General features: G+C 35.8%; 51 protein-coding genes and 3 long non-coding RNA genes across 110 annotated transcripts; 22 read left to right on the forward strand and 32 right to left on the reverse strand.

Annotated features, from left to right (window-relative positions):
* Window positions 1-277: 277 nt before the first annotated feature.
* Window positions 278-29,810, reverse strand: LOC126856436 (homeobox protein prospero-like). 4 transcript variants are annotated; one of them, XM_050604915.1, is made up of 5 exons: window positions 26,740-29,810; window positions 25,815-26,285; window positions 23,473-23,627; window positions 2,938-3,082; window positions 278-2,161 (listed from the first exon to the last, which is right to left on the reverse strand). In XM_050604915.1, exons 1-5 carry the CDS (start codon window positions 29,329-29,331, stop codon window positions 1,982-1,984), a joined length of 3,543 nt encoding a protein of 1,180 aa, XP_050460872.1. In that variant the 5' UTR covers window positions 29,332-29,810; the 3' UTR covers window positions 278-1,981. The 4 variants fall into 4 exon arrangements, with proteins under 4 accessions (XP_050460872.1, XP_050460869.1, XP_050460870.1 ...); XM_050604912.1 differs by having other exon boundaries at window positions 2,923-3,082; XM_050604913.1 differs by having other exon boundaries at window positions 25,815-26,297.
* Window positions 29,811-29,893: 83 nt separating this feature from the next.
* On the reverse strand, window positions 29,894-112,533 carry LOC126856422 (uncharacterized). Its single transcript, XM_050604891.1, has 5 exons — window positions 112,389-112,533; window positions 105,594-105,705; window positions 90,474-90,532; window positions 72,446-72,483; window positions 29,894-30,216 (listed from the first exon to the last, which is right to left on the reverse strand). The coding sequence occupies exons 1-5, from the start codon at window positions 112,531-112,533 to the stop codon at window positions 30,034-30,036; spliced, it is 537 nt and encodes a 178-aa protein (XP_050460848.1). The 3' UTR covers window positions 29,894-30,033.
* Window positions 112,534-127,477: 14,944 nt separating this feature from the next.
* LOC126856456 (omega-conotoxin-like protein 1) lies at window positions 127,478-129,621 on the reverse strand. The gene is made up of 3 exons (XM_050604976.1): window positions 129,458-129,621; window positions 128,266-128,382; window positions 127,478-128,036 (listed from the first exon to the last, which is right to left on the reverse strand). Exons 2-3 carry the CDS (start codon window positions 128,356-128,358, stop codon window positions 127,902-127,904), a joined length of 228 nt encoding a protein of 75 aa, XP_050460933.1. The 5' UTR covers window positions 128,359-128,382; window positions 129,458-129,621; the 3' UTR covers window positions 127,478-127,901.
* Window positions 129,622-132,179: 2,558 nt separating this feature from the next.
* LOC126856454 (uncharacterized) lies at window positions 132,180-133,589 on the reverse strand. Its single transcript, XM_050604974.1, has 3 exons — window positions 133,367-133,589; window positions 132,987-133,085; window positions 132,180-132,665 (listed from the first exon to the last, which is right to left on the reverse strand). The coding sequence occupies exons 1-3, from the start codon at window positions 133,535-133,537 to the stop codon at window positions 132,519-132,521; spliced, it is 417 nt and encodes a 138-aa protein (XP_050460931.1). The 5' UTR covers window positions 133,538-133,589; the 3' UTR covers window positions 132,180-132,518.
* An 859-nt stretch (window positions 133,590-134,448) lies between these two features.
* On the reverse strand, window positions 134,449-135,995 carry LOC126856457 (uncharacterized). The gene is made up of 3 exons (XM_050604977.1): window positions 135,161-135,995; window positions 134,965-135,073; window positions 134,449-134,710 (listed from the first exon to the last, which is right to left on the reverse strand). Exons 2-3 carry the CDS (start codon window positions 135,043-135,045, stop codon window positions 134,603-134,605), a joined length of 189 nt encoding a protein of 62 aa, XP_050460934.1. The 5' UTR covers window positions 135,046-135,073; window positions 135,161-135,995; the 3' UTR covers window positions 134,449-134,602.
* A 278-nt stretch (window positions 135,996-136,273) lies between these two features.
* Window positions 136,274-137,050, reverse strand: LOC126856458 (conotoxin Cal6.33-like). The gene is made up of 3 exons (XM_050604978.1): window positions 136,971-137,050; window positions 136,781-136,892; window positions 136,274-136,540 (listed from the first exon to the last, which is right to left on the reverse strand). Exons 2-3 carry the CDS (start codon window positions 136,859-136,861, stop codon window positions 136,421-136,423), a joined length of 201 nt encoding a protein of 66 aa, XP_050460935.1. The 5' UTR covers window positions 136,862-136,892; window positions 136,971-137,050; the 3' UTR covers window positions 136,274-136,420.
* Window positions 137,051-158,348: 21,298 nt separating this feature from the next.
* LOC126856450 (inactive pancreatic lipase-related protein 1-like) lies at window positions 158,349-333,048 on the reverse strand. Of its 5 annotated transcripts, XM_050604967.1 has the most exons (8): window positions 332,912-333,048; window positions 332,639-332,759; window positions 332,394-332,499; window positions 290,667-290,766; window positions 289,325-289,548; window positions 160,690-161,034; window positions 160,298-160,540; window positions 158,349-159,859 (listed from the first exon to the last, which is right to left on the reverse strand). In XM_050604967.1, exons 6-8 carry the CDS (start codon window positions 160,985-160,987, stop codon window positions 159,444-159,446), a joined length of 957 nt encoding a protein of 318 aa, XP_050460924.1. In that variant the 5' UTR covers window positions 160,988-161,034; window positions 289,325-289,548; window positions 290,667-290,766; window positions 332,394-332,499; window positions 332,639-332,759; window positions 332,912-333,048; the 3' UTR covers window positions 158,349-159,443. The 5 variants fall into 5 exon arrangements, with proteins under 5 accessions (XP_050460924.1, XP_050460925.1, XP_050460923.1 ...); XM_050604968.1 differs by lacking the exons at window positions 332,394-332,499; window positions 332,639-332,759; XM_050604966.1 differs by lacking the exon at window positions 289,325-289,548 and having other exon boundaries at window positions 332,394-332,759.
* Window positions 333,049-335,432: 2,384 nt separating this feature from the next.
* On the forward strand, window positions 335,433-345,778 carry LOC126856439 (C-1-tetrahydrofolate synthase, cytoplasmic). 3 transcript variants are annotated; one of them, XM_050604922.1, is made up of 13 exons: window positions 335,433-335,467; window positions 336,983-337,048; window positions 338,092-338,427; window positions 339,201-339,293; window positions 339,431-339,572; window positions 339,651-339,762; window positions 342,295-342,860; window positions 343,072-343,375; window positions 343,468-343,685; window positions 344,002-344,465; window positions 344,844-345,096; window positions 345,276-345,461; window positions 345,574-345,778. In XM_050604922.1, the coding sequence occupies exons 1-13, from the start codon at window positions 335,448-335,450 to the stop codon at window positions 345,661-345,663; spliced, it is 2,850 nt and encodes a 949-aa protein (XP_050460879.1). In that variant the 5' UTR covers window positions 335,433-335,447; the 3' UTR covers window positions 345,664-345,778. The 3 variants fall into 3 exon arrangements, with proteins under 3 accessions (XP_050460879.1, XP_050460880.1, XP_050460882.1); XM_050604923.1 differs by lacking the exon at window positions 335,433-335,467 and adding an exon at window positions 336,778-336,864; XM_050604925.1 differs by lacking the exon at window positions 335,433-335,467 and adding an exon at window positions 336,797-336,864 and having other exon boundaries at window positions 336,974-337,048.
* Window positions 345,764-347,104, reverse strand: LOC126856448 (probable methyltransferase-like protein 15 homolog). The gene has a single exon (XM_050604951.1). It carries the CDS (start codon window positions 347,102-347,104, stop codon window positions 345,983-345,985), a length of 1,122 nt encoding a protein of 373 aa, XP_050460908.1. The 3' UTR covers window positions 345,764-345,982.
* LOC126856455 (ubiquinol-cytochrome-c reductase complex assembly factor 2) lies at window positions 347,097-347,938 on the reverse strand. Its single transcript, XM_050604975.1, has 2 exons — window positions 347,659-347,938; window positions 347,097-347,388 (listed from the first exon to the last, which is right to left on the reverse strand). Exons 1-2 carry the CDS (start codon window positions 347,727-347,729, stop codon window positions 347,097-347,099), a joined length of 363 nt encoding a protein of 120 aa, XP_050460932.1. The 5' UTR covers window positions 347,730-347,938.
* Window positions 347,939-349,428: 1,490 nt separating this feature from the next.
* LOC126856443 (zinc finger protein 271-like) lies at window positions 349,429-353,784 on the forward strand. Of its 4 annotated transcripts, XM_050604937.1 has the most exons (4): window positions 349,861-349,950; window positions 350,201-350,455; window positions 350,544-350,649; window positions 350,839-353,784. In XM_050604937.1, exons 2-4 carry the CDS (start codon window positions 350,333-350,335, stop codon window positions 352,986-352,988), a joined length of 2,379 nt encoding a protein of 792 aa, XP_050460894.1. In that variant the 5' UTR covers window positions 349,861-349,950; window positions 350,201-350,332; the 3' UTR covers window positions 352,989-353,784. The 4 variants fall into 4 exon arrangements, with proteins under 4 accessions (XP_050460893.1, XP_050460894.1, XP_050460892.1 ...); XM_050604936.1 differs by lacking the exon at window positions 349,861-349,950 and adding an exon at window positions 349,429-349,570 and having other exon boundaries at window positions 350,544-353,784; XM_050604935.1 differs by having other exon boundaries at window positions 350,544-353,784.
* A 1,542-nt stretch (window positions 353,785-355,326) lies between these two features.
* On the forward strand, window positions 355,327-364,252 carry LOC126856444 (enolase-phosphatase E1). Its single transcript, XM_050604939.1, has 6 exons — window positions 355,327-355,608; window positions 356,204-356,305; window positions 357,273-357,463; window positions 358,126-358,258; window positions 358,368-358,491; window positions 358,646-364,252. The coding sequence occupies exons 1-6, from the start codon at window positions 355,513-355,515 to the stop codon at window positions 360,172-360,174; spliced, it is 2,175 nt and encodes a 724-aa protein (XP_050460896.1). The 5' UTR covers window positions 355,327-355,512; the 3' UTR covers window positions 360,175-364,252.
* A 10,601-nt stretch (window positions 364,253-374,853) lies between these two features.
* Window positions 374,854-458,290, forward strand: LOC126856445 (basic-leucine zipper transcription factor A-like). Of its 7 annotated transcripts, none has more exons than XM_050604944.1 (5): window positions 374,854-375,034; window positions 375,392-375,681; window positions 376,159-376,202; window positions 431,261-431,299; window positions 449,369-458,290. In XM_050604944.1, the coding sequence occupies exon 5, from the start codon at window positions 449,378-449,380 to the stop codon at window positions 450,710-450,712; it is 1,335 nt and encodes a 444-aa protein (XP_050460901.1). In that variant the 5' UTR covers window positions 374,854-375,034; window positions 375,392-375,681; window positions 376,159-376,202; window positions 431,261-431,299; window positions 449,369-449,377; the 3' UTR covers window positions 450,713-458,290. The 7 variants fall into 7 exon arrangements, with proteins under 7 accessions (XP_050460901.1, XP_050460902.1, XP_050460898.1 ...); XM_050604945.1 differs by having other exon boundaries at window positions 375,614-375,681; XM_050604941.1 differs by lacking the exons at window positions 374,854-375,034; window positions 375,392-375,681; window positions 376,159-376,202 and adding an exon at window positions 405,815-406,381.
* On the reverse strand, window positions 387,624-389,121 carry LOC126856459 (uncharacterized). The gene is made up of 3 exons (XR_007688361.1): window positions 388,873-389,121; window positions 388,732-388,791; window positions 387,624-388,128 (listed from the first exon to the last, which is right to left on the reverse strand). It is a non-coding gene; the product is annotated as an uncharacterized LOC126856459 (long non-coding RNA).
* Window positions 458,079-462,878, reverse strand: LOC126856441 (zinc finger protein ZFP2-like). 5 transcript variants are annotated; one of them, XM_050604930.1, is made up of 7 exons: window positions 462,350-462,878; window positions 461,589-462,156; window positions 460,987-461,454; window positions 460,505-460,857; window positions 460,161-460,383; window positions 459,077-460,027; window positions 458,079-458,752 (listed from the first exon to the last, which is right to left on the reverse strand). In XM_050604930.1, the coding sequence occupies exons 1-6, from the start codon at window positions 462,442-462,444 to the stop codon at window positions 459,236-459,238; spliced, it is 2,499 nt and encodes an 832-aa protein (XP_050460887.1). In that variant the 5' UTR covers window positions 462,445-462,878; the 3' UTR covers window positions 458,079-458,752; window positions 459,077-459,235. The 5 variants fall into 5 exon arrangements, with proteins under 5 accessions (XP_050460887.1, XP_050460886.1, XP_050460885.1 ...); XM_050604929.1 differs by having other exon boundaries at window positions 460,505-460,860; XM_050604928.1 differs by having other exon boundaries at window positions 460,505-461,454.
* A 189-nt stretch (window positions 462,879-463,067) lies between these two features.
* LOC126856336 (tubulin--tyrosine ligase-like protein 12) lies at window positions 463,068-472,073 on the reverse strand. 3 transcript variants are annotated; one of them, XM_050604750.1, is made up of 3 exons: window positions 470,399-472,073; window positions 468,771-468,928; window positions 463,068-465,385 (listed from the first exon to the last, which is right to left on the reverse strand). In XM_050604750.1, the coding sequence occupies exon 3, from the start codon at window positions 465,360-465,362 to the stop codon at window positions 463,515-463,517; it is 1,848 nt and encodes a 615-aa protein (XP_050460707.1). In that variant the 5' UTR covers window positions 465,363-465,385; window positions 468,771-468,928; window positions 470,399-472,073; the 3' UTR covers window positions 463,068-463,514. The 3 variants fall into 3 exon arrangements, with proteins under 3 accessions (XP_050460707.1, XP_050460708.1, XP_050460705.1); XM_050604751.1 differs by lacking the exons at window positions 468,771-468,928; window positions 470,399-472,073 and adding an exon at window positions 465,618-465,692; XM_050604748.1 differs by lacking the exons at window positions 468,771-468,928; window positions 470,399-472,073 and adding an exon at window positions 465,475-465,670.
* On the forward strand, window positions 465,858-468,472 carry LOC126856339 (phosphoacetylglucosamine mutase). 2 transcript variants are annotated; one of them, XM_050604756.1, is made up of 4 exons: window positions 465,858-465,928; window positions 466,228-466,298; window positions 466,371-467,697; window positions 467,851-468,472. In XM_050604756.1, the coding sequence occupies exons 2-4, from the start codon at window positions 466,259-466,261 to the stop codon at window positions 467,987-467,989; spliced, it is 1,506 nt and encodes a 501-aa protein (XP_050460713.1). In that variant the 5' UTR covers window positions 465,858-465,928; window positions 466,228-466,258; the 3' UTR covers window positions 467,990-468,472. The 2 variants fall into 2 exon arrangements, with proteins under 2 accessions (XP_050460713.1, XP_050460712.1); XM_050604755.1 differs by having other exon boundaries at window positions 465,873-466,087.
* On the reverse strand, window positions 471,383-479,050 carry LOC126856340 (RNA-binding protein 4-like). 9 transcript variants are annotated; one of them, XM_050604757.1, is made up of 9 exons: window positions 478,936-479,050; window positions 478,753-478,835; window positions 477,291-477,314; window positions 476,415-476,754; window positions 475,752-476,066; window positions 475,334-475,553; window positions 474,191-474,325; window positions 474,052-474,108; window positions 471,383-472,112 (listed from the first exon to the last, which is right to left on the reverse strand). In XM_050604757.1, the coding sequence occupies exons 2-9, from the start codon at window positions 478,804-478,806 to the stop codon at window positions 472,073-472,075; spliced, it is 1,185 nt and encodes a 394-aa protein (XP_050460714.1). In that variant the 5' UTR covers window positions 478,807-478,835; window positions 478,936-479,050; the 3' UTR covers window positions 471,383-472,072. The 9 variants fall into 9 exon arrangements, with proteins under 9 accessions (XP_050460714.1, XP_050460716.1, XP_050460718.1 ...); XM_050604759.1 differs by having other exon boundaries at window positions 478,753-478,863; window positions 478,936-479,009; XM_050604761.1 differs by having other exon boundaries at window positions 477,291-477,311; window positions 478,936-478,997.
* A 1,178-nt stretch (window positions 479,051-480,228) lies between these two features.
* LOC126856341 (GATA zinc finger domain-containing protein 15-like) lies at window positions 480,229-482,158 on the forward strand. The gene is made up of 2 exons (XM_050604767.1): window positions 480,229-480,734; window positions 480,873-482,158. Exons 1-2 carry the CDS (start codon window positions 480,351-480,353, stop codon window positions 481,341-481,343), a joined length of 855 nt encoding a protein of 284 aa, XP_050460724.1. The 5' UTR covers window positions 480,229-480,350; the 3' UTR covers window positions 481,344-482,158.
* A 70-nt stretch (window positions 482,159-482,228) lies between these two features.
* On the reverse strand, window positions 482,229-487,919 carry LOC126856338 (gephyrin-like). Its single transcript, XM_050604754.1, has 12 exons — window positions 487,780-487,919; window positions 487,367-487,491; window positions 487,096-487,271; window positions 486,831-486,987; window positions 486,413-486,628; window positions 486,268-486,325; window positions 486,144-486,185; window positions 485,977-486,067; window positions 485,610-485,885; window positions 485,228-485,361; window positions 484,964-485,151; window positions 482,229-484,884 (listed from the first exon to the last, which is right to left on the reverse strand). Exons 1-12 carry the CDS (start codon window positions 487,805-487,807, stop codon window positions 484,654-484,656), a joined length of 1,722 nt encoding a protein of 573 aa, XP_050460711.1. The 5' UTR covers window positions 487,808-487,919; the 3' UTR covers window positions 482,229-484,653.
* Window positions 487,920-488,317: 398 nt separating this feature from the next.
* LOC126856337 (gephyrin-like) lies at window positions 488,318-492,266 on the reverse strand. 2 transcript variants are annotated; one of them, XM_050604753.1, is made up of 11 exons: window positions 491,480-492,266; window positions 491,089-491,207; window positions 490,796-490,995; window positions 490,600-490,723; window positions 490,161-490,454; window positions 490,043-490,097; window positions 489,830-489,962; window positions 489,445-489,720; window positions 489,164-489,297; window positions 488,889-489,076; window positions 488,318-488,811 (listed from the first exon to the last, which is right to left on the reverse strand). In XM_050604753.1, exons 1-11 carry the CDS (start codon window positions 491,514-491,516, stop codon window positions 488,599-488,601), a joined length of 1,773 nt encoding a protein of 590 aa, XP_050460710.1. In that variant the 5' UTR covers window positions 491,517-492,266; the 3' UTR covers window positions 488,318-488,598. The 2 variants fall into 2 exon arrangements, with proteins under 2 accessions (XP_050460710.1, XP_050460709.1); XM_050604752.1 differs by having other exon boundaries at window positions 488,319-488,811; window positions 490,543-490,723.
* A 139-nt stretch (window positions 492,267-492,405) lies between these two features.
* On the reverse strand, window positions 492,406-555,497 carry LOC126856334 (spectrin beta chain, non-erythrocytic 5). Of its 4 annotated transcripts, none has more exons than XM_050604747.1 (30): window positions 555,087-555,497; window positions 531,712-531,956; window positions 531,340-531,507; window positions 512,119-512,344; window positions 511,561-511,838; window positions 508,557-511,160; window positions 508,157-508,473; window positions 507,669-508,046; window positions 506,830-507,495; window positions 506,377-506,662; window positions 505,172-505,390; window positions 504,552-504,994; window positions 504,185-504,238; window positions 503,378-503,783; window positions 503,107-503,307; window positions 502,402-503,002; window positions 501,967-502,310; window positions 501,557-501,841; window positions 499,390-501,123; window positions 498,794-499,162; window positions 497,581-498,663; window positions 497,252-497,478; window positions 497,055-497,155; window positions 496,735-496,965; window positions 496,368-496,645; window positions 495,717-496,200; window positions 495,369-495,515; window positions 495,199-495,273; window positions 494,685-494,716; window positions 492,406-494,379 (listed from the first exon to the last, which is right to left on the reverse strand). In XM_050604747.1, exons 2-30 carry the CDS (start codon window positions 531,829-531,831, stop codon window positions 494,137-494,139), a joined length of 12,600 nt encoding a protein of 4,199 aa, XP_050460704.1. In that variant the 5' UTR covers window positions 531,832-531,956; window positions 555,087-555,497; the 3' UTR covers window positions 492,406-494,136. The 4 variants fall into 4 exon arrangements, with proteins under 4 accessions (XP_050460704.1, XP_050460701.1, XP_050460702.1 ...); XM_050604744.1 differs by lacking the exon at window positions 555,087-555,497 and adding an exon at window positions 537,039-537,192; XM_050604745.1 differs by lacking the exons at window positions 504,185-504,238; window positions 555,087-555,497 and adding an exon at window positions 537,039-537,192.
* Window positions 555,498-556,793: 1,296 nt separating this feature from the next.
* LOC126856370 (U3 small nucleolar ribonucleoprotein protein MPP10) lies at window positions 556,794-559,440 on the forward strand. The gene is made up of 4 exons (XM_050604820.1): window positions 556,794-556,984; window positions 557,230-558,592; window positions 558,817-558,925; window positions 559,008-559,440. The coding sequence occupies exons 1-4, from the start codon at window positions 556,911-556,913 to the stop codon at window positions 559,373-559,375; spliced, it is 1,914 nt and encodes a 637-aa protein (XP_050460777.1). The 5' UTR covers window positions 556,794-556,910; the 3' UTR covers window positions 559,376-559,440.
* A 200-nt stretch (window positions 559,441-559,640) lies between these two features.
* On the reverse strand, window positions 559,641-595,375 carry LOC126856367 (aryl hydrocarbon receptor nuclear translocator homolog). Of its 8 annotated transcripts, none has more exons than XM_050604815.1 (13): window positions 595,153-595,375; window positions 594,220-594,268; window positions 577,738-577,818; window positions 568,961-569,118; window positions 564,511-564,828; window positions 564,142-564,345; window positions 562,870-563,061; window positions 562,625-562,783; window positions 562,403-562,553; window positions 562,108-562,265; window positions 561,845-562,023; window positions 561,625-561,769; window positions 559,641-561,538 (listed from the first exon to the last, which is right to left on the reverse strand). In XM_050604815.1, exons 1-13 carry the CDS (start codon window positions 595,187-595,189, stop codon window positions 561,321-561,323), a joined length of 2,049 nt encoding a protein of 682 aa, XP_050460772.1. In that variant the 5' UTR covers window positions 595,190-595,375; the 3' UTR covers window positions 559,641-561,320. The 8 variants fall into 8 exon arrangements, with proteins under 8 accessions (XP_050460772.1, XP_050460771.1, XP_050460768.1 ...); XM_050604814.1 differs by having other exon boundaries at window positions 568,961-569,121; window positions 595,153-595,374; XM_050604811.1 differs by lacking the exons at window positions 594,220-594,268; window positions 595,153-595,375 and adding an exon at window positions 589,195-592,429 and having other exon boundaries at window positions 559,641-561,535.
* Window positions 594,059-611,392, forward strand: LOC126856360 (nipped-B-like protein B). 2 transcript variants are annotated; one of them, XM_050604797.1, is made up of 3 exons: window positions 596,649-596,758; window positions 597,561-597,743; window positions 597,966-611,392. In XM_050604797.1, exon 3 carries the CDS (start codon window positions 597,972-597,974, stop codon window positions 604,653-604,655), a length of 6,684 nt encoding a protein of 2,227 aa, XP_050460754.1. In that variant the 5' UTR covers window positions 596,649-596,758; window positions 597,561-597,743; window positions 597,966-597,971; the 3' UTR covers window positions 604,656-611,392. The 2 variants fall into 2 exon arrangements, with proteins under 2 accessions (XP_050460755.1, XP_050460754.1); XM_050604798.1 differs by lacking the exons at window positions 596,649-596,758; window positions 597,561-597,743 and adding an exon at window positions 594,059-594,062.
* Window positions 611,386-613,779, reverse strand: LOC126856384 (coiled-coil domain-containing protein 112-like). The gene is given in 7 exon segments (XM_050604844.1): window positions 611,386-611,492; window positions 611,495-611,522; window positions 611,599-611,823; window positions 612,016-612,643; window positions 612,948-613,205; window positions 613,473-613,576; window positions 613,685-613,779. Coding segments are annotated over 7 exon segments (1,350 nt in total). The 5' UTR covers window positions 613,762-613,779; the 3' UTR covers window positions 611,386-611,462.
* A 1,168-nt stretch (window positions 613,780-614,947) lies between these two features.
* LOC126856364 (GAS2-like protein pickled eggs) lies at window positions 614,948-680,450 on the forward strand. Its single transcript, XM_050604804.1, has 8 exons — window positions 614,948-615,545; window positions 626,699-626,888; window positions 638,540-639,037; window positions 664,107-664,308; window positions 664,412-664,496; window positions 665,257-665,671; window positions 665,974-666,343; window positions 675,705-680,450. The coding sequence occupies exons 2-8, from the start codon at window positions 626,718-626,720 to the stop codon at window positions 676,649-676,651; spliced, it is 2,688 nt and encodes an 895-aa protein (XP_050460761.1). The 5' UTR covers window positions 614,948-615,545; window positions 626,699-626,717; the 3' UTR covers window positions 676,652-680,450.
* A 26,951-nt stretch (window positions 680,451-707,401) lies between these two features.
* Window positions 707,402-712,017, reverse strand: LOC126856405 (protein takeout). The gene is made up of 6 exons (XM_050604871.1): window positions 711,867-712,017; window positions 710,853-710,945; window positions 709,033-709,183; window positions 708,481-708,614; window positions 708,210-708,359; window positions 707,402-707,698 (listed from the first exon to the last, which is right to left on the reverse strand). Exons 1-6 carry the CDS (start codon window positions 711,925-711,927, stop codon window positions 707,550-707,552), a joined length of 738 nt encoding a protein of 245 aa, XP_050460828.1. The 5' UTR covers window positions 711,928-712,017; the 3' UTR covers window positions 707,402-707,549.
* Window positions 712,018-713,204: 1,187 nt separating this feature from the next.
* Window positions 713,205-716,271, reverse strand: LOC126856378 (uncharacterized). 4 transcript variants are annotated; one of them, XM_050604833.1, is made up of 3 exons: window positions 715,980-716,271; window positions 715,420-715,565; window positions 713,206-715,350 (listed from the first exon to the last, which is right to left on the reverse strand). In XM_050604833.1, the coding sequence occupies exons 1-3, from the start codon at window positions 716,040-716,042 to the stop codon at window positions 713,979-713,981; spliced, it is 1,581 nt and encodes a 526-aa protein (XP_050460790.1). In that variant the 5' UTR covers window positions 716,043-716,271; the 3' UTR covers window positions 713,206-713,978. The 4 variants fall into 4 exon arrangements, with proteins under 4 accessions (XP_050460793.1, XP_050460790.1, XP_050460791.1 ...); XM_050604834.1 differs by having other exon boundaries at window positions 713,207-715,350; window positions 716,011-716,271; XM_050604836.1 differs by lacking the exon at window positions 715,420-715,565 and having other exon boundaries at window positions 713,205-715,350; window positions 715,980-716,124.
* Window positions 716,272-716,653: 382 nt separating this feature from the next.
* LOC126856383 (zinc finger protein 809-like) lies at window positions 716,654-719,766 on the forward strand. The gene is made up of 4 exons (XM_050604843.1): window positions 716,654-717,244; window positions 717,362-717,604; window positions 717,700-718,191; window positions 718,309-719,766. The coding sequence occupies exons 1-4, from the start codon at window positions 717,047-717,049 to the stop codon at window positions 718,750-718,752; spliced, it is 1,377 nt and encodes a 458-aa protein (XP_050460800.1). The 5' UTR covers window positions 716,654-717,046; the 3' UTR covers window positions 718,753-719,766.
* Window positions 719,767-722,720: 2,954 nt separating this feature from the next.
* On the reverse strand, window positions 722,721-725,224 carry LOC126856407 (uncharacterized). Its single transcript, XM_050604874.1, has 2 exons — window positions 725,139-725,224; window positions 722,721-723,976 (listed from the first exon to the last, which is right to left on the reverse strand). Exons 1-2 carry the CDS (start codon window positions 725,166-725,168, stop codon window positions 723,290-723,292), a joined length of 717 nt encoding a protein of 238 aa, XP_050460831.1. The 5' UTR covers window positions 725,169-725,224; the 3' UTR covers window positions 722,721-723,289.
* Window positions 725,225-725,720: 496 nt separating this feature from the next.
* On the reverse strand, window positions 725,721-798,853 carry LOC126856366 (calcium/calmodulin-dependent protein kinase kinase 1). Its single transcript, XM_050604807.1, has 10 exons — window positions 798,363-798,853; window positions 787,013-787,431; window positions 774,544-774,610; window positions 751,101-751,672; window positions 750,338-750,768; window positions 746,374-746,734; window positions 745,125-745,321; window positions 734,993-735,355; window positions 732,499-732,689; window positions 725,721-731,947 (listed from the first exon to the last, which is right to left on the reverse strand). Exons 2-10 carry the CDS (start codon window positions 787,041-787,043, stop codon window positions 731,890-731,892), a joined length of 2,271 nt encoding a protein of 756 aa, XP_050460764.1. The 5' UTR covers window positions 787,044-787,431; window positions 798,363-798,853; the 3' UTR covers window positions 725,721-731,889.
* On the forward strand, window positions 737,255-895,835 carry LOC126856416 (uncharacterized). The gene is made up of 3 exons (XR_007688358.1): window positions 737,255-737,646; window positions 869,278-869,392; window positions 895,693-895,835. It is a non-coding gene; the product is annotated as an uncharacterized LOC126856416 (long non-coding RNA).
* Window positions 803,618-805,792, reverse strand: LOC126856410 (uncharacterized). Its single transcript, XM_050604877.1, has 3 exons — window positions 805,640-805,792; window positions 804,799-805,011; window positions 803,618-804,375 (listed from the first exon to the last, which is right to left on the reverse strand). Exons 1-3 carry the CDS (start codon window positions 805,679-805,681, stop codon window positions 804,007-804,009), a joined length of 624 nt encoding a protein of 207 aa, XP_050460834.1. The 5' UTR covers window positions 805,682-805,792; the 3' UTR covers window positions 803,618-804,006.
* On the forward strand, window positions 807,410-810,418 carry LOC126856385 (uncharacterized). Its single transcript, XM_050604845.1, has 4 exons — window positions 807,410-807,782; window positions 808,139-808,219; window positions 808,678-809,372; window positions 809,720-810,418. Exons 1-4 carry the CDS (start codon window positions 807,738-807,740, stop codon window positions 810,099-810,101), a joined length of 1,203 nt encoding a protein of 400 aa, XP_050460802.1. The 5' UTR covers window positions 807,410-807,737; the 3' UTR covers window positions 810,102-810,418.
* Window positions 810,735-817,027, reverse strand: LOC126856365 (alpha-N-acetylglucosaminidase). Its single transcript, XM_050604805.1, has 15 exons — window positions 816,979-817,027; window positions 816,777-816,887; window positions 815,689-815,852; window positions 815,403-815,581; window positions 815,092-815,310; window positions 814,777-815,004; window positions 814,447-814,510; window positions 814,241-814,386; window positions 814,001-814,085; window positions 813,469-813,618; window positions 812,806-812,948; window positions 812,437-812,596; window positions 811,962-812,152; window positions 811,412-811,797; window positions 810,735-810,997 (listed from the first exon to the last, which is right to left on the reverse strand). The coding sequence occupies exons 1-15, from the start codon at window positions 817,010-817,012 to the stop codon at window positions 810,900-810,902; spliced, it is 2,358 nt and encodes a 785-aa protein (XP_050460762.1). The 5' UTR covers window positions 817,013-817,027; the 3' UTR covers window positions 810,735-810,899.
* On the reverse strand, window positions 817,410-821,880 carry LOC126856393 (chronophin-like). Its single transcript, XM_050604855.1, has 6 exons — window positions 821,581-821,880; window positions 819,606-819,766; window positions 818,873-819,007; window positions 818,466-818,682; window positions 818,038-818,182; window positions 817,410-817,785 (listed from the first exon to the last, which is right to left on the reverse strand). The coding sequence occupies exons 1-6, from the start codon at window positions 821,669-821,671 to the stop codon at window positions 817,590-817,592; spliced, it is 945 nt and encodes a 314-aa protein (XP_050460812.1). The 5' UTR covers window positions 821,672-821,880; the 3' UTR covers window positions 817,410-817,589.
* Window positions 834,408-899,273, reverse strand: LOC126856362 (protein kinase C-binding protein NELL1-like). 3 transcript variants are annotated; one of them, XM_050604801.1, is made up of 13 exons: window positions 895,744-899,273; window positions 856,081-856,293; window positions 849,870-850,020; window positions 848,414-848,696; window positions 847,978-848,133; window positions 847,471-847,693; window positions 846,839-847,030; window positions 845,773-845,892; window positions 844,775-845,035; window positions 843,616-843,996; window positions 843,224-843,483; window positions 842,741-842,983; window positions 834,408-836,825 (listed from the first exon to the last, which is right to left on the reverse strand). In XM_050604801.1, exons 1-13 carry the CDS (start codon window positions 896,132-896,134, stop codon window positions 836,076-836,078), a joined length of 3,624 nt encoding a protein of 1,207 aa, XP_050460758.1. In that variant the 5' UTR covers window positions 896,135-899,273; the 3' UTR covers window positions 834,408-836,075. The 3 variants fall into 3 exon arrangements, with proteins under 3 accessions (XP_050460758.1, XP_050460759.1, XP_050460760.1); XM_050604803.1 differs by lacking the exon at window positions 834,408-836,825 and adding an exon at window positions 838,810-839,336; XM_050604802.1 differs by lacking the exon at window positions 845,773-845,892.
* A 549-nt stretch (window positions 899,274-899,822) lies between these two features.
* Window positions 899,823-907,198, reverse strand: LOC126856390 (uncharacterized). Of its 2 annotated transcripts, XM_050604851.1 has the most exons (7): window positions 906,806-907,198; window positions 906,558-906,723; window positions 906,256-906,473; window positions 906,011-906,178; window positions 905,754-905,932; window positions 905,475-905,645; window positions 899,823-900,057 (listed from the first exon to the last, which is right to left on the reverse strand). In XM_050604851.1, exons 1-6 carry the CDS (start codon window positions 906,913-906,915, stop codon window positions 905,506-905,508), a joined length of 981 nt encoding a protein of 326 aa, XP_050460808.1. In that variant the 5' UTR covers window positions 906,916-907,198; the 3' UTR covers window positions 899,823-900,057; window positions 905,475-905,505. The 2 variants fall into 2 exon arrangements, with proteins under 2 accessions (XP_050460808.1, XP_050460807.1); XM_050604850.1 differs by lacking the exon at window positions 899,823-900,057 and having other exon boundaries at window positions 901,583-905,645; window positions 906,806-907,197.
* Window positions 907,199-909,937: 2,739 nt separating this feature from the next.
* Window positions 909,938-913,636, reverse strand: LOC126856373 (protein CREBRF homolog). 3 transcript variants are annotated; one of them, XM_050604824.1, is made up of 6 exons: window positions 913,048-913,635; window positions 911,915-912,536; window positions 911,373-911,780; window positions 910,679-911,170; window positions 910,462-910,584; window positions 909,938-910,313 (listed from the first exon to the last, which is right to left on the reverse strand). In XM_050604824.1, exons 2-6 carry the CDS (start codon window positions 912,522-912,524, stop codon window positions 910,219-910,221), a joined length of 1,728 nt encoding a protein of 575 aa, XP_050460781.1. In that variant the 5' UTR covers window positions 912,525-912,536; window positions 913,048-913,635; the 3' UTR covers window positions 909,938-910,218. The 3 variants fall into 3 exon arrangements, with proteins under 3 accessions (XP_050460781.1, XP_050460780.1, XP_050460782.1); XM_050604823.1 differs by having other exon boundaries at window positions 911,915-912,954; window positions 912,989-913,635; XM_050604825.1 differs by having other exon boundaries at window positions 911,373-911,738; window positions 911,915-913,636.
* Window positions 913,637-914,320: 684 nt separating this feature from the next.
* On the forward strand, window positions 914,321-923,036 carry LOC126856361 (uncharacterized). 2 transcript variants are annotated; one of them, XM_050604799.1, is made up of 17 exons: window positions 914,321-914,580; window positions 915,104-915,170; window positions 915,437-915,491; window positions 915,739-916,031; window positions 916,399-916,560; window positions 916,645-916,777; window positions 916,963-917,129; window positions 917,460-918,923; window positions 919,064-919,271; window positions 919,567-919,743; window positions 920,006-920,120; window positions 920,209-920,396; window positions 920,487-920,721; window positions 921,126-921,298; window positions 921,389-921,629; window positions 921,717-921,884; window positions 922,939-923,036. In XM_050604799.1, the coding sequence occupies exons 2-17, from the start codon at window positions 915,106-915,108 to the stop codon at window positions 922,977-922,979; spliced, it is 3,885 nt and encodes a 1,294-aa protein (XP_050460756.1). In that variant the 5' UTR covers window positions 914,321-914,580; window positions 915,104-915,105; the 3' UTR covers window positions 922,980-923,036. The 2 variants fall into 2 exon arrangements, with proteins under 2 accessions (XP_050460756.1, XP_050460757.1); XM_050604800.1 differs by lacking the exon at window positions 922,939-923,036 and having other exon boundaries at window positions 921,717-922,259.
* LOC126856413 (oxysterol-binding protein-related protein 11) lies at window positions 923,016-923,799 on the forward strand. Its single transcript, XM_050604882.1, has 2 exons — window positions 923,016-923,247; window positions 923,381-923,799. The coding sequence occupies exons 1-2, from the start codon at window positions 923,016-923,018 to the stop codon at window positions 923,731-923,733; spliced, it is 585 nt and encodes a 194-aa protein (XP_050460839.1). The 3' UTR covers window positions 923,734-923,799.
* Window positions 923,800-924,689: 890 nt separating this feature from the next.
* On the forward strand, window positions 924,690-927,962 carry LOC126856379 (uncharacterized). The gene is made up of 4 exons (XM_050604837.1): window positions 924,690-925,451; window positions 925,647-925,860; window positions 926,082-926,930; window positions 927,677-927,962. Exons 1-4 carry the CDS (start codon window positions 925,204-925,206, stop codon window positions 927,929-927,931), a joined length of 1,566 nt encoding a protein of 521 aa, XP_050460794.1. The 5' UTR covers window positions 924,690-925,203; the 3' UTR covers window positions 927,932-927,962.
* A 533-nt stretch (window positions 927,963-928,495) lies between these two features.
* Window positions 928,496-930,703, reverse strand: LOC126856388 (cellular tumor antigen p53). The gene is made up of 3 exons (XM_050604847.1): window positions 930,473-930,703; window positions 929,997-930,249; window positions 928,496-929,242 (listed from the first exon to the last, which is right to left on the reverse strand). The coding sequence occupies exons 1-3, from the start codon at window positions 930,553-930,555 to the stop codon at window positions 928,508-928,510; spliced, it is 1,071 nt and encodes a 356-aa protein (XP_050460804.1). The 5' UTR covers window positions 930,556-930,703; the 3' UTR covers window positions 928,496-928,507.
* A 1,271-nt stretch (window positions 930,704-931,974) lies between these two features.
* On the forward strand, window positions 931,975-935,197 carry LOC126856376 (negative elongation factor A). The gene is made up of 6 exons (XM_050604829.1): window positions 931,975-932,274; window positions 932,749-933,181; window positions 933,262-933,678; window positions 933,753-933,943; window positions 934,083-934,182; window positions 934,264-935,197. The coding sequence occupies exons 1-6, from the start codon at window positions 932,065-932,067 to the stop codon at window positions 934,494-934,496; spliced, it is 1,584 nt and encodes a 527-aa protein (XP_050460786.1). The 5' UTR covers window positions 931,975-932,064; the 3' UTR covers window positions 934,497-935,197.
* A 347-nt stretch (window positions 935,198-935,544) lies between these two features.
* Window positions 935,545-937,536, forward strand: LOC126856406 (peroxiredoxin-like). The gene is made up of 3 exons (XM_050604872.1): window positions 935,545-935,793; window positions 936,192-936,415; window positions 936,493-937,536. The coding sequence occupies exons 1-3, from the start codon at window positions 935,749-935,751 to the stop codon at window positions 936,950-936,952; spliced, it is 729 nt and encodes a 242-aa protein (XP_050460829.1). The 5' UTR covers window positions 935,545-935,748; the 3' UTR covers window positions 936,953-937,536.
* A 14,766-nt stretch (window positions 937,537-952,302) lies between these two features.
* On the reverse strand, window positions 952,303-966,689 carry LOC126856371 (homeobox protein Hmx). Its single transcript, XM_050604821.1, has 3 exons — window positions 965,167-966,689; window positions 955,143-955,477; window positions 952,303-953,171 (listed from the first exon to the last, which is right to left on the reverse strand). The coding sequence occupies exons 1-3, from the start codon at window positions 965,772-965,774 to the stop codon at window positions 952,303-952,305; spliced, it is 1,812 nt and encodes a 603-aa protein (XP_050460778.1). The 5' UTR covers window positions 965,775-966,689.
* Window positions 966,690-984,594: 17,905 nt separating this feature from the next.
* LOC126856417 (uncharacterized) lies at window positions 984,595-989,596 on the forward strand. Its single transcript, XR_007688359.1, has 3 exons — window positions 984,595-985,611; window positions 988,057-988,386; window positions 989,013-989,596. It is a non-coding gene; the product is annotated as an uncharacterized LOC126856417 (long non-coding RNA).
* Window positions 989,597-1,001,178: 11,582 nt separating this feature from the next.
* Window positions 1,001,179-1,009,321, reverse strand: LOC126856372 (pituitary homeobox homolog Ptx1-like). The gene is made up of 2 exons (XM_050604822.1): window positions 1,008,132-1,009,321; window positions 1,001,179-1,003,430 (listed from the first exon to the last, which is right to left on the reverse strand). The coding sequence occupies exons 1-2, from the start codon at window positions 1,009,030-1,009,032 to the stop codon at window positions 1,002,547-1,002,549; spliced, it is 1,785 nt and encodes a 594-aa protein (XP_050460779.1). The 5' UTR covers window positions 1,009,033-1,009,321; the 3' UTR covers window positions 1,001,179-1,002,546.
* A 28,288-nt stretch (window positions 1,009,322-1,037,609) lies between these two features.
* Window positions 1,037,610-1,039,373, forward strand: LOC126856395 (39S ribosomal protein L2, mitochondrial). The gene is made up of 2 exons (XM_050604858.1): window positions 1,037,610-1,037,868; window positions 1,038,623-1,039,373. Exons 1-2 carry the CDS (start codon window positions 1,037,640-1,037,642, stop codon window positions 1,039,300-1,039,302), a joined length of 909 nt encoding a protein of 302 aa, XP_050460815.1. The 5' UTR covers window positions 1,037,610-1,037,639; the 3' UTR covers window positions 1,039,303-1,039,373.
* Window positions 1,039,352-1,042,506, reverse strand: LOC126856389 (sideroflexin-1). Its single transcript, XM_050604849.1, has 4 exons — window positions 1,042,022-1,042,506; window positions 1,041,418-1,041,594; window positions 1,040,654-1,041,042; window positions 1,039,352-1,040,311 (listed from the first exon to the last, which is right to left on the reverse strand). The coding sequence occupies exons 1-4, from the start codon at window positions 1,042,204-1,042,206 to the stop codon at window positions 1,040,067-1,040,069; spliced, it is 996 nt and encodes a 331-aa protein (XP_050460806.1). The 5' UTR covers window positions 1,042,207-1,042,506; the 3' UTR covers window positions 1,039,352-1,040,066.
* A 10,974-nt stretch (window positions 1,042,507-1,053,480) lies between these two features.
* On the forward strand, window positions 1,053,481-1,057,275 carry LOC126856391 (uncharacterized). Its single transcript, XM_050604852.1, has 4 exons — window positions 1,053,481-1,054,206; window positions 1,054,751-1,055,018; window positions 1,055,597-1,055,872; window positions 1,056,598-1,057,275. Exons 1-4 carry the CDS (start codon window positions 1,053,886-1,053,888, stop codon window positions 1,056,684-1,056,686), a joined length of 954 nt encoding a protein of 317 aa, XP_050460809.1. The 5' UTR covers window positions 1,053,481-1,053,885; the 3' UTR covers window positions 1,056,687-1,057,275.
* Window positions 1,057,276-1,061,250: 3,975 nt separating this feature from the next.
* On the forward strand, window positions 1,061,251-1,068,284 carry LOC126856382 (uncharacterized). Of its 2 annotated transcripts, none has more exons than XM_050604840.1 (5): window positions 1,061,251-1,061,395; window positions 1,062,605-1,063,333; window positions 1,064,103-1,064,276; window positions 1,065,415-1,065,710; window positions 1,066,211-1,068,284. In XM_050604840.1, exons 2-5 carry the CDS (start codon window positions 1,062,700-1,062,702, stop codon window positions 1,066,631-1,066,633), a joined length of 1,527 nt encoding a protein of 508 aa, XP_050460797.1. In that variant the 5' UTR covers window positions 1,061,251-1,061,395; window positions 1,062,605-1,062,699; the 3' UTR covers window positions 1,066,634-1,068,284. The 2 variants fall into 2 exon arrangements, with proteins under 2 accessions (XP_050460797.1, XP_050460799.1); XM_050604842.1 differs by having other exon boundaries at window positions 1,064,157-1,064,276.
* Window positions 1,068,285-1,069,579: 1,295 nt separating this feature from the next.
* On the forward strand, window positions 1,069,580-1,073,284 carry LOC126856392 (uncharacterized). 2 transcript variants are annotated; one of them, XM_050604854.1, is made up of 5 exons: window positions 1,069,580-1,069,627; window positions 1,070,557-1,070,708; window positions 1,071,243-1,071,546; window positions 1,071,782-1,071,975; window positions 1,072,570-1,073,284. In XM_050604854.1, the coding sequence occupies exons 2-5, from the start codon at window positions 1,070,582-1,070,584 to the stop codon at window positions 1,072,893-1,072,895; spliced, it is 951 nt and encodes a 316-aa protein (XP_050460811.1). In that variant the 5' UTR covers window positions 1,069,580-1,069,627; window positions 1,070,557-1,070,581; the 3' UTR covers window positions 1,072,896-1,073,284. The 2 variants fall into 2 exon arrangements, with proteins under 2 accessions (XP_050460811.1, XP_050460810.1); XM_050604853.1 differs by lacking the exon at window positions 1,069,580-1,069,627 and adding an exon at window positions 1,070,092-1,070,167.
* Window positions 1,073,285-1,077,399: the final 4,115 nt, after the last annotated feature.

Raw genomic sequence — 1,077,399 nt, forward strand, 5'->3', positions numbered from 1 at the left:
GTGCAAGTGGCCGCTACATGCGTGTTGCGTGTCCGTGTCTTGTAAGTCTGTACGGGGTGATAATATAGCGGAGAAAATAGGGGTGGGAGAGGACGCGCGGTTGTGTGCGACTCTGTGACACGCGTCCTCTTTACGCTACTTTAATCACACGCCAAGACATCCGTCTCTCGTTTTCTTTTCTTTTTTTTTTCGCTTTAAAAGTCTAATATTTATTTATAATTACAAACTGCGGCACGCGCGATTATATAGCGTCTTAATCTCTTTTTATTCGCCACAGTTGGAATGCTGCCGGCGCACAATCCTCGTGTAGCAGAGAATCTGTTACACCCGGTCTGTGCATCTTTGTCGCCCGTATTATTCCTAATCTCGTCTCATTGCGATTAACCTAATCTCTCGTTTATACAATCAACCATTAATAAAAACAGCTATGTATATTGACCCGTGCACTGTTTCTCTCAATGCAACGTATTTACTTTTTACGATTCTTTATCGGCCCAATAAATATAGTACTCGGCGAGTGAAAGAAGAAAAATATGGGGAAACGAAAAGGACGGAGGAATCTCTTCCTCGGCAGATAGGAACAGGTTCTTCGTGCGGAAATTGCTATAAACGGATCGCTTGATTATCTATGCGATCGATATTTCGGTTTGGTTCTCATGAAGTTGATTCATTTCTTTGGTATCGATATAAGCGCGTGCACGATTGTTTTTTTACGCCGTTTTTTTATCAGATTCAAATCACGCGCATTGTAATTTAATAGCCAAGCATTTTCACGTCGATTTCGAAACTTGTGTCGATTAATTGTACGCGATAAAAAAAATTACGTACGCAATATATATATATAATAAAAATTGATATTTCTTTGAAATCGAAAAGCATCGAGGCAAACCTCATATTTTTAATTAAACGTATTTACGTATTTATAACGAGGATTAAATTTCTTTTGAAAAAAGAAGAAGCATGCTACACAAATTGCAGTAAAAGTATCTTCTTATCGAAATATGAACTGCCATTATTCATTCATTCATCGATAGAAAGTTCTTTCCAGGGTTTTATCAGAGAGCATCGATTTTTACAAAATCGAAGCCACTTGCAGAGCTTAAGATAGAATTATCCGGAATAGTTTTAGTGCAAGGTTTTTTTTACAAACGTATCGTTTTTATATAGAACGGTGCAGGACGAGAAAAATTGCTGCCTGTCCTGCATCGTTCTTGATCGACGAAGGTTCCACTTCCGGTTCTCGTTGGAATCAGAAGAAGAACCGCCGTGAGATTCTCTGAATTTGACTTAGTTAATTTTTGGATATACTCGCAAACGTTCCGAACGTCTCTGTCTCTCTCTCTGTAAGTGCAACCCCAGCAGTGTCATCGTCCTTAAGTCCCTATCGTGTGATGTAAAATTAGGCGGTAACAAAACAATTATCCTACGTTACAAACAGATCAACGGACAAAATCGACGCTAAAAGCTATCTATCCTCGCCGTTCGTTGATCACGCATTCGTCGATGCTTCTTCGTCTAGTCCCAGGTTCACCTTCTCATGCTCGTTCGGTTGAAACAAGAGGAACGTCGATGAGCGTTCGACATTTTATGGCTTTCGAATTTCATCGGCCGTAGATTCGCCATAGATAATGTTTTTTTTTTTTTTGTGTATATGTATGTATGTGTGTGTCTCTTCCATTTCTCCCTTTTGATTCAGTCACAGCCTGATCCTTCGTTGGCATCTTGACGTCGCTCTTGGACGTCGACGGTGCCTCCGTTTCTTGGCTTTGTCCGTATCTCATCTCCCTTCCTAGCCTTTGTTCTCTCTCACGTTCGTTTCTGCGATATGTTATTTAAGGATACCTGAACACGCACTACGCGAAGGACATGTACCTCCTAGCGGATGCGATCCTTCCTCGTTGGTCGTTCCTGATTATCGGGAGCCGACGAGCGCAGGCGAGCCCGCGCACCACGAAGAGCAAGAGCCACGCGACCTCCTGATTCATTCGAGTTGTTCCAGGAAGTTGGGACTCTTGAAGTACTCCGGCACTGGATCATCCAACCTCGAGATCACCTTATAGATGGACTTCTTCCAGCTTTGCTCGGAGTCCTTGCCGCCCTGAATCGCTTTGAAGAACTCTTTCAGCGTTTGCTCCACAACGTACCTAAAGTTGCTGGGTACCTGAAAGTTCCGCGTTGCTGTTAGTAGTTGCAGATTGCACGATGATAAAGCCACGGACACATATCGGCTTTCAACGTCTTTGCGATAAGAAATATCATTACGTGAATGCCGCAGCATGCAATATTTTTAAATAATGTAAAAACGTTGTAAAAAAAAGAAAACATAATTTTTTTTTTTTTTTAAGTTTTCTAAATCTACTACTTATACGTTCAATTCCATTAATTATTCATCTTCATATAAGTAGTCACAAAAATAACATTAAATTGTGAATTTTTATTATACTAACTAACAGCGATATATAACTAACACTTTGATAATTCGAAGAACTTAATATATAAATTTATCTTTCTTCCAACACACTCTTTTAAAATTAATTTGTTTAAGTCTTCAAAAAGATGATTTATAAATATTTGATATTTATGTGTGCAATGAACCTTTTAATTAACAATGTCGTAAATAAAATCTTTGAATTGCAATACAGGCAATAAATGTCTTATACGAATCTTTCTTTTATCATACAAAACATGCAGACACAATTACATTTGTAGTGAACCACAAAGACGCACGTGAAATATTTTATAAAACGTACGATAAATATAGTACTAACACAGAAAGCTTAATTTTGTAGAATTAATCAACCGACAATTTATATCGAAATCTGTGGCAAAGAAATACATGCTTGTCTTTTTTTTTCGATTCGCGAATTAATATTGGAAGAAAAATAAAATAAAATGCAGCGTGTGCGTGTTCGTGTTGCGCACCTGGGGACCCCATACCTCAATGTGGTTATTACGGTTGTAGTGAAGGTTAAGAACCCGGTAGATTTCGGAGTCACCACCGACTCGTAGATCCTCGACGTTCTTCACACCTTCCGAAACCGCTTGTCTCGCGTATTTCTCCATTTGGATGTAGTAGAACTCTCTGAAACGATAGAATAATGCCATCGATTAGACAATACGATAATTTTGTAAAAATTTGCGCAAGGGCACGGTATATTTAATAATTTTCATGATTCAACTTAAAACGGTTAATATGAGCTTTCATAGGTAAATACGACGGCTTGTGATATGCATATCGAGGTGTTAATTAAGAATAAATCTTTCTACGTCATCGCGGTTGATTCTTGTCTCGCTGGTTTTCCCGCGACAGACAACGACAACGCTAATGCGTCATCGATAATTAATTAAAGATCGATGCAGTAGACTGACGTAAGCGGAAGGAGATGAAAAAAGAAGGAAGGGGAGACGACGTACATGGAGAGCTCTATGGGAGCTCTCCTCGACGTTAAGCGAACAGACGCAAAGAGACGATGAAAAAGCTATCGTGTCGAAAGACTCGATGCTCCTCGCAACATACGATCGACGTGAAATTACGCATTCCTATTCGTAGAACGACCTGCAAAATCGGTTGTTACTTTTACGCTCGTTAATTAATGCAGAAAAATAAACACGACTCGTTAATTGGCGGACAATTGATATAGGAATATAATGGATCAGAGGAAACAGATGCGAGATCTCTTTTGCGGATGACGCATATGGAAAGAGAAGAAAAATATGAAGAATATGAACATATTCTGTGCAAGAAGAAAATTATTAATAGAAGGTTTAAACATATTTTTATATGTGCCTTTCATTTTCACTTGCTTCATTTTCGCAAAGCGTTTTGTTTTTAATTTTGAAATTTTATTTGCATTATTTTTATATCTTCTAGTATATCTTATTACAAATATTGTTAGAAAAATGGATAAAGATGCGATTTCTACGTTCAAGATTTTTTATTCTTTTATCGATCTTCTATGCGACTCCTAGAATGAAAGCCCATCTTGAGGTGCATGTTAGCATCAAGCGAGTATCTTCGTAGAATCATTACAACACAGTGGTTGATCTTGCATTTTGAATTCCTCGGGGATGTAAAGAAGTACGATTCAACGAGAATGCGGTATATCTCGACTCATCATTGCTGAATACTCGACAATATAAAGCAACTGCCTACAACTCTGGCTTAGTGTCGTTGAGAGCAATTTTTAAGATTGCTTCCGCTTGACGAATCGGAACCTCATTTGCGAGTGAAAACGGAAAACAGACAATGGAATGTTTAGCGACCTAAATTAGTAGGACATTTTTCAACTGTTTTAAATCATTCAATAAATTACTATATTTGCGATTGTAAAATCGCCGCTAATATATTTTTACAGTTTCGCATCAAGGTAAAAACATTAATTTTTTATCAACATTATTATGCTTGTATATTGGGAAAGGTCGGAGAAATTTCACTTGCCTCTCTTGTCGAAGAAAACAACGCGATCTTCCGCAACGTTCACCCTATTCAAAATCGCTGAAAGAAAGAAAGACGGAAACAGAGAAGCGGGGACGGTAGATTCTTCTCGTTCGATCATTTCGAATTGGCTTTACTGCCAATTAAGATAATTTCGCGTGCTCTTATCAGCAGTCAGTCGGAGAAAGTTACGCACGCGGGAAGAATCGAAAGAGAAGTTCCTCCATCATCCCTTCGAATACCGTCCCTCTTCATCTCCTCGAAACGTCACCACCCATCCATCGGCGAGCCGTATGCATGTATTACCTGCGCCTATAATCCTTACTCAACCATCCATCGACCGCATTCAAGCTCGTCGGATCGCCGAGTATAGACGGTATATTGGCGAGGTAGTGGTGGAGGTACTGTGTGTCGCGCTTACGTACCTATATTAACGTATCTCGTACGTCCTGGCGCACACTAGGCGCGCCTACACATATGTATGCCCGCGCACACCTATATGCGCGTATCTACGAAGTGCCTAATTAAAACAGACACCCGTAGACAGAGAGAAAGCGGCACGAGAGACGAGACTGGCCGTATAATGGGGCGCAAGGACGCGAGGGAGATGCCGCTAGTTCCGTAGTCTGTTTGACAAAAAGCCCGAGTGCTAGAATTGCCACTCTTCGACCACCAAGTGCAGAGGATAAGAGCAACGATGAGCGAGAGAAAAATCATTGGCGAGAGAGAAAAAGAGAAAGAGAGAAGCATAAGTGATGCGAGAAGTGAAAGACGAGCGGACAAGCAAGTGAGTAAGCGAGATCGAGTGCTAGAGGGTCGCGGGATCATTCATTATAGTATTGTATAATTAGGATAATAATAAGCTCTTCAGGGCTTCTCCGCTTTTCTTGCGCTCCGTTGCAGCGGGCTCATATTGAGAGAAAAAAATGAGAGAAGAAAAGAAGAAAAGCTTAATAAAAGACAAAGAGAGAAAGAGAGAAGAAGAAGGCTTCGTGTAAAGGTACTAATTATTAGTATCTAATTACGACACACTTTGTCAACGGAAAAGAATGAGGCACATGTGGAGATTGCCTCTGCATCATTCCCGATTTTTTCGAAGTCAACTCTTTTGCCTTCTGCTTCATCTGTTATTATCTTATTCTTTCAACTTTTCAATCGTCGAAGTAATTTAAAAAGCGCGAGTTGTAGTCTTTTTACAATATATTGATTTTTATTATAAATCTTTTTTATTATTTTCTGCAGTTTAAAGTCTGGGATATGATATTCGATTCGATGCATCACACCTCACTCTTACGTTTTATAATAAATGTACTTTATCTTATATAGTATGTGTAAACGCGTGAGATAGAGAGAAAAGAGACAGATAAAGCGGACTAGAAGTGTCGCACATTGAAGCAGTTAATGGTAAGCGTGTTTGCCGACGCGATGCCTCCTTCAACCGCGATCTTCATCGTTGTCAGTCGCTTTTTCAACGCGCCGCTTTTGTGACGTGTGCCGTATATGCGAGAGCACCAATTAAAAGGGGAATTCCCGGCCACTCAAAAGTTTTTTTTACATCCGCGTCATTCTGTAGTTATTCGGTCCATTCGCGATAAACAGTGCGTATGTGTCGACATATTGATGAAAGAAATTGAATTGGAAATAATTGACATAATTTTCGCGATATTCAAAGATAGACGACATGGAAGATATATATATTTCTTTCTTTTACTTCTCAAGAATTATTTAGAATTAAATTGTAGAGCCTCGTTAAAACTAAGATCAAATTTTTGATACCATCGCATGAAATATATTATTTAATCTATCAATAAAAAGACAAAAAAAAAAAAATAAAAACAAGAGACGTATTTTTCTTTAATATAAAGTAGGAACAAAATTTGCATTGTGACTTTAAGAAACTGGGCGGGCAAAAGCATGTAAAGACGTGGCGAAAAGTCCGTAAGTTTGCAATACAGATCGCAGCGTGCGTCTTCTCGCCTTACGATATCCCCCTTTCCGATCTCTATTCAAGAAACGTACTTCTTAAGCCACCGAACCAGCCAGCCAAGCCCCTTTTAACGGTTATGCCAAGTCGGTCGACCTCCGACAATAGCAAACACCGCAGCCCTCCAAGACGCGACTTGACCCTGGAACGTTTCAATCCCTAACCATCAGGGTTTTCTTGGCGAAACTTTCCCACGGTATCTCTTTTATAAAGGTCGTAAGAAACTTCCGAATTGATTTGCCTTTCGCAAAAAAAGAAAGAAAAATTACAATTTTTTTTTAATTTTACGAAATTCATTTTATAGCTTTTTGCCTTGAAATTTTCTCATATCATCAATTTAACAATCCATAATTTTTGTATAACATTTCCGTATAAAAATTTTCTTACTTAAAATTATATTAAAAATTGATGATATTACATTAATAACTATATTACATATATACAACTACAATATACTCTTTGTATAATTGGCATTGTCGACAGAGACTCAGTTGAGAGTATCGCCGGTCGCAACCGCAGAATTGTTGGCTCGAGAGGGCGGTTAAGGAATTGGAGAGGAACGCCGTCGTCTACCGTCGTCACGCTCTATTTTACCTACGCCGCGACGCCGAGACGGGAGGTCACGAGGCGTGAAAGTGCGTGTAACGAGAGAGCATTAAGCGTCCGCGCGTTAGAATTCGCGCGCGAGCGCGTCCGTGCGCGGGTGGCCGCGCGTGGTAGATGTGCGTGTCGCGTCTTCTCGCACGTCGTGCGTCGATGAGCGCGACGCGGATGGATGAGCGACTACGCGCGTTTGCCCGCTGGGGTGTAAGCGTCTATTCAGAGGGCGCGTTCAAAAAGGTGTCGCGCAGGGTCTTGATGTTGCGCTGCGCGCGCGCGCATGCACCCTTCTTAATTGGTAATTAACACTTTAATGCTGTCTGCACTCTCAGACTTGCGCTCGCGGCAACGCTCGATTTTAAACCCTCTTGTTGGGCACATGGCATGTTTCGCGAGAGGCACGTCGCGGAAAATGATATATAACTAATTGTAAAGGACACAATGTTTAATAAAAATTGCAACAGCGTCGTTTCTCGATGATACTCGACGCGACAGTTTAAAGATAATTAGATTTATAAAGTCGGAAAATTTGACAAAATGCAACATTGTTTTTGATAAAATGATTGTAATACCGTTCAGTATTACGGATCGTTAATTACCGATAAATTAATTGCCAGGACAATGATTCAAACTGTCAATTAATAGTGCGATATAACATATTACATATTTTATTGTCTCAAGAACTTTATGTCCAGATTTTAATGCGCCACATAAGTTAGCTGTTATATTTCCAGAATATGTTGCTTTCCGCTGCTTGATTTCGACGCTATTTCGCAATTGCCAAGTAGCGCCGCTACTTTTGGAAAGATCTTCCCCATTCTCTTTTCGGCGGACACGCGCGTCCACGTCCCGCGCACCACGTGCGACGTCACCCCGTCAGCTAAGCCGCCTTTTTTTCACGAGCAAGTTTCCTAAGCCTGCGAGACAATCGGCCGGCGATCGCACGGCAGATGTGCCCCCGACAATGAGCTTCTGGGCCCTCGCCCTTCATAAAAGAGGGAACCCGAAGAACGATGGCGCGGAGATGGGATAGAGAGAGAGAAGGGGGGGAGGAAGGGGGGTAGAACGGGAATAAGCACGGGGGTTCCAGGCACGATTGCATAGCACGACGGTATCGAAGGTTCCGCGTGCCGCACGCGCCGATCTTACAATGCACACTTCTCGTGTGCCCCTTGCTTTTCGACTTCCCCTTCTCGTCCCTTCTCGTCCCCTTGCATCTGGCTTGCCTTAGACCCGTTCCCTCTTTCATCCCTCGGCAACTTCTGTCCTTTTTCTTCCCCAGCTGGTCCGCGTTCTTTCCCCTCACCCCTAGGAAGGATGCAAAGCATCGGCAGACAGATAGACGGATAATTTTGTCAGCTACGTCACGGACTTCACGACGTAAATCCGTCGCGTATAGGAACTAAATTTATTATGCGAAGACCGCGCGAATAATAACAAGGATTAGAATTGGCCGTAGGGCGGTTTCACGTTTCAAGCAGACGAATTTTATTTCACGAGAAATAATAAAAGAATCGAGAACTAAATAAAAAAAAAAAAAAAGAAAAAAATCAATGTCAACTCTTTAAATCGCCTCTAATCAAAAACATGAAAAGTTTAAAACAATAGTCGATCTTGTATCGTGCATCCGACTGGTATAAAAGTTACCGTTAAGCTCCTCTTAACGAAGAAGATACGCACGGTGGAAAAATGAGGGGAACGTAACTACATTTCTTGCACTTATGGCAACGAGCGAACCCCTTGACGCAAAGTTTAGACCGACCACCCCCTTCGAAGTGGAAGAGAAACAAAGAAGAGAAAGAGTAGGAGCTACGGGGCTTTGCAGGAGTGTACCGTCGGACCGAGGCTGAGGTAGGGGTGGTTTTTCAAAGCTACACGAGGAGTAAGAGAGAGGCGAGCTCCTAGGGTCGGCGCACAGACCGAAGCGGACGAGGACGGGAAAGGGGGTGGATGCTTGGACGCGAGGAAGGGCGGGCGGGGAGGCGGGGGGCAGCTGCTTTGAGCGGTTTCACTCTTCAATGGTCCCGGACTATCCCTCCTTCTGCTACCGTGCCATGCACCCCTGTCCCCTTCTTCGCCTCGTCCGTTCATCGCCCGCGATTCGCGTCCTCGTCGCGCTTCGGCATCGGCCAAGCATTTTTTTATTCGATCGATTCTCCCTGCCGGCCCCGTGCCGGCGCTGCACCACCCATTCGCTGCACTATGCATGTGCATCCTCGCGTGCATAAGGTGCGAAGGCTGGCCTCGACTGGACCGAACTATTCGGGTACACGATAAGCCCAAAGAGATCGGGCTCTAACGTGCCGTGGTCTAACGTGTTGCAATGTAATGGGAAGCGGCGTTGGATACTTCGTGACCAATCTCGTGTGTTAAATTTCATCTCGATTGCTCGCTCGAACGCTCCGGAGAGATTCTGAATTCGAGAGAGATCTTGTATGATCCGATAGATATAAAGTGACTTGAAAGAATAATGATATAAATGAATAAAACGAAGAGTTATCGTTTTCCAATTTAATATGTATCTCTCTTACGTTTATCATTGTTTATTATATAAAAATTTTATACAAATTATCATACAAAATTTATTATGCGCAATATTCTGATAAATGAGCCCATCGTGTGTAAGAAGCACAATTAAGGAGATCATGAGTCAACGATAACTTTTCCAGTTCTAGTCTTAAATTTTGCACATCTGTCCCGAAGCTCCGATTCCTACTGGGATGACAATGAGGCAGTTAAGTCCTCACCATCGGCTGAGTACACACGGACAGCGAGACGCGAGAGAAGGGAGACGAAGGAAGGATCGCGAGAGAAAGGGAGATAGAACCGGGGCAGCCCCGGTCGCATACAGAGAGAGACGAATACACCCACGGAACTGAGGCAACACACGGCAGACACATGCGGGACGTGGAGCGTAGGAGAAGGGTTGCCTAGGTTAGGGACTCGGAAAACATCCTTTGTCGAATACCCTACCGGGACCGCTCAACCGCCCAGCAACTCGTTCAACCCGCTGAGAAAAAATCAATAATTCTTTGTTGCCAAGTTTACCTCCTGCCATACCACGCTAAACTACATTACGAGTGCAGCGCGTCACACCGGGACGGGGTGCAAAAGGGAAGACGGAGGGAAGGTGATTCGAAGACATAAAGTCAACGATCAAAGTCTCGATCCCGCGGTGCTTTACTTTATTTCGACGAAACAGGCGAAGAATCACCAAAAGAGGCTACTATTTATTATAACGCTTCACGATGTATCTACTTTTATAAATCTGACAGAATCTGAATTTTCAAAAAATTATTCATTCACCAAATATTGACAATTGATTGCATCTTATATTCGATAGAGTAACATGACGTTGCGAAATCATTTATCCCTTTTTCAGAAAATCACGAGTCCGATCGAAACTTATACTAGCTATTTATACCAGCATGCGTGGACTTTATGAACTCAGGGAGAACAAAGGGAAAAAAAAAGAACGTCGGCGGTGCGGTGAAACAAATTAGCCTGGCGCTTGCATATCACCTACAGGGAAAGGGATCGATAGTTCTTATTTGTTACCGACGTATTGGAAACGGTTACAAAGAGAGAAGGAGAGAGAAAGAGATGGTTAGAGAAAAAGAGAGAGAAAGCGAAGAGTAGACAAGGAAGTATTGCACATTTTCATCGCCGATATTTCAATATTCATCCTAAAAATCTTGTAAAATGTACGCGGCAATAGACGAGGAATATCGTGAGATCATCGCGTGATTTCAACCACGAAGAACCGTTATGTACGCTATGAAAGATGGCGCAATAGCATAGGGGAGAGGGATATGAGGTAAGGCAAAAGGATAAGAATCGGAGTGCGACGAACAGATCGAGACAGCGAAGGAGAGAGAGAGAGAGAGAGAGAGAGAGAGAGAGAGAGAGAGAGAGAGAGAGAGAGAGAGAGAGAGAGAGACCGCGGTGCTTTTAGGGGTGAGACTCATAGCAGTAGGGCAGTAGGTTAGCTAGGGGCGATAGGCACCCTCCCAGCATCTCTAGTGCGTATAGTTCGCGTTGGGTAACAGTAAATAGGATTTGTTAGACAACTGTCGACCACCGCATTGGGGATGGGTAGAGAGGCCACTGTAAATATTCCGTAGGATTACGTTTATGGCTCTTAAACGATCCCGGTTTGTCGAGTCCAGGTAAATGTAAGCGGAATCCCTTTGGACGCCGTATGAAAAGTACGTGTGCCAATTTCAAGAAAGCGTGCGCGAAATCGCGTCATCGATATTACACGTATATGTTATCGAAATCGCCATAAATGTTTATCGGTAAATCGTCCCCGCGTCTTTTAATCATCCGGCCTGTGTCTCGCGCGCGCGAGTTTCATCATCAGGTACTTTCATCCGTTCGGCTGTGCTCGAAAAGATTCCGGTAAAACATCGGCATCGTATGTATGTACACCATGCATGCACCACAGATCGATAATCGAAAGTATGGCTTGCGTTTTTTTTCCTCACGGCTTATTTCAATCGAGGTCGCTCTTTCTTTAGCAGCGTAGTATATTTGCCGCCCGTATGTCACGCCGTAAGATAGTCGTGCTTGCTTACTTCGCTAGCCCGCATGCTTATGATGCACTCAGAAGGTGACTTGGTATATGGGCGATTTGCATATGATGCCAATAAGAGTACCGTTCGTCGAGTGACGCGCTCGCACGGGTCCTTCGAAAACTCTGTCTGGCCCGTATCGATCTCCACTGGCACCAAAATTTACGTCATTTACAATTCAAGACGCGTCATTACTCTGCTTGACGCGACATCCGTAAGTAAACGGAAACCACATTCGATGTAAAATAAATGATGATCGGCGTGAATTAAATTGACCAAATAAATGACGATTGTGTAGATAGCTCCGAGAAAGACAGATTCTTTTTCTCTTTTGTGCGCATGCGATGTTATCGCGTGCGTACTCTCGATTTAGAAAGTATCTCGATCGTCGGCGACTGCCAGATAGAAACGAGAGAGTGGTGCCGGGAACCGACAATATCAAGGGAAGAGTAATATCCAGGGCCGAATACTGTTTGATCTGGCTCGGCGCCACGGTGTAAAGGACAGATGCAATTTGCCTGATATCGTTTTACTGACAAAAATATCGAATGACGTGGCGCCGAGAACCCGTGACACCGACCCTTTCTCCCGTCTTCGAGATCACGACGGATATTATCGGTCGATTTAACGAAATTTTCAAATTCTTTTTTTGTGCAAGACTTTTCCATTAATCCCGCAATTCTCTTTTCGCGAATTGATTCTAATGCGTATTCGACGATCTTTTTCTACCTTCCGTCATTCCCTCCACGTCATTGGTTTTCAACGCGCCCTCTTCAATAAATACATTTCTTCATTACATCGATTCAATTCTATTTTTATTTTGCGCGTTAAATAATTCATCCCGAGATCGAATATTCGATTGTATCATAAGATACTTACTATACCGTTCGTTCACGTATTTATGTGTAACGAAGATCATATTAAAAAAAAAAGGAGAAAAACACAAATACTAATTTTTATAGCATAATCGTTTTATAGAATTATCGTCAACATATCGTTCAACATGTAAATCGCTTTTTACATAAAATTGACACCCTCCAGTTTTCGTTTCGTTCGCCCGCACACGTGACGCGCTCTCTTTTCGCGCATTTCCGATCGAACCGTCCGGCAATTAATTTTTCGAACGTTCGCAGGCGGACGGTAAAAAATAGCGAAGGGGGAAATACATTTGGCGCAGCGTCTGTAGCGAGGCGTCGCGGATGAGATTCCAAAAAAAGATGGAGACGGCGAACCATGGCGGGAACAGGAGAGGAGTATGGAAAAGGAACGAGGATCGAAAATGGAAGGACGAAAGCGTCGGAGGCAGAGGAAGGATGAAAGCGCGTGAAAGAGGAGAAAGCTGGGGGTGGCGAAACGGCATCGATGGAAGGGAACGAGAGACTCGTGGAGGAGGCGAGCGGGGAAAGGGAGGCCTTTCGGCGAGGGGTAGGGGTTTCAAACGAAATCAATTCAGAGTCGCTGTCCAGTCGAACGTTACCCCCGCGGCTGTGCCGGGGTAAATGTTGGCCGAAACAGTAATTTTACGCCCGGTCCCCGGTGATCGCAAACCCGCCGCGCTGCGCTACGAAACATCACGATGGATATCGGACCACCATCCGATGAAATTCATGCGTATTTCATAACCACTGTATATGAGTCCCGCGTATCTCGATCAGTTAGATATTTTATAAACGCGTCTTCTCATCAGCCAATGATAATTTTGTCGCAAAAGAGAGAAAGAGAGAAAGCGCAATTGTTTACGTTTCCATCTATCCCTGGACTTTTCTCCGAAATTAGAATACAGCGACAATTAAACTGATAATTGAATGCATCGCATTTTGCAGTTTAAATGACATTAGCATTATTATCCGTTGCGGATTTCGTCTATATGGGAATCGAAAGAATTCGTTTAACGAGAGACGTAATTAATTCGGCTTTCTTTCGAGCAAACTATAATAGAAGCGCTGCGGAGTTGTCAAATGTAATTGGCAGATACACGTTTAATACAAAAACGATTTAAGAATTTCTTTTATAACCGATTATATTTTAAGTACCTTTTTGGGGACATCGAATAAGCGTTGCATCGGGCTTCAAATATAGAAGAATGGACGTGTAGAGATGCAAAAAGAGAGACAGAGAGAAAGAGAGATAAAGGAAGAGAGAGAAAAAGAGGATTGTGGGGAGGAGGGGGAGAGCACTAATGCGAGGGCATAACGAAGTCGGCGGTAATCCATGCACGGACAATTTCATTTCTGCCGTCGTGTAACCCTCTTTCTTCCGTTCCCTCGCGTCCTGCCTTTCTCTCTCCTTCTCTCTCTCTCTCTCATTCCTTTTCTCTCTCTCTCTCGCACATTCGTTCTACGGCTCGAGTCTGCGCGGTAACTTTTTTGATAAACTGTTTTCCGCGTTTTTCGCCGGTGGATGTAAATTAAATCCTTCATGGAGGCTGGCACAGACTCGCCTCTCTTGACTGCCCCCAGGATCCCGACCATGTATCCTCCGCTCCCCGTCCCGTCTCTCCAGTCGCCCGTTTAGTACTTCCGATATCACGCCGCAACCCCTTCGCCCACGAGCCGTCACAGGCGGATACAAAGCCGATTAGAGCGAAACGCTGGCAACATTATCATATCGCATTTTTCGCGAAGATTCGCCCGATGAGAGCGCACGCCGCTGTCGTGTGTCTAGGATTTCACGCGCGGATGTGTGCGTGCGCTCACGCGCATGCACGTCCGCGCGGAGATCTTTCGAACACGGGGATGAAAAACGGCGGCAGCCGTCTGGATGACTGGCATGGGGTCGTTGCTGACTACCGAGGGGCGAGCGGGTGGCATTTGCGATGGACGTGACGTAATGGATTACCGGTTGCAGTTTCCCGGCTAACTCATTTTTTTTAATCTTTACCTACGATGATTTTTTCGGTCGGCCATCGCGATTGTTCAAATTGCAGGAAACTCGAATCTCGATGAAATTTGGAAATTACTTTCGCGTTATGTATCAGCATCATTGAAATCTTTTATTACGTCTATAATTAAGATGTTTTATTGAATAAAATTGTGATATTGATCGGTAAATTGCTTAAATTTTTGTGTTTTTAAATCTTTTTTATCTAAATACATTCCAATGAGCGTGCATTGAAAAAGTAATCAATAAGAAAATAAGCAACATACCAAGCAGTTTCTTCTAATATTAAATATTCAATATTATTAAAAATTATAATTCTAATATTTCTTAGAGATACTGTGAAACTGTATAGTATTATTAGGCGCAAAAAAGATGTTTGGATGTAATTTAATACAAAAGAATACGTTTTGCAAAAAAATAAAAAACTATGTCTCTTGATATTTTTTGTAGAGGTGTATAAAAAACAAATTAAAAAATTATATATGTATTTGATTAAAACATAATTTATTTTTAGACTATTCCTTGCATGTGCAATGAAAATGTAATGTTATATTAATATTTAATAGAGTAATATTAAATATTAATATTTAATAGAGTAATATTAAATATTAATATTATATAATAAAACATTCTAAGATAAAGAAAGAAGGAAAGAGAAAGAGAAAAGAGAGAAAAAAAGAGAGAGAAAGCGTGTGTAATATTTTTAACATAATTTTTAAGATTTCAAGGTTTCTTGTACGAAGAGTACTTTTTTTCTATTGTTATTCTCTGAAATTTTAGTGAGATTGATTTCTATATCGCGTCAAATAAATAAACTACTATTAATTTAGAAACGCAAGCGTTTTGATTCACGATTTCGGGACTATTTTTATTCGCACACGAGTTCAATGAACTCTTTTAATTGTCCGGCAACAACCGGAAAAAAGATTCGCTTTGGCAAAATCTTTGACGGGGAGTGTACTGTACTTATGCTGCAAGTAGCAGCTCATAGCGGCGGATTAGCCTTGCAGTAGCGATGCTTACATCCCCTATAAAGCCTCCGCTGCCATCACCCTCCTCCTCGCCCACTCGCTGCTCCTGCTCCTTTTTCCCTTCCCGCATGTCACCTCAACCATTCTACCGCCCCCGCGAAACCACCCCCCTCGGCATCCAACCCCCGCCTCCTTCGTTGTTCCTCCCGCGATAGCCCTGCGGCCACAGCATTGTCTGCCGCTCAGCCAATACTCCGTCGTGTTTCTCGTACTTGTGTTCATTATCAAAAAATTCGAGAAGAACCGACGCTGCTATCGGCTGCCTGCTGCAACACCAGCAGGAACCCCTTATGTTACGTTACTGACGTTTCACGAGGGTGGCCCCGTAAGCCCGTTCTTCCGCGTTCATCCGTGCTGATCCGAACTTTTATTCTTCCTGTTTGCTCGCATGTTAAATCATATGTGAATATTTGATACGAGAAATTTTAGTTAATTATTCCTGCGACTAATTTATGTTTATCAAAACAGAGAGAGAGAGAGAGAGAGAGAGAGAGAGAGAGAGAGAGAGAGAGAGAGAGAGAGAGAGAGCAGTAATCATAATGTTTAATTTGATAATCTTCGATATTAATAGTCGATGTTAGTCGCTATGTTTTAGTTAAATATTGGAAAACAAAAAATTTGTTTGCGAGTAAAATAGTTCCCGTAAGGTTGAATCGCGAAAATAGTCAACGATGGAGATTGATTTGATTGGCCACGATTGGCGGCGCTTGAAAAGTTGCCGATGAATCTACCAGTGGTTCAAGAAGGGTAAGGTTCAACGTTAATTTTCGGAATTTCACAGTATGTATGCGTCACTGGGAAGTTAGCTTGTCAGTGATTCGATATTCGTCTAGAAGAGAAGAGAGAGCGAGAGAGAGAGAGAGAGAGAGAGAGAGAGAGAGAGAGAGAGAGAGAGAGTCAGAGATGGTGAGAGACGAGGTCAGTTAAAAGGCGATAGCGATAGAAGGGTGAGAGAGTAGGAGCGAGAGATGGGCAGAGAGCGGGTGAGAAGGAGGTAGCTGTGGCGAGGTAGTCGTGGCGCACGGCTAAGAGAGAACCAAGCGTACCTAATTAGTGCCAAGAACGTAATTAAGTAATTTTTAATTAAGTGACTGCCGTTTACGCGCACAACCACCACGTATGTGGTAGCTTGCTCGGTGCAAGGGCGTTTCTTTTACATCTACAGTAACGAACCGGGTTATTGTTCTTCGGAAAATCGACTCTCTCATAAAGTTTTTCGCAATCGCGATTCTCTATCGTCGCTTGACAAAACTTTATTAATAATATTAACAAAAAATATAGAGCCGGGCAACAATTTAAGAAAATATTTACATAAGATAATAAATATATTCGTACACATAGAAAACTTTTTAGAATTTTTTTATCTATAATACTGTATTTATATCGAAAAATTTATATATATATATATATATATATATATATAAATAAAAAAAAATAATTATATAAATATAATAAATTATATTGACAAATATTTTTAAGCAATTATGAATGTAATATTTAAATGTAATATTTAAATTTGCTTCAAAAGTCTTATATGCTTTTTTCTATATATATCTACATTCAATGTTACATATGAGAAATTTTATTATTTTATTTTATAACGCATGTTATGTATAATAAATCAGATTAAAATGGAAAATATAAATATTTTTTTCTTATATCAATAATATACGGTTTCATATGAATGATACATTTAATGATACATTTAATGATATATAATTTCTTTGAAACATAATTTTCAGCGTGCAACATTCATTGATACGCTGATGAAAGCTGATATATATAATATTGTCATATTATACGGACAATCAGAAACATGTTTTCGACTGAAATAAATTTTTGACCTACAAATGAGTCATAGAAAAATAAAAATAGTGATTTGATAATGATAGTTTATCAAAGTATTTTGAGACACAATGACTGAACAGATGACAGAAATGTTCGATAAAAGAAATGTATGTCAAAGCTTCAATTTAGCCAAAAATTATTATAACGATTTGTTTGTAATTTAAACGAAAACGAAACATTTTACAAAATAATAAAAGAAAGTGAAAACCTTTAATTTCCGATAATTTTCAAACATTCCTTTTTAATGTATGTGCATTATATGCATTTAAATTTATTTGTATATAAACGTTAATTGAAAGGGTAAACGTACACATATTTTTAACACATCCCCTTATAAATATTCTTATAAATATTCTTTTGTAAATAACGAGAGATGCAGCTTCCATTTTTTTTTTTTGCGAAAGTCTGACTGCAACGCTCTCAGCAAAACTACTGGCCGACAGTCAAAGACCAAAGTTTCCTTCTGTTCATTAACGGCGTACGGAACAGCCAAGATACAACTCACTGTCTACCCCTTTTCTCTATCCTTTCCTCTCACATTTTCCTTCTCGACTTCTTCATTTCGATGCGTTTCTTCTGGTCCTACCACCTCGCGGCAACTTTTATCTCAAAGGATTTTTACTTGCTCATTTTTCTCGGAATCTCTTGTTTCTTTCGAGGATTGCTCTCGCGCGATTAGCTTTTTCCTTTCCCTTCTCAACGACTGCACAAGGAATATATCTAAAAATATTTATATAGCTGTGCGTCCACTGCAGCCAAAGAGAAAATTGCGCTTTTCGATTCATTTCAGATCATCTTTTAGTCGATGAAGATGATAAAATATCTCATGGAAAAAATCACAGCGAAGACATTAATATCTAATATCGAGACATTTGGTAAAAGAGATGACAAAAAATCGGCCACAAATGGTTCGAGATGAAGGTAATTACGAGGAAGGTATTAATGTTTTCCCGTTTTTACGGAGTTAAGCTGCAGTGAATGGCTCGCAGGAGAGGATGCTGAGAATCGTCCCTGCCTCCGCACGCGAGTGTACACGCATATATGCACTTAGGAAAGCACATATGTTTCCATCTCTGCTTCAAGGCACGGATATTCTATACTCGTTAGCGCTCTTTCCCTTGGCTCGTAACCGCGACCGGCTTATTTCTCGCGGTAAGAGAGAACCGGTGTTCATCATGCATGTATGTATATACGCGTGTCGTATGAGTCTAGGCTTTCTCGCTAAATGGCACGCCAACCGGTCGCCCACGCATACGCCAATCCTCCGTCAAGCAACTGGGTGAGTTCTTGAATAAGCCACCACTCTCCCAGTTGTAATCTTGTGGAGTTAAAACGCGAGCCACTGTCAGAAGTAGAGAATATAAGCAGTTTTTTATTCCAAGTTGCCCTATGTTCTCCCGTTTTCTAAATAAATAGACTTAATGTCTAAGAGATAGTAAAGACACAAATATATCTACCATCTAAATCTTTTCTATATATTCCATCGCGTATTAAAAATAAATGTTAATAAAACAATTTTATAGATTTTATCATTAACGACCATAGTAGTAAAATATGTTTATCCTTGACTAGAAGTTTATCATTTTTATCCTGTCGCTTATAATCGCTACTTGGATCGTAAATGCCAGTATATAAGTATGTACCAGAAATTCTCACTGCGACGGCCTCTCGATAATAGCATGTCACTAGGTGAAAAGATCATGCTCGATACAAGCAAGGTGCGCTTTACTCGGAAGCGTGGGAGAGGTGCGTGTCGTGGCAGCGCCGGTAGTTACTAAGAACGCGTGGACAGACCGCACGAAGGAGGAGAGTGAACGCTAACGACCGGTCACGTGTCCGACGGAAGCTAGATAAGGGTTGAAAAAGGAAATTTGTGTTTAGAAAATTACCGCGTCATTACCCCGACTCCACGTCGCCTATATGGACGAGCAGCGAGACGGTAATGTTCGCCCACAAAACGATCGTCGATTGATAAGAATGAGGCGAAGAAGAAATTAGTATGAGAAAACGTCGCCGGGATCGTCCCCTTTCGCAGAGAATTATCGAATATTTCGCGGCGATAAGCAGCCCCTTGAAAGCGTGACTAGGTAAATTCATCGTGGACTTCATTATTCGACTACTTAAGAGAGCTTTCGATTCTTCATTTATATCGTATATTTTCTCCCTCTCACAACTCTGTCTCCTCTTTTTCCTCTTCCCGCGACATTATATTATTCCGCTCGTGGCCGAGCCATTAGCTCGTGTTTTCTCGTCAACCGCCACTTGAAGGTCTCTCTTTATCAAAGATATCGCTGTCCTCCACTTTGCAGTTTCCGGAGATGCTCTTTATATATTTAACCGGATTAAATCCTACTCCGTTTATAAATCCGTTCTCGATCCATCGCTAAATAATGCGAAGGCAATATTTTAATCTTTACTAAATTGAATATACTTATCGGCAAATGCTCGGCGGATCAGTGACATGTTTGCACTTATCTATCAGAATTGCAAAAATAAAATCGTATCGTAACAAAAAATAATTATTTTTTAAACAAATATTCAAATTTCTTACACGAATCAATATATTCTTAATCTGATCATACCCTAGATTAAAAATGGCCATTAAAAAGAAGGAAGAAGAAGGATATATTCTTTATATTATGGAGATAAAATTAAATATGAAGCCCGCACAAAAATTTATGGAGTATTAAGCGTCAAAAAAAAAAAAGATATAATATTTAAAAACGGAAAATCATAGCTCGATTCTCATTCCGAGGCGACTCAGGGTTTTTCGTGCGAAAATGAAGTCCGGTTAGAACCGTGTGGTGTGCGCGCTATCCCTTGTCCATTATACGACATAAAATTTCTTCCATCCTGCAGAGATAGGATCTATCGCTACCTCAGTCGCGTGTCCTACCGTGGGATCTGATAACGAACGCGAACCCGAGTCCGCCCGCGCATCTCTTTCTCGCGTTCTCCTTTCTCTTTTTCGCGTTCACGCGGGGGTGAAACGACCGACCGATCGGACGGCCGACAGACAGACGGACAGACGGGGTGAGATGCGCGGAGATAGAGACGAGTACGGGCGCGCGCACATACACATACATCGCTCAGATATGAGCACGCACACACGTCATACCCTGGATCGCAGACGACCCCAATCATCCCCCACGGCGTGCTTCATCGAACGAAGGCTGTCAATATCGTCGGTATAAGCAGGCCCGATGATGTACGCGCGACGTCAACGAGTCTCCGTAAGATATCGGACGTGCTTTCGATTCGACGCGAGCGTGAGCGTGAGAAAATAGGGTGCGAACGATCGCTTTGTGTGCATGGCCGCCTCGCTCTCTTTCTCTCTCTTTTTCTCTCGTTGTCGTTCTCTTTCTCTGTAACTCTGTACTTCTCATTCTATTCCTCTTTTCTTTTCTTTCTGTTTTTTTTCTCGAATCCGACTTTCTCCGGCATCTGTTGTGCCAGGGGATGTATACAATAATAAATGACGTCATTGGATAAACGACTACGAATTACGAAAATTGTAGTTGGATGAGTTGTCAATATATAAGATTTTCTCTCTTTCTCTCTCTTTCTCTTTTTCTCATATCTGATGTTTATAAAAATTTGTTATAATGTAAATAATAACTAGTAAATCTTTTCAGCATTCTCTGATGAATATTACATTACAATCTCTTACATTTTTAGTTAAATATCAAAACGCTGATAAAATAATTCTAATTTTGTTACCTCTTCTTTTTTTCAACATCTTGCAGCCGTAAAGTAAATCTATAATAATTGCAACTTGGGGAAAGTATTTTAAATATTCTTGTTACATTATTCATTTAGAAAAGAAATAAAATTTTTGTCCATTCTATGTCATATCCCTTTAATAACCATGCATTGATAGTTGGAGAAAGATTGATCAATCAGTAAGAATTTAGGTTTCTGATCGACGGTTTATATATGTTTATTTTATATGGAAAACAAGACAACATATAATAATCGACGTAGCAGGTGACGGCGATGGTGGTCTCGGCCCATTCTCGTGACGAAAGTACAACGATGATCTAGGGTGGGAAAAGGATGGAGGGTTGATCGTGCACGTAGTAGCGTAGAATAATGTAGCGAGGCATTTCCGCATAGGAAGCCGTGCATTAGGCTATCAGATCGAGCACGCGCGACAATGTCTGGTAAAGAAAAAGAAGGAAAAAGTCCGGGCAAACCCCTTACGTGATTAGTAGTAAAAAAAAAAATTCCGAGTGAAATCTTCGAATTTTCTTTCTTTAGTTAACTTTCATTATAAAATGAGAATATAATTTTTATGTCTGAATCAGAAGCAAATAATATTAAATTATGCGAATTGAATTATTTTAAAATCTTCATAAAAAAAATATAAATTTTATATATCAAATATTGATATATACATGCAGACAGATTCGTCTCTCTCAAAAAAAATAAATGGAAATTTCTGATTATATCACGGTACGTATACCATGATTAATACGTTCTACATTTAAAAAACATATTCACGGTTATAATATATCAAACAAGACGCGTGTATCACGTAATAATAATATCATATGAAATATTCGAATTTATAATTAAAAAAAATAGATTAATAGACAGTATTTTAAAGTAGCAATGCACAATTCAAAGTGAATCTGATTAAGAAAAATTTTGGAAGGGTAGAAATAAAATGATGAAAAAGACGAAGAAACCCTCGGGCCAAATGTACTGAAATATACCGAAGCGGTAATTAGCTTTGTACGTACTGTCGAATACGAGCGTGCAATTTTCGCTGGACGTTTGAAAGTTTCGCAAACATACCGCGTGCTTGCTCTTTTATCTTCGATTCCACTCTTTTGAATAGTCCCAATGAATAAAGTTACCCAGAAGACTGATAATTAACAGCGCGCCTCGTTGCCAAAATAGACAGGATCTTTTTGTTTTTTTGCTTTTTGCGATTCTACGTGTATAACATCTCGTTCATCTTGATATAAACGTGTGATACTCGTGTGGTCTGCATTAATTGGAAATCGTTCGACATTACAGTACAATGAAAGATATTGGAGAAGCTTTGCAAGTCAAATAGTTGGATAAGATGCAACGATTAAGTATCGTAATTAACTCGATCATTATCTTGTGTTTTATTTATCGTTTATTATGCGCATGCAATTTTTATATAAGGTATATCTGAAAGACGTGGTGGAGTTTTCTCCATGCAATAATCGTGGGAGAGATGCCGGCATACACGGAGGTAAGCGCGCGAGGACTTATGATTTTCATGAGGATGGACATCTCGCGATAAGAAAGTGGTAATAATGTAACGGCGCGGCCACGTGCGATCCACCTTCGACCGCCTTGTATCTTGGATCTGTACTGTACTCAGCCTAATTATAATCAGGCTAATGCCTGCCGGACAGTATGTGTCGGTACCTAGGGCCTTGTACGCGCTTCTATACCTGCCGCTATGTAGGTAGCGTTACTTATCCCCAGCTGCTACGAGAGAGGGTAATTAAGATTCGGACACACCCATCGTGACTCTCGTCTCTTGGGCTCTGACCGCTTCTGCAAAGGGAGTGGTCGATCCCTCGAAAACCTCGTTCTCGTTTGCATACACGAAACGCACCTCTGTTATCAGAAACGTCTTCTACGATTCCATTCTTTCGAGGGAACAGTGAATGAGATCGAAAATGTCCGAGATTATGTAGGGGAGTGGCGAGTAGATTGTCGGCCGAATTCTCGAGATTTTCTACACGACTATCTACTCCGTTTTCATAGATTTAGTTATCCATTCCGTACAAGATAGAGATTGCGTACCGAAAATAATTCAATCTCAATTAATTTCCGATTTAAATGAGATCGAAAATTGGCACGAATTAATTACACACGTCCGAGAAAATTTAAATTTTAAGAGTTCCACTAAAGCGTTTTAATACATTTATTTGTTCAAATATTAAAATTTTTTTAAATTCGCGTCTCTTATCCACGGGCATATTTTGGTTTTGACAAAATAACATCTATCTATCTATTTTTTTCGGGGAATATTATACGAGAAACTAGCTACGCTCGCGTTGCATAATATCTTAATTTGAAAAGATTATTTGCTGCATTACTGCTATAAATTCACAATTGTATATTACTCACCGGAAGTTGGAGAACCACTTGACCAGCTGCGCTGTATTGTTTTTGTTGAACTTGATGTCGGGGAAGTACATCTTAAGGACGGCCGAGGACGGGTACCTGACCCAGAAGAACATCAGCTTCGCCTTCCTCAGATGCATCGGCGTCAGCGTCGACGAGTTCACCGCGGTTAAGGAAATAGTCATTTTGCAATGTACATATATATATATATATATATATATATATATATAATATGAAAAATTTCTTATTTTATTATAAAAGAAGAGATTAAGTTAAAAAAAAAAAAAAAAATGCGATATAAAGATAGCTGTCGGCTCGCTTCTTGGGCATCTGAGTATCTCAAACATAATCGTGTTTTCTTTCGTATCGAATCGGATTAGAAATCGTATAAATTGCGGCTATCGTGAGGGTTTGACGGTAGAAGGGTTCTTTCTGTAAAGTTTTGATCTACGATTGGCCGTATCCTCAGCAGAAGCCTTACCGACTCCTTATTGGTAATATGATCTCTACATGTGGTTTCAATCTTATTCAATCTTATTCAATTAATTCGCGCTCTACTATGGCACTTTCCGCGCCAAGTTAATTTGTTTATAACACGTGTATGTATATTGACTGTCGACGCGTAAACAATTACGTTACGCACAAACGGTTGGTCTCGGGCTCAAGATAAATTTTTTAAGAAAAAGAAAAAAAAAAGTGCGTGGAATCGACAAAATGTATTCGAATGCATCAAATACTAGGATAAATCGCGAGACTAGGATGCGTCCAGAAAAGCGCGGAGCAGCAGATCGTGTCACGGCGATGCTCGGCGCGCTTAATCTGCCCCTAGAGAGAGGAGGGAGTGAAAAAATGCGCCATTGATTTTACATCAAAGGCCGACTAAAAAGGCGGCAAAGAACGGCACATGCTACCCGATCGAGCGACCCGGTCCAACATGCCGATGCAGTTCCGACATTGCATCGGACGGTCGCCGTTCACACAAGCCCGCGACACTCGCCTTTTTTTCCTCGCTGCACCGAGGCGAGCTCCCGTTCCGCAAGCCATCGGATCTCTGCACGTTCTTTAGGCAACTCAGAAACAAATCGCGACGCGATCGATGGATCGCGATGCACGATAATCGAGCTGATGAATATCGTTTGCTGTTTCTAAAGGCCCTAAGAGTCTGTAGATGTAAAAATGCGGCTATTTTAATCATTTTGAAAGTCGTGAATGATTTTATTGAGTTCTTAAATAAACTTAAAAGACTTTTTATCTGTATCTAATTCCGTAAATTCTTGTACATTTTTACCATAACGAATTGTTTGGTAAAAGCTAAATTACTATCTTCCAATAATCTGCTAATCAATAAAGTTTTAATTAATCGTTGTCACATGTATGAAAAATATCATATAAAATTATTTATAATTATTTCTAGACATTTAGAACTTACGATGAATTATTAAAGAATATATGATTTATCAAATAATGTAAATTCGTTTCTAATAAAATCAATAAAAAGTTCCTTTCTAAAAATAAATTCATTCTATCATATGACACATTTCTATATCAAAATATAACCGATGCGTAAGTATAGTGAGAATCAAAAAATATATTTTTTTTTATACGTGAAAGGCGAGAGATACGTAAATGTAAATAAAATACAATGCATAGGAATTTAACACTACGAAGACTCGTATTACCGAAACCAGCTAAAGTAGCTTATCTACGATAAGTCGAGGAGACGCTCGAGATGGGAAGTTTGCGAAATGCTCACGCTGAATTGCGAAATTGCGGGACAGATTATTGGCTTGCGAAGTTGGGTGAGACTGCAGGCCGAGGGTGGGCCGGCTAGGCAAAGAACTTTTGGCTCGATGCGTTGTTGCCGGACAAACTCTACTCGTAGGTGCAGCCAACATTAGCCTAACTCCGTAGCAAACTAATCTAACATTCATCCGAGCTTCCTCGCTCCAACTGCCTTCTAGAGAACGAATGAGCCATTCTCCCCAGCTTTTTCTCTCTCTCTTTCTCTCCCTCTCTCTCTCCCTCTCTTTCTTTTTCTCTCTCTCAAAAACTCACTGCTACATCCACAACTTTCCGCTCTTCTTCTAAAATAAAAAAAAAATAAAAAAAATGCTTCTAAACATCTTGCTCGTTTTTCTCGCTATTTCTATATGCATATATTCTTTTTAATTAATCAAATAATTTAATGAAATAATCTTTAGATAATGTAACACTTTTCATTTTAATAATCTAAATCTTTTATAATAAGAGAAGCAATTAATATTCATTTTACCTTGAATGTTAATTATTATTTTAATAATATTACCAATTTTGCTTCTTAGCATATAAGTATTAGTAAAGGATATTGTAGGCTGAATTCCATCGTAAGTGATGTCACCGGAGTTGCAGTCGCTAGCTCGGTCGTTGCTGTCCATCCTGAGGTGTCCGTAATCCGGACTGCCGTGCTGAGCTGCCGCCAGTAGTGCTGGATGCAACATAGCCGGCGGATGGGGCAGTGGAGGAGAATCCCTGAGTTCTACACCGCCACCCGGAGGACTCGCAGGTAAATGATGTGGCCCCGGAGGTGGTACTTGACCAGGATGACTCGCGTGAGGATTGAAAAACGGCGAATAGGGCGAGAATACTTGACTCTCGTGGAGGCTTGGATTTGGTATCGCTACACTGGTTGGCAGGGACACCGGCAGCATCGGTGGTGGCGCGTGGTAGGGTCTCGGTGGTGGAGGAGGCGGGGGACTATCACTACCTCCTTGCGATCCGTTTCCCTCTTGCGCTAGGATTCTGGACACCGTCCTCGGAGTAATTCTCGTATCCGTCACCTGTAAAGCGTACTAATTAGTATTTCTTTTTAGGCAGACTTATCAAGTTTTCATTTTCATATTAATTATTTAATTCAATTTTTATAGCTGTATAAATTAAATCTATTAAATTTATATAAAAAATAAAAATCTATATAAAATAAAATCTATAAAAAATCTATATAAAAAAAATAATTAAATAAAATCGAGAAATTATATTTTCTCGCCATAATTTTGTAGATTTTAATTTATATAGTATATCTTTAAAATAATATTCTAGATGACTTGTGAAATTAATATCTTTAATGTATGCATATTAAAAAATTATATATTTTATATCTACATATATATATATATATATATTAATAAATCAATTTACATTTACTTTATTTATATTTATAATTTATATAATTATATTAAATTAATATATTTAATTTATAAAAATTTATTAAATTTGAAATATTATAATGCTTACCTTATGACGTTTTTTCTTCGGCGTCATGACAAGTGACAGGGCCTCGTTTTGCTCCGAGTCCCTATTTTCTCTCTCGTCGTTTCTCATATTGCAATATTGGTCGCGTTGTTGTTGCTCTCTTTGTTGTTGTTCGCGCTGTTGTTGATGCTGCTGTTGATGTTGTTGTTGCTGCTGCGCCTGCATGGAAGCCATGGCGTATATCGTTGGTGGTTTTGGCGTCTGAAACATTCCAACGCTCGGTCTTGCATGCGAGGGCAGTTGATTCATCTGATTAAGGTTGTTTTCTGTGGGGCCAGCATGATGACCATGGGGCACACCACCTATGGACCCGATTTGCGAGAACCCCGTGGACTGTGGAGGAGGGGGCCCACCGTTGAGGGGCCCCCGTGGCCCGTTTGGGCCACCGGGTGGTTGCGGCGCTCCTCTATCAACTACTTTCGTCCTGGGTGATTTTCTCTCGAGCATTTGACTCGCCAAAAGGAGGTCCTTGTTCAGCTGCTCGGCGGCAGCCTGCGCTGCCTCGGTCTGCTTACCGATAAACCTCCTCTGTTGCACAAACCTCGCAATTATACTGTCAATCAAATTGGTTAATGAAGAGGTTATTTCCGTCTTCAAGATATCCGCTAAGCCTTCTAAATCGGCTCCGGTGATATGAGGACCAGACGAACTGGCTGCCGCAGCGGCACCCCTGAAGACGTTTAACCTTTCCTGGAAGTCTTTATGTTGAATAGGCGTGTTGGCTGATTGCATCTGCGGCGTCTGCGGCGTCGGGGGTCCAGTGTTGTTCTGACTTTGTTGCTGAGATTGACTCGGTGGCGGTGGCGAATTTTGCCGTTGGTGTTGCTGCTGCTGCTGCTGCTGCTGCTGCTGCTGCTGCTGCTGTTGCTGCTGCTGCTGCTGTTGCTGCTGTTGCCTCGCGGCCACTTCTTGATGTTGTTTCATTCTCTCGAGAGCGGCGTGTTGTTGCTCAAAATAGAGTTTGTGTCCCATGTGATACATAGCGGCAGCTGCTGCGTGAGGATGATCAGGTGGAAGAGCTGGGAGGCCGTTATACGGCGGTGGATGAGGTCGTGGCGGTCTAGGTGGTGGTTGTGGTTGAGGCTGAGGCGGAGGACTGGGTGGTGCGTCGCCGCCGCTTTCGCTTGTATCTGGCTCCATTCTACTGGAGAGCTCCATATACTTTTGTTGCATCTCCGCCAATTGTTCGTGCAACATTTTTAGCTGAATCTTCAAATTATCTTTCTCCTCACGTTTCTGTCTGATCGTCGTCGGGTCTTCTTCCTCCTCACTCTCGTCCTCATCGTCTATCATGGTATCATTGACACTATGCTGAAGAACGTGATGCACCGTCTGTTGTTGAGGTTGATAAAGCTTGCGCTTTTTACAACCGTTTACCGTTGCCGGCTGAAGCGCCGGGCTACTGCGCATCGTGCTGACAATATTTTCCACGCGGGCGCGCTTAATCTCCGTTGTCGGAGAACTTGTCTCGGTCTTTGGCACGATCGGACAAGGAGAGTGACTAGGGCTACGTTTGATATTTAGCGACTCTTGTATTTCTTCCTTGACGGAGACAGAGCCCGATCTTGGCGCGGTTGGGCTAGGAGGTAGGCTCTGTTCGCAATCCGATCCGTCCAAGTTTGCCCCTGGTTCCATACCGGCTTCAGCAAAAGCCTCCTCCATCGCGCGTGCCGCGGAGGCAGCATCCTCAGCGCTGTCTTCAGCATCACCTGGCATCACGGTATCACGGTCACTGTGATTCGTGCTATTTACGACATTATTGCCATCACCACTCTCTTCCCCGCCACTCTGCACTGTTCCACTGCGCGCACTATCACTATTTTGTTGTTGATGCTGCTGGGGACTCTGCTGATGCTGCGATTTAAGTAATTCCGCGGTAGTGTTATTATTGTTGTTACTATGTATACTGTTGTTATTGTTGGGCTGCTCTTGCACGCCGAGAGCGGAAAGCTTACGGCCCTGCAATAGCATATCGCGGAGCATGTGCTGCGTCAGATCAGCCGTGGCGGGATCCTCGCAATTAACCACGGCGCCCGGTTGTAGATTCGAAGCAGAATCCATGCCGGCACCGGTCATCCCGTGACCGCCCTCTGGCGGTGATCCGCCAGCGTCACTGGCCTGTTTGACTTGCCGTCCTAATAATTCGTTCAGCATCTTGGCGGGGCCGAAGCCCGGAGCCCCGAAGAAGCCGAAGGCCGCGTGGGCGGAATGCTGCTGGGTTGTAGGACCCGTCGTAGCTGTACCTAAATGACTTTGACTGCCAGTCGCTCCAGCCTGCTGCTGGAGCTGTTGTTGTTGTTGTTGCGATTGCGACTGATGATGCTGCTGTTGCTGTTGCTGCTGCTGTTGGTGCGAGGGTGGCCCGCTACCACTAAAGATCGAGCCGTATAGACCACCACCGAGGAAGGATGGCCGGGAGCTAAAGTTCGGTATACTCGAGTAGCTGTTGCGCGGCTCGCCGGCGTCCACGCGCTGTCTGGTGCGCTTCTGCTTCTTCAGAAGTTGCTGTTGCTTGCTTTCCGTGGTTGCTCCGTAGAGGGCGAAACACTCGGTCTCCTCCTCCGATGACATCATCGGCCGTCTGGTTGGTCGGCCCCCCAAAGGCCTCCGCGTCCCCTCCCCGCCAGGGCTTCTTGTCACCCCTCCCCTTCTCGCTCGAATAGCCCCTCGTGGCTCAGCGCACTGCTTCGTCTTCTGCACTGTGTAGTCTCTCCGGCTCCCCTACTACAGCTGCCTCTTTCTGCGTTCCTTCTAGCTAATACTCCCTACTTTATTTGCCACCGACCACCCCTCTCCACTTCCTTTGGCTACGCCGTCTCCTTCTCGATCTTCTTCTCCTCCTTCTCTTCGTTTTCCGTTTCCTCCGCCGTTGCTGCCTCCTCCTCCTCCGCTTCCTCCTCCGCCTTCTCCGCCGCCGCCGCCGACGACGACGACGACGTCGGCACCCTTCTCTTTTCCTGCAAACTCCTGCTTCCTCCTCTTCTCCTTCTTCTCCTTCTCGCGCCTCCTCTTCTTCTTCTTCCGTCGTTCCTCGCTTTTTCTGCGTTTCACTATTCCTCGTCCCGCACCTTCCGCCGTGGAGCTGACGCCAACGACTGAAGTTGCTGCTCGGTGACTCGATGTCGGCCGTTCGCCCTCGTCTCGGGGTGGCGGATCTTTTTCGGAAGGGTCGATTCGTTATCGGATCTGTATCCGCTGCTGTCGTACTTCTTACTTTTACTACGGTGATTGTTGTAACCGGGACCGCTGCTTCTGCTGCTCTTGTTATTGATGCGTTTACGCCCGGTGATCGTTGCGATGTTGTTGCCGATGTTGATGATATCCAGAACGGAAGCCGGTGCTCTCGCGGGTGGAATTCTCGTGCTCCCGCCTGGGAGCTGCATCCTTCGAGCTCGCCAAAGGGCTAAGTGCCCCTCGCTCCCTCGTCTCGATTTTCGTCGCCGTAATTCTCCAATACGTCTGTAACAACAAAACAACCATCCATCTTAGCGATCTGCACAGACTAAACGAATCGAATGTCGCTCGTCTATATATATAATAAGAGAATCGATTCATACACGGGAACAGTAATAGCATGCCGTACATTATTTTAAGCTCTGTATATAGACTTTTGCTTCCGTAGATAGAAAATACTCGACAGTGTGTACACTTGTCATTTCCCTTCTTATTACTAGCTTATCTTATTTTAACCGAATGGAATATACGGAAAGAATGTGAAAAATAGGCTACTAGAGAAGATGTATGTCTTATAATTAATTTTCCTAATAGTGATTTACCGCTAATTATTTTTCAGATATTTTTCATTGAAGATACGATCGTGTATTTATCTTATTTCTTTTTAATATTCCATCGGTCACTTGTCTATGCACATATTACGAGTTTCTTAAAAAATAAAAAAATATAAAAAGAAATATATTTCTTACTTTCTCAAATACGGATATATTATAAAAAAGTATACGAGTTCATTGAAAGATGACGTCATGTTCAAACACAAACGCAAGAAAGAAAATGCATATATAAAGTGCTATCGGTTAAAAATACAATGGTCGACTACGGCGACGACGGTGACAAAGAAGAAATACGGATCGCGGTTGACAGTTGCAAGCAATGTGTTTCACCCTCGTCCGAACACTCTGCGGCCGCTAGAAGCGAAAAGTAAGTTACGAAGGGGGTTAGCGAAGAAGGGGGTGGCAGGATTCGCCTGAGAAGCGGCCATAAGAAAATTACTTGCGTTGAATATCTTATTCGATACATAAGCAGTTCCGCCTAGAGTAGTCTCTTCATCGAGGGATGCATACCGTTGTCGGTCGATACCCGGCGAAAGAAAGGGGCACAAAAAGTAATTGATAGTCCGCTCATTGCGCTCTCGATCATAGACCAAGCCCATCTGGCTTGCTCGAATGAGAAGAACAGTTTGCGTATCTCTGTTCATGTAATTAATCTTTCATTTTCTTTTTAAATTTTCTGCTTTTAAATATTCTATATAATGCTCTACTCTTATTTATATTATAAAGTTATAAAATAACAACAACATTTTGTCATTATCATTACAATTATTTATTCTGTACGAAATGTTGTAGAATTTTATTGCAATTTACGCGCTCATAATCGCTTTGTATTTATTAATGATATAATCGGTTAGAATCTTCGATCGTCATGCGGTTCAATTGATTTGCTGCGTATAAGTGCGTAAGTGAGACGATTGTGTATCTATACGTATGTATTACGGAACAGGGCTTGAATACAGTACTTGAGCACGTGTTCGTGCACACGTACGCGAGATTTGAAGCAACAGCTGAGCAGTTTAAAGCACCTGCGCTCAATAAGCCGACAATATTCCATAGTTCGCCTACGCATAAACTCCCTTGAGAATACCTCGATATTCATTTTAAAACAGAAAAAAAAAATCGAAAAAAATTTACAGTGAACAATACTTAAGACACAAAATTTTTTCATGCTGCTAAAATCAATGCTTTAGTAAAAAAAAAATATTCCTGTAAAGATAACGTATTAAAGAAGTGTGTCGAATAAAGCTACAATAAAAATGTTGCAAAGAGATCTTTTTTTCTTATTAGCAGAAAATTGCAAATTGCTCAACAGAAAGGCAAATTGCTGCAAGGCGAGCAAACACGCGCGTGTATTTGAAGTACCATCGACGTTCTTATTGCGCACTTGAATCACTATTACGTAAACGTTCAATTACGACAAGTTAACGCGTTCTCGAGCGCTTCCTCGAAGAGGAGCGATCCGTTCCGAGAAATTACAAGGCAGTTCCGTTGGCAATTACTTTAGAGGGGCGCAGCGCTTGCTATGGGGCTCGTTATTCCAGAAGTGACATATGGTGTCGACCTCGATAAGGTCTACGGGACGACGATCGTACCTGGATAGAAGGGACGCTTCGAGGGGGGTCGGACGAACTTCTGTCTTTCCTATTTTTGATCGGTACTTCCCCGTGTGCTGCCATGCGTGGGATGAGAAGGGGAAAACAGAAAGGTGCCGGTGCCCTGCCGGAAATGGCTTCAGAAACTCTCCCACTGTTGCGTCGATTCGGAAGTAAATACGACGAGCTAATTACACGCGAGCAGCATGTTCAGAAAGGCGAGTGCAGGGGGCATGAACAAGATCTTACTGCTACTATTACATGAGCGATTTTTGGCAGCTACTCTCAAATTCAAATATAAATTTGTTTTCTCCGTTTAAAATTAAAAATTTAAATTTTATCATATAATATAAAAATTTTAAAAACGTATTAAAACGTAAAAATCTTAAAACGTATACAAAATATATTTTATTATTGCGCGAAAATCGAAAGAAAATGTACAAAAGTATGTATTAATTAATGCAAGCGTAAAGTTATCTCTCATTCTTTCAATCTATCGTAAAATCAGCGATTATTAGAGCGCAAGAAATACACATCGACACGTCGCCAATGACCATTTCCTGTGCGTCATACGATATTTATCGTTTAAGCAGGTGGGTAGATTTCAAAGCATCATTATAGTGCATAGTGATAGGGTCCGCAAGTAATACATAGGATAGTTAACGCATGGGGAGCCCTCGATAGAACTTCAAGGTGATAGTCAATATTACAAGTAATCGTTTTCCTAAGTAGATGACGATACATAAAGAACCGTGATTCGAGTAACGATTCAGAGATAACATAGAGCTACGACTTACGATATACGATTAAATATCACAAGAAAAAAAAATTCGAATAAAAAAAGTTTTGCGATATTCTCATATAGGCGGGCTAATTTTTAGCGAACCCCTGGAAAACAACATTGAGGAAATGGAAGGAGAGAGTCGCCGCGTGAGCATCACATGGTGTACGTACCCCACATGGCGTCGTAGAGGTAACATAGTAATGGCATGTGCATCGGAATTCCGCCCCCTGTAAGTGTCATGTGGTGAGAATGCTCGCAGGGGGTTGCTGCATGGGAACTCGATTGTGGTCATCAGTCCGTGTCCATCGCATATACACGCATCGCTTAGAGGTATACGCGGTGTATACATGATTTTACTCTCCCGATATAAATATAAAATTATTGTAACAATTCGTTTCGTCATTATGCCTATGACGGATGGGGGGATAGGCATACCACCCTCGCCCGCTAACACGCATCCCACGACCGCACAAACACGTCGATGCGCGCGCGGTCTTGGCTAAGCGCAAACGTGTACAGGCGCACACGTGCAAGCGAATTGTAGGCGCTGAGGCTGAGGTACTCACACGCGTCGTCGAGGTACGCACACGGTAGCGCACTGTGTGTACATATACACACGATTCACACGCGTTCAGCATATTATCGGCCTGCTCTGATGCAACAAGTTGACCGGGTGTCAATTGATGTGTTATTAATTGGAGGTTAATTGCGTTAATGCGCTGCCGACCCCGCCTCTCTGTCGTCTACCCGCTCTCTCCCATCCCCGACGTCCACCGCACCCACCTTCAACGAGCCCCACTGTTTTATTATTATTTTGCATTCGAATCGTTTCGATTCAACACACACTGGCACGCGCCCAAACCAAACTGGTGTGAGATAGAGTGAGAGGGCGAGAGAGAAAGAACGAGAGGCGAGCTGGGAGGTCGCGAGGCAGAAAGAGCGCGAGAGAGCATTTAAAAGCGGCGGCCTGTCACCGATTTTCATAATTCACAGCTCGTTAAATTTGTTTCGCTTTTTGCCCCGCTTTTCGCGGTTACGCGCCCCGGCGCCATTAATCTACCTTCGGTCGTTTTCAATGAGTTTAATCGCGTTTCAAAAACAATGTGGGTCAACGCCACGCTTGTGTTATTCCTGACACGTGAGCATGACCTTCTCGCCGTTTTCATTTCGATTTCGGTTCCCATTCATGCTGTTATAGATACTACGCGATAATGAGCGCCCGATATTTTTTAAATGTTTGCCATTGCTGCATTCTAAGTGTCCCGCATTTTGCGTTACAACAAGGTACAAGGAAAAAGAATGGGAGAAATTTTATAAAGATACAATTTGAGATATATAAAAATTAAATTTCGCGGTCTATCTTCAATGTAAGTTAAATTATAGACACTAAATTTTTATTATCTGTTTGTGACAAGTAATAAAAACATATTGGTTCTTTGGCATATTTAGTAGAGATAATAACATTCTATACAAATTTTCTTGTTGACAGACAGATGAATAAATCTTGAAAAGTTAAAGGAATATGAAAAATTCCGTGATATTTCACGTGAAATCGCCAGAAAATTTCCCAAGATGCGATTGCAAATCTCTAAGATTTTTCACGAGACGTCTGCACGATCTTTCTTCGATATATTCCCATGACTTCTCGCGGTGGGAAACACTAATGTCTGAAAGCTACAAAAATTTCTGTGACGCCCTTCGTTCTCCCTCAGAAAAGGAAGTAGGAACAACGGTCCTTGCTCTCAATGGCGTGGACGACGAGTTGTGGCATCAAAATCGAAAACTGCGAGAATTTATGTTATTTTAAATAATCACACTTTTGTTTAATGATTTATCATATTAATTTAATGGTTTACAGGATCAATTACGCTGGCCAATTTCACTTCTGTATTTATATTTATCTACGAGTATCGTATAAAACTAAAATCAATAAAGCTTGTTAAAGCCGCTTATCAGTTAAATTTCATTAATTTAGACATCGTTAAAAATGCATCATTTATGCCTGATTTAACAGCGTTTGTAAATAATAAAATAATTATCTAATAATGTTGTTTTACAAATGATTTAATTTTAAATGTATTAAAAAAAATAGTTTTTTTATAGAAGGATTATATTAAAAAAACAAATATAATAAAATTAAAGAAAAAATAAAATATCTTTTACGAAGGAGAATCTCTTAGCAAAATTACATAATTGAAACATTCAAAGCCAAGAAACTCCACCGTTACCGACGACACTGTAAGATCAAGAAGGCCCCCTCGGTAGCATTCAGGTGGTTCGCCGGGTGGCGTCCCCGATTTAAATGTCCAGGTATCCCTTGACTGCATACACGATCGAGGTAACTTCTCGAGACTCGGTTCCCCCTTGGGAGCTCTCCCTATCGAGGAAAGACGAAGGAGAAGGGCGAAGAAGGTAAAATGCCTCCTTATGATAGAGAGCGCGTGCCAGCTGCCGTTTCGAAGCATAACCGACGTTTCGGCTTCTTGTTGTCATTGTTGTACCCCACTAAGATCCCCCTAACATCTTGGGGTCAAACGAACTTCGTCTTTCTAACGTCTTAAGAAACGCACGAACACATACGGGGCGGTCTGTATCGCAGAGAAGTAACGGTTTTCGCTTGCTTCGACATTTTATTATCCGTTTATTTATTTCTGTTTATGATTTCACGTAATTTGTGTCTCACAGTACGATTTTGTAATTTTTGATAAAACGTGAAAAATAATAAATAATTAATAAGAAAAAAATCTATGTAATATTTGCATTGGCACACATTTTCAATGTTAAAAATATGCATATTAATATTTTCTTGTTTTTCTTTTCTCGATATAATTCTTACGAGAACATTTCGTTCTCTAATAAAATATTTGTTAAATATAATGGAGAAAAATACTGAATTGTTAAATATAATGGAGAAAAATACTGAAAGTCTGAATTGCCGAGAAGAAGAAGCAGATTTAATGATTCTGGTCTATTTTTCTCTCCGTCTTTTATTGGCTACGGGCTACTTTTGGCTCGAAACAATTATGGAGATACGTTCGCGACATATTGGCAACCAAGAGCATCCAGGATTACCAGCGTTATTGTCGTCGCCATTTGAAGGTGCAGTCTTCTTATGGCAGTTAGCCAATATGTTTTCCAGTTTTTGCGACGAATGGCAGTCGTGTTACAGACATTATCGGTTATCCAAAATTCCTTAATTATATTCAATTGCCAAAGTTTTGTATGTTTGCGCGATGTATAACGGAGTCTCCACGAAAGTGTCTGGGAATTACTATTTCTAAAAGCATTCTAGAATAAACAGGAACATCGTTCTGTCAGAAAAGTCTGTAAATCGCGTATTATTCAGTACGTTTTATTAGACGTAAAAGTAGAGTGTAGTCGTTATAGAAAATCCATTACATATTTTCTCGTACATTCTATTAACATATAGACAGAAATATACTAATTAAAATTAAGATCTGATAAAGATTTTACATATATATTATATAAATAAAAAAATTAAAATGGCACATCTGGAGTATAATTCAACAGAAGATGTAAAGTCATCTTCTAAATCTAAGAGAATAAATAGATACGTGCACATTCCACATTATGTTATGAGACATTGTGATGCAGCTGAACCTTGATCTACATTCAGGAGCCTGCAAACAGCATCGATACACCTTTGATCACCCTTAAGGCTGGAAACACCTGGTTGCCATTAGCTATCGATCGAATACCGTTAGCAAATGACAGATCAAATGCTTATTGGTAATCAAGAAGTCACAAAGGTAACTCGTGATATCATATGATTAAGAATCGTGTACAAATATTTTTTTTTTTTTATATAATTTTGATATTTATTTTTTGACAATTAAAACGTATGCAAAGAATTTTTTGCATTTCAAAAATATTATATCATATTTTTTCTATATAAAATAAGATAAAACTTATTTATAAGATTTTATTACGAGATATAATTATTTACTTATATTAATTTATTATTAATAATCTACATACATGAATAGATATCGTCAATAAAAATCTTAGAAATCATAAAAAGATGGACGGAAAAACAAAATCCTTGTATAGATGCGACGTGGCATGTCCGCGCAAATCTCCGCGGAACGACATGCGGCGAGCGGTGGTCTGATCGTTTGAGCCAATCATGCCGTGATTGAGTATAATGGACTTGCGTCTTGTCCCCCAGGCCAGTGGCTCTCGAGCCAACTCGTACGAATCGCGATCGGCTGTTTCGAGTGACTGATCATGGACCAGGCCGCTCTTGGGTTGGTCACCCGCGAGCCGTAAGTGACTAGGGCACAGGATGAAGGCTGTGTCCGAGTGAGTGAGCGGCCTGTTGGTATGATAATGAGGAAGGTGACTTCCGACGATCCATATATCGCGGAGAGCGGCCAAGAGGAAAGAAGACAGAGCAAAAGCTCTGAAATGCACCGATGACGAAGATGGAGAGCCTCATGGAAGAGACGGAAGAGGGGAGAGATAGACGAAGGGAAGGGAAAAAAAAGAGGTATATCGAGGCTGATGGAGGAGGAGGAACCCCCGACGATACGCAGGGTCGAGGGACGGCCAAGAAGCGGACACTCCAATCCACAACATCCCTTCCGATTCTCTACGTTCATACGTAAGCCCCGCGTGTAAGCTCTTCTCCGCGCTTGTTCCTATCTCTCGTCTCTTCCTTCCGCGGCCCCCACCGTAAATTGACATGAGAGACAGGTCACGAGAGGGGCGACGTACGTCAGCGGGTCACGCGTATACATGGACCTACTCGAGGAGCGGAAGACTCTTCGTGATCCACGACGGCGCGGTGAGGGAGGAAGAGGAGGTAGCGGTCGCCGCGTGCACCGCTCGGAAGACACTTGGCCACGATTGATTGTGTGCGCGTGTCTCCTCGTTGTAGAAAGAGCGAGCAGGATGGTGAAGAACAGGCCTCCTACAGAGCGAGCGATCCGGTGACGTTGCTGCGACCCGATGAGGATACGAGCCAATTTTCCCAAACGCCGTCAATTCAGCTAACCAGCTAAATTCGCGAACGCGAGGCGAAGGCGAGGGAGGGCCGAAGCGTGTGAGAAAAAGGGATCACTCCGGCGAGAAGCGAAACGACGGGACTAAAGTGCTGGAAATAGCGCGATGCGTTATTTGCATGAGAAGCAAAAGACTGGCTCACTCGCGGATACGCCCGGCGTACGATGACGCCGGTACGATGAGCCGGTTCCCAAGTGAGCTATGACTCGGTTAATCCAATTGAGTTAATTTAGGTTAACTTAAAGTTGTCTAAACAGCTTGTTTAGATGTCCCGCGATGTGTTGGTAAAAACACGTATCCGGCCTTCTTCCTTTCTATTTAAACAAGAGTCTTCTAGAAGCGTTTGTCTCCCCGATATATTGACAGATAAACAGATTGATTAACGATCATGTTAATCTCGAGCTATTTTACGGTTGTCATTCCAATTCTTATAATCGATCAATATATATCAATATATTCATCTTACATTAATTAATTAATTAATTTTTTTATCATAATTTTTTCATATATAATTTAATTATATCTACAATTTTCTAAAAATTATTTAAAAATTTATCAATTATAGCGACATTATTATAAAAATAATGTCATTTCTTAAATAGAAAATTGCTTTATTATAGTATCTTTCGATCCAGCTCGTAAATAGCGAGGCTAATAAACGGAGCTTCATTTTAGATATTCTTTAACTAAATTTTCTCTCCATTTTAATAGCGTTATTTCTACTAGTAGGATATCATTGGAATATCGATCGAAATGCTCCCGATTTTATTCAAAAATCTTTTTATCCTCGTATAGTTCTTTTACGAAATTTCGCGATATTTTCGCCCTCACAATTTTTTCTATAAATATCTTTAACAATTAAAAAGTGTGTGCAGTGAATTTTTTAGATTTTTAGTTGTTGAATAAAATTTAAATCGTTAGATTAAATTAAAATTGTCACTCGCGATTTTGTACCACAGCATCATTTTGCTTATGTCATCGAAAAAAATCGATATCGATGATCGTCCGTCGAAAAAAAGAGGGAGATAGAGAGAGAGAGAGAGAGAGAGTAAAGACGAATCTAGCTTAACCGCTACCTCAACGATGATGTAGTCATCAAGCTCTATGCTGCTCTAGTGCGGCGGGGTACATGCGAGTATTTGCTCAGGGTACATACTAGACTCGCCTCCCCAGCTGACGTTGATTGAAGGAATAAGGGAAACGGCGAGGTCTCTCAAGTACCCACCACCACACTATCGCCGCCGCCACGATCACTACCAATGTTTCGCCTCCGCAGTCCCTAACAGACCGATCTCTATGTACGTCATCGTCTCGATCGCCTCTATCACGATCGTATGATTATCATCGTGATGTCCTGTGCACCGGTATGACGCGTCAAATACATCGAAAATTCCTTCTCTTTCCGTCTGCGGATTAATTAAACGGGATTTACACGGTTACATCGAAGCTTCGTAATGAGATGCGAAGGAATATACGATGTTTTATCATAAAGCCGACTCATCCAATAGATAGAAAGCATATCGTTTAAAATTTACATCATATCATTAAACTGAAAAACTTAGACATTTGAAGAGTATTAAAAGTTTTATTACTCAATAAAATGTATGATTAATTAAATTCAAATTTCATTTACATATTAAACAACTAAAAAGATATGTGAAAAAACAAAACGATTGCGATGAAAAGAAGGAATCGAGAAACTTAGAGAGAAAGAAAAAAGGAGCAACTAGATTTTAATTGAGAAATGAAATGAGTTCATTCTCGTATGTGGGCGCCCGATAAAAAAAAAAAAAGAAAGGATTGATTGCTGCCGGTCACAGCGCGGAGAGAGGCTAAATAAAAATGTCGAGATAGGCGGGTATCTCAGGATCCGGAACTTGTTGACAATGCTGCGGAAGGCGATACACCTGGACGGTCACGAGGAACGTGCAAGTATTGACCCGACGCGTGCTACAGGCGGACAGTGAGCGACCGCGACTAAATTTTCTCGCGCGTCTCACGTGGTCAGTGGACCTCGTCTCCTGAAAAGAGAGCCCTCAGCTATTCGTGTTGCTATTGATATTGCGTTCGTGCGATGGCGCGATTATTTACATTACTTCCGAATTGGTAAATAAGAGACGCGATGCGCGCTCGGACGCGGAAGCGTGTCGCAACCGCCTCTTTCCGCGCCCAAGCCTCTTTCCCCCCGTTCGCCAAATTCCTTTTCCGCAGTTTGCGTGATACGTAAACGCGCGCTCATTGAGAGTTCATTGTAATATAAAAAAAAAAGAGAGAGTTTGAAATAATAAATATTACTAATAAGCTGAATTATTTAGTTTCATATGTTGAAAGTAAAATAAAAATTCTTTTTAAACACGTCCTTCCTGAATAAACTTTTCAATCTTGATAACGCATAAAAAATGCATAATCACAAACAGTATTTATCTTTTTTATATCTCTTTTTTATCTGTGTGTAGTATGTAACTCTATGATCAATGCGTTATTACGTGCTCTCTTCTATTATCTCTTTACATTTAAGTCTATAGATACTAAGTACAACACAACAATTTAGCATAATTGTCATATAGTTACCGTTTTGTTATTATTAACGTGCGTGTAAAGTTTGTTTATCGTTCTTTCAAAGAAGTGACGTTGTGATAGTATTATTCGCGAGGTACTTAACCATCTTTCGAAAGTTGTCTCTGTCGTCAGGATATTGGCTCAAAACGGTCGTTTAAATCTCAGGCGTCTAATGACACCCGCGCGATAATAGGGCAACTGATTTGACAAGTAAAGTGGTTACGAAGACAAATGAGTACTTTAGTCGCGCTCGAAACCATCGATCGTTCTACGAGCTCAGCCAGATCTCTTCATCATCTCTCTCGTTCTTTTCTTTCCCTCTTTCTCCTTTTCTAATGTCATTAAGAGCAGAAACTTCTCCGTGTAATATTCATTAAATAACATAAAAATATAAAAACAGATGACATTTTATTTCATATATATTAAAATATTTTATATAGTTATATATATATATATATATATATATATATATATATATATATATATCATAATTTAAGGTAAATGTTAAATCTGCCTGATAATGTTTAATTATTATACAATAATTATTAATATTTGTTCAAGCATTAATCAATATTATTTAACTATATTGTGTATTTTTATTAAGCTAATAATTTCAGCAAATATAAATTATATATAGTTCAAGTGAATATGGATTATAAATTTTGTAGAATTCTGTTTATTGTAACGATTTGTGTATATATATTTTCTTATTCGGATGGCTCTCTTGCGAGCTAAGGCAATTATCCGACATCAGCAAGGTCTGAAATAGATGTAGCTGGCACATTATGTCATCCTTTTCCGGGGGTTCCGCAGATCTTATGTTTATGTATTGTGCATCCGACGGTTTTCTCTGAATCTCGTAACAATTTTCGAGTTAATCAATGAATAACAAGTAATTTGTCCCGACAAATTCGTTGCGAGACAATGCGCGGCACACAATGAGATAATTATATGATTTGAGTAGATGACATCTGCCACGCGAAAACATTCTTATCCACGTTCCAATAGAAATCAAAGTAGAGAGCAAAAACTATTACTTATACAAAGCAAACCGACGGTACGTCGTTACGTGTAACTGATCGAGCAAGCGCGTGATCGCTACGCGTCAGCCCGTCGCGGATCTCCGATTTATGAAATAAGCCATTATCATAGATCCCGGCCGGCCGAGCAGAGATGTTATGACACATCGGACACGCACGCGTGTCTGTGTCCCCACATATATGCGCAACACATATCCGGGGGTCGGGTCAGTTCTCAGGGCTATCATTGCCTGCCGGCCGGAAGACTCACTTAGACCCGTCTTGAGTTACCCCTCTTCGTCCCTGGCCAACTCTCCTCGACAAACTCACGACTATAATCCCTCCTTCCCTTTTCGTCCCACCGATTCGCTCTCTCGTTCTAGCTCCCGCTTCTCCCGTCCTTATCATTTTTCTCTCCAAGGGGAGAATCTACTTGTCGGATTCTTTTCTCCTTTGGCTTTTCTTCTCTCGCTCGTCGGGGACACTTGCCTTACCGGCAGGCAGCGTCACGGTATTGTTTACGGATCAATCTTATGAGTAAGCGATTCTTTCTGCGGTTAGCTCGAAGATTTTCTTAATGTATTTCTTGAAACGTTAGACGCTATTATAATTAGTACATTGTTCTCTCTCAATCTTTTTCTTTTTTTGTAATGATTATTGGATTATGGATTACAATGCGATAAAATATAATCTAATAAGATTTACAAAAATTAACAAATAATATAAAAAGCCTGATAAGAAACCTATGACACTTGTACGTGTGTGTATAGCGTAAATGCTTTTCAAAATTAAAATAAAAAGAACCTTAATTAAAAAATATTATTGTTTCATCAATGATATTGATAATTTATTTTTTTAAACAATTATGTAGCTTTATCTGAAAATCCTTCGATTTGGAATTATTTACGATAAACACAGGTGGATTTAATTACCGCCACCGCTATAATAAATAATGTTTTCGATTTGTATATATATATATATATCCATAATAGGATGTATTTATAAAATGCATGCACACGCGTCATCATCGCTCGCGAACTTGTTGCGAACTTGCGACGAGAGAGTGACGATACGCGAATGCGTATACGCGCACGCACGAGTGTCGCATCGTCGAGTGTCGACGCACACGCGTGTGCGATGCAGCAGTGTACGGGGAGGGGGAGGGGGGGGACGTAATAGCACGGGCAGAGCAAATGTGTGTGTATGGGCCCATTGTGCGTTTCCGTAGCGGATACGACTCCTTTTAGCCTTTAGGGAATGTCTATGTGTATTTACAGTAAATACCGAGGTCTTTTACATATCAAAACCACGCGTCGTGATAGTGCAGTTGTAATTGATTATAATTGATTATAAATGTTTATTTTTATTGCTCATTTTTTTCTTGTACGTGCGCGTGATTGATTCGTACCAAAAATTATGATCATCGTCCGCGATTATGTTTTCTTATAATGATTATTATTATCGTGCAAGTAATAATTTCTTATATATTGATAATTTATATTTTCCCCAGGAAATGAAATTCTCGCGACAATTATATGCTCACATTTAGGAAAGAGAAATAATTGAAAATTAATCGACGTAGTAAGATTCGAGAATAAAATTGTTATCAACGAAAAAAAACACAACATTTATCTATTAATATGTTTATTTGATAAGTTTCACACGTGAAAAAAAAGGCTGTACGCTGGAAATGTTAAAACTTGAACGATACGAATAGATCGAATACCACGACATGTCCAAGATACTTTTTTCTCGAGAGAAACACTACTGTCACGTTGGAAAGAAACGCGTAACGCGCAGTGTCAAGCGTACTCGCGCGAGCGCGATGCCTCGGCGCGTTCTACCGCGGACAATAAAATGCTTTTATAATACTTTGTTATATAGTCGAGCAGCTCGTTAAGCCGTCCCGCGTATATTATGACCTTTCTTTACTGCCTTAAGTTCGTTCTGGCTAGTTTACGGCCCTCAACTCCTCGCGACGACGATGAGGTGCGCCGGGTGTCGATATACACCCTTCCCTCACTTGCTATTTCGTTTACTCATAAAAATATTCGACGATGGTCTCTGGGCCGTAAAACTACACTTTGTGAAGGAAGGTGAGAGTTTTACATGAAAAATTAAAGAGAGCGAGTTTTCTGTCTTTAGATTGCAACCGTCCCCCTACTTTCCCCGATAGCAAATAACAAATAAAAAAATTTAATTATTTAGTTTGTGTGTGTCTTGTTACGTCGATCGAGAAATATCGTATACATCGCTGACGTCGCGGGACCTCGCTCGGCCGGGCAGTCTCCCAGGCTGACAGAAGAGCGGCGGATCAATTAAGACATCATTTCCGTTGCGGGTAACAATGATACGCCCGCCAAGGCCGGAACAACGCGTCCGCACCTTTCGGCAGCGCGCTTCTGCGTCCACTCGAGCCCAACCCTGGTTACGAGGCTTACATCCTGGATCGGTTCACGGTGTTAGTCCGTATAAGCGCGACGTGCCGATATATACGCGCCCGCGTAAACGCACAGATACGTGATTGTAACAAAACAACGGACGTCCGGACGACGGACAGTCGCACAGGTATCGCTCCACCGTTCCCCTTAGCACCGGCACTCCTCTTACGCATTCTTCCTCTCGCTCTCTCTTTCTCTCTCTCTCACTCTATCTCTCTCTCTTTTCTTCTATACGCATCTCTCTCGTTCCTCGACCATTTCTCCCACCATGCTACGTAGTCCTTTTACCAGTCGCCAATCTCGCTCTTCACTTCTCTCTTTCCCCCTTTAACCCTTTCTCCTTCTATCCCGGCAAGAGAACGGAACGAGACCCCCGCTTCCTCTGGAAAATTGGAAGCTTCCAGGCGAGACTAGCTGGTCCAGCACACACGCGCTTCCGGTTACGTTCCGCATGCGGTCATGCGAGAATCTTCTCAGTGCGATTTCTCTGATATCATTGTCGACGCAATATGCGACATAAATAAGTAAAATATGAATAAAAAATGATAATTGACATTTTTTTCTAATAATTTTAAAATCTTGATTTCTCTTCGAAATTAGGAAATTTTTTGAAACTCTAAAACATATTATTAATTAAAAATATACTTTAATCCGATTAAAAAAAAATAAAAATATAAAAATATGTGAATTTTAAACATAATAGAATTCTAGAGTTAATCGATCGTAAAGGAGTGATAACGATACGACAAATAATATGTAATTTTTTTGTGCGAGTATATACGTCTGTACTTCATCACATGTACTTTTGCGGAACGGTTACACGTCGGAGCCGTATCGAAACATTTTTACGTGCACACATTTTCCTCCATGTTCTCTTCGATTTTCAATATCATTTTTCGTCGCTTCGATGTCGGCACAGAGGACAGTATAAACATTACATTGTTTTTTTTTCTGTCGAATACTCGGAATGTATACTTTTGAAACACGATAGGCATATGTGTTATTTTAAAGTCGATCATCTGTCGCTATATCCAGTGCAACGAAGAAATATGATATAATGAAGCATGATAAAAAAAAAAGTCAAATTACGTTAATAAACGTGGTTTTTGTTGCGCGGATCGTTAGATGTGTATCGTCGTCCGTCATCGGTGCTTTTCTCTCGAGAACGGAAGAAGCGAGGGCCCATTTCCTCCGTGAAAGTGGAAGCTTCCACTAAGGATACTTGGTCCAGTGGACACGCACTTCCTGTCACTATTTGTCGCGCATCAAGTACTTTGCGCACCGCAGAAAATTATATTGTCGTTCGGCCATTTATGACGGACATTGTGTCGGCGACACGCCCCATAATGTATCAAGAAACATATGAATGTCAAGTGTCACAAGATCAGATGAATGAGCAGAAAGCATTATGGTAATCGCATCTTTTTCTTTTATCAAGTGTAATTAATTCTTGCTCTCTCGTGATTAATAAAGTACCGCATTAATCATCCGCTTCACGATATTGTGGTTAAATTTGAAAAATTGTTGAGTTATAAATATAATTTATAATTGCATTAATTAAATAATAAGAATTACTTCAACAAGATATACACAAGTTATGTCGGCGCAATTGCTTTAAAAGTGGACGTGTCTCGCGTTTTGAATAGTAAGAAATTGTTAGCGAGAGAAAACGGGATAGCTAATAAAGCTCTGGAGCGTGGTAGATGACACGGCATCGCGAAAGAGACAATCCTCGCGCTACTCCAGCGCATTACGCTTTCCTTCGCGTTCCCTTACCCGTTTCCTTTTCCTCGGTTCTGTCGGTGCCGTCGCTCGAGCCCTCGAGCGCGAGAAAAAGGCCGAGATCAGAAAGAGATGTTAAAAAGCATGCCTCCTCGACGCATTCAGCGGTGTTCGCTTTCTTGGATTCCTGAAGGCGCCTCTCGGTTTTCTTTCAATTCGTGACGAACGCGCGCGAGCGGGGGTGAGGACTTGTACGTCGCGACTGCACTGGAGGCTACTTTTGTCCGTATCTTCGCGCCTTTCGTCTCACCCTGCCCCTTTTTCCCGGGTCCAACGAGAAAAACGAGAACGGTGATTCAGAAAGAAAAGCGGAGGGAAAACATTGAGAAGACTCGGTCTCTTCGCTCTCGTCGCTACCTCTCGCAGCTTCTCACGAAGAGCAGCGTGTACGTAGAATGCAAGACAGTGTATATAAGTTGCAGAAAGGCATGAAGAGAGTAGGTACGGTTAGTACGAGAGTGTTTTCTCGCCATTGTCCAACGCGCGCATCAAGAACAAGAAAAGCTCTTCCGATGACAAGCAAGCATGCTCTCGGCATTACCGCGGGAGTTGCCTCCAACGAGGCACTGCGCCTCCTTCCACTGTGCGCTTCTTGTATCGTCGTTCTCTCCATTTATGACATAAGTAGCACACTGTGCACTGTGATTTCTCTAAGTAGCACTCCGTCCGATGGAGAACAGCGTGAGAGAACGGACTGACTTCTTTTTGTGCCGCTCATTCAGTGGGGGGGGAGGGGGGAGGGGGGGTTTTCTTTTCTATCGAGAGGCGAAGGACGAGAGGATCGTTGTCGGAAATTGTTCGATACGCGAATTGCAGCTTCTGTCTCCGCTTACATCTCGTCGCTTTGCGCGACGGGATGGAGTTTTCTTCGTCGAAAGAGCGCGTACATCCTTTCCGCCGTGATTCGTGACGATTACGATCGTGGCAAGAGGTATTAACGAGGGATTTTTGTTGCGGTGACAAAGGAAAAAAATGTATAAATGAATTATAATCGATACAACAAACGCAATATGTACGGATAAAGCTGCGCGGGTAAGGTAAAGAGGGAACGCGTAATTTATCGATTTATCGCCAATTACGGAAGATTGTGCTTCAAACGTCTTACATTGCGCTTCACTACAAGTTATTTGATTAATACATCGAGCTATTATTTCAATATACGTCATCATATCTCAAAGTTAACCAAACGAAAATACCTGCTCACATAAATCATACGATCTAGTATAGTTTAAAAAATATTTCTTGCTGAGTGAGCATTTCCGATTCGGCGGAAATAGCCGTAATAGATTAGATTTTAGATGCGTGAACTTTTATCGCGCGATAAGTTTCTGTCAAAAAGATCGTCAAGTTTTGATATATTCACTCGGCGGCAAGAAAACGTGGCCGGATTGAAGATGTAGAAGCGACACAGTAAGAGTGCGTATATCAGAGAGGGAGAAGACGGGAGGAGACATAAGATGAAACATAAGGGAACGAGATGTTGGCCGAAGAAGTGGGATCAAGCTCTCGAAAACTCGTTAGCGTTAGCGGTTAAGAGATTATCTCGACCTGCATATGACGAAAAGTACGTCCTTCCGTGACTAACATCTTGTGATAAAGTGGCGTAAGAATAAAGTTTGTATCGCTCTCGTCGTGGACGTCGCCAAGATTTCTTTTCCTCGAATGCGAGAACAAAGTTGAAGAAATAAAGCCAAGGCAAAGATGACGTTAAGCTCTTAAGTACTCTCGCAAATGATGACTCTACTTGAGCCTCAACCGTCCGCGCACAAAAAGGAATGCTGGAGTGTTGGCGGTGTATTCTTGCAAAGAAAATGCTCAGGTTTCTTTTGTAGAGATATATGCTTTGATGGAAGGTCGGAGAAAATTGAGATGTGAATTAATATTGCTTACAACAAGATTCATATAACAATCATACTTATTCATATCGTTATTATCGTTGTCTCAAGATGTTTTGCGTGCTATTTTACAAGGAGCATGCTAACGCGGACGTAATTACAGGATTTTTTCACGATGACCTAGGTTAGACCGGCAAAGGAAAATGGAACGTCGATAGTACACGAGCAAGTTTCGTCTCTCTGCAACGCTGCTCCTTTCTAGTCCTATTAAACGCAATTACGTGTCGTCTCTAACGATGTTCGATCGGGCCAGCTAACCGTTAGTGCAGAGAAGGAAAGATGAAAATAGAGAGAAAGAGGAAGAGAGGCCAAAACAGGCTGTAATAAAAAATGCAGAAAGAAAGACAAGCACGGAAGGCAAACTGTAAAACGAACGAAGGGAACGGAGGAAAGAAAATATGAGGGTGAACTGTAGGGGCGGGGAGGAGAAGATGGGGTGAGAAGACGTAATATGCATGTATTGAGCGCACGGTCGAATTTTCGGAATCTTCCCTTCGTATCCTTTATCCCTTCACGGGTATTGCTTGAGGAGCCTCGAGTGCGCCGAGGGTGCGTGCATTGTATGTCGTCCATCTTATATGCATCACCCACCCATCGCCATCCTCCTCAGAATCAACCCCGTCCACCTTATACTTGCACTCTTTGTTCTGCGTGAACCCTTTCGTCCTGGCCCTCGTCTTCCTTCAATTCCTGCTTCGTATATACGCTCGTACGACTTCGCACCCCTTCGTATATCGGTGTAGCACCAGAGGGATCGACTGTTGATGGAGGGAGAGAAGGAGACGGAGATGCGGAGAGAACACGGAGAAAAGAAGCAAAGGAGGAAGGGGACAAGGAAAGCACAAAATCTCGAGGACGAAGGGAGTCACTGCAGTATGCACTTGGAGAGACTAGGGGATATTTTAAGGAAAGTCGATTCAAGAAGTGAATCATTATTTCCTCAGCGCTAATATTGAATTTGAATTGGTGATGATATATTAAAAATCGTCGTATTTCTCGAATATTTTTCTCAATTATATATTATTATTTATTTCTTTAATATGTTTAATTGTTCATTATTTTGCCTATGAAAATTCAAAAATCATCTACTACGTTGGAATTTTTTATTCAATTTTTTTCCATTTCTCATTTTTCACAATGCTTTCCAATTTTGCATTTCATATATTAGAAGCTAAACTCGGAATGATGGAGTCAGCGGAGCGGATTGTGATTAAGAGTCGTAATGAAAGAAATCTGCAATGCAAGAAGTGTTCCTCTACCGCGCAGTTTCGGAGAGACCACCATCTTGGTTTCTGGCGCCAATAAAAAATGAAATCTTTGTTCCGCCGATCCAAGCGTGCAGGTTGGTAGGTGAAAGAGAGCGGGGATAAAACTCAGGCCGAGTCTGACGCTAGGCCCGAGTCCACCGGGGTAGGAGGTCGAGGGGATATGCGGGAGGAGGAGCGGTAATCGGAATAGATAGAGACTTTCCTAGAGACAAGCCAAGGAGAATGGGCCATTCATGCATGGGAGCCACGAGTGACTTCGTGGTTGGAGGACTGCGGGATTGTAATACGTCTCCAGCTCCGTCGTGGAGATTACGTCCCCGTGTGTCCCGCGGGGCTGCAATATCTTGCATTCCCTTCCCTCGGGGTCCATCCGCCTCTCCTCCGTCCTCCCAGGCCCCTCTACCATCATTATTTCTCGCCACTTCTGCTCCTCTTCCACCCCCGTCGCCCGTCCATCTATCCGCGATCGTTCACTTCGTTCTCGTCGTCATCGTCGTCGTCGTCGTCGTCGTCACAATTCTCGAAAGAAGAAAGAAGAAAATTCGAAATGACTGCCCGATGTTGGGATGGTGGTAGTGAGATCACGACAGAGTCTAGGATCGAAGGGAAGCGAGGGGTAAGAGGCGGGAAAAACTGCATCCGTTCGAATCACATCTGCGAACGCCATCGGGCCTTAAGAAATCAATTAAACGAAGAGAAGCTCGCGGAGGGGGATAACTCGGGTCGAAGGATGGAAAGGGTTAAAGAAAGAGAGAAAGCGAACGGTTAGTTCGAGGAGAGGGGGTTGGAAGGAATACCGAGAGCATACTGTTCCGTCAAGTGGATGAAGCGGGGAAAGACGAAAAGACAGACGGCGAAAGACGGAACTTGCAGTAATCAGGGGATCTGCAACTATACATATATATTTTTCTTACAACTCATCTTCCATCTTTTCTCCTCATCTATTTTGTCGCCTGAGATCTTATTTCTTCCCCCGCCATCATCGTTTCTTTTCTTTCTTTTTCTTTTTTTTTTTTTAATAAAAAATTCATCAAGCATAGATTTGATACAAAAGATGCAAGGTTTTAAATTACACAAGAATGCAATACGAGAAAAGTATTAAAAATAAATATGATATAGTCATTATAATAAAAAAATAAAATCTTAAATTTTCAAAATAAACTAAAAGAACATTTGTATATAATGTTTCAATTTTTGAACAATATTCTTTATTAAAAACAAAACACGTTAATAAAAATCCTAAATTGATCACCATCGAACGATTGGTGAGAACAATTTTGCATACCGATACTTGAAGAACATTCGCGAAGGAACGACAGCGAGATTGCAAGATGCGGTGAAAGGAGTAAGGCAAAAAAAAAAAAAATAACTGAATAAAATATCAGGAGAAGAACGGCGATGGGTTTGGTAGGTCTAGAAGAAGGATGAGAATCGTGGTGGTGCGGAGAGCATGCAGGGAAGCGAGGCGGACGAAAAGGGATAAAAAGTAAGGGGTTGCCCACCCTAACCAACCGCGTCTAGTAAGAAGCATTGGAATCGATATCATTGCAACGTGGGCTCCTCCATCCAGTCTACTTTACCTCCCGACTTCCCCGCAACCTCCTTCGCTGCGCCTCTCGTCATCAAGCCGACTCTTAACTCTTTCCTTCTCCTTTCCCCTTACGCGAATTCTCATTGCCAGTGGAGGTCGTCGAGTCGGTGGCCGACTCCTCAGACCCTCTCATTTCTCTCTCTCTCTCTCTCTTTTCATCTTATACGTTTCTCCACTCGGCCCGTCTCCCCTTCTTGCTTTCTCGTCGTTTTTTTCTTCCTTTTCTATCCTACACCAGCTCGTCTTGCTACGAATCAAAGCTCGTTTTCGCTATTAAGAAGATTCCACGTCGTGAAACCGTTTAATACTCTGCTAAATTATCGGACTGAAACGCTCGCAGTATTACGTGTAGGTGACATTTGCGACGAGTAAAGTTCTGTTTCTGCTCGATCTCGGTAAGATTTTTTACTAAATTTTAATAATATTTACATATAAAGTTACATTGTGCCGATGGAAAATTTTTAATTTTATTTGACATTTCAATTTTACTTATACGTTCACATCATCTATGTTTACATACATAGTTATTTCATAATTATATCGTAAGTGAGTCCAATATTGTGCTGCAATCATAAACAAAAACAACTTTTAGCAAGCGCTTACTAAGCGATACCGATTGGCGATACTTTAAAATATTCAAGCAACCCGATAAATCCGGTAGTTTAACGAGCTAAAGCGTGCAGAGTCTCGAGACGAAGTTAGAGGCTCGCAAGTTGTCGACGAACGAATCGTCGAATACACCCCCATCGAAACCCCCGTTCGATTGAAGGACGGCGAGTTTTAAGTCGTATTCGCAAGAAGGGTACTAGAGGATGTCGAAAGGATGCGGTCGGAAAAGAAGAAAAGGGACGAGAACGTTCAATTCCCGTTTGCCGGAGTGAAATGAACGACGGAGGTAGAATAAAACGAAGTATACGGGAGAAGAAAAAAGTCACAATTAAGAATGCCGTTCGGCAAACTTCATAAATGAGAGGCGAAATCAAAATCGAAACGAGAAGACATTGACCTGCTATTTGTAAATGTCACGAACTGCCTTGGATAAATGGCGTGATCATAACGATTGACGGTGAAGAACAATCAAGTTTCTATCCACAAGTACATCGTGAAAATTATTAAAATTATTTTATAATCACACGCATACACACACGAATGTATAACATTTTTAACATCTATTAACATATTCAATTTTGACTTTTGTAAATTGCACTTTTTTGGACTAGAGTCGAATATGAGACTTCTTTTCTGTGAGGGAGATACTTCTTGAGTTAAATACAAAAGCATTTCCGTAAGTGAAACCGCATCATCGATCGATAAAGTTAACTCCATGTGCGGCGAAAGGTCAGGGGGTTCGACAAAACTGCTGTGCACGTGCATTCCTGTTTAAGCTAGCATTCGGCAGGCATTGTGTTCGCACATACGTTTTCCACATTTCGAAGCACAGGTTGCTGCTAACTACCCTCTGGCTGAGTGGAAATGAATAAAATCGCTCGTGCAACAAAACTTTTCCTACACAACAATTTAGTAAAGCTAAGCGCTTATCGATGTCGATTTTGAGGACCTTTGAAACTTATATCTGCAATCGTTTTTTTTTTTCTAATGCTCTCGATACAGTTACAAAACGTAATGTAAGTACGTTAAATAATTTATCGATGGTTAATGCGCGCCTTTCCGTCTTCGAGGAGGCTTCTTTCTCCAAAAGGCAATTCTTATTTTCGTGCACTGCCACGAGGAAGCGGACCAAGCTCCGTAACGACGGAACAAGATAATAAAATTCAAATGAAGAAATAAATAAGCAGTAGGGACAATCCTTGGAGCAAGCTCTCACTGCAGGGCGTAGGCATTAGACTTGGTTGGGGTGGTTTTCTGCCCTCTTACGTGCTCGATGCAACCCTCGCGTTTTGACGGAAACCAACTCTATAATATTACGCTGAAAAGCACGGCGATATAGCAAGATTTTAAAGGGAAAACCGATAAAAACAGCTCAAGAAAACAATTTGGCTTCTCTAACGTTTATATCTTATGTTAGAAAGCTAAATATATTGCAAAGCAATATTTTGTATGCCAGAAAAAAGGGCATAGAAAATTTGCATATTTTTTTATAGATTTTTTTTTTAATTAAAATATAGTTATATATACATATATATATAAAATTATATTTTAATTTAAAAAGAAAAAACTAGTTATATATATCTAGAGTATTTCAAAACTAAAACTGTATCTAAATGAAATATTATTTCCATATCTATTAGTTATTTTTAATGTAATATTAAAAGTATCATTTTGATGATATTAGCTAAAGAATAATTATTTTATATCATTCATTAATTATGTGATATATAATTCCAAATATTTTATTATTTGTTGTATTTTGGAGGATCTACTTCAGCAACTTTTTTATTCCCTCTTCGTATGTTCTCCTGATCGCGTGCTTTGTTCCCAGCATCTGTTAGTTTCTCTTTTTCTATATAAAGACAGATTCGTTTTAAATAAGCTTAAGTATTTTAACATTCTATGTGATTATCAAAATCATTCACGTTAATCTCCATTTCTATTGCTTATTATTGAGTATTTTTTCCATTGTTATTAATTTTCACAGATTACATATATGTATAATACAAAGAACGGTTGCAAATATATAATGATGAATGGCACATTATGTAATATTGTGCGAATCGTGAAGCCCCGAGGTTCGAATGGCTCATCATCATGTACATGTGTTCCGAAAGCTTATCAAAGCTTGCATGTGTTCCGTTCGGGGATTCGCACGCACGGCACTCACCCCCTTCGACCCACGTGAGCCGTCGGTTGGTATATCTTCCAAAGCCCTCACCTTCTCTCCCGGCCCTCCTTTCCCTTCTCCCGTCCTCGCGCTATGTCCCTCCTGCTCCTCGGTTCAATTTAAACTTTGCCCCTGCCAAGCCAAAAGCCGCATTAAGATTTTTTAAGGTTACACGAGGAGCTATATCGCGCGGTGATTTGGCACATCTACTCGAGAGGTTTCGTGCACGTTATATCTACCGTATTCGTCATACTTCTAGAATAACGTTATTTCCTTTGTGAATATATTTTCGGATCTTCTTATACCGATACGTTTCTCATGATAAATATTACTTTTTATTAAGAATTTCTTTTTTTTATGCTTATACAGGATATTTGAATAAATAGATTAACAAAATTTGTAAATGAGAGAATATAGGATTTGTTATCTTATTTTTATTGAAATGCCCTTATACTTGATTAAGATACTTTCTTAAGATACTTTCTTTATTAAGAATCTTTTTTTTGCAATTTATTAAAATATTTATTTTCCTGTTTTGCGATATTGATAGAAAATTTTTTCTTTCTCCTCTCTCTCTCTCTCTCTCTCTCTCTCTCTCTCTCTCTGCCATTTTTTTAAAATACTTTATAACTGATTGTGAGCACATATCGTACATGTGGATTCTCGCGGAGACGAAACCCGATTAACGAGAACTCTCTCGCCCTCGGATAGTGTGTTTTCCGTGGGAGAACCATGTCCCCCTCTGCCTGCGCCGCCGTCACGCCTTAACCCAACCTACCCCAAATCCGTACGAGGGAAGTTTCAACTCCAATTTGCCATTTCGTGACTGCAGCGAATCTTGCATTTTTCTTTCCCGAACAAACGTCTATCATTCTATCACGAACCGCAAAACTTTTGTTCCCGTGTCTCGTCCCACCTTCCGCCTTCCACCTTGCGTGGATTGGCCCGTATCATCCGATATTTCCTTCGACCGAGATATATTCTTGCCGTGCGAGAAACTACGAGCTATAATTAAAGCTGCGTTACGTTGTGATCGACCTGCGCGAAACATCTTGTCATCTCTATTACTTCTTTCATAAATAACGCATCGTATGCCAAGCTATTATGTAAATAATTTAATCGTACGTGTCCGAATATATTATATGATGCTTTTATTATAAAATCTGAAAGGGAACGAATCAAAAACTCAAAAGATTTTTTTATTTTTTGCTTTTATCTATGTGTTTCTTTTTGTTTTTTTTTTTTAATAATTTAGAACTTCTAAAGTAAAGTACATCAAAATTCTAAAAATGTGAGGATTAACTTTTATAGAAATTATAAATGCGACTACTATGTCTTAAGATGATAAACAGGACAAGAAATTCAAAAATAAGAAAGATGAAGAAAAAGAACCGGATTTTCATGACTAGAGGCGAATGGAAACGAGAGATAGAGACGAAAGAGCTGTAGTGAGGGCGCGTAGACGGAGAAGGAGAGAAGCTGCTATTTGCTCGTTAGCCAGTTGGCTAATTTCCAGTAGAAATCATGAAAGCCTATACGAGGGCAACCGGCAGTAACCAAGGGTGACTCTGGTCATTCGATGATGCACTCTGCCAACGTTCATCCGCCGACAATGATTTCGCTTCCCCTTTCGGTCCATTCAATGACCGCGCATCAGTAGCTTGTTCACCGTGTACGAACTCGGCATAGTGCGCTGGACCTTTTCGATGATTCTCTTGCCAGCTACGCTATCGTGCAAACTTTCAAGCGTAGGCCCTTGATTGGGATAGGTTAGGCCGGGTTAAAACTCACTCGCTTGCAACCTCCTTCTTTCACCTGCCATTTCGCCCTCCTTCTTGGCTTGCGCTCGAAGCGTCCTTATATTTTTACATTTGCGCAAAATTTTATTGATTATTGTATTGAATTCTGTGATAAATGTGATTAAATATTTTCATATCTCAAGTGATTATTTAATTAGAAGTTACTGAGGCAAATAGACTTGTAAATGTAGAGAAACTCGTTTCATTGTCAACTCGAACAAAAGAAAGTACATAATACACAAAGATTTATTTGTCGCTTTTCTCGACGATATGACTCGCAATGTCAATCGTATCGCGTGAAAAAGAAAGACGCGTGTGGAAAATGTTCGTCCGGAAGAAGAAGTGGAGCGGCGGTCGCGAGAGGCAAGAAGAAGCAGTCGAGCGGAGAGACGACACAAGGAACCGGGATATCTGGAGCGTAAAGTGCGAAGAGTTTCCACGAGTCTCGCGCGCGCGCTTCCCGTTACTTCAATAGACATGACGAGTATATATACCATCGCTGAGGGAGGTTTGGCTCGACTGGGAACTGTGGGCACTGAAATTTCGCGAGAGATGCCGCCGCGACCGGCGGAAGTTTTGTCGCGACACGACGACGTCGACGACGTCGTCATCCGCGGCGACACTTGTCCGCTCGCGCTTAGATACCCGTACACATTGTAAGGCTTTCTTAATGACGGAAGAAATTCTATCATACACACATCCGTTTAGAACGCCTCGATGGAGGGAGGGCGTTTTGTCTCCCTGGGGTGTGCAAGCTAAGGATCGCACGAGGAAACGCGAACGGGGGCATCATTAACGATCGTGACGGCGTGTCATTGGCGTTGAACTCCTCCGGTTTGTATGAGGAAAGCTTCGGGTGAAAAGAGAGACGCGTGGAGATATTCCGATGGGACGACGCGGATCTTGGATCGACTTTAGAATTCGCGCATATCAGTCAATAGCTTTTACACATTTTAAACAAATGTAAATTTTTTTGCAGAAAAATTTCTTAGTCTCTGAAATCTAATATAATAGAAAGAATAAATAATATTTATGAGATTTGAATCTCATGTAAAAAGATTAAAAGAACAGTATTATGACAATAATACGTCAATTAAAATTTATCAATATATATATAGAAATATGTATGTATATAGATATAATATTTAAATATTTATATATATTTTTTTACTTACAAAGAATAACAAAAGATCAACACACATTTTTATCGCTGAATAAATTAAAGACGATATATAAATATAAATTTTATAACAATATTAATTGTACGAGAAATACATTCGTGTAATAATCTAAATAGTGTGCATTTAAGTAAGTATGAGATAATATATAAAAGTAGAGAGAGAGAGAGAGAGAGAGAGAGAGGGAGAGAAAGAGAGAGAAAGTTGAGTTAAAGAGTTGCGATATTATCGCGGATTTAATGGTAATGCATCATCGGTGCATATTGCGTTTTATTACAGATAAAAGCGGAATTTCCGCGCGATAAACAATTTACATGCACACGTTTTATACGAAATGAAACAAAACATGACTGGTCAACAAAATTATTTACATAATCTACATTACGCGCTTTGTTAAATAAAATTATTTCGCACGCTTCTCTCGTAGCGTATTAAAACTGACCAATTATTTGTATTTATTTCGGGTTTAACGCACGTGACATTATAAACGTTTTGTCTATACGCGATACCACATTACCCGATGTTTACACGTTATCGCCGCGTTATTTTAATTACCCCTGAATCACGATGTTTCAAAAGTCAGAGATTTTATATCGAATAATCCTTAAAGAGCGTAATATAAATATATAGATATTAGTAAAAAAAAAAAAAAAGTATAAAAATAGAGAAGAGAGTAAAGAGTTTTTACCTATACATTGGCTCTGATTTTCCCACGTCGATTTGGGAACCGCCGTCTACATCGGCACGACTCTTCTCAAAAGACACGTGGCGAAAAATCAAAAAGAACAGAGTGAAAGGAAAGGAAGAAACAGGCGCGACAATGCCGACAATGCCGCGTACGTTCGGCGTCTACCAATCGCGAGGCTGCCGAATCCGCGAAAAGAGGGCAGAGCTGACCGTTGAGCGAGTGTACGTAAAATCATCCACCGTCATCGATTCCCTCCCGTCGTCCACCCTTTTGCGGGTGGACCACGAGGGGCGGCGGGCGGGGTGGTACGCGAGGGTGGTATGGGATCGTAAAGGGGGTGGCGGAGGAGGGGAGGGCGGGCTGCTGGTTTTCCGGCCGTCGGCCCTCGGTACACCGGCCGTCCCTCGGCGCACCCTGCCTCGTAGTTTTGCACCCTTCACCTCCCGGGTCTCTCTAGCCGCCCCGAGGTCATCAAACACCCGACGTCAGCCTGGCCGGAGGTGGATGGGCTTGGAACCGGCCATTTTTTGTCTGGCCAGTCAGTGAGTCCCAGGGATCAGTGAATGCGCGCGGGGGTAGTTGTCGGAGGCGCGGGCAAGGGGACGAGAGCAGTAGATGTAGGGGTGAGTGCAGCAACCATCGATCAGCCTCGAGGCTGGACCGCGCAATGATTTTTACCCCTTTGTCCCACCGTTCCCTCTTCCTCCCCTTGGTTGCCCCACAGGCCATGTTCACTATAGTTGAGCTCATATAGGAGGAGAACCGGCGTGTCTGCGTGCACACACGCGGTGCAGATACGCGTCGCGTATACAACGCACAATCACACGAGCACCTAAGCGACACACACACGTGCATCAGTGCATCTATAACTTTTTCTCGTCATCCCTCTCTTTCTTTTCTCTTTCTCCCTCGCGTCCTCTCTCATTCTCTCTTTCGTCGTCATTCTGTCTCTTCCTTTCTCTCTCTCTCTCTCTTTTTCTTTCCCTTTCTCTCTTCCTCTCTCTTTCTCTTTCTCTCTACGCCTTTTTTTCCTTCTCTCTCTCTTTTTTTTCCTCTCGCCTGCTCGCTCTCGCTGATTCTGATATCACGGAAACACGGTTCCTCTCTTTCTCTTTCTCGTTTGAAACCTGCCAGAGGCCGCCTGGCCACGCCCTCCACCCTCAACGGCCCCCAGCCTCCTCCTGCTGCCCTCGTCCGTCACGAACCATCCTCGTCCATCCACCCCTTTTTCACCTCCCGCCTTCTGCCACGCAACATCCGTACGAACCTGGACCGGCCAGCGCGCTTTTTTGCATTATCTCGTTTTTGCAAAAATATGCGGACGCTAATCCACAGGGCTAATTCGTTCTCCTGCGTCGACCAGCGCACAGCCTACCCCTTCCTACCCTTTCTAACGGCGGCGTTGCTTGTCCGCCACTCGTCGGACGCGTTGCGACTCTCGTTAGGATGTCTGCTGAGGATAATTCATGGCGAATTATGGAACTCTGAGCACGATTCGGCGCAGAGCCGCGATGTTTCTCGTCATTTTCAATTTTCTAGTTTCTACAGGTCTGCCTCGAATTTTTGGAACGTTGCTTAGTGCCGTAAATTAGACAAAGCAAGACGCGTCATACAGATCATAAGAAAAAAAGTCAATCGCTATCAAATGCTATGGGATTGCTTGCATTTGAAGTATATAATTTCAAATTTTTTAAAGTCCAATAAAATATTAACATTTACATTTTTATATATAATAGAGCTTCTTTTTTAATTTGTAATTGTCAGAAATATTTGATACATAATATTTACAAGAAAAATGATATAATGTTCCATGTAACATAAAATGTATAAAATTTGTTAAGAAACTGCACGTAACTCTATATACGCTACATATCAGCTTGATTAAAAAAGTAATACTGCGGAAACACTTGGGAGGGTGAGGTGGTATTAAACACATCGCAGTCTATTACCTCTTTTCGAATCGTCATACATATCAAGCCTCGCGCATATTCGGCTAATTACGCGCATTAGTCGGCCGCTATAAAGGATGGCGGGTGGTACGTTAAATCCTCCTTGAATCCGTTAATATCGCCATCCTGCGCCGATGCTGTTAAACACGAGCTGACGAGGCTTACATCGGGAAGTTGCTTCTACCGGATAATAATAATAAGTGCCGTCCGGCAGAGTTCCGGCTCTCTGTGCTCTGCGCGAAATGATTTTTCATCGCTACTCTCGAATTCTCTCTTTATTCTCTCCGTAATCCGAGAGTCTCGCGTACATCACATACACACACACACACACACACACACACACACACACACACACGTCTACTGACGAGCTCCGCCGCTCTCCTCTCTTCGTTCCGCACCGCGCGCGCTCTTTTTCCGCCACCCCCTATCTGCTATCTTCCCTGCGCTCTTTCCCTTTTTCTCTTTTTCTACGAGGAAAGAGAAACGGCGGGTAGAGAAGCGAGGAGAGCGAGGGACGCTGGTAGACCAGAAAGTGGAGCTAAAAAAATAAGCGGTAACATGACATCTGTTCTTTCGTTCGTTCGGCTGGCGCGGCGAGTCGCGATCGCGAAAAGCGATTATTTCATATGCAGTCAGCCAGACGGATTGTGCATTATGCAGAAAAGCGAAACGCGACGCGCTAGATTCATCGAGGGAAAGAGAGAGAGAAGGAGAAAAGACGAGGAGAAATTCCGTGTGCGACGCGTGTACGCGCCGTTCGCGCGCGCGAAATTTGCCGGACACGCATCGTCGCATGCGAAACGATGAGAAGCACGGGAATGTCTCGCGTGGAAAATGCCTCGAGCGTCGAACTGTCCAAGTATTCTTGGGCGCGAGAAATGCGACATGACGTACCTACATAGCATAGCTATCGGCCTTAATACCTTATAGCTTCTCAGAAGTGTTCTTTAACTGATCTTTGACATATAGGAAGTCGTAAGCTATATATATAATAATGATTACGTGAATAGGTCTTTGTCTTGACGCTTTACGCGAAAATGATCTGCCTCGCGCGTTTTCTCAAGTGTGACTTTTTGAAAACGTCCACAAATCGATTATCAATCGATGTAACGGATAATTAAAGAATTAATTTCTAGGATAAGACAATATAATGTTTTCATTTTTGCAGCATTATTTTTTCAAAATATTGTTCATCCCTATACAAAACGATAAAGATTAATGAAAGAGTAGAAATAAATTGGATTTGTGGACGTGACGAAAACTCATCGCGATTGTGAAGAGACCAATTTCTCGCGGGCATCCCTTGGCATGTAAAATTCACGACGGAATTCCGGATTTGTCTGCGAGGACGCAGGCTAGTGTGAGTAATCGACGTTCGATCGAAACGAATGGAAAGAGTCTGGCCGGTTAGTCTGCAGCGCAACTGCAGCGGCTGAAACGAATCCGGTAAAAATTAGGCTGTAACGAGAGGGAGAATGCATTACCAACGTTTTGAATCATTTAGGATCGTGCAGGGCTCACATGTAGGAATGCGAACATATTAAGCAACGCAAATCTTCCGTGATACAGATATCGTGTGAATACTCCGGTATATATATATATATAGGAGTTTTCAGATAATTCTCAAATAACTGCAATTGTACATCTCTCTTTTATGTAACATCATATCGCGAAGTATATATTGTTTCGCGAGAACAAACGCGTAAACAAAATATCATTCTCATGTGGATCGTATATAAAACATATTTAAATATTAATTATATTTGAATAATTACGTAGGGAAAAGAGCGAGAAGAAGCGACATGCCAAAAATATTAATGTGAAAATGCTGGAAATTTTTCTTTTTTGTTTAACTATTTTTTTATACATATTTAAACAACTAATGGTAAAAAGATTGCTTTGCTCAGATAAAAATCAGGTCAATGAGACTATACTTATAGATAATTCACGATCACACGTAGATGATGCATAAACGGACACTATAATTATTTTGAGCGCTACCTGTCATTATGATTCCTGGAGGAAAGAAAGTGGCTAGACCCTAACAGTGCTTTCCTGTAGGGTGTACCGGAGTAGGGTTTGACGGAAACCTCGCGTGGCAGCCACGTGTCGAATGGTCCAATTTGCCAGGCAGCAATTATGTTACCCAATTAAAAAGCTAACTGTTTTCGTTTCTTCCTTCCCTCAATACAATTAAAACGAAAGTTTTTGCTTCTACTAGAAAAGGATTAGTTCTCGTACAACATTCTCTTTTGATTTTGACAGTTAAGAAATCCGCTTTTTCATCTTGAGAAAAATAAGTTTTTTTTAAATATCCGCTTTTTACGCACAACAGGCGGTAAGCGGGAGCTGTCAGCTGAATATAGAGCAATTTTTTCGAGTGGCACACAGTAGTCGAATGTTAATTGGTAACGATTTGGTCACGCTTAATGACAGGATCGTGTCTTTACAAGAGAGTTTTACTTCTCCAAAATAATTTCATCAAATTATTAATTCAAGTTATGTATTTTTCTTCATAATAATGTTACATTATGTTACGCTACAGATTTCTTTTCTCATAAATCCGTATATTCCAAACGCTCTTAAAGATTATTTTGCGAATAATTTAATAGGATTTCGCGTATTTTCTGTCCGCTCTTCCGTTCGGTTGTTGCTTTCTACCGCTGCAATTACTGAAAATTGCATTCGCGTTGAATTATATCGAAAAAGAGAGAGAATTCAGGGCTAATCGAGTTATATGATGAAAACCACTGGCGGTCAGCTAGCTTATCGTCGGGGTTTGCATTCTACATCCCGAAGCCGAAGTCCGCGGAAGGGTTGAAATAAATCGCGACGGTATGTTCGCGCTAACTTCTCGCGGCCGTTCCGTATTTTATATCCTCGCGTTGCGAGCTGTTGAAAATTCGACTAAATAAAAATACAGCCGTACTCAAACCAATATGTTTCCCTCTTCGATCCGTGGCTACAACGTGTTGCGCATTAATTGAATTATCGTAAGTATTTTTTGGCATCAATGGAAAACATTTGTAAAACGATACTTTATCGCATCGCAGTAAATATGTCGTACGAAATTACCCCATGTCTCGAAATATAATAAATCAGAGTACTTCTCTCTCTTTCATTATTCACAATTTAACTTCCTCTTGCAATATATATATATATATATATATATATATATATATATATATATTTTTTGTTGTTGTCGTATGTATTTGAATTATATGTACAATACCTTCGTTGTATGTATTTCAATTTTCGCATCATCATACTCAATCCTTGCGATCGTGTCGATCAAACTTCCGTTCCAAACGATTACAACGGGAGGGCGCTTTTTCACTGACGAAACTACATGGTGACTGATTAGAGAGACGAATTTACGATGACGATACGTGGTTGCCTTCCCGTTCGACGAATTCGCGCCTACAACTCGATCGATATCGATTGTGCTCGATACGGAAACAAACGCGTGTCGCGAGACCGGAAGTTAGCTTGCAGCTACTAAAGCTCTGTACAAAAGTTTATGAGTTGTATACAGGATGGGGTTGAGTGGGTGGCAGTCGGAAGGGCGGCAAAAGGGGGTAGTTGGGCAATGTGGTGGTTCACGGTGAGCAGTGGGGGATTGAAATGGTGGACTCTGAGGAGGGTGAGACAGAGGGTGAGGAGGGAAGGGCAGCGGCAGCAGCATTCGAGGAGGAAGATAGGCGCGGGCGAGCTTTGATGTACGAGCTTACGCCGCGGAAAGAGAAAAAGAGGGCGAGAGAAAGAGGACGAGTGAGCGAGAGAGGAAGGGACAAAATTTTCGCCGGCAAAGAGATGAAATACGATTTTATTTGCCGCTAGGGCGCGCAGCCATCCTCGATGGGGTTGGCAGTTCAACTGTCCGGTCCGGCACTGTCCGCTACTGCTGCTATAATGAATAAACTTGCGACTTTCCGCCAAGAGAGAGAAAAATCGACCGTGCATTTTCTAAAAGAAGCCTGTAATTATTCCTCCACATACACGTAGACCCGGCATGTCTGCCTCAGTCAATCAATGACGATGCGACCATACGATACACATCGAGAGAAAAGACAAACAGATTAGTTTTATCAAATATATTTTATAATAAACTATTTCCCTAACTTATATCCTTCAATTTACTTAGAGATAGAATTAAGTATCTTCTATATCATTGATATAAGAGCAACTATATTTTAATATTTTAATAAAAAATGTATATTTGATATTTGTCAAATTGCGTTACGAATATTGATAATCTCAGATGGATTGCTACATATCTAATATGTCCTATCTTATTGATTTTTTAATCTTGCGCAAAAAGATTTGATATTTGGACTCTCACAAATTAACATTACACGAAATAGTGATAAAAGTATTGAATTGGTTCGCGCGACCAACTCCATCTCCGACAAATTTTCACGATGAGCCAACGATATTAAAAATGCAACCGGCAGGCGAGCCGCATCCATTTCCGGCGGTACATCCCCATCGCATATCCTCCGCCGTTGCGAGCTAGCGACGCCGATGCATCGCCTCGCGATGTAATTCGGCGGCTCGGCCGTCACTTTACGAGGAAATTTGCATTAGCCCAGGGCCCTTTTGAAATAAAAGGCCAACGAAAAAGGTGGAAAGGGTGAAACAGCGGGAGGGATGGCAGCAAGAGAGAGAGAGAGAGAGAGAGAAAGATAGATAGATAGAGAGAAAAAAATGGAACGAGAGTGTCGGATGCGAGAGAAAAGAAGATAGAAACGCGCGTATGTGTAACGAAAGGTGCTCGTCTAACTCGAGCGCATGCGCTTCTACTATGCACCCATCCACCTCTTGCTTCAACACCCCCTCTCGTGCTTTCTCTCTTTCTCTCTCTTTTTCCCTTTTTTTCCTCTTTCCATCTACCACACGTAAGCGCCAGCGAGATTTATCTGCCGATGCGAGAACGCGAAACGCGGAATCTGCATGCGTGCAGGTGCATGTGAGATGCATATATGCGGCCGCGTGTGCGTGCATGAGAACCCAACGGAAAGCCGGAGAGGCTTGGATGTCCAGTCTGCGTTGGAAAGAGGGAAACAGAGAGAGAAAGAGAGAGAAGGAGAGGGCAATAGCAGGGTCAGATAGGCCGAAGGCAGAGGAGACGGAGGAACGCAGGGTGGAAAAGTGTGCGAGAAGGACAACTTCAGTTCGCTTCTCGACCGTGGAATGGCGAGTTGGACGAGGAACGAAAAGGACGAGAATCGCAGGAGGTGGAGGAGGTAGGCGGAGGAGAACGATAACGGGTGAGGTGAAGGTGGAGGGAAAGGGGAGAGAATGAGATATGCAGATAGAGAGGTCCGAGTGCGCGGAGAACGGCGGGAAGAGTGGAACGGACGCATGGACAAGACGAGGAAACGCACTATGCGAGGGAGAAAGAGACAAAGGTGAGAAGATGAGAACGCGGATATGCCGAGGGGCACGAGGGGTGGTGCAAAGGTGACGGCGAAGCAGGCGGCAGTGCGTCGAACGAAGAGAGCCAGAGGCTGACCAAAAAAAAAGGACGGACGCTTCAATTCATTGATCGCCCAGCGGTCCGAGCGGCGACGCGCGGGGTAAAATAAAAAAAAAAAAAGCGCCGGATACGAGAGACGAGGAAGGAGGGTCGGACATCGGGTCGTCGGAGGTGGTGAACGGGGACAGGGGGCGTTGCGAAAAATCTCCGCGCAAAAAGTGCGCACGAGATGAAGCGAAACAGCGAGAGGGGTTGGCGAGGGTTCGGGGGTGGCGAGGAATTTACGAACGACGGAAAATCGCCGGAGACCAACCCGGCTCTCTTTCTCTCTTTTTAAGACCATCAGACTACAGGTGTGTCTATCGCTTCTTTTTTCTTCCGCGATATCAACGCGGAGAACGAGCGACGCAAGAATTTCACGCAACGTCGACGAGCGGGTCGGGAGCGAGGAAATTCGCGTACCTCCGAGCGGATCTCCTCGGGGTTTGAAGAGACTGCGCGTACATTTTTCAGGATATTGGCAATATTTTACGCGACGTCGCACGCCCCGTACGGATTGTGCAAATAGACATAAATACGGCTTACGCGTGATTGAGTGAGTTCCCGGCGAGATCCGCGTGTTGAAGTAACTGACAGTTAAAAATTACGTTTTTATCGTGCTTAAATTCTTTTCGCATGACGATTCTTCGCGCTATCGCGTTAATGTACATACGCGCGCCTATTATACCCGCATTAATACTCAGGACAATTAATTTTAACTATATATTGAGAGAGAGAGAGAGAGACAGAGTATTGAATAATTTCTGTCAATAACTTACACAATATATGGCACATAATATATAATTCCTGCTTTTGGCGAAGAAACTCGACCCAGAAGAAAGCAGATGATTTCGAGACGCACCTGGCAAGACTTGGAATTTAAGGATCCCTTTAGGAACGAAAATAATGTCTTGGAAAAAACGGTTCGAAAACTCGCGATATATCCTATTTTCCTTCCACTCGAGCAGCCGTTTCTTGCGCTTTCCAGAAACATCTGTATTCCGGGACACCCCTTTTTGCATTTCGGAGACAGATGCAAATCAAAAGGGTTTCTCTTGGATGTGAGAAGATCTAAGGAGCAGCGCGTCGCCGTACCCTTTCCCGAATTTCTTTCATTCTACGGCTCTTCTATATACGATGCATCTGTCTCACCCACAATGTCTCTACGATTTCGCTTTCATATTTAGTCGTAAATTCGATATACAGTCATTGTGCTTTTGCATTTGACGGAAACGCAGCTTGTGGAATCGAGTGCAGAGAAACATTTGCAAGGGCCACAAAAAGAACGTCGGATGAAATCAAAAATATCTACATAAAACTCGTCATGTGACGTAACAATAAATTACGTGCATTTGCGTTGCATCATCCTTCTCGCAATTAAAATTAAGATAAACGATAATGAGAAAAGGTCGAATGGTGCTTTTAAACCAATTCTTGCCCCCTTTGAATTCACAATTGTTTCCTTTTACTATTCTTAGCTCATGAAATCAAGTAAGTACTGCGATATAATTTACGTATGAATTAATGTCATGTTAGAAAAACGTTCTCTTCTCACAAGAATGGTTTTTATGCGTTTCCATTAATTACTTTTTCCGATCTCGAAAGATCTTGCAATCTCGCTGAGCAAGACGTGCACGCTCGTTGACGCATGAAACAAAGAGATCCGGTTTCATTAAAGAGCAAATAAAAACGTTCGCTATTGGGCATGTAAAAACTGGGAAAAGACAGTGGCGGGCAGGCTTTCAACGGAGCGTGTACTTGGGAGATTAGTGCGCTTTACTGCGCGCTACTTTTTTCCTCTCTTTTCCTCTTCCATTTTTCTCTTGAGAAGAAAAACGTGCGGTGGCCGGCGGATTGCTTTGAGGATGGACACCCGCATTTTACATCTCCTCTCTCTTGAACGAAAGAGCGAAGATACGAGAAAACATGTCGGAGATGAGGAGCCTTCGCGAAAGGAACGACAGCGGAGATCTCTGACCAGATAGCATTTTCGCGCACTACTACCACATTGCAATATATTTTACTCATTTCATTGCTTTTCCTTTCGCATTTATGCATATCATATTTCGATCATAAAAAATTATAATTTGAAATAATTATATTAATATGTAAATACAGAATTTTACGCGTTGTTTATTCAATTCACGTGAAAAAAAAAATTGGTAATAAAAATTTTCGGGAGAAATAAATTTTTCCGCGCTTCGCAGAAAAGAAAACTCGAATATAGTGTGATATAAGAACGGCCTGTAATTTGCACCGCACAGTTGCGGCAACATATATGCGGACGCGCACGCGATCACGAGCGATAAATCTTCGATTTTCGACGCGGGGTCTCACCTTGGGTGATCGTAAGTCCCGAGAAGCATTGGGAGGGACGAGGAAGGCCCTACGTCACCATCACACGGCAGCTGCCGGTACGTCATACTTTTTTCTTTGTCTCAAAGGACCCCTCCTCTTCAGTCGGTGGTGCTCTTTGGGGTACGAAAACCGAGGGCCACGCGCCCGTGGCAGATGTTCCGTGACGCATGCCCCTTTGCTTCTGCATATTACGTACTTATACTTGGAATTCGCACGTACAAGGCGCGTAACACGCGACCGATTCCCAATGTGCACGCGCGTGATCGTCAACGATGGATCGAAAGAAAGCGCGGGGTGACAAACGCGTTCTATGAAATGACCGACGCACAATACGCACGAAAGGGGTTGCATCTAAATTTCATAACAAAAACTTACGCCATCTTTGAACTTGTTGAATTGAAGCTATAATTTACGGACGAAGTGACATAGAATCCTTAAGCAATTCAAAAACACTATTTTAAGTAGAATAAATTTATAAAGAAAGAATTTCATTTCTCTCAAGAAAATAACATTTAATCATATCATTAATGAGGTCTCGTTTATCTACTTTGTTACAAATATTTAAACAGAAATTAAATAATTTTATTTAATGACTAGAATATATATAATTCATTTATCGAAGCGAAGAAAAGAGATAAATTTGGAAAACACGTTGAGATTTTAGCTACGTTGATAAATTTTGCAGAAAAGCTCCCTTTCTCTTTAATTTGCATTCCATTTCTTCAAATCTAATATTCTTGCAATAGAAGAAGCATTCGTATATCTACATATACACAACGTAACGCGTATATGTATATATCTTTAGAAGCCGCCCCGCGCGATAACAGCGAGCCTCGTGATAAAGAACAATATAACGGTCTTGTTAAAGATACGAAATACGCCTACTACGATAAAAGTGAGTTGCAACGCACAGTGTGATGAAGTAAACACTACTAGGAATATATCCCAATCAAATATCTCTTTATATTTTTCTTTTAGCATCCGCGAATAAATAATTTTTAATGCTTTTAATATATGTTTCAAGAATCTAATGAAGAGCAATTTCCGTAAATACGTTATCAAAAGTTTACAAATTTAGTTATAAAAATCACAAATTACATTCTCTTTTGTGTTGTGGAGCAAAAAATTAAATTTTTTTTTTTTTTTATATTTTAGAGATAGAAAATTCCAGTATAATATTTGTAAAGCAAAATTATACATCTCATTCGAGTTTTATACAATCATATTATAATATGTAGACTATTTTTGGTCGCAATTAAAACATTTTGATGCGCATTCGGAAAAAAGAATAAGAGCACGATACACATAAGAGACGGACGCTCCTTTTCAATTCAGCACACGTCGTCACACCTGACGTCACACACTCGTTAGGGGGCAGATGGCCCCCCTCTCAAGCGTGACGTTGGATCTACGGGGTACCTGGCGGTGTCTATCTACAGGGCCTTCCCCTCATTTTTTCGTTTCCTTCTCTCTTGCTCTCTTTGATATCCCATAAGGCGAGGCAAAATAAAATAAAACTCCCGCGAAGGGAGTTCCCTTCTCCTCGCGCACACATGCCCAGCTGCTCAGGTAGCACGAGCTACTTCCACATTAGAGGACGGAACTGCCATGGGGTACCCCGTCGGTGCCCTATAGAAATTCCGTCTGGCCACAGACGTCCATCAGCTCCCTCGGCGCGTACGCCATCGAGGGGGAGCGGGCAAGAAAAAAGAAAGAGGTTATCAAGGTGACGGCGGAGCTACGGATCGATTTGTAAGGGTATTAGTATACGGAAATGATTCGCGCACACATACACATATACATGCATGCAGACGCACACACGCAGGGAATGCGATTCTCGCACGGAAGGGAACTAATACTTCCGAATACCACTATGTACGCGCATTTGTCACGTATCGGCAAGCATACGCGCAATAGCTAAAACGAATAAAAATATATTTTCCCGTTAGAAAATATATTTAAATATATTAATAGATATCTGTATATAGATTTTGTGTGTACTTGAGATTTTTATTATTCTTCGGCCTAATTTACATAGAAGTTTCAAAAAAAGGTTCACTAATATAATGAAATTTATATCGTTAACTTTTGATTATCGATAAAATAAATTTTCTTTAATATTTAAATGAATAATAGAACTTGAATCTATTTTCATTTAAATTTCTTAGCTTTTTATTTTTAAATTTTATTTAAAAATATATAACATTATGTTTCATTCATTTTAATATTATCTCAAAATTTTTTTACAAAGAATAATAATTTTTGACATACTTTGTATATTATATATATATTAAGCTATTTCTATAATTCAATTTTTATATATGTTATATAGTTGATTTTTTTCTTTGCACACAATATCGAGATATACGAATAATTGGCGTAGGCGGATCAATGCACCATCGATGTATCGATAAAGATTTCCGTACAATCGTAGGCAGGCATTATGCTCCGATTTTGCCTAAAGCTGTCTTGTTAACGTGACAAAGTGGCTGTAGAAATAGTGAAAGAAACTTTTCTGTTTCCGTGCCCTCAACTGACCATCTCAACGGACTGTGAAGGGCCAACGGCAGCCTAATTGCAGCGAGCAAGAGATTTACAAAGTGGTAAACGAGCACCTACTACGCGGCTACTCGCATTGTACGATATATCTCCAAAGTGGTCCCGCTCTAAACGATTTCTAAACGTCGCCAATAATGACGCCTCGATCGGCTGATCCTTTTCACGCCTCGGTTAAAAGAGAAGGCAAGCAGCGCCGGCGATTTGTCGCCGCTCGTAAATCTTGCTAATTCTCAGCACGAGACATCCGGTTTTGCGGTGAGGCGTTGCGGGGGCGTTTCGTGTGGTAAACATAATGTCGAGCCTGTAAAACCTGCCCCGTCTCTTTTGCACGCAGCATCCCTTCTTCTCGTCTCTCCGCAGCGCGTGCCAGCCGTGGCTCAGCGAATCGCAGCTTTCCCGACCGACAACACCTGGAGATATCTTTCCCTCTTCGTACCTTCTTTAGACGTTTCTCCTACGCGTTTCATTCTCATTACATTATTCCGCGGTATTTTGTGTCACTTTCTTTGCTTAAGTCATCGAAATAAATTTTCACATACGTGAAATTTTCGCCCTTATTAAAATGCTTAATTGGTACATTTAAAAGTAATTTTTAATTAATTTTTAATTTTTGTTTTTATATATAAGAGAAAATAATTGTGTGATTCAAAATTGATTAAAAAAAAGAGCTGTTTTCTTTTTCCGATGCAATTGTAATAATATCACTAATATTAACTAAAAATACGTATCTGATAAAAACAGTTTTGATGAAGAACTTTTTAATGGCAAAGGCACAGGAATATCGTGGTGATCAAAATAACCAATTTACTCGTTTCAGCGATAAATATTTCAGCGTCCGCGACGCGATAGAATTCTATGAAAAATATGGAAAATTGAGTCAGGAGCGAAGCAGAATTTTTGTGTCTTCTCAGAGTATACTGCATAAATACGTTATTCCTTTATGTACTGTTATCCACCCACTCGAGTCACCGCTCGCGCGCGCTTAAACCGTTGCGTCTCGGCACGAGGCACGATAAAAGAGAGAAAAAAAAAAGATAGCTAGACGAACGAATAAAGTATTAGAGAACGATCAGAGGGGAAAAAAACACGTAACTGTTGTCGGTGCCTGCGCGCTTCCCCTGGCGTAGTTAAGTGCGGAATTCTGTTCGCAGCAGATTGGTCGATCCTCTCAACAGTATCCGGCACCAATTTCGAGGCTCTCATCTATAACGGGAGATTAAAAGTACTAATAACGAACGGGCGAGAGAGCGCGGTGAGAGAGAAACCGTTCACGGGGCCAGCAAACTACCGCTACACATCGTCTTTCGCCGCATGACGCACAATGACTTCCGAAACATATGTCGAACGACGGCGCTCTTCTCTCTCTCTCTCAACGCCGGCCCGCATCGAGATGCGTTATTAACGTGCGTGAGGGGGCGGGAGCGAAAGAAGTTTTGTCGGCCGAACGACCGCGCTCGAAGAAGGAAGGGAAACGGCGGAGGGAGGGGTGAGAAAATCCATTTTCACGTTTCAGACGACCGCGTCGTTTTATAAGACACGTAGGTGGAAGAAGGAGCGATTAAGTGGGGGTTCGAGCCATCTGGTTCCAGGTTGTGTGGCCAGGTCCTACCGTTCGAAGATATGCCCCGCCGTGAGGGTCTTTTAAATCCACCAGAGACACGCACCTTGAGACCTGTCCCGGCCAAGGACCCTCGACCGCCTTTTCGGCCCTTTAAACATCGACACTGCTGCGAAGACACCGAGGCGCCCTTACGTCTTTCCCTTGTGCCTTCCGTCGACGACCTCGAGGGTCGAATCGCTGCCGAATGAATAGTATGGTTCTTTTCACTCCCGACTACGCTAGCGTGTATTCTTTCATACGGTCGACCTCAATTAAGCTCAGACTGGACGATCGCGTTTTTAATTTGTATCGCGCTTAATAGCCTTTAATGTTCCTTTATCGGGAAAGCCTTGCTCACCGGCGAGATGCAAGTAAGCCATTCAACATTGAACCAAATAATATAATGAATAGTTTCTAACTCTTTTTTGCGTCATATTATATAAAATCGATATAAATATGTAATGATATAATTCTACACGAGATTGGACATATATGCAATTTCAAAAACAATCAATGCGATCGTAACGAGACAATGCCAGACAACACTCCTCTGAGTATCTATCGATATTACGTAAACGCGTGCGTCGTGTTTGCGCTGTTTGCGTGGAAGATCAACGTACTGTTGACAATCAACCGACAAAGCTAAATTAATTTGCAAATCGCTGTTCGAGCGAATCGTTACTCAACGTTACGCTATCGCGCCACATAATCGTGGAGAAGCGTTATTGTATTATCAGACGAAGATGCTGCGTGCGCGCGAGAAGGAAAGCGCGGAAACGCGCTTTGTGCCCTCGAGTACGCGTCGAGAGATTGGAAAAAATTGCAGCTCCAGATGCTGCTACGGCAATCATTTCTAACCCGTATCCGGTTCCGTAACTCTCGTTGCACCTATCCCACTCTATCCCTCCCCCGCACCCTTTTGTTTCCTTATACAACGACTCTTTTCCGATCCATCCCGGATCTCCGTTACGTATCCACGGAAGCAGATACGAGCGAAGAATGCATCGCAGAATCTTCTCTGTTAGTTGCACATGCACTTTTGTCTATGTGATGCGTATGTGTATCGTTGTCGTGCGAGCGCAATAATATGACGGACGAGGGGCACGCGCGGGGGGTCGATCCGGACAAACTGACAGTGAGACTTTTATTAGGGAAGGAGTCAGCAAGCGTGATTATGTACCTTAAAGCGTCTCCGTCTCTTCCCCTCTGAGTTCCTCCCTTTTTCTTTCTACTCCCCATTGACATCCTTCTTCCACCGCCTCGACGCTCAGCATCATCAGTGACGTCGTACGACAACGACGAAGCGACCACAACTCAGAGATACATTGTCAACCCCCCCAACTCGACATATATGCATGCATTGGCGTAGAACTTGGCGAGAAATTGTCATTACTATATGCCGATCGTTTGTCTCGGTTTGTCTCGTTTTGTCTCGCGTCAACAAAAGTCAATTTTCTAAAAAAAAAAAGAACCTCTCTCTTAAAACTTTAATGCGTCAATTTGATAATGTACTTACGTTGTTCGTTGCCGTGGCGATGCGAAAGGTGCCGTCCCCTGAAACAAAAAAAATATAATTTTGTTAGTTATTTTTAAATATTAAATTAAAAGTACACATCATTTGCAACTTTGAATTGAATTATTGTATGATACTTTTAACGAATAATTAATTCATGTACTTCAAATTTTTTAATCTTTGAAAAAATTTATAAAGAATAAAAATATTTTTTCTTTTTTTTTTTGCTATTACTTTTGCTTATTTTAATGATCTTTTACTGTTAATTGGACATTTCTCGTAACTGTAACAATTTTATGAAAAAAAAAAAGAAAATTATTACAGTAAACTTTTAAAAATCATGATCAAACATTAACGAATGTATAAAAGTGAAATTGCAGAGAGCTAAGCCGTACTTCTCGAAATTTGCATATCTACGTCGCCAATGCCGCCCAAGGCGATATTGTCGTCACAATGAAACCCTCTCCAAAGCTCGCCACTATCCACAACACAGTCGCACGGACGATGCGACGCGCGCGTGTCGCCGACGAGCTTTTGCTTCGCGTCACACGTGCCAAAGTTCACGAATTTCGATCGCGCATAAATATCGAGACGATATAAATATAGCGCCGCATTCTACCGAGAGATTCCTCGCAATATACTCTACGGTTAAAAATAAAAGCATTTTCCTGCAACGGATCATTTTATTGGAAATGTACATAAAATAGAGAGTTGTGTGAAAAAGAGCATCTCGTACATTTATAATAAATTTGTTTTTTTTTTAAACCGTTTTCTTTTATATATATTCTTAATATGTATGTTTATTTATTTATATATTTAATGTGCGCGATACTTAGCCTACTATATGCATAAATAATATCTGCTGGTAAAAAGTTGGCACAATATCGCGCATCTCAACATCGATGACTTGACTTTATTATTTGAGGCTTTGGATATGACGGTGTACTTTCGCATACACTGCATTGTTTCGACTGGAATGCACAGGGAAGGATCGAGGAAGTAGAAGTCAGGAGGAGGACGAGAGTTTAGGAGGTCGTAGGTGTGAGGTACTGTTCGATGCCAGTATCTGAGACAGTTTCGGCCGGCAAGATTTAACAAATAGGTAAAGTTTCGTCGCGAGGATGCCGGAGTTTGTGGATACTCCGGCGCAGTCTCGACACATCCTCTCTTCTCTTTGTTCCTAAGTTTATGATGTATTAGCTGCTCTCCCTGTGCCGTGCCCTCTCTCTTTCCCGTTCTTTCCCTATCCATCTTCCAACGTTCCTTTCCTCCGTCACTACACTCTAGAGTTAACCAATTTATACAGCTCCGAGATTTAAGTTACAATGTGAATTTAACCAACAGCGTTATACAAGGAGATAATGGGATTGTTTATTTAATTTAAAAAAGATTGTAAATTTTTATCAATTAATTATTTTGATTTTTACGAAGAATCTGTAAAAATCTTTCCGAGATATCGATATTACAATTGACGTAACACGATATTCTCGACAATTGCTTTCATCCAAGACGAAGGCGATAATTTTGTCGAATAATCCAGGTTCTGAAAAACGATCAAAATCTTTGCGTGCAAAATCTTACCGTGGCAAATGCGTTCGATGAGATTAATAAAATTCGTTGCGTTTCGGCTTAATCCGTGGCGCGTAACACTCCGCGCGGAGAAAATCAATACTCAATACACGTCCCAAAGGTCCGCTTATACTTGTCGCGCTATCTCGCTTTTATCTCGATCGTATCTCACATATTGGCGTACGGCTACACGTACATGTCCACACGTACATGCGTCCACACATAAACACGGAAAACACGGAGATACGCGTAACGGGTGCTACGGCGAGCACATATATCGGCGCCGCCGCCCACACATCGTTCCCACACCCTCACACGGGCACTTCGGGGTGACAGATGGCTTTGTAGACAAAGAACTTAGCCGACTGGTTTTCGTGGACGTTGCGTAACCCGATAAAAGCAAACCCAAGAGTCGATCGTTCTCTGACATGGCGGAGTCGTCGCGCACCACCCCCGACTCATCTTCTCTCTACGACGCGATGGGGGCGAAACGATGGGGTTGAAAATCAAATTCAAATGTCTCGATGAAAATCTTTGTCCGGTCAAGATTACTCCCTAACTCTTGCGCTCGTCCTGTCCATCGCCCCTTAATCATCAATCAGATATTCCCCCTCGCGACGAGACGGCATATCCCGTGTTGTGTGCGATCGCGATTGAAGCGCACTTCGGTGCCGTTCTACGGCGATTAGACGATCACGAGAGTACTTAACTGGAAAGCGCGTTACGATCGCGGCTGTCGAGTGATAGAATTAGCCGCGGCCATTGTGCGCGAATGCTCTCCACGCTCTTGCGTGCTCGCGTTAAACTCTTTTCCGTCATCGCGCCTTATCGGCGTATATGGCGTCTTGTATGTGTATATGTGTAATAGACTTAAAAATAGTTTCTAATGTATCGCAGACAAGAGGAGTGCGCACGTCGATGTATGAACGCGCTACGCGCAGTTATAACGCACGGCGCGTTGTTGGAAACAGATTTATAATTAGTTTCCTGTTACGCGCGCGCTCTGCGATCGCGTAAAGCGTACGCGCTCGTTAGATAGAACCAGCTTTGACAATTTAGCCTCGATACGCTTGTTCGAGCATTGACATGATATTTCTGGATATGGATTATATATTATACGCGTCATTCATTGTGCACGTCGCATTTTGCGTTTCGCTCGTGTTGTACGAAAAATTATCTAAAACATTCATTTGTAAAATATAAAATAATATAATCATTGACTATCAGTTGCTTGACATTTTAAATTTAAAAAACAATTTATCAAGTTAATTTTTGCAAATTTTTCATATTTTATTATTATAATGTAAAAGCATTTCGAGAATTTTCAAGTTTTCAAATAGCGTTTAGAGTCATCCCGTTTAGAGATAGCAAATAATTTTATAGTGTACGCTAACAATAAGTAATACTGCGTTTTTTGCAATAAATATTATATTTTTCTTTTCTGAAAATAATAATGCAACTACTAAACTGTTTTATCGATTTTACGCCGCAATAAAAGCTTATAAAGACTAGATTTAGTCGAGCAAAGTATCCTCGATGAGATTAGTTTTTAGGTTCTCGTCTTACATTCTACGCGTGATTAAGGCATGCGTGCCATGCGCGTGCATCCAAAAAAGGGGCGTCGCATTGATGAATGATACAATAGACACGTGGCAGAATCTAATCATCGCGAAAGACTCAGGGCGAGCCTATGTTTTTTTTTTAAGTTTCCTATTCAACGTGTTAACTCTCTGGAAATTTATTAATTCGCGTTAGCACCAAATCGATACAGATTATGCTGCAACTATCTCTCTCTTCCGTATGTCTGTCCAATACAAAGTAAATAAATAGCAATCTCGATATATAAATAAACATATTTTTTGCGCCAACAAAAATAGAAAACAAAAATTCTAAATTTTAATTCTTTTCTTCTCAAACGATGTGAGATTTACCGCAAACTAAAGTACTAATTAATAAAAATGTGATAAACATGATATAATAATAAATAAAAAAATATTATGTTTGTACAGACTAAGAACTAAGACTGAAATATATGATTTGATAAGAATAAATAAATATGTCTCTAAGGTTTATACAAATATAACTTTTACAATTAAACATGTGTTCCACATGCCATACGTCAAACGTATCTCTGTCGCGCATTGTCGCCCCTTGAGAGCAAAGTCGTATTTCCATATCTAAAGTTAGCATTTGATAACTAGCTTCATATTCGATTAAAACCTCTATCATGCACGAGAGATTCGGTTGTATCTAAAAGCAAGCTAGGAACATGTGGCCCCTACTTTGGAGACGCCCCCTTCGTATAATCGTCAAAGCAATAATAGAATATTTCGATTATGACAGGAAGGGAAAAAAGGAAAATAAATTTATTATAAGAGAGACTTTCTTTATATAAGTCACAGAGGGAAAAATTTCCATTTAAATATATCATATAATATATTAAAGAATAATTTGTAATATAATTTTTAAAATTTTATCATATTTTAATGACATAAAACATATGAAGAGTATTTTGCTTGTAACTCCCGATAGTTTGCAGAAGTTTCATAGAAATTCTGCGATTATCAGTATTAAGTATTCTGATACGGGACCCAGGTTTCCTTCCCAGGAAGGACGAAGCAACAAGTGGCTTCTTAGCTCGGACAATCTTAGCTCAGTACTCAACAAGTGTTTCCAAGTAAACACGCATCTCGAGAACGATCCATAAGAAACCATGGATACAAATCTTCGCGTAACGATCCTCTCTTAATCACCAGTCATTGTCCCGTGCATGCATAATGTAGCGCCATAAATTTTGTGTGTGTTTCACGATCTAGAGATTCTAACTATTTTCGATTTATAGAAATCACATTTAAATATAAAGGAAGTTAGCAAAACTAAAAATTTCTGTGATAAATAACGTTTCTTATGAAAAATATTATCAATCTCAATAACAGATTGTCTCTCAATTATATTATATAATCAATTTACATAGAAATTAAAATTGTAACATTAAATATCTGTATTTAATATGTATTTAAATCGTATTATAATTAGCCACATCAAATATTTACCGATTAAATATTGTGCTATTCAATATGATTGAGATTTAACTGATCTAAACTGATCAAATTACTGAAAGAGAGCGACTTTTTCAAACATTGTGTGACACGTGCAGTTGCATAAATCGGTTTATAAAAATAATATAATAAAGATTGTATTCGAGCGAGAGAAAAAATATATTCTTTTATGATGTGGTTTGATTTATCGCATTTCTTGTTGCCGCTTCAAGGGAGCAGTAGCAGTTCGTAATATATTAAGTCAGAACAAAGCGCGGCTAATTCCGAGACGAAGGAGAACACAGAAGAGAAAGAGGATAGCCCCGGTCTCGCGTGCCGTGTCTAAATAATAAAATAAAACCAACCCTCCACAGAGCCTTGGCCCACGCTCAATACCGACAGCAACAAGTTGATATCTTGTTCCCTAGACGATTATGGTAGAGATGGAGAAGGAAGCTCGACCAGGGGTAAGAGACATCGTCGTAAGAAAACGTTTGTCCTTTCTTCCGAGTTTCGCCAGCGGGACGTTTCTTTACATCAACAGGTTCCTCCGTAGCCCACGGCCCGGAAAATCTTCGAGGGACGGATCTCTTTGGCCGCGAGTAGGGACTGAGAAAACTTGCGCTTCAAGAACAGCGATGGGATGGGGTGGAAACTTCCTTAGGGTTTGAGAAAGCTGGAAAGGGACGGGACTTTCCTTAAGGGTAAACGGAGCGAAGACGTTCGAATCGCGGCGTCTTGTAACCTGTTGAAACGTCGTCCCTCGGCAGATAAAGCTTCTTTTTAAGAGAAGAAGAAATAGCAGCGCGAATAAAAATGCCGTGAATAAAAAGAACAAAAGCGCTCGAATAACACAATTGCGTAATTAGTATTTATTAATTACGCAAACAATTCAATCAGATTTTTAATTAAATTGGCATCACTCTAATAACTTAATGACAAAATTAATGATAAATTAGTTATGCTAAGTCAAGTTGTTCTCTTGAGAAATGAATCGGCAAAACGACGAAAAAGAGACAATTAAGAGAGAATTAAAAATTTTCAGACACCCGGAACAAAATCTGCATATGGAGAGATAGCTAGAGAGAGTCTTTAAACAGCAAGACGGTCAAGAGAGAAAAAAAGAGAAAAAGATAGAGGAAAAGAAAGACTGAACAGTACAAAGAAAAGGAGAGCTGAAGAACAAGAGCTCTTTGAAGAAGTGACACCTTTGTTTTTTCAGAGGGCGCTCGAACGTACCATGAAGGGTTAGTAATCTCCAGGAAAATTGACGTTAGGAGGAAATTACTCGGAAGTGCAGACAAAACCCTCCTCGTTGATGATGTGCACTTGCACGATACCATGCATGTACACACATATAAAGTCGCCAGTTTGCTTAAATAACGTATCAAGCTGTAATTAATTAAATATTTGAAAACAAATGTATGATAATGTTGTCATAACATTATTAAATAATATTAATTTGTAAAATAGAGCATACATGCAATTACATTTCTTTGATAATTATTTACCAAGTATTGTGCAATTATATTTACATTTATTCATATGATTTTAAAAGTCGATCCCCGAGCCTTATTTTGTGAAAACTGTTTAGCTCAAGCTTCGCATTATTCAATTTAACCGGAAGGATCGATCGTCGCATTTTGCATTCTCCAGAAAATAGATCGCTCTCAATTGGATACCCACCAGTCCCTAAGAGATGATCAACCTTGCCTGACTTTTTAATAGCATGTGCGCTTTTTGTAGACTCGGCTCTCTTCATAAGACGACGGAAGAAAGTATTGTGTCAGTGCACCCCGCCGGAATAAATATTTAACAGCATCAGCGCACCGCTACGTCAATATCCCGGAGGTAACCGACGTTCTTCCGGTGGCTGCCAGGAACTCATATGCCACTCGATCATCCGGCCTGATCTTTCCGGCCTCTACTTTCCGGCAACAATCGCGGCGCGGAAAAGAGCGAGCGATCTTACGCAGATTCAAAATATGCAGAACGCGGTTGCGACGCTCGAGCGCACATTGACAAAAGGATCGACGTGGGAGTCGAGGGGGTGGTTCGGAAGAAGAATGCGTAACCTATCCACGAGCGAAATGAAAAGGAGATCGCCGATTTTGTTTGTCCACAAAATGCCGCGAACACAGAGGTGGTTTGGCATTATACGCCCATCGTAAATAGACAGCAGTGAGCCACCTACAAGCAGATGATGATGAGCCTTTTTGGGATTCCTCGGGATTATCGACAGGCGGGTAGTGCGCACGAGCCGAACGTTAAAGGAGAGAGGGAGGAGAGGGAGGTACGAAACAGAGAAACCAAATGATGAGAATCGTGCGGGAGTAATTTGAGATGCTCTTCTTCTTCTTCAGCTGCCATTGGGCAGATGCCGAAATTGGTACGACGGAGACAATGCTTCAGGGATAATGGACTTCTTAATTCGAGAACGTCTAGTTGACGTATTTCTACCACGGACTGCATCTTCTGAGGGAATGCTCGCACAATCGTAATTTTTTTCATACGTTGAAATGCAAATAAAAGATGAATAAAAATATACCAGATATTATTTTAAAACATATTTAAAAAAAAAGTATAATGCCTTTGATGCTTGATACAAAAAAAAAGATTAAATTAATTCAAAAATATAGTCAAATGAATCAGATAATTCTTGCAAACGTTAACATATATATGAGGTTCCTGAAATCTTTGCAATGTCATCCGTATTTTTTTGTGGCCAGAATGATCAAACAAGAAGATATAAAACAGGCGCTCTCTCTTCTCATCTTTACCCTCGATATGGAAATTAAAAATTTCCTTAATGTTACGAAAATCTTTGAAGGGTATGTACAGGTGAACCCTTCTTCTCATCTTCGATGTTGTACCGATGACGAGCGTATATTGCACGCAGAGTCGTGAGGACGTGCATGCGACTCATTGTCAGCTGACACCTGTAGACCTACGTACTTACCTACCTACGTGGAACATATACGTGGCCACTTCTTTACGGATGATGAGTAAATGAAAAGCTCTCAAGCCTTCTTTTCACCGCATTTTCCTACAAGTATATGCTGCTTTATGTATGTCTGCACGACGCATCAATTTTGCTAATATATATATATATATATATATATATATATATATATATATATATATATATATATTCTTTCCTTATTAAATCGTTCTTAAGTCTTTAGTCATTCTAAAGTCTTCTATCGTCGTTTTTCATCTCATGATAATTGATAAAGCCTTAGGTTGCTTATATTTCTCGTGCCTTTGTAAAGGACGTTTCTCAGATAAGGCAAGAAGCATCGCGGTTTTACTTTTATATCAAGAGATCTGCCATATTAAGAGAGTATTTCAGAGAAGTAAATTTCCCGAGAGAATTTCCCTTAATTAAAAGACAGTTTTTATTATTCTTGAAAGAGACGGACGCGAGGCTGCTGGTTATTTATCTCGGTGAATGTTTGATGACCGAGTTACTTGCGGCTAGAATATTTTCTAACGAGAACGCGCAACTCGAGAGTATTCTTGTGCTTACGAAAGTCCGACGATGTTGAGTAAATCAAATCTCTGCATTATTTCAAAACTTTCTGTGTTTACGGGATTTATCTTACCACATTAAACCGACATCGTTATTTCTACGAATTCCATTTAATATTTTTGCTGTCAATACGAACGCACAGCATAAAATACAGCATAAGCTTCGGATTAATTTTAAAATGACAAATTTAAAATTATCTCAATTAAAAAAAAAAAAATAACTAAGCTATAAAAAATAAATATCGCTATAACGATAAAAAATATTATCAACTAACCAATAAACAATTTTTCATTTAAATATACTTAAATTTTCATAAGATCACACGTATAGTTTTTAAGAATTGGTGTTATATATAATAAACACAATAATTAAATGTTTTGTTTAATAATCAAAAAAATATTGTTATAAACATATATAATTTTTTTTGGTAAGATTTATTCTATCCAAGTGACATAATTTTTATAGCGCAATCAATTACTTATATTGTGTGCATTTTTCAATGGGCCGATTCGCGTTGCCTCTTAAGGGTGGGCGCCGCAAGTAAAACCGCGCGTTATTACGGTGGGGTAGTTACCATCTGCCTTTCGTTACCTGTAAATTTGTGCACCTGGACACATTGGCGCAACACCGCGCGATTCTCGACCTATCCTCATATTGGAGTCGGATGTTTATATGTATGTACGTTTATCGATTCGCACGAAATTGGCGGTTACGACAATGATTTGTCAAAAATTGTGCTCGATTAATTCCGCACGCGGCACAAAGTGGAGAGGAAAGTTCCGTTTTACTTTTGCTAAAATTAGCGCTGAAAAATAATTTGCTCAATTAGAGCCATCTCAGACAGGCTAAGCATTTAATTGTACGCGGTTAATATAATGCATCGTATCTCGTGGAGATCTCATCGATTAGATAAATTTCGCAAACGGATTCGCGAGATGACAGATAAAAGAAAGACAGGCAATTCCGCTTGCGTTCTATTCGCATAACTCGACGAATTCGCAATAAAAACCTTTCAACGATGAGCGAATGATTGTTTGAACTGAAGCATCTCATAGTATCGGCGAGTGCATTCGATTTATGCACTCGATTAAACGCAAAAATCCATTGCTTAATTATCCGTAATATCCGTGGCAATCCGTGGAATATCATGGACCGCCAGGCCGGACCAGTTTGAAGAGCGACGAGTAGTAAAAAAAAAAAAAAGATTCACCTACGCACGTACACGCGTGCAGTCGATCGGCCGCGCTGGTTGGTCTGGGAGTAAAAACAAAAATCGAGGCCGAGCCCGCAGATACGCGGTTTTTGCGAAATTACGGGTCCCGCCTCGAACCTTCGCACACTCCCGTAAATCAATCGGCGCTTCGACATTCGTATATATTCTCCGTTAATTATTTTTATTCACGGCCCAGCGTATAGGAACGCCCAGTTCGCCGGCCTGGGAGTTCGTATTTTGTACGCATACGCACGAGTTCCTAGTCCACCCCGACCACACGTTCCCGTTTTACACACACACACACACACACAAACACGTACGCGCTCATACGCGAACAACGTCGACAACGTACACGCTGGCACGTACCACGCACACACGCAAACGCTGGTCTAAGTACGCTCGATGCACCGAGATGTGCATCCGTGCACGTGTCGCCACGTTCGGCGCGCATATGTGTATGTGTGTGTGTGTGTGTGTGTAACGCGACGCGACGTACGTGTTGGTCACTCGTGCGCAGCATACGTCCGCGTGTACTGGCGCACGCGTGTGCGTTACGTATTTTCGAATAGCGAGAGCCCGGCTGGTTCGTCAAATTTGCACATTTATTCGTTTACCGTCATACAATCGAGCTTAAAACTCGCGCGGACGTGTGTGAGTGCGCGGCCGTCTGGTCGGTGCACGTCACGCACACACGCCGCGAGCTCATCCCTTATTCATAACTCTTCGAAGGGCTTGATGGAGCTCCAAAGCTCACGACACAGCCCAACGATTTTTTTTTTTTTTTGCCCTTCTCTTTCCTGTTTTTCGCCGGACGGGAGTCTGTTCCTTCCTCACAAAACACTTTGACGAACCTCATTCTATAATAGATTTCGATAATATATCGCGTATTCAGGGAGATACCGTTGCTTCCAAACCTCTATGCCGCTGAATTAATCTACGTTAAGGCATGAAAAAACGTACACGATTTTTTACAGCGAGATTCTTGTGATAGCCACGTAATATTTCGACATTTTCAGTTGACGCCCGAGTAAATGCATGCCTAGTCGGGTGTAATAATTTGCAGGATTTGCGAACGCGCGGGGCAGCTGCTAATTAACGGTTCAATTGCACACTCGGTCGCTTCGATAGTTTAATTGATTCGGAAATAGTTGCCTCGCGCACAAGAGCTGTCGGGACGCTCGGGAATGAAGCTCCGCGCTACCCTTGTCAGACATCCTGTGGTCAGGAGCCGCACGGAGATCCGGCAAGAAATAAATTACCGAACGCGCTCCACACGAGTCCCAAGAATGTCCACCCTTCCACCTTCTTCCCTACTCGATGCTCAGCCTTCAGCCCCGTCCAACAATTCGCGAAACAATCCTGAAGCAAATCGAACGCTCTGCCCGTTTCCCTCATTCCCGTTCAGATAGGGTAACGGACTCTACTTCTCGTTCAAAAAAGAATAGCTTGTTTTGCTGATAAAAAACAAGTCGCGAATGAAATTTGCAAAGTGCAAAAAAATTAAGATTAATGAGTGTATTAAAAAAACCTTCACGTATCCTCTCTATCTCTCTCTTCAGTTTCTAAATATGAAGAAATATGTCGTGGTAAGAATATTTATTAAGTTAAATAGACTTTAATATTATTTCAAGATATGTACCACAAAACGCGTGACACAATCTTTGTCACGATATAAATGTTAGTAGCTGCGTAAAGAAAATGGAGAAACGTGCCTCATGCCCTTCTCGCAGTTTCGAAATCTCGAACTTTCAACATGCATGTAAGTACGTACATCGCCTTCATTTTCTCGCCTTCTGTTGATATATTCGCAAAGTCTCGAGAAGCGCGAAATAATCGTGAACCGGAAAATTTTCCTCATTCTGCGTACTTTCAGGATATCCGGCCGGCACATGAGTCCAAAAGTATCATAGTTATTGTGTAACTACATGATACTTGGATGCAGTCTCTCGGATCCATGCGAGTAATTTAAATTGTTTCACGCCGAAAAGCTTTTCAGTAGGCTTGCCAAAGATTGAGTTGTGTGCCCATGATATTAATATTGATTTATTTAAGTATTTAATATTAATTGTCTATTTTTTTATTTCTAATTTTTGAAATCTAAATTATACTGTGTCATAAAATTTCGGAAATTTGACCTTATTCTCTCCAAGGATTTATGTTTTAATTATCTCGAACTGATCTAATCCTAAACCGTGAAAGAGAAAAATGTCATGGATCAAAGCTGCGCGTAGAGTGAATAAGACGCCGCCACTTCGGCCATTAACAGGAGTCTGCGAACGACAGAGAGGGACGTATCAAGAATAAAGGTATAAATGCAACGCACGCACACATCTTGCACGAGGAGGATAGCAGCGCGTGTCGGCGACAGCTAGGCACTACACGGTCGCGCATCGACGGCTGGATGCCCGCGGAACGGCTCGTAAAGCTCGCAGCTTTTAAGCTTGACGTGGCCATTGGAAAGAAGCGAGAAATCGAAGGAAGAGAGAGAGGCTGACTGCAATAATTATCGGACGTGGGAGGGGGAGGACAGATAGACGAGGAGAGGACAGGACGAAGGGACAGAGAGGACGGCTGAGAGCGAACGGAGAGAAGGGCGAGCGATCGCGCGCGCGCGCGCGCGCTCGAACGCGCGGAAGGGGGTGAGGGACGATGAAAAGTTTGACCGGACGCACAGCGAGCACAATGCATCGTGGTCCACCCTCCACCCCCGGGAGCGACCCACCCCATAATCCACCCGCATTGTACGACCAATCAATATTGTTTTATATCGTGAGACGAACCGGCTTCGTTCGGTTCGACGCTACGCTCTCTTCCATGGTACATAACTGCAGTCCGTCGAGTTCTCCGGCTTCCGGAAATTCTTTCGTATCCATCTAAAAGGCTTGATGATGGCCTATCCTTTCACGATTCTGAGACATTCGCGATTCTGAGAATTCTCAATGCGATCTTCGTATTCGCGATTTCATTCTCATCTCGTCATTATTTATAATCCATGAACAATGCAGTCTCTTTAAATTACTCAACTTTATTATCTGAAAATTCTTAATCGGGTTCTCTCGTCACGAGAAAGAATTGACGCGCTGCGCGATGTGAGATTGAATCTAAGCGAATGTATTTATGGAGAGTAGCAATGCATTTCAGACGTGTGAGCTGCAAACATGAGCTCCGACGTTTGCAAAAGTAAATATAAAATTCCACGTGTTACGATTAATACCCTTTATCCAAAGAGCGCAAAACACAGGCGTTTATTCAGTGCACACGATAAATGCAAGTTCATTGATTAAACATGAGAGCGATGCGCGTATAATTAATTAATGAATGGCTTCCGTGTGTAGTGTATGAAAAACGGTGATTCCTCATTTTTTGGTATTGCGCGATACACTGTCATTATACGCGATTTTCATTCATTTAATTCGACCGAATCGATACGCGTACGCGCTTAATTAGTTGTTGCGTATGTGTCGAAATTACTCGTATACTTTATGCTCCATTTCAACAACAACGATAACAGTGGAAAATTTAAGGTTGATTATTCGATATATTTATAAACTGTGAGTTTCAAGAAGTGCATGTCGGAACGCGTGCCTCATACGTACATTATTATCGACTCCATAAAATCACCTCGCTCTCCCTCCGATATGAAAAAACTTAGAGAGATTAAAATCGAAATCTAAAGAAATGATTGATTTTAAGCGAAAACTTTGTCCTTTAATTTTATGATTAAAAGACAAAAATTTCTTATAGCAATACATATGTAAAAAAAATCAATACCTTTTCTTCTACAAGATACTATAAATTTTGAGTTAATTAGATATATTCATACAATAGTAAATTCTGCGATGATCGATAATCAAAAAGTATTTTAAGTATATTTGTTAATCCGTTAATAATGATTATCGGACTATCAACATTTTTTTCTCGACAGATATTCTCTATTAGTTCCATATCGAAATTGCGAACACATTTGTCGATCATATTTCAGCGCATTTGAAATTTACCAGAGAGAGATAATTCGAGCAGCCTTATCTGGAAGATTAAGACACGATGATATTTAGACTGATTTTTCTTCGCTAACGCGCACGGGACGAGCGAGATATTTCTTGCACGACACCAGAATAAGGATGACGCGCAAAGAACGGCGCACAATGTGCATCCGGTTGGCTCGCTCGACGAGGATACGTTTCGCTTGCACGATGACGCTGATTCAGGATTATTCTCCCTCTTTAATTATCCTGCCTCCTCTCCCTCCTCCTTCACCGCGACGCCCTGGCATAAATGCCACCGTCGTCATCGTCTTCTCTTTCGCTCGCGGGAAGGACAGAAAGTCCGGCGCGCGGCGCGATAACGAATTATCTTCGAGAACACGCTTCTTGGGGCAGGAACCGGAAATATTGCCGGACGATAATGAGACGATATCTCGCAAGAACCGTCGCGTTCTCTACGATGTTTTGTTTTTTTTTTTTATACACCTACGTCAATCTAGAGTAGATATATGTTTCTTTTCTTATTTTCTATGTTTGAAAAATGAAAAATTTCAAAGATTTTAATCTTTATATATTCTCCGTTAAACGAAAGTCCGTGAAAGCCGTATTTATGAATCTAAATTTATCGAATATAGTTTGTGAAATTTTTCTAAAAATTACTACACATGTGTCGTACGATAACGTAACGACAAGGCATTCGAAGATGGCAGGAATCGAGGACCGATCGGAGTCATCCTCGCATGTAATGTAGCGACGACTCATAAGCCCGCACGACATATGCACACATCTATTTGCGTAATTACCCGTATGCTTGTATTCGCGTGCGAGATTATACATGTCTACATAAACGTGACACATTTGCACGTTCTCCTTCGCATAGAATTCACCATCGCCTTCCGCTCACCCCACACGCTCAAATACCTACGCGAAACAAGTATGCCGACCGTGAACGTAATCTTTGAGCTGCCATTAGCTCCATCAAAGGTATTTTATTTAATGTCATCCGCCATTTCGATCGCGTGCGGATCCGTGACACGATTTCGACATAATTCTTTATTTTTTTTTTTTTTTTCCTCAATCTTGATCGGCCGAGAACACCGATCGGCAGAATGCGGCGGCACGATAAGCGAGAATGATAGAGCGCTTACGAAGAGTTTCCCCACCCTTCGCTCTTGTCGCATATTGCGACACAAATGCGAGGACGTTATTCTTGTCACAATTATTTTATATGGAATATGTGTCACATTCTACAATCGTGAGGCGGAATTACAGACGAGCCCGACATTTTGCGTCACGCACAAGATTGCGAATCTTTTTATCTCGTTCGAAGTTGTCATTAATCGTAATTATGCGACAGCTCAATTTAATCAAGTCGACAATGTCGGAATTTTTGCGTAAGTGACAGATACGCTTGGTCTATCGCGACAAAAGTATACTTTATTCGCGCGGCTATACTTATCGGCCGTATCGCGTGCAGAGACCGCGCTCGTAATTGTTACGCGGTTCTTTATACCTTCGTTACACCGTGATTGGCCGAGGTGGATAATCGGCTGCGGGGTCCAATCGCGTTGCGGGGACCCAGTCACCGAAGATCCGGCCCCATTCGTCGCGACAAAACGATGTGGAAGCGTTCGTTCCGGAGGAACAAGCCGATGTACCCCATTGTCTCCGTACTCCACGGCTATTTAATAAACGCACGCCTCTATCCCCATCTCTCTTCGTCGACAACGAAGCGATCACACTGATAAGCCTTCGTGCACACTTACGTGTACTTATGTGTCCACTTATGTGGGATATGACGTAAACGCCTCATCTATCCATTCTCAGCGACATTTCTGCGTATCGCGCATGTTGGAGCAGCAAAGAAACTGCTCTTCCTCCCTTTACATACACATATGAATTATTGCGAGAATAGATAGACATTTCTCCTAATCATCTCAGTCTCGATAAAGTTTATCGTTGATTCCCGATACCGATGTACATTCAGCGTCTCTTTGACGACGGGCTGCAATGTCCGACGACGCGTAAAATCAGGGGCGATTAGTCGGAATGCACACAATTAGCGCTGCAACCGCTCGATGCGGTATTACATTCCACGCGACACGCACAGACGTGCAGTCAGATAATAGTTTTTGCCGTACATCTAATATCCGCTATTGTCAACTAAGAAATTCACATTTAATTATGCGCGATAGATACGCCGAATCGCGAGCGATTTCCTGAATCGATTTATAGATTGATAGATTTTTTTGTTGCCGAGAGATTATGTGCGATGTATGCTTTACTCAACAATTAATATTTATATTTGATTAACAAAATATTAGATGATCAAATTTTATTAATAAATATTATGTAACATTATCAATAAATTATATGTTATTTTCATGAAAATATAAATAATTTGAAGAAAAATCAATCGTGATTATTGAAATGAAATTTTGAGTAATGTATCCAGCAAACAGATCCTTAACGAGAGTTTGAGAAATGCTTCGCTCGTCGGAGGTTAATTGAGGGTGAACCGCCTCATCTTAGACAGATGTCGAAAACCGACCACAAAGTTCATAAGGCCGTTATCCCTTTATTACGACTAATCTCAAATTTCTCTAAGTCGTCGTAGAACGTGGTCGTTTTACAACGTTTAACCAAACTAAATAGTCACAAACGCTCTAACGATAATTTTGAAATATCCACGTACAATATAAGTGTCATTATCGAATTTGATTATTTTACACAAATTTACGCGCATTTACATGAATATCTCCTCAGATAATCTATACAAAATTTACAATTATAAAAAAAATCGACGCTTTGATATACCGTTTCCAGATCACCAGAGGTCCTTGTTAAAGGTGCGTGCGGCAATCGCGAAATCGAGCGTGTGCGAAAACAAAAAGCGCCGCTTGTCGCCGATGCTAGTGATGTCTGCGGCCCCGAATTCACCGAACCACAGAAAAAAAGATATTTTCCGCCCGTAGACACCAATAAGAGAGCGCGTTCCCTTCCCTCGTTTCGTACTCACAGCCATCAGCGCGCGAAATGTCCTCCCCGCCATCATCGGGCCTTTGATGTCGAGCATTACAGAATACGAAGGATCCCGTCCGGATAGTAGAGAGAAATTTTCGACGCCCCCCTACCACCCCGGTGACCACTCGTAAATTGTCGCGCTTTCTTTTCACCCCCTATTGCCTCTCGCGCTTTCGAAACTCGCGTGCAAAGAGAGGAAACACTCTTCGGTGTCGTTCTCGCACTTCAGCGGACGATCGTCGGCAAGAACGTGCCGACAGGGTGGCCGCCCTTGTCCTCTCCCCTCCCCGCCCCTCTTTCGCGAGACTGGGAAAACAATTAAGGGAAGGCGAGGCGCCGTGTCGCCTTGTATGATAATGCGTTGTAACCTCCGGCACAAGAGATACGATACTGTAAAGGAAGAGGAGGATTACACGCGATGGGGGGTGAGCAGGAGGAATGTATGAAACGGGGTTGTTCAGGTACGTGATGAGGGAGGAGGATGGAGGGGAGAGTGCGGCTAGAAGAGAATACGGAGTGGTTGGTCGGAGAGGAGGTTGGCGGAGGTCGTGGTTCTTACTTTGCATTCTTTTGTGTATCCTCCTGAAGCCCTCTGCCACCCACCGCCCGCTGCTACCCCCAGTCGTCCTCCTCTCCCTTGAAGCTTGAACTAACGCCCGAGGTTTTAAATGCACTTGTCTACTCCACATACCGTTCATAAAGACACATATGCCGTCTGTTGAACGAGTGGGCACGAGAGCCCCGAGGTCTTGGAAAGCGAGATAGGGCCGCACGCGCGGGACTGAGATAGAGAAGGACGAAAGAAGAATCGAGAGGAAGTGGAAGAGAATGCGGTATGCGTAACGATATGAAATGCATTTTAAATTCTAAGCATCGACCGCATTACGGGAGAAGATCTCGTCGACTCTTCGTCTACATGATCCCACGGGTGGAAAGATGAGAGCCGCGCGGAAGTTGAAAGAGGAAGCGGCGAGAACAGTGAGCTCTCACGTGATTTTTCTATAAACACACAAGAACAATCTACCTATCCGCGGTACCTGGTTTTTATATAGACATCATCTAATATTCCCTACTCTCTGTTGTCACACATATTAAATGTATTATACATATATTCATATAATCTTTCATGCATTATATATATATTCACGAAAGAGCCAAAAACTTTTATATTACTTATATTTTTAGTCATACGTAAGGGTTTTGCATTCGTAATGAATATACACACACACATAGATGTCGAAAACTTGTAAAATTAATTTCGCAAAATATAGATCGTACTTGGAAAATCTCGATAGAGAGATAAAATAATAAAATCACATATAAAAGCAATCGTGCTATAGAGAATATATGACATTGAATAAATTATAAATTATTAATATTTTAATTTGATATTAAACTTTCTATTACAAGACGTTATTCGAAACGTTTATAATATAATGTAATATTCGAAATATTCCCATATGCTTTTAATATCGATTTGTGCAGCAGCCAATAAATTGTAGCCGAAATATAATAATGATATGCGTTGAACATCCGGCTCCATCGTGAAAATATTTAAGCCAGTATACATTATTCAACTAATGACTTAAATGTTCGAAATTGTGCGATCGCGACAAGATTTCGAATATCAATCGATCGATCGCACAATTTATGGTAATTAATTTCAATTTACCTCTTGTGTCCCGGTATCCGCGCACCAACCAGCTCTCTGCTACGGCGTCATTCGTCAATCTAGACAGAGGAAACGTACTTTTAAAAATCCGAATACACGGAGTCTCTAACGAACGGTAATGCCCTCAATTCGTCTTTCTCCCCGATACAATAATAATTATGCTATGAGTGCGATATCACGGATAATACGTTCGTAGGAAGCGCGCGCGTCGCACATTCATCAAATACACGGAGTCTCCGCGGCGGAAACGAATGGGCAATTTTGCCAGACCGTTCTTTCGCGCGGGCACGTATAATGCAACGTAGGGGTACGTCGAAGGTGTACCCCAAGAGTGGCGTCGATTCAAGGCAACGATGAGCTCGTGGGAGGACGCCGTGGTGGTCCTTTCAAACCGGGAAGAAAGAAAGCCAGGCGCGAGATTCGCGCTTCATTCACTCGCGGGTCCACCGGGGTAAAGGCACGGCGCAAAAGGCTCTCCTTCGAGATGTAATTAGCACATCTTTTCGCGACGACGCGCGACAATACGGCTTTTAATTAGTATGCGTCCACCGATTCTTCCCGCTACAGCGCCTCCGTGTTCTCTCCTCTTCTCCTACCGCCCCTTCGTACGCGTAAACGATAACGACACGAACACACGTGGTCGATTTCATATATATGCACGCATGACATACACACACACACACACACACACACACACACACACACATGGAGGCGCAGCAACGAACCGTGCGCGTTTATGTCGGCGCATCACACGCTGCTGCACCGCACAAGTGTCAATACGTGGGTGCGTGTACGCGCGCGGCCAACGAGCTCGCGTGCACATACCAGTTTGCATTACGGCGGATATACTCGAGCGCGTAAGGCGTTCCTACGGTATAAAGAGCCGCGACGAGCGTCCACTTAACGACATGTTGTAATTCGATGCGTCGCGCTCGTTTTCCGCTCGTAAATCGCTCGCCATCGCCACGGATACTCGCGCAATTTCGAAATCATTGGCAAAACACCGGCAAAGTTAAACTTGGAAGAAGCACAAGAATAATTGTCGATATAGTAAAGCGCGATTTTCCTAGTAATTTCTTTTATAATAAAAATCCGATATACACACACACACACACACGCAAATATACAGAGAGAGAGAGAGAAATATATACATATATATGATTTATTGAGCGTAATTTAAGTATCGTATATCTTAACCGAAATAAACGTGTCGGAATGAAACTATTGAGTTTGCCGGTATCGAAGAACAGATCGAACGCTTAAATTTGCTAATAATTTTCTTATAGACTTTCACAGAGCAATGCTGCGTGTATGCATTGATTTTGATGGTAGAGACGGTTCTATTTATTGCCGACTTTAAAAACTTTGTCGTCTGTCACCGATAGCCCATCGTGACAATTGTCGATAACATGTATAACTCAGGGACACACGATGACGAAATAATCCCTTTCTTCCTATACACGAGGCGTAAAATAAATTATGCCATTATTTCTGCGACTAGCGTATGATGACGTGCGAAAATAATGACACGACAGTGTGCAACAACGTCTTTACATTATTCAATTAAGTGCGAGCGATATTTTTTGCAAGTGCGCGAATTCATGCACGCTTCATCGTATCGATATCGGCGAAGGTCACATGTTCAGATGCACATGTTCCCACATCTTAAAGACTGCGCTTTATCGTCAAACGCAACCACGTTGATATAACGCGGGAGAGACATTAACGCGATACGTCGATCCGCAATTACCGTGCGAGCCTCCACTCGCATCCTCGAGACAATTGTAGGGGGATGACGAAGGACACCAATTGCTGCTGAGTTAGCGACAGAAAGCTGCACGATTTCCGGGATGTATGTTAATATCTGATATTAGATGGAGCGTCATTCAGTAATGCGCGTGATTACGCAAAATGAGAGAAACAAATACAAGGATGTACGCTGAATTGCGACGAAAAACTTTTCCATGTCACGAAAGACAAACGCATTATGATTTATGGCAAACCAATATACATATGCCGTGTAATGTGTGACTATTTTCTTAGGTAATAATTATTTTGCAAGTTTCAAGTAAAGTCAATTTGAATATTTTTAGACTTCTTGAATAAATCGTAACGTAATGATCGAAGAAAATATCAAAAATATCGGCGATCTGAGTGAAATAAAAAACTATTATGATTTTAAACACAAAATGAAGCTGTAATAACAATTTTCAACGCGTCCAATATGTCTTCTATTAAACACGAAATTGTTATGATATAAATTTATAATTGTACATATCATTCTCTTCATTGGTATGTTTAAACATGTTATAATTCCATTTATTTTAATATGAGAAAATAAAGAGTATATTAAATATGCATATGAAACGTTTTACATTTATTATGTTTTATCGAGACACTATTTTAATTACGATAACATGCGATACGCGTCGATCTCGACGGCGGTTTAAAATGTCGCGAAAAGTCAAGTTATATCCGATTTCGAAGCGCGCAATCTGTGTCAATGCCACGATTTACAGTTGCGAGCCTTTCGGGAATTGAACGAATATTGAAATTGCGGGAAACGCACAAAACTTTTGCATAATGAGCTGGCGGCTCACGCCGTCACACCGACACGCTCACGCACACCAATCGCAGCGTCGGCGCGTACATGAATATTTTCATTTGATTGCGTTAATTAAACTCGCGCTACCAGGCAATGACCTTTGAAGTTCAGCGGCATGCGGTACGCATACACCAATTACCGATATTATTAATTGCAATGTGCTCCCTGTTTTCGGCAGTCATGGCGTGGCTGGTGAGATATTCGCGATCTTATGCCCTGAGAAAAGTATTTTCTCCTCAAGCGTTCTATACTTTATATTAATGATAATTGTATTCTATAATTGCGATTTAATCGTGCCAAGAATAGATATACATATTTCATCACGAGTTATTGTAAAATGTTTGTGATAAGGCGGCATGTATTGTCTTTAAAATTGTTCGCGGTTTTGCGATTAGATTTTAAACTGATGTCGCAAGAAATTAGAAAGATTTAACAGGGAATTCCATGGTTTTGATAAGTCCGACCACAAGATGACGGAAATTATTGTGTACGTATATGCTGAGATAAGCCACGGAATGTGTTATCATACGTGCGGAATTTGTTGTCATGCTCGTTGCGATATAACATATCATTCAATTGCAATATACAATAAATAAAACAATGTAAGTACAAATTAATTCATCAATAAACGGCAATTTACAAGTGATATGATTAAAACAAAGTAATATGATTAAAAAATTCAATGTTAATGTAAAAAAATATGTAACAAAAAGAGTTATTGTTAATTCAGATCGTTATGAAAAATAATAATATATTGTAATTTTATATTCTCGCAGCTTGTCGGTAATGACCGACAAGTTTTGAGAATTTAAAAGCAGACAAGTCTACATGTGTTTTCGTAGCTATTTCGCTGATAAGATGTAAACAAATAAGGCAACATAAAAAGTAAACAAAAGCCATGAAAATTATATTTCAAAATCCAAACTAGAAACATTATCGACCAACAAATAATAGATACAATTTAATAATTCCAGTCTCATTATTTAATTTAAGATATATATATATATATATATATATATATATATATATATATATATATGCTAGCTATTTGTATAGTCGTAAATTTTCTTCTATTAATACAAACAAAAAATTCCAACGATTAAAGATAATCAATGATCAAAATGTTCCGGACAAAATTAATTGTTTAATAAAAAAATTATCCGCGCATACAAACACAATGGCATTTTAGTCTGCATTGACCATGGCGGTATTCACATTGATTTTAAATCAATTGAGACGAGTTATATATTTTATTTCTTAAATAAAATATTTTGTTTTATATCACACATTAGTCTCTATCTAAATTAGAAAAATGATAAAAGACTTTTGTACTACAAATAGAAGAACGAAAACAATTTTTCAAAATAACAAAATAGAATTTTTAAAAGGAGAAAAGGAAAATTTATAATGCAACTTAATTTCACGTATAATTTTCGGGCGACGCTTCCTTGCTTGGTGCTAACAATTTTCATCATGCTTTCGAGACCTCGCACCATCCCGTTTTGCTATGAGATCTACCAAGCACCGCCGTTAGGGTGAAGCACTTACAGCACAATGAGTATGCAAATAGGCCGGTATTCGGCTACATTTGTTTCAACGAGCTTAGGAACGCCGTCTCGCGCGAAGGAGCAGTTCCTTCGCGCAAAGGCCATAAAAGTCTGTCCCGTATTTCCAAATCTTTACAAAGCAAAGGGAGTTACTTTCCGCACGTTTTTATTGCTCGTTACTCTACCCGCATCGCTCGCTCGACATTGTTTCTATCGCCGGCGTTCCTTTCACGACGAGTGACGCTACTTTTCTGCTCAAATATATCGATCGCGAAAGTTTCCCTCATGTTTCATTCCGCAAACGGCACAGTCCGATTAGATCAAGGTTTCTTCTTCCAAGTCTCTGTACGCTTGTGCGAAAGCTTCTCCTCCGCAAAGTTAAAACTTTCTCAACTTTATTCGCATGCAGCCTACTTCGTTACTTCTCCCCGTGTGTCTTCTCCTGAGAGATTAGGGGCCCGACAATTCACGGATCTGACGAAAGTTTTGTCTCGCGTCGCATAAAGCTAACGACGACGACGACGATGACGACGCGTTAAGACGCGTCACAACGTCGCAGCAGTCCGAAACTTGGCGAATTTCTGACAACGACGGCCGTTTGGGAGGGCGTTATTCCCAACACTTGCCGGGACATGATCCATATGATAATAACAGAGACTCCTAAAGCCCGATGTATGCCGACTACTCGTTTGGAGCCCGGCCTAAATCGCTCGATCCGCGAGCAGCTAGCTCGATTCTCGAACGATCCTCCAATGATCCTCGAGTATCGCGCTCCAGTATGGGGAACGCTATGTAATCGGAGCTCTTCGTCTACATGCGAGGCTCGCTAATGAGTGATTAAGCTCGCGCAATGACAATTCATTTCCGATTCAAAAAGCAAGCATCATTTTTTTTTACGCGGATGGAAAAAAATGTGCGCTGACAAAGTGCGTAATGGAATTCGTTGCTCGAGGTAATCTTACTTGTTTTCTTTTTCTATTAATATTATTTCTGTAGTAATACTTCTGCACGCACAAAGAGATAATTGAACTGTTCGAGGCGCTGCTGCCTGGCCAGTAGCCGTAATTACGCTTATCCGTTATATGCTTATTAAACGGTTAAATTATCTTTCTTAATCTCTCGGATAGTTTTTCGTATCAATTACATTATTTATATATGTTCTGATATCTGTATCGTTTCGAATACAATTATAAATTTATATTCAACACCCTTACACATTGCGTGTACATATTACAGATTTTATATTGTCGTAAGATTTTTCAAAATACACATCTCAACTGCATTCGAGGTCCCGATGAAATAAATAATTTCCCTAGACGTACTATATAATCTTATATATAAACGAAAGTGCCAGCAAGTATTGTTTGACGCATGACGGCTCAACGATGTATCTCAAGGCGAAGTGGAAACTCTCTCTCCCACCGAAAACCCCGAGACGTGCCGCAAGTTTCACGAGCAAGGACGGATGTAAACTTTGAAACCCGGTAGGCCCCACTGAATTCGTAATCGCGTAATCCCGAGATTTCATTAAACCAAATATCCGAGCTTTCTGTCGTCGGGGCTTAAGTACGCTCCCTAACCGAGAAAAAGTTACGCGATTCGGTACATCGGAAATCTGCTTTTATCCTTGCCGCAAATTAGCTTTAGCAAAATTAATTAAGAACCGGAGTACCGCGATTGAGTAATGCTAAGATCGTCCGTAATGTAGACGCGAACTTTAATCCCGTTCGATCAATTCGCTGTCAAGCAAGTGTAAGCTAATCAAGCAAGTTACCTGCGGCCTTTCGCGTGTATGTAAAGTTGATTTCCCGTGTGACAGACGATAAGTTTTACTTTCAACTATAGACACAGTAGTTATAATTACGTACACATATTGCGATTATGTATAAAAATGTTTCGGTGGCAGCAATGGCCGTATTGTGCCTTATCCCGAGCAGCTTCGGTAACGTATCGAGATACATGTACATATGTAACTCCTGCTGTCAAAATTGTCGACGCGCGTGAGTTGTGCAAAAGTGTCAACGCCGCGTGCATATTTTATCGGACATTAACGAATCCGAACATGAAGGACGTTAAGGAGCGCATCGTGTGGGAAAGCGACGTCCATTCTTTCCACGACAATACAGCCATTTGATAAAAGTCACTCGATTCCCCTTTCGCCGCGAACAAATATTGGAAGGAGAGTCTCGCGAGCGATAAGCGTGAAACTCTGAATTCGAAGCTGTGTAGATTACGGACGCGTTCATACGCGCGTGTGCGTATATACGTGCACCTATTGGAGTGTCGTTACACTTACTGCGCTGCTCTACGAGGCAGATGTTGATAACGAACGACAGTGACAGAGACAGAGACAGTGACAGCTGCCCCGTATTGTTTGACACATTCGTTGATTATAGGTCAAAGGCCTCTTACGAAGGATCAAAGAATTGTACGATCGAAATATTTTATGCCAAACGATAATTTAAAACCAAATCTCCTTACATTCTACGAAATATGTGGATATTTTCTCAAAATGCGATTGCAGAATCTGGCAAGTTTGCACTGGAAATCTATTGCTATGCCTCTAATTGCGCAGTTTCTTCTCTCGACATAAAAACAACTTTACTTCGTCTTATTGATCCGTTTATGTAGATGTACATACTTATGACATATGTACATTTATTTAACTTTTCTCTTACATAAATGAAATAGATGTGTAAGATTTTTATTTCTCATCGAATCTTTATCAATAGACTCGTAATTATCTATTTCGGGAAAACACTCGAATTTTTAACTGCAATAATGAATCATAAAAGAGATTTAATAGCGTTTTTATTTGTACGCTCTCTTTTGGTCAAGAAATAAACAAAACATTATTAATATAATTCAAAGTGACGTATGAGTGACATATTCTGAGTTCCAAGATTTTCCCAAAATGTGTGATATAAAAACTGATCAAATTTAATTAAAGAAATACGAAATATATTATTTGACAGATAAAATAGTAATATGGTAATATTACAAAAAAAAACATTGAAATTTATAAATGAAACTTGATACAATTTTCAGATATCGCAAAAAATATTTCGTGAATGGAAAATGTTAATAATTCTCAAGCATTAATCGAAAATTTGAAAAGACAATTAATAATTCATTCTAAATTACAGCTCAATAATAATCGTCGAATTTTATCGCGAATTTGTCTTTTTTCAAAAATTGTAATATTAAAAATTTTGTAATACTATGTGCTTAATAAGAAACGGATTCAATTTCGATATCCGTATCCGTTTTCGTCGGATTACTAAGTACCTTTGCGCGAATATCGTGAAAAACGATTTTTATTTATCTCTTTTATTGTGTAAAATAAAAAAGAAACGACTTCATATCGTGACTTATCTCTGACAAGTCAACGGAAACACTGATTAAGACATTTTTCAGCAGCACATTTGCAAAATGTGCGTTCTTTAGTTTTACATATTGGCCCGTGCCGCATTTGTACCATAGAATTCCGAGGTGCATGAACCTTAAATTAATTCTTTAAAAAATTCAGATGTAAATGGTACCGATATCGAGCCAACGGTTTAAGATTGCTGAAAATAAAGGTCGGAAAATATTGATTTTATTAGTTGAGCAAATTCGATGCATTATCGAATGACCAGCGGGATGTTCTTGGCGAGAGAAAATAAAGTGGATATAAACGCGATATCGAGAATCGCAATAGCAAAGGATTTCCGACGGAGACGACGCGCGATAGAGATCACTAAAGACTCGCGAATGCTTATCATACGTGAAACGTTATTTACGCACAATCCGACTTCCAAAAATAATTACGGAGCGCCTTACGTAAACGAAGTCACCGTCGCTCCCATACTCACTGCGCCTTATGAGATACAAACTGTATAAAATAAAATAAAACACAAAGATTCTTGGGATGGATAAAGGATCGCGCAAGCTTTCGTCAAAAACTTCGTAAATTTGCATATGTGATTTCACAATTAATTGTACCGTCATTGTGACGAAAGCTTGCAGCATCGATTAGGCGAGACACAGGGTACACATATAATACATGGGGAAAATATAAATAAAATGCAACAAAAAGCAAAAAGCATAAAATGTATTTCGTAACAATGATATGAACGAACGAAAGGGAAACACACTGGTAACACACACCGCATAAACCACGCATTGACAATCGCGATGAATAATGGAGGGGTCAATTAAATCTCAATTAAACACCACCGGATAATACAAATCGCGGCTCTTTTCAGTGTCACCTCACCAGAGAGCTAGGTTTTTTAAACATCGCCGGCGCGTTCACCCGCTTCGAAAAATCAGCATGCCATCTATAGCGCACGGACACATACAGCTCGATCATTTTATACACCTCGTGAAGAATGGCGCATTAAAATTACGCTGATGGGCTTCGAAAATATGATTTCCACTCTGCGCCCATCGATAACCTCGCTATTCGACCGAATCAAATTCTATCCCGACACTTGGCGATACCGATACCGCGCATATTATATTCTGTATCAAATTATCCGTTAATTTAATAGCACGTTGTGTCGTCCTAATTTAAAGCCGTGTCCATCATTAATCACGAATGGCCACGACTCGAAACTAAATCAAGTGTCCTCGCTTATAATGGGAAACGCATTACGAATATGTTGTACGTCACAAGAGCACGCAACGCTAGACGATCTTCTTCATACGAAGGGAGAAGAGGTACACGAAAGAAAGTCGATTTTTGAGAATTAATTTCTTTTTTCTTTATCTCTGTAACTTTTTATATTTCTTTGCGTCGCTTTCTCCATCTGTCTTCGTCTCCCAACGTATAATCAGTATTGCCAAGTATCGTTGATATATAATGTGCTTTTGCTATCGAAATATCCGAGGCAATGCCTCGAATCGAAAATAAACTCGATTGTCTCGTCGATATACGGAGCAGCACGGAAACACTGTATAAATTATTTAATATGCGAACACAATAAGTGATGCACCGGCCACGTAACTTTACCTTGTCTACGATGCGATCACGTTATCCCCGAGATAAATACACGTGTCACACTGAGTCACAAACGGCGCGCCGGAGGAGTAACACGGTGATCACAGACTGATAAAAAGAAAACGCGGATTCGCGTTTACGTAGACACAAATGTTCTTTTTAAGATCGACAGAGTGTCGTGGACCGACGCTCGAACACGATCGCCACCACTGTAATCTACCTACAGTTCACTCGGCCGACCAGTCATTTTCGTCGACATGGCGAGAAATCGGCGCGGTATCACATTGTCTTCCGCGAAAGTTTTCTTCGTCGTCATCGCAAATCACGTCGATTCAATCCACGATCAACACTAATCAGCAACCACTGTCTGTCCGTTGGCTGTCTGTAGGCTGCTAGCGACTGCCAGCGACTCAAGATTCCGCGCGATCTTCCGTTCACCGCGTCGTGCACCACGTTCGCGGACGCGCAGCTCCACGGCGTTTGGTCCTTCGTGTCCTTAGAGCGTACGTATATATCCGCGAGCGGGTGTGCGCGTTCCTTGGACGTGTACGCACGTGCATGTAAGCTGGATGTCTATAGCCGTATTCGTGGATCAGTGTTTCCTCCGGTGTACGTGTGTCTGGCGCGTTTATTACGTGTTGCGCGCGCGCAAGTAGTCTCGTGTGTGTGCGTGTGTGTGTGTGTGTGTGTTTTGTGGGCGCGTGTATGTGTTGGTCAGTGCATGCGGTGTATATGTACGTGTGTACGTGTATGTGTGTATGTGTAGGTGAGCTAACGGTGCGCGCGCGCGCGCGTATCTGTACCGGTGGATATATTACAAGGTGTACGCGTCTTAAGTGATTTCGGCCTCGCTGGTCAGGCAGCCCCGGCAGCTCCGTATGATGAGGCCGCCGCTTTGCTACTGACAGACCTAAAGACCACCCTAACCCTGCAGTCGGGGACGAGGGGTTCCCCACCCCCGTCGTGAGCGGACGAGAGAGAGACCACCCTCCCCCGCCAGGGACCAGGGCGAATAAGCAACCCTTAGCACCCGATGCCACCTCCACGGCGGCGGCGCAAACGCACTCCTGCCTCCGAGGGTAGTCTTATCCCCACCGACTCTTTCGTAGGAGCGAGACTACCACCCCCACCCACCTCCCAGTCGATTTCAGTCCTGCCACCACTATCACCCCTTCCTGCACCCCCTCGCGACGCACGCTACCGACGCCGCCGCCGACGCCACCGCCGCTGTCGTATCTGCCCCTCCGACGGCGGATTCGACAGCGAGGAGAATCCCTTCCAGAGAGAGAGACGAGAAACCCCTTCTTCTCGTCTCCTACGGCATCTACGGAGGAGAGTCGTCTTAAGATAAAAACACGGACGATCGGGTTTTGCAGTTAACCCACTCACCCTCGACTCGCATCCCCTCTACACGCGTGTCCTTTCCGTCCCCCCATACTACCCCCTATGTATCCCCCTACTCCGTGCCACACGGAGCTCTTGCAAGCAAGCAGCCTCGAGTCGCCCCAACCCTTTCTCCTTCACCTCTCCGTCCACCTCGTCACGCTGCTCTCCGCGGATCTCGACTCGATGAAACTTTCGATTCTTTCGGGGGCAACCTTCACAATCCCCCACTCCCTCTCCTCTATTTTTTTCCTCTCTTCACCGATACATCGCGTGTGTCGACCCGTTCGACGTTATCATATCGTTCACCCTCGGAGCACACATATTCCCCACCCCTCGCCCGGCCTTCCCACTGCGAGAGACAACAACGGGACCGACCTCGTGGTTTTTTACAGAACGGAGGGGGAAAAGGGTGACAGTATATATTGTTGTCATTTTTTTGAACGGTTTCAGGCGCATCGATCTTCGACGATTACACGTCCCGTCCTGGTCACGCGCCGATGTGACGCGCCGACAAGATCACTTTCGCCGCCGTTTCTTTCCGAGATGAACTCTATGACCCCGCGCATTACTTTCATCGATATTTTCTCTTAATGGAGAAAATTCTCATCTGAAAGATGGCGGATTATACCGGCGTGTCCTTTACAAGAATAAAAATTCTGACAAAAAGAAAGATCCGTTATGCCTTTTCGAAGCAAATACGAGCATATTTTTCACTCACACATTCCTGTTTTTCTCTGTTTTATTTTTTGTAGCAAGAAATAAAGTCCTATCTGTGCACATACGATTTTATCGAAACGACTCAGTTTTCAAAAAGTGCAAGAATATTTTTATATTTATACAAAAAAGTAAATATAGAAAATTAGTTAGATACATCAATGGGGATAAAGATACAAAATATTATATGACACAATGACGGATACAACGTCAAAATCAAACGTATGTGTATATATATTTATATATATTTTTTGACACTGAATTAAATTAAAATTATATAAAAACGCGAAACATCGCTCACTATTAATTTGTGAACGATTTTTCTAATTATGTAAACGATTTCTTTTTAAATTTCTTGAAAAAAAGTTCTAACTGTATTTTGCAAATCTTTTATCCTCGAGTTATATGTAAAATTTGTAAATGCATGTGATGAAATGTAAGATATTTTTTATAAAAAACATATTTACAAAATTATTTGTAAATTCTTAAAAACTTTTATACTTTGTCATCGTATTTGAGAACGTGATTTTGCACTGAATACATTGATTCTTATATTGAATTGATGATATCCAAATACAAATAAATAAATTTTGAAATAAATGTAATTTGAAAAATTGCACGTAAAATTACAATTTGTAATATTGTTTTAAAATACATGTATCAAATAAACAAAATAATGCTATTTTGAGACATTTGTATTTGTTTTTATTAGTAAGAAAAGCTTGATAAGTCAAAAAATTAAGTTGCATGTAAAAAAGAAAACATAATAATTTAGATAGATAGTAATATATTTAACACATACATTCAATATATTGCGAAAATATTGCGAAACCATTACGTAATTGGAAACTGTATAAAGCAGTTTAAAATTCAAGAAACAATAAGATTAATAACTCTTCTATAAACTTGATTACGAACAATTACAGATATGCACAAAAATATCTAAAAACCTGTCAAAAAAATGCAATTATACATCAAGAGCACGTAGTTTAATAGACACAAAAACAAACTTTGATTTACGATTCAGTATCACGAAAGTTCTTTTATGCCCTGGCCCTTTGACCACGAGATTGTATCCATTTAAATGCTTGAACGAGACCGTAATCGTCTACATTTTCTCAAAGTTTGAAAAAACTAATATCAATTTTAACTTGACGTATAACTTTTAGGTGTCGCGTGTAGCATAACACATAGTCGAAATTCAAAAATCAAAGAATTTTAGTTGAAAATAGCGACAATGCTCGAGAGATTTACGGAATCTGATATTAAACGATCTGTCTAAATATTTGTATGTATTGTGAATACCATAAAAGAGATTCTCTCTAAAGCCTACGGCGAAGAAAGGTCTCGTCTACCTAAAACAATCCGCCGTAAAAAGAGCCGCGGGGGTGGCGGATGTATCGAAACAAATTTTTATGCAGGTCAAGCTTTTCTGCGCTTTTCGAAGCCGCCACCCCCACCCCTGGTTATACACCCCACTACCAATCGACACTCATTTATACTTTTACCACCACCCCACCGCCCCCACCGCGGGGATTGTTTATGACACGATTCGTTTGATTATTAGCTGTTTATACGCGACCATCGATCGAACCGCTAACTGCACGCTGCATTCCGACAGCAAAAACAGTTCCGCCGCGTGCTTTACTGCAACCCTTTCGCTCCAAAACCGGATTTTTTTTTTTTTTTCTTTTTGGACGTGTATCTAAACCGGCGAAACTCGTTTCACTGGACTCTCCATTGGAATCGGTTATTCCTTTTCGTGATCTTAGTTCTGTACAGACGACTGTTCGAACGACATCTCAAAAGTGCTCTATGGATACGTCTCTCATCGTTCATCAATGCAACCATTTTGTGTACGATAGAAATAAGATTTTCTAAATTTTCTGGTTCAAAGTAAAAATGTTTACGAATCTGTTGCATAATAATTAATAAAAAAAAAAAAGGGATAAAGCGTTAGGTTCTACAACACCAATCGCGAATTATTCTCACTCATATCTATTTGTCTTTCCGAGTTTTATTTCAATTTCCGCTTGTCCTGTTCTTTTATCGCGGAAAATCAAAAAATATGATTAACGATTGTACTTGACATAATAGTATTTTTTGAATTATTATAAAAATATTTGATGTAAAGCAATTATGTGGATTTTCAAATCTATCATTAATTGAGTTTTATTATTTGAGTTTATAAAACGGTATTTCGGTTATTTATACATTTCACTTTACGTCGCATTTGAAAATGGCTTCGATGAGGTTTATGTTATTGATTTAAAAACGAATCGGCGTAGCGTCTGTCTCGGCCTGTCGCGGGTTAAACGGCTGCCGTCGGAACAATGTTTGACATCTCCGCTTTTCCGGCTGACAGGAGCCAACCGTACCTACTATCACGAAGATGCTTTCGATAAGTTTTGCCGGATTATCACACGTTCAAAATTTTCTTCCAGTTAACAATACTTTATGTTTTGTTATCAAAATACAACTTAATGTATTATATACGTTACACAAAAATTATTATCAATCAATCATTATATACCTTTTCTTCTTACAATTTATATATTATTCCATTTTTATTCATTGATAAATATTCATGTTTGTACTTTTATCACATAACACGACTTTTATGTAAAATTTTAAGTTATTTAAAAATCTGACGCGGCACGATATTTTTGCAAGGAAAATGTTTATACTGCAAATGATATGTATGTTCTGCCATTTATTTTAAGTATATTAAATGATTAATTTTTTTTATATAAATATTATAATATGACATGATATGTTATATTTTACTATTTACGTTTTTTTCTAATAGAATATTATACAGCACAAACTTTAATAACGTTAATATGTAATAATTTTTTTCGCAATACAAATTTCAAATACAATTAAACATATGATTTAGATATTCGATATTAAAATATGTGATAAATATTTTAACACATCTATTTTAGCAAGACGCTTCACAATTATTTATATAGCAAAATTGCACGCGATATTTTTTATAATAATCGATTGTTTTACTTTATTTCATTAGAGAGTTATATGTGTGCACTATTCACTCATTATATTTTACACCTTGCAAGATTTCTTACACGATTTTATTATCACCCTAATATCATAAATTTTTGCCTTTACGCGAGATTATTTTGTTATTATTTCTTGACGTGAGCACAGTTAGCACCAACACATTACACCTGTCACCGTTGACATCACCACACGACCAAGAATTTTTCCTTCGCACGAAGCGCAACTAATCTAAGGGGAAACAGTCCGTGCATTACGGACATCGTGAGAGATGTGAGAGGTAACTGATTCGATCACTAGCAAAAGATATATCGTATATTCTCGAACTCACAACATACCTATCTACTGAAAGAAAGTAAGTGTTATCGTAAAATTGCTCAATTGTATATGAAACGTCCTTGCATGTATTTTCTGTTAATCTAAAAAAAAAGCTTTCGCCAAATTTTATTTTATTAAAATGTGAATGTAAAAATTAATATGCATTTCTGGTAATCTTTGTGTTGCAGAATTGTTTCTCTCTCTCTCTCTCTCTCTCTCTCTCTCTCTCTCTCTCTCTCTTCTTCGCTTACATATATTTTTTTTTTCGAATATCGTAATTTATTTTATAAAAGAAAATAGTTTGAAAAATATTGTAAAACAGAAAAATGCGTTTGTGCGACAAAATGTATGTATATAGTGTCGAATCGCGTTTGTCTTCTGAAAAATAATTCACATAATCGCCGATTGCTTCGCGTGCCATTAAGGGAAGAAGATCGTTGCGCGCGAACCACGCTCGCGAGTTAGCAACAAGATGCAGGACGAAAAAAACTGAAAAGTTGGAAAATTTCGATGCTTCCCTTTTTGTTCGTCGACTATCAACTCACCTGTTTGTCGCGCCGATCCCGAGGAGACAAGTTCGGAGGACGAGGACGGGTAAGAAGACGTTCACAACATCGGCGCACTCGAAGCCGGCAGGATGATCCTCTTCGATTCTCTCTCACTGCAAGCTCTCGCGCGAGCTTTTAACATCACAGTATCTACAACGTCGCGTTAAGAAGTCCTCCTCCCCCCCCGAGCACCTTTCTTTCCGTCGTGAGAATTTCCTTCCGTGTTATTAAAAAAAAAAAAAAATTTTTCTTTCTTTTTTTTTCTAAATATACTTTAAACAAATTATTCCTTTTATCTCGTCCTTTTTCTCGGCTCGCGCGCGCGGCCCCGGTGCCTCTTTTTGCGTTCGGGGCTCCCGGCCTGACGAACGTGGCCGATCAGCGCGCGGGTAGAGAGAGCTTGGGCTGCGTGGCGGAGCGCGAACTTTCGGGCTTGCGGGCGCACTGGCGCACACGGCACACTCGCATCGCGTAGGCGGAGAGAGGAGAAGCTCCGGCGGATGCTGTAAGCCGAAGGGAGAGAACTACGCGCGCCGGCCAGCGGCGGAGCAAGCCGGTGGGGCCCCTCTTGATCACTCGCCCCGTACAGTGGCGCCCCAGCCGCGCGCAATCGCAAGCTCACCGATGCTTCTCCTAGGCGCGTTACACGAGCGACGAGGACCGAGAGATTGAGAGATCGAGAGGAGGCGGTGGGAAACGAACGAGAAAGAAGATCCGCGCGCCGCGCCGCGCCACGCCGCGCCGCGCCGGCCGAAGAGAAGGACCATCGGACGAGCGGGCGAACGAGGCGGTGGACCGACGAAAGGAGTCGACCGGGGAAAAGGGGGATTAGAGGGGGGAGGGAGGGAGGGAGGCGGGAGGGGGTGGTGAGGGTGAGGGCGAGGGTTGGTGCGCGCGAGATACGGCACCCCGTACCAGGAGAGGGATAGAGAAAAGTGCTACGGGGTAGCAGGACCGCCCCTTGGCGCTGGGCTCTAACGCGGGAACCAACTGCCCGGAGCGGTAAAATTGAAGATTTATGCGAGACGCCGTTTACGTCGATTAACGTTACGCTATATACTGCCCACCGTGCTCGCCTGTAACTTATTTAAGAATCGCGATCGCGCGTTTTTCACCGGGGACCCCGATTGTATTAAACGCGATTGTACCGGATATACGAGAGAGCGAGAGCCTGAATCATCAATTTCCCATGTTCCATATATACTTGCGAGATTCGTCATCGATCTATTCTAGTTAATGAGATTTATTTGATACCAATGAGAAATACTAACGTGCGTTTCGCATGATACATTTAAAACATTATTTGTTTTTTGAATTTATTAAATGTTTATTTTGATATAAATTTAAAATAAAAATGCGACATTATTTGTTGCTAAAGGAGCGATAAAAATCTACAATATGAAAAGAAAAAAGTACGTACATGAAGCACAATACAAAGTTTAGCTAAAGTGGAATTTCAAAAATTAAAAGATATTTAAATAAAACATCTTATCCCCGGGGCGACAATGGCCTCGCCAGCGTTCCTGAACGAGTCCATCCCGAGAAAGACGATAGCAACGGGCGAATCGGCGGTGCGACGAAGAAGATCCCGATCGTATAAGCTCGCGACGGAATCGTTGGTGGATGTACAGAACGGACAAGGGTCGGAAGGGGTGAGTCGTACTCGCGAAGGAGAGAGACGACGCGCCGCTTTTCCGATCTGAGCACGACGAGGACACGTTGACGGACGATACGAGCGCCACCGAACTCATTCGAGACAGCGCCGGACAGCGATCAGGAGAGAAAGACGGAGCTTGCGAAGGCCGCGATAAGGGTGAAAGAGAGAAAAGCTTGCACGGCCGGAGGGATAGCGCGACGCAGACGGAAGCAGATGAGACAGCAGGCGCTAGACAAGGGAGATAGAGGGAGAGAGAAGAAGCCTCCCGCTGCAGGCTGACCATTGCGCTCTTACCCTTTATGAAGGTCTACATGAAGAAGGAGAGACGGACACGATCGGGAACAGGTGCGAGAGAGCGACCACGTTTTATCACATCCACGACTCCTTATATATGTGTGAGTCACGCGGATATTTCAACGTGTAATATCGGTATTTCCGAAGCGAAATAGTGTGCGCTCGATATATATCAGCCAGATACTTTGAACGCTCACCTTCGACCCGAAGATTCGAATAAACACGTGAAAAATTCGTGAAAAAAAAACCTCGATCTTAAAGTTTCTTTCTTTCTTTCCCTTCTATTGTTTAGTTTAGTTGAACGAAAAATCGAGCTCGGGAATTGAATGTTTTTCAGCGCGCAAAAGAACGTAACTTTTACCGCGCGATTATCAAAGCACGCTCGACATCACATCGATCGCAGTCCTTCTTTTTTTTTATTTTAAAGTCACGACACGCATCCGGATCATTACAAAGTTTTCGCGTAATTAAGCGTGAATAAACAAGCGGACGGACCTATAATTTAGTCGGTCACTCGCCGGTAGGACGAAAGCGGTGCGACGAGGACGGTGAGCGTGCTCGGTCATGCGCGATCGCCGGCAAAAGAGAGGCTCCACTACCCCTTTCGATACGCGAAACGAGGACACGCGCAACCTCTCACCGCTCGCGCGATGGGGTGTCCGGATCTGTAGTGGTGAAGCGCCGGGTTGGGTTGTGTTGGTGCAACCCGAAGAAAAATCGCCGCGAGTCTGTAGACTCCTGTACGTGCGTACTAAGGGGTTGAGAACGGTCTGTAGTAGTGAAAGGGTTGCTGGACAGTGGCGAGCTCTTGCTTAGGCGGCCGCCGACGGAACTAACGAGAAAAGGGGTTGAAATCTACCACCTTTGCTCTCTAATAATGCATCATGCTCCGCTTCTCCCCTTCATGCAGCTAAGATATATAATATCAACGCGATCAACTATTGTTTGAAGGTGTGTGATATCATTCTTATTTTTTTTTTTCGAAGAACTTTATATGTCTTTGAATACGAAATACGAAATGTAAAAAAAAAAGTTAATTATGATACTACGGTAATTGTAGGCATAACGATTCTACGTTATATAAAAGCATAATTTATTATAAAACATAATTAGTTTAATACAAAATAATTTAAATAATGAAAAATGTGGAATAATATTCCTAATTAAAAGCCGAAAGCTTTTTCTTGTATCTTCGAATTATAGAAAATAATCCATATGCAGTTTATTTAAATCTCTCGTTGCATGTTATGATGCATATCAAATATCAAAATTAATGTTAAAAATGAATAGCTTGAGAAATAATACGGCAAATGTAATAGTCTTGGCACAATGTTTCAGTTTTATTCAACTTTATTAATATTATATATTATAGAAAATTAAATGTTATTTAAGTTCGAGAATTAATTGCAAATGACAAATTTTTCTCGATGATTTGATATTCACAAAGTCTTTCAGTAGCACAGAGAGGAGTTCTCATCGCGATAAGTGACGGGAACAAAAGAGCAAAACTACGGAACGGTGTACTCGATTTAGACCGGCGTCTCAGTGTTATACCACTTTTTGCACTCCCTCTCCCACTCCGTGTAACTCCAACCCCGAAAAGCCCACTTACCCAATCATACCCCAATCTACCGCTGGCTCAGCGGCGGCGTGCAAAACTCTCGATCAACCGCCAGTATTTTTATCCCAGCAGTTTTTAAGGTCACTTGTTGCTTCTTACTATGCGCTAGAACCGCGAAAGGAATCTCGCCCCTCTTTGCGAAGACTAGACTTTTTTTTTTTCCTAACGCAGTTGCTAATTAATAATTGCAATTATGCGAATGGAAAAAAATTATGATATTGAATTATATAAAAAATGTTTAGTAAATAAAATTATAAAATCGCAGTGATTAGATTTATTATTTAATACAGATTTCTCTATAAACTCTGATTCCTGAGCCACTACATTGATTGACAAGTTCTTTCATCCATTTCAGATAATTCTCTTATTCCAATTATATATATATATACTATTATACTTCTAATGCAGAAAAATTATTCGTATTACAATACGCTTTCCGGATCAATTAGAATAACAACAAATTCTTATGAGGAAAAGTTGAGGTGCGTTAGGAGGCTTTACCGCATGTAGCATTTAGCGCGTATTAACGAGGAAATCGAGCCGGGAAGCGCGCGCTCGTTAACCTGCTCTAATAATCGCGTCTATATTTGGCAAAAGAAGAGAACACAAGTACGGAACACGCGAACCGGTTATAATCCGGCGCAACCAGCCCCGTGTGTGCATTTTCAATCGACGAAACTTCCCTTTTGCGATGCCTCCGCCTCGGCGCTCTATGTTCTCTCCGTTGTTTTTCTCAAACGCGATCGCGATGTTTGCATTCCGGCCTGCGCGATTGCTGGAGCTTTCTTGACGCGGTGGCGATAACGCACCCCTTCACCTAGTTTTTTCATCCCTTACGCTCTCCTCCGTTGCAGCTGCGCACGATATCCGATCAGTGGCCGGTATTTTTATTCGTAGATTTTAAGGTCACTTGTTGCTTGTTTAGTTATGTCGGCGTACATACGCGCCGTCAACACACGGGCACATGGATCGGCTGTGTACGTGTGTATGCGTGCTCACATGTATGCTCACCGAACGTCCGCTCTCGTGTATCGTAATGCACGTGGACAAAGCAATCCGCCGACATGTGTTGAGGATGCTACATGCACGCGTTGGATTGTGTACGTGGCATCGGACCGATAGGTGGACGCCCTGTCAATTTCATTTCCCCATCGAACCGTTGGGTGGCGAGGGACGCGCCGGCGGGGTTGAGCGTTCCACTATTTTTTTCTGGCTTTTTGCCCCTTTTTTCCGGGGCGTCCGGATTTCGCGTTGCGGTTTTTTTGCGCAGCTTTCGCTACTCGCGCGCGGTGCTTCTATTCCCTCGCACTCTCTCTCTCTCTCTCTCTCACTTTGCTACGCGTTTTGTCTGTCTCTATCAATCTATCTATCTATCTCTGTCTCTCTTTGCCGCTCGCTACGTCTATCGAAATATCCTTGTCTCTCTTACCGCTTCTTTTCACACTAGTTTTCTCTCTTTTACAAAACCCCAATTCTCTTCCCCTCTCGCTCTATTTTTTCTGGCTTTTGCTTTTGTTTTTTGTCAACCACCGTTTGCCGCGTTGCGCGTTCGTTTTGTTTAGTGAGTTATGTCACGGCCACCAAAATCGATCTTCGATGTCTGAATGCGTGAGATTGGGATTACGCTTGTAGAGCAATGAAAATTATTACGACGAAAATTAAAAATATAGAACGCAGCTTCTTGAGAGGAAATGCACATAATTATTCTAAACTAATGGCAATCAATTGGCGAGTATGCAGTTAACAAATTTTATCGATGTCAGAAAGAAACGTAAAATTTTATTTTTTATAAAAATATAGATCTGTAAATTTTATATAAAACCTACCACTTTGAAAAATCTCGAAAGAAAATTTATTCGATATCGATTTACTTCTTGATTCGCATTCGCATTTATATCGAAGCAATAGTTTAATGGCAAGAAGTGGCAGTGTAGAGTCATGTATGCAAAACAGAATACTCACATACACGTGAATGTAGTGGTTGATTTGCGAGCGTCCAGCTTCCATAGATCGAGCAGATCAATGGCATCGACTCCCTAGAGTCAGTCTTTTCTCCCATCCTACTCCATCAAGTTGTAATGTACATGTGCGTGATCCGCTAGAACCGAGCGACTGACATATTCGATTCCGATTATCGAATGCGTGTTGTCGTAAACAGGTGCAATCGGGAAACCTTAAACACGGCTTAACGGTTTAACAGTCATTCACACTGTCGATTCAATGATAAATGATCTTTGAGTCTCAATCTCTCTCTCCTCCTCCTCCTCCTCCTCCTCCTTCTCCTCTTCTCTCTCTCTCTCTCTCTCTCTCTCTCTCTTAATTAAATACAAAAAAATTTTTTGTACATTATAATAATATGTGCGATATATATAATTGCAATTTATTATATATTTATTATATACTTATTATATATCTATTGGAATTGCTTCTTTATTTTAATTTTAATACAAAATTTTTAAAGGAAATTTCAAACACGGCGGTGCAGTTCAGTAGACTTCTCCTTGAAAATACATCGTATTCGCTCGAGAAATTTAACGCGTCGTTGAAAAAGATCTGTGGTCGATGAAACTCAAAATACTCCATCATGCATTGAATTGCTATTAAAACATAAGGGAAATGAAAAATGCCTCGCGTATTCTTGGACAATAGTGCTTGTACTCGCGTACGCTAAATGAACGGTTTATAATCGCAATTTGCATCGCGCTGATGAATTCCTTACTCCTTACTCGACGCACTTATTCGGCACTTCTAAGCCATCGCGCGGAAAAGTCTAAATTCAAATGCGGGTCGGACAAACGGACGGACGGATTGGTGAGCCCCATTGGGGCTGGCGGTGACAGCCACGGTATTAGCATTCCTACTCCGACCAGTAACTTCATACTCAATGATATGCCACAACGAGAAACACGTATGCGCGAGTGTATACATATACTTATCTCTACCTGCGTATGCAAACGCGCTCACATATACATATATACGAGATGGATTCGTAACCGCGCCGCCGACGGAGGATATTGGGGTGCTTTCGTACTCGTTTCACCATAATAATTCGCCGGCATACAAGTACATGCGTACCTAACGTTTGCACGGAGATCGTCGAGCTACGTCGGCTGAAAGGTACCGGTTCAACTTGCCGCTCCCCTTCGCTCCGACCACAACCCTCTTTTTCTCTTGCCCTGGCCGAGCCATCGTCCCCCTTCCTCCCCCACCCTCCTCTTACTAGCCGCTTCTGCTTCTCGCTTTCCCTCGGCCTGGACTGCAGTCAAACAGAGTCCTCCACCTTTGACCATTCGAATTAAACCTTTTAACTGTCGCATTGTTTTTGATGGCTCATTTTCTCCCGCGAAATTGTTATTTAAACTCATTTCGGATTACGTGCGTATGTCGGGCGACCAGCTCGACTTCCGCTCGTTTCGCCTTGCTCAATCACTTTCACTCGAATGTAAAGTTTTTTACTCGTTTCAGCAGTCTCTTTTTACTTATTTCTTTTTTATGTTCTAGCAATTATTTATGAATTAAATAGGATGAAAATTGTTAAGATTTTCAAAATAAAACTGTGGACGTAATTTTAAGCAAAGTGCAACTGTTTAGGATAAAATTATCTATGAAACATATTTACGCAATAATATAATAATTGCATTTAAACATATAATGCGTATGCTATCTGCGATCATATTGTAAAATGCACACAATTAAAACTAGAAAAGAATGATTTGCATATGAAAGCGAATGTCATCCGTAACCGTTGTATGGATTCACATGGAAACTTCGCCGTCTTCATTCCGATTCCATCATCGTTGGCGAATCCGTGGGAATTTCGGCAACGAATTACGCTTTGTCCCCGCTACTTGCGGCCTAAACCGAAGCGAATTGCGGCCGGGTATGAAAGCTTTCAGAATAGGCCCGGGTTTGCTATATTAGCCCGTAGTTAGATTTTAGTTTAATGATTTCCGCCGGACAATGTCCGCGGTAATGGCGTCCGAATCCTGTTCGCCTCGTTCTACCCGAGCACATTCTCCGAATGGTTCCGCGGCGTGAACCCGCAACACGTTCCTCCGCGTACTCAGGCACGCGCGCGCCTCAGCACGCTTGCCCGCGCGTGTACGCGCCCATATACACGCGTTCACCGTTGCAAAATGCATCCGTAAGTGGCGGCACTTATTGACGTTCGCGCGTCCGCGATCTTAACAATGCAGATTAAAGGTACGCTCTCTAGAGCATCGCAAGAACGAACAAATAACTATGACGACCGATTGTCATCCCTGGAAATTTGCTCACGTTACGTTTGTTTAGAAATGCTTCAAACTGCCTTCAACCTCCATCGTCGCGGAAGCATTAAGCTTCGATCGCTTCTTTCTGAATAAAGCGTGACGAAAATGGTCGAGCGGCGCAAGCCTCTCTGAAAGGAACATCCTTCTTCTTTTTTACGCGATCAAATAATTTTTAACTCTTTTAAAAAATTTTAAGAAACTTCTAATGCTTTATAACACGTAAAAAAAGTAAAAAGATATTTCTATGGAAAATTCATCATTCATCATTCATAATTTATCATCCATATGTCATGCTACATTATATTTATTTAAATCTAATGATTTTCCGCTGCAAAATGTACTGCAGAACAGTTACGTAATAATTTCCTAATTACGTAATAAAATAACCGTTGAAACTATTAAAGGGCAAGTGTCTCGAAAGGATATCCGGCTCTTTAAAACGACACGTAAATTTCGCCAACGTCTTCGTTACAGTGAATGAATATCTCACACATATGAGATCCCGCTTCCTCGTGGGGCCCCCAACAGGTGCCCCACGCCAAGATAGACACGCATCGTGCTTACCCCCTCGTGGGGTGCACCTTTAACGCATGGAAGATTTTTAACCGATTTTACATGCACGATCTTGAGTCGGTTATTTCTTATCTTGTCTTAAAATGACCCAACTGTCTTTTCGTTATATGTAACGGTTTTACCGATCGCCTTTTAGCTTGTATCTACGGGTAACATTAAAATAATATTGATAAGAAACTGTCACAACTTATTTTTAGAGTCGCGATTATAATATACTACTCTCTTATAAACGTCCATATAAAATAAGATTTTTATAAAAGTATCTCAATCGGGAAATGCACGCCGCGTTTATGTCCGCTTCATTGAGCAGATAAAATTTACATCATATTTTAAATACAATAAACACTGGTAAAAACAGTGTGACGAACTGATATATCCGCATAGCGATTGGTTTAAAGTGGTTTAAAGGGAGGCCGATAGTATCGAATTCTCTTTTTGATGCACAGCCAAGAATATTTTTCCTCATAATAACCAAGCGTATGCACAGATAACAGATTAATATTCAAACAAATAAATATTTATTTTGCAATCAGGCAGCAACAGGTAGCAACGTAATTAAAGCGTGCAGTTTAAACATTATTTTAACAACGTTTCCGGACACTGACAGGTATGCGATAATTATTGATGGCAATTAGAGGTGTGCGGTAATATGGGATTATGCGGATTTATAATTTAATCGATATCATAAAGTGATATTTAGTTTTTCTGTTTTATACAACGACATCAGCGGCCACAGAAAATTTAACTAAAGCATCAGGCTTTTATTGGAAATTATAAATCGCGCACGGCCTGTTGCACATTCTGTTTAATTACTCGTATAATGTTAAGTTTGACTTTTGCGTAGTAGAATAGTAGCTCGATTTGCTGTTTCAATAGATCATTAAAAATATTTATTCTCGTACTTGAATAAATTCTCGAAGAGTGACAAATTAATGTTTACACATATATATATATATATATATATATATATATATATATATATATATATATGTATACATCCAGAAAAGTGATAACTTCTATCGAAATTTGCTCTTTTGACATAATTCGCGCAGTCCTTTTTAATTTGCATCACAGACATCTTCACCCTTCCACATAAATTCTCATCATTTCGAAGGCTATTCGCTTCGTAAAAATGTAAAATAACAGTGTTCACGTTACATATTCTGCAAATGTCTTTTATGTTCTCATTACCCGGCCGAAATAAATGACTTTATGGCACAAAGCAGATAGAACCGTTTGGCGAGCAAGTCTCTTTTGCACAATTGCGCAGTTTTTACAATGAAGGAAAAAGGGCTGGTTTATAGATATTGTCGATTTGCGACCAGATAGATATATAATTATATAATACATACATACACGCACACACAATATATATATATATATATATATATATATATATATATATATATATTTGCACTAATGTTCAAACGTTTTATCGTGTAACAATTTTAACTGTAGATGCAAGTAATCGAGTTTTACATGCGAATCCACATCTAGTATGCTTACTACTAGGTAACCGTAAGGGACAGAGATTCCAATCAAGATATGCTACTTGCTTTGAAACAACAGTATCTTAGTACGGCGTTATCGTCAGGGGACTATCTTTATGCGCTATAAGCTTCGAGATTCGCCGTATTCATGGCCTAAGGAACGATTCGAGGAATAATAAGCCTAGTGGTTGGACAAGAGTTATAGCTGTGCTGCTAAGATTTCGTAATAATTATCTGAAGGCTTTTAATTACAATTTTTAATCTTTTAAAGCTATATCGATTATGAATTATAAATTTTCAATTTATGCAAATATTTCAAGCTTATTAAAATATTAAACATTAAAATATTATAGTAATAAAATTGCATAGAATTAAAATCGTAAATATATTATTACTAGAAGACTATATGGCGTCATGCCTCATCAATTGATGCAGAATCGAAAATAATTACAACAGGGAAGGATTAATTTAGATTAAGCTAATGCGTATCGTTTATTACATGGAAATCAAAAATACAAACGAATGCCATTGATAGAGTGCTTTTTAATTAAGCTGTCTTGTAAATTGCTCTCTGTCGAGTTGGCACAGTGGATCACTTCACGCTAATTTTTCGCTGTTAATTACAAGTATTTGTTTGATTATCGACACCGTGGCGAGTCAATAATAAAATCACGAACCGCGTATAATTGTTTTTGTGATCATGAACATTTTGTCAATTTCAAACACTGCCACTGTGATTCGATGCGCGCGGTTTCGCGAGTACTCACTTTAATCGGCGAGAAAAATGGTGGGAGGGGATATAAATCGATGGAAAAGCCCAGCGTGAGCGGGAAAAGTGTCGGCGACACGCGAGCGTACAATGAGATATTAATACTCCCATTTGGTTTCGATTTCCTGGAAAAACGTTTGATGGAGATAAAATTACCGGCAACAACGGTACAGCGCCACAATAAATCAACCGCATATCCACCGTCATTTCCATTGTATAAAATCCGGCCAATTATGCGGACTCGATGAGGATCGTATCGATCATTATCTTTGATTTTATTAATGATAAAATTTAGAATGAAAATACCTCATGACATATTTTTAAACGTTACACCGTTAATGATCAACGCATGTGTTTATCCTCTCAGAACTGTTAAACAGATTCTTCATATTTTAAACGCTGTTCTCTGAATAATGAATTTAACTGGCGTAAAAATTTTTAAACTAAATTAGTTCTAAAAATAAAAGTTATATATTCAAGAAATAATTTTATAAAAATTCAAAATATATTTTATAATTAAAAGAATATCTTGAAATGTACAGTAGAATAGAAAAGAAGGTCGCAAAAAATTATAAATGTTTTATAACGACGCTTCAATTACAACTTCAGCTTCTCATTCGAGTATTAGATGCCTCCTTACGATATATGTTATACACACGCGTCTCATTCCGGGCGCGTCTATGAAAAATCCAAGAGGCATGATTTTGCCGAACTCGCAACGCGCAAGTTATCACATTAAAAATGATCATATGCTGGGAGCCTAACCGTAGCTCATCCTGCACACTCAATAGGGTCACCGTATCAGTGGGTCGTGCTACCCATGGTACAGGGACATGATGGTTCACCCCCGTGTTGCACCCTCTGATAATAGCATTATGATTCGCCTGATTGTGGAAATAAACACGGGATCTGCTCGGGGTGCGACGCGTACGAGCGCCTGTATACATATATGTATGTACGCCTATATATTGTATATATACTATACATGTACACATGCGTTTATACACATGCACATATGCAATGACTCGGACAGTTCACGCCGCCGGTTAAATACGATATGACAATAAATTTCGTTCCGTCGATCGGCTGGTCGATCGCATCATCGATAATTACGATCGTGCGATTATCTCGTCTGTGGGCGATAACGATGCCGCGGTATAATTCGCAGGTGATTATTCGAGCAGTATGTATTTCATCGAGGATCACATTGCTGCACTGACAGAAGACATTTATCATCTCTTCGAGTGACTTTATTTATGCGCCTTTAATTGAAATCTTCAATATTTTATGAAATTTGATTGTATTGTAATTCCGCATATATGATTTATTTTACCTTGTCAATTTATTTCTGAATTTAAACTGCGTAATTATTAATATATGTGATATTTTAAAAAACAGCAAAAAATTCATAAATTATAGCAAATATTCAATACACATTTAATTATTATTCAGTAAAAAAAGATTTCTTTCGTTTGTCTAGAAATCATTAATTATGAGAAGATGCGCGATTTTAATATACTTGTATAATAATAATTAACAATGTTTTTATTCTTCTCCTAAGAAAAATAGATTGCTACATACGTGTATTTTGGCGTGAAGTACGACAGGCGTAAAATCTTTAACTCTAGAGTCAAGTACATATAAGAATATACAGATAGAAAATATGTAAATAAAGAAAAGATGTAAATAAAGGAAAAAAAAAGTACAGGCTGCTATTTCAGAATACATTGTGATTATCAATATCATCGCTTGTATGAAACACGTCTGTCAACGCGACATCAGGATTCCGTCGATGACCGGCGCTCGCGCGGAGCGTCGAAGGCGCAAAGTCCGCGAATATTTCGTAGGGCGACATCACGTGCAACAGGCGTCTCGGTGCGAGGGGCACGTGCGTTCGGGCTGCCTCAGAATCTTCGGTATTTGATCGGTATCGATGGCGACCAATACGAGCGCATTCGGTGTACATAGCCGGCGCGCGCCAACGTGTGACCGCGTACGTGTGAGCTTGTGTTTGTACGAGAATGTGCCGGCTAGCGTATAACTAACAGGGTCACTGTGCCAGCAGGACACGAAGGGGTCGTGCACCCCCTCGTCCCCGATTGTCCGAATACGTAACAGACTATCAGTACTATACCGATGTATGTAGCATTGATTGTAGATCAATCGATCGGTTCCATTGATTCGCGTTGCGTGCTCGCTCATACTGCGTCGCTTTACTATCTATAAACACTATACGCGGATTTACTATCGCTTTAGGTATACGTCGGCTATTAATTATCACGACAGATAACATCGGCTGCCAATGTTCAACCGGCGTAGCTGTTATAACGTGTAAAAAGTCTAGAGATGATCAAAACCGCTCGATTTTTTTTTTCCAAAATATCAATTGTGTACATTTTTCCTAGTATAATTATCGATTTCGAGAACAGAGAGTGTAGAACATGACAAAATAACTATGTTAAATAATCTATTGCGTAATAGATACGTTTTTAATCTCCGTATTAATATAAAAGTATCCGTTAATTGTCGCTTATTGAGTTAAGATTGACTCAAAATTTTTTAATTTCAAGATGTTCTGACTGTCAAAACATTCGCATTATCAACTTTTGATGCTGTTAATTATTCCCGTCCTCGCAAAGTCGTCTGTCGCGTGACTAGAAAAGGGTGTGACTGTCATCTGGATAGTGACCGAATATATTAAGACGTCCCTCACGATGTCCTATAAAAGTAACATTGGTCACATTTGCTTATGAAAAAGCCAAGTAAAATAGATTTTACTTTCATTTTATTTTTCGTCATATTAGTTAATTATTAAGAAGATACGTGCTTATATATGTATATATATATATATATATATATATATATATATATATATATTATTAATTATTAAATAACCTGCGTTCTCTACGCACGCGAGATATGTGCAGAGCGCGCGGCGCACTGTATATCTATTTTTCATTACCTCCCAGTGTAATTAGAGTACATTTCGGTATCCTTGCACAAGGCAATTGTATTACATTTCCCGTAGCGACCAAATGTAATTATTTTTACAGTGAACTAGCCTGAATTGAATGGTGAACACGGCCGCTAATGATCCCGCGGCATATCAGCACGATATGAGAATAACGGGCTTGCCAAAAAATGCAGACGCGCGTAATTCGCCATTGTATTGACGAAGCGTAACATCTTGTTCGTTCGGCGTACGATAGAAGAATGCGTAGGCGAACGATCGGACGCGGAGAGTGAATCGATGGTCGAAACTCGACGCGGAGAAGACAATTCACGGGCTTAGCTGCGTAATAAGGGACCTGTGTTTTTGGCTTGGTATGGGACGATGTTGTCCGGCCGCCGGATCACCGTGCATGGGGATAGAACGTAGGTGAAATGAGGGGTGAAGGGTGTCCAGTGACGATAGGTCGCCATGGCAACCGACTGCACCGCTTCACCACCCCGTGCATCCCCCATGGCTGCAGTCCGAGTTTGCGAACGGAACTGCATCCTGGCGGAATGAGCAGGAGGGGCGAACGGATGGAGGCACCCTGAATTTCGGTGGATAAGTGCGGAGGCACGGAGACGGGGGTTGAAACGGGGGAGGGAACGGACAGTCACCCCTGCGAATCTATGTCTAATGATTATCGCGTATCCTCGGTACGTCGAGATCCCCATGGAATTTAGCCTCGCGCGTTCATTAAAAATATCAAAGCCACGTGAAATCCGGGAATATTTCTCGCAAGGCTTATGCAAAAGGGCTCAAATGAAAGATGCATATTTGTAGACGTATTCGTAGACGTGATACTATTGATGATAAAAATTATTATCACATTAGTTGTTTTTTTTATTATTCACTATCGAAAATTAACGTCGGCTTCGTAAGGCAAATTGCATGCACGCATCAAAGTGCAAATGCACATCAATGGGGTTAATGGCACGAAAGAAATTGATAGAGTAACGCTTGGCGCACAGGCACGCGATCGGAGATAGTCAAATAACGACTTTTACTCCGCGTAGCACAAGCAGCATAATGGTCACTCCCGGCGAATCTCCTTGAACGAGGCCAATCGTAATCATTCTGCGCGAAGCACGACATTAAGGCTCGCCGCTGATGGACGTGCACGCGACTTTGAAAGTTTTTCGCGGGAAGGGGTCGCCGGGTACGGAAGGCGCATTACATTATTTATCTTATTTATCGGAGTTTGCGCCATTTTCTGATCTGATTCGGCGATAACGGTCACGTACGATCGTCGTGTGTGCGTCGGAGACAGCACACACAAGATGGCGTGTCAGAAAATTATTATATGCCTTACTTTGCTATCTGTGTGTCTCTGCCGAGTGAATATTTTATTAATTCCATAAAGCGCCCGCCTCGGCTTATTCGTGCGTCCCGGAGGCTTCCATCGCGTTGACGAACGCACGTCAAAAATGCCAAATGCCCTTTATTCGAAGCAGCGTACTGCCTCCGCGAGCTATAATTGCCCTAAAGGGAAGCTTTCGCGTTAGTAAAAGCGGATGATAGCTAACACTCGTCAGCGAATCAATCGTTCGTATAGCAATTAGAAATATAGAGATACATCGCAATATTTTAATAAATTTCAATAATATTCACGCATTATTTATGACCGGAAAACTGCACGGGAAAGCTGAACTAACTACTAATATATATATATATATATATATATATATATATATATATATATATATATATATATATAGAAAGTAGACAAATTACACATTATATGTGTAAATAATTTTATTCCAATAAATAATATTATTTTAAACAAATAAAATTCTCTCTCTCTCTCTCTCTCTCAAAATACGGTCACGCACCGATTGTGAATAAGACAATTAAGGAACTGAAAGTTTGATTACGCGGAATGAGGTATGCCCAGTGTCCTTAGCTCGAAGGGCCTAAGCCGCAAGCTATGAATTTATGCAAATCGAGATAAGACTGGCACGTCTCCATGACCTCGGCCGAACCCCATGGCCGCCGGGGGTTACGTAGTGGCTTACAGTTCGGACTTCATGCCCTTCGTACCAGCCGGACTAGCCAAACGGTCCGAACTATCCGCGGACTTAACCGACTGTTAAGTTCGACTTGAGTTACTCGCAAGACCGACCCCGTATAATCCAAAGGATCTCGGCGAAATGCCCCGGTATGATTGTGCAAGCGTTACGTTCAAGTTGCAAAAGGAATCTCGACCCTACCGGCGGTATCGTTTGATCAGGATGGAGACCGGCAAATATAATAATAAGCAGCGCTTGAGAAGTTGTACCGTAGTCTGCGATGATGGAAGTTAAAGGACGATCGTGATTCTCGATTAATTTGAGCACCAAACGCCAACATTCAGATCAGGCATGTATCAATACATCTCGATAAACTAGGTCAACGCAATACAATATCTTTCCCGTGTCATTGGCATGCAGTCAATAAAATTTTTAAATGTAACACTGTACTCTCTCTCTCTACACACAAGCTTATCATTTTTTTTTTTTATATATTTTTTGTGTAACTATTATCGCGTAAATTGGTTCTGTGGTGTAATCGCGATAAATAGAAAATATTTTTCTATAAAAAGTAAAAAAAGAACAATGTTAATCAGGCAAAATACATCATTTATTTATTTTCTTTACTGTCACGCTTATTGATTTAGTAATAAAATTTTATTGATCCAAGGGAGTTTAACTGTAAAAGGATAACGCGACTCAAATGAATCTCGCGCGTGCGGTAACGTCGTCTTGGTTTCAAGTACATTTTTCTCGACGCGTGTATCTACAGATAGTATCTTCGTGAATATTTCAACGCGCGTTTAATCGTCACGATTCGGAATAAAAAAAATTACCAAGCCGGTCGAGTTCCAAGGAAATAACGAATGCAAGAAATCAATTCCGCGACAAGATAACCGGAGCGGCCTCCAACTCGTGCATGTGGCCTGTCACATGTACATGTGACGTCCGAGCCGAGACCCAGGCTGAGCCGGCGATAAGATCGGTCGCGTGAGCCAACCTAGGGGTAGTTTGCCCCAAATGGCTAGTCTCATTTCCCTCGTCTCTAAGTAGCCGGGCATTTGTATCGTCGTACGTGTCTGTGCGCCGACGCCTCGCGTTCTCTTCAACGCCCGCCTGTCCTCGTCACCGTCACCGTCACACTTTTACTCCCACTCGTTGGATCAGCCCGATAACGGAAAATCACTACACCGTCGTCCTTCCCCGCGGTCATTGATAAAGCGTATATTTAAAAATGCTCCTTTTTTTATCTGCGCGCCGGAAAATGTCAAGAACAATGATAATTGTCGATTACGGTGCTTCGTTGAACGTTATCGAAACCGCGAGATTATGCTTCGATTAAACTCTTTCGGATCGGAGACGCGCACATATTCGTACGTCGAATAAGACGAGACGAGTCCTCGATCTCGTACTCGAAGCGCCGTTAGAGAGTAACAGTCGGTGAATAATCTGGCGACAGTTTTATTAACGCTTTTTTTCCCGTCGAATCCGTCATGGATTTGGTACCGAGTGCAGGCTGGATACGCTGCGGCCTATCTCCTACCCTCATTCCTTTCGTAAATCGGCTCCGGCGCGTCCCTTTCTCCGTGCCCGGGATCGCTTTTGGGCCATGCGAATCCGGCGAACACAAGTACCTACCTGAAATCCTGACGTCCTGACGTGGCAATGCACCGCGCGGCAACGAGAGATCGCGTTGCAAGTGCCGGGGCTGCAGCTAAGCTCAGCACATTGCTGTGTGCCTTCCGGCTTAAGGCTGATAATGTTTTCATATTGTGGCGTGCTACCGGCATTACGTCGCTCCTTGTGACTAGCGAGTAGATCTTGCCCGAGAATAGGAGGATATCCTACATTTCTCTCGCTCTCTTTCTCTTTCTTTTTTTTTTTGTACCGCATATGTCTTCGACCATCGCCCTCTCGTTCGCCGCTTTTATATTCCGTTTGCCGAGATCTTTTAACATCCGACGCGATCCGCCGCGGAAACGAGCTTAAAAGCTGCTTGAAGGACCCACGCGACATGCCTCGCGGATGAGAACTTAAAAGGAACCACGAAGAGACACTTGAGTCGAGTCGAGGACTTGCCTCGGTTCGCCGTTTGTCTCCGGTGTTCTCTTCGTATATCCTTCTTCGCTCTTTCTTCTCTCTTTCTCTCTTTTTTTTTTCACTTTCTGGAGTATCGCGGCTTTCGACGCTGGAATTTCCCGCAACTTCTATTAGCCCGTCCTTGTGGCGCGGCCTTGACACTACTTCGAACGATACTCATCAGTACGCTTTCTCTTTTCGAGAGTCAAATATCGCGAAACCGGATTCAGCATGCAAAAGAATTCTAGACGATTACAACTCGTTCGAATCTCGAAAAATAAATGCGTATTGAAAGTAATCGAAAATATTTTGATGCGCTTTCAATCAATCAATAGTTGCAAAATTATACTAGAATCTTTCTTTGATTAATAAAAATGTCAATTGTCATAGAAAAAGAAAAAATATTTTTAAATGTTATAATGTTATATGTGATACGAATATATCCCAAGACAAAAAAATGTGTACATGAAATATGACTATGTGCCATATGGCAATTAAGCTAGAGAACGATAAGAGACAGCAAACAAATATTTGCAGAATGACGTCTTTACTAACGCGACCGATATATATATAAATCTCTTTTGTTTTATCGATATCGCAACAGGAGCGCAGATTTACAAAAATTAAATTGTGAAGTATGAATTATTTGCTTATCATAAGCTGAGATAAATTTATGAAATATAAGTTATTGATTGTGTATCGATTGTAATATAAAATATTATTGCTAAAGAAAAAAGAATAATTCATATTATTTAAAATAGTAGATAAACACAAGTAAAAAGCAGAAGTAACAAATTATCGAGCAATAAAAAGAAATTTGGACACATTTCAGTAAAAACAACCGTCATGCACGCTTTTTTTACAGAATGATTATTTGATATGTTTCTTTTTTGTTGAAAAATATGTACGTTTGTCTTTAATTTGTCAAGAAGGTTAGATTTCTGTTGAAACACACCGCGATGGTCAAAGAGTACGTGCGGTCCGATGCAAAAGAGTCGGGGCGCTTAACTTTAAGCCGGCGCTAATGAGATTGGAACACGGCGGAAATTTTGTATAACGAACCGAAGAAGCTTTTGGTCTTTGAATCAAAGTCTACCTACTTTTCAAATTTACAAAGGCCTCGGACCGTCGATGAAATAAATTCACGGTAGAATATTATGGAGAGAAACTTCTCAAAAAATTTCGCGAGACCTCTTATTAGAACAGATCGTACTAAGCACTCGCGACAAGTTGTCTCATACAATATTCAATTTTCTGAGGCACAATTGCGCCATTTTATAAGCGGCATTATTCCGCCTAATGGCAAAGATGTATGCAAGATATCGAAGTGAGTATATGTACGGATTTAGGGCGTGATACGGCAACCATGACAATACTTTTATGTGTCATTAACTTATCCGTTGTAATCTGGAGACGTGGAAAGAAATCGTTCACGAGCGATTTCGAATCGGCCATATGGCGGGTTTCTGGTACGGGCTTATCGAAAGATAAGTCGATGCTATTAAACCACCCCAGCGAACCCCCCGCGCACCTGTCCTTCGCACGCCACGTAACATGTCGAGTTCGGTGGGATTTTTACTCCGTTCTGCGGATATACCGACAAAGTCTTTTTATCGAACAAAGGTTCGCCTTTTAACGAGTGTAGGGTGAACCGAGATAGGAGATAGTGAATTTAAATGTCCTCGAATATAACAGACGGGATGTAGAGAGGCGCACAAGGTAGACAAAGCCGGATCGTCGCGACGGATCTATCCGTTCGAAATTTTCGTCACTCGACAATCTCGGAATGTCCTTTTTCATCAATCTATGTCAATGAGTTTAAAGCATGTATTATAGGTTATTTTGTTTAGCTAAGAAACTCAATACAAGTAATTAATATGCGGAACATTAAAAAGATTTTTGGAATTGCTAATAAAGATCATTCCTAAATAGCGTCATAACCGAGTAAATACTTCGATTAAAATTGCGAGAGTTTTCCGAATAAAATTTCTAAATTAATAAATATTAAGTAGGTCTATAAAAATAAATACATATAGTTAGAACATAATTTAAGGCTTACTCTACAGTTCAAACACTTAAATCAAAATTTAAATTTTTAATCGCATATACGCATTCACAAATGAAAAGATTTTGATTGGGAGTTTTTTAAAATGTGGAATCAGTAAATTATTATTTTCTATTATAACTAATTTTGAAAATTGTCATAGTATTTGTACATTCTTTTTAAATTAAAAAAATATATTAAATTGATTGTTTTAAGGAAAATATTAACATCTAACTGTTTTCTTAATATTTTTCTGTAAATTTTGCGCTAATTAACTCCCAGTTTATAAAATATATACGTTATTCTTATTCAAAAATAACATTAAGCATTTATATGACAATTTCAAAAGTATAAATATAAAAATTGTTTTTATGTAAAATTTGTTACGTATTACATTTTTGGTTACACAACTCTCAAGAGTAGAGTATATATAATACTTGTTATACAAGTATACACATACTTATATTTTACCTCGAGATTAAAATAAAATATAATTTAGGACTCACCGGAACGATGCGCACCAACGAAATTCTAATAGACAACACATTAATCTGTAAAATTCACAAAAAAATTTATTCAAATTTGTATGTAAAAAAGTATGTAAAATAATTATTATCTAAAAAAAATAATTGTTAAGCTCATTTAAATTTTTTCAGACAATGGCATCGGACAATGGCGGAGCAATTGTGGAATGAGTATAATTTTTAATTAATTTAATATTTTACTTGTAAAAATAGCTCATTTAACTCAGCAATTCTTATTATAATTATAATTAACTTATTAATACTTAGACATACCTTTGTTAATACTTCAATGAGATGCTTAAAACTTTATTTGGCTTGTGCACGCGGGTTTGCTTGAATTGTCGTATGTTTGCATTATCGACGCGATATATTGTACATCTGCGAATAATACGACACTCGTCCGATATCTCAGCACTCCCGATAATATATACACTTATTTCCGAATGATATTTATTCTCTAACCTGAAATCATAATTTTGATGAGACAAGTGATTTTTGTGTGGCATGACATAATATCCTATCATAATATAATTATGATCTCATACCTCGTGCAGCATTAATCGAAGTACTTCGACACGATTGAATTTCTTCGACATTTGTAATATTTTCGATCTCGATTATATCTGCACCATAAGCGTCCTGACACAATGATCGCTCAATATATTGCAAACGAGCGCGAAAACCGTTAAACAATTCCAATTTCCGATTCCGTTAGTCTTGGTCCGATTCGGTCGTTCCGAGATATAATACTACGTGAGTCAAATATGACTGTCACGACGCGACATGACGTTGCGCGCGTATTTCTAGTGAAATCGGAAGTTGCGCGCGGAATCGGAACGTTCCGTCTAGAATGCATTACGTGCGGTTATGTGTGGCATCGGGACGCTTGTGGTATAAATATAATTGCAATCGAGCATCGAAGGAACGCAATCGAGCATCGGAGGAACGCAATCGTGTCGAAGAATTAACGCTACGATCGCAGAGTCATAATTATATTATGGTATATTAATCATAAGAATCATTTGTCTCATTGCATCAGAATTACGGTTAGAGAAGCATACACACACACATACAAAGTTAATTCAAATAAATATCATGCACAAAAGTAAATATGCAGTGTGTATGTGTGTATGCTAAATATATATATATATATAATATCGGGTGATTGCCATAGTATGTCTAGATATAATATATCGCATCATTAATGCAAATGTGCGATAATTCAAACAAACACAAGCTCAGAATATTATTATTAGTAAATATTATTAATACAATAGTAAGTTATGAGAACAAAAATTTCGTGAAGTAAGGTTACAATATCGAGAATATTAAGAAAAATGTCGAGCGCGGCGACTTTATATTATCTATAAATAAAATATATTGCATCGGTAATATATTTAATATTTTATTTAATATATATAATATTTTATTTAATATTTTTTTACAAAAATTTATATCTAGTAAAAAATTTTTTTAAAGTAATTAAGAATAAAAAGTGTCTGATTCTGAACAAATAAAAAATATAATTAAATTTAAAATATTAATTACTTTGAACATTATTTTAATTTTAATTTATTTATATTTTACAGATCAACATACATATTACAATTCCGCTGTTGCGCATCCTGTCAGTGAGTAATGAATTATTTTTTTTTTACGCAAAAAGATATTAACATAATATGATGGCAAATATCTTATGCAAAATTAAAAGTAAAAATATTTTTCTAAGTGTAGATAAATATGTATTTTATGTATTTTTACAAATCTCTTGATATATAAGACATTTCCAATTTATGCTTTTTTTTTGCATTTGTTGTCGAAAAATATTGCATTATTTATATTTATATTAAATATATATACGTCATATAATAATTTTTTGATTATTATACAAATCTTATATATTACTGCCCAATTTCTTGAAATACAGTCTTCAGATTAAACTCACGACTTAACGAAACATTAACACATTATTGTTACATCTTCTAATAATCTTTGCCTTTTCGACCCAAGATTTTTTCACGTTGACGCATCAGTTCGTCTTCAGTAATTATAACTTGACATCTATTTGCGTAAATGTGACATCTCATATTGGCACAGCATTCTGAACTAGAAACGCACTGAAATTTAATAAACAAAACATTATTCATCCATTCTACTTATTCAAAGAATATTAAATTAATATCAACTCTATAAATTTGAACATTAATAAGATAATTGAACATTTCCTTATCACAATAATATTGCGTTTAGAAGTGAGAGTGAAGGAATATAGAAGAGAAGTCTGTATAAGAAATAGCGACTTTATCAGCAAGTAAAATAAATAAAAACATATATGTATATACTAACGGGGTCACCATGTCGACGACAGTTTGACTTATCGGCCATGATAAGAGACGTAGCTAGCAACGCTATGAAGACGTATAAGATTAATTTTGCCATCTTTTCGCAGTAACTTTTCTTATTCTGCAATCAAATAATTTTAGTAGATTAGAATTAACGCAAATAATACAGAATATTTCAAAATGCGATAATTTTACATAAATTAAAAAATTTAAATAAAATAATATATAATTGCAAATAAAATAAAAAAACAATATGTTTTATTTTAATTAAAATAAAACATATTGTTTTTTTATTTCATTCTCATACATATCATTACATTAATGCCTATTACTATCCGCCCATTTATATCAAACATGTAAATTTAGCTTACGTAATACGATAAGTCGACCATGAATTTTATCTTAATAAACACAGCTGGTTACAGGTATATGTGAATGAATCATCAAGGACTCAGAGTCTGATTCTATTAATTCTCTGATGCATTATAAAAAGATACTATAGAATTACATAAACTATAAAACTACATAATAAAACTACATAATAAATAATTAACATGTATAACATTACACTTATTTAAATAAACTAATAATATCATTATGTCATTAAGTATTATTAAATAAACTAGTAATTACACTTATTGTTCATGTAATCTTATATACTTTGTACAATGTAGACAAAATAACTGCTGAATCTCACTTGGCAAATTTATATTATTTGATTATAAAAACGTCTAATATGCTGTCGAAATAAATTATAGGCAATATTTTGTCGTATATATGAGAAAATGTAACAATTTTTCTGAAACTATTCATCATCAGACGTATCATTACATAGTAAATATTAAAAAATTGATAAATTATAAGTGTAAAAATATATCGGATTTTTTTTAAGAAATAAATGAATTCTAATTCTCATCATTTTTTCTTTTAAATTTTTTTTAATTAAAATAAAACAAGAATAATACTACTGATAAGATATTAATTAAATTGATTATGGTAATAATTATCTAATAAATCAAATTTTTTGTTATATCAATGATTTTATAACTACTTTTTAATCGAAATAATCAACGGTTTTTATACATAGTTTTATCGAAATTTTATTGTGTGTAAACAAATTACATATACACAACGTATACCTAAAATAACACAAATTTCAAATAGACAATTAATAATTCAAGTTGCTAAATACTCACGAGATACTTTAGCGAACGTTCCTTCTTGGCTCCGACCGTCTAGAAAGCTTGACCTCGACTGATTTCTTCAGTTACAACGTCAAAGCATTTATACAACTACGACACTCACACATAAATAAATTTGTACGTATCATGTTATTGTACGTGTTCGACGCAGAGAAATGATTATAGTCGTTACATTTTCTTATGCGCACAGATATTTTTTTTCCTTTTTCTTTGTCTGTGATGTTTTATCTAAAGTCACCGACATTGTTTATGTCACGCATTTATATTAACAATTCAATTTATATATATATATATATATATATATATATATATATATATATTTATATATTAGTCATTATATAAAATATTTTCTGTATCTATTAAAAATACATTTTTAAAGACAATTTCTTTGAAAGTATTGATATCATACTTTTGTCAAGAAAAGAAATATTTTATATAGTTTTGAATATCTATTCTGAGAAAGCACTTTGTTATGTTGCATTAAATTATTTTTTCGAGGCAATAATAACACATTTCAATTCATCGATAACAATTTTTTATATATAAGAAAATGATGTATAAGCATATAAGTTGTAAAATTCACGGAATTATATTATATATTAATTTATTAATATATTAATATATTATATATATTAATATATTATATATTAATATATTATATATTAATTATATATTCATTTTTATATATGAAATTAGTTGAAAAATTTTTTATAATATTTAATTTTTTGTGATACTTTCATTAATTTTATTTTAAAAATAATCGATTTTTAGGACATATATTTATTTATTGTACAAGACAATATGATAATTTTAGGCAAAAAAGCTGAATAATCTTTTTATGTCTATATCAGTTCATTATTTTTGTACTTTTTTTCAATATAATATATTCAGATAAGATTAGATAATGTTCTCTTTGCATTTAAAGTATGTATATATTTGTTAATTTTATGCCTCGAAAAATTCAAAATTTATTTATTTAACAAATAAAAAGTCACTTATATTCTAAAATTAATACAAGCAACTCCGACGCAACTTAAGTGCCAATAAAAGGTAATAAGCGCTATATTGCGGAAGAATAAATCATACTATAGAGCCATCCGTTACATCAATCTTAAACTCACGTTTGCGAGAGAAATCGTTTTGCAGTTATTGCAGATTTCGGTTATTACAGTTCATCTTATGCACATAAAACGAGAATATGAGAATGCAAAAAGGCGCCTTCCGCTGATATTCTCTTTCCATTTCAACAGTATCGAATGCACAAGTGCTTTTTGCCCTTTGCGCCGGCATTCTATCGAGTGCATATTGCGCGCCTCGTGCATTCCATTGATTCCCCGACAAAGCGCTCTTGTTCTTTAATTCGGTTGACAGGAAACAACAGGAAAGGAAACTGAATCATCCGGTAGCATTGTCCTTTTGTTCGCCCATAGTGACTGAATAGGAATATAGTCGGGGTTTTTTTCCTGTCATCGGCGAAGCTTCGACACATCATGAGCCGAATTAACCTTTTTAGTATATCCGCAACAGTGGCAGACACGCTTGACGCTTTTAAGCGACATTCACGTTTCACGGCGGTAAATATCGCCGTCTATTCGACTCAAGTGCTATCGCCGTTTTAAGCTTTTCAATGTCAATTGACGTATATGAAATATTCAAGAAATTTACAAAATGAATATTTATATACGTTTTGTTTGTTTAAGTGTTAAAAGTCATATAAAATTTGTATATCTAAATATAAAATGTACTCATATTTTTTTTCTGATAATTTTAGATACTGATAATCGATGGCAGACAATTTATAAGTAGAGGGAAAAAAAAGCAGCAAGTGATAAATAGCAAATAGTATATTTAAACAGCTTTTACTTTGCCAATACAAAATGCATTACCGATTTTGATTGTATACATATTGTTGAAAATTAATATGAAACAATATAAATACCCGAGAATTTATATTTAATTGGTGAAAATATAAACATATAAAGAGTGCGGGCGTATGTCAGATCTCCAGTTTAACAAAATGCAACATAATACCAATTATTTCAATATTATTAAATATCATGCTCATTTATATCGCATTTATATTGTCCATGAGCACACATATTTTACACAACATTTATAGTGTTTTACAGAGTTATGTATTATACTTTTATCAATAAAATATAATAGTTACGTAATTGCTTTATAATCAAGTAATATTTATGATCCTATTTTAGGGCTAATTAAGTAATAATATACGCAATTAGGATTATGACCAAGAAATGTAAACACACTTAATCAAATTACTGAATAATCACTTGATAAAGTACTTGTCATTTATTATTTGTTTTATAAAAGTAAAATAAAAATCAATTTAGATTTTTTAATTCTAATCGATTAGTAAACTCAAACTGATTAATTATTTATGCAATTTTAAACATATTTGTTAATTCATATACATTGATAGAGATACATTCTGTAAAAAATAGATGTTTTATTTAGTATTCAATTCTTATATGATTTCAATTATAAATTTATAAAGTGTTAATAATAACACACGTTCGATCTTTTTACATACTCATCAATCTCGTTGATTAATTAATATATATTTAATTATGCATCTAACACACAGCTAAACATAGCGCGTTCATGATAGGAGCTATAGCGTGTAATAATAGATATTAAATTTCAAGCACATCCGATTATATATACCCGCAGATGTATTTACGATAATCTCTCCAAATAATAATGGGCGCGGTCGTCTAATTCGTTTTAATCATTACCGAAGAATTAATGATTGTGTGTAAGTACAATTTCAATACGCATATAGTAATTTCACAAACATTTTATTTCATTCAATCTATTTCAAATATTATTTGAAGATTACGTAGTTTACATTTGTCCATTAATTATTTATTTATTTAAAAATATATATTGGTGTATGATATATATTGGTATAAAATTTTTAAATGTATCTTTTATTAAAAATCTTACATATAATATATAATGACTTTGTCTTTTTAAGAACAGAGTCTTTATTTAAAGAAAAAATGGCATTATAGTCAGGTGTAAAAGAGTATCAGGCAAGTGGTACGTTTGGTGGGTATGGCCCCGGACCAAGAGGTCTGTTATCTTGTCCAGGCACAATCACACCTGATTTTGCTACACACGATGCAGCATAGACCAAACATTCCAGATAACGACAGCAATCGTTATATTGTTGACACTGGAATATTTAAAATATATATATATTTTATATACTTAAACGTTATATATTTAAATGTTATATATTAATAACATTTAATATGTTATTAATTAATGTTAATTATTATTGCAAATACCAAGACACGTCCAAATTTTAATATATCTTAACATTATTATGTGTGAAATATATAAAACATAAATTTTATAATATTTTAATATTAATAGTTCTATTTCTCTCTCCTTCTCTTTCCCTTTCTTTCTTTTTCTTAATCTAATAATAACTTCTTTTATACAATATATACAATATATTACACAAAAATATAAGTGCAGTCAAAATACTTACACGTCCTCCTATAGGACTGCACGTAGCTTCTTTATCTCCTTGAGGAGCTGCGAGTGCCGTAGCGATCATGATGAGAATAGTGAAAATAACGCACTTCATCTTTCAAATATTTATTTTTTATTAATAATAATAATAATAAAATTATTTTTGTAATTATTACATTTATTTATAAAAATTTGCATTATATTTACATCCAATAAAATAATTTAATAATAATTATATTATTTAAAAAATGTTAAAATAAATTTACATTAATTTGTTATTTAATGTGATTTGTTATTTAATTATGATAAACACAATATTAGAAATCTAAAAAAAGTTTATTATAATTTAAAACAATTTAACTAATAAATATAAATGAATAAATGAATAAATATTACTTTTCTTGAGTAGCTGTTGCACAGGTCGCAATTGATGATCGCAACTGATCGATATTTGATTTTCAGAGAGTATTTATAATTTGTGTCACACTTGTGCAAATAAAGATACCTAATATTATTTGCATTATTTATCACATATATAAAAAGGAACATTTGCGCTGTAATACTCATGACAAAACAAAGACAATAGCTTTATCTCTCTTTTTAATTATTTTATATATAATTATAAAAAATTCATATTTTGATGCAGTTTTTTACAACATTTTACATTTAATTAACATTGAAAAGTCTTATAATATTTAATGTATGTTACAAATTAAATTGCATAATATAATAATCAGATTATATTAATTATAACTACATAAAATGTAAAAAATTATATCTAACTATATCATGAAACACAAATTGTATAAATATTTCATTATTGTTGTGATTTTATTTAATAATTAAATAACTCTATCATGTATTATGAATCATGTGGAAAGAACTAAAAAATTTTTTATACATTATTTATAAAAATAAAGAATAATGAGAATATAAAAAGCTAGTAGCTAATGTATTTTTTTATAGTCTTAAAAAGTACATTATTACTTGTTTATTTCAGTATGATTTATAATAATAAATTTTTAATAATATGTTTATATGTTATTTAACATGTTTCTTTAATAATTTCAATTTCGACTTCAATATTATTTTTAGCGCAGTTACTCAAGATAAGATGATTTATCATTGAATGCTTTAAATAAACGTTCACCGTATATTCAGTTAATATTTTTTAACACAAAAAATAAAAAAAAATTGATTGTAATAAATTACGGTAACTACATTATAATATAATAAGATTTAAATAACTTATTTTAAATAAAAAAAATTGATTTTTAATTTTATATAATTTTTAATTATATCACAAAATATCGAACAATTATCATCTTGTTATAGTTTACGTTAACGAAATGTGTACTCTCTAATATAAGAACATTTACGCAATACATTCTTGTAATTATCTTCACAATTATAAAAATTTTAATTAATTTAATAATGTAAAAAAGGTTCTTAGAAGAATAGAAAGAAATTTCACCGCATAATGAATAAGCAAACATATATTTTTAATTATAACGTAAATGTGAATTACATTATGATTTTAATGAATTATAGCAAAAGATTAAATCGTGGGCCAATAGAACGTAATGCAAGTCAATCACTCATTTCCTTGTTAATTGGTAACTTAAGGTCCTCTTAGCCCTCCACCGGGACCGATTCCTGTGGGAAGTTGCCTTCGGCAATGCAACGTCCTATGAATCTATTACATTTGTAAAGATGGCAACACTGATCGTCAGTTGAACACTGTAAGATCACGTGAAATTATATGTACGATTTTATGTGATGTCATTTTTGAAAATTGTTTAATTTAATAACATTATATATATTTTATCATATACAATAAATTGATATGATAATTATTGTGGAGCGAAATGTAATATTAAATTACATGATTAATATTAATGGTTTTGATGATTAGTGTACATTTTGTTACATTAATAAAAGATTTAGACATATACATATTGCAATTTTGAATAATAATGCAGCGTGGTACTTACCATGTTGCCAGGTGGACCACAAGCTATGGTCAAAGTCACTGCGAGAAGCGCAAAGCAAAGAAGTAAGATGAGTTTTCCCATTTTATAATAGTTTTTACTGATTTCGTTTCTATAAAAAAAAAATTAAAAGATTGAAGATAGAGAATAGAAAAAAATACTTTTAAATTAGAAACAATGGAAAATCACGTATTCTCACCTGTTAGCCCTCTTCAAAATGTTCTGTGAACCTTTCCGTAGTTTCTCAGCTTATATATAAGCCAATATGTAAAAATAGAAAGTTAAAAATAGAATTATATAATTTAAAAATGTAATTTAAAAATAGAATTATGAAACAATCATTTTTTTTAAATATGTGTGTGCGTATGTGTAAAGAATGCACCTTGAAAGTCTCATATACTCTATGTTGTTTAAACATTACTCATGATATTGTCATTATTATCAAGTTTTATCTATTGTGATAAAAATTAAACATTACTTATGATATTGTCATTATTGTCAAATTTTATCTATTGTGATAAATAGCAACTGAAAATGTGAATCAAACAGATAAACATAAAGATATAAGCATTCTCGAGAATTATTTTATAGAATTTTGGAAAAATTAAAAACCCCCCGCGAAATAATATCGTGATAACAAAAGCCTTTTCGCGTGGCTTGCGATAATGGTGCAATCGCGTCATTTCTGTTTATTTGATTTTACGTTAGCTATTCAATATATTCATTGGGATCAAAATAATTGATATCTTGAGTAATGGATTTCAGTATCTGTAAGACACACATTTACGCACTCTTTCCTATTTTGCGTATACTTTACAACGCGAAACAAGGTTCACCTCACAATTGTTATGTAGATGGGAAATTAATACAGCTTTATTATTGCACTTATTTCGAAATTTTATCGAAATTGAACAAATGTACGATTCTAAAGCATACATAAAACATAACGAAAAGACAAGTAAATGTGAAAATTATGATATTTCAAAATCGCGTATTTTTTTGGAATCAGAAGAGAGTATCATAAAATTCAAAACGTGCGTTATTTAAGAATATAGCTTCTATAATATACAATATATAAAAATGAAAATGATCCGTGAAATGTAAATTAATCCAAACATTCAGCACTAATTTAAATCTATATATAAAAATTGATATTATTATATTGTTTTTAATTATATTATAATATATCAAACAATTATCATCTTGTTACATTCTTATAATTATCTTCATAATCTTCACAATTATAATGATTGTAATTAGTTTAATAATGTAAAAAGAATTCTTAGGAAAATATGAAAAAAATTTTGCTGTATAACGAATAAGCAAATATATATTTTGAATCATAATGTAAGTGTAAATTACATTTAATGAATTATATTCTTTTCTAAATTAAGCAAAAAATTAAATTGTTGGCCTCTGAAACATAATCCAAGTAAATCATTCAGTCCTTGTTAGTTGGTTATACTGGAGGGCCTTTTGGTGAACACGGTCCGATTGGGATTCCGGGGGGAGGTCCTCCGGTGCAACGGCCTGCACATGGGTGACATATGCCCACGCAACAGTCAGCGTCACTTGTACACTGTAAGATCACGCAAAATTATATGTACAATTTTATATATCATTTTTGAAAATTGTTCAACTTAACAACATTATATATATTTTGCCTTATAAATTGATATTATAATTATTATGGAGCGGAATCTAATATCACATTACATGATTAATATTAATGATTTTGATAATTAGTGTACATTTTGTTACATTAATAAAAGATTTAGACATATTGCAATTTTGAATGATAATGCAGCGGGATACTTACTATTTGGCCAAGATGGAAACAAGCCGTGGTCAAAGTCACTGCGAGAATCGCGAAGCAAAGAAGTAAAATGAGTTTTCCCATTTTAATAATTTTTTTTTCACTGATTTCTTTTCTATAAAAAAAAAGTTAAAAAATTGAAGATAGAGAAATACTTTTAAGTTAGAGACAGTGGAAAATCACGTATTCTCACCTACAGTTTGCTCTCTTCAAAATGTTCTGTGAATCTTTTCGTAGTTTCTGGGCTTATATACAGGCCATTATGTACATAGAACTATGAAACAATAATCTTCTTTTCAAATATGTATGTGTGTAGAATGCACCTTGAGAATTTTAATACATACGTTGATTAAACACAATTCACTGATATTGTCATGCTTATCAGATTTCATCTATTGTGTAAATAGCGAGAGAATCAAACAGATAAACACGTTACATAAAGATGTACGTATTTTCGAGGATCTTTTTATGGAACTCCGGAAAAATTATGAACCCCCCGCAGAACAATATCACGATAACGAAAGCCTTTTCGCGTGGCTTGCGATAATGGTGCAATCATGTCATTTCTGTTTACTTGATTTTGCGTCAGCCACCCAATATATTCATTGCAATCAAAATAACTGATATCTTGAAAAATGTATTTCAGTATCTGTAAGACACGTATAATAGATTTAATTTTATTAACTTTAATATACATACTTATTATTTATATAAAGATTTGTACGCGCAAGGGAAAAAATTTTTTATTATATAAATTTTTGGCAATAATTAAAGTGCAATTAAAACATATAAAAAAGTGTTATTAAAAATTAAATTAAAAATAATTAGATTATAAAATATCAAATAAATCACCTGATATATATTTAAATCTTTCTCTGTTCTTTTTGTTTAACGTAAATTATTTTTAAGTTATTTTTAATTTTATTAAAACAAGAACAAATGTTTTTGTTAACAAAAACTAGAATACGCGCACGCCATTTATTATATATATATATATATATATATATATATATATATATATATATGTATATAATTATTTACATATTAATTCTAGCTTCCTACTTTTTCCAAAATAAATCAAATAAAAATTATACACCTACTTAATATTTAAACTATCAAATGTGTCGCACAATTATGACAAGCTTTTATTGATATAAAATAATGTTCAGTACATCGTCGAGATAATCAATCAGCATCGTGAAAAAAGGTAACAATATTGCCATTATCGATTTAATATGCCTTTTTAAAAGTAGATATCTCAATGAGAGCAGCACATTATTAGAATATTATACGCGTGTGTGTATGTGTGTGTTATATAAAATATTACAAAATTTAGTTTTTATAAATAATAATAGACAAAAATAATAAAAAAATTATGATATCTTTTGCAATATTGGTTTGATAAAAATGTTAAAGTTTCTTTTATATCGTAGTGTACTATCCAGATCGTTAAACACGATCACGACAGATCGGAAAATAATTTTATATAATTAATAATTAATTCTCTCTCTCTCTCTCTCTCTCTCTCTCTCTCTCTCTCTCTATCTCTCTATCTATCTATCTATCTATCTATCTATCTATCTATCTATCTATCTATCTCCTCCCTCTTTCTTCACCCTCTCCCTCTAAATAACATCTTTCAAAATATTTAAAATTAAATATATTTTGTTCGATGCTTTATCGTTCGACTTTTCGATAATTTGAACATAATTTGAATTGAGAACGCGTAATAAAATAATCGAAACGCAGATCCGAATAATTAATGCGCTCCCTGATATCAATCGTTAATTTAATAATTGATCTATAATTTAAAATTTTTGTATAATTTAATATACCGTTTGCATATACATTACAATATGAAAAATATTTCGGCAGCGAATTAACAATAACGTGATATTTGGCTTTGGCAATGTAAACATTCGCTATTGTTTACGTTTTATTGTTTATTGTAATAGTGGGAGAAACGTTCTTTTGAATTCCTTTCCCACTTATCATTCGCACGGCGACACTTAAACAGTGAACAGAAATAATTATTTCGAGATGCTCTGTCAAATTCTTTTTTTAAATGCGATCGCGACAAGGATCGGAAGATAATATGATATAATTAATACTCTCTCCTATCTTCCTCCCTCTTTTCCCCCTTTCCCTCATCTGTATTTCTCTTTAAGTAACAATTATTTCTTTAAAAATATTTAAAATTAAAATATATTTTATCCAATGCTTTATCGTTCGACTTTTCGACGGTTTAAATATGATTCGAATCGCGCAATAAAATAGTTGAATCGCAGGTCCGAATAATTAAACGATAAACTCTAATATATTAATTGTTAATCTAATAATTGATTTATAATTTAAAATACATGTATAATTTAATATTCCGGTTATATATACGTTATAGTAGGGAAAATATTTCGGCAACGAATTATCAAAACATAACATAGTGTACGGCCTTGACGACGTAAACATTGGCGCGCTATGTTAACATATACGGCTTTATTATTCTCATGGCGACACTCGAACCGTAAGGAAGTAGAACGCGAGATACTCCATCAAATTTTTCTACTCAACGCGATCGCGACAAATATCGGGAAATAATTTGATATGATAAATAATTATCTTTCACACACTAAATTTTGAATAATACGTAATCATATCATAATGGATAAATTTCGAAACGCGTATTTTGCGTGACATTTTAAACAAAAATTGAAATGATTAGAATCAAAATTGTAAACTATTGTTTTATCGTGATCTTCTCTCTCTCTCTCTCTCTCTCTCTCTCTCTCTCTCTCTCTCTCTCTCTCTCTCTCTCTCTTTATAAACAATAATTATTTCTTAAAAAATACTTGATGTTTAATTATATTTCATCCGATACTTTATCGTTCGATTTTTCGACAATTTAAATATGATTCGGCTAAAGAACGCGTAATAAAATAATCAAGTCGCAGGTTCGAATAAACATAATAATAAACTCCATGATGTATTCGTTTATTAAATAATTAATCTATAATTTAAAACTTGTCGATTCGCAGTACGATTCACGTGTGTAATGGGATTCGATCGTGCCAAAGTTTGAAAGTGCGGGAGTGTCTTTCAAAGTATCGCGCGTACAAGTGCGGAAGTATCTTTTAATAAAAGTGCGGGAGTGCCGTTTAAAGTATCGCGCGTGTGAATCAATCTGAGAGGAGGAGGAGGCCTAGGAGAGGCATCCTGCACCGGCGGAGCAACCCAAGGGTGAGTATTATTATTTTTATATTAATTATTATAAATCCCGTACATGCATTAATTCGATTTGATCATTGTTTGAATAGTTTAAACAAGAGAGACTCATACTATAAAAGTTTTTATTTATAAAAATAGTTTTCTTTCTTAAAATTTATAAAATTATTTCATATATTTTATGTACCTTCTTATTATTATACGCATCGGATATAAAATTCGATGCGTACAATAATAATTTTTTAAAATATTAATTATTTTAAACGTTGCTATAATTTGGATTTTATATTTATGTGTTGCAGACAACGTAGCCTCAAGACCAAAACTCCGCTGTTGCGCATCAGTGCCGGTGAGTGATAAATTTTATTTTAATTTGAGGTGACGGATCTGTAGATATTGTAGATGCAAATGTAGATTGTAGATTGTAAATAGATCCGTTGCCTCAAAATGGATGGGCTAGAATAGATGAAATCAAATAAGTTTCAATAGACTTTTTAAATGTACATTAAAACATATTAGAAATATAATTTAAAATATAAATTAAAACAGAAAGTTGAAAAAATATAAAATATTTTTCATAGCCCATCCATCTTTACTATCATATCAATAAAAGCTTTGACAATTTTGTCATGCATCGTTTTACTATAATAATATGTAATTTATATTAAAATAAATTATAAATAATATATATAATAATAAATATAAAAATAATATAAATTAATAAAAACATTTATGTGCCATATGGATAATTTGACGATTTAATTGATTGAAGTAACAATGTTTCAATTTCAATAAAATAAAATTAAATAAAATTATAAAAATATATAAAATAAAATTAATAAATAATATAACATAATAATATTTACATAACATATAATATAGGATACGCGTAGAGTATTATATATTATCTCTTATTATATTATATTATTTATTAATTTTATTTTATATATTTTTATAATTTTATTTTATTAAAATTAAATATTATTACTTTAATCAATTAAATATTATCGTCAAATCGTCCTATATTTAATATAAATTACATTATTTATTAATTTTATTTTATATTATTTTTATAATTTTATTTAATTTTACTTTATTAAATTTAAACATTATTACTTCAATCAATTATTAAATTTAATTGATAACTTGGAACATTAGATTGGTTAAAATAAAGTTATATTAAAATGATGCATGACAAACTGTCATGTCATAAACGAGCATAAAATTATGCTTATGCACCGACGACAGTAGTAACAGCCCGCAACGGAAAGAATTTTTTCCTTCATCGACCTCTGATAAGGGTCGAAGCTACATCTCTGGCTAGATGTAGTCAGAATGAATATGGCCAGGATCAACAAAAGGTAGGTCCAACTGGTCCAACGGTAGCAACATAAGATGCAATCTATTAGGGTAATCTATTAGGGCACTTGTAGAGTACGCGAATAGGACACGCGGTTTGAGAACGCGATTAAGGCATGCGATTAGGGATATGTTCTTCAAATTTCGGATTTCTGCTGATATGGTCAGCAAGTAGGATTGTTAGGACTATAGGGATTGTTAGATATTAAAGAAAAAATTAGAAATAAAATTACAATACATAATGATATCTAATTTAAATTTATTGTCAAGAAAATTTAAAAAAACAAATTACAATAACATTAAATAATATTTATCATAAATCTGATATTATTGTAGATTTAATACACAATTATAAAGATTTTAAAGAAAAGTAAACTAAAATACTTAAATATAGCAGTGGTTTAATAAATATAATGGTAGAGAATCAAATTTTTATTTGAATCAAAAATTTAAATACATTAATATAACATGTTTTACAATAATATATGTAATATATGCTAATAACATTATTAAATGTACGTACATAAGACAGCTTACTAAAAGCAAGTTATTCTAAAAAAAAAAAGTACCGTTAGTTGAAATTATTATTTGATGTGTTTGTCAAATTCAAAATTGATTTAACGTTAATGCAGCTTCAGTTTGCAATCTTTGACCATTATTCGTTTCCTCGCTATAATATATCTAACGCGAGGTCATTATTTTGACATTTCGTCGTGATTTCGCGAATGATGTGACAAAATATAATCACGTTTTGTCAGCAGTACCATCGTCACGGGCGTGCAGAGCGGTTTGCACATTCCCAACTTTTTATTGTCCGAAAGTGTCACGATTTGATGTTAGTTGTAATCGTCCATTACGTTTTTCGCGCGCTGTCGGCGATAATTGGCGACACAACCGGCGTAATATTTCAGAACACGCGCCGTGTAACACGCTCACGTGTCATTCGGCCTATCAAAACTCCTCTCTAAATTGATTCAATTGATTGTCATTCCTCCCTCCCCTTTCCTCCCGTGAGAGAAATCTTTTCGGACATTTTCTAAAAATTGATGACAGTTATCATACTTTTTTCTCTCAAACCCATTATTTATTAACTTAAAATTCAAATCTATTATTTGAATCAACCTCAATATAATGGAAATCTTATTACTATCAATTCTGACAATTTTTGTGCGTACATAATTACAATTAACAAACACTTGTGTATTATAATGTTTTTTTTTTTTTTAATCTGATAGTATAATACTTTATAAAACCAATTATAATTTATTTATAATATACATATATATGAAGATATATAAAACATCAAGATAAGATATGAAAAATAAGTGGAATAAATATTATCATGTTGCTTTATATATTGTTCTATTGTGAAAATAAATATGAAATGTTAGCCGATTTTTTTATATCGCTTAGCTTTAATCAAAATTTTCTTTTTAACTTTCTCTGAATCCCCATGAATTTCAAATATTTTCATCTAGCTAAATTAATGATATCAATAGTACATGGATATTATAATGAATTGGATATTATATAATGGATATTATATAATTTGTATAATTTGTACATATAGTATTAATTACATACATTAATAACAAACAGCATCGATGCAGCATATTGCCAAAAATATATAAACGCCTAATTCCCACTGTCACTCAATCTGCGCGCGACCAACTCTTCCCCTCCCTTCCTCTGCAGCTACTATAAATAATATTTTCTCTCTATACGTAAAGTTCGCTTAATTGAGTGCGCCATTACCTGTAATTTAATGCAATGTAAACGATTAAAACGTTTATCAAATTCGGTCTTGATTCTAGACTAACTGATGTATCAGTAAATCATTTCATTATGACGATAATTATGCAATTATAAAACGTAAATATGTAATTGGACGAAAAATCGAAAGAAAAATTTTCCGACTCGTGCTACGGAAGCAAAACATTAAGTGGAGGAATTCGATAAGATGGGAAATTCCGATACGAAATGGCAGAAATTGCATTTTTTTTTTTTTACGCGAGATGCATTCGACGAAGCGTGCGTCTCTGATAAAATTACTGGAAATGCGGGGTTATCTCAGTGCTATTCAAGCATCTGAAATTATTGATGTATGTATATATGTATGTACGTCAGAGCGCATAATCACATGTGTCGCGCAATCATTAAAGTGACATGAATCATGCTCAAGAATCAGAGTCTCTTTCGAAGAAACGATAATAACTACACACAACTCTTATCTCTTCCCCGTATTTTCCAACGAGTTCTACTTTATAAAATTTATCATTTGTATGTCGCCTATAAATTGCAATTATTCTGAAACAAATTTCTCTTTAATAATGCATGAGAAAAAGCACATTAAATGTTTCTTGCTTTTTAATTACATTAATCATAAAATTCTGTATTAATTTTAAATCAGGAAATGCACACAATAAATCAGCACATTTCTCTTATGATCTCTTTTGATGATGTCTTATTTCACAAAGCGATCATAATAGAATTGTCGTGTTTTGAACGTGGCAAATGAATTACCTCTGCCTCCGCAGGCTGACGTTTGAATTAGACTTGCGTGCAGAGAATGTGTACATTTGTATCCCTTTCCTTAACACAGTGCAACATCTACACGCACTTCCGACTTACATTTCCGAGCTAACCACTCCTTTCCGTTACACGCGACGGCTCAACCCCTAAGAAACCATTAAGCTCGTTATAAAATTAGCATAAATGTCCAAGATAAAAACAACACCTGCCAACTGTGTTTAATACCGAAAAATATTAATTGCGGAATTTTTGATAAAAATTAAATTATTTATAAAAAAGAGAATATAGATCATATTTTTTATTTATATTATCTTTATAAAACCTTGAGCAAAAAATCAATAATTTAACAAAGTATGTATTGTAAGATGCAAGAAATTTTTATGAATGTGATTATTATATGATTAAACCAATTCAAATTTTATTAAGATAATATTTTCATTATGCATATTTTCATTAATCTAAAAAACTGTCAAATTAGAACTTCAAAACCAAGATAAAATATTTATATATATTAATTAATAATTTTTTAATAACAATCGATTATTTTATATACATTTTATATCTCTCTATGTAATAATATTACAAGTAAAATTAGAAAGTGTGCGATTTAGCATTTTTAATTAAAAGATCAGTTCCAATAAAAAAAGAAGTGCTCAGCACAAGCAATTTCCGTCATTTATCTCGGGCGATATCAAAATAATTATTAAGTTTATCAAAATTTTCCAGCTATGTTGTTTTGACCATTCCGGAGTGATAACGAGAAGGAAATTGATATTCTTTCGTATTGGAAACTATAGATTTACTCGTTATCAAGTATATAGGTGAAACGCACAAATGTTCAACGTAAATAGAAGGCTCTCGCGTCTGAGTTAGGCAAGTCGTTAGATAAGTATCTATATAATGGAGAAAGTGTATCTTTCTTGTTTCCTGTTTCTCGTATTCGGGTGCGATGTGCACTTAGATTTCGCCTCGATAGAGTCACTTAAGCCATAAATCTTGGCCGACGTCGTCGTCCCGTCTTTCGCGGTTTTGTCCTGTAGGATCTATCGCTCCCTTAGTTAGCGGACTCGGCGGACCCCGTCATCTCGCTCGCGTTCTTCGGCGCGTAAACGTCGCTTCGTATCGTTCTCTTCTCCCCACCGAAACGAGAGAGTCTCTCTAGGCTGAAGTGCCGGACAATTTGATAATTGGATCTGCGGCAGTGCTGTGATTTACGCGCAGGAGGGTCCAGGGTTGACCGTCCGGGAGGTTACCGCTATACGCGGAACCGCTCCGGAAGTAAAGTGGAGGTGATTTCGTCAGATAAAGAGAGAGAGAGAGAGAGAGAGAGAGTCTTCTCGCAAATTAGCTAAAACTATGTCTCTACTATGGCTAGACGCTGTTTTACAACCTTCCCCAATTCTCGTTACAGTGCGAGCATTACCTCAATACTCTCGCTATTACGTGATATATCGATTGCGCGTAGATGGTTCTAGTGAGAGAGACATTGAAATGCGAAATTATTAATCAATAAAAATCGTCTATTTTCGTGCGACAAAAACATTACAATTGTAATATTTTCATTACGATTTCTAATTACACCACTGCAAATAACGTAGATTGCATTTATTTTTATATTAGATTTATAATTATTTTAAATAAGAATATTAGAGAATTAGGGCAGAATTAACATAGCAAAAATTAGCTAAAGGTTCACATTTTTTTTTTTTTATTTAGAATGTATATAAGCATATACATTTCATCATCTAATAAATCGAGCGTAACAACGATGATCTCAAGAATTTAAAATGATTCCGGTTATATTCTAGAACGCAAGTATAAAAAAATCTTGTAAGAATTGCGAAAATTTGCCTACAATTCACGTATAGAGGTTCTACGAGTTGAATCAAATCTGCGACACTGAAAGAAAACGATGATCCGTAAAACGAAACGATGAAAAGACGTTGTGAGAAGAATATCGTAAAGTCTCCCTTCGCTTAGCGAAATGCTTCAACCTGCTCTTCGTCCGCACTTGGCTTGGCTTTTCAGCTTCGCCACGCACGTCGCAACGCGTTAACCATAAAATACCAAGGCGAGAGATTGCCGTGAAATAAACTCCGGGCAGTAGCTTCTTTATATCGAAAAAACGCGTAAACGCGTGGCAAATTTCTTTTGTCGTCGTCCGCGAGGAAGCATTCTAGGAAGAGCAAAATTGCTCATCTTCTTTATATAAAGCATTAAATGTTTCTCATTGGATAGTATTTTTATTATACAATCTTCATATGAAATTAGTAAAACTCAAAAATTCATTAGACAAATTTAAATAAAAAAATAAACAAATAATAAATTTTGTAATAAAAGTTTTGTAATAAAAATTTTGTAATAAATAAGATATTAAATAAAATTAATAAATAATTATTAAATAATATTAAATAGAAGATATTAAATAAAAATGTAATTATGAATCAGTTTTACATTACGTTATTAGATCCTCCATCTCATAAAACGTTACAATTTATATGTCACAAAATACACACACATATACAATATTTAGGAATATATATAAAAAAAATTAAAATTAATCGATCATAATTTATAATAAAAAAATAAATGTTAAATTACATTTTGTCTAATCGATTTTTGAGTCTCCGATAAAGACAGTTGTCACTGTCGCGCTTGCGCTATTTATTTATTGTCGCGTGTGTATATCAACAAACAATACAACAGTGGCGTTCGCACATCGCACTTAAATTGTAAATTGACATATGTTATTTTTTTAGTTAGTGCACTTTTTTTTTTTTTTGAAACCTGACAATATAGGTAGAAAAGAAATACGAAATATATCGCAAAAATTTATTCATATAAAATTAGGATGATGGATAATGTCTTCTTGCTATTAGGCATTCTACTGTAAACTCGTGTCTTTAGTTCTTTATGTCTTTAGAATATACTCGCGTTGACAAAAGCCACTTAAAGTCATCCGGAAATTCGCGAGGCGATATTATCGAAGCAATCGTAACAAGTTTCTGTGATAGAACGCCCATGGTTTACGCGACATTTTATATTTTGTGTAAGAGGGTTCCTCGGTTGTAAAATGCTGAAATCGAGGGCATGACGTCGCGGTATTCTCGCGGTCTGTTCGCGCGGTATATGTATGTGAATCTTTTCGCAGCGAGAAGAGAAGTGCTGGGATGCCGCTTGTGGCCGGCGCGAAAAGTTTAAGTGGAGAAAGTATGCTCGAGCTGGCCACCACACCGAGAGAAAGAACGTCGGAAAGTTTGCGAAAGGGAGTGGGAAAGAGCGGAGGAAGTCTTTCCTGGCACTCGTATTATTTCCGCCAGGCGCGCGTTTCCGCGCGTTATCCTCGCTTTCCCACCTCGTCTCCGTCATCCCGAAGGCGACGACGTAGTGGTTTCACGACATACGCGTTTTACTGTTGATTGATATCTCGTCGTTCTTCTCTCTTCTCTTTTTCTCTTTCTCCCTCTGGCAAGAAAATAAGACGGGATAACTAACTAAAGAATAATGCACTAGCGATAAAATGATCAAAGGAATTCAACGTTATTTTATTTTCTTTCTTGATACTTACTGTTTCTTCATGAAATAAATGGAAATTCAGGAAAGACAGAGAGAAATAATTAACATTTTTCTTTTCACATTTTTCACAAGATAAATATTTATTTTATAAAACTTTACTCGTGATATAATTTTATCTTCGTGCAAAGAATATTTCTTATTCTTCAATTTTGCAACGTCTGAAAAACAAACTCAGAATTGCAAACAGGATTTAACTTTGAATACGATGTCGTAAATCGTAGAATGTGTAAATAAAAAAAAAAAAAAAACAAATGTTCGAAGGCAAAGCCATAAGCTGGATCTCTTCGTGGGTGCGATGCTAGAAAGGTAATAACCTTTATCTGCGATAAAAGAAATTGATCTTACGATGAAACGGTCAAAGTAAACTTGGCGAGCTACATCTCGTCTTGTGCAATGTAATCTCAGCTTTACTGTCTTAAGTAAATAGTATCGCTTGAATTCTCTCTCCTTGCACAGCATAACGGATTCATGTAGATTTTGGCTTTTTGAGGTTTATGTAATGAATAAAATTAGATGATTCAAATTGATTGATTTCTCAACATTTTCATTCCGACATAAATAAAATTATATAAAATTAAATTTAATTAAATTAAAATAAGATGCAATTTTTAGGTAGTCTCTTGATATATAAAATTTTTTAAAATATTATGTCATATATTATAACAGCAATAGTTTTATGAGAAATTAAAGTATTATTAAAAGAAATTATAATTATCAAACAAATATTTTACTTTGTTTTTCTCTGCCTTTTTTTTCTTTTTTTTTCTTTCTCTCTTAATAATAATTTATTCATATGATAATCGATACCGCGAGAAAAGGAAGAGGCGAATTGCTACTCTTAATCGTATTTAGTTAAATACAATATTTAACAAAGAGAATTGATCTCATGAAATATATTAGTAAACAATGAATTCGTCTGAAAAACGTTATAAATAAGATACACTTTGTTGTTCACACTTGTTCCTTTAATTATAAATAATCGCATGTATATTCGCGAGACTGCGCGGATGTGTACGAAAATTCAAGTAATAAGCGATAACAAAAATGTTCGAAAGAGCAAAATATCTATGCGGGAGAAAAGTCTTAATTTCCTCTCTGCAACGCTACCCCGCTCACTGCCAGAGACCCGCGGTCCGTTTTTTAAGTCTGACGCGTGTTTGCCTTTTAAAGGCTTTTCTTCCAGCTGTTTAGGTTATTATAAGGACCGAAGGACGAGAGCATCGAAAGGGTGACCATCCGCTCTCGGCCATTTCCTAGCAATTTCCTGACGCTGTTTTTCACGTGAACTTTTGAACTCGTTTCACCGCAGGCTACCTTTTCACTATAAAATATCTGCTAAGTAGCCACGGCAGGACTAGCCAGTTATAAATGGTCGCGTGCAAATACCACGGGTTTTGTGTCCAGATGCGTCCGGTATATTTAATGCCCCCATGGACGTCGGTCATCGCCAATAACTACGACGAAAGTGTCCTTTGTAGAATTAATGGTCTGTCGTGATATCGATGACGGAAGGTCGAAGGAGAAGGCTCGTGAATTTTCTTCTCATTTTTGTCAGTACACAATATTTAACGCTGATATGTGTATTCCACTGTATAACTTAATTGTTTTTATAAATAATTTATTGTATCGGATGTACAAATATTCCTTGCTCGAAATATATAGACACTTTGCATTGAAAACTACAATTGTTCTAAAAGATGTAAAATCGAACGGTCTGATAAGAATTCCACATACATATATAAATCTAACAATAAATAATGGAGCTATCTCACGTTTAAACGTCCGACGAGAAAAGAATCGGATGAACTTAATTAAACTAAACGTCGACCTTTCGTTTTCGTCAGAAATATTAATAACAAACTCTCGAAAATTTATAAAACAATCTAATAGTACATACATTGATGAACAAACATATAATATTTAAACGTGCATTTTTAGAAAAAAAAAATATATAAATTCTGAAGTTTTGTGTCTGTGCGATACATTTCAATATTAATTTTGATATAACGCGGTAGTTATATCGAAGTTCTTCAAGAATTTCTCTTCAGAGATAAATTTATATACTTTATTTGTGATGTGGTAATAATTATTAGTTAATAACATATTTTATTATAAAATAGAAGTTAATGGTAACTGATTGATTCAATTACCACATAATTACAATTTAACTGGCTCGGATGATAAATAAATAATAAATAATTTAAATTTAATTTCAATAAATTCGCGTTATACAGTTGACGTGCAAATAATGATTATTTGTCGTCTCTCTGCAGAGAGACATATAACTCTGTGCGCATGATTCTGTATGCTACCATTTACACGATGGTTCAGTCTCCCTTGTGCAATTTTGCATTTTGAGCGTAAATATCGCGTTATAAATAGATTTTTCTCGATAAAAAATTCACAGCGATAACAAGTAAGAAAAAAAAAGTAGTCTTGTATAACATATGCAAATACGATTTGCAAATATAATTTGCAAAAATAAGTTATTAACATATAAACAGAGAGAAAAAAATGATATTACCTAATATATAAAAACAATTTTTATGAGCGTGATACAATAGTATTTTTAGATATTTGCAAAATATAAGCAAAAATATTTTTTTACTTCTAACTTAACATTAATTATTTATTCATTACTATTTATTGGCAAGTTTTAACTAGAAAAGCAAAAAATAGATTTATTATTCCAAAGAATTTAATCTTGTAAGGCGTTATATAGTTTAACGTATTAGTTAACGTAGCATTGTAGAATTCTTTCTTTAATAAACCTAAATGAACAGGATCTTTGTACATTTTAATATAAGTCATGAGATAGCATTAGAAGGATATCTATTTTGGTAGAATTCAGAAACGTTTCGTACAGTTACTAGGATGCTGTGTCATTCAGCATGAGAGTGAGTAATGCCGTGAATAATCCACAGTATTCGAAGAGAAATACATTCCGAAAGTTCGACACCGTTGGCTTCGTTTGGAAATAATTGATTGAAATGATCGCGAGAGCAATGACGATGTTGTCGAAATGTTCAGAAAGGTTTCCGATAGAACGAGACCAGCTAATCTTAGCCGTATTAGTAGGTTCACGTATACGGACACGCGCGACTGTCAGGGCGCGGGATTTATTGGCCCCCGAGAAGGACAGGAGTAGACTATTCATATCAATGCACCCTTGTCGAAGGGTTGCGAAACTTCGTACTTGCATCCCCTGTATCCGTCCCGCATTGTCAGGGAAAACGTTGCGACCTTCTCAAGAACTCGATCGAATGATCGATTTTATTTCAAGGATGAGCTACTGAGTAGTTCATTTTCATGTGCAATATTATTGACATCTTTAGTGTTACATTTAACGAGCTTATATTTATAAGTTACGTATTACGTATTTTTATACGATATCATTTTTGAACTCATTATCTCAGCGTCTTTTGATAAAATATTTTTATGACATTATTGCTCTTTGTTTCATCAATATGCAAAAGTATTTTTTTTTTTATGTATTACACAAATTGTATTACATTGAAACCAGTATTTAGATATATTAAAAAATATTTTTTCTATTAAAATAATATAATTTTTACATGATATCAAAAAAAATATAATAAAATAATATCTTAATGTTGCAGTATCATGTAAAAGAAGCTTTATATTTTATATCTATTCTACTCCGTGGAAAATCGAGAATCAGTCAATAGATTTTCGGCAACGTTACACCCTCGTGGACAATACTTTGACCCCCTTTTAAGCAGGTCGATGGTGCCATCTATCAGTAGATGCATCAACTAATCAATATTCACGCATGTGCATTATGCTTCTATAAGTAGTCTTTAGTAGGAGAAGTCGGCAATAAGGATTCCTAATCGGATCGATAGTATAATGAAACGACGAGTGTGCCTCGAACTCATTTCGTGTAAAATAAAAATATGTAAAAATACTTAAAAAAAAAAAAAACATAAAAAATATTTAAAAAATTACATTAAAAAATGTAAAAAAATACGAATTTATATATAATTCATCGGAAACGGAAGATATGAAATACAATAAAAGTGCCCGGAGAATGATCTTTCTTGACGCTACTTTGTACCACAGGTTGCACTCTGCAGGCGCATTTTTAATCTCTTAATCTCAGATTTAATAAAAATGAATTATATGGGCGTTATAAAAATAAAAAGGGTTTAATTGAGAAAATATGATAATATATATTATATGTTACAACATAATCATATTATTTTAGTTATATTTTTATCAAACAAACTGTATGAAACTTCGTATATTTATATTATGAGCAGACCACTTCTGTTTCGATAATGATAAGATTCATCATATTACATTAATGAGGCGAAATTGCCACGAACAAAATCTTCAATCTTAATTCAAACAATAATGAATAGAGCGGTTGAATCGGGAAGAGCAATAATTTCGGGGTAATGTATCGTTTTCCGCAAAAGTATCGACGAGCAAGCCGCCGCCGCAGTCGTTTACATTCGAAAACATACGTAGATCCATTACGAAACGATATAATGGCGCAGTCTATTATCTAAACAACGAGAAGCCCAGCAACGGAATCGTTGGGCGGCGCGGCGGGGTTTTGCCGCGAACGTTATTGATATTCCCGGCGGCCGTCTCGCTTTACGTTGAAATTAGCCAACGGAGGAAACTGCTGCATAACGCTGTCGCGGTACAAATGAGAGGCAAAGCCGTTTGCACCATCAAGTATCGATCATCCATTCGACGAGAGTAGCTCGAACATCGTGAAATGATACGCGTCTCCTCCGAACGTCGCGGCTCGTTTAATATCATCGTCGAGATTCGCGAAATGCTTCCAAATTACTGTCGCCGATTCATAAAAGCTCGATTTTGATCCAGTTAGCGCGAGACACGTGTTTCCTCAGAAACTGACATAGAAGGAGAGAGAAAAAAAAGATATTGTTGAAAAGACATAGTATATTCTTTGAGAAATCCTTGCAGAAGTAAATAAAAATTTTCCTGCAACTGTTTGTTGTAAGATTATTATAAATAAGCTGTAGTTTGAATATCTTTGGCCGCTACATAATTTTAAATTGGATAGAATAGAAGCAAGAGTAAATAAAAGATATTTTTTCCGACTTATTCGTAAAATGATTGAATTGTGTTCTTTCCCGCGATGTGATCGATTTAAATATAGAAATAAGAAAAAGAGAGTCACAGAGCGAAAGGCGGAAATGGCTGTGTAAAGTGTGCACACTGCGAATGATCATTGCCAAAGCGCGAACCGACCGATCGGGCCTTCCCCGTTTATCCAATCGATCGGGCTAAAGATTTTCAACTCTTAATTAAGATCGCGAGGGCACTCGAGTTTTCAATTAAAAGGGTAGCGACGCTCCCTCTCTTGTTGTCTCTGCTTCTCGTTGCTGCTTCTCTCTCCCTCTCTTCGCTAACTCGTATCTTTATCACTTCCGCTCTTTCGCTTCGTATCCTCGTCTCTTTCTCGCTTGTCCTATTGTACATTCGTTCTCTCTTGCCACGTGTTCTTTTTGCCTCGCTCGCCTGATGCGCTGGCAACATTAAATGCAATTTTGCGCAACGCATCCTCCAAGGGTACTCGGATCCCGATGGTGTCTCCCGATCCACTTTTTCCGTTTTGGCCACTTTTGTGGAGTACGCGTGCACGCGGTCGTGTCATTTTTGTTTCCGATAACGTTTCCGATTCTTTGTCGGGCGATATCAAAAAATATTTGTTGCCTCGTTACCTCGATGCTCGAGATCGCGTGCAATATTCTAGTAGCGGAGCGATGCTTGGAGGATTTTCCATTGGCTTCTCTGCCCATGACCATTGAAATATTCAAACAACCACTCCATGCTATTTCTAAATTCTTGAATACCGGGAAGCAGCGTTCTTTTTTAATTCCAAAGCTATATTTGTAATCTAATGGATTTGGCAAGGTGCAATAAAAAAAAGTCACACACCACACCCTTTTAATCGAAATAAATCTGCATGATAAGAAGCATGAGATTCCTTCATGCTTTATCATGCCGTTCCGATCGCAGGAGGGGATGGAAAAAGAGAAAGCGTGTGCGTGTAATCGGGATGGGACCGATAGGCGGTGGTATTTTTGGCGGTCGTCCCCATCGGCATCGATGCGAGTTGCGAACTGGTAACCCTCACGCAATGGCAATTTTTGCCGCATACAAAAGCGCGGAGAGAGCGTGCCGCGGCGCTTCCCACCCACGCATACACGCACGCACACGGGCGCCCGATAATGCTGTACGATGACCATGGGACACCGGGCTGATTGGGGTGTGCAGGCGACCTATGCAGTTTAATTTATGTTGCATCACCAGCCAGTCGTACGTGCATCAATCCGTTCGCGATCGTTTTGCTCGTGCTCCGATTTTCTTGGCAATTCTTCCGTGACGGCGATGGGCGATGGGCGATATTTTATCTTCCCAATGGCGTCTCCGTGTCTCACGTATGTACGTGTATGTATATAGGTGTGCTCGTGCGCAAGTGAATATACACTCGCAGACATAAAACTGGGCTACGCGTTTGTAGTCAGCCATCTTTGTTAAACGTGCGTCATTACAGATGATAGATAAAAAAATATGTTTGTTTTTGGAAGCTTCCAGCAAATTTCCAATAAGTCTCATTATGCCAAGTATCGCGATGACCAAAGATACTAATTAGATGGACGGTGTTGGCAAATTTCATCAAATTTACTTTGTTACAAGAAAAGATATCTTATATCTTGAAATTGCAAAGATCATGTATTGAAAGAATGCGTGCGAAATCAATATTAAAACCCAAATTAGATTTTCGAAGTTATAGAATACAAAAACGGATTAATGAGCTTTATAAGAAAAGCAACTTTACGATTTGAAAATGATTATTTTACATATAATATTATTTATTTATTTTTATTTATATTAAATAAAGGAGCACCTGCGTAAAAAATTTATTTAATTTTCTCAGTATACAAGGTTATTTCCATTACATAATACCTTGCTATGTAAATATATATTTTTTAACAATTGTGTTCATACGCAAAATTATTATTAATTCTAAAAAAGTGCAATCAAGTGTATCGACGCAAAAATCCTATTGAAAGATGCAACATGGTTTTCCCTAAGATAACTCAATTCTTCCTGACTCTTACAATAAAAATAATGTCAATGAGGCAATATGCTCGGCCAACGTGTGATTTAGTAGACGGCGACGAGTCGTATTCGTGATATGAACCGGTTGTTTATCAACGCATCCAAGATCAAAAAGAGAGCAATAAATAAGGGAGCGTTATATGCGCGAATGGTCGCGCGCTACGCAGGAACGGAATCCGAGACGTGGCGCAGGAAGAAAGCTAATTAGCGCCGATCGAACCTTTGGCGCTTGATAAATGGACAGTCAATATTTGGACTAAAGGTACCCTCTCTCCTTCCTCGGTACCGTCCCTCCATTCAGCTCTTTCTCGCTTTTTATCGCCGAGTTCTTTACATTGATCGCCGTAGTCGAAGACGCGTGATGACGTACGAGGGGGTTGAAAGCGGAGAGATGACGACGCGCGTACGCACAACTTACGCGCGTTTGGGTAAATATCTCCGTGGGTATTTACACGAGCAAGCTCGACTCCGAGATAGCCCGTGATTAATGGCCCTTCTTCAAGCTTTATTAACGACCTGTCCACCCAGCCCCACCTTGACCACTTTTGGAAAACCTTGTGTAGCCGGATTCAGGCGTTCGTCATGTATGATTTTATTCATCGCTTTCTGAAAATGCGAGAATAATTTCGCGAGTTCTTACGATTTTTTAGAAACTCAAAATTATATCCTATATCGTATACATGCATCAAAAAATATTGCGAAATTGATCATTCAAAAAACTCTTTTCTTTGTCGGTAATAAACATAATTTTTATCAAACAAATAATTTATATATCGCACGCATATATACGCATTATATTACGAATAATTAAATAGATTCTGATATTCTTCGAAGAGAACGAAAGATCCTTTCTACAATCGACGTTGAGTCACACGGCGAAGACCATAAGGCACCGTATAAATACACGGTAATCCTATCCGATAATAGTCGCTCGGTCAATTAAGATGACCGTCATAAGAACCAATTAAACGTAAGTGCATGACCATCCTAGCTCGGGTTACGTATTTACGATCTAAAATTATGCGTTTTCGTCGCCCGCTCTCCCATTACTCGCCCTACGATTTCTTTCTCCTATACCTCCTCCCTTCTCGCGATTATGAAATTTTATCTACGCATCTGATTTGATACGTGCCTATCATGTATGCTCGACGCTTTATCGGAAAAACATTTCCAGAATTTTCCAGAGTCTCGTATAATTAGTTAACAAAAGTCACCCATAATTGGCGCAATTATGTGTATAATGTAATATTATCAGTTCATTTTCTCGGCATACGATGGATACTCTTTGGAAATGCGTAAATAATATATTTGCGTAAACGTGACGACCGGATGTGTGATCTACGTGATTAATCGCCGCGTTAATTAAAATATTCGTTTAATAAGTTCGCTTAAACGGCGGGAAAAACAGCGGGGCGATTCATTTAGCAATTATTTTATGTAGTTTGTGTACACATATACGGCGTTAAAGAGCACCTCGCGATGCACACTCTCATGATTAGTGTATGCGTGCGCATATGATAATAAACGGAGGCTCGAAAATGCACCGCGACAATAACAATTCCGGGTGAATTAACTGGCAGATCGAATCGCGTGAATCGCTTTCGAAGATATCCGACAAGAACGATAATTTCTTTTCTAAGAGATTGCACGCGACTACATAAAAAAAATATCTCACGGACGTGAAACACGCGCACGTTTCTCGAAAATAGTGACCCTTTTTTTTTTTTTAAACCCTTCGTCGTCCCGGTTTCTTCTCACATTCATAACTGGTCACCATACGAGTCGCCGCAAAGGCACAAAAAATAAAGTGCGGCGATTATTAAATATACCTATCTACCTCGAAGGGTGACCAGCGGAAACGTGTCCGCTGGTTATACGCTCGCCGTGTTATTCCGCCTCTCTAATTGGAAGCTTCGATATAAGAAGATTGCTTCCGGCTAAAGATAGAATAATATTATGACGACGATCACGTTATTGTACATTCTGTACTCTTAGATTTGCATTGCTCTTAGATTCCGTAATAAGACTATCCATGATAATCATCGTCGACTTTGCGATAATACTCGTGTAATAATAGTTTCTTTTATTTAATACATGGTTTCTTGACATTCTGTAATATGTCATTTGAAACTATATTCGATCACAAATAATAATAAATATCACTGTGTAATTTTTTGGCTCGTAAACAAAATATATATAACAAAAATATATGTTTTCTTTTTCATGCTTGCAGTTGCTGCAGTTTAATTATTTGATATATCCTTTTTTTTAATTCTGTGATGAAAAAAAGGATCAGAAATATTATAATATTAATAATATATATTTTTAATATATTATTAAAATTATAAATATTATTATGTATATTGTTCTCTCTTTGTTTTGAAATATTTCAATCAAAGCATATCAGCTTTGTGCAAATGTACATGTACACATATACAATGGTTTTCTTGAACGACACATCAACTATAAAAGGAGCAAATAAATTCTCGTTCGATGTCGATACTTTGAAAAAATGAACGCCAAGGGGATTGTTTCGTAGCGGGGAAAAAATAGTCCCCGACAAACTTATAATTTGAACGCGACAGGAAGGACAACACTTCCACGGTTGAGGCACAGGCAACGAACGCTGGTGTGCTGATATATGGACCCGTCTCGTGTTGATAGATACCAGAAACTTTACAACTTTAATTTTTCCCTCGACGTCAATTTTGGGTTTTAATCTTGACCTACACCTCGGACAAGGCGTGTCAAACAAGGAAAGAATTATTACCGCTACAATTGAATAACGTGCTTCTCTACGTGCCAATTGTATTTGAATTTTAGAACTGTGTAAATCTCATTTAAAGGTTTGCACTTTTAAAGCACAGAACGGGGAGTGAATAGGTGATGTTGTATGTAACTTTTTTCTTATGAAAAATAAATGAAACGTCAAATACATATAATCTATTTAAAACAGGATAAGAGAATGTAAGATAAAACAAAATTTAAAAGAGATATTAACAAATATTTAACTATATATTAAATGAATTGCACACATTACGTAATACTCTCATAAATTTCGGCATTGATAGCAAAGCATTTATACTATCAATAAGTTTGACCGATAATTCGGTCGCGTGCGCACGTATTGGAATAAAAATCAGCACGTGACGTAAGCCGGTAGAAACATAATAATATACATGATGTGATAAGATTGTATTTACATGCTTGAGTCAAAAAATGATGTATTACATCGCGTGGTACTTGTGATAAGCAGAGGAAAATTGATGTGATTTGATAGGATTATCTTGATAGATAATACGAAGAAACTTCTTTTTGATGAAGAAGAATTATTCCTATCTGGGACGTCCTGCATCAGGATTTTTTCGGTCTGTCTATCCCAGCTCGGGACCCTTATTCATCTCAGGTAGCTGGCTTGCATCCGGCAAACCTATTGTTCACTAGTTAATGAAACTCGCCTGGCTACGCCAACTTTTATCGCAGATATTTCAATTGCGTACGCGAACAATTGATACACACAGCCTATAGATACATCCACAATGAAAACATTCGGCGCCTTATCGCTTGTAGATATCACGTCATAATTTAGCGATGAGAAAATCAATTGTTTTAAATTGAATATTCTATATCAATTACGTAACATTTTAAAAGTTACTTAATATCTTTTGAACGCGTATATGCATCTGTTTTACAGTTGTATCAAACAATGCACTTTAGTATGGACCTTAGTTATATTAATAAAACACACACATATTTAATATTTTGTAAAAATATGTAATTTTATTTGTACATTAGTGCTCTGTTGTATAAATCTTATCACATTTCTTTGTATTGAATACCATGTAAATGATTACGACGATCAAGCATTATAGATTTGGAATGCGAAATATTTAACTGCTATTTGATTTGCTGTGATCAACATTTCATCTACGCTAAAATCATTTGACGAAAAAGACTCTCGTTACGAGTTAGCGAGTCTCTCTCTTACTTTGCTCATATTTTTCTTTTTCAACTTCATCCTGTACATTATATCAAAATGATAAATATCTACGTCTGCTTACTTCAAATAGCCCGGAGCCTAAAATTCAACGCGCGATTTAATCCGACTGTTTTCCATATCGCCTTATTATCTTTGTTGCTATGTACAATACACACGAGATATATTACGATAAAATTTAATGCGACTAAGTCCGCAGTTGGTCCGAGCAATTTGCGCTTCGAGAGGCCGTGTATCACGGCGGATGTTTGCACGTGTATACGCAACCGAAGCGTTCGAGTCTTATGTGAGAAAACGGACAAGGGAAGAGAAATTGATATGTATATTTAACGCCGACCTGGCTTGCATTTAGAACACGGAGCATTGTCCGAGTATTTTGCATTTCCAATAAAATGTTACGATGCATTTTTGCGTATGAGACATATTTCGCAAAATATACAGCTCTTTTCCTGCTCGCGCTTATATTGGCAATTGAGATAAGCGATGATAAAGCAAAATCATCGTGCGGTACGACGATGATGTTTTGTTCTTTCAATAAATGATACCGATGAGTACCAGTAGTCGTCGATTTCCCGACTCAGACGAAGATTATAAGAATAGCGCGCGCGTGCGAGATACGATGGGAGCTTGCAATACTCGCGCTTGAAGCAGCCGCTGCGGACGGAAACGAAATTACGCACCGTGAATGCGTCCGATCGATTGCTGAGAGAAACGAGTTTAGCCCAGCGCGGATCTCCTTCCTGTTCCGCAATAAATTTCCAAATCCAGAAATTCTCGCTCTGACGGCCGTAATCAGACTGAGTTTTCCACCTCATACCTCTGTCTTTGTCCCTCCGTCCTTTTCTTAACGAACAATTATGCCAAGATCGGGCCGTTCGCGTACGGGGAATTTGAATTGGTCAATAGATAATAATTACCGCGCGCATGCAATTGCGACTTATGACCCATGAGGGATGTATGCTGGTCGTTGCATAAGCCCATTTTAAATCGAGCGAAATCACTGCAATTTCTTCCGTGGAAACCTAACGGACTGCTAATGGATTCGGCAAAGAATCTGTACGAACGGGCGTGAGAGCACGCACCGCCGGGATCCATTAGACAGCCAGCCTGTCTTTCTCCTCCGTTAGGATAAAAGTCGGAATGGCCGATCGCTGTCAAAAAGCCGAGGAGACCGCCATTCGTATGAATGATCTCCACGTACTCCGCGTCGTCGCTCGATATCCTGGATCCTGGACCGGCTAGACTAAAACCGGGGAAAGCTGGATCTAGTCCTGAAACGGCATAGAGATTCGTCTTACGTTATTGGATGTTTATAATTAATTGATTATCGACACAATTAACGTAATTCTACCTAATTCAACAAAGAATATAATAATTGCTCGCATTATAACATATTTATATTAAATATATATATATATATATATATATATATATATATATATATATATATCATAAAAAGTATCATATTTTTGTGCAAAAAAAGAAATATAAAATTCTAGTACTTAAATCAAAATCTATGAAATTTAATGATACTCGACAAGAAAGTGATTTTCATGCTTACATGCATGACTTAATGGATTAAGATATAAAAAGTACAATTTATATATATATATATATATATATATATATATATATATATATATATATATATTATAAAATATCTTTAATCGAATATCATATCAAATTTATGTAACTCATCAAAAACTTACCTACAACGAAGTTGACTTTGTTCTGAGCATTGCGAGCTGCCAATCCAACTACATGAGCACCAAGAGAGTGACCGATCAGTATGGTTTTCGACAAATCCATCCCTTGCTCCTCGAGGAAATCAATCATAGTGGAGACGAATTGACCGACCATGACAACACGGTTGCTAGCCCAAATATAAGGCCTACGGCTTATGCTGCCCCAATCAACGACGATAACATTAGAATCTTCGTTCTTCAAATAAGCTGCAGCACAAAAAGCAGCAATAAACATTGACAATTTAATGTCAATCAAAAAAATTTTAATACTATCTTATAATGTAATCAAATTTTATAATTATTTGTGTAAAGAAATCGCATTCTGTATTTTTCGTTAATAATTCCTCATTACGTACCGTCGCGAATTAGAAGACACGCTAAACTACTCCGAGAATTCATCCATCCGTGAGTTATGAAACGCGTTGGTTTGCTAGGATCAAAGTTGCTAGACTTTAGAGAATTCTTGTCATTGACATAAAGCGTTCTTGGTATAATAGAATTTTTTTTGGTATATAGAAAGAAGAAGACACGATTTGCGATATTCATCTGGGTTTCGTCTAGACTTTCTATGTCGTCATCCAATGTTAGTTCCACCAAATTCTCATTATCGTCGTACATGTACGCTGTCGTGTTTTCAAGTAATGCGTAATCCATTGGAGTGAAGATATCATTATTATAAGATTTCTTTTCCACTGGAAGCCCTGTACAATCAAGACATAAAATTCTTAATTTATGATGTTATATAAAATGAAAAAGACTTCATGTTGGGTGTCATTGAATTTTTAAGATTTTTAGTGCAAGAATTTTATTTTTCTCTCATTTTTTGCAGAAAAAATATCATAAAATATTTTTAATATAAACGTGTCATTACGCTCGAGATATTTACATTTCGAAAATATCAAGTTTCTAAAATATATTCTATTACATAAAATTTTGCTATCGGTTTTCTTTAAAAATACTATTTGCCTCCAAGAAATAATAGAATGTAAGAAAAAGAGAGATGTATATATCATATAAATAAAATAGAAATATATCTATACAGTACATAAAACAAACATCTATTTAGATTTTAATAAATTAATGTGCATATGTAAATTAACGTAAGAATTTGTTTTTTTCTTAGAGATAATAGGCAAATATTATTTTTACCAGCCGCGGTGCAGATGAGCAGGAGACTAATCAAAAGATGTGTTTCCATGTTTGTCGTTATTCTGCCACTAACATTGCTCGTACGGCCATTTATAAAGCGATTATATTCAGCTATCTTAATATACTACAGTTATCTTAATATATAATTTTAATGATAAGATAAATGGCTATCTCTCTTTTTTGCAATTGTATCGCAACTATGTGATTGTCCGATAATATCTGAAATGTCACAACATTTGACATTTATATTTATACATTTTCTAAATTCTAAAATTTGAGTTATCTTTTAATTTTTTACCACGTATCATTCTGAATTTTATTTAAATTAGAAAGTAAAAAAAGTGATGAAATCATGTATCTTACTGAATTAATTTATTCATTGAAATAATTTATTCATATTTTACGTATATAAATTTAACTAAGTCAAAAAAAGATACTATCAATTTATAAAGTAAGCGCCAGATCTGCATATCTTTAAGAACATCAATGAAAGGAGGAGTTATTTATCTCAATAATAATATCGATTTTGATAAGATATTATTTATTTTTTCAATGTCAATTATCCGATTTGCACCGCATGATTTTCCTATCATGTTAAGATTTGTCATTTTTAGACATCTGTTTTGTGCCATAAATTTGTTTCAATCCTTATAGATTATTTGATGCAATTAATAATTTGACAAAGATCTCTGTTAAGATCTAAAAAATAAAAGACTTAAAAAAGAGTCAATCAAAAGTAATGCAGAAATATTTATGGATATTTTATCAAGCAGAAAGTGAGAGAGAAAGAGAGAGAGAGAGAGAGAGAGAGAGAGAGAAGGATCGCACGCAAAACACTAAAAATATGAAAATGCAAATTAATACAGCGTAACAATTCGATAAATCATTTAAATTTAAATAATAAATGTATTTAAAATATAATATATGATCGGTCAGTTCACACATATATTCTCTACAAACACCTCAATATATCCCTTGAAAGAGTTTAACATTTTAAGTAAATTTATTATTCTCTATATTATTATATTAATTATCGAGTTAATATCGGGTTAATGATATAATTAAGCCATCAAGCAAATGGAGTTTTTATGCAATTCACGCTTTAATTGTAACTTTATTTTGGACAATCAATCATTTGTATATCAATCTTGTTATCCGCATTATTAATCATTCTTATAAAACATCAATAAGCATTAAATATTCATATAGTAATATATATATATATATATATATATATATATATATATATATACATAGACTTTTTGATTGCATTTTAAAATATCATTTGCATTAAACATACATTTATATGATAACATGGTACACATTAATAAGAACAAATACGTTCGCTTTCAAAGGATATATAATGTATTACAAGTTCACGATCTAAGAAAAAATAGAGATAAGCAAAGCAGAAATATATTTGTTTTGTTATCATAGTAAGCCTAATCTAATAAATAATAGTTAATAACAAAAATAATATATATAAAAATGTTGAAAAAGATATATATATATATATATATATATATATATATATATATATATTTAAAAAATAATACTATTTATATATTTTATGTTTTAATAAGTCAATGCGAATTACAAAGATATTAGTATGTGAGTTTGTCAAATCGATATATATGTTCAATTTATAGCAATAATTTCTTTTATTGATGTTGATTTAAAAAGTCAGGACATTGGAAAAAGTGGAGTTTACAGTATGAGTACATGATGCCTATCTACGGTATAATCAAAACACATTTCGCGACGTGCATAAATCTCAGACGGGCATCAATGTCAAACATCTGACGAGGATTTCCGATAATAGACGATATCGGAGCATCTGATTGATCAATCGGTATTTCGCTCCGCATGTGTCTTCGACTCTGCAATGTAGAGAGTGACATGAGAGAGAAACAACTTACATGTGTGTTAAATGGCTAGGAAAGCGTCCTTCTAAGCACGTGTTTTCCCACCGAGACATTTAATTCGCTCGTGCTCGCGGGTTTTATTCGTAATTGAGTCCTACCCGGTGTGGCCCCCGTGTCGCGCGTTTACGTAAATTTTAAAATATTCTAATTAGTATAATGAAATTAGCGCACTTATGAAAATTTCGTAGCATTAGCCGGTACGAGGAAGGCGACGTTAACGCGTCTATGAAAATTTTCATTTGCACATTGACGCGAGAGACTGTTAAACGAGCGCAGGAGGATTAAGAGACGGAAACCTGTTGTGGCGCGTGTTCTTTTTAAAAGCTGCGGCGGGTTCTCACCCTCGGCGGTTACATTTCTCAGACAGAGAATCAAACAGGTTCGCTTGCACAGTGCGCGGGATAAAAAGCAGTTTTAACGATCCGCTTGAAATTTTTATTGTACACAGTCCGTGGTTCGCGGGATGCATCCGATACAAATACTAACCGATCTGTAGCGGCTATTCGCCTTTGTTCCGGTGCGTTTACGGATGTTGAATATTAAAATGAGGTAGGTTTATCGGAAAAATCATATTGAAATGCGATCGGCTTGCATTTTCCCGCAAACTTTTCGTTTACTTTCGACTATCACGTTATTCGCAGACTCGTGTATTTTAATATAATTATCGGCAAGTTTGTATTAGCATATATATAAATATTGTTATATTTCTGGTACACTTGTCGCGTAGAAATTTCTCAAGAATAAAAGGAAAGAGAAAAGAAAAATTAATATTAGGTCAGATTTGCATTTCTTTTTTTCAAGTCCTCTGAAAAATTGATTTTTTTTCGTGAACAAAAAAAGGTAAAAAATATTTTTTTATATTTTTCAGTAAAGTGCAGGTTACTATGCTAGACGCGTACAAAATTATGCTTAGATGACCGAAGACTCGACGTTCACGGTACGAGCGCTTGCGTGAAGCTCGAAAATGAGGGGGAGGACGGGGGGAGGGGGGAGAAGCAAAGTGGGTGGTGGTCTGGGGGTTGAAACGGGGAGAAAGGGGGGAGGGGGGGCTCGGAGCTGTGAAAGCGAGGGCGCCTGCAGTGACTAGCCTCCATCGATTTACCGTGCGACGCCATCTTGCCACCCTACGCCACGGGGGTTGACCACCCCTCTGCCACCCCCTCTGTCCCCCTCGCCGCCGCCGCCCGTCGGGGTCACCCCCCTCGAGGCAGAGGCAGACATTTTGAAAAATGATTCCGAAAGTCATCGTGGCTCGCACTGGCGTTTTTTAGCGGGCTCGACCCGGCCCGCCCCGACATTCCTCTCTCTTTTTCGCGCTCGGTCTTTCGCACTCGAAGGGCAAGGGAAGAAAAAGCGGACGCGCGACAAAAAGAGGGAAAACTATCGCGGCAAAAGACGCGGAAATAAATGAGCGCGTTCTCGTTGGAATCTGCGTGTCCTGGTTATTAAGCCTTAAGTGATGAGATTTTCGCGACACGCGCGCTAGCCATAACAAAACGCACCAACGTTTTTATCACATTCAGTCGTTTCCTCGCAAATAGCAGGATTAATCATCGTCGCGTTTATATTTAAAATTATTATTATTATTAATTAAAATATGTTTACGCAACAACGCTATACATCTTTAATTTTATCTTTTATTAGAAACTTTAAAAATGCATAATTTTAACATACAACCGTAATGTGTAAAAATAACTAAAATAGTTTTATATTATATGTCCATTTGTGTGTGATTTCTTGCTGAAATATCGAACTGTCAGGGGAAACGTGTTATTTTATTCTACTTTAATCTGTAACGATATCGTCGTTGCATCCAGAATTTATGATTGCCGCTATACAGCGCTGTGTCGAGATATCTGCAATTATGCACATGAGTAGTTCTATTTGTGTTTAAATATTAAACAGTTGACTTTCTGGAATTACTTATTTTCACTGAAGCTTTAATTTCCGTAATTTGCAGCTTCAATATTATGCAGAATGATTCAAAATTCTATCTATATAAAATGTAATAGTAACATCATCTGCATAAATATCGATATCGAAAAATATTAAATTGAAATTTTCAAAAAATAATTTTCGAATAAACATAATTTTTCTCACCAGTAATTTAACGATTACAGAGCATTTAAGAATATCTCAACAATTTACGGAAAGGACGTAATATTTTAAATGGACGGTTGCAGCCTGTGGCTGGACATTCTGAATCAAAAGAGGCGAAAGACAAAGGTCGACAGGAGAGAAAGATTTCAATCGCGTCTACCAATCGTGGAATAAACAATACGGGCTTTCGAGAATGCACAGTGCGGTCGATCGACTCTCGATTAATCAGAAAAAAAATTCTTGTTTTTGCAAAAAAGAATCGCTATTCGAGGTGATGACGTAGAAACGAGGGATTCTAAAGTCTCGCGTGGAAAGAAAAGAAACATGCAACGTGTAGAAACGAAAAATTTTGTAAATATATAAAATCTAAATATAAATAAATCTTTTCCAAAATCAATTATCATATAATTAATTTATCAAATGATATTTTTTTGCAGCACCGTTATTATTATAATAGAAATCCAATAAAAACTTTTTTAAATAACGTTCTATTTATTCCACTCGTGTGGTATGCAATTTGTATTGCGATAAAAGTAATGTCAAATTAAATTTGTAATACATACCTTTCTTAATTTATCACGACAATGCAACGTAAAAATGATAAGAATATGTATAATGCGGAATAAATAAGAATGAAAAGAGAAACAAAATATTTCAGTGAACTTCATAAATGATAAAGCATTCAATATTAATGTGATAAAGAGCAAACAAAGATAAAAGAAGATGCAAATAAATAATATAAAATAAGTTTCATCTGGAAACAACTCTCAATTCATGCGGAGGTTATCACAAAAACAGGCTTCACGAGCGCGTCCGCAATTGAATTTCGACGAGAATAATGGGCGATCGACAAATTTACAGAGTGGCAGTACATCGTCCTCGTTGCGCAATTATATTTTTATATCATACGTTTTACATATGCTTTACATTTAATTAATGAATGGCTACATGCAACGATAACAAGCTACGCGTGGCCTTTTTCCCGTATGCGGTGTGCAGCGAAAATGAAAGAAAAAGCGTTCGCGACACTTTGAACTTGATTGAGAAGAACACAGTAGAATATAATTACGTTTTAATCATATATCACATTCTGAGAAATATTATGTAATTACAACATCGAAATATTGCAAGATAAAAAGACGCACGTACGTTCAGTAGGTATCGATCACGACATTGAGATCGATGTTTGCGCGCAAAAAATTGAAGAGCTTCTCCATATAATTGTAGAAAAAAAATTCGGGAGATCAACGAAGAATAATATTCAGAAGAGAGAACGATGAGACACAAGTAAAACCGATCGTATCATTCTTTTTCTACTATTGACAAGCTCAATAAAAAAAAAAGTAATATAAATAACAAATATTGCAGAAAGAAACTAAGATTTACTTGTTTGATCAATATAATGGAAAAAAAGAACGCGCTGCACGCCCGTTCTAAGATGACGCAAGAAGTGACGCTCGTTGGATCTTCGTGTAAAAATAGATTTTGCTCTCGTACCGGTAATTGAATTTCGTGGAGGATAATGGGCGGCCGACAAATACGCGCGGTCGCGTTAGATCGCTTTCGATGTGTGGCGCGCGGGCATTCAGCCAGGCCAGGATGGATCCTTGATGGCTAGATTTAAAAAACCGTCCCCGTTTGCCACCCCCTTGCCTCCCGCCGTTCCTGCCATCCCGTTCTCCGCAGTATATAGCCGTCGCCATGTGTTACGGGGGTGGCGGCTCTTCGTAATGGTGGTATTTGTGATAGTAGTGGTGGCGGTCCAGTCGGCGGCCTCTATATAACTGATGGTGCTTCTGAGTGTCAGGGCCAGGCTGTCCACTTCTTTGCGTGCACGTGTGTACGTACGTGTACGCGCGTCCAGGCGATTTGCACGTTGGCCGGTTTCTAAGTATAGCTAGCGTACGAATTATATACAGGGTGTCATAGCTTCCTCGCACTTTTCTTTCATATGTGTATTGTTGAGCCAATTTGAAACGAATTTGCCTTGATAAGCGTGTTGAGATACTAAAAATTCTTGAGTTGTAGACGATTATAGCAAGCTTCAAGAACGAAAACAAATAAAACTTAATTCTTTTTTTAATTCAACAGAATTTTGAGATTTTTATTAAAAAGTATTGAAAGTGCATGTACTATTTATTTTGTTACAAAGAATTCGAGAACTAGATTAAATTTATATCGAATCGAATTTCTGCTACAAAAAAATCTTGATATTACAGTTATCTAAAGATTCATTAATAAAAGAAAGTATAAAGAATTAAGTACATTTTATATATATACAGGAAGATAAGAATTGAATCTACATCAATAACAGGAAACAATTTCAGATTGATAATTAAATATTTCGTGAATAATAAAATGTTCTGGAGTGCGATTAAGAAAAGCTTTTCTGATAAGATTGCATCGTGCTTAAGATAAGTACCATACGTGAAAGATACGACGGTGTTTTACATTTTCAAGAAGAATATAATCTCGCTAAAAAAAAATAAAAAGTATTTGTTTGACGCAATAAATATAATCTTTAAGATACATGTCATTTTAAGCGTATACATTGTGTCAATTATGTAATTAATAATCGATAATTAGTTGATAATATTCAGAAAGTAATAGGTCTTTTATATTAGAGTTATCTTTTCTTAGCAAGAACATTTATCCAATATTGTCTTATTAAATTTTTATTCTTTGAGAGATCTTTCTCTTGCGGTGGAATTAAATTAACTGTCTTATTTAATAGGGCTCTCTTTCTGATATTTCAATCTTCATAATTCCAAGCATATCAATTACGAATCGTTAATTACTGTCCAAAGACCGATCATCAGTTTCCAAGCAAGAACTTAATCCGCTCGACGAATGTCTCTGTCTTATCGAGATTATTTTCACTCGAAGCTCTTGCCGTCGCGTGTTTCCATGGGATTACCCGTTAAGCGGCGCAAGTAGAACTCCGGCTTCATCGGTGATATTGAAAAGAAAGGTGGGAAACGTAGTGGGCGCGCGGTGTAGGGGGCAAAAATAAAAGAAAATGCAGTTGGTGCGACGAGTCAATTAAGGTCGATCGAGAAATCGTCCTCCGCCTCCCACGCCCATAAATGTGTAGATACACACACATATGTACATATATACATACATATATATATGTGTGTGTGTATGTGTGCATATATATATATATATATATATATATATATACACATGTGTATATATATATGACGGATCTATTGAACAGCGAACGAGAGCGAAGCCGCCAAGCGTGCAAACCGAGCGAGTGCAAAGGGTGGCCAGAAGGCTGCGGGGTAGGAGGGTGCAATGTGGGGATATCCGGGGTCAAACGTTAATACACAGGAACGAGTGAAGGAACGATGCCAGGTCCAATCCTCCTGACAATAATCGGATTGATTAAAAGTCGCCGTCGTCCACCACTATCACATCGCCACTGCCACTGTACTGGATCGCAGGCAAATGCAACTCGATTGTGCAGGTATGCGGATACACAAGCGCGATTTATAGGCGCGTTTTATATAACGCATGTGCGTTATTCACGTCGCGCTATGGACGCATCTACGTAAAATCGAAGCGTCCGATAAAAAGCGATATTGTTGCGTTTGCCGTTAATAAAGTCATAATTGCGTGCGGCCAGATTGTACTTTATGATACGATATTGATGTGAAAATTCTTAGGCACGATCGTATGTAGAAAAATATGTATTCTGATGCGAGCTGCGATGGACTCGTCGACTACAAAAATTTAATAGCTTACACAACCAAAGAAAGATCTGATGATCACATAGTCAGCTTAAACCTATCTTACTGTTATCTCTCCCTGTGTATAGGAGGAAACAGCTGAGGAAGAGAGAGAAAAGGACTGTTCGTTGGTTGTTAGGCAATCTCGTAATTATTCACTGGGAGACGCGACTGTATCAAAGCGACGCTCTAATTCCATTAGGACCGAGTAAGATAACCATGATTACGGTGGGTTTGAAAGGTGACCGAGGGACGAAGAGCGAGACAAAGTCGCTCGAAGTATATAGGAATACGGCGAAGATAGAAACTCGAGTCAAGGCAGTGGATCGATATTTTTGACTGCAATTTAGTCTGCATTTAATCAACATTTAATCACCTCATCAACGGGCCAAGTTAATCCGAGCGTGCTACCTACCGTTGCAGTCGCCTTTATATATGCCCTAGCACGACGACGCCATGTTTAAACTCATCATTATTCGGCGCACTAATAGAGCCGCGCCGAGGAAAATTCTCTCGGGATCCTGACTCGTGTAAAAAGGTAAGCGTGCCGCGCTGAATAGTGATCGAAGCCTAAAAGGTTGTCCAAATCGGCGCACGTAGAATCAAGGAGAATGATTTATAAAGTTTTATTTGCGGTAATTTGTGAAATAGAGAAGAGCGCTGCGGAATAAAAACGTGTTTTCTTCAAAATAGATATTTTAAGAAATATTATTGTATATTTAAATCGTATCCAGCAAATGCTCTAAAATTGTGAAAACCTATAAGAAAAGATATTCACGATTTCAAAATATAAGTGTCTACAATAGAATAAATGAAAATTTTATTCTCCTCTTAAGATTATAATTATAAGTCTGAAAATATGAATATTTCGTCAAATATTACGAGCAACTATGCAATTTATAATAGATTGCAACCAAATTCGAAATTTTGTTATATCTTTATAGCTATATCTTAAATTCTAAATAAAAAACAAGAGTTCTCTTCTCAAAAATAATAGTAAAACTGGTAGACCGTCCTTTTAATTGTGTAAAGAAATTAACGCAGTAAAGTCTGCTTCGCATTTAGCCCTTCTATGGGCCACAGAGTCGTTTCGAAGGTCTAAATTACCAAGGGCCGGTCCTTCGAGTTTAGGACCGACCCTGTCTCAAACCGGGGTTCTCCATTCCCTTCGGTCCCTTAACGCCTGGCGCGGCTGCCGACCTCTATAAATTCCCTCAGGATTTTTCTTTTCTCTACTTGCCTTAATTAAAGCTCTCCCTTGCTAGCCGGCACGACTACGCCTATGAACCTGCCTTTTCGCGTCACGTTTATTCCAGCTATGACATTTCCACTCCCGACAGATACACGACTAAATGTCAGACAGAACGAAGGATGTCGAGCCATTTAAAATTACGTAACGATCTACCATTACACCAAAAATACTTGCGTTGCATTTTATCTTGTCGTTTACAACAAGTATAAAAATTATCAAATATTTCACAAAATATCATTTGTGCAAGAAAGTGGAGACAATTGTAGTAGTTATGTAAAAAATAATTAAATAAATCACATTTAATTTATACGCATAGATTTTATTTAATAATGATCAAAATTTAAATAAAGAAATTGAATAAGAGTGTGCATTCTTTTTGGAAAGAGTGGCATATTAATTATTAAATTTAATAGCTTTAAATATTTAAAATGTTTCGTTTGCATTTACTTAAACATCTAAAAAACTTTGCATAAGTTTGAACGGCCATTTTGCAGACACCCGGTAGCTTCGTTATTTATTTGTAAAAAGTCCTCTCTCATAGCGAAAATGCCATTTTCCGTCGTAACCGGGAAAGTTTTGCGAGTCGAGAGCGTAAGGAATTCCTTAAGCTAAAAGCATACGTGTCCCCATCCCCCGATTTAAAAACTTTTATCCCTTCTACGCGAGCGTGCTGGCGGGTGGTTGTGAAGTAGTTCGAAAAGTTTTCGCGCGCAAAAAGCCGAGCTTTTCTCACTTTTCTTCGTCGTCTGCGCGAAAGGATGCGCGCGATAGTACGAAGGAGGGTGAAGTCATAGGGGATGGTTGAGGTGGAGGTGGCCGTGCGATGTTAGTGGCAACGGTGATGTTGGGGGTGGCATCTGAGGGTTCGAAGAAGTAGCTTCGAGAGTGGGGAGATCGACAGATAAGAGAAAATGAGAATGAGGGAGATAGCGAAGAGTGGGGATATCAGACCCTTCGCAGAATAGGATATTAGAATTCTTAGGTGAATAGCGGTGGAATACTTCAACAATTAATTTTAGTGTTTTAAACGCAGGTAGAGGTTTTTCTTTCGATTCAGTATATAAAAGGAGAGAAAAGGAGAGCGCAAGTTGTATCTAATTTTATATTTTTTACAAAAATTATTCTCGCTCAAATTTTTTAACAAAAAAATTAAGTATCGAAAAGAATCTCATAATTATCTGATTTTATATTACATTGTATATTATATATGTAAACATCAAATTTTAATACACATTTGTATAATTATCAAATGTTATGCAAATCTTTGCAAAATCTCACTTTAAGCTTTAAATCTTTATTCTAATTCTTCTCTTAAAGACGCATCGAGTATTTTATACGATTTGCATATTATTGCTAAAATTATATTTTTTTCTATATGATCTTTTTTCCGCTTTAGTAAATATCTAATTTAATATATAATTGCCAAGATTTCTCTCTCTCTCTCTCTCTCTCTCTCTCTCTCTCTCTCTCTTTCTCTAAATATATACTATACATTTACAAAAAACTTCCTTAGATACATCTTTCGTTAATAAAAAATATTTGCCATTATTTATAAAATGTTTATATAAAATTAAATATATGCTCTCTGATTTTCGATAAATTATCTATTGCTGGAACAAAAAAAAAAGAAATTAATAAGAAATAAAAAATTTCCATTTGATAAAGAAACACAAGGTAAAGGCTGCTTTTTTTGGCTGGGTGTTTTAAGTTTTTTAACGAGACCAAAAAATGAGTCATACTTTTGGAAAATATATTGAATGGAACCAAGTTCGGATCCACCTTCGTTTTGGAGGAAACGGTTTCAGGATTCTAGAGCGAATTCTACGAAATCGCACCTTCCAGATAAGTGTGCGCGTTTACATAGGGCACACTGCAGGTGCAAACGGGGTTCTATTGGTAAACCGTGGTAGGTGATAGGGAGACACACGGACAGGGAGGCATCACGGAGTACCTATGTACAGGACACGTAGTGAAAGAGGATCGGCGAGCTAGAGCGAGCGACGGGTAGCCGCGCGGTGAACTAGCTGCTATCCTCGAGAAGCTTTTGCAAACCGAGTCGAACTTGTCGCTTGCGTTGTGTGCGGTGCTGATGGTGGGGAAACTGGTCGGTCGATGCGCTCGGTCGCTGCCGGAGCTGCAGGGGGCTGTTTTTGCGGGTGTGGCTTAACGCACCCCCTGTCGTCCCACTGACCCTCGCCTCCTTGCCCCAGGAACTACCAACCCTTCTCACCGCGCTCAACTACCTAACCACCCTCCCCCTCCCCCTTCTCCCCCTCGCCGCTCCCTCGCAGTCCTTGTATTCGCCTTCCTTCCCCCTTACCTATTCTCACCCTCTCTCCCCTCCGCCGACTAGTGCCCGATTCTAGCCCCCGAGGGCGACCATGAGCGCGAAAACTAGAGTTTGCCCAATCGCGTCTACGTGATCAGCAAAGTATACTTTTCGGGAAATGCGCGTGAAATATGGGGAACGACTTTCCGCGACTTTTACGTGCCCGCCATACCAGTCCAACTACACCGTCCGATGAATTTGCGTTGTTTGTATGTAGTCTCGATAGCGCGCGCTACATTCCGACTATTACCGGAGTTTCGCACATGCATTCGCGAGATTAACTTTATGCTCAGTTTGATAGGCGAAAGAAATTGTAATCCTCCCTGAATGCCGTGAATAATATATTCCACTTTTAGCTTTCCTATATTTTTAATATTTTTAACTTTCCTATATTTTTCTACACAAACCAATAATGGGATTAAAATAAATAAATGTATACATGTAATAAAGAAATTGTGTCTGATTTTAAAAAATTTATAAAATAATAAATTTTGCATATAACGTAATCTTTGTTTTCAGGTTGTTTAACGATTTTTAATAATTTCCTCCGGTATGTCGACTTATGAGGTGCACACTTAAGGCAACATTTCATTTGATAAAATCAAGCATGTTTATATGATTGAACAGATACGATTAGATTGCGTCAAAGAATTTATCTCACATTGATAAATTAATCATGTATTAAAATCTATCATCAATATGTAATATATATAGCTCGATGTTTCTGTTAAACATTCTTTTATTAATATAAAATCTAATTTCTATAAATCTAATTTATATAAATTTTTTGCACAAAGTGTATAATTAAGATATTAATAATATAAAAAGAAAGAGAAAGAGAGAAAAATGAAAAGAGAAAAAATAAAGATTTTTTTTTTTTTTTTGATATTTGCTAAATATTAAAAATGTTCTGTCACGTCACATTTAAATTGATAGATATGCATCTCTTTGAGTAATACTTTAGATAGAATCTTTATGTGTACTTTAGGTAATATTTTATTTTGTTGCAAATTTTTGAAATAAAAAAGGAATGTGTTCATGCTTATCCATTAAAAGTTCTTAAATCTGATATAAGCAGGTAAGCTTATTTCGTAACACGACGAGAGAAGAAAGAATGAAATTAAAGTAGATCTCGTAGATTTCAAAATTCAAAAAGAGTCGGCTAGAGGTTTTACGCATTAAAACGTGTCTACTTTTGCATTCGCGAGATACCCTAATTGTCATAATTTTCTCTAATTAGAGCTTTTAGTCAGACAATAAGCTTTCACTCTCGCGATTTCACGTCTCGCTCGCGCGTTGTCCATTATAAGACGTGTCGCAGATGGAAATAAAATAAAAAGAAACTGCGGGAAATATATATTCGTGACATTGAAACAACGTCGATTTTTATTGTCGACTGCTACGCGGGCCACGGCCGTTGCCCGACACGGTTTCGATTGTTGCTTTTCTCTCTCCTCATTCCCTTTCCCTCTTTCCACTCTCTTTTTTTTCGCTCCTCTGCGTCGCGTCGCGACACACGAAAACAGCTGTTACTTTACCGCTGGTGGACGCGCGGCGCGTCGTCGCACCGCGGCGGCGCAAACGCGAATTCGAATTCGCTCTTTTTCAATGCGCGTGCCGCACGCATACAGAGCGACGGTACTTCGACCCCCTATGTGGTAGGTGCATCGACCAAATACTGCACCGACGCGCCTGTAACGCGACTGCATCACCTCTCGCACGGCCCTGACCGCGCGCATTGTATTTTTCGTGCGCGGAATCGGCGCGCCTCTCGAAAAACCATAACACCGTGCGAACGTGTCTATAAATGTTCACGCGTGTTACAAATTTCACTCACGCGTTTACGTAGAAAATAGGGTCGCGTCATAGATTTTTTTTATTATTAAAATGTACGTTACGAGCACCATAATGAAATCAACGTTTTCGCTTTTACGCGAAAAAATGTAAGGTTAACGAAATGATGAAGATGATAAAAATTAATTTTTTTCGCCCAGTTATTTCTTATTGCAACAAAGTTTGAGGTACATCTCGAATATAAAAAAAAAATTGAATTTTCCAATTAATTTTCAAAAATGATTATTGTTCCAATCTATCGCAGTAAATATTATATGAATAGATAACGCATGGTTGCGCAAGTAATATCGTGAATAAATTACATATATCCTGATCAAATTAAAACAGCTGGCTTTTCTTAACAAACAAGGCCAAACGGGGCATGTGCTGCTGGATGATGATTAACCGTGTGACTAATTAGAAGAAAAAAGTGAGTCTGTACTCAGAAACGCAAACATAATTAGGGCCAATCGGGGAGGAGGGGGGAGGGCGGGGGGAAATAAAGAAGAAAGGGTAACTGTTTGAGGACACACGATCCGCCTTCCTCGGGAGTCTACGATGACCGAGTGGTCATCGTTAATGGCGTCGGTAAAAAGTGTTTGTACGCGCTTACAAAGACCAGAGACCCGCCCAAGATCGGTGGCCGACACGATGCCTTATGAAGCGGAAAGAAAATCTCACTGATAAATTGCAGTAAAGGCGCGTTAAAATATCATTAATTAGTGAATTTAATTTACAATTCTGTAGACAAAAGTATTCAAGTATAAATTTAATATCCTCTTTTAATATCCTCAATATTTACATTAATTGGTATATATTTTTTTAAATTATTAATAAAGATTATATCTCTCTCCTCTTGTTGAGCGCTTGGCGCTACGAAAATAAAATACCTGTTGGGAGAAAGCTACCGTTTAATATTAAAAACTAAGTGCACCGCTTATAAATTATTTAAATGTATGCACATTTAATGTGTATGAAATTAGCGCTTCTTACTTCCACCGTACACCTTTCGCGCATTAACATTACGAAACACATCTTATTTACATTAAAGCATGATGCGACTTTAATGCGCTGTCCCGTATCGGAAAATGAAATCGAACACGCGAATAACGAAAGGTACTCGCTCGCATGACGAGCCGATAGAGTGACATTCTCTCACTAATCGTAATGGTATTTTATTCGAACTCGTCAAGAAAATATTGGCCGAAATTGCCGGTGGTAATGGAGCAATTAGCGCGAAAACTGGCAACCAAAGGGAATCGGTTTGACAACAAAATTGGACGACACTTCCGGCGCCGCGGCAGCAAAGTCGAACTCGACAAATAGAGGCATTATTCACTGTGTGTTCACACGTTATGCCGCATATATACGGGCGCGTGCAACACGGAAAACGTACGTATCCGGCATGGAAGGAGAACAAAAAGTGGGAATTCGTAGCCGCGGATAATCGAGTTTACCGCATGTTATAGAGCGTTAAAATTTCCGCGGGCATTCGATCGCTCTTCCATTCACCCTCTCTCTCTCTCTCTCTCTCTCTCTCTCTCTCTCTTTCTCTCATTCTATCTCGTCGTTTCGTTCTCCTCCTTGCTCATATCGCGTCGCTGATGGAGATGAGCTCAGTGTCCGCTTACAGGTCGCGTCAATGGTTGAACAATCGTCGGACTATTAGCAAACTATTACAATATCGATGGCAGCCGATGGCTCGATAGATACGCGAGCCATCAGCTGTTGCGCTGATCGGGTATCTCCGATAGACTGGAACTGCCACGGCTACACAGCCTCCGTCATCCCCAAATTGTTCCTCGTAGATCATTGGGTCCAAGTTGGCAATCAGAAACAGTGTGATGTAAATGTATCGTCGAGATCTGTAATTTCTTTTTTAAAAATTTATTTTCTTTCAATTTCATTATTATTGCTTTAAAAATTTTTATTTTTGTCAAATTAGTAAATAATCTGTAATAAATTGCTTGGATATTTGATGGCTTTTATATTCATTATTAGTCACAGTTATTTCTTTTCAAAATATTTTAAATATTGCAATATCCATTATTAGTTACGTTCCTGTGCTTTATTTTATTATTTGGAGTATCGAATCGCAAGAATTGTTTACAAAGAAAAGAAATTCCCGGCGCGCAACATGTGGTCGCCCATAGATTATTTCGTTCTCATATCCGGTTCGCAGTACCATAACAAATCGAGCGCTTTTAAATAATAGACAATATCGTTATCACGATTGTAACAATTTATTCTGGTGGTTCGCTTAAAAATGTTATATACTGCGTTAACATTTGCTTTTCGTTAATGTTACACCAACACACAGCAATCACATAACAATCGTAGTTGCTCTCCTCTTCTCCCCCTCTCTCTCTCTCTCTATCTCTATCTATCTTTCTCTCTCTCTCTCTCTCTCTCTCTCTCTCTCTCTCTTTTTCTCTCTCTGTTTGCCTAAAACATTTTCATTATACATATTGTTCAATGCCTCTTTCGAGACAATTTCATTGGGCAAAATTCCTACGTTATATCACGCAGAGTGATATCGTCGAGTTGTGCAATTTTTATTGTCCCTTGAGTGAACGGACTGTAAAATGTTGGAAGAAAAGAAGGAAAACAACGCGACGTAAATGCAACACCGACGTACAGCCAACCCAGCCTAGGGAATAATCTATCCAGTAATTCATTCTGGTATAAAAATATATCCAATTAAAAACTCGAACTATCTGTTTCGTTTACTGCCCACATCGCAAATCATCTTGTTTTATTGAATGTCGGTATCTCAAATCAGTTCTCATGGGTAAAGAAATTCGTGCGTTTGATATCTATTTTAAATTAAACGCAGAAATCATATATAATATTTTATATAAAATTAAACGAGGGTACGTAAAATTCATAAGCAATGTAAGTTCGTCAATAATTTTCTACGAACAACTAACTATGCATCGCGGTGCAATGCCTTGCCGCGTCAATCGGAAAAATGTGTTCTTCTGCAGATTACGCTTTGATCACGTAGCGTTTTGATAAAATGTAGTGTGGCAGCAAGAAAAAAGGCACATACATAAATATACGAAGCGGTACAGTACATAAATGTAACCCCGACCTAGGGGAACACCCGTGGCGGGAAAAAGAGGCGGAGAAAGGGCGCGCGTGATGCGCCATTCGAAATCGATTCCTGCAACGCGGCGTTGCAGCCTTCGATGAACGGGTCACGACCATGGAAATATGAATGAAAAACGGCGCCGCGCGCGGTTCTTCGGGAAAAGCCCCGCTTGGAAAAAAAGAAGGCAAACCACGTTGCCTGGCCATCGATCGGCCACGTGCTCGGCACCTGTTCGACTTTACCGCCTTTGCCCGATGCACCTTCTACTCTTTCATTGAGATCCCTTTCTTCTTGGTAAAACTCCTGAAGTTAGATGCACAAAAAAAAATCGTTTGCAAAAACAGACTAATTTTTCTTATTATTCTATCTTACATGTGACATGTGTTTTACTTAAAAATAAATAATTTGATTAATGATTACACGCATACGCACACATTTCTTACAATTTATACTTTTATTATAAAAATTTTCAACATGTAAGAAGAAAGAAGCCATTACTTAAATCTGCAATCAAACGTACCATTAATTTCGTCTTATATTAAAGATTACATATCATCGTAACTCTTATTTAACAAAAGCCGCGTCTAAAAGGAAGGATTTTGCATGACGACGTTTTGTCACGTTCCTTCCGCAATTGTGTTCCCTTCTACGCGACGCGGAGAAATGTCGTCCACCTCGACGTTTAATCATACTTAAGTTCCTATTTGGAGAACGCTCCCGCGTTTGAATGTCAGACAGCCCCGTCCAACTAATTATGAATTTCTGTAGACCGCAATCAATTTTCCCCGGGAACGAAATTGCCGGTAAATTGGCGTCGTCGGAGCTGATGTCCAACTATGCTTCCGGACTATCCATAGTGGTGCCCAGACGCTGGGGATCACGGCGGCTCTTTGTGTTCCGGGGGTTACTATCGAGTAAGGTAGAAGGGAAAGGACCGGGCTGATGCCGGCCGAGGTTAGAAGAGAGACGGCGAGATAGGGTGGTTTTTGGTAGGTGGGTTCTACAAAGGCGGGAGGGTGCCCGCGGGGGTGGACCTAAGCGAGGATAAAGGAGAAGGAGAAAGCACACACCATGGTGTGCGGCCCCTCTTGGGGAGGTGGGTCGGAGGACGATCAATAAGGAGCATGGCTGGTGGGGGGTCTTACCAGGACCTCAAGCTACCCCCCCACGTTGTCCTGCTTAGGGTGAGGGTCCGCAAGAAAGAACCGAGAAAATATTCTGAAAGGGGTCGCCGTCGTACATGTATGCGTGCACGTTGGTGATCTCTCAGTCCGTGAACTTTGGTTCCCACCATCGCACAAACCGCACATATACACGCATACACGTATACATTGTCCCACGGACATACACAGAACACGCGCGGTCCAGGCGGTCTCCACGTGTATCCGGAGACGACGGTGGCGAGAGTTGCGAACCGCGTCGGGAGAAAACCGAGAAAAATTCCGAAGGAAGGAAGACCGGAGGAAAAAAAATTGTACGTGCAATTACCCATCCCACCGACACCGCGGGAAAGTGGGATTCCTTTGGCCAGCCAGAGACTTCCTTTCTCTCCCTCAGCGCGCGGTAGTAAGTTCTTTATGTGGAACGAACTAATCTCTCTTTCCTTCGGCTGAAAAAAAAAAAAAACTCGCGCGACGTTACGCTCCGTCTTGGGGTAAGAAGCGTCGAATAAAGAATCGTGAAATGAATGCAAATATGTTTTACATATCGCAGAAGCACATGTCCTATGCGCGACTCGCTTGTTTTCTCAGGAAACTCGTGGAGCTTTTTTGTCGGAAGTCGAGCGTCGTACACCTGTTTGAATGTACCTTCCAGTGGACAAGTCGCGCATTCTTTTTCTACTGAAAGAGATGCAATTGAAGTACTCAACACAAAGATTTTTTTATTATATGTATGTACTGTCTTCTTTGTACAATTTATAATGGAATAATCATAATAATCGATACAACCTTTTATAATTAAGCCTTTTAAATTAAGACAATTTTCTTCAATTAAGAAACAAAAAACAAAATGTATTTTGTAATCACAATTACTTTATTTCCGTGATCGTTAATTCTGCATTCTCTTACAATAAATTTTATCTTGTAGGCATTATATTGTTCCAAAAACATCGTAATAAAAAAAAAACAATGTATCTAGATACATTTTTTTACTGCGAGAAAATAAAAGCTTTTATAAACGTTTTATGGTAATTCTGAAATCGAACATGCCGATCGAAATCATGATAATCATATAAGGATGCGTCGTCTGGCAATCACCCGGATAAAAAATTACCGCAACGTCGTTACGGTCAGATCGTTTTAAATCTAATTTCCGGCGAGCATCGCGCGCGTATGGTACACGATAAGGGACGTCAAGGAATCAGTGTCAATTAACGATGATGAAAGTAAAGGCTTGCCACGTTACTGGAGATCGTGTATGAATATTCATCCCGTTCGGTAAATTTAATAGATCACGGACACTCTCGATGAAGTACGAAGAAAAGGGTATAAAGAGAGAAAAAAATTGCACAGCAAGAAAGAGTTCGCATATCTGTGTGCGTACATATGTATATGTGTATGTACGTGTCATGTATATATGTATGTCTGCTAGCCGGATATCATACGCACGTAAGTGAGTCTGATGTCGCAATGAAACGACAACGACGAGAAGATAAGCGCGACACACATACGTACATATACGCACACCGTTATGTGCATGTACGCGTGCATGCGTTTATATGTACCCGGCGGAAGCGTCTAATCCATCGGGTGGGCATTGTTGTCAGACATATTGGGGTTTGTTCTTGAGGCAACCCGAGGGAAGAGGTAGAGGAGGAAGTGGCGGACGAGGAGATGGCGGAAGGTGGTCAGGTGGGTGGTTTGAAGGGGGGTGGGCCTCGGAAAAGGGGGTGGGGGTGGGTGGTTAGCTTTATTGATCTGTAAGACTGCCAACCTACGGACTCTGTGCTTACCCGCGCTCTCCTCTTCGTTCTCCATACATTCTCTCTACCACCGCCTTCTCTTCCTACGGTGGACCTACTCGCTCTTTCTCGCCTTCCTTCTCTCTCGCTTTCTCTCTCTCTCTCTCTCTCTCTCTCTTTCTCTCTCTTTCTCTCTCTTTCTCTCTCTCTTCCCATTTCGACTCAACCTCTCTTCCTTTCTCACGCGTTTCTCGGCCCTTGCAAACACGCACACCAATCCATATTGTCACTCTCGCTTCTGCCGTTCCCTTCCGTCTCACTTGCTTGCGTTCTCTCATCCCTGTGGTACGTCCCGTAAGCTCTACGTACCTACTCTAGCCACCCTTAACGCTGGCTTAGCAAGGGACAACCCCCGACCATCGCCACTGCCATCCACCGCCGCCGCCACCCTCCGCCCGACCATCCGCCCACCCTACCCATCTCCGCCACCCGCCGCCAGCCCCTTTTCTCTCCTCACCGACAGTCCTCCCGGATTCACAACCAGCTAACCAACACGCAAGTCGCTTAAATCCACGCTCAACCTAGTCTCATTGTGTTTGTGTAACGCCCGAAGACCGCACGGACAATGCGCGTTCGCCGTAACTTTCTCGGTTCTCATCTCGGTGAATTCTCCCCATCCCCCCAAACCCTCCCAAACACTTTCTTTTACTCCTTTCTTCTGAGCGACTTCTTTCGCCGCGTTTAAACTCAAGCACGCTATATCTGCTTGCTATTCCTTTATTCAATAAATGTCGATCAAATGAAAAATTGTTGATCTATGATTAATTTTCATCACATTCTATACATCATTTCAATTAACTTGTAAAAATCTAAAACACATTTATCTAGAAAAAATTCACTTTATCGAATCATCTATTCCTGTGATCTTAACATCGCCGATAATATGCCGATAATATTATCGATATATGTGATTAAACATTTACAGAGAGATTATACTAATAGCAGTTAATGTAATAATAAAACTTTAAAACAAACTACACGCACAATGCGAGAACAGAACATCATATTATTTTTTTCGTATAATTAAAAAAATAGCAATATTTGTATAGCTGTTCGGACAATATCGCCGCTTTGATGTCGCTGACACGCGCATCGGACAGTAGAGTCACCTGACGATGCAACGTCCAAAAAATAATACGGCAAGAGAATCGACGAGCGTACGTGACAACCGTTAACTTTACAACTTTGCACCCACGATATATATATATATATATATATATATATATATATATATATATATATAACGTGCCTTTATTCAAGAATTATGGTGCACAGGATGTAAGCGATTTCGAAACGTTCTCCCGTTCATCTCCCGTCACATTCTCACCCTTTCCATCTCAAGCGGCGTCCACCTCCTCGATCTTTCCTACTCCCCTGCGCATTTTTCTTACATCCCCCTTTTCTCCCGTTGCGTTCTCGGGCTTTTCCAACCTTTGTCGACCATCGCCACCTCACGTATACCTCACTACACGCGCACGGTCACGTCTACACGCACGCGTCGATGAGCACACGCCGTTCTTCCCCCCCTATGACGTGAGATTAAATTCTAACGGGCCGGCTCCCTAACGTACAGGCATTTTTCTTAGCTCGCCGGGGAAAGGACTACGTGCCTAAATTAATACTCACTCCCACGTAGATGTGGAGGGTGGACACCAGCAACGGAGAACGAGCACACGTACACGCGCAAGTCCGGACCGAGGTAGTTGTGATAGTATACTCGTAGCGCCATACGGGCATTTCGACCCCCCGTTGAATTTCTAGCGGCCATTATTTAGCGCGCTTAGAACTTGCTGCCCGTGGGGTAATGGCGCCCTTCCGTGCACCGTATACCGTGGTATATACCGCTAGGATAGCCAACGGGACTGCCAGGATAAGGGGGCAAAAGGGAGGAATGAGAGTAGGAGGAAGAGGAGAAGTAGGGTTAGGGATTGCAGCAATCTGGGAATTCCTGTTAGTTCTTTGGGCGTAATGACTCAACCCATCCCGACGAAATTACGACAAGAGAACGCCGGATGAGAAGCGAACGGTGATTACGCGCGGCGACGATACATAGTAAGATACATACGGTACCATATATGTACCGTATAGGGGAAAGTAGGGTAAAATCGGGTATTTTTTTTATTTCGTCTTTCTGCAAAACATCAAAGACTAAAAAAAAAATTTGCTGACCGTTAGTAGTCTTTAGTGGATCTTAAGCTACGAGAAAACGAGGCTAGTTGCTTTTGAAAAATATTTGATTACCAAAGATAACAAGATTTCTTACAGAAATCAAAATACCTGGTTTTGCCCTATTTAATTATCTCGGTTTTTTAATTGCACGATATTTTATATATTTTTAAATAGGTACCCAGTTTTACCCTACTTTCCCCTATATATCGTGGATGCTAAGTCTTAGGAAAAGTTAAATGACAAATTTTAAAGCAATTAATTAAGGCCGCAACGGAAGAAGTTCTTCTATTATCCGGCACATGAGAAGCACGTGAGGTCGTTTCTCGCGATGAATTTCAACGGATACCGCCTGAAGGCAAATACGAGGAGCCGCAGTTACGTAATGCTTTCATTACTCCGTTGTATGAGGCTCCCTTACTTAAATAATCCTCGATTTAATACTAATTATTTACGATTTATATAGAATCGTCAGACGCAGAAAGAGAATCTTTACTTTTTTTGAATAATCTCTGAAAATAAAAACAACCGAGCATTAGTGTCGCGGCATTTAAATCTTCCAAGAAGTATTTATTAAAGATATTTTTACATTATACACCTCTTCTTTAGTTTCATTAAATAAGATAAAAGATCGAAAAAATTTTCCAAATACATCTAAAAAATCACGATAATTTAAAGTACATGTTAAATAATTTTACATTTATTTTTTAACATTTATGTTTTATTTGCAACGATTTCCTGTAATAAAATCAAAAGGAATAAAATAATTTTCACTTTTTTCAAAAATCTTCCATGAAAGATAATAAGCATTAAGAAGCATCCTTTTATAGTTTGAAGACGAACCGACAAACTAAACATAGCGTTTTCTACTCAGAGTGTACCGCTCCGGCGGACTTAGATTTAGGGGCTGCTAGTTGAAGGCAGTTCGCGGGGGGTGGCGGTGAGCCCGGTGAGCCGAAGGGATAGAAGAGGGACGAGGTATATGGGGGGTCGACGAGGAGGGAGGGTCGGGTTGGTTCACATTTACATAGCGGACCCGGCAGGACTAGATGACTAGGCGGTGGGATATTAAGAGGGAGAAAGGGGGTAGGTGGTGGCAATTCTGGCAACATGGCCGCGACCGAGCCGCGCGACGTACACTAAGGGAGCTCCTGGAAAAGGGGGAGAAGGTGGCTAAATTTCCTATGCCACCGCCACCTTCTCTCGCATCGACTACCCACCTTCGTCAGCCACCCATCGTCTCCCTCCGCCGGGATGGGTATCCCATCCCGGAGTCTGCTTAGACGCGATTTCTCGGACCTAGCTTTATTCGATTATTAAGGACCGCTATTGGATTAAACGCGATTTCATTCCACGCGCGGTTTTACGACTGATTTTCAGCACCCGCTACCACCCACTTGACTCGTCTAACTTCCTCTCCCGCTCTTTTTCCGACTTCCTGTCTCCGTTTGTCCGTTCACCGTGCCGTTGATTGGTCTCGATGTCAGAGGGGTGAACTTTCGTCGACGGATACGGCGTGCCAGGTTTCAGCACGGGACGGGGCACGCGGATAGAGAGGGTTAGCCAATTAGATCCGCGACCGCGCGAAATCGGGCGAATTGCAGCGTGACAGAATTTCTCGAGATATGAACACGTCCGTTTGTTCACTCAACGAGTCTTTCTCATTCTAATATCTTTATTTAATTTTTGTATACTTGTGCACATTAGATTTACAGTTCGTCGAATTTAATTCCTCATGTTAAAAACGCGATTATAATAAATGTAGAAATATAAAAATAAATATAGAAATGTCTTTTTAGAAATTGAATTTATTGAAATACGTGAGAGAAACAAAGTTATCAGACAAGTACTCAGAATTCTTTCGTTATTTCTGAATATTCGAAAAAGAATCGATAGGCGGATTCATTCTACGCCGTTATCTATTATCCAAGAATGTATATTTTATTATATGTGAAACTTTGTTTTATAATATGCGCGCGACGACATTTAACTTACCACAGAAGAATAGATTTGCATTTTTTTCGAGTGTTCACCAACGCGCCGTAACATCCGCGCGCGATATTCCTCGACGCGAGCAAGGCGGACGTTAATCCCCGTCGTTGTAACTTTCAACGGCGGTAACTCATCCGATCAAAACCGTGAAACTTGGAGGCACGAGGCTTAGTCCTAATTTAAGGGTAGAAGTGAAAACCACCCCTGCCAGCGCTAATTTAAGGCTGGCAGTGCCCGCTCATTTGTTTTAACCGCTCTCCCGCGGGAGAGTCGGAGGTGGAGAAAGTACGGTATACGCAGGTTTTGTTGGTACGAAAAAGAAAGATAGAAAGAGGGAAAGAGAAAGAGGAGGTTCGATAGAGGGAATCGGGGGGGAAGCTGGACGAAACGCGGTTTAGTTTAGTTGCAATTCACGCCATAGTGCCAGCTTTGAGTTTGCTTTTACATTTTCAAAATGCGCCGTGCGAGCATCGACAGCCGATACTGTTTGATCGCCAGATCAACAATTTCGAGATTAACAACGCTTTTTTTTTCAGAAACATCGTTTCGTCGCAATTTGCAAAGTGAATGAGGATGGGAATTTGTTTATTTGACAATATTTTTATTATAAATAAGATAAAATTTGGAATAAAAAAATTGATAACAGTTATCTCTTTATAATTGCACAACAGAAAGAGCAATTGGATTTTGTAAGAATATTCTCATCTATGGATAACATGTATATATTAAGATTATATCTTTTCGCGTTATGCAAACATATAAGAGCAAGAAATTCTCTATTTAAGCATATAATAGTAAGCAGCAAAAGAAAAAAGAGTACGATGCGCGATGCAGCTCCGAATTTAAGCTCTTTAGGCTGCTTCGATGTTTATCGATTTTTTTCAGACCTTTCTCTTTTTATTTCGCCGTTCCATCATCCCGCAACGCGTTCTTTTTTCTCACTCGTCGAGATCACTTTAAAGCCGCTCTCGCCAACGTCCCGGCAGCGTCCACTTTTCTTCCTTTTTCCTGCATCTGGCCTGCGCGCGCGGATCTTCTCCTTTTTTATTCGAACGAATCGCTCAGAATCACCTCGACGTAACGGAATTAACTCGCGATTTACCGATTTATTAGCACGCTGGTCTTTCTTTCTTTTTAAGCGATGTACTCGTGTATACTATTTTCATTTTTTTTTTTTTAAGAATGTGTCAATCGAGAAATATCAAGATTAGATTAAAGAAAAGCAAGAATTAAAGAAAAATACTTCTATATAATTTTAATATAAAATATATGTATAAAAAAAATATATATTAATAAATTTTAACGCACTCTTGATTAAATTAGTTAAATAATTGACGATTATGCACATACAAGAATACAAAGAGAATTAATTTAATTCTAACTAAAATATAAAAATTTGTGCAAATTTGTGGAAATTATTTTATTATAAATATATGTATTTACTGAATAAATAAATATACACTTGACATTTATCTATTTATAAACTTAAAAAGGATATAAAAATTATGCATAATTAATTCGAACCAGTGATAATTTATGCAAAAGAATTTTATTATTTAAATCAAACTTTCTTCTTTTAATATTTCAAACAGTTCGACAGACTTTAACAATTCTAAAATACACAAATTTCTATATTATCACAACTTTAATCTCACGCCAATATAAAATTGTCCGCTGACGGCATAGATATTTGTACTCACCCCGTGAAATATAAATCGGAGAGAAAGATTGTAACACAAGATTGTAACACGAACGTGCCTACTCTTTTACATCAAAGTTTCGCGCAATCAGAAGAATTCTTTATTCACCGAATGTTAGCTAGAGATAGTGTCAACACTCTTTTTCACTCAAAAACCTTTCTGTATTCCGTCTCTTTGACAACGCGACCGCGACGACACTGAGGGCTCAAAAGCGCCAAAGGTGATTCGCGATCCTTACGATCGCGTGAATCGCCGCCGAATCTGAATATCAAAGGCACTTCGGACGAGCGTGAAAACCTGAATAACGGCTGGGGGTCCGTTAGTCCAGGTGGGGTCTGCACCGGTTCATCTGGTTCCTTCCAAAAAACTGGATCATCCGTCGTCCATTGGGGGTTGCCGCTGCCGTTACGACATATCCCCGCGAGACGTTAGTATCCCTCGTGGTCCAGCGCCGCGTTCTCGCGAGAAAACGAGTTCTCTCCCTAGACGAGATATGACATCCCTTGCGTCGCTTTGTGAAAAAGCGAGTCCGCGGTGGTCCATGATTTCAAAACTCGTTTCGTCATAGACGTTGCTCGTTTTTATGCCAGGAAGGAACGCTTATTCTTTAAAAATCGCTTCTTGAAATAATCCGAAACGTTTTTAGAAGAATCAAAGGCGGAAGAGAACCGATCTGATTTTGTAATCTCATTTAATTTTTTCATAAACACATATACTAAAAACTTTATACTATTTGTGACTATATTTATGTACAATTAAAAAATTTTAAGAAAAATAAAATATTTAATAATTTGTAAATAAATTGTCGAAAAAATAGTTTAAAATTGTAAGTTGTAACCATACTTTTTTCATTTTAATAAAGATTTGTTAACAAATTTTTATTTTTAAGTATATTAAAAAAATTGCAAGTTTTACATCATCAAAAATGATGCGGTGTCATCTGCGTACGAAAAAAATACATTCATTTCAAACTATATGAATCTTACATGGAGATCTACAGGAGAAGAAACTTGTTTTCTTAAACACAACTACTCTTTTTCTAACCGGTCTTGAGAACAGCATCATCTTCAACTTCGAGTTAATAGAATTCAACCGTCGCAGAAATAATTTTTTCTTTTTTTGCATTTGGCCGTGTGAAACATCGCTTACAAACGATAAATATTATTTTTATCTCTTGCTCGATAAGCAAATGTTATATTCCCATATCGTGTCGAAAATTGTGAATAAAGGTTCTTGAACGATCACGATATAGCATTTGTTACAGCATCGAGATCACGAACAAAGTGCATCTTGGGTATCATAAAGCCAATCGGCGTACGTGCGCGTCATTGCAAATGAAGAGGTGTTATACCTGGTCTTATCCGAGATAATAAAAAGGAACGACTGGCTGGCCGCGCCAGTTATTGGATAGCGAGAGGCAAGCTCGCCGCAAATGGTTAATAAAGCTTGAAAAGAGAGCGAAGACTGAGCGTGAGACGCATACACGAAGCGGTTAAGGTTGGCGTTAATGATATGCCCGCACCTTCCCCGGAGATGAGTGCGGGTAGAAAAAAAAGTACGTGTATATACTCTAGCCGACCAACTTAAATCTTTGGTATTCCTCCTTTCAAAAACAATGCACCCAAGTATCTTTTATACTATTAAATTTTTATATACAATAACCTCCGTTAAAAAAAAATAGACTCTTATTCTCTTAACATTTTAAATGAATTTATCTTTAACAAGGTCGTGATGCTTGACATCGTTTATTATAAAAGCCGGCACCTATTTCGTGAATTAATCCACTTTGTCATTAATTAGAAGACGTTTTGTATATTATACAAAAAATGCCACCTAGATTCCTCTGCCGCATGGCTAGACTCTATTATTATGTATTATGTATTATGTATTAATCCTCTTCATCGACAATTAAGAGATCGAGCATTTGCGACCTGTCGTTTGACGATAGAAAATTGTAAACTCGTCGACATTGACATGAAGCGGAAGACGAAGATATTGCGGAAGGAATCAGTCGATTGGAAATTATTCGAACAAGTACGAGAGCCCGTGGCTGAAAAGTTGGAAAATTGAAAATTTCTGTCGGGACGTTGTAATCGGTCGTTGGCTCGAATCGGATGAGGGTAACACTGATGGGTGGCGGCCGGGGGTTGGTTGAGGGATGGCAAACTGTCGAGCCAACGTGCGAGCAAGCGAATAACCACGAACGAAACTTGAGTGATTTATGTTAATTCGTGTTAAATTACTTTGTTCAGCAAATGGGGTCCGGAGACATTTTTAAAAGTCGCCTGTGTTGACGCAGAAAAATCGTGAGAATAAAGACAGATTTTATTTAGAATATACATGAGACGATCTTCTTTAGGATTTATAAAGAAATATTTATTATTATTGTTATCGATATTAATGTCTGCAGAAAAATAGAGCACAAAAAACATATATATAATCCAAATCACATCGTAGTATACATATATATATATATATATATATATATATATATATATATATATATATATATATATACAATAACGATGTTTAAAAATTTGATGCATAAAATTGTGTAAACCACTCTGCAGTGCGTTTCTAAATGCAGAGGCCATCCTGTTGTATTCTATACGCCTGAAATTTTCAAACGCACTTTCGTGCATTGCATTTTACGAACAACATCGAAAAGCAAAAAAGAGAGTTTTGGGCTGCTTATTATTTTATAAACTTAGTATATAAACAGAGAGAGAGAGAGAGAGAAAGAAAAATAAAAGAACGAGTGCAGAAGTCGGTTTCCATAAATTTCGCGGCAATTTAAAATTATACCACTGGAACGAAAGAGCGCATGAAGGGGGGGAGGGGGGGGGGCACGGAGATTTATTCTCAGTGTCGGAGACATTCCGGATTTCCCCTATTAATACGAAAGTTTGGTCGTTCAAGATTTTTCTCTCTTTCCAGTTATGCTAGTGACATTTGTCCTTATTATTCCGCATGCTCAGAATTTACCGGGCGAGACTGACTCTAAATTTGAGTATACGCATTCCTTGAATTACGAATCCTTATAACATTCGCACTTTGCATTTATGGTTGCGCATAATTACAAAGTAGAATATGTGGGCATTCATCGTAAGTGCAACTCTTGGAAATTATATTGTAAATAATATAAAATAGTAATAATATTGGAAATAATGTAGTCAAAATTTTGGGTAGATATGTATATATAAATATCTATAAGCGATGAGTGATTTTTATCACGCGAATGAAATATTACAATTGATAATCTATTTACCATATTATCCTCTCTTAAAAACTTGTTGCATTTTTTTGTTGTGCAGCATTTCATTATTCACTGCTGTAAACAGCGATTTAATAATTTCTTATACGACGAAGAGCAAATCACCGGGCTTCGAATCCATTATATAAAAATTTTATATATGCACAACGAATGCTGTAAATGTATATTTCATCAATATTATGCATGTTATCGGTGGAAAGAATTAACATAAAATAATTTTATACTGAAAACAAACGATGCAAACATTTTTTTTGACATTTATTTGCGCTATCCTGAATCTTATTAAAATTAATATACGCGAGAACGTCTCGTGCACCAAAAAAAAAAAAGATGGATTCCGCAAATATTTGCGCTTCTTCGTTTTAATTAAAATTCACAACTCGCGTAAATGTTCGTAGCCTGCCGATATATAATTAATCTTTTTGTTTAGTGACACACGTTCGCGTAATATCGGAATATAATAAATGTATATCGCGCGGAAATTTCTTCAGGTGTACCGGTGCGGATTAAGCATCGCTCTGTATCCAAGCATCCAATAGCTCGGCTTAATTACAAAATAATTATCATGGAGTAAGAGGCGTGCAATCGGCGAATTTTACACCCGGCTCATCTCACAAGCCCGATGTCGAACGCATATAAATATCAAAACCGCACTCTCCCCGCCCGCCGAGCTCACGGCCACAAAGGGATATTATCGTAATGCGCATTATTAAAAGAAGCGTAGGAGGGGGGGAAGAGAGTATACTGAAAACTATCGCGTAATGTAACGCCGATAAAACAACGTACGAGTGCACAATAAACGTCCCCATGGCGGGGACTCGTGTTCACTTTGTATTTTGACGAGCGTACACGCGGTGTACCGACACGCGCACACGCGCGTGTATACGCAAGAGCGTCAACGAACGAACGAACGGACGAGCGAGCGAGCGAGCACGAAAGTACGAGAGGGGCATGGAGGGTATAAGCGAGTAGGTGCGTTTTCGCCCTCTGTGCCATTCGTAACGTCGGCGTAACGCTGTAACGCTATGCGAAACAACGCGCCCCGCCGTATATTCTGCCCGTCGTCGTGTTGTAACTGCGCGTTGTAACGGGCACCGCAATATGATGAACGATGAATAATAAACGGCGCTGCCGATGAACAACAAAACGGTGCGAAGTGTACCGCGAATAATAATTGGCAACCCTTTGGCTGTGTGTGCCCGCGTGACGACGAGCGATCGACGGTGGTACCACCGTAAAAGGAGGGCGAGGGGGCAGGGGGGGAGGGGTGGCAGGCGCGCCCTGATAGTGGGCGCGGCGGGGGTGCGGCAAGAGACATTGATTGACGATTTTAGTGTGCGGGTCGGTTTTCTCCTCTGAGGATTTAGATCCGCTCGAAATCGGATGCGCGTCGCGCGCGCGATGATAGAAAAAAGAAAAACTTCTCCGGAAAATTAACACCGCATGCCGCGTCGCGCTCAATCTACTAACTAGACGCCGACCTAAAGCACCGATCTTGCACGTTTCCGCAAAAAAAAATATATATATATATATATATATATATATATATATATATATATATATGTATATACGTACATATATAATATACAAGCACAGTTTTTGTTTTTTGTTTTGACGACGATTAAAAAGAAATATTTTGCATAGGATAAATTCAGGTGTACATAACTGTTAGAGTAGAGTAAATGTGACACAGATGTAATTCTCGTGATTAATAATATTAATACTTGTTAAACACATTATAAAAAGAGATAGTATCATAATGCGTTTATTAATCAATTTTTAAATAATTATAAAATTATCCTCAATTATTTTAATTTTGTCGTTATAAAAATATGATATCGCATTATTTCAATATCAAAATCAACTCGAATTTATCATATATAATTTATTAGAGTGAAAAGAGGGGGAGAGAGGGAGATTCAAAAGGCGAGAAGTATTCATTGATTTTGCAGTCATCGAATTAATATCTATAGCATTCATTTAATATCTCCATCAAGAGGATACACGATAAATATGTACCTCTGTAGCCACTTCATTGCCGCTGCAACAGCGTACACAGCGCAAATTGCTGCGGCGTGACAAAAAGCTATGGCGCTTAACTATTTAAACTTTCGTATCGAAAAGAAGAACTTTTTTTCCAGATGCATTACTTCGCCTCGACTGTCGTTCTCTCCTCTTTTCTCTCCCCTCGTTGATCCTCTCAGCGAGAGCTTCCCGAAACTTCTTTTCGTCCGACTGTCATCATCAGGACATAAAGCCATCTCAAAGATTGCGAATATTGTCTTTGCACGAGTTGCGATAAAACGAGACGCAGGTAGGCAGAGATGCGAGAAAACGAGAAAGTCGAAAAGTAGTAAATACGATGTTGTGAAAGAAAGGCGGATGATAGCGGATAGACATGCAAAGAGGAGAGAGAGGTAGATACACACGGTCGGGGCGAACCAATCGCATGCTGCGCCTGACAACCAAGCGACTACTATACCGTACCATTGCGACCATTTGAATTTCCTACCACGGTCTCTCTTTCTCTCTCGATTCCTCTTGCATCCACGCTCTCTCACATCACTATCGTGCCTCTATCTATATTTCGCTCTCGCTCGTGCCTCTTTCGCTCCTCTCTCCGTCTTTCTTCCTCGCGCTTCCTCTCTGCTACCGCCACCCTCCGCCATCCCTCGACCACTCTTTCTCGCTCGCACGTCCACCTCTCGTTCCCATATCTGTCTTTCTGTCTCTCATATTCTCTGTATTCACCTTTCTCTTTCTTTGTCTATCCCGCGCGCCGCATCATCGCCGTCTCCATCGCGCCTCCATCGAACCGGCGGAGCACCGGCCGATTTTGCATTTAAATTTGGTAAATTTGCCGGAGTTGGCAAATGAGCTGCGGGCATGGTGTCTAATACTCGCGCACGAGCACGGCCGCCGATACACTACGTCTAATGCCTCTGGAGAGGATACGTGCGTACAGTCCTCGGCGAAAATCGTTCACGATCGCCAGACACGATTTCCGAAAGAGATCTCATCGTAGAGATCATCCTGAAAGTGATTATACAGTATTATACAGTAACGTGATTTAAAAGTAATTGTACTAGTAGTTGTTTTTTTTACGAGACAATTGTAGTCTATGAAAAAACCAAACCGTAGAAATATTCCATTTGGAAATATCTTTAATGATTAATCCGGTTATCTAATATCCTAATAATACAATGGGTTATATCTGATGTTTGATGAGATATAATAGTTCAATAAATATAAATAATATAGTTAGAAAAGAACAGACCTCTCAATCTAAATTAATTTTTCTTTAAATTTTCTATACGTCTCGCTTCGATTGCCTTGTTTGTACAATTATAAACGTCATGCAATAACGTTAACAGATACAGGATTAGCATTCTGATTGATTAAAATTTGACACATGCATATGTCATTATCTAGCATTAAAATCTTCAAACGGCAATTAGTCTAGATTGTAAGTCTAAATAGTATACTGTGAATTGAAATAACAACAAAACGCGCATATCATACATACACACACACACATAGCAGCACCACCAAAAAAATACTTGCCGAGTATTGCGCGCGTTAACAAACCGCTTTCATAAAATATCGTCCAATAAAAAGTCAGGGCGATACGTTGGTGCGCGCGCGTAAACGTGTGTGGCGGAACCAGCGAAAACAGTTTCATTCATGGGTTCGACGCATTTTTTTGCTTTTCTTGCGCGCAATAAATCAATCGACGATAAGCTGATAAATTCTGGACGCGCGCATCGACCGGCCAAGCGGAATGGATTTTGCACGAGACTGTACGCACCTACACGTGGGAAATAGTGCATAGGAAATGCAAACGTGTAGCGGAGAACTTCGGACAGCACCCTCTAATTTTAGCTTGCAGAGGGCAGCACCCTGTCATGCCTGTACGTGTCTGTCCATGTTGTAAAGTTGCGTTCTATCCTCATCGTACACTCCTCTTTCCAAATTCAACCGGAACAACGCCCGAAAAACCGGAAACGTCGTTTCATGGTCGCAGACGAATCGACCACAGAAACACGTTTCTGTTGAGATGAGTCTCCCGTAAAGGATGCTTTCCAAGAAAATTGAATTCCGTCAGCGAAATTTGCCTCGTCTGAAACAAAAAAAAAAAAAAAAATCATCCCTTTATAAGAGGACATAGAATAACATGAGAACGTAATTTCAGATTTTTGTATTATGTTGATAGAGACTTGGTTGAAGAGTCTTCCTTTTCAAGATATTCCTTGATTATTTAACTTGGGCGTAATTGTTTTACACGCGTCTGCATTACGATAAAATCGTGCCGCGCATAAAATATTTTTTGAAAAAGCGGATAATACACCTACGCTAGGCAGGAAGGATTCGTGAAGCCGGGGAAGAAAAAAATGCGCCACGGTATTAAAATTTCACTATCGTATTACCCGCTATGTGCTGGCCGACGTCACGAAACGTTGCATTAATCCACGGATGTCTGTCCAACGTTTCAATGAGAGCGAAGAAAAGGGAGTGCTAAATTGGGATACGCGGCGCGGATGGGAGGGTGGCGAAAGGGGCCGCTATAAAAAGACCGTCTAGATTCGCTTTAGCGAGTTTTCCAGGTAACTTTCTATCGTTGCCTGGCAGTGCATACAACGCCGTCCGTTAATTAGTTCTGCGCGTTACATATAAAAATAGAGATAAATACGGAAGAATGCATACGTAACGTTAAGACGCGACTTCGATTAATCTATCTGCACACAATAATATCGTTATATCGTAATGCCATAAAAAGACACATGCATCATCGATTTTGAAAACAATATTTTGAAACATTTTTCTAAAATGAAAAAACACTTGATTCGATTATTTTCTATGCAAAAGATCACCTTCTTAATCTAGAAATTATATTAATATAATTTTGATTAAATTAATTTCTTGAACATTTATAAGAGATGTACATCAAACCGTATCTATAACTATCATTCGATCGGAAACAAGAAGCCCGTGAACGACATCTGGACGCCGAGAATATCCCCGCAGCGATCTCATGATCCTGTTTCTCGGAGAAGGTATCATCATTTTTGCCGTTCCGCCGAGTCTCGAACAGCGACGCGGCACGTAACGTAACGCGACGTAACGTAATACGGAGAAATAATAGGTTGATGAGGGGTGGAGTCGAGAGGCAGGGGGTGGTTGGCAGTGCGGGAGAGAAACGAAAGGACGGGGATGAGAGTGCGCGAGTGAGGCGCCTACGGGGAGACAAGGGGGGTTTCGGTGAAGGCAGAACGGGGGCCTGGGGGTGCCGGCGTCCTGTTCATTATGCAACGACGCGACTGCACGTCCCCCCGCGCGCCGCTCTCTTCCACGCCACTTCATCCCCCCGGCGACGTCTCCCTCCTCCGTCCTCCCTCTCTCTCTCTCTCTCTCTCTCTCTCTCTCTCTCTCTCTCCTGCATCCCACCCTCCGGAACAACGAGCCACGGTTCTCCGGTGCAGCGGAGAACGGGCGCAAAGTACAATCGGGAGGCCCCGCGGTTAATGAGTCGGCCGAACAAAGCGAAAAACCGTCCATTAAATAATGCGCGATGCAACGTCGGCGCAGCGGCGAAACGCGATTCCGCGCGCGAGGTGCATGAGAAAAGGGAGACGCTTTTTTCGAAATTTCGAGAACTATGTATGCCTGGAGTCTGCCTTGGTCGGGCTTTCCTGTCACCTCCTCCCTTGCCTCCCGCTTCCTTTGCGCTTGCGGATTTTCCGCCGACTGAATTTGAAAGTCGAGAATGTCTCGCGAAGCGTCATTGTCGCAGAAATCTTAAATAATCGATTGATGAAGATAAAACTCATTGGCGCTGATCGATGATATGATGCTTCGCACGAAAGTCGCGAAATCGGCGATCGGGAATATGACAGACGCATTTAATAATACCGCTTTTAATCTTCGACATTTTTAATGCCCTATCGCGGCCCATTTATCCCGGGCGAGCGGTGCAATCGCGATCGTAAGAGACGGGGCATATAATTAAATGCGAAAGTTTGTTAGAACTACGCGCAGCGTTGTTACTCACTTGTCCCGTGCCCTGATAATTACTGCGATGCATTTATTCGCGTTCTCTCTGCAGCCAGCTCACGCTGGTTGGTTGTGCTTTTGTAAACCCTTTGAGTGGTTTCTCCGAGGAACAGTCGCTCTGTATGTTCCGCCGCATTGTTGCCCTTTTAAGCTCTAAGGATTTCTAATGCCGCGTCGCGCAGCAGTGTGTGTTCCGCCAGTACCCCGAAATGCATATATCCAAGTAATTGCTCGTGATTAAATAGCGTTATTAGGATAATTGATGGCGCCGCTGCGTGTAGAAAACCGCAGCGTTTGCCTTCAGTAATTGCGCTAAAAGTAACGATGATAGCTTTTTTATTATGTGCATACAGCCTTCTATTTGTGTCTTTAAAGAGATCTGGCATATCAATATCATCATATAGTCCATCTACTGAATATATATATATATATATATATATATATATATATATATATTAATCTATTTTTACTTAGTTACTTTATTTTACTAATTTTCACTAAATACAAACAATCAAGCATCGATGTAATAATTTGATTTTTTGTCTTAATTAAAGTAGTTTTTTCTTTATTTCGAAAACTTGAATAATTATCACCTGCTTAAATGTTACAAATAAATTGTATGAACGTGTAACAGTCTTTAAAAAATATATATTTAAAAAAAAGAGCGGACATTCTCTCTTTGAGCATAAAGAGAGTTCAAAAATATAACTTATATAACTCGATTAAATACAAAGCTCTATTAAATGCTATTAAATACTACAATTGCAAAAAAAACATTGTCCTTTACATTAAGCTACAGTATTATATAGTTTCATAATGTGTATAAATCCCTACGCGCAGAGTTGACGCACCCTGCAGTCACGAACGCGATCTAAGCTTTCATCTAAATTTTCATCTAACCTCCCCTATGTATCTAATCGCACCCCACCACTGTATTCTACGAAAGGGCTAGGAAAGGAATAGGAGTGGGGCTCCGTCAAAGTATGGTGGGGATCCAACACCGATGCATTTGCAAACGGATAAGCGTATGTATACACATGGACATAGTGGGAGTAACGACCCTTAATAAAACGTAGGTCTCGAAGGGGACGCAGTAGCTCGTAAAAGAGTATTAAGGGAGATCGCCGTGAAAACGTCTTGCAAGATTATTTTATAATATATCCTCTCTTGTGATACATAAGAGAGTAATAAAGATCTATGACTTTAATAAATGTATTCTTTTTAATGTGATTACTTTAAGCAGTTATTAAGTATAATATTCGATTTTTTTTTTCTTTTGTTGTAATTTATTGGAGTTCTTATTTTTACATCATAAAGTAAAAATAAAATAAAATTGATTTTAATACATTTTTATATACACTCATTTTTATCCAAGAAGAAAGAAACTCTTATTATATCGAGTATTTTAACATTTTCATAATAATGATAACAAAATTTTGGTATTTGATCAACTTTGAACTGATTCGTTGATAAGATAAGATGAGATTAATTATCGCTTCCAGTGAGATACCGGATCTGCATGTAAAAAGACAACGAAAATTCTCAATCGACTTTCTCAGTCGGAAATCCAGCGTATTTGCTCAGCGCGCCGAGAACGGGTAATCCTTTTATTACTCCTGACATCGAGAGAGAACCGGTCAACCCGAGATCACCGGAGATCTGCATTCCTACTTTAGAGAGCGCGAGAGAAAGACAGAGTGTGCTATCCGGTGACACAAGAAATAAAAATTCATGCCCTCCTGACATGCGATAAGTTCGCCGATCCAGGCGGGTAAACCGACGTCGTCGTCGTCGTCGTCTCTGGAAACGACGCGAATTCTTTTTTTTTTTCCAGTCGCACGGTTAAAATGCAAATTAAGTCAGCGTGCTTAAGAATGTGAGATTATTAAGGGAGACCGCCGACTTTTGCCGCCCCCGCGGGTACGGGTCGCAAAAACATTTCCTCGCTCCATCCTCTTTCTTCTTTCCCTCCTCCATCCCCGGCGCCTTGCATTATAAAACACATATTACTCTCGCCGCTTGTGCCGTGTCATATTCTTTCGTCTGCCCCTTGAGAGAGACGACAAAACGTCAAGCTACTTGAGACTGCTAGTAATAAACGACTTTAGACGCGCGCATTCTCGGAAAAAAAAGTCAAAGCTGAAAATTGAGTCCTAAATAATTTTTCTCCAACTTTCCTCGAAAATCAATTCTACACAATCTATTCTGTTTAATACTCATCTTTTTGTACATATCGCAAAAGAATATTTTTATTATTATTTAATCATACGTTAAGTACACACGTTACATATTAATCGTATTTACAAAATTATATATTATTATGTAGGAAATCAATTGTTTTATCTGTTTCTAAATCACGAGATATTTGATCACCGCGTGTTCTTTTTTTTTTGTCATTTCGTGATTCAAAATTGTAGCATTTATATGTACACACACATACACGTGCGAAGAACATTTTCCGCTTCACGATATCAAATACGAAACCAATCGGCGAAAATGAATTTTAAGAATCTACTGTCAAAATAAAAATATAAATCTGACTGTATACAATATAATATTAGAGAAGAGGTTTTCCAGACATCGCGATTATTTATTCGTTTTAAAAGCATATTAGACGTACTCTATTATCTATAAATATAGCTAATTAAGGAACATTAATACCTAATGTCAACATGTATTTTCACATAGCGTAGAGATTATTATATGAAACGCATTTGCGCAATACTTCTGTAAGCTGTCTGTTTTTTATCATGCTAATATTACCCGAGGACTCTTCATAACTCAGTTACAGCACAAATTTGTCAATAGTGCAAATAGAATGTACAACAGGCTTGTCGTACCGTTAAATCGATACAACAATTTCGCCGGTTTGCTCCACTCGTTAGACGTGTTCCTCGGAAAAGAGGGCGCCACGCAACTACCTCGCTCGCGATTCGCATCGTCTCACCCCTCTCGTTGCAGCGGAAGTCGAGAGTCTTTCTATTCGCAGAAGCAATCGATTCTGAGAGAACAGCTGTGTCTCGTTTACCGGTATTCGATCCCGACCGTCGTATTCGCTGCTCTACTAGAGCGAAAAAAAACGCGGAACGAAAAAAGCGAAATTTAATCGACATCGGCGGGCGTCTCCGATAAAATCGGTGAAACCGATCGATGGCGGAACCTTGATCCAATCAAGATGCTGATATTTATTTTCGCGTTCATTTCAAAAACGTGTTAAAACGCAAAAAAAAAAGTAAACGGCCATGGCGATGACCAGCAAGAGGGGTTGAAGGCAGCAGAAACGCCGGAGTCTCGCGCTTGATAGAGGACGAGAAGGAGGAAGAGGGTTGACGAGAGGGTGAGAAGGAGTAGCGTGGCTGGCGAGCGTGGAGGGATATAACCGAGGGAGCGCAGCGAGGGGCAATAGCGATTCGAGGGCCCGAAGGGCGAAGAGGGTGCAAGGTGGAGAACGGGGCAAAGCGGGAAGGGGATGAAAATGCAAAAAGGCGCCGGGGGCCTCGCTCAATACCGGTGCGGCGGCGCAAGCGCTTTCATTTTGTTTTTCGTACGTCGCCGCGTCGCCCGCTTTCGTTTTTCCAAGATGGCCGCGCGGCGTTCGCCGATGCATAACGTCGGTAACCCCGGGCCCCTCGAGAGGGTTGGCAACGACACCCTACCTTGCCGATTGGGGAAGAAACGCGACGGACACCCTCCGCTGCGTGGCGCGTTTGTCGTTCTCCTACGAGGGGTTGCTCGGAGACTTCGATACTGGTATGCCAGATCAGCGAGATCCTTTGCCCCTAAGCTGTGCCAAAGGAGTTTTAAAAATTGTGCCATCTCTTAATTAATATGATTATATCGCATAATTAGATTTGTTTAATTAATCAATTGCACCAATTGCATGACAATCTCACATTATTGATCTTTTTTATAAAATAAAACTAAAATTTTTTTTGTCTAAAAATTCTGTATATCAAACATTAATTCTATTTTAATTGCAAAAAGTTTAGAATTAATAGTTAATGAAAGATTAACGGTTTATACGGTCATAAATATCGGAGAATATCATATTTCTTTAATTCCGGCGGAAAAAAATTTCTTGCTGGAAATTCTGTGCAATGGCCGTTATACTGATCGTTGTATTATTCAATTTTTGCCAATACCAAGACGCGACGCGCAAGTGCACACACAGCTACTTCCGACTTGCAGCGAAATGCTTTTAAACGGTTTTGAAAAATTCACGGTGCTGGATCGAGTGTCACGTTTCATTTATTTCTTCATTATCCGCCTCCTTCTATTTATCCTGCAAATGTTATTATTTTTTTAGTGCGATGGACGCCGCGCCGTTACAATCTTGACGAATATTTATCTCGATTCCTCGACAAAATACGATCAAGCCGTCTCATTAAAAACGGACGAGGATAGATCCGAATTGCAACGCTTCCGTTATAATTTAGTAACTCAATAAAATGCTGGCAAAGTCTCCCCCATTAAGTCACGCGCAATCAGAGGTTCTCAAGGATGCAATTTGTCAATGCACACAATTCGAGGACAATCACGATCGAAAGAGTAGAAAAAGCAAATGCGTAATTTAATGAGCAGGCAGACCAATGCAGAATGCATTTATGACGGGATTCGCAGCAGCTAGGGGATGGGCGGCCGTAAGTAGTAATATCGCAAATATCAGCGCCAGCGACAATCACGCGTACAAGCAATGCGTTGAAATAATTTTTTATTAATTTATGAGGGATACACTGTCATTAATTATAGACAAATATATATATGTTCATTATGTTAACACAGTGTTAACACTGCAGCAATAAATGTCATAATTGTTATAAACAATGCCACAATTTTCTAAATAATAGATAATAAATTAATGAAAATGTTAGCAAAGTAATTAAAATATGATAAATTAAATACTTTTTTTGATATTAAGCATTTTTGAGAATAGATAAATTATAAATTATTGATTTAGATTGAATAAGCTTCGCGTAATTTTGTCTTTTATTCAAAAATGTGTATTTTATGATTTATTAATCTATAATTATGCTCATATGATTACGCGCGCTATAATAATTCGCTCGCAGTGATTCGAGACTCAAAAGCGGATTCTATGATCGATCGTATTACAGCGATTGAGAGCCACTGACGTTCACAGGTAGATGCAGAATGCGGCGAATAACGATTCAAAAAAGAAAAGGTGAGAAACGCCGACGGATCGACGTCAAACAGTCGCGGCAGTATTTCGTTGGCGTACGATGGTCATATTGAAGTTTAAAAATCATCACTTCGGTAACGCAAAGTATTGATCAAAAGTCGTCGAATTACCGCAATAACGATTGCGGACCATTAAGCTCGCTATAATGATGGATAACGTAGAAATGCACGAATCCGCCGCTCGTCAGCATCAAAATGTGCCGCGCAATACGCGAGAAAAGCCGTTTATAGAATGAATTGAAGAACTATTATTAAGAGCAATTACTTTCCACTACAAAAATTGAAATTTAAATTAGAAGAAACGATGGGGCTACTTTAGTGTAATAATGACATTCCATCAATAATGACATTCAATTTTGTAAATTACATGTTTTTAATGATTAAATTTCAAGAATGTAAATAGATAATAAATTTCGTCTTTCACTCGATTTTAAGCAGATTTCATGTTACCTAAGACTAAATCGAAATTTTCAAAGGAATGAATATATAACATTTAAATTGTAATATTTAGATGCTAACGAGTCGCGCGTTATAATTACATCGCATAATAATTTATAAGATCACTGTTAAAAAAAAAATCGAATTCAATTTGATGAAAATATTCATAATTGAGAGAATATGTAATAGTTTCCAAATAGATTTTGTATATGAGAAAATAATGTAGTATTGTATAAAACTCTCTGTCAATATATCGAAAAAGAATTCCGAGATGGAAACGCCGGAGAACAAACACATATATACAATCCGTGGCACGGTTGTAAAATATAATAAAATATTTAACGCTTGCCAATTATAAAATCGATAACGAATATCGTAAAGATATTCTCCATCTGTCTTCCGTTAAATCTTAGATTATCTAAGAAACATGGAGGCAAACGATATATCCATTCCATCAATACCTAGAATCGCTAAAGTGAAATTCCGCGCGGCGAGCGTAAACAAACGGATGTGCACTTCCCGTGGATTCCGCGATGTTTATTCCCGCACGAGTTCTCTCGGGCGATCGCCGATTTAAAAATGCGCCACCCGCATCACCATGACACGCGGAGCGGAAACAGCACCAAGTTTTCGGATATACGCGGATGGACGCAGCTGAACGTCGAAATTGGCGCCTGTCGGTCTCTGATAATGGACCAGATAATTAGGAGGGAAATCGATTTGGGATTTCTCTTCGGAGAGTATAAATAAGGAGATGATGTTGCGTCTTTCCTCTTAAAAGTAAAAATAACGCGCGCGAGAGATGAACTTTTCTCGGCAGAGAAGAAGAACCGCGGGCGTCCGCGGATATCCGCACGATGCTCGCAATCGAAACGATAATTGCCGCAGCTCAAAATCAATAACGCCTTGCCGCGACGCTTGATGAAAGCAAACGCCGTCGCGATTTGCAGACAGCGCTGTTTCAAAGGTCGTTCCAATACTGCATCGTAATATCGCTAATTTATCGAGTTTGCCGAGTCAAATACCTCGCTTGCACGCGCACTTCAGATTAATCTAGCAACACGCATGCCGTGCAGTCCTTTTTCTTTATCTTTTTGACATAAACGAGATGACTTAGTCGCGCCTCAGTTTGCCTACAGAAGGCCTAATAACTAAAATATATATACATCAGCATCTAATTCTACACACATTTTATTCACTTAATATAAATAATTATACCGGATAATTAAAATATCAATTTATGTAATAGAGATGTCGTATTATTTATATTCATAAAGTTATATTTGTAAGATAAAAGCCGGTAGAAAACTATTAATATATATATTTAACTTGTGATATATAGTTTTTTCTGTATTTTTCTACGATCAGTAGAAATAGTCGATGATTGATCATACGCAGCTCTGAAAATATCAATCATTTAAATAAGCGTGAGGAATTTAAAGCTCGCATTTTACACGCGCCTTTTCAAATAACAAAAATCTAATGCCTGATAAATGACGCGATATATATATATATATATATATACATATATAGCATAATTCGTGCATTTTATCGTGTCGCAGCCGCGATGCTCGTAATCCGACATTGGACGCTTCTTTCGCGCATGATGACGAGCGTCGCGGCGACCATCGCGGTTGTTCGCGCGTCCACGACGAAGTTGGGCGGTGGGAGTCTCGCGGAAAAACAAAAGAGGGAAAAGCGACCCTCGGAAAACAGACCGCGAGACAGAGGAAGGGAAAGAGCGGGAGAAAGGTCCGCAAAGGTACGAAACGGGAGAAAGACCGGATAGATTGCGAGAAAGAGAAATAGTTGTATGAACGAAGAGAAGGAGGAAGAGAAAAGGATAGAGAGAAAAAAAGAGAGAGGAAGAGAGAAAAAGAGAGAGACAGAGGTCGCCGTGGTTGGACATTAAGAACGTTTCGTGCGGCAATTTAACCACTAGCAAGGGATGTCGGGGGCGCGGCGCAAGCGGTGTTGCTCGAAAGGCGCAGGCAGGAAGGGTGCGTGGAAAAGCAGGAACGCGAGAGAGAGAGAGAGAGAGATGATCGTGAGCGCAGCTCGTACGGCGTACGAGAATTTTTACGACTTCTACGCGCTTGCGCCTGCACACCTGGAGATTAGGTTTAACAGCCTTAATTTTAAAAAATTGCCGCCTCTCTCGCTCACTTCTTTCACCCGACCGCGGTTCCTGATCTTTTTCCACCGCCCCCTCCCCTCGCCCCCTTGCTTTTCCTCTCCCGCCGCCAACTCTTCGCCCCATCCTCGACCGACCTCGCCCGTATCTTCCGTCCTTCCCCGAAAACAAAATTGCGCCGCTTTGCACTATTGAGGATAAAGTCCTGGGTGCTTCTCCCTCCCTTTGCTCTACCTCACCTATCCGACAACCGTCACCCACGACGCCCCCACGGATGCCGAAACACGCGAGGGTATTTAGCCTATTTGCGAGCTCGTCCGGGGTTAGGTATCGTGACTGACTTTGAGATTATCCTGAAGAAACGCCCTTTATAAAAGAATATAATAAGTTCTTCTCTCTTTTTAAAAAGAAAGTTAAAACTTCTACTCTTTTTTCCTCCGTCTTTTATTATTTGTTCACCTCACTCCTCGTCTCCTTCCTCGCACTTGTTACGCTTTACTGTGAGAAAGTGTAAGAAAGCACAACTAAAAAGAATTACCGCACCATGTTTTAAATGCAGAAAACGAAAATGTATATAATTTCATTATACTCTTTAAAGAGTTCCACACAGATTCTTACAATTCTGACGATCTTCATTGAAATTTCGTTTCAGAAGTCTTACAAACATAAAAATTAACAATAAGAATTATAAAAATATTGCCTTTTCCTGTAATTTTATATACTTATTTAAAATTAAAACCACAAATATAAAAATAATAGCAAATAATAGTTTAATTATTTTTTCATAAAAATCTTATATACATTTTATGAAGTACAGGAGTTTTGACAAATATCCTTTATATGTAAAGCAAAATGTTTCTTAAAATATAATAAATATTTATTCGTTCAGTTAAAATTTTGAAAAAATATAAAATATATATAAAATATATAAAATATCTTTCACAAATTTTATATTAATAAATCAGTGTTTATTGGTTGGATTGTCACGTAGCTCGATAAGCATATTTACTACAATTTTAATTATTCTATGTGAATTATGTTATAATAGTACGTGCCCCTCTCTTCTCTTCTCTCTCTCCCCTCCCCCTTCTCTCTCTCTCTCTCTTTCTCTCTCTCTCTCTCTAAAAAGCCTTTTAACAGATTTTACTATTGTTACTATTACGATAAATTTCAAATGAAATCATGAATAATCGCCGCAAGATCTAATAATTACAACACAGTATAGAAGTGAAATTATTATTCGCGTTACATACTAATATTCTGCATGAATCATTACAATATTGTGTGGTTACCGCTTTTACGTCGCACGTCTCTTGGAAAATCAACAATTTTCGGTTATGTATCACTAAAAGCCTTTACGCAAAACATTTTGCGTTAATTACAATATTCTATCTCGTTTAGGTTTAGTAAATTGCTTTCTTTAAAAAGAAAATTTATTTGCGAAATTAATGATTTCGGAACAAAACGTTGTAAATGTATTATACCGGGAATCGTAGCAGAGAGAAGAACTTTCCTCGTGCGGTCCGTTTATCTCCGACATTCACGACGCACCGAAAAGGCGTATTCAATTTGACGTAGGGCGAGATCGGTCGACCACGAGCACGGCCCAGACGCCTAGATTAATTAACAACTTCACCGAGCGTCCCTTCTCGTAGGGCCTTTTTGGTAATTCCGAGAAATTTTGCGTGCCGTGCGCGGTCCATCCTCCCCTCCACCGCCCTCCGCCCCCCCCCTCCCCCTCCCCCTTACAGCCACAATAAAATCCACGTTGAGCCAGGTTCCAGACTCGTGTGAAATATCGCCGCGAATTATCATACCATCTGAAATTAAAGGGCTGAAATTTCGGGGTGGTACCGCGCCGGCGGTAGTGCCCGCTGGAAAATAATTTTGATGCTGCTCGCTCTACGTATTCCTACAACCAGTCCCGCCATCGCGTCCTCTCCCGCGTCCGTCTCTCTCCACCTCCTTGTGCTCCTCGCTAATCCCCTTTTCCCCTCGCGTACCCCTTCGCGCTGACGCTCCTGTTCCGGTACTCTAGCCGGCAACGCGGAGAAGGAGAGGACTCGTGAGAAGCACCAAAGGGGTGGTTACCGTGACGAAAGGGGAATGGAGGAGCGCGAAAGGTGCCAAGGCAAGAGCGGGACAAAGAGCGGAGTCAGTCGCGAGCGGAGAATGAGCACGCGTGAGAGAGAAAGGCAGATAGAGAAAACGTCGAGGGATCAGAAAGGAGGAACGAGGGAAAGAAAGAGAGGGGGTGATTTTCGCGAGAGAGGGTTGCGCGATCCGCCGCGCCGCGGCGCGGAATCTCGGCCGCGCGCATTTTCCTCCCTCTTTCTGGCCCTCTTAGCCGTCCTCTTTTCTCTCTTTGTGCGCTAGGCCGCCGTCGCGCGCTGCTTTTCATCCCCCGCGGACCGGCGTCGATTTTTCTTTTCGAGCGTCTGCGCGGCCACGCCCCCGCGTCACAATGGCCGCGTACCCGAAAATTCGTCGCTGGGGCGGCACCCTTTTCCGCGACCCCCGCGTCTTTTTCGCCAGAATTCCCCTCGCGCCTCAATCCCCTTTCTCGCGCACCCTCATTTTTCTCTTCCCTTCTCCCCGTCCTTCCTCTTTCCTCTGTTCTTTTTTTCTCTCCCTTTTTTTTTTGTCCCGGCCACCCCTCCGCCTCCACTCTACCGCCGACGTCGATCTAGCATCGGCTGTCCCTGTCGCTCGCGCGCTTGCCGCTCTCCTCGACTTCGCCCCAGGGGTGTATTTTAAGAGATCTCTCTCTCCCCCCCCCTCCTCCCTTCAGCCAGCTCTTCCCCCTCACCCCCTTTCAACCCCGCGGCTACGACGCGATACGTTCGGCGCTATATGCGATACTTGAGGCGCGTAATGTATGCGCCCATCTTCGGCCGAGTGTTTACACGGCCGCTGTTTGACGATCGATTATGCCTGATGCTTAATGAGACGCGTCGAAATTATTACCGATCGGTTTGATGCCTTACGCCGTTTAGACGCAGCACAGCGTTTTAGAGCTTGTACCGTTACCATGCATCTGACTGGACATATGTTTGCACCTTCAATTAAGCTTGAGAAATGTTACGTAAGCTAACCACCCTTCCCCACGATCGAATGTCAGCAGCGAATATTCGATCAATAACATATGACGACTCGATATGTCTGATCAATGAAACACGCCGTACTTACTGCTGACCGCTTTAAAGGGATTACAGTATTTTAGCGCGGTCATCTGTAACTAATTCGTGTGTACCAAGGTTACGCATTAGTCAAGTATAATCGGCAGCGGCATTTAGTCGATGTATCGATATGCGTAATATACGATAGGATATACATATTGGATCCGTAAATGTATCCGTAAAATGTAACATTCGTTGCGCTTTAAATCCAGTTGAAATAAAAATTCTCCATTGGATTGAAATAGTTTGATTGATCTCTGAGCAAGTGTGTGATAATGTTTGATAAAAAAATAATAATGTTTAGCTAAGCAAATAAACACACGTTTGATTTTATCCAGGTTCCAGTGAATTTTCAGCCATTTCAATCGATCTTTATAAAAATTTGCATAATTTTCTGCTAATAAGATGAGTATCAAACGTCAAAGAATATACATACATATGCTGTTATATTGAATTTTACATTCATATTATAAACGATTATAAAGCTTCAAGATATGTTATATATAATAAATCGCTACTGAATTTTTTTAATTTCAAATATAATCAAATTAAAATTAACAGAAGTCAACCAACACTACGAAACTGGCTCGTATTACGTTCAGCACATTATCCCATCCCATGAAACATCTCGCGGTATTTAATGTAAATCAGAATACAACCTAGCATGGAAAATAATAATACAATGCGCATAAAAGACGGTATAATACGGGATATAACTATGTATTCATATAGAATGCAATATAAATTATTAATTTTCACTTAATTATTCGGTGGTACGTTACATTATGCACACCTGTGTGGGTGAATACGACAAATTATCGGTCAAGAAGTACGCCCAAACTGCGAGTATTGTTTTTTCAAATTTCTGAAAAATATCGCGCGAAAGATATCAGCGTGATTTGAAAGAACTGATAAGCGTAAAGATAAAGGTATTGAATTTTTAAAACATGCGTACATTGTTAAGATATCATCCACGAGGATATCGCGACGAATATAACCAATCACATCGATATTAGAAGGTAGCCGTTGATTGGCGCGCACGCTGGGGAAGATTACACTTTAATTATGTTTATCAGTGACGAGCAAAACTAACTAGATTTATCAAGAGCTGCCCGGTTTGCGTTGCTCTGTACAAATGCTCATAACCCCCTGAATTATAGAACCGTATGAGCGATCGTTTATCTCTTTCTCTCTACCGCGCCCTCGCGCATCGGTGCGATTTGACGAAATTTAAAAGGCTAATACGTGAAGCTTCGTGATGATTATATCGTGGATTGGTAATTACATCTGGATTTCCATTTTGATTCCCGTTGTCCATCCACAGACGAGCAACGCGCGGCGTATCCATTATACTGGCTTTCAAAATGTCCCGAGATTATTTAAATGTCAAGAAGTTACAATCACGCCAAAAAAGAGAAAACCGAATTTCCGAACTTGGTCAAATCATGAAAATTGCAAAAGTTAAGGAAAATACAATGGAACATTCGTTCTTTAGGCCTACGTGTATGACTTGGAATTAAAAATTTATGAACTCATATTCTTTCTAGAGAGATTAAGACATAATTGCAACTATATAATCAATCTTATAAAAAAAAATATATCAACTGCCAAACCCCCTTACACCATAAGTGTTTAACTTGTTATTGCCTCAAATTCCACTCTTTGATTACGTCAGTGTGAAACGTAAATTGGAGAGATTAAAAGAATGTAATGCCATCATGAAAATTACGCGTAAATCTCTGCCCTAACCCCTTCTGTCCGGTCCATTTATTTTGCCGATGTAATCGCGGTCGACCGAATGAAGAAACGCGCGATCGACGGTGAACGTCGGGATCGGCCGGTGCGGAGAGAAGAAGAATCGCGATTCTTTGATTCCCCCCTTCGTCGATACGCTGCTGGCCATGTTTCCGAGCTTCTCCTCGGCGCACGGAAAAAAACTCGACGACGAACAGGTTGGTAGGGGATTGAACGAGGTTTGCGCAGGATGCAACAGCAGGTGGGGATGGATGAACGAGACAGCGGGGGCGAGGAGTATCAAGCAGGTTGATTAGGAGAAGGGAGAAGGGTGTTCGGGGAGCGAAAAGTGGGAAGAGTAAAAAGAAGAGTGAAAGAGGCGCATCGGCGATATCGGTAGGTAGGTAGAGAGGGATGAAGGAAGAGCCGACCAACGCAAGTCAATCGTGCGTCTCTTAATAGAAAAGTGGGGTCGATTTATGTGTTATAGGTAAACTGCACTCTCACCCCTCTGTATCATCGACCTGACCCTCCCCTCGCCATCGATGTCCGCGCTTTTCCTCGCTACCCCGTCACCGGCATCCGATCGTCCGACAGATATCGCTCTTTCGTTTTCCATCGCGGTATCCCCCTTTTGTCGACGACCCACGCGTGCTCCACGGCCCTGACCGACTGCCACGTGAGAATCCCTCCATGTGACGACCGGCGATCGCGAGGCTAATTGTGAGGCTCCGCTAGAGACAACACCTAGACGACTGCGTTTCGATAGACAAAGTACGCTCATCGACGATCAAAATGTGTGCGTGTCATAATACTCGTAATATTAGCAATTATAGACGGATGAGATCTTGTACTAATGTCGTACTAATGTATCATTCTAACTCAATATTAGAAGGATATTAATAATTCAACACAATATATTTTAATACACAACTACATATATTTCCACACTGCGATTTCGAACATTTTCAAAGTAAATAAAAAAATTTCGCAAAATAACAGTTCTATTCGTATTCACAATGATAATTTTCGTACATCTTTAATACAAGAGATAAATAAGAAAGTCAAAATCTAAATTACATCCACTTCTTTTTTCCTTGTGTTGCATATAAATAATATTTCTTCAAAGTACAGTATTTCTAAAATTTACGCACAGAACATCGAAAAACGTAGAAATTCTTAAATAGAAAAAAATATTCATTATATTTTTTTACAAAACTGATTACATAAACGACATCTCTCAATCGTCTAGAAAGACTACAAAACTGGAATAGCCGCGTTATAAATCCGAAAAAAAATGTTGCAATAAAAATAGTTTGTATAAGTTTTCTCCTCCTATTGATACCAAAAATGCTATTTATCGCAAAGTAAGGAATAATTTATTCGAGTTTGCTGTGATCATAGCGTGCATAGAATATAAGTTTCACACAAAAATAATCTTAATCATAGCTAGGAAATCGAGTTCTCAGTCATACAATATCCACGCGATTTTCTATCTTTAGCCAGCGTTATAATGAATTAGTATTTGCAGACTCGCGCACAGGGAAAAAGAGCTGTTATTCCCGACGGCGTCCTTGTAATTTTTGCGTAATGAATACACACTTGCATAGCATCGTTCCCGGAAGTTCGCTATGATTCTCTTTGGAAAATTCATCAGGATACAAGCGGTATGCGGAAAATTAATTCGCAAAAATGTAATCCGCATTTTCGTCGATTCATGTTTAACAATAGCTTCTCATTTAAAAGAGAATATAAAGAAGCAGACAAATATAATTGCAAATAATGCGTGATCACTTGAGCTGCTATTAAGATACACTTTTGCGTTTAGATAATTTTTACAGATCAACTAAACTATAATTTTTTGAAAAGATATTTCTTATCAAAGTGATTTTAGAAAGAGAGAGAGAGAGAGAGTATAATACTACAAATTAATAGATCAAACATTTCCAATTAATTCAAGCAAAACAATTTGCACATTTATAAACTCTTAATAAACTTTAGTCCCTAAATAATATATTGCAGCGATTAACAAGACAAAAATTCACTGCACTCTTCTCGTTACATTAATAATTAATTTTATTTCCCAGCATCGGTGGCGACGAATGAAAAGCAATTCTTTTGTTACGTCATCATCAAGAATGCCAATATTACTGTAATATCGCGTGCATTTTGTACCAATTCCACGCAATAAACGTCGTCGTATATGATGAAACTGCAACGTGAGGCATGTTGGCCTCATAAAGTGTCCAAATAGAAACCGCCGGCCAAAATTGCTTCGGCGGTACGTTAAATGCGCGTGAAAGTTGCACGGCAAGTTTAGGTTGTCTCAGCATGTGATGCGCGCCAATTAATCTAAAAAAGCTGCTCTTCAACATCGTACTCGATATTGCGCGATGATCACGCAATCGGAAGGGAAGATAAGAACAAAAGCCGAATCGGTCGCGATTTCCCTAATTAACGAATTTATTAAAATCGCACGGTGCGTTCCTCTATCTCCGTTCCGCATGCGCGATTCCTTTCGCCGACGTAACGGTGACTAATAACCCGATTTCCTGTAAATTTCGCCCGGCCTCCCCGCGCCTTTTTTTTTTTTTTTTCCCTAGGAAATAACCGGTTTAATCAGGGACGGCTTCCTTCCCGTGCTATTTGCACGAAATTTCGGAGTTTCGAGCCCGCACGATACATGTGGGTGGCACAGCTGCGCTGAATGCCGGCTAAAATTAGGATGTGTGCGTGTGTACGTGTGTGTGTGTGTGTGTGTGTGTGTGTGCACGCACTGTCGTATGTGTGCGCGGACGCGGGCGCACGGATCTCTTTCTCCTTCCGTTTTTCGCCGCGTGTATCTCACCGGCTCTCTCCGGCCATCCCTTTCACCCCTTTCTCTAGCCCTCTCGCTCCGTCGCTGGTCGCGTACTTTTTTCTCGTGTCTGCGGACGAAGATCGGTCGCTTGCCACGAGGAGAGAGGACGAGGAGTGGAAAATGAGAGGGGTCGAGGGAGAGAAAAAGCGGTGGTAGCGAAGGACAAGGGGATGAGGGAGGAGGGGGGCAAAGAGGGGAAAGGGACGCTGAAAAAGAGAAGCGCCGACGGGAAGAGCGAGAGGGAAACCAGGAGAGCTGAGAGGGTCGATAGGTGGGCACCGACCACCCCAAAAGTCCGCGCACTACCGCCTAGTACGAAGGGTCGACGAAGAGGCGACGATGCTCGCTTTTATAAATATCTACCGTAGAACGTTAAACAGTTCCCTCCGTCGCTAATGAAAATAGGTATAGAGAAACTGGAGTTGGCGTTCGCCTCCGCGCGATCTGATGATGTTCTACGGGCGTGTGTACTCCAAGTTTAATTATTTTTCTTCTTAAAAAAGCTCCATAACGCCTCCTGTATTTTAACAGTTATAACCGCAATTATAACTCTAGCTCGCTCTAGCTTCAGCTAGCACCAACTCGCAGACGTCCACGTAACGCGACTAACGAGATGCGCGCGAGTCATGACGACCAAAAAATCGCCGACTCTGTGTTTTGCGACAGTGTCGAGGCGCGCACGGTTCGGCTAAATGAGCCGTCTTTGATTTTGGACACGAAGAATGTATTTTTAGCAAATTGTAATTACGCAGTCGTACGTCCGTCTCCTGTTCCGCGCGAGCGGTGCGTTAAACAATATTATTTCTCGCGCGCGCGCCTGTGCGAGCACGAAACGGTATTCATTTACGTTGCACATAAAGAGAATATATGTACAAGGCAAAAATGGCGGTAGACGTCCAACAAAAATAGGCACGAGAGAATACATTTCCACAAAATTATTATCATGCAATGTATAATTACGTGCAGTACGTAGAGAATTGTTCACGATATAAAAAGAGATGCGACGACTCGCGAAATCAAGAAACAAAAAATAATTGGTTGCGAGGAGAGGAAGCTCACTGTTACTTAATTAATTATATTCGTACATTCGGTTTTTTTCGCATTTCGCCCCCGCCCGTCTATTTCGATTTTTACAGTTTATTTAGATAAATGATTGGACTCTTGAAACACAGGACCGAGTGCGCACAGAAGCGCCGCGTGCCATAAATCCGTCACTGTCGATTTTATTTTCCGTTTCCATAATCAACAACAAGGCAAAGTAAAGGCAACGCGATTAAGGCAATTTTAGTTTTCAATTAAATTTTTTAATATTAATTCTAAAACATGAAACCACTGCTTCAATTAATCATCTCTTGAATTAAAATCATTCCGCGCAAAATAGTTTTGCTTTGTATTGAATTTTCTTGTATACTAACATCTATATTTGTTAATACTTCTTTATATTTTTTTATCTATAATTGAAATCGTATAATTCACATAAATCATAAAAATATAATAGTACAAAATATATTATTATTTTTACAACATTATTCTAATAAATATTATTCTATTTTATTGATCGTCACTTCATATTTTTACGTGTAATCTTGTGTATAATTGTAAGTTAATGACAATAAGTCGCTGAGTTTATTATGACACGAAACATTCTTTATTTCTCTTTACATCTCCCTTTACTGCTTCCCTTGCTAATGTAACTAAAAAGAAGCTTAGTACTTCTAGAGTTAAGGGATAAGTGTGGTAAGTCGCCAAAGTAGAGACGCGGAAGGAAGACAGCATCACCCTGTAGGAGTTACCTCAGCAGGTTACAGTCTGGCCGAGGATGTCGGCTGACGTCTGAGATTTAGAAGCCGCAAAATAACAAAAGCTTAAACAATTTCCGGCTACAAAAGCGGAGCCATTCTCGTGCTCGACGTCGCGCCATTGTTTGCCCCCGCTGGTCACCGGCAGGAGCTGCGGAACCGCGTTGGGTGAGGAGAGGGGAAGGGTGGCGCGGGTCACGGAGTCGGGGTAAGAGAACTTTATAGCGCACCACGTTAATATATCTCGCGAATGCAATATCGCTTTAACGGCCACGCTATTCCTGCAAGAAAACGAAGAACTTCTCGCAAAAAAAAAAAGAATGCGCACTTTAACTTGACCAATTGAATACAGTGCCACTTGGCTTTAATACGTTCCATTTAAAATATATAAACAAAAAGATGATTTTTAAAACGTTGACCAATTCCATCAAACTTTAATATTGTATTAAAATTTCTAGTCTCAGAATATACAATTATAATAGTACTGCTACGTATTTTTCAAATTTTCGTATATTTAGTGTACAGTTGTCAAGAAGAAAAAATTTATATACCATCAAATATCTGTCTTATATAATTCGGCCAAAGTATTAGCTCAGTCTTTAAAAATATAAGCAACAAAGCATTAAGTAGAAGAAATAAGAGTATAAACCGACATTTTTAAAAGTTCTTTTTCTATCATATGAAGAGCACATATATAGTCAAATGTCAACTTAAATGCTGTTCAGCGCGGCTATATCTTTACATAATCCGCTCCTTACATCTATGGCGGAGCCGTACAAAGACCTCGCGATACGTGCAGTGAGATATCAAACGGAGCGGGAGGAAAAGCGTACAGCGTTTGTAGTCGGTGGCGTTGCAGTGACGCGGACGACGCTCATAGTGGTAGTGGTAGTGCCAGCCAGAGATGGTAGTGGTTCGGGCGACGGTTATCAAAATTGCGCGTGCCATTATAATTTTAAAGCCGGCTTTCCTCGTAGTACCGTCGCCTGGTCGTTGGTCCAGGAGGCAGGAGGCGGCGAAGGGATGGTGGAACGACTGGGGAGGGAGAGGGACAGCCGGCGAGAGCGTTACGCGGTGGACATAGGTAGAGGAACAGGAAAGCGGAGGTGGAAGAGGATGGCGGCGGCAGCGACGGTGACCGAGGCAGGACGGCCGAGGAGGACGGCGGGGCCCCGGCTCCGTGCACGCTGGGGATTGAAGTTCGGGACGACCGACTGGGGACGGCGGGAGTGAGGTGGAGAAGGGCCGGCGAGGGTGGGTCATTTATTTCCCTCCCGCACGGCATAATTTATCGCGAGGATTTTCGCGAGAGCACGCAGAGAGCGCCGCGATAGAGGAAGAGGCAGGTAGGCGTGTGTAGAGAGAAGAGAAACTGTAAGAGGGTCGCTAACGGGGGGAGGAAAAAGGGTGCCGCCGTCGTTGCCGCTAATGCCAGCCGCTGGCGGTATCAAGGAACCAATGTAAATGGAGACGGAGTATACTTATCCTACGCGTGACGGTTCTTACGCCTTGCGTTTGACAAAAGAATCGAATCGAGGAAAAAATATGTTTTTAGAGAAAAAAAAAATAGAAAGGCCAAGAAAGAAGAAGTTCAATCAATAGAATAAACCTAATCGTATGTATTACGAGTCACTGCATAAAATCATAAAATAGAAGCTATCAGTGGAAAAGAAATCTATAATTGTTTTCTTTTATATATTTTGAAAACATGCTACAATTATTTGAAATATGCGCTACCGTTGCATTGCTACCGCAGGAATATTAATGCTATTCAAAATTATTTAGTTACTAACCAACATTTTATATGTAATTTTATAATTTTAAAATCACAAGCTAAAATTGTTAATATACTCGCGTATGTATATTCAAGACATTAATAGAAATGCATTACAATACATAAATGTATATCCATTATTATATCGCATAAGTTCTCTCATACGTTGAGTATTTTATCGCATTCCTACCAGCCTCGAAATATTTAATTACATTAATCATTTAAGTATGTATTCTTCTCAATTGTAAAACGGGGCAATTAATATTAACTACTTTTTGCAATTAAACCCTTAAAACAAAAGATCGCTTGATTAACATCCCATTATCGATGAAAAATGTATTATTCTTAAAAGCTAATAAAAGTTAAGCTCGAGCGTCAGAATTCAATCTCATCTATATACAAATCGATTACGCGTAAATTCCATCGGAATAATTAATTTACTCGATATTTCTCTTATATGATTATGTGAATGTACTGTGATTACCTTAAGATAGCTTTAGTATTTAAAATTTCCTAATAATTTTTTTTATCTTAAATAATACGTAGCATCTCCTTATTTAAATCTATATGTAGAAATAATTTATCAATCAAATAATAATTATATTTTTATATTAGTATTAACAAATTAAATATAAATAAAAATTCCTGTCAATTTTATATTTAAGTTTCTGTCAATTCCTTTTTTTTTTTTGATGATTTGATATTCATCGTAAGGAGGTTGCCAGTTAAAAAAGGGCGTGATAACCCTAACCGCGTGACACCATCATTGATTTTCGTCCACGTGGAAGAGGTTACCCCTTTGGCGAAGGCACATAGGAAAAAGGGTGGACTGTAGGATCAAGGACGACAAGAAAAATGCGGCAAATTTCTTCGCAAGCGCCAAAAAAAGCCTTGAAAGCCATGTCCTTCTGACCAGACGTGAAGCTTCCAACTAACAAGGATCAGAAATAACGAGATAAGCTTAAAGAGATTTCCGGTAAATGTAGCAAATAAATAACGCAGATATACAAGAGCAAACAAGACAATAAAAATATAGACAGTAAAAATAGAGAAGAGTAAATTTTAAATACTAATTTTAAATAAGATAAATGTTAAGAAACAATTTTTTAAACAAAATTTAAACAAAATTTTATGATTTTAGTATTTGTTAGATATACCGAGTGTGATCGTAGTTTTGTAGATATATGTATCTTTTTTCCAATCATTATTATATTTTATTATATATATATTTCGTTGACGTTATCAAAAGTCCATGTTCAAGACAATTAAAATATATGCGAGAAGAAAAATAAAAGCAATGATCAAACATATAAAAAATTAAAAGTTAATTATCTAACATTACAATGACAGAAGTGTTATATCGTTAAAATGAAATTCTCAACTAATCTTATTTATAGATCGGAAAATACTTTACATCTTATGAAAATTGAAAAAAAAAAACTGGACAGTGATGGTGACAGTAACAGCATACATGGCGCATATGATATGCGTGACCGTATGAACCTATCATTGATTTCCGTCGACGTACCGGAGGTTAACCCCAATAGAGGGACAATGTCGGGGCAAGAAATACAAAAAAGAAGCAACGTCGGCACGGCCGACGAATATTTCGTGCGGGACAGGCCGGAACGAGGACGTCGCGGACAAGAAACGGGGTAAAGTTACGACGAGGGTGGCGCGAGGCAGAATTTGAATCGATTCGGAAGCCTTGAAAGTCTAAGGGATGTTGTTCCGAAATTGATCCTCGGCACACGGCGCCATCGCCCGCGTAAAAGTTGCGTACTGCGCACACCCCTGCACCGAGAACCCCTTCTACGAACCCCTTTCCCACCCCTACGATGGCGAAACGACAAGCCGTGCGAGGGGACAACGGGACGGTGAGGAAGAGGGAGAATGATGAGGACGGGGGCTTGGTAGCGGAAAGCCACTCTGGTGCGACCTCAGAGGGGAAAAATACATACGTCGAAGTGCGCTGGTCGCGAGGGTGGCGGCGCAGTAGCGCCGTCGACGGTGATGGTGGAAAGGTGGGTAAAAAGTGCGATGAGTCCGGATTGGACCGTTACCCTGGAGTGGGGTACCTTCTGGTTCCCCGCCGCTAAACCCTTGCGCCGCCGTGGAAACTAAACTACCCTCCACCGTCGTGGAAAAGCCGCGTTCCCCTTTCCCGACCTCGCCTTTTCCACCGAAAATATTCTCCCGGTGGAGTGCGAGGGCACCGTCACTCTTGCGTGCATCCCTGAGCCCTCGTGGAATTCTGATCTTGCTGAGACAACGAGCCTTGGGAAATTTCGAGAGGACAAAGGGTCGTTAATTTCGGAGCGACTTTAACGTGGAAGTTGAAATTTTAGAGAACGGATAATCAACGTACCCCTCCTCCGTTTTTTTGTTCCTTTTTTAACAACGCATTATTATCGCTTTTAACAAACATCGATAAATCATTAACTGCACTTAATGATCTTTAGGAGAAGAATAATTATGAACAAAATACACAGTGTGCCAGTTAGCCAATTGTTTTTTTCACACATTTAATGGATAATTTATCATTTATTTTAGGATAAAACATGAGATTGAACATTGTTTGATTATCTTTAAATTTTCAATATTAAGTATTCAAACTTCGTACCATGATTTAATTGAAAACACGCTTCAATTAAAAATTAAATTTTTCTTTTTTCTATTTTTACTACTGAAATTTATTACCATCAATTACACTATATTAAAAAATGACTACCAAAAATAAATATTCTAATTTTTTTTACTTTATCGCTAATATATCTATATATTCATATAGACAGTAGAAAAAGAGAGAGAAAGAGAGACAAATCGTAAAAAAAATGACTGACATGAGAGTAAAGATCCATACATATCAAGGATAGTGTCCATAGATTATTGGCTCTACAGCGACTGGTGATATCTTTGAAGGTATGGATCGAAAGGACAGCGCGGGGCGTGTGGGAAGGGAAAAAAAGGCCGCTGGTTGCGAAAGGCTCCTTGTCGCCTAATGGAAATTCCACGTTTTGTCGCGAACGAACGGACGGACCGACGAGTCAGTCGGCGGGCCACTCGGAAAACGTAAAAATTGTCACTTTCAGTCGGCGCGCTTTGCATAATGCGCGTTACGCGAGGCGATCAGCATTCATAGAATAATTTCGTTCTAGAGATGCGGGCGTGTGAGCGCGAGCGCAAGCGGACACGCGCGCGCGCACGTTTTCGCGACCTATCTGTCCGCCACGGCTGACAGGTTTTCCGCGGACCCATTTTAATTATCTCATCCTCCGAATTATTCGCTCGGGAGAGCGCGCGACCTGCCTTCGGAAACAGCCAAAAAACTCTTTTTTCCCATTAATCTGTCTGCGCCGTTTCGTCTCCGGATGAGAACATCCGAAGGCGAATCGCGCCAGGATGTGAAAGACGCGAGGGTTTCTTTTCCGTTTCAGAAAGCGAATAAACCGAGCTTTGGATACAATAAATATGTAATAATTCTGCGCGAGATAAGCGTACTATTATTATTACGTCATGGTTAATATGATTAAATTCTAGTATATAATCGAAAATAATCAATATTGAATATTTCTAAATGTATGCTCGATGTATATTGAATTTAAGAATTAATGATATTTGTACAAAAATATAAAAATATGCGCTATTCAGAGGACATAAGTAATATTACTTTGCGTAGAATATACATGTGTCGCCTGCACCATGTAAAATAACTTTATTCATTATCTGTAACTAGTACATTTGTATCTCTCATTTTAATGGATTTTTCGGATTTCCAACAAATATATCCAGCAAATTTATTTTGAGAATGTAAAATGTTATTTTTTTCGCCATCCGCTACTGTATATTTATACAGACTGATATTCCAATTACCGACGCCAAGGAAATTTTAACATAAAACAGTTTACGCAGAGCGTGCATATGTCCGAGTATAAAAGAGTGCACGCTCTGAAAGGCAAAAGAACTTTGGTGATGAAAATTCTTGCATCACGCAAACGTCCGTGACGCTGCCGTTTCCGCTTTTGCAATTTCACCGAGGAGTGTCACCGGCCGCCCTCGTCGTCAAAGGAACCCGAAATGCGAGCCCGAGCCGGGCGGGCAAGCGGACGCGCGTACACATCGCACCGCCTTTCTGTAGGATGCTTACAGCTTACGGCGTAATTAAAAGCTCAATTTATTCGTCGCGCACGCCACCAAAGACGGCCCCGTCTCATTCATGAAACGCACGGCCGAGCGCTTCTTTACAATTAGCTACGTCGTTTTTGGTCATCGCGACGCGACACAGCGACGCTGGCGAAAAGCGAGAAACGCCATGGATAAAATAGAAAAAAAAAACATACTTCGCCAGATCGTAACATCCCCCCGCGATAATTAATCAAGCTAAGAAAACCGTACGACCGTGAATCGTTTGCCGATGGAGAGAGAAACAGGCAAGAGAGGGAGAAAGAGAGAGAAAGCGGTTGCATGATATTCGAAAGAGGGTGAAACGAAAAAAAAAAAGGGAGGAAGAGATACTAAACATAGAGAGGTGGCAGCAGCTTGTAGGCAGGGAATTTGGCGGGAAAAACGAATCCAAACACGACGTCGGGGAATGAGCGAGAGGAGCAATACATCACGTTCTTTTGCTAGTAGAGACTACGACGGAAGGAAAAACGTAATGGGGGAGAAAGAGGGAGAGAGAATGGAAGGACCCATGGGTCCTTGCGAAACGCTCGCGCACGATCTTCATCTCTCATTCGCTCATGTGTCGTTGGCATTTTTCTCCCTTGTACCAACACTCTTTCTCCTTCTGCGCTTTTTTTAGAGTACATCCCGGTAGGGGGAATCAACCCTTCACCCGTAACGACGTACCCCCACCAATACGATCCACCACCACTGCGATCTGTCAGGGATGTGGGGGGCATAGGCACGGACGAAGGGTAATTTTTAAAATGCCGCTTGCGGGAAAATAAAAATTAGCCGAGGGAGGGAGGTACCATCGGTCTTCTCCCGAGGGGAAAGGCGGGGGTACAACGAGCGAGAGAGAGTCGACATTCGACGTGTAAGTGGGAAGAAAGGCGGGCGGGGAGACGAACATGGAAAAAAGTCGGGGATGGAGGCTCATTTTTCAGAAGGAGAAAAAAATTTGGGAGGGTGGAGGTCAGGATCCCGAATTGCTCGCGATGGAGGGGAAATCGGCGCGAGAGGGGAATGAAAAAAAAAATAATATTGGGAAGCTCGATAGCCCCTCCAACGTACCCCCGTTCACCCGCGCTCTTTGCACGCGGCTGGATCAGAGAAATTTACAGGGTGTTCCAGAAGGTATCGTTCCACCCGCATTTGTTGGCGCACGCGATGCGTCACGAGGTAACACGTTATAGAATACCGGCCGATCAATTTGGCGGGAAACGATCGAACCTTTCATGGTTGAAAAGCCAACTGACGTCTGACAGATTGGCCGTCCCGCCCACCACAAGCGTTGACCTACTCGCATGTAATAAATACCGAGACGGGTATTTAAGTGAAATATTATAATTCAGCTTGCTTCTCTAAATCAGCTGTCAGACATTTCCAAGCCAGAAAAGTAAATCGCAAAAAATTTTATATAAAAATCTGAACAAATTTTCTCGTGATGATGGAATTTATTATTATTTAATTATTATTCTCTGTTTCACTTTACATAATTATAAATTCTAATAGAATCACATTCTAAAATTTACTAACGATAAGCCAAAATTGTTTTGGAAGAAGTCGATACCCTGAAAAAAATTCTTGAATGTAGACAAAAAACTTTTAATTATAATTCTACTAGTAATCATCATCTAAAAAAAGTAGAGCTGTGACAGCTCTCATTTCGTTTGCTCTCATCAAATGGATTCAAAGAAATTTATAGTTTGTTCCAGCAGCTATCGCTTGCCGCAGATTTATTGGCACGCACGATGTGTTCGCGGAGAAGCCCAATATAGCAAAGAGAGATCTACAGGGATCGATTAATTCTCCATAGAAAACATATGGAGCTTGACTTATGCTATTAAACATCAAAAAAAAAATTGATAAAACTGACTTAATTTAATTTACTCTAGAATGCCATATAAATCTTTTAATTTTTAATTAAACAGTTGCAAACGTTTTTCAACAGCCTGCCATGACGATGCGTATATCATTAATGTCATCTCAGATTAATATCAGCTATGTCTATCTCTTTCGATGCTAAATCGCTGCGCATATTTATATTGGTAGTGTCATTCAATTGAGCTAACCGCATCGTTATCGTCCCTGGAGGAAAAATCATAGAGATTTTACCAAAAGTATCGGTTTATACATGTTTATTGGCACGATGCGACGCGTCATGGGAAATCGCGTTATAGAGGAGAGAACGATCGGTTTGACGGAAATCCACCAAAATTTCCACAACGCAAGTTCGATCGCATCAAACACAGCTATGCTATGTATGTGATATAAATCCACTAGCTTGCATAACAGAGATTTACTATAGTGTAACATGATACATAACATAAAAGTAATAATAAATAAAAATAAAGTTAAAAGTAAGAAGAACATTTTGAAAGTACGAGCAAATAATTTTTTAACACATACGAGCCCGATATTGAAAAATTAGTCTCCTTATAACACAGTTTATGCAAAAGTATAAATATGAAAAAAAAATTAAAAAAGAAAACTATGATTAAGTCATAATTCTGATAATAGCTATATCAATTTTGAAAATAATGAATTGAATCTTGATACATTTCCCTTATTTATTCAGCGAAAAGTCATACATACTTTACCTATGAGAAATATTATGACAGATGTGTGTGTGTCACCATAAAGATATATATATATATATATATTGTAAATAAAAGGAACGTACATTTTCGTACGTGAAACGCGTTATTGCTGCCAATTAAAATTCTCCAGTGCAATTCTCGCGAAATGCTTCAACAACGAGAATCGTAATATTTCACGCGGAAACTGAGACAAACCCGATTTTTCGATATCGAAAAAAATCTCACAAACTCTCTCAGAAATTCCAACGACTTTTCTGGAGAAAAGTTGCATAGCTGAAAAAAATGCGCGACCTATGACAATTAAAATGCGTGGATTAAAATAATTTTCCATATTATACGCATTCGTCCGCCTTCTCCTCATTGCGAATCATCCTAGTCCAATGCTGCACAGCTCACTCTTGATTAAGTTACCCTCCATTCTCGCGCGAACGATCGTTCGTATGTCGAGAACTGTTCCGCGCACATTCGTAATTCGTAGCAGGCCGCACTTAGCCGTACTAAATTGCATTCGTGAATCTCGTTAGGCAGCGTTTCTAGTCGAGCGCGACTGCTGTTCCTGCAATTTCGCATAGTAGATAGTCCTCGAAGGTGAAATCATATACCGCGGATTCGTGAGAAACTCGACGCGAGCCTTCCATCAACAATCTCAGATTAATATCATATCATTGAAATTGGCATGCAGCGTAAATAAGAGATAATCGAAGAACTGATATAGAGATATTTAAAACCAAATGTGATATGTCGATGATTGGCATTTGTAACTGAAAATTATAACTGATTTTACACGTATTTATTTGCAACAAATCTCAACTTACAATCATAAATCGGATTTATTTCGATAATTAATTAACTAATGAAAGAGGGGGAGAGAGCAATATTAACAATATCGAAAATACCCGATCGAATTTCATCGCCTCCATTTACTGATCGATTAACAGCTTCGTAGAAGAGCATAATGTTCTTGAATAATTTTCCAGCATGACAGTCTTAATACGAGCTAACGCTCATTCACTGCGTAATTCGAGCTTCAAAAGAAAAATTTGATACTAAAAACATTGACTATGTCACCGGATATTTTATCTCAGAAACGGATAGATTGTTGCCAATAAAACGCTATTGTCAAAAAACTAAAACTAAGATTTTTTAATGAAAATTAAAGAAAATTAATTTTTCTTGAAAATCTGAAAGCAAAACATATGACTGTGAAAAATAAATATATTTTGTTTATATTTATACAAGATGCGATATATATATATATATATATATATATATATATATATATATATGTATATAACGCGTACATATATAAGACAGTAAAATACATATTTCTATTTTAAAATTAAAAAAAAAAATAATGCGGAAACAACCGTTAAAAACTGATTGCAAAGGAACAATGGAAGCACGTATCGGCGATTTTCTTCAATTACATTTCGCGACATTTACAGTAATGCAAAGTACATATTTTAGAATCAAATGGCAGACACTTAACTTAATGCAATTTCATTGAATAATAACCATCCTGCGAAAGATCGATAGGGAAGCAATATAGCAAATTCGAATTATCAATATTATTCGTTACGTGATGTATGCTCGTCAATAATAAAGAAAATTAAAATCATTTTTTTTTTTTTTTCAAAAATTAAGACAAATGTAACAATAGTACATTCAAACACATGATTATAAAAATAATTTCCTTGATCTCACACTAAAAAGCGAAAAATATAGCTTATTATTTTTTTATCATAATTTCGTTGGATTTTATTTTGTATCGGATATTTCAGAATCTCAGAATTTTTAATTCAAATGCTAGATTCTTTAATCAACTTAAGTTGATTAAAGAATGTAAAATATACTATATTATATATCTCTCTTCTATAACACTCTAACAACAATTTTTTTAATATTTAAAATTAAGATTTATTATTCGTGAATTAAGTTCTAATTGATTGTTTTTTTTTATGTATAATATCTTATATGTGGAACAATAATGTCACATTGTATGAGCCGCGTAGTTCTATTACATTAGTTCTATTACATTTATATTCCCGACATATCCTCCCCCGATTCGTTTCTTGTATGTGGTAACAAACGGCGTGGCGCGCACGTAGTTACAGCATTATCCGTATGCAAAATAATTACGAATAGCAGTGCATGCGCGGCGGAATTTTATGTAAATCCGAAACCGCGGGCGCCCGTCTTAAGCCGCGCTACCCTGTGTTTTATTTTCGCAAAACGCCAGCTTAATACCCTAATTAATGTAATTTGGTTTCTATACCGGGAGCAACTTCCTCTCACCACTGATTTCTCGCACGTTCTCCCGCTCCCTCTGTCGCCTCCGTCCCCTTTACTCTGGCTTCTCCACCCGACGGCGACCACCCCCTTTCCGGCCACCGAACGGCCCGATGGTCATCTAAACTTTTCCCGTAATTAGTTATAAATTTCATTCCCGTTCTACGCGCGTAACAATATTCCTACGCGACCTCACTGGAACACCGTGTAGTGGTGGTCGCAGGAGAAAATGTCTGGGGAGTAGGAGAGAGCGAAAGGGGGTGGAAGAGAGTAAGCGCGCGAGAGGGACAACTTTAGGGGAAAAAAACGGGAAAGAAAGACGAGGGAGATGAGAGAGAAGGAGATGCTGAATTTCGTTTCCCGCCAACAGTGGTGCCTGTTAGAAGTATGGAGGAAGGGGTGAACAGCCGAAGAGGAGGGATGGATGACGCGGCTGGAGGGGTTTGATGGAACCCGGACGATCAGAGAGAAAGAGGAAGAGAGAGAAAAAGAGAGAGACATGATGTAGACTAACAGCGGTAACGGGAGGGATACGAAAGAGGATGGCGAGGCAGCGCGCGTTAACGAACGAACGAACGAACGAACGAACGAACGAACGAACGAACGAACGAACGAACGAACGAACGAACGAACGAACATGGTATAAAGAGAGCAGGATGGAGAAAATTCGAGCCCTCTACACCCTCTAACCAAGTGGAGGAGCCTGGTGGGGGTGGCGGCCATTTTGCGAGCCGCGAAAAACAGCCCTACCCGAGATAGCGCGAAGGGGGCTTCTGCCACCGAACCCAGCATCCAGCATCCTGCTTCCCCCTTCTCCCTTCCCTTTTTCCTTTTGCTCTCTTTTCTCTCTCCCCTCCTCCTTCTCCAATCATCCCTCCAAGAGCCATCCCTCCCCCTCCTCGAACCTCTTGCACACGTACACGCGTATTTCTCTCGGGCGCTCTTATTCGCACGGTACTTCCTACGACCCTGTATTAAGAGCAAAATGTGGACGAACATTAGACACTAACGCTCGTTTAAAAATACATTCGTATTTGCGAACTCTCTGGCAGTCGGGCTCGGTTGTACGGCATAAAGAAGACCGAGGAGCTTCGTTGCTAACGCACGGAAACGCTCGAGTTGAGCGTGAAATTTTTTTCGACTGAAATGAAACTTTTATTCGCCGCTTCTTAACTCAATTAATCGAGAAAATAAATTAAGCATATAAAAATGTACTTACTGTCGTCTTATTTACGAATATGGAAATGTAATTTCAAACAAATCTGAATTATTTTTGCGAACAATATGCAATGTTTTATATAAAATTGATTATTAATTATGTGAATATCTTTCTTAAAAAGTCTATAAATTAATAGATATGTCAATGACGTCTAGAAATTCAGTCGCCGGTTGTTTGCAGTGACCATACATTATTGAAACAGCGACGGCAAAATAATTTAAGAGCGCGTGAACGATGATTTGATTTTTAATTAATGGCGAGTTCGTCGAGTTTGCGCAATTATATATACCTCGACATTCTCGCAAGCGCGACATGTAATACAATACTTAACGCGGAATTCATTAGAGCGAAATAAACGATTGAAATATATTATACTTAATTAGCACATTGTCGAATGCCACGGCAAGACCTCATAACCCACATTTTCGGAAAATCAAATAATTGTTATTTTCGGAATCACCTGTTGGCAATATCCAATCCAATAATATCTCACGTCCCACAGAAATCACGCGGCCACCTGCGATATATTTCTGCGCGACGATTTTTCGATACATCGCAGAATTCGTTTGCGGTCAGATTACAAAGTACCACGGTCAGCGCGTTTCGCGATCTACAGATTAAGATCATATATGTATAATGTATCAAAAGCTTTTCCTCTCATATATTTATATTATTAAACTTTTTATTTTTTATTTTTAAATTACATTGTAATATAATTTTTGTAAAAACTTCCCGTAATCTTTCCAATAAAATTAATCAAAATATATATTGGCATTATTACAATTTTCGTATAATCAAAAAGTATGACTTCTCTTTATCAAAACTGTTCAATTTTAAAATCCCAGTTTATTTATTAGGAATATGCACTTTAGAAAAGCTTATCTTACATACATTAAAGATGAATAAAAATGATAATAAATTTACGGAATAATAAAAAGATTCAATTAATATAATTTATATATAAGAGAATTAATTATAACATAATTATAGTAATTATATATAACAAAACAGATATACTTAATTCATATATATTCACATACAAAGATTTAAAATTTTGAAGAAAAGCGAATATATAGAAATACAAGACGATTAACTACTTTCGTATGCCAACACGTACGATCCGAGCTCGTTCGAATGGCAGTCGACCCTCAGCCGGAGGGTGAATTTTTTTCGGTACCGAGTGCGTACGGACACGTCACCCTTAACACCAAACCGCCACGGCCGATCGGCTGTCGAACAGGTTCTCTCGATCGGGGAAAGGGTTAGCCCGAAAGCCGCAGGTGCAACGAGCGAAAAATTGAAGCCGTCTCCCTCTCCCTTCCCTTGTCGGCGAGAAGGCACGAGACGCTATTTGGTGAGGTTTAGGCGCAACGTTTCGCCGCCCTTCGGAAGGGCAATCGTTGTCCTGAGACCGCGAATCGCCGCGAGGGTGATACGTGAAAAACAGAGACGTAGATATATCTAGGGAGAAAGGACGATGGGGGGAAGGATGAAAACGTGGCAGAGGGAAATACCGTGGGACAATCGAATTCGCAACACGGTCTCCGGGTTCTAGACGATCATTCAGCCCTTTCGCTCTTACTGTCACTCCGCGTCAGCGTTCCTCTCTTCGTCCACCCAACTTGCTCCATCCTTCCATGATTTTCTCCTCCGGCTCTTGTTCCTCCTTCGCCGCTTCTATCCCTCCCATCTGCATTCTCGAAGCAACGAGGGCATTACGTCCAATTACAAAAAGCTTTCAGCAGATCAAATTCAGGATGGCGGAGTTTTGATCACGACCCAGAAGAGCGGCTTGGCTCAATTAGAATGAAGTCCCTCTTCCCCGCTCCGTATTCCGTAAATTCGTTTTCGCGGTACGATCGCATCCCGATTTGCCCGCTCGCACGAGATTCGCATCGACTTCGCTTTCTTCCTTTATCCTTTTGATCGAATTCACCGAACCGTGAAGGCGTTCCTTCAACTTCGCTTGCTTGCGGCTCGCGTTCGAAATTGACTGATTGCGTGCGACATTCGCCCAGTTAAAAGAACGCTACCCAGTCGCGATGAAAATTATCGATCAATCGATCCCGATCGATTGAATTACCATCTGAGGTGAACTCGATCGCGGATTCTCGCACGTGGGATCCTTATTTCACGCCGTTTATACGATATTATTCCCGTGCTATTGAATTTCTTATAAAACATAAAAAATTATATATATATATATATATATGTAAAATATTTCCGCATCGCTCCTCATGTATAGAGGCGCATAGGCGTTTATTCAGTCGAGGGGCATTAATGTGGACGGCGACAGCGACTACGAGGTCGTCACGAAAATTATCTATGCGGGGTGGAGGATTACTTATGCGGGATGGCATGTAGGGATGCAGACGATGTGAAAGCTCAACTACCGTGGAAAAATAAATGTGCCGTCTGTCCTCGGGGAGGGGGAAGGGAGGGAGGGTGAGTTAACAGTTGCGGATCGTAGATTCGGGAAAACTGCGCTTATAAGATATGGAAGATCGGATTAATCGCGATTTGCTTTACGTTTTATCTCTTTTTTAAAGGTCTTCCAAACTCTTTGTGAGATAAAATTAATCGCGGAACGCTATCATGAAGATTTTCGCGTTAAATTCCATCGTGAAAGTACTGGTGACTTTAATTTAAACTATTTTATATTTATTCAATTTTTAGATACTTTTGCAAGCCGGAAAGATATATTCTTGTTTCGCTTTCAGCATACAAAGTATAAGAGGGCGAAGCACTGCGAGCGAGGAAATCTCAGGTATCTCGTATCTTTAAAATTACTTTTGATGCGAGATTCATCCGGTTTCATTCGTACTCCTTACTACGGCGCGTTTTCGCTCGCACTTGGCAGCTTACGCGTGGGAATGCGCGCGGCGACACGGCTGGCGCGAACGACGCGACCCGTCGGCGTAAACTGCATCGTAAACTGCATCGCGCGCTCCGGTCTTTACAAGCGATCGAGCAATTACAGGTCGACCGTGCCGGCAGTTTCCGAGCAGGTCGTTACATCGGCGACGAGCCTGGTGTAACGTTGTTGCACGGCCGACCTTTATCTACCAGCCTTGTTGTTCTTACGTATCCACTTCTCCATCCCCTCCCCTCTCCTCTAACACAACCCCATCGTTCATCGCTTTCTCCCGAACTTTCTTTCTCTCTTTCTCTTTTTCTCTTTGTCTCACAGCCTCTATCTGCTTTCTATTCCCGCGGACCACCTCGCTCGCGTGACCACACGCCAATAAACAATGAATACATGAATATGAAAATTTCCATGAGAATTTGCTCGCGTATGTGCACCTCGTGACTCCGCGCTCGATCTCCAACAAACACAACAGCAGCATGACGGTGTTGCACTCCGCTGCATCATCGCGCGTCGCATCAATCTACGAGTGGATTCTGTATGGACCGGAAAGCGTAAATCTACGATAACGCGATTGAAACTGAGATCGAGATAAGAGACTCGGGTTTAAAGATAGAAACTTAAAAAAAATTGATCTTCATATCAGGTCGCCGCATGTAATTCCATATAGCATTATTATCGTGAGAAAGACTAATATAATAATATATATCGCGAGAAAGATACAAAAAAACTTTCAAAATTCTTTTTAAAATTTATATACATATAAATAAGGTAAAAAAAAATGTACAAGTTAATTGTGATTATCATACGAAAAACAATTACGTAAATAGAAATTTTGATGAATTTGTTAAAAGCAAAATTATTTCTGGAGGAGAATCACATTTCCGAATAGAAATGATTATTGTTTGTGTACATAATACATACGTCGCAATATCTCTATCGGAAACTAATATTATCAGATCTGTATGCTACTGATATTTTCGATAAGTTTCACGCTACATATATATATATATATATATATATATATATATATATATATAATCAAGAGCTAATTTATAGTAAAATAGTTGTTAGAAAAGCATATCTTTCAATTTTTCTCTCGAATATATTTACAATTAAAAGAAAATGATAAATTTTCCTTTATTAATATGCAACCAAAAAAGACATTCGTCTCGCAAGCACAAATTATCATATATTCAATTATTCATATATCTGAAAAAAAAAATCCACCATAGTTAATCCATGAAAAGAATCGACATTAACGATGATAGAAAACAAATCTTTCACGCGACTGCACTGCGTCGCTAGGGAAAAATGCAGCGCAGCGCAATGCAGCGCAAAAAGAGACAGAAACAGAGAGAAAGAAAGAGAGAGAGAGACAAAGAGAAACGAATGTATACGCGGGCGAGCATCGGCGCGTTTATTCTTCCGCTGCAGGGCGGCACGTCGGAACATCGGAACGTGGCGGAAGCGAGCGGAACGGGCAGAGGCCTCCTCCCGTAATAACAGATGTAAATTACGTGCGTACACGTACGCGCGCAGCAGGCAGGTACGTATACCACGGGGGTGGCGGGAAGGGAGTGGGAACGACCGTGTGCGCGAGATATGCGTGTGCGTGACGGCGCGAAGCGGTGAGCACCGACGAGTAGGTGAATGCACGCCTCGTCGTCGTCGACGTCGACGTCGTCGTAGCGTGCGCGCCCGCACACGCGTAGCCGCAGGTCTGGAATATTTGCAAGCCAAATTTTAATACCGGAATTAATTTGACCCGAGGAGGCGGACGAGGGAGTTTGAGGTAGTTAGGTACACACCTTGCCGGAGATGTACGGCAACCCGGCCCGGTGGCTTCGGCGATGGGAGGAAGCGAGGTGGCCGAGTCATCTCTGGCCGCCTTCTACATCAAGGGGACGACGCGTCGCATTATGTAAAAAGTGTAAGCTAATTTATCGACGTTGCGCGCGTATAGAAAGGGCGAACGACGTGGCGGAGTCCGCGAAACTTTTCTCCGTGGTACTTTAGCTTTATATCGTGAATTATTATGGCCGCCGAGTTCGACCCTTTTCTCCCTTTCCCGAGGATTCGCCGTTGCCCCGGTGCGCAGTGACGCGCAACTTTCAGCCATCGTTTCGGCAGATTTCTTCTATGAGAGATACTACACCGCACATAGATTTGATAAACAGGCACATTAATGTGTCATATGATATTTTCAGTTGGCTGAGATTCCAGCATCGCGTATTTCATTATATCTCGATTCTGTCAATCTGTTATATTACAAAAGATATGAAATTAAGGGAAGAGCACAACTTGTGCCAAAGGTTGCGTGTCACTGCTTCATCTCGCGGCGGTTCTCTCCGCTTCGCTCCATACGTCTTTCTCGCTTCGCTCCACTCTGTCTGTTCTATACCGTTTTCTTTCCCCAATGCTCCCTCCTCCTCCTCCCCATCTCACCCCGCGTGTTCACCTACGTCCGCCCGATACAAATGGCCAAAGTAAACTTCGCCATTACGAAGTACCTGGCGCGGAAGTCACTCTCCACACTATGGAGCCACCCACCATTTTGGCGCTGCCGCCACCATCCACGGGAGAGAAACTCCCCTTGGACTTTCACGGAGAGAAAGGGACCCCTACCCCGTGTGCCCGAACGCACAGCCGGCCCAGAAGGGCACCGGAAGGGAACTTATTCTGCCAACCTAACTCGCGTTTGCTATTAACTTTTGCGAGAATAACGCGGAAATACGAGAGAGCCACGTTGAAGAATGATCAAATAAAGTTTAACGACGGCCAAATTGATTATTCGCATGCACGCCGTCCATGTATGTGAAAGAGAGACTTAATAAATATTAGATTTATTCAATTATTTAATTAAATTAGATTATTAGATTAATTAAATATATGTGAAATTTTGGACGAATAAAAATTATATATATATATATTGTAAGAGTCCTCGCCATTCTTCCATTCAGTTGCGAACACTCGCACAATGTAAGAGTAATCCGTCTTCAAAGACAGATCTAAAAGGATAAAGCCTTGGTTTGGCTCTCCTCTTTCGACGGTTTAGAACTGCTCCATTCAATAAGTAGATCTTCTTCATCTCCTTAACGAAAGGATATGCAAATGCGTTAAACAGGATTTTTCACTGTGCAGAGACTTCATGAAATATACAAAAGCCAATAAGGTGAATTGGATTAGAATCAATGAGAAGAGAGAAGATCGCCGGTGGAAATTCTTTGTTCTTATATGAGATTTACGTCTGACAGATTCAAAGCGTGATATCAAACTGCTCTATATCTAGCGGGTAATTAAATTTCGTAATCGTCGGCTTGGTCTAAGGGATAGAGGAGAGAGGAGAAAAAAATAGAGAGAGAGAGAGAGAGAGAGAGAGAATACCGTTCGGCAATTTTAATTAAAATTATTTAGAGATGGTACAGGCGATAATTAATTAAGAGTAAGGATACGCCGGTAATTAAAATCCCGCGAAGAAGAGGCCGATCGCACCCATTCCCTGTATATACAAGGGCCTAGGGACGCCCAGTTCGAAGTGAAAGGCGTTCAGAAAAGAGGACGCGAACGAGGGAGAAAGGGGAGAGACGGGAGAGTTGCGAGTGTGTCGGAAGGTTATTTTCGCTAAATCCAGGAAATTCGCGGGAGAAGTCTACCGAGGCGCGGCGCTCTCTTTTCATCGGACGCAATCGCATCTCCTAGGAGCATTAATTCAATATCTAATTAAACTCTCTCTCGATCCTCGGAGTCTCGAGATGTCTTCCTATTCTCGCGGGCGCGCTGCCTCAATTTTACGAGCTGTTGCGAAAGGCAGCGACGATACCTGGCGACGGTCGTAAATAGCCTTCGCTTGGGGATCGTCGAATAATTTCAGGGAAGAAAAAAAAGAAGCCAGCTCTATAGCCGACGGAAGTTCGCGCGAGATAAATAATTGAGTGATATCTACAGAGTCGAGTGATATCCAGCCGCGACCGAAATTGCGCGAAACTTTCATTAAGTTCGACCCGCGGGACCAGCCGACCGACATCTTGTATGATTGCCGAGAAATAAAAAAAAATATAGGAGGAAAGCACCGAGCAATATATATACGTAATGTACAAATACTTTCCGTCCGACTTTTAAAAGAACGGAAAAGGTCTCTCTCTCTCTCTCTCTCTCTCTCTCTCTCTCTCTCTCTCAATTTCTTTTTCTTTTTCCGTCAAATCGAGAAAACTACTTTTCACGAGCTGGATTACTACTTTACATCGTACATATTCTCCGGAGCGACGAGGGAAAATCGCTCGAGTCACCGTTCCCTCCGGGTTCGACCCTTCGCGCGTACCCTCCCTTCCATTCGATAAACTTTGTCGATTACACTTTTCCGTCGAGCGGCCGACCGACGTGAGCGGCAGCCGCGCCCGTATAAGTTAATGAATCTCACGTCGGGGACGCAAGGTGCGGGGATATCCGGCTGACCCGAGAAAACTTGCGTCCAGAATTACGCAGGGACGAAAAGAGGACGAAGGGGGTTCGTGTTTGAGGGGAATAATCTAGTAATGGCTTCCGATAGTGTCCGCGCCAGAAAAATCTGCCTACGTTGGCTAACGATTCGCGATCAATAATTGTTTAAAATTCGGTTTTAATTAATTAGAACATTTATTGCTTACGAAGCATCACTGTATAATAAAAATAAGGCTAGAACAGATAAAAATAAATTCTTCTTTAAGCGCTATCATAATAAAAAATGTGAGATAATGTGTAGAAGGCTCATTAAAAATGATGACAATTCTAATATTTTTTTGATATTATTTTGCATCAATTAATAATCTAATAATAATACTATATTGTTCATACATACAAAATATATGCATACAGATTACTATTTAATAATTGAAATTATACTTTTAATGCAATCAAATTACAAAAAGATGCGGTCTCATTACAATAATCAAAAACTTATAGCATTCAAATATCTTATAGCACTTTATAAATGTAATGCAATTTATAAATATTATTTAACTAATAAAGGAATGAAAAGAAACAACTGCTTCAAATGCAGAAAACATATCGCGGCGAAAAAGAGAGTGTGTTCGATATTCGATAAGTTTCGTTACAATATCCTCAGATACAAACACCCTGTGTTTATAGAATGGAATTTCATTTGTCGAACGAAAGGGAAATAAAAACAATCCGCCCTCGCGTACATCAGCCCGCGAAGCCGCTTGCGAGCTCTCTCTCTCTCTCTCTCTCTCTCTCGCACGCGCGCGCGCCCTCAGCACTCTTTGATTTTCACTCTCGGCATCCTTGACCCAGAGACCACGTTCGATTCCAACGTCAGCTTCAATTTTTTCGCGCGGTTCTTTTTATTCCTCCGATACCTCACCTTCCTCTTTTTCCATGCCGCTTCTTCATCGCCGCCTCCTCCTTCACCTTCTCCCAACTCTGGTAGCTTCCTCCCTCCTCTTTCTGCCGGCCGAAAGAGAACCATCTTCCTTCCTCCTCTCATCCTATCCTTTCGCGTCGTCGCCATTTTGTGCCCTTCATCGATCCTGCGCCCATGCACTCCCCTGCTTTTCCCGCCACTTTTCTCCCACCCAACGACTCCACGTACGCCTCATACTCACTCTCCGCTTGGACTTTTCCCGTCTTCTTCATCGGCAAAAATATCGAAATCGTTTTCTTTTTTTCGATTATCGCCGACTCGCGCTACGCGACTCGCTCAAGTCGCTACCGTTCGCGAACTGATTCGTCTTTGCAGCCTTCCGTTCCATCAACGATCTCGCACCCGGTTTGAACCGATTTGCATAGAGCTACCAAGTACCGGATTGGAACGCTGCCGAAAAGAGAGAGAGAGAGAGAGAGAAAGGGAGAAAAGAAATGTATGGAGCACAACGCCTTTTATGGTGGAGAGCAATCTCCATTGTCAGACCCCCAGCAGAGCTGCAGCTCAGCCCCCTCCAAGTACCCCCAACGAGCTGTAGCTCTTTGGCTGCAGGATCCTGCAGAACCCTGCGGATCTTCCGTCCGATCGAAGCTCGCGGAAACTCGTTTACGGAATAATTGCAGCTTGGCTGCATCTTTGCAGTTGTAAGCAATATTGATATCTATTTTAGAAATGTTTTTACTGTCATTTGAAAAAAAGGTATGAATAATACTGATTGCGAGACTAAGTATGAAATCCAGACATCAAAGCAGGCATGTAGTTCTGTTTAATATTGCGTCCAACAATGTGTACTTTTAACGATATAAAGCTTACTTTACAGAAAGATTAATGCATAAAACGGTTTTATGTGCGTCACATCTCACGTTCGCTCACTACGTGCTATCATCTACTTAATTTTAATCATTAATTCTAGCAATATGCCGAGTTTAGAAAAAAAAAAGAAATTTCTGCAGCTTTTGATTGCGAATTATGTAACACACATTTCATGATAGCTTCTCATCTCACACATGCACGTACAACACTGGCCTCTTCATACGTATAATCGTTCTCTATATTCGCGAACGTAATATAACAGCAATAAACCACACGGCATTACGAGTCGCGGACAATTTCCCTCTTTTATAACATCCGGGGAAATAAAAAATGGCCTTCTTGGTAACGTATGCAAGCAAAAGTAGTTCGGTATCTCTAGAGTTAATAACTCTAATCGTTATAACATATCGTTGAAGAGAGTGCTAAAAGAATGGTTATGACAGAAAAACGGCTTTATGCGTGTAACTGTCTTGCGGCGGATAAACGCGATCTAGCTGAAGTGCGCTAGAGCATGTAAAAACATCCCTCGAGATGATATATTTTTGCGACAGAAGCAAAAACGCGCGAACGAAACGGGGATAAAAATACTTATGCAAGGAGCAGCGATTGTAATTCATATTAAGCATTGCAAATGAATTCAAAAATCGTGCTACTCCCCGCCCCCTCATCCCCCCTTACCCGCGGTAGCTCGCAAAGAGATCCGCGCGCGAGTCCCGGCGAGCGGCGTGACATTTATTAAGTTGTTACGCGAGCAAAAAGCTATTTACCTTGTTGGCAAGTAAATTTCCAACTGAAAGTTGCCGAGAACGCCGGACTGTCACGTATGTGTTTTCGCATTCGAACGCTTGTGCACGCCCAGTTATCAAGTTCCGTTTACGTTAGCAATGTCTCGCGACATGTCTGTAACAGTTTTCCGCGGGCGATTTCCTAGTCTATCTCCCCCATCTCTCTAACCGCCCGAAAGTTTCGTTTGACGTCAGTCTCTTTTCAGAAGTTAAATCGTAGCCCCGGCGTTGACGAACGTTTTGAGGTCGACGGTGCTAAAATACAAGCGCGTTTCACACACAACTTCCTCCTGTATTTTCCCTACGGAAAGTTGCTCCAAGTAGAATTCATTTTGCTGAATTTATAATCATTCGTAATTACATTCTCCGTAATAATATCCCCGGGACGTCAGCTATCCCGAACGATAAGCAATTCATTCGTACAATCTCGCCCGACAAGACCCGCTGCCTGATTAATGCATAGTATTCAGCCCGACGTTCCACGATCAAACAATCAGTTTAGAGCTTTGCTTCAAAGCTTTGTTCATCCTCGCAGACAGCTGTGCCAGCAGTTCTATAGAGAAATCGTTGGAGGAGTTTCATTGGCGAAAATCCCACGATTTCGTATGCAGGAGATGCTCGCGCGGCCTCCTACCATTATTTTATGAATCTTCTAGCAGCAAGCGATGCGCGTCCGGATCTTTGACTGCTATCAAACGCCATAAAATCCCACGGTTATGTCGATAATGCCAGTCTACGCTTACGATTCGCGCCGCCATCCTCTCGTGAGAATATCCTCCTAATGAATAAAGCTAAATTTATTTTTAAGCAGCGCACACATTAGAAACCGCGTAGAGACGCAAACTCTGCAAAATCCATTTTTCTTAAGAGAGAGAGAGCTGCTCAGAGATCCCCAGCAAAGAACCGGTTACAGCGGACAGACGGATACCGAAACGGGAGGGCTACTAGGTAAATCGATCTGGGACTTGTTTGACAAGGGGTCACACTAGCAAGGCCAGCAGGTTGCTTCAGAGCACGAGTCGAGGTCCTGACCCAAAGTTCTCACCTTTGATCTTATACAGGTATTCAATACGAATTGCAAACGAAAATTTACTCAGACTAACACAAAGTATTCTCTCTCGCGTACGTCCCCTGGCTAAATATCGTTTGAAACTGAAAATTTCATCTTAAGACTATTTATGTTAAAGCTGTCAAACATTTGAACGTGACATTTAAAGATTTACAATTATTTATGTTAAATCGTCTATATTACACTACTCAATACTTTAGAATTACATTTTATGTTAAGCTAAGAGCATCGAAGCTTTCCGAATTTCATGCAATTTATACCTCAACCGATATTGTGTTTCATAGCGATAATAAAGAGATGTTATCTATCTTCTAACGAGGCGAAATAATTACAACGAAGATTAAGTTTCCAATCAGGGTGCGTCAAAAGTCCGAATTCTGCCACCGGAAGATACGTCAAACGATCGAGTAAATAACGACGAAGCGTTTGGTTCATAGTCGGATCGTGAGGGCGAATCGCCCGATCCGCGTGATATAGGCCTATTATGTAATCGGCGTGTATCAAACTGTGTATCAATATGTCCAGCATACATACGCGGGGGTGTCTATACGCGACGCGACAATGCACGCGAATGTGTGCCGGCGCGATGCGGTGCGGCGCGGTGCGGTGCGGTGCGGTGCGGTACGGTGCGGTGCGGAGTGGTGCGGTGTGGCGTGTGCCGGTGTTGCGTTGTGCGTAGAGCATGCGGCACGGAACACGTGTCGATACGGCCACATAATGGGAACATAACCGCTATATAGGTGTCCGGGAGTATTTAGGTGTCACGGTGTCACAAGTTAATTGCACATGATTGGTTATTGTCCGTCTGTCGGCCCGGCCGTGCATCCAGCCACGTTATCTACTTTCGTTTTCGATTCTAAAGCCATTGCGCAAGTCAGCTGTTCTCGTATATATATATATATATATATTTATATTTATATATTTGTACCACGTGTGTCTCTCTTTTTCTTTTTCTCTCTTCATCTCTTTTTTTCTCTCCGCTCTCTTCACGGCCACGCGCGACGTCCATCTCGTCTCGTGCCGTTCGTTTTGGAATCGATTTCGCAGCTGACATCGGAATAAAAAATCGGACGGCACGACGAGAAACTGTGTCCATGCAGGAACGAGCGACAGCACGGTCTGACCGATTTATTGCAGCGACCACGGACGCGTCGCACGTTGCGTTCCTTTTCTTCGCTTTTCGCCAGCACACGTCCACTTCCAAACACTCTCTCCGAACGTAATCCGCGACCTTCGTTCATGACGAACGTGTGGATTCAATCGGGTAAAAGACTACCTTGATCGAAACTTCTCTCCGAGAAATTAAAGCTGAGAACTGTGTCCTCTGCTTTGGACTTTACATGATTATTTAATTATTTAATAAATGCTTATAGTTAAAAATATAATTATAATTTATAATTTTAATAGCTTTTAAAATGAGAGGTACAGCGTAACAAACAATTTTTACGCGATACAAAGTATATCTAAATGAACTGTCTGAAAGAAATTCTAATTTAATTGTATTTTTGTCTGAAAAAAAAAGTATTAGCACACGTATTAATGTCCACGTAAATAATTATCATACGAGTTGCTCCAAGATGCTTTTAATTCAAAAACGTCAAGGATACATTTGCATTTTAGTAAAGTCCATTATAATCCATGTAATGGATTAAACATAAATGCGGTTAAACATATCAGTTGCGACGCAGAGAGAAGCGACTACATTCGATGGCACATTCGCTTGAAGCTAATCATATCATCATTTTGCTATTGAAGCTAGGATTAATATCGTCATCTTATCGATCCATCCGCCATCGATTCAATACACTTCGTGGCGGAACTAGCTCTCTGAGAACTGACTAGGGGATACGTCCAATAATCGATGATAATGCGATGACGCGCGAGAGAGGTTTGACCTTGACACTGGATCAATTAACGCGCATTGACCCCCTTCGCTCGGACCCCGCCCTCAAACACTTCCGCCCCCTCTCCCTCCCTCCCTCCCCCTCACCCGAATCCCGTGGTCCAATGCTACTGTGCATACGCGTGCCACGTTAACAGCCGCATACGTGCAACACAACTGCATACTGGGTGGATCGCATCGGTAGGTATGCAATTTCACGACCGTTCGACACGAGACTCTATATGCTCTAATGACACAATGACCCGCGCGAATCATCCGCGTAAGAGGACAGATTCGTCGGAATATGATAGGCTAAAAGTATAAAAAACTCAAGAAATAAAATATATAAATCTTATTGCGATTTAAAATTTTTTCCGTGTACCTTTATTCCGCGCATAGATATCTATTTGGATATGAGAAAATAACTTACTTTCGCTATATTTTTCGCTCGGAAAACGCTGCTAATGACTATGTCAACGTGCGACGAGAAAGAATTCAGATCGAGTTCTCCTCGCGTTTCACAAAGTAGCGATATTCCCTCACGTTGGGGAAAAAGCTTATCCATCTCGTCGGTGGGTTCGATTTGCGACGGCCGATCGAACGGCAGTGCGTTCAAGTTCCGTTGACGGCGGTCCGTCTTCATTAGTAGATCAGCATTAACGTCACCCGGTATGTGTATGACCGTGAACGCACATTCTCCGGAACGTTGCGAAACACTATCGCTGTCAATGACCGATATTACGCACAACTGTACGTCCCGTTGGCTCCTGCGAATCCCCTATGGTAACACGCGGCTCGGCCCATTTCGAGACCCGTACACCTGTGAAATTGGCACTACGTTAAACAACCCCCCGCTTCACCGCTTCCTCTATCGCGAGCATTGTCTCAGGTTCGCACCGTAGATTGCGGAAGTGCGTGTGATATCGATGAAAATTTATTTAACAAGGTTTGAGGTACAATAATTAAATTTAAACAAACGTTAACTCTTTAACTCGCAAAGCGTATGTAATTTCTGTTTATATATAAAAAGAAAAATATCCTTCACAGTGTGTTTTAAACAACTTGACGCGTTAAATTAACAAATTCTATAAATTAACAACTTCTATAAATGTGAAATTTCAAAATGTTCTCGTATTTATCACTTTTGATACTAGAATGATATTTCACTTACATTATAAAACATATGCACAAAGTGCAATTTTTATATATACAAAGTACAAGTTTTCTTTTTACTAAAAATTTTTGTTATTTAAAAATTTATCAATAATATATTTTTTATATCTCTTGTCATAAAAGAGTCAATCTCAAACTATGTACATCTCTCCTAATATTATGTACATATCAAAAGAAAACTCAAGATAGAACCTGAAACTATAATAGCATTAGATTTTACAAAAATTTTACAAAAAATAAAGATAATAAATCATCATTATATCATTTGAGAGTGTAACGGTAAGAGATAGAACGGATGACCGATGGATATAGCCGAAAGGGAAGAAAGAAACATTGAAGAATGTGGGTGTTCGAGAAACCGCCGACCTCTCATTCACAACACTCCCGATATCGGTGTCAATCCAATCAATGGTTTATTAACCATCGTGCGAACTATAGAGACAGAAAGAATAAAGAGAACGGAAGAAGAGAGTGGGAAGAGACAGGCAGGGACACAGGCACGGGAGAAAGATGCACGAGCAAGGGGGAGGGAGAGGATGATATCATGAAGAATCGGTGGAAATCGATGGTGCGAGGGAAAAGGGATGAAAAGAGAGAAAAAGAGAGATGACGGAAAGAGAGCGTCCACTGTTTGTTTGGAAAGAGGACCTTAAACACGTGGTCCCGTTGTACACACGGATCGTACGGGAATCGAGACTTGGAAAAATAAAAAAAAAACCGTCTATCGGAGGAACGGAGACAGCGGAAGAGTCGGATGGTGCGCCGGTTCGCGGGAAAAGAATGACGCGCTGAGAGAGACGAAGGAGGATGGACGGAGGACAAGGGCGAGTAGCAGACTGACGGGTCGGGAGGGAGAAAGGCACCCTCTTCCTGTCGCGCGCATGCTGTATTGTTTCTGTGTCCAGTCCAAGTGGTAGAGAGAGACGGCGCGACGGTCGGAGGGAGGGTGTCGGAGAACGGCGGTGCGAGCGAGAGGGACCGTTATCGGTTATTGGAAATCTGTATTTTTGTAGGCCATACCTCTCTTCCGCGTTTAACCCCGTGCTACTGTCCTGGGTGAATCGCACCAATGGGTCACCCCGATCGTCTCGATCGAGCGACACGATGGGGAGACGCGGGATGCTTTCAATCTGTGTCGTCGCGGGTCCGCGATGACCGCGCTGGATCGCCACCGCCGACGATTCCAATCTACCTTACAATGCCCGTGTATTAAGGATTCCATTTGCGAGCCCCCCCGCGATGCCGAATCGCGGTCCTATCGCGGAATTACGGCCGCATTTCCCTCGTATGTCTTTCGCGGGTATGCGTATAACCTCGTGCGTTATACAACCGATCGCTGCTCCCACACCGACGGATTCGTCAGTGCGATTGCTTTTTCCAACGTCGCTCGTAGAATTCGTGTGGACCCACCTCGCTCCGTTGATCGCCGCTCCGTTTGATCGTGCGCAAGTTTATAGAATTGAGAACGCCGAACGCACATATGGATGTTAATGATGAGGTCCGCTATTTCGATTTTTTAATATTTTATCTGTGCGAAATACGAATCGTTATTTCTATTCATTTCTACGCTGATTTACTAGTGACACAATTCGATACAAAAATATTACATAAATTGTTACAACATTTTTCAGTAGAAGAAGATGATCTATTGATGGATTTAATATTTCAGTAACCGTGAGCGTCTCCTAACCAGACTAAGGTATATACTTTTCAAAGTTACATTGAAATTACATCAGAACTCTTCTGTCAGAAAACAGAGATGCGCGTGACATCCGGTGTCCACAAATGAACGAGATAACGGCAAACGAACGTAAAAGAGAAATTTTCTCGAGTATAAAGCGCAACACACGGCAATTATCGTAAACCGGATATCTCCGTCAGTCGATCTCCCTTTTGCGCCGATTAGCCGGCTGAAATTTCAAGCGTGAATTCTCTCGTTTACAAATTTTCCTAAAAAATCGCCGCACTTTGACCGGTGCCTGGAAGGTACATGTAGGTACACGGCAGCGCACCGGGCGACGTTATTGCGTGCATACGGCCTTTCCCGCGGTAACTGCGTTGCATCGCCAACCGAACGACACGTTGCTCAAAGAGGTCCAATTTTGCATGGCGTTAATCGCATTATCTCGCCCCGCCCGATCGAAAACTCAAACGGCCGGGCTATCTCATCGTCGCCTCGTCGTCACCCCCTTTCTCCCTCTTTCCCCTCCCCCTCGCTTTGCTTCATTAGGAGAGATACACCTCTCCTAATATGCGCTCCTCTCTAGGTGCCCGATGCCGTACGGCGTTCTCTCTAACGTTCTCCAGCGAGCGTCGGTAATGGTATTCTTATTAGCCGCGGCATTATCCGATCGGTCAGGCTAATAGAAATCGAATTATGTCGATGGACGCTAATGGAAATTAATCAGAATCAAATAACCGATCGTTTATGCCGTAATTTTGGAGCGCGAGCCACTTGCATAATTGTTACTTTGTGTCGCAAAGTAAGTGTTTATCGCCAATTCTAATTCTCTTGCATCTAGTGTATGCCTCTTACATGTACGATAGATTGAATGGATATAATTCTTTGATATTTTATTGTAACGATTCTTCGCGACAACTGTTTTCATTGCCGTAGCCTTGAAAGGACGAATGAAGGAAACAAAGTTGGTCATATGCATAGAATCGTTTTCAAATCGGAAAAGAACCAATGGACAAGATCATCTGTGTTTTTCACGATCGACTTAACCGTCGAATGAGATTTTTTTTCGTCCATTACGGCCGAACGTTTCGTAGCGCTCTCGCGATAGAGATCAGATTGACACAATCCGTGACACGAATGATTTTCCTAAATCAGGTTAACGAGACAAACTCGCTGGATCGATAAACTTTTTCTCGCGGCGTAACTACGTCAGGAAGTATGACAGATCGAATGGATAATTGCTAATTAGTACTTTGGGCTCTGATTTGGGAAATGTGATAATTAGGCATTGGTGAGCATGCGTCTATATGTTTTTGCAATCATTAGTTATCTATTTATTATAATTTATATAAGGATTATGTATAATTATTAATGACTGATGTAAAGAAAAATTCAATACGTCTCTTACAAATTGCTTGCATAACATTTGATATATAAATGCATTTTGCACATGATATATAATTTATAAGATAAAGCAGTTATATATATATATGACACTGTATACTAGCTAAGAAGATAATAAAAATATTATTTAATATTGCAGTAGCATACAATTCATTATATTTTCATTAATTCGTGTATTTATGTCTACGCAAGGGGGATGATTGTGCTTAAGTTATCATTCATAAAATCCACGAAGCAACGAGATATGATCGGAAAATATCACGCCCAATGTTTGTTAATGCGCAATCGTAGAACCCATTAATCCCCATCTTAATTAACGCGTTATTTATCGCGTTTTTAAAGTAGCTATATCGGAAGCGAGCGTTACCAAGTCACTTTCGTTTGCGCGGAGCGTGCCGCGGCAATAAATGGTAGCCGATAAATTCACGACGAATTTACTGATAAAAATAAAGCGCCAAAAGAGAGAGAGAGAGAGAGAGAGAGCTTGCGCTCACGCGCGCTCTGTCTTTTTTCTCCATCCATCTCTTTCTCTCTCGCTCAAAAAAAAAAATACGCCCGGTAAATTCGCGCACCGTGAAATGGTGCAGCGCGCGGCGCAGCGCGGAATGTGTTCGGCGAACGATCGACGACCATTCAAAAGCCGCCGTCTGAAAAGTTTTTCCACCCGCGGCTCCGGTAAACACCGCCACGGTTTTTCTTCAACTTTTCAAACACCCGCCGCCCCGCGCCGCCGCCGCCGCCACCGCCGACGTTCGCTCGCGCGCTACTACGTCCCGGCGCCTCTTTTTTCTTTTCACGCTCGCTCTCTTCCTCACGCTCTGGCATACATAACGAACGAGCATCGGGCAGACCCGCGAAATTTATACGGTCGTTATTCGCGACGCTTCCACTATTTTCAACTACGTTGCCCGGTAGTTAGAATACTCCGAACGCGCTGAATAACTTGTTCGACTCGTCGCAAAACAGGCACAGTAATAAAGAGGCGTCCATCGTGCCGATCTAATTGCCGTCGCGACTCGTCGCGAAACGAGCCGGCCGGCTATCGGGAGAGATCGTTTCGTGATTGACTACGTCTCCCTATTTTATGCGTGTATGCATGGGGCATATATCAAGAATTATTCGTCGCGCGACACGCCGCGCGCAATCCCGGTTTGCGAGCAACGCGCGATATTATTAGCCATGTGACTCCGTATTGTCGCCAAAGTTTACTGAATGGTCGTCGGAACCATCAAATAATGCACCTGTTAAAATGCATATCGTCTGCGTTATAAAAAAGAATCTCAAATAGATTTCTCTTGATATGGGGGATCCATTGTCAGTATATTATGCCAAAATTTTTTGCATGTTCAATAATCTCTCACATTGCTAAATTATTTTCAAATAATCCTTGATTCGTATATTCTATATATATATTTATCTTTGTCTCACATAAACGGCATATTTTACCGTCACAATATCATAAGAAATATTGCATTTTTACATAAATTAATCGCTTCTTTTACATGCAAGAATTCTCAATCGAGCTATTACTCTTCACGTCGGTTGATTTGACGTCACAATTTCACATGGTGCTCCTCGCGCGAAAGCCCTGAAGAAAATCCAGTTAGTGTCGAAAATTGTCTCATCACAAGAATAAAGTAAAGGGCTATGCGTACGCGCGAAGGACAACGAGGGACGCGTCGTAGGATTTCGCCGCGCGGCGAAGAGGGAACGAGGAGGGAGGGGGGCGGGGGAGGGGGATCTCTGAAAAGCGTTCCTCGCAAATCACGTTGTTTCCTAGCTCGTGCGCGCGTCCTCTATACAAAACGTCCCCATACATCTCTCGGGAAAGCAGACCTTAAATATTTCCGTACGTACGCTCCTCCATAAAACGCCGACACGGAGAAAAAGGATAATCACACGCGCGTATTAGCGCTCGCCGAGAGCCCTTCGTACAGCATGGCGGCGGCAGCGTTGGTGCTCCGTTCCCTTCTCCGAGAGCTATTTTTCGAAACGCGAAGCGGGAAAAAAATTACGCTCGGCAAACGCGAACGAGGTCCGCGTTTCCTCTTTTTCGTGCATACGCCATAGGAATGAGAAGAGGGGGTGGGGAGGGGGATGGGAGGAGGGGGGGGAGAGGGAAAGAGGCGGAGGAGAGAGAAGAATCGTCCGTGTCTCGTGTACGTGCTCCTCTATGAGAGGCGGCTCGCTTCTATAAGCACCGTGCGCACCGTCGTGAATTTGGAATGTTTGCCGCGCGCACGTCGAGCAAATATTAATAAAATGTAATATCCCGCAAATGAGCTCGCCCCCCCCCCCTCCTCTGCATGCTGCACCGTGCTCCAATAGAGCCTTAGACGTATCTTTGATTACATCTCCGTCGCAGACGTAACTTTCTTTCCGTTAATAATTTATAAAATAATTGCATCATCCGTAAATACTGCGCTGTACTGAAATCTATGGAAAAAAGTAGTGATATATAATTTTTTTATTTGTATCATTTCTAGCTAGAAATATATAAAAAATACCGCTGCCAAATGTATGATGATGATTCGCTGATTTGTTTGATTTTTCGCGAATTCTTGATCTCGCATCGCGCGCAAATTAATCTTTTATTTCCCTGGCAAATGCAAATATAGTCTTGATCTGAGATCATTTTTATTTCTTGCAGAATATCTGTGTGTGTGTGTGTGCACGTCTTGCATTATATGCGTGCAGAAACAGGTGGTATGTATGCTTTTGGCCCCCCACGAAGCGGAGACGAACTCGTTCCCTCCGACGTGTCCCATTGGCTGTTCCCACAGAACAGTATCTGGGTCCCACGAAAGTTGGGACCGTGATATTCTTTACAGTCCAGAAGATTCACGAAAGCCGACAGTGAGCTCCCTCAGTTCTCCTCGAGTTTGTCGATTGTCGGACAATCCAAATAAAAAGCGCGCGCGGGTGATTTTCCAATCGCGTCAATCATGTGAAACAATCGATACTGTAAAATGTTCACATCCCTTAGATATGATTTGTGCTCATGTGATTTCTCATCTGATACATCATCATCAACAGGAAAGACGGATTAAATTTCCAATTAAATCCAGTGAAAGAAAAATAAAAAAATAAATATATATTTATAATATATTATAATATTATCAAACTAATATAAATAAAATAATCAAGCAATCAAAAAATCTTTGAATAAAAAATTAAAATACCAACTCATAAGTATTATCAGTAAGAAGAAATTAATATATATATATATATATATATATATATATATATATATATAATAAATCAAAATAAAAAAAAATGCGTGCATGTCTAATCGATCAAATTGATGAAGATAACGAGGCAAATATTGAATTTTATTAAATTTTAAGTAATCTAGATATTTTCTTTGTTTATCTCTCTTTCTCTCTTTTTTTCCATTGAAATTATTGCCAATTGAAATATATGCTATTAACTGCTGTGTTACAACTATTTGTGCATATCATATCTCATAGATTTACTCAAATTTCAAGAAATTGATCCGCGACCTTCACCAGTCAAGCACTGATAACGCCTATACAAGCGTTAAAACGTCCCACTGCACCGCGTTCTACGGAAAAAAATATTTTTTCTCCGACCGTTGAATCAACATTCCAGTATTTTCCATGGAGGGTACGAGTCGCTTTTCACCGTCACGGCGTGCTCGGTATTCTAATTTCTGATTCTGGACAGAGAACGAGGCGCACATTTTTTTATACAGCGCGTAATTATCATATGGTCGTGTAAGGATGCCGGGAATAATATTTTACAAAAAATATTAGGATTTATGCAAGCTTGATCGCGTGTGCGTCTATTTTTTCACTCGTATGTTGAATAAATCGCACTCAGCTCTTTTCGCAGATGTAGAAAAAAATCCTCACATTGATGCATTATTTTATTGAATAAACCTATATTACATATGTGTGTGTATGTTGCAATGTATATAAAAAATTTTTAAATAATTATTCAATATAAAATTCTATGTAACATTTTTTAATTTTATAATTGGTATTCGGCAAGAATGTAATTTGCGTATCTTTTAAGGTAGATTGCGTAAAATAAATTTTCTAAACATTATCACAAATATTAAACTTCAAATAAAATTTACTTTTATTTCAGTATAACTATTTGTCTCTTTCCCTAGATTTTATTGTACATATACATAATTATAGAAAAGAAGCAAAAAAAAAAAATTAATTAAACTGCACACACATACACAGGATTAAAGTTTATAAATGTTCATAAAACCGATCTTCAGATAGTAAAAGACTAAAATCAATCCCTGTTTATCGGAGAAGAAATTTAACAGCGCGTTCTCGTTGATCGCAAGTGCGATAATATTGATGACGCTGCTCACTCGTTTCTATAATAAATCTCATATTTTATCCGTCGTTTCGAACCTTATCGAATCATAGGTATGCGGTTGAACGTCAAACCAATCGCGGTTATCGGTCGATGAAATCGTCATGAAGTTCGTTTCGATGTTCGGTGTATTTGCGGTGCCGGACGCGAGGGCGACGCAGAGCAAATTTTATTTCGGGCCTTCGCGATTCGGTGCTTCAGTAGTTGAAAAATTTCGTCGGACTTTCCATCGAAGCGCCATTCCTCATCTCTCTTTTCCTCTTTCTCTCTCTCTCTCTCTCTCTCTCTCCTTTTCACAATATTCCGCCAAATTTCTCTAACTTGTAATACCACTCATACACACGCGTGCGGAGCAAATTAAACTTTGAAATAATTTGATCTGCATTAAAATGCTGTTCTACACATTGGTACTTTGTGATGTATAATCAAGTATTTTGTTTTCGTGAAGGAAAGGAGAACGGAATATATTTTTGCAAAAATTACGTGATTTAATTAAATATATCGATCGCGTTATTACGATGACAGTTGAACGGCCCGTTTCTATCGTATAAAATGTGTCGTTTTAACATGTTAATTTTGCATTCTCTTATTCTCATTATTCGAAAGCGAATCTCCGATGTAATTACATGCGTTTAGCTCCGGAGTCCGCAAAAGTGCTTGTACGATCGGTTTTCTGTCAAGATTGTCGGACATCCGCGGAATCACCTAACTTTTACCGAGCCCGATATCTTTTTCCATCCGTAAAATGTGTTAATAAATTCACGATCTGAAGCAACGAGCGCGTCTTTCGTAAAAACCACAACTGTATTGTCGCGAACTCGTTTTTTCTCGTTTATCGTGAATAATTTAAATTGCACAGAGAAACAGTTCAATTAATTGCAATCAATCGAAATGGAAGCGTAATGAAAATGTGGAACGCGCAGTTCGTCTTTCTGCAATTCCCCCTTCCCTCTCTCTCTCTCTCTCTCTCTCTTTCAATCGCTTTCTCTCTTCGTTTCTCCGTCTCTCTCTTTTTTTTGTCGGCAATCGAAAGTGCGATCCACTTTCCATTTCTGATCGCGGATAAAGCGAAGGAACGCTCGCTAATCGCCGGAGGTCATCCGCGCTTTTCTCGGACTTTAGATTTCCGCAGGATTTCCGTCGATTACTTTTTTATTCTCTTCTGTAAGTAAAACGGGAAATCCTCTTCTTACGCGATTAAAACGTTAGTTTTACAGCGGAGGGAGCTCAAGTCGCAAAGTCGGGCACAAAGTGAATTACATAATACCCTACGTCTGCGAATTACACCAAAATGAAGAGGCGCTGGCAAAAGAACGTCACGCGAAGGAATGTTGTATCTCTCAGTCAACCTGTTTGCGCAATAGAAATCGAAAGCCCAATTTTGCAAACGAAGGATACAAATGTTCCAGTAATTATTAACAATACCATCGCGCGTGGAGCATTCAGCGCAGCGCGCTGAAAACGGAAAGTGATCGGAAACAAATACGAAACTAATAATGTATGTAAAATTGGCAGATATTTATTTAAACATTTAAACCGGCCGAGATAAAAAAAAAATATATATATATATACGTATATAAAAGAGCAGTGAACCGTGCGCGCGAATTATAACGCGAATGCGAAGGTTAAAGTTCGTAGTTACCAACAAAATAATTACGTTAAATATAATTTTCGCTACGATAACCTGAAAATGGGCCAATATCAGACAAAATTACGTTCCGCGTCATCGGCTTGTAATTAACTTTGAAATTTAACCTTTATTACTTCATTATAACTTAGGAACGGTTTATATTTCTTTGCGATCGGAACCACGTATTTTGACACGATTACCATTTTTTTCACGCGTTTATATAACGTACGTTTGTTCATTGCGAGCTAAAAAAAGAAGGAATCATTTATTATTCGATCGTTATTTGATAGTCGTTGAATACTTGTTAATCAATATATGTAAGTTGATGTGCTTCAAATTGTCGATAGAACTTACGAAAGCAAACGAAAAGAGGAAACTGAAAAATGAATAACGATATAGTACCACGATTATATTTTATTGCTGCGGTTATTGATATAAATCCACATAAAACCCAACAATCAGATTCCGATATGTAGGGCTTGATATTATAAAAACATATGTTTGCCCAACAAAATAGAGATATTTATACGTATAAATATGCATTAGACAGAATGACGTGCGTTCGATACAACTGCAAATGTGTATGTTCATTGATGCGAGAAACAATAAATAAGATTTTATGGAAAAGTCAGCTGCCAATTGTTTGATAAAAAAAAAAAGCAAAAAAAAAAGCGATTTTCTTTTCGCAACTTTTTCCTAAATTGATTTTCATGAAAAATAATGTTAGGGATATTATTTTCCTTGGAACGTAGCTTATCGTTCGGCTTAAAAAGACCAAGGGAGAGACATGTTATGCCGCGAATAAAAATGGAGGAAAGTGCGAGTGCGCATGAATCGATGCTCGAGACGAAAGAAGACCTTGCTTTTGCCGTCGGTTGAAATCACCGAATTTTTATGGCGGCCTTGGCTCACACAGCGCCGTCGCAGCCGCCGTATCTATTCACGATATCTCGTAAAGAATACATTGAACTGTTTTACGATAACTCTTTCTTGATGCGAACCTTTTATACGCGTGATTTTCACGTAAAAGGACGACTTTATACTCTCGACGCGTTCAACAAATAAGTAACAACAATATTATCGTCTCAGGCAATAATGAATAATTATTTCTAAAAAAATTAAAGATATTTGTATTATTCTTGATTAATATTTTTATGAAACCTTACAAAATATCTCACAATAAATCCGGCAAATATTTCCCAAGAAAAACATTTGCAATAATTTTGGAGTGCTATTATAAATTTCTACATTTATGATCAGTCAAATAATCCAATGGTGTGGAATATTAACTAAAGAAAAAAAAATTCTTAATAAATATATAAATAAAAAGATAAAATATATTTTCATCACGCAACGAGTCGTTCGCTTTCCGTCGGACATTTTATCGACGTAAAAATGGAGGCGCGCGCTTATAAACAGCTTCGGCATTCTATCGCTTGAATCATAATTTGTATAAAAAAAACTTTTAAATTCCGATTGTATTTTACACAATATGTCTTTATTGTTCGTTAAAAGTATATGTTTAAGTAAAAAATGCAACATATATTGCGACTTTCTTATTCACAATTCTTCATTTCTTTTTAATAAAGAGTATTCTTGATTTTTTTCCTACAATCTCTTATACGGTCAGATTAATTTTAATAAAAATAAAGTTTTCTCGTGTATCGCGCCAAAGAAAAATCGCCTAATGCAAAATTTAATGAAAAAAAAAATTTATTCTAGAAAATACTTTTGATATATTAACGTGAATTGCATTATATTTTAAGTATATATTGTTTTTCAATTAATAATCAGCAAAAATTCAGATTGCAAGTTTAAAAAAAAAATATATGTACACCAATTCCTTTTCTTTATCAATCTTTTGACAAAGTATATAATATAAAAAATAATGTCAGAGGATGCTGGTATTATTGTGCATTTATAGTTATCTTAAGATAGAGAAAACATACAATTTTTTAAAACAACGGCATTTTGCAATCATTCGAAGCAATACATTCTTTTGCCGACGGTAACGCTCTCGGAATGCAGCAATATCATAATTAAAAAAAAATTGATCTAATTTTCCCGTATGTTTTAAAAAATGTACTATAGAGCATTTGTGCAAGCCGTATAGAAATCGTAAAAATCAATGTTATTGATAATTTTTATATACTAGATTTTTTATTTTTTCTTTCACGTGATATCTCGCGAAATCAACAACTCGCCGTCGGATCGCGTTTCTGACTGTGTTTCAAATTATTTAAAACAAAATGTGATAAAATAATAATTTACTTAACAATAATTACTATTTCTCCATAACACATTAGAGAAAGAGAGGGAGAGAGAGAGAGAGAGAATTGACTATAAATTAAATATAGTTAGACTAATTGTAAACACGCTGATCCAACTTTGTGCCATGGCTTTGTTAAGAAATACTAATTTGTTAATAAACACACATTTATATAATTTAAAGAAAAGTACACTCTAAAATTCCTAATATATTTAATTTAACATAAAACAGTAGCCTTTTTTAAGTTTTGTTTCTCCCATAATAGAAACGATAATACCTCTAGAGTTACGACATCATTTTCTCTCTCTCTTTATTGAATTCTTTCAAAAAATAATCATAAATAAACAAAATGTTAATAAAAAATATATTATTATAAAATATTATTTACTATTCTCGTAAATTATCAAAACTAAACAAATGCAATTGTACTTACATTTTAAATACAACAATGGAGAACATATGCGCGTAACAAGTAATCACGAGTTATTACGCATACGTTCATCCACAGTTTCCTAACAGATTTTATATTATCTTAAATGCATATGCTATTAATAAGATATGTATGCAAACTGTCTGTTTTGAGACGAGATCAATAATTACTTAAGCAGACGTCGTCAAATCGAGACAGATGAATATAATAAATTGTTGATTACGCGTACCTCGAAAGTTTTCCATGAGGCATACGTTAATTAAGTGCGCCATTGCTGCTAGTTGACAGATTTTTGCTTATTAACCGCCCATCGCAGGCGCAGGTATTGAATTTCATTTATTTTTTATACCGCGCCGGCTGTCAATAGCTTCCTCTTCCAATTTTTCTACCGTTTGATTAATCTGCCTGGCTACACACACTAGCGTCGCTCGTCCGGTTCCTCGCGCGCGAAACGAGATTTGGGAAAATTTATCTCGGCTAACCCTCAAAATGTTTAGCCATCTCTCGTGAATGCGTATATGTAACGTAACAGAATTGCTACGTAAGTAATGCAAAGTAGACACATCAGCAGGTTTGTTTACATCGCGCGCAATAACGATCTTTTATATATATATGTATATATGTGTATATAGCAGCACGATGTCTGTTTACGAAAAATTGTGTTTTACAATATAAAATAATCGGTTTGAAAAGAGAGCATATTGACAATCGCGAGATAAATTTTAAGCTTCGATAAAAAAATAAATTGTCATTGAAGCAGAGAAGTACTCGAATCGGATGTAAACCAACTTCTAATGGCGATACTTATATAGGTCGATACGCATCCAATTTGTAAGCGGATTTATATGTATTTGCTAGATTGATTTGTAAATTAAGACTATTTCTTTCTTGTTTATATCATTTTATATCAATAAATTTGAAACGAAAAAATAATTTACACCCAAAATTATTCAAAAATATATAGTACTATGAGCTGTATGTTTATATTATCCGCATCAATTTTGTTAGTAAAAATACAAAAAATTTAAATTCTTTAAATAAGCATATATATATATATATATATATATATATATATATATATATTGATATATAATTGATGAAACCTTGTTCTCTCGCCGCGATATTAACCATTTCAAAGGTAATCCGCAAAAAAGCAATGCGAGCTAGTAAACATGATGGGAAATATTTCCATTGAGTTTTTTGGAGAATTTATGTTTGCATCAATCCAAGATTGCACACGGAGAAGTGAGAGGGAGAGAACACGGGTATCGAGGAAATTTCGTGTTGTGCAATAGCAACGCACATGGATAGACTATTTGATGTCAAGCGAGAGTGGAACCGGAAATAGTAGAGATCGATGAGAGCCGGTATAGGGTCAACTTAAATACGGCTGTTTCGCTAATCGATATATAATCGATGTTCGTTAAATTATTTTTGTATAATCTACACAATGCGCGATGAAATGCGCATTAACGCGTTGCTTTTATAATGACGCCCCTGCAAAAAATATTGAATTTTCATTAACCAGCAGGTTTGTAAATCAATGTGTATCAATTAAAAGATCAAAGTGATAAATGCTATTAAAAATGAATAAAATCATTTTATCGTTAAATTTTTTGGCACCAACTTCCGAAGCTCGTTAAATCGCAGTAAAATCCCTTTCGCGATAAGATATGCGTATGCAAATTATGACCTTGACGCGAAAGATAATGAACATATTAGCAATAAAGTATCTACTACATTAAGCCACGTTCAATTATCGTTCTGCGTGATTGCTAATATTTCTTCTTTACAAATAATCAATTGCCATTCTCTATAGATCCGGTGTGTTATATGGTTTAGATCTCTACATGTGTTTCTCTGTTTTTTTTTTTCGTTCCCCCTCTCTCTCTCTCTCTCTCTCTCTCTCTCTCTCTCTCTCTCTCTCTCTCTCTCTCTCTCTCTCTCCCTTTCTCATTCTCTGGCGATATCAAAGTTATAATATTCGACGATTCCAAAAATAAGTTTTACTTATAAATTTTTGTTACAGTTAACTGTGTGTGTTAAAAAAATGGCAAAAACCGTGAAGCGATTCACTAAAAATGTTCGATAATTCTACTTTTCTGTACAATACAGAATTGACTCGCGATATGACGGCTTCTATGTAAACCAACGTGAAATCGTGTTGATCTCTCCTTCTAAAAAGCCTATTTGCAAACTTTTTATCGGCATTTCGTTTGATCCGTTCAATCTAGCCGCGCTATGTATAATGAAATCCGATTCTCCGTCAAATGAACGAGCATAGCCACGGCAAACTGTATCTGACCGATGCACTAGTCGCGAGAGATATACGCTCACAATTCTCTACGCAATGTATGTGCAGGTAAATGAAAATATGTGTCGTGCTTTCTCGCGACTTATTTATAAAGTAATTTTTAACAATTTGAGAATTTAGTCTTTTGCGAGCTACGGATTCCCTGTTAAATCGATTGTAATAAATACTGTCTTTCCTTTTTGTAGTAAAATTTTTGTTATAATAATATACAAATATATAGTAATATGTAAAAAATGATAAAAATCGCATGAGAAAATAATAAGAGTAAATATAACAGTAAATATACAATAATAAATTAAATAAAACTTTAAATTTCTGATAGATAATTAAAAAATTAAATATACTTATCGATAATAATTATAAATAAACCTAAAATTTATAAGTACACTGTACTTGAATACAAATATTTATATAATCGTAAAAAGTGGCATTTTTATCGACATGAAGATACAATTAATGTCTCGATATAAAGAGGATACGAGAAAAGCGCTGGGATATACAACGCAGAAAAGAAACAAACATGGAGAAGAAGGATAATAATCAAAGTTGATACCGCGCTGCGATAGCATCGATATTGGAATGCAAATTATTGACGTGTGCATTTCGGAAACCTGATTCGCAAACTTTTCCCGGACGTTGCGTTTCATCCAATCGATCTACCCTCTCACCGATGTTTAATGAAATACCGATTGGTGCAAAATGAAGGACCACGGTCTTCCAATGGAGTAATACCGATTTTTATCCAAGTACGATATGATGCGATAAAAGTTTATCTCGTAGCTAAATACGCGTTAATGTTGTAATAATAAAATTGTGATATTAACTCTTGACATTCGAAGAGATCGTTCATTGAAAGATTTTTATTTTTATAAAATTGAAAAGGCGTCATTCAATTTATTCGGATATTGACCAAGTGAAAATTCTTCAAAGAAGAAATTCAAGCAGTCGAGTGGTATCGCCGACTTACTGTTCTCATCAACGCGATGTCGCTTATCGCCGACGGTCCTAGCGTATATATAATATAATAGACGCAAAACGAGCGCGTAGGTAGATAGGTAACCACCGACGATACGGTCGGCATAATATTTCAAAGTGCCTAACTAAAACGGGCGGGGACAATGGCGAGCAGCCATCTTTCGCGAGGTTCGCATCAACGACGAGCACCGGGGCTACCCTATCAGCGAGGCCGTACAACGCGGAGAAACACGAGGAAAAGAGGGTTGCCGAGGGTTGGCCTGAGGTTGAGGGATCGTTTAGCATTCGTCGTCGTTTTCGTTTCTGTAGGGGTGCGTTCCTCTGGCTCTATCACCCACTCGCTCTATCTATAACGCGTCGCTCTTTCTCTCGTTTATGGTTCACCCCCTACGCCCCCGTTGCCGTTCGAAAAAGCAAGTCTCCGCAAACAAAGGGCCGCAGCGCGCCCAGGCAGCCCTGGCCTGGATAAGCAGGCCGATCGCGCGATTATAAACGGGAGAGCTAATGCTTATTATGCGCCACCGCACGCGCGCGGCTTCAGCATCCGGCGCCCTCCTGGGAGCGGAATCCTCTCGGAGGATCGTGCGGCTCGGCGATATCGAGCGGCCTCCTCAAGGATTAGGCCATGGCTACCGCTCTTTGTCCGGTTGTCGCTTTCGTTGCCGTGGCGTCCGCCTGTTTGAAAGTCGGCAAAGAAACGCCGGGTAGGATCAGCGCGTAGATCGAAAATCCGCACGGTCCCCTACGCGTGCGGTTTTAATATGTGCTCGGGTGTTTTTGAACACACTCTCATCAGGGAAAAGCAAAGAGGGACCATCGCGCACAAAGGCTACCGAAGTGTATTGCGGTCACCGGTTTCTAGTCATTTCCAAAATCCCAATTGTCGATGATAAAATTTAATTGAGAAACATTAATACTACTAGTTATGAAATTAACATTTGAAAATGTATCTCTAAAGTGTAAATAATAAATTTAATAAATATTTTTTTTTTTATGATTTCTATATCGGTAAAGCCAGCTAAAGATAAGCTATATTTTATCAGATTCCTACATTAATATATTCTTAATCAAATTTCATATTTTTCTTTCAACTTAAAAAAAATCAATAGAAATATTTAAAATATTTAAATTAATTTCTTCGTATAAAATATTCTTTTTCCTCCAGAAAAGGAACGATAATAATCATATTCGAAATTTCCACAATGGTTTCTCATTTAAGCACATCATATTTAAACTTCCATCTTCTCCCATTTCCCCATCAAAACCAGATCCATAGCTTTGTAAGCTTGTTACTGAAAACAAAGCTGATCTTTATAATTGGCCGATCAAATCACGAAATACAATACTTATTATACACTATGTTTTCAAAGAGAAGACCTCCTTGTTCACAAGCACCGAAATCGCTCTCTTGATAACAAAAATTTTAGAGAAAGCAACCGAACATCCCTGCTGTCGAACTCTTCGACCCGCCTACGATATATACCTGGGTTTGGATCGACCCGCGTATGATTGGTGAATTCTGGTTACGAACAATGGGCCGGGATTAAATTCAATCCGTTACACGTGTGACGCCCGTTACTGGGTTAGATCGATCCGGAATTTTTCGAAATTGTTTGGCATTAGGTTCTCCCGCGCTTTCCGAGATTTCGTTAGCAATGCGGTAGGATTTGCCGGAGCTATTTAAAATTTTACGGTAATGCTTTCAAAACTTGGTTGCACACTGACACCAAAATTTAGGAAACGCCATCCTGCGCGTATATATAAAACATAAACAAGAAACCAAAAAAAAAATGAATAAAATTATAATTTCCGAGATATTTATCAATTCAAGCTAATTGTAACGCGCAATACTTGCGCCTTCTATCGATAATAAATTTATTGTAAATACTTAACAACCATCATATGGATATAAAAGTTAATAATACGACAATTATCATTATATATAATATTCTAAAATTTAAAAATAAAATAAATCAATTCACGCTACAAGGATATCTATTCAGAAAAATGTTTGCATAATTAATGCGATTATCGCGATGCGCTACCGCTCCGGATCTCTTTCTCGCTACTTATATTATCGCGGAAATATATCCGATGAATAATATCTACGACACAGTTGCTGTTTTCGAATTAGCTTGAGCTTCCAGTAGCCTCCGGCGTTTATTGGATATGTATAATCGTAGTATCGCAGCTACAAGTAACAAGCCGATTTCATTTGTTTCGTTACACATGTACACATTAATATGTCTATCAATGAACCGCAAGCGGATAGAAATACCGGAAAATTTATTCCCGATATTGTTTCGTGCATACAATCGAAGTATGCGCATTACAAATATTGATTTGGGGTTAACGCAAATTCACACTGACGCGAAAGTTTTCATTTGGCTTGCATAGCAATAAAGAAAATACGCGACTCTGCTAATAATTTTCATATATACGCAAAGTTCTTTCACGTCTTTCAAATATTTCTGAAAGAAAAAAAAAATTTATATTTTAATCAAGATCGTGAATTAATACGCAGCAATGCTATATCTAATTGCATCTTATAATTTAAGATGAGAGGGTGAGATACTCCGATATCATCAGATCGAGCAATATTGTCCGATAACAGTATCAGTGTTTGTGCGAGGGATTGACTTCATTCATTTCAGAGTTCATGCATCGATAGTAATGCACTTGCCGATCGATAGCCTAATGAAGACAAAGGTCTCTTCCATGATCTCTCATAGCTCTCATGTTTCACGGTTCCAAATATCAAAATTGCATAATTGTTAGCAATTGATTGAATTAATGAATGAATTATTATCCATTATATAAAAATATATATTTTCTCTATATATAAAGAACATGTATAATATATTATGAAAATTATTACCGTAATATTTTTATATAAAATAAAAAAAAAAAACATTTTTTTTTTAGACTGTCACTTTCAATAAGATACAGCACGCAAAAAAATTTGTATGTTATATTAATGCGATTAGATTGCAAAAATTGTTCACATACAGATAAAAAATTTTAAAATTGATATTGTATTAATTTTGACGCAATTTTCAAATTATTGATCCGACAAAATTTTGATAAATTTTTCTCACAGAAAAATTCTCATCGCAACGCGATTCCTATCCGACGGCGCGTGATTTTCCGATGCTCACGCCATTTTTGTCAGTGTTACTGGGAAAACAGAACATCAAATCCATAAAAATGTTGTTAAATATATAGGTACCATCGTAAAATCAAAGTTACATGAAGATGCAATATTTTGCTTTGACGCTCAAATAAGAGCACAATAATTCTGACAATCAATCATTTACAGAACGCACATCGGAAACGAATCTTTTTGAAGAACAAATCTCAAAGAAATTGTAAAATATAATTCTTCCAAACATTTTCTTTCGGCTGATTATTAAGAAATGCAGACAAAAATAATAACAATAAATCGAATAAAAATATACGACTTTATTCACTCACTCTTCCATTGTTCAAATAATTTATTTTGAACGTCAGGATTTTAATCAATGTCGCACTTGCAATAACATAGGCAAACACTGAACAAGGAAAATGGACGTCCTTTTACACCTCATTTACATTTAAACAACTCTTTAAAATTCGCGTACACGCTGCGCTTGAATTAGAAAGTGAACACATTCTGTTGCAATTATTGTTAAGAGCGTTAAATGCAAATAGAGTATCATTTAACAGTAGTAGTACAGGAAACAGCTGTAAAGTTTCTTGAAAAATTGTTAATCAGCAATTTTCATCACATTTAATCGCGCAATAATTACAAATAACATTAGATACATTAGATTATTATTATTCTCATTATCTGACAGTTTTCTCTATAAAATTTTTCTCATATTTTCCCGATTATGTATAAATATATTATATTGAAATTTACTAGCAATTGAATCATTATTAGTCTAAACAAAATATGACAGGTAAAATACAGGCTGATTAAATAAAAGTTCACAAATTTAAAATTACATTATGCTGTAAAACTCAACCTTTTCGATCTAAAACAATAAACTTTCATTTTTTTGAACGAGCGTTATAATCGCAACAATAAAAATATCTCTTAATGCTGGACAGAAGAGTAATAATAACGTTAGTATCGCTAATAACAGGTCATAGAACTTAATGACAATATTTGTCGCAAATTATAAATAATCACCGATTTTAAGAATAATTTACAGTCGGCAGAAACCCATACAATGCGGAGCCAACAAGCAGTTGTTATCAATAACATTTCTGCAGAGCCGTAATATCCCGGGAAAGTAATTAGAGTAAATTCAGGGGCTCCTGGCGACCCTTCCAGCCGCACAAAATGGCGGCGGGAACCGCCCTTGCAAAAAAAATTAGGCCTCCTTCCGCCGCGCAGTACAATTTACATGAAAAAAAAGGAACGCCCAGCCCGGTATTCGGGAAACGGTGTTTCGACAATGCGGCTATTTTTATGGATAAATCGAAGGGTCCGCATACGTGGCTAGGAAATGTCTGTAATTTATGTCACTGGAGAAAATGCAGAAAGAGCCATAAAAAATATCTCGGCGTGTAATAAGGCGACACCAAAGTATGATCAATACCATGGGTATATTCATTATAACACCGTTATTAAATCTACCCTCGCCCAAGAATATGTGGAGATTGTTGATGCAAGCATCAATAATCGAATTAACACAATATTATATCTCTAGATGCAGTCTCAATATGTTTTTGGAAATTGATATAAAATCCTCAAATTATTGGAAAATATATTAGGCGTCTAGCTATTTTACGAAATTATTGATACCAGAAAGATTCTGAAATTGTGGATTTAGATATCAAACAATGCACGCTTATATTATGTAAAGCGATAATTATGTGTGCGATAATAATCATTTAAGTCATAACATGGAAATTTTAGAAATGTACATAAATAGAAAAAGGTGATAAATTTCACCAGCATTGGGATATTCTCGCGTCCTCGATAAGTCTCTATAGCATATCGATCGAATTATAAGCGGCTGTCAGAGTTTTCTTATCGGCCCATTGAACCTTTTGATATCTAGTATAATACATTCTATTCTGCGTTATATATATAATATTTATATAGGATATCCCAAAAGCTTTGAATGTCTTTTTAAGATTTAAAGGCAAATTATCTGGCCAATTTGGAATCGATTTTTCCTTAGCAAAAATGTCTTCATTTTTTACAATTTTCTAATTTTCTCTATATATCTTTGTAAGTAAACCGCAAATTAAATTTTTTTTATTAGAATAATATCCATTTAAAATTAACTAAAAATGTATATTTTTAACCTTTTTATTCTACAAAATACAATTTGTGAAAAGCTCTTCCCTTTTTCAATCGCTTTTAATTCGGAAACTATTGATATCTCAACATTTTAGCAAAGAAAAAATTATCTTCAAATTAGGCAGAGAATTTACAATTAAAAAAAAAACATTCGGTGGTTTTAAAACGCTCTGTATATTAAACCAAATTTTATTTATGTATTTTCCTCCATTAGTAGAGTAGCATAGCATAGAAAATTTTCCGATATATCTCCTGAGAGAATCACTGATCTCTACCGATACATATACGCTTGTGTGTGCGAAAACCGCACGGCAGCTGTACCACCGCGATGAAAAATTCCTCCGCCTCTACACCAGTCTTTCGCACCGACACATATAGATCGTGAAGAATAAGCTCGCGTAGAGGAGCATCCTAATTGATTCCCAGAAAATCCAATTCGCGCCTCCATACCCGGGTAAGCACGGGGGAGTCCCTCATCAAACCGGAGATGACGGAGGAAGGAGGCCGGGGATATCGTGGCGATATTTTTTTCACCCTCGTAAATATTCCCTTCAACTGGGCATATTAGCAAGCGGTACGTTCTTGGCAAGGAGCCGCTGCTACTGACAGGACATTCATATTAGCAAACGACCACACGCCGTCCACTCTTTCTCTTTCTCCGTCTCCGCGTCTCCTCTCTTCCCTCCTCCCTCCCCCTGATCACTCCTCTCGCTCATTGTAGAAATCGTACCTCGACCCTCCTAACTCCCGTTCTCGAGAGAATCCAAGTGGGAACTGCTGATTGGTAATCGTTAATTACTTCAAGGCAACTTCCTCTCGAGAAGCTCCTGTTTCGACGATTTTTGAAATATAGGTACTCTCTAAGAGATGAAAAGTCAGCGACCGCAATAGTAAATGCGATCGAAAAAATCTTTGCAGCACGCGATGAATCGCTGATTTTCGAAATCTGAAGTTTCTCTATTCTCAAATGTCACATTTGCGCGCGTTATCTATTACTTTTTACTAATGATATGAAAGATAATATGCGACTCTCAAGATATGTTGAAAACTCAAAAAAAAAAAAAAAAGAAGACGCCAATAATATATTTTCAACACATAAATTAATTAATTAATACATTTGCACTCTTGTTTCCCTTTTGATGACATTCAATGACGATCAATCGCATAAAAATAAAGTAATAATAAAATAATAGAAATAATAAAAAATGTTGAAAAGCTAAACTGTTTAAAATCGAAGCGACGAGACAGCGCACCAAGCCGTTCGCCAAAGGTGAGGGCGATACGTTCTCCATTATTACTTTCGCGGATGCCGGTCGCGATAAATCATCGCGGTACATTGCTCGATAGAATTTCCCATAATTCCTGAAATATATTCCTGTGGAGAAGGCTACCGCGCTATATATCGCACATACAGGCGCACACAGTGACAGTAGCTCCCAGGCGCCCTCTCCCTCATAAGATCTCGGAGGCAGCGGGACAGGAGGACGAGGAGGCTGCAGGACATTAAGGGTAACAAATGAGGCCGCGCGCGGTCCTCCCGCAGGACTCACTTCCGGCTGAGGTGGCGGGAATGAAAATAAGTATACCCCTCGCTTCTCTCGCCCACAGGCACCTTTTTTCATCATTTTCTCTCGTCCCCTGTACGCGCACCTCCTTCGGCCCCGACGCCCTCCGTCGGAGGTATTCAGGTATTCCTCCATCCTCCTTCTCCTTCTCGCCGGCCCCTCTTGTCGTTTCCCGGGATTCCTATTTTAAACGACACCCCCCCAAAACTTCAGCCGGAAAACGCCTTCCGAGATTTACGCGCGCGTACGGACGCGTCCTCACCGTTGGCGCGCAACTTTTAGTGATCGTTACCGGTGGGCATAAGCGAGGGGTGACTCGCGATTATCGCCGGTACTGGTCGTTACAACGTTACAGGAGGATACGGCACCAGAGGCAAATGCGGAAATATTCAGCAGTTACCGGGGATTAAGGAATGCGTTAATTGCGAAATACTGGCCGCCGCCGTCGCCGCTGTTCCTCTTCGTTGTACGAAACGGAAATGTAACTTCCTCGAGTTCGCATATTCACATGTTGCGCAACTTTTGCCGCTTGGCTGACATTTTTTCGCATTTTCTCTTTTTTTTTAGCATACCGCGCTTTATTAAAACTTCTCATTTATTTTTCAAACGGCTTCCGCCGTCAGACTGATGCGCCGCGTCGCAAATGAGAAGCGCGGGGCTGTCTTTAATAGACATTTGCAAAAGTAAATTAAGAAGCCAAAAAAAAAGTATCTCTCTTAAAGGAGCCAATCTATCATTTAAACGTATGTAAAAATATATGTTTTTTTCTTTTGCTCTTGGACGAAGAGGATGAACGAAATACGGAGGATACACGGAAAATACGAGTATGCACGTGGCAAAAAGAATCGGGTCGAATATGGGTGTATGGGTAGATATACATATATGCGCGCGCGCAATGTGCACGGATGAAGTGACGCGATTGACACTACGTTCGAACGACCGAGATGCGCCAATATTGGTACGCGGGCGTTCCGGTGGAAGGATGCCACAGGTTGATACCGAGGCATCGCTCTTTATCGGTCGGAAGATTTGATGAAACGGACAGGACGTGATGCGCAACAGGATTTTTTATTACCCTGCCTACCGATCGTGTTCTTCAAGGCTTGTGTATTTTTTTATCAGAATAATTTACCACAAAATAATATAAAGCAAATCACTATTTTAAAAAGTCTTTAAAATTATCATTTTTTAATTAGAGCTTTTATAAATACTAATCAATTTCTTTCAGAAAAAAATCATATTTTATTACAAATATCGAAGATTAAAATAATAATCTTATAATAAATTAATTTAATTACAATTTTTTGAAAAATACAAAGATTTTTGATAACTTTATTAATATAAAAATTTCTCGTATTTTATAAGATGTGTCGCTTTTCTTTCTTTTTTCAAGAATATTTGTGAGTCACAGTCGGTTCCAAGGTTCTTTCTGTATTCGCTCATAAATAAATTTGAAAATTCTATCGTATATGATATAATTTAAAATATGTATGTAATTTATAATTAATAATATAATTAACAATTAAAAATCATTTCCTACTATATAAAAAATAGATATAGGCCAAGTATAAAAAATAAGTAATTTTTTTTGTAAAAATTGAGACTAAACTTCAAACTATCGCAAAGTAAAAGAAAGTAGGATAATACAATCAATTAGTAGATGCACAAAAAGAAAAGATAAAAAAGATGGAGAATTGAGATTTGTCATCAGCAGAATTGGAAAACCTTGAAACCCGAACCGTTTCTACTTTGATACACTGACCTATCAAGTGTATACAGGGAATGCGGCTGACGAAAAGACCGATGAACGCCAAACAAAGGAGGAATGTAACTTTGGATAATCAATTGAACACAATCGGTAAATCGGTCGAGCGAATTGACAGGGGTCGTAGGGGCGCGCGGGGCGTTAGCAAAAATAAACTATCGCCGATTATTCGACCCCGTTTGTAAACGCCACCCTTTCCGCGCGCCACATAGGAGAAAGAGAATTCCGCGCACCACCTTCTCATTTACCTCCCCCTAGCCCGCGCACCCTCGCGCTGGTCTACCCAAAACAAATTCGCGGCCATTTTTCTGTTCCGTGCCCCGGCGTCTATTTCTCCTTTCGTGGAAGAGTGCGTGTTTCGCGCCGCGAAAAAGGCGCCGGGAGGCGGCAGTCGGTTGGTCAGTTCGCTTTCTGGACGTCGGACCGAGGCTGGTTACGGGATGAGGCGAGATGGGACGGGACTGTGATGGGAGGGCGACGAGGGGTGGCGGGTTAGCGGACGACAGGTAACGGCGGTGTGAGTTCGTGGACGCGCGGCACGGTCGGTTCCAGGGTTCGTCGGCAATTTTTTCTCCTCGAGTTTAGCAAGGGAAATGACCTACGATATATTTCTAAGGGGTTTTTGCTGGTTGGTAAGCGGGTGAGACGCCGTTATCCACCCACCGGAGAGGCCACCGCACGTCCTCTTCCCTCCTCACCCCATCCTCCCTAACGTTGCCCTCACCACCAGCCCCCTTCCTCCGGGGGTTACCGGACAATTTGCATTTCTCAACCATTAATCTAACCTTCGTCCAGCTCTTTTTGCCGGGAGACCAACTGCTCCTCCATCTCGCATGTCCCACCTTCCCCGTCCTCTTTCTCGGGATCTCGCGCGACCGAGTCACTTTCTAGCTATCGCGTTTTTATTCCGTAAAGACAGAATGCCTTCGGTGATTAAGAATTCGCGCTGCACGTACAAAAAAAAATTGAATGCATGTTTTATCGATGTACATAAAAAAAAGAGCAATCTTTCATGTCCAACTTTGATTAAAAAACATTTTTAAAATTCTAATCTATATATAATGTTTTACATTGGCGTAAAATATGTGATACAAATGCGAGTTACACGCTGCGTCGCAGTAATAAAAGATAAACGTTGCGCTCGCTGTCGCGTAATTATGGCTTGATCAGCTCGTGTAGAAGGGAAAGTATGTATTTCTATCTCTAGAGGCAACGAATTTCCGCAGGTAATTATCCAGCCGTCGAAACGAAGGGAAATATTTTGACAATGTTCCAATCTATCGCAAATAACGCCGTTGAATCGTAACATCTCTCCCGGAATTGTAAAGTAGTTCGAGCGCCGCGCGGATAGAGCATATACATATATATAGAGCCGACGCTTTTAAAACATTTTGCGGATGTAACGACAGCGCCGTAACATTTCATTGCGCGAATTATCCATAAAAATATTCAGTCTTTTGCCATGAACCGTTAAATGGAATCCCAGATTTTAATAGTTGCTGTCGCGGGGCGGAAGGGACGGGGGAGGAGGAGGGAGGGGAAGGGTTGGCAAAGGTGGAAACGATGGGCGAAGAGCCGGGGATGAGAGAAAGCGGCGAGGGGATGGGAAGGGAAGGGGGTGCGCGCAACGAAAACGGAAGGATAGAATTTCCTATCTGCGATATGAGACCGCGGGCGGCGGGGGTGGTGGAGGGCGGCGGGGAGGGCCAGGGGAGGGCGAGGAACGGCGGCGGTCCCGACTATGTGCGATGGTAACGCATGGCGATGACCATGGCGGACGGGAATCCGCGGGACGCGGTCTCGGATATCATTTTTCAGCAGTTTTACCTCGCAAGCACGTCCCAGGTATAAATGAGCTTACTATCTCCGAGCAACTCCCTCCCCCCACCGCGGGCGACCGCGCCGACCCTTTTCTACCGATCTATGGTGGTGGGTGCGGCTGAAGCATCGTTCGGACGTCCGCGAAAAAGCAAAGTAAAGGGGGACACTCGTTGAAATCAAGCTATCTTTCGCGAAGGGACAAGAATCGACGGATATTTCTGGATCGCGCGAGTATCATCGATATGCGATTGTCGTTTCTTCGAGTTCTTCCGATAGGCGAAATCGGTTGAGGTCGATGTGCTCGATATAATCGCGCATATATTGCGGAGATATATACTAATACTTTTTTCTCTTTTACAGATGCAAGAGGAAACCATTTGGTGAAAACAAGGACGCAGCAAAGTAGTATAAGATCGAATGGAAAAGCAGCAACCACTAGATTAGCGCTAAATCTCGTATTTAGCGTTCCGTGATAAAAAGATATTGTAAATTAAGGTTTGGTTATATAAAACTCTTAGCACGCACGCATTCACGCACGTATACGCGCGTACATGTCCATTCTTTCGCGAACAGATGAAAAAGACAGGAAATGAGATGTGCTTCGAGCTTGTAACCCTCCCGTAGAGATGACCAGTAATTTGTTAAAGGATTGACGTCTCGGAAATTGGATATTAAACGAATTCTTTCATTTTTCTCTTACCCAATCCTTTTTTTCTTCCCTCGATTTCAATCGTCCTGTAGAAAAATCGCCGCTTTATGTTTCTAATTAGTTATTGACTCAAAAAAGAATATCGACGCAATTAGTATCGTTCGATCGATTAGATCTATTTTTTATTCGCAAAAGTCCCGTGTAATAATATAATATAATTATTGTACGAATTAATTATTACCATATCCGAATGTATCGAATGTTTCTAGCATCAAAATATTACAATATATTTATGTTGATCTATATAGTATCGGTTTCTGTATACGTTGTTTCCTTTTACAAAATTTAATCGGCGTGCAAATTATGAAATAATATTCGCAAAGTTCAAATTTGTAATTAGATGGACGGTATTTAAGGAATGTTCCGAGATAATGCGCACACAGGCGTTTAATCTATGTAATGCATAAATAAATGTATGCGACACGCATACACACACATGCGCATATACATTTATACAAGTGTGCCTTCATAAAAATTACCCTAAAAAAAAAAAAAAAAAAATTTCTGTCTCTTTCACAAAACAACGTTTCTTCCGAGTAAATCCATCTTTCCTTTTGTAAAGTTTCGATTTGGCCGTCAAACGAAGCGCACGATTTATTACTAGTACACAACTAACGTGAGCTTGTCGCGTCCGGTAGTGATTAGCGACGCTATTGGTTAATCTGTCAGCGATTATGTCGAATTCATCGGTGCAACGTGCGGAATTCGCTCGACTTCCGATTTAATTATTGCTATTTACCATTTCGAATTCATGATGGAACGTTGCTACCGGTCGAATCGCCATCGCTCAGCTATAAACGCGATGCTTACACGATTGCAATAAAATTACATGACACACACAAATCAGTTATCTTAAAATCATCAGGAATGGAGAAATTTCATTATATGCATGATTATAAAATTAATTATTACCTTAATAACATATATAAAATTAATTATTACCTTAATAATTTCAAGATACAATGAAAAGTGATCGCATGTAGGTAGTCGTTTATTGAAAAAAAGAAAAAGAAAAAAATAATTATACAATAAATTTCTAATATATTCCTAGAATGTTTAATATTCAAATATATGCATATATAACGAAATGCTTAACATCCTATGGTGTATATGTCGGCATTTCGTGACATTATCGCATGTCAAAAGTGGACAACGATTTACTTTCCTTTCACGAATGATCGCGAACGAGCTCTGATCGACGAACGATGCGATAATTCGAGAGGGTAAACAAGTGAGGGGCAAAAAAAAAAAAAGCGGAAGGCCGTAAGGTCCATGTAAAATGCATCGTGCGACTAGAAGAATCCTTCGTACGCCGTGTCTCCTTTCCCCGTGGGGGACCTTCGTTCTCCAAAATGGCGTGCCGCGCGATACGCCCGACCCTTCCCTGTACGTCGTCGCACATGGGTGGAGGCTAATTTATTCATTCGTTCCTTTTTACCCGACGGTAACACGTACCGTACTTTCAGGGCACCCTTTGTAAAAAGGGTGGCTGGGCGGACGCTTACGGCGCATAGCAACGTGCTCCGTATTTACGTTGCCCGATTTCCCGCCTTCCCACCCTCCTCCCTCCCCAGCCACCACACACGCCGTTACTACTTTTCCATCCCCCTTCAAATTCACCACTCGTACTCTCTCCCCCTTCTCTCCCCCCCCGCCCCTCTCTCTCTCTCTCTCTCTCGCTCTTCCGACGTTCCGTCCGGCCATCCCGGTCTCCCGCGTGGAATCCCTCCCTTACGCGGTCCCTTTCAACGAGCCCTTTTTGTAAGGAGACTGATTTTTCAACGCCCTCGTGCTGACACACGAGGTGGTAGTGGGTGGCGATGGCGGCGGTCGGGGATGCTTCACGACGGAGATGGAGCGGCAACTACTTATTAACCCCGATATATATATGTGGCCCACCTTCGTACGTGAATACCTGCTCGGAGCGCGCACGTGGTCGTGTACCGGCCTGGATCACGCCGTATTGGTTCGCCCTCGTGACGAGGCCCGCGCGTCACTGCGTTCGATCAGCGCGTGTCAATACGCGCACGCGTTCACCGCGATCCGAGACACGTGCGCGACGCCGATTGCCGCCGTCGTCGAGGAATGCTGTTGTCATTCCAGTATTTTCGTAAGATTGTTTACATCGATATCTGCAGCGCTTGTTGTCAACCTCGTCTATTTATACACAATACGTCATAACTTTGTGCGATTAGATAGAAAACCAAACAATTGTATAAAATATTGTATAAAATACTTTTATGATTATTTAGCATCTTTAAATAATATTTAAGAAAAAAAAGTGTGTGTATATAGAGACATAATTGTATGTGAATAAAGATATCTTCATCGATAAAAATATATGTACTATTGAAACATTAAAAGTTTTTACAAAATTCACAAACTAATTTCTTCATATTATTATTGAGATGAGTAGAAGTAGATGATATATGTTGTAGAAAAATTATATATACGTAAAACAGATTATAGATACGTAAAACAAGTTATATTCCGAGAGAAAATGTAAAAAAAATTGATAGTTGCCTGTTGAAATTCTATCGGAACAACATGTATCAGCTAATTCGCTTGTAACGCGATCTAAATGTAGCTCTTCATCGTGTAGTCGAAATGTACTATTGTACACGCGCGATGTCTCGTATAAATCGCGTCGGTCGCATTTCGAGAATTGCTAAACAGGTACGCGCGAGACACAAGTTACCCTTAACGAAGAAAAGGGACGAAGGGTTTGTCTGCGTTACCAACTGCACGATCACCTCGCGTCTCATCCCCGTGTGTCAAACAGCCCCCGGCCATTTCATCTCCCTCTCGCCCCTTTTCTCCGTTTGCTGCATTTTCTCTCCCTTTCGCGAAAGTAATAGAGTCGTCGATTGCAGCGCTGCAAAAGGAAAAGCGAACGAGAAGATGGAGACGAGGGGCGCTCTGGTGTTCGTCGCTTTCGCGTCGAGAAAAATTCCCACCACCGGAAATCGACCCTCGTGTCCGCAACGGAGAGACGGAGACCTCTCGACGCTTATCGGCGCGCTCGAGGATGTCCCCCTCTTTATTGCTCTCGTCCTTGCTGTCTCTTTTCGCGACGCGCCCTTCCACACCGTTCTTCGAGTACGAAGAGCAGGAGGAAGTGGAAAGCGGTAGCCGGAACGAGGACGGAAAAGGGACGAGCGCGAACGAAGCCGAACGAGTACGATGGAAGGGCACAGGGTGCGCGAAGGAGGGACAGTAGGGGGAAGGGGGTAGTAAAATGGTAGAGGAGAGAAGAGGCAAGTCGGAAAGAGGAGGAAATGAGGATAGAAGAGAGAAAGAGGACGGCAGTTCCGGCGTCGACCACGCAGAGGGAGCCAGCATTTGAAAAAAATTGGCGGGGAATGATGGCGCCGTCGCCGTCCACCCCGAGTGGAGCGGCCAGATCCGAGGGAAGCTGCTGCTGCTGCGGCGGCGGCGGTGGCGGCGGCGGCGGTGGTTGCAGCGGCGGGGACGCCTGGCATCCTCCCCGTTCTTCTTTCCTCTCACACATGCACACCGAGCTTCGTTCGGTTCGCAATGTTACATTACTGGTGTGCCGGGTCCTCGGGAAAGCCAGCTGGGGTGCTTCACGCACACGTGCCGAGAACAACCCCCGGCGCTCGCGCGGCCGGGGCGGTGCTTTTGCGCAAAGTTTTCAACGAATAAGGCGCCGAGACGTCGACGCATTGCCACGCCTACGCCACCTTTCCAGGCACGCACGACCGGAATTTTCCCTCTTTCTCGCGTAATCAATGAGAGACGCAGGCCTGGACCACCGTCGGTCGGCGGCGGCAGTGGCGGTGGCGGCAGGCAAAATCCGTCGACGACGACGACGACACAGCTACCACCGCCGTTGCCACCGCCACCCCCAGCTCTTGTTGGTATTATACTGGGTTACGTACCCGAAGATATACCAACCTAGAAAACCGTATGAACTCTCGTATGAGCCCTCGCCAATTCTATCTCTCGTCAATCTTATCCAATCTCCTTAGACGCGGCTTCATTCGTCTTCATATATATTACCATATAGATGATGCACATATTATTTTAATAAAAAGTATAGTGAGCTAATTTAATCCGATCTTGAAAATATATGATTAATTGTTATCTCGATACACGATACGACATATATCTATTTTATGTTTATATAAGAATGTGACTGAAGGTAGTTGGAAGTACCCAACAAAAAAGATATCTCGTCAGATAGCACACGCAAGATACTTCTTTCATGTACGTAGGCGGAAATTGCACACACGTGGCGAGCAAAGCGCACGAGTTGTATGTACGAACACACACGAAAGTGCCGATGGATGACCGAGCGGCTTACTCGACACGAATGCGCGCATGACGGGGGTGGAAGGGAGAGAGACAAACGATAGGAGGACGGGGGATTTATATGAGGGGACTTTGAAGATAGAACGAGCGGGCTCTACCTTCCCCTTGGGACGTCGGAATATCAAAGTTCGGCTAGCGCGTAAGCCGCAGAAACATGCGGGCCGATTCTCAGGGACCATCCTTCTAATGTCATCCAAAATTAAATTGATCTTACCGCGACTGTAATATGTTTATTACAATAATTTACTGATATACTATTCGATGAAAATTCGATTGTATATTCCTGTCTGACATATTCCGATCTGATCTACTTATCCGTACTACGTACATTTTTTTTTCTTCTATATAAGAATATTTATATTATTATTTGTGATATCAATATTTATATTAAAATAAATAAAATTTAAATTCATATATAAGAATACATACAATTTTTATAATATTGTAACAATAAATATATATTATATTAAAATTTGCCAAAAAATTTAATGATCAATATTAATCAATTTATTGGTGATTAGATTCACTTTAAATAAGTAATCATTGCGACGAAATTTAATAAAATATATAGAATTTATTACAAACTATACTATTAAAAGCTGGTTTTAATAACAAATTTCATAAGTTAAAACTAAAACCCAAATATACTTTTTCATAATTATTATATATATCGTATAGTTAATAAAAATTATTCTAAGAATTATTATTCCATAAATTAACATTTGCTGCTTTAATACCACTAATTAATTTAATGCAAAATAATTTAGTCCATTTCTCAGAAAAGATTGCTTTCAGGGGTAATTATTTATAAAAAATTACATGAGCTATTTTAGAAATTTAAATGTTTTACGAACATCCACGACTACTTAGTAAATAGGTATTTAATTAACAATGTAGAATTCTGGTCATTTAAAAATAAGCAATCCTGGAACATTATCGAAAGATATACATATACATATAATTGGCAGTCTCGATTCTTGCATGATTCGATTGGAAGTCTAAAGAACTGGACTATACAGAATAAGAAAAATATTTATTAAAAATATCCCGTTTTTTACTGCATTTAATATCTACGCCAATAAAAAATCCGATATTCATCGGTTAAACAATATTACGCTTACTTTGCCGTTTACACAAATCTTGAATTCGTGTGTCTACTTGAAAACTAGTAAAATCATTTTTCCAGCAACTCCATACTATTCACGAATAAATTCGTTGCTTAGTCAAACATTTTTTTTCGTCTAGTAAAATCGCTATCATGTTGGGACGGCATTAATGCGCAGGCACGCAACTAAACGTGAGAAAAAAAAGGCAATAGGCGCATGAGCACGATATGTATGTTGAAACAATTCTCACGTTGTTAGAACGAATACTATGTTGAGAATAAATGCAATATGTATGTGCGTATATCAAACATATATCAAAATGTAAAAATTAATTGTCCCTTCATAATCGAGATATATTGATAATCATGAAAGATCTTATGAATAATTAGAAAAAAAAATTGACTTTGCACATTTTTCCTCAAAATTGTATTTTAATTTATTTCCATTCTTAATTTTCTATCACACTCAATCATATTTTAAAATTCTAATTTAAATAATTTTAATAATATTGATATTCACTCATTGCAATATCATATTTTATCGTGTAATTATACGCAAATTATTGTCATCACCTTTCCTTATTTTTGCAAGAGTCAATTTTTTGCATCGATACATTTTTAGGGATACACTTAAATAGGTGCATTCTCGTATATTTGTCTCACACGTACAAAGGAGTCCTGGGTATATCCCGCGAAATTTCACCGCCAATCAATATTTTCGTAGGATTCAACGGGTGTCCTGTTTGTACGACGTCAGTTTACCGACGCGCTCGCTTCAGGATGTATGAGTTTGCCGAATTAGTGTGCTGTTTAATCAGGCGCGAGGATTGTGTCCTTCCAATGCTCGCGTAACGCTGCGGAAATATTGGGAACCAATGACGCTCGGCCCGGCTTCCCACATCCGCGTCGCGAGACGCGTGATTTTTCGATGATTCCCGACGGGGTCCGATTACCTACCCCCTCCCTCGCCACGCACATGGCCCTCAGGCTAAATAAAAATACAAAAAAATAGCGACGCTTCGCACGATGACCGATCTGGGAAGTGCAGTTCGGTGTCGGCCGCGCCGACATCGAGGAAATTGACCGGCGTTTGCTACATGCAGCCGCCCGCTCGAAATACTGGAAAAAAAAAGTTTTCGAGCTCGCGACAAACGCGGACAGCCGAACACGAGCGAAAGTAAAACAATCTTTATAAATGGACCGATTAAAACAATGGCGTAAGTTATTTTTATCACAAAAACATGTACATTTTATTTCTATAAACATATCGGCTATCTCGTTTCCGCCAGAAAGCAAATGCTTGCTTATATTCCGTAACGATAAGATTAATGTATATAAAAAATTGATTATTATTAATATGTATATAAACTCGCTCTAATTATATGCAAAATTTTTATATAAAAATTGATTTGCTTATATTATATGAAAACTTTATAAGAAATATATAAAATTTTGCAGCAAATTTTTTCAAATCAAAAAGTTAATTTTATTTGGTTGCTACTCAAAACACAAAGAACTCAGAAGAATTGACTACAAAAGAACGTCATTAGTAAATCGATATGATTTAAGCTAAGCGCACATTATACGTAACATCACCGTTACGTGAATATAACGTCAAATATTCTTACATGGATTTTAAATATCCGGTTCTGTGATGAACAATGTGTATTGCTCCATTTGAGATTCATATAAGAATATATGACGTTACGTTGACATAACAGTGACGTTACGTATATTGTTTACATCGAGCTTTACTCTCGCGGATAGAGAACAGTGATTGTTTCTGGAATAGAGAAACGCAGGTAAAACAAGCCGACGCAAACGATGACATTTTCCTAAGCAACAAGCAAATAATAAACTGAATGATATCCAATTCTTTACTTGCTTATTTTACTTTTTCTTACAAATTTTTTTTTTCTCCTTCGTCTTTTTTACCTTCTTTCGAGCGAATCAGCGGTAACATCATCGTCGTCGCGGTTGAGTCTCATAATCGCGCGGCACTAACGAACGAATTTCCACGACGATGTGGCTGACCTCGCGGTTTCCGACGAATCCGCGAAAAAACCGCACGTCGGCCGTGAATTCGGTCCGGTCGAAGATTTTCGAGCGGATTATATATATATATATATATATATATATATATATATAATCGGCGTGCGGTTTGCGCCGAAACGAGAAACACGATAACAGGCTGGTCGTTGCAAGAAAAAAGAGGAAAGCGAATTCGATGTTTTGATCATTCTTGTTTCTCCCGACACCCGATATTTTTGCGGCGTTGCAGGAGCCGCGCGAGAAATTAACAGCGGCCAGCGAAGGTCACGGCAATTGAACGTATAAATTCCGATAAATTGGTGCTCGCGATAAATCAAGTTTTCCGATGTGACCGCGATGAATCCCCCGAATTTCATCCCTTACCGACTTGCTACACGGCACGGCAGAAAGTTCTCTTACCGGCGTTTGTGAGGGGATGCAATGAATTCGGGGTGGACGCGAAAGGGTCGCTGCTGTCTCGGCGCAAAAAAATATCTAGAAAAAATTTCAATAATTTTATTATATATACAATATTTAATATATGTGTTATTATATTCGTATCTATTGAAAGAATGAAAATTAGATTTATAGGAGACTATGTGACATCAAATATCTTTTATACATAATTAGGTTACAATTTTTTTTATAACAAAAAGATCAAATTAATAATTGAAATTAATAGAGATAAATAGGAATAATTGTATCAAATAAAATAAAATTTATATTGAAATTATATCATTTAGAATTGTAGTCATAAAAATTTAAAGATAGTATTTTCTTATTCAGCAAATTAAAAAAAGACAAAAGACAAAAAAAATAGATATTAAATTCCATTTTTATTATATTCTATTGAAAAATGATGAAACTATCAAAACATAACCGTGACAAAAATCTTTTAAGATTAACTTATTAAATATCGCATGGCATAAATTTATCCAATAACTGGCAGAAAATGTGAATCATAGAGAGATCCGCGAAACCACAATTCGAAAACGCTTTACAGATTTTTTTTTGTTATCGGTTAAATTAGCGCGTGCGGAAAATCTCAAAAGCGCGCTAATGCAACTTTATGGCAACACGATCTCGTTCGACCCCGCCACCGTACACGAACCGCATCCATCCGACGTCGGGCGCGAATTATATCCCGCGGCGGAACGGATAACGCGCAAATATATTCGAAAAGCCGGACCGATACAAAAAGGAAGCAGAAAGAAACGGGAGAAGTTCCTCCACTGACCCAGTGCACGCGTGGCGCGTGCGCGTATTTACACGCCGTGGTGACAAGCGCCGACGATACATCCGCCCATTTTTTTTTCGCGCATCGCATATCGAAGCGATCCGACACACACACACACACACACGTCGACGAATGCGAGAAGGATGATCCCCGCGGGGGTGAGTGCGAGAAGGACGATCTATGTACACACACGCGTGCGCTCGCATGATGTACGGTCCAACATACCAGATAGCGGGCTATATATAAACGTCGAGCGAAAGAGCGTTGATCGGAGAAAGAAAACGATTCAGAGAGCGAAAAGGATGAGAAGAGAAAAGAGAAGCGAGGTGGTATGTGAAGAAGAGAGAAAAATAGAGAGCAGTTCTGAAGAGGAGATAGAGATAGAGAGAGATTATCGAAAGGGGTGGAATGCGAGAGCGAAAAGAATGCAAAGATGCACGTCACGGGAGTCGAGCGGATGGCGATTCGACGAGGACCAAACGAGCTGCGAGGGGTTGGATATGTACCACGGTGGAAAGAGAAGTCTCGAAAGAGAGACAGTGACGCGAGAAGAGAGCGGAGGGCGCGTCGATACGAGGATGAGCAGAGATGAGAGCGACGAGCGCGGAAAGAGACTTTCAGACTGAGAGAGTGCAGGGCAAATGCAAACGAGGGAGCGAGAAGGAAGGAAGGGATGAAAAAGAGAGAAGGTGCACGGGAAAGAGAGGCGGAACGAGATATCGAGTGGAAATGTGCGAAAGAGAGAGAGAAAGAGAGAGAGAGAGAAAGGAAGATGGAAAAGGAGAGAGCATGAGGGTGAAGCGGGAGGACGAGAAAGAAAGCGCGCGGCAGCGTGTACGGCAGAGGAAGCGAGACGGCCGCATATGTGTTCTGAAACAAACGTTCGATCAGAGTGCCGATTGTTGCCAATCATACGTTGCCGCGGCGTACCCCTCTGTGCCCGTGGCTGGTCCGCGGATTCAGTTCCGCGTTTTTACGCGGCGCGGTAACCAGGGCTCGTCCGCGCGCGCGGCTACCCGCGAAAACCGCGCTCTAAATGTGTCGCGAGCCGTGGTCGGCGACCGTGTGTGCTAAGTCTCCAACTTAGCCCTCACCTCGGAGACACAATGGTCGAGGCCGAGTGATTATGGGAAGGGCGCGGTTACAAAGCGTATACCGAGGCCTTTTCCGGATAGCTTGATACCGAATGGATGTGCGTGCGTGGCTGCGTACGTGCGTGTGCTTTCTGCGGAAAATATCGGCGCTGGCGGTGGCATTCGATGATTGATGACGACGGCGGCGAACCATGAGGACTACATGGACGAGCGTTTGTATGTGTGAGTGCGTGTGCGCAAACGAGTGTGCATACTTCTCAGCCGCGCGCAGTACGTACGTAAATGCGTGTGTGTGTGTGTGTGTATGTGCGTGCGTTTGAGAGTAACCCTTGCACATATGTGCGCGCTCTCGTGCGCGCATAGGGATGTGTAAGTGCGCGCGCGAGAGGGCACGATGATTTCGGAAAACACGGCGGTCCGCATCGACCAATGGCAGCGCGTTCGTTCGCCAGCCGGGCGACGACGATACGCGATGATGAAGAGAGAGGGAGCGAGACGGGAAGAAGGGAGAAAATGATCGGAGGGATGACGGAAGTGGAGGAGAACAGACGGGGTTCGCGACGAGTAATAATGAATGTTTGTTGCCGCCGGCTAAGCCTTCATTTTCGCTGCTTCAACCCCGCGGAGATCTCCTCGCTTGCGCCTCGCCTTTCTGCCTGTCTACCCTCCGTTTTCGATCGCGCGCCAATTCGCTCGACTTTCTCGCGTCCAAAACGCGAGGAAACGCAATGAGATCGGCGGATTCGAATAAGGATAACAAAACTAGCTTAACTCCGGTTTATTCAGCTACAAGTTTTGATAAAAATACGCGATTATAAAGCGTAAGATACGTATTTATATGTCTGTTTAGTTCTAGCATCTCATCAAGAATTAGAGAAGATTTTACTTCCTAAGTTAAATCCCTTAAAAAATCCTTTATTAACGCGCAAAAATTGCATGATTGATACTTGCAAATATTTAAAAAATTACGAGTCAATGTAGAAAGACATGATGCTGGCCAAGCTAAGAACGACGAAATCATCGAATATAGCCATTTATATGAAAGATGCATATTATTGCGATTCCAGCTAGATTCTAGTGTACATTTGATGATCATATATGAAAAAACCTTTTAAAATAAATATCGATTAATAAATTGATCGGTCAGATTTTTCAAGCCTCCTATTTTTTATTACTTCAAAATTTAGAGAAAAAAATATCTAAAAAAATATAATTATAAATATTAAACCATATTTTTCAAATTTTGTCATCATGTGTTATAAAATCGTGTCATTTTTGTGCAAAGAATCGTTACTGTTATCATGCAAAAAACCGAAAAACGACGCGAAAAATACCGAAACTATATATCTGTAAGAATATGCATCTTTTCGGAGAAAGTTAAAATGATTAAGTCAGCACTGAGACGGAAAACAGCGCACGCGCGTAAGGAAAACGACTCCAACTTTCTCGAGAGTGCGAAAAAAGGCGCGCGGAATTAGCGGGACTTTCTCCACTTTTTTCTGACGATTTTCAAAACACGAAACGAAAATGGAGGGGAACGGTACAGCAGGGCGCAAGTTAAACATTGCGCAACCCGATAGCACTCTAAGAGCGCGAGAGCGCGAGAAGGATGCTCGTGGAATGAGAGCGAATGAGAGAGAAATGACTGAGGAACAAGGACGCTGGAGCGAATGACAGTGGGACGAGGGGAAGGAGAAGAAGAGGACGAGAGCGAGAAAGAGTAGAGGAGAAAGAGCAAAAGGGAGCGAGAGAGAGAGAGAGAGAGAGAGAGAGAGAGAGAGATGGATGGTGGGGACGAGTGCTTTTCACGACGTCGGTACAGCTCGTAGGCGATAGTGCGGAGGGCAACTCCGGGCGCGCACGCGCTTTTTCGAAAAATCAATAAAACGAAAAGCTTACCTAATGCTATGTTACTACGGAGGGGTAGACTCCGCCTTCATCTACTAGCTATATAGATAAAGGCCCGATCGCCACCTAGATACTACCGGCGACCCGACCAGATGACCATCTGCAGAACGCGACAGCGTCGTGCGCGAGCGCGCGCCCAGGGTGCATCATTTCCATACTTAACTGGTACACGCGCGACAAAGTTCATTTCGCGCCGATCAAGGAAAAAAAAAATGTTTCTCCCTCCCCTCCACGTTTTCCGCGTGCATCGTGTCACGTGGGAACGGTTCACGTGCGCGTTAGGTCCCGTACGTTTGGAGTGATTATTTAATACATATCTCGGGTCACAAGGAGAAAATCATTTCTTGCAGCTATCATGATAAGCGAACCATCCTGACGAACGATTTCTTGCGCTTGCATTAGTCTAATACTTGAACTAGCCTTAATTTCTTGAATAATTATTGTTTGAAAATATATTCAACTTTCGAGATAGCGTAGCATTTATTTTTTACACTTCTTATATTATTTTATTTTTCGCACTGTCGGCGCTGTCTTAAATATCATGTTCCATATTTTAACATATGAGTCATGTTGCATGAATTATCCAAGGCCCTAGCGATTAATGGTTAATACGATGAAGTTAACATTCACTGATAAATGATATATCTTGGTATCATCATAATTCCCTTAGGACATTGAAATCTCATATGCGCACATTAATTAGATATTTCGTGCACAGTGCAGTTTGCACAAAAGGTATATAAATCCTGCAAGATAATATATACATAGCTGACCAACTGCAAGCAGATAGTGCGAATAATCAATTTTAATGACAACCTACTTCGAAAGATTTACGTCTCAGTTTTTATGCTTTTTACAAAAATTAAAATTTGTTTTAAAGTTACAAAAATTATAATAAATAATTTTGAATCATACAAGGTGCGCGATATCAATAATATTATAATAAATAATAAAAATTATTGTATTCTTAGTCGTTTTCCTGTAAGAAGAGACTGAAGATGATATCCTCGTAAAAAGATTTTAATTATAAGCCAACGAACAAGATTGTATCTATAACCCGAGCCGTAAAACGATCATCACGGTGGCCGATTAACGGGCTTCGCAGTTCTAAGGAACGAAAATAAAACAGCAAGAAGAACCGGTACAGACCCCACGATATCCTACAAGCTACTGCAAAATAGGGGCTTGCGAATGCGGCGAGCCCTGATTAGATTGTGGCTTGTGCTCCAGGCGTCCGACTAGGTTCAGCACGTTAGCGAATTCGGTCCGTTGAGTGTTGACAAGTCCGCATCCTCCTCTCCCGGTGCCTTTAGCGCCAGCCGTGTAACTCTAACGAGCTTAGGGCGCGCTGGCTCTCTGCTCGAGTGCATTATCTGAAACCGCGAGGTGTTCTTGGCCAGAGTGGATGCGTTTCCGGTGCAACGACGTGCACGAATGGCGAACCCGTTACATTGTCAACGGTCAGGTCAGGTATCGCTCTGACAGCGGATCTATCCATGAGAAAATCCCGCCGAAAATTTATTTTTCAATGAAAGATTCCACTTTTTCATCTTATCTCTCATGAATATTTTTCGATTCTCTAGATAGTGCATTTGATGTATTTGAAACCCGTTTATCACGAATTTGGTTAACAAAAATTAACATAATTTTGTGCAATAGAAATTACTGTACGCATAATGTTATGTAATCAAGTCAATTATATTTCATGTACATTTAAAATAGAATGACTTGTGTAAATAACTATAATAAATAATTAATTTAAATATTTAAAACATTTAAAAAACGAGTTATAGATAATATTCAATTTCAAGAATTATTTAACAAAAATTTTTATAGCATTTTAAACAAATGAATAAATAAAGTATAGCACGCCACTATATATTTTTTACTTTACACATTATAAATAAAATCTCAAGTTAAAATTGACTAAAAACAAAAAAAAATTATGTTTAAAAAAAAAGATTTTATAAAAATATATCCTCGTTTAAATAATAAAATCTATTTAGCATTCAAATAACTTTAAGAATATTTTTAGCATTATTAATTTAGTAGAGAGAGAAAGAGAGAAAGGGTGAGAATATTAAGAATCTTTAAATATTTTTAAATTGAAAAAGAGACAACAAATATATTCATAAAGTTTTATCTGACTACGTTGTCTGACTATATCTGTCTCTTATCTACTTCGTTACTATCTACATGCCGTCATTTCCTTTGCCAGCATAACATCTGCAGATATTACAATAGTAGCTCCCTTGTACCCCTCTTTTCTCTTCTTTTTATCCGCGAATGAATATTTCTACTTTGTGCCAACAGTGGCAAAATTATACAAACCGGATTCTTCACATGATCCTGGAACATCGAGCCGCGGTAATGTCGTTATTTTTTACTACTTTTGTCGCTAATAAACATAATCGTTTTCATAACTGCCCACTCGAAATAGCCGTCTCAACGAAAACAAATCGCGAAATATATCTGACAGTTTCCGTGAAAGGAAAAGAAATTCAGTAGGGGAAATTTTTTTGTTAATATTGTATTATAAATATAAAGTCGCGATATATAACGCTTCGCGAATACACATGCGTGTGCAAATACATGTTTTGTTAGAATTATAATTTACTTAAATAAAATTTAAAGATGCATAAAAAACGCAAATTTTGTAACATTTATTTTAATAATATTGATTGTGATGAGCGCGATATATATTATATTAATGAAGACGTATAATGTGTAAAAAATAAAAAATATATATATTTATATCTTATAATTATTTGCTATCATAGCAAGCATAAATTTCTTAAATTAGTTAAAAAATTTGTTGCATAAGCATCAATATGTTTAAACAATTTACGGAAAGCTAAGATTATGCATGCGTACGTAGCCGGACAAACGCGAGCCTCGGCGTAAGTATCACGGGAGAAAACCTCGAAAACCCGGTCATTAATTGTCTTAGACGTTTAAGCGGTGTAAACACTGAAGGTCGCGAAAGGGAAAGCCTCTGGGTAAAAGCTTCGGCAAAAGTATGGAGACCGTTAGCGGAAGTTTTTCCGCGTAGTGACGCCGCGTTTCGCCGGCAGTTTTCACAATTTTGCGGAGACTGTACCGCGGGGGTAACCCTTCAAGTATAAACCACCCCCTACGGTAGTCATGGCAACACGGACGTGGTGTTCCTACCCAGCAACTCGCCCCGTCCTACCTCCTCTCTTCCTACGTCCTTCTACCCTCCACCCCCTATCCCGATCTCGTACCCCTTACCCTTCACCACCGACACCCAAGCCTCCACCCTAAAAACAAGAGTGTAGTTGCCGGATCACGTGGTTCCGCCGCTCTCAAGGGGTGGGAGGTCGAAGGGAAGTGAGGATAGAACCAGAATAGCATAGAAGGGGTAGTTCCTAATTGCACCGGGTGGGTGAGACACTAGAGGGGGGTCCAGAATTGATGCTGGAATTTTGAGGTTAGGTTAACTCGCTCTCGTTCCCTCTCGTTCCTTTCCTCTCTGCCTCTACATCTCTAGCTCTTTCTCTCTCTCTCTCCGTTCACTCACTCTCTATCGTTCAGCCGTTCTCCACCTCTCTTCTTCCCTACCGCACGTACCCATCTCTTGCCGGTCACTCTCCCTCGAGTGAGTCCAGAGAAGCTAGTAGGGGTTGGTCCTCTAGACTGAAAAATGCTGCGGTATACCGGCCGGACATGGGAGTCCTTTTCGAAATCCTCCCGAAACTGTAATGAGAAACTCGCCCGCCGATTTTCAACCAACCAAGCTCTCGGTCCACTGAGAATCGCCGAAACGGCGATTCGACGGTCCGCTCGTAATTCCATTTGCTATGTACCGTACTTAACTTGGAAGCTCCTCGCTTTTTTCTCATAAGTTAGATGGAGCCGGCGGATATTTAGACGGCTATGACACCCAGATCATTCTCCTCCAACGGTCGCAATATAAAATATTCAACATACACACACACATACAAGAAAAGTTTCACATCCTGCGAACTTTTGTATATTGATAAATAAAAAGTCTCTCTATTTGTCTCTAACAATATTCAAGCATATATTATTAAAATTATTGTAAATGTAATGATTCATAAGCAATAAAAAAATTAATCTTTTTGTATGAAGCTTTTTCTCTAGTTCAGATCTCTTTCTTTAATTCTTTTTCCCCTTTTAATTTTTTCTTTTTTCTTTTTTTTTGTGAAAAAAAGCGAAAAATAATAAGTAAGATTTTTTACAATTTTTCACTTTTTTTAATTTTAAATTTTTAAATTTTTTTTTATTCTGGGAACCCTCAGAGAGATTCCTGGGCTCCGCCCTGAAAGTCGAGAGCGAACGAGTCCCTCTTCGGCTGCCCGGCCAACGAAGAGGATAGTTTGCATACGTGCAGCGGAGAGGGTGGTAGCCGGACACAACCCCCCGATCAATGAAGGTGAAGCGCGCGCAGCCTCTCCGGTTTTTTGAAAATCTGCCCGCCAACCTGGTACTGCCCCTTGTTTATCCCCTCCGTAGTGTCTACATCTAAACCGCATACCAAGATGGGGAAACGTTGCAATGCCGTGAATACACCATTTTGCTGTTGTTCGATTCATCTAGCCATTGCTATTTTACTAAACTATTTTCAATAAAAATTTATTGGTACCAATGCGTCGAATGATTAAAAACAATATATAATTGATTTTAATATAATTCATTTTTTCTTTCTACAGAAATATTCCACGAAAGTCAAAAAAAATCGCTTTCTTTAAAATATAACTCGATCGTATATATTCGCGCGCGAAAAGAATTATACAGCGATGCCCTCTGGCTTTTTACGAGCGCGATCTGCGCATAAACGGTGCAAAAAAAGCAAAAAATGCTTCTTTCTTCATCGTAGAAAAGAACCTGGCGCCATCTGACAGCATTTTTTGCACAAATCATTCTTCATCCCCTCAACCCTCGCGTATATTCGTCGAGAAAGGGCGTTTGAGTTCGTGCACCCCCTATAAGATGGCGCCACTAAGCAAATTCTACTTAAAAAAATTAAAAAAAAAAAAAACAAATGTATTTTCCCCATTTCTTTCTCATTAATCAAATAAAAACAGAATGTTTTTCCAAAAAATAATATAAATTTAGAATAACATAATCAGGTGGTTTGATACAATATTATAATATTATTTTAAATATATTTTTAAAAAATTATTTATAGATTTGTTTATTAAAATGTATTTTTAAGAAAAGTTTAGAAAACTTATATATATTATTAATATTATTTTCATAGTTTCACATTTCTAAAACATTTAAAATATATTCCCTAAATATTATATTGAAAACATTAATATAATATATACTATATGATAACATTTAGTAGTAAAATTTTATCATAGATCAGATAGAGTAATAATTAAAAATGTATGTAATTGCTTATTCTAAACAATTATTTTCTTTATTTTAATATTTTATATTTTCTATTGTTTAATTCATTTCATTTTATTCGCTAAAAAACTTCTTTATGATATTATTCTTCATGATTTTATACATAAAACTGTTTTTTGAAAAGGAACAGAATCATATAATGAATATCACACAACATTATCGATCATTATGCTTACATATCAATTGAGTTAATGTTTGCTATTAATTTCCGTTTGATGTGCACATCTGTTTATTCTACGTATTTACTGTATATGAACTCTTGCTCTTTGACATCATTAGATAGATCTAAGTCTAAGTTTAGATATGTTACAATTGAAACATGCGACGTTAATATCGAAATATGAATCAATTGCTCTTCTTTTATAGAACAAGTGCAATAATTTTCACAAGTTACATAATCTATAATAATATTGTCATACTAATTTTTTTAAATCATTAAAAACTGTGATTGCTATAATTTTAAATCTGAATATTTATCAGTATTAAATTAAGAATATTTCGTGCATATATCGCGCGTGTTTATTTCAATATTTAAATAATACCAAAGATTTTTAATATTAAACTATTTACTCTTTATTTTAAAATTACCGTATTATGTATTTCAATAATTCAATGGAATAAAAACGTTATTTAAAAACGTTTTAAAAACGTTATTTAAAAAGGTTCATTTAAAAATCCTAAGTTGTTCCTTGATAAAGAAGAAACAAGTATCTTTCTCATCGAATGCAACAAATATTCGCAACCCTCGGAACGCGGCTGATGAAAGGTCGAGGGATGGCACTCGTTTCCCGGCGTTTGTAGTTCCTATAGTTGCGTTCTTGTCCAGGTTTCGAGAGGACGCAGTAGTCGCGTGATAATAAATTATTCGAGATAGATGATGTTGCCACGCCACAACGGGTCTGGGCTTGCTCTCTGCTCCTGCAGTGTTCTGCAACCGGGTATTTATGCCGAGTCTGGCCGCCATGCTTCATACCACTGGGATAGCAACCCCCCTGAGTTATGTCGGCCGCGTTGGTCTTGATAGATTTTACAATTTACGATCACCGCGTACACGCGTCGCCAAAATATCAACCTGTCGCGAACTTCTCCGACGACTTTGCGTTTTCGGTGATTGTACCTTTCATCGTCAAGCCAGAGCGTGCGATGCTTTGGCGTTGTTGGACCACACGACCGATATAGCAAACTTTACCGCGATTATCCTTATTCATATTCACAAATCTTTATATCTGACTATTTAAATGCATATTTCATTTTATTAATTGAAATATTGGATATTCGTCAATCGTATTTATTCATGTCGAATTTCGATTGTGCTTGCTAAAAATTCTCTTTAAAAATAAAATATGCGTTACAAAAATCTGAGCGACTATTAAATTTTAAAATGACCCCAAATTGCTCGACTAAAATTTTAAATGAGTTTTGAAACAAACTGTAGACTCATATCTAAGTAGTGTTCGTCATCAAGCGCGTAGAACGGGTTAGTTTTATGGTCCTACAAAGATAAACCTCTGGCTGTTACTACCCCACCGTATTATCTCGGGGTGCGAGGGGGAAACACACTATACCCCCGGTATCTCGCCGGACTAGACCGCCATTTCATAAGCTTTCACATCATTTTACTCGGATACTAACCCCCGTCCGCTGATGTTTCGTACTCACCTTTGAATCTCTTCCGATGCGGCACAAAGTGTCGAGTCAGGCGGATAGAATAAATGCAGGGCACAACACATAGATCGCGGTTAAAAACAGGATATGCCTTTATTTTTCATTTAGTTTAGGAAATGGGATGCATTATTGAAGGAACAAGGAACATCTTTCATATAATTGTCATATTTGTATCGAGGTAAATAATTTACAATGTATAATTAAAATATTAAATATTTTTTATATAATAATTATCACACTAGAAAAACTTCACAAAGGTAAAAAAAGTACACCAAGTACATAAAAAATATTCCTTGTACGCAACAAAAAGTTGAAAAGATGTGAAAGTTGAAAAAACATTTACTTCTAAAAAATAATTTAATAATAAAAAAATTGTTCCCTAAAAAATAAAAATCTCTAACAAATAAAAACTAAATGGAAAATCAATAATTAAGCCAAGTAAAAGGAATTTAATTTGTGAAGATTTATAATTTGAGATATTTGTAAAATCAATCTTTATAGAAATATTATGGATTCTCTCCAAAAAATTAAAACGCATTTTATTTTTATTAAAAAATTACATTTATATTTCAAATAAATATTTTGTATAATATAGAAAATAGCATTATTATATTACGGTTTTTATTAAAGATTGTAAATCATAATATTACTTAATCCTTACTGCAATAATGATAATTGATCACATCGATCACCAATTTTGAATTTAAAAGTTCATGCCAAATATAGATCGATTTCTTTTAAAATTAATCATAATCTTAGCAGAAGCCCGCAAGGGTTAATATTAAAGTGACATATAAAAACTTGGCTAATTATAAATAGAGAATACAGATAAATTTTATTTTATTCTTTACATTACTTTAACTTTTTTCTGCATATGCTTGCGTAATCTCCAAAAAGTGATGAATAATTAACAGGTCAAATATAATTGGCTAATATATAGCAAATACTTTAATATTCCTTATAAATTATTGCTTATATTCTTTAAATAATCTTATCTCTGCATTAGAACTTATCATTAATTAATAATCACTGACTTACCTAAAATATAAAATAATTAATACTAATTAGTAATAAGCATATAATAGCTCACACAACAAATTTTTTTCATATATTAACATTTTGTAAACATTCTTCTCTTTCAATTTTTTTTATATTGCCATTTTAGAGACAATTAATATTTTCATTGTACTAATTGAATATTGTTTGACAAATGATTTATCTCAAATTGCAGAAATTTTGATTCAATAACTCTTTTTATATCAAGCATCGCGGATATTCAAATTCACTAACGCGAGAGAACTGGTAAACCCTTCCCTCGATAAGGACGAGCTTTCAGTCTCCGTCCTTATCGCAGCGCACATGTCTAACTCCACCAAAGGCTTTCACCACCGACTGCGACCCCAATTGAAAAGTCTCCTCGGCGCGGACTCTAGCGATGAAATACTAACGCAATTAAATGCCGCCGACGAGCCGACGTCGGATATTGGCACTCCTCGGCCATGCAATGGTATTACCCTTCCGCCTCGTCGCAAATACATCGGTGTGTCCCCGCCATCCCCTGCAACCACCGACTACATCGTATCGTATCCGTCACAACGATATCTTCCCCCTACCATTTCACCCATCTCACTTTGCGGAACAAAGGAAGTGCCTGCAAATCGTGCAATATCGAGTGAAATTCTCGAGATTCTCGGTATCACTTTCCAATCGTCATGGATTGCACGACGACACGGAGGTCCGACGAAAGGGAGGCTGAACGGAGATAAAGGTACAGGATCGCAAGTACAGAGGGTACGATTAAGCAACGACGCGTCCTACGATGCTCGAGACTCTCCGCACGTACAACGACTCTCTTAGCTGCTCGGAATTCCAATCGCGCCAATTTCGGAAGACCGATGAAGACAGAGGGCAGCTGCGGCATTTGGCATAAGAAGTCGATTATCATCCGGCTCGCAAAATACGTGCGAGAAGCAACGCCATCACGAATACAGAAGGCAAAACATATGCATCAAGCCTTGTGAGAACTACATAAATTTTGTTTATATAAAGTTTGAAATATATTAAACACACTTTCCTCATTTAATATATAGAAAAAACACTCACAAAATTACAGTAAATTAATAGTTTTATAAAAAATGGCTTAAATTTTAGCAGAATAGATTCAAATGCCTATTCAAAAAGCAAAAAACAGATTTTTTCTTTTGCTTCATGGATACGAAATATAACGCTTCTTATAACAAGTTGCAAATTGCGCATCCATTTAAAGGGTTAAAAGCTGAGTTTCCTCAATTTCTCGTAAAGGCTCGCTAGGATATTGTCGCGGGAATAGAAAGCATAGATGGAGACGGAAAGTGTTGCGAGGGACGATAGGAAGGAGAGATGGACCGAATTTGTCAGGCTAACAAGGTGTTAGCTTCTCGCCGCGGTGCGCCTCGACATCTGTAATGCTCAAAGTTAATTTCAGGCGCTTCGAGGGCACAACATCGACCGTTTGTCTGCAAGAGACGAGGTTCTATCTGAGACTGGTTTCTGGAGAACGCTTTCGAAACGTTTCTGATATTGCAAAACACTCATTAAAATTTAATTTTTACTGCAGTAAAAAAATTCATTATATAAAGCATGCTAAAATGTCAAATTAATTAAACGCTTTGATTATTACTTGTGATCTTTAAAGAATCATGATAAAATTAGAAAAAAATAGATATTCCTTTAAAATAATAATAATATAATTAAAAGTAATTAAAAATGTGACGGTAGACTTCAAATAATTATATGATATTAAAAGCTCGATCATTTAACATAGCGGTGTTTTTAGAAGAAAATCGCGAATTTTAAACGACGAACTCTTAAGATACGCTTCCATAATTCACTGACTACGTAGACAAATATCGGATTTTCCAGGAAGTCCTTTGTTCGATCGAAGTTATCTCCTGCTGAGAAATGACCACAGTACGAGGTTAACAAAGTCGATGGAAATTGGAAGCGTCACCTATCCTGTCGTCACTATGACCGAAGCCGGGCATCGTACGTGCACGTAAAAGGGATGGCGACGACGAAAGGGGATGGAGTTGGATGCCGGGCGAGAGGTAGTTGGAAGAGGTGGAAGAGGAAGAGGAGGAGGAAAAGGAGGTGGAGGTAGCGGCTTGGCGAGGACACCGGGTGGAGTCGACGGCGTTGCCCAGCATCGACCAGAATATTATGGACTTATCAAGCCATCCTAATAGTCTCATCAGGATGCAAGCCTGCAGATCTCATCATCCTCGTCGTTCCTGGACCACGTAGGAACGAGCGAGCAATGGCGTTTCCTGGCGTAGATAGTGTTATAGGAAGTAATAGCGGACTGCTATATGCTGTCCTAAGATATGGATAACTCCAAAAGATGCGAATTCTTAGTCGAGAGTCATCACGACGTACTTATATTGCATCCCCTACGTATATCGGAATTATCCTCGCATCGAAAATGCCATTAAACTTTCGTACCAAAATGAACAGATTCAAAGTAAATAATAACTAATATTTATAGCATACAAGATCGGATATAAATACTTTTAAAAACAATTTTAAAGTTTTAATGAAAAATTTGCATATTGCTTAAGAAATTTAGCAAAAAAATCGCAAACAACTGTGATTTTTCTACAGTTTAATAGTTACAAAAAAATGTATAAATGTAACATTAATGTCTTGCTATCTCCCTTTCTATCAAACAATTATATATTTACAGGAAACTTTCTTTCATTATTTTTGCATATACTATATCTTTCAATATTATTATTACTATCATTATCTGACGCATCCAAAATAAATTAATGCGTAAATTTTATTCAAAAGATCATAAATTATCAAAAAGACAACGCAAAACAAATTAATGCCGCAACCAGTTTGCAGCCCTCGCTGCAGCATATTGCATACCGTGTACGCGCAAGCACGAGGAATTACATAGTTTTGGGATATATATTGTTGTTTAGTATGGTTTAGAATTTCCATAGATAACGGAGAATTATAACGGAGGCCGCTGTCACGGGACCGAGAAATCGTATGCTGTATAGGTTTGCTTATACACGTGTATATTGAAGCAGTTTCTTTCTTTCAAAGTTAATTTGCAAGAGAGAAAGCCGGAAAGGAGGGAGTCTAATATACTCTATAATCATTACTCTGTCTCAATTAAGAGAAAACTGTATTGTGAATTGATCAAAGTATCTACTTGAAATTTAGATTGAAAGATCGAAAGGAAAGAAAGACGATGTCTTAGATATCTTCAATGTACGTATATAAACTTAAAAATGTCACAAAAAAATGTAATAATTAATCTAAGGATATGATTGGAAATATAGTTTGTATTTGAATTGCGAATAGAATTATCAGTCATTAATCACTGCTCTTATTAAATATAAAGATATTAACGCGCGCGTCGTCTAAGTAAGTAGCATAAATTGCGTAGGAAGTACGATGAATCTGATAAGCTCGTGCTAAATTGCACGCGCGAGCACGGAGCCGCCTGACCTCCTCATCTTCCTGCCTAACCCTTCTGAGCCACAACTAATAACTCGGCTTTTTCTTTAACGACGAACTACAAACTAATCTACGGCACACGCGCGCTGTCGCTCGGCGGATATACTATTGGCGACCCGAAGCAGCCGCTCGTGCTCTTTCTCTCGCACCGTGACTATTTTCCGGCGTGTCTTTCTCACGATCGCGACAAGGGCAAGCGAAAGGTCCGTGGACGCAAAAATGACGCCGCTCTGAGGGCCGTCCGAGACCGAGTAACCTACATTCTTTCGACCGAGCCGCGGACCACACTTGATCGTCCCGCGTACCCGTGAGAGGAGGTTAGATTTAAGCAACTCCGTGGAAGTTGCGGGCAGGGTCGGTTGGCCCGAGGGCGGCGGCAACTATTATAAACTGTAGCACCTCGAACTACCGCCTCCAGCCTTCCTTCTCTAACATCGGACGGGCCGCCACCCTTCTTTGCCCGACCGTCCCTCGCCACCGCCCTTTACCTTGCTTCTACCTCGAATCCAACACCGTTCCCCATACTCACCCGCCGTCGTCGCTGCCGCCGTCGTCGTTCTGCGCCAACTTGCCTCCTCTCACCCCGCTTCGACCCCAAATAACCTAGGAGCCCCTTGCCGAACTAACCCGCGCCCCCAAACTCTCCCGGTTTCTCTCCTACGCTGTACCCTCTAATCAATCAACCCCCAGGCATCTCGGCTGGTCTGCACCGGGGATCGCGGCTTTCCAGTCTTCACAGAAACGTCTCTCTATCTGGAAAGACGAAAGCATCGGCCAGAGCCGTGGGTAACCCCTGTTGCTGCACACAGTCCGCTGCAACCGGATAGCGCGCGCACACACACATACACATAGGCGTGCATTCGTCGCGCGACGAGGAATCTCCATCTGCGGCGAACGAAGATCGAAAGGTTTCTGGTGAACCTCCGATCGACCTACTTGCCGGACGTTCCTGATTACCGTCTTGTCTATTGATTAATGCTCGTTGACTAATGCTAACCCGCTACACGAGAGACTCTCAAAGGCTTCTATGTTTAATCTATGTATAGTAAGGCATAAATTATTAACACTTGAACGATCAAATTGGTCAGTTTGGCCGCTAAATTCTTGTCTCAGCCATAATTTTATAAACTTTTAATTAACGTTAATAATGAAAAATATAAGAAGAAAGACTAAATTTTGCGTACAAAAATAATTTTCTATTTTATTTAATTTAAAAATGGAAATAGCGTAGATAAAACGATTAAAAAAATGAAAATCTATTCTTTTCTCGAAATTCCGCTTAATAATTTAAATAATCCATTAATCAGATAATTTAAAGCACATCATTTACTAAATGACATAAATTGTAGCAAATAATTCATTTCTCCAACTTTTACGGACTACAAAGTGCGAAGAAAGCATTTTGGCATTTATCCACGTGAGCAAAGATGAATGTGAGTCTTTACGGTGGCAACGGTGCCAGGTACAGTGCAATTAATAGGTAATTATCGCGGTGCAATTTTGCTCGACGGCCATTCCCATTCATTTCCTCGATATCTTCGGACGAGCCCGCCGCATTTCGCTGTCCCTCCATCGTTTGGTTCCGATCGTGCATCGCGTTTCAATATATATATATATATATATATACCGTCTTCTCCCATCGAGTCCCATTTAGTCCTACAGGCCTCGGCGTGACCGTACGCGCGCGAGAGGAAATAGAGTAATTATAAGGAAATAACGGGCGTTGTCTGTGTGGTGGGCACTGAAACCTTCGGGAGAATTTTGCCCCTCTTCGAGGGGGCGGACCTCGAACATGAGAATTCCAATACCGTGCAAGGTTATCGACATACCATAACGTATCGTTATTTATTAATCCTGCAATGCATACTTACCGTAGTTTAGTCCGATCCGGTTATAGCGTCGTAAATATAAATTCTATTTACATATACACCGTGCACGCGAATCGACCATCGATGACCGCGCAGCCTCCATCTGAAAATACCAAAGGCAAGATGTAGAGAAAAAAAAAAAAGAAAAAAAAAGAAGAGGAAGACGTAACAAAACATCGAAGCGAAAAATACGTAATTCGTACGCCATGTTTACAGAAAATTAATCGCGAATCTGAATTAATTCGTCTAGACAGAAACGGCGACACTCCGCCGCGCTGATCGCACTTTCTAATTACACGAGCCCAACCGCGTACATTTATTTAACAACTCGACGCTCGCCGTAGAGTCTCTCGCAGAGAGACGTTAATTCGTTAACGTTTAATTGCGCAACTTGGCAAGCTTGTCCGGTACCCCTCGATCTGGTACCTAAGCGCGGGGCTGAGTGAACGACGCGTTTTACACGCGCGTGTACTTGCGTGGAACTAATCGACGGACCAATACCTCTCGTAGCGCTCCCAGGGATGCGCGATGCAATTAATATAATTACTTTCGATTACACGGAATGGATAGGAGAGAGAAGGAAAGAAGATCTGCCTCTCTATCCTCCCGTTTCCAAGCTACAAGCTACACAAGAAAATTGCGCATTTTCGTACACATTCAAATATTCTCCCTTCGCTTTATCGGCTCGACCTTTTCACTGTTTTATTGAATCAACGAGAATAAAGAGAGTATTGTCAGTGAAAAATTTTGATTGCAAATGGATATATATATTTCGAATAAAAATGTTAATATATATTGTATCGGAATTTATCTCATAATAGACAGATTTTCTCGCTACTTGTGATCGATATATTAATCGAGATATTAATACGTCTGTTTACTTCGATGAAGTTAGAATCTTTATACGACAGAGTATTGTATTTTTTTTTTTTTTTTTCGTCGATTATAACACGTAGAGCTTAACTGCAAAATAGTTTTAGCATGATGTACGCCACATCGCTATTTTCTATATAAGATTGCTTTTATAACGTAAAACACATACTGACCTTTACTCGAGATCACGTATGTACGACCTTTGTCATTTCTTTACATACATGAACATATATATGTATATGTATAACTCAAGGTAAACCTTAAGGTTTTATCCTCTCTCTTTTTGTGTGCATGCTAAGTTTATCTCGCAAACTTATTAATGCAAGACGAAAGCAAAGACGCAGATACTTAATCGTTTAAATTATGACGTATTTCGCGATAAAGACAGATTTAATCGTTCTTCGTTGCCACTATCAATATTCAATTGGCACGTGGCTACAAAGAATTATCCGCGCAAATGGTGCACCTGAAATATGTAACGAGATCTTTGCGTTCGACCGAAGAGAATCCTAGCTTGCACACGCTCGTGGATTGCGCGAGCGCGCGTGAATAACCACACTCGTGAGTTTACCAGAACGAAACTACACGCGTGGTCTAGATGTATGCAATTTTGACTAGATTAACGCTGCATTATTCAGCTAATTAACTACTAGGAACCAGCCCGGCCCGCTGTTTTCGGTATCCCCCCATGGAAACAACGTCGTTTGTCTTGCACCTCTGCTCTCAGAAGTACTCGTTCGGCGTCGTTGTAGGTTCTTGCTCTCATAAGCTTCTTGCATTATCGATCGTTCAAATTTGTTTATTACACTAAGTGAATGCGCTTCTAAGTCAAAGAATAATAATATTGCTGGTTTCCGTTTCAAGATTTTAAGATATATTTAAAGATATATTTAAGATATATTTAAAATTACGAGAATAATTCTTGGTTATAATGACAAAAAAATATTAGACTAAATAATATCTTTGCGTAGCAATAAAATCTCTGTGAAATAACGCGATCATTTGCCACATAATTATTAAGAAATTAAGTATTTCTTAATTATTTCAAAGAATATAGCGACATTGTTACAGTAAAGGAAATATTCAGAAATTAAAAGAAATATACAGACATGCGAGAAACTAACTGGGATCAGAATATGGAAACTTATATTCAACCTGCCATACGCTTTTCGTATTGATTCGAAGAGCAGCGAACCACGAGCAAGCTATTCCGAGTTTGGCAATCATGTTCAACGTTGCAACCATCTTCTTCGGGAACACTACGCGATATTGCAGTGACGTTCGGCGTTCCTCTCAAGCGCGAGCTCTCTAAACTTTGGTCGAATCGAGGAGATGGTAAAGGAGGATAAGAGAGGAGGGTAGCGGTAAGGGGAGTGCGGCCGCAGAGAAACGAGAAAGGCGGTACTGGAAATGGGAGAATGGCTGAATATTCCTCGAGGACGAGCACTCCGTCGGTGGCGTCAACGGCCGAGTCTAGGCGTAGCCGGTTCCAGAAACTAGAAACCAGGTATAGCTTTAATACAGAACTATCTTGATAACGCACAGATGAACACGTGAGGCACCTTTGCCGTTTCCGAGCTACGCATCGAGTTCGCGAAATTATATTTATCTCAATCTCATTTCCCCTTGCCAATCAAATAGCGAAATGACCACTAATTATAATAAAGGACGATGATACGTTAAAATCTCAACAATGTGACATTAAAGACACGGTCGATTTATTTTTTTTCATTTTTTTTTTTTTGAAATAATCACGGTTCGTTTGGTCTTTATTCGCGCGCGAAAATATATATGTCGTACGTCTCTACATCATTTAGTACTGAATGTAATTCTCGGTTTTATTTATTTATTCGCATTCAGTGTTAATGTAAGATAAAAATTATATACAGCTACATTTAGCGCTAAATGCACCGTGAGTACACGGATCGTCACCTTCGTTATTAATGTAGACGTATAGCTTAAGCTGCGCATATCTCTCTTTTTAAACATGACCTTCCTAGAAGCTTATCATGCTTGACTTATAGAGATAACACATGCAGAAATATCTCAGATTTCTCACACTCTTCTTAAGATGAAACCATTTTTGAATAAAATTATCTTTTTTATTGTAATTAAAATCAACATATCTTAGCAATTTTTGTATATATTTACTATATAATATATAAAAATTAACTATATATATTTTTATTTTTCATTAGCAAAATTTCATTAACAAAAATTTCTAAATGTCCCTGTGAAAAAAAAACTTTCTATTTTTTTTTAAAATATATAATTTTAATAATTACAGAGGAGGATACATTAACGCATATGTTTCTTTTAAATATATATAATCTTAATTTAAAACGCAAGTATGTGCGTGTGTGTATATGTTGCTCGCAGATAATTCTTATTTAACAACACACAATGTTTAAAAAAAGTAACTACGAAGAAGCTAAATTTGTGTAGTTGAACTGCTTTTGGCAATCAACATAAAGCAAGAAATATAATACATATCGTTATCGACAAATGCGTCTCATCGAAAGCTCTCTCGAGTCATTGGTGGCTGAAAATCGACGACGACGGCGACGGCGATAACGTTGCGAGCCAATTGGCGTCGCGAGTAAGTTCAAATGCAAAGGTATGCGATGGTATACGAGTATACCAACGCGGGCATTTCGCCTCCGGAGGGCCCTACGGCCACCACCCCCGCAAGTAGCGCGATCGCGTTATGCAGCAGACTGAAACTATCGTTTGCGTAGGTGTGTGCGCGCGAGTATGCACACGGAGAGACTCCGTGCCACACTGGTTTCCCCCCTTTAGCCCGCGCAGCATCCCCAAGTCCGCTTCGCCTCGTCGAGCCACCCTTTCTCTCCTCCTCCTCCTCTTCCTCCACCTCCTCCACCTCCTCTTTCTCCATCCTCCACAAGAGCCCCGCGGCCACCAACCACCCGCTCGCCGTTCACCCTTCCTTATTGCAAGTTCCACGGTCCGTGCATTAAACTATGGAGTTGCCCAGGCATCGACCCGACCCAACCCGTCCACCCACCATCTGGATATGCGGCCCGCGCGCATATACGCTATGTACATTTCTAATCAAGCGATATTGTAACTGCGGTCTAACCTCCAAACACCACGGCCTCCACTACTGGCAACCACCCCCGCTTACTATCCCCCGGTCCTCCCTCTCAGTCGTTCCCACCGGTCGCTCCCACCCCCGTTTCTCTTTCCCCCATTTGCCTCATTCGGAGTTTCATTCGGTCCTCCTTCGTACACTATCGCGTTCGTATTAAATTGCCGACTTGCAATCGTCGCTATCCACAACGCGGTTCTCTCGGGGTGGACGGGGAAACGGGAGGAAGGCGATTGACTCTGCGGGATGCAGTCACATGGTCGTACCGATTAGAAAGATCGTGCATGGTGTTTCGAACGGGTTCGATATTGGAAAGTGAAGAAGAGAATCCGAGCAATTTACTAGTACATGTATCTAACACTTTATAGGTATAAAAAAAAAAAAACACGCACGCTTCGCGTACATTCTCATTCATACAAAATGTATCAACATGATTAATTGCTTTTTCACGAAACCTTAATTTTTATTAAATTTATAAAGATTTTATATTTTCTTTTAAGTCGCAAAAGAGTGTCTTGTAAACTACAATATTTTTTTGTTCTTATATAAATTTAAAATTACATGAAAGACTACGTCTGACGTTAAAACATATGCGACAAGTTGAAATATTTCTTATAAAAACTAATACTTTTCTAAAAAAAAAAAAATTATGAATGCTGCGCTAATACATTTATTCAAAATCAAAATTATTAATCACACTGATATTAATATCAATAATATGCTACCTTTCAACATATGAAATTCAGATGTCTTCGAGCTTCCTCCGCATGGCGCGAAATTCACGGAAAATTATCGGTCTCTGTAATCACTGTTCCAAACCACACAAATATAGCTTGAGTCTCGTGACTATCATTAACTGGAAATAGAATTTATACTCGATCGTAATTGAAGTTATCGGTATGCTGCAATCCGTGGAATAAGTTCCCATCGAATACGATAAATATATACATACATATATGTTACGATATTAATGTTGACATGAATATGCGACCTGACCCATCGTATTAGATATATTAGAAAAGTCAATGGAACGATAAAAAGAATATTAATTATAAGAATAAATAAAAAGAAACGTGTCAAATCGCAGAATGCTAAGTACACATTTACATCATAATGGTATGTAAGCGCGTGATTTAATCCCGCGTATGACATAACCGTTGCTTCTAATGGGAGGACGCAAGAATTCATTTTACGGAAAATTCCAGTGAAAATGAACTCCATTTCGCGCCAAGTTATTTGACGCTCGATTAATGATACGTACATTACGGCATGTAACCGTCCCTAAGCCGGCGGCGGCTCGAACCCTTAGATGCTTAAACACCGACGTGGAGTAACACGATTTTGCAAACGATAGATCCGTATAATCCTCGAGGGATCATAACGCGCGGAAGAGAGAAGAAACGGGGTGAAAATTTGGAAGGGACAGCGTGACCCTTCGATCTTCATTAACAACCGCTTTCAGGTCGCATCGTTGCCTTAGAAATTTAATCAACGGTATTAAGTACTTATAGAAAACATATAATATCTCAATCTTGCCGAATATCTGGCGTCTATAATTTTTTTGCGATAATAAAAAACAAAAAAAAACAGTATTCAGAATGATTATTATTCTAATTTCTCAATTAAACATATAATTCTAAACGTTACATTAATAAATTGTCATATTATTATACGTGTAATTCGAATATATTGAATTTAGCAAAGCGGGACGAGATGGAAGAGAAAACGCAACACTGGACCAAATTTTTGAAAACCTGTTTCGCTGAGAACTGCTCTCGAGAGTGCAGAGTTTTCTCACGATACCGATGACCACCGGTCATCTCACAAGATGCAAGAGTACCATCAGAGGTCCAGGGGATGAAACTGGTCGGACCAGGTTGATGATAATAGCGAATACGTGATTTGAACGGTAATATTCATCTTGCCATATCGAGCCTAATAGTATTAAATTATTACGAAAAAATATATCACGCAAATTTTAATACAAATGAAATCGCGCGTTATGTATAAATAAATAATTATAAATAATAAATAACTATGATCGTTAACGGATATCGAAATATAATATTTTAAACTAATTCATTGTATGTAAATAAAAATTTGTTATATTTTAATTATTATATAATTTATTTATTTTTTTATTTTTTTTTTTACTTTTTATTTTTTTCATTTTTTTTTTATTTATTTTTTTTAATATTTTGTGTACAGAAATTTATTATTATGATATTTACTATTATGATAACTCTACTTTACAAATGTAATAAATAATCTTGAATATTTGTGAAGCATTATACGTGCCGTTAGAAAAGTTAAGTTAATATAAAGAAATATATTAGATGAGCAATTACTATTATAAAAAAATTTATCACACGCTCTTTCAAGATCATGTAAAGCGTATGTCATGTCAATGAATAAACTATCCATATATTTCCGCAATAATGAAACCAGTTTTGTTGCATCTTGCCATCACACATCTCATTACTTGACCGCTTCGCGTTCTCACGCTAAGCCTGGACCAATGGTAATCTCCTGTGCTCTCGCTGGAGAAGAAACGAGATCTTGAAAAGTGGGATGGCAGGTTCTCAAAATCTAAGAACGAAATTCTGCATCGCGTGCGGTAACCCGCGAGCTAGTTCCGCGTATTTCAAGAGACGAAAATCTGGGTCTGTCGGTCAGTACTGGGGATGCTGCGGTCCACGCAGCATCCCTCGTGCCCGTAAAGAAGTTTTTCTCTCCCGGCGAACGACTTCTCAAAATTTACGATCGTCGAAATTACCATCGCGTGCTACATCACTTCGGGTCGTAAAACATTTTTTTGACATTCGAAGGATTCTCATCGAGTCAAGACAACTTTGATCACGCATCGAGCTCATCATTTTTTCGAGAGACAATCGTTCATAATTTGGCGGTTCCTACAATTTTCATCATTCTACAACACGCACGCTGATCCAAAAGTCTCGCCGATGGAAGGTTAAATTTTCTCATCACTCGTTTCTACTAAGCACGGTAAGTCAATCGTTTTTTTATTATATTTATATATTATATTTATTTTAATTTTATTATATACTTTATACGCACATATCGTATAAAAAATCCTACTCTATTCTTGAACTGATCATTTCTCTTTCGGCATCCAACTGTATTATTATTCGCCTATAGCGGTTACCAAACGACATATCCGATTTTACTGCAAATTATTAAATCGTCTCTAGAGAGAGCATGAAGTAATATTCAGGACGAAGGAATATCGAGTTACATCCGAGCGTTCGACGTCTGTGACCGAGCCAGTTTGAGGCTAGAATTATTGATCTAATACTCGAGGAAGCTAAGCCGGGTGTCTACGTTGGTTCTGAACGTATCTTATACTTCCCATCCCACGCGCCGCGCTCCCGACTCAGCTCAAAGCCTCGAGGTTCGTAGCCCCGAAAGGAGCCTCATAATTAATCGCGTCCCGGGCGAAACACCCCGAACGGAGGTAGCCTGTCGCTGTACCTAAATGGATTCCCCGTAGAGATTCGCGAAGAGTCTCTGGAGTCTCTCTGGAACGCCAGATATGCGATCCAGCTCGAATCTTCGTCACTAAGAAGAATATATTATAATCAACTCCATTAACAATAATTTAATTAATTATACATCTCTTTCTTCACGATTAAGTCGAGAAAGTGACAAAAAATTAATTAAATTTATATTAAAATTAATTGATATTAATGAAATATAGATAACATTGGTAAAATATAAACGACATATTAATGTCAATTAATATATCAATAAAAAGAAGATTAAGTATATAACAAGAAAGCGATTATCATTCTTAGATAGGACATGGATCGCTTCAAGTTTAATTGCTACCCAGCATGCCGTCCGTCATTTGATATCCAATAATTTCATAGGTATTAAAGGTTACCAGTCGGCTCACCTAGTAATTAAGCTTATTTTAACGAATATTCAAAGCTAACCGATTTCAAATTAAATTACGAATAAATTATACGCTTGCTAGGCTTATTTTTTCAAATCATCTTAAATCTATATCTTCAAAAATCGAAATTGCGTATTATAAAATTATGAAGAAATGTTTGTAAATCATATAAATTTTTTAACAATACATATTAAAAGTAAGCTCTTCATTTGTGAATATTATGAGTCAAATATAATTTTCGGTTGACTATTTCAAGAATCCCCGTCTCGCAAAATCTTTCCTTTATCTTCTTTAAATTCTGAGCAGTGTGCGTAATCTTTTTATTCCAAAGTTCTATAATCATTGATACTTCTCGAGAATTGGTAAACGCAAACGTCCATTACGACGTCGATGATCCTGAAGCCAAAGGCATCGACAAACACTCGTAAACGAGGTACATACGCCGGAGGTGGGACCTTAGAGCGAAGTGTTAGGTCGGTCGGTCGGTCGGTCGGTTGAAGGGAAGGGTGGAAAGGGGGATGGGGCCAGGTTGGAAACTACGTGCGGCCGGTGATTACGTCGATCGTCGAAAGAACAAACTCCGGATTGGATTAAGCACACGGTGCTGCACGACGCGGCACCTTTCCCATTTACCGGTCGTGGCCGGCGTCGCCCCGCCACGGTTTACCATAAAGTTTACAACTTCTGTCAAGCTCCGCGCCCACTGTAACCATACTAGAATGACGACAGACCGACCCTTTTGGTCCTCGGCGTCCCTCCACCATCAGCATCGCACTCGCGCCCACGCTCGTCCGCCCACACACGAGCGTCGCGAAACGAGTGCACCGGCCGAGTTAACGACTACGTTCTCATTGTGAGCGTGAAAACATTACGATCATTGAGTACAAGGGAAACTTTAGTCTGAGGAATAAACAGCCATAATTTCAAAACTCGCTGCAGCTTCCGTCTACGCACCGTAAGTTCAATATTTTGAGAGCTCGTCCCAAGATATTTTCGTTCTATTCTCTTTACCTTACGAGGTAAATATTTTAATAAAAATATAAATTAATTTTTAACGTTTGTAAAAAAAATGAGAAGAATTTTATTAAATTTTACATTACGGAAATATATTCTTAATAAAACTGAAATTTTTAGATTTTAGCTAAAAAAATATTATCGATTCTATCTCAATTTTATAGTTTCAATTGTATCTAGCAATTTTAAAATGTCGCAATATAAATAGGTTAAAATATAATTTAAATTATCGTTGTCAATTAGAATAACCATCCAGAAATTAATAAACTGCTACAAGACTTAAGTTGCTTTTCTGAATTTTCAAAAATGACGTTTATCCCTTTAAAGTGCTCTCTCTTTACTTATCAAATGCACTGAACTCTATTTCAAACTTATAGACTTTCAATTTACAAAGTCATAAAGATAGATCACTAATAAACCCGGCAAAACTAAATACTACAATATTTTTTGTCTCTATAGAAAAAAAAAATTCTATCAATATCGCATAAATCGTCTTTAATTCATATATTAAATCGTAATTTTTTTCTTATATATTATTTGTTCTTTTCACGAATATTAAATGCAAGCTATAGTGAGCACAAATGGACGCGGCGTCATACCCTTCGATGCAAATTACATCGGCTGTCCCTCCCGTATATTCCAGGGGTGCGTCTATCTACGAGGGTCGAGCCACCCTTTCCTTAATTCGCAACTAAGATGGCAGCCGACTCGCCGGCCATTTAGTTTCCCCAGCGATCCCGCAGGACTTCTTGCTCGTCGCTCGTAAGCTCCTGTCTATGTGTCGGATCGTGTCGGTGGATAGAGAGAGGACGACGGGAATCGCGCGGTCATCGTCTCCGCATAACGTGGGGCAGGATAATTTTCTCAATTTCGCCGTGTTTCTCGTGGGGTCGGTCGTTAAGGGTTCGAAGTGAGATTTTGACGGGGAGAGAGGAGGAGGGGGGAGGAGGGGGAGAGGAAAGCTTCGGGGAAGGGACTGGTAAGGGTTAGACCGTAAGATAGTTTGATAGGCTTGGTTGCCAGGAGACCTCTAAGGCCTTAGCCCGGCTACCTAATGCCGAGAAAGGCTACCCAGGAATACATATATACAAGCCCGAGCTTATAAGTGATCCTGCCTATGTACTCGCTCGCTCGCACTCGCATTATTCGCCTTGTGTGTCTATCGCCTCAACACTCGAAGCGATGCGCATCAATAAGCGAGGTGATAAGAATTTAACACAAAAGTTAAAAGTCTAACTATGACAGCTGTTTGTATGTAAAATGCGCGAGAGATGTTCTTTTAAAAAGATCTTTTATAAGTCGTGTAAAACATATAAAAATTGTTAGATTTCTTCGATTATTATGGAACCAATTTTTTAATTTTTAACATTACATTTATATTTTTATGATTTCGAACTAAAATCTTATTAAAAATAAAGCAATAAAAGTAAAAGATATTTTCTCTCTCTCTCTCTCTCTAAAAATTAGAATAAAAAAGATATTAATTAAACTGAAAAAAATTAATCCAATTAATTATGAATCTCTCATGAACATCTCTACAGTAAGCGTGAGAAAATTCAATCACAATCAACACCAGATAAGGAAAATGTCGAATAGCTGATTGTGCATCATGAACAATTGTGTGAACTGGAACAATTCCTAGGAAACTTGTTGAAGTTTCTTCACTGGAAACGCGTAAATGTTCTCCACAATCGAGCACTTCCTTCAAATACTCGAAAAGTCGAACGAGCGAAAATAACTGATTTCCAACAATGCAAAATCGAAATAATTCAAGAAAACAAATTCATTGAAGTTGGGATGTTTTTTATATATATTCTATTCGATTACATAAATATCATTAAAATAATGATAACTAGAAAAAAATTGGCAAAATAATTTAATCATTCTAATATCCTTCTTTTGAGATATTATAATATTTAAAATGTCGAAAGATATTTTGCATCGGAAAATTTAACTTTATGTAGAAGATAACTACTTCTATATTTCTTATCTACAAAGAGAATAACGAAAGATATTTTGATACGATTAACATATTCGCGATTAAAAATTCTGTGAAAGTTTACTCTTGCTGATACGCGAAAAGATATTCTGTCGTGCAATGTTGGCGCGGCCAGAATGTCTGACCTCGATGCGAGCAAGCGTGACAGCTTAAGTAACGTCTCGACAGGGTTTACAGGGTTTCAGCGAGTCTTCGCTTCCTGCGAACGATTTTAGCGTGCGGGCATTAACGTCGCGTAATGTACCCTCGCATGCACACCTAGCAGACAACGAGTATAAGGCCAGAGATACTCTCGCGGCCAATGGCTGAACGTGGTAGTCCTGTACAGAACAGTTTTACCGATAAGACCCGCCGTGTTTAACAGCCCCCGGCTAAAGCACCGCTCAAGCTCGCCCTCCACCTCCCCCATTGCCACCGTTCTCCCTCCTGCCGCGCCACCCACACCCCATGCTCATTCACCATAGAACATAGACCGTGTTATATTATATACGCGTACCTATGGAACTACCATGCAACATCCTACGTAATCGTTGCGATCTTATAGCGATCTATTCTGAAATGTCGACAGTCCAAAGAGAAAGCGCTCGCTGAAGAGAAAATCGTGAAATCGTATGCGAATAATGTCGCAAAATGATTCATCATTTGCTTTTAAAGTTACGGCAACTATTACTTCATACATGAATTCTTTGAATAATTTTTTCAAATAAATTATTAATTCAAAAGCAAAATATATATAAAGGTCCTGCGACATATTCGATGTATATTTTTGAAAAATAGCGCACAAATGAAATTAAGTTGTCAAAGGTAAGCTAAAAGTATACGAGTTAATTATATAAAGACATGCATATTTAATCGCGAAATGTTTTCATCACTCTCACCTAAAAACTCATGTTGTACGTAGAAACATTTATCCTCCATTAAAAAAAAAAAAATTAATAAAATTAAAAAAATTTTTTAAAAAAATATTTATATACGAGTGCTGCATCATGCATGCAAAGCGCGCCAAAAGACAAGACGCACGTGCAAAAAAGCGCCAGTGGAGAACATTCAAGGTTACGCAGCGTAAAGTAGGGGATGAAGAAAAAAGAAGATACGAGGAAGCTTTCGGGCAGCATTGCGAGATCCGTGTAGCGGTGTCCGGGAGGGCGCAAGAAACCACCTTAGTGCTGGATCAATAGAAGAAGGGGGGTCGGTATGCTCGTACCATGAAGGGAGCGGGCGGGGTGGCCGAGCTACACAGAAAGAGAAGGAGAGAGGGAAGAAGCAAAGAGGGTAACGACGGTGAGGGTGGTAAACGGGAGGAAATGCGGGAAGGCGGGGAGACAAAGTGGAAAAATCTTAGGTTCCCAGCACGAGGAGAGGAGCGTGCGGGGGGGAGAGTTCGTATCGGTGGGGGTAACCTTAGACAAGAGGCGTGGTCTGTACGTCGTTCTCACCCCACGGTTTTCCACCGAGAAGCAACCCTTATCGCCGACGTGGAAGCCACCATGGACGTCGGTTACGACGATCGCAGAGGAACACACGCATAGGTGGCGGGCGGAAAGATGCCGCTTGCGGAGAATCCGCCGGATTTTCATCTTCTTAACACTCTCTCACCACCCTCCTCCCCACCTCCTCGTCCCATTTCTCGCATCCGCGTCCGTCCATTCTCGTACGGACGCACTTCTTTCCTCACATCCGTTTCCCCGTCGGAACTGAGCCGCATTCTTCTTCCTCCTCGATCTCCTCATTCGTCTCGTTTCTTCTCCCGAAATGAAGATCGATAATGACGAAGCATTTGCACGACGGCGACAATAATAACTGCGACGATGACATTTCAACGACAAAAAAAAAAACGACAACGATGATGATGAAGACGCGAACCGCGGACGAACAGTATGTCCGTGACGAACGGGAGCCGCGCAAGCAGAGCTTTTTTATCGGGCAATGGGTAGACGAACCCCGAAGAGTGAAACGAAACTCATAGCGGCCGTGCTTTTTTACGGCGCATGCGGCTATTCCGCGAGAAAGTCGTGGTGGGGTTGAAAGAGAATCGAACTCACCGCCCGGTTCACCCTTCTTCCCTCTCGCTCACGCTACCTACGTTCGGCGTTTATTTTCCGGAGAAAGTGAACGAGATGCGATCGATTCATCGGCCGTGAGATATGTACCGAAAGAAAGAATATTGAGGCGCGACTTTCCGCAAGAAGATTAGATAACTTATTGATAATGAAAAAAGAGGCAAAATTAAAAGATATTATAAAATTTTGCCTCCAAACATTTAACGAGAATTTAATTATTTTATGTATAATTATATATTATATATAAATAGACTTTTTTTTCTTTGAAAAATAAAACTAATAATGATAATATTTTTATAGCATATTTTGATGCTGCTTGAATAATCATTTTATAAAATTTACATTTTTCATATTTTTATTTTCTCCATCTCTTTCCTTCTATTCACGAAATTTTTATTTAATCAATGAAACTACTTGAAACTTACATTATTTTATATTTTCCCCTAATTCTATACATATTATGTGTACAACTATCTATTAGATGAAATTCTTTTATCATCAATTTTCCAATCCTCTTTCCTTGCTTTTACACACATACATACTCGTCGGCTGATCGCAACGGTGAAGGTGTATCCGTGCAAATGTGGCAGCACGAAACGTTCATACATTTCGGTTACATTACCGTAGACATCATCGGATGTGTTGACGGGAAATACGAGCATAACTCAGCCGATGCTACCTGCCAGGATTTCGCGAAAATCCCCCTTTGCTCTCCTCTCTCTCTCTCTCTCTCTCTCTCTTTATCTCTATCTATCTATCTAACTCTCTCCCGTCTCGTATAGCTCCAGAACCATCGTCTCATTCTCTCACTACACACTTCTCTCTCTCCCTCTCTAACGTTACACTGAGTGATGACGTCATTTCCTACCGAGTATTATACATCTCGCAACATATATCCGGCGGCCGATTAAGATTCGCTCGACATTCGGCGGCAGAATGAGATTTTCCGAGAATCCGGCGAGCGCATTGCGAGTAAAATTGTTAAACTTGAGAGCTTAAGAATGTGAGCATGTGCGATACGCTATCAATGTCTTGGGAGAGGAAATAAGAATTATATTGTCATCTATAAATTAAGTAATCTAATTCTTACGAAGATATTTCTATGATTATTTATTAATTACGTTACGATTAAAGTACAATTTTTTTCTGAGGCAAATGCACCCGAGCAAATTATTCCTAACGACAAGCAATAAATATGCTAAAGTTCTTTCGCAAAAATTCAGATAAACGCGCACAATAACAACAGTTCTCACGAATTTAACGGATAAATTTTCGCGGGCGCCCTGCAGAACGCTACAATAAATTTCGACAGGACGATATATCCGAGCGAAATAAACGAGTGTCTTGATTCGCGAGACTATAAACATTTTTCGCGTAACGGTCAAGCACAATGTGGGCAACAAGTTCGGTCCATAGATCGTTTAACTTTCGAACTTTCGAATTTCGTTTAACGCTAGATTCTCTCTTTTTCTCTCTCTCTCTCTCACCCTCTTTCTTCCTCTTGGCCGACGTTGGAAACTTATCAGCGTGTAATTAACGGCGAAGCAAAGTCGTGTCGTTGCCGAGCAAAAAGCTACTCGCGCGGATACAATCTCGTAAATTTCCGGACTGGCGCGACACTGCCCCCCGCCCCCCCCCCGCGCCTCTCCCCCCTGTCGTCCATTGGCAAGCAAGAAAACCCGTTGTTCGGTGTTTTGCGCACGGTGCGCGACGCGACGTGTTCGCCGGAATCAATTGTTGTTTCGGGGTTTGTTTGCGGCCGAACTACGCCGTGGCCACGCAATGAGACAAGCCGGAAATATTACCGTTGCACCGCGAGAAATTATGCGATCAACGTGGCTGTAACGCAGCCGAGCGCGGTTCAGCTCGGATGGAAGCGAGTTTTACTCGATAACCCGGGCTAGCGATTGATATCGATCACTTCGAATGTAGCGGCCCGCGATCACTAACGCGCGATTACTAACTTAATTTGCTCTGTGAAAATGTTGAAAGTACGTTCGCGCATTAATTAATGTAATGGTAAATTAATGATGTACAATCTGTGTTATGTCCGATGAAGAATGTACGTACTGCATTCTCTCTGTACATTACGCAAGAAAGTAAATTGATTAATTTAATATTCATTTAATAGAAAAATTATTGCTATTACATGATTTAATATATGTTATATTAAATTATAATAATTATTATAAATTTAATGTATATTATAAAATTAAAAAAAAATATTTTGTTATTAATTTTTTCACATCACAGTCTTTTTAATTTTTTTTTTTTTTCATATTTAAATTTAATTTAAATATTGTAAGAAAAAATAATAATTTAACATAAAAAATGTTTGAAAATATGACTTGATTTGATATATAAAAATATCTGAGATGCTTTCTTATATAGAAATCTCACGTACCCCAGAATATCTTCTAAGCAATACTGCCTCTGGACCGCAAGATCCGGATTTCAAAGTAGAATAACTTCTCTGTTTGAGAGGGGAATAAACTTTAGAGGAGTTAAAGGTCGTGGGATAGATTCTTCTCCAGAAACCGGTTCAAAGTAGATTGGAAAAAAATTTCATTCCACACAATCATTGGCTCTATTATACCTTTTGCATACCATCTATTGACTTAAATATAAAATAATTAAATTAATCTATATAAAATTTTAGATGAGAGATAAGAAGAGAAATTCGAGAAAAGGATTATAATATAAAATATTTCTATTTTAGGAGATAAGAAAAACAGCATCGTAAAAAATATACCACGAAAATATCACGATTAATCGTTATCGCCCCATAAATATAAAATTCATTTGCTACGTGAGGTGGTAGAGCGCACTAAATTGTTGCACAACGGCCGAATGTACTCGTTAATCGTGTTTTCACCCCTTCACATCATCCTTGCTACCCAGTCAGTGAGATGGCAATGCGCGAGTTTCGGTAGAATCCAATTAATGCTGACATCTCTCCGCGTGTCTTTCACCGTTTTGAATTTTAAGCGAAATAATTCGCCAACTGACACGGCTTGTCAGCCTCTCGAAGCACCTATCATGCCTTTTTTCGAGTGAAATCGCAGGTCCAGAAAGTTTTAAGCGAAATGAGTATCAAAAATTTTACAAAATTTTTATAAAATTGTACTTAAAAAATATATATATATATATATATATATATATCAGATAGCAACATCTGTTATTCCTTGTAAAGTTACATGAAATTAATATTATAAGAAATTTTTGTAATACTCTATTTGAAATGTGTTGAATGTACTAGATCTGATAAACTTTTGAGCTGATACCGTAATGCGTAATGATAGTATATAATATTTGAGTAAAATTAGTTTTTACCAAAAAACACTATCACAAAGAATTTCTAAGGACATCATGCATCTAGTGCTAAAAAAAGATTGTTTCCAAATGCTGATGTACAGATACAAAGTACATATTCGATGTAAAATAAAGGCTTACAGATAAAAGGATAGGAATTAAATAGTCATGTTTACGTTGTTAAACGTGCGGTGAGAACGGAAGGCTTGGAGTATATTGTACGAAAAGTGTTCGGTCAGGAATTCAGAAGATAAACTGGAATTTCTGGCTTGCAGATGTAAGCTCGTATTTAGCGCGCCGCGCTCCGTCGAGGAACAACGCGCGATAGTTTAATTCGAACTTCGTACGAAACCATCGTATATGTCACAGCAATAACGCGGAAAACAACGGACCAATCTAAAACGATTGTCTAAAAGTTCGGTTAAACTCGCTATTAAACTTGCCTGGGAACTGTTAATTAATTCGAGACCGCCGCCGTCGCAGCTGCAATCGTTTCAAGGCCGTGCGTCTATCGTTAGACGCGCTTATAAAAGAAAGCGTAGGACGTGTTAAAAAAACTGTCTGTGGCCGAGGGTAAGACCGGAGACAGGCTTGAAAAAAAGGCGCATAAAAAATTATATAAAAAAACAATGGCCATTATAGAACGCGAGATAATAATAAAGTAACTAATATTAACTTATATATCATATAAAAATACGTGCACACAAACGTGGTGCGAATAAAAATATTAGCATCGCGGGAATAGAGATATTATGTTATTTAGTTCTTCACTTTTCAATCTTCATCGCTATAAAATGTAGTAAAGTTTCTTTAGCTTTCGGACATGAAATCTACGTAATTAAACAAAACGATATATTTTTTCTGCTTGTAGTCACTCCAAAGCAAACATGTAGAGTGCAATTAGAATTACTCAGATTATAATAAATCAAAAGGCTTAAACATTATTTCCTCAAATATAAACTTCTATCTACGAGCAATTGAAGATGCGATTCGTTGCGCGCAATAACTTCGTACGGTGAAACGGTGAACAATACCGCGATTCCTTACCTAATCCTGGAACAATCCCTTGGCCGAATGGTGTCGGCGATTCCGTAAGGGGGGTGGGGGAGGGTGGGGGAGGGGTAAGAGGATGCACGATTCTCGAGAGCAAGAAGAGAGGCCCCTTTAACCGGTCGGATGTGGCGACGGGCAAAGGGAGAGAGAATGGTTGGGAGCGAGAGCGGGTGGAGGGTGGAGAAGAGCAGGAAGAGGCGAAGGAGGCGGAGGAGTGAGAGGAGAAGAGGAAGAGAGAGAGGGCGGTCACTTGGCGATTAAGAACACGTACTAACCCTGCCTGGTTTTCCACCCCTGCAGCCTAGGATCAATACAACTTAGTTTCCCGTCTCAACCCTCGCCGTCACACCCCCTCCCTCCCGCCTCTCTTCTCACCCTTCCTCCCCCCCTCCCCCTCCGCTTCTGGTAACCCCTTTGCGCCACTATCGCCGCCGCCGTCGTCACCGCCTCCACCACCACCATCAGCGATGTTCTTATGTCGCGAACCAGCACGTCGGCGAAGCTGCGCTTCTTACGAAGCCGCGGTCCTGCAAAACCGACCTTTGAATCTAGCGGATGCAACGGGTGGTCCAAGATAAAGGGATTTAAATGTGGCAGGAAACGCCAGCAAGCGCGCCGAGAGCACGAGTCGTCTCGCCGCGACACGACGTGCTCGCACAAAGTGATTTAAGAACGTTTCAGCCTGTTTTATGCAGCTACGTGCACCGCGCCGCCGACATGCAGCATCGTAATTAATAGTCTCGGCCACTTTACAAAAACGAGACACGTTGCACTTGTAAAAGAATAATCAACCACTTGTTACCATAATAAATAATCAAGTTAAAAGATAAAATCATGACAAAATATAAGTAAAAGTAAAAGATAAGATTTGTACACGATTTAGTTTCAAAATAAATCAAATAATATCATCATAATAGGATTACTCATCATAATTTATATGTATATTTCATTTTGTCATATTTTTTTAATTTTTAATAAATGAATACATTTTACGCTTTAGTCTGAATAAATCCTATCGCGGCGGCATTGCCGTTGAGAAATTTCACTTATATTTTTTTCTATATTAGATTACGTGTTTTTTTTTTTGTACGCAGTTTGTATTTTTTTATTATATTAACGCAAGCTGTCATGCAAATACATATATTTATATTGAATCATTTAAAATTCCATTACAAGTTCATTACAAAATTATCAAATCAAGAGATAAGGATATTTTTCCGTTCTCCTTAATAACTGCCTTATTAACTGCAGCAATATTGCGTATACTTTTAAGAAGTAAAGGTAAAAGAAATAGCGATTTTATTAGAAAAATAAAATAAATAAATGTATATATACTGCCATAATCATAGTCTCTGCGTGGAAAACAATACCGTGTTTACATTATCGTTGCCTTGATAAGAGACAACACAGCTAACAATAAATAATATTACGAAGACTTATAAAATTAATGTTTTCGCAGTAACGTCTTATTGTGCAATTAAATAATTTTAACAAATTAGAATTTAAAAAAATATTATATAAAATAACATAATTGAGACACGATGTTAATTGTCTTAGAACATTTTATTTTTTATTTTATTCTCACGCATATCTGTGCTTTAATTTATGCAAGATATGTTCAGATAAATTATCATAAATTTAGTTTATGTAATGCAATAAGTCGACCATGAATTTTTTCTTAGCGCAATATTTGATTTATTTTAAAAACAAATCGTGTAAATTTTATATTTTATTTCTACTTTATCTTAATTTAATCTTCTAATGTAAGGATCTATGCACGTAGCAGTTTTTAACAGTCAGTGTATCTTTCATTTTATAGCTTATAATTTATATATTTTATAAATTATAATATCGCATATAATTTAATTCTTAGAGCGCGTGAATACTGATCTAAATATACGTTCAGTTTTCATTATAAGCGTGAAAGTTGAGTAACCTATCAGACGGCGGGAACTTGCGAGGTGCGAAATCAACCGGGAAACTATGAAGTAGCATGAGTAATGGAACGCTGCGTGCAATCACGTGGATGGGCAGCCGCTCAGGTGCCTCGGCCGGTTTATTTATTTATACGCGATCCACCCAGTATAGGACGCGCGGTGCGAGGAAGTGTGAGGTCCGTAGGTGTGGAAGTCTTCTTACGATCGATAGAGGTTAGTCGCGCCCAGTTCCGCGGATGAAAGCACCCACCCCCCTTTTCTAGGCACTACTAGATGGTGGTAGTCAGCCCCAGTTGCTTTCCCGAAGTAGAAAGTCGTCCGTCAATTCTTCGTCCTCTTCTTCTTATTCGATCCCCTCAAGCGCGCGCAAAACCGACTCGTTCGCTTACTTCGTTATATGTCAGAGAAAAATGTCTTTAATCCTTCCATCTGCACGTTTCTCATATATGTCGTCTGCCTTTTCATCCTCTACTTACATTCTTTCACTCCTATTATTCCCTATTTCCTTTACACGTCTATTATCTTATATAAAGAGCTCTTTTCATTTTTGATTATTAAATTGTTCTTCACATTTTTCAAAATTATCGCCTTTTTTTTAATACCACTTTTATAACTATTATATCTTCTCTATATCTTACTAATTTCATTATTTATTTATTTTTTCATGTTTTTGTTATATCAGACGATTTTACGTTTATATCGTCTAAGATATTTATCCCCTGCCCGATTACATCCCTATGCGCCGCATTTGTTTACTTTAGATTCTCATTACGCCAAGTCTTCGTCTTCGTCCTTCGCTTTTCCCCCGGCCCTTCCTACCCCCCTATCTCGTCCGATTGTCCTCCGCTACGTTCTCGCTCGCACCGTCGCGTCTACTTCACGCTGTTGAGATCAATCTCTTCGTTCTCCACTCGCGCTCTCCTCGCAGTCTGTCTTAGTCCTCCTCGCACTTCCGCCCCTCGCTCTTTCGTGCCTTTCGTCCAGCCACCCTCCCGTGACCGAGGGGGTGAACAGCGATCAGCGCGCATGCGTCCATCCTGATGCAGCTTCCGCGAAACCACCGCGATGTACACGCGATGCCTGCGGTAGGATCTCACGAGACGCAGCGTCTCCAGACGAAGATGCGCCATGACCTATCAAACGTCACTAGGGACGAAAACTAATTTTACAAATTGCTCCGTTCTCATCCTCCACAAAATTCAACCGAAATGACGTTTCACCTACTTTCAAGACTTTATATTTGTTCATTATTATTATTATCAATTTTTAGTAGCGTCATGCTAATTAAGGTTTTGTTATCTAATTGTCTATATATATATATATATATATATATATATTGAATAATCATGATTGATGAATAATAATGATGCTTGTGTATTATCGTTTCATGTAATAATTTTTCTGAACATGATTAAAAGTGGACGGAATTAAATAATATAAAATTCTTTCAAAGATAATTAAATCATATGTTAGGATTATAAGAGAGATGTCTCTAATAGAGGTATTATAATAATAATAGATTAAATTAAACTAATAATTAATTCATATATATTTTTATGTCTCTACTTATGTCTCTTTTTATTTATCTTTTTTTAATTTAATTGCATCACATTATTATATAATTCATTTTACAAGCACAAAAAAGCAAGATATTTTTTTTTCAACAATAAATTAAGCACGCTATTGTAACAAGAAGCAACGTTTATCACAAAAAATCGTGAGTTTTATCCGCGTAATGCTTTTCAAATTATATGCAAAGAATAAGTTTTTAGATATATGTAGATATATGCGACAATTATAAAATTTGTTAAGATTGAATATATCATACATTAATATAAAGCCGTAAATTATTTACGGCTATTTCGTTCATAAAGTAATTTACACTTTTATTACTTTTTCCATTTTAATATAAATACTATGTAAATCATCAAAATTTTATTCTCATATTTTTTTCCGAAAATAAATACGTACACTTTAAAGATGCAAAAGAGAGTACTGCGTAATATGTGCAACATAACAAAACTTATTCAGAATGAGTTTATACTACACGAATGGAATAAAACGATATGTAGGTTCAAACCGACCAACGATGTTTCGAAAAGTTGCGAACGTACGAAAGAGGATAACGAGTACTTCAAACTTTACATGTCCGATCCTAAACCGGTGTACAAAATTTCTAACACACACTCATCCGTGATATTACCATACTTTACCACGTATGCATAATACTTTCTAAACATTAAAATAGCCAGCTAATAATGTAAATGCAACATTACAAATATGTAAGCGCATCAATATAGTAAAAGTTATAATAGTTATAAAAGTAATATCATAAATTAATGTTTATTTGTTTCACATTGATGCTCGTAAATGAAAAAAAATGTTAAATTGATGATATCATTATTATATTTCTTATCGTCGCGAAATATGCAATAAAAAGTCAATAAAATTTTAAGAATTAAAGTGTGACTTGATTGTGATCGTAAAGGCCTCTAGAATTTTCTTACGCGGTGATACATTATTTTATAAGACATAATCTATTATTTCCTGCTTCAATCTATTATAAAGATACCATGAGGACTCGGCTTCTTGCGTACTTTGAAAGCCGACCGATCCCAATGTGTACACACGCGGGCTTCAGTTATTGTCACCCGGGCATTTCGTCCAAGCTAGACGCTAAGTCGGCCATTTTAAGCGAGTCCCTCGATAGCTTTTCCTGGGGTACCTGGTGCCACCCCTCGGATGAGCTTCAGCCGGCAGCGTGGCAAGCCAACCCGGCAAAAGCGATTAATTACTTTGAGCAATTTGCTCACCAACTCCACTCAGCTCGTAGACCGACACTATTCTCATTTCTCTGTCCGGGCAGCTACCACCACCTTCCCCCGCCTGCCCCGCGCCACTACGTACGTATATCCGTACACCAACACGCGTGTACATGCACGCACACAAAAACGCGCGCCCCGTTGCGCCAATGCGCGGAACATTACACGCATACATCGCGGACACGGAGAAAACACACACACACACACACATAGACACGTGTCGCAGCGGCCACGTGTGTTACTGGTCATTCAACGAAGGTACAGAGTGACTTCCTGTAAAGCTATGTACATCCAACCGGGCACATTCTCGTTCGAGTTGTCGAAGGGTAGAGCCGCCGTAGTCAACATCCACCGAACGCTATTTTCCGCCCGAGTACCGGCGGATCGATCATACCGCTCGTTTTCCGCGCCTTCTCGCGATCGCAAGCTGGCGAGAAAAAGAAGGTCATGTGCTTTCTCACCGCAGCGTCACGCTGCTTGTGCTGCTCCTGAGAGTACATAGACAAGTACAGTCTCGTATGGAAATAGAAAATCAACCTGCTTCTTTTTCGAAATTTAAGAAATGTTAAAGATGACAAATAATAGGAAGTAAGAGAAAATTATATAAGGAACAGCCTCACGAAAATATTTAATAAAGTCGCAGACTAGACTTACAAAATATTTAAAAACTATAAGAGAACAGAATACATATATTTGCCTATTAAAAATATTTCCGTGTCTGTCCTGTACAATATTTAAACATGAAACTTGTGTTCGAACTGGTGGAAACTTTTGCACGCACGATTGAGACGAAATTATCGAGAGGCGTTCGGCTACGCCGCCGTATTACGGAATATTACGAATTGCGCGCTCTGACGCGCCGGTATAATTACGTTTTTATGCTAATGCGATTCTGCCACTCCATAATAAAGGATTACCGTGCCGGTAGTTATTAACCAAAATTTGGTGTAAGCTGACGTAGATAATGTGTTGGCAATAATCGGTATAATGCGCACACATTACTTCCTCGAGAATCACGTTTTGTAATAATTAATCATCGACGATCAATTCTTCTTGTCATACTTTGCGTTTCTATACACTATCATGATACATGCGTCATAAAAATCATTGTCAAATTAAAACACATGACAATTTTTAAAATGCAATAAAAAATCTATTAAAAAATGCAATATAATGCAATATTTCGTTTAAAAAACTTTATATTCTTTTGATTATACCTTATTTTCCACAAAGAACTACTAACACAATCGCTTGGTAAAGAAATAATTTTTGAATAAACTTTTTAGATTTTTAAATACACGTATATTAATACAAATATATCGTGAGTGAAGAAATGCGTGATGCAAAAGACGAGAATTTTAGATTCGCGGAAATATTAATATAATAAGATTAATTAATAGATTAGAGCCGAGAGTTAATTCGTCCACACGTGTATGCGGAAGCTAACCACAAGGTTACTCACATCTCTGACAATGAGATGCGCCGACTCTTATAGGACGCTTCAAAATGAGAGCTTACAAACAATTAATACTACGTTTCTCTCTATGTATTGTATTAAGTAAGACCTGTAATATCCGACTAATTATGCGCCAACGAACATCATGCGCGTTCTTGAGAAGAAAATCCTGTTACTAGTAAAGTTATTTAAAGCTGCCGCGTTGAAACATCGCCATCGTAATCATAAAACGCGAAGAACGTTGATTTAAAGGAACTTACGATGTCACTTTCTCGGTATGAGCGAGCATACCGCGTGAGAGGGGAGCAGCCTCTTGTTTACGGATAAATGTCTTACTTCCCCTACTTCGCCGGTAGCTGCGGCCATCTTGTTACCCCGCCTTTCCTTTCGAATCCCCCTCGTATTCCCCCCGGAAACGTTAGACTGCCACCACCACCATCACTACCACTACGTAACCCTCGTAGTCCCTCGTCTTACCCTCTCTGGAAAATGTGGCTCCCCACACCATTCGCCCCACCCTCTTCATCCACCATTCTGACTTACCCCCTCCAGCAAAAGGAAAGACGCCAAGATAGCTGACAAAATTTCTTATCGCCGCAAGTCAGAAGAAATATCTTAATTAGGTTCTCTTCTGTTGTATATGTGTGTATTTGCGAGATATAATTCTCTCGCATTGTAGAAATCATTTATAAATATACATATATAAATAGAATTATATTTATATAAAATTTATATTTAAAAAAGAATCTAATCACACACAATTGATTGCTTAAATAATGTTACAATTCTGCGACTTGTTAGATATTCATGTATTATAAGATCAAATTTAAATCTTGATGTCTATTGTAAAAAAATTATGTCAAGTCAATAGAAACAATAAAATACTAAAATAATTTATCCCCTTTAATCGATTATTCAAGTGCGATGTATCACGGTGTTTTTCAGTAGTAAAAAAGCATTTTGCTTAATGCACTTGATTATGAAACAACACAAATCTCTTATATAGATTACACGTTCTTATAAAAATGTATAAATGCACTATCAAGTACATACTATCCAAATTAATCTATTTTTCAAATAGTAATCACTGCAAATATTTTCTATTTCTCGGTAATCAATGTAATGCAGCGTAAGTAGGTACAAATTTCTGTTGAACTGATTAATAAAAATTAATTAGTAAAGCTTTTACATTGTAGTCTTCTAAAAAAACTCTTCTAATAAGACTCTCAATTTTTTGGTCTATATTTTCTTACTTATTATCGTAAATTATTTATGACAATGCCAATTGTCTGAAAATTTTATTCGAATCGATTTCAAATTGATTCGCTACGATTACATTTTAAGCGTCTGATTTAATTATGGGTACTTTGGTAATGCTTGGTTTTACACCAAAGAACCGTTGCGAATAGTTTCTCAGCTAACCCACGTCAAGCACATATTTGCATTTATTTGTGAGTGTAAGCATCTCGTTTACGCATGTAAGGGAAGAGGCAGAAACGCAGAGAAATAGTGGTAGCTGTAGGACACGGAGTCAGATTGGAAGGATTAGACGGGTCCTTAATCGGAGAGACCCGATCATGTCAGAGAATGGAATGTCCTCATTTCCATCGGCCCTTTCGCTCCCGAAGATACGCGGTATTCCGCCAATAAAGATAAGAATCTTCGATTATACGGCAGGTTTTCGCGTCCTTTCTTTGTTGCTCTTTCTCTCTTTCTCTCGCGTTTCTTCCGATTTCCATTTCCGTTTACGTCACAGATATCTACCACAAATAATTATGAGATTCAAAAAATCTCTGCTATCTATATTATTGCTGTTTTTTTTAACATACATATCAATTTCCAATTGCCACACTAAAATTTTGCGCATAATTTATTTCATCGTTTCGCATGTCTTTTTATATCAATATTAGCGTAATTTTGGTTTTAATTATTTCAGGATTTTTAATATTAAAAAGTTGCATACTATTATTGTAGAAAAAATTTTCGCTCAAATATTCGCTAAAGAAGAATCGATTCCAAACTTGCAAATAAAATATTTAAATACAATTTAAAAAATTGAGGCATTTTTTAAATGTAAAAAAAAATTCTAAAAGAAATCTATTATTTTGATTGACATAGCACTTTAAAGATAGAAATCGGAAACAAATTCCTCGTTCAATCGACGCATATAATCGATATCGAACACCATCCGGCCTCGCTCCGGGCAATTGGCATCCGTACAGAAAATCGACTCATGGAATGAGACGATGTGGGATGCGACTCAGGCCGCGGAAGGACGAATAAGGATGTGTAAGGACGCGTTACTGCAGGTGAAGGAGAAGTAGGTAGAACGTGGTATTCTGCAGCCAACGACGATCAATACCCAACAGCCCGGCACGTACAAGTCTGTATAACTATACCAGTGTATTCGGTGTATACCGTAAGGGGGTAGTTGGTAGAAATAGGGGTGGAAACATCCCCAAGGAGCCGATAGTAGCCCATAGCGCTGCCAACCCATCCCATAGTTCTGGCCAATGGATGCCCACTGCGATCTCTAGGTCTGTGCTACGAATGAGAAATCTTCTCTCTCTCTTCCTTCTGTCTCTCCTCTCACTATAAGTATATATGTACATACACACACACACACATACACACACACACATATATATAGACATATATATATATATATATATATATAAACATATATACGTACACACACACCCCCACATATATATATATATATATATATATGTACATATCTATCGTATCATACACCTTCCGGAGTTTCTCGTCGTCTCTGTCTTTCTCTTTCTCTCTTTTTTTCTTATCCCTTTAACATCTCCTTAACATTTAAATGCATTTATTTCGTTTCTTCAATAAAACAGGTACTCTTTTATAATGCACGAAGATGAGCTTCGTTTCTCGTTCCTAACGCATACATCTCGCGCTCCTTGCCAGCGAATCAACCATTGTTCCTTTGATCCATATGTTTTGAATCTTATGCACGTTGAAGCAATACGAATAATTTCTAGCTCTCGGAGAAATAAACCGAGCTAATTTTTGAAGTGAAATGGTGGCTAATTGAAAATAGCCAATTGAGTACACATGTTAAAAAAAAAAGATATGAAAGAAATTAAGAAAATGAGAGAAAAAGAGATTTAATTTATTATATTATTAATTATTACTTTAAAAAAAAAATAAACATCTCACATAATTTTTCTATTTAAATTTTAATTTTGGAGCAAAAAATAAAGCTATGAAACAAAACGGAAAATTGCAGAGAAAATAATGAAGAGGGTAGACATGTCATTTGTATGACCTCAAGAGTATCCTTTCTAAATATAACTATCGGGGATCACCCCCTTATGAATACAAGGTATCACGCGACTTTTCTTCGACATTGCGTGCGTGCGTGCGTGCGTACATGTGTGAAGTCACGTAGGAAGATCTTCCGACCCCGACCTTCGACTTCCATCACCCGCGTCCCACCTTTGACTTTATTACTAGCGGCTGCGAATGAATGGAAGGAGTATGATAAAGCGCGTTAAAAGAGGGTGGTAGTCCACGCTCCTGAGAACGCGGAGGGGTGCGAGGTTGTCTAGTGTCGGAACGTGCTGCACAGTACGGGAGAAGGGTACGGAGATGGCCAGAGAAGGGTTTCATTCATGAATGTGTTTTATTGTTTCAGGCACAACGCGACTGGAGAACAGAGGAGGCCGGATAATAGCGGCGGGAGGAACCGGAAAGCATAAACCTACGCAAAAGTGGCGGCCACTTCAAGCGTTTTCTGTGGCGGTCGCGACCCTCCCGAAAATTATCCAGAACGACCTCGCAGCCGCCGCGACCTTACCGTCGAAGAAATGACTCGGAGGAAAATATTTTCGCGACAATGAGACGTGAACGGCGCAAAAATATATCTTCGCGAATAAATTGCGAAAAATGGACTAAATTACTGTGAGCTTTCTGCAAAAGATAATAATCGTATATCTTTGAAGAACATTTATTAGTACAATGAGATGATAGTACATCACAATACATAAAGTATAATTCAAGAATCGAAACAAGAATTTCATCGAAAAAAAATAAGATCAATGTCAAGAATATATAAATCACTTTTTAGAAAATATTTAACAGCAAAAAACTTTATAGGACATATGTATGAAAATTAATGAAAAAAAGTATTTGAAGATATTAATGGATTAATATGAAAAATACAGATATGAATATATTTCATATTTTCAAAATTTACGAAATCGTTAATCGTAGAAGGATTTTGAAAATACAAAATGGTTACAAAATGGATAATATCTTCTTAGCAAGAAGTATCAACAGAAACTACGGAATTTCATCAAAAAAGAAAAAGTTTTAATTTCTAGCAACAGCATCCTTTTCAACGTAATACGACAAAAATACTTTTAATGCTTTAACTATATTATTCGAACATGGTCATGCAAGAGGAAAAATTTTTACCTGCGGAAAAACTTTTAACTTAATTTCCTTACCAGCTTTTATTTCTCTTGCAGTAGAAAACTTTAATGAGTGCAACGATAATGTGCACTAAAAGAAACTTTCATTATCTTAAAATAATCGCATATGCATATCAAGTAAAGAAAAAGATGACTTTACGACTTCCTCTTATTTTATAGATCTCAATTTTTAATCTCATCAGCAATTGCTTTTATTATTCACTTACTTATAAACATTATTTTAAATCATAAAAATGTTAAAATTCCTGAAAATGCAAACTGTTTTCCGCATATTTTTTATTGATTAATTTCTTATAAAATCAGTAAAAATATTTTGCAACTATAATTGCGATTTTGTCTTCGACAAAAATATTCAAAATTTATGAAGCTTATGGTAAATAATGATAAGCAAAATAATTACGTAAATCTAATTCTCTAATTCTCTTCTCGCGATAATAAAAATTAATAAAAATAGTTGCAATAAAAGCAAATTGCTCCATTTTCCAAGTATACAGCCATATGTCATTGAACAAATTGTGGGTCTACAACTTAAGGCCCATGCCACGCCCTTGGATAACAATCTTAATTTCCGGTCCCACCTATATGAATTTTTTGAACCCCTTGCTGCACTGCACCCTCCTTCTTTTCCCAACCCTTTGCGTCCAGGATTGACCAATGTTCAAACCCTTTCAATGGACAGAACTTTTCCCGTTTCGAAATCTCGACTACGTACAGTCGCTGAAAAAAAATATATGTCTACAAATCTAACGAAAAAACTTAATTCTTGTGTTAATGTGCCTAATTATTGCATGCAGGTTTTTGAAAATATACGCAATTTGAAAATTAACTTTTTATATAATTTCACCGAGAGTTGTCATAATATATTTAATATACAAAATATATGATAAATTTAATATACAAAATGTCATATAATAAACGTATGTAAATCTGTTTCAAAATATGCATATCATAAATTAATATCATTGCGTAGCAACTCAAATTATTCACTTCAATGCAAAATGGTTAAAGTCTCCCCTATGCAACAATTTAATAGTTTATATATGCTCGCTTCTTTTAATTTAAATCAATCTAAAAAATATTTTATATTATTTAAATCCAAAAAATTATCAAAAAATCCTATATATAAATTGTTGAATATAAAAAATGTATAATCCATTTTCTTAAAAAACTTAATTAAATATTAATACTTAATTAATTAAATTTTTTTTATTCGTCAATATCAAAAAACATGTATTCTACAATAGAACATAATAAGATGTATAGAGAAAACGTACTTTAGGACTCGTCTAAAATTATGACTTCGTTTATCTATATCCCAAAAACAAGCAGTAGAAAAATAACTTGAGAAGCACGAGCAACGCGTTAGCGTTAAGCAAAATATAAGCTAGACTCTGTGTTAATCGCGTATCTCAAATATTCTCTCCGAATTAACATGCATATATTCAAATTAACGCGAGCCGCGTAAGTGAGCGCGCGAAGGACTCGGAGCCTTAATCTGTTTTAGCGGGGGCGTCAGTAAAAAAAACCGGCAGGCGGCAGAAGGCAGAGGGTCAGAGGGTAGTCGCGCGTTTTTTTCCAAGACGGGTGGAAGAAACGACCCTGGGCTTCCCAATTAGCGTTCTTACTCCTGCCCGCGTCTCGACGGCTAACGCTGGGCTTCAGAACGGCGCCGGGATGCAAGAGAGCGAGACAAACCGCGCGATAAAACGGTACACGCTCTCACATCACCCATACTCTCGCCTCGGCTGCGCATCTTTTTTTTTTTTTTTTTTTTTTTCTTTTCTTTTTACTCATTCTAGCTTCACGCGCGCGCACACTACCGGAAGGGTGGTAAAGTAGAAACGGTGTTGAAATACGGCCAAGAAAAGTTCATATCCCGCGTCGCATTCCGCCGACTTAGGTGACTCTCAGAGATTTAACGTGCAAATAATATGGTGCAGATACACACGAGAAGTTTTTAAATATTTTATAAATCTACGTGAGAGAGATAAATGTCGCGGTAGAAAAAAATCATCGCAAAAGAAATTTAATTAAAAATATATGTAACTTATATATATATTTCTCAGCAATTTATCATATTAAATTATTTTTTAAGCATTGAATATACCAGATTTCTTATTGTCTATAAATTTCTTGTACTATTTATTCTTTAAAGTTCTTTGAGAATATTAAAGTATCAATAATTTAATTGTAAGCGATTGAAAATCTAGAAAATATATTACACAAAACAAATTTAAAAAGATATAAAATATTACATATTATTCTTAATCTTATTACATATAAATGTAATGTTGAAATTCTATTATCCAATTAAAATCTTTTTAAAACATCATTAGGATAAATACAAAAATTCTCTAAATCCAAAATCTGTCCATTTACAATAAAGCAAAGTTATTATATTATGAAAATTATTTAAAATACAATCCTGATATTCTTATATTAATTGTGACAAGTTTAGTAAAAATACACTTTTAACACGGCTATTTAAATCGAGATATTTCTTTACAAAAATATCGTTAAAGTACTCTTTATTTTATCACCAAATGTCGCACTTAACTCAGCAATAAAAAATCTCCCCAACACTCTCTATGCAAACGCGTAATTTGCATTTCCGTAAAAGAACGAAAATTCGGGAAGACGAAGGGTTGAGAGTCACCGGATGCGAGTGGCCCGCTATTTTCAGGCCTTTACGAGAAATTCACGCTGTCGAGGTAACGTGAAGTCCTATTGTCCTCATTCTTAGTTCACAGAGCGCGAACGTGATACGGTCAAAATACTTTCCATCGGACTCTACCAGAGGCACTTTCTTTTTTCTCACTTTTTCTTTCACGCCGGCGACTGTTAAACGCACGCGGCTGAGAAATACGCGACAGTCGGCGACGCGGCTGCCTGCTCTCTAATTATTTAATTATTTATTTACCGGCTTCATTTCACCGGATTATTCTCACGGCCGGCCAAGTTTCATTCTTCATCGCGGCCTATTAGTACGCACTCAACCTATGCTCCACCTTCGCGGCTCCCGCAGAGGACTAATTGTTTACAAAGCTCTTTACTCGGTGTTTACGTAGTAATCAGCCCATGCTCATTTTAAACGAGTTTAATTTCGTTCTTTTGACTTTGGAGACTGCGCTGTTTACATTACGCAAAATTATTGCTTTTGAGAATTTTTGATCATCGCTAGCTTATCTTTGCTAATTATGAATGCTATAAATTTTAAAAGATATCTGTTACTGTGTATAAATACTACATTTGTAATTAGTATAAAAAATTATCAGAATATATATATATATATATATATATATATATATATATTTTTGGAAAATAATTACAGAATATTCAGATAAATGATTACATTTATAAAACATATTTTTTTTTAAATTGTTTTTTAATGTATATAAAAAATTTCATCAAGATATAGTTTTCATAAAAAACAAAAGTAATAAAAATCACAATTCTTTAGAATGTAGAAAGATATTACAATACACTTGAATTTTATTTTAACGTGCATGAATAAATGTAAGAGCTGCTCACAAGATTCACAAATATGCATGTATATTATTTTAAGATCGATGTAGATCAAGTTTTTGGAAACATTATAAATTTCAATAAGATACACATTCGCGTGTGGCAATTTTAGCCTCATTTTTGCCTCATTTTACATTATATTTTCAATTGTCTAAAGTAATAATACATACATATGCAATAATACGTTGCTCAAATATCTTATATAAAAAATAGCATGAGTAGTTGCAACATTTAATAAATTAAAATTAACCACTAAAAACACAACCATCATTAATTGAATATGAAGTATTTATGACTGATTACGTCATTATATCTCTTTATAATAATATGTCATCTCTAATAACTTAAATTACACACCGTTTCTGATATTATAATGTATAACAAATATTTATTTATTTATATGTATATAAATCATAAATCCGTTCTATATTATATTATTCATATTTGTCAAAATAGATGTCAACAGCATGTTGTTACTGTTGAGACTGTCCAATCTCGATTAAAATATTACATTTATAAGTTTAATTTGCACTTCAAAGCTAAACTATCGTATGTCCGAAAATTATATATATATATATATATATATATATATATATATATATATAATTTTCTCCGGTCTAGAAAGTTAACAACATATAATACAACATACATTAAATAATTAATAAATCTCGCATATAATTTAATAAAATTAAAATTTCAGATATATTTTTTTCGGACATACGAGAGTTTAGCTTTTTAAGCTTTTCCTTTCATGTAATCTAAAAAAAAATTTAGAAAATTAAATATTAAGTATTTATTGCATAATTTTTGTGTATTTTATAACTACATTTTAAAGAAAAACATTTTAAAGAAACACATATACGATAGTATGGCTGTATGTGAAAGATATATAAATTAAAAATTATAAAGTTCGTACACAAATGTGCAGAAGGATCTTGTTACATATTATACGAGCAGCGAAAAATGTATATCGATATATTTCTGAATGGACAAATAAACAAATTTTAACACAGGTCATAGAAAAAGAGAGAGAGAGAGAGCAAGAATAAATAATAAAATTTACCCTACAAAACGAAATCCGCATCCCATTCTTTTGCTTCCCGTCTCATTTCGTTTATGTTTAATAATCACAACTGGTCCAGCAGCTGAAACAACATCTGCATGGACCGGTTGGTCATCTCGATGTCCGGTCTCAAAATGTATCCTCGATATTCTTTTCTCGCGCAACGCGAACCGGTCGCCTGCTCTGGTCCATCAAGATGCTTTACGCATGCTGTACGCAGACTAGTTTGTCAGTTGCAGAACTGAACGCGTTTGACTAGCCTTTAATTCCGGTAATGGGCAAGGACTGGTTTCGAAAAATCGCATCTTCGCCAGGGATTCAGTCCTCGTCGATTTTTGCAGCAATCCATAGTAACGAGATCAGTAGGTATCGCGACGTCGAGTAAGACAGAATTCACAGAGTGATGAGTGAAAATTTTAATAATTATAAAAAATTAAAGTGTCACGATATATAAAGTGTTCCGTAAAAAACGCGAATAAAATTTTAGAAAATTCTTTTATAAATTTTGCTCTCTTACAAATTTAAAATCAACATTTCGCATAATTACTTTTTTAATTGATTTCTCCGTGCTTCGCAATACTTTATATATAATAATTTTTCTATAATCTTGAAAATTATATAGAATTTTTACTGCGTGTCTTTAAATCAAATGAGAAGTTATTTGGAAAATATTTATCCGCGGACAAACAAAAGTAATTTCTATAAAAAAATTTATATAATTATATAAATATTAAATCTTAATTAATTAAATAGGCGTATGTAAGTTACCGACCGACTCTTTTCGATCAATTCAGAGAACAGGAATCAGAAACTTACCCCTAAATCGTGTAGGTGGCTATAGCAAAGCATCGGACATCTACGATCAATAATTAACCCTCCCCCTCTGCATTTGAGCAATTCGCAAAATGGCTCCATACGCCATCTCTGAGAAAATCGCAGGACAAGCTACATGACAAGCATGATTTGTCTTTAATCAACAAATGCGTTTTCTTCCAAAGTTTCAAATAAAATTGTTATTTTCTGTAGTGAAAGTATCAACAGAGCCGTTTTAATGTGTTGCATTAAATAAAAAATATTTCAAAAATATTGTCAAAGAGAGAAAGAGAGAGAGATAGATGTAACGTTAAGTGTCAAGAAAATATCCTTAATAAAATAATTACACAACAAATGCAACGCTTTAATGGGACGAGTTTTCTCCATCAGCTTTACACGCCAAGTTTGCGTAAGTTCTATTATATAGGGATGCAACAAAAGAGGGGAACGTATTTTCTTGGCGGCCGTAATTTACTGAAAACGGTGTGGCACAGACGTCGAGATTAATTCCGTTGAAGTCGGTCAATCTTAAGGCGACAGCTGCCGCTGAAGGAATCCATTAGTAGGCTTACGGTCAGCGTCGTCTTTCTAAGGGGGTGACCGGCATCCACCTCCGTCGAGGGGAAAGCATAACTCTGCTTTTGTTCGAGATAATAAGCCACCATTGTTGAGATACGCGGATCCATCCAACAACCTTATTGTCCATCGACCCGTTTCGCCGAGAATAGCCCACGATAAGAATGAAATTCTCGAGATTCGTAGACAAGTCGCGTAATAAACGCGAGCCACACCGTTTTCTCATCAAGAATACTTCAGTCGATTGTCTTTGAACGATCGTTTAGTCGACATCTTTTAAACAATGCTTTAATATACGTGACATTCCAAATGTTTGATGTATTAATTGCGCTTATCAGTGATTTTTCATGCAATTCTAAACTTTCTAGCGTCGTTCAAAAATTATTTAATTATTAAAACGTAATCAAATCGTAATCTTATTAAACTTTGTGTATGTGTATGTGAGTATACTTTGGTAAAAAAATTATTGTAAATTTTAAAATGTTTAAGTTTGAATAAAAATATACTCAACATAATATAAGGCTGAATGATCAGCTACAATTTGTAAAATGATAAACTAAATAAATTAAATAAATAAAATAACTAAATAAAATAAATTAATTTTTATTTTAATGTTTCCTAATTTATTTTCTAATTTTTTGATATAATATTAAAAAAATATTTTTAAAAAATTATTTAATCCTTTCTGAGCGCTTTCGGGGAATAAATATCATCATAGAAAAGCACACATAATACGATATTCTATATTAAAATTATGATACAAGTCGCCAATTGAAAAACTAATAAGAGCATGAAAATAGACAAATTGTCTAACAGAATTTTATTATTTCATATAAGAAGAAGATAGTACAACTAGAATATGTTTCAAGTAAAACGCTCTCTTCAAAAAATATGCGTAGCAACAATAATATACGCAATAGAATCGCGCAATAGAAATTCATCGCGGACATCATGCCATAGCTATGGGATCGCCTTTGCTCGTGAAGCGGTACTGCACCCCCAGGAACAAAGTTATATCGGCTCCTGGTGCCGGGATAAGAGCCGTGGGGGGTGAGGCCCCGCTGCCCGTTCCCGAGGGAGCAGCGAAGTTCGGTGATTACCTAGGACTCTCCTAGGAGCCGGGAGTTTCGTACTTCGCTGGCTTCGGGTACCTAACAGTCGAGCAAAGTAACTAAAGTTATTCGGGAGTGCGTGGACGGGTGTATGAGAGGTACGGGGGTGGCAAGAAGCTCGCGGAATATCGGAGTCGGGAGAGAGAGAGAGAGAGAGAGAGAGAGAGGAAGAGGCCGGAGGGATGCATCGCACGATACGTCTGCATCGATATACCTGGCCAAGTAATCGCACTCACGGGAATACCGGAAGATCGTGATTGAACGGAATCTCCCATGCGACGCGCGTCTCAAGTCAGTAAGTTCTTACTTTGGCAAGCACGCATTGAACGAGCGCCGAAGATGATGAGTAATGTCGTGTACAGATTATTTCGATCTCGTGGGTATTCGTGCGTTAAATCAGATTAGAAAGCCCGCAGCTTTTCGAAGGAGATTAAAACTTTCGATGCGAAATAAACCGGGTTTAACAGAAGAGACATTCTATATAATAAGATTCTATCTGAACTGCAGTAAATTTTGAAGGAAAGATCACAAAATAAGTTTGAAAAGAGAAAGAGAGAAAAATAATTCTTTTATAATTTAAATTTTTAATTTTCAGATAATTTGCTTCATTGATTGTATGTTAAACATTATACTATTTAAAAAATAACTATGAAAACATTCTATTAATATTAATTTTATTTTATATGCGCGCTTTAAATTTTTTAATCACGTATATTCTAAATGTCAGTGTACCTAGAAAACTAGCATTTTTAATTGTGTTCGATTTAATAATTTCATTTTTCTTTTTTCTTATTAAGAATGTAAACATTAAAAAAATGATATATTTAAATCGTAAAGTCACAATCTGCCAAGCATACGAAAGTCGGATTACGTGCACAAGAAATTACATCCAAATTCTCTTTCAACGCTCATCAAACGGTTCTCTCGACCGCAAGCAAAAAAGCGTTTAGACCTGCCAAAATTGAAACTCCTATGACTTCAAAGGCTACGAAGTATCGTAAGGACGAGACCTCGTAATAACCATAATTCAATATGGCTGGTAAGATGGTAGGCACCCCGAGACGATCCGGGCACGGACTTTCATAAAGGTCAGAAATGGGCTGTAGTTACCCTTCCTACATTGACTGCCCCCGACGATATAGATGCTATCTAAGAAGGGAATCCGGCGTCTACTATTGTTCTGTTGCGAGAGATCTCGATGCTTCGGCACGACTGCACCCCGTTATCCCTTAAAGTTTGCGGGAGAAACTTTATCTTGACATGAACTTCTAGCTACAAGTATATATACGGGACGGCTCCGAATCGGTGTATGTGCGTTAGAATTTAATGTATCTAAGATTATTTCGATCTAATCTATCTAACGTAATATTTTTAAAAATAATAAAATTTTTTTATAATTATATTACAAAAAAATATGATTTTAACACAAGAAAATAATTAAAGTAAAAAATTGATTACCATATATTTGTATACAAAATGTTTAGTCCAAAAACTGTTAAATAATCTTGTATTTTTAGGAAAAAAAGATAAGTAACTCATAATTTTTATATGCAAATAACATATAATATCTACAATCAATTAATTTTTATCTATATTATTTATTGTAGCTTTTATTATACTTTCTATCATCTTTAATTGTAATTTTTAAGTGTTTCATTAGTTAAAATTTTAATTATTAATTAAAATATATATTGAGCACATTTGTAATTTTATTATATGCAGTATTTCTCTTTTATATAATCAAGAATAATCAAGTAATACAAGATTAAAAGAGAGAAAAAAAGGAGGAAAAAAAATGGACTGCAATTTCAAATCATATAATAATTCTGTAAGCAACTATCGCTCGACTTTCAACAAAAAACTATTTCTCATAAATGATGTTTTTTGTAGTTCTCCTAAATCTATTTTTCATCGTCAATCTTATTGAATAGAAAATTAATATTTCGCCTTTTAACAATAATAACCTTTTCTTCGACTTCCTTATCCTTTTTATTCAAATCGCAACCACTATTTGACTTGATTCGATGCTATACAATTTTTATTCATTACGCACCACGTTTAATAAGAAGATTGCTCGAATCCGAGTCTAACAAAAGCTTTTTATATCATATAATTTGATAATGATCGAATCATCGAATCATATAGAAAATTAGTCGTTATTATTATTAATTTATCTCCGTTCCATATATGGTACATTCCATATATAGTTTCAATTCAACAACTTTTTCTTTCTATAATACAAGCTTGATAAATATCAATATTTTTATAATGTTTTAACTACAATAATAATATTAATATATCAAGCATCAAGCAATTTCTCAAAATATATGACATTTTTCATCCAATATCATGAGATTATTAATTAATTCCTAAAGATATCATATTATATTGCAAAGATTTTCTAAGAAACGTTCAGAATCTGTCGCCTAAGATGGTTCATTATTTGTCGTTCGACCGTTAGATCGAAATGTTCGGACCCCTTCAAATTGTATTTGGTCGGCCATATTTTTCTAGAAAGCTTACGGGAGGGGGCCTAAAATCGCTTTCATCATAGAGAAGAGAAAGCGAGATGGAGGGCGATGTTGGCAGGGGTAGTGAGGGGTCGCCCAATCAACCCCCAGCAAACCATGTCTTACCCTCTCTCTACAAAGTTATCTTTCTTGCCCCTGCCCTGAGAACACAGTTAGGATACCCTCGAAATTCTCAACTATTGACCGAACCACTCTCGACCATCGTAACGATCAATCGGTGCTCATATTACTAACATAGAAGACGCAAGTTTCTTTAATATCATGTATCTACGTTATTAATATTACGATATTTCTATTGCGATATGATGCGTTACTCCATACGCGGAATAAAACATTATTTTAAATAAAATGAAAAAAAAAGTTATTACAAAATATAGAGCGGGTAATTTTTTTAATTTAATACAAAAATAATTATAATTTTTTTATAATAATAAAAGTGTATGTGTGTGTCTCTATTATTGCGAATAATTTTTAGCTAATATAATGTAATATTTGCTAACATGCAGAACTTTTCAAACCGAACATGTTTTATACTGATTGTTCATTCATGTGATATGTGAAAGCGCACTTTCGATTTCGAAGCAAACCTATTACGTAGCTATCGATTTTCCGCATCCAATCAGCATGAGTGGCCAAACTCACAGCGATAATGTCAATCCCATTTCGCGAGGCTGTCGCAAAGTTATCCCATATAAACTTTCGGCAGCTTAGATTGCGTATGCCCGATGCGTTTACAATCTCGTTGAACCTTTGGACTTTTACCATAGATTCTACTACGCCGAGAAAAATAAGGACAATCACAAACAAAACATAAACAAAATACCGGATTCCGTAATCCGGAGTCCTACACAGTATATCGCAATTTGTATTTTGATTAACTTGCTATTGTAATTTTCGCAAGTTATAATTAATTCATTTTTATCGTAGTATGTTTATAGTAATTGTCTGAAACTGTCTTTTCCGTGACTGTCTCTGTTTGATGCGCGATCTAAGTCCTAATACGCTTAAGACTGCATATACTACGCAACGTATGCGGTTTTTACGCTCTGTAAAATCGCACAGAGGCCGCAGATAGGTATAACGGTCGTCAGGAATAGCGATATACCAATGACCAAACTGTACGACTGTTCGACGGAGCGTCGATAATTCGGCCCTGCCTACTAACGTCTCTAATTTCCTTGATATTCGCGTCGAAGGGTCCTTCCGCTCGACGAACCTAAGGATGCCAGAAATATCTCCGCGAAGGTATAAACGCCTTGCAGGGTAGGCCTGCAGGACTTGTATTAATTTCATATCCCTTCCGCCGTCTGACGCCGGGACTGCGTTCAATCATCTATTTATTGCCGGTCGCATCCAATCCGGTAATACTCCGTCTCTCTATCTCTCTCTCTCTCTCTCTCTCTCTCTCTCTCTTCTCGAGATATCGCTTAGATACGAGGGAGTGACGACTGGTCATTAATTTCCACTAGCGCCCTGCTAAGGATCCCTGATGGAAAACACATCACGAGTTTCACCTGTAGAGTGACTAAATTACGCAACCGTATCAGAATTTGATAAGTATATCGAATAAGACTGTCGCCACTATTACATTTTCAATATACAATTATAGTTTATCCATTAATGTCATATAATTGCATTAATAAATAATGATTTTCTCATACGAGTAAATATCATTGCATTACTAACAGAAAAAAATTAAACAATAATAATATTACTAATAAAATTATTAGCAATATCCTACCTTGATATTTTAGTCAAACAACTATAATAATAATGAGAGATTTATTTCTTCACATTTTTTAAACTTAAAAGCTTTTTAAAAATTTTATAATCTTAAGTCGTAATTAAAATTATAATAATTTATGACGCATCTATATAAAATCATAATATTAAGTAATTTTAAATAATAATCTCGCAAGTTAAATAAATAATAAAATAATTATTCATTTTATTGCAATTCTTTCAATTTATCCGAAGTTGGGAATGCGCGAACGTCTATATAACGGACAGTATATAAACGCACTTAATGAACGAAACTCGCGATCAAGGTGAACCACTTCGCATGCAGCGTCCGCAAGCGATCCCTATGGAGCTTTGTGTGTCCGGCGGCGCGGTAAACGTAGAATCCCGAAACGGAAATCTCGAAAGCATAGCGGAGAATTGGGACAACGCGCCCTTCGAGGTATCACCGCGGCGGGGGGATGCTCGGCGCGCGAAGTTGGACGCGCCCTATTAGCGAAAACGAGCCGGTTCCTTGCTCCTAACTGCGAATGCGCCGCACGCTGAACACCGTAAAGGAATTTGCGGTCCGAGTTGCTACGCTCTCTCCGAGATCTGCAGTGACCTTCCTGGGCCCCTGCCCGTTCCTCTCACCCCCCCGCGCCACCCATCCCGACGGTTTACTTCAGCCCCGATCATCCGTAGCCGCCAGTCACCCCAAGGCTAGTTTCTCCCCGGAACCCTTAAGCCCAACTATCCGCAGAAGTTGGAATCTGTACGTACCTACGCCGCGACGAAGCTACAAACTCGCCCCTTTTCGTACCAAGCTTCATCGCTCGATATAGCCGCACCGAAGATCTCGCGACATATAAGTAACATTAGTTCTGCTGACTTCGATGATCAAGAGACTCGAATTACCACGACAATGATAAGAAAAAGCTTATATAATTGAATTCCTCGATGATAAAGATTTTGATGTGACATTTTAACATTATTTTATAATAATGTAATCAATAAATTTTGTAAAATAGATTTACTTAATTTTTGTCTTTATCTTTTATTAAAATAAAAAACAACACCTTGTTACACCGTATCATAAAATATTTCACATATTAAATTTCTTTTTTCTAATTGTTAAGGATCTATTTAAAATTTTAAAAATCTATTAAAATTTATTAAAAAGTATTCTTGTAAAATATATATAGTTTTATTATAAATAGAATGTAAGTTTTCTATCTCTTAGAATACTTTTCAAAAATTATTTTCTTTATGTTCTGATTTACATTTACCGACCAATCCCATAAAGATCTTAACAAGATTTTAAAATATTTAAAAATTTTATGAGTCAAGAAAATCGCAGAAACATAATAGAAAAACCGTTTCTTCATAGATGTTAGAGATTTGATGAATTCCGGTTTTAAATCTGGTTCTTTCTTCAAACCGGTTAACCTACTTACAAGGGCCTTATATAAGCTACATGAACTATGTATTTTCGCTTGAAACCGTCTTTCAACGGTGTCGATATCAAAAGACATTGTTAAGACAGTGAAATAATTTAAAAAGATACATGTTATAAGAAGGACAACTAAATTCAAACGCATGCAAGATATTAAATTCGCGCAAGATCGCCGTAAGCGAGTCGTCAAGAAGGGCGAGCAAGAACAAGGGTGCGAGCCAGAAAATGATAGGGGAGAAGAGAGAGAGAGAGAGAGAAAACTTTCATCCAACCAGCAAAGACGATAAACACCCGCGGGATTTCCTCGAAGGCGGAGCAGCTAAATTATGTCCGACACAAAACGACGTCGGGCAATTATTGCCCGAATGCCGATTGCCCATATCAATAATTTCATATAGACCATCAATTTGTATGAAATTTAGACGTTCAACTTGGATTTAATTAAGCTTAAGGTGCCAATGAGAAACGCAAGGCGTAAGAGCGAACTTGATATTTTTCGGAGGAATACGAAATCAATGCATTGGACAAGCGCCGCGCAACGAACTTGATATATCTTAGGTAAAATCCATCATAACAATATATTAAAATTAACGAAAATATCTTATTCAATTATGCGGGACAAACAGCATTCGGGAGAAAAGTTAACACTATTCCTACCGACACTTCACGTATACCTATTCCTACCGCGGCCGGTCAAATGACCGGTCTTTCACAACTTATATTTTTCAATATTGAATGCAGACCAATAGCCAGTTTACCAGTATAAAAATATATTTTCTTTTATTCAAGAGTACATAATCTACATTTTATTCTTTTTCGTCGCATTTTTTACAAATGGGCTTCTCAACTGTACATTTTCCGCATACGTACTTTTTACATTTTAGACAGATTTTGTTCGTCTTATTATCTTTACAATACCTTATCTGACATGTTTTCCGTTCACGGGAACCTGTATTTGTACTTGCGATGGGTATTGGTTGATTTTCTTTGCCGAGCTCTTGTTGGTATTCGATGGCAAGTTCTTCTGCCAATTGGAATAGAAATTCCTGTCTTGTAATTTCTCCTCCCGTAGTTTCTTTATATAACACCCATGCATTTATCCCGGCTAAATCCAAGATATTAAAAAATACTTGCAAAGGCCATCTCCGAGATTTAGATTTTACCGAATAATTTCTGGCCATTTGATCGATCACATCTACGCCAAATTTGGTGCTATTATACAATTGAATTGTCTCCGGTGTTCGGGTGTCATTTTCTTCAACTTGTACGGACTTATGCATTGAACTGAGAATTAGAACTTTCTTTCTTAGTTTGGCTTTGTAAATTGTCAACATACAATTATTTGAGCGATAGAGTTTGGTTGAGAAAAGTGCCAATATGAAAATGTAAATCAAAATAGATAAAAAAATGAATAAAAGATAAAATGTGAAACTTACTGCGACGTATTGTTAGTCTTGTTCACTAGTTTGAAAATTGCACTTATAACACGTAATAAGATATAAAATATTACAAAATAATAATAAAAGACTGCCAAGTATGCTCTTTGTGACTTTCACGTTTCGATGCACTCTGTTCGTGTCGCAAGACTATACTGATTTGAATTCGTGAGAAGACGTCTATACATTTCCTTCAGTTATAAGTTTATTTATTTTACTTCATAGTAGATAAGATGGCGTAAGAACATTCGAGGATCTGGACCGTATCGGATATCAATCAAGCAAATAAACACCGCTAACCCGATAGTCGAGCGAGAACTGTAAACACTTGGAAGTGCCGTAACCATTTTCTGGAAGGCACTTCTCGGATAAAATCGTGCCACAACTACATTACCTTTCGTTTGTAACGACTTTATAGTTTTGGCATTGAGTCTTAGAGAGAAACTATTACAAAAATGTATAAATCGTACTACCGGTCAAATGACCGGTCGTGGTAGGTAAGACAGACTACAAATATTTCTCAGAAAATAAACAATAAAAAAATAAGTGAATATTGAAAAATGTATCATACATATATATGAGGAAAAGTCGTAAAGTTTAAAGGCGATTCACTTACGTTGAATGTAGGAAATTCCAATTGAAAATTTAAAAACGGTCATTTGACCGGTCCTGGTAGGAATAGTGTTAAAACACACGCCAAGTATACATACTAAAAAAATATCCATACCTGTATACAAGAAATAGAAGTTAAAAAAATAAACATTTAAAAGATATGCTACATATAAAAATATATTACTTATATATACTTGGCGTTTTTATAATAATATAAAAATGTTACTCACCGATCGATGTATAACAGAGGAGTTGACTACGTAGATAATACGTTAATCTGTAACATATAAATATAAGATTTAGATTATAGCAAGATTTAAAATAAATGATCCTCGCATCTGGTTATAAAGTACAAATTATTATTGATATGTCAATCGATCAATTCTTTCAAAATAATGAATATAAATCCAATTTTTATATAGAAATTTACATAAAATGAAAAAAATATCGCGCAATTAAATTACCAGGGAAAAGAAATGAAATAAAAAAGAGGAAGAAATTGCTTTACACGATAAAATTATCTCGAGATCAAAAATTGCCTCTAAGTATGTAATAGTTCAAGGTAGAAATCGAATTCTCGCGAATCTTTCTCGAAGTCTAGGTCTTTTAATGAAGAGGCAATCTAGACGAGAAAAGGGGATCTTGGTTAATCTTACTAATCTTCAACCATTGTTTTGACCTCTAGTGGCGAGACTACACAGTGGCCGCTCGAAACCGCAACCTAATGATATTACAGATCCGCCAATCGCCGATCCAAAAAGACGAAGACGATGATATTCGACCAACTAAATAACTGCTGATATAAACTGATTAAATGCTGAATAAATTCTCTTTGTACAGCTGCTGAATCGAATCAATATTCATCTGATTAAATTTGATTTCTTTCATCATTGTCTTAAACATGTATATATGTATATATATTATTCTTTGCACAAAATGCAATTCTAATTTAAAAAAAAGAAATAATTGTTAATTTTTATTTTTTATCTTGTTATAGTAGATCTTTGTGTTTATTTTATTTGTATGTTACTCATAAAGAGATTTATATTTATTATTTCATTTTACTAATAAATATATATTTTCATGAAATAATAAGAAAATTAAATAACATTGTTGAAGATAATTGAAGGCGCATTCTCAAGAATGACATCATATTTCCAACGAATGGATTCAAATTAAGATAAGTAAGCATCATTTGGCGTACGAGATAACGAGTGCTGCATTTAGATATACATTTCATATACTGTGCGTGATTAAGCAAACGGTTATCATTTAATGCTGACTAATTTCATCTAAATTAATCTTTAAATTGTAATGTGATTATATTTAATATATATATATATATATATATATATATATATATATATATATATATATATATAGTCTGCAAAAGATACTAGCAAAACCTTTCTTTCTTTTATTTCTTGCTTATGTTCCTTTTATACAATTCAATTTATTTAACTTATTTAACTTATTTAATTCATTTACAGTAACCGTATTTTTATATTTTTGAAGAAAGTATATTTTTTTAGTTCACACACACACACACACAACCTCAAATCATTTCTGTGCATTTTATTCTATGATTTCCGTCGAGATTCCTAAGTATTGTACTACTTATTTATAATATCGTATAAAAAATAATATAAAAAATATCGCAAATTTGTGCAATATGAATGTATGTATTGCATATGTTGTGTATGGTATATTAAATGTAAAAATCTGCTAAAAATTTATAATTGTAGTTTAAATGTAAGACTGATTGCAAGACGAGTCAAAGATTATCGTGCTGAATATCGTAGCTGGTAAACATTTGGCACATTTGATATTTCTCAATTATTTTTTGTTACAAAGTTGCATCGGTTGATGAAAACTAGCCGAGATTAATATACAGTTATATCGAGTCATTGGGTCAAATCATCTTATGATATCGAGAGCTCTTAAGTAAGATCGTCAATTTATAATCAATATTATAATTATTCTATAAATAATACAGGATGTCCTGCAAAGATTGTGCCAACGCTCGTGAGCGAGCAGAGCACAGTAAGCTGAACAGAAAAGTCCTTTACCATTTTATCCTATAACGCTTAATAAAGGAGTTATTATTTAGTAAAGTCTGGTCCAGTGAGCCGCGCTCTGTAACAGCTGAGCGCTCACGCACACTACCAGGCGCGGCTCACCGACATACGCCTAGCTAAAAATCGGCGATGATTGACTTTATTCAATAACAACTCTTTTATTAAGCGTTATAGGATAAAAGTGGTAAAGGACTTTTTTGTTCAGTTTATTGTGCTCTACCCGCTCACGAGCGTTGGCACAATATTTGCAGGACACCTTGTATAATAATTTTTCTATTAAAAAAAATTTCTCTTTAAACAATTAAACATGTTTTAAAATCACATTAAAAATGTCACTTTCACAAAAATGACAAATGTCACAAATATTTTAGAAAAATAGCGAAAAAAAAGAATATTAGATATAATTACATGTATATTAAACAATACGATAAAATCCATCTTTATAATTAAATTTATAAACATCTTATATTTAAAAACTATACTATATAACAAAACTATATTATATAACAAAAAACTTTATAAAATATATAACTTATAAAATATTTTCTAAATATTTTATAAAATATACAAAGCAATCATAGTTTTAAAAACGGTATCGCAATGAGATAAAAACTATCTAATTGAAGCTCAATCATAAAGAATGTTATAAAATACTGTAAAATATTATAAAGAATATTTTGGTCCCTCATTAATAATGATAATTTTACATAACTTTATATCATGCATTATATATAAAAATCATAGCATTTGTGACATGATAACGTATATAACTATGCACATAAGATGTCTCTGAAAAAGATATAATGATTATCTATTTCAAATAGATAAACATACCATTATATCTTTTCACAGCAGTTCTTTTCACAAAAATTTTACTTGAAGTGAACAAACTAAAGTAATAAAGTAAAATAAAAATATATCTTTAAATTAATTATGAGAAATATAAATAAATAAAAAATTTAGATATTTTGATTAATGTATTTAAATTATTTTTTTAAGAATAGTGTTAAATATTTTATTATAATAAAAGTACATATATATTAGATTGTAGATAGATGGAAAATTATTTTTCTTATCAAAGATTTTTAAATTCATTGAAATACTAATATTGAAATAATACGTACTTGCGTAACACCCTATATAATATCGAAGACCACTTGTAAACCGGTCCGAATACCAAGAACAGTCATTCAATCAACACCAGTCAGTCAGTAAACGTAGACTTATATTCGTGAGAAAACTCACTGATTTGTGTATATAAAAGTAATGCATAAAAATAAATAGTGCTAACCAATCTAATCTAATTCTTCTAAATTTAACAAATCTAAGTTCTTTCTCAATTAAATTAACTTTAAAATTATACAATCCAAAGTTTTTTTAGGTTCCTGAACAGAGCCATGTCCACCGATACGAGAGGAGTTGTATTGTCCGGAATTGAATTAGCAAGGTACCATTCATTTATTTCAAACGATTTGTTAAGTTGAATTCGCTCAAAAAAAAGAACAATCAATTATCGTGAAACAAGGACATCATGAATTAAAAATATGCCACAAAAAAATATTGAAAGAATATTATTAAAGAATATTGTTTATGAAGAATAGTAATCATAATAATTTCATCAAAAGTTTATTACAATAAATTATTAAAGAGTATACACAGAATGTTTGAAAAATTATGTATGTATACATAATAGTATCAGTGCATCATTATATTTTTATGAGGTTATGGCATTTTAAAGTATGCAAAAATATATTTTTGTAATAAAATATAAAAGAAAATAAAAAATAGTATAACGTGATAAAAATTGAAATATATATCTACATATATGGCAATTTTTTTCTATCATTATTTATAATTAAAAAGTAGTAGATTACTTCATTTTTGTTTGAACTTTCTACACTCAGATTTGTCGCTTTCTTTCTCTCCAATGCCCAAATATATATTCTGTTCCATATATGTATCTCAAACGTAGATATATTTAGGGACTAGGGCTGCATTCCAAAGCGTACTCTCCGAGAAATATTTTACTCGATGGCCGTTCCGAAACTTTCTTAAGCGTTTCTGATTGGTTCCAAGCCGGCCATCGAGTAAAATTTTCCTCGCAGAAAAAATTTTTCACCGTTTTGGAATCTAGCCTAGAAGCAGAACACACAAACCTGTTATTATCCAAAATTGCCCGCGAAACTCAAATATCTAGAAAACTGTGGTTTATACATGAATATATTTTTTTTATATTGAATAATCGCAAACAATCAAATCATAGTCAATTTAAAATACGTTCATGAAATAAATAATAAATAGTAAAGTACATACATACAAGAAAAAAACTTACAAAAATTTAATATATAACCTTTAAAATTTATTAAAAATTAAAATTTGTTAGACAAGAATATTTCTTCTTAAAAAATTCATTGTTTATTTAAAAAATAAACAATTTTTTGAATCAATCTTGACGCATCTAATAAACATATGTTTGACTAAATTTTACAGAGAAATCCGTGAGGGATTAATTAAAGATGTGAATGCCTTAAAAGAAAAATTGCGCAATTTTGCACCAGGCCTGGCTATCGTCCAGGTAGGCGCAAGGGAAGATTCAAATGTCTACATAAAGATGAAAATTAGCGCGGCTCGTCAAATTGGAATCGACGTTCAACATTATCAGCTTCCTAATACCACAACGGAAATAGAGCTCATCAACGAAATTAGCAAGCTGAATGATGATCCAAATGTTCATGGAATTATTGTACAAATGCCGCTCGACAGTGTCAATAAAATCAATTCTCATTTGATCACCGATCTTGTATCACCGGCGAAAGACGTTGATGGGTAAATAAGTATGTTTATCTGGTACATAGGATATATCTGCAATAAATCACTATTTGACAGCATACTCTACTAATTTTAAGAATAAAAAAAATTATATCTTATTAAATTCTTATATAGATTTATACTCTATATACGCCTATTTAAAAAAATATTCTATAATTTATAAATCTCTATATATATATATATATATATATATAATTGTGATTTTGTAATTATGAATATATGGATATATCTATGTAATAGATATATATTTATTATATATATACATATATATATATATATATATATATATATATATATATAAATTTATAATTGTATTATACTATCAAACTTAATATCCCAATTAATAATTTCAATTAAGTTATTAATAATATTTAAATATAACTTAAAACATATTTTATAACTATTTCAATTTTTAGTAATTATTAATTTATCGTTATTCTTGACACAGTATGATTACATAGATACCATATATCCATAATTACACAATCACAATATACTAAAGAATGACGCAAAGAACAGTGATAAACAAGAGGAAAATATATATATATCCTGATATATACCCTTTGACATTTTGAGATTTGATAAGAATAGATAAGCATTAATCTGAACAAATATGTGTTGCTATACAAATTTAGAATATTTAAAATATCACACATCACAAACACCTACAATATATTATATATAAATAAATTAATAAGTTATATATTAATAAATATTAATCAATTTTTATCCCTCTATAAAAAAATATATATATAATTATTTAATTGCAGATTAAACACTATTAATGAAGGTCGAGTTGCGATCGGTGATCTATCTGGATTTTTGCCATGCACACCTAATGGATGTATCGAATTAATTAAAAGGTGCGCTTTATCAATAAATCGTTTAAAATTATATAGCATAAAAAATTGTGTGCACATGTGTGTGTGTGTGTGTGTGTGTGTGTGTGTGTGTGTGTGTTTATCATTATATAATTAAAAATTGAAAACAACAATTTTAGGAGCGGCGTGCCTATTGCTGGTGCTCAAGCCGTTGTTTTAGGAAGGAGCAAAATTGTTGGCACTCCCGTTGCCGAATTATTAAAGTGGCATAATGCCACTGTAACAGTCTGTCATTCAAAGACAAAGAATCTTTCTGATGTTGTGAGCAATCAAATTTAATAATTTCTTACATTTGTAGAATGAAAAATAAGACAAAAATTTAAAAAAAATTTGTTTTAGGTTCGTCAAGCTGATATTTTGGTAGTAGGTATAGGACAGCCTGAATTAGTTAAAGGTAATTGGATTAAACCAGGCGCCGTTGTTATCGATTGTGGCATCAATCCCATACCAGGTACATTGCTTTATCTTTATGCAATACGTTGAAAAAGCAAATTAATTAAATCCAAATTCATAAAAAAATTCATCATTAAAATTACATTCGGAGATTCAAAGATAACTTTATAAAAATAACATTTGTCTTTTATAAAATCTTAACACTCACACTTAACATTCACAATCCACTGTTCTATATGTGAATCAGAATAATGTGTGTTACAAAAATCTAAAAGTAAAAGATATAATATATCGCAGTAAACACAAAATTTTAAAAAAATTCAAAATATAATTTACATTCCTGCAAATGCTAGAAGGCCCTTGGAAATTTGTAAATACATAAATATTATATATAAATAATATTAATTTATATAATTTATTATATATAAATATATTTATAAAAGTCACAAAATACGTACACACAAATATATTATTTGCGATGTATGGTAGATACAATTGTAGCAAAAAGTAGCTGAAATTCGATATTCACGAATATGTGTATTTCTTATGTATATTTCTTGAGTATAAGAAATTGCGTGGAATATTATAATTTAATTAGCTACAGTGTAGACATGTATTTTTGAATTTCTGTTGCCTTATTACTGAAAATTTCCGAATTTTATGAATCAAAATGATTAACTTTTAGCAATGACAATATTTCAAATTCAACTTCACAACACGGAATTTTATTTATAAAAATAAAAGAATTTACTCGTACTAAGTGATTCAGAATAAAAATAAAAACAATTAATAATCACAAAATATTTAATGCAAGATTTTTAACTATTTTATTGATCAATTTAATAATTTTTCATGTCTTTAAGGAGCGTGAAATATGACAACATTGTAATTTTTCATAAGTTGATTAGATTGCGCACTCTATTCATGAGGCTTACTGGATTATAACATGCGTAGATTAAAACTGCGTGAAAGGCTGTCAAATTCAAATGGACAGCAATTGCTATATCTTATATAACTATCAAAATTTAAGCTATAAGCTACTTCACTATTTCTGTCTCTCTCAGTCTTTTCAGCTGAGTGATGTTGCCATATTTTCACAGTGAATTTCACGTCATATCGGATGATATGATCAATTTCATCGATCATTATATTTAATATCTTGTTAGCCAGTCAGTACTTGTTAAATATTATTTAATCACATATTTCTTCTATATAACTACACTTTTGTAAATTTTAAACAAATTCTAAATATTATTTCCATCTGTTTTGGCCATTTGAGTCGACGTGGCCACACGTTTTCCATAAGATCACGGGTTAATTCGCTACAAATTAAAATCCTCATAACTTCGCTTCAGTGAATCGACCCAGGATTTTTTTATAAATTTCTGAACATATGTAAAAACATTTTGTACAATTTTGGTTAAATTCCTAATATTTAAAAAATAAGTACGAATCCCTAAATATTAAAGTATATTAAATATGCTTGCAGATACGAATGAACGTGTCAATGTCCACTTATATCGTGGATCTTACGTTATCTTCTTTTCTGGAGTTTCTTATCTTTTCCCCTCCTTTGCCTTTTCTCTTATTGGAATGTAAAAAGAAACGATTGTTATCGACATTCTGAATTGTGAAAGATTCTACAAAACAGTATAATGTTACATGATCAGTCTTTTTAGTTCAACTTTAGTCGCGTACGAATATGTGCGTCATAACGCGCTGATAACAACAACGTGCAGAAAATTTATTACTAAAATATGTGAGGCAATACATATGAAATAACTTATCTTCAACTAGTTATATTACTTTTTATTTATAAGCACTATTTACACATTAATAAGCAGTAAATTATAAACTTTAAATTTTATTGAAAAACAAAATTATATAAAAAATAATTTTTAATAATTATTATTCTTTAATAAAAATTTTAAATAACTTTCTATTGTGCATAATAATTAAAAAATTTTAAATGGGACAATTTTATTGTTATTTATTCAATAATCATATGATGTTAATCTATTCTATTTAATTTCTTTCTCATAATTTTTTGGTCATTTCTCATAATTTTATTGTCACAAATAGATAGTATTTGACAAAAATATTATTTTTCAACCAAAAAGATGCTTTTTTAACAGTACTATTTATTAAAAAATAAAATTATCTGTGTCTTAATTTGTAGCCATTCATCTAAATATGGATTTTATCTAAATAGAATTTTTTACTATCCAGTCGTTGAGCAATTACTATCTAGTAGTCATAAAATAATCGTCATAAAATGGTCATAAAATTATAAAATAATAAAAACTAAACAGCTTCTGACTTGTAACCAGTTTTTCCTGGACAATTTTCTATTCGGTTAGTCTAAAGAATCGTGAGCGTGAATAAAAAATTGTTTGTTCTGAAATATTATCGATGTACTTTTCGTAAACATTTGTTCATATACTTTCATATAATATTTATACATTACAATATAAATTTAATCTTTGGCAGTAATTATTTATCTTCTAGTAGCAAAAACATTAAGATTCAAAATAATCGAAGAACTGGCAACCACATTGGCAATTACTTATAATACATGTGAACATTTTAGATTCTACGAAGAAAAGCGGACAACGTTTGGTGGGCGACGTAGATTACGAGGAAGCTGCCAAGGTAGCTTCGTATATCACACCGGTACCAGGCGGCGTTGGGCCGATGACAGTAGCGATGTTGATGAAAAACACCGTATTATCCGCACAAAAAATGGCGCAAAAATTCCTTAATCTTCAATGGAAATTACAAATTCTTAAACTGAATCCTGTGAGACCTGTACCGAGTGACATTAACATCTCCAGAAGTCAACAGCCAAAACCGATTGCTACATTAGCCGAAGAAATCGGCCTGTTATCAAACGAGTTTAGTCCTTATGGCAGCAAAAAAGCCAAGGTCGGTCTCCGCGTGTTACAACGATTGAAGGATCAGCCAAATGGAAAGTATGTCGTGGTGGCGGGCATCACGCCGACGCCGTTCGGCGAAGGAAAAAGTACGACTTCCCTTGGATTGGTACAGGCATTGACAGCGCATAGAGGCATAAATTCTTTCGTCAATCTTAGACAACCTAGTCAGGGACCCACATTCGGTGTTAAAGGCGGAGCTGCTGGAGGAGGATATTCACAGGTACGGCAGACGAATTTATTTACATAATATCAATACTTATAAAAACATAATTTTTTTTTTAGGACGGACTAATAAGAGCTAAGTTTTTTAAGGCGTAAATATATTTATTAATTGTTTTATTATGTCAAAGCCCTTTAATATATTTTTTTATAATTATTTTTCGTCACTTTATTTCGTAGTTAATCTAAAGTCGACACCGATTTTCTAATAGGTAATTCCTATGGAAGAGTTCAATTTACACTTGACTGGGGATATTCATGCCGTCACTGCTGCAAATAATCTTCTCGCGGCACAAGTCGATGCGCGATACTTTCATGAGACAACTCAGAGCGATAAAGCCTTATACGATAGACTGGTACCGAGCATTAAGGGTGTCAGACAGTTCTCGAAGATCCAGCTAAGACGATTGCAAAAACTTGGCATCACGAAAACCGACCCGAACGCGTTAACGGAAGAGGAACAAAGTCGATTTGCAAGACTAGACATTGAGCCGACCAACGTCACATGGACGCGAGGTGCGACACATACATAAAAGCTAAAGAATAATATATTTCACGAAAAAAGAATTTTATTCGCAATAACAATTTTTTTTTTTTTTTTGCTACAGTGGTGGATATCAACGATCGTTATTTACGAAAAATCACCATTGGTCAGAGTCCAACCGAAAAAGGCAAGACACGAGAAACCTCGTTTCGTATTTCCGTTGGATCTGAAGTAATGGCCATTCTAGCATTATCGACTGATGTCGAGGACATGAAAAGACGACTTGGTAACATTGTTGTTGGATTTAACAAAAGCGGCGAACCCTTAACTGCTGAAGATTTTGTTAGTATACATAATAGTTATATTTGTTAATATATATGTTAGTGTATATAATTATAATTATATATATTATTACGAAGAATATTTTGAAAAGATATATATATTACTACGTAATTTTTTGTATTTATTATCAACAAAAAGAGAGTAATTTTTGTTATATATTTCGTTAAATGATGTACGAGTTAATAATTTCAAACATTTAATCGTGATTATAGTTGGATATGAATACATAATTCGCGCACACAACAACGTTTATATTTTCATAATTTCGCGAGATGAAAGTAATTTGTCCGTTGCCTCAATATCTGTTAATCCTCAGGGTATGACGGGAGCAATGGCAATTCTGCTAAAAGATGCTATAGAACCGACACTTATGCAATCTTTGGAGGGAACACCAGTAATGGTACATGCTGGACCGTTCGCTAACATAGCCCACGGTTGTTCATCTATTATCGCGGATGCTATTGCCCTAAAATTAGTCGGACAACAAGGCATTGTGGTAACAGAAGCCGGATTCGGATCAGATATCGGCCTGGAAAAATTCTTTAACATCAAGTGTCGCGCCTCAGGACACGTACCGAATGCCGTCGTGCTCGTAGCGACTATCAGAGCATTGAAAATGCACGGCGGTGGACCACCGGTGACAACTGGGGCACCCCTGAAGAAAGAGTATCTCGAAGAAAATATCGAACTTGTTAGAAAAGGCTTACCAAATTTACGAAAACATATTAGCAATTGCTTGAAATACGGCGTGCCCGTAGTTGTCGCTATCAACTCTCATACGTGAGTTTTTCTCTCCTCTAATTTTCAAAAAATAATCACATTTTGATATTTACAAAAGCGTGCACACTGAATAATCTGCAGACATAAGCGTATTTTATTTAATTAATTTTTTTAGATTTTTTAAAATTATATTTGAAATAAACATATATATATATATATATATATATATATATATATATATATATATATGTCTCGTAAAATTTTTGTAACTTAATCAATTTTATAATTTTAAAATTTTACACGTATTTTTTAATGATACAACAATTACATTCATATAAGTAAATCAGGTGAACAAATACAAAAAAATTTAACGTTTGATTTAATATGTACAATCAACTACAAAAATTATGGAGTAAATTATAAATATATTAATTTCAGTACCGATACCCCAGGAGAATTAGAAGTCGTTAAGCAAGCAGCATTGGAGAGCGGTGCATCTGATGCAGTAGTATGCACTCATTGGGCCGACGGTGGGCCAGGTGCCTTAGCGCTTGCGGATGCAGTGATAGCCGCTACTGAAAAACCTACCAATTTCAAGCTGTTGTACGATCTCGAGGATAGTATCGAGGAGAAAATCAATAAAATCGCTAAAGAAATGTATGGTGCTGGCCAAGTCGTTTTTACGGAAGAAGTAAATAAATCTTTTTATACGTATAAAATACTCTCTATAAAGTTATCAATTTATAATTTTCAAAACATTTGTAATAATTTTATAATTTTAAAAACATTTCTACACAGTAGACATAGCCATGTACGTATTCAATTTATCATGAAAAAATTAATTTTATTTATTCCCTCCATCCATTATAGGTGCAAAAAAAGATTGAAAATTATAACAAGTTAGGATACAACAAATTCGCAATATGTATGGCAAAAACAGCGAATTCTGTAACTGGAGATCCATCTATCAAAGGCGCACCAACCGGTTTCACTCTCAATATTACAAATATATTCGTTTCGGTTGGCGCTAGATTTGTTGTTCCTATGGTGGGTGAGGTAAGTACAATGATTCTCTTTCAATTGTTAAATTAAAAGAGATTTTAAATTAAATAACATTTATCTCAGATATCTCAGAATTGTTATCTCAGATTATAATAATGTATTCTAGATTATGATGATGCCTGGACTTTCAACTAGACCAAGTATCTATGACATGGATTGGAATAGCGAAACAGATGAAATAGAAGGCCTATTTTGAAAGAGTTATTTTTCAGTAGAAGAAACATTTCTATACGTGATGTATATTAATAAATTTTCAGCAGTTTTCTTTTTTTCATATATCACAATATAAATAATAATTTTTTTTTACTCAAGAGGCTATTTTTTATTGTTTATATGTATGTACAATGTGATAATATATATATATATATATATATATTCTATTAAAATAAATGTATCGTGTATGTATATACACATATATACACACATATACAAACATACTATAAGTACAATCTCAACATATTTGCATAGCAATAGGAAAGCATGAATTATTGAAAATTTTAATACATAAAACAGATTTATTTAACTTTCATAATGGCACGCAATTTTGCCGGTCGCGATCTCGGATTTATTTCAATTTCCTCATTTGTAGGTGTTAGAACATTTTTATGCATCATTTTCCATGGTGTCTGTGTCAATACTTCAAATTCATCTGCATTGAATGCTTTACCATAATGCGCATACTTTAATGCCACAGTATTAGCAACATTATCTGTTATATTTCCAGAGAGATGTCTTTTGACTATAGTATCTTCGAGTGAATTAAAAGAGATAGTTATTAAACGACCGGATAATTTCAAATATATATTCGCAAGAAGTATACCATAATTGATTTCATTTAATTCATTATTGACAAAAATTCTAAGCGCTTGAAATGTTTTTACGGCACTATGCGGGTACCTGTCGAAACTGTCTATCTTAATTTCATCATCTAAAACAGATTGAACCAATTGAACTAGTTCCTGTGTTGTTTCTAATTTCCTAAACATATATCTAGCTTCAATAATGGCACGCGCAATTTTCTTCGCACGCTTTTCTTGCCCATACACTTTTATGATATGAGCTAAATCTTCCTCTGTTGCTCTATCTAACACATCCGCAGCAGTAAGTTGTTTCAAACATCCATTCATTCTCATATCTAACGGTCCATTCTTCAATAAAGAAAAACCTCTATTCGCATCCTCAATTTGCATTGATGAACAACCAAAATCGAATAAAAAGCCATCTATGCTATTTCTTTCAATATTGTATTGCTTAAGTAATTGTGGTAACTCGGAAAATTTACCTAATAAAGGAATTACTTTTCCTGGATATTTCTGCGATAACTGTTGTGCATATTTATATGCTACAGGATCTCTATCTAATGCAAATATTTTTATATCAGACAAATGTTCTAAAAATTTAGTGGTATGCCCACCAGCACCAAATGTCATATCTACATATGTCCTGCCTGGTGATAACTCCATATATGTTAATACTTCGTGTGCCATTGTAGGCAAATATTTGTCAGGGTAAACATCGCTATATTGTCTCACGTTAACTAAGCGTAGTAAATCTATCTTTGCCAGTAATGCAAGATTTTCACTAATAAAACATTTTTTCTTACTAAACTTATCTACAAAATATCTAAACTTAATCATATTTTACAATATTTCGAATCTTTCCATAAGCTCTGCGAAATATACCCTTATCCTCTTCCTTTAAATAATCTAACATTTCAGGCGTCAGCGCCAAGGTACATTGCTCTCTGCTCAATCCACTTGCAGTGCTTAATAAAGAGCGTTTATAAAATTGTCCATAATGATTTGATGAAATTCTTTTCAAACTTGAATAATATCGATTACACTGTTCCACATTTTGTTGACTAGCATCACCCTTTGCAAAGGCAATCTTTAATTGGTCACGAATGTGTTGTCCCAAATCACTAAAAATCACCCAATCATAAATAGATTAATAGACAGAAAAGAGAGAATTTAAGTATAATGCAAAAAATAATCATGTAATAAACGATGCGTTCTATTTACCAATAATTCTAAAAAATATCAATATATATAAAAGAATATTCTAACCTAGCTATAAACATTCAAAAAAAATATTAATAATAAATGTTAGTAATAATTAATGATTTGTTTGAAAAAATTATATATATATATATCTGTATACAATGTTTTGAATTGCATTCTTTTATAATTACCTGCCCACTTTGGTTTTATCCAGTGGCCACGATTCTAATAATCTCATAAAACTTTTGTAATTACCAGCCATGATGGTGTTCACAGAAACTCATATGATGCGACATTATCACAATTAAATTTTATCGTAATCTCCTTTATCAAGCAATCGTATATATATACTGATTGTAGATAAATATACTAATAAAAAAATAATAATCACGTTATTATATTTGTGAGATATATTTTAAATTTCTCTCTCTTTCCACTGATCTATTTAGGATTACATGATTCCTAGATTTCTTTCACAAATGTGTGAAAACAACACATACATTCACTTGCCTAGCTAATATAGAAATAAAAGAGATCTAATCTCCATATAACCGACTATTGGTAACATAAGCAACTATAAACATTAGCAAATAAACATCACCATCAGTTAAAATACACGTTATAAATGTGTTTAATTAAATCTCTATTTAATTAAATGTATGTTGTTAAAATATTTTAATAAAATTATATTATACATTTTTGATAGAGATATAAGAAAAGATATAAGAAGCCTAGTAAGCACTATTTGTTGCAGCAATACAACATGGAAATAATAACAAATAATATAACACCAGTTATTTGTATGTTATATAACTGCAATATATCATGAGTATACATATATATTACATTTTAATTGTTGTTACATTGAATATAACTGCAATGTTACTTTTATGATATATAACATATTTTTTATATACATTATATAGTTGTTATATATAACATGATTTTAAAAATATGAAATATACATATTACAAAATAGTTTAAAAAATGTTTTAATATTTTTTCTTATTGATTTATACTGTATATATATTACATATATATATATATATATATATATATATATATATATATATATATATATATATATATATAATCGCTATAATCAGACATAAAAAAATCCAATTCAAGATAAAATCTAATAAAAATGTTATAAATGGGCGAAACATCTCATAAAAATGTATAGCACAAAAATTATATATTAGCGATATATAATGTATACATATACATACTTGGCGATGATTCTGCATCTGCCGCAGTTTTCCACTGAACTTGATGAATGAGGGAAGGATTAACTTGAAATATGTGAAGAAAGATTATCACTCCGTATGCGTATTCGCGATTTTGACGTACGGTAGCAATTATATATTTAATTAATACATTACGACAAACGACCGACACTTTACGAGACACTCGCGATAACTACGATTCACGTTCACGCGCGAAATATACAACAATTCAAATATACGACTCTAGTTCACTGTGACGCAACCGCATGACCTGCACTTCGAGATATATCGAAAGACATTGCGATTCTCTATTATATCTTCGATTATATCGAACAGTCGAAGCAACGAACCAATCACCACCGCGCACAAGTAACTGCATTCAAGTTGGACGATTCAACAGATTTCGCCATTTATCGCTATCCATATAATATGTATATATGCAGTATATATTAAGATAATAAAACATCACGAGCAGCTCAATTAATATAACTCATTAATAAACATTGATAAGACATTTATGAAATTTTCCACACTTTCGATCCACTGCGAATGTAGCGCGGATACGCATCAACCGGATGTTTTGCTATAGTTGGTTGTCTGTGCTATCGAAAACTCGAAAAGTGAATATAGTTCCGCCGGCTTTAAAATGAATCCAGTTGGCGCCACTGTACCAATTAGAAAAGGCGTTTCGAAAAACGACGGCGTGGTCTCTCTCAAGCTTCTCTCTAATAGAAATAAAAGTCGAAATATTTCAGTAACTATAAAGACAATTGGGTGCCCAACGTACATTGTAACCGTAATAATTCGGTTAATAATATAAAATTTCCAACATTAGATATAATTGGAATAATTGTGAATTGTATATAAATAGAAAATTGTAAGTCAAAATTTCATATCAACGCTTTTGTACCGTCTCGCTACTCTAAGCTTTCATTTCGATACTACAACTTTTATACTATATATATAATAATCTACTATTATACTATATCTATTAATCTATATCTATATTTATTAATTAAAAATACAATTTCTGTCTCTCTGAAGAATTTGATAAAAAATTGTGTATTTCAATATATATATATATATATATATATATATATATATATATATATACATACATACATACATACATACATATATTGAAATACACAAATGTAAATACTCTTCTTCTATGCACCTAACCGCGTTCTAACCTCCATGTAATCAAGTTACATATAAGGAATAATATAAGTGCACTTGCCAAAAAAATTTTAACGAGTATATTATTTTTTAAGTAGCATATGCGAAATTATTAAATATTTGCTTTAATTCTTTTTTCGCTTTATATTATTAAATATAATATGTTGAGCATTTTATCAAAAATTTACAAAACAACATTCAAAGATAATTATCTCTATGATAATTGTAACCAGCATGCATTATAAATATTAGCAAATGTCTTTCGCGCAAATATAAACATACATTTCATATAAGATTCATAAATTTTCAAACACTTTTTCCTTACTAGGTAATTATAACCCCAAAGAAAGTCTATTGATGCTAATATTTGAGGAAAATATGAGATCTTTATACACCTTTTATAAATAATCTAATAAAAAATTATATAAGAGTACAAAGTGTTTCAATTCAATTTATAAAAATGTCAAATGATTCAATGATATGTCGTTTGTGTGGTATTAAACATGAACTTACAAATTCAAAATATATTTTTGATGAGGCAACTAATTTAATGCAGAAAATAAATGACACATTACCAATCAAGGTATGTTAATGCTTTGTATGTATGATTTATTAAGCTTAAATGATTAATAGTAAACTGCTAAAAATAATCAGTATTTTTCTTTTTATAGATTTCACAGGATGATCATTCCAAAAATATATGCTTGGATTGTTACGAAAGAGTTACCACCCATTATGATTTTATCCAAAATGTATTGGAAAACTCAAAAGAAAACGGTAATATGGCAAAGAGTAATTCTTCATTTGAGCTCAATAAAAGTGAAAAAATGGAAATTGCAGCAATTTCCAAATTATATAATGATATGATATATACATGTCCAAATTGCAATATAGATTTAATGATACTTATAAAAAGCAACCCTGATGATTGTAATTATGCATTTCAAATTTCATTGGCCATAGTAGACCAAATGGAAAAATCAATGGAAAGAAATATCCAAACCTGTGATGATACAATAGAACTTGTTAATACTTGCATAAAAACAAATATAGAAGATGATTTGCATGATTCATCATTGAATCAATGTATTGTCAACGATACATTGAATGATAAGGAACAAAACATCAGCAAAATAGATGAAAATTTATCAATACTACAAGAAGACATAAATCATGTTGATACTTGCATTACATTTCAAAAAAATGATATATTACAGCGACTAAACAAAAGTACAAAAAGAAAACTTATCGAAAATATTTCTTGTGAAACACCTATTAAATCACAAAAACTAGAAATGAGATTAGATGCAACAAACATTATATTGGATAATGATTATGGTGTCAATATCTTGATAAAAGATGAGAATCTAAACGATGGAATAGGTGAAAATGTGGAATGGCTTAGTGAAATAAACTTCAAAGAAGGGAATAATACAGTGTATACAGTGGAAGTTGAAAAAGATCACATTAATGAAAATGGTATAAAATATGATGATATCGATAATAAGAGCTGTCCAAAAATTGTATGTAATTTATGTGGAGCTCGTTATCTTTCACAATTAAAATACGAGTTTCACATGGAGAGGCACAAGTCAGACAAAATGGATAGATATGTCTGCACAGTATGTGACAAAGAAGCTAGCAGCGAGAATTTATTGTGGGATCACTATTTCCATACACATAAAAGCTCGATGCGATATGCTTGCACACAATGTGGTAAGATGTTCACGAAAAAACCAAGATTAAATGGCCACCAAAAGAGACATAAACACTTTGGTATCAAAGAGATACATTTTGAGATGGGCACAGATGAAATAACTGTCAATCAGGCACAGAAGGCTATCGCGGTCGAAATACAGGGGCGAGTTGCCGCAAATTGTAGTCTCTGTGGAAAATTAATAACAGATTTAGATCCGGATGCTATCAACGATTTAGCGACATGCGCAGCCTGCGAGGATTCCACTTTATCGCTGATGGTCGATGGAAACGAAATGAAAGTGATCTCGCCGCGGCAGTACCATTGCTCGAAATGCCCTAAACATTTTGTGCGCAAAGAGAGACTTGAGTTCCATGAAATGAGACACAATGAAAACATGAATGAATTTATCTGCAGCACATGTGGCAAGGAGTTTAGTGCAGAAAACTCTTTGTATGAGCATTATCTTTTTGTACACAAAGGGGCTAGGCCGCACATCTGTGAGCAGTGTGGCAAGTCGTTTCAGTTGAAGGCACGATTGAAGGAACATCATCGCACACATACAGGCGAGAGACCTTATCAATGCGACGTATGCGGCCTACGCTGCATGACTACTAATGCACTCAAACTCCACAGAAAAACTCATTTCTCCCATAATCGCTATGTTTGTAATATATGTGATAAGTCCTTCAGCAAAAAGCAGAACATGAACGAACATTTGGAAAAGCATTGGAAAAACGATAAAAATGTATCGCTGCCGCAATTGTTTACATGTTCGATATGTACCGAAGATCTTCCGACCTATCGTATGTTGAAATATCACATGATGGAGATTCATCAGATCGACCGCCAAGATCCCTTACTAACAACACAAAAACCATGGTATGAATGCAACGAATGTCATGAAAAATTCAAACATCAAATGTCGCTCAAGGCACACAAAGAAAAGGTACACGAGGGCAAGGTCAGCCCAATATTCCAATGCGATGTATGCAACGCTACTTATAGAATCAAACAGCTGCTGATAAATCACATCAAAAGCAAGCATGGTGGTGAGAAGCGATACAAATGTGCGCAATGTTGCAAAGGATTCAATGATACTAAATCATTGTACAATCACATTTTATTACACACTGGTAGGAAGCCATTTACTTGTGAATATTGTCACATGAGCTTCAGGCGAAAAGACTCCAGGGACCACCATCGCCGTAAGCATACAGGTGAGCAGCCTTACCAATGCTCGGATTGTGGGCAATCGTTTTCTACCTATAACAATCGTTCAAAACATCGCAAGAAGGAACACGGAGAAGGCGAAATTGAGTGTCCAGAGTGTGGAGAAAAATGCAGCAGTCAACAAGAAATCAGAATTCATCTAAATAAGCATCTTGGTGAAAAATTGACGAAATTACAATGTGTATAACATTGCAGTAATATTAATTATACAGGTAAAGTTACTGTACAAAAGCATTTCAATAAATATGATAACAAGACCTGTCATGAAAATACATTCATATATAACTGTAACAACAACTTGTAACATATTGCAGATATTCCTCATATGTCTAGGCATACGTTCCACTGATGCATCAATTTCAGTGAAAAAATTGGTGTCAAGGTCTTGCGGTCAAGATATAACCTTGATATTGATTTCTTTGCTGCTGGAATCAATGCCTTAGTGGAAAAAATATTGGATAAATGTTTTATACATATATGAGGAATATGTGCAAAAAAGTAATATGTGTAATTATATGTTATAGATTACAATTATATATGAATACACATATTCTCATGACACTTCTTGTTATCTTATTTATTAAAATATACTCGTATTACGTTATATAGGTAATGTAATTAAATAAAGTTTATAAATAATTACAAAATTACATAAAATGATATACTATCATACACATATTTATAATAGTACTACATATATATATATATATATATGTACACATACACACATTAGATAGCACACTTTTAAACCACATTGAGTAAATAATTTTATATATATACATTTATATTATGTGTCATGATTGATTGATTTTAATACATAACACAAATAAACAGTAATGTTTTTATACACTTAATGATATTTTATGTTAATTTTTGTCGTATTTCATATGAAATTCTATGCTTTAATTGTAATGTCTGTCAATGTACTAAATTCTGCAATGTATGATGGCTACCTATATGTAAATATAAAATATGTTCATGGAATGAAAAAATTATGATTTTTAATATGCTCTTATTAGTTTTTAATATGTTCTTAATATCTAATATCTACTTATGAATATAACAAAATTGATATATTGTTTGTTGACACATCATTGATTCATTTCTTTGATTTATTCATTTAACTGTAATATGTTATCTCATACTCATATTTTTTATAATTACCAGATTATACAGTATTACTATCTATAACATTACAACAATATTATTATTATTTATTTAACTTTTCATTCTGTAGTGTATATATAATCAGAGATTACAAATATTTTCATTTTACTCCAGAAATATCTCCTAAGAAAATTCTTGTAGCTATATTTTAATATATCATTAATACCTGTATGCCGTTGCAATGCATATATTTATGTATTAACATTGCACAACATTGACCGAGAGGATAAAGTAGCGTACTTGTCATTTAAATTTAAATGGCTACTACCATGCGCGCGTCACGCAGAAATTTAAATGGACATGGCGTTGGCGCAAAAATCAGGTGATCGTCCGTACTCTTCCTCATGGGCAAACGAAAGGAATTCTCAATCATCAATTGCAACGATAAAAAATAGGCCTTAAAGGCCTCATTTTGGAAATCACCGGATTTGAGACATAATTGCGAGATCATGGACACTTGGAACAAAACGATCGAGGATCTTAAGGATCACATGTGCCATGTTTCGAAAATAGGCAAAAAATAATGCGCGACATGGAACTACTTTTCCGCGGAGTGATATCAGTGAGGGGGTTCGTTATCGAGTCAATATTCGAATGGTTTTTCGGTCGAGTCGATCATTTTTCTGTCGCGAATGGAAATTTCGATGGGAATGTTGCAAATTTCCATGCTGATCCGTCGTGAAAACTCGCCAAAGCAGGCGATTTTTCGCGAGATTCACCAGCATGAAATTTTTCAGAAGGGTGGCATAATACGAGACGCACACAAGCGCGCACACCGATTCGCGACGGCGAGATCGCTGATTGGACGAACTCGAGGGGGAACGAGCGCGATTCGCGGCACGCACTCACACTGTCGCACGATCGCGAGTATCTACGCGCCGATACGGGTCGTGCTTTTGTATTTAATGCAGGATCGTTGCGATTCACCGCAGAACCCGCATTTCCTCTAAAATTGCGCCTTCGATTTTTCGTTCAACTGTATCCAATGTCAATTTTCCTGACAACAAACACTCTACTAATATGGTGCTATGTAGAAAATGACAAGTAAAAGCTAAGAATATTTAATTGAATTATTAAAGCGAAGCACTTATATGATTCATTGAGTATCATAGATCAGTTAAAACGTAAAGTTGTCAAAAGAAAGAAATAAAGATTTCTAAAAAAATATCGTAACTTTTTCAAGCATTTTTCGAAGCATCGTTTAGACATCTCTGGAAATTTATTTTCTTCGAGATCTAACGATAAGATTAACGAATTTTGATAAAAATCCGGGCCCAAAGATTCTTCAATACGGATATGGTTACCGGGTACATGAGACTAGGGCGCGAGTCACGAGCGGAGGGGGATTTGCGAGAGTTCGCACGCATACACCGGCGAGCACACATTGGCGCACGGCCAACAGTGAATTCGTTCGCCGGCTCCCAACAGGAACGCGTCGTCGCCGACATACACAGCGTGAGCGCCAACCTAACCGAGGGGGAACACCATACATATATAGATACACCGTTATTAATTCTACGGTCGTGGGCGAGTCGTTTGTGAAAATGGCCGGGGAAAAGCGCAGCCAGGATCAGGACGAGATCGCGAGGACGGTGCTCGTAGACATCGAAGGCACCACCACGAGCATCAGCTTCGTGAAGGTAAAAGCACAAAGAGACGGTAAAGGCATGGACGACGCGTTCTCGCAAACTCGGCTGCGCCGTGTCGTTTCGCGTATCGCTCCATGATACCCTCTTGGACGATAAATTCTCGCGGATTTTTCGCGGGGGATTATTTCGCGAGCGGCGATGGCGATGGCGGTGGAAGTTCGTCCGCGCAAATCCCGGCAAGTCGTTCGGGTGTCTGTAGAAAAGCGCGTATATATACGGTCGAATTCCACGACGGGTTATTGTCCTCGCGTCTGGGCGGTGTGCCGGCTCGAGTTTTCGGCAAGTCGCCGCCACCGTCGCCGTCGTGTTTGTGAATTGGACGACGATTCGAGAAAGAATTTAATTAGAATTTTTTTTCGCAAAAAGCGAATCCCCGCGTCCCTCCCGGCTTGCTGTAACAGCGGTGGGTCGGGAAATTGCTTGAAAACAAACATTACGATCTTTTAATAGATATCGCTCGGAAATATATTGACGTGGCGCGCCGAGACGCCACCGAACGCTACCGGGAACGAGATTTCTCTCGGCAAGCGTGATTTTTCCGCCACGATGGCGATTGCTGCTTACACGCGACTTGTTTTCCTTGCAGGAGACTCTTTTCCCCTACGTGCGCCAGAATTTGAAAAATTATATCGAGACAAAATGGGAGGATGAGGAATTCAAACAAGACTATGAAAAATTAAAGGAACAGGTAACTATAAGATTTTGACCAAAATTAAAAAAATGGACAAATATAAAACTTTGAGTTAAAGAAACAAATAAATATGGGATTTTGACCTGCAACTAGTTATATATATATATATATATATATATATATATATATATATATATATATATATACAGGAGAAAGGAAATAATCAGAAGAATATTTGTGTGTGTGTATGTGTGTCTCTTTGTTTGAAAATTTGATGCTATGAGAAAAATACAACATAATATACAACCATAATATGCATTATATTATGTCAAAATCTTTTTTGATATATCTTTTCTTTATTCTTTTAAATAAAACTTAACATTTTCACAATAGAAAAATTGAGTAATATGTTAAAACAATTCTTATTATAACATGATAGAGAAAATCAATTAATTAATTAGAGAGAATTAATTTGACTAATTGGCTGATTATCAAGTTTTAAGGTATTTTTTGTTTTAAAATGTTATTTGAGATAATATTGTTAGAAGATGATATACTGAAATAGTGAATGTTCATAGAGAAAACTTTCTTATGTTACAATAAAGAAATTGAATGATTATATTGTTTTTCATGTTATTCTTATACTAAAGTAATAGGGAGTAGGAAAGGATTTCTGATATTAATAACAAATGAACATAAAGTATTTTATACAGTAGTTTGACTATTCCTGCTCCCTTGTCCATCCTTCTAACAATATTAAAGACTATCTTTTTGAACAGGAATGATTTTTTTTCTTAATGCAAACTTCTTTCTATGTAATATAAAGCTTGACACTATTTTGTGTATTAAATCTAAATTTATATATATTTTGTATAATGTATATCTTTTTATGTTATGCATAGATAATTAAATTTATTTTAGACTTGGGCCTAATATAAAAAAATTTTAAAATTTATTATTTGTTTTCTTTAAATAGTGTTTTATATACTTTTTTTATCAATAGTTTATTAATGTGCATTTTTAGGCAAAAAAGGATGAGGAAGATAAATTAGATGGTTTTGTAGCGATTACTGGTGATAAGCCTGAAGAAGAAAAAGATTCACTTTTGAAAAATATTTTGTGGCAAATGGATAATGATCGTAAGACAGGGGCATTAAAGCAATTGCAAGGACATATGTGGCGTGAAGCATACAAAACAGGCGCAGTTAAAGCTCAGTAAGTTGTTCTATTTTGTTTTTACTTTTAAATGGTTTTTACTTGCAATAAATAAGATTGATTCATTATGCATCATATTGCCTTTTTATAAAATTTGTGGTGTATAAAGACCTGTTCTAAAATATTAGGATTTAATGATCTATACAGATGATATATATTTAGACACAAAGATAAAGAATGACATCGTCTATAATATATAAATAAATTTCCATATATACTATATATAATATATTTCAACAAATAGTGAGGTGAACATACATAATATTTGGGCTCACTTCAGTTGTCTTATTTATATTTATTTTTTATATAAAATTTTGTCTATGTCATATTAGATATTATGTATAAATAAGAATAAATTTTGTATGATGCTTATATTTTATAATTCTATGTTTAAATTATTTTAATTTATGAATTTGCTTGCACATTGTAATCATTGAATCATATTAAAAATTGCTTTTTTTAAATAATTGTTATATGGGACATTATTTTATAAATGATTTTATCTATTTTTAATTTTTTGATTTTCTGTAAAAAAATAACATTCATCGATATCAATTATGAAAACTATTATAATTCAATAACAAATTAAAGTTGTAAAAATGAGAAAGTTAAAAGAATTGAAATTAATATAATGTCAAGCTTCAAGGGTATATTTTGTTTAGTGTTTACGAAGATGTTCCTAAAGCGCTTGAATCTTGGAAAAATGATGGCAGAAAAATATATGTCTACTCAAGTGGCAGTGTTGAGGCACAAAAACTTCTTTTCGGGCATTCTATTTATGGCGATTTGCTTAAGGTATTATACAATAATGCAATACACTATAATTAAAGATATTTGACTGGAGATATCTGCATAGAATATTTGTATGAAAACTATGTGACATTATTTGTCTTTTTTTTTTTAGTATTTCAGTGGTTTCTTTGACACAGAAGTAGGTGCAAAGCAAGAAAGTGATAGCTATAAGAACATATTGAGTAAAATTGACGATAAACCATCCAATGTTGTTTTTCTCACTGATGTTGTAAAAGGTTTGTATATTTCTCTTCTTGTATATTTCTCTCTCTAAATGTAGAAAAAGGAGAGAGATTCTTATAATATTATATAGATTTACTACATCATATTTTTAGATGATTTCTGAAAATTTGTCTTTGTTCATTTTTTTATTTTCTTAAATGATGACAGAAGCCGCAGCTGCCAAGGAAGCAGGTTTATCAACAATCATCGTAGTACGTGAGGGTAATGCAGCTCTTAATGATGAAGAAAAGATTACGTATACGACTATTAAATCCTTCTTGGATTTAACGTTTCAAACATCTACGAAGCGACAGAAAGTAGAAACAGCAAATGAAAAAGTTGAGAAAGATACAACTGATGTCAGTGAGCCGATGGATACTTCTGAAGATGTAGAAATACCCAACATTAATGATCAAAAAAATGAAAAAAACGAAGATGAGAAAGAAGTGACTGAATCAGAAGAAGCAGAATGTTTAAAAAGTCAATTGTCACAAGATGCTTCAATTTCTCTGCCACTAAAGGAAGAAGAAATGGCGATTGAAAAAGAGCCCTTAAATTCTGAACAGGAGACTCCAATTATGGGAGCAGAAGAATCTAGTGTCAAACCTAAGGATAAGAATGAAGATACAAGCTCATCTGGAAATGCAGAAGAAACAATGAAAGATGATGCTACAGTGCTAGCCACAAAAAGCAGCGATCAAATTGCTATACCAGAAAAGACTGAAAAAGACTTAGATACAGTCACAACTGAAATTATTCCCACTGCCAATAAATCCTTAGATGTATCTATATCAGAATCTGTATTAAAATCTGAAAATGCTTCGACATCTTCTGAGAAAAAAATCAAAGATTCAACAGACATTGCAAAAAATGTACAAGCTGAACTTGTCAACAAAACTCAAATTGAAGATGACAAAAAAGACAACATTGAACCGCAGTCATGCAGTCAAAATTCTGACAAAATAACAGCAGATAAATCTGAAAAATGTTTAACAGCAGAAAAAGATGAAGTAAAAGAAGAATCGAAGATTGTTTCTGGCATATCTGAAAGCGAAAATGTTTTAACGAAAAATGAACAAGAAGAAAAAAAAAATCAAGAGTCAACTGTGGTAGACTTTACGGAAAATGGGGAGACTGTACAGAAAGCTACGGAAAAAACTATAGTGACAGAAACGGAAGCAACAACAAGTACGACAGACGTAAAGAAAGAAGTAACAACTGAAGCATCCACAGAGAAAAGTTTGGAAGCAGTAGCAAAAACTGAAAAAATCGATGAAAAGACACCCCAAGAAACGAAGGAAACGGTGGTCACTGACGCTGAAAAACGCGAGACTGAAACTACGAAACAGGAGATAACAAAAGATGAAGATACAGTGAAAGAAGAGAATGTGATGGATATGAAAGACAAAAATATAGTGGATTCAGAAAAGCAGCAGAAACTCAATGGAACCGCACAAAACGGAAATAATACAGATGTGCCAGTGTTGGATGACAAATTACACAGTAACGGACTGAACGAAGGAACATCGAAGGAGACGACGAGCGAAGATGCGGCAGCGCAAAACGGTGAGCCTGAGAGTTCGTCAGAAAGTAGTGCGGAGTCTATAAAAGTTAAAAAGGTCGTCGATTCTACCGTAGTCGACGGTGCCGGAGAATCCGACGTTGTTCCTCCTGTAGTTGTAGCGGCGACGTCTTAACTTTGTTCTTATACAGTTTAAGGAACCCTACATGCATAACCCTAACCCACAAGTACTTATTCACAGGTATAAACTGATATAAATTGATTCCATATACTTTACGTAAATCGTACTACGCGTTTAAAACGTGACGCGCTATTTTAAAATGCAGTTCGTAAATTACCGTTCCTTTCGATCATTATAACGAGAAATAGAAAATAGCGGGATATGAAAGATTTGATTGTTCTTTAAACATTACGGTAGTTGTATATTTTATTTTTCGTGATGATGGCCAACTTCTATTTATATGATGTCTACATCGTTAGCGTTTTATGTTAACTCGTACATACACTGACTGATGCCTATATCACGGAGATCGGCTTCTATCGTTAATTTTTTCATGTCTGCTTTCCCTAATAACGATTCATCTTCGATTATCACAATTTCTGAAAGGGAAAGCTTGACGTGACATATTACGATTAAACTTGCAAAACTTTCTTAGCTGTAATTTCGCGCGTGATCGGTCTAGAAGTAATCGAACGTGTCATCCACTGTAATCGATTACTATGTGTTTTCTCTCTCCCCAATATTACTATTAATATTTACATGTGTATTGACTTATCTTTTTTATATCGCCTAAACAGAGAATGAGATCATACATGAAAAACTGATAGGATAGGTAATTCCAATATAGTTGCAGTATGTTAAAATGTCGATTGTATCTGTGCCAAATGAATTTAACGATTCGAAATCTTGCTTCCTTTATTTTACCTCTTCAGTTTTCTTTTCCTTGATAATTTGATATATTATATTAAAAGATTTGGTCAATGTTTTAGTGCTGCAACCAATTATAATGAAACTGATTAATAATTATTTTAAGACTGAATTGATAACAAAATGTCAAATGTCAGAACACAAAACAGTCGATGGTTTTTTAGATTATATTATAGATTTTTGTTGCGCACAGCATATTTAACTTTTTATGCGTTAATAAACAATGCACATTTTAAGTTTAAATAATTGTAGATACATCGCAACATACAGTAAACTTTATTCGTTACTTCTGCTCATTGCATTTGTTATATAAGGTAATTAGAAATTTTTTAATATTAGAGCTTACATCGATACGCTTTCTCATCGTTTTGTCTGCCTAACATGGTTATCGTCGCATATTTTTTTTTAACGAATGTTAATATAATATGGGACCGTTGAATTCAATCACTAAACATTCGTCAAAGATTTTAAGAGCTTACTTTAGCTTTTATATATGCATTATCATTTCGTGATTTATAGTTCATCAGCCTTAGAGATGAATTGGCTTTAAATGATTACTTGAATAAACTATCTCTTGAATAACGATCTAATGATTACAATTTAAAAAAACACGTAACCAATTGGATCCATTCTTCCCTCTATGATTGAATCGAATCACGACATGATTTCAAAATACTCGCAGAAGAGCATATCGATTTGTAGATTTACTCTGTTCATTCCTATAAACTGATATTGATAATTATTGCAAAATCCGTATGCATAATGGCATTTACATTATCGCTTTACATATAATCTAAGTTTAAGTAGACTTGCCAAAGGCAAGTAGATGCTGTTTTATATAAACCAAACTTGCTTAGATTATATGCAATATATGATAATATAGATGCAATATACATGGATTTGCTCATTTTTGTGACGCTCAACATAGTATACGGAAACAATACTAAATAATAATAATAATAATAATAATAATAATAGCGATTAAAATAAAATCTCATACGACGATTTCGTTCATTATTATTATTATTATTATCATTATTATTATTATTATTATTAATAATTTTACTTCTATTCTTGATGCCCATTCCTGTTAAATCGACTGTGATTTAAGAATATTGATAGACATAGGTTTTTTTTCGAAAGGATTCGTTGTTATTGAGGATGCCAAGGCGATTGTTTTTGTCAACGAATGATATTCTGTTGCGATTATTATTTTTATTCGGATTAACATGCCCGCGTCGAAATTACTAACAAAAGAGGACTTCTATAGATCGATAGACGATTTCGCGTCGTTCGCTTATGTTATGTTGGCCGACTATGCTAGGGAGACGCGATGAAATGAAAGAAACGCGCAACACATCTACGCTAGTGCGTATATAACAGGAACGATTAGAAGACCAATACGAACAAACCACGATTTGATACTTTATGATATACACTCTTAACAGACCTCGCATATTTTATTTGTAAGTCATTTATTCGGAGGACGATATGAATGTGTATTGGATACAAGCAATGATCATTCTTGCCATTACATTACTCATCTCGAAGTAGTCAAAATAAAAATAAACTCTCATGCTCTCCACCTCGTCACCCTCGTTGCTCAGCGACAAATTTCACCGATAGTCTAAGATCAATAGACCATTTTTACACACGACCGAAATGACTCGCTTTCAACTTGATTCGTCAAAAAAAATATATACATACATTTTAATAGATTTTTAAAGTTTGATCTATGAGGGGACGAGAATGAAAAGAAGGTATTTGCCTTTAATCATGCAAATCGACTGAGAAATTAACGAGGAGAAACACAGAATCCTTCTCTATTGACTGATCATTAATATTATCGCATACTATGAAAATTGATAAACTGCCATTATTTACGATAAGTTAGACTCAAGGGTGAAATGACGATGTGCACGAAACTTTCTTCGGCTGACTTTCACGACATCGCCTGAATCATCATCCCCATATCATTCATACTACTGTTTTGCGTCAATAGTCGAGAAGGTTGAAGCGCACATCTTGATTGCACGCTTGAGCGCGAGTCGTCAACACGCTCATTTCTCGATCACAAATGTGTCCATCATATAATCTTTTAATATTTTCAATGCCGCGGCAATCATGTCGAAGAGCAAGGTCTCCATAGCATATATATATAAAACTTGTACCTATACATTTGTATGTAAATACGAAGAAAAAGAACAATATTTACATTTACATTTAATTTACAATTTTACCATATATAATTCCTAATATTAGACTTACAGAAAAATTAAAATTCATGCGGCATTGAATGTATTAATGTTAATATTCTAATGACAGTTGAACTAATTTATCAAGTTTCGTGTAACGTGTGAAGTTACGGAACGAAGAACGCTCAATTGACTGATCGACTATTTTAACTCAAGAATTAACTCGAAAATCAATGCTATCGCGATCGAGCCTCATGTGTTTTGTAAATGATAAAAGAAAAAAGACAAGAGCTTGGACAATACAAATTTTTTACATTACATACACATTTTTAACATTAGCCACATACATATATTTGAATAACTTAATTTTAAAAATTAGAACTCTCTAAAAATACAATATACTTTTCTGATATTAATTATAATAAATATCTTTTATTAATTACAAATGTAATTATATAAGTATGATTTTCAATCTTAAATAATGCTAATGAAATTTTAGTTTTACTTGTATGTTTTTAGAAAAAGAAAATTGTAATTTGACAGAAACTAAAATGTCTGACGTATCATCGATAGTTTTCAAATTCTATACATCTATTCGTTGTAAATGTATTATTATTATTTATTATTATACTATTCTAGTTATGAAATTTTTTGACACAGATTAAAGTAATACAAAAGTCCGAATACATTAAATACAATTCTAACTCGATTCTAACAAGACTATGGGCAATCAAAACCTAATATGACGTATTGCTTCTTATACCATGACAAAAAATAGCCTGATTAAAATCCATATCAAACCTTATATTATTGCTAAGATTTTCGAATTATGTTTTGTTTTAAGATGATGCGTACAACGTGATTCCGCGATTCTAGTTTTGCAATTTCTCAATAAATTTATCGATCGCGATTTTGGCGAAAAATAAAGAGGATAATTCTATAACATCGCACTTTTAGGATCGTAATTTACAGAAGACTCTTTACCATCTTTTCAAAGCGTTAAGATTACGAGCAAGACGAACAAAGTCCGACATTATATGTATTATTAATAAGAATAACCTCATATTCATTAGCGATATTATTGTTTATAATTGGCTATATCTCCAATCAATATAACATTGTAGGAGAGACGTATGGACTTTATTGATATTTTTTAATTTTTAAGGATAGATATCCCCGGCAAGAGTGAAAGTCAAATATTAAAACACAAATTTAAAATCTTTTTTTTTTTATAAAAATTTTAAATATGTTGTATTAATTTATTTCTGAATCTAAATTTATTATTAAATTATTCTTCTATTAATTTGGTACAATTATCATTGTATATTATATTCATACATAGTATATTCATCATTGATATTGTGAGCATTTGAAGAAAAAATAATTTTTATCATTATAATTTAAACAATATACAACATTATTTAAATATTTCTAAAATTATTAAAAGCTAGAAAAGTTCAAATTTATAGGTACTCATATGGAAATTAAAAATATACAAAAATTTATTTGATTTATAAAGGTTTAATTTTTTAAATATTTTTTGCTGATTTCTGATTTAAATCTAATGATATATTAATGATGAATCTTTAAGCATCATGTTTTTTTATTTAATGGTTCTCAAAATATGTATCTAACAAATGCATTTATTTTTACTGAAAAATTTAAATATTAGAAAATTATATTTTAATAACAGAATAAGTGAACATTAAGTATTGAGCATTATTTTTTCAATTAATGCTTTAAAATGTTAATTAAATGTATTTTTAAAAACGTGAAATTTGAAATGTTTTTTTCTTTTCTTGTTAAAGCACAATTTAGAATATCATTCTTAAATTTTGATTCTCTTTGAAACATATAATCGTTATTTGATTTTCACTCTTTAAGTGTTCCTGCAAGCCTATACATTTTCCTTTGATTTTTTCTCCCTATATATTTATAAAAAAAAATCTGCATTATAACTCCGAGAAAAAAAATCATAGTTACAATTACATATATAGTATCTCAGAATTAAACCGATAAACTTTAAACTAGTTATAAGGGACGCTAAAACAAACCAATTTTGTCAATAAACCCATGCTTGCAAAAGAGCTATTTTGGCACCAGAAAATTAAAGACTAACAAGAGAAAAAATCTTTGAAAAATTTTTTTTTTTTCAAAATTTTGTTAATGTGATTAAATAGATAATTAGAAATTTAGATAGATAGATATTTTTACCATACGAAACTTTTGTATAAAACATTTTTTAATATCTTGAATAATTTTTTAGATATATCGAGAAAAGCAAAATGCTGTACATATGAGGGATGATTTTATCTTTTAAAATCATTTTTGGCGCAATTGGAAATTTTTAAATTCTTTTATTCCCCCCTACATGTGTATAAAGTTTCATCAAAATTAGAATTTTCGGGTTTGCGAGGTTCTCTTGTTTCTCTAATGAGTCTTTGTTTCTCTAATGACAGAACGACTTATTTGCGGACACGGGTTTATTGGCAAAATTGGCTTGTTTTGGTGTTCTTTATAACTATCTGAAGTTTATCGGTTTAATTCTGGGACATTCTGTATATTATCTTTCGATGTTCTCACAGATATCAATGTATACGTTATATTATGAAAATATGAGCGATATATTATAGTTTGACTTGATTTGATTTAATATTTCACGAGACTCACTACATACACACACACATCGATCATGCACAATCGATGGATCCTGTTCTCCTTATATATATATATATATATATATATATATATATATATCATATATATATATATATATATTTATATTTGCTGAATATAATACGAATTCCCCGAAAGATTATATGCACTGTACAGAACAAATCGAATTTAATAAATTTTTGTTCTCTCCAAATTTTGACTGCATTCGTAAAGCAAAATAAATGAATTTTGCAATTAGAATTATATGATGTTCGTTTTTATTTCTATCTCCTGTAACGTATACGTATGTGTACGAATTTGAAATTAAAGAATGATGTGTGTGATTTTAAAAACACGCGAACTATACACATATGTAGATTAATAATCATATATTCAATATATAAAAGATGTAATATTTTTTTATAACTATTTTTATTGGATTATTAATTATCTATCACTCATATAATTTCTTGTGACAGTCTCGCGAGATATGAAACGCAAGGATTTATATACATACATAAAAAATTACCTACTAATATAATGATATCTATATATTGTCCTTATGTTAAGATGATAATTAGTGTCCGATATGTTAAGATGTTTATATGATGATTTACCTTCTGATCCTATATTCGAATTAGATTTTTGTTCGTAATCAAACGTGCTGAAAAGTGTTAATTTGGATAAAATGCCAAAAATATCCTACGAATTAGCACATCTAAATAATATCACCGAGATTGAGCTGTTTTTACACAAAACGATATTTATATATCGTATTACAATTGCTAATAAAATACAGAATCATATATATATTATTCTTCAATTAACAACGCTTTAATAAACTTTGTAAGTATTTGTATTTTAAATTCTGTTGAAAAAGAACCTTTGCTATAAATTTTCAATTAATGTTAAATGCAGTTAATACTGAAATTACAAATTTAAAGTTTATTATAAAAAAAAAAGAAAAAGATTTATATATTTTCAGCTCTGAATTTTAATTCGCTGAAATTTTTGATTGCTTATAAAAACTCTAATAAATTCTCGATATTTTTACACAAAAAATTAACTCTACACATGAAAAACAATTTTAATATTAAACAATGATATAATCATCTTAATAACCGAAAATACAGGAATTAAAAAAGCCGTACGTGCGAATATAGTTTCAAGAAGAAAAAATAGAAGATATTAGAGAAGCAACATCTATTGCAAGTAGTTTAATATAAGTTGAATATCATTATAGTTGATTACACATTTTGGTTCTTTGTTCATTTGACTATTGTCTCCCGTTATAATTTGTAATATTAGATGAATACATTAGATGTAACTTATCGTGATACGATATAATAATAGTTATAGCAGCATACTTTACACAGTTTACACAAACATTATGTTAATCGATACTTTTATTATCCTCCGATTAATCCGCCGATTTTAGCAGCTATTAGATCATGTACAAGTAAGATATTTCCCATATGAAATTTGATAAGTTTTATTAAATCGATGATAATATAATAATAAGCAATAAGAGAAGTTAATTTATCCCATGTAGTACGATGTTGTCGATGTATGTCCTTTAATCGATACAATTTTATTTTTGAGTAACACTTGCTTTTCTGAATCATTGTATGTATATATAAATGTAATACCGCTTAATATCCTTGTCACATATTTAGATAAAATTATCTATATTCTAGATTTGAAATGCATTCTGTTTTTTTTTTTCGGACAATGCCAACTTTAAAGCTAATCTAAGTTTCGCAATATAACACACTGTAAGAACAAAATGTATTGGATATTTGGTACTAAAAATACACGATTTTAAAATGTGAAATAATCTCGCTTTCCTTCTCATAAATAGGTATATTGTATATTATATTTTAATATTAAAATCGTTTTTCTAAATAAAATGCAATATATATATCTTACTTAATTATGTATATGCATATTGTAGAATCCACAAGGTATTCTCTGAGAAAGAAAAAAAAAAGAGATGAAGAATTCTTCAAAACACGTAATATATATCAATAAATATAATAAATTAAAGCACACAATAAAAATACATTTAAATAAACTGCACAATCATATATTGCGCTTTATTTGATAAAATACAATAGATCGCAATGAATATTTAGAAATACACGCATCTGGCGAGCGATTTTTTTAATTCTATAGTTTACGAAAATATTATCTTATAATGACTTTCTATCGATATATGTACGGAGTGTTATCAAATCTATATGTTTATTTATTTCTATGATTATTATCACATTTAAAAAAAATAAAAGAGAATGTATCATAGATAAATATCATATAGAAAAATCTTTCACATACACATAAATAAATATAATACTATCTCTTCTCATATAGATGTTTTGAAATTAATGAGCTACCAATAAATCACAAAACATACTGCGACAAATTGCAAAATTATGTTCAAATCAAGTCTTATTTTTTGCAATTATTATTATTTAAAGATAGAATTCACACATTGATGCATTATTATTTGATATTACCGACAATCGACCCTTTTCCAATTATCACCTAATTTAATAATAATTACGAAGCATTAATCAAGTTGCGAATTTTTAACATTATTTCATCAATGATGAAAGCTATTTTTATAAAGTCAGTAAAGCTAAATATTGCTTATTTACGATATAAGATGTGTCGGTAAAATATTTCTCGCAAACATGTATTTTTTGATATTTGACTGTCTTAGACTAAACTATATTCTAGCAAATATCATGGTCTCATCATCACTGTAAATAATTATTTATATGTCATTATCATGAGTATAGATTTTCCAGTTACGATATAATTTTTCAAAGATTAATCAAAAGCATACAAAACCCAGTCATGCTTCTCCATATCTCAAGAAGATGTCACTGTTAAAACTAATACAGAGAGAATATTCGATTTCATAAAGAAAAAAAAAAGAATATTCTCTTCTTTATTAATTCCATAATCGTATAAATTTTCATTCATAAATTTTTAATTATTTCTGTGGAAAATATTATTAATATTTGCGCACACAAATAAATTGTACATTTAAACTAAATACGTTTAGTGATTCTTTTTATTATGTAATAGAAATAATATTTAATGCATGCAATATATTACATATTGCATGCTTTTTAAAAAAATTAGGGTTTTTATAAGTAAGCTTAATTTTTCTATGGAGTATCAAAGAGATATCAAAATTTCTAGAGTAAAATTTTATACATGTGTATGTTTTATAAAAAAATCTACACTTTTTATAAAACATACACATGTATAAAACGAATGGAAATTCGTTGCAATAGCGCCGCGCGTTTACAGTTACTCCCATAGGTTCCGCAATATTCTTACTTCCCGAGAGCACTACGCGACGACGTTCTCTCTCGCATATAAAACAGTCGATCAGAAAACCGAATCCCCATTCACAATTATTGGAGGTAACCCTCGCGTCTCGCTCACCCTATCCCTTTCTTTTTCTCTTTCTCACGAGTCTTCTTTAGCCTCACAGACTTTTGTTCTGTCTCTGTTTCTTCTCTTCTCACAGCCTTCCGTTCATTTATCCTCCACCTTCTCCTCATCACATTCTGTCTCTTTCTCTCTCCCTCTGCTTTCTGCATCCTCTGCACCTTGTATCCTGCCTCCGTTCCCCTTGTCTTCGTCTCCTTGCACTCTTTCCTCTTATTCTTTTCTTTTTCTCCTCTTCTTTTTCTCTTTTATTCGTTCTCTCACTTCTATATTTTCTATCTTTATTTTAATTTACGCTAGTTCATCATTTTTCTGTATTCTAAGTTTTGTTTTTTTTATATTTGACGTTTTGTATGTGTCTCTGTGTTTTGACAAGTTTTACTATAATTAATGAAGGATTTCCAGACTTTTTATTGAAGATTTCGAAGATGCAAATAGATTATCAATTGATTTAAATTAATTGATTAAATTTATCGTTCCGATACTTATGCTATATCGTGAAATACCCTTTCATTACCGTTATATGAACAAAATGAATTAAAAAGATATAAAGAAAAATTATTCGTTAGAAAAGTGATATTATCACGAGAACTCATCATAAGAATTAAATATCGAAAAAAAATATATAACGAATTGGGCAGAAAAGAAAAGGTTTTAAAATTTGATAGTGATTATATCAGCGTGTCAATATAATGATCACAAAAATTTAATTACTACACTAAATAATATAACTATGTATGATATATGATGTATCCTTAATGCATTTCTTTATATTATATTTCAATATAAAATATTTTCTTTGAATTATATATTTTAATATATGTGTAATATATTTAATTTAATAATTAAATGTAATATATTTAAAGATCAGACTAAATATTTTATGATATAATATATTCTACGATATAATTAAAATATTATTGTGTGTGTGTGTGTGTATTTTATATATATGGAATGTGTAGAACAGTATGACACTTGTTATAACTTATAACTTGAAACTATAAATACATATATTATATATGACATTCATACAAGCTAAAACTGGAATAGTGCATTCTAGGTGTAACAGTTCTAGTTCGCGCGATCATAATGATAAGTTACGAATCGAAGAGATAGGATCAGTTTCATCCCGTTGCCTCGCAAGATCCCTTTTTGAATTCTCTCATTAACCCTCTTATTGCTTAACACAACCGTGTCATTACTTTTTTAACCCTTTCAATTTGCGTTTCATTTGATTCGCAATATGTGTGTCAAGCTAGACAAAATATATATTTCGAAATATAACTATAAAAATTGCTTATGAAATTGTTCGTAAAATTATATCTTTCGCTCTATGTTGTTCATTTACGTATAACAAAATGATTGCCTGTAATCTAATTTCTTCAAAGAAGTATGCGAATATTCAACTGCATCGAAAATATCGGTCCGGATGATTGTAATCGCATATCGTACGCTGAATTTTAGCATAAAATCATTAACGTATATATATATAGGTATGTCAATTTTTTTCTCGCTGCTTTGATTTCACCAAAGAGTCACTGCTCTTCAAATATCTTTCGAGTTCGTTCGAAGTATGAAGTTTCGGCGGACACGCCAGGACGAGCGCTGCGAAGGCTCGCCTGCTGGCTTCATCTGGCCGCAGCGAGCAAGCTCCGAGAGGACCGGTTCCAAAGGATGCTCTTCCACCTTTCCGTCCTTCGAGCAACGGTCGCCCGTAACTTGCTTCTTCGTGATCGCTCCGTGTCTTCCCCCGTTCCCTTCTTCACCCCTTGCCGCACGTTTCGCTCGCGTAGTTCGCCGCTTCTTCGGTGTCTTCTTCATCTTAGTCGAGCTTCGTTCTCCTGCCATGCTTGCCTATCACAGTCTCTCCGTCTCCTGGTCCCCGGAGTTTCCTGTACGCGGCCATGCACGCGCGAAGGCACGCGGTATAACCACCCCGCCCGCTCCCCCTTTGCACCTCTCTCTCTCTTTCTCTGTGATCCTTCTCTTGATAATTTATTTTTGATAAACGACGCGTCCCGTCATACCGCCACGCGGCATGGGAAACTCACCTTGCCACTTCGCGTATTCTAGCCCCAAAGAAAATCGCTGTCGGATGCGCACGCCCGCGTGTCTTCGGTCGCCGCCCCGACGAAGTCTCTCTTCTCCCGAGAATGAGAGAGACTGTATTCGCGCAAGGTCGAGACCTTGCGAGCTGTAACGCGGCATATAGCGAGTCGCGGCCACGTATACCGATTATCGCGTCAAGACTGATATCGGCTCTTCACCAATGTTTCGGTCGAGATCGACGTTTAATTTATAGCTATTTAATTATTGCAACATATAATTGCGCGCATACCATAAATGCTTATACAATTTTCGAATATAAGATTTTCACAAAATTTTTATTTTATTTTTAATGGTTGTTTCTTGAATAAATTTGTAATTATGTTTTTATCCTTTTTTTTAAGAGAAACTAAAGAAAAAGTATCGATAATTTTATTTTCTTGCGCTAGGAATTTCTTCTAATTGAACATATGATTTATGTTCTATCGACGAGATGGAGAATATAAGTTATTTATATTATCGCAATTAAAATATAAGAGAAGGATTTTTAATATTTGAAGACATACTTATATTTATATGTATGATTCTAATTATTTTTTGGAATAAGCTAACATTATTTACATTTTTTTAGATACCAGCTTAGCTTATTTTATGGAGATTTATTTACAATTAATATCGCTACAAATCTTATTTTTTTATTCTATTATATTTCACGAGATGTATTTCTTTTGTGTTTATTATATTTCGTTTTCGTCGCGTTTAGCAGCCAGAGAGAATATTCATATGGGAGATACAAAATTGTGCGAGTCTAATATAAAAGCACAAATCGGGAAAAAGGTATGACAAATTTATAATTTATTCATATTTAATAAATGCAGAATTGAATTAATTAGTGCACAAAAGAAATCTCTATCTCTCTGTTTTAGTTAAAAACCTGAGACCTTCGAACAAATGCTATTTAAATTTTTTAAACTTTCGATGCAAATTATTTTAAAACATTTTTCTAGCATTGATAGCAATAATATAATTGTATATGCAAAGTCAATTTCAAATTTTGATTTTTTTCATCGACAAGTGGCGCATATCGGTTCGCTATCTCTTATCGTTGGCAGCGCTCAAACATAATAAATCGGTGCGCTGCTAGAACGAGGCATTGATTGAAATTTAATATGACGAAAAAGGCACTCGAGAAGGCATTTTAATATCACAGACCTGTCGAAAGCAGCATGGTCCTACTCTCGGTGGCCACACGATTAATAATTTATCACCTGTCAACTTTTGATCAAGGCTGATGAGAGTGCGCTGCCGAATTAATATACATCTATATGCGTTTAATTTGATTACAAAAACAAACAAAAAAAATTCTACGAATTTCCTATCATTATTGCATTCTGTAGTTGTCTGTGCGAAATGTAAACTTCATGTAAAAAATTATTTTAAATGAGTGAATCGCGTCTATCATTCTTGATACATATTTAATTTCTGCAACTCGCAAATATTGTCACAGTTTAATCTATAATTTTATTTATTCAATTTTCTATAAAAAAAAATTACTAATTAATATAAATACGCAAGATTATGATAATTTTATTATTATAGAAGCTCCATGTATTGTTTAACAATACATGGAGCTTTGATCATGCGAAGTTTACTTAATGAAATTGTCATGTTTTCTATCGATATAAAGATATATTACACTACGCATAATACAACTGATACTGATACTAATAATTAATATATATTTCGCTTTTCTCCGTCATTTAATTCATAATTACTTAGTGAATGATTATTCCGTCTTCGATCCGAAAGTGGTGGGCACATTAATTATTTAAGTCGAAGATTTCAAAGCGCGACGCGAGATGTATTTATAGGTTCAAGCATTAAGAAATACAACCATCATCTTAAACATCGAAATAAAAAACAATGTTTTTTATAATATAATATTAATTTTTATAATATTAATATAATTACATTCTTATCGATTTAATTCCTATTTCAAATAACAGATAAACAATAATAAATAGCTGATTCGATAAAACCACTCTTAATATACGTGAATATGTTTATCGCGCGAATTAATATACGTGAAATATAATAATTACAAGGAATAATCGCGCTTGGTATTTATTAGTACTTGTCGCGATCAAGTTCCACTTAATAACATGAAGTACGTCGACATGTCGCAGCGCCTCGTGCCGCTAACCTTCTGCTCGAGTCTCGCCGGTAACCTTGACAACAAAGTTGCCGCGCGTAAACAATAACACGCAATACGCCGGAGAAATACAAGCGTCGAGCACCGTGCGACAGTGAGTTTGTTGCCCCGAAATAAATCTATCCTTTAAGTAAGACAAATTTGTGCGCGATACTTATTCTATTTCTCTTTTGAGTATCTCTCTCATTATTTATTAAAAGCTTCTTGCATCATGGTTTCTCACTTTTGATGCTTATTCCATGCTCTCTATCCGGAAATAATGGACGAGTTATATTTATATTTGCTACGAAAAATTTAAAGCTTAATGAAAGATATTGTCAAAAATCAAAGCACCGTTGATAAAATAAATATCGCAATAAAATAACTTATAATTTATAAGTTCTCATCTCCCGTTTCGATTCCTTCGCATCAAATGAATATGTAAATATCTGAAGGCAAAATATCTGCTGAACTTTCATTTTAATACATTTACAAATCGCGGAGGTAATCAAGCGTGCGGGTTAATAATCGCTAATTTTAACAATCGTGGAGAAAGATCGATTATGTATATGACGTCACAGAATATTACGTCGCGCGATCGTATTCTGAATATACGACACATAGAACGGCTCGATAAATATCGTTAAAGAAATGTGCCGAAATTTGCCGCGTATGACGTATGTTTATACACAGTCATATTCAGTCACCTTGTGTCTTACACGACGAAACTCGAGCGGGAAGCGAGGCGCTGCGACATATAATATATTCATTGAAATTCGATCGTGAGAAGTATTAAAAGACGCTCAAACTCGATCATTCCCTATAATTATTACACAATTTATTAATCCGCGCGATTAACGACTGGTAAAAGCCTCTTTTTAACCTTCTAATATATTGAAGTACATATATTTGACGCATCGCGCTTTAAAATTATTATTCATTTAAATAATAAATTGTTAATTATTTTTTCCGGATTGAGATCGTAAAGTAATCATTAGGTCGAATGATTCAAATTGGTTATTCAACAGAGAACCGTGATAAGATGTATATCAATCACGTAATAACTATTTCTCTCGTGCAATTATTGAATTTTGATTGTATTTCTTCAAATAACATGTCGCATCCCTTTCCTTCCCCTCCCCTCCCCCCTAGTCATTAATTCAATTTTTCTAGTAATATATAGTATTAGGATGAAAATATCGATATCATTCTTAAAACCTGCTAGTAACTTTCTTAAAAAAGCATCGCAGAGAGATATGGAACGGATCGAATTACTTCCTAGAATTTCGGTTTTCGCGCTACATGTTACACGCATTTCGCGCCATATGTCATACGCAGTCATCTTCAGTCACCTTGACCTTGTTGCCAGTTGCCAGTCGCACGACAGGACTCGAGTAGAAGAGTAACGGCGCGAGACGCTGCGACATATCAATTATTATTAGTACTGTTTCCTTGAAATTCGAGATCGTAACGAGTATTAAAAGATGCCCAAACTCGATCATTCCCTCTAATTATTACACAATTAGCATTTATTAATCCGCGCGATTAATAACTGGTAAGCCTCTATTCCTAACCTTCTAACCTAAATACACTTTTTACTCACTTGAAATATATCTCGCGCATTTCATCGCGTTTTAAAATTATTATTTAGATATAGTTTGCTCATCATTTATTGAATTGAGAACATGAAGTAATCGTCGGATCGAATGATGAATTCAACAGAAAACCGTGATATGATGTATATCGATCGTAATAAACAACAATAAGTAAAATTTATTTCGCGCGTGCAATTTATTATAGTTGTATATATTTTGATAAAAATATCGATATCATTCTTAACCTAGTGATTAAAAAAGCATTGTAGAGATATATATGGGACGGATCGAGTTATTTGTTGTACTATTTGTCTCAGTGATTAACCGGGCGATAGCATATAAACTTTGTCGAGCGCTAAGCGGATCGTAATCTTCGGATTGTTTTTTGTTCCAATATAATAAATAAAGTGCGCGTTCCACACGTACGCGATTAACATCGGGGGTTCTGTACAAAGTGTCGCGCGATCGTCGTATTCTATTGATTAGTACGCGCGCGATTGTAATTAGCAGTATTTTTGCGAATGTCATGTGCCATGAAGAAGCGAGAGATAAACAGGAGAGAGAAGGAGATCTGGGAGATATTAGGTTATGGCGGAGCAATCCTGAGGTAAGCAGTAATTTATAACTTATTTATTCATTACTTGTAAAATTAATTAGTGATCCATTATAGAGATTATTGTATAAGTCAAAAATATTCTAGATATTTTGTCACTTAATATATTTAAATATATTATTTTATCACTTAATATATTTAAAAGTTTTTTTTATAATTATTATAAACATATTTATAATTAAAATATTTTTATATAAAATAAATAAATAATATATATATATATATATATATATATATATATATATATAAAATATTTCAATATTATAAGTTTAAATTTTATAATTATCTTGATATAAGAATTAAATTATTATTTATCATATTATTTAAACATCTATATTTGTTAAGAATTTTTTCGAGAATTATATAATTTTTTTATTGAATAGTTATTTAAAAAAATTAATAAAAAATTAACAATTATGTTTAGAGAATTAAATATTTTATAATTTATTAGAATTTATTTGTATTTTGCAGAGCAACATTATGACACTACAATCTCGCCATTGCGCATCGTATCGGTGAGTAATAGATTATTTTTTATTTTATATAATCTTGAGATTAGAGAGAGGTACATTTTCGTTATTAAAATAAATAATTTTTAAATAACTTTTTAAGTAACTTTAAATAACTTTTTTTGAAAGAAAAACGCAAAGCATATATAAAAATATTCAGATCATATCTCATGAATTTATAATTAAATAATTTAATAAATTATATCATTTAATATCATGAATTTATACTACTCTCAATAATATTCTACAATAATATATATAATTAGAAACACATAAATATGTAAAATTAGTTCTTTTTACAATTTGGAGAATATTTCTATATTTAATTCAAATACGATTTAATTTAATGTTGATTTGTTTTTAAATTTTTTTATTTATTTATTGACTTTTTATGAGCATTTTATGGTGCACCATTATGCATTAAATGTAAATGGCGCATTAACGTGAGAGAGGAATCCCGTAAGAATGTGTCCTAGGCGGTGAGCGGATAGCGGATAACGCATGATTCACTTCTATGACTCAAGCTCTAGCCGCTTCGGTCGCTCTATTCGCGCGAGAGAAGGCGCGCCCGATCACGGTATAACGTTTTCCAATCCAAGTCAGCGACTTCTCCGCAGTTAATGTCGTGGAAGAATAGAGTCAGACGCGGTTATATGCTAGCAAATATTACGTCATCAATATTGACAATTTTTTCGATTCTTTGCAATTTAGCAGCAGACTTAATTCTGATTTTAATAAAGATGTAAATAACACTATAATGTATAAAAATTTATTTTTATATTTTTATGAAGTCTATTACATTATTATGAGCTCACACGCGGACACGCGGCATACTTAAAAGTTGACTTTAAATAGTTAATAAAAATGTAGACTGCATTGCTGTGTAAAGATGATGTGAAAAATTCTAATACATATAATTTATATAAGAATTATATGTGTGAAAATGTGTGTGTGTATTTCACACATTTAATACTTATATAATAAATTTTAATCTTTTCATTGATACGCTGTCCAATTAATATTAGATTTACCAAATTTAATGCTAACGAAATTTTTGACAATTAAACGAGTGAGACTTTTCTCTCGCACACACACTTTTTATAATAATCGCGAATGCGTATTGAATGAATAACAAATATAATTTATAACGCTCACGTTAACGTGGTTTACCCATGAAATTCCGTCGTTTATATTCAAAACATCATTACTAATTTATCTCTAGGTCAGAAATTATGCAAAATAATAAATCGTCTATTGTGAAGGAAGACACATTGACAAAAATATAGTTATGAGTATAAATCTATTCCGTTGTCAATTACGATATTCGTGAACGTTTTTAAAACGATTGTAGATATTATTTTCGTTTTTCAAGTTTTATTTATTGGATAAATTTAACGTTAAAATTTTCTGTATAAAAGGTAGAAGCAAAAGATCAAAATAAAAGTATTCTTCCTCAAATCTGTTATAAAGAACACGACTTAATGTAATCAAAATCAGAAAGAAAGAAAGAGAGAGAGAGAGAGAGAGAATTATATTTCTTACGGTATGAGAGATTATAAATTAAAAAAAAAAGGAAATATGTGAAAGAAAAATAAAATTATGATGTAGAAAAGAATCAGTAGAAATAAAAGAAATCTGCAGGAACGAAAAATAGAAGGAAAAAGGAAAGAAACAACAATATAGTTGCAGAAAAAAAAAAAAACGGAGAGGAACAGACTGTAGATATGAGGACGCGTTGAAGAATTTCCGTTAGTTTGCTAGGCTTGGTGGCATCGTCGCCATCGTCGTCGTCGACATCCTCGGACGACGTCGACGTCGACCTCGTGCAGGCGTCCCTTGCTAAAGTAGGTTAGGTCGATGAGACTACGACGATGCTGCCGTGGTTTTGCGCAGCGCTCTCGATTCTACACCCCCTCTTCTTTTCTCCTCTCACCATCGTCTCTCTTTCTCTTTTGCTTTATTCCGCTATCTTTCTTTCTCCTTCATTTGATCTCTCCCTGATCTCGTCGATTATCTCTGCATATTCGATCTCTGCTGATTTCTGACTTTTTTTGCTTATCTCCGTCACTCTAACGATTCTGCTACCAAGTTGACGATTCTGCAAATCGTCACGACTGCCAGCTATCGTACGATTTCTCATAATGTTTTTTTCAAAAATCTCAAAACAAAATTCGATTCAAGCTCAAGTTTAGTTTGACTTTTCAATTTTGAAAAAATGTTTATCCATTTGTGCACAGAATTTATGCATTATGACACAGAATTGTTAATATGCAACTTTATCCATGAACTCTATATAATTTCTTTATATAGATAAAGAGATAGAAATTTTATATTCACAAAAGAAATGAAGAAAAAAGTATTACAATTTTTTTTTTATTATCTTGAAAATTCTGAAAATACAGAGTTTATCATGTTTTGTAGAATAAATTTGTATCAATTTATATCACTTCACTTATTACCACGTAGATAATATATATTGCATACGAATACTTAAGAATTTACTTGATATCGCGATTAAGATAGTAGCAACTAACTTTCTCTACTTTTGGGATTATATACTCTATATATAAATATAATACATATATTAGTAATTTATTATAAGTATTATTTGTGTGCTTGGGATTTGAGATTTACTTGCGGATGTATCAATATGTTATCTATGTTCTTACAATGGCCATTTAGCCTCTTTATCTAGAGCTAAGGAAAATGCACGCATAATTTCTTTCTCGCGTCTATACGCTTCTAGATAGACATTTGCATACTATGCAAAAGTACGATGTATCACAAAGATGAGAGAACGTGTGCAATAACGTTTTCGAATAAGATTTTGATCGATTATATATGTTATTAAAATTAAAATATTATGAGAAATTTTTATAATATGGTATTAACGGTCTATAATAAATTTTCTTGTTCAAAATGGATTAAATAAATTTAATTAATTAATTAAATAATACAATGAGTGTAATTCGCATTCGTTTTCAGATTTTTAATAATTAACATTATTTTAATTATTGATTAATTAAAATCAAAATTGTGATTTAAACATTTAAAAATTTATACAATGATCAAAATTTGTCATGTATAAAAAAAAGATGAAAAAACGACAATTTGGTGTAACCTGTGTATTAAAATATTTATATTTCTTTTCAGAAGAGAGAAATTAAAGTAATATATTTAAAAAATAAAATTATATTATTATTATTTTACATCTATTAGTGCTGTAAAATATAGCAGACATTCTATCAAATACACACGTTGGAAAAATCGATTGGATTTATTGAAATTCGCGATATTGGGGGTGTTATTAGGATATTAATGTATGCAATACACCAAACGAATAAATATACGCGCGCAACGGCTGTGGATGGCCGATGGAATTAGTCCCTTTGTACCTCAATGAGAGGAATTTTGCGTGTTTTAATTAAACGATCATGAATTTTTGAAAAAAAAATCTGACATGCGATTTCTGATTATATTTATCTGCGTCATCGATATTTTTTATTTGCAAAAATATTATTTTTTAATTAATTCTTAAAAATTATTTGATAGCTAATTACTTCGACAATTGTAATTTGTAAAATAAGCTTCGAGTCTCTCTCTCTCGATATCAACTAAACTTTAAGCTTTATATTTACATATGGCTCGTTCGGTTCTAAAATGTTCAAATGAAAAAATTTATGAAGAGAGCTAAAAAATTCGAATTAAACACTCTAATGAAAATTTTTTACTATTATTATGACATTATTTCTATTAATAATAGATTCATCTTAAATTTTTAAACAAATAAAAAACTTTCAGCTATTGTTATTTTCTTAGTAAAATAAAATTGCATAATAAGGATAAAATAATATTAAATAACGAATTAATATAGATTATTAATAATAAAAATATTAATTGTAATTGGTATGTTAATGCCTAATACATTTTTATTTATGTTTAGATGTATTTAAAGTTAATTTATTAATATGATAGAAATTATTTAATTCTTTGCTCCGTCTACTCATAACTAAGAATTACTTAGTCCAACTAGAATTATTTATAAAATATTTATGTATTGAACATTTATTTAATTTAATTCCAATCATGTCTGAAAAAGACAAATAAAGTTTTTAAGCAGGGAAAATAATAAATTTTTAACAACGCTGCGTAGAATTTTAGAAAGTTAGACATTGAAAACACAAGAGAATGACATACCTAGTGGCGACACAGATGCCGTTACGTTTCCGACCGGTAATATGCCAGCAGGGAGAAATTCCATGCACGCAAGAACCGTTGTCCGAAAATCGACAATGATTAAACAACCAAAAAAGTTTCCTTCTCTCAATTGCAAATGATAATTGTTTTGTATGATATTTTTTTCTACTGCAAAGCTTGATTCATCGTGGAAACTTGAGAAATTATATATTGAGCTAACAAAAAATACTTTTTCATTGAATAAATATCTTACAGAGCAAAACAGTCAATTTCCGCGAAATAAATATAATAATTATCAATCTAAAAAGAATACAGAAAATGAAGAAAAATTAAAAAAAAGAATGTATTCTCCTGTTTTTATTATTTACTCAAATTTAAAAAATTTGATAAATATTTTTAAATATAATTGAATATAATTATTTCAAATATTCTATCCTCTTTACATACAAAAAATTTAAAGCTCTATATTTTTGGGGAAAGTCAACCGCGCGCGCGAAGTGCAGTATCTTTCGAATTTTTACGCAATCTCATATTCCTGTCTTCCTTGCGGATAAGATAACCACAAGATCGATTGACTTTCGGAAAAATCCAAGCCATAATGCCCGATGAAGCGTTTATCGCGAGTGGCGATCGAATCGCGAGGTGACGCGAGAGTATGAGAGAAAAAATTCAACTCGCTTGGAATTGCGCGGCGAGAGAGCAGATGGACGTATCGATCCATCGACACTCGGAGCTCGAAGCCCTACTGCCGGCTTGAACACATGTTATACAGTGCGGGCCAACAAATAATACAATTACTTATGACGAATATTCGCGACCGGATACTAATAAATGTATAAAATAGAAATAAAAATTTATTACGATCGCATGCTATACGCGCGACTATGCGGTTACATGCTGTTTTATAAATCGCATGGGCGATATATACAAGCAAAATGGCGAAATACTATTATGCGAATCTCGGAATATGTGACGCGTGCGCTCGCTTCCATCTATATCGCGCGAAACATCCTTCAATTTGTATAATCTGTATCATCGTGTTTTTCATCTCCATCCATCCTTCGTGCTCCTTCCTCTCTTGTTTCTATCTGTACTTGTACTATGTAATAGCGTTCTACGTGAACGCATATATTTAACTGTTCTAGATTTTCGGCATTTTATTTTAATATAGATTTTTGAAATAATTCAAAGCAGTTTCTGTGTTTACAACAAAAATGTCAAGATATACTAATGTTTTTGTAATTTTTTTTAGAAAGTTGTTTGCAATATTTTAATTTATGTCGTTTAATGTTTACTAAACGATAGTTGTCATAAAGAGGGAGAGAGAAAAGGAAAGAGAAAATTATTTTGTACTTATTTTAATTCAATATTATTATAGATATGTAAGATATTACGTATGTATATATTATATATTATTTGTGCATGCGTCGTATTTTTATTATAACTTACATATTCTAATATATATACATAGCTTATATTTCTTATAAAATTATTAAATATTCATATTCATGAATGAAAAACAAACAAAATAAATTTACATATAATTAAATATAACACATATATATAAATAAAATAAATACTAAATTAAATTGAAAAATATTCAGAGAAATCCGATGCATTCTCAGGAATTTCATTAAACTGATGCGATAGCAGCTTCTCCGACTCGGCAACATCCGCGACTATCGCGCTCGCCGTTATTTTTCCGACTAGGTATTATTCCGATAGGTATTACTCGGCGAGCTTACGAACGCGGACTGTTCGGAGGTTCAGCAGCCGCCGTCGATTTCAACCAGTCGATCGCCATAGCGAAATAGACTCGCGCGAATTGTCCAACCGGTCGCGCCGGCCGGATGTCAACGTATATCGATCCATCGAACTGGACCCGCGAGCTACCGTGTCGCGCGGGCCGTCAGACATAACGGACAGGATAGTAAAAGCCCTCTGGTTCCAGTTGGTGCGACGGGTCCGTTCGTACATCCGTCCGTACGTCCATCCGCTCGTACGTCCGTCAGCCCGTCGGATAATACCAGAGTTCACCTAAATATAACTCAGAAACGGGGAGAAACGAAGGGAAGCGTGCGCGCGCGTGTGAGCTAGTCGGGTGGACGCGAGAGGAGAAACGGGAGGGAGAGCGAGACAGTAAAAGAGAGAGGGAGAGAGAGAGAGAGAGAGAGAGAGAGAGAGAGAATGGTGATGGAACAGAGGGTGGTAGGGAAAGAGAGTGAGAGAGAGAGAGAGAGAGAGAAAGGAGGATGGGCGAGACAAGGAACTCCCGATTCACCGCTACGCGTCCAGCTTGCACGGCCAGTTGCAGCTGCATGGACATCATGGCTATGTATTATTTTGTAGCATGTTTAATATATACGCCCGGAGAACAGATCGGGCCGAGTTTCGACCATGGAACGACGAGAATTCGACTTTCCGTAATTGAGCACATATATACGTTCATACATGTATATACATACATATATCGCATCGTTGATGAACTCCGAGTCGATCGATCACAGCGTTAAAATCTTGACGAGGCATGTTAATATCTCCCGCGCGTATTTGCAACACCGCGAGTCGAATCGCCGATCGATTCGACGGAGCAAAAATGGAAATCTGCGGTCACCGTCGTCCTGTATTCCCGAATTATCGTCGCTCTACGTTCTTGCGTAAAAAAGGCGCGAGCTTTATCGAATCGTAAACTTTAAGGATCTATAGCGTTTCTAGAAATAGTCATTATCCGAAAGAAATCATTGGAAGACTCATTACAAAATTACGATTAAAAAAAAAATAATAACCTTTATTCCTTGAAGCTAATAAATCTTAAATTTTAGATAAAATCTCCGCTGTGAAGTGAATTAAATTTCAATTAGATTTCAATTAAGTATAAAATTCTATTATCCATTGCAATATATCCTCTTGTAATATGCAAATATATAATATGAAAGAAACTCTCCATACGTGATTCGATATTATATTTGCTCTTATCAAAATCGAATTTTATATATATATATATATATATATATATATATATATATATATATTTAAATGTGATACGATACGATACTAGGATTATGTAAATAATTAGGTGATAATTTCGATAATGTGCTGCATCGCTTTTGCAATCATGAATATTTTATCTGGTAATTATGACCAATATAAGAGGGAACTTGAGTTCCCTCATTAGCGTAAGTTTGCGGGAATCGATTATCTATGCTTATATGCTGAAATTCTTCTAGTTTCATCATTCAGTGAAACAAGCGAGATATTATAGAAATCATAAAAATAGCAAAAAGCTGTTTGAAAAAATAAAAGCAAAAGCAAAAAATTGCAAAAGCTTTTTGCTGTTTTTCGAACGATTTTCTATTCATTTTCCTGATTTTTGAATGTCACGTTCTTCTAGATTAATAAAAATTGCGATAAGCAAAGAATCGCGTTTAATTTCTTGTCGATATCGGTTCTCGTTACTTTAATAGTTGTTTGATAGCCAATTGTTTATTTATTAATCATCCGCGAAATATTTTGAAAAATGACAAGCAAGAAAAAGAATATCGATTAAAACACAAGAGGAAACACTGTCAAAGTATTTATCCGCATAACAGCGGTGGATCTGTGCGCGAATTTAAATTAAAAATTCATTTTCTAAGTCAGTTTTATTTTCTTGGATTAATTCTATTAATTTTCGTGATCGCTTCGAAACAGTTATTGCCAATCGTTATACTTTCTTCGAGAAGTTCTCGAGTTCAATCCGATTCACCCTTCAATTTCATTCGCTCACCATTAGTATGGCGCTAAGCGACTGGGACACGAAAATGTTTGCATATTTATGTGAAATACTTTTAACAACGAAAAACGAGATCAAATTCAATGTAATAAATTCCAACAATTCGCTGGATAGAGCGCAATCGTTGTCAGCAAATAACAACGTACAAAAACGAACGAGCGCGTCGTTTCTCCGTGACCAAAAAACAATGCGATATTGAAATTTCGATTTTTAATTCAGTTATCAGATATCGAGTTCATTTCCCTCCCTGCAATAATAACAAAGAAAAAAAAATTTCTCGCTAAATACTTGGAAAAAAAGTTTTAATCTTTCTCTTTTTAAGCGTATGTACGCGCATATTGTATTCCGTGGGTTCGCTATATATTTTCATATCACGAGAAATTATAATATTTATTAAGATTGTATAGAATTGTTTTTTATCATGAGAAAGTATATAATCGAGGCTTCGACTTATTGAAATTGATATCGAGACCAGCGCGCGTTTTAGGATCAAGCAGTGTTAAATTTTCTTTCTTATCGGTGCAATCTAAATCGCCTTCAAAAATATTGAACCGATAAAATGAGACAAATATAAATAGATATATAGTTTTAAAATATCCGTTCTATTTTGCTCTTTATTATACAACAATCGTACTGCACAAATACATAATCTAAGGAAAGACTAGAGATTGTTGTTTTACTTAAAATCATATATTATCTATATTTTCGATCGTATTAAGATGAAGAAGTACACAAAAAGATTAATATAGAAAATCTCTTCTCAAGACACTTAATTCCACATTTATCAAAGGCTCTTCCATCGTGAAAGACGCCGAGTCCGTGGGACATTCTTTGTAAGGGAGGAGCTGTGCGTCGAATAATTTGCAGAAAATGTCAAAAGTCTACCAGGTACTCGTTAGATTCATTTTTCACGAGACTCGTGCTTGCAAAGCGCAAGACGCCGCCGGTAGCTCTCTCGCGGAGCTTCCTTACGTCCCATTCGAAAATAATACAGCGCCTCTCGTTAAATTACCCGCCCGCTCTCTCGTTCCGCGTCGTCCGCGCGTAATGCGTCATCCCCTTTCCCTCCCCTAGCCCGCCACCATCATCCCTCGCCCACCGCGCCCTCCCCTCTCTCTCTCTCTCCCCCTTCCCACCCCCTGACGTAATGTACATAAATACATTTAATCTCGCTTCTGCTGCCCTCCTGATATTTTTCGAGAGATCGATCGAGCCGTGCGGTCCCACATTTTCCCTGCTAATTCCGAGATCTCGTTTGTGAATTTCGGTCGACGTTGGCGCGTTCCAAAATTGGTATTGGCGATCCCTGGCAGCGCCGAGTTTCTGGCTCGAGCGCCGGGGGTATGGCAGAAGCGCGCGGCTATAATAAAGGCGCACTCCCCTCATCCCCGCATTTCCCTCGCCGTGTCCCGTCCCGTCCCGTCCCGTTGCATCTCGCCACGAAGCTTCATCTCGCCTCGCCTCGCCTCACCTCGCCTCACCTCGCCTCATCTCGCCACTATATTCCATAGCGCTGCCGCGCGCACTCGCTCGCTCGTTCGCTTGTTCGCTCGGTCCCGCTTCGCCGGGTGGCGGCGTGTACCCTCCTCCGACTCTCGCCGCTCGCTCGGAATCGGAAAGGGGAGACCGCGTTGGCGCGCGCAGGCGCGAGGGTCGAATGGAAAAAAATCGGCCGGGCTGACGACGGGGGATGGTCGTCGTATCGATCGCGCTAACATCGGGAACCGAGAGAGCGCCCCGGAGTCTACGGGTATAACCGTGAGAGATGCAGCCTCGATGACGGCGGGGGTTATACGCTCGGCACGAACGAGAGTGAATGACGTACCGCCGAATCCTGGAGGACTCGATTATTAATTATTATGCCCTTCAACATTATGATGAGAACAACGTAGCTCTCTTCCCGCGCGATGATGAGAGATCACGCGACTTACGATTCCATGTTATTATCGTCGAATTAATTTGATAACGCGCATGTTATATCGCTGAGTTATTTTACACGATTACGAGAAATTTATCGCCTGCTCTGGGCAACAATACAGCGAATTATTAACGGAGGGCGCGAATCTCTTGTCAGGTTCGACTTTACATCTCGTTTGCATCCTGTGCAAAAGGCACAAGATTAGCACACGCGTTGCCAGTCCCAGAAAAAGCCTCATCCGTTTATACGTTCAACAAAGCGCGCAACAAAAGTCAGAGTCGACGTCGCACGAGCGTGTCCGATGTTGTCCGAAGTTGTGGCGCGATGGCGAGGTGGATAGGGACGATACGGAGAGAAATGGAGAGATAGAGAGGAACCGAGCGAATAGAATGTTGCCAAGGGGGGTGGGGCGTGGGGAGGGGGAGGGAGGAGGGAGGAGGGGGAGTATGACGAGGAGGAAAGCGCGTTCGACGCACGATGGATGCAACGAACTAAAACTCTCGGATATTTTCGGCCACGTTCGTCCGCCGTCGGATATAAAATTTATACAAAAATACAAACGCGCGACGAATATTAGCCGGCGTTACTTACGTTATAACTGAGAGAGCAGTCCGCGATAAATTCTCGACTTTGTTCGACATTGACTGGCGTTGCATCCGTGCGACCGCAGCGCCGGTAATAATATAATAAAAAGCTGTTTTATTATTAGCCGTATAACATTAATCGTGGCAAAAACTGGATAATTATTCACAATTATGGCAAAAATTTCGCAATATGCGAAAACTATGCTGAAATATTGCTAGTTTGAAAATATTGATAGATATCTGTCGGATCAATCTACAAATCAGAAGCAGGGCCGTCTTTAATATCGAGATGGCCCCGGAGTCATGATGCAAAGAGCCTCGCTTGATTGAGATCAATTTTAATAGCATTTATTTGTGAAATAATAAAACAGCAAATACAAAGCTAAAAAATGAAGATTGATCAAATATATAAGATTTATAATAACATATTTTATTATATATATATTGGATTATGATATCTAAAACGAATAAAGTCATGTATTTTTGTACATTAAACATGTCAAAGTTAATCAGATTTCTCCATATCATGTGACAATTCTTATTTGATACAAATACAAGGATTTAATGTTATTGATAGATGACTATGGGCAATCTATGGGCAACTATGATCAATCATCATAAAATCATATAATCCAATATGGCTGTGATAAAAGGTCAGAAATAAATATCTAAATAAATTTCACACATTTAGATCTTAAAATAAATTTCTCACATTTTAGATCTCTTAGTATCTACGTTTAATTTCAACATTAATATCATTACGTATAAACTTATAATTTAATTGCACAGTGCAAGCAGATGTTTTTATTCTCACATCCGATATATGCTACTATTTATTTATTTATTATGATAGGCATGATAAATAAAAAAGTAAAATCATAAAAATAATTTTTAGTACAAGCCAACGCGAGCGGGGTATTGTTTTGCAAAAAGATAATGTAACCAACTGAAGTGCATATGTTAAAATTATAGTTATTTTATTTATATCATTTTACATGTAAATACATAAAAATTACTTCAAAGTAATTAGACAAAATAATTAAAAACGAATTTTTAGATAAAAAGGGACAAATCTTTTTTTTCATTTTTAAGATACAGTACATCATATAAATTAAATATAATTATTGTCTAAAAGAAATGTTTTAAATTATTCATCTTGACTACATAATTAAATATACATAAGACTTAGATAGAATAGATTTTATGATATTAGCATAAATAAAATATGCTTTAAATGTCTCTCTCTCTCTCTCTCTCTCTCTCTCTTTCTGACATATTTTTTTTTATTAATACAGTTTTATAATAAATTATTAAGACAATAAATGCATTAAAAGTTTTTTCTAAAGCTGTTTTACTTCTTATTGGATTATCTTGAAGGTTTCATATATATTCTAATGTCGCTGCTATGTCATTTGTTTTGCGAATTAATACTTTCGCTACCTTCTTGCAAATTGAAAATATCTGTAAGAATAACAACAATGAAAGCTCTTACATTTTCTTATATAAAAAGATTAGAGAAACAGTACTAAGAAAAGATATCTTAAATTCGTATATAATGCTACATTTTTCAAACGCAGATACATTTGCTTGTTTGTTACAATTTATCAAGAATTATACTTATACATAATAACGATAAAAGTGTAATTTACACTTATAATAAACATACATATTACTTTTTTTGCTTTTTAAAAAGAGATCTGGACCATCTATTATAGGAAACTTATTTTTACATGGTTTATACATATATTAAAGTACAAATTTTACATGTTTAAAAGATAGTATTTTTAGATCCTTATTTACAAATATTCTTCTCTATGCAATTTTAAATTTAATATTTGTAAAACAAAACATGAACATATTGAGACACAAAACAGCATTATATCTCATAGAAAATCGTTATAATAATGTAACAAAAATGCAAAGATAATATTGATAATTATTTTGATAAATTATTTTGATAATAATATTTAATAATATTTGATAATAATATTTTGATATTAATTTGATAAAGAAGGAAATTTAATGTATCAAGACTTAAAAAAAGTAAAACGTAGACATACTTACATTGCTTATCAAGGTACTCCGAAATCTTTTGAACACGATATCCTAAGATTCAATCTCTCTCTCTATCTGTAATAAAACATTTAAACTATATCTGTAATGTGTGCTGAGTGATCTGTTATATAAATGTTTACAAAATTGTACGTACATGTTAGCGTGATCCTTAACGTCAGTCAGCCAAGTCTGCTTGTAAGTCTCGCATTGTCGCTCATTGTCCCGCGTCCTGATGTTATTTCAGATTGATAAAGCAGCGCAATTTGTGTGCGCGACCCGTGTACGTACCCCGTGGAGGCAGCCGCATGGCGTAGGGGCGCGTTGCCATTTTCATTTAACGCGTCACGCCGCCGCCGTCGTCGCCACGCGAGAGACGAGCATTCGGCACGCCGCGAATGTGACAGCCGGACCGAACGCTTCGGTTAAGGTCGAGCGGATTCGGTCCCCGTCGGATTTAAATATCGGCCGGAAATAGGACCTCGCGCAGCATCGTGGAAAATGGAGAGGGCTTGGGGGGTGAGGCAGGAGGGCCGCTGGAGAAGATCCTTTCGGCGAGTCGTAAGCAGGATCGCGCGCATTGTAGATTCTAGAATTATAATGACACTGTAACAGCGTGTTTTCCTGGATATTTCTATATATTAAATAGATAAATTTTCTACTATATAAGGACGCTTTTGCAATTTTTTAGGGAATTGGAAAGATCTTATTCTGCGTTACTCTTTCGCGCAAAGACTTTTTACTTATGTATAAAATATTAGATTTTTTTATATATATTTTATACATATTCTTTTTAATCAATTTGAAATCGAGTTTTCTCCCTTTCTCTCTTTTTCTCTTAATACCTCGAAATTTTTCAACAAAAATGAGAAATTAATAATTTTCGAATTAGCTGTTTTTTTCAAAGAGAAGAAACTTCAGAAATGCAAAAATCTTGTTGTCTAACTTGAAAAAAAATCTTTAATTTTTGTATTACTTAAAAAAATATCTAATGTTGAAAATGGCGAACTTATGACGAATAATAATTTTTTTTTATGTTTTTGATAAAGAATTAATCGCAAAATCAATGAATGTAAAGGATAAACCGATATAGAAGATTTTGTATAATACTCATGGAATATATGAAATAGATAAAATGTCAATCATAGTACTTAATGTTTCCACCACGCAAAAGTATATTATTTTTCAAAAGTAATTGGCAGTGCTTTTTAGTTGTTTGAGCGAGGAACTTTGCCAAAAATAGATGTATATAATAGTATTGTTTGTAAAATATCTAGATGCCAAGAAGAAATAATAATGGTGGTAGGTAACAATACTGACGTAGACGATAAAATCAATTGGGAAAGAAGACGTGAAAGAAAATTGAAAAAAGAACGTATAGGGTATCTCAGCCGCTTGTCTCGACGGCAAATTTTTTCGATATATATTCCTATATATATTTTGTTCAATTCGAAAAATATATAAAATACTGACAAACATTTTTCAACAAAAAATTATTCTGAAATCCTTATACATATATTTGCCGGACTGAAGCTTATTAGTTTTCATATAGATCTGTCACAGTGCTATTCGTTGACAAAAACTGAGTTATGAGTATCAAGAAAAATATCCGGATATTAAGATAGCCGGTGGTGCAGCGGCAGCCGCTAGAAACAGAGCGAGCGTGACTGTACAGGTTCCTCAGGTATGTACGGGCCAGGTGGAAACGTACTTGCGAAGGTAAACGGGATCTCTTCACGCTCGACCTCGTCCCAACTTCGATTCACAACCAACGATCGACCAATGATCGACGAGAGTCCGCTCGCGAATTATCACGTGTTTACGTACGCAAGGCTGTATTTATTCGTATACGCGACACTATTGTTATACTGTACTATGGTTACACTGGAAATCTATCGCGAAGCGAGTAACTACGAGACGCGTACGTTTTGCGGTTAACCCTGAATACTATACGGGGTGTTTACGAACTTCATCTGGGTAAGCTTAATTTGCAACGTGCTAAAGTTAATATAGAATCGATTACTTCTTCATGTAATTGTTGACATATCAATACTCTTCATAGTGAAAAGCATTTTCAGTGAATTATAAATGTCAGGATGAGAAAATCTAAAGAAATTTAATTCTTTACTTAATTTTAAATGTGTAAGAGCTATTTAAAAAAAAAAAAAATATATATATATATATATATATATATATATATATATATAGTATACTGGCAATAGAAATATAAGCGAGGAAAAAAATTGTTAATACTATTCAAAAACGTTCAAAGATGCATTAGGTTAAAAAAAAGATTTACTTTTACGATCATTAATTTTGCAGAAATAATTAATCCTGCATAAAAACTTTCACCGCACAAACTTGGAGGCTCATTAGGCCTTTCGATACATAATCGCGCGATATGAATCTTCGAAAGTGAGTTAACGGCGGGCGTTATTAGTGCGACAAGGTGAAACCCAGGGGCAGAAATGTCTATTGATTTTTCGAAGAAAACTCGGCATCCCTTCTCTTGGATCCGCCGCCGCTAACCTACATTCGAGTTATAGCGGCGGTACGAAGAGTCTGATAAAACGCGTCCGATAATGAGACTCGCGGCGTATCGCGTCGAGATAGGAACGCATTTTTTCCGATGGAAAAACAGGCTTGCCGCGATTTGGCTAATGCATATCTGATCTTTTCTTTCCGCTTTCTTCTTCGCTAAATAAAAAAAAAAAGGATGGAGAAAAATTAAATGGACATGAGGAACGAGCGTGTGATACCGCGATTGTCTCGCCGATCATTCGAATTTCATTGGTTCCGTTGGACGATGTGGCATCCTTTAAACCGTTCCCGTTTTCGGGGGTGAACGCGCCAGGATACCAAGCGACGGAGAGGGCGACTCGGTCGCAACCCCCCTTTCGTACTCGCGCCGAGGGGGATCGATCCGCGTTCACTCTGCGCACCTACCCCTGCGGCAAAACCCAAATCCGAATCCCGCTCGAAGAGCAGGAGCAGCGCCGGCTAAAATCGCCCGCGTTTTTAGCTGGGGCAAATTTTCGATGCGGCGCCGTGCCGCGTTGATTAAGCGAGATGATCCATACGATTGTTTGACATTTTTGTTAAATTAAATTCATCAAAACCGATTGTAATTTCCATGAGTTTAATTAGGTATCGGAGAACAATCTCTATGTTATTTCGACGATGGAGACACAATGTGATTGCACCAGTCAATCTACACCTATGCATAGGGAGAATAGTGTAAATACCAACGGTAATAAATAAACTTAAACTACAATAAATTACATTGTATTACAATCTTCGTTCATTGTCGCACAAAATTATCCCCGCTGGTGCAATCTAACTCCACCTTAGGATATTGCAAGAGCGCTATTAGTAAAACGACATTACGTTCCCTTGGGACTGTATATGTCATCAAAAAAATAGTAACCGAGTGGCGACTAAATAAAATGTATATAATTGATGAAATGTGACATTAGTTAATTCACTTTGAACGAAAGCATTAATTACAAATAAATAGATTAATTGATGCGGAACAATTATCTTTCTTTCTCTGTCTCTCTCTCTCTTAGAGTATGGATTTAGAAAATTAAATTAGTTATTATCGGATAAAAAAATGAAGCAAGTCGTGAGAGACATTTTGGTTCAGTTGACTTTGGGCAGACTCTGTGTGTGTGTGTTTGTGTTATAAATTTCTGCGCGGATAAACCGCGAGAGTTCCGACCGCACACGCGCGCTCTGGTCGCTCGCAGAGAGTGTATCGGATGGTCCACCGACTACCTCGAGTTCAGGCATTCTAGCTGGAAAATTTACAATCGAGTTCACGGAGAGTTGAAGATTCGCGAAAGGCTATGGTACCGTAAGGGCGTACGATCGATACGGAAAAGTTCCTCGAAATCCTGAGTAAAGCTTCGCCTCGACTACTATTTCGCGTAATTGCAATCATCAGATCTAGACCGGGTCTATTCGTCCCTGCGTAATTTCGTACGATCTTGTAGGACAGAAGTTATCCAGATCAGTTTCACAAAAAGTTTATCCTAATTTTGTCAGAAAATAAACGGTTGAAAAATTAATGCGATAATATCTTATAAAATATCTTAGAAAATATTTTATTTCGCATTTATTCATATCTATAATAATTTTAGCTAAAAAAAAAAAAATTTTCTTAAATTTTAACCGTCGATGATATTTGTCTTCTTCTTTAGTTAAGTTTACTTTTCCGATAGTATGAAAATCTTCCAAGATAGAAAATGCTAAAGAGAACGTGATCTCGGAAGAGATGTCCATCATGATCATCTTCAACGAAGAAGACAGGTTGTAGCTCTCTTATAGTTTCGCGAAAAAAGAAATCGATCGTAAGATAATAATTTTTTTCCCATTGCAATCGATTAATTTTCTCAAGTAGAAATAAAATAAAATAAGCCCGAAAATTAATACGAACAATAAGAAATGTTTTGTATTTTATAAACGTTATTGTAGACAATTTCCGAGCATAAAGGTTTAATAAATGTTTCAGCTAAAAATATATTAGCTAATAATTTATGTAACAAACTCTACTTAGGAATATTTAGCAATAGAAGATTTGATTTTTTTATTGTTAGTTTCACGCGTGTATTCCCATGTGTGAACGAATAATTGGGTTAAAGAATATCAAAACGAACATTTAATTTCACGTGTTCATCGGATATTCGGTTGCGAGGGATCGCGTAAACGAGAGAACAAGAGAGGATCAACAAGCGTGGGTGGGGTTGGGGCAAGTAGAAAGATTGTCGATGATCAAATAATTTTCAGGAATCGCGAATAAATCGAGAGGTTTGCACGCTCGGCTCGTGTGCATTTTCCAAATTCCAGAAAGAGAGCCATTTTACATACGGAATTAACGCTGCGCACGCATACATACTATATATGCATTCGCTGCGTATAACTATTCCAATCCAAACGAATCGTATAGCTCGAAAGTCCATTCATCATAGAGTTCATCTCAATATATATACATATATATATATATATATATGCTGTTCATGCATCATTGATAGGTAAAAATGCATCGGACACGCATTCTTCACCTTGTGCATATCAGCATTTTTCCATATAATGTATTAATAATATTAATTTACATAAATTAAGAATTAGAAAAGAATATCCTACGATTTTGTGAATTGTATCTTTCTACACTAACGATGAAATAAGTGTGTGAGAACGATAAAATTGATATAATTAATAGTAAACTTCGTAATTATCTACTTTAAAAGATTAAGCTGATCATAACACACTTTAATGCAATCTGATATTATATGTGAAATTTTTATTTTTTTGAAAATATTAGCCCATCTAGTATTATCTACCGTGCTAGATTTTTTATAGCATTTAATGCAGTACACAAAAACAATTTGCTCATAAAGATAATTTCAATAAAAGTATGACAATTCTACCTATTTATCCATTTCTGCAATTAAAACGTTGCGCGTCGCTTGGCTCCTCCATTTTTAAAGCGCCGCTCTCTCTACTTTAACATCCAATTCTATATAGAGAATATATTTTCTGAATTATCATATTTTCAACGAAAGAAACGAAAAGCAGATATAAAAGAGAAAAAAATAAATCATTATTTCAATTAAATAATTTTATTTATTTATTTATTTATTTTTTTTTTTTAATCTGGAGATCATCAAAATAAAATAATATTCTACATAAAATACAATAAAAGCAAAAAAGAAATTTATATAATTACAATACATATGAACTTAACTGTAAAAAATTTATTTACGGCAATATACGTTTTCATTGTTTTATTATTAAAAAATTAAAAAAAGCATTTTATACAATCCTTGTCTATAAAGAGATATAAAATATAATATAATATAATTATGTAATAATTTATAAATGTGCTTTATATAAGAGGCACGTGTTGTCCGTCGCCCGACGGTTTACATTGCAGAAAATCTCGCGGCTACTGCCGGGTTAACGAGATATCCGTACGGTATGCATCTCGACGTTACATCTTCGTATTTTGCGCCGTGGGCGTTACACAGCGTGTCAATATATTTTTCTCGCCGCGTTCCGGTTTGTCCGCATTTCGCGTATAATCGAGTGGCGTGGAGCCCCGCGCCGGTATCGCAGTCAGTTGGCATTACGGTTAGTCGGTATTCGCGGGTCTGGTCGGTATACAGAATGTCGATAATAGGTCGCCGTCGCTTTTATCCATCGGAATTGCGCCCGTCGATAATTCGTAGGGACGAAAGGCGGGAAATGGAAGAAGGAAGAGCGAAGAAGGTGACGAGAGAGGCGAAGGAGGAGAGAGACGGATACGGCGAGGATCGTCGGGATATGCAGGGGATGGTGGAGGATAACGCGAGCGGATGGAAGGACGGGGGAGGATACGGCGAGAGGAAACAGGTAGGGGTTGAACGCGTTCGTTGGAGAAGAGAGAGAGGGAGAGAGAGAGAGAGAGCGTGGTGGAAGGGTTTGGGGTGATAGGAGGGAGGGAAAGCGAGATGAAGGTGGGAGATGAGCGAGACCACGGGGGAGAGATGGAGCGGGTTTGTGAGAGGGAAAGGGGTGGAGAGCGGGATGGGTTGGACGATGTCATTTTAGATATTCGATGGAACCTGCACTGTGCGAGCACGTTGGTAATACCGCACACACAGACGGTGCAATAAAGAAGATGATGTCTGGAAAGAGTAGGAATTATACGCGGTTGACGCGTGGGAGATTGGGTTCTGTGACTTCTAATTTTAATTATAAGAATATAAACTCGAGACATATTGGAGGGCACCTTGTTACTTGATACCTGTTTTCGCGCTTGCTATACTGCAATGGATATGCAAAAATTATAATTTCTCCAAAATCGTTAGAGTCCATCGTACTGACTCGTACTTGCTCGGTCTCGCTCTCCACCCTTACTCAAACTTTGTTCCTCTATCTATATTATGTCAGGCACTACAATTTAGAAAGAGACAGAGAATTTCTATTCATTGCAGTTAATCGGAATTCGTTGAAACTTGTTACATAATTAGGAAACATTCATAACTTGTCAAAATCTATTATAATTATTTATATCAAAATTGATTGGTTCTAATGTTATCCAGAACAATTGTTTTTCTGTTTGTCATATCGAAAGTAATTTTACAAAGAGGCGATAATCGTTGTCTCTGTATAATTAATTAATCAAGGTAAAATTTTGGGCGCATAATTTTCTAATATTTATTTATAATAATTCAAATAGTAAAAAGTAATTTTGATAAATTTATTTTAATTGCATTATAATTAAAAATTAAAAAATTCTTTTTTAAATTGAATATTGCACGGTCCATCAAAAGATATTCAAATACATTAAAGGTTTAATAATCCAAAAGATTATTATACATATTATGATAAAGTTTATTCTAGATGTATGTATGATGTAATTATTTTCTATAATCATTTCAGATGCTTCCCTCTCTTTTTCTGTAAATTTTTCTTTATATATACTCATTATATATATTTGCAAACATGTATTTGCGCAATGTATACATGCGATTGCAATGGAAGAAAATACTTATAATTGATTTATCTTAAGCAAATACTGCTTCGCCTCTTGCACTATGAATAAGATGAATAGTACAAGTACGATATATCATCTAATTGACTTGATGTATATTGTTATTTGGTAAACCGAGAATCATCAAACCCGAGTTTTCATATAAATATTTCTTTCATGTGTAATGAATGGCAGATTCAAAAGGACAAATATCCAAAGAGCTTCGAGATATTCTTACAATATATTTACTCCCATAATTGTTTATCTTGTGACGTGCGTTATTACATGCTGCTAATGTCGTGATACGAAAACACATGCACGCACACGAAGCGACTTTTAAACGGTACGATGTGTAAGCCCCGTTAGTTTTACAGCACTATGAAGTTTTTTGAAGTGCCATATCGTACATTCGATCGTTGACTTTGATCGGACTTTTGTCTACAACGTTTGTGCGTCACGTGTCGAGCGGTCACGCGACATGAATTATAGTCCGGCGAGATGTATTAATGATCTTTAGTTATTCGCGCCGCGCGCGATCGAACTTAAAACCCGAGGAGATGAAATTTACCGTAGGTCATGGTGGTCCTTAACCGCATGCTTCTTATTAACGATCTTGCTTTAAAGGTCCGAGGAGTACGCCTCTTACACGTGTGACAAATTATACTCACTATAAGCTTGATGTAATAACAATGATTGAAGAAGGAAGAAAGTAAAGGTACGAGAGAAATGAAGAAAGAGGGGAAAGAATCATTTATTCGTATCCTAGAACACACAAACTCTCTCTCTAGTAATAAATATCTGTATACAGAAATTTAGTATGGTATATGAAAAAAATAGTCAGTTACTATAAATCGATTTTTATAATTAATTGATAATTAATTGTCACGTGTTGTCATTTTTGCGCTATTTTTTCTTTTCATATTTCATATTATTTAATTCAAAAATAATAATTTTAATAATTATCTTTTCTTTTGACTTATAATTTTATAACTTTGATTTTTTTTTTCTTGCAAATAATCACGGTGAGCTCTTTGCCATGTTAATTAAAAACTAGATATTAGTAAAGAAATTTAAAGTGCACAGAGTAATTCAAACTTATCCATCTGTACAATATTAGTATAGATAAAAAGAAATATTTAAAAAAGATATCTAAAAAAAAGTCTCCACTTCCGGAAAATTATCTACAATCTACCAAGAAAAATCTACGCATGTGTAAGTTATTTTAGGATTGTTTACGTAAGTCAAACACTAAATGTTATTATACAATAAATGCCTTCGATTATTTATAGAAATGAAGGTATTCATGATGAATGCTCTGTGTATCTTATTTATATATCACATTCACTTTGCACCTTTCGCATCAATATGCTGTTGATTTGTCCGCCGAACTATATAGGTAAGCCGGAATTCGCAAACGATTTCACAGCTGTTTACATGAGGGCGAACACCGGCTGCGTTAAAGAGCGAGTACGAGGAAGGGGAAGGGAAAAAAAAGAACATTTTCCTGCTCTTCGTCTGGCGGGCTCTCTTTCTCCTCACTAAATCCGAGGCGTGCCAAACAATCGGCCATTCGAAAACAATTTCGCGGGCCGATACATATCTCGGCACGGCACCATTTAGAGTCGAAGCGCGCGGTAGTAGAGGAAGGCTCGGCGGCCGAGCCTTGGAAAGAAAAGAACACGGGGGGATTCCGAAAATGTCCCATCTCATCTCACCTCGCCCCGCCGTACCGTAATGCCGGAGACGGTGATAAAGCGGAGCAGCGGCGGCGGGCGGAATCTCACGCCCTCGTAAATAGAGTCGCGGGTCCATTCATGAGTTCGGCCAGAAGCAGCACGGCGCGCTCGTGCGTACACGCCGGAAAAGTCTTTTTCTCGGTGTGTTTTACGGGAGGTCAGGGTTACAGAGGCGGAAAGAGAGGAACGTGGCAGGGGATGGCGAAGGAGATGGAGGAGGTGGAGGAGGAGGAGGAGGAGGAGGAGGAGGAGGAGGAGGAGGAGGAGGAGGAGGAGGAGGTGGGACGAGAGTTACGTGCGACTACTCTACGATTCTGTCCGTACGATATTTGTACGCGCTCTCATTTTTTTTTCTTTGTCTTTTTCTACGCGCTACCGGCACGTCATTGTGGGTTGAAATTAATTCGGAATGATACCGCAGACCGTTTCCGCATGAATGATGCAAACGTGAAAGTATATCCCGTCAATTGGATTGTCTATCGTCGCGATATCACGATGTTCGGTCAACGGTTAAAAACAATTGAAAGTGAAAAAAATCGAAATTGGAAATTTTTAGAATAGTCATTAAATAGCTAATTATATATTATAACATGTAAGGTTTCATGAGTTTTGTATGCGCATTTTCAGTGTGATCGGAAATTTTTTGAAGTTTAATCTGCGATTGTTTTTACTCACACGCTCGGTAAGTAATTAGTGTTTCGTAACAATATATTAAATCGATTTAGACTAAATAAACTTAACAGTAATGAGAGTAGAAATTGTTAAAACGTAGCAAAACACGATTTATCACGTATAATGAGAGCTTCAGCTGCCTCTTCACGTAATTTTGCGAGATATTTCAACAATTTCCCGCGAGAGAAACATGACGTTGCTTTCGAAAAGTTCAAATCTTTCGCATGAGAGAGAGAGAGCAAGAGAAAGAGAGAGAGAGAGAGAGAGAGAGAAATGTTTATTTTTAATATTGTATCAATAATAGTACACAAATACTCAAATACGCACACATCACAAACGAAAGGGAGAGAGAAAGAAAGAGAAAGCATTAGCTCTCTAATATTTTCTTTTCTAAATTAACGAAAAGTGTACATCAAAACATATACATACATTCACTATTCTAGACTGATTATTCACAAGCGATTGCGAGGGATTACAAGAGATTCTCTTCAGCATTTCAATCACGCCAATTTTTATTAAATATTGTTTGGCAAATATACCAGTCGGCTATAATATAATATAATCAATATAATATTACAAGCCGGCTAATCGTAAAGGCAAAAGTATCGATGCGTAAAAATATATGATTTAAAAATAATTACGAAAGATTCATTGATATTTCGAACATCATAATCTCTAATCGCACGCACGCACGCGTGCCATGCATTATGGCGTTCTTTCGCGTTCGTATTCTCGCAGTCGAGATAGACTCCGAGCTTCGAAACGACTTTATCGCAGATAAAGATAGCCTTATCACCCTGGACGCGCCGATAAGACGCGTCGCGTGGAACGGCTGTCGACATACTCGGCTTCCTTTCTCTTTTTCTGCTTTATTAACGATCGACGATCATCTTAGGATTACAATCACCGATATATACACATAGAATGAAGATTTAGCCTACTGAAAAATATCCGTTATTGGTTTAGCTTTAAGAGGTTGATTGTGATCATTTGTTTTTATTAGTACTTTTATATTTCACAATGATATTTTATTCTTATAAGATAATACAATGACAAAGTTATTGGAAGAAACAAAGCAGATATATTTTTTATTGTTAGCATTGTCAATTATTAAGCTTATTTAACGTATTTATTACAAGTTTTTTTTTTCAGCAGAAATTAGAATTTACCTGTATAGCAATTACCCTGTATATGTTAGGATTGTTATGACGAAACAAACTATCGATTAATTCGTATCGATATTGGTATCAAACGACACATTCAATTCCGCAATTAATATTTATATAAATAATTACACTGTATTAACAAAAAGAAATTATTTTTCTCACAAAAATCATTATAATATTGAATATAAAATATTGAATATACATTTATGAAAAATAATTAGCAATAATTATTTTAATATCATTTATATAATAAATCGGATAAAAAGATCTACTTTACATCTAGGAATAAAAAGAAACGCGAAAATTCTCGGGCAGTCTCTGTAAATATTCTGGAGATGCAAATTTGTCTGTATCTCTCTATGTATGCAAATACTCTTCCCTCATATTTCTGCATATCTTGACAAATTGACATTCTCTGATAATTATAATCTACATTCGCGTGTGTCAATTCGTCAACATCTATTGTATATCCACGTTGAAAATATAGTTATTCATTGTCAGGATTATATTCTGTATCTAATTATCCGAAAGTATGGAAAGCAATCTATCGACACTTTGATACAATCGCAGGTATCCTACTCATTAAAAATGTTTCGTCTTGATCGGTCGTTCGGCCGTCCCTCCCTGATTGCTCTTGTATTAGCGCTCTAAGTCACGCGCCGATAACAATCAGCACAAGCCGCTCTCGGCGAATGGAAGTCACGCGTATGCACGAGCTGTCGAATTAACCGATTAGCCTACAGCACCTGTCATCGTCCCCGGATGTCGGTGTCACCGGCGCGCCGAGGCGGCCTGTGTTAACAGGTGCCTTGGATTTCGAACAGTGCCGTTCGATTCGAGAGGCTAGAATTTTATCTTGCACGAAAGAGAGATTATATATATATCTAACCACACGTTCACGGTCAAAAATCGTATCAGTGCTTCGAATCTATCGTTTGAAGAAAGATACGGTTGTGTAGAAAAGAATCTGATAACTTGCTTTTCGAGATGAAATAAAAATTATAAATATATATTTAATTGTTATACGGTTTAACTGAATATATGAAATACGTGTTTTTACGGATAAAAGAATATATAACAAATTTGTGTATCAGTATTTATTGAAAGCGTTGATCGCTATGTGAATAGCTAAACTGCAATCTGAATAGGCGTATCATTAATATTGTCAATGCAAAGATGCACTCCCTTTGATACTCATCATGATGCTCATCACATGGGGGTGCTCGCGAAAGACCCAACTTTTGGTATCGCGGAGGCGAAAGGCGGCAATGGCGAGAATGGCGGGAACGGCGGGAAAATTGAGCCAACCGTTCTAGTGTATCTTGTTGCTGTACCACATCACCGGCATAATACGGTTTTCACCGGCTCTTTCTCAGAGTTACAGCTAGGTAGAATCGTGCCATAACTGTACACGAACAACGCGCGGATTTCGCATCGGTTCGACATTACATATTGATATAACGTGCGATTTAACATTTCCAGCTAATCTCAAGTGTGGTGTTTGCAAAAAATATAATTTCAACTCTCGGATTTTCATTACGAAGCATTTTGATTTTTTTTCTCAAAAGTAGAAACTGCGATAAATGAAACAATTATTCGTAGAAATATAGCTTTAATAAGAAAAAATTTGAAATAAAATTACGAAAAAGTATATGATTTCTTTTTGTGTCCTATGTAAATTATAAATGTGCATATCGGAGTACGCGTATTTATTTTATATGAATATTTCTTATTTTGATACATGAAACCAGCTTTTCTCGTTACAATATTCACAAGTCAATATTTATTTGCATAATTTCTATGGGATATATTTCTTTTTCGAATTTTATTTTCTAATCATTAAGATATATTTTCCAACAAACTTTATCGCTTTTTTTTGCACAAAAAAAAAGAAAAAAGTGAATAGTTTGCAATAGAGGCAATTAATAATTGAAAGCATTTTGTTTTTAAACTGCTTTTTCGTGACGCGTCGTGAGCGATTCTCGTCTTCCATGTGAAGAAATCTGCGGCAGTGGTTTAAGAATTCAGGCCGGAAGTGTACAGGAGTCGCAGCTTTCGAAGACGATCGTAAAACGTCCCGTCAGATCTCCGCCGTTTCCTGATCCCCACCGCGGTATCCTTCGCCGAGTAGCTTCACCGAGGCATTAACGAGCGCTCCTAGTCGACGAGAAAGTACAGCGACGCCTGTGCGCGGCAAATCTCAACGAACTGAATTCTATGGGCACCTTTGTAAGCGATGCGTACGCTAGAAAATATGTCGAGAATATAATTGTACCTTGGAAGGACAAAAATATCCTATGATATTACGTTTATTTATAATATATATATATATATATATATATATATATATATATATATATATATAAACTATTTTCGCATTCTGAAATCGAAACGATAGTTCTCTCTTTAATCGTAAAATGCTGAATTATTTTCGGATACATCGAAGAAACAATCTTCTAACTTACTGTCTGGATTTTTGTAGAAATATTAAATATATAATATTAAAAATACATCATAAAATACAATCATAAAATATATGACCTTGTGTTAATTAATGAAAAGAATCTAATGAAGATCGATTCGAAATGGAATATTTATCAATAAAGCTTCAAAGATTCTCGCATCTCTGAAATATGATGACAAAGTGTCGGGACGGGAAAAGACATGGAACTACCGAACGTGGGCGGAAGCCGTACGCGGTATCGTGGCAAATTCTAAATTCCCTTCCATCTCACGGCCGTGCATGCGCGCCCCGCGTTCGAATAAGGCTCGCGTCCAGAGAGTAAGGACATTCATTGGCCACAATTCATCCGTCGTGCCGTGCCCAGCCAATCGTAAACACGGCCGGCACTTTCCTCCGAGCCGCGCTCATCATCGCCGTATTGCGTAAAACGCAAAGGGCCTACCGTGTGCGTAGATAACGCGCCGGATTTGCACGCGTATATCGCGCGCAGGTACACGATGTATCCGCGTATGTACATGCCAGGTGAGTCGTGGCGCGGATTCGAGCGACGACGCGGCAGTTTTCGTGCTCGGCAATGTCCGCGCATTCTCGCGGCGCGCCGCGCCGGCCAGTTAAAAGTTGCCTCCACGCCGCCCGCTACGACGCTTGGCCCGCCGCTCTCAGCTCCGTGGCGTTAGTCGCAGTTAACAACAACCGGACACGTCGAACCGGCCGACGAAATCGTCGACAGGGAATCCCAGCAGGCGCGCGCCGTTTGCCCGGACGTTTGAAGATTTCATCTTGACCTCTTGCATTTATATTTTATATTATATATAATGAATTATTGTTATTGATAGTACTCCTCTCTAATGTACGTGCAGGTTTTTGTCGACAAACGATCGAGTAACTTTATGTCAAGCTTTAGAAATCAGATGACTTAGAGACAGAGAAAGAGAGAGAGATAAAATGATATTTTATTAAACTCTTATTTTATGATTTCAAAATTTTTTTCCATGAATATTTATATCATCTCGAAAGCGCTCACCCAAAATTATATTATGACGAAATTCAATCGAATTGCATTTAGAGATACAATCAAAATAAATCATATGTTTACAATATTTTCCACGCGTCTTAATAACTCAAAGAAGCGCGCTGGTAAACGCGCGCGTATAATATCGCGAACCACGAAAATATTATACAACGGAGCGCTTCCCTCGGCCCCGCCGACATTTCCACCGTCGTCGCCGTCGCCATCGCCATCGTCATCGTTTCCGAAGAGAAACCGAGCTCGGCGACGGCGGCGGCGGTGGCGGCGGCGGTGGCGGTGGCGGTGGCGGCGGCGGTGGCGGTGGCGGTGGCGGCGGCGGCGGTGGCGGCGGCGGCGGCGGCGACGGCGGCGGCACGGAGCCGCTTCTCGTCGGCGTACATACATGTGGCACGCTTGTGTTCTCGGTCTCTGCCGAGACCTCGGGGCCGCGCGCTCTGCCTCGCGGCCGCATACGGAATGACGCGCAAAATTCGCGGAATTGGCCGACGCGGGGAGGTCAGCCGATCGTAGAACGACGGCGCACGACCCCCGGCGTCCTTTCGCCGTCGCGGCGTCCCGATGACGCGCCCCTTTTACCCGATAGGGAATAAAAATGTTCGCGGTGAATTTTCTTAGGCTGCACGCCGTATGGAACGTGGCTCGCGCGTTGTCTGCCCGCACCCGCCGCCCGTCATCACCGCTCGGCTGGCTCGACTCTCGGCTGGCTCGGCCGCGCGAGCGAGCGAGAGCGGGGACCTTCTCTCGCTCGGCCGTTCTTGCGCTGCGCGCCGTATACAGCCAGCCAGTCAGTGGCGAGTTTTGAACCTAGTGGCGTTAGGCCGACTCCCTCGTACTCGGGGGCCCCTGCACCGGAGAGACCGAAGGTTCCCTGGTGAAGGCTGTCGTTCGGCGCTCTCGACGCGCGCCCGAACCTCCGAGAGACACTCTATACCTTGCGTTTAAGGCCGTATGAAAATTTATTCATGGACGCGCTCACGTAGCTTCGTTCTCTCTCTCTCTCTCTGTCTCTCTCTTTCGCGTATTCTTTTTTCCCGTTCTCTCTCCGTTTTCTCTCGAAACTCTTTTTTCCTTTCCTTACGCGAACGGCATTTTTTTATCGAATTGAACATTTCGAAAATTATAGCAAATTAACTTCTCTTTTCGAATCAATTTATCGTACTAGACTCATCTCGCTGTAATAATATCTTATTTTCTTTATGTTATATATATATATATATTACTATGCTATATATTACAGATATTATCTTCTACAATTTCATCATACAAGGCGAGAGAAATTGAAAAAAAAAATGTATATTCATTAAAAAGAATTCGTATGATTGAACGATGCCGCTTCTCAACAGGTCTTTCTCCCGATTTTCGTCATGGAGAGCGAAAAAAGTGCGCCGAGCGCGAAAAACGTTCCGTCGAAACGCTGTTTGCGAACGAGCGCGCGTGATTACCTCGCTGGCCACAAGGTCCTGGTGTCGCGCAGTGGCGCGATTGACCGTGCTATCTCGGTCGTCTCGTAAGATATTAAGCAGCGCCGCGACGAGCCTGCAATCGGTGCGATCTGCGCACGGACTTGCGCGTCCGCGAAGTCATTTTGAGTTTCTGCCGAGTTCTTTGTCGTTGAAATATTTCAACCGCCGTCCGTCGATCCGTTCCCCGATATAACTTTCATCGACCGACCGCGTTATCACGGACTTTCTCGAACAGAGCGATTTTTCTCGATCGCGGACCTTTCCTGAGAGGAAGGATATTTAATATCGCCAACTCGATCCAGTCCCCCTCCCTCCCCCTGCCTCTCTCCCCCCCGCCAACCCCGTCGTACGAGAGAATCCGTTTCTTTTTCCACAACGCAATCCGAGACATTTTTTTTCTCCCCCTCGTCCTCCCGCGCGTTAATAAGCGTCGCTAATCATTCGACGATAAAAGCATTGTTTATATCTGAAAAGCTGCGCGCTTCGACAATGAATTTCCTTTCGCGTGCGGTTCAGAGTGACATACACAGGTATTCAATTCGATATTAATTATGTAATTAATTTACGCGGCGTGAATGAAACGTATCCTTTCATTTATATCAGTTGCAGGGAAACGCGCCAACAATATGGCATTATGCGCGTTTAGCGAGCGATCGACTTTTTTCTTTTCAAAATTCACGTTAAGAACGATGCAAACATATGTTGGCGTTGACAGAAATCATCCCTAGGTCACGCGGACTCCTTTCTTTTCTTTTTAACTTTATATTGACAAGAGCATGGCGATTCGCGAGATAAGAAATTGTTTCCGGATGATGGCTTTTCGAACAATGGTACATCGCATTTTGATTTCCGCGTTAAATGAAATTGGACGGACAAAGCGCGCGTCGCGGGGGCACGTCGGCGCGCGTCTACGGCACTGACAGTCGTGTCGGAGTGCAGGTGGGCCGAGCGCCGGCGGAAATGGCCGAGCGCGCATTCGGGGGAAAACCGAGCGGCGCTACTCGGCGATGACTGTTGTCAGAGTCAGAGTGTTCAGTAATGCTTCGCATGGCCAGCTAACTACTAGTATGTGCGTCGGTGACAGTCGCGTTGTCATCTGTTCGGAGTGATCGTGCGATGTTACTCGAGGAGCTAACCGGACTAGATACCGGCGGCCGACGCGTTCGTCGCGCAGTGAATTTTTCGTGAGACTGTGAATTAAAAAAAAAGGAAACGAAACAAAGAGGAAATATATAACACGCGAAAAGCGCTAACGGACACGTACCAGAGAAAAGACGGACAGAGAGTGAGTGAGACGCGGTGAGAGAGTGAACGCGAAAGACAGACAGAAAGAGAGAGAGAACGGACATCGGGAACAGAACTCATCGTGCCAGGGCCGAAGTAACGTGGAACTTCGGTTCCACGCATATCCCTGTCGTGTCTGTTGGTGTTGGTTTTTCATTTTCTCTCTCTCTCTCTCTCTCTCTCTCTCTCCCTCCCGTTTCGAATATCGAGTCACGCGGAGAGGAAAAAAACGGACCGTCGCGGTAACACCGTGTGCGGCAGTGCAGCAGCAGCGTACCAAGATGCTGTCGTCAATGTCAGCGAAATAATAATGTGGTGCGACGTCAGTCAGGTGAGTTTCGCGCGCGGTTCCGCGGCGCATCGTTCTCTTACTATCGCGCGGCGACCGGCCGCCGTCCTTTTTTCTCACAACCCCCTATCCCCTCCGCGCGCGCATTTGCGCTCCCCCGTACATGCGTTCCCTTCTTTCGGCTTTCGGCGTGTACGACACGCGTGCTGCGTTTCCGCGTTTCGCGCCGGTCATGGAGAGCGAGTTACGTGATCTCGCGCGCGCCGTTTTTCGCCTCTCGAAGAAGGATCGCGAAAGAGTCCGGACTCTCGTATAAACGACAACGACTCGAGTGTTTTGCCGTCGAGCTTTAATCTTTCGATAACGACGTTACGCGTACATCGATATTCCGCACCGGGTGCGAAACAGCACCCGGCTTTCTCGATCGTCTCGTTCAGCTCCGAGCTGTTTGGGCTCCTCGATTCTCGTTCCGTCGGCTAACCGCGCCCCGACGGCTATCTTCGGGGGTCGAAGGCGGATCGAAAAAAGAAAGAAACAAGACTTGCCGTTTCTCTCCACGGCGCATCGCGTAGCACGCTAACGCTTACAACGTTCTTGAAAAATCGATCAACCTTCTCTCATACTCGCTCGCTCGTTTTCGGGCCTTTCGCTTTAAGCGAAAAATCGTTGGCGGCGCGCACAAGACGCGACCGTACATAGGACATCCAAGTGTCAGATTTGACGCGTGGTAACCTCGTGTTCGGTAGTTTGAATTCGAAGCGATCCCGCGTTTCCTTGGCCCGGCGGGGGGAAAGGCAGGAGGGCGGCCGCAAGAGGAAAGAGGATGACGAGGCGAAGCTCGACGAGGGGGAACGACGACGAGGTGGCTTGCGTACTGTGTGGGCCGTGGAGTCAGCGGGGTACGAGAGAGAGGGGGGGAACGGAACGAGCGACAGCGGCAGCTTGATAGCGCAATAGGGTGGGGAGGGGGAATGGGACGAGAAGGGAACGGCGGTGAGCGGCAGAGTAGAGTGGCGAGGACGGGGAACGATGGGGAACGGTGGGGAAGAGCGAGCGGAAAAGGGAGAGAGAGATCGCCCGAGGCTGCTGGCTGTGCCTCCTCTTCTTCGCTTGGCCAGCGCCGCGAGGAAACCTAGCGTCGGTTCAGAGATGCTAGGTGGGGATACGGTTATAACCAACCATCAAGGGGCAGCGTCGTCATGGTTACCACGACGACAACAACCCGATCTGCTCTAGGGGGGTGTTTTTAAAGACATTCGCTTTTGCCGCGTCTCCCGCTCGCTCTTTCTCTCTCCCATTTCCGGCGTTCTCTATTCTACCCTCCTCTCTCTCTCTCTCTCTCTCTCTCTCTCTCTCTTTCTCGTTTTAGTCCTTTTTCCTTTATCCCCTCCGCGTTTCCCTCTTCCTAGCGATTGTTTTTCGTCACGAGGTCTTTGAGCGGCGAAATGTTTTGCGACAAAATCGAAGAAGAGGGGCGCGATATCGTAATCCACGAAGAGAGCGCAACTAGAGTCATAATTTTGCGCCACCGCTATCCGAATTGTTTTTCGAGATCTCTCCTAGCCGCTGAAGATTACTAACATTGTTTATATATATGTAAACTCCATTTATTAATCACTATATATATTCTAATAATATTATGAACGGAATATTTCAGTACAAAATTAAATAGCTTACGAGATAAAACTTAATACAAAAACATTGTGATTTAAATAAAAAATTATCACTAACCCCATATTTTGCGTCAAAATAAATCTATTAAATCTTGAAACCGATTGAAATGTTGCATCCTCAATTTTTCATTCCTTTTTTTTTTTTAATCCGACATTACCACACTATGGAATTTTTTCGACTTATCATTCTCGGGTTATTGGAAATCGATCTGCCGCACTTTTCGAAAGTAAAAAAAAAAAAAGTTATTGCTCCGGGATGCTATAGTACTTCAAATGTCAACCGCAAGCACTGTTTTGTTTAGACGATTAACTGTAGGCCGGTGTGAAATCGCACCGTAAAGGCATACATTTACACAGAGATTTGCTTTTGATGATCATTTCGGACAAAACCATTCAAAGCAAGAGGAATGCTGTAAATAGTATTTCAAAAACATTGATCATCCATTGAGCTAAACAGTAGGATCATCTTTTATCACTTTGTTCGAATGATCATCCACAACATACATGATATACAACGAACCGTGTGAACATCAAATAATGCCCGAGACGGTTCAAAAGTTTCTCGCGTATTAATGTAGAGATTCCCTGGAACTAGACGGAAGTAGTTACAAGCGGAATTAATGGAGAATTTTTAAGAGTCGTCAATCCATCATATACATATGTATATTAAAAATTTTTCAATGCATACAAAGTAATCTTGAAATCTTAGAAAGAATATCTCTCTCTCTATATATAGAAATATCTCGATATCATTTTCCGCGTGATAATAATATTTGCGCTTTATTCTTTGAAGATTTTAGCGACGAGAATTTTTAAAAAAATTATTAAAAAAGATCACTCGCGATTTTCGTATTCTAGTGTAAAAGAAAGCAATGGACGATTTACTTGTTTAGGGGCGATCTTCCGCGTAACGGGCGTAAAATTGGTGCATGGACGTAGAGCGGATACGTCTACCAAAATTCGGGTGGCGATAAATCAGCAGTGTCTAGGGGATGAAGGGTGGTACACAGACACAAGGGTGAGGGGGAGGAGGAAGAGAAGGATGAGAGAAGAGGAGAGGGTTTTTCGGCGTTTCCGACGGCCGGTGCGCCATCGGTGGCCCGATGACCGACAAAACGAGCAGTTTTTCCACGTGGTTTCGCGTCGTACGCGACAAAAGCTTGTCTCGTTGTGTGCGTATTCGCCGATGCATCGTTGAACTTGGACGAAAAATTCGCGCACTCGTTCACTTAACCCTGTCAAAATCAATGATGAATTCGCAGCTGTTCGATCACCGACCATAGTATAAACTGTAGTTTATTTTAAATATACAAAAGTTGCATTTATTATGAAAATTGTACGATAATTACAACAATTACAAAAAAAGCAAAACTCTTTTTTGCATTACAAGTATTAACATATGTTGTGCTTTAATGCCCTCATCTGCGGATTACATTTGCATTTCTATGTAAAGTTTTACAATTTTTACAATCCGTGCAGATACTGTTCCTAAATATTCAAGAGAGAAAATGATAAGTATTTTTAATATAAATATCTTGCTCCCTTTAGCTCAGATTAGTTTAGGACACAAATCAAATATGATCACAGGTATCTGTCATCGGGTGCATAAATACTCTTGAAATTCTGCGTTCTTCGATGTTACGTTAGGACGCATGTGTCTAGCGGTTTGCCCTCTTCCCTTACCCGAACTGTTTCTCTAAATTTTGTTGATGTAGATAAACTTAGAGATGTTAACATGCGTGGGAACGCATGCTAATTTATCAAAATATTTAAATAACATATTTTATCGAGACACGGGCTTATATAAACACAGAGAGACCAGCGAGCATCGATTCATCAGAAAGTGTGCAACTTATGTGACATAACTCCTCCGCGAATTCTATTTCTGTTGACGATGTATTTCCGTATTATCGACGTAAGCGGCATGGCGGATACTGGACCCAGCGTTTGATTTGATGCCGAGAGGCAAACCGCTGACCAAAAACACGTACGCTAATTCTCTGTAATAATCAATATTGCAATACTAGAATTACTTTGCCCGCTTCATTAGTTGATCAAAATCAATATCCCATATTCATTCTGAAAAATGAGACCCTATTTTGACGATGTGAGAGAGACGAGAAATGTTTTTTTAATTTCTACATTATAACTACAGTAAAATCTATACTTGTAAGTGTGCATGTGTCCGTGCGTATGCGTGTGACACTCCTCCGTAAAGCAAATAATATTTATTTCCCGGCGGGGAGTTGGCGCGCGCTCACATTTACGCTCGAAATTATATTTCAATATCGCATATTCTCTGTGCGCTGTTGCTTCGCGCGCGGGATGAACGTGCTATAAGCTCGTCGACTCCTCGATGGATTATTTCGACCGATCGAACGGTCGCGCGTTGTGCTACTTGGTGTTACCGCATGTCGCAACGTCGTTCTGTCGGTGCGACGCGGCGCGGCGCGGCGCGACGCGGCGCGAGTCGGCACAAAGTGAGTCCAAGTTTCCCCTACCTCCTACCCTCCCTCCGAGAGCACCTCCGCGTCCTTCGCCCCTCGCCGGCCTTCGTGCGCCCACCATCACGGGCCATTAACGAGAGAGTTATCGACGCGCGATCTGTCAATAGGCTTCTCCCATTCATAAATTCGCCGGGCCGGCGTGCGGCCGCCGCCGCATAGTTTTGCCGCAGAACCACGTGGCGGTGGCGGCGACCACGAGACGCCGTACCGATGGACGGACGGACACCTCCGCCGTTACGCTACGCGACCGGGTTGCTCCCGCTTTAACCGCGTGATTTACGGCCGGCCTCCCCGTTTTAAATGCATGGGGAGCAGCGACGCACCGAAGTGCTCCGAGCCCGTTCCCGCGCGGCCTGTAAGCCGAATCTTATTTTCTGTCTCTTCCGATTGCGGAAAGACTGATGCAGCATTCGCTGTGTCACTGGACGGGAAATGAGACACCGATATACTGTATGTATCTCTCTCGCGTCTCTTTCCGAACATTATGTGACAAAGAAACTGTGCTTGATTCAAATTTTTTTACCAAAATTTGAAAATTTTCCTTAGCAATATTTATGATAATTATTGATTATGCGCGTTGCGATGCATATTTTTGTAAAAAAAATTTCTTTATTCTCTTTTGTTTCTCCCATATTGTCAATGCATTTTTGTCGAACACCCAATATGCTTCTGCAATTGATACTTTTTGTTTCGATATCATATCGTTAGATTGAGCAACGCGGTATACAATGTTGTCGTGGCGACCTTCTGACACAGCTTTGCTCACTGCGTTCTTAACTTTTGCTCTTTTCTGCTTGATCATTTTGCCTGGGTATCATATTGCCGGGTAGAGGCTATCGTCGTTCTACAAGTTGCGGTTTTCAATCGATATGATATACGCGAGAATAATTTAAGTAGCGTCGAATTAAAAATTTACCAATTTACAGAGAAGACTACTGCTATATTGAAACTATTTAGAGATATATTCTCATGATTAAAATATTCTTATGGTTTAAGATATTTCGAAATCAAAGCGTTCACGTAATGAAAAATTGAAACAAATTCCATGGTTGCGTTTGTCGTACGTAACTCGCCAATAAAATGCCGATACGAACACGTGGATCGCCGTGTAAAAACGTGCGGACGTGTATGCGGACGGTATCGCAAGATCGATGAATGATGAATTACGAATATTGTAACGCCGTCTACCCCACCTCCCATGATCCCCTTCCCTGTCGCCATCGGAGACATCGAGGCACGTGGTGCATCGTACGCGCCTCGCATCGGCATCGCGTCGTCGCGCATTGTTTTGTTTACGTTACATGAACGGTCCGCGGCGATTGAAAAATTCGCCCGCTGTAATCGATACGTCAATCATGCGCGGGCGTACGCGCGCGATGACTATCAAGACTGCAGAGCGTAAAAGATTCACAGTGTATCTCTTGCCCGATTTATCCTTTCTTTCACTTAATTTAGGCGAGTCTATCATTGATCCTTTCACACACTTTGTTTTCGATAAAAAGGAAATAATATGGCTTTAATATACCGATAAAATCTTGAAACCATCAATACATTTTTTTCTTTTTAAAGAGTCACTTTAGCTATGAAATAAATTATTTTTTTTTGGGGGGGGAATTTTTAACTTGGTAAATTCGGGACGATCGGAAAATATCTTTCACTAAGTAAATTTGTTCACGAGAAAAATATCTATCTCAGAACTAAAATATAATAATTTTAAAAATGTAGAGAATAATTCATGATGGATATCTTGAATTTAAAACATAATCATAAACATTCAATTATTTGGCATCTGACATACTTGCAAAAACAACACAATTGTTTCATCTCGTGCACACATATATGGTACTGATTTTAAAACAAACCTTAGTTTTATAAGCTAAATGTGCGATTAGTTTTAGGAAATTAAACTTCAGATATAGGGACACAGCAAAGTCTAGTTTGGCAGAAACGAGGTCTGTCTCGGCTGTTTGAAAGATTCACCTGAGAAATGTATTGTTTTTTCATCTTTCTAACATTAATGTGGAACGATAAGACGCATAGAAACAAAGGATATCTTAAGTTAGAAAGTAGAAATGCGCGAGACGCGCCACTGCATACACTTGTAATTAATTCTTTTCCAACACTCTGGTACTTCATTATTTATTTATAGGGGACAGATTATATATTTAGAAAACGTAAGACTGCGTGTGATGTAAAACATACGTACACATGTGAAATAAGATGCTTTACATTTATATATAAGACCATATTTCATCACTCTGTAAAAAAAATTATTTGCTCGAATGAAATTCATATAATACGACTGCTCACGAGTTGTATGAAAAAAATAGCGGATTTTGTCCGATGTTTCGTTTCATGCGGGCTTTCTCGCGGGAATCTTCCGTAAAAATAACCGTTAGCGAGTCGGTAGAAACGCGCAGAACAATGTAGTTTCACAGTACTAAGAATTGTACGCGAATAGTTTCCCCATTCCTTTGTATGTATGTTGCATTACTTTGATAAGCGTTGCTGTGGTCATGATACTATTGCATTAATTATATTCTCAGATGTAATAAAATATTTAAATTTTTTCAAAAAAGAGAAATATAAAATAACATTAATATTTTTTTTTTTTAATTTTCAAGAACCAAACTAAAGATCCAATGTTGCAAACACGTATGTGCATGTGTGTTCTACATAAAATAAAAAAAAAAATTTATAAACGAGCGTGTATAAGAATAAGTGTCATTATCCTATCCTTATCTCTCTCTAAAGATTTGATACTCTTCTGCGGAATAAGAAATGTGGTCGGCACATGTGCATCACGTTGCTGACAAAGGTTAAGGTTGTCGTTAATAAGCGCTCTAAATTCGTAAAGCGAGCTCGAATTGCGGCGCATACCTCGCGAACTCCCGGCGTCGCGAAGCATCCGGCGATGCATCGCGTTCTAATCGAGTCGCGCGCGAAATTCTCATCCTCTCTTGCGGTAGGTTAAGGTTAAGCACGGAGAGAAGAATGGAAGGACAGAAAGAGAGAATGGAACAAAACGAGAGGGAGAAAGCGAGAGATGTGTACGGAGGAGTTTCGCGGCCCCGTTCTCTCTTTCCCCTTCATTAACGAGACCTTTTGCGCGGGCCTTTTGTGCGGGCGAATTTCACGCCCACCGCTACCTTAATGGCTACCAGGAATCAAGCCTACGGCGGCGGCGGCGGTGCTTGCGCGACACAATAGCACCTGCTGCTCGTGGCAGGACACGCACGAACTCGCTGTCCGAGTGGCAGGTGTCGAGCCGGTGACTTTTGTCCGTCGACACCATCCCAGCGAGAGATTGCACGTCTTATTGTCACCAATGATTTACGATCTATTATCCCTGCGATCGGTTCGAAAGATATTCTCCAATGTGTCAACATCATGTTTCTGAGAAGAAAGTTTTTAGTTTTTTACGAAACGAGACCAGAGGTGTGTTCCTAGGATTTTTCGAGGATCCTTCGAGTCAGCAAGGATAGTTTAACGCGGCCACTCAGCTCTCTCCCTTCTTCATCGTTTCGAGTCGCGTGCCTCTCTCAAACGAGCCTGCCTTAACACGCGGGACACACGCGGCGGCGGTGGTTTACCCACCGGCGCGACGATGGAGGAAGCAACAGTTGACGATATCGACGTGAATGAGGACGGTTTATGTACTTTCTACGGCGCGCGCCGTAGGAAGGACTCTCGCGCGTATGCGTGAGAGGCTCTCGCGTTACGCGCGCGTCACGGAAGAGCGTGTATACGTATGTACCATAAAGTGCGGTATAAACACACACGAGCAAAAGGATTAGGGGAAGGGCGGGGAGGGGAGAGTTTGAGGGGGAAGAGAGGAGGGTATGGACGGCGAGAGGAAGACGGAGATAGACAACGCGCCTCGTTGGGTGACGGTGGGTGACGCGGTGGGTTCCCACGGCGGGAGGGAGAAGGGTGGAGACTACGAGAGAGCCGGCCGAAGTTCGTGAATTTGCCCCGAGTATGTATACATGTGTGCATGTACGTGGCGTATGTATGCGTCGGATGCATTGTGGATGTTCCCTCTCTCCATACCTCGACACAACCGGCGCGCAATGTGTACTACTCCTTCCATCCCGCATCCCGTGTTCTCCTCTCCCCTGCTGCCCTGCCCCCCTCGTGCCATTCCCACATCCATCCCTTTCGACCGCACTAGAGATTCACCTCGTGCGCCCCGTCTCGCGTCATCTCACTCGCTCCTTCTCTTCCTCCTCTCTCCTCTGTCGCAATCTCTCTTTCCCCCTCGGCACCCTCGCTCGCAGTGCAACGAGCGATACACTTTGTCGTCGTCGCGTAGTCGCCGCCGCTGCTTCTATTCCGCGGCTCAGTCGGTTTCGGCTCGGTTGCCGGTGAGGTTCGTGTATAGAGAGATGCGCGTCCGTACATATGCCGCACGTACATCTGTCATTCATGAGCCGAGACGCACGTGGGAAGAAATTCGTGCTTTTGCACGATAATATCTTAATATTGCTATGTTATATATACCCATATCACATTATAGTATAAATTTATTACATTGCCCTATTATAAATATAACTTGTCATGACTTGACAAGTAGAAATTAAGCGGCAAAATTTTATGCTATTTGATCAATATAAATTCTATTTTAAATTTATAGATAAATTTTTTTTGATATAATTTTTATCTTCCGCTCGAGTATCGAACTTCAAGTAACGCAACGGAATATGTATGAAAGATTATTATTTATATTACATAATATACAGAATATAGAAATTAAGTAAAAAATAAATAAAACTGGACGAATAACTATGACAAATTTAAAATTCCCGCTAATATATCTTCACGAATAATAAACTTTCGTACAAATTTCGTCACAAATGAGTAGATTCTGCATAGGATTAGAAATGAAGACAGACAAAGTTACAAGACATTATTATCTAGGCTGCTTTTGTAGGAAAGGAAGACCGCGGACACCTGCACGCGGAGCGTCTCTGTAACGCGAGCATTTCCGGATTAGAGAGCCGGCGCGCGTACGCGCGTGCACGACGTTTGACCATGAATGAAGCCTATTTGCGTACGAGCAATAACAGGTGACACTCGACGGCTGTTTACCTTCCCTATCGGTAAAAAGAGGGGCTGGGTATGCGGCGAGCAGCGGGCGGGCGGGCGGGCGGACGTAGAAGGGATCGTAAACACGTAGAAGGGAGGGGCGTTTAGGAACCACGTGGATAGCGCCGTTTGAAGGAGCCGTCGTCGCACCGCATCGCACCGCACCGCACCGCACCGCACCGCGCCGCGTGGCGCCTATATCTCGCGGATATGCGTGCGTGTGTATCCCCGCGCGCGCGAGAATGCCACCGGCTTTCGACGAGTGTCACGGACACTTGCGAACACTAGTCGGAGCAACGTGCCGTGCCGTGACACATCGGCGGCGTGATACATCGATGGCTCTGACGTTCCGATGTTCCCTCGCGGGGACCGCCGCAGATCCGGAGTTTGATCGGAGCGATATCGTTGGATCTATTTCCGCCGCCTATATTTAATTAAATTAAAGAAAATCTTTGGTTTTCTTTAATTTATGTAGATTCATTATTAATGATTTTGAACGGAACAATATATTTAGCGACATCTTCCGTATGTACTTGATCTAATTTTAGTGTGTGAAAGAAACTTCTTGCGAACTTGGATATTTCACTGAAAGTTTAGTTTCTTGTACTTTCAGTATTTCCACGGTGCGATTGATTACGATGTTGCTTTTCATTGATATTTTCATCTTCAACGCAAAGAATGAATATTTATTTATTTTATACATTGCTATTTTAAACTGATGTGTGTGTATGGAGTTATCTTGCTATAAATACTTTTTGTATATATTTTTACGGAAGTACATGTAACTATACTATAATACGGTGCTAAATGGATGCACAACAGATCGTAATGAAAAGCACGCAATTTATAGCTGGTAAAAGTATATAATTATAGAGAATGCAACAAGATTGTATTACAGTGTAAACAAAATCAACTGTAGTATAGGAATTAATGTAATGCTATTGGATTTTTTATATAATTGATGAACGTATTTATAATAACGTCAAATTTTTATGAAATTGTTGACAAAGATCTTAATGTCTCATTGTATATCATTATCGCATTTTTATTAAAAGTTTTATATAAAGACAAGAAATAACATATATATTCGGAAAGGATCCAAATTTATAAGAATGATTTAAATTGACAAAAATATATCTTGATAAATAGATGCAAATATTCGGTATCAATATCGATTCATGCGATTGCTAGACGCTGACGTTTATATCTAAACTATAAACCATACACAAACGGTATAAATTATTTCACAATGAACTTATAATTATCTATTTAAAATAGAAATATCCTTAAGAAAGACTGTCAACCGTTTAAAGCCGGTCAAAAAGCAAGGTGATTTAGAACTAGTCAAAACAAAGTGATATACAGCTAGTCACGCGAGTCACCTAAATACGTTTACGCTTTTATACCTAAAATAGTCTGTTGTTATACCCTGTGACGAAATTTTCTTTTATACCGCAAGTTCTTTATAACTACCATGATGACAGCGCTTCAAATTAAGTAGGATGTAAAAGAAAAAAACCTAATGTGATAGGTTACACCCGCAAATATAATAGGTTACACGTGTCTTTTGTTCGTGTGCAATCATAGTTTAATGATGTTTTACCGTCGCAAATATCGAATAATTTTTACATCATCTTGCTTGCTCGCGAAAGATTAAATCTTGGGGATGCGCTCGCTGCAATTTCGAGCGCCTTTGACGAGCGGCGTTCCCAGTTAATCGCCAACTCGCGATACCGCGAGCGGAGACGCGACGGCGGCAGGACAGAGCAGCGCTTTCCTGCTCGTCGTTTCTCCGTCCGACACTGACCCGGTAATGGAAATCCCCTTTTAACGATCAAAACGTTGCATGTATATCAACCGTGTGTGCGTCTAGAGTGCCAAAGGTATATGCACGCAACCCCTTGTCCTCTCCTCTAACGCACTCCCACTCTTGTTCTTCTCTCCCCCACTTTGTCTTGTTCATCGCTCCCTCCGTCTTCCCCTCTCGCCTTTCCTCCGTCGACTGTGTCTACCTTTTCTCCCTCCAATATCCTTCCGCCTCGCTCGCTCTCTCTCCGTTTCTCTCTCTCACCATCTTCCCCTATTCTCCCTTCTCCGTCCCCTCTCGTCTGTCCTCCCTTCGCTTCCTAAGATCGTATAGCATTCCATCGAACCGGAATCAAACGAGCTGGCGTGGTGGGAGCGAGAAGAGGATGCGGCAGGATAAGAATATATATATACGTCTATATATATATATATATATATATATAAATATATATATATATATATATATATATAGATGTGTGTGTTTGCGCACACAGTGAAAGAGGCCAGAGCGGGGAAAAAGCGAGGAGAGGGAGATTGAAGGAAAAAGATAGGAGAGCGGGGGCGGGAGAGAACGGGGGTGGCAAAAAGACGGAAAATAGAAATAGAACGAAGCAGGAAGGGACTGCGACGGAGGAAAGGGCTGCTAGATAAATAGAAAAAGAAGAAGCCGAGGCGAGGGTATGACGCGATAGAGGCGATCTCGGGGGCCTACGTTTTCCCTTCTATCCCCTTTACCTTGAGCCTCAAGTATCCTGCACGTATGCGATGATATTTACTTCAAGGCCACCGAGAGAGCTGTCTACGAGCAACATTACCGCGTGTGTGCTGTGTGACTGCGTTAGGCATCGCTCGAGCACTCGAGTACAAGTGTACGTTGATAGGGAAAGAATTAGAAAACGTGGGACAGGGACATTGCATTCTTTATCGATCTTCTTTTGGCAATTTTCAATCGTATTTTGATGATAGATTTATATAACGGTGAAAATTAACGAATTTTAATAAATAGAACTGTAAGAAGAGAATTTTATCACCGATTAATTTTTAATATATGTTGTGATTTGATGGAGGAACTTATTACGAGATTCTGCTTTCACGAAAACAACAATTTATATGATGCGATTTTGTTAATTAAACAAGTTTGTTAATTAAACAAGGAATTTAACTATGAATTAATCCAAAATATATGACTGTTTTTTGTAACGCGAGAAGCTCGCAAGTTCATCGTGTGCAGTCTTCGAAAACGAAATCTATATCGATACGTTGTTTTCGAGACGGACTCGAGATACTTGTCAATCCACGAAATATCTTTCGCAGCCCGGTTAGTATTTTGGTCTTGCGAAAGGCGCCGGCTCGAGTCGCGCAGCCAAGATCCATCGATTGCCTAACCAAACTTAACGCGATAGTGACCGCTCTCGCGTGACAAATAGATCGCCACGTGGTTCGGGTCATCCCTCGCGCCCCTCGTCTACCCCTCGTCTATCCCTGCTCCCCTCGGTCGCCTATCTCCGTCTTTTTCTCGCGGTCCGCTCCTCCCTTTCTCCCTTCGCGACATTCCCACGAGCTATAAATTCACGCGCCTACACACAGGTGGCACCGCTCTTTTGCCAAGTGCATGCATACAAGCAGGCAGACTCCCTTTGGAGATAGCAAGCGTGTCTAAACGCGCGGGAGTGTATGTAGAGTGGGGGAACCACGACGACCGCTTATCGTATGCAAACGGGAGTCGGCAACGTGCGCGCGACGACGACGGTAAAAAGCGGTTACTCCGCGGATGAAGCGCAGATATCGGCACTCATTCAGTAATAAATACCTTCTCGAGACTCGTGGTTTTCGCGAGAGAAACAACGACGACGATGACAATTCGCTGGCGAATCGTACGTTCCGCTCTTTCAGCTGCGGACAACGCCGTTTAGGAACGCCGTTCCTTTTCCATCAATTCGCATGAATCTTTTTTTTTTTATTCTGAAATAATTCGCAGGAATAATGTTATCAATATTTTCGAATGAATAGAATTTAGATATTTACCAACGGCATAAATCTGTCATATTTATTCATTTGCAGTTTTCACTTAAACTAAATCTGTCATATTTAGAGAAACAAAAGAATTTCTGAATATATACTGGATAATATTAAATTTATCCTACTTTTTTTCATTATTGTTTTTTACATATTTTGACTAGTTACTATTTAAAATTTTCAAAAAAGCTTGTTCAAGCCGCTATATTAATGCTAGCATTCCCGGCTCGCTAACGTTCCGTTCGATATTGCTTTCTCTAAATATTAATAACTGCTAATCCAATTCTATCGATACGTTAATAAAGCAAGCGACTGGACGAGAAGGACTCTTCTTTCATAGGCTATACTTTATTGTACGCGGGATGATCTGTCGGGGATGCAATGTGGCCCGAAAGCCCTTCGCAACGCACGCGACTCCGGACGCATTTTATTGCGTGCGAAAGGCCAACCACGTGCGATGAATCGCGCGCTCTCGTGCAGGTGGCAGCACGCCGCGATATACCTTAGCGTTCCTCCTTGGCGGTGCGTCGCGTCGCGCCAACGTCACGCGCGGCTACGTCCTCGCTCGCGCGAGAATGCCTCGCCCTCGCCTCGCCCCGCCTCGCCTCGTCTCGCGGCTCGCGCGCACGCAAGCAAGCAACGTGTTTTTGCGGCGTGCGCGCTTCTTCGCACGGCGGCCTTCCTTCCCCCCTTTTCGCGCACACGCGTGTACATATTTCTTCGTCAACTTAATCGCGCCGACTCGTAGCTTTCTTCTTTTCCATACTTTTTTTGCGTAATCTGTAATACGCGTGTCTCTCGCTGGATGCCTCTCTCTCTCTCTCTCTTTCTATTATTAGAAGCAATATTACTCGCTCAAGTATTTTCTCGTTTTAATGAATTTTTAATGCTACATACATTTGATATCGATACACTGCGCAGATGCACCGTGTATCGAGACTCTTTGATATTTATTGAGGGAGATAAAATATCGGTGCAAGAAATATCACGAAAATAATGTATCGATGTGCTTCGACAGTATCAAATTATTGCGTGGCGAGTCGATGCAACGCTCGGGTAAGATGACGCGGTACCGAAAGCAATATCTTGACGCGGAGAAGTTTTCAGTCAAGTCATATAGAAGATGGTTACGCAATCGTTCGTTTCTTCGACGAGTGAATATTCATGATATAAAACGCTACGTTTCGATCGAAAAATACATAATTTCGCACGTACATATATAAAATTACGGGCACATATTTATTATAAGCTTGTCATTTTTTTTACTACAACGATCTCTTTTTCGTCGTTTAGTTTTAAATTTAATGTCACCAGGTTTTCTCGACATCTCGCATTCATCGACCGTCTGCAGCCAGTAGTCGACGTTAACGTTTGGCAACATTGTGTCTAACGTTCGCGGCGCGGTGCTCGCGATTTCTCGCGACGCTCGCGTCGGGGCTCCGTCGTGAACGAGGTTCACTCGGCGTAGCCGGCGATCGACGCGCTACGCCGTCACTGTCGCGGCTCGCTCGCTCGCTCGCTCGATAGCGCCGAGGGTTGATAGTCCGCATTGATTCTGCGGGAGAGCTTGGTATATCGCAAGGCTAGGTCGCTGCCGCGCTCTCGTCGATCGCAACCGAGATCGCTCGTTCCTCGCTCGAACGTCATTTTACGTACAGTCTCGAAATCCTGCTCCGTTAATTGATAACGAGAAATTCTCGATTTTGTCTCGATGCCGCGAAAATGGCAGTCACTCATCTCCGATCGATTACGTGACTTTATTAATATTTTATTATATAACTTGAATATAAATTTTCCGATACAACTGTTTAGAATAAGTATAACAATAGTAATAGAAAAGTTTTCCTCCCACAAATCCATGACAAAAATTCAAGCATCCATCTTATTCGCGTTGCTGTTCATCAAGCTTTTTGATGTTTCACCCAACACTTTCATCTCCTGAGAAATTGTTTTCCAATTACAAATACCGTGCAATAAATTTTTCTATTTTTCTTGTCTGAATTTTATCGATTTGCGTCAGGATATCTTACATTACACGGGATAAATTTTGCGTATGCGCGTATGTGTAGCCGCGAGGCTCGGTGTGAGATCGCGCGCTTCTTTTCTGTTACGTAGTCTCGGCTTATTTTAGAGATGCGTCATTCGGTAAACACGATTCAACGACAACGACATGTAACGTCGTCTACGACGAATGGTAAACGGCATGTTTTGGCGAATTAAAGCTTGTCTCGGTCTAAGGTATTTAAAGTTTGTGAATCTAATCGCGAGGGGGAGAAAGGGGGGGGGGAGGAGGGCATTCTTTTCCAGAAACGGTGTGTATTCTTCTCTCCATGCATTTATATATTTTCTCAAAAGATATTTATATTATGAGATATATATATTTTAATACGATAGTAAATTATTAAATAGCAAAAAAAAAAAAAAATTAAAAATATTGTAAATTCTCTCTTTATCTCTCTTTACGTGAAATCAAATTCTCTTTTATCTAAATTTCATCAGAAAAATATTAATTGATAGTACGATGGAGGGCAGTTTAGATTAATCGATTATTCGATGTGTTATTACTCAGCGTCGTTTTACCTACATTTTTTTTTATTCTTGGGTCGCGATGACGATTCAATTGCGTGCGCGCTGCCTCGCGATCGCGGATAATCCGATCGCGACCATTTATCTAGCACCGTCCGTTGCTCAAGAAGATCGTATCGTCAAACTTAGTACGGCCATCGATAGAGATAATCATTGAGATTATTGTAGTATATATACTACATCTTTATAGAAGGGGTGTATATTAGTTTGCAAATGTTCAAATTATATAAAGTACTTCAGAAATATTAAATATGGGAACGATTGTGACAGAGGAGTTTCGTATATATTCAACATTTTTATTATTATTAAAATATTATCGTACATAAAAGAATGAGGCGATTATTACTATATTGCAGCTATACATTATTTTATATTACGTTATTCGTATCTGATAAAGTCCTATCGAATCTCGAAAATATATTCTGCAATAAAGAATCTCGATCACACTTGTCTATTGTCCGAGTACATGAGTACTCATGGATTTTAGATATTCGCGCTAACGAAAATTGATTACGCGCAGACCAGCGAAGTTTTAATATATCGTCTTTCCCTCTCTCTCTTTTTCTCTCATTTTCTCTCCCTCGCTCGCGCGCGCGAGCCGTTATTTTCAACGACCTCCTCCGAAAAGTATCGAGGTGGAGCGCGCGAGATAGAGAAACGCGGGAAAGAGAGGGATGGAAAGAGAGGCAAAAAAAAAAGGGGAAGAAAGAGAGAGGATCCCATCAGGGCGCTACGGCGCGGAGGAGTCAGTGTCCTTTAAGTAAGTTAGGCGCCTGCGCGAATCGACGCTGGAAATTCTCGACCGATGGTGGTCCTGCGGCCATGCGGTGGCGGTGGTAGGGCGGTATCGGGGTGGGCGCGGGGGTGGTGCGCGCGCGTATCTCTGTGCATGTGTATTAGCGCAAAGCGGGCGCGAGCGCGCGCGCGCGAGCAAATCGGGTGGAGGGTTAATAGGACGTTGGCGCCACGACGGCGGCTCCGAGAAGCGCGGCCACGTGCGCTCGCTATCGAACGGCCACCCATCCCCCGATCCACCCTTACTCACCCCCCAGCCTCGTCATTCCCCCGTGTCACCTACCTACCTACCTACCGCCATCCCCTCGCTCTTCCCTCCCCCTTTCCCTCTTCTTTTCCGCCACCATCCCCCGGCCGCCTCGCTTCATCTCATCCTCCCTTCCCCGTTCATCCCCGCACCACTATCGCGCATCGCCACAGCGGCACTACTACCACTACCACTACCACCACGCCCCTAACCCTTATACACACCGCGCTAAACTATGGCGCGTATATAGCTACGTATCGTTATGTACATCTCTGCGTACATGAACATGGCGCGTATATACGCGCGCCGCGTTCGTATATCCGCGGCTCTCGTACACAACTGTATCTCAGAATGAGCTGGATATATCGCGCGCGCGAGAGAAGTCGCTGAACACGAGGTATACAGTTTATACCATTACCGACGCCCCGCCGAATTTCGGGGCTCTTTCTGAGCGGCGGCGACACGTAACGCGCACGCCTTTCCGAGAGACGATCGGCCGCTTTGCTTCGTTTCGGCAGCAACTTTGTTCGTTCGCGCGCGCGTTACGTCAATTTTCATTTAGCGGCATTTTCGTTAGGTCATCGAACGGATGTAAACTCGAATGACAAATCGCGAACGTAATTATTCAGCGATAGCTTTCCATTTTTAGATTCTAAAAAAAAAAGCGAACGTTTCACCGATAGATAACATAAAAATGAGTAAATTACAAAATTGCAAAAATGATATGAACTATTCTTGAAATATTAATGGGATGTACCCGAATGGGTTAACCTTTTAGAATTAATCCTTAATCATCATGACTTGACTAATGTAAGATAGTACGAAGGAACGACTCATATTTTACTTTATATTTAATTAAAGTCGTATCATAGTAAATTAAATTTCAATTTTCGAATGTTTACTGTCTGCAATAATAATTTCTTTCTTTAATTTTAGACAGTAATTAATATATGGTACCTATTCTCTTGATTGCTCGATGAGTTTAATAAAAATAGGATTACAAATCTCACAACCTGTCTGCACCGCTAGTGGATTTATTCATTGCAATAGTTGAAGCTTCAAGTCGCATTGTTGTGTAATTAATTTGAAAGTATTATATATATATATATTTAATTTATGCCATACAAAAATTTCGTTGATAATGATGGTGATATTTTTAATGATTGGATATCTTTTTCACAGTTACATTAATTCGATCTCAAACACGGCGAGAAATTAAATTGTTAGTTCCGAGAGAGGAAAACAAATATTCTCAATGTGTCAGCTTTTCTCGAGACGAAGACACCGAGCGCCTTCTTCATCAAGCGTGATTATCATATATTTGAGCAAGTGTACGCCACCGCCTGACAAAACCTCCGCTCATTCATTGGCCCATCGCTTAATACGATCCACGTTAGTTTGCTTGGACGATGTTCTTGTCGATAAATACGAATGTCGAAGCTAATTCGAGGGAGCTAGCGGAAAGGTAGTAATTCCTCGGAATTGGGGCTTTCTTAATTAGGGGTATACACTCGAAAATTTTGCTCTGACAAGTAGATACTCTCGGAAAGTAAAAACGTTTATTTTGTACTATATTATACAGTCATTCTTAATTCTGTGCTTGATCTATGATTTTTATCACTTGCAATGTTTCTCGAAGAATAAGGCTCTCAATATATTAATTAATAGTCGAATCGAAAACTTGTTATGGAAAGTTGAATCTCAGAAAGTATAACTTGCTAAGGGATATCTGATCGACTCCGATGTGTCAAGGGTTCACCGGCAACATTCACTATTAAAAGTTCTCTCGGAGAATAAAATTCTCTTGACCGAATATCCATCAATAATTATTCGCATTCATGTGTCTGCTAACTCGTAACTGTCGCTCTCCCGGAGGGACAAAACTCTCGAGTGTGCACCGAGTCGAAGAACAACATGGAAACGTAACCATGAGAATAAGCTCGCGATCCACATTCACGAGCGTGTCATATAACTAGTTACTCGAAACTTGCTTCTTTTTTTTTCTCAACACGTCCACGGAGAACGCGTTATCAACTCTCGTTTGCGTACTAGGGTGAAGTGAAAAGTAATATAGAGATAAGGAGAGAGAAGAGGTGAGGAAAGATGCAAGTAACGTGAGTGACAGAGAGAAAGAAATGTGAATTGGACAGAGGGTAAATGTCGAGGGACGCAAGGAGTCAGCGAGAAAATAGTGACGAAGAGGGTTACGTAAAGGGAGACAGAGAGAGCGAGAGAGAGAGAGAGAGAGAGAGAGAGAGAAAGAGAGAATAGTCGAGAGAGAACGCCTCCGGTCGGCTGAAACTGCCAACTAACGAGTAACAATCCCGCGGTTATTTGCTTAATGGCGCTTACTGTTGTTGGTCTCCGCGGTAGACTAGAGGTGGCCGTCTCTAATTGCCAACACGAATCTCGAACCAGTAATAATAATTATCCGTTGGATATCCCCTAAAAGAGGACCGATCACCGATCTTTCCCATTTAAAAATTCCCGAAAGAGCAGAAGAATGCTAATCTTTAAGGTGTATTTAATAGTTTCTAACAATAGTAACTATCGAGAGTGATATTCTCGGTGATTTTTAATACTTAATATAGACACCAATAAACTAATGCAGAGATTACTTTTTTTATGCCGATATGAAATTTTAACGAATATTAATATTAAGTAATATTGATTTGATTTATTTGATTTTTGAGAAAATATAATTTTCTCGATTTTCATGTATATACGTTTCTAGCATAATATTAACAATAAAATTATATTCTATTTTTTAAATGCACGTTGTCATAATGATATTTTGCAATGCAGAAATATTTAGATGTTAATGAATAAAGTTCATCTTTGTGTTTGTATGTTAAACGAACGGCGTGGCCTTCAATAATGTTGATTAAATTCTGGACGCTATATCATAGCAGAATCATGTACAACTTTCAACGTAATATTACTATATAGCGTTAATGATACGGAATTTATTTCTAACATTCCCTTAAAATAACCGCCGACGAAAAGTGGGACACAGTCTACCTTTGCGCTTAAATAGATTTAGGGAAAACATGTTAGCAAAGTTCATTAAAATTTCGGGGAAAACGTGCAACTCTGATATAATGCTGATATGAAAGGTCAGGTTTAATGTACCTTTAAACCGACTGTAGTTGAAGCCCGAAGTATTTCGGAGCTAGTTGCTTTTCGCGTAATAAGCGTGCTTTTCTCTTTTTTTTTTTTCATGTTTTTGAGAGCAGCGCGAAATTATTTTCACTAGCTAGACGTTCATCATCGCGCCAGCACGAATTTGCAAATTTTCCATAGCTGCTCTTCAACGGGATTCGTTTTGCCCCGGTTCTACTACGGGCGTAAGCGACTTTTCTCATACACCTGCGCATTTACCATTGCGCACCTCCTCCCCCCCCCGCCACTTCCATCCCCAACTGCTACCCCCTTCTCCTATATCTCCACGCCTCCGTATAGTCTCTCGTCGACCTATCTCCTCGCTACGGCAATTTCAAAAAAGTGCATTTTTCAAAAAACCATAAGACTAAACTTCTAACTGTACTCCTCCTCGGCTCCAACCAGACGAAGAAAATCTATACGTCGGATGGAAACTGGGCGCGGAGCGTTCTACGGTCCGATTCAGAAAACATTTCCCCGCTTTCCTCTCAAATAAACTGAACGATTGGTTGCATGCTTGGAAGCGCATATTAATCTTTGCTGAAATGTTGAATTTCCAACACGATCGCAAATTTTATATTAGTGTAAATCTCGAGTCCTATGATATAATTATGGATGGACGGGGGAGCGATAGATGAGTCTTTCATCACGTTCGGTCGTTTTCGCGAGGAAAGATGATTTACATTTGAGTCAGATGAGCCGCGAGTTTGCGGACCGACGCTTTTCGTCGTGATCGCGTAATTTCGATTCGCATAGAGAGAGAGAGAAAGAGAAAGAGAGAGAGAGAGAGAGAGAGAGAAGTTTGTTCGTTCGCTCATCCGACTCGGCAAAAGCTTTCGACGATAGCGTATGAAGCAGCCTGTACGCAGAAGCGCGTTGTAGTGGGGAGCGTGGGCGAGCGGCAGAACGGAGTAAAAGGGGTTAGGGGCGGTAAGGGGGGGACAACGCGCTGCTGGCGAACGACGGCGTGGATCGGTGAACGGGGAAGCGCGGCGACGGGAGAAGGACATTGAGCGCGTAGTCGGACAAGGAGGGAAGGCATTACTCGTGCATGGGGCGTTACCACGGAAACCCCTATTCGTTCTCCATCCCTTCGCTCGCTCGTCAGGCAGCGCGAGAGAACGAGGGAACGAGAAATGCCCGTGGAGGGACGAGGGGGAGAAGTGGGGAGGGAAACGGTGACAGAAATAGAGGGACCGAAAGGACGACCGACAGAGAAAAAGGACGAAGCGCGAGAGGAAGAAAGAGAGTAGAGAGAGGAGCGAGTTGGCCGCGCACAAGTCGGTGGAAGCAAGAGAAAATGAGAAAGACAGAGGTAATGGGAAAGCAAGAGAGAGAGAGAGAGAGAGAGAAGTAATTGTGTGGGAAAGAGAGAGAGAGATAGAGAGCGATATAGGGCTGGACGATGGGTGCGAGCGAGAGAAGCGGCAATGCGATATCGAGAGGGGAGTGGGTGATGAACGGAGCGAGTGAGAGTAGGATGGAAAACGAGAGGATACGTGTTAGAGGAAGATAGCCGGCAAATGCGGAGCCGCCAGTGCAATCAACCCGTTGCCCACTCGCGAGGGTAAAACTATCCCGAAGTCAGACGAGGATACGTATATTGCGGAGGGAGCTTTGTCGCTATATACGTATATATTTTATATATGTATATATATATATAAATATATTTTATATGTACACATATACACACACCCACACACACACATATATATACATATAGCAGCATATAGTATAGGAGACATCGAGTAAGCAGGAGATGTAGAGGGAGGGAATGAGCGCGGAGAGCGAGATAGAGACAGAGAGTACGGAGAAACGAGTGCTCGGAGAAAAAAAGACCAGACGAAATTACGAGATTAGATGCCTGCTACCTGTAACGAGACTCCATCGATAAAACTGCGTTCTGCGTTAAAAATCCCAAGACCATCATTCACGTGTGCTTTTTTAATACGATCCGCGCCTCCAACCGATGATGACAATTCCCGACAAGAGCTTGTCTACTCGCGAGACGCGCGAATCATCTCGAAATGGATATACTTGACTCTGAAAGATAATCCCGATCAATTATATATTCGTCTAATAGTAACAAACGATGAAAGATGGGAGGGGGAAAGAGAGGGTCTTTGTTCCATCCAGCGTCCGCGTTTATTTCATTTCGGTGTCGTAATTGTGAAAACTTTGTTCCTTCGTCGGCGTTACAAAACTCGCATTTTACATAACGCGCTGCGCACGCCGGAGAATATTATCGACATTTCTCTCGCGCACGGTATCTCGAACTACGCCCGAGTAAATGAGGAGCCTGAAGTCGGTCCACGAGAAAGTCATCTCCCGATAAATCCTCCCAAGCGATCCGGATATTCACTGAAATATTCGAGACATACAGTTGCCCTTTGATTATGGCAGGAGGTGAAATTAAAAATGCCGCGATGTCGAAACGTTGAATGATTTTGAGTCAAGTGACGTTTTGATAGATTTTTTATTTCAACAATACAATTTTCAAGATTTTATATATTAATATAATTTTAATAATATTGTTAATTCTACGACATCTATGATATCAATATTAGTTGTATTTTGTCAGAGATAGATAAATATAATATAATCGAAAAAATCCGTAGAGACATGAAAAAATTATGATTATTATATTTCTAAAATATTATCATATTTTCCGCAATTTTATATATCATTTCAACATAATTATCTTCAAAAATGCGCTAAAGTAAGATTTATATTTCTATCCTGTCAAACGGCTCATATTATACATGTAAAATATATATATATATATATATATATATGTAGATACGATGTTAAACTCTCATGCGCGAGGGTGTCGGAGCTTTCGTTCCTCGTGGCTGTTGCTGGTAAGACGCAGTTGCTCTATTCTTTTGAAACCAGTTTTCCTCCACATGGCCGTCATGGAGAAGGGCAGACTGAAAGAACGAGAAAGAGATACCGAGAGAGAATGAGAAAGAGATAGGAGAGTGAGGAGATGAAGAAGAGAAAAAGAAAGAAAGAAAGAGACGGAGAGAGACAAGAGGCGCTCACGTATATGTATGCCCGCATGCACGCACACAGTTACACGCGGCCGTAGTGCGCGCGCACACACACACACGCACACACATACATACGTTCTCTCGCCGTACGCACGTCAGCTAAACTAGAAAGTTGCTCCGACCGACGTTGTCGGTCGAAGAAACGCCGCTCGGGCTAGAGCTGCCTTTCGAATTTCAACCGCGAATATTTTCTACGTATAAACGCCGCGTCTCGTGTCCGCGCCGGACATGCGCGTCCTGGCGAACTGCAAAATTCGATCGGCGCGCGCGCGGACCGTACTCGATTCTCTCTTCTCTTGCCGGCCGCGGCGCTAGCCCATCGTATAAAACGACGAGCGGCGATCGAACGCAGCGTTTTCGAAAGCCCCCCCGTATATCCCGTGCCGTCCGCGTTAGCTCTCTCGCGAGCGGCGCGGCGAGCTCGCTACGGATCGGTAGGTGCGATCGATCGAGCGTATATTTGGTCGGAAGCCAAAACGCGCGATGCGCCATCACGTATACATAATATACTATCGCTACATGGTACATACCGTGTACATACGTATCTATATATATGTATAATATACGAGGAGTCTTGTTATACGTTTTAATATTTTATATCGCGCTCTGTCTCGTCCAATAGCGTTACAATTGTAATTGGGATTGATTCTTGAGCGCGATAAAGTTGTAAAATTATTCCGACGAGAAACTTTTTAAAATAATTTAAAATCCTTCTTCTTTTTTTTAAAAAAAAAAAAAAAAAAACGAGCGGTATAATTTGCTCGCGCAAACATTAGTCGATATTAACGATATCTCGTTTTCGAGCTGTATTATAAATTAAAATTTTACATTGTACCGCTGGACACATCGCGCAATATCCCCCAGCGTATCGCTGACGGATTAAGATGCGCGAATCCACCCTGTGGATATCGTGAAACCTGGTCGCACAGACGCCTCTGTTCCTGCGAGTAGAAAGTCCACCGGTAGAAGTATTTCGTTCTACGGCGACGGCAACGCGGCGACTTCCCGCCGTGGCGAGGTGAGGCGAGACGAGCTGAAGCGAAGCTGAGAGCTGAGAGGCGAGACGAGGCGAGGTGAGACGAGACGAAACGAGGCGAGGCGAGGCCTCGGAGCGTGGGTATCAGCACGGAACCGAGTCTACAACGCATTAGCGCGGCGTTGTCACGTTTCGAGGTTCTCTCTCCCTCTCCTCTCTCTCTCTCTCTCATTCTCTTCTTCCCTCTCCCTCTCCTTCTCTCTCTTCTCTTTTTCTTTTTCTTCATCTGTCTCCGTTTCTCCTCGAAGCTTGTTCCTTTCCCTCCCTCACTGTCCTCCTTCACCCCGACGCCTCGCGCCTTGCAGTACCGACTCGTTCTTTCTCTCGACGCCTCTCTCACCGTCTCTCGCCGTGCGACGTTGCTGATTCGACTGGCGGGAAAACTGGCTCTTCAAACGGATTTTCCCGCGACACGGCACACGATCCACGGTTTCTCGCTATTATACTTTGTCTTGCCGTTTTGTGTCCGCTCGTGGTCTGACTTATATCGGTATTGCCGGCATTTGACGAGCGTTATATCGACCGTCATCAATTTCGCGCCGAGCGCGGCGAAAATCTCGGGGACGCTTCTACATTTTAGCGAAGATTTATTTTAGAGTTAGAAAATTTTTCTCGAAAATGTGTTACCCCGCGTTCTCGTAAACAATAGAAATAACATCCGACCGCATTCGCGGAGAAAGCGATAAACGCATTCGTTGTATTTACGTTGTATTTTCCACGCTAAAGATGCGTTATCTCTTGTATCTTTTAGAACCTTGCTCTATCATTTAGAGTTTAATTATATTTTGCTCATTTTTACAGCGAAATTAAGCAAATTTTTAAAAACATCACTTTAATATAGTCAGGATATCTAACAATATATAAATGAATTCTTTCATCATAATATATAAATATTACGTTAAAAATTAAAATAAATACAGATTTATAATCTTGTTTTTATTTCTGTTTTCAGCATAAAACCAATGAAAGGGAAGATGTTTTGGGCCTAAAGGTAAGCTAATTTTATAATGCAAATACATAATATATAATATTTGTCATTTAACAAACGATAATTTTTTATTCCGAGACTTATATCTGTAAACTTTTGCAAATAAAGTGAAAAATAATTCGCAGTTATATAGGAGATATAGTCGAGATTTTTCGGGGCATGGTAATAAAAAAACTATATCTATTATCTTTTGTGTCACGCGTGACATTGATAGCTCTGAATGTGCGCGGCAAATGGAACGCTAATGATCGAGAACAAAAATATATTAGGCACGTTAATTCAAAATATATTATTCACGAATTTACACAAGAAATAACTTTCTAACTTCTCTTCATGGTATAAAGTGTCATTTTTCGAAGGACTTGTCCTTCACAATTTCCATCTACCGCGCGAATAATTCCGTGTGGCTTCATGTTGCGAACGATAACCCTGACCATAAACACCATTGTCAAATCGATCACGATTACTCGATAGATTAATCACGAGAATCCCACAAGGAAAATTAAGATCAGGTTTAATATATACGATACATATACAATATCATATATATATATATATATATATATATATATATATATATATATATATATCAATCTATAATATCATAATTTGACTATCGATCGATAAATATTAGATTTTTAATTTTTTTTAGAATATATATATATATATATATATATATATATATATTCTAAAATTTAACGAATATTAGATTTTTAATTTTTTTAGAATATATATATATATATATATATATATATTCTAAAAAAAAATTAAAAATCTAATATTTATCGATCGATAGTCAAATTATGATATTATAGATTGATAAAGTTTATAATTATAATTTGACTGTAAAAATGTTTGAATTTGTAGTCAATTTTATTTTTAAACAACGATATTAAAGCGGTATATTATAGAGCGATAAAATATTTTATTCTCAAGAGGTAGAGATTACGTATCTTGAAAAAAGTTGAAAATATGAAGTATATTTTTGGAAAAGCAAGTTTTATTAAATCCGCTTGCGATACAAGTTCTCGTTCTCTAAGTTCGGCGTCTTCGAGAGGCCCCCGAGTCGGCGTCCGACGACGTCCTGTGACTTTGAAAATAGAAAGTCACTTTGAAAATAGGCTCTCTCCGAAATATGCGCGCTTGGCGAACCCTTCCATCGTCTCGGCTAAGAAGAAGAAGAAGAAGAAGAAGAAGATGAAGGAGAGAAAGAAGAAGAGGAGAAGGAGGACCGCGATGAAGAAAATGAGGAGATGGGCGGAAGGAGGAGGGGGCGGAGGGGGTATAGACGCGGTTTTAGACTACGGACTCGGCGCGTCGGCGTCGAGTTAAAAATAACAGTAACAGCGGCGGCGGAGCCGGTCCTTGTCGATGTCTACATCGTCCACGTTGTATTTACCGCTGACTGCCATCGCCGCCGCTGTTACTGTTGCTGCTAGCTGGTAGCTTCCACCGCTAAACTGGACGGCGATATCGATGACGCTACTGCGCGCCATTGCGACATAGCCTTGAGCGCGCTGTGCGTCGCGTATCGAGGAAGTCTAGGAGCGGAGCTGGCAAAGTCGCGACGCTTCGATTTTTTTGCAGTAATTTTAATATCTATCTTGTCGGCCATGCGGAGGATTTTTATCGCTTCTACACGAGTTGTAATAGAAATTTTATCTGCTCTGTTTAACGCACGCGCCGATATTATAATCGTCAATCGGAGTTTTCCATTCGCTGTTTCGAATCTCTCTCGAGATTCGCGCATTTGTCGCAGGACGAATTTGTATAAATCTTGATGACAAATTGTCACGTTTCTGTTTCGCGAACAACTTTCGCGTCGATAAAACTGGACAAATTTGTCGGTGGTTTTTACGAAACAGAAATTATTTAGCTCGTACTTGTATGAGTCGATTTATTTGTAGATTTTCGAGCGTAAACTTGACACGAGATCTGTCACGAGTTTTCTTCATTGCGACAGCTTTGTTTGCTTTATTATTATTATCGTGAAAATGGCGTTTCAAATTTAATTATTTATTAATTTGCGGTCTTATATAACGCTTATCAAATTATTATATTTCTTGAAGTTTATTCTCTCTTTATTTATTTATATTTTTATTTCTAATCCCTAAATTGTATAAAATTTAGGATTTTAATTTTGTCAAAGCAAAACACAGTCCGACTCTAATTCGAGAAGATTTAAAAAAAAAAATTTGAAAATGAACTACTAACATCTAAACAACTTAATTAAATTAAATTGACATAAATTCAATAACGCATTAGAAAATAATTTAACGGAATCATAGATTGCGTATATAATGCAGATATAATAATCTTGTCACACTTTCTTTGATCAAAAAAATTCTTCGAAATTTATGGTATTTGATATCGATTAATAATTTAAATATCATCATGTTTCAAGTATCTTCTTTATATATCATGTATAAAATTCTGTAGAGAGACATGCGCGCTAAAATAATTATGAGTAACACGATAACATGACGAATAACACTTGAGGACTCGGGAAGGCTTGATCAAAGTGTTAAATAAGAGAGCATATCAATATTATATCTATGCGTATCTTTATAGAGGAGTATCGCGGGTCGCGGCTCGAAATCTTGGCTGCGCGCGCGATCAACGGATTCTCTCTTCGTGCAACGGCGAGACGAATTTTATTTTTGTCCCGCGGTGGCGTCCCGCGACCTCGATGCCATCCTCCCCCACTATATCTCGCTGTTTAGCGCCGCGGCTGATACTCGTAAATCCAAAGCCACGACTTGCAATCGCCTCCGCAGATACTTCGATAATACTCGGGACGGTATCGAACATTATTATATGCGTATCGAACGGGACGGCTTCAAATTCAGAAACCGGCTCGCAAGAGTTTGCGTTTATCCAACACTTGTTATATATATATTTTTTTTTCTCATCTTTAATATTTCTAATTTTTTAGAATGTAATAAATATTTCTGATATTTTCATGTTGTGACATAAGAGCGATGGTCATCGTGAGCACGCTGTCGCGCGACATTTATTTTTTCCGACATTCTCAGATTTATATTTATTTCTTGTATTTAATAATTGGGAAAATGCGCCTTTTCGAACGTGCGATTTCGATCGCCTTGTTCACTTACAATTAGTGGCGCGGCATGCCGGACTCGGCTCGGCTAGGAAAATAGTCGGGACAGGATACGGGAACAGTTACCGGCGCGTCTCTCAGGGCCAGCTCGCCTCGAGGCAAGGACGGTACCGCTACGGGCAAAGATCTTCCATTGCTCTCCTCCCGCAGGAATTTATGACGCGAAAAATCTCGTTTCCTCCGCGGAAATTCTCGCTGATCATCGATTCCTCGCACGACTCTCGCCGCCTGAACTAGCGATCGTATTTAGGGATTGTCTTTAGGAAAAGCGAGAAGATAATGTTGCGGCGAGTCATTTTTTCGGAACAGATACGATATCTATTGACATGAGATTTACAAATGGTAGCACATATTTTCTCCCAATTCTTTTTTCTTTTAACGAATTGGAATTCGGAATTGTGCCTTAATATTCGAACAGAATATTATCTTTCTTTTCACAAATCTTTTGTCATTCTATCATTTGAAATATCTTTAATTAAAAATTCTATTAAAATGCGCTTAAAATTCTCGAAAAATTCTCAAAAAATAAGCATTTGCTTATCCGCGTTAATTTATATTGATTATTTTATATATAGCGATCCGAACGTGAGAGCCAGATAACATTGTCTCTACCGACAAATAGGGAAACTCTGATTTCCACGGTTAATATTCGTCCGATCCAAATATTAGCGACGCGGGCGGGATCGATCGCGGGGGTAAATAGATGGCTGGACGGGATCGGTAAGGGGCGATATAGGACGACACTCCTAGATCCAACCGAACGAGCGTACGGAGGTCGTTGAATCCCATTAAGCGGTACTCTCTGATCGTTTCGCTGCCGACCACCTGTATGCCTGTACGTTCTTTTCAGCCGATGTCTCCGCATCCGTGTTTCTCCCTACCTCTTACGGTGTATCTATGCGTCGAGCGACGACGACGACGACGACGACGACGAAGAGAAGCTGGATATCAGGATGAAAGCGATTATGTTCCTCATCGTCGTCGTCGAAACCGCCGTCATCGTTGGTGAATATCGCGCACCACGGCTAGAATATTGCATTCTCCTTTTCTCGTGTAGCTAATGCGGCCACACCTTTCACCAACACCAAGCCCGGCAGACTCTGACTAGCGTGCTTTAGCTAGCTAGCTAGCTGGCTACCTAGCTGGATGGCTAGGCTTGGCTTGCCGATCGGAATAGCCAGGCCTCGATCGCTCGACTCGCTCGTTTCCTGCTGTACGACAACTATTCGCGCACATCTCACAACGCGAGAGCCGTCTAACAGTAAAGTCTCTCTCGCTTTGTTCCGTCTTCGCAATCTTTGGCTTCAACAAACGGAGAGAGACTATTTCATAGGATTTTCATTATATCTTTCCATCCTTTACGGGCTTATTTCTCTTAAATCTTGAGAAATTTTCGATACGTTTGATATATGTAAGTTAAGATATAACTTGCGTATTTTTCGGAATTAAAAATAGATTTCACATACAAATTGAAAATATATTTTAAATACGGATTAACGAATTGCATGATCCAAATATTTGTAACAGTATTTGAAAGAGTTTGAAATAAAAATGTTCGAAGTGCAAATTCAAGCAATTCGTATAATGTGAACAAAATTAACGGTTAAACTATTTGGTCGATTTGTGATGTCTGAAAATTTGAATATTTGAAAAATTCAGACATCAAGAAAAACGTATGCGAAAATAGTTCTCAGTGGACAGAAAAAGCTAGCTTTAATTTGTCCTTTTTTTGTAATATATAGTTCAACTTATGATTTTGATACCTAAATGCAGCATATAATCTTCGAAACTGAAAAGTGAAATATATGTATATATATTTATATTAATAGTAGTATATATATTTATATATTATAATTTAATATATAATATATTTATTCTAGAACAATTTATTCTTATATATATATAATATATTTATTTCCTCTAATAATTTTATTTTATTATATATTTCTTTTACTATTTTCAGTTGGTTAAAGTTTTGTAAAGATTTGTTTTTAAATGTTATTTCAAGGTTGAAGCTGAACGTGTCCGACCAAGAAAACGATTCTTTAAAAAACACAAAAAAAGGCTATTATATGAGAGAAAATCTTTTGAAAATTTTCTTAGGTCTATGTTTCGTTGGTGCTTGTAAATTCCTCAAGTTTTTTTTAAAGATTTTCTGTACAGTTCTCGGAAGGATCGTTTCCTTTCTTCTTGTTCTTTTTTGTATTTTTGTATTTTGTATTTTTTGTATTGTTCTCTCTCTTTTTTCCCCTTCAATTTTGCTCATTTTTCTTATCGAATCTCCGTCCTTTGTACCTACTTTCTCTTTCTATTCTTTACTCTAATATTCTTCTTTTCTTTCTCTAATTAGAAATCGAATCACACAAAAATGCATCTCGAAAATTAAAATAACCAAATTATGATTAAAAATTGCATAATAACGTGGAGCACTCAAGTTTCTCAAATTTTCTTTTCGATATGCATGACTTGTTTAATAGGATTTTATTTTAATGATTTTCTTTCTGTAATATAAGGTTATCTAACCTTCGGTATCTCGGGATCTAATTAGCTAATTGGCATAGTTACATTATTGTGATAAAGTGCAAAGTCGGCGATGAAACAATCAGCCAACCGATCATCCTGCACAGTCCTGTTCGCAGGAGCGGCAGGGCGCCTGTTCGATAAAGGGAGCTTTTTCCGCTGCCGCTTCGACGATCCGAACAAAAAGGGCCGAGACCGTAGTCTACTACCCGGGGTCCCTTCAGCATAAAAGGCTCCAACCCTCATTCTCTCTCCCTTCGGATAGTGCGAGTAGGGTCTTCTACCCCGAATCCAAATCCGACCTGGTCCTACAGCCTCCGCGTATATTTCAACCGTAGGGCCACGTGTAGCATTGCTCATACGCCATCACACGTGAGCATTTCCATTAACTCACGTGTTATCCATGTAGAGCAGCACGTATTGTTCGAAAATACAAACAGCAACTTTGTTTCGCTAATTATAAAAATTTGTAAAATGATTGTCTTTCTTGAGTAAAAAACAGAGTCTATTGATACTGCAAACTTTAAAGATGCAAAAAAATTAAATACACATTTTATATCAGATATTTGTGAATTCACCAGTAAACAGTAAATTTACTGCATTTTTTGTAATGTATTTTCCGTTCAATCTTCTCGTCGGAATGTTGTACGCCTACTGCATTCCCACGAGTGAAAGCTTAAATGAGAATCCCTGGGTTTTATTGTCGACTCTTCACGGAACGTACCACGATGCGCCCTTACGTCCGACCCTTGTCAAGGCATCGTGGGTTAACGTGACCCAAGCACGTTCATCCGTATTTCCTACCTGGGCCCAGGTATCGGACCCAGGCCCCACAAGTAGGTAAGAGACGCTATTTCGAGACAAATTTTTCCGGGCGCATCTTCCTTGGAATTCTTGGGGACTTTGCTTTTGGACGTGACTAACGGAAAATGGAACCTAATTTGTACAGTAAATCGCAGCTTGACGTTATTTTGATGCAAATCAAACCGGCTGCTATGTGACGTAAAATTAGTGACGTAATAATCTTCTCGAATCGAATCGCGTTTTAAGTAGAAGGATCAAGGTAGTAAAAATATATTAATTTAGAAGTATCGTACGATATCAAATCTTCTTCAATTAAATTATATTTTTACTAAAGAGTGTAAATCTCACGTATTCGCAATATTGCAATCTTGCGGTAAAATATTTCCGCAATGTTTCTCAGCCATCTCTTTTATGTAAATTCTTATACTAGATCGATATAAAAAAAATACTTCGAGAGATTTTGCCGAACAAAATATATAATACTATTAAATAAAATATAATATGCATTTTTTCTTTATACGAGCAAACTTTCGATAATTTGATGTATTTTTACTCATGTATTGATTCATCATTCTCGCAAGTGGAAAGTATTCGCGTAATGTGCAAGCCAGACGCGTGCGTGCCCATTGTTGACCAGCCGGCACCTGCTACGTCCGAACTGTCCACTTGTCCTTTTCCTTTTCTCTCTCCTTCAAGTGTCCCACGGACATCGTAAACTTCAACCCGCGCGCCCACACTCTTTAGATATAAACAGGTTACGCGCGCGCGCGTCGCCTCTCTCGCTTTATTCTCCCTTCTCTCGTCTTTCTTTTCTCCCTTGGTTTGCTTTATCTTAACGTGTGGATTTTAAGTGTCTTAACCCCATCTTTTGTACAAAGCAACCGTGTAATTCATCAGTGTGATTTATTACCTTGGTTAAAGCAGGTCGAAAAAAATTTGCGTCCATATTTAATTCATTATTGCAATGTTATAATCCATTTCATATGATTTTATTTATAGATTTTATTATATATTAAAGAGAATTTTTTGAATTGCATGAGTGTGATGGGTTTAATTAAAAAATAGATTCTTTTCTTTTGTTGTAATCTAAAGACGAATGTTTAAATTTGTCAAAGAATTCATTGCTGAAAGAACACATCCAGCATCCATAAAAGAATTCGCGTATCATTCAATAAATGTATATTGATATCTCGAGATATACTGCTTTACAGTTTCAGCGTGACTGATCGCACCATTCCATTCATAGACGAGTCAATCGACGCGAGTCTCCCTTCATCGAAATCAAAAATATTTGAAATAAAAACCTTCGCGCTCCACATGACGCTGGATGACGAACGCCGAAGGGTGAACGAGAAGGGGATTTGGGGTTGACGGATCAGGGGGAGGGCGCCGCGTCATACGCGCGTAAGCAGGAAGACACCACGGTAAAAAATCCGGCGCGGGGGCAAAAAATGTATCGGAAAGAGAGAGTGATGAGTATGTATGTGTGTGTATGTATGTGTGTATATATATATATATATATATATCCCCACCGGTACTCCCACGCGCAAGGGGTGCTCGCCATTGCCCGACATATGGCCCACTTTTTCAGCCGCCGTGCGTCTCCGCTTTCCCACACGGCGGCGAAGGTACAGCCATTCACATGTGTATGTGCGTGCGTGCGTGCGTGCGTATGGTGATGCCCGCACGGATGCATCCATCAAGCTGTTTGAATTCTCTGATAGAAGAAAAAGGGAAGTTTGCCTTAACGCGCGAATTACTTTTAGCACAGTTTCCGAGTTTCTACGTATCCGAAACTTGTACCGTTTCTTAAAATATAATTTCGATTATTAATTTGGTATATATATATATACCATCGATTCTGAACTCGGAATTTCTCTCAGAATGAACGACCCGCATCGACAGGAAATATATAATAACTGCAAGTTTATTACGATATACATATTTTGAAAGAAATTCTTTGTATATTTCTATAGAGACAGAATCGCGCAATTACTTATATAATAGTTGTCATTAATTTACGATCAAATCTTGTTGTGTTTGTCGCTATAATAATTTCGCAGTTTGCCACATGACCTACGAAGCTCGAAACCATGTCCTCACTATCGTTCAAACAAATTGAGACATCGCGAATTACGGGGGATACGCGCGAACCTTTGACTCTACTAGTACAACTGGCACGGACCAATTAACGATCTCCAGGGCGTTTGCCGTCGCTTTATTTTCGAGGAATCCACCGTCCTTTTTTTTCTTCTATTTCTGGTTCGCTCTCTCTCTCTCTCTCTCTCGCTTCTCTCCTTCCTGCTTTTCGTCTCCGCTCGTCCTCTTGCCGGCGACTCTCAATTTTCCGTCCTCGAGTTTTTCGTTCCCTCTTGTCTACTTTCTCTCTCATCCTCCCTCTCGTTCCTGCTCCTCCCCCTCCTGCCCCACTTAGTTCCCCGATTTTCGGGGTAGGACCCTTCAGGACACCGCAGATGTCATGCGCCCCTATAGATAGTATCAGTGACGCTCAGTTCGGCTTACGTAAAAGAGCACGTGTCCTTGATCATTCTAAACGTGACACATCATCTCGTCAGTTTTATATAACTTATTTCTCTCTTAATAAAATAATCTATACACATACACATATACATTTTAACAATATATAGTAATGAAAATTTCAACAAATAATTATAGAAAAAAATTATATATTATATATAGTTAACACATCATATCTTTATTATAATGACGTATATGAGAAAAAACTTTTGACATCAATAACGTATACAATTTTGGTTTTCGTGAAACGAAAATGTCAATGATTTCCAAAGAACGCATATGCGTGTCTATCGAGCATGAACAGATGATGGGAGGAAGGAGGGGGAGAAGAGGAGAAAAGGATATGCGAATGAGAGGCACTGGGGACCAGGGGAGCCGACCCTCCGTTTTTGGCGACCTTCCTTTATTCATCCCCTAATGTAGGCCCGACTGGCGCGTAGGCTCTCCTCGTCGCTTCGTATATAGGGTAGGGTATTTACCAGTTGGTAGGTATATATATATATATACATATATATATATATATATATATATATATATATATATATATGTACGCGTGTTATATACCATACATTTATACATACAAGCGCGCGAAGCAAGGGAGGGTGCGTATGTACGTGCTGGAGAGATCGCCTACGCGCTTTCGTATATGTATCGCGTGGTAGCGAACGGGATGCCTCGGGGGTGGTGGAGGAGTGAATGAGCGGGTCGACGTCGTCTATTGGATAGTTACAGTCGAGACGCATCGCAACAATCCCCCCGCGTGTTTCTCGCCCCGTCAGCCTCCCCGCGACGGCCGATTCGTACACGTGCCCGACGTCCCTCGAGGGTGAAGCTTCGCAGACTCTCGCGCGCATTTCGCGCCCGATGACGTATCGCCCGCGCCGTTTTCGACTGCAAGTCTCGGGTTGCCGAAAAAGGCCGGTGTCTCGGAGTATTTATGGCACCAGCCAGTTTTTTTTATGGACGTTTATGAGAATCTTGAAAAATTTTTCGAGAGATATAATTGTTCAAAATTTTCAATCAGAGAAATGTGAATATAAATTTATATTATTCAACATTTTAAATAGTTTAATTAATTAAATAGTTTGTAGATTTAATTAATTTTATATTTATTTAAAGACACCTTATATAAAAATTTTAATTTCTAATAACAACTTTTGATAGTAAATAAATAATTTGTTAATACAAAATAAAATTATTTTTAAATAAAGAATATTGCAATGATTTATGTAAATTGCTCTTTTTTTATCATAAAAAATGTCATTAATATCTGATAAATGTCATCAGTATCATTAATTAATGATATTATAATATGGCTTCTGCTATATGAAATCGATCGCGCGTTCCAAGATTGAGCAACGGGAATCTCGGCGAGAAATTTTGTTTTAATGTTTAAACCGTCTTGAGCAGAGCGGAGTCCTTGAGGCCTGAAGCCGGTCGAACGGCGCGGCGCAATACAATCTTATCCACACGCGCTCGTTGCGATAGCGCGTGGCTAATCTGCCGTGGACTTTATTCCGCTAAACTCGTCGTCGTTGGGTCAGACTCCAGAATAGCGGCGAATTTCGACAACGGGGTTTCTTCGAACTTAGTTAGAAATTGTCTTGGACGAGAATATTTCGAGAATATTTCATCGAGACTTCGAAAATATTTCAGCGACGTATTTCGACATAAACAAAGATATAAATATATATATATGTTTGGAAATATATATTATAGAGATTGAATTTGCGTTGCTAAACATAACGATCTGTTCGATAGCGTTTCGACCTTGGCCGCGGTTCGCGTAAAATCCGAGGACGTACCTCCGGTCGTGTCCCCGAGGACATTTGTCAAATCGGGACATTCGATCCAGTCGCGCGCACGTGATAACTGTGACGAAAGGGAAACGTCAGTATACGAATGGGCTTCCACATCAAGACGTGTAGAACTGAGAAAGCAGGAGAAAGGGAGAGATATGTACGTCAGATCCGTCTTTCTAAACACACGTTGAGAGAAAGAGAGAAATATTATTTTTAAATATTTATTACTATGAAATAAATTTTTAATTAACATTTAATAAAATAATCAAATATTGACATATACAATATTGCAAGTATATCTTATATTTTTATCGTCTTTCTAACTTTAGACAATAGAAAGTAGATTTAAATTTAATGTCATACAAATCTAAAAAGACGATTGCAAAATAAATCATAGAGATAATAGTGACAATGTAAAAAAAAATCACGTCGGAAACGAAAAAATAGACGATAACGCGGGAAGAAAGTAAGTCAACGTCATCTTTCGAAGAGATAGAATTATCTTTGGCATGCCTCATAATTATAATCTTCGAGAAGTGAGAGTAGGTGCGTGCCTAAAAAAGGTAAAGCTCATTATTTATTTACGTAGAGCGAAGAAGTTTTGGTAACTCGCTCCCGTGGCTATTTGCGCGTGTGTCTTAATAAAAAATACTTTCCATCCACAACGCAAGACGCAACCGAGCGAGTCCTTTCGACATATTTCTCGCTCGCTCGCATCGCCCGGAGCTTGCTTCGTTGTTCCTCAGTCCAATAGCGACGTGCTCCGGCTGTTTGTGCAGCTTCGCAATTTCTCCTCTCGGCGCCGCCACCGTCGAGTCCCCTTTCGAAAATAACACACGGCCGGTTGACGTCATGCTGTCATGACCACCGTGGCGCGCCAACGTTGCTTCGACGTTCCTGTATGTGTGTGCGCGGCGCAGAAAATTCAACTCGCACGCACGCGCGCGCGCGCGCACGCACACATACCCGCCTTATAATCTCATATATACATGTATTATATATAATGCCGTACTCTTCCACATCGCGTGTGCGCACGTCACCGCCGATATCAACGGCGAATGCGTGTGAACGCGCACGTACACATACATACACACGGACACGCGTACCAACACCATACACTGACTACTTTTATCTACCCGACGACTGGTCTCTCGGCCGACTCAGCCTTCGAAGCTCGTTCGCAGAGCGAACAGGGCCGGCAGAAGACAGTGGATTTAGAAACATAAATATATAACTCCAACATATATTACATCCAGTCTCTCTTCTCTCATTTAAATATTATATTACACTTTCCGCAAAATTATTTATCATACGTATTCAAATATATTGGGAGGGAAGAAGGAAAGAGGAAAAAAAAAATAGAAAAAACTCATGCTTATGTTTAATTGCATTATTTAAGACTCAAGTTTTTTTTTTTTAATTATGATTTATATATACGCGATAATGTTTTAATTTTTAAAGTTATCACATCCTACATATTTTGTGATATATATATTTACTTATGTTAATTATATATACATAAAATTTATCCGCAATATGAAACGGCGCGTGTAGGATAGAAATATCCGATCGACCGGGTTTTGATTCAAGCATTTTGATTCTGCATTTTTCTAAATATATCATATTCAGGCATATGTATCGTGAACTCTTTATGTATTTAAATTACATTAGTAACACACACACACATATATATACTCATGAAATAGATGGTCCAAGATTCAATATAATTATTGATAAGATTCAAGGCGCTTTTTACAATAAAACATGTATATAATATTTAATAGCGGCATATTTGATCGTTTAGCCGAGAGGAAACTCTGCTATGCGAGCAATGGATAATAATCATTCCTCTTGACAGATAACGCGCAATCGCGGATGATTACAGTTTGTCCTTAGTAGCGAGAGAGAATTGAATCTGCATTAACGCTAATTAAACGATCGCGAGTCTAGGCTCTACGATTTCTAGCGTCGGCACTGTCGCGCGAGGTTGCTAGATAGCTCCGACTCGACGCGGCCGGCCGAGGCAAACATTACCTCATCGCCTGGCAGAGCCGGATCCACCGCGAACCTTCTCCACTTGGGATTTTACTATCCGCGCTTGGGCCGTTACTATCTTGCGCCACTGCCACGCTCACAAAAACGCTCCTTTCTCAGCCGACGACGGACGGATGCTCGATGGGACGGCGTATATATGTGTGTGCATATAGGTGTATATTTGCGTAATATATACATACACAAATATATATTTTAAAATTTTTGTAACGCGCGCGATTATTTACATTTATTTAATTTCATTATATTATATTTTGTCGCATTATATATAATATTATATTTGCCACGAAGCTTATATTTGTGACGAGATCGTTGATTTTACCGGTTTTATCCATCGTCATTATACCGCGATTTTTTTGCTCATTAGCGAAAGCGCTCCCGTTATTGAGCATCTAATGACAATCTGCGCATAAAACTTATCTAAATTCTTATTTCTTTATTTTTTATCGTTCACGTACTTGAATTATGAACGTACTTGAATGATGATTTAAATATTTTATTATACGCGAAGATATACGCATAATAAGATAGATATGTACTAATAAGATATATAAAATTTATATATATTATATATATATCGAACACTGATTTATATATTTGGAAGAAATGGAACTCACCAGAATTGTACCGATTCCGATTCTTGCTTCTCCCATATCAGTTGTTCAATTATTTACAAGTACTTTCCCGTTCGTGTAAACTCACCTATCTCGTCATCCGGTTGTAGTCGGATACATCGCGAGGCTCCTCTACTTCTAACGTGTCATTCCGCATTCTTTGATCGTCATGATTCGTATCGAATCGCGGCGCGATAAATTCTCTTAGTGCGACATTTTTTTTTTTTTTTTTTTTCTACTTTCCGACGATTTATACGGTTATCCAAGTCTCACGGCGCACCGGGTTACCTCGTATTCGTCGCCGGTTCGAACCGCGATAAAACTTCTACGGGTTTTATGTTCCCTATGTTTTCGTTATTCTTCCCTCGCTCGCTTGACGCCTGTTGCTCGCTCGTGGCGAATCCGTTTTATCACTCGCCCCGTCAAAGTTGCCACGCGTCGCGGAATCTATGACTTCCTTTATATTTAAATACGATATCGAAGTGTGACTTATGCAGCCCCAACTTCGTGAAAGCTGTAATGCGCGAATATCTTGGAAACTATTCAACACGTATGAAAGTTCTTTTAAATCATTCAGTCTCGTGCAGAAATCAAAGAATAGATCCATGCACGTTTTAAAATGTGTTTTTTTTTTTATTGCACAGAATGACGACCGAGAAACTGAATCGATTACAAAGTATACGATCCACACCTGAAAAATTCAAACAGCAGAAACAATTTGTTATCGCCTTTTAATTTGAGAATCACGATTTCTCGGCGATCTTATATCGCATCCCCTAATAATTATCGATGGGCACGAAGCCGCGAGATTCGCAAGATCTACAAACGAGATGCAACTTACGAGGATTTCACAAGTGGAAAAGGAGCGCCGGGGCGTGGCGTCTCTCAACTCTGATTTACGTCCAGTTAAGAACCGCATATTATCGCCACGTATAACTAATCCTTTCCAGTGTATTTCCTTCTCTCGTCCCTCCCTCTCTCTTATTGTCCCATCTGTGCATCGTCTCACCCTCGTCCTCCCCAGCCATCTCTGACCCTCTTTCACCCCCACTCTCTCTCTCTCTCTCTCTCTCTCTTATCTCGCGTTTTGTTACCTCTTCATCCCTTCCTCCCCCCTCTCCCTCCCTCCTTGCACTTCCTCCTTTCCCTAACCACCTTACCTTTCACCGTCCATCCGTCTCCTGCCCCTTTCTCCCGCACTATCCTCAACGCTTTGCCCCGGTCTCTCTCGCCTCCTTTCTCCGTCGCGCCCGGTGTTCCTCTTGTTCCCGTTCCCGTTGTCGATTCAACAAGTGCCCGGTCACGCTTCGCAAATATCGCACGTAAGAGGAGGAGACGCCGAGATTACGACCGCATCCGTAACCACCCGCCGGTTGGTCGAGTTCCGCCGAAATTTTCGAGTATATATATATTCCCAAGTACGAAGCTTTGCGAGTCGAGAGACAATAACAAAGTTTCGTCGATCGACGAAATTATTAACCCGTGTCGTTATATATCCTCGATTTCACGAGCTTATCTTTCGCCATATATGGAGTGATATATATATATATATATATATATATATATATATATATATATATATACACGTACAAAGATTCGCGCAGACAGATTTCGTGTATTTTTTTTCTCGCAATCTAAAACTTACGAATTATATAATTTTGAGCGCGATAACAAAGATTTCATATTGTTGACGCAGTAATCTATCGATGATAAGTATGGAGTAAAATAAAAATGTCAAATATCCGTATAGTTATATATCGCTTAATGATAAGTGAGAATTATATCCGGTGGCCTGCGTGTCATTTTGCATCCTAGATTTAAAGTAGCGCACATTTTAGAACATGATTTCTCAACGAATTGAATTTAATCTCATTTGTCTTAAATTCGCCTGAAGAACATAAATTGTTACTTAAATGCGCTCGCGCGAAATAGCATGTCGCTTTAGTTTTTAAAAAAGTGCTTGGAAAAAGCGTTTCGTTTTCTCGACGTTAGAAGGCGGGATGAGATCCATCGCGTTGTTTTTCCTCTACGATGATTCTACGAACGTTCCTCGGAGCTCCTCCAAGCTGACCGGTTGACCACGACGTCGCGTTGGAAGGAGAATCTCCGCGAGAGCGAGTCATATTCCAAGTAGGCCGCTACGGCCGGCCGCGGCGGATATACGCGGCCGCAACAGCACAAGCTGTTGCCGCTAGAGATACTCGAGTCAGATCAGGGACGTAGCTACTGCGTCGCAAGTAGAAAAGAAACAATCGAGTCTACCCATCCATCATATTTGACTAATAAAACTCCAAAACTGGATCACTTTCGGTCCGGAGTCGGATATATAAAATTAAACTCGTTTAATTACAAGAAGTTATATAATACGAAACAGAGTATTTAATATAATTAATTAACAAAATTATTTAATATAATTCAGAAAATTGGTATTTATTTAATTTTATTTCTTGAGTTTATGTGTTGAATTTTGAATTTTTTTCTATTGGTAATCTATCGGAATAAAATTAGAAAATACCTGAAATAGAAGAGAAAACAGAACAGCAACAGGAACACATATCACGTGTCTCGTGGATTCTACATGTTTGTCTTCACTCACGATAGATTCGGTCGGCATCGTGACTACAGCTATAACAGAGCTATATGCGCTATCAGCACAGCTTGTTGCGGCGTGGTAGTGACGCGCGGAAGCCGAGTTCGATGGAAATACGGTGACGATGACGTCTGTTCGCCGAGCGAATCCTATTATCGTCTCGAAACATTCCGTACAAAATGCTAGCGCTGTTTGTCTTCATCGTGTACCTCGTCAGCGGACGAATCTGTATGAAAAATTGATGAAACTTAATACTTAGCTGACTACTATTTAGTGAAACGACATAGCCGCTCTTATCAGTTTTAGCTTATGAGAGGACATTGGTTTTCAACTTTTCCGAACAAAAGAACGCGAAAAAATTAACTAGAAAGATTTCGATCTATCAAGATACTTTGCGTAGAATAATATCATTTGACAGTTGCCAATTTCTAAAGTCGTGCATTATGTAAAAAAAAGACGACACGTTTTTTTCTCTCTTTAACTTGATCGCGAGACTTGAAATTTAATAAGTTGCGAGTTGGAAACATTCGGAATAAAGGGAATATAGCATCCGATTATTTCTAATGCAAATTTGCGAGAGTTTCGCGAATTATCCAAGTTTTATAAGTGGCAATTCTCTCTATAATCGAGTCTAGCGACGTTAAGTCAAAGAGACGATAATCGACTTTGATAACGGGATTAATCGCGCGATTATGAAAGGGATTCTGGTGTCGCGTCCTCTGCCTTCGTTTCGAATTTCACCCGTCCACGTGCCTAGGAGGCAAAGCCCCGTCGTTACCCTTTCGATCGACCTTGCGACGCCGTCACTTTTTCGTCGGTCTCATCCGGCGTAAAGTCCCCACCCCACCCCACCAGCCCCTCTTCTCTCTATCTTTTTTCCGTGAAATCAAACGTCATGTGGAGGCCACGTGGACTCGGTCAGCCGACGAACATATCGCCGGTGACATCTCACGGCATCTCTCAGCACAACCGTGGCGATACACTGCTTGCTTGCTCTCTCTCCTCTCTCCTCCTCCCTCTCCCTTCCTCTGTCCTCTCGCCCTTCCAACTCCCCCTACTTTGGTCTCTCTTTCTCACGCTCGCGAGAGCGCGTTCTCACTCGCGCCAGCGGAGAAAACGCTCGTCTCTCTGTCTTCCGAGGTGAGCAAGGGCTGGAGGGAGGAACGATTATTTACTTACTTTCACTCGCGCGACCTCGTACACGCGTAAATCATCCACGGCTGCGTGGGTACCGCTTTCGTAGGGTCGCGAGGTACGCACGCGAGTTCGATTCGCCCTTACGCGATCGACGACGAGACTCGAAAGAATTATAATCCGCCGTTCGTATCACGTCTTCACATTCTTCAGTTCGCAAGAGGAATGCTTGCAGCTTTCATATTCAAGCTAAAACGATGTTTAATGACAAACATTGCTTCTAGGTGAATCAAACTTGACAGCTGTAACAAATGTTTATATGTACATATAATTTTATAAATAAAATAGCTTGCAAGTAATTTTTTTTTATTGTAAATTAGTAAAGAACAAGATTTTGTTATATTGCATAGTCATCAAGTGTCTCAAATATATTCTATATATATATATATATATATATATATATATATATATATATATATTTGTCACGGATACTAGCGAGCGATGTTGTTTATAAGATATTATTGGAAGTCGAACCGGCTTGCTAGCAGCGATCGTTCGCGTTCCGCTGATGATTTCTTCAGGGCTAGGGAGTCGCGTGACGTCATTTTCTCCATCGCTTCGTCGGAGTGCCGAGCGTCTGAGTCACGTCCTCTCTTGCCTACTCTCGCCTCCATGCGGCGTGCGAAACTAAAGCTCGCCCATTCGATTTTATTGCATTAACGCCGACGAATATGCAAGATAATGCTGTCCCTTAACAATCTTAGTCGTTAGAACAGCAGAATGTATGACATGATAGAATTATAATTTAAATATGCATGCCTTTTTCCATAAATAGAGTTAGAAATGTATACGAGAAAGTACGTGGAGCTAATGGTAACATTTTATGCGTGCTTTCAGAGTTGTGCAATGATGGGTCTGCAGGCGACGGCAGGAAAACGCAAATTGGAGGGTGGTGTTGGTTACGTGGAATTCCATATGGACTTGGGCGAGAGTCCGTCGAAGCTTGGACGCGTGGACGGTAGCTGGTGGGCGATGGATGACAATTATGGACCGCCCTTGAACCAGACATCGTATTACGAGATGGAGGTGAACTCACCCTGCCTACAGGCAACGAACCCGTGTCAGCCCTCGGCGACCGGTTCCTCGCAGTCGCAGCAGCAACAACAGCAGGCACAATCGCAACAACACTCGTCTCAACAGCACCATTCATCTTCCCAGTCGACGCAGCAAGCGCAACAACAGCAATCGCAGCAGCAACAACAATCGCCGGCGTCATCTTCGACGTCAGCCTCGTCCACGGTGACGCAATTACACCACCAGCACTACTATCATCATCAGCGCAGCGCCATCAGTCCAATCGGCAACAACGGTTATAATCAATTATCGAGATCTCAGCCGCAATGGGGCGCACTTCATCATTACGAACCGCCGACGATACGTCGCGAGGAGAACGGCAAGAGTTATTTGGAACTGGGCTCGAGTTATCGAGCAAACGAGCGATGTTGCGAAGGCTCCAAGTCGAGTTGGTGCCGACGCGGTCGAGCCTGTTACCGGCAACGAAGACTCGCCGTGCTCAACATCTCGATGTGCAAACTCGCCAGGTACCGCCAGTTCCCGGATCCAAGCCTCCACAGGTCGGTATTGATCTGCAACACTTTGAGACACCTGGAACGTGAGATGGAGAGAGATAGGAGTCCACCGCCCATGGAGCCGGTCATACCGGCACCGATAGCTCAATTGCAACCGCCTGAACAGGGCAGGTTAACGCCTTTCCCCGTGCCACCGACGTCGTCGGGCGAGACCGACGTCGATTCTGGCATCGGCGACAGCGACGACAGCCGATCGATTAACTGGGGCAGCGTGCTATCTTTGTCAAGCCAGTCGCCGCTCGACCCGCTCAACAACAACGAACTACTAGACGTGGATATAGGGCCCGATCTCGACTTGGATTTTATGCCCGGGTGGAAGTTAACGCCTCTCTCGGCGGACGACATCCTAAGAAGTACAACGACCCAGGAACAACATCATCATCACCATCACCATCATCATCATCACCATCATCAGCATCATCATCATCAACAACAACAACAGCAACAGCAGCAGCAGCAGCAGCATCTAATGTCCTCGGGGAGCAGTTGCGGCAGCAGCTGCGGTAACAGCAACGTCGTTGGTAGCAGCAGCGTCAACAACGTCGGTAGCAGCAGTAGTACGCACGAGTCGTTGATGTGCGTAGGATCATAGCCCTCGACCTTGACATCGTTGAGTCACCTCATCGATTTTTATCCGCTGACGCCGCAGGGCAAGTAAATCCACAACGACGGCCAGCACGCAAAAATCCTGCGAGAAAGTCCCTGGAAGGCGCGCGGGCGAGAGGCGGCAATGAATACGGCTCACCCTCTCTCTGGAGCGTTCGATGTCTGGCCGGCGACTCTCGAGGAGCCGCACTCTTCTCTCTTCGCGTTAATTTATTGTCGCGTCAATTACACACATAAACATGCATACAGACAGACGAAAAACGATACCGAGAAATCTCCTGCGACACTTTCGTTCTTCCTCCGCTTCCTTTTACCACCGTTATCATGACTGCTACCACTGTGGGCTCTATTGCTACTACTTTTACTACTATCCTTCCGTGACTATTTACCACTATCGTTACGATTATCCTATTACTATCGCTACTCTATTTCTAGTACTACTATTACTACTATTACTAATACTATTACTATTATTACTATTATTACACTATCGCTAATTAACGTGTCTCCCAGAATAAATATCTACTCCCCGAGGGACGGACGCGTCATGACACGCGGCACATTCGCAGGTGCAGACAAGACAACAGAGCGCTCTGAGAGTTTAAAGAACAGAGAGAGAAAAAAAGGATAAGCGAAGAGGGTTGGAGAAGAATCTTTACTGTCCGCGAACTGACAGGTGCTGCTACTCGCATCGGATAATCCGATATCCCGGCAGAGATTCAGATGGTTTTTGTATCTGGCTATCGCGTGTATTATTTTTTTCGCCGTGGAATTTTGAAATTAGACGCAAAAGCGATTAATATTTACCTCCAAATATGCCGCTATAAGATTTGAGAAAACCATCGGTAATCATCAACTCTCCAATAAACGCGTAATGATAACGATTCGAAACGTAGTTTCGCATTTGGTGCCTATTGGAGGATTGAAACCCATGTTTTCATAATTGCGTCTGCGAGCTTAAAGATTTACATGTGAATTGTCAGAAAAGCGATTAAGATATATGTGCGGAAAGATTCGAAAGGACGGAAAATAGAGAGAGAGAGAGAGAGAGAGAGGGAAGATGGTTTTTTGGCTACGCGTCGAGTACGAAGAAGCTTTCTTCGAGGCCGGAAAACTACGAGAACACTGTGATCGAAGTCTCTCGGCTCGGGGAGTTTCTGCTTTCTTTTCCGTGCGTTCACCCTCTTCGTAAGTTATATTCTGAAATTGCTGGGGAAGGCCGTCCGGGAGATCTTTTTTCATGAAATGACATTCAACATTCCCGAGTTTGCAACTCTGGAACGAATGTGACCAATCGATGATAACGTCGATGATACATCATCCGTGCGTACCCAGTATGCAATCATGTACACATTCACACACATAGTATATACATATATATACGACCGCCGTGGCCTATATTATACGCACGACGCACGAAGAGACACGCGCGAGTGCAAGTGCACACACAAGTCATATGGTGCTACAGGGCGGCTGTAGCCTGGTGCTTCTTTTCTCTAGGACAGACAAACACGCATACAGACACATACATACCTTAAGCCGAACGCGTACCGAATTTGCACGGATCGCTCCGTCGCTCGGGGTCGTCGTGACGCGTCCTACCGTCGTAAGCGTGATACGATGTAAATCGGAGACGTCGGCGTCTCGATCGAGAAACTGATCGCACCATCGCCCAAATTATTCGAATATTTCATCTCGCTAAAGATCGTCAAAAAGTGTCTGTGTTGAATATCTTGTCAAAGTAAATTGTTAAACCAAGGTAGAGAGAGATAAATAGGTGGTAGATAGGCTAATGCGACTCAGTCTCGATTGTTTACGCGTTGTGAGAATGAGGACAGTGAAAGAAAGGGTTTAAACATTTGCGTTGGAGCTGCGAGATATGTTTGGGCTGTGCAATAGAATGCGTGTCTTTAATACTAGTGAGTGTATCGTCAGGAGCATTGATATCATCAGGAACAAAAATTATTTTCATACAGCGATTATACAAAATCGTCTTACGAATAATATTTGTCTATGTCTTGATTTTAACATGCACATTCATATATATCTGAAAGTACAAATAATATTCTAATATTTTAATATTTTAATTTTAAAGCGATGCATATTTCTCGACGTAAACACTCACTTTATGATCACTCAGTTAATGATAATAATGATTTACAAGTGACGATTATTCTTTCAGCAAATAGTAATATTTATCTAGAAAATTTTTTTCTAATACCAAGCCATAGCAAAAAAAATATAATGCCACGATTGACTCAATCACAAAGTCTAATTGTAAGTTGAAACGTAAAAATTAAGCATGCAAAATAGTGCATTAGGTTTTCAAAGTCCATTAAGCTGCAACGCAATGGGTTAGCCCTAAAATGCATGACGTGGGCCTGGATGACTCAACCACCGTTTTAAATGCGAACTCCACATTAATTATTTTATCGGAATGACCATATATTTACAAGTTTTCTGTTTATATAGAAATAGAAAAAATAAGAAGGAAAAAGAGCAACAGAAGAGAAATAAAAGATATAAAATATAAGATATAAAAAAAAAACATTTTTTGGAAATATGATGAATTATTTATTCCTTCAGTGTCAGAAAAATAATTATCCTGAAAAAAAAAAATGGAGTAATCGCGGTTGTGAATGAGACGAAGTAGGACACCCATGTCATGCGTTTGTGTGCGTATGTGTTATATGAAATAGACGATGCATCTCAAGGAGATTAACGCAAGACGCCGGCGCCTTCGTGTGAATATCTTGTGTCACGACGTACGACGTCGACAAATGTACCTGCATTTTAGAGATCGGGATAACGTTCTCCCCTTCGGATCGTCGCACGGTGGCCACTGCGCGTCACTGATCTCCCATAAATGTATCATATGTACACATATTAAATATAAAATAGAGAGTGGCCGGCGTGCGCGCGCGCGTGAAGAAGGCGAACGCTCGAGAGTTAAGGCCACCCTCGACCCCGGACGCATCTTCTCGCGTGGATCCGTACGCGATCTCGCCCTCAACGTCCACGAATTCATTCAAGAGAGCAGCTATACTTAAAAGCTAAACGATTTAAGAAAGTCTAACATTACGAAGAGAATATAATAACTTATCGACTCGACTGATTACTTAAACGAGAAATGGATGAATGGGAGTATGTGAGAAAAGGACACGGGATATAAGGAGTGTAAAAGGAGCGCATGTGTGTAAAAAGGAATAATATAACTATCATGATAGAGTTGATTTAAATTGTAATTATATATGATGTTCTCTCTCTTATGATGACACGCGCGGAACACATATACGCATACATACACACACAATACCCACGACACAACACATATACACAGAGATACACATACGCGAGATATGCTATAGATACTTGTTGTATATATATTATATATATATATATTATATATGCGTTACTTACTAAGCTAAGCTCTTAAGTATAAACGCGCGAATCGTCGAGAAAGAAGAAACCCTACATCTCATCCTGTGAACCGCTATCCTTAATCCTTCCTCGAGTTCCATTTTCTACTTTGTACTATAGCGCATTACGATCGGCGCACACATCTTCTGTCACATCCTCTCCCCCCCCCTCTCTCTCCAACCCTCTTCTAAATGATAATGCTCCCTCTTTCTCTCCGCGCGATTTCTTCGCGAATACGACGAGCAATATTACTTTTAATAAGCGCGGGGAGAATTTAGATAAAGAAAAAAAGCGTATATATACGTACAAACCGATGCATCTGATCGCGCGAGAGTGTCACACACGAGATCTTTATGTATGTGCGTTACATATACATTGTATGCTCGTTGAGTGTCGAATACCTATCATATAATAACGGTGGGTGAATCGCAGGGGATCGTAAATCGAACAAATGCAAAGATTCGAATCTCTCAGGGAAAGAGCAGTGATTAGGCGAAAGCGGTAGCTCCTTTCCGACCGAGAGAGTTGGTTTAATAAGGTATCAAACAAGAAGCTGTCATCATCTCTTACTATGCTGCACAGAATTTGAATTCGCCGAATAGATAGTAATTTAACTTTTTGCGAAATAAATTAGAAAGAATGTGTACATTTGATTAAATTTTTGTAAAGTTTACCCCCGAAATAAATTGAGAATACATAATTATAAATTATTTCTAACTAGACAATTATACCAAAAAGAGAGATTGAAAGAAAGACCACGCTGACGCTCGGGGATACACTGAAACGAGCGAAAGCGAATCAACGGATAAGTATTTTTTTCACATTTCTAATTCGATTCACCCTCCGATTTATTGTACGCTGAAGGAGGGATTCGCGCGTGCGATGTGCGTTTGACTGCTCCGCAGAAAAACATGAATGATGCAACATCTTTTTCTAAGATCTTCGAAATTATTCATATATATGTATATTTTTATATCTTTATATTTTATAATCATTCGTAATTATAATTTATTATAATTTTACTTATAATTTAATTAAAGTTAAACAATTATAATAATTGTATAATTAATACTAAGCAAACTTTTCGTTATCATCTCACTTAGCGAGATGAAGCGCGATAATATGATATTTTAGTAGATATGGCCGGTCTGATATACGTGAAAACATTTATAAATACTTTGCGCATTACGTTTTTCGGTGGAGCAGCCGCGTTGTTCTTCCACGATGTTGTTGATATCAAGCAAAGCTATTTGAGAAGCATCATGTCGTACAATCGCGCGTGTTTCAAGTCGCATATGTTTCTAAATTAACCCCTTCTGTGCTTCGATCGGGCACAGTGATATTGATATATATGTTGAAAAAATAACTTATGTTTCTCGTATTATTTGAATACAGAGAAGCGCAAGGATCTAAAACGCGTATTCTCTTCTAAAAAGAAATTCTATTGTACCGAAGGGATTACGAAGGCCGAAGGCGTCTCGTGCTAGCAGCGTCTCGCGATAATGTCAATCGTGAATCTATACGTAAACAACAATTGGGTAGCAATCGCAATCGATTGCTGCATAGATTCAATGAATCAGATTCGATTGCTGCCCAACTGTTACTGCAGCCATTGTCTTCGTTAACATAGCGCGATCGATCAATAGTCTCTACACGAAGATAATCTGCGACTATAGGCGGGTTTAAAAAGAGTTAAAGATTAAAATAGTGAAATTTCGATATGTAGAGTCTTAATATAAAAGAAACAAATGCATTTATGGGTATTATATCTCAGTTAGTCTATGATTATTCTATCTGTAATAGCATATAAGATGTTGTGATTCTTCCGTAGAGGAAGTCTAAATCCGCCTGTGTGTCTACGAATTCCTTCGCAGACATCACAAATGTCTGAAAGAAATGTAAACAATTGTCAAGTATCCGCGGGTATGTTGGCTTCCTTAACAAGGATAAACGCGAACGAGCGCTGCTGGCATCGATACGTTGAAGTTCTTTGCGATCACGCGGACGCATAGCTCGCCATCGGACACGCGCGTTTCGTAAAGTGCCTAAAAACTGTCGAAAGAGAAAGTTGCGGCTATTAAGACCCAACGACAAGGTCACGCGCGAGTCTTCGGCACGTCGACGTGCATATGATGTACGACACACTCTAACACGATTATCGTGTCTCATTTTATTATTATTTTTCCTTTCTTTTCTAATGGGATAACGGATGGATTTGTAAATAATATAAATAATGCGAGATACGTTCTAAGTGAAAAATGAAAAGAGGATATAATAAGTCTAATATTGAGAAAATATATATATATATATATAAATAAGATATATATTATATATATTATAAAAAGTGTATATGTACACGTATACGTGTGCGTATATGTGTATAAGATTATTATTATTATTATTATTATATATACATATGTATGTATATATTTATCTTGATAAATAATGTAAGACGGCGACGGGTTCGCGCAATCGATTCTTCCTCATCGTCGCAACGATATTCGGACGAGATTTGTTTTTATTTGCGCGCATGATTACTGTTCGGTGGTTTTTGTCGACACGATGGAGCTCTCTTGTTCTCGAGTTTTCCCAAAACTATTTTTCCCGACAGACATTTATACTCTTATATGATCAAAGATTCCTGCATTTTGCGGAAGATTTAAAAGTGTTATATTTTTTTTTCTCGAAGCGTGAACAACGTCAAGTTCGTAATTTATTTTAATATTGGGCTTATGTTACAGCGCAAAACTATATACAATTATTTGTATTATATTCTACGATGTATGATTGAAATTTAATTATTTATTACGCGTGCGCATCAAGTTCTGAGCCGTAATTACGAGCTCGTCCAATTTCGTCTTTTCTTCGATCTCTTTCTTTTATCATGAGAAAATCGCGAACGAAGAATAATAAAAATTCCAGGCAAAAGGAATGAAAAATCGTCGATGGGGAAGCGATCGGACACGCCGATCCTTGCGCTGTCGTAAAAAATTAGGGCAGGAAGGATGCACGACGTTGTACATTGTAAATAGTAGCGCGAAGGATGACAGTTATAGAGAGAGAGAGAGAGAGAGAGAGAGAGAGAGAGAGACAGAGTTAATTAATTTAAAAAAGACAAGAAAGAAATATGGGATAAAAAGAGGCGGCCGCGAATCGAAGTGGTAATCGTCAGGCAAACGCACGGCACTTTCGGGTCATTCGATTCACACAGCGTTTTCCGAAAACGTGATCTGTCCGTCGTCGGTCTCGACGAAGGTACGAGAGTGATCTCTCCAACGCTGATTGTCCTTTAGTGTCGGCTTTTGTCCGGCCTCGCCAAGTTCGCGCGAACGAATCTGCGAACGCGATCGAGCAATCGGAGACCTCGCTGAAAATTATCGCGCGCTCTCGAATGAAAATTTTCTTCGAGTCATCGTCCGCCTTGTTATTCGACCCTGACGCCGTGCACTCGCAACGTGCGCGCCGGGTGCGCGTTTAACAGAGCTCGCGGAGATTATTACTCTGAGAGATGCGTAACTGTATATCGTCGACGACTACGCGCCGATCACTCGATCATAACGTATGTAAGGAAGAGCGTGGCGTTGCGAGGCCGCTGCGTTAAAAAAAAAAAAGAAGAAAGAAAGAAAGATATAAATAATTGTTAACAAGCGCGTGACGAGTTTTGAGCGATGACACTGGTGTGACAGTCATGCTGTTTGGGCGTGCGACTCGATCGAACCCACGTTTGTACTTGCGCACAAAAGCACGTGTGCTCCTCGATCATTTAGGAATTGAGAAAAATTAATCGGCAAATGTGGGAGAGAGAGAACATGTTATATGTGGGAAATCGCAATTACTCTAGTCCTATATGCGGTCGACGAATAATAAACGGCACACGTGTGTTCGCGAGTGATCGGGCGTGTCGCCATTTCTTTTCGTTTCTCTTTGTTCTAAAAAAATCGTGGAGTTGTGTATCGCGTACTGTTCTACCAAAATATATTAGCAGCAACAGCAGCAGCAGCAGAATTGACAGTCAAAATGGAGAATCGTTTAACTGGATATTGAATGACAAAAGTTGAATAAAAAGAAACTGCAGCGCATGTGCGATATGAAAAACGACAAGAACTATCAAAAACAATAAAGAGTATTATTCTATATATAACAATGACTTTCATTACACCTAATCTTTATCTTTCAGTTTCCAATTAGAAGCTCACAAAGATAACTATTATTATCTCATAAATTTATCCCTAAAAATAAGTGATTATTATAATATCAATTATTATACATCGTAAAAAATCATATATGGAAATTAATTTTATACGTAATATATTCGCTATTTTATATCGCATTTGTATAGCAATACAGGAAAACTATAGTAATGAATATATGAATAATATGGATATTCAAATACTTAGACATTTCAGCTAGACCAAGTTACCTGTACACTAAAGATATTGATTAACAAGTTCATTTTTTTTTTTAAAAAACATTGTGGATAAAAATACTGACAAAACTCATTAGTAAACTGATTTTTTGAAAATTTCAAAGTCAAATTATCAAATCATATAGTGATCTCTTTCTCAAAACAAGAACGGCAAGAGCGTGCAGCCTCCTTGGATAATCTCTGGAAAAATATATTAGACATAATAAATAAATAAATAAATATATATATATATATATTTTTTTTTCTCTCAATTATAGAGAAAATATAGTGTGTAATAATATATATAGTGTAATAAAAAAATTACATAATCTATAATATTTGAATGAATATGAAGTTGCATTTATGCAAATGAATCATATCCATACATGTCTTGATTATGATAGTGTGAAATATTATAATTCGATTACAATCTTTGAAAAGAATTTCGAAAATATCTACATCAGCGAATTTTAGATAAAAACTGTCCAGATCAAGAAAAGTGAAAAATTTTAATTTTATACTTACAATATGATAAAAAATATATGTATCCATGTAAACATTCCATAACTGACATTTTCGAGGCGTAGATTTTTCTCATCTTCGGATATTGGTAACAGTTTTTCAAGTCATATACTTATGAAATCAGCACCATCAAAAATATCATTTTAGATTCGAAAATTGAAATTATTCAATTTCTCTTTCTCTATCCGAAGAGGCAATTGTACTGGCATAAGATCGAGGAATCAATGATGACAAATTGACATTGTTTGAAATCATTGAAATATTTGGTTTATGCATCGCGATATGCTTTAACATATCTTTTTTCCGTTTAAAAATCTCGTTGCATTGGCTACATTGCATTAATTTGCCATTGTGCGTCTTGACATGCTTCAACATATCATTCTTTTGCGAAAAGCTTTTATCACAAGTCTCGCAAGGATATGGTTTAACGCCCGTGTGGATCCTCTCGTGGACAATTAGCGCACCTTTGCGCGTGAAATCTTTGTTACAATAATGACACTTATGCGGCTTGAGACCTGTGTGGATCTTCATATGTTGGCTGAGATTACTGGAACATCTATATCGCATATTGCAAACCTTGCAGATGTACGGACGTTCTCCTGTGTGTATCCTTTCGTGGATCAGTCGCGCTTCTTTCGAAACAAACGAATTTCCGCAATAGTGACACATGTGCGGTCTCTCTCTTAGATGCATCGATTTCTTGTGATACATTAATGAGCTTTTACTCGCTAATTTCTTACCGCATTCGTCGCAACCGTACAATTTATCGTTTCCGTGTACGCGTTCGTGATTTATCAGAACGGTGCGCTTTGGAAATACCTTGTTGCAGACATTACACTGCCATATCTCCTTGTCATTACATTTTTTTTTTATGCTTTCTACTATTTCTTCTTCGGTATGTTTTTTCCTATGTATCTTCAATTCGCTCATAGATTTGCACTTGTAAGTGCAGACCTAATAATAAATCAGTCAATCTCTCTTACCATATGCTTTCAATCAGTTTTCAATGAGAATATATGCAAATATCAATATACAAAAAAAAGAAATTTAATAAATTACAATTTTTACAAACTACTAATGTACTTACACTACATGTATATGCTCCAACTGCATTATGTCGTTTCATATGTGTATTCATGTTTCCTCTGCGATTAAATGTCGCATCACAAACAGGACATACATGCTTATTGGATCCATGTGATAATTTGTGTTGGCGTAATTGAATTCTTTTGTAGAAGGCTTTCCCACACTGTTCACAAGAATAGGGTCTGTTGCCATTATGTTGATTCATATGTTCTCGCAAATGAAATCTGTAAAAATACGAAATAAGATAAGAAATACAACTTATAGAAATTGTATACATTTGTGTACCGAAATTAAGTTTGTAAAGTTTTCAAAATAATTTTGAGAATAACTTCTTGTGAATATTACCGTGATCTGAATGCTTTGCCACAAGTCTCACACATGTGTCTTTTCTTTATAGATTCATCCAAATGAATTCTTTTATGACCTCTCAAATTATTGGAATGCTTAAAACTTTTTCCACACAGATCGCAAAGATATGGCTTATCTATTTTGTGAGTAGCTTCATGAATATCTAAACTGGACCATTTCTCGTACATCTTATCACATGTAGAGCATTGAAATAATAATCGCCCCTCATGCGATTCCGTGATATGATTTAACAAGTCTTTTCTATTAAGATAAACTTCTTTACAATGACCACACCTTTTACTCATTTCAGTGATAAGATTTTCATGAAGATACTTGTGATTGTCATAATCCTGCTGACATTTAAATACTTTATTGCAAACAGTACAATAAATTGACTCATATATTTTAGCTTTATCAGTAATTTGCTTGTTTTCATATTCTTTATTGAATGTTTGAGAATTTTTTATTTTAAAGCTAACCTGCTCATTCCTATACTTTTCATTTTCTACAGTTCTAGTTATATGTTTAAGAACATTCTCTTTCTTATTACAAAATATTTTATGATTTTCAAATATTTCTTGTGTATCGCACAAAGTTTGGCACTGCAAGCAAAAAATGCTATGATTTTTATCCTGGATTTTATCTTGTTGAATTTGTGATATTTCTTCCGTGATAATCTTATTAGTCTTGCTGTTAACTTCTGTACAGGTTTGGATCAGAGTATTTAATTCTGATGGCACAATGCTCTTTGCACTGCTCTGAAAGTTATGATTCTGTATTTCAGAACGTACATCATTTCCTAATTCCCTCAAATTTGTTTCTGAAGGATTTATTATCTTATTTGTAATAAATGAATAAGTATGTGTACTCTCATCTGCACACACCTCTTGAGTCATCTCTAATGAACATTCCTCAATTAATGTATTGTACTTATTCTCATATTCTGACTGCAAAATATCACATTTATAGATTATATAATAAATATTAATAAAGTAATAAATATTTCAAAAACATTTTTTTCATATATAAGTAAAAACTTTAATAATATTTATAATTGCTAAGAATTAATATTTTTTCTTACCTGTCTTTCTATATTTAGGAATCTTTTCATCCGCAAATCAGTACGTAAACATGAAACAACTAAAGAATGTGCAATTTCCAATTTGTTGTAACAATCAACACACACTTTATGTGGCATTGAATCTTCTATATTAATTGAAATAGGCATATGCAAATTTATTTTTTCTCTTAATTTAAACTCTATACCCTTGGCTGCAAAGATATCTATTCCATCCAAAGCAGATTCACCACAGATTCGGCATAAATTTGTAAATCTGATAGTGATGTCATGATATTCATCTGTCTCGACATTCATATCACAATATGTCAGAGGCATATTATCATCTACTTCTTGGAGATGCTGTGATTTATCAAATATATTTATTGAATTCTCATTATCGGTACTTGAGTTGGTCCTAAATAAGGCAGAAATAGTACCTTCTTTTTTTTCTATCGTAATAGGCATAGTTTTGTTTATGTAACAGCGATCTTCAATATGATGGGAACAAATGTAATAATTTAAATGTAATTCTGCATTCGATTTTGTGGCCAAATCCGATCTACCGCAACATTCCGCCCATATTTTGGCTCTATAAAAATTATTTTAAAACTTTCAATACAAGCATGATTGACAGAATAGTAATATATTATATTATATAATTATAGATAATCGTCGATAATATGAGAATAACGTAATATGATAAATTAATTTCATAACTATTGAAATACCGTTTATTCTACGTGAACATTAAGATACGTTAACCTATCTTATCAATGACTTACGTGTCATCGTTAGGAAAATTAATGAAAATGACATTTGATGAATCTTCATTTTCCGAGGAATATTTACAATTTAATGCAGCGCAAACGATTCTCATATTGAATAATTATTTGAATTGTATAGATGTAAAGGATCAAGATTTATTATTAAAACTTTGTTTTCCGTGGCATATGTATTCGTGTTTGAACCGCGGAGTTGCTCCCGAGAGATTGTTATATCGATATATTCATGTTTTTCGAACTTTCATTAATTCATTCATTCTCATGAGTGCGCCTTAATTTGAAAAATTATAGATGACAGATTATAATTTTTTATATATTAAATCCTACGCTAGTTAATCCTAATGATTAAAAAATGATAATACAAAATCAATTGCTTAGAAAAGTAATTAATTTTATAAGTCGCTACTATAGTTAATATAATAGATTTTAAGAATAAATATAAAAGTTAATATTATGAATTTATATTAATTATAATATTACAAAGTATCACTCTTATTTCTTTGCGCCATATATTATTCAATAAACTGCAATTTAAAAAGTTAAAATTTAAAAAAAAGAAATATCTTCTTGAAATATAAAAATTTGTAAAATTTGTAAAATTATAATATTAAATTAATTTACATACAACAATAGTATTTCTTGATCAAACTAAGATAAAATATATTTTTTAAACTAATAGACTTTATATGTGATTTGATGCAATCATCGAAATTAATTTGAAAGAAAATATACAGAAGATATTTTAGTCTAAATTTATATTACAAAATATTAAATATTATAACAATTAATAAGTTAATTGTTGTAATGTATTTGCTTATCATTTTTCGCCGCATACTATTGTTAAGACACACCATCGTGTCTAAATGAGTTCGAGTCACTTTAAAATCCGAATATGTTCTGAGGCAAGAGTCAGAGCGAATACCGTTCATGTCGATCCCATTCATCGATATATTTCTTCTTATTGAATTAATGAATATAAAGTATCAAATAACATATTTTGAATAACATTGTTACTTGATTATAAGCTAATATAAAAAGACAATAGAGAGAGAAACAGAGATAACAGTTATACAATAATTAAGAAATATTAAATATATTTAATTGAGAAATATTTAATATATTTTTTTTTCCTTCAATAAAACCAAACGATCTTATCACATTCGGATCAATCTAATGTATGAAAGATTTCTGAATTATCAATATCCAAGAAAAGACATTTAAAGATATCATTATAAAAATCCGGATAATATTCGCATGCTCGTTGACAATCGGGCGTAAAATTTATTTCCAACAACTTGGGCTGCATTTCGGAGTCCCTCCATTCCAACATCAAGTCGGCGGCATACATAGCTCTGCTTTGCGGACTTTCAGCGATTCCTTTTGGTGGCGGTTGCGTGATTGCGGCTTCAAAAACTTGTCGTAAAACGAAAAGAATCTTTGGTTCAACGTAGGTTTTCCATGGATAATCGGGGTACTGATTTTCCCATTCCACAATGAAATCACCGCATTTTAAATGAAAGAGCGCTTTTTCCTCAGTATAATTCATGACAGTGAAATGTTGCTCGTATATATCAAAATTGTTCAACGCGAACGGTAGATTTGCGAAACGCAGGAAAAAATTCGCATAAGCGTACGCTCGCAGTGGTTTGACTGATTTGAGCAATACAACATATCTTATGTCAAATTTCACTTGGTTGATATCTGGCCTGTTATATAAAACTGGTCGCGCAATATATTTCTGTGCGATTTTAGGTCCTGTGCAAGGTAATCTCATAATGTGATAAAGATTGTTAGTAATATGAGTATCCAAACCTCTTGCCAGATTCCACGGTTTACAAATCCAATGATTATCCAAATCCTTATTTGCTCGTTGTGTAAAATAAGCAACAAACTGCACCAATTCTGTGCTCAAGTTATATGTTGTCGGTAACCATATTGGATAAGTTTCGAGAGTATCTGGATCATACGATTTATCTGTCGCCTTTCTTCTACATACAATCGACAAGAGATCCTTTATTGTCAAAATGTTTTCATATGGAAATTGGTTTATAAAAACGTGAGGCGAAGAAAGACTCAATTCTTTATATGTTTTGTAGTGAGACATAAGCCATAATATGTCCGCTTCTTCTTCATCATCAGTAATTTCAAATGCTGGATCTGTCAAATAATTAATAACATTATCATAATGTGAAAAAACCTTTAATTTTTTACTAGTATCGGCCTTTAGTTTATCCGTCACTTCTGGTAAGCTTTCATGAACATGACCTGTTGAAAAATAATTTACATCTGGCTCAATCTGTTCAAAATTTTCATTCTCAAAGGTACTGTCGACCCAAGGCAGTAATAATGCACGTCTCTTTTGAGGATTTTTTGTCTGACCTTCTACAAAATCTCTTGTAACTTCATCACCTACATCAACATCTTTTATAGGAAACAGAAGTGTATAAATTACATTTTCTGGCAGATATAGAAAAGGCACTGCTCTAAAATTTGGTTCATTGCTGTGATTTATTGCTGATCCAACTTCATCCATAATATACCATATTGGCATTCTGTCCTCTATTGCTCCATAATTTACTGAATATGACTGATTATATCGCCACATTTCTCTCAAAACATTTTCAATTTTTTCCTGTTTTTCAGCTTCAATATCTAGGCCCATTAACAAGCACATACGATCAAGCAGATTGGGTACTTGGATTAAATTTTGTCGAGCATTACCAATATCATAGGTCCATGCATGATCAATCAGATAAATGTTATTCGAATCTTGAACAGAAATACCATTTTCTGCAGATACAATTAATTTCCAAATTGGCTCTGTAGCATGTCGTTCTTCATTCTCATATTCCACCTTTGCCAATTGGAAGACAAGACCACTGTCAAAAATTTGATTCGTTAACTTATTGCACAGACTTTCCCAGAATAATTGTGGAATATCATAAGATTGAAGTTGAGGCTTGTGTGTTCGAAGAAATATATTAAATAAATTTGTACTATTATGTACATCCATTATGTAAAATTAGATGAGTAAACCTAGAGAGAGAGCAAACAAATATTTAACGATTATTTAGTCAGTAAAAAATAACAAAGTTTGTATATATTATTAAAAAACAATCGCTTACATATAATGTAGTTTAAAAAGTTTTCTAAAATTGATGCACATGTGATAAAGAATTTATTGACAGAAAATCAATTAAAATAACAATATGATACAAAAAAAAACATTTGGAATAAATTGTGTCTACTTATATTTTACTGAGAGAACCTTTTTTCTTATATGAAATAAAAATGAAGCAAAATTCTTGTTTTCTTCGATAAATACATTCGTCCAAAATCAAATCATAATAGGTTAACATAAGTTTGGTTTATGATTAGTTGATTTCACTCGCGCATATGTATTGTATCTAGGGTAACCAGCATGGTTGACCAATCAGATTCTGAGTCTAATCGAGATCTATTTAGACGATGCACATCTAGATATTCGTACATCCATGACTATTAATCCAAGCAATACTTCAGACATCAGATAGTAGAGTGGAGTATCTACTTTGTGTGACCATATGGTAGCATACCCTCGTACGTAATGTGCATACTGCAGTGTCAATTGATATATTGAAGCATATATTGAAATAAATACATTATGGAATTCAATAATTTTCAAAATATCGTGAATATCAAATACACTCGGAAATATGATAAAAATATCGAATATGGAACAGCTGGCTTTAGAACAAAGTAAAATAAATTCATTTCTCTCATTGACACTTGTTGATTCTTTTAATTGAAAATATTGCATGAAAATAATTTTTTGCAGCATAATGTACAGTGATATATAATCTTATTTAAAGTAATCCTAAAATATGTATTAATTTTAGGTCGGATATCCTGGAACATGTTTTATATAGAATGGGTCTTTTAGCAGTTTTAAGATCAAAAGCAAAAAGAGGTGAGGAGAGTGTATAAAATTAAAATTTAAAATATTTTACTCTATTTTCTTTAATGATTAAACTTTTTACAGCTGCCATAGGTTTAATGATTACAGCAAGTCATAACTTGGAGCCTGATAATGGTACCAAGCTCATTGATCCTGCTGGTGAAATGCTTGAAGCATCTTGGGAAACTATAGCTACAAATTTAGCTAATGTACAAGATAATGATTTGATATCAACATTAACACAAATATCTACAAAAGAAAATATAGACTTATCAGCACCAGCCATGGTGATAACAGGAAGAGATACTCGTAAAAGCAGTCCTGTCCTATTAAATGCTGCACTAGCAGGAATTAGAGCTTTGAATGGTAATATTACAGATTTAGGATTGGTCACAACTCCACAACTACATTATGTTGTAGTATGCACAAATACAAATGGTGCTTATGGCGATCCTACACTGCAAGGATATTATTTGAAACTCACAACAGTATTCAAAAACATAAGAGGTGCTGAGAAAAATAATAAAAAGTACAAAAGTGTATTACAACTAGATGCTGCAAATGGTGTCGGTGCTATTGCGGTGAAAGAATTTCAAAGATACTTAGAAGGTACGCTGGATATTAATCTATTTAACAATGGAAATGGAGGTTTGAATCACATGTGTGGCGCAGATTATGTCAAAGTACAACAAACCATGCCTTTAAATGTTCCTTCTGAAACAAATGTCAGATGCGTCAGTATAGATGGGGATGCCGATAGAGTGGTGTACTTTTATATGGACGAGAATAATAAATTTCATCTTTTGGATGGAGATCGAATAGCGACGCTAGTAGCAGCTTATTTCAAGGAACTATTAATGACTAGTGGTTTATCTTTACAATTGGGCTTAGTGCAAACCGCATATGCCAATGGTGGTTCAACTGATTACATTTCGAATGTATTAGAAGTACCAGTTGCGTGCGTGCCAACTGGTGTAAAGCATTTACATAAGAAAGCATTGGAATTCGATATTGGAGTCTATTTCGAAGCAAATGGACACGGAACCGTAATCTTCAAAGATACTGCTAAAGAAATTATTAAGAACCATGCTAAGAATGAAAAACTGTCGGAAATACAAAAAGCGGCTACCGCAAAGCTGGAAAACGTAATTGACTTGATAAATGAAACGGTCGGCGATGCATTGAGTGATATGCTTTTAGTTGAAACTATATTACACACCAAAGGCTGGGACATTATCGATTGGGAAAGGAGTTACAATGATTTACCAAATAAGCAACTTAAAGTCAGTGTGAGAGATAGAAATATTATAACAACAACAAATGCGGAAAGACATTGCTTGACGCCCGTTGGTTTGCAAGAAGAAATTGATAAAATTGTCTCCAAATATTCAAGAGGTCGATCTTTCGTTAGGTACAATAACTTTTTATTATACAAAGCCTTATTCAAATATCTGCAAAGTATCGCCTATTACTTGTCCAAAAATTTATCTAAAAAAAATCGATACAATCGAAAAAGCTAAGTGTACTGAAGTGTCATAACTAATGTTTTGATCATTTTTTTCAGGCCTTCTGGAACTGAAGATATCGTGCGAGTTTATGCGGAATGTGAAAATTCATCAGATGTTTGTAAATTAGCTACAGAAGTGGCCTTACTCGTGTACAGATTAGCAGGCGGTGTTGGACCTGAACCCAATCTATCGTGATTAAATTCAGAGTCATCATAACTACATTCATTATACAAAAGCCATAATTTGTTTGAAATATTCTGCTGGATTCTAAGTTCTATTTGTGTATTGTATTTAAACTGCATAGAATATTGTAAAACGATATTTAAACAAATTTCACAGATGTACTAAAGAAGTAACCGATTATTTAATCATTGAAAAACTTTTCACATTATTTTATTCCGTCATAATTTGTGATCAGAATATGTATTGTATTAAATTGATTATGTTGCAATAAGAGATACAAATTTCTATTGACGTTTTTCACTGATCTATTTTAGTCTAATTTTACGCAAGATAATATATATGCTCTAATATAGTTATATAGTCTACTATAATTATATATACTGTAATATACTATAGTTATATGTCTATTTAGATATTTTTGCATTTTAATAAAAATCATTAGGCAAACTTCAATTTCTTAATTTTTCTTTGTTTTATATATATATATATATACACACTCCACAATGAGAATATTCTGTCAATATCTTCTTGTTAGCAAGAATATTTTGAATTAACAAGCTAATATAATGCGAACATGCTTAAGAAATATTAAAATTTTTATCGTACTTGAGAACTCTTGGGATTAGAACAAAAAAAAGCATATTGTTAAAATTTTATCTCTTAAAAAAGAATCTCACATTAAATGTGAATTTATCAATAGCAGTTACTGTAACAATGCTTTATACATGAAAGTAATGCATATAATCGATAGTAGTTTCATATTTCACTGCTGCATGTGTGTATACTTTCTTACTTCTCGTTATATAAGCGGCCACGCTTTATTATCCATCTTCATATATAAATCTCCTTCCTTGGACATGTAAACGAGTTCACTGAATGCTTCTGAGTTATTAGTAGTTCCTATTGAGTTCATCTCAATGTCCATTGGTCTCTCCTCATCCCGTTTGTAATCTATTAAAAAAGTTATTATGTAGAATATATATAAGGTATCCTACTAATTGTAGGCTTAATATAACATATTTAAACTAGCTTATGACTTATTGCTATAAACGCCAGTTAAAGAGTCAATTCTCGTAGAAATTGTTTTAATTATATTGATATAACTGTCGTATGTTACTTCATTTTAAAAATTAATATTTTAGAATTTGTAAAACGGATCTTAAATATAATGTCAAATAAAAATTAGTATTTTTTTATATTGACAAATATATCGTAAAATGAGAAAGTGCACTTGTTAAAAATATAAATTCTGTAGGTGAGATGTAATGCCCAAATATCAATTGAATAGTTAATAGGAGCATTGTACAGGTCGACAATATTTCAGAAAATTTTTTCTGTGACATTTTATCAACATTAAAATATGAACTGTTCCGAAGATATAACAGCGTATCTTACAATGGCGCTTAGTTTCATCGCGAAAGGATGTGTTGAGCAGAATTTTTAAGAATTTATTCTATGGAAAGTTTCGGTGGCGGTAGGATATTTAGACGAACGATTCGCAAATTGCGGCGATAATATTAGCGAAAAAAACACTATTCATTTTGTTTCCAATTCACGCATCGCATTCATTTACCTTTTGCGTTCTAATTCCATCTCATAAGATACTTATAAATGCATCGATATAGAAAATGTAATAAAATTTATTTAATCATATTGCACAAGATACAATTTTTATTTTATGTATAAAGTTAATCTATTTCACATATGCTAAAGATTAAAAAGATTGAAACTTTTAGATTTTTTAAATCTTTTCTTATTGCGCGTATCAGAACAGTTTAATATAATTTAACATTACATAGAACAAAATCAATTGTTTAAATCAATATAGTGATATTAATTTTGTAAAATAGTTTAAGAATTAATAAAATTGTATATATATGTGTATATATATACATATATATATATTACAAGAATATCGTTTGTGAAAGAGCAAAAATATAAATAAAAAAATCTAAGAATATAGTGCATACATCGGAAAGTTCATTACATTCGATATTACGTGATTAAATCCTTATAAGATTAAATAAAAGAAAATAAAAGTGAAACATTTAGGCAAATAATTCAGACAATTTGATAACTGTCTTAATGAGACTGGATAAATATCTCGATAATCAAAAATTAATTAGAGTTTTAATGAGAGCTATTTTGCGAGTCTATATAGCAGAGACGGAATTAGAATCGACGTATTTCTATCGCAATGCATAACACTGAAATTATTACAAAAAAGCGGCCGCTTTCTTTATACGCGTTTCGGTAATCGATGTACTTGTTTCTTTTCTCGTTTAACAGTTTGACGTTTTTTTTTTTTGTTCGACCGAACATTCTCCATTCGCACTTATAGAACATTGATATAGCAGGCCCGAGGGCGCTTAGTTTTCTCAACAGATAAAGTATTATAATGGTCGCACGCGTTGAACATACCTTCTTCTTGGTCAAATTCAAAGCACGCCAGCTTTGAGCGCAAACGCAATTTGTGGCGCATTATCCATATATCGCAGGTTGGTTTATTCGCCGATTGGGTCGCATCTACAGGTAGCCACGCATAGCGAGTAATCGTCGTAATCGGTTTCTTCAATAATCGCAGATCAACAAGCCGCCCCAAGGTAACGTATGGCAACGCGTTCACCGCACGCGTTCACAAATCAGCGTTTCAGTACAGTACCTAACTAAGTAAACTGCACCAGCTGGAGATTGACGTTTTGCATTGTTATCGAGTTTTTTTTAGATCTTCCTATATCTATCTCTTTTCAATACTTGTTACGTTTTGGAATATTATTATTAAGTAGATTTGTATACTGTTTCATTATCATACATTATCATATACTGTATCATCATAAGATACGTTTATATAATAATATATAATTTTCAACTTCACATATATTTTATATTAGATTATTATAAAATTAATTATCCTAAAAATAATTTAAGATTACAATGCACAACATCGTCGAATTAAGAATTAACATTGAGTAACATAGTTAAACGCACGCTGATTATTACTAATTGATTTCTTCTCGTTCCTGCGAATGGTGCAAGTAGATATGTCAGATGAACAACTAGTATTCTATCTATATTGTTGCTATAACTTGATGATATCTCTCTCCAAACTAAACCAGCTTTTTGAATAATATTATGAAAATTAAATTCTTGACATTTATATAAATAATAAAAATCGTGCAACAATAAAAGAAAAATAAAGGCAAAATGACAAATATTTTTTTCTCAAGACAAATTGAAAATAGATGTTATTGATAAAATTATATTTTTTTATACTGTAACAATTAACAACTATTTAAATTTAATAACAATTTTTTTAACGCATAAGTAACAGTTTTATTACGCACAAAATGACTGAAAGAAGAAATAAATTATATCATATTATTAAAGATTTTAAATAAAGATTACTTACATTCATTTGCACTTTATTTTTTTTATATAAAGATACATTAAATGTATGATAACTGTTATATATGTAAGTTTTTCTGCTTTTTATGAATGAACATTTGAAATATTATATTTGTGTTCTTTTAAGTGTTAAAAAAAGATTGTACAGCATCATTATCAATTGTATAAGTCACCTTTTGTAGAGAATCAAAGCTTTTAAGTGTAGTAAAATTATCTATGCTACAATGTGGGCATTCAAAAAATTAAGTTAAGGGAAATATTCAACCCACATTAGATAACACATTGAATTTTATTTATTCATAGAAAAAGACAATAAGAAAAAAAAAAAAACAATCTACATGAATAATATGCTGAAAATTCTTTTCAAACACACAATAGACTAACATAAGAGATATATAAATTTTATTATTATTAATTAATAATAAATTTTTCAATTTCGACCAAATTTATATCATCTACTGATAAGTAGATTATCCTTACCACATCTTATGATAGAATTAAACATTACAAGTTAGATATAAGTTTTTCATTATAATCATATGGACTCAATGTCGAACGCAGAGGGCAGTTCCTAGATAATCGAGTCCATAAGCGAATGATCGCTGCTTTAAAGGCGATGATTTTTTTATGATTTTTTTTTTTTATACAGTTGCCTTTCGCATGCGCTAGCATGTTTGCTTTAGTATACTTTTAGTACCTCGGTGGCATCGCGTCTGCCGGACCTGGGAAGCTAAAAGGTCAGAAAATGAAAAATCGCAAAATTAATCACGTGATCGCCTTGCTGGACAAGGAGAAAGTATAAGATGTAACACTGACATGCACGAATCAGCGCGGACCGCATCCAAATGCGAATTTGAATGCGTAACTGACGGCGGTATGGGTTCTGATATGGTGTTAAGGAAATATTGAGTTTTTTTTTCCACGTCGCAGCGCATATAACGCACATTTGCTGAGAGATAATACAGTTACCAGATCTGGATAAGATATCTATCTTTCATTTTACATGTTACTTATTATTGAATTTGTACACTTATATGTGTATTATTATAAAATTTATTTAAGTGATATTTTTTATAAGAAAAGTCAAACCTTCATTCATAAATTGTCAAATATAAATTCTTTAAATATATATAAATTATTAATATGTGCCAATTCGATATATTATTATACAAGAAAGTAACATATATGAAATATAAGATGTAAAGAGATTAATCATCGTTTTAATTAAATATAGAAAAATATGTATTTGTAAAGAGATTTTCGATTTAATCACAGAATAAAGTAAAGCTCACACCCAGTTCTGATTAACTGCCATACATGTAAGAAGCTAATTAATCGGTACGCCGCAATCAGTTGTCTCTCGGCACTGTCGCAAGTGCATTTAGAAACTGGATTTATTTACGTAGAAAGCAGAAGAGTTTCAAATCGTCGAAAAACTTTTGTCGGATGTTTGATCGTAGTTCATGAGCGCAACGCAACGCTTTGTTGTTTTTCGGAGAATAATTTGAATTGTAGAAAAAGTGTTTCAGATTATGGCAAAAGGCAAGGGAAGTAAAATGCGAAGGATGTGCATTTGTAATTTCGCAGGCTGTAAGTTTTGCGTGGTGCACAAATGTATATCGTGATAGTCGGTTTATATCCGCGACGCGAGTTAGAAAATTTGCGGAAAGATTTCGTCTTTCGAGATATTTCCGCGGATCATAAAAATTTTCGCGAAACATATTACGCGCTGTGAAAACACGTCACAAAAATCAGTCATCCGGGAAATATATTTTCGTGTTTGTAAAAGAAATTTCCAGCTTTTCTTCGATGGCATCTCGCCATAGCCGGAATTGCCGCAGGATGATCGCTTGGCGCATCTTGGATAGACGTTGAGATCAAGAACTTTCATCGTGGAGTACGTAAAAGAAGAGAGGCGATATATCACGTATATATGTAAAATGAAATATGTGGCAACAAGTCCTCAAATTGATAAATCATAATCTTTAGGATACATATGATAAGAAATTAGTTTAATTTGTAGGAAATTTTATAAAATTTATCCATCAGAATCGGTATTTTTCTCAAATATATAATTTTTTAAATAATTTCTTTTATCATTTCACAAGAGTTATCAATATTTGATTTAAATATTTCAATCAAAGCATATTATCATAATTAAAATAAGTTTAGAAAATTTTGTACAAATATATAAAAATTATAAATATGTACTATAGTGTATGCATATTATTATAAATAACCATTAAAATTTGTAGCGTCTTAATCGATAGTAATTTTCAGCCTCTGTTCTCTTTTACACTCATATGATAAAAAACGTCGGCTCCTTGTACACGTGTACCGATAGATGCAATGATTTGTTTATAATAGCATGTACACGGTAAAGGTATATTTCCGTATATGTGTCCGAATGTCGCGCTAAGTGTCACACCTTATACTTTTACAGAAATATTTAACCTGTGTCGATTCGCATAGAAATTGCATATGTGTTACACATAATCGAGATAAGAACGAGAGGCATATGTAACGCAAAGAGTGGATACGCTTAGATTGATAAGCATACGCATATAATTCCCTTCGCTTTCAACGTCAACGTGTTTTAGTATGTTACTTTCATAGTCGCAGCTTTGATGAAATATATGAAAGAGATAATTTAATAAAGTGCAACTTACCGTCCGCCACCACGTGGAGGACCATATGCATCTGGTCTGTCATATCCCTCGGCATAACTGCAACATGACAAAGCACATATTAGCCATATGTGGAAAGTAAACATTTTTTTTTATCAATTCGCCGTGCTTTGCTACTTACCCGCCAGCTACTGGTGGATATCCACCACTGGGTACGGCACTGCCAGGTCTTCTACTAAACATATCAGCTTGTGGTCCTGGACCAGTGCTGTAACTAGGTGCTCCAGTGCTGTAGCTAGGTCCAGTACTCATGGGCCTGTTAAATGGAGGTATATCATTACCAGAAGGACCATCCCTCCTTTCGTAGGCCATTGTAGTTCCCTGACTTACCCCCCCAGGCCCACCCATCATATCCCCTGGCCCGCCCGGATAACCCCTGTTGTACATAATTTAATTTTGTTAACTTATTTTTACTCTATCCTAGGCGACATTTAAGATATTACTACACTGCTACATAAGCATTGCTGCAATATATCATTTAATGCAATATATCGCTTTGGTTAGAATAAAAATAAAGCCTAATCGCACTTTAAGAAAATTTGTAAAATCCGATGATGAACTATACAATTTTTTTTTTATAAATTGTCATTTTTCCAATTGTAAATGTATTCGCCATACCCATACCCATTACCCATATTTTTAGCAAACTTAATGTCTACATTAAAAATCCAAGTCAATTTGAATAAAAAAAAATTTTCTTACACATATATAATAAAGCTGTTGTAATAAAAAAATAAAATCATACAATGCACTTTAGATGATTTCAATAATTATAAAATTATAAATTAATGCAATTTTTTAGATATCGAAAATGTGTTTCATAATAATAGAAGATGCCAATATATATTGATAAATATTAGGTGATATACATCACTGCATTAAGTTAATTGTAAATTTAATTAAGTCTCATATTTGGGCAAATATTTCAGCAAAAAGCATGAATAAAATTATAATTAATCAATTTCCAATTATACATTTAAGATTTAATTAAAATGTTTTATATTTTATAATTGTAAAATATTTCATTAAAATAATATCTCAAACCAAAGTAAGTTTTAAGCATTTAATACTTGACGTGAAATATATAAATGATGAGCTTCATAACACAGAAAGATATATCAACATTTATAGATAACTATTTAACTATATTTAGAGATACAATTTAGCTTGAGAAACAATTTAATACAAGAATAAAAATTTGAGATTCAAAATATTTTAAAAATTAGGAAAAAAAAAAAAAATCAAATTATAGAAACTACATTACCAGTGACTTTCATCATATCCCACATCCGTGTACCCAGTTCCATATCCAGTAGTGGCAACAGCACCACCACCGTTTCTCATTGGTCCAGTCGCACTTCGATCATAATCATTTCTAGCTGTATAATCGACCGTGCGACTGGCACCAAAATTATCGGTACGACCATAATCTACTGGACCAGGTGCACCACGATTGAAATCTCCGGCCATACCACCACCAACTACTGTAAACAATGTAAGTGATTAAGATTTTGAATTAAATTGATATTTCACGGTTGTTTCACTTGGAAAGTTTGTGCGTCTCTTTGGTCTCATGTATTTCATGAGATTTTTACCAACAAAAATAAAAGGTTCAATAGATGAATATGCAGATTCTCACATACTTTCAAAGTTGCACAAACATTATTTACCACTGTGCTTACCATAATCTGTTCTAGCACCGAAGTCAGCGCGACCGTAATCAGCCGTTCGTCCATAATCCGCCGCACCAGTCGGTCCGTATCCTCCCACAGCACCAGCAGCTGGTCCATATCCACCACCCATTCCCGGCGCCGTCGAGGTGTAACCCATCGCTGCGCCACCCACGTTCTGACCGTAAGCCCCGCGGTCAGCATAGCCGGTACCAAAGTCCGCCCCACGGCCGCTAAAGTCGCCAGCTCCACGATTGTAATCGGTGTACCCGGTTGCGACGCCACCTGCAGCAGATCCATCGTAACCAACGAGTTGGATCGGAAGAACTGCAAAGCACGTCGAGATATCAAATTGATTTTTAAATGTACATAGTCAAAGTTATACTCTCATTTCATTCCAACATACTATTTTCTCAATGCGCTCTGCAATATAGAATATTATCATCATTCGCAGAAATTCATAAATCAATTTAATGAAGCATATCCTACTTTGACACTTATCGATATGGGGAAGATAGAAAAGAAGTAATAGAAACGATAGAAATAAATAAAAAATATGTTACAATATGTAAATGTGACACACATATGTACATGGGGCATATATACTTGAGGAAAATTAAATGAGAAAATAGTCTTGTCGGAATTTACGAATAACAATGTGTAAAATATACCAACCTCTTCTATCATTGTATGGTCCAGGACGAGCGTCTCTACCACCGTCTCGTCCTCCCCTACCACCTCTCATTGGTCCACCTCTTCGGTCATCTCGGCGTCCTCCTCCACCTCCACGTGACTTCCCGGTTGACTGTTCCACGTTGATCGTCGCTCCTTTGAAGTTGGAATTATGAAGTGCTTTAATTGCCGCAGCTGCATCCTCTTCCCGTGCCATGTGGACGAAACCATATCGATTCATGACATCACATTCTGTCACCTCACCAAAGCGCAAGAATAATTGTCGCAATTCATCGTTGCGACAATTTTCTGGCAATCGGCCCACAAATATTTTTGTTTTCCGCTACAACACATGAAGAAATGATCATTCTTTTTATATTTAATGGTAATGAGATTAGATGTACTTATAATATTGTTTTAGAACCTTTTTAGATCTATAATTTGCAACAAAATTTTCAAGCAATCAGAATTCTATTGATGATTCTGTACATGTCACATGTTTTAATGTATATATTCTAAATATATTATAAATAAAATATTACAACAAAAGTACAATCTTGATAGAGAAGTGTAATTTAATAATAATTGTATCTCAAAATCGACCATACATCTGTTGCAAAAAGTATGGTGTCTGTTTGAGATTTATTATTGCTCAGTTGTCTTCCAACATTTTACAAAATATATGCAATTATAATAATGTAAAACTATACTGAGCATTATATCAATGTAACTAATAATTTAAGATATTATGCTGTAAAATAAAAAAAATCTTAATCTTAATCTCTTTTAATTTTAATTTCTTTATAATAAATAGCATATATTCTTTATAACATAGCAATTAATTAATTAAAAGTATAAATAATATTTGTATAATCTTACCGGCTGGTTAGATGAAACCATCTTCTGAAAACATAATTCATCAAGATTACTATTTCATAAAAACAGGTAGTAAATAATTTCTGCATTTTAATTTCTATTCAACAAATTCATTTCAATTATCTTTCATGAATAGGTTCACTGAATAAGTTTCTCATGATTTGCAATAATGAACTTTGGAATAACTTAACTAACTTGGAACTTAGAATGAAAGAATTATCCAATATAATTTATATTTTATTAAAAAAGATAAATATTTTTTATAATATCTATCTCAATATTATATTTGTGCGCTCTAAATTAAGCTGCCTATTATATTTTTATACTACATAACAATAGCTGTTCTATCAATAATTAGCATTGTCCATGTAAAAATAAGTATCACCAAAGAACATCATTAATAGCGTTTTTTGAGTGATGCAGGTTTGATCTCTCTGAGAACGATTAAATTCAATTTACTATGAACAAATGTTCGGCTGAAAACGGGTTTTGAATCTGATTAATATAAATAATTTCAAAATATTTCATTGATTAATCTAATAATTCAAGTACTTCTAAAAACTCAAGACGGAGTTTATGACGTCATTAATAATCGCTCTTAAAGCGATCAAACTTGCTTCATTCGAAAATGCTATAAAGATAGTTGCATTATCTTTCAATCTTAAAGCGCAAAAGATATGCATTATTGAACTAGGAAAAAGAGAGGGTTAGAGAATAATAACAAATAATAGGAGATGCACAGATGAAGGCTTTTTTAATGCTGCATCGATTTTATCATTAAATGCCGTAAATTGTGACCATTATCGGACGATTGATCTTTATCGAGAGAGGACCGGCGGACATATATTACACAATATCAGATCGCGACGTACACGTGACACAAAGGATCCCGTCTAAGAAAACACAATCGGTCCCGCTGATGGCTCTCCCAAAAATTTGTCGCGGTTGACAATACTACTTACGTGTAACTGCGCCGTTTTGGCGAAATAAATCGAAAACAAAGGAGAGGAAAAAAAAGTAACGATTCTTGCGACGAAGAAAAGAGAGATGCGAAATGGCGGTCAAAGTCGAGAGCCGCTCGGTATATTCTTGTACAAAAAAAGAGAACGCGAAATGAACGGATAGCCAACGGAAGTACTGCCAACCGTTGTCTGTGAAAAAATTACCGATCCCGATTGCCCGCATTGTGTTATGACCTCGATCGTTCAATTTATTGATCCCCCTTGAGGCTTTCGCGCGAACGACGCGATGTAATCGTATACATATTAGTTTACCCAGAAGAAAGAGAAAGAGAGAGAGAGAGAGAGAGAGAGAGAGAGAGAGGGAAAATTTACAGAAATGTTCAGTTTCGATTATGACGCGACGAAATCAATTTTATCCTTGAAAGAAAGATGGAATGAGGGATGGAATGACGGATGAAAGGGACAAAGGAAGGGGAAGAGAGAATTTACAGAAATGATATTACCGTTCCAGCCGTCGACGCCTCCGCAGTAGCGTGGTAACTGACAGCCGTGTCCATCGATAATGCGGAAAAAAGACAGAAAGGAACTGAAATAAATAGATCAATGCGCAGAAGCTATTATATACGCGATCGTTGTATCTCAGCTCACACTCTGAATGGCACAGTACAACGCTTCCCGTAACTTACGTTAAAAAAAATGGCTCGCACGTAGTACACGACGCCGTTGCTGTGTCTCGTTCGTTGTGCGGGAACAGTGCGGCCAACCGTGCGGCGCGTCTTGACCCCGCTATCTCTTTCTTCTCCACCCCTTCCACGTACTTTCTTCGTACCGCGCGAGGGCGACACCAGTCTCGACGAAATGTCTCTATAAAATTTCACCGCCGTATCGAGGATTATTTCGAGAATCTCAATATCGAAGTTCGATTCATTTGTTTCTCCACCATTGGTGCATCCGCTCGAGCGGGATTCGTTTCGTTCAAAGCGTTCCGTGTGTGCGTATAGTTTTTGCGATTAATAAGGTTCTAAAAATGAATTTTATCTACGAAAAATTGTCGAGAGTGCCTCACAAATAATATATCGGACGTTGATCGTGGCGAGTTGTGGACATTCTCGGTTGAAAAGCGAGACTTGCAAGTGCATATATCGCGATTTCGATATAATCTGTGTGTGCGTGAGTATGTGTGTTCGATCAAAATTGTCTTTTTATATTTCCTGTTATCTCTTGGCCGAAAAATAAGTCGTACGATCATCGTTTCACAGGTATGATAATTTTTTATATAATTAATTGCATTGATTTTATCTTTTGAAATTGGAATAATCTTGACTCCAGAAGATGCAACTGCAAAATAAATTAATTTGTAACTATTGTGGTATATAATAATATTTTGAGACGTAATCTTAGTACTTTTGTCGTTAAATAGGAAATAAATCAAATTAATTTATGCATATTTAATAGATTTTATTAATAGATCACAAAAAGAATTATCTCATAAATTCCGCATATGTTCAATGATAAAATTGATTCTTTTCAGAATCAAAATTAAGCTCGAATATCTTAGATCCGACGCATCCGATTTGAAAATGTCTAATCCGAAAGTAAAAGGCATTGATACCTTGCGTCTGTGAACTCATTATATGCTATTGTAATTATGTGCCACCATCGTAATTTCAATATTGGCAAATTTTTTAACTTTTGCAAATGCAGAATAAATTAAAAATTTTCTTTGCGTGTTTCGCATTTTTTTCTCCCCAGTGATTGTATTTAAATACTCACAATTATCACAAGGTATGTGTACGTATTTATAATTTATTGCTCCGATATAATATTTTTTGCATTCCTTTTTATTATTATTAATAATATTTTTAAATTACTGACATATACGTGAATTAATCGTGATATTAATCGGTTCGTCGATAGAGGGAGCACTGCGCGGCCTAAAAAAAAAAGAAAAGGCGGCAACGCTATAGTATTTCATTCCATCTATGACCGTCACTAATATTGTACTTTACTAATATTGTTTTCGTTGTAAATAGTTTACCGTATATATTTGTTCGCCGTACATAATTATCGTACGTTATAATTAACACATTAATTTTGAAAAATGAAGAGATCGCCATTAAATACTCCACATGGTAGTCGAACGTACGGTGCAAGACATACGCCATACAATTGGAAATTAAACGAAAACGCGAATAATAGAGGTTATCAGTCCGTTAATAATAGTTATCAGCGTTTTTCTGTAAACAATGAATTGCAGGCTGGCGGGGATAATTTTATTCCTCTAAACGTTAGCACGCCGGTGACACAACACGAAAAGCACAATACTAATCGGTATAGCCCTGCGAATGGACGCAATAGCGCCAGTCCAGGTAGTGCGTGGTATAATAACAGGAATAACTATCACGCTACTTCAAGATCAAATTGTAATAATCGGTATTCTACTTACAAGCATTCTGGCAATCAATTCCATGGACAAAAAAGAAAGGTGAGATTCTTGATAGATTAAGAAGATTTTGCCAAACGATAGAGTATGTTTCATATAACGCAATATACATACAACATACATATATAATTAGTATATTAATAATTATTAGATATTATAAATCTTTATATTTATTTTTAGTGTTATAAAGGAATGCATAGACAAGCAAACATATCAGCATATATAGATATAAATTCCTTTTTGGAAGATCCTTGGGAAGATCTAGTCAAAAAATTTAATTCAAAAGAAATAAGCAAAAGTGAAACATCTAAGAATGAATCTCTATGCAGTTTAAAATTAGCAGATAATGATCTTGTAAAAAAATCTGAGAATAAATTTTCAAGAGATATAAACTTGGATGATTCACAGCGCAGTCAAGAGACTAAAAATGATCAGATTTGTATAGACATAAGTTTGGAAACAGAGAATACAGATCTCAGTCAAATATCAAATAATTCAATAAATTTGGAAACTGACGATATTTGCTCGAGTCAAGATTCATTAAATGAAAATTCATATAATATTAATAGCAACATTTGTGGAATCATAGAAGAGAAGGATAATACTCATTCAAATGCATTATTGACAGACATTGATCAGAAAAATATATAACAGTAAATAAAGAAGAACATTTATATTATGAAGAGAAATAATACTGGGCAAAAATACATGTAATAATTGTTGCTGTACAGATATTCATGAATTGTATATAGATATTGTATATAAGTACATCATAGAAAAAATTTAATGTATTAAAATTTTTTGAGATGCATTTTTTTGGAAACAGGTTAGAGTTGTGAAATTATATTCAAAATGTATGTGATGCACAGCAAGCTAACATTATCTTATAGATTATATATTTTCACAATTTGGCTGTGAAAAAAAGATGTATAAAAATGTATTATAGACTTATATAGTTATATGTGCAATTTTGTAGTACATATGAGTCCACTAAGAATACAAGAACTTGAGGAAACAGTAAACACCAATTTCTGACTAGTAGAACTGTGTTTAGTCTTATTAAAGAATCTTAAGACAGAATTATAAAAAAACACATTATAAAAAAAGCATATGAGATTTGAAATTTTATTAAAAAGTGTAGAATCTCTGTTCGCTTTTTAAATTCATCTTTTAAGCTATTAATTTTCAAAGTTTACTTAAAATATCAATTTTGATACTTGAACATAATAGGCCAATACTATTTTGGTATAAATATTAATTATAAATATTACATTAATTTTTTTTATTCTTATTTAGCAAGTTTGTAAATATATTCAGTATCAATCTTATGATTAATATTTACAAAATTTTCGTAAATTCTGGATTTATAAGTAAGCTACTTAACTTTATATTGGATATATCCATCTTTTTATATGAATATTTCGAATTTAAAATATATTATTTTCTCATTTAATATTAGAATATAATTAAAGTTAGTAATTTATATATAGTTATTATATATATATATATATATATATATATATATATATATATATAAATTAGCATTATTAACATAAGAAAAATCTGTAAATCTCTCTCTCTCTATCTCTGATATCTATTTACTTTGGAAACTCATATTATGTACTATGTATATATAATTGCAGAAATATATTTATAGCACTTCTCGAAAACAAACAAGTAAAATTTTGTGAGTACATTATAATTAAATATCACATTTAATTAAATTTTAACTAATTAATTTTTAGCAAATGCATTTTCATCATTAATTTTTAGAGTTGCCGTAGATTATTCAAGTGCATATATTGTGATACATATAGTTTATTCTAGTTTGAACAAGTATGAGTATCTTCACATAATTTAAATCTACTTTACATTGAAAAAAAAATGTTTTGTGTAATAAATTTATCTGATTTTAGGAAATTTATATGCATAAAAAATGAGCATCTATAGAATTGACATAAAATTTTTATTGTGGAATATGAAAATGACAAAGCAGATTTTTGTCTCAACTTATTGTAAGATATATAATTATTATGTTTATATTTGTACTATCTATTTTGTACTTATATTATTTATCTATACATATAAGTATAGATAAATACATAAAAACATAATTGCACATAACAAAATTTATATATTATGTATTATATCTTCATATATTATGTATCTACATAAATAAATTAGTAAATTAATCAAAGGTAACTCAATGCAAAACTGCATAATTTGATAAGATATTTAGATTTTTAGGTTTTATTTTAAACCTAATTCGTATTTGTAATTCGCAATATGTATTATTGCATATAAGCATAATACTATTACTATCATATGTGGAAGCACTACTGTACTTGTACAAGGTGATTAATTATTTTATATTATATTTTATTTTAGATATTAATTATACTTTTAAATTTTGCAATTGGAATGTATATTATTGATCTTAAATAAGTAGCATATGATCAATATTATCTTTATTAGATTAGATTATTAGTTATTTTTGGTCGGTTATAGATAACAATGAGTAGAACTTCTTTATACATTATATAATTGCTTTTAATAGTCTCTTAGATTTCAAAATGAAAATGAGTTACGCAACCAATTATAAATATTAATTTTTTAAATATTAAGATTAATGAAAAATTAATAATAGTTGCTAGAATTTTATTATCACTATCAATATTGAATTAACATGTGAATTAACATTTATCATATATATAAATACTTATATGTAAAATTTATGCTATGAAAATACTTTATTTATAAGAGAGAGAGAGAGAGAGAGAGAGAATAAATTTATGTAAAATATTTATAGGATTGAACAAACAGCATAAGGAAAATTTTAATTTTCTACTTATTTTTTGAAGGATTACTAATAATAAGGATAACTATTCGACAAGTGTACAAATAACGATCTGGTACAAAAATTTTTATAAGAAATTTAAGTTTTTTTATTCAAATTTATTTCGTAACTTATCAATTATCAATTATCTCTCTACGAAGTATGTAAATTAATTTTCCAAATATTTAATCATATGTAAACGATGTATACAAAATTGTGCATTAAACGTAAATACAAACAAAATAATGTTAATTTTGTATAACTATATAATTATATATTATAATGGCGAAAATATCAAGAGAATAATAAATTAAGTTTATATATATAAGTTAGAAATATTCATAATTAAAATCTGAGCATATATGTATCGATATTCACACGCACGGATATACACATACGTATATATTTGATATTAATAAAATTCGATTTATTTAATTTTTAGATTCTTAGATTTTTAGATTTTTAATCTATCAATGATTTGATTTCAATTATTGTTGACAGCTGATTAATTTGTCTATTAATTATTTGCAGTTTAAAGTATTATAACATTTAAAGCATTTACAGTGCATCCAATCATACACACATACACACACAAATAGCGTAACTATTAATTAAAAAAAAAAATAATGCAACTATTAAAATCAATGTATTTTAAAATTGTAAAGCTATAAAAACATAAAAATATCAGATATTTCTTCATGCAACGCTAAAATGTTATATAAATAGAAATTACAATACAGTATATTAAAATTACAATATGATAGTATTGAACGATATTTAAAAAATTAATTATTATTTGTGAAATAAATTTCAGGGATAAAAATAGATAATGTAATATTATTTGCGTCCGCTCTCTAAAAAATTTTTGATAAAAATTTAGTTTGAAAGAATACATATTATTAACAATAAGATATGGAATGGTAGAGTTTAAAAAAATAGAATAAATAGTAAATACTTTTATAATAAGTTTTTGCGCTAAGAAAGAATTCAGTTTAAATTTTAACATGAAATAATGCTGTATATCTATTTTTTTGTGTTGATTGTGAAAAAATATTTTTATGAATTTCTATTGTGTAATAATTATTTTCTTTCACTCTGGATTCGATTAGAAATATTTTGGCAAAATTATTTAGAGAAGCGCTGAAGAAATAGCGCTGGTGTAAATACATTTTTTAAGTACGATATGTCATTCGGTTTAGACGGTGGCAATATTAAAAGTGCATTAGCCTCAGGAGAGTTAAGTGTATTATCTTCTATACTGTAAGCTTTTGCAAATAAATCTTTTTCTGTTTTGTCCCATTTTAAATGTGTCCACGAATAAGTAGGACGCGAATTCTTCTTATGTTCATTCATTACCTGCAATTATAGCAACATTATAATGTATATCATTTATCTCTTTTCTCATTTTGAGTAGTCAAATCAAAGGCAATCTTACACAAGCTTGTATGATGGGTGCTTCCAAGTTATTGTGGGACAGCTGGTTCAAAAGAGGTAAAAGAAATAAATGTGCACCAATGAGAACCTTTCCCAGATTTCCCGGAAAACATAAGAAATACTTTTTTCTCCCGTCCAAGACGCATGTTGCATAAGTTGTTGATTTGCCGGGTTTTAAATTCACGCAATCTGTAGAATAGCAAATATAACAACTTTAAGAAACGTTGTTTGTTTTAATGTATTAATATTGAAAATAGGAAAATACCAAAATGTATAGTAGTCTTAAAAAATTGCTGTAAAATGAGCTTTAATCGATTTCTTCCATCCACAGAACCAGTTGTCACAAGTATATTCACTTTTTCTAAAGCTTTCTGGATTTTAAGTATTAATTTTAGCTCGCTAGAGAAATATTTATTTTATTAAGAGAATATTAAATATATTAAAATTTAATAAAAAAATATAAAATTTTATAAAATATAAAATATAAAATTAATAAAATTATATATATATATATATATATATATATATATATATATATATATAATTATATGATATAATAGAATAACACAAATATTCGTAAATTAAGTGGGAAATATATATTATAATACAGAATATTAAGAATCATAATAAATAGCAATAATACTCACTCATCATTTACAATTCCCAAATCCAAAGCATCGAAACCTTCCTGTTTTAATAATGTGATTAGAGTTGGTCTGTTGCCATCATACTTGTGTTTTGGACTTAAAATCTCCCCAGGGTCTCCTAACTCATTTCCAATGGACAATATACCTACAGGCTGATGTTTAATGACTACAATTTCATTGATATCACAAGATATCAAACGTTCTATTTCAGCTAATCCAATACATGTGTATTTCTTCAAAATTTTTTCTCCCATCTTTATCTTGTAACCAACAGGTCTTCATAAATACATAAACAAATAATTAGACGAATAAATCTATCTGGTGTTAAATATTTTAAAATTATATTAAAATGTATTAAGTTTTGTACCTAATATTTTCTCCTACTTTTGGTTGAGTTATTATTTCGATTTCTTCCTGGATATCTTCTATTGACGAATTGTTATTAGCAGTTCTAAGCACTATAATCGAATAAAAAAATTAATAATTAATAATAATTTTTTATAGTAATTTTATCAATATTATCAATATTATTACATATTATTTTTGCATCTTTAATTTTTACGACTGCTGTTGCTCCTATAATTAAATAGAAAAAGAAATTGTTAATTTTTTATCATAAGCAGATAAATATAATTAACTTATTATAATTGGGAATTACCATTGGGAATAGGTGTTCCAGTTTTTACTGATACACATACGTCAGATGTCAATGAAAACTGAAACAGTTTTATAGCTATAATTTATGATATAATTTGTTATATGTAATTTAATATAATTATTATGTGTAATTTACCATCACTTACTATAGTTTTTGCTTCTATCTTCTTCTTATTTTTTTCATCTGCTATTATTGCATATCCATATTTGGCAGAAGTTCTAACTGAAGGCACGTTGCATTTGGCATGTATATCTTCTAATGATACTCGACCATAAGCATTTTGCACACTCACACATTCAGACTCTATTTTTTCATTGCTTTGCATTATTATATCACGTATTGTATTTTGTGCATCTATTACCTAAAATACATCAAATTTTCTGCTACGATTAGTTGTGTTTTTTATATTTTTCTGTATAAAAAAAAAATTATTTATATTTTTATCACATAATTTCTACTCTAATTGTATATATATATATATATATATATATATATATATATATATATATATATATATAATCTACTATTTAACTATTTTTATGACAAAAGACATTTTGTTATACTTCTATTGGAGATTTAATGCCATAAGTTGTTTTATTCCGTGTTAATTCTACTATTTGCAGTATCAATTCTTCATATTTTTGTAAACATATTATTGCAACTTCTGGTGAACCAAAAATATTAAGAATAAGCGTTTTCTTTCGTATTCCACATGCAACTCTAAAAATTATATACTTATTATTTATTATATGTATATACATATATTTATAATATTTAGTAACTTCTAAAACTATAAGATTAATAAAAGTAAAAAGTAAAAACTTTTACCGATTAAATTTATGTTTTAGTTTCAGTTCTAGTTTTGATATAAATGTTGTGATGTTTGTGAAAACATTTTTATCCTTAACTATTTGACTGGCATCAAATATAACAGTATATTCAATATTACTAGTGACGATAATAACATCAACTTCATTTTTATCGCATGAAGACATTAAATATTTCTGTATTATATAAATATATGATAAATTATAATATAATATAAATTATAATATAACAATACAATAATACAAAAAAAATATTTAAAATATTTAGCTACCATTAATGTATCTTTCTTATTTGGCAGAGATAAGATATCATTTTCTGTTTTTATCTCAAATTTAGTTTTCTTTTTTATGTGATGATATAATTCGATTGGAGGCATATATTCTTCTAAATTGCATACTGTATAATTAATTAATAGAATTATTATATAATATAACAAGAGAGAGAGAAAGAGAGAGGAAGGGAGAGAGAACGCACACTATGATATAAATATGTGATAAAACTCACATTAAATACTATATATTAAGATTATTAATAATTCAAAAATGCAAGAAATATAATTACCCAATGTGCATGTGATTATGATAATTCTCGAATTTTTTATTAAAGTAAATTTTATTAATATATATATTTTAAAACTATATAATATATATATTCCATAATAAAAATATATGTTATAGTACATACCGACTACAAGGCGAAATGTAAAAGTCATTTCAACTTCTAACACCTTATTGCGTTCCAATATGATCGCACTACAGGATTTTTACTGTTCCAGTCGTGCGTGTTTGGCTTCAAATATCCGCCGCCTGAGTTCTTGAGTTTATTTTGACTAGTCTTTAAAGTAGTCAACAGAAATCGTAACGTATCGAACAGATGTTATTTATTTATTTTTTTTTTTTAGGGTTTCTCAATATCAAAATTGTTTCAAATGTGTATCGTGCTGATTATTCGCAAAGTATTTATTATAAGCTTGCTAGCAAAAATATGACAAGTATGGTATAAAAATATGGTATTTCATTTATTGTTGATGGCTAATTGTGTAATAATTATTAGCACGTATAGTGCATTAAAAAGTAGCTATTAGCTAAAATAATGCATTTTATTAAAACAAAATATATTTATATTTTAAACTTACAAAATCATTACAATAATATCAATATCATAACAATAGACTAAAATTATCGCTACAACATTATATATTTCGGAAAGTGAGTTTCGCAAAAATTATTTTTTTCTCTGTGAAATTTTGTATTTTTTCTAGAAACTAATTTTTATTAGTAAAAATATAAAAATATACATAATAACTTTTAAAATATAAATTATTTTAAAGTAATAACATTTTCTCGTACAAATTAAAATTATTAGAAATAAAATAAATAATATATATTACTTTAATAATAATAATAATAATAATTCTATTTAAGCTTTAAAAAAATATATCCATTATTGTAAAATATGCGCAAACTCTCGCTAGTGAATTTAATGAAAAATATCTTGGCAGAATTATCTTGAGCCAACAAATATCGTTGTTATAAATGCATCAGGTAATAACTTTGACATTTCCATTGTTCGAGATGGCAATCTTAAAAGTGCATTAGTGTTATGGTTATAGTGATTTGATATGTTGTGAATCCAGGGGTATGTATTTTCCTTGTTCCATTTTAAAGACGTCCAAACATATTTAGGACGCGAATACAGTTCGGGTGCTAATTGTATCTATAATATTATAGCAATATCATAGCAACATACATATATTATATATCTCATTTTAAAGTATGTAAAGAATATCTTACACGAGATACCACTAAGGGCCATTCTTTGTGAAAGCAGCGTGAAACATTAAGAAGAGGTAACAAAAATAAATGCGCAGCAATGGGAACAATCGCCGAGTTTTTTGATAAACATAAAAAATGTTTCGTTGTGGAGTTAAATGTGCATGTTGCATATGTTGTCGATCTTCCTGGTTTCATATTTACGGCACCTGAAAGAAAGTATAAAATATTCTAAAAAAATATATCTTTCAATACATAAATGATCTGATGATTAATAAAAAGAAAAAAACAAATACCAAAATGTAACACGGCATTGAAATGTCCTCGTAAAATGGGCTTCAATAAATCTTTATCTTTCGCAGCACCTATTATCACAATTATATTCACTTTTTCTAAAATTTCTTCGAGTTTGCCTATTATGCTTATTATGCTGCAAAAATATTTGTTTTATTAAATATTGATCATTAAAATATATAATAGAGTAATGAAAATATTCATTATTTGTAAATCAGATGAAGATTATATCATGCATTATAGTGTGTACATTAAACATTAAAATAAATATTAATTTACTCACTTATCTTTCGCAATTCCTAAATTCAAAGCATTGAAACCATGTTGTTTTAATAATGTGATTAGAATTAATTTGCTGCTATCATAAATGTGTCCTGGTTTTAAAATCCTGCCAGGTTTTTCTAACTCATCTCCAATGGACAATATACCTATAGACTGATGTTTAATGACTGCAACTTTATCAATACCACAACATGTCAATATTCCTATGTCCGCTGCCCCAATACACGTATTTTTATTCAAAATTGGTTCTTCTATCTTTACCTCGCAACCAATAGGTCTTTAGAAATACATAAAAAAATAAAACAAATAAATTAAACAAATAAATCTACTTGGTGTGTGTGACAAAATATATTGTAAAAATATATCAAAATGTAAAAGTTTTGTACTTAATATTTTCTTCTTCTTTTGGATGACTTAGTATTTCGATTTCTTCTTGCTCGCAATATTCTTTATTATCAGTATTATCATATTTTTTAATTACTTTTTTTGTATTCTTAATTTCTATTACTGCTGTTGCTCCTATAATCGAAGAAACAATAATTAGTAACAATTTTTTATTATAAACAAATAAGTATGTGATTTACAAATATAATGTTTACTATCGGGAATAGGTGCTCCAATGTTTACCATTACACATGTGCCAGGTTGTATCGACTGAAACAGTTTTGTTTTATAGGCCTAGTTTATGATATATGTATAATATTTATTATCACTTACTGTAATTCCTGGTTCTAATATCTTCTTTGTTTTTTTTTCATCATTTACTATTATTGCAAATCCCTGTTTAGCAGAAACTCTAACTGATGGCACGTTACATTTGGAATATATGTTTTCGAATAATATTTTGCCATAAGCATCATGTACACTCACATATTCAGGAATTATTAGGCTCTTTCTGTGATGTCTGAGTTCTCTAGCTACTATACTACCTATTGTAAGTATTGCTTGTGGTACAGTAACTGTAGAAGATGAAGTTATTTTATATGCATTTATTAGCCAATCGATTTTTTCCTGTAAGAAAATTTTTTAATTACAATTTATAAAATTTTTTTCTTATGAAATCTTTGTTTAATTAATTTCAATGTAGGATATACTTTACCAGAGACAAGCTAGGTATATTGCATGCAGAAGATTTATTAGAATTAATTGTGTTAACCTGCATTATTTTTTGTGCAATTTGCAATATTTTTTCTTTGTGTGTTCTTAAACACATTGTTGCCATTAAACACATGCCAAACATATTAAGAATAAATGTATTATTTCGTATTCCACATACAGCTCTGAAAACATATTATGTATTTTTAAACGTTGTAATTTTATGAACTATTGGATAAATAAAAATGAAATCTTACTGAGAAAGTACGTCCCTTAATTGAACTTCTAGTTCTAATATATCTGGTGTTATATCTTTATAAATAATTTTACAATGATTAATAGCTACTTTAGTTGCCATACACACAATATTTTCTTCTGCAGATTTACACTTCGTATGCTCACCAATGATTATAACAATGTTTGCTTTATTTGCATCGCATAAAGATTCTAAATATTTCTACATAACATATCAATGTAAAAAATTATAATATTAATAGAACAAAGAAATTTCTTTGTTATCTCGGAATATCTTTGTAATTTTAATAATTACCTGTATTTGATATAGATTACATGGTGTATAATGAACATCATTTATATATCCTTCTAGATCATCAGATATGATCTCTTTCATTAGGTGGACATAATGTTTTAATTTATCCTTGTCACCTACTGTATTAATAATTATAATAGAATTAAAAAACAGTATTTAAAAAAAAAACAAAAAATAAGAATTATATGATAAAAATCTTTATACACAAAAGATTTATTACTATTAATCCAAGATACATATACATATATAATGTGTAATTACATTTAATTTTCAAATATGTATATGACTGATAAGATATTTTCTTGGAATTTTATATTAAAATAGATTTTATCATAATTTTCTTAAAATTTACGTTTTTCATATATTTCGTAATAAGATATATATTACATACCAACTATAATAAAAAATGTAATAACTTTTGTTGACATCTTGTTGCGCCCTTATATGATGCAAGATTTTTACTGTTCGTATCTTCGTTTGTATATATGATCTCAACCATTCGTCATCCGTAGTCCTTCAAATTGTCAACGGAAACGGAACTTATCGATGAGAAACTGTTTATATTTATTTTTTACGAAGTATTAATAATAATAGACTGTAATCAATAATCAATAATGTCAATTTTGTTTTGAATGTATAATGTGTGGCATACTTCTTGCTACTTGTTTTGATAAGAGTTTTGTCGAGAATATATTTTCTGCAGGCAAAACTTTCTGCTACAAGTTTTTGGTAACGAAAACGCGGCAAATATAATTCAAAATATATCGTATCATATTATCGATTGAACTACAATTGAAATCGAATCGAAAATATGTGACCTCTTTATTTTTAACTGTATATATATTTTATTAATACAGTTTTGCAACAAATTGACTACAGGAGCCTAGCAGATCCGCCAAATACTATTTTATAATCGTTTAAACAATTTCAAATAATTTGATATATAATAAAATAATCAAAATTTATATATATAAATAATATATAAATATTATTATATAAAATTGATTTAATAAAATAATATAATATGATAATAATATAACTAAAATATTACATTAACAAAAGGGTTAACATACTTATATTTCAATATAGTTACAAAACAAATCTAAAGTTATATAGTACATACTTTTGTTATACCTACATAATAAAATTTTATATATGATTGAAAATAATTGAAAAATGTTTTAAATGCTTTTGCAAATACATTTGTAAGCGATTGACTTTAAATTTTTATTTTAGTTTTCTTTTAAAATTTTAATTAATTTTTTTCTTTTTTTATCTTTAGATTTCTACTTCAGATTTTAAAAATAAATATGCGCATTTTATTTTTTGTTCATTGATATTATATTTTGACCTTCATTCTTTCTATAACTACATATAGGCCAAGAATATGCCTGCATAGTATACAATTTTTATATTGTATTAAATACACTTTACATTTCGTAACATCACCATTATCATAAAAATGGTATAACGCTCGAGAATATATAATAATATTTCATCTTCCTCACATCAAAAAATATGTCAATATATCTCTCTGACATTTAATACATTAGATCATTGGTCCCACATATGGGTCTACAAATATATAATATTTGCAATATATATTATGACATCTACAACTTAAACATTACGCTCTTCTGGCATTTTATCATCTGTGCTGGTATTTTTTAACTTAAAAGAAAAGGGAGAGAAATAATTCCCCTCTCTTTTTCTCTCTCCAAAAACAGAAGTCATCTTATACTTTGTTCTTAAAGTCAGGTACATCTCAAATAAACTCGGTAATCTGTAATCATTTGTTTTTGTAGAATAGCAATTTTTTATATTTTATAAAATGTAATTGTTTGTTGTGATATTTTTAAAGGTCTTCAGTTTAACAATTTTATTACTGTTACAGTGATAATCCGAAAAATTCATCATTAATAGACCCGAAACTAAAGTTAAATATAAAAGAGTCATAATATTGATATGTTTATATGATATTTAACTGAATCGTTGTATAATTTTTTTTTCCCCAATATAATTGAAAATTTTCAGCTGTCATAATCTTTAAAGATGTTACTTGCATATATTGCGAACTCTACTTTCTTTCTCTCTCTATTAATATGTAAAAAAATTTATTAGAGAGTATATATATATATATATATATATAAATACACACACACACTCACACACACACACACACACACACACACACACACACACACACACACACACACACACACACACACACACACATATACATATATATATATATATATATAAACATAGAGTAACTATATATTTGTATATTTTCTCTCTATATTACTTTTAACATATAAAAATATAGTTTATTCATTAATATGAGAAAAAAATACTTTTTTTTTCATATTAATAGTAATCAATATAAGAAAATACATATAAGAAAATGTAATACATATAAGAAAATTATTTCAAAATTAATAGTTGACAATATATGCTAACTAATCCTTAGGATTATGACAATTGATAACGAAGTTTTAATTTTTATGAATATTTTGATAAACATGTTTTTTATATATACAGTAAAAAAATTATTCGTAACAACATTGGGAATCAAATATCTTCGAATGATTCGCAACATTGTCTAAGGATATGAATAATATTTTTAAAGAACATAAATTTTATGAAAAATATGAAGTTTGACTTCCAATTTTTCAAATTGTAAATTCATTAATTAAAAATTTATTTTTTAATTAATCATCGATTATGATTAGGATTGTAAATATTTAAGAATTTTTTGTATATTGATTCAAGCCTAAGATTATTAGAGCATATAGAATTAAAATTACCGTGATAAGCGTACAAATAATATTGCTATCAAATTTACAAGAAATAAGTTATACTATCGATGTACTGCGCAGCAAAAAATGCCATGATATTAAGAATCCCAATGATATTCTTAAGAAATTTCGTCGTTCGTTTTATACGAAGAAGGTCGCATTTTTGCATCACATTTAAGTAAGATTCGTATGCAACGACTATAAAGACCATAGTTATAAACACGCTTCGTAAAAGCTCTTGGAAATAGCGTTACGATTGAGAAGGTTTCTTGCGTCTTCCGAATAAATTACTCAACACGGAACTTCGCTTGTAATCACGATCTTTACGATTGCCGCCTGAGCTTTGTTCGCTTTCTGATCCGCTCTCTGACGTTCTTCTGCCATCTACCACTGTGATGTTCGTAGGAGATGTTTGCGGAGCCGCTGGTGGAGCGACATAAGGCGGCAACGATGTCGGTCTACCGGTGAAAGTATTATTTTGTTGCTGTATACCCTAAAAAATATAAATCTATTACTCGGACTTATAAACGAAAGAGAGCGAAATTTATCCTGATGTCACTATGATAGCTTCTCACTATGTAGCAATCTTATATAATTTAATTTAAATATAATATAATATAAAAATCCTTTTCTTAGAACAATATTTTCTTATAAAGTATCTATCTTGGAAGAAATTTAAGAATTTTTATAATAATAATTGTATGTGTGTGGGGGTTTATTTCACAAAAAAAATATAAATTGCTTTAAATTATTCACAAGTATATAATTTAGTTCAATTAATGTTTTAAAAAAACTTACTTGTCTAATATTTACTGGTACATTCCCATATGCTGTAACAAAAGAAAAACAGAATTAAGAAATTTTTATTATATTAAATTGGCATCATAAATTGATGCAACATTTGCACAATTCAGCTATATTGTTATTATACACTAAATAGCTATTTACAATTGTTATTGGCGATCGTGTAAATTGTAGAGTTAGAAAATTAAAGTGCAGATACCACAATGCATAATAAATTATAATTTTGTGCTTATAAATAATTAGTAAAAATCTGTTAATATTTTAAAAGATACAAATGTCTATGTATACCGGTTAAAAATATATGTGTACAAATGTGTAATTGATAATTTTTACATTGCTTTAGCATTTTACATTCCTGGCTAAGCATTTTAGTAAATAAAAAAAAAAATTTCATAAAATACAGATGAATAACGAAAACAAGTGTCAATATAGAATGGTTGCATGCGACTTTTTCACATTATCGATCTTTCTGCAGATCATCGAATGTGAGTGTTTCGTAATGACTGACCAAGATGCTGAGGAATGTTCCACTGAGTCATTCTAGTCGGCGGAGGGGCACTCAATGGCAATGGAGGTGCTAATTCTACAAAATGATGATGAATGTTCATGTGTCCATGAATATCGAGTAGAATCTTCCTAAACCTCTTGAATCTTTCAAATTATATTACATACACGTACCTTGATGTTGTGGAGGAAGATCCACGCTACTTTGTCTGTGCCATGTCGGTGGCTCGTTCGATGAGTACTGGCCAGATCCATTGTGATTTAACGTTGCACTGCGCTGTTGATAAACGGGTCTTCCTTGTTGCAAATGGTGTTCCACATCTATACATTTTTTTAATATTGATATGTAAGAGAATGAGAGATAAATTACAATAAATGTAAAGAGATTATTAAAGACAAGAAAAATTAAGTGATGTGTGCAAAAATTAAATTTTATCTTAAAAAAAAAAAATCAATTTTAATTGTATCTAAAAATTGAGATTCGTTATATATTTTTTTGAGATAATTTTAAATCAAACGTACCATTACGTTTATATTGCATCATATTTTCCGAACTCGGTGTTCTCATAGGAATAGGTGGAGGAGCGCCTCGCGGCGGTATGGGTGGTTTATCGGTTTCCACCATTGCGGAATTGTGTTGATATTGATCCCACTGAGCCGCTAGTTGCTCCTGTTGCATCAGTTGCTGCTGTTGTTGCGCGAGCAGTTGCTGTTGCCTATGCATCTGCAGAAATTCGGTTTGAGTTTGCGGTATCTCGGATCTCTGCGATGCGAGGAAAGCATCGACATTCTGCGCGTCATTGCGCCGCTGCTGATTCTGCCGATGTGTCTGCAGGAACTCTACTTGCACAGTGCTTGACGAGTGTTGATTCGGCGACGTGGGATCACGCCTAATCACAGAGTTCTTACGCTCCATCTCCGGTGTAGAAACGCGGCTACTTCCGGTCGACACGTTATCGTCCATGTGATCTAATCCCGAGTTCTGCAACCTCTCCAAACCTTCTTGCTGCATTTGGATTTGAGGAATAAAAAATATATGGATCGTATAGTTTCATAAAATAATAAAAAAAAAGAAAAAATTAAAATAATAAAAAATGATATAAAAGGAATTAAAATAATAATATTCTAAAAATTTATATATAAAAATGGTAAATTAATTTATTTATCGCACACCTTCTGAGACTCGTCGTAGCTTAAGAGCTGCAGACTTGGCGGCAGTTTCGCGTGAAACGAAATTTTGTTGACCCAGTCTTCCATCTCTTGTTGACTCGGTGCTAAAAACAAAAATTCCGAGCCGTCCGTACACTTTAACCGAAACACGTTTTTCTTCTTCGTGTAGTCGTCCGCTTTCTCACATATGGCATTGAAAATTGTTATCGGAGCAGTAGCCGCTTTGCTCAATGAAAAATCTTCCACGTCCTTGAAGAAACACAGCAGTTGCCCGCATAGCACTGCAATGGCCGAGAAAGAAAAATATATTTGCAAATGCGAAAAGCTTGAAATGAAAGTCGTCTATTTAATTTTATAAATGATTAAGTACCGGTGTAATACTGCTTCCACGATCGAACGGCTGCCTTTTTACCGGCGCTTTGAAGCTCGTGCTTTCGTTCAAGAAAACCTTGAATTTCGACCGGTCGCAATGCGTCCATATTCTCCATTCGCTGTAATTTTCTGAAACTTTGCGTTCTTCGTCTAGTCGTGAAACTCGGGGTCCGCTTTGGTTTCTTGGTATCCACTTTCATGCTTTCAGCCCGTTTAATGTCCGAAGTAGCTGAAAAAAAAAAAACAATTAATAAATCATAAAATATTTTTATTAACAAGAAAGAGTGCAAATTATTTTTTCATATAAAAATTACATACCCCGTCTTAATTTTTCGCCGAATACGTGTGATATACCATGAGATTTGGGAGATGTCGCAGGTTCTGCTGTTTCGGAAATAGCACCCTTCAGCGGAGATAATCTGATAGATAGAAACAATAGCATTTGTAAAACATTAATTATTTCAGATATTTCAACCTGGTATTTAGTCTTGAATTAAATTTGAATTTTTACTCACATATTTACAGATTCATGCTCATCGACAGAGCCGTTAACTTCATCATGCTGCGCGCGATGAGAATTATCTAATAATCGCCTACGTTCCTCTTCGCGTTTTCGCTCTTCGGTTATCCTTTGCACCTCTTTACGTTTTCGTTCTTCAATCCGCTCGCGTTCTGCGCGCTCTTTCTCCGCTTGGCGCGCGGCCATTTCCGCTTCTTGTTGTTTTTGGAAGGCTTTTTCCAGCTGTGCAAGTATTCATAACATTAAACAGACACATATAAAACATTTAGTAATAATTGCTAAAATAATTTCTTTTTTTTATCATATATAATAGCAAAATCTTACCATTGTTATTCGATTAAGCGCGCTGAATCTCTCTTCCTGCGCTTCTATAGTCTTCTGGAAATCCTCATGTTTCCTAATCAACTCTTCCACTTGCGAAATACTATCTCCCAATTTTTCGTCATATAGCATTGGCTCCCTGTTGACTATCCAATTCTCCAAAGTTTCGGCGTCCCTCTTAAATAGCTGTGTATCCAAATTCTGTTCGTAAATGAATTTCCGCTGCTGCCATGTGTCCTTCAAGATCTGTTGGCGCTGCTGCAACACTGATATCTTGTCTTCAATCTCTTTCCCCAGAAAATGTCCCTGTTCGATCAACTTTTGCCCGATTCGGTAGAACTTTTCGAAGGTCTCCTCGCGAGTATCAATCTCCGACTTGTACTCGTTGTGCCTGGAAATCAGCGCCTCGGCGCCAGGAACATCACACGCTAATTCCGGCGCCGTTACCTTGGCTACCATCTCATTTATCCAGGATATCAGATCCCTGTACTCGCCCAGATAGGCTTGCAGTTGTTCCGCCTGAGCGAGTTTACTTCGTCTCTGTGCTGCCTTTTCCAATAGTTCGGTCCATGCCGCTTCTGCTTCTTGATGTTTCACATCAATATGTACACGCGCGTCTGGAAATAGTTCGATTAACCTGACTGCTTCCTCCGTCAAGCACTCTACTTGCTCCTTCACAGCTGCCAGATCAGTCTCGAATCCTTGATGCTTTCTCACCAGTGCTTGAATGGTTTCTAAATCGTGGCCATAGCCGTCCGAGCTGAGAGCCACTTCTTTTTCCTGTATCCAAGAGATAGTCTCATCGGCCGTCCTATCGAACATATGAACTTGTTTGGCGCCCGCCAACGCGTCTTGTCGAGCGTGTGCTAATTCCTTCAAATCTTCCCATTGTTGCTTAGTTTCTTCGATTTTAAGAGATATCTTGTTTTTCTCCGGATTGTTCTGCTCTATTAATTTTTGACCCTCATCAAGTACAGCCGATACACGGCCTTCGCTTGTTGTCAAGCCGGCTAAGAAATTGTCGAATATCTGAATCAGCAGTTCCACATGTTCTACATCGCGGCCATAGTCCTCCGATGCAGCAACCTGGCCATGTTTAATATTATATAACGTTTAATAATTATGTTTTAATATTAATTATAATAATTATAAATATAAATATTTATATACATGTATATACATATATAAAATTAGTTATAATTATCTTTGAATTTACCGTTGTTTGGTCTCCGATCCATTCAATCACTTCATCCGCTTGTCTGATAAATTTGTAAAACTTTTCGCTTTCTGATAATCTCTGCAACCGATATTCTTTCAAGTTTTGCAGTTCTTTGAATTTAGTCTCGATATCTGCCTGTTTCTGAGCGATATTTTTGCTGTCGAAATGATGCCGCTCGATTAAACCCTGTGATAGCTTCTTCAAGTTATCGATTGTGCTCTCGAAACCGGACAAGTCGCGTTCGATGCCTTCTAATTTTTTTAGCAGAGACTGCACGGAGTCTTCGTCCTTGCCGTAATCAGCTGATGTTAATTGCGGATGTTTTTCTCTAATCCATTGTTCAGCTTCCGCGGCTTCGGCATAAAACTATACATAAAATATAATTTCGTCACATAAAGAAATCATACATTTCTCTTTTTATGATTATTAATTAAATTTTTAAAATTATTAAAATTACATTTGTGCATTATTTTTTTATATTACAGTTTATAATATTATAGTTAATACTTACGTAATATAATATTATTATTAATATTATAACTTAATAACATTATGATTTCATAAGATCAATAAAGATATATTTAATAGTTTACCGTTTGCGATTCCACAGCGTCGAGTAATCTCAATTTTCTGACATTCGCCAAATCTCTAAGATGCGACAACTCCTCTTGCAGTTTTTTAATTAATTGTTCAATCTTATCTCCTGCGAAGTGTCCGCTTCGAATCATCACAGTCGCTCTGCTAACCAAAGAAGCTACTACAGGTTCCCTGGATAATAATTCTCCTTCCAAAGCTTGATGTTTCTTTTGCAATCGCTTCACTGTAGTAAGAGAATTTCCGAGATCGTTACTTGCGGCTAATGGTTCTTTCTCTGACAGCCAGTGCAACTCATCCTCGACATCTCTCGCGAACTGGTGCAACAATTTCGCATCTTCTAAATTGTCTCTACGTATCTGCATTGGTTCCTGGAGACTATGATACCTATTTATCGTGACTAATGCTCGCTCTTGAATCTCGTCGCACATGAAATGATTTGATTTCTGGAAACTAGCGGCGGTCTCCTTGATGGTTTCACACGCCTCGTTGTGACCGAGCACATCATTCTCCAAGTTGGTATGTCTCTTCAGCAAATTCGCCACACTCGAGAGATCCTTCCCGTGATCCTCCGACTGCAACTGGGTCTCTACTTCATCCATCCACGTTTCGAATTCGTCTAAACTACGACCAAACAACAAGGCCTGGTACGCGTCATTCAGTCGGTTCTTCTTCAACTCACTGGTCTCTTGCAGAAGACGCCATTCTGCTTCCAGTTCGTCTAAACGTTCCTGTATTTCCTTCGAAGCGTAATGGTTTTCCTCAATGAGTGCCTCACCCTCGTTGACCACGGACGCGACTCTCGCCTTGTTGGCCATCAATTCACTCTCGAATGCTATATGTTTCTGTATCTTGCTCTGCAGATTTGAGGAATCTCTATAATTTTCATCGCTCGCTACCTGTTGCTTTTGGTGCAGCCAACCTTCCACCTCGTATATGTTCCTGAGAAACTGGTGCAGGTGATGGCTCTCTAAAAGTTTCTTTCTTCTGGCCGTCGCACTATTCTTTAGTTTGTCCCTTCTGGCGCAGACGGAAGCAATTCGCTGCTGTATTATACTTGAGTCTGCGTGTTCACGCGAAAGGATGTCATTAGCGAATTTTTCGAGTTCGTCGATGCGTCCCAATTGAGACATCAGCATTTTTTCGAACTCTTCATGCTTACGCAGCAGTGTTTCCACTCCTGATAAAGATTCACCAAGATCGTCGTTGTTGAGGAACGCTTCCTTCGTCGCCAGCCAACTATCAGCTTGATCGGCTTGTTCTTTGAACAGTTGCAATTGATGCGCTTGTGTTAATTTCTGCCTACGATCATCCCAAGCATTTGCCAATGTTTGTCTAAGTTCTTCCAAATGCTCGAGATTATTCTTGATATCCTCGTTGATCGATAAGAGTTTCTGACCATGTTCCTTCAGACTTTTAAATGTATCTTGTCGACCGTCGATTTCCGCTTTCCTCTCTTGATGTAGTTCTAGTACAGCTTCAGCTTCAGATATAGTGGTCGGTGGTTCGGATTCGTTCATGCGTTTTATAGTATCGGCCACCCAAATGTCTAATTCATGTAGATCAGCTTGGAATTTATGCAATGTATAAGCTTGATTTAAAGCATCGCGTCGATGTCGAGTTAAACGTTGTAGATCGTCCCAGTTAGATTGGAGATCGGATAGTATCCCATTTATTTCGGATGCCTTGTCCGGATATTTATGCGACAACTTTTGTGCCTCTGTCTTATGCTCCTAAAAAAGACATAAAATTAAAATATAAAAATTATTTATGCTTTAAATTATATTTAATAAATTTATATATTTATAGAATTATTACAATTTGATTAATCATACTTCAATGTGCACGCAAACCACAATATATATTCACATACATGAATAAAATTTTTAAAATAAATAATATTGTAATAATTTCTCATATAAATAAATAGATGAAATATTCTAATTGTTATTATTATACTAATTATTACCAATTATTGCATGTAAATTTATTAATTTCGAATTTCAAAATTAATAATTTAATAATTATTATTATAGTTTTATTCAAATTATTTCATATAAAATTATTAATTAATAAATTTATCAATTTCGAATTATAAAGTTAATAAATTTTAATTATTAATTTTGACGTAAAATATTTATTGAGAAATTAACGTTCTTCACTCACTTTTAATTTCCCTTCTATTGCTGTCATGTCTCGTTCCATAGCCTCTTGTTTTCTTTGTAACTGTTCGACAGCGGGTAAGTCTTTTCCCGTGTCGCTCGTGTTCATGGCCATAGATTTTTCAATAACTCTTTGGTTTGTATCGTCTATATCCCGATTGAATAGATGGATTTCTAATGCACCCGCTAATGTTTCACGATATATGCTTAATGCACCTTGCAAACCTTTCCATTTATTGTTAAAGTTATCGCGTCGCTGCTGAATTGCCTTTGATTCATTATCGCGACCCTGTTGTTCAAAATAGCAAAATATAACAACTAAAAATATATTTCTCAGCAATAAAATTTATGTTTTAGTTAATGTACGAGAAAATTTCTATTAATATTTTTTTCTATTAAAGATTTGGTTTTTACCTGTTTTATAAGTTTATCTGCCAAAGCGTTAATTGTTTTTATTCTGGAATCGTCCACTCGCATATCGCTATCCACATCATCGAGTTTTCTCTGAAGGCTCAAGCAGTGTTCATAATCTTTTCCGGTATCGCCAGCTTGAACCATCATTTCCTTATCTCTGATCCAGGCCTCGATCTTCTCCACTTGATTGTTAAATTCCAAGATATCTTGAGCCTCTTCCAAACCTCTGCCTCGATTTCCAGATTCTAATAATAATTTCCGCCAGGACGTATGTAAATGTTCCAATTGTTGATGAATTTCCGCGCTAGCCGGATGCTTTCGCGATAATAACGTCTCCCCTTTTGCTATTTTATTAACAAATTTATTATCAATCTGATTAAGTGAGGAAATTATATGATTCAAACAGTAGTTACAACTTATTTATTATTCAATTACCTTTAATTTCTTCGATTCTGCTTTGATTTGCTGCCAGTTCCGCTTGGAATGCTTGATGTTTTTGCAATTTCTTGATTTTGTCTTCCAAACTGGACACTTCACCTTTTGACGCTTCCGCTTCCAATTTCTTCTGCTTCTCGCCTATCCAAGATTCGGCCTCACCCACATCTCTGACAAACTGCGCGTGTAGTAGACTGGCCTCCAGTTTTCTTCTTCGCACATCGCACAAATCTCGGATTTTTTCACGTCTTCGAATGACTTCGTCCAATCGCCGGGCGATAGTCGATGAATCAAAATGATTTTGCGCTAAAAGCTTGTTCCCATGCTCTTGCAGCGCCGTCAGTTTTTCCTCGTGCGTCACTAACAGTTTTTCAAACTCGTTGTGTTTCTTCATCTGCGCGTCTACTTCCTCGACCGAGATCCCGAAGTTGTCGCCGCTCAGCGCGGCTTCCTGAGTGCTAGATAAAGTATCAAGTTGTTTGGCATCTCGCAAAAAGAAGTGCAAGTCGATCAATTGATCCAAATGCACTTTTTTCTGCTGCCAAGCAGTATGCAACTTTTGTCGCTCGTCCAAGAGTTGGTTGCATTTTTCTTCAACATCCTAAAAAATATAACATCATGATTAATGAATACTCGCAAATGAAATACCGCTCTGACCGATTTATTACATGGATTATAAACGATCTTACTGAATGGATTTCTTACCATAGCGGCGTAGTGACCAGTTTGAACCATGGCCTCGCCTAGATCGAGCACCGAACTGAAATTTTCCTCCCGCGCTTCGATTTCTCCTTTCAGAGCCTCATGCTCCGCCTTTAAAGTTTGCGCACTGGCCGCGTCTCGAACCTTCTCCTCTGTTGACATTGTAGCGCGTAGTCCAGCTGCCCAATTCATCAAATCTCTGGCCTAAAAATATTTTTTCCGTTAGAAATAATGTAAATCATTAAATAAACATGATGATAGATAAGAAGCATACCTGAGCATGGAACCGTTGCAAGTCACAGCTAGCCTGCAACTGATCCCTTCGATGAGCAGATCTATTCTTTAATTCCTCCCAATGAATAACGACGATTCGCTGCTGCTGATCGATGTGCGTCGCATTGTTTCCCGGATAATGAGCTTGTAATCTGGACGCATCCTCGACTAGAACTTGTAATTGAGCCTCCAGTGCGACTAGATCATTTTCGAATCCTTCGTGACGTCTAATTAACGCCAAAACGGAATTCAAATCGCGACCTAGATCTTCTGGCAAAGCAGCCTCCTTTTCCTGTATTCGTGATAGCGCTTCAGCCACATCGCGATGAAACCGATGTATCTCGCCTGCTGCTTGCAATCGCTGTTCACGATTTCGAATGAGACCTAACAGATGTTGCCATGATTCCCTGATAAAGAAGAATGAATCAGAATTATTAATTTTGTTACACCTTGTTTGAAAATTATATAAAATTTTTAATCTGTAGTAGACGAATTGTTATTAAATTGTGAATAATTTTATTGTTTACATAATATCAATAAGCATCCAAAAATTTGAAGAAGTTTTACATCGATTTATAATAATTTTTAAAAGAAATCTCTAAAATTTAGAAATTAAAAATTAAAGATATATAGAAAATCAGAAAAAAACCAAGCTAATATAATATAAGAGATCTTGATTTTTTATAAAAATTGCAAGGTTTCAAAAAATTTACATAGCATTAAAATATACAAGCTTTGATTAATTTATACATGATATAATTTATATAAATTTGCAAATATGAGAGTTATTCCACAACCAAGTACTCACTTCATTACCACATGTTGCTTATGTACTTGAAACACCGGATCGTCTTCATCGGATCTACGTGAAATATGTATATAGAAAGAATGTTAGTGCGACCCAACACCGAGAAAAAATAGAAATAGATTTTTCTATATTAAAAGATATAGTTAAAAGATATGATATTAATTTATGTGAACTGTATTTCATACAAAAGAAAAAGAGAGAGAAATATTATTTTATATATCAGTTACATTATCTTGTTAATTTATTTCGTGCAAATGACGCATTACTAATGCTCTACAAAAGTAATAAAGAAATTATTGAAATAGCAGAAAAATAAAAAGATTAGAGAAAATTCTTTTGATTGATTTATTGATAGTTAAAGATTTACCCTAATTGTTCCTGGCGTTTTTCAATGTCCTGAATGTAAGGACTCTCGTTGGCGATCAATTTTCTGGCTAATTCTTCGCATTGATTGAATCTTTCGGAGCCGGCCTCTATTCGATGCTTGAAGTCGTTGAATTTCGCTTGTAACAGTAACAGATGCTCGTAATCCTGACCGTAGTCTTCTGATGCGGCCGCCTGTTCCTGTTCCTTGATCCATTGCTCCAACTCTCTGCTTTCTAAGAAATATTCGTGGCGATACATGCTCTCCATTAAACGCTGTTGCCTCACGGTAGCTAGTCGCTGCAGAGCACGCATTTGTTGAACGATTGCTTGCTGCTTGTTGGCTATCGCCTTGCTGTCTGGATGTTTTGAGTTTATCATTGTAGAAGCAGTGTGTCCCATTTCTGTTACGATGCCATTGTACGTGTCTAATTCGAGTTCAACAGCCTGCAGATTATAAATCAGAATTTTTAATATAATATAGTTGATTATGAAAATTTTATTAATATAAAATTAATATATGAATATGAATTAATATAAAAGTTTTTACTAAATATTAATGAAATAATAGAATTTTTATTGATATTGCGCACATGTTTCATATTGCGCTGTATAAATGCATACCTTGTGTTTCGTCAATAATTTCGTGGCAGCATCGCGATCCCTGCCGTAATCGGTAGAACTCAATACATCGTTTTTCTCGTTGAGCCAGCTCTCGACCTCACCGGCTTCGAAAAGGAATTCTTGTGCTTTTAGGGACAAATCCAATGCTCTACTACGCTCTTCTGCTTTATCTTGCAAGTCTTTCCACGCATCATCCAAAATATCGCATAGTTCTTGTATCTATCAAAAGCATTGATATAATCTATTACTTATATATGTCGTCTATAATAACTCTAATTGTTACATTTTCATGTTACTCGCACGAAACAAATACAAATTAATAATTCATTAAATAATTAATTGCTGCCATATTGTTTTCAAAAGCTCAATTTCAATTTCAGTATAAAATATGTTGACAATACTACTGACACTGCCTAGAATTTCATTGCTGTGGCAGAAATATTATTTTATTATAATCTGCATGCACAATATGTGTTCATTTTTTAACTTTATTTTGAAGTTAATTTTGAAGTTTATTAAGCTATGGAATAAAATAATTGATAAGCTTATTGCAACTAGAATTTCATAAATCATATATTAATGATTAATATTATATTCTTAACATAAAATAAATAAGCTGCAAAAATAATACTTTAGTAAAAACAAATAAAAAATTATATTCAAAATACTCGTTCACCTGTATTAAAAAAGAACATACTTTGATATAATTAACTCTGGACACACGACATTAAATTATAAATATTTAATATTTCAAAATTATTAAAATATCTCAAAACAAAAAAATTTATACAATTTTTATATTTATTTTTATATGAAATGCTGTATCTGATGTTACTTTTTATAAAACCTAATAGAAAGAGTTTTTTGGTATATTATGAGTCAATTATAACAAATACAGCTCATATAATTTTAGAGACTGCGCTACAAAAATACAATGACAATTAATTATCTTATAAAAATAATAACTTATTAATTACGTGAAATCAAACAATTGATAACAATTAACACGGAAAAGCGACAGATATCTGTGACAATATTTCCCATGCATCAGTGCATCCACCTTACCTCTGTACACGCAATATTCTTCGAGACGCTCCAGCTGTGCAAAAATTATAATTTTTTACTCCAATCTTGTGTCATCTTCGATCATCATGCAAATCCACGAGAAAAAAAATATTATTTGGTAATAACTCTCGCAATTTTACCTTTTTCTTCTCTGGATGAATCTGATCAATAAGAGCCTGTCCGGAAGACAAAGTCTTATCTATCATAGACTGATGACCGGCGATTTCCGCTTCGAGCTTCTTGTGCTTTTTATGCAAAGTTTGGGCTTGGTGTAGATTTTGTCCGAGCGTTGTCGAAGATGCTTGTGGCAAGTGGTCCTTGATCCACTGTAATTCTGCATCCAACTCAAAGCCGAATTTATGGAAGCGCAAACTCTCTTCCAATGCTTCTCGCCGTTTCTTAGCCGGTTCCTTTAGACTGCGGAATCTATGAATATGAATTTCGTGTATTATTTGTATGTATCATTATCTATATTTATTTCAATAATGAATTAATTTGATACATGATATAGTGATCATTTAAAAAATCAATTTGATTATATAAAAAAAGGTGATGTAATTTAAATAATAACGAAGAAGTCAATTCTCACATACTTTTTCTGCGTAGCTTGACTGGTCTTCAGGATGTTCACCGCATCGAAATGACCTTCATGCGCCATCTCCTGACCCATGGCTACGAGATCGTCTACCTTTTGCTCCCACAGATACATATCGCTCTCGAGAGTCTGATGTTTTTTCAGCAATTCCTTGCAACTACGAAGATCCATGCCTACTTGCTTACTCTGCAAACAGCTCTCTATCTCTTCTAATTTCAACCTGGCATCTTCCATAGTGCGATTGTATCCATGTTGTGATGCAGCTTGGCGCAATCTACGACCTTTTTCCAGCGATAATGCTACGAGTCGGTCCCATTGATCATTTAGATCCTTCAAGGTTTTTCCCACGTCATCTGATCTATAATTTTCTTCAGATATCAGCGCTTTGCCCGCCTTATTGACTGCTCTTAACTGTCCTTCATTGGCACGTAATTCTCGTTCAAACGCTTCATGCTTCTGTAGTTTGCGTTCGAGATTATTCAAATCACGATAACTCTCGTCGGCCGCAGTCTTCATCTTGTCGCCCAACCAATCGCGCAAGTCATCCACTTCGGCTGAGAATTGTTGATAATGCTCGGATGCCTTCAAAGCCGCTCTTCGACGTTGAGCAGCGTCTTTTACTGCCATACGACGTGCTAGTACTTGATTTCTTTTTTCGTTGATGCTGTAAATTAAATTTATATAGAAAATGCTATAAAATTTCATGAGTCAAAAAATTACGATTAAAATTGTTTTATTATTTAATTGCGACTTTAATTATATTTCATAAGAAAAAAAAGAGAGAAAGATTCGATATTTATTCTTAAATCATCAATCAATTAATTATCTGATACTTACTAATCTTTGTCATAGTGATTTTGAGTGATTAACTTATCGGCAGTGTCGCTAAATAGCTTCAATCTGTCATCTTGCGCGTGAAGAGTGTTCTCAAATTTTTCATGTTGTTTCAATAGAGCCTCGACATCGTCCAAAGATTCGCCCAAATCAGTAAATTCGAGGAAAGCTTCATGAGAACTAGTAGTAGCTTCAATCTGATCGGCTTCCCGATTAAATTGTTGCAATTCCAAGCATTGTCGTAGCCATTCTTCTTTTGTCATCCAGTCGGCCGTTACCGCTGGATATAATCCGTTCAGTTTATCCAAACGTTCGCGTACATCCGCCAAATTCGGATTACGACGTAACAGTTCTCGACCGAGATCCTCGACTTCACGAAATCTATATAAGCACAGAAAAAAATATATTTCAAAAATTGTATTTAGAATAGGAATTTTTTGATAAATATTATTTATATAATATTAAATTTTATTAAATATAAAATTACGTACTCATCTTCTTTGGTTCGTATATCTTCTCCAAGCTCCATATGCTGTTTCTTGAGTTGTTCGGCCGTGGCTACATCTCTGACTGGCTCCTCGGCTTTCATCGTTTCTTGTATGTCTGTAGCCCAGTTAATCAGATTCTTCGAGCTATTCATAAATATTTGTTGGCCGACCGCATCTTCTAAACGAGATCGTCGCTCCTTGGCCTTTGTTTGGACTTTGTTCCAGAGTTCCTTGATCTCGTTTTGTCTTACGTTGACGTTGTTGCATTCGTGTGGGTATGAATTCTTGACACTGTTGCCTAACAAGTTCACTTTGCGTACCTGTAATAATTGAATTATAAGAATTAAGATATAATATTGTCTCTATTATTTTTCTTATCTAAAAAAAAGCTAAAATATTTTACTTTTTCTTCGACTGGTGCCAATTCTCGTTCTAAATGTTGATGTCTCCTCTGTAGAGCTTGTACAGTCTTCAAATCAGGTCCAAGTTCGGCTGTATCTAACTGGGTGATTTTTTCCAACATCCAATCATGAGCCTCGCCGCAGGTTCTGTTAAACAATTCGACGCTTGACGCACCCTCCAAGCTTTTCTCTTTCTGCGTCTTTAGCCAGTTTAGATGATCCCACAGCTGATGAATGTGCCTCTGTCTGGCCTTCACCTTGTCCAATTGACTGTGGCCTTGACGAACAAATTCGTCAACTGCTGCATCTATTGCCTCTACTCGTTTCCCGGAAGCCGACAAGTCCGTTAAGAATTTTTCATACTTTCTTCTCGCCGTTTCAACGTTGTCCTGAGGATCCTCAACTCTTAGCATCTTTTCCTTGTCTTTAATCCATTTTTCGAAATCGTCACACTCTCGATAAAAGCCATAGAACCTGATGGCATCCTCCAGTAATGCGTGACGCTTCACAGCGAGTTCCTGCAGCTCGCCATAAGTGTCGTTAATCTTCTTCTGTCGCTTCTCTACGCTGTCGCCATCGCTCATCGTCTTTCGCTTGATTGGTTTCACGGTAGATTTAATAGATTTTAGTCGGCGAACTGGCACCACCTGCTTGACCATCTTCGTCTTCTTCACACGTTGCGTCGTTTTGATTTTTTCGAGTTTACGTACCTGCACTTGTACGATCTTTGGCTCAATCTCGCGAACATAGTTAGCCGGCACGAATCCGTCCGTACCGTCCGCTTTTCTGACGCTCCACCAATCGGGATTTGTTTTATTCAACAAAAACATCACCTCGCCCTTTACCATGTGCATACCTTGGCCGTCGAATGGATACAAACTCTTTACTTGCGGTACCATTCTATCCTCCTGAACAGTTCTCGGCTCCATTCGTTCGACTACCTCGTCCACCCACTCATCTTGCGGCATCAGTCTGATCTCCTTGCTCCATTCTTCTTGTTCCAACTCGGCGACCGGTTCGGGATCAGCAGTTAATTCCAGAGTAGAGATGCCAGATTTGATAAGTTTCTCCGCCTGCGCATTCAGAGACTGCACATCACCTCTGTAAGCATTCAATTCGCCTTCCAGATCCTTGTGCCTTTGCAACAAAGCCTGAGCGCTTGGCTCGTCCACTCCATAATCTTCCGAAGCCACTAACGCCATTTTCTCGTTCATCCACGAGTCTGCCTCATTCGCATCAGCGTAAAATTGAAACGCTTCGGCCGCGTCGTCCAGCTGCTTCTTCCGCAACGCCGCCAGTTCTTGCAAAACTCTCCAATGTTCCTGCAATGAGTCTATTCGATTTTGTATTTCCAGTGCTGACGGATGATTGTCGGCTATCAGTTTCCTGCCGGCGTCACAGAGCTGCTCGGATTTCGGCCTGCGCACCTTCATCTCGTCCTGCAGGGCTTTATGCTTTTGCTGTAACGATATCACGGCTCGTAGATCTTTCGCGGAAATGCCAGCCTTGCAGATTCGCTGCTTCTCCACTAACCACGACTCCTCGTCCTCATGATCTTGAAGAAAGTGGAAAAAGTTTCGAGCATCCTCCAATCTAGCCTTGCGCTCCTTACTGTTCTCCACAAGCTCGTCGTAAGTGCGATTCAGTAGTTCCAGTTTTTGCTGCAACAATGGCACTTCCTTATTTTGTGGCTGTGCCAAATGTTGAGCGGCCTGTCTACCGAGTCGCCTCTGGCTTTCTCCCAGAGCCGTCACTTGCAACTCCTGCAAACTGTGCTTTTGTAAGAGATCCTCAACTCCTAACAAGTGTGGACCCACGTCGATACTCTGGAAATTCAGTTGAAGCTCCTGGATCGAAGCTAGCGTCGTGTCGATCTCTCTCATCAGGCTCATCAAGGAGCTTAGCGCGACTAGATTGGATTTGTGGTGATCTAGCAAAGCCAGCAGCTCTTTCCATCTCTGCAACACTTCTTGTTCTCTGCTACGGACTCTCTCCAGGCCGTGATAGTTCTCTCGCACAAGCTCTTCAGACATATTTGTCAGATCGTGGAAGCGCTCTTCACGCGCCAAGATATCGGCGCTAATGGCCTCGTGTTTCTTCACCGTGGCATCCACTTGCGCCATATTGCTGCCATATCGAGGATCTGTTAACACCTGGATCATCTCCTTCAGGTATCCTTCCCTCAGGACGCTTTTTCGCTCAAATTTATAATTTAATTGCTCAAGCCTCTCTTGTCGCAACAGCTCAATTCTCAAGGCGACTTCGCGACGGTGTTCCGCTCTTTCCAACTCCACCCAGTTTCTCTCGATGTCATGAATCAACTGGCCCTCTTGTGGAGTGAACGCTGGCTGATTCAGAGACTTTAATTGAGTGTTTATGTGAAAGTATAACGCTTCTATTTCGGACCGTTCCTTATATTTTGGCGGTTTCTCTACGGTTCGGTATTGTTTGAAGGCCAAGAGTTCTCGTTGGATACCTTCAAGCGAATTCGGGAAACTGCGATTCTCTAAGACCTCGATCTTCATCTTGATCCACTCGAGAAGATCGGTCGTCAACTTCTCGTAATGAATCTTCATCTTGTCCGCATCCATCATTTGGCCAACGATCTGTACGAATAGAAAAAAAAATAATTTAGTGTCGAGCTATTCAATTTAATTAAATTAAATTAATTATTTCTTTAATTAATTATCTAGATTCCTGAATTTTTTGTAGCTCTTTTCGGAATGTAAGATATTTTAATTCTGAAATATGTGAATATTTAAATCCTGACACATTCTTGCAAGGATATAAAATATTCAAATCTAAAAACTAAGAGTCTTTCTTTCTTCAATTCATGTAAAACATGAAATTTCTAAATATATATCCTCTATTTTTAATTTAATTTTCAAACAAAATTATTAAAAGAGAGATATATATATATATATCAATCTTTAAATTTTTAAAATATGTTTTATTTCATAGAGTTCTCTCTATACATATTAAATAAAGTTTTAAAAGTGAGCGTACATTCGCTATCCTCTTGCCGCTCTTTATCTCGTTCTTCATTCTGGCGAACGTGTGGTAATAAGACGCAACATAAGTGATAATAGACTTCTCGTCGGGTCTGGCTGTGTCCACATCTTCCGCGTCCAAAAGCCGAGGTATGCCGAGTTCTGAGTTGGCAACGTCGAAAGCATAATTGAGATTATCGATGTTCTTGTTTTGTTGCAATTCCGACCAATTGACCAAGTCTGGTCGATGAGCATGTATGAGAGCATTGAAACCAAGGCCGCTTCTCCAGGACCCTATTTATATAATATTTAAAATATTATATTTTGAATTTTTCTTATATCTTTCGATTATACAATTTTATAAAAAAGAAATATATATTATATATAAAATACATCTTACGAATTATTGAATGTTCAAAAATCCCAGAATAAAATTTGTAAACGAATATAAGACTATGGTAAACATTTTCTAAACTCGTAAATATCATAGAATTTTCTCAAACCTTTTTTGCGACATTCGAAGATTGAATATTCATGCCGCATAATCGTATGCAAGATGAAGAAGTCGACTCACCGGTAAAGTCCTGAATGTTGACGCCGGGATAGCCATTTGTCTTTCTCTGACACCAGAGTAACAGAGCATCTTTGGCAGACTTCTTCTCGCTGCTGTCATTCTCTTCGTCCACGTCGATCTCGATCTCTTGTATTTGAAATCTCAGAATAATGGTCCAGATGAGACCGAGAATCAATCTAGGATTACCGTCCACAATATCCTCTGCACCGATACTCTCCAAACGAACCTGAAAATGAGAATATAATTCTTCAGATACTAAGCGAGAATTGATTCTATTGTATACATTTTTTGCGGAAATATATTTTGATATTAGATAATGTTTCAATAATCTCGCATTACTCGAGCAGTAACATTTAATAAATAATATTAGAACTTTTTAGAAGTCAATAAAATTATATGTTTTATGTACGTATTTATAACGTTAAAATCTTTTCCAAACATAAGAAAGAAGAGAAGACTTTAACAAAATTTTCAAAGTATGTATATACTTTCTTTTTCTCTCTCACGACTCCTATGTTAACATAATAAGTTCTAAGTTTTTCTAGAACGCTATGCGGCGAGATCAGCACATGTTTTTTTTTTTTACATGACTCGATCAGCGAATGAATAATGCGCCCGTATAATTAATGCAACATGCCATTTGCATAATTATTTGCATTCCGTTCTATTGCACGTCTACGCTTAGTCGGCGCAATGTTTAACGCAGGTTGCGTAAATGTCAAGTCTTAATAACGGATGAGTAATTTGTAAGAATAGAAAAGGCGTATAGCACGATGCCGTGGATTCCGAGTAATCGAGAATAACAAGATGCTGCGTTGTAACAACAAGATCGTAAGGTGTCATCAAAAAAAAAAAAAAAAAAAAAAAACGATGTAATATTACAAATTTAAAAAGTCGGTAAACGCATTTACCATTTTTTTTTACTATCCTAATTACGTGCGTATGCAAAGTTATCATTTGGCTTATTAATTAGAATTAAATTAGTATCAAAAATTAAAGTAAAAAATCTTGAAGAACATTAACATATATAATTATAAGGCGTGAAATTTTAACGGCAATTCATATTCGGATATTACATTGCACGCGATCGAAGAGAAACGAATACAAATATCAGTACTGCTTCGCGAGATGTTTTTTTTTTTAATTTTATTTATGTCATGGATCGTTATGAAATTTATTTCGGATCATTAATTTTGAAGCGCGTGAAATCCCGTTGAGAACGGACCCGACTCAGCGGAAGTAATTATGTGACCACGCCGTGTAATGAATTACAACCGAGATGAATTACAACTGCGATTTAATAATTGCATTTTATTCCGCGCGATCGAGGAGAAACGCATGATGGAACGGACGGTGGAAATTTTTTGGCCTTTTTTCTCCGTGTGACCTGCTTTCGTGTTTTACGACTCCACGTCTCGTAATTATTCAGAGTAATGAACTTGGCCGTTATACATTAAATCTGTAAAGCCCGAATCACAGATCACAGACAGAACGATATCTTTGACATTCCTCGGCACGTAGCAACTGTCAACAAGATTTAATTTATTGGCATGTAAAGAAACTTGCTACTATTCCTTGCTAATCGAAGAGTAAGTAGGGGGAGTAGATAGAAAAAAAATCTAAGCGTGTTGTAAAGATAATAAATTCTAATTTAGACACCGAAGAAGATTCCGAAAATGATAGTTCAATTATTCCGGTCGTGAATCTCTTCGTGTCAATGGAATTATACTCGCGCGTAGAACAGCCGGTGGCAACCGTATTGCCGCGATGTGTCACTACATTACGGTTCATCCAGTCGTGATTGGGTCTTATTGATAACGCAACATTTGTTATTTCTAAGCGACGGTGAGTCCCGGTCGTTATTAATAAACTTGTCGATGATGGTGAAAGTAGCGTGTTGTTAAATCATCGAGCACCTATGTCATTATATGTTTGTCGATCGCTAATAATTCTGCGATGATACTCGATGCGTTTTTAATGGTCGCTTTAACGCTCGCGGATGTAAGCTCTGATGATATAATTGTGGGTATCACGCTCGGTACATGCACGCATGGGAAATTAACAAGGAACTCTTGTAAATACTTCCTTCTCAGAGAGGATTACTTTTTTAGTAGCAACTAGATCGTGATATCAAAAGTCATCAAAATCCGTTTGAAGTAGAAGGTACAACATTACTTTTCCACACATGTTAAATAATTTAAAAATCTACATTCTTCTATGATTTTCTAATGGATTTCCTTCATAGTATCTTTAATATATAATTAATTAATTTAATTATTATTTAATTATTTAAATTAAATAAAAAATTCTGAAAAAGTTGATTCGCGTTAATACACGTAATACAATACATTATAATATAATAGTATAATTTATATATAAAAAAAAATTATATATAATGTACAAAGTTTTCAATTTAGTATAATACACTTTATATAAGATCAAATATTTTAAATTGCAAGAACAGCGGGCCTTTCTTTTCTCCGGACAAATTCGCAGGATTATCTAAAGTGAGTTATACATATTTATACTGAGTTGTGTACTTTATACGCTCGGTTATCAGATTTATAAATTCGCTCGTCCGATGATACTGGTCGCAAAATATCGATGGGATCGATACAGTTTTGCTCGCGCTTCTCGCCACGCTATTATAGTTAATCGTGGGACGTACGCCTGTCGAGCGTGGCTGCTGCTGGAATGCAGTCCGATCACTTGTGCCAGAGGGTCTATCAAGGCCGCTGGGAAATGGAAATTATGGCGTTTTGTGCCGATCGGAATGGTTGACAGCTCGTGGAATCCAAAACAAAGAGAACGCGTAGCGTAACCGTTAAACGGCCAACGCGGACGACATCGTCGACGTCGTGGACGAAGTTAACGAGCCGAGTACTGCTGAATCTCAACGTCATCTCGGCCTACCAGACCGGACTTCCTCGTGTCCCGGAGGGGCTTTCAGCCACGTGCTCGCCTCGACTTATTTCGCGATCGCCAGACGCCTGAGCGAGGCAACTACCGCTCCAGGCTCGCTCAGCGTTGAACTTAACTCGATATTTTTGTCTACCATATAATGTAGGTAAACCGGTTTATTATTATCTAATTAGTTTAAAATTAGTGAGAGAGAGAGAGAGAGAAAATTCAGCGTCATGTTTGACTTGAGAAAGCAAGACAGGTTTTTATGAATCTTATCGCACGCGGAAGCGAGGCTGTGAAATTTGTATTTTTTGCTACATGTTATTTTACAAAGTTTTTATTACATTGATACACATTTTTTATATCATTATATTATTTTTTTATTATATTATATTTTATTATAGTTATTATGGTAAAAATTATGTCGATTCTTTACATTAAATTTTACAAATTGTTTTAACTTTTCTTTGACTTTAGTTATTCTTTGATAAATCTGTAATGATAATCGTCAAGACTAAGAAAACATTTTCTTAAATATTGTCTTTAACGATCACTATTACATTCATGATGAATACACTCGATGCTCTCATATACGTATTTCTCAGAAAGATATTCCTTTTGATAAATAATGAACGAGGTGCATTAGGCTAAGCAGACGAGTATGTCGATTTGTCGTATGTAAAAAAAAGTATCCCTTCGTGACTCATCGCACGTGATAACGCAACAGGACGCACGACTAATGATCTACTTAGCTTAAATAGCGTGGCGAGAACGCCAAAGCAAACGCATTCCCGCTGTCACCGTGCAATTTCCAGCTACCGTGAACATTATATATCTATGTTCGTAATAACACCGAGCGGATAATATATTTACGAGCGGTATCCAGTCGATAATGATAGAGAGAGGCCTCGCATAACGATGTGCGACACAACTGTCGACCGGTGCAATGATCGGTAGCTGGCTCGATCAGCTGATTGCGCATCCCCCCCGCGAACGTGTCATTAACTCTGGAACTTGAATGCGATGTCAACGATACGTGATACGCTGTCATTCAATGGTGCATCGTGAGCTGAAATGCAATCCGAAACGAAGTGCAGTAAGATAATAGCGCGAAACTGCGCAGAGTTGTTTCAAGCAACGCAATTTACAATTTTTTTTTTTGTAATTTCTCTTTTGTTCAGGTAGAAAAAAAAATACAATAAAACATATACGCGAATTAAATTACATTAGAAGTTTATTATAAAATAAAACACAACGGAAATCAAAATTAAATTAGAACGTACAAACGAGAGATAAATTTCAATTATATATCGTGTAATTTTTTTCTTAGAAATTTAATTTTCTTTTCGAAAAAATTATAGAATTGAAAGGAAAAAAATATTCTAGAAATAAATAGCTTTACTTAATATTTTTGACAGCGAAAAATATGATTATAAAATCTGTTTTTGGTTTTCAAACAATCAAGTATTGTCAAGGAGAATTTTAGATCAAAATTTTTTGATATATCTCTGATATTTCTCTTTCAACACATTTTTATCTCAATAATAATGTAGACATAATCTGTTAGTCAATAAAGTCACGGAGCGGGCATAAAAAGAGAGGAGGGAACAATAAGAGAGGTCGAATCTTCGAATTTTCGCCACGTCAGGACGCGTGCACTCACGTTGCAAGCCGTGTTTTAGCAATGTATGAATAATGAATGAGTGCATAGCGAAGCGCCGGGGAACGTGGTACTGTTATGCGCGGCGTCGCGTTAAAATGCCGGGTATGGTTAAAATTCGTGCAAGAGAAGAGACACACGGCATCGAGAGATAAGGGGCAAGAACGTTAAATAACTTAACCGACCGACTGGCGGCACGGACGGCCGCCCATTCTTCTCGGCGATCGCTTTTTGCGCGTTGCAGAACGCCGACCGCAATTTACGCGAGATTTTCAAGCGCCTCGGGCGCCTCCTTGTATTGCCTCCCTCCCCTAATTGACGTATTGTGTTGAAGCGTGCCCGATCGAGTCGATTAAATTTTCGAGCCTCGACCCCGTCATCGCGATGAAATACGATCGCTTCAATTGATAATTGCATAATGCGCGTGCCTTGCATTTTGCATGAGAGAATGTTCGGTGTCGTTCGGTGCCGTGGGAGTGCAGAGTGATCTCTACAGAATCGAAACATTTTGAATACGAGGAAATTTAAGAAAAATAAATTTCCACAAGAATTTTATAAGATTTGGAAGTAACATTGTTAATAATTATATGATATAAAAATGTGACAATAAAAAGTAATCGCTATATAATTCACAGTTATTCGAGAGAAGATTATCTTAACATCGTGTTGCATCCGCGGTGCGACTCGATGCGAATTAATGGAAACATTTGTGGGAATTAATTTCGCGAGGAGTTGCGGTAACGCGGTGGGCCGCGCCGGACAGTTGTAAGGTAAATTCCCATTCCGCCATAAAGTCGGCGGAATGGGAATAGCAATTCTAATGCATTTATCTTGGAATGCGACTCCTACATACGGACATTCACTGGACCGGCGCGCTGTAGGCAACCGCTCGATCGTTTATTTGTTGAAGGTAGTAACTGCGTGGAAAACAACGAATAAACGTTCGTAACGACGATGTAATTATCTCTTCATTTGATACAGTAGCATCACAAGCAGGCTTTAGTATATTACTTATGTTTTTATTTTATTTTTATTTAATTTTTATTTTTATTTTATTTTTCTAAATATATATATTTCTTCCACAAGAGAGAAGTGCTTTTTGTTCTTTTTGGAACTAATAGTTTTAAATAGATTCTTTTCCTTATGAGAATAATAATAATGTGAGAATAATAATAGTTTTTTTACAAGCGATAAATTAAAGACGAGAGATAAATAAAAGTAAGGAAGAATAGATGAAAACGTAGGGTCAACTATTGAAATAACATTGAGCCTTAGATTTTAACATTCGTTAAAACCTAAGGTTCGATTACACAAAAGAAGATTAGCAATAGAGCTAACTCTATTCCTTCGATCCCTTTATTTTAAGATAAGATTATGACTTAGAAAAAAAAAAGAAAAAAACAAGGAATTTAGTATTAACGTCTATCCTCGAGGGTTCTGTCGGGAAAGTGCATGGGACCAGATTGCACGTGGCAGTTTTTCTATGGCAGCCGACCGCACGCACATTCTTGGCAGAGCTACGGAATGCCGATCGCAGACACATAAGAATGACATTTGAAAAAAGGAAACTCCCGTTTCTAACTCACAGCGATATTCAACCACGAGATTCTCGATGTATTTCGTCATCGTTTCGAGAAAACGCACCTAATGAGTCCCGCAGAATTCTCGGTCGCTTCGCCCCCTAAGTGGGTTAATGAAGCTCTCGGAACGAGGCTTCCAATGATCGTTGTGTCTTCGATATGTGTACGCGCACGTTAGATTTATGCTACAATAAAGTAACGGGGCAATAAAAAAGCCGATTGATATAATCATATTATTATCCCTCGTCTTATCGAACGTTGAAGAAATTTCATGATTATCGTAAACATCGTGTCGAATTGCCGAGGAAAGTGACATGATCCGAAATTCACTGATCGATATCGCGTTGAAATAAATTAGATAATTAAGTTGTTTCTCTTTTTGACTGATATAAAGATATAGATGTGGAGAAAGATTCAGTTATGTTAACTATTACTATATTTACTATTACATTCTTTTCTTCAAAATTTAAATTATACGTTAATTTGATACGTTAATTGATTATACATCTTTTATAATAAATATCTGTTTTTCTTTCCCTTTTTTTCTCATGTCAAAATTTAGGGGAAGAATAAAAATTACTCCGAAAATATGAATAGCCAGACATTTAAAAATATTCTCAAAAATCGGGAAAATAAAATAATTATTAGTTCGCTTCGTTATTTTTGCTAAGATATTGCACACAATAAAAACGCTCGTGTAATTTTTATGCTTTCACGCGGCTACAAATGTACGTCTTTTTTCAATTGAATAATCTCAAAAGAGCTCAATCACCGACTGTGTCGATACATCCTTGACGACGGATGTCTCGACATTTTTATAATCTGTCAACGAGTTCCGACGTCATTCAAGTCTCAGAGCGTACACGTGCACGCTTGCTGGCTCTCGCATTTTCCGTGAATGGTTATGGAGTACAAGGTTGAGCAACGAGTCCGCCTGCGAAGGACGATGATGCGGCCGCGGGGATGTAGCGGGTAGAGGGATATCGAGGCGCGGAATCCGTTAGGAAAGACGTCCCTCGACTTTTACGGTCGTATCTCATACTCGCGATCCGTTGCTCCTCTCTCGTAAAAAGCCACGAGAGCCAATGAGTAGTGCAGTTTCTAGGAGAGAAAGAGCCCATAAAATGGCAATCGGAATTGTAAAATCGGGGAAATTCTGCGGGCGTAGCCGCTGTCATCGAACGAGGACGCGTAGAAAGTTTTCTCCACGACGATACTTAAAAGAGAAACGTGCGAAGTCCGCGCGTAGCATATAAAAGAAAGAGCAAAACGTATGCAAATTCGAGATATCGATCGTCGAAGATCCCTCGAAGATGCCGGCGGCTAAGCATCTCAGTATCTTGGATATCTCGATCAGCGCGCGATTCATTTTTTCTTTCTCATTTCATGACATTATCGATTTCTTCGCGATCGCTTTCTTTCTTTTTTATTTTTCATTTTTCCGAAGACCACAGATAATAATTCGCGGAATACATGCCACAGTGAAATATAAAATATGTAGATTGGAAGACGGCATAATCTAGCGAAGATAATGAATTAACTGTCTTAAATTTCATTTTCCAGCATATTAAGTCAATTATTATTTTAATTACTATTTATGTATTATTATTATATATTATCTATCTTATCTAATTATTATTTTTCGTCGCAAAGGAAAAAAAATTAGATAATTTAGATGTTCAAATCTGCAAGTTAGTATTTTCGAGATTGATTAATTAAAATCAAATCAGACAGACGTATAAAATATCATATTCTTAATTAATGATTCATGGTGACAAACTATAACGTGAATCCGAAAAAAATGGCGCTAACATACATTTTCGTTTATGAGTGATGCGAGTGTTGTTTTTGCGATAAAATCAGAAAAATTAAGAGTTATTGCAGACAATTACAATTCAGTAGTTTATAAGCGCTTATAAATTTCATAAAATGAAGATAACATATTTAAACGATTTGTATTTATTATATTACGATCTGTCGAATTTATCATTTTTTTTAAATTACTGTCGTGATCGCAAGACCTAAACTGCTTCGTCACACAATTAATAATTCACATCGCAAACGAGAAGTCTCATGTAAAATTCTCGCGTAATTTCTCTCTCTTTCTCTTTTCTTTCTTTTTCTATGAAATTTTTTTCCAATGGTCAATGGCGTCATGACCATTCCGTCATTCCACACACATACAAAATACATATTCTGAAATGTTTTTTTTTTTTTTGAGAAGAAATCGATGTTCTTTTGCTTTTAAAGATCATAAGAATAATCAAATGTATTGTTTTTATGCATATGTGTAATGTACGAAAGCAAAATTGATTTTAAATGCTTATAACTTTCACAAATTTCGTGTGGGCATTTTGTTATTTAAAGATAAAGCGCATTTTTCTGCTGTCGGGAAAAAGGGATCCGTTTATTTACTTTGACAATCTGCCAGGCAAGGCAGGAGGAACTCATCGCTGAGAATATTTGTTATCGTAATATGGCAATGTGTACGTATCACTTTAGAAAACATAATAATCACGCTATTTCTATAATTAATTTTAATTTTCTTTCGTCAATATTTTATGAAAAGAGATAAAAGCGACTTTTACGATTTATCCTTTCCTTCTTTGTGAATCATCATTATCGGAAATCAATAGCGCGACTATGTGTGTTCAGATTGTAAACATAACTGTAGAAAGATGTCGGAATCTATATCGCTTTTGCGAAATTGTTCACAACTTCACGGTACATTCGGTGACTTTCATTTGCACTTCACAATTGCGATCAAAATATGATCAAAACGGAGAATAAATATCTATCATGCATAGCCACGCAATCCATTACGCGGAATTAATCATGGACTTTCGAATGATACTTCGGCGTTCCTTTTAATTTGCGTGATTCGGTCCTGTGGGAACGACGCGCGCATATGAGATGTAAGGACGACGAGGCTGATTCTAACACGCAATTTGTCAGATAAAAGGGCAGAAGGCTAGCTATCGAATTTTCTTCAGAGATACACGACGCATCGATCGACGATAATACATATTTGCGATAATTGACTATCGATTGCTTCGTTCTGCGCTATGCGATTGCCTCGCATTAAAGCCTCGATTTGTTTTCTCATTCACGTGGACTAAAGGATTATCGGAAACATTGTGAAAGTTGAGTGTTATATAATCGCGACCCTTGACTATGCTTTGTTAAAATTTGAAGAAAAGAAATATTATAAAAATGTTATAAAAAAAAATATAAAATATCCAGTGCAACAATGATTTAAAAAAAAATCCATTTTTTTTTAATAAATTAATTCTAAACTAAAAAAAAAAAGTTTTTAATTTTTTGAGTTCTTAAATAAATAAGTTGAAAATATTAACTTATTTAAAATTGTAATAATATTAGTGAATAATCCTTAAATTATTCAAGATTTGTAAACTTTATGGATCTTCTTTGTTTGTTCGAAAAGTTGGAATTATGATTATGACTTGCTCTATTTTAATCTTTGTATGTCTCGGATTGACACTGCTGCATTTCATATGTAGATAACGTTATCTACGGATTATTAAATACATACGAATTGTGATAAAGGCGTTAAATCAGGCAAACAACTTTTCTTTTATTGTCATTATGCGGGAGCGTAGAGTTATCAACAGCAATATCTATATATTTATTGATATTTGCAGCTTCGTATCACGTGTCGTATCAATTTCATTTTGAAATAATTTTCTAATGGAACCCGTTTGCTGTACTTTCACCTCTGCTTTTGCTTTTTGCAATGTTCGCTATCAGTGACTTGCTTAATTTAACTTTTTTTAGCTTATAATGAGATGCAGATTCTACTATATCATATCTCGCGTAATTGATTTGATATTCTTATTTTGATAAATTGAAATAGATTAGATATTTATATATAGGTGTCATCTTCGAAACAAAAATTTTTGTTCAGATTTTAAAAAATTAGGTAATTATATTAGCATTAATAACAGATTACGCACTACAGGATGCACTTGGCATTATAAGAGTGACTGGTTGATAGTGTAATAATCAATCAAGGCTTCCTCTCAGTAGAAATTACTACTTCTTATGTGATCGATTACATGCCATTATTAATATGTGTATATATTATTCATAATAATATTCATCATGATCAAGATTTAGCGGTGAATCTTTAAATGTTAGCTCTGCCAAATGCTTATCTATCACAACGATTGATTATTTCGATTTTCGAATATTGAAATATTTTGCGTTTCTTCAGCGAATTTTTCGCATGTTTTTATTGATCAATTAATTAATTTATTTAACGATGGTGTCAATAAAATTAAAATAAATGACAAAAAAAGATAAATTAAAAGCTGCGGATTTCTTCTTTTATATATATATTGCTTGAAAAATAAATATTATATTTTGTTTTTTATCCCTTTGTATTAGGAAATTTACGGCCAGAGATTTATGCGGTAATTAAATCAATATTTGTTATAATCGTTATATTGATTTATAATTTAATATACGCTTCAATAAAATCGATTTTTCTTTCCCGTTTGTTATATTCGTCTTTGACGAATATAGATTTCCACCGCGATGGAGATATCTCACCAAGGTGAAGACGTAACGGACGTTAGCTCAGACGAGGTCAGACTCTAAACAGTTCTAAACGTTATTGTCTAACACGCAAGGATCAGCACGGATCTGCCCCATAGGTATAAGAATATAAGAGAAGAGAGAGAGAATAATGTTGGAAGAATGAAGCCTGAGGGGCAGCAGGAAATTGCGGTCTACAGCAACGTGTCTAAATCTTAAATCAGGCAACAGAGAGCCACCGCAAATTAGATTCTCAGATTGAGAATATAATCTCTCCTATGGATATCTCTGTGAATATTAATAAAAATATAGCAGAAAATATATAGGATAGAGAGAACAGAGAGGAAAGGAAAGATATTTAAAATCATAATCAGATATGATTATTTTTATACAAATATAAAAAAAAGTAAAATAAAATGTCAGAGAATGAATTATGAAAGGAATCGATAATTCAAAATTGGGATCAACTTTTAATAAGATCAACGATTATCGCTTTCGTATCTTCCGCATCCTTCGCCCAAATAGGTACTTTCTGTCCTATTGTATTCTTTTGTGCGACTGTCATTTCATATCTGCAAAGGTTTCACTTCATATCTGCAAAGGCTCGCGGTCTAGCAAGTTTTGCCTGCCGGTCGCTGACCTCCACACCTCTCATCTTTCTTTCTCTTTCATCGACCACCTTGCGCTCTTGTCTTCTTCCTTTCATCGGACTCTTATCGTCTTCCTCGTCATACCCACCTGCATCTTCTTGTTCTGCCACTCGATTTGTGAGTCGAAAATTGCACGAGAAGAAGCAGAAAAAATTGAAGAGCGTCCGATTTGCTTTCTTCTTTTTTTTTTTATTCTTCTTCTTTATCGTCTTTTGCTTCGTCTCTCTTTCCCTTCCCTTCCTCACAGTTTTCTGTCTGCGTGCAATGTGCGCTGGCCACTCGAACGGGATCGTCCTCTTCTCAGAAAGCCCAACGGATAACTTCCTAATTACTTTGGGGTTGAATTCTTGCGGATACCTGGGAAGAGCCCTTGGGCGAGATAAGAGAATCGCCTTGCTTTTTCAGAGCTCATCTTCTTGATGCTCTTTCGAGTAATTTTTGTGTTTTATGATATAATAATAATAATAAGTATAGTAATATATTATATATCCCGATATATTTTGACCAAACATTCCTCTGATAATTTTTCATATAATATTTTTCATATAATATTGTATCACAATAGCAATCTTAATAGATATTTGATTGCTGTCTTGTAAAGAAGTATTTAGAAAAATATTTAAAAAACATAATACACAATATAGGGAAGAATTTACGAATCAAATTTTTGAAAGTTTTATCTCTTTGGAATCTTTCAAAGTTTATAGTTGATGCAGCATTTTTATCAAATTCACTTGTAAAATTTGACATCTCTCTAAAGAAAATCTCGCAAAAATTTCTCATTTATTTTTCATTTTTATAAAAACTTAATAAGCTTAGTATATAATTTTAGTTTACATGTATCTCCTTCAGTATATAATGCGAATTAAGTAATTCCCAGAGATTCATTCAAAAGAAAATTTATGCAGATATTACAGTACGATGCAGATAATTCCGCCGTAACGAGAGCGTCATTATTTAAACCATTAACTCACGTTCGCCTACCGGCCGGTGTCGTTATTACGAAACATGCGAATGCCGGGAAGAAACTCGTGCCGGATCGTGACTTTTCCTCGTTAAGATAACTTTTCACGCACGAAAACTCGCACGATTTCATTAATTCGTCGCGCTGCAAAAATCTCTTCAACTTTCTATACGCACGTATCATAAAAAAGTAAAAGTCAAAAATTAAATTTAAAGGGTATTGATACTTTTATCAATTCGATGTTGGTGTACTGAACACACTAAATAAATTTGTTTTCAAAACAATTTTAATTTTTTTTTTTTATTCATTTTATCAGCCACTATTTCAATTATCATTTGTGAAAGATTAAATTAAATTTCTCGCTCTTTTTGCTTTTCATTTAATATCGAGAATAAAATATATTGATAGTATCAAAGCATCCTTAGGCGAAAGCGAAGAAGCATTCGCATGACACACGCTCATTCGCGAAATGTTTACTCATAACGGATAGCTATAGTCATATCATCCTCCAGAAATAACTCGTGTCCTTTTTCGGAGCCCACGGTGGGAGGTGAGATCGTCACCGTAAAGACAGTCGCGCGATAATACCTTGATCAATTCGTGCGATGCTTGAATGCATTAATCAAATTTGACATATGTTCAGGTGTGGCCTTAATCCTTCTGCGCCTAATATACCTTGCTTTTCAACGAGTTTTGGAATTTTTACTAAAGGTTAAAATATTTTATCGAGTCCAAGAGATTCAAATAGAGATTCAAATTTAAAAAATTTAAATAATTAATTAGGAAGATTAGTATTTTTTACTTATTTGTAACAATAAGCTTTGTTTTATTTTTATAAATTCCTTATTAAAGATTTAATCATTATAATGTTTTTTTTTTTTAATGACAGATAATTTTAAACTACAGAATATTACATTTTTATATTAAATTCTATCATTTATATTAATTTCATTATAATTTACTTGTACAAAATCATCTTTTTCTTTTGAAAAGAGATCTATGTGAGAGATCTGAAGACTTAGACAGGAAAACTCATTACTACATCACTAGCGACTTTTCATTATTTTCATTAATTAGACGATTTAAAATAATTAAAGTAACAGTTTTTGCTGGTTAGACGTGTTTGTGTATAACTTTTATACGTATGTGCGTATCTGACATAAGATGCCTAAGATGGAAACAAGTAAACTTCCCATACTTCTATTTAAACGCAACTTTTCCTGCATTCTTTAAAAGAAGGAAATGAAAAACCGATGAAAATCGTCTTTCGCAAGCGGCACCGCGATGTACCGTTCGCGATTGAAGTCGCAAAAAGTTGCATCGCAAAAACGCGCACACTATCCCGTCTTCCCATAATGCTCTTTGATGTTAAGACATGACGGTAAACGGCGTCATGCATTATTTAGCAAAAGCTATGGATCACTGCTCACAGATGCAGTCGCATTCCGCCTATCGAAATTATGCGAATAGCTCGTATAAATAAATCGACGGGACGGAGATCATTTTAGTTCTTACATATAATCGATGAAAAAATTTAATAAAGGATAAACCTATATAAAAATTTCTAAAAACCTTTCCATCTTGCATATATACATCAAATTTTTATTATAAATTGATTACTTTTAAATTATAAAATAGAAATTAATCTCCAACACTTACCGATACGATGTGTAATAGCAGAGTTGATCAATGTAAATCTGTAAAATACAAATATATACCCAAATTAAATAGAAACACACAGTGTCCAAAAATTAGTATTTCAAAAAATAATTATTATAATTGTACTAAGTTGAATTTTTTATTCCTCTTTTTAGCAGTATTTAATAAAAAAAGATTGCATAATTAAAAAAAATTTTAGATGTATATATGCAATTTTATAAAATATAACAAAAATATATTTTTATATAAATAATCTAAATAATTATAAATTATAAACACTGATATCAAAATATTTATAATATATGTATTTATATAAAAATGTTCATATATATAATATTTATAATATTTATGATATTTATAATATTCATATATATATTCATATATTATATAAGTATTTTAAATATTTTAAAAATAAACTCGAAAATATATTTTTTTATATATATACATTATAATAATCTAAAATGTAATTTTTTTACTTTTCCGCTGTCGCCTGTCCTCTTTCTTTTCTCTTATTTATTTTTCATTGCTTTTTCATGGCATTCTCGCAAAAATATAGTTAATGATTTTGCGCCCATTAATCAACAGAATTCAATGATAACGCATTATTTTGCATGATACTTATGATTACACACATAATACATTATTATATTATGACAAGAAAATAAACGCAAAAACTGCTTGATTTGCTCGGCCTATGAAAATTATGTAATCAAATGTATGCGCCACTCATTTCGACGATGTTATCTCTATAGCTAACTAATAATCTACGCTCGTATCGTGGAGTCATAATTTCATCACATTATAACATGAGTAGATAAATATACAAGTTGAAATTAAAGATAAATATTCGCGGAAAACAATATTTGAAAATGTAGTTACATTTGCCAACTGCTCGAAGAACACATTTCGATCGAATAAATCTCGCAAAGTATTTTTTTTTCTTTTTTTTGACGATGCACAAACAAATTAATGTGATATGTAATTGATAAATATTAAAATATACGAAATTAATATATCTACTAACTATGTTAATATAACTATTAAAACCATTGCGACATCGAAGTCAAAGTTGTCCTGTGAATCACGATATTTTATTAATCACCGATGAACATGAAAATGACATCGGTTTTATCCTATCTCGCGCGATATTATGTGAGTCAGATTAAGGCGTAAAATGAATTGCTAGAAAATATATATATATATACTCGAAGTTTAATATCGCAAGTATAATATATTTCTAATACAAATTTCGCGAAACTTATTATTAATAAACAGTCGATATATCACATCTTTCTGTTGTGGATCAAATAGCCGTCATTGAAATATATATTCACGAGCCATTTATCGTGAAAATTAATTAATTTTACGAACTGTCATAATTACTTATAATATTGATAGAGAATGTTTACATTTTTCTCTCGAACAGAATACGTTGTCCGTTCACTCGGATTTAGAATGATAACAAGGCTATATGATTAACAATAACGCGCTATACATCATAAAGATAAATAATATATATCCTCACTATATCTCTCCCTACGTCATAAGAATGCGAGAATACTATATCTACACTATATCTCTATTATATCACTCTATCTCGTGTGCGTTATTTAATTTATTATATATTATATATATTTAATATGTAATGAAATAAAAACGTATGGAATATCCTTGAATTTTAATTTCATTATTAATAAATAGTTAATACATCAGATTTTCGTTACTTTAATAATTTTTTGTCAATTTAGATTTAACGAGCCAATAATTTTCGCGGATTGAAAATACGTAACAATATACAAGTCGCAGAATCGACTGATTAAAGTAAGCCGTGATAAAAAGCCGTGACATCAACCATTTCTCAATAATTAATTTGAAATTCAAGCAAGATAATATTTCATATGCTTTTATATTATAACACGTTAAATATTTCGTGATAATAACAAAAACGTCACACGTACGCGGCGTATGTTGTGTGCGCGGCGTACTTTAGTGTTTACATATCACGGCCTTGATGTCATTCGCCGGGTGACATTTGAGTGAGCAGGCAGCAACACAGAGACTGCTTCGTCGTATCACTACTTTTCGAAACGCGATCATTCTTTGAGATTATTTCAATTAGCAATTATCGCTTCGCGTAATTGATTAATTCCCGCGATAAGCGGCATGTAAGATGATCGCATATGGTTATTTGATCCAAATAACAAAAAAATGTAATTAACTGTTTATTAATATTAATATATTTTCATTAATGTTAATATATTAATATGTATATTTTCTCGAACTTATGCGTTATAAATATATCATACTTGCTATATTAAACTTCAGTTATATAATTTCGAGCGATTTATTCATATTACGTTTCACTCGCGTAATTTTGCTATTAAGATGAAGGCGATGTTATTCGCGTTTTTTCAATCATTAACAAAACATCGCGAATACGGATCGATTCCGAGTCGAGTAACAACGCAACGCATTTCATTAATAAATACAGCTGTTATTAATTATATATAGATTCGTTATTAATATCACATAAATTTTCAACGTTTATACGTCAAACCGCTTATTATATTTCGCAAGATTCATGCAATCGAAGTAGTCGGCAAATGTAACTGCATTTTCGAATAGTGTGTCAGTTGATATTCATTTTTAATTTTAATTTGTATATTTATTCACTTACATCATAATGTATAAAATAATAAAAATATCCTAAAATAATGCATATTTTTCGTTAAGCATAAAGATAATCGTGGCGAATGGCGCATAAATTTGGCCGCATAATTCTTGTCGAGCGGATTGTATTTTTGGCATTTATTTTTTTATCGTGATATAATAAAGCGTGAAATCGAGAGTGTCATACAAAGTCACGCAATCGTTGTATTCTGCCGATTAGTGCGCGTTTCGTAATTAACCATATTTTTACGAGTGAGTGCCATGTAACAACAATGAAGGATGAACAAGAAGAGAGGAGAAGGAGGCCGGGAAGACAGTGGAGCAATTGTAAGATAAGCAATATATAACTTAATTATCTTATTATTTTTATTTTAAAATTGCTCAGTAATCTCTGATAATGAGCTATTTTAAATTATTATGCAATCTAATAAATATTCTAGATTTTTTAAAATATTTAAATAAATTAATATTTTTGTGCCAATACATGTAAAGTATTTGAACATTGTATTTCGAATTTATAATTATTCAGATTATTTACAGTTTTTATTTGTTATATTTTATAAAACTTCATATATAAAAAAAAATTTTTTCGTGAATTATACAGTTTTTTTATTAAGATTTATTTGAAAAGCAAATAGAGAATTCATTTTTTGCGTAATAATTATTTTGTGAAATACTAATTATTTTGGACACAGAATGTTTTCGTACAATTTGGATATGTCTATCTGTATTTTACAGATCACAACGTTAAACATCAACTCTGCTGTTGCGCCTCGTACTGGTGAGTGATTAAATTAATTTTTTATTTCGTAAATAAAAAAAAATAGATTTACGATCATTAGATACATACATATACATATATAAATAGATTTATAAAAACAAGAATATAAAGTATGATTTTCAAAGTTATCTAATCATTTTCATGACTCATTTTGAAGTGAGTACATACAGAAATGAAAATTTCTCTTCTCTTGAATAAACAATGATATAAAGTTCCGTAAGTCAATATATATGTCGAAAGACGAGTTTTTTTATGTACTGCATGCTCGACAATTTAACATAAGACTTCACAATGATGCGTAACGATTACGTTCATTTTACCGTGGTATCGATAAAACACTTGTCGGATAAAAAGCAGGCGGCCAAGCATCATGATTATATCGCCACTGAAGTATATTACCGCAAGTGGTAACATCTTGAGACTATATCACACGTTGCCATTAAAATCTTAGAATGTTATATTCTTATAAAAATGTCATAAAAGTCTATTTCTTTACTTATATTCAATTAATTCTTATATTTATCACTTCGCGAATAATTTTTCAAAAATGGAGATCATAAAAATGTTGCATCTTTCACTCGACAAATAACGAGGATTTAAAAAATAGTTGTTTATTAATGCTATCGGTAACCGTTATCGCATGCTCGACCTCATTTTATCTCGCTACAAAATCCATAAATCATCTAAATTTTATGAAGTCGCTTTATAAAACAGACTCGCGTATGACATTCGCGCGTTTTCCGTGATAATTCTCTTTGATCAAATTCGCTGTGGAAGCCAGCGATGTGTCGCAATGAGCCAGACGAAACCCGACAAGTGTAAACTTCTCAAGAATGATGGCTTCTATCCTCCATTCTGACTTATGACACAATAGTTCCACTACGTGCAGCATATGCACGTCAAGAGAAACCGAATGGAATCGCATACAAGAAAAAAGCAAAAAACCGTAACGTAAGATCTGCACGGACGAAGGCATCATCTAATGATGCGTGAGTGTTTACGTCAGATCTGTCGAACCCTAAGAGACCAACAAAAACCTCATAGCGATTCCGAATTTTGTATAAAGAGACGCGCCGCACGTCATTTTTCAATTGTTTCCTGTTAATCCATTCATTCATAATCGCTCCTAATTTCTCACTTCAAAATTTGGATTCATTAATAAATGTTTATTAATATGAATGTAAACCATACGAAAGATAGAAAATAAAAGCGAAATATAAAAAAAGGAAAACTGGTGCTAAGAATATCGTTAGATTAATTATCTGAATTTTTTACATTGATAATAGCGCCAATAATATATTCATGCTGTGACGAATTCAATATTTTTTTAATATCTAATATTTCAATATACCAATATATGGAACGATTATTTAGTATTCGAGTCTGCAGTAATTTAAATCATATCTAGACTTGTTGTAGCAAAAGACTGGGACAATATATTTAACACATTTGCATCGAAATGTACATAATGTCACGAGGATCTACAGTCCGACAGAAAAGTTATGAGCGGAATTTAACGGGCCTGCTTATTCCCCGCTAATTTATCCGGCACTCGACTTCGCTCTGGGGAGCTTTTTCGCCTTGGGCCTTTATTTATTCCTCGCCAAACAAAGTTGTTCATGCGCCCAACACATGCAATCGCGCTGGACCTTAGTTGATCTTTCGCTCTCAAGAGGTTTTCGAGAGTGAGAGCAACGAAGAGACGCACACTCGAGACCCGAAAAGACGGAAAGAGAGAAAGAGAAAAAGAAAAAGAAAAGAGGCAAAAGCCACATGCTCTCGGGACTATACATTACCTTGGTATGAAGGAATGCCAGGGACTTGTTCACGTTTTCGATTTTGTGAACTCGCATGCGTCCATTATTGGGTTTAGCCAATCGCTCGCCGGAGATGATCTCTAATAGTTTGAGTAACTTCTTGCCATCCGCTAGATCGGTGAACAGATCGTCCACCTCCATGCGAGCCTAAAAAAATCAAATTCTGATATAATTTAATTCAAGAAAATTATATAAATAATATAATTATTATATTCATTGAAAGTAATTTTCCGACATAAAAAAGCAATTAATATTGTGAAATATTTTAAGAGAACATTCTTGAGAAAGAGAAATAAAAATATGTTATTTATATATTTAATAAAATAGAAACTTGAGAAAACAATTTTTTACTTTTAACAAAAACGAGTTGATCCATTTTGTGAACGTCTTCTTCTGAATATGAAGACGTTCTTCCTGCAGAGCCTTAATACGGCCCTGCTCGAACTTGAGAACGTCCTCCCTCTGAGTCATTCTCTTCTGTATCTGCGCACCGCCCCTGTATCTGTCGACTCTAGGTGGCGGATATGCGTATTCGAGACTACGGGTCCTTTCTTGGGGTGCGGCGTTGGGCCCGGCGCCGGGCACATACTGCGCCCCTACAACAAAAAAAAACATCCGCTTTTTAAAACTAGGTAGTTCTGTTAGCATTCTGTTAAACGTAATATAAACATAGAATACGTAAAGCGAAACACAACCATAAATGTTCTCCAGAAACCTTAACGCGCACGATATTTCCTCTCTGGCAAGCACGTGCTTGAGGACCTTTTTCTTTTTTTAAGCAACGGTTTCCCATGTCCGGAATGCGGATATAAATAGACATTGAATTTAATTGGCGACGAATAACAAAATCAAAAGGGATTTTCTGAGTAACCGCTTTTGAAGACTCGAGATGAAATTTCTCAAATCAAGTAAAAGTTACTCTGATATATTCTAAAAGGTAGGAATTATTATCTTAAAACCCAAAACATAAATTTTAATCAAAATATTATAAAAATTAAATTAAAAATTAAAATATTACAAAAATTTATAAAGCAGTACTATTTTTTTAATTATTTTATTATACATTTTATTTATATATTTATTATATATTTTATTTAATTATTATCTTAAAAACCAAAAAATAAATTTTAATCAGGATATTATAAAAATTTGTAAAGCAGTATTATTTTTTAATTCAACGAATTTCTAAAAATATAAATTTTAGCTATTCGTAATACAAATTTTTTATTATAACGTCAAAAACGTCGCAAATTAGGAATTAAAAGTGAACCATAAATCGATTACAGTGTTAATTTAGAATCGCGACATGTGTTTCTAATTGCAAATATTATTTATAGTATTGTATTGCATTTTGGAAAAGGCCAGGAATTTTAACGATTCTCTACAAGTGACTTTTAGCGAGGAAAATTATATATCAATCGTCTCATTAATCGGCTTCACATTCCATTTCGAATAAGCAGGTGTTTATTATACCTATGGATGTTAATTCACTGGCGGGATAATAATTTAACCAAGAGACAAAGCGATAGCTCCTATAAGTTACAATCTTTTATCTTGAAATATAACGCTCTAACGTTCATCTGCTACAATATTGCATTATCGATTCATGACGCATTGAATAGCCATGCCGACAAGGAACTATCTCTCTCCATAGAATTTAACCTCGCCAAATTAAAACATATATCGTATGCGATCATTTCTGTTCTTCATAAAATATAAAAATATCTAAAAAAAATTAATATACGAAAAACGAAAATGTAGTAATTAGTCAAAACATATTTTTATTAATGATTATATATTTTATCTAATAATAAGTTTTTTTTTTTAATAAATTTTTTCTAATAAGTTTTAAATATAAATTTTTAAATATATTTTTTTAAATATATACTTCATACTTTATTAGATAATAAAAGAGGCGGAAGTTAAAGAGATATTTGTTGTATCATTTTTTGATATCTACGATAACGTGATGAGACGTATCTATCATTAAAGGGATTGATTATTTTAACCGGAGGAGTGGACATTGTACGACAGCGTTTACGATGCAAGCACACACGTCGACTTTTCTCGCGCGAGAGAACGAACAAACGGGGCATCTCCTTCTCGGAAGGATTAACGAGCCGTGATAACTTTTACGAGTAGCAATATTTACGCAGCAGGCAGATAAGCGAAGAATCGAAACTCGTACGCGCCAAAGTCAATATTCGAGAACGAAGCCGCGTGTAAAAATATTCGCGACAGTTTTAATCCGAATTTACGAGATTACGTGGATTAAATTGATCGAATGCGCGCAAAAAACGCAAATATCGACTTTGTTGCGAAAAAATGATAATTTCTCGGAAGACGAGGCGATAAATTTCAAGCAAGGATCATCGCGTATCACGAATTTACTTCTTTATGATGATGATGAGGCTCATAAATATTATATTTCTGAACAAAAAGCTATTACATGGTATCGGTATTAATACAAGTAAATTAATGAATTTGACATTTCGAAGAATTTTACGGTTATTTGATGATCAATTTGATTTAGAATCGAATCAATTAGAGATTCTTCAGAATATTAGCGTTTATTTTGTTTCCGAATTTATCTCGATAAGATAAATTTCTTTTCTCTAATAATAGAAAATGATACAAGAGGAGATACTTCTTTTGCATACACAATTAGATTTCGCTTCACATAGTGTCATTCTTAAAAAAAAAAAAAGGGTAACGTTTCTATGTAAAGATGAAAGAAAAAGAATGAATCGTATTTAATTTTCTCCGGAGTTATACGAGAATGCTAATGCGAAACTCGCATTTCATACGCGACAGTTCGATAATAGGTGCAAGTGCATAAATGACAGCTGTACGCTCAAGGCAGAAGGAGACTTGTTTCTTGCCGAGCACTCGTGACTCGACGTGATTATTGTGCTCGCTTATTGTCACTTTGGCTACATAGATGCTGTCGTAAATTTTTCTTCCAACCTTTAAAAGGACGCGTTAGCAGGAACGCGAGCGCGAGCGTAAATTGGCCCAGTGTGGGGGCGAGGGGGGAGCGCAAAAGAAAGGGATGCGTACGCTGGAAAAAGCACGCACAACTTTGAAGTGTCAATTATGGCAGCATGCGACTGCACGTGCAGGATGATAGTTAATGTGCACTCGCACGTGCGTGACGCGCCACGTAGTTCCGTGTCCACGCGATTTAACGCTAGACCGCCAAACGTTGTTTGAAGTCGTCGGTCTGTCAGATGAATCTTTTTTATACACGTCCGGATATCTTGTATTTTTTATTTTCACTTTTACTTGTTCTATTATGAGAAAGAGAGAGAGTCTGGACTTTTAATTAACTCCAGCTGGAGTGTTGAAGCAGCGTGCAAATTCAGAGAACTGAGAGTTGAAGGTCAAAGTTTGAAAATTTATAAGACGTACGGATAAATCTAAATTTGGAAATTTTATATATACACATAAATTTTATTCAAAGGGAACTGCTTGATGCAAATAGCAACAAGATTTATTTAATATCTGTAGAAATTTATTTTGTGCCGTAAATATAATTTTTTATAAACATTATACATCTTATTTTGAGATTCTTTCGTATACTTTCGTATACTTTCGACGCTTTTCGATTAAGGAATAATATGTCAATACTTCTAATAATAATCGCCAATATTAAGTGGCGATCACTTCGAGAATTACGTTCTTGAAGTGATATTAATAACGTCAATCGAATAGAAACAGCTATTAGAAAGTTCGCTAATAGAAAACGTGTCATTCTCTTTCTTTCTCTCCTCGTAAAGAGACGGAGAGGAGCATCAAGGACGTGTCTCGAATGAATGCAGATTAAAGGACACGCTTTCACGAATCGATGAAATTCGTTTACATACGCGAAAATTTTAAATGTCACATCGTCTGGTTTGTGATGTCACGTCCAGAATCGCGCGCGCGTCCGCCTCGAACGCTCCTTTCGAAAGTGAATTAAAATGCGACATCTTCGCGACGAGACCGTGTTTTGAACTCTGACGCTTTCACGTATCGATATATTAAGCAGAAGTGACGGACGCACGTTTCGAAAGTGGATTAAAATGCGACATCTTCGCGACGAGAGCGTGTTTTGAAGTCTGACGCTTTCACGTATCGATATATTAACCAGAACGTGACCGATATCGGTTATCAAAATGGAAGTTAAAAGTTTAAGGAAATTCAGCAATTTGGGTGGAAAAGTAGCTCATCTGATAGCAAAATATAATCCTTTCTAAAATGTTATGATACTAGAAACTTATTATAGAGAGATCTATGCTTCGAGGAACTGCGATATCAAAACTTCCTGATACCGAAGATCTCTAATAATAAGGATATTGATTGCCAAAGGTATCGAAGTAGCGGTATCTGAATCTATATCTACCAAGAATCTATAATACCAATGATTCATGGTATCATGTAACCGGTAACCAAGGATTCATCAGCAAGATTTATGGTTTCGCAGATCAACGATGTCATATAATTTATCATGATCCGAAGATCTATTAGATCTATTAAAAGTATTAGAAGTACATCAAAACTTTGATGACAGAAAGAATATCCGATCCATATAGAAATTAAAAATCTAAAACGACAAAGATGCAACGCGCGAATTTGTAAAATTAAAAATTTCTATAATATCAAAGATTTATGACACGAGAAATTTATAGTTTTGGACAGACACAAAAAAAAAAAATACGAGCGTGAAGATAATGACAACATCTCGATGCATATGATTAAAATACTAGAACAATTGAATGGTGCACGGAGTATTCCTACACGACACTCACACTGTATTACGCGATGACTACGACATGTACTTGGCGCGAATTCCTTGAGCGTGATACGCACGACGATACATATGCTCGTCGCACGCGTTAAGTATGTTTCGTACAGCTATTAATAAGGAGACACAATGTGTACGTTTGTGTTAGTAGCGTATATCTCAATCAAGGTGACATTGCTTAACCCCTCATGGAGGGGAACAGATTTATATCTGCTAGCCAGTTCGATAAATCTCGATATTGAAAAATATAAATTTATGATTTTTTTTCTATTTTTTCCCAAATTGTGATGTTAAATTAATTTTTAATATTTTGAGGAAAAATAAATTTTTATTTTTTTTTACGTATTTTTTAATTTTTATGCATATTTAGGAATATAATTTTATATATATATATATATATATATATATATATATATATATATCTGTTATACTTATTTCATAAATTCTTTTTCACGTTACTGTAATAATTATAAAATTGTAAATGCATATTAGAAATTTTTCAAAGTCGCTACAAGATAACGTCAAAGAAAGCTTATGATGATATGACCTGTATGTGAAATCTCGAGACATTCATTTGAGTTAACTAATATAATTTATTTCAATAAATGACATGACTTGTCGGATAATCTTCCTTTCATTAGTTAATAGACGAATGGACAGATCAGAAATTTCACTTTGCTTGTCTTATCTGCAGAGATAAGACGGTACAAACAGGTGCGGTAATTATAAAATTATCCTAACACTGCGCGCATTAAACTATTAGACATTCAAGCTTAATTGCATGTAAAGACTAGAATCTTTTCATTACATTAGCTAATTATGTAACGAAGAAATATACATGGCGAGAAAAAATTTGCGGAGCAACGAGCAATGATTATTTTCATATATTTACCAGAATAATAATGTTGATTGTACGCCATAGGATTATCAATTTCACGCACTAACTAGTCTTTTTATCTCGTCTTTTCAATCGCGATTTTCATTGTCGAATTTCTTTACAAATACAATAAACGCGGGCGAGTACGTGAGATGAAACATGTACGAACGGTGACACCCAACTGATTCAGTTACCAGTCGAAGACCACTGACAGGACTGTTATCACATATCGCATGTGTATTATGTCGGCCGGCTTATTTATGTAGCAGAAGTTAAGTACACATACGTGTGTGGCAATACATAGGCGTGGAAGCATACTGGACTAGAATGAGAAAGTAAAGCAAATAAAAGAATTAAAGTAGAGAAAAGAATAAAATTAATAAAAATAAACTTTAGAATATAGAAGATTATTGCAAGATTCAATCAATTTTAAATAAATATAAATATATATATATATATATATATATATATATATATATATATATATATGTATATATATTATATGATACATTATATTATGTTAAAAAATACATTAATTTGTCATATTATATAATTTTATGATTTCTAAATAAATTTTTCAAAATTAATTTAAATTTTTAAGCTGTGTGATACTTAGATAATTTTGAATAAATATTTAGGAATAAATTTGCAATAGTATTTCAAATATAAAAAAATAAAATGATTAAATTAAATAAAAATTAAATGAGCAAATCATAGTTGTTAATGCAAAGGATGCACAATTGCATAAGATTAGCGTGGAACTTAATCTTTTAATCCGAAGAGTACATTATTAAAGAGATACCTTTTACGGAATGTTTTTAAATAACACGAACGTGATGATAAGCATAAACTCTCAAATTTGATGCTAGCAGGAATCCGAGCGAAATAACGCGAGATTTAAAGATAGTCTTCATTGAATATCTATCTTATTATATTTTTAAAGATTACAATTCTCTAGACAACAATCTCTTGTTTCTTTCAATCTCTCAGTTTCTCAGAGCTTCTTATATCACCGATTATTTAAATTTACAATAGAACTTTTGTATATTTTAATTGAATCTTTTAAATATTGTCTATATTTATCATGAGATAATTTCAAATTAAATGTCGAGAGTTTGAAACATTTTATAGCAAATATAATTCTTTAAAGGAAGTTTAAAAAGTAAATTCTCGTATATCTGTTGAGTAAAACTTCCCTGAATTTGTATACATATTTAAGATCGACAATAAATCGTTTTAAGAAGCTGTCCTATAGTAGTTCTGTGATATTTTGTGTATCTTGTTTCAAGAAAAGAATGATAAATTCTGAAAGAAAAAGAGAACGAATCCAATTTCAATTTCTAATGTTGACACGAAAGATCGCGCTTATACAAATCTCGAATTTTGCGAGACTAGCAACGAATGTAGATTAATGCTTGATAATATCGAATCAAAAATTATCGCCTGAGAAAAATCGGCGACGCCAATATCACCGATAATATATTAATTAAAGAGCCCTTTAATCATGAGGCCGTCAATGCGGCAGGAAGAGCGGAATCGCACCGGAAATACGGCGATTGCACTAAAGTGGGTTTGGTTTTTTGACCAGAAGCTATCTTCGCATAGGAGATACTGTTAACTCGAAGCTGCGCCAATGAAGCGACTGAATAAAAATTGATCTTATCGAAAACGCGAAGATCGATTTATTGCTTACTAAATAGATTAGATTAAGAAATCGATGTCTATATATATATATATATATATATATATATATATATATATATATATATATATATATAATATTGCATGTTATATATAAAAATTCTAAATATATACATATTAAAAGATTATAAAAAAATAGTTTTTTAGTTCCACGTGACTTTTGTGTCATAATTTGTTAATTATAATTAATAAAATATATTTTTATAACTTCTCGAAAATAATTAATTTAATATTTAATTGCGAAAATAATGTTCAAAGATTTAAAAAAAGATTTATATTTAAGGCCAAATAGCCCTTCTCGATCGGGTTGAAACGCTCTAGAAATCGAACATATACACAAAGATGATACCGATACTGTTCGAAAGGGCATTGTGTTGCCGGCAGGAAGCGCAGAATTGCACAGGAAATACGGTGAACGCACCGAAAGAGCCGAGAGAGGAGCTGTATGTGCAAGCTAGCGGACCAGGTGAAATCGGAGCCGTATTATTATCGGCACTCGTTCTGGAAAGTGCTGGCCAGGTCTGTTGACACTGATAGCCGAGGCAAACATTAATTCATTCCCGTATCGTCGTACGCACGTATGTAACCGAGTATCCAAAGCAGAAGCGAGTTTCGTGATAAACGTAGTGTGTAGAATTTATAGCGACATTCGGTCCCCTTCTTCTTACTTTGAGAAAACGAAGAAATTTAATCGCTCGCGAGAATATGATTTAAAGTACAACAATGTAATTAAGCATTGTGCTTTGGAATTTTCATGAAACAGAAAGGCGTTTTTTGATTAAAGATTCGTTTTAGCACATGATAAAGAATACGAAAGGGTACATAATAGAAAACATGAATTAAATATTTGCAAGAGATAATTAATGAATTCACTCTATAATATCAATCATATTACATAAGATGAAACAATTTTTGAAAGAAAGAGTGATATTAATTTGAGCTAATTGATTTGCGTAATAGAAGAAGTAATTAAAATACTATAATTTTAGCGCTCATCCAACAAGTTAAATAAGAAATGTTAATCATCATCTGAGCTGCCTAAGTAATAGTTCGTCATCTAATTATTTATATATATTATTGTCTCTCACGATTATCTTCTCTGTTGACGTTAATAAGCCGTGCTATATTTGATTCAACATTACATTCATATCAATGTGTACATACAAGGAAATAAACGCAATAATGACTTCAAAGTTCAAACAGTAATGACAACATGCCTATTTTTGGGCTGTGACATTGTGGGAATAAACACCGATGCCACTTTTTTTATCGTAGCGATACAGTTACGATATTCGCATTTCAACGCCCGCAATATCCAGTCTTATAAAAGATCAAAGCAATAAATACATGCGTACAAATAATTGTCATAAAATTAGAATCAGATTTTCGCTCAATAATTTAATATCTATCATTATTAAAAAATAATTTTTATTTTTTCTTCTCAATTGTATCTGAAATAAACCAAGTTATGCAAAGGATAACATATTTTTTGTATTACGTATTGTTCCTCTTTCATGAATGACGAAGCTTGTTGAGTCATCTCTATTTCGCACTTGTACATCTCGGATGAGTGAGATAGAAAAGAAATTGAAATATTTCACTACTGTCGCAAAAACAGAGGAATTTTCCAGCGCATCACTATGTTATATATATATATATGTTATTCTGTTGCGATGAAATAATCTCTTGTTGAACATTCCACAACGATTATAGAATTCTATTTTATTGAGCATATATGTGTCACAGATACGATTTATGAACTATCACGCGGTATTTCGTGCAATTATTTATATTATGTACCAAGATATTCAATACTAGCTTTTTGTGCATCGCTGTTTATGTCAACTTTTAAAAAGCTCAGAGAAATGAGAAGTAAAAAAAATAAAATTGCTATTAATTACCCTGGTAATCACTAGAAAAATTTCAACGCAATATTTCTCATTAATGTTTTAAAAGTAATTCAATTTTTTATTGTAAACCTGATTTTTTACTGAAGCTAATTTCAATGAAGGAAAAAAAATTAGATTTTGTTAAAAATAGCTCATTGTAGCCTAACATAAATATAATGATTATGCCTCACAATCAGATATAATCACAGTTGGTTTTGATATTTTTCAGTTAATACATTCAAAACGAAACCGCAGAACTATGTCGATTTTTCGCGAAATAATTACACAAAAGCATACACGAATATTTATTTAAAAACGACGTCAGTCGTTTACATTTATAGGATTATTATTTATCAAGAGAGATTTGCTTTATATGAAAAAATTCTCTTCAATCTTTATAAAAAATTGTATGTATAATTAACAGTAGTATCAATTGTAGTATTGGTGCTTTAGCATCGTCATTAAAATTCCCTTCGGAGAATTCTGTGAGAGAATCCCTTCTATGAGAATGCAAAGTTTAAAAAAAAAATCTGTATTTTATTTTATTATTGTATAGTATTTTATATATAGATTTAATGATCGTAACGACCGAAGATAAATTTTCGAAGCAGACGCGAAGCCATATTGCAAGGCATGCCGACGCGTAACGACCTTAGTACGGCTCTTCTAAGAGTTCGAAAACGCTTCAAGTGACTCAGCCATTAGATTGCGGAACGCAGAAAAGAACTTGCATACTCATCCGAATTCGAATTGCGCTGAATATCATCGCTATTAAGACGTCACTGTGGCGCACTCGAAATCTGCTTTTAATGGCGATTATAATCGCTGTAAATTTTTTAGGCGTCGCGGTAATTTACAGGAAGATTATTCCGCGTGTTTCCCCGCACTGCGCCTTACTTTTTCACACGGTTGAGAAATTACATCCACTGACATTTATCTACGTCAGCCTAATAGAATTTTGCATGCGAGATCATTTTGATAAGACGCGATAAGAGATTGCGGATGTAAAAAGAGCCGTTGTCTATAAGTCGAGTAACATTCCATATAGATAATGAAATGGAACAAATTTCTAATATTCAACACATATAAATAAATAAATAAATAAATAAATATATATATATATATATATATATATATATATATATATATATAACAGCTTGGTTTATACGTTCTGCAATTATTCGCGGATTTAATTAGACGAAAATAAAGTTGGACTTTATCTCGCGAAACAAATATTACGTAAGAATATGTAAATATCTCATTTCTGCGATGACTTAACATCACAGATAATATTGTCAGTATTTCGGCCGGTTTCCGTTTCGCCTGGCCATGGCCATACGCTTTCGAGACGAGTAAGGATGTCTCGACTGTGACGGCACACATCCTTAATGTCCCTAAATATTTATCTTGCGTGCTTCGTCAACGAACGAAAGATTGGAACAGTTTTAGTTTGTTCTGTTATTGTAGGATCTTATTTCTGTCTAAATTATGTCTAAATGTAATAACCTAATACTAATAAAATATATTTAAAATATCAAATAAAACTTTCAAATACGATCAAATTTTGTATGCAAATAAAAATTTCAAATATTAATTTAGAGATTTAAAATTACGTTCAATTTTTTCATATATGAAAATCACTAATACTCCACTAGCTTCTTTAGTAATCAAGCATGCATTGTATTACAATTTCGCATTCTTGATTCCAATAAAATTTTTATTTGGAAATAATAATGCAGATGAATTGTTCGCGATAAAGTATTTTAATTAATCTCGAAGGAATAGCAGCAATACGAATTGACAAGCTTTTATTATCTACAGAATAGTATATAATTATATAATTACGTATCGATATGATCGATCTTTTGAATGGCGATTTTTATTTCTCATTAAAGTCGTCTCTAATTGCTGTTCAACATTAATTAAGCTGCGAAGATAACACCACCGTGCGAGGTCAGAACGATCTTCTTACTTGTCAATCTGACCATCGGTGAAATTAACTCCAATAAGTCTACTTTATTCTGCCTAATTAAGAGGCAATTTGAGTATCCGGTAAACAAGCACGCGCCGACATTCCATCTGCCACAAACGGATCATTTGCGTGATGTTTCTTTTTAAGAAGCGGACAAAATTAAAAAAAAAAAAAATGCACTTAAAATTATTTCAGATTTTAATTAATCAATTTAAAAAAAAAATGTGACAAAATGTGCAAGCAATTCCAGATATTTTTTATTATTTTTTAGGATTATCATTGTTCTTTGTTATCTGATATTATCGTCTTATCACATATTATCATCATACATATATGCAACTGAAAATTAACTGTTACCTTTAAAATTCATCAATATTTATCCCGAGTTTTAAACGTTTAAAGTAAATAATCCCAAATTAAATAAAAATATATATAAAAAGTCGCAATTTTATAAAATAATTGCACAACAGATTTACAAAAATATTTTACTCGTGGCTTATGAAACTTTGGAAGCGCAATTCTTTGCCCCGCGGATTATATTATAACGCGACTCTTTTGCAAGAAGCAGTCTCCCATTTCGCAATATCTATGATCGCATATCATACGCGATAGAAAACCGCGACAATCTACTCAGTAATCGCCGTAATGTTTGCACAACGACTCGTTTATTGCCAGCTTCGTAATCTCTTGAGATTCTTCGCGTATAGAGACGCCGCAGAGACAAAGTAGCCGCTGTGGTTTGATGCAGGAAATACTTATTACGGTAATCGGTAAAAACACAAGAAAAGATTTTAATAAGATCGTCCATCATTAAGAGTGTCAAATGCTCCATACATAAGCTAAAACTATCCACTTTAAAATAAATCAATTTCAAAATTTCTAAATATTTTAAATAATAATATATCAAACTTATTTTTTATTTATTTTTTACTTGAATGGATCTCGGCGTTATGTATACGGACTATCATTATATCATATGGTCGTCTTTAATAAGTGTGTAAGCAAAAAAGTTGCTTTCTAAGACAACTTTTCTCGTTTTTAATTATGTATCTAAAAATATTTATTTTATTATAATAGTTTTTTGTAGGACATTATCCCTGGGGACATCAAAAGCATCTGTTCATTACGATGCGACTTGGCAGTAAAATTTATGCGTTTAACACGGCGTTGACGCGGCGAACAGCGATTTTCTCTCTCGCGCGAACATCGGTAGACTGGTCAGTATTGCGTTAATAGCTTGTTAATTTCACGATATGCCTCGGTAACGTAATCACTTAATACAAACAAATTCGACACGCGGATTACACGAAGAACAAGTTCTGAATGGCACGACACGAATCGTGTATCCTTGCGACGACATTTCCTGCAAGGAAACCCGCTAAAGTCATCGCACGTTAAATAACGTGAAAGATGAAGGACGGCCGTATAAAGAGGAAATGTATAATCTCTCTTATGTTTTATGGCTGCCGGCTTTAGGTTAAATTTATGATCAGGATAATGAGATCTAATATTGCAAATGAGAGCTTTATTCACGGATCAATTTGGCGGAAAATTCATTACGCTAATAAATTAACGCAATCTCCGCGATATTATGTATTGTAATTGATATTTTATTCGACAGAATATGTAACCAGATTTACCCACGAATTATGATTTATTATAATTCGCGTTATCATGTAACGAAAAATTGCGCTTCGTACTAAACTTTTATAAGCCACAAGTAAAATATTTTTATAAATCGATCATGCAATTATTTTAAAAAATTGCGATCTTTTATATCTTTTTATTTAATTTGTAATTATATACTTTAAACGCTTAAAACTTGAGATTAATACTGATGGAGTGAACGAAGTAGTTGATTTTAAGGAACAAGTTAAATTTAGTTGTAAAAATAGCACTTGTTACGGAGTTGATTCTGCAAAAGCACACCTTTCCCGTTTCTTGTTTAATTGCCGAGTGTTGCAACATTGCTTGAAATAATGATCAATTAGAAATTCTAAAAATTGCAGTACGGCTTGCAACCATACAACATCCTTTTTCCTCTTAAACTTTCAAACGAGCGTAGCGGCGCGTTTCATAAGCGCACAATACAAAATTAAAGGAACATAACGTTATTTGATTTAAATTTACGACGGCGATTAACTGTAATTACTGCGGCGAACGACTTCTCTCTAGACGACTTATTACGGCGTGCGAATGAATCATTGCCCTGTTTCCTGCAAGCATTAAAAATCGTAGCTTTCACAAAACGCATTGCAGAACTTAAGATTTCCTGTATTCTATCAAAATGTTCGTTTAAACTGGTCACTTTTATTTTATCCCCAGTGTTTAACAAACGGAATAAGCGCGGAATTAATTAACATAATTTTTTTCCTTTTTCTTTTTATCCAAACGAAATTCGATATGCAATTTGCATCAATTGCATAATTGATGTACACTATGTTTTCGTCGCAAACTTTTCATCAAAGTAATATTAAAAATTATACCGTAAATCGTTTCAGTTGGAAGAATGAGAAAATATGTTGCAATGAGAAAACAGCACGCAGAAGTTACTGCTATTCAATGGTGCTTCTCTCTTTCTCTCCTTTTCTCTCTCTCTCTCTCTCTCTCTCTCTCTCTCTCTCTATTTTAGATAACGTGTTTTAATTTGCTCTAAATATTTTCGAATAATTGTTCGGCGAGCAGAGAACAATTAACAAAAACATTTCACCGACATATTATTACGCGACACGTAGCGGAAACAGGTTGACTGACGAAGTCAGCTGATCGATGTGAATGGAAGATGCTATTTCACGAAAATGCGATGCAACAATAATGCAGCGGTACCTAGTCGCGGTATCTTAAGCGCTTGCACATTAAGACACGCATGTACGAGAACGTGCGTCACGTTGTAAGAGACGTCCTTTGTAAGTTTCGACTTAATGGTTCTTATACTCCCACGTGCCACATTCATCTTTAATTCTCTTTCTCTTATGCGAATCCCGCGCTATCCTAATGTCTGTTCGACAGAGTTATATTTACCGCACTATTGTGTCCGCCCTTTCTCTTTCCTCTGGATAATATTTAATGTTACGTGAAATAAGTATCCATGTCTGTGAAAATTGTTGTAGAAAGTATATATTAAAGTCTATATTAAAAGTTTATATTAAAAGTCTACGATAAAAGTCTATATTAAGTGTATATTAAAATCTATATTAAAAGTCTATATTAAAATTAAAATATAGATTATTTGACAACATTTTAACTTATTATAAAAATGTTTAATAATAAAACTTGATTAATTTTGTATAATAATATTGGATAAAAAACAAATTTCTTATTAATTTCTGTTTTGGTTAATTTTTCAACAATTTTAATATTAATTTCGCATCTTAAAATTGCATAAGCGCGATTATACTTAAAGAAAGAATCACGGCTGCATATCCGGGCGTGAAATTCTGCTCGGCAATATGAATACAATAAAGATCGAACAATGAATAACGCGAATGGAGCATAAACAGACAATTTAAAGTCCAATGAATAGAGAGCCACGCTGAACGGAAGTCAGCGTATTGATAATTCGCTAAGAATTGATGTCAATTTAGCGTGTCGCGACATAGTAGCAGCATTGCCATTTCTCATTGAGCTAATTACAATCAACAACTCTGCTCGAAGAAGCAGGCCGTATGTGACACGAAATTAATGAAGCACTTTCTTAATAGAAATCTGATTTAATGAAGAGCACGTCAGGTTTTCTCACAATGCATGAGTATCTTTGAATAGCTTCTAATTTAAAAGCGTTCGTTAAATTAATGATGCCTTACTCTCATCTAAATCAAATGTTAAAATAATTTCATTAAATGTTAAAATAATTTCAATCTATCTAGGAAATTCTTTTCTCTGCTAATACGACATATTAATATTATGGAGTAAATTTAAAATTAATTTTGAAATACATACATAATACATATACATGTATTTTTTTATAATGACACTTTAGATTATTATTAAAATATACGAGTAAGAAAAATTATATTTAAGAGAAAGACTCCAAATGAAAAAAGAATTAAATTCTCAATCGTTTCTATAAAATATAATTCATTAACTTGTGCGTGTGATACGTCGAAAATATTTTTATATTTCATAATTATATTATTGAATTTCGTAATATGCAATTACTGATAACAATATAATGCTAATGATTAATCATGAATTGCCAGCAACATATCACACACACATATACAATATATGTATACAAAAATATTATCGTCAACAATTAACATTAATTTATTCCCATTCGAGAAATTATTTATCTCGCGTATTTAAAATTTAAGTGTAATTCTTCCAAAGGATTTTAAAAATCTTCATTTTTGAAAGTATATATATGATTGATGTCATGAGCGATTATACTTTTTCTTTCTAACGATTAATTTCGATAATTAAAATATTAACGTATGAACGCGAAAAAGAGAAAGAAAAACAACTGAGATCTTCGTTATTGCGATGTAGATACTTAGACTAGAGTGAAAGTGGCAATCACCTACTCCGAAGATCGTATCGTCGTGTAAAAACGATTCTGCCGGATGAAGATTCTGCACGTAACTCACGCATATATATATATATATATATATATATATATATATATATATATATATATATGTATGTATGAATGCACGTACGTAACGTTTTTAAATCAAAGGTCGGCAACCCACAGCTCCGTTACACACGCGACTTTCCTAATTAATTGAGTAAGAGAATACATCGTGCACCCCGATAACATATCCATCATAATTTCTTCAACGTCACTTTCAAAAAGTATAGGCATATGTTACCGGTGACTTCGATTTATTACCGATTATTCATAATCGTTATGTAATTATCGACATAACCAACTCGGCAAAATAATTAATAAAGTGATAGAACATAATTTTACACTCTTTTACAATTAATAATAATTTATAGGTAATTAATAGATGTTATAATATAATAATAATTTTAAATAAAATATAATATATAATAAATACAAAATATTAAAAATTATTATTTTTACTTTATTATACTCTTATCCAATTTACATTGAAATGGATATGCTTTCGCACAGACAGAGATTTATCAAAAGAGATTATTAAATTACCTTTCTGGTGCATCGTATGTTCGCGTATATACGTCTCGCGTGTCTCAGGTTTGATGATCGCACGATTCACCGCTCACGGAAAAACATTCTCGCGATCCCGGCTCGTGAAATTCGAACGATTTACCGCTTTAAGTAATCGATGCGGATGTTTGCGCCGACGTTAAGTTTCCGCTCCGCCGACTTAATTCCCTCGGAAAATCTGCACCGAACGGACGCCGCGCATATGAATAAGGTTGCACGCGCCAATGCGCATTCCGCGACCGAACATCTCCCTGGCAGGGAGAAAGAATGAGAGATGTATCCGGACGGGGACCGTTAGCTTTACGTGCATGCGAACAATTCCGCGGGATGATACAGTTACGAATGTAATGCTTTTATGCCGCTCGTTGCCGCTATCGGGGACGCTTCAATTTCGCAGATATCTATATGTTTGGATCATTCGATATCGAAAATACATTACGACATCCGCATTAATCGAGGCAAAAAGTTTTGACAGTAATAAATTAGTAGAAATCGATATATAAATAATTTATGTATAGAATATACAGATTGTAAATCATTTTTATTTTTATTTTATATATTTTGACAGATTCTTTAATCAAAGTAGGATCGATTTTTTTTTATTTTTTATAGAGAATGCCGAAAGAAGAGAGTCTTGTCATGTAAACTTTTCCATTTTCGAAATTATATATTTTTATTTGTGCATTAGACAGACAAATTAAAATTCTATTAAAATAAGATCAATTCTCTAATCTGATTAAAGAATACAATTTTGTAATCGATTTCTTGATACTTATCAGGAGGCAAACTTTCAAGTGCTAATTATTCGATAATAACAAGTGTCTCAAACTTTTCGAGGAAAAATCAATGGCAATTTAACGACAAAGAATCTGTCATTTAAAAAAAAAGTAGGAATAATAAAAGTAAAATATTTTGTATAATGCTAATATTTTCATTTGCGTAAAACTTATTCAATTGTAAACATCATTTTTTTGACACATATACGCCACGCGCGTTTTGTAGCCCTTAATTTATGGCTGTCGCGATCGACAGCGACCGTTACCGTTAACTTATTGCATGCCAATAAATTGTCTGAATTATGCATTAGCGACTACGCGATTCCACCGCTGGCCATCTTTTGTTCACTATTTCATAGCGCGCAAAATACCGAGAAATTCGTCACCGTACATCGATTTGTCAACCTGGCATCGTTAATTACGTCTAGAGTGCGCGAATCAACCACCTGTTCTCGCCTATTCTCATCGGCTTACGAGGCGCCGCCGTCCGTCCGATTCCCACCCAGCGTTTCCATTGAATATGTTTTTTTTTTTTTCAGACAGCCCCATTTAGCGCTAAGTATGCGACGAGAATGTGGGTTATTCCCTCTTTCCGCAATCATACTCTTTCTCTCTCTCAAGCTATTCATCGTCATGTCTCCTTCTTCCTTTCGTTCCATTTTCTAAGGTCGTCTAAAAGCCAGCGGACAGAACTTTTCTATCAATCATTTCATAAATCGAGAATAGAATAGAGGAAATATGACCAATACCTTTTATTTTCAAATGTTTATACGTAATAAAAATGAGAATTTTAATATAACAATTTTATTGTAATATAAAAATAATCTTAAAACGCTTCATAACTAAAAAGTCTGAATTCACCAAAAGAGGGGAGGGGTCATTGACCTCTTATGTTGTATTTACACGAATGATTTCATGTGATACCAATTACGACGGCGAGACGCCAGATTGGAACCATATACGCTTTCATCCCATAAAATGGTTGCATATAAAAAAACTCTGTTGCCAATGGAACAGCGAGTTTTTGCTAAGAAACATATATTCTGTTACTTCTGTATTTAGACATCCGTTGCTGGATGTTTGTGTCTCGATTGTGTGAGGAATCTGTCATTAAAAATAATTTGAAAAATTTGTTCTAATCGTAATGTATATATATATATATTAGAAACAGAATATTTCTATATATTTTTCTTCGTCTTTTATTGTCCTTCTTTCATTTTCTCGTACGGCCAACATACAATTTAAAATGCATCGAACAATGATTCCTGTCATGACGTCACAACGTAGAAAGTCGACAAGAAAAATCTACATTCCTGCATGTGTCTTGGCAATTTTACATTCACTACCGTGTTAGCCGAACGGCTTCAACCTGCTCGTCACGTGAGCCAAATAAAGCGTCGCGTCGCTTATTCATATTGTATTCCGTCTTCGTGCGCCAAGGGTCACGTCACGAAAGGGTTCGTCGCTAATTAAATTTAAGATAAGACTTATCGGTGACAATCAGCGGGATCACTGGGACATTATCCTTTCGATATCGAGAATTCTAATTTTGACCAAAAATTTGTTGAGCATTTTTTGAACTGACCTGTCAATTCGACCTTTTAATTTGACTTTAAATTTTATTTTGCTTTTTCTTCATTTTTATTTATAAAAAAAATTAAATATATATTTCTTTTTTTACAGCATTATTTTTACAAGTCACGGAGAGCAATAGTAGTATTCGGACAACTTTTAAAATTTTAATGTCAAAATAAATTGGATTTGACGCTCATTTTACGAGAAAAAATGTATCATATCTACTTGTTACGAAAATGATCTATCTTTATAATAAAGTCTTTACTTTATAATGAATAAATATAACGACGTCTTTCTTTGTGGCATAACTGCCGCAATAGCACGCTTTGCCACAAAACGGCACTGACAAAGCCGACGATAATTCGCCATAAATTCACTTAATCCGCAAAAGATAACGTATCGCGAAGTAAATACGTTACGTGAGGCAATTTTTTTTTCCTTTCTTGACATCGTCCCGCACTTGAGATTTGCCACTTGGCTTGTCAAAGAGGTGAAAGCATTTATGAGTATATCATTTATTATTTAATGCCTGCCATATGAATGCTCGGTAAATTATACGTCAAGCGTTTCTTAGTTCGTGTACTTGTTCGCGATACGAAATCGTATTAATTAAATATTTATGAAAAATTAGAAAGTGCTAATCGTCGTTAATTAAAAAACTATTCAGAGAATCGATTATTAGATATGTTATTTCTGTATCGCAAATAACTAATTAAATATAAATTAAATATATATATATATATATATATATAAAAATTAAATATAAATATAAAACTGTCAAATGCGTAAAAATCTTAAAGCGTCAAGTCTAAGAATACTTTTCTCTTTGACTCGTCTTTCAATACGTAAAATAAAATGAAAATATGTAACTGCTCGGATCGCCTAATCGCGCCAGTGATTATGAAAATCGGCGAACGAATCGCTTGAATTCCCGACATCGGCGATACTTGGAAACCTCGCATAGGATCCGACGAGATCGATGGTCGTTTCGCGAGGTCGCGAGTTTATCGTGCCTCTTGGAATGTGCAGCACGTCTAATGGAATTGTGGTCGCTTTCGAATCTCTCTCGGAATTCCGTGTCGCCACCGGGTATCCCATCGACCACGAGTCATCAGCGAATGGTAACGATTATTCGGAATAATGTATTCAATCATGTAATCGCAGCTGCGTAATACGCCGATGAACTTGATCGTGTCGAGGAGATATATTCGTGAATTGTAGATTAGAAATTATTCGTTTGATATTCTGTATATATTGGAAAAGAGATTTTCATCTTGCCTCATCATTAATAGCGATATAAAAATACATATTTTAGATAGAAAATTTAGGTACAACTATTTTATCAAAGATTATCTTAGAATAGTCTTGCAGTAGCGAGGCAATAAGATACGAGCATGCTATCTCTGAATTAAAATTCAAGCACAGAATCCTCGCTGAGATCGCGTGACATGTTATTATATAATAACGATTTTAATAAGATGGACAGCGCAAAAATAACGATAATGATAATTCTCGACAGTTCGCAATGCGCGCGTTGAAAGTAGCCTCGATAGCTTGCTTGACCTTTCCGGCGTCTGGAATCCGACGTAAGAAAACTAACCGTTGTGATACCTGTCTCTCCCGGTATGTTTATCAACAATTTAACTTCTACCTAGACGCCAGTAAACTTATATACGAATAGGATTGCCACCACTGTTGTATCGATATGCGTGGAATTTGAAAGTGAACACGAGAACAGGAATATATATGTATTAGGTCAAAAAGGAATGTAACTGCAAGAAAAGCTTGTACTACACACGTATGTGCACAAATCTTAACAAAACAAAACAAAAAAAAAAAACAATAATCCATAAAATCGAGCGTCTAATTTTAATTCGATTAAAAAGAAACGCATAAAATTCAAAAAATAAATTAATTTAAATATATTAATAATTCAAAATACAACTATATTCCTTTTCTTTATTGCGAAATAAAGCAGCATCAAAAATTAGTTATTTGCCGCAAAATTCCTCCCTAAAAGTATTCGAGAAGCAAGCACGAAATTTTTTCTTAGCGAACAACCGTCAATTGACGGAAGGCGATGGTTGGTCGATCGGTCGCGGGCCTTGAAGACCGCGTAACCCGAGATCGCCGTCTCGGGGCCCCTGTAGATCTCGCCAAGGATCCCTTCGACTCGAATCCGGCTGAAGATGGGAGGGAGAGAGTCGAGAGAGTACAGGCTCTCCTAGAGCGGTCCAGCAACTCTCCACAGAAAACACAGGCATGCGGTTACACGCACGCGTGTTGCGCCGTGTATTACTCCCACTCGGTAGTACGCACGCTACCGCACGCATACACGCAACTTCCGCCTCACGGAATGCTTACTGCATCAACGCGGAGATACGTATATCGCTAGTCAAAAAAAAAAAAAAGATCCATTGAGAGAGTTACGGTATTATACCGTAGGGGTGTAAGGGGCGTGGAAAAGCACCCCGGAGAGATCTTAGAATCGTCTAATACCGTTTAAGCGCAGCGAGTTCGAATATAAATAGCAATGTAAATTCTCGATTCTTTCAATACTTGACTCTTGATCTTCAACTCCCGTCGATCTTTGATTATCAACTGTCACATTTTTGTCTTCAACTTTCCATCATTCTTGTCTCTTTATTTTTAATCTCTCAAATTCGTAGCTCTCAGTTTCTAACTCTCGATATACAAGACTTTATTAGCATCAAATTTTAAATATATTTCAAAAATATCAAATCTTTCAAGTCTCATCCTAGATTTAAAATTTTAAATGTTTCTATGAATTTATTACGTTGATTATACTCTATTATTCTTCATGGATTTTACAAATTTTATCAGCTGATTTTATTTCGCAAGATTATTTCTAACACCTTCCTTCAAATCAAATTCATTTATCCGGTGATTTTATTTAGCAAAAAGCTGTTCGCAAATTACGTTCTCGAAACCTTCATTCGGAAGAGATGATTAATAGTTGGTTAACTCTGAGTCCCTGAATTTATAGTTGCGCAGGTGTGCGGCGTCATTACGCGTACGTCATTATTCTTTCTCTCCTTCCAAGTATTTGTAATTCGCGATTATATCATTCATTGTTCCTCCTCGTACGCCTTGTGGAGGTCTGATGCCGACGCGACGCGAGTACCGTTCGCGGAAGGATCGAAGTACCGCTCCAATTTCACGTACGCTCAAGCCGAGATCGGCGCCCGTTATAATCACCGGCGAGAGAACTCGTTCGAGGCGAGGAAAAGGAAAACTCGCGGACCGGTATATTTTTTCTAGATTCCACACCGTCCGGTTGGTCACGGCACGCCGTCCTCAACGAGATATCGTCTGGCCGAGAGACGACAAGTATCTTTCCTTTTCTCGACAAGTTGTTCACCGTGTCTTTCATATTTACCTACAATTAATTTCTATCGATTATTATTTAATAAAAATCACTTGATTAATTGATATGTAGAAGAAAGTCTTCATGTCATTTCGCGTGATATTTAAATAGACAGAAAATTATACGTTCTATATATTTGAATATAATAAACAATCTTTTGTATTTTTTTTCCCTCTAGAAATAACGTTCCTCGCTGCATTCTATCGATACGCAAAAAAAAAAAACATTTACATAATGATCAGTAATTATCCGAACTATAAATATCAATAGAACAGTCTCTTCAAGATAAAATTCAGCGTCTCATTAAAATACTCGTACAACACTGGCATAAGTTTTACATATGCTCGTAATTGTATTTATAGTCCGTAATAACAACAGGACGTGTTGCGACTAAAAGAAAAATTCGAGCGTGACTAGGAAAAAGGAAATTCGTGGTGTCTCGCTTACTTGTTAGTGTGTTTATTTTTTTAGAAATCATATAAATACGTATTTCGCAAGGTATCAGATTTATATAATACATCAAGAAAACTCGATTATATCTACAGAAAAGAGTGTAGAATATGTAATTTTTTGAAATTATATATCGAGTTAGACTTTAGGATATTAATATGTCAAATTTCTGCGTATCATCTGATTTGCACGTGAAATAAGCAAAACGTCTATCGATCAAATCGATCAATTAGACATGGAAAATTGTTAAACTTCGCGTCGCGTGGCTGTTTAGATCACGGTGAATTCTCTCTTGCGGATTATTCCGTTAAAATCACCGCAGCATTTGTTACGGAAAATACACAACATAAGGGATCATTTTTTGCTTGAGCCAATTATTATATAACGCAATCTGGCAATCTGTTAACAAATGCTTACAGCAATTGTTATTGTCAAATTATAATTAACTTTTAATCGAAGATAATCGTATTGATATTAATATATAATATACATTCATCTTTTAATAACGGATATATTTGCGACCCAAATACGTTTTCTCCTTTTCGAAAGAACATATTTGACACAATAGTCAATTTGCGTACAAAATTTTATTAATTAATTCTTCCTTAAACTTGATTACATTTAATTAATTGAAGCTTTGTAAATTTAATAAATCATTATCGAATAATTTTCTATCAATCGTGATAACATCCACATTATAAAACACACAGAGTTTATATCTTTTATACCGTAACGAAAAAAAAAATTTATAATCAATTAATGACGAGCTATTATTATAAAATTTTCCTAAGACTAAAATACTCCTCATTAATTGCTTTATAAATTTTTACCAAGCAATCCTTCATCCTCTAGTTATATTCACTTCTCATATAGACCGTTAAAAATGCATGTTCTTTTTTTTAATAGATAGAATCACGTGTCATTCCGTCAGATCTGTCTCTAATTGATTGACGACTCAGATTCATCACGATTTTTCTCGTCAACGGAAAGCAAACAATATACGCGATTACCGGCTCTCATGAAACTCATTCGCCGAAATTCGCAATATTGGATTTCACAGACCGGCGGACGAACGAGAGTCGGCTTGACCTGGAGAACGATCGATCTCCGGTAAGGTATGCGAGTCGATAACCGTCGTAATCGTCATCGCGATGTATTAATGACACAATAATACACACCTTGCTCCCTTGTGTGCGCACGTGCGAGTTATCCGAAAACCGGAACAGGACGATTTTTTTCCTCGATCGATCGACCGGTGGACCACGCACCGTCAGGGCACCAGAAAAATCCCACCAGATAGAAAAGAAACCAACGCACTTTCTCTCTCTCTCTCTCTCTCCTTCTTTCTCGCAATTTCTTGTTCTCGTAAACACTCGCGCACTCGTTGCAGTTTGGAAGAAGAGTCCTCCGCGATATTTTCGAGAATGCGTATTCCGAGAGCGACGCAACGTCACGTCAACGGCGCTCGCGCGAGCGTGTACACCACACTTAATGCCACCGTTGGTGGAGAGGCCGCGTTCTCTCTCGCCGCGCGTGAACCGAACGTCAAGATCTGCGCCAATGCCCGAGCGGCCACAGACTTGCTCGTCGTAGTCGCTCTTCGTTCGTTTCGAGCCGCTCTCAGCCCTTCCCTTCACTTCGGTCTCGCCCTCGACGTTCCTTCCCTCTCTCCGTTTCGCATGAGACGCGTTTCCTCCCTCTCTTCTTCCGCCCGGCGAACGAGTTTCGTTTCGCCTCCTCTCTCTCTCTCTCTCTCTCTCTCCTTCGCTTGGCGAACGAGTTTCCCCACTCCACGTGGCAAACACGTTTCCTCGTCGTACTTTGCTACGTGTGTATTATCGTGACGGAATGGAGGATCCTTGGAACCCCCGTTAACCGCGCATTTTAGATCCCCTTTAGTTCTTTTTTTTTATTTAGTTCTTTTTTTCCTGAGTACAATAAGAGTCAGAGATTTTGATTTCGAAGAAACTGATGTCGCGATTGTATATTTTATTTACATTGAATGACGTTTGCACTTTGAATAAATAAAGCTTAGAGCTAGGCAAACATCATTCGGTTTTAAATGCGTGAGAAATATGACTCGTGTCTTGTCGCAGTCAAATTTGTACAAATTTATATGAAAAGAAAAAACGTTTAATTAAAGATGATAAACATAAAATAATTTAAACATAGACTTGAAATTGAAAAATTATGAAAATGAAAAATGATCAGCCCAATTTGGAAGCCAGGGATCCGGCAAGCACTTGGCTCCTGATTGGTCATCACAGCTCAAATGTCTTAGCATAAGACACTAAAATACATAAATACGCTACTGAAATCATGAAGTATGGAGAATGAAGATAGACTTCGTTATTTTCGAATTTCATGGTCTTCATATATGAGCATATTTTTGGGACAATAATCATATGAGTAGAGAGTTTGTCCTTGATATTTCAAATATATGATATCTGATAGAAATATATCGAAAATAATCTGAATTTTTTATTACAGAAATTTACAATTAACTTCTTATGACTTTTAAAACAATATAATACTATAACTAGAAAGAATAAGAGACAATAAAATCTATATAAAAGTGATAAAAGAGAGAAGGTGTAGTACAATTTCACAGAAATATATAACATTATCTTAAATATACATACGTCTAATAAAAAATTTAAATATTGTAAAATTTTATAATATTCATCATGGAAAAAATAAAGATGTTCACACAGATTTACATCAGACGTTTGAACCAGATTTAAATATGTACTTGATACATTTTTTTTTTATTTATCTTTGAACTCACTTGATTTACCTACAGATGCAAATGCTGTATTGAGATTATAGTTCGAAGAATTGTGGCAGTTGCGCAGAATGCTTGTATCTTGTGGCTGGGTTCGGGGAGCACGCTTTTAGCGCTATGAGCTTATATCATGTGCACATGAGATTAGATTTAACCTTTATTGTTCATAAAATATCTTTTACAAATTCATTATAAATGTACATTATAAACGAAAAAAATGGTTAGCATGGATTTTCTCGATAGTATCATATCTACGCTTGATAATATTCAATCGTTAGAACGAGTAAAGAGGTAAATATGAAATATTTTATTTATATTTAATCTAACCTCTGTAAAATGTTAAAATGAGAAAAATATTTTCTATTGTAAAAAAAAAATTATGAAAAATATAAAATAAGAGAATAAGAAAAATTTCATAAATTTGCTAAAATAATTTTTTTAACGAAAATTTATTAGGTTCAATTAAAGTTGCATTCCATTTAATAGCTTATGCGTTTAGTTTCATAGGAATGTAATTTTTTTCTTTTCAATTTTAGTGGGAAAGCTAAAGTTGATATAACAGATCTTACAAAACGTGTCTATGATTTTACTAAAGTGCAATTTTGTAGAAATACAAATGCATTACCAGAATTAGTTACCGAAGGCTTTGACGAAGAGCAAATTTGGCAACAATTGGAACTACAAAATGAAGACGAAATACCATATCTTTCTAATGAGATCTCAAAAACTAGTAATAAAAAGTTAATGATTCCAGTAAGTTCTATGAAACCTGAACTTATGGAGATTGAAAATGATAATTTAGAACAAGAGAATGAATATACATCTGATGACAAAGAATCAAAGGATGAAACTGAAGAAATCAAAGGCAATTTAAGAAAAAGAAAACATGATAAAAAGAAGAAAAAAAAATCCTCTATTGTAGATGACAAATTCTTTAAATTACAAGAACTGGATGAGTATTTGACTAAAGAAGAAAAAAAAGAAAAACAGGATGATAATGATGATGAATCTGATAATGAATCGTTAGATTTATTTAACGATATTTCCGAGGAGGAAAATGAAGATAATGCTGAAGGGAAATATATAAAATATGCAGACTTTTTTGACAGTCCCGAAAGCGAAAATGAGCAACTTGATGGAAATAAAAATTCAGATCATGATGAGAATATTAATGATTCTGAGGAGGAGAAATTGGAAAGTGAAGATGAAGAAGTGAACGCTGAAGAAATAGACGATGACGACGATGATGACGAAGACGAAGAGAGTCAGAAAATCAAGAAAGTTAGATTCAATCTTACTAACGACTCGGACGAGACTGATAGTTTAGAGAATAAAGCAAATCTTAGGAAGGAAGATAAAGAGGGAGAAGAAGTAGAAAAAGACATGAGACCGAAATCTACTTTAGAGGTTCGTCAAGAGAGATTGTTGACAAGGATTAAGGAGTTGGAAGAGGAAGCAATTGGTGAGAAACCTTGGCAGTTAAAGGGAGAAGTGAGCGGTCCAAATCGACCACAGAATTCTTTATTGGAAGAATTTGTGGAAATTGATATAAACACAAAGCCAGCTCCTGCAATTACTGAAGAAACCACTATGAAGTTAGAGGATATAATTAAGCAGCGGATCAAAGATAAGGCTTGGGATGATGTTGAGAAGAAGTTCAAGCCAGTCGAGACTCCGTTGGAATATAAGAAACAGTTGATATTAGATCAGGAGAAGAGCAAGGAGAGCTTGTCACAAATTTATGAGAAAGAATACTTACAGCAGAAGCAAACATTAAATCCCGAGAATAAGGAAAAAAAACGGGAAGAATCACAATTGCATAGTGAAATTCGACAAATGATGCGTTCTTTAATGTCGAAATTGGATGCACTATCTAATTATCATTATACTCCCAAGTTGGTAAGATTCATCATATTTTATATAAACAGATTAAAACTCTACTAAATATATTTTGCAAAAAGTAATTAGAGAGAGGAAAAATATTTATTATAAAATAGGAATTTTTAAATAGAAGTTATTCTGTAATTTGTATAAATGATTTTCCATTCTTGTTACAAAACAAATTTAAGGTATTCTTAATTGTTTTTATAATTAATTATATCCTTCTGTTTTTTATTTTTTAGGCTAAACCCGAAATTAAAATTATTAGCAATGTGCCTGCAATTAGAATGGAAGAAGTGGCACCAGTCACAACTAGTGATGCTACTTTGTTAGCACCTGAAGAAATTAAAAGTATTTATCGTATATTTATATGTATATATATGTTGTTTTATGACATAATATTCTTTATTTTATCCATAATATTAATTTCTAGCTAAACCACGTGGTGATGTTATTGGTAAATCAGAAAGAACGAAAACCGATATGAAACGCGAGAGAAGGCGGAAGAAATTGAAGCAACGAAATAAACAACAGGCAATAGAAAAGAAAGAGAAATTAAAGGCATTAAAACCAGGAATCTCTAAAAAATATGAAGATAAAAAGGAAAAGGCTATGTTGCTTAAAAAAGTAACTAAAGATAGAAATATTACGAAATTAGATGAGACGACGCATAAAATCGCGAAATCCTCAACTGCATTCTTTGCGCAATTACAAAATCAAGTTAAAAATAAAATCAAAAGAAAAGATAGCTCGACCAAGAAAAAAGATAATATAGATTCAGCTGTAAAGTTGAAATTATAAATTTATTATATTTTTAATTTGTTTATATTTAATAAATATACCTAATAAAAAAATTTAAATAAAAACTGTAATATATTTTATTATATCTTTTAAAGATTTCACACACATGCTCTTTTTTTATTATTTAAAAAAATCTTATTGCTTCTTTTATATTATCATTAATCATATCGCAAAGAAACGTAAAAAGTAAAAATTATTAAAGAACTTATAGCAATATACACACTTCTCTCTCTCAATGCATAATGTAAGATATGTACACTAAATATATTTTTTTATAGCTTTATTGCATGATATATGTTTGCATTTCTAACACCTTTCGTTCTTTAAATCATATTAATCATTTTGCGATGTCTTTTTGCGGAGCTGTAATATGTGAGTGGATATTGTGCAAAGGAATATATAACAATGGATAAGGGATTTGTGAAGTAGTCTCTTTATGATAGAGACGAATCCGTACTTAACATTCGCGTATAAATATTGATGCCTGTATTTAAAGAGGCTCAATATGTTAATTATTGTCAAAAAGTGATGGTTCTACTCTCGCCTGTAGGTTCATCAAAAAAAAAATCATGCATATCTGTATACTTCATATATTAGTGAAAAATGTTCCCAATTCATCATGATATGCTGCAATTTCGTTTCAATGTGCTCATCAAAATTTGCTAAAACATGTACAAACGCGCTAAGTCACACGTGGTTACTTATAAATGCAATTATTCGTATATATGTAACATTATCTATATTTTTTTTTTCATTTAAGAATATCTAAAAACGGTGTCTTGCACAGAGAAGCAAAGGTGATTACACAATTTTTGTACATTATCAATGTCTTGAACGATTTCTTGTCGCGTGTTGGTTTATATGATTGCACTGTTTATAATTACAAAGATCTAAATTAAAATACATAATTAAGCTAATCTTATGAATCTAACGATAAGCTGGTATTAAAATTACCGTGATTTGTGTATAGATTTGATTGAGAGAAGTTTCATTTAAAAATATTTTTTCTTATTGTTTAGAGTACATTTTTATTATTTGCATCTTCCTTTTTTCTAAATTTCATTATCGAATCGCATGATATTCCAATTATAATTGTCATGTAAATTAAAATTACTTTGTATAATAAGCACAGATAAGATATTTACATATCTTTAAAACATTTGCAACAAGGCTATGAATATCCATATTAGGCTATTTATTACTTGATTTAAATCAGGTGATTTATTATTTAATTAAATAGCTTTTATAGATATAAGTAAATTTGCGGAATTAATTTAATTTTAAATATAATATTCCAAATTCATCAAAATATGATTATCGAAATGCTTTAAAAGCATTAAGTACGTTAAAAGCATTTTGTATTAGTGACACCTTTATCAGTTGCGCGTTTTTGACTTCAAACGATATATTTGTGCTTCTTTCATATTTAATGCCTTGTGCTAAATACCAAACGTGAGTAACACATCTGTGCATATTATAATCATCATTTCGAGCCCTAATCAATAATCGCTTGTCATCATGAAAGTACAGTCGCATTCGATATCTTAATGGCACTTTCGCTACGAAATCATGCTCATCAAACTGAAAAATTATTTCGAACAATCGGAGCTTACGATGCGGCGATTATATCGACGGCGTCTCGTACTCTCAATGAATCAAACCTTTTGTTATATACGTATGAATTATATGTAAATAACCCGGTAGATTAGGCTGACCTAATCCCAGTGCGATCGTTTTTTGCGTAGTCTATATATGCGGTGCTAAATTGTTAAATCGCGTTTTTCCTTTCTCCATGAACAATCTTCCGGATGCTGAGAGTGCGAATTGCGATACCAGATAGGATTAATTAATCCCCAAAATGATACCGAATGGTCGGAAAAAGTCCCGAGAAAGAATTCCTCTAAAGTAGAAGCTGCTTCCCAAAGGCGTGTCGCCTTTCTCGTTGCTACTCGAAATTAGTATTGAACATATTCAGCTCTTCGAAGCCAGATGAACCGCCCTGATCCTGTAACATCTGTAGCATGTCGGACAATTCTTGCGGCTGTGTACCGGGTCCGGCCTGTCCAGGATGCGGTGGTTGCGCTTGCGCGGCCACTTGAGCGCCGGTTTGCCCATCTGGCTGCGGCGTCTGATGCTGTTGATTTTGCCAACCCCACATACCTGCTAACGAATATAAGATGCTCGATATATCTATTCAATTTTGCGAACAAAAAGTTTAGAGAATGTAGCAAAGTATATCGAGCTTTTACCAGGATTATTAGGCACTGTTGTGACTGCATGATATTGCTGCGTAGCCGGTGTCCTAGCGCCGCTACTGAGTTGCGTATATGTTGGCCCGCTCGGTGATCTCGATGGACTTAATTGACTGTACTGGTATCCCTCTGTCACAGGTTGCTATTGGAGAATATAGGGAAATTTTGAGATATGTATAACTTTTCGAAAAGAATGAAAGAACAAAGAAACAAATACCTGTCTTCCAATCGCCCATGCTTGCGGAGTTGGCGATGTATTAGCCGGTTTTTGAATCCTACTTAAGACCGACGAGGACGCGCTTTGCTGTCCGGGTGATCCATAAGCTATCGGCGATTGCGTCGTCTCATAGCTTTGATAGACATTCTGCGTGCTGGACGGCCTCGGTTGTTGTGGGCCTGAAAATCATGTATATTAGACATGTTTGACTATATAACAAGTTGTTAATATAATGGAAAAAATATAGGATTATATAATCTTACTGGCTGTAGCTACAGTTGCCGGATGCTGCATCATATGATGCGCAGAATATAACGGATCTCTAGCAGGATGTCTTTGAAGGGAATAATCGAGACCAGGTTGTCCGTATGCAGGTACAGCTTCGCTCTCCGTTTGACCATCGTTACTTGGATGAAAGGATCTGAATTAAAATATACGTGAAATTTTCGAATCAAAAGGATAAGTCATGTGATATCGTCGAAGGTTTAAATTTTATATTTGCATTTATTAATTTATGCATTTATGTATTAATTATTTTAATAATAATAGCATTCTTACTTTGCGTGTGTGTTTGTACAAACGATATATTCGACGTCCTCGTTAAATGGATTTAGAAACGCGAATGCTGACGTCCTTAACCACACCCAGTCGCGGTTTTTGGCTCGAAATCTGTACATGACAGATACGACTTGCCCCTTTAACTTTAGCACTAAAAAACAAGCCACATATATCAATATAATATTAATAAATAAAATGATTGTAAAAATGCAAGAACATTACCTTGTTCAAAGCTTTCCCGCATATGTGTTAGATCCTCCGGATGAAAGAATTCGTAGCAAGGATGACCTAACAATTCCGATGGGGTGTAACCCAAAATTCCACCAACTCTTTGGTCCACGAAGGTAAATTTACCTTCCGCAGAGTGACGTGATATAAATTCTATAATGAACAAAAAGATACTTTGTGATCAATTTTTTTCTCGCAATATTAAACGAAAAATAAATAATAAAAACGTATATACTTACCGCTATTGCTATTAGAACCTGCTAAATCGCTACTATTTGGTGTGCTGGTGACCTGTAATCGCCCAATGGCGACAAGGCAACAATGCGTGGTGGCATTCTCGTCCGTGACTACCCCATCCGGACCAGTCTGGACGCCCCCGGGTCCTCTGTCACCTAGACCCACACCTGGTACACATGGGGGAACAAAATCACCTACAGCGTAAAATCATGAATCAGCCCATGATTTCCCGTTGATCGGCTTGTAAAAATATCTTATATACTAAAGCGAAGACCTTGTATACTATGTACGTGAGTACACTAATACATTACGATATGATAATATATTAATATTAATGATTTTGAATAAAAATTGGAATATTAAAATCCGATATAAAATTTCCTCGCCACAAATTTAATTGTTTTTCATTCATTAATTAATACCGCGCGTGCATATTATGTGTATATGCTATTATATCTTATAACAATAAGTCTTATTAATGTATATAAAATTGAGAGAAAATGACTTGAAATTTGAAAACTGCGAAATGATCAATAGCAGAGGTGTCTCTGCCGTATTATAGATGCGTGAAAAAAGCGTCACTGCATTTTTTAACGTAATCGATAAGATTGAATTAACCAGCAGCTGTTACAAAGCTATCGATCAAATAAAAAGAACTACGCACGTGGTCATGAATATTAAATAAATATGTTAATAACCAATAACTACTGGATCTTTATGGACGACTCTCCATTTGGGTTAAACGACTATTTTGAAAACAAGTATTTCAGTACGGAAAATGTGTATAGGATTAGCAACAATCGCATATGATATTTTTTTCTAATTAATAGATTAATTTCATTGTTATTTAAACAAATCATTAAAAAATAGCAAAGTAAAAAAGAAATATTTTGAAGAGATAAATTCTTTCGAATCTATCGATAGTAAACACCAACAAAGTAATTATCGTATCTCTATAATTTGATAAAAGTAAATAGAAAAAGATATAGAAAGATAGATAGATAAATATACTGAAAAACGCAGAGTCGACAGATTGAGCCGCGATAATCCGAGGCGATTCTTAATTTACAGTACACACGTAGCACACATGTTCCGCCGTGTTCCAGGAACGGTTCGTTCGTATTCCTCGCGACGTCTCTTTCGCTTTAAAATAGAAAGCCAAGATCCGCTGTATGTCGCATCCGAGAGGGAGAGAGGGAGAGACCGGTAACGGTGGCACATTGTACGATCTCGTGCGCGGTTCTCTCAGACATCGAAACCCGTACCAAACTCACCGGTGGGTGGCCAATTCTTGATGTAACCGGTGCAGTGTACCACCGCGTAATTCTGACCATCCCGCGCCGGCGGACCCAGGGAATTCCTCTGCTTCATACGGTGTAGTCCGTGCGCTGCCGCCATGTCGCCCGTCGTCTGCAGGTTACCGACCTTCATACGGCAAATGAAACCTCTCCTCGAACCCATGCATAGCCGCATCGAGGCTGCAATAAAATCAGTATCTTATAAGTACAAGTATTTTATTGTATCTTGGGCGATTTGGACACTGGTTGATCATTGTACTAAAAGTCGGAGAACTCGAATGACTCTGGCGCACATGAAATTGGCATCCACGATACTTAGAAATGATTGTTTACTTATTTACTTACATTGGCCCTCCTTCTTCACCGTTCCGGTTTTGAGATCTAAGACCCGGCCACCGTGTTGCGGTTCCGCGGCGCTGAGCTGCTCTCGTACCTTCTCGGTGTCGTCCGGATGAACTTGTGAATACAGGCTGGTGCCATACCAATCGCTCTGCGTGTAGTTCAACACGGGCGCGACCGAGTCGGACACGTAGATGATCCTGCCTGTGTCGCAGCTCACGACGAATAGGAAACCATCGGCCGCTTCGAGGATCAAATGCTTCAGCTCTTGGTCGGTGAGAAAAGAAGGCTTGTAGGCGTTGTCTGTGGCGGTATTTCCGGTACCTGTGACATGTTCAATTTCGTTCAATTTCTCAATGTTCAACGCAGAAACGAGACAGGAGAATTTGTACAGAATAATCCGGATATATCCGATTTTATTATTAAGTCTTATGTGGGTGAGGATTAATTACAAACGCTATAATGCGTTTCAAATTTATAGATTTCTTTTATCTGCGAACTTTTTGATGATTGCAATGAGGTATTTATCTTCTCGTATTAATGAAAGATTTTTATTAAAGATATGTAGGATTTTTTTACCTACATACAAAACACATTAAAGAAAGAAAGAAATATAATAACGCTTGGATTTAATTTATAAAATTATCTAGATTTAAGTTTTCAGGAAGAAGAAAATTCAATATAAAATTCATCAAAGAAAGTTTCTCGTAGAGCATGATGCAAATCTCCAAAAGCACTCCGGCGAATTCCTAAGCAAATCGTGTCCTATCGAATATTGAAATCGAATAACGCCTCTCGATAACACAGCTAGTCGTCTTTCGAAATCGATCTCCGGAGAGACGCGAGGTCCGAACGCCATAGTGTGGTACCAAAAATGAGGACGAGGCACCTCGCCAACGGAGGTAACTATCGAGGTGCAAGATCGGAATTGCAAAGTGGATCCGAGAGAGAGAAAGAGAAAGAGATAGAGGCGGCAAGAAGAAAGAGAGAGAGAGAGAGAAAGAATGAGCGTTGCGATGCGATCTTTACCTCGATATACGGAGAAATTCCGGGAAGAGATACTTTAACGACTTCCAAACAAGATCTATGGAAGACCCTCGGTGACCTTCGTTACCATTATTTTCTACATGGTACATGTCCGCCAGTTGGACACGTTACTATCGTATTTATTATTAGGAAAACCGATGTATGATTAATGATGATTATCGGATAATTTTTTCAAACATTAATTCTTTTACAATTATATAAATGACTATTCTTAATAATTTAAATAAACTTAAATGTCATCATATATATATTAATGCACAAAAAAATTGCCATCCTGTTTCTTTCGATGTAAGAACAATTTCACAATTTTTGCGCACTCTAAAATTCCTTGGAAAAATATATTACAATTTTTCTGTCTACAGCATTTTGGGAGTAGGAAATATTTAGGTGAGAGGAGAGGGATATATAAATAAACATATTAAATATAAATACCTATATGTATAAATATATAAAGTATGTAAAATTATTACGCAATTATTTACACAGTTAATTAAGAATTTGAGCTAACTATAATTAGATTAACAAAGAGATTCGCTTGAAATAGATACATGCCTTTCGATGCATTCTACATTTTTGGTATGCAATCTCACGCACGGTAGCCGTTTAATTGTCATTCCTATGCATTCTAACGCACTACAATCTAACGCAACACTGTCATCGAGAACACTGCCATGGATATCTTCGATATTATTCAAGTATCATGACGAAATTGTGCTATTACTTTTATATATGTATATCATTTTTATTATATATTTATATTTTTATCTATATTTAATATCAAATGGCTTTAGACAATCCCTATAAAATTTCAAGCATTTGTTACATTGTCTAAATATTACAAGAGCATACTACAGAACCAGGAAGTGTTGCTTTTGCATATTTAATAACTTTTACTAACATAAGAATATTCTCCCTCGGCTTTAAGTATCCATGAGATGACATCTCGTCGGATGCACCGTGAGCGTAAAAAAAAAGCGCTCTTCTCGCGACAGAACGGCGTCGTTCTCTCCTATCGCGCTGAACGGTTCTTCAGCCTCCTAGAAATTTTTATCGCCGCCGTCCCGGGGTCGTAAAAAATGGTGCTCTCTCTCTCTCTCTCTCTCTCTCGGTAACTGACGTACGCGTCTCTCGTGACGACCGCATAATACTCGTTCACGTAGCGCATGCACAAAGTTTTCGCGCGCAAGTAAACGGCCGTCCTTTCCTTCCCTCAGGTGAGAGGAGAGACGGACCCTCCTCACCGTCTCCGAACGAGGGAGCGATTTGTATGCAGCGGCCCTCGTCGTCGAGAAAGAGGAGAAGCGGCTATAAACAACGCGACGCACCACCAATACCTAGGTGGAATCACGGCAGAAGCTGCACGCATACATAGATACACGCGCGCGCTCACGCACAATACGCAGCACGCGTTCATCGGTTACAGGGCTCTCTCTCTCTCTCGGAGGAGGAGGAGGAGGAGGAGGAGGAGGACTCAGGTAGATGACTAGGTGTATCCGGCAGAACTACCAAAGAGACAGCCGCCGACGAACGAGACTCACAACTCCGCCCATCGTGCACACCGGAAGCATATATCGCGCTCGCTGCATTCGATATGACCGTCACCGCTTCTCGAAACCCGCCACGACGACGTTACGGTGCATCCCTCTCTTCTTCTCCATCTATCTCTTCCTAAACGAATCTCCTCATTAATCAGTTGTACGGATATTTCCGAGAGTATATCCGTACGCAAATGTCCGCGGGGCCCTTTAAGTTCGCATCATTGTTTCTCTGCGCAACTTTCCCATTTCGTATGCAAAGTTTCATTTGAATTTTTTCCTCGAAACTCTTGGCAATCTTTAGCAGAATTACAAAGTTGATTCTTTTTTTTTTTTGCGTGCGCATTTAAAAATTATTCTAGTTCTTGAATCGAGAATTTTGTATATATAATTGTATCCATCAATATTCTTCCTATAAAATTAGGAGCCCAAGAATGAACGATTCTTCAGATACAAGTTCAATAAAAAAATATTTAACCTGAGCTTTCTTGGAAAATATTAACGTGATTTCATTTAACGCTAAAATTTTCTTATATAATCATTTTAAAAAAATCAAGATATAGATACCTACAATACAAGTTTTTCGACGCAAATCGGTCTCTGATTCGTCTTCGACCTAAGCGCTCGTAAATTCTCGCCTCTGTCAAGACGGAAATCTAGCGGCGTTCTCGCCGACCCGAGAGGACTTAGGCGAGCGTTTTCCGCGTAATCGATAGTCGTAGGCAGGTACGTAACATAACGTATGGCAGGTCGACTGCGGCCGTAATTTAATCGCCTTCGTGTTAAGGCTTCGAGATTTCGCGTTGCGACCAAGTTATTGCATCGCTCGTGCCGAATAACTTAAACATCGCTGCAACTTAATCGTCACGTCTCGCGTCGAAAACTGCAACGTTTCTTATCGATGGCGTTCGGAGGGTCGATCGAGAGGAGGGAGAAAGAGAGAAATTTGTTTCAGAAAAAAAAAAAAAATCGCTGGAATGCAATTACAGCGAATAAAAAGAGCAACGCAGCTAAATAAATAAAAATAAATAAATAATAATAATAATAATAAATAAAAATAAATAAAAATTAGTAATAAAATGTATAATGAGAATATAAAAATTTAGTTATTTTTCAAATCTAATGCGTCAGTAAAATGTGAAAATGTTAGATTTAGGAAAATACGGTATGAGCACAATCTATTCAAAAGAAAAAAAAAAAAGAAAAAGGGAGAAAAACTTTTCGACAGGATTTACCAACTTTGTGACGCATGTGAGTTCGAGCATTCGAAACTTAAGTTAAATTCAAGTGGCTTATGAGTAGCCTGTAAGTTATCGACGTTCGAGATTTTTTGTCGTCTCTCGACGAAAGATCCCGTCGGAGAAGTTTCTACTTAAAATAAATCGGATGGCTTTTCAGCATCTTGCCGCCGTATTTTTCACGACATTTTCGCACGACCAAAATGCAATTCACTCTATGACGTATAAAATATCCCACAGGATTTAAAGTCGACTTCTTTTCAGCGATTATTTCATTAGAAAAACATATCCTAACTTTCTAAATATTCTGGGCATCAAATGTCTTTGACTCAATCTTAAAACAAAGTTCCATTAAAATAAAGTCTACTTAAAATTTTTTTATCCGGCAAGAGAAAAAATATACCAAATGCGCAACCATAAGTATAACAATATTTCAACAAATTCGAAATATTTTGATAATCAGAAAAATAAATTAACTTAATTACAAAGGATTAATTTAGGATCCTTTGAATTCGCCAAACATCAGAAAACATAATTGAGTTTTCGAAGATACGTAAAGTAAGGGGATGGGGGGGTGAGTGGAGCAGGTAATCTTATCGTAAATAACTTTCTGCAAAATCAAAGAAGATTACTCACCTCTGAGAGCTTTCATGTGCGCCACTGCCATCCTCAAGATCGTGAGTTTGTCAGGTTTCCGGGCCAGGGCTGAACAGGTCGGCACCATATCGGAGAGCTCGGTAATGTAGGCAGTCATCTTGTTCCGCCGCCGCCGCTCGATCTCGCAATGATTCTCCCTGCAGTAAGTCGCAAGACAAAACCGAGGTAATTGCATAGTTCAAGGAATCGGTATGCGGTTTCTCCTTAGTAGGGCTAAAAACGGCGCGAACAACGCGAAGAGTCAATGCCGGAGCAGCCGGAGGGACAGAAGTTTCTTGCGCGTCCTGCACGAGGGACTGCTCGAGGACTCGAGGAGGAAATAGCGTGAAATAACGTTCGCGATAACGGTATCCAATTTACGTCCAATTGCGCTTTTTATGTTTATGTATAATCGCGGGCTCCTCTTCGCATAAAGTACGAACGGTATACGTATCAATGTGTGCTTTGTTCCAAATTGTATATATATAAAATTATGATATAAATAATGCTTATTTTATCCTTTAAAATATATTAATATTATTTTTCATTTTAAACTTCACATGGGAAATAAAGTCACAATATATCATATTTGTATTCATTAGCAATTGTCTTAAACCTCTTGCGTCAATTTATCGCACTTAACGTGCAATTAAAAACTTCACGTAGGACACGCTAACTAAAATTAACTCAACTACGGGCATCGTTGGCGCCATGATCGATTCGGCCGATAAATTCTCGAGTAATCCATCTAGTCGAGCGGGAGGGGGGAGAGGATATCGGGGCGAGACCACAATTTGAGGCCTCCCCTGTTATTACGCTACCAGAGGGTTAACCGCCGCGGATAACGGCCGGGCACGTCTCCCTTTACTTGGAGCTGCGTAATCGTCGGCTCGCAAATCGTAAATTTAATGGCATTTAATTCGCGACAATTTTCCAGGAAAGTTCGCGATAGGGGCAGATTCGCGCACGCAACACGTAAGTCGGATTCCCGCAGTCCGATGCCGCAGATCGAGCGGCGGTTAATCCGTTATCGGCGCGCTCTATCGTCGTCTTTACGCTCGCGAAACCCCTCATTTCACCGCAAGTTGCATTTCAGCTTCGCGAACAATGAGCCTTCTTCACGGTCTAGTTCACGATTTCAATTATCTTCTGTCTATTGCACACAATATGACTAATCTAAAGCAAATTGTTAGTAATGCAAATAAGTATTTACGAGAGTGATGCAGAGAGACTAGGCGCGCAAGAAAATTTTATATTTTATTCTCTACATTTCGTAAAGTTCAAGCAAGTAAATAAATAACTTGTGACGATCTTGTTGATTGTTACAATCATCGTGCCCATTTGAAGATAATGGCTATGGAATTGAAGCAATTAAGAACTGCATTTCCTCATAGAATTATCGTATCAAGGGACGAGTTCTTTATTAAACTGATTGAAAGTAGTTTGATTGCTATTTTCTGAACGAACGTCTGCCCTGAAATGAGGATAAGGAAAGATAGACTAGTTCGCGAAATGATAAAAAATTTGCTCCACGAAATGGGTAGTTTCACAATCATACCGTAACATATCGATGTCCCGTCCGGACACATAGAATGCGAGATTAAAATTTGATATCGATATGCCGATTGGTTTGCGCTAACTTCTTTTTTTTTTCTCGATGTCTACTCGCCGCGACATGAAATATTGAAAAATAAAATTGATCCGTTCAATGGAGAAGGAGGGAGGGAATGTCGTCTGGACGCAGAAATGTATCACACTTACTTACGTATTAATTTATACGTGAAAATTAATTATATTTAATAATTTTATTAAATCATTTATATTCGCAAGAAGTTCTTAATATTTGCAGCGCTCATTAAAACTCAGATTTAATTTCGAATAACTTTTATTGTCTAGATTTGACAATATTTTTACTTATTATGGTGACTCACCAAAAAAAATATAAAAATAAGTATTGTTCATAATTTATCTTTATATATTTTTTTTGTCACTTGCCGTATTTGGTAAAATGTGATTATTATAGAAAAGATAATCGAGGAAACATGATAGTGGCCTCTCTTAATCGAATAATATGAATATTATAGAAAAAAAAAGAATCGTTAACATAATAATTCGAAACTTGCAAAACAAAATAATAAATCGAAGAAAAGGTAAAATCAGTCACGTTGCAAGTCAATGCCGATTGCCTTTCGCATCCCTCTCATTATACGATGTATGATCCGTGCAATTTTTTTCGTTGAACAGGCGGTCGTTATCATTATTATTATCTCGTCCCGAGGACCAAAGGGATCCGTAACGCTCGGCGACGACGTAGATGGCCCCGGCGGAGGCCCGCTATTTAAAAGAGGCCACAACGCTTAAAGCGCGAGTATAAAACGGAGTATGCATCGCGCGGCATAGCAAGAGCAAGAGAGAGAGAGAGAGAGAGAGAGAGATGTAGAGGAGAGGAGAGGGTTGGAGAGGTGGAGGAACGCGATCCGTGTAGAGGAGAACGGAAAGAGAACTCCTGGGTCAGAGGTCAGACGCTCCGAAGTTGCCCGCTCGCTCCGTGGGTCCAGCTCTGTGTACCGAGGCATACCGGGTGTCTCGATACTTCCACATATCCGATTTTCTGATCCTGAGCATTCTTGCGATATATTACTATGCTTTATCGTATTTTATTTTTATTTGTAAAGCAAGCTTGATGTCTGTGCGAACTTTTTTCAATTAATGTAATAATTTTTCTCGATTGTGGAATCTCCTATTTAGAATGTCATTAAAAAAAAAAAGGAAACTCTCTGTCCTATAAACATTAACATTAACGTTAATAAAAATTATTTGGTTTCATAGCAACATTTAGTTAGTTGCTAAATAAACATTAATATAAAATATACTAAAAGATTTTCATCCCAATGGACTTTAACTATATAAAAAAAATAATTTCTTTCTTTACGAAATATGACAAAATACAAGAGGCCGCAATAGTTTTTAATCGATAATAATTATTAAATATTTACACCGAAGGCGAGTCGCTATGAATCGAGATACCGCATTTACCATGCTGTTTGATACAGAGAGTTCATCGGATGCTGCGGTAGACGACACGGTAAAAGTGCCCTGACCCCTAGACCAGAGATCAACACTGACCCCGTGACACCGGTCACGTTACTTGAAAAAGAGGATACTAGTTGAAGGTTGAGATAGTAGTAGATCCCTTTATCCGCCGTGACTCCGTTTCAAGCGTAAAATACAATGCTTAAAATAAGATAAGACGAAATATAATACGCGTGAATATACGCGATTTATTTGCTAATTAATCAGCAATAAAAAGTAATAATAAAAAAACAATAACAAAAAATGACATTTATAGAATAAAAATTATTAGTGAATGCAGAACGTTTGGAACTCGTACACACATTGCTAAGCCATCAATTATCATAGATTAATAATTATAATTGCATTCGTAAAGGATATTTTTTGTTCCGAAAATTCGACTCATATCGTTGATTCCTTCAAATGTTGGATTTTTATTGAATCTTGAATTTTTGAAGTTGTTAATTTTTTTCTTTTAAATATATATTCTAAAATTTTTGTATCTATAATCATCGATAAAAAGAAGAGCCATAAAATTATAGAACACTGGTCCAGTTGTTAGAGAGTCGATCAAAAACATTGAGTAACGTTTGTACACCCTGTACACGGCTTTCTATGTCACGGTGATCTAGTGTTGGTTCAGAAATGCACGTGCTACACATACGAAGTTTCACGAAGAAGAAAAATTATCCCGATGGTACAAGAAGGAAGCGAGATTGCGAAGAAAGCGAGTTATCATCGAATCGCTCCGCATTTAGGGACGCTGCGATAGATGATTTGTTCCCGATAACTCTCTGAATACTTTCGATGTCGTCCAACATGCTTTATCTTTGATATTAGATAACGAGTTGTTATACATGATTATATAAAGCTTTATAATACAAGACGATTTATTAACTGTCTGTTTATAAGATTGTCTAATGACTTTTCTTCCTGTCGCGTATTTTAAATTCATTTTAATTACATTTTAATTACATTTTAATTATTCTTGAAAATTCGTGTGCGCATGAATTTAACGAAACAAAGTTGTATACAAATCGCCGCAAAAATTACTCAACTGCACAATTTATTGTTATGATTTGCTCCCTGCAAAAACACGCAATTGTATCGATTGCATGAAATTAAGAATCGGCAAGTAAATAACGCATTCGCTACGTCCTTGTATATGATAATAATAAAAGAATATAAGAATAATAAAACGTAAGAGATAACCATGTATTTGTATCATTTTGATTACTGAAACAGATAAAGGATGCTAGCTTTATGCAATGCATGATCCGACTACGATCGTGTTATTTTCGATATACATATATATATATATATATATATATATATATATATATATATATATTGAGAAAAAACTTTAATGATAATATAACTTCCTTATTTCGTCTTTCCGTCTTGTTTGCTATTCTTTTCAATTTATATTCTAATTTGATATCCTGTCCAACCTTGCACGATTCTCATTCTTTTTATATTTTGTAGCAAGTTACGAAATTCGAAAATTAAGATATTCGATGACCCTTCTTCCCCTATGCGTCAAATATAAATATAAAAAATAAACTTCAAATAAATTTTAATCAGCTATCGTTGCAAGGATTGAAGAGATTCCCAATATGTAACCTCCGGTTAATTTTCCCGTACGTTCACTTTGCAGCTTATTACGCCAGAGGAGAGGCTTTGTAATTAATTGGCCTATGAGAGCAATCTGCACGACAATCTCTATAGCGAGGCTCACCGCCGGCTTTCCTTATATGGCGTTTAAGGCACGTGCTTTTCACTTCGGTGCAAGATAATCTCTCCATCGTTTAGAGCCTCCTTATGGTGACTCCAAGTTACTTCGGCGAGTAATATCCGCAAACTTTTGCCAACTCCGAAGACTCGGCATCATGATCGCCTGCTACGTCTGATTACTATTCTACGGAAGAAGTTCCGGTTTTTGTTTCTCTCTCTCTCTCCCTCTCTTTCTCTCTTGATATTTCTTTGCAATATTTAATGATTTCAAGAAAGATTATTTCTAAGGGAGATTACACGTGTTGTTTAAAGAAAATTATGGTTGATGAATGTTTAAGGAAAATAGGATTATTTTATTTTATTTTACAGGAAAATAGATAGATTATTGTGACATATAAACAAAAATGTGTTCTAAAAATCAAATATAGCTTTCAATCGTTATAATAAATATTTCGATACAAATAATTAAATAATATTTAATAATAATATTTCAATATTATTTCATATTTTATTACAAAATAATTTAATAATATACTATTAATATAATATTGCTGCTAAAAATATTCTCTAAATTTTTATGATATGATACGTCAATTGGAACAGGAAGTAAAAAGGAAATAAGAGCGAATAAGCTGTCGGGAAATGATTGTGTCAACACAGTGCCGCTATAAATCCGAGTACAGTCGTCATTTATAACGTGTCCGGTGAACGTTGCGCTTTTGCGATTACTCGTTCGCGGCAGTAAATGTGTTGCGTGGAAATTTATGGCTCGTCACGCTGCCGTTTCACGCGTGCAATTATAACGTCTTCGTTTGGGAATGATTTAAGCAACGTTCGATATTATTCGTCATGAACGTTAGCCGATTCGCGTAGCGGATTTCGGAAAATTGAAGTGAAAATTGTTCCCGCACGATTTCACAGATTTTTTCGCGATTAATTAATGCTAATACACAGATCATTCGCTCTCCATTAATTTTCCGGAGCATTATTTTCATCGTCACTACAAAATATTATAAAATAGAAAATAATGATTTGTTCTTTATGTATATTTAACACTTTATGTTTATTTAAAATTCAAATTAGGGACTTTTCTACAAAAATAAAATTTTTTAACTAGAGGAAAAAATGTTTCTTAAGATTCAATTTATATATAGAAAATATTTTCAATTATTAATAAATTTCGTGAAAAATATGTGAAATTAGTGTATAAGATATTAATAACGGATAATAACCAATGTTTCAAATTCTTTGGCGAATAATAGACCGCTAGAAAAAGGGATAAAGAGGGCGATAAAGTAAAAAGAAGAGGATAAAAGAAGAAGAAAATATTCCCTTCGGTTAACCGCCTGCGGCATGCGACAACAACAATCGTTTGCAGTTATCGCGACGCCAAAAGTGCCGATGCCTGTATTAATGTCGAGAAAATGCAAGAGGCTGGGGAAACCTAAAGTGGGAGGCGAGAAAGAAAATGGAGAAAAAAAGAAGAAGAGAAGCGAGGGACAAGCGGCAATGAGAGTTGCGCGTCTTGCGGCGCAGGAGAGAGGCAGTAATTGCGTTATTAACTTAAAAGTGAGGTTCTCTCCATAGAGAGGAGACTGGGGGCGAGAAAGAGAGGAAAAGGAAGAGAGGGAGAAAGAGAGAAAGAGAGCGCGCGACATCAGAATGTTGGCGGTCGGTCTTTGCCGCAGAGCCCGCGCGTATTTTTTCGCGGCACCGTATATACCTGCGAAACGACAGTGCGGATACGGAATTGCAGGTGAACCACCACCGCGGATCCACCCGTGGCGGCACGCGATGAGAGACCGTGGATAAGATATCGTTACTGCTATTACGGCGGATCGACAGTCAGTCATCAGATTGGCCGGCGTTAAAAAGTAATTGTAACATTTTTCTTTTTGAGAAAATAATCGACTTGACTAAAGTGAGAAATTTCTGAATTCAAATAAGATGATATTTATGTAAATGATTTTAACTGTAAAGTCCATCCAGTGGTGATTTTTAAAGAAATGTGTCAAAGATTTTAAATGATACGTCTATTTAATTTTATATTTAATCATCAAAATTAAAGTAATAATTAATTAACGATATGAAATAAATCAGTTGGGTTGTGCAATTTTCTCTCACGTGCGCGAAGTTAAATAGATGTGAGAAATATCTGGTTAATCCTCTGCTGCGAATAAATAGCCATCACAGGAAATGCTCGCGAGCAATTCCGTATCATTTCGCAGATATATCTGCGCGCGCAAAAATCATAGAGAAAAAGAGAGAGAGAGAGAGAGAGAGAGAGAGAGAGAGAGAGAGAAAGAGAAATGCGGCATTCTAATCTCGTTCAATAAAACGATGATTGCATCTCACACTACACTAAAGGACATCCCATGGATGGACAGAAAGATATAATTTTATTACATTTTGACGTCAAGAAGTTTTAGACATATAGAAAGATATAGTATAATATATATTTTATATATTAAAAAGAATATAAATGCTAAATTTTAATACATATAACAGCGCGCATCAGAAATTGCGTTTCTACAAGAAAAAAAATATAAACTTTCTAATAATAAAATGTAAGAAGAAATAAATTATATTTATTATATTTATAAATTATATTCAAAATTTCGAACTTATTCATGGTTTTCGAATTGTTTATACGTTATGCGCAATCAATATTTACTATTATTTCATTGTTTCGTTTAGTTCAAGTTATAAATATGTGATATAAATAATAAAATAAAACGCGAAAATTTTTATAATTAATGCAAAAGCATGGCAGAAATTGCACAGAATCGCATACATGCTCGTCTTTCGTTACCTATGATCGGCGTTACACCATGATTACATCAGGTAGGAAAGCACCATGGGCCCGCTACTTAATAGAGACGTAACGCCATACACAGTCACGTTACACAAAGCAGGGGGTTGAGTCACGACCGATCAACATTACACGGTAAGCTCAATCTGCGAGCCCTTTTTTTGTCTATTGATAAGTCAATCGATCGAGATTGTTCGTCTTAACTTTATAAATATTACAGTAAGACCTGTTAATTTTTAATTAGTGAAATATAATAAATACACTGTAATATTTGCATTTTAATATCGCAAATAATATTTATAAAAAATAAAATATTTTTAATTTAATTTTTTAACTTCCAATGTTAAATGATTGTTGGTAATTAAATCTATCGTAGAAGATTTGTTAAAGAAGATGAATATTAAAAAACGTAGAGAGAGAAAGAGAGGATAAAGAATTAAGAAATACTTGACAATTTTTGACAAATTCCGCATAATTATTGGATAAAAATATGGAGATTTTTCGAGGATTTTAATGTAGATGTTTATTCGTGGCGTCTCTGGAGAGTGGCCATATTTTATACTAAGTTATGCGTCTCACGCGTTGTACATTATTTTCTGGCTTTCGTCCGGCGAATTTAATGCCCGCGCCAGCCGAAATATCTCGGAAGGGAATCAAAGTATATACCGTGTCTCTTTCGTTGTATACGGACTTGAAGGACGCGCGCACTTCGCCGCGCGTATAAGTGCCTTATGTTCCCACGCTGGAGCAGCCTCGAGGGCTTCCCATTCCGCTATCGGCTCCTCACATTGCCCGGTATCATGTAGGTATGTATGTAACCATCTCGTACTTGAGGAGAAGGCGTATGTACAGGGTGTACCGGTGAAACATATTGGGCCGTGGTTTCGTGAGGCGAATTAACAACATCGAAGAGAAAAAGAGACGATCAAGAGAGAGAGAGAGAGAGAGAGAGAAATGTCCACGCGAATCGAAAATAACTTTCGTAAGTTCCGGACTATTGTAATCGGGCTTAACTTGTTGGAAAAGAAAGTGGTACGGAGAAATTACAGAACATATTAAAAAATACATCAAACGACGGGCACGTGTTTGTTCGGTTGTCAAATGTGAAAGAGGCACGTTGAAAGAATTTTAATGTTATTGAATTAAGCCTGATGCTCACCTGGCAAATCTCTCCTTATCCTGGACGTTATCGTCGTCCAGCCTCCTATATTTACACCCACTCGGATCATCCTCGTCGGATCTGCAAAATAAATCAAAGACAACATTTAATCGTACTAGTTCGTGCAATCATGGGTCTTTATCTGCCGAATATCATGACATAATTAATGTCATTATATAAAGACGCAGTCAATTAATTCGCTTAATAAATTTATCTATTATTTAATTATCACCTAAACGCATAAAATTACATTTAATTTCCAATTAAAAAAAAATTAATTTAAACTTCATATAAATAATAGAACGCCATCGCGTGATAATTAAATAAAATAAAAAATGTATTCTATAGTAATCTATTAAAGATAAATAATAATGAATAGACGAGTTCAATACCCGGAAAAAAAAAAAAGAGAAATTCCGCGTGCGTTGTGTCACCGATATATAAAATGTAATCGCTTCCGGATTACCAAACGTGATCATACGATCCAAAATTGGTCGTCACAGGATCATCGTCGGCTTTCCAACCCCCCTTCCCATCTCTCTTGATGATATAATGACGAGGAGTTTCTCGTAAGATATTCATGACCCATCGTCATCCCATTCATTTCGATAGTGACTAACTTTTCCATTCAAATCCATTTCATGATTAGCATAATTTTACAAAGAGAAAAGTAAAATCGATTATTACTCTGTTATATGTATATTACGACATCATATACTTTCTTAAATGCAATCAGAACATCACTCATTGATAAGCAATTTCAGTTATAAGTAAAATTTTATTGACGTGAGAAAAATCAGTTAATAGCAGTGTCAAATTTTTTAGCAAAATGAAATTTGACTGCCATAATCAGTGGAACACATAAGACGAAGGAGCAAAATATGAGTATTTTTACTAAAAATTAATGAAATATTCACTAATCTTTAGTAAAATCTTATCACTGTTTCAAACAATAACATTTTAATTAATTCAATATAAGAGAATAGGAAAATATCAGACACGTCTCTTTTAATTTTTAATTATATATGTATATTATATAAAAAACTTTTACAATAAAAATATATATTAAAAAATTATTTATCGGATTTTGCATCTTTAAATAAATTATATGATTGTCGCGTCGATATCGATCGCTGAATTCGCCGCAGGAGCCCGAGAAGCGAGAACATTTAAGAGCCGCTAACGAAGAAGACTATATATGAAAGAGAGAGAGAGAGAGAGAGAGAGAGAGAGAGAGAGAGAGAAGGGGTACAGCACCGTAAATCCGTCACCGATCGTCCCCATTACCGTAGAAGAGCTTGTATACCGTCTCTTACTAAGCGCGATAGAAAATTATGCTCTCATTGCGAGAGCGCAGGCTTGCGCTCAGAAATCCGACCGATCGTCAGTCTATATTCCACGGCGTTCGCGCGGGTGATGTACGATTTTGACCCTGAGCGAAAAAGCGGAACCCCCTTACTTCACCGGGATCCCTTGCCTCCCCACCCCTCCCCTCCCCCTGCTTCGCCCTATGCCGCTCGCTCTCCTCGTACCCCTCCGCAAAGCTCGCTTTGCCGGGTTGAACGTCGCGTCGAAGAGACGGCATTACAGGCCTCTCTTCCCCCTTTCGCCCTCTCGCCCTCGCGAAACCCGTAGGATCCCCAGAAGTGGGGATGGTGTAGGGTCCAGCAGTGAGCTGTATCCGGGTATAATATCGTGCTTGAGAGGGGTGAGCGAGGCCCCCTTCTACCCTTCGTCCCCCTCTCCAACGTCTTCCTGCGCGGGAACCTTCTCGGACTCCCTTCGTCCTCACATTCTCCGTGTTTCTTTTCTTTTTTCCTGCTCCTCTTCCCCCAAGAGCGCAAGAGAGCGAGAGGAGTACGAGGGAAAGAGAGAAGATCTGAAAGGGAAGGAGGGGGCGAGGGGCAGCCGCGGAGACTTATGGAGTACATAATGATGCGCCCCGCGGTATTACGTCGACTTAACGGACGTGTATGCGTGCTTTGCAAGCGATGAAGTCGACGACGTCGAGAAATCTTCGTAACGGACGGGGAAAGGGGCTCGATTATACTGAGGTATTGGAAGAAGAAAAAAAAGGTTGTGTACAAATTGACCATACATTCGTTCGCTATGATCAAAGAATATAGTTCTAATTTTTATATCTATGATATATTAATATTCTATTATTTTAATAATATATTCGTATTTAGTATTTTCCCTTTATTAAATGGAACATATCAACTGTTCAGAACATACAGAATGCTAATTTAATTAAATCCATAATTTAATTTGATCCATTCACTAAAATTCTTGACGTGTATTGCACGGATACATAAAGGGAAAAGAATGAAGATATATATATTCTAATATTTGTCTTTTTGGATCGAGGAAAGTGTTCGAGGTAGTACATTGTCGAGGTAAACCAACGATAAGTGAAAATTATGGGGAAAAAGGCAGCCGAAGGCGAGAGAGAGATAAATGTGTGACAGGGAGATGTATGAAGCGCATAATGATGCTCAGCGCGGTATTACATCGACTTAATAGGCGTTTCGCAAATAGAAAACCTCGCGCAGTGGCTCTATTCGCTTCGAGATTAATGCGAATGAAAAGCACAGTCTTTTAATACCTAATCAATATCTGCGATAATTACAAATTTCGAAAAAGATGCCTAAAAATTTTGAGAAAATATACTTTCGCGAAAAAATGAATTTGTTATCTTAATTATAATCAAATACGTCAGCTCTCTATTTAACCTTTGTAAAAGTACAATCACGTCTTGCAGTCGATAAATTGTCAGATATTAAGTATATAATATATAGATATTTGACGTATATACCTGTCCAAAGAGTATAAATGCAAGTGTTAATTTATAATTAAATGTCACATTCAACATATTCCATTACACATCGTTCGATATTAATAGACATTTATCACGAATTCAAAAATTCCAGGCTCAGTCCTCGGATTATTTTTCAAAAATTATTTAAACAAGTATAATATAAGATATTGATCATCAAATAAGAAAATTTCACTGATTACTTTCCCCGATTATAAAGATCAACGAGAAACATTTTCTAGCAATTTCAATATTCTACATTTTTTTCTAACTGAAAAAATTACTAATAGCGAAACATTTGCGCAATTAATTTTAGAAGAGCAAAACATTTCGTCAGATATGCAGATGCAATAGGAATATATATTAGTACAGAAATACTTTTTGCTTGATAAAAATAATGAAGAGGCAAAATGAAATATGTAAATGATATGTTCAATTAAATTACTTTGTTGAAACAATTTTTAACAAGACAAGTAATCCAATTTTTAACCGTCATCTCTTTTTTTATTAATTACAACTAAATTTTTCAACAAGTTCCCGGAAACTAGTAAGGATATTTAAAAATAATACATATTAATCTGCATTCATTGGGGAATGCGGCCCAAATTGGACGCAAATCCAAGATAAGATACGCGATGTCGAGATCGTTTTGATATTACGGTAGTTTGACCCTTGATACAGAACGATTTGGACAGGCATAGGCAGCATTTCGGCGATGTCGATTGAAGAAGGATCGACGTACGTTTACATATGCATTCTCTCTTTGTTTTATACTTGCTCTCCGTGCATATTATATTTTAGGCCTCGTAGCGCAATAAAAGGAAAGGGGGCAACCTTCCGCTCTATTTCGCACCCCGGAACGCCCGATAATTTGTATACGTCGCGAAAACCGTGGGAACAAAAGCGCCGATACGTAGGTAGGTAGGTACGCGGCGATCGTTATCTTCGCTATCGAGATACCGTCATAAAGTGTCGTGTCTCTTAACGTAGCTGCATTATGAAAATAACGAATCGCCGATCAATATAATGGGATAATAATTTCGCGAGACGATTGTTCGCGAACTTTCGAACAGTTCGCATTAGAATGTAACAAAATATTGCGTGTATGTGTGTGTATTTATTTTCTCTAATTTCTGATTAATACTTATTCTTAGATACGAGGGTATATGAAATTATGTGATTACGTACGTGGTTGAATATAATTATTTGTTAATAATAGCAGTAAGATAATAAAAGGATATCTAATGATTTAAAATAATTCTATAATAATAGCTTTTGTATGAAGCATTTAATAAATAATAGAAATAAGATTGATTAAATGGAGAATTATATTTGTTTAAATATAATAAGTTTCCCAATCTCCCAAAGAAATTTTATGAAGAAAACTGTAGCATGAGAAAAAAATTATTGTATAAATTAATAGCACTATATCATTAAATCAATATTTTTTAAATAATTGTGCTAAAAAAACATTTGCCAAATTTTTATTAAATCATTATAATTACGAAAAATTATTTATATTTTAATTCTTTTAACCAAAAACAAAATTGATTTAAATATTTAAATTATCAATAATATGACGAAATAAAGATATACGCATTCATTCATAAATATTTCATCATGCAAAATAAAAATTGATGGACTTCAGTCATTATGAAGATGCACGTGCTCCTGAGGGTCCTGTCATCGCTCATGCATCCTTTTGAGAATTTAAAGAGCCGGACAGAGGAAAAAGAAACGCGATATCCCTGCGAAGAAGAAAAAGAAGAGAAGTTCGTGTGACGTGGCACGCTGTCCACTTTACGGTGGCGTCTTTTTGCATTTTTCCGTACGGCGCCAGAGTCACGACTTGACCTCCTCCCTTTCCCTTCTGTATCTCTTTTTAACCAACCCTCTTCCGACTTCTTACATTTATGTTCGCTGTTTCTTAAGATCCACGCTTTACAACTATTTTTCTTGCACAACATTAGACTTACAGAATTAAAAGAGAGAGAGAGAGAAAAAACAAAATGTACTTTATTTCATATGCAGTATAAAATATAAAATATGTTCATATATAAAATAATATATTTGATATTAATTAGAGAGAGATATCGCATTGAATGAAAGATCAATATAAATCTATTTTTAAAATTCATATATTTTTCATTTCAAAAGTAATTAATTTATAAATATATTCTTAATTCTTACTCGCATTTTATTCTTCTTAATTTAGTACGATCTAAACTCAAAAATATTAATGGAAATAGAAAACAAATTTATCCGCTACAAAATGATTAAAAGTTCTTCTCCGATTTAGGCCATATACATATGACAATTTTATAAAGAATAATTAAACTATTCTTGTTTATTCAACTGTCAAGTGCTTAATCGAAATGGGAGAAGAATTTCTAAACATTTCCGGCGAGCAAAGAAGCGGAAGAGGAAGGTAAGGGAAAGGGAAGAAGGGCGAAAAATCTCGATGGCGCGACGCGGGCATCCCGATCGATTGCAAGCCGTGGAAAATCGTCGTGGCGACCGGCAACTACGAGGGTCGACAGGAACGATCGAGGAGGTGGTGACCAATAAGGTCGCTGGAGAACGGATAAGAGTCGCGGACTTGAAGAACGATGGACCGCCCCTCTTTGCGGCGATAGTGTGGTGAGGCCCGCCAATGGCTACGCTCTTTCTCCTTAATACGATGCCTGGTCGTCGGCATTACTGTGTCCTCGTAATGAAAAAAATTACGTCACTCTACCGCTTAGGCGTTAGATCAACGCTACGAGGAGACGCACCATCGCTGGACGTCACTCGATGCCGAGGCGATCTGAATGCCTAAAGGCACGCCGTGATCGATTCGATCTAGAGGGAATGTATTGTTTTGGACTTGTTGAGAATTTGTATGTGTATATGGAAATACATGCAACGAATTACTAATGTACGCGACTAGATTGACTCGATTACTTCAAATCTTGCGACTCTCTTACGATATGAAGAGGTCGATAAATAAAATTCAAATTTTTTAATAATTCATTAGATTTATATCAATTAACTTGATATTTTTAGCTTTGAATCTCTCGTTTATTAAATAATTCCTCAAGATTTTTTTTTGTTACATGCTTGGCTTCTAAAATAAAATAAAATTCTGTCGACGTACATTCTTGAGAGATTATGATCGATATCTACAGCCTTGACTTCATTGTGATGCAAGGAATATCATATATTCTCGATTCGATATATCCTCGACATGATAGATTTCCATTTCTGTAAGTCTTTGACGTACCCTGATATTATTATAAATTCGCGATATATATCACGAAACTACAGATAGATCATAGATTATTGGTACCACACATCTTGAGTCTCTCGCTGCCTTAGATTGATGTCATAGACTAGAAATCTCCAATGTTAATCTTGATCCTATTGATCCTTGATATCACCTTCGATATCATCGTATTTTTAATACTTATAATAATATCTAAATATAAATTCATCACATATATTAAATTTCTTTAAATTGAGTAAATATATTTAAATCGCAAACATAAATCTTTAATTTTTACGCGCAGAAAGAGCTCCTGTTTTTTTCTCATCGCGCGACAAATATTGAGATCGCTCGATTTTGCCCCGCGGCACGTCAGAACGGATCAGAAACTCGACCGTTTTCACGCCTGAGAAAATCCTTATTGTCTGGGACAGGCTAGTTCGCCTGGAGCGGAAAGTCACGCGAATCGACGCACAAGGAAGAGGAAACGAGAAATCGACTTAATTGCGCACGCCGTTTGATGACTTCTGTGCGTACAACAGGCTGCAATGAACAACTATAATATTCGCTTTTCTTCTAACCTGGATTTTTCCGAGATAATTTTTTTCACGTTACATTTAATTTTTATATATTCCTAATAATTATTTATAAAGATTGATTATAACAAATAATATACGAATTTTAAAATATCGAAGAAAATATAAAAAAATAATAAAATATATATCAGATTTTGTTTTAAATAATGTTTCGAATCTTCTTGCATCGTAAGTTTTATATTTATAATATATGTCTATCAAAAAAAGAAAAAAAAGAATAGAGCTTCACAAAATGATTAATTGATTAATGATAGATTAATTCCTATCGCAATTATCTCAGAATCAACAATTCCGATTGATTGTTAATAGTATATTTTTTTTTTTTGCGAAGAGAGTCATTCAACAGTTGCCTTATACGCGCGCGGTGAACGGCGTGCAGATGCATGTCGATCGTGTATGACATAAATATGCATTGCAGGCCGCTATGCGCGTACGGAGCGTTACTAACAGGGCCTTAATTATGAATGAAAATAATACGCGCTTCAATCTCGAAACACACTTTCCTCGGCGTCAAGCCATCCGGTTCAACGACTTCTGCCTGTTGTGGCAGAAGCGTGCTATGCGGAAAAGTATCGTGTGCGCATGAGAAGGAATATGATGTCGATAATCACGGCGAGAGTGGAAGAGCAATTTGTTCGTTGTTTATTTATTCTCTCAGTCACACAGTGATATCAGTATTCATATCCGAAATCGTTCTAATTCCGATATATTAGATTTTTATCGATTGAGAATTGAATATGGACATCGCATAATCTTTTTAATTTTTTTAATTAAGAATTTCAGAGTTTTTATTTACGATTATAATAAAGTATATTTCTTCACGTTATATTTAATTTTTAGTATATTCCTAGTAATTATTTATAAAGATTGATTATAACAAATAACATACAAATTTTAAAATATGGAAGAAAATAATACGAAAAAATAATAAAATATATATTAGATTTTATTTCAAATAATATTTCGAATCTTCGTGCATCGCAAGTTTTTAATATTTATAATATATGTCTATCAAAAAAAGAAGAAAAAAATTTTAAAAAGAATAGAAATTCACAAAATGATTAATTGATTGCTGATAAATTACATCCTTTTGCGATAATCTCATATATATATATATATATGTATATGAGATCCAAGCTTTCTCTCATTAATAAAAAACATTTTCAGTCTTTTTCAGATACTTGACGGAGATTTTCTTTTCCCAAATCTTAGCCTACAATATATCTACAGGTAAGAGGAATTTAACATGTGTCTGCGCACAACGCGTGGCGAAATCCGCTCGCTCGTCAAATCTGTCAGAAAATTCGAGGGACGACGTTATTGCGTAACGTAATGATTTGGTAATCGGTCACGTGGATTTGCGTCGGATCGGACCTGCCGCAAATCTCCGCTACGTGACGAATTCCGCAACGAGTGGGTTTTGCCGCGTGTTGCACTCGCGCACGTGTATGCACTGTCCGCACGCGTAGCGCTAAGCTCTTGGCATTAGTTCGCGCGCTTCTACAATCGACGCAGTTTGTTTGCCTCGTGGCGAACGGTGCGTCGCACCTTGTGTCCGCACGAGGACGAGCGAATCGAATGCATCGCAGCACTGCGTAATACCTCATTAGCGCTTAAGGAAATAAGACAGTTTATCGCGCAGATCTGTTTTGTTTTTGCAACAGCAACACTCTCGATCGAGAGATTTTCCGGTTTTTAATTATATTCATTACAGATTATTTCATCGAGAATTTTCATCGTTCCAAGTCTTTTTTCTTCTCTCGAGAATATAATAACGGCGAGAGAAATGTTCTCACATACATACATATACACAATTATGTTTACAAAAGATGCTTTTATTATTTTAATCGAGAGAGAGTCCTTGAAAAATAAAAAATTTACTTTAATAATTGTTTATAAATTGGCTTTTATTATGTATTTTTTAATTATATTTTCATGAAAGGCTGAACTCTTATCTTCATGATTTCGAGATTCGAAATCGCCCATGCGAAATCACCGTAAGTTATTTTCTATTGCGTGCGTGCAACGATGTACGTATCAAATGCATGGTTCCCTCTCTTGCTATTTAATATTAATTGCACACAGTTATCATTTTAATATACGTTCCAATTATGTGAATGTTGCTTGGATTGTATTTGCATCGGGAAAAAAAATTCCCGGCAAACTATCTTCTGGCAAAATATATATATATATGATTTGACATTTAATATAGATTACATTGTTAATCTCGTTAATAATCCCGCGTTTCATGTCTTTGTAATATAATTTATCAAATAATCACGGCGCAAAACTGCCATCGCAATTGTCGATAAAATCCGCATCTATCGCTCGATGACATTTTTGTTAATATATATTTTTAGATATCTCTTGGGCTTATCGCGGCGCACGTGCCTAGGACTATAATTATGTGTATCCTTCTCGTAATATCGGCTTGCCACGAGTTTCGTTATGGTTTCGAGAGATTATTGTTATCGTTGTTTCGATGACTGTACCCAAGTATCGCACCGTTCAAGGCCGCGCGCGAAAAGTTTTTTTATACATGATATACACACGTGTCAATCATTTACGTGCGAAATACATAGAAAAAAAGGAACGGCGGCGGCTCGTTTAAAAATACAGTTTGCATTAAGAAAGTAAGATGCATCTCGATCCGTATCGCGTTATTTTATCATAAAATATTTTCTAACATCCGGAGAAAAAATACGATTGATAAATACGATTAAAAAAAGAATATTATCACGCTTATCTTATTAAAAATAAATGTATATAAATAAATTGTATAAAAAAATATTTCCGTATATATATATATATATATATATATATATATATATATATATATATATATATATATGTTTCCTTTAATTATATATAATCTTCGTTTGAATATATATTCTTCGAGATATTACATTTGATATTTGAACACGTTTGTGCTTTTAAACCTAAATCGAGGACTGTATATATAAGAGAGTTTGCCAAAACATTTACTCTTGCGTTTCCTTTCCGTATGAAATTCCTGTGTCGTCTCTTTAACAAAAATTCAAAACGCTGATTCAATATTTAATAAAATAATTCGGATCAAGTTATTGCCAAGACACATGAAGTCTCCGCTACACGCGAGCGTGACCCCATTGAAAATTCTCGTTTTCGCCGCATATTCTCTCCGGAAGGAGAGCAACAAGTGAGCAAACATTCGTGCAAAACGGATCCTCGACTCCGTGCAAATCGGTGTCTTGCGATCGAACTAATCGAGCAGCAACGCGCCCCAAAGCTGCCAGCGGGAATGGTAGGAATGTCGTGACACGCGTACGCGCCCGACCGCTAAAAGACGAAGCCTGGGATCAATGGAGCGTGACTGCGTCGGATTCGACGAAAGTGAGACGAAGATATAATGGCCAGAAGAGCAGAAGAAAAGAGGGACGTTTCCCTTCGCGTTCGCTTGCTCGTCCTCCCGAATGGAGCACTGGCAGTTATTTTCGATGGATCGACTTTTTTATCCGATCGCAGAAATACCGAAGCGCGGATGCGTCTTGTTTGAAAATGAAATACTTGCGTCGAGAATGTGGAGAAATAAATGATCGAATGATTTAAAATTAAAAAATTAGTAATTAATCGAAATTAATTCAAAAGCGATAAAGAGAAGTAAAAAATAAAGTCTTTTTTAAAAATGAGAAATATTCTTGCAAAATTCTTAATAATTGTATTACGCATTTGCGTCTAATGTAAAATTATTATATATATATATATATATATCGAATTTTCTACTTAATTTCCATTGAAATATTTGGCCAATTTAGTACAGCGAAAAATAAAATCATGATCGTTACGCGAGCTGTCGGTTGACATGCTGATGCGGATGAAAATCTGCTGATTCTGCAATAACATTCCGTATAAAGACCAACAATAATACGCGATGATGACGGCATGGAATAAAATTACCTGATGTAAAACTATACTTGCATTTTTTAATATTTCTGTCGCATCATAAAACAGATTTAAATCTCCTTTTGGTAAATTTTATCTTTTTTAATTGTGTAAGAGATATAATTTACACGATAAATATTTCTAATTAATATTATAACTAACGGTTTTTTAAAGAGTGAAATTTTTCTCATTCAAATCAGTTTACTCAACTTTTTGTGGTCATTAATATTTTAAAATCTTAATTTCATTCAAATCATGTATTAAACTTTAATGTGTTAATAGGTAATATTTTCTTCGAGGACATACTCGATCATTTTGTTTTAAAATATTTGAACCATCCGTTGCGATAAATATTTCTTCGTACGTGATACATTAGATCGCTTTTATGATGCATTTTTATGTCAAAGCCCGTCGATAGTCGAGCTACCTCGATTCAAAGGTGGCTCTCTTTTTTTTTTTCTTTCGCATAATACAAGCGCATTCTGCGAAATGTCGGGGCCTCGTCAGAATGACTCGTCAACTAATTAATTGCGATGTGGCGAGTGCTAATTGAAGACGCATGATTAAGGCGAATTTATACGCTTTAGAATCTGTGATTAGGCAAAAAGTTTCATCGCAAAAATGCGATAGGAATAAACATTATGGAAACTATCAAGTCGATAACAGCCGTGAAAAATATTTTTATATTTATTTATGAAATGTGTTCGTAGAATTCACAAAAAAAAATTCGATTTAAATGCGTATTTAATAAATCGATCAAGTATGCAAATTTTCAAGAAAATATTCTATTTATTATGCATATCGAAATGCGATAAACCAAAAAAAGGAGAGAGAGAGAGAAAGATAAAGCAGACGAAGCAACGGTGGATGTAGCTTTTTACCTCCGTCTTTTCGATTGCTGGGTCTCCGTGTGGGCCTGCTGGATGTGATGAGGCGATAAGTCGGACCCGTAAGACAGAAGTTGACTTCCGGCGGCGGGGCAGGCGGACGGGGGTGGCGGTGGCGGAGGTGGCGGGCCCAATTGATAACCCACCGTAGCGGAGGGAGCCGCGTAGTGCGAGGGGCCCGGTCCCGGGCCCAAACCGACCCCGTAGCCCGCGCTTCCCGCCGACCCGCCCCCGTACATGCCGCTGCTACCGGGATACTCTATTTTGATGATGATGTATGTGTGTGTGTGTGTGTGTGTGTATATATTCCGGTCCAACCACTTGATTATATCGATAAACGTATCACACTTTTTTGAGAAGTCACCGTTGAGTCACCAAGAAGCTAACTCGTCATATCCGAGATTAATCGTTGATACACTATCGTAGTTTAACGAACGTATCGCTGCACACTCTTGTTTATCCTTATCGAGTTGCTCTCTTAAATTACCGATGCTTTACTCGTTGTCTTGTTGCTCCGAGATAATCCTGATGCACTCTTATAATTCTTCATAGAATAACTTGCACGTTTGCATCCAAGTGTTAATCGGTTACTCTTAAAATATCTCGTCGTCTTATTGTGTCTAGATCCCGATTGTGTACCGATACACTTTTGTACTTCCAATGATACTTTGTTATAATTCGCTTTAAATATCAACAAACTTTATTTGTTTTGCCTTTTTCGTTCATACAAGAATTTATATCTAGACATTTTTTTTCTTACTAGTAATTCGTTAAAATCTTCAAAGTAAGAAAACACAAGCTATAGACACGCGTCGATCTCTTCTAATCCTGATTGAAGCGTGAAGAGATTCACGATAAAACGCGATTTTTATCCACATTCCTTTAGCGCAACCCGTCATTTTATACTTCGGTTTTTAGTGAAATAAAAAAGAAAGTCTTGATGGTTTAATAGTTCGGATGTTTCAAGATTCCTGATATAGAAACTTCGTCTATGTTGCGTTCGCCTTCCACCGAATTATCTTGTCATCTCGTTACCTGGAGCAAGATGTAGATCTACCAAGCGGTCTACGAAGAGCGGGATTTTGTACTTTGCGTTTCCCTCTTCAACGTTACTTGGGGATTCTTCAGAGTTTCGAAGGCCTTTCTGTATCTGAATTCTACTCACGTACGCTCGTGTACTTCACCAATCTCAAAAAAGAGCGAAATATATCTTAATAATTTATATTTCAATCAACAGTTATCCGTTTATGTGCGCTCTTCGAGAATTCGTTTATTAACACGATAACTGATGCGAGAGATGTTCGTTGCGTTCTGTCTTACTGATAATGTATAATAAACTTTTTGTACTTGAGTGGAATTCTCTATTAAAATTTAATCGTTCGCACTGCGCATGCCTGATTCCAAAATAATATCAAGTTTTCAACAAAAATATAGATAAGCGAAAATGCTTTATCTGAAATTGTCCTATATTTCCCGGAATTGTCTTTATCTCGAGCTTTCCGATATGTCCCTCTTCCTGATATACGCATAAAATTCAATTTTATATCTCTGTTACGTTTCAATTATTTCACTTGACTTATGGAAACTTTTCTGTCGTCTTCTGCTAGTCTCTGATGGCTCGATTAATCGACCGAGAAAGAAAGCACGGAGAATCTAAATGTGTTACGGAAGTGCGCCTCCGATTTCGATTTTGGAAAGCATCGGATCGGCCACTTTCACGAGAGGCAAAACTCTATTCTATTCGTTTCCCAGCAAGAGCATATTAACGTTCTATTAATAACTATCGTTCGCTTTTCTTTCCCGCGTTCTTCTAGACCGCGGTATTAGTTTCGGCTTATGAGTCTTCGCGAAAATGTCACGAGATCCTCGTCGGATCGCCGTCGCAATCACGCCGAATTTTGCACGCTCCTTTTATCGCACTATCGCGCATAATTAACAGGAAAATCGCGCTAATCTTTTCTTCGCTTCGTTTCATCAAAGCGACGGCCATCGCTGAAGCGTCGCGCGATCACTTATATCCTGAAAAACTCGCTTCGATGTCGGTTGATCGAGGGTATTAAATGAAGCGAATTACACTATTTTCAAACAAATTACAAGATAATCTTTTGTGTAATCGAGGAAATATCTTCAAGTCTTCAAGTCCTGTAATTTTATAGGATTCGTCTGCGAGTTTCTATTCGGAAATATTTTATTAATCTGCTTCGTTTCCTCTAAAATCGTCATATTTTGCGCCTTTTAGAATAAAGTTGATTATCAATCAGAAGAATACCAATCGCACGAATCTTTGTCACATTGAAAATCACATGACTATCGATAAGAACGATAATTCGAAACGTCTAGTTTTTACGCAGTCGACTTTGAAAGTTCGCGTTACGTTTCTTCCACCGTGAAATGAACTCGTCGTTCGTTCTAAATCAATCTCGGCTGAGCTCGCGTAACGAGAAACGCACGCAAATCACGGATATGTTGAGGTCCCGCGTGCAAAACCGCGCCGCAATATTCGCCAGCGCGATATTACCGCGAGGAAAGAGTTCTTCTCACTGAAAATATCTTATAATAAAGTCACACTAGGAACACGTGTCTTTGTTCTTGGTCTAAAGTTCAATGTCCGATGACAAAATCCACGAAAACTAATTTTTCCTTAGAAAACAGCTACTAAGATCTTCACTATGATGATATATATGTATATATAATTGAAGCTCTCCGTTTTTTAAAAATCATAAAAAATGTCTGATATAAAAATCAAATTATTCGATAACAATTTTTATATTTTTTTAGCGCGACAAGCTCCACAGATTCAGTTTCCGATATCAAAATAATAAACATATCGATATTCGTTTAAGAGAATCGACTTCGAGTTTCTTCAGCTATTAAAATTTATTAAAATTCTCCGACTATTTGATTGTTATCCTCGAAAATCGTCAATGTGTTTAATTCACTGAGAACGAGAAATCACTCGACGACATATGCGTTGTGGAAGCAGTCCGGACGTCCAACTTTTTCGGCGCCAAAATCCTCGTCGCGGCGTACTCGCGGATAATGACGCGTGATCGTCGGCGGCGCGGTCTCGATCACAATCGATGAAGATTGTCGACACTGGCGACGCGGATTGACGCGGAAGCACGTTTCACGGACGTACGTATGAACGTGTGGACGGACGGGATGGATGGATGGATGGACGGACGGACGGACGGACGGACGGACGGATGGATGGATGGGTCGCCGACTAGCCACCACCCACAACTCGCCAGTGACTGATTCCACCATAGCCGCATAATGTGCTGCTGCGGTATACCCCGGTGAGGACTATCACTTCTCCCACCAGAGAGCCCGGGACAGCCACCGTTGCGAGGCACGACTTTTAACCGGGATGCATTGCACCGCTCGCTCGCTCGCTCGCTCGCGACGGTGGGACAAGATCGGAGACGGAGAACCCTCTGGTTTTTGAGGGATTTCCTTTTTTATTACGATTCAAGGGAAAATTCTGTTTTCCAGACTTCATTCTTCTCTCTCTCTCTCTTTTAAAAATTTTGAATTTTTTTTTTTAGAAAAATAGATTTTGCCTTATAAATGAAAAATCTTCTAATTTCATATTCTATATCTATATGAAATTAATATGTATTAAAATAATATATAGTACAAGGCAATTTTTCATTCGAATGCTTCACGCTGGTCTCTTTATGAATAGGTGAACAAAATTGAGAACCAAAATCAGTTCTTAATATTCCAAATGACTGCGCTCTAAATTCAATGCAGGAAAACCAGTTATGAGCGTCTATATTTGTTTTTTTTTCATATCGCATTTAAAAAAAAATTTTTTTTTAACACATTTACACGGTCTACAATAATATATTATTCTTTAATTATTTCTAAATTTCTACTTTATTTATAAACTCTTAGAAAGCTTTTAAGTATATGCAATTAAAGGTGATACAATAAAATGAAGAAAAATTAATGTATATTAAGAAATAAATATGTATAAGTGATAATAGAATGCAGAGTTGTTATCGCGCTGAAAGAATCGTGCCGGCTGGGTCCGATAAATCGGAAATTTTCACGCTATAAAGGGGGTCGCGCGCGAGAGTGTTTTAACACAATGTGCGAGGTTGACATTTGCGCCTGCTTCGCGTGCCGAAGCTGCGCGGCAGAAAAGCATTTTCGAGAAAGACAGACCCGTGTATGTGCGCCGAGTAAAAGTAACGGCGGTCGCTTAACGCGATAACGAAACGTTTTCTTGAGCGATGTCGCAACGCGGCTGCTCTCGCCGCGGACGTATATTAGTCGAGCAACAATATTGTAAAGCCGGGGTAGCGCGGAGAATTGCCTACCGTTGTTATATATATGTATATGTATGTGTGGCGAACGCCGTAACTGATCTCGGCGCTGCATCATTTCTCGGAACTGCGTCAATCAAGCGCGACACCAAGTTCGCCGTGCATGTCAACTGCACGGCGAAATTTCACCTCGATCGTTAACACCGAAGCGGCTATTTTCGTCACCAAATGCTTTCTCCGGCGTTCTTTTTTTCGCTCTCTTTGATATCTGAAGATTTGATATTCATGACAATATATATACATATATATAGCATTTATATTTTACATAAATTTATAAATATTTTATTAATATATATATATATATATATATATATATATATATATATATTTTTTTCTTTTTATTATATATATATATATATATATATATATATATATATATAATTTAAATATATTTAAATATAATTTAAATATAAACATTTTTATTATTATATAAATGAAAACTTACGTGTAGAAAAAAGTGATCCCTTTTTAAATTTTTATTTAAAGCCTTTTATGCCATCAAATTTTTATTCACAATAAAATATTTGTGTTATTAATTCAGAATGTCAAAATTTTGACTGTTTGCATATGTGTCAGCAATATTAAGACATAATACATTGATATATGAAATTTAAATATGTAAATTATGCTTGATATAAAAATTATTTCAACGCAAAAATTAAGCGTATATTCATTGATAACTTACCCTATGTGGGCAGCACTTCGCTTCTGTGCCATTTTGCTTGGGTCACTCCCTGTACAAAAAAAGATATACACATGAGTATTATATATGATAAAGAACTTTCTTTTACAAGACTTAATTTAGTTGTACAAAATAACCTAAATTTATATATGAATCAATGGTTAACAGAATTTATGAAAAACTTAAGACCTTTTCGTTTCACTTAAATTTCTTTCATCAATGGATACATCTCTATAGTTTTTCGAATACCGTGTCTTTTATATAATTTATGTTATTTAAAAATTTGTATCTTATTAATATATACATTAATATTAATATTAGCATAACCGCAGAGATAGATATAATCATGATTGTTGATATAACTAGAACCGATTACATCAATATTGATTTTAATGATGGATATTAAATATGGTAACTATAGTTTTTCTTTTTCTTCTTCTATTTTCATTTATATTAAAATTATATAGATAAATTATTATAATTGTAAATTGAAAAAGAGGATTCTGCTTACTCGCAACAGTTTATTAACCATCGCTGCAACAAACTAATACTATTAATCCATGCTAACCATGATAGCTAAGTCTTTATTCAATATGTAATCGTGTCGTGATTCAAAAATAGCTAAAAAATCACCACACACACATTTCAATTCGTCAAAAAGAAATTTATTCTTACAACTCATTCCAACACATGAACTCTGTAATAGATAAACTGCATAGTAATTTATCTAGAATCTTGATAGATTCATCCGAATTGTGCATGTACGATGAGAGTGCATGGATAAGTTGTAGGGAAACGTTATTCTCGAATTTTCCGCGGGAGAAGCAGCTGATTTTCCGATCACAGGATGATTGTTGATTCAGTCGCGCGAGCGAAAAAGCAACTGCAGATCGACGTTAAAGCAACGGCAACAAAACTCAAGCGGCTTTGGTTTACCTGGTATAGAATGGGCGATCGTGGATACCGTGAACATTCAGCCGGAATTTTCTGTTGCAACGGTGCGACGGAAAAACGGGGCGCGCGGGACACGAGCGGGTATCGACGCGAGCGTACAGCGGTTTCCACACTCCGCACCGACATCAAAACTGGGTGTTTACACTCAGCAGGCGCGCCATTTTGGAGTTTCGACTCGGCTCCTGGGTTTTATTTTCGCACACGGCGGCCTACGGGAGCGCCGCGAGACTGATGAAGACCTCGCGGGCTGCCATCTCTCGGCGAGGCGTCGTAAGACGTTTAGCGTATGATTCGCTGATACGTCAGAAATCTATGAATATCCACGTACGAAGACGGAATAAATCCGAATCAATCCATATATCCGTTCGATAAAATTTTCGATTATCGCAAGATAATCTCTGGGTTTTATTCAATGATTGACGCAAGATATCTCGCTTTTCTATAATAAATAAGATGCGAACTGACAGACATTCTTAATTCGAATGGATGAAAGTATATATCCAGTATTTTCATTGGTTACTACGCGATCATAATAGACATGTGAGCTTCTTCTCACAATAGATTTTTTTTATCGTACTATTCAGTGATACATACATATTGAATGATAATTCTTTGACAATTGACAGCATGAATCGAAAGAATGAAAGTGCAGGACCTCGATTGTTCAGGCGTGCGAGACCAATGAGGCCAGTGAGGCCAATGAGCCCAACCGACACCGAAACCGAATTCTCGTCGTAGTTCTCATGTAAACACGCCCATCGTAAAGCACGGAGCTCGGCGCTGATCGCGCGACGCCGCGTAGCGCCTAGCGCCCCGCCGGTAATACCTGCGTCTGGCCGGAGCGATATCCCACTACGCCACTTCCGTTAACTCCGCTGCTGAGCAAAATGGACGCCTTTGTGTCTGTTTTCTTCGCATTCCCAGTATAAATACGGATTACGGGACGACGCAGCGGCTGCGAGGCGGCGATGTTTGCGCGACGCCGCGTGAAACGCGTGTGAGGGCAGTGTCGTGTACGCGAATCGTGCCCGTGAACCGCCGTGACCGACGTGGATACGCGTCCAACCAAGTAGGCCAACTGTGTAGCCAGCCCCCGTGGATGACAATTGAGCGAGCATCGCCCGGGCGACGGTGTACCCGCGGTGAGTCCCGCGACGGGCAAACGTCACGCCGATCGCCACGACGTGCCTGAGGATCCCGCCGGTGGCCGCGAGCGACGCGAAACGGCGCCCGGCCTCCCGCCAAAACCGTCAGCCACGAACAGCGGACGGAGGACAGGAGCGATCGGCGACGTAAATAGTATCCGGGTGACACGGAGTTATCGCGTCGTAGCCGCGTTGCACTCTCCCTTGCGCTGCGTCGACGACGGCACTTCACTGCGAGCGAGTTTTCCACAGTGAATTTTTATGCGTGCCCACTAGAGTCTGACGTTCTCGTCGTCGACGGAAGGATTCTGTCTCTGACTCCCCCCCCCACCACCATCACCACTCCCCCTGCCCACTGTGTTTTTACATCTGCTCCCGGTCATTGCGAGGATATGGTGTCGCACGACGTATGATGTTGGATGGTCGACGTTCATTCAGAGAAGGTAAAATAATGGACTGCATTATACAATGGTGATTATTACTGAGAAATGCTCTTTGGATGCAGCGGAGATTTGGCCTTAGCAAATGTTGTGTGATTTCTTCAGTGTCTCGCTGTGTTGCTGAGTATCTTAGGCCATGTGTAATAGAGAATGATACTACGTTACTGTGCAAGAAATGATTATTTGATGCAAACATGTAAAATATTTTTTTTCTCATATTTTTATGATATTTATTTTTCTCCAAAGCAATATTTCAATGTTTGCGCTTTGAAGGTACTAAGATTACGATTCAAGGAATATCAGTTATTAATATGAATGTTATATATGAATGTTATATATGAATTCTACAAATGTTTTATAACAAAATGCAAGATTATTATTTTTGTACTGTGCGTAATTTTAGAAAACAAATTTTGTTATAACAAAAAAAGTAGATACAAAATAATTATAATGTTGATTCTTGTAAGATATAAAAATTTTAATTATAATTTGAAGTATTTTTTTAGATATAATTCAATATTTACAATTAAATTATAATAATAATCTGTTAGATTTTAAAAATAAATATAAGTATCACATTATAACATATTTTTAGGTTATAGTTACAGTTTGTTTTATTTGACATTTATTACTTTTTTATGTGATGTATAATCTAGTTTTTATTTATATAAATCTTAATTTTTTTTTTAGATTTCTAATTTTTTAAATAAAAACTATTTATATTTAAAATGTTAGATAATAATAGAATAATAATATAAATATATTTAAAAAGTGAAATATTACATAAGGAAAATTTTTGTTGCAGGACAACAAAGTACTGATAAACATGGATCGTTTATTGGAGGACCCACGTGCTTCATCAAAATTTGGTTGAAACTTTTATTTGCAACATGGGAACTTAAACAAGATTCTGTCAAGTTCCCAATATTTGCCTTAGTGTTCTTCAAAGAGGATTAGAGACTATTCTGTTCAACGGTGAAATATTTGTGTTAGTATGTCTTAAAATGTATAGTGAAAAGATTTTAACAATGATTTATTTAGACGTTTGTGGAGACAGTGCATTTAGACATGTTTCATTGATTTATATTTATTGTATATCATGAACAAGTACTCATAGCATGCTTGTGTCGTGCTCAACATATTGTATTGTCCGAATTTTGCACAGCTTAAGAATGTTAGAATTGATTTTGATTCTCTTTCTTTTGTGTAGGCTGTAATGCCAGAACGAATCAAACTCAAAATGAATGGGGTTGTACCAAGTGTGCCAATAACTACCCTCGCTGGTATTGCGAGTCTTACTGACTTGTTACCTGAAATGCCTCTACCGACTCCGCTGCCACAGACTCTGACTAATAAGTCGTTGCTGTTTCATCCACGAGTGGCAGAGGAAGCGCAGATATTGCTAAGTGTTCGCGATGAGAATCTTGTACCGCAGTTGATAATGTCTCTGTCACAGACCTCGTCGGATCACATTGAACTCAAGGATAATTATGCGAATACCGAACAGTCGTTAGAAAATGAGCAAAACACGCCTGAATTGCTCAAGGCAATCTTACAGATAAATCCTCATGTATTTAGGGGACCTCAACACAATTCTCCGAGAAATTGGGCGCAAGGTGCGCCTATGTTGCACGCGAATCAGTCGCCGGCAAGCTATGGTCGTTTCTCGCCGTCCTACTCGAACTCTTCAGGCTCTAGGCAAACGCCTCAAGGTAGTCCAGCTCATCCTGCGGCGGCCAGATCTGTGCTCCCGCCGCCATTAGCCAGCGGTATTGCTCACGCGCAACATCCGCGAATGCCAATTACCCCGCAGAATCATGCGGACATCTCGCAGATGTCTCCCTTTGCTGTGCCTTCTCCGTCGCCCAGAGGTAACGTTATGACCGAACAAACAAGAACGTTAACAACGCCCCAGCATATGCAAGAGGACACGAACTGTATAAATCCTTTATCGAACGTAGCTCTTCAACCGAACATGTATTCGCCGGCTCACATGAGTTCTCCCAGTGCACCACTCTCTCTCGGCAATGTGACGCCTCAGCAGCACAACATGGCTGGTATGACGCCGCAACACAACATGCACATGACATCTCCCATGCGCACCAATATGCCTCTGCAGCAACAGCATCCAGCAATGGGTATGCAACAGAATCTTTACGATCCTATGATAAATCAGCAAGTTCATCATGCTTTAGGTAGCGGTCAATCGTTGGACATTGATAGTGCGGTGCAGGAGAATCAACAGTTTCTTCTCGATCCGGCAAGCACTCTTCCTGATATTGATTTGCCGATGGAAAACATCGATGTGAAGCAAGGCATGGATCATGCTGTGCAACATTTATTATCAAGTCCTCAGACCACATCTTATCCAAGTGTACACGCCACTGATATGATTAATGTTTTAAATCCAACCGCGACTAGTGTTGTGCCTAATGTGCAACATCAGCAGAATAACAATTCAGAAAAAAATATGAAGCTTACTAGTACGTTAACGGAAAAGCTGAAGGAGCCTATTGTTATGTTAAATAGATTATCGCTGGCTGATCAAACACTCATGCAGAAAAGTTTGGCGGCATTTGCGGAAAAATCGCCGAGTCGCGCGGCGAAAATGGGCATCTCTAATCGCGATGACATGTCAAAGACTGACTCCGAGAGCGAGGAGGAAATTGGTAAGAACAATAAACACTTCAAGGCTCGCGCGAAAGAGCGGCAAGTACAACGAGAGAAAGAGAAAGCGGAGAGACGGAAGAGCGAGGATAAAAACCGCAGACGAAAAAGGATAACGGACGAAGACGATGAGGATGATAAACGAGATGCACCGTATACGCCTACGAAACCAAAAATACGCAAGATTGAGAAAAAGCTAGTGCCTGTATTAGCCAAACTGAGTGTGGAGGAATTGATGGAGACCAATACTTATCAGCGATTTAACTCTACCATAGAAACGATTTTCGAGAACACCGAGGAAATAGCGAACGCCGATTTTGAAGATGACGGTGATGTACCTCCTGAAATACTTATTCCCAAGTATCAATTGCACGATCTTTGTACAGAAGCAGCCAAACTTAAAACGCTTGGTGCCATGGAATCGATACCCACGGACAAATTAGTAAGATTATTGAATATTCTGGAAAAGAATATACGAGATGGCGCGAGGGTATCCCCGCTCGTAGACCCAGACGATGATGTCGAAGAAGGACGATTATGGATGCAATTAGCAATGGAACGAGTGCAGCGCGCCGTAGACGCATCATTGATCGCGCTGCATATTATGACCTCTAGCAATATGCCGAAGACAGTCTATTTGGAGGACGTAATTGACCGAATTGTTATTTTTATGAAGTTTCAACTGCAAAACACAATCTATCCCTCATTCGATCCTGTCTATAAGATAGATACGAAGAACAAGACTGACAATTTTAATTCTAGCGGACGCAAGAAGCGAGGTCACATGAAAGAGGTGCGTGAAAAAAGTATCCTGCAGGTTTACAACAAGATGCATGAATTAGTAGGTCTGCTGGCTGAGTTGTTGAATATACAGGTTTTAACAGATACGAGCGTTCTTCACGCATCGTCGTTGGGCGTTGCGCCGTTTTTCGTCGAATCGGTGAGCGATCTTCAATTGAGCGCGTTAAAACTTGTTACTGTAATATTTACCAAGTACGAGAAGCATAGGAGACTACTTTTGGATGATATTCTGGCATCTATAGCGAGACTACCTAGCAGCAAAAGGAGTTTACGCACATACCGACTCAATTCCGAGGATCATATACAGATGTTGACTGCTCTAGTCTTGCAACTCATCCAATGTGTGGTAGTTTTATCAGATTCGAAATCTTCGAAGGAGGAGGAAGAGAAGAAGCCCAGTCACGTAGACTCCGATGTCTTTATTATCAATAGATATGAGACTGCCACTAGAATCGCAGGCAATTTTTTAACGGTATTTCTCAACAAATGCGGTAGTAAGGGCGAAGAAATAGATTACAGACCATTATTTGAAAATTTCGTACAAGACTTATTGGCGACGGTGAATAAACCTGAGTGGCCTGCCGCCGAGTTGCTGCTCAGTCTTCTCGGAAATCTGTTAGTAGGACATTTTTCTAACAAGAGCTCCGATATGTCGCTTCGTGTAGCCTCCATCGATTATCTCGGTGTGGTGGCGGCCAGATTGCGAAAGGATGCAGTCAGTTCGCATTGCAAGCTATCGACCATCGATCAGATCATACGGGACATCAAACTCGAGCAGCAAAAGGACTCGGATTACGACCAGATAAAAGATAAAGAAATTGCAGGATTGAGCGAGGATGAAGAAAGGACGGTATTTTTGCAGAAGGTACTTTTAGATTACTTGGCCGTTAACGGAACGAAAGATTCAGCTCTTGGATACGCGCGTCACTTTTATCTGGCTCAATGGTATCGGGATTGCGCGTTGGAGAAATCTCGGGTAGGCCAGTCAAAGAACAGCCCGAGCAAGAAGATGCATAAAAAACGAGCAAAGAAGAAAAATCGGCATCATAGCAGCGATCAGGACACAGAATCCGAATTGGACGAACAAGATCCAGACGAAAACGACAATAATGAGCAGAAGAATTCTGAGGCTTACCGGATAATCGAAGAGAAGAAGAAATATATTATCAGTAGAATAAGACCGTATAGCACGGGAACGAAACCTGATATCCTTCAGACATATATTGATTATAACTCTGCGGAACTGATCTCACAGTATCTCGCATCCAAGAGACCGTTCTCGCAGAGTTTTGATAAATACCTCAAGCAGATCCTCCATGTGTTGACGGAATCGTCAATTGCAATTAGAACCAAGGCGATGAAATGCCTCACGATGATCGTCGAGGCTGATCCGAGCGTGTTAGCGAGGGTGGATATGCAGTTGGGCGTGAAGCATTCGTTCCTTGATTACTCGACATCCGTGAGAGAGGCAGCGGTAGACTTAGTAGGAAAATTTGTGTTGAGTAGACCTGAATTGATTGACAAATATTATGATATGCTATCGACTAGAATTCTTGACACTGGTGTCAGCGTGCGGAAACGCGTTATTAAAATTCTTAAAGATATCTGTATGGAATGCCCGGATTTTCCTAAAATTCCAGAGATATGCGTAAAAATGATAAGGAGAGTGAACGACGAGGAGGGCATTCGGAAGCTCGTCATGGAGGTTTTTCAAAATATGTGGTTTACTCCGGTCAGAGAACGCCCCACCCTTGATTCAGAATCATTGCTAAGGAAGGTCATGAATATCACGGACGTCGTGGCGGCTAGCAAGGACATGGGGCTTGAATGGTTTGAGCAGCTTTTGGTAAGTCTATTTAAACCGAAAGAGGACAAGGACGACAGCACGAAGATGCAGGCAGACCCGCCACGAACATTGTTAACGGCGTGCAAGCAAATTGTAGATTGCCTAATCGAAAACGTGTTGCGACTGGAGGAGACAAATTTGGGGGACTCAGAAAAATTGGGAAAGAAAGGCTCGTCGCAGAGGTTGGTTGCGTGCCTGACAACGCTTTACTTATTTGCAAAGATTCGGCCGCGGCTTCTGGTTAATCATGCAATCACTCTACAGCCTTACTTGAGTCTGAAGTGTCAGACGCAAGGTGACTATCAAATCATTAGTAGCGTCGCACACACTCTTGAATTGGTAGTGCCTCTGATGGAACATCCTAGTGAGACCTTTTTAGCGCAGTTAGAAGAGGACTCGGTAAAGCTGATTTTGCAACACGATAGATCGGTAGTCGCGAGCTGTCTGTCGTGTTTGGGATCCATAGTCAATAACGTCACGCGAAACTTTAAACTAATACGAGACTGCTTCAAGAAATACTACGGACACTTAACGGAGTACAAATCGTTTTACGAAAAGGACCCGACCAATCCCATGTTATTAAAATACAGGCCGTTTTTCCGACGAGCGCTTTTCACGGTTGGTTTACTGTTACGTCATTTTAATTTCACGGATCCGGAGGTGATAGAAGGACTGGCAGACAATATTAAGGATCAAGTTTTTGAGACACTCAATTATTTTGTTCATCTAGATAACGACGACATCCGGCATTTCACTTTGTCAGCCATCGGTTCTCTCTGCATACGGCATTACGAGTTTATGATGCTGCCAGAGCTGAAAGAGCTTTATCATCATTTACTCACATCAGAACACGCACTGGTTAATATGAGAATACAGGTACTCAACAACATTGAAGTGTACTTGCAGGAGGAGGAAAAGAGGATGATCAAACAAGATCTTGAATGGGCGAAAATGTCGAAGCAGGAGAATCTAAAAGAGATGGGTGACGTATCGTCGGGCATGGCTAGCACCGTGATCCAGCTTTACATCAAGGAAATTCTCGAGTCTTTTCTGCACATCAACATAAGTGTACGACACGCGGCCCTTAAAGTTATCCAACTAATTTTGTCGCAGGGTTTGGTGCATCCCGTCCAGATAGTGCCCTACCTGATATGCATGAGTACCGATTGCGAGAAGGCGGTGAGTCACAGCGCGGACAAATGGCTGCAAGACATTGAAAAGAAGTACCCGGGTTTTATCCATATGAAATCGCAGTTTGGCATCAAGTTGAGTTATCGACTACAAAAAATTTTACAGAATGATATTACGGTAAGAGGTATGCGAACGAAGGACGGCGAATTCCCGGGCGCGCTCAACGGTTTCCTCTATACGATTCTGCGCAGTACGAAACAGCAAAGGCGAGCATTCGTGCTGTCTTTTCTCAAGCGCTTCGATGAGACTGCCAAGACTAGTTTGTCGCAGATGCTGTATCTGGCGGACAATCTCGCTTACTTTACATATCAGGTGCAGGACGAGCCACTCTTCATCATCCATCACATTGATATTATCATCTCCATGTCTGGTACGAATGTGCTGCAGTCTTTCAAAGAGGCTTTGCTGCCCAAGGAAAACAATATGCAATCGCAGTGTGGACAATCCGAACTGACATCGGCACAAATGACGGGGCAAACGATACCGACGCCATCGGTACAGACAACGGCAGCGGGGCCAAATGGTCAACCAAAATCAGATCAGTTATTGTCGGCTCTAGAAGACGAAGAGGACGATGAGGAGGATGAAGAAGCTATTTTGGTCAGATTACCAGATGACACCACCTTGCTCAGGGAGTATATTACCGCCAGTCAAGGCTTCTTACTTTTATTGACACTTCGGCAGCACCTCAAGGATCTTTATGGTTTCTCTGACGCGAAAATCAGTCAGTATTCGCCTTCGGAAGCGGCCAAAGTCTATGAAAAAGCGGTTAATCGTAAGAATAATTTGCTTTTCGAGCCCAAGGCCACGCTACAGAGACTACGGGAAGGCGTGACCAATGAGGAACTGGACACAAACGGTAGGAAAAAACTCGTGAAGGAATATCTAGACTTCAAACAATTGATGCTCAAGTTTGATCCCGAGGAACCAGACGACGATGGTGGTAACGATGCCGGCGACATCAGTGGTGGTAATAAGCAGAATGCGGAGAATCCGCAAGCGGCGAGGATACCGCCGCATCCTGTGGTCGATGGCGGTGGCAGAACGATAGCTGACGGCGCTGTCGTAGGAGACTCCACTCTGGCTGTCGCGGGCGGTCAGCAACAATTCCAGTTACTACCGCAATCAAATCTGAATCTGAACTCCGCTCCGATGGAGCATCCGAACAACTCGGTGAATTCGCTGCCAGCGGCAGCAGCAGCAGCAACACCAACGACGCCGCGAGTACCGAAACTAACGATACACGCTCATCCAGATGCGAGGGAATCGCATCGCAAACACCGCACGCACAAGACGGACAAATCGGTGAGGAAGCACAAGAAGAAGAAGAGGAGAAGAATCTCCGACACCAGTGACAGCGGGGAGGACTATAGTGACCCTGACTTCCTCGTGTGAGTGCAGTGGTATATCTCATCCTATGTGTACATATAAATATCCGTGATAGTGTGTGCGTGCGATCCGTCGGCTGGAATGACTCACGTTCCACGGCCGATACCTGGACGCTATTGTGTAGCGCGACCGTCCCTTTCCCCTGGTTTCCTGAAGCGATTCTCTTTCCCAGCCTCTCAAAGTTGTGCTACGACTTTGAAGACGATTCACTGAGACCGTTTCAGGTCAAGAAACTTCATAGAGACTATAATAGTGATGTGGGAATGCGTGTGAGCGCGAGAGAAAGAGAGATAGATCTTCGGTAAGAATGATAGCCAGAGATTTTTAAGTGCGATCGATTGAAGTAGGATTAGCGTGTTGTTGGCCGAAATGGTGGGCATCCGAGGTTTATCGATCCGCCATGCCGTTGTTAGCGAGATCGGCTCGTTAAATATTTCGTGCGACCGTGCTCGGAAACTTGTGGCGGATTCATTCGAGAATTAGCTTCTGCTTCCTCCCTGTCGAGACGCTTTCGATTAGGGAGCTTATAGATGATCACACGATTCCGCCGAAATAGTGCAGAAAGCAAGGGATTACGAATGATTCTCGATAAGATACTATGAACAAGTTTCTCGAGAGAAATCAGTACAATAAATTACGTTCGCGAACAAAATTCACTTGTAAATAATATCACATACAAGACGATGTCTAATACAACTGTTAATTAATTCTTTTCATGGAGAAAGAAATTAGAGCGCAAAGAGAAAGAAAAGCATTAAAAAAAAAACGATATGAAGAATGATCGTTGTCAATCGATATATTGGTCGTCGTTGCTTCCTCTTTCTCCTTTTTCAGACTGAATTTGAAAAAAAAGTAAGCACTGCTTATTTCGATAATGCTAAATTATTAAAATTTAGATACATTTATGCTAATGCGCGTGCGCGCGTTGATTTATAGGTAAACATTAAAAATATTTTGTGTTTTGTGCTTTAAAGTTTATTGAAATTAAAGTATGTACACACACATAACTGTGCACAGAATAACATTTCCAAGACGATTACTCTATAATACTTCTGTAATAATATTTTAATCATTGTAAAAAAAAAGATAGAAAAATATATTGCTGCTTTAAGACACATTTGACAAATACAAATTTAATAAAAAAAAAAAAAAGATAAAATTCAAATGTATGGTTTGATATTAATCTAATAAAAAGATTACTTGAAAGAACAAACAAAAAATTTATTATAATAAAATTTATTTGAAAGACGGTAATATTTATATGATATTAAGAATATTAAGATTTAGAGAAAGAGTTTAAGAATGTGATATCAAATATTATTTATATTAATTACAACGTTTATTAAATACATAAAGTTTCAAAATAAATTATTTTGTGCTTTCAAAAGTGTAATACAGAATTTACATTTAAGAAATGATTACATTAAATATAAATGATACGCAAAAAAAAAAGAGATTAGAGAAAATTATACGTTTAATTTTTAAGCATATCCGGCAATTTTAAAAATAAGGCCAGAGTATTATCGATATAAGCGGTAATTACTCGCCTTCAAGGAGCTGTACCAAATATCAAAGGTCCACAAAATTCGACAAACGATACGAAACGAACTTCGATGGAGGGCGGACCCGTATAGATCCTCTCCTGCAGTATGTATAATAATAAAGGTGTGTAGCAGGACGCGTTGCCTATGCATTACGAAACGTTGTTTGTAATATCTGTACATATAAAAATCTTCAAGTAAAGTATCTTATTTTCGTACAAACTATATAGCGGTGACATTTACGAAGAATACTTAAGATTTTGTTGTAATATTAAGTATTTATTCAGGATTTATATGTTGTCCCAATATAGTTTGCTTCATATACACACACACTCACTCGTCCTTGATGTACGAATACGATAAAAAAAAAGAACAAAATAAAAGAAAGGTATCATTTTTATACAAGCTTATAGAGGTAAACGGTAAAAAGGGACCTCTTATTAACATGAAAGAAATACGGGAAAAATTCACAGCGCGATGTGACATACCTACTCGAGAAGAGTGCGATCTTATACATTTTCATTTGTCATAATTGAAATAATCATTTGAAATAGTTAAATAATTTTACTATTATTCTACATTTGTAAATCCTTATAATTTGCATTTGATTTATGTATGTAAATTATAAGAATGTATGAGTTATACACATTAGACTGTAGACAATTCACAATTTAAAAAAAAAAAAGTATTTAGTAGTATTATTTAAATATATATGTTTGTAGAAAATAAATATTTCAAAAATTAATTATAGGAAATGTAACACATACATACACATAGTAATTAAAAAATAATTGAAAGATTCGTATTCTTTTTTACAAAACTTTTTACGAATGGATTCAATTTTCAGATCGCACTCTTCGCTTTCGTTTTTCGTTTCCTTCGCCAGTATAACAGCTGTTACTATATTCAAAAAGATACGATGAGTTTGTCGGACGATGTATATGAACACAAGAAAAATATCTTTTTCTTTTTCCATATTTATAGAAATCCAAACATATGATTTAAATGCACTTTTTTACATGACTAGATTCAAGGCAGCTATTATTTCGAAAATTATAAAGGAGTTGTATTCGTGAAATTTTTTTACTGCAATGATTAATTCTTTTTATATATTTATAATTAACGCGTACACAAGATATAATGAAAGAATAAAAAGAAAGAAGCGAGACATCATCGCATTCTTTTTACGGGATGGGATGCGAGCGCAAACTGATCCAAGATATGATCGTACCTCTCCCCCCATTATCCAACTAAATCAAACTTGAACACCACTTAGATATATTTGATACCTGTTTATCAATATCGAATGTCGCGATTTATCTTATCGTTAGCTCGCTAGTTGAGCGCACGCATCTCTTCGACCGAAAAAATGAAGTTGGAAACGGAGACTACGACGATTCGACCAAATAAACGCCTCTTTGTTCTTCTCGCGAATTTATGTTATGTTTCTTCTTGTAGCGGATGTTGAGAAATTTGCTAGTAGCAATTATCGATTATACGAGGTCTTTATTCTAGAATGAGTACATAAATAGAGGAGAAAATGAATGGATGCTAATACATTTAAACAATGATATGAGTTTCTTTTTTTATAAAAAATGAATTTATTATATTATCGAAATGTCTTTTTCTTCAAAGATTTAAAATATTGAAGAAAATATTTATTTATTGCGCATGAGATTCTGCATAAACATTTTGTGAATATCTTTATTTTCAAATAAAAGATACAGATTCGTTATTAAATTCTAGAAGAAAAGTATTTAACACCAACTTGTATTAGAACCAATTTTCTCTCTCATTTTTATGTTAATTTCACATTCTTTCAATTAAATTACATTTAAAAAATTATAATTTTTTATTTTGCATACAATTATCAAATTTTTTTCCCGCGATTTTTTTTCCCATGGAAAGAATATTATTCCTTTGTGTTTCGACAGAGACGTTTATCTGAACATTGATAACGCAATGCATTTATATTTGATCACAAGAGACTACGAGGCGTAAATTTTTACATTTATGCGGATTTGATAACTATATTAACGAACGCAGAATCTAGAAAGTACATTCTTTCATATCCTTGATTTACGATTATACTCGCGCTTTACCGAGGTCCAGATGTACACTCGTCTATATCACATCATCAATAAAACTGGCAGTAAAAAATGTATGAATTCATTCGTCTAGCTTTAAGAATACGCGTCGATTTTTGAAGCGCACGTGGAAATTTTGCTGTCAAAAAAAAAAAGCTTTTTTTCACGCATTTATCTCTCTTTTTCTTTACATAATTGTCAAAACTATGTTCTACAAATAAAGAGTGCAATGATATTAAATTATATATTTTTGCAAATGCCAAAATTTGTTAAATTTTTGCACGATGTGATTATCTTTCGAAGAAAGTTTATTTACACATGCATATATGTTTAGCAAATTTGATCACGTGCGTTTCTGATGTTTAGATTAGTAAAATTCTCGGTTATTAACTGTGTTCTCGGTTTCTTTTAAAAAGAAAAAAAGAAAACTTGCTTCGTGTTTGATGCAAATTTGAAATAAACTCCATATAAAAGACTGTACACATCAGAATGATTTTTATGAACGATGAATGATTATCGAATTCGAGAAAGAAGCAAGATGTGAACAAATCGATATAATAATTGTCACGTTATTCCAAGCAATGTGCGTAAATCTGTCATTAAATCACTATTTGTTATAAAGTTTTTTCGATTTTTGAGAGTTGAAGCTTGATTTTGTTCTTGCTTTTTGTAAAAAAAATATCGCTTATTTTAAAATCTTTTGGTGTAAACAGTAAACTACCTAACCCGAAATTTTCTGCTTTAAAGTCCCTAAAACTAATATTATAATTTATTTATTTATAGTTTTATAACTCATCAAGCTTTATAAGAGGATAGATTCTCTTACTTTTGTTATTTCATTATTATTATTACTATTTATCAATTCAAAAAATCAGTTTTTGTCGCGAGAGACTTAACTCGCAAAGGAATTAGATTCTCTTTTTATAAAACGTGCACTATATAAAATAATCTGCACACATAAATTATAAAATCTCGTTTTCAAATTTGTACCGTTCCCGAAGCGTGCAATGTTAGAATTTAAGCGAGGATTGTTTCTTGTACAATTTTCTTTCCGAAAACTTACGGAAGCAATAATTAATCAGATTCTCATTAAATTGTTTATCTTCGGATAATATGCCCATGGGCGAGTCTTAGAGGAAAAGCAGAAGGTTACTCGATTTTCTTCAGTTTTTATAAATTTAGTAATAACTTATATGTCTAAAAACATAAAAAAATGTTTGCAAAAATATTTACAAATCTGACGATTTAACAAGAAAAATTAAATAACTCATGAAAGAAAAAGAAAACTGGACAAGAGATTAGTTTATTCGGCAATTATATGAAGACAATTTTTAAACATGGTATTGTATCCGTCATGATATTGATTATGATTATAAGAATACTAGTGGTTCTTTTATATGTTTTTCTACCGCGCGTTTATATAAAAGCGTATTCTTTATGGACAATGTAAAAAAGCCAAAACATTTAATATAGGAGCTGTATGATTTCGTGCGATCTCGGTAGTAGGAAAGTTTTTTCCGAAGTCAGCCTCATTATTGTCACGAAAAATTCGAGAAAGTCTCTTTTCTAAATCTAAACGATATAACTATGATTATGAATATATACATAGTACATAATATGCATATGCAATTATATCTGTAAATAATTTACGAATGTAAAGATTCTAATAAAATTTATCAATAACTTATGAGTTTTCCAGAATCCTCTCACGAGAAAAACTTTCCTGCGTGCCGAGAGCTTTTTTTTCAACGTTATCGCTAAAATCATTTTCTCAACTTTATCTTTAAATACAATCGGAAGAATTTATACATTTTGTTTCGGATTTTTATTTTATCAACGTATGTATATATATATATATAATTCGTGACAATCTTGCATTTTTTATAAAATATTCTTTCGAAGCGTTTGTTAAAAAAATATGCAGATTTGTTTAATGAAAATTATTTTCTGTAACAATCTTAATCGATATTTGGATTTTCATATTCAATAGCCGAATTTTTTTTTAAGAAAAGAAGAGGCGCGTTGTGTGAAACAAATCGAGAAGAATCACTATTATTCACAAAAATGATGAAGTTATCATTAATAAAGTAAAGAACATTAGATAAAATAAAATCGGATGTAATTACACGCGAACTTTTGCACTGACTGAGCAAACGAATGTTGGAATGATACGTTACTGGGAACGAAAAAAGTGACTCCGCTGTACAAATGTTCACACGTGTACATATTTATCGTTTAGATGTCGGCAAAGTTAGTGATAAACAAATTACAGCAACCGTTATGATTAATCGAATGACATGTATGCCGAATGAGATGGAAAATATAATTGAAAGAGAGTGTGCGTTAAATATGATTATTGTTTGTTATAATAAACAAACTCTTCTAGGCGGTGCGCATTATAAATTCTAAATAATTATATTTCTACGTATATATATATATAAATAAATAAAAAAGTATAGATATACATATACATATATATGTATTGTCTAAACGAAGAAAGAAGAATGCGTTTTAAGGTCTTTGCGCGTATTCTTACAAAGGACGAAAGTGCCATCATATCGCGTCGCGTAGGATTAACCCGTGACATGTAAACAAATATAGTAATTAGTAATAGTAAAATAATTGATAAGAAGAGCGAGTTAAAAATATAGCGGGCGAACAGATTATCGTACTCGGCGCGATACGAGACACACTTGTGTATTATAGCATTATACATATATATATATATATATATATATATTATCACCTATGTTTTTGTATTTGGTAATCTAAAACGAAAAAATATCGAATTAACGAACAGAAGATTAATAGAAAGTATATTATATATATTTGAGTAAATGCTCCGAGGGTTGGAGTTATCCGAGACGATGTTGATGATAATATAGTCCCTTTTTCTTTCTCTTTCCTTTATCCTTTTTCTGCTCTTGAAAATAAAAAATAACGAGATTTATAGAGCGGTTTATAATATAATTGTAAAGCTGAGAATATGCACATATAACGATCGATCTTGGATAAAATCAACACTCGTTTACTCATAATTTATTATGTACATCGTCTGAAAGAAACAGAAAGATACGTTCGTAAAGAAAAATAAACATAAGTATATACCAATGTTTTTGATTTGTACTTCCTTCTTCGTCAAGGTATAATTGTTATTTCGATTAAAAGAAGAATACTATCGATTTCTAGAAAATGTCAGGGCATCCTTGATCTCCGTCGATTCTTTATTTCTCCATTGAACATATCTAAATAGTAAGGACATATAATTAGATATATTTTAGGTACATGAAAGTAAATATTTTTTTCTCCTACGAAACGTACAAACGAGGAACATCCTTAATATATTGCAGTTTTTTCGGCTTATTCGTATTAAGATCTTGTGTTCTGTATCGTTCTCTCCACACTTCAGTCGAATTCAACAAAGTCGAGTAATCTCTTTTTTTCATTAATTGTGATCTTGTCTTTTTTATCACTCGATTATTAGCCGATTTTTGTTGTTTCGCTATTAAATTTTTCTTTTTGTTTATGTACTCTTCATCTTGTTTCCTATTAATTTCATTTTTTATTAGAATTACAGTTAGTATTAACTTTTTCGAATATTAAAATTTTTTTGTTAACTTTTTTGTAAGTAAGTTATAGATAAACATGAGTTGGAACAATTGCAATTTCTTTCTTAATTTTATTTAGCATGTTATTGCTCCAAATCCTTCGTTTAACTTTAAAAACAATTGATATTACCTAAAAGCCTTAATCAACATCGGATTGTATTGTGGTTTCGTTCTCGAGTTGTCTTTCGAAGCTTTGGAAGAAATTTCTATCGATTTTCTCTCACGATATTCCTTCAAAGCTTCTTGAACGCTCTTCCATCTTTCTCTCTTACGTTTTTCTAGCATGGTGAGTTCCGACTCGATCAGAATCTTCGATTGCTTCTCGTCAATCAAACGTTTGTTCTCTCTGTCAATTTTCCATCGCTTTATTAATTCCTTCTTTCGATCCGTGTTATTGACATCAATCTTCGTTATTGTTCTTTCACATTTGTCAGTCCTACGTGTCGGAAGTTTTTCTGTGACATTGGAAATTGTTTTTTCTTGTGAAGTGCCTTTCAAGCTTTCAATCCCTATTTCACTCTTGCAGTTTTTCATTTTCTCCATTTCTTTTTGTTTGCGCCACTCTTTAATGCTTGAGCGTTGTTTCTCACGTAAGTTTAGATAAATCTTATACCAAGCCTCGTGATTCACTATAATTTTCGCAGTTAAATCCGGACATTTGACTTGAAGAGCGGTCACTAGGGACGCGATGCTGTTACATTTTTTTCGCGTTTTCAGGAACAACAAATGATCCTCATCGCTCCAGTTATCAGTGTAGCCTGCAAGGTACGTGGTTTTTGTGTCACATTGCATATATAAGTATGTATAATTTGATAATAAATAATTCTTGGTAATAACAAAGTTTTATACGAATCTCGTATATGAGAAATAGTTTAGCAACAAGAAAAAGGCATGTTTTATATTACTCTTTCATTCGATTAATATGAATTTTTAATTAAATAATAGAATCATTTATAACACATGTACACTTAAATATGTTACATTTTACAAAATAACACCATAAATTATACTTTGGAACATACTTTGATTACTTATACGAAGAGGAATGCAAATTTCGAGTACCTGTTTTAGCAATTAACGCGTGAAAGTCTTGGATCCCCTTGTAATCGTTGCACTTTTTACTTTCTTTGTTAGAGGATGTGACAGATGTCGGTTTGCTATCGGTTGCACTCTGATACTTATGTAAATTCGATTCAACTTCGCGTAATTCAGACTCGAGAGTTATTTGCTCCTGCGACAAAGTCTCTAGTTGACAAGACTCCTTGAAGTCTCGAATTTTTTGCGATAATCTCACGAGCCGTTGTTTGTATACATTTATATCTAAATAAACGTTTATTCGCATTATGAATATTGAACAACGTTTTCTTATTCTAATTTCAAGATGTACATAATTGATAATAATTAAATTGACATTTTAAATAAATTTTAAACATAGAAAGTGTGCGGCTTAATTAATTAAGAATAATGTGTAAAAATTTTATATCGGAAGAGATTCACGCATAGGAAAGAGGACGAATGTACAAGAATAATTTTATCAAATACGAGAATAACACTATCAATTGAAAATAAAATAATTTAAAAGTTTACCTAATTTCTGGATCTTTTCGGGGCAATCCGTGGAAGATTTTGCCGATCGAAGTTCTTCGACAATTTCCTCCAAACGGTTTCTCATGTCATCCAGAAAAATTTGTCTTCAAAAAAATATTTCAATTAAATCGGTATAATAAAATATCGCGTGAGCCAATTTGATATGCATAACGCGCAATCTAAGATCGATTAATTCATTTTTCTCTGCTTACCTGTTTTTCGAAATGTCACTCATTTTATGCAAAACGGGTCGTAGAACTTCTGGTTCCAGTTTCATGTTCTCCATCATGTTGGCGAGATTCTTTTCCATTAAATACTCTTGCTGCTTTAACTTCAATAAAGACTTTCTGTATTGCGTATTTTCAGTAGAATTCACTTTTCCACATGACGGGATTCGCTTTTCTGTCTTATCTTCCTTGCGGATAATTCCATTCATTATTATATTCAATCGCTATATTAATTATTAGGCTAAGTGTAATTTTTTTGTTACAATGAAATAATTTAATGTAAAAATCCAAGATTTTCTTTATAGATTTGTAGACGCGTCGTATTTTTTTTGTCAGGAAACAACATTCGTTGGGCTTTGTGTCCTGAGTTTTGATAAAGTTTCACATGTGGGTTTCCATAGTAATTCACCACATAACTGTCTCCCTTCTTATGTAATTGCACCTGCTGATTGAAACTGCATAGAAAATTGTTATACAGATTGTGTAATGTGCAAAAAAGAAAAATAATTTTTTTTTTAATATAAATATTTTATTTATGTAAAAGTTTTTTTACAAAAATATATAATTTTATATTTAAAATATGTCCTTTTTGTAATACCATGCACTTCATAAAAAAATAAGAATTAATCGAAAATATGTTTTATGTATCAATTTTTTATTTATTAACTTTTGCAAATAATATTTATCATTGTCATTATTTTAATTCCAATTGAAATTATGTTTATTATTAAATTATTTAGTGATTTTAATGAAAATTTATTGCAATTATTTTTGCATACTATTATTTCAACAGCCTTTCATACATTTTCTCGAGATATTATATATATATATATATATATATATATATATATATATATATATATATATACACATACATACAAAGAACATAAAAATAGAAAGGATATAAAAAATATCCATTGTTATCTAAAGTCGATTAGATCGATACCTATAAATACAAGTTTATCAACAGTTGCATAAAGCTAAAGATTTTCCGATAATCATATATATTGATATAATAATACAATACAAAAATAGATATATTTTAAATTAAAAAAAATATATTTATTTGTTATAAATAATATAAATAATACCTTCTGTTTGTTACAAATAATAACATATATATAATAGGGGAAGAGAAATGTATACATCTCCGCGTTTTCGAAAAATTAAGGGATATCTATTATTGAATAATATTTCATTTAATCGTTTATATTAAAAAATATCAAATGTAAATTATTGTACAAATAATACTCTGACAGTGTTTATATTTACAGTCGTCTCGATACGTTCTCCGATCCGTAGCGATCTCTCGCGGCGTCGCCGCGAATCAATTCGATCCCTCCCCTCTCCTTTCCGCCCGCGGCTCCTCGACCGTTCGCGTTGCGGCGCATTTATACGGGCGGCCTGTCTCTAGGCGCCTCAGTCTATGATCGAGACGCGACAGCGTGAGTATGGGGTGCGCGCGCAATACCCCGCGAGACGTATCGTACGGCATTGCGCTTTGAACCGTTTGACGACGAGCAACGAGAAACGACGCGACGGATTCGTAACGCTTTTCGAGAAGATAGAGGAGAGATAAGAAGCACACCTCGGGTCCTCGTCTACATATTCCTCGTCACAACACAGTCACTTCGATAGCGCAATTCGCGGCGCGAGCGCGCCCGATACGCGTATGTCGCCGGGAAATCCGACCGGCTCCGAGCATTCGATTTTCCGCTCGATGAGTGAAAGATTGGTCGCGCTATCGTGAGACGAGATCGGGATCCTCGCGGGATTTTCCGCGATTGCGGTGATCCGGTGTTGGGGACTCGGGAAGAAGGATCTCCTTTGGATTCGCGAAGCAAATGTAAGTATCAAGTCTTATGTATATGCGCTTGGACGGTTAGATACGTGAAATTGGCTGCGTTTTTGCGTCGGTTATTTCGAACATGATCGGAGATTAGGTATTACGAATGATTGACACGTTGGGATCGAAGGAAATCGAGGTACGTCATTTGGATTGATATTGAAGGCGAATCGTTTTGAATTAATTAGCAGGTGCATTTGTGATTGACGTACTTTGAACCTTTTTTTTTGGCGCAATGAAAGATCAGTTTAAGAAGGTTATATTTTATCTTAAATAGATAACGATTGAGCAACACAGAGAGAGAGAGAGAAAGAGAGAGATATATTATATAATATAATATTAAATATTAACAATATAAAATTATCATGAAATTTTCTGATTTTTCAACAAATTTTTACTTTAAAAGGGAATTTAAATTTTTCCGAATATTATTGAATATTATAATAAAATTTAAATTATAATTAAATTTAAATTAATATAATTAAATTTTTCTGAATATTATTGAATATTAAAATAAAATTTTCTCTTGATCTGTAAATCTTTGAGTATTTATTAAGCAAATCTGTAGCTTATGTAATATACAAATTTTGGCCATTTTTGGATTTTTAAATCGTCACGTTTCTTTAAATAGAATTATTTCTGCAGAAATATCGATTATAAATATCATTTGAGGTAACTATGGAATTTTCTATTACAAAATATACAATTTAAAAAAAATTTTTTGCGACTCATTTTTTATAATTAGAAAGTTATGTCATTTAAATTAGAAGTTGAGGCATCTAAACTATCATCAATGTAAAGAAATATGGATAACTACATTATATTTGTTGCATAGCACAGATGATTCATTGGCAAGTTCGCTTATGCAGCGACAATGATAAGGAATCATGGAGCGTGATATTAATGTTAGACTTTAACTTGGAATGGATATTCCAGATGGTAAAGATAAAAACGAACAAAATGATTTTGAATAATGAAAAACGAGATAAATTTCTTGAAAAGTTATTGAACATAGAATTATTGTAAGATCAAATAAATGAATATTATTAATCTTACTGCGCATGTGTATCATACTAGAATATTATGTTTAAATAATATTTTGATATTATGCATCGTATAGTAGGTTAGTCTTGTTATAGAGAGTCACAACAATTAATTAAAGGATTATTTTATATAATTTTGTGTCATTATACCTTCCTATTCTGGCTACTTAATCATCCGTTAGAGTGTTTTTAGAGAAAGTTTCATTGTTCGAACATAAGGAAGTTCTGCTTCATAATAATTTAATCACATTAATTAGTGATTGCTGTTACGATAATATAACTAATTATTCGCAAAAAATGGTACGTTATGATTAACAGTAATTAATCAATATTTATGTTATACCATTTCCATACAGTATATTTTCCACATTTCATTTATTTAATTTCTCATTAAAATCATTTTTACATAGAAAGCTGCATTGTCCCAGCAATTGTAAAGAAATATTGCACCATAGTAACTAATTAGAAGTTGTTAGTGCGATTAAATCATACATCGTGTGACTTTCTTTACGTTAAATAATCTCACGTGTACTGCAGAAATGAAGTAGAGCGAATAATCTTATATTATTATATATAATTATATTATATTATTAACGGTCATGACTTTTCAAAATTAATGATATATTTTCGAAGAGATTAATAAGAAAAATTAATCCTGTTATCAATAACATCTCATATCTCATTAATTTTTATATATGTTTCGATTATATATTATTATATATTAAATTGCGAATATATCAGCAGGCAAAGCAGAAAGTGAAAATCGAAAAAATTTGAAGAATCTTCAATTTAGCTCGACGATACGCGGATTAGTTCGCGATTGACGAGTAATATTCGCCCACGGGATGATTCGCGCGCGCGTAATGGCGCGATAATTTCGCGGCGATTGAATTGCCGATGCAATTACTCGCCGGAGGCGCGAGTACACCCTCGAAGCGAAGATGAGCGAGATAAATGGATGGAGACAAAGTGTTTTGTCGCGTGAGATAGTCAGTCCCGCGAATTGCGCACCGTGCGCAACAAGATACATCATTCACTCACTCTCTCTCTGTCTCTCTTTCTTTCTCTTTCGCTCTCCCGATAATAAGTAATAAACGTAGGCATGATGTATAATATAAACGATGGGCATGACGATGTTTGCATGTCGCGATTATTCTATTGAATGACATTAAACTTTTTTTCGATCTTTATCGATTTTGCACACGCGAAAGATTGTACTTTGTGCATATCTTAAGAATATTTTAATTTTAATTTTAATTTTAATTTTTATTTGAAAGCAATTTTTAACGAAGAATAATGTTGTTCTGATTTTAACTAGAGACATTTCTTCAATGATGACTGAAAAAAAAAGTTATTATATAATTCCCTTTTTTTTTCTTTTGAATTGCACTTTTATAAAAATTTCTACGCGTTTATATTTTTATAATGATTGATATGTTAATGATTTATGTTAATAAATTGTATCGATTATTCTCACGTCACTATTATTTCGTAATATAATTGTGATAAATGATTTTATCGCGCTAGCACATCGCATGGAATTAAAATCATACGATCGACCAACAGTATTTTTTTTTTTTTTGCATTACTATTATTTGCTATTCTATTGCTCGATCGTAGATGAACTCTATTGCGCCAACACACGCGTTTACGCGAGAATTTGCTGCGTGCTGCGCGAGCATCGAGGCTTCAGAATAGCGTGCTGCTCTCCGGTTAAAAGTGAATGGGGAACCCGCTCATTCATAAGATTTTCTTCCGAGAGGGGCAGCAAACAGTCGCGCGCGCGCGCTCGTTACTTGCCTCAGCGCAGCGCGGAGCAAATGCACTTTAAATGCAGCGACTGGATATGCAACTTATCACTTTCGACCGTTAAAGCCAAGTATTTCTCGATCGAAGGATGCTCGCGAAAAAGGAGTTTGCGAATAAATATTTTACGAGCAATCTTTCATTGCGCTTGACTTTGCACAGTGCAAACAAATTTAAAAAGACTGAAAGGAATATAACAGTTTTATCTTGGTAAATAAGTTTTAAGAAGTGTAACAAAATTATTATTTAATTTTTTAATTTAATTGCATAGGCATTTTTCATCGATTCTTCGTGTAACAAGGAAATTACAAAAATATTACTCTATTTACATTGTTTTAAAATAATTATTTTTAATAATTCTTGTTTTATAATAATTATATATTTTTATATATATATGCTCTATGCGACTTTAAAAAAAAAATTAAATGTTACATAAAACATATAATACAATTTTAATTAACATGAATATATAAAAACAAGAAAATAATGAATATTATAAAAACCGATTTTATTTAGAAAATGATTAACAGACAGCAACTCGCGAACTGGCTTTATCTCGTCGATGCATATACGCACGAGGATACACGACTCGTAAATTCGCGATAATACATGATTGTCATGTCAAATCAGCAACAAATCAGTACTGGAAATAGAGAGAGATAAAGAGAAAAAGATTTATCTCGCGAAGGTACACGCGGCCCTTACGCGATTTATTAAAGGTTTAATATCGTTAACACGGCGATAAATGTGGTCGAAACATTTCTCTCGTTAAATCTCAGTCTCTCGTTCGCTCTCGACGCCGACCAGCAATGATTGCAGCATTGCAAACGTCGCGATTAATGAACGGCTGTCATCGCATCGCCGGAAAATCAGTTGCACGGTATCGCGAGCTATATGTGCTGTCGAGATGCGTTCGCCGAGAGACGCGCGCGCTCTCGGATTAAGTTGGATTTCAGCGTGCGTATACATTTCTGATATTCCGATGACAGCATGATCCTTAGAGCAATCAACAGGCATGTAATTTTTGCGAATAGGAATTAACCGTGCCGCTAGTTTTGTCAGGTATATACGCGAATTGCCCCCAGGTGGAGAAATTATAATGTCAGAAGCGTATGGTTTTACACTGATTTTGATCCAAATTTTCAAAGTTTCTCTCATTTGCCAATCTCGTTTGATCGTGTTAAATTTGTAGATTTGACGTTTCTTTGCCGATCTTTATCTTTATATGCAGTATCTTTTTTTTCGCGATATTCTTTAAGTACATAGCTCACATAGCGTTATGGAAAGCGCGCTCTCCGCGAAACGAGTAGAAAAAGAAATAGAGACCAAAGAGACGTATGAAAGGAATGAAAGGAGAGAGAGAGAGAGAGAGGGGGGAAGAGGGCAATAAGTCCAGCCGAGGCGGTAGGTGATCAATCTTGGCGCGCTCGAAGGGAACTTTACGGGCCGGCACGTAATGATAAACGAGACTTCGGAGTCGGTGTGTTCCGGACATTATCGGACCGTGCGTAGTCGAGATATCGCGTTTCTCGTTGCGAACACCGTGGTCCATAGGCGACCATGCGCGAAACGAATTTGCATTCGCGCTCGGCTACACGCGCGGGCGTAGTCGAGGACCGATTGAGCTCGTCGTCATCATTGTCGTCGGGAACAGGTTCATTTCGTTGCGCGCGAAATGAATGAAATCATTAGGCGTTACGACACGCCGACGTTCTGCGCTCCGGATCGTTTTATCGGTCCGACTATCTGCGCGCGCGCCCGAACGCAATTATGCGTCTCGTAACAGCTCGATGCGTGTGCGCGCGCGAGAGGGAACAGGCGCCGGCTTACGCATCCGGTTTCCCGGATATATTATATATAGAGTGTTCATTCGGGATAATTGTCATATTGTCCGTTGAATGTGGTGAACCGCAATATATATCTCTTTCGAGATATTGAAATTAATAAATTATTTTTCGACAATTTTTAGCGATGTACATATGATTATGGATGAATAATTTTTTTTTTTAAATAATTTATAAAATTTATGGGGTCTTTAGAGTCTTAAGAAAAAATTAATTTTTATAAAAATATGTCATGACGAAAATTTAAATCTAATATATTCATCCTGGAAAATATTGAACTTTAGACGGAAAGACATAAATGGCGAGCATACTAATTGGTTGTGTTTTGAAAATAGATGCCATTATGAACAGATATATTTTGTATACAAGATTATGTTTATATTTTTGAACATCGTTATGTATATTAATAAGAATTTTTTTAATGAGCTCTCTCGCGGTCAAAGAGTTCTCTTTCTTATATGCGTGAGTGGGTTCTTGATATCTCGACGACGATAATATCTCGAATTTCAATCTCTCTTCGCCATGTGATTATTATGCCTTCTCTTCATTTGCGCTGAAAATTTCCTCTTGGTAAATGAAATAGCACTTGGATAATTGTAGAATGTTTATAGTTACGATGCAATAAAAGCGGAGTGTTATCGTTATGGTACGATAAATGTTTTAAGAAAAGATATTTTGTATGACGAGATGTTGCTCGCACACGCGCAAAAGTCGTTGCATGTTATTGCGAAAATTTTATCTTGTATATCTTATGTGTAGTACACGTATAAAAAATTCATAATATTCTTTTTGCAAAAAAAAAAACATTCACATTGAAAAAAAATATTGTTGATTTGACTGAATCCGTTCAAATAATTATCATTTTGTTAATTGGAATATTTAAATACTTAAGTTAAATACAACATATTAAATCTAACATATGTTTGATTTAAATATTTAAATATTTCAATTAATAAAATGGTAATTAATTGAAAGGATTTAATCAACAATATTTTTTTGCAGCGTAAATAAAATATTTATTTACGTTTAATTATAAAAATAAATTTTTGCCAAGTCTGTCAAAATTATTTCTTTTTAATGTTTCTATGTAAATCGTATTTTTTTTTTTTTTTAATGACGAGGAGCTTGCATAAATATTTATATGAATATTTTGCAACTTTTTTATTGTTCATAGAGCATTTTTTGCATTATATATTATAGATACTTTTGCTATTAGACATATTTATCGAAAATGAAATTGCGATGCGTCTTATTGAGTCGCGAATAATTATGCGGAATTCTGATCGTGGGACGACTCTTGCGACGAAAAAAAAAAAGACATAGTTGATATTTAATGAGCTGTAAAAGAGCAAATGATCATTAATTGCGTGGCGCGCCTCATTGCGCTTGTATGAAACGAGCATTATATGTACGTCCTGAGCGGATTTGTTTTCTATATTTACCTTTCGCGAAATTATCACATCAACCATCGCCGTAATTACGACGCAGCGAGACTTTTAATTTATCGCGATCTTGTTTTCCTTTAATAATAATGTATCGGTGCTATCTTTGGTCCGATGCAAGAATGTTGTCGTCGCATTGATCGCGCATAACGTAACATTACTTTAACGTGCGCGATTAAATTGCGGCCAGCGGCAGCCGAGCAACACTCATGTATTACCTCTCGTATACCGATTTATATAAATTTATATAAATCACAAAATTATAAAAAACATAATAAGATTACGACGACATAAAGTAATGGGAAAAGAGAGGGACACTGGAAATTGTGTTCTTAATTATTCGTAAAGAGTTTCATTTATAATAAAATCTTGATATACATGAATATATGAAGAGACGTATTGCGCAAGAAGAACATGCAGATTTTTAAAACATTATTTATATACGTGAATATTATATTACGTATTATACCTGTTTACATAATTTCACGATGACGACGCGCATAACATTTATCGTAACCGGCGATGAATGAGAGCGAAGCGAGGATGAATCGGATTAAAGTAAACTCGCGCGCGCCCCAGAGAAATTATAGTAATAGGACATAAGAGTAACTGCTTCCTGGCGATCAGGAGAGTTGGTTAAGTAAGTCGTGGGGATCAGAGAATTGTGCATGCGTGTCTGTAAGTTAGGACGACTCGTAAAGATAATAAAGTGTGTCGCTGAGACTCTCGTAAAGACTTTAAATATTTTTTTTTTCATTTAATCCGGTTCAACGCTCATCTTTAATCCCGTTCATCCGCCCTACCGTATCTATTACCGCATTGTCACGATATCAGCGCAGGAAGATGTCTCGAAAGATTTAATTCGCCTCGTGTGACTCATTGCGATTGAGTTTCTTGAAAATCTCCGCGCTTGTATTTTCCTTCGAATGCGCGACTTTATTATTCGCGCTGAGAAAGGGTTCCACGAGCTCGTCGGCTCTTTATTATTCTTACCGAGCGACACGAAAGGGACGGAATATTAAGAGTTGGTCCTATGGATATCGCGCGCACGCTTCGTTCCCTATGAAAGCGCATTCGTAAATTTACCTACGTGAGCGTACTTCAAAGGCGCGCTACACGTGACATAACGGTGCATCATGACATTCGTACGCGATGTCACGAAAAACTGCGCAGTGTCAGAAACGCAATTATACTTTTGCGGAAACTTAGAGTCAAATATTTTGTGATATCAATCTGAAAAATATTAATTTCCATTATTTATCCCTTGAATTTCTATCCCTTAATATTTTGCATAACACAATCCGAAATCATATTATAATTTTTATTATTCTATAATCTGTTTATATATATTTTCCATAAATTTCGATAAAATTCAATTTCAAAATAACGCGTAATAATAAGATTTTGGATACGGATTTTACAAAATTTTATTAATATTTGTCATAACGGAATTTTATATATTAAAAGCAATTATATATAGCTAGCAATATGATATAATCATAAAGCTAGCTAGCCATAATTTATGAAATACTATGACGTTGATAACATTATCGGCATCTGTGTTACTTGGATGTTAAAGTGGAAACGCGCTATCCGACACTGTAGTAAAGTTATCGATTATTTATCACAGAATCACGTCAAAGAAGAAATACATAAAATCCCGTTAAATCCACTCTGCGTGCCATAAAGGAGGACGCTATCAATTTTCGAACGCATCTTTTGCTTGCGATTACGAAAAAGATATCGCGTGAATCGCGCGTGTTTAAGGATTAAATTTCACAGTGTATCTCTAATAGATTCCTTTGCGCTGCGCTGACATTATAAAACCCACAGCGAACTCCGGCGGAGTGTAACGATGTTTTGCACGCTCGAAACCCCGCTGTGATTTAGCGACCTTCGGCTTCGCGGATGGCGATAAAGGTTGTAAGTTAGACCGTAAATTAGCCACCAGCCGCTGATAGACTCACCCTCGTTTTTCATTTACCGTGCATATCGCTGAATATCTTAATTTTTTTTTTTAATGAAATAATTTTACGATAATTGTAGGCATACGAAAAATCGTATGTTTTAATCATTTGCGTTTAATTATAATTGTCAAACTAAATAAATCGTATAATTTGCATATATTTACAAAGCATTTTATCAATAGTCCATATCCGGAATATAGCATTCCAGATACAAGATAATTATATCGTAAACTATTCCATGCGTTCGTCTTTCTCTCTCTCTCTCTCTCTCTCTCTCTCTCTCGAAGGAGAATCGATTGAACGCTACACTCAAGTTATTTCTTCCAAATGAGCTTCCGTATATCCTCATTCTATCGATTTAAACTTTAGCATTTTCAACTAGTGTATACATTTGAATATGCGGCAAATAGACGCCAACGATATAGGGCGAGACGCGCGTGCATCGCGTCGTGGGAAACTTGATACGATGACATTTTGTAGCCTTTTGTAAATCATAATCCGTGATCGTCGCTGTCGGCGCACGAATCTCTCTATCTCACGATTGACTATCCCTTTACGCGTCGGTTTCTTTCTCGTCTGGATCTCTTTCGATATTTTTCTATTCTCTTATATTCTTAATAAATTATAGGGTCCGAAGGTCCAGAGTCGTCAAATCTTTTTTTAAATATTTTATAATTTCTTCGGGGCCCCGATAATCTTTTTGACGAAATGTTGATGTCATATTTTATTTTCTAAATTTAAACTGAATTTTGAATTAAAATTCTTTGCTAAGTTAAATTTCGTCATGTGTTTGCGCGTATTATTGAATCATTGTTTTCAAACCAGTTTCGGTCACCTCTTGACGAAGGTTCGTCGAATTAGAGGGGCTCAGACCACACCGAAATGAAGCTTCGTGGGGTCCTGAATGGGGTGTTTTATTGCTGTTAGATATTATCCCGGCGGTGCAATGTGTGGACCATTTCCCACGATTATTTTCTCTGGTCAACATATACATGCAGTTGGAAAATTAAAATATTTAGAAAGTGAGAGAGAGTATTTAATTTTTTGCACACCGGTCAACGATCTCATTGTTGGAAGGAAAAAAAAATGTGTCTATACATTTGTCGTCTCTGTTTTTAAATAATAAAATATTACTCGTTGAAGATTTTTACGGAATAGATTTTATTCTCGCCAAAAATTACTTTTAATTGTTCCAAATTTTTTAAAAAATCCGACAGACGTGTAATTATTCGTGCTTATATAGGTTTATTCGAATGCGCGTAGATTTATTTATCAAATATTAAAGTATGTTTCATTGCGTCGCACTGAAATTTTCATTCAATGAAAGCTGAGCACGCCGAAACGTCATTCTGTGACTCGATGCTATTCAAAATCTATCAAAGCAATGTTTTACAATGATTTCACTTGCGACATGGAGAACTTTCGATACTATTAATTTATACATTAGTTGATGAATTGCACACAATGCAGCTGATGGAGATTTATGTGCGTCACCATCCAAAACGAAATAGGAATTGAATGGCTTAATGGACAAGACAGGTAAAGTATTTTTGTGTTTAAAATAAAATAAATCTATTGCAAAAGAGAAAGCAGACAAAGAAAAATTGAAAGAAAGTGAAAGAATATAAAAACATAATAAATAAACAGTAAATGACAGTTGCTCGTTCTGAATGAACTTGTTGGTATACATCTGTCAGAGAGAAAGAGTGTATGTGTGTGTGTGAGAGAGAGAGAGAGAAAATTTTTCTAAAATATATTGGAATATAACGATGAAAAATGTTTATATAAAAAAACGTAACGACATATTTGTTATTTATTAGAGAAAAAAAGGCAGAAAATAAATCAAAGAAATTACGTCATCTGACAATTATTAAGACAAGATTTATTTATATTTGATTTGAAGCCGAGTCGTATATATATAATCGAGATTGTATCACATATGAAAGGTATCATGGCAAAATGTTATCGAAATGGACATATATTGATATGTATACATACACATATACATATAGGGTAGTTGAATGACGAGCCATGGGAAACATATCGCGGGGTTGACCGCGCCATTGTCAACAACGGCACTCGGAGTGGCCATTGTCTGGCTTTGCGTTTTTTTATTCATCGGATATTTATAATCTGCCTCTTGCATCGCGAAATAATGCCCGCGGATTTGCATACGCAACGGTATCTGGACGTGGAAATATCGCGTGAGAAAACGAATCGGTATTCCGTTAAGCAGCACGTTGCAGTTGCCGGGTATAACGAATGTAGTTTTCATCGAGACGATAAATAACGTTGATTATGATTTTTTTTACGATATTTCAAGATTTACGAAAAGTCATGGAAATTTAATTGAATGCATCGCAAACTAGGACACGAGATAAATTTTTTTTTAAATGTACTGTATTACATTCTCTGCATTGGAATAAATATTTTTATAATCAAGCTTTGGACGGAGAAAAAGGAAAGAAAATATAAAGAAAAATTAAAAAAAAAAAACATTTTTTATGATGATTGATTATAAATGCAATAAAGGAAAATCAGTGAATAAAATTTCTAAGATTTAAAAAAAAATAAACATTCTACGAATTGTACTCAGTAGGGTTTCTTTTAAACTATGAATAACCCTAGTCCTTTCGGGACTTTCAAATGGTGGGGGAAGTTTTCTCCCTTGTCACGGTAAGACTAAGAAGTTTCTTCAGTTATGTTAGTTCTCTCTGAATGCTCTAGGCAAGCAGAAGTAGAAAAATATTATATAAGATGCGGAATACTCGCCGGTAAATTGAAAGTGTAAAATTACGAAAAATTTAAACTTGTGATAATATAATGAAAAGTAACTTGATTTATTAAGTGATATTTAAATTTAAAAAAGTAGACGAAATAAAATTGATAATAGATAAAGTTTGAAAAAAATTTCATGTCTTTATTTATTTAAATAAATATTTTAATGCAAAAGTGAAATTAAAGAAGAATGAAAAAAAGGAATTAGCTTTAAATTAAATATATAATCATATGAAATTTTTAACATACAACGTAATATCTCTCTGCTTTTAGTTTTCGAATTGTTGAAATCATGTCGGTGCTACTGGAAGGTAGATCGTACAGGCCGTTCAAGTCCTCGGAGGAATACCTCGTAGCGATGAAGGAGGACCTAGCTGAATGGCTAAATGCTCTGTATCCGGAGCTGAGGATCAATCTCGACAATTTTATGGACCGATTGGACACCGGCGTTGCTCTATGTAAAGTAAGTGTCACGAATGATCTGCTTAAGCTATAACTATCGCGGAAGCACGATTATCCGTGCGGTTAAGTGCTCGTACAGTCATAACGAGATGATCCTTATCACGCTGGCTATCATCGTCGAAAAATTCATCCGCGATCGAGATATCCATTGGCCTCAATCCTAGGACACGATTGTCACGTTCTCCGGCTCTTTCCGCGTTTATTTTCTCGCCGCTTCGTAAACATCCGCCTATACACAGTATCGTGAAAGTGTGACTACATACGCAAAAATAATAAAACTCTTTTAGAATGTGCGCAAATAATTTTTTCATTTGTACGTTTTGTGTCGAGACATTATTCGAAATGTCGATATATAACTCGCAAGTTTTTTCCTGTTCTCAAATATTTTATGTACATTAAAATATTATATTAAACTTTAAATAAAACACATTTAACTTTTAACATACTAACGTTAATAGTATAAACGCGAAATTTGAGCGCGAAATTAAAAATGTGGAAATAGTTTAGTAGATGATGCTAGACAAATTTAAAGTTCGATTTCCTGTCGAAATTTTTTCCCCATTCACGAACGTACGCGACACGCGCTAAAAACGCATCAAAGGTGCACGTGTGCATCGTGACGAGGAGGAAGAAGGATGTGTGTGACGTCCAGCGGAAGCTCTTCGTCCTGCGTGACGTGAATTACGATTGAGCTTAATGCAGAGTGGAGGAAAAGCGAAGAGTAATGTGTTAAAGAGCTCTTTTAATCTACATTTTTATTAAAATATGCCATTATCACCGTTATTCAGCTAATGAATCTCTGAAAATTTGAACACAAATTCCGTAAATTAATAACATTTTTTTTTAACATTTTTCTGCGATCTATCAGAATCTTAATATTAATTTTTAATTAATTATTAAATAATTAAATCATTAAAAGAGTTAAATTTAATATCAATATTTTTTAATAATATTTCGTGAATTTGATATATGCATCTGATTCGCAAAGTATATACATATATTTTTTTCTCTTTTCACGTAATTATAATAACATCGTGTTTCTGTGAAATATATAACGATTAATATAGATGTCCGCTTAAGCGAAATTGAAATTATATATTTATGACAGCATGCATATTTCTTTTATCGACAAGCGACAACAACTAAAATTTGTATATTAAATTATTGGCTTTTATATGGACATGATTGAAACAAAAAAAAGGAACATGTATACAAAATATATATTTTCCATTCCATATATACTCGACTGTCGCAGCGAATAGAGTAGTCATTCTTAGCGTGACCAATCGACTGTCGACGGTGTACATACACGGTCAGCTTATTAGCTCGGGCATTATTAAAGCAATTTTAACAAGTCATTAAGGGCATGGCAAATTAAGGCGTTAAAAAAAATGCGAGACACAATGAATAATGCTTTAATTACTCGATTAATGCGGTCGGCAATCGTGACGCTCTCATACCAGGTCACAGTCGCGTGGAAATAACGAGCGTAAGGTTCGTGCATTTTATAGGCAGCTGTACGAGGTGAGATAAGTGTCGCGGCCTGGTTTATGGCCTGGTTATAAATATCGTCAAGTTCTTATTACCGGAGAAACAAAAAAAAAAGCAACAAGCATCGCCAAACCGGGCGCAATATTATTACTGACTGGTTAATTAAAATATATGTTGCTCAATAATATGATCTTCTCTAATATATCAAATGTCGTGGACTCGTAAATTTTTATCGATCGTATTTTACAACATGACGCCGGTAATATTTGCCGGAACGATACTGCGCGATCGATCGCGCCGATCGTGCGGATCAAGCTGACTTTCACTGATCTACGACGACGATCCAATGCAAGTCGCTCGAGTCCGGGCACCGAAACGAGCCCCATTCATCGCCACGGGCCCTCATAATGCCCAGCGGAGTCGCGACGAGTATCCGATCGCAATGCTCGTATAAATGCCCGAGTATCGGCTGGATCGGCGCTCGTTATTAGCAACGTGCCTGTTCGCGTCGTCGTTATAAATTCATGCCAGAGAAATATTTAGAGTAGGCAGGAGAGGACGATAAAATCGCGGCGGCTTGTTCGCGGTGCGGTGCGTGCGTTCCCTATGTGCCAACCCGGAGAAAGTCACCGGCTGCTCGCGGCGCATCGGGTATGCGCCTTAAAGCCGGATTTAGACCACGGTAAGACGATTGTGTTGTTGAACGAATTCTTACAAACGTGTCAACACTCGGAATTCTCTCTTCGCATTCAGCAATTATATCTAATTGTGACATTAAAAGCGAAAAATCATGTTTTGCGCGTAAATATTTGACGAAATAAATATTAGTTTCTCTCGTATATCATCTATATATTTGCATTTGATAAAATATGTTTAATATATTTTTTTTATGATTTTAATTAACAGCCTTAAATTTTGTATCACAAAGTTTATTTTTGCTGGAAATGTGAGACGCATACAAATTGTAAGTGATACATGCATTTATTAATATTGGATAATAAAAAGAAATTTTTCGTATATTTTACCAATCCATAATAGCGATCACGAGAAAAGTGCTATGCAAAAAAGAAATAATTTATTTTGAAATATTCCATGAGAAAAAAAAGATCACAATATATCTTGTTTAATAATTTAACATAGCTGCAATGAGGAGCTCTCCTTAATTTGAATTATATACAAAATAGAAAATGAGAAAAATAAAAAATTGCAAAGAATAATAAAAGAAAGCAGAGAAAATTAAATAGAAAATGCAGGTTTTATCAAATACTTTAAGCTTAATTAAAACATCACAATTAAATAAGATTGAGGAGAGGGTGATGTACATATGTGAGCTTCAATATTCAGCATTAGATACGTTCGAATTGTCGAGCGAAGCGCAACGTACTCTGAATCCGGTTTAAGGATTACGGCAAATCTCGAAGTGAGGTGTTGGAATTTCTTACCTGTGGCAGGGGGTAGATTGGATTGTAGCAGTAAGTAAAAACAGGGGGAGGGCGAGGCAGCAGTGCTTTTGCATATATCGACTTTACGAGCCGTGACGAGTGGCCAAGCAGGGAGCATAATAAGATACGCGACGAGAAACGATAAGGAACCCCAGTGCTCTCGATACCGGTACTTCTGGGAGCTCTCTTTTCAGCGTTTCTTTCTCTTTTCTATCGTTCGTCGCGATTTTTACAGACTGTTATTTTTTTTTCCACTTCGTTTATGTACGGTAAGGGAGGCGCGCAGGCATCCGCGTGCAATATGCATCGCAGCCTAACGTAAACGAAATGCAGCGATGGGAGAAATATTCAACCGTATTTGGTAGTTTTATATATATTTTTTTTTTTTTTGAATAATTTTTATATTCTAATATTATTTTTGCGAATATTAATTTATAGATTAAATAAAATTCGATTCCTTGAAAACTTTTCATTGTATTGAATTGATTTCTCTTTGATTAGAGATAATGTTACATAATGTTTTATACATATATCTATATATATATAATCGAAAGCATAGAAATATGATTTTTGCATATTCATAATGATGAATTATTTATAATTTTCAAACGGCAACAGTTTTGAAAAAAAAAATATATATAGTAACATAAATTTATAGCGGATTTATATTTAGAAATAAAATTTTAGTAGGCGGTAGATTAGTACAGATTTATTTTCCGAGAAATACTAAATTTTTGAATCGAGAATTGATCCTCATAAAAATGATGTGCATTTATCATCAGTTATTTACATTCCGGCCATTGATTTTTGTGAATAGTGATTAATTTATAATAATAATAATTCAATTTTACAATCAATTCAAAATAAAAGATATCTTTTGCTCAATCATCCAAAAATAAATCTGTTAAAATCTTTTGACGCGTAAAAAATCGTGAAGCTTTTGTGACATTAAAGCAGCTTCATGAAAAGCATTTTTTTAAAACAAATTGGAGAATGGTACTTGTCATGTGGTTAAAGGTCGACAGGCATTCCATATTAATCACGATATTCCGAAAGAAGCCAAGAGCGACGGCGCACGGCCTTTCCTGTCGGAAATGACAAATACCGGGCGCCTCGATGGGTAGGCCTTATATAGAAGTCGGCTGGCACTATCTTTGAGCACACGGTGCCACCGTGCATAATATCGATTCAAAAGAGTATTAACTCTTCAATTATGCTACAGTCATTTTATGAAAATAATTCAATCACCGTCTTATGTACATTTTTTAAGATTTTTTAATTTTAATTTTTTTTTATCTTATACGAGAAGTAATTTTGATATTTTTTGTAGTATTAAAAATAGTACACATAATCGTCCACGTGCTACTTTTGAAAAGTAGTTATTTATGGCGCAAAAGTTTCCAGTAGACTTCGCGATTTTCTCCTCGCAAGGACGCCGAGTCGACATTGCTTCGCGCCGATCGCGATGTCATTTCGATGATAATCCCATAGATATCTATACATAAATAGAAGAGTGTTTTTATATCGCGGATCTTGGATTATGTTATGGAATTCCGGGCGAATTCGTGGCGTGCGCGATTAATTAACCGCAATTGTCGCTATCTGCTTTTTCTCTCTTACTCGGAATTAGAATTTATGTCGCCCCTTGCAGACCTTAAAGTCTATTTAAAATGAGACAGTTTAAGACTCATTTGGACAAGCAATACCGTATCGTAAGAATGGATAATAGCCATTAAGACAACCCATAATTTAGGATGATAAAATAAAACTTCTTTAGAATAATTTAAAAATATTATTTTTGTACACATTTTATAGATATTAATTAAAACTGAAATGTTTAGACGCATTGTTGATTTTACGTGAAAAATGCATTGTTTGAAGCTTGTCATAAAAAACTGACTCTAATGCATAATCGCTTTATATTTGTTTATTATAATTGAACAATTTTTGTCATTGTGGAAGCCGCGTATCGCGAGTGTGTAGACAATATTCTTGTAAGAAACAATTTTGAAACAATGTTTTTAAATGGGACTTTACTTAACTGGATCTGCGATCAGAGGAGATCGCGCGATCGAGGTCGATCCCGAGGATCCGAGGAAGCTCGCCACATTAATGAGCCAATTAATGGGAGAGTTACGAGCTCGGCTTTCCCGACAACACGATTGTCCGTCGACTTTTCTGACACGCGTGGCAGAGCAAGAGTTACCTCTTGGCGACGAGTTATCTTAAAGCTCTTCTAAACGTGAATAAGATTGGTATTTCCTTCGAGCGAATTGGCGTTATCGGCGTTATAATAAATGCAAATCCGGCAATTTTGTGTCATACGTGCGATCGAATAAATCTTTCTTTATTGCTAGATGAAAAAAAAAATAAATTTTGTATCATAATTTGAAAGTATTTTTAAAATTTGACAGCAATTAATTTAAATTGAACTCTTTTACAGAAATATTTTTTAATGGGAATAAAAAAATATGTAACTTTATAGTTGTAACTATATTAAAAAGTAGTTTGAAGCGTGCTAAAAACTGATCAAGTAAGAAACTTCATTAGTATGAAAAAATACATATGTACAATAATTAATTTAAGAAAATGTTTATATTTTAACGATAATAAAATCGAAAAAAATTTAGATTTGTCAAGCTATAGTCATCGAAATCGCGAGAGAAAATACAAATGCGTAACGTAAATATGAAAGCAATTAGAAGGAAGTGGAAACAAGGTCGGCGGCCTTGAAATTTCTTGAAGTTAATTGAAATCGAGTGGAAAGCTGATGAAAGCCGATGCCGCCGTTGAATTATCGTAAATGGCATGATGACTTGTACCGTTCTATGACGTCGTCGCGAAATGTAGAAAAGCGTAAAAGGACGGATCTATATTCATTCCAGTTTTTACTAAATGAACTCTCGTAATTTTTATATAATTATAAAGTCTGTCAACATCCAAATTAATAATTTTTTTACAATTAATCCAATACTCCTCTTTTATAGAGAAAGTGTACTATACTTAATAAAATTATCAATTGCACGAGAGGAAATAGAAGGAAATAGAGAAATATCAATCTGCCTTGATGTGAATTAAATTGAAATCTATTTTTACATGTTTGTATGGAATTTTAAAGGTGAATGTCTATACGAGTTATATAAAGTACGCATATGTGAAAATAACCACAGTGTCCTTGCAGACTGATTATCCTTTTTGGAAGGTCGATCGTAAAAATGAATGCTAGTATATCCGTTTCTGCGTATTTTACACCAAGGAAACATCACGCATGCGAGGTCAAGAGCGTTTCCTGCCGTCTCCATTAGCATTTCTATTGAGACCTCCTATTCCTTTATCTAGCTTGCGTGCGTTCGGAAACGACAGTAGTACGAAGGACCATTCACGCGAGTCTGTGTTACAATTGAGAGTATTTCGATTTCAAAATTATCTGCATAAATATACTGATTTCAAAAAAATATAAATATAATAATCTAGTAAACAAATAATAAAATATAAAATGTAAAAAAAATATGTTAGATGTAAATAATATTTAAAAAACTGTGAGAAGTTTTTAAGAGAAATCAATAAATGACTATAAATAATGAAGAAAATAAAGAGTTTTATATCGAAGATGAATTTAAGAATTAATTTAAGAGTTAATTAAAACGGGGCGTTTCATATTTCTTAAAATGGACTACCTCTTTGAAATATGGAATATCTTTTGACTTTATCGGAAACATTGAGGCTTTAGCCGATGCAAAAAAAAAAAAACAAAACGGGAACTGGAATCCGACTGGTTCCTTTTGTCTCATGGACCTCCCGGGAATGCAGCAGCCGAACGTTTTTTTTTCATAATTTCTCGGAATCGGAGTACACGGGGGGAGGGGGGTGGCCCTTTTCCCTCTCTCCTCATCCTCTTCTATCTAAATATATATACCGCGACCCCCGCGCGTCAGCGCTTCCGAAACTTGCGATGCAAGGGGTGTGCGTTGTAAAAACAACGTACGAAAATAGACGGAGAAGAATCGAGCGGGCGCCACGACGCGACGCGACCCGACGCGACGTCGACGACCACAAGACGCGACGGGCGGTCTAGGACCTTACTTTGGGAATCGCCTTTATAGTCCCGACGCGCATTTTAATGCCAATGTCGACGTCCGTTAACTGTCTTCAAAAGGTTCATTGTACTTTTTTGTATAGATTATGTCATAGGCGGCGAAACGTCTGTTTTCTAAGAGCGCAAAATATCATTATAAAATAGATTGATGAAATAATAAGATGCAAAATATTCTAATAGCACTATGTATAATTGTAATTATACGATGAATGTTTTTTTTTTTTTAAATTCATATAAGATAATTAGAATTTGACATAATTATTCTTAAAGCAAGGTACATAATAACATGTTAAAATGAGATCCACTCTCATTTACGACCTTCGGAATAGCTGTTAGACAAATTACGACATAGATGATGATAACAGGATAATAACTCAATGAGATAATAGTTGTAGATATTCTCCCTCGCTATCGATTATCGGTTAATAGACGTTAAGTGTCTATAAAGCAATTCAGGACAATTATGAAAGATATTCCTTCTCTTGTAATGAATGCCGATAGGCTTTCCGTGATAAATTTGCTGCTTACGAATACCGGTACTTCATTCCGAATCGCATCATCATTATACTAACATTATCATTATATCATCGCATTTAAAAAAATAAAGAAAACCATTTACTTTTTATTTTTATTATTATTTATTTTTATTAATTATTTTTATTATTATTTATTTTTATTAATTATTTTTATCAATTATTTTTATAAAAATTGTAAAATTGTAAAATATCTTTCTTTCTCTTTTTATTATGACTAACTCATAATACTTTACTCAAAATTAATATTCATTACGTGGAACGTTTGATGTCAATTCGTCACATTTGCGCGTCTTAATGATGACACGCGAATCACTTTCTGGGAAGTACTTTGTCGGTTGACGTGTCGTTGACTGTGACTACATAAAGATACTGTGCAAGCACGTTCGCACGATTTTACATACTTGTTCGCGCGCGTGCGACGCTTTGGAAGGTATGGCACAACGCGCGTGTAGAACACGCCGTGATTCACGACGCTTTTGTGCCAGCCGAGGTCTTACTGTTAGGAGCACAAACGCGCGGTCGAGGTTTATTAACCTCTAGCGCGGGGACAAGAACGACAGGATCGCGAACAATCCTAGCGGGGAATCTCTTCGCCTTTCTACCGAGCAAAGAATCTCTCCACGGTAAGAATGACGCATTAGAAAGTATAATAATTAACTTTGCTCGATGAAATGCGCGCAAACTTCAATTACATTGCCTTGTAAAATGCGTATCAATTGCGTACGATAAGTAATCTCTTCGGCAGCAAGAGTTCATTATCTCAGTCTAATCATTATTTCTATTTAATTAAAATTATTATATTTGTCACAAATTATTATGTTTCTCTAATAACATCGTGATAAGGGGAGTTATTGTTTAATATAATCAAAATTTTATAAATTTATCTTCTTATACCGTCGCATGTCAACGAAAATGACGTGTCAATTCCCTTATCACGATGTTATTTATTTAAATGGACAAATATAATCATTTTAATTAGATTAAATCTTATCGTGCGTATTCGCGCGCTTTTAATGTCGCGCCTTTAATAACGCGCCGCCTCACCGTCGCAAATATTACTCATAAATTTCAACAATGGTTTATCGCGTAAGCCCGGCCCCAGAAACTAAATTAAGTTACACGGTTATGAGTAATGATTATTTGCGCTCTCGTTGATGCTACGTCTCATTGGTTTCCTTCCATATCGTGCCAGCATTACACTTAACTACGTACGCATTAAGCTTTTTTTCCCCCCTCCTCCCCCCCCCCTCGGGGGTTCAATGAAACGTCTCGCAAACGTTCCAATTTATAAACGTAGAATGTGCAACGGCCATTTTCATTAGGCACATTCGTCCGTAGTGGTAAGCGACCGTACGGTGTTGACGAGAGGGAGAGGGGGTCAGGGGCTACGTAATGTGACATCCTGCCGTCGCTTCATCTGCCGACCGTATTACCATATGTGCCGCTTCTCTCGTCTTTTATAAGCGCGACTCTTCCTCTCGCATGCAGTGATGCTCAACGCATTATCGTGGCCTCATTGATCATGCTCTAATTTAATTTAAAAAAAATGTATTGATAATGTTGTTCAATGGGAGAGATAAGCCGAGATAAGCATAATGTATTAATGAGAAGATCACTAATAAAAGTCACTTTTACAAGAAACCGAATAGAATTATCTAAAGAGAAAATTAGGACGCTGCTTAATTTTTACAGAGCATTGCTTTTTTTATTAGCCTTTTTTTTATTAGCTTTCGTCGTTATACAAGTGATCAAAGAAATAATAATGTAATATAAAATATAACAATTTATTTTGCTTCTTGAACATAAATAGTATTGAAAGAGAAAAATTACATTGATATATTATTTTTGTTTTTTTAATTCGTACCAATTTCATTATTTTTTTCTTATATTTATCTTTCGACGAATAGAAAATTCTCTCCATCAGTTTTAAGAGTTTTCGACAAAACGCTCCAGTCGTCGAATCGTCATTATCGTCGCTCGCGTTTAGTTGTGACTGCTTGTTGGCAGTCTCGTCTAATCTCTTGTATTATCCCTCGGGGAGGTATCGAAACGGACCGACAAGATAACCGGATGCCGTTAGATATGATTTTTACGAGCTTGCTTCTGGTAGCGCGAGCGTAAACAGCCCCGCGGCCTTATGGTGTCCATGTGTAGATGAGATATATATTTTGTCGGGAGCCCTAAAGAGAACGTCGTGCGTCGTTCGTTCTGTCGGACCGAAGAAATCTCTCGTAGAAATTTCGAGCTTTCATTAAGAATGCGTAAAAGATTAGAATAGCCGCCACTCAATGCAATAACTTGAGAGTTTTATGACGCAATTAATCGACTATTGTAGAACAGAAGAGCAAACTCTGATATAACCGGCCATTAAATCTTTAAGCCTTTTTTTCCCACACTTTGAATTATTCTTAGTGATCTTTTTTTCTCAGGAAATAAAGAAATAAAATTTAAGCATCATGGGAAATGTCAAATGCAAGAGTGTTGTCAAAATTTTTGCAGATATAGCATAAAATATCATATAAAGAGATTAGAAGAGGGGGAGGGGGAAAGAGAGGGGGAGGGGAAGATCAATAATCAACTTTTTTTTTAATTCTGATTTTTTGCTCAATTTTCCGGCAGTTGTAGCTGAAGGATAAAAGTTATAAGTAACAAGGCGCTCCTCGCCTATATGTGACATCGAAACTCGATACGTCGCACGCGAGCTAACAAACGTTGCGCGTATACGGCGCGATGTTTGCTCAGACGAAATACGATTTTATTTAAACATCGGCGACTTTCTAACGGGTCGGCCGTTCCGGGTTCGTGGCAGCTTCTTTTTCCAATGTTAACCCAAATATCCTCCTGACGAGTCATCTCGCGTCAACTCTGTTTGTGCGGCATATTAGGTTCAATGAACTGTCATTAAAACGAGCACCCAGTTAGGCTAGCGCAGTCGTTTGAGCAGATGTTGGGCGAAAAATGAGCTCTGAACAAACAGGAAGGGATTGAAGGGATGAAATAGTACTACCGCCACTGATATATGTATCTTGATGAATGATCGTAGTCAAATTGGACGAAAGGGATCTATAGTTTCTTCATTCAATCTATATGCTTTCTCTCATTTTGATATTGTATATATAGATTTTAAATATTGTTTAGATCAAAAATTAGTTGAAAGAACATGAAAAGAATCTAGTAAAATTTGTAATATTATTTCAATGTGATTTATATCACTGTCATTTATATCACTATTTATTTATGTCATTTATATCATTATTTATTTAAATATCAAATATTTTGTAGAAATTAAAAATAAAATTGTGCCATTCTCATTTAATTCAAATTGTGAACTATATGCGACTAGATTAAATCCCTTATTGTCCATTATCGTTTTGTTCCCCGTTGATCTTTGTCATACAAGGGTGTACGCATCTCGAATCTCTCTTAAGCGGCGCACTCATCTGAATCAATAGCGTGATATTGCATTAAAACGCTTTTTTCTGGAGGGATGACGATCATCAGATGCCATCTGCCATTTCAACTACTCGCGGTAAATCCAGGATTTTGATGCCGCGTCGAGTCTCTCTCGCATCTGAATAACATATGTGTGCGCACGACGATGTAAGAGGATCCAGCGTGTGTGGGAAAGTGTTGAATGGCGTGAAATGAAATATCGCGTATAACGTATACATGTATTCTCTCTAAGCGTCGGATATAAAGTATCGACGTTTGTCATAAACGTCACGAAACATTGATGCACACGTGAACAAGATATATGTTCAAATCGCTATTATTATAAATTGTAATTTACAAGACGCCGCAAATTACGATATACTGAACGAAACAGTAGATTAAAAAGTAAAGTTAAGAAAATCTATGAAATTTTTAAAAATTAAAAAACAATTTTCAAAATTAAAAAAAAATTTTAAATTTAAATTAAAAAAAAAAAAATAAAAAAATATGATTATACATCTGTCTTATTGTTAGATTACTTAAAATTGGCAAAAAATGCGATTTGCTTTCCCTTTACCGGTTTCGCGGCTGTAAATTACACTTTTATTTCTGAAGATGATTTACCGACCAGAGTGATTTCTTTTTCCATTTGCAGCATGCGAACAACGTGCGGAAATATGCGGGCGATTACGTGGCGCGACGTCAGGCCCGCAAAATGCCGATGACACGCTCGATAACCTCGTTGGCGTTGCCGATGAGCCAGGTAGGTGATGTGCCCTACCTGCCAAACGCCAAAGCCGGCACTTTCTTCGCCCGCGACAACGTCTCAAACTTCATCGACTGGTGCCGCAACAGTCTCGGCATCATCGAGTGCCTGCTCTTCGAGACCGAGGACCTGATAATGCGTAAGAACGAGCGACACGTGATATTATGCCTGCTGGAGGTGGCGCGTCGCGGCGCCAAGTTCGGCATGCTCGCGCCGTTGCTGGTCCAGATGGAGAGGCAGATTGATCGCGAGATCGCCGCCGAGAATAAGGCGGCGAATGGCGCCGACAACGAGGAGAGCGACGACGAGTACGAGGAAGAGCCGTGTCTCATATACGGACCTCAGCCGCAGATCATCACGAACGATCTCAAGACCCTCCACGAATTGGTGAGTGAAAACGTATACGATCTTGTGTTGCTTAAGACGGCTCTCGGCGCGGCTCTCGCGCGAGAAAGAATGCTTTTTTACGTTTCGTTGGCAGTTGAGGAAAGATGCGCGCGACGTGCAAAAATTTAGCTTAGTTGGAAGAAAATAAAATTTTCTATTTAATTTCTAAGTCTTGAATACAAGTCGGTTTCAACTTTTCAGAGTTCGCATGCATCTCGAAGCACATCGCTTTGTAATAACGATCACTTGCGACTTGTTTACGATGCTTCGCGGAATCTTTCCGCGGTAGCTTTCTCAGCGATTCGCGGCGCCGATTCTACTCGATGGCTCGTCGATTAAATCTCGGTGGCCTCGAATGTATTCCAATGGCACGTTTCGTCGCGTATCATCGCCAACAGCGATCGTAAACGTGCCGCGGCTATGAAAATAACTCGCACCCTTCGGTGCATATCCGGGCGTATTTATGGCGGTCCCAACTCATATGCCGAGCCGTGAATATCGCGCGATCAAGAATAAGAGAACGGATGTTACGAGATACTTAATGAACTGTCGATAGTTTTATTATTCGATACCGCAACGACTTGACGATATCGCGAATGTAATTAAGAGGTGAATAGCTTTCTGCGATAGTTAATATAATCGCGCGATATGCTTTAAACCGAATTTCACACCTCAAAATTATAATCAATTTATAGTTTTGATACTGATTAATTCCAATTAATTCCATTAATTTTAATTTTAATAATGCGAATTTTTACGCAATGACAAATTTATAATTCAAGTTAAAGGTCGCGTAAATATAATAATAAAATAAAGATTTCTTAAATTCTGAAATACATATATATAGGTCAATTATTCACTTTTCTTTTTATCATAAAGCGTCAACAGCTTTTATTACTCTTTTTTACTTCGCGCTCATATACGCTTCTTTGGCAGAGAAAGGACCGACCGCCGCTCCCACCGTGTCACGATATTATGCGGCGGTGTGTGACCTATCCGGCATTTTATCAACGACCGATTATTATAAATTAACGGGTAACGGTCACGTGCGGCGCTCGTTAAATGTCTCGTCGTGCGCGCGAATCGCACTGACGGCACGGCGTCGCGATAATTTTTTCACCGCGCCATTAATTGTACTGCCGCTGGCGGAGAATGCGACGCTCAGCTGACACTTTCCCTCCTTCGATGACGTAAATGTAATATTATCTATATTTCTCAATTTCATCGTGGTGACATTTCGTATCTTCCTTACACTTCCGCTCTAGGCGATACGATACGATAGAGCAATGACATAACTAAGAAAGATCCCTTGCTGAGGGAAGCTTTAGTCCTTATCTTTGCAAACAATTTCAATGATAATATTTATTAGGCTTGAGAAATAATATATATTTGAAAATATTAAATAATATTAATATTTAAATTTATTATACACATATTACGTTTATTTATTGTTCATATAATTTAAATAGTAAATTATTACTTAACAAACTGCCTAATAAATTATATTTAATTATTATTCAACTATTTATTAACTTTGTGTTATTTTTGAAAGGCAGTGCGGTATGACAATTTTGTTTGACTGGGGGCGACCGACTTGTATCGACTAAAAATATCGGATAGTCGAGTGTGTCCAACGGCGGCGATTACCGGTGGCGATACACGCGACCGGTATTCGTATAAGCGATGCTAAATCGCGGCATTTCACGAAGCGGAATAATTCCTTCCCCAGGGCTTGCAGCTCCACGGCGAACGATAACGTCGCGGCGCGCGGCTTCTCGCCTCTCGTATAGAAATTCCAGGACGCTTTCCCGCGAGGTCGAGGCTCGTGGCGTATCCACATACGCTCGCGGAAGGTATACAGGCGCTTTATCTGTCTCGAAAGAAAATTTCGACATAATCGTAGAATGAATTACAATAAATCTGTCCCTTGTTTGTGACGTAAAAGATTATTTTCCAGGACGGATATGACGCAGGAAACGAGACGAATTAGAATGAAATATTAATATTTGTTAACCAGTTCTTGACTAGAAACACGGAGTTGCGTAAAACTGTCACATTAAAATGCAGATTATTATGTTCGATTTGAAGATATTGATATTTTCAGATAAATAATTATATCGCGTTACAGCAGGTTAAAAATCAATACTTTTAATCAAGATCTTTAGACTCTTTTAATAATGATTTTGATAAAATAACAGGAATAAATTAAATAATGATAAATTAACGGGAATAAATTAAAACTTAAAAATTATTTTTTGACGCGAAATGCGTCAAAGATAATAATGAAATGATAATTTTGGCATCGTGAATAAGATATTCTGTTTTTAAAAAAAGCAACAACGTGATATCATACTTGATATAGTGTAATATAATAATAAGCTTACAATCGAAATGCGCATTGATATTACGATTTTGATAAAAGTATTTATTTGTAGGCTTCGGTATGAAGCGGGAAGTATCGAGGCGAGAGCGTCAATAACTTGCGGATTGTGTATCGTAATATCATTAACACCCCTAGTAGATAGCGTAAGCGCTGCCAGCGTTAGCGGTGGAACTTGGCGCGTGTTACCGCCGTAAATCTCGTGGGAGCGTCATTACAGCCGCCGTTCAAGCGTACTGTGCGTCGATTTTCGCGATCGGCCGCCGATATCGCCGCGGATAAATTTCACTTTGCGCCGCGGGGAGGCCGAGCGACGCCGCGCGCCGGTCTCAAGTAGTAACATACCGTGAAAGCGTTGCCCACCGATTCCAATAAAGTAGAGGTGAGCTAAGGCGAGCCGAGAGAGAGAGAGAGAGAAGCCGCTTTGTCGGCTCCGTAATTAACGGATATATTTATCGCCAAACATACCGGGATCTGATCTGGGTTTTCCATTGTCACCGCAAGTATAAAATTTTTGAGTAATGATAAAATTAAAATAAGGATTAATGCAATTTTTAATTATCTAAAATGTGTGGAAGACTAAAGAGAGGATTATATATCGACAATTTAAAAAGGATTTACATTTAATGCGGAATGTCTTGAAACTATTTTTATTTTAATCCTATATAATTTTCTTTGAATTACAAGGAGTTAATATCCTTACATCGTGTCGCGATTTTTCCTCGTTATAATAAACCATGAGCACGCGGGATATGTTGAATCGAGATTGAATCTCGAGATGACGATTACGTCGTCTCGTGTCAAATGTCGGGGTGTTCAAAGCGGCAACTCGCCGCTTTATTGATAATTAATCTAATCTCTCTTTACGCCGTGAGATACGAAGACACATTCTCCGAAGCGTTTGCTTTTACATTAAAGCCGTTCCTCGCGGCGATGCGGCGGCGATTCAAGGAAAGAGAAAAGAACGAGTAAGAGTATAAGAGCGTGTTTTACGTCGGTTATCAATTAGATTCGCTCTTGTCACGCGTGTTATCTTATCGCGAGCGTTACGACTTTGTTAACCGCGTTTCATATAAACAACTCCGCGGCCGATTTGCCTAATCGTATACAAGATGCGATTACCGCGAACTATGCTATGGCAATTGTATAGCAAGAATCGATTAATACGGAATCGTGTGAATCTGTCGCATCAATTTTAACGATAAATAATTATTTTTAAATAATTTCTATCTGTCGTTGGATAATAATTATTGATCGAATAATCTCAGTATTTCATAGCAAAATATAAATTTTATATAAATTTGTAATAGTTTTTTTTTTTTTTTACAGAAGCAATCGGCAAGCTTTCTATTTTTTTTTTACAAAATTTGCATAAACCTTTGTTTTGTTTTTATTTATGACAATAGTCAGCTGATAGCTCCAGAGAACTTTTTAATTAACTTTTTAATAAACTTGTTAATTTCTTTATCAATAATACAAATTCATACACTGAAAAAAAGAAGTTAACTTAATTATTGATTAATACATTCAACTGATTACTGTTGCTTTAATTAAAATATTTAAGTATTTAAATTAAATATGACGTATTTAACTGTCATGTTCATAGTCAAGTTAACAATTTTTTTTCTCAGTATATAAAATTTTTATTTACCATATTACGGTTTTATTCATAATTTTGTATCGTTTTTTCGTCATTTAGCCATTCATACTGTCGTGATATATCCTGATATCTCCGAGAAATAAAATTTCTACTCGTATATAATGACGCATTTTTGTGGAACTTCGGCTCATACGGGTGATTTCCTTGATTCACAATGACTTGGCATCGGTGTGTTCCGCGTCCTACCGCGGTCCACGATAAGATAGCGCGTTTAACAAGGCTGAATCTAATCGATAGCCGAGGTAAACTGTGCAATTCTATCTATGGTGCGGCATCACGCGTGTGTGTTTCGTTCCCTCGACAGGCGATTGCCGTAAATGGCGCAATGCGAAATCGTTGCCGCCAGCATGTTCAGTTATCGCGGAAGCAGATTAGCAACGCACGAAGACGGAACTTTTTATCCTTTCTTAAATTTATATACAATAATATCTTTTTTTTTTTATCTTACGAATCACAGTTTTAACTGCGCCGTTTTAATCCGCGCACTGCGAATTCGCGTCACTTTGACAAACATGCTATTTTAGCACGCTTAATTTTATATTCCTCATCAATACAATTTTATACAAAGAACACACTTACTTTCCTTTGTATTTATATATCTGTCGAGGTAATATTTAAAGCTATGCACGTTTTACGCACGCATTTATCAAATCCATTAATCTTGATCATAAAAGGTATATTCAATTATATTTTTTTACGTTTGTTATTTTTCAATCAGATTTTTTATCGCTATGGATACAAAAAATCGGGCAAATTAAATTCTTTTTCTATATATGCATGTGTAAAACAGCTATACTGCAAACGAATGCATTCAGAGAAAAAAAGAATATTGTGGCAAATAATATGTGAGGCCCATGGTAGATTCTATTCAGGAAAGTTACCTCTACCCAGACGGAGCTTCACCTCGCGAGCGCCGAAAGCTTGTATTGATCGCTGTTAGCCCATTTCGTATCAAGTTCAAGAGCAAAGAAGGTGAAGTTATTTCGAAGGACGAGGTCCTTTGCCGATCCATACCGGCGCACGGTTACGTTTTCTTCTTCGAGATTTGTATCGCTTGTTGTGTCGAATATCGCTGAATCAGGAAGGTATCTCATTATCGAAAAGAAATATTGGTTTTGCGTTTCACTTTGATACGTTTGACACTGTGGCTCATTTCCGGCGATAAGTGCGCTTTTACGTGATTACGTAGCTACGAAAATATGTTTTTTTTTTTTTTTTTATTTGAAAGCCAGAATGGGTCATCATCATATTTCTAGTCTCTTTATGCTTATGTTCCAGATTTTTGCTTCTATCGAAAATTTTTACTCTTACTTTTACGACTTGGATTCAATATTTTTAGATTTAGATCTTGAAATATTTTTATCTTTACGGACGCTTTTGAAATATTTTTATCTTTATCTCGTCGATTTTTATATGAAAAAGACGATTTTTTTCGCATTGATTCTTTTTTCAATAGCGTGCATAAAATATTTATAATTTATTATAATTTATACTATACTATATAGTTTTAATATTTTTTATTATTATATTTCAAGTATTGAAGTATAACAAAGTACATTGTATATATAATATTTAAAAGTTTTGTATTAATTTTGTATTAATCTGTTTAATACGATGATTGATATTATGTTTGCAATATGATTAGCAGATTTATCGTAATCACACAGAAATCACGCAGCAAATTTCATATTTATCTCGGCTTGATACGCGATCGGATAATAAAGCTACTTTCTAAGTACGTACGGCTATTGACAATGACGTGCGTTTCGAAAAGATATGATTCATAATCAGCTGGACCTATCTTCGAATCGTTCGAAGGTAACTACGTATTCTATATTTGCACACACGTTATTTATACATATGATATCACACAGATGTGTTCATGTTCCAAAATAAAGATCAAATTTCCTAATAGCAAGAAGAACGCGATATTTTACGTGTTTGAATGATTTGTTCATACGATAGAATTACTGTCGATACATAATCAATACCAATAAGCAATTCTCATATAGTTTTTTTTATTAAAAATCACTAATATTGCATTATTATTAGCTAAATATGGATGCTGGTGTCTTTCTCACCGATTCTTCCATAGTTATCCTAAATCTTCTCCGCCGGCTGCTCGATCAGCCTTCGATCATCGTGGGATTTATATACGACTCGAAAGAAAGAGTTACTATTTATCCTCAAGAGCGAGAGAGGAATTCGTTCGCGCGCCTTCACATATAGAACTGCCATAAATGGTGTTGAGTCTCTCCTCCGAGTCTCTCTGTGTCAGTTATTATGTACAATTAGCCGAGATGCTGACGGGGAGAGATGGTTGCTGGAGCCGCACAAGGTCTGCCTGCGGTCCGAGTCTTAGCTAATCACTGTTTGCCGAGCGCGGATTAAGCAGAGAGAGGCAAAGAAATGGGTTAGAAATTTAATACCGAGGTCGGCCGCACTTTGGTCAGTAATTATACATGGCCGTGTAATCTAGGTGAATTGATCATTTCTACAGTGGGATATCTGATATACATATGTGCGAGTCGAGGTTACAAAGAGCAATGGCTGGTCGTTGATCCGGTCAGTTGACATTGGTTAGTAAAGCGGAGAGCGCGCTCATAGGAAGGGTGAGGTAATTCTCGAGAGAGTCGTGAGAATTTTGATTCATCAAATATCAGATGAAATTATCAGTGTGGAAGATATTAGAAATATTTAAAGTCGCCATGTTTGAACGTTAAATCTATATTTTTCTTTTATTTGTAATTTTTGTGTGTGTATTTTAATATTATGTGAAATAATATTTTTGCTCATCACTCAATCCATAAGTTTGGATATATTTACTTTTTTACTTTATTTTTAATTATTTATTAATACATGATGCTTTATTATCGAACTTGTCCCGTTATTTGGAAGTGATTTTACTGGCAAGGCATTCTCGGCAAAATTCCGGACAGATTCTTCCGCGGTCATGCACACAAGTCACCTAAATTTGGAATGGTACCACGTTGAACCTATACGTCAATAATCAAGCTTGGCACGGAAGGGAGATCAAAGAAATATTCAGGGCGCACGCCTCAGTAATCTCGCCCCGATAAAAATCCTCGTGGGGATCAAGACTTTGGTATATCTCGCATGGACTTTCATAGAAGTAGCATGTAGGTTATTCCGATAAAATGCACTTTAAGTGCTTCTAAACGTCGTCGATTGCTCCGAAGCACTATACCAATGTCAGGCGTATCGACCGAAAGTTGAAAATTCCATCGAATCATATGATATAATCTCGCAGAGATACACACAATCCGAGTCTTGAATTTTTTCCTGTTTTTTTCTTTCTCTTGAAAATATTTTCAAATTTTGTATATATGCACTTAAAAGCAAAAATAACAAAATAATTCTCTCTCGCCTCTCTCTTTTACTTCTCTTTGATTGATTTATTTTTTACAGCTCTATATATATGTATACACATGCAAGATTGAGTTACTAAAATTCAGAGCGCGTTTTTTTCCTCTCTTTGATTTTTAAGATATCTTTTAAACTTAATGTCATTTTTGACATAATCAAAATTACTCTTACTCTTTAATTATCTGATTGATAACGCTATATAAAAATTACAATTTTGAAAAATTGCGTAAGATTGCGACATTACGATAAATTATAGAATGATTCCATGGTTTTTGTTCTATTTATCAATTTAATTATATTTTTACCGCAATGTAATAAAATTGGCAGTCTTAAAACTCAAGACTAGAATGCAAGCAAACGCGATTCGCTATATAAAGGGCGTGACAAGTCGTTCCCGCGAAATGACGCAATGAGGCGACTTCGACGAACCATGCGTTTCACCGAGGTTTTCAATTCAAACCGTAAACATTTGCGGGATCACGCATCACGGGAATCATGAAAATAAACTATTTTGCGGAGGGTGGGGGCAGGGAGGAAAGCGGGGACGGCGTGTGGCCATCACTGTTGGACGGAACAGCTGAGAGCTCTGCGGGACGCCGTCTCCCTCGCGTATTGATTCCCGGGACGCCGGCGCGGTTCGGCGCCGGGACGCCTGCCGTAAAAGCAGCGCCTTCAAAAACACCGCAATTCCCCGGAATTCACCTGCCTACACGTGTGTGTTTGGATATGTGTGTGTGTGTGGAAAAATTGCTGCTTCAACTCGGAATTTACTCACAACGGAGGAATCATCCTCGCATTTTCCATTCCTTCCATTCGTGCGAGCGGTGCGTTTATGTTCACACGCCGTCGTGAGATCTGGATGATGCTTGCTTGCCGCGCGTTATGCTCTTTCGTCGGGCTAATTGGATGGCTCTAGGATGTGTTGCGGAAATCTTCGAGAGGCTTGAAATGTCTCGAGAAAGACGCGAGTTTTGCAAATGTTGCTTGGAGAGAGTATTTTTAATTAGAATGTTGAATCTACGTGATTCTTCTTTGAGATTAATTAGGTCCTTTCAGAGAAAGAGAGAAATTCTGTAGCTTTGTACGTATTGATTTTTCAATATCTCTCGATACTTTTCAATATTCATACAAATAATTTTTTTAATCTTCTTTATATATAATATAACTATATAAAAATATTACTTTTTTAAATATTTTTTTTTTATATTATTTATATAATAGCATTAAGCATCACAGAACCTGTTCTCTTTTTTAATTTCTCATTCGGAAACTGTTGGCCAAATATTTTAGCTTGAATTTATTACGATGTCGTCTAGCGGACTGCTTAATATCAATCATCGACTGGAATTCGGCACTTGTAATTTACTGCATCTCCCAGTGCGAGAGAGCGCGCTTGTTCAATGCACTTTTCAGCCGAGTAACTCAATATGCGCCTTCGGCAACAAGAAGAGCCCGATGCGGTATTTTTTGATTTAGTAACGACACCGTTGAAAACAGGCGAGCTCGTCTTCGCTCGCAAAAAAAGAAAAAAAAAACACGGCACAATGCGTATCTTGAGAGGAGACGCTCTAATTAGAATTCGATGCACTGACAAATCGACGCGATTATTAAAAGTCGCGCGGACATGACGAAGCGGACCGCCCACGTAACTGTTTTCTTTCCCGTTTGCAATCGCCTTTCGAATTCTCTTCTTTTTTTTCTCTTTACACGTTACCGGTTATGTAATTTCGCAGTTGGGACATTTGAGCTAGTGTTGCGCTCCGATCGCGATTGATTGTCGTCGAAACGAGCACGGATTGATATTTATTATCTTGATTATTTAGCGATCATTAATATTTATGCAACTTTAGATTCGATCTAGCTAATATTACCGATTAATATCATTAATGATGTTTCTAAACGGTATTATAAATATATATTGATATAGACAACTACGCCGATAATGATATTCGTGTATTTTAAGAAGAAGATAAGAAAAATCCATGTACTTATCTCTAGTCGATGGCTTTTATCTTTTCTTTTCTGTCGGCAAATTGTCAATACCGAAGATGACATCATTAAACGAAAATGTCTGGGCTAAAGTCGTTTTTATCTAAAAACGATGAGAGTAGGAGTAAAAAAAAATAAAATAAAATATGTATGTGTAAGAGACAGGATAAAAATCCTGAAAGAGATTTTTTATAGTTGATTTCACGATATTACTTGCTGGCACAGATTGATATTTTAGGAGGATTATTTGATATGTATTTTGAGACAATTTTTTGAAAGAATGGATTTTTTTCCAAATTCATTAATTTTTACAGATTATCTGTATCTTTTTTTTTTCTACGGATTAGTATTTTGTAAAGATTGTTGAATATACAGCTCTTATATACGGATTGAAAAATTGAACGAATCTCGAGCAATATGTGACAATTTTGATTTTGAAATGTCACATCGCTATTAAACACATAACACGCATAGCAGTGCAATGTGAGACATTGCATTCATACTACTTATGCATATCGTATGACGCGCAAACCACACATCGTGGAAACCGCGAGTATTTGCCAAAGGCATAATATAATCGCGGGAGAATCAATTGACTCACTAATTAATCCTTTCTCGCCATCAGTGTCCTCAATCACATGGACATACTTTTTCTTCATTTGTAAAATATTTAGCCGTTTTAAAGCATTTCTGTCTCAGTTTAGAAACGCGTTTTGAATTAAAGTCCACGATTTTCAAACAAGTTAATAGAACGAGGCAAATTCTGATGAAAAGATTTCAAATTTTTTGTTTTATATAATTGCAAATATTTTATTATAAAAATTATTGAGAGACTTATTTAGTATAACAAATTTATTATTCAGCTTTACGTAATTCCAAATTGTGAGAATATATATGTAAAGCATGTAAAAATCAATTTTAATTACTTTGTTTATGATTGATAGAGACAGTAATATGACATTGAAGATTGCTTTAAAATTTTACGGAGATGCCTAAGAGATATCTTTAATTACATAAAAATATAAATACGTACGATTTTCTCTCGATAAATAGAGACTCGATACGGAAAGAATTAATTCGTAGTTAACTGTTGGGGCGTTACGAGTGTTACGCGAATCTTACATTATGCGCGATAAGAGCGTTCATCAATTACGAGCGTGGTGATAGGTTGAAATATTTCATGGCGTTTCATTAGGCGATTTCCTCGATCGTGTAACCGCCTCTAATCGACGCTCCGTAAATACATACAGCGGCCGTTTATAAAGCGAGATATTATAAATTTCACCCGTGCGCAGTTTCACATTCTGGGATTATGTATGAAGCAAAAGACGGAAACGAGACAATGTATGGAGAGCGTAATGGGCGATCAACAATCGCGTTGCCATAAATCGCGATGGATTACGCGCGGTTATAATGCGTTGTTCTCCTGGGAAATTTATTCGCATAGCCACTAGACAGGATTATTTAAGGCCTCATTTACGTCAGATCATTTTCACCTTAAAGCTGTTCCAGGAAAAGAAAGTCTATTTTTTTTATATATATAATTGACATCTTGACTATTACAATTTGCTAAAATATGAAACTTTAAACTTTAATATCTTTGTTAAATGGAACAGGCTTTATTTTATGGACAGTATAAATTGGTAACTACATTAATCTCTTCAATGAGCTTATAAATCGAATTTTTGCGATAACATAATAGCAGATATAAATTTATTATATAAGAGAAGTTAGATTAATCTATAACACAATAATTAATATTATTTATTTCTAATTCTGCCGTGTCGATTGTTCTATAACTATTATATTGTGTGTGAGAGAGAATTTTTTTTATAATATTAATTTAACTAAATTCTCTTTATTTAATACGATATGTATTTAAGAATTTAAAGATTTACACAAAAAAAAGAAAAAAAAACACATAGATTTTGTATCTACAATTGCAATATCACAAAATAGAAAATATTAATTCTCCAAATCGAAGGTGTAATTTATGTTAATAAATCGAGTCTCGCGGAAACAAATTAGAACAAAACATTGATATTGCTGGTGCATAAAAAGCGCGAAATGTCTCTGCAAAGAGATCGACTATTTTCGCGATCAAGATCCATTGTCGCTAAAATGAATCGTGATTTCGTCTCCTTCTCACGAGGGTCTCTCCCGCGCATACGATCCTAGGAAGATCGGTCGGTGATGATAATGCCACGATAGCGATCCGTATCTCGACCGGAGGTTCCATCACTTTCTCCGCTGTGTGTATTCTTTATACTGTACAGTGTTTCAGGAAGAAGTGTCATATACGCGGAAGCAAGGCTATCGTTCCGGGGAAAAAGTTGATGTAAATGCATTTCTGCAGTGATGGAACTATGTGATGTGTACAACTTTATATTAAATGATGTCACGAGTATTTTCTTGATAGCAGTCGAGAAGAATCTCACTGTCAGATATAACTTACGTTTACTTCGCGATTGTTGAGTATAGTTTTGTCACTTTTTTTTAGGAGAATGTGACTTTACCAGATTGACGACGAAATTTTTTTTTAGGAAGGATTAAATTATTTCTCAATTCATTAAAAAATCTTTTAGCTTATATGTTATTGAAGTACATATATATTTATAATGTCTTCACTTAGAATATCTTATAACGAAAAACTAGATATCGTGATTAGGTGATCGGAGATCAATTCTCAAGTTCCTTTTCTGGCTAATCATGTAGCCAATATTTGTGATGTAATTTTGTTTGAATCACTCATCCGATATTCTTGATCATTGCATTTTAGTGTGTTGATTAATGATATCGAGATCGATATTCGTGAAACATTCGCTATTCGTAAATAATTTCCCGTTGTCATGTAAGTAGAAAGAGTCATTGATAGTGAATTTTAAACATTTTTTTTTATTTTTTTTTTTTAAGTTCAAATTTTGTCTCAAACAGAATGAAATATAAGAGCTTTATATTAAGTATTATAAAAGAAATTTATAATACCGAGCAATCTTGTATAAAATAATCGTGATTTCAGAGGTTTTTGGGCGCTTTTTAAGGAAACATTTTTCAACTGATATTTATGGGAAACTTTTTATTCAGAATTAAATTTCCTATAAAATCTGAAAATCTGGCCGGAATGTTTAGGCTCACCCTGTATATCTAATATTGTCAATCTTAAAATTACAAAATTAAACAAAATTTCTTTCACATCTAATAAAAAATGTTATCTTTAACAGCTGTTTCTGATAAAATAAAATGTATATTTTTTAAAGTTAACGCTACTCTAGAATTCTCTACATTAAAGCTGCAATATTTTAGCTGCAGGCGTATATTAATAGGAACAACTCGGATGACTTGCAAACGACTACCACGACATATTTGAGTTTCCTCGAGTTGTAGGTCAGTTCGCAAAACGGCGGGACATAAATGAAATTTCCGCCACTTTCGCTCGCGTGTAGGTACTCCTATTTACGATATAACGAGATGTCGCGATCCTAGAACTCGACTTAACTCGATCGCGTTTTAAGTCTCTAGGCAAGTCTTTCGACTGATCGCAAATGAGCTGCGAAGCTGATAATAATGATGCAACTTCGATCATTCTCGACACCTCGTGAATTCTCCCATTACGATTCTCTCGCAGAAACATATAATCGCTCGATTTTTTTTATGTTTCCTCATTCATTTTTTATGATTTTTTTATGAATTTATTTCTAAAGTATTATTAATCTAATTTGTGCATGCTTAGTATTTATAAATAAACTTTACTTGTTTTCTCTATTAATTAAATTTTTTAGACATGTAATAATAATTCTGACATATTATTGCATCTTGCCACAGGAATAAGAACGCAGTTAGCTTTCACGTTTTACTTTCATGTATTTGCATGCCCCGTCTGACTACTATTTCTCTCAATTACCAAACTTCAAATTCGCGTACTCCAATATACTGCTTTACGTCCACGCAATGAAGTCTTTTGCATCACGCTCCAGTGATCGCATTCAAAGAGAGTTCCGGCATACCGCACGGAACTGTATCCTATGTCTGTATCATTCCAATATCTGTACATAGCATGTTCCATATCTACTGGATCGCGCAAGTCTTAGCCAAGAAATCTTTTCCGAAGTTGAGATCAATTTTCCATCACTCATTTATCAAAATTTTTTAAATTTATAACAAAAATTACTTTATCTAATCAAATGTTAGATCGGATTTCTCTTGAAATTTATCTGCGCTTAATTAAAAAAAATCGATCCATTATGTATTTATCTATTCGATGAGAAAAATCACAGATACATGAAATGATTATCTCTATACCTGATAAATTTAATAACCTTACGTGAAAACTAAGTTTCTCTCTCATGGTTTCTCAAGGACCTCAACGTGCCAGGCTTAGAGCACCCTATACATTCGATCCGCGGCAACTTTCCTCGTGAGCGCGTAACATTGTAAAATCGATGGCAGATGGAGCGCAGTAACGTCGCCGACAAGCGCATTAAAAGGCCCCGGGACACTTCTCGTTTGTTCAGCAACAACCTTTCGTATATCGCGGCAATACTTCCGCGTACGTCCCGACGTATCTATTAACATAACAACGCGAGGAAAATTAATCCCGCCGCCACCGAGGCCCGCGGGGAAACTTTCCTCTACCGTTTCTCCTCCTCCTCCTCCTCTACCTCCTCATCGTCTTCGAGCGGTTCACGTTCACGTGACCCCGGCGCGCGCGTGCCTCTTCCTTCGCGTGCAATGTCGTCCCCTTAAATGCAGCCGCATACTGGCGGCGCATGCCGCGCAATCCGCGGCGCAATCTACGCAGGTCGTGCCGGCGTTCCTCGTCTTGCGACTAAATTACGCTCATTCCGCGCAAAAGCAAATCCCGAGAGAAAGAGTGCACGCGTGATGCAGACTTCGGTAAAAAGTTATCAGAGTTGTTTTTTTTTTTTTTTTTCGCAAAATAATTAAATCGATGTTGCAGAGAAATGGCATATATGTCATAAGAATTTTACAATATATTTTTATATTTTTTGTAACATTGTATTAATTCTTTGGCGCACAATCTTAATTATCATTGATGAAAAATATGAAAAATATTTTGATTAATCATAATGTTTCGCTAATTAGAGATAAATATTAGTACACATGTATATAAAGAATATATAAAGTTGTATCTATATATAATTTAACTACATTGTTTAAATTATCTTTATCTGTAATTGAAAAAATTTTAATTCACGAAAGAATCGTTGATATAAGTTGTTCAATCAAGATTGTAGCTCTAAATCATTCTAAAACGATCAAGACAAATTAATCTTTGTATTTAACATTTAATTAACATTAAAATACAGGATAATAAACAAGGATTATTAATATCACGTGCCAATAAAACATGCCTGATATAAAATTAGGGATCATTCCGCTTGTCTAGAGAAATATACGATCGCACCTCGGCAGCCGGCAATTATGCATGCCTATAAATTAATTGCGCCAAAAGAAGATACTCCATGGCTATTAGCGATTAATTTTCCGCGTTGAGGAAACATGTTCGCCGTGTATTAATTTTTTTCCGAATCAAACACGTTTTTCGCTCGACAATCTATTCATATTGCATATTCCGTTTTGTCGCATATTCATCACAAAATCGTCTCGAATAATCGCAATTACTTGTCGAAAAAGATATTTTTTTTTCTTTTTGTTAAAAAATGTCAAATATCAATTGGAAAATTACTATTAATTCCACATGTTTCTTTTTGCTTTTTTCGAGCTTATATTGAAATGATACTGGACGACGCAAGAAATAATATACATGTCAATGGAATTGTATAGCTGACAGTGTCATCAAATTGCCATCAATTTCTTATCGTCAGAATGCATTTGCCGAACATGTAAGATAAGCGCAACGAAATCGGTTTTACGTTTCGTTAGATCGCACGGCGTTATACGCGGAGCGTGTCAATGTCACAAGAAACGATCGCGCAAGTGGGGTAGGACGGCTGATCGATCGCCGTGAAAAGATTTAATGATCGTCAATTAAGGAAAGGATTTTACCGCGATCACTGTCGGCTCTTTCGTTGGCGCGTTTCATCGCAGGAAGTGCACCTGTCGCGCGCTTTTTTAATTCGTCGCCCTGTAAGCCTCTTTGATACGTCGCGTCGTGCCGATTTGCCATTGGAATTAGAAAGTCATCGTGCTGCAGGCAATAGAGAAAAGAGAAGCGCTATTTCAGGGTTGTCATTTTTCCTCTCATCTAATTCTTTGAGTTTTCCAAGCTCCATCATATCGTACATGGTTATAACATAATAATAAATTATAATAAATATAATAAGTTATAATAAATTAATTTTAATTTTTTTTTAAAGAATGTAATTTTTAATGACGGTAACATTACACGATATGAAATTTAATGGAACATACAGGAGTAATTTAACGGAAATCATTCGCACACAGCTGTTTATTAAAATACAATAACATAAATTACGATATATATATATTATAATTAATAAGCATAACGCGGTCGCAGACTTGCAAGTAATTCAAATTAATTTGTTAGATATTTGCCACGTGAATAACCGTCACGATATCCCGTTTGTGCAATTTATTTATGAGCTAATAAAGAAAATCTTATATAACAGAATAATCGCAGTTACAATAGTAATTGAACAAATGTGCATGAAGGAGCTGGTATTGCTCGCGGGCAAATGAATAAATATGTAATATGAATTATTATAAATGACCGATTGTTGCATGATATAGGACGATTAGGCTTACACGCTTTATACTAAATTATCCATTTATCTATATAGGTTGTCTTATACTGCGCCATATACAGAAAGGTACATAGTGAGTTTAACTGTCAGTTCATAACGATTCAACGAACGTTTAGTAGCGCTTTATTTCTTTAACGATGCCACAATTTTGACAATATTAATTTTTCATTTTAATAAGTAGGATTGTATAGAGAAAAGAAGTTGTAAATTTGACTTGTAAATCTGTTCAACCAATTACCATTTTCTTAATTGAAATATTTATTTAATTGATATATTTAAGTATTTAATCAAATATATATTATGTCAGATTTAGAATGTTGTATTTGATTTAAATATTCTAATTAAAGAAATGGTAATTAGTTGAACGGATTTAGTCAAATTAACAACTTTCTTTGCTCAGTAGAAATTGTCTTGTTTAAGTAATAATAATAACACTTATTGTGCGTGAGAGTGATTTTGCGTGATTGTTAATTAATGAAATTCTCTATCAATGCACGGAGGGGGAAGTTACGTTTCTCGTTACGATTCTTGCATAAATAAGATTAACAAAATTCTATGATGTTATCAGGAGCGCTTTAAGTCCAAATGCACTACATGCAATTCGTTAGTGCGCACGCTGCGCGCACAAAGATCTCTATCCGATTTGCGTGCGCGAGAAAGTTGCTTTGCAAGAATCGCGTATTTTTCATCGCTCGCAGCGTACATCGCCAAGTCATTTCGCGCTATATGGATATCCGAAAAAAACTGTCGCGACCGATCAACGATCTGGATGTCGCGTGGGCGATATCGCTCTCTCATTGTCCGTCATCCCGCTTTCTTTTTCCTTCCCAAGTTCCCTCCGAACGAATACACCGATAATAATCCGTATTCCGTATCGGTAGGTTGGCTCGAGTTACGTAAGCCGGGGCGGCCTTGCATTATAGCATCATAACCATTCATCCTGTCCGTTCACCTGCAATGCGCCACACAATTTGTTCCAGAGCGAGCGATATGCTCGTATAGATATACATAGATATACAGCGTGTCCCGATCATTGTGCGCTTTTTTTTTTTTCTCAACTGTGAGAACGGACTGAGAAAAGCGTCGCTTCTCTCGATGTTGAGGCATAGGGCTTTGGAATCGTAATTTAAATCGTAAACGATTTCAAGTGAAACGCATTCCGCGATTACCAGTGTATAAAAATCAATGAATATTTTTTCTAATAATATTCATTAATATTATTTTAATTTAATTAAATTCTTTTCTAAGGCCTAAAAAATTGACAAAATTTTACTTTCAAGATTAATTACCGAGGTAGTAGCTCTTTAGATTAATAGTTTGTTAGAAAAAATTGATTCCAAGTTTAACAAATATTTGACAGGAGCTACATACATTATATATTTTTTGGGACACCGAATATATTTAATCGTATTTGCTGGTGAGTGAGCAGTGTTCTGTACTGACGACACGCGGATTATTCGAGAAATGCAACGGAAATGCTATGATCCGTAAAATCAATCTATTGATTTCCAATCGTCAAGTCGGTTGACCAGATATTTGTAGGATACAACGCTGTTCCATATTTTACGATCTCTAAGAACATTTCTATTCTAATAAAAGAACTCGATGAGCGGAAAATGTAACAATTTATAAATCTCTCTTACATCTTAATATATCATCATTACAAAATTTTTAAATCTGATAAAGTTATAATTAGATAAAATTGTGAAATGGATATACTTTCATAACAACACTTAAAGAAGAATTTTAAAGACATTGTAAGACTTTATGAAATGCATACAAGAAGAGAAGAGCTTTACAAAGGAAATGGAAAGTTGTGTATTAAAGAATTAACTCGTCACTTTCGCGAGACAGAAATGAAATCGCGTAGTTTAGTTCGGCTTGTAGCGCATTGGCAAACCGGAAACGCGTAGCCTACAAACTCAGTAGCTCGTAGACAATTGGTCTGTCGCAAATTGGTCGAGGACGACGAAAGAGGTCGGTGAAGATGGCGATTGTGTGCCCTGGATTTGATCCCGCGATTGTTAATGACGATTATTAATGCAATCTCGTATTTAATAACTCGATCGCGGCGCAATTAAATAATATCATCCATCGATATATTCTCTTCGCAATCTCGGCTCTCTTGGCGTTCGTTACGAGTGCTAATGTCACGCCATTAGTCTCGCTGCCATAACATTTGCTAACTAAAAGGACAACAAGCTTGGATTCGCTTGATAAACGCCATAAATTTCGCCTGTCACCGCACCAACGTGCATTAATGGCCATTAGAAAATCGTTGTCGAACCGGTTGCATTATCGTCATTGATACTACTTATTCCGTAGTAAACGAAGGCTTGCAAATGTTACGCAAACGCGGTCGTGCATTGCGATGCGTTAGTTTTATAAACACGTCTAATGATAATTTCTTCATTTGCAAAGATGAGCTGAATCTCGTCAACGTGTCAGTTGTAGCAAATCTTTTATTGCTCAGCATCGCGTTTTAGTCTCAAAAATATCTAATGCAACACATGTCACACAATTATATTAATATATGTTTTATTTTTTTTCAAAATAATATAAAGAGATTTTTTTTCTTATTAATTTTAAAAACTAACTTTATGATTTAATGTGAGTCATTTATTTTTGAAAGTACAAATTTAAGAAATCAGTAAAATTCTGGCAATAAAATATGCTGTTGAACGAAATATATGTATAAAATAAATATCTTTTCAGGCAATATATTTAAATATTTTTTTAGGCAAAAAGAAAAAAATATATATATATAATGGCTGAAAAATATTTATTTTATCGTGCACACTTTTAAATTTCATCTATGCAATCTTCTGTATAGGCGTAGTTTATAGGCTATTTCACAATTTTGATTGACCATTTGCTTCTTTTTATGGAAGGCCGCGCTGTCTTTCTTTCTTTCGATCCACCATGCAGTTAATGCGACGCGTTAATGATACGCGAATGACGACGAGTTAATACTCCATATAATTGATTCTTAAAATAGCATTTGGAACAGGTTTTTCTCAACGATAACGCAATCGGCGGAGTAAATAAATCGAGCCCTGCAATGTGCCATTAGGGCAGAGTTATTGCGTCAAGGCATTCACGTCATAAAGCCAGTGAAATTGTGCTTCGTTAACATGCCTCTTACAATTAATTACAAATCTTTTCATATGTTTACCGCTAATATATTGATTGGTAATTGCCGTGAATTGTCTAACTATTTCACACAAAAGTCACTCGATATAGTTCGATTCAATTTATTAGCCTTTCGTGCTTCTTGGTCGCTTTGAATAGCTGCGTGTTGCGTTGCATTGAAAACACCAGACATAACTGTCCAGCACCAGATATAACTGTCTTATTATCTTAAATTTGCGTTGAGAAAATGTTGTGAGCGAAAGATATTTGCTTGCAATTTCTCTGCAAACTTAAAAATAAAGAATTTAATTAAAAATATTATTAAATATACTATTAAAATTAATATTAATTATTAAAATACTATTAAAATATACTATTAAAATTAATATTAATTATTAAAATATTATTAAAATATACTATTAATTATACTATTAAAAATACTATTTTTTTATTTTTTTTGGTGATAATTTAAATATAAAATAATATATAATTAATATAAATTTCGTGTATGTATATGTGTATATATGAGTGAGAAAATAAATTTTAAGACACCTTTCTTTGAATAAAATTTTAATAAATTTAAATAAATTTAATAAATTTAATAAATTTAACTTTAAAAAATTATGTCACATCTGCCACAGGTTTTGTGAAAAATTTTTGAGAGATACGATGTGATTATTGATTCGCTCCTTACGGTAGAATGTATTAATTATCGAACGTCGTTGCGATGCGACTGGATTCGTTAATCGACGGCGCGACCTGATTAAATATTTGAAAGGAGAGGCAACGTGACGTAAGTGGAAGCTCGCGATCAACGTCAGCCAGAACGCCTTCGGAATCCGCAATGAAATGCTTGTTTACGATGATTTACCACGAGCCATCGTTGCTTTTCCACGAAGATCTCGTTCGAGCGCGGAGATTTTTATTTTTATCTTACGTAACGCGTCAATTTGTCAATTGCGATTGAAATCAAATTTGCGGCGCTTGATCATCAGAAACGCGTGCGGGCTTTTAATGCATAACAAATCGAGGACGAGATCGATCGATATTTTATGTTAATTAGGGGATAGGAGGAGATAATAATCTTGTTGCTATAATATGATGACTTAATGTAGTTCTCCGTATCGGAATTTTTCAGAACATGTTTGTTTGAAATATGACAATGTAAATTGGAAATGTTTGATATATATTTTTTCATGTAATATTTATCACATTAATCTGTGACAGGCTTCATGTAAGGTAATGATTTTTATTAAAGTCAACGAGACACATACAACACTTTTTTAACAATGCACGCTCTAATGCCATACACATGTCATACATACCTTGACCGTGCCTAAATTTATTTACGCGCGATATAAGATCACACAACTACGGGATGTTATATACTTGCCACGTTTGGTGCGACATAACGTTCCGTGCAACACATTTTATTTAACACCTCGAGATACGACGAGCGAAAAATTTGCGTCGTCTTACATCATGGAGAAAATTCCGCTCGTGACAATTATTACGCGCCGTGTGTGCTTGTTAATTTATCGAGCGGACCGTATAAATTGTCCGCTCCGGAAAAAAAAAGTGTCACCGGCAATCGCGGAAGGCAGGCAAACGTGGCCATGTGTCCGCGCTTCTCAGCGGTCCGTGACTAAGAATTTTGCACGGCCGTGTCGTGTTACACATTGCAAACTGCACGGTATCGATAAATAATTTTCACCGAGTGTCAAAAGCACGCCGCTGGGTATACAAGCGCGCGCGATGGTATACGAAGTGTTTTTAAGGATGTATGTGTCATATAACGAAATATTAACACGAGCATGAAAATTTCATAGATCGTTTCACTATTTCGTCTGAATATTTGTTCAAAAACTTAGCACAATTCTCTTAACGATTTGGAAGTTATTTAAGTTTAAAGTTACTATTGAAAATTCTTATGGAAAATCGCGTATTGTAGCACTTATCGACAAATTTGACAAGGAAAAAATATTACCAACGAAATAAAAATTTTTACATATATATTAAGAAAACTCTAATAAATATTTGTGCAAAACTTGATTTAGATCCACTTATTCGTTTAAAAGTTATTTACTAAAAATGTAGTAGAAAAATATTATCTGTCCCTTTCTCTCTTTTTTGCAAATTACTCGTTTTTCATTGTTTCTTGCAGTTGATTTCAGGGGTATTTATGCTCAAAATTTTTGTCATAAATTAGGAAAAATATTAATTACAACCATTTTCTTTTACGAAGACGTCAAAATCCATATTATTTAGTGATACTTTAATTCTTTTCATAATCCGGATTTATTTGTTTGATTTTTCAAACAGTATAAACGTAAAAAATGTTTTTTTTTTCTTTAATTTTGAAAGTTTTTTGCTACTATTGTACATCCAAAACATCTTTAAGCTGTGGCTAAGAAATCTTTTAGAAGCTTCGTTAATTGATTGATAAAAATGACGTAAATTTGGTAACGTCTTTACCATTTTAAATTGTATGTCTTAATTAACATTTTATGACGTAGAAACGATTCGCTCGGCATCCTCGTTTTAAGCAGCTTTGAATATAAATCAACTTTCTCATTAGAATTCCTGGAAGGCATCAAAGCGCGTATGAATCGAACGAACATAGTTTGCCGGTTGTTTCTCAACTGTCTGAGCAATTTGTCTAGCATGTAAACGTTGAATTTCAAACAATCGTAATTGATTGTAAATATGGACATGTACATGATGCATTCTTAGATCTGGGTCGATCTTAGGTGCCAATGCAACACGTTCTCAAACTTAGATTGGATCTCTAGTAGACATCTCCTGTATATTTAAGATGATCCGACTCGGCGATAAGAGAAAGTGATCGATGGCACGGTCGGTTTAACGCGACCGTCGTAGAGTAAATTCCGATCTTCGAACTATCGAGAGACAACTTAAAACGAAGCCGACGAATTGATAAAGGCGATAATGAATAACGGTAGTGAAAGATTGCTAAATAGACGGCATGTAGATTAAACTGAATATTATAATAAATCAGGAATCTACTAATAAAATTATCAACTATTGAAAAATTAGTTGCAAGGATCGATCAAATTTATCCTTGTCCCAAAATAAAAGCAAAAAGTAAATATCTCTCAGCTTCCAAGGAAGCGTAGCTATAGTTAGAAAATTCAAGAAGTAGCACAAACTCCTTCTACACTTTACGATTCTCCGGCGATAAATATAATTAATTGCTAACCAGACAGTTTCTTCAATCATCGAGGTACATAAAAATAACAATGAAATGGAACACCTCCCTCGTGTGCCACCGCTGGCGGGTAAAGAAACAAACGGAACACCTTTGGCATCATAAATCGCGCTCTCGATGACTCGATAAGCACGTACGCGAGCGTATAAAAACGCGATAAACTGCCGATCTCTTCGGCGATCGGCGGTACGATCATCGATACCCTCGGTTAATGACCACTTCCGGCGCGCTCATTGATAAATGATTACGTCAGTGACGTCGCGGGCTACGGTGGGTGGGCCGCCTCGTGCGAAGGCCGCGCGTGTTGATATCGGCGCGAGATTCGCGACCGCGATATCGCCCCGGGTTGGCCCCGGCGATCAATACGAAGCGAAAGCCGCCGCGCAAAAGCCACTCGCGTTCACCGGGCACTCGTTCTGCGACACCACGCCGGCGGATCGATCGATCGATCCACCGGCTGTTTATCGGCCGATCCGATCGATAATGCGCGCGGGGAGAGAAAGGGAGTCCCGCGCCAACGGATCGCGGGCGTGTACCTACACGGCGAGCCGATAAATCGTCAGCGACGCCGACGGCGACGTCACTTCGACGGTGTCGAGGAATTGAATCGGTCAGTGGTAGAAGTATGGTACGCTACCAGGTGGTTCTCTGCGTTGCGGTCACGTGCGATTTAGGCGAATAACGCGTGTGTTGACATACTTCTTTTTTTTTTAAATTGCAGTGTCTTATAGTCGATAATACTCGTCGACTTTTCATCGAATATATATGCGAATCTAAAAAAATTATGTATGCGATTATGTTTTTTCCTCTCAATTTGATGCGAGAAGAATTTGCTTTGTCGCTTTAAAATTTCAGCGGCTCTCTCATTCAGAGAGATTAAAAAATAAAAATAAATAATTATATACCTTTTTCTGCAATATATTTGCTTTATGTTTTCGAATAGATCTTCCAGATATCTAGAATCAGTGATCTGTCCAATTAAAAATCATTTGTCATGCGAATTCCTCATTTCTCATAAACATGAAATACGCGCGCAACTACTCGGTGGAAATTAAGCGAGATTGTGTAACGTTCTCGAGGTATACTACGAGCATGACTCGTTGCGTAATCTTTTACACGGACAATTTTATTTTATTATTTGGCGACAAAGAGACGCGAAAGGTACGACACGCTCGTCTATCTCCGATGCTTTCCGAATTCGCCGACTTGAACATCAACGTTTCGAAAGTTTTCGCCCGAGATTGGGAAAAAGAAGTCGCACACGTCTCTCTTTCAGAGAGGCGAAACGAGCTTGTTTCATAATAAGGGACACTCCTTCAATCCTGAAGAGAATCGCAGATTTTAATGCGAGCAACTATCGCAATTATCTCTGCTTTCTAATTCGAGCACTTGTCAAGACGCTTGTGAAAATCGTCCCTTTCGTCGTGTTCAGTTATTAAATGAATAATTCTTTCTGAGATTTATTATATTCCTACAAAACTTTCGAATTTATAATATAATTTTCAATCTTAAACAAACCGATGAAGAAATAAAATATCTGAAAATCTAACATGTAAATTGAATATTTGTGAATTAACTAGTAATAGATTTAAAAAGCTACGATAGATATTTTAAAAATAATTTTATTATTCTATCTTCAACGTCGTCGGTTTCTACGAGAAATTATAATATTAAAATTAATTAATTATATAAATTATAATTAATTATTAAAATTATATTAATTATAATATTAAATTATAAAAATATAAGAAATTAGAGAAATATAAAAATAATGAGAAAATATGAGAAATATAAAAATCTATCTAATTGAAAAAAAAAAAAAAGAAAAAGAAACTGAGATTGCAACTCGTGTTACGTGGACACGACTTTGTTGAATCACAACAAAATGCAAAACAAATGCATAATCTTTTTTTTTTTTTTTAATGCTGGCAACCAAAGTGACTTTCTCGTGAGGAAAAACAAGGTTTCCCGAGTTGATAATCGATCTTACATGAGCATGCCTTCGCGTTCTTGTTCGATGTGACTCAGCGGGCGATCGCCACTGAAAGCGACTCGAAAGACCAAGTCGAGAGGAGTTTTACCTGCTCTCCGCGGCCTTGCTAACGAAACGATGAACGCTTAAAACAATCTTGGCACAGCTTCCGAGAATTCAGTTTCGTTCCTACTAATTATCGGAGGCGTCCTATATTCTCCCGCCTTTCGGTTCGGTGATGTTTCTCTCCGCGAAACAATGTAACGCTTGGCCAGACACTGGTCCAGGTTTCATGCGTTCCAGTAAAAAGAGCAATAAATATACTCTTGCAGTTTTTTGCTATTGGAAATTCTCGAAAAATTTACATTTTAATGCATTCAATCGTTTGAAAAAAGTCAAATTCTAAAAATAAGAGAAAATATATTTATGAAATAGAATTTTTTTCACATTTGACCCGAATTTTTCTTACACCGGAAATCTGTTTATAAATGTCACGAAAATTCAGACAGCAATCAACGCGTTATTGGAGTATATTTTTCGTTAAATTTCAAAATCGATCATATTTTGCTTTCAGGTTCGCGATATCGTGGAGGAATGCACATGTCCGACGCAGTTTCCGATGATTCACGTAGCTGAGGGCAAGTATCGGATCGGCGACACCAAGGTCACGATCTACGTCCGGGTCCTACGTAGTCACGTGATGGTCCGTGTCGGTGGTGGATGGGACACACTCAGTCATTATTTAGAAAAACACGATCCGTGCCGATGCAGGAACTGTACGTATTACGCGCATGGCGTTTTAAAGAATTCTTCTCTCTAAACAAGTTCTCGCAAACATAATGATCCTAATGATCGGTCTTTTTTCTGGATTTTCTTTAGCGCATCGCTCGATGGTCTCAGCGAAGCTCATTCAAAAGGCCGGCGGATCCTTCGACCTGGGCAACACGCAGGTGCATTATGAACGGTAAGCGTCTGCGCCTTTTTTATTACAGCGCAGTTTTAATTATACACAGATGCAAGAAATACACTTGATGGCGATAAAAGCGGATCTATCTTCTTACACGAAGTTAAATACTGATATCATTAAATTGAAACGCATATCAAATTTTAATTAAAATTTTTTTTTTTTTTAATTTTGCGATATATGTGAATATATAGCAAATTATGCTTATGTTACTTTTTTTTTAATTGTAGAGTTTTCACATTTATTTTTGCTATTTTTTTGTTATTTTGCATTATGTTATTTGCACACGAATTATTTTCAAATTTAATGTCAACTAATTAATTAATAGAATTTTTATTTCAAATTTCGTTTTATTTAATACTAATCATTATGATATATCTAATACATGGATTCATAACACACATTTGCTATACATATATTGTGCACAATATTGTTCACGAGTACATTAGATTTATGCGAGAGAAAAAAAACTTCTCTCATTTTTTTTTTTTTAAATAGAAATCACATCTATTACGTTCTTTCTTAATTTTTACCATAAACAAACTAAAGTAGATTTATTAACGTCAGCGATTTTTGTTATAAATCTCTCTTTAATCTTATCTACGTTCGCGAACTTACGTACGGTATTGTACACGTCGTGACATTTCGTCGCGAATACGGAAACTGGAAATTCTCCGGTGCACGCCCGGTCAACACGAGCCGATAAAACGACCGACATCAATTCCGCTATAAAGCCCGCGGTCGTTGTTTCCACCTCCAGATCATCACCTCCGAGAACCCGGCGGAGTTCCGCGTCGAGCGTCGGTTCGGTGCAGAATCTACAATCGGCGCAGCTGCACGCACCACCCAGAAGCATTTCCAGCAATCGCTCGCGATCGCCCACACCTCACCGGCCGACGACCGGCAGCAAGCAACAACAACAACAACAACAGCATCAGCTGCAATCGTGCGACGAGCTGAAGAAGCGCTCGAGGAGCCCAACGCCGCATAGGAAACTGTTGGCGAGCCCGAATCAGCATCAGGCCGATTTGACGAAACAGAGATCGAGGTCGCCGACGCCTAGGGCGAATCTGAGATCGAGAAGTCCGACGCCGCGGAAGAATATAGATTCGTTCAAAAGAAACGAGGAGGCGCGATCGCCAACTTATCACGGAAAACTTCAAGAAAATAGCCGAGTAAGTCTGCTCTTTTATTCCACGAGATAAATTATTTTTTTAAATACTATAGTATAAAGAAAAAATTCTAAATATTAATATAACTTTTGACAATTGAAAGATAACATAAAATATTTGCGATTCCATCGCGATAGTGATAAAAAAATTCTTAGTAAAATTATGATGTTATTAAATTAAGATGTTGTCGAATATCTTACGAAACTTGACAATTGCGTAATCTTTTTGCTCATAATTAAGACAGAAAAATACGTAGAAACGAAAGGAGTACGTAATCGCAATCGGATTTGTTTGCCTCTGTTCAGGAGAGCGGTCTTAAAGTACCGGGCGAGTTTACGAAACGATACATCGTGGAGGGTGGCGTGGCGCGTCGTGCCGTCGAGAAAGACGACACGCCGAAGTACGAGCCGTCCATCTACAACTACAAGTGCAGCGAGGACTCGAGCGGCAGTCGAAGCCCCACGCCGAGTAAAGAGGAACAACCACCCATCGAGACTTTCGGCAAGGACACCACGGCCAACACCCAGAAGTCGCCGCACGGCGATGGAGAGCACTCGGACAACTGTAGCGAGGTGTCCGACGAGGGTTACCGGAGCCTCGGTGCCGTCCAATCGTCCACGGCCAACGGCAATTCCGCCAGTACGCAGAGCTCGCCCACGGTTGCCGATTGTCAAAGTAAGTGGACACCGTATATATATATATATTTCGCGTGCAAATTACGCGTGACATTTAAATGGGATTCAAAGAGTGAGACACTCCATCTTATCCAAAATGAATTCTTTCGATTTAAAAACTCGATAAAGATTGGCGACTATTTCCATTGTCCGCCGAGTGGTTATAGTGACACACTGATCAGACTCTCTCGAGTGTCCGAACGTGCACTCGCCAGCGAGCGAGTCATCGTATTTAATAAGAGAATGCGAGATGATGAAGAGAAGGAGAGAAAGGGGAGATATGTTGTGGATGCACAAACGCGCGCATTGTGCGGTCGAGACGATGTCGCGTGTCGAGGCGCGGGAGACGGAAAAGAAAATCTCTCGACCGTGTGCCGATGCGAATCGAGAGATTAAATTCGATTACAGAGTGCGAGAAGGAGAGGCTTTGTTTGCGAAAATAGAGAGATCGCGCGCGAGCAGGAATTTAATACTTCGCCGCGCGCGAACGGCGTTTATCTCCGCCTGTCCATCTCGCGACTATCGACAACGACGAATTAATTCGGTCGTCGAATCGGCGGCGCTTTACGCGACGATGGATAGAGACGATCAATTTTCTTTGTCCAGAGGAAAGAAAGGTAATACGCGTATAGAGAAAGAGTTATTCTGCGTGAAAAAGATTATAGAATTATCGGGAAGATAAAAATTTGGATATTGATTATCGATTAATTTTTTGCGTGTATGTCAAATTGTATCTTATAGAAAGTTATTTATTTATTTATTTATGCGCGATTTCTTGTTACTTCAATTTAAAAATTATCTTTTCTGCAATCTTTCGCTATTTATTTGAAATATTATTATGCGTCTATTTAATCTATTGAGATTTCGGATCCAGCGGCTTGATTTAAATATAATTTTATAATTTATTGATTGCGTTTTCTCATGATTAAAAAAAAAATTTTAATACCTTTGTTAAGAAATGATTCGACAATAGAAATCGAGATTGTAAAATCCCGTTAGGTCACACGCACGCTTAAATGTGTTTGTAAAAGCAATCTTACGATCTCGCGATGAAAGTCTAGTTTGCATCTCTAGCTCGATCGGACTGTCGCATAAATTCCAATAACAATTTACATACAATGTGCACAAATTATTGGGAATTTATACGAATACACGCACACATACATACGCGCGTTTACTATTTGAACGTCTCGCATTAATTACGCGCGCCGTTGACATGGGATCGGGCGGGCTTTTGTCGATTCATCGAGATCGTCCTGTCAGTCGTACATGACAAAAGCGTCGCGTTCGACGTTCGATGGTAGCACATGTCGATCCTGCCTCGTATGTTGGAACGCGAGGACAAACTGTCCCCGGCGAATTCTCTCGAGTCTCTTTACAAATCGTTCACGGGTGCCCCATGATCCGACATTTGGATCACGTTGCGATTAAATATTCAAAGTGGTAGGAGATATTCAAGTATATGCGGGCACGCACAGCGCGCTTTATAAGATCGCGTTCCCCGCATCGGGCCGGGCTTGACATTTAGCCGCTGTGTCGATTATACGCGAGGGAGATCGCTCGAAGCGTGGGCGATCTCTAGCAACCTGTCCTCGGAACAATCGCCGCCGGTCGATCCTCGATAACACTCGTCGTACGCTCTTGCCTTGAACACACGCAAGCACGCGCATTCATGTACACACTCGACTCACTTGACGCGGTTGTGACGCATTGCCGCGAGTGGAAAAAGTTCGCGGCGGCGATGCGACGCGACGGGACTCGCTTCGATCGTCCCGATGCTTTTACCTACGAGTTGAACGGACTGGAATAGTTCTAGCTTATAATCCGGTGACCTGAACATTTTTCACTTAGAGTGACGCGGAAATAACAAGTTTTTCCAGAAGAAACTTGCTTTAATCCAGCGCTTCTAGATCTTGAGCCAAAATATGCATATATATATATATATATTAAGAATATGCGTCTGTTTTTCATTGCGACTATACCTGGAGCTCAAATTTAATTCAATTTAATAATAATTCAATTTTACCAATTAATTGCATCTTTAAATTTTCTCAAGAATATATATTTTTTATGTTACAGAAAATGAGAACTTTTAATTTTATCAGATTTCTATCACCCTTCTAAATCCTCTATATTAATTAGAATATCCGGAAATTGGCATCTAAATACAAATATAATTAGTAGAAGAAAAATTGATTGTCTAAATAAAATGAAAGGTTATAGATAAATCTAATATTTAGATATATACTTAACAGTTTGCTTTAGTTCTTTTTGTGCAAATAAAATGATTTACTGGAATCATTGCAGAGAAATTTGTGATTACATTTTTTTATATTATATATTATATATTTTTTATATTGTAGTGTATATATATTACTAATATAAACTATTTTATTTTAATTTATTTATTAATTTATTAATTTATTTTAATAAACTATTTTTATATTACTAAAATAGTATATATTGCTAATATAAAATGTAATATATGTAATATATATATACGTATATATATTATTTTTATCTATAAAGAATTCTTTGCAGACTTTAATAATTTATTTACTCTTGTTAAAACTCATTCATGCTGTCACACCGATGCATCTCAATCTATCTTTCATTCTCGGTTTACGGTCGAGATGAATTTTCATGTTACATTTCGCGAGAAATGAAATGACGGTCCCGGGGCGTTTTAGATGACAAATATCCTATCGAGATTTACGCAAAGTAGCCGGAGGCGATCCCCGATGACTCATTCATTTACATTGATATCTTTAATTTATGCGATGGCGCTAGAACGTTTGAAAGATGCGCATCGAAGTATTTGTCTTGTTATTTTAACGCGATGCGTGCGATTTGCTCTCCGATGCGTGTCGGCATATTTATGATTCTCTGTGCGTTTCGCTTCGATTTCAAAAGAGATGTTTGTGTTTAGTCAGGCGAGAAAACTGCTTCTTGGCATCGAGAGTCCACTCTTAAAAAAGACATGTTAAATCGATACTCGCAAGTATTGTTGCTTCTTTTCCTCAATGTTGATTGGTTATTTCAATGTTATGCTGTACATTACTTCATAAAAATCTGTCATGGCTGCGTATTTGACACTTCAAGTATTATATATATATATATATATATATATAATTTTGATTTAATTGATTTTGACAAAACCATTAATACATATTATTATATTACATATAACTAATTTTATAATAGTTATATGTATTTTATAATAGATGCGTGCCCTAACCGCGTGACCTACTCGCGTGTCTTACTCGCGTGTCTTACTCGCGTGTCTTACTCGCGTGCCCTACTTGCGTGCCCTAATAGCGAATGCCCTAATATAATACACCGTAGGCTGCTTCTGTTGGGCCAGTTGGACTTACCTTTCGTTGATCCTGGCCATATTAATTCTGGCAACGTCTAGCCAGAGATATCGCTTCGACCCCCTATCAGAGATCAATGAAGGAAAAAAATTCCTTCCATTGCCGGCTAATTATTGTCGCCGGGGTACACGAGCATAATTTTATGCTCGTTTACGACATGACAGTTTGTCATGCATCGTTTTAATAAATTGCAAAATTTAATATATGAATAATTTGACTGAAAGTCAAATTATCAATCAAATTTAATAATTGATTGTGAAGTAATAATATTTAATTGTAAAAAAATAAAATTATATGTTTTATTCATTTTATTTTAATATAAATTACCTATATAAATCCTATATTATTTATTAATTTTATTTTATATATTTTTATAATTTTATTTAATTTTATTACGATTAAATATTATTACTTCAATCAATTATTAAATTTAATTGATGATTTGACTGAAAGTCAAATTATTCAAATTATATGACACATAAATGTTTTATTAATTTATTTTAATATAAATTACATATTATTATAAATATTGTATATTATTATAAGATTAAATATTATTGCTTCAAACAATAATTAAATTTGATTGATAACTTGGCATTAGATTGACTAAAGTAAAATTATATTAAAACGATGCGTGACAAACTATCTAAGCTTTTATTGCTACGATAATAAAGATGGATGGGCTGTGAGAAATTACGACAAAATTGGCGCAACATCACAATAATTATCAATATTTCATATAAGAAATAAAGTTATTAGCGTCTTCTACATTAAATAAATTAAATAAACTTTCTATTGAGAAAAATATTTTATATTTTTTTTCAATTTTTTTTCTTAATTTATATTTTAAACTATATTTCTAATGTGTTTTAATATATATTTAAAAAATCTATTAAAAGTTATTTGATTGCATTTATTGTAGCCCATCCATTTTGAGGCAACGGATTTATTTACAATCTACAATCTACATTTGCATCTACAACATCTACGGATCCGTCACCTCAAAATAAAATAAAATTTATCACTCACCGGCACTGATGCGCAACAGCGGAGATTTGGTCTTGAGGCTACGTTGTCTGCAACACACAAATATAAAATCCAAATTATAGCAACGTTTAAAATAATTAATATTTCAAAAAATTATTATTGTACGCATCGAATTTTATATCCGATGCGTATAATAATAAGAAGGTATATAAATATGAAATAATTTTATAAATTTTAAGAAAGAAAACTATTTTTTTAAATAAAAAACTTTTATAATATGAGTCTCTTGTTTAAACTATTCAAACAATGATCAAATCGAATTAATGCATGCACGGGATTTATAATAATTAATATAAAAATAATAATACTCACCCTTGGGTTGCTCCGCCGGTGCAGGATGCCTCTCCTAGGCCTCCTCCTCCTCCTCTCAAGTTCATTCACACGCGCGATACTTTAAACGGCACTCCCGCACTTTTATTAAAAGATACTTCCGCACTTGTATGCGCGATATTTTGAACGACACTCCCACACTTTCAAACTTTGGCACGATCGAACCCTGTTTCACGCGAGAATCGTACTACGAGTCGACTAGTATTACTTTATTGCTCGAGCCTTGCTGTATGAATGATAACAAGGCTACGTTAACAATAGCGCGCTAATGTTTACATCGCCGAATACAATGTTATTGTTTTCGCGGCCGAAAATATGTTGCGTACTATGACGTATATATATATATATATATATATATACGTGATATTTTAATCAAGAATCAAAATGATTAGAATCAAAATTGTAAATTATTGTTTTATCGCGATCTTTCTCTCTCTTTCCCTCTTTATAAACAATAATTATTTCTTGAAAAATACTTGATTTTTAATTATATTTCATCCGATACTTTATTGTTCGATTTTTCGACAATTTAAATATGATTCGGCTTGAGAACGTATAATAAAAAATAGTCAAATCGCAGGTTCGAATAATGATTAACATAATAATAAGCTCCATGATATATTAATCGTTTATTAAATAATTAATCTATAATTTAAAATATTGAATAATACAAATATTTTAAATTATAGATTAATTATTTAATAAACGATTAATATATCATGGAGCTTATTATTATGTTAATCATTATTCGAATCTGCGATTGGACTATTTTTTATTACACGTTCTCAAGCCGAATCATATTTAAATTGTCGAAAAATCGAACAATATAGTATCGGATGAAATATAATTAAAAATCATTTTTCAAGAAATAATTATTGTTTATAAAGAGGGAAAGAGAGAGAAAGATCGCGATAAAACAATAATTTACAATTTTGATTCTAATCATTTTGATTCTCGATTAAAATGTCACGCAAAATACGCGCTTCGGAATTTATCCATTATGATATAATTACGTATTATTCAAAATTTTATTATTATTTAAAGTGTATGAAAGATAATTAATTATTTATGATACCAAATTATTTGCCAATACTTGTCGCGATCGCGTTGAGTAGAGAAATTTGAGTGTCTCGCGTTCTACTTCCTTACTGTTCGAATGTCGCCGTGAGAATAATAAAGTTGTAAGCCATAACAAAGCGCGCTAATGTTTACATCGTCAAGACCGTGTACCATGTTATGTTTTGATTATTCGTTGCCGAAATATTTTTCGTACTATGACGTATATACAAACGGAATATTAAATTATACATGTATTTTAAATTATAAATTAATTATTAAATTATCAATTAATATTTTGCGGAGTTTATTAAATCGATAATGACAATATTGTTACCTCTTTTTCGCGATGCTAATTGGTTATCTCGACGATGCACCGAACATTTACTTTATACCAATAAAAGCTTGTCATAACGGGGAGACACATTTAATAGTTTAAATATTAAGTGGGTGTATAATTTTTATTTAATTTATTGTGAAAAAGTGGAAAACTAGAATTAATATGTAAGTAATTATATACACATACACACACAAAAAAATGGCGCGCGCGTAGCGTGCGTTTATAGTATTCTAGTAAAAAGAAAAATTGCGTGACAATTAAGACACCCAGTGAAACAAACGTGAAAGCGCATTAAAATCACGAACGAAATGTATTTGGATGCTTAGAGAATTAAATCGACCGTTGATTAGAAAATTTCCTCGAGTTTGTTATTTCTTAATTATTTTTCGAATTACTTGCCGTGGGTATGTAGAGGAACGCTCGAAATATCGCGAATTAAGTCAGAATCTAAAAAGATTCAAGAGAAAGACTGAAAGTTATATAAAGAAATTATCTCGCAAGGGCTTATAAACTTTGAAGCATGTTCATTCGTCACATCGTAAATGAAGTACTGTCCAGGAAAATTGAGCCTGGCAACGACGTGCAATTTTTTGAAGCAGCGAAATGAATTGCGCGATTTCACCGGATTCGTTCCTTTCATCACTCTCGAGCGTGTCGTCATTATTTGGCATTGCTCAACGTAACACAGTAGTTCCTTTGCAGTAGTTCTTATAATAATAAGATAAATTAGCCGAAGCGGCTAATCTCCCTCGTTACGTTTCGTTTTGTGTAAGAGGAATTGTTTATTTTTATGCTATTCTTTTAAGTTATTCTTTCAGATTATTTATCTATATCCTATTAGTTTAGTTCTTAAAAAAAAAAGAAATAAACTCACTCTCACAGCGGCATATATACATTTTACAAAAATAGAATTGTAGATGATATATATGAGAAACTCAGAAGCTAGGTGTGAAGGAAATCTATAATTTTCTCGTTATAAACCTCGTAAATTATATACACTTACCTTTTTTATGCCATAAATGTCATATAGAATATTGAACGAATATGAAACCGTGATATCGAATCTAGCATTAGTAAGCACGTCAAAACGCAGGTTTCTTTGCAACAAATTTAATTCGTTATTCATTTGCGTAATTTTAATAACAAGTTCCAAGGACTCTTTAGATCGATGAAGAATCCGGTTTGACTAGTAGCGCGATTATTAGGACGAGATATCGAAATAGATTTTCGATTCCCAGATTTTAATTACGAATTGCTTTCGCGAAAATATTTGCATATCTGATGTAACTCAACTCAAATCTATGATCGAACGCCTTAATATTTATGCGACGTGCATTCGCGGATGGGAAAAAAAAATGCGATACGTTATTGAGAACTTGGTCGACTCTTCTAAGCTGACGAGGGTTAAACTCAACGTGACCGTTGAGCCGTATTTCGAGGAATCATCCTTCATTTAAAATTCGAGTTCGATGTATATTTTCTCATTTACATTTGTCCCGATGGAGACAACATCATTCTCTTTCTATAATTCCACGCGCACACGTGGCATCGATACATGAATTTAAAAATCTAATTTCTCTTCTTTGCCGAAGAATGGACTTTCTCTGTGCTCTATACGTGGGTGTGTACGCAATACGCAAAAATGAAATGTGAAGTGCATACAACATTTGGTGAGGAAGTAACTGATAGAAAAACACGAAAGTCAATACTTAAATTACGTAGTGTGTAACATATCCGGATATAAATTTTAAAGCAAAGAAAAGAAAAAAAAATATATATATATATATATTAAGTTTGTCAAAAAACTGAATATAATACCGTAAAATTATAGATATACAAATAAATAATTTTCAATAATTGAATATATGCACTTCTTATGTAATATTAAATTGTATTAATCTCGTTGAGAAATTTTTGTTCAATTTCGTTTATCGGTAGATATTTCTCTTTTAAATATATTATCATTTTTTATGGAAGCTGATAATAAATATCTTATATGCGATCATCCGTATAATATCTCTTGATCAGATCAATAATAATATTAATAATTGTATAATAAATATATGATCAATAATTACTATATAATAGAATATAAATTACGTGAAATGAATATATGGATGATGGTAAAAAGATTTACGTAACTAGTTATATAAAAATTATGTAAAAAAAATTCAAGCTCTCTCTCTCTCTCTCTCTCTCTCTCTCGTGTTATGTAAAGCAGCAGAAGATTTATGGTTACAACTCGCGCGGAAGTCCCGATGAAGGGATTCATTTGTCTTTGGGTTAGATAGTTGCCTTCGATCTTTTACAGGATTATCGTTTTTACGTAAATCATACAACAGGACTCACTATTCGGTCCCAATTGTGTCAGGGCCCGTTCCTTCACCTCGCCTACGCTAAATATGCTAAACGCGGGATCGACCAATTTGGTGATCGTCGAGATTTTTTTCCGATCCTAAATCACACGTGTTCGCGAAAGTTGACACCTCGCGATGGAAAAAAAAAAACCCGACATTGATTGCTGCACGCGCATATATATTCGCCGTAGAAAATGTTACTATAATGACAATGTTAAACGGATTGTCACACAACGAGAAACGACGTGATAAGAATAATAAATATACAGTTATGTAAGAATTTGCTTATGTAAGTTAGTTAATTTTAGTGGTTTTCCAATGTTTGGAATTATGGCATAATTATTTACTGTTTTTTGAGATCTCTAATTGTGGTTAATTAAAAAAAAAATCAGCTTTTACCAAGTTTATTAATTAAAATAGGCACACATTACGTTCAAAATTAGTGATAAAATTAATATAATAATATCAATGTTATGTATAACAATTAAATATAACATATACATATATAAAGATTAAAGATGTGTTATAAAAACATGCAATTATGTAAGCAAGGATAATGCTAGTTTGTTTCAAGAAAAGAATATTTAAAAAATGATTATAGAGAGACTGATTTTGTATTTTACATCTGCGTTAATTATATTTATAACATATATTATAAATTTTATGTATTTCTCATCTTTATAATATCTGAAAAAAAAAATTACTAAGCATTTGTCTCTCTCATATCTTTTATGAATATTTTCAAAGCATTTTTCTGCTACTCTCATATGACATATAATAACCAATATCGGAACAAATAAATAATTAATTTCAAATACAGCATCTTAGAACACGCGTCTTTCTCGTTTCCTGTTTCAGAGCAACCACCAAAAACAGAGTCCGAGGAAAGATCTGGCGTGGAAACCGATAGTATCGAGACCGGGCTGCGCAAGGTAATTCGAAAGGATAGGCTGGCGAGTCCTTTACGAGTCTCGTCCCCGTCCAGGAGCATGGCGTCCTCGTCGACTGGCGACAGGACGCCACGCGCCGGTTCTGTCGTGCGAGAGAACAGCAATCTATCCAAGACGTCGTCCGGCAGTAAGACGCCCAAGGACAGCAATTCTAGCCCGGAGGGTAGCCCGCTAAACCGAGGTGGTTCGATACGCAGGGGCAACGGAAGCTACGGAACGGTACGCAAGTCAACGCCGACCGGAAGTCTGAGCAAAGCGTTGTCGCCGATACCGATATCCAATTCCACGAAAACATCCGTCGGCGGTAGTGCCACGTGGAACGGTCGACAGACTAAGCGGCGAGCGAGTATTCAGACAGACACCTTCCTGGATCCGAGATCGACGCCGGTCACGTGCACCTCGACGCCGAGTTTCTCGCGAAAGAGTCCAGGCAGGCAGAGTCTGCAGTCACGGCCGAATCTCAACGGCGGGATTCAATACGATAGGAACGGCAGGAGGATCAGAGGGTCTGCTACGGGCACCGCTTCCCTTCAATCGTCGCCTACCAAGGTAACGAATCCGTTGCTCGATCAAATTTTGCAAAAACTGGGCGACTTGAAGGACGAGCGTCAAATGGTGCAGAAGCTGCAAGGCCTTCTCAGGGACTATCAGGCTAGTTCGACCGATGGTGCCGCGAATATGGATTTCGCGAAAATGTGGGTGGACAGTAACGGGACGATGACTGTGCCCCAGGACCTTCAGGTATCAGTTACTCCCCGAAAAGATCCCAAACCCCAGGAAGGTTGCTCGAGGATACCAGTGCCTCGTACTGTCTCTTATAAAAGACCCATGTCTGTAGCGTCGGACAGCGTTTGAGAATGGTTTTTCTTTTTTCATCGAGTTTTGAGAATCAAGGTATATTCTAGGGTAACCTTCCTGTGTTAAGCTAAGTTAGGCTGATCGGGTCAGTGCTGGCGTAGCGAGAGCAACTATGCGCGAATAATCGCGTTTTTTTCACTATGCTTGATTCTTGATTCGATTTAATAGATAAGTCGGACGTCTTAATCATGATAGAAGATAGGAGTGTATATATTTTATAGTTGACTTGAAAATATGTTTTATAATTGACTTAAAAAAAAAAAATAGTATTTAAAGAAGGACTGAAAGAGAAGAGATCGTAGTTTAAAAAGTACAGATTTTTAGAGGCGAAGAAAAAAAATTGAAAGAGTCCATGATAATAAATATTGAATTATTTCAAAAGGTTTACTTTTTGGAATAAAATTTTTATTTTTAGAGAGTATTGTAAAAAGTATCTTTCGTAAAATTAAAAATGGATTGCTAAAGTAAAATCTTTAATTTATTTTAGTTACTATTTTTTAGATTTTCTTTCAATATTGAAAGAAAGGCACTCTTTAAGATCCTCTCTTCTAAATATTTCAAAAATTTACAAAATTTACGAATTAATTGCTTTTATAAGTTTGAAGTTTAGAACTGCTCGAAAAACATTTATAAGTTCTAATACTTGAAATTTTAAAAGTTTTAGAGAAATTATATTTTATTTGAATTTTTAGGATCTACCGAATTTTTAGGAAATACCGAAAAATTCAAATTCTACATGAAATGTTTTGTATTGTTTAAATGTTTGTTTTGCTATCGTGTATGTTATCATCATGGCAAACAGTTCGACGCTTGGACTATTGCTTTCTATTTCTGCTCTTCGCCTACGCCTTCAACAACCATCATTGTAGATCGAAGACGTCCGACTAGAGAGTAACTTAACGGGCCTTAACGGTACGGGGTCAATCAGTTAGTAGCTCTTAGTAGTCACGTATCGGGGTGGTGCTTAGATGGTGCTGAAGAATGAGATGACGTTTACGATAGACAACAAAGTAAAAGAGAGAAAAGGAAAGGAAACTCGTTCCGTGGACAAGTTTTCAATTCATTAATACGGAATGAAAAGTGTGCAATTAAATGCGGCGAGTCTCGCATTAATGGCTTCCCAATCCTTTACTCCCAATCGATTTACTTCCAATCATTTAGTTCATCACTCTATACATTCGTCAATATTGCTAAGGTCGAAATAATAAACTTTAAATTACCATGGAAATTTATTTAAAAAATTTGTTTAATTACTTTTATCTCGTGGACATATTGTGATATTTTTTTATCAAAATTATGTACATAAAGTTTCCTTAAGTTTTTAAATCTTTCGATATATATAAATGCTATTTATATATTTTTATTCGTGATTTGACGAGCATGGTACTTTAAGAATTAATACCGTCAATGATGTACAGATTTTCAAGATCACATATCGTGGAAAAGAGGAGACCGTCGCAATTGCATACTCAATCGTTGCCGATCGGTAAAACGCCTAATCATTTTTATTTAATTATATAGTTTATCGGTTATATTTATCGATGAGATAATTTATTTATACGTTACGGCTTCGCCACGAAAGAGGGGAAAAAAAGGAGTGAAAAAGAATACGAAAAATACGGGAGGAAGAATTGATTAAAAATTAAGAAGCGAATAAAAACGAGAGGATCTCACACGTTTGAATCCATCGGATATATAAAATCAAACGCCCCCTTCTCCCCGCCTCGTTTCCACCAACCTGAAACAGACTGCATTGTGTAGTGTAGATAATGCCATTCCAGTGTTTAACTGTTTTTTATACGAAACGCGAGCGTAGCGCCAAATTTTGTACCAAGTGTCTTAGTAACGGATTAAGGCGAAGAGAAAAAGGATTTATTTTGTCGACGCGACTAGCATGCGAAAGAGGGATATTTTTTAGTACCGTGGTTAGATAGTAAACGGTCAATATACGACGGCCTGAGTAAGAGCGTTTGACGAATATTCGTACGACGATGATGTTGCCGATCGATCGCCTCCTTCTCCGTTGATTTTTCGTCGCCGAAATTTTCAGGAGTCTTCTTTAATTCGCAAACTCGTTGTACGCATATTATACGGCCATCGTGTAGGAAATATGCGAAAATCGTGACGAATCTTCTGATGTAAAAAGCGAGGATTAGTCGCGATGAGAACTCCTTGCCTTATTCGGAATTCGAACAATTTCCTACATCTTACGCGTATAATATCGTCGTGTTTTCTACACACACACACACACACACACACACACACACACACACACACACACACACACACACACACACACACACACACACACACACACACAAATTATATAAAATTATATACATTGCCTGTAAATATATCCGTGAGCAGTTTCGGCGAAAAATCTTTTATTCTGCTCATTGCAATTAAATTAATCTCTAGTCTAGACGGCCATGTATACGTTACGGTGTGTATCATTTATTTTACTCCGAGATGGAAGTTTGCGATGACGTTTAAATAAATGCACACGAAACAGATGGCCGAGAAAACACGACGGATTTGCTACTGAAGTTCGGTGCTGCGCAAACATGGCGTTTTATATCTTCTGTAAATACATATAACGAATACGTTGTTATAGAAGCATATCTTCGTTTTTATCACGTAAAGCATGTTCTATTGAGTTAAGCTAAGTTGACTTAACCCTTCGATAATCATTGCGATTAACACGGGTTATTTGTTATGTCTCATTAGTTTACGATACAATGCGTATTTTTATATTTGGGCTTTTCATCGTAATATAAAAAATATTAGTGTATAGTGGGTGAAGAAAATGTTTTGAAAATTATCACGTGAATTCTCAAAACAGAGTCACTTGAAAAAAAAAAAAAAATACGAATAATCGATATTACATTGACAAAATTTTTGTCTTTGCCCGTCATTGAAGGGTTAAGTATGTCGAGATACTAAATCGCCAAACATCAGCCTCAGAGAAAATCGGAGATGGATCTCATTCGAGAGATATCACATATCGCATGATCGCACGATGCGCATAACCACAGAATATTTCTCCAGAGCATACAGAATTCAACTGAGCATTATATATATTTTTAAATCATTTTTTCTGTAAAATATCATTGAGACATTATTTTAATCGATAATAGTATCATCATTTATTAACTTTCCCGAGACAGAATAAGTACACATTCATGAGTGGAGTTACACGTAAATGTTTGTATCCATATTTCGAAAAGTTGCATGAAGTTGCAACGGAATTAAATGTTGAGAAAAAAAAAAAAGTATCGTTATTTTGAATGCAACACGATTGTTCAAACTCTGTATTTTTCTGGGAAAATATTGCGCTCGGTTTCGCTTTTCTTAACAGTCATAGTATCGCAACAACGTTCGCTACCAGAACGATCTGGTAGCGAAAGATAAGAGAAATATTAGTTCTCCCGTTAGAGTGCGCGTTAATTTAGGCGCCGGGCGGCTAATTCTTAGGCCTAAGCTTTTGTAACCCCAACGATATCACGGCCGTGCGTTAATGATTAAGCAATATCGACGATTTACCAATATTAATATTATTATTACAATATTATTAATACAATATTATAGCTATATTATTGCTACGATGATAATGATAATTATTATCTATTATATTATATTATTACGAGATTATTATTACCATCAAGAGAATAATGCAGATTAATTGCTATGATTATTATACGCAACGTTGCCTATGTTATGTTATCATTTTATCTACGAACAGTTGTAAATTGACCAAAAACTATATAAAAAGATTAATAAAAGGCCTTAACAAGAAGCATTGCATCGGATCCTTCATTTCAATTTTCTTCCCTTTTGCACTACCTTATTCTTTATTTGGCTTATGTGGCATTTCATGGATAAGATATGACAGAAATATAAGCATGATTCTCTGAGTTTTATATAATATCATCATTGTGAATTATATTTTTTTTTATCTATCAACTAATTTAAATTTATACTTATTTCAGAAGTAATTAATTAATGTATAAGGAAAATTTTACATTAAAAAAAACAGGATTCTTTTCTTTTTTAAATATTTGCGTGCACGAAATCGAAGCATGAGATGTGAAAATCTATCGTATTTTCCGGATTTTTTTCCACGTGACTGCGGCGAGAGTGGGGCCTGTTACGAGGTCCAGTATCACACGGACGAGGCGGCCTTGCCGCATATGGTGAGACGGCTCTCCGCGAGAATACCGACAACACAACACGACACACCAACAATATGGTATACCGTATATACGAGCGGCGTGCATGTGTACATCTCACGCTTCTCCTCTCTCTGGTACGAGTGAGTGCGCGCGAATCTCGAAAGGAGCCATTTTTTTAACGTCCAGCTAGCCGTCGCGCGTGAGATTTACGATCGGTCGTAGTAGCCTCGATAATAACAGCGACGATTGTGCCAGAGTTTATAGGTATTAGCATAAATGCCGCACGTGCGTATTCTCTGATCGACGAGCCTTCTTCCCCTTTCGTCAATTCGAAGCGATACTCTTTCTCCGAAAGTGAGAATCCTTACGGATTTAAATAAATGAAAATATTTCGTGTGTAAATTTTTTCTCAAAACTTTAATGGCATATGTATCTATAGTCATGTAAATGTTTGAAGATTAAATTATATAAAGTAATATATGTATATTAAATTATACATGTATATTAAATTTTGATGTCGCATAAAAGTCATATTTAAATTCATTCATCTCAATTATTTTAAGGACTTATTTATATATTTATTTATTAATAGATTATTTATACATTATTTATAGATTATTTGAGCGTATTATTTTATGGAATATCTACTTTTAGTAATTTTGACATCGAGGAATTAATTGTAAATCTAACAATTTTATGGCTAATAATTTTATATAAATATTACATTACAAATAGACACGAATCGAAAAATTTGAATAAAGATAGATAGAAAAACTAGTCTTAACAAACGATTGCGAGTGATAATACTCGCACTGGACCGATTGTGATCAATGTGGTCAGAGTCGAATCGCGCGTTTTATCCCGAGTACCACGCAGAAAGGACAAGTGATTTGTTAACGCGTGGAATTTGAACGCGGGTCCTTCTTTCAGAGAGGCCAGCGCACTTTCAGTATTATATTTCGCCTTCTTCGCTTTAGCTGTAATAACGTCGCGGTGAAAGTACTCCCACGCTCCCACACTGATGACCTTACCTCATCCCGAATTTGCGCCACGATTTTATTGCCGGCCAACACGCGCATTGCGTATAAATAGAACGCACCACATACTCACGCTCACGCACATGCAGTTTGTCGTAAGGAGAATTATTTACGCGACGATGCGTGAGCAAATCTTAATTCTCAACAACTCCTTTTTCACATATATTATATTTCACGTAAAAATAAGATATCAAAAAAGTACCCTTGAAAGAGACTGAATAATAAAATATATGTAAATATATATAAAATAAATATTATAAAACGTATACTGATAAAAAATTTACAAATATGCTAATTATAATTACACGTAATAAAGATATATAATAAAAGATATATAATAGAAATGATATTTATATTAATTTTTTTTGTATTAATAATTACTTTGTGAAATAAATAAATAAATAAATACGGTATTAAAGTAAAGATTATAAAATCTTAATTTCTAATTTATTATTATATGCGATTTCCTATTGATAGAATAAAACAGATATTGCCCAATTTTTTCATTAATAAAATTGACGATATTTATTTTTATTACTTGTAATTATTAATGCAAATGTAAGCGAATATTAAAAGCTGATATGCTACATGTAATATTGTTCCATTAGATTTGTCGCATTACATTTAATTGCTCTGTATGCATCTTCAGGTAAGAAATGAACGTAACACGTGCAACAACATAAAACGCACTCTGTTGCCTTGATATGAACGTCGCTTCAAATTTATACGTCGATTAGCTAACCGATAAATAATCGAAAGTGGGCGGAACAAGGCAATCTCTGGAACACGAAGCGCGTATTAATGATGTAGTTTAAACATCTTTTTAATGGACGATATGAGTTAGCATGCGTTCATCAGTCGGAGGAACTTACGAGGATACTCAAACACTTGTAATTTCGAGAAATAGCGTAATCGTGATTTTTGTCGGGGATTTTCAGCCCACATGTATGTAACGATCAGTCATTCTTTTGTTTATTTATTTAAGGCTTTTTAGACTTACGTAACACGCAGCGGATAATGAAGGGAACGTAGTAATGACACGATTAACAAAGTACCTTGAAATATCCAATTGCGGTTTACCATTCAAAGACTATCACAGAAGATATGATTCATGATTTAAAAAAAATCACGCAGATACTACATCTTGGTTGTAAGCCAGAAAGCTGGAATCTTATGTCATGCGCGCATATTTTATAGTAATCGAATATTTTCTTGTTCCTCAAAAATGATGCTTCACGTAATAAAAAATTTTTTATGCATCGATAAAAGATAAGATAACAATTATTATAAAAGAATAGACACTATTAGCATAAAATTAAAAATTAAAAAATATTTTTATAATAATGTACAAATAAAATTTTGATACGAGATAATTTCTAAATTGCAAAATAAATTTGTTATTATTAATTTTGTGAAACGGCATCTCATTGAAACAAACGATAGAAATTAGAAAGCAAAATTAGAAAAGTTCACGAGTCTCAATGATGTTTATTTTGCGTTTGTATGAAAACTTCATTAAGAAGTGAAATCTGTGCTCAAGTAGCCGATCGCACATTCATCAAATTTGATAGGATAGGCGTTCTTCGCGCAATGATAGTCACGAGAAGGAAACCTAAAAGACCGAAGCCGACGGCAATTCGTCAAAGATCGCGAAAGCCGCACGCAGTTTAATCGTGCTTCGATACTACTTCCTCCGTAGTTATCACAAATTTCGCAAAATCGAATTTATCGAAATAATTTTTTTTTTCTTTCTTTATCAAACCCGTAAAATTTGAAGAACTTTTTCTCTTGACATTTGACTAATGAGATTTATACGAAAGTGACAAATATACATATATTGATAAAGAAGTCATGCAAATTACTTGACGCAAATTCTAATTATTAAGAAATCACATAATATAATATATAAAGATAGTTTCTAAATATTTCAATGTTTACCGTAGAACATAGTAATTTTTGTATTCAAGATCAAATAATTTGTAATAAAAAGTTTGATATTTTTTAAAATATCTATATAAATAGAGAAAAGTATAAAGATAAACTCCAACGCGTCAATTAAAAAACTTAAATATTATCAAATTGCAATAATATCAAAGTGATTTATGTGACGATGGCATCTTACAAGTTGCATCAAAACGTTGCATCTTTCTTTCAAAGGACAAATAGGAAATGACGATAGGCTTGTCAGCCTCTACGGGCCATCTGCCACAATGTATACAGAAGCTTCATTATCTGTGCGCGCGCGCGTGTGTTTTCCCATTTATCTATCTCGGCATAGAAGCAGAGATTTCAGATGGGCGATTACGCGGCGAATAACATTAAGATCTTCATCGCTTGCCGGCTAATCGAATCGAATACGGGTAACGGCTGTCCGGGACTCTCTTGCCCGATGTGCCTTGACTGGATCGTGGGCGGCATGCAGGTGCCTCCGGGTTCTCGCGAGAGTGCGTAGGTACGCACTACCTACGCCCACCTGATGCTTGGTGCTCACCACGGTCCAGTAACTGACAGACCGAATACTAGCGAGATCGGCGATCGATTCAAACGTCAAAGCTCCCTCGCTTATTCTCGTGAACGCTACGCGCTAAGCTTTCTTTATTTTCGTGAAGACAGAAAATCTTAATTATAAAAAAGTGTTAATAATATTAGTAATAATATTATATAATATTAGTAATAATATTATATAATTTTTCTTATTATATATATATATATATATATATATATATATATATATATATATAATAGCAATAATAATATAAATAAATGTATTCAATAATTGCACGTCGAAGAAATTAATATTATTAATTTTTAAAAATATATAAATTATGATTCGATCATTCTTTTTATTAAAAAATTATTAGTGAGTTTTTATTAACAGTGCTTATGTTATAAGATATAATGATACTTTGATGATTACTATCGTCGAGCAACTCCTTTAGATACGCTAATGAAAAATATGTTTTTAACGCGCGCACAGCTGATAATTGCTATGGAAAACTACAAGCTGGGAAATAAAAATGAGAGGGAAAAAATATTTTCTGCCGCACAATGGTACAGCGGTCTTGCGAAATTACGCAAATTCATGCTTCTCATGCATTCGAGAGAAGATCTCCACTTAGTACCTACCCCTTAATTTACAAATTTATTCCTTACGCGATGTTTACGAGCTAAGCCTCGTTCCGTCGGAGTTAAGAGTCTTGGAGTTTATGACGTTAAAAATAAAAAAATTAACGATGAAACTTTTCTGCAACTTTGCATGAATAATTTTTTTTCCCGGTGAAGTGGGCGTAATTGTATAAAGCAAAATTTATAAAAAAAAAATGTATTAGAAAATTTATTTCATAACAATCATTTTTCGCAAACATTTTATTCATGATCAGCTACAGATTAAATCTTGAAACTAGATAAGCATTTTCTGCAAAATTTAATAAAATTTATTTTTGTTTTCGAAAAATTAATAAAATTAATAAAATTTAGAAATATTGAATATCGACAGAATTATCGGATTTTGAAAATGAAAGAATCAGTAAATGGCCTCGAAATAGGCAGAGTTAATAAATAAAGATCCGATACGTAGAGGATTAAGAAGTTAGAGAATGCACGTGCTCGCGTTCCTTCGTTCTGAGACTCGTTGCGGCGAGTCCAGCTTAAAAGGGACACTATCGGAGCGTCGTAGGTCTTCAAACGGCGGCCTCTTGTCTCTCGGAGTAATCGACTTTCCTGCACACGAATCGAACTTTCTAGAGGAGGCAACCGTGGCACGATTCTCTTCGGCCTATTATCATGTAAAGTCGATTAACAGCCGGTCGTTGACTTTGCTTCGCTCTTAGTGCTCGAATAGACGTCGCGCGCTCTTTTAGTTTCGCGACCTTTCTCGAGCGAGACCGCGAAAAATTCGTCGCTCAAATTTTTCGCGAGAAATGCAGCGTATCGCGGCATTAGTGCGATCGTTACCCGAAAAAATCTCGCGTGCCGAATCGTATACAATTTGAATCGTCAGTCTCATCGACAATCTCCCTGCGAAAAAAACAAAGAAACTCTCATAGAAAATCATCGCGTGCGAAATCGTCATTAGCGGAAGTGCGCTGCGTGGAAGATCTCACGTGAAAATTCATTCGTTAGCGCGATGGATTTAGAACGGGAAATTGTTCGTTCACGTGATCTCTGCGACTAACGAGAAAAATTTCGAGAGAAAAACGGCATTGCAACGCCATTTGCTGGAAAATTGTCACGATACTCGCGGAATTGCCGGGATCGCGGGCCGCGATATGGACAGGTCGGTGAGAAATAGCTGGACCTGTTATGCTCACAGAGAGTGTAATACTGACCTCGAAACGCTAGATGTAGTACGCGCTTGGACAGATATCGAAAAACACAGAATATGCAAATCGCCGGCGGCAACGGGACGCGACGGCTGGCCATGTGCGATTTGCATCTTCGCTGCAAATCTCCTTCGCGAAAAATCGTGGGACATTCTGGGAAAATGGAGATTCGCTAATATCGGGAGCAAGGATTCTTCGAAGAAAGAAGGCGGACACAAGAAGATATAAGGAATATCTTTCCCTCTCCCCCAAAAAAATTGAAATCGATGATTTAAAGAGAGAAAGTAGAATTTTTCGCAAAAGAAAAAATTCAAACAAAATTTAAACGAAAAAATTTTCTCTAATTTTTAATCACGTTAAGTAAAAATTTCTGCACATCTTTATTTTGCTGTTAAACATTTTCAATGCTTTTTTTAGTTTTATATTTCAGTAATACTGTATCGAACGAGGGTGTAACAAAATAATTGATAAAATGAATTTTTTCCGATTGTGCTGAGTATGCATGTGTATCTCATCCGCGACGATGGATTCTCCGGATCCATTAAATGCTGATTAAATGCGATCACAGCGCGCTTCCAATAACGCTCGGCCGTCGACCGTTCGCCCGTTAATAAGCAATAATCGGTCTCTGGACTGGTGCAAGGGCATAAAACGCAACCGAAATAGACTGTCGAGGTCGCCTCGCCATGTACAATAGTCGTTAATGATAACAATAATTCGATAACCAATTTCATTTTAGCGCTGCAATTAGTTGGGAAAGAGGACGCGATCAATTTTTAACACAATGGCGACGTTTTAATATTGGTGCAAAAAAATTCGCTACGATTGTCCCGCAGAAATGCACGGGATGAGTCGATTCTTTATCATCCTACAAAAGGCGCGACGAATCATTAGTCATCGTATGAGGAAAAATATGTTTGCGGTGTCGTCGCGGCTCTCGCGACTCTCTTAATTACTTGCACGAAAATACTACCTGCTTCGCGGTGCGTCGCGATTTACGTTCATCAGTTCCGAGTGAACTTACGCGTGACGCGAGATGAAGTAAGAGGCAGTGAAAGGGAAATAAAGTAAAGATCCAGGAACATTATCGAGGACAAGACTGACAGATTATCGTAGAAGCATGCAATATTACGAGAAGTGTATACTTTTTGCGCAATGTAGATTTTATCGTGTATTACCGCACTATTATTTTTCTTTTTTCCCTTTTTTATAGATCTTGTGTATCGAACCAGATTTAAACACGAGAACGTAGTTCTCGAAAATGTTAATTGAAAATATTTATGTCTAGACAAGTTTTAGAAATAAATTAGAATTTTAACCATTTTATTTCTATATTAATGCTAAATTACTTTATCTTACTTTTAACTTGCACTTGCTATCAAGTATCTGTATTCAAGTGGAATTTGGAAGGCGGAGAGTTCGTAAGAAAAAAAGAGAGGCGAAGAAGATTCATCAGGATCAGTCCGGTCGTTCTCAGGGCCAACGATGACAGGTCCTGAAAGGATGAGGCTTAGAGGATAGGTTACGTGCATGCCATATTAGTCGAAATAACAGCAGATAACCTTGGCAATTCTGGCAATCGCAAAGATTCGCAAGGTGGATCGCGTACGCCCACCACCGCATCGGCGAAACATATATATATATATATATATATATATATATATATATATATATATATACGAATGTTTTCTAAACCCTTTCTCGAGAGCATCCACGCTCTCACCACGCATGAATTATGCATACGAGTATGGGTATATGGGTATATGTGAATTTGCGGGAAATAATACTGCGAATTCGAATTTTATTGAGCGGCGTCGCGTTCGTTCGCCGCGCGAATAAGGACGGGATGTCCTTGTTTCGACGAGATGAATGGTTCGTGGATCGCCCGCATCTCGCAGGACGTAAGGATCCTTCATCCTTCGTCGGGCAACTGCATTCGTCGCGAGACAGAATTTACGACGCGCGCAGAACAAAACGGCGGAGTCGTTAAAATTGATTACGATATAATAATATGAGCACGCACGTGCGAAAGATTGAATTGCGCAGACAGATGTGTAACGACGGAATAATGTTACTTTAATAGCCGAAGAGAAGCATTGACGCCAGTTTTCTTTTTTCTTTTTTTTTCTTTTTTTTTTCATAAACCAATCCGCGATAAAGTTGATGAGAAATATCGTCGCTTTACACGGCGTTTCTATCAATTTCGACGGTAATAAATACGAATGCGTGACGCACATCTCTTATTCGCATCTTCTAAAAAAAAAAGGAGATACTCGAACAAAGATTTTGCTGGCTTTAAAAAAATTGATTTATCTATCGTTTAGTTGCATTTTATTATACACGAGAACTTTTTAAGTTTTGTCATATAATTTAAACTCAAATAATTATCGCATTATTTTTGTAAAATATATGCCTCTGAATTCATGAACAATTTATCGAATGTCTTCGCGTAACGAAGGTCGGAGTTTCCGATCTTACAATTAAATTTTTGACCCCGATGAACTTGGGAAGAAACCCTCATACATACAATGCTCGCGTCTCGTCGGCGTAAGATTCGCGAAAGACAAAGACACCGGCGCTCATCGTCGCGGTCGCCTAATGAGAAGTTAATGGCATAGCCGGTGTCTGTCTGAAGTGGAAGCGGCGTTACCACTTTGGAGGGGGTGTCTTCAGACACTCGGGCAACGAGCTGCTAAAGAGCCGCCTTGCCGCGTAACGCAAAGGCAGCCGCGCACTTCGCGTTTCTTTCTTAATTCAAAGATGGATGAGTCGTCGGCATTCGCGAAATTGGCTCGCTCGGAGAAAGTATTTTCTCGTTAACATTAATTCACGCGTACTGTATTAGGTGTAAAACACGGCGAGGACTTTAATATTTCGAGGAAAAAATAATATAAAAGAAAAAATTTTATTTTCATTTCCGTTCAATAATTTTCTTGAAATTCTTACAGCTGATCTGGGATCGTGTAACGCTACCTTTCTTCGGTTTCTAAAAATTACGCGATGATGCTTGCTCCAAATTGTTCTCGGATCGATTTATAGTACATATCATATCATCAAAATAATAATTTTATTAACCAATATAAATTGAAATTGCCATTGCTAATCAATTGATAATCGAAATTGTTACTGAAACGTTCCAAACGATGCGATTGTCAGTTGGACGCGAAATGAGCCCTTACGTCTCTTCGTGAGTCTACCATGTTTCCTGCTCGCACGAGCTTGTTAAGAGAGGAAAAACACGGCGGAAGAAACTACTCTCGGGCCTTACTAAACACCTCACGGCGCAACACGATTTCTTTGGCGCTGACACGCGGTTAGGCGTTTACCGCGCACTCTCCTCTCGTCATTACGTAAAATTAAATAAACATAAATCGAGCGAGCGAGCGAGCGAGCGAAGCGCCGCACACGTCGATCGTAAACAAGTCATCCAAAGAGAATTCGCAAACTAAGTACAAATAAACTATTTTAATAGTTCGTTTGTTTATTTAGTAAGAGAGAACTTAAATTTTAAGCAAATCAGGCACTTCTCTCTGAGACAATTCGGGAATATCTTGTAAAATTTTTTTCCAAGTTTTATAGTCTCAGTAAATTAATCGATACAATATAATTAGAAGAATTAATTTCCGGATTTGATACTAAGATATCTTATAAACATTTATAACAGGAACTAAAACTGAAAAAATTGTGATAATAAATTAGATAAGATATGTTAACGGGTCATATATTTGTGTACATATTTTAAAAATATCCACTCTTAAAAAGAACTTGTTAAATAGATACTCGCAAGTATTGTTCCGCAATGCTGATTAGTTATCTCGACATTGCGCTGTGCATTATTTCATATCAATAAACGCCTATTATGGCTGAGCCGCGTATTTTACAGTTCAAATATTAATATGTAATTTTGATTTAATTGGTTTTGAAAAAACAGATAACTGGAGTTAATATGTAAATAATTTTATAAATATGTGCGCAAAAAGAATATTTGTATGTATAAGACAAATTAGTAGATACTTTGGACTTATACATATTTACATTATAAATTGCACAATATATATATTGTAATATTTTTAACATAAAATATATATTATAATATGTTATGTTATACATATAATATTATTGTGATTTAATTTTTTTAATTTCTTTGAAAATAAAATTTAAGTTGGATTATTATTTTTATTACATTATATCATATTATATTATTATTATTATATATTGATTTTATTTCTAGCTTTATCCTTAATGTCCTAATCCCTAAAGCCTTAAACAATTCTAGTTGCTGGCTAAACCAGCCGAGATTTGGAGAATGTATCCCTAATCTCATGCCTGAAACGCGTGCCTTAATCATGCACTCTACTCGCGTGCCCTAATCTCTCCTATATATCCTTATCTATCTCTCGCTACCCATTTTGATCAGTATTGACCGCCTATTTTGCATAGCCTATATTCATTCTTCAGGCCAGTTGGACTTACCTTTCGCTGTTCCTGGCCACTTTCTGGATCGATCTCTAAATCAGAGATCGAAAGAGGAGATACACACTCCTTTTATTGGCGAATAAGCGCAAGATTTGTTTTCCGCTGATAAGAAGATAAACTTCTTCTTTCACTGAGTAATTGTCGCCGGCAGATGAGCACAAACATTTCATGCTCGTGAACGATCATGAGATTTTACGATCGTTTCTTAGATATTCATAATTTTATTTCAACTAAGATAAAGCCAAATTATCAATCAAAATTAAAAAATAATATAATAAATTATGATAAATATATAAATTGGATTAAAATTTAAGATAAAATTTATATAATATAATAATATAATAAAATAAATATAATAATATAAAAGTAATTTATATAATAATTTATAAAATAATATATAATTTATGATAAAATAAAATTAATTTATACAACATTTATGCTATTTATTATCATATTACAGGTAATTTAATTAGTTGAGCATTTGGCCTTATATCAATTAAAACAAAGTTGAAGAACAATCTACAAACAAATTCTACGATATAGATGAGCTATAAAAAATTAGGATAAAATTTGTACGCGTTATAAGAATAAGTTACCATCATACATATAATTGATAAAATTACTAATGTTCTTTATTCAATAAATCAGGTAAAATCTGACAAATAATTAATAAAAAAAAAAAAATTTTATAATTTTTCTTTTTTAATTTTGACTTTAATTTACTTTTGCAATAGGTGTAATAAATGTAATGTATATTAAAAGAATTTATTAAAAGTTATTCAACTTAATCTATTTTAGCTCATCTATTTTAAAGCAACGGATTTATCTACAATCTATAATCTACAACGTATATCTACAATCTCTACAAATCCGTTACTTTAAAATTAAACAAAAATTTATTACTCACCGGCACTGATGCGCAACAACGGAGTTGTTGGTCTTGAGGCTACGTTGTCTGTAACATAAATATATACAATCCAAATTATAGCAGCAAAATATAATTAATATTTCATGCGAAATATCCTATATCCGATGCATACAATACTAAGAAGCTCTATATAAATATAGAACAATTTTATAAATTATAAAAAAACTTTTTTTCAAATAAAGACTTTTATAGGATTTATGTAAAAATCTTTTTTTTTTTTAATTTTTTCTTCTTTAATTCATTCCAAACAGAGACTGAATTAATGCGCGTACGTGATTTTTAACGTGATATACAAATAATAAATATTCACCCTAAGGTTGCTCCGCCGGTGCAGGATGCCTTTCCTAGGCCTCCTCCTCCTCTCAGGATGTCAGCTGTTACGTTGATCTGTAACATATAAATCGAAAATCCAAATTGTAGCAGCGCTTAAAATAATTATTAAAAAAAAAATTTATTATACACATTTATTATACAATTTTATATTAAATGCATATAATAAGTAGACTAATAAAATAATTTTATATTTTGAAAAAAAAACATTCCTAATAACTCTAATAGTTTTATATAAAATCATATTCTAAAAATAGAAACTTTTACAAGATTATAGAATTTATGCAAAAATCTTTTTCTCTAAATTCTCTTTTTCTTAAATCATACAAATAAAGAATCAAATTACATGATTAATTTCTCAATTTAAATTGCACCCAATTAATAAATAATTAATATATATATAACAAATTACTTACGACAGAATTGCTCCGCTGGTGCTCGATGCCTCTCTTAGGCCTCCTCTTCCTGTCAGGTTGATTCACACGCGCGATACTTTCAACGACACTCCCGCACTTTTGAATTTCGGCACAATTGAATCCCGTTTTACACGAGAATCGATGATCTCGATGATCTCTTATCGTTTTCTCGTGATATTCACATTCTCTCGCGGAAACATAGTTAATTACGATTAGTCGAATATGCGACGATTGCGGCATACTTTGCACCGACATTCCCGATTGAGGAACAATCATACGAGACATATTTCGCAAGAGAAATCTTAAAAAATATTTGCTCGACATTTTTACGACGCCAAAATCATGCCGCATTTGTTACAGCAATACTATCTCTATTGTTGAATTATTATGTTTTATTTTTTATTTTTAAAAGTTAATTAATTGTTAATTATAATAATCACAGCGAATCATATTTTAATATTTGTCGTTATCGCATTTAAGAGAAGTTCCACGGAACGTGTCGCACCACTACTTTACTTCTCGAGCTTCGCTATACAAATGATAACAAGATCGTAAATCGTAAGATGTTAACAGTAGCGCTAATGTTTACATGGCCAAGGCCGAATACCATGTTATGTTTTGATAATTTATTGCTGAAATATTTTTCGTACTATGACATGTATACAAGCGGAATATTAAATTATACAAATATTTTAAATTATAGATTACTTAATTATTTAATAAATGATTAATCGCGGAAATTATATCACGAGCTTATTATTATGTTAATTACTCAGACCTGCGATTCGACTATCTTATTGCGCGTTCTCAATTTTATATTTAATTTTTTATTTAATCGTCGAAAAGAAACGATAAAACATTGGACGCAATATAATTGAACTTTAAGTATTTTTAAAGAAATAATTATTTCTTATGAAGAGAGAGAAACATCGCGAAATAATCTAAAAATTTACAAAATTTTGATTTTTGTCATTTTAATTCTTGATTATATGTATATATGTTACGCGTGAAATACATGCCTCGAGATTTATCGTTACGATATAATTACGATATAATTGCGATATTATTTAAAGTAAAAGATAATTAATTACTTTTATCAAATTATTTCCCGATATTTGTCGCGATCGCAATTAGAAGAGGAATTTGATAGAGCGTCTCGGAGTATCGCCCTGCGAATGATAAGTATTGTAAGAAAGGAATTCGTGACGTAGCGTCTCCCACTATTACAGTATCGTCGCGGGGCACACGCAAAACATAAACAATAGAGCGCTAATGTTTACGTCACCGAACATCTTGTTATTGATAATACGTAATTGCCAAAATATTTCGCATCGTGTGATGTATCTATATACGCGAAATATTAAATTATATGTATAAATATTTTAAATTACAGATTAAATATTTATTAATCGATAGATGTATCGATAGATTAATCGATATCATGAAGCCTTTCGTTAAGTTAGTTTATCGATTCTGCGATTCGATTATTTAATTGCTCATTCTCGATATGAATCATATTTAAATCGCCGAAGAGTTGAACAATAAATACCTTAGGAGGAAGAAATATATTTAACTTTATATTTAATTTAAATTTAATTTAATTTTAAATTATATTTAAATAAATATTATTAAAGAAATAATTATTGCTCATAAAAAAAAGATAGCAACAAAACGATAATTTATTATTTGGGACTTTTGTTATTACGTTTCTCTTATTTGAATCAATAAAATAAAATTTAATTAAAATAAAAAAAAAATAAATTACGCGAAGTACGCACTTTGAAGTTTATTTTCGTAATATAATTAACGTGTGATTCAACATAAAGGATAATTAATTATATTAATCAAATTATTCTCCGATAATTGGCGCGATCGCGTGTGGAAAACAAATTTGACGGAGCGTCTCGCATCACTACTTTTCTGTTCGAATGTTGTCGCGTGAATGATAAGTATTGTAGAATTTGTAGGAAAGGAATTTGTGACGTAGCGTCTCCTATTCAAGTATCGCCGAATAATAACAAGGCCGTAACATGTAAATGCGCTAATGTTTATGCCACCAAGTCTGAATATCATGTTATTTATAGCTGAAATATTTTACGTATTATGACGTATTATATATATATATATATATATATATATATATATATATATATAAATTTTACATAAGTATATATTTTAAATAAATTTTAAATATTTTAAAGGTAAATTTCTTCGCAAGTTCAATTTGTTATTAAGAATTCTGAGTAGCATGTCACAAAATATAAAAAAAAGCATTTAACTCTTACATTTTAACATTAAACATTTAGTTCCAATCAATATTGCGAAAGATACATATTACTGTTTTCTGTATGATATTTTACGAAAATCTAGTCTACCTATCATTGGATGATTTGATATGAACTAAAAGAATTAATTAATACTGTTAATGATTATAACTCCTTCGAATTTCAAAAGAACACGGTTAAAACTAAGAAAATATAATAATTATAATAAAATATATCACTGCGGCAATTATAATTTTTCATATGTGTCGTATAAAGATAGATTTAAAGCTAAAGATAAATTTGTTGCATTTCCGGTTTTTATTTAATGTTCTAAATAACACCCCACAAAATATGAAAGAAATTTTTAACATTTTTATGTTTAAATCAATATTGCAAAAAATATCGTAATTTTTTTATTATTTTTATCTATTATCGAGCGACGCATTTGACAGTTCAAATTGTCATTAAATGTGTGTGGGTGTGCATAATTTGTATTTAATTTATTTTGAAAAAAAGGGAGAACTAGAGTTAATATGTGTGTGTATGTGTATAAATAATTATACACATAGAATAAATGGTGTAGCATGTAGCGCGTGCTTATAGTATCCTAGTATAAATAAATTTTGCACAATCAATCGTAAAAAACATTGAAAGACGGTCGGATATTTTATCAAATATACACCAAGAAAGAAAGTTTGACTTAAAATGTTAAAAGACTTAAATTATAATTTGGAACATATATGATACGAACACTAAAAACAGTTAAACAGTTTGAAAACTATATTTTACAATAACAAATTAAATACATACATCGCAGATAAAAGAAGAAAGTGTATTCATGATCGGAAATACTGAAAGAGAAAGGGTTAAATAATCTAAAATTAGTCGCGAAACTCGGTGATTTAATCTCGCTAGATGCTTGGGAATGATTAATGCTACGTGCGCGATAAATGCTCACGCGATTACGCGAGATTGCCGCCGGTAGCGAGCGAGTTCCAACGCAGAACATCGTTCGACGTCGCGTACATGCAATTAGGCTTGATGGACGGAACAATGGTGAATGCCGCTTGCAAACGTCAGGAATCGGTAATAACGGGAACAACCGGGCCGCAAAACCCACGCGGGCATTAGAATTTTTCAAACGGCAACCGGTGTCGTGATTTAGTTCGCATTGATCGCGTGGACCGTTTCTCTTCTGTGTTCCACGATCGGGAAATCGACGCGGTCTCCGTGAATCGGTGATCGACCTGTGAATCGAACACGTGGCGCGTGAAATTAACAAGCTATGGTAATTGAATCATAGATTTGTCAAGTGATATTTATAAAGTCATAGAAATCATGTCAGTATGTAATAATAAATTATTTTTATGTATGTAATTATATTATATGATTTATTATATATTTTTATTTATTATATATTTATTACGGTTTATTATATGTATATTTATTATATTTTTATTTAATATGTTTATATTGTTTGTATTGTTTATTATATATTATTATTTATTACATATTTATTACGATTTATTATATATTTATTGTACAATTATTTTAATATGTAATAATAAATAATAATGCAATAATAAATGCAATAATAAATTATTGCGAGTTATTTAATAATAAAAAGCGAAAAGAAATGTCGCTATTCATCATGAGACAATTGTATAAAATTCTTTTAATAACAAAGCATTTAATTGTTATAAAGAAAAAGATTATTGATTATCGGGTTTTAATATTTAGCTTCTACTAACCACTCTCAGAAGCAATCTCCGCTCAGTCCCTGGGGTTCCCCTCATATCACATCGAACTAAAAGAGAGGATTTTATTAAGGCTGAAGGTTTTATTAAAATCCCACATTATTCTACTGGATGATCGGTGAAGTATGCATGATTCATTTTCTGTTCCTTCGTAAAAAAAGCTTTTACTAAAAAAATTTAATATTTCCTGATATAACACACTGATATTTTACACACAAATCGCAATTTTCTTTTTTTTCTTTTAAGAATTGATTCAAAATTTTTTTGAAAAGAATTAAAAATACACTAGATATATATATGATAAATACCACGGCATACATAACGATCAATATATTAATTAATAATAATGACTTTCATTCGAATGCTCGTTCAAGTCGCACTCGAAGAGCCACGAAAAGGCGACTTCCTACTGCGCCACGTTCGTCGATTACTTATTAACGATATAAAATCGATAGCCGTACATGGCAATGCATTTAATTATGCCGCAGTTGCGTTGCATGGTTTGATTGACGATGAATGCGGTGCGGCGCGCCTCGATTTTATGACGCGATGTTTATCCCCCGGATATATTCCGGATATATAAATATAGTCGCGGCTATCTCTCTACATACATGCGAAACCGTAGCGCGCGACGGCATTTCCGTTTTGTATCCTCGTCGTATATTGTTCGAAACTCTTTGACTCTCGTGGGCGACACTTGTCGATTTAGTAGTGTTCCAACGCATTTGTCGCGACAAGTCTTTGTGTTCAATTGATAAGAAAAATGCGATAGTTTGTCTAAGTAAATACAATAGAGAAAGATTGATTTTTTTTTTAACGATTTAAGCACTACGGTCTGAGAAAAAGCATTTTCTCTGTACGTAGTGATTATTGTATCTTATTAAATCGTGCATTTTTATATCTGCAAAATATATATATATATATATATATATATATATATATATATATATATATATATTTAAAATTTATTTGCAAAAATAAATATTATTTTAAAATTTATAATTAAAAAAATACACACTTATTTTATATTAAAAAAAAAAATTTATTACAAGGATAGATTCATAAGTTTAAAATATTTTAAATGTAATCTCGATTTTGAATCAATTTGTTCAAGCTAATAAATTTAAATTTAAAAAACACAGAAACAGAAATTATCTTCAATAACGCTCATTATAATGAACGCACAGAAATCGCAGATGCGGAAGAACGAGCGGATAAGCGGAGCAATAACGAGAGAAAGAAAAGAGGAGAGAGACACGCGGAAATGAGAAGCCTTGAGGTTACCATTTTGGGACGAGACCTCGTATCGCTCCGTATAAAGCGCGCCACTCAATCGATCGAATTTGCGCGATCGATCAATCGCACGCGCGCGTAAACACGACGCTGGCGAAGCTACATTGCGAGTAATTTGATAGGGAACCATAAATCGCGCCGGCATACGAAAGCGATACAAGTCATGAATAAACATTTTCGCGATAGAACGGAAAAAATCGTTTGCGAACACTGTAGATTCGCGAGTTGCGACTTTTCGGATCCTATTTTTTACGATTCGACCGATCACATGCCTATCGCGTGGCTTTTGCGGCGCTTTAAACGTTTGACAAACAAGCGATAAAGTTTAGAAGAAATATTTATGACATTAGTAATTTATATGCGACGATAAATAATCTTTGACGTGATCTATATCTTAACATATGTTAAAGTCAAGATCGATTGATGTAGTGATGTAGAGATTTATTTCTTAAAATAAATATGTTTTTTTTTTATAAATATCTGTTAAGTTTAATTGTATTTTATTTTTCTATCACAGTTAATATTTTTAATGTAACTATTTCTACAAGAGAGTACATTTTCTCTCAAAGTTAAAAGAGTAAATAGAACTAGAGGGCATAAAAACAAAAGCTGCGAAAGCTTTCATGGAATGTAAAGTCACACTTTGACCTCCTTTCGGCTCTGATTTTAGTTATTCCGCATTCGCCGCAGGTCGAAAGTTCGTACGATCGACGTCGATATTATTTTTAACCCGGAACGAACGCATTTTTAGCATATCAAAGTAGATAATTATACAGATTACATCACATTATATCTATAATAATAAAAAAATCAAATATTTACTGAAATAAAATAATTATTTTATGCTCATAATATCAAATAAATTCATGTAGTATTTTTATAATTAGTATTTAATAGTTTGATAACAAAACTGACAAATTTAAAGTCCTTTTTTCAAAGTATAAGTTTATAAAAATTTATTTGACATTTGACTATAAAAGATTAATCGTTCAAGATAAAATTGATCTCGATCGAACAAAATTATATATTTAATTGTAAAAAGGAAATAATATTCTTTTAATTCACATGGGCAATAAGAAAAAGCTGTTATTACATTTTTATTAATAAGAGATAAGACAATAATGATAGAAGTAATGGAATATATAACGATATAATGAAGGACATATACATATTATGATAATCTGCATGATTATCTCTCTTCAATCTTACGAAAGGCTAAAAGGAACGTAATTAATAAGACAATTTTTGATTAATATTTAATGCACTTGTGAATTTCCCTCAAGTAGATGAAAAAAGCAAAGGTCGATGTATAAATAGTTGCAATATCTATAAATGCAATATCTAATAATAATAAAATTGAGCTTATCTGGACGGCATTATACTTGTGTGTGTGTGTATGTATATATATATATATATATATATATATATATATATATATGTATATGTATATATAGTAATATTTTATATATATATAATATTTTATATATATATAATATTTTATATATATAGTAATATTTATATATATATAATATATATATATATATATATATATATATATATATAAACAGAATATATCCTTTCCGAGACTTTCCCAACGGATTCTGACAAGTCGCGCCTAACATTAGGGATATGTTTGCCGGGTTCGAAGATCGTAATGAGAGGAACATCTATACGCCGACATCGTGTATTTAGGAGCGTTGTCGCCTTCGCTCACGATCCGGAAGGTGTTCGATTTTTGCGAAATCGCACGAGAGGAAGGCGCGACGACGGTGTCACGAGCGGTATCGCTTCTGGACGTTACGTGGGAAATTTAATGGTCGCGCGATGCACGACGCGGCGTTTCAGCTTCCAGCTACTGCTTGCAAGAGGAAAATTAAGATTGCGCGCGTTTAATGTGAAAGACATTTTCAAGAGAGAGAGAGAGAAAGAGAGAGAGAGAAGAAAGATGTTAAACATTGAATATGTTAGAATATTTTATATGAAATTCTTTTAATTATTGTGGTCTCAAGGTTCGTAGTTGACATGAGATGATTTAAATAACTCATTTTTTCGATATCTATTTACATTTAATTTCTATAGTTATAAAATGATCTCCTCTAGAGCACAAACGATCTCTTTCTAGAGGCTTCAATATAAATCTCTCTTTCTCTAGAGAGCCTTCAACATAATGCTCGTCTTTCTCACTTTTTATTAATTTGAAAGTCATCATCTCTGAGACCAAAGGTGCTTGAAATTATCTCAATTCATCATTGAATTATTTCAAAGCTATCCACAACGTGAATAATGCGTCCTCATCGTGCGGGAAAGGCAGAAAGAAAAATAGATAATTCACAAAGGAATCAAATTGTCGTCGAATCGGCCATTCGAACGTTCGCGCGAGTCATCAACATTGTCCTTCGTTGTCGAGTGCATGACTAATTTTAAGATTCGCGGCGACTCTTTTGGGCCGGCAACGTTAATACGACTTATGGAGAACGCCGTGAACCCGTAGATGCGGCCGATCGCGGGGGTCCTTAGGACTCCCTTAGATGGCAAAACTTTTTATTCGGAGTTATCCGACGCGGAGGCCGCGAGAACGGATCACCCGGCAAGGATACACTTCCTATTAGCGCCACCATGACTCGCCCCGTATATGGCTTAAGGCGTACTCGCTCGCGGGTTAACCAGTCGCAAAGATATTCGCATTGGCCGCAGCATCCCAAGGCCACTTCCGAAATATCCGCTCGCCGATTTCGAAACGCGAAAAAAATCGCCGCTCTAGCTATAATTCGCGCTCTCGTATCGAAGAAAGAGTTTCGAGCATATATATTAAATTTATTTATTTATGAGATAAGTCGTTCAGCATTGTTGATCATTAAATAGTTACTGCGTATCTATCTTATGAGTCTCTAATTGGAGTAATTGATGTCACATATCTTTTAATTCTCTCAACAAAACCATAAATTCATTTGCGCTTTATAGTTAGAGAAAGAGACGCCATTATATAATTTTTTAAATTAAATGGTTAATCATTAAACAAAATTAAATTTCTTTTTTCTTTTGTCTTTAAATTTATTTATTTATGAGATAAGTCGTGCAGCATTGTGAGTAATTGGTGGCACACATATCTTCTAGTTTTTTAAACCAAATCGTAAATTTATTTGCGCTTTATATTACAGTTAAAAAAAGAGCCAGTATATCATTTTTTAAATTAATCAATTAATCATTAAACAAGCAAAATTAAATTTCTCTCTGCTTTTGTCTTCATATATCACAAAAGACGAAAACGTAATGTATTTTGTATTTTTTTTAAATTATCTATCTAATGTTCTTTCACAGAATTAAACAGTTTTCATATTAAAGAAATAAAGCATCCTTTTACATTGACAAAACTAAGAGAAAAATTCAGCATCTTTGTTTATTTATTCGCAGGCCATACCTTTACCGATACTAATCATTATACGTCGCTAATTATCTTTGATTATTGGCATTTTGATTTTCATCATAGTGTTTTCTTTCGAGTATTACTCATTCGCGCGTAACGCCGTGATTACGTGCACTCTCTCTCTCTCTCACTCTCTTTTTTTTCTTTCTCTTTCTTTCTCTCTCTCTCTGTTATTATCATTTTGCTAAACTCTGCAATTTGAACCGGAACAGCGTACGCCGTCCACCGTAATCGCTTTACGTCTGCCGTGGTAGACAAAGCGGTACTCGAGAATAAGAATGCAAAACTGCATATGCGGTTGCGGAATGCTTGCTACAAGTGATTACTGTATAAATGCTGAACGCATCCTGCATTCGCCCTTCATTCCGTCGGTTTTCCTATGAAGTACAGTGGCTGATTCACAAGAAATTTCGATATTTTAATATTCAAATAGTATAAAAAGCACTTTCAAAAAATATTAAAGTTCGATAAACATTTTCAAATATGTGAGATATTATATAATTGCGTTAGTTTCTACCATTGAATAATGATGTTTTTTATAGTATAAATATTATGTCAAAAAATTTTTCTCAAGAATCTTTGAAAGAGTGAAAGAAACTCATTGGATGTATTGCTAAAGGAGATAAAATTAATTTTAATCATATTTTTTAATTGTATATTTTTTTTATCAGAGATTTAAGATTTAGTTAATTAACTCATTGACGGCGTTAAAAATTAGAATATACGAGGATATAATTATAAAAAAATTATAAATAAATAATATTTCAAGAAATAATATTTCAAAAAATAATATTACAAGAAATAATATTTTTTTATAGAGAGAACAATTATACTGTCGTAGATCTTCTTTCGCGTAATTCTGCGATTTTCTTTCGAATTTTTTTACCGGAAACTATTAGAGTTTCTTCGTTACGAGAGGAAAATTGCTAAGTAAAAACGTTACAACGTTATTTTTACGAATCTAGAAATAACATTACATTTTCCTTATGGTTCCCATCGGTTGCCCGACATAATCGCGTCCGAGCATCGCAACGAATCAATGCACTCGATTATTACGATAAACCGCGTCATCCGCCAGACAGCCGGAAGCGGTGTGAAATGACTGCCACGTGCGTGTCACCGTGCCGTTGGCGTGCGAGCATCGTCTTCCGTGTGCAAGCGACCAATTAACTCGCCGAGGGAAGATGATCCGCTTTAATCCCGCATCGGCTCTTGGAAAGGCGCGCACCTGCATGAGTTTCTTCGGTAGCGCGCGCGGGAGGTCCAGTGATCGCATCCTTTAATCACGCTCGTGCGTTTTAACCCCTTCTGATCATCATAATCATTATGTGAACTGTATATTTTCAAAATAATATCTAGTTTTAAAATATTACGAATTTCTACACGCACGTGTAAAGTGAAGCATTACCGCCAGTTGACAGCATTTTGACAGCTGAGCTTGTATCATATTTTTATAATATAAAAATTAGTTTAAAATTTTTATATTTTTTAAAAAATTTTATATTATATATTTTTGATATTAAATTTTTTTTTATCAAATTTTTATCATATATATTTTTAATAAATTTTTATATCAGATATTTTTTATCATTCTACAACTAAATTACAATGAAAAATAAATATAATAAAATTTGCTTCAATATAAAAAATTTTTATGATCCTAATATGACAAGCTCTCTAGCATTACAAAATTGTAAATTAAGTTTACGAGATATGTAAATTTACACGACAAAAATAAAAAATACAAAAGTGATACGAAACGTTAACAGATTTTTCCTCTGGTCAATTTTCATGATCCGTACTTATTGTTAGATATTTTTGGATCACAAGAGAAAATATTAAGAAACCAGTCATCCTGCCTTTTCCGGAGCGCGCAAACGCAGCAGTACTGGACTAATGGATACACACGGTCATCATCATGATGCGAACAGACTATGCTGTACGGTCGAGGAGGAAAAATAAAAAAGAGAACATAAAAGAGGGGAGGATTGTATGCGCGCCTTCATGGGCAGGCTTCTCGTCGGGAGGATGCACAGCGATAATTGGCGATGCCTTTAAGCATCGCTATAGCTCTGGGTGTACCTATTATACCTACCGCGGCGCGTGCATTATGACGAATGAACGTGCACACGAGAAGGACTCGTCTGTCGGTCCTCTCTTCTCCCCGTCTCTTCTCGTACGATATCTGGTCGGTGTAAGTCTACTTTTGTACTGTAACTATCCAGCAACTTTGCGTCTAGATGGTTACACAAACGTGCTGGCAGAAATCTTTCTCTATCTAATAATTCGCAAAGATTAAAAATGTAACACTTGTCTGATCAACTCTATTTTTTCTCAGAACTTTTGTCTGTACCTAATGATTCAAGGAACAGGTACTGTCAATGTATCAATTTTTTCGTGCAAATTCAGCTTTTTTTTTTAAAGGGATATACCTGTTTAGAATCTTGAAAAATGAGTACATTTTCTAGATTTTTTTACAACGTAACAACTTGATAAAAATTTTTAATTTTTTTACGATATTATTAACTACTCAAAGACAAAAATAAAAATTTTCAGTTTAAAAAAAAATTTTTTTTGGAAGTTAGGAAAATATTTACAGCTCCTCCAATTTTACAGTGTGTATAAAAATGTTCGTTTATCACATAAATGAAAAATACAAGTTTTTTTTTATTAAACATATTAAAAAAATTTATGTACACCGTGCATGAAAATATAAATTTGCAAATATTTGCATAACTTCAAAAATTTTTTTTTAAATAAAAAACTTTTATTTAAACACTTAATAATATTATATTAATATTGTAAAAAAATGAAAAATTTTTATCAAATTGCGGTAAAAAAAAATCTAGAAAATATACTTATTTTTCGAGAATTTAAACGGATATGCTCTTTTAACCGTTAAGAAATTAAATCAAAATCTTTATTCTCTTCTTTTTATGTCTGTTTAAATTATTAAATAAAATTGTTATTATATACCGCAATTTTATTTATTGTTATTGCGATAGTTTTATTTTATTATTGTAATAATTTTGTTGCGGAGAAAACTTCGTTCCGTTTTTCAGCGATATGCAGGACAGATTGCACAATAATCCTCGACCAACTGTTAATACAATGCATAGCCGAGTGTTTAGTGTCAAAGGTTAAACGTCATCGATCGTCATCTCGGCTTCATCGTAACATCTATCGACTTGTTATATTAAAGTCTGGTATCAGATCGTGAAACTATCTAATCTCAGATTAGCGACTCGAGGTAGAATTTCAGGAAGACGGCTCTTCCGGGTAGAGCTACTACAACGTTTTCGATCCCCCTCCGCCGCCTCCCCCCCCCCTCTCAAAGGGTTAAATGTATCGCGAGAAAAACAAGATCTCCGCACACGCGGTGATGCAGGGCGATGTTGCTTCCTCTTGCCATCCGATCTCCGTTTCCTCGGGCAAAAAAGTGACCGCGGCGGTACCGCAATCGCCGTTGTTCTACAAAGTAGAATGCTAAAGCTCACAGTATAAGTGCAAGAAGCGGTGACGGAGGCGGCCGCGATCGGTCTCTCGGACAACCTCGAAGGTGGAAGGAAGCAGCCAAGCTAGGCGTGAGTCATCGAGGTGAGATAAGATCTCGGGTAAGGAGGCGGCCTTGATGTCGCGAAACTGTTCGCGATATCGGAACGCCGACTCCAATGATCGTCGTCACGTCGCGCGCCGATATACTCTCATAAGCCGCTCCAAGGAGGATTAGGGTAAATCGACGCACTATATAGAGTATTCAAGGAACACCAGAAATTTCTCTCTACCGCAGATTCCTAGTGTTTGCACTTTAGTCGACCACACAAGGATATCCTCTCAATTAACTCTTTGACTGCGAACGCCATATATGTACATATTTATTGAGTAAGATTGGAAACTTTGTAATATATAATTTGATTTTGTATATTTTTTATTATTAACTTCGATATGTTGTATGTTCATTTATATAAGAATAAATTAATATACCGTTGATATTTAAAAATATTAGTGACAAAATAGTTAATTAGCGATCTTAAGAAACTTGGAAAAAGTTTTAGAAATTATTTAAAAATATTGGAAACAAAGAGAGAGAGAGAGAGAGAGAACGGTGTACCTCATCCGAGTCTTAACAATAGTAGTTTTTTTTTTTAATTTTGGATTGCGATTTGAAGTACATTGTCATAATTGCGGATTCGAAATGTAAGAGCACGTGTATCATCTCGAAACGTATCTTTGATCGGCAAATTTAGTGACCCGAAATAGAACGAATTAAAGTGACAAATTTCTCAAATATACGCAATGTTGTTAACAGGTGTATTCTGACAATATCTTTCAATGTCCTTAAATTCTAATTAGATGTATACACGATGCGAGAATGCGGTGAGAAACGCGTTTTGCAGTTTTATTCATTTGGTAGAAATATTTGCGTGCAAATCAATAAGCGAAAATGTACGTCGTGAAAAATCATGTGCTAAATTAGCCGAATTAAGTTAATAACACTATATACATATCTCGTATTTTAATGCTTTAAAAAAAAATTATTTTGTGTTGAAATTAATATTTAGTTTATATACATATAAGCAAAGTATAGGAAACTTTGAGAGTTAAAAAAATTTCTTTTTATTATAATAAATTGTTATATTAATATTAATATAAATATTAATATATATATATATATATATATATATATATATATATATATATATATATCATGTTAATATCTTATATAATCTCTCTCATATTAATCTTTCATCCGCTTTAATTAACATTACTGGCTTGTCTATTCGTATTACTACACTTTGCGCTTAGTAATGTTTATACAAAAATTACAGTTCTTTAAAATATACGCCCAGAAAATTATAGCTGTGTCAAACGAGGCCATAAACTCAAACGTTACCGTTTTCTGACTCGAGCAATGCCTAATCTAATATGAGCCCGTCTTCAAAACGATTTAATTTTTATCTGAACTAACATGTTTCTATTATATATCAAATCATGAATAATAGCAAAGAAATGTTTGTAACCTTGCATGTCGGTGTATGAAAACACTTATGCTTTAACGGCCTACAGAACGGCAGACAATCGTGCGTTGCTGGCCTTCCGCGGCATGCTGTGAAATCATCGTTCACATCGCTAAATATGATAACAACGAGATGGTTGCTATTAGCGTCTCTTTATGCTGATACATTTGCGATGCGCGCATGAATAATTTAACGCGAGTCTATCCAACATTGAGAAGAATCAAGAGGAGATGAGATCTGTGAAGAAAACTCAAAAGTTTAACATTTTTACAAATAATACAGTGCGAAATGAAAAAGAAACTCTCATTATAAAATTTTAAAAATATAAACTAATAAATAGATACTAAAGTTTTTTCAAAATAGCAAACTATATATAATGTACAAAACACACATATATACATATAATCTGTAATTCTTATAAGATTATTTGTGATTTAATCAGATGAGAATGTTTCTCGCGAATAAAAGTAATTACATATGTCGGTACTAATGTTTAATGTTTTCCTGGCTCAATGTTTTTCTTGCAATTGATGAAAAAAGAAAAAGCAAGCATTACCCGAGAGAGAAGAGAGATCCTTCGTCGCCGGTAAAAGCAACCGAATAAAAAAATCGGCTCAATGGGCTCATTACCGATTTAGTATGTAAACAGCTCCATTTGCAGCTGCAAATAAACTGAACTGGTGTAGATCCAGAGGAGGAAAGATTACGTACTATATTTGCATAGCTCATGTACTTACTCCACTTTTTATATCAGTTGGAGCTAATTTTCATTATTCCTGTCCGCTACGCGTGCGCCATTTATTTTATTTGTATATAATTGTATATATATATATATATATATATATATATATATATATATATATAATTGCTTACATATTAATTCTAGTTTCCCGCTTTTCAAAATAAATTAAATAAAAATTAAACCCACTCAATATTTAAATTATCAAGTGTGTCGCTTAGTTATGATAAGTTTTTATATTGATATAAAGTAATGTACAGCGTCAAGATAACCAAGCAGCATCGCGGAAAAGAGGTGACAATGCAAGTATCGATTTAATGACTTTTTAAAAGTGGATATATAAATGTATTTATATCTCGATGAGGGCTGCACAGCACATTATTAGAATGTTAATAATGTGCCTCATCGAGATGTAGATACATTTATATGTAAATAATAAAAAAATTGTGATATCTTTTGCAATATTGGTTTAAGCATAAAAATATTAAGAGTTTTTTTTATATCTCGTTAGATGCTACTCAGAATTCTAAATAAAAAGTTGAAAATTGCAAAAAAATTTATCTTAAAAATATTTAAAATTGGTTTAAAATTTTTATGTACAAATTAACAGTATATACATTTTTATATTAAATATTTTTATATAACAAGTATTTTATAAAATTATGTAATTAAAGAAGAAATAATAATTTAAAATTTTATAATAAAACATGATAATTGATCTATAGAAAAATCTTGTTCATTGGCACGCGGCTGAAAATATCATTAGTAATTTTAATGAAAACTAAACTAAAGGTTTCTTCAAAAGAAGCTTGAAAATCCTTGAAGAGCAGATCGCTATTCGTATTTATGAATCTATCCATTTCCTCACCTGCAATTAATGAAAAATGGAAGAGTTAGGAAATAAATATATATGAGATAAATACTATAATATTTTACAAACTTAACATTTAATAAACTATTCCTTTCCTAATCTCATTTAAATTAATAAAAAATTTTTATTGCTAAATATATAAAGCTACAAATTTGTGACAATTAGTCAATCTTTTTTAAAAATTAATTCTTTAGAAATATGAACACAATATTGATGAGGAAGATAATACCATAGATTTTTATATAGTTCTTTGTCCCTTTCATATCCCTTTCATTCGCAATATTTTTATATTTTGACTTGCGGACTCTATCGCATCTCTATCGCTAAAATTATTTAAAATCACATATTTTTTTCTCACAATAATCGATATTATTTTAATTGTCAAAATATTAATATTTTCTCTTGAATCATTCTGTATTTATATTGATATATAAATCTATGGCATTTTGTTTCTATTTTCAAACTATAAAATAATATTGATTATTTTAAAGCTGATTAAAATATGTACCTAAGAAGATATTTTCATTGAAGAGATTATCAAAGTGTAATGTTACGTGTTCGGGAATAAGCTTGATAAAGAAATTAACCGCTCGCAAATAGGTTTCCCCATCCTTTTGGAACTTCTTAAAACGTACGTCGTGTTTTGTCGTTACGTTATCTAAAAAAAGAAAATATAACACTCGCGTGCAATGAATTATTTTGTCTTTGTTAATGAAGCATTTGTCATTAAATCATACATCAAAATATTGCAATTTATAGAAAAATATTATAATATTTACACAGAATTAGATTGCATTTACCCTCTCCTTGTACTGACAGTAGCAAAATCCTGCCTTCAAGTTTGTAGTCGGCAATAAAATCCACTTGGGGATTGAAACTTTCTAATTTGAATATTAAATTATCCCAGTCTATCCTAAAAAAATACAAATTTTATTAATTACAATCATATAATTAAATAATTACATGTGTGCATAATTTATTATTTATAAGTTACAAATTTATAAAAGCTGCAAATAAATATCTACAATAATTTATCCCTAAATATAAAATTAAAATGATAGATTTTTTAATTTGCCGATATATTTTGCAATTGGAAATTTTTTAAATAAATTAATTATTTAATTTTCTATCTGCATTTCTACAATGTGAATCAAATTTTTAAATACAAAAATCAAATTTAAAATACATACATTGTAAATTATGTGTATATAATTTTTTTTTATATAACATTTACATAAAATATGCATTTTTAAACATATGCATTGATTGATTTTATACTTACTTGGATCGATAAAAGATAATATGCAACAAAGGTAATAAAAGTTACATACTGATCACTAGAAAGGTGCAATCCCTTCGTTAGTCCATGCACCTTGACATTCCGATATTCTTGTTTGAGCGACACGGAACCTTGAGATTCTCCAATTTTCACGCTGTTGACTGCCAGTGGTTCAAGAGGCAAAATTTTGAAGCTCTTCAAGCCTAAACGTGAACACGCCAAGCATTCGATATGTGAATTCAATGTTCATTACATTTCAGTACATTATAATTGCACTTTATCGCATGTCAATTTGCAATTTATATAAAATTAATTAATTGAATAATTAATTAAATTATCATTTTATTTTATTTTAATTTTACATCTGATATTTTTCATAAAAAGAATATAATAAATATAAATATAATATAATATAATAAATTTAATATATTTAATAAATATAATATAATAAATTTTGATTCAAAATAGTCTTATACACTGCGAAAAAAAAATTGTTAACGTGATTAAATTCGTCCAACTAATTACTATTTCTTTGTATTTTTTTAATTAAAAAATTGAAATATTTAAGTCAAATATACGTCATGTTGTAGATTTAATTATGTCATATTTGTCTTAAATATTTCAATATTTCAATTAAAAAAATACAAAGTAATAGTAATTAGTTGGACAAATTTAGTCACGTTAACAACTTCCTTTTCTCAGTGTTTATAAATACATAGTCTTATATATACATATATTCATACATATTTATCAATAAGCAAGAGAAGGCAATCGAACAAGTTCTTCCGCTTGCGTGTGAAATCTTTATTCCATTTTTTATTACGCATCCCTGATAAGTACTGGAAAGATACTTAATAAATAATTTTAATAAGAAGGAGCGGTTGTTATACATGGTAAACGTACGTAAAAAAAGTTTTGCTTTTTTACTTCGTTCGAAGAATTATAATAATAACTTATATAAATAACAACTTCTTATAACTTACTTATAAACTTATAATAACTACTTATAATAACTTATATAAATAACAACTTCTTATTAACGTTTCTACTAGAATTATTGATGTTTCATAAATAATATAATAATATTTAAAAATAATAAAATAATAAAATAATAAAATTATTTAGGATCTTTATATTAAAAATATATTAAGTAATAAGAAATAAAATCTCTGTAATCTCGAAACACATACATATACGAACATAACGTCCAAATATAAAATATCATTATGTATTACCCAAAAATAGGATAGAATAGAATAAATTATATAAGCATGATAGCAAACAAAATTGCAAGATGACTACTAATTCGCCTTGATACTAAACCGGCTCGAATGAGTCAATAAATATCTTTCGTGTTAAGAAATAGTGCAGTAAAATAATCTATTGAGAAAGCATTTCAATCTTTCTGTACATTCAGGTAAATTAAATCTCATAGAAGTGAGATTTTAAGAAGTTATTTTTTTGTTTATATAATAAACATTGATTTGCATTTTAAAATTTTGCGTCCGCGGAAGTAAGTCTGTGACTCCTCAAAGCATGTCAATATAAGGCATAGTTGCACAATTGATTTTGCATCTTATATTCATGAATTAATATGCATTAAAGAGAGAAAAAAGAGAGAGAGAGAGAGAGAGAGAGAGAGAGACTTAAGGAAAATAAGATGTAGAATTATATTTATGAATTATGTACGCGTGCAAAAAGCCGATAAAAAAAAATCAAAAAAAATATTCTAAAAAAAAGATAATCACAATATAACATATTCTATTCAGTCGCAATATTCAACTATGTATATTCCTAAAGTTTTTCCAATTCGTAATATTTCATTTTATGCGTGCGTATATGTGTGTCTTATAAAAAATAATGCATATTTACCGTCTGCCATTGAAATAATTGCATCTCTGATGGCATCCGGGAGGCATTCTAATGTTTTCGGGTCTGACTTCTTGCAAAGTTTGAAATTACTGGCTGTAAGGTGGAGAGAAAAGGAGAAAAACATTGCGTATAAATTGTTATATAACTAACTGCATTGCTGCAGATCCAATAAAAGCCGCGCGGTCATTCGATCTTTAGACGGTTGTTGACTTTCTCTTTAAACTTGTGTACGCATTTTAATTTCGGGTCCACGACATAATTTTATTTGAATAATCTGATCGCAAACAAAAATTCAATTATTGATCTTGATGGGACATAATTGAGGATTCCGAATATAAAATGCAATGAACATTTTGATTGAAATCAAAATGCTGATTGCAAGTTTTGATTAAAAATGAGTTTGATATCACGTCCGATTAAAAATTGCATATAATGATTCTCCGTTCATTAATTCATTATGATTCAATACTATATGTTTTGACACAACAAATCTGATATATGCAAAGAAAATGAAAAAGGCATAAAATTAATTTCTTAGCGACACGTTGAAAGTAGTATCAAGTAGAAACAATATCATACTAAAAAAAAATATAAATCACATTATAATAATTAATATAAAAAAATAATCTACAAAATAATAAAAAATAATTTAAATTAGTAGTAAGTGTAGTCAGTAAGAGTTGCAAAACTTTTCTTGGTAAAATAAAGAATGTATAATGCTTTGATATCAAAATAATATTTTTTTACAATACGAACTTGCATTAATCTATATCTATTATTTAATAAAAATATATATAACATATTCATATACATTGTAAAGATTCGAAATATTTTAATCTCAACATTTTATGTTTTTAAAGAAAGAATCTCCAAATTTAATTATATGCATTAACTTATTGTTAGACACAATTTAACAATTTCACATATGCAAAATATTCTTAAAAAAAAAGGTTTGATGATTTATAAGATAATATATATAATATTAACAACAAAAGAATATCTGTAATTACTTACGCAAATCTAACGTCTTCGTGGTTGCAATCACTGTGAACAAAAGTATGACTACCGTTTTCATTATCTTCGAATTCTAGGCTTCTATCGATGGGACTTACGGCTAAAAGCCAAGTAACTCATATGAGAGTAAATGTTTAATGTTCATCAGATGTGATCTGAGAGACAATCTAAGCAGCCTATTTAAGTACCGTTTGCCCCACCATGATTCTGTAGTAGACATTGTTTGTATATACTGTATACGCACATATACATATGCGAACAGCGTGAAAAGTAGATATTACTAATGAAAAACATACCTAGCATAAAATAAATCAGCTATCAATTATCATGGTTCATGATATTCGCTTAAATGATTATTTCGCATATAATTATAGATAAAACTAATTCGATGAAATCGAATTGTACGAAACGGAGAAACAGTAAAATATTATTTGGCCTTATTAGTATTTATGTATGTGTTTGTAGCCCATATACTGAAAATTCTGTAATTTTTTATAATTTTTAATAATAATAATTATTAAAAATTATTTATTAAAATTTATTCACAAGAGAGTATTCATCAAATTTACAAAAGTATACAAGAGACAAAAGATTATTTTTAATTGCTTAATATTGTTAAAATGCTTTTAAAATATCTTGCTAATTGTTTATAATAAAAAAAAAAAGATTTTATCAAAATTTACGTCTACAGTTTTTTTAGATCTTGCTTATTATAGTAGCTACTACAGATCTCGAGCGTGAAACAATTTTTTCGATTCGAATCACTGAATATTCCAGATATTTTTTATTTTATCTTGAAAAAATATGCGCAGATTGAATGAAATGCTTTCATATAATGATATTTATCATTTTTTAGTACTAATGTGTCCCTCCTTGCCTCTTGCGGATGCTGAAGAAAAATTACAAGTCATCATTACAAACGTTGTTGCAAATAGATTTTCTCGGAAGTTGGTTTTATATAAATTCAAACTGTATATTAATAAACTCATATATTCTAAATCTGAATGTTAATGAAGCTTTATATAATATTGACAGTTTCTTTATGCTGTGACTCTTATGATCCGTCATCAAACAGTGAATAAATTAGCACGGATTCGAATAAATTATAATTTTGTTCGGCGTCCGATTTTCTGTAAAAAAAGTAATTTATTTCTTAGAAAATCATTATATATATATATATATATATATATATATATATATATATATATATATAGAGAGAGAGAGAGAGAGAAAGTGTGTTTTTAATTTTTATTTCACCAAGAAACATTTTTTAAATTGTAAAACAGCAAATAATATGTATATAGATTTATTATATATTTGACTTTGCACAATATTTGAAAAATTTATTTATCTCAATTTAAAATGAATAATCCATTGTATTACTGAGTTAAAACAATTTTTTTAATGTTGCAATAATAATTTTGACATAATATTTTATAAGAGAGTCAAGTCTTTAGTAATTGTATATTTATAATTTAAGAATTATTGATGTAAGAAAACAAGAAAGCAATTATTTTATCATATTTCTGTGCAAATTATACCAATGTTTGTATTAATTAATATAACTTAAAAGTGTGCATTAACAATTTACATTTTTTGTTATTCCTTTATAATCGCGCTTTTTTATGTTTTTCTTACGTACTTTAAAATAAACGAACATAATTAGCAATAACTATTTTCTTTGCATATCATGCGGATAAATTTTAATAATTATAGTCGTTCAAATAAGCATAAACTTGATAAAGCTGCGTTTCGATATTCACTGCCAGCACCGAAAATCTATAGTTTACATCACGTACACGTTCACTTGCATTTAATATCAAAACGCAGCCTACATATGATAAACAAAGTAAAATTTTATATATTGAAAATTTTTTATATTTAATGCATTATACTCTATAAATTAAATATTATATAATTAATTTTATCAAAATAAAGGTGAAAAATAAGTAAATAACACTTATAAATTGACACAATCAATGTTAAAATTTATATTTTCAAATCTTTGAGGTAAAAAAGCTATTCTGTTCTACATATGGATTTAAGAATATATAATAAAAATATAAAAAAGAAAACAAGATTTTAGAATATGCATGACTGTTTGCTTTTGTTTCAAGGAACTCTTTTCTGATATTTGAGCGCCAGACTATTTAGCGGCGGTCTGGCCTTCAGAACTCCAAGATCAATGGCATGACCGGTGAGAGGACAGCTTTGGCACCGTTTTCGCCTATAATTTGTATTGCAGGCTTTCTTCTCTTGTCGCACCACGTATTTAGGAAAATAATGGATGCGCTTTTTCTGCATCGTCGCACACAGCGGCATTGTCACTACCAAGTCTTGTTTATGAATCTTGTTTGTCGACTCCGGAAAAAGACGTTCGTTCAGCTGATACTGTTGCAAAGATCCTGAAGATCTGGACGACGCCAATGTGTAACTCGAGCCATGTGTTTCGAAATAATTCTGCTCTCGAAATTTTCTCAAATTCTCTACTTCCTGGTCCACAAAATCAGTTGCAAAATCATTATTATGCTTCAAGCACCGGTCTCTTTGTTCGCAACATTCCGGTAAATTGTTTATTCGTTCACGTTCATCAAATTTCACAGTCCTCCTCGGTTCGTTCCTGCAACAGCAAGGGCAATCTTGTTTGTCCAATTGCGTTGCTTTTTTACTTCGTGTCGGTGATTTGGAGGTAAGTCTTTCGTTTGACTTTAGTATTTGCTTCTTGGATCTAATAGTCTTTTGTAATGTTGACTTCGACAACTTTCGCGAAGACTCTTGAATTCCTTTAGTCAAAGTGCAGGCGGCATCTTCGGATTCGCTTCGTTCGTTCGCCAGTGAATTTATAGGCGTTCCCGAGGATGCTAGACATGACTGCCTTTTATCGATATGTTTGTGTTCGTCCGGTAATGTTAGTTTTTCATCAGGAATGATATCTTGCATCTTCGGACTTGTCATGAATTTGTGATAACTGAATGATCGCGGACACGTTCGCAAGCAATCTCCCTCACCTCCAGTTTGTAATTCGCAGACTTTGTTCTGTACATTGCGAAGGAATTGAGATCTAGGCGTGTAATCAATCTTTTTAACTCTCCTGAATGTTTCACAGCTAATTGGCGAAGTCAGTGCAGGCTTATCAGTTTCTCTTATTAATTTAAACTCAAATTGGCTTCTGCAATGACGACTAGGCAAGGCAGGTTTGCGTTGAGTTCTTGATGATTTTATATGCTTCTTATTCTCTTCATAATTACAATAACATTCTTTTACTGGTTTTCTAGGTGCAAATTGCTGTTGCGGTTTTTTAGATGTTAGTGTTAGTTTTCCAGGGAATGTCATATTTGGCACTGACGTTGTGCGTTTAGGACTGACACAAAAATCTGGATTTAAAACAGCATTAATTTTGCTTGAATCGTTGCGCAATTTCCATAGATTAATATTTCTTCCTATACTGCCCTGATTCTTATGATTACAGCAATTTATCAAAAATCTGCAAAGAAATTATAAATCAAATTATTCAAATATAAAAACTTTTTACTTATATATAAAAATCATTTACAATGTTTGCGAACGTAATTTCTTTATTTCAGCATCAATCCTTTTAGCGTTTTCATCAACATGTGCTAACAAAGTTCGACTTCTCTTGCGCAACTTTTCTAAGCTATCATTGAATGCCTCTCCCATATGTTTAAGACTTGCGATAAACTATCATTAACATCATATATTGCAAAATTGCAAATACTGGATTATATTTTATTTGTATAACTTATTTTTATAAAAATTTAATTTATGTAATATATTTAAATTAAAATTGAAGAATGTGAATGCTATATTGTTGTAATAATATGCTATATTAATAATCAAAACTATTAATAAATTAAAAACAATTAGAACAAATTAAAATTAATTTAAATATATAGTATTATAAATTAAAATTTTTGCCTTAATATTTTCTTTCCATAAATACATATAAGAATATATAATTGTATTTGGCGAAGTTTCTTAACCTAATGTATAACCTAACTTAAACTTTTATTTTATTTAATATTTATTCAAAATCACAGCGCAACAAATTTATCAGCGATGAAAATTCATGAAAATTAAAATATTTCTGTTCACTTTTCTTTCCGTGATTTCTCCAACAACGTACTTAATACGTGTTCCAAAACTCTTAATTCGCATCGATCGCCAGCGATGTGAAGTAAGTGGAGTTTACGTCCACCGTTCACTATGGAGTCTTTGAACTTTGAACAAAAAAAAAACAAAGACGTTCCAGGTTAGCCAAATCTTGAAATACATTCATGTATTCAAACATTGATTCAAGGAGAGATTATGAATCGCTCGTACATCCGCGTGAGTGAACTCTAGATTTTATCTCCTACTGCGCACGGCATGTAACTTAGAACCAACTAGTTACGTTTCAGTTGGCGGTCCGCAATGCTCGTGAAATTATTTCATCCTTGTTATTCACCGTAAGTTGAACAGAGACAGATTAATGATTACGAGCATTAAGGAATGCGTTTCATTTCACGCATTGAGCGCATAGATCGCCTGAAAATCTATAGTTCACGTAACATATATTATAGATTTCCAAGCGATCTAAGCGCTCTATGCGTGAAACGGAACATAACCTCACCGCAAACAAAACGTAGCCATTGGCTGCGTTCAGCAAAGAAATCGCTCAGCAGTAGCAATCGAACGTGATTGGTTACTTTAAGAATTAACAAACCAACGTTAAGTGTCGACAAGACTACAGATTAGTAAACAGATAACCAAAGGCCCGGACAGAGAGGCTTCTCTCTGTCATCTGTCTGTTAATCTGTGACTGAGCGTTTTCTCTGCCGCTGAACGCGGTCTCAGCTAAACTTCTGTCACTAAGATGCTAGAAGCCAACGTGGAAATACATCCAGCAAATCTCCATTTTGGTATGACTGTATTTGTGCATTGTGTGCGAGCGGGACGCGATATATTTACACGTACGTGTTTCGCGTACGCTTAATAATTATAAATAAAGTGCACGTATTCCGTGCGTTAATGCATCACTGGACGATAGACAATAGGTGATACACGACGATTCATCGCGAAGTCATACAGCACGAGATGCGACCAACCTGACCCTTGTCGCTAGGTAGATCCATTTTAGATTAGAAACACGCACGCGATCGCAACACCGACTTCCGCACATCATGGATTTATCCGAGGAACAAATATCTCGCGACGTACACAATCACACATTGCCGCAATTCTCCGAATTACGTCCGGTATTGAATGTTTCTGTCAGCAACGAGAACATACAGTCTCCGAATAACGAAAATGCGCAGTCTCAAATAGCGCAAACTTCTATCTCTAAGAATTTAAGAAATTTGACTACGAAGCAGATACCGGTAATATTTTTTTTCAAGTTTTTCTTTAAGTTCTGTTATTTTCTTCTATTTATTTTGCTTATCTTATAATTTTGAAGTTGAATATTTTTTTTATTTTTCGGTATTTTCTGTTTGTAGGATATAACTTCAATTTTGGACACATGCGATTTAAGCTTCTTCTCGCATGTGTATGAGAATCCAGTGAAGCAGATGATTAATGTTCCGAATTTTTCAAATAATATACTCTGTCTACAACCAAACAGTATATCGTCGAGTATTCTTGCTAATATATATTCGCCTTCTATGTCACAAGCAAATGCTGCAACTGCTGCAAAGCAAGAGCTAGATGTTCAGACTAGAGAGCAGATAAACTTGAATAAGGTATAATACTTGGTTTTTTAATTATTTTTCTTATTATATATATAATACATATAATATATATTTTTATTATGTATATATATTTATTTTTATTGTAGGAATCTCAAATTCAATTGAATCAGCAGCAAACATTAATAATGACTGATTTTATTCAAAAATTACAATCTACATCCTTGCAACAACTGCTTAAATTGCAGACAGAACAAGCAAAGAAACAAAAGGTAGAACAGGAAAAAATAGAGCAAACGCAGAATAATATTTTAAATATACCAAGCGTTCGGAATCTTCATCAGCAAAGTAGTAACAACTTTATAAACTCGGATCAGACAATGGCTGTTAATTTGAGAAATCTGAACGTACAAAATCAGCAACAAGAGAATGAAAGCAATTTGCAAACTGTACTCAAAATAGAGCAACAAGTACAAACCGATTTGCCAAAAATTAGGAAGAAGTCGAAATTTCGGCCAAAAGTGGGCGATATTAAAGAGAGCACTAATTATGATGGAATTGTTTTTTACTGTTGTCCAGAGTGCAATTTAGGGTATCCAAACAGGTCAGACGTCGAACAACATATGCAGGCTCATTTACAAGTATGTATTATGTATCGTATTATCTTTGGTGTCCGAGTATGCGGTTTTTGATGACAAGATTATTAAGAAAGGGATATATAAATAACAATTATTTATAAATAGAACAATTTATTATAGGAACGCAAGTACCAATGCAAAGAATGTGGTGCCATGTTGAAGAGAAAAGAGCATTTAGATCAGCACATGCGCGGTCATTCAGACGAGCGACCTTTTAAATGTTCAGTATGCCAGAAGGGGTTTAAGAGAAACGAGCATTTAACGAGACATTGTGTTATTCATTCTGGCAACAAGAATTTTATTTGCCCCATATGTCAAAAAGCATTCTCACGCAAGGACCACTTAAACAAGCACATACAAACGCATTTAGGCATTCGAAAGAATAAAACAAAGGAGGATTCTTATTATATCAATCAAAAAGATACAACAAGATTATTTGATAACAGGACTGATCCAGCGATGTTAAAACAAGCAACCTATATAAAGGATAGCTTATTGATAGATGAATCCAGTTTTGTTCAGAAGAATAAAATCCTGCTACAAACGATCTCTTCCTTTAAATAGCAAATGTCAAAAAATGCAAATGTGCCTCAACAAGCACAGAGCGACAATACGAACGGAAACGCAAGGTATTTAATGCCATAGTATATGAAATTAGCGCATATTCCAAAGCAATAGATGGCAAATAATAAAGGTAGTTTACAAGCACCATTGAAGCCATTAGAATGTTCAGAACCGTCGCAAGTAATTTCAATTTTTGAATTTATATTTTGATACTGAATGACCATGATAAATTCAGAGACTTATAGTTTGAAGCAGTTAAATTAATGAGCCAAAATATGATTTGAAAATGTACATGTTGAAAAATGCCTACAGTAAACAAAAAGAAATATAATTGACATAAATATATGTGAATGCGATATATATTAACAAATATATTTCTATATTATCATGACATGTATTATCAAATATATTTCTTTACAAATATTCCCAATGTCTAATAATTGAATAAAAATATGCAATATAAAAATTAAAAAACCTAGGTATATAAAACGCGGAAAACTTTCAAGTTCCTTCAACTATATATGATATGATTGTAAGACAATATGTTATTTTACTGGTAAATTAATTTCTCACAATTGGATAATCTTTATTCAATTTCTTTTTAATTACAAGTTATTTATGCAAGTCTGGCAAATGTGCTTTATTTGTCACGAAATAGTTCAAATTATATTCAAAGTGAATACAAATCAAATAATATAAAGCAATCTATAAACTTAGCAATTATTAAAATAAATTTTAGTTTGCTGAAAAAAACGAATAATTTGTTAACTGATGCATTATCTTCATCATAATTCTTGAAATTTCAGAAAAAAGATATCACATGTATAAGTTCAAAACTATTTTAAGATTTTTTTATGCTCTGGATAAAATAACTATTCTAGCACATAAAGAGATAATTATGGGGATAAATTAATGCATAAAGTAAATAAATTTGTATAATTACACATTTATCTATCTTACTTAAATCAGCTGTAGAAGACATTATCACTTAATAATTCATTGTTAAGTGGTAATGTCTTCTACAGCTGATTTAAGTGAGATAGATAAATGTGTAATTATACAAATTTATTTACTTTATGCATTAATTTATCCCCATAATTATCTCTTTATGTGCTAGAATAGTTATTTTATCTAGAGCATAAAAAAATCTTAAAATAGTTTTGAACTTATACATGTGATATCTTTTTTCTGAAATTTCAAGAACTATGATGAGGATAACGCATCAGTTAACAAATTATTCGTTTTTTTCAGCAAATTTAAATTATCACAAATTATACTAAAGATAAATTTTACGGATAAAAGGAATGAATAATATAAAATAATTTAAGATAAATTTTTATTAGGAAAAATTCTGGCCATATAATTTTAGTTACTAAACAGCAATAATTTTTTCGAATCTGTAAAATTTTTTTTCTAGTAAAATAAAATGATAAAATGTATGGGAGGGAATGAGAAAAAAATATCAAGAAGGATAGATATAGATAATTATAATCTTATTTTATATTCTCATAGTGCATAATCACTTAGTATATAATTGTATCATTTTTTATCACATTATTGATGCAAAATTGACAACATTGCATAAAACTCTACTACTTTATGCAACGCAGATTGCGCTCATTCGATATACTCATGAGAAGAATAACCTTGTCATCTTTTATTCATGTTTTATTCAAAATAACTCATTCTGAAAAATACACATGTCACTTTTTTAGTTATCTTTTATTTATTATTATGCAACAACAATTATTTCACAGAATAAATACTTGAAATCTTGTATGTAAACATACAATCACTGTTTAAAAAAGTATTATGTTAAAAACGAATTATAAAAATGAAAATAGATAAATGCACATTCATGATCTAGAAACTCATTGTCTTATTCCATTGTTATCGTATTTTAATGGTTGCTTGAACTTGCATTAATACTTCCTTTAAATATAATTTGGACTATTTCGTGAACGCGATAAATAAGCGCCAGAATCGCAAAAATGTAATAATTTGTGACAATTGCAAAAGATAAAGAAAAACATCAAATTGTGAGAAATCAATTTACAAGTAGAATAATGTATTTTCTGACAATTGAATCATAGTTAAAAAGTTTGAGTTTCTTGCATTATCTGTATTTAAATTTATAATTATATATATATATATATATATATATATATATATATATGTATATATATATATATGTATATATATATATATGTATATATATATATATATATATATATATATATATATATATGTATGTATGTATGTATATATAATGTATTGCATATATTCGATTTCTAATTAGACTTTTAATTCGACTTTTTATTAGATATTGGGAAAATATCGACAATCTGATTTACATATATGAAAAGATAATAAGAACACGAAATACTTGCGTGAATTTAGTATCTTAATAAACTATAATACATATTATCTAGATTAATTCAGAAAATTTGTTACGAAAGTTAGAAATAGAAAAGTTAGAAAACAGAAATAATATAAACAATAGACTGCCAAAAATTTTGTTAGGGATTTACATGATAAAAAAATCATATATATGCATATACTTTTTTTATCCGATGAAGAGACTATATTACATATTAAATTTCCAGCAATTTGTCTAAATTGCCGAGAAAAAAAATATTTCTTCTTCACAAATATACAAATTTCTCGAATAATTTTTATTTTATTATAATATGGAGATTGCGACATACATTAAAAAAAAATCAATATCTTTTAATGTCAATGACAAATTCATTGATTATTATAAGCATGAGAAAATAAGCAACATTGCCTCGAACGACTTATTTTTATTCAATCACAGAGCGGCTTTTCCCAGAATTTATCATTTTTTATCTTTTCCAAGCAAATCGTTCATTATACTCTTTATTCCCTCATTTTATATTTTTTAAAGGCTGATTTTGACAGTTCCAAAAGGATATCGGATGTTGGCTGGTATTTAAAAATATGACAAGTATTTATTTTTTATATTAAATTACAGTAATTGATCTCTTTCGAATTTATAATTATGTATTTAGAAATTACATTTCAAATTTTAAATGCTATTTTTTAGATATTGTATATTTTATGTAACTATCGTTTATTTAAGAGATATCTAAAAAACACATTTGGCAATATTTTTAGGATACTTGCCTCTTATTCGATGATCCAATTTTAGTTTAGATACATAGAGTAAGAGATTAAAGGACTTCCATGCGCTGTATATTCGGTAAAAGAATCGAGATTATAAGTTCTTTAAGATATTACGCGTGTGTACATATGCGAATATGTGTGTGCGTGCATACATATGAGTTAGATATAAGAGAATTAAAATACGATATTAACATATTAGACTCTGTCGTACATCATTTAATAATACAACCAAAGACTGCACACATACGTGTGGAAAAATAGCAGTATTCTAGAACGTTTACGCGCTGAAATCCTCAGCGAGCCACCTCCCCTCTGATAATTTAATAGTTTTTATCGAAAAAAGATATTTACGTATAAAAGAAAGTAAAAGAAAAGCGTTGAACATTTTTTTGGACTACAATTTTTACGTTTTTTTATTGCAATTATTTAGAGATATTTAAAACGATGGATCTTTTTATTAGATAATGTGCATTTATGTAACTTGTTTTTAACATAATAACACTTTAATAACATTTTTTTAAATAGTGAATATGTGTTACAAGACTTCATGCATTTATTCTACGAGATAATTGTTATACCATAGTAATAACTAAAAGATAATTGCAAAAAATGACGTATTTTTCAGAGCAAGATATTTTTGAATAAAACATGTGTAATGAAAGATTACAAGACTATTTCTTCTCACGAGTATATTAAACGCGCAATCTGTATCGCGTAAAATAATGTTATAAAGTTTTATGCAATGTTGTACGATGAAATGGTCATTTGAACCTTATGCAAAAAAGTTGATATATCTAATATAAACTTTAGCATTTGAAATTTAAAATTAACTTTTTGCACACGAATGCTATGATATATCCCATATTTAAATGTATGTTTATCATTTGTCGCATACTATGAGATTTAAAAAATATTATGAAAAATATTATTTAATCTCTTATTTAATATAAAATTTATTTGTTTTAGCGAAATATGCAAGGGATAATGGTGGTATAAAGATATACAATTCAGATATCTTTGTATGATATCTTTGATGATATTTTCGTTCTTCTATCGTTCTCTCTTCTTCTTCTTTTTCTCCCCTATTCTTCTTCATATATTTAATACTACAGTGAAACTGAATTTTTATGACATTTATATTTACTCATTTACTCTATCATATTATATTTACTCTATTATCGGCACACGTTTAGCATTGAATATAACTTTTTATTTTATATTTTATATTTAGATTAAACGCGATTTTTTTTTTATATTGATTAAATGAAAATTATGATTCGATATTCATGTTACATATTTAGGCTCAGCTTATTTAGAGATTTGTAAACGGAGAGTTAATATAGTTTCTATATAATCTAAATTCCCGAAGTAAAAATATATTTTATATATCTCATTGTTGCATCTTTTCTTTTCTGCAAGCAACACTCGATAATTTTGCATAAATGTTATGAGTAAAGCTGAAAAGAGATCCAAGCCACTCGACCAGCTGGTGACCTACCCTTGTTGGAGATTGAGGGGTTGTTGTTATGATTTCCACCTCATTTTTCTTATTTATTTCTCCGTCTTGCAGCTCCAGTTGTTCTAAAGGCTGAATGTTATTAAACCAATCGTCATCAGGTAGCATCTTTATTTTATTGGAGTTCTTTTTGTCGGAGCTTATAGAGTTCATGTTTCTTTCATTCGCTTTGACCGTTGTCGCTATTTTAACGGACGATTCCTTCTCGAGATTATTTGAATTCGCTTTATTTTCGTACTTCTTCAGTATTGACAGTGATTTTATTTGATCCAGGAAACTATTGTTAGGATATTGGAGATTCGAATATTTATCTATCTTCATCGAATTGGGCAATATTAGTTTCACGGCTTGCAAATCAGAAGCTGGCACGTCCTTTGCCAGAATCTTTTCTATGTTGTTCGTATTGTTGGTTTGACGAAAGATGAAGTTGTACGTGGCGAGTAATTTATCCCAAAATTTGTCCAAGGGCTTCGTAGTATTATTTAATTGTTTTTGAAAAGTTCCTTCCACTGGCACTAATTTGGTTATTTGTGGCTTCGATTGTACTCTTGCGGCGAGGAGCTGCAAGACATCAAAAGTTAGAAGAAACTTCTCTATACACATACGTTTTAAGAAATATATATATATACAAATATCTAAAATATTATATTTAAAAATAATAAAGAGAGAGAGAAAAAATTATAAGTGAAATGTATATTTTTAGCTATAAAACTAAACTTATTTGAAAAATTACTTTTTTTAATCGTTAAATTGGTACAATCGATAAAAATATATGTATATATATATTTTTGTGTGCACGTATGCATGTATGTTTAATAGTTGGAGATGAGTCTTTCCCGCAAAATAAATTTTATCGGACGTGATGTAATGTACTGCGGACAGGTGATACAACATATAATCCGTATATTGCGACACACCTTCGCCACTCACTGAATTCACCAGCATCGTGCGGTAGTTTCATTTTCACGAAAATTATAAGTTACAACCGCGATTGCAATTGGCGATTTTCACGGTCTGATTAAGAATAAATACTATTTTTTTGCAAAAAGCTGTCATTAAGAGACGGAAATAATTATATTTAAAGCTTTAATGTTTTTTGGTGCTATTAAAAAATTAAATTTGCTTCATAAAATATTCCGCCAATAAAAATTACCAAGTATGTTTCTACATAAAGAGAACTTCTAGGAAATAAATATGTATTATATGTAACTTTTATACACTTTGTAGGAGAAACTTATTATTAAATATTTTATTGAAATTGAAAAGGCTTTAAAAAAGTTTTTAGGAAAAAACGTAATGTTAATTGATATGCATAAAGATAGAACAAGATATAATAAATAGGTATAATTATAGCATTTTATAAAAATGTAGCGATTTATATAAATAAAATAATATTTAAATAAATAAAATAAAATTATAAATAAAATAAAATATAAATTTAGAAGAAATTTTATTATAAAAATATTGCAGGAGAGAAAATTAATCTGATTTTAGCAAAAATAATATTTTGACGTTCATTTGATTATTTTTTTGGAAAAACAAATATAGAAATATATATACCTTTTTTAAGTCTATCCTCAATATATTTATATATAAATAAAATATTTTTTATTAATATTCATGAAAAAGTGCAAAAAAATTACGAATAAAATTAAGAATAATTTCATGATATATTCCCGTGAATGTGTAAAAGATGAAAAGTAATCACTTATATGACACTTACACAAAAGAGACAATACCCTAAGAGCTTCATAGTTCGGAGCGTATTTTTCGATTGGACGTTTTATGACTTCTTTAGACGGTCCGGACGATCGACTGAAAGCCTCCTTTGATTTCAAAAGCTCTTTATACTTACATGCAATGTAAGAGCGTGAGTGTATACCACGATTGATTGGCTTTCGCGGCTTACGTCCATTGTCTTTCGCCTGTGCCTCTACAAACCATCGACATAAAGTTACCCAACGGGAATTGACAGTCGTAACACGCATGGTTGCTTTGTAGCCAGTCGGCTCCGTTCCGATGTACGATATTGGTCCTCGATTTTTTATGGCAGGTCAAGGTATCAAAAGCGCGTCATCACTTTTGCTATATCATTATTTATATAACGCAAAAATTGGTGGATGAATTTTGCATTAATTTATTTTCATCGAACGCTGGCATAATATAAAACTAATAATAAAACAGCGATATGGTGAGTTCTTTTAAATATTGGATGATTTTTTTTATATTTCATATTTTTTTCTGAAATATTAATATTAATTGTAAGAGCGATAGAAATGTATAAGGAGAAAATAAAACTCATGAGGAAGTTTTCTGTTTCCGACGTAGTCAGAACGTGATTTATTTAACAAAAGGGCAGAATGTACACAAAAGTAAAATATATTCATATAGTACAAATGTTTACAATAAGAACGTCTCCAACGGTCGCAACGCGGGCAAGTTTTTTACGCTTACCTAGATCATTGGCGGTCATGCTACATTTATATTTGAATATTTTCAAATTTTTTTTTTTTATACAAGATCACGCAGCCTGGTTACACCTTCTTAATCAAGAATGGATCTTGCGTTTTATCTTGATGTGTTGAAACACTTAGATGTATATGTAAGTGTGGTACGGTATAAAGAAAGAAAAAAAAATGCATGTAATCTCTCTCTTCTTCAAACTAATTTAATCATTTTGGACAACTGAATTTTTTCTTGACATTTGGAGATAATTAACATTAATATAAAATATGAGATTCATGTGAGATCAGTCATCATTACAGTTGATGATTACAAATATGATAATATAGAGATTTGATAATGTAGAAAGTAATGGATGAATGAATGAAGTTTCGTTATCTTCTGGAGGGTAAAGATTCTTTCAAGTGTAAAAAAATATAATATACATATTTATAAATAAAACCTAAAATATATAATGTTTAGCTTTAAAATCTGTAGCTCTAAAAGTGAATATTTTAAGAAAGTTTATATAAAAGGAAAGAAGAAAAAATTAAAGAAAAGAAAAAAATTGAAATATATACCTATAACGTGAGAGTAACGTGATATCGTGAACATATATATATATAGAGTAAGGGAGATTATCGAACAATATTCGTACCTATATTGTACAGAATTTTAATTAGCAAAGAAAGAAATAGAGTGAGTTAAAGTGGGTTAAGTATTAAAATTTTTATAAAGACTATATTGATTTAATGAAAGGCTAAGGGAGAGAGAAAACAGTAGCACTCAGAGATAAATCACGAGAGATTTAATGGTTGAGTCGAGTTTTGCAAGGCAACTGACATTAATGGAAAGATAAAAAGGATTTATTACATAGACGAGCAATTACATTATTTCAGTTACTACAAATGTGCCATAAGAAGATTTCTTCTTTTCACGATTAATTTCGAAAAATTGATCGCAAATAGAAACGAATTCAGCGGAGAGAATTATTGTAGATAGTATAAATATAGTAAGATAGTACAATTTTTTAAATGAAATGTAATAGTTTTGGATTGCGGAGTATACAGAATAGCTTTTTATTGGTATCATGTCCGTTCAGGAATTTTGTGCGCGATAATTGCAATATCGTGCAATCTATGTTGAAATATTAAAGTTAACAATTCACTGTTTCACAAATTATGTATATGTACATAATTTAATTATATCTCAAGTATTTAAATGAAAGAAATTTAATATAGATTGCACGAGATTCCTTAGCTATATTTTATAACGCGATTCTATGAAATTGTAAATAGTGAATAACATACAACTCACCATTTAGTAAGAAATATTCCGTAAAATTTTGGATTTAACACGAGAGAGAATCGAAGCGTTTAAGATCTAAGAGAGTGTTAAGAAAGTGAAAATTCTAATTGTGCTTATTTTTTCAAATTCCTACAAATATAATTCCTAGAGTCAAGAACTTTTTCGAAAATTGATAACGAAAAGATTTCGTGACTAGAGTGAGAATAGAAATATTGAAATAATATGTATGTTATCGTGTATATTACAATTAATATACACGCGTATATATATATATCGAGTAATATATATTGATTGTCGAGTAAAATCAAATTTTCTTTAAATCAGCCATTAATGCCTCGATTGAGCATCGTTTTTGGTCGTGATATTATCAAGTGCAGAGATTCGTCATCTAAGTTGTTCAATAATATATTAAATGCATTTAGCCGACATAAAGTGTACACTATACCTTATTTTTTTTTTTACAACGAGATTAAGAAATAGCGATTTTTAGTGCGTATCTAATAGAGAGTATAAAATATCTTGTGCAATCGGTGATAAAGATAACGCAATGCGAAGTGAGATGCACTTGCGAGTGTGTGCATATATAGAATCGTTTAAATAACAATAATTATATACCCGTAACAATTCGGAAAATGTCCACTGATAGCAAATTGCATCAAAGTATATCTATCTATTAATTAATTTTTTTCCTATAAAAAATTAAATTTTATTATTATTTATTTAATTTTACTATTATTTGTTATAATTTATTCTCTGAGAGAAAGTAAGAATTAAATTTATTTATAATAAAATAGTAATTAATTTTTTAATTTGAAAATTAAAAATTAGATACACTCTAATATAAAAATGTCAAAATCATAAAAATTCAATATACATATAGATTACTTTAATTCATTTAACGAGAGATGTCAGATTAATAAATTATATTTTACTTAACAGTATATAAAAAATTATATAGATTTATCGTTACATTAATTATAATGTAATAATACATATAACAAGGATTTTAGCGTATTTGCTATCAATAGACACTTTATCTATAGTTCTGGAAGGATTCCTAGATCCATATTCGCGATGCTTCTTTAGTTTTAAATACACTTGTCTAAGTTTTGAATTATTAGACAGGCATATCTAGAATTGATCACGCAATGATGTAATGCAGATCTTCACTTATGAGCCGCCAAGTATATCTAGTAAATGTAAATATATATTAGGAAGTGTATGTATATTGTTTTTCCCTCGACGGTTAATTCGCCATTTTTTTCATAAGGCTCGTTATTCCCTGGCCTATGCAATAATATGGAGAATGCGTTGGTTCGCATAGACTCTAAAATTGTCACGGTTAAATGAAAGTTTATGAAAATGCGGGTGCTGAATTGTATATTAGATAAATATCCTTATCGACTAATAAGTCCGTCGCAGTCTCCATGTGATAATTGTATGCATGAAATTGAGATGCGTGCGAAGCTCGAATACGATGCATCTCGAACCGCCCGCTGCGTGAGCATGGAAATCTACCTCTTAAATTCATACATTTGTTTTATATGGTCCCCCGTATCTCAATAAGGTCCAATAAAATCACGAGTCTCTCTTTAGTTGCGTTTTCTTGGTCGTTTGGCGCCATTAACATACAATGGAAATTATATAAAACTTCGAATATAATAGATTTTATGAATTCAATCATTTGTTAATCACTCATTTTTTAACATCAAAGTCTTTATATTAAGAGATAATTCCAATTAAAATTGATCCTTTATTAAAGATTTTTATGTATGCAAAGAATTCCTAAATAGAAATTTTTTAAATCTCTCTTTTTTAAGTATAATTATCAGATATTATATTTATAATTAAAAACAAATTTTTATTTGAATGTAGAATAAAAAATAAATTTTGCAATATTATTAATTGCAATAAAATTCCATTTTAATAAAATTTCAAATAAAAATTTATTTAGATATTGTAATTCATCAAATAAAAATTTTAAATTAAAAAATTTTAAATTAAAAATTTTATCATTAATAAAGTCTACAAAGTGTATTGTTATATAAAAAAAAAAGAAATAATTTATATAAATTTATATAATCTAATAGCATGAACCTAAAAAGAGCGTCGTTGTATTGCGGACTTTTATTTGCGAGCCTATATATTTAAAAAATATGAGTATTATACATACAAAATCTGAATACAATATACGTACACCTTTACATCTATGTACAATCTATACAACCTACGCGGCTTGTAAATCGGGACAAGTGAATTGCAAAAATTTGACATTTATATCGACGTTAAAATCGTGGGCATGTGAGCGGTTTTCTCGTCACGTGATTGCGGCAGAAAAAACTTCAATGGAAACATATTGTTATATACAGAAGTTTGTAAACATACAAGATTTATCACGATAATTTAAAAAATGCAATATGTTCTATTTTTGCGAACATATGTGACATACGTACGTTTTGCACACAAGTAACGGAAGAATGGTTTCGAAAATCTCAACCTGAGAAAAATCATTATATTGCGCAAAATGAGAGAGATCATGAAGTAATTAAATATAATTATAACAAATTATTTAAAATAGAATATTATAAAATTCATAAAATATATAATTAAATAAAAAGGTTTACACACTTAAAACTAAAAGTATTAATATATATAAAAAATATAATTACATAATTTTTTTGTATATATGACATAATTATATAACTATTACATGTACAATTAATTAAAAAATTTAGTTGATTATATGATTTTTATTTGTAAAATAATATTATAATTTTAATGAGCTCTCTGGAATTAATTTGTTACAAGACATTCTTCCGGTGCTCATGTAAATTACAAATTAACTGTATGGTTAAAAAAAGATTACTCACGTAGAGATTTTACTCATTTTTCTTGGAACTATAGTTAATTACTTCTTTTTAAATTTGATCGAATCTGCCAACCTAGCTTAGAAGAGAATTTAATTAGCTACATTCAGAAATATATCACAACGGTTAAAATTGTTTTTATACATTTTAGAAATGCTATTTTTAATAAAATTCTTAGCTGTAAATATAGTTTCTTTATTTTGTTTAAATTGTAATTAAATATTTTGTCTTATATTTTAACTAATTCCTGTTTGATATAATATGTTCATAAGTTCAGTTATATTTAATTCGTAGATTTATCATATTGTTTATTTTCTTACAGTACATGTGAATATCTTTTTACAAAATTATTATAAATTCCATCCATATTGTGATTGCAGACATGAAATATTCTGTCTTTTCGTATCATGTTATTTGAGTTGACGTGAGAGTTTGATAAGTCGAGCGTTTGTAAAATTCATTTTAGATTTTAACATTTAACATTGAAGTCAAATGTAGCAACAAGCGAAATCAAAACCAGATTTATTAAAAAAGGAAGGAAAAATATTGTAGAAGACATATCATATCAAACACATTATTCGTACTATGACATCTGTATATATATATATATATATATATATATATATATATATATACTTTTGGTTTTTTACATTGCTGTGATAATATATTAAAAACAGAATGTTTTTACGATGAGATTCTCTTTCTAATACTAGATTGGCAGAGGATATATAGCATTAAATTTTGAAGTTATTTAAAAATGCTTTTCTTACGATATTAATGGAATGTTAAATCCGGCGAGGCATTATATCGGATCACTGCATTAGATGCATTATCCACTTGTTATCTTTCACGATTTTATTTTTTATACACACGTGACGATGAAATTTATCGTGATTTATCATGTGATAAGAATACTCTTGTACCATCAACTTTTCGATTAAATCGTAATTTACATCGCAAAATTCAATTTCTCGTTATATATAATAATTTGAGATTAGATAAATCACATTTTATATTATCTCGTTATACGTGTATATACATTATTAAACAAAATGGTGCATAAATATTTAATAGTTTCTTCAATCTCTGAGAAATTGCCGCAATGATATTATAGCACTACTCTGTTAATTTTTTATTATTTATAAAAATTTTTTTTATACAAATATTATTCATAGGAATTGCTTTAGATAAAAAGCAACAGAAAAGAAAACAATATCGTAATTGATTATTTAATGACACCACTTTGTAATCATTAAAATTCACCAGATTCCATTTCGTAGACAACATTGGCAGTCAATAGCGAAATACACGTAAACGTAATAATAGCTCCGTCTCTTATGTTTTTTAAGAGTTTTATATATATAATGTTTTACTATTTATGTGCGGTTATTAATTATAAATAACACCATCATGTACATCATCAACCAACAATAGTCAGAGATATGATTACTGACTCTATCATTGTAATATAATATAGATCGTTGAACCGCAATATTATATTTTTATTCATATAAAAATTTTGAGATCTAACGGAAAAACATTTCCAACAAGCACTTTGATCCGCTGTTTCAGCCTCGCCGGTTTGGACGTAAATAACTCTTGAGCTAACGTAGATAACTCTAGAGCTTTTTGCAAAAAAACTGAAGGTAACGTTGCACGGTTCTAACGATAAAAGTAATGAGAGTGGAATCGATAACGACGTTCCTTTGGAAGATTAAGTTTTCGTTGGTTCGTTTGACAAATTCGCCTTTTGACGTCGCGGTCGATAGATCGATGATCATTTCCGTTTAACGTTGACCTGTTATCTAAGGATCGGTATGTGTGCTTCCTTGTTTTGAGCTACTTCTACTGATAACGTCATTGCCTTCTCTCGGCTTCTGTCACTGGCGACAAGGGATTTTCCATCGACATTTGTCTGCCAATATGCAAATTAATGAGGCAATTAAGAAAAACAAGCGGAAAAATGCGCAGAGACGATATTAATGTGATATTGTTTTTTACTATCAGTTGATTTATATTTCATCGTAAGTAGCCAACGTGATTTATTATTTTGACAAACAAAATAAGAATAAACTATATGATTGTGACATTAGTGTTAAATCTATGGAATGGCGTATTTATGATTAAATTAATCATAATTTAAACGAATATATAATTTTTTAAATGAAATATATCAAATTTAAATCTATAAAAAAAGCATTTGGATAAATTTGGATGCGAAGAACATTTCTATATTTCTATAGAGACTTCTTCTAAACGAATCAATGAGATGATACGTTCAAATAATAAAGCTTGGTCCTTCTCGAATATTTGAGTTATCAGTTTCGACAAATTTGTTTCAGCGCGAATGAGATTTTATAAAATAGAATTCTACTGTATATGTATAAAGGGCATGAGAAAATTTTGAACTGGGCTATATGAAAATAATATTTGTAAAAAATATGCTAGTCCTAGAATAGTGTTTACCTGCCGCTTGTGTGCCAATCATAGGAGTCCGGCGCGGAATTGCTTCTCCCGCTCTCGTGAAAACGTTCTGTCTTCGCGTCTCTCGTCGCATCGTGTCGCAGTGAAGAAGATACGGCGCTTTCTTGTCCGCTCGCCGGTGATTGCGTATCATTGTTCGCCGTTCGTCCGAGTCGCTTAGGCAAGAATGGATTCTGAGAAGCAAAAATAATTTGCGTTTTATTTTCTTTGGGTTTTTGCCCTGGTAATTGGCGGAGTACGTTGAATGTTGACTTTCTTCGCGAAATTCGCGAATCGATTCTTCTTATCAGCGATAAAAATGCTAATTTATTTTAAAAATCAATTTCCCATGTGAATTTCAATGAACATCAATGAAGAAAAGAAGAATAAATGTTTTGATGGCGAGAATATTGCGAGCTTGAATGCAAGAATTTCGTTAAAATCATCCAAAAATATGCTTTTATCTAATTATGATCGACCATTGTCAAAAAAGATATGTAAAATCGAAATTCGAAATTATCGGCTTTATACGGATATTGGTTTTCTTTTATCTTTCTTGTTATTTATTACGTCTTATTATTATCGCAGAAATTATATATTATGCTGATATTATATATTATGACGAATATTAAAGTTTAGTAACCATGTTTTTTTATTCAATAAAAACAAAATTGATATCATCATCTTTGAGAATCGTGAATTTTTTACAAGTTATTATTTAATTAATTAATTAAGATATAATACATGATATTTAATTTAATGGATTCACTCAAATAAAATGTTCTTTTCAATTAAAATTCGAAATATTCAAAAACTCCACGCGTTACTTTCATTAACTATATGTTTTACTTTAAACATGTCGAATATCGTAAAAAAATATTGCTTTTTATAATTAAAATTGTAAAAAAACGAATCATAAATGACGATTCTTCTAAATGGATTTAATTTTTACATCTCAATAAATAAAATTAAAAAAAAAATCACTGATAGGATTTCAATTATACAATATTTATTGAACCGTGTTAAAATTAGAGTTACATGTATATTGTATAAAAAACATTGTTTTTTTTTTAATATCTATATCTGTGATTGTCGATTGATTATCAGTTTATGTGTGTAATTGTTGCGAGATGTATAATCATATTATTTTGCACGTTTAACGTGCTGAACGTTCAGTAATTATTTTGGTATAAGTGATCTAATCAATAATTAAATGTTATAACCAGTTTGATGTTAGATAATGTCATTAATGTGTGTGTTGATCTGTTCAATGGAATCTGTGGTTGGTTAAGTTTTGATTTGAATTTCGTAATCTTAAGAATCATAGAAAATTTTCTGAAATATATTTTCATGTCTTTACAAAACATGTTTTTTCATTTTGATTTTAGTTTAAAAAATAATTATGAAAATTAATGCCATGAATATTAAAATACATTTCGTATATATTATTTTTTATTATATAATATATAATATAATAATTTTAAATAAATATGTAATATAATAATTTTTATTAATAATATGGAATGTTTTTTTGATATAAACAAATTATAAGTCAAAAATAATTGCGCGCTAGATGTCATTTTAATTGTTACATTTAATTGTTTCACGAGGCAACAGCCGTGTTCTCTCTCTACCTCTCTTCTCTTTAGAAAGGTAAATAAATATAACTGCAATCTCTGATATTTCACAGCGCGCATATAATGAGATATTCCATCGATGTCGTTAAAGCATGCTGAAGCATTACTGAAGTATTATTGACATCTAGACAAATAGAATCGTATATAAAACACAACTCAAGCTACACACCAATGTAATCCAATAAACGATTCTCGATATTTGAATATTGAAGGCTTTTAGTAATTATTTAATTATTAAAAAGCATGATTATACATAACTGAAATGTCGTTATCAAGTATTTGTATTTGTATTTTGTAAGATTAAATGTGAACACATACATTTATTGACATTATCGACAGACACCAGTCGAAACTGTCGTTATATAATATTTACACGTCGTTATAGTAAAATTAAAAGGATACACATCGGAATATATCGTGGCGACATTTTGCGATTGTATGAAAAAGTTTACTTTTTGATATAACATTTATGACACGTGTCATAAATGGTATACAACAAATTATTAATAAATTATTTATAATAAATTTATTAATATTTATAAAAAATTTATTAATAAATTATGTATAAATTAACAAATTACTCTAGACTGAATTCACTCACGAGAGAATATGATTGCATAATGATAGGTATTGTCAAAGTAGTAACAACGCTTTATAGTATTATGACTTTTTTCCGAAGAAAAAAGGAAGATTGCATTTTGCATTTCGACAAAAACATATATTTAATAATTCGAGAGATCATTTAATAAATCTAATTGAAAATCTCGCACGACTATGACAGGAAGTAAACATCGTGGTATTTTCAAAAATTTTAATATATCTTTCCCAAAATTTTCTCGTCATACAGTGCTTCTTCTTACCTGAAAACTATGCTGTTTCAGCATATTCTTCACCATAAGCAAGGTGCCGAGTCTTATGACTTCTTCCTCGGTGACGGTGACGGGTACGCGACAGTTATCGGCCTCGCTCGGCAGTGGTTCGGTTGAATTATTAGTCAGCCACGAGTGCTGCTTCATCTCCGAGATCGTGATCCTGCTTTCCGGCACTTTATCCAGCATCCGTTCGATCAGATCGCGCATATCGAGAGACATGCGATGCGAAGGAAATACGAGCGGTTCATTACGAACGATTTCATGAATGGCTCTGCCATCGGATTCATTCCAGGGCAGATGTCCGGCGACAAGCGCGTACAACGTGACTCCCATTGACCATACATCGCAGGGCTAGAATCAAATATATTCGTGATCAATTTTTATTTTATCACTTAAATAGTTGTGCAAAGTGAGATTTATCAATTCGAGTAATTCATCGTTTTATAATTTTAAAAATATTTCATATTTACCATTTATATAGGAAAGTTTAATTTAAAAAGTTTGCTGGTATATATCGTTAAACTATAAAATGTTTTAAAGCAACGTTATATAAATAATTTTAATAACGATGAATAATATGTTGATACTCTTTATCTAACAATAAATCATACATAATTGATTTGATAAAGAAAATTGTTCGATCTGTCGGACAATATAAATGAATTTGTATCGATGGCATGTAATATCAGTTTTTAATTTTAAAGCATAAGCCAAATGGTTCTATATTGTGTTATAATATTTAATTATTATTATATCTAGATAAATTGTTAAGAGAAAAAGTGCGGAGGCGTCGTGAGTGTCATTCAGGTGTCTCATTAAATAATAATATATTTTATATAATGTATATAATATAATTTATATAATGTAATGCGTTTATATAATGTAATATGTTTATATAATGTAATATGCGAATTTAAGCTTTTGTACAGTGCGTGGGATATATGGTGAGTAGTATGATCGGATTATATGGAAAAATCACGTTATATAAAGAGATATTAGTTTGCTATCGCGCATTATAATGTAACAGATTTTTTCTTCGTAATATTGCTGATTTTATAATAACAGCGTGACATTTTACTTTGACAAAATTAAACAATGAAATTTTTGCTGTTTTTAAAATGTAAATTTTAATCATGAGAAAAATGAGATTGTGTCGTTCTATTTCGCCTTTAAAGTTTAAAGCAATATTTATATTCTGCTAATAATTCTTCTATACCGAGAGACATTTTAATCATAATCGCGCGAATTATTTATTATATAATATTACGTTATTTTTTGCATTATTTATTAAGCATATTATTTATTAACATTTAATTATAAATATTTTGAGTACTGTATTCTATGTCTACATATAGTACATACAATATTCAATATACAAATTGTTAATAAATAATATCTTTAAATAATAAATAATTGTCAATAAATGAAACGCGCACTTTTAGATTATTTTACAATAACAGTATCATAGTTTGCAATATTAATACTTTTACTAACATAATCGTGTTGCTGTGCAAAATTTTCAAACGTGCGCGAATTTGGGTGTTATCACGTGACCAAGTTTCGTAAGTTACTTCTAACTTCACGTCGCATGTCATCGTCATCGAATGATTCGCAGAGGAGTCGCGTTCGCCTCGCGTTCCCGCGTTTTTTTTTATCGCACGAATTTCGTGTACGAACGAGTGAACGGGAGTGCCGGATCTAGTGCAATTGTATGTAATCTTGGCATATTAATTAACTAATCCACGGGATTATGTGATTGAAGTTGCCGGCATACAGTCTCCGATATTACGGGCACGTAATCGGCGTCTCGGTCCTCTGTACACATGCATATATCGAATCTTTTGAAGTCAATAGCGAGTGTATTTGCGAGTGGGAAATTTCTCCGAGTACTAATAGCACTATTCAATAAACTTTAATTCGTCATAGCGGTAATTAAAGTGGATGCTTCTAAAAAAAAAATTCTCTCCTCCCTTTCTACTCTGCTTTTGATTGAAAAAAAAAAATTAAAAGCTATCACTATGTGCTTAGATTTTTCTTATTGCAGATCGTTCTCTCACAATAATCTCAATATTAATACTTTTGTTAACATTTTTCAATTGTAGCACTCTCTCTCTCTTTATCTCTCTCTCTCTCTCTCTTTATCTCTCTCTCTCTCTCTCTTTATCTCTCTCTCCCTCTCTCTGTGAAGAATTTTCGCGCGCGACCTTGGACGTCATGATGTGATGGAATTTAGGCGCGCACGTAAGCGCTGTTTACTTCACTTTACGCGTAGTCGATGCGCAGATGAGTCACGTTCGCATCGTGCTCCCGCATCCTTTTCTTCCCGTGCGAATTTTCTGTATGAACGAGTGTCGGGAGTGCCGAATCTAGTGACGAGCGATCGTGTGTGAATCTTGATGTATTAACTTATCCACGAGGTTACGACGAAAGCGTTTCTCGGTCGGATCGAAATCGATATCCGTTGTTCCGCGTATGGTCGAACCGGCGTTCGAAGGATTCCATTCTCTTCGCGCGAGCTTTTCATGACGTTCGGTCGACGGGCTTCGCGAGTGTTTCACGCATCGAGGAGCATCGTGGAGCACCGAGGAACATCGAGAAACATGGAGAGAAATATCGAGAGACCGGTGGATTGATTGAGACAGGTCAGATTATCATCTTTTCTACTCGCGTACGTTCGATATGCTGTGTATGTGTGTGTGTATGTGTGTGCGCATTTGTACGTGTACCATGCATATAAAGATATTATGTATTGACTATATATATATTTGTCTCAAGAAAGAGAGAGAAAATTGCGTATTAATATATTTTATTTGTTTCCTGTAGATTAGTAAAGGATAGAAAATAACCTTAGCTTGTCTCTCTTTATCTTTATATGCGTGCGGCGCGTACATTTGCTGTGATAGTCGATATCCGTTGGTTCTCGGAGCTTCGCGCCGGCTGAGAATGTGTCGAGCACATGATAAGTCGAGAGCATTGCACGCGATATGCCGGGAGTATCGCACGTGAATCTGAAGACGATTATTCAATCCGCTTGATCGGACGCGTTTCTCGATGTCCGACTAGATAAGAAAGTTTACGCGCGATATCATTCACGAATACGATCGAATAACGAAAGTGCTGAATGAATGAAACGGGTGATCGTTTAGTGTCGATAATACGCGAATGTGATTGACTGTTATATTGTTGACACACCGAGAAACATCGAGATCGATATATCATTAGATAAATTAAGCCAGGTGATTACAGCTGATCATCTATGAAATATCGACGATATTGACGTAATTTTCTATTGAATTACTTTTTGAATTTTGCATCACGGAATTTTGGGGTGATGTAAGAAAATAAAAAACACTTTCCTCTTTTGGTGCGCAGTTCTAAAATTTCTTTAAATAAGTAGAGTTGTCAAGAAGGAAATCGAAAATTTATACAAAATTTTTAAAATTATTTTTAAAATTTATAGACAATAATATTTGCAAGAAAAATTGTTATCGTCATTAGATTTCATGAAAATTTTAAATATAATTAGTAAAGTATTATTTAAAGTAATTTTAAAATTCAATTATTTCTAAATATGTGCTTTTAATTTTTTATTTATAAATATTTTATATATTAATTAATTATTTTATTTTAATATATTATATATATTTAAATTATAAATCCTTTTTCTGATTTCTCTCTTATAAAAAGAGAGTCTTACTAAAAACAAGGAAAGCAATCAACAAAAAATCTTTACAGCTTTTGGTTATTTAATATTGAATCCCATTAGTAAATATTTAAATGAGAAGCGCTCTCAAATATGCCACTAGTGTTTAATGATATTTGGGAACCGTTAATTAAAGTGCAGCTCAATAAACTGCACTGTGATTACCATAGAACAGAATATGGAATGAATACAATATATTCTGACGCAATATAGTTATAGGATGCTTCATTTGCGGAAGTCATACTACGCGAAACCCCGGTGGCGAAAGTTTTGCAAGTTCCGCAATGATGCGATGTCGGCGCGTAATTAAAGGAATAATTAATTAAATAGCGTCTGCATGAAAAACATTGTTAATTACGACGCAAAGACTTTGCGCGGGCTTTTCCGCGCAGAATAGAAAAGACTCAGTATAAAATTCTCTATTATTAAGAATTTGTTAAAAAAAAAGCTTGATATGAAATGCTTATTTTTACAATGTTACAAACAATAATATGTAAAAAATATGGTCTTATAAATGATATATCAATTTTTGATATATAATAATTGATTTTTCTTTTACAATTTCCTGCACTAGTTGAATTTCTCTCTTTAGATAAAAGATTACTATTTATTTTATTTTACAAAAATCTCTTTGTGCACATTATATCATCCGTAAAACAATCTGTAAATGTCAAGCTTCTATGTTTATTAGATCCACAAAGAAAATGTTTCTTATCTATAAAAAGCTTATGGGAATCCAGCCTCAGAGATAAACACGTCCATGAACTTTATATTCTGTGACATTTAAAAAATATCCTTAGTCGATTATAGAAATAGACGTAGATGATGCATAAATAATACGTATCCGATCTTTAAATATTAAATTTTATACTATTTTTTTTTTCATTTAGATTGCATATATTATTATTTTTTAATGATCCAATGTTTTTATACATTATGGTAGCTCTGATTTTCCAAGAAATATGAAGGTGAGGCAAACATATGGAGCTATTTTCGAGAAGGTTCAGAATTTGTAGGGCATTGCTCACACACGTTTATATTCCTTAATTAAACAACTTGCTAACAGCTAAATTAATTAGACTTGTGAGTGAATTTCAATAACGTTAAAATGCAATGTGCTCGATAAGTGAATGTGTTAATTCGTGGATATTAGTTTCTATGCAACTCGTCACTTTACACTTTTACCATTAAAATCATCTTTTCGTTAGAATAAATAAATACAATATATTTTTGTACTGTGCATAAATTTTATGATTTCTAAAAAAATATAAAAATTCCAAATTTTATCTTACATTTACACGTTTGTTTCATACAAGATTGTGTTGAAATAAATTTTGCATACATATTGGAGCTTAATTAAATAATAATATTTTTTTATTTATTTGTCGCTGAATCTTTATTGACCAATTATTAAGTTTTTTTTTTGTAAACATTTAACTTTTACTATGGAATGCGATGGAATGCTTTGTCATCGTCTGTTCCATTAATTCTCGTGCTCTTTCATTTCTTTCGATAAAATTAATTTATTCTTTTACTTAATTAATTTATTCACGATAGATTCAGTGTAATTCATCGAATGTAATTTTTGAAAATAAGTACAAATTAAATTAAAAGTAAATTTCAAAAATTTTAAATTTTATTTAAATTATGATGAAAATTAAATATTTGACATTGAACGCATATTGGAATGAATTTATGAAAATATTTACAGCGCGAAAAGAGAGACATTATTTTTGTCGTGAAAATAGATTGTTATTAAAAGAGAATCGAGAATATTTTTCTGTCAAGAGAAAAAGAAAAATACAAAATTATATCTGTAAATGCGAGCGAAAAAAAAAACTAAAACTAATGACTGAAAAAGCAAACCCTACACATTGCTAGAAATTATTATAGAGAAACTAAAATAATATCGAAGGAATAAAAATTAAAAAATATTTATATTTGTGAAAAAAATGTTAAATATTAGCGATTTAAAAAAAAAAGGTACTATCTGTGAAAGTATTATCTGTGGAAAAACGTTGCAAGCCCAATTTATTAGTTTAATGTTTGAATGGATAAAGATAAATATTTGAATTATAAATATTGAATTATATATACGTGGATATATATTTTAAAAATTGATTTATATATATATATATATATATATATAAATCAATTTTTAAAATATTTTTAAATTTCATATATATATATATATATATATATATATATATATATATATATATATATATATGAAAATGTGAAATAAAGATAAAAGTATTGTAGCAATTTATATGAAAATATCATTCTTAATATTATCTTATCGAATATTTTTTTATCATCTAAGAACATCTATTGATTACTGTTAAACTTTTAAGTTTTGGAATAATTAGAGTTAAACTTTTGGAATAATTAAAGTTTTATTATTACTTCTTGCGAGAATCTCTTTAAATTGAAAAAAAAAATAAGTTAAAAATTGTTCATTGAAATGCAAGACTGCAAAATTCGATGAAGTTAACATTTCAACAAATGTTCAAATTCAATTGATTGCCTGCGGTGAAAAGTTAATTTATATTTTCCATCAACAGGAAAATATATTATCAATTTCAAAAATATAAAAAAGAAAATATTTCTCATATTAAGAATCCATCAATGCTCAACAAAATTTTTTTAGTTTTATATTATATGTATAAGACATTTCGATTATGATTTTTTATTTTTCTCATATTGGGACCGAATTCAATCCTTGGGATTTCAAGCAACTTTTTGTGTTTTTATTTAGGGATTACGAACGATTTGACGGTGATTGCTGTAAACTCGTGATTTCCCGTGCTCGCGCTTCCACTCATTACACTGGTGGTCATTTATTTCGCGTCGACATTTTGTGGCGGTTGGATTAAGCTTAATCGAGCGTGTAGATCCGCGGGTCGTGAACTGCTTATTATAGATATTGCCTTTCCTCGATGATGCGGCGGGAATTCAAGCGATCGGTCATGGTGCGTTGATAAGGTCATGCGATAACATGACAGTCTCGGTCAAGTAATCTTGATATATATATATATATATATATATATATATATATATATATATATATATATATATATATATGGTCAGAATTATAGTTGAATTATAATGTGTTAAATTATGTGCTTTCCTTTCTTCTCTTCTTTTCGGAAGAAAGGCGTGATAATATTTTACGCCCGCGACTAATTAATTAGACGAGATTTATATTAGATTTTTTTCAGCTATATGAACCTGGAGCCCCTTTACAAAAGATAAAAATTAATAACATAGTTTGTTCGGATTTTTTGTTCGGAATTTTGTTTGAACCTGTTTGTATCGCATTTTATTTCATTTGCACTTCAAAATGTAAACAAATGCAAAATGGTTAAAAAATAAGCAGCGTCCAACTTTAAGATATTTTAATTTTAGCATCATTAGCATCATTCGATAGAGAATCGTTTGTACCACTTTTCATTTCATTTGTATTTCAACTGCTTCGGAAGTACAGCATTTTTCAATTTTTGATAATATGCTAATACAATTTGGCTATTTTTAAGATTGAGATGCAAACAAAATGAAAAGTGATACAAACGATTCTCTACCGAATAATGTTAATGAAATTAAAATATCTTAAAGTTGGACGCTGACTATTTTTTAATCACTTTGTATACCCCTATTTGTTTACCCTTTGAAGTACAAACGAAATAAAATGTGGTACGAATAGATACAAACGAAGTACAAGCAAACTATGTTATTAATTTTTAACTTTTATAAAGTCAGGCTCCAGATTCACATAGCTTGTTTTTCCACCGACGAAGTCTCGATGTAATGGTTTTTTTTATCCACAATCATGCATTTTGATTAATGTATGCGTTGTATTATTCTTTGATGCACGTGAACATGGACGCTCGTAAACAAATTATAATTTATTATAATTGAGAGAAATACGAAAAGAAATTAAAAATGAAACTGCTGTGAGGAGAAAATAGAGATATTTAAAAATAAAAATAAAAACTAAAAAATCGATGAGGAAATCTTGATTATATTAGTTAATTATATGTGGGTTGCGAACAGAGGATTGTCACATTTAGAGGCCTAGTTGCAAGAAAATTGAACTATGACTTTTTAGTAATTAAAAATGCATAAAAAAATAACAAAATATAAGAGTAAGTTAAATTCCACACAACACATTACACGTAAAGCAAGAACTAATTAAAACGCTGCTTGAAAAATGCTTTTTATTAGTTTAATTGTAAAACATTCTACTTGTAAATTAAATTTATTTCAATTAACACGCACACATATATGCGCACATGCACTGTGATACCGTAATAAAGATAATTTGCAACAATATGTATAAACTCCAATTATTTTAATGATATAAAATTTTTTCTTATTATAAGTAAAAAATTTATAAAGATTCATAAACAATATAAGAAGTTAAAAGAATGTTTTATGTTTGATATAACGATAATGGACTCGCGATCTTGTAACGTTGATATTTTAATATAACATCTTTTTATTATATTCTTGACAATGGCTTATCATACGATATAGTATTTATATATATATATATGTCGTGATTTAAAATCCGATTGTTACGTCAATTATTTTTTGTTGCAATCAACATTTACAGGAGCGCAAACTGCATCTCATCGCGAAACACTGATTGAAAAAAACGAGAAAAAAAACAAGATAAAAACATATACATATGCATATAACCATTCAAGCTTAACAATTAATACGAATTTTCTGAAATATATAGATATTGTATCTGCGTATTTCCGTTTCTTCATAATATATGCATTATTAATAATGTAAAATTTGTCTCGGATATTAAAAAATCGGGACACAATAACACTTCGCTCATCAAGAAAAATTCATTTGAAATTAGTCAAGAAGAATGTGATTAAATCGCATGATAGGATTTTGAAAACATTTTTCGTGTAAATATTTGGTATAAATTCGTAATGTTTTAAATATATCTCTTTTAATTCTATTGTTTCAGCGATTAATTATAAGCTTTCCTGTAAAATACGAAATTTATGAAATTAAAATTTAATACATCGCAGTTTTTTCCGGAGGCTTGCAACTTGCATATATATACGACCTTTACCGCGAATTTAATGTAGGTGCGACATGCTACAAATTATCTTGTTACTGCATCAATACTGCGCGCTTCTTTGTCGAGTCATCATACCGTACACTATTGCATTCGACTCATTTGGAAATTATTCGGAACAAACGATGCGATTCATATGCCTTTAAGGCTTCAATTTAAGTGCGTTTAATTGATCGATGAACAGCTGAAAGGGAGGCCGAGAAATTTTTTTCTGCTATATAATCACGAACATATGTACACTACGGGAGAGGTCCTTGATCGAGAATCGAGAGCCTCTCTCGTGATGCATGTAGGTCAATCGGCACGTGTCAGCTCTGCGGTTCGAGAGGTCACTGCTTGCGGGTGGAAGTGACGTGTAATAGTCGTTCGATTTATCGATTTTTAATCCCGCGGAACGAGATCGACCGCTGAATACGCGTTGCGTGCACGCGTGTTAGCTGTTGTGTGGATGTCCGACTGTGTGTCACTATGAAGTATATTACAAACGTATATTGCAAGCATATCGCGTATCGCGAACAAAAAACAATTTGTGATTCAACGCTCAAAAAAAAAAAAATTATTTTCCTAGAATTATTCTAAATATCATTTTTATCAAATTTCGATTAATTTAATTAGCATGTATTAATTCAATTGACAATGAGAGATAATATCTTACCATCAAAATTTCTATATTATTTATATTATAATAATTTCTGTATTATATTTTATATTATTCTATATTACTTCTCTAATTTCATCTATTTTTTTGTATTAAATATGAAAAAAGTAATAATTTTTTTTATAATAATAATAATATTAATTTAAAATGTTGTTAACAAAATATAGATTATTATATTAGATAGATTATTTGATCGATATAATTAATTGCCAATTAAATTATTTGGAATTTAAATCATAAAATTATTCTAAAAGACGTAATATAGAGACAAAGAGAAAGATAGGTTGCGCAATATAATGAAGAATTTGTGTAATGAATAAAAAAAAAATAAAATTACTATAAGACTATTGGAATGTTGCAAATAATAGAACTTTTTTCTATATATGAATTTAAAATTTAAATAATTTAGATAATTTAGATAATTTTAAAATTGTTACGATATATCTGAATATGTGTGGCTTACGAACGCAGAAATTTATAGATCTAATAATTCGTCTATAAATATGTACGCATCTACTATTAAATATATTTATTTATAGAACATATGGAAAAGGGGGAAAGAATATATTTGTTTCTGTTTCATAATTCTATACTATACTACTAACATTGATTATATACTTGTTATGAAAATGATAATATTATGTGAATATGTACTCACTGGTCCTGAGTACTGTGCGTTAGCAATTGATGTTTCTGGCGCCGCGAAGGCCGGTGTGCCAGCTTTCCCTGATAATAATTCTCCAGGTTCTCTTAATTCCGTGCTGACTCCTAAGTCAGCAATTTTAATTCTGTCGTCTCTGTCCACCAGTAGATTGCTTGGCTTTATGTCACGGTGCACTATCTTCTGGTAATGCACTGCGCACACATAATAATAAATATTACATATCTTTTTTAATCATTGTATGCTATAATATTTGTTGAGATTTAATTATAAGAATTTTTTATGGAAAATATTCACAATTTTTTGCATATCTTGATAGAGTTAAAAAATGATTATTTAACTGTTTAATGTATTTCAGTTATTTATTTTTTGGCAAAATGAGATATTGCAAGTGTAAAGTTGATTATTATCTAAATAGATTATTATCTATATAGATCTATTTATGTATAAATCTATAAAGTACAATTTTTACTCTACGGATAGAAAATATTATTATTTATAAAATCTAAATTATTCATCAATTTATTAATTATCAAAAATTATATCTTAAATATTAAGCGTAACATACACATATAACTATTATACATTTTAAATGCAAAAACTCTTTTCATTAAATATAAAAAGAAGGAAAATGCGAACTGTCAATTTTACAAATGTTTCAAAATGTTCGAAATGTACGATGATTGGATAATACGATGCGAACAAACTACAACATCGTGTAAAATACGCTGACATTGTTTCTGAGTTTACGTAATGTATGTACGTGATGCCTCTTCCGTCATTGATCCGCGATAAGCGCCGTGATCCGTAACAGGCGCCAAATATATCACATAAATCTGTCGAGAGAATTTGCATACTATCATTTAACGCGTAAGTGATAAACATGATGCATTGTGCATGCTAAATGTGGTCATGTTCTATGACACGTGATCCAATTAAAAAGTCTAAAAAATTTGAATATTAATTTTAAAAATATATTTAGAAATGAACAGAGAATTAAATAAATCTTAAGCTTTGATTACTTAATTTTTTGTAACGTGATAAAAAAAAGAAAAATTTTCTAACTTGTAGTGGATGTATATTTTTTTTTACGTTTAATATTCGGAACATAATTTTCATGATGAATAATCTAATAATGTTAAATTTTTTTAAATAACAATATTTTCTCTCTAGGACAAAAATTTGATTTGTAGAATCCTGATTGAAATATATAGAATTCATTAACATAAATAGTATAATGACTCACAATATTCGACTCCCATGACGACGTCGCGAAAGTAACGCCTGGCTATTTCCTCTGTCAGAGGATTTTCAGTGGGTATAACGAGGATTTCGCCTCTGTGAACCAGTTCGAAGACCAAGTAGAGATTGTCCTTATCAGGATGGTCGAGTACTTCGACCAATTTCACGACATTAGGGTGATCGAGTTTTTTCAGGATAGCAATCTCCTTGTAAACTTTCGCCAATGGATCGGCGCCCGCCCTGCGGGGTGGTATTTTACCAAATATCCCTGTTTTCTTCATCAATTTCCTCTTGCTAACTATTTTCATGGCATAATGCACTCCGTCTTCCTCATTGTAGACCTTCTTCACGACACCGAAAGAGCCCTGAAATGCAAGCGCGAAATGATAAATAAATACGCGAGAGTATATAATCAACGTATTTTTTTGTTCTCAAACAATTGTTTTTTTTTTTATTTCTCTGCATTTTGCGGAATTCTCAATTACTATTATTTTCAATTTATTTTATTTTATCTTATCAATTTTGTTTATTTATTATTTTCATTTTATTTTTAATTTAATTCTTTTGCGATCCTTGCCGGATAAATGCTGGACAAATAAAATATTATAAGTTTTTGAGACACTTGTCATTTACGTAAAAGGATAATTTTATTCACGTTAAAAATAATATATTTGCATAAATCAATTTGTTATTTAATTTTGATTAAAATAAAAATCGTGCAAGTGTCTCTCGATAAAATAGCATTTTTTAATTTTGTATTTTGTTGCTATTACCAAAGATATTAAAGAATTATTTTTAGAATAACATTAAAAAAAATTAATTTTAATTAAATATTAAATTATAAATAATAGTTATTATTAACTATTAATTATTTATATAATTTAATTATTATTAAATTATTTTATTTATTTAATTTTTGAAAACTAATTAATTACTTTTAGAGAGAAAATTAAAGTTATGTGAAATATGATAACGTACAACATTGAGATTAGTTGAAAAAACTATATTATATCTTAATGTTGATGGGTTAACATATTTTTTCTTTCACAATCAGTCTTATTCTCTTTTTTCTCCCTTTTTCCATTTTTGTTTTTGCTTTTCAGTATTGCGAAAGTTTTAAAATAGTTAAACAGTTAAATATTGATATAATATATAAAAATCTTTTAGGAATTTTACAAATTTTTTCAATATTTTTTTTTTGTTGGTCGATAAAAATTTATACAAAACAATCGTGACATGGATATTGAAAGATATTGCTATCTTTTAAGAGAACGACATATATCATGTGAAAAATCGTGCTTTATCGATAATCTCATGACTCTCTCTCCACATCCTTTTACCTTAACCATGCAACCCTTTTTACGGTTCAACTACGCCGTTATCACGATCCGCATCGTATCCGTTTTGTAGTAGCTAAGATGAAGGTCACTGGCGATGCTATCAAGAATGGAATAATTTCACAGTTCACGGTATAATCATCTTTGAACACATCCGGTTGGCATATTATGGCGGACGTTTATTTTGTGATAAATATAAAGAACGAGAGCAGGATTTAATAAAATATCTCTAGCATGTATCTTAATCTCGTATATTGAAATCCAAGATTTATTTTATGCGACTTGATATTTATCATAACTTAGAAAAAATGATTTTTTAATTAGAATGTTTTGCGACATTTCATTATTAATTATAGATTAATTATTAATATATTTATACAATTACAATACAATAGATTAATTTATTTTATATATACAATTTATATAAATATAACCATGAAAATATATATATATATATATATATATATATATATATAATACAATTTATATATTTATATATTTATTTATATAAAATAAATTTATATATATATATATATATATATATATATATATATATTACATAACTACATTATTAAGCATGTTACATTATTTATTATTAACTGAAGTAGTTGTCAGTCGTTTCTTCAATATTAATTTATCCGTGAGAGTATTAATTCATCGCGCAGAAATAGCTCTTGATGTAAATAATATGGTAATCATAGCATAGCTGAGTTTTTTACTCATCGACGATGAAGATTGCCATATAATTATATAGAAGGGATCGATGTAATAACGTGGCCGGAAAAGAGACAGGTTGATTTTAATACGTTGTTTATAAATACGAAGGTAATTTTGTGATATCTAGCATGTCAACGTCGCGGAGTCGAATGTCAAATTGACATTAAATTTTTCTTTTTACTTTGTTTTATTTTAATGAAAAATTCAATTTTAAGTTTGCGGATTTATAAACGGATACGATAGGAGAGAGAGAGAGAGAGAGAGAGAGAGAGAGAGAGAGAGAGAAATTGAATTAATGAAATTAATTAATTTGTCTTTTTCATTCTCTATACGTCGGTGATACTCGTTGAACATAATTTCATGAAAAATGACGTTTGATTTTTTGTTTATTAAACAGAATACATTTTTCTTTCTTTCTTTTTCTCTTCTTTTTTCTCCGGGGAAACCAAACTCTGAAATTGCGCGAATCTCAAGCTCGTGCGCTGTAAACTGCTCGCAACTGGAAAAGCTTCGCTTTTCATTTGGTTATGGCAACGTGCAAAGTTATTGCGGCGGTTATCTTGTTCTCTTTCTTGCATCTGTTTTGAATTCAATCACACTATATTGAATACGTAAGCGTCGAAGCGAGCACCGCATTCTCTTCTTCGCTTCTGTGAGCGTTTTTATTCGAGAAAAATGTTTGAGAACCATTTACGGAGGAATGAAACTCATTCTTTTGAAACGCGCGAACGACTTTTAACCTTTCTATTGTTATACATGAAGTTTATTCAAGATTTTCTTCAGTTGTCTATTTTAATTTTTACTCGTAGACGATTAAACGTTTTTATTTAAGTTATCCGTTACTTGAATCTTTATTTAATCAATTGAAAGAATAACAGAAAACAAGTCCAGCTAGAGACGGAGAATATATATATATATATATATATATATATATATATATATATATATATATATATATATATATATATAGACACACAGTCTCCCTGAAGAAGAGAACTGAACTCATTATACAAGAGCTGTATATTAAACAATTCTCGAGAAAATACTTCAGCAAATTAACGTGCTAAATAACAAAAAAAAACTTCAATCTATTTATCCCGTAAATAGGTCAGCAATTATAATGAATAAGCAAACAAGCTCAAAGGACGACTTAACAATTTATATCATTCATATTTTTGCTTCTGTGGCAAATATTGTCTTATCAGATGTCAATAATATAATTTATCAGTAATTCATAATTGTGCTACTATTAACTATTTTTATATGAACGAAGGACAGAGTTAAAATTCTGAAAATGATAATTCGCGGCGCCAATTATTGATTATTGAGAAGATACTCGGTATTTGATCTTGATAATCTTATTATTTTTTGATTAGACACGTAAAGCGCCGCGAAATAATTTCGCTCTTCAAAGAAAGAGAAATGATCTCTTTATCGGTGAATGTAACTTGTTAAAAACTGCGGATGTAATCGAAAAGACTTTAGATTCTACCACAACGAAATATTCGCCACTAAATTTCTTTTCAGTGCAAGATATTTATAATATTTTTCCTCTTAAAACAGATTAAAGAGATTTTCTTTATATATAGAAGCTAATTATTACTTGTGAAGTTTCTAGCAATCACGGGAGTTACATACTGATAACTTTGATAATTAAAAAATGATTCCGTTTATTGTTAAATAGTAAAATATGCTTTATGAGTTATTAGATTTATTATTAATATATTATTAATATTAGAGTTATTATTAATATACAAAATGCTGTTTTTTTTTTAATAAAAGAAATTTATATGCATTAATAATTATTAAGTTATAAGCTTATATTAAGAATATTTAACAATTTCGCGAAGCAAATCGACAATAGAATTCTCTTATCTCGATTTCAAGCCGATTTTAGCGAAATTTTAATCTTACCTTTCCGATTTCATCCAACACTTTATATTGATTCAATTGTTGACTGTCATGTTGGTTATCGATAAAGTTGCACGTGTTGGCTCCAACGGAGTGCTCTCTATTGAGTACTCTGTTGCGCATCCTGGGTGATCCTTGAGGAGTGCTGTAGGGATAGCGAGGGGGAATGGGCTTATCCGTGACGTTGACAGTTTCCCTGGGCAATCGTTGCTTCGATCCTGCCTCACCGGACAAGGATAATTTTTTCGTATCTATTATTCGACTACTGTCCGCGGCAATAGCGGTTGCCACATTTGTATTCGGGGCACTCTTAGAATCACTCAATCCAGTTGTGTCGATCACTTGCTGGACTCTAGCTGCCTCATCCATCTCCCGCATACTCCCGCCGCTTTCATGCGAAAGATCCTTGCACGAGGAGGTCAGTTGCAATTTGACTAAACACAGATATTAATGATTGTGAAAATCTCTTTTTGTTTTTCTTATTTAACTTCGACAAAGTTACTCTTTTGGAAAAAGTAGATTTTTTATCGTTATTTTTTATTTTGAATTAAATGACAGAATCCATAAATAAAAGAATAAATTTTAAGAAGATTTGATATATTACATAGCTTTTACATAAATAATTTTCTTTTATTATAATATATTTTTTTTACTATAAATAAACATCGCATATGATTTTCCGCGTTAGAGCGGGACCATATTTTTCCGCTGTTATATCCGACCACTATTTCATATTGATGATCATCTCACGATGCAATTTACTTACCGACATTCTCTGTTAACTCGTTACTCTCGGGATTCTCTTGTCGGGGCAGCGTCTTTTCCTTGAGGACTTCCTTCATCTCCTCGATGCTAGGCATGTCGAGGCCGGAGCTCGATACTTTTCTATGTATCTCTGTCGTTGGCATTTTTTTTTCCGATGTATCTGCGGTCAGCTCCTGCTCTTCAATGCTCTCTTCTACCCTATAAGCAAGGTTCTTAATCAAGGCTTTCGTTCTCGATACACGTCTTTCCTTTGGCAATAGGTCCTGCGGCTGCGTGTCACCGTTCGTTGTCGAGCTTCTATTATCGTCGAAGCTGCCTCGAGGGCTCACGTAGCCGCTGCTCTGTCTTCGGACATCCGTGTAAGTCGGTTTCAAAGTCGACTTCAGCGTTTCTTCTACTTCTTCAAGGTACAATGCGCTGTCTTTGCGTACTTCCTGGATATATTCCGGGCTCGATAGCACTTTCGACGAACTAGGTACATCCGATAATACGGATTCCGATGGCAAAATCTTTGTCTGCCTCGAGATATAAGGGAGTGAATCCGAAGGAGAAGGGCGATCGATCGCACTGCGTCTGAAAAAAATAGGGACAAGTTTTCTTAATTATGGCTTATGCATATGAAAATTGTTGTAATTAAGCGACAATTAATATTTGATAATAACACTCATATTTAGCAGGAATTTAAAAAAATAAATTAGTAAACAAGTGTTTATACGACCAAACTGGCAATTTATTGTTTGATTATTATATCACGACGTTTCGACCATATGGTTTTGGTCCTTATCAAGTGAAAGTTATAATTAAAAAGTAGAAAGAGAAAAATCGAAATGTCAAACTGACATTGTGTCAACCACTATGTTTGAAATACTGATCAACTGAGTTGATCTCAGTATTCCAAACATAGTGATTGACTTAATGTCAGTTGACATTCATTTCTCTTTCTACAATTATAACTTTCACTGATAAGACAAACCATATGATCAACATCGTGATCTAATAATCAAACAATAAATGCCAGTTTATCGTATAACTTGTTTATTAATTATTTACTGGCGACATTTTTAAAATTAAACATAATAAAATAAATTAGTGTTCTTATAAAAAAAAACAACCGTTTCTTTATGATAATTTTTAATGATAAATAAGATCACGCAATTAAAATATTTTTTATTATATTGTATGTCATATACCGTATATAAAACACATAAGAGAATTTATCAAAGTGTTATTATCTCTACTGCGCCATCATGTAAAAATACAGAGTTACAACTCGAAATGTCAGATAATCCACGCGCGATGAATTATCAAAATAATCGGTACGATATCTGATACCATAAAATAATTACGGGACGGGAAGAGGCATCACTGACACGCGTTTAAATCTCGTAAAATGACAACGAACGACATATAAATAGAGCTTTGACAATACGGATGAAGTCCCGTGTAATCTGATACATGGTTTATTGGCTTGTATCGTGTTAATAACGAGGCACATCGAAATGCCAATAAGTCAAACCTCACGGTCGAGAATAAATAATGACTCTGATGCTTTTTAAATGACCCTGCCTGCTGGAAGATTAGCTGGAAAATGACGTTTCTAAATTTATATTTATTGCGCTTCGAAGCATACTTGAAGTATATTATTATTATTTCTCTTATCGATTATTATCAATGCATCAATGGAAAATTTTTACTGTCAAATTTTGATTGTCGCATCAAATGTTAATATAGATAACGTAGGAAATGTGGATTGCTTGATTTTAGCTATAAAAGCAAAATAGTGAGAGCAAGTGTAAAAATCTAGCTGTATTAAAAGAAGAAGATTACAAATATTTTGCAAAATTTGCATGGGAAATAGTAATATATGTTAATGTTATTAATATATAAATTAATGTTTTATAATTTTAAGTAACAATTAATGCAAGAATTTAGAAATATGCGTAAGATTTACGTAAAACACTGCTTTGATGCAATAACTCTATGTGTGGGAATGTGGTTATTGAGATAATCAAGTCAACCTTGAAATAGCAACTTCATTAAATCTTGAGCTATACAGAATCATGTATAAACACGTGCTTGTATATGGCAGAAACGAGCAATCTGCAATTAAGATTTGATGACAGTGTGATCACACATTAAAACAAAAAAGTATGAAATTTAAATAGCAGATTGATTTCATTACCTGTTTTAAAATAAAAATTAGACAGAAAGAGAGAAGAAAAGAGAGAGAGAGAGAGATAGATAGATAGATAGATCAGAGAATATACACAATATATAAAAGAAAGAATTTGTGTTTCTTCCGATATAACATCGACCAATTTTTTACAAATTTGTTATATGTACCAAAATTTTATTTGAGATATTATTCGCAATGAGATAGATACAAAATTGAATTATGAAATATTAAATGAAACATTTTAGTCGAGTTTAAAAGGTTCTGCGCTGGATTATTAAATTCGTTATTATATTGTTATATTTAGAATTAAAAGATTTTGACAAACTAATTTGATGACAAAGAAAAAATATTTCTCATTCTTATGTATCTCTTCATGTCTTGTGAAAAACATCTGGTCCACGAGAGTTAGATTTACTTTAATTCTTGGAATTTTTGTGTGAAACACACTGTCAGTCCACACATCTTTATTTATTGATTCATTATCGACAAATATTTATGTAACATCCGATATGATATTTAACGTTACCCACTATATATTTCGACTGAAAAATCGCGTGACTATTACTTCGTAAGAATTAGATCCTTCATTTGCGTGACGATGCAACTTGTCAGAACTTTACTTTTAAGCGAAGCATGCACTGTGATTCAACGTCTACATCGTAAAGCATTTTTGCGAGCGTAAAAGTCGATCAAAACATCGATAATGTGCGATAGTTCATTTTTCATCCTTAGTAGATGATAGAATAATGGACGGGGTTCAACATTATACTTGGCATCACGCGAGGCGCCGCTTGCAGTCGCCAGATACACGTAGGGAGTGAAGTGCAATTCGACACGAAGCCAGTGGTCGGTATGCGGATCAATTGTACTATCCGAACTAGGCCAATGAATGCGACAGGCAAGATGCAAGATCCGCATTCGCCGCAGCTAAGGCAAAGTCTCATTGAAGTCAAAATGCTCCCTCGATGAGGCAGTTAATAAATGGCGCTCTTTCTAATGAGAATTATGTAATAGCGCATTTCTGACACAAATATCAAGGTATAAAGTCTTTTTAATAAAATTATATACTAATAATAATTAACGAAAAAGCAAATATATATATTTAAATAAAAAACATTACGATTTTATATAAAGCATACATTATAATTTTTTAAAATTAAAAGAATGATTTTTGAAAAGATGAGTGAAAAATATAGCGAATATGTATATATACACATACATACATATAAAGCAAATAAATGGAAAAAAAAACATTTTATCTAATAATGATATATGATTTGATTTTGGTTTAATTTTTTTATATATTTCCTATAAAAATATATATTATATAGCATAAATACATTTGCTATCTAATTATTATTTACTTGTATTTTTCTTTTTAATTCAATTATTAATATATACATCAAAGATCCCAATATCTCAAAACCAAAAACAACTCGTTAGAAAATCCAATTCAACGGCTATTTTGAATTTATATTAATTAGGCGATTTCTTGCGAAATTGAATTTTATTATAGCGTGCTGAAGTATTCTTCGATAATTTGCTACAAATATCTAGGGAATAGTTGTGCACATCATTGCTTACAAATGCATCGAATAAGGCAAGATAGTTCCGTAAAAATCTATCAAACTATTCCTGTATTGTCTGCGGGAGTAGCGTAGAATTTAAAATTGTATACACTTAATTTTGAATACATCATTATAACTTTGCTATTTGAAGCAAGAGAAAAATCGTCCAATTAATTGGGAAAGATTTTTAAGATTTATAATATTTTTTAGTGTCATTTATTAGCGCAAGATATATTTTTGCATTGCTTATATTCCTTTTAATAAAATTAATTTTCAATTTCAGAAAATAATATTTCGTTTGTATAAACGTCAAAGTCATAAAAAATATGCAGCATTTTTTAAAAATAACTGCTGTTTGACTTTAAGATAAAAAAAATCATAGATATATCTTGATTCAATTTCTAGTTGTTTGCAGTAATTTTTCTTTCGTTCATAGTTAAATTCAAAAGTTATAATATACCGATGATTGTTTCAAGATGCAGCTTTTTCAATTTTAAAGATACTTCAAATCTGTTTGTGCCATGTTTCTTTTTATAATTACAATAAATGATATATAAAAATTTCGGTTGTTTATCTCTGAACAAATCTCAGCAACGATAATCAGGCTAATACGAGCCTTTGAGTATTAACGTACTTGCAATATATTACACTTTCCACACACTTCCCTTGTTCTCTATAGGAGGCAGCTTTCCACGGCAAATATTAATTTCGATTTTTACTGAGATCCTCTTAGCTTTAGCCACTGCCTAAACCCTCGTATTGACTTTGTAATCGGCTTGAATTTTTCAAAATTATTCATAGTTGTGAGGATTTTGTTCATGATTGTGCCATATTTCAACAATTGCAAAAATATTATAACTTTTAAAAACGTTTCTTTAAATGTTATATTTTTATGGCCGCGACCGCGAATTTATTCTTATTGTAAACAATTATAAATGAAACATCATTTTTATATCGAAAACTTAATTTATTAATAAAACTTTGATAAGTTTGCATAGATTGATTTTATTAAGTATTGTTAACTTTTCTTGAATACTGTAGTCTGCAAGTTACCTTCTTATATTGTGAACAATAAAACATAATACAATTTTAACGATAAAAATGCATAGGCTATTGTGTAAGAAATGCCGAAACAAAAACTGATCGCAGTAACAGATATTCCGTGCAAAGAGATGCGTGTCATCCGAAGAATGTGCATCGTCGCATGTCGATGATAGATTGCTATAAATGCTTGTAATTCTATGCATAAACAGTACTGAGATATACGTGAGAAAGAGTGGATTTATAAGAAATCCTGCATTATTCATTCAATCAATCGCGCAATAAAATTATGTATTTTCCATTTTCTCTTCATACATTGTTTTCTTTTCATAAATTTTTAAAAAATTTTTTAAAATTTTACCTGCATCGTACATTTCTCACAAAAGTGCACGGCACGGCACTAAACTTAAAAAAGTTTCACGCCTTCGTATTGAGAAAAACTTTCATTTATAATTAGAATACATACATCGAATATGGAAAATTGTTTTTGTTTCCCATATTTAACGGGTGTCTCGGCGATCAGTTGCCACCTGTTACGATCGGCAATGAGAATCGTTTAAATATGACTAGAGCGTATGGCGTTCCATAGAAAAAACGTTTAACACTCAACGAGGCTCGAGAACGATCCGCGAATGCCAACGAACGAATGCGATCGCCAGAAAAACTTGGCGACACGTGTCCACCGTTCTTTATGTACACGAAGCACGTAACACCGCGGAATGCGCATTTGTTTGCATTTTGTTTCGCCGTTCTATCCGCATCCAATCGACAAATGAGCGATAGATACTCGAATACATGAATCGCCACTTGCGTAGCGTCATTGATTGTGAGACTCGAGAAAAACTAAATGAATTCGAATTTTCTCCATATTGATGCTGACTTTTTCCAAAGAAGAAATATAAAGGAATTTATAAATTTGTTGACAATCAAAATTAATAATTGTCTGCATAATTTGTAAGAAAATTATTTCTATTAATTATAATTAAATATTGGTTTATTAATTTTTCGCTGTATTAATTATTTTTCTTGAGATGTATTTTAAGATGGGTATACATATACAATATACAATATATATATATATATATATATATATATATATATATATATATATATATAATTCTCTTGTTCTGTTTCATAAGCGAATTTTTCTCGAATCCTGACGGAGGTTCCGTTCATTATGACGCATTTTCTCTAGCATTAAAATATTAATTTTCCTTCATTTTTCAAGATCTTAATCATTTTTCTCTTACTACGAAAGATAAAAGCTTATTTATTGTAATTAAAAAGCGTATTACCGATGAAAATTAAACCCGTTCTTCAAATAAATGAGCTTAATAAAAAAGTTATATTTTTTTTCTATTATTAGAAATCGCGCGAAAAAATGATGCAGGGAAAAAAATGGAGCTAGCTCGGATTAATAATGGAATGGATTAGTTTGGTTTGCATAGTCGCGTTTACACGGAAAAAAATATGACAATCTTGCGTTCTTTCGATAAATTGCGTAACGCAGAAATGATAAAAGTGTGCCACTACATCGGAATTGCCTTACAGGTTGTAGTTTACGATAACATGTCAGACGTATTTCCATATATCGCTCGCAGGCAAATACTTTATTTTGTCGTTGTTTTCTGTTTCTGGCGGCCAGTTTATTACAGAAATTGAATCCGTAAGCGATGTGATAAGAACGTCGTAATTTGTAATAATCTTATCACGAGGGCAATGATTATTCGACTTTTACATTAAGTGATTAATATTTAAAGTCTGATAAGAGTATTTGCAATGTTGCATTTGCAAAAATATTTGTTTTATGGAAATAAAATGTTGACAAAAAAATATGAAACTTATAATATGCCGTATTAAATATTACTCCTAATAATTTGAGAAGAATTAAAGTTTTTAAGAACATAATCTTTATGTATATTATTTGATATGTATAAAGAAAATAAAACAACTCGTTTTTAATTATATACTTTCACATAATACAGTTTTTTTATAAGAAAGCATTTAATGTGTATGATTAAAAATTTATGCATAAAATGCATAAATTCTTAATGATTAAAAATTTATACATAAAATGCATAAATTCTTAATCATGCGCTTGATTTTTTTCGTCGACTATTTAAATATAAAAAAGAATACTTTGCACGAATAAGAATGCACTTAAATAATGTAGGAATTTTCATTACTTCATGTTATGCTGCTTGTATATCGATCGTTTATAAACTTTGATATTCCTAATAATATTTTAAATTTAATATTCTGATAAGTGTCGGTATTTTAATATCCGAGCGGCAACAATTACGATTTTTTTTCAATTACATTACATCTTATATATCATTTCACTCATAAAGAAATGTACGAAATAACTGTTCATTAATTTTTTAATTCTTACTTATTCGAGAATTATATGTAATAAGATAACGAAAAATTATTTTGATAATTTCATTTGTAATATGTGAAGATTCAATCAGGATATTTCAATATTAAAATATATTAAAATTTAACTTTAATTTTTACTGTATCAGAATTATGATTAAATCATGCGATTTTTTACTGCAAAAGTTCAATAATATTTATCGGTGACGTTTGTCAAAGCGATCGGAAATGTTTGCGCAACGAAAGCCAAAGTTCTCGATGCATGTGAGATGATAAAGTTGTTCGCAGTCGATCTGAATGCGTCTTAATTAAGATTCATGCCCGCAAGGCATTAAACAGCCGCGAACAACACATGCCAAGAAGCCTTTAGATAATTAATTATTGTATTTCAGGAATGTGTGTAGGTAAGCGCACACATCGCGCGCACGATGCACGCACTTCTATTGTGTTTTATCCGAAAAATAAATTGGCCGCGAATCTGGCGAGAATAGAGTATCGAATTAATGTATTAATTAAATTATAATTATATTTTACGTACTTTCTCATAGCTAAATGCGGCTGCTCGTGTGTTCTATTTAATAATGAATATGCTGAACACTTGGTATTTCTTACCAAGTTTATGAGCACGACTTATTTATTAGTACGTTTATTCTAAAAATTTTATCATACAGATTGTGCAATTTATGCGATTAATTGATGTTTTTTGCATTGAAAAATTTTATTATATTTTAATAAATTAAATATAAAAAAATATATGAACAATTGCGTCGTATTTCTACAATTTCTACGAATTTTGTCGGCGAAAATAATAACGAGATAATATAAATTCTTTATGAATATTATATATTTTTAGATAATATGATATAAAATATATATTGAAGCTAAAGCCCGAAAAAAAGAAGTTGTTATTAACTAGCTGATAGATTGTATCTTTGAAAGGCAAGCGTAGTTAATTATTGTGTGTAATTTCAACTCTAAATTATAGATAATTGAGCGAAACGAATATCGTTCAGTGTCTGCATGCAAATCTACTTGCCAGCGATAGAAAGCCGCAACTTTCGAGTCTCGAGTTCTCTGACAAATGCACTGTGTTATTTGCTCGCGACATGAAGAACTTCGGGAAACTATATATTGCGATGCGTATATTTGGTATGTACATACACAGACGGTACAGCAAATAATACAGTCCACGATAAATCCTTCAAAGCGGATTGCCGGATACCTCGTGCTGCGCACTATTTCTTATTCACGCCACTGACATTTCGTTTCATGACTCTTGCCGCAAGGTTTCCAAGACAAAGTCTTTGCAAAGACATAGCTGTCTTTCCCGAAAATGCAAAGCATCAGAATCCGTAAATTTATATTTTCTTGCATATCAATTGTCTTAAATGTGCCGAGCTTAATTTTAAATGTAGATTTCCTTCTTCGCTATTTGAAAACAAATCTCTTCTAGATTAAAACGAGATATTTTACGTGCGCTCGCGGATAATTTCCAACTAAACGATAGAAAGTGGAGGATTTTTATTAAATTTCATCTACGAAATAATTAAATAACCCTCTTACTCTATTCATTTCCTTTAAATTCTCTCAAGCGGATTATATTTTCTCAAAATTTTAATTGCTAGATAAAATATGCATAAACTTCAAGCTGTATTATCGATTCTTTTCATACATATTTGCTTAAAATACAACGAACAATAAAGTATGTATATGTGTGAGATTTTCGTCAAAATTAAAACATAAGTTTTTATTTTTATGCCGAAAAATTACAAAATTGTAATATTTATTTTTATTTATAGTTTAATATTATATTATATTAATTAAGTATATTAAAAATTTATTTGCTTATCATGGTCTTTTCAAGGATAATGCATCAAAATAAGATAAAAAATTTTTTAATTACTCGAAAAATTATCATGCACTTTATATCGCATCTAGGATATTTTCTTTTATAATCAATTATCTATCAATATATTTTATGACTCAGCGTATTAATAGGATTAACTTTAGCATATCTATTAATTATTATTATTCTGTTTCAAATTCTTAAATAAATGATACAAAATTAGATCGCACATTTTTTTTAACTATTTATTGGCACGTCTTTAAGTCGCCTCGCAGTTTGCGTTTGGCACATAATTTGAGAAATCGCAAACGCAATGCGGAACCTTAATCGACAAGCAAACTTTTCGTTTTTTTAAATGGGCGACCTTCCAATCTTGCAACCTTAATACAAAAAGTTTTTTTCGAAAGCGCATGAAATACTAAACGTAATCCTTGACGAACTTGGACGAGTGTCAAGTTACTCGAGAAGCCTGAAGAAAGAATTTCGTTAATTTTGCAGAAAGCTAAGCTACGACAGAAATGACATTCTTTTAGTGTGATCGAGTGGAAAGTTTTGTTATGAACAGTCGATAGCATAGAATTGAAAGCCGTTTGCCAAAATCGGAATAATAATTTACCCTTTCTAACGGAAACCTTTGTACCAAAAGAATTATCCTTTTAGAAAAATAGAAAATATAAAGTTATTATTGGGAAATTAAAGAAGCTAGGATAATATCGCATTGGAATACAAAATTTTATTGGATCTTAATTCAAGACCAAGAATTATATATTTCTAAATTACATAAAAGTAATAAATGTATGTCATTTAAAAATTATGCGTGTTTTTACTTTATCATTGCTTTTTGAACGTTCTTAAATTTGAAATAAATTGGTATTGAATTGTACCTTATATATATATATATATATATATATATATATATATATATATATATACATATGTACAATAATGATAATTTTAATATATTAACATGCATGTATAAGTATTTTATTAGTTATTTCAAAATATTTTTGGAGTTTTTTATTCATTAATCTCGTCACGTGTTTGATAAACATTAATACGGATAATTGACTCACTAGTAATTGAAATAAATTATTTCTTAATATGAATCTTATATTTAAACATTTGGTCTCCATAAATATCTTTCGCGATTGGCTTACGTTAGGTTTCACACTGGATTTTACACATGTGAGCTTTCTTCTAATTGTATTATCGTATACGTCAATTTTCCATACATATGCATTCTTTTTCACGTCAACATTATTACCAAAGACATCTGTTGTCATAAAAGAATCGTTATCCATCTTACAAATGTTGGAGATATTCTTATCTTACGTGAATAAAATGAGTCACTTGTGAATTGAAAGTCAAATAATTAAAAGTGTCTTTGTTTTAACATTTGTATATTTGTCACGTATGCCCATAAATAAGATTACTTTGAAATTAAGTATAGTATATATCGCTGAGGTATTCAATTATGACAAGAATTAAATTTTTTAAAAACATTGTTAAACATTTATTTAAACACATTCCGAGAAATTAACTAACGAGGCATCTTTCATATTTCAAAAAGAGAATTAATTTTGAGTATTTATGTAATGACTGATTTATGTAGATTACATAGCATGACATCTCTAAAAGACAATTAATTATTTCTCGCAGTAATTCAGGCAAAACTTGAGCGCTACGAATTAATTAAATAATGAAGAGATGGCACGAAAAAAGTATATTTTATGTGATAAAAGCGTTGAGTTTGGCTTAATATAGATGAGACGAGTCAAGAAAGGGGGAAGGAGAGGAAATCGAAGTATTTCTTATCGGCTATTAGTAAGTTACTAACGTGACAATGTTCCGGCTAATGGCGTTATTAACGACAGTTGTGTACGTGACCCACTAGCTCCCGTATCGTTTTCATATATTGTTACAGTGGCCGTATATCAATATAATTCGTAATTAAAAGGACGCGTCACTTTTCGCGGTGGAGGTCGCGAAATATATTACGTTTCTTTTCATGAAAAAATGCATTTGAATTATTATTTAATTACGTAAATACGTTATAACAGAATTTTTGCATTCGCATAATAGCCGGAAGGTGAAGATTGTAATTCAAAATTTAAAATTCAATTAACTAAGATATATCCATATTATCATGGCAACGATAAAAACGCTTTAGAATTTTACTTTCAATATTAAAACCAAATTTGAAAATAATTTTTCTTCGCTAAAATATTCACAGGCATTTAAATCATAAATCATAGATTTGCATAATCCAATAATCTCATTGTCAATACACAGAAATTTCAGTATGAAAGATGAGAACATTTTCTGCAATATTTAAAAAATTGCTTTAATTTGTATTTGTATAGTGACTGAAAAAAAATCAAACTGACGGTCAGACATTTTAACTTTATTTACACAGGAATATAAACATTTTAGATAGATAGTACTCTCTTTTTCTTTATATATTACAAACAAAATTATTTTAATTTTGTTATATATAAAAAAAATTATTTTTATACATATTTTAATATATCTTTATCTTTCTCCAATCTCATGAATGAGAATAGTTAAAGAACAAAAGTAAATAAAAATTTCTTGCATTGCTTTCATCTTACTCTAACTGTAAATGGTCAGCGAATTTCTTTGAGGGGATAAACATTGATCTCAAAAGAATGACTGTTTTCATTTACTGCAATACTAACTGGAACAGAAGATCGCAATAAAAGTGCCGTCCATTTCGAACCGAACGTAAACGCGATTCATTGTTCGTTTGTAGAAGATGCCGTAAAATGAATGTAGAATTAACAGAAACAAAGAATACCGATAGTACGTACAAAGGGAACCTCAACTGCGGAAGAAACAAGTAAAGCCGGGAAATAGCGTTTATTCGCGCCTTTGTAAGCACACAAAAGGACTTTGATTAACGTGATTAAGTGCAAGCTCATAGACGTTCAATGGCTATGCATCACTTTCATGGGCTATTGCACTACATCACTTAGACTATCGTGCTCATTAACACCTGAGCGTGGATATTAGTTGTCCTTTGATAGCGCGTCCCGTTTGATATTATTAAACCCGAAGGGAAGAAGCGTTGCGTCATCACGATACAATATTACACAATAAATTAACAAAAATTTTTCCAAGTAATATTACATTTTATTTCTTTTTTCATAAATGGAATTGAACTTATAATTATATTGATGCATAAATCTTGCAAATGTATATCTACGTATGTTTTATCTAATAATATCCAAGCAAACTTTCTTTATCAAAACTCTAGCAGATATAAGGGTTTGAGGGCATAGATCACTCTCATTTCGAAATTACACACGATTTTATTAAATAGAGATGCACAGATGCATATATTTTCGGGGTATGACATTTCTGCGATCGCGTGTATCATTTTTCCATGTAACAGCGCTTCGTTCCTTTTACCTAGCCAGCTGACTGAATTAATGATGCACCATCGTCGTCGACTCGCTCGTTTGCGTCCGTCAAGGCAAACCAATATTGCAATTCGATCGATCCTGATGCACGTTGCATACGAGAAGCACGTTTTAGACTATATATACGACACGAAGAATACGTCGTCAGCTCGTGGCAAAGTCGTTCTAAATTAATTATGTTCGACATTTCATCAGTTCGGCATTTATCCACTCGACATTCTTCTTGATCGATTACATACATCTTTAAACACGCGTTTTATCTCTAAAGTAAAATCATTGTGCTACAGAAAATAGAGAGCGAGAGAAAAAAAAAGGAGGAGAGTACTATCTATCTAAAATGTCTATATAATAAAATGTCTGTGTAAATAAAGTTAAAATGTCTGACCGCCAGTTTGTTTTTTTAAGTCACTATGCAAATACAGTTAAAGCGATTTTTGAAAGACTGCAGAAAATGTTCTCATCTTTCACACTGAAATTTCTATGTACTGACAATGAGAATTTATTGAATTATGCGAATCTATGATTTAAATGCCTGTGAATATTTTAGCGAACAGAAATTATTTTCAAATTTGATTTTAATATTTAAAAATAAAATTCTAAAGCGTTTTTATAATTGCCATGACACTATAGATATATCTTAGTTAATTGAATTTTAAATTTTGAACTACAATCTTCATCTTCTCACTTATGGCTGTTATGCGAATGCATTTACGCGCTACAATTACTTCTAGTGTTTAATCTGTATTAAGTATTTATGATGCAAAATCACTTACGCATTCAGGTCAGAGCTATATAACACGATATTAACGACTCAATTAAACATCGCTTAGAGTCAATTAATTAGATTGAACAATCGATTAGATTATTTGGTCGCGTTGCTAATAGACGCGTTTGTCTCATACACTCTATAACAGATATGTATTGTGTGTGTATTTAATTAAATGCTGTTTAAATTCATAAGATATTTATGATCTTGAATTTTCTTTTATTTACAAATTCTTATCATATTTTTTAAGTAGATTTTTCTGCGGAAATAAACTTCATTTTAATATAAAACATTTTTTAATTTGGAGGATTATGAAAATAGTGCGCATATACAATATTTAATAAACATAATAATGAATATAGAATCGTAATAAATAACAATAATGATAAAAGAAAAAAATACAATGAACTGGAAACTGTCAATTATGGGTAAAAAATTTAATGTCAAAATTTAATTAATATGTCAAAATTTGTATCTGGTACCAAAAAGGAATATTTATAAGAATATCTAGAGTATATTTTCAATATTAATTGCAACATATCTATCCTGATAATTTCACTATCGTATTTATTAAATCTCTTCTTTGCAGCTTATATTATCGTTCGATAAAATAAAATATCGTTTTTTAAAGAAAATATGCTTTCGTATATCGATATATTGTATTTTTTCGATTATCGGCTATGTAATATATGTGTATCAAAACGGCACATTCTCTCTCCGCAATTTGCTAGAACAACCGCAAATTAATCTCATTAATTGATGAGGCTGTTCATGAGTTGCGCGCGACACATTTTATCGCGTTATACACGATTCTCGATACTTCAAAGTTTGGATCGAATTAATAACGTTTCATTAATTGATCACGATCGATATATTATACCGATTGCATGTATGCATTACGGCGAAATCGATCGCAGTCAGATTGTTACCTGGCTACATAATGCTGCTGCATGTCTGTGACTAAACGATTTTCAGATGTTAAATTTTTGAAGCGCGAATTAAACATGTCGGGATCATCTGATTTGATATTTAATAATTTACAATAGAGAAATTTCGCTAATGAATTTATCAATTATATTTTTGATGAAACGATTGTGATGATAAAATTCTTACATGCTTTTTTATTACAGAAAATATAGAATATTATTTTAGTTATATAAGTAATGAAAAAGAAGAGTGAGTCTTTATATTTATGAAAACAATAAGGTTTTAATTGAATAAAAAATTATCTGCATAATAAAATAGGGAAAAATAATTTACATTGCAATAATCATTTATTATTCGAATTGTTCGCTTATTAGCTTTCAATGCCTACTTTCAAGAGAGATTAATAAAGTTTTAAAAAATGATTAAGATAAATACATAAACCAAACTATATATTTTATTTTATAAAATTCTTATAAAATTTTATAATATTTTATAAAATAAAATAATTTTATAAAATTTTATAAAAATTTTATAATATTTTTATAAATTATTTATAAACTATATTATACATCAAACTGTATTTTAAAAATTTCCAAATAATTTACCATAAATAATGAATTTTTATTGAATTATTTTTAATTTTTTAATCGAATCTTCCTTGCAATTATTTTGTAAAAAATATTTGACATGTAATGTAAATTAATTTTTGCTTTTGAACTAGAAATTTAGTGCATTCTTTTACGAAGATCTATTTAATTCTACTTGTATAATAGAAAATAAATGCAATCTATACATGCAGACATAATTTCGATCTTATTTATATAGAAATTATCGGAGATTCTTTTTTTCGCTTTCGTGCATAAGAATTTTTTACCTGTGAGTAGTTGATGTCTTTAGTAACTCCACACTCTTCCAATTCGTATCGATCTGTTATTATAATTTATCAATTCACACACACTCACGAATCTCATCAATCCATCATCGAAATCATTTTTTTTTCCGTCACACTGATGAACATTTCAAGAGTTTTTGATACTTGATAATATCGATACACACAAGTTGGGCGCGACATCTAATTAGAAGGGATCGATCTACTCGCGAGTAAAATTTCGGAAAAAGGAAAAAAAAAAAATAGGAAAGAGCACTCGCGCACTTTATTTCCGATATTCTTGCTGCGGATGCTGCAAACTACTCTGGCTCGCTCTCTCAGCCGTATTGCTTTGAGCTTCGGCTGTCGACTACATGCAGCTCTCGCGGAGTTTGGACCGCGTGCTCTTCCCACCACCTTCTCCGCTGACATCGTCGTAGCCACCACCTTTCGGGCCGATACTCGAGTTGTATATCGTATCCGCTCCTACCTCGAGTTGCGTAATAATGACGGATAGGAAAGAGAGAGAGAGAGAGAAAGAAAGTGCATGGAGATGCAGCATCCACGTTGGAGCCCTGCCATCCCGCTCTAGTCAATGCGGAAGAATGACCACGCAAAATAATGATTCCATTTCGATACTATCGATGGAAGTATTCTCTTGGGAAGCTTTTGCGAACGTCAACTTTTAGTAAATTTTTATATGATAATTTTTTTTGCGCTTATATTCAATAATTGATTTCGAAAAAAAACATATGGATATTGCTGGACAATTGACACGTAGACGACGAATTAATCGTGTAAGCTCGTGTTTAATTCGCAAATTTATTATTCATTTTTTTTTTTTGGGTGCCCTCTTGTGACGCTCGCTCACTTTACACGTGCCTGAACTCGTCTGTGATCCACAGTGAACTTGTGTGGATCGTAGAAAGTGGCAGGATCTTTCGACCAGTCTGGTCTGCGTCATCTTTGCAACGATATGTGCGTGGTATTAACACATATGTGTATCGACATACGCGCATCTGGGCTCTTAAGCTTGTTACGTTTGGAGAATATAGTATTCTTTTATTCGACGATACGGACATTATTTCTGAACAATTCTAGAAAATTATCCGAAGGAGAAGCTAAAAAAATTATTCTCAATAGAATTTTTAAAATAATCTTCGAATGTTTACATTGACGAAACAGTGTGAATTATCACATTTGCGGAGACTGTTTCGTCAATATAAATATTCGAAGATTATTTAAAAAATTCTATTGAGAATAATTTTTTTAGCTTCCCCTTCGGATAATTTTCTAGAATTTTTACAAAGGATGCGGAAAACTCTTGAAAGATTTTCCAAAAGCGAGAATATGTTTTCCTGTGTAATTCTCTGTGGTGACTTAGAAGTAATTACTTCGAGAAGTCGCGAAAAAAAAATTGCTTTAAAACGCGCGAGGAATATCAAAATGGTGGACATGGCAAGAGTGGTTGCGCAGTTTCGTTAGAAAAAAAGTGATAATTTACAACTTCGACCTTGTTGGCGAATATGCCACTGTAATTCCTATAGAAAACATTGTTATTATTGCATCTATTATGTCGCAGCGACATAAATTATTCTAAGACATCCTGTTGGCAACCAGCGGAGCTTGTCTAATTTAAATTCTTGATATTTAAGATTGCTTGCCAAACACGTATCGATTGTTAATCATGCAGTTTAAAGTGCTCGATTTTCTCGCGCTTAATTTAGAAATATAGTAGGAAATTTTTGCTTTATAAAACTATTAAATATAAATATATAAAATTCAAAATATGTATTATAAAATTTAATAAAATAATTCATTTATGTAAGTTTCACTTTTTCACAATTGTCACTTTTCTATAAATTATGGACAGCAAAATATTTGAAATAACTGATCTAAACATTTTTAGATCTATCACACATGTTCGATTGCAAATGTAATAAAATTACATGTTTAGTAACACACATATTAATATACAAGATATTATGTAATATACAACTGTTTAAAACAGAAAGCTACTTGAAAGATCATTAATATTTAGAATTCTGACGAAGCTGTGGCGATCGTCATCAAGCTAATATATCGTTTTTCATTTATCGTTTTGCATACGTGACTAACAAAACATGCCAGATGTTTTTGAGGTACTTCCTACGTGTGTGATAATTATTAACGTCATCGCCGCAAGCTTCCTTTTACGTCTTCGCGGTTTGTGAGCTAAATGATCTTATCATCGTTTCGTAATATTATAATGGATTAACGTTTATTTAGTTATTTAGAGCTGCGAAAATTCGTAAATAAAATGCCGAGTTTTGAAAAATAAAGTTTTAAACATGTGTCATTTTCGTCAAATTCTTAATATGAAACTTTAAAATATTTTACAATGCAAATGGAAAAGTTTAGAAAAATGTTAGCCAATGATGCAATCGAACCTCGAGATATTTCAAATCTTGTCGAAGGATACATTTCTGCAATTTAAAGTTTTAAAGGAACTTTGCGATTTTGCATGTACTTATATATGCAAAACTTTTTATATATTTTATATATCTCGCGATATATTTGAAATTATTCTTAATGTGTCTCTGTGTGTACGTATGTGTGTGTGTGTGTGTGTGTGTGTGTGTAAAATGCAATATTTAACAGTTTCTAGCAAGTAACTCATTTTGTGCTTTAGAGTTTACCGATATATTATATATTATACCGGCATAACATATTGAAGTTCGAAATCTCCAATTAAAATCATTTAAGAATATCTGCAATTTTGGAAATTGTATACGAATTTACGTGCAATTATTGAAATGTAACATGAGAAAAACGGAATATAGTTTAATGTTACTACAGGATAAAATTAATTAATATAATATCATCTAAATAATTTTACGGTAATTATTTTCATAATAAAATAAAAAATATTGAAGGAAATTTTTGGTACAATTTTTAAACTTATTATTTACAACTTAAACAATTTATATTTCCCTATAGAGACTTATACGACAAATTGATATATTTCTATTACATATTTTATTGCATAGATAAAGAACATAAAGTATCTTGGAAAATCCTGCACGATTTTCTTATCATATATATGATAACTTTTTTTTAATATTAAAAATGAATATAGATTCTAATTTACCATTATTCAACATAACATTTTTTTGTTCTTTTTTTTTCAAATAATCGCGATCGCAATTAGTTATACCATTGTCAATGATAAAGGATATTAATGTCAAAAAGAATGCTTTGAAGAAAGTCGTTCAATTCATTGTTAATTATTAATTTTGAAGACTTAAATGAAATAATCTACTAGCGACTTATCTGTTCCACGAAATTTAATTTTCACGTATCGATATTTCGAAAGATCTCATGTTATTTTAATCTTCCTTGGTCTTATGAAAAATATAAAGAGTTTATTATTGTATTACTTTTTAACTAACTTTAAAATTTATTTTTTCTTTATTTTTCTAATATTTTATATATTCATCATATTATAATATAATATATACTATATAATTAATGAATTTGAAAATGACAGAATGGAAATATGATAATAGAGTTTGTTGCATTTTTAATATAATTCCAAATTTGTCGATATTTGCGCGGTGTGTCAGAAGCAAATAATAAAGAGAAAGGCATAAAGAAGATAAGATTTCTAGAATTTAATATCATGGTATTCCAACAAGTAGCGGTTTCTCAAATGAAAGCATTGCTATCTGAACGGAAACTTGAATAAGACAAAGGACGAGAAGAACTAACTTGAGAAAAAGCATTATATTGTACATAGAGAAGATTGTCACAATCTTTAGGTCGAGATCTTCTCGCATCCGAATTTATGTGTATTTTACGATAATAGTAGTCTCATGATCCTTTGTGATTCTTTATAACAAATCGAGAAATTATTCAGTCTCATTGTCAGATTTGAAGTATATCTTTCTTACCAAGGAACATCAGGTGGATCGATAGTAAAAAGAACATTTAAATGTCTATAAAATTTACAATGAAAAACACAGAACATTTTCGACTGCAATATAATTACTGATAAAGTGTATTTTCAAGGTTTAATTTTATTTAAAAGACTTTATTAATTTTTTAGCCACAGTTATATTCGTACGAATTAAGATCATTTCAAAGGAAAATTTTCCATATGTAAAATATAATATAAATCTGAACGAAGCAATAAATTGTGTCCGCGTTCCTCATTTTTACTCTTCACTTGATACAAAATTGTTATCTATTTACATCTTTTCATATAAATTTTTTGTAATGATATTGATTCATATAGACAAGCTCAGAGGGAGTGCAAGGAATTCTTGAAATCGTATACCAAGACTATTCATGATAAGAGAAATCAGATATCGACTGGATCAATTTCTCTTGGAGGGCGTTCTTTGAGGAAAATGCGAAGTTCTCGAATAAATTCCACTCAAATTGCGATCTTTGAATCCGGCAGATTGCGCGTTGATATATAAAGCAACGCTCCATTTGCTACAGTATATTTTCAAATCGCTTACATCTAGTAAAGTTTACCCAGAAGTTCATTCGCCTTTGGCGTTTTGGAACAAAACATTCTTTTGCTTGTGATGTAAGTAGGCAAATTTTTTAGCAAAGACGAAATGTTTTTGATGAATTTATAAATTTTTGTACGCAGATGATATCAAAAATTAACGAACTATTAAAGAAAATTGGAAACTTAAATTCATAACGTATGTATTAGTAATTATTATTTATTATTAGTAATTATTTATCAGTATTTATTAATAATTGCGTTGAAGGATTTTGATACATTCTGTACATGAAACGAGACGTAAATGCGAAAATTAGCGAAAATTATTTAGGATAAGAAAGGATTCTGAGATGACATCCGAGATTGCCAGATATTAGAAACAGGAATGAGCTATTTTTCATGTCGCGTTTTGATTTATTCGAGAAATAATGGAAACGAAAACTCGACGATGTCCGCGCGTTATGGGAGTAAGTCGGATTCATCCGTAACTGAAAAGCTCGCTTTGATGCGCTCCAGCGAACTGAAAACTCCACAAACCAATGCAAGCTTAACGGAGTAGGAAGTGACGACTTTCTGCGCGCGTGTTTAACTTCCATCCATTTTTTGTTTGTTTCTTTATACATTTTGTCATTTTTCTATTCTTTCTCGTTTTTTTTTTCTTTCAATTCTTTTATCTCTCACACTCAAGCTGTCGAGATTGATTGCGAGATGGTTCTTTCTTAGAACGGACACACGTTACATTTCTCGAAGAAAATGAAAGAGAAGAGGACGACAGAACGTCACGTGAATGACATTGAATGTCATTTATATATAAAACATGTATGTATTGCTTTATAAAGAGTGACATACGAAATGATATATATTTTTAATGCGTCAAAAATGCTTCTTAAAGAGATACTAAAACAAATTTGAATAGTCATCTTTTAATGATTATTTTATACAGACTTTTGTAAATTAATTATATATTTTAATAATAATAGGATCGTATGTGTATGACATTAATACTCATTCAAGGATATAAATATATAAACAAATTTTTCGTAACATTGTAAATTTTTTAAATTAAATTTTATTATTTTTTATATCACATAGAAGAACACTATATCCTTATCTGCGTCTGAGAAACGATAGAAGCTTTTGTAGTTTCGTAGAATTGTTATCGAGATATGTGGCGACATAAATGTAAATACGTTTAACGATATCCCATTATATAGATCTCGTGGGAAAATGGAGTGTCAATAATGTCGCACTGCTGAGATATTGCGATCAGTATTCTAGAAGAAATGTCTTGTTATTATTCATGATATTTGTTCTTTGCAATTCGTGCTATTTGCATTTTGATTTCTCTATAGAGAAGAAGAGAATTTGAGTATGTCTTTCTCTCTCTCTCTCTCTCTCTCTCTCTCTCTCTCTCTCTTAAAAATATTATAAATTAGAGTTTAGTATGTAAATAATTTATTTTATTTTAATTTGTATTTTCTAATAAATTTGTATAGTACAATACGAAGACATGTCTTGAAATTTTACGTTTGTAAGTTGAAAGTAGAGAAACTTATTATTTGTGTGAGAAAAGTCTTTTTTATTAATCAAGAAAATTATAAAAATTGATCGGTAATCTTTCGAAAATTATCCATTATCTTCTATTTATATAGTCGGGAATAAAAGTATTTTAAATAACTTCAAATATGAATATTTTCAAAAAAATTTAAATTATATTAATAGATCATATGAAGGAGACAGAAGGCAATCAAGAGCCAAATCCGCGGCAATTCGTGCGCATATGTTTTTAATATTTTTTAGTTTTTAATATGAAAAGAATTTTATTTAAAATATTAACAGAGATTCTTAATATATTTTAATTTAATAATGCAGTCAGGACACAACGTGCATATAATATATCAGATATTACAACAAACGATATATATACAAATATTATGAAATTAACAACGAAATTCGACTAACTAACAGCTTTCCGAGATTTCGTGATCGTTTTATCTCAAACAATAGAAGTATTCAGAATGTTACATTCGATTGAGGCTTTTGTCGTACACGGCCTAGCATTGCTCAATGCATATTGTCATCATTTTATATTGCAGTGAAATAAATGTAATTCCGGAAGAACGAAAAGTAATAATAAAAAAAAGGAGGAAAAATATGAGACGGCCTTTCGATCATCATCGTGCTCGCATCGCCACTCTCGCGTATCGGTTAGTCCCGTAAGATTCAATAATTTAAGCAGTAATGGCCTGGCCATCGATCGACTGGAGTTTAAAATATCTTGCATCGTCTGCTCTCGCAATTTTCCCTTAGTTTTCCTTTCGTAGTTCGCGCAAATATACTCTGTACTGTGACAGCGATATTTATCGGTGTTATCACATTAGTTTTAGAAACGAATGTTTATTGACGAGCAGTTATGCTTGTTAATTTTAACTTTTATTTATTAAAAGAAGATTCTTTTCTCTTTATGAATTAATTCTGCTGATAATTGCTAATGATCGTAATGCTTCTGAATTTCTTTCTGGATCGAGATATTGAACGGTCTATTAAAAGATTTTTTTGATGAAAAGGAAGAGAGTACTGAATCTTTAACGCGAAGTCGATGTCAAAAAACTCGGTGTGGTTTTTGTCTTTGATGTTAGCGAGGACAAGGTGCAATTATTTAGGCACAAGCCTCTGGCCACCTTGGTACATATCGATCGGCTTCGACTGTGCGGTTAAAAATATCTATTCGCATGCCGTGATACATTATGGCAGTTTAGGCCGTCCTCCTTGAACTTCCTTTTTTCCCTTGTTTCTCTATCCAAGTACAGGACGATAGTGTCGAAGGTCGGATTTAATCAATGGGCGGTTTATCGTTGAAAATAAAATGTCTTGTGTTTGTTTCGATTATAAAATCTCCGAGTGTTGAGATCATTGTTGTCATGATCTCCTGCCCTGTCTCATTAATATTTATGACAGTTTATTTGTTTGAATCCTGTCTTTCATTTATGATAAAATGTGATACATAAATTAGCCGTAAATTGTAATTCGTTTATTGCTTTGCAAAATTATAATTTAATACTTTCTGCCTTGATTAATTTTACAATAATAAATATATTTTAAGTGAAATTATTATTTAGTAGCAATACGATTTTTCGAAATTTATAGAAACGAATTTTAGTCAAGTCCATAATTCTATTTATACTGAAACTGGGCTAAGCATAGATTAATGTGCACCTAGAACATTTTGATCGTCGACGATTAATTGAAACTATTGTCCGACATGCATCTGTTTCTCCGAAGATCATTCGGAATCGCGTCCGTCATCCAGAACATATATCACATTATCATTTCATAGAAGAGGAAATTGCATAGTTCATCTTTTTTCCTGTCATGTGCATATATCTGTAGATGTATGTTCGCTTAAATATGTCTGCATTTATATTGCGCATTTATGTAAGCAAATGCATCGTCATGTGGCGTAGTATCGGAGGCACTTTTTTTAAATAATTAAGCGAACCGATTAGCGATGTTATTCATGATAAACGTTGCAAAACAGTCTACACATAAACAGTACAGTGGTTTTAAATGAAAGGATGAATAATTGAGTGATACACAATTAAATCAATATAATTTTTCATATTTATCAAGTCTCTTCAAATTTTATTTATAAAGGGATGAAAAGTATTATTATTGCATTGATAGCAAAGTAATATGTATATAATTGATTTTCGAAAGTTATTACGATATTAATATGATATATAGATTTTTTAAAATTATCTTGAGAGACATTATGATTGCATGGCCAAGAATTACATTTATTAATTTTAATTTTTAAATATAAAAATATTTTTTTTTTTTATATATAAGAGTTATTCAATATGGGTTGTAATTTTTTAAATTATTTGTTCTGAGTTTGACTTAATTGCATCCATCGAAAAAATAAAGTTACTTACTTTGGAATGTCACCAATTCGCGGTGGTCGATATTTTCGCGGCGTGACGTCACTCCATACGTTGCAAGCTGAAAAATTAAGAAATAAAATGAATAAAAAATGATATAGCGATTTTGACGATAATATTAAAACGTGCAAAGTATCAGATAATAATAATTTGAAAAAAATAAATTTGCCAGATATTTTGCACTGCAAATATCGTTAAATGATACAAAGGTGAATGAAATTGCGTTAAATTTGCAAAAATATATATTTGCCTCTTTTCAGTAAATGTAAAATGTGAAAAACTTTTTAAAAATTAACTTTATTTTCTTTACAGCCGATTGTATTGTCAAAATAAATCACTTTATAGCTTTGTGCGAACCGTGAGTCAGGCAATTTTTATTTCTTTTTTTTTATAGTCAATTGGAAATCAGGTCACTGAAAAATAGTGAATATATGCACGAAAAATGGAACGTCGCATATTGCATTCGCAATCGAAACGATTCGTGATGACAGGAATTTGCGTATTGAGAAAAACTCTTTGGTTTTTTGGCTGATGCGCTGTTTCATGGATGTGTGCCCCTTTTCATCCGTAACAATAAAATTATGCGAATCACAATTCAGTGAGCTGAACAAATTCTCTTTTCTTCTATGATTAAATTTCTTATTCGGATATTGAGCATAATTGCGTCCTAATTTATACATTGCTCTTTCATTTTTCATATGTATCACATTTCGATTTGTTGCAGCACAAAGCATGTTATGAAGTGGTCATTTTTAGATTTTATAATATCAGTAATATCTAAGTAATCTAAGTAATATCTGCATATTTTATCGTAAGACAGTTAATTTTTTTTTATCTAGTATAAAAAAAAAATTAATTTTTGTCTACCTGTTTTTTTCGAAAAATTTTTTTTTTGTAATTCAAATTTATATCTAGTTGTAGTTTAATGTTTCAATTCATGAATTTGCATATCTGTTTCTCTAAAATTTGCAATAGAAACGGGTAATGCTGGAGAAATTGAGTTTATTGTTGATCGTTAAGTTTAACGCTTCGTATTTAGTTTACGGCTTCATTTCGATGATATGGAAATCGTTTAATTGCCGAGTGTGCTTCAACAAGATTGTAATTCCTGAATCGATGAATAATACATTTACAGAGCGCATGGCACGTAACATCTTGGAAATTTATTTGCTTGGCGTATTTATTGTGTGAGTGAATCTGACGCATCATTTAAGAAATTATAAAAGAATGATAGTTTTATTTTCAATAATTTTGCAGCTCTTACAAACAATTAAAATAAAAAAAATTATGAATTTTCATTAAATATTATGTCAGCTTTACACATATGAGAACAAGCAATTTTATTAAAGCAAAATTAAGTTTACTTTATTATAAAATAAGAAATTATCTTTTCTGTTTGTGAAACAGAAAAAGTTTATATTATGCAACTTTTAAAGGTTTTTATATTTTCTCTTAATGTGCAATATTCGCAACAGATTTATTTTCATGCTCGTATTGTTTTTGAAATACGAATATAAGATTTGCAGATCACTAATTTTTCCAACGGTTGGTAGTAAAGTAAAAAATCTCACGCCTCATAAAGCTTTTTACGAGCAGATGAATAGACGTAATATTGAAAGAAGAAACTAAGAGAAAAAGCCCCGGTTGACTTTAATCGACGCTCTAAGAGTACCGTGCTTCAACGGATATTAAAGGTTCATTTTGATACGAGTGACATTTGCTAATTATAAAGTTCCGCTTTTACAGAATCACGACGTAATATCAATTATGCAGGCGTAACCGAGTATGCAATTAAATCATTTAATTTTTGTAATGCCGCCACTTTTCTTTGAAATATTCCAGCTCTACGCTACCTTATTAAAATATTAAAATTTATGAGAGAAATTTATATTATTTTTAGGGGGGATATATTTTTTAAATTATTATTAAAAATTTCCCATATTTATTGCTTCTTTTCAATTCGTGTATGGGCTTTTGATTAGAAAAATATTGCATTATTCGAAGTTTAATTGAGAGAAAAAGAGAAAGGAAAAGGAAAAAAGGGAGAGAGAATATTTATAAAACATTTAATTAAAATGGAGTTTGTGAATATATGACACGTATGTTTACGAACATCAGTAATTTGTAAGTTGATGTTAATGTAAAATTTGCTACTTCTTTTCATTACTTTGTATAAATTATGTATATTGCGTAGGATATAAATTACAGCAACCTTTGCATGCTGTATGCAAACACATAAGCAATCAAAACGTTGTTTCATCGACACGTGCATTTCAAATGTGCAAGTTTTGTAGCTTGTGTTTTCCGCAATATTATACGTTACAGCGTACATTAAATAGTCGTTCATTTTGAAGCCATAATTTTGAAATACTTTTTATGCCACTATTATTTTTTTAATGAGTCTTTCTAGTGCTAATATTAAATTGCATCTCCGCAATGTAAACAAAGCAGTAAAAAAAGTCAATTTAATCTTCTTCTTTCTTGATAAAAGCGAAGAAATCAAATTGGGAATACGGAGAGCTTTATAATTATTGAAATGGATAAATCTATTTGTTTTTAATCTTGGAGTGAAGGAGAATAATTTTGTAACTTATATTGAAACTTTATCGCCCCACAGAAATTTGCTATCAATTCCGACAGTTCAAATGTTTTTTTTTTTATAGGAACGGTAACAGTAGATAATGAGATTGTGAATATGCAATAATTATTATGTAGTATTAATAATTAATTTTTTTTTATATTACAGTTTGCATTTTTCTTTCAAATTCCTGAATTTTGTTATACTCCTTAGCCGTTTTAAACAAATGCATTTCAAAAAGTTTTTATTTTTTTTTTCATATAAATTTATTGAAGTACATTTTATTAATTACAATATTGATATAGACCTATAATAGAACAATTAAATTTTTATTTTAAATAAAGGTTAAATATAGAATATTTTTTGTCAGCGTCTGTATACGCATATTAAGAGTTATATTAATATTATAATTAATAAAATACACTTTAATTAATTATGTATGTATAAAATTTGGACTTTTTTTAGGCTTTAAAAATGATTTTTATATTATATCAAAAATGGATTAAGAAAAATTTTTTATTGACTCAATTGAAAATTACAAATACTTTTTCGAGAATATGTTATTTCTGTGCTCTTCCCACAGTAATATAATTTCCATGTATAGAGACTAATTGCGTCTTTCCAGGGACCCAGAGGTCTTGACATAACCGCATCACTTTACAATAATTTTATTTCTACTTGCTGACCCGATGCTCTCGTCCATCGGGAGTCGTGAAATTTCATTACTATGTGCTCGGGCAATAATTAATTACTAGCCGGTAGGACTCTCGTAATTTTGTTTCATCGATGTGATATGAGAGGAAGAGACATACGCTAGCGAAGTTTGCTGCGACATTGAATCAAAAATTATAATAGTTCTAATAGTGACAGATTATTGCAGGCTAAATGTCGAATTCAATTACTTACATGACATGATAATAAAAGAAAATTTTTCGGAAAGATTACATTTTTGTAATTTCTCGTAATGTTATATTGTAGCAAATAATATATTGCATCATATTTTGTCTTATTAATAGTTTATACAAAATTATGATAAAATAATAATTATTTTTATTGTCTATCAAAATTGTAACATTTTATTTTTTGACAAGATTTTATTAAAAAAAATTTTTTTTTTTAATATTAAGCAATATGTATTATATAATTTTTTCATATATATTATAATAATATTATTTAAAAAAATAATAATTTTATAGAATTTATAAATTATTGTAATATTCTAGTGTTTGCTTATTATTTCCGCTATCAAGAATATATTGCATTTTGTAAAAGATTATTAATATGAAACACAACACACACAGGAATTATATAAAAGTTATAAATTAAAATTCCGTAGATTTTTATGCAAAATAAGTGACACCATTTCCGAGCACATTATAGTACATTGTATCGTCGGAAAGGATCTTCTTAAGCATAGGCATGAATCCCGTTAGGAAGAGATAAAAGATTCGATAATATAAAATTTGTAATGCTATTACTACGGAGTTATTTAAACGTTAAGCTCAAGCATGCGGAGGCTTTTGTTTCTGACTATCGGCTTTTATCCAAGCTTGACGACGAGTGAATCTTTCGTTTTTCCTTTCTTATAGTAATATTTAATATTCTCTTCAACTATTGTTTTTACCAACTGTCATCTTTTTCGACTTTTCTTCTACTGAGATTAATAAAGTGATAGTAAACAAACATATTTACTTCTTATTTGAAGAATTCGTTTGTGAATCACTATACAATTTTCTCGGTCTTTAATATTATTTTTATATTAATATTTCACTGACATTTTTTTATAACTCTCTTCACCGATTTAATAATGATAGTGTTAGTAACTGAAGAGATTTAACAACAATGCAAAGCTTTAACGAAAATAGTGAAATTGAAAAGAAATAATTCATTTTCGTAAAATATAAAATTAGATAAAAGATTTGTACGCGCAATTTTTTATCATGATAGAAAAAGTACATTATATCTTACGCGGGAGTTTCTAAAAAGCGTCCGAAAATTTTCATGAAGGGAGTATGGCCGGATGGAGGAAGCCGGCCCCGAGGAAATCTAGAACAGGATGCAAATGTGAGAGGAGGCGGTGACGATGCAAAATTGCCCGTCTCGTGTTCAATTATGCGGCAGACGATTTCGTAAGCACGTGGATAAGTCAATTGTTAAATCGTCAAGAGATCGGGGACCGGCGACTGTGTGTGCATCCGTATTATCTCGCGGCCACACGTATCCTCCTTTCTGGTTATAATCAATTCTCGCTAACTCGTCGGCGCGTCGGCAAAACCGTCCCGGTGACACCCGATATTGATCGAGAGAACCGAGTAAACGAAGCGTCATCGTCGCTACTATAAGTCGAATTTCTACATGGATTGCAGACTCTCTATTTTTTTTTTTTTTTTTTGAAATTCGGATATTGAAAATCTATTTCAATTTTTTCCGCAAGTAAATCTATAATTTATTTTTTAACAATACGATGCACATTCAAGCGATTATTTTTGCAATTTTACAATTTTCGGGTAATTAAAATAATTTCATTAAAAGTTTGTGGTGTCATCTCATGTTTAACATGAGATATGTATATTATTAAGTAAAGCCGATTATATATAAAAAATTAGAGAAAGCATATGTCGAGGTAAAAGATTACGTGGCCGAATTGATAACGTGAAGAATTTTAACCGCGAGAAATGACAATATAATATCACGAAGGTAAAAAAGAAATGACGAGTGGCCAGACTATTTTATACACGATTAATCGATAACTATCGACTCAATAAATGTCGTTGCACATATTTTTCAAATGTCAAAATATGTGCGCAATGTGTGCAAACAGCTAAAGGTAACCATGCACAAAATAGCGATTCAAGATAGGACGAGGCGGTGTTTAATCGACTTAAATTTGTATACTTTTTCGTTCTGCATTTGGCGTAAAATCAGTGCCGTGAGAAAATCGATAAGAACAGGAGGGAAAATAGCAATTTAGAGACGGATAAAAAGTAAGTGCGAACTGCGGTAAGTGATGCATTGGAACGGCGAAATAAAGGCAAAATTCTGTGTAGCCGAGCTGCGAAAGGATCGACAAATTGACGTGCTATTTGCGTCGTGCACATTTATGCACCTACGTACTACCTACCTACATCCGGGAAATAATTTGTATCGATCGGCGTTGCCTATGAGAAATTAATTAACCGCGAAAATCAATCTTTATTCTTGCGAATTTTATTATTTATATAACTTTAATTATAAATATCGCAATGAATAAATGTATTTTATAGCGCGCGTTCCGATAAGTTTTCCCATCGCGAGTAGCAATTATCGAACGTGTCCACGAATAATTTATTATCGAATTTATCGAAGGAAACAATTTTACACACTTTTTTTTTTCGATGCTAGAAAATTCTATTTATATCACGAAAATAATTATCTTCATTAATGAGATTCATTTGGAAAGAAGATTTCTTTTTATTCGACATATATATCAATAATCTGAATGATGTTGCGTATATTATATCGCTGTTCCATTCAAAGTATGCGGGAAGGAAAGCCTTAAAAGCGGAGTATGAAAGTATGACATCGGGGACTGATAACGACGCGAGCTACAATAGTGAGGGAAATATGGACGAAGGTTGTGTGAAAAGAGGGAAGTGTGTTTGCCGTTTACGGACGATTCGCGGGAGTGCTTTTTGCGCGATGTTGCAATTGCGTCGCCTTCGAAGATCCTCCTAAGTGTAATGAGACCTTGAGACTTCGTCGGAGAAAAAGGGGGCGAGCGAAATACCCACGGATGGCAAATTGCCGCCTTTTAACTAGAAATGCAAATGCGAATAATCAAAACGCGTCGTGGCAGTTTTACACGCTACTTTCGTTTGCGTGCACGTTAAAATTTAATACACAGGCACGCATGTTTGGTCTGCTAATGATTATTTTTTGATTACCTTAATACGTTTAATGCCGAATGAAATTTATATATGATGTATATCATAATTATTCCATCGTGCAATTTAAAAAATAGAGAAAAGAGAAGAAAGAAATGTGTGCTAAATTATAATAAAAACTATACTTTAAAAGCGAAATAATTTTTTATCCCTTGTTGAAGTTTCGAGAGATCTTTATCCGACAAGAAAAATATTAATGAACAAACAGAGTGATGTAAAACTTATATTTTGTTGTAACATACTCTCTGAGACCGGAAATGGTACATTTTTTATTGGAATTTCTGTGAAAAATTTAAAACGACAAACAAAAATTCAGAAATTTATTCCGGATGTCAGAAGGCTCGATTATTGTTTAATATTTATAATCTGTTACATGAAAAGAGTATGTGTATGATTTAGATGGAGTCATTTCATAAAAAATTTGTTTGTTCAAAAGTTTGCCATTTCCGTAAATGTATTAGATGTTCGGAAATTAAAAAAAAAAAAAAAACTTTCTCTGAATTTTAAGATCATCCAATTGAACCATTATTTTTACAATATATTTCACGTTTAAAATCATACAAATTAATTTATTAATCATTAGCATTATTAATTTAAAAAAAAACAATAAAAAGAAAATAAATAAAAATTGCTTATAATTTTATAAATTTAAATAATCGCAAGCTAGTAATTTCTTAAAATTCATATAATTGTTTTATCTAATAAAGAAAATCTTAACAATGCGCAACAAATGCTGGCTAAAGCTATTCTTTGATAAGAAAACGGTACATTTAAATCTTGTGATTTTGAGTTTATAATGAAATTCCTTCTGATGCGGAAGGAAAAGAGCAAACCAGACTACTCTTCGATCTTGGCTACCGCGGTACTTGCGGTAAGATTAAACGTTTCTGTATACTTCTATAAGGGTCGCCAAACTTTTCTAAGTCAAACTCGGAGATAAAACTATTAAACTGTATGCCCTAGACGTTGTCAGACGAAGTATTACGCAGTGAATGTTTTATCAGCACAACAGAGTTTCGAACTCTCCCTTTGTAAGCCAGCTACTTTCAGAAAGATGTTACAAACTGCGACGGAAAGAAATGTAACTTAGCTTTTTCCAGAAGCACAAGAGAATCGACATGGATATCGCATTTTACAACTTCAAAAATATAATTTATATTTAACTTGCGAAAAGAAGTTTTCATATACATATACATATATATATATATATGAAAGCACATAACAAGATATTTCAATTTACCTTATAAAGCCTTACAAAATGCTATATTAATTCAATGTATATATTATTTTAGCTCACTTTTTTTTTTATAATCTAGAGAAATATTTTCTGAAATTAGTGGCGAAAATAAAACGGAACGTTGAATTATTAATTAAAGTTAATTTATTCATTCGTAAATATTCTCGCTCTTAATGTGAAAAAAATAATTAGCTGCATCGCTGTAATATTGCCGTAACATCTATGTACATTAATAATGCATCGAATTAGTGCATTCAATGTGCGTGCACGTTCATTTCAATTCGCTGCACGTTCGGGCGAAATCGCTCCAGCACAGAAAAGATCGGCAGTATCGAATCATCATCAACGACATTATCTGTGTTTGTCATTGGATTTAAAATGAGAGAGAAAAAGAGAGAGGGTTAGGGAAAAAAGGAAGAGCAACGAAAAAAAAAGAAAAAATAGAGAAAAAGTAAGCTTTGTTTGCAATCGATAGCGAAATCATTAATCAGCACAAACCTGATTAAGAGTCGTAATACCCTATATTCTCTTCTTCTCTATCCTTCTTTTTCTATTATAAATCTCTTGAGAACCAGAACATTTGGGATTTAATCTAATTTATTTTCTCTTTCTTTACAATCATCATACTGCTTCATAATGATGTAATTAAAAAATATTTAGAATATTTTGGATAATATATTGGATAATTTAAATGGTGGCAAATTATAGAGGAAGGATGATTTTTGAACGAGCAAAATATTCTCTTGAAAATTGAGGCTTATATCGAGAGGATAATAGAGAGATAAATTCATAAAATAAAAAAGTATATGGCATGTATGTTAATAAAAAATATGATATTACGCATTATATAAAACAATTCTAAAATTTATTTTCCGAAGTAAATCGAACCGTAAAAATTTCCAGGAATAAAAATTTTCTAGCTTCAACAGACGGTCGCGAATTTCGCAGCATTTCCAGATCGTCGAAGACGATTCGCGGATGTCACGAGAAGCATTTTTGCAGCTTTTTTGCAGAAAAAAGTTAGACTATGTGCGAACGGCGAAGAGGTTTCCGACACTCGTCGAGGTCATGGGCGATGCCATCGAGAAGATTTACGACCGTAAAACTTTATTTTACTTTTTCGAGCAATTCAGCAAAAATTCACATACTGCCACACAATGCGATTTATGAGTTTTCGTGAGATTTTCATATTTGTTAACGTTGCCGATTGTCAAATGGAAAATTCACTCCTTTTTTTTTGCTTCTATAATTAATGATATAAATCAGAATATAAAATATTATTTCTCTCTCTTTTTCTTTCTCTTTTTAACTGTAAGTTGTCTATAAAATCTCAATACATAGAGCGTAGATATAAAGTTATGATATTTTGAGATTACATTCAATAATAATATCTATGACGTAAATATGATATTGAACGTATAATTAAAATTCACATTTGTCTAGAGTCATAAAAAAATACATATTCCAATGACCCGCTTCAGATAACAAATGCAAAAATAACTACTTGCGGTATCAAAATAAAATGCTGAAAAGGAAGAATAATAAATACTTTGTTAAAATAGCGACAGGAAAATATTAATGTGGAATGAAAAAATACGACGTGCATATTTATTTTTTTATGCTTTTTGCATACAAGGAAACCTTTTAAAATCTTTCTTCCTTTATATATATATATATATATATATATATATATATATATATATTTTTTTTTGTCTTAATCTTTGATTAATGTATTTTTGACAGGTAATATTAACGTGACATGTAACGTGAAATGAAAAGAAAGAAAGATTTCAAAAGGCTTCCTTACATTCAGAAAGCAAAAATATAGTTATTCTAGCGAAGCACTAGTACTTTTGCTTCACATTACATAAAAAAATATGCACCTTGTATTTTTTTGTTTTACATATTTTCCTGTTGTTTTAACGAAGCATTTATTATTCTGTATATGTGTGTGTCTTTGGAATAAAGAATTTTAATGAAAAGTTTTCGCATTTGTATTTTGCTATTTTTTATTTTGGCAATAAAATTGCAATTTAAATTTTATAGAAAGTTTATTCTTAGCATTTGTAACTACACGTCACGATTTTGTAAAATGTATTTTTTTTAACGTGTATTTTTACTACATATAAATAGTTTCACAATGTATCGATTGCTTTGCCTTGGTTTATCAAATGTATTTCTCTTTGCTCATGGCGATTAAATTAATTGTTTCGATTATAAAATTCATTATTATCTTTATTGTAGTTTGTTAAAAAGTTATACAATGTTGAAAAAATTTTTTAACGATAATTATCATAGAATCGTATGTATACTAATTAATGAATAAATATTATATTATTTGAATAGAACTCTTAAATATATTAAATGTGCGTTAAAGGGTTTAAAAAATTTTTGTTCTATTATTACAAGTATTTTTCAAAATATGAGCAGATACTTTTTTTATTTATAAATATATTAGGTACGCAACACCACGAGGCAACATTTGTAAATATATAGTGTATGCCACAGTTGCTACTTTATTCATATAGGCAATTAAGCATAACTGTATTTCTTTTACAAATAGTATTGATTAAAGTCCATATAAATTTAAACAATTATCGCTTCGTCAGCCTTAAATGAATTATTTATTATCTCATAGAAGAAGTTATATGCTCCCGATAAATAAAATTGCCGTTATTCATATATTCACGACTTATAGCATGCTATGACATATTCAGGACGAGCTTGAGTACAAAATGAGCTCGTGTAGCAATATAGTATAAGCATAAGATGTCCTTCAAGATGTCGTCTTAGATCGCCCAAGTTAATCTTAAAATACGTCAGGTTTATTTTACTCTGATGATCTTGAAAGAAAATTTTATAGTGGCATTTTATCAATATAGCATAATATGTGAGTCTTATGTAAAATTTATAATTTTTTCAGTTATAAATTTCGAATTCTTTATCATTTCCTCGAATCTCAAGTTAATCGCGCGTCGTTTGCTTCTGAAAACTCGGTTTATATAGCAGCCACTTGTATTCCAGCTCTTGTATGCATCTATACGCCTTTTTCGCCTAACAAATGTTACATGATCTTGTTTAAGGGGAGTCTCAATGTCGTAATACTTATACATATTTTGGGGAATTATTTACGCATTACTTCGCATTACTTCGCATTGATTTACAAGTCTTTTAGCACAAAACAATAATAACCCAGACAAGATTAAAAAACGTCTTGAAAAATAAAACCGATGTCCTCGACTTTAGAACGTTTTTAAATACGCGTGAATAATTCTCAGAATCAAACGATTATTTATGAATATTTGAGATAAATAGATAACCGCAAAGATATTTTTCTAATTTAATAAAATAAATTTAAAAAAATATTTTTCTAATTTAATAAAACAAATTAAAAAAAATATTTTTCTAATTTAATAAAATAAATTAAAAATAAGTATATGGTTGGTAAAAAAAATCGAAAACTTGGTTTTTTGCTACAAAATGCCAACTGTCTAGATAGATTGTTATGAGTGAGAGGAAAAAATGTCATCTAAAACTAAAAAAAAAAAAAAAAACTAAATGAAAGGAGTACGAATGTAGAGGTCAATAAATAAAATAAAAAAAAAATTAAAATAGAGACATTTCATCTGAAAAAACGTTTTCTATGGTTGAACTCTTGGTTGAACTCGAATTCCGAATAAGGTAAATCGCAATACATGTACAAATTTTTGGTGAGTGAGACACTCCTCACTTTTGTTTCGGATCGAAAGAGCCGTTGATGCCGCGTCGAGCAATTGAAGCACGTTTCGACAAACATCACATTTTCTCCGCGAAAAGGAACACGTAGATGGTATTAAAGGTTAGAGAGAAGTAACTGGATAGTAAATTTAAACCTTCACTCCCAGGGACATGCTCTTTAGCCATGAAAACTTTGAAGGTTGACCCAACATTTTTAACGATATTTAAGCATGAGTTTATAACATGCGATGAATTATCCGAGCACCTTTTTCGTATGATAAATATTATTTGTATATTATTTATATATTACTATTTATATTGATGTATATACTACGTGTGAGGAGTTAAATTAATTATGTATCTATACATTTTTAATAATATTTTTGAGTATAAAATTTCATAAAATAGCTCCATTAATCTGATATTCCTACTACGAGATATTACGATATATAATTGTGCTAATTTGATATTCTATTCTCCACTTTATAATATCAAGTAGCAGAAAATTTATATTAAAGATATATCTCGAGTTTATCTTTGATATATATATATATATATGTCGAGAGCAAATAAATTTAAAAAAATTTTAAATATCAAAATTAAAAGAAAAATTAATTGCATTAATTAGCATTACATTAGTAGCTACTATTTAATGCAATTAAATAGTAGTATTTAATATTGTAGCATATAACATATTCTCTATTATTTTTTATACTTTTGCGAGTAATAAATTCGGGACAATAAATCAACAATAAATTAATAATGCTACACATCTCAATTTTTTGTGCTGAAAATGAATGATAAAGCTTCAAAAAATTGAAGCAGTTTTTAATCTGTTATTATACATATGTAATGAATTAAAGATGATTAGAGGTGGACATTATATTATATTAAGAAAACATTGAACGATCGCATGTTATTTTGACAAATCATGCTTCGTCACCCATGCCGACGAAATGAACACTATCGATTAATGCTTTAATTAATGCGTGAGTCATTTTCACTCACCTTCCATGGTCATGTTATCTCCGAGCTTCATTTCATAGACTGTCCTTTCTTCTGCGCGTTCACGCGCTCATTAAGCGCTCTTTAATAGGATTGGTCGACGGCGGTTGCCAAGTTTCATTTTGCTCTTCACACTTAATTTTTGAACTGACGATTTAATTACTTTACTCGCCGAATGTTTATCCGCGAACACTTATCACTTGCTCGCAATCTTGACACGGATTATAATTAACGTTTCTCCTCGGACTTGTAAATCGAACAATTCTTTCCGCGATTAAACTCATTGCTAAAATATTTCATTTGGATTTTTTCCTCGCGCAATAAAGTTGTCGCTTTGCAAGATTAGCTCTTTGAATTCTTCGTGATGAATACGTACATACGTCTATCGTCGATAATATCTGGAAGGGACGCTTTGTTTGTCTCTGAAAAAGAACAAAAATAAACATGCGTTAAAGTTTCAATGTTAATTAACGAGGGATTATAGAATTTGGAAGTGAAAAATTAATTTTAAAAACATGTTAATCATATAATAAATTATATTTGAAGAACAAAACGCGTTTATTAAATGCTTTGTAATTATATTTAAGTAATGTAATTCACACACATATAATGAGAACTCTGTCTACACTGTACTTGATAAAACAATACCATACCAAAGGATCGATAGACTTAAATAAATAGAATAATAATCATATACAGTAATTTAAAAATTTCATACATACACATCTATATTGGATATTAACAGTTCAAGATCAGAGATACGTGGCTATTGACCTTTCGAACAGGATAAGGAGTTGATTATGATAGGAGACGCAGGTGTTTTGGAAGAAAATATAGCTCCCGCGCCGATAAGATAACGTTATTGATTATTTGATATATCGGTCATATCCGCGTCATAAAAGTTATATCTTGAGAAAAGTTAACTGTTTTCCTGCCTTCCTCGCTTGCATAATGCGACAGTTAGACGGATGCTATCACATTCCGCAACTCGCAAATTTGCACTTGTCAAATTTTCAATAAAAAGTGCAAGACCGCGTTTGCTATTTTGTGGAGATTAAAACGCGACGTTAATTCTGTCTTATTTTTAAATAAACATAAACTGCATCTGCATTAAGAAGACAAGATTTATATAATGTTAGAGTCGAAACATTTCGATTTTAATCGTTCCACTCTTTCGTTCGCGTTAACAGATCGATTTTCTCTGAGTTTTCTTTCGAATAATACGTTGACAATCTAATCAAAGAATTTAGGTCAAGTGCATATAGCGCATAAGTGCGTAGTAGTAAAGTTTGGCGGAATAGGCCGTATTTCATGCATACGCATTGCGTAACCTGCTGGAGCACCTGAGCATTGCTATTCCTACGTGTTACATGATCCTCTCGAATGCACTGAGAAGCATAACATAACGCAATTGTGTTCTGGCAATTCCAACATGCTCCTGCCACTGAATGTTCACAATCCTCCCTCGTATCGCGTTCGTAACACGAGATTATAATATATACTCCTTTCCTCGATGCGACGATTATGTCGGAATTAATATTTACCGGCGTCAGTGGCGCATGCGAAAATTGTATTATCAAAGGTTATTAATCGAATAATATGGGAACGTTTAATAAAACAAAAATATAATAAATTATGTGCAATTAATAAAGAGCGAAGAGATTAATTACATTCTTCGGGTTCACATACACGATTTCAAAATGGATATTTAATTTTTTATTTATTAATAATTTTTAATTTATGAAGTTAATAACTGTGCAGCATAAATAATTGTTGGTCGACATTACAAATTGTAATAAAACGAGCGTACTTGGCATATTGTAAATTATAATTGATAAAATTTATTACCTAACTTTTGGTTTTTTTTTTGCAAAAGACTTTGCAAATATAAATTAGCAGAATGTTGAGTGTTGAAACTATGAACTATGAAAGACCCCAATGGAGCTTTAGAGCCATAATTCTCTCTGGCGATTTAATTTTGCACTTAATAGCTTTACTTATTGTTACTATATTAGATTATTGTGTGCAGCGTTGAACTATTATACGGTACTGCGTTATTCCTGCTTGTGAAAATAGCGAGAGCAAAATATACCTTCACGTAAATGGACAATAAACATAATTCGCGTATTTATCTTCTAAACCACAGAATCACAATGGCTGTCCTACTTTCACATTTATACATATAACCGTTATTCTTCGATTCCCAAGTGCTGTAGAAAAATATTGGACGTCGTGTTTTTAATGTAAGTTACTTTCAAAGTATAATATTCATTTTTCTAGCTTTAGCTAAAAAATAATAAAAGAATTGATTGCATTTTTAATTTAACTGTTTTTTTTTTTTTTTTTTTTTTAAATATTGTATTTGTTCTCCTATAATCCATTTTGCGATTTTTTAATTCTATATATATTATATAATATAAGGAGGCTTCTTGTAACAATAAATAGTCATAACAGGACATTGAAATTTTATCTAATAAATGATAAGAGTATTTGAATAATATCTTGAAAAAGCTTACTTTTTTATGGAATAATTGAATTGAAAAAGAATATAGTTAACCCAGTAGTAGATCTTGACGTTAAAATTTTATGATAAATTTTTGGGATGCTATTAAATTATCTCTCTTCAAAAATATTGACAGATATATACATGTACATTGATTCTACAGTATATTGATTTTACAAACAATATGCTTCTCTGTGAATCGTGCCTGAAGAATTGCAGTTGTTCTCTGTTTACAGAAACGAAAGAAAAATGAAAAATATACGACATATAAAGGCAACATCATAAGTTTGCAAATTTGAAAGCAACATGGAGAGTATTTCAGCAAGAATGAGATTTGAATAAGATTCACAGATGAAGAATGGCAGTAAAATTTCTCTCGCTCTTTGTCATTGTGTTATTTCAAAAATACCTAGAATTTCTACTAAGAACGTAAGACATTAGGATTTTCATCAAAATAATGAGCACGAATAGAGAGACTCCCAATTTTATTATTGCTTATATAAATCTCCTCGAGCGTTATTCGTATCAAAGGACTTAATCCGTTTGCCTCTTCACTTGTCGTCTACTCTCGATGTTGCTTTGATGTACCGACGGTAACTATCTCTTTGCAAATAGCTGATGCAGCATTTGATGCAGCGCAACTCTATTTCCACATTTCGCTTTTGCTGAATTTACATCGTTATCTACGATTATCTCGCAAACGTGCATTTATTTTATATAGGGTGTCTGATAATAATTGCCCAATCAATTCAGTGTGAGTATAATAAGCGCGCAGTAAAAAGGGACAATCCATTGATACGTGATTGCTAGGATGCGAAAAGCTATTATTATGTACTGCTGTCACGTAACCGTTGTCATTAGTAGAGCTCCTTTCAAAATTTTGTTGCGCGCTTAGCGACCGCATATTTTTGGGCTTTATCTCTTCTCGCCGCGCGCTTATACTCGCGCGGTCGATCTTTTTTTAATTAATTTCTCAATAATTATATTATAAAAATGGCAAAATGATAAAAGAAATTTCTCCTTGGTTTCATCAGCTCTATTCGCACATTATGGAGCGATTATTATTAGACACCCTGTATATTCGGTCTTCGCGCAAACAATAAATATACAATAGAGAGGAAGCCGAGAAATGATTAATTATCTAAAATACAGAATTAAATATTTTACAATTTTGATTTTGTAAGGAAATTAGATGTAAAATCAAGATTATAATAATTGTACAAAAATAAAAACAAATTTTATTTTCTAAAATAAAGTTAAAAGTGAAAAATATATAATAATAATATATTTTATATTTTTTGAATATTTTTTTTTCTCGAAAAAAATTTTAATTGCAAATTTTGATCCTAAGATCAGATCGTTCTATCGTATTATCAAGAGAGAAAAAAGATTTTTATATGTGTGCGAATATATATTGGACGAGCTACCTCTTTCATACATATTTAAGGAGATGTAAATTTAGTCATCCAGAGTTATCGAAATTGGATCTATCCATAATATATATATACATATATATATATATATTGCGATTGTCGAGCACAAATTTATATTATATGCATAGGATATTATTATACTGGAAAACGCGCATAGGAAAGTTTTATCAAGCGTCGCATATTTATGTTAGGTATGAGAACGGGGAATGTCTACACTGTGTATAGTCACGTAGTTCGTTATATAGTCAGTCTTTGTATAGTTCGTTATATCGCGTCAATGTACAATGATATCTGGTGATGGTAACGATTACAGAGAGATGATCGTTGATAATGTGTATTTAAATGAGAAGGCTTGCTTACGTCACGGCGACGTGAGGCGCTATAATTCGATTGCGCGCACGCTATCACGTGTTTAAATTAGAGAAAGGGACGTGTTTAAAGAGATAGCTGTACGCCCGTTTCCAGAACGGATGTATGTATATATTCGACTGAGGTATATATTTGCCTGCGGCCTGTGTTTGTCCCGTGCGGTTGCATTACCTGTCCAGCTTTGACATAAACGCGGTTTCTGTAAGTGTGCACTTGCAGCTTCGAATAATTCATATCGCCCATCCCAAGCACAAAGAGCTGCAATAATATATGCTATAATTGCAATATCAATCTGAGAAACTAATTCTGTACATTTTGATCGAAAATATTCATTATGTATTTGATTTAGATTATTCTGCATACAAATGTACCTGCTCTTGCTTTGATTTATTTATTACTCGGATTTAATTTAAAGATATATCTTAAAATATATCATTTTGAAATATCTTGCAATATTAATTTATGAAGAGAAAATCTTGACCTGCAATCATGATTAATCGCAATTGAAATATAATAGAATTTTTTTTTTAACAATACATGTATACATTTATAGATCATATTCCATTTTTGACTTCAATTGCCACGAGAACATCACAATGAATCTAGTAAACTCATTCTGACAAAATCACAGAAGATAAAAGGACGAATTGAAATACGAATATCGAATGACGAATAGTGAATAAGAAAAAAGGGTCGCGTATAATCAGACACGGACACGTGGGGAAAAATGTACACGTGGAAAGTCCAAGTTTACATGTACATACGATGCATGGCGTACGCGTGTCCCAGCCGGCTGTGCTCTTGCTTCTGGCTCTATCGATTTAGGACGACTCTACGTAACCGCGACAACCAGTCGACTTGTATATACACGGCCTCTTTCGTGTTATGCCCATCCTTTATTACGCAATTGCAAAAAGGCTCCTAAGGCTTACGATTGCGATGTCTAATTAATCGTTTTCCCGAGCTTTGACCGCGCTGCCTTTATTTTTTCGTTTTGCTTTGCGTCTGTTGATGAATCGAACGTGCGGTTGAAAATAAAATTGATTACACCAATCACGGGATTTTTTGAGTTATCGCTACACGATGTATCTATCACGATGAAGATTAATTAATAAGAGCACGCGATACGTGCAATAGTGGATCGATATGAGTTGAATAATGTACGTATCATCGTCTGCGTCTCGTGGTAATAATGTCGGCACGGTTCCTCTCGCGAACTGTAATAAACACTAATGAGATTTAATCGGCTACAGTTCTATGCACGGCTAATTCTTATTACGGCTCATTATGAAGTTGCACGTGCAATTCCGTACAAGGATCGTCTCGTGACGAAATACGCGCCAAGGAAGATGACACGGAAGTACGCCAAACTGTCCTTGATGAAACCGCGCTTATCGATTTTCCTGAGTAACTTATTTGATTGAAGAGCATGAGCACATTCTTTTGAAGATGCGGAAATTCACGATTTCGCCAGTTGTTGAAATACTTAAAATACTTTGTAACGATACGACTGCGCATGTTATGCGCAGTCGGTGTGAATAATATTATTATCATCAAGCATTAATAAAAATATGTTTTATTAGAAAACAAAATGTTATCCAGGCAATGTTGTTTTTGAAATTCTAAGGCCGGTTCTTCTCAAATTAAAAAGCAGAACTTAAAAATTTAATTAAAATTTAAATTTAGAATTTCTTATAAAATAAACGTTAGGTTGTGCGAAACATAATATATTATCAATTTAATGTTTAGTTACATATTTAATTAAAAAAATTTTATTATTATATATTTATTATTATTATTATTATTATATATTTGATTTAAACATTTTTTTAAATTATGTAAAATAATAATTATGTTTTTAATTTTAAAGCTATATACACAATAGTGGTTTCTTTCTTTTACAATTTTATAATAAATTTTTATAATAAATTATAATAAATTGGATTGTTCGGAAAGTTTTCTAGTTTGTTTTCCTAAGAGAAATATATAAGATAAAAAAATATAACTAATTAGAAAAAATATAAAAAAATTAGAAAAATTTTCCAACCAACTTATTATTTTCAATGTTTTCGCCTGTGTTAATCCTTGAATAGTTTTTACGAATAAATTGCCAAATTATTTTGTTTCAAAGGGTAGCTCAAAGTATATAATCATCTTCAACCTCCAATTGTGCGTTGTGAAACACTGCTCCGGACTTTCTACGTAAACGGGGAATTATGCGGACACCCATAATATACATATACATATATATAATCCTGTTTGTCTTGAATAATAACGAAATAACGAACATGAAGGGCCGAAGTGGCGTCAGCGAGGTGGAGAGACGCGACGCCTACGCGAATGATATTGTGTTAGCGAGAGATGTTGACGAGATGTAATTGACTGATTAAGAGGTAATGGGACACACCTGTGTTAGATTTGCGACGAAGATCGAATCGCACAATCTGAGCGGGATTACAGCACTTCCCCGATTCCGCCATTTATCACCACCGCATAATAATGTTGCGTAATCGAGCCGACAATATTCGAGTCGATTATGTCTTCGAGTATATATATAGGAAGAATATATTCTTGCGATTCTAATTATACGAAATATTTATGGCGGTAAAATGTCTGTCAAAGATGAATTTGTTATAAAAAGTTCTAAATTAAGACAATGAAAACAATGTATGTATATTTATTTCACTTTGAGCAGAAAAAAGTTATATCTTCTTTCACAGATTCAAGAAATTATTAAGAAAATGGCTATTTTAGTTCGGTAATAGCTCCACTTTTTTATTATTAATGGATGGAGCGCATATTAGTGAGGTAAAAGGAGACAGTAAAATTGACGTTGAAGTCGACTAATATCTTCCGTGATACCAATCGAATGTTCTTCAATTATCAATGAATTACGTCACATAGTCTATTGCCATGACAAATGTCAAACAAAAATGAATCTATTTGTAAAGTGAAGTGATCGGATGCATTACTACGTTTCAATATTCGGCATCATTTGGAACTCTTTTTGTGTGGAAAGAGAAAGGAGATATTGTGAAAAAAAATATCGAAACATTACTTGAATCCAAGACTATTCATGCTTTAACTCAAAATATATATCGGAAATCGAGTAATTAAGGATAACAGCTAATTGGATGTGGGAAGTCAAGTATTAGCTTCAAGATACAATTTTGTTAATCAAAGTAAAAGAATTTTTTCTGACATCCTGATATCGTTCACATTACATTAATTTCATGCTTACAAACATTATATTATTATATTTATAACATTATAAACACTAGTGTATGTGAATAGAATTATTTTCTCTATCTGTCTTCTTCTATTACTACTTGTTATATTTAAACTTCAAAGTGAAAATAATAATTTGTGTTTTATCAGGAAAGAAATTATTATAATTTGCAAAACAAAAATTGATAGCATAACGTGGCTTACTGGCATTGATAAATAAGAAAAACGATAACATAAATATATAATACTAATAATATTGCCTCTCTCTTAAAATATACAGAAAATTTGTATATCTTTCGCGTCTGTCACGGTGAATTTCATTCGCGATTTAACGTAATCTAGTTTCTCTTTTCCATCTGACTATTTTCAGTTCTCGAGAATTTTCTTCTTAATCAGACATCAGATTTATGGCAAGCTTTCTAATGAGATTGCTAAATACATTGCTAAATACAAATTCTTTAATAAATAGTTAAGAAAGATATATGATGTTAGATATATATCGCTCTAATTACTTAAATTTATAGAGGCAGGTTTTAAAGAATTCTTGCTCATCATAAATTTAACGAAACTACCGGCGCAGTTTCTATTAAGATAATGTATGCATGACACACACAAATATATTATTATATATTTGTTCAATTTATTTAGCAATTTGGAATTGATTTTTCTCTAACAAAAAATATTGATGGAAGATATTTATTGTACTTGTCGAATTTTGAATATTTATATGATGTTCTGTTTAAAGCTGATTTTCTTTTACGCGCATTCTCACGATATGTTGTATGAAAGATATTACACAGACTTCATGTCCACAGAAAATTCACACAAAGCGATATTCGTCTCTATTTAGTCCGCTGCATATGTTCATTATTTCAACTTTGCATTCTTTTGCATATATAAAAATTATTTTTGACGTATAAATTTGCGTTTCTCGTAAATTGTATTTTTATAACATAATATTTATTTTAATTTTAAATGTCTTTCATGTAGAAAGTAAACATTCTTGTTGTAAGGAAAATGAATATTCTTACTAACAATAAAAATTATATATAATAAAAATATATATAATATAATATATATAATTTATATATAATATATAATATATAATATATAATATTATATATATATATATATATATATATATATATATATAAAATAAAAATTAAATTATGTGAAGTAATAATTTTTACTTGATATTTTAAAAACTTTTAAAATTATGATAAATAGATTTAAAATTATGATATAGATTTAATAAGGTATAAATTTACAAAATAAATTTATGAGATAAATTTGATCAGGAATAATTTATATCTATATATCACTATAAAATATTAATTTAATTTTTATTGACTCTGCCAGTCTAAGGTTAAAATAAGATACAGGAGCTTATTGAGTAGAGGTGCGCGAGCAAAAAAATGAAATTTCCTGTGCAATTTAGCACACTTATTTAACACAGGTTTTGGCGCAAGTAAAAGAGCGAAATTTATTTCAATGAAAAGTTCTATTTGTGGGAAAGAATGGTAATGCGCATTTTTTGACGACGGTAACGATGTTATTTATCAGCTAAAAGCGTTTTGCGAGCTTTAGTCAGTTAATTTTGCATTGTTATCAACTTAAACTACCTATTAAGATAACTGTGGAAATACACAGCGTCAAGGTAACAATTTAAATATAATACATTTTATCATATAATACATTATATATATAATAGCATTTTATTCTGTAATACATTTTACTATAATATGACAATAGTACATTCTAAGATTTTAACGATTTAAACTAACATTCTTTATTTAATAGAAAATTTGTTTACTTATACATGTGTATGTACATATGTATGTATACATATGTCCGTGCATATTTAGCAGTTTTTTCTAAAAAAATTTTCTGCTTTCTCATGTTACATTTTGCAGCAAGTGTCGAAAGTAAAGTGCACTTTACGAAATTATTGCTTTATGCTATAAAGCGCTTTCAATTATCTTTTGCGCTATACTTTTATGATTGTGCTTTGTCATATGTAAAAAGGGGGCTAAATGTAAAGTTCAAAGTTAAGAAGTTTCTTTGGAATAGTTCCTTGAAGTAATTTGTAAACTAGCTCAAAGAACAAGAAACCTGTTTCTTACCTGTTTCATACATTTGTCCTCGTTCTCGAGTTAACGAGTTAATAATATAAATTGATATACGTTTCGATTTTCTTAATGTATACAACTAGTGTTTAATTTAATTTTCAAGAAAAGTAGAAGAAGCTTTCTAACAATAATACCAAAGGAATAATTTTTATCGCTCGCGAGATACTGACGAATGAAATGAACTGAAAATGAATGTTTTTAGAGCAAATGAGGTGACGGATTAAAAAAATGACATGTAAGTTGAAAAAATAACATGTGCGTTACAAACAGGAAGAATCGTTAGCAATAATCGAGAAGAATGATGCGAGATTCACGTTTATAACTATATGGGACCAGTTGCACCAATGTCAGTTAGTGATAACAATGTCTCTGATAATGTCTCTACTGATATATAATTATAATGTCGAATTTCCGTTATAGTACTAGCTGAAATAACCAGCAGTATATTTAGTATTACGTTTATTGAATGAAATCGTAAGAAAAATAATCAAACTTCATATAAATATGAATTTCGAGACGTTTTGTTTACATGCGCTTTTGTTCACTTAGACTTTGAAAAGGAAAATTCTTATATATTGAGAGCACGTGTCGTGTAAAACATTTTTATTTAGAATTTGTTTAAGGCTGTTTTGGATGTACAATAGTAGCAAAAAACTGTCAAAATTAAAAAAAAAAAAACATATTTCTTACGTTTATATTGTTTGAAAAGTCAAATCCGGATTATGGAAAGAATTAAAGTATCACAAGATAATATGGATTTTGACGTCTTCGTAAAAGAAAATAGTTGTAATTAATATTTTTTCTAATTTATGGCAAAAACTTTTGATCGTAAATACCCTCTGAAATTAACTGCAAGAAACAATAAAAAACAAATAATTTGCAGAAAGAGAGAAAGAGACAGATAATATTTTTCTACAATTTTTAGTAAATAACTTTTAAACGAATAAGTGGATTAAAGTTCAAGTTTTGTACAAATATTTATTAGAGTTTTCTTAATATATGTGAAAATTTTTATTTCATTGGTAATATTTTTTCCTTGTCAAATTTGTCAATAAGTGCTACGATACGCGATTTTTTATAAGAATCAATAATAACTTTAAACTAAAATAATTTCCAAATCGTTAAGAGAATTGTACTCAGTTTTTGCACAAATATTTCGAGAAAATAGTAGAACGGTCTACAAAATTTTCACGCTTTTGTTAATATTTCGATATATGACATCCTTAAATGAATGTTATATGAAAATGGAATATAAAAGAAAAGAATTAAACGCATATTAGAATGAATTTTTATGATGCGAGCTAATATTTACACACGGAAAAACAGAATCATTGACGTACAATTAAAACGGATACTAAGACTGATATTAGAACTTTTATGTACGATAAGCGCGATATAGTGACAAAACACTCTTGCAGTTTAATTTAATTTTACGCTCCACGTAAGCACTTTGAATGTAAAAAAAAAATAATTTAACCAAAATTCGTCAATCATAATTATTTGAATGAAACTGCTAATGTTATTGATGCAACAGATCTGTAAACAAACACGGCTGTCACTATCTACGCGTCATGTACACGTGGATGTCCGTCCTCCCCTCCACGGTCCACGCGAGAGCGTGATCAAGAATGGCAACAACACGCAGGCAGGATCTTCTCATCAGATGTTGTGATAAATTTAAATTTACTTACTCGCTACATTAGATGAGAGTAGCGGCTTGCCAGAGGAGCTTTTCTCGTTTTCCGCTTCCTTCCTGCTCAATTGTACCGGTGGAAATTCTTTCCACCAGAGATAACGCGTCCTTCGCCGAAGAACACTGGATGGATTAGGAGACTCAAGGAGATTAGCCCCGATATTTCTTTTTTCCTTGCGAAAGCGTCACGCTTTGTTGATGCGAGTGTTTATAATGCAATCATAATCCTGGTCGTCGTCGTAAGGTCGCTCGAGGCGAGAGTTTTCGCGGCATCGTGCTCGACGCGAGATTGCTCCCCTACGCACGCATGATCACTAATCCCCTCTTGTCTCAGCTACCCTCTGCAAACGGTTTTATGGCTCGAAAATAAAGTCGATAGAGATGGTAGTCGACAACGATCGAGCGTCGCCGACCTGCGTCGCTCAGTCGACTGACTAGCTTGGACTGACTGGACTACCCTCCCGTAGACTCAGTGATTTTATTCCATCCCCACCAGGATCTACCCGCCCCCTCTCGTGCCACGAATCTCACTCGTAACACCCACTCGCGATCCGGAGTCGACGTGGGTGCTCGGGGGGGTGCGTGAACATCGAGGATGAAGGCAAGCCATCGTCGTTGACCATGTAATTGATAGTTGACCGTATCATCCAAAGATCAATTAAAGGTCTATTCTTCACGATAAAAATAATTGTCTGAAAACAGCATAGTTGACTTAATGTTATTAATAGCCGAGATGCCTTGTCACCTGGAAAATTACAAGTTTTTTTTCATAAAAGTGCAATTATTTTACGGTGTAATAATTTTGTTTTAAATTTATAATCGAGTTGTAATTTCAGATCTTCATTAATATTGAATTATTTGCGCGTGTGAGTTTGTATTTAATCAAATTTATTTGAGAACAGAAACTGTTATATCTGGTTTACAGCTTTTTTGAAACACAGTTAAATCTTATAGTAGTAAACGGAGAAAAAAATATATACACCTTTGAATACTATATGTTTTTATAGCGAAAAGTTTCGAAAGCTTTAAACCGCTCAATTACTTACACCAACTCTTTGATGTGACTAATTTTATGTGCCCAATTTAAGTATTTGAAGTATTTAAAGACATTCTTATTATCAGTAAAGGAAAGGAGATGACTTTCGTTTCTAACTTTGTTCAAGGTTGAGAGTCTCGTAATGTGCCAACACTTGGAAAGTCTTATCTCTTTATCTCGAAAACTCTCAAATCATATTCTTATTAATCAGTCGAATTTTATTCGCTTTTTCAAAAATTTATTTATTAACCATATTATCAAATGTATCTATTTTTAGCTTATATACATACATAATTAAAATATTTTGATAATTATATTTAATAGTTTAATTTTATTAATAATGTAACTTTCAACGATTATCCAAATTACATTTCTATAAACTTAATATACTCCGTTAAAAAAAAAAAATTATAATATGTAATGTATATAATATACTATAATTGATTTAAAAATTGATTATATTGAAATTTTGAAAATAGGGTGTTAACTTTACAGAGAATATATAATTTAATTTTTTTCCGCCAATTCCATTTACATGCCAGGCGAAAAATTTTTCATGTCCGCGAATAGGCTCACGTCTCCAAGTTTAAGGTCGTACGCGGAATAGCGACGTACTTACGTCATCAACATCGATTCGCGGACGTTCGTTGACCCACCTAATTCTAAAGCATGAACTGCAGGTCTTTAATTCACTTGCTTGTCCTTCCGCGAATCGGAAAATCGTACGTAAGACATTTTGCCTGAAATTCATCATGGTAATTGTCATAAATATTGAAAAAAAATTATCCTTAATGCTCTTCCAGTGATTGTCTTTTCCCCATCATCGAAACTTTGATGGACTGAAAGTCCCTTTATAATGTACGTGCCATGTCACGTCGCATTCCTTTTTTTTCTTTTTTTTTTTTTTACAATCTATCGATCTTCATTTCGGGTTCGAAATAGCGGTGGAAATAGCGGTGCACACATCCGTTTAATTGCGTTGCGCGAGTTATCTGTCACGACAGTCTCTCCTTCTTTCTCTATTTTCCTCTGTCATTGCTAATTAAAAAGTTGCGCGAGCTGCACTAACGATTCGTCGTACTTCAATTGCGCTCAGCTTGGAAAAGTTTTGTTTGTGTACGATGTTGATGAGTGCAACTGCACGTTCTCACTTTCTTGTAATAGTAGTTTGTAACAGTAATTATTTTCTAATTGTAATAATTATAATTAATGACATTTTGATTTATTTGATATAATGACGTTTGTTATAACTGTTGGCGAACTAAAATTTGCAACAGTTAAATCAATCGATTCGATAAAGATATTTTTTTCTCGCTAGAGTTTAAATTATAACAAACTATTTTTTATGCGCATGCGTATGCATAGGATGAGTATAATTAGTAAATTGCTCATTGTCATACTCTTTTGTTAGTCGTAAATTATAGACTAGAGATGTTGATACATTTAGTCTTTAATCGCTCAAAGCTACATGCTGTTATTAATGACAATCAAGAACTTCCGGTAGCCTTTATTGACAATGAAATATAAATGACTGTGTAGACGATAAAACTTTGTTTTAAATGAACGATAATCTTTACAAGAGGACTATATATATGTATATGCAGAATATAACTATGGTTTAAACTACATTAAAGATTTCTAGCAAGGAATCTTTCCTTCAAATGCATCGTAAATTATATTTTAAATGTATTCTCTAAATCCAACATTGCTATACTTAATTACGTAAGAACGTAATATTATTACATGATAAATTCTGCAACTTAAATGTAAATACCAAGTTTAAGGGATTACATACATTTGACAGACCTAAAACTATATCGAAATTAACGAATTTTTATTATGGGTAAAATTATGTTTTATTAAAAAATAAAAATACATGTCTTATAGAGTAGTTTTTTGAAAATATCTCTTCAAAATTTTAATAAAAAATATCAAAAATTAAGGTCTTGGCAGTTATTTTTCCAAACAGTGTTTTTAAAGACGGCGTTTGCGGTACCAGAGATAGCTCTTATCTGAAATAAAAAACAAAAATTTTCCCTTAAACTAGTTGAATAAAATTAATGCTTGTCATAGCTGATATAGAAAATATTGATTTTTCAAAAAGTGACAGCGATTCATAGCAAAAAATATGGTTTTAAATCTAAAAATAGATGTTTTTTTATTTATAAAAAAAAACTAAGCCATAAATCAAAAATATCCTATGACGAGCACTAGTTTTATTCATCTAGTTTAACAGAAAATTTTTGTTTTTTGTTTCAAATAAGCAGGGGCAGAGATATCTCTGATACCGTTTCTACAAATACCGTTCGGGAAAATAAATGCCAGAAAATATCAATTTTTGATATTTTTTATTGAAATTTTGGCGAAATATTCTCAAAAGAATTTTACTTTACAAGACATATATTTTCATTTTTTTTTAAAACATAATTTTGTCCACAGTAAAAATTTGTTTAATTTTGGTCTAATTTTAGGTCTGTCAAACGTATGTAATCCCTTAAGATACACAATTAATGTTAACATTAATATAATATATATATAATATATATATATATATATATATATATATATATATATATATATATATATATGTATAACATTAATATAATATTGTGGTGTACAATACGCTATTCAAAATAATTAATTTTCCAATGCAAATTAATCAATTCGTTATAAATATTGTATCAATATCCGGAATATTATGCTTGAATATTTGAATACGAGAGGGAGAGTTTCATAATTTATACTACAGTAGTAACAAGTCAATATATAAAATCGTGACACAACAAACTGTTGGCATGCAGGATTAATTTATAAACGACACACTGTATGTTGCAAACTGCGTCGTCACACTCTCATCGATCATTGCTACATGTGATATAGCTTATAACACAAGCCTGCACGGGCGCAGCCCATTATTGCTTATTTATCAAAAGCTACTTCTCTTTAGAATTGAATTATACAGTAAACAGATTTAATCTTGACTAAAAATGACGAATACATATGATTAACGAGATAAAACAGATCGAATTTCAATTCGTTTGAAACAAAGTTCTCCTTTGCAATTTACTCTCAATTTCTACTTATGCTCCTAGTGTTTTTTTTAAAATTATAGTAATCTTAAAATATAAAATAAAAACGAAAAATTTTTGGAATTACAAGTGAAAGAAAGAGACAGAGAGAAAGAGAGATATACAGAAAATTTAATATATAAAACATTCTTAAATAAATAAAATTGTAAAAATTTTGTTTTGAAATAATTAAAAATAATTAAAAATGAAAATTAGGCTTACATTACAATTCCTGAAAATCGATTTAGGATAGAATTATTCTTTCATCAATCACGTTACATATACAAATATATTTCATACACACACACACACACACACACACACACTTCGTCTTCCCGCGCGACGATAATGCCGGAGATAACAACCGTGTACATAAATCAGTAATCAGTTTTTAATAAACCTCATCTACGGAGAGATGTCGTCACGCGATCGCTCGAATAACAGGCGATATTTCAACCCGGTCGTATTACGGTTAGCAGAATTGCGCCGGGACACGAAGAGTACACCGGCCGTGTCCGGGGGCCATCGACTGCGGGCAGTCTATCACGGTAGGGGCTCGCGAGATCGGATCTCAATTCGGTAGAAATGAAATTCTTCACGACCGAGGCTTTTTGCCTCGGCATCCACCACTCGGTAAAGACCAAACTGGATCGTGGCCGTCGCTCTTTGAATTTGCGAGATACCGGATATCATCTTATGCATTTCCAATAACGCTTTGTGATCCCCGCTATGCATTGCCGCGCGGATAATAATTCATTTTTTTCCCCTTTCTCTTTCTCTCTATCTCTGCCTTTGTCTCGTCGAGATATGGTAAATAGAAAATCACGTCTTATGAAAAATTCGAGATATTAGCCGTCGGGTTATATCGTTGGAAAAATTGCACGAAAAACGCCATTATATTGCGACGCTGCATCGTAATAAACGAATAAATGGAAACTATTATAATTTTTATCTCGCGATATTCTATGTTTGTTCTCATCATTTGTAAAACTTATTTTGTTGTATAGATTATACATATATATATATATATATATATATATATATATATATATATATATATATATAGTAATGAAGTAAATTTGACAAACTTAACGCGTATGTATAAAAAAATGATATGAATATAAATATACAAAAAGAAATCAGACTAAATTTAAGTTTATATAATTTAATATTAATTCATGAATCTGGTTAAGAACAAAGTGTAAACCAAGTTCATTTCTTGCTGTATAGTAAAAGTTAATAAATATCTATCTATTAATTTATGAATCCGCATTTTCTTCAAGCTCGATTCGTGAAAATCCATTGTTTATAATAATTTACGAAAAAAAGCTACTGATATCTTCTCATATTGAAATTTCATATTTTCATACAATACGATAACATTTTTTAATCATTTCGTAAAGGCGACTTGACACAAATTTTCAGAAAAATTCTCAGAACTTTAGTGAAAAAGTTATGCAGCAAGTTCTATTTCACTGGCGCGATTCGCATTCTTCCTTTATTCATATACGCTTGAATAAACGATACTTCAGCTCGTCCTACTTTCGCCTGTAAGCTGTCGGATAATCCGTCAAGAGGCTGCCAGTGGAGACTATGGCTCCGGGTCCGCCGAGAATGCCGCCCTTGTTGGCGAACCAGCCGTTACCGCCTAGGAAACCAGCCGGTTCTAACCGATTTGTGTAGAAACCGGAGTCATTTGGTCCCAGAAAGTGCACCAGACCACCGGGATTAAGTAATTGCTTCGCTGTCGCGTTTGGTAGCACGTTGATGCCCAGATTATTCAGCGTTTCTTTTAGCAACACTAGGCGATCTTGCAGGAACGATTGTGGTGAGAACTGGACCTTTTGCGTTAACGGCGATAAAAACCAAGAAAGCGGGCCCGGTTTTACGAGAGATGTTGTCGTTACCTTGTCGAGAACAGATCGAGAAAATTTATTGCACTTTATGTCGAGTATATTTTGGTGGACTTTTATGATTTTTGTAGGATACGCGAGAGAAAAATTAAGGTAATTAGGATTTTTATAATATAAATATATTATATATATTTAAATATATTATATTATATTAAATTTATAATCATGTAATCTTTATTGAATGCAAATAATTGATAAAAACAAATGGTTTTTAATTAAGTAATTAATGAACTAAATTAATAATGCCAGAGCAAAAAGAATTAGTAAATAGAAATATTAAATTACTAAAATGAGTTCTGATAAGCAACAACATATTCAAATCATAATTTAACATGATTAAATCATAGGACATCACTATCACGAAAAGGTTTTAATCTCACTTTAATTATAAATTTTAATCAACAAAGTGACGCTCACAGGTCGTACGGTCGTGTCGATTATGATATCAGCTGCCGAGTTTGTTGCATCAATTTGCGTGGTGGCTGTTATTGATGTCTCGTTAGTCGATAAAGCAGAGTTTTGTTCCAGTTGCTTCGATTCGAGTAGATTCCTTTGCGGATTCGCGTTATGATCGATCTCATTGATGGATTCGTCGATTGATGGATACGATGGCCTCGCCTCTGTTGCAGCCTTCCCACAAATTTTTATTTACTTTTATTACCATGAATATTTTTAAAGAGAGAACTAGCTAAATAAGATTAGAGTTAACGATTATTTTTTATATAATGCCTATATCTGTGCTCGATAACATTGCGTTCAAAAAATATTTCTTCAGATCATAAAATTTTGAGATTAATATAAAAAATTATTATATTACAATTATTATATAACAGATATATATATATATATATATATATATATATATATATATATATGTAAGAAACATATATCATTAAAAATTTTAAATAAATTTTCTAAATTAAATTTTTCTTCAGATATGTATTATACATAAAGATAATTAATATATAAAAATAAAGATAAAAAAATTTCTTTTCTTTTTAGAATATTTAGTATATTATTTATAAAATGTGAGAAATAATATGTGTTATAATAATATATAAATTGGAAAAAGAAGAGGTACACAAATATAACTTACATACTTATTACGAATTTAGAATTATATTTTTACACACAATTATAACAAATAAATAGTTAATTCTGACATTGATGAACAAAGAGCTATCTTATACGATTTGATTAACAAATTTAATTGTAAAATTCATATTATTTACGAGTATATGAGTTTTAAATATCTTACCGCCGTAAGTAACATCCACATAAACGTAGGTACTTTTGCCATTATTGAAAAGAGTTTTACAAATGAAAGAATTCTGACAGCGTCCTATGTAACTTATTCTTGCGATGTGAAATATTTATCGGTTAGGACTAAAGCAATACCGTACTTGATGCAGTCTATATATGCAATTCTACGCGTAATAAATGGAACGTAATCGCATAAGGGCGCCCACATGAGCGCATTATGATGGCAGTTATATAGTTGTAATCACACCAAATATATCTCGTTAAAATAAACCACGAGCAGAAACGCTGTTGTTACAACAACGCAATATAATACCAAAATTTTGTTAAATAAATTTTCAAAATACTCTTTGAACATTAATTAAAACAAATGTTCTATATTATTATAATACAGTATCATTGTTGAGAGAGAAAGAGAGAAGAGAGGAAATTGTCTCGATACTTTTCTCATTATTATTAGAATATTTGATGATGATAATTCTGATAATAATATATTTAAAGAATTATTTTATTACATTATAAAATTTTAGGACTTCTCAGATTAGTCTCTCCATACACAATCGATTCCAATAAACTTTTATGTCACGAATAAAAGGAAATAAATACTGCTGCGAGTTCTATAAGAATAACAATTTCGAAGTCGTGAAACGAACGGCATGAGAGTTGCTTGAAAAACCGGTCAGGTTATATATTTTTTATTGTTCTGAAACGATATGCTATAACCAACTCTCCTTGAAAGAGTTGTTTTTCACCAAGAAATTTTGTTCTTATTGGATCGTTCTCGCGAAATCGTCACGTGAAGGTCGGGATTCGATTCGTGGGTAATTTAAAGCAGACAAGAGTAACCCTGATGCAAAATAGTTTAACAACAGCTTATAAAAGAACGCGTAAAAGTTTTCTCAAGGTTTTTGGAAAAAAATGTTTTGAAAATTATTAATAGAAAGATGTTGAAGCAGGCGCCAAAAGAGAGCTGCTATAAATTACTTGATTATGGAAAGTTTAATGTGGCCTTGTTGTCGGAGTCTTGTAATTTTTTCGTATTGGAACCTCATAGCGTTTAAGCCAGTTTTTTAATAGTTACTGATTTGATGAAAATTTTATTTACTATCTTGATTCTTCTTCTGCTGCTATTTTATTATATTTACTATATTTAATTTTTTACATACATTGTTTTTAATAATTTTTTAAAAACAGTTACAGTTTATTAATCATTATTCAATGGTCCAGATAATTATAGTTTGATTGATGCCAATTAAATTTGCTTTCTTAAAATTCACCGAAGAATATGAAGTTATGCTATTTCTTTTTGTCTTTCAATTTTATTTTATATAAAATTATCTAGATTTTTACATCTTAAAGATTATTAGCATTTTGACACATTTATGTTTAGAATAATGTTATTTCACTGATGAGATTCATTATTTTATTAATTTATAAATAAACGTAAATGTAGATTTTGACGTATATATGAAGGTATTTATATCGGGATGACCCAAGTGCATGGCGAAAAATACATTGACTTTTCGTCTCAAGATGAGAATGACGATATACTGATGGCGATTTATAATCAGATAAGACGTCAGACGGTGTGACATATTACCGGCGCCAGTTTACGGACGCGTGTACGCTTAACCGGCTCATCACGCAATTAACAATCCTGCACAGGGAACTGCTCGTTTACATACGCGATCGCGTAAGAATGTGGAGGTGTGCGACGTCGAGGACGACCTGGGACCGTTATAAGTCTTTTCGATACCAGTCTCGTCCCAACGGCCGCCTGCGAGCCTCGAGATTGTACACGTGAAAATTAAACCGATCATTCGACGACGACTGTTTGCAACTTCGGAAATTTTTGTGCGAAAAAAAAAATAAATAAAATATTTGAGATTGTTTGCAAAGGGCAATTACTTGCCTTGAACTTGAGATTTTTCAACAACAACGTGACATTTTTAAATTAATTTTGTGAATTTTCTTTTTACAAATAAAGTTTTCATTATTAAATATTAATGAAGCTTATGTTAAAAAGCATATAGCAGATTTGTGCACTTTTGAAGAAGTGGAAATTATTTGGGGGATTAATAAAAAAAAATCTCGTCATGAAGACATTATGCAGTTTGATGGTAATTTTGATCCTTCGACAAGTAAGTGATATTTATTGTTATTATATGTTTAGTTTATTTGAACATATCAATATTGTCAGAGTAAGCTATTGCTTATAAATATTAGATTGAGTAAAAATTATTTTATATTATCTAAAATATTTTTTTTTATTTACAAGTCAATTTTCAACTTTAACTTTGCATGTTATCCCCGATTCACTTTGATATTTAACGTTATATAAATAATATTTTCATTCCACCTGTTTTTCATGTGAAATATTTCCATATAAACATGCGCGCTATAGCTGTAATCGCGACTAACGGCTCGGAGAACTACATACGTATATATATTCGCGCACTTCAACGGAAATGTTAATTAAAATTCCTCACTGCTCCAGGTCATCGCCGGAATCATTAGGAAGCCGCCGGCATTTTCAACACCAATATACTCGAATTCGTATCTCCCTGCCGCCATGCAGGTGAGTTACTTCGCTTAATTTTAATGAGAGATTCTGAATATTATGCTCTCACGCACGTAATAGTTTGGATATATTTTACATTTTAATGTTCCTTTATTAATTTATTATTACACATATCCAACCTTCTCATTTCATTTAATAGACTTTACATTTGGAAGAGTAATATCAGAAACTTGAATTAAAATTTAATATTTTTGTAGCAGCATTTTTTTGTAAATAATAACTTTTCAATTTATATAAATTACAAAGAATATATCAAAAATTTTTAAACAATTTTATATAATTTTACAATATATAAATTTAATCTAAATTTAATATAAATTTATTCTCTCTAATATAATATAAAAAAGTACGAATAATTATTATAATTAAGGAATTATATTCATGAAGTTTTCGAAGTACGGAAAAATATGGAAAAAGCGATATTATACCAACTTCTAAATCCACTTCGAAATCAGGTAATTTTTCACACGGTTGAACAATTGAAATTACTCCAAACGGAAGAATCATCGCAAGAGTCGTCAGTAACTAATCCATCGACAACTCAATCAATGATGTATCAACAATCACAATCGACGATACCTGTGGAGATTTCCATGATCACAACTGCTACAACCACCAAAGTGTACGATGAGAAAATAGAAACTCCCGAAATATTAGTCTCGATTCCGGTGAATCAGAGTCAAGGATCATCCGAGATTTACGGTAATCTTACAGAAGCCATTCAACACGCGGAAACTTCGATTTCAAGTGGTTTGGTTAACCATGAAGAGTCACCTGAAGTAAACGAAGAGATGGCCGAAATGAACTATGAATCACCGGCTACACCGGAAACGAATCACGAATTACCGGAGTCGGTGCAGGAGACCCAAGAATCGAATCAGGAGCTCCCAGAGAAGAGTGAAGAATTCTTGCAGCACGATGAGGTATCGCAACAACAATCGACACAAATTTCTATCACAAAAGCTATGGATGGCCAGAAGAAGAAAGAACCGACCGTTGATAGCGTTGTGGACGAAATTTATGGAATCGTAAAAACGAGCACTTCCCCGTTCAGCGAGGAATCGGAGGATATTACCGGCGAATCGAAAAGTGCGACGGGAATTTCAATCGAGAAGATGGAGACCATTGAGGATGAAGAAGAAGAAACGAGGTGATTACTTCTTGCATTACATTACAATGTCATTATCACAGAAACGATTATTATATCCACTTATGAAGAAAATTAATAGAATCCTATAAGAGTTATTTGACATAAATGCCTGAAGGAAATATATCTCTACCTCGCGTGTATATTAATATTTAAATCTTATATTTAATTTATCAATTAAAAAAATCCTGAATGTAACAAAGATTGTATTGTATAATTTAATGTAATTGCTGCGCTGATCTAGAAGAATCTGAAGAAAGACAAAAATGAATAAATACTGACTAGATCTTAAAAAGTATTAATGAAGAGCGGTTTGTTAATGAACTTTGTCTATGCCTTTGCCGCCACAGATTCACTTTATTGGGCGAGAAAGTGTCTCAAGTACCGCGGCCAAGTTTGAACAGCTACTTAAAACGTGCTAAAGTGCCAGTTAGGCCGGCTCTTCAACAACTGGCGAATCTGTACGATGCTCTCAGCAAGGACGCGCGAAAGCAAGGATTAGCGCGTTTTGCCGGTTATTCCGACGAAATTCTGAAGAGCTTACATTCATCAGCCGAGGGTGGTGTTGGATCACAGCTGAAGCAGCTGCTAGAAAAAGTAATAGAGCGGAACGAGCTCACTAGAGACGACGCAAAGATAAAAACATTGCAAGCGCTGCATGATCTCGATGATCCTGCCAGCGCGCTCAACAAGGACTTAAGACGCCTGTTACCTTTACGTTATATGCCCTGATTCCCCTCGACACAAGTAATTCTTGTAATCTTTGAGAAACAGATATACAAACTATTTTCTTGCAACGTAATTTATTTTGTTAATAAATAATTAAGAAATAATTCTTATATTTCTTTACATTCTTATATAATATTAAAAGTATTAATATAAAAATTATGTAATAATGCATCTTCGAAAGCACTTGCATATATAATATGATTTATTGAGAATTATTTTAAAAATCATAATTATTCTATATATAAATTATTTTATAAAACAATGACTGGGTATTTCTTGAGATATAAATTTTAATAAAAACATAAATTGTTGGAAATTTATTAATTGAAACGCTTATTTGCATTTATTCAGCATATATATATATATATATATATATATATATATATATATATATATATATCATAATATTTCATTTAATCTCATAATCTATTGATATGAGAAGATATCTGCTAATTATATTTAATATATTACAATGACAAAAATATATACATATATTGAATTATTGAAAGTAAATAATATGCACGGTTTAATCAATTTATATATACATATATATATATATATATATATATATATATATATTTAACTATATGCTATAAATTGTATGCAAATATAACTATCATTGTTGTCATTGATACGTTTTACCATATTAATATTTTTATTTTACTACAATTATTGGATAATTTTTTCAACTCATCAGAACTATTCAAAATTTGTGTAGATGTATTTACATGTATTACATATGTGTGTGTGTGTGTGTGTGTGTGTGTGTGTCTAAAACAGATCGATTAATCTAGAATTTGCTTACCAGCATGTTTCCGTATTTGATAATACTGATAATAATGGTGTTTCTTTATTATACCATTTTGAAATTAGTTTCATCGCTATATCGATAGTATCACCTGAAAAAAAAAAAAAAAATATTGCAGATTTTGCGCAAGAAACCTTTAAAAAAAGTAGTTAAACAAATATTTACTATTTTATTTCTATTTGTTTCTAAACACATTCATTATTTCTAATAATACTTTATGTAATACTTTATATTTATATTATTTTTTAAATACTTTTCTATATTTGAGTCAAGAATTCATTAATTTCAATATTAAATGTTAATATAAATTCATTAATATTAATATTAATATAAAATAAAATTTGACATATGTAATATTTTGATTCTGATTATCATCAAGAGAAGTCGAAGTGAATAACGTAGATGCGTTTAGAGAAATTAATAGTAAAAAAATGAAGATATATTTACTAGTAAAGTAGGAGCATTTAATGTCGTGTTCGTAAACAATTGTTAAAAACCTACATACCTTTCGGCTCTACCGGATAAAGCTTCGTGGAAAAGGTGAACGGCTGTTCGACTTCATGAAATATCCTATTATTAATCTCGGTTGTATTGAACTTAGTTCTTTGGACTAGCGATTTCTCGAGGGCATTCAGGAAGAGCTCCCATCTGGGCTTGAAATAATCCGCCATCACTCCCGACCATTGTTTATTCGCGTAATCTCTGATCTCGCCGTTTGGGCCCCATAGGGTGATCTGATTTCTCGCATTGTATTCATAGGATTGCCTTTCCTTCTCGTCGATGGCCAAATCTTTTGCTTCAAATAACCAAGTACCTAGCAGGAAATTACTTCCCGACGCTAGAATAGACTCGAGATCGTCGAAAAGTTCCAGCAAAGCGCTCGCGGATGATCTATAAAATATTAATTATACAATAATAATATTATGCGCAAACTATTAAAAATATTATTTTAACCATCTTTTTTTTATCTTCAATTTTATAGATTTTTATTTTACTTAATATGAGGCAGATAAAAATTAATAATGTCATATGCATGATGTAAAATGTACACTCACTGAAAGGCAGTAATATTCTTTTTTTTATAAGAATCTAATACAACCGTATATAAATCATCAGCTATTAGTTGGAGAGCCTGTCTAGTTATATCGACCACGTCATGTCTGTAAAGAGTATTGTTTCCACTATCGTATCTCGCTTTTAAGAATATATCCCACATACAATAGAAATCTCTTCGGTTATACCAAACCTATATATGAAAACAAATCGTTTTATGCCATAATTTATTATTTTAATACGTAATATAATTATAATATAACACATTTTTTATCTAAATAATTAAATTTTATATTTTTATCTATTTTTTTTTTTTATTGTGTATTTCATTATATTTATGTACATTAAGCTTTTGTATAATTATCTATCTGGTATATTAGAAGAAATATATTTATGGAAAATTAGTAGAAATATACTTATGGAAAATACTCTATCGATCCATATGTATCAATCACAATTTTTAATATATGTATATACCCATGATGAAATATTTAAACTTGGCCGTCTGGTAATGACGTAATGTCCTCTGATTTTTTGTGCGCCGATATAATTATAAACTGTTCTGCCAAGGTATTGCCAAGAAATCATCGTATAATCATTCCACCTGCCATATCTTCGAACAGCATAACTTTGGAACCTATCGATCAAGGATTTTTTCTTATATTAATTTAAATAATTAAACGATCTTTAAATTAACGAGCTCTTGATGTAACTTTGTACAAGCCCACCCTGTTGATAGATTATCGAGACACGGTAAAGCTTTACGACGATAGTTCCTTCGAAAAAAATCTGCCATTGCACATCGGAATGTGCATATAGGAATTGCATGAGGCATTGCATTCTCACCAAGCATCAAGGTCGACGGGCTTGTGACTATATGCCATCTCATTCATCAACTCGTAAATCACGTAGTTCTGATTGATGCCCTCGGGTGTCAGTCCGGTTCCCACCATCGTACTGCCATTCATATTTCTACCTTCAAACGTGCGCTAGAGAAAGAATAGACTAAATATCCCACAACTTATGTTCTACTTAACTCGCCATCTTAATTAAAGGTAACAGAATTCTCATCATTATTGAAAAATTTGCAAAGAAACTGAAATTAAGATTTGATAAAGTATCGTAGATTAAAAATTAAAAATTAAAAAGGCTTCCATCAAACTGTAGTTCGATCAAGTAATGTTTTTTACGCATAAGGAATTATTAATTTTCTAATATTATATTAAGAGAGAGGGAGAGAAAGAGAGAGAGAGATACAGATCGTTAAAAATCAAAATACATTATAACCATTGTTTTTGGAAAAAATTAATATTTTGGGAGTAACTAATTTGGTAAAAATTATTTAAAAAAATCAGATTTGCTACTAATTATAAGAAACTATATTCTTCACATTGCGATAATCTCATCTGGCGTGCTAAGTGTTATAACAAAAAAAAAAAAAAAATCGAACACTTAGTTTTTATCGAAGAGAGGAACGACTTAAAAAAAAACTACAGATTTTGTACATACTTGATTAATGATTTCTGCGGATCCAAACATTCCCAAGGTACCACCAAAGTTGTGTAGCATACACCAGATAAATGGTTGACCATAATATGATTCTAGTCGGCTGTATTGTGGAAATTGTTCTGATTGCAAATCTAATATCAACATTCGTCCCTGCGCATATATGCGATTAATTTTAACATAATATTTTGAAATAAAATGCGTGATTTATGATTATTATGCTATATATTGGCATATAGATTATTTTTTTTATTCAGAGTATTCAGAGAAAATATATATTTAATAGTATTATTTTTTGTGTTCTCACAGGATCTACTTTTTGTATTTTTAATATGATTAGCAAACACATTAAAGTGATACGTTAAATTAATTATATCAATTATGAATATTTTATAAATTTGTGAGAACAAAATATACGAGAGAAATATTTCTATTTTGTCGTTTTGTAGAAGATTATTTGTTTCTGTATTATAATTATCATGTTTGCATGAACGAAGCACGATCAATATTTTTTCTATTAATAATTCAAGCTTACCGTAGGTACCGAGGTCAGAAAGGATTTCACTCTAGGCTTCGTCCAGAACTTGAAATCGTGCACGAATAGCCAAGCTTGCATCAACCTTGAAAAATCGCATATGATTTATTTTATTTTATTTAATAATTATATATTATGTAATTTAAATACAAAATATTCTGAATCCTAAAATAATCTAATTATAAATGGCAATATATATTGAACTATTTGTCTTGAATCAGTTTCCATTAATCTGCTTACCATATTGCTTTAGAATCGACTGCATTCATAGCCGCGAAAACTGCTTGGCCGATGTTTCTCAAATAAATAAGTTCAGTGCTACCGGGCTCGTTCTCGTTAAAAGTATCGCAACTGTAAATGTGATCGGTACCAAATTCGTCGATATACTGCAGCAATAAAATATTCCTGTCTCGTTAGTTGTCTCTATCGGAATTGTTTTAACTTACCATTCTTAAGAACCTTTCTCCAATGATGCGAAATAGTAGATCCGTCGGTTCTAACAAATAAGGACTGAAAACGAAGATTTATTTCTACTTAAATTTATGATGATTAAATACAATTTTATTTCGAATATACTTCTATGGCAAATATGCAATATCTACTCTTTTATCTATATATTTTCGATGCTTCTGTTACTTGTATTTATATTTTATAAATCATTGCAGCACACAAAATACGGATTTTATATTGTATGACTAGTTACTTTTAAGATTATTATTGGAGGAGAATAGGAATAGAAAAGACGAGATATATAATTAGATTAATTTTTACCATACCAACAATATTTGTCTTCGAACTTGTTCCAAGGATCGATCTTCGTCATATTGGCGTTTGGAAAGAGTCTAGCGAAAGCTCGTGGCACATGACCAGCGAAAGCTGGTAGTACTGGAATGATTCCGAGATCCCTCATTCTTCGAAGAATTTGATGTTGTAGACGTATGGTGCGATTATGCCAATTTGTTGATAACGATCCGCCAAAGCCACGAATATTGCCCATCCTTACCCTGAAGTATCGCAATAAATATATTCTGCATAAAAGATTCCAGAAATTAAAAATAGATGGATACACTTCCGACCAAAGAATACTATACCAAGGTAAGAAAGCAGGACCCCCTAAATGCTCATCGATCTCTTCCTTTGTGAGATTCAATTCTTGATACAGTCTTTGCCAGATGGCTTCTTGCGCGGTAAAAGCAAGGGCAAGATTGATCCCATTAAGAGCCATCCAATCGATATTCCTCTCCCATTGCTCCCATTGCCACCAGGTCGAGCTATAACCCACAGTGCACACATTCTGATAATATCTGAATCTGAAAAATGATGAAATACTGTAAATATGTGCACTGTCGTAAAACCAGATATCAAATTATCGAATCACGAAGTTTTACACGTGTCATATCACCTGTCGTTCGATGTAATTTTAACTTGAACATTTGGTAATGTCTTAGGCAGAGTAATCTGTGTACCGTCCCACGATATATGAACATTGCAATAGTGCTTCAAATAAAAATGCAAACCCCACGTGATGGCCACTCCGGAAGTACCACGAATTTCAATTTCACCTAGATGATTTTTTCTTATCTGTGAGAAAAGAAATAAATTGGAGTATCGGAGTATTTCTCTGTGTAAGTAAGTATTTACATTACACATAACAAACACATAATTGTACTCGAGAGTAAATGTTACACCTTGAAAGTATCTTTGCCAACGGGACCTAAATTGCTGTCCAGCATCATAATAAATAATTTAGATGTCTCTTTGCCTAGTAGTCTTTCCGCGACATCTTTAGCTGCCTTCGTCTGAACTTCCGGCGAGGTGTGTGATTTTATATGGCCCAAAGTACTCTGAAACGCTACTAATACTTTCAGTCGTTATTAGATTTAGAGTGCATTTTGCGGGAAGAGTCAACAAATTATTGTGAATCATGGATAAGGAATGCTAAACCTGATTGAATTTATTAATTTGCGTGTAATTTTACTATTTTTTGTAGAAAATTAAGAAAAAAATGTGTAGAATCAGAATTTTTTTGGTTTGAACAAAATAACATTATATTACACCTTAAGAATTTTTTACAAACAATTTTTCTGACACGTGACGCCTTTTTTTAAGTAAATTTTTAACAATTATATCATTTTTTTTACTGTACATTATTTTGATAACGTGTAAAGCAATCGAGTTTCTAATAGGCTTAATCAATAGCTTGAGTTCGTATGATAAAAAGTATTTTAACAAAAGAAGTGTTTTTATTTTAACTCTACATATTTTATAACTAATATAAATTTATTAACTTAACTAACATAATATTATATTACATTCTTTGAGCTCTCTTTTTAATAGTATACATATGTTCTTAAATAATACGTTTTTTTTTACATTTATTTTTGTTTATATAGTTAAATACAATGCATCTATTATACTTATGATGAATACTTAATAATGAAAAACAACTATTTTGTCGGAGGATTTGTAATTAATAGTAAATTTTTTATTTCGCACTTTACACTATAATCTCTCGGTTCGTAGAACAATTAAAGCAAACGTAAGCACACTTTATATAATTCAAACTCAATTTATTGATCAAGCCTAATAAGAATTCGATTACTTCATGTTATTGAGGTCCGATTAATCTCGCCGACTCGTGTATAGATCATTGTTGTTGCGCATGATTTAACGCGAGACATTATCGTCTCTTGATATTTTAATGACATATTTTAAACAGTTTTATATTTGTTTTATTTTATAAAAAAAAAGAACAAATTTCATTAATTTTACTCACCATCCGACTTGTGACATTGACTAGACGACACGAGCAGTCCAAATATTATAATAAATAATTGTAACCGTGATGCTGCACTAGCATCCATCCTGATAAGCTTCGGCACGACGACTGACGTACATAAAAGTAGAAAGATAGGAAGAGTGCAATTGTGTATGTTAAAGCTTATCCCTACTCCTGCTTCTTATCTAATCAAACCAACCGTCAATGATTGTCGACGATACAATTACAGTCATGAAACAGTCGCAATGCGGCCACTAAACTCAGGACTACCATGTAATTCCAGACTCCCATGTAATTTTGCATGATTAACATTTATGGTGTCTTCTGAAATATATTCCCCGATGAAAGAAAATTTCAGAAAACTTATTTATTTCAGTATCTTATTTGGTGTGCCATAATCTAATTAAAAACAATATTTTTATAAATATTATTAAATAATGCAATATTATAATACTATTTTCATGTGATTTATTTCTGTTAAGTGGCATAATTAAATTATCAATATGAGATGAATTATCAATATAAATTATCAATATGAAATTATCGATATAAGATTTGACAAAAAATGAAGAATAGATTTATATTACAAAATTTCAGTATAACGATTAAAAAGCGTATGAAACATCGGAATAATATATACATAATTATCGTATATTGCTACAGGATGCATAATTATTTCTTTCAAAATTCGACTTAAGATATAATTATCTATTCTTTATAATAATTCTTTGTGAATGGATTGCTACTGATTGATTTTGCCTTAATAAGATTAATTTATTATTAATTATTTTCCTATTTAAGGATATGTGATTAATTGTCTTCGTAATTGACAGAACGTAAAAGTTGTAAATCCTTGTGTGTGGAAAATAGTTGGCTCAAAGCAGGAATATAGTAATCAGGATAAGTGTCAATGTCTTTTTGCGCTGTTTCCAGAGAATCACCTCCCGTACCGACGAGGAGCTTCTTAAATCCACACATGGAGGCAAACCTCATATCTTGATCAACCCTAAGTTCATATATACGAATTAATACAGCGTTTTCTTTCACGAGACCGATGTTCAAATAATGATATAAATGAATAACACACACACACACACACACACATATGTGTATATATATATATATATATATATATATATATATATATATATATATATATATAATTGTATATATATTTTAAGAATTTAATATGAATAACGTAAATTTATCAAAAAAAAAAAAAAAAAATATAATAAATTTTATTATTGTGTTTACTCACGTGTCACCAATGAACAAACATCTTTGTGGATCGGTCACGTTGCATGTATCTAAAATGTAATCTTTTAAAGTTTGGCTAGGTTTGCCACATAGAATCGGCTTTCTTCCGCTTTGTGCGCTGATAAGGTGCACCAACGGTCCAGGACCTGGATTAAAGGAAAAAAAAAAGAATATATATATAAATTAAAAAATATTCCCTTTAAAAATATTTTTTATGGCAAATCTATTTGTATGATTCTTGTATTTCGTTATACGTAATAAAAATTCTCGTGTATAATATTACTCTTTTATGTATAATATTAATTACTTATTTCTTTATGAATATATGAGACGCTTTTTTATGTTAAAGGACATATAAATAATAAGTAATGTAAATATTATAAAGGTGTGTGTTTACATTCTTTATAATAACGGTTTTAACATATTCACCCAAGATCCTTTTTTTGGAAGGTACTGATTCTACATGTATCCAGTTTTCCACTGTCCCTGCTATGTACAATACGTCCTTACGTTGGAGGCATGATATGGCTAAAGCCAATTTTGACCAATTGCACTTACTATCAAAATCATAAATTACAGCTTTAACGGATGGTCGGTCCAAGACGTCCTTTACAGTCGCAGCTATTTTTTTATCGTAAACTTTTGGCTATGTAATGAAAATTTAATTTAATTTATTGTCGTGAATTTCGTGTAAACTTTTATTCAAACTCAAAATTTTCGGATTGATAAGAAGTTATCTTTAAAATTAATTTTTATGTTGAGGGAATATTATTTGCATAAAACTTATTATTTGTTACGGAAAAATTCGGAAAAGAGATATTTATTTATTTACTCACTTCCTCTTCTATTTGTATTCCCGCTTGTTTCAAAGCTTTCTGCGATTCATTCGAAACGATAGCGAGAACTTTGTCGTGAAAATCAATCTTATTCAAATACCAGATAATCACTTTAATGATATTAATCACATGGTCCTGTAACGTTAATCATTATTTTTCGACAATTCTAAAAATACTAGTTAAGATATTTTTTTTTTCATTATATTAGTATATGTCGCTTATATTTATATATTAATAATATTACTCTTGCATGATATAACAGTCTTGATATATATATGTTATCAACGACTTACTGAGAATAATGAATTGAATATTTATCTGTTATTAATAATAAAATTGAGATAATATACAGTGCATTTTAAATGTGTGTTTTAATTTTTTTACTATTATTATTAGAACTATTACAATTTTATTATTTTTATTATTATTATTAGTACTATTATAATTTATATATTAGATTATGTTATATAGTACATTATTGAATTATATTACATAGATTAATTATGAATGTAAACGCTAATTGCGTATAAGAATATAAATTATAAAAATTTACTTTTATGATATTTATATCTCAAACTTTCAAAAACCATAGACAAACTACAGGTTATTTGTTTAATAGAAAGATTGGTAATAAGAGAAAGATTAATTAATTAATCTAAATACCGTATACACGAACAAAATGATTATCGGACCGGATAAAATACAAAAAAGAAAACATATATTGCATACTCACTGGATTCAAATATAAGCTACCACATCGAGCTCTATCGCAATAAGTTTGATCCGCATTCTCGGTATTATTCGTTACCAAATATATCTTCTTTCCCAATTTTTGCAATATCGCTAAAGATTCAAAAGCGCCTTCGATAAGATGACTAAGTTGCCACACGACTCCTGAAAAATATATATTATTGCAATTTTGTGCGCAACTTCATATTAAAGAGAAGATATAATTATAGATTTATATTTATGTAATAGCGATTTAAAACTCCTTTTACATTTAAAATTCCTTTTTTATGGAATATATTTATCATACATGTTTTATACATTTTAGTTAAATATTTAGAATATCTATATTTTTATGACGATATTTTTATAACATATAAAAGAAAAAAAATTCAAGTTTATTTCGAAAGAAAACGAATATTATGATAAAACAGAAATTTTAGTCGTTTTCTTTTTATATTTGAAGCTTATTCACATTTTAATCTTTACATGTTGACTTTAAAATAATTAATGACTTAATAGAAAAAATTGCATTTATGCGAAAAAAATGAAAAGATATAAAATTTATGTATCTACAAGTGTGTGCATATTTCGACTAACAATAAATAAATAAATAAATAAATATTCTCTTCATACATTATTTATTACTTCTGAATTGATAATTCAGAATCATGATTATTGCATGCACAAACAAAACCATTCAATACATCTTCTTTCTATAAAATTATCATAACAAACGCTCATTATACAGATATTATCAGCTTTTTCAAGAATCTTCAAAAGTAAGTAAAGTATAAGTAAAGTGGTGTAAAACGATCAATTTGGCTCACAAGCTCGTGCATTAGATCAGATAATAAAAAATATTCTATTTAATACGGAATATATTAAAATTTAACAATTAAGAGATTTTTTTAAATATTTTATTGCTTAATTAATGGATTGGTTGTGATAAAGAAGCTTGGCGCGATCGCGATAACTTTGGCTCCTCGAAATATAAGAAATCTTCGGAGGCATTTTTGATGAGGAATACGGAAAATAATAAACGAAATTCTGGCATCAATATAGTTTGCAAGATTATAATAATATGAATATTTTGTCAAATTTAAATGTCAACAAGAGAAAAAATTAACAAAAAATATTTCGTTGAAGAAATTATAAGAAACAACTAAAACAAACAACGAAAACAACTAAACAAAACATCGTGATATTTTTTTTATTATCTACGTACATTTAATAGAACGTACTTTATATTCATTTATTTATGTATAGTAGATTAATGATGTCTGAAAATTACTCGTAGATATAACTCGTAGAAATTCTTTTTTGTTAATAACTTTTTAATAATCAAAATGGTATTTTTTTACTCGTGTTCCTCAAAAATACCTTCGGCAACCATTTACATTTCGAGAGAATTTTAAGAATTTACATTTCAAAATTAAAAATGTGATTGTCCCAGGAAGTTGATTTTTAAATTCTACGATACTAATTATTTTTGCAAAGATTTTTAAAAAGTATTTAATTTATTAATTAATTAACACAATAATATAGAAATAAGAAAGAATATAACTCACGCAGCGTAAATAACTTTCAAATATAAAAAAAAAATATTTAAATAAAATCTCTTATTTATCACAATATTCATCAGAATTAAATAATTTTTTCCTCGTACATTTTTTGTAAAGATTATAAAGAAATATTATTAAAATAGCAGACATTTCAAATGTTCAAATTATGTGAAACAACCTATATATCATAGTTTTAAAAAAAAAAATATATATATATATATATATATATATATATATATATATATAAAATCTTTATAATATTTTTGAATTATTATCTTATAATTAACGTCGTATTAAACTTTTTTATATTTTACAAAACAATTTTTGATCTCTGAAATATATCATGTAAACAATGAGGGGCGTTAGATAAAAAGCACGAAAAATAGAAAGTAAATATTTTCGTTGATTGTAACTCACCGTCGATGTCGGATAGAACTGTGTCGAAAGAGGTTAAAAATTCCTGCAATTTTTCAGCCGAAAATTTGCTAAGATCTTTAGTCTTTGACATGATAAGCTGACTTTTTAAGTACGTTCGACAATGACGTCTTCTCTAAAGTTCCTCCGATTATAGCTTTTCCAATGCGTATCTTATTTCGTGCGCGATACGAGACTTTCTGACTCGGTCAAACTTTCGGAGACTGCTTTTAAAGGTGGTACGTTACATTATCTAAACGATTATCACGGCGTAAATGTAAAGGAGATTGAGTATTCAATAACTTCGCAGACGTCTAAAGATTAATCGAATATTTATAAGTTGTTATTGTTTTTTTATTAAAATTTAAAATTTATTAAATTTATCTATCTGACATCAGATTACATAAATCTTTTGAATGTCAGTAATTAATTTCTTTTACGTACTAGTTTTATTCCTTGTAGTAGCGATGCTCTACGGACGATATAAACTTTGATATGCCAGACGAAATAAACATATATTTAAAGTAGTTATTTCGCAACAGTAGTTATTTTGCAATCCAACATTTTATATTTTGAGTTAAAACATCCGACTACTGACTACCGATTGCCTTGGCAATAGCGTATATAGAATATTCAAAAGTTCGCGTGCTTCCATTTGTTTTTGTTTAACTTTAAGTGAACAACAAGGATAAAATGATATCAGGAGGTCTTTCTATTATTTATTTCTAAAACTAAACAGTCAATAATTTCGGTTTCTTTTTTTAATGTAATTCCCAAAATGTCCTTGTATTATTTTCTGATTACTTTCTTGTTATTTTTTCTAATTATTAAAATTTAAAATAAAAGTTATTGTACACTTTACGTATAAAAAGTGTAATTATTGATAGCGCTTATTTCGGGATGGTCAATTATTTCTAAGTTGTACAAACGTAGATACCACATTTATTACGTATAATATATAATTAAATTTTTTTATTTTTTATATTTAAATTATATAACGTATAATTAAATTTTCAAACTTTCTTGTTAATTGTAATTTGCGAGATACCTTAAGGAACATATTGAGAACATGCTGAGAATTGTTGACATAAGATTTAACTGAGATAACAAAAAAGATGAAAAAACATATTTTATAGATGTTCGTTATATCTACGTTTTTATAAGTGATAATGTATTTGAAAAATACAAATTTTCTTCGTAAATATTGTCACAAGAATAATGTAGTTTCTATTACTATGAGTACATAACAAAGAAATCTAAATGTATTTTGTATATTGAAATATTGATGGAATTTTTATATAGAGTGTTCGGCAACTGATGAGACAAAATTTAAGAAGTGTATACATTCTACATATCTACATGATAAGACGAAAATTAAGAGCAACAAAATTGCGATAGAGACTTCGTTTTTTAATTATAAATGTTTGACAATTTGCAATGAAAGTTGCCTGAAGCATGGCAATCTTTTAGCGTGCGTATGTCTGGCTGATTTTCAAAACGTAAGATGGAACTTTTACAGAAAAATCGAATATCTACAATAGAATGGAAGGCATTTATTATAATATTATTCTGTGATTCCTGGAATCGTGAAAAAAAAACGGAAAAGTACGTTGAAAATAAAAGACAGAAAAGAATCAGACATAGCCTTCGCACGCCAGATATCGGCAATTTGTCGTGCTTCAAGTATCTTTCATGCGAGTTGTGAAACATTTATAATTGAAAAACGAAGCCTCCACCGCAATTCTATTATTCTTGATTTTTGTTTTGTTTTATTTTATTTTATTTTGTTTTATTTTATCATGTAGAATCACTCCTTATATTTTATAACCAAACACCTTGTATAACCATATACACCCTATATAAAATTGATATTATTATATAATAAAAAAATGATTGTTACTGTTTAGAGGTAAGGTAAGTCAACACTAATGATGATCGAACGCTCTTGTGGGTTAATAGAATTTCAATTTATTAAGTTTCTTTTCCTTATAACGCCATCAGTGTCTTGATTCTCATTTACAAAGGTATTATATAGCCATAATAACTAATAATAAGTAATTTAATAATAATCGTAATTGTGTAATAATCAGTGATTAATAATAATAATGACAATTGATGATGATGATAAAATAATATTAATATAATAATAATGTAATAATAATAATATAATAATTGATATAATAATAATAATAATAATAATAATAATAGTAATAATAATAATAATAATCAATGGCGATATACATTATAGACAATCGCATCGTACATTTAATCATCGTCTTCATCGTCACGCAACATACAGAAATCATCATCAATTTTGTCCGTTTATTTTTTTCTTCGAACTTTTGACGAAAGAAGGAAAATATTTTGTATTCACACATATAGGGATAAGAGAAATGACTAAATGACAAAATTATTTATCTATAACCCTGACTAGACAAGATGAATTTCCCATTATACTTCTATACGCGCGGCGCGATTCGCACAGCAATTCATAATAGGCTATCGGATTAACATTGTACACATGGGGACAGATATGTCTTTTCACATGAACTTGCATGCGTATCGGCGCATATCCGACACACGTGCATTCTTTCAATATTCATATGTCAAACTGTAAACGTCAGTCACGTTCTCCCGTTGCTTCGAACGAGCGTTGCCGTTTTTCGAATAATTAACAATTATTATACGAATATTGAAAGAAAAAGCACGATATGCCTCCTCATACGAACATGTGTTCTGAATTATTATAAACAATACAATATTATTATAATAATAAAGCGGCGATAAATCATTCATGATATTGGATAAACGTGTAAATTTATATGAGAAGATATATCTGTTCTCGTATGTACACGTACATAGAAACATTCGTCGTACAACAAGCGTGGTAGCACAGAGAATCTCGTCATGATCGATGGATCGATTAAAGATATTTTATATAATAAGGATTCTCTAAGATATTCCCGAAATGTTTAATTATCTATGTAAAATTATATAAGGAGAATTCGTAATATGTGTGACCTCTTTAACGATGAAGAGGGAACACAAGAAAGCAATGAAATAAGTTTTATATATATTATTCATATTGTTAAATATTCTATCTAACTGTTTGATAGATTAAGTTAATGAATAAAAAGTTTGCAAGTATATCTTTTCGTTTCTCTTGGAATCTTTTTTAAATCTAAATTATTGACATGTATGAAATATATTTTAATATATATTCATAAATAATATAGTATTATACTTGCAATTTTTGATGCAAATTACTTTATCTATGACTGGGGTTATAATTAATATTTCAACGATAAATTTTATCGCAAAAAAATTGCATATTTGCCAATCGAGCCTGAAAATACTACATTTTTGCAAGACAATATATTTTTCTATTAAAATAATGAAACGATGATAATAAAAGAGAACTGATTGACTTAACCGCATATAGTATAAGTTGGAAATAATGAAACTCTCTCTTTTTATATTATTTTAATACTGCATCTATAAATCTCGATGAATATTTTTCTCATCGATCGGCAACAATCACGACATACTCTCTTATAAGATTCCCAGTATTTTGCGAATCCACACACATACACACACACATAAAATTTTCATTTTTTATGAAAATCTAGCACATCAAACTCACGACTGTGTCCTGCCAATGCAGTTACGCGATGGCCATTCTAAATGACCGGGAACATTTTGTTCGCACGAAAAAACTCGTGTGACGTAGCGTGGGGGGAGATGGGAGAAGGGAGGAAGCTTGATAGATCGATTAACTGATAAAATTTTTCATTAATGATATGACGAATAATTTTTATCGGCACGATCGAACTAATCATAAATGTAAAGATCATTTCGTCGTAATCACATAATCGCATATGTATTGTATTGTTCTTGAATTTTTTATAATAGAAAATATTTATATATGCACAAATTGCCTATAATTAAATAATACAATTTAAAATAAATATAATTATTTATATTGACAGCTTAATAATTCAAATGCTCTATTTCAATTATAATTCAATTCGTAATGAAGTTTATCTTTTTTTGAAAACATTACCCTTTATTATATTTTCATTAAAATATGTTTTTACCAATTGTATTTTTAAAAGGAATCAATTTCAAGTATTATATTATTGAGATAGGGTGCACCTATATAAAATTGATGCAGACATGGCTTGTCTTCAAATATTGTTTTTATTTATATAATTGTCTATGATGATGACCATGGTGACTTTTTGATATACAGACTATAAAACAACAATGCATGTGCTATTTTGCTTTACACGGGGTGGAGGGTGAATCTTTGCAATATTTAAAAAGAAGAATTATATATATATCTGCCTAATACAAGGATTTATATTTTATACATTATATTTTTCTAGTGGAATAATCGGTTAAAGTTTTCTATTGAGTTGTGCAAAATTTATAGTAGATATATTTTTATTGATCTTTTTGCATACGTTTCCTGGTAATTACATTTCAAATTGTATTTTTTGTAATACCGTCTTAACAAAAGAATAGTATTGCTACATAAATAAATTATTTGCATATTTTTTAAAAAATAGGGATTAAAGATCTTAATAAAGAAACGAAAATATGAAAGTTTACAGTAATTTTAGCAATATAAGCGATTATGCATACACATATATAATACGTATAATTGTTTATTATATATTTACCGATCATTCTATTAATTTTTATTGTTTTATTGATATCAATTTTTATCGTGCAACTGAGATTTTGACTTTTAACTTACTATGTTTAGGTACTGCGTAGACTAAATCATCATAAATTTAAAAAAATAAGATGTAGATTTTCAATTTGTACTCATACATCTCGATTATTACTAAAGAAATTTAAGACTTTAAAATCTGGGTATTCTACTCTGAAGGTATCTGAAGGATATTTTATCATTCTAGATAGAAAATATGAAAATGCCTAACAGCGGAATAATAATTAGTGCAAGCAAAAGATAATTCATCATATTTTTGCATATGATGTGCTGCCAAATCAATATAAAACTTGTTCTTAATGAATTACGCAGTAAAACTCTTAACATTTGTTGAACTATTAAAATACACGAGCTCCGCGATGACAGCTGCTCGCTATACAAAGTAAGCATTGTGTCCAATCAGTATTGAAAAAGGGACAACAATGAGTTGGCTCGATTTTATATATTCTTTTCAGGAAAGGAATAAAATAGCATATTAATAATTCTAGTCAGCATTATTTAAGTTCGTTTCACATATTGCCTTCTCAAAAAAATTTTTTTTTTTTTTGTATTTTGAGCTATTAACATTCAACACGAAATCTTTTAAAGGTCTAATGTAATAAGATTTTTCAAGCTTGAATTATTAATCTTAAAACGGTAGTAGAGGATATTAATAAAATTTTTATATACATACAGCTATATTATATAAATAAATTTTAATGAAATAATAAGCCGTGCTTTCTGTGTGATATTTGCATAAATCATATTAGTGATAATATAATTTCAACTTATATAAATAATGTCATGATCTAACCGAAAATATATTAGTATATAATAATTGAACGTTTAAGAATGAATCATATTGTTGCCTGTAAAATTTACAAAATGTAAATACCGTGAAGCGACAATATTGTATTATATCGATCTGCTTCCCTTTCCTTCTCGAGGAGACGATTACGATCGTTTTCTATATACCCTGCTCAATTTTAACTTAATACGAAAAGCGGCGATATATTAGACCCGGCAGTGACGATAATGCCAACCACTACTACTTAGTAGTGTAAATAGTAGTCGAAGTAATCTCGCTGTATAATAGGTGATACGATTATCCCTTATATCGTCAGAATAATGACAGGATATAACATCCATGTTTTTCTAAGAGTGTTAGACAAAGTTAATGTGAGAGAAAAGTGAACGAGGATATAATAGTTCCCGATAGTCGATTTCCTCGTGTTTCAACAAGCGCTTACTACTAATAGTCGTTGTAGTAGTTATCTTTGGTACTGCTTTAGAGAGGCGCATCATCAATAATCAAATGCGCGCACGCGCACGCATGTAATAGATGAGATACAGATTAGATACAGTTATGTAATTACGACCGTTTTCGATTACTATCAGTACTTGACAATCTTGACTCTCAAGACTGTTACTGATTGCATAGAGCTTATTTCGTAATCGTGATAATGTTATTTGCATTAACAATAATGTTAAACATGTGAGGCACGCACAAGCTTCCAATGAACTGCGCGAATGATTAAAGTTCAAGACTGAAGATTATGACAGGATGACAGATGAACGGCTCGGAGTGTCTCTCCTTGAAACATATCTTCTTAATTCGTACACACAAAACCGATCCACTTGAGAGAATCCGTCTTCGTCTAATTCTCTTTAATTCTTAAAGTGAATGAGTTATAAAATATTTTGTTTGATTTTTATGTTAATGATTATAGCCAAAGATTGCGTTTTATGTAGAAGATATTTTTGTAGAAATTGAGGAATTTTTGGAAACCGATCTATTGACTTTTTACAGATGTATTAAAAAGTAATTCGTGAAGATATTCATGTTCAGGGTTAAATTTCGAGATATAGGGTAATGAACGAACATTATATAAAGATTTACCATGATGAATTTAGTTCTTCTGTCTATCGTCGTCTTGATCTTAAATATCGATCTACCTACCTGACTGATTTATTTGTCTAAAAATATCGCCTTACTAGATGGATTTATAAATTCCTAATCCGAAGAGGCCGATATAGTCTTAGATATATTTTTCAATATGAGGTCAATATTTGGTATAATTTTATAATCAAAATTATTATTCGATAGAACTAATTGACTCAAATGTTTGATTGATATTTTAATTTCAGAATATCTTACACTGATGATTCAATTGTCTCTTTTGTGGTATGAAGTTTTTCTTCAAAAAATTACATTTTTTTTTTTGTGACAGTAGATGAATCGAAATAATTTGTTCGCTATAAATAATTTGAACTGTTGATTATACAATTTTCATAAAATCCACTTTTGATTAATGATTATTACATATAAAGAATAAGGTCACGAAATCATTCGAAAAAGTCTTTTGAATGATGCACATTTTAGTTCTGGCAGCGAGACTTTCCTGGATCTCTTAGTTTATGGAGTAAAGAGCTAATGTACATTTTTCTTCGACAAGATCAATTTTTCTGTTGATTATTTATTGATTTTATTAAGAAAGTATGTAGCACTAATAGACTCATTGATCTTCATTGTTAATCTTGATTCATCGATAAACGCTTCGCTTGGCGCTTCGAAAATCGTTTGACGTTTATTTTTATATATCGATAATACATTAGGTTATATGTCTACTTAAATTGTACTTGAGTACTATATTCGAAGGGCATAAGGTAAAAAGGATAAAATCCATTATATATATATATAATTATAATTTACTTCGGAGATAATACTATATGAAATAAACTCACAATATGAAAGCCAATTACACGAAAACACAAAGGTTAATAGATTTTAAAATTAAATTTTTATTATATAAAATAACGTATATTTGATATGTTTAATAAATTATTTATTAATATTTAATTATATATATATATGTGTGTGAATGATATGAAGAAAGTTTGATAAACCTTGCGTAATTAAATGATGATACGATGAATCATAAGATAATAAACATATAAGCAATCTATAATTAAATAATATTATTAAATATTAAAAGAACATAATATTACGAATTATGGCATTAAATTACGCAAGTTCTTTAATCATGGCAGATATCTTGTATTGAAATTTACCATATAAACCCTACAAATTGATTTTATTATATGATTATTGAAACATAACTTTTTCACTCACTTTTTTTTTTACTTTTAATATAACTACAAGATAACGAGAAATGGACTTTAGTTCTTTTACCTGTGCCCTTTGCGATACTAAACGCCGGTCATATTCATCCTCACGCTATTCAAATCAGAAACATCGCGCCAAAAGGCACGATTAGGAAAAAATCGATTGAACACTGAAAGAATTTTCAAACGATTTTTACAAAAATGCAACACGGAACGGGCGAACGGAAAGAACGTTCTTGGATGTCGCCGCGCGAATAACATAGCATAACCATTTAAACCATCCTCCACTGTTCTTCCTTTTTCCCATCCTTTACTCTATTCGTGATTTAGTACGATTTACTTCTATTTTTGCTTATTCCGTTCGTAAATAATTAAAATCGTACGGTTAACCATTACTTATCTTCTCGCGCGCGTGCGCGCCTTCGAATACATGTATATGTGTGTGTGTGTGTTTAATTAATTATTATATGTTTTCACGCCCTTCCTAATATAATACTATAACATTACAGGACTATATACAATCAGAGTAACAGCGTTATTTTTATTGGTATTATTATTTTATATTAATAATATTTTATTAATATTATATGTTATAATTATTATAATTTTTTTTCTCACACACACGCATCTCTAATCTAATCCTTTTTTTTTTTTTCATTAGATCGGCACGCCCGCGTCGTGTTGCTCATTCATATATACGAAGTGCTTAAGGCGCAAAGTATATAACCCGTTATATCCTATTTTAAAATTTGTCACTAGGATGTGAAAGTTCGAGAGATTTTACCGTAGGCCTTCTCAAGCGGTTCCAGTTGTCTTATACGATGCACGTGCAATTACTTCGCGTACATTATTTTACTTAATACAAAAAAAAAAAAAAATAGGAATTAAAAGGGATTAAATCGGATCCTTTTTTTCATTTTATTATTTGCTTCATCGGGACAACTAGCCGAGCTTGATGCTATTAATTTAAGATTCGTCCAAGAAAGCTTCTTGCAAAATCTCGCAAAGGAGTGTTTGAAACAAGTAAAACTACCTATCTTATTTCTCCGACAAATCCATCAGTCTTTCATTGACTGTTCCAATTCCGAAAGAATTTGATTTGGGATATACATATAATGGATCACTTTAAGTTTTCCATGTGTTTGTGTGTGTGTCTGTTTCATACGTCGTTCTCAATTTTTCTCGGCTCAAATTTCTTCCTACTTTCAACACCATATCATTCAATAATCATATCATTTTTGCACATTTATTTTTTTCCTATTTTTTGTATCTTTCTTTCCTTCCATAAGAAACATAAATAGCTCTCACTTTTTTCCTTGCAAATTAAGAGAATTAAATAATAAATGCAAAACAAATACATATAATTTACATATATTTTAATATATGGCATAAAAGCATTTTTCATTTTTTCAAATAACTATTTTTAGTTTTGTAATAATTTTCAATTCTTTTCAACTATTTTATAAATAATTAGATAATTATTTGATAAATAAATAAGTTATAGACATATTTATAACAAAAGCCTGAACGAGAATAAAGATTAAAAAGAGCGCAAAAATAAAATGGTAAAAATATTATTAAATTAGATAATTAGAATATTAGAGATTGAACGCAGATTATTAAGGATACCAATTAGACCAATATGTGTGATTCTAAAATCTGTATATTATAATTTTTAATATCTATACGTTCCGATAAATTTAGCAATATGATCAATTAATCAATTATTGACATCACGTCACAAAAACTACATAGAGAATGCAAGAATTTCAATATATTTTTCAATGGTTTTTCTTGCAAAACAAAATCGATATTAAATAACTTATTTAGTTGTATAATGTCCTGTATTTTGTGTCTTACTTATAACAACATGATGATATGCAGTACTCCAAATTAGTTTCCAATTATTAGCATTTTCCAAAGGTTTCAAACATGCTGCCAATATGTATCTGTTGTCAATTTTATATAATCATAAATAATATAACTATTGGAAATTTTTGATTTAGTATTTTTTTTTTTTTTTACTTTTCAAACATTTCTTGAAAGTTTTCTAAATATTTTAACACATCATGATTAATATTTTATTATTTTATTACAAGTTACACAGCTGACACATTCGAGCCAGAGAAATAATGGCGACGCATTTTCCTATTATGAATTGTTTCTTTTTCTTTTCTCCTCACATAATTGTCCGTCTATCTACGAGACATGATGTCGCTTCAATCCAATTAGTCGAGTATAAATTAAGCGATGTTACTATTAAATTATTGCACATTGAATGAATAATTATTGTTGTCTTCAAATACTGCGCAATAGATTCTTTTTTCTTTTTCATGAATGCTAGTATATAACGGCCTGGAAATTTATTATGCCTTACATAATTATGAATTAACTTCATTTCCTTTTTTTTTTTTTCGTCCTTTTCTCCATTGTGTCTCCGTGTATACGCTCATACATATCCTCCGTACGTGTGTGTGTATATGTGTGTGTGTAAGTGTGTGTGTATAATGCGTGTATATGTATTTATATATAATTATAGAATATATATGCAGAGAGGATGTCCCGCATTTCTATCATATCTTCTTTCTGCAAATTAATAAACTTAGCGCTCATTTTTCTTGTTAATAATGACAGATTGATCAAGATAGTTTTCACATTTCACATATAAAAATTTTAGTTAATAAATATTTTAATTTTATATTTAATATTAAGTGGATTTATTTTAATAGAATAACAAAAATAATTTTGATATTTAATAATAAAGAATATAAAAATTTTTTCTAATTGATCAAAGAATTCTAAAATGAAAGATACTAGCGTGACACCTCGTATGCAAAATTTATTTATTTATTTATATATTTATATATAATATTATATATATATATATATATATATATATATATATATATATTAAAATTATATAATATATATAATATAAACAATATATATTTTTATATTATATATATATTTATATTATATTATATATGTTTCTCTCACATTAGTGCCTATTTATTGTTAGTTAAGGAGGAATGTAGTCGTAATGGTCGTGATGAGTTGAGTGAGATAAAGAAATCATTCGAGCCAGCCGATATATTCATCGTCCGATGTCCAACTGATAACTTTACAACGGCAAACGTTTATAAATTTTCAACACGAAAAAGTATCGTTTCCCTTCTCAGAGTTCAATGAGATTACGATTAGCTAGGCCTTTCTTCGTCGCGCTTACGGCTAAGATTATAAGTGGGCTATATAAATGTCCTCGTCGCGTTTCTCCTCATTTCCTCAGTTATCTCGATTATAATTAACATCGCTTAGGCTATTGCTCGCAGGCGAGTTGTAAATGCTTAACTTCTGATCTGATTAATTGTTTCGGTACTACGCTCGAATCGCGATATTATCAGGTATTTAAAATGCCCCTTCTATTGACAGCAACCAATTCGCGTTTACGCGTCGATGCGAATCGCGTGGATGTTCGCGTTTAAGATCTTGAGGAATTTTGATTGCTCTAACAATGTGTGTGAATGCGTAAAATGATGCGGCAGTGAATAATATATTAATGACGAAAACGCTAAAAAGAAAGAGGAGAACAAATGATATTTCAGAGAATAGATATACTTGTAAAATTATCGTTAACTCGTTATACATTAAATAAATAGCAATAAAAGAAGAGAAATTTTCCAGAGGAATTTTTATCGCACATATACGCGCAATCTTGTGATGAAATTCAATCTATGGTCACGCGTCTTGCTACAAAAATTATATATGCCTTATATTTAACTTTACAAGAATCAACACAAGAGGCTACACAAATGCCTTGCGAATGGGCGAAAATGCTGAAAAACCACAGTCTTCGTGAAACTTAGAGAGGATTAATTATTCAGCGCGGACAAGAACTTTTACAATTTGTCGATTCCGCGAATTTCAGGCCACAAAACGCATGTGGGGAAAAAGGTCTAGCTTAATATTCCGTCATACGGACGCGTTGGACATTGTTCCGTGAGGACAGGAAGAGCCTACAAAGAGCCGAATCTTTCTCGGTAATCTTTTAACTACGGTATGCAATGTATCTATAAAATACGCTCCTCCTATTGACATTAATTGCATTCAGCAGAAATAACTTTTGGGCAATCGTAAAAATAAGAACCGGGCTTCTTACCACCGCCGCACTTTCTTTAGTATCTTAACAGCGAACGATTACCACGTAATGATCTTAGTCAATTATAAAAATTATAAATTATGAATTATGAATGATATAAATTAGATACGGTTCCTTTTATCGCCACACTGTGAGTTACAAAGCCACCGTGTCGCCCTCGGCATCGCACTTCGACGCCACGTTCGAGCGCCGTGAATCGAGCATAGGTCCGTTTCCTGCAGGATCATTGAAGGATAATCGCGGGAAATCGAATCGAGCGGAATACCTATAAGATAGATAAGAATTCTCTCGAGGATTTAAGAGTCGCGCCTATCTCCTATTTAATCTTTAATGTACTCTCTCAAGCGTAACTATTTTTAATCGTCAGATACGCATGCTACGATGATTGTATATGCTCCGGGGCCTCATATCACTTATATTGTCGCGAGATACAATCCTTCAGTTATTTATTGATATTTCTAGCGTAGGTAGAGTCATCCGCGTTGTCATCGATCAATTGGTGATTTGACAATCGATTAGAGATATCAACGGATCCGCGGAAATATCGTTCATATATATTATTATACACGATAGAATATAATACATACTTTTACTTCTTTATTTTATATATATATATATATATATATATATATATATATATATATATATACGTCACTCTCTGTGCTTCCTTCCCCTTATCGGGAATCAATTCCTTACGACAAACATGTATATTGTCCCCTGCTTCTCCGTCCTTTACGTACATACATACAAGTTGTTTACGTTTAGCGGAACATCAACAATTTACTTTATAAGGCCCAAATATTGTGCGCTACTTGTTCAATCAAATACGCGAAAGAAGTTTCTTTTTTTTTTTTGTTTTTTCTTTTTTTTCTTTTTCTTTTTTTTTGTGAAATTGAATCTGCGCCCTCGGTTCGTTTGATCATGCTCGATCCACGGAGGGCGCGTGATCGCTTTGATCGATAATCAGTGCTGAAACACAAAGTTAAACAAAGTATAATTTAATTCATTAATTCGTAAAATAAAAGACATTTCTGTTTCGAAATTTTTTAAAATTTTATAGTTGCGTGGAGCTATTTCTGATCAATATAATGATTTATCGAGTAAGTTATGCTTTTCCATTAGTCATTACATATATGCGTCTTGTTACAATTTTGATGATTATAATGAAAATATAATGTATTGTTTGTATATGTGTAATAATTTTTTGCGTTCTATGTGACGAACTGAAAATATGAATTACAAAATTGATAATAATTCTTATCAATTTTATATATTATTTGCTACGTCTCTTATCTTACATCAAGTAATAAATAATATCAATACAATAATAATCATTTTTTTTAAATAACAATTTTTTTATTTGTAAAATAATAGTTATATGTAAGAAAAACAAATTACTTTGTAAATAAAATAAGTGATCATTTTTAAATGATTTTAAAGTATCGTTTTTAAATAATCATTGTATATTGTGTGACACATTATATGAGATTCACGAAAAATACGTCCATCTTTCTGACACACTCCTTTAGTCATTCTTATGTAAATATTTCATCTTATTAATTTTAATTTATTCACCAAACAAAATTCTTTTGCGTCGTTATAATAATAAAGAAGCTCTCCTAAAGGTAGTAAACAAATTTAAAAAATCAATATTATAATTTGTATGATAAGAAAATAATAAATATTTGTATACGCGAATATTACAAAAATAATATGAAAAGATGACAAAATGCATCAAAGATTTAACATTAGGAATCTGTATATTATATTTCGATCCGAATTTTTATATTTCAATTTTCAAATTAAAATCCACAAACATTTCTAATGTTTTATTCCAGCAGATAATTTAGATTGTCAAATAATATCGTTAATATAAATCGTTTTGTGCGAAAAATTTGTGAATTATAAACTGATAATATATCAAAGATAAATCTTTGATATGGAAGATTTTTGATCTAGAATTTATCTTCGCACTGATTATCTCTCGAAGCCATTAGCGCCGCGTCTCGACGCTCAGCTGGTGATGGCAACCAAGGCGAAGGTCACCGCAACTCGAGCGAGAGATTTAAGCGGAAAAGCATTCAGAACATTCTGAATTGATCTTGATAGTGTCAAAATCTTGACATGACTTTATCTATTCGATCGCAAACGATACAGTCAATTTCAGGATTAAAACCTGAAGCCTAGCGGGATTAGGTCCAAGGTCGTCGATGTAGATGCGTTGACGAGACATCTCTCCTCGGAATTATCAGACACGGAGACAGGCTCCGAAAACAGGAACAAATCTCCCTCGCAACAGCGCAATAACTCTCTCCTTGCGTCGAGTGTATCATTGATGATCCCGTTTCTTCTGTTCTTCAGCTTTTATTTCCCTCTTTCTGCCGACGGTAGACAATAGACGACGCGCTCGAACGACTATGAGAGATTCTCCAGGATTTTCCCTCTAGAATGCCTTGTGTCAGATTCGTCCTTTCCTATCTTCCTCTAGATCCACGGTCCTCAAGTGGCGTTATTGAGAACAATGGTCTTTTTGTTGTCTTTACGACGATCGACCAGCTGGCGAATTTGCGCGGAGATGCTCGTGGATGATCGATCAGCCTCCTCGATCGTTGGAGTAGCCAGGACCACCGCGAGAGTCGGCGATGATGACGCCAACGACGACAACGACGAGGAAGAGGAAGAAGCGGTGGCGACGCCGCGACGATCGACGGTATTCGTCGACTGGCTGCGTCGCGACGATGTCGATCTGTCATCGCTGGACGTCGCAAGCGGCGCCCTCGCCGTCGTCGCCGACGTTGTTGCGGATCGTCCTGACGCTGTCGACGACGTTGTCGAGTCTCTGACGAACTGCTGGTATCTCGTGGTCGACGATGCTTGTTGCTGTTGCGACCTAATGGCATAATAGGCGTCTCTCTGTTGAGCTCGTGACGTGGCCAAACCTGTTGTCTGATCCTGTCTGAGATCGTGAGGTTTTTCGTTGCTGATGTTGAAGGATGACGAGTAGTGCGAGGACGACGAGACGGGGGAGGTGGTGCTCGTGACGGTGGTAGTGATGGTGCGTGTAGTGCCGGATGTGCCGGTGACCGTTGGTAGAGCTGCTTTCGGTGTACCGTTGACCAACGACTGGACCGCAGAGTCCGATGGATGACGTACGAAAGACTCAGGAGCAGGGACTGGAGGCCGTTGCTGCTTGTCGTCACCCAGATCGCCAGCGCAGCCGTAATCGTAGCTGCAGCAAAGCTGCCCGTCCTACGAAGAGGTTCGTGGGAGATTGGGTTAGCCACGGCGGAGGGAATTAGAAGGCTTTTCGTTGTCGATTTGATTCGCCGACTTCGGGTTGGAAAGTCTTGATTGACGTGACGTACGAGAAAGAACGCGATAGCATAATGAATATAAAGTCGAAGATAAAGAATGCAAATATATGAGAGAAAAAAATGAGTACGAGCTTGCTTATCAAGAGTGAGCTTGATCGAGAGAGAGAGTGTTCTAAAAAAATAGAATATATTTATTTATTACTTGGAGTTCTTTTTTGCGATAATGTAATATTATTTCAATTAATATTAATATATTTTCTAATTTTTGTCTATTTTGACATTTAATGTATACATAATATAATATTTCCTGCATTCTTCTTTCAATAATATTACAATTTTTTTTTAAATTTAATTATTTTTACGTAAAGAAATTTTTATTTTTTAATAACATTGAAGAAAAATGATTAAATGCGCATTCAATAATAGCACAATATTTTATTTTTCTCATATTTTGAACAGATTACTTCTCATATCTTATATTTTTCTAAATATTGAAAAGAAAGAACGCTAGTAAAAATGATTTAAAGTTTAAATATCAGTCGATTATTCTCGCAATCGATTGTCCAAGGCGGGCCAAGACTTTCCGACCTGCAGTGGAGAGACAGGTTGTTCACAACACATAGTATGTAATTCATTGTTTCGTAGAACAATACCGCATCATTTCCGCCGTGGCGAGAATAATAAACCAAGAATTCGTGCAAGAATTCGACCCCCGGTTTTACTTTCCTTTAAACTTTCCTTGCGATGTCCCTCGCACCCGTACCGATGGCGCCCTTTTCTTTCGGCAAAGAGACGACTTGTAAGTGGTTACGATCACAATTACAATAACTGTAAGGACACTCATGCTGACATTCGAAGGGGGGAGGGGCAAAACAATGAATTTCCATAATATGTCTTTGATACCTGGCGACAAATCTCTAAGTTTTCTACTACTTTCTGCTACGATTCTAGCGAGATACCTTTCTACATAATATGCATATAAATACTTGCACATTACGTTATTAATATAAAATTATACTTGACAATTAAATATTTCGATAACAAATTTTAATTTGAACAATAAATTCTGAGATTATTTCTTTCTTATTTATTCCATTAATTTTTATCTTGCGAGAATCGATGCTAGATAAATCGATACAAAGAAAGAAAGAAGACCTCTTGGTCTTGGTGCTTCTACCGAATCTCGAATGCAGATCGGAGGAGAGTGCAGTGGAGGCTCAGGTGCGACAACAATTCGATAAAAAAAAATAAATAAATAAATAAATAAAAGAGAAAAAAAAAAGAGAAAAACACACCACAAAAAAAAAAAGAAAAAAAAAACAAATATAGACGCGAATCCAAGACGCAGTCCGCGTATGTGTGTTGTGTGCACATGTATGTGTATGTGTGTCTGCCACCTCGTGCGCCATGCTCCTCGATCGGCACGAGAAAGACTCGCCGACCGAACGGATTGCCTTCTCTTTTATCTTTTTGCATGAACGACCACGCTTTGATGCGTCTCAGAGTGTGCATAAAAAATGAAAGGAGGTGATACGCAATGTTTGCGAGGGGCAAATAAGTGATAGAGTGAGGTGCATTGATGCATGCAGATTTCAAAAAAACGTGCAGCCGCGGCCGAGATAAGACAGCTCGCCGTATTCTCATTCGATTCGTCGACGAGTTGGTTGAATGCGACGATAAGGAACATGCAAATTATTTTTCGTCTAAATATTTATTAATACAAGCTCTATATTTATTAACACAAATATTCGTTTATTTTAGATAAGAAATTAGCAAACAAATGGAAATAATTACAACCGTATCTATTAAATTGAAATGATAAGATTTATAGAGAATACAAGATGAGCTAAAAATATGAACATTATTTCGAACATCATCGATGATCGATGATAATTTTTGCTCAGTAAATAAATAAATATTAAAGAATTTTTTTGACAAATGTCAATTTGAAATCCCTTCGTTCTTATATAAAAAGATCATCAATATCACGTCGAGAACACTCCTCTTCAAACGCGACGAGATGCACATGCTACGTGCTCGTGATTACATTTATATATTCATTATCGAATAATGATAAGCGTGCGACGATTAACGTAGTGATAACGAATCCTAAGGATATTCAAGAGAAGAAACGAACTATTAGAAAAAGAACTACAGTATCAAGTGAGAATACGAGGCACAAAGATATTTAAAAAAAATGACAGACGAGAGAGATAAAGAGATAAAGAGAGAAAATATAAAAATTTAAACTTAAAAAAGAAATAGGCAAAAAGCAAGCGTGAGGAGAAGACAGCATTGGAGCACTCCGTTAGTCGTAGTACATTAATCGGCAATAAAGACAGAAGAGAAGAGGCAGGTAGTAGAGATTATAGGTGAGATAGAAGTGACGTGATTACCGATGCACACAACACGCGCTATTGCTCACCAATTGGGCGCAGTACGGCACCTGCAAGGATACCCATTGTTAGGCTATATGAGATTAGTCAGTCACGGGCAAGGTGGTGGGATTAATTTACAACAGCATGATCACAGGCAGACAATGTTTCCCCGATGCAACTTCCACCCTTCCCCTCTCCTTCATCCCTTATGTCGCCCCCCGCGTGACCAGGACCTCTCTCTGTACGCCGATCCACATCCACGATCGTCGCTTAGAAGATCGATTCAAGTTTCAAATGCCAATAGAATCAGCCGAATTCCACTCCGGTGGTCCCCGGCTAATCGTTGCCAATATCATCGGATTGCCAATATCGTCGCTCTTAATTGAATTCGGTGAACGACGGTAGAACACTGACGTCGGCGATCAGCCGATTCGATCGCGGATCGGATCGACGAGGTCAAGATCATGGTGCACCCTCACGGTAATTATGAGGTCAGGTCCGCTTTCGATTAATCGTCGCCGGGCGATAAACATTAATAAAATGATCCATGCAGGGCCGACCCGAAGCACGCGCAATCGTGAGATCTCGGTTCGATCTGGGTTTGGCATATACAGGGTGCTTCGGATCGATTGTGTTATCTTTCAACCATGGATCTTGAGAAAATATGATCTTGATTTCAACGCTGATAGAGAATCAATTGTCATTGAAAACAAAAGATTTTTTTACTATTGAGTTAACAAATTCAATTCATTTCATTAAGCGGATATGGCAAAATTAAAGATAGTTTAATTCTTAAAAGATTTTAGTTAAAAATTTAATATTGAAAGCTAATATTTTTATAAACATTGAGTTTTTGTTCGATTTGTATTAATAAAAAATTAATCAAACTTTATACGATCTGAACAGTAAATTGATAAGTAAGAAACACCCTGTACAATATTTTATCGTCACCCTAATTATGATATTATCTGAAGAATATTTTAGATAAAAGATATAAAAATATTTTTTTACGTATTGTGTACGTGTGTATGGATGTATAAATGAACGTTCTAATCCTAAGTTTTATATAGGCAGTCTAACAATAAATTCTAAATCGTTAAACTATTGCTAAAATTATTTGTTATAAACTATTTACTATTGACCGATTTATTATTTTCACAGTTAAAACGTTAACTAGAAATCTCTAAAATACATAGGTTTATATTTAGGGTGACAAAATATATGGGATATGATGATGAGAGCGAAGCATTTATGATGAGGAAGCGAAACAACGAGCTTTCTCGACATTCAGAGTTTTCTTTGAGACTCAGATGTATGCAGTCATATGTACGAACCGAAATTCTCACGGCCGTGGCAGTGTTCGATTTTGAAATGTATATTATTTTTAAATAGAGTAATGTTTTTTCATAGAAAATAGTGACATTTTGTAAATTAGAATGCTCTGCAATCCATTAGATATTTAGTTGACTCAATTAATTGCAGCGAATGTTTGTTTAATTTAAGTTAAATAATCTCTTTCACTTTTTTTAATCTTTATTAGAGTATTAATAAAATATTTCATAGTTTTCTGTATGAAAAAGCATCAAAAAAATTAAGAGATTAAACAGATTTTTAATAAACAAAAAAATAAATAAGAGTAAGTTTTAAACAATGATAACTGGTGATAGAAAAATGAATTTTTAGGGCTTTAGAAGAAGATAAAGAGAGAGAGAAAGAGCGAAAGAAGAGAATCATTTAATATAATCTAATATACAATTTATTTTCTCTCAAATGGAGAATGGAAACTAATGACGAACGCTGCCACGTGCAAGGCAGGCAACGAAAAATAAATGACATCTAGTTTAAACTAGCTTAGGGACGCCCCTGTATGTGTATGACAACGTATAAAAATATATCTTGAATAATTTACACCGATGAGTACAGCTAAAAGATCGCATAGCGCGACGCAATAATAATGCACACCGAGAGAAGATGCTGCTTAATAATTACTATAATATAGATAACATTAATATTACATCGCATATTCCACATTAATTAATAAATTAATTTCTTTGTAAAATCAAATAAAGCGTTTCTAAATAATTTTAGTTCAATTCGGTTAGTTAGATTCATGCGAGTGCGAAGTTAGATTTGACGTATATCTTCTTATTATTACGCGGTAATGCAATTTTTCTTCTCTCAGCACACGGTTTAATAAAATGTCAGCGTTTAGCTTTGCGGATTTTTTTAATACACACCGCATAAACAAACGGCATACTACGAAAAAAGAATAGTCAGTATGTACCTTGTATTATTCGAGGATTACCTACTGACGATACATAAAACAGAAAGACAGATAGAGAGTAAAAGGAGTGAGAAAATAAGATGAGATATGAATGCTTGTGTGTACGATTTCATGTATATATGGCGGATAATTTAATTAAACATATATTCTTAAGAAGAAGGTGGAGATTATCGTAAAATGTACGGGTGAATATTTCAATTACAAAAAAAAAATGAATCTCTTATATTTTGTGTGATTATATCTCTACAAAATAATTAAAATGTTATTTACTAAGAAAAAAAAAAAAATTGGTACGCGAAATTAATACACAATTATTATTAGTAATTTTATTTAAATATACTAGGGCACGCAACACAATTATTCTGTACAAAAATAACAACATTTGTAATAATGGAATGAATGTTAATTATCGTTACGGAATCAATTTAATACGAAACGAACTGAAATGAAATTGATTGACACGATTTATGTCGATGGCTCCGCCATGTATATATAAGTGTACATATTCTGCGATGGACGCCTGTCGCACAGCAATTATCTTGCGCCTTATATCGGCATAATACAGCGAACGCAATTGAATAGGCATATGACACATCCACGGCTAAATTGAGGCAATATTTCATTTCATTTACTGACCTTGAGATTTTCAATTTGCGAGAGAAGAAGGCGCGATGGATACATAAAGATCTCGTTAGGATGGTTCTTCGTTTTAATTTGTTCGCTATTTAAATTTCCTCCTTATTTATGATTGAAAAATCGATCTATTACATCGAATACTTTATTCACGACTGATTAAATAATCTTCTTCGAAACGCAATTCCTTTCAAGAAGCATACTTCTTGAATAAGATATAATGCTATTTTATATGCATAATTAATTATTACGTGTCACAAATATATTATACAGAAATATTTTTTATATTACAGAAAATTAAAAAAAAAAAAAAAGGGTATTACGAAAAGATTTAAAAGGACATGAAAATTTAACAAACTTGTACGCGACCATCCTTTTACTTCTCTTTCATGCCCATAGCGCCGTCCTTTTCCGGCGAATTTCCCTACCCCCTTCCCCCCTTCCCCCTTATCCTACCCGTGTCCGTCGGAGATCTCATACGGGAGCAGATCAAGGACCGACGGCGATCGTGGGTCCTGCGATGTGACGGATGACACGGTCGATCCTCCTCCTTACCTTGCACTCGCACGTGGTGCACTTGTCGTGGGGATCCTGCCAGGAGCTACCGCTGTCGTGGACGATGCCAGCGTAGCTGCATGGTCGGGGACGACTAGGAACCGTGAGCATGGTGCCGTTCGTGTGCACCTCTCGTGCACAGGGATCGTCCTCGCAGCGCGGGCAACAATCGCCCTCCTCGGTCACGGGATTCGAGCAGGTTACCGGTGGACACTCCATCTGCCAGCAGTCTATTTCGCCGTACTGCAACAAATTGCGCCGACATGTAGAACAAAAGATTGTCGTATCTGACAAAATCTCTTCAGAAAACTCGGAATTAACTATTTTTAATTTTTCCATAAAATTTTGTTCTTCTTTTCACGACACGAGAATAATGATACCATGATGATCGTTTATCTAAAGAATTTAGTTGCTTGACAAATACTATTTTTTTATTAATTTCTTTAGTCTATCGCGACTAAACGGCTTGACCAGATTCATTACCAGGCATTCGCAAGTCTGACACTGGTATATCCAACGTTCTCCGCTTCTGAAGACTAGGTGATGGAGCTCTTGATGCCTGCAGGACGCTGCGGGATTGCATTGAGGACAGCATTTATTCCTACGGCTGCCCGGTGCGCTGCAATCGCATACGAGGTCCTTGCAAGTGATCACGCCGTCTTGACACGTACATTTCCTGCAAGAATTTTCCTCCTGCGTCCAAGTGTCGCCATTGTTAATTTCGCGACCTTTCAACCAGCAGCCTATAAATATAATAATAATACAATAAGTTTATATTCTTTTTTCCGCAATATAATTTAATTCTAAAAATAATTTTATTCTAAGAAACGACGCTTGCGATGGGATATCTCAATTAGATGAGACATGAAACTCACTGAGTCTGCATTCCTCTGCAGTCTCCTCCAGATTCGTCTTCGGTGGACACACACACTCGTAACCGCCCTCGGTGTTGATGCATTTCGCTGTGGGATGGCACGTATGCCTCCTCTCTCCTGTCAGATCGTTGCACTCGTCGATGTCGAGGCATTGCGTACCCTGGGTGCTGTCGTGCAGGGCGCTCCTGTAGCCGGGCTTACAACGGCAGTAGTACCAGCCGGGCATGTTGAAGCACGTGGACGACTGATGACATCGATGCAGATCGCTGGCGCACTCGTCCAAGTCGAGCTCGCAGCTGTTACCGATGTAACCGCGTCGACAGGAACACCTCCCGGGTGCCACGCATTCGCCGCCATTCTGACAGGTCTGATTGCACACGGCTGTACGAAAATAAAAGCTTGATTTTACTTCAGTTCAGAATCTTTTATTTTTGAAAAGTGAAAGTATTGCGACTATCGTAAAGAAATCTTATCTTTTCAATTAAAATTAAAATCTGATTTTTAATATGAAACTCGACGCAATTTTTTTATTATTATTTAATTTAAAAAGCTACAGTGGATAAATAATTTTTTTCTTATTAACAAAAGAGAGCCGATTAATCGCCTTTTTAAAGAATGATGGAAATATTTTGGGGGGATTTTTTTTTGCAATCTTTGAATAGAACGTTGGAGAAAAATAAATGTCCCTCGCTCCAGTAAATCTTCTTTTATTCATCGATATGATAGAAATTGTTTCGATCGCGTTTCTATGCACACTCATCCGGAATACAAACGTTCTTAAAGAAGATATACGTGCGAATCGTTTTTTTTTTCCAACGGCATAAAATTCTTTAATAAAGCAAAGCATATTTATTCATTCTACAAATTATGCGACGCATGCGCTCGAAAGCATATAAATTTATTTATAAAAACGTAAATATATATTTCCATTTATCTCTCTCTCTCTCTCAATAAACATAAATAAATAATATAAATTCAAACGATAAAAAAATTATCTCCTTTATCAATTATTTGCTTTTTTATTTAACAATCTAAAATTTATCTAAATAATAACATATATTTCTCGACGAGAAATGTCGAAATTTATTGCACCAAATAGTAAAAAATTGCTGACTAAAACATCGATTATGTTATCGAGACGTAAAAGACGATACTGTACGTTTACACGTATAACCGTCGCCGGTATAACCGTCCTTGCAGACGCAGTAGTAGCTGCCGGCAGTGTTCACGCACGTGGCGTGCTCATCACACTGGTGATGACCAGTCGTGCACTCGTCCAGCTCAGCGCAATTGTACTTGTCGACTCTATGGTAACCCGGAAGACACTCGCACGTATAAGAGCCGATCACGTTGACGCATCTCGTGTTTGCGTTACAATGATGACCGTCCGATCCACCTTGCTGCTTGCACTCGTCCACATCTGAATGATGAGACAAAAAGAAATTGTGTTATTGAGGAAAGCGTAATTAATACAGTCCATGAATATTTGCATTAATGTTATTTATTGCACGCACGAAAAATGTTCATATACAGGAAGTCCCTGACCATCATCCAGGTCTTTTAAGAAAAAGAGAAGTGTATTTTATTAAAAATCGCAAAAATTTTCGATGACTAAATCGGGTGTGCTTTATATGATGATATTTTCGGTACCGACCGGTAATGGGCTATCCAAATTTTATCTGAATTTTCTGAATCAAACATGGCATGTTTTATTGCAAATTCAGATTACACATAAACATAATTTTATTTACATAAATGAATAAACAATTTTAATAAATTCGTTATTATTTTAATAGCTTGGCTATAAAATGATAAATTGTATTAACACAATTAATAAATTTTATTAACATAAAGGATTAAATATTTATTAATAATCTAGAAATAATTTCGAAAATGTGACGAAACATTTTTTAAATTTTTGATAAAATCCACTTCTCTTTTTCTTAAAAGGTCTGTACGGATGATTAGGGACGCCTTATATGAGAGTGAAAACTAAATTTCTCCGATTTAAAAAATTTGTTAAGAAATTTATAAGAACTTTTTTATTTAAAAGCGTTAAATGCATGCTTCTTATGCGTGGATAAATTCGACGTATCGGACTTCTATCTCACGCACGATTAATTGCACATTGAGTTAGTAAGTTAGTAAGTTAGGTACCGTGACAGTTAAGACCATCCCCCTGGAAACCGATATCGCAATGGCAGGCGTAAGTCGTCTGGAGATTCAGGCAGGACGCGTTAGCGTGACACTTGTGGCCCTTCGCGCAGTAATCCACCCCTGGTTAAATTGGGTTAGCCAGGCAAATGCGGAAGATGGTTAGAAAATTTAATTAACGAGACCTAGAGGTTCTAGTGAGGAGACCGTCGCTCGATTCGGTAACCCTCCCATGCGTAATGGAGAATATAATTAGCGATAGAGAGTAACGAACTTCTCGCGAATTACAATCATCTCGCTCAAATTAAAATAAACATTACATATTGTACATATATATGTTTAGTGATTTTATGATTTATAATTGCCGCATTTATTACATAACGTAATTATCTATGTGTTGTTGACTTTTTTTATTTTCATTTTCATTTTTTATTTTTATTTTCATTTATTTTTATTTGCTCTCTATAATAGCTATATGATTTTTTAAATAGTTTTTTGAATAGTAGATTCATATATGAATGCATATACATTGACTCAAGATTAGCAAAAAGAAAGAAGACTTGAAATTGCCAACAAAGAAATTCCATGCATGAGAGGGTTAATTAAAGTTAATTAAAGTTAATGCGCAAGTTATGCGAACTATGCTTTGTTCCTTTTTCTATGCTATTCCGGTCGCAAAACTTTGCTCCTTTTCATGCCGTTTTTTCAAGCCTATTATAATACATGCTGCGTTATTCGTTAGACGTTTCAACGTCTGAAGGTATAAGATATTTTATATAACGCATATGCAAAATATTATATAGTAATTTAGTATATTAAATTATAATTTGTATATTATAATATATTAAATAGTACATAAATATTAATAGTATTTATAATAAAAATGTATAAAAAAAAGCTTACAAGAAAGAAACATTTAATAAAACTATCAACTGTCTGTCAAGAATCGAGCAGATAAAAATATCTGATTTTGAGATGTATATAATTATCATTTTTTTTTTTGTGAAAGTATCATAAATCTCAGAACGTTAGAATTAATTCCTATGTTATTTTCCAAGCGAGAACTTACCTGGGCAAAATTTGCAGCACTCCTCCGCCACGCTGATTTGCTCGCTAGGTGGACACGGCAGTGGTGGGCATATCATATCAGACTCGAACCTCTGACAGGTGAAGCTACCATCGTAGCAGTCGCATTCGATGCACTGTTTCGGCGAGACCCTCTCGCCGTGATCGTATATTGTGCCATGCAATAAACATTGTCCTGAGCAAACGTGAATGACGAGAAACGTAAATAACAAGATGGAAGCGCGATCGGCGAAATGCAAAACACGCTATGTCAACTAATCAGCCGATTGCGTAAAAGCGGAAAGATTGATTCGTTAAATAGAACGTTGTATTGAAATGCTAGAGAGAGTTATTTTCTTGGGTAAAGAATATATGTGTAATGCCCTCCACAAATGAAAAATACAGTATGAGATATGAGTGATTTAAAAGGATTATAGGAGAATCCTAAATATAACAAAATCTTTAGATAAAAGTTGATTTTAATACAGATTTTTAATAGTAAAAAAAATAATTTTTAATATCTTTTTATTAAAAACACTGTCATTATAAAATTCAGAAAAGTCGCGCCGATTGAGAACGCGAATCGAGATATAAGCGGCAAAGAAAGAAAGAAAAAAAATGTGACATTTTACTTACTGAGACAAATCGGGCAACACTGTCCTTTAGGAATGATAGGATGCTTGCAGGTAACCTTGGCGCAAGGCGTTGGCCTGCATTCGATATTGCCATGGACGCAGGAACATTGCTGGCAATCCTTCTCCCAGGTCGCGCCGTCCTCGTGGACGGTACCGTTCGCCCTACAGGATTTTTGGCACTCGCACTCCTCCACTTTGCTTATCCTGTCCTCTGCAGCGGCTAGCTGAAAGGAAGGATGTCCATGAGTTCCAACTAAATTGTCTTATATCGCATTAACAGAAGTAGCAAGATCGTATATGTATATTGACATTCCATAAAAATAAGATATTCCATCAAATAGGATATTCCATAAAAATAAGATTTCTAAACATTCTACATATAATTAATTATGCAATGAGATTATGATAATACATAATATGCATAATATATACAGTTTACAATATTGAATTGAATCTCGAATCTTATCGCTCCAGCATAAGTTTGATATAAATGACATAAATTACTCACTCTATGGGTCAATTCCTCGAGCATATGGTTTAGATTTTCCACGTTATTCAGTAACGATGAAAATTGACCGCATGTGGGGCAAGATGAGTCGAGCTGAGGACACTGGGAAAGATAACCGTGAGGTCCTGCTATTAGCTTGACATCCTGCAAGGCACCCTGTGTCGCAGAAATCATATGGAAAGCTTAGTCGGGCGTTAAATCTTTTTTTTTTATAATAAGATATATATATTTTTATCAACAAATATAAAATAATAATATCTTTATTACAATAAAAGATATAGGATATAAAAATACACTTTTTTAAATTAAAAAAAAAAGTATATTTTTTACATGATTTTAAAAATATATAATTTTTGAATATGGTAATTATATTCATTATACGTTATAGAATAACTAAAAGGCGTATACCGTAGTAATAAAGTATATGCGGTTTTACCTTGAAGAGAAAGTGCCTGGCATTTCTCTGTCCGACCCAGAGCTGAAGTTGCGGTAGGGTAAAATTTGTGTCGGGTGCACCAGCTCTCAGCAGTCGCCTGTACAAGGAGTGACAGTCGACCAGCAGCTCGACCTGCAAGCCGCTTATGCTCAGGGCGACCCTGTGCCAGGCGCCATCGGCCACTCGAAAGGGAAACGTCTCGACGTGTACGGTTCCGTCGTGGCGTGATACGTAATGAAATCGAAGCTCGTCCTTGCGACCGCTGCTCTGCAGCTCCAAATACCTGATTCAACATTTTATTCGAAATTATTCGTTACCGATTACGTATTTATTTGGGATTTAATCTCAAATTAATATTTTAGCTTGTAATTTTTATTGTATATTGTTATATTTATTATACAAAGTATTTTAATGCTAGATCAACTATTACAATAATTTTATAAGTATATCTTTTTCTATATTTATTTTCTCACTTATTATTTTGTCACTAATATTGCGAAATTGGTTTTGAAATTCTATAATGAATCAAGGATGATTTAATCTCTGATTATATTGATAAAAAAATTAAAGCTCGATCTTGCGCCTATTGTAAAATGATTGATCTTTGAAAAGTTTATTGGATTATTTAAATTAATCGTAATTGTGGTATGTCAATCGTCATGTAATGTACGCGAAGCATATCCACATATTAATTTGTACTGTTTAAATCAAAATAGCTAGATTGCACTTTTAAAGTATCATTGCAGGATCCCGTTAAGTGTTCCTTCCTTTCTGGCTCGATGATTTTTATTGACGCACTAATTTCTTTTGTGGACGCAATAAAGCTGTAAAGTTCAGAGACCGTCTCCAGCGAAAATATGAGAAATGAAATGCATGTAATAACGTATTACGTACAATTGTTGCTTAATAATCTCGTTACAGAGACTCGTATTACTCGACAGACAAATGCTTACTGTCTCGGATAATAATTCGTCGCCCTAGTTATGTACATCGAATAACGTCGAGATGGTTATTATCAAATTATAAAGCTGATACTGAGTGGAATTATTGCGCTATGCACATCAGGGAACGGAATGGCATCATAAAATAATCAAAAGCAAAATATTCTACGGTTATTATGCAGTAAAAGATTCTATCGAAATAATTTTATTCGGATCCTAATAAATAATAAAAAAATATTCGGTTATCTTGCCACGTTTCACACAATATTTTACGATTTATAAAAAGTAAAATATATTCAAAATATAATGCCTCCCCTTTTACGGAGTATATATATATATATATATATATATATATATATCATTCTGTGATATATCACACTCGAAATAGGTCACAGCTCGCTGTTTGTTACGGCCACCGGGTCCGAAATTCTCGAGCAGTTTTGCAGCGCGGAGAAGGGTGGGAGGAGGGGAGGGAGGGAGGGGAGGAGGGTGGAAGAAACTTCACTATTTCATACCTATTGTTCCCATGCGAAAAGGCGACGATCGTCCCGGAATTGGCCTCATCTTGGCGCAGCGCGGCGGCTATAGTGAATTCCGGAACCTGCCGGAGTAACGCGGCCGCTCGTTCGAAGTTCGTCTCGTTCAGTCGGAGCTCCCTCTCCTCGCCTGAAAGTAGTAAAACACAATAATTGGCGCGGCCAAGATGGAACATGATGCGTGACCGATCGCAGTTGCATTTCACGCAGCAATTTTTTTCATAATCCAATGTACTATCCCGACGCTTCTAAATACCGTCTTATGCGTTAGATACATTTTAAAAGAGTGAAAGAGCATAAATATATATATAATAAATGGGAGATGGGAATATTAAACGGAAGGAGGGAAAAAGAGTACAGAAAATTTTTTTTTTTTTTATATTATTAGATAGTTAAGAATTTTAGAATGTTGTGTACAAACGAGCAGTTTGTAGGTGATAGAGGGGAGAATGCTTGTCGCATGCCGTGCCTCGAAATCGATGCAGAGCTGATTTGAATTTTTAATTCGGTCGTCTCCGGGTAAAGTTAAGCCGCTTTCCGGGAAGTGATCCGAATTTAGAGCACGACTGTTATTTATTATTTGTCGCAATATTATGGCTGAGATATGCCTCGGTTGTACAAAAATAAAGGAGTGATATTGAAAATTAATAATACAAGGAATTAGAATACACACATGTAAGTTTTCTTAGAAACGGAGTAGCATGTATTTATGGCTTATTCACGTTGGAATTTATTAAAAATGAGTACATTATTCATGTAGAAACGTTTGAAATGCCAAGAATTAATAATATAATATCGCTATAAACATGTGTCTCTTCTTGAAAAAGATTTATAAAATTCATTCACCAACTCGCTTGCTTTCCCTTACTTAATTGCCTTACGAAATAGTCAAAAATATGTACCGGATATGATTTGTTAGATTTTTCAAGCCGTATTTTCCTTTTCAGTACCAACAAGCAAACAACCAACAAAAAATCCCACTCATGTATTATCTTGAGATAACAACAATGTCATATGTTAAGTCGAACAGACGAATCGTCCGCTAGCTGCAGTAATGCGAGAACTCGGCTATCGACTCGCTACAGATTACAGCACGGCGATGTAGGCCACCCCGAATTTTTGGAGAGTATTTCGTCGAAGATTCTGTTACGTAATCGTGTCGACGCGAAAATACAAAAGTGAAACAAATAACTTAATAAAATTTTTAACAAAGTGGATAATTAAAAAAAAACATCATAGGATATTATATAAGCCAATTATTTTATAAATAATTATCTTTTTAAAATTTTATTCTCTGCCACTCTTTGATATGATTTTCTATACAATATTAAATTTACTGAAAAAGCTTGACGCGTATGATGTTTTAGGAAAGATTAAATTTGGAAAGATTAAGATTGGAAAGATTAAAATCGGCATAGTATTTAATTATAATTACGAATGAAAGAGAATTGTGTATTCATAAAATATTTAATTTGTTGAATCGTGTGTGAATAAATAATTTTCTTGTATATTTTAGGATATTATAGAATAATTTACGTGATAAATCCATAAAATGAATACACTTTTATTTAAGAAACGCGTAGTACTGAATAAAAATTTGTTTACTAAATATTGACTATTATTTATTATTATTAGATATTGTCTATATATGTTCTACTTTGCGAGTATAAATTATTCTTTTCTTCCCTTTTTCTTTTACTGTTATTGAAACTCGCGATGTGCAAATCGATCATAGTCATACTTTGTGCATATTCAATTAACACCTCGCATCGGAATGGTTGCTGCTTGTCTGAGTACCTATCCATTAGATAGATTAATACGGCCATTTGGCAAATTACACCACAACTAAGCCATTGCAATCCTACTGTTCGTTTAACGTGGCTTCAATATAATCATCATTAAGCGATCTACGTAATGTGTCACGTGCAAAACGAGAAATCTTGCGCGTAATCATGGATATATATAGTGAGAAATTATTTGTCTTTCAGAATTAAAGATTTTAATTTCCATTCTTTGTTTTTTCCATAGAATAAGCATTGCTTTAAAATATTAAATCTATTGACCTCAATTACCTCTTGTATTATCGCATTTATTTCCCAAATAAAAGCGTAGCTCTATTTCTCTCTGAGTTTTATCGCGTAGACTGGTTTCTTTTCTAGAAAAAAAAAAAAGCTATCCAAATAAGGGACACCTTATTACACGACTGTCGCGTGCAAAATGCAGCCTGCTCTGCCGCTGGCTGGCTTCTCGCGGCGTATAAAGTGTGCCTCGAATTTCAGATGCACCGCCAATACTCATAGAGTAACCAGATACTCGGCCGACAATAAAGCGTCGATGTCGTTTGCACGCGAGTCTCGCCACCTACGACGACGAAGAGGGTCGGGGCGACATCGTCGAGCAATTATGTACGCGCACGCTTAATTATAACATAATACCGTCGGTCTAGGTGGTAGTGAGAAAGGTCGGCCCCGACTAGCGACAAAACATCCCTACCGTGCACTGCTCGCTCGTCTCGAACGAAATCGTTCCGCGCGAATTGGCACGCACGAGCCAACCCTTGCACTTGAGCCGATACGGGCAGAAAGCATAATTTGACCGTGAAATTTTTATTTTCGCTATACGAGAAGACCGGATGCAGTTTCGAACAGCGGAAAAACGATCGTTTGCCGTGGAGCAGTTAAGCGGGGTTAAGATAATTTATTCCTCGTGTATTATAATACGTTGCGGAAACAAGGAGAACGTTCGAGATGTTTACAGCAACGTTCAATCATTTTTCCTTCCCAATTTCGACGGATAATTAATATGTGTTTAATTATTATTAAATATTTATCTATTTAAATTAGATAATAAAATATATTATATAAAATTAAATAATTATATATAATTAATTAATGTAAAATTTTTTCTACTTTCCATTCTTAGCCAAAATCTTCCCAAAATTGATCAAAATCAACTAAAAATCTTTAATTTTTAATTTATCCCGAAATTTTCGACAGATTCGAAGAGCAAACAAAAATAATTTTGACGTTTCCCTTTTCACTAATATATTCAAATTATGTATAATGTTTTGTCGGAAATCCAAATTGATTTAAAAATCATAATTATGTTTTTATCTTTTTCGCATTATGAATGTAATAAATGAGAAGTGTTTTATTTTTAATATTATTTTTAATAAGATTCTTTTATGATTACTGGCAGTATGACAATATCGTTTTGTCACAAGTCGAAGCAAACTATAAAAGTTGCAAGTAATCGATAATAGCTATTGCTTAAACGCATCACAAGATAAAGCGTGTATCGATCTGATCAATTTATCATATCGTCATAAAATATTTATAATACGATTCAATCAAAAAGTTTGCATTGAACTTTCGCGAAAATTAAATAAATGCAATCTTTAATGCTCATATTTATTATTTTTATATAAAAAACTGTGGTTCTAATTGCTTTGTATTGTAAAAAATATCTAATTGTAAGAAAAAAAAATTCGCGATAAAAAATGAACATTTATTATGTAGCAAAATTTTGTAACAACTTCAATCGAATCGCCGAAATCATCAGATTGTATGCGACCCCTTATTTAACACAAAGGGCATCGCTAGATCCTATTTTCCAGGTTCAGAGAAAACTCTGACACGTGTCGCTGTATATCATTCTGTCTATACGTTGTATATACGTCCTTTGTCCTGTGGCGGCTGTTCCTGTTAAGATCCAATGGGTCATACGAGATAAATTTAATCCCAAAGAAATTCCTCTTCCCTGCGTATCCAGATTGATGGGGTGAGCGGCTTAAACAGGAGAGCGACGATGGAAGATAAGAATATCAGAGGGAATAAATTATAGCGAATGAATATTTTTCCGTTGCCATCGGTTTATCTTTAGCAATTAAATTTAGCAATTTTAATTTATTGGCAAGTATTAATTTTTAATATACTTACATTTCATTAAAAAAAAAATTTAATATGATTTACAATAGATTAAATTTTAATTTAAATTTTAAAATTACTCCCATGTTAAATTGTTGTGTTTAAATTGTTTATGATATTATAAATATATAAAAATACTTTTTTCAAGTTTGACATGAAAGGGCAAAATGATTCAAATCGTAGTCTTTTGCTATGTTTTTTTTTCTTTTATCTCGGCATCCTCTCAAGATATCATTATCATTGTCGTCATTAGTTAAAGAGTTAAAGCACTTTATTCAAATTATAATATATACATTCATCACTTGTCATCTTCCTGTCAGCTGATGAGAATTAAAACAAAAACATTTGCGGTAAATGCAGAAAAGAAAAACTTTACTATGATTATATGCGGTGGCTTTCTCTAATAGAGGGGAGCACGCGAGAGAGGCGGTAGACAAAAGCATCAAGGACTCGCAAAGGATAAGAGGAGCAAAAAGGGACCCCCCTCGCCCTTACATTTCCAATGTTGCGAATCACGAGGAGCCGTCGCCTAACTTCCCCGAAAGCGTCCTCGAGGGTGCAAGCCGCGAGAAAGGGCGTTGGGACGTAATTGAAATTTCTTTCGGGGAAACCCCATCTCTCTCTCTCTCTCTCTCTCTCTCTCGCTCTTTACCCCTCCCTTCCGTACACGGCGGCAGCCCAACTTCAACCCTCGTTCGTCCAGGCCCGCTTTCCGCGGCCGTTGCACTGCCGCCCACACACCCACGTGGCTTGTACACCACCCGCCGTCACGTCGCGGGGAAAATACGGGGGTACTCCGGTATAATTGGATACACCATGTTACACGGGGTTGAATAGACGCCGAGCTCTCGTCGGTACGAAGGGTCGCTTATTTAACGGGAACATCGTTTAACTCTTTCGAACGCGATCAATTTCAGGACACGCGTATCCTGTGCCGCGTGCAAAAGTGAATTATGCAATTTTGTAACAAGGAGTTGACGAGTATTATATTTTTACGCCATATTTTATCCACACTATAATTTAAATGAAGCGAGCATTAAGCCGTGTCGAAAATATTGCGAAATGGACAACTTTCCGAAATTCGAGAAAACATTCGATACTCACTGTAGGGGAATACCCTCTCGTCTGTGAGCAAAGACACGTAGGCGATGCTATCAAACTGACCTTTCGTAATATCGATTAATCGCACGTTGCATAACCGGTATATCGTATAATGAGAGACACACATGCATTCAATGAAAGTTATCGCAATGTATTTTAATATATATATTTTTTTTTTCTCAAGGAAAAGTAATTTCGAAGCTAGATTATATATACATCGAGTTATAAATTAATCGTAAAATATATATCATCTGCTATAATAGAAATAAATTAAGAATATATAAAATATATATTTAGAAATTATAAATATACATTAATACAGGTTTAATATTTTCTTTGCAGACTGTTGCAAGATATATACATTTTTTTCCAAATATTTCTTTCATAATACAAAAGAAATTCATTCAAGAAGATACCTTTCATAACATAACATACGCAATACACATTAAACATGTATTATATTATAATATTAAATTATGGGATTTCTTTGATAAGAGAATTTTTATTTTCAGATATTTAATTTGTATTTTATTATCATGTATGTCATTCTCGATTTAATTTTTCCGTGATTCGGAGATAAATTTCATGGGTTATACTGTTATCATGATCTTTACAAGACGTAATAATTGTAGCGTGCATTATACGAGGAGCGAAAGGAGGATTCGTATAAAGAACGACCTGGCGGTATGCAAATTAAGGGAGTATTTGGGTTAAGAGAGTATTACCGAAGTGGCAGTTTCGTGTGCGAGCCCATTTATCGCAGCTCAGAAGGGATGTGAATCATGAAAAAGGCTTTATTTCCTGTTACGTCTGTACGATAAATATAATTGCAAACGCGCTTTAATCAATTTTCTATCGTCACGATATGTTGTTTAAATATTAAAATGTTAAGATTATAATCGTAGAATTGTGTGCAAAAAAAAAATACATTTTTTTATAAAAATTTGTTGTTAAGGTACTAAATAATTTCTATAGAGACTTGGATAAGGGTTTGTAAGAGAAGAAATAAAAAATGATACTATTTGATTATTGATTGATTTTCTTTTTGTGCTAAAATTTTTTATTTTTTTTTTTTTTATTTTTATCTGAGTGACAATTAAAGGTCGCGAAAGTATCTCGGATAAAAGATGAAAGACCGAAAATGCCGGACAAAGTCGACTCACCCTGAAGATTATAAGCTGGTTTCAGCCTATTCAGACCCGGTTCCTGTGTAACACCCTGCCGAGTGGTATTATGCAGCTGCAGCGCTGCCAATAGGTCTATACTTCCTCCAGGATCACTTCCCGTTCTGGTTCTCGTGCCCAGGATCACGGTATTCTTTTCCGTGACCGAAGGTGCTGCCGTCTCCTCCTCTTTCTTATTCGTCGTTCCAGACACTGAAACAATTACGATGTTAATACAAGAGGCAATGTGTTTGATTTACACATTATGAGTAATAAAAACAGTGAGTCAGTTTTCAACTTTAATGATAAGAATAATATTATAATCGAAGAATGAAGATATTAGAAAACTTAAAAAGATAGAAAAAAATTGATGAAAAGTTAGAATTCTATTTGATCTCTTATAAAATATTTTCTCGCTTGTACGTATCATATGCTGAAAAGAAATTTCAATAATGCAATTATATCGAAAATGACAACCTCATCTCATTTCGAAACTTTACTAAGTCGATTAAACACGATGCCACGATCTATTAAGGACCAAAACTTCTTTATAAGCGAAAAGGATTTTGAATTTGTTTTGTTGAAGCATAATAATCACATAAATGGCCCTAAAAGAGACTAAAATCTTTCATTGTATCGAATCAGGAGGAAAAAGGACCGAAAAAGGGAAAGGAAGAGGAAAAAAAAGAAAAAACGATCATAGACGGCGTAGACTTCCCGAAACAGTGGTATTGATCGCTTCTATGAAACCTTCAACTCTTTCCGCGAAATCGTTTGTCTCGTAAACAGTTTGCTTTATCTATCGCTCTATGTGTATACATGAAATCCATTCCGCCTCTGTCGCGCCGGCTTCACGTTGATAATGATTGAAGTCCCGCGAAAAAAAAAACTCGCCCGTCTGTCCGCTCTCGACGGACTCTCTGCTCGACTGGGAGCTACTTTCGTGATGAGCGACAACTCTTGACCTTTCGTTACGTGAGATATATGCTTGCCACGAAAATTCTGATCTTTTCTTCTGACAGCACTGATTGGTAGACTGTCAAAGAAGGATAATGGAAATATTTAAAACTGTTATATTTATATCTCGATGAAAGCGAATCTTGGAATTATCAAAATTTCTCTTTTAAATTTAATATTTAAAAAAATTATTAGAAATTTAAAAAAATTATTATAAATTAAAAAATCTTCCATTACTACTCGTGGTTTCCTAAAAAATTGATACTTTTTGAAAAATATTCGTAAATGAAATTTTAATGTTGCCAATTATCTTTTTTCTATAATTCAGAAGAATTATAATTTATATAATTCAGTTTTTTAAATTTATTTACATGGACTTAACCAAAATAATGATGTATAAATTATAGACAGATAAATTCTGAGTCTTGTTAGTACAAAATTGATTAAACGTTAATGATTATGAAGCTGTGAATATTCTGGTCTCTTCAATATTGAATGCAATCCGATTATAAATCCTTCTAATGATTTAAAGATTAAGAACTCCTATCTCTCTTTTGAATAATAGAATTGGATTAATAAACGATGTTACAAATCGGCAAACGAGGACTTTCAATCGATTGAATTCGTTGCGACAATATTGGAAAATGAGAGAGTGGAAACGTGGAGTTAATGAATAAATCAAAATGTAAACAGCGTGCTAGCAGCAAATCGCTCACCAAGGCGTGCGTTCAAAAATGATGTGATTTGTTTAGACAGCCACTGAAATCTGGAATGATATTTTTATCTTGCGTTTAAAAAAACACCAAGCAGGTTTACGAGTATTTCACGTCTTCAAAAATTTATTTATGCATATATGTACCTCTTTTAGTATTATAAAAAATATATTGCCAGGTATGAACACATTATACATCAAGTTAATGTTTTTAGTATCACAGGAACAAGAAAGATACAATTTTTTTTTTTTTTTTAAATAATCTACCACATGAACCCTCATATAAACGTGTTCTTTTTTTCTAATCAAACACTAAACACAGAAAGTAAATCTTTTTAGAAGAAAAAAAATTAAGCTAAAAAAATATGACGATCAGTATTAATTAAAAAATATTTTTTTATTATGAAAAATTATAATTTAATTAATTTGTTTGTTGTATTTTATGAATCTTTCGATAACGAGATAGAAATATAAGAATATATTATATAATTATATTTTTTATCGTGTATGAGTATTTAATTATCGCAAAAGCAGATTGTATTGTACATTACATGCCTGATGGGTTTTGCCTCAACACGCAATCGATTATTGCAATTATTAGCGATTACATGAAATTTCAACGCTAATTAGTTTGAGTGAGTTTACGTATGAATGCTTCAATGGTGCTTGCTGTTTCCTCTAATTACGCAATGTACGCGTAAAAAGAAACCATAGGAACTTCCTTCTTCCTTTCATCCACCTGTTTTTGCAACACGAGAAAGATATCCGTTACCTCAAGACTTTGGCGACCATTATCGGGCCAAATCACCTGGCAAATTAATGTCATTACCGATCCGATCTTGTCTAAACTCCGTCTGCCAATGCATCTCGGACTTTTATTCATAGGCGTCATCTTCATTGCATTTCGAATCTATGACTAGTTTTGCTATTGCAATTTAATACAATAATAGCGATTGAATAGAATTAAAAGTAATTATATCATAAATTTTTGCTCTTCAATTTTGAAAAATTTTTATGCATTCGCGCGTACATCTATATTTGTGTAACTATATATATAATTAATAATATATAATTTTCAGTTGTATAAAAAATAAATTTTTTTTTATATTTTAATGATATTTTAATACAATTAATATTTATATTATATTTTAATTATCTAGTATTTATCTAATCATATATTATATTCTAATTATATTTATCTAATCTAAAGTGTTGATGTTTACAAAATATTATCCCACACTTTTTTTGTATTATATTATATTAACAATTACGTAAATAATAAAAAATATTATCTATCCGGTTAACGAACCGGAATTAGTTTTCGAAGAATAGCGCCTATGTGACTACTGCTGCACGTAGTTACGCAAGAGAGTTTGTATTGTCGGCGACAAGGAAACGCGTGTAAGTGCTCTAAGACGAGATGACGGATGAAATGGGATAGAACGGAATAGTGGCAGACTGCCGGGCGTCGCGACGCCCGGTATCGAACCGTACGCGGCATTATATCGTCAAATACTTGGGCGAGAGAGAAAGAGATAGAGAACACACTCGTGACACGTGGTGACTGTCCTGGCACGATCGTTACCATCACGATTTCTAGCATTCATTATCATTGGCTATAGTTATATCGATAAATCGAACGGCATAATAACTTCCGACTCTCTGATACACTTTAACTGTCACAACGACTCTGGACATCAAGCGTTCTTATCATATGTGTCGATATTTAAAAATCTATCAATCGCAAACGTATCTTAAATCTTTATTTTATCCAAATGAAATTATGTTACACGATTAATATAAAAATTAAATTATATATATATATATATATATATATATATATATATATATATATATATAATTATATATATAATTTTCAGATATATATTTAATTTCCAGGTATATATTATAAGACGCATGAATATATATTATATATATATTATATTAAATTCATGTTAATATAATGTAATATCTATTAATTATATATTATATATTTTAATTATATATTAATATAATATCTAATATTAATATAATATTTATTAGATATTAATTAATATCTATTAGATATTATAATTCGAAACATATATTGTTGATTAATTTGGATTACTGAAATGACCTGACGCTACTAAAAAAAAATCTTAATCCCTTACTTTTTACATTCGTGTCTCTCGCTCGATAATTCGTGTCGTGCACGAATGTCCCTATCGTTCGTCATGCCGTTCGACATCGAGTTGTTAAATCGCACCGGTTGATTGCCGCATGCCGTGTCTTTCATTCACGTCGACGATGAAGCGAGTACCGAATACCAGAGACTGTGTGCTCGCTAGAATCGATAACACGCGACGGTCAAGCCTTGCGGAAACCAACCCGTCCTCGTACCACTCATCGATCGACACCTTCCGTTCTCCGCCACCAATCCTCGGTTCCCCTCGGCATCGGGTCTTACGGGGCAGCCCTCCTCGAGGGGGATCGGAAGCCCCCGGAAGCCCGAAACCGGCAAGACGGACCAGGGACAACCGCGTCGTTGAATTTCGTTAGATACGCACGAACGCTCATTATTATCGAGACATTCGTTATTCCGTGCTTGATGTATGTGTTGCTAGCCTCGATGGACTTTTTTTACACTGCAAATATTGCCACGAAGTATCGTGGCGACAGACGATATCTTGGGTCTCTTTAATTGTCGACGAAATGTTGATAATAAGCGACAAAAATAGACTAACGATGCGGAATTCGTGCTTGCGTTTGCGAAATTGTTATGTGAAGATCAACATTGTAGTAACATTAAATTCTGCCTCATTTAAATCGATTAATCGATTAATTTGTATAAAAAAGATGATGGATAAAAATTTGTGTAAATAATGATAGATAAAATATAAGCGTCGTAGTCGTAATATTTTTTGTATATACAACATCAGAAGATTTGTATTTTTTATTATTATTTTAATAAGAAAATAAGGGGAGTTTAATTCACAAATATATTTATTAGAAATTTTATCACAATTTTGACTAAAATTTCGAGATTTCTTCCTTTTTTACGTTGACATTTCCAATCTTTAACTGTCCTGTCACTGTCATTATAAAAATGAAAAGACACTAAAATGACACGGTTTCTCTCATAACGAGAGATGACATATTTATTTTATAATAGCATTCCGTTCATTCTTCTTATATCATATACTTATATACTTATAATCCAGAAATAAGCGTTCAATATTTCTCCTGTTTGCGTTTACGTAAGTAATGACTGGGAAAAATAAATTCTGTTGATCTATTTTCGCGACCCCATTATGTTCGTCGGTCACTCCACAACATCGATGATATATGTCTCGCTTATCGTGGATGAATTGTGATCGATCGACGGCAAAATCTGGCCTTTTCTATCCATCGAGATAATTCACGATCGATTATTCCGGGCATCGGGAATCACACGCCAGAAATCTTCGCCCGGACGACGGCGTTTTGCGTGAAAAAGCGATGTCTGGTCTCAAATATAAACTCCCTGTGTTCGGCCATGCGACGTTTGGCCGAACTCGATTTTTCTGGCAGTGGATCGTGAAATTTTGCCGATGCGACATAAGCGACCATCACCTCACACGTGCTCGTTCGGTCAAGGTCGCGGCTCTAGTTGGTCGACGACTCGCGCCTCACGCTAGAGTAACCTCCTTTTTCATCGATATTTTCCTTTTTTTTTTTTTTTTTCACGTTGACAGAGTGAAAAAGTGAAAGTAAAAAAAAAAAAACGAATGCCATTAAATCTCATTATAGATACAGAAAAGTTCTTGCTCTCCCCCAATGTACACTTTTTCTAAAACTTTTAAAATTTATTTACTTCTTTTTTAAAACAATAAGTCGCGAAAGTTAAGCCTCCTGATCTTTTTTTCTGTATATCTTTACGTGGCGTGAATATTATATTTTATATGCAATTATTAATTAAACATGAAACAATGCACTCGATATACGATCAGTTTCCGTAATAAAATTCAATTTTGTATTAGAGCTAATTGCATTCGCGGCATCGATTTAATGCGAAATGCTCGTTACGGTTGCGGCTGCTCCATCAACAAGGTTACCTCTAACGAGAGCAAACCACATAATCGCCCTCCATAAATGCCACACCGAATTACCCGAAAGGCTAATTTCTTCTTCAATCGCGGTGCTCTTGTACCGCAATGTTTATATTATTGATTTATTTACTCCGAATAAAAACAAACTGTCTTTCGATTTATTATACGATTGTTTTTCATGCATTATGAAAATAAAGAATAATTTTCTACGATATATATAAAGAATAATTTTATATATGTGTGTGTGTGTGTGTGTGTGTGTGTGTGTGTGTGTGTGTGTGTGTGTGTGTGTGTAGAAAAAGAGAGGGGGGAAATTTTTTGAATTATAAATTAAATGGAAACGCATACGGAATTCTCAGGACATATTATAATGCATTCTCAGAAGGAAGCAATAGTATTATGCATGCAGGTATAACTTGGCATAGCTCATCTATGCTTGTCTGATGCTCAATATTTCAACGGCTGAAGAATCTGTCACGTCTATCCAATACAGTACGTATATCGAGCAATATCAAGTAGATACATAGATACATAAACATGACATATGTCATCTTTCATGCTCCATGGCCATAAGAATATAATTTTATAGATTTTGCAATATTTATATATCGTCCACGTATATTTTCAATTAACTAATTAATTATTATAATTTATAGCTAATATTAATTAATTTGTAGCTAACATTAAAAAAAATATATAAAAATATTCTTTGCATTTTCTTATTAAGATCACATACATTCGATAGAAAAGAAAATATCTAATGCAATGCGGATGCTGGATATACACAGTCGAAATCAGTTTGTATTATATGCAAATTTACATAGAGGATAGGATAAACGTAAAAAGCACTTAGCGTAACATAGTGTTCATCGCAACCTCACAAAAAACATTTAATTCTCAATTAAGACACGCGGCCTCTTTATTAATAGCTGTTATAAAGTCGACCGTAATGATTGAATAATAGAATACTATGAATAAGTCAATACACACATATATAGCGCGTGAATTTTTTATTACCTTCCGCATGAATTACCTTCCGACACGCGTTGCACATGCAACGAACATTTCACATTGCAACGTTTCACATTGTTGACCTAATAGAATAACGCAATCGCTATGTACGTCATGTACACACGTTGAAAGAAGATTCATATTGGTATTGAATACAAAATTTATATTCGATGTGTCGATGAAAGAAAATATTTTTCATAATAGTTTAATTAATAAAATAGTGCCTTTAATAACTGCTTTTATTTTCTTCATTGTAGAGACTTGAAAGGGTTTAGGCATTTTCCTTAAATATTCTTTTCGCCTAAAGAAAATTTCTAAGCGTAAACAGGACCAAGAGGACTGAGGTTCCTGTTATGCACACTCGTTAATGAAAAACAGTGCAAGCTACTCTAGTGTGATACTCATGCTTCGAAATCCCGGAGATAAGCGCACGTGGTCGGATAAGGGCAAGGTAACAAGGCAACTATGCATGGAATCCGTCAGTGTTACGTTTGCGTTGCGAACAATGACGTTAACGCGATGCATCAATATTTGGCGGTACTACGGATTGAGTATTCTATTCGTATACCTAAATGAGATTAGGCTACTTTTCACACTCGCGTGCGAATCTCTTATGCCAGTTACTCAAGTGTCGCGACTGCGATGCTAGGATATCTAAATCCGCCGCGTTCTATTTTTAATGAAGATGCCAGCGTGATCCTCTCTGTCTCTCTCTCTCTCGTTGCTCTATGACGGGGAATTTTTATGGCATATCAAAGACTTGCCGTCTATATGAGATTATTATATAATATTATATATATATGTAAACATTATTTAACTTGAAACAGCATACCAATAATTTTAAAGTAACTCTTTTTCTCGATAAAGAAAACAAATTTATTCTATATTTTTGGATGATTTTTGCATGTTTTTCGATTTAATTCGTACAAGAATACTACTAGAACTTTATGTATGTGTGTACGTGTCACAAACGTTCAAAATTGAAAGATAAATATTAATATTTCAATACGTGACGAAAATATTATACATGCATATCTATCAGATTGCTCGATCGAGTAATTGAATACGCAATGATTCATTGATGCGAACAGGTGAAATGTAAAATCACAATTGCGAGTCTCGCGTTATTTTTGTACTCGCATCGATTCTTCGCGTGTAAAATATTTAAGTGCCAATCGCGAAACGCAGTGCTATCGATCAATTTACATTCCATCGTAAAACCATCCCGACTATGTCGGCTATTTGTCTCATGCTCATCGAGTCAGAGATATTTATTGGTGCATTCGCAAATATTTCCCATTGTTGACAAACGCACATTAGCAAATAATTTTGCACGCTCAAAAGTCATTACGGCAGCACAACACGTTATTACAAGCATTTTTTTTTCATTTTCTAAAATATACTGAATTTTGCTAATTAATCAAAAAAGATTTATCAAAGTATCAATAATAAGGAAATTTTAGAATAGACACTCCGTTATATTTCATTTAAATTTGTTATTATTTAAAATCTCATTAATATATTTAATTCGTCAATATATTCAACATGATTACGCTATCTTAATATTATTATAACATTATTAGTCATATTTCCTGAATTAGTTAGATAAGAAACTGAAGGAATTGAGACTCAATGGAGATTCTGTATCACCGAGCCAACCCCTTTAATCCTCGCTTAATTAAAGGGATGAACGAGACAGCGGCTTTATAATTCGTTTACATCGTTTCTCTATTCCGATAGAAAAGGAAAGTTAACCCGTACCATATTTTTGTTATTATTTGCTTCCGATAATCCATTTATTTTCAAATTAGTTGTCCGATCGCCTAGGGGTAGATAAAGATGAAAGCAAAAATAACCATGGAAAATTAAAATGGATTTACTTATACACATAAAGTTTATGCAAAATTTGATGGAAGCTTTCTACATATCTCACTCGATACTGAATTTAATGTTATTAATTAAAATATATGTAAAAACAATGAGAAATTACAAAAAATATTAAAAAATTTTTTTTGCATAATTAAAAATCAAACTAAATTGTTATCATATTATATTTATTAAAAAATAGACCCCCGTTTAAACGAAACAACAAAAATTGCAATAGATGCATTTTCTGCTCCATTCCCGAAATATCATTGTCACCCAGGTGTGAGTATTAAAAGCCGTGGTCCACTTCGGCAAAGCGTGGGCGTGCCGTGGAGCTAATTAAGCCGTCAGCTTTTGCGAGAGAAAGTGGCAGAGATAAAATTAAAGGGGAAGAAACAAGGATATATAGGGCCCGTTTCAGAGACAACAGAATTCGCGGAACCAACTACTATTTTTGCAACAACTCGTATAAGCCGGTCGACTTTACGAGGCGAGACACCGAGACAGATATTTTGTAGTTCCTCTCTCTCTCTCTCCCAAATGACGGTTCGCTACAAAACGCGTGAGAAACTCTCGTCTCCGTGTCTCCATGATGTAAATATATCGCAACGATGTCTTCGTGCAGCCGTATTGTCGAGTTACGGAGCACGTATCTTGGATATACCGTAGATGGACTCTTAGATTGCTATGTTAATCTATCGCATCGTGATTCGTTTCTAGAATTAATTATTTGTGACAAGAAATTATTTTGGATAAAATTTTTATCAAAAAAATTGAGCTCTTCTTTTTCCGCACTTTCTAATATTATCTGGATTTTTTTGTTTTTTTTTAATATATTTATATTTTTTTTAATACGTCTCTCATGACATTATTTTTCTCTTTAACAATAGATAGCCTCAATGAACGAAGGGGAAGATGGCATCCTAAATTTATGTCTGCCGAACTTTCGCCATCGTCTCCGGGATTAATGCTCGTTTCACCGGCGAAAGCAAGTTCATATATTGTGATCTGTCGCGATCAGACGATGGAGTTGTTGTCGGTTTGACGAATCGCAACGATTCATAATCCGGCGTGTCAGGTGCATACGACATTGCAATTGACTGTTGGACTTGTCGTTACGTCTGCGGCGGGCTTCGCTTCTGTCGCGGACGTGGTGGCGATATCGTAAATTCAAGCATGTGTCATTAGCAACGAAACTAGCGTCCTGCTTTATTTCAAGCGTATGGGAATGGGACCGAAACTATTGTCATTGCATTATCCTATATTGTTGATGGCATGCTTGACAAGTATTAGTTTACGATGGATAACATAATTGATACAAGTATAATTAATTGGCTTTTATTTATTATTTTATAATCGCATAGACTAGTTTCTCTGCAACTATTGTCAGATGAAACGTCATTAGTAGAGTCACAACTAAAGTCGTTAAAACACTTATCAATTTGTACAGGTGGAGGATAAATTAGGCAAATATTCAATATCTATCCAGAAAATAAATTTCTATTGTTGCTAGTACACATATTTATTTTGTAATTAATTATTCTGTTTTTTTTTTAAACAAGATATTTATTTGGAAAAATAATTTAGAAATGTTATTAAAAGAGAGAGAGAGAGAGAGAGAGATCCAATTATAAATAAGAATAAAACAGATGCGTTAAAAATAAAAATACCATACTTAAGTTAATAAGATCTCTACGATTTTTAAGCGTGTATAATAAAAGGTAATTTTTTTGTACGTAAAGATTAATTGTGACTTAAATAGCAAACGGAAGAAGGAAGGATTATAGCAAGCTCACGAGACACTAACCGATCGGTCTTACAGCGTCTCGACACCTTGGCGCCGTTCATATACAAACCACTACGCTCATCCAATCGTGCACTATAAACGCTTCTGCTGAGTAAACTGCATTGTAAAGTCGACTTTCCGATATTATATTGCAAACATTTTTTTTAATGTCTGTATTACTTAGCTTCAGGAAAGCTTGTCTTTTATATTATACACGTATATCTAAAATATGTATCGAGTAATCGAAAAATATTCTATCCGCTTTTATATATTTTATATATAATATTATTTTATATGTATCATTTTTTTAAATCATACAATTTTATAAATATCTTTTTTATAAATATACTTAGTCTCATTGTTATAATAAAATAATAAAGAAAGATAAATAATACAGTGTATATTTTTTATTAGAATTCTTTTCATCAGAAAATAGATCGAGAGTGGAAGAAATTTTTTAATTTATATATGTATTCAATCATGTGCACAAGCAATATGGCAATTGTTCTCGACAGGATTCCGTTATAAAGTTACTGCAGTTGTTGCATAATGTCTTACGTAAGTAACCGAAGAGAAGTGATACGGATAATTATTCATCACCAGTCTCTTGGAATTTGCATGTCTCTGCTGAGAAAATACGAGAATTGTAAAAACAGAAGTGCAATAACATTCCCATGCTAAGACGACATCAAAGTAGAACGAAATTGCCCGACTGAGACAGGCGCCAGTTGGAGAAATAACGAGAATGTAGAAGGAAGAAGGGATAAAGAATGTGAGTCGTAAGATAACTAGAAAGATCGGTGAAACGCGAAAATTATTTAACTACGAAAATTATTTTTCACGGAAATTTATGGCAATATTTTCATTAATTCGTCCGACGTTGCTTAACGTTATTTAAATCTCCGAAATATATGTGTTATATTATGCTTTGTAATTTGAAATAAATTTTTGTATTTTTATATGCAAAGCTAATTTTTTTTTTTTTTTTTGCACGAATAATATTAATTTTCTATAATTCTAAGATTTTTATTAAATTTTCTTACATTAGAAGAAAATAAGTTTGAATAAAGATAATCATTACGTTCTCAATAAATGCTTATGTTTAATTTGAAAAATATGAGATGCAGTTTAAATTATTCATCTGACAAGATGCTCCCGATTTGCTTGTGAGCGTTTATGAACAATTTAATTACATACAATACATTTCGCAATAAATCGCAGTTGGTAGACGCGAGCTGCGTAATTTTGCGAGATTTAAGACTGTTCACTTTTCGTTTGATTCGTGCGAAAAGCGCAGAAGAGCAACATTAAATGCGCTATGTTAAAAGTATATTCGCTGTTAGAGTGCCGTATAAATTTGTGCTCGTGAAGTTTCTCGCAATGTTTCCGAGCGAACAAATTTATTTACCACGTGCTAAAGATTCATTGCTCGATTTGCACGTGTCATTGAAAGATTGATTTAACAGCGATGTTAATGTCAAAATTCGCTACAATACGTGCCGAGAAATTAATAACTTCCGCGACGATGATGATTGCAGCTGTTAGATATATGCAAAATAATTATACGACAAATATATTCTGTTGTCTTTCTTATGTTAAGTTTTATAAATCATTTAATGTATATAATCATGGTTGCAAAAATTATTTTTATTATATTAAAGATAAATTTGCACGGGCAAAATTAGTATGCGTGAGATAAACAATTCTGATAAGGAAAGCGAGGATGTACGGAACTCTAAAAAGATTGGCAATTATTCATTTGAGAATTTTCCGCGAGCACATAAACGTTAGGATGCATAAGTAATATTGGCATTTTTGTAAAGTCGAATGTTTCTAGTACAAGCTGATTTTATCAACGTCCTTGCACGAAAGCGCCGAAGCACGAGCTCATAAAAATGGATATTTTTAGATAAGATTTTTGTAATGTGGTCCACGAGAGAAAAAAGGGTTTTATTAATGCATAAATCTAAAAATATACCTAAACATATATCTGTATCTGCGGTAGTTTACACGAAACCGCAAACGATTAAATATTTATTCTCACTTCTTCCCTCTTTTGTTTATAAATTATGCAACACTTTATGGAATACGAGTTTCATTAAGAATTATATAATATATTAATTTATAAATTATTAAGAACACTGTTAGTGTGTTTTATTATTCATAATTTTTATAGATAGTTGATGATATTATCAATAAATAACAATTCTTTGTAAAATTCTTCATTAAAGTTGAAAACATTATATTCATTGAATGATACGTTTAATATACTAATAATTTTGATAAAAAAAAATTATAAAAATAAAAGAAATATTGTAGAAATATAAAAATATCTTTATATCGGAAATATTAGAAGCGTAATTGTTTTGTACAATATTAAATTCTATAATTTATATAAACTATAGAGAAATCTATTATTATTAAAAACGGAAAATCCTCTGGCAATTCTAATTATTTCTTCGTGATCCTGCATGACTCAGCTTTCCATTTTGCCAGCACGCCTGCGTCTCCAGGAAGCGCAATAAGGAAATCAGAGTGCATTAAGTCGCGACCCCGTGCAACGAAGCGCAGAGCCGCGTATCGACAGTCATTCTCCTTTCGGATATACAGCTTCCGGCAAAAGGGGTGCGAAGGATCGATCGATAAAGAAAGGCCGGCGAGGAAGGGAAGGGAAGGGTTGCCGCCGAAGGGTACGCCCGGCTTAGAGGGAAGTGAAATATATGAAGAGCTGCACTTTCGTAAATTCGTACGAATCACTTCCGTTGCTTCGCTAAATTTCGCCCTCGTCATATTTACAGGCCTGAAACGAGAACTCGAGGGTGACTCTGTCAGGATTGATCGTACGCGGCAAAGTGAAGGATGAACGCAACCCTTGAACCTAACAAGCAACTACGAGGAAAAGTTGCATTAAAGGTACAGAAGTTTCATGGTTTGTAAAATTTTCTTTAACGCAAATTCTTCCAATTTATCTTTACGGTCATACATATTTACATAAAATATTTATGTATTAAATAGAACAGTATTTAGAGTAATTAATTGCTGAAAATGTTCATGATTATATAGTTTATATGTAACAAAGTATTAGATTTTTATTAATATAACTTTCTTTTTATCCTGTTGATTTAAGTCATTATTGAACATCATTATTATAAAAAATTAAGCTCAATTAAAACTTCGAATGCTATCCTCTTCTGTTCATCGATATCTGCTAATTAATTAAAATGTTCGTATATCTATTACTGCTATATATAATTGCATTTAAATTGTGAAGCACATTCATCGACCGGTATATCTGACATTCATCATTTCCACAGTCGATCGAGGACAATCGACGAGCCTAACGGCTTTTCGAGGATGTCGGAAATTGCGAAATGTCCCGTAAATAATTCACGAGTTCGAGCTAGAAATAATTGATATCTTCCTTATGATCGTTATATAGCGGCTTGAGTTTTTAGCAAAAGTAAATGACTTCGCGAACAATTCCTCTGCTCTAAAATTTGACGGGTAATACCAGGGTCCATTAGTCGATTAGAAATGCGGATAATTCGAAAGTCCAAAAGATCCCAACATTTACGGCGCGATAATATCTTGACAAGCAAATTAAATTTTTTATTTTTAATCTTGAGAAATCGGTGAAATAAAATTATTTTTTTTTTTTTATATATTTAAGTCCTTATTTTTTAAATAAAATTAATATAAAATCTTTATAAAATTTAATATAATTTTTATAAATAAATTTTATAATAAATTTTATAATATTTATAAAATTAATATAAAATTTTCCGCGAGGAAATTTGACCGAAATTGTAATATAAGTATAATGAATATAATAAATATATTTTTCAAATATTCTACGAAATTTATTCTATTGAGACTCGAGAGCTTTCAACAGATGAGGTGCTATTGTGTAGAGAATCTCAGTTTATTATTTTGTCTTTCTGATTCATATACCAGCGTCGATGACCGCCGTTAAGATTTCCCGCTAGGTTCGCGGCTAATGCGACTAAATAGAGGCCCGGTCCGAAAAACAACCTAACGAACATACGGCGTCCCGCAGGAGACCCCTCTGGCTCTCCTCTCTAGAACGCATGTGGGTCGAATCGACACGCGTCTATGTGGAGAGAAACACAATAGGCTGAGAAATGGTGAGCGAATTGCTCATTATCGAGTGGTCAGGATATGCGAGGGGCGACTAGGTCCCGTCGGGATTTCACAGGCGGCTTCAGGAAGTAAGCACGGGTGGCCCCGTTTAAGGGAGCACGGGCGGGGATGAATCCTCCCCCGCCGAAATTGCGGATTCGCCGAGGGCGAGAATGAATCGCGCGAAAATTGTCTCCACCCTCGTCACTCTATCTCCATCCGCGCTTTCCCTCGGGGTCCTATCGGCTTTTCAAACCTTGCTCGTTCATATCTTTTGTGAACCTTAAGGGCTGTCTAAGCTCTCCGCGATTCTGGAAAGCGTAATCGCCGCTGATTGCAATGTCGGGGAATGGTGACAATTTCAGAGGGTCCTATTAGAGAGTGTTAACCATGAGGGAATAAAATATTGCGACATTATTTTTAGCGTTGTTACGATTTTTCGATAAGCATCATTAACGATTAATTAACATTGCAAATTTTAGCATAACACATTATTACAGATCACACATATTTCGCTTAATAAATTTATTTTTTAAATTCATTATTATATTTAAAAAATTATGGAGTAAATTATAAATAAAATTTATATATGACAGAAATGGAAAGCGGTATAAGCTAACAAATATTTTCAACTTAATTCTCGTAACATTTCCCACTGTCTCGAAAGCGAATCCCTAATTACAGTTAGGGGATGCTCCCTGCAAGGCACTTTGCACCTGTCCCTGAAGGGTGACCATGACAGGAGCGTGCTGCACGCCGGAAAAAAAACTATACAAGACACGCGCGCGATACAAGACTTAAGAAGAAAGAGCAAAAAAGCAACCGGGAGGCATCGGTATCGATGTATCATTAATATCTATATGTGGCCCCCGATAAGCTATATTATTTGGTGTGCGCGCGTGCGTGCGAACATGCGTGTATGTGCGTGTGCATTGCGTGGAAGAAGGGCGCGCCATGTTGTCTGACCCCGCATTGCGGTGCCTATATATATATATATATATATAAACTCGATGAAATCCCAGACGTCCCTATCTACAGTATCAGAACGTCTCCAATTCTTTATCTTCCCGTTTCTCCTGCTCCGGTTTTCTTCCGGAATTATCGCCTCGATTCTTCCTAATCTTATGGAGTTCTCTTTTCGGTTAATACCGAATTTCGATTTTCGAAGTTTTGACAAGACCAAAGGATTGGAAGAGAAATTGGACAAAGTTTCGTATATCAGCTCGATAATTTTGTGCAGTAAGTTCCATTATTTGTTTTTGCTGTGCGTACTTCTCGACGAAACCAAAGGACCATAGAGAATTAATTGTATCAAACTAATGGCCCTTTCGTTATTCTAAGCCATACACATTTTCAGAATAATAAATTACGAATCGCGCGCGTATCAACATCTCTATCTTGTTCCTAAATGTCAACAAACTAAAAGAAGATTCTTATATAAGTCCAATTATGCATATGTATATTAGATCGCAATTATCGTTATTCCTTTCATTAAGAGTTCAGTTTAGTTCGAGTTCGATTATCAAGATATATAAAAAAGTCTGTTATATTTTAAAAAGTTATGACAGATGACACTTAATAAAATTTAAACAAAATTATGATTTTATGTTATTCAAAAAAATTGTAGATAATGATTATTAAAAAACAATTTGTCATATAAAGATTATATATATATATATATATATATATATTTTTTTTATTTATATTTTATATACATAAGCAAAATATATTATATAAATGAAGAAGTTTTTGTAATATAGATTTTTGTAAAGCAGGATGCTATATTAGGATATATATATATATAATATAAAAATTAATTTTGTATCATATATATTTTGGAGATTGATTAAAAAAAACAAAGCTAAAAATTCGGGACGATAAGCCAACAGATGCAATTAAATTTGTTCTATTTTTTTGAAAACTATACAATCCTTTTGGATTCACAATTCTTTTTTATTCCTCCACTGCGTTATTTCAAGCACGAAAATCGTAAAACAAAGAAAGAATGATACCGTCTGTAATATATCTTACTTTGCACCCACAATGCACTACTTATTATTATAAATGACCTCCCTTTTCAGCGATTTTATAAGATTTTAGCAACTTTCAAGAAATCTAACATTGGCGAATATTTTTCTTTGATAATCTTGATACTTATCGCAAATATTACAGCAATCATGTCATTATCTACATAGTGCATCGTTTATTCATAATATCATTTTTCTAATATTATTGAAATTATGGATCTTGTAGAAAGCATTCAGAAGATTTGTTCTTTTTGTTGTAATTATAAATTCTTCGAGTTTTTCTTAAATTTTGCAAAAAGAAAAATGCATATTAAATGATTGATTTAAGTATTAAATGTTGATTACTTTGGAAAAAGAATTATATTTTAAATTACATTAATACATATATATATATATATATATATATATATATTTGTACTTATAAAAAATATTTTCTTTTATTTATAAATTTAATAAGCTTTTATACCTGGAGACGCAAAATATTTACGAAATTAAATGATTTCTAGATTGCTTCGTTACTTTTTTTTTCAATGTTCATAAAATGCCATATGTATAGGCTTTAACTGACTACCCTTAATGTGATGAGCAAGAGTCGTAATAAATATGAAGTGCCACTTGATAGCGATCGTTGGATTCGTTATGCTCTTATTATTTCCGTGATACATAAAACGTAGCGTTCCACTTAGGATAATGGAGATAGCCTTGACATCCTCGAGAAAAAAAGCTCTTCTCATCAGTATCTTCTATCAGTTAGTCTTTTCACAATCCAATTTGAAGAAAGGAACATGAAGGAATAACAAGATGCTCGAGTACTCGAAAGACTAAATAACTCGATGTTCTATTCGACATTATTTCGAAGTCTTTATGGCGTCAAACGAGAGATTAATTTAAATTTGCATTTTTAAGATAGGCATCGTCGCTTGCTTCATAAAACTCAATATATTAAATGACAATCGATTGGATGTTCTTAGAGTCAACAATATTCTTTTATTCAAATAAGTCACGTTCTCCATTTGTCAATGTTTTTCTCTTACGAGTGTGCTAATTGATGGAAGCACGTCAGCAACCGACTGAAATTATTAATTCGCTTATACGACCTCTCATAATTATGTTTCGAAGCTTCTCGAATTAAATAGTCTTATATAGTACACCATATAGAACGTCATATGGGGGCAAGCCAGGTGTCGGCGTATCCGTGCGATCTACCTGCCCAGCACCTGCTGCCTTCGCAGGAGGTAACACTCGTGGAATCCATTTGAATTTAACAGTATATTGAAGCGTATATATACACACGTTCTAAAAAAAGAACAAATTTGATTAATTTTTGTATCAGAAAATTACTGTCAATAATATTACATTTAATTGATTTTCAATTTCTACCTCTAATGTCCTTTATTTATTTTTTTCTATTTGTCCTCTATTTTATTTTCCTTGATTATCGTATAAATTTTTGTAGTAATAAAATCTCTGTTTAATACTCTTCGAATTTTTGTTATTTTTTTTTCCTAATATCAAGTAATTTATTGAATTCTTTTTGTAATATTTTGGCAAAGTTAAATTTATTTACATATTTATCTTTAGCTTAAACATTTCACAAAAGATAAATAACGAGCTTTCTAAGTCGCTTGAGTCGCTATTACGTCAATTATCAAACTTAATTTAATTTTGATGGAGACGTAGGTATAAGTTTCTTTTTTAATACTGAGTCAAGGAATTTAAGTAGGTCGCAGAGAGAAGTTGCAGAGTTATCTTACGGCGCGGAATCATCCCGGTCTCTCCTCTTTCGTTCTCCTTCTCCCGTGATCCTCCGGCGGCCTCCGGAGTTTCTCGGAGCCAGGAAGAACGGGAGGGAAACGGGGCTTGAATTCATTATTTCCCATTTCCTCGTTCCCGAATAATTGCATTCGGCTCCACCGGACCATAATTTCGTGCAGCCGACTCTTCCCGTACGTTTTCAGGGCGCGTCACTCGGTATATTCGGACGTGTGTCTCTTTGCTGATAAAATTTCGGCCACCATCAATCAAGAGAGCGAGTCGGTCAATGACAATTAGTACAGCACGAACTATCTTCGCACTTGATGTCACATCAGTTTCTATCTCTAATGTCCTTTATTTATTTTCTTCTATTTGTCTTCTATTTATTTTCTTTGATTATCATAAATTTGTATAGTAATAAAATCTCTGTTTAATACTCTTTGAATTTTTGTTATTTTTTTTCCTAATGTATGATAAATATCTTTATAACTTATTTAAGGTGCTTTCAAAATTTACTTGTCCCCCATCGAGAGTGTCTCAAAGGCAATAACATCATCACGCCGTATTCAATGTTGTCATGGCATCATTCACAGAATAACACACTGATCTTCGGGGAAAGTCACCTGTTTCACGATTGCGTAATTGCGTATAGTTAATTAGTGCAGGATGATTCAGATAAGAGAAGAAAAACAGCGATCTTGAAAGAAAACGAGGCTCGAGTCGCGACAAATTACATTTGATGAGCGGTAAAGAGGCCACGTGACTTATTTACTTGGTCGCGAACGAGAGATCCGGCCATACATCTCGTCGCATTATCCGGAATTGTCTTCGGAAAGATGAGCGTCCGTGAAAATTTCGCTTGACAATCACGGAGACGACGGAGATCGTCTCTAATGAGAGCAGACAAGGCCGTTCGAGGCCGCTGGCTCCCGCTGTCGAAGCAAAATCATCAATTCCCCAGAGTGTTGCCACCGGCTGTTGCCACCAATTACCATCTACGTTCATAAGGGAGGACGAAATGGTTCTTGACGAATCTCCTTTTGCCGGATACAAAAGATCACTGACGAGAATTATCGCGCAGTGCAGCTGCTTCCCCCAGCAAATAATTACGCTACGCGTCTTTTGCAGGACTTTTGCGTCTTACAAATTTTTACCAGAGAAATATATGACATGTCTTGTTATTTCCAAGAGAATTCACATAAGCTGATTTTATTTCTACGTTGATTTTCCAATTTTTACGTTTATTAAATATTCATAAAATTTAGCTTTATCAGTATTATAAGAACAATTAAACACATCTCATTTATTACAAATAATTTATAAAAATTGCGGTACAAAAGCACGACCTTCTCAAAAAATTAATTTAATTTTATGTTACGGTAACACAAGTACTTTTTCTCTTTCTGTAATTTTTTCCTAGTGATCGACGAAAGATCATCGAATAGACGACACACACGTTTTCATCTTCTTGAGCAACGGGAACGTTCTTTATATTCAGGAGAGTTCACCTGTCGCCAATCGTTACGCATCGTCTCGACGAAATTACTCATATCGCAGACGATGACTAATCGCAATAGAGAGGAAAATGGACGAAAGGGAAGGAGAAGGCGGGGGAGTGCGGGAGGGGAAAAAACTAAAAGAATCGTTGCAAATATATGTTTATCGGTTGGAAGAAGAAAAACTGCTCGTTCCTCTGGCGCCATTCCACGAGAAAGGAAAGAGAAATCGGCGACGTCAGGCGAGACGTCGGGCGACGTTGACGACGGCTGTTGCCTCATGTCGAGTCTTCGGAATAGCTTTCGTCATTTCACTCAACGCCTCTTTGTACTTCTTTTTTTTTTTTTTTCTCTAAACTCGACTCTGTAGTCGCATAAGGTGTACAGAATTCCTGTTATTTTATAGCGAGGGAACGTTCTCCTCCGGCCTTTGTCCGCGAAAGACTTGCTCTTGGCTTTATGAATCTTATTTTCATGTATATCATTTTATATCGCCTAGAGTGTAATTAATAATTGATAATATTAGCTGTAAATTTGTATTTTTGTGGCAGCAATATTTTTTCAACGATATTAATCTGTATAATAATTAAGTAACATTAATGAATATCCATAACTATGTAGGATTGCGATATTTCTTGATTAGGGCAATGACGACTATCTTTCGCATGTGTGAGATAAAAATATTTAATTATCGGTAATTAACAATATGATGTGATGATGCATACTAGTAAAAATTACAATGATTAGTGATAGGGCATGTTAGATTCTCGCGATTATTACGTGACAACGAATTTATATAAGTGATTGGATATTGGCCGCTTACACCGACAAATATAATTTCTTTCTACACAGGATTTATCTACGCGACTCTCACTTAGTGCGTTTTTCGTTTTCATCTTTTCTCGTCCAACACGACACCGTAGATCCAGCGTGGGTGCGTCAAATTTATTCACGTTAAATGTTCCGCGGTTTGTCTGGCCGGCGTCTGGCACCCCGTGCCGCTCGTAAAGTCACCAGAAAATCAAGATGTCTACTGAGCTTTGTCGAGAGTGAGATCACACGTTTCAACGATTATATCTTTTTTATAGCGGGACAGAAAAGTGTTTGAAACCATGATTTTCCGATAATAGAATGAAAATAGAAAAAAAAATCAAAGAAGTCCGCTTCAAGTTTCTTAAATTTTTAGCTAAAAATTTGATCAAAAAAATAATCTTGTTCAGTAAGAGGAAATAATTTTTCTTCGTAAAGGAATACACAGTGAGCTGAAAAAAAAATTAATTCGAATTATACTAGAATACTTTCGTTAAAGGCAATACAGATTGCATGTTACAAGCGCGATAATTGCATCATGAAACCTTGCAAAGGACCTTTACCGTTTGGAATAAAATAAGATATAAATCTTTAAAAAAAAAAATGGCGTGAAAAATATATGCGAAATCGATCGAGGAATGGCTCACGTGGAGGTGCCGCATTTGAAATTGATCGATAGCTGCTGGAAGCGGCTGGATATTTACGGTAGGAGCCACGAACGGGAACATCGCGTCGTCGCGATCGAAGGACCTCGACTTACGTAAAGACCCTTTGCGCTCGATCGAATTTCCCGACCGGCCACCCGGCAACGATGATGACGACGACGACGGCGGTCCGCACAGTTGTGCGCGCCTATTACGAGTCCGCTTTACGATCGCCTCGTAAACGTCCGGATCCGCGAAATTGATGGACCACTATACGTGACAGCCGGGCACATGACGTGCGAGCGCGCTCGCGTACCAATGCTGTCGCACGAATAATCCATTTCGATCTATATCGTTCCACGTTACCCTTAATGCGCTCTCATGTAGAGTCGATATCTTTACTTGGATATTAGTACCTGATGAAATGTTGCAAAAGAATTTAATATGAAATTAAAAAAAAAGATAATAATATGAAATAAAAAAAAAAAAATAAATAAATAGTTAGATATTATGTTTTTTATTAATGAAATTATTATTCGAATTTTTCGTTTTTCATTAAATAACGACAAAACATATTTAATGAAAAACGAAAAATTCGAGTAATAGTTTCATTAATAAAAAACATAGATAAAATATCTAATTATTTTTTTTTTAATTTCATATTGAATTCCTTATATATATATACACGCTGAATATGAAAGAAATTGTAAATATCATACATTGAAGCAGCTAACGAGAGAGAGGGAAGATTCGTGATATAATGAGGATTATTTCTGGCAGTTTTAATGGTCAATGACGTGTACCAGGTGTTTGACTGTTTTCCATCGCGCCAAGCATGATGCAATATTTTCCTCTCGTTCGTAACTTTATATAAAGCCGTACGGAAAACGCCGTGCGCGTCGAAGTACCTATGCTCCTTTATTCTTTCTCACTTTCAGTCGGTTCAAAATAAAGTATTCATTTCATATATCAGTGCATACGCATTTCGATATAAAAAGTATTTTACGTAATAATGCAATGATTTAAATTCTCAGACACTGTGTGTGCGCGCGCTTGTACGAAAAAAGAAAAAAAAATTCTCTCCCGAGTGTGTGCATTGTCCGCGGTCGGACTTGCAAAATCCGCAGTTTCGAACACCGGGATATATTAAGGAAGTGGATGATATAACGCTAGAGCGTCAACGTGTCGCTCGCGTTCGTTAGTCCCGCATAATATTCTCGTTCTCGTAGGCGGGTGATCTCTGCCAGAGTGCGATCCAATCCTTTAAATATTCTGGCGCTAGGTGGTCGTACGATTTCGCGATATTACTCACGCTGTTACCCACGTATATATACCACACACAACACACAACAGAATGTTACGATATTTCTGGGTTACGACCGAAATTTTACGCGCGACAGTTTCGTATTTCATTTTTAACGGGATCGTGTGTGAGTGCAATTCCACTTCATTACTCGATATAAAAATGCATGTCGCACTGACCGCTGAAATAAATAAATAAAATGATAAAATGAAATTTTCGTAAATTTTTGATGTATACAAAAATCGTATTCCCGTGTAATTTAGATCCGTGTTGCGCCAAGTTTGAACGTTTGAGGTCTATTTGAAATAACGTGTGAAATAACATTACGGATTTATTATTGCATCGCTGTATTGAAACGCACGAATATCGCTTTAAAATGTTGCGTTTTCTCGAGTCACGCTTGGCGTCCTCGCGCGAAATCCTTTTTCGTCGTTCTAGTACCTTTAATGCTGGCCATTTATCTCGGCTCTTTGGAAGATCAGAGCGGCTTATCGCTTAGACGGTGGCGAAGCAGAAATATTCGAGAGAGATGGAGAAATCGAGCGAAACGAAAAAGGGAAATGTACGAAATACCTAGGACTATTTTCGCTCCTCCTATCCTTCCTTCTTCCCCTCGCTTGTCTGTTTCTCTTATTTTCTGGCTACTCTTTGATTCTATTCCTTTGATTCTTATATAAAGTCTCATCGCTTGATTATAGACATCGTTTAAATGATAAGTGATGATAAATGATCGGACGATAATCTCTCTTGGGAATTAATGCGGGTCGAAGGATTTTATCTTGAATAAAATTTTAAATTGTATCCTTCGGCGATGTCTCACACGCTATATGCACGAAACGACCTGGTTCCTTGAGCGAGATACAAGGCGCGATCGATCGACCGCCTTAGGCGACCAAGAGTGCTCGAGAAAGAGTCGAATCGGCAGACCTTACCGAAGAATCTCTACCAAATTCTGTGGCTTTGCAGATAAGTATATATTTTACAAAGATTTCACTAAATTTTACTAAATATTATTTCGTTAAATTATTTTATTTCATTAAATTTCATTAAATTAAAATGATAGTTAATTATGTTATATAACTGACATTTAAAAATTAAATTTTCTACCGTTTGTTTTCGCGACATTTTGCGGCATTGCGATATGTTTTCTCTACTTTTGTTAGGATAAACCCAGACTTTCATCATGCAAAGAAAGAGAGCAAACGGAAGCGACACAAGGTGACGCGTATTAAAGAGTAGAACACAGTGTCAATAAACTGCGATATCTTTTTTCTGAGAAAAATGTATTCACGATGCACAAATTCAATTCGTGAAAAATGATTGATGGACAAATATATATAATTTCACAAATTCAATTCAATTTCGATCGGTTACATCTATCGCCACATCAAGCGCGGAGGAGAGAAATGAATATATTTGAAGCGAATTGTGTCGCTTTACGTTGTGTGAAGGTAAAAAATTTTAATGACCTCCTTGAATTAGAAATCTATCGCTCAATTTATGAGATACAATTTACAGCTATTTTCTTCATTTTTATCAATAAACTTTTGGCACATATTGTAATTTAGACAATATTAATAGAAGATATATATATATATATATATATATATATATATATATATATAAAACAAGCATTCACATAAAAATAATATATATGTTATTGGAGCGATTAAATCAATTGCACGAATAGAAAGAGGATCGTTACGCACGTGATGCACATTAACTCGAAACCATAGGCCAATATCCGTCCAATGTGTCCCACGTCAAATCTCGATTTCACGGATAGAAGCCGACATGACGGAGACGCGATACCTCGATACCGTCTCGCGTCGTCTCATACCACGTCGCTGCGCGCGGATATTTCGCTAATTATAGATCGGCTGCCGTCGACGCTGCGGCGCGACGAGAGCACGACGACCACACTTCGAAGGCTTGGACTTGAACCAATCCTGACCTTCCCTGTCACTGTATGCCGTCGTGTGTCGACCTAGAAAATTGCGTGCGCCGTATCCGGCGCACCGTAACGGACGCGGGCCATGTATAGTGTGTGATGATGTCGGACCGCGACCGGATCACGAACGGATATTCGCTCGTTTTATCCGCCGCGCTACTTCCATATTCTGCATAAATAACACGCGAGCCAAATGTCACAAGTGCCGATGAAAGTCGAGGCAATCGATAGGGCAATCCATAACTTTCGACCTTGATGGAAAAAATATTCTATTCGTAAGAAAGATAATTATTTAAAGATTAAGATCTATTGTGAGATCCTCTTTATTCTTTTTGGATTTTTTTTTTTTTTTAAACAATTTCACGAAGAAGGTTTTGATTGCAAGTATCGTATTATGTAAATATGAGTTGATTATGTAATAGTGAAATATATGAATAATGCAATAAAAGAAAATAAAATAAAAATAAAATGCCGAGATCAAAGCTGATAGATGCGTACAAGCGTTTTCTTGTAGCAGTATGATAGTTAGAATTAGGAGTTGATTGAGTATCCTTTGCAACTCCCACATGCTCGCTGCCGGCTTTCTACGTTGATCTGGACTCTGTGTTCGATTATATCTCCAGTTCAAGCACGAGCGACTATCTAAAATTCGCTCGAGATTAAAATTTAATTCGCACGTGCTACGCTACAAGCTTAAAAGAAATCCGCTTCACCTTTACACTTCAGATCCGCTTCGAGGACTTATCGTTTTCCGGGATTAATATCTCGCGTCGCAATCTCTAATTATTAATCACTGCAACATTCAATTAAGCGGTTATCATCGCACTTTGCAAATTTACGGAAGCTGAAACCACAGTCATATCGCGAGGCGGACTTGTTCCGATACTCTGCATTACATATTCATAGCATGTACATACACAGGCAAGGCTTAGGCGCATTTGGAAAGGTCAGGGCCATAAACGAGACCTCTGAAAATTCATGCAGCGCCAGAGCAGTTTGGGCTCACGTATCCGATGTCAGTGTTCCATTCCAACCCAATTCCTTTTCTTTCATTATCCGTCCTGGACGGCTTCCAAGCAACCGAGCGGAAATTAATATCCTCGGAAAATCCACGAGGACCGGAAAATAGCTAGATGGACGAAAGCGTGATATCGACCGTCCGTAGAAAGGAATGCATCGGCAAGAATAGATCTAATTGAAGCTTGACGGGATTATCATCGGACAGCGTTCAGAGGTTGAAGAAAATCGATGAAGGAATGGGGAACAAAGTAATCGGGATTGGGGAAAAGAGGAGCGAAGATAGCGGCATGCGTGTCTAAATGCAATTCCGACGAAAATGGTAGGACTTTGAAGGGCCGAGCTCTTGTTAAAGAAGTTCAAAGGAAAAACGCAAATGTCGTAAGGAACTGACGAAATGGAATTAATTATATAAAAGTAAGAACTATGACAAAAATTGATGAGGTTTATTACGAGATGATCAAAGAGAAAAATGATCAATTTTAAGAATTATCGGAAGGCATTTTTAAAGAATACAATAACATTATAAAATAATAATTTCCTATTCCCAAACGAAAAACGATATTATTTTCACGTATATATGAATTAAATTCGTATATTGTTTTGAATAATGGAGAAGAGAAATGATGAAAAAAAAAAATGAGAGCAAAAGCTTTCGTTATTAAAAGCAACCGGTAAAGGAAGGCGGGATTAAAACGAAAACTAATTTAATGAAAACTCCACGATCATACATGTACACACACACACACACACATATATATATGTCCTAGAGTCGACGCTCGAGTTATCAAAGCCGAGATGAGAAGTTGCGAAAATTCCTAACGCGCCGATAAAGGCCTCGTGTCGAGAACAGAAAGCGAAGATGAAGACATCAGAGAGCAATTGGTATCCCCTTTCAGCATCGCGTGTAAAGAGGCAGAAAGCAAGGCGCGCGCGAAGGGTGACGCGCAGCGGCAAAGATCAAAGAAGAAAGAGCGAAGCGAGGACATCGATTGTCATCCCGATCGCAGAAGTTAATTTCGATGGAAGACCGGGAGGAGGTGGGAGGGGGAAGGGGGCTCGCGCGAAGAAGCTTTATCGCGTCTGTACCAAGCAAACCGAGAAGTGAAGGCCGCGAATAAAGATGAAACGAGCCCGAGGGAGAGAAAGACCGGACCAAAGAGATATCGGGGACTTTCGGAGGTTTTCTAGGGGATCGAGAGGCAAGATGGCAGGTGCGGGTGATTGGGGGCGATCGATGAACCTCCGAGGAAAAGCCTGGGGTGGTGGGTGTTAGAAGCAGGAAAGGGAGGAAGGGATGGTGGAGCGTCGTGGGGCGGATGCTTCGAGGGGGATATCGAAGGGTGCTCGGTCGACCGGCGGGGAGAGGGAAAGAAACGTTAGACCGGGGGCAGGAGGTCACACGAGTTCGCGTATGTACATAGCTGTCTCTCTCTCTCTCTCTGTCCCTCGTGTGTACACTCTTTATATTCGACGTCGACAAATAAGCGCAACTTGTACGTGCACGCGATGTGACATCGGCCGTGAAGAAGAGAGCGAGAACGAAAAGAAATGAGAAACACGGCTGGAATAAGAGAGACGCGGGCCCTTTAGCGTCGACTAAAGACGAGAGGTCGATACGCTTTGCTCGTTTCATAGGGAAAATTAAAAAGCGCGCGCGACACCATGCTTTAAATATTAAATATTTAGGGATCGATATTAAACTCACGTTGCGATGAAAAATAATTCATGAAATTATCGATTCGTAATTAGATTTGTGTGATGCCTATATCGTTAATTAATTTTTAAATTTCTCGATGTAAGTTATTTCTTTCGATGGAAGGAATCACGAGAAGATATATTTCTGAATAATGCATGCAACGAAAAGTATTCCCAAGGGTTAATCTGCAATTCTACGAACTCCTCGAAAGGAACAGACACCCGGCCAAATGACCGGACCGGTGAGGGCTATTAGGAACAATCAGAGCGAAAACTCGGGGTCGAATTGAGCAGGATAAACGTTCAAGGAGACAATCGAGTCCGATGTCCTTCTTGGATGTCATATTACTTATTGATATCAAAGGAATTCCGCGTGGCGCGCGAAGATTGCCGGCCGGTAAACTCTCTTAAATGGCGGCACATTATTGGTCCGGGGCCGGGCCGGTCTTTGACGGCCCGAGAATCGAATGTCACGTCGGTTGACGATAAATCAAAGCACGTCTCGCTCGTCTGAATTCCGTGCGGATGATGTCACGTTTCGGGCTGTGAGAACATCCGGCAGAGGAATTCGGCGGCGGTTAGAGTGAGAGGTCGTCAACGGCAAAGCGCGAGCAATTAAATTAATAAACAGCGAACAGTTACGCCGATAAGCGCCCCCGGTTCATTCCACCGACACCGACGAAGGGCTGCCGAAGGGGTGGAGGGGAGGAGGGAGGCGATAAAGGTGGCGCCAATTAATTGGCGCGATTGAACAATTAGGATTATCGGCGATCGCGGCGCTTTGTTCCCTCCGGCGATTTCGAGCTTCCAAGCTTTCGATTAAACCCCAGGTGGGGGGCTGATAGTTGTGAAAGGGTGTCGCCCGTGCGGAGGATTTATATGGCCTGGGGCGAGGGCGCGAATTTCGGCGCGCGCGATTATTGCGCCTGGTATGTGTGCGATAAAGTTTCCAGCGAAGGCAATTAATTGCGGCAGATTCTCGGGAGTAATATTGCGGGAGAGATTCCATCTCGATGAACTTTTGGAGTAAGCTATAGATATTTGCCATTTGACTTGACAAAGCCGTATTTGTCTCCTAATGTTCGTGATTAATTCGACATTATTCCTTTTTATCAAAAGAATAAGTAATTATATAATTTGTAAATATGATGTATTTTTCTGTGTTGAATTCTGTATTGATTTCTTTTGGAATTTTGATTAATAATTTTTTTTTTTTAATTAAAATTTCATATAAATTGATAATCCAATTTTTTCTTATTTTAACAAAGTTAGTATAATAATCGCTTTCCACATTTTTGCAATAGTTCCATGGTGATCAATTTTAACTTCATCTATTTCCTACGATTTCGAGTAAGTCACGATCGTTTGTCTTCGTTAGGCAGCAAATGAGAGCGCGATAAAAATGATAATGTAAGTGTTGGATAGGAAAGGTGGTAACGATCACCCTCTAAAGTCATATCCTAGGATGTTGCTCCCGTTATATAGCCGACTTTTACTTAAACGAAAATTGTATGCAGAAGATCGATAATGACAAATGATAACTGTTGCCATTATTGGAGAAAATTACGTCAGCATATTTGCGTAATAAATGCCGTTGTGTTCTAGATAGCTAGATAGTACAAATGAAAAGTGAACTCGTACGTTTCTCATGTTAACAATTTGAGAATTTTCACTTACTATAATGATTAATTCGCGCACGCGCGCGATGAAATAATGAATAAAATAATTTATTTCTAAAATGAATGCCGTTAATTCAGCTGCAAAATGGAAATTAAATCATAACTATTTATCATCTATTTTTGTGGGGCATTGAAAACTCTTGCAAAGCGGAAATTTCATTATCTATAACAAATACAATTTTCGACATATTTCGCACGATGATGTGCAAATTATCGCGTGCGTTAATACTGCGCAAACAAGAGCAACGTGGCTGATAACGGCGACGAAAATGGAGAAGGAGAAAGCCAAAGGGTAAAGAAACGTAATGCTGCATAAAGTCAACGCCCTGGCAGCTCGCTGCATTATGCAACCCTCCCAAGCGACCAGTCGAAGGTCTCTTTCTCTATTTCTCTCTCTCTCTCTCTCTCTCTCTCTCTCTTTCTCCACCGTCGTTATATACGCATTACCACCAGCCACCCTACCATTACCAACACGAGCGACTTCAGCAAGGCCACACTGGCATAGCCATGTAGAACCACGACCACCCCTGCAATTGGATATGCGGTTATAGTAAAAGGTCCAAATTCCTATTTCTATATTTGTCGATTAGACTGAATGTAACTGACAATGAGCTGTTCTTGATGATAGAAATATAATTTGTGTTATACTTTGCATAAAAAAGGCAAATAAAAATTTTTTTATTGAAAAGGATAGTGGAAAAAAGAAAGAGTCATAGTATATTGTAATTATCATGTATAAAAAATAAATTATAGCTAAGCGAAAATATTCGATTTATTACAGACTTATTCTAATAATTATGTTTATAACGATTTGATAGATTTTTGTATAATAACTGTCTTATAATTCGTGCGAGGAAAGATTTAAAATGTTCTAATCTTCAGGAATTTAAAGACCCCAATAATTGCAGAGCTGAAGATTGAAACATCTAAAGGCTCGTAGTATTCAAGGACACGCCACAATGATAATTTAACAATCGATAGAGCCTTTACGGAACTTAATAGAACAAACAACACACTAAAGCTGGCATCGATCGCAGAATATTGATACGCTATTTACAACCGCACCGAGATTACCGATATTAGATACACGCGGCAATCATTCGGCGATCGTTAGTCTTACGGTAACGGAATTAATTATATTTTATCCTATAAGAGAAAACAATGTTCACAATAAAAAAAATATTAGATTGTAATGTTCAAGAATTTTAGAATTTCAACTAAGTCATGGAGCTTTTCGAAGATTCAGATGTCAAGGATATCTGAATAATTACACGGTGATTTAACAATCAATAAAGCCGTTACGCGATACTTGATAAAACAAACAACGCGGTTAAAGTCGGCATCGATCGGCGAATATTGGTATGCTATTTACAACCTAGCCGGGATTGTTACACCATCGCTGACTGCGATGTTTGTCCCGGTATAGTTCTCTTGGTGGCTTAGGCGTGCAGACACACTATCGGTCTATGTATTCGCGCGTATGGCAGCGAGAAGCCTCTGTTGCAATTACGAAATTGAGATCCTATCTAACCCGAGTCGTGCTGGAAATCGATTCGAAGCGCCTCTTGACGAATCGCCAACTTACAGCGCGATCGAGATGAGATTACGCTCGCATCGAGAGAAAAACGAGAGAAATGAAAATGGTCGATTGTGATAAATTCAACGAAACTTTTTGAATCGTTCATTACAAGGTCGCATCTTGGCATCTTGATAGCATCCCGTAGAATCTAAATAAATCGTAACGATGAAACACATAAACATTTGCATTGCCGTGTATATTGGCTAAGTTTATTTCCAGATCGTGATGAATTACTTCGCACTCTACGACAAACAAAACGCTATAGCAACCAGTCTATTCGGTATATCAATTTATGTGGTGCGCATTGCCAAGACTTTAACATGTGTTTGTTAAATGAAATATTATTGTTTCCGCGAATTTCAACGCTAAAGCCATTGTATAATATCTCTCTTCGAGAAGGTTCTTTATATATATAAAATTTATTTTATATATAAAGCGAAAAGTGCTCTATTATTCTCATTGACGAGTTAAAACTTATTTTTTCTTTATCAAAAATTTGATGGATTTTTAGCGTAGACATATATAATAATTAATGCACAGACTATATCTTACTATTTATCTTGATAATTTTGTCGAATATCGAGATTTTTATTACGGAAGCATTGTATACGATGCGTCGAAAGAAGATATAGGAAATGCTCGACGTATATCGAGCACATGGTCGGAGCAGTAAGCCGTGACAGCAGCTGTCATGTACCTACTACATGTGCACTGTTGTATTCGGTTTCCATCTTTCTTTTTTTTCGATATCGCTTCCTATAGACACGCATTCGCAGGTGTTTTATTCTCTTTTTGTTTCATTGTCATGTATTTATGTATTCGATTTATGTATGTTTTTACAATCTCTTGTATGTTTTATATCCTGATTTTCCGATTACAATTTTATGCGATTAATATAATTGAATATGAACTTTTTGTTTGAATATAATTTTTTTAAATTTGAATAAAATAAAGATTTTTATTACGGCTTAATATAAATTCATAAGATAAATAATCTTGGATGTAATTAAATCAATTTATATAAAAAGATCATTCTTTTATAATTTTTTATTAGAGATATTGTTATAGAATTGAGCAATTTTTTCTCTTCATATTTACAGATACAACAATTTTATAGACTAACTCGTCAAATATGATAGTTTTATATTTTTAGAATGCGTCGTCTGTTACATCTTGAATTTGGGTCATACAGTTTGAATAGGCCAACAGGGTTGACCTGTATTTCTTCAAACTCTTTGACAGGAAGAGGCGCATTGAATGCGAATAAAGAAAATGGATCCCTTTTCGATAGAGTGCATGCTCCCTTAATATACAGCGATGTTCTCGTTGCAGGTACACTGCAGTTTAAAACTGCGATAGCGAACTATAAACATTGTTATGAAATAATAAAAAAAAAGTTTCACGCTTTATACGTTCTTCCGTGTTGTGACATTGAATTTTGAGATTCTAACTTTTTTATCAGACAAAACATTTTATATTAAACCTTTCGAAATTAGCAGAGTGTTCATATGTTAAATAAAAACTGTTATCTATATATGTGAAAGAATTAAATCGATAAATTATTATACGTTTCTTTAACCGCGCTGCGAACCGAAATTCTAACTCATATTTCAACTGGGAATTACGTACAGAAATCATGAAACGGCCCGGCAACTCAGCGCTTCAGTTTCGCTGACGTATTATTAAGGATGAGGCCACTAGATATTTATGCTAACTTGACAAGTAATCAGAGATGGTACATCCGAGAGCTGGTCTGCCGAACAACGCGTGGTTTGCCGAAACGGGCATCGTACGATTTTCTTTGATTACGTTATATAATGTGAGATAGGGCAACGAAATGTGAATTCACCACTGCAACGATGGCACATTCTCTCCGTGTCAGAACTATTACATTGATGAACACGTGTCATGTTATCTTCTTGCGAGTGCATAAAGACAGATAAGCAAATAGAAGTATAAATATCTATATTACATGATAATATAGATATTTCGCGATTCATAAAAGTTTTTCATTCATGCTTCATATTTATATATGTAAAATAAAAAATAAATAAAATAGGTGTATAAATTCTTTTCCAAAAGAGAAAAAAATAAATCTGCTGAAAAGAACTCCATTTCAAGTTGAATAAAATCGAGAATAGTTTCCATTTATGTAGCGAATTATTTCTCCGAACACACGGCAGTGTCCAAATATATCGGACGGATTATTTTAAACTACTCATTTCTTCGAATTAAATCGTACAAATATCGTATGAATATCAAAGCTCGAGGCGAATCAAGGCCGCTAAATGTGGAATCGAAATCGAATGTGCGGAATCACGTCGTGGTCGTGATTCCGTCTCGAGTTTATAAACATATGAGAGAGAGAGAGAGAGATAATTTTCTTCAAAATTATCAATTCAATCGAACAAGATAAGTAAAAAAATTAATACGATAAATATATTGTTGAAAATATAAATGTGTGTTGAAAATATATGATATACTTTTTCCTATTGCATACATTTTTCCTATTGCATATATCAATGCATCTCAGATGTCATGATACATATGTATATCCAGCATCCTTGAGAGGGGACATTGTAGATATACATGAGAATTGCTTTATCGCGTATCTCTAAACGGGAGAGTACGCATTGATGATACAGCTGATCTCGCCTGCCGGGCATGGATTGTCCAAGAACAATGGCGAAGGGGGAGAGTTCGACTTAAGGGTCAGGAAAAATTTCGAAATCGTGTTGTGGGAAGAGCGCGGTGGCGGGCCAGCGCGCGTTTCGTTTCGTCTCGTTGTTCGTGAGCGGTTGTGTACGAGGGGCATATACCTAAAGGGACGAAAGAGAGGGTGGAGACAGCGGCGCACCACGTCATGCCACCCCGAAAAAACCCTCGAGACAGTGCCGTCTTTTGCGAGCGGGCTTTGCGGGCGCGACGCGCAACCCGACGATTTCCTCTTCCACGAAGAACCGCGTCGTTTATCGAGAAATTGCCCACCCAGACCGATCGGCATGCATGCCTCATGCAATTCCAAGGAGTAGTTAACGTAATTTTGATGTCGAGCGGATAAGGGCACGAGGAGAAATTCTTTTGACGGCTAAAGGGACGTCGGTTAACTTTGACTTTGAATCCGTGTGTGCATGTCACTTATATATAAGCTGTTACAAAAAATTACTAACAATAAGTTGAATTTTAATTTCTTCGACAAAAGTCAAATATGTTTTTCAATAATTTTTGACATATCGATCATCCGGTAAAATAATGTATAAGATTCCAGTTATGATTACGGAGAAATCGTGTTCTGAAAGAGACAATCTCAGCGCGAACGACGTATCTACGAAGTTAAGTCGAACGTAAAATTATAAGCGCGAGGGGAGGACAGTGATCGTATTGTTAACGCGCGTAGAGCTCTGCAATAATGTAGCCGTCGTTTGTCACGTCTGGCGCCAAAGTGCGCACAAAGAGAGGTCTTACGGCAATATCGGTAAACGTTCAATAATTGCAATTATTAGTCCGACGATATATTTAGCTGTATAATATGCTTGCATCTTGGAAATGCAGTTCTACACAGGGTCAATAATTATATTTCTCTTTGCACAAATGTAATGCATACATATGATTCATGTGCATATGTGATGTCTCGTGTATTTAAGAATGTTCTGCATGTACAATAGTAGCAAAAAATAGTAGTCAAAATTTAAAAAAAGACATTTCTTATATTTATACTGTTTGAAAAATCAAACAAATAAGTTCGAATTATGAAAAAAATTTAAGTATCACAAAATAATATGGATTTTGAGTTTTCATAAAAGAAAATAGTTGTAATTAATATTTTTTCTAATTTATGGCAAAAACTTTTGATCGTGAATATCACCTGAAATCAACTGCAAGAAACAATGAAAAACAATTAATTTACAGAAAGAGAGAAAGAGATAGATAATATTTTGTACAATTTCTAGTAAATAATTTTTAAACGAATACGTGGATCTGAATCAAGTTTTGCACAAATATTTATTAGAATTTTCTTAATGTATGTGAAAATTTTTATTTCATTGGTAATATTTTTTACTTGTCAAATTTGTCAATAAGTACTACAATACGCGATTTTCCAGAATCAATAGTAAGTTTAAACTAAAATAATTTTCAAACCGTTAAGAAAATTGTGCTCAGTTTTTGCAGAGATATTCAGAAGAAATAGTAGAATAATCTACGAAATTTTCATGCTTTTATTAATATTTCGATGACTCATTCTTAATATTTTCTCCGTGAAAATAAAAAAAAAAAAATATCAATAATATCGGAATATAATCATTTATAATGTATCGAATGATTCTCTTGGCAGCACTAAAATTATTACTTTTTTTTTTTTCTTGTTATCTCTACACCAAATCTAATATTCTTTCTTAATTATAACTCTCTTCATCTTCCAATGTGTATTCCCTTCTATTATTATCTCTCATGTCCAATGTACGTGCATTCCTTTTGAATTATTCTCTAACTGAAACCACACACAGTTCTATCTACTGCAATTATACATAGCATTACATTCAGACCTTGTTGAAATACATTATACATCTGTATAAATATACACCTGTATTCAAGAATTCCACCTATTTACATGTATCTTTCCCTTTGGAGAAGGTGCGACTCCAGAATACTTAGTTTAGAATATGATGGATTTAAAACAACTGGAGTGCGCGTTAACATCGTTCCGCTTTAATCAAAGGCTCTCCTTGAAAATCAAGAGCCATCGCCTTCAATTAGATTCGCGATACTCGAAGGCGAGACGATGAAATTCGATCGCGCGTCGTGTCGCGATATGAATCGCTATTGACGTTTCACGTCGCGTGTATCCAACTAATTTACGATGAAGTAAAATCGGGAAAAAGCAAGTCCGCGGTCTCGGGAGATGAGAAACAAGGGGGATGGCGATGATGGCGTCTCTCTGACTCACCCTCGCCATCCGGAGAATTATGAGCGTCGAGTGTTCACCTTGTCGTAAAAATTCGAAGATTCTTCTCTATGGACGAATTCAGGGGAACACGTTTATTATTATGACACGTTAAACGCGAGCACTTATTGCTTTCTCCCGGGAATAGAATAATGTTGAGGCGCCAATACGTTTATTTCTAACATGAAAGGAACTTTTTCGATTAGATATAAATAGATCATCCTGTACATTTGTCTCATTGTGTGGTTTTCAATTTTTTTAAACATCTCGAATTTATATGCAGATATCGCGGTTTTATCATTTCTAGAAACGCGAGAAGCCACGAGAAACGTGACTTTTCTCGTTGTCAGCTGTTGCGATACGACTATCTCTGCATTGCAACCAATAGTTCTCTCTCTCTTTCTCTCTTTCTTTTCTTATGCTTGTTTTAAGGAGATACTTAAAAAAGACGGATGACTTCGAGAAATCATTAATTGTGTAATTCTTGCACTTTTTTTTTTGCTACGTGTGAGGCTTGTGTTATTTTAGAGATTTTTCTCATAAATAAATTTACGAAAAAATATATGAAAAAAACTATACTGTATTTCATGACAGCGATGTTAATTTGTGATCATATGATATTTTTACGATAAGTGGCAGCGACGGCGTAGAGGATCAGTGACTTTTTCGGTCCTTTGATCTGAGTCATAAATTTCAATTAAGACTCGAGTCAAAGATATTCATTTGCTAAAATTGCGAAATAAGAAACTCATTTAATTTTTATTTAATTTGAATCATTAATTAGCTTCACTTTCACTCACACACACACACACAATTGTACAATTTCAACCCTGGCTAACAGCAGCCAGTTGATGGAGCCCGATAGCTTTCAGAAAATATCTAAATTTAAGAAGTGGCACCACACCCTTCTCTTTTCGATACGACGCGTGGCCTGTCATCTGCGCTTCCTTGTAACGCGGCGATGCGAACGAGAAATTGGAAGAGAGCAAAAGAGCGACAGAGCGTGGCACAGGAAAACGGCACAGGGGAGGGGATCCGTGTTAACCAGAGAGAGCGACAGAGAGAGCCGAAAGGTGACATGCGAAAAAATACTCTCTTGGCACTCAGCTTCGGCAGACAACGAGATAAATAGCGCGCGTGGGTGCAGCTCAACGATGTCTACGGGCCACACGCCACGTTTCAAGCGGATCGAGCGAACCGCATGACATCCGTAAGGGGGAACGACGCGAGAAAGAGATCGAGAAGGAAAAGAAAACGTAAGAGAGCGGAAGAAAGAAAGAGAGGAGGGAAGCACGCCGGTGTGTTACAGAGACGAGGGTAGAGTTCTTACTCACGTTTTAAGTGCACCGACGACGTTTTAATGGCACATCAGGTAGGAGTAATGCGCGTCGTCCTTGCGGTATTATTCCGCAATCCCCTTTGATTGTCGTCTCGCGAGGATATTTATGCGTTGTCGGGATAAATAGAGGAGAGCGCCCGACGAACGGGGGAAGAGCGACAGACGCAGGGGGCATAATTAACGATCGAACCGCGGGGATGCATAAAGGTCCCGCGTGAATGATATGCGCGCGATTGTCGAAAAATCTCATCTGATTAACGAACGCTGACTCAGTCTCAGAGCTCTAACGAGCTACTCCGCCAGTTTTGACACGAAACGCTTTTTTCTTTTTTCTTTTTTTTTTATCAGATGATTAAAAGTTTTTTTTCGTCTTTTGCCAATTTTTAATTGACAAGGTATAGAGAAATGATAAATGATAAAAATCAAGATAAATTAGAATCTTTCTTCTTATTAAATTTCAATAGAAAAAAAAAAAAAATTAGACATAACTTTTCTCATGATATGCGAAAAAGAAATATATTGTACCTCTGTGTAAATCATATAGTGATTAAATGGCCTATTGATGTACGCGCTGCGATCTCGTCTGAAGTTTTAATCCGCATTATCAACTTCTGAATTGCCAATTATAAATCATTACGGAGCGCAAATCACTTCGGTACATTGCCAGAGTGCGAGATGCCGGGACCGAACGTATATCTCATGATTTATATGACATCGCGTCATTACGCTCACGGGTGGCGAATTACGGACTAACTATAATTTATAGGCAATAAATATGGCGCAATGTTGTGCGCGAGCGAGGCTGCTACCGTCATATTCCGATGACCGCGACACAATCGATTTAACAATCGAATAGAATAACGATTTATATCAATCTTTGCGGAAAGTACAAAAGAGATCGCACATCGCAGTTTCTCTGTCTTCTTAATAGATATCGCGGATGCATTTTCTGGGTGGTATACATATGTAAAAATAAATTTACATAATTTATTTCCCATTGTACTTGATTTCTTTTTATTTTGTCATTATTTTAATATTTTATTATTTTATATATGATTATCCTATCTATTTATTAAAAAACGCAAGCAATGATAAAGTTGACGTAACTTTCAACTAATTAAAAAGAAATGATAACGTCAATTATCGGTATAATCGCTTCTGTTACGGTAATTACGTTGCCGGAATTTAATCATTTAAGAAAATCAATGGTGTCCCTCTTTTCGACATTCTGCGTATGCAGATGATTCAATTTCTCATCTCTCTCTCATATATCTCCGAGTGAAAGAGGAAATATCGAAGTACCCAAATCGCATCACAGCTTCACACGTACAATTGAATTTTCATGCAATCCATCTCTCATCTGTCCGTCTCAACACCAAGATGAATTTAGGAGCATTCTCAGAACTTTTTACACGATTAATCATCCACAGAAAAAAGATATTATTTCTATTTATTTCTTTCCTGTTTCTTTATTATTACAAATCTAACGCTCGCGCGTTTGCGATATGATTTATTTGATTTAATAATAAAATGCCAAGTAAAAAAAAGGATTATTTTCCTCATCTTTCGATTAACAGTCGCATCGAGATCTCGTTTCCGGCGCGTCTTACTTTGATACGCGGGTATGATAATAAGACTCTTACGGGAGAGATAAATGAATGAATCTCGGGAATCCGCCCTACCGGTGTTTTAATAATACACGTGTCTGCGCGTGAACACGTTGCAGGCGCACGACACAGCACGGAGCGAATATTTGTCTTATTTCTTTGATAAAAGGGCGCTCTGTTTATTCCTCGCATTTCAAGCGAGCCGATCTCGGACTCTTTTGTAATATCCAACGCGTGGTAGGACGTCGTAGTCCGGGATGATCGTATCGCCATAGATTTTCATGGACATCAAGATGCATATATGCGAGTTATTTTTCGATCGGGAAATCGATCGATCTCAGATAAATTCGTGTGGCCGATCATCTCGCGAAATATATAAATGATGATACCGTATCAATTCATTCGGTTCTGCGAGTCGGACGTTGGTAGAAATCGGCTTTAAAGATTACTCCCACGTTGGGGAATCTCTAAAAAATCGAACGGGCGACACACCCAACCGGCTAATGCGTGAATAATGCCCGATGGAAGCAACAAAAATATATACTCGTATCGAAGTTTTACGCTCTGATAAAGGATAAAAGATTTATAGTTTCTTAGGGAATCTCTTTTCATAGCGCACAATTGGATGCTGCTAGAAGAAAGTCCAAGATCTTTCATTATCAATTCATTAACATAAAAATATGGTTTGTTGTGCAAATAATGAAAAAAAAAAAAAAGAAAAATAAGGAAGGCGAATATATATTCATTATTGAATTGATATATATTCATGTTGAATTAATAGTCGAATATTCGACTAATATCAATAGAAAATTTCTCTTTCTGAATTGCTAAATAGAAAGAGGTCTAAACTGAGGAAAAAAAATGTACATTTTGAATTTTTCAATATTCACATATGATATCAAGTGAATTATCTCATGAAAAGCAATATTCGTTAAATATTTGATAAAAATCGAAGCTTTAATGAAACCGTAATTCTAATTTGCACGCTATTATTCTTATATTTGTCTAATAATTTAATTATAAAAAAATACCCTTCACGTTTGAACATTAATGACACTAACAAACTTTCTTATATGGAATATATCTTATAAAGGTGTAAAAATGATTGAATCCGATCTGTCTTACACGAGAGTGCTATCGAAAAACCTTTCTCTCCCTTAAACGAAAGCATTCTCCGAGATGTGTTTCATCCCCTTATATACATCTCGTATAATTATCGTTAACAGGATTCGGTCGTCAATCGACGACAAGGATCTACGGAATTGATCGTTTCATACCTGGTGAGACGGCGAGCGCGAGGAAGGCAGCTGCGGCAACGGCGAAGAGTATCCTGAGGGCATTTCCCGAGCCGTGCCGTCTTCTACCCGGCCTCCTCTGCACCGCGCGACAGCCGCAGGAATCGTCATTGCGGTACACCCTCGTCGTGGAGTCGGACGGTCGTCGGGGTTGCACATCGAGAACGATATAGGCCTCTTCCTCCTCGTCCTCTTCCTCCTCCCCCTCATCCCCCTCGCCGTAGGGTTCCTCCTCGCCGTCAGCGTCCTCGGGCAGGTCGGCGGCCGCCGTTGCGCGTCGTCGACGCGGCGATCTTGCCCGGCGCGGGTCGCCGGCACTGCGGTTACCGCCGCCGCTGCCGGCACGGTCGATCGCCGGCTCGCCTCGATACATGGCCTGCGGATGCAGCGACGACGACGGTGGCCAGCAACGTGCCACCGGGGTCGGCTGCGCTCGTCAACGTATCCTATCCGCGGTGGCCGCGACAACACCCACGACGACGCCGGTATTACCTGCGGCGGCCCGGTCCCTCACCCCGCCTGCGACACCGTGCGACCTGGCGACACGATCGCTGCTGCGAGGCATTACCGCGACCTGGGCCGTCCGAGCCGAGCCACCAGTCCCACTAGCCACACGTAGCACCAACCAACCGATCAACCACAGACTACTACCTTTTCGGTCTCACCCCAGGCGTGATCTCCTTGCTTCTCCGATCGCAACCTGATCCCCCTCTTCGGTATCCCGTCGACCGGCGATATTCCCGTCACAGTTGAATTATCTTTGCGGAGTACTTTTTACGAAATTGATATAGCGGTAATGAGAGATTTGGATGTAGTACGGATAGTTTTGTAAGGAACGCGTTCCGTTTTGTTCAACGTCAGGACGACGACCCGTGGAACGACGCGCCGCTACTCTCTTCACGTGACACACGTCGCGAAGTGTCACGTAGTATATCGCGACGCGCGTGATAAAGGCCTCGAGGAATCCGCGTATTATATCCGCCGCGTCGGAGGGAAGAAGCCCTCTAAGCGAAAGCGCGCGTTGTGTATTAGCGATGACACGCGTCGAGCGCGGAAAGAAAGAAAGAAGGGTTCGATTGTCCCTGTCTTCTTCTACACCCTCTCTTTCTCCCTTACGGCTGTCTTTTGTCCCCTTGCCTTCTCTATGCGAGATCACCTTTGCTCGCACTATGGGGAACGATCACCAAGTGTCATCAAACACCTTCCTTCGCCACTCTTGTCGTCAAAAAACTAACGATTGACTACGGCAGCTCGTGCGTCGACCAGCGCGCCCGGACACTACCACCGTCCGGTAGGAAGTGTCGGCTGCCACGAGGTGGACATCTCTACGAGGTCTTGCCAGCGATAGCGGCGGCGGCGGCGGTGGTGGCGGCAACAGCGGCGGTAGTAGTACCGGTGGTAGTGGTAGCACCGTAAAGGCGGTAGTAGCGGCGGTGGCAGCTGCAGCTGGTGGTGCACCGATGCATCGAGCAACTGCGCTTCGCTCGTACACCCGCGGTGGTCCCGCGGATATTTATTCGGACAATCGGTCGTCTAGAAATCGTCTATTCGATATAAAAGGATCTATTTCCTCTCTCGCATATTAAAATATAGTTTGCGGCGTCGCAACCCTTTCACGACGGCCTAGATAGTTGATCCAACCCCTTCGCCTAGAGTCTCTCTTCGCGTAAAGGTCCTTTCTCTATTTATCTCTCTCGATTCACGATTACGCTCAGTTATGCTGTCGCAGAAGAGCAGACCGATCCGTCACCGTGAACTCTTGCTCCCGCACTGCCGTGGCTCTCTCGCTCCACTGACTGGGGGATAACGCGCCGGCTGCCAGCAGGCCAGGCAGTGGCAAAGCTCTCTAGTACACGGCCAGCTACTAAGCAGCACCACGCACGACGGGCAGCCTCACGACTGCCCTCGACTGCCGTAAGTGTGTGTCTGCTGCTCACCGCCCGTGTCGTGTCGGCTCACTTCGGCACGACGCGGCGCGACCTCGCGCGCAGGCGGCGTCGGCGTCGGCGTGCGTCGAGCGGAACGGCGACGACGCCGTTAATACTCGGCGTTAGTAGTCGGCGTAGCTGCGAGCGAGCGGACGCCGGCTAAGGTAGAGACGGCGGGCGGCTTTCTCCTCGCTCCTTCGCTCTCTCTCTCTCTCTCTCTCTCTTCCTCTGGGACTAACGACGCCGGTGGTGAAGGAGGAGGCGGCGGCGGCGGCGGCGGCGGCAGCAGCGCCGCCGCGACGACGACGTCGCGATGGTCCCGCGGAGGAGCGCCCCGTCGATGCCATCGGCCTGGGCCGAAATCGATGGCCCGCAACGCGGCGTCTGAAACGCGGCACCCCCGTCGACCTGTGCCACACACCACGGCTACACACACGCTTTACCCCCGACGCGGATATACCGGGTGTCCCATTTTATTCCGGGGCGCTCTTTTCATTTGTTACAAAGATGCTGCTACTTTTTTTTCTATTATTCTGTTTGAAACTTAATAATAATTTACCCCTCTTTGTCTTATATATGTGTAAAAAAGCGATATTTTAGAAAAATTTTACATGCATTGAGAATTTAAAAATATATAAAATAGCTTGAAAAAGTACATCATATCACTTAAGATGATTTAAATAAAAATAAAAAGTAGAATGAAACGTTTCTTATGTTCATTTTCCATCTTAATATCTTTTGATTTTTAGAACTAAAAGCGCGATACATCTATACAAGATGTATACAACCCTGCAAAAGATCACAAATATCTATCCTGTCAAATAAATGTATACTGAACAAATATAAATATGTACATTTATGTGTCTACGTGCAAATTTGGCCACGTGTATTAGTGTTATAGAGGCAATACTGTGTGCACTGTCGACACACCGAGGGCTGTAGCACAAATAAGCAATCGAATTCGAAGGTATGTACGCGGATATGTTGATAGTGTTTGATGGGAAAGATGTGTCAGGAAGAGGCGAGGTCTTGCGGAAGAAATTTCCTTTGATTTATCATCTGCTTTTAGATATCCTTAAAATATGCATTACCTCATTCCACATATTGAGCATATTACTCGAAAGAAATATAGAATCACTATACTATATTTCTCGAATTGGAAAGCCATCTGTAAATAGATATAAAGGGGATGTTGTATCATATAAATCATTTTTTTCTTAAATTACAGATTTTCGAACGCATAAATTCAGAATGGCCTGTATATGGTTTGCTTAGATACATTTAGAGATAATAAATGACAAACGACCCTCTTTTTTTTCTCTCCTAAAATAAATAATGCGCGCGTATGCGGGTAATAAGTAATATATGCCGACCAGTAATATATAATATCGAATCGAGACTTTGCGGACAAGTTTTTCTTTTCATTTTTATCACATCACGTGAATATGTCTATAGATAAGCGCGTCGATAGGATTTTCTGAAACTATAGCAATCCTACACGAGGTAACAGAACGCCTTGAACGAGTAAATATAATGCAACTGCATTTTGACACGATTGCATGTGCTGCTACGAGAAATTTGTACATAAGACATTTTTGATTGTATGTCAGTTTTTACATTTCAGTTAATTTATATTGTAAAAATATTTTCAATCAATCATGCAAAACACATAGAATAATATATTAAAAGTAAAATAAATATAATTTTTTTTTCATACATCTCTTTTACTTAACAATTACGTTGCAAATTTTTATATATGTAGTACTTTGTAATATATGTGATATATATATATATATATATATATATATATATATATAATTGCAAATATTTAAAAATTAAATTATTATCTGTATCTGATAACTATTATCTTATTTGGCGATCCTTGTGCTCCATCGTATTGATCTTCTTTTATTATTTCGTGTATTTTTGGCAAGATTCTTTTCTGCTGTACGTATAAAAACTACTGTTTGCAAAGTGCTTTTGGATTAACAAGGATATTATCTTTAACCGAAAAGTCATTCCATGAAACATTGCCCCAGCAAGCACAATTGTGATAAATTTTACATTTCTTTTCAATTTGTACTTCTCACAAGGAAATAATAAGCTATAAAGTATCTAATTTATAATTGAGTTGAGTAATGCGCTTAATAAGCAAAGTTAAATAACAATTTTTATAAAAGTTGATTTATATATTTGTATTTGTGAAAGAAGAATAGAATCTTTTCTTTTTATGCAGCTTCTATTTATATCTTCGGAATATAATATCGGAATATTATATTATATCGTCCATATAAATTCCAATTCTGAATTGAGTTAGACATTAATACCTGATGTTGAAGGATTAAAATGTCAAACAATGTCTTGGCAGCTGAAAAAAAAAGAACGTATTAATACTCCGATGCATTACACAAATTATTCAAAAGTGTCAATTGCATTTGCCGGCTAAAATCGGGCTTCGAAAATGCGCATGGGGCCACCGTCGTGCCGGCGGGAGTCAATAGACTCCTCCGTTGCGGCAGATGTGCGTATCGATTTCGGGACGTGGTCGATTCGCGCGTGTCCCCGAACGAACGCGATATCGCGCGCCTTGCTCTTTGAGACGCCGGCGATTCCTCGTTATTACGTGCGTATCCTGCCTTCATCCACGCACCAGGTTGCGACAGCGTCGGCGGCATCGTCGTCGTCGACCAGCAGGCACACACAGCGCGAAGCAGGGGGTTTCGCAGGGGGAGCACCTGGAGGGTAATCCACCGCGTGGCCGGCATCACCCTCGCCAGGTGGCTGCAACTTGTTGTTGCGGGACCCCGCGGACCTACGTGTAAGCCTTCTTTCTCCCTCGTTTATGTCATCCTCCCCTTCCCTCTTTCATCCTCTCTTTCACGAGTGGACTTTCGCTACTCATGATTGATCTTCGTGCGTATAGAGATGCACTTACAGATCAACATTCCCGTTTTCGCGAAGTAGCCAAGAGATCACAGTTTCCATTTTCAAACGGAAAATTGGTTTTTGCAGGAGGGGAAGCGGAGAGGAGCGGCGTAGAAACAGATGCGAGATGGGTGGACGATTATGATGGATAGTTGCGGCAAATATTACATTGCATCGTGGCAAACGCAATGAAATTACACACACTATAATGAAATTTTTCTCCATTTTATTTCTTACTTTTAATGTTTTATATATGTATTTTTTTTGATAAATACAAAAAAATAATCATTCTTCTATTCGAGGATAATTAATGTTCCATCGTACTTCCGCTTTCCGATAACGTTAATTTAATTTAACTTCTCCTCTTTACTAACATTAACTATTCTACAAATGATTTTTCTTGCATGGTATTGTAAAAATAAATAAAAGTATATAAAAATAGATCATTGTAGTTGAGAACGGACACCGCGAGGCAGGACAGCTGCATTTTCACGCATCATTTACGATACCGTTATTCCGAAATATTTCCTCGGGGTATGACAAGGATCGGGCTGTTGTTCGCGTTGAAAGAAATGCGTGAATTTTCGTGTCACGCGAAGCAATCTTTGCAAAAGAAATGTTCTCAGTGGATACCCTTAGACTGGCACGCGCCACAATGTTTCTTTCTTTCAACTTTTACAGCCGTCGACTTTTCAATTACTAATATAAGAAACGTTCCTTGTAATATATAGACGATATAGAAAAAAGATATATATATATATATATATATATATATATATATATATATAAATGTTACATTACTTTGAACTTTAATAATTGTTACATTATTCGAGAAAATACATACAATTTCTAAAAAATCCTGTTTTATCGCGATTCACGTGTACCCGCATTGTCGAAAGTGAAATTGCATAAATTTCCTGTTTTTACTGTAAAAATATACTTATGCTAACAATGCATTACAATAAGTATCCATTTATAAATAGGTCATTTATTTGGAACTGAAGAATCTGAAACGTCTCGATAAAATCCAGTTACATCTTCGTATTGATAATTAGTTCGAATTAACTTTCTTTCAAAACTATCAGAGAAAATGAAGCGGTTGACGAGATTCGCTCGGACATCTCGTTGCAACATCCTCGCGAAGAAGAATGTGCGAATACAGAATATCCGTGAACAATTTAATATCTGCTGCGATTAATTATGAATGAGTTCACAAATTTCGGCATCATTTTTAAAGTGAACCGCATTTTAATCCGGAGGATGAAAAGCATTCCGATGGAAGCAGTCCTCTTAGAGACAGTCGGAGGACGGGCGGAGGAGATTTGTGCGTCGGGGGTTACCGATACATAAGTGGGACACTCGCGAAAGGGGTTAGCACTCCCTCTCCTACGCAATGTAACAATGGTAAAACTTGAAACGACATCGCCGGACTTGGCTTCCGGCCATTTCCCGGCTATCGATCCGCAAAGCGTTACGGCGAAGCTGTGCAATTATTAGAGATATCGTGTGTATAATACGCCGATTTGCTTCGCACACCAGGAACCGGAAGACGCATTACTCTTGCTTGATAAAGACGATTTGCGGGATTTATGCATTACCTACATAAGCTCTGGATTGATTACGCAACTATTCGATTACGTTAACTACGCTCGTTGCTGTCGCTTAAAATACTCGTTAAATCGATAGACGATCGTATTCAGTCACAATATTTTCTGATGAATAGCATTGCAAACTAATTGACTAAATCGATAATTGATATTCTAAAATTGCTCCCGAGTATTTCATGATTTTAATGCATTTATGCTTTTATACATGACAACAATGCGATGCTATTAATATATTAATTATTCTCTATAGACATTAAATAATGTCATATTAATATATCTCTGTATAATTGTGTATGGAAAAGAAATATCGGGCTATTCTTAGCGCGAGATAAATCGGTGTGAACGACTCCAGGTGCATATACCGAGGAAACCCCTCGCAATCGCTCGCAAACCCGTAGCCGGTGAACATTCAAACACATAGATATAGATATATGACCGGAATCGACCCTAATGCGAGCACAAACGTGAACTAATAATGCCGCTGCAATAACGAAATTGCACGTGACACGTGAAATTTTCAGTCACGTTTCTCTTCGCGATGTGTACCCATCGACCCAGAAATCTTTTCAACAATGCAAACAACGTCAATGTCGTTTTATATATGCCGCTCTTCTCTCTCACAATCGCGGAAACGGTTTTTCTGCTGGTCGTATTATGCGAGACCACGAAGAGACAGATTTAACTCATCGTCATGATTCGCGTTTCGATCAGGTCAGGTGTAAGGAACTGTCCGTGAGAGTCCGCCCTACATGAGTACGACGCGAGCATACGTTTCCACGTATGCGTGGAATCGATAACTGGGAATTAGTCTGCCTGGCTGTCTCCCGGAACTAAATGCGAACACGCGGCGGGAGAAAAATTTAGTCGATCGCCCTTGGGAACCGATATATTCACGCGAGTTCCATTTATTACTGTTGCAAATATCGAGAAAAACAGACTATTTTATTTATCATTTTTTTTCCGTCTATAATTCCAAAAGTTATTTTTTTATATAACGCTTTTTATGTAAAAGATGAAGGTAATGATTGTTTTAATAAGAATATTTCCTCTTCATTATCCATATTATTGTGATTAATAGAAAAAATATTGGGATGCGTAATAAATAAATTGTAGCTTTAAGTAATAATAATGATGCGAAGAAATTCTTCCAAGAGAAAAATTTACATGTATAAATTATAAATTAATAAATTTAAGATATTCTTCGGAATGTGATTAATTCAATTCGATGAGCAATAAATGATTAATTCAAGTGATCATATTAAAAAAATTAAAACAAATATTTGTAACATGATTTTAAATATAAGAATACTAATTAGCTAAAAATTATTATGCAAATTTAATTAGAAAAGAAACGATTAAATTATACTCGTTTTTCTATGTCTCTGCGGATAATCAATAATTCGATGCAATTATATATTTAATTATTCTCTCAACTATGAATTTAGCAAAGATTTTAATTTTTGAAAAAAATATGGATTTTCTACTAAATATTGTAATTATAAAATATTTCTAATAATATGCATTTTTGTTTGAATCAGTTCTCATAAATCCTATAATTGTGGCAATACAGTTAGATTAAAATATATCGCATCAATTACGAGAAATTATTTTAAATTTTAAATCCTTCCTCCATGCCTGTTAAGGCACACATATAAAAATACGTCTCTTGTTTCTAGAGATACCTTACCAAATATCTGAAATTTATTAAAAAATCCGAAGAAAAACACTCTCACGAACCTTTTCTCAGTATTTTATCAATCTGAACCCCCGTATATCCCCTCTTCTCTTTGTCATTTTCGTTCGCTCTAATATACCATATGCGCCCAAAGATATTGCACCACGATGAACACACGCGTAAAGAACATTAGCCGCAAAGTAGGGGTAGCAAAGTAAACGCGGCAGAACAAACGAAAATGTGCCCGCACAAGAGGCCAGTCTGAGAGGAGAGAAAGGGAGACGGAGACAATGTCACTATAGCCAGTACCGAGGATCAATACGTCACGAACACGGTCACAACTATTTGTGCATACATGCGAGACTGCGCCCATACTGACCATCACATTCTGCTCTGTGGGATAATTTCTGCAAATTATATATATTATATAATCGTATGCACGCATCACCAAAAAGCTGGCTTGCCTCCTATACATGATACAAAAGATCGATCGTCATGAGGACAAAAAGTATGCGTTACGTTTATAAGATACGCATCGGAAATCGACGCACGCACAGCCTCTTTCTTTCAAATTTATAAAATTTATTTCTATATATATTTTTTTATTACAGTTAGTTTTATGATGAACTTACTTGCGATTACTTGTTTGTGCATTGTTGTAAGATATAGATAAGTTTTTTTTATTTAAAGAGATTTTCTTTTTTTATATATGATAATGTAACAAGATAAATTTCCCCCAAAAAAACTTCGTGTCAAGTTATAATTTTTACTTGCGATTAAATAAAAGAAAGTTTTTAATAAAAGTTGTATACTGGTAATCTCTTTTTCCTAATTCATCTGTCATCTTTTAGCTGTATTTTTCTTATTAAAATCATTTTCAATTGCACTTAAAACTACGTTTTTTTTTTAAAAAAAAAAGTATATCAACTCTATAGTAAAAATCTTCGAGATGAAACATTCAAATTATAAATCCAAGTTATAAACTATGACTGACAAAGAATCCTGAGTTATAGCTACTAAACAAAATAATAAAAAAAAAAAAATTGCAAACATAATGTGTGTATATGTATGAATATTATTTTTACATAAAGTAACTTAAAGATATAAAAATAATGTTATGTTGATATATTTAGCATAAAAAGTATTCTTATCAACTATTTTAAGCCCATTGTAATTAATGCCCATTTGCTATTCACATTGATACTTTCTTTCATTCTCACTTTCTTGATGTAAAACTAAAATTGGTAACTGACATTTTTCTATTTGAAAATAGATGTAAGTATATTTTAATACCGTATATTTTAATATCGTATTTTAATGTTTTGTATTTAAAAAAAAATATTTTTTCCAACATTATTTACTTTTTGTTTTAATAAATGTGACAATATTCTAGAATAGTACAATTTCTAACAATAGTAAAATCATAACGACAATTTTTCTTTTTAGAGATGGAATTTTTTTCTCTTTTATACTTTCATTCTTGTCAAGCATTTTATTTTTCTTCAAAATGTCAGTTGCCACATTTTATATGTTTTCATTTATCATATCGCGCATTTAGTAAAATATCATGAAACTCACAGCACAAGTGTCTGCTTAATACAGGGTTTGCTTAGCTGAAAAAATCTTCAACTTCTGCTAACTCTCTTACTCGTGCCTGTTGATGAGCCCAGCGAGCCTCTGCGAGCTTGTCACTTAATCCCCATTTGTCATGATACACACGTTGGCCGCAACTTGGACATTTCTTACCCCCTAACAAAAAAATGAACAAAAAATAAAGGAATTTTTTTTTAAATCTTTCAATACAACACAATTTAATATTTAAATTAAATGAATAATTAAGTGAAATTCTTGTTTTACCATGGAATGGCGGAGTCTTCATGTATGTCACGAGACATTTTAAATGGAAGAGATGACCACAGTAAAGTCTTTCGGCGTGGAAATCCGCATTTTCGTCGGTTACAATCTCCTCTGGGTTTGCTGGCAAGCATATTACTTTGCAATGTTGGCAAGGCTCTTGTGGAAAAGCTTTTACAGTTCTGCATAAGTTAAATCATGAAATTAAAAAAAAAACTATAACAATTAAAAGTCTACTGATGTAAGAGAATAAGAATTACTTTATGAGAAAAGAAGCAACTGTGTTTAATGACGGTTTTGAAGTGAATGGTTTCTGTTGGGCTTGTTTCTTCAATGGTGGCTCGACACATCGTCTTGCTAATTCTCTTCCTTGTCCAACTAGATAACGCTTAAACAATGGTGGAAAATTTGTATCAACATCACTAAACCTGCAAATAAATGCAAAAATTAGTAACATTAAATTTTAATTTACTGCGCAAAATTTACAGAAAAAAATTAAACATACGTCACACAATTGATAGGATAATTATCCGGAATGTCAAGCTTAGTCTTAAAATAATATAAATCTTGGTATAATGTTAAACAAATATAAGAATTCTTCTGCTTCAATTTTAATTCGTCTTTTACCCCCAGAAGTTTTTTTAATGTTGATATTTCGTCGTAACAACAGATAAGCGAATTCTCCTCAATAAAATTTCTGATAAACTTCAAAATTGGCAACACCTATCAGTATAAGAGAGAATTTATTAGCCAATATAAATTTTATGTATGTAATAAATTGTTAGATATAAATCTAAATGTAGGAACCTGTGCTTTGTTCAACAAACACTTGCACTCCTTTTCGCAGACTTCTGTTAGTCTATCAAGCAACTTTGTAGATAGAGTTTTACTTTTTAATTCGAGAAACAGCGATGACGCGGGATAATCTTCTCGGAACTGGATGCACACGACGAGTTGCTTGAACGATGTTTTCCTGCAGAATAAGAAAGCCAGTGATGAAAGTAATCGCAATAAGGACAAGATGATTTTGATCTGAAATGTGACAGTTTTATTACGTTATTTCGACGCGGACCATGCTCCGCACGCAAGAGACGAGGCGACTTCCATCAATAACATTGTGACAGAGTTGAGATACTTCTTGCAATTCATCATCGATAAATCCCATGAGCAAGTGAGAACTCTCTAAGAAAAGTCGCTCGATAGTTCTGACGCTAAGAGGAAGCAATCTTGGCGAAATCACAGTGCAACATAACCTTTTGATCGACAAGTTGCTTCAATTGCGGCGTAAATACGAGGCAAATTTTATGTTGACACAACACGCCGTGTGATTACGTTACGAACAATTGATCCGAAGATGATTCAAGATCGCTTTTTGATTAATACTTTCCTCACCTTCGGCGTTTCTGCAAAACCGCGAATTTCAAAATCGATCTTATAAACATGCTCATTAACAAAAAAAAGTATATACGGAAATTTGATATCTCTTAAATTACAATCTTTCAGAAATGTCACGTGATGTACTATTTATAGGCTGTTCCGTTTTAGCTTTTAGCTGATAACATCAGAGAGAGAGAGGCCTGAGAGAGAGAGACAGAGGGGGACCAAGCCGCCATATTTCGTCCGACGCTTTTCCTAGCCTTCCTGGTGCTGGTACAGTAGCGCCAACTGGATTCATTTTAAAATCGGCGGAACTATATGGCCAGGTTTACTTTTCGATGCCATGGTAAAACATCTGATTGTTGATGCATATCTGTGCTAAATAATTAATAGATGAAAAATGCGAAAACATATTATGAATTTATTAATGTTTTATTAGCTACGCACGATGTTTAGTCATTCTAGTATATATTACGAACAGCGATAATAAATTATTATCGAAATAATTTTTATATGATATATATATATATATATATATATATATATATTGTATATATATATATAGTTACATATTAATTATAAATGTTAATTAATTATTAATTATATTATAATAGCAAATAATTTCTGATACTGATCGCGATATATGTATTTTTTATATTGCATGTTTATTTTGCTTATATTGATTTTAATTAATTTGTAGTCAGAGTCTCTGTTTCTTTTCTAATCATAAATGTAATAATTTGTGCAAAATTATTAATATATAATATAATGATCATGAATATATATATATATATATATTATATATATATATATATATACAGTATATATACAGTATATTATTTTTTCTAGAACATCGTGAAAAAATAAAAGCTTAGCTAACTTATCTTGATCTTTATATATATATATATATATATATATATATATATATATATATATACATATGTCAATGAATAATTAATCATTAAAAAGGGCGCTTTTGTTGTCCACAAGGTTTTTTTATTAGAATAAAAATGACAATCCAACTTTGTCTTTACATTCTGATGAAATGAACCGCTTATCATCGAGTCGTTTGCCGTTGTAACTCGATTAATGCCGGAATATGTTTACACATCAATTTTACATTTCATATACTCAACGATCTGTAATAACAAAAAACTGCGCCTCTAATCTATCAGCAGTGATTCATTAATGCAATCGCAATCGAAGCATCGAGTGCATAAAAACGCAATACGCAATCTCATTAAAAAAAATATTGTCGAAATAACAAAATGGCATTTCGTACATACGAGAACGTATATTGCACATCCTGAAAAATATTTTTATTACATCCAATTCTTGCACAATCTTGCGACTACGATAATATCGGAATGACGTCTCGTCCTACACTATTACACTAAACTCTTGCCAACATTAAACATACAGCAAATTAAACTCTTACGATAACTCGCATAACAATAAATAAGACTGCATAACGATTTGATAAGGATTATACAACATCTGTATTTATATCTATATATAACCATATGACTATATCCACACTTTTTCGTAAACACTATAATTTGCGCAACTTTACATACAAAAATTGATTAAAAAAATATTAGTACATATATAATATGGATTAACATCTTGTGTATATTTAAAATATATATATGTATATGTATATATATATATATATATATATATATATATATATATATATATATATATATGTATGTATGTATATATTAGTAATTAGCAAAATATAATTGTAATTTTAACCGCGACGTACAATCTTTCTACATTGAACAGAGAGGATATATATGTATCGTCCCTACATCCATCCCCCCTCTTCTAAAATTCTAAAACAACAATATATCGTCACGCCACTATTACAATCTTTCCATAAATCGTTATTTCATCTTAAACCCATACATATATACATGTAGGTATAGCGTTTCGTTCTGAGGTAGATCGAGTCAGCAAACAGCAAACAACTATTTTTATTCAAAGCTCGTTCCTAAGTGCAATTTATATATGCACACACATTCTAGATTTGTTACTATTATGTTTAAAATTATATCGTCAGAATATTAAAAAAAAAATCATCAATGTCAATTTTTATCTTATTGTTGCGTTATACACAACCACAATAATTTTGAAAGCTTGATCATCATTAATGATTGTGCATCAATTGATTATATTCATTTGGAATGCCAAGAGATGGAGAACCATCGGTACCACACTGCGAATTCGGGAAAATCTTAGCAATTAATATGATTGAATTTAACATATGTAAATTAAATCTTATTTCTATTTTCCCAATTGTTCTAGAGCAAAAAGCTTTATCAATGCTTCAACCTTTACTATAAATCAAGAATTAAAATTAAAGATACAATGTTTGCAACATTCGACAATAATGGACATTGATAATGATCTAATGGTATACCATAATTGTTAAATGACATTCGGCACTTTTTTCCTTGCACTTTTATCAAGAGACATAATCACATTATGTTTTCTTAAGAAAAGATGTTCAATTGTAAAAAAAAAATCATATTTTATGTTCTTATATAAAAAAAGAATATGATAAGCTGCAGCTTGTGATGCATGAGAAATACAATAGTATGTACAGTTTGATCAATATACATAATGTGCAAAAAAATATACTTTCATAAAAAAAATTCATGATTTGTAGGTTTTTAAAAATTAATCAATCAAAGTTTTATATCAAGGTTTTTCGTTCCTTACATTAATAAATATTTTTCGAAACTATATATATATATATATATATATATATATATATATATATATATATATATATAGTGATGTGTGTAGCGTGCGCACGCGCGCGCGTGTGTGTATAGAATATTTCTCTGTTAATTATGCAATAATCAAGTTGACTATAAATCTATTTTCTAAAATAGCAATGAAATTTAGATATAAAGCATTATGTATATGCATATGTGTATATATGTACGTATGTACGTATGTATGTATGTATGTATATATATATATATATATATATATATATATATATATATATATATAGCATATTCTAATTGTTTAAATATATACATATGTAAATATAAGAGGAAAATGATTTTCTATAATATTAAAAATTATCGATGCCGCCATCAGGTATCCCGGCTCTAATATTATCCAACACCTTGTTCACAAATTCTGTTGAATGATTTGCTATTCGCACTTCTGTAATAATAAATTCGCGCATATTAGAATAATACTAATCATTAATATTTGTTATATTTTAATGTTCTTTATATAGTTCTTTATATATTACATATCTACTTTATATATCTACATGTTTATTAAAAAATAATATTAAGATGTTACTTACTGGTAGCTAGTTTGCAACATTTTTCCATTTGTCGTGTAAGCTCTTCTTGATTTTCAGGATTGGATTCAGCTAATTTAGCAGCAAGCGTATGTTTAGCTTGCGATATACCTTGTATAAGACGTCCTGTAAAAAAATAGTTTTAATTTTTTAATCTATTATATATTTGAAATATATAAACTTATTAAAATAGATTTTTCTATCTCGACATATACTCAACTGTGTTCTGTTTCGAGTCCATGCAACTTTATCTTATTAGCTTCATGTTGAGCCTTTTTCTTCAAGCGACATGCCCGCGAAGCTAGTTTATTCTTTTCTTTTCGTGTCTTTGGTCTTGCTGTGAAAGGTAACTCTGAAACAGGTGTCATATCATTTATAATGCGATTGAGTTTATCTAATTCTCGTCCAATATTATGAAGTTTCCGAGGATTCGGCGTAAGATCGTTTCCATCGCCTTTTCGTGCTTTTCCACTATGTTTGATTCCTCTTAAGGCGCAATGAGGACTAAATACTGGATCGGTTGCTTCGTTCAAAACATGTGGGTCTTCTAAGCGCGTTCGAGCAATCAATCGCTGTCCTTTTGGTCCCTTTGCTTGAACGTTATATTGCCAAAAGAATCTTTCTTTTTTACTATGTCTGTTATCTTTCCCTAATTCTGTAGTTCCTGTTCCTATTCTGTTGTTACTCTGGTCCTCACCATCACTTCCTGTATCTAGTAAGTAAATGATAGTTTATTTATTATTAGTTTAATTAAATTCTATAATTTTACTTATTTTATAATATAATGATTTTACTTAATTTAAAAAAAATATAAAATAAATTGAATTTTTATACAGGATTGTACAATAATAGTTTCTATAGATTATATTTAATATATATAATAATATAAATAATATAACAATACATATAAATACCATTATCACTGCTGTAATCATCATAATGATCACTATCATCATCACTGTCTTCATATCCTTCATCATGACTAAGAGGATCAGGACAAAGTGGATCTGGACTCAGTGCACCACCAGTACTCAAACTACTTGTCGATCCCGCTTCCACCAAACTACCAGTACTTAACAGATGTTGACGTGGTTCCCTATGAGACCAGATCTGATCCAAATGCCCCATTGTCTGAGTTGGTGCGGACATAGAGAGTCTCGAAACTTTAGATTTACCACTTATTGTGGAAATATCCATTTGATTGGATACTGGATTATTAAGTGAATTTTCTCCTCTTCTCATAAGTAGTTCATGTAAAGTAGATGATCCAAGATGCTGCCCTGAAGGATGTGGAGAAGTTGATGAGCTTGCTGTGGAACTACCTATGATGAATTATAGCATTTTCATCTTTATTATAAAAATAAAAAATAATAAATAATAGATTATATTTATAAATCAGTTACAATATGTTTATATTAGATTATTTTTACATTAAATTATTTTTAAAATGTTAAACCTGCAACGTTGCCAGTGTTTGGACTAGGAAATGCAATAGGAGCAGCTTCTACATTATCCACAACAGTTGAACTTTTATTAAAAGCATATGTATTTGTATATGTGGGACAGCTTCGATGAGTTAATCCAGATTGAGGAAAACTACTGGGTGCAAATCCTATGCCGCTAGTGCTAAATAAAGACCCGGACAATGGAGCATTCTCTGTTTTAGGCTGCATCCTTTCTTCAGGCAACAACAGATCATCGAAACTTAGATCTCCCAATTGCAGCGTCTCATCATTGGCGTTCAATGCGGCCAGAGTTGGGCCCTGAATTAATTCAGCTTTGTCTACTTGGAATATATCATCCTCGTCCATGTTAAGTGAAATATCCAGTGGATCCGGATCCATTTTAAAGGGATATTCCATCTGTTCACTCCTCATATCCCATCCAGAAGAGAGAGTCAAAGGTGAAGGAGAGAACTGATCGTACGCTCCTCGCGTAGTTCCTCTGTGTCCTCCGGGTATTGGTACAGATGCCGATGCCGAGCTCATTTCCTGGGCAGGTTCCTGTTTTACTACGCTGTCCATTATGTTAGTTAGGGAAAAGTCACTGTACTTAGAATCGTTCATTAGCGACACGTGCTGCAACGAGAAATATAAGGATGACGTTGCGTGCTTATACTCTAAAAATTGCTACTCTACAAGGTGATACATAAAAATTCGTTAAATAAAAGAGATCATCGATCCCAGGCTCGATTTATCCGATCCGAATTTGTCGACGCGTGTCGAGACAAATATCACGTGCACGCGGCTATAATTTGTCGCGTGTTCTTATGCGCGGATTCGTTGCAGAAACGAAAACGGCGAATAGAACAGAACGTTGACAATGAAAAAAAATGCACGCGGCCAATCGCCCATCGAACAACTCCGATTTTGACTCGTCCGTGTTCGATCGATTCCACAATCTCCGCAGCGATGCACAAGGGAACGGTCGGAGAACAATTTTCTCTCTCTTTCTCTCTCGTTCCTTTTCTCTTTCCCTCACTCTCTCTCTCTCTCTCTCTCTCTCTTTCTTTCTTTCTCTCTCTCTCTACGTTTTTGAAAAATTCCGACAGAGATAATGTAATTAGGAAAAACAGCGGTAAATACACACGTCGAAATCACATATTGGTCCACGCGCGTTCACGGTACGCACGCATCACAATTCTCATTAGCGGGCATTTTCCTCGGCTGACAACATCACGATGAGATTGCGAAGCCCAGATTGAGTTTCACTTTTCCCAGTCCGATCGACTCTTCCACGACGAAATCCGCGACGATCAAGACCGTGTACAATGCAGATCGATCGCGCCGTTTCAGACGGAGAGCACGACAAACGATCGTGCAAAATCGGGCGAGAAATTCGCGAGAGAAACGCAAAGTTGCGACGTGTGTTATTTGTTATTGTTTTGCCACGAGACTGCGAGGCCAAGTGATCGGTGATGTTTGCATAGAGGAAAGGGTCACATGACACATCCGTCGCGAAATAACATCGGCCAATCGCGCGCCGTTATTCCGCTGTACTCAGCCCCGCACTTTTTTGCGTCCCATGTAACTTGGCCAGAATTTTCATTCTAATATTATTGCTCCGTACGCATACGTACGCGTGCTTACGCGCGCGTAAAAGTCGCGAAAACATTGCGGATTTCAAGGACGCGATCACCTGATCGGTTCCTGCGAATTCTGTCGCGCGCAATCCCATGGCGAATGTTTTTTTTCTCGCAACTGTTTAATCGTACATGTAAATGAGACTTCAGATTCTATCGTTGAATTCTTTACACGAAACATCTTCGTGTCTCCTTTATTAAATTAGTATATTTTTCTTATTTTTCTTTTTGTCAATCTTTCTAGTGATATTTTCTTCCATTGGCATGACTGTGTTTAGTCGCACAAGCCAATGAAGACAAATGGACAAAGTGATGAATTCTCGTATATGATTGGTCGATGTAAATCATGCTATATGAATCATCTTATCCAGATTGCTATATGTACTTTATGCACGTATGGAAAAAGAACTGAATTATTTATTTTATTTCTAAAATTATTTGACAATTTGTGTCAAAGGACGTGAATACATAATGTAATAATAAAATACATAGACGGAGCATTTAGTTGTATGTATGTAACGGTGTCTAAAATATTATTAAATCAGTTGTATTCGCGCAAAATTCGAATCATTTGAAATCGTAGAAAGATAAGTTATGCACCGTATTTGTCAAAAAAGTATCGCAATTGTTGCTGTTTTTGTTTTTATTTTCTCGCGCGAATAAACTTTAAATTATTTTTGCTTAATTTTTTGAAATGAATTACTTTTACGATATTTTTACGGTACTTTGAGTTACTATTTTGATTACAGATCACAGTTTAAAGGAAAGAAAAGAAAGGAGACTGAGAGAGAGAGAGAGAGAGAGACATACAGAAAAAGGGGGCGACATTAGCTCGAATGCTTTCGAAGAAAGAGAGTGCAAGTAACGTTGAACCAATCATTCTTTAATCGCACATTTCTTATCGCGGTTCCGGCAATCCGGCGCGAGAAAGATACGCAGAAGTAGAAATTCGTTATTCTTATACGTTATAACATCGCTACGTTCGTAACGTCCGTAAAGCATCTAACTGAAGGATCGAAGATATTTTCAAACAGGATCAGGTAAACTTCTCGACAATATATTGTATATTAAAATATGTATGTTCGGTATATGTTACAAATATTAATAAAAAATTGAAAAATTTTGAAAAACAAAAAATTATATATATTTATATATCAATACACATTATTGGCTTCTTTATTAGATATCAGATTTATTGGATTTTCTTCGTTTGTGCTTTGTTACAATCAAAATATGCGTTTACTTAATTTCACGTGTAAAAAGTGCAGCTCGGATGAACAAACTGTTGCTTTCCGCTATCCATCTCTTTTAGTTGTGTATATTGTTACGTGTTCTTCACGTATTTACTTACATATATTATTCACATCTCTCCGTGTTGTGCTAAAACGTATCGACCTACCGATCAATCAAGTGTCCTTTGCTGTTTATGTTGTGTAGCATGTGATCATGTTTATCGTTCGCTCGCCGGTATCATTTCGTAATGTTTCGAGTGAACAAAGAAAATTGATCTCTAGCACAGCTTCAATTTTTTTAAAGTGAGACAAATTTTGCAAACGTTTATAGATATGTATAAAAAAGACGAGATGGTGTATTTTGATGCCGATAAGGATACCGAACCGGTTTTTGATAGGTAAGAACAAAGTAAATGTTGCTTGAGAAATTTTTACGTTGCAAAGTCGGAAAGAATTTTAATTTTATAGATATTTATGAAATATTATTTTCTTATACATGTAATTTTCGTTACATTTAATTAAACTTTTTATATAATGCATGTTATAATAACTTTATGTAACATTTGCTTAATGCATTAAATTTATATCTTATATATCTTTTATATATTTTTTGTTTGTGTCTTATTTTTTATTGATTTTTATAAATATTATTTTTTTAATACAGGATGGACACAGAGTATACAATATATGTGAATAGTTTGCCACTAGAGTTAGATGAGGTATATTTTGTTAATCTTAATTATAAATTATATTGAAAATTTATATATATATATATATATATATATATATATATATATATATATATATATTGAGCTCTTTTTATTGATTTTCTTTTCTTTTGATTTTTATACAACTATATGTTGCCAATTATATGTATATGTCTCATGAATTTATATATTATATATTATTTATACTTGAGTTTGTGAGACATTTTATTATTTAATAATAATTGTATTAATATTTAAGGTTGCTATTAAAGAAGTTTTTAATCAGTATGGTAAAATTAGTGGAATATTCTATCCTCGTAATGCCACATGGGCTTATATTACATATAAATCATATCGTGAAGCAGAACATGCTATACGGGAACTCAATAATAAAAAACCACTATATTTAAAAGTTGTACTTGCAAAAGAAAGATCTGTTATAAGGGAGGAGACATTGCCAAAATCATATGTATTGGAATCTTTTGAAGGAAGACCAAAAGCAATAGATACTCTCACAGAACTACCTGTGTCTATTCACAATGATATGAAACAGTATGTATCATCAATATTACTCATTATTGAGACTCGTTATTACACAAAACAATTAATATAATTTAAAATTTTTAAATATATTAATATCTGTATATTTTTAAGTATATTAATTTTTAAATATATTATAAATTTTTAAATATTTTATATATATATTGATTTTTTTAATGTATATGGATGGATTATAATATATAGTAGAAATATAATATAAATATATGATATAAATAAAAATTATCTAAAACTCTAAGAGAGATTAAAAAATATTATATTAAAGATAAAAATTGAGAGAATATGTATATAATAAATAAATTATTTTTGTTTTATATATTAATAGCAAAAGTGATATATAATAATAAATATGTAATTGTAGCCAAAATGGTATGGGTCGTGGCCAAACATTGAATGCACTTCGTAAGCATTCTGCACCACAAATGTTAGATAGATATGCAGAGAATGCATCTTTATTTCCACAAACATCTAATCTTTATGAAATCGAAGAACCTATTGTGAACACAAATAGATTATGGACAAGGTTAAATAAATATAATTTAATAGCTATACTTATGCATCATTTATACCTTTGCATTGTTATTATATTTTATACATCTTATTTTAGAGGTGTAATAACTGTCACAGAAGATGGACGAAAACATGTATCACTTGGACGTGGTTATATACTACATGAATTTCCAGAGCAGAACCCTAAAGTTGAAGAATGTATTGTACATGTACTTGAAAAACGACAGAAAGTATGTCACAATTGTATATGGAATGCAAATGATATATACAAAACTGTGTAAAACTATAAATTAAAAAAATTATTTTTGTAGATATTACGATACTATTCATTATTTATTATTTTAATGCTTAATAATTCAGCTATTAACTTGTTTTAGAAAAATATAAAGTTAATAATATTTTTTATTTTGTACAGGGATTATATGAATTTGGAGAGAACAAATTTAAGAATGGAGTACAAAGATGCCATATTTGTTCTAATAAAACAAGCAAACATTGTGAAAAATGTAGCACATATTATTGTAGCAAAGTGTGTCAAAAAAAGGATTGGCCAAGACATCAAGTTGAATGTCAACAGATACCGTAATTACTTTATATATTAATTTACATATATCAATTAGTAAATATGTTTATAACATTATACAAATTGTTACATGTAACAAAAATCATATATTTAACTGCAGATGTATATCTGTTGTATTATTTACATAAAATTTTTATTTTGAAGTAAAAATATTGCTCAAATGCGATTTTTATTTTATTATCTGGGATATCAGTTATCAAAAAATGTAGACAAGCTATATGTTAAGGGCATTTGTCATCCATTATATATTTATTCTATATTATTCACTTTTATAATACAGTTAAAATTTTTAATTATATAGCAAACGTTTCTTTTTTTTTTTTTTATAGAAGTTTAGTGGAAGAATCAATTAATGATATGTCATTATTGCAAATTAGCAAAGATGAAAACCAAATGAAGATATCACCAATGTCAAATAAAACAAGTATACCTAATGAGGTAAAATTACGACGACCTAATGCCATGCAAGTGGAGAATTCAAACAGCACAAATGCTAATATTAATATGCATAAGAATAATGTAGAGATTACAAACTGTTCTACTGATAGTGATATTAACAATCAGGATAAACATATGTCTATTCGACATGATAATAATACTAATATATCTTATACTAAGACATTAAATGAACAAACATTAAGTGCACTGAATACCAAAGATTTTTCTAAACAAAATCCATTGCAGAGATGTAATAATACTAAAGAGGATACTGAGAAATCAAGAAAAAATGATGAATATTCTTTGACAACATCTAATTTCACTAACCAAAATCACAGTCATTGTACTGGTGCCATAAAGAAGACTAGTCCTCGTAATGGAAAATTCGATAATAATAGCAGTTTAAAAAGCAAAAGTTATATTAATGATAGAAGTCAATCTTATCAAAAGAATGAATTGCAGAATAACAGAAAATCTACTGCCTACAACGACAGAGAATTTGTTAATAGACAAGAAAGTAACTCTTCGAACAATGGTATCACGATGGATGACGATCTATCTTTTTGTAAGAATATGTATTTATCAAAAACAGAATTTACAGAAGTAGAAATTTCAATATCATTGGACAATGGCGAGTATTGGATATCCACATTAAAAGATTCGGAGACGCGCACGAAACTAATGACGGAATTACAAAGTGTTGCAAAAAAATCACGTAATGTACAACCGATTATCGGTAATATTTATGGCGTACTTTATGAAACTCTTTGGCACAGAGTTATGATAATATCCCTGAATCCTTTAAAAGTTCATTTTATTGATTATGGTAACGATGAAATACTGCAAAAAGACACTGAGATCAGAGATATCTCATATATGATTAAAGTTCCTAATCTTGCTAGAAAAATTCGCTTGACATCACCTGCAAATGAAAAATACAATTTCCAATGTGGCGAGATAATTTTTATTAAAATGTTGTCCATAGATGCTGAGAAAACAATAATAGTAGATGTGAAAGAGCAATCTAGAAAATTATCTTTACATTTGGAAAATGCTTCAAATACGAATAATACAGTGGAGAAATTTGTACAACAAGAAAACTTAAAAGTATTAGATGAAAATGTAAAACCTATGGATCAGACACCACATACTATCTTAGATGCTTTTGCTGATTTGTTTAGTAAAAAAGCAACTCCGGAATTAAAAATTGAAGGTCACATTCAAATTTGTGAATCTGTCCAAGAGAATGTTTATAGTGCAACTTTGGGTGTTGAAGATTTTACTACTGAAATCGAGATGATTTTCAATGACTTGCAAGAAGAATGCATGAAAATGCAAGAAACTGTGCATTACAAGTAAGTACTTATGTACACAAATATTGTATATTGAACTACTTTATATTAATTAATATTAAAGATCTAAAAATCAATATATTATTATAAATATTATGCAAGCACAATATAGTTGGAATAAATAGAAACATTTATTTTTTTAGTCCACAAGATTTGATTTGTGGTGAAGGGAAAAGTGCCTGGTGTAGAGGATATATCTTATCATCTTCGACATCATCTGATTTACGTATCATTGCAATAGATGAAGCTAGATATATGAATGTAAACAAAATTTTACCATGTCCTAAAAAGTTTTTAAATATTTGTGCTATTGGAGTAATATGTGAAGTAAGCCATCCCAACAAATTGACAGTGAGTATCTTTAAATCCTTTATATATCATATAAAATATATTGCTCATGTGAGCACATACACGTATATACATGTATACACTAAAATATTTTGTTATATATGCATGCTAAAATAAATTTGTTTTAAACAGATTAATCAGATAATTTTTAAAAATCTATCTACTAAATTTTTAAAAAATATAAAGAAAAATTCATTAAAAAAAATATATACTGTCTTATAACAATCTAGAATAGATTGTATACTTGGTTTATGTGTATTATTCAATTTTGATATTTATCATTTAATGTTGTTGCAAGGTGGAAGAAGTATATGAATTCACAACAATCATGAATGAACAAAACTACAAGCAAGACAATCTTAAAATAAAAATATTTAAAGAATCTGAATTTGTATGTGAAGCTATGATGAAGTCTTGGAAATTTATGATAAGATCGTCGTTTCCTGCATTTTCCGAAATAAAAAGTGGATCTAAGGTTTGATTTTGCATATTAAAATATCTAATTTATAATTAAAGTAATGCTTTAAATTATAGTAGGATGGCAAAAGTAAAAAAAGACACATCCAAGGAGATATAATTTTTTTTAATCATAATACTATGCAAAATCAGATTTCTATTTGTTATATAAAGAAATAAAAACATATATATTTGAACAATGAGAAATGAAATCTGTTTACCCCATTCTAGTTTACGTATACTATTGAAGTTGATTCCATCATTTTCGTTGATTATTTTAGATATGTCTTACCAGTTATCGAAATCATTATCAAGTGTTTGTGCGTTCTTTGGATGAAGAGGCAGTAGAATATTATAATAATATTATGCAACGTGTTGCAGAATGCGCACGAACGGGTAAAATAACGACTGATTAAGTAACTTGATAGGACAATGGTAATTATTTAACATTTAGTATTGATAAATGATTTTATCCTTATTATAGCACCGTTTCTATCCAATCCTCCATATAATAAACAAACAATTATCGCTCCATTCTCTGATAACAATAGTTATCGCGCATTGGTCATAAACACACAGAATGATAAGGCTAAAATAGTATATACAGATTTTGGAAATGTAGACAATGTTAACATAAAAGATCTTCAAGTTTTGCCAGAAACCTTGGCACTGGTGGGTAACATTTTCATATACTAATGCAATAGAAAAATCGTGTTAGCTCATTAAATACTGTAATTTTTTTGTTTACATATTTTTTTATAGCAACGAAGTTGTTCAGCAAAGATAAGTTTGAAAAATGTCCCTTCTGAAGTTTCTATGAATACAGAAGTAGATCTTTTCCTTCGCGAGTTAGTAGGCAACGAAACACCTCTGACATGTATATATGAGGGTGATCCATTGAAAGATGGGGTTTACTTGACGATGCCTACAGGAGAAAGTGTTAATGATAAGATAAACCAATTATTGATACCAACTTGGAAGCAAAAAGACTATTGTGGTAATTAATTATAAATTATGAGGCATTTATATATAGAAAGTAACATTATATTCATTTAAAATTATATGCAAATTTTGAATATATCACTTATCAATGTAATCTTTCAATATAGTCTTCTTAATTTTAGTATGTAAAATACTATTCAACGAAATTAGCTGAAAAAATATTATTTTCTCTTTATACTTTATCTTTACTCCTCATTTTATAAATATATATACATGTGTACATAATATAATTTTACATACATATCACAGAATACACACACGTACTCAGACAATACACCTAATTTTTATATAATTATATATAAAAAATTTACTATATATAAAAAAATTTATATATATATATAAAATTTGTTACAAAATAAATATAAATTTTTCATATAGATTTATTTTTTTTTCATATAGATAACAATTGTTACATGCTAGACAATATAGAATTTGCCAGTTTAGGACAAGTGGGCGATACGTTAGATGCAGTGATATTAGATACACCAAAAGAAAATGATGGCACAAGATATATGATGTGTCCCAACAATATCGAGTTATATACTTATATTAGTGAAACGATGCCCAAATTGGTAAATAAAAACTATTTACGTTTTTGCATAATATGCAAATATGCGATACATATGCAATACATATGCAATAATATTTTCATTTTGTTGCAGTTAAGAGAATATTGCGAGAAAACGGAATATTATATACCTAGAGAACAGGAATTGTGTTTGGCACTGTATCAGAATGAGTGGTATCGTGCAGCATGCCTTGATCCAAAAAAATCATATACCACAGCTGAAGTTTTTTACATTGATTATGGTAATATAGAAACAGTGGAACATAGGAATATAAGGTTAATGCCTAAAGATTTCATTACGCCTGAGGCAATGTCGAATATATGTACAGTTGTCAGTAAGTATTAATTATTAAATTGAACATAGATAATAATTTTTCAGTTATTCACACTCTTATGTACCTTATGTATCTTATTCATTACAGATTTGGCACCTGTCGACAATGCAGGCAACTATTCACCTATCATACGAGAAAAAGTACTAGAATTAATACAAAAAAATTATCCCATTATCAAAATTAAAATTGTGGAGTGTGACAGTGGAGATTACAAAATCGAATTACCGGATATTAAAAATGCATTAATAGAAGAAGGTCTCATACCACCTTCGTAAAAATTTTATTTTTTACTTGCATATATTATTAAGGATTATATGCCAGGATTATCCCAAGATTAAGATTTTATTGTTTTTATTTTAAATCGTTATATTGATTTAATTGACAATTATTATCTATTTTAAACTGTGGACAATCATATACTCAATGCGCGAGCGTCATTTTTTATTTTGTATTTTCAATTTATCATCATGTTTTTGCATTTTTAAACAAGTGATTGTTTTATTTTTTCATGAATACATTTAATATAGTATCTGTTTATATAATTTCATTATCTTAATATCTTTTCTGTGCAACTATCTGATTAAGTATGGAAAAGTTTTGCAACTTAATAAAATATTAATTTTGTTAATATTTTTTCATTCTCATTATGTAAATAATTTTCCTCATATTTATTAGTGATCTATGCAGATAAAATTTTTATCTGCATTTTGTAAAGTATCCTTGACTTGTTTTTTATTAATTATTATTTGTCCTAGATTAATTAATCATTAAATTTTCTCTAGGAAAAAAAAGATAGATTTATACAAAGTATAAACAGAAAAATTAATTAATCACATCTGCAAGGATGATATATAGTTGCATGTATAGTTTATTTTTTTAGAAACATGATGTAAATATAACAATGTACTTACGAATGCGCAATCATACAAAATGATGACTAATCAAATGCCCAGAAATGTTAGAATCTGATATGGCTATAGTTGTTGACAAAGTTGTCGAATTTCACGACTGCATTCCTGATTATTTTTGACTCATTTATTGTTTTACACTATGTGACTTAAGCAATGGTACATCTTTGTATTTACAACATATCTACATTGTGGACATGTTCCAAGATTCACTGTCAGTTTTGAAAATTTATTATATAGTTCACGTAACGTTTATTATACATTTCCAGTATTGGCAATGAATTCTGAAACAGCCTATGTAAATCTGAATAAGTATGTCAGGATTTCTTCTAACCTATCTTACAACAATTCTATCCTAACCTTCCTGAATGTGTCACTTGAATACGATTGTGTTAGTTCAGATGACATATCTCCCGAAGAAACCCCGCCGTTCGCAAAATAAGAGGCTTCCAAGATTAAAAGCAACAAAAGCGAAACGATGAACGTACAAATAAGACATCCCTATGAGGGTCTACTGCACAAATATACGAATGCTATGAAAGGCTGGCAGTATCGTTGGTTTATCCTGAGTCCTGAGACCGGTGAACTGCATTACTTCCTCAGTGAATCTGAGAAGAATCAAAGGCCACGGTGTTCGATATATTTAGCAGGCGCCGTAATAGCTCCCAGCGATGAGGATTCAAATACGTTTACTGTCAATTCTGCTACGGGTAAATGTTCAATATTTAACTTAAAGTTTATTGTTATATATTAATTTGTTTTTCATATAATTTTGCATGTGATAAAGATAGATATTTATTAAAATTTAGCTTTCAAGTTTATGATATATCTCTTCTCATCCAGGTGACATGATCAAACTTCGAGCTACCGATGCGCGAGCACGTCAGGAATGGGTAGATAAACTGCGAGCAGTTACAGAGATGTATACCAGGGCTATAGCCAGCAGCCATCCTCCATTGCCACCTCGAGAACATTCTGGGAATTCAAGCAGGAATCCTGTTGTTAAGCTGGAAGTGCTGGACGCTTTTGCCAATTGCCAGGAGCAATTAAGAAAAGTGGAGAAACACAATCTTGCTCTAGCACAATCGATTGAGAATTCGGATTTGCATCTAGATTCGGATCTCTTAGTTCTCAAAGCCATGGCACACACCACTTTACATACACTGAGCCAATGTCTGAATATATTATATCAATAACAAATTAATTATATATTTTTTATGTGTTTATCTATTAATACTAAAATCTTTTTTATACCTATAGAATACACATACGTAACAGACTATCTTCCCATTAAGAGGTCCACATGTATTTTTTATTTTAAACAATTATTTATATTTATTCATTATTTAGAACTGGCTTTTTTCAGATAATCCCATATAATTTATTAAAAGCAAAATTAATATATATCTCTTGTCATTATATCTACATCATAAATAATTTTAATAATTAGTTAATTCAATTTTCCACTAAAAACTGACTTATATTATTTGTATATTTTAACGAAAAAATGCTACAAATATTATAATAAGCTCTTACATAATTTCTATTTAATAATGAAAAAATATTGAAATGTTATAAATATCATTTTAAATTTATTTGATTAAATTTTAATTGTAAAGAAACTCTAAAAGATTATATATTAATACATTACATAATCATACATTATATAAAGAAAAACATATTTTTTTTTTTTATATTAAAAATTTTCTTACTTTCTACAATTTTATTATATATTATATATTTAATTTGTTTTTATATCTTTTCGATTAATGCATTCAGAAATTATATCGTTTGAATTCGGTTTAGCCAATGACAATCTTGGTATATGTTCTTCCAATTTAAAAATATACAAATGAAAATGTAAGATATATATACACACACACATATGTATATATAAATAGATAGATTGTCTTAAAATATAATAAGGTTCTTTGTGCAAAGCATGTATGTACCTAAAATTTATTTTGCAAACTAATTATAATATTTTTAGATTTCTTTTTTCTTTGTTCTAAATAACACTTGATTTGTTAGGATATCAAGTGATGAAAGCTAGATACATATGTAAAATATATTTTCATGTTTGTCTTTTTACATTAGCATATATTATAATTTATTATATTATAATTTATTATATTATGAAATAGAAAAATAAGAGAAAAATGTGTTTAATTAAAATTTTATTCCATTTCTCTCTTTCTCTCTGCTCATATATTATTATAAAAGGATTATCATTATATATTAATATTGTAATACAAAAGCTATAAACGCGGAATTAATTGTTTTCATTGAAAATATTTTATTTCTAAAAAATACATTAAAATAAAGGGGAGAGAAATGGTATGTTCACCATCATGATATGACGTAAGATCCAATGTCAAGAGCGTGCAAATAGGTGAAGGTAAACGAGTGACTTTTCTTTCTCGTCAAGAAATCAGACGTGATCAGTTCCAAAGTAGTAGTAATCTTGTTCAAAATGCTTTGAAGATCAAAGTGGATTGATACATTACACGTATCGAGCGATAAGTTATAACATCTTGAAAAATTGTAATTTATTTATATCTGAAAAGAATTTTAAAATATTCATCCATTCTTCTGCATTGTTAAAAAGAATTTATATTGTACAAGAATGTAGAGTGATTTTTCCGTATGAATAATAATCATATAACATGCCACGTATCTCTTATCCCGAAGTTCTGACGGAAGCGGCAGGCGTGAAGATCGTAACATCTCCGCCCGAAGAAGATGCAGATATCTTTCCGCCGGGAAAAATAGTTCTTAAAATGCGGAAAATAAATTCAGCATCAGACGTGCGTGGTAAATCTTGCGGATTCCATTTGACCAAGTCGAAATGGGATCCGTATCCGTGGATCGGCTATGTTGAAAAAAATAGTCCCGCCGATTTAGCAGGATTGAGGTGAGTGTTATTTATGTCTTTTAAAAATTATTACAGGATAGAAATATTAATTATTTAAAAATTTTTGATATATCATTGATATAATGTATAATCAAAACACGATAATTTATAATTATACAATAAATATTAAATTTTATATCAGAAAATATATAATAATTTCATTTGTGATTAATACAATTCATTTACCATATTCAGAACCGGCGATTGTCTGTTGGGCATTGATGACATCAATTTATTAGGATTAAAAATCAAAGATATTGCTACTTTAATTCGTAACGAAGAAGGTATACGCGACGTAAATTTTTCCATTTGGCGATACTCTCAAAAAGAGGAAAATGATATTGGAATAGCCTTGAAAGGTCCACTTCCGGATGTGGCCAAAAATCTTGCAAACGCTTTGTCAGGAATGGTATATATCAATCTTTCTCTGTTTTTCTTTCTCATTTGTATAGATTACTCATCTGTTAGATTAACATTGTAATTAATTATTAAACCTAAGAGACTGCGTTAAATCCTAAACAATAATACAAAATAATGGTTTTTTTTTCTTTCATCGAAGAATAATGAACTTTAATTATTTATATCATATACAAACACACACACAAAATTGAATTAATCATGTTTTTTTAGGTTCGTGCCTTAGAATGCCCGATTTGTTTGGAAAGCGCTGCACCTCCAGTCTCGCAATGCGTTCACGGTCATATTCTGTGCGTTATTTGTAGACCAAAAACATCTCGTTGCCCGGTTTGCAGAGTCCGTCTGGGCCAAGGCCGATGCCTCCTCGCAGATAAATTACACATAGTGCTTCGCGATACTTTTAATGTGAATAATGATGAGACATTAAACAAGACATCTGTTGCATTCGAGCATTGTAACTTACGCGATCAATTGTTCGGTAAAAATAATAAAAAGCAAGAAACCCCGATCCTAAATTGCTCGAAAAAAAATTGTACAATGTTGAAACCGAGGCAATTCTTGTTGGCCAGATTGTTACTTGGAAGTAGGGAAAAAGCTATTTCCGCGGATAATTTAACCAGAGTATCCGGAATTTCGGAAGAAGCAGCGGCGATTTCCAATGAAATGACAGACACTAGTAGTTTACGATTGTCTTTGAACGATCGCACCAAATCAGCCAGCACAGGCGAATTGTCGAGGGACAGCGAAGCTCGCATCAATGAATCATCTTCGCGAATTACGGAATTATCCGCGACGAACACCAGTCGACAGTCCTTGAGTTCACCGCAGACGCCAATTTGGGGTGGCTCCACGGATTCTATGTCTTGTATAGAACTAATGTGTCCTCTTTTGCAATCTTGCAGAGAACTAGTAACGGCTGATTCGTTGTTGGAGCATATCAAGACACACGCGCTACCGCAAATTCATTTCTATTCCAGAAGTGCAAGGATCCCGCTACCGCTTCCTTTCGGACATGATGCTTTTTATATATTTCACCATGGAAGCAATATATTCTTCTTTCAGGTATAATACTTCTATTTTTGATATGAAGTAATTTCTTTCTATGTTTCACGCTAAGTGAACAATATTTTAAATCCTTTGTTTTAAGAAGATGATAGAAGACGAAACAAAGAAATTCGAAGTTCATATTTCCATTCAAACTTATGTTCCTGTTGATGTAGAAATTATATTTATTAGTTTTTAATCATTGATTAGATAAATTAATAAACATTTATATGAATATTTTAGATTTTTTCTGAAATATTCATATATGTCTATATTGTATGTAAGAATAAAATAAGAAAAGATAAAGAATGTATCAAATATGTATATGAGATAAGAAACCTGATCGTGTAAACCTGTGTGTGTGTGTATATATATACATAATCAGATTATAAAATAATTTAATAATTATAAAATAATTTCTCTTCTATATAGAAAGAGAGATTATTTTTATCTGAATCTATCACACTTTCTAAAAATATTACAATATAAATAATCAACGGAATGAAAGTATCTTCATCAACATCTTGAGTACTACAAAGGTACTGCAAAGACTTAATAATATATAATATTATCTCTTTTATACAACAAGATATTTGAATAAGAATATATTTCTTATGAAATTATTATTAGACTTATGAAAATGTGCTATGTTCTATTTTGAGAACAGAAAAACTGCATTATATGGTTATAAATATAAGCGAGAATGCATATAAAATGTTTACTTGCGATTAATGGAATTTTTTTTTTTTTTAATATGATTATAGTGCAGAGACGAAACAGCGTGGATGACATATCCTGTTAAGATGGCAGGACATGCAATAAGCAACACATGGGAATGGACATTGCACGCTTGGGACGACAACGGTACAGAAGTGCAATTACGAAGACATGTTGCGAGTCTCGAGAATCCTTTAACATTATCCTCACAACATATCGCACCATTACCAATTGCATTATTATTGAAGACTATTAACATAAAAATATCGGAGCATCCAGTTCACGATAGATTATATGTATGAAAAGAACAAAGTATATCCGTCCTTAATTATATCTACCTTATTATTAAGGTGTATTTAAAAAATTTGATTTTAAAAAAGTAACAAAATCGTTTATTTCTTATTGACGTGTCAAATTAACAAGTGAAGAACACATCATAATAGTATATCATCTTAAATATAAGGTATAAGTAAAAGATTAAAACTTCTTATACATATAATGCATTGAGAGTAATATTATATCGTACGAAATAAAAAATATCAATACATATTTAACATGCAATAGCTTAATTAACTTAAAATCATTGATGTTCATGTATAGATTTGCATTCATAATATTCCCCATAATAATGCTGTAATACAATTTCTATTTCACAGAATAAAACTGCTTTTTATTAAATTTAAATAGTTATTAAATCTTTGCAAAAAGCAATTATCAATGACATGCTATTTAATTTCTGTTGTTTAAAAATTAGTAGTTTAATCATATTTCATGAACATCAATTTTTAATTATATAATAAAATCACACAAATGTAGATACTATTTTTAAAACATAAAAAAATAAAACAAAAAAAAATTGGAACTTGAAAGTTATGTTTTTATGGCATTTTGCGCAATATATCATCCATATATGGTTTAAAGAATTCATGTTGACCAGTTCTTGCCGCTTGACCGGCCATAATATCAAAGGCATTCTTAAGAACTTGCAAATAGTTATCTTTGCCAACAATATTTAACTCAACTTTATAAACATGCGTGTCGCACGAAGACCGCATTCTTTTACCAGACGGTAAAACAACATTATCAACTTTTCGTTTGGAGGAAGGCATTGGTGTCGATTCTACCTGTTCCTCTTTTAATCTATCTCGTTTAGGACAACTGCATACTCTAACTAATAATTTTCGACGGCCCAAAACTGTTCCTCCATGATCTTCTAAAGTAAATACTAGCTCTGTTGGTCTACGATTCAAACCAGATGCGCAACTATTTTTGCAAAGAAACTTGAAAGATACTGGTACATATTGCGACCCAGCCTCAGGTGTGCAAAGCGGTGTTAAGATAGAAAGATGTTCATTTCTCTCCTGATAGATGCTTGAAGCATGATTAACACAATGAACCACATGTTTAATTCTTTGTGGATCTATGTTATGATTAATGGGATTGGTTGGTGCCATATGATTGTGGCATCTTTTTACTGGATCACTTCTGTACTGCTCCAACATAAAAACCATTGCAGTGCGCAAGTACAAACCTGACAGAGGTGGTTCCCATGTGAATCGCATAGGTAAAACTTTCTCCATTTTGATAAACACTTTATCCAATGCTTCAGAATACTGTGTGCAAAAAATAAACAATAGTTATTTTATAATACAATTATAAAATCTCCATCAAAAATAATAATATATAATATATACATAATATACATATTACAACAGCATATATAATATATTATGCAAAAAATTATAAATATATATATATATATATATATATATATATATATATTCTAGTTTAGAAATATCATTGTTAAAAATAATGTTATCATGCATACTTGACAAATCAACAATTTATCTGTCTACTACAAAAAGCTCTTAAACTTGCATATAAAATCTACTTAAACATGATTTTATTATAAATTCTTAGTATCATAATTTTTTCTATAGATTTAATTATTATATATGTATATATAATCATATTTAAGCAGATTCATACATTTTTGCAAATAATCTGGATACGAAAGAGCACGTTTCCAAACAAGATATCTTACTTTTATCTCCTCCCACATTTCATGAGTGTTGTAAGATAATACTCAAGAAGTGATTTATATTTGTGGTACATATGGAATATTCCATATATAAATTATATAACCAGGATTAAAAACTAATCAACCAATCAATTTACCATCAAGAGGCAGAATTTATCTGCAAGTAGGTATATGTTATTCCATAATGAACTTCAATCTAACTTGCAAAATATACAAATTTAAACATTTAGTTTAATTTTTCCATATATCAAATTATATAACAATTATAAGTTATATAATTTAATATGCATGTTTCTACATAATACAAGAAGTTGATTAGTGCTTACCGACCAATCCTGATTAGTACCACCAGTTCCTAAACTGTACTGGAAATTCAATTGTCCAGTGAAAGCTTCATCACTGAGCATTGTAGAAAACAGTTCTGGTGTTGGATAATACATTTCTTCTTCCTCTTCTTTAAATTTTTTATATTTTTCTACAGATTCCAACATAGCATATATATTGTTACTCGTATCAACCTTATCTTCCGAGACAGCAAGCAATTCTTCGTTTATACTTTCTAGAGGCAGGGTACCTCCACTTTGAGGACAAAAATAGAGAAACAAAAAAAATATAATAGATCATGATATGTACTTTTATTATGTATAATATATACTCTTAAAAATATTTTAATTTATAATATTACTATAATTTCGCAAATATGAAATTGAAGATTTATTATACATATAGACAATAGACAAAAGCCGACAAAACATTTATTTTAATAATAACATTTATTTTAATAAATCAAAATTATACTTACAATTGCTGTTCTATAACTTTATATGTTTCTTCATCCATCAATGCAGATTCCTGAGAATCTGACATAGCATTCGTGTTCGTCATGTTTATGAATTTTTACTTGAAAATTGATTCCGAAAGACAACGTCAACTGTTGAGAGAAAAAAACATCCACCTCTTTAAAATCGGTTGCTGGACGCTAGCTCGACAAGTCCTTTCTTCCTTGCTTCTTTGTTTCGTATGATCGAGAAAGGGGAAGTAGAAAACTGTAGGAAGCAGGAAACTGTAATTTCGGTGCAGCTTGCCGATTGGTGCGTACATTTGTCCGTTTTTGACTGCTGATCCCTTATTGTGGATTGGTGAATTTTAAATGCATGTACAAAATGCCATTTTTAAGATGGCTAAAAAATGCGTTAAAAAATGATCAAAGAAATTATAATATTTTTGTAATGTAATGTTAACTAAATATTTCTAATGTTTATTTACGAATTAAACAAATAATAGAAAAGAATTGGGCAAACATAAATGTTGTCTAGATAATATTGATTTGATTTTTGCGCAGATTTCTCTTGAGAATATATTCTGTGAAAATTTCGAAATTTGATTGACTGATCAGAATAAAAGAGGCAAATTTTTTTTTCGCTTACAAGATATTGATAATCTATACGCCTTCATTGACAACCTATATATGAGTTCATTCGGTGCTACTACAAAATATTTGATCGATATATATATATAAGACAAAAAATTTTTATTCTTTATTATTATGGCTGCGATCCAAAAGTTGTTGCCTATATATTGAAAATCTATATTATTTTATATCATATACATTATAGATTTTTAGTACTAGCAGTGAATATCGAAAAGTAGCCTTTGACTGAAGAAGCAAGATTTGGAGTTATAAGCATATGAGCGGTATCCAAAAATATTAATATATATTATAATAATAAAATTATTAATTAGATATGAAAAAAAATAAATGTCATTATAAATGTTTGCATTAAAATGTTCACACATGCTAATATATATTAGATGCAAGTCAAAAATTATTATGATGTCTATTCATTGGAATATTTTGAGACATGCACGTGTTTCGATATAATCGCATTGTTTTAGCATTGTTAAAGAAAATAATTTTTCAAACAAAAATAATTGGCAAATAAGAGCCAGCGCTGAATTTTTATAAAATAATTTTTATAAAAATTAATATAATAAAATTAATTTATAAATATTCATAAAATAAATAAAATATATAATTTATAAGATAGATAAAATTTTTTTACTTTTTGATAAAAACAATAAATTTATAAAATAAATATTTTATCATTTGAAAAAAATAATGATATATAAAAATAACAAACATATGTAAAAAAAAGAGCGGGCAAGTATTATTCAAGTTTGTTTACGAAATTTTTATGGTTGTGTATATCTATGCGATGTAATTTGCTAGCGGATGGAATGGAATCACAAGATTTATTCTTTATAAGTGAACTAGCTGCACTCTAGTTCAGAGTTCATCTTTTTCTACCCACATTGGAAAGAGAAAGATAAACATTGAATTAGTACAGCCAGTTCAGCTACAAAGAACAGACTTTATAAGTAAACGATTCCAATATGGCGAATGTAAGGGATAGTGATACGTCGTTGTGGCTACATAACAAGCTCGGTACATCAAACGATAGCTGGACCGGCAGCTCGATTTGCTCGCAGCTCAATGCCGAGGTACTGCGTAACATCAAGGATTGTTTTCCCGATCTTCAAACGCAGGTCAAGCTCAAATTGCTCCTGTCATTTTTCCACATACCAAGACGCAATGTGGAAGAGGTAAGCACGCGTTTGCTCTCATCTGATATTTTCTTTCTGTCTCTCTCTCTCTCTCTCTCTTTCTGTCTTTTTTGGAAAATATGTTTTCTCGAAAAAGATAGTCTTCTATAAGATTGATAAAAATTGATGTATTCAAGTTTCTTTAATCTAGTTTATTATTTACCCGCTATCTGATTTTTTCAATGATGTTTTTGAGACGTTTAGTATATATAGAGAGTAACTAAATAAGGTTAATGTTTACAATAAACTACTATTCTTCGATTTGATAAGTTAAATAAGTTGTGTTACTATATAAAATGTATAACATAATTTGATTTCTTTGAAGATTGTTAATCCTAAAACATAGAATCAAACAAACATAGAATTTTTTTCATTTCTTTGATGTAAAATCTTATTAAAATTTTATTATGTTTAAAATTTTATTATGTTATTATGTTTCTTATTAAAATTTTCTTATGTTTCTACGGATAACAGTGGCGTGTGGAGCTGGAGGAAATTATTGAGGTTGCGTCTTTGGACAGTGAGCTATGGGTATCGATGTTATCCGAAGCGATGAAAACTTTTCCATCAACTGGATCTTTGAACACAGATATTACTGATCTAGATGATCATAGACCTATTTTTGGCGAACTGGTCAATGATCTTCGGAAACTTTTGAAGAAGCAAAATGACCCTGCTATGCTTCCCTTAGAATGTCATTATCTTAACAAGACTGCATTGATCTCGGTGGTAGGTCAACAACCTACGCCGGTTAAACATTTTACTCTCAAGCGAAAACCCAAAAGTGCAGCTTTGAGAGCAGAATTACTTCAAAAAAGTACTGATGCTGCTAATAATCTTAAAAAGAGTACAGCTCCTACTGTACCAGTAAGAAGCAGAGGCATGCCGAGAAAAATGACTGATACAAGTAAGTGTAAAGTTATGATAAATGCATGTATTATTGTTTAATAATATTGCAGTGTACATGATTGCAATTAAACTTTTCAGCACCTTTGAAAGGGATTCCAAGCAGAGTACCAACAAGTGGTTTTCGATCTCCTTCACTTACGAGCACTTCTATGTCCAACAGAACATCAATTAATAATAGAATCCGAAAAGATGGTGGTATTAAATTACTCGACATTAATGAGCAGCCTCTCGGATATGCACAAGCAAAAAAGAGGAAAAGAATGTTGGAATTGGAAGAGCAACAAAAGAAGGTTGCGGAAGCGCAAGCGGCCGCTGCAGCAGCGGCAGCTTCAGTCACACCAGTTGCGGAAACTCCGGCGACTCCGGAGTATGCGCAAGGACTAGCCTCGATAAATCCACCCGCTACACCAGTTGCACCAGCGGTGGTTACAACGCAATCTTACGTCGCACCTAGTACGCCAAGCAGCATTTCAGTTACGACTGCATCGCAAACACGTAAGACTGACCTCATAATCTTTAAATATGTTAGATTTTGTTTAGATTTTTATAAAACATTTTATGTTATACAGCTACTACATTAACTCCAACAACGCCGGCTGTATTACCAGTAGTGGTTTCATCAACGGTGGTAGCACCTGTAGAAAATACACCTGTTGCTGTGCAAACAGTTAGACCGGCTCAAACAGTCACACAGATACGTATACAAACCACTGCACAGCCTAATGCGGCAGCTAATACGAGAAAAGGACTGTCTCTTACGGTAAGTTTGTACAAATTTAATTCATTTTATTGTATTAATTTGATTTAAAATTCGTGCAAAATTTTTATTTAGCTATGTATTGTTTTAATTAAAGAAATATATTGTTTGAAATAATGAGATTATCATTACTGAATTACAGCGAGAGCAAATGTTGGAAGCGCAAGAAATGTTTAGAACTGCAAATAAAGTAACGCGTCCAGAAAAGGCTCTTATATTAGGTTTTATGGCTGGCTCTAGAGGTATATCTATTTTGTTTTTGTATGGATCTTATATTTTTCTTGTAAAAGTCATGCTAATAATACTATTGATTTTGTTTGCAGATAATCCTTGTCCAAAATTGGGCAATATAGTCACAGTGATGCTGTCAGAGAACATAGAGGAAGTGACGCAGTCGGATGGAACAACCGTTCCGATGTTAGTCGAAACCCATTTCCAAATGAACTATACAAATGGCGAATGGAAAAGGATAAAAAAAAATCGACGTATTGTTACGGAGGAATCCACATCAGCGTCCACTCCCGCACCGAGTGCGACCGCCACGGCCTCCAATTGAAAGAATTTGTTCAAATTGATATAATTATTGATATGTTTAAAATCTATATAAGAAAATATCGTTTCGTGCAGTTACTAAAAATTAACGCACATTGTGATCATTCGTCTTCTTAGCGATACGATAAAGACGTTGCTGAATTAAGAACTGATTCATGTTTCACAAGGTCTAACACGGAATTGTTATCAAAGTTCTTAACTGTTGTATTTGTTTTACCCCTATATCATAAACGACATAAATAATTCATTCATTTTCTTGTATCAATCCTAAATTTTTATTTTTAAATCTTTTTACTTTGAAGTTTTAGTTAAACAGAAATATTGAGTTGAACGGAAAATTTGTTCAGTTTTTTGATCAACTAATAGATGATTGAAAGAACGACACGAACTTTCTGTTCAATCCATAATTCATCAAAATTTTCCTTTGTTGAATAGTATTTTTTAAGGCGTTTATGATATGATAGATTTATGCACTTTGTGCATATTAATTTTTATAATGCAGAGTTTGTGTATATATATACACGTGTGTGAATAATCAAACATTTTCTGAATGTGATCATGTATTAAAACCTTTATATTATACATACAGAGAGATATATACATGCCATACATACTATAGAAATATATATGTATACACACTTATTCGTTTAAAAAGAACGAAACTTCTATAATGTTGTTATTTGAATAAACATGATTATATATTAATCTGCTCTATATATGATATATATATATATATATATATATATATATATATATATAATTTTTTTTGCATAAATCATTATGCATTTGGTAAATACTATGATTTGTACTCGATTATAATAAGATCGCTCTTTTCAATCACTTTGCACATATGTTTATACAACAATTTTTTCTAAAAAGCATATTTTTCAAATTTAAACGTAAATTTATTTCTACATTTGAGTAAGTGTTGCCAACTTTTGCTTTTCTAATTTTATAATTTTTGTATTGATGATCATAAGTATCTCGTATATTATTTTAATATTGATCGTAACATATAACATATAAATACAATAAAATTTGTAGAGAGTGTTTCTTACATCTCAAAGTATTTCATAACCTTTTCACTCCATATGGAACTACTTGGTTGTGAAGTAAATACCTAAATAAGGTTGGCGAAACTTACTATATTAAGATTTCTTCAACCTGCGACCTTTGCTACAATTTTACGTCTATAGGAATTCCACGTCCCACATATAATTTATTATTATACAAACTTTATATTCTTTGTTTTTACAATGTTTCGATCACTTGCTCCACTGTATCTACAAGGCAGAAAACTGGTAAGCGTTACTAAATTCGTTAGATATTCTGTCATGTTCTGATTTCTGATTAAAATTACATATTTATGCATTTTGCCGATTCATTGCACGTGATTATAAATAAATAATATATCGATGTAAATATAAAATTCGTTTTATAAATATTGATTTATGTCGACATTCAACATAGAGTCTATTTGTAATTTTATATACCATGTAATTAGAGGAGAAAAACATTTGAAGAAATAAAACCCTACACATGTACTAAAACATATTAGAATATATATATACATTAGCATTAGAATACTAGAACATAAAATTATATAATATATTTGAATTTTGTCGCGAATCGTCTAAAGTAGATTTAAGTATAATTCTTGCCTTTTAATATGAATATATGTACATTACTATATTTACAGCTTGTCTCTGCAACTGGATCATTGGCAAAAACAGATAACACACTAGTGGCAGAATGTATTCGTAATTTCACAGTGAGTTCAAAGTTGCTTAACAGTTGGCCACAAATTCAGAAGCCCGCACCAGAGTTTTTTGGTACTGCAGTAGTTAAAGGTGACTTTAAGGAAATTAAATTGAGCGACTACAAGGGGAAATATGTTGTTCTTTTTTTTTATCCATTAGACTTGTAAGTAATTTTGTTTAAATTGTTATTTATTGTTTCTAATGTGTCTATACTATGTAATCTTCATATCTTATTTGTAGCACATTTGTTTGCCCAACGGAAATTATAGCATTTAGTGAAAAAATATCAGAATTTGAAGGGTTAAATACACAAGTGATTGGAGTTTCCACAGATTCGCATTTCAGCCATTTGGCATGGATTAACACTCCTAGGAAACAAGGTGGCCTTGGAGGAGATTTGGGTTATCCTCTTCTAAGTGATTTCAATAAGGAAATATCAAATAAATACAACGTTTTGTTACAAGACTCGGGCATTGCACTTAGAGGTCTCTTTATCATAGATAAGGAGGGAATTCTTCGACAGTTTAGCGTCAATGATCTTCCAGTTGGTAGAAGCGTTGAAGAGACATTGAGATTAATCAAAGCTTTTCAATTTGTTGAGAAGCATGGAGAAGTGTGTCCTGCAGACTGGCAGCCTGATTCCAAAACTATTAAACCAAATCCAAAAGAGAGCAAGGAATACTTTAACTCAGTTAATTAATTTAGGTAATACATTTAATAATTTCTTTAAAGGACAGACATATATACGATATAATAGATTATGTTAATTATATAATTTAATATGATATAATATGTATAATAGAGAATATGTGTATAATATTAATATTTCAATTACTTACATAAAATGAACAAAATCGAAAAACATATACCATAAATCTACGTAATCTCGTATTTATGTTTCTTTTATATTATATACATGCTATATTCATACTTTTGTGTGAATTTGTGTAGAGGCCTTAAGAGAAGAGAAATTGTATTCAAATGGTATAGATAATTTATATAGTAGATACCAAACAAAAAAAAACAATTTCTTTGAATTGCTTAAATTAATTAAATAGTTGTTTAATTATTTTTTTTCTATTCTGGAATGTTTTGTGTATCGGATCGTTTTCCCGTTCGTGATTGCAATTGATAAATACGTTCACAAATTATAAATATTTTCTTAGAAGAATGCCATTTACATTCTTTATTTAGATTCTTAATTTAACAACTGGATCTATTTGAAAAATTATCATATAATAATTTTAGATGAAATTGAAAATCAATACAAATCTCTCTGTATTAGATGATTTGTTTGAATTATTGGAATTATTAATAAATTTCATTTTTTTACTTAACATAAAAGATTATGAGTTATAATTAGAATATTATATATATATATATATATATATATATATATATATATATATATATAACTTTATGATTTGGAATAAAAGAACAGTAAAAGAAATCTGAAATTATGCTGAAATATACAATATGTGTGTATATACTTTAAGATTATACAGATTATAAAATAAATTTAATTTTATTCTTAATTTTACAATATATACAGAACTTATATTTTAGCATAACATCGATTTATATTTTTTAAATCAAGACTACTATGGGTATAATATCCTAATTAGAATTCAATTTATATATACATATGTGCATCTACATATATACAGACTCATAAATAATAAATAATATATTTGAATCATATATGGCATCTTGCAGTTTCAATTTTTCATATTGTATGAAGAAAGTACGTGCTAAAAAAATTTATAAATATAATCTTATTTTTATAATATAAAATGTACAATATAAATGTGCAAATAATTGTATTATTTTTGAAATTATTTTTTTCAAATTATTTCTCAAAGATGGTTGTTCAATTCACGCTAAAATGTGATAGCGTAGAATATGAGCAATTAGCATGGTTGCTAAAATTACATTGTAACACGAGAGCGAGATGTATATGCGCGGATGCCATAAGATAATTAGAACGCAGCACGGGAGGTAGATGACGGAATTAAAAGCCTTTACAATGTCAGCAAGCAGGTAAGCTGGCAGGTGCGTTGTTGGCGCAGCTTCTAAAAGCTCATGATAAATTTAGTAGAGCGAGCTTATTATTTCGTGAGGAGGAGAGAGAGTATATACGCGTCTCGGGGTACCACGACGGCTCGGGGAACGCCTCGGGAGGAAGGGATAAGGTAACCAGAGATGAGAGCCTCGGGAAGCAAAGAGTCGGGGCGCATTGCACAACGGGAGATCGCGAGAGGGAGAAAAACTGCTGAAAAGCGACGCCTGAGATAAACGGCTCATCCTTCATTTCCTGCGCCCCCGCCAAATCCAATCCTGGTACGCCATCCCCGCGCGCGCTTGAAAATCTCGAGACTAATCACATTCGCGTCACCGTGTAGCGTGTTCGTGTCTCGCGGTGCCGCCGTGTGCCGACAAATTGTATGTCGCAGTGACGCGACTTCATTATCGTCGCAAAGTGTAAAATAGGAGGAAAAGGAATTACTCTGGTGATACAGAGATACAGAATTTACTTGGGTAAAATGGAATTTCATTTTTACTACCGCATATACATTTGTCCTTATCATTTTTGAAAATATAAAAGAGATATCAAATGAAATATTGGAAAATAGGAAGGAGTAAATGCATCCGCAAATGTATTTTTTTAAATTTCTATTTTTATGTTTATTTTTATTATTTGCTTTTAGAAAGCAAAATGGTATATTAATTTTTTCATTTATAAATTTCATTAGTATTTACGTCAATATACGCTAAGAGCACATTTCAGATCAAGGGAAATATTATCCGTAGTTTTCTGAAATAATTTGCTTTGTACCCTCTGTAGCCACGGGACAAGAGACATTGCAACCATAATTGTCCGATTCACTATTATATTTTACCGATTAAGTGGTCAGATTATATCGGCATTATATTGCAGAGTCTAATCGAGGGATTTCTTGTCCACCGCCCTCGGTTTACGGTTCTTCTATTGTGGGATAGTCGAGCGTGTAACAGTAAGGTTTCGGATCCTAATTGTGCCTGTGCGCCCTACGATTTTGGCAAGTGCTATACTAATTTTTACTTTATCGAAGATTGTTATCTTGCAACCACACACGCAGCGTTGAATAAAATGTATTTAGATCCGTTGGTCTCACTCTCTTAAGGCCTCACTTAAAAAAGTTATATTCATAATATTTAGATTAAAGATTAATATATATTCAATAATTAAATTGCTGATAGAGATAAAGCCTGTATGTACTATTTTCAGAGTTTTGTGTTAAATTTATATTTACATTTATATTTAGGGTAAAATTTCATGTGTTAAATTGTCATTATAATGATAACGATTTCTCTTGATCTTTTCTATCTAAAGAATCTTTATTATTGACGCATTAGAGACACATCTTCAGCACTTTAAGTAGGATAGAGAATTCGCGTCGTTTGAATATAACTCATTTCCAGTCCCCTTCCGCTCTCACCCGTCTCTTCAAGACGCCTAATAATCTTCCTACGCGACTGCTCGCGAAAGGAACATTTTCTTAAAGGAGCATTCAAGGCGCGCCTTGATGACGGCTATAGGTGGATATTATAGTAGCGGGGCTTACCCTCTTGGTGGTTTGCTACTTCCAGGAGGGAATAAGATGAGTAAAGGAGGAGCAAAACTCGTGGGGTACGAGGGTTTTGAAGCGAGAAGACACGATGACAAAAGAGAGGGAAAACGGAAGGGGAAGGGGAAATCAGAAGAGGATGCACGAGATGACAGCAGGGTGAGAGGGGGCCAGAGGCGTGCATCCATCCATATCCATCCCGGGGTGGCTACTGGGACTTTGATTACTTGTTTTAATCTTCCGACTGCCGACTGGGCGAGCATCTGTCACTCAAAATCCGTAATTGCGCGCGGAGCCACCCCTTCGCCGGTCCAGCGCCAGGGTTTTGCCTCTCTCCCACTCTCCCTTTCTCAATCTCTCACTCTATATCTCGTTCTCTCTTTGTCTTTTTGTGTATTGCTATTACTTCCTTATTGGTCGTTTAGCACTTTCGTTCAACCGCGAACCACTACCGATCGCACAGACTGCGCTTTGGTAATCACAACGCTGCTCAGCAACTTGCAATCAGCTGGGATTTAAAGCCGGGCATTCCGTTTTTGTAAAGCGTCTGTTAGTCGAGCAATCCTCGTGATGCATAGGTAGCGATAAAAGTACTTGATATTTTTTTCAAGATAGTTAGGTTTGTGTAATTCTCAGCATTTCTTACGTTCGATTTATTCTTAAACGCATGTGATATATTTTTTTAGGATTTATATTACATCGAAATAAATATGAAACGTGTTATGAAAACAGTTTGCGTGAAAAGAGTAAATGTATTTTATGAGGTGAACACTTATTTATCTTTGCTTTATATTTCAGTTTATTTAAGAGACTTATATTGAAACGGTTTGCAAAGATAAGAAACAAATACATTTGCCAGCTCTTACATACATATAATTTGAATACAAGCAAGCAGTCACTCCTACATTGTGTTTATATTGAATGTATATAATCCGGGATGAGTATTAAACGAACAAACTCCCCTAGCGTGTATGTCACTGACAATCTATCACCTTGTGTATATAATACATAGCACCGTGCTGCTCATTAGGTTGATGAAAAGATATTTCCGACACGCCATTGCGTTATGCAAATGCTTTAATTGTAGGAAATTATATAAGCACAAAAGTCAATTATATCTGACTAACATTAACCCTTAACCACACTGTAATGAGATAAGGTCACCTAAGAGCTCATCTCTGATCTCTGATAATATTTGAAGCATCACGTAACTTAATTCTCGCTTATTGTATAACTTTGATTAAAATTTAATATTTCAAATTTATAAAGCTTATTAAATTATTTAGAAACATTAGATTGAGATCGAAATATATATAATTTAATTCCTTATATTTTTATAAAATATTTCTTAAAAAATATTTCTTTTTAAAATTTTTTTAAAGACTTTATGACTCTTTCGCTTATCGCGTTTATTCTATTCACTTGCTCGTGCTCCTCAGGGTTAACTGAGATTGATGCGGTCTCTATTACATTCTCCGATAATATCCTTGCCGATGTACGATCGCGTAATCTCGACGATCCCGATCATTGTAAGCGAGAAATAAGACGCAGGTCGTGCAGAGCGCGGTCTCTTGATAGGATTTCTGCTGCTGCTTCTCTAATTGTTGGAGTCATTCGTCCTCTTCAAAAGGAACAGATGCACCAGGCTGTATTGAAGGACGACTCTATCAGGGATCCAGAGGGGGCCCCGGTGCTCGTCTCTTGGGGTTATTTTCAGTCGATTATCCCCAGAACTCCGGGGTCAACGTTGTGCTTTAGAAAGCGAAAGCGCAAGAGAGCAGACGAGTCTATTAGCGCAGAGAAAGGCCGCATTTGCGTACGTCAGTTCTTTGGAGAATTAATTTGAGTATTGAAAAAATATTACATACAAGCTGCGCCCTAACTCTTTCACATTTTCTATTGTGTTTTCGATATATGTTTTTTGACATATAATATTACATAAATTAAATATATAGTTGTAAAAACAAAATTTTAAAAAATATTAAAATTATAAATAAAGAGATAATATTGTAATAAAAAGAATGTTGAAGTTTAAATTATATGTATATCACAAGGATCTAGATGCGTGTTCATCATGCGAGAATGATCATTGACCGCTGCGTTATACTGTTTCAGATAGTACGTCGTTTAGAATATTCAAAAGGCCGCTACTTCAATTAAGGGACTCGGTTTAACACGAAAGTACTGCATGCGCGCGGTGGAGGGGGAGCGGTTGTACCTTATCTCTCACATTTAATCATCATCGGGCTGGTCCCAACCCCGACGACACTCCTAAGCTTCAGTAATTACTTAGATGGGCGCTTCGAAATCTTTGGCGGATCTGTAACGCGAAACAAACGGCCGATGATTCGGACGATTATATTTAAACTCTTCCTCAACGCTACGGGACCTCATCGAATCCCACGAGAGTTTTAAATTTGAAGCATTCAGAGGTAAATAAATCATACTGTTAAAATATTTGTAGAAAAATAATTACAATTATTATTAAATTATTAATGAGAAAATGTGTAGGCTTTCAGTTTGAGTGACTTTTAAATGAAATACGTGTAAAAGTGCTTCCATTTAGACTCCTTTTTTCTTGTTATTTCTGAAACTTATGGCAAATACGTAATTATTTTTTTATTTCTTAGTCATAAGAAATTTACATAACATTTAATACTGACAAGAGCAGAGAAATTAAAATTATTAATTGGGCTTTTATGTGAACGACCACTTAATTATTCAAATTAGTTATCCGGATGACAAAATTAGTAATTATTTTTTTCACACTTATATATATTAATTCTATTTTTTTTAATATTTAAGGAGAGCACACATTTTCAAAATTTATATTAATATTGACGAAAAGAAATAAATTATAATATCTTATATTAAATTTTTTTTGCGAAAAACGAGAAAATAAAATATTTAAAGGACGCGCAATTTGAACTGAGATAATTGTCGTAACATGAGCGATTAGTTAACGATTGACGCGAATGGTTCGCCATTCGATGAGAAGGCGGTTGATCGAGAGGTAGACTGATAGATAAGTAGGCAGGGGTATCTGTCTATTAGCTCTCCACCCTGATAACGGAGTTGCTGCTGATCCTCCTCCGGTCCCCGGGCGAGTGCTTCGTTAATTAATCTGGCAGCAACGGACTCGGCAGCTCAAAGGCACCCTTTTTCGCCCAGATTCATCCATCCATTTACCGATGGGCCTGTATCCGCGAGTGTACAGACGTTTTCTTTCTCATTCTTTCTTCAGATATCTCTCGTTTTTGAGATAAAAATGACGGAGATTGAGAATTAAACGATAATAACTCGTATGATTCAAGCTTGGCAAGCATAATGAGATGATACTAAGATAAAGTGAAAATTGGGCTGAATGCAATATTAATTATTTCGAGATAATATTTTTTTGTATTTTTTAATCTGACCAATATAATTTTTTTCTGTAGAAGTTACTTATGAGAAACTTTAGTTCTAAATTGACAAAAGGATTTTAAAAAATTATGTATTAGAGCAAACATTTTTTGTAATTTATTACACTCATCTAAAAAGATAATCAAATCGTATATAAATTTTATGGATCACTAAATTTATTCGAACAGTTGATTGTTATTCAGTTTGATTATTCATATTTATCTTTGCATCCTGTACTGAATGGTAATATGATCAGTTATAGTACTTAACTATAGTAATTTGAGCATTGTGAGCCTTGCGTATGCAATAGAAGCAAATAGACATGCATTGTGCGTTGCAGGTATTATGTGCTTGTTACGACGGTAGGTGTTTATCTTGATAATTATTGCTTCTCAAGTATTTGTGCCATGATAGGATTATTACATTTAAATGTAATTTTACGTACGCGAAAAAAATATGAATATTTGCGTATTAATATATCGGATTGGAATTATGGAAACTTGGAACTAATTCACGTTTCGGAATGGTTACTGCTTTTTTATGAATTAAATCTATACCTTGTAAAATAATCAAATATTTTTTATTTAAATATATAATTAAAGTAATTTATAATTGAGAAATATTTTATTTTGAAATATTTTTCCATCATTACTATTTTTATTTATTCTAACAATTTTTTTACCAGAATCTACGGTACAAATGACACTAAATAATCAAGTTTGAAGAAAATTGTTTATTTTGAAAATTTATCTAAAGTAAATTTTTGTTGCGAAACCAAACAAGATGCATGTCACATATAAATAGATAGAAATTATTAATTATAATATTAAATGAATAGAAGGATATGTGTGTTAAATTAAGAGAATATCTTTAGCTATTTAATACGATTTACATTTAATTAAGTTGTATTCAGGATACTGTTACCTTGACGATAATCGGCGGAAATCAGTAGTCATGTTCGCGTTTGCCGCAATTTGCATTTCCGATAAGCGCAAGAGTGGGCATATCGCGAAGTCGAATTCAGCATCAGGAAATCCGACGCTTGAGCAGGTCTGGAGAGAGATAAAAAGGGGCAAGAGAAGAGGGGGTGGTCGTACCCATCGTACTCGCGCCGCCAGATCGAATTGCTTTTCCAGCGGACGGACGGTCGCGAGATATCGAATGCGCGTGAATGTACGAATACTTCGTATATACTACCTATCTACCAATACATGTGTGTATGTGTGTATATGTAAGCATAACGTTAACGTTACGGGCGAGGAGGAGATCGAACCGCGCGATGCGTGTAGGGCGCGGCGCGTACCGGCATAAAAGAGCAAGCGAAAAAGGGAGCCTCTTTTTAATCTAGCGACGATTCGCAACCCCCCGGCTCCTTTTATAGTTACGTGCTTAGTGCTTATACCCATTCACTCTCTCTCTCTCTCTCTCTCTCTCTCTCTATCTCTCTTTTCCCCCTTTCTCCTTTTCTTTCGCCCTCTTTGTCGCCGCGTCAGACCTCGTATTTTCTACTCCGAGACAAATTCTATCGTCGGCTTCAAGAACTACTTCGACCCTGAATGCGGACGTTGAAAACCACGCGTGTGTTCAACTTAACGCTAGAAATCAGAACACTGTAAAGATAAAACGATCGATGGTAACGACTCAATAATGATTTTTTAGATATGCTGATTTTTTTCTCGCAGTAAAATGTACATTCGTATCTTGCATATTGTATATTTATATAGTGTAATTTGATCTTATATAAAGAAAAATTTCTAACATGATTCTCTCCAATGAAATATTGGTCTCGAAAGAGTTTAGTATAATATCAAGACATTACACATTTGACATAAAGAATGTTGTGAAAAAATAGAAACATAAGATTGCGAGGGACAATTAGGGATACATGGGAAAAAAGTTTCTTTTCCAACAAGGACATATTTTACAAAGTACCATAAATATTAATATAACTCTCACGAATCCAATGGAGGACAAAATGTACATTCTGACATTGGTTCTCCTGTTACACGTGTATAAAAATGTTACCTTAAAAATTGTACCGTAGTAAATTTTACGATTTGTGGAAACATTAAAAACATATTGCAATTTTTCCAAAACGTATAATTTTTGTTACATTTCTTGTCTTGTAATTTTTTTTTGTCTCGTAATGATAATATCTATTGTTACGTGAGTAAGTAAAATATAAACCGAATTTTTTCCAAAACATTTTATTCGATCAAAATATTTTTAGCGCACAACTAAGTTATTTTTCTATATAGTTTCCATATTTTGAATAAGAAATATCGAATAAAGAATTTTTTAGTAAAAGTTTGGTTTGTGCAATTGATTTCGAACACGTCCCATTATTTTTTACGACAAGGAAATAAAAAAACTGCCAATTCGGTGGCAAAATGTTTAGATTTTAATGGAAATTATGTAAAAAAATGACTTGGGTGTGCGTTAAAAATATTTTAATCGAATAAAATCTTTTGGAAAAAGTCTGGTTTATATTTTACTTGCCCACGTATTATACGACATAAAGATATATTTTATGGAATATAATTGAATAATTGATATATTCAATGTAGAAGAGAATATTATCATTTATAAAAATATTTGAAAGAAACTATCAAAATAATCGCAAATCTTTAAAAATAATAAATTTATTTGTATATTTTTATCTACGAGATAAAATAGATTGTAAAGAAAAGTGAAGATTGATAAGGGAACAAAGGATATCTTATCAAGATCTCGCAATTGCAATTTCGCTGCATTCTCCGGGGATTAGTAATGCGATGATAATCGAGAGCTCAATGCATTTATTCATTCATTTGTACGTTTATCGTTTCCTTTTACGCAAAATCGTGTATGTGTATATGCGTGCGGTTAACGAGCTCCAGATCGCGGACGCCAGTTCTTCGGGGTGTGGCTTTATGCTATCGTGCGTTTTGTCGTGCACACCCGCGGCATCAACGATAGATTCTTCCAAAAAATTATTCCATTAGAGTAATTATCCGGCCTCGAGACTTCTTTACGGGCAGGTAATAACGGTCACGAAACGATCGCGGGGGTGATAATGGGACGCGATAAATCGACCGTACGCTCACCCTCTCGCTCCGAAAGACGTCATCTGCGGTGGTCATTCACGTTGTTTTGTATCGCTACAGCTGTCGCAAAGTCATCATCGCGATATCCCCGTGTACGGTAATTAACTCGATTAGCCGATCGACGAGGTTGCGAGCAAATTAAACGACCTTCTGGTAGGCGCGCGACAATTAATTTCTTATCAATCTGCATCTTTTATTGGGGTAATTTAGGTTACGTATAGAAATGGTCTTTAGGATAGCATATCGTAAGATTTTTTTAATATCGATGATTTACAAAAAGAGACGCTTGGAATTATTCTTTTTATAAATTTTAACGATTTTCAGATAAATTGATGTAATTCGTTAAAGTTAATATTTTTGAAACTATAATATTATTTGAATAATTATTTACCCAAAATAATTTGAACGTTTTATTTCTACTTTTATTAGATTTTAAGATGAAAAAGTTATTATTTGAAAGAGTTTGACATTGATATCAATTGTTATCATATAAAAATTACTCTCAATTAATGCTGTGATATATTTCATTTCTGCGAAAAAGATGTTAGTGTTCACATGCTACTATTTCACTGTTATTAATCAGAGGTAATCGCGATATAAGAATACAAAAAAAAAAAAAAAAAACTTATTGGTCTCGGCAAATTTTGTGAATTCAGTGATGTAATCTGATCGTCACTTACGGGCCCTTAAAAGGACGCGAGTTCCAAGTCCGTTGTCATCCCCTTACGTGTTAAATTACTTTGGGACACGATACGATAGGAAAATAGGAGAGGGGAGGGGAGGCGTGTTGCCGCGAGAGGAGACTGCAACTCGACTCCGGATTGCCGGCGACAATGAGCTGGTAAACTTTCGATCCCCGACAAACACGATTTCGATATGCTTTTAAAAAGCAGAAAATCTCTTCAAAAAGAAGTAATACGACGAGGGTCAAGCTAATCGGTGCACACACGCCACGCTTAAAAAAAAAATGCAGCTTCGGATAATAAGCTTTAGACAAATCAAGAAATATCAGAGCATCTTTTATGCATTTTAAATCATTGTCATTTCAAGTTGTTTTTAAATGCGCGAGTGACAATTGTTGTTTTCTTTTTATAATATTTCAAATTCTTTTAATAGCCTAAATTTTTTAATTTTTTTTTCCTGATTCCTACATCAATATACTTGTAAATAGTAATTATTTCATTTTAATATACTTTCGATAATGATTTGTTATTATTTTGCTATCTTTTTTTAGCTTATGTTATTTTTATATTATCTTATTATTTCTAATATTACAATTTTACATATAAAAATTATTACGAATGCTCTGTAATAGCTTTGCGGCCACAAAAATTTAATTGAATTTATTTCCAAGAATGATCTGCGCTGCTCAATCATTAAAGAATGAGCTGATTGAATGTGATAAAAATTTCTTAAGCAGTTCTTAATCTAATTTTATAATCAATACTTAATATTTTGAAAAATTAAATAATAATTGATTTCTGAATTTTATGTATATATATATATATATATATATATATATATCTTTCTTTTTGTATCTGCATAGTTTCGATATGTTTCTATAACGAGACGTTCGTTTCCCTTTTTTTGTATTGCAGCATGACGCCCGGATATACGTATGTATAGTTTTTTGCTATCGGTTCTCCGTTTACGAACAACAAAAGGTCTTGCGAAAATGTTTGTCGATAGTCTCCCTGTGGAAATACATTTTTGTGTACGGTCGTCTCTTTGTGCGCAGCCATTAGATTTGACGCAATCTTGGAAATGGATCAGACTTACACGATGCAACAAACTTTGAAAATCTTGTTACTTAAAAGAATTTTTGTTGCTCTTTTTCAATCTTAATATAATATATTATCATAGATTTTTATTTAGAAATAAAATATTTTGTTTAAGTAAAATAAAAATAATTAAGGTATAATAACAATTTCTCTCTTTTACTTGCACCTAAAAAAGGTGTTAACGGAATCACATTTTTTTTGCTAAAAAAGAATTTGTATCTTATTGTTTTAGAGAAGAATTTGTGTCATTTTTAATGCATATCTATAAATACATTCTTATAAATATAACATATTTTATATTTTCTAGGATATTTACTGAACACCTATAGAATGTCACGCAATATGTGTATTCAGTCATTCAATATTCAAGAGATATCACACAATGAATATCTCCCAAATATTCATTTCCTAGGTGATTACATTGTAAACGTAATCATATAGAGCGCACGTGTAAAACAATCGCGGAAATAGATAAACGCAACGCTGGATAAATGTCCTCGATACAAACAATTCCCTCTGGTCCATGAAAGATCACTGCGTGCGGATGTTGCGAGCAGGACATTTAGAAAAAGAAGTCGATAAAGCTGTAAATGCTGTGCGAGAAATATAGAGGCAGACGAAAAGAGAGAGAGAGAGAGAGAGAGAGAGAGAGGGAGGGAAAGAGAGAGAGTTCATAAATGAAAGGCAGATCAGAGAGATCAGAAGCTAGCAAAGAAAGGTGCGAAGGTGCGATGGCGCGAGAGCGTTGATTGAAGTGCACGTACTTACGCGCGTGTACTTACTCGGATACACTGCCACCGCATACGGATGTGCAACGCGATGCGGAATGTAGGTGATGCAGGTGCATTGTCGTCGCTCCTCCCTCGTGGTCGCGCTGCCAGCTTCGTCGTTTCAACGTGCGTCGTGCTTGAATGCGCGTATGCATGCGTCAAATGCGTGCTGTCGCGCTCTGAAACGCTTGATGCTCCACTCTTGTCAAGAGTGGAGCACGTGAAAAATACCACACAACGCGTAATTATTATACTACATTTTTGATTATGCAATGGAGTATTATAAGTGACAGATGTCTAACGAATATGTTTGCATTTTTTTTATATCCAAATTTCTTGCAATATCCAAATTTTTGAATGTAATATATTTATTATTGTAAAAAAAATTGTTACATAAATCTGTCATTATTGGTATAAAAAGACAAAGAATAAAAATGATATTGTATATAATGAAATGTGAAATGTCTATGTATTGCAAGAGAATTGGATATTTATTGGATAATAAATATCCAAAAAATATATTATATATTCACCAAAAATCTGTGTTATGCCTATCTTTTGCATCAAATTCTCATTGTTAATTTCTGAGTATTCCATTTCTGATGATTCTACCTGATGATTGTAAAATTAAGATTTTTTAAAATGCGATTGATCAAATTTGTAGGAATTAATTTATACGTTGCTTGATTTAAATTTAATTTTTTCTTAAATATTGTTTTGCAAATTATTCATAATTTGCCGATTTAAAGAAATTCAAAGAAGAAACCTTATACTAATTGATTATAAATTAATGACTGCCAGAAATTGAATGATTAAACTGAAGACATTATTATCTGATATAAATTCTGACAGAAAAAATTTAAAGATTCTTAACTTTGAGAGAGAATTGATCTACATTTTTCCTCCTTGCATTTATCCGTGAAAAGTTTAAAAAATTCAATTCTTTATAACGGAAAAGTTCTTTTTTCAATGATAATTTTTTTGTTTGTTTCACGAGTTTATCTATACTACGTGATCGCATTCCGTGTAGACAGCATAGACGACGATGTAAATATGGATCAATAGGTTTCATTAACCGACGCACTTTTCGTTTTTCGTTCGCGACTCCATCAAAGAATCGCCTGTCGATTTTATTTTGAAAACGGAATGTTGCATTTTCGTTTTATGTCGATTTGTTTACGATACGGCCCCTTATAAAGCCGCGCAACACAATTAATTTTAACTTGGGATTCATTTGGATTCGGGATTTTTATGTGAACGCCGCCGGTGCGTTCCATTGTTCCATTTTTTTTTTGGCGGACGCCACAGCAAAAGTGCAATTTAAGCGATATTTGTACTTTTTATTCGAGCCTGTTCGTCGGAATATAGACGAATGTCGAATTTACGTACGTACGCTTCGCAAACGAGACTGATGATCTGACAATCGCGATCTAACTGTTCAATGTTGATCTTGAATGAAGGAAATATGAACGACGTGCATTGTATGGTTCAACGATCATTATTTAGCGATTACGAAACGATCGGCTGTACAATAATTTAAGATCTCGGATCATAAATATCCGTATAAAACACGGTATGGCGAACCTTCTTCTTAATTGACGTCTATAGATAGGTGATATACAATGTGAGAGAGGCGATATTTTTTCGTAGCTCTACCGTTTTGTTTAATAAAATTATTCGTTTAAATACTTATCACAACATGTGGAATATATCGTAGGAACCCTGCCTGTGTGTGTGTGTGTCTTATCGTGCGTATCTGTATGTGTGTATGTGTGTGTATACGTATGTGAGTGTATGTTCAATTTTACAACCACAGCGAATCTCAATTTATACATCAGGATATTGGAACCAATGTAATTTTAGCGAGTTCAAATTTCCGTAGACACGCGAAAACAATCTCCGTGTTTATACGCGACAATGGAAACGCAACGCACGCATTTTTCGATATTTCTCTTTTTCTTATTGAAAATTGAACTCACCGAGTCTAATCCCTGGATTACATTAACGCAGCAGCTCCCGGTCACGGGCTCGTAGCGTCTCCCTCGGCGCTCAAAATTACATAAACGCAAATTTACATTTTGCGCAAAGACTATTTACAGGGAAACAATTAGAGAAACGAGCACAATTCGATAAACAATTAAAATATCGGATGTCGTACAATCGCACGCGGGACGACTCGAAAATTTTATTCTCGCATCCGCGCCAATTGTCTCTCTCGCGCGCATCTCACGGCCACAAGTCGCTTTCTCTCTATCGCTATTATTATTCTATCTAACAGAGATCCCAAATATCAAATCGAAGGAGAGAAATTTAATTTTAAATTCTTCGATCGCGGTAATATAGCGTGAAATTTTGCATCCCGTGTATGTGCAGTACACAAGCAAATTGAAAGCGATAACTTACACGGCGCGATATTATTACATCAGCGACGAACCGGAAGAGAAACCATACGAGATCGCGGCCAACTTTCGTCGCCCGTGGCTTGAGGAGGGGAGTACGAAATCATTATAATCACAGTTCAATTCTCTGCACAATTGCGCGGACTAGCATAATATCTCTGGCACTCGGTATAAAAGGCATAAGTCAAAATGTCTTGTTTTTCCGAAAGAAAATTTATCTATTTACTGTAAAACGCGAAATATTATCCAATATCAATTATAAATCCAATATCCAATATTAGTTATAATTATCGATATAATATTTTTATGATAATATCATAATAGTGCAATGTTTTATAAATTTAGTACATTTTTTTTTAATAATTTCTCTCAAGATAAACAAAATCGTGTGTGCTGAAACTTAGCCTCTTTATCAAGCACCAAAAATAATTTTATTAAATAATTTGTAAAAGATTTATACTCTTTTCTAGATAACAATAGAAGATGGAGATATGAGAGTATAAGCTTATGCTTAGAAAATGTAGAGTTTCAATTTATTGAATTTTTATTCCGATAAAATATATTATTTATTGCTATGAGATGCCACAGAAAGAGAATTAAATCATTATCATCGGGATATACATTTATCTCAAAGTAGAGAGTACAATTTCAGCATTAAAGATTTTATATAATTAAATTTTATTGTAGCTTGCCCAAAATCTCTACATTCCCCGCTTATACTCACATTTATCCACATCGCCCATATTAGAAAACCGTTCGATTTTCATCGCTCTCGATTACCGCCGAGGGGACAGCTGTACCGTGCGTCCGCGATGTTGCGGGATCGGTTAAAGGATGCCGCGAGGTCCGTATCGCGTGTGTTGATCTTACTCGTCGATCAGCCTGATGGCGCGACTTAGACAAGAACTCGTCGTCGTGGCCGCATCGTTGACGGAGATCGTTTCGTTCAGCATCGTCGTCTTCCTTAGCAGATGCACGCTACCCTCGTAAGTCGTCGGACGGTGTTATTGCGAGGACGTCCGCGGTGGTTGGCCGTTGGGCGGCGGGGGAGGTGGGGGTGGCGGTTGCGGGTGCACCTGGTGAGACAGGAGACTGTGCGCCTGAACGTGGGCCGCCGCCGGATGGTGATGGTGATGCTGATGGTGATGGGAGTAGAAGATGGGCTGCGCCGTGGTGGGCGCGCACGAGGTGCCGACGCCGACGCCGACACCGACGCCGACGCCCACGCCGACACCGACCGAGTGCGACAAGGCGGAGGTCGCGCCGACCGATGACGGCGGCGGTGGACCCGGTGGTCCGGGCGCCGTCACCGATACGGAGACGCCGGCGGACGTGGCGGTGCCGGCCGACGCCTCGTGATACAGAATCGGCACCCTGACCAACCTTTGAGTGGCATGAGCCATATTCGCCGCCTCCAGCTCGGCGGCCAGCTGCCGTTTCCACTTGTTCCGTCGATTTTGGAACCAGATCTTCACCTGGGTCTCGGTGAGCCTGAGCGAAGCGGCGAGACCGGCTCGCTCCGACGACGAAAGGTAACGCTTCATGTCGAACGTACTCTCCAACTGGAACACCTGCGACCTGGAGAATACAGTCCTAGTCTTCTTCTTGCGCTTTATGCTGTTCGATTCACGACCGTCCACGCCGACTTGCACGTTGTTTTGGCCGCCGTTGTTGTTGCCGTTACCGCCGCCACTATTGCCACCACCACCGCCACTCGCCGAAGTACCGTGAAGACTCGTCGAAGTGGATTCGCCTTCGCCGTCGGCGTCTGCACAATCGTCCGCTTCACCGAGATCGTCGTGGACCTCGTCACCGCTCGACGGACTTCTCGCACGGTGCAAACGATCGTCGCCGTTGTCGTCGTCGAGCTCGTCTGCGCAAAAAAAAAGTTATACGCGTCTTGAGTTCCATCACTGTGTAGTTTCTCTCATTATATGTATTTGTAATACGGCCCGCGCGAGCTGCGTATTTATTTCGCATTGTAATTGAATATATGCAAGACACACATTGCGTATTGATCGTATTGTAATCGTTAATGAGAGAGAGAGAGAGAGAGAGAGAGAGAGATAAACGCGTTAATCGCCCTTCTTTTTAAATATGATCTGCATGCATCAATCAATCTGGCGAGATCGCTTTGGATTTACAAATTCTCTCACGCGCGCTCCGATAAATCGCTATTATACAATTTCTCTATCCATATTGAATATTTAATTAATTAATAGAACGCTAATTAATATTCTATTAATCCATTTTGACATAATTGCTGCGTATTGAATTGCATATGTAAATGCAGATACATCATTCGATGATATTATTTATATGACATACGCATATTTGTATATAAAATACTGCCGCCGCATCTTCTTTTAAAGTACATCGTGATAGAAAAGAATTATAACAATTTATAACAATTACTTGTAACAATTTTGTCAATTCCCTCTGTGTAAATATTGTATTTTCTATATATGTTTCTTAATTAACATCCAATACTTTATGACATAAATCAAATATTTCATCAATCTTTTTTTGCAAAAAATTTTTTCTATTAGAAATTTTTTGGTGATTAAATTTCTCTAAATTAAATTATCGATATTAAATTAATTATCGATATTTAATTATAATACCAATTTTTATTACCGATATATCGTTAATTAAATTTTTCTAAAAATTATGTACTAATCCTTTTAATGGGGAGAAAGGGAGAGAGAGAATATATTGTTAGAATAATACAAAATATAACGTCATTTGAAAATATATTGAGATCGGAGATCATTTTGATATTGATGATAATGTCATTAATGCGCGTGATGGTTTTAATTCTTTCTTTCTACAAATAATTGTTGTGGGAGATAAAAAAGTCGGCTCTGAAACTAGATACGATTCTTTTTTATTCAATAATTTGATATTTGTTAGGAGAGATATATAATCGAGCGAAATATATTTTTAAAAATACATGTTTTCCAGTTTTTCTTATTCGTTGAGTGAGCGCCATTATTGAAACAATATCTGTTAAGAAAATCTCTTGATTTATTTCATGCATATATGTATTTTAAAATATTGTCTCAATTTTCCTATACTTTTTATAATCAAATTATATCTATCTATTTTAAATAATAATAAATAGATTTTTAGCAATTTTTGAAGAATTAAAATCAACATTGTTATATTATTATTGTATCGTTAAAGAATTTAACGTTATAACGTGGGGATGCTCTATCAAGTGGAATGAGCGATCGTATAAATGTGTCCGTAGGTGCGGATAGTAACTATCTAACAATAAGTGCTTAGACAAGGTGGCAGAAGCAAAACGATTGGCGGGTAAGGCGATCGACGTTGGTTTGTCGTGGTGGAAGCCGTGGAAGCCTTACACGTATTTGTATACGCGAAGAGATATACAGATAGATATACGCTTGCTCGTCTCTATATGACGCATGTAGACAATATATCTGTATATCTATGAGAGGTCTCGTCTTAACCACCTCGTTTCTTTCGTTTCTTTTCACCTTTCCTTTGCCATTTTGCGTCTCTGTAAATTATGGTAGCTTTTAAAACTTTGAATCGTCCATACGTTTTAATCTCTTTTAAATACGACAATTAATTTAATTTAATTTAATTTAATTTAGAATTTTTTTTAATATTAAAGACATTTTATTAAGCACAAAAATATAAAATACTTTGCATTTTAATTTTTTTATATATTTCGCTTAATCAAGTTTCGAGGGAAGAGATATGTCTCACAATGCACACTCTTCTTCCGATTGTATTTTCTCTTGGATTATCTTAAATAAGCCGTCTCGATCTGCTTGCAGGTACGCAGGGATGGATAGAAGGAAATCGAACTTACCTCGCTGCGGGAAAGATGCGGACGCGGGACTGACGCGGCTGAGGGTGCCGACCACGTCGCTCGGCGAAGGATGCTCGAGCGTCTGAAGGCTGTGCGTCGGCCTCCACGGAAATGGCCAACCGGCGCCGCCGAGGAGGACGCCGCGGATACCGTCGGCGTCGACGATATCCGGCGACTGGCCGGCGACCTGCACGGCGTTACTAAGAGCGGACGATGCCGCGGCGGCCAGTCGTGAATGATGCTGATGTTGCTGCTGCTGATGCTGATGGAGATGCTGCAACGTCGACGGGTAGAACAGGCCGCCGATGCCGACCGGGTATCGGCTCGCTATCAATCTACGACAAGATGACGCATGTGATGTTTCACTGATGTACACAGTACAGCATAGAGAGATCTATCAGTGATTGAAAGAGTTAACAGGAAGCGAGGTTCTTCGTAATAAAAATATGGAAGGTTTAAACTATAGCTTTTGGAAACAGATTTTGTTTTTAATAAGAGATGTTTAGTTGATCAATTTTTTTTTCTTAGCTAAGAGGTAGATAGCTTTGACGTTACAAGGAATTAAAAAAATTTCTGCTTTTAAATATATTTATTGAATTAAATATCGAATGAAACGTTCTTATTTGTTTAAATATTCAAGAAGGCTTTATTTTCTCAGAGATTTAATTTCAAGAGATTTTTTTTTTATTATTGAGGTATGTAATGTTGAATATTAGAATCTCTTTAATTCGTGAAAAATACGATTATTAACATTTAGATCGTGATTTTTGGAATATTAACATTTAGAGATAATTTTTTAATGATTATAATATGTAATTATCGATTGCAGAGACTTATTGTTAGACTATATCATGTTCAATTTAATGCATAACATTCGCATTATTATATTAGATTAATATGACATGAACGCGAAGAATAATATTCTTACATCAAAAGATCAAGTAATTAAATAATTAAATGTCAAGAGTTGAAGGTATTAGACAAGATAGCTTGCGAAGTCAACGAACTTCATATCATCGTTCATTATCATCGACGCATAATCATAAAAAAAGATTAACTGACTGCCATGAATATACACGAATTTCGACTTTATTTTCGAAAAAGATCACGAACGCGGTTATCACTATAAATACGAAGAAAATTTGTGTCTGTGTTTATTCGAGTAATTCGAACATGAGTTTATACGTGGATAGTATACCGTTGTTCGCATAGCCGGCGGCCATTACTCCCTTGGATTTACTCAACCGCTCGGGAGAAAGCAAAGTTCTCTACTGTCAGAATATTTGGAAACGGTGTTTGCGCCGCAACAATGGCTAGACGTGCTACGGATAAACGCTCGACTGGCTATTAAGAGGAAAAATCCGCTTAGAGCAAGAAGCTCTCGAAGAGAGATCGTTGCGTTAACCGGAAGGTTTATTATACCTGCGTCGCGGGCCCTTCCAGTAGCGAGTCTAATGGTGGGACCTTATGCGCGAAAGAAACTTTAATTAAATAATTCTTTCAATTATAAAAGCAGTTTTCACATATTAGTCTTGAAAAATGTACAAATTCTACCTCGATAATATGATACGATATAACCAGGGTACGATAAAGAACAATGAAAAATTTCGTGAAATTTTGCAATTCGTGGTCAGGGTCTTTAGATCGTTTATCGACAAATCCGTCACTGGGTCTTCACGGCCAGTTGTTCTCCGGCTTTCGACGACTTAACAAGACTCGCTTAACAAGGACACTCTCGTTTTTTCCCAATCATTACTTCCGATCGCGACTAAGCGCCGTTGTTGCAGCTGCACGCGCCGTGGAAACTTAATGCGAGGAGTAACACCGATTTGCGGCGACGATTCGGATAAAAATATAGACAGGCAAAGCAGGCAGGATCGGCCGGTAGGGCCGGTTGGTTAGGCATGTGGGCCGAGGAGGCTTCGGAAGCCCTAGTACTTTCCCGTATTCCTCTTCCTCGCTTCTCCCCGGCAGTCTGTCTGTGACGAGCGATCTGATCTCGTTTCGATACGCGCTCGTCTCGCGAAAACGTATTTGACATTGTTCGCGTAGCGCTTTGCACCTAGTATCGCTTAACCAACGATGTAGGTCCCTGTTCATGGAGTAACGGATAGGTTAAACAATTTGTTCGCTTTAATAGAATATTAAAGCGACACCAGTTTAATTGGTTAAATTTATTTTCCAAGTCTATTTTGCAATTTATTTAGCAATATTCTTCATCTTTAAATGATGTAATACTTGCTCTTAACTTTTATAAAACGATATTAATGATGTTGCCTAATTTAAGAATTCGATATCAGAAAAAAAATGTCTTTATATAAAATTCGAAAAGAATATTATTGTTTTTCTTTCTCTCTTAGATATCAGCGTACTTTTCTTGTTACCTCGAAACGCTCTTGAGCCAATTAAATCTGCAATATAAATGTATTCGAAAAGTTTTCTTTGCTAAAAAGAATTTTTAATAAAATGCATTTTTCTTCATCTTCGATAAATTAATTGAGTATTGAATTCTTTTTTAAGCAATTATCTCCTTGTATTAACTCGAATAAGCTTGTGACTTGATGTCTCTTCAATAAAACTTAACACGCATCGATTGTTTATTATAGAGTCGAGAGTGTCACTCCGGGTGATATAACAACAGCTATGACGACGCAACTACCTGGGATCGGAGCGGAGAAGAAATTAAGAGAGATTCTCCCTAAGAGAATTCTTCAGCGAGAGAGAGAGAGAGAGATCCTCGGCATCTCTTTCTTACTCCTCCCTCCTTTCTTGGCATCGGAACGAGATATCGAGGTCCTCGAGAGGGCTTCGCATGGCTAACGGGAGAAGAGAGACGACGGTCCGGGGCACACAAATGCCGCGTAAAAGATAAAGGAAATCTGACAACCGCCTGTTTGTAAGCATTCAGGGACCCTTCCCTGAAGAAGCAGGTATAAACACCAAACACTCGGATCTCTCTCGGCGAAGAGATCCTCCACCTTTTATTGTCTAATTCCGCAGGACTTACATCCTGGACGAGCACTCGGCGGCTCGTCGGTTTACGAGTTCTTTTTCCGTAGGTAGATACTTAAGGTACTCTTCAGCGATACCTCTCTCGAGTGAGCTCTCTCGATTCAGGTCATCGAGCATGCACTTGACTCACACGTCTCGCTTCTGATTTCTATTTCTCTCTTTCCGCCGATGATCTCTCAAGTACGATGATTGTATTTGCGCGTTGACATTTAATTCTCACAATCAGCTGATAATATTCATTTTTCTCTTATGTAATCTCTAAGTTTTGTAATAATATCTTTTAATAAGTTTTCTTTGAGTAATTGTAAGCACAATGATTTTCTTATCATTTATTCATTTACAAGTTGGAGCAAAATTTTAAAAAAGAAATGGCATTAGCCTTTTCATGTATATCATAATTGCGTTTAATCTCTTAGATATAATATACTTTGATAATGAAACTATAAAAATTACTTTTTATGAAAGTAAAAGTTACTTGAATTAATTAAAGAATACATTTTTTTATTCGTGTATACTATTTTAAAATTATTAATTTTATTTTCTAAAGTTTAGCTATTAAATTATTTACTACTAAGAATTTTTTTTTGACTGGGAGAAATTTTTATTTTAAATATATATATATATATATATATATATATATATATATAAATAATTATATCTTTTATATTTATATATTATTTTTTTTATTCTGTGCACATTTTTGATATTAGCAATGTGCTTTCATTGAAAATTTCCGTTAAAGTTTACCCTCCGCGTCTTCAATAACGTGTTATACCGCTTGCTTGTATTGATTATTATTCTGCTTTTGCTTGCGTTCAGTGAGTAAGTGCCATTCTCAAATATAAACTCTTTATGCCGTTAACGATCGCTCGTAACACGATACGTTTCGTCGTGTATCGTTACACGAGGGATAGTTAAGAGCGTAGCGAAGAAAGAGAAGTCGATCGCGTTCACTAGCGAAAGTGCGCCTAAAGCGGTTTGCAATCTGTATGCTCAACATCACTCGCGTATGCAATCATTACTCTATGCCTTAGAGAAAAGGGAATAAAAACAAAAAAAAAATGACAGAAAAAAGCAGATTATTGGGATATTAGCAAGAAAAGAAATAGAGGGATGATAATTTATATTTGTTAAAATTAATATCTGAAGAATGTTAAAAAGTGAACTATATTATATTTATATAATAATTTTTTTAATCTGATTGTTTTCTTTCGCTTATACATGCGTATGATGGCACGTCGTGTTACATGACAAAATCTATCGTTACACAGACATCGGGATGACCCGACAACGATTTTATTGGCTTTCAAAGCGTTCGACTAAATCCGCTAGTTGGCTTCATTGCGTTCTAACTTGCAATAGATAAAACAGAGAATTTCCTTTCATCTTTATGTCAGAGATAACTTCAACCTGTGATGCATATTCTAGAGAAAATTTTACAATCACAGAAATATCTGTTAACCGGAATTCTTTCTGTCAAAGAATTGCTTTACAAGAATTACTTTAAAAATAATATTAGAGGTATGATGAGAATAATAATGCAAATTATGTTAAAAATATTTATATCGAAAACCACGAAATTATATATTTTTTTGACTCGTCATATGGTGGTCGCGTTTCCTTGTACAATTTTTTAATCGAGAGACCATTTTGTGGATGAATCAGTGTCGGATGAAACGGAGAGAATTGTATCTCGCCGCAATTACGATCCGCGGTCCACAACCACCGCCGTCGCTCGCATCATCCCGCATTTGTTCTCAACGTCGAAACATCCATATCGTTCGCGAATAGGCGATCATACACAATAGGCTTTATCGTATCTTCCTTTGAAACTTGTAGCGCGATTCCACCCTAATTAACGAATCATTCATCAGCACTGTAATTAACGAGGCAGTCTCTGTCGCGGATTATCAGACGGATCCTTTCCGTTCGCGGCGCTATCGCGCCTGCGGTAATATTTCTGAATATAAGCTCTTGCAAAATTGCGACGAGCAAAAAATATTTTTGCTATACTCGAATCAGCTTTTGCGAATCCGCACCGTATAGGAATTGAAAACGCGACAAGAGCAAATACACGCGTGCAATTATTAATTCGTAAAATGTTTACGCGCGATGTGCAAATTCAGTAATTTTTTTTAGATAAAAACGTAGTATTTTGATTAAAATACAAAAACTCAAATTTCTTTAATTTTTGCAATTTTTTTGAATTAACTCGGAGTCGATGGAATCTCTACTAAAATGTGCATCTATGTATCAATCCTCGAGCAGCGAGAAGCACATTTAAGTCTTAAGTCTCGCACTTTAAGGAGTCGGATGTTCTCGGAGATGCGATTGTTACGATTTCATAAAGCTCGTGTATATATATATATATATATATATATATATATATATATATATATATATATCGGGCGTATCTCTCTCCCGCGTGTAAATCTCTGCTCGCGTACTTATTCCTGCGGAGAAATATTATTATTTGATCAATCATAAGTAGGAGGATGGAGGCTGTGTGCCGAGATCTCATAGCTCCTCTCATTCCTCTCTCCACGACCTTGGCGAGCGAGGATCTCAGAGGCTGGCGTAGAGCGACGATTTAATAATAAATTGGCTCTAGAACTTGCGCACTTCCTCCCGGAAGAGAGAAGTAAGGGCTGCTGGCTTTTCGGCTAAATGGGCCGCGGGATAGGTGCCCGTTTCTCGAGGGAATCTTAGGCTTCTTAACCTTGGACTATACACGGTGGTACGGTGTTTCATCCCGCATTCATTATGCATGCTCAACGCCTAATTGATTTTTTACTCTCCCCCTCTTGCGGGGGGGGATATCCTATCGGTATCTCGACGCGCGCGTTTTAGCCGCGTGACGGGAATTACAGGGAAATTTTGTTGGCAGTTGCTGGCAACGTTAATTAGCGTGCTTGCGAAATATGCTCGCGATCTACGCATACATCGTCCGCACGCGTACACGTACGTGCATATTGTGTGAACGCGCGATCATCGTGTAATTCTACGCTGCCGCGCGAATTTTTGTCGAATTGTATTTAAACGTACAAATGGAAACGTTCGAATAGAATATATATATATATATATATATATATATATATATATATATTTATTTATTTGTAATTTTATGGCTTAGCGCGGTTATTATAAGCAAGACGCGTCTCTTTTGTTCCTTATTATGCAATCGCGGAAATGAAAATTTGCATTTGCGAGTGACTCGGTGCGCTTTTACCCAAACAAGAAAAAAGTCGATTGTATTTTTCGATATATGGCATTACATCGTCAATGTATAATAAGCATCTCTTTTACAGCTAGTTTATTTAGTTAAGAAAAATTAATACTTGAATTTATAATTTTTTATAGACCTGATAAAAACAAGGCTATTTACTCATGAATAATTTACGAGGAGGACTCTGCTAACCATAAAGATGCTGTTTATAATCGTGATGAGTGCCAAAATATCGTTCTTTTGGGGAAAAATTAAAATTAGTTATACGCCTTTGGCGAAAATCTCTTTAAGTTTACCATTTATCAGTCGCGATATGTTTGTTTGCGTGAAGGGTTCCATTCGGCGAAGCTTTTCTCGTTGACTGAAGTGTGCCCCAACAGTGCATGCGAGTGGAACTTAATCAAATGGTAAACGGGTGGAAAACAAGCAATAACGTAGCGCCGTGGCGGCGGTAGCCAAGCATGGCGAGAACGTGGAGAAAGGGCGACGAGAGCGAGGGTGGAGGGAGAGGAGAGAGGAAGGAGGAGGTGGGGGAGGGAGGAAAAAGACAGGCCGTCAATCGGGAGGGGGTGTAAATCTGATAAAATCATCTCGAACCCTCGAGTCTCTCTTGCCCCTTTGCGGCGCACGGTGCCGCGCTCGGATTCCTCGTAGATATATCCGATAGCAGCGCGGGGGTTCCTCCTAAGTAACGTAAGTAATGTAAGAGGGTGGGTTGCTACGGTTGTTATTAAATGAGACAGCCTAATAGGCCCATTACGGACCCCTTTTCTTCTCGCCGGTCCATTCCCACATAATATAATCCTCACCGCACGCGCTCGCTCGTTGCCACTGTCCCTTAAGGTCTCGCCACCCCCTTCCCCCTCCCTCCCTCGCCCCCTTTCCCCAATATGTCACGTATCTTGATCTGGAGTGAGCTCACGCCTGCGAAAATCTTTGGTCCAAACGGCTCGCGCGAAAAACGGTCCCCCGGATACATCCCTTTCTAACCCGTAATCCAGGTTGACGTGCGCGGATATTGCCGTTGGAACAGGATGTCCCGCATCAACCGAGTCAAAATATTTCAGGCTTCCTCGACGAATCTAAGGAGGTTTAATTTTCTTTTCGTGAAAATGTCGAATAAGGGTGCTCATTATTAATCGCAACTTAGTAATTTTCTATTTTGAACTTCTTAAGCAACTGAGCAACCAAGTCTTAATAAAGATCCTGTTATAAAACAAGGATGATGGAATCAATTAAAAAGGAGAATTGTTATTATTTCTAGGATATTAACTCATAGAGTATTGAAACATAATAAATGTATTTATTAAATTTTCATTTTTATATGATTAAGGAAAATTAAATTTGTCAATACTGAAGGAAAGAGTGTAATTTTTTAACACTGTACATATATACATGTATAGGTATCTGTTCCAGTCAATTTTGAAAATACGATTATAATATTACGTATTTCAAATATTAAAGTTTCCTGCACTTTTATTAAATGAACATTGCAAACGTTTATAATTTAGTTAGCTTAGTTGCTAATACGGAAGAGAGAGAGAGAGAGAGAGAGAGAGAGAGAGAGAGAGAGCGAGAGAGAGATGTATTGCGTGCATTCGCACACACGTGCGCATAAAATTATGCCGACAATGACGGTGAAGCAATGGATATTAATCCGTCGCAATGGTATTGTCGAATCTCTCGGGTGTCAAAGTTTCGCGAATACGTATTTTTATCGTTAAAACATTAGCGCGCGCGCCGCGGAGTTTCCTAATTGCCTGGGGAGGGCGCGGTCTTAATTTATTCAACAATTCTGCCAATTACGCGAGCGGCGAATATGAATAACGACGTTGTTACGAATTAATTAATCATTAGTAAGTATTAGCAACTCCATTTGCTGACACTTTTGCATTAATATTAAATGGTGATGGCCATTGAATTAGCCCTTAAACGATGGCATTTAATTGTTGAAATGCTTTTCTTTTATTTCTGTTTAATTTTTTTTTCTTTTTTTTTTTTTTATTAAAGAACCTCTTAGAGAAATGTGTTTTAGTTGTATGTTATAAATAATTAACTATCGACGTATGCGCTCGTATTTTACTCGGCTGACAGACATATCGTTCTACACGAAATGAATGACGATCGCCAATCAGTACAAAGGTTCGAATTTCGGCCAGTTATTCTGACGCTATCAACCAATAAAACCGAAGGTCACATTGCCGCATCAACAGAATTTAATATAAAGGTATTGTGTATATATATTTATATCATATACATATATATATATATATATATATATGTGTGTGTGTGTGTGTGTGTGTGTGTGTGTGTGTGTGTGTGTGTGTGTGTGTGTGTGCGTGTGTGTGTGTGTGTGTGTGTGTGTGTGTATATATACGTTGTATGCAAATAAACGACGCGCGCGCGATACACGTGTTTGCGATGCAAAGTGCTCTTGCCTTGTTAGTAAAAAGCATTATTATTACGAAAACGTTACGCATGCCGTTTCGTATTTTGCGACACGCTTGCGTAGCGCTTGTTTTCTGTGGAAATAAAAAACGTCGTTCGCGCGGGAATAATGCAAAGCTCCATTACAGCTAATCGTTTTTAAGGTAAATCTAAGACTGAATTTTTTTTTAGAAATACGGCTTTCACGGTTTCCTTACTATATTATATGATTATATCACACACATTTACAGAAATGTCACAGATTTTTTGTCAACTTTTCTTGGGGTATTTAAAGTTAAAATGAAAAATAAACAATTGATCGTTTTGATAATATTTGAGATAGCTTCTCTAAGCATCCAATAATTGAATAAAAATCGAAAAAATAGAAAAGAATTAAGAAGATCGTGAAAAGGAAAAGGAGTTGCATTTAAAATGCACTTTGCCTCAGCAGAATTTAAACGAGATAGAAATATCAAGCTAAAGCAATGTTAAAAATTAAAGCGGGAAAGAGAGATGATAGTATGCAATTTTTTTTTTTGTTATGGAAAGCAGACTTTAAAAGAACTACATTCTCGAGTGAAAGTGCATGACATCCGTTACGTCCTATATATATTGGCTATGTATCTTACTTTTCAGAACGAGACATGTAAAATTCATTGACGTATCATCTAACCCTTGTATTCACAGTTTAAGAATATCTTTCTGTCATGTTTAAATAATGTAGAGCGAACAGTCATACGTGTTGTGTCAGTTCTTTATATATACTTTCGTAGACGTTACGTTAGATAGAGTTATGCTATGTCAAACTTATAGATTTTCGGATAACAGTAGTAGATATGTGCGAGTTGACGCGCATTTAATGATCTATAGAAATTATAGCACTTTTTGAAAATATGATCGATAACAATATCGATATCATCTATTTTTTTTTTATTTATTCGCGATATGTTTAGAGTAAACTATTTTTAGAGTAATTTAGAGTAAACTATTTTATAGTAAACTAATTTTACAGTAAACTATTTTATAGTAAACTATTTTTCACATAATATAAAGACACGAATTAAATGTGTCAATTTAATGATGAAATTTCAATAATTAAAAGTCTTTTTTATACGACTTCCTTTCGCGATTGTAAGACCTTATCTTTCAACTCATAGAAGTTTTCACCTATCCACGGATCTATCCATCTCATCAAATTTCCAAGAGTTAGAGACAGAGATACATATCACCTATGTAATTTTGGAATTTCCATATGAAAAGTGAACTCGTGCGATAAGATTAACTCCGTACCGGTTGCGCTACGGACGCTGTCGCTAAGGGAATTCACGAAGATGGGAAATTGAGTCCAAGGCCACGTACCTTGATAGCATCGCGAGGTCTGCTGACGCTTGGTGTCCCAATAGTGGATTGGCGGAAGCGTCGCCGGGCGGCGAGAAGGTCGCAGCTGGACTGGTAGCACTGGTAGCACATCCGATACCGATACTCGCGGAATTCGCCCTTGGCTCCAAGCCGGCGTGACCGGTCGCGGGGATGCCGCGCTGGCCGCCGGACAGCCTCAGGGACGTCGGCGAGGACGAGACTCTGCCGGGGCTGCCGCAGGACGGCGGGAGAATCCTCTGCGAGTTTTGCGAGTTCGTCGGCGGTAGTGGCGACGTCCTGTCGACGTCCGACGATTGTCTCTCCCCGGAACCCGTGGACGTTGTCGAATCGACGGGCGGCGATTCCGGTCTGCCGAGGATGCTGGAGATACTGAAGGACGTGTACTGGGGATTGCAGGCGGGCCTGAGCGCCGGCTTGCTGACCGAGTCGAAGCTGAAGGAGTGATGGTGATTGTTCAGGCCGCAGCCGGACTTGCCGTTCTTCTCCTGCAACAGCAGCTCCGCCGGCGTGGAACTGCTCCTGGAGCCCTCCAGTTCTAGATCCTCCTCCGACACGACCGACACCTCAATCTCCGTCTCGCCGGACATCCTACGTGCCTGTCCACCCGAAAAGATCTGTTGCTGCGGCAGTTCTTGCGCGGCTAGCCCAGCTAGCCCCGATACGATTCTTCAAACGAAGTCTCGTTCCTGCTCGTAGCCACGCGTCGTTGACGGTTTCTCGATTCTCGGAGCAAACCGTCGACCGGTCGACGGTTAAGCGTAGTCCGTCGCCTCGCGCGACGCGATCCGCCGGCGGCTGTCCTCCTCGGATAATCGCATATCAGGATGACACACACACACACGCACACGCACGCACACACACACACACAGGTACGTACAGCGCGTTGATCGTGGCTCAGATGACGAGGCTGCCGCTCGTTAGTAGTAGATGATGCGCGGTCGTCGCCAGGACGTTCTCGCGCGTCGTCGTGGATCGCAGACGGATCGCTCGATCGCGCGACATTCGTAAGCGATACCCTGGACGACAGGATGATAGGAGACAAGACACTTGGAGGGCCCACCCTTCGTCCTCTCCCCCTATCGTCCTATCCGCCACGTCCTATCGCACCCCCTCTTCTCTATCTTTACCACTATCTCTCTCTCTATCTTTTGCTCTCTCTCTCTCTCTCTCTCTCTCTCTCTCTCTCTCTCTCCTGCTTCACCACCACTCCTATCAGGCACCAGCCTGATACGTAACCTTCTTCCTCTCCTTTTCTCCTGCCGCGTTCTCTTTCGTTTACCCGCAGCGCGCGTAAAGCGTTTCTCGCGCTTGTAGCACCGAGGCCAAGGTGCACTATCCGCGCCGTCACTTTCTTCGAGTTACTTCCACTGATCGTCGAACACTCGTCACAAACCGGCGGCGTCGTATCGGCCCGTCATCGCGGGGAGACTCATCGTCGCACATCCCTTCTCCATCTGGCCGATCGAGAACGCGATCGTTCGCAAATCGACGTCGTGAAATGCGGAAGGAGCTTACACGTACATCGAATCGGCGTCAGTTCGACGCGGTAAGAGGTTCACGGTACCCGCGGCGAACGCGACGGCGACGGCAGCGGCGACGCGTTCGCGTCGGAATTTCGGCTCGCGCGACGTAACGTTAGAGCGTCGGCGCGCGCTGACAGCAGCGTTCGGCCGCGTTAGAAAGAGAGCAGTAGACACGAGTACCCTCGTGTCCTGTGATACGCTTCGCGGCGCGGAGTGACGAGCCGCGGCGGATGAGCGCACTGTGTGCTGCGCGCTATTAAGGGTAGGAAAACGCCGGAGAAACCGCAGGTCACACGGATGAGGAGAGGCTCGCTCATACACACACACACACACACACACGCACACACATACACATACCGTACTCGTGTGTCCGTTTGCGAGAGGGTAGGAGAAATTGCGGGGAGAAGTGCGGGAGCTGAGGAAAGGGAGGGAGAACGGTGGCGGGAAGTAAGACAGAGAGAAAGAGCGCTTCAGAGTCACGCTTCGAGAGTCACGGGGGTAGTTATTGCGCGCCGCGCGATAGCTAGACTGCGGGGTGAAGCGCCGTTTGTTAGAACGGGGCGAGTGGATAAATTAGAGGGTGTCAGAGGGAGACGGAATGAGGGAGCACGCTGATGGTACCGGGATGGGGGAGGGGGAAGACGACAGAGGGGGATGACGAGCGAGCGAACGAGCGAGCGAGCGAGCGCGGAGGACGGCTAAGCTGCAAGTTGTCGGAAGGGGTTGCTGTTGGTGCTGGTTGGGGTAGGTAGGTAGGTGGCGGGGCGGAGCCTACGGCTTTACGGGGGTTGGTTTTGCGGACTCCTCATAGGACGGAGATGCGATCGATGACTCGCGCCGCGCACGACTACCCGCCGGGATAACCCTCGCCGCGGACCAATCGCGTCGGTCGCGCCGTCCTTAACTCGAAAGATACTCGCCCTCGACGCTTTCGCGCTCGTAACGCGAACCCACGTCGACGGGGTGGTTATAAGTGAGACGACGGGGTGAGTGAGAGCGGCAGTGGGAGGGAGAAAGGGTAGGATACGACGATGTGGGGGTAAACACACAACGTCGGTGGCGGTAGCCGTGCCACGCCGTGTTACTTATCCATTATAACACTCCAAGATCTTGATTTAAGCCTGCAGCCAGTGGTGAGCTTTTAACCAATTAGCCTTTATAGCCTACCCTTCCGCCCTCCCGCTTTCCGCCAACCCCCTCCCCCCTCTCCTTCCCGCCTTTCCAGCTCGCATCGTCGAGTCTCTTCCTACCCGTGTGGCCGCCGTTGGTGTATCTATACTTATACCAACGTCCTCGTCCACAACCGCACGATATGCCTACCTAATCTACCGGCTCTCCCTTCCTCCTTGCTCTCGTTCTCTCTCTCTCTCTCTCTCTCTTGCACTCTCTTTCTTCTCTCATCTCTCTCTCATTTGGATCTTCTCGCTCTTTCTTTTTCTGAGAATCTCTATTTCTCCCTCCTTTGTGCCTTTTCGTTATGTTACCCACATGCATTACACACATCGATGTATTAGCGCGTCGCATTCAAGCGACGTGCAAGCACATTAAATGCATCCGCGTCCGGAAGATGCACGTGCGACGATCGGACGCTCGTCTCTCTCTCTCTCTCTCGTCCGGGTAAATTGAAAGTACTCGTGCGGGAGCTTAAATACGCGTCAAGGCGACGCAAATTAAGAATGAACTACGCGAACGATTCGGGCCGCGATACGCGATCGACCCCCTCCCTCCCGCCCCTTCCTTTCCGGCTTGCTTTCCTAACGGGCTACGCGTCAGGTTTATCGATTGGAGGACGCTTCCTCGGACACTCTCGAGCTGTATCTGGTGAAATAATAATAGTCACCATATTCCGCTTGTGGAAATTTCGTTGATTATTTATTACTTTCGATTTGATGATGTGTTTCCGAAATAAATCCGAAGACGCGCAATTATTATAATGATTAATAATTTGCAAATAAAATACATTTCTTCTTAAGAGCTAAACTAAAGATATAATGCACTCGTTGTTATATCGAGAATTTAGATTTAAAATACTTTTCCTGTTTTTCATCAATTTCTTTATTTACGTATTTTTTATATTTTTTAATGATATTTTACGTATATTGATGGAAATATGTCTTTGACGTAAAATAACTTGTAACATTATAATTAGAATTTTTCTAGAAATTTGCATTAAGAGGATCTCGATATCTGTCGGATCAGTCACTATATTAATTTTTGACAATTAATAAAATTGAAAGCATTATGAAAAATATAAATCTACAATTCAAGAAGTGATAATTCTCAAACGGGATGTTTTTTTCCGACAATCACACCTTAATGCTTTACGTTTATCTTAATCCATTCTATCAGAAGGTTCGTCCTTCTATGTAATCTACGAAGTTAATTAGAGGAAACATCATTTAATCCCATTTAAGTTCAACCGGTTCGATGTCGCCGATAAACCGCGTCCAGAGAGAAACCACCCCCTTCCCTCCGCGGCCGAGATAATTAATGCGCGGGCATAAACAAGATGTACCGTTATAAAAACGCAAAGAGGCAGAGCGCTGCTAACGGCAACGTTTCGAGTCGGGCGGATGCAAATGAGCGGCGCGCACGCCACGATAGCCACACCTCGCGGCTCGCGCTCGCGAAAACGCACGGCGAGAAAGCGACCGCGCTCTCGCGGGATTTTCACAGAAAGCCGCAAAGCGGCAACCCGACCGCTCGCAGGTTTAAATAGTCAATAGTTTGGTCTCTGCTTGCGGGGGCGAGAAGATAGAAGGGTGAGGGGGGGGGGGAAATTGTTACACGTCTGTGAGAAAATAACGGAACGATCGCAAGCGCGATGTCGGCGCGATGCGTCGTTTTGCAAAATGCGATCAGAATGAATCTTTGTGTTTCTTTTTCTTGTATTTTATATATAGTACAGTTACATCACTTTATAGGCTATTAATACGCATGATTAATATGCTACATGAATCTCAAAACGATATTGCATTTGATAAACTGAAAAATCTCTCTCTCTCTCTCTTTCTTTCTCTCTCTTTCTTTCTCTCTCTTTCTCCATATAACAATAAATACGTTACAATTATGAGTTGAAAAAAAAAATATATATATATATATAAAGATAAAAAACTGGAAAAATATAACAAAATTTTAATTTACATAAAATTTTGAAAAAATATAAAAATATTTTTAGAATATTTATATGTCGTGTTCTCTCTCTTTCTTACACTAAATTTTCAAAATAATTTGTATCAATATTATTGATATAATATATACTGACAAGCAATTCAAGAAAATTGTTGGTAAACGTCTCTGCTGAATTTTGTAAAAAGTTAAATATTGATACGTTACTGTAAAATGTGATTTTCGATATTGTACGATCATTTACGTTATAATAGAATTCTATATAAATGTATATATCGTTGGCTTCGCGTTAATCGGTATATATTTCTATGCGCATACTCGATTCACGTTATGACGGATGGTCATATTCCATTCACATACAATCACGATTCGGTTAAATAACCTTTAATGCGTTTGAATAGCGCCATACACTTGCTATCGCGTTCAAGTCACGATATGATTCCACGTAATGGCAATTTTTTAAAAATATTCGCGTACACTTGTTTATCATTATCACTTATAGATTTTAACATTACGCGCAATATTTCATAAAACTTATCAATTAATGAAATAAAAATTAAAATAATTCGAAAGTAATTTAATTTAAAAAAAAAATCAAAAAGTAATTTAAAAAATTTAATAATTAAATACGTATTTGCGTATGCGTGTATATAAGAATGGCATATTAATTTTTTTTTTTTTTGAATATATATAAAAAGATAGTTTCATAAAATATGTTGCGCACTTATTATTATAAATAAATGCTTAACGATAATATTCGTATCTTGAAAAAATTATATATCTGAATAACGATTTTAACATCTTGAATAAAAATCATCGCATTACGATTTTGCATTAGTGAAAAGTATACGGCTGTTGACAAAAAAGAGTTGAACAGTTTGCTGTGTTTGTGGATTTTTATTTTTTATTTCAGTCGCTGGCAAAATAGTCTTTAGTATCGTCTCGAATAGCCTATCGGAGATAGAAAAACGCATTATAGAAAGAGTATTATACCGTCCAGCCAAAGTGCACTGCGCTTTGTAGAATCGGGCTCTCGTATCTAGCGCATCCTAAATGCAGAGGCGTCCGAATGTTTTGGAATATGCGTGCAGCCGATAGTCGCAATCGTTGCAAATAGTGAAATCCTATTATCACGCATATCGTTATATACGGCACGTATCCTGCGTGAATTCGCATAAAATTCCTCTTTTCGACCAAGTGCACGATTGAAAATTTTATTAATAAAAATGATTCTCGTGCATAAAACGCATTTAAAATTCAAATATTTAGAAATTCTCAATGTCTGTGTAAAAGACTGAGTATTTAAATTCTTATCTTCATCAAAATTCTATTAAAAAAGATAAAAGTGAAAAATTGGTTAAGGGATATTATGCACATTTTATTATTTTTAATTATTTATATTAAAAAAAAAAAAAAATAGAAAACCGAGCATTGTTAATTAACGTAAGAATAGAGGGGAGATATCTTGGAGTCGTATACATTTAATTATAAGTCTTTGGAATCTAAATTATATCTCTCGAATAATGAGGGGATGCTGCCATTTAATATCATTAAAAGATGGCTATTAAAAAAGTGCTAAATATATATATAACGAGAAAAGACTATGGGACAAAAAGACACGAGCCAATGACGAGTCGCTATAACAAGGTTATATCGAGAGCTTTCTCAAAGAGCAAACGGCTCATGTTTCAGAAGCGGTTGCAAGGAGGGATGGGGACAGAGATAGAGAGAGATAGATAGATAGATACATAGATAGATAGATAGATAGATAGATAGATAGATAGAGAGAGAGAGAGCGAGAGAGGGAGAGTTCCGGGGGTTGGTACTGGCGATTGAAGTTTCGAGATTCGGCTCAAATTGGCAGCCGCTTAAGAGATTTCGCGGACGGGCGGGTGTAGAGGCTGTGCATAATGCGACCGGAGGCTTCCCGGCGCGTCGATTCTCGTCGGCACCACTCCTGTATCCTCCACATAGAGGTGCTTTCCCCCTCCCCCTCCCTCCCCTTCCACGTTTCACCTTTCTTACTTCTACGTTTCGTCTTTCTCGTTTTCCTTTTTTTTTTTCTTTTTTCCTCCTCTACCTCATTCGTGCCGATGCGTAATACTAGGGACGGTCCACGGTCGAGTGCGCCGCTTGTGCCGCCTGTATTTTACTTTGTGCCTGGTGCGTAAGAGGATTATATCCTCTCTCTTTTCTTCTCTCGCGAGAGGGGGAAGGCACCACTCTCTTCGTTCCATCTCTCTTTCTTTCTCCTTTTTCTCTCCCGGGACACGAGACCGAATAGTAAGAGAGAGAGAGAGAGAGAGAGAGTAACGGGACGGAGCGAGGCGGTGGAGGGGTAGAGGGTGAAAGAGAGGTAAGTGGTGGGTATGCTTCACTTTTCACAGGGGCGCCTTTGTTCCCTATTATCCGATGTGATTAGTCGATGATGCAGGTAAGCTACCGCGGGGGGTCCTCCATTATACTTCTGACCGAACTACTCTCTCGCGAGCCGCGCGAGCCCCGACGTAGAATTGCGACCAGTCCTGCTACTGGTACGTGGAGACTACCCTCCTTTCACTTTCCTTCTGTATCTGCACCTTTTCTCTCTTCTTCCCTCTTCTTTCTCTCTCTCTCTCTCTCTCTCTCTCTCTCTCTCTCTTTTTCTCTCTTCGATTTTCTATGTATCTTCACGTTCCCTCTCTTGTTATCTTCCTTCGGTGGCTGCGAGGCGTTCGGTATTTTTCTTTCTTTTTTTTTTTTTTTTTCTCGAACCACTCGACGTTTCCCTCTCTTTCCCTTTACACCGTTGCTTTCTTCGTTCCACTCTCTCTTTCTCTCTCTCTCTCTCTCTCTCTCTGTGTCTCGTGCCCCTTTTTTCTCTCTGTCCTGTTCTCTCTCGATCGGTTGTCGGCAAATCGGGAGCCGCCGACCTGCTGTGAAATTTATACTGTTACCGTGCACCGCAACAATGATCGCAGCCTCCGCATTTTAGCACGCCCGATTTGTGTTATCGTTCGGGATTTCTTTCATCCTGCCACGAGAATTTATTTCGCGAAGTAATTAGACCGTGCTTTTCCCCACACGTTATTATGTGAGAATATATAAAGAGATAATACGTACAAGATGTCCCGAATATGTATTTCTTCTATAGATTTATTGCTAGTGCTAATGTCAGCCTTTCTTTAGCAAAAATTTCGATTCAACGATACTTTTTTTTTTAGAAATCTTTTATTTTATTCAATATTGAATATTTTTATAAATAATATTTGCATAAAATTTTTATATTGGGTTTACTTACAATTAAATTAGAAATAAAAATTTGTTATTTATTTTTATATTTGAAATTTAATTTTCTCTCTTTATCGTGAAATATTTTTCAATTTTAATTACATAAAACTGTTTTGATATTTTTATTCATATTTCATTAAAAAATTTCTAATCGAAAGAAAATGTATTACACATACATTAAAACATTCGATATATTTCTGCAAACGATGCATTGCATATAATTAATTTATCTTTGGCCAAAGAATATCATTAAATATTTACGTGATACGGGATTTATTTTTTTTTAGTCGATAGTATTCGCATTTATAATCGTTTCTCATTTCAAAAGCAATATTGATCATGAATTTGTAACGATATGGATCATTTTTATTACGAGGGAATGAGAAAATTGAATTACTTATGCTAGGAGGAAAGGGGAGAAGGGAAGCAATATAGAATGGGTGCGCGATATACTTACAGATAACGAGCGATTAATGACAGCTACAGTTTAAAAGCCAGGAAGGAGATAGAGGAAAAAGGAGAAGGACACAATGGCGACGGGGAGGATGAACGAGGAGTCTGAAAGTCGCAGGACGGAGCCGCGCCAAGGAGAAAAGATGAGTATGCTGGCTGATTGCAATGCCGGCTTTAATACCTTACATTAAGCTCGGGGAACGGGCGACTAATTACGTGACGCCGTTCACAGTAAACGCGAATTAAAAGGAGCTGTACCAGGGTTTGTTTTCAAGTAAACTTTATTTTCAAGGGGCCACCAAGCCGCAAAATGCTTTCCGCAGTATGAAATGCCAACGCGATCAAAAATAACGACGAAGATATTAAATTTAACAAGTTTGATTTGCATCTGTGTGTGTACCTTTTTTATATAAATTCTTAATTTTATGAACATAAAATTTGAATAAAATTAATGGTGTTTTTTTTTTCTTTAATATAGAAAAGTGTTTAAATTTTATGCTCATATTTGCGACATTATACGTTTTAAGACATTTAAAGCGTAAAATTGTTTAATGATAAATAAATTATTATTAAATTATCACTTTCTCTTAATTATGTTTTTCTCTTGATAATGTTATTAAAAACTATTTCATTTGCAAAATATATACTCTGTCGTATTACCGCCTTTTCTGCAGAGGACATATTCTGCAATTTTTTAAATATATAAAATTATTAGAATAATGAAAATTTCTCCCCTCTATTCCCCTTTTTCTCGTCGTTTAAATTTCACCTTTTATTTTGCAACGTGACTTTACGTAGCTTTGATGCTGAACTTTTCACATATTTGCACAGATGATATCGCAAAAGTTACTTCTATCTCAGTAAAAAGAGACGTCACTGGGAATAAGTTGCGCACATATGACAATATCGTAGCGGGAGATATCGCGATATTGCGCTTAATAATGGCGTTTTCACGTTTCGACTAGCAGAGAAGGGCTATGATCTACACTTTGAGATGAAGTATAGTGGGGGTCGTGTTAATGGATGAGGGTGGGTATATCCCCTAAGGACAATCGTAGCGGTCAAATTAGGCAACTTTCGTGAATAGCCTCGGTGTGGTTTTCTGCCCAGAGCAGGAAATACGAAGTGTTAAGGCGTTTCTGAAACCATCCCGCTCATTCATTTAGAGAGATCCTTCAGAATGAAAAAAAATAACACGGGGACTTAAAATTTATCCTCAAATATTATAATATTCATGTAATAAATAACATATGACAATTATTTTATGCTCGTGAAAATATATGACGATATTACTTGCATCGTTGTCGCGTATCTTTATAATTTTCAACACAACTATATTTAACTTAAATTATTATTTGTATTGCTATAATAAAATAAAGATTTTTAACATGAAATATAAAAATTATATTGAGGTTTGATTATATTAATTCAGAGTTCGAAAAGGATTGACAAAAGTTTAAAAATTTGTGCCGATTACTACATAATTTTTTGCACGTTAATAAAATATTATCTATAACTTTACTTACGCATTTCATGCTTGTAATGATATGCGAATAGTTGTATGGAAAAATTGATACGTCATTATTTCTGCAAAATACAAAATATTTCATAATGACTTTCGTAAATACGAGTAAAATGCGAACGGATATTGAATTATTAAGCGCACAATTAAAAATACATGTACGCATTTATTTTAATGCATGATTAATTAAACAGTAAACTATATAGAAGCGTATATCGCATTGTATTACGTATGAGTAAATTTTTAACTCTCTTCTCGAGTTAAAATGTATCGTAAAATATGGTATCGCGCGACACATCCATTACTTTTTATATATAAAATTTATTTGCATAATTCACCGCTCTTTTGAAATGCAAACTTCATTGCATGATATCGTACGATTTCTTAACAGGATATTGACACGATGTTATATAAAGGAAGTATGTTTTTTTTCATCTTTATATAGACCGTAAGCTTCTTTTCCAAACAGAATTTTAGTTTCTTATCTTTTGGCTTTTTAAAAAAAACTTTTTATTTTAAAATTCTGTTACTAATAAAATACATCCGGATTTAGTTAATTTTTTTTGTTAACTCATAAGATTTGCTTTTTTTTCAGTTGTTTAGAGTTCAGAAATCATTGAATATTTATTGAATCAATCATATTTTTTTCCAAACGATAAAAATCAATCATCATTTCGATTTGAGATAATAAAATCGGTATATGAGATTTTTAAAAATTTGATAGTGCTTAATTATTCATCCATATGTCTATATATAAATATATCATTCGGACTTGATGAAAAGCATTCGATCGGGCATTTTTTTTTTTTTTTAGTTATATCTCTAAATAATGCATTTCGAATCCATCCTTCGCAAAGAGGTGCGCGATGCTTGGCGTATAATTTTTATCGCCATTAATGTTACACTCCGCTAAATGTATCCCGTGAATAATGCACGGTTAACTTGGTTTCCATTCTTCCCTTGCGGTTTTCCGTTCACCCGGCGTATATATATTTTCCCGGCGCGAATATTTTGTTTATTCCTCTTTCATCCGCTCTCTCCTCTCCTCTTTTGCATTCCGATTCGAGCTCCCTCGTCTGAAGGAAACCCAAAAAATTCTGTCGGCAGACCAGGGCCGCCAACGAAAGAGACCATGTAAAATCACAGTTTCGACCCGCTTATGTGCACGCGTGCGTGTGTACGTGGATACGCGTTTACGTTCGTGCGTGTAACGCATATCCACGTGCTACATCGGTATTCAGAATTCTCGTCGACGTACGTTGAATTCGCGTTTGGCTCGATTTTTGTCAAATCTCGCAAGAAACAGGGGAACGAAAGGAGATATCTGTGAATAGGGATGAGGGAAGTGGTCTCTTTTGGGGACCGAGATGGGGACTCGCGCTCGCGATGATTACACGCGCGAAAGAAATAAAAAGCCGGGACAAAGACGAGGATCTCTGAAAGGAGGGAAAAGAGAGAAAGATGGTGGCGAAGTATACGTTTTAAGAGGGTAAAATGGAGGATTGGGAAGGGGTGGGAGGAAAGAGATATTCTGTAGCGCGGTGGTCCGGTATATCCGTGATATTGTCGGCTGGCTAAATGAAACCGCACGTGAAAAACTGACGAGAAAGAGGTGCAAGAGCGCTTCTCCCGCTGCCTCGACGCCTACATGCGATCGATTCTCTCTCTCTCTCTCTCTTTGTTTCTCTTTTTTCTCTTGTCTCTTGCCAGCCACACGCCGCTCAATGATGTTTTCCATTTAATTTCGAAAAATGCTACGGGGGCGCATTAGGAAAGTAATATCGCGATGCACCACGTTTCGTTTCTCTCGATGACGGCATTTGGAAAAAAAAAAGCGCGCGAGCTCTACTATTCTCCGCGTTTAACTCCAGCACTGCGAACCCGACGTGTAACGGATCTTAGTATTTTCACATGTTATTACTTTCCGCTCCTTTCCTGTTGTTACAGGCAAAAGTCATGTTCATTGTTCTATATTTTCTCTCTTTCAACTAGTAAATATTCTCTCACGTAAGGTAAATATTAAATGTCATACGTGAAGGTGTGCATAAATCCATATTGAAATGTGTAATAAAATGTTGACAACTCAAATAAGTAGTGCAACGAAATTTGTGACACAACAAAAAGATTTTTATTAAATTTTATTATAATTATTTGTAAGAAGAGGATATTAAAATTTAATGATACACATAATATAAAAGATAAATAATGGATGCATAGAAAATATCTTCAAGATTTTTCTTATGCCATTCGAAGTAAATAAAAATATTACGTATTAACAGTAGCGGTAAATTGACATGATTTCTTCCATTGAAATGGCAAAAATCGCGTTGGCAAACGGCCGGTTGTGGTGTCGGAATAAAGAAATTTGGCGAATCGTTTTTACAGCACGCGAAAGAGGAGACCATTCTCTTATTTCCTCTCTCTGTGGAGTGCGCGGCGCGGTTGACCGTCAGTGAAAGAGCGTTCATCGCGGAAACGAAAACTCGAATCGTTAAACACGCACGAACACAAACACGCGGCGGGCACGTCCGCACGCACACTCGAAGAGAGAGAGAGAGTGGCGCAGGGAAACGGCGGAATTGCGGCAGCGGGGAGGAAACGAGGCGGGAGGGGGGGCGGGTGGCGGGGCAAGGGGAGGAGGGCCGGAGAGGCGAGGGGGAGATGTGGGATGGCACGATCGATCGGGTGGCTCTCTCGTTGCCTCCGGTTCAAAGAAAAGCCGGCGCGCGGAATCGGACGGGCGCGGTAGCGGTAGATAGGTAAAGCTTGTATACGCGCGACATCCGGCTAATCAGAAAATGTAGGAGCGCGGGAGACTAATAGAGAGTGAAAAGGCATCAAATAAACAAACACCGGGTGGCGCGGATTGAGGGACGGGAAGGCGTGAGGGGTGAACGAGGGAAGGAGAGATGAGACGGAGAAAAAGATAGGAGGGAGTGGGAGTAGAGCGAGAAAGAAGGGAATGGGGACAAACGGATATAGCGAAAGAGATAGAGTGCGAGACAAGTCAGCCTGGATGGTAGTCCGAGAAGAAAGATAGGAATAGAGCAAAGAGAGAGTGAGAGAGATAGAGGGAGGAGGGGAAGGGCGAGATCAAGAGAGCGGCTGTGAGAGATGTCGAAACCGAGGAAAAACGAAAGAGTGAGAGAGAGAGAGAGAGAAGGGGATCCCGGTATCGCGCGCGCGAGGGAAAAAAACAGACGAAAGGGATAGAGAGAGGAGATAAGCTGCTCATAGTTGAGGCGAGACGCAGCGAGAGGCGAGGGTGAGATAGGGCTATTAGGGTTGGTATAGGCGCCGCCCCGGCTATTAGAGGGTTGTTTCACCCCTCGTCGGTGAAACACCGTATAGTATAGCGACGTACATGTGTGCCTCATCGTCCTCGTCGTCGTTGTCGTCGTTGTCGTCCTTCTCCTCATCCTCGCTTCTCCACCTACTCTATTCCTCTTTCTCGACGTGTGAGATCGCGTACACGAGCGCGCATTCGCGATTTCGACGAAGAGAGCGTGCGGTTTCTACCGAGGCAAGCGCGCAGTATACGTGAATACACACGTGTGCGAGGAGACGCGCACGTGTGCACACGCGTGGCCGAGCCATGGTTACCACGGCAACGGCAGTGCTTGCGGGAGAGATGCCTTTAATAGGTATCTCTTTGGTGGAGATGGAGCCGCTAGCTTCCACACGTAAACGTTTCGCCGTATGCGTGTTTGTGATGGTGCGCCCGCGCACCCTAACTCGCGTAACTACGTGTATATTCTGTCGCACACAATAACGATCTTCTCCACTTACAGATTTTTCAACAAAAATCTTGTTGACAATTCTTCAGTTACAAAACTTGAAAATTTAGATTTCTTTCGTGCGAATCAAGAGCAAAATATGTTGATAATGTATCTTTAGAGTTTGACATTTATTCAAGTAAATTCTTTATTAGAGTATATATGTATGTTACAAGAGAATAGGAGATTAATTTTTAAGCAAAATTATTTAACCTATGAAGGTTTTGAGAGGGATTCCCTTTCATTTTTATAAAAGTATCTTTCCAATTTTTAAATATGTAAGTTACATGAGGAGCATGTAGATAATTTCCTCAGACCATTGCTATTAATGTGCCACCCTATATACGCTTTCGTGCTCATACGAGAGTCGTAAGTGGACGTAACGCACAACGTATCGAGGAGTACAGCACCTTTCTACAAGGTGGAAAGGATAGTGATGGTATGGGTGGTTGCGTCCACCCTTGCAAGCGTCCTCTTTTCTAATATCGGCAACTTTCTCTTTCTCTTCCTCTTCGTTTTCACTGCGTCGTCTGGCCACCTCTCCTTTTCTACTATTTGCCCGCTCAGTCTGTCGGCGATAGAAGGTGGTAGAGTCACGGCTGTGTTGAGCGTGTGTATCGTTGAAAGCGCACACTCGCATGCGTGTGTGAGTGTGTGAGTGTGTAGATTCGTGGGTGGCGCGCAAGAGGAATCGCGGTAGAAGGGCAGGATGAGAGAGACGGGTGACAGGGTGGCGAAGAGAGAGAGAGAGAGAGAGAGAGAGAGAGAGAGAGAGAGAGACATAGAAAGATGAGGAAGTTGGAGAATGACGGATATGGAGTACGCGGGGGATGGAGATACATCGGTATGTATTTCAGCAAAGCTGCCGTTCGTGGCGAGAGGCAGAGAGGACGCGGGGAAAAGGGAGGAGAGGACTGGATGGGGAAGGAGGGAGAAGTCGAGAGAAAGATGGACGAGAGAGGAAAAAGAACGAAAAGAGGAAGAGAGAAAGAAGGGCGTAGAGAAAAAGCGACGACGACAACAGCGGTGGCGGCCGCGGCGACGACGACAACGACGACAGCTCGTCTAAATGCTAATAGCTTTATCGACTGGAACTCAAAGTCCTCGAGTTTCGATTCTTGCACCACCTTCTCTCTGCACACCCCTCTCTCTCTCTCTCTCTCTCCCCTCGCAGCATCCGTCGTCGAGCCGCGCGCGATCCGCATTCCCGTCCGCACGTTCGCGTTTCTACACCTCCTCTCGTCGCCCACCACCGTCTCCCATTTTCCTCCCTCTGTTTCCCTCCCTCGTCCCTTTATTAAGCCGCGGGTTACGCGCGGCTTTTACATAAACGGGGGAGGATATGTATCCGAGGCGACCGAGGGCGGGCTTGTTCTCTCTCGCTGGCTGGATACGCCCGACACCCGCGCGCCGTTACCCCATTGCCGCCGTCGTCGCCGTCTTCGCTTACCTTTTGCTCTGGCTACGCACCTTGTTTGATATCGCGTAGCCGCACGCTTGATAAATATGCATAAGCGTACTGAGCTTGTCATCAGCGCCAAGGCTTGCTAGCTAGTTCTTCTACGACGTCGCTTGTAATTTCTCGTCATATTCGGCGAAATTGCCTTTTTTTTAAGAAAATATCGAAATGCTCTTGAACACATTGATGTAGTTTAAATGAATCGACTATGAATACAACACATATACTTAAGTGACATAATATTTTTTTTTTGATTAAAAGGGTGACATTTATTCGATGTCAGAAATTAAGATTTATTTTCGCCAAAAAAATCTAGAAATATGTATCTACAAAAATTTCACGGATGAAGAATACTCTCTCTCTCCGAATACTGGTTCAAAAAACAGCGTTGTATGATATAAAAAAAAAAAAAAACTTGCACTTCCATTTCCTTATCAAGAAGGACCACCGATATTACTCTCGTTTATCCCAACCTATGAATAAAATGCATTCTCATAAACTTCGCTATCGCAACGTAATTACGCTCAAGAGTGAAATATCTCTCGTATATGCATGCATCGCGATGGCGAAGTTTACGATGCGGTAAACGAGTTTGCGCGCGCGAATCCGCGGTGTAAATACTTTTTGCTTCTAATTAGTAAGGCCGGCGAGATGTGCGTGTGTTAAAAGTCGAGTGTTTGCTCGCGCGGATTATTTTTCTTCGCCGGGTATCGCCGGATACAAAAGGATACATACGTATCGGCGCCGGTGTATCGTTAAGCTAACAACGATGGACCACGTGAATGAAACTTTTTCCAAGATCTATTACAGAGATTGGCTGTCGTGTATGGCGCGCATCTCTTCCTCTCTTGCGCGGGATATTATTCGGCAAAGACTGATATATTTCGGGGTAGAACGTAGCGGGGGAAAAAGGTAATATCGATGCGGGAACGCGGCCCACAATGGAGCAACTGATCCTTTTAATAGATTCTGATCAAAGACCGACGAATGCGGCTGAGGGTATATCTGCAGCCTTTGCGCCAGGTACACTCTGTTCTGGTAATAGAGACATAACATAACTCATCGAGCGGCCAGAAAACGCCATCGCAGCGGGTAGGACGAGCGTTACAATGAATGTGGAAATTCTACTCTGATTATGCGTGGGCACCTATGCATGTGTGTGTGATGCGGCGTAGCGACGAGTATATTGTTCTCGGTATGTTCAATACGCGATTGTGATATATCTGAATATTGGACCGTCGAACCAGAGCGTATTTCTATTTTTTTGCGCGCGCGAAATAGTTCTCGCGATAGAACGGATATTCGTCGCACTTAGTTAATTAAAAGTATCTGACGGAAAGATACCGCGGCTTGCGTCTTTTATTTCTAACATAATTAAACGACAATAATCTTAACGAAAATATAAAAGTTGAGATTACATTAAAATAAAAGATATATAAAAAATTATGATATAATTTAAAAAAGAATTAGATCGAATATGGTATAGAAATTTTATAAGATTTTTAAAAATGTGATAAATATTTAAAAAGGAGAAGAGTGCGTGTGAAAAACAAGAATATATTTAAAAAAAATGCATTATTAAAGGATTAAGCGATTATACAATAATGTTTCTCCTTTTTGCCTAATATTTTTCTTTATTAAAAGGTGATGTTAATCTTTTATTGCGAGACTCGCCGCGTGCAGATGGTAATTGATCCTAATCAGTCTCGTAGTTAGGGGAGAAGCGATGAGCAGCCGCCTTAGGCGTCAATTTTCAATGCTACTGGATTTCATGTACATATTACTGGAATACAGAGAAAATTGCATCTAAAAGTTTGAACTAAAATTCTTTTTTATAATCTTTTTAGTCAAAAAAGAATTTTTATTCTTGCTGAAAGCGACTTGTTCTTCTCAACAATATGAAACTGGATTTATATAATTATAAATCCATTAAATAATTTTAAGTATGCAACACACACTAGTACAAATTTAAATTTTTATTTAAAAATTGATTTATTTTTGAAAAAAATATTAACAAAGTCGCGCTTTTCTCTTACAAAGAGCATGTATATATATGTTTTTCAATTTAACAAATAGCTCTCTTGAAAAAAATATTGCATTCAAAAATTGAATATATATATATATATATATATATGTATATCGATGAAATCTATTTTAAGCGAAGAGAAGAGTTTTTTGGCACGTCTGCTATACGATTACCGATGTATATAAATATTTGTACCGAGGGTTGCGAATGAATTAGCGACCTTACTGGCGGTGTCCCGGGGATGTGCGCGCATTTCACCCGGGAGCGGACACCCTCGACCGAGCGAAAATGGTCGCGTGGCCACGAGCGTACCTCTAATTACCGATAACAGTCGAAAAGCGAGGGGCTCGCGAGAGCGACGACGATGACGATGGAGGGTGGGCGCGCGGAAAAGGGATGCGGGAAACAGAGGGCGGTGGGGAGGGGGGGCAGAAGAAGAACGATCGGCGTGCGGACCTAGAACTGGTGGGGCTGGTGCGGAAGAGAAAGAGAGAGGCGCGGGAGGATTGGGTGGTTTCGATGGGCCCCGTCGAGGAACCCTTCGGTTATTCTAAACAACAAAGACCCGCCGGTATACAGCCTCCGCGAGCGCCGTATCCGCTTCCCCGGCAATCATTTACTCTTGCTGGAGGCCATCGCTTCGTTACAATGGCCAAGTTATCCATCCACTCCGGCTACTTGCCCGGGAAACGACCACCGCCCGAGGCCGGCAGCACTCGTCTTCTCTCCTCATCGCCTTCCGCGTTTCCGCATCGCGAGATCTGCGATAGAGAAAGAGAGAGAGAAAGAGAGAGAGAGGCGCGAGGAAAGGAAATTGCATGGAGGACGAAGAGACGGGAGATCGGCAGCGCATACACGTACTTTTGCGCGGGCTATTTTCGTTCCCGTTCGTTACTTTGTACGTCGCTTGAAATTGTTCTCGACCATTCCCATAAATTATCCCCTGATTGTCTCGACAAGAGCTGTCATTGCCAGCGGGTACGCCAATGGCGGAACAATCACTCCTTTTGCTAACAAATGAATTAATTACGTTTGCTCCGCGATAAAGTGTACTGTTTGTATCTCGCAGATCTGCTCGCGACGACATATTTCCTGAAAATTGTCACTTTGATGGCTCAAACCATCGTATCTAATAGTTGTCGGGGAGGATAAGAGTTTCTCTCGATTATAGAGCGGAAAGCGCGGCTAGTTTAATTCGCTGCCTGATTTCTCGAGTATCGAGAATTTTATTTTATTTTCACATCTTATCGAGGAAAATAGAAAAAAAATTTTTTTATTCAAAGTTTGATCAAACATCATATTTAATAATTTTCCGATAATTGAAAATAAATATTATAATAAATTAAACCTCAAAGTAGAGTTATATCAATATGCAATTTATTTAAAATTAAGCAGAAGAAAAATATTTTGCTTAGATCGTTAAAATTATACAGCTTTAATTATGAAGCGTGATTTTATCAATAATACCTATTCTATACGCGTAATATGTACGCCGAGGCAATCATTATTCTTTTATCACGGTGAAATACAATGATGAAGGAAAAAAAGACACACACACAAAGACACACACACACACACACACACACACATGCATATATATATATATATATATATATATATATATATATATATATATATATATAATAGCAACCGAAGAGAACTGTAATAGCATCGAGTGGCTATAAGCCGATTATCCGAAGAAGACGGTAGCAAAATGTTTTTATGCGTTTAATGGAAAGATTTATTTACGTCGGATATATTTTATATTATAAGCGCGTTATATCCGCTGTACGCGCGGCAACAACAATCTGATGCCAACTTGACGATATGTTCGGTGTTTGTTGTGTTTACACACAACACACGACTTCTATATCGCCTCTTTCACTCTCTCTCTCTCTCTCTCTCTCTCTTTTCTCCTTCTTGTTATTTGTAGTTGATATTAGAAACCCTATGGCCCTTCAAAGAGGTCATTGTGCGCCACATCTCGGCAGGATGAACATATAAAACAACATAGTGTCTCTGTACTCGGTCATATATCATTTTCGTTTCCACGAGAAGACGGGATAATTTTATTACCAACGCTAATATTATTCCCGGATTATGCGTATATTGTTACATATAAATCGAGGTAATAACGGGCGGCTCCGAATGCCGCATTAATTTTTACAACGGTCGGACGGAATTGCGTTAAATTAACTCTGTTTCAAACTCGTGCTCGTAAAATGAATTTTTTTATAATTCGCCGGAGCATCAGTGATATCTCATTGTTTCGCAAATTCGGCTCTCGGTTCGCGTTTCCGCAGTTTTTGCAATTTGAGCGTTGCGACGGCGGTTCGTTTCATCGACCCCCCTTGTTTCATTTCGCGACGAGCTTGCGAACGTTGCGAGTGACGCGGATCTTATCCTTTCAAAGCGCTTGATTTTTTTTTCTTTTTTTTCGAAATTTTTGACAAGTCGAACGATTTTTTTTTTCCTAGAACTAAAACGCGCACGTTTCTGGTGCGACGTGTTGTCTGCAAAATTCTCGGCGTTGAAAGACGATTGCTAAAACGCGCCATTTACCGAATGTTAAAACATGCTTTATTCGAGCCAAGAGTGCACAAAACACGAGCGGTCCCTAAAGCTACATACGGGGACTATTAGAGAAGTACGATGGTGTGCGCGGCGCGGTTCGCTTTAGCGTGAAACTGACCTCTCTACATACATAGTAGAGACTGGCGCGGTAAACTGCACTTTAATACGGGTAGGACGGCTTAAACGATATTGAAGCGAAATCCTGTAAGCTCTTGAAACATTTAACGTCATTATGAAACATCTGTAGAGCAGCGCTCGCGCGCGGGGAGGCTGCAGTTAATATCACTTAACCGATAATTTGTAAGCCACTTCAGCGTTATCATAAAATTTGCCGGACGATCTCGTCTAATAGGTTTGTTGATTTTCTCCGCTAATTTAACTGCCTTTCTCAAACAGCACACAAGATTCGAATCGTATCCCGTGCGCGTGTTGTTTCGCGTCAATGTTAATTTAACCTTTGCACGTGCGAGGAATATGTTTGCCTGCAAACTTTCGTCTGACAGATCTGATATATATTCGCGCGACCGTAGTCTGAATGTTTTTACTAAAGATTCTTCGAACAGACGGTGCATTGTGAAGTGATAGAAGTTTCCCTTTTCCTTGTGCTGCGCGTCTTTTTCTTAATCGGTGCTTGACAAAAGAGAGTTTTTCTATTTCCGGACTATTGTTTTCTTCGCTGACGTTAATGAGAGGTAAGATTGACTTTATTAGCAATCGTTAATTTTAATTTAATTTTAATTTACGCGAGACTGACGATTTTAATCACTGAGTATTTTCTTTACCAATTAAAAATCTTTTATATTCTCGCGCTTTTAATTAATATTAGCGATATAAAAATTGTGATATGGAGGTATTCGATCATTTCCAATCAAGAGCGATATATAAATGCAAGCGATGTGTTTAATTAATCCCACAAATAGCAAAGATGATATTGCGATGTAGCCGTAGTAAAAAATCCCTTTTAATACAACGCGTATCATTTCGCTGTACCAAATCCAGAGTTGCAACGATGAATCGCGCGACAGTCCGATCCGCGTCCATATTCGAACGAACATATTTCCGAGTGGCGAGTGCTTAAAATCGAGCGTAATATCGTTACAACTGCGAGAGAATGCAATCGCCGTGTGCATCAATCCCGTCATATCCCGCGATGATTGCCGCGAAACCAATCGTGCCAGGTGGAACAAGCGAGCGCTCTTTAATTTCGGCGTGTCGCATTTCGCGCGCGCGCGTCACATCGCGGGGAAGGGAGGGGGGTGGGAGCTCCGATTTTGACAAGCCATTCACGAAGGAGTCAAAACACGTGCCGAGAGGGGCGTCATCGACTTCGTCGGTCGGTATGATCGATAAGATCTTGTCGGAGCGAAAGGCATTACGTTCGATGATCGGCGAACGAATTTTCGATCGGATGACGCGAGATGCGATCTCTCCTTCCAGTGAATCCGGCACCCTCCTCGGTGCCGCCCCGGCACCATTAAAAGGGCGAAAGATGTCCCAGAAGGGATATTGTGAGCGCGCCCGGGCTTTGCTCTCCCGAATAGGTCGCGACCAGTCTGCGGAATAGATGGATGGACGCTGTCGCGCACCTACGACACCCGCGGCACTCCTCGCTGGTTTTGCTTCGGTGAGCCCACATGTCGTCGTTAACGTCGGAGAGGCGAGAATGGAAGCGGGACTCGCGCCCCGAACGCTAGAAATGTATCGCTCTGATATAGCGGAGAGCCGATGTTAGAGTAAATTCTCTCGCCGGGGACGAAGCGAGTCGGTATTTATCATCAATTAACTTCTATCATCGATAAACCTTCCGAATGTCTTTATTTGCGAGCATAGAAACTTACTCGCGCACACATTGAGCGAAAAGATAGATTTTTTTTTAATTACAATAATCTTGTTAATTAACGTGAGTACGTATAGCGCTGAAAATTTTTAAATGTTTATTATATAATATGAGTAGAATTAAAAACATCACGTTTCTGTGAAAATGGGGATTTATAGAGCGGAATTTATGTTTAATTGCTGTGAAAGCAATATAATGATTATTCAATACATGATATTGCAATACAGGTCACTACAAGAGTTACTCAGTTGAATTGCCAAAATTTTCGAAAATTTCTTTTTATTACATTCTAATATTGCTCTGCATATAACTGATATTTATGATATGTTTTAAATGTCAACAAGCTGTGTTTCCGAATCTTTGTACTATATAAAACAAAATTTTATTTATTTTTATATTGAATTAGTTATTATGCTGTATATTATATATATATATATATATTTTATTTGCAAATTGTTTAATTTATCAGCATACCGATCCTTTATTCGAATCATTAAAATTCGATTTATATCTCTGATTTTAGCCAACATTTTATAGAAATAAATTAACTAATTAATGAGGTGAATAATAAATTGATAAATAAACGAGTTAGGAGAAGCCGAGCAATAATAATAAACGTAATATCTTACATATGGACACAAACACATACACAGTATCGTCAGTCTACCGTGTAATTGGTGTGAAATTTTTCACAACGCAATGTTGTACAATAATTGTTGGACGTTGGTCAGTTTAACGCCTGAAACCAATCGTCGATAATAAAATTGCCATACAGTATTTCACGAAAAAAAAAAATACCATTTGATTGTATCATCAAACCATTTAACGAATAGATCATATATCGATTATGCATCGTAATAGTTCAACACTTGTACATAGATATGTATATATATATATATATATTGACCGTGCACGAGATAATTATAAATAATTGTCATTAAAAATAATTTTTAATTTTTTAAAAATATATAGTTTTATAAATAATTTTTTTGATAAATAATTTACATTTTTTATCTTAATGTCCAGCAAAATTTCACGATCATATCTTATTGTAATGTGGCATTAATACTATTTCTCGAACGTTTATTAAATAACTTTTTTAATTTTTAATATTGAAATATAAAATTATACAATGAAATAATAAGATGTGAAATAATTTTTGAGGGAGAAGAAAGAGAGAATGAGGCAGAGACGAATAAAAATCATGAATTCTTAAACTGATAACAGTAAAAACAAAATCTTGTTTGTGAAATGCATTCGGGAAATCTATGAGGAAACGCGTTTTATTTTTCCACTACAGCGATACAACTGTCTGATTCGAAACACGCACGGGGATGGTAGAATCTACTCGTTGATGGCTCCGGATCTTCCTCCGAGAAACCGGGATCGAAATAAAGTACGGGAAGGTATCGAGGTGGCATGGCAGAACGAACGAGAATGCGACGTATCCGTCGTATCGGGCCTATTTATGGCGCTACTTGTCACCGCAGTGGATTTCGTCGCTGGGAAATTTCGCCGGCTATGGTTCAGTGCGGAACGAGAAGTCGCTGGGAGAATAAGAGATAACATATATTCGTTTACACATTCGGCATGAAATCTTAGAGAGAAGAAAACGCAAAAAAAAATTGATGTAAGGATAAAGAGATCAATATCTACAAGAAAATCGCGATGAAAAATAATATATATCTGCGCAGCTAGAATGTAATTACAATATATATATATATATATATATATATATATATATATATATATATATGTATGTATGTAATGACGATAAATTATAATGTTATCTCTATTTGTATCGGAATTGATCGAATTTCAATCTTGAATATTACGTTACGTAATTATTTTGAATAACTAATTTAGAGAAAAGTATGTGTGTGATAATATATGTGATTTTAATAAAAGTGCGCAAATTTGAAATGTTGATGATGTTTATCTTAATTAAAAATTAACTTGAGATTTAATTTTTATTGAGATATATTTAATGCTAAAATTGAAAAATAGATAAAATCTAAATTTGTCAAAATTTGTGACTGATATAGAGAAATATATCGAAATATGTCTTCACGACATGCTCTTTAAGATATCTATTATATTGATGATAAAAAAATGCAAATATACTTTCGCACACATATATTTACACAGCGAAATGATTTGTACAAAAAATAATTTGTATACGAATATTTTATTATTAGTATTAACAATCAGCTTGATAAAGGTGAAAATAACAGTTCATTTCACTTCATGCGACAGATCCTGCAACCAACGACTATCGCGTCATCTTCGTCGTGAATTTACACACCTATTCTATACAGACTCTTGTTGTCACCCTGACAACGTGTGTCCAAGAGGAGCCGCTTGAAAAATGTCCTTTTTCTCGGAGGAGGTAGAATCACAGTGTCGGATCAGATCTACGCGCAGAGGAGAAGAAGGAGGACGAGCAGAAAAAGAGAACAACGGAGGAGGCGGAGGAACGCGGTTTCGCAGTCACATTGGCAGCGACACTAGCAACCCAGAAGCCACCCTACAGATACCGCCGAGCTGTTGGACAAGCTGTAGCCTTCACAACCGAATTAGAATGAATCGACCCTCGCCTGCCCTTGTCCTCCTCTTCAGCATCTTCCTTCTCCATTCCGCCTCCTTGCTTATACTCTCTTCTCTTTTTCGAGCTTGTACTCCCTTCTTCCTTCTCCCTTTCCTGATGTCTCGCTCTTCTCAGTCTCTCCTGTTTTCTCTCTTCCCTCTTTCGCTCACAGATTCATTCAACTACCCTCCTTCCACGAGATGTTCTTCTTGCGCAAAGGATGCCTCTCGATTCTTCCTTCTTCCTAGTTGCTGAAACGTCCTCCATCCCGCTCTCCTTCCTTCCGCTTCCTCCTTCATTGAATCTTTGCCTCTCCACCCCTCCGCCATTCCTCCCTCTGATGTTCCTTCTTCCTCACTTTCCTTCCATCCAGTTCCTTCCTTCCGGTTATATAAGTTTTCGATTTTCGAGCTCTGCCTCTCGAGAGTCGCCTCTCCCCCTCCTCTTCCCCCCTCGGCCCCTCCTCTCCTTTCTCACTCCGTCTCTTTTTCCGTCCCTCGCGACCTGCGCGGCGCGCGCGACCCGAGGGATAATCCCGTGTATCTTTCGGATAAGAGACCTATAAATTTGTTTGCCCTGTCACCCACCCTCTTCCCCTCCCCTCCCTACCACCACGCGCGCATTAAGGCGGCAAGCTCCAATCTGTCGGTTTACCGCCGATATAGCTCCCGCGACAGATACGCTCTTCAGAAGGACTCCTATTCCTGTTACCGCGCGATAGATGGGGAGGGGGGGTTGGTGGATAGCGACGGTGGAAGGACGAAGGGGGAAAATCGTCGCGCGACGAGGTTTCGTCTACTCCACTCCGTGGGTGTATCCCCCCGGCTTACCGGGATTCTTATGAATTTCGCCAGGTCCCCGCCATCTTGCCGAGGGATCACGCTCGCCACCGTTGCGTTTTCTTATCGAACTTCGAAATAACGCCATCCCTCCCTTCCCCAAGCGCACATCAGCATTTACATTGAATTCCCGGTTGGAAATAGTTGTCGGATTATCCTCGCTGACGGTCCGCTGGCTATATTCGTAATAATTCATAAATATTCTATTCGGAAGACGAATAATATCTCTCTCTCTCTCTCTCTCTCTCTCTCTCTCTCTCTGTCTCTCTTTCTTCTTTTGATGATAATTCTAATATCCTTCTTGTTAGAATAAAAATTGAATGAACGGGATAAAAGTTAACATCATAATTACAAAACTTTTCCCACGACTTTTAATTTTTTGCAGGCGAAACACGATTCTGAATAATCGGCAATTAATGTCTCCCTCTTATTTTAAAGACGAGTTACGTAATAATTTTCTCTGCGAAGATACAAATGACAGAAAGCGATAAATTAAAAATCTTTTAATAAATTGCTCTTGTAATTGTAGAAACAAGTGGATAAAGGTAGTATATATTATTCGATGTTTGAAACGCCCGAACGTTAAAACTCTTGGGAAGATATGAAATATTACAGTTTGTCAATATTTATCGGAGTAAATGATATACGCACATGTACCGATGCACCCTCTTTTTATCATTAACTGATATTGAAAGAACGATCAAGATTTTTCTCCTTTCTGGTATCAATTTGTCATCGATACAACGGCTAATTGCACGATTCAGACATCGAAACCTCAATGCACATTCGCTTTGCACCGCGATGCACTATTAGCGGCACGTTGCACCAATTTCAGCTCCGATTCATTAACGCGGATCTCCAGAGAGTCGTGAGAAGCCGTGCTAAACGACCTCATTAGGAGAGACGCGGCAAATGCGTTTGTTACTTCATTCGCTATTTTCCGCGATATTGAGCCCTTACGATTATGAAACTCTCCTATTGTTCTTTGATCGTGAAAGATAACCGCTTCTCAAGATATCTAACGTAGCAGATGCAAACTTTTGCACAATGAACGATGTAATATCGAAGCCAATTATTCGCGATTGTTAAAAATATTTTCCGAGTTGTAAAACTTGAAAAATTAAAAGGCTACATAATATTTTAATGAAAAAAATGGTAGATTTAAAATATAGATTTTAATTCTTTCAAAGCACATAATTTCTTAAATAATATTAAACTAATGATAAATGTTTAAATAACAGAATTGAAAATATGGCATATATTCTATATAGCAAAAAAATGAACAAGGTTCATATGTGTAATTTGAAGCTCAATTTTATTTTTATTTTTATGCTATTTAAAAATATTGAAAACTGTTAAAAATGTTATTTAATAAATGAGAATCTATTTTGTTTACAACAATAAATGGCATAGGTACGTGTGATGTTTTCGAACACTTTCTTGATATGCGATTGATTTTTATTTTTTAATATGAAAAAAAATTAAAAAATATTATATATATGACATAACAAAATATAAAGTTTAATTATTTTACTTGTTAGTAGAACATTCAATTTTTTGTATATATTTTGGATATACTCTATACATATTAAAAATTTTTAATAGAATTTAAACATATCTTTCATATCTTATCATATTATCTGCATAATTTTATATTAAACAAATAATTTTTAATACAAATTTAAAAGTTATTTTATATATCAAGTTTTATTGGTAATATATTAAGATAAATATTTAAAAAAATCCGTAATTGATAGAGATTTTAATCTGTTGTACAATATTTATTATACAATAAAAAATGTTATGTGTTATATTTAGCAAATTATAGCATATTAGAAAAATAATAATACACTGATTATCATTCGAGTATAGTTGCCGACTAACGGAACATATTGGGGATATCTTAGGGGTGGACAGTAGAAGGGATGATACCCTTCGAGTGGAGGCAGCACCAACCGTAGCGTTACGTTTCGGAGAGTGAATGTCTACAACTGATAACTGAAAGTTTGCTTTATCATTATGAAGTAAAGTTATTTTACTTTACATCAGTAAATTTGAGAGCAAAATTATCACTTATCGCAAATATTGTTTTCTTCAACGACGCAACCATCTGTAATTAAATATATTTTCTGTTTTGTCTATTACAGACAACGTTTTCGATACTAATGTACTTGTTGATAATTGCCAAATTGTTTTTGTTCGATCGAGCTATTATCTAGTAATATAGAAAGCTAAGAATTTATCATGGAATAAGCAACAGTATCCACTAGATTAAATCTTTACCTTGATGCTTTTATCGATTTGATGTTTTATTTTAAATAGATATTATTTTAAACGATTGGTTTAATATTATATTAATAAAACATATCAATTTAATTTAGCAACATTAAATATGATGGGATATAATTTATATTTGAAAATTGCTAATTTTGAAATTATTAATTGCATATTTTATTTACTAAAATGCCAATATTTTCTCTTTAAATACATACATTAATAAAAAAATATATCTATCAGACTAAGGAATAAAAAATTCTACCCGCGAACGTTGTAGATGATGAAAGATTAATATCGGAGGTCTATAAGAAAATATGATTGTTTTATTAACATTAATTAATTTTGTTCAGAATTGTATATTTAATCTTTTTTTTATAATTCTGTAATATTAGAGAGAAAAAGAAAGACTTATTATTTAAATTAAATTATTTAAATTAAAATTAGAATGTTAATTAAGATTGAGAAAGAAGTGTAATAAATTATAAATAGAAAATATAAAAATTACCGTTTTTTATTACATAAGTAAATGACAGATTATTGGACGACATCAATAATATAATTAGTATGGCTTTTGATTGAGAGTTGGTGTAAAACGAAATGTCTGAACATAAATTTCCGAGTTGAGCCAAGAAAGAAAAAGGAAAGGGGGCCTTTAGACTATCGAATGAAGAATTCGGAAAAGTTTATGTACATTCTCTCGGCAGACACAACCACCCTCTTCGTATTCGACGCGGTCGCGTGCGCGCAATCCTCCACTTAAAAGGGTTCTCCTTGGTGTAAAGCCGAGAATCCCCGATATAAATGTCAAGTTCGCCTTTCGGCTCTCCACCTCTCCCGAGTTCCCTCTCGTCTTTCGTCACCGAGAGAGAAACTCTCTTTCGTTATTCCTTGATGCGACTGTATCTCCTCTTCCACTCGCTCTTTTCTTCCGACTTCCATCTCGTATTTTCAGATCTCTTCTTCCAGCCGGGACTTCCCCCGTCTTTCTACCGGCTCGAAATTTCGACTCCTCTCAGTCTCTTTCAAGCACACTTATACCCATTTCCATCATTCTAAAGCTCTCCCCTCAGTCTTTCCCTTTCTCTTTTATGTTGTTGTCCGTGTCCTCCTCTCCCGCTTGATCATTCCTCTTCCTCATCCCTCGTGAGCGCAAAACAACAAACGAAGTACAAGAGGAGAAACAGCGGCCCGGCCTGAGCGTAATCGCGCCGATCTTCGCCCAGGAAGTGAGAAGGCAATTTGGGCGAACCGCACACCACCAAGTGGGGGGAAGGTCCAGCGGATAACGAACGGCCCTGCGGGAGGTAATTAACGGTGTTTTCCATCCCCCGGAGTAATGTTCCTCGTTACGACGGTTCCCGCTCGTAGAGCACACGGGGCGGTCAGAGAGAGGAGAGAACTTTGCAGAGCAAGGAGACGGACTTTCTTCGACTGCGCGCGCGATGAATCCGACAGCGACGTTTCAACCTATTCTTACAACGTAATCAGTAAAATGTTTCTTAATAGCGTGTAACAATAAGATATAACTACATAGTGATAAAATTATTTATTAAAATACAATAGTTTCCGTATGCATGAAACAAAGTAAAAATTGTGATGTAATTTATAAAGCTCGTTTATGATATAATTAAACAAAATTTTATAAGAGACACTTTTAAAGATGGAAAAATGTTTTAGCAATTAATGATAAGTGATTCTAAAATTATTTAAAAGTAAACAGAATAATTTAATATTTGCAGATAATAAGGATGTTTTGGCTGTGCAATAGTAACAAAATTAAAAAAACTGTCAAAATTAAAAAAAAAAAAACATGTTTATATTGTTTGAAAAATCAAACAAATAAATCTGGATTATGAAAAGAATTAAAGTATCATATCAAAATAATATGAATTTTGACGTCTTCGTAAAAGAAAATAGTTGTAATTAATATTTTTCCTAATTTATGGCAAAAACTTTTGATTGTGAATATCTCCTGAAATCAACTGCAAGAAACAATGAAAAACGTGTAATTTGCAGAAAGAAAGAAAGAGATAGATAATATTTTTCTACAATTTTTAGTAAATAACTTTTAAACGAATAAATGGATCTAAATCAAGTTTTGCACAAATATTTATTAGAGTTTTCTTAATATATGTGAAAATTTTTATTTCGTTGGTAATATTTTTTTCTTGTCAAATTTGTCAATAAGTGCTACAATACGCGATTTTCCATAAGAATCAATAGTAATTTTAAACTTAAATAATTTCCAAATCGTTAAAAGAATTGTGCACAGATTTTTAGAAGAAATAGTGAAACAGTTAATGAAATTTTCATGCTTTTGTTAATGTTTCGATATATATATGTCACATACATCCTTAAATCAAGGATAAAAATTCTAAGAAGCATTTTTAAGCTTTCCAAAATGTCGGTAGAATCGCACATTATGCAATAAAAAGGAAGAGCTCATTTTCATAAAGTAAGGGTGAGCCCTACGTTCTTTTGTCCGGGAGTGTACCTTATCTAAAGTATGCCTTGGTGGATAAAGATTTACTCGCGCGCAGAGGGCTCAGTTCCCAAAGCTCGATCACGACAAAAAGTATCCGCGGATCTTCGAGAGTGCGGGCGTCTTAAGATCTTATTCTTTGGCGCGTTCTCTCGCGCAGAGAATCGAAGATTCACCCGGTTCCGTCCACGGCGACGAGGCTCTCGGTTCCGTAGATGGGTTAGAAGATGCGATTACATACAAACATGCCGTGTATACATATGCGCAATACACGCGCACGCGACACATCTACGTATAACGCGGTGACTGCGGCGGAACGCGGCCAGAGAGAAAGAGAGAGAGAGAGAGAGAGAGAATGAGAGAGAGAGAGATAGTTGCCTCGCACCGGTAAATAATGCAGGCCGGGGTAATGGCGCTATCTCTGCGCATCTTTTATTAAACGTTCGCTTCGCCGCCCTTCCGCCCCGCGCGAGTCTCCCTTCTCTCCCCGCTGCCCCCTTCGTGCCCACCTTCGCCCTACACGCCACCCCTGCCGACACCGTTCTACTCTCCGCCGCGTGCCACCCACCTATTCCTCTCCTGTTCTGAAACCCGCTCTCTGATACGGCCGGGTTACCGCCACCCTGTGACTGCTCTCTTCTTGGCGTACTCATGACAGTGACGAGGGGAGAGGAGGGAAAAGGTTGACCGACGATCCACGCCATTGTTCCACGAGGCCGATCTTTCTATCTCGAAGATCGTGATGCGTATTCGAGACTGTGCTAAGCTGGTTACTCTCCGCTGCTAGGGATATAGATTATTACGAAATGTAAGATCATTATTGACGCTCAATTAATCGTTGGGTGGTATGAGTAGAAGACAATATTGCTTTAGTTATAAAGCTGTATATAATATAATTAAAAATCGATTCACATGAATAACAGATCTAGTAAGACTCAATCATGTTTAATAACTTTTCTATAAAAAAAAAAAATTTGTCAAAAATAATCAAATGTCCGTTTTACGCGAGGAACATTATTTAGTATCAATTTATTGAACTAAAAGAATATTAAAGAAAAATTTAGCCCATTTTTATCTATATATTGGATATTAAAGAATTATTAGTTTCAATACTTGCTTCATAAAATTCTTTATTTACAAAGAAAATAACAGATTAGAATATGCAATAATTTTTTTAACGTAAAGAAGAGAAACTTTATTATCTATTTCTAGATTAATAATATTATATGTAATAATATATCTTTCTCTATTACATTTATATATATCGCGTCTTTTGATCAAGAATTATATACAAATATATTTATTTATAAATTTAATACATTTTGCCAATTTAAACGAGTGGTATCAAATATATTCGACAACGTGACGCAATTATTAAACATTAGCGAGAAAACATAATTTTATATTTCAAGCGTCGTGTGGAATGGTTGAAATTTAATCGCTCGTGGAGGAGCGCGAAGGTCGGTATCCGATTTGGAGCGCAATCCACTCGAGCGTGGAAGCTGTCGGAGGGTTGCGTTGCCGATTTTCGTGGCAGTGCTGATTTCAATTAGCATTATTATTAGGGCCGCGTCGTCGACAAGGAACGCTCGACGTCGTCGTTGTCGTCGTCGTCGTCGTCGTCGTCGTCGTCCTCGTCCTCGTCCTCGTCCTCGTCGTCGCCACTGTCCTTGTCGTTCTTCTCGTCCACATAGCCATCCGCAGGCTCGTCTGAACGCGCAGGTCTCTCACGCACACATATACACGCACACTTACACACACGTATACGCGTGCAGGGACCCCCGAGCTTTGCTAGGGGGTGTTTGAAAGCGGTGAAATCAATGCCTCTGTTTGCACTGTTGAGGTCGAACCGAATTCCGTTCCTGCCTGCACTTATACAGGCACGCATCGGCGTCGCACGTGCTGACGAGAGTATGCCCGCAATTCTCACTCCTCTACTCTCGATCAAATAAAGCGGACTAATATATGTGCACTTGTACCGCGTTAATTATCATAATCACTTATTTATCTTTATTGGATTAGATTGGATTGACTTGGACGTTTGTGAGTGACGTTTGTCATGCTTACAACTGATCGAGCCATTTTAGATATTTTAGAATTTTTTGCTTTTTTAAGTATCAATATTATATTATAGATAAAATGAAAATAATGAGAGAAAAAAATTAGGTAATAATGTGCGCTAATTAATATTGCATAATTAATGCAAGGAATAATTAAAATGAGCTGGAAATACAATTGAATCTTCAGTCAATATATCTCGTAAAAACTTGAATGATATTGAATGCTTATGTTTTTTTCTTTTTTTTTCTCTTATATCAAATGATAATTCCCTAAAAAAATAATTGTCGTCAAATGATAATTTTCTAAATAAAAGATAATTGCCGAAAATATTACGATTTTATCATATATGCTTTTTCCAATGCATATTTATTTTTTTCTCTGCGATTATAAATTATTATTTTTTTTTTTTTTTTAGAAATTTGAAGCCAATTCTTTTAGCAAAAACTTTATTGCGACATCTTGTTTACATTGTTTTTATTTATCAGTATCAATTAAATACTTTTTAATAAATAAAGTTTAAATTTTGAAATATAACTACACTTTATTTAGTGTAGTAACTGTGACGAAAACGCGAATTGATGCGTCGATCGAGAGAAACTAACGGCGCGCGAAAAAGCGAGTTGGTGAGCTCATAATCGTGGGTCTCCCCTGGCGCGCATACATACGTTGTAACCGTAATACCTAGAACAATCGAGACGTTCCGGTGACGATGGCAGAAAACACAGTTGACAGAGACTGAACAAGGAAAGAGAGAAGCGCGGACGTGAAAGATAACGGCTCACGGCCGATCGATCGATCCGTCGAGGCTTTTGTTCGTTTACGAGACCCGCTATCCGATTTAACTATGGATATACTTGGTGGAAGGAGACATATCGAGGCGTTTCGGTAAGAAGCGGCTTTTATCTCCCGGTTAAGCTAAAGTGCATGAATGACGCGTGAAAATAGAGGAGAGAAGGATAAAAGATCGAACGTATACATATTTGTAGATGTATAAATATTATACAAACATAATCGTATTAAGATTGTAATAATTTTCTTTGAAAAGAAATTATTTCATTTCCAGGAACTTATGACTGACAAGGGTAGACGTTCAAATTTTTTTTTTTTTTTTTTGATAGAAAACAAAAATGTATACGAAATGTAAATGTAGCTGTAAGTTTGACATTTCTAAGACACGTTCAATTCTGCGTCATATTTTATGACATAAAAACACGTGTCATCAAGAAGCTTAAAATCAAGAATTGCTAAATGTGATGAAATACGGGAAAATTTAAATAAGGTATAAGTTGAGCTTGTTGAAAATAATTCTCGGTTATTTGTCGATATTGTGCGAGTGTCAGTTAGCGTAATCCGGCGTCTAAAAAGAATCGGAATTAATCTCGCAATGATATTCCTTGCTTTGACAAGGGGAGACGAGATGTATGGAGAAATACCGCAGAGCGTAATGCGCGATTAAGCGCTCGCATAAATACGCGTTTATACGCGTGGGGAACGGCAGTAGTGTGTCTCGGCGTATTCGCAGACATGGCTGCGACAGCTATTGAACTATTACACGCTTAACCGGAACGGAGTGACTGCAGTGGCGTGCCTTGCTGCTCTCGATGCGTGCGGCGTCATGACCTCAAGCGGGTAATCCCTATACGAACCCGAGAACACAGTGCGTACAACTCTGTTTAACTCGTCAATGTTACGTGCTACGAGCTCAGACCAAAGTTCATTTCTTTACCACGCGACAATTTTGTACGAAATGTCAAATTCTAATAATTCTTTAGATTTTTATAATTTTTTAAAATATATTCTTTGTAAAATATGATATGTAAAAATAACAAAATTATATCGTATTCTTTTTTTTCAAATCATTTTTTAATTATTTGTAACATTATTTTTTTAATTTAAATTGAAGTTATATTTTTAATAAGAAAAATATTGTGTGGGATACTCTATAGATATCAAGCAAATGGCAAGTGCAAATTGATAAAGATGTACACCTTATGTATTGTACGAGATATTACTGTGCCAGATTATCTGTGACATTCCGCGAGTATTTCGAAATAATGGTGCAGTAACAATTAAGAGATCTTTGTAAACTGAACATGGAGCGGAGCTACTTAAGCTAGATTAGAACCGATTAAGATAATTTCTGCGACGATGTTCAAGCAGAGGAAATAAATTTGCCAGATGTAGTTATTTAGGAGCATAATGCTTGGCGACGTAACGAGCGCGGTGTTTATCATTAATTAAGCGCTTCTTACGTCACCTGCGACTTCGCTAGTGAGAAGAAAGGTGGGAGAAGGAGAGAAAGAGAAAATCTTCTCGCAAAAAGAATCTCTCTCTCTCTCTCTCTCTCTCTCGCAGCAGCACGCAGAGGCTTATAACGAAGTTACGCCACTGTCGATGTTCGAAACGTGGGGGTTGCGAGTGTCGCGCGGGGGTTGGTTATTTCACGGTCCACTCGTTCTACTCACACCCCTCAGAGGCGGCGGTAGCGGCCCCTTTCCCAAATCCACCCCTAAGAATTAATTCGAGAGAATCGTCCGGCGACCGACCGACAGCCACTCCTACCTTTTCGAGCGCCCTCGGATCATCTTCCCCCCTCAACGGATCCTTTTTCTCTCATAGCTCTCCTTTCGTATTCCCGTTCGCGTCGATTTAACTTTCTCCTGACTCCTGCTTCGATAACACCGTCGTTTTCAACGAAAAGTCCGTCGGAAGAGTCGAGATAAGACGAATGAAAGAATAAGTGTGTCTCTTTGTTCTTCTGAATGAGACCTATCTTTGTTGTATTAACGTTCCTTGTGTAGTATTTTTTTTTTTTCTGAATCGATAGACAGTTTCATTACCAAGTGTTATTTATAATCAAGACACGCGAGATGTTTTCCCAAATTTTTAATGAGTATTCAATGATGAAAAGTACATCTATGTTTTTGATAATGTACTTACCGTCTTCATTCATAAGGGAACTATTTCTCTAAAAAGACCCAGTCATCCTCTTTGGTCGAGCCAGCGATTAGCTTCAGCATTTAAACGGCATTTAACAAGTTTAGAAGCCGTTTGTCCCGTTAATGTAAAGGGCTACTTTTACCTTCAATTCATAATTAAGAGACGCGCATAGACGCGCGGTCAGATCACGACGACGACGCGTGTCGCGCAGCTTGAGCCGAGGTAGTTTCTAATTTGAGCATCAAAGCAAGGCGCGAGCAATTTTCCGTCAATTGAACGTGGGCTGCCTTTGGAAGTCGGGAACAAGGCGGCACTGTGCGGTCGGAATTACGCGTGGAAGACTCTAGGTGCTGGTTTTGCGAAGACTCTGCGTCTCTCAAAGGGCGAGTAACGCAGAGCTGCCGTCTAATGGCTCAGTTCACTTAGCGCGTCTTCTTGCTCTCTTCTCTCCGGGGTGTCCTTTCCCCTTATCTTTCGCAAAAACAACAGTCATTTTTTTTTTTCGTGATCAGACGGGCCGTACCATCGGGGACGACGGACGAGCGATCGCCGCTCATTAAGGGTTGATGAAGAAAAAACTCGGTGAGTTATACGGAGAAGGTAGGAAAGAAAGCAATTACGATTCCGAGATTCTGAGTTACACGAAGTAATTGGCTTTCAGCGTTGAACTTAATCGAACTCATGGCTTTTTTCCACGCAAAAACACCGAGTTAAAAAGTCATAAGAACCAAAATATTGCAAAATAAAAAAAATTGTGCGACTAGAGAGATCGATTTTGATATATCGATAAATATATTACGAGATCGAAAATATTTGAAAATGAAATCGGAGTGAGATCTTTGAGAATTTTCGATTTTATATAAAAATATATGCAAAAATAAAATAGATTTTTTTCTTTTTGCACGCGAGGAAAAATTAGTAAGAATTGTGTCGTGTAAAGTATATTTTTTTTTTGTATGTACACAGAAAAAATTGAACTCACACATCGTGCATCGATCTCAATATAATATTCCTTGTAACGGTATTACAGTATTAGAAATAGTCGATGGGAATGAAATTTGTAATGTTACCCAGCAGCAAATTGTCTCGCGACAAACGCTGAAAGCGGACAATACGAGATATTGTTGTCGCAACACGACGGTTCGAATGTGGTAAGCAAAATCGATCTTTATTCTTGTCGCACGTGCGTGTAACGGGGATTAATTGTATCTATATACACAGTGGATGGAGGTTTTTACGAGCGTAACGTATGATTTTTATTTTACACAGGAACGATCGCTACGTTCCGGGTGTGCCTCGTTTTTGCGTTCGGCACACGAAACATTACTCACTAATTTTTCACCACAATCGCAATCAACGCACTCTCACTTTCTCGAACATCCATCCTGACGCATACATCTTACTTGCTAAGAGCGTGTCTGATAAAATCTACTTCCCTTTAAGACGAGTTTCCGCCGTCGCTTAATCGCGGCGACGAACGGAATATGTTACAAAGATGAGAAAACGACAAGGACTCGGAGTGTTCGTGTTACTTTACATGGATTAAAGTACTGAGGTTTTCGTTTTAATAGGCGAAGGACGATTTCGCCAATTTCGGGCGGTGTTACGATAGTTTATGACTCTGTTCTGAATTTTCTTTTTTACGATACGCAAAGCTCGGAACGGGGAGCAAAAGCGCAAATTAGAAAAGTAATCGAAACTCATTCCACTTTATGTCAAGTGTCGAGTTATCTATCAGATGATGAACGTGTTCGTTTTAGAAAGATGTCATTTTCCCTTCGGCTATTGTCCAAAAGATCGACGGTGGGAGAAAAATACGCGTGGAATTTAAATGTTTGGCCAGTGTCATGCCGGAATGATACGCTCGTTTTTTGTACGTCACCCTACGTAAACCGATTATGCTATCGACTCGTTTCACGTGCGCAACGGGAAGGCAAAATATAACATCGCGACAGCCTAATACGCGCTTCGATCCGACAAACGAAAACATTATACCCATCGTCCGATTTCATACTTAAATAGTTTTCGATATCATTTTTTTAAACATCAAACAAAAATTGCTATTTCACGATGCCAAGATATTATTTCATAGTTCTATTTGTACCTGAAAAATGACACAAGTCCGAATTAAAATCGTTCGCATAATAATAAACGTTATTTCTCTCAATTATTTTTGAGAGGAATACAATTTTAATAATGGCATTTTTCTATTTTTCGCGTACACATTAAATGTATTTAATGATTGACATAGCCAATTAGTTATGACAATTGGCAAAAATTATGGTCTTTATTTTCAATCATTTTTAAAGTGACCAACTTCTTTCGTTGTCGCGTAGAGGAACGATGATACTTTCTACTAATTTGAAAAAAAAACCAACCGTAATTATTATGAGGAAAACAACAAACATTCACCAAAAAACGACAAATTGAAGAATCAACCAACGATGTGGATAAATTAAAAACGCACGGAGATCTATCCTTCTTCCTTCCTTAGTACTTTTGTTCGCCGCGACCGGAAGTACACGTCACACGAACCCGCCGTTTCCTTGCCGTGGACTACGAAGGCGAGGACACTGACGCAGGCTATCATCGCCTGCGAGTTCGCTACGCGTGCGGGTGCGTGTGCGGATGCGGATGAGACGTGAGGGTTAGGCCGGTGGAGGAAGGCGTAGAGGTCGGCGGCGGACCCGACGCAGTCGCAGCAGGAGTCGCTGACAGATGATGGCCGAAGAAGGTCGGTCCGGTCGGCGGGTAAGGTGGGGCCGCCGGGTGATAGTAGCCGGGCGGCGGCGGTGGCACCGGCGACGGGTGGTGTACATGGGCGTGCGGGTGCGGATGCGTGTGCGAGTGCGGCAACGGGTGCTGATGCGGATGCGCGGCGAAGAGGAAGGCGGGAGCGTACGGCGACGGATGCGGCGGTGTCGTCGGCACCGTGGGACTGTTGACGTCTAAGCCCGGATTCTGTTTCTTCCACTTGGTCCGCCGATTCTGGAACCAGATCTTCACTTGGGTCTCGGTCAGTTGAAGCTCAATCGCCAGATTCAACCGCTCGCACACGGACAGATATCTCGTAGTCTTGAACTTGTTCTCCAGCCTAACCAGCTGCTCGTACGTGAAGGCCGTTCGCGCTCTTCTTGGTTTACCGCTGGCGTTACTGCTACCTCCGCCGCTCCCGCCACCACCGCCAGTCCCATTTTGACCGTTCTGACTCTGACTTTGACAGTTTTGTGCCTGGACGCCGCTCGACGAGGTGGACGACGACGAGGATTGACGCTTCTTGCAGTTTGTCGCGGTTGCGTTAGCGCCGCCGCTGGTCGCGTTCTCCCGCCCGACGCTCTCAGAATCCTGATCCACCACCCGCATCTCAATCTCCTCGTCTTCGTCCTCTTCCTCGACATCCTCCTCCATCTCCTCCATAACGGTGTCCGGTGTACCTTCCTCATCTTCTTGCCCGCTGCCGCAGGCGAATTCGCCCCGCGAGTCGCCGTCTGAAAATAATAATAATCACGGGATCACTTTTGTGATGGAAGGTAAAACCACGAAGAGGGAAAGGCGCTGATACGGGATCGCGGTGTCGAGTGACGAGGATTGATTATACGAGGGACAAAATTGCGGCTTGGATGTCGCGTTTCTCATCGTGCCAGGCACTTTATTTACGTTCATCGCGAACTTTAAGATTTACTTTTTATTAATAAAAATATTTATATTTATAAAAATAAAAATATTCATATCTATAGAAATTTATATAATTGTATTGTGAATATGTTTTATTAATTATGCGGAACAAACAACAATTAATTGCTAGTAATCAGTTTAAGATTCTCTTAATGACTACATAATTCATTTATTAAATTACACTTAACTAAATTTTTGATCGAGACGATTTACCGCGAAGAAATATAGCTTCTCGTGAGAGAGCCGAATTGCATAGCGGCCGATCGAACGATCGCGTCGCCGATCGTGTCTGCGAACGTAACGATCCTCGTGTGAATCAAAGAGGGACAGAGAATAGCGGGGACCGAGAAAGAGAGAAAGAACGGCCAATCGTTCGCTCAATGAGAGAGAGGAGATTGGAGATTCAATCAGCACGCAGATGTCCCGGGGACAGATATTCCCTGGCTCTCGTCCGTGGGGGTTGGGGTGCCTCTGGGATACCGCGAGTGGGGATAGCTTGCCGAATAAAACCAGGGAGACAGAGTGAAAGAGAGATGTAGGGACAGAATAGACGAAAAGCGACGAGGATGGCACATGTCGGCATCGAAGGCACTAAGAGAGAGAGAGAGAGAGAGAGAGAGAGAGAGAGAGAGCAAGATAGACGGACAGAGAAAGCGAGAGGAAGACAGTGGGACTTTATCCGAATTGGCGTGGCTCGTGGCCCATAGCCTACAGCCTAGCATAGTGCCTGGGGGTTGGAAGTCCGTAGGGGGCGACGGATCGAGAAGGTTTACGCCGTAATGGGATTTGTATCTCGTTAACGCGCGATCGTTCTTGCCCCGTCGTACAGGCCGCCAAGCGGCTACCTTTCCCATCCTTCTATCTTCTTCCCGCTCCAGTATGGCCCTCTTCTATATCGTTTTCATATAACACCGCGGTCTCCACATCGAGATATACCTGGTCGATGCCGATTGATTGCGTTTAATTAAATTGACTAATTTATATTGTTCCTCCTTCATCGCCGCTCATCCGCGTGCCTTTGCGACGATTGCGACCTGTCAGCAATCTTTAATGAAGTCAGACGTGTTGAATAGTGTTATTTTTCGATGTTCTTTTTCTCTTTTATTCTTAATGTTAATATACTCTACATTTAGCGCGTGAGATATAAAATTTTAATTGTTTAACTTAAATTTTTCTCTAAAAAAAAAAGAGAAAAAGAAAGAGTCCATAGTGACTTAAATTTAATTTAAAATATAATTTAAATATAATTTAAAGAGATTAGATTTTTACATCTAACAAAATGAAAATTATTCTATTAAATGGTTTTGAGATATAATTTTAACTAAATTATTGCAAAAATTATTTTTGATAAAAAAAAATTATTGCCAAATATGTCTCGAATTGAAGTTTATTAGAATAATCGACCCATTTCTTCTGAAGAGCATTATCAATGTCATTTCGTCGCCTAGCATGACAGCTGTGAAATTAATTGAGCTCATCGGAAAATGAACGACTGCAGATCGCGTTTCTATCATTGCGCCGGCGGGAGGACGATTCATATCGTTTAGATCTTCTTCATTAACCACGATCAGGCGGGCTGTGTGCGAGAGAAGCGATCGGGGATGTATGTCGATCCCTGAGGGATACGTTAAGGGTACACAGGGGGGAAGTCGATCGCAGTGTGTGCTGCGACAAAGCAGCAGACACAGGGAATACTTATCTCGTTTCGGTTTTCCTCATTAAACACAATGACAGTGTTTAACGACAAGTGGCACAATCGGGAAATACGCAATAGACAAAGTCCCTAACCGTTCCTCGATTGCTTGCGGCGATGAATCGCGCGTTCGCGATTTATCTCAGCGGAAATTCTTAATGATAGTATTTATAATCTAGTTGATACCTGAACGTACTTTTAGATTACAATGTACAATAAGAGAAATATAAAGCAAGCGCGTAAATTGTAAAATATGAAATTAGTAATGGAATTAATTAAAATTAGAATTATTAAAAAGCAGATAATTAATTCGGGTCATACAATCCGGTCAAACAGAGATTCTTTCATTCTTTATAATGGAACTGTAGCAGCTGCGACATATGGCGCGATATCTCGACGTTTTCCGGGGCGTTTGTAAGATAATTATAAATTTCGCCGAAATCTAGCGGAAGATCCTGGATCACGAATCACGAACGCAACGCTCGGAGGGGTGACTTTCGTGGGTACTGCGACAACGAAGAATGGAGAAGTGAGACAGAGATGTGAAAAGAGAGAAAGTGAGAGAGAGAGAGAGAAAAGTCATTGTGATGCAGAAGAGCCAATTTTCTGGGCGGCTTGGCGCGATGCGGTGCGATACGGCGCGATGCTGCGCGATTATCATAACAACCGGCGATATTATTCCGTCGGTGGATCCGAGCTCCGGCGGGGGTGGAGAGGAGAGGTGATCTCCCGGCGATGGCAGTCGAAACGGATTGGCTCAGGCCTGATGCACTTTTAATGGGAAGCGACGACCATCCTGGTAAGATGGATGAGCCGACAATCGTGTAATCTCGATTTCGACGGCTGCGATCGATCCATCGCGCGCGCGTCCTTCTCTCTCACTCTTCTCTCCCTTTTCTCGGCTCGTTCCTCGCGGTAAGAATGTGTCCTTGATGGCTTGCGCAACGATGGAGGACGACGGCGGCTGGACCATCCGCTGATTTCGCAAGCGGACTCGGTGTCCCGTACCGGGATAAAGGGACGACGATGACGGGGTTCAAGGACTGGTTAACGCAGATTAGCGGAGCAATTTGTCACGCTCCGACAGGCCGCCGCCCGGTCGCTTCCCCTGCCCGCCGTTGCCGTCGTCGTCGTCGTACCGTCCGCTTCTGCCTCGCTTCACCCCTTCTTCGGGATGCTTCTTCTGTCCCTTATCGGCCTAGCAGGACCACTTCTCCCGCGTCTGTCCGCCAGACTCCATTAAATTCGAAAGTCAACTGTGAAATTGGGATCCTCCGCGACGAACTCGTGCAATCCGATAAATTTTCCTCGTCGTTGTCGTTTGAAAGAATACATTTAAAAAGACGAGAGAAAATTGCTTTGTAACATTAACGAAGTATTTGAATCGATTTAATTGTTTATATATATTGGCAATCCGATATATACAAGATCTAGTGATTTTGTACAATACATTATCCTATTTCTTTGGTAAAGTGACGTAAGCAATTAATAAATCCAGTAAATAAATGAAGGTAAAATATAAACTAAGATTTGCCATCAATTATAATTTTCAATCTGTTCTGGAATAAAGTTTTGAATAAATTCTCTCCAAAATATCATATAAGTTTTATATTCGTTTTCGTATATTAATCACACAGAATTCAGAAATATTTTCTAAAAATAAATTTTTATGAAATGTTTGGAGCAATATATATGCATTTAATAGCATTTACTTCTATAGCCGTGTTATAGTACTTTAATTTTCTCATACGTAAATTAATGCATCGCAGAATCCCGTAGCTCGCGCGTATCGCTTCGCAATTGCATTAACATTATTCAAAACGACGTTAATGAGATGTTGGAAGAGTTTCATTCTCATGTCCCGGCTAAGACATCCCTTAGTTGTCACTTTTGCAGGAATCCTCGTGTATCGTCGTACACGCAAATAGCCCGACAGCTCTCAAAATTGCACGATCGTCGGAGAAGAAGTCCTCCTTCTAGCGTCTAAAATTAGAACGAGGAAGAAGCGAGAGAGGACTAGCGAAGCGTCAAGGGAACTAAGATGCGGTCGGACGAACACCGGACGTGAAAAAATATCGCTCGAGAGCGATGTAGCGTGGAACTTTAAAGAAGACAGCAGCGCGGGAAATACATGTCGACTTTTTTTCGCCTACAAATAACTAAATGGACAACACTATCCAATGTAAGGTATTGTAAAAATTTTCTCTCAAATTGCAAAGATTAATTCCGTGATTACATCGCAAGTGTCCGTGTAATAAACTCAAATAAACAAAATTATTTTTAATAATTATAATACAAATTTATATCTTTCATATATAATTTTATCTCTCTATATTTTTAATTATTTTTAATTAGTTTTAATTATTTTTTTTTTTTATTAAATGGCAAGTAATAAATTTTCGCGATCATGTCAATTAAGATGAGAATTAAGATGAGAGACTCTATATTTGATGTAAGAAGGCTACTTATTGAAAGAGAATTATTAGTTAAATAAAAAAATAATAAATATATATTAAAATTTATATTTTGCAAAAACTTAAATACTCGTAATACTCGCACTCCCTGTAATATGTGCGCTCGTAATAAATTTTTTAATTAAAATCAAAGATTTTTCTATTTTAATCGATTAAATCCTAACTGAAATGTGCACCGTTTAAAGCGTCACGCGTTTTTTATTAGTTAATTTGCCGAGATAAGCGCGGCGTTTCGACCATACGACCTATTCGTCGGATCTCTCTAATCGCGAGAACGTCAATTACGCTAGCCAAGTAGTCAGCGCCAGAAACAAAAGAATTTCATGACAGATGAATTTGTTATTCACCTTCGTGCACGCTGCCGGCGCGTCGATGTCGGCGATGCTGGACGCGATTATGGACGACGCGGCCACCGGTAAACTTGTTCGGGTCGAGGATATTCTCGACGGAGAATGCGAGGCACCGCTTGTTGTTCGTCTGCACCGTGCTAGTAGCGGTCGTGGTGATGCTACCTGTCGACGTGCCGGTGGTGGTGCGCGCCACGTTACCGGAAGTGCACACCGTCATGACGGCCGAGCCGGTAGCGCCGTGTCCGGATATATACACTGACGTTCCGTGGCCGGCGGGCCCACCACTTTGTACACAAGTGAAAGGATGCACCCCGCGATTGGCGAACGGATGTACAAACTGATCGGATGCGACGCCTCTCGACGAGGGTGCCGTGAGATCTACCGGGCTACTGGGATTGCTCTCGTCGGCATCCTCTCGACACACGTCGACTTCGATGTCACCGTCTTCGTGGTAGTTGCCGTTTCGGTGTCTCTCGGATGGTCGACCATCGTCCTCCTCCTCCTCTTCTTCGTCTTCCTGCTCTTCGTCATCCTCGTCGTCCACGATGACGTTCCTTCCAGCCGGCGAGTTTCGCTCGTCCTCGGCATCGTCCTCTTCCTCATCCTCCTGCTCTTCCACTTCCTCGACATCGTTCGGCCTCTTTTCCCTACTTTGATCTATGTCATGGTACTGCTCCTTGTCGACCGCGGTGACGGATCGCAGGATCGGCGAGCTCGACGGCGACTGCTGTTGTCGCATGCCGTCGTACCTCGGGAAGGACTCGCTTGTACGTACGAGCAACACGGGCCTCCTCTCCTGCGGCGGCAGTGATAGACTAGCACGCATGTCGGCCTCTTCCCGCGGTAGGACGATCGGTCCTAGAGGCGACGCGGTCCTGCCTTCTTGCATTCTCCACATTACCCGCTAGTAAGAGAGTGATCTCTTCCTTTACCTGATCTCGCGTATCTTCATCCTCACTCGCGCAACTTACGGCGATTGTTTTCACGATATCCTTTTGTATATATTATTTCCGATTGAAGGAATACTGTAAAGCCCTTCCAAGCCGACCGTAGTCGGAGTTTCATGTTAATGCAGATCCATCATATCGCGTCACACTTTCCTTTCTCGAATGTCACTGTTTTGCCGTGATACGGTCGATGTTGACACTACGCACGACACTTAGATCGACGAATCCGCGATGCGATGGGTCAATGTGGCCGGAATCGCTCTCCCGCACTTTTCTCACGATCAAGATAAAACTGCGTCGTCGAGGAACGCCCGCGACGAACGGTGGATTTAAAATTATCCCTCGCGGCATGGGCGCGCGATTAGCAATGTCTTTGGTGACCCGTCGCGGCGCGCGTACCGTGGCAGCTACTCTCGGGAGTCTCGCGTAGAGCCATGGTGGCAGAATTGGTGGTATATCGGCGTATTATTAGCGCCGAGGAAGAGAGCGGTGGCATCGTGGGTCCGAGTGGAACGGCAAAAGCGAGGGGGTTTGTTCCGCCTCGGCTAGGCGTGGTTAAACCCCCGCTCGAAGCTACCTTCAACCGCCAATGGGCGTACCGGATGACTCTCCCCGTCCGGGGGTTGCGCGCACACACGTGCTTTAAACACGCTCCGTAACCGCATCGCGGAGAATGCGTCACTGTGTTGGTTCCGCGCGCATCGCTGCGCACGTGTAAACGTATATATACACGTATACGCACACGCATGTACCCACACCCTCGAGGCGGTCTACGTACACGAGGATACCGCGGCCTGAATGGACGAGGCACGAACACGCGGACGAGCCGCGTGCGGACGTCTCTCGCGGCGGAGCTTTCGCCAGATACTCGGGTATGTACACGCGAGTACCCCAACTTTTGTCCCTCCGCTATCTTCCCCGCGTCCCTCTTGTCACGGTGCCCCGCGACTCCCCGCCCTTCTCCGCGATCGGACCGGCTAAAGTGGTTTGTCTTTGATTTAACCACCACATAGAGAGAGAGAGAGAGAGAGAGTGAGCGGCATCGACAAAGGAACGCATCTCTTTCCGCGCGCGCGACGTCGACGTTCGTTGCGCTCGTTTCAAGGTAGAAAGGAAGGAAGGTAGGTATAGAACTCGTGTGGAGGAATTGCATGCTCGACGCATGTATACGGGATCGCAAAACGCTCGGTGGGTTTGGCGATGATCGTCGGTGGTGGTGTCGGCGGTGAGGGCGGCGCATCGCGGCCTCTTCAACGAGTTTATGTATAGCGATTTCCCCGTATGTATAGGACGGAGAGTATAATTGTGGTGGATACACGACACACGCGTATACACACATTATTTCTCTCTCTCTCTCTCTCTCTCTCTCTCTCTCTCGCGCGCGAACCGGGAGCGAGGTGGTGATGGTACTGACGATCAAATCAGAACCAACACAACGATCGGACGGATGGACGAACAGAGAGCTGATACGAGAGCTGGTGCTCTGATGCTGCTGCTCCGCTCTTAACTCGGCGCACGGATATTGTTTACCCGACCATTTAGGTAATTGCTGGCCTACCGCCCTGCCAGCCAATCGAACGTAACCGGCTGATGCGTCTGCAATACTGATCTCTCTCTCTCTCTCTCTCTCTCTCTCTCTATCAACAATGTGAGCTTCTTTATCACTCTCGTAATCTTCGGCTCTCCTAGTTTCACTCTCTAATATATCTCTGTCTCTCTTTTCTTCTCTTCTTCTCTCGCAACGTTTCCCCGCCGATTTTCCAATCATTATCGATTTAGCTCTGGACCAATTGTTCGGCGAAACTGATACCGCTATTGTTGCAGTGATCGATTCTTTCCAGGAAATTGGCGAGATACATGCGCTTTGCCAGAAGATTGTAGCGGTGAAGTGTTTTGACAGTTTTAATGATTGTCGTTGTGTATTGTTCCAATGTTGCATTTAGAGATAAATGACCGATTGACACGACACGTCAAGCTTCTGATAAGCGTATCGAGCGCATGTGACTAAACTTTGTTAAAGTAATTAAAAATATGATTGGGCCTAGAATTGCTTTATAGATGATCAGGAATTTATGTATGTGTTGCGCTTGCTTGCAAAGACGCGCATACTTTGTCCTGTGAAATTATAACCGTAACGATGATCGCATTAGATGACAAATTGGATTAAGTGTGGCTCGACTAATCCTCAATTGTACCACCTCATTATTTGGTTAGCGCTCGAGCGAGGTAACGGCGCGGTAGCTGAGCCGCGCGAGAAGGTATCGCAGTGTGTTATCGTGTTTCGCGAAAACTAATTATCGCCGTAGTTAATGCGATAATAGACCTTTTATTCATCAAGTTCAACCGTTTTGTTAGCCGCGTATATTATATAATGCAACGCAGCTTGTCCCCTGCACATACGGATCTTTCGGAATAGCTATTACGCTCTTCTCATTTATGTATTCTTCGACTAGATTCAAACTTTTTCTTCCTAAAAAAAAAATTCATGTTTCTTTTCTGCCAATATTTTAATATTACAAAAGTTTTGATGAATTATTCTCAAGCGAGTAGATTATGTTAAAGCAAAATTAAAAAAAAAAAAAAGCTTAATTGGTGCAAGCTAATTAACTCGTAACTTTTAAATCGAGAATTTATTGATGACTATAAATTAAAGTCGCAGCTGAAAAAACTCGGGACAATTTTGGAACACCCTTTGCATTGTCGAGATGGGAGAAGGTAATCGTAGAAGTATGCGCTTCTCATTCCCTCTTGTCACGTGAACGAACGAACGTAATAATTCACAGACCCCCGTCTACAAAAATATCATCTTCACGATGCCCGTTCTTGGAAACGTCGTTCTAAACTCGATGTCAATTATCCGCGAACAAATGAGCATGGTTTTATTCATGTCACTTATTGTTAGGGCCGATTCAGTCGACATCGGTCTAATCCTCGTTCGTTATATACCTTTTTCTCTTCAAGTTATATTTTTTTCAATCGAATAATCAGAGAAATTGCTTCTTAATTTTCCCAATCTTTATGATATAAAGATATCAAATAATATCGTAAGCTAAAGTGCATCAATTTCTTTAACAAGAACTGCAAACCAATATTTTAATTAGCGCGGAGAGTAAAAAATTAATGTACTTAGTCGGCATCACGTACGATGAATCGAGGTCATTCGCGGTGAATTTCGTATGCATGCAATGTTTGTCACTCGATTTGTAGTACGTCGAAACATAATTAATAATTCAGGACGCTAATGTAACGCGCACTAGTGCACGCCATGCACGTACTTTCGAACACGTCGCTCATCTCTGTCCGAAGCGATAAACGTAACATGCAAAACCACCGCGAATGGATCCCGAATGGATATTGATTAAACGCCCTCAATGAAGATCCCATTGTTGATGATCGAGGACGGAAAAGCGTTTCTCCGGTGTCATTATGGCGCAGGTGAGCTTCGTGCTGGTGGATTACTCTACCTGCCAAAGTGATGAGGGTTTAGGCGGGGGGTCCCTAATAGTTTCGAAACGGTACGCGAGTCGGGAGGTTAAGCTAGTTGGCGAGATAGACGCGTAGCACGGTGGTGGGCGCGACGACGAGAGGGGGAGGGGGTGAGGGGGGGATTTGATAGAGCGATCGAGCGGGCGAGCGGGATGAGAGACGGAAGGAAGGAACGGGGGATAGATGCATCGAAGGTTGGGGGGAGGGGAGACGCACCACGGCGCAGGGAGATCGGACAGACCAGCCGTGACCAATTTGCGCCCGTTCGTGCTCCCGATTCTGATCCCGCGATTCTACCCCGTCCGACACACGGATACACACGTACGCAGTGGTGCGAGAGAGTACCGGCGTGCGCGCCGTTGTGGCATATACATATATCGAGACCCCTCGATCTTCTCTTCTCGATACCCATGCATGCCCCCCCTCTCCCCTCCCCCCTCTCCCTCCTACCCTCTCACTCGTTTGCCCACGCTTGTCTCCTCTCCCCACCCCTGATCCGCGCGCCTACGTCGGCACCCTATACTGCCAAGAGATATTCGTCACAGAAAGTCGCGTTGTGTCGCTCGGTGAGCAGGCCACCCCAAAAGTTTCACGCCTATCTGGACCGGCGGCACCATCTATTTGCGCCACGATAATTGGCCAATTAAAACCGGGCGAGAGCGTTCGAGTTACCTGCCATCCGATAATTATACGGTGTCCTCGCGGCGGTTCGACCACGTATCCACGCGACCGGGCGTGGGTGGCGGCGACGAATGACGATGGGAGAGGATGAGAGGAGGGAGGGAGGGAGGGAGGGAGGGAGGGGGGGAGATGGAGAGAGGACTCGGTCGGTGGGAGTTGGATGCGGGAGGAAAGGTTCCTACGGAGGGCCGAAAGGCGGAGGATGGAATCGACTATTCCGATCACGTGGCTTCGGATTCTACGGTGTGGTCCTCCTGGTCTTTCCTCCCTCACCCGCTCATCCCCTCCCCCTTCCTTTCCCCCGTTTCTCGTAGCAATCCCCGGCGCGGCCACGCGGCTCTCCTCTCGTTCTCTCGCTTACTATCCTCCTCCGCGTAAATCAATGCGGACAGCACGCCCTTTCCTTAACCTCGTGACGCATGACTGGAACACTCCTTGGTGCCACGTTTAGTCGCGACACTTAACGAGATAGATACTCTGCCAATAGATCCTCAACTTGAGTGTCAATGGCAGATATTAGCGCGATAAATTTTTTAAAAAATCTTGAAAAGTTAGTAACAGTTATAAATAAAAAATATACTGCTTGTAAATTATTACTAAATATTATATGTCCTTTAAAGGATTAAAACAACTGCCTAATGAAATGTATCATTTGCTGCGATTACATAAATTGCCAAAGGATAAGTATAATTTACAGATTGCAAAAATCTTAATTAAATACTACATATATGATACTGCGAAGACACGATGCATTTCTTGATTTTATATACAATTTATTTCTCTATATAATATTATATATATAATTTAATATTAAAGAATATTAAAAAAGGTTATAAAAATTTTTATCCATTATTATTAAAATAAAAAAAAATTATGAAGAAACAAAACGATTATATATCGCGAAAGTTGATTTAATAGACAAGTCGAGCAGAGAAAAATAAGTTCGTGATACACAACTCATTAAGAAGCTCCTCCTCTGATTTACTTTGCGACCAAAATGATTGATCGTTTATCCCTAATTAGAGATTGGGGAGCTTCTAAAAAAGTAGACGAAATTACGCGTGACACGAGCGGAAATTAGGTTTATGAAGAGCAGAATGATATATGGCCGTTATACTTCAGTAATGTTAGCGACAACGGTGCCGAGATAACTATATCCAGTGACAGCTCTATTTCAGAAAATCTTAATGCCTCTATTTCGCGGTAATAACGCTAATTACGACGGCAATTGGCATTGCCGCGTTATCGCTTACGATCTATATTTCATCGTGAAAAACATAACACCCCGGCGAAGCCGTGCTACTAACGAGCTCCTAGCGGCATTAAATGCTTTTAAATGAGAACACATACGGGGTGCCCCACAAACATTTAATTTTGTCATGACAAATATTTTGACAATCTTATAATTATGTGTTAAATATTAATAACTTTTCAGTAAATCGAGAAAGTGAAAAGTTTATTAAGACAACTTAGTATTTTCTTTTTATATATATTAATATATAAATATATTAGATATTTAATATTTTATTAAATTATTATTTATTATATCATATATTATAAAATTTATTAAAATTAATAAATATAAATAATAATATATAAATTAATAATATTAATAAAATAAATAAAAAGTATATAATTATATAATTAAAAATTGAACTGTCTTTTCATTTGTATGTAAATCGATTGCAGTTTTTTAAAAATATCAAATCTGAAATCTTTGATTATATATTAAAATATTTAATACAAATGAAATATTGAAAAGATGTCTTTTTTCAAATTCTGTTTAATGAAAAATCCACATGAAATTTATTGCAGAAATTTTCATTAAAATTAAAAGATTGACCCCCGATGGGAGAGATCAGCAGATGAACAATGCAAAATCGATGTGTCCATAAATACTATAAATGCAATTTCGCGGCTTTTGTATAAAGTTGCGATACATCTTTACGTGCATTGGGAAAGCACCGCGTATTACTATCTGCTCGCGCGAGTCCGTTCTCTCATTTACAGTCGCACTTTTCCTTCTGGCTGCTGCGCTGGCAGAGGCGAGTATATGCGCATAGGAAACAACACAATGACGTCGACTGTGTAATCGCGTGAACGTTAATTGTTAGCGATTACCCGCCCGCAATTAGCATTTCCTATAGGCTATTGAGCATCGATTAATGTAAATTATTAAGTGCAATTTCTCTCGTGTTTAAACGTCGAATGTTTCGAACGACGTTGTACGCACCGGGGTGGGCCGGATGTGCGAATGAGTGTGTTTCACACTTTCACGCGGAGCTTGTGTGTTATTCGCGCACGAAAATGTAAAATATATGTTACCTCCGTTCCATATCACAGCGTGACGGAAACAAATGCCAGGCGAATTTCCATCACAATGGGAAAAAATATATTATGCTGTGCTGTGCTCGAAAAAAAATTATCGCATTATATATTCGATTCGATGGTCTACAAAAGATGTTTGCTTAACGCTGTTACCAAACCATTTATTAAGCATGGTTCAAAAAAAAAAAAAAAAAAAAACGAAAGAAAAATACGAGAGTTCTCTCGATATAAATGCGGTCAGAAAAGTCTTTGTCATACGAAACGGATCGCGTAGATGAAAAGCAAAGAATATTTTATTAATATCGCCATGTATAATGAAGAAAATAGTGGCGCTATTTTCCGGATAGTACAACATCGAGGAGGAGAACGATTTTCAAACTGTGGAGGTATGGGATATCGGGGATGGGTCGCGTGCGAAGGAGCGAATAGAGACCGAAAGAGGTGATTACACATGGCTATATCGAGCTCCGATATATATTTATTTTTTATATATATACAGAATGTATATACGTACAGAGTGTATATATATATATAATATTTTTTACTCTTTTCATATATAATATATTTTTATTTTTTCATGTATCTGTATAATATCTATATAATCTATATAATAATATATAATAATAATATATAATAATATAATAATCTATATAATAATCCATATAATATATATACAATATATTATATACAGATACATGAAAAGAGTAAAAGGGGCGCGAATACATACATATATATATATATATATATATATATATATATATATATATATATATATTATGTCGCATTAGGCGCGGGGATGGCAGTCTGGGTATCGCTTACGCGTTATTATTACAGCGATACGACACGCCATGGTGTCAACCGTGACCTCCCATGGGGACTCCACGCGATATCATATACAATGTAGGTACCAACTGTCACACCATCGCCGAACATTGGGGATCCCATGGAAACCGGCTAGGCGTGCTTTATGGTGCGTCAAATTAAAAGATTCCCTCCTTTGCGTTCCCTAACTGCGATCTGATCCACTTGCGATGCGATATGTATCCCGCCGTATGAATCCCACCTACGTGAAGCTCGCTAGCACGCGCGTACACGCGCCTTTTACACTGGCTGGCTGGTCTCATAACGCCTAATACAGCGACGCCGAGTAACGTCCCGTGAGACGGGCGACTTTAATTCGCGACTAATGGCACATTAATGGCGGCAACCGTGAAATCTAGGTTACACCAATCGAACAATCATGTACTTGTTCGTAAATGTAACAGAAATTTTCGAGAATATAGAATTAAATCGGTATACACTTTCGAAGTTTCAGACTAATTCTTAAATCATTTCATCTTTACATTACATTCGGCATAAAATGTAAAATAATAAGATTTTAAAGAATAAACTGTTTTATTCGCGAAAAAAATATTTGATTTTTCTGTTGAATTGATGTGTGTATTCTAGGAAAATTGTCAATTCTTTTTTTCTATTTTAGTCTACTTTATTTTAAATTCCATCACATTTTTTATATTTTTTTATGTCATATAATATAATTTAATTTCTCTTTTTTCCTATACAATGTATATGTATATTGTATATGTGTGTGTGTGTGTATATATAAGACAAAAGTTGTTCTGCATAATATTTCGCGATGTCTAACGAGAGCGAATAATTTTCAGTTTAATTTACGATTAATGGCACGTTTAATAGAGGATGCGAGTGTAGTAGTGAAATTCACAGTTGTCCACATACTTAACGACATCGTGTGCCGCTTGTGCGAACAACTCGTACGTGAAATGTATACGGCTTTGCCAAACGTTGCGTCGTGCCAGACGTCTTTCTGGCGAAAACGCCGCAAAGTGGCTAAGCTCGACTTGTGAAATACATGTCGAGCGGGGTCCTCGCTATGGCAGTAGATAGACGACTAATAGTTGAAACTATTGCGAAATTTGTTGATGGAGGGAGTTCCGCTCAATAGAGACGTGCATAATGCTAATTCATACTTCACATTCGTCACATCTTTGCACCAGCTAAGTAATGATGCTCTTAAGACTTTGGCGCGAATCCCGGGATGCATTAACTCTTTCCAGACTTCTGACATGTATATGAACTGTTGAATATTCTTAGGAGATTGATATCGAAAATTAGGATGTCAAATGACGTAAATCAATTATGCGTAGTGTATAAAATAATTGTCCTGATTCTCAAAAAGAGTTGCGTCAAAAAATTAAGAGTACGCAGATATGTCAAATGTATTTTATGATTTATTGTTTTAATGATTTTTTAAATATTTATGTAACGTAGCTTGTACTTCTTGTGAGTGTGACATTATTTATATAAAAACAACATAAATTATACTCTAAAAGAAATGAAAAGAATAAGATTTTTGTACACTAAATTTATAAAGTTAATCTAGAAAGCATTTTTCATTTTAATTACAATTCAACATTCGTGAAAAGTTGAGAGTTCACTTTTCCATACATCTGTCGTAGGAAAATAAATTAGCTCTGTCATAGGTCGTAATTCTTTAATTTTCAGTCTTAAGTCTCTCGGTGATTAAATCTCTGTTCGAGCACGGCCCACTTGAAATGGACCGAGAAATAAGATTTCTTTATCCCACATTTACGCGCTCCGTCAACTCGTTTGCGCAGCGTCGTCGGAAAAATCCCGTCGCGCCGCGTTTCGTTTCATCGGCCGTCGCGGGAAAGAACTTTCGCGGAGCTACTTTTGTTCGCGCAAAAGCGGCATATATCGTACTTCATAATTTTCGATTCGCTCGCGATTTCGTTTGCATCCAACCGTGTCCGTTGCGAGAGAAATGGAGACTCGGCGTTTGAATTCTTAACGATCGCGCGCGTATTAACGGCGCGGTTGGTCGCAGTTTCGCGCGAAACTTACGGCCGTGTCCCGCTCGCGGCTCGTTAGTAAAAATAATTTTCTTCCTCCATCGCGACGTCGCGATGGAGAGGAATAGAGGGGCGGAGAGGCCGTACAGATGACTCGTTGCATCCAGGGACGGAGGCTGAGTTTTTGGAGCTAATCTTTCTGCGAAGAAACTTCTGCAAGAGAATCGTAGCAACACTCGAGGAGATTTTATTTTTCTATTTAATAATAGTTTGTAAAATTTGATAAAAGATGATAAAAATTTGACAAATAATGTTTACGAATTCTGGAGATGCCAGAATTAAAAATCACAGGAGACTTGTATTTTAGACGGTATATAATTTTATAAAAGATGAAATATTTTTTACACGAGATTATTTCGCCGATACAGTCGAGGATCAGAAACTAGATTTTTCTTGTAGATTTGCCCCTGGATGGATCCCTCTCGGGCGTTCACTCGCGAGTCAGATGATCGTTTGTTCCGAAGCGACGCGTCTTGACGAGGAACGAGGAGAAGACGCGGCGTGCAATGTAAACGAACGAGTCTATAAGTCCGCGTCGGTTCTCTCCGCGGCGCGAATAAACTCGGACGTTTCTGGCACAAGATCCCTCGGTCGGATCTTTCTCTATTTCGCTGTCTCGGAAGCCGAACGCTCCTTTACTCTCTCTCTCTCTCTCTCTCTCTCTATCTCTCTCTCTCTCTCTCTCCTCCTTCCCGACCATCGTCCTCCCCTTTTTCTCGCGCTTCTTGGACGTTCGCCTCTTCAAAGTGTCAAGTGACAAACGGTCCCGCTACCGAGTAGGCGTAGTCGTCGGGGTGGATATAATTTGTCAGGAAATCACCCAATTAGCCTCCCAGTTATGCGGCCCAACAGATTTAACCAATTAGTTTAGCTATGCGAGCCCTAATACATTTCCACGCCGCCGGCGACTACCAGCCGCAGGCGATTCTCCCTCAGTCCGCCTGTCAACCCTCTCTCTCCCTCCACTCCTCTCACATTCTCACTCTCTCTCTCTCTCTCTCTCTCTCTTTCTCTCCAGCCTTTCCTCGCTCTTTCGCTCTAATCCTTTCTCCGTTCAATCGCCGTATTTTCGTCTCTTTCTCTCTTTTTCTCTTTTCTCGTCGCACTTCTCAACCGCTGCACGATATTAGGCGGTTATAGTGATCTCTCGATATAGTATAAAGGACTTCATCGTCGTCATGGACGACGACGGTGATCACGATGATTGTGGCCGTGCACAAATTGCGCTTTTGCATTTACGCATGTTACGCATATGCGACGCGCACACGTGCAACCGCGGAGGAGTGACGAAGGGGCTGCAGTTGACGTCTATCTCTATAGAGACTGCTCACACGCGTGACATAGTAAGTGGGGGAAGGGAGAGAGGCGAGGGGAGGGCGCATAGAGTCGAGAGGTGAAGCAATTTGTCTCCCTAATGAGATGTCACCCCGTCTGTACGCGTTGAGATGCGGCCAGTAAGGAGGCGAACGATCATCCCTGAAACCGATCGAGCAGAAATTGCCTGTTCCACTCATTCTCCTGAGCACCCTCTTTATGGGAATCTATATGGATATATTATCGTTTTGACGGATCACTTAGGTATGTCCCCTGAGAATTCAATATCGCGCTGATATATATTTGTGATGTGTACCAAGAAACATTTTTAGTTTAAATAAAATTGTTCTTTATGGGCGAGATGAAATGATAAAAGTGATCTTTTTAAACATAGATAAAATAAATAAATACGATAAATGTAGTACGTTAAATCGGGTCTGAAGATTGAGTTTTTTTTTTTGAAATTATAAAGGAAATGTCTACTTATACTCTTTAATTATAAAAAAGACTCTTGATTAAGATTAAAATTAATTGGCATCAAGGAAAGCGGTTGTAAATAAAAGAAAAAGTTTAAAGCTTAAGAGAAGTTAGAGAATCTATCATTAGAATTTAACGTAATGAAGGTGAAAAGCCATGCATGGGAGAATGAAAAATTCTGACTAAAAATAATGAAGGCACAATAACGCGGATAATGTGTAAAACAATCCCCGTATTGACTTTCTGATCATATGACTGCGCGTTTCCAAACGTTCGCCGGTGTAAAATATAATAAACCGTATATAAAATATTCAAGTAATGAGCAATGGACGAAAGAGTACAAATTGTTCGCGAGAATGAAAACATAAATACCGTTGAAAAATTCACGTCCACGAGCATTATTGCCGCACAAAAGAACGGTGTCTGTGTACGTTGCGCTTTTTATCTGCCATTATGGTCGTGGTCAATTGCCCGTTATTACCTTACACAATTATTGGCGAACGTTAAAAATTTCGTTCAATAAAATTTATATATTGAACATCGCGTGTTCTGTGGAACAGCATTTTCGAGGATATCTCGCGTAGAAACAAACTTAGGGACACGCTTTAATCGTAGGAAGAGAGATACCAACAAGATTGATCGGGCATAGTTATATAGTATGGGTCGAGAGGATGGTCAATGGGATCGGTTCAGGTACAGGATTGCTCTGCTTGATTCTAATTGAATCGTCCTTTGGCCTTTCTCTAAGCGATCGCAGTCCCGTTGACCCGCTGTTGCTGACGAGCGAGATGTTTTACCCTCCCAGGCTCTTCTATTACGCGCACCCGGTTAGAGGTTCTCCAAACGCAGATCACTAATCTTATCTTAAACACAATCGATTAGATCATCTTCCGTAATAAAAAAAAGTAGGATTCCTGACTATATTACGTCATTAACAGCCACGTCATTTTATGATTCTGAGCTTTTAACGCTAGTTTAAGATTGTGCGTCATTCATATTTCTAAGAAGTTGCAAAAATTATTTTGATGCCTTTTTTTCAATATTTCTAAAATTTATGATATAAATACTTTTAAGGATGTATATGTCATATATCCTTAATATTAACGAAAGCATTAACAAAATACTAAAAATATTAACAAAAATATTAACAAAATATTAACAAAAGCATGAAAATTTCATAGACTGTTCTACTATTTCTTCTGAATATCTGTGCAAAAACTGAGCACAATTCTCATAATGATTTGAAAGTTATTTAAGTTTGAAGTTACTATTGATTCTTATGAAAAATCGCGTATTGTATCACTTATTGACAAATTTGACAAGGAAAAAATATTTCCAATGAAATAAAAATTTTCACAAAATTTATATTAAGGAAACTCTAATAAATATTTGTGCAAAACTTAATTTAGATCCACTTATTCGTTTAAAAGTTATTTATTAAAAATTGTAGAAAAATATTATCTGTCTGTTTCTTTTTTTCTGTAAATTTTTCGTTTTTCATTGTTTCTTGCAGTTGATTTCGAAGAGTATTCACGAAAAATTTTTGCCATAAATTAAGAAAAATATTAATTACAATTATTTTCATTTACCAAGATGTCAAAATCCACATTATTTTGTGATACTTTAATTCTTTTCATAATCCAGATTTATTTGTTTAATTTTTTAAACAGTATAAATATAAGAAATATGTTTTTGTTTAATTTTGACAGTTTATTGCTATTATTGCATATCCTTAATATATTTTTATGATAAATGCTCTTTATATACAAACCCTTATATTTTATTAACTTTTAAAAATTCTATACAATAAAAAAAACAAGCATTTGTTTTTAAAACAGATGTAAACCAAACAATGCAACGTGCAAATTTTCTATAAAAATATATGTGTAATTATTTAATATATGTATTTATACAATATTTAAAAAAAAATCATGGATCTTGGAAACAACTACATAATTATTATTTTTATTTAATCTTGTAATGAATGGAAATGCCCATTTGACAAATGTAAATATAAAAAATTGTAAACATTTTTTAAAACATTTTTACTGCTCAAATATTAATATTCACGTATCGCATAATGCCATTCCTGTGCCGTGAGAAAATAATTTATATTGTAAATACTCTTTTGGTTGGGAATTATATATAAAAAAATAATACTTATTTCACTGTAGCTCTTATATAGCTCTTTGTCGAAATTAGTCAGGTGCTTTTTTAGGCACATTTGTCTGATCAGAATCTCGATTCGAACAGGTATCGCGAAAGAAGCCGCGCTCATAAAAGACTATCAGTCAGGTATTTATATTCTCGCTGGTTCGTTCGCACGTGTCGCCCACGATACGTAAGACGCGCGTTCCAATCTCATCAAAATCATCTCCCCCTTTTAGAATCGAGCGAAAGCGGCGCGCACGCGTGGGTATTAAATTAATGTAGTCGACTCCGTAGCCGGCGATTAAACAAAGGGTGAAAATTGAGCACCCTCCCCCGCAGTTCAGTGCCGACGGTGAACACCCAACGGGCGGCACGCATACAACTTTAGGGGAGGGGGGGATCGACTATATAATACATACATACAGATATAGACGCACACATCTATACATTTCGCATGCCTCAGTACGCATCCCGCGCAACACAATCGACCGTGTCTGCGTAAAACGCCGATTTGCGCATACATACATACAAACGGGTTTTCGCACACTGCACTCACGGTAGTCTCACGCTCGAGTAACTGCAGTGTGTGTATACGCGACGAAAAGCGTGCACGAGTGTATGTATTTGTGTCTGAAACGCATATATGCAGGAACGAGTAAGCTATACGAGAAAGGAGGTCCTCTCATATATATATATAAAGTATCTAAGCTGCCTGCACTTTTTTTGATATACAAATCTGTGAACCCTAGTGCAGTTTAAATTTGTCCTCAACAAAAATATTCGTTCACCGATATTGATAATAAAATTTAAATAAACATTTAATCGTTTTCCCCAAATTTTAAGCAGACTTTATATTAATAAAATTTTTTAAAATTGATCACAAGAATATTCACAGAACAGAATGTATTAAGACGTTATTACTAGTTCTTGTTAGGAAAATGTCGATTTCACGCTGATAACAGGAATCCACAGACGCAAGAAAGCCCGGGACACCCGGTATGCGGCGCGCCCGCGCGCCTCTATACCTATGTACACATTGGGCGGCCGCCGTGGGGTGGTCGGGTGGTGGGTAACGGGCTTCGTTCGTTGAATGCGGTTTAATATTAATGGAACTGATGATAAGCAACGCAAACAAGCGTCGAGTCTCCCGGGAGAGATCTGCCTTCTGTTAGCCGGCGTACAGCGGAGGGAGGCTCGACACATACGCGCGCGCCACGCACACCGACGAGAGGAGATCCGCGCCGCGCCAACAGAGGCTACCGTCATTCGTGGTTGCCGTTGCAGCGCGGCAACCCGGGCGGCGTAGGGCGCGCAACTCCCGAAAGGGCAGAGGGAGAGAAAGGAGCGCTGCCTGGCACACATACACACGCAAATACGCATACACACACACACACGTAACGTGTAACTGCGATCGTTTACGCGCGTATATATCCCGCACGTGCCCCGGGGTACGCGTTCCCGTAACGCGTCGGTGTAAATCAGCGAGAAAGAGGAAGGGATGGGGGCAAGAAATGGAAGGATAATCGTTCGCCGCTACTTATATACATACTTTGAACGCGTCAGAGTCCCCGTCGCGGGACCGCTGCGGATTTCGCCCCGCCGACCTATTCGCTTACCGATACCCGTTATGAAGCGAGTGTGTTTGCTCGCCAAATTAGAAAACCATCGACGAGCGACCCGCCGAAGGGAGTGTACGCGCGCAGGCTGCGAGTCTCGTGGCAAGTGGTCGCAATCAGTCGACAGTAGTCCCGACTACTGTTCTCCTTGAAATAACACGGGGGATACGCTTGGCCAAAACGCATATAAAGGTAGGCGTCGACCAGAGCCTCTCATTAATGCAATGCTATACAGTTACTTTTAAACTCGACATTGTATTTTATAACGCGTCTCTCTTTTTATTCTTTATTTCTGTCTGCGAATAAAATTTATTTTAAAATTCTTATAATTAAATATATATATCGCGAGCAAAATATTTTTTAAAAAACAAATTTAAGGGATCTTAATTTAATTTTTTTTTAAATTGTTTTTTATCAGAATACACTTGAATTTTTGTACGTTTGTTATCGTAAGTTTTTTTTATGAACTAAATGTCATGACTAATTTTTTCGTTTTACAATGTAAAAATTATTTTAGCTACAATACTTTCATAAAGAACATATCAAAATTTTTTATTCTATACAAAGATGGGATAACTTAATAGAGCATTATGCAAGGCTACTGTGATCGCCAAGCCGCGAGATTACAGCGGATAATAGCGCGCGATACTCAGCGATTCGATGCAAGTTTAAAACTCACCACAAAAGGCCGGGTTAATCGAGAGCCGGGGCTTTGTTCCGCGGCATACGGAATAATGTGGGGAGGGGGAGGGCGAAGTAGGTAGGTAATATTCAAGCGAAATCGCGGGTAATAACATCAAGGATTTTCGTAGCCCGCCACCGACTCGGCTCGACGCGCGCGAAGCTATGAATTCTCGCGACTCGTAGGAAAAAGCGTACCTTGCTTACCCCGTGCACTTTGAAATAACGAGTTTGAAAAAAAAAACAAAACAAAAAGAACGGTCAAAAATCGAGCAATACATAAGCTCGGCCCGGGGAAACGCGATGGCGCGCGCGGAGGCCGCAGTGCGCGCGGGGCTCATATCGTATTAATAGGCAATCCGGACAGCCGAGGGGTGTCATAAACTCAACCCCCTAATACTCGCCTAAACTACCTCGGTTAAATAATGGAATCCCTATTCCCACCTCCTGCCACCGCCGCCGCCGCCAACCGTTGCCTCCGCTACATTTCTCTCCGCGCCGGCTCCTTGTTTGCCGGCTCCCAAACCACGAGCACGAATCGTCTCGTCGTGCTACTCCGCGGGGTTTCGCACACCGAAGACGACGACGGCGTGCTTGCCTGCCTGTCTGTACCCTAAACTAGAAAGCGGTAACCCGCGTGAATTAGCTATCGCTCGCTCCCACTAATTTATATACCAAAGACGTGTGTGCCCCTCCGCCCTCCCCTCCTCTTCCGTCCACCCGGCGTTCAGCCATCCACCTATCTGTTCGCGTTCAGTTAATTATAAGCGTACGCGTCATTTAAATTGCAATCGAGTATTTTGCGATAGTATGCCCGGGTAACGGGGCGAAATTGTTCGTCCGTATTGTCGACGGATCAAATTACAGACAACACGTCGCACCTCGATGCATCGCGCCGCGCTCCAAAAAGTGGCAATTGCGTAAATTGGCTCCGCCATGAATCGTGTCGCGCTTAATTAATCAGTAGGGCGAGAGGTTGTCCACTTCGAGCCGTAAAGCTTAATTCGCGAAAATTTTGTAATCGTAAATTGCTTACGTGCTTTGATTTAAAAATCATTGATGAGAATTTTATTGTTATTTTTTGATATTTATTCATTAACAGCTGATCTAAATTGATTAGATTTTTTGCGTTATCTTATAATGCGGAATGATTATTTCATTTTGAGAATTTCGTAGAAATATTGTTGAGATATTTTTTTTCTTTCATTTTTCCTGTTCAATTTAGCTAAGTTGACTATTAATGTTCCACGTTATAATCTTTCTTTTACAGCGCAATGTCTGCTTGCCGTTAATATTGTTCGAGAAGTAGTTATTTTGAGATTGCGCTTTCAAACATAAGTAAAAGAGAAAGAGAGAGAGAGAGAGAGAGAGAGAGAGAGAGAGAGCACAAAGTCTCTTCTCGCGATGTTCTCATTGAGATGCGGGCAGGATTCAAAGTTTGCGTAAACGTTTAAAATAGCGTAGCGAGAAGTTTGCACTTGAGCTTATACCCAAGCACGAATTACCTTTCGCTTAAGAGCTAATTAAGAGATGGTTCTATTCGGTGACTCTCGTCCGGGAGCAACTCTAGCGGAAACAAAATTCCACCGACCTAGTAACGTGTCCTGACCCCATCCTGACGATGGTGAACCCTCTGTCGTGTCCTCTCCCACTTTTATATATATGTATATATATATATATATATATATATATATATATATATATATAAGACCAGACCAATCTCGAGTAATCGTTACGACGTACCGTAGATAGATAAGAGTATCCGACTGCTTTCGCCTCGATTCCTTCTTCCTTCTCCTCGCCATCGTGTCCCTTCGTTCCCTTATTCGCGAATCCAAAAAGCGTATAGTTCTCCTCCGGATTCCCTGGAGTCGACTTAGATATCCAGAGTAGATTTCTAAAGTGGCGGACGATCCTCGATGATCCGTGACCGTTCAGGATTCAGCGGATCTTCGTATTGGATGGAGTGAAGCGATCAGCTCGATTCGTCTGATGTATACGTGACGTTTACCTGATTTAATCACCTATACAGATATATCGTGAAAATATATTACTATGTTTTCTTTTTTCTTCTTTTTAGTCTATTATTTTTGGAGATAATTTTCTGCAAAGACGTTTAAAAATTTATGAAAAGTTTTAAATAATTTTACCGAAAATCTGATAAAATCTAGAATCTATTAAGACTTAATTATTAACATATTTAAATATTACAAAATATTTAAATACTACTATTGCAAAAGAATAGGGGGGGGGGGGAAAAATAATTTTGTCCTTTTAAATTTCCTCTAATGCATTTCAGTCTCCGCTAAGAATTATCTTTGGCAGATGGTGTATGCTCGATTACTAGGAAACGTTTTGTTTAATAATAGATACATATATAAGATTTGATATTTATATAAGACGTCATCAATGGAACCATCGGGCAACTACTTCTCGTTTGTTTTGCTTTTAACGAGAATGGAAAGGGCAAGATGTGTCCCAAACGCTTCGCGAAAGAAACGAAACGGCACGGAAAAGTAGTCGGAAATCGTAAAGTGCTCGACACCTCGGTCCTCCTGGACAAATAAGACCGCGCGCAAGAGGATGAGGCGACGACGACGGGAACGACGCGCGACATATCGGAGTCGACGAGCGCTCCGAGATTCAGTCGTTTTCCATTCAACCCGGGAGAACAAGAGAGATGAGCGAATCGGAGTCTATAAGAGAGAGGGAGAGTGTGAGAGAGAGAGAGAGAGAGAGAGAGAGAGATTGAGACGATGACACGACGATGTCGGCTGGGAACGTCAGGGGTCGAGGGTGGCAGCTAAATAATAATTCTCACTTAACTAACTCGGTTAACTAGCTTCGCCGCGGCTAATAATAAAGGAGTCGTCGTACGTTGAGCATCGCCTGACGGTGGATCGTGTCTCTCTGGTAGAGAGATAGAATGAGACGGAGAGAATGGTGGAGAGGAGAGAAGAGGAGAGGATCGTTTTCACAGAGGGCGAAGGTAGGAGGAGAGACGACGGGTGTGCACGGTCGCGGAGCGCGTCGAGGTCTGAAGTCAATTTGTCGGGGAATGCGTTGGCAACACGTGTGGCACTCCGCAAGATCCTCCGTCCCTCCCTCCCGCCTTTCTCTCTCTCTCTCTCTCTCTCGTACGTCTCTCATGATGAGTATGCCGAAAAATCTCACGAAATCTAGGCGCAGCGCGAAGGACCATCGAGGAGCGCGCCATGAAAAAGGCGGGCAATTAAGCGTCCGGCGACGCTTAGAAGAAAAACGATCGGCCCGGGCTCGCAGTCACCTCCGGAGAAAAGAGGACTCGTCTTTCGATCGCGGAGTGAAGTGACCCGTAGATATTCCCCGTTTCAACGTTTTGACCCTCGTCAAAAGATATATGTACGCAAGTGTGAGTCTAGCTGGGTGGAACGACGATATAAGTTATCTTCCTTTTGCTTTTGATGAAGATAAAAGAGTTTATACAGAAGAACTTTATTTGTTTATCTTATTTTATAGTACGTTTTATAGTATATAAAAAGAAATATATTTTAAAAATTTCTCTATCTTTTTCTTACAAAAATAATTTTATGATAGAAAAATTGGAGCAATACACATACATATATATGTATAGTAACAATAGAAATGTGTTACTTTTCTATTTTACATATTGCAAAATTACAAGTGAGTTTATTAAATTTTCTCTAATTAGACGATTATATGATACATATTGTTCATGAATTTTCATTTAGCATAAATTCTAGTAAAGGAATAAAATAAATGTCTTATTCTAAAAATAATATTTCGAGGAAGGACTAATTAGCCAAAGTAATCGTCGAAGAAACAGATTAGCTTCTCGCAGTTTGCTTTTTAGGAGTTCGAGAAAGACAAGTATTCTCCAACTCGTAGAAGCTTTTTGTCTTAATCACACATACACCAATCTATCTGTTTCTATGTTTTTATTTTTTATAAAGGACAATACTCACTGCATCACATAGCAGTAAATTAGACAATCTCTACTTGTAGGCATAAATAAAAATTAATTTTTAGAAAAAATCCACGCAGATATTTTTGATTTTTTATTATCTTATATTGTGTCATTTTTTTCTTTTTTTTAAAGAAAAGATTTTTATATTTTTAAATTATTAGATGAAAAATAGATTTAATAAAATTTGTGTATTTAACTGACAAAGTAAAATAATTCTTTTAATTCAAATAAGAATTGCATATATACACACACATAATTAAACGTAAATAAATATTTAATATTGTGTAATTTTTTTATATTTTAGGCTAATTCTATATCATATAAGTATTTTTTTTTATCACGTATTTTCTCTATAAATTATTATTAAATTATTATTATATTGTAGAGACACGTATTTCATTCTATATATTCTTCAAAAATTCAAAATATATACATTAATTGTACACATTTTTTCTGGTTCGATATATTTTAAATCTGCGATACTAGCTAACCAAAGGCAAATATAGATAAACATCCTTTCAGAATCAGCGAGCTGTGTTTGCTTCGCCATACATCTCTCATGCGGAGAAATCCGGATTCACATAGATCGGAATTCGTGTAGAATCTGTTGATGTTCCGAGAATTGCAAATGTTGTCCGCATCATTAAACTATAATATACTATTCTAATTTGTCAATCCATAGACATTATTAATACAGCATTATTATAAAGCATAAACTAAAAATAGATAAGATCAAGTTAGAGAATTTTTAATGAGATTCACAAAGATTTCGAAAACGATATTTTTTCTTTTAATAATACATTACAATATTGATTCTTTTTTTTTTAATAAAATGCAAAATACTGTAAATACAATTTCTTGCTCAGAATCCACATGCTTTAAAAGTAGATCTTGAGCTCTGCTTATTATCAATTCTTTACGAAATGAGATGACGGATAAGAATATAATTAGATGACAATACATCTTGGCTGATTTGGCGAGTTGTCTATACCGTACGTGACGCCTATCTCCTTTTTTTTTCCGACGGTCCAGATTCGAGGATCCGATCAACCTTCCGGTCGTCGGGGTCGCGTCCGCAGCCAGCCACTACGTAGGTATCCACTTATAAACACGACCCTACTTACTCTTTCCGTAGTCCTGGCCTCGTAGGACTCGCGTCAGAGCGGTAAAAGGGTAGATAGATACACGGCACGGTATTAGTAGGTATTAGGTGTTGGCCTGGGAACGACTGCACGTGCTGGCGAGGAATCCCATCCCTCCTGCGAGTTCGGATAATTCTTTAAGTGCTTCCTTTCTCCCCCGCTCGCGCCGCCGCCCACGACTCCGTCGCTCTTACCCGGGGGCCGATCCTCGGCCCCCGACCTACCCCCGGCTACCCATCAGACCGACGTGCTCGAGGTGCCACTTCAGGATCTATATACGACCCGCTCTCTTTTCCTCTCTTCTTTGTCATCCTCAGCACTGGGATACTGCCGGGTAGCTTTTAGCAATTTTTCGTATGCACCTACTAATCTCCAGTTCTACGAGAGAGAAGCAAAGAGATTGAAGGAGAAAGAGAGAGAGAGAGAGAGAGAGAGAGAGAAAGAGAGACAAAGACGCCTTAACGTAATGCCGTTAATCTCCTTAGCGATGCGAAAGTTAAGTGGCTTCAGATTGAATGCGCTGTAATGAGTACGCGAGAGCACTGTTTCAATATCAAGATAAAATTATTCCATGTACAATACATTGAACTCGAGAATGTTATCTTGAAAAGATAAAAATAATAAAAGCTAAAAATAATAACTTTAGAAAATTTTGACCTACTAAAAATAATATTTATTTGCTCTTATATTGTACATACGAGTGCTATTTGTTTACATATATAAAGTGTGCAAACAATCATACTCGTTACATTGATTTTGTATATTATAAGTCTTCTCAGAAATGATATTTATTAATTTTCATATCATTGCTTGTATTCTTGGCGTATAGATCTTGTTTCAACGATTAATAAATACAATGTATTTGAGTAATATTTTTCATAGTCGTTTATTATTTATATGATTAATATATTTTTGTTCGCAATTACTATAAAAAAAAAAACAAACACATGTTCAATTAATATAAATACACAACAAGTAGGTAGTCAGTCTCACAATTCAATGTACACATATAAGAATCTAAGCGCTATAAACGGCACTCTCGTGAAAACGGCAACTCGATTTCCGCTTGAATTTCCCTGGTATTCGGGGGTGTTTTCGTTAATTTGTCGATCCCCGCACGCCGCATCGCTCGCGCGTTGCATCATAAATAGAGCATTACTACCGCAAATTAGAACGTCGAGTTTCATAATTGCAATGATATTACCACACGCGAGGCTCATAAACTTCCGCAACTAGTCGGAGTCGCAGCGGCGCGGCGCGCTATGCGCGTTCGGTAAATGACATAATTATCCCTGAATGAGTATACAAGCGGATCGAGAGAGCGTGGCAGTAAACCCGCGAGCGAGTAAAATTACTATGTACTTATATATGGCGGACCGCCGGTTTTCCGCATCTGTGCCTCGCGCGATGAACAAAATAATCCTGCCAAGTACCCTATTTACATGCCGGAATTGTGTTCGCGCGTGTGTACCCGATATAGCGCCAAGTTTGTCGGCAAGGACATCTCGGCAAGCCATTAAAAGGGGTGATGTCGTCGGGTCGCTGCCGCAGGAAAGTCAACGAACCGTTCGAAGATGCCCGAACATCTGGATGAAATTAAGTCGAGCGGCTCTTTTCCGCAGACACGCTGTCTCCGGTACGTTTCGACAGTTTCGTGTTTCTTTGTCCCCGTCGTTATTTATTTAAAATCCGCGCCGGTTTGCCATTTCGACCGGAAAAGACGGTAAGGACGTCATAAAAGGTGTGTGTGATACGCACATCTATTAATATGATATTAATAATCCCTTGAATGCGAAATATTGTGATGAAATGCACAGAGGTTGGAAGTTTATAAATTAATATTGTTGATAATTATTTTCTAGGAGAAGTGCAAAAATTTTATAAAAACATTGTGTTGTTGGAGTCTTTGTTAACATCGTTTAACAAAAGCGATTTAACTTTTCTTATAATGTTTGCTTGATTAATCATGTAATATTTCATAAATTATTTCCATCTATTTAAACACACACATGTTTTTACAGCGTATATATGTATATTACAGGAACGTAAAATTACAGGAAAAATTAGGAATTAATTATAACTTTGGTCTTTAGATTTTAATGCAGCAAATTGATGAAGCGTTAAGCCTGCGATTAAAAACTTATACATGTATTGGATAGGCGTTCTCTTTCTGATAATTATCATCTTGATAATTCTATCAGAGTAATAGATCGTCATTTACAACTTGTTAACAATTTCACGTGAATTAATTGCGTATCAAAATATCATTTCGTAATGTCTTAATAAAGTCGGGATTTTACGAATACGTGGCTTTTTTTCGCGTGGCACGTAAGCTCGGGCGAAACGACATTAAAATTCTATCGAGTTATCCGCAGTTTTGATATTCCCGGTCGTTTGCCGGCATTTCCAGTGGGATTTTTTTCCGCGATTCGACCGCGCGCCGTACAATTAAAACAAAAGCGAGCGCGAGTACCGGACAAATACTCGGTGCCTAGAAAGCACGGCGGTAACGACGAGCATTCGAGGCGCTTCGACATATTCGTGGTTCGTAAAAAAATGAATCGTTAACGGTACCGTGGCCGAAGACAATCATCGGCGAGGAAAATTCGTCGTTTCGCGTCTGGGTATTATATCAATGGTGAACAATACCCTGCTTGCCGCGCGCGCAAGAACGAACGCTCAAAAAATAAATTTAAAAAATAAAAAAGAGAAGAGAGAGAGAGAGAGGCGAAACGCGCGGTGGTTCGAAAGCGTCGACCTCGCCGGCGCAGAATTTATAGGTAATTATTTTTTTCCGGACGTACGGGCCCGTTTGTCGTCGTCGAAGATGAGATGAGAGGGAGGTGAGAGGCGCGAGAGGATCGCCGCAGCGGGAGGAAGGGTGTGTAATAGGGGCTGCGAATGAGTCTCGTCAAGCGAGAATCCACGTCGAACGGCGACTGCTATTGGGCGTGGAAACTAAAGCCAGATCGTGTCGCGGATGCGGGTGTACATTTTCTACGGGATCGTATCCACGGAGAACAGCGGAGACTCAACCGAGATAGAGCGTGAGGGAGAAGGACGAGCGAGAGCCACTAACTCTGGTAGGATCGCGGATGGAGAACGACGAAGAGGAGGAAGAGGGTGGCAGGTGGTGGCGAAGGGAGCGGCGACGGTAGCGGCGGCGACGATGAAAGAGACGCAAGAGGGTGAGGAGGACGCGTGAGAGAAAGAGAAACAAGGGGTTGAGGTATATAACGCGACAATTGCCGGATGCGACCGTTCGTACGAATTGCGCGCGGGGAACTTAGGTACCGTGTACGCGAATCTCCGCGAGGGGGATACCTGGCAGGAGGGAGAGATGAGCACGAGGAGGGCTGGAACGCGAGCGAGGGTGAGGGATTGTATAGATACGTCCCTGCGGCGGTGGTTTGTAATATTATGATAACCCTCTCCCTGCCTGCCCTGCCCGGCTTCCTCCCTTCTTCTCTCTCGCTCTCTGTCTACCTCACTTTCTCTCTCTCGCTCTCGTTTCCCTCCTACGCGTACACCAGGCTGGCAGGCGGCCACCCTCTTTCAGCGGCCATGTTGCCGGGAAATATGATTATTGTTATTATTTGCACCCTCCTTCGGTCGTATCCTCCTGACTCCTCACCTCTTCGTAACAGCCCCGTCATCCTGCCGGAGTGGCTGCCTCCGTTTTCTCTCTTTCTCTATGTCTCTCTCCCCATCTTCCTCTCCTTGTCTATCTTTACCTCTCTATTTCTCTCGCGCAGCATCCCCGCAATCGTGCCATCCTGCGTAATGCTTCGCAGTTCTCTCTTGTACCTCCCTTCTCGTTACGCGAATCTCTCTCGCTCTCTCTCTTCTCTCGCATCATCCTGCGACTCCATTCTCTCGCACTCCTGTTCTTCATGTGTAGATCTCTCTCCGCTGCCGTTAGCCGACGAATTAAGAGGAAACGAATGAGAACACAGGACCGAAGCAACCGCCCGTCAACCGAGACCGTTTTCTCTCTCTCTCTCTCTCTCTCTCCCTTTCTCAATCCATTCCCTTTTCGTCTTTCATTTGTGTCGTCCTTTCTGTCATCCTTCCTGTCGTTCTCCATCGTTCTCTCCCTCTCTCTGCGGTCGTCTGGAAAACTTTACAATGCGAAATGCCATCCCCGCGCGTCGCACTTTTCGGCTCGCTGTCTCTGTTCGCGTTTTTTTTTTTTTTTATCACTCTTTACTTCTCTCTTCATCTTTCTCGTGGTTGCGCGCAAGCTCATTTTTTTCCCGTTCATTCTCGCTTTCTCTTTTCCTCATTTTGCTCCTCCCCAGCTTTCCGCGCGCGATTCATTCCAACTCGTCCCTGCGGAAACGTTTCATCGACCGAGACCGCCATTCTCGGCTTTTTTTCCTTCAGGCTTTTTCTCGCCTCCTCGAACTTTCCTCGCGTGTCTAGTATCAGGGTTATTTTTTAACGATCGAAAATCACGCGTGAAGATCACCGAGCCGTACGCATTAAATACTATTTACGATCAATGTGTAAGATAACTCGCGTGACATTTATCGCAGGACGAGTTGTGCCGTATTTAAAAATGTCGTAATTTTACGCATTATTTAAATATAAAGACATTATTTATTTTAGATTTTAGATAGAGATTTATTATTTTAGATAGAGATTTATTTAGATTTATTTATTTTAGATTTAGAGATTATTTAAATGTAAAGAATTAAATTTAAATATAAAAAAAATTTAGAGCATGGTATGTTGCATATTACGCTTTACCATAATTTCAAACTTTATCTCATTGATATTTACACATAAAAAATTAATTTCTTGATACCGTTACATAAAATATCATGTTATAATTTAGTTTTCTAGCTATTTTTAATCCCTCTGGAATGTATATACAGTTTAACATTTTAATTTAAAATAGCACGTGAATGTGTTGCTCATGATGCGAACAATAGTATGACGTTTCGTGACGCGAGCATATACGAGCTAATTATTCCACGGTTGAAAAATAAATAGGCAAGTTTTTGTTGCGCCAGAAATTAAAATACATTTGAATTTTCGACGTGCATTTAGTGCTAAATGTAGCCATCTAATTCTCATTGCGTTGTCTTATTTCATCTGTTTACATCGTATGAGTTTTTCATATTATAAACAAAATTCCAAATCCGACATATTTAATGCTAAATATAGACAGAGATAGGAATTATATAATTTTCAGGAGAAATTAGAATCGTTAACGGGAAATATGCATGCGCGTAACTTCTCGATATAGTTACCACTTTGCGGTTTTCGCATTCTGAAGAAAATTGTTCTCACCTCTAAATGGATAGAAGCGGTAGCTTCTGATAGATACGTAGTACACGTAATTCGCCGTAAACTCGCTTAATCGTGTTATTCGAGTCTCTTCTCGTAAACCGCGAGCGTGGATATGTAATGGTAACGTTAAGGGTAATAAGGACCGTGTGAGATACTCGAGACTGTTGAGAACGTAAAGGTACGAAACAAAGGAAATGTTGGGTGGTTAAGTAAGTGTTTGTAGGAGAACAAAAGCATAGAAATAAGTGGTGGAAAATTAAAAAGAAAAAAAAAACTGAGAGAGAAAGAGAAGGATTGATTCTGCAATGATTTATCTTATAATCAGAGATAATAATAAATAAACTGTGTATATGCTATGTAACAGCTGTTCATTTAAAGAGAACAGTTCGATCATTTAAATCTAGACGTATAATGCATAGAGAGAGAGAGAGAGAGAGAGAGAGAGAGAGAGAGACAGAGAGAGAGTAATTCTCTGTAAACTTAACTTAATTGTGTTATTTGAGAAGCGTGCACGCGTAGTTATGTAATGATAGCGTTAAAGCGTTAATAAAAAAAAAAGATCGCGAGAACGAAGAAACGAAGGTAAGACGGCCGGTACACGCCAAAGATGGTAGGAGGAAGGAAAAAAGGATGAAGGGTGGAAAACGAAGGACGAAAGAGAGCGTGAGGTGAAAGCGGCGGTGTGGGTGCGGTCTCTTCAGTCGTAGCCGTGGAGTCGTGGTAATAAATGGGCAACACGAGCGCTTATAAGGGGTAGGTAATCTAAAGCTTTCGAGGCGGTGGCTGGCGAGAGAAAGGGCGGACGAGAGGAGAGAGCGGCACTAAGGGGTGGAGGGGACGATGAAGAGGTGAGCTGAGGCGGAGGGCAACGGGGGGAGGGCGAGAGGGTCTGGTTGGAGGAGAGCGTGGCGGAGGAAGGGGTGGATAAGGGTGGTTACGAGCGAGAGTGTGAGATAAGGTATAAGGTGGGTAAGATGGCGGACAATTTGCCGCTCGACTACTCTTGCCCGCACCCCTCCCTGGACGATTCCGAGACCTCCACCTCCCCCTTCGTCCCCCCATCCTGGTCTATGTACCGGGTAATAGATGTTCTCCTCCTTCACGACCGACGCGGAGACGCTGAACGCGCGCGCAAAAGCGTACACGGTGTCCTTTATCTCGCGCCTGCCTTCTTCTCTCGCCGCCGCCTTTCTCTCTCTCTCTCTCTCTCTCTCTCTCTCTCTCTCGCGGCAAGACAACGGGAGATGAGAACGGGAAGAGAAACCGGGGAGACAGGCTCATGAACGTGCGTGACGGTGAGAATTGCGCGTGCACGTGAGAGACACGTACATACACGACCGAAAGTTGCGGCCGCCCGGTTCACTTATACGGAAAGCTGTACGCCGCTCCGAAGTACAGTCGCCCGTGGATACGTAGGTATTTAAACGTTCTCCACACAGAGTCATCCCCCTGTCTGTCCTCCCCTCCCGCCCCTTTCGCCCATCTCCACTACTCCTTCTGCCTATCGTTCCCGTCGCGACGTTTCCGTCGGCGCCCCCTAGTCGGCAGACCGCACCAGCGTGCTCTCTCTTAGCATTCCATCCGCCATCTTCTCACTTAATAAAATAATTACCCCGGACCAATTAAGCGTTCCCCTCCACGCCGTTCGCCCGCTTCTCTCTATGCGGGACGCTGCGCGCATTTTCCACGAGCGGTCTTCGGCGGGATATTAACGCGCCACGTTATTCGAGCGTTTATTCGTTATCACTTTGCGGGATTTACGCGCCGAGATCTTAAGGCGCATCTATCGACTAATTGGCGCGTCGCGTTTATGCGACGCGACTAAACTTTGTCCTCATTATGACGAGTTTGCCGCAATAAGGTACGTTCTTGATGGCGCAACTTTGGTCGCGATTTCACGTGAGACGCGAATTTTGAAGACGCTAATTCTGATTAAATTAATTAAATTGCGTATTTATATAACTATATAAAACACTATTGAATTGATTTATTAAAATATGATATACACAGCAAGTCTATGAAAAAAAATAAATATTTGATAGTTGTTTTTTCTTTTAATTTGTCTTGTATATATTAAGATTTTTGAATATTTTTTCAAGGTACATTAATTCTTTGCGATTTAAAATAAACTCATTGCCATTCAAGATAAATAAAAAAAAAAAAATGAATTTGTATTGTTTAATTAGTGTTGAAATTAACATTTACCTCTTTTCTCTCAGCAGAAATCCAGATAAAGATATATATTTTGCAATATTCGGATTTTTAATTTGTCCAAATATATAAAAATTAAATATTAACTTTTTTTAACTGCACCTTAAGAATCTTTAAAAAAATACATCTTATTATATCAATGCATGTAGACTTCAAAGTGAAGTTTATGCATATAAGATATAAGCACTGAAATGAGCAGCGAATTATATTGAGTAATTTTTCTTGCTTTCTATCGATAAAGAGAATCTCGTCGAAATTCAAGCACGATTTTGTTCACAGATGGCATCACTTAAACTCGACGCCATTTAAATCAACATGTCTACCACAATGTTGGCGTGTCGCGTTTTCGGCCAACAAATATCTAATTTGCTTAATTCGACGATCTCAGTGTTCTCTCAAGTACCAAGAAGACACAGATGGAAACTCGTCAAGTTACCAGAGATTGGCAAAGGCAAAGCTTTTCGAAGGATTGTCCATTTCAAGGATAAATACACGGTTGAGCCTTTGCAGGTTACAAATTTAGGAGGCAGGGATCCTGTCACAGGTACGTGAGATAATATCATTGCTGCAGCATCTCACATTACATCTTAGATTAATATAATATATGATTTTCTTATTATTCACAAATTTATACTTAATAATATTCTATGAGTAAGTATGAGTATATAGATTGCAAAGCTAGGTAATATGAAGAGTAAGTCTGACCTCTGTTGACGAAGCAGGAAATTGCTGGAAGATAAAATAGATAACTTACACATCGGCTTTTGTTAATATTAGATTTTTGTACATATATCGGCACAATCAATCTATCATATTAATAATATAAATTATATTAAATTATATAGTAAACTATAATTATTATATAATTAAAAATAAATTTGTATATTACACGCATATTGATATAGTATAAAATAAAAATACCTATGTTTATGTTATAAGCTAATATATATATATATATATATATATATATATATATATATATATATATATATATATATAGAGAGAGAGAGAGAGAGAGAGAGAGAAAAAGAGAGAAATTTGCATTATTAGGTATATGAACTTTTTATGCAGAATAATTTTTCATACAATGATATTTCAGATAATCACAGCATTAGAAAAAGAAATTTTAAATTAAAATTAATCTACAGAGATTAGGCAATAAATATTTTACTTGTGATCAAAATATCTTCCTTGCAAAAACATTGCAAATTTTGTATTGAAGCATCTATCTTCTTTATTTGAAGCGAGGTATATAATTATAAAATAAAAAATGAATGATTTTTGAATCATTTAAACAGGTAGAGTAGCGGTAAAAGGAATCGGGGGTGGCATAAAGCACAAGTATCATTGGATCAACTGGATCAGGGATGGACCTAAAGACCTTAATGAACCACCAAAGGAAGAGAAAGTTCTAGAAATCTTCAAGGACGGTTGTAGGACGTCTTTCGTCGCGTTGGTCGGTACCGGACGCGAACTTAAATATATTTTAGCCACCCAGAACATGAAACCGGGCGACATAATACGTACTCATCAAGGAATACCGCGTAATCCTGTAAGGCCCTCGGAGGGAGATGCCTATCCTCTCGGTGCTTTACCCATAGGAACCCAAGTTAATTGCATAGAGAAATATCCAGGACAGGGTGCATTTCTGATTCACGCTGCTGGGGGCGTTGCAACGATAGTCAGGCGAGAGGAGGATCGTGTAGTGATACAAATAGCGAAAAAAAAACTTTTTAGCTTGCACGAAACGTGTATGGCTACGGTCGGCCGATTATCAAACATTGAACATGCTTCTACACCGATTGGCAGCGCGCAAAAGAATCGTGAATTGGGAAATCGACCGAGGAGTGGATTATTTCAACGTAAAACTGGTAGATTCGGTCGTAAAATAAAGCCGCCTCCTAAAGTAAAACGAATCGATGTCGAATTAGAAAGAAAACCGGAAGTTATTTCTTTAAATAGCAGATACAATGCTTAAACTATTACACATTGACAAATCACAGTTGCAGATTAAAATACACAATATATTAAAATTTATTCAGAACTAAATTGTTTATTTTATTGTCTTCGTTATCTTTTCTCACTTAACAGTCTGGATCTCTTATATATCTCTTATATATCTTGAAACATTTATTATATGTATGCAGGCCAGAATGAAAGGGAAGATATGTATTTATTTGGACGTATACAGCTAAGAGAGTTTATAAATCGTAGATAGAGTGCCTGGAAAAATCTGGAAAGGTTTTTCAGGACAATTTTTTGCTCGAAAAAAATGAAAAAAATATTTAGGAAAATTTACTTCGGAAATTTAGAGAATTTTTCGAATAATTCTTAACTTTCTTTGTGATTGTATAAATTAAAAATGCTGAAAATCTCAAAATAAATTTATATTAATTTATATTAAATTTGTGAAAATATAAAAAAGAAAAATGTTTTAACGTTATACAAAAATTTGTGGCAAATTAGAGATTTTTTAAAGATTTAGATAAACACTCTCGTACGATAATATCCTCGTAAATTTTCAGCTCACTATCGATTATATTTACGGAAATATAAGTTATACATGACAAAACACACACCCGTAAACAAACTGTTTACATAATCGTTGGAAGTCATTGATAATAATAGCGTATTTGCTTTCGAATGTTGTGTTTGGGAATGTCTCGTGTATACCTGAGTTTACGTCCTTGAATCTGATTGACAAAAGCATCCGAGTCGTGTGGGAATCCTGTCCCATATTATTTAAAGGCCCTTATTATAGTAAACAGTTTCCAGATTGGGATCGTACGAGCGTATTTGTTTTTGTACGTCGGATTCCAATCGATTTACCGAGATAGGGACGCGTTGTGCGAAAAGAGCGCAGCAGAGCGGCGTCGCGAAAGTGAGACAGACTCCACAAATTAGAACTTGAATAGGTCCGGCAGCCCATTTCGCATTACGCAATAATTGCCTTCGATCTAAATAATTCATTACTATCGGCGCCAATACTGTAACAATAAAATAATATGTTTTGCATTATATGATCCGTAAATCCAGAGAAATATATTTAAAAAAAAACGAGCTCTATTCATAAAAATTTATATTTATTAAATTTATATAAATAATTATATGATAATAAATATCCGAATAATTTTTGTTTATATCATATAAAAATAGAAAAAAATTTAGCTAACAAGTTAATTGATGATAATGTAATGATTGATTTTTAGCTTATAAATGAAGAACGAGGAAGCTTATCAATTGCTTACACATATACATAGTTCAGATACGGTTGAATGAAAAATACTCTTTAAGAAGGTTGATTAATGAAGCAACGCAGCAAAACCTACTCATGCTCGGAGAGGCCATAAGTATCCGTGATAACGTCACAGACGCGATTGCCTGTTTTGCCGCACGTTTGCTGTTGCCGACTTTTGTACCGTCCTCGGTTTGTAATTCGATTCCATTTTGGAGTTCAGTGATCCTCATCAAAGGAATATTCACGCAATTAGCCGCCGCAACCGCCGATAATGGTACCAGCCGACCTGCTAACGGTGGTCCACGTTGAGCAAGACGGTTCAAGGTCAACGCCGTTATCACAGCGCCTCCCGTAGCGCCGATGTAACTCCGCACTAACGTTTCTGTGGGAATCGGACTCGAGCCACTGCGATTCGTGTAATTTACTACAGCATTGAACGACTGGTTGATCCATTGCCAGAAAATTACAGCTGGCGTTGACCTACGAGAATTGCAAACGTCTTTCGATAACAATATAGATTACTAATAAATACTGTAAATTATCAATCTTCCAATCGTTAAGTAGTAACTCTAATTTTTCAATCTCTTGAATGTTTTGATCATGAACTTTGTCTTCTCGCGAAATAATCGCATTTGAAATTATCGAAAGCTCTTTATTTAGTTTTTATTTTTATTGCGAAGAATATAAAAATAGATTGATGGATAGTGATCGGAAAATTACTGCATATTGCTTAAGATTAATCTTCACATTCCGCTTTAAGATTAGTCTTCATATTTTGTTAAAAAGTACCAAAGAGGTCGAAGTACCCGACGTTCATATCATGATAATTTTATGTCGACAATTTTGAATACATACTTGTAAAACGTCATCATACAACCAGTTATCATCATATTCATGGGCACTTGAGCGCTCATACGCCCAATTAATAACATTTTTTCGCCAGTATCAGGATGGTAAGCGCTGTCGTAAAGATATTTACAGTTCCATAACTCATCCGCGGTGATTCCTTGTTTTTCCAGGTTTTCGCCCTGTCTGCGACGATCAAGTTACGCAATTTCATATTTCATATTTATAATTATTTATATATAATAAATAAAGAACAAAGACAGAGAGAGAGATACTAAGTTACAATTATATAAAAAAAAAAAGATATAGAATTTATAAAAGCAGGAAAAAAAAGTAAATAAAAACATGAAGTAATTAATAATAAATAGATGACTTGTCTTAAACAATACTTATTGTAATTCTTCTTTAAACATTAAGGTAATTGATAGTTTAATTAAAACAAAAAAAAAATGAACATTATAGCATTAATACATAACATCACACGCATACATGTTTACACACGTGCTTTACACACACACACACACGCGTAGTGTGACATATGATGGCAGTTTGCTGATTATATACATTCCAACAGAAAGAAGGAGAAAAAAGCTAATTATAAAGCAACGACTACCTGTATTTCGTGACGACATCACGCGCGTGCTCGAGCCGCTGTTTCGAAGCAAAGACATTGAGCGGATTCGTCACTGTCAGAAAGTGCAATGCCCTTCCTCGATATGTGCTCTGATCCCAGTACGGTCTTTCGATATCTATCTCCTGCACGTTATCCTGCGCCACTATCTTCTTTCTTTCCGACATCTCTTCGTATTTCTCTGCTACTATCTAACTGCTGCCTCTCTTTCCCACCTGAATTCACCTTCTCCCCACCTCACCCTCTCGATGTTGGAGAATCGTAGCCCTTTCTTCTCACCTGCTGAGAGTTCGGCAGTCTCCAGAGAGACGGCATACGGTGCTGTTCTATCTGCAACGAGGCAAGCTGTTCACCCAGCTACCAGCCGACTGACCCGCTCCCCAGAGTCCAGCCGATCTGCTTCTCCTCTCTCTCTCTTCGCTTCTACATGCTGGATGTCGTTTCTTCTCTTCGCTCCCCTTGTTCGATCCATCGGCTTTGCTTTGCCTCTTGCCGCGCTCAACTGTCATCGATAAGACTGTTATGCGCGCGCACGATCCACCCACGTAACTCCGTTTGACGGATTTTCCACGAGATGGTGGCACACGGAGGATTTTCCTGTTTTTTCAGGATTGATAAGAGTGTATTTAATGATATCACTATGTATATAATTTGAAGAAAGGTTATTAGTTCAAAAGTATTAATTTTATAGGAAAGATGGGAACGATACACGTGAGATAAGGCATTTAAAAAGAAATTTGATGTAATGTCATAAAAGAAAAAACGTAAAAAAAAATTATTGAATTAATCTGAAAAGAATTTTTTTAATTAATATTACCGTTTCATTAGCATTGCAATATTATTATTTTGATATTGCATTTTTAAAAGAGCGCCATAACCTAAACTATAATATTAATTAAAAATGAAAAACGCGATTAAAAGACTAAGCTATCATATTATAATGAGTCTCTTTTAATAATTCATGGTTAATTCTTGATCAGGAAATCATAGTCAGAGTATTGTAAATTTTGGCAGAACATATAGTGACTATCATTTACTGATCAGTTTATCTTATCTAATTCTTGGTCAGAAAATAATAACCGGAATAATTCAAACTGGAATAATTTTGTCTAAATATTATTTACTGATACGAGTTATCATTTACCGTTTCGCTTGGCCTGACTATTCTCTGATTATTTTTTGTCCAGAAAATGCTTTTTTAACAGCACCATCTATTAAAAATTTAAATTAACGTATTGTTTAGTAGCTAGCCATTTAAATAGAATTTTATCTTAATAGAATTTTGTACCCAGTCATTGGACAGTTACTGTTCAGTAAATTTAAAATTAATGAAAAACAGTCAGTTTTTGCAGACATTTTTTTACTGAGATATTATTATTTTAGTGTTGCATTTTCAAGGAAGTGATAATCTATTATTAATTAAAAAACGAAAAATGTGATTAAAAATTACGACATATAAAGTTACAAACTTTACATGTTTCATGTAACATTTTTAGATTTTTAAATACAAAAGTTTGAAAGTTGACGAATAATTAATGACATTAATATTTTTCACCTGTTGTAAATATACTTTCTTGCGAATCCGGATGTACTTGTGTTTATATAAGTTCGTAATCTTGTTCTATAATATCTATAATATAATATTATTTTTATATATATACATTTTATTTTATTACAACAAATGATGAGTATTTGTCACCGTATGTCACTGTTTTATGCGTTTAAAATTTTTAACATACCTTTGAGTCTCTCAAAGGAGTTTTCTAGGACAAGAAACTCACTTTCAAGGTGATAATATCGCTAAGTGATCTTGTTAACTGATCGTAAAGAATCGTGGTAGTAAAGAAATTCTTTATTGTTATGAACGTTCCTTAGAATAATAAAATTGTATTTAGAGCATGTGAATACATATTTGTTATGAGATTATTACTTTCTCATAATTAAATCATCTGTCAATAACAAGAACGCTTAATAACTTATTAATATATATCTTATGTATATGAAAACAATAAATAATATAAATTAATAATATAAATTAATTTTTTATAAAGTATATTAAATATCAGATTAATGTATATTAATTTTAATTATTGGAAATAATGCTTTAATTAGCAATTAACTGTATTGCACTAATTTTAGTTGAATCCTAATAAAACGTAATATGTGTTAATGAATGAATTTTTTAATTGAATTTGCCTTTTGGCAAATATTAATTACATTAATTGCGTAATTATACTAGAAAATATTCTCAAAAGAAATCAATATTTACTGTTACATGCTTATATTTTAAGGCTATTAAAATTTAAAAAGTATGTTAAAGGCAAATATAATAGGAGCTTATTTTAGATAAAATATTAATGGAATATTTTAATTTATTTTTTCACTCTTTTTTCTCTGCAACCAAATATTATGTAATAATTGTTTTTATTATAACTGTTAGAAAATTAAACACTACTAATGTATGTATGTGTGTGATATCTAACACCGATAGAAACTTTTTTATTATAGAGAACAAGAAAGAAAAGAATCTATGTCAAGTATGATTGAAATGAATGTAGAGGATAAGAAGGTTAAATATACAAGGTTGTAACCTTGTAGATTGTATGGAATTGTTTGCTATTATCATGTAAATTCGCCATTGATACGTTAATTACGACTTTTCTCTTATTAGCAATGTCAATCGCTGAAACGACCTAAATCATGCGAAATTATTACTGCCTGACATATTTTTTGGCGCTATATATTATATTTTAACGAATGCCCGATCGTTCACCAAACTTTCTAAATAGCCTCGTCAAGTATCATACTACTTGACTTGATTTTAATGACGCAATTTAGGTTTATTGCTCTAACTGTAATCTTATCTTTAGTTCAATTATTCTATTTTTGTTTATCAATAAGTATATTTTAATTTCGAATATCGTAGAGAACTATTTGCAAAACAATATCTATTAAACGAAATCAACAATTTTAATTAACAATATTTGATTAAATTAGAATTTTTTGTTGACATACATTTTTGTTTACATATATACGTATGTTCAATACAATAGCAATTTTTAATTAGCATCTTTTATAATTAAAAAATAACTAAATTTTGTTTTATAAAAGTAGGTCATACGCGATTGCGATGTTTTATGTTTTATCGAATCGATCAATGAAATATAGATTGTCCCATATATTCTATGGTGTGACCACATTGCGGTTTTTGGTCAAAATGTCAAAAAAGCTTTTGAGGGAATTTATTTGCTTTATATTTGAAACATAAATTTTGTCAGAGAACTATATATTAAAACTGTTAATTATTTTATGTACAATGTCAAGGAATCATTAGTTTCTACATAATTTTTATTATATTAACTTTATGATATACATTACGAGACACCAAAATATTCCATGTAATTAGGTATATCTGGCCGGCATTTCAGACTAGAAGAGAGACACGAATTCATTAATTTTCTCAGAATCATGCCCGTAGGACTCTAATTAATTCAATATATGCATGCCATATATCTTTTCACTGAATGGAATGCAGAGCAATATGCATCAATATTTTAAGTGTTCCGTATAAGAACATAAACATTATAAAAACAGATACGTTTCACAGGTACCATTAGAGAGTTCTGCATCAATATCAGGAATGTCAAATAATCTAAAAAAATTCAGTTTGAATTAGTTAAGGATGTTTTGTATGTACAATAGTAGCAAAATGATTGTCAAAATAAAAAAAGACACATTTCTTACATTTACACTGTTTGAAAAATCAAAAAAATAAATTCGGATTATGAAAAGAATTATTAAAGTATCACAAAATAATATAGATTTTGACGTCTTCACAAAAAAGAAAATAATTATAATTAATATTTTTCCTAATTCATTTTAAAAACTTTTGATTCTAAATATTCTCTGAAATCAAGAAATAATGAAAAACGAGTATTTGCAGAAAGAGAGAAAGAGACAGATATTTTTCTACAATTTAAAATCCTCATAATTTTTGATCGTTTCAGTGAATCGACTCACGATTTCTTAAGTCTCAGAACATATGTAAGAACATTCTGTACAATTTTGATTAAATTCCTAATATTTCAAAAATAGGAAACATCCTTAAACAGAATACTGTTATATATCGATTATATATTTTTTTATATATTAACAAAAATCGATATATGATAATATTTTGTTTTTTTTTCCGAGTGAATTTTTTGTAAATTATTTGATATCTTAAGTATACATATGTATTAACATATATTGATAACTATCTAATAATATCTGTGAAATATATTAGTCTAATTATATTCTTATATGGAATATATATATTTAAATAAATAAATAAATATATATATATATATATATATATATATATATATAATAATTAATATTTTTAATATATTTTTATTTTTGTTGATACTTAATTGATCGTAGAATAATAGCTTAATTTAGCAAAAATTATTTTTACACAGTCAAGGAAATTCAGAAAAATACTTATTTAAAAGAAGAAGTAGCATATTCATGCGTTAAAGTGACAGTTTTGCTTGGATGATAATTACGAAGTAGCTGATGCACTGAGTAAATTGTTTTCAGCTACAACCTTTCCAATGATGTTTATTTTTTCTGTATACCACGTTTAATACTAGAACGATAATAACAGAGCACTCCACTAGCCTACTTACTTGCTAGCAATAGAACATAAAGGTGAGACCGAAAAAGAAAGGTACGAAAATTGAACGACTATATGGAGATAGAAAATTGTGTAGAAATGTATATTTAATGTGCTGCAAGATAGATATGCACGCATGTGTGTGCTTGTGCGTGTATGCTTCAGCTTTAGGCAAGAGTTTCATCTCATGCAAAACATGTTTTTCTGCATGTCTACTCTATTGAAGATACAATCTTGCAGAAATACTCGATAAAGTTATTTCCGGTACATTATATCCAGATTACTTGAAATCAAAGTCATGATAATTTACCGTTAAAATTTTAGGGAGGACGCAGTAAGTTTCAACTTCTGAATTTAACTTCTGGTAAATTATCAGAAAATGTCAAGAATAATCGAAACCATTCTATATCTATATATCAATTATCTATGTATTGGACACACTTTAATATGATAAATATTATTTTCATCAATGTTATTTACATCTTTTTATCTTTTTCAAATATTTATTTTTATTTTTATTATTATGTATATTCAAATTTTATATATATATATATATATATATATATATATATATATATATATATATTAACATCAATGTTATATGTTTGACTTCTCATATCATCTTGTCTATTATTGCATTTAATTGCATTATTCATTGCATGATTAGCTTTATGATCGTTGACAGCGACGTGTTTCATTTAATGATTTATTATCTTGAAATGATAACTTCAGGCAGAGAATACGAGATATGTAATATTCTTCCTTCCCTTTTTAAAGAAGTATTTCATATGAACATGCAATTCTATTAATAATTAAAATAGATGCAATACTATACTATTTTATTTGCCAACGAGTATATAATATACTCGTATATAATATACTTTTATACTCGAAGAAATGATTATAGTAATAATTTTTTTTTTTAATAAAAACAGTTCTTATATGCTACACTTACAGTTTTAGTTTATTCATTCTAAATATATTTATATATAATATATAATATATCTAAATAATCTAAATATATCTAAATATATATATATATATATATATATATATATATATATATATATATATATATTGCATACGAGAATGAGTTTTTAAGTAGTTGCAATTGTTTCGTATTTGCATTTAGAAGAAATAAAAATATTTTTTTATATATAAAATGTAAAATTATATATAAAATTAAATATGCCACAATAGTTGCATAGTTTCTGTCAATAACTACGCCATTACCAACAATAGATGCTCAAAAAGCAAGTGATCTCAATTCTTTTTGTTACGAATATCGATTCGGTTGAATATCCACTTGAATAAACGGATCTATTGAGTTGTTTAGAAAGTAATTTCGTTTTTTACAAAATGATCAATACTTAACAGAACAAAACTTTTCTTTTTATTAAAAATATTGTCTTTCATTCTCATGCAAAAAATGAAATTACTTTCGGAACAACTCAATAATTTGTTTAGATACTAAGAAATTAATATTTACATATTCTAGACTTTTTAACATACAACGAAAATTCCACTTTTGCTGAATCTAGTCATTTGATGATGGACATTATTTTCTTTAAAATTATCTGTTGTATACATATTTCATTTTGAAGTAAAATTTTGATGTTGAGCGGTCAATTGATTTCGTAGATAATGATAATCGTAAAACGATACTTGATTATATCACGAATTGAAAATATCGATGCATATATATACGCTATTTTTACTATCTCTAGATTCAGCTCTAGATTTTAAGATTTTGATGATTGATAGAGCAGACGACATGTTTTTTTTACAACTTTTTTTTAGATGAGTGTGAAACATTTTCAAATTATATAACGCTTTATATTAATTTATTTTATGTTATAAATAAAGTCTTTTTTTTATAAATTTCATTTTATAAATTTTAATAATTATTTTCATTAAATTTATATCAAGAAAAAGTTTTTTCTAAAGTGCAATTCTTATTAATTAAGAAAAGTGTCTAAATCCTTACTAATTAAAATTTTAAAAATAATAAAGTTACAGTATATACAAAAAAGTAAATGAATTTATATACGATAAATATATGCGCAATATTAAAGCATTCTTTACGAAAACGATTGATGACAAACGCAGATTTTACTAGAAATATCTAGTGGATTAAATATTAAAAATATAGGAAAATAGAAAATATTTGTCTTAACAGTCTAACATAATTTCCTACATTATAATGTCATTATGTTATTGTGGTTTTTACTATTTGCGTAAAATTGCGTTTTCAGTCCTGAGAAAGTAATAAAAAGAAAAAGCCATACATTTTCCGTTCATAATGTACGCAATTGTTGCGCGATAATCTATGATTTATGATCTCACAACGTTGACAGTCGAAGGCCTTAATCGAAGCTCCTTCTCGGGCTGAGTCTGAATAGTTTCTCTGAGTTGAATAGCGTGATTGTCGCCAAATACATCTTCAATTCATGCTAATTGCTGAATCAAATATAAATTAGTAATATTCATTAATGATACGTGAGACTCATTATAATCAATTGTGTCAGTTATATCTGAAATATAATTATTGATAAATAATCAAAAAATATGAAAAAAAAATCTTATTATGTACGAAATACCACGCACATATATAATTCAATTTACAAGAATAACTCTCTTAAAAAAATATTTTTTTTATGATATAAAATGATATATAAATTATTCTTTTTTTATGCAAATAAAGTTTCTATGTATCTTTTTTTTTGCATTTCTCGGATGATGTTTGATGTAATGTCCCATTATTCCCGTGTCATGCGATATTTATCTGCCGCTATTTAAGTACGCAATGAGACTCTTCATGAAATAGGTCGTGGTTGTTATAAAGTAATCATAATTAATATAAGTAACTAAAATAAATTTCCCGCGGCGCCAGGATATTATGGATTAGTTCCGCCTTTCAACGTCGTGTAAAATAAACTGTATCTAACATTATGCAACATGCGTGGATTTCGAGGCTTAATAGCTACAAAGTCTCACGTAAGCTTCATCTTTTGTTCATTTTTTATAATGGATCCTGAGGATTATAATTATCGAATTGACTTGTTGATAACATTAAAATAAGTAATTGTCGCTGTCCAACAAAGCAGAATCTCTGCTTTTGCAAATAAATAAAAATAATAAAGAAATTGAATGCATCGTTTATTTTGTGAATAAAATGTAACTCAGATTTTTGTGATTTTGATATTGTTAATGGTAACAACACTTTACTATTCCTATTCACATTTTATATATAAAAGATATAAATACTACAACTGTTAATTGTTAATAAATATGTATATAATTATTTTCTGAAGTATTACATTCTAATACATTAATACGCTGATATAACAAGATAACAAGAATTGTAAAATAATTGGATATTACAACATTCACCTTTCTTTTCCTCTTCAGCTTCTTCGATATAAGATTAATATCTTAAAAATAAACGAATCTAATTCATACTCTATGTTTGTGTGCGTACCTTGATACATTTTCCATCAGTGGGCTCTTTGTAAGCTTTGTAAGATCTATGATGATTAATGATGTTTAGCAAAAGTTTAAAGAGGGATCTTTAATGATCTTTCAGACAACATTTTTTTGCGCCTCTCCAGCGAACTTATTTTCCAATCAAGAATGTATAACAAACTAGAATATCGAGATTAGCGCAAACCGATTACTCGAGATTATCATTTCATATCCTGTCGATGTTCCGTAATTCCGTACTGGGTCAACCGGATAAAGGGGTAAGCAGGTTACATGGCGAGCGACGCAAGCGTGCGCTTCAATATCCCACCCAACTCCGCGTCTCCTTTTTACTTCATGATTCACAATGTAGAAGTCGATGAATGACAGTCACCTACGATGCGTATTCTTTTTCTGTCGCTCTGACTACTCTAGTAGCCGCGAGTGAAAGCTCGCACGCGCTCGAATGTGCTCGTCATGCCTCCGGTGCGGCACGTTTCGTGTTCCTCGCAACCCCACGTAAAACAATCTTTCGGTGATGATGCGTTTCCTATGCAAATATGCGATAGATCTATATTTCCAGACCAGTGGAATGAGACGGTTCGCCTCGTCCGGGTTGCGTTCTGAGAAAATTATTGTCCGGATTCAATGATTTTAACGAATCACATTTCTTTTGCAGCTGCAAAGATAAGCTCGACGAATCTTTAAAGTCACGTCGAAAGCATAAGTACAGTAATCATCAGTAATCACATATGTACAGAAAAAAAAAATAAAATTAGTTATTGTTCATATTTTTGATGGAATGTTTTAGATTCTATGTCATAAATAATTTTTTTTAAACATTTTTCTATGCGATAATATTGCGTAAGCTGTAGAATGTATAATGCAACAGGATTTATAATGTAAATGCGATCGTTATCAGATAGATCTCGAATAAAAAGCAGCCACTATATGCAGGATGTTTATTTTGGAAAAACATAAAGAACTTATGAATTCTCAAGGATTTTTTTATATTTGAAAAAATCAGAATTCTCGTGGGTTTTTTATTAGAATTCGGGAAATTCTTAAAAAAAATTTTGTCTTAGATAATTTTGCTCTTACAATGTAACTAGTCGGCAAACCAAATGAATTATGTATTTAAAATATATTATAAATATATTATATATCTCTCTTTGTATATTCAATGTCTAAACAGAGTATAGAATAAACAGTTTATTGTAATTTTTTATTGTAATTTTTAGTGATAAAAAATTAAAAAATATTATGCAAGTGAAAAATGTTTATTTTATGAAAGTTATCGAGCTTTTTTTCCAAATCTAACACTTAAAATTTAAGCGACTTTTTTTTTTTCTTTGTATGAGTAAAAAATATTAAAAAGCACACACAATTGAAAAACTTATTTTAGAAAATGGCATCTAAAAAGAATTTCTAAAAATATTTTCTTTACTTGAAATTTTGAATACAAAAATAAGAAAGATTACAGAATTTTTTTATAAAATTGAGTAGACACCATGATAAGGACATAAATAAAGTATAAAAAAGTAGATGTATTTAAAAATAAAGTTATACATCGTCTACTCTTATACAAATTTATCTTATCAGCAATAAAAATCGTAAAATTATATAGGGTAACACAGACATTTAAATTTGATAAGTTACTGTTAGATTTGTTTAGCCTTTTATTATTTGGTTCTATTTATTTTGTTATTTGTTAATCTAATAAAAACATATCAAATTTAAATCTTAAACTATATTGCATGAACGATAGTTTAAGTAAAGGAAGTCAAGCATGCTAAGAAAACCAGATATTGACCGTGAAGGAAGAGAATGATTTTGAAAAATTGCAATCGAATGGCAAATAAACGAAACCAAAGTAAGGCGCACAACTGTCGTACGAAGGTTACAAACCGGTTGCAGAAAAGAGGCTGCATCGCAACATGCATACATGATAGTCTAATTTCATGTGTGAAGAGTGCAATGACGTTAATATATGGTCAACATTAGACGATCAATTCTTTTATATATTCTTTTTACCACGTTTTATTGGTTATTATATAACGAAATTCTACAATATTTACATATAATATTTTTAAATCACATAGTCTCTTTCTTTTTTGTCTGCCTCTTTTACATTCTTTGATTAATTTATGATCAATTTTTTTTATAGTAGAGATTTAGACATGATCTTTTTCTTAATAATTGCTTAATATTTAACATTAAATCTCTTATACAATTAATTCACAAATCAATATTTGAATGAAAAATTTAATGAAACGTAAATTAAGACTAAATATAATGTCTGGTTATTTTCAATTATACTTCTCAGCCTAAATTTATGACAATATTTCAATATTTAGAAGAAAGACAAGAAAACTATTCTTCATAATTTTTTTTTTCGCTAAAAAGAAATCGGCTTCCGGGATTTATTAAGACAAATTATCATACATATGGGTTAAAGTTTTTGGTATGACAATATTTCCTCAAAAATCAAATTGAACCTAATTTTATAGCGTTTACTTTCCGCTTTAGGCAGAGATAATTTACGAATTATAACGTTACCTGTAATTATCCACGATAAAAAGTCGAGGGTCGTTGCAGGTGGGTACCTCAAATAATATACATATATCGCTTCCTACTCGTCGAGAAATGCTCGTTTAGAATTGCGTGGAAGAGAATGTCGCGGAGAAGAACCTTTCCTGAATCTGTGAAACGGATTACTGAAGGACATTGTTATTACGGCACGTGCGTTGCCGTTTGCTCCCATTTTGTAAGTACGATTACAGGACACCCCGCTTGCTAATCATGTACTATAGAATAAAAATGGAATAACGTGTAATAATTACGGTGTGGTTCAAGTAAGAACCGCCGCTGTTGCTTCAAGTAAGAACTTTTGTGAGAAATCTTGATTGTCTGGCAACCGCTGGGTTGACAACTTGATCATGCAATTATGATGTCCCGTTAAAATTATTTTCTTTAATCAAAAATTAAATTATATTCATATTTTTTCCAGCATCTATTAAATCAGACAAAAAAGTTAGATAGGGACTTTTAAGGTAGCTTAACATTTTTTTACATATTAGATATAGCTTTTTATATAATTTATTAAATAAATATCTTTTTATTTCCTATAGACATAAAAATGTATAATGATTAGCAAAGAACATTAATAGATCTATTTAAAAGCGATCTCTCTCGCCAAGATGTTATCCGGTAATTTTTCTGCTATTTTTCTTTCATTGTTGAGCATTTTATTTAATGTTATGAATTTTGAGCTTGTTTCACTGTCATTACACAAAAATTCTACGACCAGCCAACCATCAACGAATTCTCTACGTGTTTCCCAAGACATCACATTGCATAGAGTGCAGCGGCAATCTCTCTCGGCAGTATTATCTAAGCCATGGACCGTTACCCCCACCGACCTAAATGCACGCCGTATAAATGGTCACGACACCTTCTCACCACTGTCAGTAAGCAGTGCATCTAATCTCGTCTGCAATGTACATTACGGAGCTGTGCAAATAGTGTGAGGTTTCGTGGCGTTAATTTTTTTACATTTTGTATAACACGTCATTTATGATTTTTTTTTTAAATTAATTACAACTGTCTTTTTTTTTTCTCTGTGTGTGTGTGTGTGTGTGTGTGTGTGAGGCATTTCGATGATTCATACAATTGAGAATGATCATACATATATTCAGCACCGCACAGCTGATCGGTGTCATCTACAATGAGATATGTAAACAAGTTAATTGAAATAATCGAAATTAATAGTGCAAGATTAAAATTGTTTATTTACATTATGAAGTGCGGAAATTTTGAAGTTATCGAGTGGTCTTGCAGAACCGGATGTCCAAGAGTGGCTCAAATATCGTGTTGGATATTAATCCTGTTGATTATTTGTTCACGACGAACTTACTCGTTGACATTTGATAATACAACGAATCTTTTTGTCCAAAAATGTCAAATGGAATGCAGTTTGCATAAAGATTTTACAACTTGCGGAAAATATAAAGTTGTGAGGTGGTTGAATACAATAGTTAGAGAGAAGGTAAGAGTTGTGCTGTAAACGATACCTATATATACATATACATATACATATATATATATATATATATATATATATATATATATATATATATTATAATTACATTTAGAAATTCAAAAATTAATAGCCCGTATCAATGTTGTGTAATAAAATTGTGTAATAAATATGAAGGATAAGTCATTTCAAAATAAATATATTATTTTATCAATATTTTTGCTCTCATATTAAAATAATAAAGTTATTAATATTATTTGATTTAATTTTTATTTACATAATTTTGATTTAGCTATATTAAATACGATTTTAATTAAAATAAAATTATAATAAAATTGTAAAAAATAATTAATAATTAATATAAATTAGATAATAATAAATAGTAACAATTATATATATATATATATATATATATATATATATATATATATGTATATGGATGTATGTATATACATCTATACATACACACACACACATATGTGTGCGCGCGCGCGTGTGTATTTATGTATAATTTATAAAATTATATTTCACTGAAAAAAATATTGTAATTTAGGAATTTAATTACGGCCCGTTTCGAGTAATAAGGATACCATCAATACACAAGCAATCCTTTTTGCCCTATTTACCACGTTTTCGAGCATTTAAGAGCAGCATAACGGAAACCCTAAACTTTGTTAGAGATAGCGTAGAAGATTTATTGACAAAACGTGCCATTGTATATACAGTAGACAATTCAGCAGTTACTAGAGGCTTTCCGTCAAGTTTAATGTTAGTGGACGAAGATGAACTTATGCAGATAAAAGATAAGGAAGAAGTGGAAGGTAAGATTTGATAGCAGATCTATCGAACAATAAAATATTTATATTAATAAGAATATATCTGAAGATATTGTATTTTTCTGCGCGTTCCTATTTTTGACTATAATATAATCTCTAAATATATTTTTATTTCGATTATATGTACGTATAATAAAAATTTAGAGAGATGGACATACATATATATCATGTTATCGTTTATATTTTTTATTTTTGAAATTCTTGAAGTTGTTAAAGACTTTATGATAATACATTGATTTCTTGGCAATAATAAGGAAAGATGTGTTTTATACAACGGGACATTAAAATTCCGACAGCATAATTGTAGTTGCATTTTGTTTCGGTTAACGGGTAACGTTATAAAACAAGTATTATCACTGCAGAAACTCTGCAATCTATTACATTGTCCTGTATATTTGAAAAAAAAAAAAAAACGATGAATGCTACAATGAAATGACAGCGTTTACTTCCTTGTATTTCTTGTAACGGCAACGATATTTAGTTGCTGTCAATAGTTCTATAGTATTTAGTGATAGTTTTCACAAAATAGATAAAAAAAAAATTATTATTGTATTATTTTACAGGTGATTGGCGAATTTTCAAGAAGAAAAAGTCAATAATCTTTCCGGTTCTTATAATATTAAACTTAATCAAACTAAAGCTATTGTTATTACCAATTATCCTAGGAGTTCACTTTATTAAAAAGATTCTCGTATTTGGATCGATCCTTTTAACATCGATATTGGCGCATTTAAAAGTTTGCAAAATACAAGGTGCTGCTCAATATGGTGCTCATGCGCACCATCCGCATCCTCTTCATTTCTGGTCCACTGCAGCGGAATCAAGTGACTATCCAACGGGTAAGAATATATTTTAAAGAATTATTTTTTTCCGAAACATATATACTAAAGAAGTATTTTTTATTTGATAAATTTTTAAAAAAGCCGAGTAAAAAAAATGCAATGAATAATAGAATATTTTTAAATGTTGTAATTGTTTATAATACTTGAAAAATTATTAAAATCTATTATTAAGTTTTTTATAATAGTAATACAATACATTTCATTATATTGTTAAATCACGTGTGCTAAAAATCACGTGTGAAATAAATCTCTTTGTTGAATAAGAATAACTGGTACAGCATGGTAGTTTTGCATAATCATAAATTATATAGGCTAAGTTAAGATCAACATCGTTCATATGGTGTAAGGAGCTAGCTGATGCATTTTTGTAGAATGCAACTTGTAGACGAATATATATGTAATATTGATGCGCTGACATCAATATATTTAATGTCAATCGACAGCATCTGCTAGAGTTCGTTCCGATAACTGTACATTTCACATAATTAGATGCGTCATTAACTTTTTTTCAAATCTTCAGAGAGCGCATCACAAATGCTCAATATTCTCTATAATATTGAATTCCTTTTTCACGCAAATTTTTGTCACCTGTTAGAAAAAGCATTCTCCATATTGGAAAGAAAAAGATAAACTCTGAACTAGTGCAGCCAATTCAGAGTTAAAACGAACAGATCCAATATCGTCCTATTTTTTTAACACGCATTTTAACATTCTCTTTTCAGGATACGGACAAGATGACACTAATTGGCACAGAAACGATTACCAGCTAGGTTATACGAATTATCAGTTGTTTCGCAATCCTTACGGGTGAAAATGTTGCGAACTGTCACCGATCACTAGCGAAAAATTCGTATAATTCTTTATCTTGGATAATCTTAGTAAAGTGTACGCATCAGCTTGAGACACGCGAGATTGTTAATACCATAATAAGTAATGTAATTGTGATTGTATGGATTTTTGTAATTTATTTAATCGCGATAATCGCGTGTAATTTTCAACAAAATTGTTCGTGGCGCGGTGTGTCGAATAAATTCCAATCAACGTCGGCAACGCTTATCTCGGCTTCGTTCGTTCGCCGCCTATCCTATCGAAGAACACATACTTGCAAAATGACTTTCACATAGCTTATTACCGTTATTTGTGAGGCACATGTTGATATATTTCCAGTCTCTGTAACTTTGTGGAAAGAGACTTTGAGAAAGGGCATGGTATTAAGGATACATCCGTCTTTTCTTTAAATCCTACATTAATAGAGGACGCGTGAAAGAAGATGGAAAGATAGAGAGAGAGAGAGAGACAAAGATAGAGATATAAAATCCTATCTCTATCGCATATCTCTTATAAATTATAAAAATTAAAAATGATTTATGCAAATATGCAATTATTTACAATACCTAGTACAAAGTGTCTGTTGATCTCTGACACTAAGCGTTGCGTTCGACACGGAAACAGAATTTTTCAAAGATCAGACAGATTGCCAAGATGCCAGATGAATACAAGAATGATTCGTGGTCAAGGTCACGCGCCGCCCGGATATTCGGTCGAGCACGATGGCTCCTCTGACGACCTACTGACAGATTTGGACGAGCGCCCGGTTTCTGGCTCGAGCACACGCGCGTAATCGCTAATCGTGCGTGCCGCTGTGCACGTGTGCACGTGTGTGAACGGCGCGCGCGTGTATGTGTGTGTACACGCGTGTGACCCGTGCCACAGTTCGATCGTAGACCGTTATCGGCTCGCAGACGATGCGCGACGAGAGAGGCCAGTCATATCTGTCGTCGACACATTTTAGGCTTTCTTTGATGACGGTATTAAATCTGATATATTTTCCTCTCACCCTTTCCTTTTCTCGATTCACCGCTCTCTTTAACCCACCGCGCGCTCAGCGATAGAATTAATTTTACAATTAATTTAATTTAATTTTTTTTTTTATCAGATTCTTTTACCGCGTATTCTCAAAATCACTCAGACGACCGATCTTTTTCTTTTCTAAAGAAATGATTTTTTTTCTTTACATCGTTAGAATTGTTCATCATTTGCAATTGTAAGGAAAGATGCTGAGCCTGTTCCAAGGAATATTATAAGTGAAAAAAGATGTGAGAACTTGCGAAGTCGCTCCACTGACGAGCGACAGATTGATAAGGATGTTCACACGGGCTTCATGAAGTGGTAGGAAATGCGAATCGGAAGCGACGCATTGTGCATCGCTACGGATAAGCGATCGATACGCGGCATGCACTCGTCCACAGCAACTCGACCGTTACGTTCTTACGTTATATGCGAACGAAAAAGTCGCATTAACGTAACGGATCATCGTCCATGTCACGGCGCTCGACTTACGCATCCGTACGTACATCCGAATGTATCGCCCATATATTGTACAATTCATATATATATATATATATATATATATATATATATATATATATATATATGTGTGTGTGTGTATGACGTAGATGGATGATCCTGAACGGTATGTGTTAAATACCGGAGATGTTTGTCAGGATAATTGGAGTTTGCGGGAAGGAAAGAAGTGTCGGCATCAACGATTTAATTGAAGGTTTAGTTTAAATAGTGATCTGTCTCTTTTTTTTTTTTTAGAGGAAATCGTTAATTTGAAATCGAATAGAATTATCACGATAAATAACTGATTGTCTGGGAAAGATCTTAGATCGAAATGTCAACTTTTAGCATGATTTTGCAATGTACGAATGCGTTTCAGGTTTCAATTCAGGTTCTCCGTTTGTCTGTATAAAAATATCGATATCACAAGATCGTCAAATCCGATGCGTTTTACGGATTTAATTTGAACTTTTTTCCTTGAATATTTCTTACCGATATTAGTTCTATAAGATATTGTTTGCGTCTTTGTGTGGATGGAATAAAATGAGAGTAAGTAGAAGAATATTACTAGTGTTGGTGATCGATTATATTCTAATTTTCATAAATTTACTTTCTATAATCTTTTTGACAATCTTTTGTGATTAAAAGCAGATTGCGTGTTTAATATCATTTCCTATTTGTGATTGTAAATATACGTAAGTAAAATAAAATTGTAGAATAAATTAACGTGTCCCCCTTATTTTTTCTCAATTGAAATGTGAACTATAATATATTATACTTGCAAATTTCACGCTCTGCTTTGTGTCGAGATTGTAACATATCGATCGACCAACGATTGTAACATATTTACATTGTTTGACATATATCTTAATATAAGAATGTAAAAAGATTTATATTATTTTCTTTTTCATTAAAGTTTTGCGTTTAAAAATAATGGCTTCTTTTATTCCTAATGTTCCTTTTGTTAATTTGGATACGTGAAAAGTTAAACGTAAGTATTCACGAAGAATCGCTCGTAAAGAATCTACGAAGGAAAAGGTAAAAATATAAATGCGAGAAAACTAATAACTTACGTTTTCGTGTAGTAAGCGAACGATTCCGCAGGTGTGTCACACTGGTTTGAATGTGAAACTTGAACGAAAAGAAGTAACACACCGGTTTGACCCTCTTTTCATAAGGAATACATTTTTGTACAATGAAATCAGAAATCAGGGGTTTCAACTTCTAGTTCCAAATCATAAATTGTTAAAATTTCCGATAAAAAAAGGAATGTATCAGGAATAGTCATGTATAAAATTTTATAATTGTATAAAATTTAAAAATTAAATTTTAAAATTGTTAAAAAATTTAAGGAAATTTAAAAAGAAATTTAATTTAATTTAAAAAGAAAATTATATATACATTATAAAATTATTTAGTTGTAATTAATAATGTTTTCATAAAAATTGGATTTTTAAACTATAAGAAAAAAACTTCTAATTATTATGTTTTCATAAAAAAATATTATTTTATTAAAGCTTCTCTCTTATAAGCACTTCGCGATTTAAGATGCAAATTTTATTGATCTTTTTGCGAAGATCTCGAGAATCTGTTTTTATTTAAAAACATCAACAGTATTCGATGATATTCTTGTAAAAGTTCTATTGACATTATAACGGTTTCCTTTTAAACATTCATTTGCAAATAGTATCTTGAATCATTGATCTTATGCATCGCGATGTCAAGTATAAATGGTAATCATATTATGTATATTAAGTCGAGTCAGTTTCATTATAAAAAAATGACCTATCTGTCGATTGTCGATGAAACCTAAGCCAGTTTTTCGAGGATTAATTCAGGTCACGAATGCTATTCGATAAAAATGTCACTGAAGATATTCATTTCGGATATATTGGTAAGTTTTCGAGAAAACGAGAGAAATCGCTCGTAAAAGTATGCAACCACGATTGAACTCATGACTAATTTGATTCAATTGGAATGAATGATCTTCGCTGACGTCATAACCGAATGTAGTTTCCACATAAAAAGTAGATCACACAGGAAACTGATCAAAACTCGCTTTTTACATTTTTTTACCTTTTTGTTAACAAATACTTGTATATAATCATGAAATACCATGACTTTCAAGAATAATGTGTCGCACAAGTGTCTACTAATTAAAATGCTTTATGCTAATTCTGTTAATGTCATAAGCAAGCAGAATAGAAATGATACGAATACGATTAAATCCACTCAGATACAAAAGAATAGGTTTTATTTAACCAAGCTATCTAAACCTCTCTTGCTATTATAAAAAAAAAATTAATATAACACGAATAATAGTAAAAGTTTTTGGAATGTACGCACACATTTTTATTCTGGGAATATTTTTTTTGAATATAAATAGCATTTAAAAAGAAAAAATATCAAAGCAGATATTTCCACAAGAAAAGATCAATATCATAGCCAGAAATCTTTTCAAAGTATGGACCAAACGTGAGTTTGAGAAAGATGTAAATTAATTTGAATTTCTTTGATCGTCTTCTATTATTCCCTATCTTTGCTGTCATCTCTCTATTTATTTTTATTTCTTTCTTTCTTCTCATGTAAATTAAGATCTATTACTATAGATATACTCGATTCTACAGCGATTATCATGGGAGACCATCTCCCATTAAGCAATGTCAAGTGAAATTCATTAAATTTTCTGACTGATCTTGACGTTCGCCGAAAATACTGTCGAGTGAAATCGCACGTAAGCAGTAGGGATTTCAGTAGCTAGACCCGCGACGAATTCGATCGATCGAGTCTGAATGGGGAAGGATTCCCCTTTAAATCGGCAATCTACGATTCTTCGTAGGTAAGAGCAAGAAGGGTAGATTCTAAACCGATGGCGGGAACAAACGGACGAATGAACGAACGTGGTCAGCAAGAAGTCGTTTTGAAAGGAATGGCTAGAGGGACGAAGAGACGGATGGCCGGGTAACCCAGATCGGGTCAGTCGAGCCGATCCTACGGAGACCGGCTGCCAGTACAGCATCGGACGTCGTACACGATTCCGGCTTGATTATTCAAGCACGCTCTATCTCTCAACCGGCTACTTCTCGATCGTGAAAGAAGTCCCTCGATTGCTGAGATTTACTCTGATCGTCTATAATCTAGCAAACAGGGTGTTGATGTCAGAGATACACCGTGAAAGTGAGTACGGGGCAATCAAGAAGCGACAAGAGATATTCGTTAACACTTCTATTATTGCATTTGATTGATGGATAAAATTATCTCTAGCATGTACACGCGTGTATAAAAAAAAAAAAACAAAGCTTGTTTGTGTGAGATCATATTTAAAATAGATTGATGAAAGGTCCATACTTTTCGTACGCTAAGCATTTGTCACATACACGTGGGCATGTTTAAAACTTTAAAAATTAAATTTGCAATTTATTGTTGACATTTTGATATGTTTTAATGCTTGTATGTTATTATATTATATTATATCTCACATGTGGATTTTAGCAAAATTTAAAAACAAAAAGAAGAAGTTTTTATTGATTCAGTTTTTTTTCTCTTAATTTTATTAAGAAATATGTAAAAATTAACTTTATTAATATAAGATGTATTAAAAAATATTTTAACTTTTATATATATAATAGTTATAGCATTAAAACACTAATAATTAATATATAAAATTAATATAAAAATAATTTTTAGAAATTAATTGATAATTGGCATATAAAAGGAAAATAAAATTAAAATATATAAAAATTTGTTATTAAAAATAATAAATGATTTATATTAACAGATTGTTAAAAATAAAGTTCATCGTTGATCTTCACGCGTTCAGGAGGATCTTCGTATACAGTTCACTCACATAGATGACAGGATCAGCTGACCGTTTGCAAAAGAGAGGATATGCAAGAGTGATCTAGCATAACCGAGTTTTGCCACATGTATAGAAACAACTATGTTATTACTATAAACTGGTTCACTTGTAATGATTTTATTAATAATATCTCTTTTCTATACACCGTTACGTATCTATCTTATTAATTAAGAAACAAAAAAATAATAATTGATTAATAATAATTGATTAATAATAATTGACTAATAATATTTTAGATTAATAGAAGTAGTTCTTTCATTTCTAGAAAATTTTGAGTTATTAATTATTAAATAGAGTGATTAAAAAAAAAAAAGAAAGAAAAGAATTGATAAAAAAATGTGTTTTTAATAGAAAAAAAACAATGTAATACTATTTGACATATGCTTATGTATGCGTAGTTCATTTTCTAGGTTTGTTTTTTATACTTTTCGTTTTTGTTTTTTATACTATTTGTTTTTGTATATTAAAATTGTTATTTGACTTATTTAAATCTAAAATTTTCAATTCTTTTACTTATTTCATTTCAGGAAACGAAGCTGCTGGTCGAGATGCAGTTCTTTTTACATAGTAATCACAGCTAGCTAACAGTCGAGCACCTGGTGCCTTTCTCATAGATCGGACAATGGCAAGAGGGGGATCAGCCACGATAATTTCGATTGTGATCCTGTCTGTTGCGTGTCTTCGTTCTATCGCCGATGTCAAGGTCAACGCGGAGGCTGCGTCCTTGAACAAGACCGTGCATCACGATGATTACGCCATTAAGGAAAACGTGGCATCTCTCTTTCACAAATCTGAGAACAAAACTAATGAATTCGCGCATGATCATCCTCACGAAATGTCCGGGAAACCAACCAAGTTTGACTTAGAGTTTCATACGGACGATAAAGAGGATTATCAGATTGAACCGTCGAGAATGGCTAATGTCACAGCTAATCCAATTGAAATGAATTCGACGACCGGCCAGCCTCTATCGAATTCGACGGAATGCAGAGAGAAACTCATAGTCTCCTGCATTCGAAGAGACTTCACGGATTTTCTCGATCGCCTGTCAAGAGTTGACACGTACAACGTAACGGAGTCCGTGCAAATAATAAGAAATCCTGAAGCAAATGCCACGTGTAATGATCGGAGGAATAACGATGATCCGGATTCGAGTCTTTTGGATAAGGTTCATCGCTACGCCAGGACACACGTCATGAAAATACAGCTGAACAAGGATCTGGGCCTTGTTAACAAAGCCAGGACGTTTTTTGGTTGTGAGTTTCTGAACTGCTTGCTACTCGTTTTTGTCACGTGTGTACTAGTGCCGTTACTTTTGCCGACATGAAAGGTGGATTTTTTGAAATTGCATCGCCGGGCAATATAACAATCATTAATCATAATTATTATCATTAATCATTATTCGCATGTTGTGGCGCTCGCCGCGAAGCAATTGCGTAATTTGTAATTGGTGCAAAGTGAGAGTAATTGAATTCTATGAAAAAAGAGAATATAAAATAAGGAAATTTTGTTTCTCTTTATTTTCCACTTTTCAATTTTATACTCAAGACATGTTAAATAATAAAATTTTGTTTCTCAAGATTATTTCCTGCACAGAGTTTTCGGGAATGAATTCATCAATTGATTTTTTCTCAATTATTCTCAATTATTTGACGAATCTAGTACGCTCGTAGACATAATTTGGGCTAAACAAAATCAGGGTGTCAGAGAGCTTTAATTTTATGAATTGGCTTTTTTTTTGGAGCTAAATGAAAGTTGGGTCAATGCTAATTTGCAGAAATGCGAACTAAACCTGCGATGAAACAAGGGGTATAACAAGGAAAAAAACAAGGCGAATATAACATTGTGCGAGCGGTGAAATTAATTATAATTAACGTGGGGATATTTTTATCCACACGTAGAGTGTTTCAGCAAAACGCGTGGCACGCGGAGTTGCAGAGGTAGAATGTGAAATGATGCTGATTGCGCAGCATGGCTTTCAGGGCTAACCGCAGGGCTTTAACAAGCTGGTACTTTTGCTTTCAGCCGTCTTTCAGGGAAAGAGTACCTTTTTAACAGGATTCGGACTTGGTTTTCTAGCGTTCGGTCTGAAGAAACTATTGCTACCCCTGATCTTCGGCGTGCAGATAATTAAGAGTGTGTTACTCGCTCTCTTCCTACCAAGTATTATCGGCAGTATTGGTAATATTGTTGGAAAAGGTATGTATTTTTTTTGCATATAGTTTAAACTGTTTTGAACAATAGTAGCAAAAAACTGTCAAAGTTAAAAAAAAAAAAACATATTTCTTACATTTACACTGTTTGAAAAATCAAACAAATAAATCCGGATTATGAAAAGAATTAAAGTCTCACATAATAATTCGGATTTTGACGTCTTTGTAAAAGAAAATAGTCGTAATTAATATTTTTCCTAATTTATAGCAAAAACTTTTGATCGTGAATACCTCTTGAAATCAACTGCAAGAAATAATGAAAAACGAGTAATTTGCAGAAAGAGAGAAAGAGACGGATAACATTTTTCTACAATTTTTAGTAAATAACTTTTAAACGAATAAGATCTAAATCAAGTTTTGCACAAATATTTATTAGAGTTTTCTTAATATATGTGAAAATTTTTATTTCGTTGATAATATTTTTTTCTTGTCAAATTTGTCAATAAGTGATACAATACGCGATTTTTCATAAGAATCAATAGTAACTTTAAACTTAAATAATTTCCAAAACTGTTGAATTGAAAAGAGAATTGTGCTCAGTTTTTGCACAAATATTCAGAAGAAATAGTAGCACAGTCTACGAAATTTTCATGTTTTTCTTAATATTTCGATATATGACATCTTTAAATTGTAAGAGTAGAGATATTTTGAAATAATCAGGAATAAATGACAATCATGGCCGTTTTTTATTAATTAAAATATGCTATAAATATCTATAATATATAACAAGTAATTCAAGTAAATCGAAATTTAATTCAAATAACATCCACGTACGAGATTATTTAATATTAAATAAAAAATTAATAGGTTCTTGCAATATTAAAATTTCAGAGAGATATAATACTCTTGGGAATGTATGCAAATTAATTTTAAATAAATTAATAAAATTGTTTTAATAGAATTGTATCTTAAAACTTGGCAGATCAGTAAAGTTAATGAAAGTCAAAAGTAGCGAGATATTAATCACAATGAAATCTTTATTCAGAGGGAACGTTTTATCTGTCTTTTCTTCTTAAGGAATGCTGCTGTGCGGAACTCATATAGCAACACACATTAATATTAATTCAGAAAGTGTTTATCATTAACTAAGTGTTATACAAATGTGTGTTGTGCTAAAATTACAGGTGTTTCCTCCTTTGCGCAATCGTCGCACATCCCGCCCGTAGCGCCAGAGGAAAATTTCGAGTTTAAGGATAACACTGACCTGTACAACGACGACTATCTGACACGACAACCTGTAGGAACATTACCAGCATCCGCCATGTACGACGAGAGCATGATGCAAACGCAAAAAAACCCGGATATTGCGTCTCGCTATGCATTCGTTGACACAAAAATATCACACGCAAATGCGCTCTCGGATCATTATTACACGCGACACGTGGCTTCGCATGGACTTTCTAAAAAACAGGACTTTAAGGTGAGCTTTTTGAATATGCAATAATAAAATTATTCTCTTTCTCTTTCTGTCTTTTGGAAAAAAAACATTTTAAAAATATTAGATAAATGATGCACTCTATTACACAATTTCTTGAATTACAATAATAATAAACGCGTAGAATCTAATTCCTTCATTAAATGTTTTTTTTTTTTTAATTATATACTAGAAAAAGTACATTTTATTTTGCATTATTAGTCACTCACTCTTAGGAAAAATTTTTTGTCGATGTTTGCATAATGAACTAGGTAAGTATGCCGTAACAATACATTTTCGTCTTCTTTTTCTACTCTATCGCTTCCTCACATTATCAACGATTAGCGCGATGCTATGCCTTCCACTTTTGACACTCTCGCCTATTGAGATTCACGCGACCCACTTCCTTACTGACTTCATTTCAACTTGTTCGACAAGTGCGGCTCCTAGCCGTAATAGATACGGCGACCATCAAATGACCACGCATTGATTATTATTGATGGCAGGTCTTCCACGAGATCCCGACGAGCTCCCTGCTCCTGACGAACTACGATCCGTTCTACTCGCCCCTATTGTCGCGCCTCGACGCCGTCTTCTCCCGTCTCGGTCACAACACGGAAGGCTGCAGGGAATACGCGGTGTGCGCGATGTACCGAAGTCCAGCGCGATATGCGCCCTATTCGAACCTGGTCTCTGCCCAGCTGTCCAGGGAGTTGAACGAGCTGAGGAAACCCAGCAGCGACAATCCCGATGTTCTGCGCTTCTTCAGGTACATGAAGGCCGCGAAGGACGGCCAGGATGGCATCAAGTGCGAAGAGATCTACGCCAATTGCGCGAATGGTCGCGAAGATCAGACTGCGAAGCAAAATCAAGCGATGTTAGCGACGTATCAAGACATCAACAAGCTCGTTCAGGCCAGAAAGATCTAAGAAAACATATTTCCTCTATTGGTAATTACTAGCAATTGCGAATGCGATAAGGGAAGAAGATGCGTCTCGAATTTAGAGCTTTAGGAAGCTTGTATAATTTTGTTTGAATTTATTAACGGTTGTTAAAAAATTTAGCATCTGCTTTTAATTCGTTTGCGGATTTTGTACGTATGTAAAGTTGATAGATATTCTCTCTATTAGTGGCGGATTATCACACATAGACAAAGCGCTCATCTGAAGCCTCAAGACGCAAAGATACGATTTTCATTCTCGAGAAAATTTATTAATTTTTGATTTTATTAATTATAGACATTAAGAATAGTATTTAACGTTTGAAACTTTCTCAGAGTTTTAGATTTTGATAAGAATCTTAGATAAGAAGGTTTGAAATCGATTTGCGCTTGGGGCTCTTGAGGAAGTCTTAATCCAACACTATTAAAGCCTCCAATTTCTATATCTAAGCAAACTCTTAATATATCGTATACACACAGTTTCTTAAGCATCGTTTGTGCTAAATAAGTACCTGCTCGATTTCTGATATAGGCAATTAAGTGATGCACGTAAATTTTTAAAAATTAAAAACTTTTAATAATTATTTTTATGAAAACTGATGATTAAGATGTTATAAATCGTTAGCATACAAATTTGTTAAAAATTATTCTGACATTTATTTTACCTTCTGTTATTACTTTCTTACTATGTTAATTAAATTCTGTTTTAAAATACTCTTAATAAAAGATACAACCGTTTATTTAACAAACAATAGTAAAATTATCGTAAATACGGTAAAAGAAAGCGCAATGAATAAGAGATATTTGGAATACATATGTATTCTTTAAGAAAGCCGGTCATGCATAATCGTAAACAATTAATAGTTAACATTGGTATTATTTTCTAAGCATTTTTAAAAGTGGAAACTGTGTTGATACAATGAAAGAGCACTTTTATGTAACATTCAGTTTTGGATTGCGGCAGGAGTACATTAATCTACTTCTCACGCAGCAAAGCGACATAATGATTGAAGTGTGATCTGATTATGATTTTAATATGGGAATATAGTTAGAGAGAAATGTATCTTTTTCATAAGAAAGTTTCTTCAGAGGATTGATATACAATTAGGTTACAATACATTTTCAGTGAATGTATTTTGCATAAAGCTTTTAAATCTCTAAAAATGAACTGTAATCTATGTCGTTAAAGAGTTATACGCACAAATGAGAAAATAATTGCTTGAGAATTTAATAACGTAAATTATTAAACGTGAATTATTATTCCAAATGTGTAGATATAACGTTTGTAGCATTAAAATAATTGTATTTAATTTAACTTATTTATTGAATGCTATATCGAGTAGTACACGAGATCTAATTTTGCGATGAACGATTGTGACTTTGAATATTATTTATTTATATGACATAAGTATGAAGATACTAATTTATATTCAATTCGAGCGAGATATCGCGCAAGCATATGTATTTATTGTTAGATTAATGTTATTAAAAACTTGCGCGATAATACCATTACTTTTTCATAATATATTTCTAAATTAATGCATAAAGTAAGTCAAAAAGATATTTGACATCAGTCACCATAGTAAGACTGTGCAATGCGTTATAGTTTTCAATATAATTATATTTATATAATTAAGATCCTGTTTAAAATATAAAGCGCTAAGAACAGTAAAAGAGAGTATTTTGTTTTATTAAAAATGCAAATAGTAATAATTTATTTTAACAAAAGTGCATAAAGATGAGAAAAATTGATTGCTCAAAAATAATTAAATTAATTTTATTATCTCTATTCGGTGATACCTATTAAATATTGCGATATGTTTTATATATTATTTTGTATCAATGCAAATCTTTCATTGAGCCAAGATTATATAATTTACTTAATTGAAATTAAAGACGAACACGTATTGCAATAATTTATTTAAAAATTGTCATTGGAAAGATTGTATTTAGCTTTTTGAATAAGTGTGCGCGGCGTGTTGCTTTCATCGATAAGCGCTCGATAATCAAGTTCGTTTGTGACGTATTGCTTTCGTCATTGATGAAATGCAAAATATATAAAGATTGCTCAAACACAACTATTAGAAACAATGTTTTCAACAAATGAAGATGTTACTTGAACAAAACAGATATTTTGATTGATTAGTAATCAAAAATAAAATAAAATCTATTAGAGACGTTTGTAGAAAGAAACTTGGTGAAGGCTTGAGAAATAAGAGAAATGTACTGAAAATGATCTTAGAAGCTTCTTGTACATTCAATTAAATAAAAATCATTTAAAAAATGTTATTCTCTCTCTTAACATAAAAAAATTGTTATTATGAAACTTTTAATGTTTATACGTGTGAATAATATAATAATACTAAAGAGAGATAACAAAAAATAATGGCTGAAATATATGAATGGCAGCTACGTAGTGCATGTTAATCTCATAAATAAAAAAAAAAACATATTAAATTTTTCGTAAAAGATAAAATTGTGCAACATCAAATGAGCGACACAAAAGTAATAAATGTTACATTATATGTATAATAAAGATTTATGATACGAGAATCATGTATACGAGATGACAGAAGAAAGAATGGCGATGAAGCAAGAATGACTTCCTGATATGGCGATGACGCACCTTAGGTTGTAAACTGGAGATGAAAGTACATTGACTTCCTCTCTCCTACAATGACGCACTTTCCGTTCTTTAAAACTACCTAGTTCCGGTTATAATTCCGGGCGTCACTTTCACTTTCGATTTTTGTTGCTGATGCTTCTGCTCGCCGTTCTGAGAACGACTTGCGGATCCTTCCCCCTCTCGAAGAGACAAGGTGGTCCCTACAGGTAAATATAAAGATGATGCGTGGATTAGGGCATCACATGGCATTTGGATAAGACAGTGTCCAGTATACGTATTGACGTTCACAGTTTATTGATTATTTAGAACGCCTAGTATTCCGATTAATGAAATTTACACTCTATTTGTCACGAAGAAGTAAGTTATACATACTTTAGTCTATTTATTTTAAAAATAAATTTTCTATCACTTTTATAATTAAACATTTTTCTGTAATTCATTTAGTTTATCGTCTTTCAAATTTATTTCACTAATTTGCATTTTATTCATACTTTATTTGCTCATTTATTATTTCTCTATAAACTCTTGGTCCACTCATAATGGTTCATCTAAAAAAAGTACATCATTGATGATCATGATATCATTACAGTTTCTCACAGTTTTATAGAATAACAATCCACTTTGTAATTTTACAAATCACGAAAATGTGATTAAGATATACATTACTATTATTATTCAACTGGAATGCGCGAGTGATCAGAATTTAGAATCGAAAAGCGGGCTTTTCTCTTATTCTTTAACTCTGATTGGTGCGCTAATCTAACGGCACTTGGTGAACCAGCACGTCGACTGCCGGCAGTCGATCTCGCAGACGTTCGAGTGCTGTTCGAGGATCACCACGAGCGTGTTTTCTTGATAAGGATGTCGCGTTGCGAGTGTCGATTATTTGATAGTTTGGTGAGAAATTAAATCGTATTCAAATTGTTTCTATTAAAGGGAGAAATATATGTGAATTGTATGTGATTATTACTATTTTCCGTGCTTAGTGATAATACAAAATTAATTCTGCATACATATGTAGACGTGTAAAATATTTGAATATGTTTTATTATAAAATTAAAATAAAACTTCATTATTAGAAAAATAAATAATACAAAATAATTTGATAATAATAAAAAGTTATAGCAATTTAGTACAGTTTATGTTACTTTTCAGAAAAAAATAAACATTCTCTAATTTTGTAATATCAAGTATTGTTCGTTGATATGTGTGACGATATTGTGTGTCTTTCAATGTATGTATTTTTTTTGTAAAGCATAAACTGATAAAAACGCTATTGATTACAGGTGGAATAATTAGAAAAAGAGCAGAATGCAATTGCAGCGATTGTTGGTAATTCTAGGAGTTCTTTTAATGTTGTCCTTGCTGGTATGTTGTCAATCTGCTAGCAAAATTACATTTCAAGATGGCGTTTCTGAACAACAAGCAAAAAAACAAGGTATGACATTTTATTTTTTAATTTTTATGCGCGCATGTAAATATACAATAATTTTTTTAATAAAGCTACATATATCTAATTGTAGAAACTTTTATATTTATTTGTGGAAATATATATTTGTATATCAAATATATATCAAATTATATAAATATATATAACTTTAAAAATTACATAACTATTATATATATATATATATATATATATATATATATATATATAATTATTAAAAATTAATAAAAGAATATATATAATTTAAGAATTACATATACCTAATGTGTTGAATATAAATAAAATGTTTCCATAAATAAAGCATTTTTTATGTTTTACATTTTATGCAATTCAAATAAACAAAACGCTCTATATTTTTACAATATTCATTATAAGTCATAAAAAAGTATAATTTATTTAATTTATTAAAAAACCAATATTATTCAATTCAAGATAGTAATTTAAAATAATAATGACAATTATATATTATAAGAAATTAAATTATTATAGAAAATAAAATTAACTAATATATGTTTATAATTTCAGAAAACCTTGAAGAAACTTCATCGCAACAGAGAGGATTTAATCCTGCTCAACATGTAGAAGATCTATTCCATTATATCGGTCTTGGAACTGGGCGAAATGTCGATCCATACTTGGCAAAAGTTAATGAACGTTGTATAACTGGCGATTTAGCTGAATGTTTCAAATCTCAAGCGTTAAATTATTTTTCGGACTTTTTCGATCACGCCGAATATTCTTTAAGTGATTATGTCCGAGTTAAACGAATGTCCGATCGAGTGGTAACGGAAATAAATCGTCAGCCATACGAATATTCTAACGAACCTAGGTATGTTATTATTTTCAAAAATTATAGAGAGAGGTAGATAAGAGAAATAAGAAAAAAATATATATAATTATATATATTGTCTATAAAGTATATAAAAATGTTTATTTATTTAAGAAGTATGCAAATAATTTTCTTAAATATAATTATTTATATTAGATTAAAATATTATGAATTATATTGATGAAATATAGACACCGTACTTTTTTCTTAATTAAAAACAAAATATACTCAACAGATCCGGTGAAACAGAATGGGATCAAATGATTAACTTTATAAAAAGGAAAACGGAAAGATTTGTCAAAACAATGTCCTTTGAATTGACTATACCTGATACAGAGACTGGTCGCAATGGTTCATATGAGCCAAGATTTCTGGATGAAATTGCTGATGAGATCGATACACTTGAGAATAAGAAGGATACTTTATTTTGTAAGTATTTGACATATTGCGTATTTTGTAAATATTTGACATAACACGAAAGAAAGTTTTTTCCAATATTTAAAAAAGTAATAAAAAATTAAGAATGTAATATATGCTTGTGCAATATTTGCAAGTACATTTTTATTTTTATACAATTTATATAATTTATTAGAAAATCTATTTTAAGAAAAGTTAATAATGTTTATTAGTTTATATTACATTATTATGGCAGTCTTGTATTTTTAATCACACTTATGGCACACATTTGTATAGTACGCTACAAATATTTGTGCGTATCATAATCAATTAATTTTGTTTTCATTTATTACATAAGATTAATGTAAATAATATTCTTTTCCTTAACATATTCGGAAATTCTTAAATTAATTCTTTAATTAATTCTTAAATTTAAATATTATATTGTTATTTAAATAATGATATATCTAAAAAATCTTAAAAGTCTTAAAAGTCCAAAAAGAAATTTAGATTTATTTGATATATTTTTTTCTCGAAGAATAACCAATATTAAATTAGTTTTATTAAATTATTAATTTCTAATTTATATTAATTATTTATTAAGATAGATTTTATATTTGTTTTCAGCTCGCCATCAATTCAGGAAGCTTTTAATACCGGTTTTACTTGTTTTAAAACTTTTCAAATTAAAGATATTACTCTTCTTGCCTTTGATTTTGGGATTAGCTTCGTTTAAGAAGTTTCTAGGATTCCTGGCAATCATCATACCCGGTCTAATAGGTTTCTTTAAACTTTACAAACCGTATCAAAATTATTACCCGCCAGTTTATACTAAAAACGGCATTGCGCACCCTCATTACGGAGTACATCCGGATATTGATTATCATTATGGAAATGCAGAATCTTATGGTCAAGATTTGGCATATCGTGGATATCAACATTATAAATCGTAAATAATTGACTTATTTATTATATTATCAGAAAGCAGGTAATAATTAAAAGCTGAATTTTTATAAAGTTATAAAAATTTTATAAAAAATGTTATAAAAGTTATTAAATGCGACGTTGATTTTAATCTGCTTGCAAGATTATTATCATGTTTAAACTACTTATTTTTATATAAGAAAATCATACTTTTTATATTTTTATTATATATATTGTATATGTATGTGAATGAATGAAATATGTTGTATATATAGTTGAAATGTAAATGTGTAATTCTAGTGCTGCGTTCTGATATTCACTGCCAGTAATGAAAAGCTATAGTTTAAACTATAGATTTGATGTAAACTATACATTTTCAGTATTGGCAGTTAATATTGAAACGCAGATTAAATACCTTTTTGTAAAAAAAATAAATTTTTTTCTAAAAATAAGCATGTAATCGATATTGTTGCTTTTTCTCCGCGATTTATTCTCTCGTTGTGCTTACTTCGCTGTAACTGTCATCCGTCATCACGGAGATTGCATGTCTTGACAATTTAATGTGTTATAATAATAAAAAAAAAAACAATTCATATAAATAGATCTGTTTATAAATGTACTTTCTTTTTGCTGTGTTAACGGAGGTTTTATATTTCCCTATGAATATATTCAAGTGAATATATTCATTTTTTAGAAGTTTTTTTAAAAGTTTTTTTAGAAGTTTTAAAAAAATTGTTATAATTTTTAATAGTTAAACATAAATTATACTTTGTATTATACTTTATTTTTAATAATAGATTGTTGATATAAAGAAAACATTCATAAAAAGAAAAGAGAAAGAGAGAGAAAGAGAGAACGAAAGAAAGAGATTTTAAAATTACTTGGAGTCTATCAGATCTTAAGAGGAAAACCTATTTAAGTTCTGATAGACTCCAAGTGCAACTTATATTACTCTTACAGGTTTATATTAATTTTATCTTATTTTATATGTAGTTATTTTATCATAAATTAAAAATTAAAAATATGAATATTTTTTTTGATTAATCTTGATTAATCTTTATATATATATATATATATATATATATATATATATATATATATATATGTCTTCAAGATGTAGAAAAAAAGAAGGCCGTGGTTGATAGACTACATATGAGGACATGATATATTGATATCATGTGGTATGCAAAAGGAGATGATACTAAACAACGATGATCTCATATCTTGTCCTTATCAAGCATCGATTGAATTTTAATCAATTCAAATAGAACTGCTTATTGGAACAAAATTGAAATATCATGCAATGAATCATCCGCTAAAATCGACACTCTAATATGTGCTCAATTCATTACGTATGAGTCATTTGCATTTTTTAAGAATACTTTACAGCATTGTGCAAATAGTATACTTAAAATTAACTGACTAAATGATCTCTTCTTAAAGCATAATTGTAATAAAAGTTCCAACATTTTTGATGTTAAACAAATGTATAAAAAAATTATCAAGATTATTTTCATTAAATTTCTGTCAACTCTTAATAAAAGTTTTCAAAAAGTGGCAGTTAAAAAGATATTTGATATAGGACAAATTTTTTATATGTAATTATTTTTTAAATATTTAATCTCTTTATAGTAAAGATACTGAAACAACTTCAAAAAACAGAACACAATAATTTTTATAAAAAGTTAATTGTGACAATGATTCATTGTATATAATTGAAATTATACATAGTGTCGATCTAAAGTTATAAATATAAAAAAAATAAACAGTTTTTTAAAGAAAAATTTGTTTGTGTACAATTTCATGATAAAAATAAATAAATAAATAAATAAATAAACATATATATATATATATATATATATATATATAATAAAAATTTAAATAAATTTAAACGTTATATATTCACAAATATTATATTATATAATTGACAAATATTATTATCATATACTATATAAAAATAAAAATTTATAAATTTGAATGTGATATTATAAGAAATGTACATTTGCTGTTCTTCCATATTAGCATTTAAAAATACTATCTACCATTGCATTGGAGACGTCTTGGTTATTGTGTCAAAGTGCACATTAAATCACTTAAAAATTCTGCGCGTGATATTTCATTGGTTCTCTCTCAGATGCAGTATGGGGAGCTATCTTATACGGTGAACCGGTCTGATACGATTCTCACTCGCGATCCAGGGAATCGGATAGAACGGACCTGCTGACCAAGTGGCCTCGTTTGTCGAGAAGACCGGAAATCTCCGTCTCGCGACGATATACGGAAATCAAATTGATAGAAATGCACATTGGTCCTAATTTTCCACGTTGTCATATATTGAGAATTGATATTTTTTAACATGCAGACAAAGATGACAATGCACAATACATTGCGATAAATTGTCCCGATTCATTATTTTTCTGTAAAGCAAAAGATTTTGCGATACATCAATAATAGTAATTAAATTTTATATTATAACAATAATTGATATTATATCATTGGTATAATATCAAATATTGTTATAGCAATTTATAAAAGAGAGAATATTATTTTATACTATATAAAAAATATTTTTATAATATCCAAAAAATTTTTGAATTGAACGCACGATATTTTAAGGCGAGAAAGAGATGTTTTATAAAATCAAAATAATTAATCTTTTTTTTTTATTTATAATGATCGCGATAGTGAAAGAAAATACGAATTATGACATAATGCGATTATTTGATTCTTTTGATGCTAGAAAGACGCTAGACACTAGACGCTATTATAAGCGCACTAGTATGTACAAACTAGTGCGCTTATAATTACATAAATTTTTTTACAGATACAAGTATTTTGATATTTATATATATATATATATATATGAAAAATTACTGACTGAGAACACTAATGCTTATCCTAATTACAAACGCAGCGAAAGCGACGTCAACGTCTACGTACAAAAATGTGTTGTTCGACTTTTCGGCTTTTCTATACTTTCTATTAAATTGCCGGAAGCAAATTGCGAAAGATAAGCTTGAAAACTTTCCTAGTATATATTCTTCTTGTATATTTTGCCGATTCTGTTTTTTATAAAAAAAAAACATAAGTACTTTAAATAAATTTTATTTATACACATACATACTTACATATAATATATATAATATACATCTAAAATATTGTATGTATTATAGAAATATATATACTGTACAAATACTAGAGAATTCTTCACTTGTGTGAATATATATACACATACACAGTACTCAGCCTCGTGTATTAAATAATTCGACTGTACTGTTAGATGCACTAAATAATAGTTGATGATCCTATCATTAACGCTGTGCTTTCTTTTAATTAAAATCGTATTATCTTTTTCCGCCATCACACAATCTGAGTTATTATTGCTTATTATGAGTGCGGGATCCAGCTACCTAAAGAGCTACATATGTATGCAAATTAATGTAAACAATCCTAAGGCATTTGCGCAAAGTTCTATTTCACAAAGCTCTATATACTGGATCACGCGTTTATCACATATTCTTACTGTATTATTTATATGTGTTTTTATGATATATATTATTTAAAAAATTTTTTACGAATTACGCATTAGACTAGAACTAGAAATAAATAAGCAATTTTAAATGACAGCTTTCTAGAAATATAATAATAATATTAAGAATAGTAATAATAAAATTATTATTATTATAGAATAATAATAAGAATATTAAACAATTTGATACTGATCAATGTAGATAAGGTGTACTTGCATATTATAATATTATAGTTAATTTATCCTGACAAGAGTGTACAATCAAAATTCTGATTCCGAAATTCATGTCTCATGATGGTGCGACTCGCGTGGAGAAAGATCTGTGTATATGGGCAAGCTTTCGCGGCTAGGTCGTGATGTTAACCTGTGTACCTATCTACCTATCTATCTATTGCGAAAGTTGTTCTTACGAGAAAACGGGCTCTAGATTCAAGAATGAGAGAGGCGGATACGGTGCATTTTCTCCTATTTCGCCCACGCCTCATTATCCGTCGATTAAGCATCCAATGTATTTGAAAGGTACTTTAAACTATGGCTGTAAATGTATTATAATTGTTTAAGTGATCTTCTTCGTAATTAATTTATTTCATAAATTTATTTCATAAAGATGCATTAGAGAAGAATAGCCACTTGAATTTCTTTTTAATCTTTTTCTTGTAACAATTTTGTAATTATTTTTCTGTGGTAAGTAAATATGATATAAATTTAGGTTGATGAAGAGAATTTTCTGTAAAGATTGCTCCAAAATTTAATAATAAATTATTAATTATAATTTAATATAAATATAAAATAATTTTAAAATTAAGACAGATTTCGTGGAAGAATATATATATACATATTGCCTGTGCTTTTAGTATATTGAAACTTGACGATTTATTTATTACTACAATAAATCTTTCAGACAAATACAAATCTTTAGAGTCATTTTTAATTAATTAAAAACGAAATTATTTATTAGTCATTATGTGTAATAGATGTAAATCAATCAAACTAATTAATGTTAT

The sequence above is a fragment of the Cataglyphis hispanica genome, chromosome 18 (genome assembly GCF_021464435.1).
Source record: "Cataglyphis hispanica isolate Lineage 1 chromosome 18, ULB_Chis1_1.0, whole genome shotgun sequence".
Lineage (NCBI taxonomy): Eukaryota > Metazoa > Arthropoda > Insecta > Hymenoptera > Formicidae > Cataglyphis > Cataglyphis hispanica.

What these genes read in the sequence shown, in the direction of transcription:
- LOC126856436 (XM_050604911.1), bottom strand. Translation starts at nt 29,331, where the DNA reads ATGATGTCATCGGAGGAGGAGACCGAGTGTTTCGCCCTCTACGGAGCA. An exon ending in CGAAGAAAAAACGTCATAAG is followed by an intron (nt 26,298 to 26,739) that starts GTAAGCATTATA and finishes AATACTAATTAG; the next exon opens with TACGCTTTACAGGTGACGGA. An exon ending in ACGATGGAATTCAGCCTACA is followed by an intron (nt 23,628 to 25,814) that starts ATATCCTTTACT and finishes ACCGCGGTGAAC; the next exon opens with TCGTCGACGCTGACGCCGAT.
- LOC126856422 (XM_050604891.1), bottom strand. Translation starts at nt 112,533, where the DNA reads ATGAGTTTAAATAACAATTTCGCGGGAGAAAATGAGCCATCAAAAACA. An exon ending in CGGATACCGGGACACAAGAG is followed by an intron (nt 72,484 to 90,473) that starts GTAAATTGAAAT and finishes TTTTTGTTTCAG; the next exon opens with GGGACGGCACCTTTCGCATC. An exon ending in TCGCCACGGCAACGAACAAC is followed by an intron (nt 30,217 to 72,445) that starts GTAAGTACATTA and finishes TTGTTGTTACAG; the next exon opens with ACGTATTGGAGAATTACGGC.
- LOC126856456 (XM_050604976.1), bottom strand. Translation starts at nt 128,358, where the DNA reads ATGGCAAAATTAATCTTATACGTCTTCATAGCGTTGCTAGCTACGTCT. An exon ending in GTCGTCGACATGGTGACCCC is followed by an intron (nt 128,037 to 128,265) that starts GTTAGTATATAC and finishes ATTAAATTTCAG; the next exon opens with TGCGTTTCTAGTTCAGAATG.
- LOC126856454 (XM_050604974.1), bottom strand. Translation starts at nt 133,537, where the DNA reads ATGAGTATTACAGCGCAAATGTTCCTTTTTATATATGTGATAAATAAT. An exon ending in GCAACAGCTACTCAAGAAAA is followed by an intron (nt 133,086 to 133,366) that starts GTAATATTTATT and finishes AATATTTGAAAG; the next exon opens with ATGAAGTGCGTTATTTTCAC. An exon ending in GCAGTCCTATAGGAGGACGT is followed by an intron (nt 132,666 to 132,986) that starts GTAAGTATTTTG and finishes TAAATATTCCAG; the next exon opens with TGTCAACAATATAACGATTG.
- LOC126856457 (XM_050604977.1), bottom strand. Translation starts at nt 135,045, where the DNA reads ATGGGAAAACTCATCTTACTTCTTTGCTTTGCGCTTCTCGCAGTGACT. An exon ending in GTGGTCCACCTGGCAACATG is followed by an intron (nt 134,711 to 134,964) that starts GTAAGTACCACG and finishes GTGATCTTACAG; the next exon opens with TGTTCAACTGACGATCAGTG.
- LOC126856458 (XM_050604978.1), bottom strand. Translation starts at nt 136,861, where the DNA reads ATGGGAAAACTCATTTTACTTCTTTGCTTCGCGATTCTCGCAGTGACT. An exon ending in GTTTCCATCTTGGCCAAATA is followed by an intron (nt 136,541 to 136,780) that starts GTAAGTATCCCG and finishes GTGATCTTACAG; the next exon opens with TGTACAAGTGACGCTGACTG.
- LOC126856450 (XM_050604965.1), bottom strand. Translation starts at nt 161,531, where the DNA reads ATGGAAACACATCTTTTGATTAGTCTCCTGCTCATCTGCACCGCGGCT. An exon ending in GTGTCTTCTAATTCGCGACG is followed by an intron (nt 160,541 to 160,689) that starts GTACGTAATGAG and finishes TTTGTGCTGCAG; the next exon opens with CTTATTTGAAGAACGAAGAT. An exon ending in CAAAGTCAACTTCGTTGTAG is followed by an intron (nt 159,860 to 160,297) that starts GTAAGTTTTTGA and finishes ATGCCGTTTCAG; the next exon opens with GACTAGATCCAGCTTTCCCC.
- LOC126856439 (XM_050604922.1), top strand. Translation starts at nt 335,448, where the DNA reads ATGATATCGAGAGCTCTTAA. An exon ending in ATGATATCGAGAGCTCTTAA is followed by an intron (nt 335,468 to 336,982) that starts GTAAGATCGTCA and finishes AAGTTTTTTTAG; the next exon opens with GTTCCTGAACAGAGCCATGT. An exon ending in AAGTCGTTTTTACGGAAGAA is followed by an intron (nt 345,097 to 345,275) that starts GTAAATAAATCT and finishes CATCCATTATAG; the next exon opens with GTGCAAAAAAAGATTGAAAA.
- LOC126856448 (XM_050604951.1), bottom strand. Translation starts at nt 347,104, where the DNA reads ATGATTAAGTTTAGATATTTTGTAGATAAGTTTAGTAAGAAAAAATGT.
- LOC126856455 (XM_050604975.1), bottom strand. Translation starts at nt 347,729, where the DNA reads ATGGCTGGTAATTACAAAAGTTTTATGAGATTATTAGAATCGTGGCCA. An exon ending in GATAAAACCAAAGTGGGCAG is followed by an intron (nt 347,389 to 347,658) that starts GTAATTATAAAA and finishes GGTGATTTTTAG; the next exon opens with TGATTTGGGACAACACATTC.
- LOC126856443 (XM_050604936.1), top strand. Translation starts at nt 350,333, where the DNA reads ATGTCAAATGATTCAATGATATGTCGTTTGTGTGGTATTAAACATGAA. An exon ending in ATGACACATTACCAATCAAG is followed by an intron (nt 350,456 to 350,543) that starts GTATGTTAATGC and finishes TTCTTTTTATAG; the next exon opens with ATTTCACAGGATGATCATTC.
- LOC126856444 (XM_050604939.1), top strand. Translation starts at nt 355,513, where the DNA reads ATGGCCGGGGAAAAGCGCAGCCAGGATCAGGACGAGATCGCGAGGACG. An exon ending in ATGAAAAATTAAAGGAACAG is followed by an intron (nt 356,306 to 357,272) that starts GTAACTATAAGA and finishes GTGCATTTTTAG; the next exon opens with GCAAAAAAGGATGAGGAAGA. An exon ending in TCTCACTGATGTTGTAAAAG is followed by an intron (nt 358,492 to 358,645) that starts GTTTGTATATTT and finishes AAATGATGACAG; the next exon opens with AAGCCGCAGCTGCCAAGGAA.
- LOC126856445 (XM_050604940.1), top strand. Translation starts at nt 427,271, where the DNA reads ATGGGGCGTTACCACGGAAACCCCTATTCGTTCTCCATCCCTTCGCTC. An exon ending in AGAAAATGAGAAAGACAGAG is followed by an intron (nt 427,535 to 431,260) that starts GTAATGGGAAAG and finishes TTCTGTTTTCAG; the next exon opens with CATAAAACCAATGAAAGGGA. An exon ending in AAGATGTTTTGGGCCTAAAG is followed by an intron (nt 431,300 to 449,368) that starts GTAAGCTAATTT and finishes GCGTGCTTTCAG; the next exon opens with AGTTGTGCAATGATGGGTCT.
- LOC126856441 (XM_050604928.1), bottom strand. Translation starts at nt 462,444, where the DNA reads ATGAGAATCGTTTGCGCTGCATTAAATTGTAAATATTCCTCGGAAAAT. An exon ending in GGCAAAGCATTCAGATCACG is followed by an intron (nt 460,384 to 460,504) that starts GTAATATTCACA and finishes GTATTTTTACAG; the next exon opens with ATTTCATTTGCGAGAACATA. An exon ending in TTGGAGCATATACATGTAGT is followed by an intron (nt 460,028 to 460,160) that starts GTAAGTACATTA and finishes ATTTATTATTAG; the next exon opens with GTCTGCACTTACAAGTGCAA.
- LOC126856336 (XM_050604750.1), bottom strand. Translation starts at nt 465,362, where the DNA reads ATGGATGTACATAATAGTACAAATTTATTTAATATATTTCTTCGAACA.
- LOC126856339 (XM_050604755.1), top strand. Translation starts at nt 465,993, where the DNA reads ATGGAATTCAATAATTTTCAAAATATCGTGAATATCAAATACACTCGG. An exon ending in ACAGCTGGCTTTAGAACAAA is followed by an intron (nt 466,088 to 466,227) that starts GTAAAATAAATT and finishes TATTAATTTTAG; the next exon opens with GTCGGATATCCTGGAACATG. An exon ending in AGAGGTCGATCTTTCGTTAG is followed by an intron (nt 467,698 to 467,850) that starts GTACAATAACTT and finishes CATTTTTTTCAG; the next exon opens with GCCTTCTGGAACTGAAGATA.
- LOC126856340 (XM_050604757.1), bottom strand. Translation starts at nt 478,806, where the DNA reads ATGGACACGGCTGTCAGTTACCACGCTACTGCGGAGGCGTCGACGGCT. An exon ending in AGGCGTCGACGGCTGGAACG is followed by an intron (nt 477,315 to 478,752) that starts GTAATATCATTT and finishes TTATGTTTTCAG; the next exon opens with AAGATGGTTTCATCTAACCA. An exon ending in ACCATACAATGATAGAAGAG is followed by an intron (nt 476,067 to 476,414) that starts GTTGGTATATTT and finishes CGTGCTTTGCAG; the next exon opens with TTCTTCCGATCCAACTCGTT.
- LOC126856341 (XM_050604767.1), top strand. Translation starts at nt 480,351, where the DNA reads ATGAAGAGATCGCCATTAAATACTCCACATGGTAGTCGAACGTACGGT. An exon ending in TCCATGGACAAAAAAGAAAG is followed by an intron (nt 480,735 to 480,872) that starts GTGAGATTCTTG and finishes ATTTATTTTTAG; the next exon opens with TGTTATAAAGGAATGCATAG.
- LOC126856338 (XM_050604754.1), bottom strand. Translation starts at nt 487,807, where the DNA reads ATGACTTTTACATTTCGCCTTGTAGTCG. An exon ending in AAAGTAGGAGAAAATATTAG is followed by an intron (nt 485,886 to 485,976) that starts GTACAAAACTTA and finishes GTATTTATGAAG; the next exon opens with ACCTGTTGGTTACAAGATAA. An exon ending in TTGGGAATTGTAAATGATGA is followed by an intron (nt 485,362 to 485,609) that starts GTGAGTATTATT and finishes ATATTTCTCTAG; the next exon opens with CGAGCTAAAATTAATACTTA.
- LOC126856337 (XM_050604752.1), bottom strand. Translation starts at nt 491,516, where the DNA reads ATGTCAACAAAAGTTATTACATTTTTTATTATAGTTG. An exon ending in ATATACCTAGCTTGTCTCTG is followed by an intron (nt 490,455 to 490,542) that starts GTAAAGTATATC and finishes ATTTTCTTACAG; the next exon opens with GAAAAAATCGATTGGCTAAT. An exon ending in TTAGGAATTGCGAAAGATAA is followed by an intron (nt 489,298 to 489,444) that starts GTGAGTAAATTA and finishes ATATTTTTGCAG; the next exon opens with CATAATAAGCATAATAGGCA.
- LOC126856334 (XM_050604744.1), bottom strand. Translation starts at nt 537,066, where the DNA reads ATGGCGTACAATCAACATTATTATTCTG. An exon ending in CAATCAACATTATTATTCTG is followed by an intron (nt 531,957 to 537,038) that starts GTAAATATATGA and finishes TTTTTGTTGTAG; the next exon opens with GGGCGCAGTATGTGCCCGGC. An exon ending in TTCATCCAGAGAAGAAAAAG is followed by an intron (nt 505,391 to 506,376) that starts GTAAAATTGCGA and finishes TGCTTTTGATAG; the next exon opens with ATACAAGAACTATGCGATAT.
- LOC126856370 (XM_050604820.1), top strand. Translation starts at nt 556,911, where the DNA reads ATGGTTAGCATGGATTTTCTCGATAGTATCATATCTACGCTTGATAAT. An exon ending in ATCATTATACTCCCAAGTTG is followed by an intron (nt 558,593 to 558,816) that starts GTAAGATTCATC and finishes TTTATTTTTTAG; the next exon opens with GCTAAACCCGAAATTAAAAT. An exon ending in AGCACCTGAAGAAATTAAAA is followed by an intron (nt 558,926 to 559,007) that starts GTATTTATCGTA and finishes ATTAATTTCTAG; the next exon opens with CTAAACCACGTGGTGATGTT.
- LOC126856367 (XM_050604808.1), bottom strand. Translation starts at nt 589,439, where the DNA reads ATGTACGGGGGCGGGTCGGCGGGAAGCGCGGGCTACGGGGTCGGTTTG. An exon ending in GCGGGAAAGCTTTGAACAAG is followed by an intron (nt 562,554 to 562,624) that starts GTAATGTTCTTG and finishes CTTGTTTTTTAG; the next exon opens with TGCTAAAGTTAAAGGGGCAA. An exon ending in TGTACAAACACACACGCAAA is followed by an intron (nt 562,266 to 562,402) that starts GTAAGAATGCTA and finishes ATTTTAATTCAG; the next exon opens with ATCCTTTCATCCAAGTAACG.
- LOC126856360 (XM_050604798.1), top strand. Translation starts at nt 597,972, where the DNA reads ATGCCAGAACGAATCAAACTCAAAATGAATGGGGTTGTACCAAGTGTG.
- LOC126856364 (XM_050604804.1), top strand. Translation starts at nt 626,718, where the DNA reads ATGTCGGTGCTACTGGAAGGTAGATCGTACAGGCCGTTCAAGTCCTCG. An exon ending in ACGCAGGTGCATTATGAACG is followed by an intron (nt 664,497 to 665,256) that starts GTAAGCGTCTGC and finishes TTCCACCTCCAG; the next exon opens with ATCATCACCTCCGAGAACCC. An exon ending in CACGGTTGCCGATTGTCAAA is followed by an intron (nt 666,344 to 675,704) that starts GTAAGTGGACAC and finishes TTCCTGTTTCAG; the next exon opens with AGCAACCACCAAAAACAGAG.
- LOC126856405 (XM_050604871.1), bottom strand. Translation starts at nt 711,927, where the DNA reads ATGAAAACGGTAGTCATACTTTTGTTCACAGTGATTGCAACCACGAAG. An exon ending in AATTATTTCAATGGCAGACG is followed by an intron (nt 709,184 to 710,852) that starts GTAAATATGCAT and finishes GTTCACGTTTAG; the next exon opens with GCTTGAAGAGCTTCAAAATT. An exon ending in CAATGAAAATATCTTCTTAG is followed by an intron (nt 707,699 to 708,209) that starts GTACATATTTTA and finishes CATTAATTGCAG; the next exon opens with GTGAGGAAATGGATAGATTC.
- LOC126856378 (XM_050604833.1), bottom strand. Translation starts at nt 716,042, where the DNA reads ATGCGAATTAAGAGTTTTGGAACACGTATTAAGTACGTTGTTGGAGAA. An exon ending in GAGAAATCACGGAAAGAAAA is followed by an intron (nt 715,566 to 715,979) that starts GTGAACAGAAAT and finishes TGTTAATGATAG; the next exon opens with TTTATCGCAAGTCTTAAACA. An exon ending in AAATTACGTTCGCAAACATT is followed by an intron (nt 715,351 to 715,419) that starts GTAAATGATTTT and finishes ATTTCTTTGCAG; the next exon opens with ATTTTTGATAAATTGCTGTA.
- LOC126856383 (XM_050604843.1), top strand. Translation starts at nt 717,047, where the DNA reads ATGGATTTATCCGAGGAACAAATATCTCGCGACGTACACAATCACACA. An exon ending in TGACTACGAAGCAGATACCG is followed by an intron (nt 717,245 to 717,361) that starts GTAATATTTTTT and finishes TTCTGTTTGTAG; the next exon opens with GATATAACTTCAATTTTGGA. An exon ending in ATATGCAGGCTCATTTACAA is followed by an intron (nt 718,192 to 718,308) that starts GTATGTATTATG and finishes AATTTATTATAG; the next exon opens with GAACGCAAGTACCAATGCAA.
- LOC126856407 (XM_050604874.1), bottom strand. Translation starts at nt 725,168, where the DNA reads ATGAAGCTCTTAGGGTATTGTCTCTTTTGT. An exon ending in TAGGGTATTGTCTCTTTTGT is followed by an intron (nt 723,977 to 725,138) that starts GTAAGTGTCATA and finishes GATGTCTTGCAG; the next exon opens with CTCCTCGCCGCAAGAGTACA.
- LOC126856366 (XM_050604807.1), bottom strand. Translation starts at nt 787,043, where the DNA reads ATGAAGCTCGGAGATAACATGACCATGGAAG. An exon ending in CGTCATGGGAGTCGAATATT is followed by an intron (nt 745,322 to 746,373) that starts GTGAGTCATTAT and finishes ATGTGTGCGCAG; the next exon opens with TGCATTACCAGAAGATAGTG. An exon ending in GATTGGCACACAAGCGGCAG is followed by an intron (nt 731,948 to 732,498) that starts GTAAACACTATT and finishes GCATATTGGCAG; the next exon opens with ACAAATGTCGATGGAAAATC.
- LOC126856410 (XM_050604877.1), bottom strand. Translation starts at nt 805,681, where the DNA reads ATGGCAAAAGTACCTACGTTTATGTGGATGTTACTTACGGCG. An exon ending in TGTGGATGTTACTTACGGCG is followed by an intron (nt 805,012 to 805,639) that starts GTAAGATATTTA and finishes ATTTGTGGGAAG; the next exon opens with GCTGCAACAGAGGCGAGGCC. An exon ending in TCGACACGACCGTACGACCT is followed by an intron (nt 804,376 to 804,798) that starts GTGAGCGTCACT and finishes GTTCTCGACAAG; the next exon opens with GTAACGACAACATCTCTCGT.
- LOC126856385 (XM_050604845.1), top strand. Translation starts at nt 807,738, where the DNA reads ATGAAGACATTATGCAGTTTGATGGTAATTTTGATCCTTCGACAA. An exon ending in TAATTTTGATCCTTCGACAA is followed by an intron (nt 807,783 to 808,138) that starts GTAAGTGATATT and finishes TCACTGCTCCAG; the next exon opens with GTCATCGCCGGAATCATTAG. An exon ending in GATGAAGAAGAAGAAACGAG is followed by an intron (nt 809,373 to 809,719) that starts GTGATTACTTCT and finishes TTGCCGCCACAG; the next exon opens with ATTCACTTTATTGGGCGAGA.
- LOC126856365 (XM_050604805.1), bottom strand. Translation starts at nt 817,012, where the DNA reads ATGACTGTAATTGTATCGTCGACAATCATTGACG. An exon ending in ATCGTCGACAATCATTGACG is followed by an intron (nt 816,888 to 816,978) that starts GTTGGTTTGATT and finishes TATGTACGTCAG; the next exon opens with TCGTCGTGCCGAAGCTTATC. An exon ending in AAAATTACATCGAACGACAG is followed by an intron (nt 815,311 to 815,402) that starts GTGATATGACAC and finishes ATCATTTTTCAG; the next exon opens with ATTCAGATATTATCAGAATG.
- LOC126856393 (XM_050604855.1), bottom strand. Translation starts at nt 821,671, where the DNA reads ATGTCAAAGACTAAAGATCTTAGCAAATTTTCGGCTGAAAAATTGCAG. An exon ending in GTAGCTTATATTTGAATCCA is followed by an intron (nt 819,008 to 819,605) that starts GTGAGTATGCAA and finishes TTAACGTTACAG; the next exon opens with GACCATGTGATTAATATCAT. An exon ending in TGTTTGTTCATTGGTGACAC is followed by an intron (nt 817,786 to 818,037) that starts GTGAGTAAACAC and finishes ATATGAACTTAG; the next exon opens with GGTTGATCAAGATATGAGGT.
- LOC126856362 (XM_050604801.1), bottom strand. Translation starts at nt 896,134, where the DNA reads ATGTATCGAGGCGAGCCGGCGATCGACCGTGCCGGCAGCGGCGGCGGT. An exon ending in TTTTCGCATGGGAACAATAG is followed by an intron (nt 848,697 to 849,869) that starts GTATGAAATAGT and finishes ATGTTGAATCAG; the next exon opens with GTATTTGGAGCTGCAGAGCA. An exon ending in GTGTTGCCCGATTTGTCTCA is followed by an intron (nt 847,031 to 847,470) that starts GTAAGTAAAATG and finishes ACGTTTGCTCAG; the next exon opens with GACAATGTTTATTGCATGGC.
- LOC126856390 (XM_050604851.1), bottom strand. Translation starts at nt 906,915, where the DNA reads ATGGGATTTATCGATGATGAATTGCAAGAAGTATCTCAACTCTGTCAC. An exon ending in TATCCTATCAATTGTGTGAC is followed by an intron (nt 906,179 to 906,255) that starts GTATGTTTAATT and finishes ATTTATTTGCAG; the next exon opens with GTTTAGTGATGTTGATACAA. An exon ending in GTTGCTTCTTTTCTCATAAA is followed by an intron (nt 905,933 to 906,010) that starts GTAATTCTTATT and finishes TAACTTATGCAG; the next exon opens with AACTGTAAAAGCTTTTCCAC.
- LOC126856373 (XM_050604824.1), bottom strand. Translation starts at nt 912,524, where the DNA reads ATGAACGATTCTAAGTACAGTGACTTTTCCCTAACTAACATAATGGAC. An exon ending in TGATTACAGCAGTGATAATG is followed by an intron (nt 911,171 to 911,372) that starts GTATTTATATGT and finishes TTTACTTACTAG; the next exon opens with ATACAGGAAGTGATGGTGAG. An exon ending in ATGTTGCAAACTAGCTACCA is followed by an intron (nt 910,314 to 910,461) that starts GTAAGTAACATC and finishes TTATTATTACAG; the next exon opens with AAGTGCGAATAGCAAATCAT.
- LOC126856361 (XM_050604799.1), top strand. Translation starts at nt 915,106, where the DNA reads ATGTATAAAAAAGACGAGATGGTGTATTTTGATGCCGATAAGGATACC. An exon ending in GTTGAATGTCAACAGATACC is followed by an intron (nt 917,130 to 917,459) that starts GTAATTACTTTA and finishes TTTTTTTTATAG; the next exon opens with AAGTTTAGTGGAAGAATCAA. An exon ending in GCCATCCCAACAAATTGACA is followed by an intron (nt 919,272 to 919,566) that starts GTGAGTATCTTT and finishes TGTTGTTGCAAG; the next exon opens with GTGGAAGAAGTATATGAATT.
- LOC126856413 (XM_050604882.1), top strand. Translation starts at nt 923,016, where the DNA reads ATGAACGTACAAATAAGACATCCCTATGAGGGTCTACTGCACAAATAT. An exon ending in TACTGTCAATTCTGCTACGG is followed by an intron (nt 923,248 to 923,380) that starts GTAAATGTTCAA and finishes CTTCTCATCCAG; the next exon opens with GTGACATGATCAAACTTCGA.
- LOC126856379 (XM_050604837.1), top strand. Translation starts at nt 925,204, where the DNA reads ATGCCACGTATCTCTTATCCCGAAGTTCTGACGGAAGCGGCAGGCGTG. An exon ending in GCCGATTTAGCAGGATTGAG is followed by an intron (nt 925,452 to 925,646) that starts GTGAGTGTTATT and finishes TACCATATTCAG; the next exon opens with AACCGGCGATTGTCTGTTGG. An exon ending in GCAATATATTCTTCTTTCAG is followed by an intron (nt 926,931 to 927,676) that starts GTATAATACTTC and finishes ATATGATTATAG; the next exon opens with TGCAGAGACGAAACAGCGTG.
- LOC126856388 (XM_050604847.1), bottom strand. Translation starts at nt 930,555, where the DNA reads ATGACGAACACGAATGCTATGTCAGATTCTCAGGAATCTGCATTGATG. An exon ending in AAAGTTATAGAACAGCAATT is followed by an intron (nt 930,250 to 930,472) that starts GTAAGTATAATT and finishes TTGTCCTCAAAG; the next exon opens with TGGAGGTACCCTGCCTCTAG. An exon ending in GTACTAATCAGGATTGGTCG is followed by an intron (nt 929,243 to 929,996) that starts GTAAGCACTAAT and finishes TTTTGCACACAG; the next exon opens with TATTCTGAAGCATTGGATAA.
- LOC126856376 (XM_050604829.1), top strand. Translation starts at nt 932,065, where the DNA reads ATGGCGAATGTAAGGGATAGTGATACGTCGTTGTGGCTACATAACAAG. An exon ending in CAAGACGCAATGTGGAAGAG is followed by an intron (nt 932,275 to 932,748) that starts GTAAGCACGCGT and finishes TACGGATAACAG; the next exon opens with TGGCGTGTGGAGCTGGAGGA. An exon ending in TACGACTGCATCGCAAACAC is followed by an intron (nt 933,679 to 933,752) that starts GTAAGACTGACC and finishes TATGTTATACAG; the next exon opens with CTACTACATTAACTCCAACA.
- LOC126856406 (XM_050604872.1), top strand. Translation starts at nt 935,749, where the DNA reads ATGTTTCGATCACTTGCTCCACTGTATCTACAAGGCAGAAAACTG. An exon ending in ATCTACAAGGCAGAAAACTG is followed by an intron (nt 935,794 to 936,191) that starts GTAAGCGTTACT and finishes CTATATTTACAG; the next exon opens with CTTGTCTCTGCAACTGGATC. An exon ending in TTTTTTTATCCATTAGACTT is followed by an intron (nt 936,416 to 936,492) that starts GTAAGTAATTTT and finishes TCTTATTTGTAG; the next exon opens with CACATTTGTTTGCCCAACGG.
- LOC126856371 (XM_050604821.1), bottom strand. Translation starts at nt 965,774, where the DNA reads ATGTCCGGCGAGACGGAGATTGAGGTGTCGGTCGTGTCGGAGGAGGAT. An exon ending in GACCTCGCGATGCTATCAAG is followed by an intron (nt 955,478 to 965,166) that starts GTACGTGGCCTT and finishes ATCTTGTCGTAG; the next exon opens with ATTGATAGCGAGCCGATACC. An exon ending in CGCATCTTTCCCGCAGCGAG is followed by an intron (nt 953,172 to 955,142) that starts GTAAGTTCGATT and finishes TTTTTTGCGCAG; the next exon opens with ACGAGCTCGACGACGACAAC.
- LOC126856372 (XM_050604822.1), bottom strand. Translation starts at nt 1,009,032, where the DNA reads ATGTGGAGAATGCAAGAAGGCAGGACCGCGTCGCCTCTAGGACCGATC. An exon ending in CGCCGGCAGCGTGCACGAAG is followed by an intron (nt 1,003,431 to 1,008,131) that starts GTGAATAACAAA and finishes TATTATTTTCAG; the next exon opens with ACGGCGACTCGCGGGGCGAA.
- LOC126856395 (XM_050604858.1), top strand. Translation starts at nt 1,037,640, where the DNA reads ATGTCTACCACAATGTTGGCGTGTCGCGTTTTCGGCCAACAAATATCT. An exon ending in AGGCAGGGATCCTGTCACAG is followed by an intron (nt 1,037,869 to 1,038,622) that starts GTACGTGAGATA and finishes TCATTTAAACAG; the next exon opens with GTAGAGTAGCGGTAAAAGGA.
- LOC126856389 (XM_050604849.1), bottom strand. Translation starts at nt 1,042,206, where the DNA reads ATGTCGGAAAGAAAGAAGATAGTGGCGCAGGATAACGTGCAGGAGATA. An exon ending in GATGTCGTCACGAAATACAG is followed by an intron (nt 1,041,595 to 1,042,021) that starts GTAGTCGTTGCT and finishes TGATCGTCGCAG; the next exon opens with ACAGGGCGAAAACCTGGAAA. An exon ending in TATGGCCTCTCCGAGCATGA is followed by an intron (nt 1,040,312 to 1,040,653) that starts GTAGGTTTTGCT and finishes TTATTGTTACAG; the next exon opens with TATTGGCGCCGATAGTAATG.
- LOC126856391 (XM_050604852.1), top strand. Translation starts at nt 1,053,886, where the DNA reads ATGAGATATGTAAACAAGTTAATTGAAATAATCGAAATTAATAGTGCA. An exon ending in ATACAATAGTTAGAGAGAAG is followed by an intron (nt 1,054,207 to 1,054,750) that starts GTAAGAGTTGTG and finishes ATTGTAATTTAG; the next exon opens with GAATTTAATTACGGCCCGTT. An exon ending in AGATAAGGAAGAAGTGGAAG is followed by an intron (nt 1,055,019 to 1,055,596) that starts GTAAGATTTGAT and finishes ATTATTTTACAG; the next exon opens with GTGATTGGCGAATTTTCAAG.
- LOC126856382 (XM_050604840.1), top strand. Translation starts at nt 1,062,700, where the DNA reads ATGGCAAGAGGGGGATCAGCCACGATAATTTCGATTGTGATCCTGTCT. An exon ending in AGCCAGGACGTTTTTTGGTT is followed by an intron (nt 1,063,334 to 1,064,102) that starts GTGAGTTTCTGA and finishes TTTTGCTTTCAG; the next exon opens with CCGTCTTTCAGGGAAAGAGT. An exon ending in CTAAAAAACAGGACTTTAAG is followed by an intron (nt 1,065,711 to 1,066,210) that starts GTGAGCTTTTTG and finishes TATTGATGGCAG; the next exon opens with GTCTTCCACGAGATCCCGAC.
- LOC126856392 (XM_050604854.1), top strand. Translation starts at nt 1,070,582, where the DNA reads ATGCAATTGCAGCGATTGTTGGTAATTCTAGGAGTTCTTTTAATGTTG. An exon ending in GAATATTCTAACGAACCTAG is followed by an intron (nt 1,071,547 to 1,071,781) that starts GTATGTTATTAT and finishes TATACTCAACAG; the next exon opens with ATCCGGTGAAACAGAATGGG. An exon ending in TAAGAAGGATACTTTATTTT is followed by an intron (nt 1,071,976 to 1,072,569) that starts GTAAGTATTTGA and finishes ATTTGTTTTCAG; the next exon opens with CTCGCCATCAATTCAGGAAG.